Source organism: Planococcus citri, chromosome 4, assembly GCF_950023065.1.
Source record: "Planococcus citri chromosome 4, ihPlaCitr1.1, whole genome shotgun sequence".
Lineage (NCBI taxonomy): Eukaryota > Metazoa > Arthropoda > Insecta > Hemiptera > Pseudococcidae > Planococcus > Planococcus citri.
In genome coordinates this window covers 26560007-27708913 of record NC_088680.1, presented here as the reverse complement: position 1 = coordinate 27708913, position 1148907 = coordinate 26560007, and the positions used below count along the sequence as shown (strand labels likewise).

General features: G+C 33.9%; 38 protein-coding genes and 2 non-coding genes across 81 annotated transcripts; 14 read left to right on the top strand and 26 right to left on the bottom strand.

Moving 5' to 3' along the window:
* Window positions 1–335: 335 nt before the first annotated feature.
* Window positions 336–3641, top strand: LOC135845139 (cytochrome P450 4C1-like). Its single transcript, XM_065363603.1, has 11 exons — window positions 336–467; window positions 564–648; window positions 750–941; window positions 1027–1096; window positions 1199–1325; window positions 1561–1627; window positions 1885–1991; window positions 2790–2858; window positions 2943–3114; window positions 3194–3373; window positions 3447–3641. The coding sequence occupies exons 1-11, from the start codon at window positions 336–338 to the stop codon at window positions 3620–3622; spliced, it is 1377 nt and encodes a 458-aa protein (XP_065219675.1). The 3' UTR covers window positions 3623–3641.
* A 708-nt stretch (window positions 3642–4349) lies between these two features.
* On the bottom strand, window positions 4350–21348 carry LOC135843294 (fatty acid synthase-like). Its single transcript, XM_065361126.1, has 27 exons — window positions 21055–21348; window positions 20645–20949; window positions 16150–16402; window positions 15953–16061; window positions 15605–15859; window positions 15298–15477; window positions 15059–15210; window positions 14811–14978; window positions 13040–13180; window positions 12817–12972; window positions 12485–12687; window positions 12027–12263; window positions 11813–11936; window positions 10827–11000; window positions 8900–9079; window positions 8600–8798; window positions 8331–8511; window positions 8113–8258; window positions 7048–7295; window positions 6625–6952; window positions 6388–6540; window positions 5933–6127; window positions 5693–5842; window positions 5465–5586; window positions 5107–5373; window positions 4767–5006; window positions 4350–4595 (listed from the first exon to the last, which is right to left on the bottom strand). The coding sequence occupies exons 1-27, from the start codon at window positions 21259–21261 to the stop codon at window positions 4485–4487; spliced, it is 5184 nt and encodes a 1727-aa protein (XP_065217198.1). The 5' UTR covers window positions 21262–21348; the 3' UTR covers window positions 4350–4484.
* On the bottom strand, window positions 21267–30877 carry LOC135845138 (fatty acid synthase-like). Its single transcript, XM_065363602.1, has 11 exons — window positions 30641–30877; window positions 29490–29627; window positions 29244–29414; window positions 28962–29162; window positions 28625–28863; window positions 22963–23193; window positions 22395–22592; window positions 22182–22313; window positions 21664–21894; window positions 21385–21570; window positions 21267–21287 (listed from the first exon to the last, which is right to left on the bottom strand). The coding sequence occupies exons 1-11, from the start codon at window positions 30789–30791 to the stop codon at window positions 21267–21269; spliced, it is 1899 nt and encodes a 632-aa protein (XP_065219674.1). The 5' UTR covers window positions 30792–30877.
* Window positions 30878–34142: 3265 nt separating this feature from the next.
* Window positions 34143–72983, bottom strand: LOC135845632 (fatty acid synthase-like). The gene is made up of 37 exons (XM_065364330.1): window positions 72754–72983; window positions 52239–52376; window positions 51965–52138; window positions 51694–51888; window positions 51374–51612; window positions 50169–50399; window positions 49756–49953; window positions 49547–49678; window positions 49013–49243; window positions 48733–48922; window positions 47402–47634; window positions 46046–46350; window positions 45092–45344; window positions 44900–45008; window positions 44552–44809; window positions 44297–44476; window positions 44058–44209; window positions 43800–43967; window positions 42872–43012; window positions 42648–42803; window positions 42316–42518; window positions 40768–41004; window positions 40569–40677; window positions 39721–39894; window positions 39300–39479; window positions 38999–39197; window positions 38700–38880; window positions 38473–38618; window positions 38038–38285; window positions 37595–37922; window positions 37360–37512; window positions 35984–36178; window positions 35417–35566; window positions 35182–35303; window positions 34827–35093; window positions 34500–34739; window positions 34143–34321 (listed from the first exon to the last, which is right to left on the bottom strand). The coding sequence occupies exons 1-37, from the start codon at window positions 72902–72904 to the stop codon at window positions 34202–34204; spliced, it is 7086 nt and encodes a 2361-aa protein (XP_065220402.1). The 5' UTR covers window positions 72905–72983; the 3' UTR covers window positions 34143–34201.
* Window positions 72984–76480: 3497 nt separating this feature from the next.
* LOC135843705 (cytochrome P450 4g15-like) lies at window positions 76481–81711 on the bottom strand. The gene is made up of 12 exons (XM_065361665.1): window positions 81366–81711; window positions 81020–81126; window positions 80821–80905; window positions 80474–80665; window positions 80297–80366; window positions 80063–80189; window positions 79541–79607; window positions 77777–77883; window positions 77371–77439; window positions 77120–77291; window positions 76846–77025; window positions 76481–76767 (listed from the first exon to the last, which is right to left on the bottom strand). The coding sequence occupies exons 1-12, from the start codon at window positions 81598–81600 to the stop codon at window positions 76607–76609; spliced, it is 1572 nt and encodes a 523-aa protein (XP_065217737.1). The 5' UTR covers window positions 81601–81711; the 3' UTR covers window positions 76481–76606.
* Window positions 81712–83311: 1600 nt separating this feature from the next.
* Window positions 83312–101891, bottom strand: LOC135842232 (fatty acid synthase-like). The gene is made up of 37 exons (XM_065359584.1): window positions 101635–101891; window positions 100964–101101; window positions 100204–100377; window positions 99913–100107; window positions 99591–99829; window positions 99157–99387; window positions 98630–98827; window positions 97223–97354; window positions 95956–96186; window positions 95666–95855; window positions 95295–95533; window positions 94897–95201; window positions 94187–94439; window positions 94004–94112; window positions 93657–93917; window positions 92361–92540; window positions 92128–92279; window positions 91880–92047; window positions 91022–91162; window positions 90767–90922; window positions 89794–89996; window positions 89448–89684; window positions 89232–89355; window positions 88705–88878; window positions 88430–88609; window positions 88117–88315; window positions 87863–88043; window positions 87578–87723; window positions 86462–86709; window positions 86034–86361; window positions 85795–85950; window positions 85516–85710; window positions 85044–85193; window positions 84765–84886; window positions 84417–84683; window positions 84106–84345; window positions 83312–83952 (listed from the first exon to the last, which is right to left on the bottom strand). Exons 1-37 carry the CDS (start codon window positions 101780–101782, stop codon window positions 83839–83841), a joined length of 7104 nt encoding a protein of 2367 aa, XP_065215656.1. The 5' UTR covers window positions 101783–101891; the 3' UTR covers window positions 83312–83838.
* A 48761-nt stretch (window positions 101892–150652) lies between these two features.
* Window positions 150653–186961, bottom strand: LOC135842737 (peroxidase-like). 2 transcript variants are annotated; one of them, XM_065360340.1, is made up of 13 exons: window positions 186385–186961; window positions 181151–181199; window positions 173178–173375; window positions 172252–172422; window positions 167318–167499; window positions 166993–167191; window positions 166417–166614; window positions 153091–153244; window positions 152858–153014; window positions 152481–152651; window positions 151097–151295; window positions 150905–151010; window positions 150653–150811 (listed from the first exon to the last, which is right to left on the bottom strand). In XM_065360340.1, the coding sequence occupies exons 1-13, from the start codon at window positions 186463–186465 to the stop codon at window positions 150745–150747; spliced, it is 1932 nt and encodes a 643-aa protein (XP_065216412.1). In that variant the 5' UTR covers window positions 186466–186961; the 3' UTR covers window positions 150653–150744. The 2 variants fall into 2 exon arrangements, with proteins under 2 accessions (XP_065216412.1, XP_065216413.1); XM_065360341.1 differs by lacking the exon at window positions 186385–186961 and having other exon boundaries at window positions 173189–173375; window positions 181151–181202.
* An 8655-nt stretch (window positions 186962–195616) lies between these two features.
* LOC135842744 (uncharacterized) lies at window positions 195617–200767 on the bottom strand. 3 transcript variants are annotated; one of them, XM_065360354.1, is made up of 6 exons: window positions 199259–199388; window positions 198832–198949; window positions 198617–198662; window positions 198118–198180; window positions 197359–197586; window positions 195617–196921 (listed from the first exon to the last, which is right to left on the bottom strand). In XM_065360354.1, exons 3-6 carry the CDS (start codon window positions 198638–198640, stop codon window positions 196352–196354), a joined length of 885 nt encoding a protein of 294 aa, XP_065216426.1. In that variant the 5' UTR covers window positions 198641–198662; window positions 198832–198949; window positions 199259–199388; the 3' UTR covers window positions 195617–196351. The 3 variants fall into 3 exon arrangements, with proteins under 3 accessions (XP_065216426.1, XP_065216424.1, XP_065216425.1); XM_065360352.1 differs by lacking the exon at window positions 199259–199388 and adding exons at window positions 199625–199801; window positions 200338–200767 and having other exon boundaries at window positions 195618–196921; window positions 198617–198949; XM_065360353.1 differs by lacking the exon at window positions 199259–199388 and adding an exon at window positions 200338–200767 and having other exon boundaries at window positions 195618–196921; window positions 198617–198949.
* LOC135842743 (LDLR chaperone boca-like) lies at window positions 200767–203387 on the top strand. 2 transcript variants are annotated; one of them, XM_065360351.1, is made up of 5 exons: window positions 200767–201055; window positions 201164–201238; window positions 201313–201473; window positions 201545–201686; window positions 201759–201872. In XM_065360351.1, the coding sequence occupies exons 1-5, from the start codon at window positions 200894–200896 to the stop codon at window positions 201783–201785; spliced, it is 567 nt and encodes a 188-aa protein (XP_065216423.1). In that variant the 5' UTR covers window positions 200767–200893; the 3' UTR covers window positions 201786–201872. The 2 variants fall into 2 exon arrangements, with proteins under 2 accessions (XP_065216423.1, XP_065216421.1); XM_065360349.1 differs by lacking the exons at window positions 200767–201055; window positions 201164–201238; window positions 201313–201473 and having other exon boundaries at window positions 201546–201686; window positions 201759–203387.
* A 910-nt stretch (window positions 203388–204297) lies between these two features.
* Window positions 204298–209156, bottom strand: LOC135842742 (UDP-glycosyltransferase UGT5-like). 3 transcript variants are annotated; one of them, XM_065360347.1, is made up of 5 exons: window positions 208941–209156; window positions 207483–208321; window positions 205354–205576; window positions 205007–205226; window positions 204298–204833 (listed from the first exon to the last, which is right to left on the bottom strand). In XM_065360347.1, exons 2-5 carry the CDS (start codon window positions 208308–208310, stop codon window positions 204554–204556), a joined length of 1551 nt encoding a protein of 516 aa, XP_065216419.1. In that variant the 5' UTR covers window positions 208311–208321; window positions 208941–209156; the 3' UTR covers window positions 204298–204553. The 3 variants fall into 3 exon arrangements, with proteins under 3 accessions (XP_065216419.1, XP_065216420.1, XP_065216418.1); XM_065360348.1 differs by having other exon boundaries at window positions 208951–209156; XM_065360346.1 differs by lacking the exon at window positions 208941–209156 and adding an exon at window positions 208626–208874.
* A 4566-nt stretch (window positions 209157–213722) lies between these two features.
* Window positions 213723–227021, bottom strand: LOC135842739 (UDP-glycosyltransferase UGT5-like). 2 transcript variants are annotated; one of them, XM_065360344.1, is made up of 5 exons: window positions 226886–227021; window positions 221795–222652; window positions 221443–221665; window positions 214705–214924; window positions 213723–214630 (listed from the first exon to the last, which is right to left on the bottom strand). In XM_065360344.1, exons 2-5 carry the CDS (start codon window positions 222617–222619, stop codon window positions 214324–214326), a joined length of 1575 nt encoding a protein of 524 aa, XP_065216416.1. In that variant the 5' UTR covers window positions 222620–222652; window positions 226886–227021; the 3' UTR covers window positions 213723–214323. The 2 variants fall into 2 exon arrangements, with proteins under 2 accessions (XP_065216416.1, XP_065216415.1); XM_065360343.1 differs by lacking the exon at window positions 226886–227021 and adding an exon at window positions 222748–222901.
* LOC135842740 (UDP-glycosyltransferase UGT5-like) lies at window positions 226987–233717 on the bottom strand. The gene is made up of 4 exons (XM_065360345.1): window positions 232105–233717; window positions 229082–229304; window positions 228703–228919; window positions 226987–228624 (listed from the first exon to the last, which is right to left on the bottom strand). The coding sequence occupies exons 1-4, from the start codon at window positions 232924–232926 to the stop codon at window positions 228324–228326; spliced, it is 1563 nt and encodes a 520-aa protein (XP_065216417.1). The 5' UTR covers window positions 232927–233717; the 3' UTR covers window positions 226987–228323.
* LOC135842738 (UDP-glycosyltransferase UGT5-like) lies at window positions 233038–238551 on the bottom strand. Its single transcript, XM_065360342.1, has 4 exons — window positions 237498–238551; window positions 237166–237385; window positions 234126–234342; window positions 233038–234039 (listed from the first exon to the last, which is right to left on the bottom strand). The coding sequence occupies exons 1-4, from the start codon at window positions 238341–238343 to the stop codon at window positions 233739–233741; spliced, it is 1584 nt and encodes a 527-aa protein (XP_065216414.1). The 5' UTR covers window positions 238344–238551; the 3' UTR covers window positions 233038–233738.
* A 32-nt stretch (window positions 238552–238583) lies between these two features.
* On the top strand, window positions 238584–248126 carry LOC135842746 (uncharacterized). Of its 4 annotated transcripts, none has more exons than XM_065360357.1 (6): window positions 238584–238725; window positions 246020–246147; window positions 246308–246420; window positions 246960–247079; window positions 247202–247437; window positions 247565–248126. In XM_065360357.1, the coding sequence occupies exons 3-6, from the start codon at window positions 246343–246345 to the stop codon at window positions 247974–247976; spliced, it is 846 nt and encodes a 281-aa protein (XP_065216429.1). In that variant the 5' UTR covers window positions 238584–238725; window positions 246020–246147; window positions 246308–246342; the 3' UTR covers window positions 247977–248126. The 4 variants fall into 4 exon arrangements, with proteins under 4 accessions (XP_065216429.1, XP_065216428.1, XP_065216431.1 ...); XM_065360356.1 differs by having other exon boundaries at window positions 246020–246194; XM_065360359.1 differs by having other exon boundaries at window positions 246020–246194; window positions 246287–246420.
* LOC135842745 (uncharacterized) lies at window positions 240853–243701 on the bottom strand. Its single transcript, XM_065360355.1, has 5 exons — window positions 243466–243701; window positions 242278–242376; window positions 241920–242039; window positions 241579–241814; window positions 240853–241456 (listed from the first exon to the last, which is right to left on the bottom strand). The coding sequence occupies exons 2-5, from the start codon at window positions 242353–242355 to the stop codon at window positions 241024–241026; spliced, it is 867 nt and encodes a 288-aa protein (XP_065216427.1). The 5' UTR covers window positions 242356–242376; window positions 243466–243701; the 3' UTR covers window positions 240853–241023.
* uif (sushi, von Willebrand factor type A, EGF and pentraxin domain-containing protein uif) lies at window positions 248125–354737 on the bottom strand. 2 transcript variants are annotated; one of them, XM_065360338.1, is made up of 59 exons: window positions 354437–354737; window positions 290469–290561; window positions 280843–280876; window positions 274368–274449; window positions 270011–270198; window positions 269698–269838; window positions 269380–269609; window positions 269112–269305; window positions 268862–269021; window positions 268579–268783; window positions 268143–268481; window positions 267873–268052; window positions 265564–265746; window positions 265305–265487; window positions 265041–265220; window positions 264748–264950; window positions 264494–264661; window positions 264267–264410; window positions 264069–264187; window positions 263805–263997; window positions 263581–263704; window positions 263322–263503; window positions 262944–263246; window positions 262703–262860; window positions 262508–262619; window positions 262231–262432; window positions 262027–262143; window positions 261697–261948; window positions 261378–261616; window positions 261166–261287; window positions 261003–261094; window positions 260710–260927; window positions 259553–259805; window positions 259333–259467; window positions 259056–259253; window positions 258762–258977; window positions 258204–258496; window positions 257998–258124; window positions 257714–257914; window positions 257406–257633; window positions 257185–257318; window positions 256920–257113; window positions 256447–256826; window positions 256210–256378; window positions 255894–256136; window positions 255668–255800; window positions 255418–255588; window positions 254889–255339; window positions 254642–254797; window positions 254424–254538; window positions 254271–254327; window positions 251395–251585; window positions 251133–251306; window positions 250893–251044; window positions 250628–250814; window positions 250071–250545; window positions 249786–249985; window positions 249605–249709; window positions 248125–249532 (listed from the first exon to the last, which is right to left on the bottom strand). In XM_065360338.1, the coding sequence occupies exons 2-59, from the start codon at window positions 290538–290540 to the stop codon at window positions 249504–249506; spliced, it is 10686 nt and encodes a 3561-aa protein (XP_065216410.1). In that variant the 5' UTR covers window positions 290541–290561; window positions 354437–354737; the 3' UTR covers window positions 248125–249503. The 2 variants fall into 2 exon arrangements, with proteins under 2 accessions (XP_065216410.1, XP_065216411.1); XM_065360339.1 differs by lacking the exon at window positions 254271–254327.
* Window positions 354738–383858: 29121 nt separating this feature from the next.
* LOC135844308 (cAMP-dependent protein kinase catalytic subunit 1-like) lies at window positions 383859–385952 on the top strand. The gene has a single exon (XM_065362466.1). The coding sequence runs from the start codon at window positions 384721–384723 to the stop codon at window positions 385825–385827; it is 1107 nt and encodes a 368-aa protein (XP_065218538.1). The 5' UTR covers window positions 383859–384720; the 3' UTR covers window positions 385828–385952.
* Window positions 385953–390628: 4676 nt separating this feature from the next.
* Window positions 390629–396622, bottom strand: LOC135843542 (guanine nucleotide-binding protein subunit beta-5-like). The gene is made up of 9 exons (XM_065361478.1): window positions 396182–396622; window positions 395935–396071; window positions 395557–395675; window positions 393156–393279; window positions 392922–393065; window positions 392673–392813; window positions 392261–392357; window positions 391907–392073; window positions 390629–391150 (listed from the first exon to the last, which is right to left on the bottom strand). Exons 1-9 carry the CDS (start codon window positions 396288–396290, stop codon window positions 391139–391141), a joined length of 1050 nt encoding a protein of 349 aa, XP_065217550.1. The 5' UTR covers window positions 396291–396622; the 3' UTR covers window positions 390629–391138.
* An 11129-nt stretch (window positions 396623–407751) lies between these two features.
* On the bottom strand, window positions 407752–410049 carry LOC135842757 (uncharacterized). Of its 3 annotated transcripts, XM_065360372.1 has the most exons (4): window positions 409266–410049; window positions 409131–409181; window positions 408987–409040; window positions 407752–408904 (listed from the first exon to the last, which is right to left on the bottom strand). In XM_065360372.1, exons 1-4 carry the CDS (start codon window positions 409309–409311, stop codon window positions 407850–407852), a joined length of 1206 nt encoding a protein of 401 aa, XP_065216444.1. In that variant the 5' UTR covers window positions 409312–410049; the 3' UTR covers window positions 407752–407849. The 3 variants fall into 3 exon arrangements, with proteins under 3 accessions (XP_065216444.1, XP_065216443.1, XP_065216441.1); XM_065360371.1 differs by having other exon boundaries at window positions 407752–409040; XM_065360369.1 differs by having other exon boundaries at window positions 407752–409040; window positions 409131–410049.
* Window positions 410050–410119: 70 nt separating this feature from the next.
* Window positions 410120–416564, bottom strand: mib2 (mind bomb 2). Its single transcript, XM_065360367.1, has 15 exons — window positions 416063–416564; window positions 415802–415973; window positions 415603–415721; window positions 415352–415540; window positions 414903–415261; window positions 414668–414827; window positions 414456–414592; window positions 412815–412963; window positions 412541–412697; window positions 412314–412468; window positions 412047–412239; window positions 411783–411941; window positions 411465–411664; window positions 411113–411387; window positions 410120–411037 (listed from the first exon to the last, which is right to left on the bottom strand). Exons 1-15 carry the CDS (start codon window positions 416277–416279, stop codon window positions 410808–410810), a joined length of 2871 nt encoding a protein of 956 aa, XP_065216439.1. The 5' UTR covers window positions 416280–416564; the 3' UTR covers window positions 410120–410807.
* Window positions 416565–418474: 1910 nt separating this feature from the next.
* On the bottom strand, window positions 418475–422481 carry LOC135842758 (zinc finger TRAF-type-containing protein 1 homolog). Of its 2 annotated transcripts, XM_065360374.1 has the most exons (6): window positions 422125–422478; window positions 421807–422045; window positions 421504–421715; window positions 420313–420473; window positions 420015–420217; window positions 418475–419336 (listed from the first exon to the last, which is right to left on the bottom strand). In XM_065360374.1, the coding sequence occupies exons 1-6, from the start codon at window positions 422332–422334 to the stop codon at window positions 419309–419311; spliced, it is 1053 nt and encodes a 350-aa protein (XP_065216446.1). In that variant the 5' UTR covers window positions 422335–422478; the 3' UTR covers window positions 418475–419308. The 2 variants fall into 2 exon arrangements, with proteins under 2 accessions (XP_065216446.1, XP_065216445.1); XM_065360373.1 differs by having other exon boundaries at window positions 418475–420217; window positions 422125–422481.
* A 3426-nt stretch (window positions 422482–425907) lies between these two features.
* LOC135842762 (testicular acid phosphatase homolog) lies at window positions 425908–428338 on the bottom strand. The gene is made up of 7 exons (XM_065360385.1): window positions 427866–428338; window positions 427685–427789; window positions 427366–427611; window positions 427089–427268; window positions 426894–427017; window positions 426594–426802; window positions 425908–426191 (listed from the first exon to the last, which is right to left on the bottom strand). The coding sequence occupies exons 1-7, from the start codon at window positions 427983–427985 to the stop codon at window positions 426048–426050; spliced, it is 1128 nt and encodes a 375-aa protein (XP_065216457.1). The 5' UTR covers window positions 427986–428338; the 3' UTR covers window positions 425908–426047.
* A 534-nt stretch (window positions 428339–428872) lies between these two features.
* LOC135842759 (testicular acid phosphatase homolog) lies at window positions 428873–438022 on the bottom strand. 4 transcript variants are annotated; one of them, XM_065360376.1, is made up of 11 exons: window positions 437022–437159; window positions 435453–435650; window positions 435119–435242; window positions 434818–435026; window positions 432589–434708; window positions 432393–432497; window positions 432024–432275; window positions 431752–431931; window positions 431513–431636; window positions 431236–431444; window positions 428873–430952 (listed from the first exon to the last, which is right to left on the bottom strand). In XM_065360376.1, exons 5-11 carry the CDS (start codon window positions 432745–432747, stop codon window positions 430809–430811), a joined length of 1173 nt encoding a protein of 390 aa, XP_065216448.1. In that variant the 5' UTR covers window positions 432748–434708; window positions 434818–435026; window positions 435119–435242; window positions 435453–435650; window positions 437022–437159; the 3' UTR covers window positions 428873–430808. The 4 variants fall into 4 exon arrangements, with proteins under 4 accessions (XP_065216448.1, XP_065216447.1, XP_065216449.1 ...); XM_065360375.1 differs by lacking the exons at window positions 428873–430952; window positions 431236–431444; window positions 431513–431636; ... (1 more) ...; window positions 432024–432275; window positions 432393–432497 and adding exons at window positions 437394–437501; window positions 437595–437730; window positions 437982–438022 and having other exon boundaries at window positions 433212–434708; window positions 437022–437267; XM_065360377.1 differs by lacking the exons at window positions 428873–430952; window positions 431236–431444; window positions 431513–431636; ... (1 more) ...; window positions 432024–432275; window positions 432393–432497 and adding exons at window positions 437394–437501; window positions 437595–437718 and having other exon boundaries at window positions 433212–434708; window positions 437022–437267.
* A 545-nt stretch (window positions 438023–438567) lies between these two features.
* Window positions 438568–489784, bottom strand: LOC135842760 (prostatic acid phosphatase-like). Of its 5 annotated transcripts, none has more exons than XM_065360381.1 (10): window positions 441325–441423; window positions 440919–441227; window positions 440762–440819; window positions 440464–440662; window positions 440229–440327; window positions 439895–440134; window positions 439613–439792; window positions 439386–439509; window positions 438983–439197; window positions 438568–438890 (listed from the first exon to the last, which is right to left on the bottom strand). In XM_065360381.1, the coding sequence occupies exons 4-10, from the start codon at window positions 440659–440661 to the stop codon at window positions 438750–438752; spliced, it is 1197 nt and encodes a 398-aa protein (XP_065216453.1). In that variant the 5' UTR covers window position 440662; window positions 440762–440819; window positions 440919–441227; window positions 441325–441423; the 3' UTR covers window positions 438568–438749. The 5 variants fall into 5 exon arrangements, with proteins under 5 accessions (XP_065216453.1, XP_065216452.1, XP_065216454.1 ...); XM_065360380.1 differs by having other exon boundaries at window positions 440919–441275; window positions 441363–441379; XM_065360382.1 differs by having other exon boundaries at window positions 440758–440819; window positions 440919–441416.
* On the bottom strand, window positions 450237–457741 carry LOC135842499 (GTP-binding protein 2). Of its 3 annotated transcripts, XM_065359989.1 has the most exons (9): window positions 457561–457741; window positions 457206–457298; window positions 456140–456360; window positions 455821–456033; window positions 455463–455672; window positions 451417–451923; window positions 451216–451327; window positions 450939–451126; window positions 450237–450818 (listed from the first exon to the last, which is right to left on the bottom strand). In XM_065359989.1, exons 3-9 carry the CDS (start codon window positions 456341–456343, stop codon window positions 450549–450551), a joined length of 1704 nt encoding a protein of 567 aa, XP_065216061.1. In that variant the 5' UTR covers window positions 456344–456360; window positions 457206–457298; window positions 457561–457741; the 3' UTR covers window positions 450237–450548. The 3 variants fall into 3 exon arrangements, with proteins under 3 accessions (XP_065216061.1, XP_065216062.1, XP_065216063.1); XM_065359990.1 differs by lacking the exons at window positions 457206–457298; window positions 457561–457741 and adding an exon at window positions 456768–456912; XM_065359991.1 differs by lacking the exons at window positions 457206–457298; window positions 457561–457741 and adding an exon at window positions 456432–456759.
* PlexB (plexin B) lies at window positions 460853–888813 on the bottom strand. The gene is made up of 24 exons (XM_065360366.1): window positions 888237–888813; window positions 531671–531794; window positions 502975–504251; window positions 486083–486259; window positions 485852–485980; window positions 476257–476357; window positions 475992–476124; window positions 473262–473627; window positions 472906–473142; window positions 472567–472818; window positions 472237–472485; window positions 470276–470695; window positions 469880–470188; window positions 469614–469790; window positions 469273–469516; window positions 469048–469190; window positions 468822–468955; window positions 468110–468458; window positions 466644–466797; window positions 466370–466555; window positions 465918–466284; window positions 465614–465826; window positions 465372–465522; window positions 460853–462574 (listed from the first exon to the last, which is right to left on the bottom strand). The coding sequence occupies exons 3-24, from the start codon at window positions 504187–504189 to the stop codon at window positions 462467–462469; spliced, it is 5814 nt and encodes a 1937-aa protein (XP_065216438.1). The 5' UTR covers window positions 504190–504251; window positions 531671–531794; window positions 888237–888813; the 3' UTR covers window positions 460853–462466.
* LOC135842533 (alpha-1,3-mannosyl-glycoprotein 2-beta-N-acetylglucosaminyltransferase-like) lies at window positions 515709–523622 on the bottom strand. 3 transcript variants are annotated; one of them, XM_065360032.1, is made up of 2 exons: window positions 523292–523622; window positions 515709–520282 (listed from the first exon to the last, which is right to left on the bottom strand). In XM_065360032.1, the coding sequence occupies exon 2, from the start codon at window positions 520206–520208 to the stop codon at window positions 518901–518903; it is 1308 nt and encodes a 435-aa protein (XP_065216104.1). In that variant the 5' UTR covers window positions 520209–520282; window positions 523292–523622; the 3' UTR covers window positions 515709–518900. The 3 variants fall into 3 exon arrangements, with proteins under 3 accessions (XP_065216104.1, XP_065216105.1, XP_065216106.1); XM_065360033.1 differs by lacking the exon at window positions 523292–523622 and adding an exon at window positions 523172–523262; XM_065360034.1 differs by lacking the exon at window positions 523292–523622 and adding an exon at window positions 520881–521026.
* TRNAH-GUG (transfer RNA histidin (anticodon GUG)) lies at window positions 538330–538401 on the top strand. Its single transcript has one exon. It is a non-coding gene; the product is annotated as a tRNA-His (tRNA).
* TRNAY-GUA (transfer RNA tyrosine (anticodon GUA)) lies at window positions 569829–569918 on the top strand. Its single transcript is given in 2 exon segments — window positions 569829–569865; window positions 569883–569918. It is a non-coding gene; the product is annotated as a tRNA-Tyr (tRNA).
* LOC135844173 (uncharacterized) lies at window positions 756194–758484 on the bottom strand. Its single transcript, XM_065362310.1, has 4 exons — window positions 758329–758484; window positions 756824–756968; window positions 756466–756739; window positions 756194–756381 (listed from the first exon to the last, which is right to left on the bottom strand). The coding sequence occupies exons 2-4, from the start codon at window positions 756960–756962 to the stop codon at window positions 756312–756314; spliced, it is 483 nt and encodes a 160-aa protein (XP_065218382.1). The 5' UTR covers window positions 756963–756968; window positions 758329–758484; the 3' UTR covers window positions 756194–756311.
* On the top strand, window positions 841631–847040 carry LOC135843864 (facilitated trehalose transporter Tret1-2 homolog). Its single transcript, XM_065361901.1, has 6 exons — window positions 841631–842442; window positions 845117–845466; window positions 845549–845824; window positions 845940–846257; window positions 846351–846459; window positions 846585–847040. The coding sequence occupies exons 1-6, from the start codon at window positions 842337–842339 to the stop codon at window positions 846899–846901; spliced, it is 1476 nt and encodes a 491-aa protein (XP_065217973.1). The 5' UTR covers window positions 841631–842336; the 3' UTR covers window positions 846902–847040.
* On the top strand, window positions 876800–881354 carry LOC135842756 (uncharacterized). Its single transcript, XM_065360368.1, has 4 exons — window positions 876800–877138; window positions 877885–878018; window positions 878109–878270; window positions 878352–881354. Exons 1-4 carry the CDS (start codon window positions 876940–876942, stop codon window positions 880425–880427), a joined length of 2571 nt encoding a protein of 856 aa, XP_065216440.1. The 5' UTR covers window positions 876800–876939; the 3' UTR covers window positions 880428–881354.
* A 5001-nt stretch (window positions 888814–893814) lies between the features above and the next one.
* LOC135845653 (uncharacterized) lies at window positions 893815–901999 on the top strand. Of its 4 annotated transcripts, XR_010558789.1 has the most exons (5): window positions 893815–894450; window positions 894537–894646; window positions 894721–894960; window positions 895178–900525; window positions 900943–901999. XR_010558789.1 is itself a non-coding variant. In XM_065364379.1 (2 exons), exons 1-2 carry the CDS (start codon window positions 900383–900385, stop codon window positions 901877–901879), a joined length of 1080 nt encoding a protein of 359 aa, XP_065220451.1. In that variant the 5' UTR covers window positions 899927–900382; the 3' UTR covers window positions 901880–901954. The 4 variants fall into 4 exon arrangements, 1 of the variants encoding a protein (XP_065220451.1); XR_010558788.1 differs by lacking the exon at window positions 893815–894450 and having other exon boundaries at window positions 894457–894646; XR_010558787.1 differs by lacking the exons at window positions 893815–894450; window positions 894537–894646 and having other exon boundaries at window positions 894819–894960.
* A 1180-nt stretch (window positions 902000–903179) lies between these two features.
* On the top strand, window positions 903180–905252 carry LOC135845654 (uncharacterized). Of its 2 annotated transcripts, XR_010558790.1 has the most exons (4): window positions 903180–903337; window positions 903420–903529; window positions 903606–903855; window positions 904059–905252. XR_010558790.1 is itself a non-coding variant. In XM_065364380.1 (2 exons), exon 2 carries the CDS (start codon window positions 904069–904071, stop codon window positions 905059–905061), a length of 993 nt encoding a protein of 330 aa, XP_065220452.1. In that variant the 5' UTR covers window positions 903705–903855; window positions 904059–904068; the 3' UTR covers window positions 905062–905252. The 2 variants fall into 2 exon arrangements, 1 of the variants encoding a protein (XP_065220452.1); XM_065364380.1 differs by lacking the exons at window positions 903180–903337; window positions 903420–903529 and having other exon boundaries at window positions 903705–903855.
* A 746-nt stretch (window positions 905253–905998) lies between these two features.
* On the top strand, window positions 905999–906875 carry LOC135845655 (small ribosomal subunit protein uS12). Its single transcript, XM_065364382.1, has 4 exons — window positions 905999–906155; window positions 906236–906395; window positions 906476–906660; window positions 906746–906875. Exons 1-4 carry the CDS (start codon window positions 906152–906154, stop codon window positions 906826–906828), a joined length of 432 nt encoding a protein of 143 aa, XP_065220454.1. The 5' UTR covers window positions 905999–906151; the 3' UTR covers window positions 906829–906875.
* Window positions 906876–907154: 279 nt separating this feature from the next.
* On the bottom strand, window positions 907155–917129 carry LOC135845650 (ras GTPase-activating protein 1-like). 3 transcript variants are annotated; one of them, XM_065364366.1, is made up of 19 exons: window positions 916987–917129; window positions 912385–912581; window positions 912165–912314; window positions 911882–912088; window positions 911601–911803; window positions 911295–911515; window positions 911105–911216; window positions 910884–911038; window positions 910644–910805; window positions 910459–910571; window positions 910261–910380; window positions 910070–910190; window positions 909256–909476; window positions 908965–909169; window positions 908768–908883; window positions 908540–908694; window positions 908295–908461; window positions 908085–908210; window positions 907155–908012 (listed from the first exon to the last, which is right to left on the bottom strand). In XM_065364366.1, the coding sequence occupies exons 2-19, from the start codon at window positions 912567–912569 to the stop codon at window positions 907935–907937; spliced, it is 2817 nt and encodes a 938-aa protein (XP_065220438.1). In that variant the 5' UTR covers window positions 912570–912581; window positions 916987–917129; the 3' UTR covers window positions 907155–907934. The 3 variants fall into 3 exon arrangements, with proteins under 3 accessions (XP_065220438.1, XP_065220436.1, XP_065220437.1); XM_065364364.1 differs by lacking the exon at window positions 916987–917129 and adding an exon at window positions 912763–913167; XM_065364365.1 differs by lacking the exon at window positions 916987–917129 and adding an exon at window positions 912882–913167.
* LOC135845647 (uncharacterized) lies at window positions 915327–946375 on the top strand. Its single transcript, XM_065364360.1, has 4 exons — window positions 915327–915770; window positions 935880–935987; window positions 936460–936600; window positions 937240–946375. Exons 2-4 carry the CDS (start codon window positions 935950–935952, stop codon window positions 944246–944248), a joined length of 7188 nt encoding a protein of 2395 aa, XP_065220432.1. The 5' UTR covers window positions 915327–915770; window positions 935880–935949; the 3' UTR covers window positions 944249–946375.
* A 20-nt stretch (window positions 946376–946395) lies between these two features.
* Window positions 946396–960105, top strand: LOC135845648 (uncharacterized). Its single transcript, XM_065364361.1, has 5 exons — window positions 946396–949314; window positions 950223–950300; window positions 950390–950497; window positions 951187–951324; window positions 951944–960105. The coding sequence occupies exons 3-5, from the start codon at window positions 950481–950483 to the stop codon at window positions 958608–958610; spliced, it is 6822 nt and encodes a 2273-aa protein (XP_065220433.1). The 5' UTR covers window positions 946396–949314; window positions 950223–950300; window positions 950390–950480; the 3' UTR covers window positions 958611–960105.
* LOC135845649 (uncharacterized) lies at window positions 952035–973270 on the top strand. 2 transcript variants are annotated; one of them, XM_065364363.1, is made up of 4 exons: window positions 952035–952155; window positions 962556–962675; window positions 963147–963287; window positions 963752–973270. In XM_065364363.1, exon 4 carries the CDS (start codon window positions 965936–965938, stop codon window positions 970541–970543), a length of 4608 nt encoding a protein of 1535 aa, XP_065220435.1. In that variant the 5' UTR covers window positions 952035–952155; window positions 962556–962675; window positions 963147–963287; window positions 963752–965935; the 3' UTR covers window positions 970544–973270. The 2 variants fall into 2 exon arrangements, with proteins under 2 accessions (XP_065220435.1, XP_065220434.1); XM_065364362.1 differs by lacking the exon at window positions 952035–952155 and adding an exon at window positions 958606–961654.
* On the bottom strand, window positions 972884–1144249 carry NfI (Nuclear factor I). Of its 10 annotated transcripts, XM_065364373.1 has the most exons (14): window positions 1143932–1144249; window positions 1140552–1140618; window positions 1048956–1049111; window positions 1028764–1028955; window positions 1020094–1020277; window positions 1007872–1007910; window positions 990134–990229; window positions 985251–985388; window positions 984967–985158; window positions 981077–981237; window positions 979939–980047; window positions 979213–979451; window positions 974154–974412; window positions 972884–973869 (listed from the first exon to the last, which is right to left on the bottom strand). In XM_065364373.1, exons 2-14 carry the CDS (start codon window positions 1140558–1140560, stop codon window positions 973730–973732), a joined length of 1914 nt encoding a protein of 637 aa, XP_065220445.1. In that variant the 5' UTR covers window positions 1140561–1140618; window positions 1143932–1144249; the 3' UTR covers window positions 972884–973729. The 10 variants fall into 10 exon arrangements, with proteins under 10 accessions (XP_065220445.1, XP_065220447.1, XP_065220441.1 ...); XM_065364375.1 differs by lacking the exons at window positions 1140552–1140618; window positions 1143932–1144249 and adding an exon at window positions 1116331–1116973; XM_065364369.1 differs by lacking the exons at window positions 1140552–1140618; window positions 1143932–1144249 and adding an exon at window positions 1115544–1116003.
* Between the last annotated feature and the right edge of the window lie 4658 nt (window positions 1144250–1148907).

Here is a 1148907-nt window from a genome sequence, read left to right as displayed (position 1 = left end):
CGTAAAAGAATAAATCCCTTTAAAAATTGCAATTACGATTTTCGAAATGTTTTGAGCTAATACTTAAAATATTTTGGTCCAAAAATATTCAATATGATCCAGGGTTGAAGGCTTCTCGTTTGAATGTCACTTTCTTGAATAAAAAACTACTAAGTATATTATCTGCCTAGGAACTATTAGATCTGCACTTACTACATTTCAAACGGAAATGAATGCGCATCGAATTCAAAAATGTCATACCTATACCTACACTGGCCATTGTGATAAAAAAATTAAATTTTAAAAAGATTATCATACTGTAGCTCACCTATCACATAGGTAACTAATACTACAACATGAATATATTATTTTCTCATAGATGCTTTGAATGCGTTTTTAAAACTCATGACAAAACCTACAAAAGTTCATTTAAAATATGGATACTTCACAAACCAATCATTTGCATCACCAATCCAGAGGATTTTCAGGTAGGTATTTTAATTGAAAAACTCACATTTCCGTAAAGTGCCTATAGTTCTCATACATATTCCTAAATATTTAATTCAACTATGCAATCCCTTCAGAGAGTAGCATTCGAAATTTTAGAAAAAGATGAACGTTATAAATTCTTTGAAGAAGCATTTGGTTATTCAATATTCACAGCTGAAGGTAAATAGAATATATGAAAAATTGTTTAACTTCTTATTAATTTTCAAATCGAATTGAGAGGTACCTAACTCGAACAAATCATTAACGCTTTGACTTTACAGTGGAAAAATGGAAGAAAAATCGACGCATTCTGAGTCCAGCTTTTAATCCTAATATCTTATTTGAATATTTTTTGCAAATATTTAACCAACAAAACATCACACTGATTAATGAACTGAAAAAAGAAGTTGGTACTGGACAACACTTCGAGATACATTCGTATCTCAACCACACATCAGTGAGGACGATTTTAGGTAAGTAGGTATTTAAATGTATAAATGGCAAAAAATCGAAATTCTCGTCCCTCCCAATGCTTCGTCATTAATTTTTTATATTTAGAAGCCGCAGTGGGTTATAAAGTTGGCAACGATACCGCGGAGGTAGTAAAATTTGAAAACGCTGTTACAAAGTAAAGTACCTACTTACTATCTACATTTAAACACCAACATTCGTCTTATAAATTGCAAAATTTGAAATCACAAGAGTCTACTTTTTTCTATTCATTTTGTAGAACGTTGCAATTGTTGGTTCTACGAGGTGCTAAGCCCTGGTTGATGTCTTCGCTCATTTTCACAATTTATCGATATTTGATGGGTTATGGAAACGTATTTAAAAACTTGAGAGAGCTCCCATTAAAAGTAAATATCAACTACCAGGAATAACCTCTCGATCACTCAGTCGCTCAAATCTCAGTTGTATATTAATATTTGAATTTACGACGTTTTTTTGTATGGGTCCCTTTGCTCTGAAAAAAATAGTGAAAAAAATCAATGACTGCGTATTCGAGAGGTTCTCTTGCCAAAGTAACACCTATGTACTACACCAAGTGCGAATTTAACATTCGGTCAAGAACTAATTTTAGTCATAATTTAGGCACTGAAGAAGCAACGAGAGCTGTTTTATCAACTCAAAAGTGAAAATAACGTGAGTACCGAACAAGGTAAGTCGAGTTTGGAATTTGAAAAATTTGATTAGAATACATAATAGTCTGATAATTCACAAAATCAGAGTGGAGGAAAGGGGAGAAGGCAAAACATTAAAATGCAGAATATTAAAACATTCAAAATCAAAATAGGGTTAGGCATTTTTTGTTTTCACAGTAAAATATTAATATTCATGAGGAAAAAATTTTAATTGAACCTCGCATGAATTACAATTTTTTGAACTAATCATGTACTTACGTAATTCTTTTGGCAGAACAAACAATGAGAACTTTCATAGGAATCTTACTGAATGCTCACGAAGTAGGAAATCATTTTACAGACAAAGACCTAACAAGTGAAGTGCTTAACATCATTTTTGCAGTAAGTGTGTATCAAACAGAAAGAGGCATCTCTTTTGTAGGATTTTCATGTATGATAGGCTATAAAAATTTGGATGACTCGCGGAATTTTAATAGAATTTGTTGAATACTCTCAATAATTTGAGTTTAAAGTCACTCGAAAAAGGTTTTAGCCACAGAGATGTACTTGGATGAAAATTTGAAACCCTCAATGAGATAGAATTTTCTAAAAAATTGTGGTTATTCTACTCGTACTTTGGTCCTCACCTAACCTATTTTGGAAAAAATTACCAGTTTCCATAATACGAGTGACAATAGTAAGCCAAAAAGTCTGACATAAAATGTCGAGAATTCATCACAATTTTTCCCAAGTTCTTAAAAGTAAGACAATGCATTGTAAAATTTTCAATTTTTTAAAAATGTTTTCAAAAGTCTAACAAAATATTACGAATTTGAAGATGACTTTTTTCAATTTTTCAGAATTCTGACGTAAGTATATAATGCCGAGAGAATTCTTTGTGATTTTTTCTCACAAGTTTTTAAAAGTGTGACATGATATGAATAATTTTTTTCAAACGTCAGCGTGGCGCAGATCAACGTTGCACTTGGGACTTGGGTATTCCCGGGTAAAATAGGTGAAATGCCCCTGTCCTCGGATTTTTAACATTTTGACCACTAAAATCAAAATCTACTCACATATTTTTGTTTTCGCGATGATCCTCTCTAATGTACATATGTACATCTACATAGATAGGTACCTACTACATAGACACAGCTCCATTGAGGAGTTCGAGAATTCACTGTTTTGTCAATGTTCCAGGGCAGTGAGACGACTGCAATGACAAACTGTTTTTGTTTGCTGTTGCTTGCAATACGACAAGACATACAAGTGATTCTTTTCAACATTTACTAAAACAATACTTACCTACGTAAACTAACGGCTCGTATTTTACCGGATAATTATTCATTACAGGATAAAGTTTATCAAGAAATGTATCAAGTATTTGGAGACAGCGATCGTTTACCAGAAGCTGAAGATTTAACTAAACTATCATACTTGGAACAATGCATAAAAGAAACTCTTCGAAAATATCCGATAGTTCCAATTGTGGGTCGTTGTCCAAAACGTGATATAGCCATCAGCAGTAAGTTTGCACAGCGTCATTTTTCCCGTACCTATAGTTATGAAATTAGCCAAGAATTGAAATTTTCATTTACTCGCAGATGGAAAAATTATTCCGGCAGGGTGTACGGTGGTGTTGAGCATTTATGGAATTCATCATAATCCTGATTTATATTCTAATCCAGAAATTTGGGATCCTAATAATTTCAGTCCTGAAAAGATGGCCAGTCGTCCCAAGTCGAGCTTTGTGGCATTTAGCACTGGACCACGAGATTGCTTAGGTGATTAAAAAATGATCAACGTTGCCTTTATCAAACCATCAATATGATGATCTGAGTGTGTATCATCGAATAGGTTACAAATATGGAATGTTGTCCATGAAAGCACAACTTTGCCTATTGATACGAAACTTCAGAATTACCACCAATTTCAAAATGCGAGACATCGAACTGGACATTGGACCGTCAATGAAAAGCGCCAATGGTTATCCAATCAAGTTGCAATATAGGCAAAAGGAATCCATATTTTGATAAGTTATACCTATGTAGATGTACGTATATTGATATTTAATAAAAATTTAAAAGTTATTATTATAAACATTTTTTTAAAAAAAAATACCGACAGTTAATTTTGTAAACTTGAATCAGAACAGAACCTCGGCTTCGATTAGAGTTACGAGTTTCAACAGAAACGCCAATTTTTGGACATTTTTTAGAGCATTCATTTATTTATTTATTTATTTGCAGTAAATTTGATAGAAATATGATTTCTAACACACATTTCTTGCCTAATGTGAATTTCCTCATTTTCAACCCACCGACTGGTCATGACGTAAGAATTTTTCACTTGAAACTTTATCCTTATCGTTAATAGGCTACATAGATTAGGTACCTACTTTGGTTTAAAATGTATACCAAATTCTTCGAAGTACGTGCTTTATTTCCAGTTGGTTTGTAGCTTCTACGCGCGAGTTCATACGATTATGGAGGTACGATAGAACTTTAACTTGTGTGCATTTTTTTCTTGCAACAAATTGAAGGCAAATTTTTTCGGAATGAGTTTACTAAAAAAAAGTCTTGAAGTAAATCTGTCATCCTCCGATTTGAGCAAAACCAAGTTGTATCAAAATTGGGTACATATAATGTCCTAAAACCCATGTATTTAAAGTTTTAGGCTACCTATTAGGTAAGTCCATTTTGATTTTCCAATAGTATATTGTCTGATTACAAAAAAACCTTGAAAAATAGCTCAACAACATTGCCAATTGAAACAAAAAGAATTGTATTTTTTAGTTTACACAAGATCTCAAAGCTACTTCTTGGTTTTATGATAATAATACTTAAGTGAATGGTTTTTTGCAAGATTATTTTTTTTGAAAAATCCATCAGTTGCTTATTTTTTCCACAATGGTGATTCCATCAGAATTTCTGAAGTTTTCGCATGATGCAAAATTGTGTTATGTCCTGTATCAATTTTAAAAACTTGAATCGGATTCTTGAAGTACTGCAAAATGAACCAGAATGAACACTAATCAAAACTTAATGAATTAAATTAAACGCTATATACACCAAGACATCTAAAAATTTTATCTACTGATTCGAATGGACTAGGTAAGTATGTATAACTGAAACGTAATCCCCACTTCTGATAAAAAAAAAGTATGTACTCAAATACCTCTGATAATCCATAAGCATCATCATCATCCAGTGGATTTTCCACACATCTTATCAGAATGCCCGATGATTCGAGTGATACTTGAGGAATTCGGTGATCACGTACTGCTTTACCCACTGTGTAAATTCTATCAAGCAACAGATTCATCGCGTTTTCATTTGTCATCCCTGATGGTAGTAATGACAAACATAGTTTTTTCTTCGATTGCCAACCATCCAATTTTTTAATAGATTTAGTGAACTACGAAAAGGATTGAGTTACTCATATGATTTTGCTCAATATACCTACTAACTATAAGAGAACATTATTATTTTTCAGTCATCTTCCCAAATGCACTCACTTCTTCTGTTGGTGTTGTGGGTGAAAACGTTGACACCATACTTGAGCATATATTCATTTCCAATAGTTCGTTGTTGGAATACCTTTCTTTTACCTCTTTCCTCGTCTGGAGATTTACCAGATATAATGGAGAACATTCTATCAAGTAGAGATATCCTCTTTTTCCCTCCTTTTCTAAAATATCAGCCACTTCTAAAGCCAATAATCCACCCAGACTGTGACCAATTATGCAAAACTCCCTGTCCGAGTTGAAATTTTCCAGTATGTACTGCGAGTGATTATTGAAACAGGTTGATGAAATTATTAATGCATTGTGAATAAATTGCGAAATTGAACCTAGTATTAAGAAGCTAAATTACTTTGGCAAAATAATCGCGTAATTCTTTCAACGTGAAGTCTGCAACTTCGCCAAAGTGGTACTGGAAACACAGCACTTGTCCTGGTAATGTTTTAGCCAATGATTGCATTGTAACAGCTAATCCTGTTGATTTGTTTTTGTGACACATACATCATCAGATACGTTAGATTCCTCTGTGATATATTTTCCAAAGTTTACAAATAGGTAGTTATGTAAAATCCATTTTTACCTTCTACTCCAGGAAAAATAAAAGTCGTTGGATGTTCGTTGAAAACAATTGGCTTTTCAATATCGTTTTCATCGATGGGCAAGCGACGAATGGACTTATTTGCAAGTATTTCATCCATAAAGATTTGCAGTTGTGTTCTAATTTTTTTACCTGTGAAATTTTCGAGTAATGATGTAGTTTTTACCAAATGAATAAATGCGGGTACTTGGTGAGAAGTGTTAGCAGAGCATCCCGAATTACCTGTTTTCAGTGAATTTTCTTTTTCTTCTTTCATTTGATGTAATTTTACAAAGGTCATAGTTCGTAGTTCTTCTACACTGAAAATTACATTGAATTCTGATTCGAGAATTTGTTTTACCTCCACTCCCACAATAGAATCCATGCCAAGTTCTGGGAACGTCCATGATTGATTTATAGTCTTCAGGTCTTTGATACCTGTGAGGTTCTTTTAGTTAGTGGGGCATTTCAATAGTTTAGAGCAATACGAGTAGTCCGAGTACATATGAATTCCAAGCATCTCCTAGGCATATTGCATTTTCGGAGAAATAAGGTTAGGTATTACATCTCAGAAAAAGTGAAATTTTAAAGGACAGTGTTTGGTTGCAGGGTGTCATAAAAATCACAAAAATGTGAAAATCAATTTTTTTGAGATGTAACGTTTATAACTCCAAAAGTGTGATATGAGCAGATTTTACCTAATATATTTGCTACTGCACTTATAATATCAGCATCAGTTCTCTTTTTTTCAGCTACTACCACACTAGATACAATGGGATGACGAGACTCTTTCATGAACACATTGAGTGTCTCCAAACAGGATTTAATTTTTTGTAGCTTTGTTCCACAAACTGTAAATGAGGAAAATGTGTTTGATAATTTGATAATTATGGGTATTGGTTTCATGGAAACCATATCTTGTAAAATCATCTCACTTGTGATTTCGGTTCCTGCCATCTGTTCGGTTAAGTCTGCTACAATACCAACATCCCCAACGGCTCCCCATTGAATTACCAAAGCGGGTAGATTATCTGCATGTCTGATTTCACATATCCTTTCCATCACAGAATTGGCGTAAGCGTAGTTACTCTGGTTTTGGTTACCCAAACCACAAGCGGCACTGGAAAATGCGACGAAGTATTTCAAATGCGGGCACATTTTTCTGCTCAAGTTGTCCAAATGCTTTGTTATGATTGCCTTCGACTCGTTTGTCAAACGGAAGCTTTCCTCAGTTTGTTTAACAAATGGATCATCTTTAAGGATCTATGTAAATGTATTTTGTGAAGGATTAAGCTATAGTTAAATGAGCTGTTGAATCTCCAAACAATTCAAACTGATTTATATCTTAGCATGCTTACCACTGCGAGATTGAAAATCCCTTCTACTGGTCCTAATGTATTGGCTGTTTGTAGTAAATTCTTTACCCCTGTTTCTTTTGTCACATCTTCTGTGAATATTATTACTTTTACTCCGTATGAACGCCATAATTTAATTCGATATGACTGGTAACCATTTTTGATTCCTGTTCTTGAGCTTAATACAATATTGCGAGCACCTCTCACGATCAACCAATCAGCCAGCTCCATTCCCATTCCACCTAGACCTCCTGAAAGTATCTAATAATTAGTCGATGAGGCCGTTATTCGTGCACACTTTTTCAAGAAAGTCAATTTGTCAAAACGATGAAATTGGAAAATTTCTGTGTGGGTAATATGCAGGGCAATGAGAGGGGGCAAAGGGGGTGGTTTGCCCCCGGGCTTGCGCTTTCTGAGAGCCTGGCAAAAGAAGGACTTGTGATGAAAGAAACCCCTGTTTTTTTTTACTTCTCAAAACACAAAATTTTCGAAAATTTTTGCCCTTGCTTCACTTTGGCTTCTTTTTTTTCTAGGCACATTATTACATTTCTAAAAAAAATATCATTCAACTTCCAAAGTTTTAAAGCGAAAAAATAGACTTCTCGCATGAAAAGTATCATCATTGGTATGCCTCTCAAAATTCAAATTTTCAAGAGATTTTGCCCTCACTTGGGCCTGTTTTCTTTTCTTTTTCAAAATTGACCTCCTAAAAGAAATTCCAAAATTTTGAAAGCCAAAAAAACTCCATGCACAAAAAAACATCGTTTTCAGACCTCTCAAAATGAAATTTTCAATAATTTTCAGCCTTGTTTTGATTTTGTTTCTTGTTTTATAATGAAAGAATTCACATTTGAGCCTCCAAAAGTCGAAACAGAAAATGAAAATGTTTATAAGTCATAAATGAATATGATATCAATCGACAAATTTTCAGTCGAACTCCCCCCCTCTTTCCCCTTCAAAAAAGTCTATATGTATACATATGTTTCGTCCGGGCGTGCATTGGTTGATTGTGCACCCCCCCCCACACACACACACACACACACACACACACACACAAAGATGACTTACCTGCAATAACATAAGCGTTATGCTTTGGACAATAAACTTGAGGCTGGCATTTCTTGGGTATCAAAGTTGGTTTGCCTTCTATGTCGTTCTCCTCGTCATTCATTTGTATTAGAACTTTGCCTATGTGTTTTCCTGCTGCCATGAACCTGAATAAATTTGAAAGGCGTGTTGATTAATCGCTTGAGGAGCTGCTCTGTGCTAAAAGTTACCTATGGTACCTAAAGGCGGATTCCACTTCGTCGGCTTGGAAAATTGTTCTGTGTATTGGTTTTATTATTCCTTGGTCAAATAGCTCTAACATCTTATTCCGAATTGCGAGTGCCAGTTGCCTGTTACTTCGCACAACCAAGTCTAATTGTATACTATGAAATGTTATGTTGTTTATGAAATGCTCCAAATCTAATTGAAAAATTTGGTAGGTAATATTTTTAGTATATGAAATGAACGATTGGTTCTGTAATGAATAAGTATTTTTTTCTGTACCGACCTAAAGTATGTTTGTTGAGCATATCATATTTTCCTATCTCTATAAAATGCCCAAACGGAGCCAAGCAACGTACAGAAGCTTGCATTTTTTCCTCAATCAAACTATTCAGAACTACGTCCACTCCACGTCCATTTGTCTGCTGCATTATTAACTGCTCAAAAGATGTATCTCTGGAGTTACCAATGTGACTCTCTGGAATCTGTATGAATTTTTACACGTATGATTACAATTTTCTATAATATAGGTAGGGACCTGGGACCTATTGTTTTTTTTTAAATTGAAAATAAACGAATTTCATACTTGAGGAAATGTTTTTCGTATGAACTGTACTTTTTCAGGTGTGCCAACAGTAGTAAATATTTCACATTCGTGATGAAGACATATGTTAATGGCCGCTTGGCCAATTCCACCACTACCTGAGTGTATTAGTACTGAACATCCTTTGCGCAAATTCGCCTTAAAGTAGAAGGCCATGACTACCTGCAAAGTTAAATGAGTTGAATTGTGAGAAATTCTCTGCATCTAGGAATAAAGCCAATGAATGATTAAATAAAATTGCATAAAAAACAGTCTTTGGGTATTTTTGGGAGGAGTCTTTTCTTGTTATTATTTTCACCCTCGTCATCAAACTATGTGAATACACCCAGGGTTGGGCAAACTCTTTTTGAAAAAGAATCTAACCTCGAAGCTTTTTTTCTGGGGGGGACTCGGAAAAGTTTGAAATTATCAAAAAATTTCCACAAAAACTAAAAAAATGAACGAATTTGAAAAAAATGAAAAAATGAAAAAATGAATAAATTTTGGTAACTTTTTTTAAAAAAATGTTGAATTATTGGAATAGTAAAGTGCGAAAACGAGATTAGAATTACGATGAAAATTCGTAAATCTAAAATTTAGCATTCAAGTTTGTACCTCAGTAGTTATCTTGCACGTCAAGGAGCCCGCTCAAGAATTATTGCACCCCCCCCCCGTCGATCTTCTGGGACAACTTTTTTCTTAAAGGGGGAGTCCTGAGGAACATTTCTAGCCCTTGTACTAAAAAAAAGTGGCCCTACTTACGAAATGGCGGACATTTTGAGATCAGCCGAAATCGCAGATTTTGCGTTCCAACATAGGCCTTGCACGAAATTTTTTAAACCTTACAAAGGTAGATCGAAATATCAGGCAACAATTCAAGTGCTAAAGTGCATTTTTTGATTTTTGGTGAATTTTTGAAAATCAAATTCAGGACAAAAATGAAGGGAAAAATCAAAATTTTACCTAATTGACCAAGAAAGCTGAAATTCGGGATATACCCTATTTTCGACATGCCAAATCGATTGGAAACTATTTCAAACCGTTTTGAGCAGTTTTGGAGTCTCCAGAAAATTTTTGAAACTCGAAATTTCCACAAAATTTCATCAAAATGGAGTTGGAAAGCAGAAATTTATTCTGTAAACTAATTTCAATGCACTACGAAATTTTTACAAAATTTCATCAAATGGAGATGGAAAGCTGAAATTTACTCTACACTCCAATTTTAACACTCTCTGAAGACGACTTCAGGTGGGTTCAAGTCATTTTGGAACCTCCAGCGACTTTTTGAAAATTACTGGAGGCTCCAGCAGATTTTTCAAACTTTAAATTTTTACAAAATTTCATCAATGGAGATGGAAAGCTGAAATTTATTTCGCAGACTAATTTCAATGCGACATGAAGTCGACTACATGGTGGTTTGAAAAGGTTTTGAAGCTTCCAGCTACTTTTTGGAAATTTCAATTTTCCAAAAAACTCCATACGACCTTTCAAAAAGTCGCAGGAGGCTCCAAAACGACTTGAAATCCACCAGCAGTCGACTTCGTAGCGTATTGAAATTAGTTTGCGGAATTAATTTCAGCTTTCCATCTCCATTTGATGAAATTTTGTAAAAATTTAAAGTTTGAAACTTCGATTTTTTTCTCTCAAAAATTCAAATTATGTACAGTGGCCGGAGGGGGGGTGGTATGAAAATTAGGGGCTTGCAACTTCGATTCTGCGTCCCCCTCAGAAAAGAAATGCAAAAAAAGGCCTGCAGTGAGTTAAGTAATCAGTTATCACAATAATTTTAATATGTAGTATGGTTCGTATGTTTCGATTGCATCGATTTTTTAAATCGTCTAGTTGTGAATTTGTCGTTATGTGTCATCAATTTCAATTTCAATTTTTATGTGCAATACTGCAACATTTATTCACTCCGTGAAATAATTACCGTGGTGTATATGGCAGGAATGGTGGCTGCTTCTTCTAGCGTCATATAATCCGGTATTTTCCATATCCAGTCAACGAGAGGTTGAACAACGCTCGCTATCGCTTCTTTTCCTACAACACCCATCCAGCGTGTGCCATTGCCATCTTTTCCGGAAAATTCAAAACCGTGGTGACACTAAGGGGATAATCAAGATTTAACGAATGAATGTTTCCAGAATAATAATGCATATGGATAAATTGTTTTAATCAAGTTACTAATGTATTTTTTTTTTCAATTTAAAATCTTTAACATTTTTCCAAACCACGTGAATAAGTATTTTTTTTTTTAATAGAGAAAATTACACTTTAAGCCTTGAGGAAAAATTTATTTGAAACTGCAATAAAATAATAGGAAGTGTAAATCAAATTCATGTTAATATATAGACTTGAATTTTGGTCAGGTTGGTAATTTTGAATGGGAGACAAGGATTTCCAAAATGAAGCGATTCAATTTTGTTAAAATGAAAATTATAAAATAGAAAACGTTGACGAAGGTTCCAAAATTAGGTTGATGGTGTAGGGTGTCTCTTATGCTATATTGCGAGAGAAAAGGTTTTCGACCGTTTTGTAAAGAAAAAATTGTAAAAGAATCAGTTTTCCATTTTTGAAGGTCTCCCATCCATACACATAAATAACTTTGAAGAATTACATTTTTTTTTTTATATGAATGTAATTGTATAGGTCAGATACCTAATACTTTATTATTATTTTCAAGATTGCATCTCCGAAGGAACTCATCTACCAAAAATACGATTGAAAAACTAAAAATGCATGTTTTGCCAAAAGAATACGGTTGAAAAAAATTCCCAAAAATTTCCACGAATAATCCATCCTGCAAGTTTGACGGTTGCCAACTTTCAATGATGGCAATTTTCAATTAGGTATTGAAATTTGCAGTTTCACCGGTGTTGGTTATCACACACTGTCTGTACGTTTAGATATTCTTACCTCCTCTAATCGATTATAGAAAGGCAGATCTTCCGCTGAAATTCTTCCACTTGCCATCATAACATCTCGGAAATTTAAACTACTATAATATACACGAATGGAATTTTGGTGAGGATTTTCATCTCTGTAATTGATTTGTAAATTCAAAGAGGTCACAAATTAACCCGGTGAAAAAAGGCTAGGTGTGTAAAATTGTGAAAAAATGATTCCATACGTGTCGAGGTTTGATCTTTCGATCCATTTGAATGATGAGAAATTACCACGTTCTTCTTGTATACACAGTGCATTTGTTGTTTCCATAAGGTTTACTGGTTCAGCCTGCCAATGGCAATATGTACCCCACTGTCCATTCTTGAAAACATTTTGGCATAAACCTTTATCCAGTTGATCTTTATAGAATGAATGATCCAATGAGAAATCGATCGCTTTGTCGTCCATCGCATAAATACATCTTTGAGTTGAGGACAGAAAATCAATTACTCGTAGTATATACATACTTACCAACTTTTTAAACAATGTTAATCAATTTTGCGCTTGTGTTAAAAAAAATAAATAAATAAGTTCATTGCATCTTGTGCTCCTGGGAACTCATTGATATGCAACCATATTTCAACAAATGTAACATTGGTTACCTATTTACTAGTTTAACCAAACCACATTGGAACCACTCACCTTAGATTCATTCCTTTTTCTTCTTTTCTTAAGGTATTGAAGAATCCTAGTATTCCATTTTTCGGATCTTTTTCGGCATAAATGATCAATTTCTCGTTCCGTTCCAAGTCGATAGTTGCTAGTTCATTTTGAACATTTGATACCCAAGTGTACGAGTCACTCTCTACTTTAGCAGTTTTGTAAGATGATTCATTTTTCACCGACTGTAAATGAATCGACAATCAGGGATTCGAATCATTAGCTTAGTTCAAAAGATATAAATAGTTCAAGTATACCCAGTTGAGAATTCGAATTTTATTGCTTTTTTTTGTATACATATAATAGGTACCTACTTTATTCAAGAGGAGTATTCTCTCTGTAGTGTTGATCTTACGACTAAAGCAAACATTAAATCCCAATTTTTCGTATGAGTTGATATCTTTGGTGACAGGTTCTTTTGTGATGATAAATCCATTGTCTTTTAATGCTTGGCGTACATTCTCAAGAATCTGAGAAAAAGAGGCATCAGCTATTATTAAATTGAATTTTGAACTTCTTAATTTCCAGCATACGTACGTCAATTTTGCTGCATATATCTGACAAAGCGATCAGCGAGCAGCTTTTATCGTTAGGTAATTTTTCATTCGATACGGTAATTTCTTTTGGCACTTGAATGTCAGCCGTTTGATCAGAGCTCATTAAGATGGTTACATCGGGCTTGAAAATTGAAAAAATATCACATTGCAATTACGTACCACAGGTTTCCAAAAATACGACAGCGAAATGTCTGCACTTTTGCTCATTTTTTTCTCCGCAGGGCTTGTAGACTCATTGGGCAAATCTCAAACACACATTTCAGCAAGGTTCAATTTTTTCATATGATGCCTCAAAGTCCAAAAATGTATGATTGAGTCAGGTATTTTCTGTTTAAAGGTAAGGGTACCAATGATTGACCCCCTAGTTTATTTTTTGAAGTTCTCGGAGCCAAATTGAGCTGGAAATGTCGGTGCTGGCTTAAACGATAGCTTGACTAGTCTACTTCAACATCCCAAAGCCCCAAGACCCAACATTTTCATTTAGGTACTATCTTTTTTTACATTTTCTGAAAAAGTTCAAAAATTCAAACAAAAAAAAAGTGACCCAATGATTGACTCCCTAAAAAAACATGTTAAAAATAAGTAAAAAAAAACACCGAAATCAAAGTCTGAAGGCGTTGAAACAAATATTTATTACTTAATACCTGAATATAAAGTGTTTAGAACATTTTTACAAATATGAAAATTGGTCACTCACCAAAAAAAAAAGTGACCCCAATATCGACCCCCTCAAAAAACGTGTTAAAAAATTTTAAAATGAGTGAAAAACACCAAAATCAAAGTCTGAAGACATTAAAACAGATTTATTACTTGACGTATCAACATAAAAGTACCATAGAACATTTTACAGGAAACTTCGGCCCATTTCGGTTTATCTTTTGGCATGTCTGTAGCAAAAAACAAAGTCTTGAAATTGCCAAAACAATGGGGGGTCGAATTTAGGACACTTCATAAAAGCAACTTTGACCAGAAATTTGAAAACTCACCGTTGAAATTATCCAAAAAGTAAATAGCACTAATTATTCGTTCAAGTGTCCGCTTTAAATAAAAATTAACACGAAATTTATCCGCCAAAAACTATTTTCACAAGCTCACTTCGAACAAAATTTAAAATTTAATGTTGACTTTCTCATTTTCGTTTTTTGCTTGTAATTTTTCGATCACCATTTGTTTTTACAGCGGTGATTTTGGTCTCATTCGTTTTTTCTCTGAAAAAGGAATAAGAAAAATGTCTTTCCAAAAAGTTTGTGGCAATATCAGGCGAAATAGAGTGGGGTCGAATTTAGGGAGGGGGTCGATCATTGGTACTATTACCCTTAGGTCATATTTGGGAGCCTCTTTTGACACGAGTGAGACGAAAAGTATTTTTTATGCTTTTTTGTCAAAAAAATATTCAAAAATTTCAAAAGGTGTGAGAGGGCAGCTGCAACCTAAGAGATCTTCTAGATGTGATCCACAAAGAGGGAGAATTTTTGAAAAAAATCGTCGTTTTTTGCCATAGTCTTTATACCCAATCGGTTTTGAGGAAAATAGCTCAGATCCGAAAAAATCCAAGAAATTTTTTTAGGATTTTACTGAACGGTAAAAACGCAATTTTTAGCCAATTTTAGAAGATTCACGTTCTCACACAACCCTCAATATTTGACCCGTTGGCATTTTTTTTTGCAGTCTCTCTACATGCTTCCATGCTCCAGTAAAAAATTAGCAAAATTGATGACCAAGAAGTTTTTTTTTTGAACTTGTATTCGTACTTGGATCATCGGTAGACTATTCAGTGAATTCCAGATTATGGATGACATAGTTTCGATTTCAGAATCGTGGTCATGGCCAAGTAATTCGCAGGTTTTTACTTGAATTTCCGACATGTTTGTGAGTGCAATGTAGGTGCACGCGTGGACTGCCAGATTTAATTCCATTTCCTTGTGAAAATAATTTTCTATATAATTCATGATCTATTACCTAAGCAAATTATTCGGTTTAATTGAAGTTAATTTTCAACCTCGTCGTTGATATAGGGTACAAATTGATATTTTTGCAGAACTGGTTCAGCTAGATTTTTTTGACGAGTAATAGTCTTACAACTCCACCCAACCATCTGAATACCTCCGGAACTCACTAGACGATGTTCCGGCGAAAAATGAACAGGCAACTCTGCAGTACACATTTGACATTGGAGTAGGCAAAGATATTTTGTAGATGAAAATTTTATTAGAAAAGTAATAGTAGGATATCACTTACTAGGCTTGTCCTTGTCTAGTAACTCTATTTGTTGGAAATGTTTCTGGAAGTCGATAACGATTTTACGTACAAACGTTGGTATGAGAAGTTCACGAGTATCAAGACGCAATATTTGTATTTGAGCCATGTTATCCATAAAAACTGGAAAGTTATCATCCCAAAATATCTCGCCATAAGTACCTGAAATATAAATTGAATATAAACAAGAATAAGTAGGTACACCTATACTGTTATAGGTAGGACTGGTGTATTTTTAAAAATCTGTACATATAGGTGGGATGGAACACCACACTCTTGGTATACCTACCTTCATAATTCACTCCAGCAACTTGTTTGAATAACCCTTTATAATGATATCCTCTTAGCCTTAATTCTTTATAAAAATCATTAGTACTCAAGTTTACATCATTATTGGAATCAGTATTGTGAATGGGTACGTTTAATGTTTCTTTATAAACATTCTCGAGAATTCTGACTGTCCCTGAAGCTAGAATTTGGCCGTTCTCCGTTACATTAAAGTGTTTATTACCGGCGGTAATTGATACTAGTAATTTCAGTTGTCCTGAAATCAAGCATTTAATTTCATTGCATTAGATACACTGTGCTGGAAATTTCGTGCTATTTATTGCAGTTGATATGGAACGGTCTGCCGAACCTTTCTGAGGAACAATTGTTGCTCGTTCAAAACGAACGTTCTCCAATACTACCGACGTCTTCAAATTTTTCTTATCTCTTATTTTAGTTACTGTTTCTACGACTAACCACTGCAATGAATTTAGAGAAATAAATTATTTACTCATAACTTGTAATAACATTCGAAGAACTTGGAGAGTGTGTCAGACGAATACAAACCAGGTAACCTAAACCGGGATATAAATTCCTTCCATCTATAACGTGGTCTTTTACAAATTTGTATTCATCCTCTATTGTTCTGATATTGAATTCTCGCTCGATACATAATTCATTTTTGAGTTTTCCAACCGGCCATTGTTCATCATGCTGCCATTTAATTAGCGAAGAAATTGTCGGAGTTGCTCTGCTAACTGGAAATTCCACAGGTGGATATAACGCACTCAACTTTGGAACACATCCAGCCTCGTACATTCTATACGTAACATACGAGTAAACTGAATAATAGATTTTTCTTCATTTTATGTTTTTTCAAAGCTAAAAAAAAAAATGATTGGTGGTTCAAAAATTTTCCTCTCAAAGGAATAAATCACAACTCGCCAAGGCCAACTTCAATTTATCTGAAAATTGGGCAACTTCAAGGGCGTATTCAGGGGGGTGATTTGGGGTAGAATCACTCCCCAGGGCCAAAAAATCCTTAGGTCAATATAATTTCCTACGATTTCTTGCATTGAATCACAGGAAAAAAATCATGTTGTTTTATGTTTCTAGGGAGATAATTTGCTACAAACTTCAAAATTCATTGAAAATCACATTATCTCCCTAGGTACCATAGTTGCATAATCTATGTACTAATTGAAGGGTTCCTTTCCAAGTCGGCCTAAGTCCATTTTTTTCGTTTCGAGAAAAACACAAATAAGTGTTTTTCTCGCCCTTCCGCTTCAATAATAAATGATGTGATTATATGGTTGTAAAGCTTGATCTTTCTGCTTTAAAGTACCGTATTGGTATTTTTTTAATTTTGCGTATTTTCAGCTCCAGAGCGCGTCAAACAGACAGAAAAAGTGGACTTAGGCCCATTTGGAATTATCTGATGTTAAAAATTTCGAAAAAGAGCTGAAAAACGCGTTTTTTCAAAAAAAATTCACGAATCATTAATTTAATACATTTCTGAAACAATTTCATTCGAAGCACCTTCAAATTTCGTCTCTCGAAAATCGTTGAAAAACTTGAAAAAAAAAACGGCACAACCGCACTTGTATACAAATACTCGTAAAAAATGGATTTAGGCCACTTTGGAATAATCAGCTGTTTTTTCGAGCCGGCAAAACAGCGCTCCTGAGCGAAAAAAGTAACGCCAGGTGTTGGGACAAGGTGATAAAGGTGTTAACCGACCTGTACCAGCAGATGGCGCTGCTAACTCAAAAATGATAAAAATGGACTTAGGCCGACTTTGAAAGGAACCCTTCAATTATTTTTGTTTCTTGAATTATGAATTTCCAATGCTTTTGTTTGCTTTCCTTTTTTGAAATTGAAATTTATGGAAGCATATTTTTCGTTATTTTTTTTTTTTCATTTAATGAGCCATATACAGCAACTTATCGGCTAGAGGCTTGTATTTACGAGTGAAAAGCTTAAAATTAGGTTATACAGGAAATAAAGATAAGTATGTACATACAATTTTAAATTTTTTTATCTAATTTTGTTGAGATTAGAAATTTAATAACTTCGTCTGTGTGAGAAGGGTTGTCAGAGAGGAGGACCTGTAAGTTGGTTAGAACTTAGGTGTCTGGAGCGTTCATTCTGGTAGGAAGGGCAGTCTATTAGTAAATGAGCAATGTTTAGGGGGATGTTGTTGCATTCTGGGCATAACGGAGGAGGCTGTTTGAGGAATATGAATTGGTGAGTGAGAAGGGAGTGGCCAGTCCTGAGTTGGGTGAGAAGAACCTCAGATTTACGTTGATGTTGCTCAGAAGTTTTCCATAAAGATGTGGTGTTTTTGATGCTTTTGAGTTTAATTGAACTTGGGACCTGAGACCATGAAGATTGAAATACTTCATGCATTAGTGTTTTGGAATGGAGTTTCAAATCAGATAGAGGGATTGGTATGTTGGCAAGGGGGAGGTGGAGGTGTGCCTGTTTAGCTGTTTTGTCTACTAGCTCATTTCCTTGAATCTGGGAGTGTGAAGGTATCCAACATAGTATGGGTGTGTTATTTTGGAAGAGGTGATATAGGATATGAGTACTTTAGAGTCAAACCCAGAATTTTCAAAAATGAGGTTATGATCGTTTTGGGTACAGTTAGTAGGTACGCATCGATTGCCATTCTCCGTTTTTACCTATCTGACACAATGACGCAGTCAGGGGGGTCCAAAGTACCAGGTCAGAGTCAAATTCCGAAAAATGTCCAAAATTTTCAAAAATGAGATTATGGTCGTTTTGGGTACAGTTAGTAGGTACGCATCAATTGCCATTCAACATTTTACCCCATTCGATACCATGATGGTTAGGGGGTCCAAAGTACCGGGTTCGAGTCAAACTTTGAAAAAAATACTTCAAAAAAATTTTTTTTTTTATTCTAGTCGACTATAAACAACCTTGAGATACTTTCAACAGACTTGAATCTAGAATTATCCCTCATTTTATTATGCATTTTCGTGTATTTTCGATATTTTTTACAGACTTGGAGTCAAAACCAGAATTCTCCAAAATGGTATCGTGAATTACTGCTATGGAAAGACTTGAAAAAAATTTTTTTTTTGTTAATTCGATTGTTACCTGAAGCACTATATATAGGCGAGATCAGAAACCTGCTACTACTGATTCCCACCTTTCATCAGTTTTTTGCGTTTTTCTCAAAATGGTGAAAAGTGGAGAATTCTGGGTTTGACTCTAAGGTACTCATATGAATATTTTGACCTATAGTTTTTTATTGATAAAAGAGCAGATAAAGAGTCAGTAAAAATTATGACATTATTTATAGAAAAATCAAGGGAATATGAAATTGCAGATTTAATTGCATACTTATAGTTCAGCAGTAAGGATAGTGCAAAGGGAGGGGAGAGCAATGGGGATAGATACATCGCCATGAATGATTGCACATCTAGTGAATTGTTGAGTTTTTGAACCATCAGTATATATATGACTGAATTCTTCATACTTGTTAAGAAGGAGAAGAAAATGTCTTTTGAGTATGATTTTTGTTAAATTCTGTCAAGGATAGGTCAATAATAGGGTTAAAAGATTGCCAAGGTGGGATAGGGTTTACTAACAAGTGGTGTATTTTAATGATATTTTCTTCAATTTGTTGGAGAAAAGATTGGAATTTTACAGATAGCGAATGTATAGGAATTATATATTCCAACTTTAAGTTGAAGTCAGGGTTTGATTTTATGCTCAAGTATGTTGATGTGGAAATATATTGTCTACGTATGTCAAGTGGGCATTCAGAAGCATCATTAAGAAGGCTTACAGTGGGGGTAGTTCTAAAGGCTCCAGTGGAAATTCGGACAGCTGTATTTTGAATAGTGTTTAGCCTGCATAGGCGACTATCAGGGGCATAAGTATAGACAGAACATCCATAATCTAAAACTGGTCTGATGAGTGTGCGGTATAGTTTGAGTAAGGTATGACGATCAGAACCATAAGAAGTGTGTGAAAGTTTCTTGAGCAGATTCATTTTTTTGAAGCATTTGGATCTGATTTCTTCTATATGAGAGGACCAGGAGAGGTTATTGTCAAAGATGATACCCAAATATTTAACAGAGGGAAGGGTTGGAATTGGAGTATTATTGAAGTGTATGTTTATTTCATGGGCACATTTATTTCGTTTGCAAATATGAAGGGCAGCAGATTTAGATTGAGAAAATTTCAAACCATTTTGTTGTGACCATGATAGCAGCTTTATAAGGGAGAAAAAGTGCTCCTTTTGCTCCAGCCTTCCTGATCATTATTGGAATTGAGATAGGTACTGGGATTTTTCTCCCTCAGAACGAAAAATATGTTATCCAACTCAGGAGTAAAAATGATTTCCGACAATTTTGAATTATTTTCCTCGCGACGCTTAGGCAATAAACCTCGAAAATCGTCAAAAATCATTATCGCTTCCTAGTTGAGCAAACTACTAATTCAAGTCTGAGGACGTGAGGAGTGTCAAGTTAAATCCAGAAAAATCAATTTTACAATCAAAAATGTAGTAGATATTTTTTACTCTTTGGATTGACAAATTTCCAACATTTTACCCTCGCTTCGCTCGTGTTTATCTGAATTTCATTATAAATAGGTATATAAACAATTTACTGGATAAATTTCAAAAACCTCACTCTGATCGACACGTTTTTCAATCTGAAATTCAGCATGAAAATGTCTGAAATGTGCCTACTATTGAAATTGTTATACATATGAGCCCATTGGGAATTTTGTGATTTTTGTCCCCTACTTATGAGTCATTCATCACCCCCCAGGAGGAAGAGAGATGCTAGGAGATGATTCACACCTTTTCGGAGCCTCCAAGTGAATGTGAGGGGTTCTCGTTCCTGCAACCCCCTCCCCCACCACTTCCTAGTTCCTCAAACACCTTGAGAAGAAAAGCAGCACAAACGAATGCCATGTTTGGTCATCCGGATCAGGTGGAGGCGGGGAAGAGCACCTCAGTAGACAGGCAAAACACCTAGTGCTAGGAAGTTGGATTTCTTATGTATAAAAAATATGTACTCACCGGCCTATTGAATTCAATAAAAACTCAACTCCGTTTTCGTGGTTTTTGAGTGTCAGTGGTATATTTGTCACGGTTTTGGGTAACGAACGTTTCAGTACAGCTTGTAATAAACCGTGAGGAGCGATTTCTATGGTTATGGCGTTGCTAGGTATATGACGACAACCTTCTTCAAATAATACGGAGTTAAGTATATTATTCGTGTGGTAATCGGCTGAAGAATATTTTACTTGATCCATCCCCCATTCGGATTCTGGAGCTGATGTACATATCCACTTTTCTGAACGAAGTTTTGGTTCGGTTATTACCTGGTAAAAATTGGTTATTGGATTAGAAAAATTGTTAAGTGTTGAGGTGGCTACTTAGAAGATAAGAGTCGAAGGTCTTAAACGTTCCTAAATTTTTACTCTTACTTCGTTTTGTAACAATGTCAATGTTTTTTGGCCTAGCGGAGTAATATAGCGACTGTGGTATGCGATGTTTGATGTGTTCACTGATCGCACAAATATCTCTTTTTCTTCCAATGTTTTGATAAATTGTTCCACATTTGGTGTAGGGCCAGATATTGTGCAACTTGTCGGGCCATTGTGGCAAGCGATATCGATTTCATTGGTGATCATCTCCTTCAGTTTTTCGTAACCCACTCCTGTGCAACGCGTGTATTGAAATTTATGCTTTATTTTACTGTTTTTTTTTCTTCTAATACTTGGCCAATTATTCAACAATATCGAGTACTTGCCTACAGCAGCCATTGTGCCGTGAATCAATTCGGTCTCGACTGAAACTAAACCACGATAATAAGCTGCGAGAAGCGTTTGCTCAGCTGTGAAACATCCATCAGCATATGCGCAGCCCAATTCACCGAGTGAATGACCTATTATTCCATCAGGATGTATTCCAATCGCTTGCAAAATATCAACCAAAGCTATCTGTAGGCCAAAGTAGCTCATCATAATTTTATACCTATGATATTTTATGTCAGGATAAAAAACATTGAGTTCGATTGCGCTATATGTATTTACTTGAATTGCTGCTATTCCAACGAATGAGTTCAAAATATTGTCGAATATTTCTGGATCATCGTCTGTGATTATTTTAATCAAATCGATCTGTTTTGATTGCATTATCTGATGACTTTTTTTGATCGATTCGGCAAATATTGGTATGTTCATCAGTGATTTAGCCATTCCGGACCATTGGGAACCCATACCGGTAAATACAAACCATACAGGTCGCTTCTCGCCTGAAAAAGACTGAAGAGTACCCATTTATTTAATTCACTGTTGGCGTTTTTTTTTTATTTTTGAAAATTTGTTTTTTTTTCACTTATTTGGGGAGAGAACTTGCAGCTGATTGGTCAAAAATTTACTTTTAAACTCAGACTTCTGAAATGAGAGCTTAGGAAATTCATTTTTGGCTCTTTCAGAGCGATTCGAAATTTCCGTTCACTTTTCTCAAAAAAATTATATTTTATGAAAGTGCATAGGTACCTACTCATAAAGCTCTCACGATTTGCCCATGAATTAATTGAGTTGCTTACTGTTTGGGATTTTATGTGTTCTTTGTTCTCATCCAAAATTATGAATCCTCTTTGAAGATGACCGCTTATATCATCGCTAAAAATCTCATGTAACAGAGCTACATATTCTTCATCTTGGTAATTTTTCTCAAACTAACAAATAAGCAAATTAAAAAAATTATGATTATTTTTTCTCGAAAAACTGCTGTAGGTAGATATTTTTACGTTACCCACATCATTGAAAATGCAATCGATAGCCTCTTCGTTACGTCCAGACACGGTCAGCATTTTTGGTATATCTTCATTCATAGATTTAGTGGGCTGTTTAATTTTATCATGACGTGCCAGTAATAGATGAAAGTTTGCACCACCTACTCCGAAAGAATTTAAAGCGAAATACTTTCCTTCTACGGGCGTTGGCTCTGTAACAAGCTTGAGAATGGAAATACAAGTAAAGTTCGCAATACGGTTGAATGTGTGAATTCTTATAATACTTATTGCATATTCTTGGTAGGGTTGGGTAAAGGGTGCTTCAAAAGTACAAAGAGCCATGTTAGGTATTGGTGAATACTATACGTATTTAAAAATTGGGCAAGAGCAAAAAAGTTGAAAAAGAATCGAACTCTTTAAAACGGGACCTTGATTTAGATTTAGATTGTTTTCTTAAATTGGTTTCAAAACAGTTGGGTTGGAACTCTTCTACAAAATGAATCGAATCGACTGAAGAGTTGATTCATTTTCAAAAATAGCTTGCCCAACCTTGATTAAATGGCACATGTTTATGTAATGTAGGTATAGGTACCTGTAGCTGGCCATTGAGTAAACCCTTAACGTTTGGATTCGGGCTCGTGAAATGCTCATTTGGCGGAATAATTCCACTTTCGAAAGCCACTAGTAATTTTGCAATACCGCATAAGGCAGCAACTGACTCTGTATGGCCTATATTCGATTTAACCGATCCGAATTTCAGTGGAGTCTCGCGTCCTTGACAAAAAAACTCTGCAATCGAGGTGCCTTCTACAAAATCTCCTACCTGCAGAAAAAATAAAATATTCAGTTATTAAATTAGCATTGAACTTAGCGATACAGTCAATGGGATAGCGTACAAAAGCACTTTTTGAAAATATGTATTTTTAAATTAATTTAACTCGAGCGTTGTTCAATTTTTTTGAAAAACATTTCCAATTTATATTCATTTGTTTTGTTAAAAATGAAGGATTTGAGCTTTTTCAAAACTTTCATTTTCCAAGATGATTTTTCTTTGTTAGCTCAACTTTTTTGTGATTTGGTCAATTGGGCAATTTGTTTCCCCAATATGGGAACCTAGAGAACCTCCAAAGGGTTATGGTGTTCTGGAGCCTCCAACAGATTTTTAGATTACTATTCCAAATTTCATGTGCTGATCCTTGTCCAAAGTCCAAAACTTGAATTTAATTTCAATCCCATTTACAACATATTTTTTTTTTTTTTTTTTTGAAACTGAAAAATTCAAAAATGTTTAATGGTCGATTCAGAAGGTTGAAAGTAAGATCCACATCAAAAGGGGAGTCGCGATGAGGCCATTTTTTGGGCCCGGACAGTTATCGACTCGATCACTCTTAAAATGTTGTAATAAATGTTCCAAATCTGAATCCGCTGCTAGTTGGTTCAGAATGATCATTTTTTGGGCTCCAGGGGTTCTCAAAATTGCGAATACAAAATAATTTTAGGAACCACTGAGTATTATTTTCAATAACTTTTTAGCGTAAAATATCTGTTTGAATCCAACAAACGTTATGCGAGGTGATTTTTCTGTTTTCGACTCTCGGAGGCAAAAATGGAAGGAGGGTTGATTTTTGGAAAATTTTGGAACCACCATTTTGAACCTACCCCTTTGAACCCGGCTAAAATGCTTTTTACAGTTCATTAGCATCTGAAAGACCTCCATCCTACCAAATTTTGAGCTCAATAAAATTTTTCGCTGGTACTCAAAAATCCAATTTTCCAATTTTTTGTAATTTCGATATTTTGGGACCCCCTGGAAAACTAAAAACCTGTGATTTCCACCAAATGTAATGTTTTGAGGTACATATATTTTCAATGATCTGAATGAATAAGATTAATAAAGTTTCCTATATAGTCGTAATTTTGAATCCTTTGTTGAGAGCCCCCCCATTTTAGGCACTCCTAAAAAAGGCGTTCATGCAAATTTTTTTCAAAAAAATTCAAGAATTTACATTCAAAGTACACTAGCAAGTGCTCGATAATTTTTCATTTGATTTTTTGGAAAAAATTGCATAAACGCCTTTTTATAGGGGTGTCTAAAATGGGAGGCTCTAAAAAAGGGTTCGCAATTACGAATATATGGGAAACTTGATTACACTTATTCATCCAGATCTTTGAATATATGTGTCATTCCGTAGGTAAAGGGCCCATTTGGTCGCTTCTATTTATTGAGATAATCGTGTTTTTTTGTGAAAAAGTTGAAAGAATCGATAATCAAGGTTTTGATAGATTTCGATGTAGAACATATCCGACTATCGCGTGTTAAAGTATCAAGGCTGCAGGTGCGCCCCAAGCAGAGAAAAACAGAACTTAAATTTTTCTAAGAAGGGCCCATTTGGTCGATTTTGTATTTTTTGCCGTACCCTCCGAATTATACTGCACCTAGTCACCAGTGGTAACATGTATACCACTCAAAAACGCGATTTTGCTAGCTGCAGCGGTAGCCAAGTGGCATCAGCTATGGATTACTGAACCAGAGGTCTGAGTCCAAATCTCACGTCCAGTAGAAATTTTTGAAAAAAAAATTTTTACGATTTTTATTTTTACAAGTTGAATTTTGACAGAAAATGTAATTTAATCATTTTTTTCTGCTTTTGAACAGAGTAGGTAATGAATTTTTATGTGAAATTGTAATTCATTAAATCATTATTTTTCAGGCTTAAAATGTTCTAAACATGAAAAGATTGAGTAAAAAAAATTGTTATTGCAGGTGGGTAGTAATATTTGACATCAGAAACAATAATCTTCAATTTTAGGTATGAAGGTTTTGGGATTATATGAAATTTCAGCTTTTTTCAGAAAAAAAACTTTGAAGGCGATTTTCTCAAAAGTTGAGTTTTTCAAATTTTTAGTTCTGGATTTTTTTGGAGGTTTTTTTTGCACTTTTTGGGCTTCTATCCAGCTCATATGATTGCTCCGGAGGTCTACTTCACCCCCCCCCCCCACCTATAACTCAATATCGACCAAATGGGCCCATTACCTGCGGAATGACACATATATGTACGTGCATCTAATAAGGTCCCACATTGTCGGTATGGAGTTATGAGCAGGGTGGTATACTAGACAAAATTTCTAGTCGAATGAGACTTCGCGGAGCCTTCCAAGTCCAAATCTCGCTGATATATGTGACTTTGAAGTTGAAATTTCAAAAAAACACATTTTGAGAAAAACAAGCTTAAAGTTTTTGCAAAAATTTTCCTCATTTAGATCGCTTTTTTACCATTTTAACACAAAAAACGCAACAATATAGCATCGATCATGATAAACAGCTGTCTCTTACATCCAACCAGTCATGTTGCTAGGCAACGTAGTGCAAAGCGAAGCTAGAGTGGTAACACTGGCACCTGTGCGAGTATTAGACTGGCTGCGCGACGGCAGGAAGGGAGTGTACACCCAATTGACAACGAAAAACGCGATCCGCTAGCGAAAACGCTGGCGGATAGCTAGTTTGTCCTAAAAAGTCGCTAGCGTTTTCGCTTTTTGCCATTAAAAACGCTATCTGGAACTCTTTTCACATGGCGGAAATGACAGCAGATAGCAAAACCGCTACAAACAGTTTTTATCACAGAGCATTTTTGAGGGCAAAAAGCAAAACCGCTGGCGTTTTTGAGAGCGAAAAGCGAAAACGCTATTTCAGGTATTAATTTACTTCAGCATTTCGCGTTTTCGCTAGCATTTTTGTGATACATGTTAGAATTTGGAATAGTTTAGCTACGAAAACATCTTTTAACATTTTGCTGTTGAATTTTTCGCGAAAAGGAACTTGAATTAAATAATTAATTCTAAAATGGATTTCAATTTAGAAGGTTGAAAAACATTTATTTTGATGCTTCATTCGACAAAGTTGAAAAATTTCATTTTTTTTTCATCTCCCTCCCTGAAAAATTTCATTTTTTCTCCATCTCCCTCCCTGAAGATTGAGTCTTTAGTTTGGGATTAGTGTTGTATCCGATTATAATCAATTATGAAAATAATTGATCAATCAAGGTGAAATATAATGTAAATGCGATTATTTTTTTCCTGATAATTGAGGATGAATTATACATCAAATAATCGCATGTTCAGTTTTTTTGGCATAATTTTTCAATAATTTGAATACGTTTTCTGCAAAAAGTTGGATTTTTAAGTATGAAAAATCAAAATGAGAGGTACTTTTTGAAAAAGATTTCGTTATTTTATGAAAATGAAGGTAAAATTGAAAATTTTGTAGAAAAATGGGTCCAAAATACAAAAAAAACGTTGTATTTTTGCATGATTTATTCCAAATTCGATTGTAATCGATTATTTTTGAACGATTAATTCAGACAGCAATTATTTTTTTGTCGATTAATTTTTTTGCGATTATTTTAAATAATCGCATTTGATACAACACTATTTGGGATAAAAATAAAATACAGTTTTCTGACTTAAAAAATCCAAGGAATTAGCTGATAATGTGAATTTCCAAGCTCTATCCTTTTTTTAGTGAGGATTGTGTGTGCCTTTAATTTTCAAGTGAAACTGTTGTCCATTTATTACACTTTTTTGGGACTAAAATTTAAAGATTGTTTTTGACTCAAAAATCCCTGAAAATTTGACTGCTATGTACCCCAAATTGCTTGTCTTAAAGTACATATCTTTTTTTTAGTGTGAAGCACTTTCAGTTTCAGAAACCCATGAAACAGCATGTTTTTCTTTTTTCTGGAAATGTTTCACAAATGACCAATTTCTTTTTTAAAAAAATATTTCACTGTCATAAACATATCACATACTGTTCAAACACATCTCAAAAAATTAGAAAAATTATTGGCTACAGATACATATATTTGAGTGGATAAATTTCTCAAAATTGATCAAAAAAAATTACCTCCCTGAACGAGGATCGATTGCCATATATGCTTAATTTAATACCAATTTCTAAACCTGCAGTAGTGGTGTACTCCTGTAAATGAAGTTAACAAACATCCCTTTCATCAGTACCAGATACGCGGGGTAGGAGGAGATCAGCAAGAACCAAAGACATCCCAGAGAAAGTAGAGAAGAAAACCAGTTCCATCACTCATTCACTATGTTGGAGTGTAAGGGGGAGATAATGACTTTTCTGTGCAACTACAACATACTACCTACCTAGGCGCCTACCCTACACATTCATATTTCTGTTAATTGTGGTTGTAGTTTTGTCACAAAAGGAATCTTTTTCTTTTGTTTGGTTACTTGTTCCAGCTACGCATTACCCCCTACAGTGAATAGCATACCTTGTAGAGCGGATTCGCTATTCGCCAGCGAAAATGCTATAGCGAAGTGGTCCTAAAAAGTCGCTAGCGAAAACGCTCTCATATTTTGTCACTAGGGCAGTGTTCACATTTCATTTCGTGGAATACGGATGGAAGGTCGAAGCGACTTGCGGTTTGCAGCATTTGAAAGAGCAGGGTTGACTCTATCAGAAACGTACCGTTTGACTTTCCTATGTAAAAACTTCTATAACTCCGAAACTAAAACCGACAAAGTGGGACCTTCTTAGATGGACGTACACAATGTACCTACCTCAAAACGTTACGTTTGGCGCAAATCGCAGGTTTCTAGTTTTCCAGGGGTTCCCAAAATATCGAAATTACGAAAAATATGGAAAATTGGATTGGATTTTTGAGTACTAGCGAATTATTTTATTGAGCTCAAAATTTGATAGATACTAACAAACTGTAAAAAACATTTTAGCGGGGTTCAATGGGGTAGGTTCAAAAATGGTGGTTCCAAAATATTCCAAAAATCAACCCCCCCCCCCATTTTTGGGCCGAGAGTCGAAAACAGAAAAATCACCTCGCATAACGTTTATCGACTTCAAACAAATATTTTACGCTAAAAAAGGTTTTGAAAATAATACTCAGTGGTTCCTAAAATTATTTTTTATTCGCAACTTTCGGAACCCCTGAAGCCCAAAAATGACAATTTAGGATACCTAACCACGGATTCGTTTTTGGGACATTCATTACAACATTTTAAGATTGGTCTCGTCGATGTTCGATTCAGTTTTGATATTTTTTACATTTTTTAAGAATTTGCCAAAATTTGAGAAATAATGAATTATAGCAGGCACGTGAATATATTATCTCCATGAGAAACGCCAAAATTTGGTTTATAGGAACCTTATTTTTAGCATTTCGACTGGAACAACTAATAACTTTTTATAATCTGAGATTATGAGCAAAAGTGCGTATACCTACCTGTGTTCCTGTACCATGAGCTTCTATGTACGAGATGGAGCTGGGGTCGATGTTGATCATTTTGTAAAAGTCTTCGTAAAGCTGTTTTTGTTGACTGATTGAAGGATGCATCATACCTTCTTGCTTGAAACCGTCACAATTGGTTGTCGAATGAATGATATCGGCATAAATTCTTTTAGCATATTTTCTTTTTTGAATAAACATGGAGACTACAGCTTCGCTTCTAATGTATCCACCAGCTGCAATTGCACGATTGATCAAATGGTGTTATTAGGTAGATAGGTACGTATTTTTGAGTTAGCCGCCAAAGTACCTACATATACTAAAAACGACCTACCTCGCGCATCGAAAGGCGAAGAAATCTCTGTACGCTTAGAGTGAATAAATGATGACACCTGGCTTTGGCCGCTTTCGGTAAAGCAGAAATTTGCCGAACACACGATTGCTCCTTCACATTGTTCATTTTGAATGTACCTAATGGCCGTATCCAAAGCGTATCCAGATGACGAACACGCTGTATTCACATTACAACTAGGTCCTGTTACAGAATTATTGTAGGTACAAATTTAATGGTGTCGCTTGTGTGAAAAAGAAAGTATCTCCAATTACTTTATACTACCTTGTAGATCAAACGTATGTGATATTCTGTTGGCACACATGAACTGGCCCGCACCAAGGGCACTGTCGTACATTGCGTTCGGCTGAATAGCCGGATCACCATCGGTACTGCCTTCCCATAATGCACTAACTACAGCTATGCGTTTACCTTTTATTTGTTGCAAATTGTAACCTTTGGAAAGGAAATTTTAAAACTTATATTTGTTACTTTCATCGATTGAATAATAAATAAGGCTCATTGACTCACCTGCGTCCAATATAGCTTCGAATGTTTTTTCAAGCAGAATTCTCAGACCAACCATCATTCCAAGGGATAGGTTATAAGTTATGTGAAAAAAAGCATAATCAAACCGATCGATTGATTTCACAGTACCTCTGATTGTAGCTGTTCATCAAGATACAAATATTATGGTTTCAAATGAAAGGTTTTCTATCAATTTTCAAATATGTGTAATTGTGTATATTAGCTAAAGACTGGAATGCTTCAGAACGAACTAAAACCACCTCTATTAATCGACTCAGCGAATTAGAGCATAAATTAAATTTTAGCTTTCCTATTTTTCATTAAGTGAGTAAAGTTTTTGTGGATAATACAACTTCAAAGAATATGTTGGAGGTTCCAGAACTACTCAATACGGATCGAAATCGTTCTCAACCGATTCAAGGGCTCAAAAATAGGAGAGCCGATAGGTACTTATCAAATTTCAGCTTTTTAGTTCAATTTCATAAAATTTTGATTTTTTTCACATTTTTAGCCCCTTCACAGAATTTGCAACAATTCTCAAAAATTCGAAAAATGCACTTCAGCCCTTAAAATTTCAGCGTGTGATGTATTTTTGTACGTTTTTTCGATTTTGCTATTTTTTATTCAAAAATGTATCTGTCGTTTGGGATATATCTACCTTGTGAAGAATGCAATGCAATGGAATCATATGTATTACTCGAACGCAATGAATATATTTCATTTACAGTCAAAGACGATTACGAACTAACTTATAAGGGGGAGGGGGTGATGTGGATGGTAAAAATAGCGACTGGAAATTTTGAGAATGCCGACTGGTAACTTTTTTCGCGATAAAACTTTGCCAAATTGGGTGTCTGAGGGCTTTCTGAAAATATTTTGAATAAATAATTTACAGGTAGGTAATTTATGAAAAAAAAATCAAAAATTTTTCTAACTTAGTTGGTATTTTTATAATTCAGTGGGAATTTCATTTCAAGTTTTGAATTACCTACGCAGTTTGTTGAAAAAAAGGGTGAAATCTTGCAAATGCTGACTGAAAAACGATGGGAGGAAAAAACACCCTCCCCCACCACACAAACCGTCGTACTGGCTCATTTTAAAGTACATACAAGATATAGGTAGGTGTGCATGATTTTGTTCTACTCTTTACTTACTATCGCCGTTTATGTCGACTTTTGAATACATATCTCTCCTTTTCAATAAATTTTCCTTGAATTCTTCGAAGTTTTCGCTGTTTGGAAACAGTCCTGAAATTCCAGTAATCACAATGTCATCCTCGTGGTAATTGTCACTTTGCATCGTCATCGTATCTAAGCAGATGCTGTTATTCGTAGAGAAAAAATGAAACTGGATTACGAACACTTAAATAGGTACATTGACTGTAGCAGTGAAAAAAATGCGGTGAATTTAAATTCTGCCCGTATTTTTATAGATGCTTAAGTCGCAAACTTTTGTTATCGTATGAGTATAAATTACATTCAATTGATATGCCTATTATGTAAAGTATAGAGTTGTTATAGCTAATGATTTTAGGTTTTTGTGCATGCAATTGAATGAATAAATTATTGCAAATGTTGTTAGGTATCACGCTTGAATTCCTTTTAATTAATATAGGTACCTGCCTATTAAATAGAATAGAGAGTTATTATAGTAACTTATGATTTTTGGCTTTTGTGCAATTAGGTACGAAAGTTCAAGCAACCTATGAATGCATTCTTTATGCATATACTTATTAATACGTGAGTTATACCTTGCGATTTTTGAGAAAAAGGTATACTTAAATACAAATCTTCTGCTTACAATGGCGAGTTGACTTTCCTCTAAATTTAATTTTATGAACTGATAACCTTCACTTTGGCTCAACAAAACTGTCAATTGAAATAAAAATGATTGTATTTTTTAGTTTACAGGAGACAGGAGATCTCAAAGGTATGTACTTCTTGGTTTTATGATAATACTACAAGTGTGTAGGTAAATGCTTTTTTTGCAAGAAAAAAATCTACCAGTTGCTTATTTTTTCCACAATGCCCGTGAATTCTTCAAAGTTTTTGCTGTTTGGAAATACCTACTCTAGAAATTACAGCTGAGATCACAACGTCATCTTCGTGGTATATTTCGCTTTGCGTCGTCACCTTTGATAGGTTTCCACATTTTACGAGGAATAAATAATTGACTCTTTAAGTAATTGTAAGACGTAGCTGCACATCACTGTGATGAATTTATTTAGAATCAATGTTCTGATATATTTAAGCTGATGATGGAAATTTGCGAATTATAAGGTTATATATCATTTGTTTTGTTATTATGTGTGTGTAGGTATAGGTACTTATGTGCATTCACATTTCATTATGCATCATAATTAAAAGCAACAATTATTGTAATGAATTAGGCGTTTGTGCAATTAGGTATAGTGGAACACTAATTTTGTACTTGAACTATGCAGCCTGCGAATATGTTTTTTATGAATATTAATAACTCCCCAAGCCGTTGACAAAATTTCTTGAAAATGCAAATTAATTAGAACGATTTTTTAATTGAAATTTTATTACCAGCGTCTAGACTGTCTAATCGTCTTGATAATTGAAATCACCTGGTATAGGTGTCTGGTGTAGTACGAGTAGTTTTTAGCTTTTAGGAGTAGGTATAGGTATAGAACGATCTCTGTCCGTGTCTATCGTGTCTATGTGATGACTCACGCCCCCCCCCCATAGTGGCATACCCATCTATGCCCTCATAGAAAATCACTACTAGCGTCATTACCGGCGGAAAAACGTTTATCAATATTGAATTAGTTTTTTTATAAAGGTGTATCAAATGTGTAGATAAGTATACAATTGTATACAGTTTTATACATTCATAATTACAGATTTTGATAAAAAGAAAAGTACGTACTTAAATGCTCTGATAAAATTGTATAAAAAAATTTTCAGTTATTGATATTTTGCAAGAATTTTATAAATGTTTATAAAATTGTTTGAAACTGATCACATTTGTATCTGATTGTAAATAACTTTGAAAAAAAAACACATCAATTTCTGTTTCCATATTGAAAAAAAGGGAACTTCGAATTCATAAGTACCTAATAATATAGCCCAGTCAAATACCGGGAAAAAATGGGTGAACCCGGACATAATTGGGATCAAAGGTTTTTTTTTTGCGAATATTGTCTAGGATGGTGTAGTGAACAACATACTAAAAGCCCCCGCCCCTACCCCTAGAGCTAATCCCCCACAGTGAATCAAAGCCCCCCAAAATCCTTTTTTTGTCAAAAAATTACTTTTGAGTAAAATGAGGACTGATTATTTAATCTCTCCTCAAATACCTATCAAATGAGCTATCAACCAACTCCTTAGCCCCAAGGGGGGCGCTACGACCCCTCAAAGTGATGTGATTTCAATAAGTTCACATTTCATGACTTTGGGACTTGAAACCTGTGCTAATCGATCAAATAAAGCCAAACTTGGGGAATGAGATTATTTTGGGACCTAAAGTCGACCCCTAGGGTGGGGGAGGGTCAAATTCGAAAATTACAGTAAGGTCATTTTTTTGGAGGGCCATAACATGGTCCCAAATGAATGAAAATGGTCCAAAATCATATCATTGGTCAGTACTTCCATTGTGATTAACATATCCAAATTTCAGCTTCCTAGGTCATCCCCACTTCTTTAAAGGAGGAAAAAACCGAAAATAGGGATAAAATGAGGGGGTTTCCACCTTAATTCCGCCTTAAATGAGGTGGGAATGACCTAGGAAGCTGAAATTTGGATATGTTGATCACAATTGGTAGCCGCAGATTGTTGACTCACCTCAATTTTGCCTGCCTGCCGCGTTTGCTTGATTTGACTACTCCAGATTTTTTTTTAAAGGGAGGCATCTCAAAAGCCACATTCATGACACATGTCCACAAGATTTAGAAGGCCAAAACAGTCAGATTTCTGAAGAAATTTCAAAAATTTTGCGAAAAAAACTTGAAAAAGAGTTTGAAATTTTACAAAAAAACTGAAAAAATGCGTTGTTTAAAATTCCAGTCACCTGATCGATATTGTGTTCCGCAAATAAGCGTAAACATATTTGTCATGTCTCTACTTTTAAATGATAGTTCATTTAAACTTTTTTGTTGATTGCTCTTTGAGTATTTTAGGAAATAAAAGCATCAGTCTTCTCTGGGTCACCCTGTATATACGTAGGTACACCAAAAACAAAATATGTACCAGACAACTTTCAATCAATTTGCACCTTTTACAGCACAAACACTTATTGAATTAGTTTTTTATAAATGATTTTGATAAAAAGAACTAAAAAAGAGTAAGTATCTAATTTACTTTCATAAAATTGCGCATGCCTTAGAAGAAATATTATTTCTATACAAGTAACGAGTATGTGTAGTGATTCGAGTTGCATTTTTATTTACTCATTCATTTATTTATTTTATTCTATGAGCCATAATCAACGATTTGGGCTAGGTTAGAATTAAAGGTACAATGTAACATGTTTTTATTTCAAAGATTTTATTATTTTCTTGTTTAACTAAGTACATAGTTCAGTTTATACATACATACATTCAATTTACTACCTACTTCACTTGGCTCAACAACACTGCCAATGAAACAAAAAGAATTGTATTTTTCAGTTTACAGAAGATCACAAAGGTAATACTTCTTGGTTTTATAATAATACTACATAAGTGAAATTTTTTTTTTTTTTGAAAAAATCCGTCAGTTGCTTATTTTTTTCCACAATGGAGATTCCATTAGAATTTCCGAAGTCTTCGCATGATGCAAAATTGTGCTGTGCCCAGCATTAATTTTATAAACTTGCATCGGATTCTTGAAGTACTGCAAAATGAACCAGAATGAACATTTGTATCAAAACTTGATGAATAAAATCAAACACCATAAGACTAAGCGTTCTAAAAATTTTATCTACCAATTTATATGGAATAGTAGCTATAGGTATAACTAAAACATAGGTAATCCCCACTTCTGATTTTTAAAAATGTATGTACTCAAATACCTCTGATAAGCCATAAGCATCATCATCATCCAGCGTATTTTCCACGCATCTTATCAGAATGCCTGATGATTCGAGTGATACTTGAGGAATTTGGTGATTAAGTATTTCTTTGCTCACTGTAATAATTCTATCAAGCAACAGGTTCATTGAGTTTTCATTTGTCATCCCTGATGGTAGTAATGACAAACATAGTTTTTTCTTTGATTGCCAACCTTCCAGTTTTTTGATCGATTTAGTGAACTGTGAAAAAAATTGAATTACTGGTATGATCTTGCTTAATATTCAGAGAACATGATTATTTTTCAGCCATCGAATGAATGCACTCACTTCTTCTATGGGTGTAGTGGGTGAAAACATTGACACTATACTTGAGCATACATTCATTTCCAATTGTTCATTGTTGGAATACCTTTCTTTCATGTCTTCTCTGGTCTGGAGTTTTACCAGATACAATGGAGAACAATCTATCAAGTACAGATATCCTCTTTTTCCCTGCTTCTCTAATATATCAACCGCTTCTAAGGCAATATATCCACCCAAACTGTGACCAATTATACAAAACTCCTTGTCCAAGTTGAAATTTTCCAGTATGTACTGCGAGTGATATATTGAAACAGGTTGCGGAAATTATTCATGCATCGCAAGTTAATTGTAAGTTGAACTTGGTGAGAAGTTTACTTACTTTGACAAAATAATCGCGTAATTCTTTCAATGTGAAGTCTGCAACTTCGCCAAAGTGGTACTGGAAACACAGCACTTGTCCTGGTAATGTTTTGGCCAATGATTGCATCGTAACAGCTAATCCTGTTAATTTGTTTTTATGACACATGCATTATCAGATAGGATTTCTCATATTGTGAAATGTTCTCCAAAGTTTACAAATACTTAGGTATCTAGTAGTTCAAATCCATTTTTACCTTCGAATCCGGGAAAAATGAAAGTCGTTGGATATTCATTGAAAACAATTGACTTTTCAATATCGTTTTCATCGATTGGCAAGCGACGAATTGGCTTATTTGCAAGTATTTCATCCATAAAGATTTCAATTTGTGTTTTCATTTTTTTACCTATGAAGATCATGAATAATGATGATATAGTTTTTAATTTCATAATGAGTAGTTTCCTAGGCAGTTTTGTGGTTAGAAAATACGTCTTTAACGCATCTATCTAAACAAGCGCGGAAAATGACTGCCTGTTTTCCGCGCTTGTTTACAAATTCTAAATTGACAATTTTTTAAAATTTCAGCATTTATTTTCCTCTCATATGAAATTAAAATAGTATACACCACAGGATTGGATAGTAATGCGATTAACTCGTGCGATGAAAGTCGCTCAGCTTTGTCTCACTCCTCAAACTTCTCATTCGTTAATCGCATACCTTACTTTCCGCTCCTGTCACATAATATACTTAGGCTACCTACTATTACCAAATAATAGATGTATCTACTACGTGAGATGTGTTGGTAGTGCACTGAATTAAGTACCTGTTTTCAAGGAATTCTCTTTTTTTTCTTTCATTTGATGCAATTTGACAAAGGTCATTGTTTGTAGGTCTTCTGGGCTAAAAATAACATTGAATTCTGATTCAAGGATTTGTTTTAGCTCCATTCCCAAAATGGAATCCATGCCAAGTTCTGGGAAAGTCCATAATTGATTTACAGTCTTCAGGTCTTTGATACCTGTGATGTTTTTTTATAATTAGTGGGACATTTCAAAGTGTAAAGCAAGATATGTAGGTACAAAACATCTAATCTCCTATACATACATACTTTTCTTGATATCTCAGCATTGGAGTGATAAGCTCATGTATATGGTATGAGTAGGTACATACATTTTAAAGAAGTGAAATTTTACAGGAGAAGGATTTTCTTTTTTTTTTTATAGGTACTTATTGATTTATTATTCTCATGAATAGTACCTACCTCATTTTAAAGATTTCATATCATAGCCTATGTACTTACATTACACCTATCTCTGTTTAGCATAAGAATACCCTAATAATAAGTGTTTATAAAGAGGGAACATTGCAATGTTTGGAAAACATTTCAAGTTGTAACATTTCATTAAAATCAATCTGGAGGTTGTAGCTCCCTATGAAAAAATTACATCTGAGCAAAGTTGTAGAGAATTGAATTTCCAATCGCAATAGTGTCATTGTTTTTTTTTCTAGAATGCATAGTTTAAAAAAAAACTGAAATCTTACAATAAGTAGAAGTATGATACAGTAAATGTGGCCCGCACCACCGGAGTGGAGGAAGGGTAATTACTTATAGGAAGGGGACTATAGTTTACGTGAACTAACGCACCTCGGACTGGTCCAACGGTTAATCTGTCATCTGTCTAGTTTGCCAATGTACGTTCGTCATTGAGGTTGATTCGTAGGTAACTGGGAATGTTAATGGGTACCAAATTTATAGTTTATGTTAATTCGATCGGTTGTTACTTAAGGTAATATCCATTTCACGAATTTGTGGATTGTACTGTTTTATATGTTGTGGGTTGATGCATATATTAATTCGTTAATTACAAAAGGTTTCATCTGAAATAGGTATTGAAGCTAATCGTCGCGAGCTGAGTATTAGATAGGGTACCTATTTGAAGTCGTTTGGAGACAAAATTAAGTCAATCTCTTGGGATAACTCGCCTTAATTTCCCTTCTCAAGTAGGTACCTATACCTAATTGTGCGAATTCCATTTTTTTTAAAAAGAAACCCCATTTCGGATTTTAGTGTACCCAACTGAAAGTGCTACTTTTTGATCGCAGGGAATCATACAAACCCCAAAAATGCAAAAATGTCAAGATCAATTATCTTGAGTTGTGACCTTATTACTCCAAATGTGAGATGTGAGCAAAATTTACCTAATACATTGGCTACTGCGCTTATAATATCGGCGTCAGTTCGCTTTTTTTCAGCAACCACCATACTAGTTACAATGGGGTGACGAGAGCCTTTCATGAACATATTGAGTGTCTCCAAACAAGACTTAATTTTTTGTAGCCGTGTTCCACAAACTATAAATGAGGAGAATATGTTTGATAGTTTGAGAATTAAGTATTGGTTTACAGCAAACCACATCTTGTAAAATCATTTCACTTGTAATTTCAGTTCCTGCAGCCTGTTCAGTGAAGTCTGCTACTATACCAACGTCTCCGACGGCTCCCCATTGAATTACCAAAGCGGGTAGATTATCTGCATGTCTGATTTCACATATCCTTTCCATCACAGAATTGGTATAAGCGTAGTTACTCTGGTTTTGGTTACTCAAACCACAAGCGGCACTGGAAAATGCGACGAAGTATTTCAAATGCGGGCACATTTTTCTGCTTAAGTTGTCGAGATGCGTTGATATGATTGCCTTCGGCTCGTTTGTCAAACGGAAGTTTTCCTCGGTTTGTTGAACGAATGGATCATCTTTAAGGATCTACGAAGGTATTTATGGAGCATTAGTGAAATGAGCTGTTCAATCTCCGAACATCAGTACAAACTGATTTACCTACATTCCAGCGATTTGAGAGGGGTCAAAATAGTATGCTTACCACTGCGAGATTGAAAATCCCTTCTACTGGCCCTAATGTATTAGCTGTTTGAAGTAAATTCTTTACTCCTATTTCTTTTGTCACATCTCCAGTGAATATTATCACTTTTACTCCGTACGAACGCCATAATTTTATACGATACGACTGGTAACCATTTTTGATTCCTGTTCTTGAGCTTAATACAATATTGCGAGCACCTCTCAAGATCAACCAATCAGCCAGCTCCATTCCCATTCCACCTAAGCCTCCTGAAGATATCCAATAGTTAGTCGATGTGGGTTATTCTTGCACACTTTTATTAAAAAGGGAAACTTGTCAAGAGAACGAAATGGGGAATTTCCAGTGCGGGTAATATTAAATTAGCAGGGATGCATAAGATTTGTATTGATTCCAATCTTCAATCCCCCCCCCCCCTTCGCCACAAAGATGACTTACCTGCAATAACATAAGAGTTAAGTTTTGGACAAAAAACTTGAGGCTTGCATTTCTTAGGTATCAAAGTTGGTTTGCCTTCTATGTCGTTCTCCTCATCATTCATTTTTATTAGAACTTTTCCCATGTGTTTTCCAGATGCCATGAATCTAAATAAATTTAAAAGGTTTATTGATTAATTGCTTCAACTGCTCTATGCTAGAAGTAAGAGGAAATTAGCCTATAAGTACCTGAAAGCTGATTCCACTTTGTCGGCTTGGAAGATTATTCTGTGTATTGGTTTTATTACTCCTTGATCCAGAAGCTCTGTAAACTTATTTCGAATTGCGAGTGCCTGTTGCCTGTTATTCCGCATAACCAAATCTAATTGTATGCTTTGAAATGATACATTGTTGATGAAATGCTCCAAATCTAATTTAAAATTTTTGATTTGTTGTTATGTGTTTACAAGTAAGTGGGTAAATAATATTTTTAGTAAATGAAATAAACGATTGGTTCTGTAGTGGATAGGTATTTTTTTCGTACTGACCTAAAGTATGTTTGTTGAGCATGTCATATTTTCCTATTTCTATAAAATGCCCAGACGGAGCCAAGCAACGTACAGAAGCTTGCATTTTTTCCTCAACCAAACTATTCAGAACTACGTCCACTCCACGGCCATTTGTCTGCTGCATTATCAACTGCTCAAAAGATGTATCTCTCGAGTTACCAATGTGACTCTCTGGAATCTGCATGAATTTTACATGTACGATTACAATCGCTACCAGCTACAATGTAGGTACGAGTACCTACTTATCGTTTGTTTGTTTGAAAATAAACGAATTTCATACTTGAGGGAATGTTTTTCGTATAAACTGTACTTTTTCAGGTGTACCGACAGTAGTAAATATTTCACATTCGTGATGAAGACAAATGTTAATGGCCGCTTGACCAATTCCACCACTACCTGAGTGTATGAGTACTGAACATCCTTTTTGCAAATTCATCTTCAAGTAGAAAGCCATAACTACCTGCAAAGTTAAATGAGTTAAATTCTGAGAAATTCTTCGCATCCGGGAATAAAACTAACGAAAGATGAAATGAAATTGCATGAAAAAAAATTCAATGGCGTGGTCTATCTTCATATGTTTTGATTCCATCAATTTTTCAAATCGTTCAATTGTGGATTTTTCATTATGTATCATCAATTTTAATTTTAAAGCACAATCCTCCAACAATTATTCAGTCCGTGAAATACAAATATGTAATTACTGTAATGTATATGGCAGGAATGGTGGCTGCTTCTTCTAGCGTCATATGATCCGGTATTTTCCATGTCCAGTCAACGAGAGGTCGAACAACGCTTGCTAACGCTTCTTTTTCTACAATACCCATCCAGCGTGTTCCATTGCCATCTTTTCCGGAAAATTCAAAACCGTGCTGACACTATAGGGGGTTGATAAAAATTTAACAAATGAATTGAGGGCGTCTCTTATGCCAAGTATGTATAGGTAGGTATTGCTAGAGAAAAAATGTTCAACCAAATTTTTGACCGATTTGGAAAGGAAAAGTTGTAAGATAAACCCACCAAAAATAATGTTTAAAAACTAAAAGTGCTTGTTTTGCCAAGAGAATACGTTTGAAAAAATTTTCATATAAATAATCCACCTGGGATGTTTGAGGGTTGTAAGATTTCAAAGATGGCAATTCTCAATTGAAATTGCAATTTTGCTGGTTTTGAAAAGATGAGGGCCAAGGGAAGTGGAGGGATTATTGTTCCTATAGATGATGACGAAATAAAGATCACTTTTACTATAAAAACACTATATTTATTATGAGAACTGCGACGGCCGTTTCGGTACAACACGTACCATCTTCAAGGCATGAGAACAGACTGATAAATTATTACATAATATTTATCAGTCTGTTCTCATGCCTTGAAGATGGTACGTGTTGTACCGAAACGGCCGTCGCAGTTCTCATAATAAATATAGTGTTTTTATAGTAATAGTGATCTTTATTTCGTCATTATGCAAAGCACTAAAAGTGATAACCTCCTTAACACATCCTATAGATGAATTAATGTACCATACACTATCTGTGCATTTGGATATTCTTACCTCCTCTAATCGATTATAGAAAGGCAGATCTTCCGCTGAAATTCTCCCGCTTACTATCATAACGTCTCGGAAATTCAGGCTACTATAATATACATGAATGTGTTCATCTCTGTAATTGATTTGTTAAATCAAAGCGGTCACAAATTTACCCATTGAGAAAAAGCTAGGTGAGTAAAATTATAAAAAGATAATTCCATACGTGTCGAGGTTTGATTTTTCGATCCATTTGAATGAGGAGAAATTACCACGTTCTTCTTGTATACACAGTGAATTTGTTGTTTCTACTAGATTCACTGGTTCATTCTGCAAATGGCAATATGTACCCCACTGCCCATTCTTGAAAACATTTTGGCATAAATCTTTATCCAATTGATCTTTATAGAATGAGTGATCCAATGAAAAATCGATCGCTTTATCGTCCATCGTATAAATACATCTTTGGATTGAGAACAAAAATTTGTCAAGTAATATTTTGTGTGATGCAAAAATTATCAACTGTGTTACATACATTTTATACCTATGTGAAAAATATTTCCTCTTTCATTTTTCTCGAAAATTTTAAAAATTCACCTCACAATAGAATTTAAGTGAGATCGAATGGTGTATTTTTTAAATCGTACACTGAAAGAAATAAACAGTAATAGTTACATTAAAACGATGCACTCAGTGCATTAAAACGCGGTAATTTTGGTATAGAAATGAAACGCATTAATCAGTACACATTTAGAGAAGTAACTATTACACAGAAGTGCAGTAACCATTCCATCGTTTTTATTCAACAGTATTTAAAAAGTGGGGTTAGGTATTATCAATTTCAAGTTTCTCCGCACATTTAAGTGATTTTACTACAACGAATTTTTCAAGACCTAATTTCCCTACGAAAATTTTCCTACCTAACCGGGATTCGAACCTTCGACCTCTCGTTCTAACTGCCTAAACTTAACGACATGGCCATGAGTAGAATGTTTGATTCAGGCCCTCGAAGTATTTATAAGTTTTTCACTGTTTGGGAATGTTTACCACTGACGATGTACTCAGTACATCGTTTACTGTATTCAGTACATCACTACATGGTTCTGTCATATGTTTAAGGAATGTAATCATTGCTTACCATACGATGTAATTATTACCCACCAAATGATGTTTTGAGTACCATGTCTGCAGGACTGAGTCCCCAAAGAAATGTAATGAAAACATAGAAATGAATTTTGGAAGGTGATGCAATAAATCCATCCTGGCAATGTACTCATTCCATTATTTGATGCATTCTGTGATTTGAACTATGTAATCATTACATCAAAATGAGGTAATTTGAAAATTACTGTACTGTGCAGTAACCATTGCATCAATTTCGGGACTGAATACAGCGTTTTGAAAATCATTTCTTTCAGTGTAGTTATACCTACTTATAAAAACTTTGATTTTTTTGTGACAGAGTTGCAGTAAATTTTTATGTCTGATTATTTTTTTATTCTTCAAAAAAATGTCTGCAAAACGTTTGTTTTTCAATTCATTACCTACGCAGATCTGCAAAGGGTATCACAGTATTGATACGTAGGTTGAGAGGAATTCTTGTTAATGTTTCTTATACATATGTACCTACTAATCAACTTTTTAACTTTAAAAAACTAGCTCATTGCTTCTTGTCCTCCTGCGAACTCTTTAATATGCAACCACGCATCCAACAATGTAATATGGTTACTTATTTACCCGTTTAAGGAAACCAAACCCCAATGGTACCACTCACCTCAGATCCATTCCCTTTTCTTCTTTTCTTAATGTATTGAAGAATCCTAGTATTCCATTTTTAGGATCTTTTTCAGCATAAATGATCAATTTTTCGTTCCTTTCCGAGTCAATAGTTGCTAGTTTACTTTGAATATTTGATACCCAAGTGTACGAGTCACTCTGTACTTTAACAGTTTTGTAAGATGATTCATTTTTCACCGACTGTTAACAAATCAACAATCAGGGAATTGAATCATTAGCTTAGCTCAAGATATTCAGTTCAAATTTACCTACTTAAAATTACCAATTTATTGCTTCTTTTCGTACCTTACCTAAACCTAATATACGTACTTTATTTAAGAGGAGCATTCTCTCCGTAGCGTTGATCTTACGACTGAAGCAAACGTTAAATCCCAATTTTTCGTATGAGTTGATGTCCTTGGTGACAGGTTCTTTCGTGATAATAAATCCATTATCTTTTAATGCTTGACGTACATTTTCAAGTATCTGAGAGAAGAAGTAAGCAGCTGCCTATTATTAAATTAAATTAAGTTCCTAATTTCCAGCATACATACGTCAATTTTGTTGCTTATATTTGATGAAGCGATCAACAAGCAGCTTTTATCATTAGGCAATTTTTCATTCGTTACGGTAATTTCATTTGGCAATTGAATGTCGGCCATTTGATCAGAGCTCATTGAAATTGTTACGTTGGGCTTGAAAATTGACAAAAATATCATGTTGCATTTACCATATAGGTTGCCAAAAATATGACAGCGAACCGTCTGTACTTGAAAGGGAACCTTTCAGGTACTCAGTAGTCGATTTTGCTCATTTTTCTACCAGAGCTTGGTGACTCATTGAGTAGATGAGTACCTACTTAGAGATATTTCACGAAATGTCCCAAAATCCAAAAATTAATACCTACTTGAGCTAGGAATTTTCTTTTCAGGTCATATTTCAACTACGAACGCGTTTTGGGAGCCTCTTTTGACATGAGTGAGACAAAATGTATTTTTAATGCTTTTTTGTCAAAAAATTGGCTGAAAGAGCAGCTGCAACCCTAAAGATCTCTTAGGCATTTAAGAGATATTAGGATAACTCGCGGAAGAGAAATGTTGGAGTTTTTGGTGAAATTTAGTAGAGACCTACATTTTAGTTGAGTCACTCGGAAAAATTTCTACTCCGGAGGTGTCCCCGGAGGAGAGATATGATCCGCAAAGAGGAGGCATTTTTGAAGTCATAGTTTTTTCGCTGTAGCCTCTACCCAACCTGTTTTGGGGAAAATAACCTAGATCCGAAAAAATCCAGGACTTTTTTTTAGGGTTTTACTACGGTTACGACGCAATTTTTGGTCAATTTTAGATGATTCACAATCTCACACAACCCTCAATTTTATATTTGAGCCGTTGAAATTTTTTCAGCAGCCTCTTTATGCGCTTCCATGCTCTAGTAAAGAATGAGCAAGAGACTGAGGACTTTATTTTAAAAAGTTGTATCTACCTGAATCATCGGTAAACTATTCAGTGAATTCCAGATTATAGACGACATAGTTTCGATTTTAAAATCGTGGTCATGGCTAAGTAATTCGTAGGTTTTTACTTGAATTTCCAATGTGTTTGTGAGTGCAATGTAGGTGCACGTGTGGACTGCCAAATTTAATTCCATTTCCTTGTGAAAATAACTTTCTATATAATTCATGATCTACATATTATATGTACCTAAGCAAATTATCTAGTTTGATCACACTTAATTTCCAACCTCGTCGTTGATATAGGGTAAAAATTGATATTTTTGCAGAACTGGTTCAGCTAGATTTTTTTGACGAGTAATAGTTTTACAACTCCACCCAATCATTTGAATACCTCCGGAACACACTAGACGATGTTTCGGAAAAAAATGAACAGGCAACTCTGCGGTACACATTTGACATTGGAGTAGGCATAGATATTTTGTAGATGAAAATGTTATTAGAAAAGTAATGATAGTACAACACTTACTAGGCTTGTCTTTGTCTAGTAACTCTATTTGTTGGAAATGTTTCTCGAAGTCGATAACGATTTTACGTACAAACGTTGGTATGAGAAGTTCACGAGTATCAAGACGCAGTATTTGTATTTGAGCCATGTTATCCATATAAACCGGAAAGTTATCATTCCAAAATATCTCGCCATAAGTGCCTGAAATATGAATTGAATATGAACTAGACTCGTAAGTATATGGGTAGGATGAAACATTACACTCGGTATACCTACCTTCATAATTCACTCCAGCAACCTGTTTGAATAACCCTTTATAATGGTATCCTCGTAACCTTAATTCTTTGTAAAAATCATTAGTACTCAAGTTTAGCTCATCAGAATTTAAATCAGTATTGTGAACGGGTACGTTTAATGTTTCTTTATCAGCATTCTCGAGAATTCTTACTGTCCCTGAAGCTAGAATTTGGCCGTTCTCCGTTACATTAAAGTGTTTATTACCGGCGGTAATTGTTACCAGTAATTTCAGCACACCTGAAATTAAGCATTTCATTGCATTAGATGCTCTGTGCTGTACATTTCGCGCTATCTATTGCAGTTGATATGTGAAATGGTCTGCTGAACCTTTCTGAGGAACAATTGTCGCTTGTTCAAAACGAATGTTCTCAAAAACTACTGGTGCCCTCGTATTTTTCTTTTTTCTTATTTGAGTTACAGTTTCCACGACTAACCACTGCAATGCATTTAGAAAAATTATTTATGACATTCGAAACATTCGGAGAGCTTGTCAGACGAGTAGAGTACAAAGTTACAAACCAAGTAACCTAAACCGGGATATAAATTCCTTCCATCTATAACGTGGTCTTTTACAAATTTGTATTCATCATCCATTGTTCTAATGTTGAATTCTCGCTCGGTACACAAATCATTTTTGAGTTTTCCAATTGACCATTGTTCATCATGCTGCCATTTAATTAGCGAAGAAATTGTTGGAGTTGCTCTACTAACTGGAAATTCCACAGGTGGATATAACACACTCAAGTTTGGAACACATCCAGCCTCGTACATTCTATAAGTAGGTAACATACGAGTAAACTGAATAATAATTTTTTTATTTTTTTCATGTTTTTTCAAAGCTAAAAAAAATGTGAGCGGTTCAAAAATTTTCCTAACGAAGGAATTCCTACAAATCACGACGATTCACCATGAATTTTTGAACAGCTCTCCTGAGAGGAGAGATGGCTAGGGGATTATGGGTGTCAACACACAGCAGCACATATTATGAAGCCCCAAAAGGATCGCATTTATTTTCCTCTTTTCAATCTTTCCTCCGTAACTCCCATTGTCCCTTTTCAAAATTCATTTCTCCAGCCATCCCCTCCCAAATATGTAGTACCTCAATACTACAAGAACTGGATCACAACAAAGTGATTTACACCATTCTGAACCTTCAAAGCGAAAGTGGGGGTTTTTCGTTTCTACAGCTCTCAAAGTTCTCTCCAACACCTTGGGAAGGGCAGCAGCACAAACGAAATGATTTTCAGCGCCAACCTACACAAACTTAGCAAAAACGATTGACACCATTCCCAACAATTCAGGTGGAAGTGCCCCCGCCCTTTTAAAAATAGTTCTCTCAAATATACCGGGACGAGGATCAGCGGAAAATGCGAATGTCGTAAATATTTGGTCAATCGGATCGGGCGGGGGCGAAAAAAAACACTTCAGTAGGCAAGTTGGATTTCTTTCTTATTTATGTATAAATGTACTCACCGGCCTAACGAGTTAAAAAAAAACTCAACTCCGTTTTCGTGGTTTTTGAGTGTTAGTGGTATATTTGTCACCGTTTTGGGTAACGAACGTTTTAGTACAGCTTGTAATAAACCGTGGGGAGCTATTTCTATAGTTATGGCGTTGCCAGGTATATGACGACAACCCTCTTCAAAGAATACTGGGTTCAGTAAATTATTTGTGTGGTAATCAGCCGAAGAATATTTTACTTGATCCATCTCCCATTCGTATTCTGGAGCTGATGTACATATCCATTTTTCTGAACGAAGTTTCGGTTCGAGTATAACCTGATGATTAGATTTAGATAGGTATCAGTGGCAGGATTTAGAATATTTCTAGATACATCAGCATCACAATTTTGGAAATAAAATCTCCGAAGTTTCTTAATATTAATATCGGTTCACACCCAAAATCCCGAATCCGATATCCCGAATGGATATTTCCCGACGAATAAGATATTTCCCGAATACTATTTTCCCGAATCCGTTTTCCCGAGGCCCAAAATCCCGAACCCAAAATCCCGAATGACCACTTTCCCGAATGTCTTTATCCCGAATTTTAAAATCCCGAATATATTAATTTTCTATGGAAAATGTGTTTACCACGGTCATGCATGTAATACTCGAAATGAAGGTATCACAAATGGTAATAGACGGGTATGTCTACCACCGCTCAAAGCCAGATCAGAGTAACAATAGAATATATTGGGATTGCTGCTTACGTTAGTCCGATCAAAACAATGTAGAGCTCGATGTATCACCAACTTCTTTGACGAAGGCAGAAATATAGTTGAAGCATATGTTTCCAAACATGCACCAAAGTCCAAAAAAATATTGATACGAAATTCATGGTACTTAGTACAGTTTGGAAACGTAGAAATGATACAAATTGGCTGTTTTTTTGATATGTTATAGCCAAGACTCTTGGACACAATATATCAAAATATCAGCCATTTTGGGCTGCGACTTCATGCTAGATAGCGTTGCAACCTCCGAAACCTTGAAAATGGACTTAGTGCAGTTTGGAAACATGCTTCAGTTGTATTAAAAGGACCTGAGCAATCTGTCCACATGCACCTCAGAACTTTGGCTCATAACATTGTTCTTTGAAATTTTTTGTCATACTCATACCACAACATACAGTATTTTTGAATTTAAAAAATTCAATTTTTTAAAAGAAAATTTTTTCGGGATTCGGGAAACAAAGGATTCGGGATTACGGCATTTGGGAAAACGACTTCGGGATAATGGTATTCGGGAAATATCCCATTCGGGAAATGTCCATTCGGGATTTCGGATTCGGGAAAATGACCGTGAATCATTAATATCATAATCTTACTTCGTTTCGTAACAATGTTAATAGTTTCTGGCTCAGTGGAGTAATATAGCGGCTATGGTATGCGATGTTGGATGTATTCACTGGTCGTACAAATATGTCCTTTTCTTTTAAAGCTTCGATAAATCGTTCCATGTTTGGTGTAGGACCAGATATGGTGCAGCTTGTCGGACCATTGTGGCAAGCAATATCGATTTCAGTGGTGATTAGTTCCTTCAGGGTTTCGTAACCTACCCCTAAATGACACATAGGTATGTGGGTTTACTTTTTTGTTCTGTTTTGCTGGTCTTAACTTTAATTTCGGGAAACACTGAACTTGGTAGGTACCTCAGAGTTCTTCTGTCCCCTTTTAAAGAAAAAAGCTCCCTGGTTTTCTAAGCTAACTATTTTTGTTTCCTAGTAACCATGAAGCCCTCAGCAACGTTGGAAAAAAAATTTTAAAAATGGAATAAGTAATATAAATTCGGTTTCTTAAAATACTCAGTTGAATGGCATTTTTGTATCGCAAACAATTCAGTTGACTTTTTGTAGGTACATATAAGCACTACTTGGATCTAAAATGTAGGAAAATGCGCATTTTTGGATTTTAAGTTTCAAGTACAAGACGGTGAAGTAAAGCTTCGTAAAATTTTCAAAATGGTTTGGGCGTAAAAAATTATTCTAAAGGAACCTTTGCTGCCCATGATCTATAAACTGAGTTAAAATTTCGCGATACTTTCAAATTATCGACGAAAATGTTTTTTGAACAATTCTGAAGAAACTTGAGCAATTGAGTCGATATGTATCTATTAATTTTAGGGGTTTTTGAAAAAGTACATAAAAATGGTAGTCTTTCAAAATGAGTTAAAATTTTGTGTGGAATATAAATACATATTTTGACAATTTTTTTGAGAATTTCTAAATATTTTGGAGCTCAAAATTGGGTCATTTGAAAAAGTTTCATGCAACCTATGTATTAAAATGTGTTAATAAAGAATTAGGAGAATTCAAATTTTTCAACAAAAATGTTTTTACGCATTTTTGAAGAATTTTTGAGCTAAAATTGGGTTATTATTTTTTAGAATTTTTGAAAAAGTGTGGAAATTTACATTTTTTTTTTTTTTGAATATCCTAGAAGAATTTAATCCAATTTTCTTTGTGGGGGGGGGGGATAGCCACACCGGTACCCGGTTGGCAAATGGGTGTTCTTTGGACGGTTAGTATAAGTTTCAATGTGTGCGTCAATATGACTACCGACTACCTAAATGTGACTGCTAAAACGAAACTAATGTAACTTGATCAATTTTGATTATTTTTATCCCAAAAATCTCAGCTAATTTTTACGCTTAACTCACCAACAGCAGCCATCGTGCCATGAATCAATTCGGTTTGTACTGAGACCAAACCACGGTAATAAGCTGCAAGAATCATTTGCTCAGCTGTAAAACATCCATCAGCATATGCACAACCCAATTCACCCACTGAATGACCTATTATTCCATCAGGCCGTATTCCAATCGCTTGTAAAACATCAACCAAAGCTATCTGTTGATCAAATTATTTCGTTATTACCTCATTCAAAGTTTTGTGGGATGAAAAATGCTGATGTCGGACACATGAGTAGGGAGGACATACCTGAACAGCAGCTATCCCTACGAACGAATTTAAAATATTGTCGAATATTTTAGGATCGTCGTCTGTGATTATTTTGATCAAATCTATTTGTTTTGATTGCAATGTCTGATGACTTTTTCGAATCGATTCGGCAAATATAGGTATGCTCATCAATGATTTCGCCATTCCGGACCATTGGGAACCCATACCCGCGAAGACAAACCATATAGGCCGTTTATCCCCTGAAAACAGCTGAACAGTGCCAATTTATTTAAAACGCGACCATTACTCTTTGTATTTGTAAGCAAATATTTATTTTAATTGATTGAGAATCAATTCCGTATCCAAGTGTAACGCTTTCAGCAGTTCAATTAAGATTTTTCATTCGCTGAAAAATCATTATCTATTGTAGGTATCTTACAATCCTAGTACCTGATTTTTGTAACTTTGATTCTATGCTTAACCTTTTGAAGGAACGAGGCCACTCAGAATTCAGTCCACCAGCGAGTAATTACATATGTTACCTATACCAATACAACTGCATTATTTTCTTACCGTTTTAGATTTTACATGATCTTTGTTCTCATGCAAAATGATATATCCTCTTTGAAGATGACCGCTTATATCATCGCTAAAAATTCCATGTAACAGGGCCACATATTCTCTATCCTGGTAATTTTTTTCAATCTGTCGAAGGAGTAATTTAATAAACATTCATTTTGAGTAGGTATTTTTTTCTTTTTATCAAAAAATTTCTACGTTACATCGTTGAAAATACAATCGATAGCTTCTTCGGTGCGTCCAGAAACGGTCAGCATTTTTGGTATATCTTCACTTGTAGATTTAGTAGGCTGTTTAATTTTATCGTGAGGCGCCAATAGCAGATGAACGTTTGCGCCACCGATTCCGAAAGAATTTAAAGCAAAATATTTTCCTTCTAGGGGTGTTGGCTCTGTAACAAGCTTGAAAATGGAAATAAAGTTCACAAAACTGTTGAAAAAGAATCGAACTCCGTAAAAAGAAGTTATTGTAGATTCAGATTTTGATTGTTTTCTATAAAGAGTTTCAAAATAGTTGGATTGGAGCACTCTCTTCAAAATTAATCGACTCGGCTAAAGAGTTGATTCATTTTCAAGTGGCACATACATATTTATGTAATGTAGGTAGGTAGAGGTACCTGTAGCTGGCCATTGAGTAAACCCTTAACGTTTGGATTCGGGCTCGTGAAATGCTCATTTGGCGGAATAATTCCACTTTCGAAAGCCACAATTAATTTAGCAACACCGCATAATGCAGCAACGGACTCTGTATGGCCTATATTCGATTTAACCGATCCGAGTTTCAGTGGAGTCTCGCGTCCTTGACAAAAAAATTCGGCAATCGATGTGCCTTCTACAACATCTCCTACCTGAAGAAAAAATAAATTATGTACATTCAATTAATACATTAGTGTTGAACTGAAATTTTCTTCTCAATTTTTGTGGAATTTTTGAATTTTGCATATCTATGTAGGTATACCTAACAAAAATCAAAAATTTATCAAACTATAGCGTAAAATGCTGAAATTTAGTTTGAAGTTGAAGTTAATGTCTTCGTAACACTTTCAATCCCTTTTGGCACTTATTCTTTGAATCAGTTTGCGCAGATTTAAATCCAACATTTTCTCCAGCAATAATTATTTTTGAACAAAAAAAAAACAGAAAGAACAAAAAAGGAAAAATTCTTCAAACGAGTAGGTATAAAAAGGCTTGAATTCGTTTTGTACCGTGCTTTGAACTTTCGGAGCGAAATAAGTAATGGTTTTAAGGTGTTTTGGAGCCTCCTGCATATTTTTAGAGTATCACAGTTTTTGGAAATTTCAGCACCTACAAATTTTCTAAAATGCGCGTTGCTGATTCTTGTCCAAAGTCCAAAGTTTAAATTTCATTTCGATCCCATTTATTGCGACATTTTTCTTTTTTGTTGAAAACTGCAGAGTTCAAAAATCCGAAATCCGCTGAAAGTTTTGAGATGTTGACCAAATTTGAAATTTTAAAAATACGCCAAAAATCGAGAAATTAATTTTAGCAAGGTCGTTGTCGTCTATTTCCATGAAAAACGCTAAAATTTCATTTTCAGCGTTTCGACTAGAACAATTATGTGTTGGTTCTTTATTTACCTATGTTAGAAATATGCATAATCGCAAGGTCAGTAAATTTATGGGGTATGTTTATGACGTAGGACGAGTCCAATTAGAGATTATGCGCAATAATGCGCGAATATTATCAAATTTTCGGGAACATTCTCAATTTTCATGCGCGCATTTCAACATTTTTACTTATATATTTTATAAGTGTCACTTTTACCGAAATTTTTGTTGTTAGTACATATTAGTATATCTACCTGTGTTCCTGTACCATGCGCTTCTATGTACGAGATGGAGCTGGGGTCGATGTTGATCATTTTGTAAAAGTCTTCGTAAAGCTGTTTTTGTTGACTGATTGAAGGATGCAACATACCTTCTGCTTTGAAACCGTCACAATTAGTTGTCGAATGAATGATTTCGGCATAAATCCTTTTGGCATATTTTCTTTTTTGAATAAACATGGAGACTACAGCTTCGCTTTTAATGTATCCACCAGCTGCAATTGCACCATTGATCGAATGGTGTTACGAGTGCGTACGTATTTTTTGAGTTGACCGCGAAAGTTCTAAAAACCTACCTCGCGCATCGAAAGGTGAAGAAATCTCTGTAGAGTGAATAAGTGATGTCGTAGCGTTTTTGTCGTACTCGATAAAACAGAAATTTGCCGAACACACGATTGCTCCTTCACATTGTTCAGTTTGAATGTGCCTAATGGCCGTGTCTAAAGCATAACCAGATGACGAACACGACGTATTCACATTACAACTAGGTCCTGTTACAGAATATAGGTAAAAATTTAATGGTGCTGTTTGTGTGAAAAAAAAGTATCGCCAAGTACTTCATACTACCTCGTAGATCGAACGCATGTGATATTTTGTTGGCACACATGAAATGACCCGTGCCAAGGACACCGATGTATTTTTCGGAAGTCGTCTGAAAAGCCGGATCACCATTGGTACTACCTTCCCATATTGCACTAACAACTGCTATACGTTTACCTTTTATTTTTTGTAAATTGTAACCTTTGGCAATGAAATTTCAAAACTTTATTTATCATTTTCATCACTTGAATAAAATAATTATACCTATTTGCTATTAATAAAATAGGACTTATTGACTCACCTGCGTCCAATATAGCTTCAAATGTTTTTTCAAGCAGAATTCTCAGACTGATAATCGTTCCTTCTGCTTGTTCGCGATTTGCGTGAAAAAAAGCATGATCAAAACGATCGATTGATTTCACCACACCTCTGATTGTAGCTGTTTATCAAGATACATAAATTGTGATTTCAAATGAAAGGTTTATTCTACCAATTTTCAAATAGGTGTATAGGTAAACTATATTATAAAGGCTTGCATGCTTTAGAACGAACTAAAACCGCCTCCATCGACCCAGCGAATTAGAGCATGAAGTAAATTTTAGGTATAGCTTTGATATGAGGAAATATGCCTTCATCACGTAAGGGATGATTAATAAAAGCATCGCCGTAGTGATGAGTATAAGAAGCATCGCCGTAGCGAGGATTAAAATAACAACTCCCAAAGACTGCGCAAGTCTGGTAATGTGAGAACTTCTTCTAATACATTTTGATGACAATTCAATGTCATCAATAGCCGCGCATCGAACGATGCACCTACGACTATAAATTGAGCAACACAGCCACGAGCCGAACTAGTTGCAGTTGTTGTATTTTCGGGCAAGTTGCATGCCCAATTAAGCTGCATCTCCTACTCGGTGGTCGCAAGACTACCGAGTAGTCACATCTAACATGATTTGAATTTAATTAGATCTCGTATTCGGCGAACGCGCGAGCCGGTTCTTGGTCTCAAAGTGTATTTATGTAAGTTAGAAGCGGATGAGTTCCCTCTACAAGGACACTCATCTCCTATTTTTTCCGATCTCGCCCACTTCTATAGTGGTTAATATTATTTCGCTCCGTGATTAAAATTATCGATCGTAATTCTTCACGTTCTCTATTGGGTATGTTTCCCATCCTGCCGGCCATCGGAACATACTTCTCGTCTGGAAAAGCACCCTCAGTAAAAACAACCAACCCCTGCCGACCATGTCTAGTATTAGGGACATACCGAAGAGGCAGGAAATATGGACAGTTTGTGAACCTGGTGAGAAAGTCACCTGCATTAATAACACATTTTCTAGGAAATGTGTACAGTTTCAATGGGTAAGCAATTACCACCCTCATTATCTATTAACGAATATTAATTATTACATAATATGCCAACTCGAGTCTAAGGTAGTAAAATCATTTTATACTCGATTAACCGATAGAATATGTATCTTTAATCATGTTTCCGAGCAACAATAAATCATATTATCTTGTATGTATGCTTTTGATTGGTGATTGGAAATTATTTCTGTGAAAAGTGAGTAGTATGACTGAGACCTCTCCGATATATTGAGCTAACCTGGCGAGGCAAATATTCACTACCTTAGGGAATATTTCTAAACTTCAGTACGTAGGTAGAAATTCTGATAAAATCTATCTATCTCATTCACTCTTAATCTCACTATATCATATTGGCGCCTAACTTCCGCGTAATTCTCATGAAAATTGTAAAATTTTCAATCCGACTTACTAAAAAACCCACCCTTGAAAATTCAAAATTTTCAAAATCGTCAAACTTTTCAATTTTTTTTAAATTTTGTCAAACTCGAATTCCAAATGGTTCTCCTAAAGAACACAATTCGAGTGAAAAAACCATAATTCCAAAATATTCAATGTCAAAAATTCTAGACTCTTTGACAGAATTTTTTTTTCAAAACATGATTTCCCAAGATATGTTGCATGTCAAAATTGACTAATCACTTAGTCTGGCGCCTGACGTGGATGAACCTCTCTAGAAAAACTCATACATGCCACGTATCTTCGAAAATTCATAAACTAAAAAATTTAAATTTACCAAAAAATTAATTTTTGAACTTTCTTGAATCCAAAAAGCTCAAAAAACGAGCATAATTCAAGCTAAAAATTACGTTTTGAATTAATCTAAATTATAACCTTCCAAAATTTTTGATTTTTTTTTGATTTTTTTTCCATTTTGATTTTTTTTTTAAATTCTTATACCCCATCAAAATTGCGTTTTTTACCTCAAAGTCTCGTAGGTAGATATGCAGGCAAAATTATAGCTCATATTTCAGTAAGAAAAGTCTCAGTGAGTACAGCTTACTAACACTATACTAGAATAATGTAGTATATTTAGAATGTACATAAAATGAATTTTTTCAAACACTCTTTCGTGTATAAATTGCGAATAGGGGCAGGAAAAAATTCTAAAATACTATTCGATTCATAATTCTTAGAAATACAAGTCCGAGTCAAAATAATTTAATTTTGTTAAAAAATTAAACTTACGTAAAATTTTGGCTTCGTAAAAAATTAATCTCTGACTTACATGATGGGTAGGGGATCGCAGCTATATTGTGCCAATCGAGAAAAAACTCCTCATGAGCAAGGTGTAAAACCTGACTAGCCTCAAGGGAGATAATTATCTCGAAAATCACGGTAGAATTGTGGTACCCTGGTTACTGTGTATTTTCAGAGCAAAATAAAATTTTGATAATACAAAAATTGCTAGTCTCTCACTTACGTGGTGAGTAGGGGATCGCAGCTATACTGTGCCAATTGAGAAAAAACTCCTTAATGAGCAAGGCAAAAGCCTGACTAGCCTCAAAGGAGATAATTATCTCAAGAATCACAGTAGAATTGTGCTACCTTATTCATCATGTACTTTTGGAAAATTCCAAAATATAAAATTCTGAAATATTTGACTCATGATCTGTACTCTCATGACCTTTCGTGAAAATCATTTTACTCACAGAGAATCATGGGACTCCCCGTGAGCGATTGGTAAGCTTGTCTCCTAAAGTGAGTAATTTATCATCATGAAAGTCCATGCTTAATACAGATCAGAGTTGGATAATTTAATCAATTTTCTTGTGGTATAGTTTGCAATAATATGGACTCTCATGAAAATCATTTAACTCACAGAGAATCATGGGACTCCCCGTGAGCGATTGGTAAGCTTGTCTCCTAAAGTGAGTTCTTTATCATCATGAGAATCTTTCGTTTTTCCTTCATTGGAAAAACTAGAAAATTGCCCACAAATACCGAATACATGAAATGCTTAAATTTTCACTAAATAATGTAAAAATTTGAAAAACGTCTATAAATTAGAACAAAAATAGAACAAATTTTTTCAAACACTCTCAAATGCAAAAATTTAGAATAGGAACTAGGAAAAAATTCTAATAATACCATTTTTGACTCGCGATTCTTAACAGTACAAGTCCGAATCGAAATAGTTTAAATACTTTTAAAATCAGTTCAATTGCTTCTTAACCTAGCTAACCTCTTTGTGGTGTATTTTCGGACATTTCTGTGAAAATTACGAAGATGAAAATCTGAAAATACAACACAAACAAGGCAGAAATTCTTCCGAGGTTAATTTTGTTCCAAATGGAACAGATTACCCATCTGATGAATTCGGACCTAAAATCAGGGCAAAATTGCCGTTTTTTGTCAAGTTCGAAGATGAAAATCGGACAATTTGACAGGAAAATGCAAAACTACCCTCAAAATGCAAAGCATAAAACTTTGATCTTTTTATGCTCATAATTAAAATGTTCAAAATTCCGAAAACGAGTGTAGTTAGGTTGAGAAAAAATTCACTCAAACTCATTCCTCCCCTATGGAGCACAATGACAACTTGAGTGAGGCCACCCAGTTTCAAAATCATGAAAATGTCTCATTTTGATGAAAATTTTTTGGCCATTCTAACCTAGTTATTTTCTATGTACCTAGTAATATTTTAACAATTTGGTGCATGGGTAAAATAAGCAGTTCAGCTCATTTTATTCAAGTAGGTACCTAGGAACGAATTTATTTCTTGTTTTTACAGACGAAAATCTGTAGAAAGATGGAATAAATTCAGCCTGTAAATAGTTCATTGAATTTTCTCTTTGTAAAAATCTTTCTCAAGTTACCAGTGAGAAAATGATCAAATACCTATCAGGAATTGGGCCATTTGATCAAATTCCACACTGGTTACATTTCTCTATAAAAATGCATCTCTCTAACCACCCCATTTTGCATCTGTGTAAGTTCAAAATCTCAAAAATCTAGTCCAAAAAAGATCGTTGCAAGACTTGAAATCTCCGATGAAAATTTCTTAAAACCATAAGATAAAAAATACCAAGTTTTCAGTTAAGAAAAGAGCGCGATCTGTTTCCATATAAAAATCACCCCCATAGAGAATCTTCTTTGTATCCAGCTCATATAGCTGCACACACGTGCCATAGTCAAACAGGATGCCTATAAAAACATCCGAGCCGAAAGATTCCCACGAAATCATAGCGCCAGTAGATATGTAAATTAATTAACATACAAACAACTTGAGTATTTTGGTTAAATGCGTTGACATTTATTGCTTAGCAATAAAAACGTCACTTTCTGGTTACTTTATTACACCTATCTGCCGCATATACAAAATCGTCTCGGATACCTGAGAACGCCCAATTAGTAAAATAGAACTGCTTCCGTTTAATCACATTATTACACCTATTTGCTGCAGTGTAATAAAAATGTCACCATTTAATTTCTATCTCGTGACAAAGTAATTGGGTACAAGGCACATAGATGCTCAGCAACAAATACGTAAAAGACTACTGTATTAAGCATAGGTACATAAGGGCTTAGACTTTTATTTCGTCGCATGTAAAAACTAACAATAATAATAGCTCCCAATTAATTGATTAAACATGTTAATGTTTTTTGCTTTTCTGTGGTGGCCACATAGGAAACTGGAGAATATTAACACGCAATATTTCAATACTTAGCTTGACATTTTGACAGTTTTTTACAATTTATTACCAATCAATAGTTTCCTAACACTTTTATTGCTTAATCTTCTCATACTTTCGAGTATGGGAAAACAAAAATGTAAATAGTCACAATAGTTAAACGCTCCGATTAATTATATATAATTCCTTAATTCAAGTCATCAATATGTCAGCTTTTGACAATTTTTGACAATTTATTTACCATTCAATAGTTTTTTGACGTTTTTATTACTTAATTTCCTTATACTTTCGAGTGTGGGAAAATGAAAATGTAAACATTCACAGTAGCTAAAAACTCCGATTAATTTTCTACAATTATTTAATTCAAGTCATTAATCTGTCAGTTTTATTTGTTTTATGCCTACTAAAAATTAACAATACTAATAGCTATGCACCTCTTAAAGGTAGCATATTAATGTTTTCTGTTTTTCTGTACTGATCACATAGGAAATTAGGGAACATCAATACCAATTATTCAACTATTTTACTTGACATTTTGGCAGTTTTTGACAATTTATTGCCTTCCAATAATTTTCTGACATTTTTATTGTTTAATTTTCTTGTACTTTTAAGTATAAGAAAACGAAAACATACGTATCCACAATAGTTAAAAGCTCCGATTAATTATCTATAATTCTTTAATTCAAGTCATTAATATGTCAGCTTTTGACAGTTTTTGACAATTTATTACCATTCAATAGTTTTCTGACGTAATTTTCTCATACTCTCGAGTGTGGGAAAACAAAAATGTAAATAATCACAGTAGCTAAATACTCCGATTAATTTTCTCAAAACTCATAAATTCAAGTCATTAATCTGTCAGCCTTATTGTTCTATGCTTATGCACATGCTAACAACCCTTAAAATACTCCAAGTAATTTCCCAAAGTCATTAATTCTGTCAGTTTTATTTTGTTATTTACAAATAAGAACCAAATAAAAACGCTTATACTAACAATAGACAAATAGTTCAATTCATTGTTGTGCATTTAATTGACATTTTTCCCATACTTTTTGACAGATTTATCTATCCTGCAGTAAAGCAAACCCACATATTCACAATACTTTTATACCAATAAATTGCAGGTACCAGGCACTAATTGATAGGATTTCCGGCGAAAAATGTCACATTTTGGCAGTTTTATTGATTGAAAATAGAAAGGATCCAATGTAAAACAATGTGCCATATGAGCAAAAGCCATAAATTTGAACTTAAAATAGACTTTTATAACCCAGAAGCGGAGAAATCTAGCGTGAGAAAGCACCTAGAGCTCAATTCTCATCAAAATTCGTGGGAAAATTATTACAATGGAGTTCCCACCAAATCTCTACAATTTCCACCTCTCTTTTGCCGAATTGAGTAGCCAAGCTCACTATATAAGCTCTTACCATCTGAGCATTTTCATTAGTTTCGATAGTACTTTTGCGCGCATCAGACCTCCGCATCAGACCTCCGTCTTGCACTTCGAGATTCTATGAACACTCCTCCAGCTTTGAATACACGCAGTAGGGTGAGTAAAAAATCTTCTAAATTTTTCGAATTTCGTAAACGTAATCGGAAATCGGGTTTAAATAGTATCAGTGAAATGGAACAAGAAAATAGCCACGGTTCTGTTCACTCCTTCTTTAGTGATCATTCTCAGGCAAACAAAGAGCCTGTATATGAGGATATGGACCAGCAAACGCCAAGTGACGAAGGGATAGGTACTCAACAGTACTCTCGCCCCTTTGAACCAGAGCTTTTTAAGGATACCACTAACGAAAACGTATACGCAATTTTTCTAAAAACTTGGGACTGGAATGAAGAAATTCAGTCTGAAGTAAAAAAGAATTTTGAAAAACAAAAAGATAAAATTGAAAATGCAACAAAGGTAGCATGCGAGGCAAAGGGAATTGGAATTTATGTCAACTCTAAGCTTTCTGATCTTGCGACCCAAGCTCATAATAACTTGAAAGAAGCCGGAGCATGGGTCGATGAGTTGAAAGAAAAATTAAGATCTACTCGCATTGCTCTGATTGAGACAAATTCTATGACAAAAGAGAACACTTCGGAACTGCAGAAAATTTCTGAGACAATTAACAAAATTTGTCAAGAAACTAAAAAACGTGACGAGGGTTGTGCTCATTTTGTCGAAGAAATCAATAACATCAAAGAAAAACTCCGACGTACTTCATTGGGTGGTGGTTCAAAATTCAAATCTCTCGCGATTGATGCTGGATCCATAAAAAATGCAGGAATTATATTCACAGACGATCAACTGCATTTTCCGCATGAATTTTTGGATGAATTTGATGCGTATTTTTCAGAAACAAATGCAGCTGAAAGGCACAAGATTTTGGCATTTAAGGGAGTGATTGATACGAAAACTCGCAAATCATTTCTCGAGACTGTACGAAACGTACAAAATTACCGCGAATTAAAAAATAAATTTCTGGACTTTTACTGGGATCGCAGAGCTCAGAATGAAGCAATGAAAGCTTGCAGATATGACTTTGCGTATGCGGAGGACCTTAAAGATATGGCGAATAAAATGGCCAGATGGGCCAAATCACTCCGAAACCATCGTCATAGAAGTGAGGACGAAATCATTGATATCCTCATAGGCAAAACCCCAGAAAGTCACCAACCCAGCCTAAGAGAAGAAGGACAGACAATGGACCAATTCTTAGAAAAATTGGCCAATTTATCAAAAATGCAACATGATCCAGAGAATGAAGTACCAATCATGTTTCGACGAAATTATAAACGTAAATTCAATGACCCTCCTGTACCCGCGCCTGCTAACAATCCGCGATACACGAACAAGGGCACACCATCAAATGAGCAATTACTGGCAATTTATAATCTAATCTCGCAGAAGGTGATTCCGAAAAATTTCAATGAAAACACCACGAACAATTACCAGCCTGCTCAAAATGAAAAATCACCTACGCGTTATCCCCCAAGTTCGTCGAATCTTCCTGCAACAACTTATCCCCCAAGGGATAAGCCAGAACAGAAAACTATACTTCAAAACCCGAATCAAGTGAAAAACCCGAATATGACTATGTCAAATCCAACATCCAAGCCATTTGGTATCGATAAAAATGGCAATTTGACAATAAACAGATTTAAACCGAAAATGCAATCTAACGCACCTGCAGCTGCCGTACAAGCAGTAGAATTTGATCAAGATTTGGATGAATATGTTGTAGACCAACCACCCCCAGACGATTTAACTGATCAGGTGGCAACATGCAACATGTTAAATACAATCTTTGCAGATGCGCCAGAAGAGTTAGATTTGCAAACAATTACGGCTGCCTTGCAATTAATGACGACCACGCCCTCTGACGAAGAGGAAAATTCTGCATCGGGAAACGAAAGCCACTAGGTAGCCAAGGGGCAACTCCTAGTGCCTTTAGAGCCCCCCCAGAATCAACTATAGAAAAATATACTTTCGTCGGCGATGGTTTAAGCCATTACATAAGGCGCGGCGAGACAACGTTATCAGACGATTTACCTGAATATTTACGTGACCAATTAGCACTTGAAGAATTACACCTTAGGCTGAAGAGAGCTAAGTTCCCTAAAAATTCACACTTTATAGTTTCTGCAGGACAATTGGAATTTAATTTTTCGCGTAAACCTTACCATGTCATTGAAACACAACTACACAGTATCATCGACTCACTACTCGACAAGGGTGCACAAAGCATAATTCTATTATTTCCTCTGATGAAACCACGTGTACCAGGAGAATTCGAAATAAAACTAGCACGTTATATTGACTTTAAGAACATATACGTACGTGTAGCCAACAATCCTAAAGTAAAATTCTTACGTACACCAGCTATGAGCTTTTTGGAAACAGAAATCATTCATAGCCAGGGCAAACAATACACCAGACCCAAAGTTGGTGCACGCAAAGAATTGTTGCCAATAGATCAGAAATTCCACTATGTCCCTTCACTAAAACGATATTTTCCTTCAATCACAGAGTACCATGATATCCGCAAAATACTTATTTCCGAAATAGCACGAATCGAATCATTCAAAGAAAGAATGGCGGCACTTCCTACTTATGCAGAAGTAGAATACCTGGGAAGTGACACCACCGAAACTACAACCACAATAGAAGCCCCAATCGGTCAAGTTTCAACGCTTAAAAATCCAAATTTACGCAATAGACTCAAACCAGAAAGAAAAATTAAAAACGCAATCCATAATCTCTTCAACGATCCTGCAATCCTATCAGATTCTCCTACAATTATGAGTTTGGGCGAGTTATTAGTCACAAAAATCAATGAACAACGATTTCATAAAATAGTCAACCAAAACTCAAAGAAAAAACAGAATATCAAGTTCATCGATGCGATAGATAACACTTCACTCAATAACGACGAGCCTGACCCAGCCACTTCTTCGCAACTGGTGACTCAAAAAACTAATGACCCAGCGTGTGTCGTACCAGTCATCATTGGTGCGAGAAAAGTTGCGTTACAGCTCGATACAGGGGCACTTCCTAATGTACTTTCTCGTTTAATGATCAAAACATTCCTGGAAGAGGCTCCAAATTGGATGAAGTTTATCAAACTCAAAAAACAAGTCCAACTTAGATTGGCTAATAATTCACTCATTCCATCCGCCAATTATATTGTGGAACTAAAAATGATACTTGGAAATGAAATAATAAAGGTACCATTCTACATCATTGATGCACCAGGTCAGACATTTATTATGGGTAGAATAACAATGGACTATTTGAAAATGAAGTTGAATGTCCCTAAACGACTCATAAAATGTAGACCAGAATTTTGTGAAAAATTCACAATACCGTTCATGCACACTGATGAATTCCAAAGTGCATTGACGGTATTCTCGTTGGTGGCTAATGAACAAGAATATGAAACATTTTCCGAGGATATGTCAGATACCTACTATACCATCACTGAACAAGAAATTTTTGAAGAGCGTAGATTGGCTCAACGTACTTTTAAAGAGAATTTACGAGCTGATCTAAACATGGCTGTTGAAAATGGATCAATCACATTACAACAAGCGATCCGCGGGTTCGACAGACTACAGCATTTTGCCGATATTTTTGACCTCAACCCTGGTAGATACACTGGTGAACAGGTGAAATTCACGTTTCAAGAAGGAAATGAACACCTGAAACCATGGAGAGGAGAAAAATTTCGACCCAGTAAAAAATTATTGCCTGCCTTACGCAAAGCAATAAATAAAATGCTCGCTCTTGGCATAATTCAATATTCACACTCATGCTATATAAACACCTTAGCACCTGTAGTTAAGAAAAATGGAGATATTCGTTTATGTCTCGACGCTGATGAACTCAATAAATTCTTAGTCAATGTCCTAACTGAGCCAAATACGATTGCAAGCATGCTCTATGACAATGCTGGCGACAAGTTCTTTTGCACCCTCGACTTCACGGCAGGCTTTTGGCAGCTAATACTTGACCCAAAATCACGACAATTTACCGCCTTCCAAGTTGAAGGGCAAGTGTTCGAATTCATCAGCCTACCATATGGCTTGAAGATTTCATCAGGCGAATTCGTACTCATGATTAACCAAGTCATCCCCAACGAAGACGGAATTACAAAATACGTCGACGACATAAAAATATCAGGAACAACTTTTGAGGAAACTATCAAAAGACTCGAAAAAGTTTTTCGATTAATTAGAGAGCACGGTTTGAAGCTAAATCCAACAAAGACTCAATTTTTCAGAAATTGCGCTGATCATCTTGGTTTTGTAATTTCCGATAAAGGAATTGGAAAACAAAGTGAAAAAATTAGAAAATTAGAGGAATTTGAAAAGAAACACACTAAACGAGGAAAATTCTCTTTATCCAAAAAGAACGATATCTTGGCTTTAGTTGGCAACACGGGCCTCTATAGGGACTTCATTCCTGAATATTCACAAATTGTAAATCCCATCTACCATCTTACGAAAGGTGACGTACCTGTTGAGTGGACAGAAAAACAACAAAGAGCCTTTGAGACCCTGAAAGCTGAATTCAAGAAGGATTTTAAACTACAACAAGCTCCAAAGGAAGGTGATCTGTTCTTAGACACTCAACTCTCTGATGACTCGATGAACGGAGTTCTATTTTATATGGTTGAGAATGACAAACGAATCATCATGTTCATCTCGATAGCATTTAAAGAGCAGCAGAAAAACTTCACCTTGTTTGACCGAGAAATTATGTGTTTGGTAAAATGTGTTCAGAAACTCCAAATGTGGTTACATGGACGACGAGTCCATGTGAGATCGAACCTTTTACCAATTATCAATCGATTTAGAGAAATTGCTCAAACCCACCGAAAGGCGGCTCACTGGGTAACCGTGTTAAATTGCTACGACATTATCTATGATATGAACTTTTCTAACAAGACCCTTTACAAAATAAAGGCACCTGAGCTAGAAGTCCACAATGTTGAAATTCCAGATGACTCAGATCCAACAGAGCTGGAACCATTCGAACCTCAAACTGAGCCATCGGAACCTTATTCACAAGAATTTGAGACAGGAATTGCACCCTTGGAAGTCAAATTTCTTGCTGAAAACATTCCTGAACTTCATAAACGTCTCAGAAACATTTCATCATACCAACAGACATGCGACAAGCAAAGCATTAAGAATCAGAAAGTGTAGATATTTTCAAACCCCATAACCCCTTCTGTCACTCTACAGTGGTATGTATACTCGTATAGCTACAAAACTACGATCTAAATCGCTTGGAAGTACACTGAAAATACCTCATCATATGTCCTTGTGCATTTCCAAGCAATAATGCTCCGAGTAGTATAAACTCAAAAATACGCAACCCAAACTGTTTGGGAGTATACAGAAATTACCCCATCATATGTCCTTGCGTACTCCCAAGTAATCAGTATACAAAATTATCTTATCACATGTCCTCTTATATTCCCCAACAAATACATATCCCTTTTAATGTAACGCTTAGAATCACATTTGATTAATAATTCATTTTTTTTGTCTTCAGTGCATTTTATACACGTAAGCATTCTAAAATACAGACGAAGAACGATATGTCCAACTCGTAATTCGCACCCTTGGTAAAAATAGACACATAACAGGTAGACGAAACCGGAACCCCACTGTGCCATGTACGAATACAAACATCAACAACAAGTCTTCACATCCTAAGTTCGTTACTCCAGCGACACAGTAAGCAAGTGTGTCATTGACCCTGCTACATCTCGTCAACACAGAGCGTAGACACCCGCATATACCAGCTGGAGAAGAATGTGTAAACAAACCCGAATAAATACGTACACACATTGGTCCGATATTCGCCACCAGATGATTTGGGAAAGGAATACGCTTAACAAGTAACTTGCACACGATTCACGAGTATTCCCCATAGTCATTTTTTTTCCCCTACTCATGCAGTTATTTCCGTTTCATAAAAAGACAAATTCGAATACTCGTAAGTATACCTACCGAGATCTAGGTCTTGGCATAATACCTATAATTTTTCCCAAATTTATACACACATAGTACCATCAATCTGTATACTACGCCATCGTTCAGTACACTGAAAGATGCATTTTCACACACCATTCAAAAATCATCCTTTATCCAATTAAAAATCCTATACTCGTAATCGTAGGCATAATATATGTTTAATTAACACATTACTATGCGCATTTACAGTTCAACAACAGCAACAGCCCATACGTAAGAATACATATAACGTGTTTAATTTTTCTGTTATAGACAATAGTCAAACGACGAGATTTAAATATTATGCTACTGTAGGATGCAAAGCCACAAACCCCCCTAAGAAACCCGAAATAATCATCGATACATTGTGGATAATTAAATGGTTCCCAGCGCAACACAGAGGACTCAGTAAATGATGCGAGTTATGTGACAGTTATGGGCAACTAGAAACACTGCTGCTTACTACCTCATTAAGATACTACGTAAGGTACAAAATTCGAGCAAGGCCAGCAGCAATAGAAACAAAATAATTGCCGGCAATGCAAGTAATAAGCCTGCATTACTCCGACGATTCATAGCAATCTCTATGAATTCGCTACTCTGAAAAACTGAACTGTATGCAAATTTTCTCGACTCGTCTGGCGATTCATTTTAGTATAGTCAGCATTTTTTGAAAATTTCATTCATAAGTCCAGACGAAGTGCTACCACTTCTAGAGAGACCATTCGGTAACCAGTCTAAGGCCATAAACACGTCAACGTACGAGGACATAACTGTCATTCAAATCACTTATTTTTTTTTCTCTATCGCCTATTTGAGCATTTTATTTTTGATAATTACCTCGCCTTCTTATCGATTCTCACGCACAAGTGCTCATTACGGTCACATACACCTAAAATTTATGGACCCAGAGGTGGGAATAATTTTTTCAATCTAATCTGTATCAACTAAACAGTTGGTAAAATCAAAATAAAAGCGCTACCTTTTTTCGAATCGAACCTTATTATATGTAGTGCTGGGCTCCACGCAACATCTCTTAACTTAGCTGTGGTAAGTTTTCGACTTTGCTTTACCTATTCGTTTCCGAGTTTTGCTTTTCCAATACAACTTGATCTGGTTGACTTATATTTGAGTAAGTCAATTGGATCTTTTTTGCATCGATTTCGCGATTGATCATTTGTGTCTTTGTACCAAACTGCTGTGTTTGATTATTTTTCCAAATCCGTCTCAAAAATCTCGTTATTCAATTACAGACGTCGACAAAAGCCCCATTAGATCACTCTTCGATCGATTTTTCCCGATTTTTTGTTGGTCATCTTTCATTTCAATAGAATTTCCCTATTAATCGCAATTTTTTAGTGAAAAATGTCGATAACCATCTTCCAGATTTTCGAATGATTTCAATTTAATTCGTCTAGAATATTCCCCAAAATTTAGTCAATTTTTTGGAGATAACTTCCCTAACTTTTTTCGATTTTATCATCATTTCAATTTCCCCTCACGATTATGTCGTACTGCGAGATAATCTGTGACCAATGCAAGCTATCCTTGGCCTTGCCAGGACCATTTGCAAGAGCCATTCATGACGATATCTACATAACGGCGTGTCGTCACCTTTTTCATTTTGGGTGCCTATACCGATTGTATATACACTCCACCATGAGAACAGAACAAGGTGCACCATGTGTCCCATGTCCCCATCTGTCATGTAACCAATTGATCCTAGGATCCGATTCTTTCTTTGTTGACCAATCTCTACGAATATTCGAAGTGCTCAATACCGACTCTAGAGTCCAGTCTCTAGTGAATCAACTAGCATTACAACGAGATTACGTTACACGTATTGAGATGGTATTGGTCAATGACAATATTACCCTAACAAGTCAGGTGGAAGATTATCGAAAGGAATACGCCAAATTGACGACGCAGTATAATAGGCTCCTAGATCATCAGATAGGAAACCTATTCGCAAATCTACGTCCGAGAATGAATTCATCTACCGAGTCCCAACCTTCCTCCTCTCAAATGGAACCCGTCTTGCCACAACCTTCGATTTCCAACTCAGGATCTCCTTCACCCTCGTGGCGACGAGTCCAACAATCATCACGATCCGCCTTTGCGAAACCACAAAATCTTTCTTGTGGCTCTGCACCAGTTCAAAGACCGGAGCCTGTAGAGACCCCGATCCCAACGATTATCAATCCTCAAAATCAAAATATCCAAAATAACCCAGTGACCCAGCCCATAATATCGCAACTCGATTGCATAAATATGAACGAGCCGATTCCATCAACCTCGTCTGACAGCTCTAGGGCTCCAGACTCCGAAGTTGGCAATATTTCAGACCACGTAGCTGCTACGAGGTTAAGATCAAAAATTCCCCCGCCAAAACCGAAAAAGGGCACATCTGCGGACAAAAACCTTTTTCGTAAAAATTATAAAGCACGGTTCGGCTCCGATTCAGCCGAGTTAAAACCCTTTTATCCCATTAATTCCTACCCGCACGGCTTTACTGCCGCGGGATATGAAATTTTGGAAGATACATACAACGTCGCATTTTTCGCATACAATATCTTAATCATGGGGGATGGACACGCCAACGGTATTGCAAAATACCTAGGTGTGTCTAAACCCTATGAAAACCTGATTGATAATAAAATGTACCGTAGAGACATGCTGGCGTCCGGACTGCTCTCATACCTCGGGACGTTTAAAGAACTTCCAAAGAGAATAATGATTTCAATTGGAAATTTTGATGTGGAACGAAACACGTCATATGAACACTTCTTTTATGCATTCCAAGCAATCTGTCTGTTGTTGAAAAAATTACAAGTTCAACAACTCATAATCCTCCCCCTCATACCACATGAGGATATCAACCAAACGACTTTCTCAGAAATCAACCGAGCCCTAAATTTTGATTGGGAACGGACCCTCGGAGGAAGGGTTTTCCACACCTCAGATATATTCGAAGAACTCCACAGAAACAGGGCTGGAATGGACCGAAAAGGTCCCTTCTACCCATCTAACTTATATGCCAATATAATCCCGACAATGCGAGACAAATTCATCCCTGAGGTATTACGAAAGCAAACAATAATCCTAAATCCTAGGCCCCCTACACCTGACGTAGATATTTCGTCAGAATACACTCCTCAATTACTACCACTTGATTTAAAAATCCCTAGGATTTGCTTGACCCCTGTAAGGATAGCTCCCCGTTCAACCACTAATCCTTCCACACCCTCAACCTCTTCTCACCCAAATACGACAAAGGCAGTAGCAGTACAAAGCACACAAACTTCCTCCGACGAAAACAGTAATCTCGGAAAGATGGGTAAACTGCGTCGCCTAGAACGTCGAAAAAATGACGATAACGACAGCTCAGTTCGACATGTACGCCGACGCACCGATCGAATCGTGCGTATGGTAGAAGCAGCCATAGAACAGGCAGAACGAGTCAGCTTGCCGTCGATTAATTTGTCACGCGAGCGCGCGACACTGCTTTATTCTGATTCTAGATACTCCAATAACGATCAACGGGTACCATCGCAAGATGAAGAGATAAGTGACACGGAAGCCGATGAATAAAAACGACTACCTTAGCCGAAACCAGTAGAGCTCTGGATCACTGGAAGTGCCTAATAAAAGTGAAATTGAATCTTCCCTGTACATAATTAATCATTTATTTTTTTTAATCTAACCCTAGAGTTAAGTATAAAAATAAAGCATGACTAACTTTTCAGACCCCCATCTATACACAAGATACAATAAGTAAGTATTTTTCGAAAAACACACTAATAGTTTGTTTCCCCACAGAATTATTATGACTCAACAAAAACGCAGTCCTGAGTAATGATCCATATTAAATGACGATGTCGAGAGATTTCATAACTTGAAAAGCTGAGATTCGTTGATAATAATACTGTTGGCGACTAAACGACCACATCTTCCCATCACAAAATATCCGTAATTCTTCAACAATTAATTTTTTACAAATCCACATTATTCAATAGTTCAGATTTTGTATTCTACACTCATATATGTTATATGCATCTCTATTCAATTTTTGCATCAATAGTTCTACTCTTATGCACGTATTGTTTTTTCATGCTATGTATAGATATTACTCACTTAAAATTAAGCAAAATTCTAGAATTAAGCAAAATTTTTTTTTTGATACTATTACGCAATCTTTTCAGACCATTTTTTTACATTCAGTCTCCCTTTTCAATAATACTAGAACCATATTTTTCTGCACTTATTTTTATGCAATACATTATGCTCTTAAAATTAGATAAAAATTTTAGAATTACGCAAAATTTTAGAATTAAGCTAAATTCTTTGAAACTGTATGCATTCTCTAGAGAATAGGAAGGTAAGACTACAACACATTCGCAAACTTTTGAACTTTTTCAATTTTTCTTCCATTTTGATGGGGGTATGAATTCAAAAATGGGGAAACAAAAACTTAAAAGCTGCGATATGACCACTATAAAAAATAAAAGAAGCTGGCTTTTCGTAATTATCATATTCGCAAGAACGTTTATTAAATTTATAGGCCAAATTAACATAATGCTACTTGATGACCAAGAACCACTCTTGTTGGCAGAGTACATACTTCGCGTATCTATTCCATCTAAATTGATAAGGAAAATCTTCGCATCGAACCCATTAGGAAACATTTGGCTACAAAAAACAGAAGGGCCGTTTTAAAACTCAAAAATTTTAGAATTTTCTTACTATTCTCACAAAAAACATTACCATTTTCGATCCTGTTGATTGACACTGCGGTCTCTGATCATCAAGCAATTGGTGTCTTTGATTGCGGGGAAAAAACTCAATGGCATTTTTATTCAAAATTCCCACCCTCCGACCCATCTTGTGAAAACCTGTCACCTCAAAATAGTCTGCAGATCAACGCAGCAAAGTACGGAGGGGCAGGGGTGGCGCATCCTCCCTTGTTTGGAAGGGAGGGGAGAGCGGGGTACGGCATATTTTTCCTCTTATTTTTTGTGATCCGTGCTTCCCCCCGTGACCTGCTGTAAAGGGGTCAACCCCCGGAAGGGCATATGATATGAGGAAATATGCCTTCATCACGTAAGGGATGATTAATAAAAGCATCGCCGTAGTGATGAGTATAAGAAGCATCGCCGTAGCGAGGATTAAAATAACAACTCCCAAAGACTGCGCAAGTCTGGTAATGTGAGAACTTCTTCTAATACATTTTGATGACAATTCAATGTCATCAATAGCCGCGCATCGAACGATGCACCTACGACTATAAATTGAGCAACACAGCCACGAGCCGAACTAGTTGCAGTTGTTGTATTTTCGGGCAAGTTGCATGCCCAATTAAGCTGCATCTCCTACTCGGTGGTCGCAAGACTACCGAGTAGTCACATCTAACATGATTTGAATTTAATTAGATCTCGTATTCGGCGAACGCGCGAGCCGGTTCTTGGTCTCAAAGTGTATTTATGTAAGTTAGAAGCGGATGAGTTCCCTCTACAAGGACACTCATCTCCTATTTTTTCCGATCTCGCCCACTTCTATAGTGGTTAATATTATTTCGCTCCGTGATTAAAATTATCGATCGTAATTCTTCACGTTCTCTATTGGGTATGTTTCCCATCCTGCCGGCCATCGGAACATACTTCTCGTCTGGAAAAGCACCCTCAGTAAAAACAACCAACCCCTGCCGACCATGTCTAGTATTAGGGACATACCGAAGAGGCAGGAAATATGGACAGTTTGTGAACCTGGTGAGAAAGTCACCTGCATTAATAACACATTTTCTAGGAAATGTGTACAGTTTCAATGGGTAAGCAATTACCACCCTCATTATCTATTAACGAATATTAATTATTACATAATATGCCAACTCGAGTCTAAGGTAGTAAAATCATTTTATACTCGATTAACCGATAGAATATGTATCTTTAATCATGTTTCCGAGCAACAATAAATCATATTATCTTGTATGTATGCTTTTGATTGGTGATTGGAAATTATTTCTGTGAAAAGTGAGTAGTATGACTGAGACCTCTCCGATATATTGAGCTAACCTGGCGAGGCAAATATTCACTACCTTAGGGAATATTTCTAAACTTCAGTACGTAGGTAGAAATTCTGATAAAATCTATCTATCTCATTCACTCTTAATCTCACTATATCAGCTTTTCTATTTTTCATTAAGTAAAATTTTTGTGGAAAGTTCATTTTTGAAGAATATGCTGGAGGCTCCAAAACTACTCAAAACGATTCGAAATCGTTCTCAATCGATTTAAGGGCTCAAAAATAGGATGGATAAGTACTTGAGTACCTACCAATTTTCAGTTTTTCGGTTCCATTTAATACACGGGAAAAAAAAAGTATGGATAATTTTTACTATTTCATACAGTAACCGGATCCCATTCAAAAATATTGTGATTTTTACTATGAGAATAGTAAATTTTACTATGAGATTAGTAAATTTTACTATGAGAGTAATAAATTTTTACCTAATTCTAGATAAAATGTATTTTTTGGCTGAGTAAAAATCACTATTATTTTTGAATGGGATCCGGTTACTGTACTGAAATAGTAATTTTTATTAATTTTTTTTCCGTGTAAAGTTTTGATTTTTTTCACATTTTTGGCCGACTCTTAATTGATTTTCAACAGTTCACCAAAATTCGAAAAATGCACTTTACGGCCATTCCATATTGTCAATTTGACCAAAAAAAAAATGCGATTTTGAAAGTCATGTCTTTCGATTTCGCTCAAATTTTTTTTACAATGTCTACCCACCCAACAAGTAAGAAACCTGCAATCAGTTTGGTCCCAGCCCCTACAGGGGCGGCTGGGGGGCTTCAATTATTTTTGCATTGTCTCGAGGTAGATACTCAACTTCAGCAGCGCATGCTTTCAAAGCTATGATACTTTGATTAAAACTGATTTCACAGTTCAAAAAGGCATTGCATTTTGAACTTTGTAAGTACCTATTTAGAAATTTTCAAAAGTTGAAAGTTGAACTTTCAAATTGGAAAGTCGAAATTTCAAAATGGCGCTGTAAATGGGAGTTACCATTTAAAATTCTGAACAAATTTCCATAGATGTACCTTATGATGTTTTTTCGAAATATTCAATTCTCAAGATGGGATGTTTTAACGGTAAGGGAGCGCCCCTACCTTAAATTTGGGCAAAACTTTCAAAAAAACATCTGGGGCATGTGATATCTCAAATTGTATGTTTTTGTTTACGCTGAACACGAATATGATGTCAGATTTTTTATTGGGCCCCATACACGGCCTCCCGCACCTCACCAAATGGGGTAAAATTTTGAAAAAATGTTTTTTTTTGTGCGACACTCGAAATAATATGTTTTTGGTGACTCTGAACACGAATATGACGTCAGATTTTTTATTGGACTCCATCCACAGCCCACAACACAAATGAAAAAATTGTTTAGGACTTTTACCTATGGGGGAGGTTCTGGGGGCCGGCCATGGGTTAGGTCAATTTGAAAAACTAAGGCTATATTCGTGTTCAGCGATATCAAAACCATACTATTTCATGTGTCACACAAATGAAAACATTTTTTGACTTTTACCTCCTTTGGGGAGATGCTGGGGGTCGTGGATGGGGAGTGTTCACCGTCACCAAAAACATACTTTTTTATGTGTTACACTAACAAATTTTTTTTTGATAGTTTTGCTCAAATTGGGGCGAGAGGGTGCTCCCTCTCCATTGAAAGACCCCCTCTCAAAAATTGAAATAAGATAGATGTATGGAAATTTTTTCAGAACTTCAAATGGTAGCTGCCACTTGCAGCGCCATTTTGAAATTTAAATTTTTGAAAATTTCAAAATAGGTACTTAAAAAGTTTAAAACGCAATGCCCTTTCGAAATGTGAAATCAGTTTTGATCAAAATATTATAGCTTTGGAGGTATATGCGCTGCCGAAGTTGAGTAGGTACCTACCTCGAGACAATGGGAATATAATTGAAGCCCTTTTAGAGAAATCATTTGAGAAGGAAAACAAATATGCACGTGTCTGGCCCTGCCCAAGCGAAGCGAGAAGAACAATTTTTGGAATTTTCCAGTTGGTATTTTAAAATTTAGTCGGAATTTCATTTAATGTCTAAATTACGCATTTTGTTAGAAAAAAGCGGAAAAATTCAACAACTTCCTCTCCAAAATTTGGGCAACTTGAGAAACGACGGGAGGTGACAACCTCCGCCCCACACCACCCTTCGGACTGGCTGATTTTATAGTAAGAGATAAGGTATGCATGATTTTGTTCTACTCTTTACTTACTATCGCCGTTTATGTCGACTTTTGAATACATATCTCTCCTTTTCAATAAATTTTCCTTGAATTCTTCGAAGTTTTCGCTGTTTGGAAACAGTCCTGAAATTCCAGTAATCACAATGTCATCCTCGTGGTAATTGTCACTTTGCATCGTCATCGTAAGCAGATATTGTTATTCGAAGAGAAAAAATGAACTCGATTACGAACACTTAGGTAATATGTACCTACATTGACTGTAGCAGTGAAAAAAATTTGGGGAATTTGAATTCTGCACCTATTTTTATAATGCTTAGGTCGCAAACTTTGTTATCATATAAATTGCATTTAATTAATATCCCTATTAAGTAAAACAAAGAGTTATTATGCCTAATGATTTTCGGCTTTTGTGCATACATTGTATCATGCATAACTTACATTTAATTAATATATAGGTAGGTACATATTGAATAAAATAGAATTATGAATGTATTCTTTATGCATACGTAAGTGAGTAATTCTACTACTTTCTGATGCGCAAAACGTAGGTATTTTTAAAAATGTAGATTTGCGAAAACGATTTCTTGAATTCAAATTTTGTATTTAAGGTTGGTGCGCTGAGCACGGTCACCTCAATTTTAGGACAATTTTTAATCTATTCTATATTCATGAAAATGTTCAACAAACATGCTGAAAGTAATTACAAACCTACATAAGTACCTACTTTGTAGTAGAGTTGATTTCCTCTAAATTTAATTTTATGTTTCCCAAAATTGAAAAATGTTATTCAAAAGGCCATAGGTATTATAACAACATCACCTAGTTCCTAATGAGAGCACTTCTAATTTTCGAAGAGAATAAAAATGTATTTAAGTATTCAAAAAACTGATCATTCTTGAAGAAAAGTGTGCAACAATTGAATTTATTTGCAATTATGTTTTCTCTACTATAGGTACACAAACACATCTAACTATCGGCATTAGTTAAATAATTGTCTTCCAGCCCCTGACAAACTGAACTGGTCTACTGGCCTTGCGTTGATGTTTAATGATGATAATGAGAAAAAAATATACTTATGTTAGTTATGTATTTGCAGCTCATGAAAGCATGATAATATCTCGAAGAAAAAAATAAATATGTCTCCTCAAAAACATCTTGATATGTACTTTGTTGAATTTCCAACCTTTAAGAAGAGGAGGAAAATATATGCATTGATTTTTTACCACCCCCCTCCCCAGAACATTTCTTGAACTTTCTTTTAATCTAATAAAGCTAGAGAAAAATTGAAAAGCTTGTTGAAATCAGCTACACATTCCTCAGCATTTACAAAAGCTCCAATTTAATTAGTTTGGTCGAAAAAAATTATCAATCTAAAAAAAAAAGAGCTCGCTGTTTTTTTACCCCATCTTCTAATTTTTAAAGCCATACATTCAAATATTTCCCCGAAAATTAATAAAATTGATGCAACACCTTTAAACGGTCGTCAGCGAGCTGAAATTCTGAAAATAGAGGGATGAAAAAATTAGAGAACGAAAATTAAAATGGGTGTTCTATTTTTTTCCCCGGGTAAAAAAAAAGAAAACTGGGCTTTTGAATAATTCCCTGTCTTTTACTCTTTTTAAAATTTTTAGCGAATAATTTTAATGAAAAATAATTAGCTTTTCAAATTGACCATAGTGTGTGGAATTTTGCGATATGTGCTCAGAAACTCATTTCGATGTAAACTAGTGCGTCCAATACTTAAAATCACAAAACATTTTTTTAAAATTTTGTTTTGAAAATCGACTATAATTCATCTCAAATTATTTAAAGTCTCCTGAACCATGAACACTGAATGACAAATGTAGTTTTTCAATGGCATTTTGTGCCGAGAGATGCACAAAAACATGTTAATATGGTTTTCAAATCGATTGAAGACTTTTGTGGCTTATTTTTCACAAAATTTTTGGAGGGTAAAAAAACTGGGCTGTTCGGCAGATAGGGATACATACAGAGGAATCGTCTGGAAGGCAACTTCATAGGATGGAGGAAGGGAGGGAACGCCGATAGATTATGCCGAAGATCGAGTGCCTACTTTGTATTTCTACTTATTTCAAAAATCACTAAATTCATAGATTAAAGAGTAAAAATCAATGGTTATTGGTAATTTTTATTATTTAAATTAAGCCAACAACACAGTCAATTAAAACAAAAATAATTGTTCTTCATCTTATTTAGCTTACAGGAAATATCAAATGTAATAGATTTTTAGTCTCAAGATGAATCTACATAGGGGAATACCTATAAATATATTTCTTTTTGGTATGATTTTTTTTTTGGAAAAAATCCATCAGTTGCTTATTTTTTCAACAATGGTGATTCCATTAAAATTTCTGAGGTTTTCGGATGATGCAAGATGGCGGTGTGTCCAGCATCAATTTTATAAATTTGCATCCGATTCTTGAAGTACTGCAGAGTTAACCAGAAATTAACATATCGCAATCTAATGAGTATGTAAACTCAAGTACAAGTATTCTAAAAATGTTTACTATGAATGGGTTAGGTATAGGTACAACTGAAACGTAAGTAAATCCCATTGCTTGGTAATAAATAAATAAATTGGTACATAAATAAATAAATTAAAATATCATTATCCAGTAGATTTTCCACACATTCTTATCAGGATGCCTGATAATTCGAGTAATACCTACTTGAGGAATTCGGTGGTTGCGTAATTCTTTGCCAATTGTGAAAACTCTATCAAGCAACAGATTCATTGTGTTTTCATTTATCATCCTTGATGGTAGTAATGACAAACATAGTTTTTTCTTCGATTGCCGACCTTCCACTTTTTTGATTGATTCAGTTACCTAACTGCAAAAAGATAAGAGTTGCTCAAAGAAGGGAATTATATTTTTCAGTCATTGGCTAAATGCACTCACTCGTTCTATCGGTGTTTTAGGTGAACATAATTATTGACATCGCCATTGAGCAGATTTTTATTTGTAAATTTTCATCATTGGAATACGTTTCTTTTATGTCTTCCCTAGTCTGCATTTTCACCATATACGACGGAGAAAATTCTATCAAGTAGAAATATCCTCTATTCCCCTGCTTTTCTAAAGTATCAATCATTTTGATACTTGATAGTGTATGAAATTGACGATAAAGCAAAACTTCTGAAAGCTCCACTTCCCTTTAAAATCACCCGATTGGATTAGAATTTTCGAAACATAATAAATTAAATATGCATTTCAACTCGCAAATTCATTTATTGAGACCAGCTTTTATTTTTTTTAAATTTTTGGGCCCAAAATATGTAGTTGAGAAGTGAAGGGGCAAATTTCATAATTTTTAAAATCGTATTCTAAAAATTGGGAACACTCGACGGATGGAATCCAGATGTGAAATTTCATCGAAATCGGTTCAGTAGTTTTTTTAGTTCTTAGCCCTTTCAGAGATCGACAAAAATTTTATGAAAATTACTAAATTCCGCTGAATTTTTATTGCAGGAAACTAATACGCATTTAAATTTTGATCAATCGTTTAATGATTTCAGATTTTCTTCGAATTAGGTAGGTACCTACTTGTATATCATAAATATCAGAGATTTGGCTGGAATTTCATGTCGCGGTGAGTCAATGTTTCATCTTTTACTATTAGAATAGTTCATCATCCAATTGTCAGCCTCTTGTGCCTCTTATTCGTATAGATAACTAACGTATGAAGTACTACGAACTATCAATGGTCGATCGTGTTTTATGAAATTCAAACTTCATCGAATTTTGAAATCTATATTTTTTTAATGAAAAAAAGCTTAAGTATAATATGTACTAGGTACCTAGGTAGGTACATTTAATTTCTATTATCGAGGTAAGTATGGTAACGTATCCGAATACTGCTCCTACTGCCTATACTCCAACTTGATGGGATAACCATTGGCGCTTCTCAACATAGGTCCAACGTCCAGCTCGATGTCTTGCATTTTGAAATCGGTAGTAATTCTAAAGTTTCGTATCAATAGGCAAATTTGTGCTTTCATAGACAACATCCCATATTTGTAACCTATTTAAAGATACTCAAGTTAATGGTTAGATAGTTATGATAAAAATGAGGCAGTTTTTATTTTTTATAATCACCTACCTATACAATCTCGGGGACCTGAGCTAAATGCCACAAAGCTCGACTTATGCCGACTGGCGATTTTTTCCGGACTGAAATTAGTAGGATCCCAGATTTCTGGATTGGAATATATTTCAGGATTATGATGAACTCCATAAATACTCAACACCACCGAACAACCTGCCGGAATAATTTTCCCATCTGCGAGTAGGTAATTAAAGTTATATTTATCCGGTTAGAATTTCAATTTTTGGCTAATAATAGTTCCGAGACAATGAAACTCTTGCTAACTTACTGCTAATTGGTATATCGTGTTTTGAACATCGAGCAATCAGTATAATTGGCGGATATTTTCGAAGGGTTTCTCTAATGCATTGCTCCAAATATGATAATTTGTTCAAGTCTTCAGCTTCTGGTAAACGGTCGCTGTCTCCAAATACTTGGCGTATTTCTTCGTAAACTTTATCCTGAAATGAAAAATTATTCGGTAAAATACGAGTCGTTGATTTACTTCGTATAAATTTCAAGTGTAAAAAAATGAATCACTTGTATGTCTTGACGTATAGCGAGCATTAGCAAACAAAAGCAGATTGTGAAAGATTTCGCATCATAGCCCTGAAACATTATAGAAAAAAACAGTTACTTCTTTAATTTTCCCTGTGTGCTTATTTACTTGCATTAGGGAGGATTCAAAAAAGGACACATCTTGGATTTTGACTAAAACTGGGGAGGAAGTTTACGTTTGAGTGGAAAACCACCAAACTAGGGAGCTAAAAATTTTTCTTGTTTGCCCCTCACTCAGGATGTCTGTTTTTTTTTCATTCCCTCGCAAAAAAAATCTGGAGGATTTTTGTCAAATTTGGTGAAGAGTGAAGACCTTTTGGAATTAGCAATAAAATCGGAAGTTCTTCTAGAGTAAGCGTCTACTCAAGTACAAGTACTTAATACTTACCGCAAAAATAATGTTTATCACTTCGTTCACCATGTCTTCGTCTGTGAAATGATTTCCTTCTTCGTGAGCATTCAGTAAATTACTAATGAAATTTCGCATTGTTTTTTCTGGTAAAAAAAAAAAAAACCATACGACCCATTAAGAATTGCCTGTGCTATTTTTCATATACCTACCTAATTAGGTAGTCAAAAAATGGGAGGAAAGGGGAAGGAAAAGAAAGGAAGCGAAAAGAAGTTTTGGAACTGAAAACGTAAACTTAGGGATCCTCCAAAAGGTTGAAAATTTTCTAAAAGTTGTAATATTCATTATTTTTCTTACGGAGTGGGGGAGGGAAAAATGAAATTTGACGTTGTTTTTAAATAACATGATAATTTCGAGATCTGAGAGTGAGTAGGTACAACATTATTTTAAAAATTTGAACTAAAATAGTAGGTTGCTATATAAATGCATATTATCATTTGAGGATATTTGAGAAGTGAATTACCTACCTAAGTAAGTTGGGTATGATGTTTTCAGATACTAATTTATTCCTTGATTTCAATTGAAGTTATATTAAATTACAAGGTTCAAAAATTTTAATATTTCCCCATGAATATTAATTAGGTTTTACAACTGCTGAAAAAGAATAAAAAATAATAATGTCTTTCAATTCCTCCTCTTCCCTAAAAAAAAAACAAAAAATTTTTTAAACCTTTATGTATGCTGACTGATTTTCTCAATTACATATCGGAGGCTCACATAAGGATCTATCCTCCCCCCCTTCAGTTGATCCTCCGTGGAAATTTTTTTCTTAAAGGGGTCCTAAGGAACGTTTATAGCCCTTGTACTCAAAAAAGTGTCCCTACTGACAAAAATATGGCTATTTTGGTTACTTCTTGTAAGTATAAAAATCAACATTATTGTCTCATTTTTACGCTTGAACGATGCAACCTGCTCGTATGCGATCCAAATTAATTTTCACTGCAGAATTGAAATTTTGGATCAATTCTGATATCCAGGCCTCAGAGAGGAAGTTAGTACCAGACTGAAATTCGGTGGAAACGGGATGAAAGTCGAGTGTGGTGTCGAAATCACGATATTTTGTGGTGAAAATTACGATTTTGACGTTGATTTAGTTGTTCAATCCTCAAAGACTTCAAAGAGGTGGGTGGTAATAAATTCAAATCTTGGGAAAATGTTGGAAAGATCGAGTGTGCTGTTGAAATCTAGGTTTCTACGAGTGAAAAACACGATTTTGAGGTTCATTAGTTGTTCAATCCTTGAAAACTCTAAATGGTAAATCGGATGCAGTCGGAGTGCTCACGTAGAGGTTGCTATTGCATCCCTTCCCCTCCGCCGATCTTTCCGACTTTTTTTCAAGGGGGAGACCTTGGGAACGAAAATGGCAGTCATGTTGATTGATCTTCGGTTTTAAAATCAACTATGACTTTCAGATATCAAATCTAACTGTCAAGAACTTGAAAAAAAATTAATAAAGCTAAAATTATAAAATCTCAGAAAATTAAGGGATAAACACGTATACATGATTTAAAATTTTTCTCGAAGAGGAGACTTTGCATCCATTTTTATTTTCAGAAATTTGCATCTTCCCCTTCGAGAAAAAAGTTGCCACGGAGGATCGACAGGAGGGGTGCAATAGATCCTTATGTGGGCCCCCGACTAGGTATACTAGACGAAGTATTTTTGAAGTTCAACTCTTCATAATTATTTATAGCAGTGTTGTAGATACGAGTACTCGAAGAAGAAATCCCAAACCCCACTTACCTTGTTCGGTACTCACGTTGGTTTCACTTTTTAATCGATGAAGCAGCTCTCGTTGTCTTTTCAGCGCCTAAATTATGACGGATATTAAGTCTGGATTCAAGTGGTATGAAATCCCTATAATTATTACGAGTACATTAAGTTAAGGAAGGAACCTCTCGGATACCCTGCAGTCATCGATTTTGTTCGTCTTTTTTTTATCTGAGAAAAGAAACCCATAGAAGAGCTCTTGAAACATTTTAGCTGTTCAAAAAAAAAAATGAAAAGCCCCAGAAACTTCTGAATTTTCTGACGTACATTTATGTACCTACTTACTTGGTTCGGAAATTGCACAAATTGAAGAATGGAGAGACAATTTCAGTACGAATGAGGTTATCAACAGGTTTTTTTTCAATAAAATCTTCAAGCTGTCACGTAATGTACTATTGAAATGATTTTTTAACAGTTTGTCCTCTTCCTCCCCCCCCCAAATCTCACGTCTCTCGCTGAGTAATCGAGAGGTTATTCGTTGAAATATTTACTTACTTTTAAGGGGAGCTCTCTCAAGGTTTTGAATACGTTTTCATAGCCCATCAAGTAACAATAAGTTTTGAACATGAACGAAGGCATCAACCAGGGCTTATGGCATCTTAGAAGCAACAATTGCAATGTTCTATAAAAGTGATGAAAGTACATATGGGTAGAATCCGTGATTTCAAATTTCCAACTGATAAAAGGAAAGTACTTATGCAGCTTTTTAAGTAAATAGGTAAGCATTACTTCGAAAGAGCGTCTTCAAATTTTATCATCTCCGTGGTATCGTCGCCTACTTTATAACCCATTGCGCTTTCTAAAAGTGAAAAATTATCTATTACCTATCAATTAACTGACCATTGTCACAGGAATTTTTGATTTTTATTACCTTCTTTTAGTAGGTAGAGGTAAGTACTTCCTTACCTAAAATTGTCTTTAATGTCGTCTGTCTGATATAAGGGAGCATTTCGAAATGTTCTCCAGTACCAACTTCTTTTTTCAGTTCGTTAATTAGAGTGACATTTTGTTGGTTGAATATTTGCAAAAAATATTCAAGTAGAATATTTGGATTAAGAGCTGGACTAAAAATGCGTCGAGTTTTCTTCCATCTTTCCCCTGTAAAGTTAATGTATTTGTAGGTAAATTAATTTAGTTGTTTGAGTATGACTTCTCTTGAAACCAATTTGTTATAGAAATAATAGGTAAGTATATTATGTAGGATTGCAGGTATAAAAAAGTTGAAGAATTTTTAAAAATCGATATTTAATTACCTTTAGCGGTGAATATTGTATCACCTATTATTTCTTCGAAGAATTTATGATGACTGTCTTTTTCCAAAATTTCAATTGCTGCTATCTGAAATAATCGAATAGTTGAACTACATATAAGTGGATGATCTGCAGCTATACTACAAATAGGTACGTTAGGGAAATGTAATTGTAAATGTGTTTTGTAGATGAAATAACTTACCCGAAAATCCTCTGGATCGGTGAGGAATATGACTGGTTTGTGAAATACCCACATTTTAAATGAGCTGTTATAGGTGGTCATGACCTTTAACAGAGCTTGCAAAGCATCTATGAGAATAATTATTCAGTTTATAGCATTTGTGTGTTTTTTCATTGGAACCTTTGTAATATTTTATGCTGTATTGTAATGGTGAGTGAAGAGATATTTTAGGTGCACATTTTATTCTTTATAAGTACCTACCTACGTTTGATAATAGTAGGATCGTCGTTGACTTGTTTTGGAAAATGGGGGGGGGGGAGATTTGATGAAATATTTTATATTCGTGCAAATTATTGTTATTTCTCACCTTTAGTAGATCCAGTAAACTGCAGCACACTCCCAAAGAAAGGCAATCCTTTAGGTCCATCGAACTGACTAGTGATTTTTTCCAACTGTCGACGTTTAGTTCTGTAACGGATATAACTATGAAGAATGATGAGAATAGTTGTAGTGTATAAATAAATAAACGTCTGTTCGCTGCGAAACAGCATCGAGAACTTTTGAAAGAGACAATTAGCGTTGAAGGATTGATCCATGATCATTGATCAATAAAGCACCGACTCTTAGGTAGGTACGTGTTTTTTCTCCTAAGAATTCGTGTAGGTAGCGTAAAAATCAACTCGAACAACCAAGTGAAAAATAATGTTGCTCGCAGTTAGTAAGTAAAGTACATAAAGTAAAAAATAGGTATATCCTGCTGGCGTGACATCATATATTTTGCATAATTAAAATATTCTGCAATTATTATATTTTTTCGTACAAAGTACCTATGAATAATATAAACGTTATGCATATTTTCAAGTAAAGATACAGTTGTACAGGTGTTTAGAATTAGATAAGTAATTGAATTGGGATGTGCACTTTTTTTTATGTCAGGTTGGTACTAATGGTAAATAAATATGTAACGAATTTTTCAAGAAAAATTTCATCCTTAATGTGAATCGATCAATTTGGTTTCAAAATTTTGGTCGAATTCCCGGAAGTAGGAAAGTCATTGTATGTACAAGTCAACTCGTATCATAAACTTTCAGCAGAGGTCGCATGGTTTAAAAATTTCGGTACGAGGACAAACGATCTGCAGTCAATTTATTGTTGTGGGTAGAATGTGATTCACTGGTCGAGATATACATGTGTAAATACGTACACCAAAAACAAATGTATGTACAAGACAACTTTGACTGACAAGTTCTCAGTATTTTATTCACCTATGGAAAAAAATTTCTATGCAGTTCAAGTTTCTTTGTAATATCACAACCTTCTTAAAATTCAAATTGGTTCAATTTCCCTTTATAATTTAGCCCAAAAATCTCGCTACCTAGGTACTTTTTATGACACACAAATTTATTATACATACCTATGTATGTGTTATCTATGATTTCATCTCCACCACTAGTGCAGAAATGCCAATTTTTGCATCTCCTTTGAAGCACATTTTGAGTTTTGTGTCTGATGGTCAATAACCTTTTAGAGGTTCTCTGGGATGTGTACTAAATAAAAATGATTTTCTCTTTTTTATTTATGTAGGTACCTATATTTTTTTTACCAGTACTTACTGCTTACCCCATGTTACCTGCAGTCTGCAACTTATTGTTCAATTTTCAACTTTTTTTTCCTTCTTCAAAGAATCTTTAAAAATACTTATTTTTTGAATTTTTTGCAGGTAAAATTTTTTTTACCCGACATAAGTATGAAACTTTTGTCTGAAAAATTGGGTGTGGAAACGGCCAAGAATGAAATTTTTGAACAAAAATTGCAATTTTATTTATTTTGGTGAGGTTGGTCACAGGATAGCGATTTGAAAATCTTATCCCAGTAGTTTTGAACCAGAAAGTAACAACTTCCACTACTTCCAGTTCCACCAGTTATTAATTTCAAAATCCTGAGAAAGGACCATTTTACTTATTTAATCATTAAATTTTTGAGTAATGTGATTTTGAAAGTTTATTTGACCAATTTTGAATCGGTACATATATATATTTGAATATGAATGTAATCATTTTCTCAATGATTTCAGATTCTTTAGAAGATTTCAAAAACCAGTCAAGTATTTTGAGCAGTCGTGAATTACCTACCTTATGCTTGTAGCATATTTCATCACGGTGAGTCAGTATTCATTACCTATCAAAAGTATTTGGATTATTTCAACCTAATTATGCATGATGTTAATTTACAAGTAATTTGAGATTAGTCTGTTTTTCTTGAATGGCTCATTAGGTAGGTATGTATACAATATTTTTGAGAGTAAAAAAGCTATTTTTCAAACATTTTATCATTCAAAATGTATTTGACCATACATACAATAGAATAAATACTTTTGTGAATAAAATTACCCTTACTCATATTACACAACTTATAGTTACATTACTTATCCACTGAATATGTATACCCAACGGAAAAGCTATGGAGACTTGGATTCTGGATCCATTCAATATGAAATTCAATTTAAGTTATTGAAAATTTTGAAACAGCATGGCATCAACTCCTTTATCTTGATTTGAATTCATCTGTGTAGAATTTATCCCAGATTTATCTTCTAAAAATTACCTATTTATCTACTTAATTGAGACGCTTTGATCAGTTATCAAAATTTCATGATTTTCTGCTGGGTCAATTTCGTTTTTAAAAACTAAAGAATCCTCCAAAGTACCAAAGTCTTGCAAGAATCAAAGAAATACACTGTCTAGTGCGAGGAGGTGGAAGAAACTCCAACATGTAGGTGGAATTGGAAGGACGGTTGCTTTTTAAAGATTCTGGATTTCTTGGAAAAATTCATCAACTGGTCACTTCTTCCATAATGGTGACTCCATCAAAATTTCTGAAGTTTTTGCATGATTCAAAATTGTATTGTGGCCAGCATCATCAATTTTATGTATTTGAATAGGATTTTTGAAATACTAAAAAATAACAAAGAAAAAAAAATTATCAGATTCAGATAAATACCTACCCGAGTATAAAGATTTCAGAGCATTTTAATATCATATCTGCGAACGAAAGCTAAAACCAAAATCGCATTTATTTTATTTTGAAAATGTAAGCTTTTGAAATACCTGTGATAATCCGTAAGCGTCGTCAGCATCAAGCGGGTCCTTCACGCATCTTATCAGAATACCAGATGATTCGAGTGATACTTGAGGAATTTTGCAATCTCTGAGTGCTATGCTCGCAAAGTAAATTTTGTCTAGCAGCAGATCCATTGCGTTTTCATTTTCCAATTCTGTTGATAGTAATTTTAAACATAGCTTTTTCTTTGAAGCCCAACTATCCGTATTTTTCAGTGATTGAGTATACTGTAAACAGGTCGATTTATTCATCATTTTGAACAAAAGAATTATTTTTTGCCATCATCTTTGGTACTCACATGTTCTATTGGCATCGTTGGAAAAAATGTTGACACCATAGTTGAGCAGACTTTGATTTGTATTTGTTCATCGCTGGAATAATCTTCTTTTACCACATCTCTATCCTGGAGTTTTTGAAAATATTCCGGAGAACATTCTATCAAGTATAGATATCCTCTTTTTCCCTGTTTTTCTAAAATATGAGCCACTTCTAAAGCCAAGCACCCACCCACACTGTGACCAATTAAGCAAAACTCTCCGTTCAAGTTGAAATTTTCCAATATGTACTGCATTTGTAATCAATAAAACAGGTGGTGAAATTTATCTCTAGTGAATTCTCAAGAAAAATTACTGGGAAATGGACTTACTTTAGCGAAATGATCTCTCAATTCCGCAACGGAAAAATCTGCAACTTCTGCAAAATAGTACTGGAAACACAGTACTTGCCCTGGCAAATTTTTGGCTAATGATTGCATAGTAACCGCTAATCCTATTATTGGACCATGTTGTAATTTGTATAATCATCATCGTCATCATTATAATTATTATGTACATAATTTATAAGTAAGTAACATGCTAATGAATGACGTACAATAAATTATAAATGAGGAAATAAAAAATAGGAAAGTGACAAATTAAATTCGTACCATCAACTCCTGGAAATATGAAAGTAGTTGGGTTTTCATCAAAAACTATTGGTCTTTCAATATGGTTTTCATCTATTGGTATCCGACGAATTGCTTTATTTAGAAGTACTTCTTCCATAAAAATTTGAATTTGTGTTTTCATTTTTTTACCTGTGATGATTAGATGCATTTTTTACAAGTTAAATTAGTTGAAAATGTATAATCCTGTTCTACAATTTTTTTTAAATTTTTCACATGCAATATTTTTTTATTTAAAACAACTTAGTATTTCAAGATCAAGCCATATCAGTAGAATTTATGCCCCTTTATGTTTTAAATCCTATAAACAAAAGTACAGCTACCTATTGCTATGCCCCTTTATGTCTCTTTTTGAAAAAAAAATATGGGAAACATTCCTCACAACACAGGTACCTACGTAGTTCAAATCAAAAAAATTCCTAAGTTGAATTTTTAGAGAAAATGTTTCAAATACCAGTTTTTGATGCAGTTTCTTTTTCTTCTTTCATTTGGTGCAGTTTAACAAAAGTCATAGTTCGTAGGTCTTCTGGAGTGAATATGACATTGAATTCTGATTCCAAGATTTGTTTCAGCTCCATTCCTAGAATAGAATCCATACCCAGCTCTGGAAATGTCCATGATTGATTTATGGTTTTAAGGTCCTTAATTCCTGCAGTGGGTTCATAATTAGACCAGTTTTTCAGTGTTAAGGATTAGAAGTATTAAAACAGAATATCAGTGGTTTATGTTTTACCCAATACATTTGCTACTGCACTTATTATGTCAATACCATCGAAACGATTCTTTTCAGCTACTACCATACTGCTTAAAATGGGATGAGAGGATTGTTTCATGAACATATTCAACGTTTGCAAGCATGATTTTATTGTTTGTAGCAGAGCTCCGCAAACTGTGAATAATACAAGGATATTTGATAAGTTGAAATTTAATAGGTACTGATTTCACAAAATCTAAAATTTGCGCAATAGGTACATGTGATTTCTGTTCCTGAGATTTGTTCTTGAAATTCGGTTAATGTACCAACATCTCCAACAGCTCCCCATTGAATTACCAGAGAGGGTAGATTATCGCGGTGTCTAATTTCACATATCCTTTCCATTGCAGAATTGGCATAAGAGTAACTGCTTTGATATGGATTGCCCAGACCACAAGCTACACTGGAAAATACTACAAAATGTTTTAAGTCTGGACACATTTTTCTGCTTAGATTGTCCAAGTGCATCGTTATGACTGCCTTTGGAGCATACGCCAAATTGAAGTTTTCTTCAGTTTGTTCAACAAAAGGACCATCTTTGAGAACCTAAGTATACATTTTAGGAGTCAAATGAAAAAGGCACCCATAATTTCTGAACAAATTGAGGCGCTCAATTCTTTGAAGTGGACTGCTGTGGTGTTCTTACCATTCCGAGGTTGAATATCCCTTCTACTGGCCCTAATTCGTTAGCTGCTCGAAGTAAATTTTCTGCACCTGCTTCTTTTATCACATCTTCAGTGAATATTATAATTTTTGCTCCGTATGATCGCCATAATTGTATGCGATAAGACTGGTAACCATCTTTAATTCCTGTTCGTGAACTTAATACAATATTGCGAGCACCTTTCAGGATTAACCAATCAACCAGCTCCATGCCCATTCCTCCTAGACCTCCTGAAAAGACACAGTGAGTGAGGGTGAGAATAATAGTGTATAGTATGTCACCATGTCACTTTGCCCCTAAGAAAATTGATAAGTACCTATTATTTTTAGTGAGTGATTTTTACTGTTTCGGTTGTAAAAATTTAATAAATTTAAAAACCTATGAAATTTCAAAATTTTGTGACTTTCATGATCACAAAAATGAAAAAAACTTTAAATAGGTAGGTCTATGGAATGTAATATGCAGAATGGTCTATTCTAGTGACATTACATAGGTATTGCAAGTGTACCCAGCACGCTATTGGTTCAAAGATCATTCTTAAAATCTTTTAGAGCAGAAAGTTGCTTGACCTTTTATAAATGCAATTTTATATTATTGAATTAATGAAACACCCGGCATTCAGTCAACATAAGCAAAACACATATCCGTGACTTGAAACCATCCTTGATGAGAAGACTTCATGGTGAAATTCCCAAATGGCAAATTTTGTCACCTTGAGGGATTTTTTCTGGATTAATTCACCTTGGCGGCCAGCCATACTTGGATGAAACTCATTGGCTTCAAAATTTCATCACTTGAAAGTAGAGAAAATTTTGCACTTATGGCACACCTTTATTCATTTTTAAAAATTTTATCAAATTATTGTGCGCAAAATTTTGTCTTCCAAATTGCAATTTTTGCCCGAATGTGGCCACTTTGAATTTGTAAAAAATTAAACGTGACCACTTAAGTAAATGTGCGCTAAACATAAAGAATAAAATTTTAACAAATCTCTTTGAACAGATCTGGAGCCTTCAAGGAGTGCTTCAAAGACATGAAAATAACTGAGTTTCATGCAGTAGTAGTAAGTATGTATCTGAGCTATTTTAATCAACTGACCTACAATGACATAGGCGCTGTATTCTTGGCAGAGAACCTGTGGCTCACATTTCCTGAATATTGATGTTGGTTTTCCTTCAAGTTCGTTCTCTTCATTATTCATTTTTATCAGAACTTTCCCTATATGCTTTCCAGCTGCCATGAATCTGAACGAGTACATTTGAAAAGCAATGAAAAACATGTGGAACACTTGACTACTTTTATGTAACTACCTATAGCTATTAAGTAATGGGTAGGTAAATATGTAGGTAGGTATGGGTGGAGCGCGTGAGAAGTAAATCATACCTATAAGCTGATTCCACTTCATCGGCTTGAAAAACTGTTCTATGTAATGGTTTTACTACTCCTTGATCAAGAAGTTCTGATAGCTTATTCCGTAATGCAATTTTGAGGTGTGAGTCGCCTCTATCACCCAAGTCCATCTGAATGCTATGAAACGAGATGTCGTTTAAGAAATGTTCCAAATCTACATTGAAATTTCCGTTTTTAGAAGAAATTTTGAGTGCAAATGCTTTTATTGATATATTTTTTGAACTTGCTCAAAGTTTGTTTTTCAAGCATGTCGTATTTTCCTATCTCTATGAAATGTCCAGCATAAGCTAAACAACGAACAGAAGCTTGCATTTTTTCACCAATCAAACTATTAAGAACTACGTCCACTCCGCGTCCATTTGTCTGCTGTATTATTAATTGTTCAAATGATGTATCTCTCGAATTACCAATATGGCTCTCTGGAATCTACATAGGTACATTAGATACATGTTGAGGAGAAGAATAATCTGATCATTGATCAGGTACAATTACAATCTAATTGATGCATATATGTTTTACTCTTGGAACACAATTTCATACCTGAGGGAATGTTTCTCTTATAAACTGTACTTTTTCAGGAGTCCCGACTGTTGTAAATATTTCACATTCGTAATGAAGACATATGTTGATGGCTGCTTGACCAATTCCGCCGCTACCTGCGTGTATGAGCACGGAGCATCCCCTTCTTAAATTCATTTTGAAAAAGAAGGCTATAATTACCTACCCAAAAGCATGGTTTCAAATGAGAGATTAGTCATACTTCAGAATGAAACTACATCCTCTCACATCTTGAAATTTGATATAATAATAATTACTGTAAGGTATACGGTAGGAATGGTAGCTCCTTCTTCTAAAGTCAAATAGTCTGGTATTTTCCAAGTCATGTAATGATGTGGTTGAACAGTGGTTGCGATTGCTTCTTTTTCTATGATACCCATCCAGCGTGTTCCATGGTTATCTTTGCCGGAAAATTCGAAGCCATGATGGCACTACATGGGATAAGTAATATTAAACCAATGGAATTGTTTAACAAATTATTACTCAAATTTCGGACGATTCCATTTAGCAGTCTGATTCCATTTTTGACCATATTTTTCTCAATTTGTTGGTAATTTTGAGCCCAAAAATTTTATAATTTTAGTTCGACAGACAAGAAACCACGATTTTTTCGAAAATGCCTCGTCTTTGAGGGCCCATATCTCTCCTCTAGAGGCATCTCTGGAGCTAAACATTTTTCTGTGTAACCTATAGCTCAAAATTAAGGTCTCTGCTCAATTTTTTTGGGTGACCCACGGGAATGTGCATTATTCTTATAGGTAGATAAGGATGATTATTTACGTACATCAGATAATCGACTATACAGAGGAAGGTCTTCTGCAGAAATTCTGCCACTTGTTATCATAATATCTCGGAAATTCAAACTACTATAATATACATAAATGGAGTTTGGCTCAAAATTTTCGTGTCTGCAAATTCAAAAAGAAAAATTAGTTACTATGATTTTATCCAATTGAGTGGGGAAACATGGAAAGTTGGCACTCATAAAAAAATTCATTACGGATGTGGAGGGGATCTTTCGATCCATTTAAATGATGATAGATTGCCGCGTTCTTTTTGTACACAAAGTACATTAGATGCTTCTGTATCGTCAACTTGGTCTATTTGCAAATAGCAATAAGCACCCCACTGTCCATTTTTGAGAACATTTTCACATAAGTTCTTATCCAGTTGAACTGTATAGAATGGGTGATCCAAAGAAAAATCCGTCGTGTTTTCATCCATCACATAAATACATCTTCGAGTGGAAACACGTGAAAATCAATTAATAAATTTTTCATAAGATCTGAGAGGGTAGGTAGATGAAGAAAGAAATTGACCACTATGTATCCAAAAAACATACCTACCTTACGTTAATTCCCTTTTGTTCTCTTCTCAAAGTATTGAATAATCCTAAGATTCCATTTTTCTGATCTTTTTCGGCGTACATGACTAATTTATCGTTTTGTTCAAGGTTAATGGCTGCCAATTCGTTTTGAACATTCGGTACCCAAGTGAACGAATCGCTCTCTACTTTAACAGTTTTGTAGGATGATTCACTTTTCACCAACTGTAAATTACAAAAAAAAAATCTGATGCTACGCATCACAAACTTTCCGAACATAAAGTAGGTATTGAAAAATCGTAAAAATGAGAAACACCCACCCCGCCATGGCGATGCGGCGTATTCATAAAATAATCACTTTAAAATACATAAAGCGTAACTAATTCGGACCGCGCCTTATGAGTTTCTACTGCAGGTGAACTAAAAGGAGACAAAACATGTGTGATGTTTACCACGTAAAGACTAATAGTAAGCCTTGACAAATGTTGGGGTTGCCTATACGTTCATTTTTCGCATTTAAAGGCTCATAAAATTTTTTCTATGGCACTTACAAACTCCAAATTCTTACTGTGCCGTCTTTACCATACTTCCGACCATCTGTGCAAATTTCAATGAGATATCATCATTAGGTCGCTTTTTATCGCGTGTACAGACATTTTTTGACACATACATACATACATACATACATACATACATACATACACACATACATACATACATACATGCATACATACATACATCATCTCAAAATTGCTCAAAACAATCTTGTGTGAAGTCGAAATTCAAAAAGGAGTGTAAATTCCAAAGTTCATTTTCCGGCCGAAAACAATACTTTCCTATACATCGCTTCGCGCTGTTCGGAAAGTAAAAATATATCTATACCTGCAGTTATTGAATAGGTAATGAATGATATCAGTATGTTTGCTTTAAATATTGAATTTTTAAATTATATTCAACGCAACATTAACTACCACATATTGCACGATAATACATACTTTATTCAGGAGTATAATTCTCTCCGAAGCATTTATCTTACGGCTAAAGCAAACATTGAAGTTCAACTTTTCGTATGTATTGATGTCATTAATTATAGGTTCTCTTGTGATGATGAATCCATTGTCTTTTAATGCCTCGCGTATATCTTCAAGCATCTAGGTTGGGAAAAAGCTATCTGTTAGTAAGTACATATACTTACTATACGTACCTATTGAAGAATAATTTGTAATGCTTATGATTTTCAGTTTACTGACGTCAATTTTATCGCATATATTTGATAATGCAATTAACGTGCTGCTTTTATCTTTGGGTAATTTTTCTTCCGATATGGTTATTTCATTTGGCATTTCAATTTCCGTCATTTGATCAGAGCTCTTCAAGATGGCGACATTGGGCTTGAAAAGAAATACATTATGGTTTCAGTAGTACGTACTTAGTTATTGCGCGTTATATTACTGTGCTTCAAAATTTGATGCAACTGAATAGGAAAATTGGTTTGATTGTGTGGTAGGGCTGCAATAGTTTACCTTGAAACGTTCTAGCTCTCATGAATTATTTGTAAGTTTTCTGTGCCTTTGAGAAATTGGTTCAGAAATTGTGTGTTTATTAATTAATTTTTTTTTAAATTTTTAGTGTTAAATTCTAATGTTTTTTTTTTTTTTTTTTTTTTTTTTTTGAATGATGACAAATGAATTTTTTCATGATCTCAATTCTCAAGTGCATTTTTCGAGGCGATAGAATGAAATTATTCACTTATTCAGTGATGATTTAGTTTGGATTTTTTTGTGATTTACCTATTATCAAATGCATTTTTGTAGTACCTACCTGCATTCAATAATCTTTTTTTGATGATTTTTTGAACTTGCTACGCACACTTTGCGAAGTTGTGTGGTTTTTTTTAAAATCATCATTAAGTGTGGTTTTGTTTTTTTTTTTTTTAAATTATTATTAAGAGCTCTAACTCTCAGTACCCTCAGTGGAGTGCTGCATACGAGTATCTACTTCTCCACCCGATAGGTATTTTTGTGTTCTAATGCTTAATGCCAAAAGCATACTAAGGACTTCTTCATTCTATCGTTCAAATTCTTTTGATACTAAAAAACTGTACCTACCTGACCCAACAACGAATTCATCAGTGATTTCAAAATTATAGGTGACATCATTTCAACATCAGGATCATGGTCAGTATCGAGTAACTCGTATGTGTTTACTTGCATTTCTAATGTATTGGCTAACGCAATGTTGATACATGTTTCTACTGCCAGATTTAGTTTCATTTCCTTTTTAAAGTAATTTTCGGCGTTACATTTTTGTGACATTACAATACAAATGTATTAAGGTAGCTAACTGATTTGTAAACCTCATCGTTGATGTAGGGCACAAATTGGTATTTCTGCAGAAGTGGTTCGGCTAGATTTTTCTTACGAATGGCACCTTTAACACTCCAACCAATCATTTGGATACCTCCAGAGCACACTAGACGATGTCTTGGATAAACATGTACGGGGAATTCTGCGATATTGTGTATTAAATACGTAATTAAACTGGTACCTACGAATTTAACTGAAAAGGTGATGATTGAAGAAAACTTACGCGGTTTCTCTTTGTCTAATAGCTCCGTTTGTTGCATATGTTTCTCAAAGTCGATGACGATTTTACGCATGAATGTTGGAATCAGAAGTTCGCGAGTATCGAGAGCCAGTATTTGTATTTGGGCCATATTGTCCATAAAAGTTAAGAAATTATCATTCCACCATACCTCGCCATAAGTACCTGAGACATGAATTTAACATGGAAGTGAATTATGAGGCAAGTTCCGATTTTTTCTACGTGACTTGAAACTAACAAGGGAACTACATACCTGAACCGGCAGAAACAAAAATGAACGAATCAAAGCTAGATCGAAAGGGGACCACCTCAGGACCCAAAATCCAAAATTTCAAGTGCTGAAGTTAATTTCTCGATTTTTGGTGAATTTTTGAAAATTGAAAAATCCAAAAAATTATCAACTACATACTACCAAAAATAGAAAATATTGGTGAAAATTGAAATTTTTTCGGGAAGTAGTTCAGATGGCATCCTGAACTCATTTACAACTATCGAAATTCGTAAAACCTCAATTCCAGTCATTCTGGAGCCTCCGGCGATTTTTTATCATTTCTCCAGAATTTTGAAATTGCTGTGGAACGGCTAAAAATCAACTTCAGCACAAATCACTTTTTTTGGGGCCTATGTGGGCTGTCTTTAATCATTTTTTCCGGTTGTCGCGAAAATCGGCGTCTGCCGGTTCAGATGTGTATTTTTGCCCATTGACTTGTGCAATGAATAAACTGCAAAATTTGAAAATGTCAATATTCCATCTTTTGTAATGCTACCTATCCTGATTCGAACTCCAACACGTGGTTTTTTCCAAAGAAAGTGCATATGTGCCTACTTGGTACTGCACATGTACAAGTCAGTGGGCAAAATACACATCTGAACCGGCAGACGCCGATTTTCGCGACAACCGCAAAAAATGATTAAAGACAGCCCACATAGGCCCCAAAAGAAGTGATTTGTGCTGAAGTTGATTTTTAGCCGTTCCACAGCAATTTCTGGAGAAATGATAAAAAATCGCTGGAGGCTCCAGAATGACTCGAATTGAGGTTTTACGAATTTCGATAGTTGTAAATGAGTTCAGGATTCCATCTGAACTACTTCCCGAAAAAATTTCAATTTTCATCAATATTTTCTATTTTTGGTAGTATGTAGTTGATAATTTTTTGGATTTTTCAATTTTCAAAAATTCACCAAAAATCGAGAAATCAACTTCAGCACTTGAAATTTTGGATTTTGGGTCCTGAGGTGGTCCCCTTTCGATCTAGCTTTGATTCGTATACAAATAGGTACCTGTATAATGCACCCGAGCCACTTGTTTGAATGACCCTTTGTATTGGTAGCCTCTTAATCTAAGTTCCTTATAGAAATCATTAGTATTCAAGTATATGTCATCACAATCTGAAACAGTGACATCATCCTGTTTCACATCTATCATCTCTTTATCGACATTTTCGGGTAGTCGTACTGTCCCCGAGGCTAGAATTTGACCATTCTCTGAGACTTCAAAATGTTTTCTAACTGGAGTAATTGTAACCAGAAATTTCACAACACCTGAAATCATGCATTAGATAAATTTGGTCGTACTTATTTCATGCACACTCTATTATGATTTTATGGATATAAACAATCTGCTGAACCTTTTTGAGGAATTATTGTTGCCCTTTCAAAACGAACATTTTCAAAAACTACTGGCATTCTGGAATTTTCTCCGTGTTTCTTACGGCTGACCATTTCTACGACTAACCACTGAAAAATTCGAATAATCATGCTATAATGTGAAAAAAATATTTTTCCATGTTGAGGTTATCAATGAAACTGACCAGGTAACCTAAGCCCGGATATAAATTCCTTCCATCGATAATGTGGTCTTTTAAAAATTTATATTCAACATCAGTTGATCTGATAATAAATTCTCGCTGAGTACGGAAATCTTTTTCGAGCTTTCCAACTGACCATTGTTCATCATGTTGCCATTTAATTAGCGACGCAATTGTTGGAGTTGACTTACTGACAGGGAATTCTACTGGTGGATACAAAACATTCAATTTCGGAACGCATCCGGCCTCGTACATTCTGTTGGAAATACGTATCTATAAGCAGGGATGAAAGTAAGAGTGGTGAGCCGGTGAAGCCCCCCCCCCCCAGGATAAGTGATCAAATTTTGAAAAAGTGGAAAAATTTCGGCATATTGGGCAAATTTTGATGAAGCTGGTGGCAAGTTTCTGAAAAGTCGACGAATCTTGATAAAGCTGGCAAATTTCGACAAAGTCGACGAATTTTGAACATTTTTAGACTTGATGGATACGCTTTTTTGCCGACTTTTTTGAAACTTGAATTATATTTATGGAAGCTTTTGTCCGTTTTCCTGGTTCTGATCGACTTTCTGCATATGGAGAATGTCAGTTCTCAGTAGGTATAGCTACCTACATACCGGCTTATTTAACTTTCAAAAATGCAAAACGTGCAGAAATTGAATTCATGTTTTTGAACAGTTGGATGTAATAAATTAATGCTTTGCGGAAGTACTTACCGACCCAACGAGTTTAAAAGAAACTCAACTCCGTTTTCGTGGTTCTTTAACGTTAGTGGAATATTTGTTACAGTTGTGGGTAACGAACGTTTCAACACTGCTTGTAATAATCCGTGAGGAGCTATTTCTATGGTTATAGCATTGCTGGGTATATGGCGACAGCCTTCTTCAAATAATACAGGCTTGAGTAAATTATTTGTGAAGTACTCTGCTGAAGAATACTTCGCTTGATCCATATCCCATTCGTGTTCAGGAGCAGATGTACATATCCATTTTTCTGAACGAAGTTTTCGTTCGGTTATGACCTGGTATTATAAATCATTGGATTTTAATGTTGCAATCTGAGCTAAAATTAGAATTGAAGTTCTTCCAAGTGCCTAAATGATGGTCTTACTTACCTCGTTTTGTAGTAATGATAATAATTTTTGGCCCAGAGGTTCAATGAAACGACTGTGATATGCGATATTTGATGTGTTCACTGGTTTAACAAATATGTCTTTTTCTTTTAAAATTTGGATGAACTGTTCAACATTTGGTGTAGGACCAGATATTGTGTAGCTTGTATGACCATTGTGACAAGCAATATCGATATCGATATCGTTGGTGATCAGCTCTTTTAGTGTTTCATAACTTGCCCCTGTAAGTATGACGCATTTGCAATAAGGTTTGTGATTTACAAAATTATTTTCTTAATTTCTTTGGTTTTGTTGAAACTTCTAATTAGGTGTCAGTTAAGTAAGAGTAATGAGCAATATTCAGTACATCTTACCAACAGCAGCCATTGTGCCATGAATCAGTTCGGTTTCTATTGAAACCAAACCACGATAATAAGCGGCAAGAATGGTTTGTTCTGCTGTCAAACATCCATCAGCGTATGCACAGCCTACTTCTCCTGCCGAATGGCCTATTATTCCATCAGGCTGTATTCCAATCGCTTGCAAAATATCAACCAAAGCTACCTGATGGCCAAAGTACGTAGGTACCACACATTATACACTTTTTCGTATGTATATATTTTTTCAATTTTTTAAATTCATATTACAAATACATAGAACCTACTTGAATAGCTGCTATTCCAACTAGTGAATTTAAAATATTGTCGAATATTTTAGGATCATCATCTGTGATTATTCTGATTAAATCGATTTGTTTTAATTGCAATATCTGATGACTTTTTCGAATAGATTCGGAAAAAATGGGTATCGTCATCAACGATTTCGCCATTGCGGGCCATTGACAACCCATACCACTAAAGACAAACCATACAGGCCGTTTATCACCTGGAAAAAACTAATGAAATTGATTTCATCAGATTTGCAGTCATATTCTCTTTGTTTTTTATTTTATTTTTTAATTTGGCACAAAACAAACAAGGTAGGTACTAGGTAGGTATGAATTTAAAATGCTTTCAAAACGAATGAAAAATATTATTTTTTCCCTCGAGTAGGTAGGTACATACGTATCAATGGTGATGTGAAAAATTTTTTAGAGAGATGAGGCCTGGATTTTATCATCATGGAGGTGGTTTATAAATCAATTTGTAAGTGTTCCATAAAAAATTTGAGCACCTCAGGTGAAAGGGGATTGAACTAGGGGCTCTCAGAGTTATGTCATTTTCATAAAATAATTTTCACAATTAATCCCATAAAACGTTGCGTAGGAAAATGAACATCCTTTGAAAGTATGTAATTTGAGTTTATGCATATAGGTAAAAATCAAAGGCTACTTTTAACATGGAAATGGAGGGTAGAGAAGTTGCAGATCGATTGAAAAATTTGGAAATTTCGTCATTTTCATAATTCAATTTTTTTTTCATCTTCCAGAACATAGCAGAAGTGTTTGATACAAAGATTTTCCATGACAGCTAAGGGTCTTCAAAGTATACTAATTTTTCTAAAACGCATTTCCTTTGTTTTCCCTTACCCAATGTCAAGTACAAAATATCACCAAGTTTCGATTGTTTTGTGGGATACCCCAAGGCTGGCAAATTTCATATTCTTGGACCAAAGACGACAAAGTCAGGTGTCTTCAAAGTATGACAACTTCTGTTTTGAAATAAGAACACCCACACTCATTTCCTTGCAATTTCCTCAATATAATTTCAAGTTGGTAAAAATTTTCACCAAGGTTACTTTACTATGAAGGTGTTCCTAGCAGATCAAAGATTTCAAAGTCAATGGCGGTACAGTTAGAAATGATCTATCTAAATCTAGTAAGTATATGAAATTACCATCCAATCCACCTATTGACAAAAGACATTATGGGTTTGTGCATACATGCGATTGTTAAAAATTAGGTACTTATGGTTACTGAATGATTTGCTTACTGTTTTGGATTTTACATGATCTTTCTTCTCATGCAAAATAATGAATCCTCTTTGAAGGTGACCGCTTATGTCATCGCTAAAAACTTGGTGTAATAAAGCCACATATTCTTCATCATGATAATTCTTTTCAATCTAAGGAGTTGGTAGGTATAAGGTTAGTCGAAAAAAAATGATGAAATATATACCTATACTTAATGATGTAATAAGTGCCTAATGAGTACTCGATGACTAACAATTTTACTGTAATTTTATAATTACTTCTAACTTGGACTGAAACCTTGAATTGTGGTGTGTGTTGGAATTAGCTAAATTTTATTGCAATGAACATTGTACAGTTTTTTGCATTATTTCGAGTTTACCCCTTGAATAACCTACGGGCTCCAGCTTAGTTAGCTTTTGACAAACCAAGGTACCTACAGTCGTACATATAAGTGATCCTATATATTTCGATTGGGCAACACTTACGACATTTAATTCAATGAGCCCTTTCAAGGTTAAAATCGAGAGTGGGAAAATGGAAGTTTTATGATGCTAGGTTGTGTATATTTCGAGTAAGTATGTAATACGGACGTACGTTCGATTGATTTTTCTACCTTTTTATTTTTTCCATGTCATTTCATGTAATGTAATTTTTCGAATAATTTGAACTCTAATTAAAATGATTTGAATTCGATTCGCGAGTGTTATTAATTTGCATCAATGAATTCCATTTAATACGTTCGAGTATGGTAATGAATATGGAGTAAGACTTTTTAACTAGTGCACCAGCTTGGGGTAAGGCAAATGCCTCAATAACCCATAGCAATGGTCTGTGTTTAGAGTCTTGCTTTAGGAAGTTAGTTCAAATATAGTCTAGGTAAAAGACTGCGAATAAAATTTACAAAAACTAGCCAAGGTAATGGTTTAGGTTGAAGTTTTAAATCAAATAGTTCATGTAAGAACTTTCAAACTACCTAACTTATAATTTATTTGATCAATGTAATTATCTAACCGCCTTTATTTTCCAACTTATTTAATATTGAATCTTCAAATAGGATCGTAATAATTTACATTTCGATGATCGTGAATGGGATACATTCCCAACTATACGCTTTTAGCGTGGATAGGCTCTGCCTATCACACTTGTAAATAAATATCTCCCTTCATCTTCGATAATATTTCGAAACCTATTTTCAGATCATTATGAGCATTATTTTTATGTAGGTAGATAGGTTACTATTTATTTCCTATTGAACCTCTCCTAACATTCCTTTACGTAGTTTACGTGTCATTTTTCCTTACCTATACTTTCCATGTCATTCTCTAGTGAAAAATTCCCCTCAATTCCTAATACCTATACTACACTACTTATTCTAATGTAAACGAATTTTTATCGAGTTAAAATAGTAACAGGTGGGTTAACATTACATCGTTGAAAATGCAATCGATAGCGTCTTCTGTGCGTCCAGAAACGGTCAGCATCCATGGTATACCTTCTTTATGCGATTTAGTGGGCTGTTTAATTTTATTGTGTGGTGTCAATAAAAGATGTCCATTAGCGCCACCTATTCCAAAAGAATTCAATGCGAAATATTTTCCTTCTACGGGTGTTGGTTCTGTAACAACCTTGAAAATGGAAAAAAAATTTGCGATACAGTCTATAGATTGAGAGAATTAGTACTCTCTAAATTTGAAACAGTTAATTTCACTGCTTAGCAGTCACGACATTTTGCCTTTTTAAAGCAGTAGTTTTTTTTACTGCAAAACAGTGAAAAATTACTGAATTGGTCAGTAAAAAATCATTTTGACTGACCAATTCAGTAATTTTTCACTGTTTTGCAATAAAAAAAACTACTGCTTTAAAAAGGCAAAATGCCGTGACTGCTAAGCAGTGAAATTTGACTGCTTTAAATTTAGAGAGTAGGTATCGCATTTTGATGATATTATGTGCCTACCTGTAGCTGGCCGTTAATTAAACCTTTGATATTTGGATTTGGACTTGTGAAATGGGAATTTGCAGGAATAATTCCACTTTCAAAGGCTACGATTAATTTAGCAATGCTGCACAAAGCAGCAGCAGCCTCAGTATGACCTATATTCGATTTAACGGATCCGACTTTCAACGGAGTTTCACGTCCTTGGCAGAAAAAGTCTGCAATTGATGTTCCTTCTACAACATCACCTACCTGACAAATAATAACAGACACGGAATCTTTTTGCAAAAATTATTTTTTCGAAAGTACCTACAATTTTTTCTTGAACCCTTTTTTTCACCGTTCTTCTTTCCAACTCTCAGAAAAAATTTGGTGAATTTATTGGATTATTAACAATAATTAGGTAGGTACACCAGAATATGTGAATACAGAATTGCTATGTTATGTGTATCTACCTGTGTTCCTGTGCAATGAGCTTCTATGTATGAAATGGATCTCGGATCAATGTTGACCGTTTTGTAAAATTGTTCGTATAGTTCTTTTTGTTGGGTGATTGAAGGGTGCATGATACCTTCTGCTTTGAATCCGTCGCAATTTGTTGCCAAATGAACGATGTTGGCGTAGACTCTTCTGGCGTACTTTCTTTTTTGTATGAAAATCACAACCACAGCGTCGCTTCTGATGTATCCACCAGCTAAAAGGCGGTGATTAACGAAATGACACGACCAAGTTATATTTTCAGAGGTCAACTAGGGTTACGAGTCCACAAACACCTACCTTGCGCATCGAAAGGTGATGAGATTGTCTTTGTGCTATGAAGCACCGGAGTAGTAAAACTTTCTCCGCCACAGAAGATGAAATTAGCTGAATTAACGATTGCCCCTTCGCATTGCCCATTCTGAATGTATTTAATGGCCATGTCCAAAGCGTACATGGACGATGAACATGCTGTATTCACAACGAAACTTGGTCCTGTTTCAGAAGTACGAATTTCACCGGATTGTTTTCATGAGAGGAAAAAAAAATTTTCCATTATGCGCAGCGATGTAGTACAATGTATTTTATTACCGTGCAGATCCAACCAATTTGAGATTCTGTTCGCACACATAAAATGAGCTGTACCAATGATGCCATCATATTTTTCGACGGATGCGTCAAACGCTGGGTCATTTTCGGAACTAGATTCCCATATTCCGCCAACTACAGCTATATTTTTACCTTTTATTTGTTGCAAATTGTAACCTTTGGATAGATAAGAAAATTTGAAATTTGCATTTCTCTGCATTTTACTATGTACCTATACTAAAGTTGACTATGAAAATTTTGTAGTTACTAGGTACAGCTGACTATGAAAATTTTCATATTTACTATACCAAGTTGACTACAACTTACTATGTTAACCACAAAAATCCATCGTAGTAACTATAGTTGACTATGAAAATTTTCGTAGTTACTACAGTTGACTACGACTCACTATAGTTGACTACAAAAATTTGCATAGTAACTATTGTTGACTTCAGTCAACCATAGTATTTTACCGTACGGGTAGGTACTCTCTAAATTTGAAGCAGTCATAATTTCACTGCTTAGCAGTCACGACATTTTGCCTTTTTAAAAGCAGTGGTTTTTAACTGCAAAACAGTGAAAATGTACTGAATTGATCAGTAAAAAATCATTTTGACTGGCCAATTCAGTAGATTTTCTACTGTTTTGCAGTAAAAAACCACTGCTTTCAGAAAGGCAAAATGTCGTGACTGCTAAGCAGTGAAATTTGACTGTTTCAAATTTAGAGAGTATCGATAATATTTATAATCCCTTGAATATGTACCTGCATCTAAGACCGCTTCGAATGTTTTCTCCAGTAGAATTCTTGAACCAATAAGCATTCCTTCGGCATTATGATGATTTAGGTGAAAGAATGAATGATCGAAACGATCAATTGTTTTCACCTCACCTTTTACTATACCTGTTAATAAAGTTCATAAGCATACAAAAAAAAAGGTATCTCATGAACTGGAAATTTTCAATTTTATAGCATTTCTTCAACGTTTTTTCGGGTCGCTCTTGAGGGGCCAAAAATGAACTTTAGAACGTATAGCATTGGGCCAGTGCTTATTTGGACACCATTTCGACCGTTTTAGGTCACCGCGAAATTCCAAGAACGTGAGTTTAAATCAAAAGAAAATTTTTAGTCAATTTGTGAATTCCAGTTGAAGTGAAAAAAATCAAATTCCTTTAGTCAATTTAAGTCTTGTGTCAAATGACTTTTCAGTAAATAATATAATTGCAAAGCTGTGCCATTGTTCTTCAGTTTTAATTGCTCATTTAATAAAATTCTACTCTACATAGATAAGTATTTTTTTTAAGAGGAAGTTATAGGTAGGTAGTAGGTACCTACCTATACATGTACTCTCATGCTGCCTTTAGTAATGCAGTGAAATCGAAACTGGAATTAAGATTCTTATTCTCAATAAGTATTAAAGTTTGGTTCTAACTTACTGCCATCGTATGTGTCGACTGTTGAAAACATATCTTTCCCTTTTAATAAGTTTTCCTTGAATTCTTCAAAGTTCTCGCTGTCTGGAAAGGTTCCTGAAATTCCAGATATCACGATGTCATCATCGTAGTAATTCTCGATTTGCGACATCGTCTAAAGTATGTACTTATTCTCAGTCGGCGAAGATTAAATAAAAATCGGATAACCGAATACGCGTACTGAATCGTGCTACACTGCTGTGAATTCAAAATTTTCTGTTTTCATACGAGATTAAAAAAAAAAAAAAAAAAAAATAGACCAGAATTTATATTACCTACCCATATCATTTACATTGTTTTCATGCGTATTTGCATAGGTACACAATTATTTGAGTGTTGCTTTATCACCAAAAAACAGGTAAGTAGTGAATATTTAATTATTTAAGATTTTGAGTGGACAGGTAGGTATTAAAAATAATTACATGAATAGGTATTTACATTGTTGAGAGTGGTAGTCTGAAAAAAAAAATGTCTCTTTATGAACATTAATTAATTACTGTCTACTTATTGACAAAGCTGAAGTCCTAAAAAATGTAAATTTATTTGAAATTTCGCTTTTAATAATTATACGTAGGTATGTACTTGGGCAGCTGGTCTAATCCTTCTAAGAATAAGTATATGTATAAAAAATGGCATCCGCAATCTAACGAGACGTGTATTAACATAGTACTATGTTTGTAGTGGTGAGCCTTACATTCAAGCATGTTAGCCTGTTAGAGCTGACGTCACAATGTAAAGCACTGATTTTTTTTGTTTTCATAAAGGAAGAAAAAAAAATGTAAGGAAAGTAAAATTCTCTAATGGAAGGTAGGTACCATTGAGCAGGGCTGGTGAACGAAACGATTGTTTCGTTCTGTTCTGTTCAGGAACGCTAACTTTTCAAGAATGAATGATTCGTTCTGGTATTTTGTTTATGGTCAAGAGACATTTATTGTTCTGTTCTGGTTTTGTTCAGGTTTATTTTTTCGATTTTGTTCTGTTCTGGTTTTTGTTCAAGTTCATTTTGTTCAAGTTCGTTTTGTTCTGTTCTGTTCTCGTGTTCTGTACTGTTCTGTTCTGTTCAAGTTGGATTTTTTTCACTTTTTTCATTCATTTTGTTATTCTGCTTTGTCGGTTTGTTCTTTATTTTTCAAAAAAATAATCACAGATACATATTTGAATAAATTTTCAATATTTTTGATTTTTTGATTTCTTTTCTTGCTTTCACAGAATCACAAAATAGACCCTTTATTTAAGTATAAAATGAAAAACAAATGAACCAATCAAAATATAGGTAGGTGGGTAAAAATGAAAATTTAACAAAAAGATAGAGTTAGAGAAACGAAGTAATAAAATTGCATGCAAAATGATTCAAATGTAGGCAAATTGAATTCAAAAATTGAAAAAAAAAAAGTGGCAGACTAAATCACAAAAACACAACAATAATAAGTAATGTGTGACTGTGAAAAATTAACAAACAATACGTACCTACCTAAATAAAAATTGAAAAAATGGAATTCAATCAAAAATCAACATACCTAGTTGAAATTTGAAAAACACAATAATGTTCTGTTCTGTTCTGTTCTGTTCACGAACATCAAATCATATTGTTCTGTTCTGGTTTTGTTTAAGTGTAATTTCCTTCCGATTTTTTCTGTTCTGGTTTTGTTTATTTGTTTAGACCATTGAATCGTTCTGTTCAGTTAGCGTTCATTTGTTCAGAGCACGATATCGTTCTGTTCGGGTAACGTTCAGAAAATTTGAAAATTTTATTGTTTATCGTTCTGTTCATAGTGTTCTGTTCTGTTCTGTTCACCAGCCCTGCCATTGAGAAACTTCCGCGTGGAAAGTTTCAGATCCACACCCCTTCCCCTTTTTTGGGGAACACCACTTTTCTGAAACTTCAATAACACGTTTCTCAGACCCATTTCAACAGATTTTGAAAATTTTTCAGTACGTTATGTATATCTTTATAAGGTTTCCCCACAAAAATTTTCAACCCTCTCCCCTCATTATTTAACCCTCAAGATGGCGTTTTTTTCATTTTTTTATGCATATTAAGAATCAAGATTGCGAGGTACAGTTTTAGAAACGCGTTTTTTGGATGTAATTTTGACCCCCAAACGTCATGTACTTTTTTCGACATTTTTTCAATGGTGCGGCGTGCTGAAAAGTTGGAAAAATGTGTCTTAGTGGGGGGGGGGGGTGAAATGGGAATTTTGGCAAATATAAATATCAATGAGTAGGGTGTCGTTTCCGTATGATTCGGTACCGCTGGGCACGAATATGACGTCAGATTTTGTTTTACACTCACACAGCCCCTCCGGAGCCCTAAGCCCCCCTCAATTTTTAATATTTGAAAAATGAACTTAGGTACTTTGATTTCATCATCACTTGACAGAAAATTTTTAGAAATTCATATTTTTAAAAAAAATGATAAGAAGAAAAAAAAGAATAAATGGGAAGTACAAAAATTGTTATTTAAAATATGAAAAAACAAATCATTTCCTCTTAAAAATAGGTACTTCAATATTTTTCAGAAGGGAGTGTCTCAAATTTTGTTTCATGATTAAAAAAATAGAAGAAGTTAGTAGACTACAAAGTGTCAAACAAACAGGACGTCATGTAAAAAAGAGGAAAACAGCAGAACTTTCTGGAGTGAAGGACAACTTTTTCAAATATTTTAAACGTTGGGAATCAAATGAAACCAAAATTCATCACTTTTCAGTCTTTACCGAGAAATTGTTATGGACTAAAATTAAAAACGGCTCAAATCATTTCATTTTCTGACTTCGAGGAGGTGAGTTGAGTTGATGTAGCTTTTTTATCAGTTTATTCATTAATAGCGACCTCTGGCGTGTATTTTGATATGTCACATGCTTTTTTCTTCACGCATATTTCGCGAATTTGCTCGGTGAGCATAATATGCTCATAACATCACTAAGGCTGATGGCTTCCCAGAGGCTATGTGAGTGTAGCAGAAAATCTGACGTCATTTTCGTGCTCAGCGGTATCGAATCATAAGAAAACGAGACTAAAATCATCAAAGTAAGTTTATTTTTCAAATATTAAAAATTGAGGGGGGCTTAGGGCTCCGGAGGGGCTGTGTGAGTGTAAAACAAAATCTGACGTCATATTCGTGCCCAGCGGTACCGAATCATACGGAAACGACACCCTACTCATTGATATTTATATTTGCCAAAATTCCCATTTCACCCCCCCCCCCCCCCACTAAGACACATTTTTCCAACTTTTCAGCACGCCGCACCATTGAAAAAATGTCGAAAAAAGTACATGACGTTTGGGGGTCAAAATTACATCCAAAAAACGCGTTTCTAAAACTGTACCTCGCAATCTTGATTCTTGATATGCATAAAAAAATGAAAAAAACACCATCTTGAGGGTTAAATAATGAGGGGAGGGGGTTGAAAATTTTTGTGGGGATACCTAATAAAGATATACATAACGTACTGAAAATTTTTCAAAATCTGTTGAAAGGGGGCTGAGAAACGTGTTATTTAAAAAAAATACAATTTAAACGAAATTTTGAGTGAGAACATAGGTGTTTGAGGAAAGGAAAATAATCTACGTAAAATTCTCTACGAAATGGAGCAGCTTAAAATGTTATCCATGAGATAGAAAAAAAGTTATAGAAACTAAAATTTGTAAGACTCTTGGAAAAAATTGTTTTTCGTATTTAAAATAAGTACATATCTACCTACAAAATTACTCGAAATGTTGAATAAGGACATACGTGTTTGGGGTATGGAAGACGATCAAGGTTAAGTTCTGTACAAGATAGAGTAAGTTAGAAAGTTATCAGTGCAATAGAAAACAAGATTTTAAAGCTCAAGTACCAAAAAATATGAAATATCAATTTTTTCCAGAAGTTTTCTTCTATCACGCAGATAGGAATGGCTGACGGGTCATGAGGGGGGTTTGGGGGGCGGAGCCCCCCCCCAAGCGAAGTTCCGAGGGCGCAGCCCGAGGAACGAGTCGGGGGTTGGGCCGCGAAGCGGCCAGGGGGCGGAGCCCCCTAGTTTATTGAAAATTTTGAAATAGTATCTCATCAGCTCCTTTATGTCGATCTGATTGAACTGTGCAGACTTCATATCAGATTGAAGTTTTAAAGTTATATTCTGGATTTCTTGGAAAAGTTCTTAAACTGGTCACTTCTTCCATAATGGTGATTCCATCAAAATTTCTGAAGTTTTTACATGATGCAAAATTGTATTGTGGCCAGTATCATCAATTTTATGGATTTGAATAGGATTTCTGAAATACTAAAAAATAACAAAGAAAGAAGAATTAATTAAATTCGTCGGATTCAGATAAATACATACTTACCTAAGCATATTTTAAAGTCATATCTGTGAGTGAAAACTAAAACCAAATCTTAGTTTTTTTTATATATTTAAAATATTGTAAGATTTTGAAATAGGTACCTACCTGTGATAATCCATAACCTTCATCACCATCAAGCGGGTCCTTTACACATCTTATCAGAATACCCGATGATTCGAGTAATAATTGAGGAATTTTGTGATCACGGGCTGTTTTACTCGCAAAGTAAATTTTGTCGAGCAGCAGATCCATCGCATTTTCATTTGTCAATCCTGTTGATAGTAATTTTAAACATAGCTTTTTCTTTGATTGCCAACTATCTGCATTTTTCATCAATTGAGTATACTGTTAACAGTTTAATTTATGCATTATTTCGTACAAAAGGATAATTTTTTTGTCATTAACTGAGGTACTCACTTCTTCCATAGGCATTGTTGGAAAAAATATTGACTCCATAGTTGAGCAGACTTTGATTTGTATTTGTTCATCGCTAGAATAATCTTCTTTTATCACATCTCTAACCTGAAGTTTTTGTAAATACGCCGGAGAACATTCTATCAAGTACAAATATCCTCTTTTCGCCTGTTTTTCTAAAATATGAGCCACTTCTAAAGCCAAGAATCCACCCAAACTGTGACCAATTTGAATTGTCAAGTTGAACTTTCTGGGAAATGGACTTACTTACTTTAGCAAAATAATCACTCAATTATGTGAAGGAATAATCTGCAACTTCTCCAAAATAGTACTAGAAGCAAAATACTTGCCCTGGTAAATTTTTGGCTAATGATTCCATAGTAACTGATCCTGGTAAGAGAACATTCGTAAATTTGTATCACCATCATAAGTAGGTATTTTGTACTTAAGCAAGTGTTTCTAATTATTTTATCCGATTACTTATAGGTACAAACACATGCCTTCTTATGAATTACATACATTGAATGACCAAATAAAAATACGTAGGTATCGGATTTAATTCATACAAGTACCTACCATCAACTCCTGGAAATATGAATGTAGTTGGGTTTTCGTCAAAAACCATTGGTCTTTCAGTATGGTTCTCATCCATTGGTATCCGACAAATTGTTTTATTCAGACGTATTTCTTCCATAAAAGTTTGAAATTGTGTTTTTATTTTTTTACCTGCAACAATTAGATATATTTTTTTATTGGAGTTGAATTTATCGAAAAATGAATATTTGGCTAATTTAGTACTTAGTTAATTTGAGTTTAATAAACGTAATGACTGAAAATATACCGCACACAACATCCCACAAACACAACTCGAGTCACAATAGAAAAAAAATGATGAGATACAAATACCTACGCAACTTACGAGTTGAAAAGTCACCCTTTTGAAAAAAATTAAGCAAAAAAATGAAAAATTAGTGTTTTGCAACAACTTGAATTCAATGAAAATCGATTATCATGATGATACATGTACCTAATGAAAAATTGTCTCATTCTAAATACTTATTATAATTGGTTGAAAGTTTTTTTATTTTTGCCTTGGATTTGGTCTCGTCTCATTTCTCTCCCCTCCACTATTTTTAAAGACCATTTTTACTACAAAAAATCAATTTTTTTCAAAATCCAAATGGACTAAGTACATTTTTTCACTCCTGAATAAGAATTTAGTTCGTCTTTAAATTCTTTGAAAATTTTTGACTTGTCTGGTTCTTTCCATGATGGTCTTCGCAATTATTTTTTTATTTAGGTATAACAGTTGGATTTTCAAGACCAAACTACAACAGTAAAATGTATGACACTTTTTGTTTCAAATTCTTGAGACAAAATGAATGCAATGCCCCTTCTATGTTTCTTTCTCAAAAAATGACAAAAATTTGCTCAAAACCCAGGTACCTAGCTAAATGTTTTAAAAATACCGGTTTTCGATGCGGTTTCTTTTTCAGCTTTCATTTGATGCAATTTAACAATGGTCATAGTTCGTAGATCTTCTGGAGTGAATATGACATTGAATTCTGATTCGAGGATTTGCTTCAGCTCCATTCCCAGAATAGAATCCATGCCCAGTTCTGGAAATGTCCACGATTGATTTATAGTTTTGAGGTCCTTGATTCCTGCATAGTGGATTTGTAATTAGTCCAGTTTTTCTGTGTTTAGCATTGGGATTGAATATTAGTGGTTTATATTTTACCCAATATATTTTCTACTGCACTTGTTATATCATTACCATAATAACGATTCTTTTCAGCTATTACTATACTACATAAAATGGGATGAGAGGACTGTTTCATGAACATATTTAACGTTTGCAAGCATGATTTTATTTTTGTTAGCAGTGCTCCGCAAACTGTGAATAAGACAAGCCATAGGCGATAAATTGAGATTCAGTATTGATTTTACAAAACCTGAAATATGTGCAATACTTGTAATTTCTGTGCCTGGGATTTGTTCTTGAAATTCGGCTACCGTACCAACATCTCCAACAGCAACAGCTCCCCATTGAATAGCTAAAGATGGTAGATTATCAGCATGTCTAATTTCACATATTCTTTCCATTGCAGAGTTAATAGACCTCTCAAAATCAAATTTTTCAATAATTTTCACCCTTGCTTCGCTCGGGCAAATTTGGTCTTCATTTTAAAATAAAAAAATTCACATTTGGCCGGAAAATCCGAAATAGAAAATGAAAATTTTCACTAGTCATATACGTATATATGATCAGTCGATAAAACTGGTATTTTCCCCCATATCAGTATGCAAATTTTCATTCGAACCCCCTCCCCCTCTCAAAAAATCTATGTAAATTTTTCTCCTGGAAATGAGCCAAATTACTCAAAAATTGTTGCAATCGATTTGAGAGTTCGATTTTAGTATACTTACTTACAAACTAACTTTTAGATTTTTTTCGTGGTTTGCCATCTTTTCAAATTTCAACCAAATCGGAGGTGAAGAGTTTATAAGGTTCCCCTATAAGGTAAGTCTCAAGTTTGTAATTTAATTGTTTTTAATGAGTCAATTTTTTTGAAGGGGTTGGGAAAAAATGACGTTTAGTTGTTTCGGGCTCACTTTGCCTCTCGACGACTCAGTGCAATATAGACGTATTTTTCCTGAAAGAAAATTCACCTGGGAAGAAAAATATTCAGTCGAGGCAAAAGCTTGTACTTATTCAAAAATTGTCAATATTACGAGAGTGCTGGTTTATGGATGAGGAAGTTTTATGACAATAGAACACGGTTGTTTATTTCGAAAGAGGCTCGTATAGTTTAAAAAGCACAACGCATTTAAATTAATTTACCCGTTTGATAAGCGATATAAAAGGAAAAGTTTACGTTCGAATTATCCCAACGGGATATTTAAAATTCGGCCGACAAGCTCATTGTTGCGCGATTCTTTTTAACGCGTTTTCAACACAACATGGTATGTTCTTGTCTGATATACGTAAGCGCCGCAACTTTAATTATAAACAAACTTTAGGTCTAAGTTCACTCTCTCGAAGTATTAGACTTGGCTGGCTATAGTAAGAAGTTTTCGCATCTCAACAACGTCTCGTAGGTAGGTAGGTAGGTAAGTAAAACACCTCTGTTTTAAAATTGAATCCAGATATACCCAACTACTCGTATTTAAGGTTAACACTACCGAGAAGTGCGAATTTTTTGTGCTGGCTGAGCATGAGATGAAAATATACATCAAAAACGCGAACAACTCGAGAAACCCAGCTAAGCAATTGTTTATCAACACTGTTCGAACTCGAATTGAGAAACAGCCAGAGCGTGAAATCGGTTTTCTATAATATTCAGCATTTTTTTTCTCGCCTCGCCCTTTCTAGTCGATTAAGAATTTATAAGACGAGAGACGAGGTTGTTTGCGCAGTAAAGAAAAAGATTAAAGATGAGTTGTACACCTATGTAAGCCGAGTATGTGTTTCGTTTAGTAAATTGCGTTTCATAACGATTTTAAATTACCTTTTGGGTATATGCAACTTGCTCTCTTTTTTTCTTTTTCTCTGTCTCGGTTTTTTTTCTCTCTTGATGGTTTCATTTTCACGCGTTATAGGTCCCCTACTATATCGTACTCGTATACTTATACCGTAGAATATCGCGTGTTAGGAAACGTAATGTCAACAATGGGATGCTCTCAAATCCTCCAAGACCCAATTGCTGTTTCATATTCAGTTCAGATAAAAGGTGTGATTGCGCTTCTGGAAAGTTAATCAACTGGAAAGACCATTCGACGTGCATCTGTTAACAATTTTATAAACATTACCGGCGTATGTTGGAATTCAAATATTTCCAATTCAGGGTTCTGGTTTATTATACGGTTATGGGTTGTAATTTGCAAAGCGATGTGAAATACCCACGATGAAATGCACATAGGTATGTAACTATACTAATGACTGTATTTTAATAATGATATTTATATGATAATTATATGAGGAATCTCAAAAATTGGCGAATATTTCTTTGAAAAATTGGCGGAGGGCGGGAGGGGAAATTAATAAAACCCCCAAAAAAACAACACGTGCATTTTATTTGATTTTATGTACAAATTAGTGATCCTAACCTAAAATACTGCAAAATTGCAGAGAATGAATTAGTTACGATTAAATTTTTTTATGGTAGGTAATGGAAAATTACAGAATTTAATTAACATAATAATAGACAATATGATGGAAAATTTCCAGACTAAATTAATGCTAAAATTTTGTAAAACATTGTAAATACGTATCGTGCCAAATAATATAAATAAAATTGTCTAAAATTACACAAATTTGTGTTTGGGTTGAAAATGGGCTTAATCAATGGCTTAGACCCTAAAATAAAAAAAAAGAGATGGGTTTTTTCAATTTGAGTTTTTTAAATGACCAATGTTGCTAAAATGGTCGTTTTTGCCCGGCTTAAAAAAAATTCACAGCGACATCTGTATGTATATTGTTTTGCGAAAAAAACAAGGGCATTTTCAGATTCTACAAAAATTTTTAAGTAAACTAATTTCCCCGATTTAAGATTTTCAAAGTTCCAAGCACATATACTTATGGAAGATTTTGGTTTTTAGTACATATTTTGAATGCGGGAAAAAATAGGTTCATGTTGGCATATTTTTTGACTTGTATTAATAAAATATGATTTTACAGCACATATAAGTACTGTAAGTGATTTCATCTCACCCCAGGGGGCTGGAGCCTCAAGCTATATGATTTGATGGGTAAACAGGTAGTTTTGTGAGCTTTGTACCTAGGTACTAATTTCCATCTTTGTATACAGGTGAAGGTTCTGAACATGAATGTTATGGAATTTTTTTCCCATTTCAAAGCACTGAATTATTCGTAAACATTGTGAAATTAATGCAGCCACGCGAATAAAATTTAAGTTCAAATTGCCAAAAATGACCTTGTTTTTTTTTTGCAAAACAATACCTACGGATGTCGTTATGAATTTTTTAGGTAGGGCAAAAACGGTAATTTTCGTAGCTTTGACTACGCCTAAAATTTGCGAGAAAAACTGCAAAATTTCCTTGAAAATAGTAAAAAATGAAGTGATAGTTTCCTGAAAAGAAAAATCTTGAAAATTAAAAAATAATGACATTTACTCGAAAAAAAAACTCTTTAGCCTAGTTCACAAACAAAAACGTAAAACATAAGACATAAGAAAACGTTCTCTGATTGGCTAGTTCTTATGTTTTGACATAAGATTCCCATCCTTATGGGTAATTTTTACGTTAAACATAAGAACTAGCCAATCAGAGAACATTTCCTTATGTGTTATTTCTTGTGAGGAGCAGGAATGCCTTAACCGCGTATCGTGGGTATTCCTATACCCACTATACTCGCGGGTATTAATGTATCTTTTCGTTATACTGGTTTTTCTATGAAAAACCAGTACATGATATTTTCATGTATTGTTCTACTGTGGTGTGTGTGTGTGTGTGTAAGTCTTGACGTCAGTCAAGGACTTTTCCGATTTCGCATAGGGCTCGTCTCTAGGCGAACCGCACTCGATTCTCACTTGATCTTTTACGTCTGGCCAGGGTAGAACTTCTCGTCACCAAAACGATTGTTCATATCGTTCAATGGGTTACACAGTATCCTTCTTGCACTTTATTCTAAGTATTACCCGCTTGTTCGGTGTGAATTTGTATGTCTTTTAAACGTAATGTAAATCGTGAGATACATCGTCTCGTTATATCGTTTTTATGGTATTTTGGATCACGTCCCATAATCCGGATCTTGGGGCTGTGATCTAGTTTCAAAATGTATTCCTCAGACTTAACAGAATTATCGATCGGACCTAGTATTGGTGAGTCCATTGGAGAGATAATTTAAAGTGAATAGTTCTGGGTAAGTAATGAAAAAAGCTTACTCGTAGAGTCTGGCACTCTGCTGTGGTTAACTCCTTTTGTTAATTAATCATAATTAATATTACGACTAACTAATAGTGAGTAGACATAATTATACCGTGTCTATGTTCATAACTATATTATTTCCTTAATTGACAACTAAGTATCTACGTGTTGTCAGATGTTGCTTATTTTACCGCATACTCGAATATTTGTTCATTCGAGATGTATTTCTATGTAAATCCTCTTTTGGCTACTGTGATTTACATATTTTACATGTATAGTTGTATAATTACAATATAGGCGAGTTATACATGTTCTTTCGAGTTTTATTTAATGGTACGTAAAGCTCAACTTTTATAAATGATAGTGAATCGCTAATAGAAAGAGCCTGCCTCCAGAGCTAGTTAGGTATCAGGCAATTATTCCCTTCCCAGGGAATAATTATTTGATTCCCTTTTTATGAGCCGCTAGACAAAACTTCTTACCGTCAAAAGTAATTAGTTACTTTCTACCACTGCTATCTATTACTAACTTCCCTATATCATTTATTGGCGTCCAACTTTGGGGGCTTATTCTTTGATGTACGTAGTTATGGTGCACGAAAATTATCGGATATTTTCTGACTGATATAGAGGACCTCGAGTGACGGCGTCTATGGGTCAGAAAACCTCTACGTTTCGCATCATCATATTTACCCGTACAACAATGACCATGCTAATTTCGATGTGAATGTCGACCCATCCACATCCGTCACTTTTGGATGCCACATGTCGATGTGAATTTCGACCCTGTGTCGAGCTAATTGTTGATGTAATTGTCGACTGATGTTGATCTGCATTCGTGTCGACAATTGGCTCGACACAGGGTCGAAATTCACATCGACATGAGGCATCCAAAAGTGACGGATGTGGATGGATCGACATTCACATCGAAATTTATGTCGACCTCCGACTTTGTAAAATTATAAAATTTGAGTTTATAAAAATTTATTATTTTTTTTCCAAAAATGATTTCCTCTGATGTGGCTATTGCTCGTGCTGAAAACAGCATCGATGCAAAGACCACTTCCGAAGAAGTACAGACGAAAAGTCTGTATAATCGAACAGTCGAAAAGAAATTTCTTATATCATAGACGGTGCAATACTTTATCTGCGAGTACTAAACTAATCCATTTTTCATGTCGACATGTCGATGTTAATGTTGATGTGAAATTCGACATCAACAAATACATCCACAATATCAACATCATATCATCTACAACTCAAAACTGTGGAAAAGTGAATAATTTCGTCAATGCCCTAAAAAATTTGTTTTCCTCATTGAACAAGACCATATTTTTGAATGTTTACTAAACTTTTAAACACCAAAACAGAAATTTCAATTCTGAAAAATTGGTCGACATAGTTGTAGATGTAAATTTCGAGCATCGAATTTTACATCTACATGTCGATCTGGCATGTAGAGGTATCAGAAATAATGAGAAAATTTCGAAAATTTTCATTTATTTGGCTTTTGTACGGACAGAAGATTCCTACTAAATAATTAATTGATCACTTTTCCATCATCAAGTTGGAAAAAACGTAGTCGATGTAAATGTCGACGTCGACAATTGTTGTGCGGGTACGGAGATTGGAGATAAGTCTCGAAAAAGAATTCACTAATAATTCCTTTTCTTCAAATTTTTTTGTAAAATTTGAAATTGCCTAAATTCGGGGATTTATTCTTAAACGCACGTAATATGATGCACGAAAATTATCGGATATTTTCTGGCTGATATAGAAGACCTCTATTGACGGCATCTATGGGTCAGAAAACCTCTATGTTTCGAATCATCGTATTTACGTGAGTCCAAAGATAAATCAAAAATACGAATTTGCCTAACTTTCAATGAATTTTTTCATACTTTTGAAAATTGAAGTCGTTCATAAATACCAAAAAGCTGCCTATAAGCACTATTTGTGACGAACTTTTGAATTTTCTGCCGAATTTGAGATTTATTCCTCAAATCTTGGCACCCATAAATTTCAATCTTTATAATTCCATCTAAATATTGAACGGAAAAAGCTAAGAACAAAGCATAGTTCAAATCTAAATTTACGCTTTTCTTATAATTTAAGCTAAATTGTCGAGTGTAAAATGGTTCGGTGAAATGTACTCTTTTTCTTAATATTATGCTCTTCTCACCTCTCGGATTTCTTTTGAAAGACGAAAGTGAGAAATTCTCGTGAAAAACTATTGCTATCGAATTAACGATGTGTGAAATAATCACGATTCGAGTTGTGTCCAATTGAGATTAGACCCTATCTGTGAGCAAGGCCTTGAGTCTGACAAGTATCACAGTGGGGTGGTCATCTCTAAACACAGGAGAATTGTGAGGATACATACCACTTCAAATTTGAGAAACAATGGAAATTCACTGGATTACGAAAACTGGAATAAATTGAGTAATTTTATCGACCCATTTATACTCGAAAACGAGTCATGGTAAGTTCTTTTTCTCTCTTCAAACAGAGAAAATTAACTGTCAAAATCGACTCATGTTTGTTCTTCCTAGTCATGTTAGATGTAGAATATCTAAAATTAAGTTTTTTCAAAAATAGATACCAAATATTTCGAGACGAGATTTGATTTATTTTCAAAGTCACGAAATATTTCAAATCTATACCTTGAAATTATCATGGCCAACAATTTTTTGATTAGAGAAAAATTCTTGCTGGGTAATTTCACAAAATTTTAACCCGTTAAGTTAAGAAAATTCACCAAATATGGAATGGGTTGAGATTTCGTAACTGAGGAACGGAAGTTCAGCTCGTTTCATAATTAGAGAATAATTATTTTGAAGATCATTTTGGTTTCGTAAAAAATGATACTCTCAAACTAATTTATCGTAGAATTAGATATAATGACCATACCCACAGAGTAAAAGAATCTCGTAATTCAAAAAGTGAGATTTCTGAACACTCGGTGATAACTTTGAATTCGCCTTGAGGATCATTTTGGTTTCGTAAAAAATGATACTATCAGAAGAATTCAAAGTAGAAGTGTATCTAAAAACGCTTTATATTCTAAGTCTCAAAATTAAGGTTTCTCATTTTTGGATTTTTTTTTTTTACAAATAATCAGAAAATTAGAAAATGATGAAACACTAAAATGTGGCATTGTTCAAAAATCTGTTTCGAATACTTTGAGACGAATTTGAACAATACCAAGTCACGTTCCTTATATTATAAATTAGAGATAAGTCTCTCTTCTGAAACGCATTTAGTCAAAATTTCAAAATTCAGAATTCTGAAAATGAAAATTTTTTCGTATCTCTGTAATACTTGGCAGAGAATTATGAAAAACGAGGTGGTTTAGGCTAGAAAAGACCACGTTTTCGATCATTTTTTTCGTCCTCACAGACGACACAAGCGATCTTAGAGGTGACTTTAAGCCTAAAATTTCAAGGATAGACACGACGCCATCTTTCCACACGAGTTTGGAAATGTCATCCTGACCATCTAGAATCATCTCTAGGCTCTTTTGTCAAAGAGAGCCGACAATATGATGCAATTTTTTACGATTTTTCTTCACTTGAAGTAAGAAGAGAGACACACTATTTTTAGACTAGATATGGCTTGACAATTTTTCGTCCCATATGCTTGGGTATAATAAAAATTAGTAATTAAGCCAAAAAATATGTACTTGACACTGATACTAGTTTTTCAAGGTCCGGTCAGTAATTAGTGCTCCCAGTAAAAATCAAAGCAAGCATAGAAATCTCCGCTTTTCTGGAAATTACAAGCGGCGAAACTGACCAATCTCAAAGAAAAACCATTACCTATGTCAACCGCATATACGTTGGGTGTAATAAAATTATTCTTCTTCTCTCTCGTTTTGTTCAGACAAAACCATGATTCCTAATCTCGTAACAATACACTCAGCGCCATACCACCGCTTACCCCTACCTTCCACCCATTATATTCTTTTGTTCCATGCCGAAAAAATTATACTAATCACTTTTGTCAAAGCATAGGTAAAGATGTCAAACAGCATGCCGCCAGGAGATGCTACAGTTCTCTAGGTAAAAATTACGTAAAACTGCTAATATTTTTACGAGCAGGTACACGAAGACGAGAACAACCGCCGACCTAGCAAGGCCATGCAATTCGCGAACTTTTCATGGTCAAGTTCATCGTTAAAATCTGGCCCACTGACACAGTCACGATGCCGACATCGTCCTGCATTGAACTGGTGACATAAAATCGCACTAGTTAGTCAAGGACACCTGCACCATCGTTTCGATTCCTTGGTCAAGTTCAGCTTCCAGTTCGATACGAAAATCATTCTGTACTTTGATCTAGAGCTCTTCGGATCTCTTCAGTCTTTTTTCTCTCGACTCGAGTATATGAATACTCCTCCGGCATTCAACACTAGAAGTAGGGTAAGTCAGTCGCAAATTTTACCGGCTTTGAACTTTGATAAATTACTTCAAAGTCTCCCTTGCAATAATTCTCTCGCGAATATGGATAAATCTACTAAGATTATTGATTCGGACACTTCATCATTTAGTGATCATTCTCGTATCATAGATAAAGAAAATTCATCCGATGATGAAAATGCTTTTATTTTTGTAACCGATGAAGGTATCGGTACTCAAACCATTATTCCGCCTTTTGATTATGATAAATTGCGCGATACTACTGACGACGAAGTCTATAAAATTTTTCGAAAAACTTGGAAGTGGAATGAAAATATCCACAAAGAAGTTCGTAAAAATCACGCCGAGCTTAAAGAAGAAATTTCGAAAAACGCGACTATGACTTCGGAAAATAAAAACGATGTTGATAATTTGAAAAAGAAAATTTCGGATATTAAAACTTCGAATGATGCGAATAATCAAACCTCTACGATGCGTTATACCGAATTAATCTCAAAGTTTAATGATACGCAAATTACCATCGACGACGCGCATGAAAAAATCTTCGAAAATAAAATGGATATAAAATCGATTTCGGATTCGTTAAATAAAATCGAAAATGATAATTCGATTCGTGACGAAGGTAGCAATAATTTAGTAAACGAAGTTAACGTGCTAAAACGAGCTATTCGTCATCCAATTACGGCACCTGCGAAAGCTAAATCTTTGGCAATCGATGCAGGATCTGTAAAAAATGCAGGAATTGCATTTGCTGATGAGCAATTGCATTTTCCTCACGAATTCCTCCAAGAATTCGATGACTACTTTGCTGAAACGAATGCTCTCGAAAAACATAAAATTTTCGCGTTTAAAGGTGTCATCACCACAAAAGATCGTAAAGCTTTTTTAGAAACGGTTCGCAATGTTAATAATTATCGTGAATTGAAGCAGAAGTTCCTTGATTTCTATTGGGATCGTCGTGCTCAAAACGAAGCCATGAAATTCTGCCGATATGACTTTGTCATTTCTGAAAATGTCAAAGACATGGCAAATCAAATGACTCCTTGGGCTAGATCACTAAAACATCATCGTCATGGTAATGACGAAGAAATCATAGAAATTCTACTCGGAAAAGCTCCTGAGCAATATCAATGGATGTTGTCCGATGACAATCAAACTTTGGATCAATTTATTTCGAAACTTAATAAATTATCTCGTATGCAACGCGATCCGGATAACGAAGTTCCGATTGTTTTTCGTAGAAATCAAAAACGCTTCGACGATTATACCGCTAAAGCTCCTTCGAAACCGAGATATACTTCCACGCAAGCACTGGACAATAATCAGTTGCAGTCGTTACTCGAAACTATTGCTAAAAAACTTAAACCCACCGCGACAAATTCGAATTCTAATCGTGGTACCTATCAGGGTAATAATAACGCTACGCCAAATTCGAGTTATAATCGTAATAATTATCAAACTACCAATAATAATAATTCGCAATCCGTGAATAAGAATTCGAATATGTATCCACAAAAAGACAAGTCTGAATCGAAATCTACATCTCAAAATCCTACTCAAACATCCAAAAATACGTCAAATTCTACTCCAACTACGTATGCGAAACCTTTTGATGTTGATAAAGGTGGTAATCTCGTAATGAAAAGATTTATTCCGAAAACACCATTCGCCAGCATTCCCCTTCCTGTCAAAACCATTCAAGTTGACGAAGAGGATGATGACGACGTGATTATTCAAACCTCTCGAGAAGATTCCACCAACTTAACTGCTGTTTGCAATATGCTCAACACTCTTTTCGAAAATTCCGACGAAATTGATTCTCAACAAATCACAGCCGCGGTTCAAATGCTTACGACGAAAGTCACAGACTCTACCACCGAAGATGAATCGTCTTCGGGAAACGAGAGTCACTAGGCAGCCGAGGGGCACCTCCTAGTGTTACGAACGCCCCTATTGAACCCCCATTAGATAGATATATATGGATAGGCGATGGAATTTCCCATTTTATGGCTCGCGGTGAAGTGGCCTTTGCAACGCAACTTCCTCGTTATCTACGCGATCAAATAGCTCTCGAAGACCTGCAATATCAAATTTCCATCTCGAAATTTCCAAAAAACGCAGATTTCATACTTTCCGCTGCCCAGCTAGAGCTTAATTATTCGAAGAAACCCTATCGTATAATAGAACGACAACTTCGCGCAGTTATAGTAACTTTACTTGAAAAAGAGCCAAACAGCATAATTTTACTCTTTCCTTTGATTAAACCGAGAACTCCAGGTGACCCTGAGGTGCGCCTACATCGATACATTGATTTTAAGAACATCTTCTTAAGAATCGCCACTCACGACAAGATAATGCTATGGCGCAACCCATCAATGAAATTTTTAGAAACAGAACAAGCACAGAATCATAATAAACCGTTTATAAGACCAAAAATTGGTCCAAAAACCGAATTAATTCCTCTCGTGCACAAATTTCATTTCATCCCTGGACTCAAACGCTATTTTCCTTCCATCACAGAATATCGAGATGTTCGTAACGCATTAATTTCATCCATTCGTACACTTGATAGGCTAAATGAAGAAAACTTAAAACTACAGAATGTTGACATAAATCCGGAATTGAGAATTGGATCTTCCGAAAATGAAAAATTAGAAGACGATCCTCAAGTAACAAAAATAATAATTCCATCTGTTTTTGCTGCAAAAGAAATCCAAACTGACGATATTTTATCCGAAAATACAACTCTAGATTGCGACTTTGGCAATCTATTACTCGCTAAAATAAACGATCATCAATATCAATCAAAATCTGCTACTTCGAAAGCTCACAAGTTTGGAAAAAGAAACGAAATCGGTTATATTGACGTGATTGATAATATACCTATCGATTTAGAAGAACCAGATCTGTCAACAGCCTCCCAATTAATTTCAGAAAAAACCAATGACCCTGCCTGCGTCATTCCTGTTATCATAGGTGCTCGCAAAGTTGCATTGCAACTGGATTCAGGGGCACTTCCAAACGTTTTAACTCGACAAATAATTAAGACCTTTTTAGAAGAAGCGCCTAGTTGGATAAAATTTATAAAAATCACGAAAAATATTCAACTGAAATTAGCTGACAACTCGCTAATTCGTGCGGCGACACATATTGTCGAAATTCAAATGATCCTAGGTACAGAGGAAATTAAAGTTCCTTTTTACATACTCGACGCACCAGGTCAAACGTTTATCATGGGTCGCGTATCCATGGATTACTTAAAAATATCACTGAACGTGCATAAGCGAATGGCGAAATGTCAACCTCCATTTTGCGATAAATTTTACATTCCCTTTATGCATCCTGAAGAATTCCAGAATACTCTGACTGTTTTCTCTCTTGTTTTAAATATTGAAGAAGATGAACAACTTTACAATGACATCTCCGATGACATGTCAGAAACAACCTACAGTGCTGAAGAACAAGAAATTTTCGAAGAACGACGATTCGCACGCAGCACTTTTATCCAAAATTTACATAACGATCTAAGAGAAACAGCAGAGAATGGATTAATTACACCTGAGCAAGCGAATGCAGGATTCGATCGTCTGAGCATATTCGAAGACATTTTTGACTTAAACCCAGGTAGATATACAGGCGAACGTGTAAACTTCAATTTTGAAGGAGAAGAACACCTTCAACCTTGGAGAGGTGAAAAATTTCGTCCAAGTAAGAAACTTCTACCAGCCTTACGAAAAGCTATAAATAAAATGCTCGCGCTCGGTATTATTCGTTACTCGCATTCGTGCTATATAAATACATTAGCTCCTGTAGTCAAAAAGAATGGTGATATTCGCCTTTGCCTTGATGCAGATGAGCTCAATAAATACCTAATTAATGTCCTAACCGAACCGAATACTATTGCAAGCATGTTGTATGACAATGCTGGTGACAAGTTCTTTTGTACACTTGACTTTACTGCTGGATTTTGGCAACTCGTTCTCTCATTGGAATCGAGAAAATTTACTGCCTTCCAAGTTGAAGGTCAAGTGTATGAATTTACTAGATTGCCATATGGTCTCAAAATCTCATCAGGAGAGTTTGTCCATATGATCAATCAAGTCATTCCGAATGAAGACGGTATTACCAAATACGTAGATGACGTAAAAATTTCTGGTATCACTTTTGAAGAAACTCTTGCCCGTTTAGAGAAAGTATTCACTCTCATCAGAAATCATTGGTTTAAAATTAAATCCTACAAAAACGCAATTTTTTAAGAATCGTGCTGACCACCTTGGTTTCATTATTTCGAGCTAAGGAATAGGCAAACAAAGTGAAAAAATTAAAAAATTAGATGAGTTTGAGAAAAAACACACAAAACGAGGTAAATTTTCGATTAACAATAAAAATGACATTTTAGCTCTAATTGGTAATACTGGACTTTATCGTGATTTTATTCCTGAATATTCGCAAATCGTTAATCCTATTTACCATCTTACTAAAGGTGATGTTCCTGTAGAGTGGACTGAAGTCCAACAGAATGCTTTCGAAAAATTGAAATCTGAATTTCGAAAAGACTTCAAACTTCAACAAGCTCCCAAAACTGGAGACTTATATCTCGATACGAAAATATCCGATCACGCAATGAATGGAGTTCTATTCTACATGGAAGGTGATGAAAAACGGATAATTTTGTTCGTATCCATAGCCTTCAAAGAACACCAAACAAACTTTACTCTTTTCGATCGAGAGACAATGTGTCTCGTAAAATGCGTACAAAAGCTTCAAATGTGGCTCCATGGACGCCGCATTCACGTTAGATCCAATCTTCTACCTATAATTAATCGCTTTCGAGAAATCGCGCAAACACATCGAAAAGCTGCACATTGGATCACTATCTTAAATTGCTACGACCTGATTTACGACATGACCCATTCTAATAATGCTTTATACCGTATAAAAGCTCCTGAACTTGAGATCAGCTATCTTGGTCATCTTAGAACAGAAGCTACTGAGCAAATTGAACAAGATTCCTTGTCCGACTCAGATAATATTTCGTCTGAGAAAGAGGAAATCGAATTCGAAACCGCTATTGAACCTTACGAGTTGAAATTTTTGACTGAAAATATACCTACACTTCATCAACGTCTCAGAGATATTTCGTCATTTCAAAAAGACGACGAGATGTGCAAACGCCTCGTAGAAATCCTTGAGGAACGTGTTCCACCGAACAATAAGAAGCAACGTGACATTCAAAAAATTAAGCTCACGAAATTCCAAATTATAAAGAATGCTATAGGTGAAAAAATCCTATATAGAAAACTCGAAAATGGTTCAAAAGTACCTTGCCTACCTAATGTTTTATTTTTCGATACGGTTGATTATCTCCACTGTGCATATGGACACATAGGAGCAGCAAAGCTTGACGTAATTTTTCGACGCATTTATTACCACAACAACTCGCTCGCGTACATCCGCGATATTTGTAATATGTGTATCATTTGTAAAGTAAATAAAAATTACGCGACGCACAAAACACTCGAATATGCACAAATCGAAGCATATTCTCTTGCCGATGTCTTATCTGTTGACCTGTTTGGGCCTTTACCAGCGCTCAAAAATGACCCTAAATATCTTTTAGTAGTAAAGTATGTATTTTCTAACCGTACATGGCTTCGAACCCTCTTTAATATTAAGAAGAGGTCAGTTTGTCAACAGATGCAAACTGTAATTCTCGATATCGAAAGCCACAAGGTCAAAATCAAAAAGGTCATCACAGATAATGGCACTCAATTTATTTCAAACGCTTGGCATGATTTACTTGATTCATTTCAAATTCAAACTGCTCATACGAATGCCTACAATCCACAATCCTCATCCGTTGAACGAACGATGAGATGTATAGGTGATAAACTTCGAGTAAAAATAAATAAAACTTACAATCCGTCTCGTTCGCATCGCGATTGGCAAGATCTCATAATCGAAATAGAGAACGAGCTTAATAATTCTCCAACATCATTTGGTTTTAAGCCTAATGAGGCCTGGGGCATCGCAGATACTATTAGTTTGCAGCTCCCTCATGAAAGCTCAAAGTTCAATTTCGAGAAGGAACTTACAAAAATTCAAGAAAAAATGTTAAAACGCGATTTACCATCGGTTACTTCTGCAAGATGCCTGGAAGAGAAATTTAATCCAGACATTGACCTCGTAATTGACACTGACGGTTACGCTCGAGTCACCGCCGATGGTGCTTGTTCCAAAAATGGAGACGCGAACGCAATTGCGGGTATAGGTATTTGCTTTGCACCGGATTCAGTTTTGAATATTTCAGAACGTATCACTCATGATAAATATCCAAGTTCTAATAATCTCGCCGAATTGGTTGCGATTCGAGTTGCTCTTGAGATACTTCGAGCAAACGAGATTAAAAAAGTTAAGCTGCTTAGCGACTCGAATTACGCGATTAAAGCTTTGACTAATACATGTTCATTTTGGCAAACCAACAATTGGAAAAACTCGCGTAATAAACCTGTACATCACGAAGATCTATTCAAAGAAATTTTAAAGCTCTGTAAAAAATTCGACAAAGTTGAATTTATTCATGTATTCGCAAGAAAACATGAATTTACGAATATCATTGCGGACTCTTTAGCCAAAAAAGCGGTCTATACTATTGAACATACTGAAACAAGAATTAATGAAATGACACCTCGCCAAGTAATTGAAACTTTCATCCGCGAAAAACGTAGACTCAAAAGAATTGAAGACGAATATGCCTTCAATAAATGTCATCCTGATCCTACCTTTTTCAAACAAGGCGACTGGGTACTTATGGCAAATCACCGCCAATCATCCTATGCAAAACGTACTTCTGGAAAACTTTACCAGAAAAAGACAGGACCTTTTATTGTAGTTCAACGAAATGGCCACAATTGCTATCTTTTGAAATCTACCGATGACTCAGACATCGATCGTGTCGCCAACATTCGCCAACTTACCCTCTTCATCACGAAAGAAAACCTTGAGAAATTAAAAACAGAATCGTGTCTAAAATCCAGCCTCGATCTCAGGTCACTTGAGCAACGAATTAAAAAATTCCTCACCGACTATCAAAATGAAGAATATGAAGAAGAGAGTGAGGAAGAAGTACAAGACTCAGACTCTGATTACGATAATCCTCCAGAAATCGTCATAAGTAGAAAAGATTTCAAACGTGCATCGCAAGTTGTGCTGAAAGAAGTCGTCGAAACAGCTCGTAATCGACGCAGTAATGTTCGAAACGAGCGTGAAAAGCAAACAACCTTGGACAAACGACTTCCAGGAGGATCCACTTTATTCCAACCCTCAGCCTCGACTTCGAGTGGGGCATCCGAATCACATCAAACCCTTCCAAAGAGAAGAGGTAGACCTCGAAAAAATCAGACAGAATCAGAATCTCAAAATTCTCAAAATAATCTCGACCTTAATCCAGATAATCCTACTGAGACTAACGATTCAGTCATCTCTCAAGATATACCCGAACCTGACTCTCAAAATTCTACAACATCTCAGAATTCAATGTTTGATTCTGGATACATTGACTCTCAACCAGATTCTCAACAGCTTATTGTCATAAAACGTACAACTCGATCGCAAGCAAAACGCTCTACTTCCTTACCTTCGGAAACACGTGCAGATCGAATTACGACGAGGCAAATGCGTTCAAGCTTCGACACAGGGAAAAAACAGCTCGAGTTAAAATTTATAAACTACGTTTCCGACGACGACCAAGAACCTTATGCGAGATTTTATGACATGACTCCCGATGAAAAATCAGACGATGAGGACTATACCCCTCAATAAATAGACAAGAGTACTTGGATAATAATTTTCAGATACATATGCCTTGTGTCCAAGTATTCTTTATTTATTAACCATCAAAAACCAGATAGCTAAATTATTCAGATGCTTAATTAAAATACATATCCCCTACATCTGGGCGATTTAACTCCTTCTTCAATATCACTACATCTGAATGCTTACTCTAAAACATCTATATCTATGAATCAGCTTACAAAATTCATCTATTTTGTTCACTATACGAATGACCTATGCGGAAATAGGCCATATGATAATTGTCTACTTTAAATATAATTCACTTCCCAATGCTGAACAAATTGCCATGGTATTTTTTCACATTTTTTCTATATCGGAAAAAATCACCTAGCTTGTAATACTTGCGAGCTACGATTATTCAAATGAAAATACCATCTCATTTGTGTAATATTTAGCACGATAAAGCGAGGTTACACCCTCGCCATATGTTACGAAAAAGACTTGTTGCGTCTATATAAATTAACCACATAGGTAAACAACCCCTATGTAAACAGTAGCCGTGATTACTCGACGCGATGACTTTTACGACCTTAAACCCGTTGCTACGATCACGAAGACAGATATGCTGCGCGGTCCTTTTCAAACACCTTTTACCGCCTGTACCTGTCCATTCACCAACGAAAAATACTACGCGACGGTAAGTACCGTGTATGTACACTGTATGTCGCGTAATGCCTTGGTAATATTTCGCCGAGATGATATGTAAATAGTCAACCATTATATTTTACAAGCTATGTACTCTATCCCTCAATCCCTCAAATAATGACATTTTCGTTCGATTCATTCTCTGCCAAATATTATCCAGCAGTAACTTAATCCAATTTTCATTCCTTTTCGTATTTCAAACCCCCATATTTTGTACTACTTACTGTACACAGAGATGATTGTCGCGAAAGCTACCTTCTTCAGTACACATACTCATTTATACTTTGTGCTTTGCCAAAACAACTTTATACTTCCAAAACTAGATTTTGTTGCCTACATGAGATCGTATTCATCGTATGTATTGGTATTTCATTGTTTTCACGCGATGTTTATTAACCAATACAACGACAAATCTCGTCAATCCTCTGGTAATCATTAGCCAAAAGAACCTTGAGCGACGAAACTACGACTTACGCATACATACGCATCGCGGTCTCCTATTACAAAGTTGTTAATCACTACTTCGCGCTTCAACTAACCTTTTTGCCCAAAATTTACGAATGTAAACACATTCGACACGCTCGTAAAAAGCGCTGATACAGGCATAGGCCTACCTCGCGATACCTTCCACGAGCGATTTATATGACATTTGTCAACTACGCGAATGAAAATAATACGATGAATTAACAATTCGCCCACGTATTATGCAGTTTTCAGTACCATTAATGAATGCAATTTTCTCCACGATACCTCTGCTATGTTTCACTTGAAATTTTTCTGCAAATTAATCATTTTTTCGATTAATTTACCTCGTCGAGATGATAACATCCAGACGAACGTTGCCAGTTCTCTAAAATTCCTTATTTTAGAAGGAGGCGGCGTAGCTATTAAAAACTCGAAAACATATTTCTTTCTCTCTCGCACATTTATTTCTCTCTTTCTTCTCATAAAAATCACGACGATTTTTTCGAAATACCCTTTCGCTCTTCTTCCTTAAAGCACACCAGCGTCCGTTTTCGACATTGGTCGCTTGAAATTTTATGTGCTAAAGGTGGGGACATTTTTTCGATCCTCTGTATTTCTTCGTCTATAAAATTAAGACGGAGCAATTCCAATCGTCAACCACAGCTTATTATGTGCGACGACGAGTTCCAGTAAAGAGGTATCCTGGTAAGCATTCAACGACTTTTTTACCCGAATCTCGCGATCATCATATTTTCTGCTTTATATATGTACTTTTGAAACCTTGAGTGTGACTTTTATTACGTACATAATTTAACACACTACCAAATTGCGAATTTTTTCTCGTAACCGCGTAAATGATGTCGATTTCCTATCGTGAAATTCTTTGTGAAGCCTGTGATAGGTCCCTGGCTTTACCAGGCATCGATCCTCCTCCGATAGGTGACTTTTTAGTTATCACCATCTGTCATCATCTTTTTCATCATTCCTGCCTGGTCACGTATTATCGTAATTCTCGTCAGATTGACGAAAATGGTAATCGAATTTTCCAATGTCCAGCAGAAGACTGCCATCGTCCCTTAAATTCGAATGGATACTACCGTATCAATCATCGTACTCGATTATTCCGAGTACAAACCGTTATCGACGCTCATATTTCACAATTATCGAGCCAGATAACAGCCCAACACGATTATTTGACTAGACTGGAAAATACCTTTATTCGTGAAAATGCGATTCTTCGGAATCAAGCTGAGCATTTTCAGAGAGAGTATGCGACGCTCTTCGCTCGATATAACAGTGTAATGGAACCCCATCATGGGAACCATTTGTCCACCTTCCGACCTCCGCTTCAAAGCTCGATATGCTCGAGTTCGCAACCAAGGATGCCTGCACCTTTTCCGCAGCCAACCTTTAGTCCTTCAATTCCTTCTACTTCGGGCATAACCTCAAATACGTCTTATTTGAGCATGCGCCCACCTGCTTACGAGCATCCACCTCCTTATTCAAGGATACCCCCTAATGCCGAATATTATCCGAATCAACCCCGAATGAACCGCGTACCTACTTCAATGGTACCTCCGATTATTCGACCCGAGCCGCCTAGAACTCCGGTTCCAGCTCCGGCTTCGATTCGCAATGTACCTCCAACTCCTTCTTCCCATTCGGCTTCTGTTATTGTTTCAAACCCTCCAGTTTCGGTACCTGCTCCAGCTCCTACTCAGACTGGAAGTACACCGAAAAGACCACATAGTGCAATTTCTACTGACAATTCTTCGGTGAAGATTTCCCCTCCACCACCTCCGCCATCAGTAGCTCAAAATCAGCCGAGTACTTCTACTTATCCGAATCCTACTCAACCGGCAAAACGCCCGCGAGGACGTCCGCCTAAGAGAAGGACTTTTGCGAATAAAAGCGCCCATCATCGTCGATATCTCCGACGATTTGGCACTAACGCACATGAATTACACCCTTATTACCCGATTGACTCGTATCCTCACTACTTTACGGCGGTAGGATATGAGCTTGACATCGATACCTATATCATAGCCTACTTTGCGTATAACATCCTCTTGATGGGGGATGGACACGCTGAAGGATTGGCTAGATACTTGAGTAATAGTCGAGTGTATGAGAGTCGTTTAGATACGGACTTATACAGACGAGACTTATACTTGGCTGAACTTCTCCAATACATAATGACCTTTGAGCATCTACCTAGACGAATTATGTTGTCAATAGGCAATTTTGACGTCTATAAAGGTACAACTTATGAAATTTTTTATCGAGATTTCAAACTTCTGATGGAACTTTTTAAGAATCTAGGCGTTCGAGAAGTCATCCTTTTACCTCTCATTCCCCAACCCTCGAACCATCGCACCCCTTATACAGTAATTTCCGAAATTCTGTCCCTTAACTGGGCTGGTGTTTTAGAAGGCACCATTACCCGAATTCCTGAAGATTTTATGACCATACACGAACAACGTAGTGGATGTAATGAATTAGGTCCTTTTTTCCCCACTCATTACTACCATGAAACGGCTCGTCTCATCCGACGACGTTTTATTCCCCCTATTGTTCGTAGGGCCCAGGCTAACATTGATTCCGACTCCGAAGATGACAATCCTCCTCCTCCTGCTGTTGCTCCTATTACACCTCCTCAATCGACTCGCTCAAATGAATCGAATAATAATAATACTAATGAGAACTCTTCTGAGCTACAGAGACTCCTAGAAGCACAGCCATCAACGTCACGAGCAGCCCTAATGGCTGATAAACGTCCAGAAAAAACCGCCGATGACTATCGTCATGTGGGTAAGATCGGAAAGATCAGACGTAACTCACAAGAACCCATGATGATCGACGTAGAGGATCCTGAGGCGAGAGCAGAGCTATTTCGTACCATCATGCACAAAGCTCTGCATAAGGAACAAACTACTCCCGGCACTGTGCCTACGCTCAACGAAATATCACAACGTCAGGTTCGAAGTTTAAACCTTTTTACAATTAATATTTCTCAACCCTCCACATCTAGAAACGCAGCTACAACACGTTCTGCGACATGGCGAGAGGAAATTTCCGACGAAGAGGCAGCACAGGATGCGATCACTGAGGCAATTGAAGTCCTCACGAATACGACCATTCATGATCCTGCACCTCCGGAAAATGAGGAGTAAAGTATAGAAGTATCGCTGAAAGGCAAAATTGTTCAAATTTCGCTTAGCTTGTAACTTGTATATGGTTGTACATTTGCGTGTATTTTGTTTAATTATTTTCATTTCAGGAATCATTAATTTTTTTTTTTCTTCGCTATTTTTGCATGATTCCCCTTATTCTTAGGTTATTTTTTACTTTTTTCTAATGCTCTTTTTGTTTGCTGTACGAGAAATAGCTACACCATACTCGACGATATGAAATGTCCAGCGCTTAACGATTCGAACGATACTCTCCATAGAGTGATAATATTAACGACGATTCGAAATAACACCATCGTTCTGCTGCTACGTCTCATTATTTCTTTGCATTTCTGATTTTATTTCATGTACTGTATATGCGTGTATGTATGTTCTTTTTCTGTTTTCCACAGCATTCTATATTTGAGGAGCTTGGTGACAAAGTTAGACAAACGCCACGGAGGGCGCATACAGAAAGGGACCTAACGACCAAAAAAAAAAAAAAAAAAAAGTTCTCCGAAATTGTTGTAGGAGCTCTGTAAAGGGTTCCTACAACAATTTCGGAGAACTTTTTTTTTGGTCGTTAGGTCCCTTTCCGTATGCGCCCTCCGTGGCGTTTGTCTAACTTTGTCACCAAGCTCCTCATTTTATAAGTTAATCTAGAATTATGCTTACGGTTAAACATATGCCTATTACAAGTTGTGAACCCCAAAGCCACTAGAATATAAGCTAAATTTCAAATATTGTTAAAACTTTGGCTCAAAAACTTAGATTTAGTCCAAATTTCTTGCCACCAGGGTGACGTAAAGCTTCTTGATCATGTACACATATTTTTAAATGCTTTTTAAAATTCTTTCTTTTTCTATTAGTCCCCTTCAAATCGTCACACCTGATACAGGTTATTATTTTTTTTTTTTTTTTACAAAATAGTCCCATTAAAGCAAGATGACGTTAAAACAAATTTATAAGTTCACAAAAAGACTCCGGATTCTTGGAAAATCGTCATACTTGTGTTTGAGAAATTCTCACAAAAAACAAAAAATCAAAAATTAGACATATTCTTAGACATCGAACAAGCGAGAAATTTTATTAATCAAGAATCTACCAAAGGCCAAAGATTACTTACTTGCATAACTACAATTCGACTTTAATTCGTCGAATTCTTCTCAGCTACAGAGATTAGATTCCTTTTTGACTGCTTCGTTACTGATATCTTTACGATATTGGTTGGATTTTTTCGCGGTACTTTTAACTTGTTTTTTGACTTCAGATGATTCGGTACCTTTTATTGTTGCTATAAATTTCTGCTGAGGCGACTGTAAAATCTTTCGCCTACTTCATCAATGGTCAGCGAATCTAGCAAGTCGTCCAAAACGCACAAACTGGATTTTGCTTCCATTTTTATCGTATTTTGCGTTGTTCATTGCTGAACGTTTTCTCCGCGAAAAATTTCATAATCTTTTCTTATACTTCTTTTTCCTTTCTGCGACCAAAATTTCAATATACTTTATTATATGGACAGAAGACGTACTTCAAAAATTCTTCGTCTTTTTTCACGAATTCGCCATCCGGCACTGATTTTTCCAGTTCAGATAAAAGGCGCAGATAAGGTTAAGAAGCACTTTTTCAGTTCTTCGTCATTCATTTCTAAGAATCTAAATGACATTTTTTCATAATTACCCGTCGTTGCGATCAATCAAAATATTCTTCGATCACAGACGGAGACTTCGATGATGATTTCATTTCATCATCAATTACTACGATTTTCAAATTTCGTTGTCTTCATCATATTCATCACGATGAAGTGTTATGCAACTGATGCAAATCAGTCGTCAGTCATGCATTTGGCGCATTTATGACCCCTTATGAGAATCATTAATATTCTTTAATTTAACTGAGAAACCTTTTCTTCTTCTTCAATAATAAATGAATAAAAAAAAATATTGACAAAAGAATAAAATACGAGTTAGAATTTTCAAAAGATACAAAAAAACAAAAGAAAACATTGAATTTACGTTTTAAATACTTGACAACCGTTTAAAAATATTAGGAATTTGGAATGGATTTGCGTTTTAGATTCTCGCAATTCGCCTCTCATTTTCGAAAAATATCCTTCTTCGTCAATTAAATCCAATAGGTTCCACATTTTTTGGAAAAAATGAAAATATGACGAATGAATAACGTAAGGACATCCGAACCCTTTTAGAATTTTTACATATGCTGGTTCGTTTAATTTTCCGAACAGAAAAGATTAAAGTTAAAGTTGTCAAGAATTCGTAAACTCGAAAAGAATAAAATAAGAAAGAAAAAATTGAAAATTTTAACGTAAAAATAAAAGAAAAATTAACTCTCTCTCTGCATTTTCTGAGAAGAAAGCTCATGCTTAGATGGAAACAAATTTGGCTAATTCCAGATGGAGCTTTGTGAAAATGTAAACATTATTATTAAAAAATGAAAAGAAGAAGAAAATCCTTTTCTCTTAAATATGCTTTAAAAATCAAACACACACAAAAGATTGCTTACTTTGCTCGTATACATGATACAAAGGCGCTCATTCACATTTGAAATATTTACGTAAACTTCTATTTTCTTTTTCCATGTGCCTTCGTAAATTCGTTCCGTCCTTTTGACCGTTTTCTTGACTCGGTTCTAACTCAAATGTTAGATTAGTGTATTCTGCTACACGTGCTTAGGAATCCACATAAAATTTACTTGAATTCTGGATTCATTATCGCTTTCATTTTATTATTCAGATCGTTCTGATTGCGACGCAATTTTTTGTTGTAATTCGCTTACTGTGCAATTTGCATAATTTTTAAATCTTTAGTTTTTTGATTAACGTAATTGATTACTGCAGTCATGCATAAAATTTTGAAGAAGCTGGTGTAACGGATGCTTCGAGATGAACTCGCAAAAGTCAGGCATAAATCGCTTGTACCTTTTTGCTGTGCCAGATCACATCCCAAGTATTCCTTCATTGTGTTTACTTTATGTTTGGATGTTGATTTCGATGCTGGTTCACGTTTAATGTTGCTATCGTCTTCTTCTAGGCAACCTTTATCTTTATTTGACCTTTTAATTCACTGCAGTATTCAAAAATATTTACATTGTTATAATTTTATGGATTTTATGAATTTTTTCGTGTGCCTTTGAGCCACTTTTTTCTTTTTTCCGTCACTGACGAAGACAAAAATGACACTTTTATTTGCTTACTTAAAAGACGCCTTTGAGCGCACAGCCTTTCTTTTATTACCTTTAATTAGTAGCCTTCTCTCTTTTTCGACCCTGTTAGTGTTGCTGTCGTTGCTGTAGCATTTTATTATCATTCTCAGTGGTAAATTATTCACTGATTTGCTCACTCAACCCTTACTGTTGCAGTGATTATGCCAACAACTTTCAGCACACTTTGTAATTGCCTGCCTTTTTGTTCTCTTTTTTGGACTTTCTTTTTTGCGTCACCTCAAAAACGCCCGTAGCCATCGCTGCAGACTAGGGAGGGGCAGGTGGTATCCCTCAGTGGATACAGATAGGACAGGGGAGCAGAGGGGGGTTTTAGTTAGGCATTCCACTCTCATTCCTTTTTCCTCTTCCTTTTCCATACTCTCCCCCGATGGCTTGGCTCATTGAGCGAGACTATGGGGGGCATATGTGAGGAGCAGGAATGCCTTAACCGCGTATCGTGGGTATTCCTATACCCACTATACTCGCGGGTATTAATGTATCTTTTCGTTATACTGGTTTTTCTATGAAAAACCAGTACATGATATTTTCATGTATTGTTCTACTGTGGTGTGTGTGTGTGTGTAAGTCTTGACGTCAGTCAAGGACTTTTCCGATTTCGCATAGGGCTCGTCTCTAGGCGAACCGCACTCGATTCTCACTTGATCTTTTACGTCTGGCCAGGGTAGAACTTCTCGTCACCAAAACGATTGTTCATATCGTTCAATGGGTTACACAGTATCCTTCTTGCACTTTATTCTAAGTATTACCCGCTTGTTCGGTGTGAATTTGTATGTCTTTTAAACGTAATGTAAATCGTGAGATACATCGTCTCGTTATATCGTTTTTATGGTATTTTGGATCACGTCCCATAATCCGGATCTTGGGGCTGTGATCTAGTTTCAAAATGTATTCCTCAGACTTAACAGAATTATCGATCGGACCTAGTATTGGTGAGTCCATTGGAGAGATAATTTAAAGTGAATAGTTCTGGGTAAGTAATGAAAAAAGCTTACTCGTAGAGTCTGGCACTCTGCTGTGGTTAACTCCTTTTGTTAATTAATCATAATTAATATTACGACTAACTAATAGTGAGTAGACATAATTATACCGTGTCTATGTTCATAACTATATTATTTCCTTAATTGACAACTAAGTATCTACGTGTTGTCAGATGTTGCTTATTTTACCGCATACTCGAATATTTGTTCATTCGAGATGTATTTCTATGTAAATCCTCTTTTGGCTACTGTGATTTACATATTTTACATGTATAGTTGTATAATTACAATATAGGCGAGTTATACATGTTCTTTCGAGTTTTATTTAATGGTACGTAAAGCTCAACTTTTATAAATGATAGTGAATCGCTAATAGAAAGAGCCTGCCTCCAGAGCTAGTTAGGTATCAGGCAATTATTCCCTTCCCAGGGAATAATTATTTGATTCCCTTTTTATGAGCCGCTAGACAAAACTTCTTACCGTCAAAAGTAATTAGTTACTTTCTACCACTGCTATCTATTACTAACTTCCCTATATCATTCTTATGTTTTTGTTTGTGAACTAGGCTTTTTGGAGTATAAGTACACAGTTAGTGGGGAAGAACACTGTCGTTTAACTACTGTTCGGGACCTGGGTATAAACCTTGATGTGGGACTTACTTTCAAGTATCACACTAACATTGTGATAGCAAAGGCAAGGAGGATTGGAGGATGGCCTATTTTGTTGTCAGAAACTCAGTGCACTTTAAGAGAATAAGGCAATAAGCACACTCAAAGTCCTATACTTCTCCTTCATCAGGTCAATTCTGGAGTTTGGTGTACTAGTTTGGTTCCCTCATACTAAAAAATTTATAAAAGAGCTTGAAAAAATTCAAACTAGATTTTTGAAATACCTATATCTAAAGACTTTTGAGTATTGGAAGGGTTTGAAGTGGATCCATTGGAAAAAAGAAGAGAAATAATTGCATTAATGTTTCTATTGAAGAGTGATATTCCAAAACTCGCTTTGTCCATTTTCACAACTTTTCAGGAGAGAGGAAAAACAGTTTCCCTTTAAACGGGTAAATTGGCTTTTTAGGTGAGTTTAGCACTTTATTTGGGTGGATTTATGATGTAGAAGTGTAGGTATACATTTCATCCACTAAATACTGCTGAAAAAAATTTCAATAAATATGGAAAAAAGCGCGTTTTGAAACATTATTTTTTTTTAAATTTTTAGTGAATTGACTATTTAGGTGAGTTTAACACCTCATTTTGGTAGGTTGATGATGTAGGAATGTGAGTTAATACTTCATCTACCAGGTACCACTGAAAACCCAACTTTGATAAAAATGGACAAAGCGAGTTTTGGAATATCACTCTTCAATGATCTCATCCACTGCAACATAAATGATAGTAACCTTTTGGGAAAAATCAATTTCTGGGCCCCAAAAATCCACTCCAGGCAGAAAAAAAATATTCTCCTTAAACAGTTACAACACATTCAGGATGAAGGTATCTCTGACGCTTTCCTCTGTAGGTGTGCAGATGCTGATATTTTTAGTATGGGTAGATCTGCTTTCAGGCGTGCGGTGAGGATGGCATGGGAGTAGGAGTGGGGGTGCAATGGGAGCTGTTTGTGAACCATTTCATAATCTGTATCTTTTCCTTTGGTTTTATATGTTTTTTTTTGTTTTTTTATTTTTTTTATAAGTATTTCTTCTGTTTGGTGTTATACCTTTTTACTTATTTCTTACCTTCTCTTTTATATAGGAAGAACTAGGCCTACATTTGTAGATATTTCTTTTGTTTTTTTTTCTCCTTTTTGCTCGCTTTTGTATTTTTGTATTTCTCAAACTTGTTTCTCTGGAGCAAATCATAGTCTTATCTCTTTAATTATAAATGGTCTCTCCTGTAATTGGCTTTAGCTGTTGGAGAGACCTAAATTGTAAAAATAAAATAAAATAAAATAAAATAGAATAAAAATTACTTACATAGATGAGAATAATCAACACTAGAATAGTTGGAAAAGTCAGAAAAAAATATGAAAATCATGGCAGCTGAACGATGAAAAAATGCAAAAATTCTTTTTAAAAATGTACCTATCACTTGTGTATAATTTGAAAAAATTCGAGTGAAAATCATCGAAAACAAATTTTAGAAAAAAATCAGAAACCTTTTTCAAGAAATGCTGGAAAGTTATGAGAAATCGGCCAAAATGAACAAAAAGTTGGAAGAAATTGGCTGAAGATTCGTTGAATATATCTATAGGTAAATATTTATCAGGACGAATCGCGAAGAAAAAAGTTGGTGGAATTTGACCAAATTCAGCAGATATTGTCATTCTGAGTCGAAAGTTACCCACAAAAAATTTTAGCTCGGAATTGCCCCTGGAGGGGAAATTTGGGTCTTCGAAAAGAGGGAATTTACGAAAAAATCGTGGTTTTTTCGCTCCTGTCGCTACACAACCTGTTTTGGAAAAATGGTATAGTCCTAAATGAAAGTATTTAAGATTCCGCGTCGATCTATGCTATATTGTTCTCGAAATTCAAGACCACTTTTAGAGTTTTGCTGAGCAGTTGCTGGAAATTTGCAAATGCTGATTTTTAAATAAACTTGTGTTTTAAAAATTATTGTTTGGCAAATACATATTTTGTATTAATTTTGCCAAAATATTGAAAAATAATTATCTTTCCTGAAAGTGAGGAAATATTTTGGAACGCAATGGTGCCAATTTTTTGAAAATTTTTTCCAATTACAAAACTTGAAATTGATTCTTGGAATCTTCATGGTTTTGAAATTACAAAATTTTAATTTGCATTTTGGAGCTTTGAAAAATCAGACAGGCACATAGACGACCTTAAGAGTCTTGACAGATAAGTCGATGACTTTATGAGGTCAGACGACTAGACAGACCACCTTGAAAGGCCAAACAGATGGGTCAATGACCTTATGAAGCTAAATAGAAAAACAGATGATTTTGAGAAGCCAGGAAGACGGGTCGATGACCTTAAGAGGCCAGACAGGCGACAGACAGATGACCTTGGGAAACTAGATAGATGGGTCGATGACTTTAAGATGCAGGATAGGCAAGCAGATGACCTTGGGAGGCCAGACAGATGAGTCAATGACTTCAAGATTCCAGACAGGCAGACAGACAGATGACCTTGGGAAACCAGATGGATGGGTCGATGACCTTAGGGTGCCATATATGCACCTTGAGAGGCCAGATGGCCAGGTCAATGACCTTATGAGGCAAACATGCAGGCAGGTGATCTTGGGAGGCCAGACGGACAGGTCATGCACTGACTTAAAGATGCTATAGACAGTCAGGCAGACGGGTTAATGACTACATGATGCCAGACAGGAAGACAGACGACCTTGGGAGGTCAGACGGACGGGCAGTAACCTTTTGAGGCCAGATATGTGGGTCAATGACCTTGAAATGTAAAATAGGCAGACAGAGGATGCTCACCAGATTGAAATCATTCGATGCATTTTAGTGGCCTTATTTGACAGATTACTTACGCAGTATTTTCAGATTTTCATCTTACTTTGATAAAATTTCGTGTGATTTGCACTTTCCAGAAAATTTCTAGATGCTCCAGAACTGCCAAAAAGGGCTCTGAACGGTTTCAATCCGCTTTTGATGGAGGTATCGCCGGTAAAAGACATCAACAAATTCAATATTCATCATTTCTCATCGATGGATTTTTTTTCTCAATAAATTATGTATGTATGAATCATCAACAGATTATACCACTGGAGACCACGACAGTATAAAATTTCAAACTTTGATTGGAAAAACTAGCAAAAAAAATGTAACCTTTAACTTTAACCCAGCAGGTGTGATGGTGTCGTAAACATTAAAATCCGATTAACAAGCGTTAAAGTGTAAAATTGAAGCCTCTATCTGTAAACGTTATGAAAAAATTAAACGTTTACTCGAGGCCATAGGTAGGTATACTTGAAAATGGTAAAAACAAAATACATTAGTCAATTATTATCTACGGTATGTGTAAGTTGGCTAGTCACTTACGCCTACCCTAGTGATTTTTTTCGCTGCGACGCTCGTTATGGAAATCTCATTTGAATTTAATTTCATGGTTTAAGAGTCACCACCCTCCCTGTTTCATAAAACTACCAGTATCAACACGCTGGTATTTTACGAAATTTTAAATCCTATTACAGACCTAATCAAAATCCCTATAACGGGTAGGGTGAGATGAAAATTCTCTCTTGCTTGCTTCATCATTCGAAGCCTAAATGTATATAGGTAGGTAAAGTAAATGTTCATAGACATAGTGTACTACATATATCATAAACGATGACGACGATCGGTTCGGATTTCGCTTCATCGTCGTTACACACGCAGCCATTTTACGCGATATTTTTGGCTTTCTTTTATACATTTTATGATACCTTTAACGACCGTAATATATGTGAAGTATATGTATAAGAAGATGCTACCCGTTCTCTTCTTATTCGCCTATTATACCCTCGCTTTGCCTAAGTCTTGTTGACTTGAAAAGTAAATGGCGGAAATTTTGGCTTTAATTCAGAACTCATCGAGTTGGAAAATGAATTCTAAAAAGAAACTTAACAACATTTTTTATTATACGTTTATGGTCGTCGTCGAAGCTGATAGTTTTTCTAGGTGCGCGTTGCAAACATTCAAACTAGTTTTGGCAATAATCACTAAAAACAGGAAATATATAACGACCTCGGGCCGGATAATTTCTCCATATTAGTTTACTCCCGGTGACGTTTTTAAAGCATAAAGTTATGATAAACGTTTAATATAATTTCGATACAGATTTCAGTCTGCCAGGGTAAAGGTATCTAGACCAAATGAAAATATATTTTATGACGATTTTACTTCATTTTGGTCTCCTCTCCATCTCCCATTCACCCAATTTCTATTCAACGATTCGCTTATATTATCGTATCCATAGCCTATGATTTCAAATTAACATGCTTGAATTTTTCATTTGCCATTCTTTATTTTCAAATGACTAAATAATCAGCTGAGAAAATGTTCAATTAGATCACCACGTACCAATTTTTGTACCCAGTAATTGGAAAATGCGGATGAGAGCTGGATTTTTGTTCATCAACGTATTTACGGCGAATCGAGTATGCAACTTAATTAACATACATACATGATCAAGGGTATTTTTTTCCTGAGGAATGGAATAGTTTACTGGAAAAAGTACAAGATTTGGTTCGTTTACGAATTTTGATCTTTGAACCCAATGAAGTAAAAATTATTTCCCTCCTGTCTCATATTTTTAGGTAAGCACCTAACGAGAAAACACAAATTTCATCTTTTCGATTGAAGGTATTTATGAGACGTCACGTTCTTTTCGTAACTGCAAACACGCGCTGCTGGATGAAATTTAGAATTTTGACACAATCACACATAGCGAAAAGGAATTTACATAGTTTATGTGCCTATTCGTACTCTCGTACCTGTGCATATCTAGATATACTCGTAAGCTCCGCATGCGTTAGTAAACACAAGCACAGTAATGACAGCGAGAACAACTCGACTGGAAACATCGTCGTCGTATAGCAATGATTACTATACCTCGAAATTTTGCCAGAGTATCGAAAATCTTCGCCATTCATTCGTAGGTACCTACCGTTAGCCCGGTGTAAAATGTAGGTACAAAATTAGAGGAATGGTAATTTGGAAATGGTCTGAATTTGTAACTTTCGATATTAATTTCACCGGAGAAAGATATCTATCGGACGATTTATGGAATTTTTATTTAATTCGATTCTCTTCGGTGTCTGTTTGTGTGTCTCCTTCTAATTTTCTCTTTGTATTTTATGGAGTTGATCGAATGTTTAATAGGTATGGGCTTTTCATTATAATTAAACTTCAACGGCGAGTTTCGAATATCAAATTCGGAATAAGGTATAACAAATTGAATCTGAAATAATTATAAGCTCTTTTTGTACGAGTTAAGGTAGGTAATGAAAACTGACGTGAGATGAAATCGTAACTTGGCGATGTGAAATTGTTGTTATTTTATCGTAAAAATTTGTGTTGGTAGGTATAACTTTTCTGGCTTGGTTTTCCTCGCCAGAATCATAGTTTTTATCAGGGGAAAAAAATTAAGATTGCAAAAATGCTGAGAAGCTCCTTTGAAAAAACAATTTCGAAAATGATTTTTTTTGTTTTAATAATTTTTAATATGAATAAACTCTCTCCTTATTTTTAATGCTTTTATTTCACCCACAAGAATTTTGTATTTCAATTTCATTTTGTTTCTTTTGGTTTCTTCTGAGAGGAATAAAGGGGGGAAAGGTTTTAGAAAATAAGAAAAAGTCGTAGCAGAGAGTCTTCAAAAATATTTATAACAGTGCAATGATCACTTTGGAGGACCTACAGGCTGTTCTAAAGGTGATGTAACACATAAAATTGGTAAAAATAGCTTGAAAATGCACTTTTTTTGACCGCAGAGAGGGTTAAATTGGGTTGGAAGGTGTAAACCTACACAAGGCATTTCGGTCACATCCTCTCATTGTACTGTAAGAATTTGAACCCTCTAGCTTAATTTGGAGGGTCTGCAGGCTTTCCTAAACGTTAAAAATCACGTATAAAATAGCACAAAAATGTACTTTTTTAACCTTGGAAGAGGGTCAAATTGGATTAGAAGGTTAAAACCTGCACAAGACACTTCAGACACATCTTCTGACTGTACTCTGAAAATGTGGACCCATCAGGTCAATTTGGAGGGGCTTCCGGCTCTCCTAACTGTCGAAATTATGGGAAAACATGCAATATAGGAGGAAATCCACTTTTTTGACCCTGGAGAAGGGGTCAAATGGGGTTGGAAGGTAGAAACATGCAAAAGGCACTTCAGGTACATCCTCCCATTGTACTGTGAAAATTTGGACCCTCCAGATCAATTTGGAGGGGCTGTATAGGCAATAGGCATTCCTAAACTTCGAAAAACAATGTAAAATAATATGAAAAACCACCTTTTTGACCCTGGAGAGAGGTCAAATAAGGTTGGAAGGTTGAAACCTGCAATCAGTTCTCATGGGACACCCTCCCATTGTATGCTGAAAATTTGGACTCCCCTAGATCAATTTTGTAGGTGAGGGGTCAAAAATTGGGGTAAAATGTGGTTTTTCCCATCTTAAATGAGGTAAGAATGACCTAGAAAACTGAAATTTTGATATGTTGATAACAATGAAGGTACTGACCAATGGTATGATTTTTGACCCCTTTTGTTTATTTGGGACCACGGACCATATTATGCCCCTCCAAAAAAATGACCTTTCTGTAATTTTCAACTTTGACCCTCCCCACTGCAGGGATCAATTCCAGCTTCCAAAAGAACACCATGTCTCAAGTTTGACCTTATTTGATCAATCGGAACAGGTTCCAGGTCATAAATTGTAAAAATCACCAACATGTAACGTAGCCCAGAAATCTACTTTTTTTGATCCTAGCAAGGGGTCAAATTGGATTGGAAGGTTGAAACCTTGAAACCTGCAAAAGGCACTTCAGGCACATTCTCTGACTGTACTCTAAAAATTTGAACCCTGTAGGTCAATTTGGAGGGTCTGCAGGCTTTCCTAAACATCGAAAAACATGTAACATAGCCCAGAAATCCACTTTTTTGTTCCAGGAAAGGGATCAAATGGGGCTGAAAGGTTTTAACCAGCAAAACGCACTCAAGTGGCACCCTCCAGTTGTATTATGAAAATTTGGGTCCTCTAGGCCAATTTTAGGGGTGGAGGGATCAATAATTATTATGGGTAAAATACGATTTTTTCCATCTTAATTCCACCTTAAATGGGATGGGGTGACCTAGGAAGCTGAAATTGGATATATTGATCGCACGCCCCTTTTTATCCATTAATAGCCAAAATATGCCCCTTTTTATCCATTGATAGCCAAAATATGTCCCTCCAAAAAATGACCTTTCTGTAATTTTCAACTTTGACCCTCCCTAAGTACTCCAGGGGTCAAATATGATTTTTGAGAAAATCCTATTCCCTAATGTTTGACTCTATTCGATCAATTAGAACAGGTTCCAAGTCATAAAATGTTGGGCTGGAATTTATAAATTGATAATACCTGTCGAGCCTACTGCAATATATAGCCATCATTTTTTACAAAAATTTGGCTAAAAATCATATTTTTCACGAATATTTGTTCTCCATGCCGAAAAAAATGAGTTGAAAGTGAGTAAAAGTGAAAATTAATTGTGGTTTTTATGGAGGAGGGAGTGAAAAAGCCTCAAGGTGACTGACCTACCCATCTAGCCTCTCGTGGTCGTGTGTCAGCCTGTCTGGGGACTCTCGAGGTTGTCTGGCTTCTTAAGGTTATTGACCTAAGAACAATGACCCGTCCGTAAGGTATTCCAAGGCCGTCTGTCTGTCTGTCTGGCCTCTTAAAAGTCATTGATCCTCCAGTATGTTTCCCACAATAGTCGTCTATCCGCCTGCCTGGCGTATAAAGTTCATTGACCTACCTGTCTAGCTGCTCATGATGGTCCATCTGCCACTGCCTGTCTGGCTTCTCAAAATTATTGACAAGGTCACTGACTTGACTGTCTAGCCTCTTAAGGCCATCTCTCTGAATGTGTGGTATCTCAAGGTCATTGACTGATCAGCATGATTTCCCAATGTTGTCTGCCCGCTTGTCTGGGCTCTCAAAGTAATTAGGTAACTGACTCGTCGTCTGACTGTCCTCTTAAGGTCACTGACCTACTTGCACAGGATTGGAGTTTTTAAAAATAGGAAAAGTGAAAATCCACTGAAGGCTCAAAAATGATTCGAAACCATTAGCAATTGTCTTGAAAGGTCCAAAATAAAGTAAACTCCAAATTAATTTAGCTTTCTTCTTCAATTTGACCAAATTTTAAATTTTTTCAATAAGAAAAAAGCTTAAAAATTTTTTTTTTTAATTTTGAAAAATCAGAAAATGAAATTTAGCATTTCAAATTTTACTTGTACTGCATTTTTGAATGGTCCTTTGATTTTTCTGTGTACAGTCTATAAATTTTTCTGGTGATTTCTCGATGGGAATACCTCCCTTGTGAGACATTAGCACATGAAATTTTTGTATCCCATATCTGGCTAAGTTCTTTAAGAAGTCTGACAGTCGTTTGATGAAACAGACAGGGACACCCTATACACGCATCTCTTACACGATATTCATTCTCTCAGAATGACTGAACATGTGGTGCAAAAATCGCCTCTTCTTATATATACGCGTTAAATCACCTATCTGCTTCATTTAGTACTTTACACGTAAGTATACTTCTTTTCTCGACAGATCTGTTAACGCGAATGTCTGGCTGGGCTATACATATAGGATATCTTCTCCACTCTTTCCCACCCTCCTCACCTCGCTCAATCCGTCTTTCTCTCTATGTACCTTTGCAACGCTGCGAGCACTTTTTTCCAAATAAATTCCATCAGATAAATTGCAAAACTGGAATAAAATCAACAGACTGAAAACACTTTATTATATTACGTTAGCGCTACGCCGATACAGCTTATGAATCTTATCCTCGCCCTAAACTAGAACCATACACAACGTGAGGTGGAGTGGGGTGTAGTGTGATGAAAAAATATGGCGACCTCATTTGATGAAATGAAAGCTTGATAGTTTGATTTCGATACGCGCCCAGACGACGTTTTCGCATTATTTTTTCCATCAGAAAGCACGTTTAATACCGCCGAAAGTTCAACTTACACACCATTGAAAGGTATACGTCGACTATTTATATGCGTTGAAGGCTGCGATTTTTATTAATGCGCCCAGTCGAGTGATTTTTTACACGGCGTGATTCTCGCACATCATCGACTATAGGCATTTTCCACGTATACTCGCATTTATAAGCATTATAAGCATACGAGCAATGAAAACCAATAAGTTAAAGTACATTTGGCCGAATTAATTTCGTACATTTTATATCTACAATCCACAAGGTAGGTATACGGTTGCTTAAATCATCGCTATTTTTCATTTTAGTGCGTCTTGTTTCTCAAGACGTGGGTGAGGATTGGTAAAATCAATTTAGAAATAATATGGATGATTGAAAAATTATATTTTAGGAAGGATTAACTGAGCATTTGAGACATATTGTAGATGTTGCCTAAATTTCTCGATCAAGAAATACTTCACATTTGTATGACATGAGCTTCTTCGACACCCTGTACCATTCATCAATTACCAGGTTAATCCGTTTTCGTAGCTTTTCACTCGTACAAAAGGTGCAGTGTAATTCTTTCACCATTCCCGAACGTTTTCTCATATGATTTGAACATTAGACGCGAGCAAAAGCAAAAACTATACCAAACTATCTTGATACTTTTTCCAAACTCGTAGACAAATTTAATTGTAAACTTCGAATATACGATGCGATAGCGAATTTTTACATTACGCTAAATATTCTGCGCAAAGTTTTCTCCTTCATAACTTTTGTCTTGCACAAATTTATGTGTAGCGAAGACATTACGACGACGGTTACTTTCAAAACATGAACTCAACTGCCAAAGTACTAATCTTTTTTCAGCTCGTATGTCTTTCATATAGGTACATTGTCAGCTGATGTGAACTGAAACGACTACATTTTAACGTATTATACGTACACAAGGTTTACGGGTAATTTTCAACCGAGTTTACCCAAGTATTTTTTTTTTTTCAGCTTTTTAAAAAGGCGAAAATATCTCTACCTACACGAGCGACGAATTTGCAGCAGAATTTATCAAAATTTAGCCATGAAATGTCAACCAAGTTTTTCAAAAGATCGTATCTAACGTGTTCAGGCGCGAAGAAAAAAGGACCGTGAAAAATTCAAAATTAAGAAAACTTTTGAGATATGTTTTAAACGATGAAGAAGGGTACTGAAGGGTGAGACGTAAGGTAGGCAAATCTTCCCTCGTCGACAGGCTCGAATTCAAAACTAACCGCTGAAAGTTGATCTCAGTGGTCTAGAAACTCGAAGGTAAATTTTTTAAATGTTCGTTCCCATTTGGCCCAGTTAGTGGTGCCAAAAATATGTTTTCAGTACATATAAAATTTTTCATGTTGCCAATTTTCTGTAAATTTTTTTTGTATTATTGCGAGAATGATGGATCTTGCAAATAAGGAAACTTTGAAATTTGTACTCTCCAATTTGAACAAAATCGAGTTTTTCTTTCTTTTCTAAAAAAAAAAAAAAAATCAAATTATTTCCCAAAAATCGAAAAATTAACTTGAGCATCTGAAAATAGGTGAATGTGGACTTTTGAGATCCCTTTCCAACTTTCCAAGTTCCATTATCGAAATTATCATGTCAGGGGGATCCCTTGTATTTTTTATACGTTTATCAACAAACTGATTTTCAAAATTGAATTCAGATATCCTAAAGAGAGGCACAAAGGCCAGAAATTTTGGTCAAAATTCCAAATATTTCTGAATAAAATTAAGCGGCATATCGATTGTCTCTTGTTCGAAGGTCAAAAATAGCAACCAAAAAAAAAATGAAAAATAACTTTTAGTAGTGTCGTTCATATGTAGGTAAGGTTTCAAGGGTGCTAAGTTTAAATATCATTTCTGATTTCTGAACATAAATTTAGTTGAGTTTTCAAATTTCAATTACCTACTGATTTCAAATTTCAAAATTTATCGTTTTTGAGTCCCTTCCTCCCCACTTTAGGATTTGATCTCTGTTCAACAAATTTCGAAATATGAGTCTTCAAAGTGTGTCAATTTCTCATAAAATCACGAATTCGTGAACATTACGAACGACCCCCTCCTCCCCCCTTCAACCATAAGAGAGGATTGGAATGAATTGAATTGTTATTTTACTGGACTATCAGAAGGAACTCCGTATGATCGGAATGTCTCACATCAATTTTCGTTCGAGTTGGTAAGAATGAGGTTCTTAACCACTTGAGTATCAAGTGTAGGTATGTTTATGTAAGGATCATGGCATGGCATGACAGTCGTTAAATTCTTAATCTCCCACGAATAATGTCACGCCAAACCTTCGAGGCTTCAGTTTGTGGTAAACCGTTATAGTAATAGTAATAGGGTAACAATTCACACCTATACCGAAACATACAAATTATATCGAGGCAAAAAGAAAAGAAAAGAATTCCTCGACTTAAACAGGCTTATTGTACAGGTGCTGAATCATTTTAAAAAACACGAACAGGTTAAAAAATAATAATAATAAACTCGAAGCTTTCTTTGTTCGAGATTGGAAGACTCGAACGTATCGTCAAAGAAAAAAATAAAGGGTGAAAAAAGCACGGATATAAGAGGAAATTGAGGAAAATGTAGGTTATAAGTACAATACGAACATGTCATTTAAACAAACAACACACAGTCAGCAGCTCTCTCTACAATGTAGTATATATAAAGGTACCTAATAACGGAATTCATTATCAATATATAGTAGCAGCCGGTAACGTTCTCTCGACACGAGGGTTGCGCCAGGCAAAGCTTTCAATGTGATTGATTCCATTTTCCACGACAGGCCAATGATTACGGTCGCGTATAACGTTTATAAAGAAAGTGCTGGTTGAGCTACGTTACATATACGCAACCATTCGGTAAGTATACGAGTATACGAGAAGGTGGGCAGGAAAAGCCACTTATTTCTGACTTTTCTGCATCTCTCTTTCACTTTTGTATTCGACGTTGCTCGTTTTACGTATAGTTCAAAAAACGTCACCGGAGTAGTCGTCTTGGTGTGTTTTAAGGTTGGAATTTTTCCACCTTGTGTTACGAGTAGATGATGACGTTGTCATTCGAGTAGGTACGTAATGTTGTAGTCGACCCTGCGTTTACCAACACGTGTCATTTCACGTAAATTAACACGCGGTTCTCGTACATCGTACGAATTGTGTTTTTACGCTTGAGATTTGCAGAAATTATACAGGGTGTCCTGTCCTATTAGAAGGTTGTCATATGTTTTGGATTTGGGTGTAGTGTAACTAAGTTTATGCCAGAAAAAAAAGTCGTTGAATGAAGAGGATGCTTATCTTGAGGTTTGTAAGGATACCTAATGGTTTGAAAAAATTCAAAAGAATGTAATAATTTAGTACCTGAAAGACAACTTTAAAATGAACAAAAAAAACTTGCACGATTGAAATATCGCATATTTTCAGTTTATTACGATCATAAAACAATTTCAATGGGTAACATTTTGTGGAGAGACTCAAACTTTCAAAACTTGACTAGAGGCTCCAGAACTGCTCAAAACGGTTCGAAACCGTTTCCAATCGATTCAAGGAGTAGAAAATAGGATATACACAAAATTTCAGCTTTCTTGGCCAATTTGTTAAAATTTTAATTTCTTTCATTTTTGGTCGTACGAGTAATTATGTATTTTCAAAAATCCAGCAAAATATCGAAAAATTCCTGAAATTTTGTCCAACTATATATTTTGTTGCAGGTTCAAAGTTTTCAGCCCCCTAAAAAACTAAAAAAAATGGAGGGGAAAAAATTTCAAAAAATTACTGAACCTGTGAAAACTTCAAAATTTTTCATCAGTCCTCCCCCTCCCCTCCAAAAAGCAAAACTTCGAATTTTTGATGTTTAGGGATCGAGCAATTTTTCTGTAAGAGGAGGAGATGAGAGGTCAAAAATTTAGTATATGGAGAGTGTTTACATCAAGGGTGACGTTTTGGACCACTTTCGACTCATTAGGTATGTGGATCAAAGGCCATTTCACCCATCTCATAGGGGAAGGCATTTTTAGCCACATTGGTTCAAAATATTCATCTATCGTTTGGGATACTTTACCCCCTTTGCAAGCATAATTAGCCTATACTCTTTTCCTCGATCTCCCACCACATTTAATGTCTCAGTCAAGATTCAAAACTTTGTATTTTTTTCAACTTTTGGCCAAAAATATTCCATTTTTTCGTTCAAGTTTCAGAAGTGGATTTGGAAAGAAATTACACTCTCGTGTGTTTCCTCTTGTATCGCTTTTCTCTGGAAAAAAGAAGTAAAAATAGAAAGAAATTATAATTGAAATATGCCACATTTTTAAGTAGAAATGTCTCAAAAAAAATCCATTTTTTGGTCGAGTGTTTTCTTGACTTGCGTTCTTCTTAGGGTGGATTGTCCCCCCCCCCCCCCCATTGACAGATTTTAGCCAAATTCAGCAGAGACCTTCATTTAGAGTTGAAAGTTATGTACTCAGGAAAATGTTTTAGCTTCGGAGGTGTCTCTGGAGGAGAGATATGAGCCCTCAAAGACGAGACATTTTCAAAAAAATCGTGGTTTTTTTTTCTGCAAAAAATAACCTAGTTTCAAATGAATGTATTTGAGATTCAGCTTGGATTTCTACAATCAATCGACAAATCGTGCATCGAATTACGTCCTGACACAGGTTTGTTGTATATTTAGTAGGCACCTACCTATGTGCTTTTCGAGGTTTAGAGTTCACATTCAGGAGAATAAATCATCATCTTATAGGCACCGAAGAAAGTTCAAATTCAATGCCTTTCGATCTATGCTATTCATCGTCAAAATCCAAGGCCTTTTTCAGAGTTCTACTGAGCGATTGAAAATTTGCAAATGGATTATTTTTGGATAAATTCGTGATTTGAAAATTTTTTTCTCGCTAATATTCTCATTAATTAAGCCAAAATCTTGAAAGATATCATTCCTGACACTGGGGAAGTATTTTAGAACGCAGTAATGTCAATTTTGGATCATTATTGTCAATTTTAAAAATCGAAAACAGTAAGTAGGTACCTCAAAAAACTCGTGAAATTTTTTAGATTTCTTGAAGTTGGCAATCATGACCAAAAAATTGGCAGCACTGAGCTGTGTTCCAAGTAGTTGAATAATTTTCGTAGTGGGCACACTTACGAGAAAAAAATAAACTTGAACAAAAATTTTTGGCAAATTTTGAAAATCAAAATTGACAATTTTCGAAGATTGGTGCTTTTAAAAGAATAATAAATCCATCCAGTAAAAATGATGAAAATTAATTCTGAAACAAATACATATCAACTCTCTCGAACCGAATTCAACCATTTTTGGTCATTCTGGAGCCTCCAGCGCGATTTCGATTCCTTCAATATTTTGAAAATTCCTCAGAATTCGTTAAAATCAATTTGGCCTGCTAAAAATCGACTTGTGTCTAATTTTCGATCTGTTTGAAGGATTTATCCACATTCGATTCAACTTTCAAGTAGGCACCTCGAATGCATTTTTATGATCAGAATAGGTAGGTACCTATTTATGGATAAATACTAAAAATCAAAAAATTTCTGTTGATAGGGTTTCTGAAATTTTCACAAATGGCTGTATCTTGCCTGGAACCAATCTTTCGGATCCAAACTCCACCATTTCGAATCATTCTGGAACTTCCACTGTAATTTTTGATTCCTCGAAGTTTTAAAATCTCCCCTGAAGGCTTGGAAATTAATTTTGGGCTGCTCCAAATTCTGTTGGAAACAGGCAAATATGAAAATTTTTCAACAAAGATGGCAATTTCACCCCATTAAATGATAATGAAGTTAAAGCCAGGGGTGAGGAAGGGGTATACAAAATGTTACCACAGGGCTTTCAGAAATTAAGCAACGACTTTTACAGGTTAGTTTCAAAATCTGTGAAAATGGCCAAATTACCTTAGCAATTTTGATCAAAAATTGTAAATGAATTTTAAAAATTGCCGAGGGGTTCACTTTTCAAAGTAAATTTAAAGCAAGTTGAACAGCATGAAAAAAAGAATGATGGGCAGATTTAAAATTTCTGAAACTAGAAGACATCCTATTTGGGATTTATTGCCTTCAGTTTTTGAGAACAATTTTAAGGCCAATCTTGGTTGACAGATCTTGACCAGATGATCTAGCCTGAATTTTCATGAGATTTCACTTTTTTCGAAGAAAAATATCACTCTGGCTGGCTTATTTGAGGCTTAGACCCCTTCCCTTCCCCCTTCCAAGGAGTTTTGTTGCATTGAATATGAGCGTCACAAATACATGAGCAGTAACCCAATTACCAGACCTATTTCTGAACCCCTTTCATATCGTAGCTTCGAATCTCTTTTCAAGATCTCATCTTCGATTAAAGAACGACCTTTTGAAAAAAAAAAAAAAAGATGAAACAATATTCAGGCTTGTTCATTTATTGTTACTCTCTTTTTAACACACTCATTGCCACTTCGTCGTATAAAATGATGAATATAAGAGAATTCTATAGGCTTACCATACGCTTACTCCTTTATTATCCTAGATGTTCATTTTATACTGTGTAGTATACGTTACATACGAATAAGTATGTTTAGACTATCACGATAAGACGAAGTCGGAGCATGAAATTTATAATTTTAACAAGAGTTAACTCAAGTAAATGCACTCGTTGAAGAATTCGCGAAAAAGGCCAACTTTTCCGATGCGATATATGCTACTCGTATGTACGTTGGTGGAAGTGGAAAATTCATCGTGTGAGAAAGTTCATGTGTGTCTATAACATAACGTACCATATAGTCTACCTACATTACATTTATACATACTTTATATGTACTCCGTACAATATAATTATACTTTTTAATTACATCGAGAGAGAGAAAGAGAATACTTTACGAATAAAAGTTTATGGTTTATTCGTCGTGTAGTAAAAAGTATATCTCTACAATACACGATGCGTAAAACATTACATTACGTATTAAGTAAATGCCACGCTATGCACGCCAAGACGCTGAGACATTTCCGAAAGAAGAAATTTCATATTATGTATTGTGTTAAAATTCAGAAAATATACGAGAATATACCATTGAATTCGATAGAAAAAAGCAAAACTTCAAATATTATTTTTTTACCGGTTACTCGTTAACATAAAACGCCCGTTTTTGAGAGAAAGACGACTATGTCGAGGTTGAAATATTAATTATTAATATTTCGCGTAAAAGCGACCGTTGTATTAAGTATAAAAAATAATGTTCTTTTAAGTACGACAAAAAAAAAGAAAATACCCTTCTGAACACAGTAAAGGTATAAAATAAATCACCGGTGTACCCGCAGGAACGTTGAAAATAGAAAAATCTCGATGTTAAAGGAGAGAGGTACGAGTAAAAAAAGAAAGCGAAGTTTAAATAAGATCGAAAGCGTGGAAAAAATCTTAAGAATTGTTTTCGATGGAAAGTATAAAGAAAAGCGAGATGTCTTTTAAATGCAATCATAAAAAGGAGACAGCATTTTAGTCCGCTCAAAGGACCAAAAATTACGAAAAAAGGGCTTTGGTGTTGGTACATATAAAATATTGTGATGTCTCGTGCTGTGTGATGATCTACTTTTTCGCCTGCACACTTGAGGGGGGGGGTTCGTTTCATTCTATTGGTGTTATATGCAGATGGGTGAACGATATGTGCGTGAATATAGCTGATTTTAACCGTAAGCTCTTACGTTTTGAATTATAATAAACGAGAAAAATATTGTAATTTTACATCGCATGTTTGACAATTGAAATAAAAAAGGAAGGATTCCATTTATTATGACGAGATATTGCAAGTTCCCTCAAATCGTGTCAATCGATAAAGACAGTTTTTCAAATGATTTCGCTTGTATCAAGGATTTGTTGCGAAATGCAAAATTTAAACATAATAATAACAAAACATGGAGAAAAAATATTCACATTATTGTAAAGTAAACAAAAATATTGTAAAAACTGCAAAAAATTAATATATTAGGTAATACAATTCACATGTAATATTTTACTAAGCAGCCCAAGCTCTCAAATTAAATACCGAAGTGATATCTGAACATGGTATTAGTGGATTTGACCTAGAAAAAAAAATAATAAGTTGAACTTCCACTGTCAAAATCTATGAAGTTTGGTCGAAAAAAAAGAATTATTTTATATGAACTACAACTTACTGAGAATCAAACCTATGAAAACCGCTAGGTTGAGCGAATTGTAAATTATCACTGGCTAAGCAAAGTAGCATCGAGTATGTAAATTTTCTTATACTGTTTAATTGCTCTGCATTAAAAAAAAAAAAAAAAAAAAAGTTGAAAATATTATTGCTCTAATTAGGTGTACTCGTAGGTATGCCAAGTGAAACATACCTAAAGTAAATGCACCAGGATGTCCACCGAATTCGTAATAAAATCGGTCAGCGAATTTGTATCTGAAAAATGCTTCTGCTATGACGCAATGAAACGAAGGACTTGTCAGCGTACCTGGTGCTCTTTTTTCTAGTAATCCGCCTACTAAATAATCTATGTCGTGGACACTGGAATAAATGGTGGATAATCTTTGGATTTTCTGGAAAAATTAAAATTTATTTGAATAAAGTTAAGTGGTAAAAATTTATTGGAGACCTTTATTTTGATTTGAAAAAATCACCCTGAAAAAAATTTCTGCCTAGGAGATGTCTTCTGAGGGGTGACAGGGAGGTGAAATTTTTGATGAAAATCTCGGTTTTTGGGATTTAGATCCTACCCAATCTATTTTGGAAAAAATGGCTCAAGTCCCCAACGATAGAATTTGAGAAAAAATTCATTAATTTTTTGAATATTTGAAGTTGGCAAAAGGGGTTAAAAAATTGATTTCACTGAAATTCAAAATATTATCCCAGTTTCGAAAATGATATCTTTCGATGTTTTGGCATAATTAATGTGAAGGCAATAGAATTTCAAAACACAAATTTACCCTGAAATTAGAAATTTGAAAATTTTCAATTGGTCTTTGGTTTTGATTGCAATAGCCTAGGTCGACACAGAATCTCAAAAGTATGTTTTGGAACGCAAAAACAATTCAAGTTGGAATTAGAGCGAGAAAATTGTGATTTTTTCGGAATTTCCCCTCTCCTCCCCCCCTCTGAGGGTTCATATGTTCCCTCCAAAAACACCTCCGGGGCTAAAATAATTCTTGGTGACTTTTAACTGAAAACGAGAGTCTCCACTAAATTTGGTCAAAATCCTTCGATATTTTCTTTTTCACGATCTATCGTGGTGTTAATGCTCCTTCAATTTGTTATTAGGCAACTTATTACATATACGAGTACTTTATGTTAACATTATCATTATGTAATATTCCTGACTGAAAAAATTCAAAGAGCATCCAAAAATACACTATACCGAGGCAGATTTCAGAGTTGAATAATTTTATTTTTCGATTTTTGAAGAAATTGTTGAATATTAATTTCAAATGGTTTATTTTTCATGAAAAAAACCAAATTCGGTTGAAATTGATGTGGAAAGCTAAAACTTGCTTTTTGGCTTATTTTTGATCTTCAAAATTGATTAGTGGTGGTTTTGAACTTTTTCAGGGCTACTTGCAGATTTTTAGATCCGAAATGATTTGTTTGGTAATTGAATCATTTGAATACAAAATATGAAAAAAAAAGTTGTATAAGTATGCGGATGCAGTTTAATTAAAAAATATAGGTATGTATTGAAAGAAATGGCGAACAAAATACAAATTTGGTTAAAAATTCAAACTACTTACTTCGTCTTCCATCACATCTCTTAAATCTTCAAAACTATTTACAGGTGATAACCCACATAGAAGCCTCATAGTGCTGTATGGAGGTATTCCGAAATCTCTTCCTCTGTTTATATCCATACTGAGTAAATCAACTCCAAATGGACCATTAAATCTGAATAAAAAATTTGTAATCTGAAACAAAACACGAAAATTTCCTTTACATGTAGTTATACATAAATTATAATTTAGTAATTTTCTTATCATTTCGGGATTGATTTTAAATTTGGTTTGTAGGTACTTCAAAACAAGTCAATTTTCTTAAAAATTATTACTCATTGAGGTAATAAGTGAAAAAAACAATCAATTAGGGCATGATTATATAAAACCGTAAAATGTACCTCGCTACTGAAAAAAATATCTTGCTGGTGCTGTGGCTGTGAAATCAAACCACGTAAAAAATTATCAAAATTTCCCGGAGCCTGAATAATACCCGGTCTGTTGGCCCATTCGCTGAGGCTTATTTGATTCACTAGGGTTCGATTTTCGCTCACCAAGCTGAAAAAAAATGCATTCAATGATTAAGCTGAAACTATTGTAAGTTTTTAAAACCAGTTGTTCGATGTGTCAGTACCTGATTGATCCTTGAATGGTGCTATGATATGAACGAAATGCAGCTGCCACAAATTCACTGAGCGATGATGGATTCATATTGGGGTTATATCCGTTTGCGTATCCAGAGCCAGTTCTTAAAGGTACCAAGTTATTGTTCCTTACGTATGAAGGACCTATTTGCGAGAACAGAAAGACGAAAATTCAGTAGGTAGGTAAATAGCGAAAAACTTCATAAATTTCGTACATGTCAAGTTGGACTCATATTAGTTAAAGTCGAATATTTTTAAAATATAATGATTAAATGATTAAGAAAGTGATCACTGATCAGGTTATTGAAAAGTGAAAAAATTCTATCAAATGTGATGACAAAAAACCGAGTTGACCTTTGCCATTTTTAAAAGGACTTTTTTTTCAAAACGTTTCGTTATACCTATTTTTACAAGGGAACTTCTTTGGTCACTCATGAATCACGTATCAGAGCATTGAGACTCTCAATGTCTTTCTCAAAAAAAAAACTCAGATTTCCAAACAATAAATTGAGGGTTTAGCAAAAATTTTTTCAACTTTTCATAATAATATGTAGTTCAAAAATTACGCATATCGCATATCCATGCCTAATATCGATTAAAAAAATCTAAAATCTCGTTTTTTTCGGGAAGTCTCAAAATTGAGTTACAATCGCGTTTAAAATCCCGAATTTTGACCCTACGTGTGGGGATAATACAACATAATATTTCTGAGTGCTCAATTTATTCGAAATAAATCCCGAAAAATTGCGAAATGTGGTTCGGATTTTTTTTTGTAGGTCTTTTGCTAACTTATCAACACGTTGCAAAGACCACTTTCAACATGAGGGGGAAAAACTTTCTCAAGAATAATTTTTTGTTCAAGAATTCCTCAAAATTTCAAAATGTGTGATTGGATATAATTGTGGGCATCTTTTTCTAAAACATATTCTAACCATCAATTGGTTGTAGGATCTTTTTTTGATATAGATAAACTTGAACAAAATTTTTTTCAAGAGATTCAAATTTTGGAAAAAATTTTGAAATTTTCTCAAACAATTTTTCGAATAACTTCATTAATGTTTCAATAAAAACTCACAGATTTCTCTTGAAAATGAATTTTACAGATTGAATAAGTCTATCAGAATTACTCTTAGTTTAGTTTACCTTCTCTGGTGAAAAAAGAGAAATCAGGGACAGACTCCATAACGGACTGGTAGTCAAGACATACATGACGCAGTTGCTGATGGAGCACAAGGACATAGGCAAGTACCTATTAGAAAAGCCCAAGAAGAGGGACTCCCCTACCTGCTTGAGATGCGATACTGGAGAAGCCGAAGATACTCCTCACATTGTGTGGAGATGTCCGAGACACAACGAAGCTTGAGACTGGCTCAAGCAGGCCCTGATGTTACACAAATGGCCCTGTGAACTGCCCGACTTGCTCAGCCAGGGAGTTAAACCATTTTCAGTCTTTACTAGCGAAGCGTTCACTATGAAGACACACCAGTAAAGCAAAAGCGATGTTGCATGATCAAGTATTCGAATGCAGCAGGAGCTAGCTAGTAGTGAGATCTGGTCTATCAAGGACACATAGTGTCTATAAGTGCATGGGCCAGGCACACTACCCCTGACTTGCAAAATCAGGGCTGCATACCGATAAACATAAACATAAACGGTATTGGTATTTAGCATACAGTTCCCAAAATGGTATTGGTATTTCAGTATTCTCCAATACAGATATCAAATTTTGGTATTTTGGTATTCGTTACCTTAATGCCAAATCCGAGTATGTCCATACAAAAAAAGTACGATTTTACTCATCACTGATAAGGTTCGGATATGCTCGGAAGGGGAAGGGTTCGTTGAGTTCTGATTGAACATCGGTCAGCTTCGTGCATCTTCGGTGGTGCATTTTAACTGTACTCAGATGCAAATTTTTCAATTCAGGGCTTCCCAGAGTCTTATCAGTGAAGCAAAATGACGATGTTTTTTTGGATGGACATACTCGGATTTGGCATAAAGGTAACGAATTGGTATTTTATTATGTTGTGGATTTTTTTTTGGTATCTGGTATTGGTATTGGTAATTGTACCAATATAATACCAAATAAAAAGTGTATTTTTAGGCCAGAATTAACAAAGTTTTTCGAATTTTTTTTAGAAATTACACTTTTTTAGTTTTTTCTATTTAAACACCTCAATTTGCGAGTTCAAGGTTCATCATTATCACTTACAAGCTTTTCAATATGAGTAATTTATTAGTTATTTTATTTATAATTTTGTAATCAATCAAAAAATTCAAAATACCACAAAATACCAATACCAAAATGTACCATTGAAAATTATTTTGGTATTAATACCGTTTCAAAAACTTTATCGGTATTTTGTAAATTGGTACTTCATCTGTCTGTTAATTGGTATTGGTAAAACAGCTTTCGTAAATTTTTTCAAAATTTGCCGGTATTACCGATATTGGTATTTTGGTACTTATATTGGTATGCAGCCCTGTGCAAAATCATTGTACTATTGAAGAAGAACCCAGCAGCAAAGCGGATGAAGAGGAAGCCGAGCTTGTAGAAACACCTAACCAGCCAGAAACCACCAAACCAGTCAACTACCAAACCAATCAATTACTGATCCAGTCAACCCAAACTAGTCAACCACCAAACCAGTCAAAAACACCAAACCAGTCAAACCATCACCATCAAAGCAGATCCAAGCAGCAAAGTGGATGGAGAGGAAACCGAGCTGCTAACCACTGGACAGAAGTTACCTTTTAGTTTTAAGTTATGAGAAGATTGTTAATTTTGTTCAAATGTTAGATATAATTTAAGTTGTAAATAGACAACTGGCGATGATCTATAGTTAACGATTGAAAATAAAACAAGGTGCGTTACCATAGTGAGCCATCAAAAAAAAAAAAAAAAAGGTAATTTCTTGGCTTTTAAAATTTTAGAATTTGAAAGATTTTTTTTAGGATGATAATTTTGAAAAATTAGAGAGAACTGGCCCAATTTACTGTAAAAGCTCCTGGTGCATATCTCGAGAGGCATAAAATCGATACTTTTCATGCAAGAAGTTTATTTTTTCACTTTAAAACTTTATAAGCTGAATGATATTTTTTTTTCAAGTTTCAATTTTGAGAAAAGCTTTCGAAAATTTGTGTTTTGAGAAGTAGGAAAAAACAGGTTTTTCTTTCATATCAAGCCCTTCTGTTGCCAGGTCCAAAAAAAAGTGCGGGCCCGGAGCGAACTGCCCTCTTCACCACCCCCACCCCCCCCCCCCTTCTCAACGGTCCTGAATATCACATGGTCGATCTTTTTGTTGAAATTTCCGACTTTAAACCATTATTAAGAAGACTGCAATATTGATACCTAATTATTTTCTTAGATTTTGAAACCTCCACATGCCCTCTTTAATGATATATTCGTTTTTGCAGATGCTTTTACAAATTTTAATTCTGTTAGTAACACGATATAGGAAGCATATTTCAGGAAATCACCACGACGCGACATAATACGAGATAAAAATAAAAAAATTAAACACCCTCGAATCATCTCTGCAAGAGGGAAAAAATCCAAAATTACAAACCATTTCAGACGACTTTCGAATACGTTGAGATTATTTTACTAGAAATATACGTTAACGACATCTACGTGACTCGACTCGAAAAAAAAGCACGGTTCTGAAGCCGGGTAAATTTTTGCAAACCCCTTTACCTCTACCTACACGTAGGTAGGTATTTCGTTGGCGAATATTATTCGGGCGGACAATTGCAAATCCCTAATGCCTTTTATACTAAGAATATATTTAGCTAGAGTTACGCAGTTTTCCTTTTGTATAAAATGGAACCTTGCTAAGATTCTCACCATTACAGCCGCAAATAAACAAACGACGAGCCAGAGAGAGAAAAAAAGAGGTAATAAATTAACCGTATATAAATCAAAAGAGTGAAAAAAAAATGGATAACAAACGGATCAAAATATACAAAAACAAAGCATTAAAAAAAATTCAACATATAATTAAATTCGCCGCAGCAGTGAATTGCGACTCGAGCTCGCGGTTCCGCCAAACGGGAGGAAAAAAGCCAACGAATTTTTGTTTCTCGGGTTAAATTACCTTAACCGCGGTATAGCGTCTCTCTGGTTGTAGATTTTCTTCTTTTCACGGTTGGAATTTTTTGTTTCTTTTCACGTGTTTGGAATGTGAGAGAATTTAGGGATGAGGAAAAACAACGTGTGCTGGATTTAGGAGGGTGCGTAAACGACCCATGTTTCAAATGTATAGGTGAAGTGAAATCGTGAGTCGAGCAAATACTTATTCAAATTTGACCCTCGCTGTAAACGTATGGATAAAATACTATGATCTTGAGGTGACATGAATCTGTGTGTTTGCTCGTATTCGTAGGTCTAGGTATAAGTACGAGTATATGAGATTTACGTAGCGTACTCGTCGTAGTATGTTGAACTTGATGATATAATTGTTATCTTTCAAGATGATACGTTCACCTTGAAATAATTATTTTATCAGACGTATGAATTAATTCCATGTACGCGAAGGGAACTTCTCTCTTATTCAACTCGTATAGCTTTGGTACTTTTCATTTCCACGTTCGTGGTATTCATCTCCATATATTCCTATCCTACGTATAGAGTCTCGTACTTGTATTTTCACTTAACACAGGTGTACGGTTTAATCTTAATGGCATTATCTTGTATCTGTGAAATGTTACACGATGTAACCTTTTTTCACTCCTCTGTCTCCTGTTTTGATGTTGCGGTGTCGCCTTCACTCGTCATTCTTTTGAATACAGTACCGAAAAGTCTACTAAATATGAAGACAAAACGACATTTTACGTTTCAATTAACCAACTAACTCGATGAGTAGGTATTTGCGCACGTTCATTGTATTCGATGAATTTCATCTTAAAATTTATGTAGATATAGGTGGGTACCTTTTAGATACGCGTTTTTAAAGTATAATCGTTCAAGGATACAGGTATTCTTGAAAATTCTTATACATGGAGACGTATCGTATAGACTTTTATTTAAGGTCGAGGTCGCATTAGGCAAATTGGTATTCTTTATTGTCAGAATTCGGACGCGAAGATGAGCGAAAATAAACAGTTTGTAGAGACACAATGGGTTTAGTCCGAAACATGTCGAAATATCGATGCAAATTTCTGGTAATTTTTGTATATTAATTAATGTATGTACCTATGAGATGAACGTGATGTGTCGATTGTTGAAGTTTGAGGAAGATTTGTGCGCGTAGGTAGGTTTTCATCGCCTTCTCGAAGGTTTTGTCACCTTAGATATCCTTGATCTTTTGGTAGATTTTTTTTTTAATCGAGCGAAAGTAGAACTTAATTGTAGGAATTAAATTATATAGCTTTGATCGACGAAGTAAAATATGGGGTTTTTGGAAGGTTCGATGGTTGATTTTACAAGTATCTGTGTGTGGCTTATATGTACTTAAACGGGTCAAGTTCGGGATGTACATAGGAATACGAGTAGGTTGAGAGGAAATGTCTTCGGTGGTGTTGAGTTTCTCGAGTTTGGTGTGATGAATTTATGGGATGTGTTGTTGACGGAATGACATAAAAGTCTTTGAGGTGTTGGACGACAATGTTGTAGTGAAAGAAAAGGAAATAGAAGAAAGGCTGAGGACAGAGGAAGATTGAAATAAAGTACATACTTTTACAACAAATTATAACCTTTGTAATGTACTTGGTATGATTTTTAGGTGATTTGTAATAAGTAGTAAGAGGAAACATATTTCATTTGCTGAACAATGTACCTACATTTCAATGATTTTTCTCTTTTCCATCTTTTTTTTCAATGTTTAAAGTAGGCAAATGTTTGTTTAAAAATGGTAGGCATCTAACTGGCGATATTTTGCACAATTCAAATATCAACTAAAGGTAGGTAGATATAATGTTTAACGACAGTTGGAAAAAAAATCAAAAGTGATTCAAATGACAATAATTATAATTATGATGATGACGAATAAAACAATCTAGGTATAAGACTGTGATTTTATCAAAATTAAAATTTCTGAACAAATTGTGTTTGATTGAAAACTCTCGAAACCAAAATTTAGATTTTTTTGAAAGATAATCTTATTGATATTTTCAGTTTTTTTTTGGGAGATAAGTATTTATGCAGAGAAAAAATGAAAATTAATGTCCAATATGGTTTTTAAAAATCCACTTGAAAGGTTTATCTGGAATTTACTGCAATCATGAATTTTCATGAAGTTCTTCCAAGTACGTATGTATATAGGTTAGAGCCTAGATATGCAAAAGATTAAAGTAGGAAAACTTGACCATTTTCTGGAAAAATGATTCAATTTTTGGGAAATTGTTCGTTCAATTTTCGGAAAGATTGTTCATTCATTTCTTTAAAAAATTGTTCAAATTTTGAAAAAAAAAAATGATTGATTTTTAAAAACATTGTTCAATTTTATTTTTGGAAAAATTAGTAAATTTTTGAAGAAATTATTTGCAATCTTAGGGAGAATAAATTGTGAAATTTTAGAAAAAAATGTCCACATTTTTTTGAAAAATTGCTACCTGAATTTAGAAGTTGAAAAACTTGAAATTTGAAAAAAAAACAGGAAGTATGATTTTTAAAGACGTTTGAAGCTATGAATTTTTCGTGATTAAGATTTGCAAAACCATGGGAAGGGGGCAAAGCCCCAAAATTTTGGTCAAAATGTGAAAAAATGTCAAATATTGTGTGACATATTGTTTCAAACGTTTTTTTTAGAGCGTTGAGCAAGAATGCACTTCATTTTTTTTATTCAACCCCCTCCCCCCTCTCATTGGCCACCTCTCCACTCCTTAAAATTGAAAAAAATCTTGCAAAGTAAGTTCATATAGGTTGAGGTATTAGGTTTGTTAGAGGGCTAAATACGAATATGAACTCATTTTTTGGATTCATAGCCTCTCCAACACGCCTTAATTGATCCCCAAAATTTCCTTGAAATCTAAAAAACCGTGTGACATTTGATTTATTCGGTTTTTGAAAACGCTGAATTCGAATTTATCAGATTGTTTTCCTTATTTGGTGCCCTCGAAAAAAAAAGTGCAGAACAATTCTCTCTGCGAAAAACATTTTGACCAAAAACAACAATTTAAATCACATTTTAAATGCGATAGTGAATTTTTTGTGAATTTTAAAAAACGATTTTGGACTCTGAAAGTTTTTTGCAGGAGGGGGGAAGAGTATCCCATTTCTAAAAACAAAATAAAACAACCTTCCTTAGAAGTAAGGCAGCTCAAGAGTTTTCCTTGCGGAAAAATTCCCAAAAAAAAGAGGCAATAAAAATTGTGGAATCGATTTTTGGGTATTATTGGTTTCCATGAACTTGAGCACTATTTTTGTCCTTTTTTTTTCATTATTTTCACGAAAGAAGTGGAAAATTGGCAAAGAGAAAGCGAACCAGGATTCTGGTACAATTCCGATTCCTCGAATCCATTATCCCGAATCCGATTTTTCAAAACCCATTTCCTCGAATCCATTTTATGAAGGTATAGCTTTTCCTTTCAAAATAAGAAACTTGTCTGATTTTTAAAAATTTCAGGTACTCGATCCAAATGTATCAAAATTGTGTGTTTTTAGAAGTTTTCCAGGTGTTGAGAATATCAGAAATTTTCCAAAAAAGGACATGTAACCGTAGCTTGATTTTTGCCTCATAATTTTATTAAACCTTTTAAAATAAAAAATATTTTTTCAGAACCAAAAAAAGGTGCAATTTTCTATGATTTCTTTACCTTTTGAATTAAAGGCCAAAGAAAAGAAGGCTCGGTTGCGATTTTTGAACTTTTTGGACTTTTTTACATCCAGACATCACATTCCTCTCATTTCAAAAAAAAAAAAAAAAAAGTCAGTCGAATCAAAAAATTGACTTTATCCGGAGAATTTTGATCAGATCTAATTAAATTTGAACAAATTCTATGAAATCTGGTTAGATTGCAGTTTTGATCGGACTCAGATTATTTTTCCCTGCAATATTATTGAAAAAAAGTTTTGAAATTTTTCATCTTTTGTGAATTTGAGGAGATGGTATTCGAGGAAACGAGATTGGGGGAATTGAGTATTGGGGAATTTGGTATTAGGGAAAATATCCGTTCGTGATATTAAATTCGGGCGAATCCGTGAACCGCAAACCTTCAAAAATGATGAAATTACATTTTGAAATGAAAAATTTAGAAACGAGTTGAAGAAACCTCAAATTGGAGTCAATTACTCTTCTCTTCTTCTCTCTTTTCTACTTATTTGGATATTACTTACCTAAAATCAAATTCACTAACAATAAGTTAAATGAGAAAATCCCTCCTTCCTCCCTTTCTTCCTTCCCCTCACCCACAGTAATGGATAAAATTTTGGAGCTCATTGAATTTGTACCTTCAGCAAGAGCAAGCTGAGTATTGATGTTATAATTTTTTCGTATCTACGTAGATTTAGTGTATTTGCTCATGGTGACCTAGAATAGCTTCTGCCATGTCAATTTTAAAATGCATTTTTAGCCAAATTTTTGTAAAAAATGGGCTATTTGCGGTAGGGCAGTCATTTTATTTATAAGTTTCAGTCCAATGGTGATTTTCACGTTTTATGACCTGGAGCCTGTTCTAATTGATCAAATAAAGTCAAACTTGGGAAATGGGCTTCTCTTGGGAGCTAAAATTGACCCCTGCAGTTTGGAGAGTCAAAGTTGAAAATTACAGAAAGGTCATTTTTTTGGAGAAGCATAACTTGACCCCAAATCAATGAAAATGGCCCAAATTCATACCATTGATGAGTATCGCCATTGTAAACAACATATCCAAATTTCAACTTCCTAGGTTATCCTCTCACCCCATGTAAGGTGGAAAAAACCACATTTGACCTCTATTTTTGACCCCCTCGCCCCTTAAATTGACCTAGGGGGTCCAAATTTTCAGCATACAGTGAAAAGATGCCGCTTAAGTGCTTTGTGCAGGATTCAACCTTCCAACCCTATTTGACCCTTCTCCAGGGTCAAAAAAGTGGATTTCTGCGTGTTTTTTGACGTTTAGCCAAACCTACAGCCCCTCCAAATTGACTCAGAGCCAGTTGCACCATATTGGTTCAAGTTAAGGTTTAGCTAATCCAAGTTTAACTCTGAACCAAGGTTTAACATTTGTAGTGTTGCACATCAATGGTTCAGGTTTAGCTTTACTAAACCAAAGTTAAAACGTCATTCATTCGAAAACTGAAATAAATTCTTATGTTTTTGTCTGTGTGGTGTTCATAGGCGTGACTGCAGGGCATGCCAGGCATGTTCTGGCACTGCCTACTTTTTCCAGTTTCTTTTTCAATTATCATTTCTCAATAAAAAAAAATACTATTCATTTTTCACTTTAACAAAAAGTAAAATTCAAAATTTTCAATTTATCAAAGAAAAATTTTAAAAGTAATTTCATTATGCTTAGAAACAGTATCGCCAGTGTTGAATTCAATTTTGCTGACTAGTGTAGTCAATCTCTCCAAGATCCTGATTCAAATCTCAGCACAGCATATAATAATGTAAAACTCCTCTGAAGTGCACTACTTAAACTGAGAAACGAAGATGACCCAAATGATGTCGATAGTTTTCTAAATAAATTTCGATTGGTTGTCCAAACATGTGAAAGCCTTGGTATTGAAATCCCAGAAATGCATACAAATACGAGGCGTGTATCCAAAAAAATCGATGAAAATCCAGAAAATCAATTCTTATATGAAAGTAAAGAACAGGAAATGAGAATTTGCACATATTACCCTTATTTCTTAGATTCTCTAATATCCAGAATAGATAACCGCTTTTCTCAAGAAACAAATAATATTATATTTTCTAAGGAGAACTTATTTCGCTGGACTATAACTTCCTGGAGCTGAATTAGCCTCACCTACACTAAAGAGTTGAAAATTCACCTGCCAAACTTGTGAGCCAGAAAAAGAGTTCAAGATACCTTGTGGACAACTGGATCAAATAGATCAAATGGATGAGTGAATTTAACAGAAGTGCTACTTTTTCAACCTTTAATACGTTATTACAAGGATTTACAGTTATTCAGGTGACTAGTTGCTCATGTGAGCGTGAGCGATGTTTTTGTAAGCTCACTCGTGTAAAATCAAAATTACGTGTTAGGATGTCACAAGAAAGGCTTGATAATTTGATGCTGCCATATGTAGAACAAGATTTAGCCAAAAATGTGAATGTGAAGTCCGTCATCGCTGATTTTAAAAATAAAAAAGATCGCAAAATAAAACTTTAAATAATAAATTTTGATTAAATTTCAAGTACCTATTTTTTTTCTTAATTGTTTTAATGTTTTGAATGTGTTATTTTTCAAATAAGTAATTATATTTTTGATTGTACTTTCATGAATATTGACGTTTTAGAACTTGTGAGAACATTGAATATCCCTCCCCCGTCTCCCACACATCATCTTGGCACTACCTCCAGAAAAGCTCCAGTCACGTCTATGGTGGTGTTGATAATGTTGTGATTTTACTGATAAAAATGAACGCGAATGATTAAAATTTCAATTTCAATTACCTAGTTTCCCTGATTTTTTTTCTTATAAAATAGCATTTAAAGAATTTAAATTCCAATAATGTGGATTTACTACAATTTATATCACAATAATGATACCAACAAAGAGTTTAATAATAATAAATTTTGATTAATGCCAAGTTCTGGATAGTGGATTGAAGGTACAATAATCCGAAGAATTAAATTCATAAGTTCACAACAGTAACGTATCATAGTGTTCATCTCAATAATGTAAACGGAGCTGAATATTCAAACATTACGAAAAGAAAATCATTCTTTTATGTCAATCTCATTATTGAAATGTAATCGTAATTTGATGGTTTAGTTTATGTTTATTTTGATAAAAAGTAAAACCAAAATTGTTTGAAACGTAAACTACACATAAAAATTGAAATAAACGCCACTATGTGGAGATAATATCACGCAAAAACAAGCATTCGACGTGGTTTAACTTTCAGATGCTGGGTTAACCATAGAAATTTGGGAGGTTAAAGTTAAATTTGGTTTAAGGCTTAACTTAGCATTGTGCAACATTACTTTTTTCATGAGGGTTCAAATTTTCACAGTACGTTGGGAGGATGTACCCGGAGTGCCTTTTGCAAGTTTCAACCTTCCAACCCTATTTGACCCTCGTCCAGAGTCAAAAACGTGGATTTTTTTGCTATTTTACGTGTTTTTCAATTTTTCAGACAGCCTGTAGCCCCTCCAAATTGACCTAGAGCGTCCAAATTTTCACAGTACATTGGGAAGATGTACCACAAGTGCCTTTTGCTGGTTTAAGCCTTCCAAACCCATTTGACCCCTCTCCAGGGCGAGAAAAGTGGATTTTTCAGCTATTTTCAAGTTTTTTTTTTTCAACTTTTAGAACACCCTGTAGCTCCTACAAATGTCTACAGAGGGTCCAAATTTTTTGAGGTGTGTTTTAAGATACATTTTTTGGTGATTAATTTCAATTTTTTTTTTTCAATTTAGGTACCTTATAATTTTTTTGTGATAATTGATTTGTTTGGATCATAAATTTTTTCATGGTCATTTCGACTATATTTTTTTTTTTTGTGTAATTTTGACTAGAGTTTTTAATTTAGGTAATTTCGAATGTTATTTTCTTGTGATTTCAAATTTTTTTGGGAAAAAAATAATGTTTTTGTGTTTGATTTCAAATGAGAGTTTTTTGTAATGCATTTATAATTTGGAATTCTTTTCAGATTTCAAATACTTTTTTTGTGGTAATTTTTGATGGATTTTTTCTATTTTTAAAAATCTTTTTGTTTTTGATCTTAAATTTTATTCTTTTAATTCAATTTAAAAATTTTTCGAAATTTCAAAAAAAAATTTCCTGGCGATTTTTTTTTACTAATTTTGGATTTGAATGAGTTTTTAATGTTGAATTCTATTTGTAGGCAGCTAATTCATTTTTTGAGTTTATTAGAGGAGAAGGTACAATTATGGACCCAGGTACAAATATGGACCCCCCATGGTTTAGAGTACAACCACTAGCGCTACGGTCATGCTGGGTACCAAAAATTATACTAGTAATGTAGTATCGATGATCCATGTACTTATTTCGGATCCATGCAAACTTGGGTGTCTCTCATCAGCAATTGTTTTTCTTTGCGCATTATTTTCTTGCCAATGGAAAATTTTACAAGTTTTTCATTCGGTAATTCATCAACTTCAAATAAAGTTTGGAAAAAAAATTATTAGCGAAGTAAGTAGCTTACAGTGTGTACTTTCAAAATATACTTTCATATTTGTCTGTACTTCAACTGATTTTCATAATTTTTTTCATTTTTCATAAACTGCGTCGATTTTTTTCATGGGTATAAATATGGACCCCCAAATTTTTTTACCTAATTTTGATTCAATATTTTTTAGAATGTCGAGAAAAGTGTTATTAACAAAGAAGACAAGTCCAAAGTGTCGAAAATGGACCATGATTTTTTCATTTTTCAAAAACTTAGCCATTTTTTTGCATGGGTATAAATATGGACCCCTAATCTTTTTTTCATTCAATTTTGATTCAATGGTTTTTAGAATACCGAGAAACGTAATATTAATAAAGAAGACAAGTCCAAAGCATCAAAAAACATCTTCAAATAAATTTTTGTTCAATTTTCTGAAATTTTTATTCATTTTTTTGAGGGGTCCATATTTGTACCCAAGACCATATTTGTACCATTTTATGTCACTTTTCTAAATTTCAAATTTCTCCGTGAGTTTTCAACCAAAAAATTTTTTTCTAACACAATATACTAGAGTCTTTGGCCTTTCGAATGGTATATTCGAAAAAAAAATTGATAATTTTTTCTACCCTTTAAAGCCAAAAAGCTAGAGGGGGTCCATATTTGTACCTTCTCCTCTACATACAATTTGACATTTCGAATTAAAAGTCGAGCTAATGATGGGGGGGGGGGATCTCAGAGGATTTGGAAAACTAAAAAAATGTGAACCATTTTGTAAAAAAAAAAATAATAGAAAAAGAAAAGGTGATAATATGGAGACCCATTTAATGCATCTTTCTCTATATGGAGGAACGAAGATGACTTTCGCTGTTCTCTTTCTGCGCTAAATACCTCTGAAGTTTTAGCACTTTGTAGAAAATGGCACTCGTTCAGTCCAACCCATAAATCTCTAAATTGGCCAACTCATTACAACCTCTCATTAACTTACGTTCTTGTTCTTGCTACTTAAGTGTACCTTATTTACACCGACTTATAAGTTACACGTACGTAAATACAAAATAATAAGTAAATAACAAAAAGTAAACAAACCTACCTAACAATACAGGTAAATATTCATTATAGGTTACATGCTGCAGTACGGCGATAACAATACGTCTAGCTTCTTGAAAAAGAATCTCATCGGACCAGTTGGGATTCAGACGACTTAATTCGGTAGCCAGTAAATTATGCAACCTCATGAACATTACTTGGGAAACCGCAATTTCCGTGTTCTGATTTACTCTGCCATCTCCTGCGAGGGGTAAAAAAAAAAGAAGAATATTTGAATTATTAATAACACCACCGCCCCTCTACGCGGACGAGCCGCGATACAAACGGTCGTTAATTTCTACTATACAAACGCCTATCGATTATCGCACGTCGCGCGTAAACGAAAAACGAGGCAGGATGAAGAGGGGGGAGGCGGGAGGTGCAAAAAATTATATAGTCTTTGGGAAAACGTCTCTTTAATCGCAATTAAATCTAAAGTAATAAATTATACTCGGTCCGGGTCTCGTAGGAAACGTACTTTATGCCATTTTTACCCTTGCACCCCCCGCCCTTAAACTCCCACGTCTGCTTACGCAGCTAAGACTAATTTTATGGCTTTTTCTCTGTGTATTTTACTTACCGGCTACGTAGCAAACTTCGGAGTCGTTGGGTACATTGCAGACTTGCGTCGGTCTTTGCGTATTCATTAAGAAAGCTCTGCCGTCTTGGGTTATCTGCGATTTTAATAAGCCACCTCGGAATAGTCGTAGCGAATTCGACGTGTCTTTGGTCGAGCTATAGATAACTGATCCGTCGAGAAAATGCGAAACGCCTGAAACCTTTGAGAAAGAATTACTATACTCTTGTGTTTGGTTTTTCGCCATTTTCTTATGTCTGTGTCTTGTTTTTTGATGTGTGTGTTTAATAGTGTCAAATTCGTTATCAATTCGTGTCCTCCAGCTTACTTGTTGAACTGGAATTAATCTGCATCCGAAATCCTCCGAGGTACTGGCACGTCTCTGGTCTAAACACGTTTTCCTAAATCTAGAATAGAAAGGATCACTTGACGGAACCGCTATAGGCAAACATACCGGAGGAAGATTTCGCGGAGGAATTAAACTTCCGTCTGCAGCACAGCACGCTGGTCCTGAATGTGAGATAAAACGTATTTAATTCAGCCAACACAAGAACGTGTAAAGTGTAAACGTGATAAAGCGAGCTGTTGTTGTTAAATATTATACTATCCCAAATACTAAGTAGATAGTATAATATTTCGATGAAGAGGAAAAAATATTATTCATTTTTTAGAAAATTTAAAACGTGAATCATCTGCTATGCTTTCTGTCTACCGCACCACCACCACGATGCCTCTGAGGAGAGAGAGAAAAAAAATAAGAAGAAGAATCGCGTTTTTATGAATAGGCTTATTTAAGCAATTTCGCCAAATTAAATTCGTTGCTAACTTCTTAAAAAACACGATAAACGCCAAATGATCGACTTGAATGGTGTATTGATTATGTGCGTAGATGGTAGCCTTCGTCGCGCCTTACAGTTCCTTCTCTCTACAACTTATAGTGTTTCGTCGAAGGGTAAAATTTATTCAAAAATATTTATAATTTTCAATATAAAATGATGAAATATTTTTCAAACGGCACCATAGATAGGGAGATACTAATTTTCTTCGTTTTTTCCCTTTTTGCTGTTGTATGGCTCGTGCTGTGACTATACGAATACCGAACGTGGAGAGAGTTCTATTTTTAGGCATGAAATTAGTCGTATATTTTATCAAATATAACGACTTATTGTGAAAACATCGAAGATGATGGAATGAAGGGAGAATCCGGCGTTTTCGGTTTTAATTGATGGGGTATTCTTTGCAATTGCCTAACTTGGGCCAGTGCGAGCTGAATTTTTTTTTTTTTGAGTGGTGGAATTAATTTGGAGTACCTAGTTTCCATTGATAGTATATTGGCATGTACTCGTTAAATAAGCCCTTTGTTATTTTTACTCGTTCAAAATGAATCATTTTCAATTATTTTGATCAAGTCCCGAAATCATAATTTTCAAAAATTTAATATGATGTAGGTAATTAAGTGAAAATAAAATCAGGTTGGAATTTTTATTTTCGTTTTTTTTCTTTTAAAATAATTTTTAACCGAGTTAATAATAACTTTTAACTTTCTGGAAAAAGGTTTTGCAAAATTCAGATTGATCATGCTCCTTGAAAAATCAAAATAGGCAACTTATTATGGACAATACAAGCTCAAAAATCCATCAACCAAAATGTGAGGAAGTCGTCAAATTCTTTAACCTGTACAAATATGTATAGGTAACATTGTAACGTTTTCCAATGAAACTCTTCAATCAATGTTGCCTCTTTTGTGTTTCCATTCGGAGGGTCACATCTCGTATTAGATATTGTATATTTTTTCTTCAATCATTCTGTACGTGACAAAGTATTAAAACACGTCTCAGGGTAAATGACTGCATGTCAAGAATTTTGAGTTTACTTCTGTATTTTTACACGAGCTTGAAACCTAAAATTTCCACTAGTTTTTTGAAATGGGTGTATTATATGCTTATAAGACGCTAAAATATTTGCAACTAGTTTCTTCGTGCTTAAAAGCATTACATACCTACGTAAGCTTACCTTTAGAATACATTTGAAGAGTGATATTCCAAAACATCGCTTTGTCCATTATCACAACTTTTCAGGAGAGAGGAAAAACAGTTTCCCTTTAAACGGGTAAATTGGCTTTTTAGGCGAGTTTAGCACTTTATTTGGGTGGATTTATGATGTAGGAGTGTAGGTAATAGGTATACACTTCATCCACTAAATACTGCTGAAAAAAAATTCAATAAAAATGGACAAAGCGCGTTTTGGAACATTATTTTTTTTTAATTTTTAGTGAATTGGCTATTTAGGTGAGTTTAACACCTCATTTTGGTAGGTTGATGATGTAGGAATGTGAGTTAATACTTCATCTACCAGGTACCACTGAAAACCCAACTTTGATAAAAATGGACAAAGCGAGTTTTGGAATATCACTCTTCATTTAAAAGACCTACCTACCCCATTTCCATGCTCATTCAGTATGGTACTTTCGATTTCAGTCAAATATCATTCTCCTTGACGAAATAATTGATGGAAATATAGTAGAGAGGGGAGGAGAGAAGGAAGCTTTCCCTCTCAAAATTGGTGAAATGAAACTTCGTTGCAAAAATTTTCTGAGAACATTTTTTTGTATAAAATTTGGTTTTTTGAGAAAAGAATTGAATTTCTAAATTACCTATTAATTAAAAATTAGATAGGTACTTTTAAAAATGATGGAAGATCTTGCTAAGATGTTAAATCAATACTTGTGCTATTTTAGATAAATAATTGATACTTTGTCTAATGAACAAATGAGCTCATTGTAAGTATCTTTTAAGGCTTTTGAACCATTAATTTTTGAATATGACCTCCCAGCAATCAAAAAGTTGTGACCCAGACTCCATCCTCTTGAAAAATTGCGATGGAGTTATATTATTTGATCAAGTGTATCTTTTTTGTACTTTTTTTGGTGAAATTTTCCCTTCCCTCTCCAATGCTAAAAATGTATTTTTATTCATACACATAAAATGATATGTTTGTTTTTTTCCTTTTCTGAAACAATTTTTCTGTTTTCTAATTTTTTTCATTTATTTTTTTACAGTATATTTACAGTGTTTTTTGAGCCCTTTTCTAACGAAAAAATTGTTAGTTTTTCCAACTTCCACAAAATGTAGATGTTGTATAGAATGCAATCATCCTTTCAGCAATTTTTTTACAGTATTTTTTATTTGGTTCTTACATTTTCTTGGATTTTCTAAGATATATTTTTTCATTTTTGTGAGCGATTCTTTGAATAAACCTCACTATTGTGTTTAAAGAAAGCATCATGATGCCAGGAGGCCTATTTTCAAGTTTTTTGATCATTTTTTACAAATTTTTTTTCAAAATGGCTGCCAAGCAATGGACCCAGAAACATGATTGCAAAAAATCTAATACAAGTGCCCAAATTTCCTTTCGGAAAAATGAAGCCCCCCCCCCCAAAAAAAATACGGAAGTGAATAAATTTTACTTTGAAAAAATAATTTATCTAAAAAATGTTTTGATTTAGGTGATCAGAAACCTGGTTTAAATTTTGCTTCAAATTTTAAGAAAATTATGTTCATATTTTTAAAAAAAATTGTATGGAACCTGTTGATTTTATTTCTAACGAAAGAGGATCTCCAAATGCAACCTGCTGAGTTTTTTTTTTTTGGGTGGGGTGTTTTTAATTACGTCTGTCTATTTTTGGAATTTTTTTTTAAAAAACGTCAAATTTGACTCATTTCTCACGAAAAAAAATCTACATTTATACAAATTAACGTGAAAAGCTGAAAATTAATTTGCACCATATTTTTGACCTCATCAGTCGATTGGTGATAGTTTCGAGCCGTTCTAGAGCATCCAGCAAATTTCCAGGTTCTCCAGTTTTTTATAAATATATGACCCAAATTGAATTCAAAATCTATACTTGAACTTGGATTTACTTAACCGTCTACTTTTCTGACCGTTTGGATCTATTTTGGCAAATATTCTCAAAATTTGTCTGTGACGTGACGGTTCAAATCCAAAATTTTCTCCAGTGATTATTATTTTCGAAATGAAAAATGGTTTACCCATAATATTTGTACTTAGATAATAAAATGTTATTTTGACTATATTTTTAGAATTTTTTTTAAAACTCTGAAAATTCAAAAATCCACTGAAGGCTCTAGAATGGCTCAAAATCATCACCAATTTACTTGCAGCAAGTCAAAAATAGGACAAAAACCTTTCAGCTTTTTTCGTTGAATTAAACTTTTGAATTTTTTCTAAAAAATGGCAGATATTTTAAAAAGCAGTCAGGAATAAAATTAGTCAAAAATCGATAAATATGACCTCGAGATCAGAATTCCGAAATAAGCTTTTATTCAGATCAAAGAAATTCAAATCGATTACTGCTTTTGTTTTTGTTGTTGTTTTTTTTCACATTTTCCTACACTCATTTAATGACATTTTTTGATAACCTATACATTTTGTAAATTAAAATTTCTGGTCATTTTAATTTCTCAAAAGATTAATCCGGACAAGCATTCCTTCTCCCTTCTCCCCCTCTCCTTGAAAATTAATTCGTGAAAAAATGTATCAAATTTCCTGCCTTAAAGCAACAATAATTCATTGACCTATCGGCTATTTTATTTAGTCAAAAAAAATCATACCAGAATACAGCTACCTATTTCAATAGTTTTTGCAAGTTGAACTCCTGTAAGATTGAACTTCGTTCTCAGGGGACCTTACAAAAATTAATGAGTACTTATATGGGGCGAATTTCTTCCCCCCACCCTCCTCCTACTCCTCTCTATAGTTCCGGGAACAATATTTTGGCGAAACCAAACATTTTCATAGCTTTTGGTCAATTTATTGCAAGAAAAACATTTTTTAGATGGATTTTTTCAAAAGGTATTTTTGAACGAAATCCAATTGTTTTATGTACAATGTGACAATTCAGACATGGACTTTTTTGGCAGGAACTCATCCAAAAAAATATCCTTTGGTCTAAAGAATTAAATCCTGGATCCTAGTCTGTCATGATAAATGCGCTTTCAACTTGATAGTTCATCTCATGTTGTCCTCGATGAAGAAACTTGACAGTGAAAATAACACGAGACTTCCGACTCAAAGGCATAAAACCGCAAACTTTGCATAAATATAATATGCATATTTTGCACCTCTCATGCCACAACAATGGTTCAATGGTCGAAGACACAGACATAGCAGTGGTGGTGATGGTGATGGGAAGACTAGCGAAGCGTGCTCGTATGGTTAAAATACCGAATTAATAACTAACACCTTTTTTTACTGAAAGAAAGGTTACATCGTGCGCTATAATCTGTCCCCATTCCATGACGGCGAGCGTGTGCTTAAAATCAAAAACATCTGTTTCTGGAAATAGAACGGTGTGTATTAATCTAGGACTTGGTAACCAATTTCCATTTTGAGCCAGTCTTACTTGACTAAATCCTGTAAAACGGTATATTACGAATAGGTATTAGAGGTATAGTCTGCTATGTATGTACCTACCTATAAAGTAACGATAGCACCCAGAAAAGGGTAATTATCAGTTCTCCAAAGTATGAAACAAGTGTCACCATTTTATTAATGGGGTTTTCTTCTCTCTTTCGAGTATATACTATACGGATTTATACGTATACGACAACAATAGAAGGCGTAAAAAAAATTCCAGTATAAAAGACGTCGCGTCGTAGTAACGTTATAGCGTAGTATCTACGTAGTATTTTTTTTTTTTTTTCGAGAAAAAAAAGCTTTTTCCGAGATGACATATGAATGGGTGATAGATTAGCATTGTAGATGATAGTTAATGATTTCAGTTTTCGCAAGGTCTTTTTGTGGTAGTTTTTGATTTATTACGAAATCTCGATTGTGTGTTAATTTCGTCGCATAACTCGAATAAGTATCAGATACGTATGCAGTTGTTGTTTTCTGCACATATCGTATAGTATACATATAATGTATAATGATATACTCCATACCCATACATATGCTATATTTGTGCTGGAAGGTGAGATAATATGTCGTTAAGGTTGTACATATCCGTTCATATATGCTCACATACTGAAGTACATACATACCTACGGTATAGGTAAATAAATACTACGTACCTACCTATACGAGTAGATAGAGGTACACGACACGTTATTAGTATACTCGAAAGAGAGAAGATGGTCTCGTTTACGCGAATTATGAATTATACCAACTGTCTGCGTACGATGCCGGAAGCAATCGAACGTAAGCTGTGTTTGGGATACCCCAATTGGGCACTTGTAAGTTATTGCATAAACCTTCGATAGTTCTGTATTTATCGAAAGCATTGCACGGAAATTTTGGTAAACATATGTCGGCTGTGTTTTGCTCCGCTATTGATAGCATGACGTCTGGAAATAATGTATTTGGATCTGAAACAGATTAATAAATGATGTGTTGTTATAAGCGTGCTGGGATGAGTCATCTCAAAAGGGAATATATTCATGCACGATGCAATTGAACTTTGGAGGGGAGGGGTATTTTAAATTTTGATTGGGTTGTTATAGTAGTTTTTTGGTCATTTTTCGATTTTTCGCTTGACTCAATTTCAGTGGCGAGCTTTTTTTTGTGAATTTTTGACTTTCTGTAGATCTTCTGGATCTTCTGAAGGTAAAAATTGAGTTACACGTACTTTTTAAAAAAAATTGGAAATTCAGTTTTTAGGCCTTTTTGAAAAATTTATTACCCCTACACCTTAAAGTTCTTAATTTTTCGATCGGATGGTTGAAATTTTATTGTGAACTATCGCATGAGAGCTCTAATGCTCTAGTGAAAAAACAAAATTTCTCGAATCAGCCAAGTTAAGAACCTTCAGATCGCATTCCGGGGAGGATGTTTGCCTTTGCATTTCATTCTAGTAGTTGAATGAGATGCAATCTGTTGGATAAAATAGGAATTAAAAATCGTTGACAGCTCAGAAACGCTCTCTTTTTATACCTATGTAGATTTTTAAAGATGGGTGTATTCCTAAATTAAAATTTCAGACATAAAACATGCAAAGTAGAAATTAAAAACAACATTTTATTTTTTTCAATTTCTTGAATTTTAAAAAAAAGTCCAATTTATCCAAAATGATTTATTTTTTCGTTTACCTAGCAGGGCCGTATTTACGCACAGGCAACCTAGGCAGTTGCCTAGGGCGGCAGATTTTCAGGGGCGGCAAATTCTGAAGAGCTTTCATGGCAATTTTTGGGATTTTTCTAACTTGTAAATCGATTTTCAACAAAAATTACAAAAAAGTCGCGAAAATCGTCACGAATTTAAATTTTTTTAAATTCTTGTACTATTAGGTGTTCAATAGTAGTGCTACTGCTAAATTGGTATTTTGAATAATCATGAAAAATCAAAATTTCAAAAGCTTTCGCCCTCGCTTCGCTCGGGCATATAATTTTTCTTTTCTCTAAACAAAAGTTGAGTCTTGAGGGTAGAAAAATTGACCTCTCAGATCAAAAATGATGTTTTTTCACTTCTGAGGGATTGTGAATTTTGGTCTTTTGAGTGCTTTCGACCTCGCTTCGTTCAGACCATTTATGCGTGTTTCCAGAAATACCTACCTATTGGAATTTTATGGAAACAATTGTTAGATTTCTGGAGGAGCAGGGTTGTTGAGAGGGCGTCAAAAAGGACAGTTTGCCCCGGATGTGCTCATTCTAGAGGGCCCGATCAAAGAAGAGCCCTGTTTATTGTTCTTATAGGTATGTTGATAAAAGTATGGGGGGGGGGGTACTTGATTTTTTTTGAAAGGGCGGAAAATTTCAATTCTGCCTAGGAGCGTAAAGAGGCTTAATCCAGCCCTGTTACCTAGGTATTCTAAATGATTCCTTTTTCACGAAAAAAATTTCCTCTGCCCTCAAAGCTATTTTGGAGCTTTTGAATATCTAGAGAGGCCCCTAAAATTGGGAAAGATGAAAAAAAAATAGAATACTCACCTTATTCCTAAATCAAAAACGCGATAAACATTTTTTTGAAAATTTTCAATTTCCATGTCAGATAAGTTAGGTATCTAAAAATAGCCCATTTTTCATGAAAACCCCCTTCCACAAACAACTAATAAATGTTGGTCCTCTTGTATTAAGCTTGGGGTGGGATTTATCGGCACGACAGTTTAGGGTGTTTCAACGACGAAAATAGGTGGTTTTCACGACGAAGTAATATAATGCCCGGCCATATAAGAATTGAACGACAAAAAAAAAGTTGAACGACGAAATAATCTAATTCAGCGACCATATAAGAATTGAACGACAATATAAAAAAGTCAGCGACGGAAAATAAAAAGTAGCCCCACGGCAGTCAACGACAGGTTTAAAAAAAGTACACGACAGATTAAAAAAAATTCACGACATTTTTGTACATCAATTTCACGTCCGTCTCGAGTCTCTGGGATCCCAAGTACAATCCGAGTATTCATTCAAATTCAGTCAAAAATCCTCGAATTCGGAAAATTGTCATGATTTTTAAAATTTGGGTTACATGAAGCCCCCTCCTCTGAAAAAGGGTTCACACGCGCGGAGTCAAAATTATTCTTCGGGGCTAGCTTCGCTTACTCATAGGATCTAAGAAGTCAATGTGATGATCAAACGCATTAAAATACCATTTTCAAAATTTTGGAGCATTTAACCCTTCTCCTTCTCTCGCTCATTAGTCTGTCCCAAGTTCTTCGGATCCCAAAAATTAAATTTGTGTACTTTTCTGTCAAAAAAATTGTCGAATTCGGCAAACTTTAATAAATGAAAAAAGCTTAGAACACATGAACCCCCCTCCTCCCCCAAAGCTTCTTATTTTTTGGAGATTATGAATTAATCTAGCTACTGGGAGGTATCTTACCTCCCTTCTTTCCTTCCGTAAGTGCCTCTTAAGTGTTTTGTGTCTCATTTATCTCGTAAAATTCAAAGGTTATTCTACAAGTACTATTGTCGGGAATTCTTTTTTTTCGGCGTGCAAATTGAATATCTCTGTCGTTACACTAGCCGTCGTTCAAAAACCTATTAAATTCGTCGTTCAAATCACTTATGCCGTCGTGCATTTATGGCTGTCGTGCAAACACCCTATTTCGTCGTTGAACTTTGCTGTCGTTCAATATATTTTTCTGTCGTGCCATTATATATTTCCCTTAAGCTTGCCTCCCCCCTCCCTCAGAAAAAATAGAACAAATGAAAAATTGAATTTGAAAAAAATCACTCCGTGTTTCGTGAAGTTGAAATAATTAAGAAAAATGTATAGGTATGCTCCTTCAAACGTGGATTACAATTAATAAAATGTTACCAACTTATTTCTTTTGGGATTTTTTTTTAAACTGTGGAACTTCAAATAGGAGAACCAACATTCCTTTGTGCATCGAAGGAAATTTTTTTTGAAAAGGGGGCTGTTTTAAAAGAGTTTTGGCTATGATACGAAAAATTTTCAGAATCTTTCTATATATTATAGGTTTTTTTTAAAAATTTTTAGGGAGAGCTTTATGCAAGAAGGCCAGTTATTGGGGGGAGGGGGAGTCGAGAAAAGTTTATTTCTGAAAAGGAGGATTATTTGTGAGGGTTCTGGCCAGAAATTAAAATTCTTCCAATAACTTTTTCGTGCTTCAATCCTTCATTTTAATTTTTTTAACGTGTTTTCCAATTTACGAAAGCCCTTTACATGAGAACCAATACATAGATATGTCGCTTGGAAGACCGAGGAAGGTTTTTACTAGAAAAAAAGTGATAAGTATGTGGAAAAATTATGACTCAGAGTCTCAGAAGTCAGATATTTTTCCAATTTTTTTCATGTTTGAGGGTTTCATATTAGGTATGTTTACAAGTGAACCGAAATAAGTTCATGAAACGAGGAAGGTTTTTTCTAGTTAGATATTGTGACGCTACCGGAAGGGAGTTATTTAACAAAATTCTGATGCGAAAATTAGTGTTTCATCTGTCAGTTTTTTCAGCTTAAAAGTTTGCAATGAAAATTGGAACATGAAAATTTTAAGGAAGGTAAGTATCTCAATTGGAAAAAACATTTTTGGCTCAGTGGGAGGAAAACCAGAAAAACAATAAAAATAGTTATAGGTGCCATTAAGTACATAGAATCCCAAGTGCTGAATTGAATTTTTTGATTTTTGGGCGGATTTTTTATGTAAGTATGTAATTCCAAAATCCCCTTTCCATGAAAAAAATGGTAATAATTAAATTATCTAATGCAATTAAGTAATTTGTAAAGCGTGATACAAATTTACTCATCAAAAATTCAAAAAGTTTGTATAATTTGGCTGGGAGTAGATACCAAGAAAGGTTACTATAGAAACCAATGTGTATTTTGAATTGAATAAAAGTTGATTTTGAATTTGAACTTTTAAAGTAATCAGTTTCCAATTCTAAAACCTACTTTCGGTCTTACAAATCAATTTGTGTTGGTTTCAAGCCTTTCAGAGCATCCAGCGAACTTTGAAATTTTCCAATTTTTGATACGTACGTAAATTACGTTAAAACATTAAAAAGAAATTTGAAAATTTGCGCCTGAATCGATTGAAGGGGTCACTAGAATATCTCGTGTGAATTTTGTAAGTGCTGAATAATAAACCTTTACTAGCTCCCTTCTCTGTCTTTCCTTGCACAAAACGATAGATATAAATTTCTCAGAAATGAATGTCGCATTTCTTGAGCAGTGTGAAAACAACACCTTATATTCTCACCGTCTATAGTAGGTACATACCTACCCAGCACTGGATATAAAACAATCATAGTAATTATGTACGCCCCAGTACATATAATAAAACGAAAAAATTGCTGTAAGCGAATCCGGCATTCCGGCAAAACATTTGTCATGTTATAAAAAATGCAAATTTTAACACGTCATGATAATATTTTTCAACCCATCCCATGAGTGATTTCATTCTTTAATTTTGTAAGCTTACTCGTGCTACAATTTCTCCTTTTTCCTTTCCCTCCTTTTCTCTTTCTTTTCCCGATTAAAATCAATAAATCGTGTCCAATTGTCCATAGTATTGAAAGTTGCTCAAATTTTCTATTGGGTATAGGTACTTTTCTACCTAACTAGTACTTAGCTAATACCTATATATTGTATGTATTCGAATATTCGTGTTTAATTTCTACTGATTTTTTATGATGTAATTTTAGATTTTTTGCGAGTAAACTACGTAGGTACAGTTCTGAATAAGAATGTCTAATGAGCATAGGTGCCTCTTTTTTTTTATTTGCAGAAAAACAAAACAGAAGGCCGGAATTGGCGAAGAAAACGATTCTCGTGAGTAATATTTATGTTGTGCATATTTAAGTAGGTACATACCTAATTTAGAGTATACTTCACTACCTATCATAAATAATTCTATGGATAAGTAGGTAACTCCAACTTCATCGAATGATCCATTTCTCAGAATTATTTAGGAAGGGCGGGGGGAGGAGGAATCAAATACTTCATAATCATGAAATTTTTTTTTAAATACTTGAAATTAAATCCTGAAATATTTCATTTCCAATTTCGCAGCTTTTGAAATCCATTTCTTGAACTTTGAGAATTTAAAAAAAAAAATTGTGTAGAAAATAAAGGATTTTAATGCTGCAATTTTTAAATTTATCATGAACCTGTGGATTGTATTTTTTTGAATTTCCAACTACTCTGAAGAAGCTTCCAGTCGAAAATCAGTTTGCTTCAGAGCTTTCATTATTATTCAGAATTAGTGAACATTATATTCAGACACCCAAATATCAATTTGATTGTACTCGTATTTCTGAGTGGTTTCAATTGGAATATGTCCAATTTCAGCGGATTTCGGATGCAAATTTCCAGTTAGATAATACATGAATTTTCAATTCGAGATTCCAAAATCGTGAAAATTGTACCTACATTAATTTATTTTTATCCAATTTCTTATAATTTCCCATGGAGCTGATTTGAAGCAAAGCCTCGTGGAGAGGGTGCAAAAAGGGCAGTTTGCCTCGTTTCCACGCTTTCTGAAAGGCCTGGCAAAAAAAAGACCTGTGATGGAAGAAACTCCCGTTTTTTTACTTCTCAAAACACACATTGTCGAAAAAACATAAACTCTCGTATGAATAAAAGTATTGTTTTTATGCCTCTAGAAGTAGGTACACAAATTTTCACAAGCTTCTCCCCTCACTTGAGCCTGTTCTATTTTTCCCCCAAAATTTACATCCTTAAAAAAATTCTTGAAATTCTAAAATTTGAAAAGCCAAAAAGTAAACTCTGCATAAAAAAACATCGGTTTTAGTTCTCTCAAAATACCAAATATTTTTCAAAAGTTTTCGCCCTCACTTCGCTATAGGGCCAATTTGTTTCTGGTCATAAAATTGAAGAATTCCCATGTGGGCCCCCAGAAATCGAAAACAAAAAATGAAAATGTTTATAAGTCATTAGAATATGATATCATTCGGCAAAATTAGTATTTTTTCCATAATATATCAGTCACCAAATTTTCAGTCAAATTCCCTCCCCTCCCCCACCCTCTCTCAAAAAACCTATTGTAGTTTAATCCCAAAAATGGAGCCAAATTATATTTGCCTCGGGTCTGAATTGGTTCTCGCAGGCTCTAATTTGAAGTTGAGATCAAATCAAAATTTTTATTCCAGAAGTTAGAATTTGAAATTCTTTAGGTTACCAACCCATATGATTTCATTCTGATTTCATTCTGATGGTTTCAAAATATTCGGAGATCGATCATATCAAATAATGAAGAAAATTTCAATATTTACGTTTTTATTCTTTTTTTGTAATTTTTAAATTTATAAAAATTGGCCTGAAACCAAAAAATCTCCTGAGATTGGTTTGATCTTTCAAAATTGAGCAATTTGAAATTTCTGGGGAAAATTGAATAACGTGATTAGCCAGAGCTTTCTTTCGCTTGAAAAAAATAATGTAAATAAGTATTACATATTAAAAATAAGTTTGAAATTTATTTCATCAAAATAGTAAGTTCTTGAAATATTTTCAAACATAGGTAGTAGAAATAAACTTCAGCATGAAAAATGTTGGTAATGAGAGTTTTAGGAATTGTTTTTTTTAATCCAGCTTGATCTCATATTCAAATCCTTATCTGCCAATTCAAATGGTTCTTTCGGTAAATTTTTCAAACGTGTGTCTGAGGTTGAGGTCTTAAGTAAATTTTTTGAGATAACGAATTTTTTTCGCAAAAATATCTAAGTAGATATTTTTAACCTTAAGAATGCATTCCTCGGACCGAAAAAAATTTCTTCCTAAAACAACACACATAATTTCCATTAGCTCTGTTTTCCTTCCATCATTCCAAGAAATATTGACACTCTTGTCAACGAACCAACATCACATTCAGCCCCTCTACCCCACCTCCACTCCGTCCATCTCTCGCAGTCACATATTTATATTAAGTATTAATTAATATTCAATCTCAATCGCAATCGTCATTTGCTTTTCCATTAACGCACGTTGCACCTTGTTGATTATAAATTTTTTCAAAAACATTACCGCACGTACCTGCACTTGCCTTCCTATCGTACGGTAATCTACATTGACATACTTTTTTTCACTCTCTTTATAATTGTACCTACTACAAATGGTGGGCAGGTATGGGTAATGTCTTCTGTAAAGTCACATTACGACCGTAGTAATGAGGCTTACATAACCCCAAATCGAATATAGTAAATTTGTACGACGAAAAAATTTTTAATGCTTTGATCATCCTTGTCCTTGTATATGTTTATTTAGGCTTAACAATAGGTATTGCAATCCTTTTAGTCATATACTACGAGTATATAGAGGTTGACGATACTTTAAGATACTAAAATAGCAAATAGGCTTCAGGTACCTATATATGTACTTTTTGTTCAAAAAGAACCATAGCGAAATGGCAAAGTTTTCTCAAGTTTTGTTGTTCGTTGGTGTGTTTTTTTCTTTATTGTGTACGAGTTTGGATTAGGCTGGGTTCTTTTACTTACGTGTATTTTATTTATTTATATTTTTTTTTGCACGAGCTTCGTGACATTGTATGTATGTAGGTACGTACGAGTAGTACATTTTGAATAATTTTATGGGTTGCTCGTATGAAAGTTTTTCTTGCTTCGATAATGACCATATATTGTGTACGTAGCATTGTAAAATTTAATCTGTGCATCTCGCGTAATGAGCTATACAATATACACATGTCCATTATTATGAAATTACTCACTAGAATGCAGTGATCTCTTGCTTCTTCGAGTATTGACGGCGTTTAGACTCTGTAATGAAAAACAAAATCGATTTATTTAGTCGTTTCGATGATGGATCGTAAAAAAACCTAATCAATATGTCAGATATAACTACAGGTCTATACGTGTGAATGACTTGTTTATAGTGGTGAAAATAATAATGAAATGAAAAGTTAACGTTATTATTATGCGATTCGATAATGACAGAGTTCGTTTTTTATCTGGGCATATTAACTTTCAACTACGGGTATACTGGCACACTTCCTCGGAATAGGGGTTTTTCCCAACTAGGTCGATGGTCAGTGTTACGTATTTGCGATATGTCTCGCCAGTCAGCTCGCTGTTGGTGTTGCTATAGTAATTGAATACGAATTATGGATACTGCAAGTATGTACCTATGAGGTACTCAGAAGTAGAGATATTTTACGTGGACTCGCGTCTAGTATGTTTGTACCTAGACCTAGAGCGTCTATTAATGTATACGTCTGGCTCTAACTTATTATAGGTAGAGGTACAACTGCAGCTAAGTGAGAGTACTCGTATACGTCAGATGAGTGAAAGACCTACTTCGATGTGCATAATATAGGTACCTAATACAGTTTACTACAAATAAGAGAGCAAATAGGTATGTATATAAGGTATTATCACACAGGTACGAGTACATAGGGGTATTCCCCAATTACGTTTGTATTATTGCTGCAGCATATAAATAAAGATAATCGCTGTTCCGCCATCTTTTTCATCTTCTCGCCTACACATCGAGGGTCATTTTTAGCACGAATAAACGTGTTTATTTAATTTTTGTGTTTTGTATTTTTTTTTGCTTTTTTTGTTAAATTTAAATCTGACAAGCCGAGTGAAAAAATTAGCTACCGTGCTTTTTTCACTATTTTCGTTCCGGTTAAATCTCCGGAGTATGGTTAAAAAATAATCTGATTGTACGTTCTGTATGAAAATTTCGTGCTCTATGTACAAAGATGCTCGGAATGAGATTTTTTTTTTACTTTTGCTTTCTTTGAAAAATGATTCGAACGAGGATTGTACGTAGCAGCAGTTGTAGCTGGGTAGAATTAGGTACTATTTGAGACGATGTTGTTTTTTTTTTCATTTTTTTGGTTAGAAAAGAAATTTCTTGTAAATTAAAATATTAGACGGCGGTGTTTTGGATTTTACTGGAAATTAGACGTAAAATGTGTTGGTTTTTTTTAGAGAGAGAGTGTAGAAGGTTGAATTTTAATTTAAATATATATTTTTTTTGGTATCGTTCTCTTTCTTCGTAGAGCATTTAAAGAATTTAGAGGAAGGAAGAGCACATTCAAATTTTTTGTTCGTGGTCAATGTGTTACGACTACGTAAGTCGTTTTCAGGACCGTCGAAGAACCGAAAGGTAGCCCGAAGCAAATCTTGTTCCATCCCTTTATGTACTAAAAATCCAATCGTGGGAAAATTCTTAAAATTTGATCAATCATATTTTGTACATAATGTTTAAAAACAACATAAAAATTGATGCTTTTCAATACATGTTTTCAGTTCAATATTTCTAGATATTCATAATTCACGTTCGAGGTACCTGTCTGAGGTCCTTCATTTTTTGAACCCTTCAAGAAATCGAGGTCAAGAGTTAACTGTCCAGTTATTCACCCCCCCTCCCTGTGGTTTTGGTTAGTTTTGAGTAGGTATAGTAACTAATCAAGTGGACCCCCCCCCCATAAGACTTCGTGCATCCCTTGTGCTTATAGAGATTATTACTTCTACTCCGTATTGTGTTTCAAAAATTTGTCCAAGAAGTGAATTGAAGGAGCAACGGCTTAATACATATTATGTAACATGGTAGCGCATTTTCAAAATTGAAGGAGCTGGCTGAGGGAAATTTTCAAAGAGGTTAACCACAAATTTCAACAATTTTACTGCTGTTATCTTGTTCAATTTTGAGAATAGGCCATTTTGTTATAGTTAGAACTATACATAATAAAAAAAGTTGAAATTATCATTATTTAATTATCCTCGTGCATGTTTTTATTCTTTTTTTTGAAATATCAGCGAGAATTCTGATTCAATCTTCCATTAAATTTTAGTTTGATTTTCTGAAATATTTTCCCATAAATGTCAACAAAAAGTCATGATCATGCATTTAATTTTTATTCTTATCAAATACTTAGTTGTTGATGACATTTCAAGTAATTTTTATAATTGCTTAGCTACTTGATTTGCGAATTTGATTGATACGAGGAAAAAGTTGTGGGAAAAATGTGTTTCTTTTCAAGTTTAAATAGTTGTCGCAAATTTTCTAAATTTAAAGTTTATTTTATGCGGAAACCAACATTCTTCAAATTTGGTTTTAGGGTGTGAAAAAAGTTCTCGGTGTTGACCCAATTTTTTTACTTCACTGGATTTTACCTTGTTTTTTTCAAAGTTATGAATGTATTATGAAGATTTAACCGAGGGAAAAAATGTCACTCACTTACCTACTGATCATATTAATTCGTGTTTTGAAAAATTTATTTGATAAAGTGCAAAATCTTGATCAGGGGTGTCAAATGCTGATCAACCTCCTCGATTGACTTCTGAACAATTGGTAAACTGATCAAGATTTTGGCACTTCTCTTTACTTATAACATTTTCAAAAAAAATTGTGTGTGAAAAATAGTTTATTTCAAGGACAAAATGTTGAATCAAAACAAAAAGTTCAATGTCTCGAATTTTTGGAAATTCAAATTTGAAGTACCTATCTAGAGCATCAAAACTCAAACCAATGGAGATAGAAAGCTGAAATTTGTTCTCACGTAATTTTTGACCTCCTTCCCCATCCTGAATTGATTAATGTTCTCATCGAACCGGTCCCAAATTCTCAAAATGAGTGAGATTTTTCAGTTTTCAAAGAAATTGCGAAGGAGCTCAAATAAAACTGAACAACTACATACCCGAATTTTGAACTTTTGGACAAATTTTTTTCTGGAAATTTTGGTCAACATAAATTTTGGTCAGCATTTTTTCGAAATTTAAGCCAGAATTATTGGAAATTTTAGCCAAAATTGTTGGAAATTTCGGTCAAAATAATTTAAAATCTTGACCATGATATGATCAGAATTTTTTTAAAAAACTCAGCCAGCATTTTTTAAAATTTTGGTAGCATTTTTTTAAAACCTTGGCCAATTTTTTAAAAACTTGATTTGCCAAAGGTTCAATAACGTTTGAAACTACAACAAATCCTTTTGAGAGGAAATGGTAGATAGAACTTTTCCAAAACATTCGGAATTTCTTGAAATTTTAGACAAAGTTTTTCTTGAAATGTCAGCCAGAATTTCTAGAAATTTTGGTCGACATTTTTTGAAATCTTGGTTATGGTTTTTTTGATATCTGAGCTAGAATTTTTGGAAGATTTGAGCTAGAACATTTGGAAATTTGAGCCAGAACTTTTGGACATTTTTTGAAACTTTTTGGTCCGAATTTTCTGAAGCTTTGATTGGAGTTCTTATTATTTGTTTGTTTGTGGGGGGGGGGGGGTTGTAATTGCATGATTATTACACCAGTCGTGTGCGAGTTTATATCAAGTTGGTTAGATTGAGTTTGTTTATTAGATATATGCATTTTTTAATTTCAAAATGGTTGTCTGGTATGAATATCGGGGGCATTCGTCTATTTGTATGGGTAGTCTGTCCTGGTGTAGAAATTCTGAGTAGAAGAATTGACATATGGGTTTTAAGGCTCTTTCATAGAGGTTCTCAAAGTTTTAGCAACAACTTTTGCAGCATTTTTGAAAATTTTGGTAAACATTTTTTGAAATCTTTGCCAATTTTTCAAAAATTAAAAAATCTCAAAACTCTCTAAAGGTTTAATAAAGTTTTGAAACCACCGCAAATCGTTTTAAGAGAAAAAGTAGAACTTTTTAATGCATCCGGAATTTTTCAAAATTTTAGAAAAAGTTTTCCTGGAAATTTCGGTCAACATTTTTTTTGATATCTCAGCGAGAATTTTTAGAAATTTGAGCTAGAAATTTTGTGAATTTTTTGAATTTTTGGTCCACATTTTCTGAAGTTTTGATAATAATTTTTGAAAATTTTGGTCAAGATTTTTGCAAGTTTTAACCGCAACTTTTGAAAATTCTAGCTCAACTGCAACTTTTTAGGAATTTTGGTCAAAATACGTAGTCTAGGTATCTATTTTGAAATTTTGGTCATGAGTTTTCAAAATTTTGATCCAAATTTTTCTGAATATGCAGCTGAGATTTTTTTTGAGAATTTGGTCAAATATTTTATTTAAATTTTTTGAAAACCTTAGACAGCGTTTTTAATGTTTTTGTGGACATTTTTTGAAATTTTTATCAGTTTTTTTTGGAAATTTTAATCAAAATTTTTTGAATTATTTTTGCCAAAATTTTTGGAAGTTTAGAACATGAAAAAATAGTATGAGAGGAGAGCTGTGTAGGTAATACATATCGAGTTCTAAGCCTTTTTTTCTTTGTGTAAAGATTTAAAAACACGACGCTTGGGCACTCTGGACTGAATTCTTCTCTGAATTTTTACATCCCGGTGAAGTTTTCAAAAAGAAATTGTACGTTGATTCTACAAAATTTCACGCTCAAACCTTGAATTTTCAATATGTTTGATTGTAAGTTTGCTCATTTTGACGGAAGATTGCTTCTTCGTCTTCCAATTTTCAGCTATGTACATCTGACATCGAATTTTCTCTATATTTTTTGGGCGTGACACTTGTTTGTATGTACTTCCGCACCATTATACACCTGATTTGATTGATCGCCAGTTCTTTCAAATTTGTTTTAAAAAAATTGTGTAGCAGAATCAGACTCGAGTCAATCATTGTCCCAATTCTTATTTGAGATTTTTTTGTTGTAATTTTTAATAAATCCATTGAAAGTTTTCTTTAGAGGACGTATGCACTTTGTGAAAACTTTCCTCTTTATATGATTCTCAAAAAAAAAAATATATAGGTAACCGGTTCTTTTGAAAAACAAAAAAAAATCAGAAAAATTTTTAAAATTAGCAAGAAATTTAGTAAATAAAAAACACGCACAGAATCATTGAGCTTGTAAAATAAGGTACTATCAAAACTTTCCAAAAAAAAAAAAAAAACGTCAAAACTAGGCCACTCGATATTCAATCACCAAAAAAAATCAATCAACGATCATCCACAAATACCGATTCGATCAAATCAGATAACGAAAAATTTACGCAAAAAAAAATTATTGCAAACTCACCTGCGACGAGCAGCATAATACGGAATCGCGAACCAGCACAAAAACCGTTACAAAAACACCACATAAAATTATTTTAAACATGGTACGCGAACTACACACAAGTTTACATGGCGTTGGAAAATCAAAACAGTCCCTCGAGAGCAAACGGTAAACTAATAATATCGAATCGCTTATGTTTCATTATCATATAGTCCATTTAAGTATGATTCACGCGTTCACTATTTTAGTCGGTAGCGAAATGAGATAATTGTTTTGTGCGAAAGCAACAAGAAAGATGTACCGAGGCATATGAAGGAAAAAAGTCAGTTTAATTAAAGTCATTTTCAAAAGTTCTGACATTGACCACAAGTCACGTCTCGACGCAGAATCATTAGTCCACTTTTATTATTGAAATCGCATTTCTCGCATAATTAGCAGTTCATGAAACACTAGCCTCGTTTTTTTTTTTCACCTCTTCTTCTTTACTTCGCGTATATTTCTCTACATATATCGCATTTTAACTCGTGAAGGTTTTCAAAACTACAATGTAATATGAACATTTTAATATGTAAAATCACTTTATGACAACCGGTTTCGTTTGTATGTATATGAATTAACATGTTATGGATGCGGTATTGTATTTTTTTAAAACTATTATTCTCCCCCACTGCAGGCGACTGTTGCACCTACCACCAGTCCACACTTCACATAGGCCGTTTGCATCGAATGGAAATGGAAATACAGACGCGGAAATATGAAAAATTACCTACCTCTCTAATAACTTATATCGTACTTGATGGCGCGATGAAAGATGGAGTTTTTTTTTTTACCTGACCGTCTCGCTGTATTGTATTTTTTTTTTTTTCGAGTTATTATATTTTCGCGCCTGCATAAGTCTTATTATCGTTTATAAAAAGGGAATGAATTGGGAAATGATAATAACTTATACTCTTTCTAATGAGCGACGATAAAAAAAAGTGTAATTTTACTGTCGAAATTCCTGTATCCAATCATTACGAAGTTAATTGCTTTTTTTGCGGATGCTGTAACTTGGTATAACTTGGGAATTCCAGAAAGTGACAGTCTTCGATGTATCGATGCGATTAAAGGAAAAGTACGGTAAACTTACTGACCTGATGTTTCCTAAGTAAGAAGAGTACCTACCTGAGCTGATTTTATGATTTTCATCCGTGATATTGAAAGCTGTGGGTGGATGGGAGGGGGAGGGGGGAAGTGTTGTCTCAAAATTTTGATCGTGAATGAAAATAACTAATCCAACAAAGCCCATAGGTGTTTTATTGCGTGTTATCGCGTGATGAAATTTTACGAATTTTTGTCGAAATGTAAGTGCAATTAAAATTTTTCTGACTAATAAATAGTAATCACATAGGTAGTGAGAAATTACTCATAATTTTACATCGAAAAAATTCGACAGAATTCGAAATAATATTGGTATTAGATCAGAATTTGGCCATGACCTCCTTATATAGGAGATGATCAGTGATCACGAATCATATCCGTTCGTATTTATTTCTACATCCTTATTTATATGTATAGGGTGTCCGAAGAGTGAGTCACCAAATTGATATTGCTATTAAAAAAAAAAAAAAAAAAAAAAATGAAAAAGTTTGATTAGAAAATTACTGCTAAACAAAGTTTTAAAAAATATAAATTCTTAAAATTTAGAAATTTGGGCTCTGAGGTTTGGTTTTGAACTTTTGATTTCAAAATGTAACGGTTGTGTCATCAGAAATTTTTCTGCATTTTCAGTTTGGCCTCTTAACTTCTCGAACACCCTGTGTATAATCGTCAGAAAAAGAAATAGCATGGCTGAAACTTGGGTTAAAAATTTCAAAAAATTTTGTGTGCCCCGACGATGGTGCGAAAAAAATTAATCTGTACAAATACAAATTTTATTTATTTTTTCATCAAATTCACAATCACCAATTAGGAGTGAAGGGAGGGTGGGAAGAGGTACGTTCCTCAATTTTGAAAATATACATTTTAGATAAGAAAACATAAGAAGTCAAAATGACGCCATTGAACCAGTCATGCCCAAATTTTTCTTAATTTGCCAAATTCATTTTCTAATTACGAACTTTTGCTGAGTTTTGATTACTTAAAGCTCTTTATTTTAATTGATTTTAGTACGTACATAATTTTTTTGTATTTCTATGCCAATTTTAGTAATTTTCTGACAATTTCAAACAATTGTGTTGATAATTTTGTTCAATTTTTGCTTTCAACAAATTTTGGGGCATGGGGCTTAACTTTTCAACTTTCGTTTTCCTTAAAAATATCACACAATTTTTGTAAAAAAATTTCAATAGGTACCTAAATTTTTTTCAACCTTGATCATTATTTTTTATGCTTCTGTTGTTGATTTTTAAACAGTTTGTCGATATTTTGTGGCTTTTTCACAATATTTCATGAATTTTTACCTTGTTTTCTGATTTTTATGCCAACTGCCAACGTTTCTTTGATTATGAAAAATTTTGGTTTCTCTATAGATCATTTTACAATGATACGTATTTTTTCAAATCATCTTCATTTTTCAGTCATTTTTTTTGAGAAATTTCACAAATTTTTCAAGCAATTTCAAGTTTGTTTGCTATTTATTGCAAAGCCAAACGTTGGCGTTATTTTGCAATTTTTTTCTTAATTTTCGCCAGTTTTTGAATTAATTATTTATTTTGATTTAGATTTTTGGAAGTTTTTGGTGTTTAAAGCAATTTGAACATTTTTTGCAATATTTTATGGAATGTTGAATTTTGATCTTGGCAATTATCATACACTATTTTCTTCAATTTTTATTTCAGTTTTGCCAATTTACTTTTCCTGTCCATTTTCAACTACCTATTTTTATTTGTGCGTGTGTGGTTTTTTTTCTTTTTAAATTAGTAGTCGATTCTGTATACTTGTTTTTTCATTTTCTGCAACTTTTAGTTTTTACATACCTAACTTAAGCCAGTTTTTCATAAATTTTATGAGATTTTTGCATTTTTCACGCAAAGTGATCAATTTTTTTCAATTTTATTATTTTTTTGTATGTTGAGAAATTTTTATACCAATTTTATAAATTTAAAGTTCGACTAATTTCGAGTAATTTTTGCAAAATTTTTAGTATATTTTCTTGTTTTTTTTAACATTTAAAAAAATATTTTATGTATTTACCTGAATTATGTGATGTAATTTTTTTCTGTTTTAATCAGTTTCTCTAGTATTTTGAGGAATTTTTGCTAAATCCTACGCAATCTTGATCATTTATCAATTTTTACTCAATTTTTTCATTCGAATGTCACAGATTTTCTGCTAATGTCAAGCTATTGTTGCAAATTTATTTCAAAATTTTTAGCAATATTTTCTTGTTTTTCTACATTTAAAAATTTGTCAGCATAAATTTTGCTGCTTTTCATTTTTTTTTTATTTTAAGCAGTTTCCATGATTACTTAATTTTTGCTTAATTTCTCGTTGAAGTTAAGTTTCGTGACAACTTTGTCAATATCTTTTTATCGATTTGAATATATTTTTGCATCGCTTTGTGGAAACTTGATGATTTTTTTTTTTTGGATTTTTCTCAATTTTCAAGCACATCTTGGTAGGTATTGGTAATCTTTCTAACATTTCCCTAATTTACAATAATTTTTGTGTTTTGGTTGATTTTTCACAAATTTTACAGAAAAATTTAGTGAAGAATGCGATTTTTGGAAATTTTTTGTTCAGATTTAGGTGCTTATATCAAAAGTTAGCATCTCCAATCCTTCTGGTAAATACAAATATAGGGATTTGACAAGACAACTGTCGCGCTCTAGGAAATGGTAGTCAAAAACACCGGAACTAACGAAAGGTCCCGTTGTTATCAGCAATTTTCAACAATTTTCCTTCAATTTTCACAACATTACATTCCAATGTTTATACTGGGACCTTTCATCAGCCAATCATAAACAAGGCGACACTAGCGCGGCGCACCTCTATCAAGTTCCTATATTGAGTGTCCGCATTTTGGGAGTTGATTTGCACGAAAAAAGTTCAAAAAAGAAAGCTTGCTTAAGTATTTATTTTTCAAATTTTTGAGTTTATTTTATTGTAACATTTCAACGTTTTTTGTGCTTAAAAAATGGAACTTATACTCTGGAAGATTGAACTTTCAATGTTTAAATTTTTACATAATTAAGCTGAGTACTTACCTATTTAAGTTCGATTTTCTTTTGACCTGAGCTCACCTGAACTCGAGACATGAACCTTTAAAAGTTTGATAATTTTCTTGAAGCCTCAGTAAAGTAAAAAAATCCCCTCCCTCCTCCCACCTTCTGTATTCGGCCGAAAATTGTGGCCCATATTTCGTTATACCATTCAGGTAAACCTGTAAAAAAAAAGTTGAATGAAATTAGAAAACCCAATGTACTTCTTTTTTGGTTCGAATTGATGTAGAGTGGGCGCCTTAGCAAATAAGGATAATTTTCAAATGTCCTAGACCTGCCTGAAAGTACTGTAACGAATGAAACATAGCAGTATTGTAATTTCTATTTATGTACTTATCAATGGTAAACTATCAAAGAACCTTATAAATATAGTAGGTAGATAGTTGCAATGAATTTATTCATATCGTTTCTCTGTCTCTTGGAATATATTTTCTTTTAAAAGAAATTCATCACGTGCTGAAAATTACAAGATCACATCGAAATATTCCAACGAATACCTATCGAATTATAATACGTATTATACGATGAATGTATTTTGGCCATTTTTCCCTACTGCCCTCCCCTTCTCCCACTCTTGAAAAATTGTCATTTGTATGTTGACCAGAGAAATGAATAAGATGATATCATATCAGCTCGATTAATTCTCGACCTTGATCTTTTGGGATTTGGATCAATTTTTCAAAGCCAGAGTTGCTTTCTCAGGTTCTATGGTGGACTTTGAGCAGGGGGGGGGGGTGTTTCTATATACCTCGAATGTCTTTAATCATGATATAGGAAGGCTTTTCTGTGAATATAAGCCTTGGGGGAGGGGTAGTCTTGCTCGAGAATATTGATAAAAATCAGACTAAATATTAATAATCATTTTTTTCCCATCACAAATTTTCAGCAGAACTTTTTTAGTCGAGAATTTTGATTTATAAATTGTCGAAAAATTGGTCCATAATCTGAACAGATGACTATAGGCAACCAATTCACTTAGAACAACCAAGAAATGCTGTATTTATCGGTACCTAAACCTATTTCTATAGTGTCCTAGACTTGCCTTATATATCTCAGCTACCTCCGCTTACAGCTGTGAAATGTAAAACCAACCAACAAATCGCATCAATGAACTTCATTGATTAAAGAATGAAGAAGAGGAGTGAAAAAACCTTACACGGAATACGCGGCAGGTTATCTCGGGTACACGCGTTTATTAATATTAATAATGCGGTGCGCGAGAAGTTTTAAATAACCAACGTTGAAATTTAGCCGGCTCGCGATGATTTATAGATTGATGAATCGTGTCCGACCCTCGAGATTTATACCTGCAATAAATATTTCTCGATAACGCGTGTTCTTCGTGTCTAGCCCTATTTGCAGTAGTTTTGCATGAGTTATTAAGTACATACGTTTAAGTTTGATATGGCATTCGAATATTTGATATAAATCATGGTCAATGCTCAATGATTTGTTACCCAATTCATCGCGCGGAGGAGCTATAGAGAAGAGATAGAGATAGTATAACGGTCTTGTTTCGTGTAGTATGTGGATGATGTACCTGTGCTCGCCTATAGGTACATGCTAAGCATAAGAAAATATCGCATCTTTTCAAGTTCATCCGCACTTTGGTGAGATGATTCGCGGTGGACTTGGCGTCTAATTTACAGCATGTCTAGAAAGTTTTGCTGGAATTTTTTTTGACCAAGATGGTGGTTGCGAAATGGTTTGATTATTGTTAGATATTTTTTTATGGTTCTGTTTTTAATGGTCGTATTGAAAAAAAAATTATGGTCCGTGTACAGGGTGTCCCAAAAGTGACGAAACTTGATTTTTTTGTTGGAGATCATACACAACAAAAGAAAAGGCTTTCAATCGAAGGGATAGATAGCTAAATTATGAAAAAATTACCAGTAATTTTACCTACAAATTACCAACAATATACTAAAAAAATGACGAATAATTTACCAAAAATTACTAATAAGGCACTAGAATTCCTTCGGAACAAACCACACGTTACTATAAATTCACCTTATACATACGTGTTACAAACCAGTAAATTACCAAAAATTACAAATAAGTTACCAAAAAACCAAAAATTACCAGAAATTTGGAGGAAAACAAAAATTACCAGCAATTTACCAAAAATTACCAGTAATTTACCAAAAAGTTGGAAATTACCTGTAATTTATCAACAAAGTTAGAAATTACCTGTAATTTATCAACAAAGTTAGAAATTACCTGTAATTTACAAAAAAAATGAAAATTACCTGTAATTTACCAAAACGTTGGAAATTACCTGTAATTTACCAAAAAGTTGGAAATTACTTGTAATTTGCCAAAAAGTTGGAAATTACCTGTAATTGTAATTTACCAAAAAGTGGGAAATTACCTGTAATTTACCAAAAATTGAAAATTACCAGTAATTTACCAAAAAAAAATCAAAATCCATCAGTAATTTACCAAAAACAAAAAATAAAAAAATAAAAATTACTGGTAATTTACCAAAAATTGAAAATACCAGTAATTTACCAAAAATTCAAAAATTACTAGTAATTGACCAAAAATTACCAGTAGTTTACCGTAAATGAACAGTAATTTACCTAAAATGACTAGTAATTTATCGAAAATGACTCACAATTTACCGAAAATTACCAAAAAGGTATCAAAGATGACCGGTAATTTACCAAAAATTACTGGCTAGTAATCCTCTAAAAATTGCCAGTAATTTAGCAGAAATTTCCATTACGAAAGATTACCAATACCTATACCTACCTAATTCATGAAAGATTACCTTCCTCTCAAAAGAGACCACTTTTCGACTCTGGATACCATAGCTCTGACTAAAATTTATTCAAAAACCGATTTTTTCTAAATTTTATCATAATTTAGGTAAAATTTATTTTCCTTTGAAAAATTTTGAGATTAAAAAAAATCACATTTCATGACTTTTGGAACACCTTGTAGGGAATCTAGAAATTATTCACATTACCATTTCAAACGTTTCTTTAACGAAGTTCAACACTGGTCAAATTATTTCGCAACTATCAATAATAATGTTTAATGGGAAATAGTCGTCAAAACTTTTCGAAACAAGGTGTACCTATGCCCATTATCTTCGTATTTGAAAAACGAAATTCGTTCAACGTCGAACACTCACTCTGTATGTAGATATTTTCTTCTTATAAATTTTAATTTGCTAAATTAGCGTGATTTGCGACGACGTGCGACGACTGAAATTTTAAAAATTCAAATGAACTTTAAAAAACCCAACCAAGCTGAGCCGTTCAATTTGAATGGATTCAACTTTGCCCTTGTATTTACCCTTCTATTTTCTTTTTTTTCCTTCTTCTTCGAGAACTCAAAGTTGAATTTTAAAAATGTTCTTGAATGAATCAATCTTATCTCGGTTTTGAGTTAGCCTATTTGACGAAACGATATTTTAATGGCAGGTGACTGCGATTTTTTTCCCCCTGTTTTGTGGAGTTTTTCGCTGTGTGACTGATGAAATAATGCGTGTTTTGCGGTATATTGGAATATGATCTATTGTAAGATAGCGTGTTCGAATCGTATTAGGTAGATGTGACTAAGATGAAGCGAGGCGAGGACAAAATTTCAATTTTTAAATCCATTATAAATATGCTATAGATAGGTATCTGTTTAGCTCATCGTGTATAGTTATGTGTACTTTACTTGTTTGCTTGCTGTACGTAAGTAAAGGAGGTATATGGTTAGTTTGAATTATTATAAAAAAAAATTACTTACAAGAATTAGCAAAAGGTGAGCTAACAATAAAGTAAGTAATGGCTTTTAAAAATGAATATTACGAAGAATTGCATATTAATGTGTGTAAGTTTATTAAGTACGTCTTGTTTTTCTAAAAGTGATTGAGAGATTCTTCTCCGAAATTCGTGACTATATTTTCGGTGCATCAATTATGTCATCAATGATTCAAAGAATGTCTTGCTAGATAGCAGGAAACATAAGGTATTATTATATAAGAAGTGATGATGGTGTGAAAAAATGATGATTTTTCAATTTGTGGGCGTGCGAGCGTTAAAGTGGTTGTGAAAAATGATGTTTTTTTGTTTTTGTTTTTTATCGAAGGTCGTGTAAAAATAAAAATTTGAAAGTATCTACATACGATAGGTATGACTGAGTTCAAAACTATTTTTTGAAGTGCAAATGAATCTGTTGCGACGAAAATTACCTACGATGTAAATTGGTTTACTGAAAAATAAAGTAAAAATTTTCCTAACCTTGTACGGGTTTGCTTTGGTCATTTCTACACGTGTTCTCGATGACCTCAACAAGGTACATACTAAAAATTGTACGAATTAGGTACCTATCTACATATTTTCAGCCGTTGGTTCGGTTTTGTTTTTCGAATTCAAAAAAACAGGATAATTTAAATAAAATTGGAAAAATTCGTAAACTGATTAAAGCATTCATTTTAGTGGGAAAAAGGTTACTTTGAAATTTAAAAATTATTATGATTCGCAAGAACGAAGATTTAAAAAAATTATAGGTAGGTATATTTAATTGAAAAAAAAACACGCATTGAAGAATTTAAGACCATACCTAATATTTTAAAATTGAGTCTTGTGCATATATTTATGAAAAAATTAAATTGAAGTCTCCCTAATTTGGTTAAAAATTTGATGAAAAATGGTGAGATGCATTTGGGAAAAATCAGTGAAAAATCAATGATAAATCACTGGAAAATTGGTGAAAGAATAAATTGCTACAAACTACGAGGAAATCAATAGAAATTTAATTAAATCGCTAGAGAATTGATGGAAGGAATTACTGGACCGCAGGGTGATCAAAAATGCCTTAAAAATATCTCGAAAATTAATTTGAAAAATGACTAGAAAATTAGTAAAAAAAAAAAAAAAATCAGTAGAAAAAAACTACAAAACCATTACTACTGAGAAAACAAATCGATCGTCGGAAAATCAAAATTAGAAAATAATTAGATACTCAATGATGAGGGGGAAATCAATACAAAATTGTTTTGAAAAATGATTCAAAAATTATTTTTTTGAAATCACTGGGAAAAAATCAGCAAAAAAATGGCAGAAAATTATTTGGAAAAAGTCGCTATGAAATCAATGATGAATCACTGAAAAATGGTGAAAAAAATTGTTAGAAAATTACGAGGAAAAAAAGGTTTATGAGGCAACTTGAATAACGTGTATGTCTCATAATTTGCCTACCGTGTTAGTAACAGGGACAAGAATACCAATAATGCCATGAAAATTACGTGTAGTCCGGCATATGACATAAATATGAAGTAATTGCGCCCCATTTAAATGTTTTCAAGAAACGAAATTCACAGTGAATTCTAAGAATTCTTACAAACATTAGAGATTTTAATTACCTCGAAACAAGAGTTAATTTTTTTTTACAAAACATGGTACCTATTGAATCTTATGAAGCTAGAATTCTGAAATTTATGCCAACGGTTCCTCAAACATTTGGCTAATGAATGGCACCACAAATGAAAAATTTTTCTGATTTAGTTTTCGAGATATTGACCGAATACTAAAAAAAGTCAAATACTCAATTTTGGGCACATGCCTTTCCAAGATTACACATTCGACTTGCCCAAAAGATTCGTTTATTAGCCTTATTAGGTACCATTTCTTTCAGTTTCATCAAATTATTATAAATAAAAATTGCAAAAGTAATCATCAAACTTCGTTAACAGTTTCGAAAATAGAGAAGTGTATTGTAATATAAACTGGATGAATCCACTGCTGCGCAATCTTGAGATGAATTTCTTGACAAAGTCGTCTCAGTTCTCAAAACCTGTCGAAAAACTCATTCACATCATGTACATCGAAATTACATACTAGGTGGATTAAATATCGATTCTTTTTTTGACGATGTGTTGTTTTACCATCAGGTTGGCAGTCAAAGGATAAGGGTATTTTCTGCATTTTTCGTTTGTTTTGCTTCATCTTCTTGTTTAAGCGCTGTTTCCTGTTGTGTTGTGGAGAAGTCACATTTTCAGGCTTGAGGCATTTCGTTATAAAGTCGATAGAACCAGGCAAATATCTCTCTAATTTATCGCTTTGATTACAGTCGATAGCGTCATTCAAATATGTTTCTAAAGATTTCAATAACTCCTCAATGGCTCCTGCATTTTTTTGAAGCGCATGAGAACGCTGATGGCGAACTGCAATTAACGTATTAATTATTCCTTCTACTTCAGCTGGTACACGTTTTGCATTAAAATGTGCATCATAAGGCAACGTTGAAGGTAACACAGCTGCCCATCTCGATTTTGGTCGATTATTTTTCACGAAGAACTCGCAGCATTCGTCTAACATTCTGATGGATTGATCTAATTTCAGATGCCACAATGAACACTGAAACAGAACAATAAAACCTACTGTGAGGTTGTGTTTGAAAAATTAGGTAGGTACATTTAAATAATAATTATATTATAACTATTGTTACCCACTAACCACCCGCTTTATATTTATAATTACACTGGAAATACCAAAACACCACCTTCTTACTGGAATCTCCATTGTTTTTGAAAACACATTCCTCCCCCTGCCAATAACTGGAACGTAACTGAAATTCTGATCATGAATAACCGTAATGGAGTGGAAGAGTTTTACCTTGGTTTTACAGTACCTATCAAGTATTAGGTTTGGTAAAGTTATCGACGAAAAGCTAATGTTTATTGCAAATAATTTTCTAATTTCTCGATTTTTTCCACGGCAAACAAATCTCAAGGGTTCATATGTGAGGGAAAAACATTTAAAAAGATGGCCACAATGCCACATAGCCAATTTACCTTAATTTCCTGTTCCAGCTTGGCATGATCTTCTTTCAGCTTGGCTTGAAGATCTTTCAGCATGACATTTTGATCTTCTTTCAGCTTGGCTTGAAGATCTTTCAGCATGGCATTTAGATCTTCTTTCTGCTTGGCATATTCATCTTTCAGCTTGGTTTCTAAAATATCGTTTATCTTTTTCGTCAATGTTCTATTAAAACTGTTCGTCAAGTTCGTATCCTTTAATACCTATGGAGAGGTACATAATATTGTTTAACATTTCATTCCAGTTACAGCTTCACACAGTGGGATGGCGTAGCCACATACGCGTTTTGCGAGTTCGCGCCCCCCCCCCCACCTGAAATGTTCTGTTAGATGCTCAAAAATTGTAATTTTTCCTCGCTTCGCTCGAGCAATAATTCTATCTTTTTTATAAAATTGTTTTTGTATTTGGGCAAGTTCTGAAAAAACACGCCAATTTTCAGTTTTCCTCAAATTCTTAAACTTAAACGCCCCCCTCCCCTTCCGACTTGATCCTGGCTACGCATCTGGCTTCACATATACGTAATAATGCTATCTCTCTAAATTTGAAACAGTCAAATTTCACTGCTTAGCAGTCACTACATTTTTCCTTTTTGAAAGCAGTAGTTTTTTACTGCAAAACAGTAGAAAACTACTGCTTTTAAAAAGGCAAAATGTCGTGACTGCTAAGCAGTGAAATTTGACTGTTACAAATTTAGAGAGTATAAGTAGATATAGGTATCTACTATAAGTACTTACATCGTCATCGATCACAGTAGATGCCTGCATTTCATCAAACGTGACTAATATAACAATTGAGATCTGAAATTAAATAAACGAAATAATAAATTGAAAGCAAAATAACTTCACATTTACACCAGCCTCCCCCTCTCATCGACCAAACAATTTGGTAAAACAAAACATTCAAACGATTTCGTCATTTCCATATTAATAAGTTATTGTTTTTTAATTAGCGAAATAATATAACGGTAATTTTTTCAATTTTAAAATACCTACATATTAGGGTATCCATTATTGTCAATTTCTAAATTATGACTACTTCATTTCATCTTCTTTTACGATTATTATGATCAAAGAAACAAAATGTCATTACGAAAATTCAGATTAGATAGGCGCCGAGAAGATTACTTTCAAAAAAAAAAAAACATAACCGTATAATAGCTAAATAAAATAATTTTACAAACACCCAGTAGGTAGGTAGGACTAGGTACCTAGATACAATTTTATTGATACATACCTGGATGAAAATTATTCTCCTCATTTTTGAAGATACATTGAGAGAACTATTCAGTAAAAATTGATGTAAAATTTAGTAAAGTTGCCCCCTGATTACCTTTTTTGTAAAATTTACTGAATTTTATCATATAGGTACGTAAGTACATGTTACTGACAAATGTTGTAGAAAAAGTACTTTTTACTAGGTACATTTTTTAGTAGTAGGTATGTACCTACTATGAAATGTTGTAAATACTACAAAAAAATGCCCAGGGGTCTCCTTTACTAAATTTTCCAGTAATGTTTTCTAAAGTGATTTTTCTCAACGTGCACAGGACAGAAAACCTTTCATCAGCTGCAAAGAATACCAACAAAAAAGTTATCAATCAAATGATATACTTAGTTTTTAAAAAGTTTAATTTACAAGTATGACCACCAATAATTTCGAAATACAGGCCTAATTTCATCTTATCACAGAATAACCTCTAGAAAGATAAACTTAAAATGTTGATTACCTAGATTCTTTAGTTAGGTACTTGAATTTTGTATGGAAGAAGTTTTTTTTTTGTAAAACATTTGATACCTAATAGCTAACGATTGATTTTGAATTAAAAAAAATTAAGTTACAATTTTTTAAATATGATTTTACTTTTATACCTCTTACCTTTCGTATAGGTGTAGTTATTTATTTAAAAAGATTTCAACTCAAAAAACGTTGGGCTTGGGCACATATTGGAAATCCGTAAGCTTTACAGCGACTCGTTCTTTTTTATACTGTGACTTTGAAATTTCACCAACACTGTGTGACCTTCCTACTTATCCTGTATATTACGTCGACAGCTCTTTTCATTTTCAAATTTTAAATTGATAGAGATAGATCTACCTACGAACGCTGTATTAAATTGAAGTTTCTATTTGTTTCGCAACTTTCAAACTTTCACCAAGTGTCAAAAGAAACTACGATGATTTATACGTAGATTTTCTAACTTTATTACACACTAGGTTATTTATTTTAACAGATATTCAATACCTTCGCAGTCAATTGTTGAAACCAATTTGAGTGGCAATAAAATTCATCAGTCTTTTGTTTTAAAACCTTTGTAAATTTTCTTCGCTATATACTCCTTGCCTATTTATTTAGATTTTAGTCGCTGAAACGTGCTTTCTATACCTACCTACTTGAGCTTAATAGTTTTGGTTTTGGATGCTGAGAAAAACAAAAATTGTTGAATTAGGTGCAAAATAAATACAGTAACTCGTAGGTACATTTTTATATATGTAGATAGATGGATTTATTTTACGAGCAGTATTTTTTTGTTTTTTTGTTTTTTTATTTGAAGGAGGGGCTATACTGAATTTAACCGTAAACTTAAACTTAACCCTAGAAGTTAAACAAAGGCAAATTTTAGGTTAACGGACGGTAAATTCAGTATAAACCAAGCTAAAGTATAAGTTAAGGGAATAAGTATCCCCTTAAATTCAGTATAGCCCATCCTTCATGATTCCTTCAACTTGAATAATTGGTAACTCGACATTCGAACCATAAAGAATAGTAATTAATAATGTCACTCAAGTACCTACCTACTTATAATTTTTAATTTGCAATGACATTGTTGTAAAGTGAAAAAATTCAGCATAAAATGAAGTACTTTGCGTTTTGCGGTCATTACTATAGCAATGTTTATAATAATGGTGATTAAAAATAATATAAATTACTATTTAATTGAAATTAATTATAATTACCGAGCGTTTGTTGGGTGTTTGAATTATTTTATTAGAAAATTGAAAATTAGAGAAACATTATGCGCATGCGCACTCTACAATAACAAACGAACGACAACCACGTATTGTGTTATCAGCTGTTATCTAGTGTAACACTTGTGTGAGTTGTAATAAAATGATTCGTTCGATCGGTTAACATTTGTGATTGCGATTAATCAACTTTCACGTGTTTTTAATACTCCATCAACTTATCTAAATTTTTCTAGCTAGTTTATATCCTATGTTAAATCACTCAATTTAAGTCAAATTCAATTCGAAATTCGCGATCAACTAGTGTCAAATTTGGTGGCCAATGAACCCCTGATTCGTTCATTTCGAAGACCTTATTGATTCACTGAAGCTTGACCACAAGAGATAAGATGATAGTGCGTCGGAAGAATAATGGTATTTTTGATATAAATTAATTATTCGTTACAAATTTATTGTAGTCTGGTTTATTTCGCATCGTTACGTAACAGAACAAAATAATTACTAGTTATCTTCCTTTTTTATACAACCTTGAAAACGACCGTCTGCAATGAATAGTCCAAAATACTTGGTGTGTTTCGTGTTATTCTCAAGTTTAACTCTACTCGCCGCTAAGAAATTTCCAAAAGAAGAGGAGAAGCCGGCTTGGGCCAAGAAAGATATCAGAGATTATTCTGAAGCCGATCTCGAACGTTTATTAGATCAATGGGAGGTTCGTATGTACATATTTTCATTTGTTATCTCAAGTGCATTAGTACCTTATCTTATGGTGACTGATTAAAAGTAAATAGAACTGAACGTGTGATATTATGTGTTATAGGAAGACGAAGAACCTTTAGAACCTGACGAGTTACCGGAACATTTAAGACCTCAGCCGCAAATTGATCTCAATAATGTACGTAATGGGTTTAATACTACGAGTAATTTATTAGAGTTAGTTCGAACAGCACTGATTTGCTTATTTTATAGATTAAAAACACTGATCCCGAAGAGTTGATGAAATTATCTAAAAAAGGTAGAACGTTGATGACCTTCGTTAAAGTATCCGGTAAACCTACGAAAGACGAAACCGAAGAATTAACTAAATTGTGGCAAACTAGTCTGTGGAATAATCACATCCAAGCTGAAAGGTTCGGTAATTCGTTCGTATGTATTAGAATTACTCGAGTAAGATTTACTAACGTCGTATAATTCTGTACAGATATTTGATCGAAGACGATCGAGCCATATTTATGTACAAAGATGGATCTCAAGCTTGGACAGCCAAGGATTATTTAATCGAACAAGAACGCTGTGATACGGTAACAATCGATAGCAAAGTTTTCGAAGGAAAATACAGAAAAGTACGTTCATTATCATCGTCTGACATCTATTCTTATTACTTTAATTTAACCGATTCGTATCATTTTTCGCAGGGTTCTCCAACTCGATCTGAATTATAATCACGATGAACAACGTACGAAGCAAATTACTCTACGTCATCTCCTACGTGGACGTATTGGCGGTCAGCTTAATTATTCCATTATTTAATCAACATCTGCAATCGATGGGTATATCGAATGTTAAAATCGGACTCCTCGGATCCATCTATTCAGCCGTTCAATTCTTCGCTAGTCCAATCATCGGCCATACCAGCGATGTCTACGGTAGCAAAAGAGTATTAATCGTTACACTCCTTACGTGTTCCATATGTTACCCTATTATGGGTCAAGCTACCACTTTCATCGCCATGTTAACTATAAGACCAATCATCGGATTCGCTAAACATACTCAATTATTATGTAAAAACTATATTCAAGAAAGTACCGACGACGAAAAAGAGCATTTTCGTATATTCGGCAACTTGAACGGATTCACTTCACTAGGCTACATTATAGGACCGGTCATATCAGGCTACCTGATCAATACCGAAAACGGTTACTCGAATATGTGCTGCGTTACCGGAATATTATTCGCTGTCAATGCTCTAATTTCGTATTTCCTTCAGATTAAATCGAAAAAGAAACCGAGTCAACGTCGAAGCACTAATTTCATTACCAGTTTTAAGCATATACCTTGGGCTACGTGTTGGGATCTATTTCTACTCAAGTGTTTGGCTGTATTTGCTATGTTTTCCTTCTATCTTAATTACCATACTGCTATGACGACTCGATTTGGCACAACGTCAGTTCAAAACGGATATTCGTTATCTTTACAAGGACTAGTTCGAGCTTTGGCTGCGTTCTTTATCCATAAGATATTCGAGTTGTTTCCTAATCATCTGAATACATCGCATAGGATGCGAATCATTTACGGTATCTTGATCGTCACATTTTCGGCGTTGTATTTATCCAGCTCGTTTTACCTATTTTTAGTATTCTTGGTACCGTTGAACGTATGCTTGTGTTTTATCAGAATCGTCAATCATGACGCTTTGGTTGAACGAATCAAAGATCATCAGAAAGGAATTATTCTCGGAGCATTTAATAATGTCACAGCTGTGTGTAGATTTATCCTTCCGTTATGTTCGGGGTATATTGTCGACGTATTCGGTTACGATGGATCGTATCTGATTTCTATTCTGTCTCTGGTAGTCGGTCTTATAGTCATAAGCATGTACAGTGTTCGGCAGAAAGTCGATTAACTTAATTAATGTAATTTTAGTTCGTAATTTTTTTTATTTTATGAATTTCAGTTACCAATTTGTATATTTTAGCCACGTTATTCTCATTCCAATTGCTCAAAAGATAGGGATCGTTGAATCGGAAGTATGTTATCTTTCGAAAGTGATAATACAATGTAATACGAATTCATCGACGGTGACGTAATCGGTGAATTATTTGATATTTTTTAAAGCCTTTTGTACGATTGTATCCTTTTTCAGACTAGTGATCTATTGAAAAAATATTTGTACGGTAGAAGTGAGGAGAATCTCTTTCTCAAGTTGATGAGGTGTCCGTCAATTACGTATTATTTTTTGTAGCATTACTCGTGATATTTTTTATTTTGTTTATATGTTTATGAAATGTATGTACGATTTGTAAATATAATTTCGTTTGATATTATCTCGTAGTTTTAAAATTTTTAGCTCAAAACGTGTAATTTGTTTTGTCATTTTTTCCGCCAGATAATGAGAATTGTTGAATGTGACGTCGGAAAATTTTTAAATTACAATTTCGCGTCGACTTAATGTTATTTTTGATGATTTACAGTGTTGTGTTTTTGCACATAACCGTATGCTTGTACAGGAATTGCCAGCTGATGAACTTTGGCGATTTTTGAAAGTTCAAGAGCACAAAATTTCAATATTAATTGATATTAAAAAAAATTTTTTTTGAAAATTATGAGCATTAAACCGACACAGATCCCACAATCAGTTGGTAAATATTGACGAAATGGGTAATCCACTTTTGAATCTGATTCAAGTAAATTAAATGTTTTCTTTATTTGTCCAATTTAGATATGTTTCAAAAAATACTTTGAAAATGACAATATTGGATAATTACAAATATTTCACAATTATTCACCTCGTTTGACAAAAAAATGAAAAATCAGTTTAACTTCTACTTTTTTTTTATTGAAATGGGAAATTTAAGTCCATAAAATCAACAACAAATGATTATTTGCACAATGAAATGATAACATTGAAAAAAATTGAGATTGTGATATTTTTCTGATTCAAAAAAATATAATTGTGCTCACTGTTGTTTTTTTTTTTTTTGAGGTTTTAAAATAAAATTCTGATTTTTAGAAATTCAACGTGGAATTTTGGTGGATATCAAAGATACCTATCAGTTTGAAATGTTGAATTGTTGTGTGAGTGAGTAAATTTAAGAAAAAAAAATTATTGAAACTTGAAAGTGAGATAATAAATTAAATATGACTTTTTTTAACCTACTTATTCATCAATTTTTTTCTCTCTTTTTCCTTTCATTGAAAATGTTACAATTTTTTTTTTTTCTGCAAAATGAACTCTCGAAACTCGAATAATTTATTATTGTATATAAGACATTATGGATTTAAAAATTTTCCAATTAAATTTCTCTATAAATATTTAAAAATACATGAAATCAATTTGAATTAAATTTTCATTAAATGGTAACTATAAATACGTTAATTAAAGTACATGAAAATATCTCTACAAAAATACTAAGTAAAAAAAAAAATTATCACATTACACATTTACGTATCAACTACATACGAGTACTTCTTATACTTAGCCATCAGTCTTTCAATTAACCTTAGTTTTTTTGGATTTACCGAACACTGCTCTAGCTAAAGATTTAACTAGTTTTCTTATTAAATAAAAGCTAACAAATAACGCACCTAGTACAAATGCTATCACATCGAGTAATAAATATTGGTACCATTCGAGGTGTGTTGCAGCTGTTTTGAGATGATGGGCTCCCTTATGTCTTAATACGTATTCGGTCCAAAAAACAGCATTATCTGTGGGTGACATTGGTCGATCGCGAAACACTGACGATAATTTTTTAGCATTTTCATGGTACCTAGATAATGGAATCAAAATTAAATTAATATCTAATCATGGTTATGTGTATTATCAGTCAATGTTGGTAAGGTTATTTTGTGGTTTTAGAATAATTGATCATGCCATGAGTAACCTTGTGAAATTTAATTATTATAAAATATTATTAAGTACTTTTTTTTTAATTTTACCTACCTTTTATTATTCAATACAGTTTTAATTTTCTCTAAAACGTGTTCAGCTGTGATGTCGTTATACCATAAGAGTTCTCCGGCTCCAGCAGCCTGGATGGTTTTTATATTCATTTTTTGATCACCGTAAAATGGAATTCCGATGATTGGAACTCCTTCAAAAACTGCCTCGTTTAGACCTAAAGCTCCTCCGTGACTGATGAATAATTTGATATTAGGATGAGCTGTAAAATTATAAACAAAATACTTATACAATAATTCAATTTTAATAATTTTAATAACCATGAAGTGACGTGATGTTGAAATGAAAAGAAATAAGTAGATTTGTGTTGTGTTTTTTTTCAAACTTACCCAAAATATCTCTTTGGGGCATCCATTTTTTTATCATGACGTTATCTGGTTTATTAGGCAACGTTTCGTTTTCCCATTTCCATAAAACTCGCTGAGGTAATTGACGAAAAGCGTCCTCAAAAGCTTGTCTAATGTGAACTGGCATTGTTTTTGCTTTCAATAAGGATCCCAGGCAAAAGTATATTACTCCGTGGGTGGACTCGTTGATGAATTTTTCGATATCCTGCGAATCATGAGAGGGCTCATATTAGTTTGAAAAATATGCTTAAATGCCCAATTCTTTCTTTTCAATTGAAATTTTTTATTTTTATCTAGAAAGTTTTTTTGCATTAATTACGTCATTTTAATGATATTTCAGCGAATTTTTCTTGATTTTTTTTTCTTACTATGTGCTATTGTTTTATCGGATTTCGAGTAATTATTTTGAGTGGTTTTGTTCATTTTTTAAACAAATTTTTGCAAAAATTTCCGGATTTTCTGCATCAGTCTGATGACTTTTCGTAATTTTGATTAATACATGTATGAAAATTTTGCTGAAATTTTGTGCAAACTCTACCTATCTGTTTTAAAATTATTGAATGAAAATGTAAAAAATCTTTTAAACATCAAAAATTTGGAAACGCCTGATAGATTGGATCGACGCTGGAAAAATTGTTAAAATTACAGAAAATTGGCAAAAACTGATGAAATTTTCCAAAAATTGCACTCACTACACCAAAATTCCTCAAATTACCAAAACATAAAATATTTAAAAATTGAGAAAAATTTAATAAAGCATCATTATCTAGGTATTAATAGTGCAGTAGCCTATCTATTGCAAAAAAAATTCCGAAATTCGCGAAAAATCATTTCAAATCAATAAAAATGGGGTAAAAATTTGACAAATAAAACGAAAATTTGCAAAAAATTTGGTTAAAATTTTGTAATATCATCAACAGAAAACAAAAATTGTTAAAAGCAAAAAAGAAATTTTGAAAATTACGTGTCAATTGATTTTTGGGGATTCAAATTCATCGATTTTCGATCAGGATCGATTTTAAATAAAAATTCTGTTTTTGAGGTTGAAATTTATTTTCCATATTTTTATAAAAAATTTTGCTAAATTAATTTTAAAATCATAATGAAATAAAAAATTCAAAAATATTGTAGGTGCATACCTATGTGCCTAAAATTTGCAAAAAAATATCAATTATACCTACTCAAAAATTAACAGAGCAAGCTAAAACAGAAAATCTTTGCAATTGAAATGAAAATTGAAATTCATTTCACAAAAATAAGATAATTTTAGAATTATTGAAAAAAAAATGGAAAAGTAAATACTTAATAGTTTTTGGAACAAAAAATTGGATAGGTAAATAATCAGAAAACAACAAGTTAAAATTTTTGAATTAAAAAAATGGAAAAATTAAATTGGGCACTTATTTTATCACCTACCCACATTTGGCTGACTAAAATACGTATAAATTGAAGCAACTACTCAACTTTTGTTCAAAAAAATGAATAATTTTAGACACCAGCAGAAAAAAATAGAAAAAATGGTTTTTTTATACCAACCTCCGAAAATTTGAGATTCTCAGATTAATATTCAATTTCATCTTACAAAATAATGCATTAAAATGTTGACAGATGAACTCCTCATTTTTTTTTCTTTTTTCGTTTTTTCAATCACTAATTTTTCTTAATGTTACCTAGGTACTTTTGTCATTTTATTTTTTCCAAAATCATGTTGAATTTTATAAGGTATTTTCAAAGTGATTTACCTATGTATCCTCTCCATCTCCTAATTTGTTGTAATTTTTTTATTTAAAAAAAAATCACAAATTATTTTGTTTCAATAATATCTGTGTAATTTTTTTTCTAATTTATTTTTAATTTTAAAAAATGATTTGATTTTGAATGGGAGTAAAGTCTCCTCTTCAAGAAAAGTTTTCGATCACGGATATGTTTTTTCACTTTTTTGCTAAAAAAATGAAGCTATTTCTGTAATATAAGGCAGAAAAAAAAACATTTGATTCGAGATCTTTTTCTTCAAAGAAAATTTTTTATCCGACTTTTTAAAAAAAGTAAAAAATTAAATCGGAATTTTAACGCACTTCGATAATTTATTTTATACTTCGCACCAATCTTACCTTAGGCAAAGGGGCAGCATCTTCAATATGTATCCCTCCCACTTCGACCACGCTGGGCACCAAAGGTCTAGGCGAGTTCATACTAAAATGACTAAACGACAATATCATGCTGGTATTCTTGGCGATCTCTTGGACCGGAGGAATCCCAGATCCCAGATACTTCCTCACCAACTCGTTCGTCTTCGGTTCCCAAATAAACTTATGGCAAATTCTCGACATCACGTACGTCGCCACATTATAAAGTCTTTGGTAAAATGTCGAATGATATTCCAGTAAAACATCGCTGAATTGAAACTGTATGAAGGACGGATTATCGATATTTCCAACTCGATCCGAATACCAAGGTAGGATCGGTAACGAAGAAAATAACACCAGAGGTAAATCCAATATGTATGCGAATGGTATCAGGGCATCGCTGCAGAATGCTTCGGTGATCAAAAGGTCGTATTTTTCTTTAGTCTTGAGTAAATCCTGTATCGGATTACAGGCTAAAATAGGCTCGTGTAGTTCTGGAACCACTTGCAGAAAGTTTATCAAGTGGAAAGCTGTCTTGTATTCGGTAGATGCGAATCCTACGTCGAATAAGATATCTGGTATGTGCAGACAGTGGCTGGAATCGATCTCGTGGTAATTGGTGATATTTTTATTCTTCGGGAACGATGTCATTACCGTTACATCGTGACCACGTTTGGCTAGTTCTACAAATAGAGCGTCGAATGCTATGAAATGGCTTTTCAGGGGGTATGGAAATAAAGCCAAGATGCGGGATCCTTCGCAGAAGTTTAGATTTACGGGCAGTAGCAACAACAACGCTGATAACAGCAACATATTTTGTGACTCTGGAATACAAGAATGAAATATGTAGGTATAGGTACGTAAACGTAATAAAGTTTGAGTAAGATTGAAATTGTCGCGAGTTGTTTTGCTTTTTCACGGATTGATAAATTTTCCACGCTGATTATGCAATACGAATTGAATTTTTATTCGCTAAAATACGAATAATTACCTACGCAAGTACCACATGCGTTTATTTTATCGTCGAATGACTGAAAACTTGAACCAAAGCCAAACCAAGCATCCCAAAATAATCGTCAAATAAACGTACCTACTTAGGTACTTATCAAGTGGGTACTTAAGACTTACTTTATTTGTAGCTACTGTGATCCTTTACGTATGTTTTCATCGGACACCAAACAATTCAAAAAAAGCACCGACATTCGCGATACGTTTATTACGATTAGAATTAGTTCAAATAAGGAAGGAAGTATTTGTACGGTACAAAGTTTTATAACTACACTGGTTAGTAATCATGTCGCATGGTAGTACTTGTTTTTTTATATTTTCTCCTTCTTCACTAGTAGGCACACATCTATCAACGAGTTATGTTCTATCAGGTACGATTAGCGAGTACTACATTATATTAGTTTACTATTGAAATTGATATATTCGAATACGTACCTCTACCTACCTAACTATACGAAGATCTATAGCGCGAAAATTATCTATTTACTTGGTCAAGAAGTGTAACCGGTTTACAAATTCATTTTAAAACATTGGATGTTAATGATTCGTCGCGGTAGCGTAGTAAAATCAGTGTGATGATAATTTTTTTTGAAATCTATTCTCTCTCGTATGTTCGTTCGCGAGTTACGGCTGTTTAGGTAGGTATCGTAATCAACGAACGCGCAAACGAGACGATTATTATTTTCGAATTTGAACTTCGACCTTGGGTAATAAAGGACAATAATTCAACGATATATTTGTAGATACGGCGTCCCAGTTTTCTTTATGTTCAATTTTTGTTATCATTGTTTCAGTTTATTGCTTTTTCTCGCGAAGTTTTATCGTAATAGGTAATTATTAGATAATAGGTATTATATTTGTACGTTGATATGTACCTATTCTATGAAAAATTAAAATTTCAGAAATTTCTTTCTTGAAGTTAAAAATTGTAAAAATTGGTATTTTCAAAAAAAATCATTTCTGGGTCATTCCGCGTCAATTCGACCAAAAAGTGGTAAGGGGGGGTCGCAGATTTTTTGAAATTTTTCCTGTGGAAAGACCTTCCGAAGAGATGACCAATGGCGCAAATCGCAGCCCTATAGCTCTTTTTCAAAGGCTGTTAGGGGGTGCCAAAGTGTTCAGTGAACTTGAAATATCATCCATTTCAGCAGTGGATTACTCTATAACCGTGATACCTACCAAAATGGAACTTTTTCCAATATTTAGGGGCTGTGAAAGGCTTTTTGATGATATCATAAAAATCAGTGTTGCCACTTTTTTTCGTATGAAAAATTAGCTCAAAAAGTTTTAAAACGTAATTTTCATATTGTTCCGATTCTCAAAAATTCTGAAAAAAATATATTATGGACAACTTTTTATGCTGAACAACATATTAAAAAATTGGGATGGCATTATGACGTAAAGTCGATTTAAAAAAATTGAAAGTTTGCGGGAAAAAATGCGATTTCTTAAAACATGAAAAAAAGTTTTGACTGGTGAAGTTGACCCATTTGACATTTGACCCCAATTTTTACACATCCGTTGAAAAAGTTGATGAAACCCCTTTCACTCGATAAAATAAACTCATTACAAAAAAATTAAAATTCGAAAAAATAAAAAAAATAAACGAATTTTAATTTTTTTGCCATGAGTGTGATTTTCATCAACTTTTTCATGAAATAAGTAAGTCAGAAAGTGGTCAAAATAAGACAACTGAATGAATTTAAACTTTTTTTGATGTTTGGAATTAAAAATTGAATTGTTTCAAATTTTGATTTTTTTGTAATGAGTTTATTTCATTGAGTGAAGGGGCTTTTTCAACTTTTTCAACGAATACGTAAAAATAGGGATCAAATGGGTCAACTTCACCAGTCAAAACTTTTTTTCATGTTTTAAATTAAAAAATCGCATTTTTTCACAAACTTTCAATTTTTTAAAATTGACTTCACGACATAATGCCATCCCAATTTTTCAATATGTTGTTCAACATAAAAAGTTGTCCATAATATATTTTTTTCAGAATTTTTGAGACTCAAAACGATATAAAAACTACGTTTTGAAACTTTTCGAGCTAATTTTTCGTACGAAAAAAGTGGCAACACTGATTTTTATGATATCACCAAAAAGCCTTTCAGAACCCCCTAACTATTGGAAAAAGTTCCATTTTGGTAGGTATCGCGGTTATCGAATAATTCACTGGTGAAATGATGAATGCTATTTCAAGTTCACTGAAAACTTTGACACCCCCTAGCAGTCTTTGAAAAAGGGCTAGAGGGCTGCGATTTGCGCCATAGGCCATCCCTTCAAAAGATCTTTCCACAGAAAAAATTTCAAAAAAATCGCCGATCCCCCCCCTCCCACTATTTCTTGGATGCATTGACGTGGAATTACCCAAGTCGCTTTTTTGTTTTACCTCTTTAAAATTGAAGGAACTCAGTGATTGAAATTTTCAAAGTTATTTTGCTCCTAAAGTGAATCATGAACATGAATTTTCTTGTAGAACATTCAAAGTTGTGCTAGTCAAGTTGAATTTATTTTGCCTAAATTAAATACGTTCGAATTCTTAAAAATTGTAAAATTCACATTTTTCAAGTGAGCTCTCAAGTTTTAAAAATTCTGTAGCGCCTTTAATTTTGAGTTAAATTATGTATGTATTAGATGCTTAAATGGTTCAATTTGTTGACTTTCAACTTGCTATTTTTTCCTCCGATATTATTTTTGTTTTGAAAATGAAATTTAAAAAAAACAGCAACAACAACAACAATTATGCTGTGGAAATTAATTGGTCTTTTTGAATCATTGCCCAAGATTTTTTCTTATTTTTTCAACGAAATATTACATAAATTTTCTCAAAAAACCAAAATTTGTTTGGTCTGAGGCATAAAAAATGTCTAAAAAAAATCGATATTTTTTTTTTACTTCTCCTCAGAATTTTTATTGACTTCATTTTGACCAAATTCAACAGAGTCCTTCATTTTGAGTTCAAAGTTACCCATAAAAATTGTTTAGCCCCCAAAGTGTCCTTGAAGGGACGATATCCATATGAGTTCTCGAAGAGGGGGCATAATATTTGTTTAGCTCTAGCCCCTACCCAACCTGATTTGAGAAAAATTTCCCACCATCAAAATATTGAATTTGAGATTCTGCGTCCCTAGCTGTCATTTGTATCAAAATCCAAGATCACCTTTGAGCGGTTGAAAATTTGCAAATTGTTCATTTTTGGGAAAGGAATTCGTGTTTTGAACATTTTTTTCTTCGCCAGTATTTCGCATTAATTATGCCAAAATATTGAAAGATAATCATTCCTGAAACTAAGGAAATATTTTGGAACCCAGTGGTGCCAATTTTTTTGGATCATTATTTCCAGTTTCAAAAACCCGAAAATATTTCATAAGTTTTTGGCTATTTTTATCGAATTTTTTAAATAAGAAATAATGATCAAAAAATTGGCACCATACGTGGTTTCCAAAATATTTCACTAATTTGAGGAATATAGTATCTTTCAATATTTTAGCATAATCAACGAATTTATCCAAAAATAAGCGATTTGCAAATTTTCAACCTGATCGACGTATAGAATATCGAACTTTCAAATCAAGACGAATGTCTTTGCTGGATTAGCTACCTATAATGTCAAAATCCGTCAACTTTTTGTCTCGATCTACCCTACTAAGCATAAGTAGGCATTTAATGGATGGATTTTGAAAATTTTCATTGGGCTGGGAAAGGTGGGTCAAACCACAAAGTTGGACTGATTTTTTTCCTTTTCAACTGACAAAAGAGCTGCTCTTGAGGTACCCGCTTCTGACTTGAAGAAGACCAATATTTTTGTAGAGAGATGGTCTGAAACTATTGGTAACAAAATTTCAACTCCTCGAGTAAATAAATTCAAAATTTGCCATTCTCGGTGATTTGTGCTTCTTTTTTTAAAAAAATAATAGTTTATTTTTTTATTCAGTAAAAAAGCGCGATTTTTTATTCCTCCAGAAGGCGTGGAAATTTAATTTGGACAGCTGAAAATCGAGTTATGGGTTATCCTTAACCTACAAGTATTTAAGGAGTTTATAAATCCATATATATTTGATCCCATTTTCAGACAGACATCTCAAAGTGTATTTCTATGACCAGGCTGCCCCAACCCGGTGCTCATCTCTCTCGCCTGGATGAGCATAATACATTATTTTATTGTTGTACGAGTAATTTCAATTTTTTGACAATTTTGGGAGAGGGAGTTTAAAATTTCTGAAAATTTTGATTTTGGGACTATATTGGCTTCTATGAAGCCAAATTGGTTTAAATTGAGAATTTGGCTTATAATACATAAAAAAATCAAATTTTTCATGTTGATTTTTGGACCCCTTTTCTCAAATTTGGGACCCTTTTAAAAGAAAAATTGACCCTTTGCTATAATTTTCCTGTAAAGTAATCGATGAGAGCTTTTGATTTTTTAAAATAATTTTCTAGCTTTTATACTTACCTGCAAAAAAAAAGGTTTTTTAACATTTTTTTCAGACTTCGATTTGTAATTTTGTAATTTTTTTTGTGACATACAGGTACTTATTCAAGCGTCAAAGACTCAAAAAAGACATTTAAAAAAATTATCAAAATCGGTCCAGTGAGAGAAGCTGGCGAACTGTCCTCAGCTGACACCAAGTTTTTTTCATAATTCTTGCAATTTTTTTAATAACGATTGGAGATGATTTCCAGTGAAAAATCCAAAATTATGCTGTAGCTTATGGAATGACCAGAAACGGTGAAATTCGGTTCAGAGAGTTGGAATTAGTTTCAGGACTAATTTCCATTAGTTTTACTAAATAAATATGTATTTTTTTGAAAAAAAAAAGTTTAGATCGTCAAAAATACTTGGTTAATTTTTAATTTTCAAAAATTTGCTAAAAATCAACTTGAACTGCTGAGATTGGTTATGGGTATTACAGACCGTGCTCGTTATAAAAATCGTGGTCTCGTTCATGGGTAAGTAAGCACACCAAAATTTGGAAAAATCGAAAAATTCCAACGAGTATGAAATTAAATAGGTACCCACAAAAATAAAATTAAAGCTCTACTTACTCAACAGATCTGCATTAAAAAGAAAAAAAAACTCAACATTGAAATTCAAATCATGTTATGTTAGTAAGTATTTTTTTGATTTTTTCTTCAAATTGAAAAATTGAATTTTTTCATTGATAAAACTTCAAGATGATTACTTATTTATACAAATAGGTGCCCCAAAACTCAGTTGTTCTCAAACTTGAGAAGTCTGCATTTTAACCAACCTTGTAGGTATCGCTAAATTTTAGCAAAAAATGTAACACTAGATTAGAAATTCATGTTTATTTTTTCAGTTTTCAAACGTTTTTGATAAGGTGTCGCAAATGAATCAATGAAATCTGACCTACGCTTTCGACCAAGTCGAACCTAGACATTTTAAAATTGGACACGAATCGAAACAATTACCTACCTTTTTTTTCTCGCAGTACACAAAACATATTAAGAGTATTTGAGCAAAGAATAGAACTGTACCTATTACGGTGCGATAATCTCTTTACTCGTTTCTGTTTCAAATAATATAATGAATGATTTTAGAATCTAGCCGGAGACTAATTTTATTGGAGTATTCCTGTACGCGCGTAGTTTTCGCAACCTGGAGCGGCGAGTATTACGAACAACTCGGTGATCCACGCTGCGAAAAAGAAATACTCCTTGTGAGTAATCCATTAGTCCGGAGTGATTGTAAAAAAATTCACTACTTTTGATCAAAATGTGTTTGGTGTACCTAACTTATGTAAGTCAGATGATGGTAATTTATAAATAGGTAGTCTACTGTTGTGGGTAAATGTTAATGAACTTGGGTGGCGTGGCCGTTCATCATGTTTCTTCTCCTTTGTAATCTGCTCTGGTACATTGTTTTCTTCGCACGAGAACATTTGTAGTATAATCTTCTAACCATGAAGTAAGCTAATGCGTAAAATGCCAAGATATCCAGAAGTAGGTATTGGTACCAAGGCATTTGGACTGTGACTGGTTTCAGGTGAGCGGCTCCTTTATGTCTGATTACGTATTCGGTCCAGTAAACTGCGGTGTCCATTGCTGACAATGCTCGATCTCGGTAAATAGCTGACAGTTTCTTTGCGTTGTCTTTGTACCTGAGGGGAAGGTAAGGTTAGGAAATGGTCTAAAATATTGATCAGGTGTATTATGGGTAAGTCTAGGTACGTACTTGTTATCGTTGAGGACTTGATTAATTTTGAATAAAACTACTTCCGGGGTGATATCTGGATATTCCAACATTTCTCCAGCGCCAGATTCTTGAACTGAATGTATGTTTAGGGTTTGATCGACCCAAAAAGGGATGCCCAAGATTGGTACTCCTTCGTAGACAGCTTCGTTCAAACCTAGGGCTCCCCCGTGGGCGATAAATAATTTCACTTTTGGGTGAGCTGGAAACAGAAAATTAAAAAATATGCTAATAATTCTGTTCTGAATGTACACATTGTGTATGGAGGAGAGGGCTTTAAATTAATGCATAGTTCATGGCAGACGAAATTCTAGTTCTTGTTAATGATTGGAAATCCGCCTAATATTGGCAACGTTGCACTTCTGATTGGACTTAAAAATGAACGAATGTGTGGGTAATTTTTGGGCATATTGTAGATGGAGATCAAATTAATTTTTATCTGAAGGTGGCAGCTTTGAATACTGAATAGTCATTAGTACCTAGGTACCTATAATTTAAAATCTAATATTGGCAACATCGCACTCCTGATTGAGTTCAAAAATGAACGAATGTGTGGGTAATTTTTGGGCATAGGTACTGCAGATGGAGATCAAGTTTATCTTCAACTGAAGGCGGCAGCTTTAAATCGCTGTTAGTACTTCTACTTACCTAATTGAAAATCTAATATTGGCAACATCGCACTCCTGATTGAGTTCAAAAATGAACGAATGTGTGAGTAATTTTTGGGCATAGGCCTACTACAAATGTAGATCAAGTTTATCTTTATCTGAAGGCGGCAGCTTTAAATAGTCGTTAGTACCCAATTGAAAATCTAATATTGGCAACATTGCATCCCTGATTGAGTTCAAAAATGAACGATTCTATCGGTAATTTTTGGACACATTGTAAATTCAATTCAAATACTTATCTGAATCTGTGTCTGAAATAGGGAGCTTTATATAAATTAGTGTTTCGTTCGTCGCAAATGAGCTACTAGTTGTGAACACTTGTAACAAAAAATCTAATATTGGCAACGTTGCATCTTGCATTCTTAAATGGATTCAAAACTGAACAAAGGTATTGGTAATTTTTGAACATACTGTAGGTGGCGATTCGATTTACCTATGTCTGAAGGAGGGAGCATCAAATGTTTGTTAATAATTTAAAATGTAATACTGACAACGTCGCATTGCTGATTGCTGATTGAACTCAAAAATGAATAAGGGGGTAATTTTTGATCATACTGTTGGTGGAGATTAAAATATATTGGCAAATGATGAACCCTTAAAAAATTATTTTGGTGTCAGGAATGACATAGAAAAATATGCAAAATTCTAAAAAAATGAACTCCAACCAAGTAATTTGTAGAGAACCTAGTGTTGGCAACGTTGCATCATAAAAATGGACAGGAAATGGTGTAAAAACAAGAAAACTCGTGGTTTATTTGCATAAGCTATAAAAATGCATGAATGCTAATGAAGCAAACTACTTTTTTTTTGAAAAAATTCTTGTCTGCATCAAATAATGGCAACGCCGCATCGTAAAAAAATTATTGCAAGTAATCGCACCAAAAAATTTCCTTCGTTCGAATTTCCTGTTTAAATATCTTACGCATTTCCTACTCGAGAGTAACCGCGTTAATAATCTCTCATCATGAAAGATGTACTTGAAGTACATATTATTCATACTACTCGTAGATACAATTATTAGCGTCTTTCATATGATTATTTCGTCCTTAGACTTGACAGCGTGTTTTCATCTGCTGCATATACCTCTCTGTTTCTGCCTACCTACCTATCTATGTAGTTGAACTTGATTTAAATATACATTATGTAAATATCGAACTACTGCACTGATTTTATGTTCCGCTCAATTGCGAATGGATGGTCGGCGATAGTCGATTTTTATCATCCAGAGGTGGTTTTCCTATCACTATCATTTCGCTATATGGAGTATTATGGAGGAATTACCTATACCTAGGTAGGAAACACGTGACCTTAACGTGCATATACATTATAATACACATATGTGTTGAACGTTCAACTATACCTAATGTAAGATTACTGTTATCTATCACTTTCATGTCGTGACGTAAGTTCCTGTTAACGGCCGTCTGCGCTTCGTTTTACTATTTTGATAATTAACATTGAATTTTGCACGTTCAGCGAAACCGAAAGTGTACCAAGTAGGTAGGTAGTGGATACCTTGAAACGTGGACGATTTTCAGGGGTATGGAATTAGCGCAGGAGGGATTTTTTTTTGTAAATTGAGGTCAAGAGGTGTATGTGGGTTTAGTTATTGCCTTTGATTTTTTCCAATTCCAAAATTGGATCGAGTGGCCTTTGAAGTTAGAAGGGAAGTGGTCTGATGTGATGAAGTGATATAATTTCAATGGATTTTCATTCGATTGATAAAAAAGAGGTACCTAAAAATTGAGTCCTATGAGAAGGGAAGTGGAAAATTGGAAAATTAATAATCATAAAATAATTACGAGTTCAAATTTTTATGTTTTATAAGATTTTAAATTTTCCAAATGGAAAATTTACCAAAATTTGAAAAATATAGTGCTGCATTTGGAATTTTGCTTGGTGATGCACTTTTAGAATTTTCTTATATTGATCCAAAATTTTTTGAGCATCAGAGTGTCTCCATTTTATGGAATTTGATGAAATGAATCAACAATTAAATCAAAATTTGATTGATTCTGGAGATGTAATAAGTACATACCTATGATTGATTTTTTTTTCGAAAATTACTCCCCCTCCTGCTCAAAGGCAAATATATGTACCAGTAGGTACCTATATGACTAACTTTACCCAAAAAAATGATCATTTCTCAAAAATAAATCAATCATGAAAAATATTATTTAGAATTTCTGTTTTCATCGACGTTGACAATTTAAAAAAAAAAAAAAAGAAGAAGAAGAAGAAAGTATGAGGATAAATCAGAAAATTTGAAACTGGCAAACCTAAACTTCGTGCAATTTTTTCATCAGTTTAAGAAACACTACAATAAAATTATCTAGTACGCTTGAGTGCCATATGAAGAGTAATTGAACTTTACCAGGCTCAGATCGGGTCAGTGGCTCAAATGAGGGAAAAGTAAAGCAGAAAAAATCTACAGAGTTCTTTCTAATTATCTCCCAAAACGTTTTCCGATTCTCGATTTCATCGTCGTTTTGTTAGCTTATTTTTTTTTTCATTATGTTTTACTTTTTTTTACATTTTTTTCATTTTATAGAAATGTTTACCTACCAAAATTTCAGGGGCATAAGTGCATTATTTTTTTGATTTTTTTGTAAATTTTTGAAAATCAAAGTGCCAAAATGCGAAAAAAGTCAAAATTTCGTCATATTGACTTACAAAGTTGATTGGGTTTGTACTCTATTTTTGGCCTTCGAATTGATTGTAAAAATGATTTCGGATCGTTTTGAGCAGTCTTAGAGCCTTCAACGGATTTTTGAAAGGAAGTTGAAATTTCTTACAAAATTTTATCCAATGGAGTTGAAAAATTAACGTTTGCTTTCAACTACTAATTTCAACACTGTGGGTCGATTTTAGATGGTTTCAAACCGTTTCTAGAGCCTCCTGCAGCCATGTTTTGTAAATTGCGGATTTTCAAAGTACTTTGAGTCAAAATTTCAGCAAAAAAAAAATATTTGAGAATAAGCTAATAAAATTGGAGCAGGTGACGTATCAGAATTTCAGCTTTTTACCTCTATTTTAACCTAAATATCTTTTCCAATTTTATTGGATGAAATTCTATGGGAATTCAAGCTTTTAAAAATCTACAGGATACTCCAGAGACTAGAGCAGCTCAAAACGGTTCGAAACCATTTGCAATGATTTTGAAGGTTTGAAAATAGGACTGACATGTTTTTGGAGATGTTGAACACGAACAATGGCCTCAGTTTTCCGATTGATTCCCTCTAAGGTTTCTACCACTGCCTTCCCCGAGTACCTAGTACCTAAAGTCAAAATTCACGAAAGAGAAATATGACCAATTTTTTAAAAATTAGCCCCCCCTCCTCTTTGGGATTGAAGTTTAAACAAGTTATCCATTTAAGTATTAGGTATGGTTTATGACCTCGTAAAATGGTACCTTTTTATCATTTTCGACCGAATTTCAAAAGTATTTTTTAGCAACTTTTCTGTCTTTGGATGAGCCCATATCAAAGATGTTGTTTTTTGAAAAATAAATCATTGTAGGCAGGGATTTTTTGTGGGGGGGACGCGGAGGGACGCTGTCTTCCCAAAGGAAAGTTTGAAAATATCGAAAAATTACCATCAACTCTAAAGAAATGAAGACATTTTTTTTTTAAATTAGTAACTTTTCCAAAAAATTGAAATTTTTCTATTAGGTCAAAATTGAAGGTTGCCACATAACTGCTCTACTCCTATATCTGAAATTTAGCCTCTAAGTTTGTACCTTAGTAGGTAGGTACCTACTATACTTACCTTGTGCTTAAATTAAATAGAAAATTACTTTTTTATATTTCCAAAAATATTTTTTTAAACAATAAAAAATAATTTATGAATGTACTTTGACTTTTTTCTTAACACATAGTGGCAGGGAGAGGAGGGTATGAAAATTAGGGACTTGCAACTTCAATGCAGCGCCCCCCTCCCCAGGAAGAAAATACAAAAATGCCTGTTTGTATGATATACCTAATTTATGAACTATTTGTATTTTGGAAAATTCAAAACCCAATAGAAACCCTCAAATTTTCGAATGAATTACCAATTTCTTTTACTTGTGGACCACTCAATACAGACGTTGTTCTCCTCTATATTTGTGAGGATTTTTTTCAGTTTTTTTTTTTTTTTTTTTTGCTTCCACGTCTTAAAATTGTTGTTTTCCTTTAAATTCATGGAAAATTGTAGCTCTTAAAATCGTACATACTCACAACCCCCTCCAATTTTTTTTTTAATTTTAAATTTGTACCCAGAATTGAAACCGCTTTAAATATCTATGGTACCCATTTTTATGATGAAATAGAAGAAAGTTTTGAAGAATTCTAAACGTCTATGTTAGAATTCCTCTGAATAACCCTATTTTCAAGGAGAATATTCTTCTTCAACTAGTTGTTTGAGCAGTTTTGTCCCATTGTAATTCCCTTTTCAAAATCAAAACAAATTTTATGTGTAGGAAAACAAAGAATAATTAAGTATTCTCTTATAAAATGCATATGTTACGAAAAACATTGTTTGGATTTGGAAAACGGGAGGGGGGTTGAAAGTGGGATTAATAAAGAAATTGTAGCGCAGAGGTAGGCTACATACGAGGTTTGACAATTTGAAAACGAGACTTTTGCCATTGCGCGAGTTGTAGTTACATTAGAGCAACGGACGAGGTCTCATTTGAAAAAGGAGTGGATTTTCTATTACTGTACAAAATTTCAAGTTGATTGAATGATTTTTGCGTGTTTTACAGCTGCTTGAAGTGAACATCCTCCTTAGAGTCGGTCGTGAAACTTTGAGGAAGTCTTGAGGAGGGTCTTTGATTCAGGGAGAGGCGACTGTGAATTAGAGGAGTGGTGGAAGTCCAAAAAAGTCAAAAATGATGTTTAAAAGAGATAAGGAACTGTGGGAGGAAGCTCACTCAATCAAAACCTCACAAAAAGTAGGTCATGGGGAAATCGTTTCCTAATGGTTGTGAGGAAACGCCCTCTGAAGTGAGTGTAAAATAATTTTTGGAGGAGATTGACCTCAAATATCTTCAGCGTAGTCATCCTTCAACAGAATGACCCACAATTATTCTCCAAAACGCCCTTCAAAAATCTGCCTTATTCAGAGGCAGCTTCCTCAAAATTTGAGTGGAGGCTCTTCAGTCATGCTCAATAATGAAATGAATTTTGATTTTCAGGTAAAAACTTTCTGAGAACGAAGTAAAGGTTACTAGGAATTGAATCTGGGGATTAGAAATGCTGAGGAGGCACTGAGATGTCTTGAGGAGGCAAAAATTCCTTCAAGAAAAAATTTGCAACACTCATTTTCACGACGAGGGTAAAAAAGTTGCCAACTTTGATAGGCTGTAAAACAAGCAAAAATCATCCAATCAACTTGAAATTTTGTACAGTAATAGAAAATTCACTCCTTTTTCAAATGAGACCTCGTCCGTTGTTCTAATGTAACTACAACTCGCGCAATAGCAAAAGTCTCGTTTTCAAATTCTAACACCTCGTACTTACCTATAGAAACATTTTTGAAAAACTTGGATCTACTCGTTTAAACTTTGTAAGGCTTTGTACGAAGAGACCAAAGTTATACTATGAGGGAGTGAGGAAAGGTTTTTTCTGGAAAAGAGTTCATTTAGAAGGATTCTGAGGGGGGGATTAAAAGCTGAAAGAAAATCAGTCAACTGTTTTTATTCTTTGAATTTTTACATGTTCGGGGCGAAGAAAAGTTTAGGGGACCTAAATTACTTGGGGGACTACTTGAGAGGCCGATCGACAGCTTGAGGGAGAATTATTTCTGGGAAAAGAAATGTTTGAAATAAATCTGAAATTGAAATTTGAAAATTATTTACCTTCCTATCAACATTTTTTTCGTTTTTTTTTTTTTTTAATTTTATTGAGTTCCTGGAACCATTATTATTGGATTTGAGGAAAATTTAAGAATAAAATAGGTACCATTTTCTCGTATACAAAACATTTTTTGAGACAGTAAGTAGAATGAGAGCAGAAAAAAATCTAAATTTGCTTTTGGGCAATTCTGATATCAATTGGCACTTGGCACTTACCCAAGATATCCCTTTGAGGCATCCATTTGCGTATCATGACATTATCAGGTTTACCAGGCAAGTCATCCTCTTCGTATTTCCATAGCACCCTTTGGGGTATCTTCGAGAAAGCATAAATGAACGCGTTACGTTTCTCAACCGGCATTGTCTTTGCTTGCAGTAGAGAGCCAAGGCAGAAATAAATCACACCGTGCTCGGCCTCGTCCATGAACTTTTGAATGTCCTATCACATGCAATATATAGGTACACGTTGGTAATTAATGCATTTATGTATTAACTCGTTATTTCCATATTTACAAAATACCGTTTCGCTGATCCCAGCCACTAAGTATATAGCCAGTAATGGACTTACCGGAGGCAAAGGAGACGGTTCTTTGATCTGTATCCCACCCACTTCAACGACACCGGGAACCATCGGCCTGGGCGAGTTGATACTGTAATGGCTGAAGGTAAATATTAAACTAGTGTTTTTTGAGATCTCTTCCAAATCGGGCGTGTCTTCTCCGAAATGCTTGCGGACGATTTTATTGGTTTTGAATTCCGATAAAAGTTTATATTTTAGTCTGGATAGTACGTAAGCGTAAGTATTGTACAGTCTTTGAAAGAAGCTCGAACCCATCGTATCGAGTGGTTTGTCGTTATAGCTGAACGATATATAGGATGGGTTATCCGGTATACCGACTCGGTCCGAAGCCCAGGTCAGCAAAGGCGTCGAACAAAATGATATAAAGGGTATTTTGAACTGATGCACGTACGCCAGCATCGCATCTGAGGAGAAGATCTCGGTGATGATGAGATCGTAAGTGTCATTGGTGTTCATCAGGTTGGCCATCGGTTCGCATTTCAGTATGTCATCGTAGGCTTCGACGTACGAGAAGAGATCTCGCAGCAGGGATGAATGATAGGAGAAAGCTCGCTCTAGTTCGAATCGTATCGATGGCAGTTCGAAGCACGAGCTGACGTCAACGTCGCTGTAATTCTGTACTGGTACTTTCTTCGGAAACGTGTTGACTACGGTTACGTTATGGCCTCGTTTAGCTAATTCTACGAGTAAAGCGTCGAACATGATGAAATGACTTTTCAAAGGGTATGGAAACAATGCCAAGATGTTAGCGCTGGTGGTTTGTTCAACGTTTAAAGCAATTATTGCGAGCATAGTCAGCATCAAAATACGCATTTTTCATGTGCGATTCGCCTGCACCTAAACAAACTAAATGTACGAAAATGGTATTAGAATATTGGTTTATCGTGTGTTGTAAAATATTCATTAATTAAGTAATATTTCAAATAACGCACTATTTATACCTTCGTCATCATAAAAAAATACTCATTATTAAACGAAGTTTATTTAAAAACGTTTTGTAAAATAGGTTCACCTCATTTCATTATAGGTAGGTACGCGAGCGTTCGGGAAAAATACCTACTAAAAACTAAACCATAGGTACCTATATCCGAAAAGCCAAACACACCGAGCAAGCTCGCTTATCGCCTTGAAAATATTGTCATTGACCATTCGATTATTGGAAACATTTTCTTTCAAGTATGGACTATGGTGGGTGTGAAAATATCAGGGGAAAAGAAACGACTATTTCATGTTATCAACTCGGCTGAAATTATGACCATGTTTCAAGCTAACATTGTCCCGCTTTCTTGAAATCACTCATATTGAACCATTCCGCACCGGAAGTCTGACCTTCAAAGCTTTTTGGCGGGTTCGAAAAGATATGGAAATTTCAGAATGCTGATGCCGCACCAGGAGGAAAGGGGGAGGGTGAAAATGTCGGTCGAGTCAAATTGGCAACGTTGTGTGAAAGGTTATGGCTTGAATGGTGGACGATTCGACCCTGTTTTTTTTTTTCAAGCAAAATAGGTATGTGAAAGAAAAAGAAAATCCAAGGGTGAAGAGTGAGGCGTTACAAAGTTTTACCATCGATAAGAAAAATGGACAGGGGAGAATCAGAAAATAAATATATATCTATTTGTGCTCGATATGTGACCATTAGGAACAATGTCAAGATCAATTTTGTAAGTACATATTTGGTATTGAGAATTGAAATTGCATCATTTTCAAAAATTGAAGGTTTGAGTAGTTTTTAAAGGGCATGATCTTGAAAAATACCACAATTCTGCTTCTTAAAGAGGCTGGATTTTTAATTGAATTACCGACTGAAAATTAAAATTCTGTGAGGATTATTCAAAATTGAAATATTCAACGATTTTATTGATTTTGAGACGAATTTTGATGGCTCGATTGATTTATTGTGTTAATACAGCCAAAATTTGAAAACCTTCACAAATTGGAAAAAATTCAGTTCTAAATATGGTCTCTTTCCAGAGAAAGACCTAAAAATTCCATGTTTTCAATGATCATCTTGACTGTTCGGAATTTTAGCTAATTTGAAGACTTTTTCTCATCTAGGTAAGATATAGATACTTAATATTAGGAGGAGAGGGGAGGAGGGTGATCAAAATTTTCTACTAAATTTCCTATTTTTACGCTGTAGAACTGAACTTCACATTTCAAGTGTTTTTTTCTTAATACCCACCCTAAAAAAATTAGGTACCTACAAATTTGCACATTTTTCTTGAATTTTTTGTAACCTTAAATTCTTTAATGGGCATTTTCTACTAAAAGATACCAGCTAGGTACATACATAAATATTAAATAGGTTCAATTGAAAAATGTTAAAATTCTGAATGGTATTTTTTGAATGAAACTTTTCCCTATTCTAATAGAATGGAAGAGGGAAAAGATTCCTGACACTATTTTTTTTTTTTTTTTTTTTTTATCATCAAGAAGATAACACTAGAGTAGTCTGGGGTCTGGGAAAATTCATTTATTCGCTCTATGAAAATTAAAAGAATGTAGCTATGAACCTACTTTTCAGCTGCCCAAATAAGTTTTTACCTTTTCAGTGGAGATTTTAAAGTTATGTGTGAAATGTAAAAGCAGAATTTAAAAGCAACAGAACATTGAGAAAAAATGCTAAAAATTGTATCGGTTTGAGGGCTCATGATCTTCCATAAGTTTTCTTCTATTTTACGTAATTTTTTGGAAATAGAAAAACTCATACATAGGTACGTAGGTACTTATTAAAAAGAAGTTTGCCAACTTCAATTTTTTCCCCCAAGAATGTGTGGATTTTTTTTTATTGCATGCAGAAATTGGCAATGCTGTGGCTTCTCTTACTTACTTGAGGAGAAGTGTTTCGACTGACGTTTCACTGATCCAAATTTTAGGTGCTGAATTTCATTTTTTGATTATTGATCAATTTTTATAAATTCAAAAATATTTATCTATTGTTTATTTTCCATGAAAAATATCAAGATTTCATAAAATTAAAGTAGAAAGCTGAAATGCGATTCTAGTCCTATCCCCTTTGGAACCCTCCCGCAAATTTTTAGATTTTTGAATTTTTAGAACAATTGATGATAAAGGCCAAAATGAAATTCAACATTTTTACAGCTAAATAAAAACCTGCACAAATCTGCTGGAAGCTCTATAGAAGAGCTCGAAACCCTCATCACTCATGCAATTAATGGAGAGGTCAAAAATGAATATGATCTGCATCAAATATCAATATTCCACCTTGATTTGATCAAATTTTGAGTTTTCCATCAAAATTAGGTTAAATTTTGAAATATTTAAAAATTTACCTACTAAAAATTTTAAAATGAATCACCATATCTAAAATTTAGTTGTACGGGTGTACTTTTTACATTCTTTCGATTTTTTTGTCCGGTCCAAAAAAATTTTGGCTATCTAATTGCCGTATCCGTTTGTTTTGAGAGGGGGAGGGGGTGGCCAGAAAATGTTTGCCTGGAGTGGAAAATACTTGAATATGGCTCTGATTTCAACTTGTTCCCTCTTCCTCTAAAAAAGGCAACGATGTGAAATTTATTGCACAAAAAATTTAAAATCAGAAGTACATCAGTTTAGTTTTAATGCTACATATAATTAGAGTTTTGAACTAGAAAAAATTCTGTAAACATTTTTTTCTAGGTGGAATTTTGATAATTTTTAGCAAATCACTTTCCATGACGTCAATTTGAAATTACTGTTGAATTTAAGAGGAAATTCGAAATCAAAAATATCCTATCCTTCAAAGTGAAGCTTCCTCCGCCCCCCCCCCCCCCCCCGAATCTAATTCAACCGCTTTCACGCCGCTCCAAAGCCTTCCATATACTGATAATATAGATAAAAACGTCTTCTGGTATGATTCCTCCATGTTGGAGAAAAAACTTCTTCTGGAAATGAATCTGTCAAAGAATGTTGAAAAGAGCATCAAAAATTGAAAATATGGAAGTAAGTTCTAATTTTCATCATTATTATTTTCTTATCAGACATTTCTTCCGAAAAACATTCACCACTTCCTATCTCTATGAAAAACGAAGGAGATGTAGAAATTTCATGAAGTAGGTAAGTATAGGTACATTTATTTCATATCAGAAAATCTCAGATGTAAAAAAAAGTCTTCAGATTTGAAGTTAAAATTGGAAACCTCCCCAGTAATTTTCCGTTGACAGCAATGAAATTTCAAAATTGTGAACAAACTTTCCATTTGGAAAATTGAAAATTTTCAAGGTCACTCATCTCTTTCAAGAAACGAACTCAGGCATTGCAGCTGGTGAGACGAAATTTTTTCGAAGTTGATGCATAAGGAACATCTCAATGATGCTAAACATTTGGTGAAAATTGCTTGCGATGTCTTCTGAAATATTATTTATTTCCCCAGACAAGAAAGGGGGGATGATAGGTAAAAAATTGATGAGTAAGCATTGCTTCAAGGCTGATTTTTTTTTAATCATAAGAAGAGAATCAAAAGATGAACTAGATTATTGATAAAATGATTATTTGTATCCTTTTATTCCCACTCAAGTTAGGTTAGGGCCACATAGGCGATAACAATATTTTAAAATAGACCTTGTTATACACGAGGATTATCATTTGGTGGAAATTTTTGATTTTCTATGGGCCACATCGCCACAAGCATCTATAACGTACCTTCAAGGTATCCTACTCATATTAGTTGAGGTTGTTTGTTCAATGTCCTGATAGAAGAAAATAGAGATCAGCACAACTTAATTCCAAATAGTGATGAGCTGGTTTGCTTCTCGGACGAATGATTCGCAGAAAAACCTTCCACCGGTGCTCAGTGCTCAATTATTCCTGGTTTGATACTATATATGTACTTTTTCAGTCCTCGCTGCTCGATAAAAAATTCGAATACCTACTTAGATATGAATAAGTTTCATCATGGACTGATACTTCAGTCAAGATGAAGATTTTAAAGCAATCTTTATGGTCAAATCCCTAATAGGCTATTTCTTTTGGAGAATATGATATGTACTATTACCCAAACCAGAAACGAAGTACTTTTACCTACCCAACCAAACTATCTGTTACCTACTTGAACATGAGTTTTAAAAATTGATAACTAACCGTTCGTGTCCAATATCCAATAATGCCAAGTAAACGTCCTATCAAATCTGGAAATAATACTGTTCGTAATTCTTCTGATCGCCAATAAAACCATTTAACACTTTTTCAAATAAAATCGATATAATTTATATTTACAGTGCACTTAATTTGTATTAAACTTATCGAATCACAGAAATATCACTTTTTGCTTGTTGTATTTTCACCAATTAAAAATTTTAAAAATAAATTAAATTACGTTAAAATAACTACGAATAACGCAACGGTGCTGGCGAAAAATAAATGATTTTTTTTCTATACAAAAGAGCACTTGAAATGGAAAACTAATAAACCGTATTAATTATTGGACATTACCAACGTAATAGAAGTGACAGAAAAGGAAACCATATTCAGAACTTTTTCCTTTCAGCGTTAACTTTCTTCGTTTAAAGAAAAAAAAAAAAGTACCCAAACTGATAATAATTATTGGTCATCGTCGACGTGTGCGTGGTAAACGTCACTATTGGCTGGTTTCAAGGATTAGATAACCAGGCGTTATAGGTTGGAAATCGAAAAATGATACCGAAGTAAATAAAACAATGCGTGGTGTTTGCTGGATTCACCAGCAGAAATAAGAAATAATGATGAAATGTTACCCATTGTTTTGAAATTATGATTTTGAAAAAAATAATACGTTTTTGTCCAACGCAAAACTTCAATATGCAATCTGTATAAGAAATAATAGCCTAGAGATAGGTACGGTATATGAAAAGTACACGTATAAAGAGTGCCAGTAAAAATCGTAAAATAGCTAAATTATCGACGTGAACGTAGGTACATACTCGCGAGGTGTTTTGTGTTCGGTGATAAATGTATCAACAAAACTTCATTTTTATCGCATCGATCAATGTACTCAAATTGTACAAATGTTTGGAAACCACATTTTTTTCCTTTTTCGAATCGACGATAAGCCGAGGTCGAACCAGTGATAGACATTTTTACAACGTGAAGTAGACACCTAGGATTAGACTCGAAAAGGGAAATTCTCCTCCCCTCCCCTCCTCCAAAAAATACCTCACGGTAAAAAAAGAGGGCTTAAAAAAGAACACGTGAGGAAGGCTCGTCACTTTTCATGAAAATTCTCATTTCAAGATATGTATTTCTTTCCAAAAAATCTACAAGGTAGGTACCTAATTTAAAAAAATAAAAAAAAAAACAGAAAGTCAATTTTTAAATCCGGGTATTTAAAAAAAAATAAAAAAAAGAACTCCTGAAATTTTCTATACCTACCTTATCATAATTCTGGTGTTGAAAAAAAAATAAATGATACCAAAATTCATCAATTTTCGAAATAATACCTACTTCTAATCTCGTTTTCAAAACAGAGCTAAAATGACTAGGAAAAAAAATGAAAGAAACGAGATTTCAAAAAATAAATTCAATCGTACTACTCCTACCTTATCTATTGGTATTTTTTAACATTTTTCTTTCTAGAGTCAGAAGATGGTATCGGATTGAAAAATGATAAGAATTTCTTCATAACGTAGTACGCCAAAAATATTCCACCAAAGATGACAAGAAGAAGAAAAGCGATAACGTCTAGAAGTAAGTATTGATAATAATGTAAATCTGCAACAGCTGAGCGTAAATGAGGAGCTCCCTTATGCCGTATCACGTATTCGATCCAGTAAATCGCAGTATCCATTGCAGACATAGGTCTATCTTTAAATATTTCTGATACTTTTTTCATATTAATCGAGTATCTGTGAATAAATAAAAAAACTCATCAGTCAACTTAAAATTGTTTATAAGTCTGCTCTGAAGAAATTGTTCAAACTTACTCTGGCTGTAAGACTTGCTTAATTTTAGCAAGAACTGTGTCGTTATCAATATCTGTGTAGTGGAGGATTTCAGCTACTCCTTGGGATTGTAATGCGTGTAAATTGGTCGTTTGATCAGAATACATCGGTATGCCTAGAACAGGAACTTTCTCGTAGATGGCTTCGTTTAAACCCAGAGCTCCGCCATGGCCTATGAAAAGTTTCACTTTTGGATGGGCTGAAAAATGGGAATATTTTTTATCAAATTAGGTATGATTTTACTTTTATGACAACGATGAATTTTTTCATGTAAGATGGCCGAGTTCATATTTTCCAAAAATTTTGATTTGAATATGAATCAAGGTAGGTAAGGTCATAGGTACCTATTTTATTTGCTTACCCAATATATCTCTCTGTGGCAACCACGACTTGACGAGAATCTTATTAGATTCGTGTGGAAAGTGACTTTTTCCCCACTTCCATATGACTCTTTGAGGTACTTTGGCGAACGCGTTGAAGAATGCAATTCGTTTATGATCAGGGAAAGTGTCCATCCTAAGCAAAGATCCCATACTAAAGTAAATAACTCCGTGTTCGGATTCGTCGATGAATTTTTGAATATCCTGTAATCAAAATGAACACGAGTGACGTTAATTCAACCTCTCGTGACTTGAGATTATCACAAGATGGTGGTAGCTGGAGCTGCCTAGTCGCAGATTTTGGGTTTTTGGACTTTTTTTTTTTTTTTGAACATTTGAGTCCCTATTTTTTTTGCTCATTTCGTTGAGGAGTTTTTTTTTGAAAAAACTTTGATATGCTTATAAAGGAATTTTGTTGAACTCGTCACACTCTTCGGTTTGAACAAAATCAGGCTAATCCGAGAGAGCATGTCCTAAAACGTCCGTTACCTTAATTTCAGATTTTTTCAAGTTCATTTTGACGAAATTTTGAAAATTAAAAAAAATAACAAAAGGCTGTTTAAGGGTGATTTTGAAACTTTTACATATCAACAACTAGTAGTTTTGAGGTAAGTTTGAAGCTTCCGCCGATTTTTCAATTTTCTCCAGGAAGCTGGTTATTGTGAAATCTCAGGAGTCATGTAAGTTCAAAAGTGAATTTTTGACCAATTTGTGAACTTTAGAAAAAAGAAAACAATTAATTATGAGGTCGAGATTTTTGGAATTTCTGAAAAAGTCTCATGGGACTTGTCAAATTGGGCTAATGGGTTGAAATTTTTTCAAAAAATCAACAATTCACATCAATTTTTTTCAGCTTGTAGCGTTAAATTCGGTTGATTTTTGGAATCTTAAAATTTCAGAGAAATGCAAATGATAATTTTAGAGGTCATGATTTTTGGGATTCATGAAAAAATGTTGCATGAACTTTCAAAATGAGTTAAAATTCTGGAAGGAATTCAAAAACTTCTATCAACATTTTTTTTAGCAGTTTTGAAGAAATTTTAAGCCAAAATCATATCATGGTTTTTGATGAAATGGCGTTTGCTCATCAAAATGGATTAAAATCAAAAATTTCTATCAATTTTTTTGAGTAATTATGGAAGAATTTTGAAGCTAAAGCTAAAATTGGTGACGATTTTCGAGGTTTTTGAAAAAAATGCCATGCAACTTTTCAAAAAGGGTTATAATTTTAGAAGAATACTGAAATTTTCTATCAACAGTTTTTAGCAGTTTTAAAAAATTTCAAATTACATCATGATTTTTGACATTTTTGAAAAACTGCAATGAAATGAAACCTATCAAAATGGTTCACAAAATGACAGTAAAAAATCAAACTTTGATTTCAAAACTTTTTTTAAGCAGTTTTGAAGAATTTTGAGCCCTAAACTTGGTAGGTACTTGTATATTTTTAGGATTTTCGGAAAGGGTGTCACGTGACCATCCAAATGGTTTAAAATTTTGGAAAAACATCAAAAATTTCAATCAAACAATTTTTTGAGCAATTTTAAAACATGTTGAGCCTGAAATCAGTCATGATTTTCAAAGTTTTTAAAAGAGCTGGGGATCAAACGATTTTTTAAAATGGACTAAAATTTTGGAAGAAAATAAAAAACTCCTGTCAACACTTTTTTTTTGAGAGTTTCGAAGAATTTTGAGGCCAAAATGAGATCATGATTTTCAGTATTTCGGAAAAAATGTCATGTGACCTATCAAAACGGTTTGAAATCTCAGCTGAAAACTAGAACTTTCTATCAAAATCTTTTTGAGAAATTTTATAACATTCTGAGCCTAAAATTATTCAAGGTTTTTTGGGATTTTTGGGAAAGTGCCCTTCAACTTAACAAAATGGGTTGGAATTTCAGCAGAAAGTCAAGATTTTCTTTCAATACCTATACTCTTTTAAAGAAGTATTGAAAAATTTTAAGGCTTTTTAATGAGATTATGATTTTTGGGATTTTTGAAAAAAGGTCCTGTAACCTATCAAAATGTACTGAAATTTCAGCAGAAATTCAAAAGTGCCTATCAATACTTTTCTGAGCAGTTTTGAAAAAATTTGAGCTCGAAACTTGAGTTGTGATTTTTGAGATTTTCGGGGGAAAAGTACATAATAATATGACCCATCAAAGTCACAAAGTGGGTTAAAATTTCAGTAGAAAATCAGAAATTCCTATCAAAACTTTTTTTGAATGTCCTCATGGTCTTTGAAAATTTTTTCGAACGTCTGGTTATCCTTGGAGAAAACGCCACTGTAATGTCCTCATGGCCTTTGAAATTTTTTTTGAATGTCTGGTGAGTCCTTGATGAATTCTGGTGACTTTTTGGTGACAAATTCACCAGAAGTCACCAAGTGGGTTTGATGTCTTTTTTATGGTGAATTGTTGGTGTGAAAACCACCCTCACGTCCGTATGACCTTTGAAAATGATTTTGAACGTCTGTCTGGTGGCTCCTCGGTTAATTGGTGACTTCTTGGTGACAGATTCGCCAGAAGTCACCAAGTGGCAGTTTAACTTTTTTCAGATGAATTTATGATGAAAAAATCACCAGAATGTCCTCATGACCTTTGAAAAATATTTTGAATGTCTGGTGAGTTCTATTGGTGAATTCCAGCGACTTTTTGGTGACAGATTCGCCAGAAGTCACCAAAAAGGGTTTATTGTCTTTTTTATGGCGAATTGTTGGTGAAAATATCACGAGAATGTCCTTATGGCCTTTGAAAATTTTTTGAATGTCTGGTGACTTCTTGTTGAATTCTGGTGACTTTTTGGTAAATTCTGGTGACTTCTTGGTGGCAGATTCACCCGAAGTCACCAAGTGGGTTTTTTGTATTTTTTATGGTGAATTGATGAATTTCCTCTTGAAATTGGGGGGGGGGATGCACGACTATAAAATTCGACTGTTCTCTCTAATGAAATTTTCAAGAAGATTCTCCAAAACGCAAACATGCAAAAATCAAAAACTTCTTACCTCGGGTAACGGTTTTGCTGGTCTTATCTGCACGCCACCGATTTCGATAACATTTGGTAACAGTGGAACGGGTCCATTGAAGCTAAAATGCGAGAACGACAGAATCAAACTGGTATTCTTAGCGATTTCGCTGAGCGGTATCTTGTTATTGAAATATTTTCTGGCCATTTTCTCATTCTGCAGGTTAGTTTCGTAATGTTTGTATGCACCGTAAAAGCTATACACCGTGTTCCAAAATCGTTGACTAAATGTTGGATTTTTCTGATCCATCGGGTAATCAGTGAATGGAAGGCTTATGTAACTCGGATTCCAAGGATTGCCTATCCTTTCAGCGGCCCAAGGAAACAGCGGGTTCATCACAAAAGCCATATGAGGTGCTTTGAATTTATCCGTCAATGCGAGCATCACGTCCGTATGAAAGATCTCAGTTATGATTAAATCGAACGATTGATCGGATCGTAACAGCTGCTGTACACTTTCGCATGCGATCAGGGGTTCGAAAAATGCAGCCAATTCGAACAAAATTCCTAGTCCGTGAATAGTGTTGAATTCTTTGTACGCTTCGTCCATAGAGAAAACATCGTCTGGTAATTGATCACAAGCACTTACATCGATATCGGTAAAATTACCCATAGGGCGAGATTTTGGAAACGCGTTAACTACCGTTACATTATGTCCACGTTTGGCCAATTCCGTCATTACCGAATCTATCACGATGTAGTGACTTTTGAATTTGGCTGGAAAAAGTCCCAGAATATTGGCACATAACGATGATGACGAGAATAGCAACAACAATATTACGTATCGCGTGCACTTGTACATTTCGATCGCGTCGTTGCCTCAAGCAGTTTTTTATTAAACTGGGCTCAAATGAATTGAAAAATTTTAAATGATTGCGAATTGTTAAATTTAAAGTGTTAATAACATTCAAGGTTAAGGTTGTTTTCGTTAACTTATGGTCTATTTTCAATTTTTTTAGTAGTAATTAAACATCATAAACGTCCGCGTAAAAGATAAACCTTACGTGAGATAAGCACTGATAAGGTTTTTACAGATACTTTTTCAGCAGTATGCATTAAGATTTTCTAAAACCGCAATGAGTTGACCTTCTGCCACATATTTGTTTAACTTCTCATTTAAGTACCCATAAATTTTGCGAAGTATTCTTGTTTTCATTTTTTTTCTAAATTGCAACTTTTTCCTCTTGAAGGATTTTTTTCAGATTGATTGGGCTTTAGAAAGAATGGCCGGGAGGGGGGGAAGGGCTGAGCATCGTCATTCATATGATTTAATTTTTACCCTGTGAGTTTTTAACTAATTTTATGAAACCTTCCTCATTTTTTCTAATTGGAAGGTCTTGGCATTGATCAATTTTAGGAGGAGATTTGAAATTTGGTCTAGGTTCGTGTTTTAAACATTCTACTTCCGAATGGATTTTTAAAAAATCATAAATTTTTCTAAAGGCTCCAGAAAGGCCCACCTAAGTGGTCCTAATTAAACCAAAAAAGGTTTTAAAAAATAGGATATTGACTAAATTTCAGCTTCCTGTTTTGATTAGGTAACCTAATTGCCTGTATTCGAAATCTTTGAAATAAAAATGTGAAAAAATTAAATCACAATCGTACATTACTGACCTACTTATTTTTTTTCGATTTCTGTTTTTTAGAATCAGAAGACGGTTTTCGAGTGAAACAGGAAAAGAATTTCTTCAAAACGTAATACGTCAAGAATATCCCACCAAAAATAACAGTCAATAGGAACGCAATTACGTCTAAAAGTAAGTATTGATAAAGGGGTAAATGCACAGCAGCTGTACGTAAATGATGAGCTCCATTATGTCGTATGACGTATTCGATCCAGTACACTGCAGTATCCATCGCAGACATTGGTCTATCTTTATATATTTCGGATACTTTTTTCATATTTATCGAATACCTGTGAACAAGAGAGTCGTAATGAAATACTCACTCGTATTTTGGTGAACTTGAGGAGTCATTTTTGAAAGAGGTAGATTGACTTACTCAGGTTGTAAGACTTGTCTGATTTTAGCAAGTACTGTATCGTTATTGATATCTGTATACTGGAGGATTTCAGCTGCTCCGTAAGCTTGCAATACTCTCAGATTTGTGGTTTGATCGGCAAATATTGGAATGCCCAGAATTGGAACTCCCTCGTAGACGGCTTCGTTTAAACCCAGAGCTCCGCCGTGGCCTATGAATAGTTTCACTTTCGGATGAGCTGTAAAATGAAAATCATCCTGTATTAATTATATACATACGTAGTAGGTGGAGAATATACCTCCTTTTATTTCATAGCTTAGCCAACATTTTGAAAAGTTATGCTTGAATCGATCGAAAAGACAGACAATCCAAGTTATTAAAAATTGAAATTCTATTTTTAATTTTTTTTTCAAACACTAAAAAATTTTTAAATCTTCAGAAAGCTTCTGAGCAGCTGAAAATTATTACCTACCTACCAATTGATTTATGCGGTTGAAAATAAGAGTACAAACTGTATTTTAGATTTCTACCTCAATTTGATCAATTTTTTTTTACCTATTTTGTTTTGATTTCTAGAAAAGTGGGCAAGCTTGGATTTGCGAAAATTTACTGATATTATATCTTTCGTTGAGCAATTTGTTTCAAAATTTTCTTTCATAGTACCGTCATTTTATCAAAATTTTTAGTCAACCCTCGGAAAAATTAGGGGAAAGCTGAATTGCACATCATTTGTTCAGATTGGTCTCTAAAACAACCCATCAAAAGTTGCACCCCGCAACTTGCCGGCTACCCTCGCAAGAGGTCAACAGGTTTTTCGGCTGTATCGCCAACATGAAGGATCCGAGAGGGAGAGGAAAAATGTTCTAACAGAAATTGTTCAACGCTAAATTTACAACCAGCATGACCAGTTCAGCTTTTCCCAAAATGGCGATTTCACCCTTACTAAGGAGGGCGTAAAGTTGTCAATTTTATGAAAATTGTTTTTAAAAATGAAAATCGGCAATTTAAAACGTGAACTCGATTTACTGTAGACCCGAAAATATTTTGACCAAAGTTGCACACTGCAACTTGTCTGTCACCCTCGCAAGAGGTCATTAACCTCTGTCAACCCATGTTTTTCGGCTATATCGCCGAAATTAAGGGTCGGAGATACTTAAGTGATTGAACTAAAATTTGACCCAGAAGGATGAAATTTGGGATTTATGTTATTTTCAACCTGCTAAATCGATTAGAAACTGTTTCAAACCATTTTGAGCAGTTCTGGAGCCTCCAGCAGATTTTTGAAACTTGGAATTTCCACAAAATTTCATCAAAAGCAGTTGGAAAGCTAAAATTTATTCCGTAAACTAATTTCAACACGCTGCACGCTGGGGAGTCAACTGCAAGTAGATTTCAAGTTTTTTTGGAGCCTCCAGTGACTTTTTGCAAATTACTGGAGCCTCCAGCAGATATTTCAATGGTCGAAATTTTCATAAAAATTTACCAAACACGAGTTGGAAATCCAAAATTCACTCTGTACTCCAATTTTAATACGCTATCAAGTCGACTACAGGTTGGTTCAAGTCATTTTGGAGCCTCCAGCGACTTTTCGAAAATTCCTAGAGCCTCCGACAGATTTTAGAAACTTAAAATTCATAAAAAGCAGTTGGAAAGCTAAAATTCACTTTGTAAACTTAACTTGTAAGTACCAAAAATTCTGTATAAGTCGCCATAAAATTACCAGGTAGGTACGTATTTACTAGCTAATAAAATTTACTGGTAATTTACCGAAAATTCCTTGTAACTACAAATAGCCAGAAATTACCAGTAATTAAGGTATCAAAAATTATCAGGTATTTTATTTATCGTTGATTTACCAAAAAAATCTTTGTAAGTTACCTAAAATTACGTTACCTAATAGTAATTTACCAATAAAATTCATTAGTAATTTAACAAAAAAAAATTCCCAACGACTTATAAAAAATGTTTAGTATTTACCAGTAATTTACCAAAAATAACTGGTAGGTACCTAATTCACAACAAATTTTGACAAATTATCAAAAATCTCAACCTTGCTGTAAGTACCTAATTTATTAAAAATTACCAATCATTTTCCAAAAATTACCACCTGTAAATTACCAAAAATTACCCGTTATTTACCAATGAAGTTCATCAATTTTTTACAAAAAATTTCTGAAAAATGTGGTAAGTAAAGGGCCAATTTTGATTTTAAGGGCCCAAGTTTTGGAGGAAAAACATAAAATCAGCATACAATTTTTTTGAAAAAAAAAAAGTTTTTTATTCTTAACTTTTAACTTTAAATAGAAAATTAAAATTCTGAACTGCTTTGATAACATTGGAGCTGAGATATGCCCCACAACCAATTTTTTGGAATTTTTACACCCCCTCTCTCAAATTTTTTTCTTCAAGAATTGGAATACAACCATAAAATATTTTAGTATAGCAACCATTTGAACCGTTTGGCTCCCATTGAGGGGGAGGTATTTGATAATACCAAAAATATTATGTCATCTTGACATTCTTAAGTATATTCCAAGTGTAAGATTTCAATTTTGAAAAAACGTACGGTTTTTAGAACCTAATTGTAAGGTAGGTAGAGGTACCAAAAAATTTCCTTGAATTTACCAACAATTACAAATAAATGGCTAATTTATCAACCAAAAAAAAAAATACCGTTTTAGCCCTAGTTAACTAAAAAATGTACAACAATATTCATCAAAAAAAAATGTTCTTAAACAATCTCGTTGATATAATAACTTTTAGGAAAGTACAAAACTTTTCCATATTTTCAAAAGTCATTTGGTGAGAAACATATTCCAGTTTTCTACCTGTCTTATGAATTACCTACGATACCTCACCTAGTACGTTAAAATAATGAAAGCACCACTTCAGTAAGCTCATAGAATTAATTTCCCCTTTCTATTCTAAAGACCTCCAATAAGCATTCATGCATTATAGTTCTGTTTGGATTGCCTAATTTCCAGACCAAATATTCAGAACCTCAAACATGAACAGGTACCTATACCTATTCAACATGATTTATTCATTATCTCATACTCACCCAGTATATCTCGTTGAGGCATCCATTTAGCGGTGAAAATTCGATCGGTTTTTCCTGGCAGATGCCCGTCCCATTTCCATATAACTCTCTGAGGCAGTTTGCTAAAAGCTCTGATTAAAGCAGCTAGTTTTGATTCCGGCATATTTTCAAGTTTTAGTAGAGATCCCATACAAAAGTATATAATTCCGTGCTCGGACTCGTCGATAAACTTTTGAAAATCCTGATAAGCATACATATGTAACGTACAAATTAAATCAGGGCCATAAGGTGTAGGTATAGCCTAATAAGTACCTACATTACTGTACTTTCAATGCTTCGGCACTTATACCCACCTTAGGTAAAGGTTTCGCCTTCTGGATTTGTACTCCAGCTACTTCGATAACTCCTGGAACCAGAGCAATGGGAGCATTAAGACTGAAATGCGAAAACGATAATATTAAACTCGTATTCTTGGCTATTTCTTCGAGTGGTGGTAAATCAGAACCGAGAGCTTTTCTGGTCAATGCTTCGGCACTATAGGAATAATAAAAATACGTCGTTTCGGCCAACACGTAACAAATAGTATTGTACAGTCTTTGATAGAACGTCGGATGGAATCTATCAAAAGCTTCATCCGTATGAGGGTATGGAATATAAGAAGGATTACTTGGATTACCCATACGATCAGCTCCCCATGGGTAAATGGGGCCAGCACAGAACGCGATATGAGGTGCTTTGAACTTATCCACCAATCCCAAAGTCACATCGCCGTTAAATAATTCAGTGATGATCAAATCGAAGGAATTGTCCTCGTTTAGAAATCGTTTCATCGATTCGCATCCGAACATGGTACCGGCTTCGAACATCCGGACGCCTTCTGAAACCATTAGATTGATTTGGGAGAAAGGATTATGGAACTGGTACGAGACATCTATATCGAATAAATCTGCCACATCGGAGCACTCCTGTACATCTATGTCGGTGAAGTTGATCTGTGGTGAGTTTTTTGGGAACGCGTTGATCACTGTTACGTTATGTCCTCGTCTAGCCAATTCCGTCATAATGGATTGAAACATGATGTAATGACTTTTTATTCCGAATGGAAACACACCGAGAATATTTGAACATCGCGATTCGATCACTAGCACTGATAATAATGCCGCGAACACGACGAACGTCCGTTTCACTACCGAGTACATTATGATACTACCTAATTAACTATAGAAATGAATTGAATGAATGAATGAAAAACCAGCCGAAAGCGAACTGAGCATCGTGGAGATAGTTGTTCATTTAAAAATAAACATGTGGTTAGAGAATGTGTAAGTAGATTGTTACTGCGTAATTTACAAAGTGTGTGTGATGTGTAGTGGGACAAGGTAAAAAAGAATGCGATTTAGGTACTATTAGTTGTACCATGGATTCTCGTAGTCAGAATACGGATAGGTAAGTGATAACGATTAGTCGATGATGTAATCAATTTTCTTAATTGGTTCTGCGTTGTGTTCGCGATTTTATTTGCAGATTATTTTCACAATGTTTTAACGTGATAAATGATAATATATTTGTAAAATATAGTAGGTAAGTACCTACTTAACTACCTGGGTATAAATTTTACCTACAATATTTGAACAATTTGAATATTTTCTTGTGACACACGTTTTAAAAATTAAAACGCTGAGGCTCCCAGCAACCCTTTTTCAAAGTTCGAAAAATTATTTTCTTTCGAGTGGCTTCCACAGACCGAATTGAGTTAAAACTTGGTAGGTAGATAAGGCCAAGAAACCAAAAGCGATAGTGCCATTCAAAGTCTAAATTTCAAGTAGGTAGGTAATTCGACAAAATGGAACATTCTTCAAAATTTATGTTCCTCCTTGACCAATTAGGTATCTCCACAAAAATTTACTCAAGAGTGGATCGCGAAAATCGATACATCGTTGCGATTTGAAAAACCCAGCAGAAACTTTCATTTCAAGTTGAAAGTCGTCCAAAAAAATGTTTGCCTCACAGATGTCTCTGTAGGAAAGTCAGGGGGTCTCAAAAAAAGAAGAACCTACTGTTTTTTTTCTAGTAATTATCAGGGCCGTCGAGTCCCACGTGAACCTGAGGAAAATATAATTTGGCCCTATTTCTGGGGATGAAACCGTGGAGGGGTTTTCGAGAGGAGGAGGGGGAGAAGCGTTCAACTGGAAATTTGCTGACTGATATAGCGGGAAAATACCAATTTTGGCGATTGATATCATATTCATATGATTCATAAAAATTTCCTCTTCTGTTTTGGATTTTTGGGGGCACAAATGCGATTTTTTTAAATTTTAAAACAAGAAACAAATTGACCCTGAGCGAAGTAAGGGTGGCAGTTTTTGTAAATTTGATTTCGAGAGGCCTAAAAACGATGTTTTTTTTTCAGAAAGTTGATCTCGAAAAAAACGGGGATAAGCCCTAGCGATGCGAGGGCGAAAACTGTTGAAAATTTGTAATTTTTAGAGAACTAAAAACTATTTTTATTGTGCAAGGGGTTTATATTTTGACAATTAGAATTTTATAATTTGAAATTTGAAAGACTTTTTTTCGGGTACGAAACTAAGCATTTTGGGGGGAGGGGGGTGGTTGACTAAAAATTTGCCGACTGATAGATATTACAAAAAAATACCGATTTTGCCGATTAAAACAGCGAGATTTTTCCTCCTATATCACTTTTACAGTTCTACAAAACGGTTGAAAATTTACAAATTGCTCATTTTTAAGAAGATTCATGTTTTAAAAATATTTCCTTTTCGAATACTACGCCTAAATTATGTCAAAACATTGAAAGATATCATTTCTGGAACCGAAGAAATATTTTGGAGTACTTATCTGTGGAGCCAATTTTTTAATCGTTATTGCCATTCTCTTTTCTTCCTCATGTTCAAAATATTTTTCAGTGATTCACTGATGAAGTTTTCTTCTTGCTCTTTTTTTTCAATTAAAACGTTTTTGGAATTTTGATTTAACATTGTTGGGTAGGTACCTCTCATACCTCTGAAAAAAATTTTGGACACAAAAAAATTCCCTATTCCGCCCTTCTTGCTCACAATGACTAAAAAACTTGTTTTACATACTTACTTTAATGAGTTTGAATGAAAAATGTTGATGCCACCCAAAATAATATAGGTATAGAAGAGACGCGAGTCTCGCCACATGAATTTTTTCAAAATTTTTTGGCCTCCAGGAGGGAGATATTGACTAAAAAAAATTAGAAACCGCTACATCTTCAAACCTAATTCCGGTAAGTACACAATTTTTTTCTTCTAAAATGCGTTTAGATGAGTTGTAGGTAGGTACTACTTTTGGAAATTTTTTCAAATTTTTCCTTCAGGTGAGTCATCTTTAAAAAATTGTCTCTCAAAAATGTGTTTTTTGGGTCATGGCATCGCCAAAAAAAACGTTACTTCCGGAAATTTAAATCACGCCGAAGGCTCCAAAATGTTCTAAAAGCGATTGAGTAGGCCAGTTAATGTTTTACTACAATTTTTTTTTATTTTTTTGCAAAAAGCCAAAAATCTTGACTTAGCTCTCTTTCTTTTAGGTATAGGTACTTGTGGTTCCAATCAGAAAATCAATTCACACATTTTGTATAAAATTAATTTTCAGCCAGCGCCCATTCACGGGGTGTGAGGAGAGGGGAGAAGGAGTAATTGTGGCTTAATTTTAAAAAAATAGAATACCTACTTCACTAAATTTTACTATTGCTGGATGGTAAGGTAGGCACCGTCTGGGGACAAAATTAGGGGAAAATAAAAAAATAAAAAACAAGAACAATACTTAAATACTTATACAGGTAGGTAATTCAAATTTCGCATTATTTTAATCATTGTATGTATATAATAAGGTAGCTAGTTAATTAATCATTTTACAAGAATGTGTATCATTTTTGTGAGCGGTATAATTCTTCATTTTGCACATATCCTTGAATCCTAATGAACGGAATACATGTAATGAAGCAAAATTATCATCTTCGATAAAACCACAAGGTAATATATCCTTTTCAGCAAGTCTCTTCGCAATATATTTCAGTAATAGTTTGGCATATCCTTTATTTTGGGCACTTTTCACAGTTTGCAAAGCTCCCAGAAAGCCAGTATGCGATCTGATGCATCTACTTAACAGCTCGCCTGATGTTTTACAGAATACTCCGTAAGCCGCTTCGTTGTTATAACGTATGCTGTATTTTAAGGCGTCGACGCTATAGTCGTATTTCAGTCCCCATAAATTATGAATTTCATTGGCGTGTTGATCGTTTAATGGTGCAAATTCAACTCGATCAGGGCATCTGTTATACAAAGATTGAATGTAAAACAAAGTTTGCAAAATTATCTCTCTCTCCCCCCCCCCATCCCATGCAAATTACACATGGTAGTTTTTTTTTCATAAGTATGAAAGTAATACGCTTACGTTACTTCAAGCTTCAAAGCATCCTCTTTAGGTAACGAGACAATGGTGAGAAGAAAGGACTCCATTTCTATGCCATAGTCGGATATCAGCTTTTCAGCAATTTGAGTATGTTTGCCGACAATTCCTTCGAATCGTGTCACATTTGACCAATGTATTGGTACTTTTTGCAGGGATATTTCTAAATCATTGCTATAATTATCGAATGCGTAGAAAGTAGCTGATATTCCGTTACAACCCTGTGGAAGAAATGGACATAGAGTTTCAAATTATCGAGAGAAAAATGTTAATGTGAAGGTAGGTATATGGAGATGTTTCTGGATTGAAAAGGTTACTAAACTTACTGATTTTAGAATTCCAACGAACACGCCAGTTTTCATGCTGCTTTCGGTGTACAACAAGGATATTTCCAATTGGTCATTTTTTTGCTTCCATTTGTTACAAGTTTCGATGTAGTTTATTGCCTGAAAAATTCACAGTTGGTTACCTATTTTATATCTGAAATTATGTAGTTACCTTCCTATAACAATATAAGTAGGTACGTAGATTGATCTGGCTACTCTATAAAATGAATTAAAGCAGGATTCCCAGATGAAACATCGAGGGTTGAAAAATGAATTCTATGTAGGTATTTTTCAATATTTAAATAACTCTATGTATAAAAATAGATACTACCTTCGAGTAATAAAAATGTCAACTTACAAACAATGAATAAGGTAGTTCTTTTTTAAGGACTTGGAGGAAATTAGAGACTTCCTCAGCGGGTATATCAATCAGCATTTTGACTTTGGTAAATATTTCCTGAAACAAGAAAAAAAAATCTGAAACTCTGATCGAAATTTTTCTCGTACAGCTCTGAAAAAAAAATGATAAAAACGACTCGGGCGTATTTTTTTCTTCAATTTAGGTATATTTTTCGATAAAGTGTGATGCATCCTTTTTTGCTTCCGAAAAAATATTTTTCATTTTGAAAAGTTCAATAAAATTATGAGGCAGAAATCAAGCCATGACTCCACGCCCTTTTTTGGAAAATTTTTGATATTCTCAACGCCTGGAAACCATCTAAAAACACATCAATGGAAAAAATTTTCATGCATTCATTCACAAAGTAGGTTCTTAATCCACTCATAAGTTGAAAAATTTTTCGAGTTTTTGGATCAAGTACCTGGAATTTCTAAAAATCAGACAAGTTTCAGTGCTTGGCAGTAATCCTTGGATTTGATCCATATCTCCATACTCCATCAGAAAAGCAATACTTGATCATTTCGACTCCACCCCCTCCCCGCTCTCAATATGAAAATGGAACTAGCCCCTCTCCCCCTCCCAAAAAAATTGGATACTAGATATTAAATCAGTTGTCAGTATACGACTTGACGAGTTGGGCTAGCCAACAATTTTATTGGTGGATCAAAGGAAGTTTTTTTAAATTGAAAATGAGGTACCTATTTGAATTCTTCTACAGAAACTAAGTATAAAATTTTTAAAATATCTAGATGGGTATTTTATTTTATTTTTAAATTTCATTTCTCAACTTCGGGAGCCTCTGTATAAATTAACCAGCATTATGTGGGAAGGGTTGGAAGAGGAGGAAATCGATGTATTACATTTTGGATGAAGTTTCGTCTTGAAAAAAGAATTATTTGGGAAAATTCTGGCGTAGAAACAAAGATTTTCAATATGTACCGGGAACCCTATCAATTTTTTTTTGCATGTTTTGATTTTTTTTTCAACTTGGGAAGAAGGCTCCCTTTATGATTTCTTCAGTTAAAAAAATGAAAAATAGTTAATTGCTTTCCCATCCTGAAGTACCTAACAACTTTATTAAGACGTGGGTGGAAAGTGAAAATCCTGAAAGTGTGAAATAAGAAACACTTTGGTAAATATACTTACGATTTTTTCAATGTGAAGTTTATTATAATAATTTTCATCAACTTTTTTAGGTAATTTTGAATTTAAAATCACGGAACCAAATCAGCAAATTCGACTGGTACTTAAAATTTCATATAATAGTATAGATTGCACCGACACGACAGTATTACGTTAAGTGTTCATCAAAGAACCGAAAAAATTATTAGAATACACACCCCTTGATGTAGGTATAAGTATGTGTAGCAAAGTAATCTCAAAAATCTTCCAACAACTATTAATAAGGAATAACGAAGTACCTACCTATACGAAAACTAAGTATAAAACAAACAATTATTATAATTATCTATTCGTAATCTCTCTGTGAAGCATTTCGATCATGAACATATCAGTTAGCATTTCACAAGTGTCAAAAAAACAGTTGATTACGTAATACTTAATTCGGTAGGTAGGTAGTGTATAAATGGGTACTATTGTAATGGATACTCGTACAGCTTAACTTTGATAGACTTAACTCCATAGGCGGCGAAAATGCCCGTGCTCAAGTGCTCGAGCACCACTTGAAATTTTTCCAAACATCACTTGGGAAAATCACTAGAAAAACACTCATTTTGTACCTACCTACCAATTTTGAAAAGGTGAACCTTATTTCAAGGATTTCCAATTTTCCAGCCAATGGCCATTAGTTATGTAATAGCTATCGGTTTGAGCTAGATTTTTTCAATGGCTAGAATAATACTGGCTATTATAGCTAGAAATTTTTCATTAAGCTAGTTATTGGCTGGATATTGGCAAATTTCTAGCTAAGTGAGTGACCCCTGAAAACGCTCGTACTAACAAAATCCTGAAATTCTCCCAACTTTTTACTCCCCCCCCCCAGATTTGTTCAACTAATTGATTGGTCAGATGTGAAATATGACTCCTGTTACATTTCTACTGTGAAGTACCTATATGTACTCGTTGAGAACTTTCAATTTTAAACATATCACCTTTATTATAGGCTACCTACGAGTATTAAAATTACGTAATCGGTATTAGTTTATCTTTAAAATAATTGTTTATCATGTCTTGTACTTATCACAACCGCAGAGAGCTTGAAAATTGGTAGGTACTGTACTTATTGTACCTAGTAAATAAGCGCAAATTAATTTTTTTTATTCGTTATCTCCCATTAGTGTTACGAATTACCCGAGGATAATCTCGTTAAATCGCAAATTGAGCGATTTGAACTTGCAGTTTTGCGGTCAAAAACTGTGCTCCGCGATCCGTGAATTGGGTGATTTGAGATTTTTTTGTATTCTTTATGTTTTTGATGCTTTTTACGGTATTTTTTTTGCATTTTGAACATACTCATCATTAAAATTTTTGCCCTCGCTTCGCTCAAGCTGAATAGGTACCTTTCTTCTGTTCCTAAAATGGATCTTTATGATCATATTTATGAACAATCAGGTACTTGAAAAATTGCTTGACCAAGTATAGTGAATTTTTCTCGAGTAAATTAATGAAAATCTTATACATTTATTTTTGAAATAATGATAAATCAATACTCAAGGACTCAATTTCTCAGTTTAATTTTCAAAAATTCAATATAGATAGGTAGCCTTGAAAAATTTCTTCAAAATTCACTTGACCAAGCAAAATACCTACTAACTATAAACGTGTCGTCTCCAGTTGAGTCAGTTGAGTTGGTTCGACTGAAATTTTGACAATCTAACACTCTAATTTCTTTATTGGACAATTTGAAACCCCCAAATTCGTGACTTGGCAACTCAAAAAAATGATGTTGGGAAGATTTTGGGCGATTTCAGGTGGAAAATGACACGATTCCTGCGTTTACTTATTACTTAAGTGATAAGTAAACGCAGGTGATGGAAGCTTTGTATTGAAACAATACTCAAACGCACATTTTTTCGATTGTCATTCAATTTTTCAATTTTTCAATTTTGACTGAGAATTTTTTTTCCATTTCACTTAAGTATATAAAAATATCAAACCCTCTTATTCTTGGACACCCTATATTCAGAATACAGCTGGTGTTCGTATTCATAACCTCACATTTTCAGCAGAGATTTTTTGAAAAAAACTGTGAACTTTGAGAAGGGATTGTGCCTAAAATATCAAACCGATTTTTGTGGGGTTAGTTTTATTTTCTTGGGAAACGTTCAAAAGCGCGGGTATCAAGTCGAGATATTTTTGATTTAGGCCATTTATAGCGGCTGCTATTTAGGAATTGAATGGATATTAAGTAGGTACAACTGAGTAGTAAGTAGGTACTTTAGGTACTACGAGTATATTTCAAGTTACATTTTTATTATTTCTTTCTCCTCGTCAACTATGTAATAAGTATAGTTGGTTACAATAATTTTTTAGAAACTCAAGTACTCGTATAAGAGAGATAAGAATTGACCTATCTGTTAATTGAAGTACTTTTACTTCATATGTTTTCCGCACTACAATGAGTCATTCGAAGGTTCCCACACTACAGATTCTTAGTATGTAGATGTACATCTACCTACGTGTGAATAATCACGTTTTGCTGTATGTTTAATGCGAATACAGTCATATTTTATCTTTTCAGAGCAACGGAGATTTGACAATTGGTGCATATCAGTTTAGGGCAGTCTCTGATACAGTGTAGATGTACCTATAACTGAGAACTATCGCGAACCGGTTTCAAAACATCGTTATCTACTGCTGAAGATTAAGGTATACTAATTTGTTTCTGTGTGATTTACATTCTGTAATTGAGTTAGGTAAGTTGATTAAAATTACCATAAGATCTGTGTACTTAGGTACTTAATACTTATTTCGTTAATTCATAAATTTACCAACTACATATATGTAGGTACTCATTTTTTTTTTTCAGAAAATAACGCGCAAGTACTTATCAATCAATGCAAAATGCTGATTGATATACCTGTCGAAGAAATTTCAAATTTCCTTCATGTTTTAAAAAAGGAACTGCCGCAGTCATTGTTTGTAAGTACATACCTACATTCATACTTACATTACAATATATAGGTATTCGCATTTTTCAATCTCATTAAATATTTTAGAGACCATCAATAAATAAATAGAACTGAGTGGGGAATCGATAGAGAATCCCAAAATACACAAACAGTCAACATTTCAGTTGCTGAAATTCATTTTTAAATTTTTGTCGAATTTTTGAAAATTTAAATTTGCACAAAAAAAGAGGAAAAAAACAAAATTTTTTACGAAAATGGCCTAGAAATCAGAAATTTGGTTTATGGCCTATTTTCGACCTCTCGAGTCGATTGGTGATGGTTCGCTGAATTTAATTTTCACCCTGCTTAAAGCGTTTTTTTTTATTTTATTTTATTTTATTTTTTTTTGAAAACTGCAGAATATGAAAAAATCTTGATTTTTCCCTATTTTTATCCCAAATTTAAAGATTCAAAAATTCACCAAAAATCGACAAAATGAATTTCAGCGCCTAGGTATATTTTATTAGTTCAGATGTCCGATTTTTTTTATCCATTTTATAAATTTTTCAGGCAATCAACTTTATCGAAACTTGCAATAAATGGAAGCAAAAAAATGACCAATTACAAATCTCCTTGTTGTATACTGAACGCAGCATGGAATCCGGTGTGTTTATTGGAATCATGAGATCAGTTAGTAAGCTTTGTACACTTGCCCTTGTAATCTCAAATCTGTCTCTGTACTAGCAATAAGTAAGCATGTACTTATTTTGTCCCTCAGTTAATCGAACTTTTTCTTTTATATCTTTATGCAGGGTTGCAACGGAATATTAGTTACTTTCTATGCATTCGATAGTCACGAAAATGATCTGGAAACATCTCTAAAGCATGCACCAGTGGATTGGAAAAATGTGACCGCGTTTGAATGTATTATCGAAAAACACATACCCACAGTTGAAAAGCTGATATCTGATCAATGTGTAAAAATGCGTTTTTATCCACTCACTATGGTCTCAATGCCCAAAGAGGATGCTTTAAAACTTGAAATAATGTAAGTATTTGAAAAAATTGAGTGCACAGTACCTACTTCTTTTAGACTTTTTCTAAATACGAGATACCTACTTAATTTGATCTCATTATGTACATATGAACTTAATCTGCATTTAATCTTGTGACAGATGCCCAGATGAAGTTGAATTGGCACCATTAAGAGAACAACATATTGATGAAATTTATAAAGTATGGCTTATGAAGGATACATTCCACATCGACACCTTGAGAAATAGCCTACGTTATAACGACGAAGCAGCATATGGAGTATTCTGCAAAACCTCAGGCGAACTACTAACTAGATGTCTCAGATCCCATTCTGGTTTCTTGATAGCTTTACAAACAGTGGAAAAGGCCCATAATAAAGGATATGCTAGACTGTTACTGAAATATGTCGCTAAGAATATGGCTGAAAGGGATATATTACCTTGTAGTTATACGGCTGATTTTAATCAAACTGCGTTGCACGTGTTTCAATCAACAGGATATAAGGAGATGTGCAAAATGAGAAATTATTGTTTAGCAGAATATTATACATGAAAATATATACCTATTCTGAATGTAGTAGCATTGCGCAAATCATGTATTAATTGAATAAGTATACAATGTAATGCATTTAAAGGGTTTTTTTCATGTTTCTAGGTACGCAATTGAAGCAAACCAAGGAAATAAATAAATAACCACAACGTATTTTCGAATATTTAATTTTTTGGTACAACCGATTTTGTTAAAAAAGACAAAATACTGTAAACAAAGGAAACTACATAATTATTCGTTAATGATAATAAATTATGATCGGAGTGATGAAAAAACAATTCATAACGTTGCTTCAAACACAACAAAAATATTATTCAAAAAATTAATCATAATCACATCTTACAACAAAAACATTTTTTTTTCGGTTTCCAGTATTTTGTTTTTTCCAACAAATGGCGGTATCATTTTTCACTTGGTACAATATAACAAATAAAACTTTTTGTTTAAAAAAAATCGTAATAAAAATTTTAAAAAATGGAAACATAATTAAATTAAAAATAAAAATTACAATAACGCAAGTAAAAATTCGCGTCGTTGAAAAATAAATAAAAATATTGAAATAAAAAACGAAATTATCGCGATATTCATATGTACGTATAAATGAAATACACATCAATAATAAAATAAAATTTAAAAAATGAGTAAAAAAAATGCATGTAAAAAAGTCGCCATACAAATCTCACACAGATAATATAATAAACAAAAAAGGAAGCTAAAATAAAATTAGCTTCAACAGCAGTAATGAAACTGTAGTAAAATTTTGTTCTAATATTAAGTAGAACTTATATTATTATCAAATCAATAGTACAAAATTCACGTTTTTTTAAAAAACCAATCAATAATGCGAATGCATCATTAGAATCTACCTACATACCTAGTGATTGGTTTTTTTTTCTTCAAAAAGCAATTTGAAAGAACACTAAGTTGATTTTTTGGTCAAATCAATATTTATCACAAGCGTAGGAGTAAAAAAAAAAAGAATAATTCTATGTACAAATTATTAAAATTAAGTACACATAAAATATCGTGAGAAATTCACGATATTAAATTGAAAATAAATAAAATCTAAAAGTCTTTAGTACCAGCAATTTTGACTCAATAAAACTGATTGAACAATTTAGTATTTCAGAACGTTCAAACGAGCCAGAATTGCTGACTTAATGAAAAAATTATTACTAATAAAATAAACTAAAGCTGATTCGATTAATATTTTACGTCGTTGTACATTCGTAATTTAGTACCTACTCTAATTTTGGAACAATATTTCTCGAAAAGAAAACATCTCTAATCAATAAATTCATTTCTATAATCTAATAATACTTTTTAAAAGGTGGACACTACTTTAAAAAAGAAAAAAAAATTGAAAAAAAACGAAAAAAAAAGAAAAAACAAAACAAAAAACTTATCAAAAGCTTAAGTATATAAAAATGATTAAATATAAAATATGAGCACGAAGGTAATCATAAAAATATACAAATTAAAAAAAAAATCAATAAAATGACTTCAAATTGTATTTATACACTATCTTCATCAATGGTCACTTTCGCTGTCGCTTTTATCTAAAAATATTAATACAATTCAAATTAGAAAAAAATTGAAACCGAGTTTCTAGAAAATGACCAAATATTTACCTTTTTTTCCTGGGTAAGCGTGACGTTTCAATCGATCGTATAGATCATCTTTATTACCATAAATACTGGCGACACTGTTATTCATTTTTCCGCTATGCAGCGTTTCTGAAACGAAATTCAAACGAAATGAGATTCTCCACACGTACAAAATATTTCTTTCATTAAACCAGGCACTACCAACCTTTCATATAAGTTTCATTATAATAATTAGGCATTTCCCAGCCATCCTCTTCGTCATCGTAATAATGAGCATAAGTTGAATGGTGAGACGGAGCAATGGATTCGGCATAAGGAGCAGCTCCGTAATAGAAATTGACTTGAGAACCAGTTTGATCGTTCGTCTGAGCGATTAATTTCTTCGGTTCTTTTCTAGGCTCAGATCTGGAATTTCGAAGAAAAAAAATTAATACATCGTTAAAGTCCTTCGAGGACGCTTTCTCAATAACTCGAGTATATGAATAGGTACCTTGCACAAATCATCCATACAAACAGGGCGATAATAATTAAAAATATGACTATAGCGGCGATGCCTCCGGCTATATAAGCGAAATCTGATTTATCTTCGCAATGAGTACCGATGAAAGATCCAACGCATCGGCAGCTCGGATTTCCTCGAATGTCCTTAACGCAAGTACCCTTATTTTCGCAAAAACCTTCGCATAAATCGTTGCAGTAAGTGCCAGTACCGTTGAAACCGGGTTTACATTCGCACTTGAACTCGCTGGTATCAGGTATGAGCAAACAATGAGCGTTTTTATCACAGTGGATTTCTGATGATCTGGTTTCGCAAGGATTCCAGCAATCTGATTTATTAGTTGATGAGATTCCTTTGGTACTGGTATTTGGAGGACATGGTACACAACTGGTTTGTTGAGCGTTTGGTTGATACGTTCCTTTTTTACATGGTACGCAAGAGTTTAGAGTGCCGTTCAAGAAGGTACCTGAGAATATACAAAAAAAAAGAATGAATATTTTGCAAATACAAAAGCACAATACATTCTTTATGATTTTATCGATATTTACCAGGAGTACAGATAGGTAATGAACATTCTTCAACGGTGTTAGCTCCAGTTTTAGGTGTAGTCCTGCCAACAGGACAGCTTTGACAAGCTGATTCAACACCTTGGGTTCTATAAGTTCCTCTAGGACAAGGTTCGCAATCGCCTTGTAAGGCCAATTGCATACCACTGGCACATTCGTCTCTACATTCCTGCGTAAAAATATTTGCATTAATATTAGTGAATTTCAAATTCAGATACGAGATTATTTCTCAATTTGAGCTCATTACTTCTTGCGAAACAGCTTCGGTTGTTCTGGTTGTTTTACCCAATCCACAGAGTAGACATTTGAAACTGCCTTCGTTTGGTTGGAAGAATCCATGTCCACAGCTGCGGCATAATCCAGCCTCATCGTCGTAATATTTACCAGGAGGACAGCGTTCTAAAACAAGAATCATTTTTTTATTGTAACAAACAATGCATAGGTATGGTGCCAGGTAGGTTATGAATTTATAGAACGATTTCCTTACCTTTACATTGAGAAGCGCTGCGAGCTCCGATATCAATGGTAACTCCAGGTCGGCCAGCAATTGTTGGACAAACCGTACATTGCATTTGACCTGTTTCACTTTGGTATGTACCGGTGGGACAAGGTATACATTTCTCTTCATCTTTATCGTAATATGTTCCGACAGAACAGGGCACTGAAAAGAAATAAAATCATAGCTGAGTATACGGATTTTTACCAAAATTTTAAAAAAAATACTCGGTGGAAAGGGGAGGGAAACTTACCACAATCAGGAGCCATCACAATTTCACCGGCAGGACAAGCGTAATCTGAGTCTAAGGTTAACGATGCTGGATCTGGTACTGTGTTTGGTAATATGTCGTGTACGTCGAATTGATCTTCTTCTAGAATTAATTTTTCCAGTAAAGTTTGTACACTGGAACGCTGATTCGAATTCAAATTCAGAACAGGATCGCTGTAAAAAGCAGAACGAGTTTAGTGCTTTAATTCATAACGAAAATATTTACGAAACGAAAACGCAGAGCATATAGATACAGTTTTACATGGTAAATGCTAAAGCAAATTAATAAGTATGGTTATTTGATTATTCATTTGTAATTGGATGATATGTAAAAAGCTTCAGAAAAAGATTAGAAATTCAAAGCTAAGTTCACAATACTACAATAAGTTAACTACATTTTGTTATAGAGAGAAGTCCACTCGAGTTTTATTATTGTTTGGGTACAGCACAAGTACTTTCATGCCATATTTATTCACAAATTAAACAACTTCTACAAAAACAATTATTGAGCATTTCTGAAAAATTCCTAGTGTAAAATTGGATTATTATTTTAGAGATTTTTGAAAAAGCGCAGTGCAACTTATCAAAAATTAGGTATGCTTATTTCAACATACCAACGAAAACGTTTTTTGAACAATTTTAAAGAATTCTGAGGCCAAAATTGGGCATGATTTCTCAGACTTTTAAAAAATGATCAAAAGATGTCAAAATTTTTTAAAGCATTTTATGAACATTTTTGAAGAATTTTCATGCCAAAATTTGACCTTTTTTAAGGGTTTTTGAAAAAAAAAGTGTCGTGAGAATTTCTGGTTGAAAACTTGAGTATTTTTTTGTAATTATAACCTATCAAAAGTGAGTTGAATTTTTGCGAAAAATTTCAAAATTTCAACAAAAACGTTTTCAAAGCACTTTTTGAAGAACTTATTTCAACTCACAATTGGGCAATGAATTCACCGATTTCTGGGAAATGTGTCTTGTGAAGTTGTGACTGTCAAAGTAGTTCAAAATTTCGACAGAAAATCAAAATTTTCTATCAAAATTTTTTTCAGCATTTTTGAAGAATTTCAAGACTGAAATTCGTCCTGATTTTTAGGGTTTTCAAAAAAGTATAAATCGACCATTCAAAATGATTTGATTTGGCAATAAATTCCAAAATTTGTCATGATATTCCTGTATTTCTGAAAAGGGTGTCATGCGACCTATCAAAAGAGGTCACAATTGCGACCGAAATTCAAAATTTTCTAATAAAACTTTTTTGAGCATTATTGAAAACATTTGAGTCTATGTCATGATTTTTAGGATTTCTGAAAAATGTATCAAGCAGCCAATAAAAATGAGTCAAAATTTCTGCAGAAACTCGAAAATTTCTATCGAATCTTTTTTTGAACATTTTTGAAGAATTTCAAGTCGGAAATTTGTCATTATTTTCAGGATTTTTGAAAAACGATGTAATGAGACCTATCAAAATAGGTAGGTATGTTGAAATTTTGACTAAAAATCAAAAACTGGATTTTGATTTTTGGAATTTTTGAAAAAATGTCACGAGTATTTTGAATCATTTTTTTGTTTGGTTCCAAGTCTACAGAAATTCTTTATTGATTTTTCAAAAATATTCCAATGCATAACTGTTTAAATAGCTACTAACATAAGCTAAAATTTTTCAAAAATACTCAAAAAAGTATTTTCAAAAAAAATTGTGACAAATTTAAGGCTCAAAATTCTTCAAAACCACACAAAAAAAATGTTGATAGAAATATTTTATTTTTACCAAGGTTTTATAACCCATCTTGATGAGTTGCATATCGCTTTTTTTTAAAAATCCTGAAAAATATGTCCCAATTTTGGGCTTAAAATCATCCAAAAAATGATCAAAAAATATGTACTTACTTACTAGTTACTTGTGAAAATAATTCGAATTTTTTGCAAAATTTTAATCCTTTTAATAGATTGCATGATATTTTTTCAAAAATTCCCAAAGTCATAACCCAATTTTTGGCTCAAAAATTCTTCAAAACTGCTCAAAAATGATTTTTGTTGAAGTATTCGAGTTCCTCGCGAAATTCCAACACATTTTGATAGGTCGCAAGGACACTTTTGAATAATTTTACAACAGTTCATTTTCACTCAAAATTGGAGGGGGAGGGGGTGCGACTTTTGAATTTGACTGCATCTGACTGTAAGAGCCATTTTTGGCGAAATTTGATCCAATGGACGTGGAACGAACTCATTCATGTTGTGGATATGATTTTTTTATGACGATGACGTAACCATTTTTGTGCTAAATTTGCCTAAAAATCACACTTGAGTTGAGGGTACCAGAGCGAGCCCAATAATTATGTAACTGACCAACTGAAGTAAAAATACATGTATGGAGTGTGGGGAGTGTCCAGTACTGTCCTAAATTTATTGGGGGGGGGGGTCCGAATCATTTTAAAAATGGGGGTTTTGGAGCTCCACCCTATATAGTGCAACTGCAATAATCCAAAATAAACCCTTTTTTTACGTTTTAGACCCATATCTACAAACAGACAAGTGAATTTTTTAGACTACAAAAATGCAACCCAAAATTCGATCTCTAGAACATTTTTCGACACTTCGACAGTTCGTAACTTGAGTGTATTTCACATAATCCCCCCCCCCCCCCTTGAAAACTAATATGTAACGTGGATTGATATCATCTTAAGAATGAAAATATTACTCTTGCTTCTGCCATACGGATTATTAGCGTTATTGGATGTTAAAGTCATTACAATGTTAAAAGTACATAGAGATGGGCAAGCAAGATTTCAGAGATTTAGATAAATCTACGCTGTTTGTTAGTACAAGGGCATTCGATTCGATTTTTTCAACCTGACTTACTTCATTGCGGGGAAAGATATATGGATACCATAAGTATCACCAGTTTGACGTTTTTCCCTATAAAATAGATTTTTAAAAATTTCAAATTATATAACTATAGTGCAACATACTGGAAATGAGTGATTAATTGGTTTAAATATTCGCAATACATACCTTCGGACTGGTAACGAAGTTGAAACTTGGTAAGATTGTCCAGAGTCGATGGCAGATCGTGTTGAACGGTGTTCACATTTCACTTCGATGTTCAAATCTTTACATTCTCTGGTACCTGAACATTCGATTATACGATAATTAATCATTAATATTGGTGCAAAATAATTATATCGAATATGGTACCAAAAAAAAAAAAACTGAATAAATGATTAATTTACCTTTCAGCGAATAAGAACAGAAGTTCCATTCCCTATTTAGAGCATTGATCGCAGCTCGAACTTTCTGCCTTAGAACACCTTGTCCAGCATCATTACATAATACTGACGTAGGGAACTTCATACCAACCTTGAATACCCTTTGGGCAGGTTTCGATTCTAAATGACATTTTTTTAAAAATAATTAATTAAAAAAATTTCTAAAATAGATAAAAACATTCTAGGAGGTTGAAAAATCTCAAAAACTTACGAGAACAAGCAGGATACACCAGAGGCAAATTAGGATTGGTGGTAGGACGCCAGAATCCTTCGGCTCCGCACGTATAGAATTTAGGAACTTGTTCGGAGAAGCTTAATCCAACGTTACATTTAATATCGCAAACCTTGAATTGACCACCATATCCCCAGTCTTTGCAGTTTTGCGTACCCCCAATAGGATCAGCCAAAGGTGGACAGAATTCAGCCAATACGTAAATTTTGAAAGAGCACGTTGCTGTATTTCCTAATGCGTCGAATGCCACATAAACGACGTGATAATTTCCCCACATTAGTATCTGGCCCGGATGATGGCCACTTTTTTCTTCGATTCTGACTACACCGACGTTGTCGCTGAATTTTGGCTCGTCCCAAACCACAATAGCAGAGCCATTCTTGGTAATAACCCACAGATCGCCTGGGCAGTATTCAACTTTGGGTGGTATCTGCGAATTTTCAGGAAATGTTGGGTATGAATTCTTCAAGAATAATGATCAATTTGAATAAGTGTGAAGTTTAATTACCTTATCTTGAATCATTTGGTCGCACTGAGGTCCGGTATAACCAGCAGGACAGATATGTTGACTGCATTGTGATGGAACAATTCGTTCTACTCCTCCTTGAATGTCATCGTATCCTGCCCACGTTAATACTAATCCTGGATATAATACTGGTTCTGTTCTGCAATCTCTCACCTGAAAAAAAAATGACTATCAGAACACCAAATCTAGGCTACTACAAGATTATAATATTTTCATAGGAAATATTACATACTTGTTTTTGAATTTCATTGGTGAAATCAAGAGCTCTGCCCCAAATTTGAACTTTGCTCAAATGACCTTCGAAACCTAATTCTGTATACGATTTTACACTGTCTGGCTGCGGTTTTCCCAACACAACCCAACCACTGAATAGAAAATTGAACAAATTAATTAGTCAAGTATTCAAAAACATCCAGATTGTACCTCATGTAGAGATGAATAAATAGGTAGGTACGTACAATTCAGGTAATTTCTTTCCTGTTCCATATCCTTCTGTTTTACTAGCAATCAAACCTTCTGTAATCAATGTCAATACACCTTGATGCCAGACGATAGCTACATGATGCCATTGACCATCATTGATAGTTGCATATTCGTGGAATCCTAAGAAAACATCTTGGATTTCAGGGAATAGAGAGACTTGAACTCCACTGGAATGAGCTTGCACCAAAACGCGACGATTGTTGACAAGATGACCAGTTCTGAGAAAACAGATTCACTTCGAATGAGCAATTCCTTTTCAAAATTCTGAATTTGCAAATTCCTGGTACTTACCCAACATTATAGAGTGTGAAGAAAATGCCATCTTCATCGCGACGAGAGAACTGAACCCACATGGCAATGGTTAAACTCTGCCTATTTCCTTCAAATCTGAAGGGCACCGATAAAGCAACAGAACTATAGTCGGCTTCAGGGAAACTCAAATCATAATCGACTTGAATTGCTGTAAAATGCATAAATTTATAGAAACACAATAGGAATCAATTTGCAAACAAAATTTTTGACACCAACGTTTTCGGCAGTCTTCGCCAGTCAAATTGAAAGGACATTGGCAGTAGAATTTGTCAGTTAAATCGATACAAGTGGCAGTAGGAGGACACGAGTTTTCTTTACAGTCGATAATATCTTCTTCGCAGTTCTTGCCGGTGAATCCAGCTGGACATATGCAGTTGTAACCAGCACCGTTGTCAACACAAGTAGCTCCATTTTGACAAACGTTAGCTTGACAAGCATCGAATTCGTATTGACAACCGACTCCGGCGTAGTCAGAAGAGCAGGTACAGTTGAGGCCTGAACCAAAATCTTGGCATTTGCCTCCATGCATACAGGGATTTCCAATACACCGTTCGGGAGCTGTTTCACATTGTTTGCCATCAGTTCCAGAAGGACATCTGCAATGTGGAACAAACAATAATGTATCTATCGTGTTTTCTTCCATCTTCTTTTTCAATCCCCAGACTAAAGTATGTATTTTTAATACTTACACACAGAAGTAATCTTGGAATAGATTAATACAACGAGCATCATTGAGACATGGCTTGCTTTGACATGAACTAATGTCTATTTCACAGTTGCCTCCTGTCCATCCAGGTGGGCACTTGCAAGTGTATTTATTCACTTCGTCGACACATTTACCATTATTCATGCAAGGTTTGGAAGAACAATCGTCGATATTTTCCTGTAATCAGAATTATTCATTTCAACATCCTCTTTTGAATTCTGAGATCATGAAAGAATGGAATTACATACATCGCAGAGTTCTCCACTATATCCAGGATGGCACACACATTTGAATTTATTATCTAAATCTAAACATCTCTCTGTACCTTCTGGACTGCATGGATCGCTCAAACATTCATCGATTTCAGCCTCACATTGTATACCTGTGGGACAGAAGTTATTCCAATTTTAGTTTTCAAGATTTCAGACCCAAGTTGCAAGTGCTTTTGATTAAACAATACTATACATACCAACAAATCCTGGTCTGCAACTACATACAAAACCATCCAACATATCGAGACAAGATCCTCCATTTTGACAAGGATGTGAAGCACAGTCATTGATCAAATGTTGGCATCTCTTTCCAGTATAGTATACGTCACATGTGCATTTGAAATCATTCACCAAATCGGTACATTCGCCTCCATTCATGCAAGGATTATTTTCACATTCGTCAATATTTATTTCGCAGTTTGGTCCTAAAATTCAAAATGACAAATCCAGTATATCATCTGCAGCATAAGTATGGTAGTTGTTCAGCTTGACATATTGTACAAACCTGTCCAGCCAGGATGACAAACACATTGTCTGGCAAAGAGTTTATCAACACATACGCCATTTTCGCAAGGACTTTCAGCACATAAATCGATTTTCACTTCGCATCGTTTACCAGTAAACCCAGGAGGACATGTGCACTTGTAATCATTAACTAAATCTGTACACAGAGCTCCCAATAGACAAGGACGTTCGGCACAATCATCTGTTAAATTTCAATTGCCAAAATTACAAATCAATTTCAAAGAGGAAGAAATTGGTATGAAGGGAGAGGGGGAATATTCTAACCGATATTTTCGTCGCAATGTTGTCCTTCCCATCCTGCAGGACAGTCACACTTGTATCTTCCTTGCTTTAGAGCGATACATTTGGCTTCATTTTTACAAGGATTTCCATTAGCTGTACAAGGATTCACCTGCATTCAAACAAACCAATGTCAAGAAATTATTAACTGGACAAAGTTGACTGTTTTATATGTAGTTTGATGTAATTACCGTCAAATCACAATTCTCTCCTGTGTATCCATTTCTGCATAAACAGGTGAAATTTCCAACTCCTGGTTCATCTTTACACATGGCTCTCTGGGGGCATGTGTCATTTCGACAGTCAGATTTTTCTTCTTGACAGTTAATACCGCTGTATCCATTTTTACATTGACATCTGTATCCTTGAGGTAAATCAATACATAAACCACCGTTGTAACAAGGTTGAGAGGCACATTCATCGATATCAATTTCGCAACGTCTTCCTGAAAATCCAGCTGGGCAGAAACATTGTGGTGTATGACCTGAAATATTGTGAGTTAGTATTAGTAACGCTGTACTGTATATTTTTCAGCTTTATGGATCACATTAGACAGTCAAAAAAATTCTCAGTAGCAGATTATTGGATCTGACCAAATCCTGAAATTTCCTGGATCCAATTCAACCTGATCAGATGTAACCAAATCGGATCAGATTCAGATCTGGTCTAATAAAAGTTCTGATTGAATTAGATCTAATCAGATCCAATCATTTTCCCCTTTGATAAGCATAAAAGCATGAGATATTTACCCATTGGAACACAAAGTCCTCCATGTAAACACGAATTCTCAGTACAGACAACGTTTTGACACTCTTCTCGTCCAGCAGACGCGGGTCCTTTGGTTCTCATACTGGAAGGACATTCCAGGCAGATAGTTTGACCACTCAATGGCTGATAGAAATTACTCGGACAAGGAACACAAGGTGCCAATCCAGTTTCCGAATAATGACCAGGAGGACATTTAGCTAAAAAAAAATAAAAAAATAAAATTGTAAAATAATACCCTTCGAGATTCCACCATTAACTCATGAGAAAAATCTTACCTCTACAGAGTTCTTTACTAGGGGCAGCTGGTTGATAGGTAAATGCATTGGGAGGACATGGGTGACATTCTTTGAATCCACCTAACGGAGGTTCCGAAGTGTAACTGTTTCGTGGACATTCTAAGCAAGGAACAAGCCCAGTTGGAGAGTATGTACCATAACCGCAGACAGGAATACATTCGGAAAGACTCTTCGATCCTAAAATTGATATAGAAACAAAATATGAAAAAATTTCAAACGAATTATTCTTTGAGGTTTCGAAAAAAAGGGACAGTACCCTCTTCTCTGGTATAAGTTCCTTGTGGACAACGCAGACAACTTCCTTGACGATCTCTATCTTGATAAAATCCACGAGGACATAACGTACAAGATTTCTGATTCAAACCAGCAGAAGTACCAGCAGGGCAATGTACTATTTCAAAATTTCAAATCAGTTTTTAAAAAATCAGCTACGCGTACTCAAATAGTTTAAAATGTAACCTTGACGAATAACTTACAGCATCTTGGCACTTGATTGGGATCCATGTTTAATACTTCGCCGACATTACAAGAGAAGCCACGAGCGATAGTGGAACGTAAAGCTTTCAAAGGAGGACATTGATTTCCAATACCAGATACATTCAGTAAAGGTTCAATGGCAGCACTGGCATGAGGAACGCTCAAATCAAAGATGAGGTTCAAAGTTGATCCACATAAGTCGTACAGTTGAGGTTGCCTTACCGCTGGTAAGACTCCCAAAATGTAATCGATCTGAAAGAGAAACAATAATGTTAGGTCTTCCATGGTTTTTGAGCTTACAAAAAAAAATTCCAAAAATAACCTCCTGCGAATTCAAGGCAATGCGATTTTTCGAAAGAGCCTTTGGCTCGATTTTCAGGCGGTTACCTCGAGTGTTTTTTTGATCAAAATATTAATATGGGGAAAAAATTTTAAAAAAATTTCTGTTCACAGGGAAATTTTTGAAATTTGCACAAATTGCAGTGTTTTGTCTGAAACTCCTCCCCTAAATAAAATTTTTATTGTTTCAAGCTATTCTAAAGCCTCCAACGTGATTTTCGATTTTTCCAAAATTTTAAAATTTCTTCAGATGGAGTGAAAATTGATTTGGAGTGCCAAAAATCGATTTGTGCCTTATTCTCGACCTATTCAGCGAGTTTTTCTGCATTTCAGTCGATTTCAAGGCAGACATCTCTCGTGGTTTTTTGACCAGCATAAGGAAAAATTTCAAAAAATCAATTTTCTGTTTGCAGAGAAGTTTTTCAAATTTTCAAGAATTGCTGTGCTTTGTTTAAAACCACCAGCCCTTGAATCTGAATTTAATGATTTCGAGGTATTCTGGAGCCTCCTTCTAACGAGTTTCATCACATTTTGATTTGGTTGCAAGGCAGAAATCTCTAGTAAATTTTTCTGAAGAGCATAAAAAAAAAATTCAAAAAATCAAACATTTTCTGTTAGCAGAGAATTTTTTTGTATCAAAACAACCAACTAAATCTGAATTTCACAATTTTAATCCATTTTGAGGTTTCCGGATTGATTTTCGATTCCTCCAAAAATTTTAATTTTCCTTAAAAGGCTAAGAGATTAATTTGGGCAGCTAAAATTCGAGTTGTGAAAGATTTCCTCGTTGGAGTTTTTTCAATCATTTTTCACTCACTTGAACTACGTTATCATCAAGAAGAGATGGTTTGGAATCCAAAAATGACACGTTCATGTTGATATTGACAGCCGAACATCTCTGAGTCAACACATTATTCAACACTTCGTGATATTGGCTCATTAAATCGACATAATGTCTCAAACACGAGGAACCAACAGCACCATTTGCACGGTAAGTTATGCTGGGAACGAAATGGTATTCAGCTTGTTGAGTATCTGCGTGAGAAAAATTTAAAATTAAATCCTTTCCATGCACGGTTAACGCAGCTCTCATGAATAAGAATAACATACCTTCAGAAACACAATCCGGTACCACTGATGAAGGAGACCACAAATTCTTCTGCTCGCAAGTGAAAGTTTTGGATGACTCGCCATCAGTAAATCTAAAATTACATCCAATTATTATAACAAAATTACGACTCCAGAACACAGAAAATCCTAAAGCAACACTTACCTAAATCCTTTATTACAGGCTGCAATACATTGCAATTCTTTATCACCGGGGAAGCAGTTCAAAGCACCATTTGTAGGAGGTGTCAATTCCCAATCAACACAAGATGTGGCTTGAACCGAAACCTAAAAACAAAATTTGAACATTTTATATAAAAAATAACCACAAAAGGCTTAGGGGAGATTTTTAAAACAAATCAGACTCTTTGCACATACTTGGAAATAACACGTGGCTTTGTTTCCAAATTTATCCATAGCAGTAACAGTAACATTTTCAAAATCACCGATTCGAATAGTCGATCGTTCGGGACTATAGGTAATAAATACTTCGCCGGAAGCGTCGCTAACATTAATTCTACTTCTGGTTTCAGTGAAGTTCACATCGTAGCTGTCTTGTTTGTCGACTAATTCGATAACGTAACTTTGAGGACAGTTGAGTTGAGGAGGTGTTTCATCTACAAGAAATAGAATTGTATGATTTCAAGTAAAATTCTATCGGCATAGCCAAGTTTTTTGAGAGAATATCTTTACTCACCAACAACAGTTATATTAAATTCGCAAATGGCGACATTTCCATCGAAATCGAAAGCGGTGTATTTGACAACCATGTCGTGGAAAGTAACATGTGGTATTTTGAAGGATTGAGGTTTGATATCCAAACGAGCGATACCGCCACTATTATCAATTGCTGTCGGTTCGGTCATATTGACTGGTTCGATTCCTCGAGGACCTTTTCTAACAATGACTGGTTGTTGAGGACAATCTTGGAACACTGGAGCTTCGTTATCTGTGGTTGAAACGATAAAATAAATGTAAAATGTGATCCTGAAATTGTTCCCAAAATATTACCGATTATTATACTAACCAACACAAGGCGAATATCCGTAATCGTAACCCAATAATGGGACACGTTCGGGTTTAGGATCTTCACAACCCATAAGTTCGAATTTCAAACAAGCGTTATCCATATAGCTGACAATTCCTGCGTGAGAGAAAAATTACAAATTTGTTTATAATGGTCGAATACGAATTAATACCTGCGTATTAAAAAAAGAAAAAATATATTTACCAAGAATGACGAATCGAGCTTGGACGTATTTTGGTAACGTGATCATTGCGAGTTCTCCATAATTACCAGGATCTCTCATGGTCAAGTTGAAGTTGGGGAAGTAAACGACGAAGTTTTCGTTTTCAGCTTGTTTGTAGAAGAATCTAATTTCTGTTGGACGTCCTACTATATCATTGGTAACTACTCCTTTGACTAAAATAGCCTGTCAACATAATAATCAGAATATTAATATCTATGCGAAAATAAGAAAACGACCACACGAATGATTTGTACGTACTTTAATTCGATAAACATGGCCTAAATCTACACTAACGTATGTGAAAGCTTCTTGCTTTCCGCACCATCCAGTAACAGAATTCAGTCTTATATTTCTGGCTTCATAATTCGGTCTGAAATTTAAAAAATAAAATAAATAAACAAAATAATGAAAAAATTTTTACCAACATACTACACCGAATTATTTAGAAATTACCTTTCCGAGGTAGCATTGATAGCAGAATCCGGTATCCTGCCAGAAGTGATACCAAGAGGTTTGATAACTTTACATTCGGGTTCTCGAATACAAGTTATAGGTCTCGGATTAATCAAAATATAGCCCGGTTTGCTACAACCAAATTGAACTTCTGATCCCTGCAATCATCAAAATAATCATATCGATGAGTCACCTGCATTTGAACATCATTTTTGCACAAATAAACATCTCGATGTATTACCTGCTCGTAACTATCAGCCGACTGAAAACCATCGACAGGTCTGCCAGGATCTTCACAAACTGGTCCCTCGCATCTCAAATCTCCGAAATCCCAAATACCATTCGCATCGCAACGAACTACATTATCATTTCTTTCAGTCTGACCAGCCAATCTAAAAGTATCTTGACATCCGAAAAAGAACGAAGAAAAATATTTGGTGCTCTTCAAGTCTCCGTATACAGCACCAGGAGTCGGCAAAGGAGGGCCACAATCGATTTTTTGACATGCTGGTAATGCACCAGAAAGCCAGTATTCGGGTAAACCCTGCAAAAATACGCCAATATGTGAGTTTATCTGCAGGGAAGCTAAATCTCATGTATTTCGATAAGAATTACGTACTGGTTTCGGATCGTAGACACATTGTCTGCTTCCAGACATAGCTGTGCTTCGCAATTTCCTTCCAGTACCGTTACATTTCAAAGTGACGTTTTCTTTAAACGATACCAAGACTGTGTCTGGATTCGATCTTAAGACTACCAAGCCTTCTGATTTATCATCCGGTAAAGAAACGCATTTAGCATCTGTAATTTGAGAAAAATCACATCGTGGTTAGTTTTGAATTTAAAAATTGAAGAAAACGAAAAAAGATCACACTTACGTTGGCACTGAGGAACTGTTCCATTCCAAGCTCCAGTAGAGGTACACATTAAGGAAGAAGGACCATGCATTATATAGCCGAAGTTACATTGGAAATTGACTAGATCACCGAAATGGTATAAATCCTAGAAAAAAGAAATTATTTTTGAAACGGATCATTAAATTTTTTAACCAAATACGAATCAAATTTCATAATCTCCAGCTGATCTAGAGTCTCATCATTACCTTAGTTGAAAGAATTTTTCCATGTTCTGGGGTTTCTAATTTCGGACACATTACAGGAACACAAGTTTTATTTAATTGATAAACGTCACCGTCGCGATTTCCATCTTCAGAATCATCAACGAAGAAACCTGCGGTTCCATTTCTAGTGTATAACTCGTAGCCGACGTTGCAAGCGCACGAGAAGTTTCCAGGACTGGAAATTTCCGATGAATTAATTGATTGGAAAAGGAATTATTTATTTAACTAGTTGATTGCACAATTTACCTGTTACTACACTTTTGATCACATCCTCCGTTACGTGTGGCACATTCATTTATATCCATACATTCTAGTTTTGTGCATCCCATAATTTCGAGTCGAATGCAAGGAGCACCAGCGAAATCCTGCGATCAAAATCAAAAATTCATAATACGTTCGAATAATTTACTTTTCATAAATTCCAATAAATGTCAAGATTATTACTTGAATTCTGAATTTGATGTATTGAGTTTCGATAGGTATGGGTAAATTTAAAATCGATAAAGTTGGTTCAAGTATCCTGAATTCGACTGGAGTACCATCAGGATTCGTGTAATCTTTGAAAACGTCGGTTAAATTGTTCGAATACTGAAAAAAAATTGGAAAAATTGTCAGTACATAATACTTATAATTAGGAAAAAAGTATTTAAAATAGAAATAATGATACATACTTGAATTCTAATCGCTGTTGTGAAAGCAAATTTGCTCGCAGCTCTTAAAACACCTTGAGTTCTGAAACCTCGAACAATCGTAGGTGCTTTCAAATCAAACATAACCCAGTTTGATCCAGGTTCAGGATTTGCACCACACCAACCACGCATACTGCTGAGACGAACAGTCTGTAAAAAAATCATAAATCGTTATAATGCATAAATAAATATACATATTGGAAAAATTCAAAATGAAATGGCGTTTTCGAACTCACTTCCTTGGTAAATCCTTGTTCGGAACTAGAAACGGTGATGGAATCATCCGGAATACCACCAGATATCAAACCCAAGTCACCAATCGGTCTGCATTCCAAATTCGGAGCAAATCCACCTCGACATTTACAGTAAAATCCACCACTGGTATTGATACAATCGGTAGAGGCCGAGTCGCATTGGCTGGTGGCGCATTCGTTCACATCTGTAAGACAAATGATACAAATGAAATATTTCCACATCGATGTTATGAAAATTATTTACTTTAGAGTTCATAGAACAACTGTTACAATACCTTCGCATTTAGGTACATTCAAGAATTTCTGATTAGGTCCGCATTTTATGATGGATGATCCTCCGGTAAGCTTGAAGCCCCTCTGACACTGGACTCTGGCTTCGTCACCGAAAAGATACTGTCTCGTTGAATCAATAATGAAACCGTTGTTAATTTCTGGTAATTTGGGACATTCGGCTCCTGCATAAACAAAATCATTCAGTCATATCGAAATTCTATCAACGCACTAGAAATGATCAAGTTCGAAAATAATATCACACTTACGAGTACATGTTGGTACAGCACTGGACCATGTGCCATTGCTCATACATAACACAACAGGTGCGCCATTACGAACGTATCCTGGTTCGCATTCAAATCGTACAATAGTACCGTAGCTACGTCCACCTCCGTTCAAAATAGTGGTGTTCGAATGTGGTGTTTCCATTAAAGGAGGGCATTGCGAAGCTAAACAAACATGATATCGTATTATAAAATCGTTACCGATTACTGGAATAAGTTTGAGAATTTCAGAGACACGTACCTTGACAGGATGGCAATCTTTCCCATTTTCCATCAGCCAAACAAGTGATTTTCTCACTGCGTTGACCTGATGAAAAACCGAATCCAGCGTAACACTGATAATAAGCGACACCTTTGTAAGTAACATTAGTAGCTCCGATAGAAAATCCGTTGTCGATTTGTGGAACTGGACCGCAGTAAACCTCTGTAAAATTTTAAAACGACGATAGTTATATTATTATTAAAATGGGTAGGAAAGAAAGTAAAGTACATGGGCATTAAAAGCGAATCAATAAAATTTATAAGGCTTCGATTTCGCTTCTATTTAAGCAATAATATTTTCAGAGGTAGCATTCAATTTTTTCTAGAAAGGTTACTCACACAAAAAAAAATTGAAATGTAACCAAAACGCGAGCAAACATTTTAATGTAGGTAGGAAAAAATTACAAAAAAAAAAAAAAAAAAAAAAACAGAATGAAAAATATGTTTTTAATTTTGAAAAGTTGAACAATTTGACAAAAATTTCGTAATAAAGCATTAGGCTGAAAACCGAAAATTTTTGTCATTTTTTATCAAAAAGCAAGACTTTGACAATTTTAGTTAAAAGCACGTCTTTTCGGCAATTATTGGAAAATGTTGCAAAAAAACAACAAATTTTAGCAATTTGGCTAAAAAGTAAGATTTTATGTCAATTTTTGGACAAAAACCAAGACTTTGACAATTTTCCAGCAGGCAATTTATTGCTAAACAGAATATTTTTTATTTGACTAAAAAGCGAGAATTTCTATATCAATTTTTGAAAAAAAAGAATGTTTGACAAAAACAGCAAACAGCAGGCCTTTTTGCCAATTATTGATTTCCAAACAGAATATTCTTTTGCAATTTTTGTCGAAAAAGATAGACTTTTTTGCCACTTTTTGGTTTAAAAACAAAAATTCTGATAATTTTTGGCATTTTTTAGTAAAAAGCAAAAATTTTATTTCCCTAAAAAGGCGAGAATTTCAAAGCAAGTATTTTAGACAATTATTGGAAAAAATTTTTAAAAACGCGTTTTTGCAATTTTTGCCAATAAAGCGACACTTTTAGACAATTTTTGGGAAAAACTGACTACTCTTGGAATTTTTTGCAAAAACAACCAGAAATTTTTGACAAATTTTTGAAAAAGCGACAATTATTGCCAAAAATCAAGACACATAATTTTAGCAAAAAAAGGCACTGGACTTTTAAGGACCTATTACCAAAAAAATTGCATTTTTTCGCAATTTTTTCCGAGAAAACGAAATTTTTTTGTAGTATTTTTATGAAAAACAAAACTTTTCGGTAATTTTTGGCAAAAAAACAAAGCTTTTCAGTAATTTCTGGGAAAAAGTGGCATTTTTCAACAAGTTTGCTAAAATTCACTATTCTTAAAATTTTTTCCAAAAAAAAGGACTAGAAATATTTGCCAATTTTGAAAAAGCGAGAATTATTGTCGAAAAGCAATACAAAATTTTAGCAAAAAAGATAACTGGACTTCTTGGGAACTATTGCCAAAAAAATTGCATTTTTTGGCAATTTTTTCTCAATAGCGAAATTATTTTTTTGATAAATATTTTGGTGAAAAACAAATGGTAATTTTTGGCAAAAAAGCAGAGCTTTTGAATAATTTTTGGCAAAAAAGCTGAGCTTTTGAGTATTTTTTGTGGCAAAAAGTGGTATTTTTCAACAAGTTAGCCAAAAAGCGAGATCGTTTGCCAATTTTCGGCGAGAAGCAAAACTTCATCAATTTAGCAAAAAGCTGGACTTTTTTTTTAGCAATTATCTATTGCAAAAAAATGATACTTTTTCACAATTGATGTGGAAAAAATCACATTTGAGAAAAATTAAAATTTTTAGCAAGAAACGAGACTATTCAGCAAATGAGATTTTTTTGGTTCATTTATTCAACATTTTTTGGAATTTACAAATTGGCCAAAAATTCACTTTTGAACTGGAACCCCTGGAATTTTGCGATAACCTCTTACAATGATCAAGAAGGTGCCCAAAATTCACCAACCAAAGTTGTAGGTGCCAAAGTTCATTTTTGGCCTTTTCAGAGTGACATGAAGTTCTCGAAGAAAATTTTAAAATCGTCTTTTGGACAGTTTTTCAAAAATTGGCCAAAAATCTAAAAAATGAGCTTCAGCGTTTGAAATTCTGAACATCCTCTTTCGATCTAGCTTACTTTCGTTCAAATCAGAGAGATCTAGTCTAAAGTTCTCTCGTAAGAACTTTCAGCATCTCTAATTTCATCGAAACCAAAAAATTTCAATCCACTAAACGTGATTTTCGAAAACATGACATAATTTTTACCTTGACATCTCGGAATATAAGTCTCAGACCAGTTACCACCCATTTGACATTCGGTAACAATTTTCGATTTTCCAGTCGCAAATTCTTGGCCAACAGAACAGGTGTAGGTCACAACGGTGCCAAAAGCGGTATCTCTGTTCGAAGCCAAAGCTCCCTCTCCAGATCGTAAAACTGGGCAATCTATCAACACAAATAATCAATTCATTATCGTCTATTCTACGAGCAACAATAAATTTCAACTCGATTTAAAAACCTCGATGTAATTCCTACCTGCTGAAAAAGTAGCATGCCAGCCTTTTCCGCTATGTAACGCGTCTGTAATAAATCGTACGAGCATTTCACCGCTAGAAGCAGTAACAGTGATTTTCGGCGCGGCATTTCCGGTGAATCCTTCATTAGGATGCAGACGTAATCCACTGGTACTTCCTCCGTCGTAAATTTGCACCATGTCCGATCCGTGAACACTCATTGAATCGAATTTCAACGAAAGTGGTCCCGAAGTTGGGTTCTTGATTCGAATCAGGCAGTCTAAATTGCTCGGATAATTAGATAAACCGAAAGCTGGAGAAGACAGGGTTCCGTTGACTTCGGTTATCGTTGCTCTGCAACCTGTTGCATGCGTAAAATATCTTTCGTTAGTTAATCAAACAATTTATTTCACAAATTTTGGTGTATTCGATCATCGATGAAGTGAAATTGATGTTACCTTGAGAGTACTTGATTTTGAAACCTTTTTGAGATTCGCCCAAGCTAGTTTTAAAGTACATGTACAACTCGTTACCGGTCGACATTACAATTCTAGGATTAGTTTTCTTGCTTCCGGTTAAAGTTTGTAAGAGCGGACTTTTCGGATGACTTCCATCTCTGACAAGAATGTAGTCGCGTTCGTGAACTAAATTAATATCTTCGATCTGTTTGAAAATGTCAAAATTTGCAATTAAATTTCATCGCATGAAATATTTTTTTACAAAACAAAAATCGAAACTCACTTCCAACGTGATAATTCTTCCAGGTTGAGCTGATATCGTATACAAACATTCTAATCCACCAGGATAATTTTGTGGGTAACCAGGAGAAGTTAACGTTTGAGGTTGAGTAGTAGCTCTTAAATTTCCTCCACATGTTTGAGGTTCGGTTTTCCAAGAAGCTCTGTAAATAACACAAAGATATCGAGATAAGGATCTCGGATCTCACACCAAACTCTTCAGGTTTCCTGTGCACGAACTATTATAAACGTACCTAAAACCTTTCCGTTCTACTGATGCATCCGAGCTGAATTTAACAATCATGAAATTAGAAGCGGAAACGAAGCGTTTATTGCTAAGATCCAATTTTCCTGATAATGTTGCCAAGTTGACAGCTTTATCTTCGGTCCGGCCACCGACCAAAATCTGTACCGTATCGAAGGATTTTTCTGTTTCGAATTCTTGGAACTGGAACATAAATTCGTCGAGTTTATAACAACGTTTTAACGTTGAATAAATCTATTCGTGGGTTCGATAATCACCTGGAGGAAGATGTTATGCCCTTGAGGTCCTTCCAAAGTCCATTTACAATTTGAAAGAGATTCGTATTTATGAGGATAGTTGGACGATTCCAAAACATCGCCACTACTAGCCATGTAGTAATGGCATAAAGATGGACAGTCCAGTTCATCCGACCAATCTCCGCAGTCATTTTGTTTATCACATTTGAATTCCGAATTGATACATTTTCCATTCGAGCAATGAAACGAGCCTGCAAATTGATAAAGTAGGGGTAAAATTAAACGGATGAATGACTAGTTAGTACATACATAGTCATATACTAATAAAAATATTATTACCAGTCGGACAAGCTGAAGTTCTGCAAAGAAATGGTAATAACGTTTCACAAGTTTGCAACTGCCATGACTGAGCTTCATCGTGTAAATTCACATCTACACATTCTCCCGATGCAGAATCCGGTTGCGATAACGACCAAAAACCTGAATGAATGAGATATATCAACTAATTAGCATACTCTGGTTCGTTTAAAAAATTATTTTACGTGTGTATGAACTAAGTTCCTTCTTCTCTTGTGAGATGATGAGTGAACGTTATGGAATGTGAATATTATCTACATTGTATGTACGAAGGAGATGCATTTTTTTTTCTTACCTGAATACTGCGAAACTAATATACCGCCGGCGGATTCGAGTGTATTAGTTCTGAGATCATCTAGTGACATCAATCCCAACCAATAATTTTGACCTTTTCTCTCCGCAGGTCCCAGATTTCGGGTAACAAAATTCGCAGTGTAATTATTTTCTGCATATGACTCGATTAATACTAAATCACTACCATATCTGAAACATAAATGAGAAATAATTTAGAGTTAGACACAGGGATTTCCAGCCAGCCAATAGCTAAAAGCCAAAAGCCAATAGCTGATGCAAGCTAATGGTATTTAAGCCAATAGCCAAAAGCTGGCTTAATGAAAAATTGCCAGCCAATAGCTAATAGCCAAAAGCTAATAAACTTGGGAGTAATTTTCAAATTTTTCAATTTTTTAAAATTTTTTTCTCAGATTTTATTTTTTTTTCACTCGTGACTCGCGTCTTACACTCACTGACACCACAGAAATGAAAATTGTCCTTATAATAATCGTCTACACGTCATAACGAGTCGTGTATTACGAGGGGTCACATGTATTTTTGTTTTTGTAAGCCAAAAGCCAGCCAATCGCCAGCCAATGAAATTTTGCCAGCCAATAGCCAGCTTTATTTAAGCTAATGAAAATCAAGCTAAAAGCTGATAGCCAAAAGCTAATCGATGATTGGCTGGAAATCCCTGGTTAGACACGATTTACAGGGATTTACACCGAAAAGTAAAGTACTGATAAGAGGGTGTTTTTATTTACATACGAGAATTTCAAGGACAGTATGAGGAGAGAGGAGAAGCGCGCGCAAGATTTTCAAAGCACATGGCAATAATGCACGTGTCAGTTTTACAAGTCGGGTAGGTCAGGTTTTCAGATACCAAAATTTTGACTAGGTACTTCAAGATCGATTAAAGTTTTGAAGATTTGAAGCTCATGTGCTTTATTCGATTCAGAATTTTTTCGAGTTTTCAAAATTAATTTTTCTACGATGATTTTAAATGAATTTTTGAGGTAATTTCGAATGGATTTTTCTGGTGGTGCCTTGAAAGTTGAAATGAATTTTTTCGTGCTGATTTAGAATAATAAACGATTTCAGAAGAATTTTTTCAGGGCTAATTCGGATTAAATTTTTTAGGGTCAATTTAAAATCAACTTTTTAGAGGTGTTTCATTTATTTATGGCCAGAATTTATTTTTTTTGAATTCAGGTTAGGTAGAACTCATTCGAAATGCCATCGAAAAATAATTTTTTTTTGAGGTTACTCGGAATTTCATTTTTGATTCACTGTAGAAATTTTTGTGTGGTAGTATCGAATGTATATTTTTCACGTTGATGTCAATACCTATACCTAATCTACGTACCTACCGTAGTTTGGGGTAATATCGGCCTCCTGGGTTAATATCGGCCACTCTCATTTACGTTTGAATTTATTCCACTACCACTCCTAGTGATGATCAAAAGTACTAAAATATGGTATCATTGGAAAGAGAAAACTCAGGGCTATCGATTCGTGTAATTACAAAGCCTGTAGAAGTAACTGGGGAGGTTTCCGGTATCAGTGAACAAAAATGCGAAAAAAAGAGAAAATTTTTTGTCTGCAAAACTCTTTCTCGATCATAATGAAGATATAGAAATACAGTAAAACTGATTGCAGAAATGGATTCCTTGTGTTTTTTAGCATCTAGTTACGAAAAAAAAATGGCCAAAAGATTAATTTGCGAGAGAGTAGGGCACATTTTATTGAAAAAAGGCTGTGATTTTGCTGTCAAAAAAGTTGATATTTTCACTGTTATCAACGCTATTCTGCCAAAATTATGTCGAAATGAATTTAAAATTGTGAGTGGTGATGTTTTAGAAACACAATCTAGTATAAAAAGTAAGTCTGAAGATAAGAAATGCAAAATTGGGCCCACCATAAGTAATTTTTGAAATTTTGAGCAATGACAGCGCCGATACAGTAGAAATATCCAATATTATCTTTTGCACTCGACCAATTTTGGGGAGATGGACCAATAAACGCCTAAAATGGACTGCTTTTCAATTTCTAACAGTAAATGAAAAATTTGAGAAATTTTAAACTGATTTTTTATGGGAAATTTTTAAGGTGGCCGATATTAGCCAAACTGCTGGCTAATATCGGCCACCTTTTGAGAAGCCATAAATCAAAAACATATAATCCAAATCCAATTTTGCACACATTAATCGATAGCAGAAGGTTCAAGCCTTCAAGGTACCTTCATTTCAAATTTCAACCCCCCAAGTCTCCCCATTGTGGAGACGCATTGAAAAAACCTCCAAAACCCGGCCGATATTACCCCAAACTACGGTATCTACTGGTGTTGATCGTAGGGGGAAACGTGTCAAAAAAATGTTAACCAAATTCAGTGGAAACTTCATTTCGATTTGGAAGTTACTCGCAGAACATTCTTTAGCTCCTGAGGCTTCCCTGAAGAGAAGATATGGGTCCCCAAAGAGGCCACCTTTTCGAAAAAATTGTGTTTTTTTAATCAAGGTCCTACTCAACCAGCTTCGGAAAAATGACCCAGTTCCAAAAGATAGTATTTGGGGTTCTGTGTTGACCCAGGCCATTGCCATCAAAATCAAAGACCTGGTTTGGGGTTCGACTGAGTAGTTGAAAATTTATAAATTGTTTATTTTTGGGTGGAATTGTGTTTTGCAAATTTTTTCTTCTCGAAAGATATCATTTCTGGCACAGGGAAAATATTTTGCGACGCAGTGGTACCAATGGTTTGGTCATTATTGCTCATTTCAAGCCACCAAAAAATTTGATAGGTTGCTATTTTTCATAATTTTTTAAAATTTGCAATAATAACCCAAAAATTGGCACCACTGGGTTCCGAAATATTTCTCCAGTTTTAGAACTGATAGCTTTCGATCTTTTGGATTAGTAGTTAGTTAGGTAATGCGAAATTTTGATAAATTTTTTTTTTCAAAATATGAATTCACCCAAAAATACTTCAATTGCGAATTTTCATCCGCTCAGAAGAACCTCAATAGCAGAGCTCGTACTCGATTTCCGCTCCCTCTCCCCCCAAAAAAAGTAACTTTTGCAATCTAAAAAGTCCGAAACAGTAATTAAAAACTCTATAAAACGGGTACACAACATTTTAAAGCAGAAAAAATGGGTTTTCAATGAAATGTAATGAAAAAAAACCAAAACAAAACGTTCCAATTAAAATCTGATAATTAACTCGATCAGTATTTTGACAATTGTAGCAATAAGCAAAACTTTTTGACAATTAATATAAGCAAAAAAGTGATACATTTTTACAATTATTTTTGTCAAAAAAAAATGAGTCTACATACATATTTTGCAACATTGGGGGAAAGGCGAAATTTTTTGGACATTTTTTATGAAATAATCAAACCGTCCAAGATTTTTTTCAGAAAACCGAAGTTTTCTGACAAATTTTTATTTTAAAAAAAATAATAAAAAGAAAACGAAATTTTAAGGCAATTCTGAAAAATGACAAGACTTTTCAAACTGTTCAAGATTTTTCGCAAAAAACTAAAATTTATTAACAAATTTTTATTAAACAAAAAAAAACGAGATTTTAGGCAATTTTGAAAAATGACAAGACGCGAGACTGGCAATTTTAGCAAAGACAAATCATCTTTTTAACAAATTTTGGCAAAATAACAAAACTTTTCAGGATTTATGGATTTTTTTTTGCAATTTTAAGTAAGTACCTACATAAATAGCGAGACTTTTCAAAAAATTTGGTAAAAACGAGAATTTTCTCATTTTTTCTGAAAATGAAGCAGGACTTTCAGGCATTTTAGACTACTGAAAAGTAATGCTTTTTCGTAATTTTTGTACTTGAGTGAAGTGAGATTTTTTAATCAATTTTTTTAACAAATAAGATTTTCAAGTAGTTTTTTTTGCAAAAAAGTGAGAATTTTTTGGAATTTTCCACCAAAAAGACGACAATTTTTGGCAAGAAACAAGACTTTTTGGCAGATTTGACGAGAAACGAAATTTTTTGCAATTTTTGGCAGAAAGCGAGGAGGCGAAGACAATTAGTAAGTACGAGCCCTGCTAAAAATGGTCTTGGATTTTGATGGCAATGGCCTAGGTTGTCGCAGAATTTCCTATTTGTCCCAGAACAGGTTGAGTAGAGTCTAGAGCGAAAAAACTATGATTCTTTTCAAAAATGTCTCCTCTTTGTGGAACCATAATTACCTCTTTTCCAGGGGGCAGGGCACCACCGAAGCTAAAAGTTTTTTTGAGTGATTTTCAATTCAAAATGAAGGTCTCCATTGAATTTGATCAGAGTTCTCACACATCTTTATTTTTAATATACCTACCTAAGTATTAATGAAGTATACAAGTAGAATGAATTTTGAACTTACCTATTACAAAGTTGAGCTGCACTCTCCCACGAATGCCTTATACTAAAAAATTTGTAACAGTGTAAGCCTTTTAGTTCCCATCCTGAAAAACAACACAAAACAAAATTGAAATTAGTTTATTAATTTATATAGGTATTATAGGTAGTCATTGATATCGTATAATAATAGGTATAGGTATGGGAATAAATTAATTGTAACAAAAGCTCAACTAAGTATACACATCAAAATTATGTACTTTCGTCATCAAGGACATGGCAATTTAAGAAACCGAAAATATTGTGAAATCTTCAAAGTTCAAACGGTGCATTAAAGATTACTTCATTTTTAATTGAAAATTTCTATCAGTTTCCTTTCTACATGGAAATAAGGAATATTAGGTACCTAGATATCTACTTAGTGAAAATACAGCGATAATGAAACCGACTAAAAAAAAGAAATATGCACATTCGTAGATGCCTGGGTAAGACAGACGTATACAATTCAATTCAAATTTCACTACACGAGTGCTAGAAATAAAAATGAAGTAGATGCCTATATAATTTTTCCATTCAACGTGTCGTCCATAATGATAGTTAAATCATCACCTCTGGAGATGGCTTTCTTCTCGATGGAACAGTTATTTGCATATTTACCGCTTTTCGGCCAAGAAAAACGTGTAATTAAATTCCCATAAAGGACAAATTACCGAATACTCGAATTGTATGGTAAATTGGTTAATATGCGTATACCTACAATCTACATTTGGTATGCAAAATGATATCTTAAGTGCCGAAGGAACCGTATACCTAGGTACCTACGTGTTGGAAAGAACAATTGTTCTTCAACATCGAGAAAATCATTAACGCATGCAAAACACCTGGCACAAAAATTACGCGTATTTGCCTATTTCAAGTTCACATGATTTGTTTGAAATTTGCTTTCTGTTAGAAAGTTTCTTTTTGGAATCGTATTCGAAGACGTACAGAGTGTCCCATCAAATTGAAATGAACAGGATGCCAATCTACGAGTCTAGACATTTGTATAGACAGTGGTTTTGATCATTTATACCGATCTTCACTAACTTTTAGCCCTTCCAAGATGTTTTGAAAAATTACGGGGGGGTACCAGAATGGTACAAAAATAGTAGTGGTTGGCATTTGAGAGTTGAAATTGAAGGATTTATTCACATCGGTTCAACTTTGTTCAAAAAATTCATCATCCTTTAAAAAAATTTAAAAATTGCTCTTGAACAGTTTTTTTTAAATTTTTTAAATTTTGAAAAATTCCTCAAAAATTTAAAAATTAACTTAGGCACCTGAACTTTTGGATACAGAGATTTTGAGACATGCACTTTCGATCTAACTCGGTTTCGTTCAATTTGATAAATGCAAGTTCAAAAGGTACCCTTGTCAGCAATTTTTCTGAGAAAGATTATGGTTTTATACGTAACAAAAAATGCAAAGCCTCTCCAGTACTTTTTATTCTTAGCTCAACTCTGCCACATGCACAATCTTGTCAGCAGTTTCATCTTTCACAGAACCAGTTAAATCAAACAACAAACAACAAAAAATATCGAAATAATATTGATGGACAATTTTTTCCTCAACTTCTCCTACCCCTCCCTATTTTCAACAAGGAAATGCACCTCAAAATACATGTTTAGGTACTGCATCCCTTAAAGTTTTACTGACAGGAAAGGACACCTTGTATAATAAAATACGAAGAAAAAACCAGACACAAAATTATTATAGGCATCGTTATTATTTTTCAAAACTTGGCACCATCACTTACTTGGCGAATTTCACAAAGAATAGGTAATTTTTCTAAGTACATGCACCATATCTGAAACACTTTTGGCAAAATTTTGCACGCCATTTTTCGTATACCTACGCCAAAGATCTATACGATGTGATCGAGTTGAAAGCGCTTTCTACCGTAAATGGCATCAACTTGGCTGTATAACTACAGGTCATTGCGCTAGATGGATTCCACTTATTTTCGCATCTCCTCTATAAATTAGGCCAGTCACTTTTTCACGTGGAATTTATGTAATAGAATACATATATAAAAGCGTGAAACTACGAGTTGGTCGCAATTTTAACCTCGTAGACATGCGTGTAGTATGAGTTTAAAACTGCATAACATTTCAATACTTGATCTTTTATTTACTTATTTTGTTTTGTACCTACAAAATGTTCCTTTTTTTTACAATTGTTAGAAAGAAATTTCTAATTGGTTTGTCAAGTAAATAGGTACTATGAGTTTCTCTCGAGTTGTGTTTTTTTTTTTTTTTTTTTCGTTGTCGTCGTTGTTGTTTATGCTATTCTATTATACGAGTACCTATCTCCCATTAATTCTGTACTTACACTTTATTGAAAAAATTCAAGAGTAATTTCAAGGTACATTTGTGATCTGATACATTTACACGATATTGGACTAGGTAGATTTGACCCTATAGGTAAGTAGGTAGTCATCAGGTCAATAACGAGAAAATCATGCAATAAATTTTGTAGGTATAAAGGTACGTATGGAAGTCATCCAAAATTTAAATGTCCGGTTTCAGATTCGCACGTTTTTCCCCGAAATCTAAGTAGAACAATCTTAGGTACTTGAAAATGCGAAAACGTAGGTATTATTCTTAATGGCTACAGCAACGCGTGCCAATGCGGACTTCAGGTAGCTGTCGTTTCAAGAACCGAGATGCGATGAAGAGTCGTCTTCAAAATGGAAAAACCTGTTGAGATAGGTAGGATATAATTCTGAAGATCTGCGCACCTTCGAGATGCTGCTGCTGCACTCGTAAAAATCTGTGGTTATAAGATGTAATGGTATTTGATTGCAAAACTTCTCGGTAAAAGGTAGTTCAATCCTCGCATACCCAATGGCCAATGAGATATCGAATTCAAAAAATTATAGGTAGGGTACCAATTGAGATCAGGTGCGTGTGCAAATTAATTTTTAATACTTCGAATTAACGAGCCTTTTTCTCTTCCGTAATTTGGTAGCGTCTTTAAAAGATGAGTACCTAACTTAATTGATTTAATTTCATTTTTTATTGGCTATAAATCATGTTATTTTTTTAATAAAGTATTGACGTTAATTATGAGATCAATTTCAACACTATAGGTATTTACCAATCGATAGCCAAATACAGTCAATATAATATTTACTCGTACCTACTCGTAAGATGAATATCAATGTGCAAGTGTCTTCTGATCGTTACTCTCACAAGGGAATATTTTGAACTCCACTCTCCGATTTGAACTAAACCCAGCTAGATCGAAAGAGCATGTCCTAACCCTCCCCCCACCGAAATTTGAGAAGCTAAAGTTCATTTTTGTGTTTTTGGCGAGAGTAGTTTCGAGCCACTTCGAAGTCTCCAGCATTATTTTTAATCTTCTAGAACTTTAGCCCATTAGGCATCTCTCGACCATTTTGCATATGGTTATTGCAACAGCAGCGTGAGTTCAAACGTGAATTTTTGACCAGCAATTTGGAATTTTTGGAGAAATATGAAAACTTGATTGAGGCTTCAAAAAGGTCAAATTGAGATTTGGTAGGCACTCTAAAAAATATGTATGTAGTATGTACCTTGTCGAAAAAATTGCTCATTATATCCTGTTTTAAAAATTTGATCGTTTTATTTCATCTGGAATTTTTGAATTGGTCAAACATTTTTTTAAAGGTCACACCACTGGAATTTCACGACAACCACATAAGACGGTTGAGAGGGTGCCCAAGCTTAATAAGCTCAGATCAATGATATCGATGTCAAAGTTCAATCTAGACCCTTCCAAAGCGATTTTAAACTTCCGGAGACAATCAAAAAATCGCTGAGAAGGCTTCAGAATGACCCAAGACAGTAGTTATTGATACCTGTATGGGAGTTTATTGAAAAAAATTATTAACATTGGCTCACTTTGCTCAAAATATTTATGTTTCATGAATTTGTACCTAGTTGAGAAATTGCCTTTGAAAAAGTTTTTTTTCTTAATTTTTTACCTAAATTCTTAAAAATTTGTCAAAAATCAAAAAACTGAGCTCACGCGTCTGGAATTCTGATTACCGAAGGTTTTAGGACGTGCCCTTTCGATCTAGCTTGGTTTCGTTCAAGCAGAGCACACACTCATTTTTTTCAAAACACATCAACTTTGGTACCTAACCGAAAAAGTTTTTAAAAGGAACCAAAAAAATGGTAAAACATTAAATATTTTAATGCAAAAAAATTACTAAAAAAAACAGGACTTTTCGTTTATAATTAAATAAACTTGAAAATGGAATTCTATAGAAACTCGTACAATTTTAGCAGAAAAAAGAACTTTTTGGCAATTAATGCAAAAAAAAGATACTTTGTTGTCATTTTTGTCAAAAAATTAATTTTGCAACATTTTGATTAAAAAAGCAAGATTTGTTTGGTAATTTTGATCAACAATAGTGAGAATCTCTCAATTCCCTGTGAAGAGACGACGACAATTGTTGGGGGAAAAAAGCCTTTTTGGATTTTTTTGTAAAAAAACAACATTTTTTTGTAGCAATTTTTGGCAAAAAAACTAGCAGAAAACGTAACTTCAATAATAATTTTGGCAAAAGGCAGGGCTTTTTAGCAATTTTTGGCAATTTGGCAAAAAAAGCGAAAGTTTTTGGCAATTTTACTAAAATGCGAGAATTTTGTACAATTTTTGCAAAAAGCATGACGTTTATTGGGAAAATATAGGCAAAAAGTGGTACTTTTTGTAAAAAATCGAGACTTTTGAGTTATTTTTTTTGGAGGGGGATCAGACATACGTCACATCAATATTTGCTAAGTATAAAGAAAAACTTTGACAATTTGGAAATTTTTGGAAAAGAGTGAGATTTTTTTAGAAACTTTGCTACAAGCGTCATTTTGTCAATTTTTTGCAAAAAGCAATAATTGTACGATTTCAGCAATAAAAAGCAAGAATTTTTTAGATTGGCAAAAATGTAATAGGTACCTACTTTTTCGCAATTTTGACAATTTTTGATAATTTTGGTCAAAAAAGTGACAACTTTTGGGGATTTTTTGCGGAATATTGAGACCTTCTAGACTTTTTTGGAAAAGAAAAAAAAGCGTTTACTTTTAAATATTAGATAATCACTGTTGATATTTTGAACATTTTTTCTTGTTTTCTTCACAAACTACGTAGATCCGAGATTTAGGGGAAATTTTTTTTTTTTAAGTAACCAAAATTTACTGTACCTAACTTGTTTACATCGTAAATAGAGTGGTTGGCTCTACCTACCTAAATTAGAACAGATTCAAAATCCAAGACCACCTCAGGGTTCAACTGAGCAATGGAAAAGTATTTTTACTGTGATCAATCAAAATTTCAGTACCCCCATTCTAAGGCCAATTTCTTTATTATTGAAGATGAAAAAAACTTGATGATTTACCTGCCATTTTTTCCCCTCCCTCTTATCAGAATTACATTGACAGTTCAAATTTGGCCCATTATGTATTGATTAAGTTCACGAGCTTCAACCATCTAAACATATTTGACCCATCTCCAGGGGTCCAAAAAGTTAATTTTTAAGCTAATTTTTGGGCTTTCGACCTCTAAACCAGCCCGAAGCCCCGCTTAATTGACCTAGTAGGAGGTCACAATTTGTCCCATAGAATGGGGAGGCGCCACAGAAGTGTCCTCTACACATCTAACCTGATAATCGTATTTGATCCTTTTCCAGGTTCGATGAAGTCAATTTTTGAGCGATTATTTTTGTTTGCATTTTTTGACCTTTAAATCAAAACACAGTCCCTTCAAATTGACCTAGGAAATCCAAATTTTTCACGTGGAATGAAAATGTGTCTCAAAAGTCAAAAGTGCCCATGGATTTTTACCCACCAACCTTAGTTCCCCTAGTTCACATCTTTTCACAGGGTCGAAAAAATTCATTTTTTTAGTCACTTTTTGTCTTAAAATTGACATACGAGGTCAAAACTTGGCAGGTTTCAATGAGTAGATGTCATGGTAGTGCTTTTTGGGGGTAAATTCGTGTTTCGAAAATTTTTCATGCTCAAATATTTCGCCTTAATTATGCTTAAACAACAAAAGGCACAATTTCTGAAACTGACTAAATATTTTGCAACGCAGTGGTACCAATTTTTTTGGAGTGATTATTGCCAATTCCAAAAAATTGAGAAATATAGCCAAAACTTTCCTATCAATTTAAGTGCACCTTAATACAATCAAAATAATCAATAAGGAAAAAGATCCAGCATCATTCCATAAACCTCGACGAATGATAATAAAAGATTATTGGGTAAGTTAGGTTTCTCGTTAGATAACAAAAGGTATGGTGTATAAACAAGACAAAAAAATCACCTTTGGCCTTACATATCAGTTTTAATACCTTGAACACGCCTTCGCGTATTTACTTTTTCTTCGCATAAAACTACACTTAGGTATAGGCTAATAGGTATACGATACATTGCAAATGCATTTGTAATTTTGTATATATTTTCACAATAATTACTTACCCACTGGACAGGTAAATAAGTTATTTTGTGGAATCTGAAAACAAATAAAAAAAAAACATTAGATACGTAATCGATAAAAATCGTAAAACTTGGAGAAAAATCACGATAGATTTACGAGTATCACCTACCTAGGTACATATATATGTAAGGTATTTATTTACCTAATTAAATGCAATTAAATTAAACGATGATCGAATTTGTATAATATAAGAATGTGCTATTTAAATAAAAAAAATTATGTAAGCGTGATAAAAATCCAATTTTTTCTACAAATATGTTAGAATTTTACGGTTCAAATTGTACCAAAGGGAATACCTATAAGTACTTCTAAGTATAGGTGCATCTAGGAAAGAAGAAAGGGAACACCTTACCTAGAAATCTCATTTTCTAATTACGTTTCAATATTCATTATCACGGTTTGAAAAAAATACGAGAAAAACGTGTTAACAGAGAGTAGGTACTTTTGTTTCACACCTGAGTCCACCCACCATATTACAAGCCGGTTCTCTTTTCGTATTTCCGTCGCGGTCGCGCTGTGTCTCTGTCCCTTCTTTACTATAACCACAGTCCACAAACACATACGAGAATACACATACCTGAAATTCCTTTTATTATAGGATATCTATCGGGTTAACCTGAATAGAGGGGTATCCTTCGTCTATCGTATTATCATGTAAATTCGTCAGAGTATTCGTTTCATTACGCTTGCATTGTCGCAATAATAAACGCTTCCTTTTCCTATCTTTCTTCTTTCGGACCCACAGCAGGTCATAAGAATTCTGAATGCAATATATAGGCTACATCCACTCCAGTCCATAGAGTACGAATTAACTCGTCGCAAAGTGATACGCACCGGCACAGACAGACACATGCGCCCTCATTAGATACTGTTCTGTTATATGTATCTTATTCTACTGATCGCTCAATTATTTCATTTCAATTTACCTACCTAGTCGTAGGTATGTAGATGTATACTATTCTACGAAAAACGTGTTAATGTTATGCATATCTATAGTTCTCTATAGCTGTTTATATACCCGGTTTGCCGTTTGCGGTACCCTGCCTAACCAGTACCCACCTATGCGTTTTTTATCTCGCTGCACGAACGAATTTGCCCGTATCAAATACGAGTAAGTAGATGAGGACGCGTAACTCTTTATGCCGGCCTAGGCAATTTAATTTGTTCGAGCACGTAATTTTTAAGTAACGTACGACTAACCAAAAGTACAGTATACCACATTGCATTTTGCTTCAAGTTTATTAAAATATCACGCACAAACGTAATATAGTCCAGTGACTTATAAAATACGAGTACAGTAATGAACGTAACACAAGTAATCGTGGTGCAGTCTACAGAGTAATAGAATAGGTAGTAGGTAAGCAGTGAGCACCTAATAAGTACATATTCAGACCTACATCTGGTGTCCAGATCATAAAATCATTGAAAAAGTGTTTATACTCTTCTACTCGTACCAGCTCAAATTATAATCACAAATTTCTTTTGAGAAAAAAATCTTCAGATTTGGAATTTAGATTTTGAAAAATTGGCCGAAAAAATGCAACATTCCAGTGAAGCTTCTCATTGAAGCGCCAAAGATTGTATTATTTTTCGACCCCTCCCCCCGCCCACTTCAACTCACGTCTCACCAGAGAATTCATAGAAATTTGTCTTCACTACTGACCTCACATTGCTCCTTTAATATTTCAAAATTTGTAAGCGGTTTTATAAAGTGTCCGAAGGCAAAATTATGATTTTCCCAAATTTTTTTGAGTGGGGCTGAGGTTGCAAGTCCAAAAAATTCTCTCACGTGAGCAATGTGAAACATCAAATGAAAATGTATTTTTGGGGTCGTCGAATTCGATTATGATGGTATCTTTTGAACTGGGGTTAGGAACCTATCTACAAAAATTTCGAATTACCTAATTATAAAATCACTATTTTTGAACTTACATAGGAAATCGAAAGCGCAAAATGAACCAAATTTTAACATCTGAATATCATTTTTCGATTTTTGGAAAATTTTTAAAAATTCTAAGACTTGGGTTTCACAAAAAAAAAAAAAAAAAAAACCTCAACAATAATCAGAAAAAAACTGAAATTGGGATCCTTTTGCATTTTTGACTTTCCAAATCAATTAGTGGTGGAGCTGTTTCAAGGTCTTCGGCGGATTTTCAATTTTTCAGTTTTCAAAAAATCTCATAATAAGGGCTCAAATGAGGTTAAGCTTCCATAAAATTGAATTCAGCATTTTTATTATCTCCCTCAAAATGATTTAGGACCCTAGGAAAACCATTTCTGCTAATTCAAATTACATAATTTATATTTTAGTGATATTTTTCGAAAACTTGGACAGTCTAAAAATTTGCTAGAGGCTCCAGAGCGAGTCAAAACCATCACAATTCAATTCTGGAGATCGAAACACGAAGATACATAAATCAAGTTTCAGTCTTCTATTTCGAATTGATTAATTTTAAATAGGATATACTCGCATAGGGCTACATTTGTTTTAATGTTCCAAAAATTAAAAAATAGAATTCCATTTCAGGAAATAATTTTGTTTGATGATTGATTTTTGGATGGTCTTTTGATTTTTCATCGTCATGTTCAAAAAAATTTTCTGCTAGTGAGGATGCACTTCAATCACATTTAACCCTAGAAGTAAAAAAAAACTCAAAAATTACCAAAAATCCTCATCTTGATAATACTTAATTTGATAGGTAAAAATTTCCAATCCGTAACAAGACTATCTAGTGCGATTTTTCTCGTTTACAATCTGTCCAGGGGTACTCAAAAAACCACAATTTGGAAAAAAATTTCATATGCGTTTGAAAAGATGAAAAAAAATTCTCATCTCGAAAAATCCTTCAAACCAAATTTTGGGCTAATGTACGTACTAAGTAGGGTCATTCCATCTCAATTCGACCAACGTTTTTGAGTCATGTCCTTCGATTTCGCTCAAATTTTATTTTTACAATGTCTACCCACCCAGTAAGTAAGAAACGCGCAATCAGTTTGGTCCCAGCCTCTTCAGTGAGAGAGGGGGGGGGGCTACAATTATTTTCACATTGTCTCGAAGTACTCAACTTCAGCAGCACATACCTCCAAAGCTATAATACTTTGATCAAAACTGATTTCACAGTTTGAAAGGGCATTGCATTTTAAACTTCTAGGTAGGTATTTTGAAATTTTCAAAAGTTGAAAGTTGAACTTTCAAATTGAAAATTCAAATTTCAAAATGGTGCTGTAAGTGGAAGCTACCATTTAAAATTTTGAAAAAATTTCAACAGATGTACCTACTTTTTTATGCTATTTTGAAATATTTAATTTTCGAGATGAGATCTCTCAATGGAGAAGGAGCACCTCCTCCCCCAAATTTGGGCAAAACTTTCAAAAAAAATCTGGGGCATGTGATATATCGAATTGTATCTTGTAGGTACCATATAATACCTAATTGATTTTTTTTCGATAAATCAAGATTTTGAGCTCGAACTGGGGGGGGGGGGGGGTGTAACAGCTCCCAAATCACAATTTCTCCGGAATTTAAATTTTGACAAGATGAAAAAATTAAGTGCCAACAATTTTATCATTGGTCATGCTTACTAGATACCTAAGATTCTTCTCCCCCCCCCAGAATTTGTCTCTACATTTAATTTCTCACATTCTTATTTCATCTACCGCCGAAAAAAATCATTGCTCAAAATATCAAAATGTTTCCAAATTACACCCCTGTATAAGGTCATATACAAGTTTTAAAAACCTACATTAAAAAATTATACTCGTAGCACTCATTCGTCATCACTTTGAAAGTATACGTGCATTCTTTTTCCTCGAAAGGTAAATGTAGAATCCTTCCTTATTCGTATCACACTTCATTTCAATCCACCACTTACCTAATTCGGAAATTAGCGTACAAAATAATTCGATACACACAATGTCACGAGCAATGACACGAAAAATCAACCCACGATTCCATTGTAGGTAATTATACCTATAAGAACGTATAGTTCATATCTATACACTTACTAATTAAGTATAGAGAAAAAACAATGATCGAGGCGGTCACAAATCATAATTTCTCTTTTAATCTACAAAATATTAAAATAAGCGCATCGACATCGCTATTAATTCGCTCTTCATGACACACATGAATGGACAAGTTCACCATAAGCCATTGAACGGAGACAGACCTACGTATATTTCAGCTCATAGAGGAGGTTCAACGTGCGGTATTTAAAATATTTATTAGATATACCTACCAAGAGTATAGGTATCGTCTGAGCGATATGATGATTCATAATGATAATTTTGTATACATTTATAACGATTTATGTTTGACATACTTGTTCATTCATACGTCATCTGTAGCCATATAATGTTCGATGTAGGTATGTATGTATGTATGTGAAAGTGTTCCACTTCTTGTTCTTTTACGACATTTGTAGAAAATTTGGCGAAGAAGAAAAAAAAATGGAAAAAAGTAAAAATGGTAAATAAATTATTTTATACATTGAATTGTGCGAATATTTGATATGCTCGTTCAGTACTCTATTATCGAAGGCGAAAGTGTAAATAAATGGCGGATTTAGTTATAAAAAGAATAATATCGGTCGTTTTACTTTTTTCCGTAGTTTTTGAAATCAGTCTTTTATTCTTTTTTTTTTTATTATTTTACGTGAAAAGATTCTTTTTAAAAAAAGGATTTTGAATTAATATAAAATTACTGCTGCGAGCTAATTTTCAACACATTTATTATTTATGCTCGGTAAGAAGGAAATCTTCGAGAGATAGGTAGGTACCTAGAATGGGTCAAAGATACCTAGTGCTTGATTTTTTTCCGCAACTATCCTATATCCTCGTGAGTATATTTTCATAAAAATTATTACTATGCGTGTACTATGTAATAATCCGGGTGTAATTTTGAATGAATTTTTGAGAAAAATATGCACATATTTAAAATTAAAATACACGCAATGAGTATCTAAATAGTGATGCTGAGTATGTACGTATGTATTTTTGCAACTAGTCATTAAAATAACATTACTTTACTCATTTTAAACAGCCCGAACAGCCGTAGCCTTTATTTGAATACTAGATACAGTAGCTAAGTACATACATTATTATGCCTAATAGGTACCCAGTAGATGATAAACAAAAGTGTGAAGTAATGGTCTACAGCATTGTACGATTCATTTGCAAGTACCTAGGTAATTAGGTAGGTATAGCGGTAGATTGGATTGGTAACCAATGACTGAATAGATAATCGAAAAAATTGTGGTTAAAATGATTTAAATATGGAAAATTCGATTAATTAGATTCAACTTTTTCAATTCTTTTCGGCTCTTGTGTTTGATCATGATCAATGATTATTAATCGCACACACTGCAAGTAAAGGACTCTATAATTGTAACAGAGTCATTGAAAATTCGTCGATACATTTAAAATGAAGCATTATTCGACTTATCTTTGTGTGTCACTGGTCACTGATGCAGGTCTGTATCAGTTGTAAAATAGGTAATTTACTTCACACGTTGGAAAAGCCATTAATAATGTTTCGTAATAGCTGTATAGGTACAATACAAAGTTCATACCCTCTATTGTTCAACACTGAACTCCAGAAATTTCAATAGTAATAATTTTGCTGGTATTCAATCAATTTCAAAATTTTGAAATAGGTACCTAATACCTATTTATGGATTTTCTAGGTGTAGACAAATGTTCCCAGGCTTTTTAGAATCGCCTCAAAAAAAATTGTTTCATTTTTACCAAAACAAAATAAACAATTTGCAAGAAATTCTATTTTTTTTTATTTTTTTTTTTTATCAGAACTACCTACCTAGAAAAGTCTGATTCTTGGCAGGGTAATCAGAATGCTGGTTCCTTTCAAAATAGCCAAAAAGTTTTGTGTTTCGCCAAAATTGCAGAAAAGGCATTTTTTTGGACAAGATATCCACGAAATATTCCTTTTTTGTCACAGATAATGTTGTTTTTTTCATCAGAACTGTAAAAATTATTTTTCGTCGAAATTTAAAAAAGTTATCGTTAATATTAAATGAAAACACTTTTGTAAAAATTTCCAAAAAAATCAAAATTACCAAAAAATCTTGTTTGTTTGCCAAAATTTTGAAAAAAAAAACATTATTTAATCAAAATTTTCACATTAAAAAATCATACATTTTGCCAAAATCTCACAAAAATCTGTTTTATTATTTGCCTATGAAAGAGAAAGAATTATTGAATTTGTTTCTTTATCGCAAATGGCCTTTTTTCGTTTTTTTTTTTTTTTTTTTTTTGTTAGTGTTTTTACCTATGTAAGCTATTTTTTATCGAAACTATTCTGTAAAATCAACTTTTTCAAAATCAAAATTACCAAAAAGTCTTTACGAAAATTTTTTTTTCAGACAGAGAAAATAATACTTTTTTGCCAAAATCTCACAATTATTTTTTTAGCCCTTATTTGTCTAAAAGAGAAAGAATAAAAGTCATTAGGAAAAAACTTTTATATTCAGTCAAAATTTTCAGATAGAGAAAATCATACATTTTTGTCAAAATCTCACACATTTCTTTTTTGTAGTCTTTATTTGTCTAAAGGAGAATAAAGTAAGTAGGTATTCCTTTTTTCATTTGTTTTTTTTTGGGGGGAGGGGGGTTAGTCTGTTTACGTAAACAACAATTTCTGTTATCGAAATTGACAACATTTTTTTGCAAACATTAAAAATATTTTTATGAAATTTGCAAAATAAACATTTTTAAAATCAAAATCACCAAAAAGTCATGCCTGTTTGCCAAAATTCTAGAAAGAATTTTTTTTATGTATATTTAGTCAAAATTTTCAGGTTGAAAAAATGATACTTTTTTGCCATAATTTCAAAAAGATCTGTTTTTTTTCTCGTTGATCTAATTTACTTGAGGGGTTTCCTTTTGGTTTGTCAAAATTTCCTGAAAGTTTCATTTTGTGACTAAAATTACAATAAATTCTTTCATTTGGAAATTATATTTTTGGGGAAAATTCATATGGGTGGGGGAATGGTCATTCAGGGAATATTAATTCCGGAAATGGAATTTGAGAATTCTGTAGTTGGTAAAAAAAAGGTTTGAGAAAAATGTATGTGGGAAAATTGTCATTTGGGGTTTGGGGTAAAAAGGGATAGTCAAGGATTGTCCCAGAATCCCATAATCCTCATTTCACAATAAAAATTTTTTGATTCTTGACGATTTTAAAATTAAATAACTACCTGGCTTTTCGTTAACCTGACTTTTGGTAAAATTTAGGTGCTATTTTTGTCGATGCGATTTATTCTAGAATTTTTGAATTTCTCCAGAAGGCATGAGTAATTTGGACTGTTAGAAATCGACGTTTGGCTTATTTTCCAGTCATCATTAAAAATACCTGTTCTGGTCAAAGAACACACTTCAAGTGTCCGGCTGGAAGTTTGGCCAAAGTGACTAAACTCGTTGAATAGGTCGAGAATACGTAATCAATTCGATTATTAACAACCCACATTGATTTTTTCGCCTTCTATCGTTTGGAGGGCTCAGAATGATTCGAAATAATGAATTTCAGATTCAAAGCTTAATTTTAGACATTCGTGCAAATTTCAAAAACTCACAGAATAGAAAAATTTTCGTTTTTTTGAATTTTTTCCTCGTATAGTGGGTAAAAAACACACTCGAGTAGACTCTATCAAAACGATTTTTAGCTATATCCAATTGACTTCCACGTAGAGATGTGCAGTCTGAAAAGTGAAAAGTACTTTTTTTTCAATGAAAAGTTGAAAAGAAAAGTTCCTATTTTTCATTCCACTTTTCAGTTTTCACTAAAAAAAAAGCGAGTGACCAATCAATTTACTCATCACTCATCAGAGAACACTGACCTCATTGATGAAGTCAAATATCAAGTTTCACTCTCTCCACTCCTCCACCTTCGCAATTCAGCACCCATATATGGGCGCTGAATCGCATTTTGATATTTTTCACAACATTTTTTTCAAAACAGAAAAACCCAAAAATGTTAGAAGCTCTAGAAAGGCTCAAAATTACCACTTTTCGATCAAGCAGGTGAAAAAATATGATTTTGTTTTTTTTGTGTGTTTTAGATAGGCAGAAAATACATCAATTGGAAGCGTTAACAGAGAGCTTTAAAATGAGGCTCACACGATTTACTTTTCACACTTTTCAATGAACTTTTCTTTTTCATTTCACCAAAATTACTTTTCTGAAAAGTGCACATCTCTACTTCCACGTCTTCTAGAGAAATTCAATTCATGGAGAAATCAAAAATTGCCCTAAGGATGAGTTCCAGAATGACCGGTATAATGGTCCGTCAGAAAAATCTTTCGCTCATCTTTAAAAATTACCTACACCAGAAACTCCCTGTTTTCATCATACCTCAGCTCATGCATCGTCGTTTCCTTATTGTAAGATTCATATTATGCGTAATTTAATTATTTATTTTATAAAAACATTTCCTCGCAATAAGCCCGAGCAGACGGCAGACTAATTAAATACAAATTCACGAACGACGTACGTGTGAAATTAATTTTTAAAATATCAATATCTATACCTACAACAGTATGAGCCGTTTAATGATTTTTCTGCAGCAGATCTTCGCATGTAGGTAGCTGGTACATAATTACAAGAACACTTTTAAACATTTGAAGGTGATGTTTTCACTCGCAGGTAATTCGACGACACCCCCCCCCCTCTCCCAAATGTTACTTACTCGCATGTCTCTATACGGGAGATAAATTTATTTAATTGATATTTATTATTTACCTATTATGTTCCGTAGATTAAACTTATGATATGTAAGTAACCAAAATGATAAAAATTTATCAGAATTTTATTCATTCAAAGTATAAGTAATCTATACCTATCTAATAAAAAAAAAATCCTATGGGAATTGACTGGTTACAATTCCCATGTGCATGATCCCTGATTAGGTACCTGATTACATGAGTTCTCATCTTGATTGAGATTATACGATTACTTCATATTAATTACACATTGTACAATGCGGTGACCTGCCTTAAAATATTAACCCATGTGAACTCATCATTGTATTTATAATAAACCTATTCGGAGAGTGAAGGTATCGTAAAAATTGATCTATTCGGCTTTCTTTTCAACTAATCATATAAACGATCATATCACAATATCACTTCGTGTCATGCAAATACATACAACGTGTGGCGTGGGCCTATATATTTTATTTTTATACGCCGATTCGAGGTCATTACCAAAACAAAACATCTTCCGAATCGAGAAAAAGTGAAATGAAAATGTTCGAAATACAAAGAAACGCGAAATTGTTTCAGGAAAGAAAACAGTAATCTCTGTGAATTCTTAAAACGAACGTGTGCGATTCAATGTAAAGAGTTCACGAACTAATAACGAGGTCAAAAAACGGTCAAGGTGTCGTGACAACTTCCAGTCATTATGTATTTATTTTTTACCTAGGTAAGTTTTCTTGTGCAAAAAATATCACCATCGGTTTTTTTTTTTGCAAATACGTGAATTATCAATTTCTCGTCTAGAGAAGAGAATATTGTAGGTATTTTCTATTCTTTCCTTTTGTATTTAAATAGTAGGTAAGGTATATGAATAAAATGATGATTCTTAATCTTACCTGTGATAAACATTGTGAAATGTGTGCGACTAGCAGGACCAGCAAGGCCGGCGCGTGTCGTCGAAGGAGCATTCCACAGAGCTCCTATGGCACCTAGAAACAGAAAAAAGGAAAAAAATTGATTAATATCTGCACGATGCTGGGTTCAAAAATTAATTGAAAATTAATAATCTCAACTGCACGAGTAATGAATGTTTGTATTTTCCAGTAAATGCTCGGTTTAAGGATTTGGAATCATTAGACGAGTCTATCTTGCACCCTCCCCCTTTTCGAACCTTCGATCTCAGCAAAATTATAAGAATCTTCGATTTTACCCTGCTTACTCATAATTGGCTACATTTTTCCAAATTAGAAAATAATTACACGAGTAGGAGATAATCGAAGATTTCTAATTTCGCTGAAATTGAAATTTATGATACATTTCATGTTGAAATTGAGTCTGAATATGAATTTTAGCTCTGTAGGGTCATGTGGTGGGGTGTTCCAAAATTTGTTTGATTCAGTAGTGGTGATTTTGATGATCATTTATAGAATTCAATTTTCAATTTAGTAAAGAATTTTCTGTGGTGATTTCAAATGTTTTTTCTCACGATTTCAAATCAATTTCTTTGCAAAAAAAAAGTGAATGTTATAATCTCAATCTAGTAATTAAAAACACCCCCCCCCCCAAAAAAAAAGAGTTTATTAGAATTAAATTTAATAAAAATGTTGGTAGTGATATAAAATTATAACACTTATAACTAATGAATTTAACTCAGTACGATCAACAATTTGACTTATTTAGAATGAACAAATTTATATAGATCACGTTAACAACCGAATGCTTACAGAGAATGAACTCTTTTTACTATGACCACATTAACTGTTACTATTAACACATTCACAATTGAGGACTTAAGAAGTGTCGACCCAACCTAAGCACTGATGGTACATCTTCCAGCATCCCGGTATGAGATACCTGGAAGCTGGTAGATGTCCCAGTGTTACCAACGTTGACTCTCCGTATTACTCCGGATAAGTACATAGGCATGGTAGTATATCACAATTTGTAATATGGATTCTTTTTATCATTTTTTTTTTTTTTTTTTTTTTTTTAGTAAATTTCCCAGTGGTAATTTTAAATTTTACCCATTTAGAAATTTAGTTCAATTTTTTTACGAATTCAAATGAATTTTTTTGAGATTTAGTAATGTTCTTGTTTTTGCCAATTTTAGATTGTTTTTTTTTCGCTATCAATATTTTAAATTGAGCTGAACACACTGTTACAGCTGGCGCAGCTGTCTAGTTTTTGAATTTACCTTGCAATCGTCAAAATATCATGACAATGGTCTAGCTGAGGAAAAGGAAGACCTCAAGGTAACACTGTTGAAATTATATAACGATTTGATAACATGTTCTGTGTGTAAAATGCAATTCCATAAACCATATCGGTAAGTATGGTTTAAATCAGGGTCAAGCAAGGGCATGGTTGTTAAAATAGAAAGCTTATTCTCCCTCTCTATTAAAAAAAAAAAAAAAAAAAAAAACGATCATTTTGAACTACCTACATATAAATTTTAAAATTTACGAGAAAAGTTGTAACAGATGAAAAAAATTTCAAAATGAAAAAAAAACGAAGCGTGAAAAATCGTATAGCCTAAAATTAGATCATCAACTCGACAATCTGGTAATCATACATTTTCAAGCAATCGAGAACTTATTCAATTCAAGCCATCTTATTACGAAATAATTCGGTAAAGATTAATTTGCGAATCACGACTTTAAATTTAAGTATAAGTGCACTTGTTAAATTTAAACATGACGGCGATCATTCATCTCCATTCTCCAAACCGTCGTCGCTGTTTCGCAACACCGCTCATTCACCAGTTCCCAAACACCGAACAGTTATGTCAATATGAGAACGTAATTTGAAAAATCTCAGCCTAATTCGTTTGAAAAAAATTGCATTCGACTTGTCATCTTAATACGAACTCGTTACAATCTTGAGAATAACTCAAAATAAGCTCTAGAGGTCTATAGGTACATCAACAATAGTCAATAATGTACTTATATAGGTAGGCAGACGTTCATTTGTACACACGATATTAAGTCAAATTTTTGATAAATTCACATTTCACTGTATAAAAACCGATTATACAGTCGTCGTACTCAAGGAGTAATAAATCATTCGTTAAATTTGTTATGCTTGAAGAAATTACTACAATCGTATAAATTCGCCTCGAAAACGTTTCGAAGAGATATATACATAGGTAAGGTACTGGAGTATTAGCAAATACATAATATAGATAATAAGTTACATAATGAAATAATGGACAATATCCTTAATTATACTTTAAAGGACGGTCATAATATTGACTCAGATGAGCGCATCGCCTTCTAAATTAAGGTAAATATAAAGTACCTACTCGTACAATTTGTTAATAGGCTTCTAAATTTTTTCATTTTTACAAAAACAATGGTATTTATTCTCTTCAATTTATGGTTGGTAATTTGTTGAATCTATACAGGTGCTTGGTCTTGATGAGTGGGTACATTATTTAATACAGGCAACGTTACTTTACTGTTTACTTTATACAAGGTGTCTATTATCGGAAGTTTGTCGTATTTTTAATTCAACCAGATCCTACAACCCTACAATAATAGATAGAACAGAAAGTCGTCAGGACTTGAAGGGACAGCATTTTAAACAATTTTATGGCAATAATTTCAATTATTTTCAAATTTAAGACAATTTATATGAGACAAGCGTTTGATGAAACACCCTGTATAACGTAGTATAACACAAGATGAGCAGGTTAAATACTCGGAAGGTATGTTACTTTTTAACGCTTCATGATTTCACCTTAAAATAATGCTGGCCAAAGCCATCAACCAAGTACACATATTTCTCCTCTGTAATCATCTACACATTTTCTCTCTATTCTCACACAACTACGATCAACTCAACAGAATTAAAATTCTAATCACCAATCAACATCAACTACGGATGAATCAGATTCAGAAAACGGGGATGTTTCTTCTAAAGCTTTTGCCTTTTGTAGTGTTTTTCAACAGACTGTAAGTAATGCAAAATAGTCAAAGTCTATCTTTCTGCCAAAAATAGCTAAAAATCTCACCTTTTGTCAATTTCCCCTTCGTAAAAATTATACCAAAAAATCCCGCTTTTTTACCAAAAAAACTGATTTCTCCTATTTTCAACGAAGACTTCGAAAAAGTACCATTTTTTGACCAATGATTGCCAAAAAATAGTGCTTTTCCCCAAAAATCCGCAGTCTTGCTGTTTGCTAAAAATTGTCAAAATTCAAGGTTTTTTGCAAAAAAATCTGAAAAGTTTTATTTTTTTCCAAAAGTTGACAAAAAGTTTTCTCTATTGTTGAAAATATGTACTAGCTTTTTCGTAATCGAAAAGTCTCGATTTTTTACGTAAATTGCCATAAGTCGCAAAATGAAAAATCTTATTTTTCGAAAAAAATTGTGAAAAAATGTACCCAATTTCTTATTTATAAAAATTTCTGATTTTTACTAAAATTATCAAATTTTTATTTAAAAATTTTTCTTCTTCAAAATTATTTAAATGCCCGGCTTACAAGGGAACCTCTTGAGGTGTCACGCTCCGATTTGAACGGGACCGCGATTTTTGGAAAAAGCATAGTCTAAAACCCCCAAAACCAAATTTTCAGCTGCCCAAGTTCATTTTTCGATTTTTGGCGAATTTTTGAAAATTCAAAATTGACTGTTTTTGGCGATTTATCCTTTTTTCAAAAAAAGTACGTACTTGATCAATAAAAATGGTCAAAATAAGTCCCAAAACTAATATTAATAACCGAAATCCAAATTTCACAATTACCAGCCATTCTGGAGCCTCCAGCGCGATTTTTCAATTCCTCCAGAATTTTGAATTTGCTCGAGAGGGCGTGAATATGAAGTTGGGGGCAGCTAAAAATCGAGTTGTATATTACACTCAACCTCTTTAACGAGTTTATCCACATTTGAGCCGATTTTGAGAGTGACACCTCAAATGTGGCTTTTTGACTAGCTTTTTTCAAAATTAAAAAATCAAAAAAATCAAAAGTTTCCCGTTTGTGTGGAAATTTTTGATATTCATGCGAATCGCTGTATTTTGTCCAAAACTAACCTCCCAAATCCAAATTTCACAATTTCCAGCCATTCTGGAACCTCCAGCGCGATTTTTCAATTTCTCCAGAATTTTGAATTTGCTCCAGAAGGCGTGAATATGCAGTTGGTCAGCTAAAAATCGAGTTGTGTATTATACTCGACCCGTTTAACAAGTTTATCTACATTTGAGTCGATTTTGGGAGTGACACCTCAAGAGTGGTTTTTTGACAAGCTTTTTTCAAAATTAAAAAATCCAAAAAATCAAAAGATGACCGTTTGTGAGGAAATTTTTGAAATTTGCGCGAATCGCTGTATTTCTTCAAGAACTAACCTCCGGAGCGCAAATTCTACTATTTTCAGCCGTTTTGGAGTGAGAGTGACACCTCAAAAAACCACTTTTGAATGTGACACCTCAAGAGGTTCCCTTGTTAGGTATTTGTCAGAAATTGTCAATTTCTTCTTGCCAATAATTCTCAGAAAAGTTCTTCTTTTTGCTAAAATTGTCATAATTCTACTTTTTGCTAAAAATTAATTTTCAAAAGTCAAAACTAAAATATTCAAAAACTCATCATTGAAATTCTAAAATTTTGGATCAAAAGAAATTATGTAGGTAAACAATTTTTTTTCAAACATTGTTTATTTACCTCTCGAACCCCGAATTTTTGAAAGCTTTTGTCCTTGCTTCGGGCCAATTCTCATCTCTAAACTATAAAAAAATCCCAGTTTGAAGCTTCCATAAATTCAAAAATAAAAATAAAAATTTAGTAAGTAATATAATCTGGATTATTAATCGATCAGAACTCCGTAACGAATGAAACAGATCTTCAAAATCTCATCGATACTACAATTAAAACTTCACGTCGATTGAAAGCTCTTGGCAAACCTGAATAAGAGCATACCTCCCATTACCCATCGTGATGTTCTTACATGGCAAACAAATATTTCCAAAATTGGTTATTATTATACCAGATCTGAAGAATTATAAAACACTTAGTCATTTATGTAAGGTTGGGTGATAAACAGATGTCAGTTGACATTTACTTTCTATAGAAAGGTTGTCCAGATTGCCATATTCGACATGCTGTTTCATCCAGGTACCTACTCATTTCGGTACGATTCACGTTAAATTCAATTTTACAAGTCATCTCTTCTCAATAGCAAACTGTTTTTTGTAAAGAATATCAACGAGAATTCTCGTAAAAATCGTAAAAAAAATGTCGCAGTTTTTTCTCACTAGATAGGTATATTTTATCTAAGTTTATAACAGTCTCATTTTTTTGTGAGCCGGAATTTCTGAATAGAAGTTGAAGTTGACATACTTCCGCAATCATTACGTAAGTATAGGCATAAACGAAAAGAAAAAAAAATCGTTTAATAGAGGCCTTATTTTGAAAACTTCTGATTGAATTCATCGTAGTATAGGTTAGGTGCCTGTACTCAAAAAAAGAAACACCTTATGAGACACGACATTCAATGCGATAAGTCTTGAGTAAGCTTGTGTTAGAATTCGTTTAATTAAGCTCACCATACGAGAAATACAGGCTACTATAAGGTTGCCTACTTGGATTGAAATTAAATCACGAAAATTTTATACAGAAAAATAAAACAGATGCGCTTATTAAGATTAACATATAAGTAGCTACCTAACGTAAGTCGGTATAGAACAGATGAACTCATTTTAACAACGTGACTGCATAAAATGCATACAACACTATAGCTAGGTAACGAAAATGTATAAAAGATACAACATAATTGAAAAAGAATAAAAAAAAACATAAGAGTATTATGTAATTTAAAACGATTACGTTATTATAAGATGTGTCTGAATTTGGATCAGAAAAGGTGCCTTAAATTTATTTTTCTTTTCATAACAACCGCAATTTAAAAAATAAAAGGAAGGAATCAAAAACTAAAGGAAAAAATTAGATATGTACAATGATACACTCGTAAAATTATAGGCTCATTTGCCATCAGTTTTTAGTTATATTCATCATTCGTGGCGTATACCTACAATAAGCAATATGTCTTGTCAAAAACTAATATGTACCTATCTGCCGCTCTATATTAGAATTATTAGAATGTTATAATTTCATCATTTAGTATTAGGATGGAAGGAGGAGGTGGCCATCAGTTAAATTACTATGTACTTATTGTAAAAAGTTAGTATTTATATTGTAGTTTTTTGTAACGAGCTTCAATATAGGTAGTTGTACGTGAACGGATTTCACATGAATGAGTAGGTTACATTACATGCACAAAAAATATAAGTAGATATTAGTTAGAAATGAAGAAAAAGGAAGGGGACGAATTAAAGTAGTTATATCATGTTATAATATAAATATAACCTAAGCAGTATACCTAGATGTAAGTTTAAATATTGAATCAGTTTCATACGTTTTAAAAAATCCAGTTTTGTAATCCTTGAACTTGTAATTACAAAAGATGAGACACATAATTTCATTTTACGTGTGTAACTCTTAACTCTCGACTTGTTGGAAAGGTTTATCCACATTCGAGCCGATATCCAAGAATGTTTTTTTCAATTTGAATACATATTACCTACGTATTAAGAGAAAAATTCAAAAAACTCGACATTTTTCTATTCGCGTGGAGAAATTTTGAAATTCTGGAGAAATAGAGAATCGCGCTGGAGACACCAGAACGGATCAGAATAGCGAAATTTTCAAATTTCAAACATTTCTCTTCGAACAGAAACTTTTGATTTTTTTAAAATTTTCTTCTAATGAAAAATAGGTAACTGAGTACGAGACTAGAAACGTTCTCAAACTGAAAAAAGTTAGGAATTCATACTAAATTCTCAGAAGACTTTCATTTGAGTTTAAAAACACTCTTGGAAAATTTTTTAGTTACGGAGGTGCCCTTGGAGGGGAGATATGGGTTCTCAAAGAAGGGGTATTTTCGAAAAAATATAGATTTTTCACTCTAGACCCTACCTAACCTTTGTGTTTTAAAAAAATTTTCTTCTTATTAAATATTGCACATTAAATGAATATATCATTCTTAAAACCGGACGAATATTTTGGAACTCATGGGGCCAATTTTTTGGTCATTACTGTCAATTTAAATATTACTTCTCGAACTGGGAAATATTTCAAAATGCAGTGACTAGTGATGCTTATTTGATTCTTTTGATTTTTTTCCCATAGGAAGCCACAAAACACGATTCTTACCTGCTCAAATTAATTTCCACGTCTTGTGGAAAAATTTTTAAAGTTCTGGAAAAATGAAAAATCACACCAGAGGCTTCAGAATGGCTTGAAAGAATGAAATGCGGATTGGAAGAAGGTGGTGGTCCCAGACAAGATACATACAACCATTTGAACAAATTTTAAAAATTCACCTTCGAACAGAAAAATTATGATTTTTTCCATAATGGTGGTCATATAAAAGTACTGGATGTGTCCACCTGAAAATCGGCTTAAACGTGGATAAATCTATAAAACAACTCTAACACTTCCACGCTTTCTAGAGAAATTTTTAAATTCTAGAGCGGTTCCAAATTGTGAAGTTTGGATGGGGGGGGGGTTGGTTTTAAACAAGATACAGCCATTCGTACAAATTTGAAAAATTTTCCAAACGAACAGAAAATTTTGGTTCTTTCTATTTTAGTCAAAAAAACATACTTGCAGAGAATTGTTCGCCTGGAAAATGGCTCAAATGTGGATAAACCCTTTCAACAAGATAAGAATAAGTCACAACTCAATTTTTAGCTGCCCACATTAATTTTCATGTATTCTGGAGAAATCAAGAATTGCCTAAGAGGCTCCAGAATGACCAAAAATGGCGAAATTCGGTTCAGGGAAGTTGATAATAATATAGTTTCTGGACTAATTTTCATCATTTTTAACTGAATACTCGAGTATGCATTTAAAAGGGGAAAAACTTACCAAAGAAGTAAATTTCTGAAAATGCTTAATTTTGAATAATTCAAAACGAAAATCAACCCCTTTCACACACTCGATGAAATGAACTTGACACAAAAAACCAAAATTCGAAAATATTCAAAAAATTAACGAATTTTAATTTTTTTTGCCATCAGTGTCATTTTTATCAATTTTTTCATGAAATACGTTAGGAAAAGGTCAAAATAAGACAACTGAATAAATTTTAACTTTTTTTGATGTTTGGAATTAAAAATTGAAAATTTTCGAATTTTGATTTTTTTGTGATGAGTTCATTTCATTGCAAGAAAGGGGGGTTTCAACTTTTTTAATGGATATGTAAAAATAGGGGTCAAATGGGTCAACTTCACCAATCAAAATTTTTTTTCATGTTTTAAATCAAAAAATCGCATTTTTTCGCAAACATTCACTTCTTTTAAATCGACTTCACGACATAATGCCATCCTAATTTTTTAATATGTTGTTCAGCATTGAAAGTTGTCCATAATATATTTTTTTCAGAATTTTTGAGAGTCGGAACGATATGAAAACTACGTTTTGAAACTTTTCGAGCTAATTTTTCGTACGAAAAAAAGTGGCAACACTGATTTTTATGATATCACCAAAAATAAGCCTTTCAAAACCCCTAACTATTGGAAAAAGTTCCATTTTGGTAAGTATCGCGATTATCGAGTAATCCACTGCTGAAATGGATGATAATTCAAGTTCACTGAAAACTTTAATTGACACCCCCTAGCAGCCTTTAAAAAAGGCTAGAGGGCTGCGATTTGCGCCATTGGTCATCCCTTCGGAAGGTCTTTCCACAAGAAAATTTTCAAAAAAATCATCGACCCCCCCCCCCTTACCACTTCTTGGTCGAATTGTCGTGGAATGACCTTGTAGCTAAGATGTGGCTAGAAATAATGCACGTATCAATAGATTTTTCGGACTGTTTTTAAAAATTCAAACCTTTAAAAGTTTATAAATTACAGTTACCTTATAAATCGTTATAAGTGCGTATATCTACCAGTAAAATGAAAAGCGGAAACCTCAAATAAAAAAACAAATCCTAGCATAACTATGTATAGGTAATTATTCCATACAGAAAATGACGATAAAAAACTCACAGCGAAAAAAAAAATGAAACAATCATCATCAGACAGATTATTTTTTATTTTCACTTAACGTGCACTATGAAACCAGAGTCTATTAATAATTTTTTTTCAAAGAAGAACTAAAGAATTTGCTTATTTTTCCAGACAATACAACGACCAGAATAATGACTACCTACACGCGGTCGTAAAAACTTGGAAAAAAACTACCTCTCAAAAGAACCGCTAAAATAGTAAAAATGTAACAATAAGTTCGCCGATAGGATTAGCTTCTTTGAAGTGTACTCTAAGCGCCATACAAAGTTTCTTGACAATGAATTGAAAAGTACGTTCCGATAACCTATGATCACGTCTTTTCAAGGTCGCCGATTTTTTTCACTTTGCATTTTTCTTGTAAATTATCAGAAGTTAACATGGAGCACGTTTGTTGTATGTACTATTCTCTTATAACTAGTAGCCTACCATGCCAATCTCATAGTACCTATGTTTAAGTAGGTAGCTCATACATTTCTCTCTATCCTTTCGTGTTTCATTTCATTGCAATATAGTACGTGTGGTGTGGATGTTGTAGGTATAATTTTTTCTGGCGCTGAAGAAAAACACGAGTGAAAATACATCGTATCAAAATGTATTATCAAGGCTAAAAAAAAAAAACAGGCGAAATGGAAAAGTGACTAGAGTGCGTACCGCGTAGTTTGGTAAGTGATTTATACCTACTCGAGTAATATAGGTAATGTAGGCCAGAAAAAAAGTATACCCATGTACTTGGGAAGTTGTAAAGTGTATAATTTTTAATACACTCTCGTTAGAGATAGAGTTTGTCAATAAGCAAGGTATTAAATCAACACATTGAAATGAAACTGATCTAGAATTTGATTCCATGAACTTACGCAATTCGTTCATATACTTATTTACGTAGGAATAAATTTCAACCTGTAAAGTGGTCGCTACTTGACCAATTTCATAATAATAAGTATATCAGCTATACATACTCGTATGAAGAAGGAGAGTTTCCAGATTAGTTGGTCATACTCATACGAGTATGAAATAGAATATGCGGAAATTTACAATATTATATTGTAAATAAATGCACTCGAGTCGGATAATTTGGTGGGAACTGGAATCACCTACATCACAGACGTACTGAGTATGAGGTGATTATACACATAGGTACCTATATCGTATGGTGTACCTTTACTTATGTTCTCGATGAACTGTAGCAAACAAGACGAGTCATAATAATTGTTTGCACAAAAGCGAGCATAGGTATTATTTCAATGGAAGAAAACGACAGTCTGAGAAAAATACAATCCAATTATTTCAAAATTTTGAAATATAATGCAAGTAAAAATTCCCTGTTCTCATACCTTATTTCTATAAATACACCTGCGATGAAAATGAGATTTCGTTACGTTTCAACTTACGATATCGATATTGCATTTTAGAACGTTGAAAGAAAAATTACTTACTAAGTGTACTTAATGTACAAAAAATGAGCAAATTGAAAAGTGAAGCTAAAAATATGAAATCGTTAAAAAAAAATATGAGACGAGGAAATGAACACGGTTTGCACCAGAGATGGAAAAACTAATTGAATAAAGGTTTAGTTTTCAGTACTTTTGGAAAATTTCGTCTTGATTTATAGCTACTTCTGGTAATTTTTAGCGATTTCAATGAATTTTTTCAAAAGTATTTCATAATAAGTATCATTACCTACACGTTTTAAACGTAAAAATTAAATGTCCTCCTGGCCTTCTATCCAAACTTTTCGTTACACTGACTTTTGAAAAAAAAATCGTTAGATTTTTTGAAATTATGCCAAACTTTTAAAAACTTGAAAGAAACTCGATCAATTTTTAGAGACGAATTGATTTTTGAAAACGGAGAAAAATCGTTGGTTTTCTGACGTTATGCCAGCCTTTAAAAAACTTGGAAGAAAACTGATCAATCGGTGAGAGATTGACTTCAAAAAACTTTGAAAAAAAAATTGTTGACTTTCTGAAATTATGACAGATTTTTTGATGGGAAAAATCAAAAAATTATCAACATTTTACCTATCCATGGTATCTCAAGATTTTTTTTTTGGAAAAATCACTACCTTTTTACTACCCCTTTTCAACCAAATTTTCAGAGAGCTCGCCACTCGATCCCTCCCTCCCCACATACACAAAAAAATGAAAGGGTGTCCATTATTTTTGGCAAGTCATTTTCCCTAATTTTTTCAGGTTTTACAGGCAATTTTTCTTCTTACCACATACTTTAATTCAAAGAAAAAATTGCTGTATGGGATGGGGTAATTTTTTTTATAAGTTTCTCTTCAAACAGAGTTGTTTTGGCTTTTAAAATTTTAGAATTTGAATGATGTTTTTTAAACGATATTTTTTTGTGAGAAGTTTATTTTTTGGCTTTGAAACTTGATTTCTTAAAAGGAATTTCCATCTTGATTTTGAAAAAGAAAAGAAAACAAGTCCGAGCTAAGCGAGGGCAAAAGCTTTCAAAAATTTGTGTCTCGAGAAGTAAAAAATAACAGGCCCATATCCAAAATTTGCAATTGATCATTTTTTAAAAATTCCACGGATTTTTCATGAAAATTACGAAATTCTTCGACTTTTCCAGACCGACCAAATTCCCTGACTTTTTCAGGTTTTCTAAGAGAATGGACACCCTGATCAACAAAGTCAAATTTTTCACAAGAAAATTTTCAAAAAAATTGAAATTGGAAGAAAAATTGTACCGGTTAGGTACAAAGTATTTTTTCATTTCAATCAAAATTATTTAAAAAAAAACAGAATTCACTACTTTTTTATTACTTTCACTACCCATTTTTAAAATCACTACTTCTTTACTACTTTGACTACTGCTATCAAACTTTCAAAAATGTCTCTGATACTCGTATTTTATCAGACTTTTTCAAATTTGGAATTCTGAAAATGAGTTACCTAACTTGAAGCAAAAAGCATATCCATTGATTCAAAACTCTACTTAGAGAAGAGACTTTACATCCATTTTTTAATGAATTTTTGTCAAGTGTTAGTTTTACTACTTAATTTTCAGTGATTTTAATGTATTTTGATGTGTTTTTTAGATCTTTTAAACACGTTTTTTAATTTTTTTCACGAATTTTTGATAAATTGTACAAAATTTTTACCCTTTTACGATGATTTTCATCAATTTTATCGATTTAATTTTTTTTGAGAGTTTTTAGATCAATATTTGTCACAAAATTGAACAATATCTATTGATTACAAATTTTTGAGAGAAAATTTTTTTTAAAAACCCATATTTTTCTTTTATACTTATAGGTAGTTTTAGGATTTTGTTTATTTTCTTTATTTGAAATTATCCTCACTTCAACCTTTTAGGTTATTTCGTGAGTTCAAAAATACATAATTTAAACTATAAATTTATACAATTTTGTTTTTAAAAGATGTTAGAGGCATTTTAATAGAAGTTTCAGTGTAGATTTGACTTTTTGTTCAGAACAATCGATTCTTTGGGGTTTCTTGGTTTAGGTTATTGATTTTCAACACCTATGTTTGAGCCAGGGCTCACATTTTCCTCTTCAGAAACACCTACGAGGTACTCGTATGAGTTTTTTCGGGATAACTTTCAACTTATAATGAAGGTGCCTACCTATAATTTCGTTATAAAATCTTCCGACAATTTTTACAGGAAATAATTTTTGGGAAATTTGTCCATTTTATGGAGTTGGCTAAAAAATTGTCCAAATTTTTGCAAAATGTCAAAGAAGTTTCAAAAAAATAGGCTCTATATTCAGAGTCGTGAAAAAAATTAAAAAACTCACAATGGAAGTACGTACCTATTTCAACTGGCACAAAAATTTCTGAACCGTACAAAGGAGAATCAAAGGAGGGACTCCAAATAACACCACCTTTAAAAATTTGAAATTTCAGTGGCGAAAATTACTCGATTTCAATTTTTGACGAATTTTTAAAAATTCAAGTTCAGCCCATTTTCACGAAAAAAATCAAAATTTTATAAAATTGACGTCGGGGTCGATCATTGATTGAAAAAGTCGCAAATATGGCAAATCAGAGTTTATAGACACTGAATTTCATCTCCAATCCATTTTATAGCATTTTTTTTTTTTTCAGAACTGCAGATTATGAAAATCCACTGGAGGTTTCAGAACGGTTCAAAACCATCACAAATCGACTCGGAAAATTAAAAATAAGACATAAACCAAATTTCAGACTTATTATGATAATTTTGTCGAAATTTTGATTTTTTGTGAGAAATGAGAACTAAAATTCACCAAAAGTCCAAAAATAGATGTCAGCACTTGAAGTTTTTTTCTGGGGGTGTATTCTGAGATCTTATTTCAATTATGTACTTCTAGTTCCAGTCCCGTTCAGAAATTTTTGTGCCTGGTTGGTACACTTCTTTTTTCAGCGTTTCAGTGTCCGATTTTTCATCCCTATTTATCTTATTACTTATCAGATTTGGAAACATTAAACCTTTAAATTGCAAACAATTTCATCACATTCGTAATTTTTATACTTCATTTTCATTTACATTCAACTTTACAGCATTACACGATTTTTCCAAACGAATCGATTCAATTTTTCACTGTATTTTTGTACCTACAACATTCTTTTTTTAATCCCTCAATCTTGAAAAAAAATCAACATTCACACAGACATGTGTAATCTAATTTCGGAACGTTTGTAGAATAAGGTATTTGTAGGTGTAGGTAGCTTGATACATATCGTTATGCTACTCAAGTATACGTACTGCTACATACAGGTAAGAAACCGGATGACACCTACGGAAATTAATCCCTGGCGCCAGTTCTTCTTTGCGTCCGTTTCGTACAATAACCACACTCGGAATTACTCCAGCTACCTTCGTAGGTACCTCTAATGCAACCGAAAATTAAAAGGTGATATGATATAACTAGCACGAGCACCTTAATTACCTGCTACCAAAAATGATAGAGCCGCTACATTCTTCTTACAAAAATTTCAACTCGAATTACACTCGCAAGTGCTCGTATTATATCCTTGAATAAAATCTAGACATCGTGAGCTAGCCCCCTCTTTCAGTTCAGATAGGTAAGTGTATTACGAAGATAAAGTTGAATTTAAATTCAACATTACCCACGTTTAATACAGAAAAGTTGGAATACATTGCGGTTATTTGCATAGATCGTTTTTTCTGTTACACAACGAGAAGTACGTAAATTTAAACGAGAAGATAGAATTTGAATCAGAATCATCGTTCCAGCAAAGTTGGTTGTACCATTTTTATCATACCATACGTATGTGTAACAAGTTCAAAAACCGCAACAGTCAATTATACAAAATGTAGGAATAGCTAAGTTATTATAACCATGCACCAACAACTTTATAGTCAGGTAATTCACATCATAGTTTTCGTATACTTAATATACCTACAATCACATCGCGATAGTAGGTCTATAGGTAAGTATTGCTATCATGCGAATGAGAAATAATGGCCTAATAAATAAATAATGATAAAAAAATCAAAAGTAGGCATAAAAAAATAGGTAGGTAATGATAAAGGCTGAAAAACTTACATGCCTATATAAAAAATGCATCAATTTATATTACTCATTTTTTCAAATTAACAATGTAATCTGTTCATTATCGTGGGCAGTAGTCGTTCCGAGCTTGAAATAATGAAATAACAGAGGGAAAAAATTGACGGTCTACTGCATACGAATCATACTCGTACATAAGCAAACTCATACCATCCAACCATCTTCATGATAAACATTACCCGATAGTGAATATACGAAGACCGCATACCGTTCGATGTCCTATATTTCGGTGTCTTGCTTCGTCTTCATCGTCTTCCTCATCATCATGAATGTGCAACGAAACCGGCACCAAACCGAACGTTATATTCGCTAACAACAACAACACCAACAGTTTTTCATAATGTTCATTTCACACAAGTTCATTTGACGTATTTTTCATTCCAATCAATTCTCATATTCGTCCAACTACGTATGTATGTACCTAAGGTAGGTACCTAGTAAGAAAAACATCTCTTTCAATTTTATGTAGGTATACTCGCAATGACCCTCATCTTATATCCGAGACACACATTCTTTTAGCAAAACTTCATCACCTATCACTATTACCGGTATCTGGCCATCTCAAATACATCAATGTAGACAGTAGATCTGCCAATTACTCATTCAGTCATTCTGTATACTACTCGTACCTAACCCAATTGTGCGAAATTCTCTCAAAAATGGACACAAACCTTAATAAACTTTTTTCCGCACTTGAAAACAATCCAAGACAAATTGATCAATTAGGTACCTAGATAATCATAAATAAAGCAACAAAATGATAAAAACCCCGAGCACACTTCTCCAAGAGATGAGGTACGTTTCCATCAAGAAAAATATAGTAAACATTACCAACTATGTACGTAGTATTTATAAACGGATGGATCATTGCCCTACATTTACGTCTCGACTACTACGCTACGTTAAATGAAACTGACACTAAATACAAGTCATTAAATAGAATACCAGACAAAATACTTCTATTTCCCAGAAGGATGTTCGTGGTTTATTAACATTACAAAAAATCGAGTAAATTTTTTGTTTCATTCATTTCTCTATAGGTAGGTACAGGTAGACTACGTGGTAAATATTTGCGATTTATCGTCCATAAAACTATGTACTTATTGCGAAACAAAAAAATCAATATCGCTTCCTCATCGTACTTGTAGTGGGCACATGTTTTTTTGCCAAGAAGCGAATGTTCGTAATATACCTTTCTTTTAACCTTGGATCTCTTCTATGTTCTAGTTTATTGTAAATTATGAACCACATAGCGATCGTACGGATCAAGGTTATAATCAGACTTTATTTCAGACATACTCATTCCACAAATTACTTTTACCATGCTTTATACCGATCTATTGTTGGTATTGAATAACTCGCAGACTCCCTTATGTCGACGAAATTTAATTTTTCGATGGTGTTATGGGTTCTGGTATCTTGTATAAACCTACGTACCTAGGTATCAGGTTCTTTGTTGAAAACGAAATTAACGCAGGCGTTCAAATATCCCCTGGAATAGTATTGGACTTGGTGTCTGTGTGGTGGTTTTTTTTTGGAGGTACATTGGGCGAAATCATTTAAATAATTTAAATAATTAAACTCAACAGAGAGCCGAGAGGAATAAAACGAACACCACTCCGATTTTTTTCAAAGTAGTCTCCCACAGAAAATTACAAAAAATTCATTCAAAAATGAGGAGAGAATCGAGGGAATCAATTAGTGGGTACACTTGAAAAAATGAGGTGGGAATCAATTCGTACACTTTTTTCGTTTTGGGAATCAACCCACCAACTCCCTAACAGCCTTTATGGTAGAAACAAGGAATACAAAAGTTGTAACTCAATTGAAGGATGGGGGGGGGGTAAAGATAAGGAATAAAATTTCAACAAAAGTGATGTTCTAAAATCTCACAGCAGGTAGTAGGTAAAAATTCGTATTTAAATAAAATCTCCATGAAATTTATTTCGCAATAAATTTTATATAAATTCATGAAATAGTCAGGTTTTTGAACAGGGTGGGTCAGGTTGTAAAAATAGGTATCTTATGCATCAACATCAACGTTATTGTTATCTTACCATTGATCAATTCTAAAACAAATTAATCGTGAGCATGTTTTTTTGTAGAAAGAGACCAATATTCCATCACAAATGGGTCATAAAAATTTTGAAATGTTCAAATGCTAATTTCGTCTATAAGGGTACGGGTACCAATTATCGACCCCCTAGTTTATTATTTGAATTTCTCGGAACCAAATTGAGCTGGAAATGTCGATGATGGCTTAAACGATAGCTTGACATGTCTACTTCAACATCCCAAAGCACAAAGACCCAACATTTTCATTTACTATCTTTTTTTTACATTTTCCGAAAAAGTTCAAAAATTCAACAAAAAAAGTGGCCCAAATATTGACTCCCTAAAAAAACGTGTTACAAATGAGTAAAAAAACACCGAAATCAAAGTCTGAAGGTGTTAAAACAAATATTTATTACAGTAGTCCTCGCTTAATGGAGTCGGTTTGGGCCGAGGTACTTTTAATTCTATGTATTAACCAGGATATTCTAATAAGCGGTCCAATAAAAAAACAGAAAAAATTTTGAAATATATATCCTATATCTTTGCTTATAGCATTATAACCTCGTGTTACAAACATCCTACTCGTACTTGGGCTTTCCCCTGGTCATAAATAAGCTTGGATTTCCTTCAGCATAGTTTCCATCATTTTCACAAACAAATTTCCTATTTCTACTCGTACTTATTTATTAGAATCGAGTTGGGACCCGGTATGTTTCATTCTACATATAAACCAGAGAAAGCTGAAGGATAAAAACACACAAATATCCAAATTCTGTTGAAATTTCATCACTTTTTGATGTTTTTAGGAGTCTATTTTAGTACTTTTTTGGTTGTTTAGTTAGGTACATTTAGTCTTTTAATATGTTTTGAGCACTTTTTTGGACAATTTTTATGAAATTTTACAAAAATTTCAATACCTATATTTTTTGCCAATTTTTACTCATTACAAAATAATCTTCATTTTGTGTTTTTGTGTCATCTTAACATGTTTAAAACATGTCTTTTTCATCCACTTTTTGTTAAATTTTGTTGAATTTCCATGATTTTCTCCAACTTTTGAAGATTAATCAATTCTATTAACCGAACTCAATGCTCTTTTTCACTACAATAAGCGATGAAATTTACATGTAAGAAGATGCAAGCGTTCTACCCCAACCCATTTTGATTCCATTATCCAGATTATTCTATTAACTGCGACTACATTAAGCGGGGACTACTGTACTTAATACCTACCAGAATAAAGTACGAAGGATAGTCAATATGTAAGTTTCACATGGCTGAAAAATTATGAATGCGTGGACATTTTTTGACCAAAATTGGAGGAAATCTCGTAGTTCAAACATTCGACCAGATCTGACAAAATTTATTTTGCATTTGGGTGCGTTGTTCGTATTTTACAGCGTGATCATACTGATAAAAAAATGGGTGCCATTTATCGGCACGACAGATTAAATCATTCGAACGACAGAAAAAAAGTGTTTTGCACGACAGATGCTAACGTCCCAAAACCACTTTTTTAACGACGGAAACAGTTTTCAACAATCGCACGACAACAAAAATTGAAGTGCACGCCAAGAAAATCAAATGAACGCCAGTGTATGCCCGACAAATAGAATGAAATGCATCGACGACTTTAGGAAATGAACGACGACATAATGATAATAGCGACGAATTTATTCACAAAATCACAGGCTATAGGTGGATAAGTATGGTGAATTTGCCCTCAAGAGCTTCAGGGTTGATATTTGCATGGAAGGTGGGTACTCTTGAGCACCTTCCGTCAGGTAAGTTTCAGACCCCCAGACCCTCCCCCGTTTTTGAGAAACCCCCCGTTTCTGAAATTACAATAAAAAAAATTTCTCAGCCCCATGTGAACCGATTTTTTCAATTTTTTGGCATGTTGTAAACATCCATACTCTCTAAATTTGAAACAGTCAATTTCACTGCTTAGCAGTCACGACATTTTGCCTTTTTAAAGCAGTAGTTTTTTTTACTGCTTTAAAAAGGCAAAATGTCGTGACTGCTAAGCAGTGAAATTTGACTGCTTTAAATTTAGAGAGTAAGAGGTATCCCCACAAAAAATTTCAATTCCCTCCCCCCATATTTTCCCCTCAAAATGGCGTTTTTTAGTTTTGTTTGCCTGTTTTAGCAATGATCATGATTCAGCACAAAAATGCGAATAGCATTTTTAAGTGTGTTTTTAACCCCTAAAAAACATAAATTTTTTTCAAAAAAAAATTTTTGGTGGGCCGTGGTCAAAAATTGAAAAAACCAACAGAGGGGGGTTAAAAATGGATTCTGGTGTAAATTATTGTTTTTGGTAAACGAGGTATCGTTTCCATATGAATGGAACCCCCCGAACACGAATATGGCGTCCAATTTCATGTTACCCTCATCCACACCCCTCCAGTGCCCCTGCCCCACTTCAATTTTTACTATAAATTAAGAATTGAGCTATTTTCATTCATAATGTTGGTGTCGTTTCCATATGAAACGAACACCCCCGAAAACGAATATAAAGTGCAATTTTATGCTACCCGCATCCACACCCTTCCAGTGCCTCTGCCCCCAACTCAATTTTCACTATATTGAAAGTTCAGATATTTTCATAATGTTGGTGTCGTTTCCATATGACTCGAACACCCCGAACACGAATATGAAGTCCAATTTAGGTAATGTTATACGTAGTTCAATGTATGTGTACTGAGCAGGTACCTACATCACCAAAACTTCGGATATAACTATTCAACAAAGACATGAATGAAACGAAAATGATAAGATATCACTTATTGAAACAAGCGTACCATTCATTATTCACAAATACTGCTCCATTCATGTTCACTACCTAATTCAAACAAGAGGACAAAAATTTGGGGTATCGGGCAATTGAAATAATTTCGTCGGGCTTTCCCATGTTCGTCGTGCATTCCCTTTTTCATGGCGTGAATTTTCTATGCTAGTCGTTCAAGGTCTGTCGTTCAATGCTGTCGTTTTAATGACCAAAACTGTCGTTAAATCCCTGTCGTTCAAAAACACGATTTCGTCGTGGGATTTTTCTGTCGTGCAATTCACTTTTTCTGTCGTTCAATTAAAGTTTTCCCTAAAAAAATTATGTCCAAAAATTATGTATTAGAAAAAATTAATTTTCCAAGCTAACAAAAGAAAAATTCATCGGAAAATTGATTGAGAATTGCTCAAGACATGAACAATTTACAGCGCCAAATAACGTCCTAACTTGAAATAACATTAGTATGATATGTTTTGAGTAATTCTTGTTAAATTTTAGTCATACCTAATTACAACTGAAAGAAAATTTTTTTTTGACCAAATACCACATTTGGACGGAATTTTTTTATCAGTAATTTACTAATCACGCTGTAAAATACGAACAACACACCCAAAAGCAAAATAAATTTTGTCAGATCTGGTCAAATGTTTGAACTACAATATTTCCTCCAATTTTGGTCACAAAATGTCAACGTGTTCATAATTTTTCAGCCATGTGAAACTTACATGTTGACTATCCCTCGTATTAAGAACATTTTTACAAGTTATGAAAACTGGTCACTTTACCAAAAAAAAAGTGACCCTTATATCGACCCCTCAAAAAATGTGTTGAAATAAAAATGAGTAAAAACCCCCAAAATCAAAGTCTGAAGACGTTAGAACAGATATTTATTACTTGACAATATATCAACATAAAAGTGCCTTAGAACATTTTACTGGAAACTTCGACCCGTTTCGTACAATTTTGGTTTATCTTTTGGCATGTCTGTACTCTATAGCAAAAAACAAAAGTCTGGAAATTGCCAAAACATGGGCGGTCAAATTTAGGGCACTTCATAAAAGTAACTTTGACCAGAAATTTGAAAACTCACCGTTGAAATTATCCAAAAAGTAAGTAATTAGCACTAATTATTCATTCAAGCGTCAGCTTTAAATACAAATTAACACGAAATTTTTCCGCCAAAAACTATTTTTACAAGCTCACTTTAAACAAAATTTAAAATTTAATGCTGACTTCCTGATTCTCGTTTTTTGCTAGTCATTTCTCACCATTTGGCTTTAAAGCGGTGATTTTGGTCTCATTCGCTTTTTTCTGTGAAAAAGGAATAATAAGAAAAATGTCTTTCCAAAAATTTTGTGGCATTATCAGGCGAGTTAGAGGGGAGGTCGGATTTAGGGGGAGGGGTCGATATTTGGTACCCTTACCCTTACTTCTTAATGTTATTTCTCCTATTGTTAAATTTTGAAAATTCAACTTCGCACTTTGTAGGTCATAAATCGATAAATGTTACCTGTTTTTTTTCTTGATGCCCCCCCCCCCCATATTCCAACACAATGGGTCATAACTAGGGAAGAAGAACATATTCTTTAGCATATTTTTTTCTGTGCCATTAGGTATAGGGAATATCAAACAGATCTTTGCGAATCAAGAGATTTCAAGTCGATTGAGCCAATGTTATTTTGCATATTTTAGCATATTTCGACTAAAAATGGTCAATTTAGCATATTTTCACCTGTTTTAGCGCATATCTCAGCATATTTAGCCAATTTTCTCAGTTTTTCCCTATTTTTAGGGAATATTTTCAAAAATCTTCGAAATTTGCTTTTTTTGTAATTTTTTGAAAACAAAACTTTTTGAAAACAAAATTTTTTGAACACAAATTTTTATTTTTTTCTTATAAAACTTTGAATTTTTTATCCTTTCCTTGCAAATACCTCCTTGAATTTTCACTTAATCAAATTATCGAGGTTACCATTGAATTCGGTTTGTTTTTCCCTGTAAAATGATACCCATATTGTGCAGAAAATGATGGGAATATTTTGGCATATTTTGACTTTTTAGGGAATTTTTTTGCATATTTTCGACAAAATTAGCGCATAAAATATGCGCATATTTTCAGTTTTTTGGAGCATATATTCTTCTTCCCTAGTCATAACAATTTTAAAACTTCATCAATATCTAGGATTATCTTTCATATTGTTTAATTTTGAAAATTCAACTTTACCCTTATGAGCCATAAATCAATAAAAGTGACGTCGGCTTTCTTTTTTGATATGGCTTTTTTCTCCTTTTTTGGTCTTTTATTGGTAAAAATGTTTGCAATTAATTGTACGAGTAATTACTCAAGAAGCTACTTGAATAACCACAATTTTGAAGAAAATTGGTTCACTCTCCTAAAAGAACATTCAAACAAAAGAATTTTTCAACGTACATACAATGATTTCTTCAATTTTTTGGCTCAAATTTTTCTCTTCTGTATTTGTTAATAAAAAAAATGAAAATTGCTGGAATTTGATATGAATTTATTGAGAATGGAGATGGCAGAGACAGAAGGTATACGTAATCCTCAAATCAATCAAAACATGTCCACTTTTATCACTTTTTTGCCTTTTTGGCGGGAACGAAACGAAACGAAATAACTTTTATGAATACATAATGAAACAGCAGAACAAAATGGCTTACCTAGCTCAAAGAGCGAAATGAAACGGAACGAAACGTTTTCATTTTGTAGCTAACAGCCCTGATGCAGACCAAAAATATTGTGCCACTAACACTAAAAATACAAAGCTTACAATGTACCTACATAGTTATTTGAAGGCTCTAAAACAACTCAAATTCGGCATAAAAATCAAATGAATTGAAAAAAAAATCATTTCTCACAGAATAAATCTACTGTATGTACTTTTTAGAGGTAAAATTGGGTTTGCAGTCGATAATTTTCATCTCAAGTCTCTTACCACTTCTACATTTTCCTTTATTGTTACACTTGTTCATGCCCTTTCAGTATAGGTAGGTACACCTAACTCACAATGGATCTTATCCAAAACACGTGAATATTAAATCTTTAGAACTGAGATTGCGAACCGAGTGGCGATCTATAAAGCAAATCAATGAACCCCCCGAAGGCAACATGTTTCGACAGCCATATTTACATATCACAATGTGTGCTCTAATTGAAATTACATTGTCACGCAACGCCTGGGGAAAATTGGTAGCGATCTATGAAAATTACGCGTGCCTCATACATCAATTGATGAATACAAACAATATCATAATTTTTATTGACATAGCGATAGCGTAGGTCTATCTCTCTATAATAGGTATGGTAAGGTATCCACTATCCACAGGTACCACGTAGTCAATTTCATGCTTCCATAAAGTATTCCAATAGATCTCAAAGTTTCGACACTTGTTTTAAAATATAAAATTATCAAAATGTATTCAAATTTTTTCGTACTTTCGTAACGTGTAGTCGTAGTTTGCAAAATGAAAAAAAAAATACTTTCATTGCGGAAGTATAGGTATAGGTAAAACATTCGAATATGTAAATTAATTTACACCACAACGAGATAAAATTTAGCTACACAGAGGAAATGATAACCATGGATACGAACATTGTATGTACTCGTATTATCGTTGTTCAGGTAGGTTGGTATAATAATAGATAAATCAATACACGATCACGATTCTTTCCCTCCAACTAATCAGATTTCAGACAATTAATATAAACTTTACAAAGTACCGGTACCTAACCTAATACGAGCAAGGTTAATCCACAATAAAATTAAATGGCTATATTTTTCGACATTTTACACCCTGTAAAATTAACTCGACGAAGTGCTTTAGATAAGCGCACGCGGTCCATGATCGGTCGAAAATCTTATACGAGTACCTATCTAAGGTTATGGTAAAAATCACGCCTATAATCACCTTGACTATTAATGACGTAATAAATTCAACAACTGGTTAATGGTGGTTAACCGTTTTGATATGTAGGAATTTGAAAAGCCATCATCGAGATGCGTAACGATTTCGGTTTAAAATTCGCTTCCGGCTAGAGCGGCTAACACGATGCAAGCGCAAGCTGTCTAGAGGAATGACACATACACTGCGGAACACCCCGTGTACATCCGTGCGAGCTATCTTACATATTGAGGTCCGTGAACGCAAACGTTAAATAACTTTCTCGATGCTTCATCTTCGTGATAGATTTCTCTCGATGACCTGTACCCGGGTATACGTACGGTTCCTCTGCTCTTTGGTTTCCCCTTCGCGATCGCTAGCCGGCTGCTGCGCGGCGGCGTTAATCTCATCGTAGATTGTATTCCCTCACCTTCGCGAGAGCGGTTTCACGCGAGCACTTGCTGATCAGAATGGTAATTTCAATTGCGAGCTTTGACACATCAATCATCGCCGAGTCCGACGATCGATTGGGGGACATTGATCCGAACTACAGTGATGAGAACATTGAGACGTCTGAGATATATCTGTATTTTGGCATCGAACTAAATGAGATATCGAGATATTTCGATCAATTTTTCCACCTAATTATGTGGTGCTTTTTAATAGATGCTTGGTCCAGCAATCAACAACGAAAAAACGTTCAAAAGTTCTGGTTAGTTGTGGATCCGAACGAAACGTCGTCTAAGAGAGTGCACTCGAAGAGGTACCATGTGATCTGTATTATGTAGATATTTCTGAAACCACGCAGTGGGAAACGGAAGAGACCAACATGGCAAAACGATTGGAAACTGTTTCAAACCGTTTTGAGCAGTTCTGGAGCCTCCAGCAGATTTTTGGAACTCGAAATTCCCACAAATTTCATCAAATGGAGTTGGATAGCCGAAATTTACTCTGCAAACTAATTTCAATACGCTACGAAGTCAACTGCAGAGGGATTTCGAGTCGTTTTGGAGCCTCCAGCGATTTTTTGAAAATTACTGGAGCCTCCTGTAGATTTTTGAAACTTACGGACATAGAAAGTCAAAATTCATTCTGCAAACTAATTTCAATACGCTACGACGTCGACTGCTGGTTTTCAAGTCGTTTTGGAGCCTCCAGAAGATTTCTGAAACTTTAAATTTTCACAAAATTTCATCAAATGGCGATGGAAAGCTGATATTTACTCTACACTCCAATTTTAACACCCTCTGAATACGACTTCAGGTGGGTTCAAGTCATTTTGGAGCCTCCAGCGACTTTTTGAAAATTACTGGAGCCTCCAGTAGATTTTTGAAACTTGAAATTCCCGCAACATTTTACCAAATGGAGTTGGCAATGGCAAGCTGAAATTTACTTCGCAAACTAATTTCAATACGATATGAAGTCGACTACATGGTGGTTTCAAATGGTTTTGAAGCTTCCAGCTGCTTTGTGGAAATTTCAATTTACCAAAAAACGCCATACGACCTTTCCAAAAGTCGCTGGAGGCTCCAAAACGACTTGAAATACACCAGTAGTCGACTTCGTAGGGTATTGAAATTAGTTTGCAGAATGAATTTCGACTTTCTATCTCCGTTTGATGAAATTTTGAGGAAATTTCAAGTTTCAAAAATCTACTGGAGACTCCTGTAATTTTCAAAAAATCGCTAGAGGCTACAAAACGACTTGAAATCCTCCTGCAGTTGACTTCGTAGCGTATTGAAATTAGTTTGCAGAGTAAATTTCGGCTATCCAACTCCATTTTGATGAAATTTGGGATGGGAATTTCGAGTTCCAAGAATCTGCTCTCTAAATTTGAAACAGTGAAATTTCACTGCTTAGCAGTCACGACATTTTGGCGTCTTAAAAGCAGTAGTTTATTTACTGCAAAACAGGGAAAAATCTACTGAATTGGTCTGTAAAAATCATTTTTACTGATCAATTCAGTAAATTTTTTACTGTTTTGCAGTAAAAAAAACTACTGCTTTTAATAAGCCAAAATGTCGTGACTGCTAAGCAGTGAAATTTCACTGTTTCAAATTTAGAGAGTGCTGGAGGCTCCAGAACTGCTCAAAAAGGTTTGAAACAGTTTCCAATCGATTTGCCATGTCGAAAATAGAGAATATCCCAAATTTAAGCTTTCTTGGTAAATTTGGTAAACTTTTGATTTTTTCCCCTCATTTTTAGCCTAAATTTGATTTTCAAAAATTCACCAAAAATCGAAAAACGCACTTTAGCACTTGAAATTTTGACAGGTGATGAATTTTTGCCTGATCTTTCAATCTACTTTTGTACGGTTTAAAAAATTTCGTGCAAGTCCTATGTTGGAACGCAAAATCTGCGATTTGACCTGTCAATCAAAATGGCCGCCATTTTGTAAGTAGGGCCACTTTTTTTTTAGTACAAGGGCTAGAAATGTTCCTTAGGACTCCCCCTTTAAGAAAAAAGTTGTCCCGGAGGATCGACGGGGGAGGGGGTGGGTGCAATATGTAGATACTTATGCGGGCTCCCCGACTATAGATTTCAAATTAATTATTTTGTAGTAATTTTCAATAGATATTTATATTTTCCTATAGTAATTTTGAATTTATTTTATTTTTTTATTTTATTTAGAACCAGTTTAATATGACTTTTTTCTTGCTAATTCTTGATTTAAAAGAGTTTCCAGACTTCCAGGGTTAAATTCCATTTGTAGGCAGCTAATTGATTTTTTGGAGTTATTCATTACAACAAATGAATTTTTTTGTGTTTTAAAATATTTTTTTTTCATGACGATCTAGAATTAATCTTGCTTCTTGGGTGGGATTATTCATTTCATTTTCATTGTGATTTCAGGTAAATTATTTTGTACTTACTGATTTTTTATAATTTTTTTTTTCAAATTAAGCTACTCACTCTGTTACAACTGCACCTAACGCAGCTGTAGGTATAGCTTTTTTTTAGAAAAATCTATTAATCTGCGTTCTTTTGCAGAACTCCATCATTCCTTTCCTTTCTTTTCCTTTCCCCGCCCTTCCATTCCCTCACCTTGCAACTATTCAAGAGTAAATTGAAAATTAAACTCATAATAAGTATTTTCAAAAATTCAAAAAATCTAAAAAAACGACATGCAGTAAAATTTTTCCATCCCCAGTAGATATTTTAGTTTTTAGTGTGCAAATTAGAAGCTAAGTCTACAAGTAGGTGCAAAATACATACGAGTAATTTCGAAGAACGTCGTTTCTTATTCACTAGTGAAATTATTTTCCAGACACTTACCTGTAACAAAAGAAAAAAATACAAATTAGTAAGAAACTAAATAATGCATTAAATAATCAAATCTTAAAATTAGAATATTTTCTATAATTTTTAAAAAGCACTCTGTAGGAATCAGAGAAAATATTTCATTAAAAAAATAATATTATTAAAAAATGATTCAAAAACAATGAGTCAGTAAGTTGCTTGTTAATTAGATTTTTTCCCCAAAGGTGTACCTATCTATACTGAAATACCATGGTGCTTTTTGGAGGGGGAGGAGAGAGATTGGACTATTGGACTTGATCAGCTGATGGCTCAGTTTGCAGGTGAAAAGTAAAAATGTGCAGGGGTTTCATTGTTTTCTCTTCTTGAGGGTATCAATTTTTTCTTAAGTTCAGGCTCTCTACCTTTAATAAAAATTATTGGTAAGTATGTAATTGATGAATGAAGGCAACAAAATCACTCATGATCAGTCGATTTTTTCAAAATAAAAAATACCCATGTAAATAATTTATCCATGATGTACCTACCTATATTATGCTTCAACATTAAATCTCGGTCCAAGATGATTTATGATTTTATGAATTAGATACCTATGTCAGACTTTAATGAGCATGTAACTTATATGTATTTGACCACTAGGAAAAAGCTGATGATCTTGCCCCTGACCTTCGTGGCAACAAAATCATCTCCCACGGGACAAATAATTCGAAATTTATTGAAAATATCGATACTCAGACGATGTCGATGGTTCCTCGACACCACAAGTACTACACGACGATCACAACGACGTAACACTCCGGAGTCTGTTGAAAGTAGGTCCGACCTTTCTGATATTCCGTAATTACGTTATGCTTATTAAAACACACCATCGTCGTCGTCGTCGTACTCGTAAGTTTCCATATAAATATTTCCTCAGAAATAAGCGTACAAGCGTACGTCGTCGTACGTCTGCGGTAATGCGATATTTTCAACTAACGTTTACGATATTGGCGTTCAACTTAACGGCGATGATTTATCTTCTTGCCAAAAGAGAGTGTAGGTAAGGTAAGTTAAGTACTCGTAAGTATATAAGGTATGAGTATATAAGCATATAGAGTGAAATTTATAAAAGCGAACGCATTCGGGTTCGGCTAACTCATATCGTACGTCCGTACACAACTAGAATTGCAAGTGTAGGTACCTGTATCTATGCTGTGCACTTATGAATAGTCTATCTAGGTATGTATGTGCTATTTCATTTCATATTCTGATGGCAAAATTCATTTTCAACTATCAGCGTTGATTTCCGCCCACATAACGGTTAATTTTCTTTATATAGGAGTAGAACGATTCGTTTATAAAATATATTATAAATAGACTACAGTTACCTTAAATACCATCATATGTACGAGTATATAACTCCATGAAGTTATGCACCAGCACCTATCTTAACACTCGCTCGTATGCTCAAATTATTTAAAGGTCAATACTTGGAGCAGACAAAAATCAAGGTAAAAGATAACGTTTTTTTTTCAATGTCAAACGTTACACCTTTCGATCGCAGCCTAGTATAACTCTAATTGTATTTTTATTTCGAATTCCTCGTCTTAATTAATGTAAATACCCACTCGTATCATCGCAAAGAGTAAACCTATTCTTATCAAAAGCTATAAGAAAATGGTAATATTGTGTTAATGCATCGCTGGTATCAGGTTTTTTCTACGCACAACCCTTTAAAAATCATTTAATGGAACGATACTGTACTTCCATAAATCTACATTCGATTCGATTCGAGTTGCTATATGGAGGAAAAAACGCAATATTGATGATAAAAATTGGAAAAACACCATTAGTCAGATAAAAAGGGAAAAGTCTGGACTCTGGAACGTCTGTGTGTTTGAAATGAATTTCTAATTGGATAGGTAACACTTCCTACGACTTGGAAGATTTATAAAACGATAGAATAAATACCAGGAAAAGTTCTTCGGTTTTTTGTCCATACGTTGTTGTGTCAATTTTAAAGATCAAAATTAGATTAAGATGATTAAAAAGTCATGTACGAGTATCAATCGATGAAATAAAGAATACTATGGATAGAAGGATAGGAACAGTGACCTCAGACGTAATCATAAAATACCTTGCATGTAAAATAAAAGCTCCTATACTGGCTGCAGACAACCAAGAGGATTGGTAGTACAGTGTTACCCATTTGAATTCTCATGAATATCGCTGTCTGAATCTAAAGGTAGGTATCAATAATAATATTGTTACTTGAAATTTTTAAAAATATTTTTATGCTGTGATAATGTTCCAGACAGCAACTCTTCTAGTCTTCTATTAGGAGGGATCGTGAAAAAAGTGATGGAGGATTTTGATCAAGAATGAAGACCTCAATTTCCAATTGAAAATCACTTTGAAAAATTTTAGTTCCGGAAGTGCCCTGGAGGGGAAATATGAGGCTTCGAAATGTGGTTTTTTTCGCTCCAACCCCTGCTCAACCTGTGTTATTCGTGTTTTAAATTTTTTTTGCTCAAAAATATCTCGTAGGTATTAATTGAGCCAAAACATGGAAAGATATCATTTCTGAAGCCAGGGAAATTGTTTGGTCATTATTGCCAATTTCAATTTCAAAAAATCAAGAAAAATGGTCAAAAACTTGATAACTTTTTTTGTTGTTTTTTGAAATTGACAGTAATGACCCTTTTTATGTTCTGGCTAATTTAATGAAAAATAATTTGAGAACCAAACATTTTTCAAAACACGAATTTATCGATTTGTAAAAATTCAACTGCTCAGTAGAACCCTAAAAGTGGTCTTGGGTTTAGATGGAAACGGCTGAAGTTGACGCAAAATCTCCCCTCCAGGGACATCTCCATAGCCAAAATTTTTTCTGAATGATTTTCAACTAGAAACTAAGGTCGCTGCTGAATTTGGACCAAAAAAATGATCCATGGCAAAAATTGAAAATTGAGTACCTTTAGTTTGTAATCTTTGAGAATACTGGCTCGTTTTTTAATCCAATTTTCCTCCCCTCTGAACCTTTTCCTCCCCCACCAGCGCCCTAAAATACGGTCAGAAAACAAAAAAATTGCAAATTTCAAGTGACGCTTTTTCTTAGCTTGGGAGTTCCATTTTCCATTTTTTTGGCTCAATATTCCAATTTTGAAAATGTTCATTAAAAAATTCAATTTAATGAGAACAAATTCATTAGGTACCCATCGACCTAATTGACACGTGTGTTTTTAATTTTTTCCAACCACAAAAGAAAAAAATTAGCTAGGTATGTAATTTTACAGTTGAGACAACTTGGAATATCAACTTTTTGCAATATAGTTTATATGATCGTTGATCACGTTTATGCAAATGATAAAATATAATCTTCGGAGAAAAAAAAAACTAAACTAAACCGGGATGCAACGATTGCGGTTATGCTGATAAGTGATGACTCACGCAAAATAAATGGCAAAAGTAATAGAGGCAGAGATATTAGGATAGGTAGTAAGTATTTCCATTTGGTATCTGAACTAATCCGTTAACTGTAAAAAGAAAAGTAGTTTACCTTGAATTATTTCCATGTCCAGAAAATTAAAATTTTTTTTTTTGACTACGTATGCAAAGATGAAAAAGTCACAATGAATTTTTGCAAGTTGGTGGGTTTGATTTCAAGGTAGGTACCTATTTTGACATATACGAGTAAGAATTTATCTAGCATCACGATATGTTAATTTGTATCTCTGCCAATTACAATCAATACATCAATAATAATAATCGATGAAATATTTACATAAGTATCAACACCGAGTGAATTATTTTTCTAGCAAGACGTGTAACATTTTCGATTTATTGTGACTCGGATTCTCTCACCTACGATATAATAATCGTGGATGTTTAAAAAAAAGAAATTATTTATTGGCTACCTATTGGTTGGAAGATAGGTATATAAAGCATCATCCATACAACCATAATTATTTTTTAATTACAATACGACGGGATAAAACCAGATAGGAACAATCACTGCATTTTCTACTCTCACGAAACCGCATAATGAATTTTCATACTGTCATCCATATATACCTAAGATTTCCATTTCATAAAAAACCCCATGTAGGTATTAGATTCAGGCCATCGAAAAAATATGTCAAATCGATTTTTCAGTGGTCAGTAGGTAATACTAATAACATCAAATTATAATATAAAATCAAAGTGTTACACTGAGTGGGCTATAGAATGGTTATGAAAACCAATAAACACTCCTTTCTTTTCTCGCCATTATAGATACCTTGCATATGGCTATACGTACGATACCTACTCGAGTACTTGAACTTTGTAATGGAAATAATTTGCAATTGCAATGTATCAATAATTAATACTTTATTTTAACAAACTATGTGAATTTCACTTTCCATTAAATATTCCTATAAATACCTCGCCTTGTAATTAAAATTTTTAAAATTATGAAACAGAAACACATCGTGATTTATTGATTGCAAGATGGAAGAAAATATTCGGTCAATGTCTCATGTAGGTATAATCAATAGGTTGGTCTACAGATACATCTACAATAATATTCTACATTCCTCACAATGCAACGTTCTTATTTATAGGTTCAATGAAATATTCAATAGAATAAAATGTACCGTTGCTTGGGCTCGGGCAGTTGGGGGCTATAAGTAATTAAGTAAGCTGATAAATGATATACATTATTATTACCTACCAATAGATGACGAGATACAAGTAGATACGTAGAAGTCATTAAAAAACGATTCGCAACACATATTATCACGGTTTTAAGCTGAAAAGATATGGTCATTGATGTCTCGAGTCGAGATGTGATGACCAACGATTGCAATTTCGTTTGATTTTTTTTTTTTACCACGCTTTGATTGGATCATTTCATGTGTATGGACTTTAACAAAGCGTAGTTATACTTTTTACGTATACCATACATGAATAGAAACCTGTGCGTGAGAATAGCGGTCAAATATTTTCGCAGATTAGGAGCAACACGTAATTACTTGCTAACTGGCGAAGTGATGATATTTTTCGTATTTTTTTACCTATTCTTCTCGTACGATACGGAAATAATGTGTGAAATTCGGAGTAAAACATGGTCTTAAATGTGATGCGAATGATTAAATTTTTCAAAATTACGAAAAATGCTACCTAATACATCTCGCTTCTTCCCCTCCAGAGACGTGACGAAGTGATATGTCGGATTAAGGGGGGGGGGGAGACTGGAATTTTTCTAATTTTTTTCCACCAGATTTTCCCAACTTTTCAACCCCACATCCCCCTCCCTTTACATAGATTTTTTCAGCCAATTGGCTGGATGTGGTTCGAACAAATTTTAGAAAGGAAGTTGGAAACCAAAATGTTGAAATTGTGAAATTATACAAAAAATTTGAATTTTTCTATCGATTTGGTTGTATTTTTTCATTCTTGACAATTTTTAAGAATGCGAAAAATTGATCATTCGAAGCGCAAGATAACATCATTGTATGGATACAAAAAGTTTATTTTCATGGCTTCAACATTTTTAATTTTCAGAATATTATACGTACTAGGCCCGAGGGAACGGAGGGCAAAAGATATCAAAAATTCACAATTCTTCATTTTTTCAAGAAAAAATTTTATGTTTTCAAAAAGAACTAATTTTGGAAAAAATTAGATATTGTTCAAGAACTTTTGACAAAAAATAGGACTTTTTTGGTATTTTAGCAAAAATAGGGAATTTTTGGCAGTTTTAACTGGAATGAAGAGAACTTATTTTAGGAAATTTCAATTAATGTGAGAAGTATATTTTTCTACTCTCTAACTTGTGGTCAGGAAAGCTTCTGAAAATTTATAATTCAAGAGGTAATAAAATCCATGGTTATTGGGAATTCTTTGATTTTTCCAAATCGGACAAATTCTCACCAATTATTCTCAAGTTTCTCAATTTTTTCCAATTCATCCAGTTTATCCCAAAAATTACCTTCTTTTTGTCAAGGTTTTTCTGCCTGGGGTAAGATTACCCCCCCCCTCCCCGGACCCACAAAAAAGGGGAATAACATTATCACGACAGAAAAAGTGATTTGAACGACAGGACATTCAAATGACAAAATAAGGTGTTGCAACGACAATGGTTAACGACGGAATTCTAATTTATACGACGATGAAAGAAATGTAATCTAAGTCCAAATAGAATTTTGACCTCCTCCCCTCCCCCAAAAAAATGTTACTGCCTCAAAAAATAAAAAATGATTCCTCTCTAAAAAAAAATCCAGAAAAATAACTCATTTTGTTATAAAAAAAAAAACATAAATTTTACGAATGGGAAGTTCTTTATTTTTTGAAAAAACTAATTTTTAAAAGTTGAATCCAAAAAAGTTTTGTTTTCCAAAAAAATAGATTTATTGCAGAAATTGCTAAAAATTGTGAAAAAATTGTAGTTTTTTCAATTGCTAAAATTGTGAAAAAGTTTTTTTTTTGGGTCAAAATTTTTAAAAATTGTCAAAATGTCTTTCTTTTTTTCCAGAATACCAAAAGTTTAAACCACAGTTTCATGTTTAGGGCGTTGAGGAATCAGGGTGTACCTGAAATATACATAAAAATCATTGTGAACTTATACAAGGACCTTGTAGCAAGAATAATGACTGAAAAAGCAGGGGAATACTTCAAAGTTTGCAAAGGTGTGAAGCAAGGAGACCCCTTGTCCTCTTTATTTTTCATATCAGCTCTTGAGGAAGTATTTGGAAACGTAAACTGGGAAGGAAAAGGTTTTAAGATGAATGACAACTTTCTCAGCAATCTACGCTTTGCTGATTACATCATATCGTAGAGAAACTACACATTCAGGGCGTCTAGAAATAAATTTTGAAAAAACCAAATTACTCACAAATACCAGTGAGCAAAACAACATTATGGTTGCTAGTCAAAAAATTGAGATTTCGGAGGAGATTGTATGTCTGGGTCAGTTAATCAGCGCGAAAGGAATTGACACAGGAAGGAAAGTACAGAGAAGGGTGTCCTTAGCATGGACAAAATATTGGTCACTTAAGCACATTTTCGAAGGTCCATTTGATAATTTACAAAAAAGTAGGATCTTCAACGCTTGTATAGAACCAGTATTATCATATGGCTCACAGACCTGGACAGTTGGGACATTAACCAAAAAAACTTCAAATCGCAAAAAATCTACCCAAAATAGGATAGAAAGGTCAATCCTCAACATTAAACTAAAAGATAGAATACAAATAGCCATAATAAAAAGCAAACTAAAATTTAACAAAAACATGGCAAGAGAAATTATTAAACTTAAGAAATGGAGATGGGCTGGACGTACTCGTATATCTATCTAGATCAAACCCAAAACGATGGGCATATCAAACAAGTTTTTGGCAACCTTTTGGTGTGAGAAAAAAGGACGGACAAAAACTCAGATGGAGAGACAACTTTGACCATTTGCTATGGCGCAAACATTTCCACAGACTGGCTCAGGACAGGAGGGAATGGAGTCGGTTGGGGGAGGCCTATGCTCTACTCTAGGGCTGTGAGGGTATTGTACTATGTAAGTAATGGAATGTTTCTATTTTACATCTTTTCTTAATACTTATGTATGTACACATTACTCACAAATATAAAGGCTTATTTTTATAAATGAATTTTCCTTTTTGCAAAAAGCTGCCAAAAATCTTGTTTTTTTTTTAAATTGCCATAAGTTTCCTATTTTTTTAAAAAATTTCGCTTCGTGTTTTTTTGTGAAATTCCAAAAAAAAACTAGCCCAGATTGCTAAAAATTGATAGAAATTCTCTACTTTTTTTTTGCTGAAATTGTGAAAAAGTTTTGTTTTTTTGGGGTCAAAATTTTCAATAATTGTCAAAATGTCTTTCTTTTTTCCAGAATTACCAGATAAATTTTCCTTTTTACAAAACTGCCAACCAAGTCTTGATTTTTTCCAAAAATTCTTCAAGTTTTCTATTTTTTGAATTTTTTTTATGTTTGTGAAATTCCAAAAAAAAAACTAGCCCAGACCGCTAAAAATTGATAGAAAGTTCTCTACTTTTTTTTTTTTTGATAAAATTGTGAATAAGTTTTGTTTTTTTGGTCAAAGCCATCCAGAAAGATCTTGCTTTCAATTAAAACTACCCTAAAAAATCTCATTTTTTTTTTTTGCAAAAATAACTGTTGAAAAATCTTACTTTCAGTTAAAGCGTTAAAACTGCCCAAAAATGCGTTTAAAAACTTTCTGGTGAAATGTTTGATCCTCCAAATTACTCCAATCTCCTCCTGTTGCCCATAAAAGCAAAAAAGCACTTTTTTTTTTGACGTGCTATTTATCAATTTGAAGTCAGATTCAAGTTCAGATATGCTACACTCATGATACCTGCACTTTCTCACAGTACCTATCCACCCTAAAAAAAAAAAATGACGCAATTATACGACCTTTAGTCTCTGCAAACGCAACTGCATCAAAGGTTATTTTTACGCTGACAAAACGCTTTTCGTAATCAAAATCAACGAGTTGTATAAGCCTCGAGATGCGTATTATGTAAAAAGAGAAATAAGCACCTACATTTTAAAAATACCTACTATTCAAATAAGTGTTAACATGCTACGTACGATGTCAATAAAAATCAAATACCTAATCTTCACGTAATAAACGATACCTAGGATAGGCAGGCAAAAAAAAAAGAAGAGGAATTGACACCGGTGATCTCTCTGGGCACATATTTTGGCCCGACAAAACAGTTATAGGCGATATAATACGGTACACGTATTATAGAGGTACGAGTATAGATCGTATAGTACTGTACACTGTACACGTATAGCTGTGCATCGTGTATAAAAATAATAAAAAAATTCAGCATAAACGATGTGCTAAGCTAGGCGGATTTTTTTCTATGGAGAACCGGAATGAGATAATTAATTATTCCGATTGCGAAGGGCGACATTGGAGCCACAAGAGGTTTTTCTTCAGTCGGTATAGGTACAGAACTGTGTGTAGTGTAGAACCAGTAAACGTAAAGAGGAAGACTCGAAGACGCACCAAAGAGAAGATGGAATGAATCGAACAAGTATGGTAGCCGGCAGGAGGCACGTAGTCAAGTTCAACGATCCTCTTTCACCTGTACGACTAATCCGACGCCGGTTCCTCGCGCCTTTTGTAAATTCCAATCCATTTGGTAAATTGATACGTCTGCTTATATACTCCCCCCTACGCCTAGTTTTCGATAAATGCTCATAGGAAATTTTAATTTACCTACTCGAACGTGTTGGAAATTTTAAGTAAGTACGGTAAGTAGAGTACGAATAAAGGTACTTCTACTTACGTTAGAGACTTGACCGGCCATACACGTTTGGAAAACAATGAAATCAAAACAGCCTAATTACTTCTCTATACGGCGCGCGGCGTTGGTATTTTATTTTTCTTTTCTGAAATGCGTTATTTAGTATTAACCATTATAGATACTCTCGTACGTCTTCGTAGTATAAACCGGTTCGTTTAATTTAAAATTGCTATACGAAAGATGACCTCGTCGCGTGATCAAAAAAATCTTACAAGAGCTCATCGCACACAGTATCTATGTTTATGCCTTTTTTCCACCATTATATACGCGTATAAGGAAATTTAATTTATATCTTGTAATCTTTTGTTGGGCTGACCGGTTGCCAAATGGTTTGAAAACGGTGGAATTTTTCCGCGTGTAAGAGATATATTGTGGTGCAGTTCGGAGGCAAGTAAAAGCACTTTATATTTTTCATCGGACGAGATGGGTGGTAATGGAAGCTCAATGAAATAGGTAAAAGTATCCGTATAAAACAAAATGATACGAAAGAGCATTTTATAGCAGAATAAAATAGGTGAGATTGCCTGCTCGGATTTTGAAACTAGCCAGTGGAAGTTTTTCTTTACAGTCTGACACCCCCCCCCCCCCGAGGAAATTTTTAGATCACTGTCTCTGATACTTACAAATTCAACCAAAAATTTCTATCATTGGGAGTTTAAAATTTTTTGAACTTGCAGGGATGTTAAGACACTTTTAAGGGTTATTTATGGCAATTTTTGAAAAAAATTTCAAACGTATGTTCTTGGAAAAGCACGCATTTTTAGCATTTCAACGATATTTTTGGTAAGTTCTTTCAGGTTTCAGAGGTGCAATTATTGAAAAATGTATAATTTTTCAGACTTTTTTTAAAATAAAAGTTAAAGACCTTCGAAAATGCGAAAAAAAGAATTTTTCACGGTTTTTCCCGCTCAAAGTGGTCAATTCTAGTCGACATTTTTTCCCGCAATATTATACCTAATAAAAGAAACCAACCACTACCAACCCGAATTTAGACCAAAGTCAATTTTCTCATGTTTTAGGATTTTTACCACGGATCGTAAATCACGCCATTTTGGGAACCACTGACCCCTCCTACCGTTTAGGTGCTTCTCGAGACCAGAGAGTTCAAGTCTTATACATATCAGATCGAAAGACATCATACCTATATATTGCATATTTACAGAGAAATTAAAAATATGTATTCGTTATTTTTTACCCACGATGAGAAAATTTTTCCAAATTGAAGAAAAAACTTACTTTGACGAAAATTAAAAAAGAATGACTTGCACAATAAAACGCAGTTAAATTTCAAAGTCACGACCCCTTCAATTTTGAGAAAAAACGACTTTCAAAAATGACTTTGCAACCTCCCAAAATGGTTCAAGATTTTGAGAAAAGTTTCAATGTTTCCACGAAAACGATTATTAGAAAATTATCGAAGAATTTTCAGCATCAAAAATTGAGTCATGATTTTCGAGATTTTTCAAAAAGGTGCCATGTGCGACTCATCAAAATTGGTTCAGATTTCGTAAGAAATTCAATCCGAGAAAATTATTTTTGAACATGTATGAAGAATTTTAAGCTGGGACTGAGTCTAATCTAACAATATCAAATTGGATTCAGATTTGGTAAAAAATTCCAAAACTTCTACGAACATTTTTTAAAAACATTTTAGAAGGATTTTGAGCCCAAAATTTGGTCATGATTTTTTTTTTTAAAGGGTCAAGCAAACCACCAGTTAAAATTCTGCGAGCAATCCAAATATTTACACGAAAATGTTTCTGAAGAATTTTGAGCCCAAATAAATTGAGTTATGATTTTCAGGGATATTCAAAGAAGTATCATACAACTTGTCAAAACGGACCAAAATTGTGACATAAAATCAAAAATTTCCTTCAGAACTTCTTTTTGAGCAATTTTTTGAAGAGTTTTGAACTTGAAACTGGATATGATTTTCGATGTTTTTGAAAAAAAAAATGAAGTCATACAACTCATCAAAGTGAGTTAAAATATCGGGGAAAAAATCAAAAATTGAGATCAAAACTTTATTTATGGGCAGTTTGAATAATTTTTGAGTTCAAACGAGAGTCATGATATCACAGATTTTCGAAAAAAAAAACACAAATTTCTATCAGAACTGTTTTTTGGAGAATTTTTGAAAAACTGCGGATTTAAGTTCAGTTGATTTTGGAAACTATCGAAAAAAGGAAAACCAGCTGCTCGAGCCTCAAAGAATGTTGAAAATTAAATAATTATACAGTGTTGGAATCTTATGAAAATTAATAAACCATTTACACGCCCAGACAAACTTGAAAATGATTTGTAATAAACAATCAAACACAGCCCTTCCTCTTTATGTGACCCATTGAATTTCATTTTTTTCAAATATTCCAAAAATCACAACCTAACTCTGGGCTCAAAATTTTTTTAAATTAGTCAAACCAAGTTTTCATAGGAAATTTTGAATTTTTGTCGAAGATTTACCCATAGGGATGTAATTTCGATGCAGTTTTGGCAAATTTTACTCATACCTATTTCATCAAATTTTGGCGATTTTCAGTGATTTCAATTTTTTTTTTCAAGTTTGAGTATTTTCACATCATTTTGACAAACTTTTCAACACTCTTTCCACATTTTTAATTAATGTTACATTTCTGAGAAGAGCGTTCAAAATATCGTCGAATAAATTTCAACTTTTTAGCTCCTCAAATACTTAGCTTTTTCAATTTTTGGTGAATTTTCTGAAATTGAAAAGCTTTAGGCACCTCCCTACCTACCTACCTATCTGATGGTAAAAGTATGTACAAAATTCTTGAAATTATAAAATTTTGAAATCAAACGGGCGAAGAAATTTTGCTACTATGTTACTCAATGTTACAGAATGTCTTTACTAGGTCGCGAAAGTCGTGAAAAAGTCGCGATTTTTACCAAAAATCCCCAAAAAGTCGCTAAGAATCGCCCCGATTTTAAATTCAATTTTTTATTGAAGTGCTTCTTATTTAATACGTATCTACCTAATATTCATTTCATTGAATAATTATAAATAAAGTTTTCAATTTTTTTCATATTTCTTTAGTTTTTTTGTTAAAAAATGGGAGGGTAACTGAAAAAAAAGTCGCGATTTTTGAATATCAAATTTTTGAGACACCTTGTGTTAGCTTTTCAAATTATTTTGTCAATCTTCCTGAATCTTGCAGTAAAATATCAATTTTTTCTCAGAATTCCAGAAAATTCGTGATTTTTTACTTAAAATTTAGACACTTAGAGTTCTCGTATATACATTTCATGCATCGGAATCGAAATTACCTGCTTAATTTCAAATATTCTATTTAGCTTTATACCTAATAGCTACCTAGCTAATTTATATTCAAGTTTCTGAAGATTGGCCCAACTACCAAAACTTAAAAAGACAATTCGAGCAGCTGAAAATTATCTAAACATCATCTTATCTCACAATCTTCACAAACCTCGAATACATTTCCGCGTAAATTTGCAACAAAAAAGTGTCAGTGGTCCCCTCTCATACCCACATTTTCTCAAAACTATCACCATACAACAAGATGGCAAAATGGCAATAACCTCGGTAGATATAGTATAATATAGGCACAGGTACTAATTAGTTATTGCTCGTGTTAGCCCTGTTAACGTGCCTGAATGCAATACGAAAGAATGTTGGCGAATTCACGTACACTTTAATTATGTTGTTAATTGAAATGCAGATGAGGTTTGATTTTTCCAAACAGATACCACTCGAAGGTATGTTATGTAGAAAGAAAGGCAATGGAGAGATAGACCGAACGAGGCAAGGGGGAAAATAGCACATTCGACGGTGTTTTTCTTCTCCATCGTTCACGACTGTGTTGTGATTTTCGTGTTTTGTTTGTGGTGTGGTGCGGGCTATAAGTCGTAAGGTAAGGTTATTACACGACAACAACGACCAAGAGAGGAGAGGACGATGTTGCGGTGTAAACAATGTGATTTACTGATAAAATGCTCATCAGCGTAGGTAGACGTCGGCGTTGAAATTAACCGCGTAATTGAATTACATAATAAAACATCAAGATGGTCTTTTTGACATCATTGTCTCTGTGCTGTGTCTGTGTTTCACCTTCATCTTGATTTACATTTTATTACACGCGGCATGTGTATTTAAGATGTTGACGAATGGTTGAGACTGCGTTGAGAGTGTATCTAACACGATGTACTGTAACCTATGTTGAACATTGAAAAAAATTAGAAAGAAAAAAGAACGATGTAGTTTGCGTTGGCGTCAACTTATATAGCATACGCTTACCTGCCTCTTTATGTACTACGAGTACATTGGTCGTGGACGAATTGTGTATTATACGTGTACATAAATCTAGAATTTTAATGGTTTCTTCGAGAGCATTCGAGTGAAAATGAATTAAATGGGTGGAATTAAGGTATTCGCAGTTGCGTAATTTAAATCGAGAGAGGACCACGGTGTGGCACGAGGTGAATGAATTGGTCAACGAATCATTACCACTACTACGTGGGCACTGATCGTCAGAAATGATCGAATTTTTCCAACAGGCGCGAAATTTCCTATACAAGCCAGAACGGCGATTTTCTCGCATACCTATTGATTTCTGATTCTGATCCATTAACGTCGTCGCCGGTTCAACTCGACTAACCGCTAATAACAATTACCGAGAAGACTCGATAAACTCGAACTTCGACTTTTTAGACACACCTATGGCTGGCTGTTGGCACGATGGTCAATACCTATACCGTGTTCCTATCCTATATTCTATACCTCTATAGTCATCTACGCGATGGGCTCTCTGCTCTTCTCTTGGAACGTGAAAAACAACGATGCGAGTTCAACGCACAGCAAATTAATATAATTTCTTATTCCGCAACGCGTAACTTGGAATATTTGTCAGTTAGGTATCTTTTAAATTATGCTAAACACGTTGACAGCTGTACGTTGTGTGCAGCGTAAAATCAAAAATCACAGTATAGTGGTGTTGATATATCGATATCTTAAACGATATATCGATATGAGATCCAATATCGACATATCGATATGAAAAATCAATATCGACGATATATCGTATCGTCAAAAATTGAGGAAAAAATGCACGAAAACAGCCAAAAATATGAGTAAAAATTGAAATTAGAAAGAAATTTAAAAATCTATAAAAAAACTTTTTGTCGTACCAAATTTTTTGCAGTTGTTAATTCGCAATTAAACTTAAATGACTGAGTATACAAATGGGAAAAATAGGTACTTTGAAGGCAATATTGAAGATATCGATATATCGTCGATATATCGATATCTGTTGGAAAAATATCGTGATATATCGATATAAAATTTTTCTAAATATCAACATCACTATCACAGTATGGAATAATTATGATATAAATCCCCCTCCACGTTTCTCCCATCTATGCTCAGAAGATGAACCGTGAATAAAGTAACAATCGTTGGGCGTCGTGTACGAGTCTTTCTGACGTGAGTGTTCACTGTTCAGTATTGATGGAAATGGTTCGAATTTGAACAAAAAAAAAAAAAAATCATTTCGCATACCTTACCCAACATTTTTACAGTGTTTTGATAGGCAACATGGGTGACTCTGACTATGGGCAGTTTTACTATTACTCTAGTACGTTAAACCCCAACATTCAATGACTATTGAAAATTAACCGACACGACAATATAAGAAAGAAAAAGATGCGAGCATAATATAATGTAGGTATTTCAATGATAAGTACCGAGACATAAGGGAGTACCGTTACGTGTATTCGCTGCGAGGTACTTTTTCCTAATTTGGAATTTCGGTGGTGGTGAATTAACATACTTTCCGTAGGAAACCGGTTTTTTCACTTTTCTATACGCTACAATTTACCTTCAAAATTCCAAAAATTCAAAATACGTGCGCGTACTTCTATACATAAACGGTTTATCTTATGGTACATATTACCTACCAATAGATATATATGGGCGAGAAAACTTGAGATTCGAGTTGCATGCTCGATCCTCTATCGTAATTATTGGGTATTGGTGAATATAATGCGGTAGCAGAGTAGTTTATAATGAAAATAGAGAAGAATTCATCGGATTTGCTCTTATTATCGGTTGCACCTGTAGGTATATTTAGAGAGGTAAGTAGTGAGTAGATTGTAGATATACCTGATATAACTAACTGGTCACGTTTGCCAGCTTGCAGAATGATTAGTAACAATATGAGTGAGAAGTTTAATGCCAATTTTGGTTCGAATTGGTGTAAAGTATAGGTATCATTGGTTTTTTTTTTTGAAAGTTTCTTCATTTGTAGGCTGTAGAATTATTTTAATGAAAGAGGTCAAAAATGGACGAGTCGTTGTGAAGAAGTAGGCTTCTTAGGATAGATGACCGCTGAGCTAAGTACGTTTTTTTATATTTCAACAGGGTGTCCAACGGTCATGAAAGTCATGAATTTTGGTAGGTGCTCATAAAAGTCATAAAAAGTCATGAAAAAGTCATAAATTTTGAAAAAATTTTAAAATGCCCATAAAATAAAATAAAAATAGAAAATTTGTTCAAAAAATTAGAAAAATGAAAAATGTGAAATACAACCTACTTGCTTACAAATTTTTAAAAAATCTCACAGTTTCAAGTCATTCAATTGGGGGGTGGGGTGAGGGGGTATTTTCATGCGGTAAAAATGTGAAAAACAGGTCATGAAAAAGTCATGAATTTTTTGTGTGGGAGTTTTTTTTAGACATCCTGTTTAAAAGTCGCGCCCATTCCAGTTTCATAGTAAGTACATAAATAAAATGTTGTAGGATTATTCAGGAGTGTTCTTGCAACCTACCAAAATGCGTTGAAATTTTGAGAAAAATTGAAATATTTCAAGAATATATTTTTTGCCAAGTTTTGAAGAATTTTGTGCCCAAAATTGGGTCATGTTTTCCTGGAGTTCTGAAAAAAGGTATCATTTATACAAGAATAGAACCTACAAAAAGTGGTCAAAATTTCGGCATGAAATCAGAAACGTCTATTGAAACTTTTTTTTGAGAAGTTTTGAAGAATTTCAAGTCTCAATTTGTCGTGATTTTTGGGATTTTTGAAATATGTTTCATGTGATCTATCATAAACCACTACATGAGAAGTCGTGAGCTTCCAGAAAAAGATGAAAAATCTGTTGTAAAATTTGGTAAATTTCAACACAAAAATGCATATCTACCTAAAGTTTCATCGAAACCTTTTCTCATTTCTGACCACAGGTAAAATAATTAGAAATCAAAAACAAAATAAATTCACAAAAAATGATTAAAATTCAATCCTAAAGTCACTAAAAATGACCAAAAAATGACGAGTTTTCCAGCAAAATTGACCGACTCTTTGCGAAGAAGTGCTGAAAGCGTGTTAAAATGACGTAAATTATGGTAAAAAACATTTTAAATTTCTGAAAATTACCTACCATAAAAATGATGAAAATCCAGTAAAAAGTCCCTATTTGATACATACATACTTACCTATTTTAAACTTTGTTGAAGCTTATTCTGAACACCAGTAGAAACATTGAACTTATTATAAATCTCCAAAAAATTATGTTATAGTCAAGTTTGCCAAAAATCCATCGAGTAATCCTAAGAACGCGTGAAAATAATGTAAAAAGTAAAAACACTCGAAAAAGCATTAAAATCAATTAACAAAAAATTATTGATTATAAATTTTCTGTAAAATTTGCCAAAAATGCTTGAAAAAAGGTTGAAAATATATCAAGTAAGTATACGAAAAATCACTAAAACAAAAAAAAAGCAATAACATCTCTGAAAATCACCAAAAGGAAATCAGACTCACTAAAACGGTTGAAAATGACATAAAAATACTCGAAAATGATTAAATGTCGATAAAATCTGCACTGATATTTTGATCAATATTGGAGTTAATGAGTAGACTTTTATACTGTTCATCATAAGTCTGACTTTTAAAAACTTAAAAAAAATTCAACGAAACAATAAAATTACGTCAAACTTTAAAAATGGCATTCTGGCATTTTTGTAAAACGAATAAGACCACGCAGAGTGTCCATTTATGACATTTCATCATCAAGTTTAAAGCAAAACATATACCCAATCCATGATTTAAAACTTTCTTTGCGGAGAAAACTTCGCCCCATTCGCCCTACTTTTCTATTACGTACATTTTACTGCTAGAAAAAAAAGACAATACCAGGCTACATTAAAACTGGTTCAAAGGCACTTCAAACTGAGCCTATACAATAACTCCCCACCTGTTTCAGAAACATCAGGGTTGATCTCACCCCTCCCCTCCATAGCCAAAAAAATCAGCGAGTTCTGACCAAAGTCAGCAAAAAGATTCATTTTGATTTGAAAATTATTTGAAAATTTTTTTAGCTTCGAAGGTGCCCTTGGAGGAGAGATATGAGCCCTCAAAGAGAGCATATTTTCGAAAAAATGGCGTTTTTCGCTCTCGGCCCTGCCCAACCTGTTTTGAGAAAAATGGTCCAGTATCAAATGAAAGTATTTGAGGTTCTGCTTCGAACTACTAATATGTACGCCGAAATCCAAGACCACTTTTATAGGATTCTACTGAGCGGTTAAAAATTTTAAAATCGCGTATTTCTGAATTTAGTGTTTTGAAAATTTTTTCTTTGCAAATATTTCGCATCAATGATGCTGAAATTTTAAAAGATATCATTCCTGAAACTTAGGGAAAATTTTGATACCAATTTCTTGGTCATTACTTATTGCCATGCTCCCTTTTTGAGAGTCCATATCTCCCATCCAAGGGCATCTCCGGAGCTGAATTTTTTGGGGGTAATTTTCAACTCGAAATGAAGATGTTTGCAGAATTTGGTCGAAATCCGCTGACTTTTTTCTGCAACCCATCCTACATTAGAACATTACATATCTACTTCTATGAATTATCCATGCACTCACAATTAGATCAAGTATTACCTAGCTATTCAATTTCTATTTTTTAGTGAAAAAAAAAGAAAGGATCATAATACAGAATGTTCTTCCAAAACAAGCAAAAATATATAATTTTTGCTCTCGATCAAATTAATTCCAATTTTACAGCCGATTGCATGTAGAACCAACCTTGCACTTCGTGGTTACGAAGAGATAGATGTAGGTAGACGAAATGTGAACCGCAGTCATTGATTAAAGCATAAAATCTCACGTTCTACAACGCGGTTACTTATGCCATATTTACCATAAAAATCATCCAAGCTCATACTCCTACCTTCTCCACATTCACGCGTCACTGGTATAGCATGATTTTAAATCCATGTTGGCTATATGTATATTGCACATGTATGGAAATTTTTAAACAAACCACATTTTGTAATATACTAGAAAATGATTTCGAAGAAAGTCTTCTGTACCTAACATAAAATATAGGCTCGGGTATTACATATGCCTATATAGCTTATAATGTGTACTCTAACCAATATAGATAATTACTCTAATTCATATCTATGTACTACCTGCCTGTAGTAACTTTAAAAACAATACTGCAAGTCACTCATTCTTAATTGATCTATCAATTAAAATGAGTAAACGTTATTAATTATAAGCACGGAGCAGGTAGATATGATGGTGTTTTAAATTCTCATTTGAAAAATGTATTCGTCTCACATTTTACTTTTACCTTTTACCAACGTATAGGCTAGGTCTAGGAGTATACAGATTACTTAGGTGGATGATTTGTTACATAAAATGTTAAAGGTCAAAAAAATAATTTATCAAACTCATTTGGTGGTAACTTTTTGAAAGCACGTAAAGACGAATGGTCTTAGGTATCAGGATTATTATATGTATTTTTAGAAGGGATCAAATTGATTCAGGTAGTAAGTTAGAGACATGAGTAGTACATTGCTTATTGTAGGTGATAAAAAATAAATCGAATAAAGATTCTAGTGAAAATGAAAATACCCAAAAGAGAATAAAACTTTGGTATTTTCACCAAAAAATTTCAACTTTGAAAAAAAATGGAGAATTAGATTTTAGAAATAATTTGTTGAATTAAATTTGGAACAATTCAGTAGCAAAAATAGAGCAGAATTATGTAGCTAATTAGTAATTACAAAATTTACAAAAAAAAAAAAAAAAAAAAAAAATAGAGAATAAAACTGTAAGAAAATGTCTTCGAAACCAAGTCTACGAAAGCTTCTACATTTTTAACGAGTCAATTCCACATATTTTTCTTCCAAAATCAGATCAACGACCCTTTCCAACTCACACATCTCACCAACCCTGAACCTGAACCCAAACGTCCATGAACACTCGAGTGAAAATTGGTTTTCGACGATTGAAAGTTTAATAAGTAAGTACTTTATCAGATTTCAATGGATCCCTCGCCGTGAGATAATATCAGATTGGAAATGATTTTTTTCACGTCATCAATCAAAACCATATGTGTCGACATTGGATCAAAATCGTAATACGATTGTGCTTGCAAATCGCCATACGACGAGTAGGTAATCGAATACCTTAATAAATTTAATCTTTAAATGTACATTTATTGTTCACTTTCACTCATTAATATACAATTAATCGTCCACATTTCTCGTATGACATATTGTTTTCGAAGAGAAAAAAAATGTATATTTTCAGTTATTCTTTTAACGTAAAAGCGTACGGGGACCGTTGCATAGGTATGAGATATTCGAGCCAGGAAAAAGTATAAATTATTATTTAATCGATTTAATTTAAATGCCTGCATAAAATTCAAGCCGAGTGGTCGATTTCTTTAAAATTATTTTCGACTTTGACGAAGTACTTGGCATATGAGCGATAAAAAATAAATAAATTTTAAATTCGTTGATTGACGTTTTAAATAAATTATTTAAAAAATAATAATAAACGAAGAGAAAACCGTTCGGGTAATTTTCCCAAACATTTTCAGTAATTTCACAAAACCAAAGCTGACCAAAAATATTCAACAAACTCATCGACGAGTTATCAAATATATCTCTAACTGAATTAATTATTATATCAATGACCCGGCCATCGTGACCAAGAATTACTTAATGTTTTCATTATCCAAAATACATAATTGAAAACGTCACAAATAACGGACCGTTATCAGTGAAACATTCAAAACAGCAGTCGACTTGGTCCAGTTATTTTCGAGTAGTTGCACAATAATTTAGGTATAAGAAGGCGCAAAACGTGTCGATGAGTTCTTCAGCTCTACACATTGAACCGTTAAAGACGACTTACCTAATTCTTCTTTAACGGATGTCTATTCAAATGATACCTATCGGTTTCATTAGGTAGTTTGACTATTATTTCTAGACGATAAAATTCTCGATCGAATAAAAAGCTACGTAAAATTTGAAATGTTTCGAGTTACTTATTTTGCAGATTCTATACTTATATGTAATAGAATTGCTATGTTCTCTCGATCCAGCGATTCCACCATATTCAACGGTAACCTTTTTGACGTAATAGGTGCCAATCTATGATCGATAATAAAACCACACCGAAATTAAAACGCGACCTTGGTAATTGATATCTCTACATCGATTATGATTTAATGAATCGATCATCGATTACAGACGAATGAGCAGGTAGGTAGATTTTGAAAGAAATGAAATTTTTCCACATCCATATGAGGCAACTTCCATATACCTGGACTGCAGTACTACATAGCAAGTCCCATTGAGAAAACGTTAAAATATGCCGATTAACTTTCATCACCTTGTTGGGTATTTGCTGCGGAATATACAGTACCTATTTTTTGGCTTTCCAACAGATGGGTATACTATAGGCAGGTATATACGATACTACACTTACGTACGTACACTCGATTGTATAAAAATAGAGAAATTAAGTATCGATGAAATAAAATAACATTACAATGGTAATGCTATAATACAAGTCCATCCAGTAGGTATCTAACTATAAGAATATTGAGAAATCTTGCAAAAAATGAAACGCAAACGTAAAAAAAAAAATATTTTTGTTTGAAATTCTACATAGTCTGAAAATCGAAAATATCTAAAGAGAGAAAAAAAATGTCAAGAACATTTCACGTTTGAAGGTAAACGTTACTTTTTCTATAGACTGTCAGACATCCGGCAAACGATACCAATTTTCATACAAGATACGCAGACCAGACGAATAACTTCTTCGTAGCTGCATATGTGTAGCCGACCATCTTGGAATCTTGACCGATAAACATTCTTGAGATTTATTCGCGATACTGTCGCGGTAAATTCGCGACGGGATGTTTGTAATGGAAAAAATTTACAGCTGCAATGACGTATTCATATGTACAAGCACCTTCTGGTTTCATATTTCATTTTCAAATTACATAATGCTTAGCTAGGTATACCTAGATATGCCAAGTTGGTAAGTACTCTTGAAAGTTTCTGAGTAAACTTTCCTACATCTTAGACCCAAATTATTTTCAGAAGCCGAAGTTGATTTTAACGTTTTATGGAGCGATTTCAGTGAATAATTCAAGAAAAAATTTAAAAAATCACATATTCAAAGGAGGTAAGAAGGCGTATAACGTAAGTATAAAAATAATCAACTACATAGTTGACTTGGTCAAAAATTCAGTTCTGAAGTGGTACTCCTGAAATTTCATGGTAACCACTTCAAACGATCGCGGGAGAGTGTTGAATAAGCATCCGACCAAAGTTATAGGTGCTAAAGTTCATGTTTGGTCCTTCCAGAGCGATTTGAAATTTCAGGAAAAATTTGAAAACTCACTGGAAGTTCCAAAACGGCCAAATTGCATTGTTTCCCAGTCAGGTGATCCTGTAGACACACCAGGCAATATATGTATCTTGTCATAAAAAATGCTCTATAGGTATGTATCTTCATTGAAATTTGATTTTTTTGCATTTTCTGGAACTTACAAAATTGATCAAAACTTTCGAACGTACACTTCACGATAACCACCTAAAATGGTCGAGAGGGCACCCACTGCCCATTGAGCATCAACCAAAAAGTTGAAACCACATGCTGAAGCTCATTTCTGGTCTTTCCTGAGCGATTTTAAATTCCTGGAGAAAAGTGAAAACTCGCTGGAAGTTTCATAGTCCATTGTAATATTCTGGCTAGATTTCATCAGTAGGTATAATTCATCTGCTAACTTTAATCACGTCACTAATAGGTTTAATTCGGTCATCCCCTAATTCAATTAAAACTCTAAATCAAAATATTTACTCACGCTTTCAAAACTCATTAAGCGGTGTAAATTTAAAATCAAACACTTACCCACAATTCTCAAGTCAATTAATGAACAGTAAAAATTTATAGTTGTGGGCTCTTCGATTCCCACAGCCACCCCCGATTCACACAATAATTTAGAGCTTATAAAATTCAAATCTGAAACCTTTATGGCTCCGGGCTCACGTTTTTGCCTCGTGCTTGACTGCTCGCGACCATTTTCAATATGATAAAAACCCAAAATTTGAATAACATTAATATTTCTCATAATAAAATGATGACACTTGCAACAATTTGTACAAGAGCTAATGAGCTCTAATGTCTCCTAGTACTTTTTAAACCCCTTTAAAATAAACCACAAGTACATTCAAAACATTGACATGACTGAGGACATTTACAACTTTTTTATCACTTACTAATTATTCAGAATTGTAACCCTTTTTCATTTGTCGCACACTCACCCTCCAAATTGCAATTTTTAGATGTCATAAATGTCACTTGCTTTTCGAAATTGCGCATCCTTTTTGATCCTTTCCCAAAATGAATTTAAATCAAACTATCTTACCAATTTGACCAATTCAAAGCCCTCCCTCTCAAAAACGAACCAAATTTTATTATAAATACAATTAGGGTGAGTTTACAAATCCTCAGTTGTTTTTAGATCACAAAAATAGATACTTCGAGTTCTATTCAACGCCTTAATGGTTCGTTTTGCGACTACTGAATTTTCTAGTACTTACTTACTTATCAAATTTTCAAGTTCACGGTTTTTATTTATTTTGTTTACTAATTTCCAAGTATCATTTTTTTCGGAGATTCATTGAATTTATTCGCGAATCAATTTATTGGTCAATTATTTTTACTCTCTAGTCAACTGACGTTTTTTATTGTGCAATTTTATAATTTTTCACGAGACCATTTGAGAATTCCGATTTTTGGTTTGCAACCCCATTTATGGCACCAGAGATTTCCTGTCTAATTTTCAACATTGGTAAGTCTCCTTTTTGGAGTTTTATGTATTTATTTAAACTTTAGTTTAATAAGTTTTGCCTTACTTCACCTAAACTTTAATTTCAAATTTTTTCATTTGTGTAAATAAGGATTTAAACATTTTCCAAATTCAACAGTAAATTTAGATTTTTTTATTTAATTAGATCTTTTATTATTTTTACCCAAAATCTTGTAAATTTATATCTAAAATTTATCAAATTAAATTTTTAAACTTAAACTCTCGAATTTTATTGAGTTCAAACTTGAGGAATATAACACCATAAATCCTAAAACTGGCCATTTTCAAAGTGGAAAGGAAGCGTTTATTTGAAGTAATTATTCAATTGGTTGATTTTGTTTTTTAAAAAAAATCGAGAAAAAGTTGAAAAATTGTCATGAAAATAGTCTTCTTGAATTTTCTAACATTCCAAAAATTCACCAAAAATCCAAAAATGAGCTTTCAGTGCCTAAATTCTGGTTTGAGGGGTTAAAAGGCTGCAAGGGGTTTCAAATTTCAAAATTTACGTTAAAAATCAAAAAAAAATTGTTTTTGATTTTCAATGTGTAGAAAACTGGTGGTTAAAATCTGTGATTCTAAATTTTTCCTGCAATTTTCCAATAAAATATGTAGTCAATAACGACCCACCCTCACGAGGAACACTTTTTTTCGATCTCACTTGATGCAGGCTTCCCACCCCCTCCTTCCGGTCTAATCTTATACCTACCTACAAGTACTCGTACAATTTATGCTTCTCTCCACCTTGAAAAATTTCCTCGCTTCATCATTGACTATAATTGTTTTTTCTGTCAAATTACAACGAGTAGAAAAGATTAAACTATAAAACCGGTTTAATGTTCTGTTTTCATCTCAAGTAAAATTTACTCTACTACCTATTTACAATTTTGAAAAGGAATTGTTACACAATCTATGATTATCGATATCGAGTATAGGGTACATCATTTTAAAACTGTTATTTCTTGGAACAATGACGCAGGTAGGCAGAGGCACTAACCACCTTCTGCAGAATTTCGTTGACCTCTTAAATTCTACCAACGAGGTTTCCATCGTAGATTTTCGGACAACAGAACCGTTAATTTAATACCTAAGTAATCAAAACCAATCATTCTGAAAAAAATTATTATTCGTGAATATTTTCTTTCAGATTTTACTTTCTTTTCGTCGCATCGTGACAACAGTAGGTAGCAGGCTATAAAAAAAAGGGAAAATGAAAGAATTCGAGTAAAATAATTTATCATTAACGTGGTCATTTTTGCAAATCGTTTTAAAAGTGAAACATAAACGTCAAAATAAATAATGTACTCGTACCATACCTACGTGATGCATTTTGTAAGAAGAAAAAAAATTCACAAATTTTTTGAAATTGTGTCAAACATAAACGTTGAACCAATAAACATCCTCGTAAATGACTGAGATCAATAAACTAGGCACCTAGAGGAAATTTAAGTGAAAAAAATACCTAAATAAAAGAACTCATTAACTATCTACGAAACATTCCGTAGTTCGTTTTATAATAAAATTAAGAAAAAAAACGACAAATTAATTCTCGCGGCGACGATATTATCTCGATCAGAAAAGTGTAACGGTTAATTCAATATTTACACGTGCATCTTTTGTTCTACGAATCGAAATGTTTTTTTTTTAGCCAACCGAAAAGAGAAATGATTTAAATGCTCATCGATTGATTTATACTTTCCATTGCAGTTGGACAATGATTAATGAAATAGATATGAGTAACGAAGAAAACGTCGGCGAACGTACCAGTACAATTAACCGACTAATTAACATCGATAGGTTTTTTTTACACTTTCTCGATCATGCATATAATTGAGTATTGGCTACGTAGGAAAATTCTAACGGACGAAATTCTCAGCACCAAAGCGACTTCTTAGCTGTATAGACTTGGGCCTACTACTCATTTTGAAAGTGTCTTACGCTATATGACCGCGACACGAAAGTAAAAGAATAAAAAAAAAATCAAAAAGTAGCCGAGAATTACTTAACGGTAAACTGATAGGATTATATTTCTACATCATATCTGATACCTATACCTTGACTGCCTTATTCACCTGTTTAGAATGTAACCTATGGGTTAGTCGGTTATGGAATTTCATTAAATACCGGTAGCTTTACAAATGCATAATGAAAAACATATAGATAGGTACTGAAAAGTCTATACAATTCTGCTTCAGGTATAGCTGGAGCTGCATTATGTGTACCTTTGACTATCGTTATTTTTATTAATCTCTACGTGAATGAAAATTCCGGATACGACCTATGTATACGAGACGAGATGTAGCACTGGCCTAGTAAAACTTCATCATTTTACTTTTACAATATGTGTGTATCACTAATCAATAGTCATGTACTTGACACATTGATTCCAACATTCGAGATATGTACCTCAAAAATAGATATTTACGTTTTATTTTGCGACGATGAAAAAAAATGACAAAATTTTGTATCGGCTCGAATGTTATCAATATGTCGTGTTGATATGCCATTTGTGTGGAAACGTGATTCACTGACGTCTTCGTGTAGTATTTCTTGTATTATTCTCACGCTTCGTCAGTTCAGTTGAACAAGATTCAACCATTTTGTTCCAGTTTTTCACCTTTTGCTAGTAATGTGATTTGCAATTGAAGGCAGATAGATAGGTATATGGTTAAAGGCTGTGTTGTAAATAAACGAACGTTCTGTGCCAGAGAACGTAAATCGTATATTTCACTGTTTCTTTCTACGAAAATGTAACGACGGGGAAGATGTCGTTTTGGAATTCGAACTTGAGTACATTCTCACGGATTTCAAAGGAAATTGTTTGGAAAAAAGGATACGTCAAAATTTTTTCATTTCCCGAAGTTTATTAGTGAGCTGTTGAAACTCTGCGAGATAAGTTCAAAAACAAGCTATCAATCATATCTTTCGAATTATTGAGGAAAAAGTGTTCCAAGAGGTGGGCAGCCGGCAGGTATATGTCTTGGTCCCAAATAAAAGCTTCTGACCAAGCAATGAACCAATTTTGAAATATTGTGTTTTTATTAGGTTTTAAAAAATTGTGCATTGTATCCCAACAATGGTCTGTGAAAGGAGGGAGGGGTATTTCTTTAAAAAATGCACCAATTTTGGACGCACTACCTTCAGATGGACCAATACCTAAATGATTGTCGTTCAAAATAAATATCAAAGACAAAGTCTCTTACAATGGAAGTATCTCAACCAGAACCAAATTTTTTGAATCAAACCAAGGGCAATCAAAAGAGGACCCCGAAATACACCATCGATGAAAATTTAAGTGTCTCATGAGAAAAAAAACACAAAACTTCTTCAAATTAACGTATCAAGCTAAAAATGGGTTTACTGGGTCATTCCAAGTCAATTCTACCAAGAAGTGGTAATGGGGTGGACGATAATTGGAATGGCATTATTTCGTAAAGTCGATTTTAAAAAACTGAAAGTTTTCAAAAAAATGCAAGTTTTGATTGGTGAAGTTGACCCATTTAACCTCTATTTTTACGTATGTGTTGAAAAAGTTGAAAAAAATCCTGTCACTCGATGAAATGAACCTCACCACAAAAAAATCAAAATTCTGAGTGAATTGAAAAAGTAAACGATTTTTAATTTTTTTGCTATGAGTGTAATTCTTATCAACTTTTTCATGAAATACGTCAGAAAGAGGTCAAAATAAGACAACTGAATAAATTTAAACTTTTTTTGATGTTTGGAATTGAAAATTGACTTTTTTTTGAATTTTGATTTTTTTGAAATGAGTTCATTTCATCACATGAAAGGGGTTTTTCAACTTTTTTCAACGGACACGTAAAAATAGGGGTCAAAAGGGTCAACTTCACCAATCAAAACTTTTTTCATGTTTTAAATCAAAAAATCTCATTTTTTCACAAACTTTCAATTCTTTTAAATCGACTTTAGGAAATAATGCCATCCCAATTTTTCAATTTGTTGTTCACCATGAAACGTTGTCCATAATATATTTTTTTCAGAATTTTTGAGAGTCGAAACGATATGAAAACCACGTTTTGAAACTTTTCTAGCTAATTTTTCGTACGAAAAAAAATGGCAACACTGATTTTTATGATATCGCCAAAAAGCCTTTCAAACCCCCTAACTATTGGGAAAAGTTTCATTTTGGTGGGTATCGCGGTTATCGAGTAATCCATTGCTGAAATGGGTGATACTTCAAGTTCACTGAAAACTTTGATACCCCCTAGCAGCCTTTAAAAAGGGGCTAGATTGCTGCGATTTGCGCCATTGGTCATCCCTTCGGAAGTTCTTTCCTAAAGGTAAAATTCCAAAAAAAAATCGCCCACCCCCTTACCACTTCTTCGTCGATCGAATTGACGTGGAATGACCCTACTTTATTTTCGATTTTCTGAGTCGATTGGTGATGGTTTCAAATCATTCTGAACTCTCCAGTGGATTTTCGAACTGTCCATTTTCTGAAAAAAGTACCTACTCTGGGGAAATAGTCCAGTCAAATAGCAGAAAAAAATAGGTGAACCCAAATATTGCGATCAAAGGTTTTTTTGGTGAATATTGTCTAGGGTGGTATGCTGAACAACATACTCAAAGTCCCCGCCCCTATCCCACGAGTAAACCCTCCCACAGTGGATCAAAGCCACCCAAAATCAATTTTTCGTCAAGAGCTCCTGAAATATTGAATTTTGAGTAAAATGAGCTCAGTGATCATTTCATCTCTTCTCCAATACCTATCAAATGAGCTATCGACCAACTCCCTAGCCTCAAGGGGGGTGGCGCTACGACCCCCTAATTACATTTTATAACTTGGGACTTGTAACCTGGTCTAATTGATAAAATGAAGTCAAACTTGGGGAATGGGATTCTTTTGGGAGCTAGAGTTTGCCTCTGGAGTCGGGAGGGTCTAAGTTGAAAATTACAGAAAGGTCATTTTTTTGGAGGGGCATAACATGACCCCAAAAGGATGAAAAGGGTCTAAAATCATACCATCAGACAGTATTCCTATTGTGATCAACATATCCAAATTTCAGCTTCCTAGGTCATCCATACTCCTTTTAAGATGGAAAAACCCGAAAATAGGGGGAAAATAAGGGTATTTTCACCGTAATTCCGCATTAAATGAGATGGGGATGACCTAGGAAGCTGAAATTTGGATATGATGATCACAGCAGATAGGGTACTGTCCGATGGTATGATTTTGTACCCTTTTCATCCTTTTGGGGTCATGTTATGCCCCTCCAAAAAAATGACCTTTCTTTAATTTTTAACTTAGACCCTCCCCACTCCAGAGGTCAACTCTAGCTCCTAAAAGAATCCCATTCCCCAAGTTTGACTTCATTTTATCAATTAGAACAGGTTTGAGGCTAGGGAGTTGGTCGATAGCTCATTTGATAGGTATTGGAGAGGAGATGAAATGATCACTGAGCTCATTTTACTCAAAATTCAATATTTCAGGAGTTCTTGACGAAAAACTGATTTTGGGGGGCTTTGATCCACTGTGGGAGGGGGGGGGGGTTGCTCGTGGGGTAGGGGCGGGGACTTTTAGTATGTTGTTCAGCATACCACCCTAGACAATATTCACCAAAAAACCTTTGATCGCAATAATGTTTGGGTGAAATTGCATTTTGACTGGGCTAAAAATGAAACTCAACTTCTAGGTATAAACTTGGGTTTCTTATTTTTGTGACTCGAAGTGGTTCGAAATGATCACCGATCAACTCAGGAGGTAAAGAATGAGATGACAACCGAATTTCTGGTTACTTTTCTTTTTTTCTCTCAAAAATAATCCCTAGAGAATATTTTAGTTTTGGAGCGGCAAAAAAATATTTTGAAAATATTTGCCTAAGTCGATCGAAGGGATCATAAAGATATTCGCTTAGCCTTAGGTACGTCAAAATGAGCAGAAAATTCATATCTTCCACAGATGTAGGTAAATGGATACAACAATTAAAATTAATCATTTTCCAACAACTAGGTGAAGACGAAATGGAATCATCATTCACATCAGCTTCGCGCGATGTCGAGAACAAAAAATTAGATTTGTGTACCATGATAATTTCAATCAGCTATTTGATCGAGCACGTGCGAAGGAAACAAAATTGTAACACTTTCGTCCATTGAGAAGATAAAAAAAAAATAATACATAAAACCAGTTGCCCATTTTTTTTCTTTACTCCATAATGGATCTGTTATAAAGACTGAACGATGTCATTGCATTAAAGTTCATCAGTGCGTTATCAGTACAGTGTTTACCACCATCACGGTCAGTGAACTATCATGAGCGAGTATATACGACTTAATTTTTCTTTGTATCACATTTTAGCGCCTAGTCGCTGGTACAAGTTTACTTATCTGTAGGCAATTTCCACGCTTCACGGTTTTATATTTTTTTTCACCATTCGCGAATGGTAATGTTTTTCAATGTTCAGGTAACTTATACTCTTGGTCGTGAAATGATTGCGATGCATTAACATCAACCTTGACTAGTTGGCAATTAGGTTAGGTTTTTTAATAGCAAACATTGTCCAACTGACCGGTGACCGGTCAACTTGCGGATAGGTACGTTGTACTCTGGGTAAACGTAAATTTTCAAAAGTACATTATAACAAATTTTCACGTTGTGTATGTAAAGCAAACGGATTACAAAAGGTGGGTAGGTTAGGTATATACGAGTATAGGTATAATAAAAAACCGGGTGTGTCTACATTTTTCTCAAGTCCACATTTTAATTCATTAAAATGATTCCGGATGAAAGCATGTCTTTCGTTGCCAAGTGTAAAGTGTATCTCGACACGTTACACATATTTGCATGTTTACTCAGGCAGGTAGGTTTATATGTACACACAAACGACGAAATACCTTTTTAGTGAAAATATACAAATTTTACTCGAAACATTTTAAAAGTGTGGAAAATATTTCAAATTCGTATATTAAGCATAGCCTAATATATTCCTTTTATCTCATTCATAACTTCCGCAGTTCACTAAAAACAAATTCGTCGCAGGGATTCTGTTTGCATCAAGAACCGAAATATGGAGTAATTTTTTTCTCAAACCAATCTCATCATCGAGTAGGTAGATTTCAATCTATCTTTTTAATACAACAAAGAATGCGAATAGTATGCATATTTCATTACCTTACGTAAAATAACCACCATAAAAATTAGTTCTAACCTCAAGTATTAAGTATTTAGCTATACATACACAAATCGAATCGCCAAACCAAGAGAAGGTACGAATTTACTTCCACAAGATGTAATCATCGATCGATTTGGACGTATCACATAAAACATGAAACACGGTACGAGATCGACGATCGCTCGTGTTGGGAAAAATTAGACCGTATAATTGTTAATATAGCTCTGTAGCAGTTTTTTCACGCGAATTTCAAAAGCAACGTAAAATTATTGCTCAGATTACGACGTTTAATATACTTAGTTTTTACTCGTTGAACGTGAGTGTATAATATTCATACAGTACCTTACCTACGTTGGAGTATATACGAGTAATCGTTTCGATTTGCTGACATCAATCAACCAGGATAGTCTTTCAGAGGCGGTGAAAATTAAGAAAAAAAATACGCTTCAACGTTATCGTATCGATGTTTGATGCAAATTATCCTCGATCAACTGTAGATGATTAATTGCTCGTAAATAATTTAGTTAAATATCACTGGATTATACACAGAAACGGTGCCTAACCAAACAACAGGTATATTTATTCGAGCATGAAGAAATCCTCATCGACAGGAAAACTTCCTTCCAGTTCCAGTTTCCACATTAGTGTGTAATTCTCCGATGATGGAGAACTATGTAAAATTACATCAACTGTCGAATTTTTTTGTCTTACGTCCGATACCTATTTCCTATTTACTTCACTGATACCTACAGGTACATATTAGGTACTTATTAGATATTAATCGATACATATTTTTTTATGATATCAAATTCGTGACTGTGTAAATAAATATTTTTTAAATACTATCAAAATATAGGTACGCAGATAGGTACATATTGTAGTCTGTTTATTGAATTAGTTACGTTTTCATTTCTGGTTTCTTTTTTTTTTCGGAGCTCGATTTCATAGAACCTATTCTACAGTATCTGCCTCCTGAACCTATTCTCAGCCATGGCTCTCAGCGTGGAAAGATCAATTATCTTTTTTTATTAAAATTTTCACTTCATCATCGATAATTCGATAACGAGTTAAATGATGTAAATAGAAGTTCGTTTACTGACAATATTTATTATTATAGGCGTTCATACGGTAAGGTAATGTGATTGCACCGCCGCCGGAGAAAATTGCCGTTACATATAAGACCTGAATTCAAATGTAAAGATGCTGCGTCAGTTATTATTACTGATAACATATGGTCTTGTATAACGTTCATTTGTCAAATACTGAAATACTTATAAGCTTGAGCGATGTTTTTAAAGCAAGGCAATCTTATCAGTAATAACTGGAAAATAGGTAAGGTGCCTATACTCATTCCAATTTTACGAAAAATCTTTTAAATTTTCTTCATTTCAAATTCATTGTGGAATTGATGATACACCCAAACCTACCCATTTGTTTTCAATGTCAAATTGGTTCAGTTTAATTTAATCATTGTATCCAAAAAATGCTCAAAAGTACTCATTTTTCAATACCGAGACTTTTAAAGAAAGGGGTTGGGTTATCAGAAATCCACTGAGAAATTACTCGTACTTTCATAATATCTGAAAATCGAAGATTGGAGTTTTCCTTGAGGCCATCTTTGAAATCTGATCTCAAAAAACCATACCTAAGTATAAAACAAGAACATTTTCGAAGAGCATATCAGGAGTGAAAATTTTGTGAGGATGAAAGATTGGGATTATTTTAATAAAAAAGGTTAGAAATAACAAAAATATACAGGTAGATAAGGTACATATTTTCAATTTATCCAGCATCCAGAGCAGCATACTAGATACATAGAATAACATTCGAATAAAAAACTGAAACAACTTCCCAACAGCTTCTAGAATTTTGAAAACATTTTCATTAAAATCCAAAATTCTAAATGATAACTATTCGTCGAAAATTAAAATTTAATGAACCTTTTTCAAATTTCCGCAAAAATGTTTTATACGATCATAAAAAAGTAAGCAGAGATTAAATTTTTAAGAAATTTTTTCAACATTTTTAGTTGATATGGCGTTGGAATTTTTCTGTTTACAGATTTACAAGGGTAATAATTATGCCAAAATAATTTTCAAAAACTACATTTCTTGGTAAATTTGCTCTCTGTATAGGCAGATAAGAAATTTTATTGATCTTTTTTATCAACAAAATGATAAAATATTTCAACATTGGAGAAAAAATATTTTTTGAAGATTTTTTACAGTAGGTAATTTGGTATCTACTCACAATCTTTAGAAATTATTTTCTCAGAAATTTCAAATAAATCTGTGACCTGTTCTGACAAAAGGTACCATAAGTCGGAAAACGTTTTTGTTACAGTAGAGGCAAAAATGTAAAAATAAGTCAAAATTTTGAAAAATTGTTTTTTCGCGGATTTTGATTGTTTGACATGTGAACTGTCATGTGACACAGCCACAACAGGTAATTTGGCCGAAAAATGTGTTAAAAGCGTATTTTGAAGTTAGTGTCAGTCGAAAATTTGAGCGCTCAAAACTTTTAAAACTATCTGGAGGCGGAACAAAGCATTCTACGGAAAAATTACGTCGAGGAAAATTGTAGAGAATTAAATTTCCAATCGACGTAATGTCATTAGTTTTTCTCTAGGGGGCTTAGTTTTCGATATATTTGCAAAAGAAAGTAAAAATCGAAAAAAAATCAATTTTAAAAAAAATTATTTCTCATTTTATCTTATTTTTTTACGGTTTTATAATGCAAACGTGCTCTTATCGTAAATTTAACTTATTCCATGTTATTCTACGCACTTTCAAGTACCAGAATCCATTTTTTGAAACATTATGGACCTTTTCTCGGAAAACATCACATTATCAGTTTTCATAAATTTTTTTCTTTAAATGCGTTTTACTCAAAATTTTGTTTTTCAATCCTTCAACTTCAAGAAATGAAAAAAGGTGAGAAAAAATGAGCTAGGAGGCTGGGATTGGTCTCATTCGACTCGATATGATGTCTAGTTTTCAAAATGGCCAAAAAATTGAAAATGAAAAATCCGACTTATGGCCCCTATTGTCAGAACAGGTCACAACAGCACTGTTTTGATATCTTGTTCTACATAAAAAGGGCTATTTTCGAAAATTTTTCCAGAATTTTTTTTCCACCTTCATGCTTTCATTTCAATTGCAAGTTTTTAAACTCATTTTTTACATCATCAAAGTGGAAACACTGATGTTGGAATCATGTAAAAATAAAGAATATAGGTAAACCGCAAAGTTGATTAGAACCACCAATACAGGCATTTTAAATTTTCATTTGGATGTAATTTTGAAAACTTCCACATGAATCTCCTCTATGCAAAAAAAAACCTAAGGGACCTCTGCCAACATACAAAATCTGAAAATAATCGGTGACCCACCGTGCAAATTTTGGCTGTTTGGTATGGAATGATCCTGTAATATTTATCGAAAATACTCAAGGTGATCACCAATTAAAAACTGACCAAAGTTAAAGTTATTAGGTGCTCGAGTTTTTTTTGACCCTTTCTAAGTGATTTGAACTTCCAGGAGAAATTCAAAAACCCGCCAGAGGTTCCAAAAAGATCAAAATTGAAATCGTTTTCGAGTAGGGTGATTGTGTAGATACAACAGAAAATACCTTGCCGGAAAAATCATTCGTTATGTACCTTTTTAAAAGTTTTATTTCTTAACTTTGTCTGGAATTTGAGTACAAATTGCACTAAAATTCACTTTTGATCTCACACCCATAAAATTTCTCAGTAACCATCTAAAATAGTCGAGAGGGTGCTCAATAAGCACCGTACAAAGTTGTAAGCACCAAAATTAATTTTTGGATCTTCCAAAGCGATTTGAATTTTTTCTGAAGAAAATTAAAAAAGTCGCCGGAGGCTCCATAATGGCCCAAAACGAATGATCGTTGACGTATGGGAATTGAATATTCAAGGAATTATTCACATAGATTCACTTTGATCAAAAAAATTATATTTTATGAAAAAAAAATTGAAAATCGTCCTTGGAACAGCTTTTTTTTAAATTTTCAAATATACTCGTTAATTTCAATTACGAGCTTTTTAGAACATGCTCTTTCGATCTAGCGTGATTTCGTTGAAGAAATCAGAGACAGTGTGAGTCCTGAAAGTTCCATCAAGAGCAAAATGATTAAAAAAGAAGACATTTTAAGGTAGTTCGGCTTGCTCAATAAATAAAAATTTAGGACTGAAAATGAGCTTTTTAAACGCATATGAGAATACTTACTTACTCATCATCATATTCACATTTATATACCTACTTTGAACAACTTTTTTTTTGAGCTGTGAAAAAATTAATTTTTGGTCTAAAACGTTTTTACAGCTTGCATTAGTATTCTGCGAGTTGAACTTCTCTGAAAAGTATCCACTTTTTACACAATTGAATCGATGAGAACAGAAAGAGGCTAAGTTTTTTCTGTACTTTTCACTATCGCACAATCGAAATTTCGTGAAAACGTCAGAAAAGTGACTTTTTTGGGCCCTGTTTAAATCCTAAAAAAGAAGCCCAATCCAATCGAAACCCATTGAAATTAGAAAATTTTTTGAAAACTGAGTGAAGAAAGGGATCTGATTCATATTTCTTCGAAGGACATTCGGCACAAATGAAATTTTTTTGCTATACTTTAAAAAATTATGTCCTGGAGTCATCTTTTAATAACCAAAAACTGTTTCCCACAGTTCTGTGCACTTCCTGAAAATTGCAAAAATGAGAGTTTGCTCGTTTCTGTTCTCATTGATTCAATTATTGCAACTTTTGGGTGAAAGAAGCATGTGTGTGAATCTGCACATAGCGATGAAAAAAAAATCGATCGAAAGAGGTCGTACCTGGAGTGAAAAATTCTGCCATAACACACTTTTTCAATCGTTTAGGTATAGATTCTACGTTTTTTTTACTCGAAAAATGCCAAAAATGGGTACAAAGATGATAAAATCATAGAGTAATTATTTGCAAAAAAAAATAAAAGAAGATTCAGTCAGAAATGGCGTTTGAAAATTCCACTGCATAATAAAAACACAAAGAAATACCTGGACCTGTATTTTTCATATTACATACAAGAATCGTCAAATTCGTCAAGCCCACAATCCTGTTCAACTGCCCTGCAGATAGTGAGCAGAGTGATCACTGCAGTAACGTTTTATTAATGTATCCAGACCAACTCCGAATTCATCATCACGAAAATTTTGCATATCAACACGTAACACCAGCATTCGTTTTCTCATTAGAGATACATATTCATTTAATAATATAACTCGTTAAATTTCTATGCTCTAGATGTTGAAATGTGGAAGCTGCGTTATGGAACTATAATGATAAGGAAATCCACACGTTAATATACGTATCTTCATCCAACGATTACGAAACAGGTACTTTTTTGTTACCTATCTCACGAGACGAAAGGTCTGTACCCCCACAGGAGAGACAAACGATAGGTATCAAATAAAAGAAGACGATGGACCTGGATGATACTATACGATGAATCGATGGAAGGAAACTCGAATTCGGATTTGCTCTTGCTCTTGTTATTGCTGTAGGTTGAATTACCACCAACTGCGTTATAACGAAGCGTCTTGCAAAGACGTACATAGGATAGGATAGCAGGACACTTAAGAGTTGTGGAAGTAGAATAAAAGACACTATTCACCGGGCGAAAGTTACGAAATACCGGCATCAAAGGAGTATTGAAAAAATTACGAAATATCCCGTCGAGAAAATACAAAACTTGCAGCGGAATTCGTATTAATTTGGCGTAGAAAAACAGTACCTACTCGGATTAAAAGGTAAGTAAGTATACCTACCATCTCTATTAGTATAGATGTGTACCGAGTAAGTATAATTTGATTCTTAACGGGTTTCTTGGTTAAATAGCAAACCGGTATTTGTTTAACTGTTTAGGTGATAGAATAGATAGATTAGGCTTGAACCTTTATAGATACGAAAATGATGTCGTCAAAAATATGCCGTCCAGCTACATCAAGCAGGTATTTTGGTATAGGTAATAACTTCACTCTTCAGACACCGAAACCATCTGACCAGTTGATGATGACTTTTGGTACCTACCTTATACCTATCTGTTTTACTGAATTGGTCTGCAGTGTATCGTGTAGGTATTTTTGATTCATATAAACAATATGTTGTACGTTTGTGTGTGAATGCTTGTATACGTGTAGATGGTTTGATGCCTTCAACATCCTTTCACGAATACGTTAAACATATAAGAAAACAGCAGTCGTACTAACTGTAAGACACGAATGGAGTTTATAACATGATTTCAATACGTCTTTCATGATCAATATGAGAAAAGTAAACCATCAAACTGATTCATCGAACACTCCATGCTAAAAATAATCCAAAGAAGTACTTAAAATTTTACATCAAGGGTAGCTGATCATATCATCTTATGAAGTAAGAGTAAGAGTACCTACATCAGTCATTTTACCTCAACAAAAGAAACATTATCTACTTATTCCTGTAGTCATAAGACTAGGTAGGTACCTCATACTTTAGCACATTCCTCCCCTCTGAAAAGCAACAGGTGCCAAACCAAATAGGTAAATACTCTACAGCTACAGGTACACCCCAAACCCAAACACATAAAGCAATGTAATATAGTAGGTACCATAATCAAACACTTACAGTTTACAGGGGAAAAATCCAAATAACCAACAACACTATAATAAACGCATTGATACGCGAACACAGTCACTGTCACTTCATCCAAAATCTCATTCAATTAAGCAACAAATCGCGCAAAACAAATGAATCAAAAAGCACCAAAATAGTATCGATTAAAACAAAATATTATATATACGGATAAAACACAAAATAAACTTCACAAAACGCGGGCACACACACTCGCGAAAGATGGATTTCGTCTTTGAAAAAAACCGGCTGCAGGTTTTACTACAAGACCGCGTTATACACCTTTCTATTAAGTGGGACCGTAACCGCAACAAAACCTTTCCAACTTCTCGATCCCCCTCTTTTCATCGAACAACTTACATACTACAATGCTGGTACAGGAAGCGGAGCAGAAGGGAATCAAGAAGAAGATCGGGAACTAGCACAGGTAAGATGGAACATCGATTGCATTCATCAGAGGTCTTCCACTTTATATGGTATTCGTTTCACCCGTGATAATTCTCTTTTTTCCGTAAAATTTCTATATACCGCGAACGTTTTCATTCAATAATATAATCGTCTGGTTTGGAGCGACATTTTCTGTACAGTATTTCCTCGCAGATGATGGGTTTGAAAATATCATCATTCTGTATAAATAAATGAAAAATTTTGAGAATCGCAACTACTCAGGTACCTACATGGCGAAAATAATAATATTGAAATGATCATACGCAAAAATTCGTGTCTAGACTAGTTCGCCAAGTTCAACAGCCTCAACTGGTTATTCAAGCATCGGGCGCTGGTCATCGTCATCGTCAATAGCGGAACTAAGAAGTACGAGTATCTAAGAAGAGCCAAACAAAAACTACTGTCCATCCACTTTGAGTGGTCTGCCTAATACCCAAAGTAGGCAACACGAGTTACATTGTTAGTACATATGAAGGGTGCCCTCTTTTCAAGGTACCAATTTGGGTTTTCCCTGTTTACTTTTTAGAAGCCTCATACATGAAATTTTTCATTTTATAAAAGAGATACAAATTAATTCGAGCGTATAGTGATGGAAATAGCTTTCAAAAATTCGTATTCTGGTTCTGATGGGTGAAAACACAATGATTTTTTTATGTGAAGACCGAAGAGTTTGATTTTTCCGGTTTCAAAATTTAGAATTCGAATAGGGCTAATGATTTTTTCGAAAGTCCAAGTTTGAAAAAAAGTAAACTGGCTCGAACGAACTGAGGGCAAAAACGTTCAAAAAGTAAGTTGATAGTTAGGAGTTTTTTTTTTTTTTTTAATGTGAGGAGGAGTTTGATTTTTTTGGTTTTAAAATTTTAGAATTTTAATTATGGTTTTTTTAGAATTAAAATTTTAGAAATTGAATTATGGTTTTTCAGAGATTCAAAGTTTAAAAAATAAAAGCAAACAAGCTAGAACCAACTGAGGACAAAAGCTTTCGAAAATCCGTATTTTAAAACGTGAAAAAAGCAATGTTTTTTTACGTCAGGAGTTTGATTTTTTTGGTTTCAAAATTTCAGAATTTGAATGATGGATTTTTAGAAATTCCAACTTTGAAAAAGGAAAGTAAGCAAACCAGAACGGAGTAAGGGCAAAGGCTGTCGAAAATTTGAGTTTTGAAAAATAAAAAAACGTTTATTTTTCAAGTGAGAAGTTCATTTTCTGATTTAAACGATTTCTGAGTATGAATAATAAGTATATCAGGTATCTATATTTTTCAGAAAGTTTGATTCGGAAAAAAAACCAACAGGCCTGAGCAAAGCAAGGGCCAAAGTTTACAAAAATTTATAATTCAAGAAGTAAATTATCAGGTATTTTTTTTTACAAGAAATCAATTTCTCCACATTTGAAATTTTTGAAAGTGAAGTACCTAAGTATAAGTATGTACTTTAGGACAGACATTTTCCATGTGAAGAAATTCAGAAACCGAAAAAATATTGTAAGTAGGTACCTACGTATTTAGTCCAAGCAAAGTGAGGGCAAACGCTTTCAAAAATGTGTAATTCAAGTTACACAAAAGTTCGCAAAATAACGTCTTTCTCAAGTCTAAAATTTTTTTTAATTTTCTGACGTTGCTTACTTTTTTAATGTTTGACTTTCAGGTTTTATGAGACCGAGAAAATGTAAGAAAGTCATTTTTGAAAAATAAGGATTTTAAAAAAATCTGTCATTATTAAGTACTAGGGCAATTATTTTTATGATATCGCATATTTTTTCCTGCTACACCAGATACCGCATATCGCAATTTTCTTCACGTTTCATGCAATTTCAAGACGAATGGTGAAATTTTATAGCGCATATTTTCGCATATTTTGGGTATAAATGCATAAAAACGCTTATTTTAGTTTAAAAACGTCAAAATTTCGCTTATTTTGAGCTTTTTTCAGGTCGTTAAAGCTTTTTCGAGAAAAAAATGGCAAGAATCAGCCAACAAAATAGGGAAAACAAGAATTTCAAATTTTAAAATCCATAACTGTTCTTCAATCTACACTGCCGAACTCACAGCTATTTTCCACTGTCTCTGTGACATACTCACTTATGAATCAGAAAATAAGTCCTTCTTAATTCAAAGTGATTCCCTCAGCTCACTAACTGCTATCCAAAATCTTTTTTCCGATCACCTTCTAATTCAAAATATTCATAAAACTCTATTTGACTTACAAAATTCAAACTTCTTCATACAGTTTATGTATGTACCCAGCCACGTTGGAATCTTAGGAAATGAAATTGTAGACATTAATGCAAAATCTGCCACCATCCTTTCTCCCCTTATATTTATCACAGCTGACGACCTCAAATCTATCTTCACCCAAAGCACACTTAAGAAATGGCAAAACTTTTGGTCCCTCCAAACCACAAACAAGCTCTTTCAACATAAAAAATTAGTCCATCCTTGGAAAAACCTCTCCCACTTAAACAGACTTGAAGAAATCATTATAACCAGACTGAGAATTGGCCACACAAAAATCACACATAATCACCTCTATGAAAAGGCCCCAAAACCCACATGTCAGTTCTGCCTCTCAGAACTTATATCTGTCCAACACTTACTATTTCAATGTCCCTCCTTACATCAGCACAGACTATCCCTACAAATAGATGAAAGATCCCTATTCATACCAGACGACCCTTCCGAAATTAAAAAATTCTTAGACCTAATTAAAAAACTTGACCTTACCAACTCGATTTAAATCTCATACGACGGGTGTAATAATCAAGTAATTACAAACACCCAAAAAAAAAAAATTTGACATTTTTGATATTGAAAGAAAAACAAAAGAAAACTGAATAATTTAAAACAAAATATGGTTGTAGCGGCATATTTTAAAATATGATCGATTGATCTATGCATTTGTATTGAAAAAAAGTACTCTTATTTGACGTTTCGTTTGCAGCATATTTTGAAGCATGATCTATGATATGATGAATTTTTATTGAAAAAAATTAATATTTGACGTTTCCTTTCTATTTTCTTATGTTTTTTGATATCCCACTGAAAATATAAACATTTTGATACCCATGATGGTGCACTTTTATTGCACTTATTTCAGGTTTTTTCAGGTTTTTAGCGCATATAGATGCTTTTTTTCCAGATTTTTCCAGCATATTATAAGCGCTTTTTTTGGCGTTTTTCGCGCATAAAAATAATTGTCCTATAAGTACATCTATGTCAAAAATTTATGATGAGTAATTCTATCCAAATTCATTCTTAAAAGTCAAACTACGTAGGTATCTTTAGTTTTATAATATTACACACTGCATTTTTTATTACAAATGTCGCAAATGATCGTAAAGTCGAGCAACGTTAAATAAATTCATTAAAAAAAAAATTATTGTAACATTCGATGTTACTTGAAAATAAAATTGGTAACTAATTAAGATTTTTTTTAGTTTTTCAAACAAGTTTAAATATTAGTATTCAGCCTATTCAATAATTTTTTGAAGTTGAGGTTCAGTTGTATAAAGGGAAGAGAGCGTCAGAGGGATCGAATCAAAAAAATAAGTTGATATTTGTATTCAGGGTCTCCAAAAACCTATTAAACCATATGCCACACAATTTTTTTCAAATTTTTGGAAATTTCGGAAGCCAATGGGAAGCGTAGGAGATGTAGAATCGAAAAAACGAGTTGATATTCGTATTCTGCGATCTCTAAACGAATCGATATACCACACAATCTTTTACATTTATTTACATTTTGACCAAAATTTTAGGGCTTTGCACCCAGATGGTTTTGCGAATCCTATCACGAAAAGTACACTGCAGTTGTAATAAACATAAAGTGCATGCTTTCTGGATTTTTTTTCAAATTTAAAAAATAAATACCTAGCTTCAAAATTTGACAAGCTTTTGAAAATACAGCCTTCAAAAAAATCTCAACTTAATTTTTGAAAAAAATTTTCGGAAGTACCTACCTTTTCCGATTTTTAGACCCACAAAGCAAAAATTTAAACTCAACTTTCAAGTCACTCAATAACTTCAAAAGCTCGCAAGAAAAATTCACATCACAACAAAAAATTCTATTTAAAAAATGCAAAACTCAGAAAAAAATGTGGTAAAAAACTGAAGGTGAAAATGGGGTGTGAGTATCGATTAATTTCAGCGTAAAAATTTACACATCATCAGATTTTCAGGATCAAATTCCAAAAATGAAAATTATAAAAGCGATCCGAAATTTAAATTCATGCCTTATCTAAACAAGTCCTGTAGTCTTCTAGAATGAAATTTTTTTCTGCACGAAAATTTTGATGCAGTGTCATAATAGAAATAAAGTTTTTCGAAATTCCGTAAATCCCAAAATGAGAATTTTTCAAAATAGAAAATCCTCACGGCATTTGATGCAATTTAATTTCAAACACCACTGGGCATTACTTTGAATTTATTTTCGAATTCAATCACTCTTTTTTCGATGATTCTTTAAAAGTACCAGGTGCAATATGTAGCATTGATGAATAATTTTTAAAAATTTGCTTCCTCTTCCCCTTAAAAAAGTAAAAATTAATTAAAAAAAGACTACTCTTTAAAAACAGTTTCAAAAGAGTTGAGTTAGAACTCCCTTTGAAATGACTGAAGAGTCGATTCATTGTTAAAAAGAGTCTGCCTCTGCCTACACCTACTCAGCTTAAACCTCAAAATTTAAATTTTCGACACTTCTGCAAGTAAGTACAACTGGTGACAATTTGATCAGTTCATAGTACTCGACTATCGATGAACATTATAGCCTGAATTCATCAAGGTTGGCTGAATTTGCCACTTGGTTTTATTATACCTACATTTCATTTCTCTAAAAATTAATAAAAATATCATGTTTTTTTTTTTTTTTTCAAGAAGCATTTTTTACGCCCATTATTTGATCTTCTACAGTCATTGTGGTTTTGCAAATGGTTTTCAACGACTTTCATTTTCAGAATTTTGTCAAGTTCTACCTATCACCTGTACCTAGCAAGTAACAGCCCACATACTTACTGCTCAGGTAGGTGTATAAAATAAATAAATAAGCACACAATAAAAATAACAAGCAAAAGGCATACCTCCATTCCAATTTCCATTAGATTGGTTGCACTTGTACCTATAGGTACCGTTTTTACCTATGTTATTTATCTATATAGGCACAACCCGCAACCCCTTTTTGTATCATTCATGTAATTTTATACCTGTTGCTTTTTAAACAAGCGATAAAATGTGAGTCATCTTGTATGGCACGTCAACACTGGGGTACATTTATTAAAGGGTGAGAATTGATAAGTAACCCCAAACTCTCTGGAATTCTTTTGTACCTACCATGTAAGATGTTTTGATGCGTCTGGGTCTGGATGTACATATAAAGATACAGGTGAGAGCTATCTTTAATCTTGACCTTGAATTTCGACTACCTGAGTGTCTATGCAGACTCTTTTATTAATCAGATTCAGACCTTTACCACCCCTTACAAGTTACAAATCTAAGGAAAAAAATAATAAATAAAAAAAATGAAAAAAGTGAAACTAGGGGAAGATATAAGTACCTACCTACAGTTAGAAAATACAGCTATTCTATAAGATTATTATTTAAGGACGATGAAAAATATTTTTCAAGTTCTCGAAGCACAGTAATTAAGTACCAAAAGTTGCATGCTTTCTGGAATGTGCATCAATGCTTCCATTTTTTTTTTTTTTTTTTTTTTTGTAGATGGAGTTGGAATGGGTTAAAAAAAATTAAAATAGGTACAGTACCTACAGTACAATATTGTTAACTTCAAAAATATTCTAGGCTACAAACCCATTGAATTTTTTTCATAATAAAATCGCACAGGTTCAACTTTTTTGATGATTCCGTTATTTTTTTGAAAAATTTTCCATTTACCTGCCGATAACTTGTAGATAGATACAGGCAACCAGTTTTCTAATGAATGATGCAATCAAATAAGAATAGTAAGTTTTTATGAGCTAAGTATGTATGTATAGGTAATGGTTGTTGATAAACGATTACGTGAACTTATAAAAGTCGTTAAAAATAAAACGACACAGATGAAATGCTAATTTATATGCATGAAATTGGGATTTAAAATCAAAGCTGAGAGCAGCTTCCAGATACCTGTTTAAGAATTTATACCTCCGTTAATCCAAAACGAACGGAAATATTCACAAATATTATGAATGAGAATGAATGAAGCAATTAACTAAAACTTGCATTTATACTTAGGTAGATACTGAATTTTGTCAACTTTTGTAAATAGATAAGTACCTAGGTCATCTTTTTGTATTTTTTTTGTCAACGTTCATACACTTTATCGTTGAAAAAATAAAACATGAAAAGCAATTTTCTGCTGGTAGTTTCGACTCTTAGAATTATTGGTTCTTCAAAATGAATTTTCATTCAATATAAGAAATAATTACAAACACCTCGATTTGTATTTCCTCCCTATTTTGCAAGGCTTGGTAGGTACAAAGCACGGGCAAATTTAAATACCTACACACTGAATGGAGAAATTTGTTTTGTTATGCATCAAGTTATAAATTTTTCACGGAGATTACGTGCATAAAATATTATAAATGAGGAAGAAATGACTACGATAACAGCTATGACGACGCACGTATACTGGGCACATCCTCTATGAGATGACTCATAAAAGTGAAAATGCCAATGTATGAGCCGCAAACACAAAATGACTGGACGTTGGACGTACCTATAGGTAAGGTAGAGATATTCCCCTAAATATATCAAAGTATAGATTAAAATGCTAAATGAAAATGAAGCAATATTGTCATACATTCTATTCTACATACATTAAAAATTAGGTACTATAAGTTGGATCAAATTAATTTTTGTAATTTTTGAAGAAATATTATCACTTCAAAAATATTGGAAAACGAAATTGTTCATTTTCTTTCTGAAATTTGATGGATTGTTTACCTACAGTTTGTTTAAGAGCTTCCCTTGTGTGCTTCAGAAAAGTTATTTCAGAAATGATATTTAAAAAATTTCATTTCCATTAACGTTATTTATTCAGCTTCATATACAAGTTTCCGAAAAACTGACATAATTTACTATTTTCAAGCACTAAATAAAGATGAAATTTTCTTTCAACCTACGATGCTCTCTTTTTTATATAACGTACCCTCTCACCAGGTAAGTGCCTACTTCAGCATAGGCACAATAGAACTGGAGCTACGTACGTATAACCAAAGTAACAATACTGTAATGAAATATTTGAAATGAGATAACTAGCTGGCCTTGAAAGAGTTCACCACGGATACAGGTAGGTAACTCCCCTAACAGAATTTCACATTGTTCGGCGACACATTTCTAACAGCAATGATTTTTTTCTACGACATTTTGCTCTTCCTACGGTGGTGGCTCTAGACATGTAGGTAGTACACCGATGTACAAAAATTTACTCGGAATCTCTATTCCATTTTATTTTTATTGTATGTAAATTCTAGCTGTCTATGCTACGAAAAACAATACGTCGTTGTCGATTCAGTAGTTAACCCGATCATCTCATGAAGGCAACAGGAAACTGTGAAGACTGAAAGACAATGTTGAAGCAAGAGAGAATGCAGTATGACTCAATGTGGGTTGCATAAGAGAACGATTTTTTTTCAGAACCAACCAAAGTAAGTATAGGTACGAGTTGATGAAACATTTTAGACCAATGAGACTGTAATGCACGTGAATTTGCGTACATCAAAACTAAGATTTTTCTAAATCCGGAAATTTTTTAACGATTTATGAATGATTAAATAATAAACAATACTTGTAGGAAAAACTCATTTGAAAAAATATGGTAAATGGTTAGTAAGTATTTCTTAGTGATATTTCAACCAGATTTTATCAATAACGATTTTGAAATCAAAATTTTAAAATAAGTAAGTAGGTATCTGTTTTGCAGATGCGATTGCGGATAGTGAGATTCGCGATGCCGATCAATTTTTTGTGATTTCAATGAAAATGGATGAGCAATATGAAAATATAACAAATTGCACAAATTAATAATTATGTAATAATAATTATTTGAAGATGGAAAAGAATGACATTGGTAGATGAAAAACATACCTATCGTGGTCCGTAAATCGTAGCTTCAGTGGATGTACTCGTACGTATGTCTATGCACTGTATGTATTCCGGATAGGTGCTATCATATCTTTTGGAACTGGAAACATCTTTCCTAAAACAGATTGAGTAGGGTTAGAACGAAAAAACAAGATTTTTGCAAAAATACGTACCCTCTCTTTGAGGACTCGCATATCCCTTCCAGTAGTAAGTAGGTACCTCCAGAGCTAAAAAAAATTCAGAAAGTCTTTCAACTGAGGATGAAGGTCTCTAGTGAATTTATTAAAAATCTCCCATCATTTATGTCTCACGATCTACCCTCATGTTTGTGTAATTATGTGAATATTGTTGTACATTTGTAATCTCAAATCATTAGTGAAGTTTAAAATGATGCAGTGGTCCCTAACAATATAACGTAGACCACATCTTCTACATCACACTCTGATTCCTAGAATAGTTCACTTAGGCAACTTATATTGCAAGCTATCTACGCAGATTGAACTCAAAGAATACTTACTTTTCATACCTATTTGTTTATTAGGTGATTAAATCTTAATTTTTCAGTTTTATTGTTTTATAAAATTCATTCAAGTTTCCAAATAGAAGCAAATCTAGAACCACTACTCGATAACAAAATCAGAAAATTGCTTAAAATTTCGATTTTTAATGTCCAAAAAATAAAATTCTAGTTTCAACTTTTTTTTGCTTCCGTTCTACATCACAAATAGAAATATAACCCCCTCCGACATGATTTCAGTGTACGCCACTGGTGTTCAGAACGTTAAAATTTTTATTTTTGTCGGAAAAATCACAATTTTTTGTTGGAAAAATGACATGACCCCCCCCCCCCTTGGCTCCTCCCAAATAGCATGACTTCGATCCGCTTCTGGGTGAGAGGAAGTAAAAAATGTAAGCAGTTTTGAAAATTTTATGTTTGGCATCTAAAAAAGATTTTTTAGAAAATGGAAGCAAAATAACTAATTCATAATTGTGAAAACGTAATTTTTCGAGAAAAAAAATTATAGGTATTTTAAAAGCGAAAAATTACTGAAGCCATGAATTTTCAGGCGGAATAATTCTTTTTTTGATGTATGTACTATAAAACTTATCATCTTTGTAATTCCATGATATCTCTGGTAAACCTTGGATTTGGTAAGGAAAATAAAATTGGCCAGGTACAATAATGAGTCCGAGTTCATAAAGTTCCTATTCCTACATTTTAATAGTAAACATGAAGAACCGTGAACTATACAATATTATGGATGCAAAATGTATTTGTACTCGAATTTGTTTGAAATAATTTACCGAACAAATTTCTTTGGGAACGGATGGCAGAAGAGCAGACACTATTAAATCACTCTCAAATATCGATTTATCATCATCGGATGTGTTATTTTCCATCTTCTGCAGACTGAGTAAAAACACAGTGAACGTTTTATTCTAAATTTTTCAAGCATAAAAAATAGTTATACATACTTAATACTTAGGTACGCGAATGAACAAAATTAAGACCAGACTTTCACTTCAAATTTTTTCAAAAAAAATCTATTATGTACCTATAAATTTAATGTTTCAATATTTTACCTACCTCAGTAGCTGAGAAAGTATGCAAATGATCATTGATCAAGCAACACGGGTCACTAAAAAATACTGATTTTCCTCTCATTAATGTGACATGACAGTGAATTTTATCATTTCAAGAAATGTGTTAACACATTATTGCTAGGTACCTACGTACCTACGTACCTGCACCTACCTACATACTTACTGTATTGAAATACATATCTGCGAACGTTTATCAGAATAATTTTGATGATTAAGATAAATAGTCTACTCTACTTATGCGTACTAGCTCTGACCTCTATAATATTTTTGAAGTTTCCTTTCCGCTTTCACTGCAGAAAATCGACTTACTCTCAAGTGTTGAATGTACCTTATTCGTAGATAATTTTGAAATTTTAAGATGAAACAATAAAAATATTAAACCATTATCAAAGATTATGCTTCACGCATAAGTATAAAATCAGTGAGTACCTACCTATGAGTAAAAATTCAAAACACGAGAAACTGATCATCAGACATGTAAAGTTTAAATTTTTGAAAATGTAAAATGTATAGATCACCGCAATATTTTCTTAGTTTTCCTATCTTAAGAAATCAAGTTGCCAAAAATAAATCGGAGCTGTTTTTATTTTTTTGTTTTTTAATTTAAAAACAAATCAATTCTTGTTTTAATGCCTAGCTTGTTTTTTATTCAAAGAAAACTGATCTTATCTACCTGTACCAGTGTACCTACCTATTAAATATTTATACTGAAGTGAATTTGATTGATTTTCGTCTATCGTTATGAACGATGAAAACAAAAATTATGTAGAAGAAGCCAAAACTTGATGCATTTTTTCTTAAACAATTATCAATCTCACCATTACCTTGAAATGCTCAAAAAATCAAAGAAGGGTGATGTATGGTCTAGCTGTAAGACTTTGCCATCACACATTTGAGTATAACTTCGTTCAATTGCTGTGAAGAACTTGCAGCTTTCAAAATAAGCGCGAATAAGTACGACAGGGTGTTAATTATTTGATCACGGTGTACAAAAAAAATCAGAATTTGAGATCGATGATAATAAAATGAAAATACAATATTGTTTTTTTTTTCAATATATTGGTTGTCAACCTTTTTCTATGCAACGAGTACGTACCTACAACAAAATTGCTTTTGTGTATTTGTCTCATTTTCCTGTACAAATATAGGCAACGCAAGTCGAGTAGTAGGTATCTTTTTTTTACGAGGATTTTGCCTTATCAGGATCATGGATTGTGAAAATCCTTCAAATTTCTGATTTATTTTGGAATCCAAAATTAGTTTTTGAAAATCCGGTTGTTTGAACAAACAGATTTGACTTCACTGATGGAAGGATCCTTCCATCAGTGAAGTCAGAAAAAATATGTTTTTATCCTTCAAACAGTCAAACTCTCCCTCCCTGTGTTGAAATTATGCTGTTTTTTCTTCCACGAAGGGATACGAGGGATGAGAAGAATTTTGGCGAAGAACATAATCTAACATTTGACGATGATCATGAAGAAAATCATCGATCCTGATTGATGCATTCAATGTCAATTTCGTAAAGTTTCATTCATGAAAAAACCAAAAAATTATCCAAATTTCAATCTCAGATGCTTACTTAGGTACACCCTCGTTTAAGTTTTTATATCTTCGAGAACTGAGAAGAATCCGAAGTACCTATTAACAAGTATTTTTATTGCAATATTGGGGGTTTCATAATAGGAATGAGCAATGTTGGTGTTCACATTTTACTATTTAAATCGCTCCCAAATACGTATCCAAGCGGTATTTAACGGATTTAGATTACTAATACTTACATACCTAGCTTTGAAATGATCGTCAAAGCGTATTTATTTTTATTTGAGATGTGAGCTTTTCTAGTCAGTCGTCTTTGCTGAAAAAATAATCGCAATTGAATAACAAAGCGAGAAATTATCTACGATGAGACTGAGAGCTTGATTCTAGGAAAATAGAAGCTTTTGCGATCATTTTAATTTTTAGGATAATTATTTTCGATGATAATTTTGTTTTTGTTCAGTAGTAGATCAGCAACAGCAACTATACCGTACCTACTACATTCTTCATTCATACATTTACATATAAGTACATACCTATGTGAACAAAAATTTCAAATCGCTCCCAAATGAACAGTTTCCAACGAATTTTAATCATAAATAGCTTAAAATGATCGCGAAAGCCCCTAATTTTCAAAAATGAAGTGCTCGAAGCTTATTTTCGCTTCATTTTTGAAATATGAGCTTTTTAACCGAGTCAGTCAACTGAACTCTCGTAATGTTGTAAGTTGTATGAAAATGGCCTATAAAATGGGCAATTTCAATTGAATATTTCATCTATAAATATCCGATGAATGATTATAATATTTAGTTCATTTTAAAGCTTGAAGTTTGCAGTTTCAAAACAGTATAAACTTATTTCAAAATACTCCCTAAAAGCAGGAGTAAATCGAATTTCAAAATGTGAATTTTTGGAAAAAACCGTCTGTTATCAGATTAATTTTCCATCTCCCTGAACTGAAGTGAAACTAGTAAAAGCCAAACAACGGACAATCTGCTATCGCTATCTCTTGGATTTCGTTTTTTTTTTCGCCCCTGTAAAACATTTTCGTCAATTTTGTGTGAATTATTTCTTCTACGGCTAATGTAATGTAATTAATTGAAAAAACACAAGCGAAAAAACAGATCAATGAAAATAAAAATTGAAAAATAAATATCTTTACAATGTATCCATTTTAGGAGGGTGAGCGTTGTGAAAGTAGCCATAACCAGTTTGGTAATGGGGTAGTGGTAGCGTAACCGCCCGAACCGCCACTTTCTCACTTTCCTGACTTTCCTTTTGTCGTTTGGTTTGCTCGTTTGTCCGTTACGTAATTCGCGTCTGCTTTCGTATTTTAATTGAAAGTTTGCATAATTTTGCAATAATTTTTCTGTTTTTTTGGTTACAAAGTGTCATTTTATCGTTCGTCAGTAATTTCATTCGTGAGTATACTCAATTTTCATGTAATTCAACTAGTTAACGTACTCAGCCGGCGTACCTCTTTGTCTCGTTTACCGGCCGCCATTTCAGCTGTGCATTGTGTGTGTTCTTGAATGCCATTTTAATTCACTGTGAGTCAAAATAGCTTTTTGAGTACATTCCAATAACTCGCAAAATTGTACGTAATAGTGCGGATATTCAATCCATCTCATTTTAGAAGTACTTAGTAGGTATGTGTTACGTGTTAGATGTGGCGACGCCGCCATTAAGTTGCCCATGGTTCCTTTTTCCTTACACCGAAACGTGTAGAAATTTATAAATTTCATGTTTTCAATGATCCGGCGATGGTTTTTTTCTTACGGTAGAGTAAAATCAGATTCTGCGATGAATTATTGTCGACCGTTATTGTTCGATCGTGTTAATTGGCGGGAAATGGTGGAGAGGAAATTCGGCGTCAGTATGTATCCACTTTTGAAGAGAATTTGAAGTTCAAAATTACAAACAATGCACGTTAGCGTTGTAGGTACTTGTATTATGATATGGATTGTTGAATGGAAATGGAGACATGAAAATGTTGAGAGGTTGAGACAGAAACTACGACTACTAACGACTTGACTGTCGTTTGGACCCAGTATTATTCGTGAATTGTTCATGTTTTTTCGAGTCGTGTTTGCTGATAACTTCGGAATCATTTGTCGAAGTCTTCCTGATCCTGAAGGTAACGCAAATATTTTTCGATTTGATCGCATGTTCTCGTTGTTGCGGTTTTTTCGGTTTTCCGATTTCGTGTTGTTAAACCTTTGTCGCGATAATACAAGTACTCGTATGTACCGTTTTTCAAAAATCGTATCTTGCGAAGGTTTTTCGGTTTCGCGAGTGTTCCTGATTCCTGTTCCTGAAACCTGCACAGCTATGCGTCGTCAGTCTGCGATCCAGCTTACAGTATTGGTGAGTTGTCTATTTTATTTTTTACTTTCAGAGTGATCTCATTTTTTTTTCATTGATTAGTAAAGTATAATTTTGCCATCGTCGGTGTAAAACTCGATAAAATGTGTTTTTTCCTCAAAAAATTGAGGTAACGCGGCTGTAGTCGCCAATATACCTACTTATTCCATGATTTCTGTTTTTTCCATTAAAGCAGAATGTTTTCGTGTAGACGCCCCTACCACGTCCTTACTGTAGGTGGCGAATGAGCGGTGAAATTATCGTCTTCTTGTGTCCTGTCGTCTGGTAAACATTACATTTCGCAAAAAGAAAAAAAATAGCATTACTACGTTGGGTCTTGGTACATACAATTGGGTTGTTCGCTAAAAAAAATTGAAGCATTTCGTCATTTTGAGTTGGAACTCCAAGAAAAATTTAGCTGCGGTGGTGCATCTGGGGAGAGGGGAAGTGGAGATATTAAGATTTATAGAGGGAGAATACTCAAAACAATCGTAGGATTTTCGTTGTTGCTCCCATCCCACTTCCCTAATCCCACATGTTTTGGGAAAAATCGCACAGTCTACAGTCCAAAAAGAAACAATATTTGTGATTTTTTTTGTCCACCTAGCCCATTGTTATCAAAATCGAAGACTACTTTTAGGGTTCTACTGAGCGGTGAAAAATTTACGAGTCGCTTATTTTTGGGTTGGTGAATTCGTGTTGCGAATTTTTTTCCTCTTAGATGTTATGCATCGATTGAGCCAAAACAGCAAAAGATATATTTCTGAAATGAAGGAGATACGCAGAACGTAGTGATATGACAATTTCATAAAGCCAAACAAGTTCGATGAGTTTTTGGCTATTTTAATCGAGTTTTGAAATTGACAATGATCGAAAAATTGTCACCGCTGCGTTCCGAAATATTTTTAATGTTTCAGAAATGACATCTTTCGATGTTTTGGCTTGATAATTACGAAATGTTTGAGAAGAAAAATTTCCAATCGCTCAGAAGATCCTTAAAAGTGGTATTGGATTTTAATCGCAATGGTCTAGGGCAACACAATATCTCAAGTACTTCTTTTTGAAAATGGTCCATGTTTCTCAAAACAAGTTGGGTAGGAGATAGAACCAAAGATCACGATTTTTTTTTCAAATGCCTCCTTTTTGAAGACCCATACCTTTCCCTAGGGTTACCTCCGTCTCTAAAATTCTCTCAATGGTGACTTTTAAACTCGAAATGAAAATCTCCACCGAATTTGGTAAAAATCCTCTTAATTTAAAAACTGAAGTGTCTTCATTTTCAACTGTCATTGTACCTACAAAATAATCTCATTCGTCTTCTGGAAACTCATAGCCATAGCTTATAGCTATCATGTTCATACCTATTGTATCGATGTGTAATTGTGTACTACAATCTCTATCATGTATTATGCGAGCAGTTTTCGACCTCTCTTCGCAGTACGAATTTCTATACTGTTTTGATTCGACGACTTCGCACAAGTTACGCAAGTGGTTTGATCTTGCTTAAAGATCCGAAATAGGCGTTTATGTCTATTAAATTGTTGAACATCTCTAAATAACCTACTCGTAATTCTACTCCACTCGTTTCCAACAGTTTTACGAAATTTTCGACAGCCTAAGACGTATCTACTATTAAAGTGGGTTTTTAAAACAAACTCTGTTGGGAAATTTCTTTTTATGAAAATCATTCAATGGTGAAGTACCTAATACTTTGAGATGTGTTTGAACCGATTTTATTACGAGTACATTTCAAAAATGCTTGCAACGAAAGGTTTGTCAGCTAGTTTAAAATAAGGAGAGTTGTTAATTTCCAATATTTTGAAAATTTTTCGATTTATAGATTTCGATTCCTTCTCAAATTCTAACCCCAATGGGAATGGCTTCTTCTTGGTTACATTATCACTAGATTCTCAGATTTTGTTCTTTTCAATTCTTTTCTCGATTGAATCTCACCAGATCTCACCTTGCTGTCCTTCGAAGTTCGAACATTTTCGGAAGCGGAATTCCTGGAAAGAACAGTCGAGTTTTTCTATCAAATCAACGTCATTTAAACAGAAATTTAACACTTGATTCGATTGCTATTGACGGATGATCCATGCTGTATTGAAACAATCTGTATACCTAATCAGAATCGAAGGGATAGAATACTAATAGTTGATTTCCATTATAGGTAAGGTAAATGCATCGGAATAGTTCCGTGTTTATCGTGTGAGCTCTCCTCGTCTCGGTTAGCCAACCCCCCTCCCCCACAATCTTAGGACGAGTCGTTTTCCACTTTTTTTTTCAAGTTTGATGGAGTTTTGCTATAGCAATTATGGAAAAATAATTTTTCGACAAGACACTAGAGAATTTTCGAATCTTCATGTCAACCTTTAATCTAGAGCACAACAAAGCGACTCTTTTTTCAATTTTTTTACCATGAACTTTGAAATAAATAGCAAAAAAATACAAAGTCTGAAAAATGACCATAAAAGGAACAAATTGAGCAGTAGTTTCACTTTTGAGGGACTGTGAATTACTCGAGCCAAATTAACTTCCATTTCCAAAGATGAATTAGGTATTAACATTTCCTGACAACTATTCTTGAAATTTGAAAATATTATACCTAGCCATAAAAATCACATACGAAAGTCATACTTTTTTCTAAATTGGTTCTGGTAGACACATGTTTGACTTTTGAATCATCAACTTTTCAAAGCTATTGCCCGAGCGCCGGTAGATTGCCAAACCACACTTAAACTTATGTAGTCCTGAACAGAAAGGGCCCTGAACAGGACTATATGGGTGTAAGTGTGGTTCGGCAATGTACCCGAGGGGTAGCGTCAAAGAAAAAGCTTTTTTTGAGAACCTTGGAAAGATAATCCAGAAATGTTGAAAACTGTCACGTACAGTAACTCGTATTAATTTCTATTATTAATTCATTTTTCAATTTGTTCAGTTCTCTTGTCGTCGTTCTTTTCTCTATTCGATAAAATTTATGCACGAATGGTGTTTTACAAGTAGATTTATCAAATGAATTGTATTTACCATCTGAAATCCAAGGTATCTTTCAAAGTGTGTACCTGGTCATAAAAGTCATCCTACTGGCTAGAAATTGAAGATAGTTGCCAAGCCAGAAATAACCCGATTATTCTGAAAATTGATGATGTGTCATACCTAAATACAGGAAGTATCATGAAGATTATTGTTGAATCGACCTACCAGTCGATGGTCACTGAAAGTTACCCTAAATCGGTGTAAAAATGACCGAAATCAAACCAAATTTCGCGAAAATTGCTTGAAAATTTGTTGTAAAGGGTGGAAAATTGTTTATATTGACTGAAATTATTGAAACATGATGAGTATTGAGTATTGTGAAAAGTTACAAAAAATTGATCATAATATCGAAAAAAACGAAGTCTTGAGAAAATCTAATAAATGAAGCATAATGAAAGCTTGAAAGTTACAAAAAATTGATAAAATTGGTAATAGTCAGTGTTGTAAACTCGAAAATCGTGAGAAATCCTCACGTGATGGAATTGTTTCATTATTTTAATTTCATATGATCGGAAAATGAGTAGTTTCCTAGACAGTTTTGTGGTTGGAAAATACGTCTTTAACGCATCTATCAAAACAAGTGCGGAAAGTAGTTATTTTCCTCCCTAGGGAGGAAAGTAACTGTTTTCCGCACATGTTTACAAATTCGAAATTAGCCATTTTTTAAAATTTCAGCATTTATTTTCCTCTCATATGAAATTAAAATAGTATACGCGACAGGATTGGACAGTAACGCGATTAACTTGTGCGATTTAAGTCACTCGGCTTCGCCTCGCTCCTTAAACTTCGCACTCGTTAATCGCATACTTTCCGCTCCTGTCACGTAATATACTATTTCAAGAGAGTAATGCGAAAAATTATATTAAAATCACCCATCAAAGTTGAATTTGAGACCTATGTAATTTGTAATTTTTAAAAGAGTCGTGGAAAAGTAGAAGCTTTCTTTTTTTCATTTTCGTTGACGCCTTGTTAACAGCGAATTATTCTTTTCCAATAATTTCCTGATAAAATTTCTTTCCAAGTACAGAAATTAATTATAAACAAAACTTACAGATTTGCTTCTGTCTCACTGAATTCCCAATTTGTTGTGCACATTTTATCTTGTATTTTGGGCATCAGCATTCTATGGCTCACCTATTGGTTTAAATTTTAAGAAGTTGGTTTGTTGAAAGAATTCACGCTCTCTTCTTGGACAAACTGGAAGACAATGGATTGTCTCCTTTATTTTGCTAATCACAAGAAGCTGTTTTTTTTACGTATGATTTAGGTAGGTAGTTGAGCTTCCTCTAAGGAACTTTTATGGGTGTCCGAGTAGCTCACGATTTTTGATAATCAAAGCTCACGATGTCTAAAATCTGGAAGAGTTGGGGAAATATCACGGAATTTCGTAATTTTCCTCCCAAAATCAATTATGAGCATTATTGTGAAATTTCGCATGGATCGTTCTTTTGCTGTAATTCAAACAAATTTTCATCTTATTTGTTATGAAAAAAATTTCCTTCTTTTCATCCGAGCGTTTAATTTTTTATTCTTACTTTGGTAGATTGAATAATTTTTTTGAAAGAAAATGTTACAGTTTTTGTGATGAATTGTTTTTGTTTTTCAAGAAACTTTTCATTCAACTTTGTTTTGATTATTATTTCACGATGATATATAGTGTTGTTCGTCTTCAGCAGCGTTCAGAGTAAAAGTCAATTTCTTTCTCCAGTCTCAAATCATTGAAGACTGGCTTGAGGAAGATTTTCTGCTAAGGAAGACGAAGCTGCTTATGTGCAGTTGCATGGAGCTGGTCACAAGAAACCAGTTTCTGAATCAAGTAATCCAAGTTAGAGAGTCACCTCATGGTATATCCATTCAAGTCATCTCTCAACTCGGTGTATCGAATTGACCTTCACCGACACCCTCTCAGAACCCTCAACCCCACCCTTCCCACCAACGAAGATGACCTCTGAATCGGAGTGATACCCACTATTCTGCAGACTTCCTCAACTAAGACATGAAAGTTGATTCTCGAGCGAGCATCGACTAAAGAAAGAAGTCATCGTTACTGATGATCAAATCAGAGAAATTGGAATGATTAGGGCATACTTTGCTTTCGCTCTATTCGCTGTTGAAGGCTAATAAAACCACCTATCGATTTGAAATATCGTTTACGTTACAAATACAAAATTCTAACGGAAGCGTAAAAAATTTGGAATTCGGTGTCTGTCGAAAATTGACGTCGAACAAGGGAATTTTTGTGTAAAATCTATTCCCAAAGTGTAAGTAAAACAAGAAGAAATTAAAATTTTTAAACCCCATAGAAAAGTGATATGTGAATTGGAAAATGATGTTTAAATCATGTAAAGATGCCTATTTTGAAGAAAAATGAACTTAATTAGGAATGATTCGAAGGAAAATGAATGAAAGAGCAGAAAAAACAAACAAAATCGACAATAAACGTAAATTTTCCTATTTAGAATGGAATTTCCCAATATTTTTGTAACTTTCAGCTAACTGTGTAATTATTTTGAATTTTAATTTTAATTTTTAAAATTTTATCACGAAAAGGGAACTTTTGCTATCTTGTTTTCACGTTTTTTGGTCTTATTTTTTGTTTTGATTTTCCAAAAATCAAACCATGACGAAATTACGCAATGATATTCCTCCTCTGATCGTGAGCCGTGAAAGTTCCTACTAGTAGAGCCTTAATTAGCCTTCTCTGGGAAGCTTGAATTTCAAGGTATAGAGAGTATGGAGATTAAACTTTCAAACACGAAGCAAAAATATCTCCAAAATTTAGCTTCATAGGTACCTAACCTACCTACATACATATTTTTTGTTGGTAGGTAATTTGTGTGTTTGGACCTTGTAGTCAAGTCAAATGAATTTTTGGTAAATTTCAATTCTCGTTGAATTTTCGCATGTGAATTCTGAAAAATGGCCGTTTCTTCCCACCATATGAACTTGAGAAGCAGAAATTTTGGCGGAAGGGTCTTTATGCTTAATTAGAATACTTGATAGACCAATACTACCATCGGCCGGGGTGGGTGACTTTGAATGGCATCGCTGGGAGAGTGAGAATTGTATATCGAATCGACTGGCTGATGTAAAGGTCGATGTACGATTGGGAAATCGTATTGCTTAGAAATATGTATTTCCGATTCGACGGATTCAACTGGAGGGTGCGTAGTTTCGCTTTACATGTCTCAAGCCAAAGATCGAACTCTCTTCACGATCACTAAAGCTCACCATCCGAACTGGGAGCTTGACCAGATGAATAATTTATTCAGAGGTGGTCGTCGAGAGTTGGCGAATCAACGCGATCCTCGGATCGTACCGATACGCCGCAGATTGGCGCGTATCGCTCCGAGTCCGCCGCCGTCCTTCTTCGATACACGTTCGCCGATCGGCACTGCCACCAGTGGAAGGACGCTGACATTTGACACCAGCAGTGACGACGATGCGTCCGCGGATACGACTTCGGTAACATCAACGACAACAACTTCCACAGCTACAACTACGACAACGACGACATCCGCGACTGCATCGTCCAATGCCATCGTGCAGAGCTTAAGAACTCCGGCTGTTAGGACCGTCAGGTTTACTGATTATTTTCTGAATGGCACTGAAAGCGAGTCGTCAGACGAGGACGACGATTTGTTGAGACTAACCTAGGTTACAGCAGATATTTCCATCATTAGGCGTCAGTTATGTAAGGTGAACGAACTTTTTATTTTTTTTGTATATACCTAAATGCAATAAATCGTACTGCGAAAGACTTCGATGGTATTCGAGAAGCTGAAAGTGGGTAACTTTACATGTAAATTGATTAGTAGGTACCTACTTACTCGCGAATTATCGAAATTACCCAACTTCAAAATGCTGAAATAATTTAGCTGGTAGCAAGTATTTGCTCATGAGGCTTCACCAAGTCGAATTTCAAAGACCCATTTTCTTTTTTTGAAAAAACCCACCCACTAATCAACAATCGTGAGATCCTTCAGCTTGTTTCAGTTTCCACCTTATTCAATTATTCATGTTCATTTCAATAGCGAAACAGTCGACTCGAAGAAGGAATGAAAAATGTATAAATTAATGTGAGGATGTTCAATGAACATTTATTCCCTTCGTCTATAACATCTCTTCTTCGAAATACTGCTTCTGATGTATACTCGATACTGTATTCTGAAGATCTCGCATTGTCAAATCGATTATCTCCTTTGAAGAAACTTTTCACTGTTGGAACGTTTCAAAGCATCTGAGTTGAATGTACCCTACTTTCTCGATATAATACAAAACCGAACAGTAATTTGTCGTCAACTACAATAAATGGTGAAAAGTTGAACGATATAAAGCCATTTCTACAGATTTCAAAATTTTCCCACGAACAGAAAATTTTTGAATTTTTTCCTCACAAATCTGCTTGAAAAAACACGCTTGAGCTGTACATCTGAAAATCGACTCAAATGTGGTTAACCCTTTAAACAGTTCGAGACTAAACCACAACTGAGTTTTTGGATGTCAAATGAATTTTGACGCCTTCCGGATAAATTTTTGAAATTCCGGAGTAATCGAAATCGTGCTAGTCTGTGAAATGGCCGAAAATGGCGAAATTGAATTCAGGGAGTCGATATCAAATTTGGAATTAATTTTCGTCATTTTTACTGAATAAACTCTCATAACAGACTAGTGTGATCAGGTCAGATTAGGAAATTACATCTATACAGACTCGATTAGATCTAATAATTATTTGAGATAGGTATTAGTTCTTTTACAACAATCAACCTCACGTACCAAAAAGTGAACTTTGAAAATATGATGATTGATGACTTGTAGGAGGTATAAGCCGAATAAGCATACATCGTAGTTGAAAAATAATTTTATTCGCTCGAGATAAATTAACATAGACCACTCATTTCTTACGCTGTAGTGTCAGATTTCGTGCACTATTCAGTGACTACTCTCTATCCCTGTTGAGAGATTCGGAATTACCTTCGAAACTGGCGTTGGCTGTATTCAACCCAGGCGATGAACCAAAAGAAGCAGTCGGTGAATGTAAAAATTGCGCCAAGTCGATCGGAGACGAAGGCGAAAACATCAGCAACGGTGAATTGATGATATTAATTTCTCCCATGATGAAATGCGGATACAAAAGTTCCTCGTTGAATATCGGAGTCACCACTGTAGCTCTTGCTCGTCGTCGACGAGGCACATTGCACGCGAGATTCGCATTTCTAGTCGCTAACAGCGGATTTTCCGGGGTCAAATTGCTCAGCAATCTGCGCCGCGTCGCTTCATTATGGGCCGCAGTAATTGTGAAAATTGACCTGTCTTTAGCTTGAGACATAAACTGAAAGACGTGCGAAAATTTAGACGTCTTCGTGGTTCACGTGCAAACAGATGATTTAGTTGCTTAGCAATGTACGAGTATGTACCTAGGTAGTTGTAAGAAATGGTGTGTCGCATTTGCAGAGTGAAGTGAATTTTTGCCATCGTATTGCATTGTTTGATCATCTGGTTAGATTGAAGTTTAAATCAAATTATACACATTTGTTCAGACAGCTGATCAGATCCAATATGGGAGACATGAGTGAATCTAACCAGATCTGATTCGACATGATTATAAAAATCCTGTCTCAAAACCATCATCAATCGATTTGATAAATTGGAAATAGGGTATTAACCGAATTTTAGCCTTCTATCTAGAATCAAGTTCTGACTTTTTTCATGAAAATTTGAACAATCTCAAATTTTTTAAAATTTTCCAAAAATTGAATTCATTGAGTGAAATTTTTTTCATGAAAACTTAGGCGATTTTGAATTTTTAGCAATTCATCAAAAATGCTAAAATTGGCTCTGTGGTGCATTTCTGCTTACTTTTTAGACTTTTTGTTTGATTTTTCTGTCGTTTTAGACTATTTATAAGGTGGCGATAGGGAAAGGGTAGGAATTGAAAAAATCAGAAATGCAGTCTCCCTCTTCTTGTTCAAAAGTCGATCTATAAATTTTCGATTCGTAATTCGTATATGATCAACAAGCTGACCTGCTCTGAATTGCATTTTTTTTTTGGCAATTATTTAGCTCAATTTTTCGACCGATTTTGTTTTTGTTGAAAATATGCAGATTTTGATTCCAAACTCGCTATCGAAGGCAGTGAAATCCTCCCCGTGAAAAATTTGTTGGTTTTTGTAGATACTATAATATTTCCTTTTTCATACCAAAGTTCATACGATTCGACTAGCAGACATCTAAGAATGAGCTCAAAATGTAAAAATCTTCCACATTGTGTATTTTCGAGGCTTTTCTGGAGGTTACGACTTTTGCGATTGATTTTAAATTTCAATATCTAAAAGGAAAGGAAACCAGACATTACGTACAGGGTGCCCAGAAATATCGAGTACCCCTAAAAAAGTTTTCTACTAAAATCATGTGCTATCATTATTATCATTCACTGTGACTACTGTGACCAACCGAAGTATTTTAACCCTTTCGGCTACGAGACAAACTGACGGATAAAATTCGAAGTGCTTTTAACTGAGTAAGGCCGGTTGCTGCCTAGAACTCAAAATTTGCTGGAAATCGCACATTCAGAAAGTATTTATGTCACAAATGGCAATAAACCTTAAAATGACTATTTTTCGATTTATGACACCGAATAGCATTATAAATCAAAATCAAGCCTTCTGAGGCATCTGATATTTCAAGATGAAAATATTGATAACAAGCATTTTTGAAAATAGAAAAAAAGATGAGCTAAAATAAAATAAGTTTGTGTAAAAAAAGAAATTTTTGGAGAAAAACAAGGCATGCGACTTCAGATGGTTATTCAAACTGCAAATGTTTGAAGGTAATTGCTTGTGGGAGGATTAAAATTAATGGAAAAATGTTTGTGTTATAGAGAGCATTTTTCAAAATTTTGAAAACCCATGTCACAATTCAACGCTAATTTTCAATGAAATTCTGAAAAAGATGTACCATTTTCATCTTCTGACACATACATCTCTCTTGAGATAATTTGCTTGGGTGAGTAAGTTGCCTCAGGAGATGACTGGGTAAACTTTTGCAAGCATTTGAATTTTATGATGGATACTGTGTCATAAAGACTGCGCTCAATCAATTCATTATCTGTAAGATGACTTCTAAAAAGTAATTCCAGTAATTCCAAAACATGATATACGTATTTTATTTTTATTATCTCCTTATGACAAATAGACTGAGGACTGTATTATGACACAGTATCTATCATAAAATTCAAATGCTCGCAAAACTTCACCTAGTCATCTTCTGAGGTAACTTACTCACCCAAGCAAATCACCTCAAGAGAGATGTATGTGTCAGAAAATGAAAATGATGTCATACTTTTCAGGTTGAATTGTGACACGAGTTTTCAAAATTTCAAAAAATGCTCTCTATAACACAAAGATTTTTCCATCAATTTTAATCCTCCCACAAGCAATTATCTTCAAACATTTGCAGTTTGAATAACCATCTGAAGTCGCATGCCTTGTTTTTCTTCAAAAATTTCTTTTTTTACACAAACTTATTTTATTTTAGCTCATCTTTTTTTCTATTTTCAAAAATGCTTGTTATCAATATTTTCATCTTGAAATATCAGATGCCTCAGAAGGCTAGATTTTGATTTATAATGCTATTCGGTGTCATAAATCGAAAAATAGTCATTTTAAGGTTTATTGCCGTTTATGACATAAATACTTTCTGAATGTGCGATTTCCAGCAAATTTTGAGTTCTAGGCAGCAACCGGCCTAACTCAGTTAAAAGCACTTCGAATTTTATCCGTCAGTTTGTCTCGTAGCCGAAAGGGTTAATGTAAACTTTCTTAGGGGTACTCGATATTTCTGGGCACCCTGTATGTTGAATTACGAGTATTGTTTAACAACTCCTACTCCTATACGAGTATATTCTGCGAATCGTTGGTGCTTTCGAATTCGTATCGTCATCAGAGCGATAAGACGTCTCCGTCTATACTCGGTAATTGTGTATGTGTGCGTGTATGTTTCAGTTCAACTACATCATACAATGCGTCCGTCGTTGGGGTTGGTTGTAATCACGTCGAGAAGTGCACGATGTCTTTTTGATCGGTTTCTCAGGTATTTTTTCGTCCAATTTTTCAAATTTTTTTTTTTATTGTAATTGTCGTCGCGATTTTGTGGAGTTCGGTTCGCGAATCGTTCGCTAAAAATTTTTCGTGATTTCTCGAGCAGTTCGAGGTGAGATTCGTGTGATATTACTTGAACTAAGACGAATAAGAATGTAGTTCGGTGCCGAAGATGAGTGTCTGATGTCACAGTTTGATTCAATCATAATGGTGAGTCTTTTTTTTCAGTATTGAAGTTGATTAAATGTGAAATTGCTAGTGTAGGTATTTGATGAAGTCGTAATACGAACAAAATAATGTACAAGTTGTGTAGTGTAACTCTAAGTACTTACATTAGTTTTTGTGGCAAATTTTCGCGTTCATTGTGAATTGTCGGCGGCTTTGTTAGTTCTTGTTCGTTTACGTTCAAGTCTGATCTTGGCTCCGGTCTGAATTTTTTACATTCAACTTACCCACGTCTACCTACCTAGCTACCTAATGTGTGTGTATTGTTTTTTTGAATTCTGTCAGCTGTTTGTGTTTTTAAAAATTAGTTACGCCTTTGAATTTCGATTTTCGAATCTGTCATGCGTGTAAACAATTACTATACGGTGCTTTTGCTTCGCGTCTAAATAATTATCCAGGATCCAGGTATTTTTTTTTAGTTTGCGTGGGGTGATTTTTGATCAGTCGTCACTTTTATATGAATTCGTAATTTCGTACCCAATTTCTTCAGAATTTTGTGGGGGGGGGGGGAATGAGAAAGTTGATCCGAAGTTTGAAATATTTCCCATCAATTTCCGTATGAATTATCGATGATTTTCAAATTAGTGATGCAATTTTTCTTGAGTGGATAATTATGGGAGAAATTTTGTTGATCAAGTTTTTGAACATTTTCGAAATTTTGATTATTTGATAATTTCATTCAATGAGAATAATTTTTTGCTCTCGATAATTTTTTTCAAGAACTGTTTTCGAATTATTCGACCTGCTCTTACACCACACCTCAGCACCTTCGTCATTACGCATCCGTCGTCTCGTTAACGTGTACTTTATGTCAACATTTTCTCGACTTTCGTGCCCTTCGTTGATTTTTCGCGTTTGTTCGAAGTTAATGTTTACTGATCGTTCTTGCAAAATCGCGAGTATTTTTCAATCTGGTGTCGTTGTTCGCGAGTTTTTCGAGTAATTCGTTTTTATCAAGTTGTCTTGCTTTTGTCGCGATAAGTGTGTCGTATAGTTTTTTTCAATCGTCTCGCGTGTGCTTCTTCACTCAGGGGTTCCATATTTTCAGTCAACGATCCAGTCAACAGTGTAGGTGAGTTTTTATTTTTCAATTTTCATTATATATTATATTTGTATTTCTTCACTTTTTTGTTTCGTTTCCCCTCTGTAAGGCTTGCTGGTACGTACTACATACCTTTTAATCTCTGCCCTTTTCTGTAAATTTATGTGTTGTGTAACATGCGAATTTTTTTACATTTGAACATGATTTGCCCATTCTAACCTTGTACCCAGCTGAGTAATGTTTCACTGGGCTGCTTGAAAAGTAGCCAAATATGAGCCCAAATTTTTGAGGCAGAAGGCAGAAGAGAAGATGAATTGAAATACGTTATTGAATGGTGATTTTTTGATGAATGTAGACCAAATTCAACGATTAGAACGAAAAAATGTCGATATTTTCATTGTTTTTTTCATTTGGGGGGGGGGGGGGATGGAGCATGTGCCACTTTTTCATCGTGTTGAGCGGTGAGAGATGTCAAATAAGGTGCACGTAAACGATAAGGTTGAACAAAATGCAAAACGGAGCAGACGAGAAAAATCAAGAATACTTGTGAACTTGGACCGAGCATGTCGAAAAACCAGTGCCCATTGCACCCATTGCAAGTCTTTGCTTGGCATTTCTTTTCCCAGAAAAATAACGTACCCTACGAGCAAGTTACGAGTAGGTATAATTTGCTTGCTTTGTTAACGACTGTATTTTCCAGAATTGACAGATAATTCAGCCTTATCTGTGTACAATCGAGCGATTTTGCTATACATAAAGCAATGTAGACGAGTTATCGCATTCAAGACTTTCTCGCTCATCAGTCGTTTTTAGAACATGTTTCATCCCGTTAATACTTGTGTAGTTCGTCATAATTTTTTCATACCCTGCCGTTGGTTTGTACGTCGAGTGAAATTTTACGTTCGATCGATGTATTTTTTTGTCGATTCTTGGGTAATGTTAGAAGTACAGGGTTCCCAGAAATATCGAGCACCCCTAAAAAAGTTTTCTACTAAAATACTTTGGTTGGTAACAGTGAATGATAATAATGAGAGCACATGATTGGTTGTTGGACTGGAGAGATAACATTCCACCAATCATATGCATCTATTTCACGTTGCCAACCTATATTTTTAATGAAAAACTTTCTTTGGGGTGCTCGATATTTCTGGGCACCCTGTATAATTACATGCCTATTTTTTCGTGGATATTTTCGTATTTGATCGGAAATGTAAAAGGATTGCGAAATTGTTCGGTGTCGAATATTTTTTTTGGTTTGATTTCGGTTCCAATAGCGTAAGTAATGGTTTTATTTTTTTGATATTATAATGTGATCAAAAGGATGGCTTTTTCGACGTACTTATTTTATTCCAAGGAACGTTTACCGATTTTTGTGAAGTACAAAGTTAATGGAATGAGGTGAGTTTACCGATTTTTCACTAGTGTTTTTAAAATAATCGTCGCTATGATGTCGATTCGTGAGCATATTTTTATTTGGGTATTTTATTCTCAGAAATTGCCTTAGGTGGTTGTACTATGTCTATGTACTGTTGAATTAATTTGTGGAGAGTTTCGTATAATATTTAATCCTGCGATGGAGAGCGGTGTGTGGGGCCTCGAGCGTGCTCCTGGAAGAATTTTGACCGATAGTTCAAGTTTATAATCTATACATATTTTTGCGATGTTTTTGTGTTGGAGGGAGGTATCATTGGATACGTTGAATAACGTACTTGACTGTAATATTTTTTTTGAAATGTGCCAAGATATCATAAATTTCGAAACCAATTGGCAAATATCTACTGATTTTTTTTTTCAATGCTACGTGTATGTATTGGCCAATTTAATTTAAGCATGGGTTATCCACACGTAATTACCTACATTTTTTTGCTAATTATCATCAATGAGAGGACTTCTAGTTCTTATTTATGGGTAATTCCGCGTCAATTCAACCTAGAAGTGGTAAGGGGGTAGGCAATTTTTTTTTGAAATTTTTCCTGTAGAAAGACCTTCCGAAGGGATGACCAATGGTGCAAATCGCAGCCCTCTAGCTCTTTTTTAAAGGCTGCTAGGGGGGGGGGTGGTCAAAGTTTTCAGTGAACTTGAAATATCACCCATTTCAGCAGTGGATTACTGGATAACCGCGATACCTACCAAAATGGAACTTTTTTCAAGAGCTAGGGGTTTTGAAAGCCTTTTTGGTGATACCTTAAAAATCAGTGTTGCCACTTTTTTTCTTGCGAAAAATTAGCTCGAAACGTTTCAAAAAGTACTTTTCATATCGTTCCGACTCTCAAAAATTCTGAAGAAAATATATAATGTTGAAAAAACATCTTTCACTTGATAAAATGAACGAATTTTAATGTTTTTGCTATGAGTGTGATTTTTATCAACTTTTTCATGAAATACGTCAGAATGGGGCCAAAATAAGACAACCGAATAAATTTAAACTTCTTTTGATGTTTGGAATTGAAAATTGACTTTTTTCAAATTTTGATTTTTTTGTGATGAGGTTATGTATTTCGTCGAGTGAAGGGTTTCTTTCAACTCTTTCGACGGATACGTACAAATAGGGGTCAAATGAATCAACTTCACCAGTCAAAACTTTTTTTCATGGCTTGAATCAGAAAATCGAATTTTTTCGCAAACTTACAATTTTTTTAAATCGACTTTACGACATAATGCCATCTTAATTTTTTAATATGTTGTTCAGCATGGAAAGTTGTCCATAATATATTTTTTTCAAAATTTTTGAGAATCGGAACGATATGAAAGCTACGTTTTGAAACGTTTCGAGCGAATTTTTCGCACGAAAAAAAGTGGCAACACTGCAGATTTTTATGATATCACCAAGAAAGCTTTCGAACCCCCTTACTATTGAAAAAAGTTCCATTTTGGTAGGTATCGAGTAATCCGCTGCAGGAATGTGTGATATTTCAAGTTCACTGAATACTTTGACACCCCCTAGTAGCCTATAAAAAAGGGCTAGAGGGCTGCGATTTGCGCCATTGGTCATCCCTTCGGAAGGTCCCTAATACTTGCGAAATTTTTTGGCCCCAGAAAGCCTCTCGAGTTCTCAAGATGATGTGGAAAATGGCATTCATACGTTTTTCACCACGTTTCAAGTGGATTGTGTTTCTTTAAAACTTCTCCTTAATGGGAGGCTTGTTCATTTTGAAAAATATATGTCAGTTGGGCTGGTTTTTATTCGCACTTGAGTGTATTTTTTTCGTACTCTTAACCCCTCCCCCTCCCAAAGTTATTCAGGTTTTACGGTAGCGTGAATTATGAGATCTCTTGGCTCGATAAATCGATGAGAAGATATCAATTAAAGGAATGAAGATCGAGCCTTTTGATGTTATGGTATCATTTTGTTTCAGAACTGACCCAATGTGGTATTCTGCTTTTTCGGAATTTCGAAAAAAACAACAAATGATCCGACATATCACGTATCAAATGGTTTTCGAGGGTGGAGGGAGGCAATCCCTATGTTAGTCAATGAGAAATGCATATAATAACCTTAAAAGCCTATCTCAAAGTTGGAAGCACTTTAACGGTACTTTTCTAGATTTGCTGGGATGTGTGAATAATTTCATTCGGTTTTGTACGCGATAGTTTGACGGGTTAATTGATTTTCGCTCTCGCCTCTCGCAAATGGTTCAAAAATTTGAATAAGATGAATGTTCTACCATATCGATCGAGTTTCGCTCAAATTATGATGAAAACGCGCCGCGTCGTTACTGCGTATTCATATTGCTTGGCAATCATTTCATTGAAAAAACAGACCAAAAAGACGATTCGATTCGATCACTAGTATTTAAACGCTTCAACTTTCGGATAATGGTTAAAAAACGTAAAAGTCAGTCGATACATTATGGTTGTGAAAGGTGGTAAAGCAGCAAAAAAAGGTGCTCCGCCGGCCAAGAAGGCGCCGCAGGCGAAAGCCAAAGCGCCGCCCAGCATGAAAGATTTTCTGCTCAAAGCTAAAAAAGCGTTCGACTTCAAATGGAAAGAAAATCGTCGTAATACCGCCAAGTTATCGGATTTCGAAATAATACGTACTCTGGGTACCGGGCAATTCGGCAGAGTGTTATTCGTGCGTCATTTGCGAAGCAAAGTCAAACAGTTTTACGCGATGAAGATTCTCGAACGTCAGAAAGTCGTCTCTATGATGCAAACCGAGCATGTGATATACGAAAAAAAAGTCCTGCAATCGATCGATTTCCCGTTCTTGGTCAACTACCGGTATCATTTCAAAGACAACGCGGCTCTGTATTTCGTGCTGGAGTTCATTCCAGGCGGCGAGATGTTCACGAATTTGCAAAAAGTCGGCAAATACCCTGAACCGCAGTCTCGATTTTACGCCGCGCAAGTAGTGTTGTCGTTCGAATACCTACATTTTTTGGGAATCGTGTACCGAGATTTGAAACCGGAGAATTTACTGATCGATGGTGCAGGGTACTTGAAAATCACCGACTTCGGATTCGCCAAAAGAATAGACGACAAGCAAACCATGACGATGTGCGGTACGCCCGAATACCTAGCTCCGGAGGTAATCAAAAACGTCGGATACAGTTACTCGGTAGACTGGTGGGCCTTGGGTATTCTTATATACGAAATGTGCAACGGTAAACCACCATTCGCTTCGGAAGAACCGATGAAAATTTTCGAAAAGATAATGAACGCCAGAGTCAAGTACCCAAATACTTTTAATCCGATTTTGAAAGACGTTTGTAAAAATTTACTCATACCGGATTTTACGAAGAGATTAGGGACGACCAAAGATGGCACCAACGCCGTTAAAATGCACGAATGGTTCAAATCCGTCGATTGGATGAAGCTGTTTGATAGAAAGCTACCCGCGCCGTACATACCGGAGATTAAAAGCATAGAAGATACGAGTAATTTCGAAGAGTACGACGAACAGCCGATATTAGAGTTACCCGAAGAGGTATACTCGGAAGAATTTAAAGATTTTTAAGTAGGCTTATTGTAGATAAATCGTGTTATTTTTGTAGACACGTGCGATTCGTTTTCAATATTATCGTAATTTGGTCGTATCAAACGAAATAATACGCGATTAAACGTTCTCAATTTGTTGTCGAAGACATTTTGGTCTGATGGTAAAACCACAAATATTCGAGAGAGGGTGTGCAAAATTACTCTTGGGATGGGATATTTTCTTTAGAGTCGAATGCGGAATAGTTTCATTTTGCTACAATATTTAACCTAATCACTGCGTTTGTCGTGTCAGCTCTACTCGTCCCGGTTAGCAAACCCCAATCCTAGGACGAGTCGTTTTCCAATTTTTTTTTTTCAAGTTGGATGGAGTTTTGCAAGCAATTATATGGAATAGACAGCCCAACAACGCAACTTTTTAACAACTTCGTTAATTTTTTTCAATTTTTTTATCATAAAATTTGAAATAAAGTTGCAAACAAATACAAAATTTGAAAAATGATCCATACAAAAGTCATACTTTTTGCTAAATTGGTTCTGGTAGACACTTTTTTGAATCATCAACTTTTCAAAGCAAGTGTCCGGGCCTCGGTAGATTGCCAAACCACACTTACACTCATGTAGTCCTGAACAGAAAGGGCCCTGAACAGGACTACATGGGTGTAAAGTGTGGTTCGGCAATGTACCCGAGGGGTAGCGTCAAAGAAGAAAAAGCTCTTATTGAGAACAGTCGTCGGAGTCCAAATTGTTGCATTTCTCCATGATTTTACATTTATTGTCGTTATTTTCTCTATTGGATAGAATTTGATGCAATATGAATTGTACATACTTGCCATTTGAAATCCAAGCTATCTTTCAAAGTGTGTACCTGGTCATAAAAGTCATCATGTTGGCTAGAAATTGAATACTTATAGTTGCCAAGTCAAAAATTACCCGACTATTCTGAAAATTGAATGATGATATGTCATGTCTCAAATGCAGAAAGTATCATAAAGATTATTATTGAATTGACTTACTTACTAGTCGACGGTCACTGAAAGTTACACTAAACCAGTTTGAAAATTTATTGATAAGGCTTGAAAATTGATTATATTGACCAAAAATTATTGAAACATGATTGATGTAAATTGTGAAAAGTTAAGTACGAAAAATTGATCATAATATTGAAATGAAACGGAGTCTTGAAAGAATCTAATGAAACATGATAAAAACTGTGAAATTATATCATTGAGGAGATTGCTTGAAAGTTACAAAAAATTGATGAAATTGGTACCTGAATAGTCATTGTCATAAACTCGAAAATCGTGAAAAATCCTGACGTAATGGAATTGTTTCATTATTTTTCCAAGAGAAAAATGCGAAAAATTTTATTAAAATCACCCATCAAAAGTTGAATTTGAGACGTAATTTTTAAAAGAGTCGTACAAAAGTAGAAACTTTGCTTTTTTCATTTTCGTTGACGCCTTGTTAACAACGAATTAATTTTTTCCGATAATTTCCTGATAAAATTTCTTTCCAGGTACAGAAATTAGATTTTGCTTGTGTCTCATAATTTGTTATGCACATTAATCATGTATTTTGGGCATCAGCATAATTATATAATTCTAAAAAGTGGTTTTGTTAAAAATTTCACTCGCACTTCTTGGCAAAACTGGAAGACATTGTAATGGATTGTCTCTTTTATTTTGTTAATTGTTAATCACAAGAAGCTGTTTTTTTTTTGTTTGTTTTAAACGTACATATGATTCAGTTAAACTTTCTCAAGGAACTTTATGGGATTCCGAGTAGCTCACGATGCCTATAATCTAGAAGAGTTAGGGAAATATCGCGGAATTTCGTCATTCTTCCTCCCAAAATCAAATATGAGCATTGTGAAATAGCGCATGGATTTTCATTTTGTAGTAATTCAAACAAATTTTCATCTTATTTTTTATGAAAAAATTTTCCTTCGTTTCATCCGAGGTTTTACCTATGTGTAGGTATTGCATTGAGTATAATTTTTTTTCTTACTTTCGTAATAGATTGGATAATTTTTTTGGAAGAAAATGTTACCGTTTTTGTGATGAATTGTTTCTGTTTTTCAAGAAACATTTCATTTGACTTTTTGTTTTGATCATTATTTCACGACGAAAGATAGTATTGTTCGTCTTCAGCAGCGTTCAGAGTATAAGTCAATTTCTTTCTCCAGTCACGAAACATTGATGACTGGTTTGAGGAAGATTTTCTACTAAGAAAGATGAAACTGCTTATGTGCAGTTTGGAGTAAGTAGATGATAAATTGTTAAATTTGATTTTCGAGGTGAAAGCATTGCGTGGAGCTGGTCACGAGAAACTGGTTTCTTTTTAGGGAATGTCCTCTCCTGAGATGACAATCGATTAATTTAAGGCAGAAAGTCACCTCATGGTTTTTTTCGATTCAAGTCATCCCTCAACTCGGTGTATAGAATTGACCTTCAACGACACCCTCTCAGAACCCTCAACCCCACCCTTCACCCTCAACGATGATGACCTCTGAATCGAAGTGATACCTACTATTCTGCAGACTTCCTCAACTACGACATAAAAGTTGATCCTCGAGCGAGCATCGACTGAAGATCCTACTACTCTGCAGACTTTCTCAACTGAGAAATTGTTGAATGTGATTTTTGAGGTAAAAACATTGCATGGAGCTGGTCACAAGAAACCATTTAAAAAAAAAAAGGAAATGTCCTCCCCTGAGATAACAATCGAGTAATTTAAAGCAGAAAGTCACCTCATGGTATATCTCCATTCAAGTCATCTCTCTGTATCGCGAATTGACCTTCAACGACAACCTCTCAGAACCCTCAACCCCACCCTTCCCACCAACGAAGATGACCTCTGAATCGGAGTGATACCCACTATTCTGCAGACTTCCTCAACTAAGACATGAAAGTTGATTCTCGAGCGAGCATTGATTGAAGAAAGAAGTCATCGTTACTGATGATCGAATCTGAGAAATTGGAATGATTTGGGCATACTTTGCTTTCACTCTAATCGCTGCTGAAGGCTAATAAAACCACTTATCGATTTGAAATATCGCTTACGTTAGAAATACGAAATTCTAACAAAAGCGTCAAAAAAATTGGAATTTAGTGTCTATCGGAAATTGACGTCGAACAAGAGGGAATTTTTGTGTGAAAACTATTCCTATAGTATTGGTGAAAAAAAAATGAAATTTTCATAGAAAAGTGATAGGTAAATTTGAAAATTATGTTTAAATCATGCTAGATACCTATTTTGGAAAAAAGTGCACTCAATTAGGAATGAATCGAAGGAAAATACATAAATGAAAGTGCAGAAAAAACAAACAAGTCCTACATAGGTACGTACAATAAACGTGAATTTTCCGATTCAGAATGGAATTTTATCAAAAAATGGGAACTTTTGCTATCTTGTGTTTTCACGTTTTTTCGGTCGTATTTTTTGTTTTGATTTCCAAAAATCAAACCATGACGAAATTACGCAATGATATTCCTCCTCTAATCGTAACCCGTGAAAGGTCCTACTACCTAGCTTATTAGTATCGAAATCAAATTTAGAGCAATACTCGCAGATTTGGTTGTGTCTCAATCAAAAATTTTTTGAATTCCTACTTCGTTATGGATATTTTTCATGTAATATTTTGGGTGTCTACTTTTTTCAAATGAAAATTCATGGCTTATTCGTGAATATTTGAAGGTAGATGACGTGTTGATGAGAGCCTTGCGGAGTGCTTCCCTGGTAAACACTTGTTAACGCTCGGACGAATGTCTCGGTGATAGCTAGCTGTTAGGCCGGAATGGTACCCGTAACGCACCTGATTCTCGGAGACTAGTCATAACTTCAGAATATTTTCTCGAGGTATTCTGCAATAATTCATTTTGAAATCGCGCAATTTTTACTTGATTTTTCCGAAGTATTTTCGGAGCTCAAAAATATGTAAATGACCAGTTGAGAGGTGTTCTTGGAGCTGCTGCCCTGGATAATAGCTAGGCGTATTTGTGAAATGCAGGGTGTCTAACAAGTCTATGGTATAGTTGTGTAAATGTTGAAAATTTGATTCGCTCATTTTTAATTGTGTAAATTATTTTTATTTCTTTTAAATTTCTGAGCTTATGCATTCAAATTATTATTCTTTTTGTTTTGGGCGTTAGTTTAAGAGATTGCAGGGGTTTGTTCTGAATATTTTGTTATACACCTTGCATTCGATATAGATGCCTCAGATACCCTCGAAGCATGCTATAGACCAGAATGTAACCGGAACGCGATCGGCTCTCACCTGGTCATCGTTGAGCTGTTGAATAAAGTAATGTGATGCGAATACAGTGGGAAATATAGCACTGAAATTTGTATCTTTTGAAGGCTCGTATATCATACTGTATCCCGTATCGCATAACTCTTTTTGCAGTTCATCATCAGGATTATTAGTATGTATACCTCATTGTACGAGTATGCACAAATTTGTGTGAAATTTAACGTAAACTGAATTGCGCAATTTCAAAAGTGATCTTGTAGTACTCTTGAGTCTTGAGCTATTTTTGAAAAACGCTACGTGAAATTTTGTTTGTCAGTAAAATTAATTTTTTTTACAATTTTATGGATTTGCCATTTCTTAACTTACGGTTTTAATTTCGATAGTGCTGTACAGGGCTCATTTATTGAGGTAAAATGTGAAAAAAGAGATTTCTCAAGACACATGGCGTAGAAACAGATGTTACTTAGTGACTAAATGATGTTCGACATAAGGTTAGCTTTCTTTGAAATGATATTTTGAGAAAATATATTGTAAGGTATAAATAACAAAACAAAAACAAACAATCAGATAGTTACGCAAATTCGGTTGTATTTTAATCATCACTAAATTAGCGATTGACATGGTATTTTTCACCCCACAAACAATCGGTTTTACTACAATTTTTTGTATACCTATATACGTCGCTTTGACACGAAATGACAATAGCAACCAAACTAACATGACAGACGAAATGGAAAAAAAGAAATTGTATCTAAGTATATAATAAATTAAAACTTCTAATGTCAATATGTGATGTACCTAATCGGCAGTAATCGATATAGATTTCATTGAGGTACTTTAAACTTTACATAATTTACGAAAAAGGTAGTCCGTAATGATGAATTTACCATACTGTCACCATGAATCGTATAATAGCGGTTATGAAAAAGGTTTCGGAAACATGACGCTTGCTTAAATTCAGGGAGAAAGCTCCCTTGACCGCACGTACGCATCCTATGTACTAAATTCCCAGAACTCGAAAGGAATATTGGAAAGAGAAATTTGTAACTCGCAATCTCTCGTGCACAGCGCTCATTAACTAGGCCCAAATCTGAAATTCAATCATACGAGTAGGTATATTATGTGGGCAATTGATACGACATCCGTATGTTACTATTGTACTACATATATAGATTGTAATTGTAGGTACTAAAAAGTAGCCCAGTTATTCTGAAGGATTTAAGACGATACATTATTTTTTTCTCCCATCAGCATTAATGATGCCTGTCAATTTCATGTATGTTCAGGGGAGCGGGAGACGACTTTGAATTTTATCCCCTTTTCAAAGTCAATTGCAAGTTAGTTAAAACGCGTTAATATCTCGAAATCCAAAACCAGCTTTTTGCAAAAACGAGTATGGTAGGTGTAGGTACATATTTTAAAATTCAGAACTAGGAGAGTATCAGAGATTCATTACTTTCTTCATGTAGACGAAATTCTTTGATGAAAACCCCACATTACTTTTATGTGTTTTTAAAAATGAAAACTGTTATCATTTTTCAAACACTGTTGGAAGGAAGCTGAATGAAGCTTTGAAAACGTCTACCACTGAACAAGGATAATTGAAACTTTCTTGAATCGAACTGTGGTATCAGTTTTGCGATATTATTACTTTGAATGCCGCTGCTAAGGAGCAGCAAAGGCAGTTGAAATTTCGAAGTCGTCCCCAATGACGATATCGTCAATTTGCTATTTTATGGAGGTATTTATCAATATAAACGCATGTGATGGGCTCATTATTATCTCGTTGCCGTATTCGTATATGTACTTATAGAAAATTGAAAAACCCGCCTAGAGAGACACTTACTCGTATAGTTGCATCCCAACTGCCTGAAGCGAATGCTGTGCCATCTGGAGATACGCGAACTGAGGAAACTCTGTTCTCGTGTCCGAATAACAAACTTACTCGCAGACATTTCAAAGTATCCCATACGTTTATCGTGTAATCGTTGTAACCGGCGAATAACAAACGACCTGCGATCAAGAAATTACTTTTAACATACCTATTAACGTGAGACCCACATTTAGAGTGAATCGAATCGCAAGTACTTGAGGGTCCTTGTTATTTATTTAAAAGCTTCCTGAATTAGTGAAAAATCGCTGCCGAAAATTACCCAAAATGATTGAGTACATGCACATAATGAGAACTATTTTCACTTACCACTGACTGAAAAATCAACTGAATTCGCTCCAAATATGATGCTCTCTTTAGAATAAACAGCCACTTCTTTGTCAGCTCGCAAATCGAACAATCGGCACTGCAATATTAATCGAATTATGAAACCTATGGGTAAAACTTATACACAATGCATTGCAAAAGCTGTCGAAAATTTCGCAAACTTGAGACCAAAATTATTGAATACGTGACTTAGGCAATAGGCATATATGTAAGGCAACAATCGTTTCAAAACTGACAAAATAATTAAATGTGATTAGTAATTTTTGCAATATTCATCCCTGGCATAACCTACGGACGAATCGTGATTTTGATTTCGGTTCGAGTGATGAAAATAAATCTGCAGGTACAGTTTGTCTCTTTATATGTACCTAAGGATTACATAGCAGATACATACCGTAGCATCGTCTGATCCAGTAGCAACAGCATCTCCACTCGGGTGAAATCTTACGCTATTGATGTCCGATTGGTGGCCTTCGAAAGATTGCACATATTGTCCAGTTCGCATATCCCATATAAGAACTGTTTTGTCAGCACTCTGAGAAGAAAAGTAAAATAGTTTTCTCATACGTTGAAACGCATTCTTATTCATTTTATCAGGGGGTCAGATACCTACTTATTAGATGAATTTGATCGTAATACTTACGCCCGAAACAAAAGTATTTCCAGTTTCGGATGGTGCTAGATCAACTGCCATCACGTCGCTGGTATGTCCATGAAATGATTGAAGTAGCTGTCCCGTTTCAACGTCCCACAAGGCAAAAGTTGAATCGCCGCTACCAGTCAGTATCTGTCATCAACATTCAAATTGTATAGGTAATAAAGAAACGTGCGAAATGACGACTTTGCCTACAAATAGGCGCTCAAATTTTTTTCTCACTTGTTGATCGGAGTTTGGGAAAATGCAACACGATACAAAACTCGTATGAGTGCCAACAGTTTTCTTCTTAGCAGAGTCGTCTTCGTGATTTAGCGGATACACTGTCACTTTATTATCCATTCCCCTGCAATAGCAAGAAAAAAATGTGTCACAGTCAAGCCATGTTGGAGTTGAATTTTTGTTGTAAGAGCTTCGTGATGAACAGCGACAAGATTTTGCTCTCGTTTTGCTCAGGCTTGTTTGCCCTTCTTTTATTTCAAACTTGAAATTAATTTTGGAGCCAGAAATTTGACTCCTTACCCAAAAATAACCTCATTGTTTTTGTCCCCTTTGACTTCGAGTACGAATTATTGAAAGCTTTTGCCCTCGCTTCATTAGGGCTTCTGAGCTTTTTTGTTGTTTCAGTACTACATACTCAAATTTGATTAATTTTTAAACCAACAGAACACTCTTCTCGCGTAAAAATATGGTTCTTTTACTTCTCAAAATACGAATTTTTGTAAACTTTTGTTCTCGTTTCGCCCGGGGGGCCTGCGTGTTTTTTTTTCAAAGTTGAAAGTTTGAAAAACTCGTCATTCCAAAACCTAAAATTTTGGAGCTAAAAAATTAACACATCTCCAAAAAGACGTTCAGAGAGCCCAACTAACAAGGTTACTTTTTAGCAACTTGATTACTCTTTTCATTTTTCATTATTGGTTACCATAAAAGTCACTATTTTCGCTGTTTTCAATATTTAACCACAGAATTGGAGGAAAAATTTTGAACTAAGTACAAAATAAAATTGGGAAAATGGCCATAAAAGGTACAAATTGAGCAAAAACAGAAATTGAAATTTCCTTACGCAACCAGGTACATTAAGGTGATCCTTAGATACATGACCAAAAAGAAATCGCGATTTCTTCTGCTGCCAGCCCTCAAAGTGGTAACCTCTGGTGAGAAAATAATTCCATATTTTTTATTTTTCCCATTTTTTAAAAACTCGGGCTGCGGCAGACCTCTCAATTTTCAAAAATTTTTAAAAACGCAACTTCAAAGCAAAATTTTCAAAGTTGGAAAATTTTAAGTTTTTTAACAGTTGAAAAGTTTTTTTTTTGAGTAAAATGAACTCTTATAAGGATATTAACTCCATCCCTAGAAAATTGAGTCAGCCCCCTAGAATAGCTGGAATTCGTATTTTACATTACATTTCAGCTGTTTTAGGGAGTCAGCTTGGTTTTCAATGGAGGGGGCTGAAATCGTCATGAAAGTTCATGTTACTCAAAGGAGACCTTTTAGAGGGAATAGAATTTGAAATTTTACAGTGAATTTGTATTTTATAATATTTTTGAAAATTGAGGGGCCCACCGCAGCCTGAGTTTTTCGAAAATTAAAAAAATGAAAAATGAATAATTATTTTCTCACCAATGGTCACCATTTTAGGGGTTGGGAGGGAGGAAAATTCTAACTGTGAAAATAAGGACCACCTTAAACTACATTCTTATGAAACCATAAAAATCAACTTCTCGTATCATAAAATGATGTTTGACTTTTGGAATCATCAAATTTTTCAAGCTTTTCGGCTTTTCCCCGAGTGCCGACCACACTTCACCCGTGTAGTCCTGTACAGGTCAAGGGCCCCTGGCCAGGACTAGTCGGGTGTGGTAGGGGCGGAAACTCATGAAAAATTGACATTTTTTCTTACTCATAAAAAAAATTAGTCAGTTTGAGTACTTTTTCCTCTAGTTTTTGCTACTTTTTTTTGACTACTTTTCAAGCTAAAACCATTCCTTTAATTAATTTTTTTCGTCTTTTAAGTAATTGGGCTTTCTGAACTTTGTTTTCACCTCTCGAGATACGAATTTTCAAATGTTTCTGACCTCGTTCACTTTGGTCAATTTCTCTCGTATTCAAAGCTTTCAAAAATTCATAAGAAATGATTGAAATTATACTCAAATCTATCAGTCGGCAAAATTGTCAATTGAAGTATCTCTTACTTTACTTTGATGAATCGTTTTTAAATCCCCCCTCCCCCTCAACTTAGAAGACCTCCAGTTTTTTGTTTCAAAATTGAATTATGTACAAGCAGAAAATGTCATTCGTTTTATTCCTTGTGTTTATTTTTATTCTCTCATGAGTAATAATTTGACAAATTTTCCATCAATTTTTTTAAAAATTGGTTTCGATGAAAAAAGTTGTTCATTCGCCCAACTTTACCAGCAAGAACTTTCGTAGGTGATTATAAAACGAATGGGTAACTGAAATGATGAAAGTTATATTTTTGACATCTGACAATGTACTTCCTTGAAGAAGAAATCTTGACCTATTTGAACTTTGAGAACATTCGAAAAGCAGAACCCTCAATGTTCAATTTTGACGAATTCAGTCTACAAGTACCCATATTTGGTATACATAATTTACGAACCCGCACGCGATGAAAGTATTTGAAGGAGCGTAAGCGCAAGCCATAACCCATGTGAACGGCGTAGAGACGGCGAATTCTTTGGTACTCGTGAACGCGTCCCAAACAATTACCTTACCATCCTGTAATTAGTGAAAAATGAATAAGTAACATCGTTGACAACTTTCGACACCTCCATGAGCAAAATACGAATAAGAGGTCTTGGTAGCCAGGGGTTAATTCACGTCACTGAGACGGATTCGTGGAATTATTATGTCATTTTTTCTAAACTTGTCACATAGACGGTATCAAAGTCCCTAGCGATGATAAATAAATAAACATACACCGAACTTCCAAGCATATTCCACAAAGTAGATGAAAAGAAATATAGATAATTCTTACTTGAGACGAAGATAGAATACGTCGTTTATCAACGGACCAATCGCAGCATAATACTTTGGACTGATGGCCCTTCAAATGCCTTCTTGTTTTAACGTTTAGAAAATTCACAAAATCTAATCGTTCCGCAACTGTGGCGACTGAAATCGTACGATAAAAGGTAATTTAAATCGAAATTCACTACGATTTACACGTTTACTCGCCATACACGTAAATGTAGGTAACCTATCGATTATAAAATTCAACTAACGTGTAACGTCGTTCAGTTTCTGACGCTCTTCTTCCAATTTCTGCTTCAACGCGTCCGCTTCCTTGTTCAAAAGTTCGATAGATTCGTTTCCGTTCTCGCTAATTGACATTTCGAAAAAGCTCACGTAGGTAGGCTATTGTTTAAATTTCTAAAACAGCGAAATACTTGGCTCGCACAACACGATGAGAACAAATTATCGGGAAAAAATGTCGAAAGTTCAAGCAGTCGTCACTGTCAGCGTCAACATTTTACTCCTACTCTTGTGTTCTGGGGCTTACGAAAAATCTTAATATGAGCGAAATGATCGATTCATCAAGTGATCACTAACTAAGCATTACAATCTATTAAGTAAAATACACGTATCAGAGATTTTCATTATGTACGTAAACAGCACAGCTAAAGCCAAGCTGAACAATATTTTCAGCTCAGCTGACTCGCATTTGTTTCCACAGGCGCAGAATCTGTACGATTGAAATTTCTGCTTAGAACGTATAAACTTTACGTAGACCTCACGATGTGCTGGAAATGGTGTTTCAACGTCTCCGTTTGCGTTAATAAAATAGTAAGCTGGCTTGGCGTTGCCATGGCAACTTTTTACGCTCTTGTTATTCGACAGCTTTAAAAGCTCTAAAATAAGAACGATTTCATGCCGCTATTTCGAAAAGTTTCCTACGTTTTCACTCTGGAATGACGAAGAGTTGGCAAAATTAATAGATTAACGCTGATATCGTCAAATTTGTCACCTCTTCCTATCCCATCTTTTGAAAAAATTATTCGAGGGAAAAAATGTTCAACTTTTCAATGCAATCATGGTACCTATTAGTAGGTGCGTTCTTTTTACCGTCAACTGTTGGATAATTTTTCAACTAGTTTATGTTTAAAAAATTTAGTTGAAACAGCGACGACGTCACAATTAATAAATTTGACTTGGTTTTCAACAAAACTCCTTTCCAAAAAGAACAAAAAACACTAAACTGTTGACTTTTAGTAGAGTGCTGAACAAAATTCACGAGGTAATACATCAGATAAACATAAACAAACTCCTCAACTGATTCAACTCAACTTTGTAAACTGCTCTGGAGCAGTTTAGAAAGTTGAGTTAAACTGTTTAAATTTTACGTAAAAAGAACGCACTCAACAGAAATCTGTTGAAATCCGTGACGTCATCGTTGTCAACAACTTTTTCAACTGAGTAAAAAGAACGACCAAAACTCAACTTTTCTCAACTTTTCTCAACAGTTGAATAAGTTGAGGTAAAAAGAACGCACCTATTGTTTCAAAAGTAAACCAGTTGGGTGTTTTGCGTTGTCGGAAATCCTTCGCAACATGGTTAATTGGTTATCGTATTACAAGGTTTCTAAGAATGAGAGATTTTTCATCAGAAAAGAGAAAATTCCCTGTTTGAAAATGGGATCAATGAAACACGAGAAAAGCTTTAATTTTGCTTCGAAACAATAACTCAAACGTACTTTTTTTTTGATTGTTATTCAATGTTGTGATTTTAACTCGGAGAATTTTTTTCCCAATGTTGGCTTATCAAAACATTATTAAAATTCTTCATTCTTGGACACCCTTTGTAGGTACTCGTATTTTCGCACACACGTTGGATTAGTTTTCAACAATATCGTAATTGGTGGCATCGAACGAAATACAAATAATACGCGATTGAACGTTAACGTTACCAATGTGTTGTTGAAGACATGTAATTGAAAAATTACCCACCCTAGCTAGTCAGTACCCATTGGTCATTATACTTATGAAAAGTTCCGGTAACAGTTTGTTCCTGCTGGGCATTTGACAGACGACAGTTGATCAGTTGAGCAGGTTGAGCTCTCTGGTACCTGTTCATAAGATGTCGTCGACTCGTCCTATATGATCGGTTTTCGTTTTATGATTCGAGTATTTCGTCTTCATCGTTTTTGCCGGGATACAAATAATTTTCAACTGAAGGTTTTTAGTGTTTTTTAATTCCGTGTAAAATGATATTGATTCGTTTCGAATGATGATTATTTTCAACATATTTGCTGTTATACATCTACGTAGTTGGTCGTTCCGTGAATATGATCTATGTATTTCGAATTTTCGATGGTGCCGTTTGTAGGTTTTTCGTCTACAATGTTCGAGGAGTTCGTAATTAGTAATCGGAAGGTAATGGTGTAATGGTCGCTTTCACTAAATACGTACAAGTAGGTACCTACGTTGTCAACAACAAAAACCACAATCTAACGAAAATTTGTAAAAAAAAAAAATGAAGAGAAAAAAATAACGATACCTAACCAATTGAGTGAGAAAAAATCATTGTAATGTCCAAGCAAAATGAGGGGAGCTAGATGTAAATTTTAAAAAGCATCCGATTCCTTGAGTAATTGACCCAATCCTAAGAAATTTATGTAGCCAATTACATATCGCCATTTGCCGAACATTTTAAATTATTTTTTAAAAAGTATATGATTTTAATACTTTTAATCTTTCCTTCTTGTTAAGTACAAAATTTGACTACCTCGCTTCGCTGTTATGACACTTTGTTTAACAAGAAGTGTAAGAAAGTACCTTGAACAAAATAAGTTGATAGATACTTATAATAAAAACCAAATTTGGAAACTATGTTTGAATTGAAATATTTTTCGAAGTTTCAAGTTTTAAAATGATGGAATTTTTGAAGTTTATAAAGATTTCTTGAAATTAAAGCGGTGGCCAAATTAGGAAATCCAACATTTGCTATTTTTCCATCTATGGCCTCCTGTTAGATTTTACGAGTATGTACCTACATATTTTTCATACAAATTTAATTTTTCGAGTTGCTCAATCCTGCGATGTTCGAAGAGTTTGTAATCAGTAATCGAAGGTAATGGATGTAATGGTCTCTTTCACTAAATTCGAGTACATACATACGTATGTATTATCAACAATAATAATCATAACCTTGGAAAAATTCATGAAAACAAAACAAAAAAACTTACCTTACCAGTTGAATGGCGAAAAAACCACAGGTGACCTAAGAAAAATTGGTGAAAAAAAATGAAACAAAACTATACCTTACCAATTGAGTGGGGAAAAAAGCATTACCCAATACAATGCCATATAAATTGATCTTGTTTTACATCAAAGGGTACTCCGGGGTAAAATATGTAAAATGCCCTCGTCTTCGGATTATTTGCCCCAAAATAGCAATCATAACATTGGAAAAAATCGTGAGAAAAAAAACTTACCTACTTTACCAGTTGAATGGCGAAAAAACCACAGACAACCTAAGAAAAATTAATTGTAACAAAAAACATATCTTACCAATTGAGCGAGGAAAAAGAATTATCCAATAGATGTAATTCATTATTGTTCAATTAGCATCAAAGGGTACTCCGGGATTAAAGAGGTAAAATGTCCTTGTCTTCGGATTATTTGCCCAACATTTTAAATAATTTTGGAAAAAAAGTAGGTACATGTACAATTGTACTTATATGATTTTAATACTTCCAATCACCATAATATAACAAATACCTACTTCTTCACCAAAAATTTCATCTTTCTTTCTTTCTTACTTATTGGTAATTGAATAATGAAACGAAAAATAAAATTCAACTACCTCGCTTCGCTGTTGTGGCACTTTGCTTAACAAGAATTGTAAGAAAGTACCTTGAACAAAAGTTACGTAGATTTTACTGAATAAAAACCAAATTTGGAAACTATGTTTGAATTAAAATATTTTTCGAAGTTCCAAGTTTTAAAAGATGATGAAATTTTTGAAGTTTGATAAAGATTTCTTGAAATTGAAGCGGTGGCCGAATTAGGAAATCTAACATTAGCTATTTTTCCATCTATGGCCTCTTGTTAAATTTTACATATTTTTCATACAAATTCAATTTTGCGTGTTGCTCAATCCTGCGATGTTCGAGGAGTTTGTAATCCGTAATCGAAGGTTATAGTGTAATGGTCTCTTTCACTAAATTCGAGCACATACGATCTAGTACCTACAATTCTATCAGGTAACCTAAGAAAAATTTGTAAAAAAAAAGCAAAAAAAAAACAAAACTATACCTTACCAATTGTATGGGGAGTTCTGTTCCGGATGACTGTCTCAATATTTTTTTTATCTGCTGTCATTAAAATCCTCATTTCCGAATAAAATTTCAAAATTCGTTGAGTACTTATCGCGGAAATACATATTACTAACAATAATCAGCAACTGATAACTTTCACTTGAAAAATATATATATTGCAAATAGCACAAACTTTAAAAAATGATGGTGTAGTACACATCCTTGAAGACTTCAGAAGTATATAAATTATATTTTTATAAAAATAAATAATTTAAATATGTAATATAAATTGAATTAATAATTTTTATTGAATAAATATAAAAAATAAAATTTTAATAATGTAAATACATTTTCCCCCTCTCATTTCGTCTTTGATAGAAAATTCTATGGAGCGCTCCAGGCCAATATAGCGTTTAATCAAAGGTTTATCTATTTCGCCTATTTTCCCCTTATAGGCATATTTTCGAATTAGGTATGTACTTACTTATAAAATCAGTAATCATTCACAACTATGTAATTTTAAAGTAGCGTTTTATTGAGCTTACAATAAGAATTACAGCATTTAGGTACTGCTGCGGATTTATTAATGTACTTGATTGCTATAGGCTGGTTTGAATTACCGTAATACGTGAAATTACAAAATAACTAGTGATCTAACTTCAAAAGGATTTTTTTCCCAAACGAATAAACTTTCTTTTTTCATCGCCCTCTTCTTCTTTCACAAGGTGTCTTTCCTTATGCCTATTAATTTGATTTTGTTTTGTATTTATGTACTTGTTGAATATCTGTTGAGCGGAATAGGTACCTACCTACCTACCTACTCTTGAAAATTTGGAACTGTCATTTCACTGCTTTAACAGTAAGATTTGGTGACATTCTGGGTACTTGAAAACAGTAGTTTTTGACCAGGTTTTCAGGACCTAAATAATTTTCTGAACTGATCACTTAAAAGTGAATTATTTGCTGTATCGATTTGTCAAAAACTTTTTTCATTTTTTCAATATCTCGGGTTCTACTGTACTTGAGAATAAAATTTCAAGATTTTTGCAAAATCGGTCATACATTTTCATTTTCTACAGAAAAAGACTCTTGTGAAACGTTTGGAAATGTCATAGTTTTCGAGTTATAAAATATATGTACATGTTTGCAAGAAAATTGCGGACCAGCATCTACCCCCTGTTATAGTGCCCTAGTTTTTACCAAATATTTGAAACGAATGATTGTGTATTTCGAATCTAGAAAGTCCACTTAATCAGAAAAATACAAAACTGAAAATTATTTATTATTATCTCTGGGTAAATAATATGTAGTTACATTTTAAAGTTGCTAGTGATATCGTGTCCAGCGCAGTAACTAATACCTACGTATGGTAGGTGTACATACAAGCATTACCCAATTACCAATATACGAGTAAATAATGCCATAGCATTCATCAACGTTTATTTTGCATCAATCAAAGGGTACTTACTCCCTGGTAAAATAGTCAAGTCTTCGGATTTTTGAAATTTTGATGAGCTGGTGTACTGAATCTTACTGTATGTGGTTGTCAATTATGCACTAGATATGTTTTTTAAATAATTGATTATGATTAGGGGTGCACGTTCGTATTGCAGCTTATAGGGTCACAGGGCGACTTTGTTAAATTATGCACCCTGTTCGGCTCATTAAAATTTATTGAAGAAATTATAAAAATGTAGCTAATTTTTAGTCAACCCAGTGTCGCAAAGTTACTTACATATTAATTTTGATGTTAGCATTGTTACGCAAATTCAGCAATGAGTCCACAGTATTTCTCTCTTTCAAGTTGTTGTGTGTATTTCAATTTTTATTGATGACGATGAGCTGTATTGAAAATGACGCCAGTTCATACTTCATGCACCTTGCCCCAAGATATAGCCAATTTATCATACAATTGAAAAATCCAGTGTGTGTATCACAGGTTGTAATGACTTCACTTTTCATGCATTCCTGTCTCGAAACGCGATCTTCAATTTCAGCGATGGAGGCAAAATCGAATCGCATAAGACCTGTTTCAATTAACTGGCTAGTGTGATTTCGAAAATACGTATTCGTTTCATGTACTATGCTAAAATAATATTCTCTGGGTGATGCCTCGAACGGGGAGATACCTCTGAAAATGTGCTTGATGGAAAATGGAATTTTTGAAAAAAGAAAAAAAAAGGTTCAGGGAAATGAATATTAGGAATTCATATTGGATGTTGGAAATGTCAACGTGTTTTTTCTGTTTTCTCGAGGTGCTCAATAAACTAGGCTAATATCACAGAAATATTTTCACGATTTTTTGAATGTAAATGAAAATGACCAAGTAAATTGAAAAAAAGCAATACTTTTGAACTACACGATGATCTCGTCTAAAACCGAAAACGAGTCATTTTTTGCTCAAAATGTTTGATTTTTTGAAAGCTTTTCAATGCGTGTTTTTCATGTCCCCCTGCGCAACAGAGAAAATATTTTCTGGGAAATTAAGTATTTTCGATTTAAAAAAAAAAAAAAAAAGGAGATGGAATTTAATTATGAATATATAATATCGTACAAATACAAAACCACATGCTTTTGTGGTAACTAAATTTGCAGTATTGTCAAGTGTATGACCTTTCTTTTTGGCGTATGTATTTGAAATTGTGAGTTGATGTCATTACAAACCTATTTTTTTTGCTCCTCTTTTAAAGTTCAATTCCTTTGGGTTTGTTGGTCTTGCTGTTGATAACTATGACAAAGATGACTGCGTTTCAGATATAGTAGAGCTTTGATGTTGAGTATTTGCGATGGTGTTTGCTCAAAATCATCCCCTGTACCACCAAAAGACGCGTTGCGTCCATTATTTTTGCACTGTATGGTTGATTGCACAAATGCGCGTCCAAGTGGCTAAATAGCCCTCTGTTTAAATATTAAAGGCCGCATAAATGGTGCACTACTCGTTCTCACGTCACATTACACATAATGTAATTACGAGTATACCTACTGAGAACTACAAGTGACGTTGATGAAGTATATTGGTGGTCTGATGTTATTAATGCGATGTTTTCCATTTGTGGTACTCTGAGAACGTCGATCATCTTTTGAGAACTAGTTACCAACGGCAGACCAATGACCTACAAAAGGGAAATTTTCATTCAAAAGATTTCTAAAAAAAAAAATGAAAAAAAAATGATAAACCATAGAGTAAAGATGGCCAGAGCCACATCTTTTTTTAAAGCTTAGTCTGTAAATATTTTGATTGTATCATTGCAGCATGAAAAAATATGCATTGAATACAATAAGGCAGAGAAATGCTTTTTTTCGCGACTGTTGATAAATTTTTTATTTCAAATCAGTACATAATGAGTTCGCAGGAGGATGAATGAAAACACGCGAATGTAAAAAAAAAATATTACCTACTTATTTATTAGTGAAAAATTGAAAAAGAAAAAAAAAACAGCTCAAGATGGCAAAAGCCACACATTTTTGTTGCACTTCGTTGCTAAATCATTTTAAATACCTACCATCCGTAGGGTGCAAAAAAGAGAAAAAATAAAATATTGACAAAAGTAAAATTTGGACAGAGTCTCCTGTGAGTAATTCACGAGAAAACACGTTGACCATTAAATGATTAGTAGATTGTAAAATATTAACTGTTTTGTGCATTTAATATTTTTGGTCCTCGAGATTTAGTACTTCTACTTATCGTTTCACCAGTGAGATCAAAAATAAAAATGTTGGGCCAAAAAACTAAAAAAAAATACTTACACCTATTATAGGTACCTACAAAATTGAATTTGAACAAAATATAAATATATTCTACGTATTTTAATTTTGAAAATTGACTAAATTGTTTAGTTTATAATTATATGTAAAAAATTTAATTGAAAAAAGAAAGATTGGCCCGAGCCACATTATTTTTATCACGAATCAAATTGCGTTCTATTCATTTCTACACCTGACATACATATACATATGAATAAAATAAGGGAGATTGGAAAATCCAGGAAGTTGCACATTATGAACTTTTCATTTATGAGGATAGCCCAGAGAAAAGTTTCTGGCAAAATTTCGCCAAAGTACCTCGTATATTATTAAATAATTTATTCAAAGATTTCCATAATGAGTACTTACATGAACAAATTTATTGTTCCAGTGGTTGGAACTTATCTTTTTTTTCAGTTTGAATGTAATCTATAAGATTTTTTTTTAGACATTTCACGATTCTTGATATAAATTTTTATGACCAAGGACCATTTCAAGTGTCATTCAGTTTTATTTTATTGAATTTTTGGGCTTCTCGTCTGAAATTTGTGGTACCTATTGCTCGAGTCAAATTCTTCACTAATACATACCATTGACTCTAATCACCGATTATGGCGATTCTTCTGTTAGTTTGAAAGTCTGGCACATTCTTTATGACACTTGCCGGGTTCCTTTTTCATTTTATGTTTTCAATTTTTACCAAATGGCCCATTCGAACTTTAAATTTTTAAAACCGGATGCTTCCGAAGAGGAAGGATTTATCACTGCAGACAGTAGACATGTCCAAACGTTTGTTGTAATCAAGTGCATGCAGTTGATTGTATGAACTGAGAATTCTATATGCTCACACCTGCCCAGCTGAAATTAGAAATTCTTACGCTGAATCTGACTATGGTGCATTTCTCTGTCACCTCATAGAACGTTAGCGAAGATTTCGAACAGTTTCTACAATTTTCTGAGGAAAAAAAATGTTTGCATGTCTATGTATAGGTACCTATTGTAGATTGAGTAAACCGTTTTCATACCTGCTTCACCGTTATCAATATCAATGCTGAAATGCGTAACACTGCTCTCCTTGAAATGTTGATTCATTTTGTGATGAATTGAGAATGCCTACTGTACAGAACAATTAGGCACGAGGGGATAAAATTGTTCAAATTCGATTTGAAGATTAGGAGCCTTGCATCAATATCTAGTTTGGGGTACATTTTTGAAAAATGAATAAAAAACTATAATCGATCTAATTTTAATTTGAGTCTAAATTTTTGTGATTTTCATCAAATAAAGCATTATAAAAACCGTAAAATCGTCATTTAAATTGTTTGAAAGTTACCTACAAATTGATAAAATGGGTAATAGTCATTGTCATGAACTTTATATTGTGAAAAACCCTTGAGTGTTGGAATTCATCGCCGTGTGATTGAAATGATTCTCGATGTTTTTCAACGATTGATTTTTTTTTTCTCATTTATTTTCCCACCAAATTATTATTCCTATAGTTTATAATTATCTATTGAAATAAAATTTAGAGCAGTAGGTATATTCGCAGATTTGCTTGTGCATCTAATCAAAAGTTTTTCGAATTCCTACTTCGTTATGGGATATTTTTCATATAAAATACTGTATTTTGGTTGTCTACTTTTTTCAAATGAAAACTCATGCAGCTTATTCGTGAATTTTTGAAGGTAGATGACGTGTTGATGAGAGCCTTGCGGAGTGCTTCCCTGGTAAACACTTGTTAACGCTCGGACGAATGTCTCGGTGATAGCTAGCTGTTAGGCCGGAATGGTACCTGTAACGCACCTGATTCTCGGAGACTAGTCATAACTTCAGAATATTTTCTCGAGGCACTCTGCAATAGTTCATTTTGAAATCGCGCAATTTTGACTTGATTTTTCCGAAGTATTTTCGGAGCTCAAAAATATGTAAATGACTAGTTGAGAGGTGTTCTTGGAGCTGCTGCCCTGGATAATAGCTAGGCGTATTTGTGTATGCAGGGTGTCTAACAAGTCTATGCTAGTTGTGAAAGTGTTGAAAATTTGATTCGCCCATTTTTAATTGTATCAATTATTTTTATTTCTTTTAAATTTCTGAATTTTCATTTCTTTTTGTTTTGGGCGGTGAGTCGAAATATTGTTGAAAGTTTGATAGAATGTGGGATTTTGATCTGAATATTTTGTTATACACCTTGCATTCGATAGATGCCTCAGATACCCTCGAAGCATGCTATAGACCAGAATGTAACCGGAACGCGATCGGCTCTCAATTGGTCATCGTTGAGCTGTTAACAAAGTAATGTGATTCGAATACAGTGGGAAATACAGCACTGAAATTTGTATCTGTTGAAGGCTCGTATATCGTACTGTATCCCGTATCGCATAACTCTGTTTGCAGTTCATCATCATGGTTATTCGTGCATCAGATCATTGTACAAATTTGTGTGAAATTTAACGTAAGCTAAATTGCGCAATTTCAAAAGTGATCTTGTACTCTTGAGCTACTTTTGTAAACACCACGTGAAAGTTTGTTTGTAGACATAGAACCCTAACCCTATTCAAGAGAATAAAAGTTGTTCAGAATCATAAAAGAAGCATTCACCAAAAAGTTCACCCCCTCCCATCTCAATTTTGGAGAGTCCATCCACCTTGTCCGAAAAAACTATCTAGAGAAAATGTTTGACCAAAGTCGTCCCCTGATACCAAGGAATTAAGAAAAATAATTTCAGTCATTATCAAAATTTTGGTTAGAGATCTCTCCCTCTCGACCGTTTTTATAAGTAAATAGTCAATCTAATCTGTGATATTTCCAATCAAAATTCCAATGTGAACGTTTTTCAGTCCGACTAAATTTTACATTTCAGGAAACGTAAAACAGAAACATTTCTCAAATTTTCAATCGAAAAAAACACGAATTCCGTTTGGTTTTTAGCTGCACAGCCCTGCTTTGATTTCGTTTATCTCGTACCTAATTTGAGTCTACTTTTTTCGTTCTGCTTTCAATATTAATGACTTAATGAGTATAGATGTTTATTTCAATTTTTAGAAATAAGGAATGCTTTCGAAGAACAGATGGTAATTTTGAATTGAGTAACTTACTGGAAAATAAGTAGAAGCATAAAAGATGGTGTAAATTTTTGAAATGAGTCATTAAGAACGAAAATGAAAAAAATTCAAATTGAATGAACAAGTGTAATTTTTTCAATGTTCAGTAAGTAGGTATGGCAATATTTTAGTTTTTGGTGGTAGCACATTTATCGAGCAATTGCTTTATCGTTTTTACTACTTTTATGTGGCTTCTGAAAGTGTTTGAGTGGTTCATCTTGAACAGAAAAAATGAAAGATAAAATCGTTGGAAACTGTACGTAGCAAATTTTGAGAAGACTTCGATGATGTTACATTAATTTTTCAAAATTAAATAATTATGTAGCACCGAAATGGAATTACGAATAATGAAAAAACGTGAAAAATGTGTTAAAACGTTTACTTAAAGCCTATTTCTAATTTATTTTTCAAAATCCTAAGACTATATAAGAACAGTAATAAAGATCATAGAAAATGTGATTCACTTACCCACTTACATAGGTACCTACATGTAAAATCTTACTAAAATAGGTGCCAGGGTGCCTACTTGAATCAATAAAAAATTATTGGAAAAAATACTTTTAAAGAGTTTTCATTTTTTGTGTCAAGTCTTAATGAAGCAGTAAAGAAGCATGGCATACCCAAACCACACAAAAATTATTTAATAAATAGGTATTATGTACTTACAATGATAATGGAAAAAAAAAACAAGTTATCTTTCAGGTATTCCATTCTATTCCTCTATACATATTGGTTTAACTATAATTAGTGTGGAGGGCAGTCTCCTCTTCAAAAGTGATACGTATAAGATTAATAAATATTGCAAGAGTTTTCGCCAACGAAGAAATCATTAGCATTGCACCATAATTTGATTAAATGGCGATATTTCCAATAAGAAGCCTCGTCTCTGTTGCCAAATTCCCAAACTCTACGAGGTGGGGGTGATTTCACATCCTTGATGTATTCCAATTTAGTATCACCAAAGTCCCAAACTTGTAACAGATTTCCATCTTCATCCCGGAACAAACCCAAGTGTACTGTTCCAAAACCCCAATTCTGGTCGACAGCTCCATTGGGAAATGCATGTAGATAAATGTCATCTTGACCCTTTTTCCACCACAATTCAATGTCACCATCAGGAGCATTGCGTTTGAAACGTACCTGATAGTCGGCCCCTTGCCAAGTTTGGTCAACAGGGGCTTGAAGACCATCAATGAGAGTTTTATTAATAACACTTGGAAGTGTATAGTCGATTGTTTGAATTGGCGTGATTTGTTGATCGATATGGGGTGAAGTGATGATTTCTGCTTGTGGCTTGAATTCATTATTCTCAATTACATCGGTTAATTTGTTAGACTGAAAATCAATTTGTTGGGTAATTTCATCAAATACTGCGACTACTGTAGGGTATTTTCTGCTGTGAATTTCGTGTTTTGAGGGCTGCATAGTTGTTCTGTACTCTCTGTATATTGACCATTCGGTTAATCCTTCTTTTTGACCAATATTGTTGGAAAATTCTGTAGGTGACTGGTTTGATGTGAAAGCTGCCGATTGCGGTGAGGTATCTTTACTGTTTTCTAGAGAATCGCTATCCAGAAGAGGAATTTTTTCAGATGGTTGAATTTTGATACGAAATTTTTCATATTGGTCAGTGGTTGAAGCAGATTGCGATTCGCTTCTGATGCCTTCAGATATCTTGGAAGGACGCCTTGAGATTTCCAAAACTTGTTCAGTAATCTGCTGCTGTGCACGTCTGATATCCAATGATATGTACTCTGTCTCGAAATTTTCACTCCATAGATCATCCAATGAGACAGTTTCAGTGAAGTTGAATTCTACAGTATTTTCGATTTCTGAGTCAGCATCTAAAATTGAGGATTGGTCAAGTATGAAAGAGGAAATTTGAGTAGATGCTTGGGCTTTTGTAGTAAATAATTGTTCATTTACCAATGCTTTCGATTTTATTTTCGACGTTACTTTCTTCATTTTGTACGCCTCCTTCTAGAATTTTAATATTTTGAAAATATTTACTCATTATTTTCATTTTTTTATATTTTTTCAAATCTGAAAATCAAGTAATCAAAGGAATACCAGTAGTTCTGCTTTCTTCATCTGAACTTGAAACTGATGCTGTTTGAGCAACTGCGAAACAAGAAAATACCGTAAATTCATCTGTATTAATCGAAGATCATTTAACAGTTGGAATTTTTTCAGGAGCAGCTTTACCGAAAATCACGCTCATCAACAGAGTCAAAAATATAGCCACTTTCATCACTTAGCCGCTAATGGCCAATGGGTCATAAACTCAGAATAGCTATGTGGTTTGTGGATGCCTAGAGAAAATGCATAAATCGAGAGCTTAAATAGCTGATGTAAGCAGGAGTATTCGTTGAGTAGACAGATAGCTAAATTTTTGAGATTATTGCCATGAAAATGTGACGTACTTTTATCAATATGTAATATTCTTTATGAAGAAAACACCACTATAAAAAATCTATTGTTAAATGAATAGTGAGAACCGGACTTTTACCGCATATCTATCACAATTTTAACGAAACGGCTGACTAATGAACAGACGATCACAATGCAAGGTGTACTGACGTGTACATGAAATTTTGCAGCTATAATAGATTTGCGTAGTTGCGTTGATCAGGTATTTTTTTTTTCGTGAAACATGAACCGACATCAGGTCTCAATCCAAGTCACCTTGAACTGATCATCATTCGTTTTTCAAATTTTCTGGGGATGTTTTTCACAAAATCTTGATGCTCGAATTATTTCTGACATCGCGAAGAAAAAAATATAAGAACAAATTTTGTTGGAAAAATCAGAAAGAAAGGAGAGAAAAAGCACATGGTGGTGTGTTGATGAGGAAAGTGAAGGGAAGATTCGTTTTAAAAAATGAAAATATAACCCGCAAATTTGAAAATTGATATCAACGTGTCGTTGAATAAACTTGATTTGAAATTCTTCACACGTTTACGAAATGGCAGGAAAATGAAGTAAAACTATTAAAAGTATTAAGTAACTCATATGTACGTACTACGAAAACAATTTGAAGAGAAAAAAACTAAAACGTATTTTTTTTTCTATAATCGTACGTTATATTTTTTAAAACACGTAAAACATAAATTGCCACTAATAGAATCATAAAATGTCATAAACAAATGACTCTATATAGGTATACACGTAATTGGTAGAGTGCTCGAATAAGAGATACGTCATAAAAATAAAATCTACGCTAATTAAAAAGACTAGATCACAAGACATCGATAAAGTAAAGGTTTAAGTATGAAAAAGACCCGCTATTCTGAGATAGGAAAATCAAAATAAAATGACAGAAAGTCAACAAGAATAAATTTTTGATTGCCTTGTTAAATTTATAACTCGTATTCGACACGATTATTGCAAATAAATCACCGTATGATCGTATGATCAGATGGTACATAGTACCAACAAAAAAAGAAGAAAAAACAAAAAATAAAACGAAAAAACAATAAAAATGAGCACCCACACACAAAAAATATGTGAATTATAAAACAAAAGTAGGTAAGGTACGTAATTAAATTAAAAAAGTATCGTTGTTCTTCGTAATGAAATGTTCGGGCATAAAACGGGGTGTTCATCACTCAGAAAAAAATTTCGATTTAAAAAAAGCACTCGACAGGGAAATACGAATATTTTGGTGAAGTTTTCCATCGAGAGAAACATTTAAAATACAGGTACAAGAAAATGAGACGAGGAGCGTAGAAAATAAGGTATTTGTAGTTAATAAAGATTGATCTTTTTGGTTATCACAGTTCGGCACATGTGACACATGGTCAAGGTGAAAGAACATCTGTCGCAGGCACCGTGACCGCAGAGAAATACGACGTTTCGGCGTCTTTCCATGCAAATAGGGCAGCAATGAACTTCTTCGATTTCGGCAATTTTACTCTCCAGGTAACGTAATCTTTCGGCGCTTCTTTGACGCGATTTACCAGGTATGATGCGTCCATCTGCAAACAACATCATTGAAAGGGTATTCGGATGAAGATTGTTTTATTTATAATTGGATTGAGAAATGATCTTACCTCGAGTAACTCTTTTAGAAATGACGGCGCCACATTTGATGCATTTCTTCATCCGCGAGCTGCATTCCTCGCAGGCGATCTTATGCTTGCAAGGTTCCAGTATAACATTATCGTCAGCTAGCTCGGAACAGACGAGGCATTCTACCGGTACTGAGCGAGAATGATCAGGATCGTTTTCTGAATCTTGGTCTTCGGAGTCTGAACGTATCTGACGTAGTTCCAAATCACCGCTGTATTCGCCGGTTTGGTAATCGGAGGATCCTTCGCCTTCCGAACTGTGGCAGTACAATGAGAGTATTATATTAAGAGTTGAAAGTAAATTGATTGGACTATGAGGAAGTATGCGAATTACCTGGTTTCCAGACGAGGCAGTAATTCAGGAATACCTTTTAGAATATCGATTAATTGACTCTTTTTAATCAGGCTCAGGCAAGATTGACCGTTTTTATTAGTTATTGAAATATTGCAACCGTTTTGTAATAAATAGCATATCATGGCGACTAAAAGCAGGTTTTCCGGATTGGTATTGGCTGTTTGTAATTTGTTAGAGATCTGCAAATGAGACTAATTTAGTTGGTTTTTCATTACAGGTATGGTTCGAATAAAAGCATTACACAAAAGAAACATCTTCAAGTGCTATGTTAAGTTGGTGGTGGTTATTGATACTCACGCTGAAAATACTCGGAGCTTCTTCCGGATCAAAATCTACTGCCGGAGTTTGAGATTTTTTATTGGTCAAAGCTAAATGTAACGGGGTGTCTCCGTTTTCATCAATAGCGTTCACTTCTGCTCCCAATTTAACCAGCAGTTCGACAACACTGTAGCGTTTCTGTAATATTGATAATCAAAGTCACAGATTATATGTATGTATGTACTACGTAATTCATTAGCCAAAAGATTGGTTCAAAGTTTAAATCACTGTAGATAGAGGTACCTGAGATGCAGCTAAATGTAAAGGTGTTTGCAAACGATCGTTTCTCAAATTTATATCCGAATGACCTTTAATAATTACGATCTTAGTGACAGCTTTATAACCGTTCAGAGATGATAAGTGGATGGCTGCGAATCCATCATCTTTCTTGACATCTACTAGAGTTTTAGCTTTTTGCAGAAGTTTCTCCATTATGCTGCAATTATTCGGTCATTGTTTAATTGATCGATCTTCTAGAAAGGATTTAGAGTAGTAGGGAAATTCGCTCACCCAGCATGACCTTTCAGAGCACAAGTGTGGAGAACATTGAATCCTTGGTTATTGGTAAGAGTGTAATCGACGTTGCTTTCGTTGCATAATAAATTAACCAAGTCTGTGTCTCCTTTACCGACAGCATCGTGAAGAGCAGTGTCTCCAAATGAATCCTGATGGCATAGAAAATGTTAAAGTCGTGTATTCTAACAACTATTCATCCGAAAACATTCTGAGGAACTTACTTGAAGATTTGGATTGCACTGAAATCTCAAAAGAGTACGAGCACATTGGCGAAATTGTTTGTTAACGGCGATGTGCAATGCTGAGCAAAGATTTTTGTTCACTATATTCACGTTCATGCCATAACTCAGCAAAGTTTCGATTATACTGGGTTGATTGCTGAGAATAGTAAATAAATACAAAGGATTAGTCAAAAGAAGCAAATAGTAAATGAAGGAAGAAAAGGTGGAAATATGAGCCGAAGGGGGGGGGGTCTCAAAAAATGATTTCAATTACCCATAAGTTGCATAGTGCAGAGCGGTATCTCCCTCTGAATCTTGTGTTTCCAAGTTGGCTCCAATCGATAATAAAAATCTAACTAATCTTAGTTGTCCTTCGTGACAAGCAATGTGTAGGCAGGTTCGTTCGTCGCTGACCAAATTATCCTTCAAAACGAATGAAATTATGTCAATTGCTTATTTATGATTTATAAATAGGAAAAAACTCTAGTGTGAAATTTCCGAAGCTTGAGGGTCATTCCACGTCAATTCGACCGAGAAGTGGTAAGGGGGGGGGTCGGCGATTTTTTTGAAATTTTTACTGTGGAAAGACCTCTTGAAGGGATGACCAATGGCGCAGATCGCAGCCCTCTAGCCCTTTTTTGAAGGCTGCTAGGGGGTGTCAAAGTTTTTAGTGAACTTGAGGTTTTTACCAAAATGGAACTTTTTCCAATAGTTGGGCGATTTGAAAAGCTTTTTGGTGATATAAAAATCAGTGTTGCCACTTTTTTTCGTACGAATAATTAGCTCGAAAAGTTTTAAAACGTCATAAAACGTAGTTTTCATATCGTTCCGATTCTCAAAAATTCTGAAAAAAATATAATATGGACAACTTTTTATGCTGAACAACATATTAAAAAATTGGGGTGACATAATGTCGTAAAATCAATTTTAAATAATTGAAAGTTTGCGAAAAAAAATGCGATTTTTTAATTTAAAACACGAATAAAAGTTTTGACCGGTGAAGTTGACCCATTTGACTCCTATTCTTACGTATGTACTCGTTGAAAAAGTTAAAAAAACTTCTACCATTCCATGAAATACCCTCATCACAAAAAAAATCAAAATTTGAAAAAATTCAATTTTCAATTCCAAACATTACAAAAAGTTGAAATTTATTCAGTCGTCTTAAGTTGACCTCTTTCTGACGTATTTTATAAAAAAACTGATAAAAATCACACTCATCGCAGAAAAACTGAAATTCGTTCATTTTTTGAATTTTTTCGAATTTTGATTTTTTTTTGTGATGAGTTTATTTCATCGAGTGAAAGGGGTTTCTTCAACTTTTTCATCAGATGCGTAAAAATAGGGGTTAAATGGGTCAACTTCACCTGTCAAAATTTTTTTCCATGTTTCAAGTCAAAAAATCGCATTTTATCGCAAACTTTCAATTTTTTTTAAATTGACTTCACGACATAATGCCACTCCAATTTTTTAATATGTTGTTCAGCATGAAAAATTGTCCATATTATATTTTTTTCAGAATTTTTGAGGATCGAAACGATATAAAAACTACGTTTTGAAACTTATCGAGCTAATTTCTCGTTCGAAAAAAAGTAGCAACACTGATTTTTATGATATCACCAAAAAGCCTTTCAAAAACACTAACTATTAGGAAAAAACTCCATTTTGGTAGGTATCGTCATCGCGGTTATCGAATAATCCACTGCTGAAATGGATGATATTTCAAGTTCACTGAAAACTTTGACATCCCCTGACAGCCTTTCAAAAAAGGCTAGAGGGCTGCGATTTGCGCCATTGGTCATTCCTTTGGAAGGTCTTTCCACAAGAAAAAATTCAAAAAAAATCGTCGACCCTCCTTGCCACTTCTTGGTCGAATTGACGTGGAATGACCCTTGATTGAAATGTTACAACTTACGCCTGATCTCTTTTTTGAAAAGTACTTGTCGAGAAATTCTAAATTTCCTCGTTCAACTTCGCGAAGAATATGATCAATGGAGGCTTCTTCAGAGGTTTCTAGATCCTGAATCACGCGAGTTATACCGCTAATTGCTCCTTTAAAAATAGTGCAAAGGTTAGTTGTTTCAAGTCGGACTGATGCTTAAGACGTAAAGATTGACAAATAATTACTTTTCAATTCTTCGGAACATTCGTTAATATTGGATGTAGATTCAACATCTGGAATTGGTTCAATGCACAGAGGATTCAAAGTCCACGCTTGATCGTCGATATTTACCCTGAGGTCACCGTCGGAATATATTTTTGTCACGTGTCCTATTTTACCGATATCCTGAAACGCAAAGCAAATTATGTATCGATGATTCGAAGGATAAGTAAAGCTAATTCAAAGCATCAAATAACTAACCCCTTCCATGATATCGAGCCATTCACCGTGACCTCTTTGAAGCTCTTTGACTTTGGCTACGTCGCTAATGATGCGTACTTTATCACCTATTCTGAAACGATTAACTTTGACTAGAGCTTGCGGATGGAATGTCCAACGATTGCTGCAGTTCTCGAATTTAACTCGAACGTCTCCTTTATCGGTGACTCGATGCACGATTCCAACTTTTCCTATATATTGAGTCATTCGAGGATTCCAACCTCCGTGACCTTCTTGTAAGATTTTCAACGTTTCTTCGGGTACATTTACTTTCACTTTTTCACCAGGATTGAAGTTTGTTACATCTTCGGGTACGAGAGATGTCAGGTTGTGGTTTTGACCTGCAGGAAAAATTGAATACATATATCGAGGTTTGACTTGTACAGATGATCTGAATATTGAATAATTTGTAATTGTGAAAATCTATTAACCTAGGACTGGTAAATGATCTATGTAACATGTTCCCCAAGCGGCTGGTTTCACAGCTCGAATATCTACTTTGCCCTTATGGCCAATCCGGTATACGTTATTGATGCCAGTTTTGGTCCAAACTACGTTCGCAACAGATCTATCGGTTTCGTTGTCCCATCCTTTGATTCCAGTTACATTGCCTACGTGTCCTATCACAAAAAATGAGCAGTAGAATCTTTTGTACGAAAGTTGTCGAGCAAATATTTTGTACCTAATCCACCGTCTTGATCTCCCCAATCCCAATTCGGTCCTCGAATAACTTTGGCTCCGATAAAAACACCTTTGATTTCAATTTTACGTGCTGTATCTCGAGGTGGTAAATCAACGCATCTGGAATTAAAATTCGATGAAAAGATTTCTACTTTCGAAACCTTCTTTCAAAAAGCACCCCGAAGATAGGATTTACCTACCCATTGTTCGAACTAGTGTCGTATCTTTTGAACGAATGAGTCAAATCGTGGCAATCGTTCATGTAGCAATTGAAACATAAATCGTAATCGTAACATTGAGCGCATTTGAAACGCATTCCGGTAAAGTCTTGTTTCTTGCAGCCATTGCACATTACGTGAATTTGAGTAACACCTGAAACATATGCACACACATATCGTGGTTCAGTGATAACACATAATGGAAATTCTCAAGCTAAAGATGATCAGAATGTCCAGTTTTACCTATGCTCGCATTATCGAATATTCGTAAATCGTAAGCTCCATCGTATCCTATACGGTAGTTGGTTTTATATCCGACGTCCCAAAATACCACAACTGTCTTATCAGGAGATGTCCTGGTGCCAAATTCGGTAACAGTCCCAACATATCCTTCACCGCCGTCTTGGGCATCCCAATGCCAATCCGGACCTCGGATTACCCGTAATCCTACGTCGCACATCTAATACTTTGGTAATTAACAGCTGGAATTTAATATACAATGCGAGAACGAACAAAGGGTCGAGCTTATGAAAACGCGTAATGAGAAGTGATTTGTGAGGTGTTTCGACGCATTTCGATTGAAATGTAAATACGGAATTCTCGAAAGTACTTTTAGATAACGTGAATGATTAGATTTTTCAATTAATCGCGATTATACGAGTGAGGAGTACACAACCATATTCATTTTAAGTAGTAAGTATATTACGAATTACGATTACGAAAAGTTATCACATTAAAATTAATCAAAACATTAGGTTTGACTGAGGCGAATTTCGAACGGTTGTCGTAAAAACGATGCAGCAAAATGTTACGTTTTGAAAAATTCAAAATTAGGCAATTTTGTTGGATTTTATTTGCTGTGATGGAGATTTTATCCTTATATGATCACTAATTTGTTCTGATCATGGTCCAAATGTTCTTGTTCTTTAAATGAACCGGGAAAAAAGTATTTTCTCTGCTTTTCAATTTTCTGTAACGAATGACTTCGCGTTTAGTCAGATGTTTTGTAGAATGCCACGACAATGTACATACGATTGTATTCACGTAACACGTCGGGTCAAGTTTGAATGGTACAAAAAATTTTGCAATTGTGAAAATTCGTGTTCAATTCGAGATTCTGGCAAAACTTCGATAATTATTTTATTTCCTATTCGTTCACTATTACATGATTATCTTAGAGCTTTGCTTTATGTAATAATAATGAGAAGCACTGCAACAGGCCAATTTTGGTCACATTTTATGCAGGACAGAAGTCAGATTTCAATTTTTTTTTTGATGATTGTGGTCTTAAGTACATTTTTTGTTATGAAAAATGGTCAAATACGAGTAGCCAACTTGAAATTTTTCATTTTTAAAAATTGATTTTATGATAAATGAAGATCAGCAGAACGATGATTCAATTTTTTTTTAAAGAGGCTCGTTTACAAGATATTCTGAGCAAACCTGTAGTGTATATTTCAACTTGAATCAATTGTTAGTGATGAACAAATTGAAATTTTTCAACCAAAAAAAAATTCATTAGGAAGAAATCAAATCAATTGCTGCGAAAAACTAAGCCCCCTACGAAAGAAATGAAGAAAAATAAAATCATACAAAATAAAATTTCCAATCGTAGTGAAGGTTTCTTTTTCTTGAGGTAGGTACCTAGATATTTCGAGCAAAAATTACTACGATCAACTTTATTGAACGATTGAACAATTTTTTCTGGAACGAGCAGGATATTTTCAAGTTGAAAAAACGGTTTGCCCACTCCAAGGACCTTTCAACCAGAAGGGGGGATAGACTTTCAAAAATACTTTTTGCAAAAATGAATAAAATGAGTCGAAACGCTGGCAAAATTCAGCATTTATTTTGAAATAAACTCACAAAATGTCTTTCCCTTGCCACCCTCAATACATCTTTCCAAAACAATAATTTACATCGGCAAAAATTCTCTTGTGTTTTCCCTAAAAGAAAAATTGAATTAGTGTTGTCATCGGGAAAAAAATATAAAAACCTCATTTCAGTCATTTCGTGAGAATCTGGCTCTTTTTTGGAATGCTCTCCAATTTTTCTCTTTTCCTCGGGTTTCTGTTCAAAAATTTGACGTCAAAGGAGAAAAAATGGAATGCAGAAAAGCTGTATAATGAAGAATAAAATCTTCATCGAAAAAAAAAAAAAAAAATCAAGAGAAAATAAAACAAATTGATAATTTGATAAAATGTGTGTTTAGGAAACAGTACAATCGTTCATCAGATTTGAAAAAAAAATTGAATGGAAGATCGAAGAAATGAAATGCTTTAATTTAAAAAAAAATGAAAATAATAATAAAATAAAATCGATTTTTTTCAATTTTGGGATAATGAGTATTGAAAACCTGAATGAGAAGAATAATAAAAAAAAGGAAAATATTTAATTTGTAGCCTAAAAGTGTGTACTTTGCAAATAATTAGACAAATTATGCCACGAAAGTGCATTTCAAAAGCTTCAATCCGAGGAAAATATTTATCAAAGTCACGAATTGGTGAGTAATTATCTTTCATTGCAATGAAATATGTACCACACTATCATTATACCATAATGTCTTTGACCTTTACCTCAAAAGTATTCATGCTATCAGTGTTACGTTATCAATTAACAGAATTTTACACATTCGTGAAATAAATACAACAAAGATGCTATTTGAGTGAATTATATTTATAATAGGTATGAAATTTTATGAGTACAATGATTACATACATTCAAACAACGCTCATCTCTACAAGTGTGTCTATAATGAAGAGAGAAAAAAGAGTAAAAACGCAAATATTTTTAGGTTGATAAATTTAAAATCTGTAAAATGCAAAAAAAAGTGATGTGAAACATTTATAATTTTTTTCTGATATTTTAAAAATCATAACGTAGGGTAAAATTTTTAAAACAGGAAGATTTTGCATATGATTACATTTTCTGAGAGCTATGGAAAACATTTATGGATTTTTTTTTTAGTTAATGTGATAATCAAGTAATTACGTGCAAAGTTTGAACTGAAACTATTTTTCGACTAGAAAAAAAGCAAAATAATATAGATGTAGTTTCGACCACTTCACATAATCAGAAAAAAGTATACAAAATTATTACTTAAATGTAATACAGTTCGAGTCAAAAATGTGGAAATCTGATTCCTAATTCCCTATTGCCTAAAAAATTGTTTTCCAGTAAAAAGAAAAAAGTCTACATCAGAAAAAAAAATGCATGATCGAAACATGAAAGCATTTTATGACAACCATCATTATAATAAAGTACAGAGAGAGAGATACATTCATAAAAGTATAATTCTAAAAAATACAAAAAAGTAAACATGCTCGTTTATTACAATACAATATCTAACATAATTAGTACACGTAAATTTTACCTTAATTTTTCAGAAAAAAAATACTTACATTATGTTGAAACTAAATGTTATGTAATAATCTCGTGGATATTACTGAAACGCGAACAAAGTGAAAATATTAGGTATGTAAGACGTCTTTATCTGGGAAGAAGAAACATTATCAACCTAACAATAATGAAAATAATTCTATAAGTATAGACGATCTTTGGCTCAAAGCATAAAACAAAAACACACATAAACGAAAATATGCAAGTAGATACGAATAAAAATACATGAAGAATAATACCTGTAAAATAATTACCCACCAAATTATAAAAACCTATTTACGATGAAATCGAACACAAAACACAATTAGAACATATGGTGGAAAATATGGTATTACTTTAAACAAAGACTTAGATCACTGCTGAGTGAACAAGCCATATTCCTGAGAGCTTACGTAAGCTCGATACTTAACCAGATACTTACTCTCGAAGAGATGAATCTCAAGTACCAAGTAAAATTTCGATTTTGTAAATACCAAAATCGAAATTTTACTCGTCCGTTCAACTTACTCACACACACGAAAACGAGAAAAGTACTTGTAGGGGTTTACCTGCTACTCCGAGTATACAAGGGTTTTAAAATACCAAAATTTTCGTATGTAGCTGTAAATAAGCACTTTGAAAATTATATTTTAACGAGGTGTCGACGATGGATAAAGACTGATTTTTCAATTTGAAAAAGTATACGCGAGACACCTCGTTATGTAAACAGATGAAGACCAATACGTGTATAATTTCTACTACGTGCTTAAAATAGTAGTACGAAATTATTAGTGATGAAAATGAAAATAATACGTACCTAAAGTTGATAGCCTTTCCAGCCAATAAACGATTACATTCGGCACTGTCTACGAGAGGTAACTTAACGTAAGGTGCTTCGTTTTCCTGGTCTTTGAATTCAAATTGGTATATGCTCGGTTTTAATTTTATATCGCTCAAAGGACCTCGTAAAATCATATAGTGAATGCTCAATGGGACCAGTGTTTTGGTTTTTAATACCAACTGAAAGAATAAATGGATCAGGATTGCAGATCGATCGTTCAGAAGTAGATATGTATCAATTGAGGGTAGAAAAGTTGATCTGATTATCTGATTACCTGATAGAACATTTCACGTTCGCAACTCAAGGTTGGATCACGTTGGCTGTTGTTGATACGAGCTTTTACTACCCATTGATGATCGAAGGCAGAAAATCGAAGAGTTTCGTAGTATAATTTGTGTATGAATTCGTCCGTTCTGTATGGTTTGAATTGTAGATCTATAAATAGGAGTAAAAAATGCGAAATGTGTTTGAAAAATATCTAGTCGAAGGAATCAGTTCTCAATTCTAGTAATTCTTTTTAGGAACTTGAATGGATAGTCGAGCATTTCTTTGTGCTCTAAACCAGTGTTGTGAAAACGAAATGATTTTGTTTTTGTTTTTCGTTTTTGATTGTTAAAAAATGGATTTTCGTTATATCAAGTTTCGTTTGGATTATTTGAAAAAAAACTGTTTTTTTTTTTTCGTTATTTCATTTCTTTTTTTTAGTTGCACTAGTTCCAGTCATCTAAAGATCAATTTTGGCCAAAAAAAAGTATATATTCGTACCTAGGTATCTACTAACAGATTATTTCTTTCTTGAAAAAATCACAATTTTTTTCACCACCTTTTTATGTAGTTTCTTGAACCAAATTTTCGGAAAGCTCTCCACTCGACCCCTCCCTCTCCACACACAAAAAAATTGAGAAAATCACATTTTTGGCAGAAAAATTTTCAAAAAATTGAAATTTGAAGAAAATTTGTGAGAGTTATGTACTTACAAAGGATTTTTTAATTTCAATCAAAATTATAATTATATGTACTTATTTAAAAAAAAGATACAAATGAACAAAATAATGAATTTTCCATTTTTTCACTACCTGGTAAAATGTACCCTTAGAGCATATAGCTACATGCTCTAAGAATGTACCTCTCGTTCCAACCTATTTTTTGTTCTTTTTTTTGACATTTATCATTGCTGCGTAGCCAAGTAGGAAAAAAATAAAAACGAAAAATTTATTTCGTTCAACGTTAAATTTTGTCATAAAAAATGAATAGTTTTCATTAATCGTTATGTTTCATTCAACTACAAAAATGTTGTTGTTTTTCGCTTTTGATAAAATGACGTTTTCATAACTCTGCTCCAAACTTAGATACCTATTCTTAATGATGATGACTTTTCGACGACTAAATTAAGTGCCAAAGTACGAAAATATCTTGAAATTGAACGCAATAATTTATGAGAGATGTACTAGAGAGATAAACGTACCATTAAGAACGATACGTTCGAAAGATAACAAATCGAAGATCGAATCATACAGACGTTTTTCTTCTTGGGCTTTTTTATCGAGAGCATCGAGCACTTCCAACACTTGAACTCCGGTCGAACAAGGAAATTGGCAAGCTTTCTCGTGTTCGGCGAGCTCGTGAAAAGGTCCACGCCAAGGACATCCTATACGACTGTATTGACAGATGGTGATTCTACCCATACAGATGAATGATGAAAAATAGAACGATTATTTCGAGTTGAAAAGCTGAAAATTGATAAGCTCGAGCTTTATTATTGGCGTACCTTTCGCTGCACAATGATTGTTCATGTCGACCAAGAGTATTACGAGGATACTGTTTGCCACAGAACTGACATTCCGAAGGCAACTCGCTGACAGCTTTTTCCACAGCTAGATTACGAGAAGCTGAAGTCTTACTGATATCCACTCGACAGTTGGGACACGTTGCTGTTTCATCTCGTAAACGAGCATCAGCCAACAGATGAGACAGACATCCAGCGCACATCAAATGACCATTCGAACACTGCGAAGTACGATTTAGTTCGAGGTCAGGAATGTGACTCTGATAAAATAAGAAATACTTTAGGTAACAAAGGCTGAACCTGATAAATGGCAGCTAGAGGAAGATCCAAGCAAACTGCGCAGCAAAGAATTCCACCTAAACGATGCTCGAGCTTTTCCCTTTGACATTCTTGCTCTTCGGTCGGATCGCTTAGCTTGATTTTCTTACTACTCGATGGAGAATCGTCCTCTTCTTTGACGGCTGCTTCGTTGGATTCGGTGGCAGACGATGACGGTAATGTTTCAGACATCGTGGACTGCGGTTAAAACAAGATAAATGAGATGTTAGATGTGGAAATATTTGCACGAAAATGAAAATATTTTGATTTTTCACTGATAAGAGTACGTTGTTTCGTGTAGACAGCAACGTAGGTCGTGTTTTTAGGTTGTTATCACGACGCAATAACTTCCTCTTGAAGGTGGCGGTCTCTGGGCGGCGAATGGTGAAATCGTAACTGAACAGCTGATTTTGAATTTCACCTAGACGTCTATCTTCAAAATTGAAAAATTTGGCGCTATTTTATAATTTTTGGATTGGAATTCGGATACACTTTTGGGATACTTGCGAATTTATTGAAAATTAGTCAATTGTTCAACATGGATTTCATAAAAGAATTGAATTGGAAAAAAAAAAGATTGGCACGAGCCACATTATTTTTATCACGAAACAAATTGCGAGTTCTATTCATTTCAACACATGACAAAAATGAATAAAATATGGGAGATGGGAAAATCCAAGAAGTTGCACATTCTGAGCTTTTCATTTGAGGATATTCCAGAGAATAATTTATGGCAAAATTTTGCCAAAGCACCTCTCGTAGAAGTAAAGCCCTAACTAGGGCTCTATAGTACAGGGTGCGGCAGAGTAACCGAACTTTTTAATTTAAATCGCAATTGCCCCATAGAGAAACGAACAACCGGGCATTGAAATGAGAATAAAAGCACAATTTTTTTGGTAAAAAAATTTATTTTGATAGCTCAGTCATTTAAAAAATAAAATCAGTCAAATGATTATCCTTATTTCAGACACATTTACAATGTCTTGCAACAAAATTTTTGTACACTTTCTCCGACATGGTCATTGGAATGATGTCTAATCGAAGTTTTCAACTCCTCTAAATCACGTGGTGTAATTTCATGCACCGTTGTTATATGTTTTAATTGATACGAGTTGATGAAAATGCACAATTTTTGCTGAACCAAACTATTGATCTTTACGAGTACAACATTTTTATGGAATAATTACTTCCATGCGAGATATATCAACGCTCATGTACTACCTATGCTCTAAATGAAAGTATAAGAATGTCATTGTTTGGATACAGCCACTCGCAATATACCTAAGGTTTGAAGACACTTTTCAAGTCTGTCTTGTGTTAAGGTATAATTAACAGACTATTAGACAACTCCTCGATTCTAGCCCTGAGTGCAATCCTCCATAGGAAATAATAAAATCATCCGAGAAACTCAGATAATATTCAACAAGTATTTTCCGGCGATATCTAATAGTAACGACTCAGATGTGCAGCAGTCCTCTCTGATATCCGTAGTTTTTTTTTCAAATCTAAAATTGCATTTTTATAATTCCGCACTCGTTTCTTCAGTCTGTTAAGTCGTTTGCTTAGGATGATGGAATTTCTTTTATATTTCTCTGCTTCATGTTTCGCAATATTAAATGCCCTCTTTGCAGTGGTGGGCGATTGAAAGTGAGACGTTGAAACATCTCCGATGTACCGGAGGAGCCTCTTTCTACATCTCGGTGTGTCTGAAAATTATTATGAATTAGCACATTTTTAAAAACTAATTTGAATTCCATTAGCAGTCTTTAACATACTTGATGCTATCTCAACGTCAGACGAATTAAGAGGGGTAATTTTCCTTTTTTGGGAACTAGAAGCCACCGGTGACTGCATAGTTACTCTGTACAACATAAAATAACCACAATATGACATAAGTTAATGGTTTCCCAATTAGGTTAAATAAATTTATGAGACGCATACTTTTCTGCAGCACCTTCAACATTCGAGTCTGTAACTATCGTCTCCTCAGGACCCTCGTTCACATTTACAAATTCAATATTCATTTCTGCAGGATCTTCAACATTCGAGTCTGTAACTAAAATCTCCTCAGGACCCTCGTAAACATTTACAAATTCAATATCCATTTCTGCAGGACTTTCAACATTCGAGTCTGTAACTATTATCTCCTCAGGTCCCTCGTTAACATTTATATTTGAGTTTTGTTTCGTTGAACTGAAATTCAGTTATTTTAAAAATTGATAAGTTAGTATCTATTCATTCGTAGAAAAGTAATTTTACATACTTAATGAGGAGGCACATCACTAGTATAATGTATAATGCTTACTGATCAAAGATCACTGGCTCAGCTCCCTTCACCAGAATACATATCTGATCACGACGTCTTATTATATTCTCAGGACTGAAGTGGTGAGAACATAATGACGCCGAATTTGTAATTTCATTCTCTTCACATTCACAGAAGTCTATCCATTTTTGGCGTATCATGAGATTATTAGGAAATCTGTCATTAAATAAAATGAATTATTATTTGACTACGAAGATCATTATTAATTTGATTACGTACTTGAAGAAATTATTTGATGGCTGCAACCCCAATGCACTGCATATCTCGCATGTCCGATGTCGCTTATTCTTTTTTTTGTCTGACATTGTAATTATTTTGTATTTATTTCATAATTATCAAGTCAAAATTGAATTGATTTCAAATAATACGAATGAACAGCTGATGTGAGACTGAGAAGTCGAATTGGAGAGAATGTAAATAAACAATAAACAAGGGTTTACCAAATCAAGGTTTATCTTTATCCCGGGAGAGAATGAAGTGTACTTCAAGGAAAGACCATTTTTAGGGGTTTTGCTGGAATTTGAACTCCAACTATGATATTTTCCACAATTTTCCCCCGTTTACAGATACATGTGGCATTTTGGCATCTTGAGATGCAGGTCCAGTATCACCGACTTTGAATCATTACAACTTCATCGTTTCTAAAGTTGACTACTAACTATCACACAGGGTGTTCTGCCACAGAATACATTTTTTTCACTATAATAAGCCACCCACCTCAAGTTTAGGGAGTTCAGATATAAATATTATGTTGGTCCAGTCTTGGCATGGGGAAACAAGATAGGTACATACATACATGTGTATTTATGTTCACTAGAAAATTTTCTTAAATGTTTTGCTTCGCAATTTCAACCTTGTACTACGTAAAAAATGAGATCAATTGAAAACTGTGCTTTTCAGCCTTGAATATAGAATTTTATCGATAATTTTTCTATAGGTGCGATTGACCAGGAATTCAGGAAAGACTGCATGAGACAAAATATCTGAAAAAAAGTATTCAAAAGTTCGTCATTTTTACCATTTTCGTTGAGAATCTCAAAAAAAATATCCCCATCCTGCAACATTCATTCCTTCAATTTAATTGTTTGTGAAGTTATAATATTATTTAAATCCAAAAAAAGCTCCGCAAAAAATTTCTAGGTACCTCTCTGAGATTATAGACAAATTGTAAAAACTGTTGACTGTAATTTTTTTAGAGCTGGTTATCGCTGGCATCCGAGTTCGTGGAAACTGTAATTGGAAACCCGATTTCTATGGGTAGCTTTTTACATAAATTCAAAATTCAGAAAAATTTACTCAAAATTTACTTTAAAAAATGTACGACATTTTTAAATACATATTTTAAATAAATCTCGGAAAGAAAACTTCAAAAAAAAAAAAAAAAAAAAAAGGTTCAACTTCAAAAAATGAATAATAAAATGGAATAATTTCACAGCAAATACGTTACACGGTAAAAGTCTACGTGATATAAAACAAGTTAACAAAATGAAAAAATATCACCAATACATAAAATTTTTGAGTACAAAAGTACTATAATACTAGAGTAAACTTAAACAATAACATATAATAAAGACAGATATCACAAGTTACATTCTGTTTCCCAATTCTGTGTGATGAATTTTTCGAACAGCTGGACAAATTTACCCATAGGACAATACTCTTCGCAATTTGGTAAAATTTTTACATTGATGCGATTCAAAGTATAATCATCGCTGAATAAAATCTACAAAAAAAAAACTTCGAATGTAATAACTTCGATTTTGCGATAAAATAATTCTTAAATAACTTTGAGCTCAGTTTATCAAAAAATAAGATGCAACGCAGTTCAAATTTTCAAATATGTATCAACACACTCTTCAAAATCAAAATTTTTTCTCATTTCGAAGAAACTCACACCAGAGCTAATTTAAAAAAAAAGGGAAAACATCGCAAAACAAAAAATTATGCTACTATTTTCTCATCCGGTAAACACATGTAAGTGTAGCTTATTTAATAATTTCATCATGCAGTTTGAAGTTGGACCACTGTTTTCGATAATTTGATTTGATTTGAATTGCGTATCACTTCACCGATCTAATTTCAATAAATCAATTACCTACTCATTACTGTTTCATTTTAAACTTACCCTGATCAAATGATTATTAGGAGATGAACGATAGACTTCAAAAATGAGAGAAGCTCCGTACGTAGGTACAAAATCTACCGGCAAATTCAACGCAGAAAATAACGAAGTGAGTGAAGAATCGTGACCAGAATAAAAAAAGAATTTGCTGTTACTTGAACGTTCGTAAATTATATCTTGTATACGAGTACTTATATCTTTAATTAGAGGACCTGAAAGAATAATTTACATACGTTGTGAATTAGACTAGAGATATTTAAAAAATCTCGAAGACGTATCTTCATGTAACCGAAGGTTATTTACCAGCTAACAATTGACGCATTTTTGAAGTGTAGGTTAAATAATTAAAACTATCTACGTAGAATTTATCTAATCTGGATTGAAAATCTTCATCAATCCAATCAGGCAACTGCAAGTTCATCGACTTCTGAAAATAAAATAAAATCTTATCAACGTAGTGTTCAATGAAGTATCATAAAAATGCGAAAAATTCATTACTTTTGTACGGACGTAGTCACCGATGTGAAATACATCGTAAGCTGTCGTAACGTTTTCTGGGTGAGTAAAATTGGATAAAAAATTTATCAAGTAGTTAAGATTAGAGTCATTCTTCGTTATCTTGTAAACTTCCAATAATCCTTCGTGATAACTCGGACACTTCTCTTTTTTACCGATTATCTGTAACCGAAAGAATATAATAAATCAATTGTTCGGTAAAAAAAAAAGGTGTCATCAACAAGGCATAAGTAAGGTATAGATTATCGTTGATTCATACGTGAACTTTGTCCGCAGAAGGTGATCGTATTGGTACAGGTTGCCATAACAACTCTTCGTTCCAAATTTGTTGCTCATTCGGAGGATAAAATCCGGCTAAGACCAAAGCACCGCTATGGTAGCATCTATCCACAGCTGTGGCAACCATTTGAACATCTTCTGAAGCTGTATTTCCGTACGGTAGTAAGAAATGCTCGTATCGTTTGCGTAAATGTTTCCCGAGCTGATACATTTGATCTTTACCTGCCTGCAAGTTGAAAATATTATGACAAAAGTCGGAAAAGTTCACGTATACAGTAGAAATACGACAGTTTTCTCACATTGACCAATGCACCAAGTCCTTCGGGCCATAATTTCTGATCAGATTTAGCGTACGGATCGAATTTATAAGTTTTTAACGGAGCTCTCATACCATGTCGAAAGAGCTAGAAACATATGAATTAAGTAAATGAACAGAAGCATACGTATGAATATGGGAATCGTAAATTCAATAATGCTTACCACGATGGTCTTCACCAACTTCGAATTTTCAAGAGACGAATTCGAGATTTGATGAGTCGGTGTGGAAAAGTAACATATTAAAATATATACGCAAATAATTAAATACTGAGGTTTTGACATTATTTAAAAATTGTATTCTGTTCATAGCTTCCGCATAAAAAATATGAAATGGTAGTAGCTAATGCGGAAATATTCGTAAAACTATACAAACTTCATCCCCTATTCTTCCGAAACTCAGACCCAATGGATGAAGTTATTCTCAAAAATCAGCATCTAATTTTCTTCTGAATCTTCTGAACAATGACTAACGATTTTTTAAACGGTAGTTTATAAATGTAAAATGACTTCAAAGTTGGCGATTAAGGTGCAGTGTAAAATGTTAACATTTCATTAATTATGGTAATTCATATCAGCGACGAATGAATTTCAATGACCGACCTCCGACGAGGCGACGATTCACGTAAACATTGATAAGATTTAATGCGCACAATCATGCGCACAAGCAACCTTGATTGAATGAAATTCCCATTACGTCCCCCATTCTTCCTCCGATCCAAATCGGATTCTGAACGAACTGATAAGTCATAACTGAAATGCTTGGGTAAGTATTTATGCAATATGCACATTTTTTTTTTATCATTATGCAAATTTGAGATGGAACTCTGCATTGAGACTTGAAAAATACGTAGGAACTAGGAAGTGGGGAATCGCAGCAGCAGTTTTTGTAAAACTGTAAACCTTTCTGTTGTTTATTTAAATTAAACGTATAGGTACGTAAGTACCTAACTACCTACGTTTATTTTAATTTCTTAAATAATTCCGCTAAATCAAAATCAGAATCAAAACGAAAATGTTGAACAATTCTTTGATAAAATTTTTTTGAATAAGTACATTCATTCAACATGAAAATTTAATTACTTACTTATGCATTGGTATAAGTGCTGGTGCACCTAATAAGTATACGTGCATATCTATAAATCTCACGAAAAAAAATTCTGAAAAATAGATCTGATTCAACAGTAATATGTATTGTATTTCAATTTTCAAACAAAAAAATTGAAAAAAAATAAAACAAATAAGTACATACATATCTACAAAATATTACTTATTACTTTACAACATCACAGCAAGTACATATGTAGTAGATAGATACACATGGACTCATGATTTGTACAAAATTATAATATCAAGAATTCAAGACAAACAAAATCTCACCAACAGCCCAATACCCACAATTTTTGGATCGAATGGTGGTGATAAGGAGATACATAAGTATATGCTAGGTCGAGGTACAAACCTACTAGAGTGGACCGTATTTGACTTTTTTTTTTTGAAAATTGGAGAGTAGATTTGAAAAAGTTGTGGAAGAACCTTAGAAGACAGTGGGAAAAATTTTTAGGTCTTCAACTTTTATCATTACTTTTCTACTGAGAGTTTCAAAGAAGGAGGGTCATTATGGCCATTTTCGTGCCCCTCGCTACTTCGAGACTTGAATGGCCTTTTCTTATAGGGGATGGTCCCTATTATTAATATCGGGATGATATTTTCCCAGGGGAACCCATAGGGGGGCTGTGGGGTGGCCCCAAAGTCGAAAATTTCAAAAAATTTTAGAACCACTGCTCGAAAATGTAAAAAATTAAAAGTAGCGAATATATGTTGCTTTAAGGGTAAGCAATGCAGCACGTAACGCTTTTTTCATTTTTGACCTTTTTGGGGGTTGTGGTGGGGGTATTTCTATTTTTGAAAATTTTGGAGCCCCCTTTTTTGACCGTTCCCGTCGAGCCCCGCTAATGCCCTTTTCATGGTTTGCCAAAATGACTAAATTGAATGAAAGTATCGCATTCGCATATTATATTGGTTAAACACATGTACCTATTTAAGACCATTTCAGCTCGAAGTTTGAAAAAATTGACTTCAGAATTTTTTTCAGGGGTTCTCAAAGTTTGCCACCCCCGAAAGTGATCTGCAAAGATGAAGTCAAAAATTGACTTGAAATAAAAATTCAAGCATGCCAGTCGATTAAGAAGTACATAAAATGCAACATCTTTGCCGCAAACCGGACCTCGATAGCTTTTCATGGTTTCCCAAAATGTGGACCTCAAAAAAAGTCAAAAATTGAATTTTTCGATATGAGCCAAGTTGTCGAGGGGGTTGCAAATGATATCAATTGAACTTACTATTAGTAGCAATAAACCTTGAAAAGGGCATTAGCGGGGCTCGACGGGAACGGTCAAAAAGGGGGGCTCCAAAATTTTCAAAAATAGAAATACCCCCACCACAACCCTCAAAAAGGTCAAAAATGAAAAAAGCGTTACGTGCTGCATTGCTTACCCTTAAAGCAACATATATTCGCTACTTTTAATTTTTTACATTTTCGAGCAGTGGTTCTAAAATTTTTTGACATTTTCGACTTTGGGGCCACCCCACAGCCCCCCTATGGGTTTCCCTGGGAAAATATCACCCGATATTAATAATAGGGACCATCCCCTATAAGAAAAGGCCATTCAAGTCTCGAAGTAGCGAGGGGCACAAAAATGGCCATAATGACCCTCCTTCTTATAATTAATTAATTTACATCGAAAATCAAAAAAAAAATTGAAAAAAAATTATTTTTGTTATAATGATCATACTTATCGCCTTTTTTTTAAAAATCACATCTCCAAATTTGTAGGTACCTATGCCTATACCTATAGAAAATGACCTTCGTTTTGTTTTGTGAACTTTCATGGTCAGATATTTTTTGTCACTTCGTTAGGTAGGCCTATACAGATGATTTTTCATATAAAACTCCTGCCATAATTCAATTCAATTAGGCCTCAAATCAGCTATCTAAAATGCCAAATCTAAATCGACAATTTTGAAGCAACCATTGGATTCAACATCTGTCTAGTATTACAAGGAAAATTATGAATTGATTCAAAGATAGATATGTTCTTAGATATATCACAAGTTACACTCTACTTCCCAATCCTGCGTGATATATTTTTCAATTAACTGCACAAATTTACCCATAGGACAATATTCTTCGCAATCCGGTAAAATCTTCACGTTGATATGATTCAATGTATAATCATGACTGAATAAAATCTGTAAAAAATATTGACTTCTTAATTTCCAATTTCGTAGTTCAGTGCTAGTAGATATATCATATATGTACCTACATACGTACTCGTAAGTATTTATCCTAACTGTAATCTCAAGGTAAATAAGTAATTGAAAGTCAAAAATTCTCTTTTTACATGAAAAACCATACCTACCTAGACCTACCTAATTTGAGCTGAGTTTTATAAGTATATTAAATTACATTTTTAATCAAACAATCATTTTGAAATACCTATCTAGGTACTTCGTACATCGTTTTCCAACTTACTTTAATCAAATAATTATTGGGAGATGATCGATAGACTTCAAATATAAAAGAAGCTCCGTACGTAGGTACAAAATCAGTCTCCATATTCAAACCAGCGAATAACGAAGCGAGTGAAGCATCGTGTCCAGAATAGAAAAAAAATTTACTGTTGTTTGGTCTATTATAAATAGCATCTTGAATACGATTACTTATGTCATTAATTAGAGGTCCTGAAAAAATAATTCATATTGCAAATTAGAACCGAAATGCGAAATAACCTATTTCGAAGCTTACGTACCAGCTAACAAGTGCCGCATTTTCGCATTATAGGTCAAAGAATTAGAACTGTCAACGTAGAATTGATCCAGCCTGTGCAAAAAATCATCACTAATCCAATCTGGTAACTTCAAATTCATTAATTTCTGTAATACAAAGATTGAGAAGGTTAGGTAGGTAGGTACAAAATATGTGTACGTCATTGACAATACATATGTATTTAAAAAAATCTATTAGGTAGGTAGGTAAATGTACCTATACCTTTGTACGAATATAGTCACCGACATGAAATACGTCATAAGCAGACTTAATGTCATCCGAATGAGTGAAATTTGACAAAAAATTGATCAAGTAGTTAAAATTGGTGTCATTTTTCGTTATCTCGTAGACTTCCATTAATTCCTCGTGATATCTGGGGCACTTTTCTTTTTCACCGATTATCTGTAAGTACACGAATAAGCACAATACATCATTATTGTTTACCAAAAAAGCCATCAGCAGGTGTCAATATTAAGGCATTTGTTAATTCTCACGTGCACTTTATCCGCAGAATGGGATCGTATCGATATTGATATGGGTTGTCGTAGGAAATCTTCGTTTCGAATTTGTTCTTGATCTTGAGGATAAAATCCCGAGAGGACAAAAGCACCGCTATGATAACATCTATCTACAGCTGTGGTAACCATTTGTACATCTTTCGATACTGCATTTCTATCTGGTACCAGTAAGTGCTCGTATCGTTCGCATAAACGTTTTCCGAGCTGATACATTTGATCTTTACCTTCCTACAAGTTACAATCATAGTGAAATTGAACAAATTAATACATATACCTACCACAGGACAGGAGTAGGTACGTGGTAGATACGAATGACCTATAATAACTTTAATATAGCCTACCTACTTTGACTAATTCGCCGAATCCTTCAGGCCACAAATTACGATCAAATTCAGCATACGGATCAAATTTAAACTTTCGTAAAGGAGCTCTCATACCATGTCGAAAAAGCTGAGTTAAAAAATGTCCAATAAATATGTACATAATTAGAAGCATGCTGATTACATGTCACAAAAAAATATAAATTGAAAAAAATACTCACCACTATAGCTTTCACCAACTTTAAATTTCCAATAGACGATTCTGAGGCTTGATGATTCGGTTTTAGTTCACAACATACCAAAATGTAGAGGCAAATGATAAAATACCGAGATTTTGACATTTCTGATTGGAAAATTTTATTCCATGCATCGTTTCGCATCAATGAATGAGATACAACTCATCTTGACACTTCACGGATTTCATTCTAGCACTAGATAGGTAGGTATACTAGGTATAAGCTAGAACATTATCAACCCAAGGTGATCCACTTCGGCGTTTCAGGCAGTTTCATCGGTCCGCAATTTACTCTTTAAAATTGATTAGTTAATAGTTCAAATGAATGCAATGACTTTAATGTATACAACCTCCCGTTATGCAAATCACGTGCTGAAATAAACCAGTTGTAAAAGTTCAAAGTTGTACTTTTTGCAACTTTTGATCAATTGGCGGTAGAGCTTTGGAGTACAGGACGTGATGGTAGGAAGATGAAAGAACATTTCGTACATAAAATTGATGTCGTCAAAATTTGCCAACATTAATTTAATCAACCAAATCTATTACTTTATTCAATTTAGTACTTATTCCAGTTCGTTAAGTGTAGAAGAACATGACTCTATACATGAATAATATTACGTAACTTTTATTAGGAACAGAATTTTCAACCCACAATTTATATTCAAGCACCAAGGTATTTACTTATATACGAGTAGGTATGCATAATGCCTATATTCTATACTAAAATATATTATATGTAGGTATAGGTACATATCTAATCAATTAATCATACATATAGGTACCCAATAAGAGTAAAATGTAAAATTATGAATGGTTTGCTGTTTCCAACTTTGCAGCTACCTGCTACATATGATACTGGTTATCTGCAGGTTGTTGTACAGGAAAAGCAACTGAAATAACCTTGAATTATTATATGTAGGTATTCGGGAATCGTGATGCATAAAAAATTTATAGGTGATATGCAAATTACAAATAATTTTTTTATTACCTAACCTGATGAAATAAAATTTGAAAATATTTTTAAAAATGAAAAAAAAAATTACCAATGATAGACCATACTTAATATTAATTTTTAAAGGGTGCAATTTATCGTTACTTTAAAAAAGGGGGTTAGCACGTGACGATAACAGTAGTGGGTTATCACGGTAAACAAGTATTCACGATGAAAAAGAGGATTGCACGATAAAAATTAAGTGTATTTCACAATTAGGTGGTATCCACGATATACTAGGTACGATATATTATGATAGTAAGAACAATAAAAAATAAACAACTTCCACTAGAAGTTTTTGACCGAATGAACGATAAACAAGTGATGTCCACGATAAATAAGGATAAATGAATGACAAAAAGTACAATACCCTACTCGACCTTTTCAAAATATTTACCCCTTTGCACCCCCCTCCCTCCTGGGGCCCCCATTTGAGGTTCGAAACAAAATAACGATAAAAATGAATTCAGCGCCTCAAAATACCCGTGTATCAAAAAGATTGGCGTCAAAATTTGCATTCATTTCTGAAATATGATTTTTGACACCCTAAAAAATGAATCTGTCCCACTGTGTGCCAGCGTTTTCTTTTGTCAATGAAAAATATCGTGTTTATCAATGAAAATTATCGGGCCAACTCCTTTTTCAATGATTGAAAAATGCTGTGCTTACCACCTAAACTACCGTTACTAAATATTTCCCATTTTTAAAGAAATGAAAATTAATTCAAACTGAAACTTTATAATTCCCTGCAGCGCACTAGATATAGGCGTCGATACGAGCGAATAAATTGAATCAATCTAAGTACTTGGATTACCAGAATATGCCTCTTTGCACAAAATTAATTGAAATTTCCTGCAAAGGAACAAGTGTAAAAACTATTTCAAGTTATGCGAAACAAATTTCCCTGAGTATACCTAACAATAAGTAAAAGTAAATGTGCATAGATAATTGCCTACATACAAAAACCATTATCACAAATTACAGATTTTTTTCCAATCCAACGTGAGATATTTTTCGAATATTTGAAAGAATTTACTCGCCGAACAAAATATTTCGCAGTTCTGTAAAACTTTCACATTAATATGCTCCAATGAATAATCGTCACTGAATAAACTCTGCAGCAGACGAAAAATTATTCATACGAGTATTATTCAATTGAAATAAAATCTAAATCTACCTACTGATATGTACATAAATATTATTTTTTTTAAAACTCAAACTTACTCTAATCGAATAAGTACCGTTGAATGATCGATATACTTCAAAAATGAAAGACGATTCATACGTTGGCACAAAATCGTTCTTCATATTGAAATGCTCAAACAAAGCCATGAGGGATAGATCATGCCCAGCGTAAAAATAAAATTTACTGTTATTTGAGTAATCATCCATTACATCTTGTATTCGATCAAGTATATCTTTAATTAGTGGTCCTAGGAATGAATAATTTTAACAAAATATATCAACTCAGGAGTAAATTTTAAATAGGTATGTATTTGCATGCTAACGGTGTTAGGTCTTTTACCTACTATCATCTCCCGTAGTTCAGGGTTATAGATCACACTATTCAATCCATCAAGATGAAATCGATTCAATTTGTCAAGAAAATCGTCACTAGCCCAATTTGGTAGTTTCAGGTTGGAAGATTTCTGAAAAACCGAAGTACCTGCGCGTACAATCTATCGATCTATTCATACTCGTATATCTATCTACATTTATTTACTTAGTAGTCCTAAAAACTTAATTTTATGAGACAAAATACCCATTTGAAGAAAAAAACCTACTATAGGAAAATTCTAGTTCACTTCTTCAGATAGTGTTGTGATAGGTAGGTATTTTAACAAGTTTAATTTATTTACTTTAATCTTCATGTAATCTCCAACTAAAACTAAATCCGAAAAACTCGTGATGTTGTCTGAGTGACTGAAATTCGCTAAAAAATTCATCAGAAAATCGTGGTTAACTTTGGTATCACTTCCATTTCTCATAATTATGTGTAAAGCTTTCTCATATTCTTCATGATAACGAGGGCATTCTTTCTTGTCGCCAAATTTTATCTGCACAATCATGCGTTATGAATTTGAAACAATGTTTTTAAAGTAAATAATTAGGTACTTGAGTCGTTTTTTAAAATGATTTTTGATGTACATATCACGGTAGTTTTTTCATCTATTTTATTATTGTTCAGGGTCATTCCACATCAATCAGACCAAGATGTGGTAGAGGGGTTCGGCGATTTTTTTGAAATTTTTCCTGTGGAAAGACCTTCCGAAGGGATGACTAATGGCACAAATCGCAGCCCTCTAGCCCATTTTTAAAAGCCTCCAGGGGGTGTCAAAGTTTTCAGTGAACCTAAAATATCATCCATTTCAGCAGTGGATTACTCGATAACCGCGATACCTACCAAAATGGAACATTTTTCCGTAGTTAGGGATTTTGAAAGGCTTTTTGGTGATATCATAAAAATCAGTGTTGCCGCTTTTTTCCATAGAAAAAATTTGCTCAAAAAGTTTCGAAACGTAGTTTTTATATCGTTCCGACTCTCAAAAATGCTGAAAAAAATATATTATGAACAACTTTTCATGCTAAACAACATTTATTACAAAATTTGGATGGTAACATGTTGCAAAATGAATTTAAAAAAATTCAAAGTGTGCGAAAAAATGCGATTTTTTGATTTAAAACATGAAAAAAAGTTTTGATAGGTGAAGTTGACCCATTTGACCCCTATTTTTACGTATCTGTTGAAAAAGTTGAAAAAACTCTTTCACTCGATGAAATGAACTCCTCACAAAAAAATCAAAATTTGAAAAGATTCAAAAATTCGTGTGTAGTTTTCACCTTTTTCGCACATTTTTAATAAGATTCAAAAAATGAACGAATTTTTATTTTTTTGTTGTGAGTGTAATTTTTATCATTTTTTTCATGAAATACACCAGAAAGAGGTCAAAATAAGACAACTGAATAAATTTAAACTTTTTTTGATGTTTGAAATTGAAAATTGAATTTTTTCAAATTTTGATTTTTTGAGCAAATTTTTTCTATGGAAAAAAGTGGCAACACTGATTTTTATGATATCACCTAAAGCTCTTTAATATCACCAAAAAGCCTTTCAAAACCCCTAACTACGGAAAAATGTTCCATTTTGGTGAGTATCGCGGTTATCGAGTAATCCACTGCTGAAATGGATGATATTTTAGGTTCACTGAAAACTTTGACACCCCCTGGATGCTTTTAAAAATGGGCTAGAGGGCTACGATTTGCGCCATTGGTCATCCCTTCGGAAGGTCTTTCCAGAGGAAACATTTCAAAAAAATCGCCGAACCCCCTACCACTTCTTGGTCCAATTGACGTGGAATGACCCTTATGTATGTACTTATTACTATTTTTATTTTTTGAAAGAATGCGAATTACAAATAAAGTCTTACATGCACTTTATCCGGAGATGGTGAATGGATCGATATAGGTTGCCATAACAATTCATCATTCCAAATTTGATCTGAATTGGGAGGATAAAATCCAGCCAAGACCAAAGCACCGCTCTGATAGCATCTATCTGAAGCCGTTGTGACCATTTGTACATCTTCTGCGAGTGTGCTTCCATATGGCTTCAAAAGATGTTCGTATCGTTCACGTAAACGCTTTCCAAGCAAGAACATTTGATTTTTACCTTCCTGAAACAGTATTACAAGTTTTATATTTTAGAATTCAGTGTTATATACCTACGCACGAAGAAAGAATCAAAATAGGTATTATTTAGGTAGGTAAATACTACGTCGTAATTGAGAACACAATCATACGTTAACCAATGCATCTAATCCTTCAGGCCATACATTCTGCAGATCACTTTCAGCAAATGGATCGAATTTAAATGATTTTACGGGGGCTCTCATTCCATGTCTGAAAATCTGAAAATTAGTCAGTTGCAACGTCAACACATAAAAAAATACAAAAGTTCATAAAACCGCCGTTACACAGTCAACTAATTGAGAAATACTTACTACAATCGTTTTCATCAATTTCAAATCCCTTGGAAACGAAACTGATATTTCTGCTGAAGGACGAAGTATGCAGAGATTCGTAAAAATTAGGAAATAGAACTGTTCTTTAGACATCGAAAAAAAAAATACTGCGTACCTATTTTCCGTATGTGAAACACAAAAATAAAATAATGTACTTATGGAGGTAGAACTTATTAGCACTTGTGAACTCGGCTCATAAAAATATGATGAAAGTCGGTAAAATTAACTTAGGCGTTTTCACACAGAAGGTACTTACTTTTTTTTTCTTCAAATTATACCTAATATTTTCAAAAACTCAATATAACCTTAACTTTTTCGAATATCAGTTGTAAATAGGTATTTGATAAATGAAAATTGTTGACTTACCTACATAAAAAGTTTTGAACGTAAATCCTCAAAATCAACATTGATAATGAATTTGTGAGTATAGGTAGGTAAATCACTTACAAAAAATTATGATCCACTATCTTAGCACATTTGATTTTACGACTTAATTTTGGCCATAAATTACGATTGATAATTATTTATACGGAACCACCTTATGCTTCACGGTAGGTATCCACTTCATTCAAGGTGACCTTCCACTTTTACTCTTTTGAAGAATTTTTTTCTCGAAGTTTTCGATCTTCTAAGGATATAGGTACCCAGGTATTAGGAACCTCAAATTATTTAAAGAGATTTACTACTTAATTCTATTAACTTATGCAATTATCAAAAATCATTAATTTAAATTTAATACGACCAGCTTAAATTTTAAAAAAGTGCAATATGCAATCATAAAAAAAAATAATGTCGAAAAAATGTTTTACATTTCATTTCTCTGATCTCTGAATAAGGAAATTAGCCAAGTTCGATCTTGTACCACTCATCATTTCTTTATATCATGAACGAAACAAAACCCAAATTACAAATCAATCTTGCTGGCAAAAAATCAATAGGTACCCAAACACAATTTCACAAATAAAACATTTATTAAAAATGATATCAATAGCTAAATAAGAATTGAAAAAAAAATATTGCGAAATGAAAATAGGAAAAAAAACACACAATATACATAGAAAGAAAAAAATACAAACGAATAAATCGAAAAAAATAAAATAAAAACACACAAAAAACAAAAGTGTAGGTAAATAATTAAACATAACAAGCGCTTTCCCAATCTCGTGGTATAAGTGGTCTCACGTATTTCGAGAAATTATCCAACAAGCATGGATTTCCACACTCTGTAATATTAATCGCCGATGGCATTTTGCCATTTTTTGGTAAATAAAATGCCTGCAAAATAATCGCTTTGTCAACACTTTGAACGATATTGAATTCATACCAAAAAGTATACCTATTCGATAAAAAAAAAACAAAATTCTCACTTGTACGACGCTTTGTCCACTAATTAAATGCAATTCTATAATAACAGCTGAGGAAAATTCAGGTTTCATTTTATTGCTGGTAAATTTTTCTCTGTCTAAAATCCTCAATAAGTTTACAATTGGCTGTTCATGAGCAGCGTATAGGAACATTTTTTTGTGCGTCATATTGTTATGTCTGTTCTTCATGTCGGAGTTTATTTTATCGAGTAATACACCTAGGAAAAAACACGCAATAAAATTAGTAGGTATCCGGTTCATCGGATATTTTCGCTCATAGCGCGAAATTTCTCTGAAGGATACAATTGCTAGATCAATCATTCAATCAACACGGTTGAAATTGCAAATTGACACCGTGAGAAAATTAAACCGGAAACTGATTCACATCCGAGTTCTAACTGCTTACCACTGGATAACGTAGTTATCTCTTGATTTTCTGTTTGCACTAATAAACTTAGAATTGCGTATTTATACAGCATGTCAGGGTACACTGACTGAGTCCATTCGGGCAGTGGAAAAGCATTTCGTTCCTGAAATGATGACAAATGTTATACTTATATCGAATCGTATATAAGCGGAGGCACATACCTACCTACGTATGTTTACGATAACATAAAATATCGTATTGCTTACTTGGGCATTGAGTAAATTATACAAGGCTAAAACTGACGACAAATTGCTAAACTCTCGTCCAGTATTTTCGTTCAAATATTCGTACAATTTGGGTAATTTTGTATCTGTTTTTTTTATACCATTCTCAATCTCGTTTATTTTTCTCGTCAGTTGAGGGCAATTGGCAGTCAAGTCGAGCATCTGCGCAATTAATTATAAACAATAGATAAGAAATGATTACATCTATACCGAAATCGATACGTTTACGTACAGTACTTATTAAAATATCGATTCATGTATTACCTTATCAGTTTCACGAGATATTCCTTTGACGGGTATGGGTTGCCATAAAATAGTAGGATTCCATATTTGATACTTATGAGGCGGATATAATCCAGCTAGTAATACTGCAGCACTCATTAAGCACGTATCTGCATTAGGGCTTTGAACTTCTAGGTCAGAAGAAAAATATAATTCTGGTAAAAATCCGGTGTACCTTTCTCTGAAGTATTTTCCCAAACTGAACATATTCTGTTTGCCTTTCTGTTGAGAAAAAAAAAGTGCATTTGATAATATATAAACATACCTAGTCCATAAAAATTCGTCTGGATTCAGATTCATATAATGTATTGCTTACTTTGGTGAGTTCTCCCAAACCAATAATCCATCGACTATCGTTATTATACGGGTCACTGGGGTATGTGAATTTAGGTGACGTTTGACCATGATGAATAATCTAAAAAAAAATATGAGAATTTTTCGATTCAATTAAAACAATTTCACTCGCGAATAAATAGGTAGGTACCTAATAAGATAGTTTAATCCGAAGATAGATGAATATAAAGGTACATAGGTAGGTAGTAGGTACTTACAATACTGACAAGTTTTAGAGTACTGTTTACAGCTAAAGCATCGGTCATAGGTTCATTGCCAAAAGTGATATAGGCGAAGGCGAATATGCCAATGATAATACCGAGGATGACGACCGTAACACAAGTGCCCCTCTTTTGAGAATACACTTCCGTTAGCACAGATTTGGTTTTATTCGAACTTTCATAGCTGTTTATCATCCTGTTGGTACCGTAATTATAAATGAAACAAATATTCATTATACATGAAACGCATCGTACGATAATAGCTAATACACTGAACGTATAATAGCTTACCTACCTATTTGTTAAAAAATACCGCTGGCGAAGTTACACGAATTATACAACATACTCGAGAGCTGTAACGATAAACCATTGACATAAAGAAATTGTCAATTAGTTATACGTACACGATTTAACAAAATTAGTCGAATACGAAGAGTTAAAAGTATATTTACCTGAAGATTGTACGATGTTTAGAACGTCGTCATTACTCGAATTTACATCGCGCAAACGCAGCTATTAAAAGGCCAATACATTACTGGTGCTGTTAAATATTCATTAGGTTTTTCTTCAAGGACTCCGGCTTGGGACTTGGCTCATTTTTAAGTCGCTCAAAGAGGTGAAAACTTCAATGGTTCAGGACGATGAGAGAGCTGAGGCTGTAAAGCGAATTCGTATATTCGACACCGATGACCGCATACGATTAACGTGCGTGCTTGTTTATTTACTACGTTACACTACTCTCTACTGCTGACTGCAACAAGCTTCAAGGTTCGAGAATCGAGATGAACCGAGTATTCAATGTACGTATTCTATTCACGCAAAATACACGTTCATGGTTAACTGAAATATTTAGCTTACCTAACGTGTACATCGGTGTATAAATAATATATGGGTACCTTTTTTATACGAGGAAAGTGCACTATTATTTCGTGACTGTCGAAAAAATCGTTACTGAACAGCTGAACAGTTACTCCCCTTCGCTGTACTTTTCTCCGCACAACTTGGACGCTACTACGCAGTAGCGAAATAAGCTTTTGAGCTTCCAGAACCAGAGTGTCTAGTGGCAAGAAAAAGGCGAGAAATTCGCGTGGGTGGCAAGAAAGTTGGAAAATAGTAGAGAAATTCCTTCTAAAAGCAAGAAAATTTCCAAGAATTCACATCAAAAATCTCTGAAAAATTGAAGTTATCCCACCAAAATCTCAAGTTTTTATTTTGTTAAAATTGATGTTGTTCTACTTTTCGAATTGAAAATATTCCAAAAATTTTGCCCTCGCTTCGCTCGGGCCGTTCAATGTGGTATTTTCAGAAAATTTTAAGAATTCGAAAATTAAATACGAAATTTTTGATTTCCAGGTAATACCCAAACCATTTGAAAAGTGCAAATTTTTCATTTTCTGAACAGAACGACTAACTTTTCAAAAATTTTGATATTTTTGTGCTCCGATGAAAATGTAAAATAAAGCATACGAAATGGTCGTTTTTTCGTTTTTCAAACCTATTTTTTGAGCGAATTTTCGCTCGAGCTGTAATTTTACATTCATTTCAATAAAATGATCATTCATTGTGAAGGGTTTTCTGAAAACAATCTAAAATTTTGATTTTGCGATCTCCTCTCAATCACAAATAGAATACACTCGTACCTAAGCTCTTTCATGGTTTGATCCTGTAATTGTATATGTCACTTCAGCATGTTAAAATTTTGATTTTTGTCGGAAAAATAACAATTTTTTGTTGAAAAAATGACATCATACTCCATTACTCCCCCTTCCCCAAATAACATGACTTTGATCCGCATTCGAGTTCACTTTTTATTTTGTTACTGTTATCAATTTATCATCATAGAATTGAGTCCTGTCCTTCGATTTCGCTCAAAATTTTTTTGCAATATCTACCCACTCAGAAACCCGCAATCGGTTTGGTCCCAGCCCCCTCGGTGGGGGGGGGGCTTCCATTATTTATACATTGTCTCGAGGTACTAAACTTCAGCAGCACATTCCTCCAAAGCTATGATACTTTGATCAAAACTGATTTCACAGTTCAAAAGGGCATTGCATTCTAAACTTTTTGAGCTTTTTGAAATTTTCAAAAGTTGAAAGTATGTCTTTAGATGTACCTTTTGATGCTTTTTCGAAATACTCAATTTTCGAGATGGGATTTTTTGATGGAGGGAGAGCACCCCCCCCCCCAAATTTGGGCGAACCTTTCAAAAAAAATCTGGGGCATGTGATATATCGAATTGTATGTTTTTGGTAACGCTGAATACGAATATGACGTCAGATTTTTGATTGGACCTATCCACGGCTCTCAGCACCTCCCCCAAAGGGGCTAATTTTTAAAAAAAATTCAACGTTTGTTTTTATTACGTTTTTTTATTATCATTTTTTTCATTTGAGAAATGAATTCACTTCTCTGCTTTGAAGAATAAATTACTAAGAAATTTTGTTGGGGGGGGGGGGTTAGAGGGGTTTGCGACGATTATCTATGGGTAATATGAAGAGGGGTAAGAAATTTCATTTTTGGAAGCAAGAAAAAGGCGAGAAATTCGCTTTTTTGATTTTAGTAGACACTCTGACTGAACATGAAATAAAATGAACTACAGATTTTGAAGAGACTATGGTATGACCACAGGGAGTCAAGTTACTTCTCAGCAAAACATGAAATTTTGAAAACTTTTAGCCTTGCTTCGCTCGGGTTTGTTTGCTTTCCTTTTTCAAGTTTGAATTTTTTCTTTTCTTTTCTTTTTTTTTTGAATTGAGGTGTTGAATCATCATTTAAATTCCAAGATTTTGTATCAAAATATAGGTAACCTATTTACACAAAAAAACATCGTTTTCATACCTCTCAAAATACTGAATTTCTAAAGCTTTTGCCCTCGCTTCGCTCGGGCCCGTTAGCTTTTCTTTTTCCAGTTTTAAATTTTCAAAATCAAAGAAAGTCATAATTCAAATTTTATAATTTTGAAGCAAAACATAAATAAGTAATTCATCACACAAACAAACTTCGTTTTTGTACCTCTCGAAATGCTGATTTTCGAGAGCTTTTGCCTTCGCTTCGCTCGGGCCCATTAATGTTTCTTTTTAAATTTTGAATATCATTCGAATACTATCGTTTTTATGCCTTTCGGAGTATTAATTTCCGAAAACTTTTGCCATCACATTGCTCGTGGCCTCGTGCCCGTTTGCTTTTCTTTTTTCATTTTCAATTTTTCAACAAAAAAAATCATCATTACTTATTCGAATTTCAAAATTTTGAAGCAAATAATGTACTTAGTATGTAACTCATCATTATAAACACTCCCCCCCCCCCAAAAAAAAGCACACAAGATGACATAATTTCTCATATTACCCAAAATACCTTCTAATTTTTGAGAGCTTTTGCCCTCGCTTCGCCAGGGCCAGTTTGTTTCTCTTCTCCATAATTAATAATTAATAAATTCCGAACTTGAAGCAGAAATCTCGCCTACTCCCTCCCCCCTCCTTAAAAAATCCATAGTGTTCAAAAACTGTCCAGTTGAAAGTCCTGCTAAAATACCTTCGGCTAAAAACTTGAATGTAAATTTTGAACCTCCCACCTTGAAAAAAATGTTGACCCCCCCCCAACCTCAAAAAATTCCATAAGTGCTCGAAAAATGACCTGCTGAAAGTCCTACTAAAAGTCCTTTTTTTTCATTTTGAAATTTTGTTAGACACCCTGTTATGTCTTGAGTTATTGCAGTGTCAGCATCTTGTATGTATTTCCAAAGAACCATACGTACTGTTTTTTAACACGCTTGATGATTTTAGATTTCTTTTTAGGTGGGTAACCAGCATAAGCGAGTAATAATTCGGTAAAATCTGCTTCGGCGATTTTGCCATTTTCATCAGGATCTTTACGTTGAAACTGAACAAATTAAATTTAATATTCATTCAGTGAAAATACACGCATAGCAAAACAATATAGTGCCTATATACCTAATTTCGTTTATAATCTTACTTCAAGGCTCAAAATTTCACGTTGCAGTTGTCTTGGAAGTACAAAAATTTTTCTATTGTTAGCTTCTTATCTTTATTTTTATCAAAAAAGTACCCTACGTAGACTAGTCAAAGCTGAATTTACGCCCTGTTGTATCATTTCATAAATCCAAATTAAATCCCATGTTCAACGCAACCATAATATTTTTCTAAAAAATTGTTCACTTTAAATGTATTCCCAGTGTTGGCATGATCACGATGTCTGCTACCGATACTGGTTTGTTGTCTGATGAGAGTATTAGCTACCTTTTCAAATTCTTCACAATCCACATCGCCATCTCCGTTTAAATCAAACATACGAAAAGCGATTTCAAAATGCCTCTTAGAAGCTGTAATAAAAATAACAGAGTTGTTATTTGAAACGTTACAATTAACGCCTATACTTGGAACAAAGATACGTACTAGATAATACTGTAAGTAGAAATATGTAATCTGAGAACGATATCAATCCAGAACTTCCAAGCTTGAAAAATATGCTATCCTCATCCAAAGCAAGTTCCAATTTCATGTGCACGTTCTAAAAAAAAAAACCAACATCAAAGTTGAAAATTGCAATCATGGAGCCCCTCAAATTTGGGAAAAATACAAAAAATATTAAAAATTGATGTCTGTAGAAATTTTTTGAAAATTTTTTATTCATGTGCAGAATATTTCTGAAATAAACACCTTTTCAAGAAACCCCTTCCCCCAGTCTCCCAAATCATGTTGGTTACCTATATAAAGCCCCTCAAAGTTGAAAAAAATCAACAAAAAAAAAATGAAAAATTCATATCTATACAAATTGTTTGATAATGTTTCATTTCTGAGCCTTACTTTTAGATAAGCACTTTTTCAAGAAAAGCACCCTTTTGTCAGTTTTGTCCTCCAAATGATGGTGGTCCACTTTTATGAGACCCCCAAAATTGAAGGATATTGAGAAAGATGAAAATTGGTGTCTATAGGTACTCTTAATTAGGTGAAAATTTTTCATCTCTGTGCAGAATGCTTCTAGATAATTCTTTTTTCCAGAAAACCCTTTTTTCAGTCCCCTTTACAATACTCACCACCTACCTACTTAGATGATAGAGATCCACAAAGTTGATTATTTTTTTTTTGAATGGAGGTAAAGTCTCCTCTGCAAAGATAGTTTCAAGTCATGGATATGTTTTTTTGCTTAAACAGGGTGTCTAACAGGTCCTACTGGTCCTATTAGTCCTACTTTTTTTCAAAAGTCCTTTTGGTCCTACTAAAGTCCTAAGGTGCGTTCATGATTGTCTGTAACTAACCGTAATAAAAGTTACGGTCTGTTACGGAAAAGTAAAATACAAGAATTCTCAAGGCGTAGTTCACGTTGTCCGTAACCGTAACTTTTTGTTTTACAGAAAAGAACAAAGAAAATTTCAGAAAAGTAAAAAATATTTTACTTTTCTGTAACAGGCCGTAAGAGTTACGGACAATCATAAACGCACCGCTACTTTTCAACAATTTTATGCAGAAAGTCCTACTTTTTTCAATTAAATCTTTTAAAACTTTCAATTTTTTCCATTTTTTTCAGAATTTTGAGGGCTCATTTGTTGACTTTTTTAGATTTTGAATTGCACATTTTTGAGAGCTTTCGCCCTCGCTTCGCTCGGGCTATTTGCTCTTCTTTTCCCTCATAAAAAACTTATTGTTCTAATTCAAGAAATGTTCAAAGTTTGAATCAGAAAAATAAACTCCTCCCTCCATAAAGAAACTTTTTGTTTTCACTTCTCAAAACATGATTGAATTTTTGCATTCAAATACGCCTCTCGGAATACTGATTTCTGAGAGCTTTTGCCCTCGCTTCGCTCAAGCCCGTTCGTTTTACTTTGTCAGTCTTGGATTTTTCCAAAAAAAATCATAATTCGAATTTCAATAATTTTTCAAAAGCTTTTGCCCTCGCTTCGCTCGAGCCCATTTGACTTTCTTTTTACATTTTCCATTTTTCAAACGAAACCTTAGATCGCACCTATTCTGGTGGAGCCATATTCAAATTTTAAAATTTTGAAGCAAATAATACTTAATATGAAATATTTACAATCAAAATTGAAGAATTCTGGTTAAATTTGATTTTGAGCGAACATGATGTGATGTTCATCAATTTCTAAAACTGATAAGGAGAAAATTAAACGAAAAATTGAATTGAAACATTGTATTTTATGGCGTTTGCCTACGTGTTTAAATAAAATCACAAGGTGTTAGAAGACAAGAAAAGCGAACATTTTTTTACAAAAATTTGGCCAAAAACTTGAATGTAAATTTTTATCCCCCCCCCCTTAAAAAATCCCATAAGTGTCCGAAAAATGACCTGCTGAAAGTCCTGCTAAAAGTCCTACTTAAGTCCTACTTTTTTATTTTGAAATTTTGTTAGACACCCTGTTAAAACTTGAAAATGAAATTTCATTCAACTTATAGGGATTCTTGACGATTTTTTCCAAGTTTTCAAATCTTACATTACAAAATATCAGAACGTCAATAGTTACGTCTTCTGTGAAAATTTGACATACCTAGGTAATTTTATTATACAAAACGTCCGGTTCAATGTTTCTCTAAGTCAAAATTCGTAGGTAAGTAGTGCTTTTCTGATGAAGATCGACCAAATCCAAGGATTAAAATATGTAAGTAAGAAAAAAATGTAATAATATTCATCTTTTTTCATTTTCTGGAGAAGGAGACAAGTTCCAACTTTTCATCATGTAGACAGGTTATAAAATATTTAACAGTATTTGTGATGAAAATGGACCAAATCCAAGGATTATGATGTGAAAAAAAATGAAAAAAATTTCAATTTTTCTGATTTCTTTTATACTTATTTTGAGATGGGGGAGGGGGGAGAGACGTGCTCCCTAGCATCACTCATTTTTACTAACGTGATTGGAGAAATTTTTCTCATGAAACCCGACAACAATTTGGGACATCATTGAATATTTTTTAGTATGTGGGCAATTGGGCATAAATATGAGCTCTCCCCTCTAATCCACTTGTTAGTCTTGGGCGGAGATAGTGGGCTAAAATTGATGTATAGGTTGATTTTACGTAAGTAGGGACTTAACTGAGGTGTTAGAACTAGAAAGTTCACAATTTTAAAAATTTTGCCTGATACTTCGATTTTTTCATATACTTATGGGAAAATTGGGGGGCCCACCGGCACGACTTTTTTTCACCTAGGGGGCTGAAATTAATTTCGATTAATTTCAGTTCAAAGTTCAATAATTTATCTACTGCCCGCCCAGCTGGTTTTTGCAACTTAAAGCTTCGAAAACTTTTGATTGGTAAAAGTTGGAGCTTTCGGGAAAAACTCATTTTAAAGAGGATGAAGTTCTGAATATTTTAATCATTCAAAACACATATGTGCTCATTGAAAATTTTGAGTATTTTTAGTTTAAAGATAACGTACGTAGTATTCAAAAATCAGTAAAATAGAAGTATTCATAAAATCGTTATTTTTACGCGAAATAATGAAAATTTAACGTCAATCGATACAGAATTTTATTGTCTTTAATTTGAGACTACATAAAAGTTCACCCAAACTCGAGTACAATCGAAAAAATTGCATTTTTTACATGAAAAGTCGTATGCATCTATATAGTCCGGCATATGACAATAGGAGTAATTGCACCCCCCCCCCGGCCGATCCTCCGGGACAACTTTTTTCTTAAAGGGGACATCCTAAGGAACATTTTAAAGCAAAGTTGCCAAAAAAAAAGTTGGCCTTACTCACAAAACGGCGGCCATTTTGATTGACAGGTCAGCCGAAATCGCAGATTTTGCGTTTCAACATAAGACTTGCACGAACTTTTTCAAACTTTACAAAGGTAGATAGAAAGATCATGCAAAAATTAATCACCTGTCAAAATTTCAAGTGCTAAAGTGCGTTTTTCGATTTTTGGTGAATTTTTGAAAATCGAATTTAGGCCAAAAATGAGGGGAAAAATCAAAATTTTATCAAATTGACCAAGAAAGCTGAAATTTGGGATATACCCTATTTTCGACATGCCAAATCGATTGGAAACGGTTCCAACCCGTTTTGAGCAATTCTGGAGCCTCCAGCAAATTTTTGAAACTTGAAATTCCCACAAAATTCCATCAAATTGGAGTTGTAAAGCTAAACTTTATTCTAAAAACTAATTTCAATACGCTACGAAGTGCTGCAGGTGAATTTCAAGTCGTTTTGGAGCCTCCAGCGACTTTTTTGAAAATTCCTAAAACCTCCAGCAGATGTTTGAAACTTTAAATTTTCACAAAATTTCATCAAATAGAGATGGAAAGCTGAAAACTCTACACCCCAATTTTAACACACTCTGAAAACGACTTCGTCGACTTCTGGTGGATTTCAAGTCATTTTAGAGTCTCCAACAACTTTTTTGAAAATTACTGGAGCCTCCAGTAGATTTTTGAATCTTGAAATTTCCCCAAAATTTTATCAAACCAAGATGGAGAGTTGAAATTCATTCTGCAAACTAATTTCAATACGCTACGAAGTTGACTGCTGTTGAATTTCAAGTCGTTTTGGAGCCTGCAGCAACTTTTTGAAAGGTTGTATGACGTTTTTTTGGAAAATTGAAATTTCCTAAAAGTGGCTGGAAGCTTCAAAACCCTTTGAAACCACCATGTCGTCTGCGAAGTAAATTTCAGCTTGCCAACTCCATTTGATAAATTAATGTTGGGGAAATTTCAAGTTAAAAAAATCTGCTGGAGGCTCCAGTAATTTTCAAAAAAGTCGCTGGAGGCCCTAAAATTACTTGAACCTACCTGAAGTCGTCTTCAGAGGGTGTTAAAAATGGAGTGTAGGGTAAATTTCAGCTTTCCATCTTCATTTGATGACATTTTGTGAAAATTCAAAGTTTCAAAGATCTGCTGGAGGTTTCAGGAATTTTCAAAAAGTCGCTGGAGGCTCCAAAACGACTTGAAATTCATCTGCAGTACTTCGTAGCGTATTGAAATTAGTTTTTAGAATGAACTTTAGCTTTACAACTCCAATTTGATGGAATTTTGTGGGAATTCCGAGTTTCAAAAATTTGCTGGAGGCTCTAGAGTTGCTCAAAACGGGTTGGAACCGTTTCCAATCGATTTGGCATGTCGTGAATAGGGTATATCCCAAATTTCAGCTTTCTTGGTCAATTTGGTAAAATTTTGATTTTTCCCCCCATTTTTGGCCTAAATTCGATTTTCAAAAATTCACCAAAAATCGAAAAACGCACTTCAGCTTTTGAAATTTTGACAGGTGATAAATTTTTGCATGATCTTTCGATCTACCTTTGTAAAGTCTGTTTGAAAAAGTTCGTGCAAGTCCTATGTTAAAACGCAAAATCAGCGATTTCGGCTGACCTGTCAATCAAAATGGCCGCCATTTTGTAAGTAAGGCCAACTTTTTTTTTGGCAACTTTGCTTTAAAATGTTCCTTAGGATGTCCCCTTTAAGAAAAAAGTTGTCCCGGTGGATCGGCCGGGGGGGGGGGGTGTGCAATTACTCCTATTGTCATATGCCGGACTAATAGTAGCGTCGTCGGCGAAGTTGTCCTCTCTTAGTTGAGGGCGCTAGGGTATGCAGCAATTTTGTAAATGCTCTATCTCATCAAATGCATGTTAAAATTTTGTCCGGGTTTACTCTCGACTCTCGAGTAAACATGAATGGTAACATTTCTTGTAATTTTCGTTAAACCTGATCATAACAGTCTTCGTGCGCAGTAGTGAGTAGATATCGAGGGTGTAGTCGTACTCTTTGCGCTCTGCTCGAGAAAAACGAAAAATAATTGAAAAATAAAAAAAAATACTATGTATTCGAAAAACTTGAATCGCGCGTTTTTACAGCACGAATAAAGGGTAGAAAATAGGTACATACGTAACAGGAAATTGTCTTATTTATATTTTACATTTCAACGACGAACAAAACGAAGCAACCACGTACGAGTATGTACCCAAGTACAATCTGGTAGGTAGGTACTCGTAATAAGTAATCGTAATCGTAATTCTTCTTAAACGATATAGGAGACGCAGGTACGTTCAGCGGGTACGTTCAGTGCAGCGCAGCGCTGATTTTTGTGGCAGCTAAGCCATGTGCCGCATGCCACGTTCAACAAGACGCGTTCTGGATGGGAAATACTTGGGTAACTTTTCCTATGCCTTTGGCTTTACCTTCGCGAAATAATAAACGCATGCCTACGCACACGTATTCCGGCCTTCGAACAAATCGAAACAACACCGAAGCTTTGTCGTTGGTATGAATTCCGCCAGTCGTCATGATGCCGGCCATTACCGCGGTTTGTCTTATATTACCGATGTGAATGGTGGTTTGGAATCCCGGATAGATGGCCGTAGCGTGATACAACACGCTCACTGTAGCCTACGCAATATGCAATACACGATACACAATTATATTTATACGTTTATATACTTATGTACAATGCGCAGTAGTTGCACAAGAGAACTACTGGAGGAAAATTCAAAATTCCACGAAACGTACCTGGAAAAACCACGTTGCAATCAAGTCTTTTCCAAGACTCAGCAACACCATTCCTTTTCGTAGATAGTCGATGGTCTGGTTGAGTTGAAGCGAAGCGCTCTGCGAGGCTTTTACCGATTTGCAAGGAACTTTGTTTCGGTGTATCGAGGTTATTTTCACGTTTTGGTATCTTCCGTCGTCCAACGGACCTATGAACAACAGTCTTGGTTAAACCAAACCTATATCCGTTTCAATACCTACGTTTTGTACGTAGTACGAGTACAAGTAATTAACCTACCGATCATCAATTCCATTCCTTCGCGAATTACTCCTTTGATTAGCAGGCCGCCAACGATCGTTCCCGAATCAGGCACTCTGAACGTTTCGTCGATTTGAAATTCGCACAATTCCTGCAACACGCAAACGCGACGAGCGAACCGTAAAACAAGTAGTTACCAACCATTTGTATACTCGTGCTCGTACTCGAGTAGCGACTTACTTGTTCCAAAAATTCGCGTTCTTTCATGTTGACGCCGGGAGAAAGCAGGTACAGAAATTGCGTCAACAATTCTAGACGTTGGCCGGTTACGTTGGAAACGCAAAATATAGGAACCAACTGTTCGTTGCTTTGGTTAGAACAGGCCGTAATAAGGTCGTCTTCGTTGTCCACCACAAAGATAACCTTACGAGATCCGGCGGCAGTGATGGTGCTCTGCAACTCTTTCAATACGGCGCCCGGCGGCGCCACGTCGATTTTCGTTATCACCACGAAAAAAGGAACTTCCAGTGCCATAGTGAGCGCCAAATGTTCGCGGGTCATGCCTACGATACCCAACACGCTGCTCACAACAAGCATAGCGTGATGAGGAGAATACCCGCTCAGCCCGGCAACCGTCGTTCGCAAGTACTTGCGATGTCCTGCCAAATCCATAAACGTGACCAGTTTCGAAGAATTGGCGCATATCTCGACCGCCGAAACCGCTTCTTTGTAGTTGACCACATCTCCCTGAAAAAACAAATCAATGAATGAATGAATAAATAAATAAATACGAGTAACGAACGAATCGAAAATACCCATGGGCTGACAATCTTTTTCCATTCTCAATTTTCATCTTTCTAGCTCTTATTTTTTTTTAAATTATGAAAACGGAATGATAACTACTCGTAGGTGTAAATCGGGAGCCAGTAAAAACCAAACAAAAATCGAATACTTTTAGTAATTGCAGCTACGATAGTCATTGGGGAAAAAACAAGTATTTCTACTCGGCAGGGATTGTACTCGGTTACTAAAAGTTACTTTTTCCAAGTTGTTTCACAAATTTACTTTTTTTTTCAAAATTTTATCCAAAATTCTTTTTAAAAAGTTTTTATTTAAATGGCATCACTGCTTTTTCAGCGTTACATTTTTTTTTATTTTTTTCAATTTTGATGATTTTTCTTTTGAAATGTACTTAGGGGTTTTCTAATTTCGACAGGTATTATTATTATTTTGAATTTCTCGAGTGGATTTACTCCTGTTTTGATTAATTTTTACATCATTCTTGAATTTTGGTAGTGATTTTTTTCCAAAATGATTAGCCATGATTTTGCTCTGAGTTTTGATGATTTTTTTTCGCCTCAATTTTCATCACCTTGAATTCTCTTGAATTTTTTCATAAAAATTTTCCCTCGAGCTTGTGTGATTTTGTTGCTCAAATAGTCGGGATTTCTCCTTATTTCGGTTCGATGGCTTTTTTGGAATTTTGTGAATTTTTTTCTTCGTCGATTGGTGAGTTTTCTTTTGAATTTTCGCGAGTTCTCTTTTTTGAAGTTTTTCGATGATTTTCTCGGAATTTCCATTTTTTTCTCTTTTCAAATTTTGGCGAAGTTTCTACAGTTTTAACAGACTTTTCAACTTCGAATTTTCACGATTCTATATAAGTAGTTTTGATCTAGATTGTGGTCATGTTTTTGTCTTAATTTTTTTTTATTTTAACAGTTTTTTTTTTGAGTTTTGTACTTTAAAAAAACAAGTGATTTTTTTTGCTCATATTTTTGTGGAATTGTGATTTTTCTTCTTCCAGAAATCATGATTTCCTTTAAATTTTGATCTTTTTTTTTCGAGAAGGGAGGGAAGCTTCTTCAAGATTTGTTGACTTTGTTTTTTTTTTACTTTTTGTAGTATATTTTTCTGCATCTTGAGATCTTTAATTCGTTGATCCCTCTCTCTCTTTGAACAATTTTTTTTTCAAGTTCGAATTATTTTTCTCTGTTAAATCTTGCTAGAAAATTTTCGATGATTTTTCTCTACATTTTTTTGATTAATTTCCGAATTTATAGCTAATTTCAATTCTCGCGAGTTCTCTGTTCTGAATTCTTAATGATTTTTGTCGAACTGAATTTTCGAGAGTTTTCCATTTATTTTTCATCATTTCCATAATGTTGTTTTGAATTTTATTGATTCGTTTTTCTATCTAAATTTTCGTTCTTAATTTCGGCGAAAGGTTTGTTTTGAATTTTCGAGATTTAAAAAAAAAAAATTCTTCTAATTTTGCCCCAAATTTTAGTAATTTTTTCTGCTTACAATTTTGTGGATTTCTTCACGTGATGGTTGTATTTAGAATTTTTTTGAGGATTTCTTGATTTTTATTCAAATTTTATTCTTTTAAATTCTCATAGATTTTATTCACCAATTTTTCGACGATTTTCGCCGAATTTTCGCGTTTTCTTTTGTCTAATTTTTTGTGAAGTTTTCGCAATTTTATCGTTGAATCTCGTGAGTTTTTTTCCCATTCTTGCAATGTTTTTTCTCAAATTTTAGTGCTTTTTACCTCAATTTTTTCGGTGGAGTTTTTCTAGGTATGTACTTCTAATCGAATTTTTATTCTGGAATCCTTGTGATTTTTTTCAAATTTTGACATTTCACTCTTTGAGTTTTATTCTTAGGGACTTATGATTTTGATTTATTAAAATAAGATCACAAAGAGATTTTTCAACATTATTTTTTGATTAATTTTTTTTCTCTCCAGATCTTGATATTTTTGCTGTGCTTTCTGTTTCGGTCATTTTCTCTGAATTTCAATAATTTTGTCACATTTTTTTCATTTTTTATTCGAATCGTGTCAACTTTTGACAGTTTTCATGGAGGATTTTTTTTTCTTTTTGAAGCAAGGAACATTTTTTTTGTATTCGAATTTTTAATAGTATATTACATACCAAGTTCAATAATGTGGGTGATTATAAACGAGTGCGAATTGCAGGACGAGCCGAAGGCGAGGACTGCAATTCGCGTACGAGTTTATAATCACCCACATTTTTTGAACTTGTGTGTGTAATGTATTTTATTCAATACATGCATATAAATATACACAATTATACCATCAATGTTTAGACGTGAAGAAGCGTTTTTATGAGTCGACACGACAACCGAAGTATGCGTAGTGCGTACTCGCAGATAAAGTGTGTAGCCGAAATGATTAAAGGAAAACAAGCTTAGGGCGTGGAGGGAGGGGGAGGTGGTGGATCTCCTGTTTCTGATACAATTTTTTCCCCGTAATAATCGGACTTTGTCACCTTCCGCGTCATCCCAAACAATAGGATTCGAGCAGTGCGGCCACGTAATGAATGTTTATTATTTTCCTAGGACTATAATGTGAACATTATTTTCATTTCATTTAGTCGCTCATAAAAACGCACTTTTCGCGTCTAGTATTGGTGGTATAATTGTGCGTTTATATGCCTGTATTGAATAAAATGATTTTCACAAATCACTTTTTTTCCGAATTTGAATTACAATCTCCCCCCCTCCTCTTCCGACCATTCCAGTTGATTTCAATAAGTTTTCCGTTCTAAAATAATTCTTCTTATTTATGGAATTTTCTTACAAATTATTGTTTATTATTCCATCTCAACAGTCGAATAATTTTTTTTTCATCAAATCCTCGCTCGTGTCAACATTTCTGCTATTTTACTATTGGTATTTTTGTGTTTGATTTTTTGAAATGATTTTGAATAAAAGATTAAATTTCGTTCCTCTCTGTTTCGAAAGACTTCCCCATCTTCTTTCAATTTGGCAATTTTTTCAATAATTTAACACATTTATCGATTGTGTTTCCGGAATCCAATATTTTTTTCCTACTTTCTTTTTGCATTTTGATCTACGAGTAGTTTACTTTCGAAATGTTGATAATTATTATCTGTTTTGAGTTTTTGCTAGTTTTTTTTTTTTTTAAATGGTTTTTATTCGAATTTTGATGTTTTTTTGTGGTTTTTGAAAAAGCTGCTATCGAAATTTTCGTTACTTTTTTTTTTTGTAATCTGAAATAAAATGTAATGTTTTGTATGCATTACTTATAACTCAAGTTTTTTGGTTTCCACCTTTTTTTCAGAATTAAAATTTTTTTGGTTACTTTTATGGTTACTTTTTTTGGCTTTTTTGGTTGCTAAAGTTACTTGTTTTGAGAAAATCGCCCGTTTCCTTTCTTCTCTTCAGCGCGACAAAAAAGCGAAAAGCTTGCGAGCCTGTGAAATTGTCTTTCTTTCTTTCTTTTTTTTCTTTTTTTTTACCTTCGAATTGAATCCCAAAATTTCGTGCGAAATCGAAGATGTTCTTCCAGACTGAACTTCGTGAAGATGTCGAAACATATTCAGACGAGCGTTACCCTTGCCATTGTCCAAGTCGCCGTGAGTAATAACACCGAGAAGAGTAGACTTTCCGGCATCTGCGCCACCCAATACAGCCACTCTGACTTCGATATTCTGCTGGTCATCCGGTATCTGTAGGGCAGTAACGGTATAATTTTACGAGTTACTGTAGAAGAAGCGAATAAAATAGCCGCGAAATGTCATACACCAAGCACCAAGCGCGAGCAGGAGCTGCCCGACTCAATGCGACGAGTCGAGAGTCATTTTCTTCGCATCTTACCTTACGTATGAGAACTTCGATGACTTTTTTATCCTGTTCGACGTGGCGTTCTCTGAGAATTGTCATCGTCGCGTCCAACTGTAAGGCCATTTGCTGCAAAGTCTGCAAGCTGGAATCGATTTCGCTGCACGATAGTCCGGCTAAAATTCCGTTATCGCGTACACCGATCTCGTAGATAGCTTCGCCACGACCCTCTCGTAAGCGCCATTTCATCTGCGAGCAGAGAAAAATAACAAAAGTGAAGCAAAAATCAAACAAAATTACGTAGCTAGGTAGTAGGTAGTAGGTATATGTAGAGTACGAGTACGAGTATGCTCACCTGCGACACAAGACGCTCGAATCTCACATCTGTCGGATTGATCAATTTCAATTTATACTCGACGTTACCCAAAGAAGGTTCCGGAGGTAATCTGACATCTTCGTCATCGACGCTGCCATCGTCTCGATTCCATAATTCCGACGATAAACCCTCGTAATCTACCTTTTGGTATCCGTTGTCGAACAGCATAAGAAACGAGTCCATTAGGTACTTAATGTATTCTGCAATGCATTCCAACACGTTAGTAGATAAGTAGAGGTAGTGCATGAGGTACCTATCACCAAGTACATACTCGTACACTAGAGTCTGCACTCAGCACTCGCTCCTCTTGCATAAAGTGCCAAGTGCTAGCGCCAATACTAAATTATTACCCCTGTAGATACTAGGTAGAGCCTAGAGGTACTAATACTTCCTAATGTGGTACTTTTATTCTATTACTCTACGGCTAAGGGTGAATGGGCACTTTTGTGTAGGTTTGGGGACACGCAAGAAAGCTACAAACGAGAAGTCTCTATTTGAGTGAAAGATGGACTAACACAACATCCGAGAAAATAATCGTAATGATACATATAACACCATTCAGATAGATAGATACGTATTTAAGAGGGGAAAACACGAAAAAACGTACTTTTAAGGCGAGTTGTTTTAAAATTCACGACCCAAAATAATTACAACTTTTCAACCATCACGTACCGTACCATACTCGCGGTGACACTCTTGAAATAAGTTTTTCGAAATATGGAATTTATTTTAAGGCAAACGAATAATGAAAACTGAAAATCAACATCACTATACGAGTATTGCTGTCCAACAAAACCGAGCTATTGTGCCAATTACCTTACGTAGCTGGCAAATTGGCGTGTTTACTTTACTTTACTGCTTATTTACATTCTAGTAAATAAATGGGTACATTAACGTGTACGTAAGTTATTGTTATGGTAGTAAGGTAGACTACAAAATACATAAGTAAAGTAAAGATTGTTTGCCAATGTACTGTACCATAATGGCCAATGGGCAATGGGTAATGGGTATCTAATTCGTAATGTCACAACGACTTCCTACTTACAGATTCTGCTTCTGCTTCTGTATTTGAAGGTGAATATGAAAGCGAACACAAACATTCTACGATTCGAAATTAAGCGTCAAGCTCGAGATTTGCCTGTGAAACAAAAACCAAAATATACGATGCAATACCTACAACACAATACATCACAATCATACAACACAATATTTGGTCTTGGTCAACTGTTAATTTGATCGATAGCTCGATTCTGATGCAATAACGAGTCGTCTTTTTTAATAATTTTATGCAATATGTAACAGCGAATGGGTCACTATACGCGTTGGCGTTGCGCAACACCATCAACTTATGACTTACCATAATATATACCTAATATGATGAAAAAATAGTAAATACTTACTCGTTGCAATACTTGAGAATAACTAACGGTAAGTAGATGATTATTATTACATAATATGACGTAGATATGTGTGATACTGTGTAAAGTGTAACACTTTGGTAACGAAAAAAATTAAATGGAAATGATAATAATTATCGTATCAATCTATCAAATCAAACAGCTGAGACGCGAGACGCAACGCAAGCAAAACAAACGATACACAAACAATTGAGCACTCGCGCATCAGCGCATCGCCACCAGTGTTGCCATCTCGGAAATTTTTATTATGCCAGATGGAGGTAAAAAACTTAAAAAACTATGCTAGATGAGGTTCAATTGGTTCAAATTGAAAGAAAATTATGCCAGATTTTTGAAGCCATCTTTGCTAGGGTATGTTGTATGTTGGTTTTAAAATTTTTCGGCCATTTTCGGTGAAAAATGTGTACTTTTTTCGGCAATAAATAAAATATGCCGAATTATGCTCAGTATTGAAAAAAAAAACGTTTTTTTTAAAAATAAAACAAAAAACACCAAATTCAAGTGTAAAATTTGACCTATTTTAAAAGTAGGTATTTTAAACGTTTTTAAAACACGTTTAAAATAAAAAATCTTGTTTTTTTTAAATGATTGTGTAAATGTGGTTTCAGACTCGGTTTTTTTGATTTTTTCAAGTTCAGACTTTTTTTTTTGGTACTTACTTTTACTTTGTAACTTTGTTTGATTTTTATTGTTCTTGTTTAATCAAAAAATGTAAATAAAATTCAAAAAGTATATTGCCTTTAGGTTTAGGTACCTATGGATTTTGCATAATCTATTTAGTTTATGGATTGTTTACATTTTTTTTTTTTTTTACAAAAAATAATATAAAATAATTTTTTGAAAATCTGGCTGTTTTTTTTACTGGATTGTATGTACCTGAACTGTCTGAACAGATTAAAATTGAAAAACCATAATCTACTGGGGTAGTGGATTATAGGAATGGATTTTAGATTTTACTTTATCAGAAATGAACTGACAATCCAGCTGGAGTTCCTGAATTCGGATTATGGATTCTTGTAAAATCCATTAATTTTTTTTTGTTGATAATTCATAATTCTATGGTCTAGAATTTTGAAATAATTGAAAAAAAACAAAAAAAACGAGGTCTAAAAAAAAAACAAGTTTTAAACAATGAAAACGGTTTTAAATAGAAATCATGTTTTAAACGATTGAGTTTTAAACAACCAACATTGAATTTATGCTAAAAATTATTCCGATCAATTATGCCAGTTTTTTTTTCGTTTTTTTTCGTGTAACCATTCATGAAATAGGCAAAGGAGGCGAGTAATAGGGCAGATACATAGTCTAACAGGTTGTCTACCAGGTAGTGAAAGTAGTGAAAAAGTAGTGATTTTCAGCAATTTTTCTTAAAAGGTAGTGAAAAATGAAAAAAGCGAAAAATCCAATTTTCCACACAAGAAAATTTTTGTAAAAAATGGGTCATTTGTTGACTTTTTTAGAACTTGAATTACATATTTTTGAAAGCTTTTGCCCTCGCTTCGCTCGGGCTATTTGCTCTTCTTTTTCAATTTAAAAAAATTAATTGTTCAAATTCAAGGAATGTTCGAAGTTTCAATCAGAAAAATTCTCCTTTACCTCCACAAAAAAAAACTTTTTTTTTTTTTGCTTCTTGAAACATGAATTTTTGAAAGCTTTCTTGGCCTCGCTTCACTTGGGCTCGTTTGCTTTTTTTCAAGTTTGGATTTTTTTTTTTTTTGGATAATAGTTCAAGTTTTAAAATTTTGAAACAAAAATAATGAACTTCTTCATTCATTACCCAAGAAAACAAGGTTTTTATACCCCTCGAAATTCTAATTTTCGGTAGCCTTTTTAATAAAATTGGTATCTTTTTTCCAAATGTTGTTCAAATTTTCCATTATTTTTTTTAATTTTTCATTTTGAAAAGTTCTTTATTCGGCCCAATTTTATTACAGTAGGTAACAAAAACCTCAGAGGTGAAAATAAAATCAAAAATTGAAATGACAAAATTATATTCTCAACATCCGCTTGCTTGAAAAAAATCTTGAGATGTTTGAAGATATTGGAATAGCGAAAAATTTTAATGTCAAATTTTGCCTCGTCCACCCCCTCCCCCTCTTGAAAAACCCCAAGTGTTTAAAAAATATGTCCTGATAAAGTCCTGATTTTTTATTTTGAAATTTTGTTGCACTTGACACCATGAAAAATCAATGCTAAAAATTTTTTGAAAAAACTTCATCTTTCATATTTGAAAGAATTTTATTCTCGAAATATGTAGTTGATTTGTTAATTTCTCGAGTTCGCTCATTTTAATGGTTATAAAATCATTGAATTGATTTCAATTTGATGAAAACGTGTACTTACTGCTCTGTAAAAAATTACACAGTTCAAACCAAAAAAAAAAAATGAAAAATCGTTTGTGTGGGAGGGGGGGGGGGGTGTAAAATTATTTTGGAAGGTAGTGATTCTTTTTTTTGAAAGGTAGTGAAAAGGTAGTGATTTTCGGCCGAAAAATTCCGGTAGACACCCTGTCTAAAAAATATATGCATTTTCCTCTTTAAATGGTTGAAAAGGACACTTAAAAGACCAAAGTAAATGTAAAATATCAAAATTTCTGTTCTGAGCGCTCAATTCTGAGGTTGAAATTATGCCAGATTATACCGAGTTGAAAATGAATTATGCTGGAAAATTATGCCAGATTTTTTTAATGCCAAACTTAAAATCACTATGCCAGATGAACTTCAAATTGTGTCACCATCGCGGCATAATTATGCCAGATCTGGCATAATTTGAAGTTCTTCGCGTTGTGCGAATCCTTCGTCGACCGTAAATAGTCGAAGTGATTCGACTTAATTGGATGATTCGGTTTGATTTACACGATTTTTTTTTTTTTTTGAAAATCGTGTTGCATGCATTAAATTGACACCGTCATGTGCTGATAGGTTTTTTTTTTGTTGTAAATTCTGGAGCATCAACTGCTTTGTTTTTTTCTGTTCAGTATGAACAAGAATCATATCAAGTGTCATTTAGTTTTACTGAATTTTTGCATGGGATTTTCGCCAGAAATTTGTGGTATTGCTCGAGTCAAATTTTTCACGATTCGTACCTACCTACTTGTGTTCATTCATTCATTGAGACAATTTTCTGAGCTTTTTGTAAGCTTGAAAGATTCGGCATACTCAGGGATCGAAATTTCTCACTTACCCTATGTTGAGTAAAACAGATCATTACAACGTTTTGAATTTGAATCGAGTGTAAAACAATGCGTTAGTCGAAAAGAACGAACTCGAACGAATCAATTTAAATATCTTTATTTCAATAGATATGGAAGAGAAACTTACAAAAGTCAGTATTCCACCATCTGTTCATAATTTCTACACTATACACTATATTACGTATCATGTACAATCGTAATAATTGTTTCAAAATAAATGCAAATTAAAAAAGAAAACACAAATTTAAAAAAAAATCAAAATACATCACGTAGTACTTATTGAGATTCCAAAACCCATAAATATTTCTGTTGACTAAAAGTTTTAATTTAAAAATCGCCCCAAAAAAAAAACAAAATGCGAAAATTTTTATCGCCATTTAAACAATTAAAAAAACAAACGAAATAAAAAAATACAAAACAAAGGGAAACATATTTTAAAAAACGAATCTATGAAAAATATCATACCTACACGCGGGTATAACATTTTTACAAATCTTACGAAATTTATACAATTCAAATGACGTGTAAATAAGTATGTACATTTTCGATTAACATCTTACTTTTTTTTTTTTGATTTTGATGTACTTATAAATTGATGGTTTATTAAAAAAATTTCGGAATCTGAGGGCTCGGATGTTGGGCATTTTTCTCTTTTTATTGAGAAAGAAAGATATATTGCGTGATGTAGTAACAGTAAACGGTCTCCTTATCACATAAAAAATTTGTCTTTTAACGAATTAAATTAAATCATACGCGAGGAACATAATTAATTAAACGAGTTAAATACAACGTAAACGATCACAGATGTTATTTGCTTCGAGTACTTGATGCCAGAAATTTTCTCTGTAGATTTTCGAATGAAATATATGTCGAACCTAATTATACTATTGATGGCACTAGATATCTTACAGTTAAATGTGTAATAGCAAATGAATGTGTGGAGAAAGGGAGTGAATCTACATCCTTCCCTCATGTACATAAGTAAATTCGTTTAATTGACCACATGAAAAAATATCTATAAATTAACGACTTAACACGGAAGCTGAATTTATCATTTATGTTCTATAAAAATCACGACCACGTAAATTATCTAAAATATACACAAATAGGTACACAATTTTAAGCTACACGTTCTAAAATTACACAAAACATTTTTTCATCTTAACCTAATACGCAAATTTTTAGCGATAATGGTATCCAAAATGAAACAAAAAAACACGTAGCCAGAAAAACTCCTCCGAACAGACGAGATCATGCCTTATACATAAATTTGTAAAAAAATTTGTGAATGGGTAAAAAAAAATTAGGCTGGATTTATACCGAGAGTTGCAAAAAATTTTACACATCGTGGAGCATATCGAACAACTAGGAAAAAAATTCATGTATGGTTGAAAAATTTGTATTGGCTTGAAAATTATGTTTTATAACGATGAATAATAGGTAATACAAAAATGAAAAAATTTTGCATGCATTTACACGCACCTAAAAGGCAGACATTTGAATTTTATTACCACGTGAATGACCCTGACACGGAGGAACTTTTACTGTATAGCGTATTTTTTCATTAAAAAATTTTTTTTTTACACATTTGTTTTAAATATCACAGCATTTAAGAAAAAATATTAAATATATAAGAGGCCTTAACAATTAGCTGAAAATCATTAAGTATTAAAGGTATGTGAAAAAAATCTCCGGTCAGCAAGCCGATGTTTCTTCGCCTTCCAGCGTACAAGCAACGTTTTCCAACTTGTGGCTTAGCTGGGTCCCTTTGCAGTACGGATCCAAATCTAGCGACTCGAATATCTGAAAAATTATGTGTTTTGATTGATTAAAGTGTACGTATAGCGCAGATGGAATAATTTATTTTTGGATGAATTGTGCGATTTCAATGGTTGATTTTTCCCACCTTTCATTTTTCAAAAAAAAAATTACTTTCTGTAGTAGCTTATAAGTATCGAAATCAAACTAAGAGCAGTACTCGCAGAATTGCTTGTGCCTCAATCAAAAGTGTTTCGAATTCCTACTTCGTTATGAATAGGTATATATATTTTTTTTGTATTTTGTTGGTAATTTTGAATTATTATGAATGGTTATATTTCGATTTTCGAGCTGGAAAATATGTAAAAGCACAAAAGACGGTGTAAATTTTTGAAATGGGTCATGGAGAACAGAAATGAAAAAATTTCAAATTGGACGATCAAGTGTAATTCTTTTTAAATGTTCAGTAGATGAGGCAGTATTCTGTTTTGTTGGTAGCATTTATCGAGTAATCGCTTTTTCTCGGTTTTTCCAAACTCTTGTTTCCCTGTTTATAGCATAATTTTTATTAGTGGGTGAGTCAGTCGTTTTACCCCCCCCCCCCAAAAACCATTTGCTGCAATTTTGCAGCCCTCCTCCCTTTTTGAGGGGGATTTATATAATGTATCTCTATAGTCCGGCATATGACAATAGGAGTAATTGCACCCCCTCTCCCCCGCCAATCCACCGGGACAACTTTTTTCTTAAAGGGGACATCCTAAGGAACATTTTAAAGCAAACTTGCCAAGAAAAAGTTGGCCTTACTTACAAAATGGCGGCCATTTTGATTGCCAGGTCAGCCGAATTCGCAGATTTTGCGTTTTAACATAGGACTTGCACGAACTTTTTCAAATTTTACAAAGGTAGATCGAAAGATCATGCAAAAATTTATCACCTGTCAAAATTTCAAGTGCTAAAGTGCGTTTTTCGATTTTTGGTGAATTTTTGAAAATCGAATTTAGGTCAAAAATGAGGGAAAAAATCAAAATTTTACCAAATTGACCAAGAAATCTGAAATTTGGGATATACCCTATTTTCGACGTGCCAAATCGATTGGAAACGGTTTCAACCCGTTTTGAGCAGTTCTGGAGCCTCCAGCAGATTTTTGAAACTCGGAATTCTCACAAAATTCCATCAAATGGGACTTGTAAAGCTAAAATGTATTCTAAAAACTAATTTCAATACGCTACAAAGTACTGCAGGTGAATTTCAAGCTGTTTTGAAGCCTCCAGCGACTTTTTGGAAATCCCTGATGCCTCCAGCAGATTTTTGAAACTTTAAATTTTCACAAAATTTCATCAAATGGAGATGGAAAGTTGAAATTCACTCTACACTCCAATTTTAATACCCTCTGAAGACGACTTCAGGTGGGTTCAAGTCATTTTAGGGCCTCCAACGACTTTTTTGAAAATTACTGGCGCCTCCAGTAGATTTTCGAAACTTGAAATTTCCCCAACATTAATTTATCAAATGAAGTTGGCAAGCTGGAATTTACTTCGCAAACTACATGGTGGTTTCAAATGATTTTGAAGCTTCCAGCTACTTTTAGGAAATTTCAATTTTCCAAAAAAAACGTCATACAACCTTTCAAAAAGTTGCTAGAGGCTCCAAAACGACTTGAAATTCACCAGCAGTCAACTTCGTAGCGTATTGAAATTGGTTTGCAGAATTAATTTCAACTCTCCAGTCTCCATCTTGGTTTTATGAAATTTTGGGGAAATTTCAAGTTTCAAAAATGTACTGGAGGCTCCAGTAATTTTCAAAAAAGTCATTGGAGGCTCTAAAATGACTTGAAATCCACCAGAAGTCGTTTTCAGAGGGTGTTAAAATTGGAGTGTAGAGTAAATTTCAGCTTTCCATCTCCATTTTGATGAAATTTTGTGAAAATTTAAAGTTTCAAAAATCTGCTGGAGGCATCAGGAATTTTCGAAAAGTCGCTGGAGGCTTCAAAACGACTTGAAATTCACCTGCAGTACTTCGTAGCGTATTGAAATTAGTTTTTAGAATAAATTTTAGCTTTACAACTCCAACTTGATGGAATTTTACGAGAATTTCGAGTTTCAAAAATCTGCTGGAGGCTCCAGAACTGCTCAAAACGGGTTGAAACCGTTCCCAATCGATTTGGCATGTCGAAAATAGGGTATATCCCAAATTTCAGCTTTCTTGGTCAATTTGGTAAAATTTTGATTTTTTCCCTCATTTTTGGCCTAAATTTGATTTTCAAAAATTCACCGAAAATCGAAAAACGCACTTTAGCACTTGAAATTTTGGCAGGTGATGAATTTTTTCATGATCTTTCGATTTACCCTTGTAAAGTTTGAAAAAGTTCGTGCAAGTCCTATGTTGAAACGCAAAATCTGCGATTTCGGCTGACCAGTCAATCAAAATGGCCGCCATTTTGTAAGTAAGGCCAACTTTTTTTTGGCAAGGTTGCTTTAAAATGTTCCTTTGGATGTCCCCTTTAAGAAAAATGTTGTCCCGGAGGATCGGCGGGGGGGGGGGGGGTGCAATTACTCCTATTGTCATATGCCGGACTAAAATGTTCAGTAGACGTGGCAGTATTCTGTTTTGTTAGTAGCATTTATCGAGTAACTAATTGCTTTTTTTCGGTTTTCCAAACTCTTTTTTCCCTGTTTACAGCCTAATTTTTATTAGTGAGTCAGTCGTTTTACCCCCCCCCCCCCATCCCTCCCAAAAAACCATTTGCTGCAATTTTGCAGCCCTCCTCCCTTTTTGAGGGGAACTGATATGATGTATCTACTAAGAGTATTTTAATGCGTGATGCTTTTTTTTTTCAACTCACCTCGTCGTTATATTTGGAAACATAAATATAAAGCTCCTTTAAGGCGGATATCGTGTGGAAATGCCCAATCTGCGATACGGATAGTTGCTGCATTGCTGAACTCAGCTCTTGATCGGAAACTTGTGGCATAAGTTGAATATCACGATAGAACCTACAACACGAAATGTTATTTTGAGTATCACATTACCTACACCTTGAAAATATTCTTTAGCTAATATGTAATGGTTGACGTCGGTATTTACCTTGCCACCGTATCTCTATATTGTGGAATATCTTTGGCGAAGAGCAATTTATTTGAAGGCGAATCCTTGCCAAGACGATGATCGTTCATCGAACAAGAATCCATGAACGTCTGAGCGATAACAGAGAGGCACGAGTCGACCGTTGGTGTTTTATTAATATCAAATATGAAATCAGGGTTCTTGATGAAATTCACCCAAAATCTCAATGGTAAACTGCAACAAAATAGATTTTCTCGGATTAAGTCTCGGAACAAATTCTACGTACCTAATGGGTACCTACAATGAGATTAGAAATTCGACCAACCTGTTGGATTTCCACGCATGCAGAACCTCCGGATCCATGATATTATGCCTTCTGAAAGCTTCGTCGAATAAATCGAATAACCATTTAACAGCCGGAGGTAGGGCTTCGTTAGCGGTCAATATGGTGCTAAAGAAATCGTCGACGAATTTCTGTATGGTGCCTTTGGTAGAGAGCAACCTCGTAAGGTAGATTTCTGGTATCGCCTTATGCATCCTATCCGATATCTTGGTGCTAAAGTATTGCTGTTCGTCTAGTGGTTTGACCAGATGGTAATAGTGAACGTTGGCGTTCTCGATGCCGCCATTACTGGTTGTGATGATCGGCGATAAAGAATTACTAAAGTAGACGCTGGTACCTGCGTAGAAAACTGAAATACCAAGTGTGTTAGTTTGGTATACTGGTACATTTTTAAGAGCATTTTTGAGTTATTTGCGAACTGAGGATATACTCACAATTATCACAAGGCTGCTTACAATTAGACGTTATATTCTCTTGAGATCTGGCAATTAGTGACATCACAGCCGATTCACGTATACCGTAATGAGACAACGTGTTCAATTTCCTCCATCCGCATAGATTTTTACTGGTGACATCTTCGTCGCGTATAGTAAGATGGCCACCACGACCATGACGCCATTCTATTTCAAAATTATTAAATATTAGTTAATGGTTTGAACTTTGGAGTTGTCTGTGGGAATTTGAATATATAGACAGATAGATAAATACCTAGATCAACTTCGTGAATGGACGGTCTCATCGAAAACGGAGTATTCTTATAAACAGCATCGAGTATTTTAGATTTAACTTGGCTAATTGTATCACAGTCCAACACTTTACATTGGATTTTTTCGTCGACGTCGTCTTGTAAAACGTGCAAAGTCTGCAAAAAAAATAAGATGTCATACGAATGAGAAATCTTTCTGCGCCAGTATCTTGAGTAATGATGCTAGGTACTTCAATTGTTCGAAATTTCGTTCCATCGAGATTGGGCACAAAAATGTGGATTTTCAAGAAAGTTGTCAAAAAATATCAAGTTTTAAAAAAGTTGCCAAAAAATACCAATTTTTGAAAAAGTTGTCAAAAAATCTCAATTTTTAAAGAAGGTTGTCAAAAATTGTCAATATTGAAGAAGTTTGTCAAAAAAAGTGAATTTCTGAAATAGTTGTCAAAAAATCTCAATTTTTAGAAAAGTTGTCAAAAAAAGTCAATTTTGAAAAAGTTGTCAAAAAATATCAAGCTTTGAAAAATTTGTCAAAAAATGTCGATTTTTGAAAAAATTGTCTAAAAATGACAATTTTGAAAAAGTTGTCAAGAAGTTTCAATTTTTGATACGATTATCAAAAAATCACAATTTTTGAAAAAGGTTGTTAAAAAGTGTGAATTTTTGAAAAAGTTGTCAAAAAAGTTCAATTTTTGATACAATTGTCAAAAAATGTCAATTTTTGAAAAAATTGTCAAAAACCCTAAATTTTTGAAAAAAGTTGTCAAAAAAAGTCAATTTTGAAAAAGTTGTCAAAAAGTATCAATTCTTGATACGATTATCAAAAAATCTCAATTTTTGAAAAAGTTGTCTAAAAAGTTCAATTTTTGATATCTACAATTGTCAAAAAATGTCAACTTTTAAAAAGTTGTCAAAAAATCTCAATTTCTGAAAACGTTGTCAAAAAATGTTAATTTTTGAAAAAGTTGTCAAAAAGCACTATAAAAACTACTAAAGTCGAGAAAATTCAAAATTGAAATGAATAATTTCATGCGGAGATGTAGTGAAAATTTGAGATTTTTCAGCCACCTCCCCACCACTCTCAAATATGTATTATAAACCCTCAGAATTTTAAGATTGAAATTTTTTTTATTATGGCGAATGAAAAAAAAAATAGATGTCCTGAACCTGAAGCACTTGATGTTGAAATTAATATTAGAAAAAAATCACATTTTTCTAGTCATCGAAGGCTGTGAAAATCCTTCTGAGGAATGGAAATGGTGAAATGTGACTTGAGGAAAGAAAATAAGTACGAGTAGGTACCTACTCGTATATCAACCAGCATGAAATGTCAATTTTTTTTTTCATTTTTATTCTCGTTTTTTTCACTAGATCTATTTGCCAAACAAAGTCCAACTTTCGTGGAGCGGTGAAATCATTTGTTTTTTTTTTCATGTCAAAAGGAAGTTCTCGAACTAAAGTCAATACTCACCACAACGTTATGCTCGATTTGTTCTCGCAACAGTCTCTCCTCCGATAAAGAGTACCTTGCTTCATGGGTAACCGCATCGACAGGGCCTTTTTCCACTTGGTGTTTGATAGCTTTGTACAATAGAAACAACGATGAGCCAGCGTAATCCTTAAGATATTTGTACATACATAACGCCAGCCAATTGGTTAACATTTTTTCGACGACCGATTCGGTACGTCGTAACATGAGCTGTGGGTGCTTGGAAGCGACAGTTTTGTCGATCAGTCGTAGCAGCAGACAGCGAAGTACATCGGTCGCGTATTCCATTCGACCCATTAGGACGATCATGAGCAGAGAAGCCACGTTTACTCTGTAAAGAAAAATAGAGGAGAAATATTATTAGATTGGAGTATATCGATATTATCTTGATATGAGGTATGGAATTGATTTTTAACTGGAGCTTTATTTTAGCAATGATTTTATTATAATTGTTTGAATATGCATAGTGGTCATTTTTTTGACCTATTTATCACCCCTCCGCCAAAGCTTGAAAAAATTAGATTCAATTTTTTTTCGTAATTTGATGAGGAAAAAATCTGCTGTGAGCTCCAATTTTGGACCAGTTCAGGGGTGGTTTGAATTCGTATCAAGTTTCGTCCGATTTGGTTGATATAAATTACTCAAGAGGGGAGTGAAAAATTGTCTCTCTATGTAAACTCTCAAAAAAACATACCTGTCTCTGATATCGAAGGATTTCTGCGACTCTAGGGTCTCAATAAAGGTCACAATGAAATATTTATTATTAATCAGCTGCTCGAATTGCATCATAGCTGCATCGTAATTGGTCGGTGGACAATTCATCCGCATCTGCAACGTATTGAAAATTGAATAAGAAAACTTAATTTTCATGCACATATATTTTTTTAACTTTTCGTTATTATAATGTTGACATCACATACCTTTGGATCAGTTAAAATGGGATGATCTCGAACACCAGGAAAGAATACCTTCAAAATATATTCGTTATGGTCCAAGGTAGGTATTCCAGATGACTCCAGATCGGCGGTCAAATCAGTCATATCCGTTTGTAGTTCGGCGAATGCTGAAATCCAAATAGTCATCGTTAAGTTTTACCATTCGTGCTCGAAAAAATTAATTCTTCGATTTTTGTACTCGTAGCTTACCTTGTTTGCATTCCAGTCTTACGTTACTCTCCAACGTATCCATTTGTATTTGTATCCGTTTGTATTCTCGTTCAGCTTGAGTAGATTTGCGACGAAAAAATGTTAAAACTATCACGAACACGATAAGTACAGCAATGATTCCGGCCACTATACCGGCCAAAGCTTCTGAAGGGAATGTATAACTGGCTACCATATCGTACTGGATGTATCCCAGTTGGAATCGTAAGCTTCTACCTACTCGAACCTGTTGGTCAAAATATATAAATTAGTCATCTCCAAGTTCCAAAATTACACGAAAGGCTCATTTAATTGTTATCATCATCGAAATTCGTATAACTTACCACCACCATAGGTAATCCGAAAGGTGTCGATTTATCGTAATCGTCGGTTGGAGGAGGCTGCGTTTGAGGAGGTGTACACACCAGCTGAGTGCTCGCCAAAGAAGTAATATTACACGGTATCGTGCCTACGGTAACTAACACGTCGAATTCGTCAACTGCCACGTTCAAATTTTCACCCTGGAATTGTATTTAATCGAGTTAGAAAACCAATCGGTTATCGATCCCACTCCCCCTTCTCCCTTCGACGACCCTATTAATTTACTCACCTCGATTACAAGAGTATCTCCTTTGTACAATTTGATTTCATTAGGGAATCTAAAGAATTTTGGGTCTTCGACGTAAGTGATTTGAGATTGCAGCTCTTTATTATGCTTCTCCAAATCTCGGACGGATTCCACGTTGTCCATGTTGAATCCGATTTTCAAAACTAAATGTTGAAAATCTTCGGTACTGGTTTGAATCGATCTCTTGCGTTTTCTTCGCCTGGAATGTGCCTGCATCGCAGCTTTCACGAAGTCGTAATTGACCGACGGTGAAGGGCATTCCATTTGAGTGGAACTCAATACCAAGCAATCCTGCAATTCGACAATTACACTCAATAACTCATTTCTTGAAATCTCAGATGAGTCTAATAATATTATGGTATTTATGTAGGTACTTACAGTCTTATTAATCGGGAAATGAAAATCGGTGTTCATATAAACGACCATTTCCGGTTTCTGTATCGTATCGAAATTCGTTCCGTGTACAGTTAGCATTCGACCACCGGACACGAAACTGATAAGTGGTTTGATTTCGGCTATTGTTGGATCCATCTTGTACTTGAATGGGTTTCCCATTAAGGTACGATTTGCCCCGTCAATGCGTATCGTCAATGTACGAATGGTTCGAGGAGATATCACCTTTGAAGTTATGCATGTGATTCGAGTACTGGTAGCTTGGGTTGAATTTATGTAACATGGTAACTCGTCCAAGAAAGCAGTTGTATGGCTACCGATGTTCAGATGGTTGCCAGTGATGGCCAGTTGTGTGCCGCCGCTCAATGGTCCGACTGATGGAGTAACTGCGCTCAATATCACATTCTGTAGAGGAAAGAAAGAGAGAATTGTTAAAAAATGGTGTCAATATTCAACTCAATTGGCTAAAAAACAGGTTGTGTAAATTTAAAAATTTGAGTTGTGTGCTTCTTCTGTTTTTTGAAGTTCAATTGTGAATAATTAATTTTTTTTTCAATTCAAAATATTGATTACTTTTTTTGACATTTGGACTTTGGAGGACAAGATGAATGACTTCCAGTTTATGCAGCTCCCTCCCTCGTCATCATTTTAAGTCAGTGGTAATTTCATTCAAGGTGTCTAACAGGCCCCTATTAGTCCTACTACAGTCCTACTTTTCAACAATTTTATCCAAAAGTCCTATTTTAACTTTTTTTTCAATAAGACTTTTTCAAACTTTTAATTTTTTGCCTTTTTCCGGAATTTTGAACAAACTTTGTAAAAATGGCTTATTTGTCTACTTTTTTAGATTTTGAATTTCAGATTATTGAAAGCTCTTGCTCTCGCTTCACTCGGGCTTGTTGTCTTTTCTTTTGCAAGTTTGACTTTTTTTTTTTCTATAATTATCATTCGAATTTTAAAATTTTTAAAAAAAATTATAAACTTCTCCATGTATCACGCTCCAAGAAAACATCGTTTTCACACCCCTCAAAATATCAATTTTCGGGAGCTTTTGCCCTCGCTCTGCTCAGGTCCGTTTGCTTTCTTTTTTTAATTTTAAATTTTCCAAAAAAATCTTTGAATTTTAAAATTTTGAAGCAAAATAACAAACTTTTTATACTTAAGTAACTCATCACACAAAAAAATGTCGTTTTTATACCTCCCTAAATACTGATTTTTGAGAGTTTTGCCCTCGCTTCGCTCGAGTCTGTTTGCTTTTCTTTTCCAAAAATACATAATTTCATTGATTCTTATGCCTCCTAAAATACTAATTTTCAAGAGCTTTTGTCCTCGCTTTGCTCGGGCCCATTTGCTTTTTTTTTGTCATTTTCAATTTTTCAGCAAAAAATAAGCTAACTATTTTCAAAATGTTGAAGCAAATTATGATATGAAATATTTGCAATCGAAATTGAAGAATTCGAGTTGAATTTGATTTTAAGCGAACATGATGTGATATTCATCAATTTTTAAAATTTATAAGGAGAAAATAAAACGAAAAATTGAAGATCAAAAAAGCAAACATTTTTTACAAAAATTCGCCTAAAAACTTGAATGTAAATTTTGAACCCCCCTCTCCCCCTTGAAAAATTCTACAAGTGCTCGAAAAATGACCTGCTGAAAGTCCTACTTTTTCATTTTGAAATTTTGTTAGACACCCTGTTATTGAATGGACAGATGAACATCAAAAATAGAAAATTCATCTCATTTGTTTAGAATTTTAGTTTGCTTTCTTTTGCATCTTTTTTTTTTCAATGGAAATTTTAAAAACATAAGTTTTTGAATTAAAAACTCATTTTTGCATGAACTGTTTACTGTGAAAAATGGTTGATTTCAGATATCAGATATGTAGTTTTATAGCGATCACTTTGAAGTAGTTCTCGCTATAAAAGTATTGTTGTCATGCTTACTTCGTAACTAAAATACACCGAAGACTCCGTGAACCCTGCAGAATTTCCGATCACAATAGGAGCAGTGTGTTTGACAGGTGATGGACCTGTTCTGCAAACAATCCTGACCGAAACCTGGTATTCGACCAAGGCGCAAGGTGATTGGCCAATGACGATTTTGTTTCTGACGTCATCCTCCTTTAATCCCAAATTACTTCCTTCGATGGTAATCAATGTACCTCCTTCGACTGGACCACTCAATGGTTTAATCTGAATTTGAAGCGAAAAAATTGAATCAGTGGACGAAATTTGACCATAAGGCTAGAGAGAAAGATTGGAAAAAAGTCTTACCATATCAATACGTGGTTTTGGACATCCGGTAGTAGAAGTACATAATTCATTGTAAGTGCAAGCGTTATTACACCAGTTACATTGATACTTGGCGTTCCTCGTTATGCATAATGAGCAATCGGCGTGTTCTCTGTGCGATCCAAGAATCTCGCATTTGTACAAAGTGACGTTTATCGTATCCACGTGATGATTATGGTTCCAAATTATGGTGAGGGATGCTTCGAATTCGCCCTTATTGGCTCGATACGAATACTGCAAAGGAAGACGAATAAAATCAATGTAAAAATGTATTCAATTCACGTAATTCATCGAATCCGAAAAAAGGACAGTTCTACTTACCAAAGTCTTCTCACAAACGATCAATTTGCCATCTTCGACTTTTGCCGGAATCATCATTTTGGCGTCGTCCAAGTTGACGATACATTTGAAGCCGGTATGAGCTGGTAAAGGCTGAGGCATGTTTTCCACCTCGAGTACGATGGATTTCGAGACTCCATTTGGTAACAGGATCGGCTCGGATGGTCGTCTAAACCTCGGGCAAGCGTTTCTTCCATGCAGCAATAAACGATTCGGATTCTACAATGAAACAAACGAATAGAAGATATTACCACCATGGCTCGAATATGCCCAATTAGTGTAAATTGGTCGTTCTAAAGAACGGAGCACGTGCCCAGTGTAGTGGCAAATTCGCTTACTTTTTCACCGCTGATGACGTATTCTTGACACGAGGATATATTATGAGAGCATTTATTCTCGTAAACGCACCAATTACACGCCCAATTTGATTTCACGCAATCGAAACACGTCCGATGGGCTGAGCAATCGAAGTAGGCGAAGTTTCTGCTCACAAAATCCTTGTTAGTCTCGGACGATCGGACTGATAATGGCACCAAAACGTGATCGTGTCCTTCGGCGATTTTTGGTCGATTTGATACCGGAGGAGTATTGCACGTTAGTCCGTAAGATGTGACGATCGCGTCGATCGGATCAGCTCCGCCGAACACGCAGCGATATTTTGCTCCGGTGGGTAATTCGGGTAGAGTACGGATGGTTAATTGGACCTGCGAGAAGTAAAATCAAAATTAAATCGGTTCATGGGTAGAAATTTCTTTGAATGGTAGAAAAGATATAGATGAAAGAGGAATGAAATATTAAATTTTGAGCCCTCGACGGAAGGCACGATGCAATGTGTAATTGAAGTTTTGAGCATTCGCACTACCCCCCCCCCCCTTCAAATTAACCCTGAGTATTCTAGTTTCCTGGATTTTATCTGCAATTTTCTCAATTAGATTTCAAAAATATTGAGAGATTTGAAGTAGGTATTGATTGATCAACCAAAGTATGATTTCCAAAAAATAGGCATGAAATCCACTATTTCATTTTTTTAAATGGCTTGGCTGAAAAATAGCAAAAAAGTGACCAAAATTTTGAGAAATGAGAGCAAAGTATAAGTGTATAGGTATTATGTTAGTCGGGGAGCCCGCGTACGGATCTATTGCACCCCCCCCCCCCCGGTCGATCCAAATGCCAAAGTGCCTTTTTCGATTTTTGGTGAATTTTTGAAAATCAAATTTAGGTCAAAAATGAGGGGAAAAATGAAAATTTTACCAAATTGACCAAGAAATTTGGGATATAACCTATTTTCGACACGTCAAATCGATTGGAAACTGTTTCAACCCGTTTTGAGCAGTTCTGAAGCCTTCAGCAGGTTTTTGAAACCCGAAATTTCCCAAAATTTTATCAAATGGAGATGGAAAGCCGAAATTCATTCTGCAAACTAATTTCCATACGCCACGAAGTCGACTGCAGGTAGATTTAAAGTCGTTTTGGAGCATCCAGTGACTTTGTGAAAATTACTGGAGCCTCCAGTAGATTTTTGAAACATGAAATTTCCCAAAATTTCATCAAATGGAGATGGAAAGCCAAAATTCATTCTGCAAACTAATTTCAATAAGCTACGAAGTCGACTGCTGCTTCCAGCGACTTTTTGAAAGGTTACTGCATGGCGTTTTTTGGAAAATTGAAATTTCCAAAAAGTAGCTGGAAGCTTCAAAACCATTTGAAACCACCATGGAGTCGACTTCATATCGTGTTGAAATTAGTTTGCGAAGTAAATTTCAGCTTGCTAACTCCATTTAATAAAATATTGTGGGAATTTCAAGTTTCAAAAATCTGGTGACTCCAGTAATTTTCAAAAAGTCACTGAAGACCCCAAAACGACTTGAAATCCATCTGCAGTCGACTTCGTAGCGTATTGAAGTTAGTTCGCAGAATTAATTTTGGCTTTCCATCTCCATTTGATAAAGTTTTGGGAAATTTCGAGTTTCAAAAATCTGCTGAAGGCTCCAGAACTGCTCAAAACGGGTTGAAACAGTTCCCAATCGATTTGGCGTGTCGAAAATAGGTTATATCCCAAATTTCAGCTTTCTTGGTTAATTTGGTAAAATTTTCATTTTTTCCTTCATTTTTGGCCTAAATTTGATTTTCAAAAATTCACCAAAAATCGAAAAAGGCACTTTAGCACCTGAAATTTTGACAGGTGATGAATTTTTGCCTGATCTTTCGATCTACCACTGTACGGTTTAGAAAATATCGGCTCTACCCAATCACATTGTCTTACATTTTCAATGTTGAACGGTTGATTTTTAATTTTTTTTAAAATGATGATTCTGAAGGATTTTCATGAAAAATATTGATCATTTCCTAAAATTTGGCACTTTTTTTTACACGACAAAATCTTTTGAAAAAAATGACCAAAGTCACTTTTTTTTTGACCATTTTCGCCGAAATAGTGACAAAAGTGACTTGCAAGTGAAATTAGTGACTAAGTCACTTTTTAAGCGACCGAATTTCATGCCTGAAAAATCCAACCTTTCAATGATTGTCGAGTATTCGAGATATTCTGCTCCAAATTCTCATCTTTCATTCATATTTTTTTCCTCAGTAATTTTTTACAAAATCGAATAAATTCGAAAAAAAGGGGGCCATTGCACTACAGATTTTCCTCTTTAGAAACGTTTTAATTTCCCTAAAGTTGAAAAATCGAGATATCCGATTCGTTTCTCGTAAAACATACGAAAAAGTAAGCGAAAAAAAGAACTTTTCGAAGAAACGGCAGTATTGAAGTTGTTCTAACCCCTGCCTCTTGCACCCATAGTATCCGCCCAGACACTCTGACATCTTGGCTGCTATACATTAAATTAAAACTTTGCATTTTAATATCTTATCGTCGAATAAAAATAATATAAAAAAGTTTCCAGACATCGAGTGTACTGTACTCGAAAACTCATCCGTCGTCGTCGACGTATCGCATCGAGCGTATTTTTCGCCGAAATTAAAAAAAAAACTAGAAGGGAGACGACGACGAGATCCTATAGAGAATATCGCATGCATAAAAAATTACGATCCGGGTACTTATTACTTACCGCTGTCTTTTCATTAATCGGTATACGATCTGGTAACACTTGCTCGAAATCTATACATTGTTGACCGGCGCCAAAAGACAACCATCGTGGTAAACTTTGACTAGCTTGTTGACACGCTCCACGTACCGTGCACCTGGGGTAAAAGGAAATTTCAATCATATTTCAGACGTGAAGTAAAATATTAAGTGCATAAAAAATACACTTGGCGAACATACGAGTACATATAAGGCAATAGTGTTTTCTTTCTCTAGAAGTAATTACGTACCTTTTTTCCAACGAACACCATCCACAGTACGGATCTCTGGCTTCTAGGCACGATGAACAATTCGAATAGCTTATACAATGTTCCATGCTGACTTTTAAGACCTGCAATAAATTTAAAAATTTTACTACTTTTTCGATATATTGCCGTGTACTACGGCGTGTATTGTACGTATGTAGATATTATTGTTTAATATTCAGGTAGATAGGTACGTCTCTCGCTCTTTTTCTATTCTCATAATCTTTTTTACTCTCGTACTTCGCAATAATTTATACATTCGCAGTTATTCTTCAATATGGTTTGCGCCGGGTCAAATTTTTTTTAGGGGCAAATGAAACGGAGAAAATGAAAAAAATTATATTTCATGATAGGATGTTGAATGCAGAAGCGAGCCATCGTAAAAATTGAAAACCATCTCTGGGAAATTCTATATGCTTTTTATTGCAGATTTGTCGATAGGATTGAAAGGAGCGCAATCATATTTTTTAAAGAATACCTAACCTATTTTGAAGCTAATACTATTTTTCGTTTTGAGCCCACTTAGCACGTTTTCCAATTTGAGGCAACGAAGCAGCTCAATCTGTGTCTCAGAATATTATCATTATTTTGTACAATCGTGTCGAACTGAGTGGAATTTTTCAATTTTAGAGTTGTTGATTTCGAGTGTGCCAAAAAAATTCTATTGAAACGAATGAAACGATTTGGTCTTCGAGTTGGATGATTCCGAGATTGACCTAAAAAATTTTTGAGCTTACTAAGCAGTTCAAATTGTTTATCAAGAGTCCAGATGTCACAATTCTGAGAATCATGTCGAAATGAATGTATCGTTTCGATATTCGAGTTGATGATTTCCAGTGTGAACGTCATTCGTTTCGAACCCATGGAGGAGCTCAAACTGCGTCACAAGTGTCAGAATTTGTATATTCATGTTGAAATTAGTGTAGCATTTTGTACTTCGTGTTGATAATTTCCAGCTTGATCGTCGCGTCGTTAAAGCCCAACCAGAGTCCAAAAGTATTTAAATTGAGATATTTTTTTTTGGAATGAGTAACGTTTTTTGATCTTTATTTGAGTTGGGAATGGAAGATAGGCCTCGATGTTTGTTTTGAGCTCACTGAGTAATTCGAACTGTGTATCGAAGATCAAGATACATATAATAATTCTGAGATTAATTAAGTTGATGATTTTTGAACCCAGAGAGGAGCTTAAACATGTGTTCCATAAGTCAGGATTTGGATGATCGACATGATCGTGCTGAAATGAGAAGGCCATTCCACGTCAATTCAACCAAGAAGTGGTAAGAGGGGGGGGGTCGTCGATTTTTTTGAAATTTTTCCATTGGAAAGACCTTTTGAAGGGATGACCAATGGCGCAAATCGCAGCCCTCTAGCCCTTTTTCAAAGGCTGCTAGGGGGTGTCAAAGTTTTCAGTGAACTTGAAATATCATCCATTTCAGCAATGGATTACTCGATAACCGCGATCCTTGATTATATAATCAAGGACCGCGATACTTACCTAAATGGAACTATTTCCTATAGTTAGGGATTTTTGAAGGCTTTTGGTGATATCATAAAAATCAGCGTTGCCAATTTTTTTCGTACGAAAAATTAGCGAGAAAAGTTTTAAGACGTAGTTTTCATTTATCGTTTCCGACTCTCAAAAATTCTGAAAAAAATATATCTATTATGGACAACTTTTCATGTTGAACAATATATTTAAAAATTAGGATGGCGTTATTTCGTGAAGTCGATTTAAAAAAATTGAAAGTTTGTGAAAAAAATCCGATTTTTTGATTTAAAACATGAGAAATTTTTTTGATTGGTGAAGTTGACCCATTTGACCCCTATAGAAAAATTTTTTCACTCAATAAAATGAACTCATCACAAAAAAATCAAAATTAAAAAAAAATCAATGTTCAATTCCAAACATCAAAAAAAGTTTAAATCTGTACAGTTGTCTTATTTTGACGTTTTTCTGACGTATTTCATGAAAAAGTTGATAAAAATCACACTCATAGCAAAAAAATTAAAATTCGTTAATTTTTTCAATTTACTCAGAATTTTGATTTTTTGTATGATGAGTTCATTTTATCGAGTGAAAGGGTTTTTTCAATTTTTTCAACGGAAACGTAAGAATAGGGGTCAAATGGGTCAACTTCACCAATCAAAACTTTTTTTCATGTTTTAAATCAAAAAATTTCATTTTTTCGCAAACTTTCAATTTTTTAAAATCGACTTCACGAAATAATGCCATCCCAATTTTTTAATATGTTTGTTCAGCATGAGAAGTTATCCATTATATATTTTTTTCAGAATTTTTGAGAATCGGAACGATATTAAAACTACGTTTTGAAACTTTTCGAGCTAATTTTTCGTACAAAAAAAAGTGGCAACACTGATTTTTATGATATCACCAAAAAGCCTTTCAAAACCCCCAACTAATGGAAAAAGTTCCATTTTGATAATAATCGCGGTTATCGAGTAATCCGCTGCAGAAATGGATGATATTTCAAGTTCACTGAAAACTTTGACACCCCCTAGAAGCCTTTAAAAAAGGACTAGAGGGCTGCGATTTGCGCCTTTGGTCATTCCTTCAAAAGGTCTTTCTACAGGAAGAATTTCAAAAAAATCGTCCGACCCTCCTCACCACTTCTTGGTCGAATTGACGTGGAATGACCCTCATTCTACGCGAAAGTACTATCCTTCGAGATATTCGTACTCGACGTGTTATGTTAGAAACGGAAAGAAAAATTTTTTCGATATGCGTACTCGTAGGTTTTGGCATAACTACGTAGACGAGTTTATTCGATAAGATAATTTTCAGAATGCTTTGTCATGTCTGGTCTTTCCACTTTTAGTGAAAAATGGAGGTTTTGAAGATAACGTTATCGAGATGTTTCGACAGCTTGGTGATTTTATCTATTCCCCTTTGATTGAGTCGTATTTCATTCGTTAACCTGTAAAGATGTACTTATTTTTTCTGCGAATTTTTCGTGTTGTCAGGATAGGTTTTGTACCTTCGTATTGGGATGTCGTGATTTTAAATGTTATGTAATTATACGTAAAATGCCGAAGTTTCGGATTAAAATGATCGAGTTGAATAATTTCGCGAGTGAACGAGTTTAATTGGAGTTTTTTGATAGTCTAATACATATCGATCTGTTCGAGAATTCTCAAGACGATGGCATAAGTGTCTTGCTCCAGGATGCCGACTTGGTAAGAAGATCCTATCCGATGTCAGGAAATAGGTATTTGAGTTGTTATTTTTTGATATACTTAATGTACTCAAGCATGAGTTTAATTCCCTATTTGTAAGTGTTTTTTTGAATTTTTTCGAATTATGTTTTTTTGTGGTGAGTTTTTCTCATCAAGTGAAAGGGTTTTTTCAAGATCGCTTTTTTCGCAAACTTTCAATTTTTTTTCAAATTGACTAGATGAAATAACGTCGCCCAATTTTTCAATATGTTGTTCAGCATGAAAAGTTGTCCATAATATATTTTTTCAGAATTTTTGAGAGTCGGGACGATATGAAAACTACGTTTTGAAACTTTTCGAGCTAATTTTTCGTTCGAAAAAAGTGGCAACGCTGATTTTTATGATATCACCAAAAAGCCTTTCAAAACCCCTAACTATCTCTTCAAAAGATATTGCCACAGGAAAAATTTTGAAAAAAATCGTCAACCCCCCCCCCAACCTTACCACATCTTGGTCGACTTGACGTTGAATGAGCCGAGTGTCACATTTTGATCATTGATTTGATAATTTTTCAAATAACCTCGATTTTTTTTGGGCACACCAAGCTTCAAACGGTCTTCGGATGAAGATGTCAAAATTCAAAAAATCGTGTTGAAATAAAACCAATGTTTTGATGTTGTGATTGTTGATCTCGAAGTTGACCTTTGTTTTCCATTTAGAGTCACCTGTGCTGGTCATTTTGAAAAGAATGTTGTGTGATGATTTCTGAATTCACAATTATTGATGATTTAATGTCCAAAATTGAAAATAAAATTATTTTTGTCGTTTCCAAGATGAGCTAACAGATGGATATTCTCTTCACATTCTAGCCTGCAGCTCTTTTCACACTAGCTGAAGTGTTCTATGAATTTCGTCGGTAAATAATTCATTCATTTTTTTTCTCCTATACTTACCTACTCCTGTGAGATATATCATGCCAATACACTGCGAAAAGCAGCCGAACGAGGGCATGCAGGAGATTACGAAAGGAAAGGAAATCGTATAAATCAAAATTACTCGACTCCGATACCTTTATCGCTGGACCAGGCGGCAAGCGACGAATGCAATCGCCACCGCCACCATCCAGGGTTGTTTGCGGAGATAAACGGAAACGATCTGAGGGAAACTTTAGAGAATGAACGAGTTGAGACAGAAAGTAACAAAGTGTATGCCATCCGTATGCCTAGTATGTACGTAGATAAATGGTATGCGAGAGTAAAAGCAAAAAAAAAAGACACATAGACGCCGCGCGTCGATGAACGGAGACGAGACAGTACACAGGGAGAGAAACTAATGGCACACTAGAGCCTTATTACAGCTGCGAACTGCCAACGTGGACGGCCACTTTTCACGATTTCAGCGCCTGCCGTTGGAATCAATCCGAAGAGACATTGAAATATTCGCGCTATAAATCTCACGCTAGGCTGACTCGATATGGTAACGGGGGCATATAATACACGCCTCTGCCTCGCAGTCGTACAGTACATACATAAGTACTCGTAGAGTATATAGAATGGCAATAGCGCGAATACGAATCTAAATTTTAAATTAGCTTTTGTTTATTATCATCGGCGCGCCGCGAATACGTTTTTGAAATTGTGGACTCGGCGGCAGCCTAGCTATAGAAAGGTGTGAGATAGCGAAGAAGAGGAGGGAGGAGGGATACGAATGCGACCACGACTATCAAAAGTGATGGAAGAATTAGCCTTGGAAGTGGTTGAAATTTCGATGAAGATGATTCGAGGCTCGGAAAAAATGTCGTTTTCGAGATGAATGGCAAGTTTGCTGAGAAACATTGTTGAAATTTTCATGCGATGGGCTTTTGCATCGTAAAATTTTGGCATTTATGGTTATACGCTGCCATCAATCAAACGAGAGTGTGTTTTTTTGTTGTTCTCTTGTGTGGTGGTTTTTATTTGTGAGAAGCAGAATCTCGCTACACGTGGAAAGGATGCTGAAATGAGTTTGAGATGGTTGCAGAGATATTAACAAGTTTGAAGTTCGTTTCGGGACAATGTTTGCCCGACGAAATGTGCTCGTAATTTTGACGATGGGTATACGTCGATTGATTTTTTTGGAATTATCTTTGTCACGACTTCATTTTCCAAAGCAAATTTTTGGGGTCCTACCGGTTCAAAAAGTCGAGACGTTAGCTCTTTCAATTGAAATTATGCATGATTGATATTACGATAGGATTCCAACAGTTTTTGGAAAGTGTTACTTCCAATGAAATGACTCATGTGACGAGTATTCTAGTATTTTGAAAGATAATACGAGAAAAGTATCCATGAGTTGGAAGTTTTTTTTCTCCAAGGGAAAATTTGGTTCATTTCATCGTACATTTATGTGGAGAAATTTAGTATTGAAATTTTGATAGTTCTTATGAGAAGTATCAATTTTCTGTTTCTAAGGGTCAAAAATTATTCTTGATGGGGATTATGGTGATGGACTATGTATTTGTCGAATTTTCATTATGACCACTTAGACGAAAAAAATAGCTCTACAAGTCTAGACGTCTTCTTAAATATCGCCGAACAAAAGAAAACTGAAATAGAGAAAAATGCACATTTTCTCTCTTTTATTTCAGTGCAGTTCCTTCAGTTTTGAAATTACCTTGAGTGTGCAATGGACCTTTTCAGCTGGACATTGAATTTTTCATGAAATAGTAGGTACTTTAATTTTTAATCATCTCAAAATTTGAACCCGTAACAGTCAACTCGAAAAAATATCGATTTTTTTGGGATGGCTGCCAATACTTTATGTGGACACTGTTCCCATTAGGGTGTCGTTTTTTTTGTGAATTTTATTGCTCGTAATGGCTGAATCTATTTTGGCTGAAAAACGATATCCTGATATTTATGCTCAGACGATTTTATTCATACCTGTACCCCAATGATGGGGATTATGGTGAAGAACTACGTATTTGTCGAATTTTCATTACTTGAATGTCGCTGAACTAATTTGAAAAAGAAAAAAAAAACTTAAATTGAGAAAAATGCACATTTTTTTCTCTTTTCTATTTCAGCGGTGCAGCTTCTTCAATTTTGAAAATAACTTGAATGTGCAATGGACTTTTTCAGCTGGAAATTGAATTTTCAAAAAGTAGTAGGTATTTAAATCGTCGCAAAATTCGAACCCGTAACGGTGAACTTGAAAAAAAATGTCGATTTTTTTGTGAGGTCTGCCAATACTTCATGTGAGCACTGTTCCCATTAGGGTGTAATTTTTTTTGCGAATTTTATCGCTCGTAATGGCTGAATCAGTTATTTTGGCTGAAAAACGAGATCCTGATATTTCTGCTCAGAAGATTTATTCATACCTGTGCCCCAATGTCCCTTTTTTTCTCATGGATATGAACATATGATCGCGATAAAACCTTTTTTTTCTTTCCTTGGAAGCCTGAAGTGTATGCATAGGTACTCACTTCACCGAGATGCATTTTTAACCTGCTGGGATTTTTTTGGGAGCTGGGGACTTCGCAAAATTCGGAAAGTTGGCCCTCTTTCCCCATTTTGAAAGTTTCCCCTGCTCCTTACTAAAAATATTCGTGCTTGAAATGCATCGCGGTGGAACAATTTGCCGTTCTATAGGTTTTAAAAGATTTTTTTTTTGAATTTATCATGATGAACAAGAAGAAAAAGCTGTCTTATGTTAATTTCCATCTGAAAAAAGAGGAATTTGGAACTCTGGTTGAAATCAATCTGTTGAGCTAGAATTTTTAATATTTTATTTTTCAGTCTGTGAACCGGCTGAGCTGTTGAAAGTAACAGAATTCAAAGTTTTCAGAGTGAGAGTCACCCTCTATCTGTCTTCTTTTTAGATGGCGAAGTGTATATTCAAAAATTTGTCAGTATTTACCTCGCATCCAATCTTTTTACTTTGCATTTTTCGGAGAATAGGGAAATTCTCATCTGAACGAAGTTGTTCATTTCTAACATATCATAATACCTATTCCTACGTCATAAAGATCTGCGAAGAGTCAAAATAAACTTGCCATTTTTTCTCTCTTTTCTTTCCCTTAATTGTGTTTTTTTTTTTAACAACATGATGAATATTTCTGGATTATAAAAATCAAGTTTTGAAACCAAAAAATGAACTCCTCGAAAAAACATCGTTTTTATGTATCTCGAAATACAAATTTACGAGAGCTTTCGCCCTCGCTTGGGCCTGTTCTGTTTTCTTTGTCAAAATCAACTTCCTTCGAAAAAAATATCATTAAAATTCTGAAATTTTAAAAGCCAAAAAAAACTACTTGTCCTCACATGAAGAAATGCAAATTTTCATAAGTTCTAGCCCTCGCTTCGCTCGGGCCAATTTGTTTCTCGGCATTTTGAAATAAATGAATTTCACATTTTCAGGCCTCCAAAAATCCAAAAAACAGAAGAAAAATTTTCATAAGTCATATGAATATTGTATCAATTGGCCAAAATTGATGCATGTTTTATTTATTTTCAATTTAAAAAGTTAATAATCGAAGTTTAGCTGTTTTTTATATCCAAAGATGTATCCAGTTCGAAGAGAACCTTATGAAATAAAATTACATCCCCCTCCCATCCACTTTAATTAAAGTGTGGGGTAAGCATAGAAAATTTTAAAAAAATGAACGAGTGGACACTGGACACCCTGTATATTTTTTTTACCTTGTATTTTTGGAGAATAAGAGAATTCTCATATGGACAAAATAGTCCATTTCTATCATATAACACCTATTTCTAAGTCCTACAGAGCTGTGAAGAGTCAAAATAAACTTGCCATTTTGCTCCTTTTCTCGCATTTCCTTTCTTGCTTCGTCGCAGGCTTCTCTACATCAGCCATAATATACAACATGTTCCGAAAATCGTCTGCCAAAGTTAAACTGTAGATATTACTCGAGGAGACGAACAAAAAACGTTATTATATGACTGGCTGTCCATCTTGCGAATTGGAGCAGCCACGTGCTTCGCAAAATTAAAAATTTACCAATTTTGAAAAAAATCATCAAAAATAAGAAAATGTTTGAATCTTCAAAATGATGTCCATAACCTACAGTATTTACTCGAGAAGACTAACAAAAAAATTGTTCATGACAAATTGCCCATCTTCAAAATTGAAAGGGGAAACTTGATTCAAAGTTTACAAATTTATTGTGCACTAGACTTTAAAAATTTTAGAATTTTCAAATTATGTTTGTATGTACCTTGAATTTTAAAGACAGGCAATTTGTCATAATATTAACTTTTTTTTGTTAGCCCTTTCAAATAGTATGAGTTATAGTGAAGTCACTTGAATGATCCACCCATTTTCTCATTTTTGCCAAATTTTTCAAAATTGATAAATTTTTGCCCAAAAATGGTGTAACTTTTTCAATTTAGGTACAGATTGTAAAAAAATTGCTCAAATGGCCCAACAAAAAACGTGATCATGACAAATTGACTGTCATTAAAATTGAAGGCACAACACTATTTGAAAATTTTCAAAACTGAGGCGTAATAAAGTAATTGTAAATTTTGAATTAAGTTTGCCCTTCAAATTTGAAGATGGACAACTTCTCATAAAAACTTTTTTTGTTCATCCACTCGAGTTCTATGAGTTATGAGCATCATTTGAATGATTCATGCATTTTCTTCTTTTGATGATTTTTTCCAAAATCGATAAATTGGTTTTGCGAAGCTTGTGACTCCTTCAATTCACTATAATAAGCAACCAGTCATAACATCACTTTTTGTCCGTGTCCTCCAGTGATATCTATACCTAGTTGAATTTTTTTGGCAGACGATTTCCGGAACACCCTGTATGCAAAATTTTTAATTGAAATTCTTCTGTGAATTTTGAAAATATGTATTCTGATACGATCATTGATTCGTAATTTATCTGAAAGCCTTCCAAAAAATCGGTGCCTTGGGCTAAGTACCCCTATTGCCCGTCGTTCTCCACAGTATTATGAGGGGAGAAGCATTCTACTTATCAGAATTTTTCTCTTGTATTTGAAAGTCGATTTCTTAATTTTGAAGGTAGAACATCTCATCGAAAAATTCTTTTCGTTCATATTTTTTTCTGAAATTAAATGCCTCCTTCCATTCTCAACAAATTTTGATAAAACTGAAATTTTTGCTATTTATTACCTACTTCTGAAAGCAAAATGTTGTTTTGATCAGGGATGTACATACATGTACATTTCATAACGGATTCCTTTTTTGTAGCTGCAAACTCAGTAGCTTGAGTTTCTCCATCATACTTAGACTCTACAAACCACATCATCCTATATATTTTTTTTATTCATTATTCATTCGAATCTGAGTTCTGATTCAATTCATCTCATTCTTCTCACTATATACAACAATTCTTAGAAATAATAAGTCACTATGGATAATACAAAGCACACATACCTTGGACGTGGTAAGAACATAAACATATCCTCCAATGGGCGAGAATGTGGTATCCGGTAACACAGCGCTACCACTATCCAGTGTAACTTCTTCGTATTCGATACCTTCCAGAAACGATACCAGTAAAATCTACGCAAATTATCGTATAATATCTCATTAGAATCGAGTAGGTAACAGATCATTACACATACACACGGTGGTGCGACATACGATACCGATAATCTTACTCACCTTTTTCAATATCCCATCCGATGTGCCTAAAAAACTAACCGTGCTTTTCTCCGTAGTAGTAATGGTAACAGAAGTAACTAATTTATTAGTAAAATATATGGCAGCTTCGGTTGATATAGGAACAACGCCGGATATCCTCAGCCCAGCTTCACAAAAATTATAAATGTTGCCCGTTGTCTAGAAGAGAAGAGAGAGAGAAAAAAAAACAAAAAACCATCATGTTAACGGCTACCAAAATAATGGAGAAAAATTACATAATGATAATAATTACCGGAGTACCTGCGTTACAAAAATTACACGCTTCGATGATTCCCTCGTATCTCGCCTCCCCCTCACTCTCTCATTCTATATCTATACGTGCACTCCACCAAAATTAAAACCTGTTAGCGAGGTATTTTATAATTCGTTTACCTTATCTGTTCTCCAGTACTCGTCGCCCAGAGAGACAGAGACGCCTGCTGCGATCGCTGGCTTCTCTCTTAACCAGCTTCACCATCCATCGCGGGACATGGATGAAATGAAAAAAATTACAAATCGCGCCCAACCAACCTGTCTACTTAAGCGTGGAAAAATGATCGCATTAATACGCCTAAACTATCATTTTAAAGGCAATAAAAAAATTAACTAGTACATCAGCTTCGAGTATATATCTATGTACGACGAGTCCGGCTATAGAGAACGAGTAAAAAAAAACCACAAAACACCTTCTACGTACCGCTCTACTCTCTTCTCGTCGTGTTTTTATTTCAATAAAACAAACAAAACTACTCGCACACACACCAGGCACTTGAGTAATAACACGAGGTAAATAGGTAATAAAAATTCTGCTTTTTTCACGTCATTGTACATGTTCCGTAGTACACACACACTTCTCGCGAAGGAAAAAAAAATTCGCATTTGTTTTTTCCTAACACGATGAGCGATTCTAGTACAAGCCTATGAACATGTGTGTGGGATACTCCACATCTCGTAAATTTACTCGGTCGCCTCAGCCATCGCCATTACGAATAAATTTACATGATTTATGGATACACGGAGGCAACCAACAAAAATATTTAATCAAATCACAGCCACCACCAAAGTATCCGATAACAGTGTAAGAGAGAGGAAAAAAAAGAAATACAATCCTCTCGTATAATTCAGTCCATTCTCTCGACTCGATAACAACCTAACGGGCTTTCTTCTTTTGGGATAGCAGAAAAACTGGAAGGAAGAAGACAAGCACTTGTACAACTTACATGAAATTCATGTTGGAAGTTTGTCAAATCTCGCTTCAAAAATTTCCAAAGACTAATAAATTTTCTTATACGTGGTTCTCGTTTCAAGTTCCTTGTTACTTTCGTACGAGTATAGTGTATTCTTTTGGCTCGAATCGAAATTTTTTTTCTCCACAACTGTCTCTTGGCTGTGTACGCCTTCGTGCATTTCTTTCTTGTAATTGTGTAAATATTTATGACGAACGGGATAAGTAGAAAAAAATTATTCAGAAATTATGGACTTTTTAGACACGAATACTTGTTAAAGTAATATGTACCTACATGAATTCCGCACTCGAGTGGTCTTTTTTTTACCTCAGTTTGTGATGTTCTTCCCTTCGACAAATGTGTGAGTAACCTCCTCCAAGTACAAGTTTTCCGTTTTCGAAGAGATACCTACGTATTGTCGTGAACCCTCTGCCTTTTCCTCAGCTAATGTAAAAGTAAATTATACGAAAAGACATAGGCAAGTACGAGCGAAACGTTAAATTGAAAATTACCTTGAAAAAATGACAATTTTCTATTTCGTTTGTTCTTTAATTTAATGCGATAAAAACGTGGATTTTCCCCTCCTTTTACATCTGGGTAATTTTCCATTCTAGAAAATTGCTTTTCCTTTCATTTTTTCAACTGCAAGTCGCTGAGAGAAAAATGGAACGAAAGTGTACGGTTCGAATTTCAACTCGTTGGAATGAGCTTTTTAAGGAATTGAATCGTTCGTGAACGAATACACTATCTGACTGCGGTTAGTGATTTTCTCGGGTGCTTCATACTAAAATAGTTAAAATTGAGGTATTTTTAATTTTATTCAAAAAAGAAAAAAAAAAGTTCGAATCCTTTAGCAGTTTTGACGAAAGTGAGGGTGTTTTTGTAATTTTTTGGAGATTGAACATTTTGACTATTTTGAAACGGAAATTTCATCCTCTGGGATTAACCTCAAAAATGAAAGTTTGCTTACTCAATGTTTTATTTTTGCCTGGGCATTTTCTCCGTAGAGCTGTTTTTCTTTTGTTTTTTTTTTTTTTTTTTACCGAATTTCAATACAAAAATTCTTGACTCATCTGCGCACTTTTTACGGATTTTATCTACATATTAATCAGCGGTTTGTGAGGCTCACCTGAAAAGTTTCGATGTAAAAATCGATTGCAAAGCCTCCTATGAAAAATTGAATCGTTTCATTGGTCGGAATTTGTATGCTCTACAGTTCAGTATCCTTTGACATTTCTCTTTATTCTACGAGCAGATATGTTATGCTGCCTAAATTGCCAGAGGATTAGTTTTTACCCAATTTGTGAAAAATTCCTGCTTTTTCAAAATGGTCTCAGAATTCTTTTAGTATCTATATAGCTATCTACTTCAAAACACTCAATTCCATAAAAATCTCGAAATCAATTTTTCGGGCGAAAACAATGCTATGTTGTCCCAAATTACGGTAACATACCTAAATATGTATTATGTGAAATATCCTTGGTTTTTTTAAAAATCAATGTGGTCGTAGACTTGTTGTAAAAAGGTGAAATCTTCAATACTTAGTGAAAAACTAAGGAAACAGAATCTTTTTTTTTATTATGCTGAATTCAAATTTGAATAAAATAGAAAGCAACCATCCAATCATGCTAGAAGCATGAATTTTCTTGCAATCAGTGAATACGTAAGGTTTGTCAGGAATTTCAGTTTGATTTTTCGATAGATGTATCATTGTATCTAGTATCTACTAATGACGAGTTTTTCTTATTAACAGAAAAATTTCTACTTTAAATGAATTCTGAACTTCGCCCTCCACCAGCACTGAAACATTTGAGATTGCTTTTTTATCAAAATTCTCAAAAATCTTGCTTTTTTCAATCTGGTCAGTTGAGAATTTTCGATCCTTAGGTAATTTTTCAGCTTTTTTTTCTTTTAGTTCTCTTTGAGAATAAAAAAATTTCTGATTTGGATAGATTTTTTGCGGTTCTGCAAAAATTGAAAGATGAAAAATGAAAAATATTGCAATTTTTGATTTTTTATATAATTATAAAACTTTGAAATGAGGCTATTTCGAACTGTCTACTACGAAAGTTCATTTCAATTGAGAATAAATTGAAAAATTTCCAAGTTTTTTTTACGAAAAATCGAAAACTGCAACATTTTTTATTTTCTTTTATCAATTTTGGCAGAACTGCAAAAAAAAATTATCCAAATCAAAATTTTTTAAATTTCAAGAAGAACTGCCTATAACAAAACCCCAAGGTCTGAAAATTCTTAATTGACTAGATTGAAAAAAAACAAGTTTTTTTGAGAATTTTGACAGAAAATCAGTCTCAGATGTTTTAATGCTGGTGGAGGAGGAAGTTCAAAATTGATTTAAAGTCGAAATTTTGCAGTTGCAAGGAAACGTCAAGGATGAAAGTTTACTTACTCAAAGTTTTATTTTTGCCTGATCATTATATTCTGGTTCGCAGATTTGTTAAAACTGAATTTTGAATAGAAAAATTCTTAACTCATCTGTGCGCTTTTTACGGATTTTATTAATCAGTGGTTCAGTAGCGTACATCCTACTTGAACAATTGAACATATGAGTAGTGCATCACTACTATGTACCTCTCTCGACCTCATACTACAGGCTCACTTGAGGCGTTTCGATGTGAAAAGCGATTGCAAAGCCTCTTATGAGAAATTGAATCGTTTCGTTGATCGGAATTTGTATGCTCTATACAGTTCAGTATCTTTTGACAGTTCTCTTCATTCTACGAGCAGATATGTTATCCTGCCTAAATTGCCAAAGAATTAGTGTTTTTAGGTACTGTACCTTATTTGCAAAAAATTCCTGCTTTTTCAAAATAGTCTCAAAATTCTTATATTAGGTACTTATCTACCTCAAAATACCTACCCAAATAAAAAATCGTTGGATCTCAAAAAATTGATTTGATCGTAGATTTGTGGTAATAATGTAAAATCTTTCAAACTTGGAAATGAAAAACTGAGGAATCAGAACTTTTTTTTTTTTATTATGATAAATTCAGTTTGAATGAAGTCGAAAGCAGCCATCCAATCACGTTAGAAGCATAAATTCTCTCGCAATCAGTGAATATTTGCGGTTTATCAAAAATTATGTTCTTCGATTTTACTTTAAATTGTACCTATACTCCCCCCCCCCACCACCTTTGAAACATTTAAGATGATTTTTTGTCAAAATTCCCAGAAAAATTTGCTTATCAGTTTTCTTTTCAATCTAGTCATTTAAGAGTTTTCGATCCTAGATATTTTTTCAGCTTTTTCTTTTTTTAAGTAGTTCTCTATTAAGTCGAAAAATTTTTGACTTAGATACATTTTTTGCGGTTCTGCCAAAATTGAAAGAAAAAAAATGAAAAATGTTGCAATTTTTGATTTTTTATATAAAACTTTGAAATTTTTCCAATTTATTTTCTTCTTTCAAAATTTTGATTTTTGTTCTCCCATTTTTTTCTAGCCCATTTTTATAAACGAAGAACCCAGAAATGAGCTAAAGGCTGTAACTTAGTCGAAAATGATTTCCTTGAAAAAAATAATCGTTCTCAAATGCTTTGAAAACATTCATAATTGAGAATAGGTAGATATACGTACTTCGAACTGTCGACTACGAAAGTTCATTTCGATGGAGAATAAATTGGAAAATTTCCAAGTTTTTTTAAAGAAAAATCGTAAACTGCAACATTTTTTATTATCTTTTATCAATTTTGGCAGAACCGCAAAAAATTCATCCAAGTCAAAATTTTTTAAATTTCAACGAGAACTGCCTAAGCAAAAACTCAAGGTCTGAAAATTCTCAATTGACTAGATTGAAAAAATCAAGTTTTTTTTGAGAATTTTGACATAAAATCAATCTCAGATGTTTCAATGCTGGTGGAGGAGGAAGTTCAAAATTGATTCAAAGTCGAAATCTTGCAGTTGCAAGGAAACGTCAAAAATTAAAGATTACTTACTCAAAGTTTTATTTTTGCCTGAGCATTATATTCTGGTTATTATTAGCGAATTTGTTTACACTGAATTTTGAATAGAAAAATTCTTAACTCATCTGCGCGCTTCTTACAAATTTTATTAATCAGCGGTTCAGTAGCGAACATCTTTGTACTTGAACAATTAAACATATGAGCAGTGCATCATTACTGCCTCCCTCGACCTCATACTACAGGCTCACTTGAGACGTTTCGATGTGAAAAGCGATTGCAAAGCCTCTTATGAGAAATTGAATCGTTTCGTTGATCGGAATTTATATGCTCTATACAGTTCTGTATCTTTTGACAGTTCTCTTTATTCTACGAGCAGATATGTTATGCTGCCTAATTGCTAGAGGATTAGTTTTTAGGTACCTAATTTGCGAAAAATTCCTGCTTTTTCAAAATGGTCTCAAAATTCTTATATTATCTACCTCAAAATACCTACCCTAATAAAAAAAATGATTGGATTTTATAGATTTGTGGTAATAATGTAAAATCTTTCTAACTTGGAAATGAAACAAAAACTGAGGAATCAGAACTTTTTTTTTTATCATGATAAATTCAGTTTGAATGAAGTTGAAAGCAGTCATCCAATCACGTTAGAAGCATAAATTCTCTTGCAATCAGTGAATATGTGCGGTTTATCAAAAATTTCATTGTACTTTTCATTGTGTTTTTCCGACAGAAAAATTTCGACTTTGAAACATTTGAGAAGCTTTTTTGTCAAAATTCCTAGAAAATTTTTCTTATCAATTTTTTTTTTCAATCTAGGCACTTGAGAGTTTTCGATCCTGGATATTTTTTCAGCATTTTCTTTTTTTAGGTAATTCTCTATTAAGTCGAAAATGTTTTGACTTAAATACATTTTTTGCGGTTTTGCCATAATTGAAAGAAATAAAATGAAAAAATGTTGCAATTTTTGATTTTTTATATAAAACTTTGAAATTTTCCAATTTATTTTCTTCTTTCAAAATTTTGATTTTTGTTCTCCAATTTTTTTCTAGCCCATTTTTATAAATGAAGAACCCAGAAATGAGCTAAAGGCTGTAACTTATTCGAAAACGATTTCCCTAGAAAAAATAATCGTTCGAAAATGCTTTGAAAACATTCATATAATTGAGAAGTAGGTAGGTATACTTCGTTGACTACAAAAGTTCATTTTGATTGAGAATAAATTGGAAAATTTCAAAGTTTATACGAAAAATCAAAAATTACATTTTTCATTTTCTTCTAGGTTTCAATTTTGGCAGAACCGCAAAAAATTTATCCAAGTCAAAACTTTTTAAATTTCAAAGAGAACTGCCTAAACGAAACCCCAAGGTCTGAAAATTCTCAATTGACTAGATTGAAAAAAGCAAGTTTTTTTGAGAATTTTGACAGAAAATCAGTCTCAGATGTTCCAATGCTGTTGATGGAGGAGGAAGTTCAAAATTGATTCAAAGTCGAAATCTTGCAGTTGCAAGGAAACGTCAAAAATGAAAGTTTACTTACTCAATGTTTTATTGATATTCATGATATTTGATTTGAACATTCAGCATACGTACTTACATGTACTATCCCTTCAATAAACCTACACTTTCGCGTTCAAATTATTATTGGAATCTTGAAAAAGAAAATTTTGTTCAAGAATCCGTCATAAAATGTTCTTTAAATTGAATCATCACCTAACGAGTTCATTTCAAAGTAATTATTGAGTAAATTGTTTCGATTCTTCGTTCAATTCTCACCAAATTAAATCAATTCGATTTCTTCTCCATTCGAAGCTTTCCAATTAATTACATTAATTGATAGGCAAATCACATTCGCAAGCTACAAAAGCCTCGGATATTTTCCACCGTACACCTCAGGTTCAGGCTGATTTCTGACCCTTTTCAAAGATGCTCGCTCGAATCTCGATACCGCACTAACGTCGTCGCAAATTAGCCACCAACATGCCAACTGTCAGTTTTCATTAATCGCACCCTTTTCGCTAGATCTTTGAAAACTCAACTCTGACACAGTAACAAGCTCCACTACCGGTGGAAAAAAAATTACCACCACTCATCAATAATGTATTAAAAACACTCCATCGCGGCCGCCATTTTAGCTTATGATCGATTTACGTAGGTACTTGGTTCAGTGTGTGCCTCACACTCGCAGCTCAAATGCGTATTGTTCTTGCATACCACGAGGAGCTTTTCCAATAAGCGTACTCATTCTGGGGGAGTTTTTGGGAACGTGTACTTGATTTCGTCGAGAGAAATTCGTCGTCGTTTTTGTACCAGCAACGTTTATACAGAGCCTCTCGACACGACCGGGCTTTTTCATCGCGTATATATCTCTGTCTCACTCGGTCTCGTATATAATAAACCCATACTCCGCACCCTCTAAGACAATAAACACTCGAAAATTTCACCAAACACGACACCCCTAACTCTCGTGTAGGCCGATTATCCATCACACAGCCAATTATATACTCGCAGCTCGCGATACGAACGAAGCAAACTGAAATTCGTCAACTAAATACTTATATAAACCTCAGGACGTCGCCATTATGGTTTCGTAGACTAATCAAAAAAGGCTTAAGTATGTGAATTCGTCTCTTTCGTATGTGTTCGTACATGTACATTGTACAAAGGACCCTTATATACGTAACATACGCGTATGTACGTATTATATAGCTAATAAAAGAACCATAAAGGCCCAAAGAGAAAAGAAAAAATGAAGAAAGCCCCCCCAAACTGGGTCTTTATTGTACAAATGTCTCGTCTTCGTCGTATCCGCGTTGAACGACTAAGGTACATACAAGGTGTCCTATAAAATGAGTTGGGAATCGACTCGATCTCAGTACCTTGATGGTCTTCTCAAATGTTTAATAAATTGGAAGCCAAGTCAGCTTTCTGATCATTTTGTGGTCTTTTTCAGATTCGTATTTAGTAACTGATGGAGAGGGTCAGACCTCAAAATACCCCGAAAATGGCTATAATGGTATAATTTTTTTTAAATTCAAAACTTCTTTCAAAAAGGACACCCTGTATATGTGTTCAGTGATTGCGTGTGTAGGTAATCGTATGCATTTTGCGCTCACTCGCGACAGCTTATTAAGCATTCGTTGATGTAAAACCAACACCCTCCCCCCCTCCCCGTTCACTTATTATTATCATCCCTCATACATGAAAATTCTCCAGCACACAGGCAATCTTTCATTTCACCAAACACACGCAATTCTTCGACTTACACAAAACAAAACCTCATATGCGAACTTCAAAGGGGTAAAAGGCATTAAATACCAAACGTCCCAGTCAATGGTTCGTTGCAAGGCAAAGGGATAGGCAATTTTAGTATTTTCACGAGTACCACACGCGCGTAATGTAAAACATCGTATAGTAGGTAGGTATCTCATTGGATCGTCGTCGTTTGTTACTTAAGTGACTCTTCAACATTATATACCTACCTACTCTTCTTGAAAAAAAAAATACAGAAAAAAACTCTATCTAGTAACTCTTTTCCCTTCTTCATCATTCTCTTATTTCATCTTCACGTATACCTACTTACGAGTATAAGCCTCGCACAAACAATAAAGTCATATAAGATTCACGAAAAACCTCCGTCAACTCGTTCCCTATGTGCTTGTGGACCTGATAAAGTACGCTATTTCAAGAAGAGCAAAAAAGCTAACTAGCTGGGTACCTATTACAAATGAAGCTCGCATTCTTCCTTTGTTTTTTTTTTACGTACGTACAAATCCTCTTTCTAGTATATGGGTATACTCGAGTAACACGCAGGTACAATTTTTTTAATAGCTGCTACATACTTACGATGATGTCTTTTAATGACAAACGCATTAGAAAAGGAAGGAGAAAGAAAGAGAAAAAACTCGAAACTCGCGGAAGAAAATTAAAAATATAATTAGACTGGAGTCGCTGCCGGGAATGTAGAGGCTACTTCAAGTGTAATACGTTCAACGTAGAAAGGTATATCTTTAGCTGGATGTATTTTCACGCTGCTGATCGATTTAGGTATATCTCATCGTATGGCGATGGCGTAGGATACGCGAGGCAATAAATGAAAAACGAGCAGCCGCCATGTATCGTCGCGCTGACATGCGATTATAATTTATTCGGTATCCGAAATATTAATATGATAAAAAATCATATAGCTTATAGAATATGTACAAGGTGATCCGAAAAGTTTGTGGTGATTGGGAATTTGAAAGTTGAAACAAGTACCTATGTGGATGTTCCTTCGTAATGTGATTTTATTTCGTATGCTTACTGGACAATATGCTGTTAGACTGCTTCAAGTTTTTGTCTTGGTGAAATTTTTTGAAAAAATTTGCGATGTTTTTGTTTTGATTTGTTCACTTTTTTATAGCCTTGTAAATTCCGAAAAGAGTATTTTCTTCGTAGATGTGTTTTTACTGGGAGGAATTGCTCTGAAATGTCAGAACTGTCCCTTCAAAGCTCAAGATGGGTATCATTTTTTTGGCCACTGAGATCCAAAATATCACGGAGATTTGAAGAACACCCTGTATAATCATACTTAATTTTTGTGATCGTTTCTGGTTATACCTAAGTACATACATACTTAATATTAAATTCAGTATGACAGAAAATTGATGAAGCATCCGGTAGTCGTGGTATTTGCGCAACGCAAGAGAAAAGAAGAAACTGGAGTTCTTCACTTCGTTGCATCTGGTTTTTAGAAGTTTTTGGAGTCGAAAACCTTGATTTTGAAAATAACTTTAACGCAGAGGAAGTAAGATAAATGCCAGTTAGTTGTCGCTTTGGAAGAGAATTGCATCGAAATTTCTCTAATCGTAAAGCGTAGTGTTCTAAAGTGAACCTCGAATTTTCGAAATGAATGCACATTAGATTTGTTGAAGTCGAAATGATGTTTTAGTGATGAAGGAGTGAAGAAGAAAGGAGTAGAATGTCTTGAGAAACGTATTTTTTGAGAATTTTGGTTGAAGAAGCGTTATTATTTTTTTGGTATTTTGTTTGTTGAGTTTAAGCAACAAAAAAAGAAAATTTACCAGCGCGTCAAAAAAATTTGTAATTGCTAAAGATGGTCTATCAGCGAATGGTTTTTCAGTAGATAATTTGAGGGACTAGTATTCATTGAAATCAAATGCGATAATGAATTGGAATTTTGATTTATTACCTATTAATGAAGAAATAATTTTGAACTTTCGAATTCACGGAAGCTTGATTCGACTTCATTTATTTTAATTTTGAAATTAGAAAAAAAAAACTTCACAAAAATACAATATTCAATGTCAAGTTCCTTCTTTCAAAATAAACCAAAATTTGGTCTAATCAAATGAAATTTAATCATGCAAATTTTTAAGATAAATCAACAGAATATAAAACAAAATACTTGCATAAAAATACACAAATTCTTCAAAAGAATTCATGACTTGTAGTAAATTAAAAAAAATGTCCTTTGATTATTGAAGTATTAAAGATTCAAGACAAAGTACACGTTTTCTAATTGAATTTTAAATACCGAATGGCGAGATTTCGTCAGATTCGGATTAGAAGAAACTTTATCTAATTTCTAGGAGAATTTTTCCTGGAGAGGGTCACATTTTTATCGAATGTGCAGAAGTGCATCGAAGTGCACAGAAGTGCATTTGTGCAAAAGTGCATAGAAGTTCGAATATATACTTAACATTTATTAATTTTTAAAAATTTGGAAACGACGGGAAACATTGTCTTACGGTGAAAAATAGATTTTGAAACGATTAAAAAAATAATTGAATTTTTTAATTTTATGAAAATCACCATTTTTCTATCAAGAATTTAAAAATCAATTTTTGAGATTGTGCTGAATGTGTGAAGCTTCTAATCCTACTTCATGAGGTGTCTAAAGAAAAATTCAAATGCTTAAATCATAAAGTAACGCAACCAATAAGTGCATATAAATGTAAGTACAAAAAACAAAGCAAAGACTGTCCTGCAATCAGCGAATAGCTGATGACTTCTCATTTAATTTCCGGTATAACGATCGTATGTATTTTTTGAAAATATTGAATTTGAGTTCTGTAAAACACCACATTCGGGGAAAGTTGAATTTTTTTGTTTTCTTGAAATAATGAAATAATTTAATTTTGTGGTGTGGTTTGATATTACGAGTAAGAAGCAGTGAAATTGAAATAATTTTTTATATTCTACGCTATGAAGGGAGGTATCCTCATTCGTAAAATCAATTTTTGGACCGTATACGAAGCTAAGTGGAAAGAGAATACAAAAATGAATCACCAGAGATACTTTCATTAGCTGAAATAACATTTCTCGAATTTGGTTAATTTTAAAAAATGAAATTTGATTCAAAAATAGGAAAAAAATCAAAAGTTTACCGAATTCACCTCGAAACCTGAAATGTGACTCATACATTTTTTAACACCCTGTTCGCAATGTATTGAACACCGTTTCGAGTCGTTTTGAGCAGTTCTGAGGTCTCCAGCAGATTTTGGAGAGTTGGCATTTCTGCAAAATAATTTTAGCCAATGAATTTGAAAAACTAAAATTCATTCTATACCGTAATTTCAACATGGTGAGTCGATTAATATAGATGTTGTCATTTAGTCGGCCATCGTATTTTCAAAATTCCAGAATTTTGAAAAATTGACTTCCTCCATGAAAGATGAACTTATGACTCTTATGAGGCTAAAACTAGTTGGAAATTGCTATTTACAGCATGCACGATGGATTGATTGAGGGAGGTTTGTTTAGTCATCAAAAAGCAGAATCTTTCTTGCAGTTAGCAAATAGCTGTGATTTAATCATTTTGAAGATGAATGGTAACGGCGCGCGGCGCGCGTTCATGATTTTAGATTGTTATTTCTCGAAATAATTCACCGCAGCGACTAGCCTTTTGCCCCCCCCCCTCCTCATCTATTAATTATTTTAATATTTGAATCGAAAAATTGTCATTTCTGTGGAAGTGTTGTTTTCTCTTTTTTACATGACACTTCTGGGTATAATATGCATGTTTTTTCGTTTACTTCTTCGATCCAAGCCCTAATAGTATAAGGGTTCTTCGTCTATTGTCACATGAGAAAAGAAGAAACTGGAGTTCTTCAGTTCGCTGAATCTTGTTTTTAAACGTTTTTGGAGTCGAAAACCTTGTTTTTTTAAAATCGCTTGAATACAGAGGAAGTAAAATGAATGCCAGTTAGCTGTCGCTTTGGAAGAGAATTTGTATCGAAATTTCTCTGATCACGAAGCGTAGTGTTCTAGAGTGAAATTCAAATTTTCGAAATGAATGCGTATTAAATTTGAATGATTTTTTAATGGTGAAGGAGTTAAGATGAAAGGAATAGAAAGCCTTGAGATACAGTCCCGCATGAGCAAAACAAAATAGTGGAGCTCAAACTTGGAACTCAATAATTTCAAGAAGTACCGATCTCATGAAATTTATGTAGTCGTAAGACGATGGTTGCGATTTGCTACTGAGATTGAAAGAGATAGACTACTGATTGAACAATGAACAACTGATTTTACCAAACTGTCGGATTTTAATCCTTTCGAGGTTCTCATAGTTTGAGTGAACCCAAATTGAAGATCTGGCGATATCATCATGAAGCATCACTCCAAGATAACAAAACAGAAAAAAGTCATCTCTAGATAATAAAAATTTTCACGTCGTAAAAGAAGAAATTCGAAAAAAAGTTTTTGCTTATTTTTTTGCAACTAGAAAAACACGTAATGGAATGAAAAAAAGTGTGTAAATTATAAAGTAACTGCAACTAAAAATAGAAATCGCCAAATAATTAAAAAACGTGATATAGGTATGCTATGGAATTTCCAGGAGAAAAAATGAATAAAAATGCCATAAAAATTGACAAGCCGTATCTCCTAAAGTCACCAATGCCCAGAGAACGTGGATTGGGGATCTGGTGAAAAATGAATGAAATACCTGAAATGTGTCTGGTACTTTTCGAGGGCAAAACTTTGCTGTGAGGCCTTCAATTTTTTTTTCTCCAATTTTTCCACTTGTTCGTACTACATACATAGCAACTATCATCGATTCATAATCATCCTTTTTTCTTTCTAAATCGAGAAATTTTTGTACAAAATGGTGAAGTTCCTCACGAATATTGAAAACATTTTTATGCGGTTTTTATTTATTTTTTCCGCTGAAAATTTATTAGTAAGTATCGTGTTTTAAAAATATCTGATGATTTTTATTTTTAGTTGCCGTTACTTTATAATTTACATACCTACTCTTTTCATTTCACTACACGTTTTTCTATAGTCGCAATGAGCAAAACTTTTTTCAATTCACTCTTGCGACGTGAAGTTTTTTTTCTGTTTTGTAACCTTAGAGTAATACATAGCTTATGATGAAATTTCCAGATCTTCAATTTGGTTTCACTCAAACTATGACAACCTCGAGTGGTTTAAGCGTTGAAAATTCTGGCCATGGTTATACAATTTCAAATTCAAGTTTGAGTGGAAAACATTTACTTACCTGAACGATTGGTGAAAATTTAGATTTTCATCTGGCTCGCTCTCTGAGACTACTTGAAATGAGTATTTGATGCGGTTTGAAAACAGTTTTTTAATTTTTATGCTTGAATTTTTGTATGCTTTTTTGGAAATTTTTTCATTTTGAAGAGGACTTCTTGGTAATTTCGGTTGAAGAAGCGTGATTATATTTTCTTTTTTGTGCTGTGTTCGATGATTTGAACATTAAAATTCATGGAAGCTTGATTCGACTTCATTTTAACGAAACAAGTATATTTAAATTTTGAAAATAGCAAAGAAAACTTCGTATTAAATACATTAACTAATCTTTAAAAATTTGGAAACGAGGGGAAACTTTGTCGTACGTTTGTCCAGAACACATAAAAGATGGATTTTGTGTAATGATTAAAAAAATCACCGCGGCGTACTTATTTCTAACCAAACAAAAAGAAAGCATTAAATTTAATTTTATAAAAATCACTATTTTTCTATCGATAATTGAAAAATCAATTTTTGAGGTTGTGCTGAATATGTGAAGAATTTAATCCTACTTCATGAGTTGTCTACAGAAGAATTCAAATGCTTAAATCATTAACGAAAATAATAAGTGCATAGGTATGTAATCATAAGTACAAAAAACAAATGCAAAAACTGTCTTGCAATCAGCGAATAGCTAATGACTTCTCATTTCATCTGGACTCTGGATCAAAGGTTTGTGTTTTTTAAAAATATTGAACTTGGAGTTGTGTAAAACACCACATTCGAAAAAAATTGATTTTTTTTCTTGAAATAATGGAATAATTCAATTTTGTGGAGTGGTTTATTTCCTATTAAGCTACCTACCTATACGAGTAAGAAGCAGTGAAATTGAAATAATTTTTTATATTCTGCGCTAACGAGGGAAGTATCCTTATTTATTTGTAAAATTAATTTTTGAACTGTAGGTTTACTAATCTATTAAGTCGAAACAGAATACAAAAATGAATCACCAGAGAAAATTTCATGAGCTGAAATTGCATTTCTCGAATTTTTGTGAATTTTAAAAAACATAATTTGATTCAAAAATAGGAAAAAATCGAAATTTCACCCAGTTGAACTAAAAATCTGAAATTTGACGCATACATTTTCTTAACGCCACGTCCCCAATCTGTTGAAAACCGTTTCGAATCGTTTTGAGCAGTTCTGAGGTCTCCAGCAGATTTTGGAAAGTTGACATTTCTGTAAAATTTCAGCCAATACTTAATGAATTTGAAACACTGAAATGCATTTTAAGTATACCTTTATTTCAACAAGGTGAGTCGATTGTAGATATGTATCATTTAGTCGGTTTAGAGCCTCTCATCAAGTCATCATATTTTTGAAATTCCAGAATTTCAAAAAATTGATTTTAACAGTTGGTATGACATTTTTTGAAATTCTGGAACCTCCTAAATATTCCTATAGAGACTCCAGAATGACTTAAAAGCATCTCTAATTTGCTCAGTATGTTTAAATAAAGTTCTGAGGTAAATTATCGTTTTCCAATTTCTTTACTTGTTGAAAATTTGGCCCCTAGGTAGCTGCTCAAAACGGTTCGAAACTGTTTCTGATCGCTTTGGGATGCCGAAAAAAATGTACCGAAAAAACAAATTTCTGATGTTTAGGTCAGTTGTACCAAATTCTAACTTTTTTTGCATTTTTGGTCTGAAGATTTTCAAATATGTATTTGTAAGAATTTGGAAATGTAGTTGAGCAGCTGAAATGTTTGTTGGCAACGTGTTTACATTTTTGTATGCTCGTTCAATACAACTTTGCTCGGTATGAGAAATTTTCCTTTAGTTGAAATACCCCCCTTAAAAGATGATGGAAGTTTGTTGAATCATCAAAAATCAAAAACTCTCTTGCAATCAATGATAATTTCTTACATCAATTATACCTAATTAAGCTTGCTACTGGTTAGAGTCTTTCTTTTTGTAAGTGCATCCTCAATCCGAGCCCTGGTATAAGGGATCTTTGTCTGTGATTATTTTGTTTGTTTATGCATTCAACCTAATGTAGAAAATATGCAGCTACACCTAACCTAACCCCAAAGCTTTCAAGCTTCGAGAAAACCCCAAATTGTCGTCGATATTATAGATTATGACGTCGCATTTGTAAGGCACACGTTTCCATATGCACTCAAGACGAAAAAAATGAAATGAAATTTCCCTTTTGCGTGTTTCAAGTTGCCGAAATTCATTCTCTATCACCTTGTATCTACGATCGCGATCACAGTAGCACTCTTACATGTAATTTTCATCGTTTAAATCGCACCATCTACACCTCACTCCATCCCATAATGTCATCGGCATTTCCACTATAGACGTATGCTCGTACCTTACATTTTACATACGTACGCGTAGTAGGTGGCTTTAGGTGCCCACCGCATTATCGCTGGTGCTGAAAAGACCAAAAAGAACGGCCGAATGGCGTGAAATATTACACATAAATGGACTTCACACGAGCACATATACACGTCCGGGCCACAATACCCGACACTTATTACAATCTGGAAAATTCCCACCGAATGTAAAACACATATAACAATCAATTCTACAACCGTGACTGTATTTTTTCCATTTTATACATCGCTCGTTCGTCTTTTTTTCTCCCTTCTGCCTGTCTCCATCTCGCTCTCTCGGTCTTTATTTTTTCTCTCGAGCGTCGCGTCGCAGTAGCAGCTCCTCGCAAGTTAGCAGCGTAACAAATGTGAACAACAAGCGCCTTGCTAAAGTGTCTACACGTAATTGAAAACATTATAAATATCACGCCCTCCGACGATTTACACTTCCTCCGGCTGATTTTATCAATTACTTGGTACGTCGACGTTGGACGAATGAAAAGAAAGAGAAAAATTGGCATGGCTGAGATGGTGTTTTAGGCGAATTTTCTTGCGATTGTTTTTTTTCTCGCCATTTTGTGCATTTCTTTCGAGTCTGCTTTGAACCATTTTGGGTTCTGTCTGAAGTAATTTGTGATATTGACCAAAAATGAGAGTGTTTCATTACCTCTTTCTAGTTCCCTCTCACAAGTCAAAACGAAGCTTGATTGATGAAAAATGTGAAAATCTGACCATCCTAGAATCATCACTTATCACTCAGCAATTTCCCATATCCTCAACTCGCACACTTGCTTTCATTATTTTTAAACGCAAATTCGACTCCGAAAAAATGTAATAAATTAAAATAGAAACATAATTTGGTACTCACCCCTGCACTAGGACATTCTCCATTCAGTATTAATCCAGAAATGTACTGCATGTTTCTCGACTTGATGCTTCCGTTGAAGCACATGTGTATATTTTCGTTGAACTTTGCTTCGATTTCGCGCATACTATAAATACAGAGGGCCGATTGAGCTTGAGGCTCGTTCAGTATGCCTTTGCTAGGTGAGAAGCTCGCTGCCAATATCGTATCACCCGGTTTAATGCCCAAACTGTTGGCCAGTTCTTCGCCAGCTTGAGCGATTTTCACATCTTGCACTAGATTGTAATTGGTAACCTTTTCCTTTTCGCCGGATTCTTTGACCAGACATTGCAGAGTAACTTCGGTATAGCTGTCGTAATTGGCGTCATTGATGCATACCCTGGCTAACCTGGTCACATATCCTAGTTCTTCCTGACCTGGCAAATGAGATTGTTTCTGGACAATGACGAAGTACGCGAAATCGCTCGAATTGAACCCGTATACGTATTTGACTAAAAAATGATCTCTGTATTTGACGTCGATCTTGAGCAGAGACTGTTGAGAGAAGGAGATAAGAGCGAAATCCAACGTATCCAGATTACGACTAGAAATGGCCGGTACGTCTTCTCGGTAATCTCCGTTATTGGTGAAGGTGGTACCGACGTACAAGACGTTCGACTGCTTCCACTGGTTGTACTGTTCGGGTCCTATGAAAGCGTAGGTGGACGAGTGGTCATCATTGGCGGCGATGCTGATCGGCACGAATTTGGCCGGAGCCGAGATATTGCTGAGTTGGTATTTTTCGCAAGCGCCCTGGAACAGCGATCCGCAAGCAATCAAGTTATCCAGCTCGGTATACAGCAGCAGGATTTTATTGGTGTTATCCATCAACGAGGTCTCGATTTCGGGCGAATTGCAGCCGCTAGCGTGACACTGGGGACTGTCACGTTTGGGCCCGGTGATCACGCATGCTTCTAGGTTCAACGACGAGTCCAGCTGGATGATTCGATTAACGCCTCCGACGTAAATGCGACCTGTACGTCGATCCAGTTGCAGATGATTGAACTCCTTCAAGTTGTGCACCGAACAGTTACCTCCTTGGCTGGGAAATGTTGGAAAGACGGCGGCGACCGGACCGTCGTTGCTGCCGAGAAGTCCACCGACACCGCTGCCGCCGCGTACTACCCTCCGAAGCAACAATAGTACCACCAGTAATGTGGCCGCCAAACGTACGCCCATTCTATGGTGTGACCCGCAAATATTCCTCCGATCCAGGTTTCAGGAGGTCATCACCGTCGTTCCTGCGGACAGAAGAGGAAGAAGATTGGAATTAATTCGTGCGAAATGGTTTGATATAAGTAGAAATGAGAAGTAGATGCACTGAGAGAACTGTTTAGTAGAAATTACTGTAAAATTTAGTAAAGTGGCCCTCTGGTTAACCTCTTTTTTAAATTTACTACATTTTTCAGTAGTATGTACCATAAAATGTAGTACAAAAAGTAATTTTTACTATGTTTTTCAGTAAGATGTACTATAAAATGTAGTAAATACTACGAAAAGATGACCAGAGGTCTCCCTTACTACAGTTTTTAGTAATGTTTACTAAAGTGATTTTTCTCAGTGTGTGACGTTTTGGTGCAGATACCACACTATTAGCGTCACTAGATTGAGTTCCCTGATGCGTATTTCTTGATTGGAATGGTTCTTTGAGTAACGTAATTATTACAAACGATTTCTCACGTGATTTTAATTATGGTAAATTTATCGATTTTGGTAGAATTTTTGGATAATTCTTCATTTTGTAACAGATTTTCTCATAATTTTGAGATGTTGCAGTTTTTTGAATAGATTTATCTAACTGGCTTTAAGTGCTTCGTGCTACACTGAATTTTGAAAAAATTTCTTGAAGATTTCAGGCGATGGCTTGCTTTTTGAGTAGATGTATGTGAGAGACAATGGTCATACCCCCAAAGTACCTACTTCTAAATGATTTGCTATTTTGAATGTTTGAAATTGTTCTTTTGCAATTGAAAAATAATAGGTTACTTACTCTATTTAACCTAAAATTTGATGTGTATTTTGGAATGTCTTCAGTGTTTAAAATTGTTAAAAACCACTATTTTTCAAATGAAATTGCACAAAATTTTCGACCTCGCTCCGCTCGGGCAATATTTTGGACTTCTCTTCATGTTTCTGAATTTCAAAAAATTCATCAAAATCACGTTACGTTTCATCATTTTTCATCTAAATCTTTCAATTTTTCCAACTTCTTGATGAAAAATAAGTTGAATCAGGAACGAAACTATGGGGAAGGGGGGTGGACCTTTCTTGAAGATTTTAGGCGATGGCTTGGTTTTTGAGTAGATGGATATGGTTGTGGGAGACAGGGGGCATACTTCTAAAGTACTGCAAAATGATTTGCCATTTTGACTATTTGAATTGTTCTTTTGAAATTGAAAAATAATAGGTTACCTACTCTATTTAACTTGAAATTTAATGTGTACTTCTCGCTTTTCCAAGTGTATTGTTTGCCAAATTCGAAAACAAATTTCAAATAGCCAAAAATCCATTTAGATTTGATCCAAAAATGAACCTAAAAATTGTAAATGACTCGACTAGAAAAGAATTTACTCAAAGAGATGTAACTGTGGGCAAATGAACAAATTTTATTGACTGATGTATCTATGTACCTATTACCTTTAAAAGGGTCTGAAAAATATATACGAGTACTTATCGATTAGGTATCAAGCATATAGACTCTTTGGCCAAAATTTCAGCTGCTGAAGTTCATGTGGTGAGGAGAAACGGCCATTTTTCGAATTCACCGATAACTGCACGAGAAAAAACCGTAAAAAATTCTGTTTTATGAACGAATGGCCGGATTGGGCCAATGATGGTATGAGTCGACTTGGTATTCGGCACAGACTGTTTGACCAAAATTTTAGCCCCTGAAGTTCATAAGATGAGCTTAATTTACAATGGCGTTTATAAATCACCAGATGGACAAAAAATTTGATTTCTGATGATATTTCCAGATCCGGCCGACGGTAGTATTAGTCGATTAGATATGAAGCATAGACCCGTCGGCCAAAACTTCAGCTGCTGAGGTTCATGCGGCGGTGGAGTAAAGGTCATTTTTCGAATTTACAGAACAATTATACCATTTATACACAAAACTTCGTACGCTCGTCAAAAATCGAAAAATCAACTTCAACAGCTGAAAATTGAGGGATGGGAATTTTTTGAGATTCTCTTTCCACCAGTCCAAGTTTCATTCAAATCGGAGATTATCGTGTGGGAAGGTTCCCTTGTTAGGTAGATATATGTAGGAGACAATGAGCTTACTTCCAAAGTGCTTCTATAAATGATTTGCTATTTTGAATGTTTGAATTGTTCTTTTGCAATTGAAAAATAATAAGTTACTTACTCTATATTAAACCAAAAATGTAATGCGTATCATATTCGCTAAATTCTGTTGTGTCTATTGATTTAGAGTGAGCAGTAGACTTATAGGAGATTTGAATAGTTGAATGGCTACTTAGGAATACAGGGGTTGGCATAAGTTAGTATTCATATTCAAAAACTGATGCATTCTTTTTAACACCCTGTTGTGTGTAATGAGTAGATGGAAGGTCTTATACGTAGTGCGTTGTGTTCGTGGAAGTCCCACCAACATTTTGGTAATAATAGTTTCATTCCCCACTATGTCACTACAGAAAAAAAAATCATTTTTATTTGAAAAAATTTTCGTTTGTGCAAATCGGAATACTAACTTATGCCGACCCCTGTATTTGTAATCACGTTTTTGAAGTACTGTATAGGTATTCCAAATTCCAAATGTTTCTTTGTTGAATCTCATTCTTCGACTTTGAATGCCGTTCAGAAGTTTTTTGAGACAAAGTTCCTTACTTCCAAGGTGTATTTTACTCAATAATTTGGGACTATAGACTGATTTTGAAAATTTATTTCAATTTTGGAATCCAGTTTCGCGTTAAAAGCCTTACTCGAATAGGTATATCGATTAAATCGGCTTCCACTGGACAGTTTTGTTTTTTCAATAGCCCCACATGAGGTCTTTTGCTGAGAAGAAAATTCTCAGAAATTTTGGACTCTCCTTCTTTAATAGATATTTTTGAATAACTCATGGCTGTTTCATTGCAATTATGTTGGCGATGGAAAATTTCCCATTTTGGTAGAATGGTAATAACGAGAAGGAATTCTCATTTTTTAGCTATGAAGTTACTTATCTTGAGGCATATTTACGATATTTTCCTTTCATTTTTAGCTTATATTATCTTCATAGATTTTTCGCTATTCAAGTTTTCAAGCTTGCTAAACTCTGGTTAAGCGAAAAGCGATAACCCTCGCCTGTGTAGCTAGAATCTGTCAACGCATTCAATTTTTTTGATTTCATTGTCTTAGGTCTAGCAGTTGCAAGAAGCTATGATGAAAAATTTTTGTTCCATAATTCTAAATGTGAATTTTCAGTTTTGGTTGGCGCATGTAGTCAAGTGACTTGATGAGTTTCCTTACCACAGGTCAACCCTCAACCCCTCTTTCATTCACGAAATCCCCGAATTTATCAACAAAAACAGAATTTGCATTTTTATTGAAGAAGAAGAAAATTCAAGTAACAGAATTCATAATTAGTTTCTTGCAATCCTTGGCTCTTGGATCAGTGAAATAACAAAAATCTGAAAGTTTTCAGAATATAGTGCAATTTTTTTTGAAGGTCATCTCTTTTTGCTAAGTCTATCGTTTTCCAAATTTGAAAACAAACTTGAACTGGCGAAAAATTTCATCTAGATGTGATCCAAAAATGAACCTAAAAATTGTAAATGACTCAACTAGAAAAGAGTTTACTCCAAGAGATAAAACTGTGAGCAAATGAACAAATTTTATTGGCTGATGTATCTATTATACCCTTAAAAGGGTCTGAAAAATATTAAATTTCTGAAAACTCAAAAAGTATACTTATGGTAACAATTTTATTCTATTGAAAATTTACAATTTTTTGCTTCAGATGTGGATCATTATCAATTGAAAAAAATTACCTACTTACATAATATTCATTCCATATTCAATCGTTTTCTAAAAATCGTATGTCTTTGAATCGCGTTTCAAAGTGATTGATTCGATAAAAAAAAAACTCGAATGCGAATTATAAGAATTTATAAATCCAGACGATCAATTTCAATTTGAATTTCTCATATTTTGAGAAAGATCTTCACTTGGCTTATTTTTCGGAGTAAGTAAAAAACTTTTCGCGCAAGATTGAAAGTTCGTCGAATCATTCGTTCCCAAATTATTAGATAAATTTTGAATCATTTTTCACACGAATCGTTTGTGAACATTAAAATCGTAGATACTTCGCTTCAAGATCTTTTCTAGGTCCACAATAATTTTTGGGAAAAGAATTTCTCACATGAAGTGTGGTGTTTTCTTTTAATCAAATCGTTCGCGAATGATATCTAAAACTAATATTTGATTATTCTTGAGTCATTACTTGGCTAATTTTTTAGCAAAGAACTTGTTGCATGAATTCCTGAAAGACACCCTATGGATTAGAGCACGCTAAATCATTGAGCTGCGTGAACTACTTTTCCTGATTTTCCTTCTGAGCTTTGATAATGTATTTCTTATGCAATCTCAAAGTTTATCATGCCCATAAGAAACGTGCTAAATTACTCAGAAAAGAGAATTAGCTGAAAACGATTTTTTAATACTAATAAGTACCAGAGGGTTGAGGATGAACGTATTTTTTTTAATGAAATACTGAATTTGGGCTCTTCCCTCATACCTAGTATGGAAAAATTCAAAAAAAATTCCTTACCTAGTTCTCTAGAATTCTCAAACAAATATTCAAATTAGCAGCTTTCGGTATTCATTCAGTAGCCTACAACACGTTGGTTATAATCTTTCCCACGTGATTTTAATTATGGCAAATCTATAGATTTTAATAAATTCTTGGATGATTCTTCCTTTTGTTAAGAGATAATTTTGAGATATTGCAGTTTTTTGAATGGATTTATTTACTGGCTTGGAGTGCTTTGTGTTGCATTGCATTTTGAAAAAATTTTCTTGAAGATTTTAGGCGATCGCTTGCATTTTGAGTACGAGGGTGGTTCACAAAATAAGTTTAACGTGTCAATTATGCAGTGAAGGAGTGGTCAAAAATGAAAAACAAGGTCATTTTCGGAAAATTCAGAGTATTTTCTATGTTTCTAGATAGTCACCTTTGTGCTAAATACAATTTTGATACTGTTAAACTGGCTTAGCAATTTTTAAACCCAAATTTTTTGCGTCCAGTTTTTTTGAAGAAAATTGTGACCCCCTTTGGAAATCTGAGCTGTCCTCTGAAATCACTGGCCTCTGAACGCTTCCATCATCACTAGGGATAGGTGGGGGTGACTACAAGACTAAATAAAGCCTCATCCTTCCCTCGCAAACGATTTAATGAATGAATGAGCGGCATCCAAGCACTGCTGTTTGTGTTTGGTTCTGAGCAGTAGCGCGCTCTCTGTTTTCACATGTTACAGATGGATGTTTCTGACCAACTCCATCTTAACAGCGTAGTCTTCCGACTATTTCTTCGGGGTACATCGTGCATCCTCGTCCATCAGCTGTTTAACGAGTTCTAGCATTCACAGTGTTCGCAGGGTGTGTTGAATGTCTTTGGCGCGCCTCATCAAGCACACTTTAGCGTCGTTTAAGAACGCTTTACGCTATCTCACAACCATTTTGAAGGCTCCTGCAATTTTTACCATAAACTACACATATTGCTTCATAGATTTGAGCCGATGCTAATTTTTTTAGGGTCAAAAATTTTTCACTCCACGCATTGCAAAGTTGGACTGCGGCATTTCCATTGTAAATTGTCATTAAACACGAAGGAAACGACCTACCGCGATGTTCGACACACGAAATTGTTCAGTATACCTGAGAGAATATCCCCCTAAAATTTCGTACCCCTAGCTCTTCAGGGGGCACAGAACGAGCATCGTTAAACTTATTTTTTGAACCACCCTCGTAGATGGATGTGGTTGTGGGAGACAGTGGGCTTACTTCCAAAGTACTTCAAAATGATTTGCCATTTTGACTGTTTGAATATTGTTCTTTCGAAATTGAAAAATAATTGGTTACTTACTCTACCTATTTAACCTAAAATTTAATGTGTTATCTACTTCTCGTGTTAAAGCTTTTTCTATTGGTTTAGAGTGGGCTGTAGACGTCTAGGAGACTTGAATGGTTACTTGGGGTTTTGTAATCACTTTTTTGAACTAGGTATTTCAAATGTTTCTTTTTGGAATCTCATTCTTCGATTTTGAATGTTGTTCAGAAGTTTTTTTGAGACAAATTTCCCCACTTTGAAGCGATTTTCACACAATTATAGAAACTATAGTCTGATTTTGAAAATTTATTTCAATTTTGGAATCCAGTTATTAGTGGTAAAAGGCTACTCGAATAAATTGATGAAATCGGCGTCCACTGAAATTTTTGTTTTCGCAATAGCCTCGCATAAGGTCCTTTGCGGAGAAAAAAATTTCAGAAATTTTGGACTCCCCTTCTCGCTCCTTTAATACTTTTGAACGCATGGCTGTTTCATTGCATCATATTGGCGATGGGAAATTTCCCATTTCGGTAGAATTAATTGTAGGTAACGAGTATTATTTTCATTTTTTAGCTATGAAGTTGCTTATCTTGAGGCGTATTTACGATATTTTCCTTTCATTTTTAGCTTACATCTTCTTCACAGATTTTTCGCTATTCAAGTTTCAAGCTTGCTAAACTCTGGTTAAGCAAAGAGCGACAAACCCTCGCCTGTGTAGAACTAGAATCTGTCGAAGCATTCGATTTTTTCGATTTCAGTGTCTTAAGGCCTGGCAGTTGCAAGAAGCTATGATGAAAAATTTGTTGTTCATGAATTTTTGCTCCATAATTCTAATGTGAACTTTCAGTTTTGGTTGGTGCACGGAGTAAAGCGACTTGAGGAGTTTCTTTGCCACACACTTAACCCAACCTCTCTCTCATTCACAAAACCCTCGAATTTATCAACAAAAACAGAAAATTTGCATTTTCATTGAAGAAAAAAATTCAAATAACAGAATTCATATTACAGTTTCTTTGCAATCTTTGCTAAGTCTATTGTTTTCCAAATTCGAAAACAAATTTCAAATAGCCAAAAATCTATCTAGATTGGATCCAAAAATGAACCTAAAAATTGTAAATGACTCTACTAGAAAATAATTTACTTAATCTAAGAAATGTAACTGTGGACAAATGAACAAATTTTATTGACTAAATGTGTTTAAGAGTATCTGAAAAGTAAACATTTTTGAAAACTCAAAAAGAGTAGGTATACTTCTGGTAACAATTTACCTAATTCTATTGAAAATTGACAATTTTTTGCTTCATGCTTCAATAATGTGGAACATCATTAATTGAAAAAATTACCTACTACGCTTTGTAGCGCTATTTGTAATTTTTTCTCCTTTTGTTAACATCGTGCGAATCTTTGAATTGCGTTTTAAAGTGATTGATTCGAGGAAAAAAAACTCGAATGCGAATTAAGTATAAGAATTCAGAAATCCAGATGAATCAATTTCAATTTGAATTTCTCATATTTTGAGAAATTCTTCGAATCATTCCTTCTCAAAAATAATCAAATTTTAGATCATCTTTCACACGAATCTTTTGTGATCGTTAAAATTATTGGTACGTATTTCGCTTCAAGATCTTTTCTAGATCCACACCAATTTTTTGGGAAAAAAATTCTCGCATAAGAGAGGTGTTTTTTTAAAACCGAATCGTTCGCGAATGATACCTAAACTAATATTTGATTGTTCTTGAGTCATTACTTGGCTAATTTTTTAACAAAAAACTTGTTGCATGAATTCCTGAAAGCATTATGTTATGTTTTCGAGACACCCTATGGATTATAGTGTTGAGCTATGTGAGTTAACTTTTCCTGATTTTCCTGCTGAGCTCTGATAATGGATTTTTTATGCAATCTCAAAGTTTATCAGTGCCATGAAAAAAGTGCTAAATGGCTCTGAAATGAAAATCAGCCGAAAACGATTTTTTAGAATACCAGGGAGTTGAGAATAAACGTATTTTTAAGAATTGAAATACCTACTGAATTTGGGCTCTTTCCGCGTATGTAGTATAGAAAAATTCAAAAACAATTCCTTACCTATCTAGAAGAATCAATTCTTAAAAAAACATTTCTTCTGTATTGCAATACGTAACCTTATGCTGATATTTAAAACTTCGATCATTTTTTTTTTCGTACACGTTCCTCCGAATAATTTGGACAAATACCACCTGGGCAGCTCGATGACCAGTATTACCATACGTAGACTACTGGTATCGTAAAATTATACCTAAGACGTTTCGCTGACCCCATCTCTTCGTATTTTTTTTCAATTTTATTTCTTTTAAACAACAAAACAATTCCACGAGGCAAATCATCTTCTCTCCACCTCTTATTCTTCGCTAACTTTATCACATATATAGGTAGGTAGGACTAGGTGTAGGTACATTACATTACACGGACATACGAGTACAAGAGTACCTGCAATAATTCTTGCCTCGGCGATAAAACAAATGATGGACGGAGAGACACCAGAAAAAAAAACACCGAAAAAGAATATAAAAAGGTGTTATTTTTATTATCTCGGAACGAGTTGCGTCGCGCTGCTCGTTCGTATAAATTACCAATTTTACTATACGAGTCCATCTTGGGTTTTCTGTACTCGCAGCTCAGTATCCCGCTGATGTTGGATTTCCAACCGAATGAAAACAACGTGGGAATAATAGACTTGCTCTATTTCATTCGTCATTAAGGTACCTAAACGTAATAGGTATTTGAGGGAAAAAAATGCTCCCATAAAACATGAAAAAAACACAGGTACAGGTAGCCAAGTGCCTAATGTGTCGTATACAACGAGCTATCTCTTCTAATTATTTTTTAAACGAGCTGTTGCAGATGTGTGTTTACTTCTTTCAGCTTGCTGTACTCGTATGCTATCGAAAATTATAATTTCAATATGAGACTCAGATAGGCGCATATATTTCGATTTGGAATTTAATCGAATGACTGAATACATATTGCAGATAGATACGTATGTTTGTACATATGTACCGACTGGTTTTTCTGAATGTATTGTACCGGATCTGGACACCTATGTATGTACAATGGTCGGACAAAATGCGAGAATAATTACAATTTACAGAAGAGACAAGAGACAGAGTAGCGTAGGTGAAGCTAGGTCGCTATACTCGTTCGTATATTCTGGCGAGTTCGATTATGTTGAAAATTATTCAATTTCCGACACCTCGATATTGACACGGTATTGCAGAAGGGTTACATTACGTTCACTGTTCAGGTAGGCATGACTAATGAGTTATTGTTTGATACAAATATATTGAAAGGAGAACCTACGATGGTGGTTTGTCTTATAAATTGAATAACCCGTTGCGACGTAATTTGACCGTTAATAATTTAATAATCAGGGTACAAGGTGTACGTAGGTATACATCTTGCTGGAGAATATCTATGGTGTACTCACGTCATGCTATTGTCCCGTATCAGCGGTGGACTGAGTTTGAAACAGTGTCGCTTAACGATGAAATACGTACCTCTATTGAATTGCATTTGGAAATTGGTACTCGTGACATTCGAGGTGAAAAAATGCCATAAATTGGTGCAACATTTTTTTAGAGATCTTTTGAATCGTATGGTAAATTGTGTGGGAGTCGCTGTAGGTCGAAGTGAAAATTTGACTATTTTCGAAAGAGTGGCTTGACCTTAAATTCAGATTTTCCCAAACAAGTTTCTGAGATCAATTCATGAATTATAAATTTTTTTAGGGTTGACGAAGCTCACTTTCAGATGAATTGTTGTAGAATGGCATCAAGAAGTGCAATAGAAGTTTTAAATTTTTTGATCGAGTCAAGGATAAAACTGAACGTTTGGGGGGGGGGGGTAACCGAAACTTTGCCGACTGATATGAGAAAAAAATTGTGACTTTTTTTTTGGATAAGACGAAAGAGGAGAAAACAATTCTACCTGCTGACATTATCCATTTCCATATGTAGGTCTTCTTATAGCCTTTCATGGCTTATAAAAAATTTTCGTTTTCCCTGTTCAATTTGTAGAAGCCTTAAACATGGAATTTTTCATTTTGTGAACAAGAGATCAGCTCAAACGTATGTAGCAAGGGCAAAAGCTTTCAAAAATTCATATTTTCATTGGTGAAAACACAATGTTTTTTATGTGAAGAGTTTGATGTTTTCGGTTCAAAAATTTTGGAATTTGAATGATGATTTTTTAGAAGTTTCAAGTTTGAAAAAAGAAACAGGCCCAAACGAACTGAGGGCCAAAAGCTTTCGAAAGTTTAAATTTTTATGAATGAAAAAGCTTTGTTTTTATTTATGCGAGGAATTTGATTTTTTGGTTTACATATAAATTTTAGAATTTGAATGATGATTTTTTAGAAATAAAATTCCAAGTTTGAAAAAAAAATCAGGCAGATCCGAACGAACTGAGGGCAAAAGCTTTCAAAAATTCGAATTTTTATGGGTGAAAAAGTTACGTTGAGGAGTTTGATTTTTTTGGTTTAAAAATTTCAGAATTTGAATGATGGTTTTTTAGAATTTTCAACTTGGGGAAAAAAAAGCAAACAGGCCTGGACGAACTTTCTTGAAACAGTTTTGTCGCTGAATTGATCGTGTCTCTAATATATTTTTTTTGCAAGGCTGCTCAATTTTCAAAAAGAAAAAAATCACAACTCTGTACTAGAATAAGAACGCGTGCAGATTTTATAAAAATGTTCATAATTATTTGAACATTAAATTTTGTTGTATGGTTTTTAAAAAGACATTTCATTGAGAAATGTAAAAAATATGTTGCATTATAGTGCTTAGGTATTCTTTCTAAGAAAAAAAAAATTGATGGAACTATGTTTTCAAATATTTTAGCAATCATCTCTCATCTTCAACCGTGTCTCATCACTGCCTTCAGTTCCTGCAGTTGAAGAAAAATTGATAACTTCCTATTAAAGAGTACATAGTTACGTAACTTCTCGTATAACATACTGTCTTGTTTGATGGTCATTCGAGACGTGAAATTCTAATCCCCTCCCTTCAGAATTCAAAGTATTCATCTGAAATTGTTCAAAATTTACAGTGTCGGGAAGAATTTCGGTCTTGAATGTTAAGGCTCATTTATAATGGTAATAGAAATTCACAAAAAAAATTAATGAAAAAGTTGAATCTATGGTTTTCAATAGGAGAATTTCTATTACAATTATAAATGGTTCTATTGAAAACCACAGATTCAACTTTTTCATTTACTTTTTTTGTGAATTTCCATTACCATTATAAATGAGCCTTTAGTCATAAGTAAACATGAGGGTGGATCGCGTAAAAAATGTGAGAATTTCGACCGAATTCGGTGGAAACCTTTATTTTGAGTTGATGGTCACCCTGTTGTCCGGGAAACTTTTTATCTCAGGATGTGTCCCTGAAGAAGAGAATGAACCTTCATAGATGAGGCATTTATGGAAAAATCGTGTTTTTTTTTGTTCTTGCATCCGCAATTGAAAACCAGAAAATATTTGATGAGTTTTCGATTGTATTTTTTTTTTTTTTTGGTAATTGGTCATATTGATTTAATGGGTGGTACCCCCTTCCGTTATTAATAATTATTTTAGCCGTAGCGAGTTGCGATTTCGTTAATTAATCAATTATTCAAATATTTCTTCTCGACATTTATTATTACATACAATTCGCACTACATATACGAGTACATAAAATTATATTCGAATCACATTCAACTTACATATCTACGATTAAAAACTCATAATACAAATAAAAATAGCAAAATTTTATACTTGAAACGAAGTGCAAATTTCGCATACCTATTACTAGAGCGAGAAGGATGAAAGAATAATAACAATACAAAAATAATGATTAAAAAAAGGAAACAAAAATAAGAACACAGCCTACACTAACACATAGAAAATGTTATATTCTACCTACTGTAAAAAGTACATATTTACATTATTTTTGCACTTCGTTATATAGAGTTTAATTTTACACGACGATGATCATTTTTTAATTGGTAACTTTTACGAAATAATCGTGCATTTTTACAAAGACAGCGAAAAAAATAGGGGGGGGGAGTAAAAAAGAGTATTTTTAGAGTACTATTGAAAATTTTAAAACACTATTAGGTAGAGGTACAGCTGATGTAAATTACTTGATGAACTCTATTTGAATTTGAATTTTTAATTATCACCAATCAGAATGTATTTTTTAAATCTGTGATCATTAATACATCTATACATAAACCGGACCGGAACCTAATGGGTACATTAACAATTCCGTACGACTAGTAAAATAATATTATTAGAGCTAGGATTTTTTAGCGTTATAAAAAAGCAATAAAAATGCACTCTCAAATTGTAAAATGAAAACTGGAACTTTAATTTTTCACTTTTTCTATCCCTGTTTTTTGAAATGATTTTTCACCCAAAAAAGCACTGAAGATGAAGAAAAACACAAAATAAACAAAATTTTGGTCTAGCATTTTAAAGCATTCACTTCCAAAAGAAGCCCTATCAACTTTCACCATTCGCCTCAGAATGGAATGAATCGCAAATGGGTATAGCTATAGAAAAAGCATTATCACAAAAATCCTAGTCCTAATAATTACGATAGGTATAAAATGATTTAACAAACAAGATCTATTCATAAAATTAAAGTTATTGGTACATACTATAACAGGACAGAAGTATTTACAATCATGGGCTATTGTAAGTCTATGTACAAATGAAAACAACATGATAATAGTAGTTTTGGTTTATACTACTTAGGACAGATGGGGGAAAAAAGTGACTTAGAAATACTTCGCAATGGATGCTGCGAATGAAAAAGTAGACTAAAAGTATCACGTAAAATGCACATGTGATGTACTTACTTACATTTCATACATACGCATATCAACCATAAATGCATGAAGTTACCAATCAGAATATTTACAATCTTACGAGTGACTCAAAAATTCGTCTTTAATCAGCGAGATATAATGTATGTATGTACTTTTTCGAAAAAATTATTTTCATTTGTTTTGGAAAGTGAAACCATGTAGAATTTGTGTCTAAAATTGAGGAGACCGGAGGAGTCTCACAGTTTCAAAAATTTTAAAAATACCCAATTTTCAATTTTTTGAGTCTCACTTAATTTTTAAAATGAATTATTACATTTGTCAGTCACGCTTGTGCAGTAAATCAGTCTATCATAAAATTCATAAATGCAGTAGGTCTACAGAACTTGTATTTTAAAAAATTCATAATGATAGATTTGGGGCTAAAATTTTTCTTAAAATGAGATGATTTTTTTGTGCAAGCTAACACCCAATAACATTCTACTTTTTTGGTACCGTTTTGAATAATTTTGACACCTCATACTCTCGAATTTTGAGATATTAATTTCAAAAAATGGGAAAAATTCAAGAACAAAAAAACAGGCTAAAAATTGATAATTTTCAATCATGATGGAATTTTGAGAATACTTGAACAATACTGTATTTCTGAGCTAAGAACTCGCCAAACAAAGGTAGAAAATTTTCAAAAATGAGTTCAGAGTCGAATCAAATTTATACAGTGAGAAGTGGGAAAATGTAGTCCATTTAGATTTTTAAAAAATTCAATTTTGTTAGCAAAAGTGGACTTAATGAGCAGAAATGAAATCCGAGGCGAAATGAAGAAAACTTCAACATCAATAACTACGTGTTTCAAATGCTAAAATTTTTCATTATGCCATCTGTTGTAAAACACCAATTTTTCGAATTTTTGTCCAATTTTTTTCACGAAAAGAGTGACTTTTTGAGCTCCTAATTTACCTAACTCTTGATTTTTTTTTCCATTATAATTCTAGTTATGTTTGTGGAATGCTGTACGATATATTTCCACGAAAAGATAGCAATAAATTACAATTAAGTACACATCAACGAATACAAATTTGATGTCTACTGAATTGTTCAATAAAACTTCCAAAAATTGCGAAAAATTGAAAAAAAAATCCAACAGAAGACGAAAAAAAAGAAGTGATTGAATGATGCGCATGCTAAAAACCAGAAGGAATTTCAATTTTTTTCAAGTCACTGATTTCGTTGCATTATCTGAGAAGAATTTTGTCCCTCGACCCGAAAAAAAATTATTCCCATGATATAGGTATTGGTATTTTGAAAGGTATCTCCAATTTGAGCGGACTGAAACGAGAATGAAATTTTGGAAAATCTGCTATCGTGATCAAGAATAAGGTAAAAACCGAATAAAATTTCAAAGATGACTAGATTACCTACGCGTATCGAGCATTTTTATTCTTTTCAAAAAAATGTATAAAATTACCAAGTAGGTAATATAAAAATGCGACCTGGCAAATCGTTTGTGCTTTTAAAATATGCAACTTTGTGGTGTCAATTGCTAATCGAAAATCAGTTTTTGACCGATTTTTTGATTGATTGATTTTTTTCAATTTTATTTTCACAAGACGTAAGTTCAAAAAATCGGAAATTATTATTTTTTTTGAAAAAAAAATACATAATTGACATCATTAAATTGCAATTTTACGTGCACGAGTATGTACAATAGGTTCGACTGAAACATTCTTTTGACATGATATGTTCAAGTATTTTGTTATTTATGTAGGAAATTAGACACTTGAATGATACGAATAGAAAAAAAAAACTAAACACCCTCCAACGATACTTAAAACATCGTATACTTACTGACGATAGTATACAATTACTCTGATGCTGTTATCGCCATAATTTGATTTGAAATTTCTCGCACGAACTCAAATCCATTCGCTGAATTTGATTTGAAAACGAAATAAATGCAGACTGATACGTCGATTGCACTGCAATTGAATTTGAGAGATCATCACCACGTCGGATCGTAACCATTCCATGCTGCGCTAGGAGTGATAAATACTCTACGTTTTTGATAAAAGAAGCTTATCACTCCTATGTATCCCGTTCTGGGCACACCACTGCGAAAATCATCCATTAATCCGAAAGATTTAGCTATGATTTTTAACGAAGCCTTATCATGATAGACTAGACGAACCGGCCCATCTGTGTATATTTCGCCATTTTTCAAATTCTGAATCGTAGTAACCGGGCTTCTGTACACAACAGCCAAAAAATTGGGATCGTATACGTCCTTCGACAAATAGGTAAGATTCTTCTGAGTGAATTCGGCGTTCTTGTCGTTCAAATAGATGTATTTCAAGTGTTTATCGTAATACATCCCATTACTCACGCCGATCTTACCGAAAGTCCGAGTTCGCGATATTTCCGGCCTGATGCAGCTACGATTCTGACGTTGTTCCGGTCTCCTCATCCAATCGTCCCAATAACTGAGCGGCCATTTGTTGACCAACTCTTGCCATAGCGATTTGGTCAGCATCCAGCCCAATCCGGGGAAGAAATCAGTCCTGTAGAGTAAATTGATAGCGTTCTTGTCAACCAAGTTCAGTTTACCATTATCGTTCCAGGCTGATACGCACCATAACGATTTATCTTTCTGTAGAATGGGCAAAGTGGCGGCGAAATATTCGTAAAAATCGGGCGATATGTCGAGATCGTCTTCGATCACGATAACCGTATCGAACTGGTAGTGATTAAAGGTCAAATTCAAAGCCCACTTGTAATGTCTGGCTATTTTGAAGTATCCTTTGAACTTTCGCTCCTTCGGTGGTACAGGAATATCGCTTTGATCCGGTTGCTGTACGTGGTACACTTGACTTTTATACGATTCGATTACGTTGGATGTTTGCTCGTGTATGCAGTCCTGCGACACGATGATGGGAAACCGTTCTTTGAATTTTCGATATTTGATTAATTGGTCCAAACATCTGGCTACGGTTATACGATTACACGAGAATACTAACACAGCGACGGCGTCTTTATCGTGGGGTATTTTCAATTCCTGATCGGTTTTGTTTTCCGATGTCAATTGCTCGTGCCACGTTTTATTAATTTGCTCGCCGACCACTTGCTTTAATTCGTCGTGGAGTGTTTTATCGTTCAACTGTTCGTCTAAGCGAGCTTCTAGTTCGTTCAATTTGCTGAATATTTTTTTATTCTCTTCGTTCGCGTTGCCCAAACGGATTACGAAGTAGTTGAGGAAACCAACCCATATGATGGTGGAGACGATGAAAATACCGATACATTGATTCTGCCGCATGACCGTTTTCGCATTTGTTTACCATCACAGCATTACTACGGTGGTCCGATTTCTCTTCGGTTTTGAAGACAGTGCTATAAAAATTTTTTCTCAGGATTAGTCTTATATTTCGATTACTTATAGGTACTTAGATAGGTACAAGAGGGCAGGCAGGGTTGTCATTTTACACGACGAATAAGTTATTTTATGTGGAAAAAGGTTTGATTGGCTGCTTACCTGGTAAGAAGTGTGATAATGCACATAAAGTGGATATCGTGCTATCATTAAATTTTTTTAAAAGATTAAATTTTTCAAAATTTCAACTTTTTTGGCGTTTGGAACTTGAGTGAATGAAAAATAGATAAAGTGACCTTGCAACTTATCAAAATGTGTTGAAATTTCGCGAAAAATTCAAATTTTTTCTAGTATACATATATTTTTTATCATTTTTGAAGAATTTTGACTTGGTTGATAAAGTGTCGTGCGAGGATTGCGACCTTTCGAAATGGGTCGAAAGTTGGTGAAGAATTCAAATATTTTTTTGAACATTTTCGGAGAATTTTGAGCTCAAAATTGAGTACCTGATAATTTTTTGAAATTAATTTTCAAGCCAATCAGAACATTTTTTGCAATCATTTTACTTATTCTACCCTGACAACCCTGCAAGTAGGACTAGAGCTATGCTATACGTACAACTAATCGAGCTTGAACTTTATGCATTCGTCGTTATAGTTTTACTTTTTGAATTATACATACGTTAACTTCAACACTCGCACGCAAACACACGTAAACATCCAAGTATGCACTTTACACCGACTCATAATCTATGTACGATTGAATCGAAATAATAATTTCACCACGTCGATATTTAATCGCTTGTTCAGGCGAACGTCATCATCATAGCATACATACACAGACACACTCACTCACAGCTGTCCTTGAAAGTGTAACAGTTTACTCGACCAATATACGTGTCGATATTCTAATTAACGAAAATTCGAATCATATTTTAACCATCATAACATCATCGTGCACTTGGAGAATTCGTCGATCGAGTATTTTAAAAGAGTAGAGACGTGAAGAGGCATTTCTATATGGTTATGGTTGAAGCTGCTTCAATTTATTATTAAAACATGATGAATCAGACGTGCGAAAAGTATTAACCTGGCTGTAAAACCCCCGAATCAGAATCTACACTCACAGCTCAAAAAATCAGGACAAATTTTTTAAAAGCCCATTTGATCTAGGATTTTAAATCTTTGCTTAAAAATCAGATTAAAAACAGACAAAACCACTTTCCCTAATCATGATCTGCGAATAAACGTTTCAATTTGGGAAAAAAATCACAAAAAGCCTCTTTGAGAATTTTGGATATAAAAGTAAGAATTTTGGGCAATTTCTGGCAAAAAAAACAAGACTTTGATACAATTTTTAGGAAAAAATTGAAACTTTCGGAATTGACGAAAAAAACACTTTTTCAGTTAGTTGGCCTTATTTTGAGTAAAGAAGTGAGATTTTTTTTGGCAATTTTCAAGAATAAAGCAAGATTTTTTTCAACAAATACTTTTCCCCTATTTTTTTGTTGAAAAAGTGAGATTTTTTATGTAAAAAAAATTTTTTGTTTGGGAAGTGTTGATTAAAAGCGAGACTTTGACAATTCGAACATGAAAGCCAGGTTTTTTGGCAATTTAGGCATTAAAGTGAGATTTTTCAGCATTCTTTGACAAAAAGCGAGATTTTAATAATACAGTGAAAGGTGGAGCTTTTTTTTTGGAAATTTTTGGAGAAAAATTCAGATTTTTTGGATTTTTTGTTAACAAACGACAATTTTTTTCAGTAATTTTTGATGAAAAAGTGAGACTATTCCACAACTTAAAAAAAAAAGTTACTTCCGGTTTGGGGAATGTTGACAAAAAGCAAGGCTTTGGTCAAATTTTGCTCTTTTTTAAACCCTGAATCGAGACAATTCGAATCCGAAAATTTGTTGGAAGCGGTGACGGGGGGGGGGGTCTCTAATAAAAATGTCGAATAATTTTTGAATATTTCTATCGGTCGAGTCATGGTTTTGGAATTCTTTGAGTTAATTTTCCCATTCTTAGACAATTTTGAATATTTTCACATTCAAAAAGGGTGGAAAAATTTGATAATTTGAAAAAAAAAGTGAAACAGCATTTCATTATTTTTTGATGCGATAAGTTGATTTTCATGATTTCAACGTTCTCAAATTCTAACAATAGTTTCCTGAAAGAAAATTCCATTATTTTCGAAAAACAATGAGAAAGCATTTGAAATTTCTTAATTCTCCAGAAATAAAACAACATTATTTTCGATGTGAAAAATCCAAAATTTAAGCAAATATTTTACGAAGTAGGTACTGTGTTTTGACTGAAAAAAAATTATTCAGTGGCAAAAACTTTCAAAAATTTATAATTGAAAAAAAAATTTTTTTTTGGTTGAAAAATAGTATATTTTGATTTCCCAAATTTTCAACTGAAATTTGTCAGGGGGAATTCAGTTCCCGACTCCCTCTCCCACCCTCGCACCGATTCTGACCCTGAAGCCTGAAATCACTGTTGGGAAAAAAATTTAGTTTTGGCCTTCGTTTTTTAAAAATCTGTGTTTTTTGGTAAATTTTATTGTTTTTTTTTTTCTTCAACTTTTTTTAAAAATTTTAACCGATTTTAGTCATTTTGAAACCAAATTTTAGCAGAATTCATTGGAAAAATTTTGCAATTTGTTTAATTTTAAACGCCAGCCACCGACCATTAAATAGCCGGCTGGCTGAACCATCGGTGGCGTGAAGCTATAGTCCTATACCTATTACTCTATTAGGTACCTACATTTACATCTCAGTAGCATAGTTTCTTTAAAAAAATCTCAAAACGACGATTTCCCAGTACGTTACGATTCAAAAATATAACTCGAATTCTCGCCGAAGAAAATACACAGATTTAGAAAGTACAAACATAGCGGCGAATACATACTCTTATATAACACGAATGCAAGCCGATCGATACAAGTTACGGTAGCAAGCAACGAGTCATCTTCCGTAAAACTACCTATTTTATACTAAACGTATATTATTGAAATAGAAGAAAACCTACCCAGAATTGAGATTAAACCATATCACAATTTGTATCACGACATCTCGGAAAATTATGAAACGTAAACAGCTTTTCTTTGAAAGTACTTCCGAACTGATGGCATCGATAATCCGCATCAACATTTTTCACGCGTCATTCATCTTCCACGTGAATATGTGTAATTGAATGGTTAATTCGAACTGTTTTTAATATTAAATACACAAACGAACAACTTTCCAACATTTCTACGAATAATAAACGTAATGAAAATTATAAAATTTCACTGTAATAGTTTATGGTTATCGTTATCAAGTTATCACTAGATAGCTCGAGATGTGAAAACCTTCCGGATGTCACGCCCATCATGAACGGTCTCTTATGTACCCATTTTATAAACTCGCAAAGTGTCGACTTTTTCGCGAATTTTTTATAATTTTTGCTCAATTTTTTGCTGTTTTTCGTATTCTCAAATTTAATATTCGAATTTGAAGCGATGTTCTCGCAATATTCTGTAAATTTATTCTCGTTTAGAGAAGAAAGTAAATAGCGCTCCAGCAATGTTATTACGAACTAATCTAAAGAGTACCGACGCAGTGTTGCACATCTATGAAACTGTATGGTGTGCAATTGTTTTACCAGGTTTGCCATTATAGAATTTGTATACTTTTATGAAAAAAAAAAAAAAAAAAAAACTGAAAAGCAAAAAGCAAAAACCCTCTTGCAATCAGCGAATAGCTGATGACTTGTTAATAATTAATAAGTCGTAATTATTTGTTTTCTTCTCGTAATTTTACTGTGAAGTACAAAAAATAGGAAATATTGTGCTTGGGAAGCATTTTACTGATTGCTTAGTTTAAATTCAAAATTTAGTTACGTAGGTTCGTAGACGTACGGTAAAGATCTAAAAATACCTACAAAGTTGAGAAAATTTTAAAAAATCTAGTTTTCAAAAACGAAAAATTTAAAATGTCAAATGTAGGTGCGTATTTGGCACAAATAAATGCTATAGACCAACCCTTGAATGTGAATATCAAATGGTAGAAAAAAAATGAAAATAAGCATGATTGTACTCGTATCAAATAATTTTTATTCCCCGACGAAAGTGAGGGTTTAAAAAAGTAGAAAGTAGTCCAGTTTTTCCTTTTTTTTTCGATTTTAGTTTTGAGCCTTTTCACGAGGAAAGGAGAAAACCTTTTTAATAGAAAGAATTTTAAGCTTTCGTGTTTTCAATTTGAGCATAACGCGCGTGGTTTTTTCTATGGGATATAGTCATTTTGGTTTATTGTGAAACACAGCCCTCTTATTAGCCAAATTTTTGTAAAAAAATGGGCTACTTGCTGTAGGCCAGCGGTTTTTAATTTATAAGTTTCAGCACAATGGTGATTTTTACATTTTGTGACCTGGAACCGGTTCTAATCGATCAAATAAAGTCAAACTTGGGGAATGGGGTTCTTTTGGGAGCTAGAATTGACCCCTGCAGTTTGGAGGGTCAAAGTTGAAAATTACAGAAAGGTCATTTTTTTTTTGGAGAAGCATAATTTGGCCCCAAATCGATGAAAATGGTCCAAATTCATACCATCGGTGAGTAACATCATTGTGAACAACATATCCAAATTTCAGCTTCCTAGGTCGTTCCCACCCCATTTAAGGGAGGAAAAAGCTGATTTTTTTCGCGGGGGGGACGAAATATCCCCGCGAACATGCTCAAAGAACATTTTGCTAAATAGAAACCCACACAGTAGGAAAGCATTACCACGGAGCTGTAATTTTATATGTTTGAAAACAGTCATCATGTCACCATTTTATTTGAATGTTTTCAACTTACAAACATCGCCATTGTTTAAAAAGACAACAAAGTTCCTTGTACAAAAATTTGGCTCTTACGTAGCGGCAGACTGCTACGACTTTTTAATTTTTCCTATTGAATGACCACCCTGTCCACTGTCCACAAGCCAGGAAAACTTGAAAAACCCGGAAAAGTCAGGGAATTCGGTCGATCTGGAAAAGTCCGAGAATTTTAGCATTTTCAGCATTTTCTTCTCAAAAGTCAAAGCTCATGGAATTTTGTATAAGGTCACTTCAAACAAATTTTTCCATTTCTCATGATGGAAAAATTTACCACAATTTTTTCGCAGGTAGCTTTTGTCCAAAATTGCCTAATTCCCAAAAAGTCTTGCTTTTTGCAAAAATTGTCGAAGTCTTGCATTTTGTCAACTTTTGAGTTGTAAAAATTATGTTGTTTTTCGCATCCTAAATTCTCACTCTTTTCCAAGTATGGTTCTGATGTGTCGTTTTTTCGCCAGAAATTCCAAAAAAAATTTCTTTTGCTGAAATTGTCAAAAGTTTCGTATTTACTGCCAGAAATCGCAAAAAAAAACTCAATTTTTGGACCAAAGTTGCGAAAAAAAATCGTTTTTTTTTCAATCAAAATGTTGCAAAATACTTGCAATTCAACTTTTTTGGAAAAAAATTGGGAAAGGGCTGTTTTAGCATTAATTGCCAAAATGTCCTGCTTTTTGCTGAAATATTAAACAAGTTTCTATCGAGTTTCATTTTTAGGTTTTGATTGGAAACGAAAAGTTCTGTTTTTTTTTTGGGTGATTTTTTTCTGCATTGAAATGTATTGTCCATGTTTTGTCACTTTTTTAGTTACTTTTTTGAGCTTTTTAAGTTACTGAAGTCACTTTTTTCGGAAAAAATGAGTACGAGCCCGGGAATTTGAAAAAATTATTGATTATAAATTTGAAAAATGCAGGCATCGTAGCGGGTCACTTTTATAGTGACTTAGTCACTTTTTTCACGAAAAGTCACTTTTGGTTACTTTTTTCATCAAAAAGTCACCTTCCAAAAAGTTACGTTTTTGAATTTTTTTTGTTTTTTAAACAAGAAAAAATCGTTTTTCATCCAAATTATCTTTTATTGCTCATTTTCAAAAGATTTTATGGGAATTTCTTTTATTAAACAATTTCAGAATTTTAAAAACACTAATTTTCACTTTTCAAAACATCAATTTTCAAAAGCTTTTGCCCCCGCTTTGCTCGGGCTTGTTTTTTTTTTCTTTTTCAAAATAAAGATAGAATTTTTTTAAAATCAAGTTCTTAAATCAAAAAATGAACTTCTCACAAAAAAACATCGTTTTTAATGGCTTTCAAAATACAAATTTTCAAGAGCTTTCGCTCTCGATCAGGCCTGTCTTTTTTCATTTTCAAAATCAACTTCCTTCTAAAAAAAACATCATTCAAATTCTAAAATTTTAAAAATAAAAAAATTGACTCGTCGTTCTCACATTAAAAAAAAAGATTTTCCGGTGGGGCCAGGCGGGAGAATAAAGTAATAGTTTTTAGGTGAGATATTAAACGTTTTTTTGCTTTTGTTTTTCGATTTTTTGCTCTCCTGAGCGCTGGAATTTAAAAAAAATTGGTCCCTTTTTTGGTCACTTTTTTTAGAAAAATTTGGCTACGATGCCTGAAAATGTTGGTATTAAAAAAAATATTTCTTTATGAAGTACCGAAAGCTTAAAAAAATAATACTGGAAACCCTGGAAAAGTGATGGAAAATCATTTCCGAACAGGGGTGGACACCCTGCGATAAGCTTCTCATTGTTGATTTATAAATATGAGCTTAATACATATCTATTATAAATGCAAGATAATCAGTTACTTAATCATTCATAGCAGCATAAACCCTATTGCAATTGATTATTTTCAATTTGTAGCCAATCAGTGAACAGTATTTCGGAGAGACCAATTCTGTGATTTGGATGCAAGTGTGCATAGAGTTTACATGACGTCATCGCTGCGTATACGCGACATTTTGCCTAATATTTTCTATTTTTTCATCAATAATTTAATTTTGTATTCAACATGTTTTATGTTGAATAGCGAATAGTTTTTTAATTAATAAATAACTTGTCTGTAAATTTCTTGCTTTTGGCTTTAGCTGTAATCAAATTTACGAAAAAAAACTAAAAAGCTCCTATAAATAACAAAAAGCAAAAACCCTTTTGCAATCAGCGAATAGCTGATGGCTTTTTTTAAAATGCTTTTGTATCTGAAAATTTGAAAACCTTCTTCAAAAAACTTATGCCCTGCGTTAGGATTACTTTTCAGCAATTTTGGATTTTTTTTGTGTCTGTGAGCCTGTTGTGTTTTCATCCCTTTTCTAATATTTGAAACCAGTTTACGAGTAATTTTTTTGGATAAATTTGGCATGCATTCGAGAAGTAACCCAATGATTTTTGTAATTTATAGATTTTATAATGACATTTTGCCTCAGATGCTTTATTTTGAAAAAAATGGAACTCTACGATTTTGGAACACGATGGTACATTTTTTTGGAATGTCACAAAATCCATAACATCTTTGAAAAAAACCTACTCACTAAAATTCTCTTTCATTATTAATGCACGAGGTACCTAGTTGTGAAATACCTACGTGCATCGAGTGTACATTTATCGCATATTGGTATGTAATGTATGGTCCATTGGTCCTTTTATTTCCACCGCGTACCTTATCTCTGCTTTATTAGAACCTATTAACCTATGGGTTCATTTTCCCACAGTGGAATTTCGTACCCTAATATGCGCCTTATCGTGAACCTGCCACCATAACTTTTACTCATTCTTATGGGCAATGAGCATGAGCGTGTAGTTGTTTTAAATAAGCGCACGCGTGCCTCCCCTCGCCGCACCTCGAAGAGAGTCTTTGGATATACGTTTTTTTTTTTTATTTTATCTAATACGATTTCGGTTAAAAAATTTCAAACATGCCGCAACCGGTTCATGATTCATTAGGCCTTAAAGCGTTGATATTTTTCGATAATATTCTTCCACTTACATGTACCTACGTACGTATATTTTTAGATATACTTATTGGAATATATCAGTATTACATTCATATATACAGTAAATATGTATGAATGCAATACGTTTATACCCTTTGACTATTTTAATAAAATATTCTCCGCCCTATTTGTGGTGATACGAAATAAACCCCCTTTCATTTCGATGGCATTTGCTATGCTCTAGAAAAGAAAAAAGGAACACCACATTACCATACGGATCGCGATCCAATTTCCAGTCAAATATTTTCTAATATCTTATACCGCGCTTGCTGGATAGATATATATGTATTACGTTTTACTATTTCACATCACGTAAGAAAAAAAATTTCCTTTCCGTCGTCGCGCTATTATAATATATTAAATTTATTACACGCGCGGTGCTGTAGCCGAAGCTATGGCTTGTCCGGTTAAATATATGACCGGGTATAGTCGTCGAATGTACCGCAAAGTCCAGCTCCAGCAGCACATCTTTGATAACGAATAATTCATAACTAGTTGGCAAAAAGTTTTTCATGGGTGTATCGTTTCTTATCTACTGTAGTATTCGATTCGATGTTTTGTGAGCTCGTCAGTAATGAATCAAATTTCGATTTTCGAATTTTCTTTGTTTCTTTGCCTATTTTTTTTCCTGTATGATTTCCATCGAAAGTAAATGGAAAATGGAATTGTGATAAAGTACCTATTCAAATTTCAGTTTTTTTTTGGAAAAGATATTTATTTAATGGAACGATTTTGAAAGTTGATCGAGTGAAATGATATTTTGATATAAGGAAAAAATTCTTCAAATTCGTACTAGCAGCTAAATCTAATACAAACTGGATAAATTCCTCAACTCAATTCGTAATAAAATGAAGTGTCTCTTCTCTGAATAGAATGGGTAAGTTGAAGAATTTCATCAGATGGTCTGAAACACTTTTCAAAATTTTTAACGAAGTTTTCTTACGATTTTTGGACAATCGAAGCAGTTTTTTTTTACCTCGAATCGCATGATTTTAGGCAATTCGAAAATGAAACATTAATAATGTTCTTACCACTGAACACGGGAAGGCTATGTCGTTCAATAGAGGATTAAATTATGTGATATTGTTGGTGAAAGTATCTACTCATCCTATCTATATTCAAAAGAAGAGGAAGCCGGAGCTCCAAAATTGAAAAAAAAAAAATATGATGAATTTCTTCGAAAATTAATCATTTTCATGATGAAATTCTCCTTAATCCCTCCTCCAGCCGTTCAAGAAAAAAATTTTCTCGGTTTCTCAAAACTATGTTGCTCTCTGGTCCTTCTGTAGAATCCTTTGATGTAATAAAAAAAACAGTCAAGAAAACGAGTTCAAGAATATTTTTCAAAATTCTCAGTTTTTTTTTGTGTCAAAGCTCTTTATAACCTCTTTCTTAATAAAAAAAACTTCGCTCGATCTCCCACATACTTAATGTCGGTTCCTCTCTATTGAGGCTCTTGAATCAGAAAACGTGATAGGGTTTTAATTTTTTCAAAATTCTAAATTTCTGCGATATTCCTCTCAACAATCCCTTTTTGAAGTTTAAATTTCCTCGCTACCCCTGCAATATTTTCAGAAACATTTTTCTCGAAGGGAAGAGGTAACGTTTTTCTCAAATTGGGTGTTATTTAAATGCAATTTCAACGTCAAAATAAAATTTCAAGTTTTGGAAAATTTTTTACCCATTTTTTAAATTTTTTTTCAAATTTTTGATCAATTTTAGAGAACTTGTCCTGATGCATCAATATTATTTGTGTGGAACGGAGTGGATTTTCCTTTAAAAGAGAGTTATTGAGAAGAAGGTGCATAAGAATTTTATATTTTTCGTTTTTTTAAAACTTTTTTTTAAATTTATTTTAGGGGCTTCACTTCATTTTTATTGTTTGGGAGAGAGACCTGAAAAACCAAAAAACCCTTTCGGTGGCAGTTGAAAAAATTGCAAACGAACGCAAGAGTAATTTTTATAGCTTCAATAATGCACTTTTCATATTATTATGAGATCCTTTTTAGTGCACGAATGTGCGAGTGGATGGGAAAAAATTACCTACCATCTTTTTTAGCTATTTTTTTTTTTTTTGGTTTGTTTCTCAATTGCAAAAAGCCAAAATCTTTCAAAGTTTATCGATAGTGAGATATCCATTCTGAACTAATTTATAATACTTGACGATACCTTCGTTTTATCCTCAACTTTTTTTCCTTGAAGGATTTCATAGCATGAAGAAGAAAAAAACTTTTTTTGGGTAAAAATTGTTGGTTTATTATGTATGTAAATAGCTTGGCGCAATTCATTTTTTGAGTTTTGGGTAAACTCAATTTTAATCACTTGGTTATTCATTTATTTACTTATTTATTTTTTGTTGAAGAGCCAATCAGAAATCTGTATTTTTATTGAAACCAAATAGTATCCAGGTTTTTGGTATTTTCCATTAATTGTGATGGCAAAACTTTTCTTCTCCTTATAATTTTTCTTTTGAACTCAGATTTTTTTATTGCGGATTTTTTTGCAGCGAACGAGACGTTTCGGACCTTAAGATTAAGTGGTTCTTAAGTAGGATCACTTTTCCTCAAAAATTGTCATGAATTTTGACGAAACATGGATCATATTATTGCAGGGGCCTATGAGGGCTTTTCACAAAAAAATCAACACACACCCCCCCCTCCTCCTCCAACTTTGCAGAAATATTTTTTCCAAAATTGTCGACTTAGGTATATCTTCATGGGTAAGGAGCGATTTGAAAACTTGAATTTGATATTTGAGGGTGAAGGAGAGAGAGGATGTTGATTTTTTTGTGAAAGTGCCACATAAGCCCCTACATGATCCATGTTTCAGTCAGACTGGTTTTAAATGAGACATTCATACTTGACCATATTTGAGGAAAGGTGATCCTACTTGGGAACCACTTTGATCTTAAGGTCTGAAACTTTGACAATCAAAGTACATAACTCGATAGTAACTATACCTACTTACTGCCGGAGTTTCGTCTCGTTCGTTCCTATAAAAACAATCTCACCATACTTACCTTATCCTCCTATGCTCTTTATGCAGTTTAAATTTGAAAAAAAAGCTAAAGCAATGTTTTAATAAGAAGCAAAAACTCTCTTGCAATCAGCTGATTTATTCTTTCTATTTACGATTTATGTATATCTGAATTTTTTTTTCTTGAATAACTAGTTCAATTTGATTTTATAATATCGAGCTTTCTGTCGCATGGGTACAAAAATTTGATTGATTTACCCTTACTTCCCAGGGATTGATGGTTCAAGTGAGTGGTAATATTCTGCAATCTGCAGAGTAAGTCGACGATTTTTTCTGTGACAGTATTTTGTAAATCCTGTAGGTATATTTAATTTTGTGGCGTTACTCTAGAAAAAAGCAATTGATTACATTTTGGAAGATTTCTCCCAAGGGCCAAGATTGATCAGGTTTTCAGGGATTGCTTCCGGAGATTTCATCTAGCATTAGGGTGTTTGATACGCATCAGAAAAATTCCATTTCAATACACCCAAATTCTCGTAAATATATTAAAAGAAATGTATAATTAATCAAAATAAAACTCACCTTGAATTTCATTTTATCAATTCCGAAATAACAGCAAAATATTTTTTCTTTTTTCTCAGACACATTTGTGCATCTGTGTCTCATGAATACATGGTCCGGCAACGTGGCGACCTCGTGGCACGACCTGCACAGCAACAAACAGAAAAAAAACACTATCTTAGCATAATGCTCGTAAAATTTAACGAATTTCGGAAATACTTGTCCCGTCGTCGTCGTAAGCTCGACGTAGCTCGTAGGTACCAGAAAAACACACTGTATTAGTACCTCTATATTACCAATGCTACAAGTACCTAGTAATAGTACCTATATCGAACCGAACCCAAGCATTACCGATCCTCATTCCCAGTTCGGCCATTTACTCGAGATTCGAGGTATTAAATGGCAAGGTCGTAATGCTTATTCGTCGTACGGGTTTACGTTTAGGTGTATGTCACCTGCAGCCACACCTTTATTATCTGGCGTTCGGCTTTCTGGATGATTTTTGGCCGATGAATCGTTTTATTGATGGCGGATTATCGTTCGGTATACCGAGAAAAGACAGTAATAAAATCGCGTATTGAGCTGATTAAAGTCTCGCGCGCCTCGTAAAAAAAGAAAAAAAAATACACACAAACGAACCTTGTTCTTTGGTTAGTAAACTTGCTCATAGACGTACAATTTTCACACCCTCTGATTTCGATGAGTTCGCTTCCTCTTTACGTGGTAAATTTTTATAATTTCTTTCTAGGAAATCTCTTCTGTGTTGGCTTTCCGCGTGCTTCACCTTAAATTACCCACAGAGCCTGAGCGCATAACTAGGTATACGCGGCTATCTTCAGCCAATCTATTTAACGCCACCGCTCTGCTGCCGCAGAACTTTAGATTATGGAAGAACGATAGATGAAGAAAGAGAAAAAAAAACCTGTTGTTCTATACGAGAGTGATATGGTAGCTCGGTGTAAACCCCGCCCCCGCCTCCTTGCTCTCGGTCTGGATCTCGGATCTCGATCAAGAGCAGTGTGTTAAAAACCCATCACTTCGTGTACTCGGTACCCTTTAATTTTCGTCTATCAACGACATCGCCTCGTATAGGCGATGCTGGTGTTGGTGTGTCTGTGTATCTATGCATGCCCATTTAATGGATACCGCACAGCACAAATTACATATTACAGGTACCACAAATCGTTACATCGTTGTTGGGAGGATGGAACCGGGACCCTCTCTTAGCGAAAATCTATATTCTTATTCAATTATCGTCAAACGAGCTACGCAGCCACCTCGGCGAGAACCGTGTGTGGTGTGCCTGCCTTCTCTATAGTACAGCCTGCTAGAGTTGGTGTTGGAGTATTTCGACTTCGCGGGTCAATCACGTCGTCATCGGTGATCAGTTTTTATCGTTAGTTTACTTCAATATGATCTGTGCTGGGAAATTATGCCAAAGTGAAAATGATTTCTGGGGAGGGGGGAGTCAAAGAGGGTCATTTTGAGACCCCAACTAGCCTCCTAGCTTGATTTTTCATGAGGACTCAGTCGTTTAAATTTTTGAAAATGCAAAAATCAAAAAAGGTAAAAAGCTGAAAAAAACAAGTTCATAAGTTTTTCATCTCACTATTGGAAGTAAAATTATTTGAGAACATCGAAAATAGCTTTTTTACCTGAAAATTTTACAAGACCCGAATTTGACATCTGATGCTAAAAAAAAAAAAAAGATGAAATGTGATGAAATTACTGAACTCGTTATTCGATGAAAATTTTGATAAATTCACAGTCAATTTTCTAACAAGAGAGGTACATATATCAACTGACAGAAAAAATTTCGAACTTGACAATACTAGATCGAAAGAACGTGCAAAGAAACACTATTCAAAATTTCAGGCGTTGAAGTGCATTTTTCGATTTTTAATGAATTTTTGAAAATCAAATTTAGGCCCTGAATAGATATACAACAATTCATCAAAAATCGAAAAATGCATTTCAACAGTTGAAATTTTGGATGGTAGTATATTTTTGCACGCTCCTTTGATCTAGCTTGGTCCAGTTCAAAAATTCTCCTCCCACAGTTGGGGTACCTCGTTGGTAAGGAAATGTTAATAATGGACGTCTTGAAGTTTTTGTGACCGTATTGTCCCCCAATGTGAAAAATATTGCCGTATGTAATTGAATTCTACGACCCAAAAAACATATATTTTGATATATCACAAGGCCATATTTGCTGAATTCATAAATACTCCCCTCACGCCCCACCCCCCAAAAAATGAAAATTTTGAAAAATTTCGGTGCCTAAAAATCATTTTAGGCATAGAGCATTCCGTTAAACTGCTTGAAAATAATTTTTAACCCGATTTTGTAGCTTTTTATGAGAATTTAGCCCAAAAACATGAAATTTGTCAAATTTGCTCCCATTTTGACCCAGTCTGGCGGGACTTTGGCGGCACTTGTGGGTCGGCAGACCGATATATTCGGAGTCAGCGTGAAAAATGCTATAATTAGGCACCAATTTTAGCCATCAGTTTTCTCAGCTGAAAGTTCAGAAAAATGTTGAACTTTCGAGCTTTCACTGAGCTTTAAAGCAGCAGCTGCGGATCGGCAGACCAAGTGCTTTCAAAATAGGGGTATGTATACTAACTTTTGAGACCATCCCCAGCTTTCAGTTATTTCGGCCCAATCACAGTGGTATAGCTCTTGGACTAAAAATATTATGTCGATTTCTAAACCCACATTTTCTCAAAGATATTCAAAAAATTCGATTTGAACGATTTTTTTTTTTGGAATTTGAATTCTAAAATAGGTACTTGAATTTGGGTGTGATTTAATACCACGACAAAAAAGGGCGTCAGCACGACAAGCATAGGCACTTTCACGCCAGAAAATTCGTTACCACGACTAAATTGGAAATTCCCGACAATAAAGAGCTTACCCCGACATAAAAGGCACTCCAACGACAAAATAATGTATCAAACGACGAATTAAAAAATTCACGACATTTTATTACTTTCAACTGCTATATAAGGCAATGCACGACAATATTTTTCTGTCAAAAATAGGCATTTCACCGACAGAAATAAATGTTTGAAAAATATAAAAATTACATAAAAAAGTATACATACAAAGAAACGAAGTATCTATTAAAAAAAATTTCTGTTTAGAGTTTATAAAAGTAAAGCTTTTGTTGACTTCGTTGGGCGACCCCTCTTACTTTTTTGACCCAAGGGGATACATTTCGCAACTGCCATACATATCGATGCATACAAGGCCATGCATGACAAAGTTTTTCTGTCAAAAAGAGAAATTTTATCGACAGAAATAAACTTTTAAAAATATTAAAATGATACCAAAAAAACGAAGTAGGTATGTAAAAATTGCTGTTTATAGAAGTAATGTTTTGTGGACTTTGATGGGCGACCCCTCTTCCTCTTTTGACTCAGGGACGAATCGAAGTTTTCCCCTCTAGAAATTCAAGAAAGTTGAAAAAATACAATAATTTCAACTATATTTTAGTTTCAGTTTTCAAAAATTCAAATTTTTTACAATCATGTGTTTAGTTATCTTTCATTTGCCGACAAAATCGCCGATCTTTCCTCAAAATTCTTATTTTTTTCCCTGAGTTTTTGCCTTCGCTTCGCTTAGGCCAATTTAGGTCTCTTCTACCGAGTTTCAATTTCACTCAAATTTTTTAAAAAGAAACTCTCAGTTGATTATTTGTCAAAATTTGTAGAAAATATAATTGTAATTGAACCGATAATGATCTGTCGTGAATAAAATTATTTTGTCGTGAATACTGCTTATCTCTTAATTACATCGTAGTCGTTCATAAACACTTTATTGTCGGGCGTCATTTGGCGTGGAACTTCATCATTTTTCGTCGTTCATTCATCCTTTTTAAACGAAAAAATGCTTGTCGTGATGACGCCCTTTTTCGTCGTGCAAAAAATATTTCCCCCTTAAATTTGATCGAAGTTGATGACTAGAGCTAGGGTTTTTATGCAGAAATATGATGAAAATATGCAATATTTTATGCAGTTTTCTCACCTAAAATATGCAAAAAATGTGCAATAATTTCAGTTTGAGCGAAGTCCACGTGAAAAGGGTTTTTTAAGCTGAATAAAGGGGAAACCGTCAATTCAAAACGAGATGAACGCAGCGATGAAAAAAATCCATATATTTTTAAAACGTTGGCAAAATAAGTCATTTCATAATAGGTATTAAATTCGTCATCTTAAAATCAACCGAATCGAGAAACAAAAGAAAAAATAGAAAATTCAACTAAAAAATTAGCAACTAATCAACTAAGGAAATTGCATGCAATTATCAAATTCATTGTTGAAAATGTCAATTTTTGCAAAAAAATTTATATGTACCTACATAATTATGTAAAAAATTACCAGAAAATGCTGATTTGGTCTGAAATAATATGCAAATTATGCAACATTATATTGGGCTCATTCGTCAGAAAATTTTTTGATTCGTGGACATCTTATCAAATATGCACTTTTTCCGGTCCATAAAAAAATATGCTAAGCATAAAAATCCCAGCTCTTTTGATGATCTTTGCATTTATTTATCTACCTGATTTAATTGTTGTGATGTAGACATTTTTCCTTATGAGCTGTCGAAGTTGTTGAAAAGAAGAGGTTGAAATCTTGTGTTTCGGTTGGAGTAAATATAGATAATAAATTTTTACTCTATGGGCCTTATTGAAAAATTGAGAACATTGAACAACAGTTGGAAACATTTTCAGCTGAAAAAATTTTAAAGCATATTTCCATCAACTTGTACCCATCAGCATATGTAAATTCTGTACTCCAGAGCAAAAAAGATGAAAAGTCCATTTTTTTTCGATTTTTCGATTGTCACTTCACATCATTGGAAAGAGGTTTGCAAGAGCTTTCCAATGATGTAAAAATCTCAAAATCCCGAAAAAATGGACTTCCATCCTTTTTGCTCTGGAGTACTTACTTACAGAATTTGGCTTTGGTAATCAACGTAATGTTTTGGAGAAAATTGGGGAAAATCTTCTGTTTCCAAAATGAGCTATCACTCAAATTCAATTTGGTTTTCAAGCGTCACATTCTAATTTTTCAATCCTACTTATCTCATGAAAATTCTTGAAATTTATCAGTTGAACTGTCTCGGGCACCCTTTAAAAATTGATGCGAGCTTCTTTAACGCTACAAAGAATCAGTTTCATTCATTTTTGAAGCATAAAAATTCAGCATAGGGGTAACGGCCCAATTTTTTTTAACCCTCTAGTTTTTTTACCCCCCCCCCCCCAAGAATTTTCTGAAAAATAAGCAATCCACCAAAGTCATGAATCGATTCGAAAACCATATTAACATGTTTTATGCTTCTTTTGGAACACAATTCCCTTGAAAGGTGCATTTTCCATTCAATGTTCATGGTTCAGGAGACTTTGAAAAATGTGATGTGAGTTTTGGTCGATTTTCTTAACAAAATTTTAAAAAAGTACTGTGTTTTGATTTTAAGGATTGGACGCACTAATTTCCACCAAAATGAGTTCGTGAGTACATCGCTGAATTCTACAGACTCTGGTCTATTAGATGAGCTAGTTATTTTTCACAAAATCGGTTTCTAAAAATTTTTAGAGGGTGTAAAAAATAGGGAATGATTCAAGCCCAGTTTTCTATTTTTTTACCGGGTAAAAAATATAAAAAATCCATATCAATTTTTGTTCTTTAATTTTTTTACCCCCCCCCCTCAATTTTCAGAATTTTTGCTCGCTAACGACCGTTGAAGGGCGTGATATAAATTTTATTCATTTTTGGGGAAGTATTTGAATGTACAGCTCTGAACTTTTGTAATTATTTTGCCCAAAAAACACTTTCTACAGTTGATTACATCAATGTATTGTAAACAATCAACCAAAAAAATTGAATAAATCAATGGTACCCTTCTAATATAGGTTTTCTATGAAAGCAAACAAACCAAAAACGTGTATCAAGTTGAAGACCTTAAGTATAGCAGTAACATGAAAACAGAAAATTGGAGCAGGAATTTTCACAGCAATTTTTCACCACCTACCTATATCCGCAAAAAATTCCCAAAAAATAGTTTCTTGTGAAAAACAAGGCGTTCATCTGGTGGTCCAGGAATTTTAAAGTCCAAAAATACGTGTATTGAATTTTTTTTGTTGAAAATTTGCTCAAATAATCTTTATAAATTCTCATTTTATTTTCAATTATGTTTTCAAGCAATGGATACACTGATGATAACGGAAAGGGCACTTTTTGGCGTGGTTAATTGATAATTTGTTAGGAAACGTTGAATTATGTTGTTACAATTGAAAACACAGCAAAAATTGGGGGGGGGGGTAAAAAAATAGCGAATGGGGGTAAAAAAATTGCGAACTCGTTTTTTTGCAAAAAATATTTTTTTTTGGCGAACCTAATGAAATTAAACTTTTGGAAAACACTGAATCTTGTCAACGAATGTTCGCTGATTTCAATGCGCTTTTCAGTTTTTCTCTAGCTTCATTAGGTCATAAGAAATGTCAAGATTATGTCCTTAGGGGGGTAAAAATGTAGGGCCGTTACCCCTACGCTGATTTTTTAAACATCTTGTGAGTTATAGAAAACGTCAAATAAATGCATTTTTCCTAAGACAACTTGAACTCTTATTTTTACGTAACTTTAATGTGTCGTGTATTCCTAGCCTCGATGGAAGCCGTGATCGTCTAGTGGTTAGGACCTTGCGTTGTGGCCGCAATAACCCAGGTTCGAATCCTGGTCACGGCAACGAGGTGAAAAATTTTTTTTCTCGTTCTTTTACGATTCCTAACCAGAATGTAATTTAATATCTCTGTGTATATTTTATCGGTCTGAAAACCCTTAAAAATGTCGAGGAAAACTCATTTCTCAGAATGGCTAAACACCCTGTATCCCGTACCTACTTCGCTAATACTCGTAATATGGTATTTTCATGAAAAAATTTCGAGATCAAACGGTACAATATGAGAATATTTACATCCACCATACCCCCACGTATGATGCAGCTACTTGAAATCGTGTACTCGATGTTCTCGAATGTACCTATTTATATAATATTATCCGCATACATTTGTATTTTGTATACTGGTCGTATGTACTATGTATACACTTATGGAGTACTGTACCACGCGTATTTGATACCCATATAAAATGCTATTCATACATAACATAACTACCTTACGCCATAAAAACACGTGTTTTTTCTACTGCACTTTATATATTGAGTACTTAAACATACGTAGTAATGTACGTACTCGTACATTGCATATGTTACGGTAAATATTAAATAGTATTCTACCTATGAAGACAATTTATGTTTTTATCGAATACATCAGAGAGGTGGTCATGGACAAACGAAGGTATATTATACACTCGATGAAGACGAAGTGTACAGGAGAGAGAATAAGCGCCTCTCGTATACGTACACAAATACTCGTACAAGCTTCCATGTGCTTAAGAACACATGTAGGTTTGAAAAATTGGCGTTCGAAGAAAACCATATCGCGTAGCACCTACCTCGTTTGCGCTGACCTTTGCTATTTCTGCAGCTTAAACACCTCACCAGCACTATACGTATAGCGCTTTTTTTTTATTCCTACAACAGACGATGAGGTATACCCTTACTTACTCGTGCATCTTTATACCTCTATATTTATCGTATTGTCCGACAAAATGGACATACCAACGTTTACCCACACATACGAGTACGCTCTCTGTACACGTATCTATCTCTGTTGTCATCCTTTAAGCGAACTAATTTTAATAAATTTAAAGCGCGATGTGGCAAATTTGAAAAAAGCTCGCTTCTCGACCTCACGTCCGATAAACTGGTTCGCTTTGGTTTTATTATTATTATTGTTGCGTTGTTGTATGGCATCTTGATCTTTTCTTCTCTCGTCGAGATATATTTATGTGTAAGAGGTACCTACCTACAGTATATAAGGAAGGAAGTATGGTACGGTGTAAAGTATGCGTTATAAGTATACTACAATTGTTGCAGAAGATAGGGAATAATATTCGTGGTTCTTTTTTTCTCTCCCGAGTTGTCTGCTAGATTACCTACGATTCCTCGTCTTATTTTATGCCATGGAAGACATCGTCGTCGTGGTGGTGGAACTGTAGGTTGCATAGGTGGATGTGAGCTAGGTACTGGTACCGGTATTCGTGATTTATGCTTCGTGCTTACGCATAATTCTTTTATCTGCGATGGTACGGTTTTGGTTGCGGACAGCGTGAGTCACAGAGACAGTGAAGTAGCTGCCAGGGCAGCGGGTATGTGTTCACTGTTCGAGTATCTCTGAACAATGTTTTCGATTAAAAATTGTTTTTATATTAGGTTTATAGGTTGAGCCCACCTATTTCTCGTTTGCATACAACATGTATGAGTCCATTTATGCGTAATATTATTATCAAGGTTGGATGAGGGGTCAGGAAGCATGGTTTTTTTGATGAATTATCGATTCAATTTCTTAAGGTCTTAGAGGATACCGAGACTAGAAAGATGCAGCCCAATGATGACGAATAGGATCTGATACAAAAATTCATCAAATTAATCTTATCGAATCATTCTTTGTGAATCATGAAGAACGCAATGTTTGGAGCACTCTCATCTTGAGTAAAAGGCACTTTGTAATGACCAAAAAGCAAAAACCCTCTTGCAGTCAGAGATCACCAGGAAAAAGTGAAACTACGAGTTCAGTATATGAGTTTTATTATTTTTTTTTTTTTTGGTTTTCACTCAAGCTCATCGCGACCTCTTAATTGAGCCCCTGGCTGAATTTCGATTTTGAAAGTTGAAAAAATGGTGACATTGGCGTGGAAATCAGAGTTTCGAGGTCTCTAATGTCAATTTTTCTGTGTAGGTGTTCAATTTTTTCTTTGTCCCCCCAAAAAAAGGTTCCAAAGGAAGAGTTCGGTTTCAAAAATTTCAAAAATTGCGACATTAGTATGGAAATCTAGATTTTTGAGGTAGCTGATTTCAATTAATTCTACCTCAAAACCCAAATCTCCATATCCATATCGGAATTTTTGAAATTTTCAAAATTGAGCCACTGCTTTTCTGATATGGCTCAATTTGGGATCAGGGGTAAAATCAGGCGAAAGATGGAAATTAGCTTATTCTTAAGAAACCCAGATTTCCAAACTGGGATGAGTGGTTTTTCAATTTTTTAAAACTTTGATGAAGTGCAGCAAAACTGAGTAAATTTCAATCAAACTTGTAGGGTCATGTTTTAGTTTACTCTTCAAGTGCTGAAAATTTCAAGTTTCGATTTAAAAAAAAAAAATTACTTACTTCCTACATTAAGCCATACAAAATTGATTTAACTGGACTTCTATTATGTAATCTGGCTTAGACATGTTTTCAGATCAAATCGTAGTATATTAGCCGGAATTTTGACCATTGGAAAATGTTTTACTACTGTCTCCTTGACATAATATGAAGAGGACAATTCAACACCTGATTTACAAAATACCTAATCTTGGATATTAATGGATCATCTAAGCTAAGAAAAATTGTGAATCTGGCAGGGTTGCAGTGATGTCTCAGCGTGAAGATTTTTGTAACTGTTTTGTTTGGATTGAGTTCAAGTTTCCAGGATTTTAGCCAGGAGTTGGTGGTGTTGATACTTTGTTCGAGTTTGTCAATTGCACTGGAGAGATTATTACTTTGGGTGCATAAGCAGGTATCATCTGCAAATTGAAGAATTTTAGCAAGTTGTGATGTCGTTGCAGTAGATGTTGAAAATTGTAGGGCTTAGAACAGCTCCTTGAGGTACACCTCTGAAGATCAAATAAGTAACGAGGTACTTGAGTATTCTGCAATTTTTGTAAGAGACTGGAATGCCATATAGAGTCGTAAGCTTGTTTAATATCGAGAAACGCTGTGGAGGTGTATGGTTTATTTTCGAAACCTTGGTGGATAATTTCAGTAAGACAATGGAGTTGATGTGTTGTTGCTGTATGTTTACGAAAGCCAAACTGAAATGCAATATTTTGAAATATATATTTCTTTGGACCGAGGTAAAAATTTTTAAAATTTCTCAAATCCTGAGCACTTGTTCGGTAGATTGAACATGCACGTCAGCCCTTTGGAGGTTCTTTAGGTTTCCAATTCTACAGCTTGCGTTATTTTTCGTTTTTGTACTGTTGCTGATACACCCATTGTTAACCCTATAAATGTTCTCTAAGTCCGCATGTTGGGGCAACAAATCGCTTTGAAGAGTGTTATCAGGGTACTCTGTTGAATTGACCGAATCACGAATAAAGTTGAGCTTTCAGAGAAACATCATTTTGAAAAATGAAAGTCTCGAAAAAGCTCAAATCTTTCATTTCCAACAAAACAAATGGATATAAATTGGACATTTTTTTCAAAAATAATTCAACAACATTGATAAAAAATATTAGTCAAAAGCACTTTCTGAAAATATTTTTTTTTAATTTATAAGGAAAAAAGGTCGTAGGTACTCGATAGTAAAAAAAAGGTCACCTGGCATTTCCCAAGTTGAGCAAAAATAAAAATTTTTATAAAAGAAATACCTAAAGAGAGGATTTTTCATCAAATCATAAAATCTTGCAGGAAATCAAACCGAAATGACCCAAAATTTGGCGAAATTGCGAGCTTTGTGGTGTTGGTAACTAATGATGAAAACATTTTTGTATTGAATTAGGAGATGTAGGTATGTAGTATACGTTGAGCTTTCTTTTATTTTGGAAAAAAAGAAAAAATTATTTTACCAACTAATCAAATGTTGGAAATATGAAGTTGAACATGAAGATAAGTAGTAAAAATAGTAAACAATACAAATTCATCTGCGAGATCAGTCTATCATTTCGTTTACGCTAAAGATTTGTGTTTCTGTTTGCTATTTGTATTTCTCTCTATGTTCATCTTCATATTGTTCCAACTTCTGAATAAGTGGTAAAATACTTTTTTTCCTCTAATCTTCTGCTTCAAAACAAAAATACCCTATTCGTATTATACTTAAGTTACCCCCCCTCCCCGGCCATTCAAAGCTCTCAATTTCGCCCAAATTTTGTGTCTTATTTCGGCCAGATTTCCGACAAGATTCCATGACTTGATGAAAAATCCTTTATTTGCGGCATAGATTTTTGTTTTTGTTTTTTTTTCATTTTTTGTTCAAAGAAATTTTTTCCATCAAGTTTATACTTTTGCTCAACTTGGAAAATGTCATACAACCTTTTTAAACTATCGTTATTAATTATTATGATTTTTTTTTGTTATTAATTTTTAGAGTTTTTGCGCGAAGCGTGAAAAAACTCTATTGTAACCACTTTTTCATGGTCATCATCATCGTCGTCATCGTCGTCCTCGTGTAGATTTTTAAAATGCTAAGCAATATGCAAAAATAATTAGCTACGTTTATTCGTTTCTAAATTCCGATTTCAATTCAAAACTTCATTGTAGATAATAAATATTGATATGAAAATGAAGATGAAACGGTGAGGAAGTATGTAATAAGCCAAAACTAAAATTGTAGATATAATTTTGGCGGGTACTTTCATTTTTTTTTTCAACAACGAAAAACAAATCGAATCGGTGTAGATTGTAATTTTCCAAAAAAAATATAACGATATTTCATGTAGCAAAATTCCAAAGATTATTTTGAATTTAATTTTATAAAAATCGGGCATCTTTCTAAGTATCTATACAAGAATTGAAAGGGTAAATTCAGAAAAATTAATAATTTTTCAAAATAAAATAAATTACGATATTTCGTGTATGTCTGAGGTGAGATTATATTCATCAAAACCATCAAGATTTGTTGAAGAACTATTCAAAAGCATACAGCATTAGAATTTAGATCACCCAATAAGCAAAAGGTAAATGCAAAAACTCTCTTGCAATCAGCGAATAGCTGATGGCTTGTTTAATAATCTTTTCAAATATTGCTTTTGACTGATATTTTCAATTAATAATTAGTTGTTTTCTTGAAAATCAAGGATTTTGATCTTTTTCAAAATTATTTTTCTTTGAAAGCTCAATTTTTTTGTGATTTATGTTTCCCTAACAAGGAAACCTCGAGAACCTCCAAAGGTTTAATATAAAAAAAAATTGAAAAATGACCCACCCTGTTCCACATTTATGTCACAATTTTAAAAATTTTTAAAATTGAGCTCCTTCTTACCTGAGACTCAATTTGCGATCAGAGAGTAAGATGAAATCAGGTGAAAAAGAATTTGAAATTTTAATTTGTGAATCTCTCCCCCTCCCCCTACAGGTCTCAATAATTTTGTGCTATGGATTTTTCTGTAATGTCAATATTTGAAACATTACGAATAGGTATAGTTGGAAATTAATGAAAATTGTAAAATAGAATGCGTCTAAGAGTAGGAATCCATTTTTGGCGTGGAAAAATTTACTTGCCAAAAAGTCCATTTGAAATTGAATTGAAATAATTCGTCGAAGCTCGCTGTAAAAAATATGTTTACTAGATTTAAAAATATTGGGAGAATTTATGAAACTTGATCGTAATAACGTTCAAATTGATGGAATTTGAAAAAAGTTGAAATTTTATTGCAATCATACCATTGAAATAGGTATTCTAAGTGATACATATGATGGTGGAACTCGTCAAAAAACGTCACAAACGATCGACTTATTGATCAAATAATTTCAAAACATTATGAATGAAAGTTTATGAAACAGCTCCATAAACGTTATTCAAAATGAAAACCTACGTATTTGAAATTTGGTAGAAATTATTCTATAGATCGATCAAACTGTTCTTCTAATCAGTTGAAGCTGAATCATCTTCAGGAATTAGGTATGTGTCCATAATAACTGGAGAATTTCGGGTACAAAGATGTACCATTGAACTTGCGATACCCAAAGTACCTTATAAACAGCACCAGAACACTGACGAGACTATGAAGCAGGGACTTGGAATACAACAGATAGAAAGAGAGAGCTTTTAATAAAACTATAATAAAAGTTAACGTTGTATAAATACATCTCTCCATGGTGTAAAGCAGATGTTAAAGAGGGCTGCGAAATTATCGAATCTCGTACTTACGCCTGAATGCGGTGAAATGGTTTTGTATTCTCGTAATACGTACAGTTTCCAAAGCTACCTGCTACCTTTACTATTATTATTTCGTAATACGAGACCTATACACAGCATTTTTCTGAAAAAAGCTCCTGATAAGGCGCACTCCGTCCTACTCTGTACGTCTATGCACAATCTCTAGCGTTCTTCTTTTCACTCTTTTTCAGCAAGTCATACACACTATAACGTTTTTGTAAATCAATATTAGGCTAAGTTTCGCGCTATACAGCACGATGAAAATGTGAGATACAATGAGTACAGTATAAGAAGAGGTACTACACACACAGAGCATAGTTTTTGGCAACACAATGAGCTTATTGAGAAAAGGGAACAGCACCCTTGTTGTTTTTTTCTCTCTATTCCGCTTCTTTCCACCACTCGTCGTACACTCCATCTTTCGCTTATTTTCTGCTACTATGTGTTGTTTAAATACTTTGTAAACCCTTCGTATTAATCATTTTAATGAACGCGCTTATTCTTCTTCTCTCTGTTCAGAGCTCATTGCTGAACGAAATTGTAAGCAATTTATCGGACGAGCTTTTCTGGTTTTGTTATGCGATTTTTCTTCCACCAATGTGACGGAAAATCCGGCAACCTTCGACGACGACACACGAGCAGCTTATTTTCCGCAACACAAAGAGGAGGCGTAGTACACCAGCGATTGATAGGTCCGAATTGATATACCTACTATATATTAATCCATTAGGAAAACAGCGACAGAGACGACGACGACGAACTGAAGAGAAGTGGTTAAAAAGCTCCGCTTCTTTCACCTCACCCCCTCCCCCTCCCCTCATCTTGCGGTAGATCTCTCAGTGTGTTTTTATGTGTATATAAAGCACCCTAGCGTCGAGAAAAAAATGAACCGTGTATGATATATGAGTATAATTTAGCATCGTTTTCAAGACGGGTAGAGGGACCATTTGCGTATAAAAGCCACCTATTCTACATACAGTAGAAGAGCAAGATATGTATAGTTAATCTTAATAAATTAATCTTTACCGCAATTTAGAATATTCACCTCGATAAGTCAGTTATAGTATATTATACAATGTATATGAAACGTTAGCTTCTCCATTATAATGCCACACTCAGCTTTATATATGTTTATTGTTTGTCTTTTATATACGTATTTATATAACTACCTATATGCTGCTGTAAAGCTACCTATTTCCATACCTATATTACTCGCACATTCATACGACTAGTATAAGCGCCATTCATTCGAACAAAAAGAGATAGACAGCGAGAGTGGCATGGCACACATTTAGTATAGTATAAGGAGACAGAACGAGAGAAAGAGAAGGCTACAACGAGAGGTCTATATGCTTACAAAATTATCGTCTTAATTCAACGAAGAAATTTGTCGAGTAATGCTTCGCTTTTCTAGTAACCTTATACTTATACTGTGTATTTGTTTGTATACTTAATTTGGAAAGACTAAAATGCGGCGAAGCGTTTAATAAAAGATGAGCCGAGTGTTTTTGTATCTACTCTTGATAAAGACGACGAAAACGCCATAAGATACAGCAAAAATCCCCCCCCCTCCTCCTCCCACCACCGTATCAAAATCGTATCTTAATATCGTGAAATTTTTTTTCGTATTTTTCTCCCTGTAAAAGATTTCTGCTCCTTTAATATGTACATTAGGAGGATGGCAATTATGACGTTTGAAATCCGTCTAAATAAATTATTATTTTTTTCAAATACACTCTAAGTAGGTACCATTTCCGTTTCGCCTTCGCTGAGTTTTTTTTTCCTTCGCCGAAAAAAAAAAATAATTTATAATGTATTCGCCATTTATAGAAAACTATGAGGAAGAAAATAAACAGAAGTTTGGCCTATATCGTGTGCTTGTAAGTTGTATTACGACTACTGTTCGATGCCCCAGAAAAATGAGAGATATCACAGAAGGGGGAAAAATATTGTACATCGAAGAAAGAAAACACACAGCTTTGTACGAGTATACCTATACTATATTGATGGCGTATACACGCGCGTGTTTTTATAAAAATAGTATATAAACTCGACTACCTATACTGAAGTCAACTCGTATTTATATTGTACACATACATAGGTATTAGGTACATGCTTACTCGATACATATACCATACCTATAGGTACATTTGACAAGTACATGCGTGACCTATCTTCATTACGAATCACGCGGACACGTATGTTACTACTTAGACATTTCCACAAGCCCCCTCCTACCCCCTTGTACCTTCTTTCCTGGGTCGTATTCTCCAGCGTGTGGAGTTCATTTGTACGAATGTGGGTGCCTCGTACTCTTTTGTAGGTACTAGTTGTGCTTTGTTTAGAAGAGAAGTTGAAATTAAGCTCAGAAGTTCCTATATAGCTTGGGCTGTACCGGATTTCCTGAATGTTGGTATAATCTGAAGTGTTTATTTTAGGAGCATACAGTGCTATGATATTGAAATTTTGTCGTAATTTTGAAAATTAATCATGGGTAATTCTACGTCAATTCGACTAAGAAGTGGTAAGGAGGGTTGGCGATTTGTTTTTGAAATTTTTTCTGTAGAAAGACCTTTTGAAGGGATGACCAATGGTGCAAATCGTAGCCCTCTAGCCCTTTTTTAAAGGCTGCTAGGGGGTGTCAAAGTTTTCAGTGAACTTGAAATATCATCAATTTCAGCAGTGGATTACTCGATAACCGCGATACGTACCAAAATGGAACTTTTTCCAATGGATAGGAGTTTTGAAAGGCTTTTTGGGGGTATCATGAAAATCAGTGTTGCCACTTTTTTTCGTACGAAAAATTAGCTCGAAAAGTTTCAAAACGTAGTTTTAATATCGTTTCGACTCTCAAAAATTCTGAAAAAAATATATTATGAACAACGTTTAATGCTGAACAACATATTAAAAAATTGGGATGGCGTTATTTCGTAAAGTCGATTTAAAAAAATTGAAAGTTTTCGAAAAAATGCGATTTTTTGATTTAAAACATGAAAAAAAGATTTGATTGGTGCAGTTGACCCATTTGACCCCTATTTTTACGTATTAGTTGAAAAAATTGAAAAACCCTTTCCACTCAATAAAACGAACTTATCACAAAAAAAATGAAAATTCAAAAAAATTCAATTTTCAATTCCAAACATCAAAAAAAGTTTAAATCTGTTCAGTTGTCTTATTTTGACCTCTTTCTGACGTATTTCATGAAAAAGTTGATAAAAATTACACTCATTGCAAAAAAATTGAAATTTGTTTATTTTTTTCAATTTACTCAGAATTTTGATTTTTTTTTTGTGATGAGTTAACTCATTTTATCGAATGAAAGGGGTTTTTCAACTTTTTCAACGTTTACGTAAAAATAGGTGTCAAATGGGTCAACTTCACCAATCAAAACTTTTTTTCATGTTTTAAATCAAAAAATCGCATTTTTTCGCAAACTTTCAATTTTTTTAAATCGTCTTTACGAAATAATACCATCCCAATTTTTTAATATGTTGTTCAACATGGAAAATTGTCCATAATATATTTTTTTCAGAATTTTTGAGAGTTGAAACGATATTAAAACTACGTTTTGAAACTTTTCGAGCTAATTTTTCGTACGAAAAAAAGTGGCAACACTGATTTTCATGATACCCCCAAAAAGCCTTTCAAAACTCCTATCCATTGGAAAAAGTTCCATTTTGGTACGTATCGCGGTTATCGAGTAATCCACTGCTGAAATTGATGATATTTCAAGTTCACTGAAAACTTTGACACCCCCTAGAAGCCTTTAAAAAAGGGCTACAGGGCTGCGATTTGCATCATTGGCCATCCCTTCAAAAGGTCATTCCACAGGAGAAATTTCAAAAAAATCACCGACCCTTCTCACCACTTCTTGGTCTAATTGACGTACATAGAATGACCCTCAGTCTACGCAAAAGTACTATCCTTCAAGGTAGGTATTCGTACTCAACGTGTTAGAAACAGAAAGAAAAATTTTCGATTGCGTACTCGTAGGATTTGGCATAACTTGTAGATGAGTTTATTCGATAAGATGATTTTCAAATGCTTTGTCATGTCTGGTCTTTCCACTTTTAGTGAAAAAATGGAGGTTTTGATAACGTTATCGAGATGTTTCGACAGCTTGGTGATTTTATCTATTCCCCTTTGATTGAGTCGTATTTCATTCGTTAACTTGTAAAGATGTATTTTTTCTGCTCGTTTTTTGTTTTGTCAGGATATGTTTTGTACCTTCGTATTGGGATGTCATGATTTTAATGTTATGTAATTGTACGTAAAATGCCGCAGTTCCGAATTAAAATGATCGAGTTGAATAATTTCGCGAGTGGACGAGTTTAATTGGAGTTTTTTAATAGTCCAATATTGATCTGTTCGAGAATCCTCAAGACGATGGCATAAGTGTCTAGCTCCAGGATGCCGACTTGGTAGTGATCAGGAAATCCTATCCGATGTCAGGAAATAGGTATCGAGTTGTTATTTTTTGATATTATGTACTCAAGCATGAGTTTAATTCTCCATTTGTAAGTAACTTATGTAAGTTTTACCCTAAATATCGATCTATTCGATGAATTTATTTTAAATAGTTCATGCGAACTTCCTAATTTGATTTTGTTCTTCGAAATGATCTAGTTTGATCTTAATTGATTCGTTATATTTACTTGCTTTCGTGAATGCTCAATTTTCGTGATTTGGTTCTAAGAACGGTATTACAAAAATATGCATGTAATTATGACAACGTGACGTGTAATTGAGGGTTCCTATTACTCCCTCACTTCCTTCCTGACCTATCCACTTGATTCCTACTTTTCCTCACTCTGGTCGTTATCCAAAATTCCAGGATGAAATTTTGTACGTATTTCTATGCCTCGAATTATACCACAAGGTGCTCAATAAAGCTCTTTCGAGTAAAAATGAAGCGATTTTTCATTTTTTCCGGCTGTTTTTCGAATGTACCGGCCGAACCCTGCTTTATTCTGGCAGAAATCTACATAAGTTGATAACACCCGAGTGATAGGAAATTGAATTCTCTATACAACTTTAATTTCGTGCAATTTTGTCTCATAACGCTTCTTTTTCTATGCTGCATGACTTGAAAGTTGGAAAAACCTTTTTTCTAAAATTAGCGGTCTTATTTTTCGCCGAAATTGTCAAAAATTTTCGCGTTTTTTTTTGCAAAAAATTTCAAAAAAATTTACTTACTTGTCCAAAAGTTTGGCTTTTTCTTCAGTACGTAGTATTATTCTTCATGCATCGGTATAAAGCCTCGCTTTTTGAATAAAAATTACAAAAAATTTGATTTTTATGCCAAAATTACCGAAAAACGGTCAACTTTTGCAAACATTTTCAAGTTTTTTTGCTTTTTGAAAAAATACTTGCGTAGTTTTAAGCAAAATGATACAGGTTTTTGCTTTTTTTTCAAAGAAAGCCTTGCTTTTTTGCCAAAAATCGTAAAAAATTCTCGCTTCTTAACAAAGTTGTTACAAATTGTTAATTTTTTTTTTTTTTTTGAAAAAATGCCACAAATCTCACTAATTTCAAAAATTGTTTAATTGTCTCGCTTTTTTTTTTTTTTGTCAAAAATCGTTAAGAAGCCCTTCGATCCTTTGTTAAAATTTTCAAAGGTTTGCTTTGTTTTCCCAAAAATTGCAAACATTTTCACTTTCTTGCCGAAAATTATCAGAAAGTTCTCAAATACTGTTCGATTTCTTATGCATACTTGATCGGAAAACAAAACATTTGAATTTGTAATGTTCTATTTAGGCGCACGCACAGTTTGTCATTGAGGGATGCGGTTTTCTCTCGAAATTACCTGGTTTAGAAAATAATCAACGGTAATTATTGTAGATTTTTTGTTTTCAAAATGTCCCAATGAATATGCAAAGGAGGATGTATTCTTTTGGCAAAATCTTCAGGTTTTCTGAATGATCTTGTGGTTACTCAGGGCATTTCTAGGAAAACAAAGAAAGTTGTGATGATCTTCGGTAACTGTTATGATTATGAACATATTGAGCATTTAAATGTAATGATGAATGATGGTCGAATTTCCAAAATTCGTGAAATTTCAATGTACCAAAAATCTGGTGCTATTTTTTGACATCTTATTTCTAGGAATTCCGGCTCGAATATCTACGATGAAATTTTTGTAATCCATCGATTTCTATCAGACTGGAATTTGAATCATTATTACTCAAATGAAAAAATTTTAAAAAAAATTAGTTTACCTAATTTACATACCTATGACTGATTTTCTGCAAAAAATGATATTATTGATACAAAGTATCATGCAAAAATCATTATTGTGATTGTAATTTTGTCTTCATTTCTGTTTAGTTTTTCAAATAATAAACAGAATATTAGGTACGGATTTGTAATGGAAAATCCTGTTATCTATTTTCTAAATTGAGAAATGAAAAACTGAGGAATTGGAATAATTTTTGGCAGAATATTACGCTATAAGTTCTCAGTTCAAAGGTGAACACAACCATTCGAAAGCAAAAACTCTCTTGCAATCAGCGAATTGTTTCAAGATTTTGGGGAATTATACGCGTAGACAATTTTGTTGTACCATTACGAAAAGCCTGAATCCCGAAATGGAAATCTTGAAACACATTCCTGTACTGGAGCCATACTCTCGAGTGGACTGAGATGATTCTCGAGTCAATCTTGAACCGTCAGGTAAAGTGGATTTTTTTTAAAGTATTGGAATTATTGCTTCAAGTAAATTTTTAATTCGAGACGAGGTTATCCATAATTATCAACAAACATCTCGATTATTTCTTTTAACGAGTATTATTTTTACCTGGCGAAATTTGCTATAAAATTGAACGAATTGCCACGTCATTTCTCGTCTGCACCTCTTTTTCCCTTCACTCAAAATCAGAATTTTCCCATTCGCGATCATTCTGAAGCCTCCAGCGCAATTTCCAAATTTTTTCAGAATTTAAAATCAACTTGAGCTGCTAAAAATCGAGCTCTGGCTTTTTGCTTTTAGCCCATATTTGCTTTGTGAAAAATAAACACTCAAGGCATACGCACAGAATAGGGTGGGGGGTCGTCCTTGACTTTTTTTTTGGAAAATTAGAAGATGGATTCGATGAAAAGCTTTGGTGAGATCTCCAAAGACTACAGGACAAATTTTGGACCCCCTGATTTAAACCTTCACTTTTCTACCGGGATTTCAAATTTTGAAATCAACATTGGAAAATGAAAAAAAATATAATTTGGTGATAATTAATCATAATGTTATCTACTTAGAAGTACGAACAGGATTTTCGATGTTTTTTTCAATTTTCCGGTGGTTTTTCAGGATTTAAAAAAATAGTACAATTTTAGACCTGTTAAAAATGACCTGAAAAAGTGTTAAAATTTCAAAAACTGTGTTCTCACGTCTAAATGAATAAGGTATAATGTGATCAATTATCCCCAAAAACAATTTTTTTTAAATTTTTATTACAAATTTTAAAATTTTAATCCCCGGTGGTAAATGATGGTTCAAGTCTGAGGTCTGAAATTTGAGGTCCTTCCACATCTTTTTATCGAAGCCCCAAACTGTTCGTTGAACAGGTGGAGATTTGACCTTTTTTTTAAACTGACGGATTCTCGAACTAGAAATTTTATATCAATACGGTATTGAAGAACACTGAAAACTATCCAAAACAACAGCTATGTTTGAAGAATACTGATTGTGATTTCGTGAAGTTGGTAAAACAGCAGAATTGTTTGAATTTTATTTGGATTGTTTCATCATAATCCTTGGCATTTTTGAAAATATAGAAGATCACTTGCTTATTCTGATTCTGGATCTCCACCGTTCTGGTTCTTCACCGTTCTGGTTTTTATAATTTTTTCGGGTAAAATCGTACCTGTGAAAAAAAGCCTGCCATAAAATTCTCATCTCTATACAGTTCTGCAATCAGCGAATTGTTTTAAGATTTTAAGGAATTATGTTTGTTGACTAGGTTTGATGGAAATCTTGAAACCAATTTCTGTACCCTTGGAGCCATACTCTCCAGTGGACTGAGATGATTCTCAATTCAATCTTGAACCCGTCTGCTGAAGTGGATTTTTTTTAAAGTATTGGAATTGCTTCAGAAGAAGTTGTAATTGACTTTAGCAGCTGTAAGTTGAATCTGCTGTCATGGGTTAGATTTTTTAAATCACTTTGGGTGAGTGAATTTTGAATTCGAGGCGGCTCATTTTTGACCTATACGTATAATGATCCTAAACAAACTCCTCGATTTTGTTTTTTTTTTTAACGAGTATTATTTTTACCAGGCGAAAAATTTTGAACGAATCGCCACGTCATTTCTCACCCGAACCGGTTTTCCCTTTACCCAAAATCAGAATTTTACTATTGGCGATCATTATGAAGCCTCCGCTGCAATTTTCAAATTTTTCCAGAATTTTTAAATCAACTGGAGCTGCTAAAAATCGAGCTCTGGCTTTTTGTTTTTAGCCATATTTGCTTTGTGCAAAATACGAATGATCGAAAATTGCAATTCACAAAAAACAAGGCGTATGATTAGAACAGGGTGGGGAGCGTCTTTGACTTTTTTTTTGTGGAAAATTAGGGGATGGATTCGATGAAAAGTTTTGGTAATGGGATCTCAAAAGACTAGACAAATTTTGGGCCCCCTGATTTAAACCGTCACTTTTTTCTACCGCGGTTTCAAATTTTAAAATCAACGTTGAAACTGAAGAAAAATATATTTGGCGATAATTAATCGTAATACGTATTATCTACTTAGAAGTACGAACAGGATTTTCGATTTTTTTTTCAATATTTCTGGTAGTTTTTCAGGATTTGAAAAATAGAACAATTTTAGAAAATAATCTGAAAAATCATTAAAATTTCGAAAACTATGTTCTCACTTCTAAATAAAATAAGTACAAGAATGTGATTAGTCATCCCCAAAAACGATTTTTTTTCAATTTTTATTACAAATTTTAAAATTTTATCCCCAGTGGTAAATTATGGTTCAAGTCTGAGGACTGAAATTTGCAGTCCCTCCGCATCTTTTTTATCGAAGCCCCCCTCTCAATTTTCAAAAAAAAAATCAAAGCTGGCCCCACCTCCACGTGAAACTACCTAACGCTTGTAAAACAGTCGTGTGTGTAAGCCAGAATGAGATTACCAGCTGCTCAAGTGAGTTTTCGCACTTTCTCAAGAAATCCAAAAATCATGAAAAACTCAAAAACTGCACTAGAAGCTCTAGAATTACCGGCAGTGGCGAAATTCGAATCGAAGTTCGTTCACCTCCTAAATACATACTGATCAAAAAACTGCCTTCGAGGTGTTCTCTTGGAAATCGCCCAACTGTGAATGAACTGTTCATTGAACAGCTTGAAATTTTTTTAAAAATTTCTATTTTCAAGTGGCGAAACTATCCAAAACGACTATGTTTGAAGAATACTGATTGTAAAGTTGGTAAAACAGCAGAATTGTTTGAATTTTGTTTGGATTATTTCATCGTACCCTTGACATTTTTGAGAATATAAAAGATTACTTGCTTATGATGTGTAGAAGTGCAGATTACTTCATTTGCTGACGTATGCATGTATTCGGTTTAGAGCATGATCTGTTTTTGGTTTGTCAATTTTCTACCGTCTCAACATTCAATTTGCTCACTGATTGACAAATTTCTTTCATGAATTCTCTGAATGGGTTCAGATTATTTGTGAAGAATTGTAGCTGCCCTAAAACTATCCATGCACCCTAATTTGAGCTCCTTTAATTGAGGTAGATTTTCATCTTAAATTTGCTTCATGTTACATTGTATTTATGTACATACATACGAAAAAAGACCGATTGTTCGAGGGAGGGGGGGGGATTGAAAATTTGGAAAGGAAAAAATCCAAGGCAATTTCTGTTCGTAAAATTTGAAAGACACCCATGAGATGTACAGGCAGGTTAAATTTTGAACATTTTTTATTCTTAAAACGACAAATTTGTTCATGGAGAACATGCACTTTTTTTTTAGAAACATACCTGCCACAAAATTTCCATCTCCATGTACATAGTTTTCATTTTATTGGCTTTCGGGCTTCAGTATTTGTGATTCTGCCCGTCTCACTTGTCGTCGTCGTCGGTCTCGGATGTAATGATAGATGGGATGTCGTATACACCACGTATACTAATAAAAGCGCAAAACGCAATCAATTAATTGCCTTCTGGCCTCCAGAGAGATGGTAGGCCGCCATTAGGTAAACTTTAACTAATATAAAATTGGTCGTCGACTCGTCGTACACGCCGCGATGTATTCGCAAAACACTGACAGGGTGAAGCTTGCAGAAGAGACGAGGGATTTGTAATATAAGCCAATAACATCGATAGTCCGCAGTGTTTTCGCAAACGCTACCACGTCAAACTCCTTGGAATCGTGCCGGGCCTCATTGGCGAGGGGGTTCTCAGCATCTCGTCAAATACCCTTCAAATTAGGGGTTACTCTATCCAGACACGATGTACTACTACCACGCTGCATTGACGCGGAATTTAATTGTTCGTCGTGGCTGGCGAGGCGCGGGCGTCCTGCTTTTCTTGTATGTCGCGGAAGCCGAAAACAACGTAGTCGTCGTTACGGCGTTATCTGCCTCCTGGGACTAGGTTCTTCTTGTATATTCTGCAAACGTTCTGTCTGAATGTATACTCTCTTCACCCCCTTCCTCTCTTATACTCGTTCGTTTAATTCAACATCTCGTCGACGATCAAACGATCGTTTTTATGGTGTATGATTTCCCCCCTTTTATAATGCCTAGCTCGTAACGTAGTCATCAATTCGATGACATAATCGCTAATGTCTCATCCCCTTTCGTATACACTGCACTGTAACTCGATGTAAAATATTTATTATGACTTAGTGATTTTAACTTTATAATTCGCGTTTGCCACCAAAATGCGGGCTGATTCGAATTTCGCGATTAGAATCGAATCTAGGACTATAATGTCATTTACCTTGTTTGGAATTTGGCTATTGAGAGTCGATCTACGAGTAAGTTTGTAATGAAACAGCCCACACGTTGTTGGATGATGGGTTTTCCTTTTCCTAACTTACGCCTTCCTTATACATTTTGGTTGGTTTGGCTTATTTCGAAAGAGAAGAGCCTTTTCATCTTGCAAATGGTAACTTTTTTGCGATAAAAGAAAACCGAATTGGTAATATTATAATTTAAATTCAATACTGGAGGTTATTTGTTTAGGTACCTACGTAAAAACGTAACTTATTGCTTTCAACTCTAGAATGATAGAAAAATTTTCTTTTGAGAAGTTTCCTTACACTTTTTTTTTCGAAAGGAGGAAACGCAAGAAATGATGTTTGGCGTTATGTTTCTCATCATTATCATTTTAAATAAGTATGCTGGATACTTGACTAACTATCACTTTGGTGAAGATGGACTATTTTTTGTAAATTGAATACCTACGCATCAATGTTGTTAACCAAGAGAAACACACTTTCGTGTGATATTTTTGAACAGATAACTTTATTTCGATAAGAGAAATTTTCCTGTTTTGGTACGATTATTTTTGTATCGTGTTTCAAATGCGAGGGAGAGCAGGGGAGATGCGAGATGCGATGAAATTTGCCTATATACCTTCGTATTTTATCCTCTCATGCTGTATGATTTTTTTCATTTGACGAATTTTTATTTGTATGCTTCGTGCTTTTGATGGTTTTTTTTTTTTTGAGTGGACATGAAGTATAGAGGGTGCCCTATCAAATGCTAGCTGTAATTTTCGATTCTTGGTATAATTCGATATTATTCAACTACCTTGAGAAAAGATGAGAGTCGAAACTATTTCTGCCAAAAATGTTCAGTTTTTCAAATAAGTTGAAACCAATGAAAAAGTGAAGGTTGAGCAAAAATAATTTTTTCAATCTGATCGTTTCAAAGTCTTGAAACTTTGATGTCGTGTTGAGCTGATTGACGGTTGCACCAAGCATCTTTCCGTCGTTTTTTTTCACCATCAGTACAACTAGCTCTACCTATGATGTCCAATCCATAAAATCTGCTTTCAAAATGCCCTCTAATGAAGCAATCAAATCCTTATTGGCCTGAACACCTGTTATGAATGGGTTCAGATAAACAAAAGATCTTGTGATAAGGGATAGACCATTCTTTTCCAGAAAAAGCGAATAAAAGCGCGTGTAACGGATTATGAAAATCTCGTTCGCAAGTAAGCTCTAACTGTTGTAAATTTCCGAAAAATCTATTCGGTACTGCAGCTTAACTTTCAACGTCGAAGGAATTTATTGCTAGAATAATTTTTCTTGATGTTTCGTACGTCTCATTTTTATTAACTCCACTCATAACAAATTTCTCGAGAAAATAGCATTCATTCCAACTGGACAGGTACTACAGAAGACAAGCATGAATGTTAAAATTTCATCAGTAATTGTTGAAAAATTAGCTATGTAGAAAACTAAAATCAATAAAGCTTACATTAGAAATAGAAAACCAACCATGGTTTAATATCAAAATTGCATGAGATTAAACCTGTCGGATTTATCACAACTTGCAAAAATATTTTTGAACCAGGCCAAGCTAAATCGAAAAAGCATAAATGAAAATACATCTCCTATCAAAATTGCAGGTTCCAAGGTAGATTTTTCAATTTTTGGTGAATTTTTGAGAATTTGGGCTAAGAATGCGAAAAAAAATCAAAATTTCACCAGATTGAAACAGAAAATTGAAATTTGATATGTGCCATATTTTTCGACCCTCTGAATCAATTGGAAACTGTTTCGAATTGTTTTGAGGAGTTCTAAAGCCTTGAAGTAGTAGTTTTTGAAATTTGAAATTTCCACAAAATTTTATGTATTTTGTGAAATTGGAAACCTGAAACTTATTTCAACATACTGAGACGATTGGAGATGGTTTCAAGCCATTTTAGAGCCGTCAGCCACGTTTTAAAATGTTGGATTTTAAAAGAGTCCCATAAAAGTAATTTCGCTTCAGAAAAATAATCACTTATACATTAGGTACTCGTTATAGGACGGCAAAGTTTATTAAATCGATGAGTTCTTTTTTTTTTTGGTTAGAGCGATTCAACTGTTAACTCAAACTTCATATTTCCGATTCGAGATTCAAAAATACGAGAGTCGTGGGTAGGTAGGTATGTACATACTTTTCAAATTTCAGCTTCCTGAGTCAACATGATGAATTTGTTATTTTTTACATTTTTGCATCAAAATTTTTTTTTTTTTAAATTTACCAAAAACTGAAAGTAAACCTGAGCGCTTGAAATTTTGGCTGGTGATGTATTTTTGTATACTCATTTGTTTTATCTTTGCCCAGTTCAAAAAGATTTCTATGTACCACGAATTTCGGTTCCTTAGCCTTGGGCTTTGAACTTTAAACACCTTCAGTGACTTGAATTCCGTTTTCTTCTCATGCCAAAAAGTAGGGCCGCTGCAGAAGCTTTGCCAACTGAACAACGTTTACATATAGCTTTTCAGTGCAAGTTTTCTGATTAAATGACCGAATTTTCATCGGTGCGTTTTCCAAGCTCACATCAGAGAGGAAACAATCGTATTGCGGAAATCTAGACAAGTGCACTTCTTCTTGGCGCAAACCACAAACTCTACTCAACCTAGCTTTTGAACTAGAATTAAATAATCGTACAAATGTGTATAATAACAAAAAATGAAATTAAACAACAAAATCAGAATAAAAATAAATAATGATGAAATAAAAGAATGGACATGAATAAAAACAAAAATAAAATAAGAATTGAAACTGACAGAGAACAAAACAACAAAAAAGAATAGTGGAAAAGACAACCAAAATATGAGTAAAGAACAAAACGAAAACAAAAACAGGCAAAACCACCTTCATACAAAACTAGGAAATCAATTTTCTGACGTTAAACTTTACTCTACCACGAATATGGACTTTCATAGCAGACTTATTTAAATTATTCCTGTTTTCGGAATAACAGTCTTTTTTAAACCCATTGTTGATATAAGGTGCATTAAATGCTCTCATCCAGATGTTGTACCTGCCTCTCTTCTTATCAGGCCTTCATTTACTTCTAATGTATACCTACTGACATAAATTAGGTAAATTTTTCCAAAATGTGGAATTATCAGTATCATTTAAACACTTCAATAGGTAAACTAATGGATAGGAAATAGAGTAGATGAACAGGATATTAATCTCTGACGAGTTGAAGAGCCTGGATTGCACCCAAGTCTATCACCAGTTGACAAGTCCTTGATCATTTTTTTCTCATCATTACTCGGTTTCATTATAAATTTGTCCCAAGTTTTGGATGATATACTTGACAAAAATGAGAAACATTGACACTTTCTTCAACAGAGTTAATGTTATCTTCCATAGTCAATTTTTAACTAGCCATTTATCAGGAATGATACCTTACCTACGGTCTTGGCTATTTCCATGAACAAGTGAATTGAACACTTACGTTTTTCATTAGTTTGATGAGTGAAAACTTATCTAAATCTCCTAGATTCTCTTCCAAAAAAACCAAAAACATTTCTGAACAAGTACAATAAAAGCTCTCTTACAAAGTAGTCTTATTTCTAAAGTTGAAGGGATTCGCGGAAGTGAAGTTTGAAACTTGTTATATCTTCATTAAGTAATTTCAAAAATGTATAATTTTACAAAATCTTTTTTTTTCTCGTCTCAAAAAATCACTTCATAATTTAATTGACTTTCAATGTTGACAAAATTTCGATTTTGGAAAATTTTGAGAGATTTGTAACAAATTTCAGTATTTTTAAAAAATATAACTAAAATATTTTTAAAAAGCAAAATTTTTCACATGTCTCGTTGAATTTTTAAATACTGAAATTTTGCCAGCTGTGAAGGTGAATTAGCTTGCAGTGTAATTTTTTGAGACGAACAAAAAAATTAATTTGATAACGTAATGGCGTGATGGCGTAAGTATACCTTTGAAATTAAAGAAACGAGATACAATTTAGAACTCTTATTTTTTTCACCCTGCATCGCCTTCAAATTTAAAAATGGATTATTTTATGATAGAGCGTTCTTAGTTAGCCCTGAACAGTTTTTTTTTTTTGAAAAGTGATTCAGAAATTTTTTTTGCGAAATTAGATGTTTAAAGTTTTTGAAAGTAACTTGCAGTTGATTTGCATTCGTGATGGTTAGAGAATTTTGAAATAGCGATGAATTTTATCAGCTATTTTATCCAACTGTTTCTCTTCCCATAAGTTTTTTTCTATTCCAATCATCTTTGTGTACTGTCTCTTGAGGAAGCGCGTCGTGTAATAAAACTACACGTTTCCATGACATTCGAATCTGGAAATCTACAAGTAAAAATTGGCATTTTTTTATCACCAAGAAGTGAAACTGAAAAACCAGAAAAATCAATTTTTGAATTGGTGGTAAATTTTTGAGGGGAGATTATGATGATCATGTCATCGAGAGTCATTGAAGAAACATTTAAAAGCATAAGTAAATAATCGAAGCAGTCATTAGCAAAAGCAAATGCAAAAAATCTCTTGCAATCAGCAAATAAGTTTTCATTAAATTATGCAAATTAAATCTGGAATTACTAATTTATCAAAACGCTCAACATTTACCCAAATTGTGTGTTTGACGCTACTTTCTTAAGACATTCCACTATTGCCCCTGTGGCTTGAAGTTCATACATACATCCTCATATAAACTCAGTGTAAGCTACGTACCTTATAGTTACTGAGTGAAAATCCTTCTTTTTAATTTGAAACACCCTTTATAATAGGTGTTCTTTTTTCCACCAGTGAAATATTCCACCACCTAGATCTAGATCGTAACATAGAGTAAACTTTGAACACGAAGCACAGCATTTCGGTTTGAAAGTTTTTTCTCCGCCTGGGTCTATTATTCTCTTATCTTTACTTCGATAAATTTGTTCCAAGTGTAATTTACCAAGTAGTGCCTGTAGTTGTTGAGTTTTTTTCACCTACATTTTAGTCTGGAAATTACCTACACAGAATGGGTAAATTTTCGCCAATCTCACACTACCTATAAATAATGGTCTTATTATGGTATCATCTACAACTTGGATATTTTGCTAGAAAGCTGAACGCAAATATGTACGTTGACTAAATCGAAAAATGGGACAATGTGTGACCGTGTATACGAGATACTGTCCCTTTTTTTTTGAGGGTATGGAAAGGCAACGACCTGCGAAAAATGGAAAATATCTAGCAGCGTATGTCAGGATGATATACGAAGAAGTGCGGGGTAAACCGAGTGTACGATTTTGTGCATCGTTGAGTAAATATACACATTACACATTCACTCATCTTCCGTTTTTCATCGTTTTTGTGCCCCTCTTATCGTCCTGACTCTGTATGTCATTTGTGTGTGTATACATCGTATGTATATTTATGTTAGCAAATAATTCGCTGTACCGATCAGCCCGGCTCGTTTTTGTATTTTCCGCGTACATAATACATGTAGATGTACCTATTTGTATGTACTTGGAACACCTTGTTGTATACACGTACGTACGTAATGTATAAAGGAAATGAAAATGAGTGTTTTGAAGCTCGTCGACCGGTGCTGGACTTGATAGATACTACAATTTTTTCGCGAGTATGTACAATATATGTACAAAGTACAATGTGGGTCTACCTGCCTTATCTTTGTTTTCTTTCATTCTGCAGATGAATGATATTCAGTCTACTTACTAAAACTTTAAAAATATTCCAGGCTCTATCTCCTAACAGGTTTCATTTATTGCCTTGACATCCGCTTTGCCTTCATCCAATTGTTGAATTTCAAAAATAATTACTTGGTCTGTCAACTACCTACGACAATAGTTCTATTCGTAACTTTTAAAAAAATTCGACCTCCTAACTACTTAATTCGTCTTTGTACATACCTCAACTTTCCTTTTAAGATTTCTTACGTTTATGTGGAATACCATAATAAATGATTCCGAAATTCTAATTAAAATCTACGGCTGGGCACCAATGTTTCCCATTTACCAGCCTTCTTAAATTTTTTTAAAGTCATTCTGACTATTTTACTGTACAGTATTCCGATGAATATTCTTGCGACAGTGTGACGTCAATAAAAAGTGAAATGTTAGATGAGGATAATTAATATCTTGAAATAAAATTGGTGAAATTTACCTGAACAAAAATTATGATACCCAAATGTTTTTTATTCTCTATTTAAGATCTTCATTCTTTCAATGAATAATTTATGAATAGTAAAAACAATCTACATACGTGACCTTTTTGTTATTTCTTCTCTTCATATGTACTATGAAAAAAATTCCCAACTCACCTGAAACAAAAAAACAAAACAAATCGATTTATTAAGGACTCAATAATCGTTCTCTAGACAAATTAATACATTAACAATTCTGAACTCCTCCGTTGGATTTGTTCAAAATATTGATACACAAATGATAATCGACACCATCGATACCACATCGATACATAATGTGCCCCAGACGAAACAATTTTCTTCTTATTATCATTTCGTCGTCGTCTCCGATGTTGAAAATACGATCATCGAAATTGTCGTAAATTTGTCAACATCCGCATACAAAGGGATTTTGTAACTTGACATCCACAACGATGTAAAATGACGATCTTGGAAATGTGTTAGTCGATGACATTTGTTTCGCATATTTTCGCTTTACCCTCCTACGTTTCAAGAGTTGTGTATTTTTTTTTCGACGTCGATACGTTCGTTGCGTAATTTACACGCCAAAAAAATGAAGAAAAGGGGTTGTTTGCGAGTATCAAATGGTTACGTGATTTTTACAAGTGTGTTTTTAGTCTCGTAATAAGATGAAAAGGTGAGATTTGCCAAACAGGCTTGTCTGATGGTGAGTGATATTGATATCACATCAGGCATATGCAATTGAGTGATGAGATGAATTTAGTACAAAATAAATTTGAAAAAATATTTCCTGGGGTATTTTTTACTGACAAAACAAATAAAAGACTATCTCGAAGACCCTAAAGCCAAAATTCGCCGAGAAGTTGAAGTTTGTTGTTTTTCAAAAACCCATAAATGTAAATTTTGTGCCAATCTATAGTGTTCGCCTTTTTAATGTGTGGTTTGCTGTACCTATAATTTTTCTAAATGCCTATTTGTTCTAAAAGTAAATTTTATGCTGATTTCAATGTCGTAATTGGATTTGCGAATCAATTCGAGTAAGTAGGTACTGTTCGAACATTTCGAACATAACAGATTGATGAAAAAAAAAATGTGTGCAACAAAATTCTGTTGAAAAATCTTATTATTAAAAGGGAATCGCCACGTCAATGTAACAGTGAAAATTTCCAAAGAAAAAAAAAATATAAATACAACTTAAGAATAAGAAAGAATCGTAAAAAAATTAATTTCAATAAAATGTAATTCAAAGAATGAAAGAATTTGATATTGATATACTACATATGAAATGTGAATTTTCATCAAAACTTGTGAGTAAAAAAAATTAAATGATGAACAAAGTACACAATTTTTAATAAAAATGTAAAACTGTTCATTTAAAAACAGATGATAAATCAATGATTAAAATTATTCCAAAAAAAAAAATTCAAAGAGTGAACTTATGAAAAATTCAAAAATTTATTAAGATTCAGTTGAAAAAAAATAAAAGTTCATTGGAACTCGTGGTAGGTTTTTTCAAAATATTTTCTTGCAAAATTGCATCGAATTGTTTTAGTTTGTGGGAAAGGAAACGAAGTTCTTGAGTGTGCAAATTAGTGAGCCTGAGAGGTTCTAATGTAAAATTTTTCAAAGCGTTTGTAAATGTATCTGTAAAATTCAGATCGCCGAATGGAATATTTGGAATAATATTTTCAAATTCTGAAGTGGTTTTCGATTCTGCGTAAATTACAGTGTTTTTCTGTGTAGCCCTGACAGTTTGGGTTGAGTTGGATCATATTGTATCTGTCATGGGTTCTGTTTCTTTACAGACTATTGAAATCAAATTAGCAGAGGTGAAATTCCTCCATCTGGCAAAATGTTGAGAAAATTTTCTCGAACTGTCAGTTTCAATATCAAAAGGCATGATTTAAATTTGATTATAAAACAATGATCAAAAAATTTCGCCTGGAAGTGGATATGGTTCGGCAGAATATTACAGTACTTACCTACGAATAATTTATGATGTGAATGCTCTAATTCCGACCACCTGATATGTGACATTCTTAACCATAAATTTTGATCCAAAATTACTCGTACTTGATCAAATCGATTCGAAAAAACCAATTACAGCATTTAAATCAGCACAAAATTCACTTTTAGAACAAATATCTAGAAAAATTGTACAGCAACCACATTGAAAACACGAATACCATAGATTTGCACCAAGCAAAGGAACATTTTAGGTTTTTGAAAAACAACTGTGTTGAATTTCGCCTTTAGGAACTTCAGGATGATCTTATTCGTTTTATCTACGCCAAGAAATATTTTTTCCAAATTTTGCGAACTCATTTTTGGAAAAGAATTGGGGTGGTCGGATTTAAGCATCCAAAAATTGATCATCCTATTTTGAATATGTACTTGTGCCTACTAGAACGGTCAGCAAAATTTAAAAAAAAAATTGAAGGTTGAAATTTTAGGAGGCGAAACTAGGATAGTTGGTCGTCATTATTTGAGCTTTTGTCGACCTCTCTAGGTGAATTTGAGGCCGAGTTATTCAAAAAAACAAACGAGGTGGTTGATAATCGGACACCTTATGGGAAGCTATTCTTTTTTCTCACTGTTTTGAAGTAACATGCATTTAAAAATGATGAGAAAATGAAGACAATGATCAAATAAAATGGTGGAAATGTTGAAAAAACTGAAAAATGAAATTGACAGATTGAAATAGTACTTTACCAAAGTGGAGTATGAAGAACTAAAAAATACAAAGATTTTCTACGTAGGTTTTCGGTGAAAAAACTGGAAAATACTCATCTTACCCTTCAGTTTAAATTGTAAGTCACCCAGAACATTTTTCAACCACAGTATCAGAGGTGTTCCTAAAAAAGAAGTATACTTAAGCCCTTTACCGGAAGGCATTTTTGAAAAAAATCGTAGTTTTATCGCTCTAGCTACTCAATCTGTTTTGGAAAAAATAGTCCAATTCAAAAAGAAAACCAAGACCACACTTCAAGGTTCTTGCTGACAAAGGGAACCTTTACTGCTCGTCAACTACGATTCAGCTAAAAGTCGACTCACTGGATGAACATTTTCAGCCGGCTAAGTTAAATTTTCGTTTTTTCGTGAATTTTTGAAAATGTCGCGACTTTGTATCGCGTTTGTAGGTAATTCAAATTTTCTACAAATAGTAAACGCTGGAAATGAAAATCTGAAAATCACTTAATATGATAAAGTCGACATCAGTAAATCAATCGCCGTCATTTTCATTCTAATCTGGAACCTCCAGCAGAAGTCAGCTTCTCTCCGGCAATTTCAAATCGCTCTAGAAGAGGTCGAAATCAATTTTCTACAGTTGAAAAATGTATGTACAAACTTTATTTCGAATTGAAAATCTCAAATTTGAAAAAAAAATAAATTGTGAATTTTTGCAACAAATTATACTCGGAACTTCTACTTACTTTCTTGAGACGACCTAACCCCCTCCCCCTCCCTCCTTAATCAGATGGCCCACAAAACGTTGTACCGCAGCTGGAACCTTGACCCTTCGTAACGTCGATATTCTATACCTACTAATCGATCAAGATTATCTCGTTAATGAGAAGGATTAATTCGAGTGATCGGTTTTCAGGGGCTAGAAGAAGTTTTGAGTGACGTTGACGAAATTCACGAATTTGGATTATTTTGTATCTTAGTTTATTACGATGCTCTCTGAAGTGATTTCAGATAACTGGAGAAAAGTCAACTTTTGCTGGAGGCTCCAGATCGGCTAAAAAATGATGACAATCGCTTCGTGATGCCAACTTCGGCATACAATCCAATTTTCAGATTTTCATCTCCATATTATTTACTCTTTCTGTGGATAATTGATATGCGATTAGGATCCATTTTGAAAAATTCGCTCATAATCGAAAAATCAATTCGGGTAGCTAAAAATTTGGTTCTGAGGCCTGATTGGCATGATCTTTCAGTGAACTGAATTTCAGCTGGATCGAAATTGACGAGTTGTTGAAGTCCCCATTGCGATTGATTGAAAATTTACAATTGATTTTTTAGGTGAATTTGTTTTTTGAAAACATTTTGTGAAAATATTTGGGAATACAGTGGTGCCAGTTTTTCAGCCACGTTTGTAACAAAAAAAAAAAAGAATTTAATACCAGGAAATACCAAAATGTATAAAACATCAAAAATGTAAATTCACCTAATAAAAAATTCCAAAAGACGAAACAACCAAGATTACTTACTATATCGTGATTCATAATTCGAACGATTCCTTCACAAGTGAGCCACCATTCCACATCGTAAAAAGAATTAAATTTCATCGCGTTAATAAAATTACAGTACACGCACACATCCTCGACCCACCGTGTACGAGATAACCACGTATTAAAAAAACATAATTAGATATCATTCATAACGACATTGATCAATCGCTGCCCGCTCTTCCCGACTAAAATCCAGTTTTCATGCGCCGAAAAAAAAGAATACGATGTAGAAAAAAAAATAACGACGCGCGAATCCGAATCGTTAATTTTCAATTTTCTTATTCGACTGGTTTAGCGAGATAGATTCGAGCTCGGCTTATTACTCTTCTAGTCCGCCCGCCATCTCCTGCGGGGACAACGCCACCAGCACCACCGTAGCCATTCCATTCGCGAGAACGCTTCAAAAGATTTATACGCGTAATAGCGCGAATAAATCGTAAATCATCGAACCCTGCGCGCCCAGAGTGGCAGAGCAGAGGCATCTCTCAGGCACAACAAGACACGTTGGTGGTAACATTTTGTACGGCAAATGCGACGATCCATTAAAAAATATTTAAGAATAATTTGTTGCAACGACACATATACGACCGCGTATAATGTAAAATATGTAAATCCGTTATTCAAATTAACGCTATACGACGACAATGTTATATTGTTGAAATATTTGCGACGACTAACACTCTGCTCCCTGTGAGCCGATGGGTGGATTGGATGCTGCGGAGGGAAAAAATCCACTATATTACTCGTCGATGCTGTTCTACGACGATACTTTGCTCACCACCGTTCTTGCGCCTCTCTTGTCGTATGACTCAAAACTGTACACGGTGATGATGATATTTCTTTTTTCCCACTGTCTTTTCTTTATTACGTTTCCTCTTTTTTTCTGCGAGTTGACGACGACGTCGACTTTTGTTTTAATTTCAGAGAAAGAAAGCTTACCATTTTTTTTGATACGCATCTCGGAGGTTTCGATAGTCCTCTATTGTGTCGTGCTGGGTTGGGAAGAGGGTTGTCGAATCCAAAAAATATACAGATATTCGAATTCGGTGACTTCAAGCTATCATCACCACAATTCCATCCCCAAATGGGGCCCTTAGAAGGGTCTAACTGTAAATCCAACTTCATATTCGTGTTCAGGGTGCTCGATTCATATGAACACGACACCCATATTGTCAACCTTTTTCAGATCCAAAATTAGATGGGGAGGTGCCCATGGCCTCAAAATGAGCTTTTTTCAGGAATTGTTGCATTTTCTGCAGTTTTTCAAGGTTCACGTGCAAAATTTCAGAACTTCATCACGAGTATTTTTTTTTTTTTGGCAGTGCTATGACACAAAAAATATGTACATTTCGAAGAGTTTTTTGAGTTTTTGAAGATGACCTACCTGGAGAAAAAAATTAAAAAAATTCTCAAAAAAGGTATTCATCCGAACATATTTCTAGAAGAAGACAAATTTTGTGTGCTCGAATTAGGTTCGGAGGTGCGGCGGATTCAAATTTTCTTTCGTTTAAATCTCCTCCCCTCTCCCCCAGTGGATGGCCAATAATTTTCAGAAAATTCACGTGGCTTGTCTCATGTATCCTCTACACATTTTTGGTGAATTCAAAAATTTTTGCTCAAAACTCCTTGAAGTACGATATTTTTCCGAAAAAAAACAGAAGTTGGTAAAATCTCCATCCATTGAAAACGCTTTATTTAATGCCAATTTGACAATTTGTTGGAAAAAATTCTGCCAACTAATTGCCAACAGAGGCAATATTTTTGCCAATTACTCTCATTCTCAAAATAACTGTTACATTTTTGAATTTTGAATTTCAAAAATCGAAAATGAAGAGAAGGGTTGTATATTTTGGTTTTTTGACTGCAGAAATGGTACCTTCCCATGGTGTTTCATTTTTCCTGCCTATAACATATTACTAGTTTCCTGATCTACCGGGGGGGGGGGGATTGGGGGTTCGAACCTAAGGTCTCTTGCACCTAAAACCCTACATCTAATCCTACAGCTACCAGTACTACGAGAAGTATATTGGGCATAAAATGAATTCTTATAATTTGCTTGCAGGCTCGTGTTGTTAATTGCTTTGATTTAGGCTATGTAAAAAAAATTTACGAATGTTTTTTGTTGTAAAAAATTCCTTGAAGTGGATTTTTTTTAATTTTAGTAAAACCAAAAATTTTAAATCTATATTCAGAAATTTTGTTAATTCTACTTCAGAAATAAAATAAAAATAAAAAAATCAATTTCAAAAAATTAATATCAATTAAATTGAAATTATTTTTTTTAATTTATTGAATAAATTTGTGAATTGACTTTTTTATTTTCATTAATTTGGAAAAAATTATTTTGTGAAATGAACTTTTAAAAATATCTGAGTTTAGTTTTACTATTTTTGGTTTCACTGGATTTTTTTCCGATTCACATATAGGTACACATTCAAAATTTTTACAATTATTTTGTATTGATTTTTTTAAAAATTGAATTGAAAATATATTTTTAAAATACCTACTTGGTTAAAAAGATAAGTTACGGATACAATTTTAATTGTTTTCAAACAATTTTAAATCTATTACCTATCTTTTTATTTATTTCTTTAGAATAGAGACATATTTTCAGTCATACCTACATAAGTATATCAATTTTTATTATAATTTTTTTACGTTTCAAGGTCAACCAATTCTCAAAAGTTTTTAAATTATAACTTCTGTGGGAAAGGGGGGGGTTCGAAATTTAAGTGGATGCTTGCAGTAATTTTTTTAAAAATTAATGTTCTTAAACATTATTCTGCTTAGGTAGATTTTGTTGATAATTCGGTTCAAAATTCTAAAATAATAAAATCATTTTTGTATTTTTAATTTTTTTTAAAAAAAAGAATTTTTTTGCACAAAAAATTATAGACATAGTAAGAAAAACAATTAACCAAGGTTCACTTCAAAGACAGAAAATACGTTTAAAAAACAGGGCTAGGGCAAATTCTGAAACATCTTACGTAAAGTAGGTACAACTTTACGTAGCAAATTTTTTCCATTCAAACGACGAATATTAGGTAGGTCCATACTGTTATGGCTTATTCTGTATAGCCTATTTATGTTAATAAACACATCGCCTTCAATTTAAAAACCATCTTATGCTGAACTTTGATTCAAGTGTAAGTTCAATGCTTAATATTTCGAATTCATTTCCAAGGGTGAAGAACGTCTGCTATTTTACTTATAATCTCGACTCGATGCCATCTTTCCACGTTGACAAATGAGCAGAGTCAGAGTCAGCTGAGCTACCTTAGCAAAAAATCTTGTGAAAAAAGAACGTGCGTTTTTCACTGAATTTGGGATACGTTCAATTAAGAAATAATTTCTCTAAACGATAATTTTAATTCAAATTACGAATATAACCGTGTATATAATAGATAGGACGATAGGTAGGTACTTAGGTACAACATCATGGGTGAAATTCAAAGCAATTTATTTCACAAATCAATCATAGAAAATGTATAAATTTGAATCAGCTGTCAAACAAATACGTCTTCTGACGATCGTTGATGAGCAAAAATTACGGCGAAAAAATTAATTTACGTAAAAATACGTCGCTTCAAATTGCGTTATTTTGTAGGCAAAAAAAATCCGCATTTTTTGAACGCTTGAAAATCACACTTTTCAAGGTGTAACACGCGTACAAACGTAATACACATGTAGCCCTACATTCATTAAACGTGTCATACAATTTAGTGAAAGTAAATTGAACATTAGAGAAGGTAATATTAGAATACATGAATTTTAGCCCATATCACCACATCCTCCGATAGCTCAGTTGGTAGAGCGGTGGACTGTAGTTGTAAAAACATTGGATATCCATAGGTCGCTGGTTCAAATCCGGCTCGGAGGAATTTTTTGAAATTTTTTTTTTCACTTTTGGTACATGATATAAATTCAAAAATTATCCATTTCGAGAGTAACAAGACACGAACATAAAGCCCGTCGCCAATGCATCTTTTACGCACTATCAAAGCATATGGCAATTTTCTGCTCTTTAAGAATGCTATAAGTACGAAAGTTTATTTTTTATTGAAAGTTCAATTAAAAATAAGTCCAACGTGTATTGTAGGTATTATAAAATTATTTCAGAAGTTTCCAACAGTGGAAAGGTGAATACTAAACTAGTATTATAATAAATTAAATTGTTTCCTTTTTGAAATTGGCGATGACTGTGGAGAACTTTTTTTTGGGGAGGGGGACTTTTTTGGCTAAAAATATTTATTAATCGTACCAACCTATAACCTTTCTTTTTCGTTTTTTTGTTTCAATTTCAGTGATTGCTGTGAATTTAAATTTTTTTTTTTTTTTTTTTTTTTTTACAGAATTTGACTGAGTGTAGTGATTTTTTTTTGAAATTCGAAAAAATGAAATAGGTAACCTACTTTGAAAGAAAAACTATAGTAAAAACTAATAAAATCAATTTAAAAATGTTGAAAAATTCTAATTTTTAATTGGATTCTAAATAAAAATCCATATGATTTTAGTTTAACTTTAAACTTTAAAACCACCAAAATATACTAATTATTTCAATGAAAACCTCCAAATTTTGAGCACTGAAACATACACTAACTTGAATTTAAAAAAAAAAAACAATTAGCATCTGTAATGTCTTGCGCAAGCGCATGATGCTGATGTTTGCAAAAAATTGCCAAAATGTTGACAATATTCTTCTAAGGAACTAAGGAAGTTATTGCCAACATTTTGACAATTTGCCAACCACAGCAAAATGTGCATGCGCAAATAAAATACGTGGCAATGTTTTGACATTTGGGTGGCAATTTTCTTTTATACCTTCATTTTCTATTTCGTAGGTGCCAATTTTATAGGTACTCAAAAATGCCAATGTGGCAGTAAAAACGACAAAAATAATTGCCACTGCGCTAATCGGGATTATAGATAGATGGTTGTTTCAAAAAATTGATCAAATACACTTAAACTCGACTCCGCTAAAGGCTTTTTTTTGGTACATATTTCGACTTGAGTTACGATGTGTAGAAAGGAAAAAGATCAGAGTGACCGTATCGAAAAACGCCATTATTCGAACTCAGCGTCTTCAAGTCAGCTACTTACTCGATGTACAACTTAATTTTTGAAATTTTTTCCAATTTGATGAAAAATGAATGTTGTGGTTCCTTCTTCATGTACAGGGTGGCCAGAAATATCGGGTACCCCTAAAAGTTTTCTAACTAAATACTTCGGTTGGTCACAGTGAATGATAATAATGATAACACATATGATTGGTTGTTGGACTGGAGAGATAACATTCCACCAATCATATGCATCTATTTCACGTTCCAACCGATATTTTTAATGAAAAACTGTCTTAGGGGTACCCGATATTTCTGGCCACCCTGTATATATAAATGTACCTACTCATACATTGGCATGAATTTTGCTGGCTAAAGAAATCGAGACACGCAGAATGGATGCAGAATTACTCGAACAATTTTTCAAGAAAAGTTTCGTTGTCTTTCAGGGTCGTGAAATTGTGAGTAGATCTGTCTGACAAATACCAAATTTTACCCTTATTTAAAATATGAATCATTTCCGAAGTTACAATTTGTAATAAGTGTGTAGAAAAGATTGAACTTCCCACTTTATTTTTTAAATAAAAAAAAATCCGAGTTTCAATGTGGCCAAATAGGCTCGAATAAACAAGCTAAAAATTTCATACCTCCAACTTATAGAGATCTGAGATCCACTCCACTGCTTCCCGATACTTTCAATCAATTTTTTAAATCTTATTTAAGAGTCGGCAGGAATGTAGTTGTTGGTGTGGGTAGGCTTTCTATAGATATCATATTCCAATTTGTTGTCTTTTCTGGTGATTAGGATGTCCAAAAATGGCAGTTGTTGGTTGTTTTCATATTCATAGGTGAACTTGATGGTTGCATATTGTTGGTTTATGGTCTCAAGGAAACCATTTATGTTGAAGTCCTCTGGTACAATGCTGAAGATGTCATCAACATATCTGAACCAAATCTTAGGGAAGTCTTTTTCTATTTCCTTCAGTTTGGTTTACAAGTGGCCCATGAAAATGTCTGCCATGAATGGTGACAAAGGGTTCCCCATTGCTGTTCCTCCTGTTTGTTGATAGAACTTTCCACCATATTGGAAGATGGTTTATTTCATGCATAGTTCTGTGAGGTTCATGAGTTCAGCATTCCTTTCTTGGGAAACTTTCTCTTTTTGGAGCCAGTCTTTCATTATGGCCAAGGTTTCTGGTATGGGTACACTGGTGAATAAGTTGGTGACATCAAAGGAGATGAGTCTATCCGTTGGTGTTATCTGGGTGTTTTTCAGTTTCTCCACTAGTTCTTCATTGTTCCTTATTTGGTATGTGACAGGCTGATTAATGGCTTATTGTAATTTGGTGACAAGTTGTTTGGCAATCTGGTATGTGGGTGTATCTATGTATGTTGGATACTATTGGTCTCATTGGATTGTTGGGTTTGTGGATCTTTGGCAGACAGTATAACTTTGGTATTTTTGGGTTGGAGGGTATTTTGTAATTCTTGTTCTTGATTGCTGTCTTGGTGGTTTTTATCATATTGTTCAGTAGGTTTTTGGTTAGTTCTTTGTAGGGTCCATTCTTCAACAAATCATATGACTTTGTTGTTGTAGTCCTCTTTTTCCATTTAACCTTCAAAAGCTGTGACAATTTGAAAAATTCCATTTAGTGGTTCCAACAATGCCTAGATGTGAATGTTATGGGGGTACCTGAAATTATTTTCAAACAAAGTTTTCTTGTTTTTTAAAACTATTTTTGAAAAAAAGTGAAAATAATCCATCTGTTCGAAAATATTTACTTAAAATTATTGTAGTTTCAGTTTTTTTCATCAACCAATTCGTTTCCAGCAGTTCTGTCCATGAATGTGATGAATCCCGAATATTTGAGTTTAAGGAATTAGGTTCAGATTTTGAGGGATCGGGTTCTGTTTTGGATCAGGTTCATTGAAAAAAATTGGAGTCAGGGATCAGGAGATCTGGTTTGGACCACCATCTCTGTCGTTAACTCTATTCAAAATCGTGCAACCATTTGTGCTGTGAGTACATCCAATCTTGAGACAAGACATGACTAATGAGCTTTCAAATCGTAAACACATGAAAATTACAAGGAGTAAATATGATTTTTTCTATCTTTCTTGCTTTGGTTCAAATTGGAGGGGGCCCGTTCAAAAATGTTTTCTACGAGTGTAGTAAGCTCTGAAATTTTGACAGCTGAAGTACCTAGTGTGATGGCTTCGTATTTACTCACTTATTAATTAAAAAGTTTATATTATTTCAAGTTTACGAGTACTTTGAAAGTACAACGTGGAAGATACGTTTAGTGAGGTTTGTATCTCAACTGATTAATTGAGTAACAAATAAATTGGTCCAATATTTTGGCTGTATTTGTATGGATCTAAGCAGTAGGTCTAGGTACAGTACCTTTGGTGCTTTTGCTGTTGCATTTGCCACGTGAACCATTTAGTTGGTCATACTGACATTTTTTGTCAATGGCTACACAGTATCCTAGACGAGTAGTGTTTTCGATCAGACGAGAACACATTAAAGGCTTGGCCATTCTTGAGATTTACAACTGTGACCATATCTACTGTGCAAGCAAGCACCGTTTGTGTATGATTTATGACTGATTTATCAGCCAGTTGGGGGGGGGCTCATATTTGTAGACCATTTTTCGTCATCACACTAGGTATATCCTGTCATACTTTTTCAATTGAGCTTACAATGGAACCTCTTTATCTTAACGTGTCTGCCTGCCTCCGATTTGAACCCGACCTAAGTAAGATTTTTGGAAAGACTGAAAAAACATGATGTGAACCTCCGCAACCAAAACTTCAGATACCTTTACCTACCCAAATTAATTTTTCTATTTTTGGCGAATTTTTAAAAATTTTAAATCGACGATTTTCGACGAATTATGCCTCCTTTTTTTTGCTGAAAAGAAAAAAAAATTCAGCAAATGTGATGAAAATCGGACCTGAACTCCCTCAAACGATTTTTTTTTTACCATTTTTGGTCAGTCTAGAGCCTCCAATGCAATTTTTAATTTTTTTTCAAATTCGAATATTAGAATTTTTCCAGAAGGCATGGAAACGAACTTGGGCTGCTAAAAACTGAGTTGTAACTTATCCTCTATCTTTTTTAAAAAATTGATGCTGTAATTTATGGGTTTATTTGGCCATATAGGAAAGCAAAGGAAAATAACATCGTCAGTTTTCTTCGCTTAATTATGATTTCGGAGTTCTTAATTATCTTGCACAGACTTGGGAAGTGAAAATTTTCACTCGTGAAGAAAAAATTTGGACCCTTGAATAATTTATATTCGACCAACTTATTTATGTAGATGAGTCTAAGAGAAGCATAGACTATAATAATAACATCAAAAATTAAATGTACTCGTAATAATTTACACAAAATACACGTGAATTAACAAAACTAGGCGCATCTCGCAGAGCATTTATCTTCGCACCTTTGCGTCCTACATTCAGCTCCTCGACGATCGCACTTCTGCGTGCATTCGGAATCTTTAAAGTACTCGCCGCATTTACCACCTCCCTGACCCGTATCTCTGGGATTCGACCCGTTGTTGCATCGTTTGGTACACGTTCGTTTATGACCTTTGACCCGCTTGGTGACTTTTTTCAGATCTTGCAAAGCGCACACCACATCGTCGTCTTCGTGGAGCTTCTCAGTCGCCGATACGACAGCTTTATAGTTGGGATTTTGGCACTTGACGCATTGGTGTTTTTCGTACACGCAGGCGTCGTCGTCATCGATGCCCCAGCAATTATTATGGCTTTTTTCGGGGAAGCATTCGTCTTCGATTTCGTTCTCGCAGCATTCGTCGACCACCTTTAATCGTTCGTTTATGGTGGGACATGGTTTGGTGGGCTTACCTTTGGATCGTGATAGAAACAAGAAGAAGGCAGCTATGCCTGCTGTAGCTAAGATGATACCGATGGCGTACGTGAGGTATTTCTTCTCTTGAGGAGTCAGTTGTCTAGGGAAATACTTTTTCACCAGTTCTTCGGCTCGTTGACGAGGTGAAGTTGCAGGAGGGTAACGATACGTTGACGGATTGGCTTGCAAGACATCCCTTTCTTGGCAGGTATCCTCGTGGTAGTCTTCTTCTTCTTCGTCGTATTCTTGATCTTTTCTACGTTCGGGGATTCGTTTACAATACCAAATACCCGGATTGCTGGAATTACTGCGAGCTGTTCGAGTCGATTTACTTCTGGATAACCTGGAGTTTGTATTTTTAGGTTTTTTGAATCGAAATACGTTCGAAGCAGTTTCCTTAGGTTTGGCTAACGTGTTGAGTTTGGCTGGTTTGAAAAAGTACGTATTGTTCGGATTAGACAGGTCGGGTTCTTCTTTCCTCAGCTTGAAGGGTCGTAGGGCTGGTTCTTCTTCGGTTTGAGGAGTAGATAAAGGCGATCTGAAGTTGACCTCGTCGTCGTTTTGTACTTCGTTAATTTGCACTCCGTCAGATATCGAGTTGGTGGTCACGTAACCGGTATCGAAAAACGATAAAATGTCTCTTTCTTTGACAGCCTTTTTGAACTTGGATTTTTTTCTCGAGAGGGCATTTTGTACATTTTCAGCATCGTTTTTAAACATTTGAAGCGACGTTGTCTTCGTATCAGGTCTGATTAACTCTTTACCAGAGGGTCTCGTTGCTTTGGGCTTTTTACTCGCCGATTGTAGTAAATTATTGGTGTTGCTTAATTGGACGGATTTCAGGAAATCAATTTTATCGCCGGGCTGATGTTCGTGGTGTAATTGTTTTCGAGATGATGGTAGTTTGTTATGATGATATTCATCGCCGTGCACTTTTGATTTACGGTGTGAAGTTATCTCCGGTAATGGCGACGATGATGGTGGGTTTATTTCGTCTGATGACTTTTTTACAGTACTGGAATCGGATTGGATGGCGATTACGTTCGATTTACTTTTACCCCCTAAGAACGACGATAATATCTTGGAGAAGGATTTTTTATGCCCTCGCCGAATTTCGTCTCGATTGTAGCGAGATTCGTGTTCAGGTTCGATCGATGTGCGTTTCTTCTTGGAGTGTTTTTTTGAACGTCTTGATCTGGATGTCGATGTTGGCTGCTGAGTATCTTTTAACGACATTTTCTCTTTATTTTTTTTTTGTAGGCTATTCTTTTCGCTTTCAACTATTTATCCCTTTTCATTGAGCATTTAAGCTACGTAAAATTTCATTCGCCATTGTTGGGCTTGGTTTTCTGCTATTTTTTTCCATTTTAATACGTAATGCTTGGCAATAAAACATCAATGCCCAGTTTGAATGATGCGAATTTCTTTCCAGTTGTCGTCCAATATGAGTGAACCGTTGAGGCTAGATTTTCTATGGTAATGGTTATATTCGCATATTTGAGTATGGGGTTGATTGCAATAAACTGTGGTATTCGTGGAGGAACTTTTCGACCTTCGTTGTCTCTAATTTGAACAGGACTTGGACAAATTCTTGTAATTTCCAGAGTTCCAACTTCAAGTTTAAATTATGGAGTGTGATTTAAAATTTCTAGAGGGATTCGAAAACTCAATGAAGGCTCCAAAAGGTCAAATTGCAATTGTTTTTGAGTCAGGCGATTATTGTCTAACAATATCTTATCAAAGAAATAGAAAAGAAAAAAAAAAAAAAAACGGTCTTCAAGAAACGTAGAACCCTAAGAGGAGTCAAAAAATTCATATTTTTTCGAAATAGTGAAGGAGATGTATGGGAATTTTTTCAAAACATTGTGAAGAGAGGTTGAAATTCTGAAAAACCCAAAAGGAACCACTTGAGCTTCCACCCTCTGATTTCAATAAAAAATAAGCCAGACCGAAGGCATTGTCTTTTTGAACCTTTGTGACCAAAATTTCACAGATCCAAATTTATTTATGAATTTTTGAAAATTCAATAGATTTAAACCTTCTCTTGTAAAAATTTTTTTCTGATTAAAAACAGTGTACCTATTTTTATATGTAGTTGAGAAGAGGTGTTCAGTAAACGGAATCAGTTTGGCAAGTTTGAAGAAATGAATCAAAATAGAAAACCGATCTTGAAATGTAATGAACCTCACTTTTTTAAATTTAAATATAGGCGAACTGGGGTGAAGTTTGAAGTTGAGCTTATTCAAGTCAATTTTAAATTTGAACGGGCCATGAGGTGTGGAATGAAATTTTTCAGTGATGAACTCTTCGATGTTTTTCAGTGCTAAGAATTTTTCAATGTTCTCTAATTTCGATGCTTCGTTGAAATACTCGTTTTTATTCGCACAGTGAAAAAAATCTTCAATGTTTTAGCAATGAAAACTTTTTAGGAAAAAACTTCTTTCAAATTTTTAGTGAAAAATGTTCAATTTGTTATTTAAAATTTTTCAGTGGAAAAAATGTCTTCAATTTTTTAGTAAAAAAAAGCTTCAATTTATAAGTGAAGAAAATTTTTAATTTTTTAGTGAAAAAAGTCTTCAATTTGTAAGTAAAAAAAATCTTTAATTCTTGAGTTGAAAAAAAACTTCAATTTTGTAGTGAAGAAAATCGTCAATTTTTTAGTGAAAAAAATCTTCAATTTTCAAGTGAAAAAAATCTTTAATAAATTCTTCAGTTGAAAAAAAACTTCAATTTTGTAGTGAAGAAAATCTTCAATTTCTTAGTGAAAAAAATCTTCAATTTCTTAGTGAAAAAAATCTTTAATTTTTCATTGAAGAAAATCTTTTTTTAGTGAAAAAATCTTCAATTTTCAAGTGAAAAAAAATCTTTAATTTTCAAGTAAAAAAAAAATGATTTTTTAGCCCGAAGCAATCTATGATTTTTTGGCGAATGAAATCTTCAATTTTTTAGCAAAAAAAAGCTTAAATTTTTGGTGAAAAGAATCTTTCAATTTTCAAGCTTTGAAAATATTTTCAATTTCAGTGGTAAAATTCGTTAAATTTTTGTTGAGGTGTGTATTGTTTAATTTTCAGTGATGAAAGCACTTATTCTTCAAATTTAAATGGTGGCGTTTTTCAATTTTTTTAGTTGTGTAAATTTTTAATACTTCCTTGAAATTATGATGTACCTACGTATTTAATCATTGAAATAAAAAAAACGTCCTTTTCGTAGTGATGAAAATTTTTAAAGGAAGTTAATTCCTTTAAAAAGACTGTTTAATCATTTTGTAAAAAAATCTTCAATTTTTCAATGAAAAAACTAATCAAGTGAAGAAATTATTTTGCTTTTCAATGATCAATTTTTTTGTGATCCAAATTCATCATTTTTTTTTGTGATGAAATTCGCCATCAATGATTTTGCAAAAACCCTCTTGCAATCAGTGAATAAAATTACAGAATTTCACATTATATAACAAGTCTTATGGTGTCTTGTAATTAGACAGTGAACCAAGATCAGAGTGCTTGATATTTCAAAGATTTGGAAACGCAGTCCAAGTTTGAGAAATAAAAAACCCTCTTGCAATCAGTGAATAAAATTATAGAATTTCATATTAAGCAAAACGTTCTGCTGTGCTTTTATGGAGTCTTGGTAATTAGACAGTGAACCAAGATCAGAGTGCTTGATATTTCAAAGATTTGGAAACGCAGGCCAATTTTGAGAAAATCATTTCTTTGAAAAACTGCACACCAAAGTTATGTTGGAATGTTACCTAAAATTTGAGCAGGTTTCTAAAATCGTTCAACTTGAACCGTCTGTCTGCGACGAGTGATGCCTTTGAAATTGGAGTAATATAATTATTTGGTGAATTTTGAATTTAAAGGGGTCATGAGATGTGAAATTGATGAGTAAAATATAGGTTTTTTGTGCTGGAACGAGATCGAATGAAAATATATCGTAGATTAATATGTGATTCGTCATCTTCCCCTGCTGTGATTTTTTTTCAGAACAGTGACTAATGAGTTGGGTTTGCTTAGAAAATTGTCTGCAAAAGTGACGTTGAAGATGTGGCGTGTCAATTTGTAGCATTTTGGATGCCTTTCAATCATTAATATTGTTGTATGAGTAGATGATTCCATCATTTTGATGTTCAAAGATGATTCGAAATTCATTTTTGAACGATTTTATGATGGAATTTTTATTATTGCTCAACATGGTATTTTGTTTTTTTATTATTGATTATGAAAACCTTCACAATTTCTCATTTAATTTCAGCTCAAAAAAATGATGTAGGTAGTACTTTGATCTGTGAATTTCGAGAAATCCCTTGTTACGATTTTTCCCTAGCATTGAAATTTTTCTGTGTTTATGTTTGTATCATTCACGGTTGAGTTTTCAGAGGTGTTGATTTTTGATACGTTCTTTACTTAGAAAGCGAGTGGACTGGAAAATTTTGAATATTTTCTCAAACCAAAATTACTCGATTAAAATGTATTTCGGTAATTTCCTCCCATTTTCTATAAAACTTTCTCTCGCACAAAGTTGGAATTTCCTAAAGCTACCGAGAAGTAAATCGAATTAAAAAATAAATCAATAGCCAATCCTTGGATTGGTTTTCGTGTTTCAATCAAAGCGTCGACTTGTTTTACGAGTTCGATAAATCTCCTCGACAACTTCGCAGGCTGTGGAAATTGCGTATAAATACCGCATAAAAGATTCCACCGAGCGACGAGATGCTCTCTGATTCTTACAGTAAGCGTTATTCCAGGTACCTTCCCCTGACAGTAGAACGTCGACGACGACGCCGGAGGTGCATTGACATCACGAATTACCCTCTTTGATCCTCTGCTCCGATCGACCATCCCTTTAAAACACACTAATCCAGCACTATGCACAGGTCCGACAAATTGTTTTCTATTAACGTCATCGTCGTCGTAGCTGATGTGAGTCGATTCTGCGCGTGTTTAACATATACTACGATGTCGATTGAGAAACTCAAACTTATTCTTGTAGTTTAAATTCTTGTATAGATAAAGATGTAAAAAAGATTAGAAAAGGGGAAAACCAAGCTCGTAATTTAGTTAAATTATGAAAGCACAGTCGTGAAATTGGTTTAATAGAAATTTATGGCCTGGCTTCCTTTTCTTTAGGGCAGAATGGTGTTTATTATTTTCTCAAATATTTCACTTCTCATAGACTCGTCTCGTGTAAATTACCACGAGGCAGGAGGGCGACGAGAGATGGTGCTTTTTTTCAAGAATGTGTACTTACGATTTTTGGAGCATTGGAGGAGTAACTCGAGTAACATCTAATTAGATAATCTAGTTGAATGGATTGAAGGACACTTGAGAAAAATTTTAAGTCCACGTTAGTGGAATTTCTTGGACATACTGTTCGTATAGAAACCTACTTACGAAGTAAGAACTGTACTTAGATCATTTTTTGATACACAAAGTAGAGTCGAAACAGCAAAATCGTGACTGTCAGGCAAAATCTGATGTTCGGAATACCATACATCTCATCTCTTCAAAGACTGGGAAAAATACCACAGAATTGAATCCATTAAGTGATAATCTCATTAAACCAACGAGTAGTGATGCTTTCTTTCTACTCAATGCTTTGGTATTTATGTGATGTGTTCTCACTGTGTATTAGGTCTCATGTTGGCGTCCGCTTGTTGTTGTTGTTGATGTGCTTCTTCATCACCTTATATATTTACGTACAGTTCACTTATTCTTAAACACAAAACCATTTTTCAACAACGACTAAGCAGGCGGCGGCTTCTCTAAATCAATCAACGTATAAATGACGTTATATATTTCGAGAAAAGCTTCTCCTCTCTGGTTATTAGACGTGTGGTAGGTAACCAGAAGAGCAGAAAGTAGCAGCAGATTCGTCTTCATAATGCAAGAAAGTATACGCTCATCGGCGCTCGCAAACGTAGCAGTTTCAAAAGATATGTAGTTCACACTTGAAAATCTTCTCTTTATGTCTTTCGCCTAGCAACTAATAAACATTAAAGTAATGAGAGTACGTATATACAGTCGTCGTATCTCAGTCTCACACGTGTGCACGACGAAGATAGAAAGAGTACGAGACGAACGAGCTCCGCAGTCGAAGAAAAATTAAAGGTCTCGAGCTCCTTAAGCGCGTCAATTTGTGTAATTGAAAATCTAACGCTTTCGACGAGGTAATAATTTACAGAACCGCCAGTTGGGTGTTTTCGTCTTCTTTTTAACACTCGAGAGAGGCGTTCTATGTGGTCATGTGTGGCCTTCACTATCGCATATTCTCGACCAGAGCGAAAATTGTAACGATATTTTTAACGACGATTCGATATTTTTCACGGTGAAAGTTTCTCAAGTACAGGTATTTTTTTTCAGCGGTGGTTGTTGTGTGGATTTTTGTATTTTTTTTTTTTTTTTGGTTGGTGGTGTCTTGTTACTCGCGTCTAGGTATTGATTTAATGTGCTACTTGTTTTTAGCTGTTGTGGCTTCACTATAATTATGCTGCTTCGTGTTGGGAAATTCGATCTTCGTTTTAAATGGTGAAGGGTGAATGCAATTTTGGGGTTGGTGGAATTTTTAATTGCGAGCGAAGTTCGGCTCAAAAATAACGTTATTGAAAAAAATTGATGAATAATTTTTGGGTTGAGATGATTTTCTGACGTTTTATATTTTCAATGCATGGATTGAAATAGTTCTCGAATCTCTGAATTCGAATGATGAGACTCGGAATAAGCTAGTGAAGAGTAGCGAAAAATGTTCTTGAATTTTTTCAACATTTTTGAGGCATTGCCAAAACACTTTCAATAGCTGAAAAAGTTGACACATTTCCATTTTCAAGACATTCGACCCCAATTTTTGATATCCTGAATGTGTTTAGAAAATATTTTTCTATTCTATTTTTAGTGATGAAAAATATTAAATTGCTGGTTGAGGAAAGTTCTCGAATTTTTTATTGAAATTATTATTTCACTAGTCGAGGAAAATTTTCCTTTTTTAAATTTTTTTTTTTTAGCAGAAATGAACAATAATTTTGACCTTTTTCAGTCAAAACATTCTTTAGTGGAAAAAGTTCTTCAATTTTTCATGGAGGACGTAAACTAAGTATTCCATTTGTGGAAAAAATCTTTAATCTATCAGTGCAAAAGTTCTTCAATTTTTTAGTGCAGAAACTCTTCAATGTTTTTCAGTGCTAAGAATTTCTCAACGTTCCTTAATTTTGTGAATAAATGAAAGTTTTTCGATGCTTCGTTGAAATATCAATCTTTATTCACTCAATGAAAAGGTGAAGTTTGAAAATCCTGCAATTTTTTATCAATGAAAACTTGAAAAAAAATAAGTTTTTTTTAGGGAATTGTAGAATATTTTTAGCGAATCAATTTTTTATTTAAAATATTTTCAATTTTCCAGTAGAAAAGTAAAAGTGAAAAAAATCTTCAATTTTCGTGCTCTGAAAATATATTTTTCACTTTCTTACTGCTTAACTGTTAATTACTTGGTTGTAAAAATCGTTGAATTTTTTGCGAAGTGTGTATTGTTTAATTTTCAGTGGTGAAAAAAAATGCATGCCCAAAATTCCAATCTGAAAGAAATCGTCTGATCCCAAACTCCACTCTTGAATCTCTACTGTCTGACCGCAACACTCAAAACCACAGACTCCTTACCTTCCTGAAAGAAATCGATCTGTACAACAAAATCTAATTCCAAATTGTCTCCACGTCTCTAGCCAAAAGGCTGTACACGGCGGCGTGGCTAAATAAATTTAAAAAAAAAAAATACTTACTCCTCAAACTTTAATGATGGTTGTCTTCAGACGATTTCATACTTTTTCAAGGCTTACTTGAAATTATCAGGTAGGTATTTATTCATTTTTTAAAAAATCTTCCTTTTCGTAGTGATCAAAAAATGTTTCAATTTTTTTCTAGTGGAAGTTTATTCTTTTGAAATGACTGTTCAATCATTTTGTGAAAAAAATCTTATATTTGAAGGGCGGTTTTCCAAAAAGCGATAAGTCAAAAATTATGATTTTGAGATAAATGATGTTTTTAGTGCCCATTCCAAGGCGCGATGCACTTGGAGTATACCACCTATCCTGTATGTTGTATTGGATCTACCCCCACACATACGTGTTGGTTTTGTGGTGTAACTCAAGTTTGCAGCGCTTCTGCGGCAGAAAAAGTAAACTGACTTATCGCCTTTTGGAAAAACCATTTTTCACGTTTTCATTTATATGATAGAACCAGTGTTGCAAATCGATGTAAGTCAACTCTAATTCACAATACAAAAGTATATGACCAAAAAAATTGATTACAAAAAATTTTACCTGTATTTTAAACAAAAATTAAGTACCTATTATTACAACACTATAAATTGAAAAAAAAGATTTTTGATTAAAAAAAAATCTTACCACTATTTCGGCAATGAATTTACAAAAAAATAGTATATTACATACCAAGTTCAATAATGTGGGTGATTATAAACGAGTGCGAATTGCAGTCCTCGCCTTCGGCTCGTCCTGCAATTCGCACTCGTTTATAATCACCCACATTTTTTGAACTTGTGTGTGTAATGTATTTTATTCAATACATGCATATAAATATACACAATTATACCATCAATGTTTAGACGTGAAGAAGCGTTTTTATGAGTCGACACGACAACCGAAGTATGCGTAGTGCGTACTTGCAGATAAAGTGTGTAGCCGAAATGATTAAAGGAAAACAAGCTTAGGGCGTGGAGGGAGGGGGAGGTGGTGTATCTCCTGTTTCTGCTACAATTTTTTCCCCGTAATAATCGGACTTTGTCACCTTCCGCGTCATCCCAAACAATAGGATTCGAGCAGTGCGGCCACGTAATGAATGTTTATTATTTTCCTAGGACAATAATGTGAACATTATTTTCGTTTCATTTAGTCGCTCATAAAAACGCACTTTTCGCGTCTAGTATTGGTGGTATAATTGTGCGTTTATATGCCTGTATTGAATAAAAATTTTTATTGAAAAAAAAAATTTTTACCTCCATTTTGGCGATAAAATTGACAAAAATTAAGTATTTATCTACAGCACAATCATTCAAAAAAAAATGTATCTACATTTTGGCAATAAAATAGAAACGAAAATTGAGTACATATTACAGTACTATCTATTAAAAAAACCATATTCGCAGCTCTATTTTGGCTATAAAAGTAACGAAAACGAAGTAATCATGACTTATTGCATTTTGGAAAAACAATTGTAATCCGCAACTTACAGAAAAGCTGGATTGTGCGTAGATAAATAGGTATTTTGGGTAGGTTAGGCATTAAATAGGTGAGATACGACCTATAGAACACAATGGCGTGAAAAACTCAATTTTCAAAAAAATTGACTTATCCACTTTTGGAAAACCGCCCTTCATTTTCAATGAAAAAACTTTTATGAAGTGAAGAAATCATTTTGCTTTTTAATGACAGAAATCCTTTAATTTTTTCATGGTCCAAATTCATCATTGTTTGTGGTTATAGTTCTTTGGATAATTGAGTATCTACCTAAGTATTTAATTTGTGAGAGATATCTTTCAATTTCATATAATTTTTTGGTGTCGAAAATTTGAAACGTTTCATCTTCTGGTGGAAGCGAACTTGAAATTTTGAGAATGGGTTTCACTCTAACCATCTTCCCTCGATCTCAGCGTATTCATGGAGGCCTAGTAAATGCCTATTTAATTGATTACCTATTTGATGGAATTCGCCGTCAATGATTTAAATGCAAAAACACTCTTGCAATCAGTTGATACGAGTAAAATGACAGAATTTCACATTACATTTGGGCAGTTTTTTACATGAGACTCCTAACTCTCTTCCCTCGGTCTTAGCTTATTCATAAACGCCTAGCAAGTATGTAGGTATGTAATGATTGCCTATTTTTGATGAAATTTGCCATCAATGATTTAAATGCAAAAACCCTCTTGCAATCAGTAAATAGAATTACAGAATTTCACATTGTCATTTTATCGCATCAATTTTTGGGAAATGAAAGTTTTTTGATGCTGTGTTGAAATACTAATTTTTATTCATTCAATGAAAAAATCTTCAATTTTTCAATGATGAAAACTGTAGAGGAAAAAAATTATTTTTATTAAGAAAATCTTCAAGTAAGTCCCTTTTTTTTTAGTGATGAAATCGTATCTATACTTTTTTGGTCAAGTTGAAAAATTCTCCAATTATTTATTAAATGCAACCGTTTGATGAAAAAACTTGCAACTTTTTTGAAAGATTTTGAATTTTTAGTGAAAATATTTTCAATTTTGTATTTTAAAAATGTTCAATGTTCCAGTAAAAAAAATCTTCAATTTTTCAGTGGAAATAAATTAAATTTTTCAGTGAAAAAAGTCTTCAATTTCTCAGTGAAAAAAATCTTCAATTCATCAGTGAAAAAAATCTTCAAGTTTCTTTCAGTGAAAAAAATATCTTCAAGTTTCTTTCAGTGAAAAAAATATCTTCAATTTTTTCAGTGAAAAAATCTTCAATTTTTCAATGAAAAAAATCTTTAATTTTTCGGTAAAAAAAAGTCTTCAGTTTTTTAGTGAAAGAAAATCTTGATTTTTTTTGTTGGAAAAATATTTTTTTTTTTGATGAGAAAAATCATTTATTTTTGAGCTAGGTACGAAAACATTTTTGATTTCAGTGGTGAATTTTTTTTAGAAGTGTGTAACGGTGTATTGTTCAATTTTCAGCCATGAAAATACTTACTCTTCAAATTTTAGTGGTGGTTGTCTTTCAATTTTTTTAGTGGTGTAAATTTTCAATGCTCCCTCAAAATTGTCAGAAATCGTCAATTTTGTAGTGATGAACATTTTTCAATTTTTTTCTGGTGGGAGTTTTCAATTTTCTCATGATGGAAGTTTATCAATGTTCTTTTAAAATTACCTACTGTTTAATCATTCTGTGAAAAAACGTTTAATTAGGTAAAGAAATTATTTTGCTTTTCAATGATGATGAGTAATCATTAATTTTTTGTGATCCAAGTTCATCACTTTTTTTGTGGTGTTAGTTTTTTGAATAATTAGGTATCTATGTAGGTACCAAATATTTAATTTGTGAGAAAAATCTTTCAATTTCATATAATTTTTTGGTGTCAAAAACATGAAACGTTTCACGTTCAGGGGGAAGTAAACTTGAAATTTTCAGAATGAGAATCCAACTCTCTTCCCTCGGTCTTAGCTTATTCATGAACTCCCAGCAAATACCTATTTAATGATTGCTTATATGTGATGAAATTCGCCATCAATGATTTAAATACAAAAACCCTCTTGCAATCGGTGAATAAAATTAAGGAATTTCACATAATGCTTTTCTATACTTAGATATAATGTTTTTATGGAGTATTGTAATTAGATACAGTGCATCAAGATTAAAGTGCATGATATTTCAAAGATTTGGTTTAAGAAAATAATTTCTTTGAAAAACTGCACACCAGTCACCAGTGTTATGTTGGAATGTTACCTAAAATTTGAGCAGGTTTCTAAAATCGTTCATCTTTGGCCCTTCTGTGCTCTTCTTGAGAAAGTCCCTTATTCGTCTTCCTCTTCTTATTCATTCAACCTCAAAACCACTTCCGACTTCCCCAATCCTCTCGTTCGTGAAATAAAAAACAGCCCAGATAAAAGGTTAGGTTTACATACCTACAATTCGTTGTTTAAAAACCCACACGACGACACAACAACGATGGAAAAATTTCGCTCATTTTTTACTCCAACGACGACGCAGAATTAGTCGAGGTAAAAAGTAGGGGGAGAGTCAGTGCTTCAGCGAGATTGTATTTGTATCTTTTAATGAAATTAGATCATTTTTTTCACTCGACGTCGGTGTTTCCTTCGTCGAAGAGAAAAACCACTCGGATAATTTCCGCGTGGCGCGCGCCAGGGAAATTGTTTCGAATCTGTGCGCTCGTGCCCTTCTTTCTACGTCTGCGTTTTTATTCATTGGGTGAATTTTTTTATCTCTTTTCATCATAGCTACCGGCGGCGAACGCTTTTCATTTATAATTTCCACAGATTGAAATATAATTAAAACTAGTCGGTAAACAATGACGTTGTTGAGACCGCACACCGTACACTGTACAGCTATCTTGGTCTGTTCTGGGCGCAGAAAAAAAAAGAGAAAAAAAATACGAGGAGTAAACTCAGCTTCGGTGCAATTGAAAAATCCCATTTTGCGCAATCTTTCTTCGTAGTTTTATAATATTTTCCTTTCAAAACAAGCAGCGAAAAGAAACCTTAATGAGTTTGAAAACCCACATGATTAAATTTATACACAAAATACTTGGTACAATTTCCATTCGCCAGGCTGTTAGGTACCTACCTACCTACCTTTTGCGTTTATATTTATACGTTTATAAAAGATGCTGCTCCCCTCAGCCTCAGATATACCTCTATTTTCCATTCTGGGGTTTATGTACCGCTTCTCGACTTTTTTCTACTCGACTTACGTATAAGTATTACACGAACTACATACCTCTACCCGTTTACTCATGCTTTGCTGTGAAAACGAAGCTGTAGAATAAAGTGTGTAGCTTTCTCTCGTTATTTATAGTCGCCGGAGCGAATTATTTTCAAAATTAATTACACCCGCGGAAAGAGCTGCAGCACCGAACTACCGCAAACGAATCGTCGCTAGTCGCGCTTTAAATTGTGTAAGATACGAATAAGTATATATATTATATATTTTAATATTTCGTTCAACATCTACCTACCTACCAAAGTCCTCTTCCTGCCCATCCACCTTCTCATTGCTGGGCGACGTTTTTCGCAAACTTTAGCTAAATATTACATCCATTTTGGAGTTACGTTTGCTTCTCTTATTTCCTTTTCTTCGTTTACCATCGTTTACACCTTTTGCTTATGCGAGCTCCAAACCGATATAATTACACACTTAAGCAGTGTTTACAGAGTACACTCACACCAACTGATACCGCAGCACCGCTCATTTGGTTTATTTACTCGTTTCTATTATATCTTTTTGCTGGCTCGTAATTCATCTCATTTGGTACCCTTACGATGGTTAAACTTTTACAATATTTTAAAAACTGTACAGATCGAGATCTAGGTGAACAGGAAGCCTCTCCTCTTACCCCTTGCCCCTTTTCTGAAGCGTCGGATCATCATTCTGAAATACATATACTGATAGAAATACAGCATGTAGAATGTTTTTTGCGGGCATTTGGTTTTTTCGAATTATTGCTCACCGTAGCTTCATCTTTCGGGCAGATTTTCAATAAAAAGTAACAGCAAAATGCCTCAATTATCAGCAGGTCTCAAAGGAAACCAGAATTTTTTCCGTATTCAATTCAAATTTTAGTTTCAAGTGAACAAAATAGTGATGACTTGAGTTTTGTTTCATTTTTTTGGTCGCTTTAGTTCAACTCGATTTTTTTTCTTTCCAAATTCATTCATTTTTAGGGGGTTAAGCTTCTTCGTTGCAGCCAATCTTGTTTAGAATCTAAGATAATCATTAATCAACGATCAATATTTTTTTAATGGTTAGCTATGGCATTAATTCAGGGTATGTTGAATTCGAATAAGTGACCTGCCCTCTGATTTCATTACGATGAAACATCGAATGTATTTCATTCAAAAATTCGATCAAGCTATGAAAAAGGAAGTGAAAGTTGAAACCTCAACTGTTTGAAGCGTTATGTAAGTTTTAAAGCCACCAATTAAGAGAAAAGCATAAACTCTCTTGCAATCAGCGAATAAAATTACCTACCGAATAATTGGTATCCTGCCACATCGCGTTTGATATTGGCTGATACTCATATTGTTAACCTATTGGAGGTTCTCTTAGTTTCCATGTTGGCTTGTTGGGGAAATAAATTGTTTTGAAGAGTGCCATGGAGTAGTCTGGCCGATTGACCAAATCACAAAAAGTTGAGCTTTCAAAGAAGAACCATTTTGGAAAATGAAAGTTTTGAAAAAATCAAATCCTTCATCATTTCCAACAAAACAAATGAATATATGTACTTATCTACAAGTAAATTGGAAATTAATTATTTCAACTTGAGTAGGTATAAAACATCAGTCAAGAGCACTTTCTTGAAATATTTTTAAAAAATTAATAAGAGAAAAGAGTTGTAATAACAATAGTAAAAAAGGTCATCTGGCTGTTCACAAGTCGAGGAAGAATAAAAACTCGATAAAAGAAAATGCCTTTGACCGAAAAACTGAAAAAAAAAATCTAGCCCGCCAAGAAAGGATTTTTTATCAAGTCATAAATTCTTGTCCGAAATTGGATCGAAATATGAAATTGGAAAACTAAAAATTATTTCAATTTACTGAGTTGATTGAAGGTGGTTTAATGCCAATGGAGTCGTCAGCCATATTTTGGAAATGTTGGATTTTTAAGAGTCCCATGAAAACTGTTCAAATTTTCATACTCTGACAGACATGGTTGAAACTAAGGTTTCTTTTTGGTTTTTTCAATAATAAATGATTCCCGCTTTAAAAAAATAACCACTTACACTTTTACAACAGAAGGTTATCGTAACGTATACATACTACACTACCATATCTTTGATATTGAAGAAGCTAGAAAAAATTTGAACACTTCATTTTCTAATACCGCGTCGCCTTAAATTTTAATCCTTTGGAGGTTCTCTTTGTTCCCGTGTTGGGAAACAAAATTGCTTGGAAGAGTGTAGTAGGGCAACCTGTCCGGCTGTCCAATTGAACAAATCGCAAAAAAGTTGAGCTATTTGAAAAAAGAAATGTTAACTCAAATCCTTTTTCTTCAACGAAATGAATTTTTTCAAAAGTAATTCAACGGTAACTTATAAGTGAAAAACATCAGTGAAAAGCATTTTTTGAAAGAATTTTACAAGAATTAATAAGAAATATAAACGTAATAACAATAGTAAAAAAAAAAGGTCATCTCTGGGCAATTTCCCAAGTTGAGCAAATATGAAAACTTGGTGGAAGGAATGCATTTGAAAAATCCTCTCTTTGAGGCCAAAATTTTTGTTTTCTTCATTTCTTTGGACAAAGGCATTTCTTTCACCTAATTTTTTATTTTTGCTCAACTTGTGAACTGTCAGATGACCTTTTTTACGATCGTTATTACGACTTTTTTTCCCCTCATCAATTATGTAAAATTGTTTTCAAAAAGTGCTTTTGACTAATATTTTTTACTCATGTTGTTGTTGAAAAAAATTTACAATTTATATTTGTTTTGTTGAAAATGAAGAATGTAAGCTTTTTCAAAACTTTGATTTTCCAAAATGATTTTTCTTTGTAAGTTCAACTTTTCTATGATTTGGTCAATTAGGCATGGTACTTGTTTCCCCTACATGGAAACGTAGAGAACCTCCAAAGGGTCAAGTATGTATCGATTCCTTATACTGATGTGTATTATGACCTTATCAAACATATTGTTGACTCTACCTACAGCAAAATTGCTGCCAAAAGCTACCGTTTAAGGTATAGAGGAAGTTATCACGTTTAGTGTTTTGCATTAAATTTGTAGGGAACATGGTCGAAATTTGAATGATATACAGACTCGAATAACAGACGCTGGAGATCGATTTGATGGATTGAAATCTCAAAAAAAGTGTTCATTTAACATATTGTGTATTGTTTGCTGTTACAATTTTGAAATTACAAGAATTTATCAACGATGAATGAAGAACATTGCAGCTCGCAAAAGAAGAGATTCCATTGTCCAAACAGCAGAAAAATTTCAGATCCAAACAAGCCAAAATTTCAAGTCGTACTTGCAGATCTTTTTTGAGCATTTTGAATTCTCGAACAATCGTTTGGAAAATAAATCAACAAGCTGGTGGAAGCTGAAATTTGATGTATCCCATTTTTTGGACTTGATTTCAACATTTTCAAATTCTAGCAAACATTTTTTGAAAATTTTAATCGTTTCGACAATACGAGCGAATTAGAGAGGGCGAAAGCGTTAGCAAGAACTGAAACGGATTTATTTTCGGTGTTGAAAAAATTGCACGATACTTTAAGTGAAACTGAAATCTAATATGAAAATCGTAAAAAATTCAGAAATCATGTTTTACCCCAAATTTTATTTGGCATCCGCCAATTTCTTATGATATATACAGGATCTGAATATTTTGTAATACATATTTTCGAGGTTCAATGCAGTTTTTCTTGGTTGCTCATTAATGAGCCACTGTGTAGATTGAAAACAATTTGAGTTGTTCTGGAGCCTCTTTTTAGAAAATGTTTGGAAATTCGGATACCCTGAAATTGCGCTTGATCAAGTTAGAAAGCTGATGTTTTCTATTTAAAGAAATCATGAAAATCTGTCCAAGTGGACTCGAGCATTTATGAACACTTTCGGTGTTTCGGTGCATGTCAACAATCCAGTTCCGTGCAAATTGATTGACACATTTTTAAAACATGGATTTTAATATTTTCCTTTTCACTTTGAAAGTATGTACGATATCATCGACTGCACTGGGCAGCGGCAAATTTGTTTTCATGTTGAAAAAAGGCGTAATCGATACTTCAGACCCTAAAACAAAAAACTATGAGTTTTTAAAATTTGAGTTGTTTTTGTGGTCAAGAGAGACTGTCAAAGTTGCAAAAGTGACCGTGTTTGCCCTACTTCAAGAGTTTGTAGCGACATCAGTATTGTTTTGCAAAAAAAACAAGGTCATTTTCGGATTCTAGGAATATGACGTTGGTTTTTTTTGAAGCATAATACTGATGTCGCCACAAACTCTTGAAGTAGGGCAAACACGGTCACTTTTGCAACTTTGATAGTCTCTCTTGACCACAAAAACAACTAAAATCGAAAAATCTCACTCTGTTTTTTGTTTTAGGGTCTAAACTATCGATTAAGCCCATTTTCAACCTGAACACAAAAAAAGGGCAAAAAAAGTTGCCTTGTGTAATCAGTAATCAAGGATCAATATTTTTCTGATGGTTAGCTATGACATTAAATTAGGGTGTTGAATTCGAATAAGTGACCTGACTTCTGATTTCATTGCAATGAAAAATCGAATGTACCTATTTTATTCAAAAATTCAATCAAACAATAAAAAAGGAAGTGAAAGTTGAAACCTCCACTGTTTGAAGCGTTAGGTCAGTTTGAAAGCCACGAATTAAAAGAAAGCAAAAACTCTCTTGCAATCAGCGAATACAATTATCTAAAGAATAATAAACTTGTCATCCGACGCTTTTTTGTTTGTGTAGTCGCTGATGCACCTATTGCTAATAATGTTAACCTTTTGTAGGTTCTCTAAGTTCCCATGTTGGGAAAACAAATTGCTTTGAAGAGTGTCATAGGGTATTCTGCCCAATTGACCGATTCACAAAAAAGTTGAGCTTACAAAGAAAAATCATTTTGTAAAATGAAAATTTCAAAAAAGCTCAAATCCTTAATTTCCAACAAAAAAATGATATAAATTGGAATTTTTTTTCAAAAATAATTCAACAACGGAAACCTAGAAACCTAGAGAGGCTCTGAACGGTTGAGTTTGTATCGATTTGTTAACTCTGCTTCTACTAAAATTGCTGCCAAAAGCTACGGTTTAATTTGCGGAGATCATGGTCGAAATTTAAATAGGGATACAGACTCGAATAACTCTTGTATTTCATTCAAAAATTCAATTAAGCAATGAAAATTAAAAATGAAAGTTGAAACTTCAACTGTTTGGAGCGTTAGGTAAGTTTTAAAGACACCAATTGAAAGAAAGCAAAAACTCTCTTGCAATCAGCTAATAAAATTACCTAAAGAATAATTCATCTATTTCATCAAACCAGTTGCCTAGTCGCCGCACTAATACACCTATTGTTAAAAATGTTAACCTTTTAGAGGTTCTACAATCTACAAGTTCCCATGTTGGGAAAACAAATTGCTTTGAAGAGTGTCATAGGGAGAGAACCTACAAACGAAGGGATGAGCTTGTATAAATTCCTTATAGTGGTCAAAATTTGAATAGGGATACAAACTCGAATAACTCACAACACAGTGGGAATCAATTTGATGAATGAAATCTCAATAAAGTGTTAATTCAACATGTTTAACATTTACTATTATTTTGAAATTACTAGAATCCATCAACAATGAATGAAGAGTAGCTCGCTAAAGGAGATATTTACTATCCAAACAGCTGAAATATGTTCGGATCCAAAAAAGCCAAAATTTCAAGTCGTATATATGCAGATAATTTTTGAGCTTTTTGAGTTCTCGAAGAGTCATTTGGGAAATAAATCAACGAGCTGATGAAAGCTGAAATTTGATACGCAGCCCATTTTTGGACTTGGTTTCAACATTTTCAAATTCTAGAAAAAGTTTTTTGAAAATTTTAATCGTTTTGACAATATTCGCACTTGACAGCAAAGTAGTCGCCATCTAGCGATCGAAACAGAACTACAACGAAACTAGGATATAATTTTTCGTTACATGTATTCTTATGGGAGATTTGCAATTTTCAAAAATTAATTAAAAATCGTGTAATTATCGTAGGAGTGTAATTTTTACTTCAAATGAATGTTTAATTCTTCTACTTTTTGAGAAAATTTATTACAATCTCTTAAACATGGTTTTTCTTGCAAAAAAATTGCACCGCATTTACAACGTATTTGCATTGTTTATTGTATCCTGAAATGCTGAAAAACATAGAAAGTGCAAAGCAATTTTTTCACAAGAAAAACAATGTTTAAGAAATTGTAATAAATTTTCTCAAAAAGTAGAAGAATTAAACATTCATTTGATGTAAAAATTACACTCCTACAATAATTACACGATTTTTAATTAATTTTTGAAAATCGCAAATCTCCCATAAGAATACATGTAATGAAAAATGCTATCCTAGTTTCATTGCTCGTAGCAGCGCGTAGCAGCGCTATCTATTGGGACTGTCAACTGCGAATAAGCTAATTAGCGAAGGTATTAAGTATGAAAATCGTGAAAAATTCAGAAATCATGCTTTACCCTAAATGTTATTCGGCATCCGCCATTTTTTCTTTAATATATGTAGGATCGGAATATCTTGTAATATTTTCAATGAAAGCAAATTTGAATTTGAAAATCATATTCAAGTTTCAATGTGGTTTTTCCTAGTTGCTCAGTAATGAGACCCTGTATCAATTGAAAACGTCTTGAGCTGTTCTGAATCCACTTTTTAAAAAATGTTTGGAAATTCCGATACCCAGAAATTTCGCTTGATCTAGTTGGAAAGCTAATAGGTATCATCTGCTGTTAAAATTAAACTTCGCAAATCGATTGGAAGCTGTTTTAAGCTGTCCTGGAATCTCTAGAAACATTTTTTTGAAAATTGTAGGGTCCAGTTTCCTATAAAAAAAAAATTATGAAAATTTGTCCAAGTGGACTCGAGCATTTATGAACATAAGTGTTTTTTACTGTTTATTTAAGGTCTTCATTTTCTTAATGAATTTATGAATGGTAAAAACAATTATTTACATACGTGACTTTTTCGTTATTTCTTTTCTTCATTATTTTATAAGAAAAATTCCAAACTCACCTGAAACAAAAAAACAAAACAAATAGATTAATTGATGTTGCAGAAAAATTTAAAAGGTACACCTGCTTTAAATTACACAAACTCGTTCTCGATACAAATTAATAAATTAACAATTCAGAACGCCTCCGTTGGATTTGTTCCAATCATTGTATACACAAAATGATAATTGATACTGCATCAATGCATGATGCATTCCAGATGAAGCAATGTTCTCCTTATTATCGTCTCGTCGTCATTTCCGATGTTGAAAATATCATCGCCGCTTACAATGGGATTTTGTAACTTGACATCCACAACAACAACGGTGTAAAATGACAAACTTAGAGATGTGTAAGTCGATGACATTTGTTTCACATTTTCGTTTTACCCTTCTGCGTTTTATGAATTAGATTTATTCGCCTCTCTTCGTTATCTGTCTACAAAATCAAATAAAAAATTTTACTGATGAGGATCAAGTAAAAAATTGGCTTGGAATTTTTGCTCAAGAATGTCGTGATTGGTTCAGTGTTCTGCCTGGAAACGTAGGAATTATTTAGAGTAGACATTCGTCATGACTTCAGTGAATATCAAACCAGCTGCTTCAATGTGCGAAGTTGTGATTCTGCCACTTAGTGCTGTCATTTTCACGGTTGGTTGAATTTAATCGATTTAGGGATGTGCATTCAAAGCCTTAAAGGCATTGAAAAAGCGAAAGCTTGCCCTCTTGAAAAATCCCAAGTGTTTAAAAAATGTCCTGTTAAAGTCCAGCTTTTTTATTTTGAAATTTTGTTTGATACCCTGAAACCTACTGCGATCGGGCCGAAATAACTGAAAGCTGGGGCTGGTCTCAAAAGTTAGTTTACATACCCCTATTTTGAAAACGCTCGGTCTGCCGATCCGCAGTTGCTGCTTTAAAGCTCAGCGAAAGCTCGAAAGTTCACAATTTTTCTGAACTTTCGGTCGAGAAACCTGATAGCTCAAATTTGACTGGATCTTAATATAGAATTTTTCGCACTGAATCCAAATAAGATAGGTCTGCCGAACCTCAAGTGCTGCCAAAGCCCCTCCTGACTGGGTCAAAGGAGGAGTATCGACAATTTTCATGTTTTTGGGCTAAATTCTCGTAAAAAGCTGTAAAATGGAGTTGAAAATTTTATTCAAGCAGTTTAACGGAATGCTCTAGGGCTGAAACGATTTTTTAGGAGTCAAAATTTTTGTTTCTTGGAGGGACGAGAGGGGAGTATCAATACGAGTAAATTCACCAAATATGGCCTTGTGATACATCAAAATATATGTTTTTTGGGCCGTAGAATTCAAATATGGCAGTATTTTTCACATTGGAGGTTCCGGCCCAAAAAACATGATTATTTGGATGTATATTTGGTGAATTTTTTTGATAGGTTCTCCTTTTACGCTCCCCCTAAAAAAATGAAAATTTCGAAAAGTTTCGGCGTCTAAAAATCATCTCAGTCCTAGAGCATTCCGTTCAACTGTTTGAAAATAATTTTTAACTCGATTTTTTAGCCCCAAAAACATGAAATTTGCTCAATTTGTTCCCCCTTTGACCCAGTCAGGTGGGGCGTTAGCAGCACTTAAGGGTCATCAGACCTTACCATTCAGTAAACTGCTCAAAAAAACACCACAAAAAAACTAAATTCCGTCTCGGAAAATATTCAAGATGAGTAAACCAATTCTAAAGTAAAAAAAATCTATCGCCGAACGAGGCTCTTTTGATTTACCGCCTTTATTTACATCACATGCCAAGTTTTTTTCTTCATTATTTAACAAAGGCGGAGTTGAAGGATACGTAATAAATGACTTGTTTTATACCAATAAGTATGCCTCACAGTACACGTAGAATGGGCTTTTTGAAATACCTACATATTATACGCATGCATCTTTTCAAAAAGGCGCGCCTTTTCATACATCTCTCTACCTATACCGCTGCTGATGAACGACGTTTGTGTTTTTTATTTTAATTTTTTATTTCGCTCCGTCTAATTAATTAACGACTAGAAGTGACATTTTAAACTGCTGTATAATTATATCTGTTGCTGTTATCGTTGCCTCCGCACGTAGCGTCTCACCTCATCGAGGCTCGATGTGTCTTCTACACGAGCTAATTTTTACGACACAAGACGACAAATTTTTTAGTCGAGTCGTTAACATTACGACGTGTTTAAAAATTCTTCGCGTGATTAATCATTTCGCTACTACCATGCAGTGTGTGTGCGTTTGTGAGTGACTTACTATACAGTGTAGCGCGTTGAGTTTATTAAATTTACTCCGTGTCACGTATAATATACACACACGATAAATTTACAACGTAAATTGCTCCGTATTCGTGTACCTGTCGCCTGCCGTCTCTTAGCATGCTTCCTGTGCGACGTTTGGTGAACGATGAGAGAGAGGAAGAGGAGTAGGGGTGTCGTGAACTGAACGACACAGCGTTGTAGAAACAAGAATCGAATTTGTAATAGAAATAGAGCTTTTTTTTCTTCGTCTTTCGCGAGTGTTTAGTCGATCTTTTCATCTTTGTCGAAAAAAATGGTATCGAGAAAAAAGACAGACGCTATCGCGTATTTTTTCGTCGTCTTCGTCTTCTTCTTTCACCTAGCTCGAAACGTGAAAACACGCCTGTCATTTTGACAAGCACAATATGACACATGAGACCTTACGGTTCGGTGTTTTTTTTTCGTCGCCTTTGGTAAATTTTTTTCCCTGCTGTGTACGCCAAGTCGTAAGTCGTCGTGTAGTGTAAGGCATACGTTTTTAGACGACAATGATCACTGCACAGCCCTCATATGTAGAAAGGAGACGTTTGGGAGCATATGTTATGACTGAGTATAAACATTGAACATGATAGCGAGGTGTTTAAATTTGTCAACAAACACGATGGTAAAATTCATAAAATTATTGCAAGACAACGTCTTCTATCAAAATTGCAAGTTGCAAATTGGATTTTTCGATTTTTGGCGAATTCTTGAGAATTTTTTGGCTGAGAATGCGAAAAAATCAAAATTCCATCAGATTAATACAAAAAACTGAAATTTGATATGCGCCCTATTTTTGACCCCCTCGGAAACAATTGCAAATAGTTTCGAATTGATTTGAAAAGTTCTAAACCCTTTTGTGATATTTGAAATTTTAAATTTCCGTACAAAACTGAAAGTTATCTCAACTTACTGACTCGATTGGAGGTGGTTTAAAGCAATTTGAGAGTCGTCAGCCATATTTTGGAAATGTTGGATTTTAAAGAGTCTGCTGAAAACTGCTAAAATTTTAATACTCTGACATGATTGAAACTGGTTTTTTTTTTGGTTTTTTTCAATAACATGATTTCCGCTTTAGAAAAATAACAACTTACACATTTACGATGGAAAGTTATCGTCACGTAATTTTCGTGTTCATAGATAGTGTAGGTCTACATCATGAAAATTGCATGAGCAGACGTTTTTGTTTCCAATCATAATATTTCATGATGTTGAACTACTCTATCTATGATCGAGGAGGGATAGTGACGTCTTCATGAATGCTTCATCATTATAAAATGCCAGAGACAGCTGCAATTTGACAGTGCGAAGCTTTTCAAAGTGGTAGACAAGCCTATTTCGATACATCTGCAGGAAAACAATCGTACCACTAACCTTTGCAGGATGTAACTATTTGTTGACAAATATCGAGAAAGAATATCGACTTCAGCAGGAATTTCTCAAAACTTTCAAAAGTTCAGAGTTTTGGTTGAACAGCAGTTGAAAGCTTTTTACTGAATCTCAAATCCCCTGAATCCAGTAGTCGTAAGCTAGACACAATCTCATGATTGTAAACGACGACTTCTGCTCGTGCAATTTTCATGATGTAGAACTACATTGGATAATGACCTCTTCATGAATGCTTGAACATTATGAAATGCCAGGGGGGATGCAATTTGACTGTGTAAAGCTTTTCAAAGTGGTAGATAAACCTATTTTAATATTTCTGCAGAAAAACAATCGTACTGCTAACCTTTGTGAGATGTAACTATTTGGTGACAAATATCGAGAAAGAATATCCACGGTGTGATAAACAGATTTTCTGAACTTATGTCCCGTTAAGAGCATTTGTGTTCCTTTCAATTCTTGTTTCTGTCATTTCAAGCCTACTTGATAATATTTCCGTATTATGTACTCTGCGTACTCATGCTCTGTTTTTTCGGTTTTTTTTCGAAACAAGTTTATCAAAGTAAAAAAACGCTCTGGTCCACCATGCACACACCTTTCTTGATTTCATTTTGTGAAAGCTCAACCATCAATATGTTCATCCAAAAATGGAGCATGGGTCCCTGTATTTCATACCAACTTTTATCAATGTTTGCCCCCCAAGAAGGGGCGAGGTGTTCTTTGGAATTATGCTTTCACTCATTCATTACATCTAATGAAACTATATCATTCAGTTCCAAGATTGACACAATCAGGTTTTTTGCTTCCTCGATTTTTGACAATAATCAAATAAATAAGTCTATCATTATCGAGGTGGCTTCAAGGGGCGGGGGCGGGGGTGAACTGTGAGTAAAAGTGATGCTTGTGATGGTCTTATTCAGGAAATTGAAAGCATTTTTTCATAACATCTCAGGATTTGCTTGGGTGTTTAAGGGTTAAAAGAATTGATAAGAAATGAAATCGTAATAACGATAGTAAAAAGAAAGTCATCTGGCAATAGCATTTCCCAAGTTGAGCAAAAATTAAAAAATTTGGTGAAAAGAATGCCTCTAAAAATCCTCTCTTCGAAGCCTAAATTTTTGTTTTCTCATTTCTTGGACAAAGACATTTCTTATTTCTTTCTACGAGTTTTTTATGTCTGCTAAACTTGGGAAATGCCAGATAACCTTTTTTACTATTGTTATTTCGATTTTATTTCTCAATATATTTTTTTAATGTTATCAAAAAGTACTTACGAATAACGTTTTTTACTCATGTTATTGAATTATCTTTTAAAAAAATTTCTAATTTATATTAATTTGTTTTATTGGAAACGAAGGATTTGAGCTTTTTCAAAACTTTCATTTTCCGAACTGAGTTTTCTTTGAAAGCAAATAACTTTTTTGTGATTCGGCCAATTGGTCAGAGTACTCTATTACACTTTTCACAGCAAATTGTTTCCTCAATATGGAAACTTTGAGAATATCCAAAGGATCAAGTGATGCCACATTTTGAAAGTGATTCGACGTTATTTTTTCTTATTGATATTGATCCATCACTTCTGGTGCTGAGAATAATTCGCTCAATTCGGTTTTAGTTTATGAGGCTTCCCATGAAAGCCTCCCAGTTCCTTGCCTTGAAAATACATGAAGATGAAGACCTTCGTTTCATGTTGCAAGTCACTTGGAAATAATGTTTTCCCATGAAGAGGAGGAGTAGGTCTTATGAAAGGATTATCAATTCGTATTACCTACTCGTGGTTTTTTCGTTCTAATTAATAATAAGCTTGCTGTGGAGGGAAATGGTTCAAATGCCTATAGAAGTTATGTAGTTCCTACGTGTTTTGAGATTTTGTGTCAATCTGGGCACTGCTGTCGATATTCAAAATTCGCAAATCGCAATTATTCTGTGACAATTTTTTGTTTTGAAGATTGAAGTTCAGTGGTTCCAATTTTAATGTCATTGTCGTTTTGAAAAATGAAAAAAAAAAATGACCAGAGATCACTGAATTTTTTAGAATTTCCAAAATTAACAGTGATGGTTGAGAAATTTGCAGCATTGTACTTTGAATGATATCATTGATGTTGATGATGTTTTTGCAAAAAAAAAAAAAAAAAAAAAAAAATGCGTTACCCACATTAAGGTGCCAAAGGAAATATTTTCTAAATACTGGTTTCTTAACTTTCGTTTCGTTGAACGACTTTTTGAAATTTCAATTTCTTAGCGGTCGAATTTGTCATCTGTATTTGTAATTAAACGTCTCTCCTACTCCTCCTGAAATAAAGCTGAGAAGCCTCGTCTAAAATAATCCGTAATCATTTTGGTGATTCAAGTTCGTAATCTAATGATCTGATTTCGAAGCTCCATTTATTTGTCTCAGTTTAATTGCAAATGGGGTTTTCAGAATCGTATCTTGTTGAGAGCCGTGAGCCAGACTCTGCAATTTCATTTTTATTTGTGAAGGGATCTTTTACTGAAATATTAATTGCATGATGATCGGGTACTGATGATGCAGTTGGCATGATGAAACTTTTTTCCATTAACGAGTATAATGTTCATTACTGGTTGGAAAATTTTTGAACAAAAAGTAGATATGATATAATTAAAAGGAAAAAAAACGAGTGAGATGTTGAAAAAATTTACCTATAAATTATGATTCTGCAAACTGAGCTGTCATAAGATGATGCTGTATAAGTTAATGTGATTGCCTGATTGGAGTATCGGATAATGTTATTAATTTATTGTCTGGTTTTCCTACTTTGTAGCTAAATTGCCAAAAAGTTTCGCTGTTTTTGTCAAAGATTGCTATTAAGAAGCCCTGCTGTTTGCTGAAGTTATTGCCAAAGTCTTGTTTTGTGCCAAAATTAACAAAAAAATCTAGCCTTTTGTCTAAATTGTCACGAAGTCTCGTTTTTTTTTAGCAAATGATGCAGCGAAAAAGAACTGCATTTACGAGAACCAGAAATGTTCCTTGTGGAAAATTTTCTGACATAAATGTGGTAAAAAATGGGCAGAGTACCCAATTACACTTTTCACAGCAATTTATTTCCCCAATATGGAAACTTGGAGAATCTCAAAAGAGTCAAGTTGATGCCACATTTTTGGAAGTGATAGATCGATGCGTGAGTTTGGAAGCTTTTATCGTCATTTTTTTGTATTGATTCACCATTCCTGGTGCTGAGAATAATTCGTTCCATTCGATGTTATAGTTTATGAGGCTTCCAATGAAAGCCTCCCAGTTCCTTGACGTGAAAATCCTTCTGCAGTTACATCACTGGAAACAAAGGAGGTGGTCGAACCGGCTACAATACTTTCGCTTGATGAAATGATGACCAATACCGATTGGTCTGGAGGGACCGGTCCACATTCATCCCATATTTGGCATTGGCATCATCGACAAATCCCTGAAGAGATTCGATGATCCCATTCTTCGTTTCTTTGATAAGAATGATATTGTTCAGTCTCGACTCCGCAGAGTTCAGCACATGAGAAGAGCTAAACCAAGAACGAGTGAGATGTAGAAAAAATTTACCTATGGTTCTGCTTGCTACTTTTGTTTTGTATTTGAAGAGTTATGTCCGGCTTTTGATTTGGAAATTTTTGTTGAATACCATTAGGAAGCTGAATTATGAATTGAAGAGATTTTCTCGATCATTTCCTGAAAAAAGGATTTCGAAATGGCCCAAGATGAAGTATTTTTTTAAATGAATTTCTCTTGGGAAAAAGTCATTTATTTTACTAGAAAAAAAAGAGATTTTTCAGTTGGAAAAAATGATTTCTGATTCCGTTGCTTATTTGTTTTTAATGTTGGATCACCAAATTTATACTTGATTTTTCAAAGAATTGTTATACTTAAGGGCATCAGAAAACAGTACTCTTATCAAAAATGTTCCTTATTGCTTAATTTTTCTACCTGAAGAGTTACAAATTTTTTCCAATTACTCGATTCATATTCACTTATTTATAGGTGTACACGGATTTGTAACTTTTTTTTTTGGAAATTTCGCAAAATGTGAATTTCATTTACTCATGACTCTGTGAGGATGCAGCGAACAAGAAAATTCACGAGAGCCAGAAATGTTCCTCGTGGAATTTACTGACATACCAATGTGATGAAAAATCTATGTAAATTTACCATAAGAATCGGGCACTGGCGAGTTGTTTTACCAAGATTATTGAAATTTGATTATTTACAAGTTTACACTCACAGTTTCTCAATGAAATCATACAACGAGTCGAAGATCAATAGATGCAAAATTATCGAGTAAATAATATGTAGTTCAAAAGTGCAGGATATCGAAGGGGAGGGAAAATTTTTCTAAATTTTACGAAACCTCTCTTTTGATTGATTTTACCAAGTTCCTTGGCTTTGAGAGTAAAAAGCGTCAAGAATGAAATATCATGGGTATGAGTCAGGTGTAAAATAAGCGTTGAAGTGGTGGATGAAAAATGAAGAAAGAGGATTGAAATTGCTTACTTGATGAATTTTCCTATGGTTACACGATTATGAAAAATATAGTGGTATGTTCTGAATCGTAATTGTAATTGAACAATAATATGCTGAGTTTATCGTTATGGAAATGGAGTTTAAGTACCTATCTAAGCACTTTCGCACTCGTTTGCAATACTAGTTTTCAAATCATTCTCCAATAGACGGGATTTTTTCGATTTTGATTTGATATTGACGTGTTTATATTCGTTTACAATAAACCTGTCTTCACTTGAGATAACAGTGTCCGGTTTAATGCCTGCTCGCTCTTTGTCATGGTGCACCTCAAACTTTTCGTCTAATAAGTAAATGGCTTAAAATTCCTGCGAAATAAAGATGATATTGCATCTCAGTTATAGTTTTTTCTGCGCATTATTGTACACAAAGTCTGTAGAAACACTGTAAAATTAATTAATTGAGAGGTTTCGTACGAATTTAAAAACTTACTCCCTACGTCTGGTTTTCTGCGCTTATGAATTATTGTGAACTTGATAGTTTTTGATCTGTTGTTCTAGAAACCCCAATATTCGTATCAAGTTTTGAAAATTTTGAAAGAACAGGAACTCACATGTGACCTATTCTTAAGGCGGATTTGTATCAATGTGTTTCTCAATTTGATAGTAAACTTCGCGAGAAATATTTTTGTTTCTTGTGAATTTCTGGTTTGATGAGAAATTACCCGAGTTACATACATGTAAATGAAACTCATGATTTGTAGAATTAAAAAAAAAAACAACAAAAAAACAAACAAATAAATAATCCCTTTCCCGACACACTTGACGCGAATCAAAGATTTGAAATTCATTCTTGTGGAAAATTAAGTAAATGATGTTTTTGAAAAGTAGATACTAATTTTTTCATGGAATGATCCTTACGAAGATATGAGCGAAAAGTCCCTTTTTGAAGATTCGTGAAAAATAACTAACTAGCCTTTTTTTTGAATGGGTAGGTCGAAAATTGATTTTTTTCGACTGGACTAACTTCAAAACAATTTTGAATTCAATTAAATGTGAATTCATCGCAATTATCGCCGAAGTCTAGGTGAACTAAAATGCGACATTCATCGCATCTGTATCAACGTTTTTGCTTCTTTGCATCTTTCACTTTCCCGGCTGGCTTGGTATGCTTCATATTAAAATGTTGTTGGTTTATTATGCACATAATGCTCAAATTTTTAAATTAGAACAGAACCAATAAAAAACTGCCTGATGTATAATGAAGATTGAAAAAGGTAGATGTTACTTCAGTTGTCTTAATGGTCAATCGAGTTCAATAAATTGTCAAGAAAAAGGAAATCTCCCTTTTTATCTGTTCACGGTTCCGTTTGTTTGAAAATTTTTCATTTTGACCCATGTGATGGAAAGAATTCCGCACACTTGATGGAAATTTGAGCAATTTTGAAAAATCCATAAACGAGTATTCTTTCGCAAATGTCCCTCTGTGCACTCGTTTTGATGAATTGAAGTGCAGTATGGGAATCGATAATCGCAAAAAAGTGTCAATATTATCGATGTTTGACGACTTTTTGCACTTTTCAACCATTTAAAATTCGATTTCGAAAAAGCCAAAATCAAATTCGTGCTTGAATATCCCACCCGTCTCTATTACACTTTTCATGATCATTTTTATAAAATTTTCTGAATTTCATTTTTTTTTCAGAATGGAACTTATGTATTAAGATCATTGGAATTTTGAAAAATAGGTAACTATTGTCATTTGACAAATTAATTCCAACTTACTGTAAGACCGTGGTACTTTGTCACATGATCGGAATTGTTCGTAGATTCTGTGCAGCTCCAAAAAAAAAGTTGTGCAGTTCGCTTTTTCAAGTTTGAATTTTTTAAAAATCATCATTCAAATTTTAATTCGTCGCATAAGAAAACATCGTTTTCATATCTCTCGGAATACCCAATTTTCGAGAGCTTTCCCCTCGCTTCGCTCGGGCAGCTCTGGCCCGTTTCCCTTTTACTTTCAATTTATAATTTTTCAAAAATATCATAATTTCAATTTCAAATTTTGAAGCAAAACGATAAACTTTTTATAAGTAACTCGTCACACTAAAAAACATCGTTTTTTATTTGCTTTTCTTTTTTAGTTCTAATATTTAGAAAAAATCATTCAAATTCCATTTTTTTATGCTTCTCCGAATACTAATTTTCGAGAGCGTTTGCCCTCGCTTCGCTCGGACTCGTTTTCTTTTTATTTTCACTTTTGAATTTTTCAAAAAAAAATTATCATTCGAATTTCAAAATGTTGAAGCAAAATGATCATCTTCTTAGAAGTAACTCATCAAACAAAAAAATAAACGCTTTTTATAGTTTTGTTTGTCTGTAAGTATATTTCATTCTTCAAAAATTTTAAGTTGGAAATTTCAAGGTGAAAAATCATGAGTTGGAATTTTCATGTTTCCCTGCCCCCCTTTGAAAAATCGCCTCAGAACGGCTCTGTCCAACTAACACCCCCCCCCCCCCTTCCCTCCGAAAAACCCTCGATCGTAATCATGATCGAAAATTACTTCGATTCATTTAAGTTTGTGCAGCTCCAAAATTTATATGTATCGAGAAAGCCCTGTCATGTTGGATTGTTGACTGATTTTTCGACGTGTTTTTCGAGACCGAATTCCACGAATTCTGGGCATTCTGAAGGAAACACGCTCGAATTTTCGGATGAGGAAGCGGGAAAAGGAGGATTACTTCGTCGATTTTTTAATATTGTATTCCTAGCCACTCACTAATAATTGTTATTTTATTCATCCTTTCACCAAGCCTTGACGGGCCTAGTCAATAGTCACTAGGGTGGCCCTTAACTACATGGCAACAAAAAAGTGCGATTTTTACCGCTCCCACTCCCTAAAGTGGTAACCTCTAGTGAGAAAAATAATTCTCTAATTTTTATTTTTTCCATTTTTAAAAAATTCGGGCTGCAGTGGGCCCCTCAATTTTCAAAAATTAAAAAAAATCTAATTCAAAGAAAAATGTTTAATATTTTGAGTTTTATCATCTCTAAAAGATCCCTTTTGTGTGAAATAGACTCTCATGATGGTTGTAGCCCCCTCTCATGAAAACCAAACTGACCCCCTCAGAATAGCTAAAATTTATATCTATTAATATAAAGCTAAATTTTCAAAATTCCAAAATTTTGAGTTCCATCGTCTCTAAAAGGTCCCTTTTGAGTAAAATATACTCTCATGACGATTTTAGCCCCCTCCCACTAATTTTCATAAGATGAATTTCAGCTATTCTGGGGGGGGGGGTCAGCTTGGTTTTCATGGGAGGGGGCTAAAACCGTCATGAGAGTCTATTTTACTCAAATGGGACTTTTTAGAGATGATGGAACTCGAAATTTTGAAATTTTAAACATTTTTCTTCGAATTAGGTTTTTTTTCAAATTTTTAAAAATTGAGGGACCTAAATTTTTTCTAAAACTAATTAGTGATTATATTTTCAAAAATCTCGATCGGATATTTTGAACGTAACGTTATTCATGATCCATTAAAACCATTCAATTTTTTCACCTCTTTCGTCTCCCCCCCCCCCCCCCCACAAAAAATATAAATTCTCTTCTAAACTGGAATTCTCAATTCGATAACCCTAAGTCAAGCTTTACTAATTAATTTCAGTTTCACGTTCGCTCTATCAATTCAATATCATCTCCATTCTCCAGCGAACGAACGAATAAATCTGAAATGAAAAGCTTTTAAGCCAAAACCATCGCAATCGTATAGTTGGCTTTGAGTAAAGAGAATAAGAGAAAAAAACTCAACCAACAAACAAAACAAAAACACGTACACCTACTTTATTGTCGTCTATGAAGAACCCCAGGCTGTGTCGCGAAGACGGACGTAATTATTTTATTCGGCTGCCTCCTGGCGCAGTACTGCGCGACGCGTTCAACCGTCATAAAAACGACTGCCGGTTATAATTTACTTCTTTTTTTTTTTTTTACTTCTCGTATATGCGAACTGGCTCACGTTTTAACGCCAATACCATCTCACCCCTTTTCATACGTACTTATTACGTATTCCAGTCGCATTCTTTAATGTTTTTAAATTAGCAAATACTTTTTCACGCACTGGCCCAGGTTATAACCACCCCCACCCCTCCTTTGCCAGCTGTATCATCTGCGAGTGTGTTGGAAATCTTAGCCAGCTCGAACCTACGTACATTGGCGCGATAACGTGGAAAAAAATGGTAAGAAAAAAGAGAATATAAGGAAAAACTCGAACGACCACAGAAACCCCCTGAAGACTGCCCACCTCGTCGTCGTCGTCGTCTTTTCCCAGCATCAAATCGTTAATGATCCTTATACTACAGACATGACCGGTAGAGGGGTGCGGTGTACACAGTGGCCCAATATGTATGCCTTGTGTTGCTGGTTTTTTTCTTCTCCTTCTTCTTATTTTCCACCAAAAGTCTCTCACTCTACCTACAACCTACGCTACACAACCAATGAAAATTTACTTCTCTCCGGTTGACACTTTTTACTAACGACTTTACAAGCGACCTCATCCTCTATACTTGGCTGTTCTTTCGCAGCCCGCGTTTTCTTGTTTTTTTTTTTTTTTTTCAAGCCTATACTGTGTGCTATAGTGGCAAATCGATAAAAAAAAATACCAAGCCAGGACCGTGTGCTGTATGCGGCAGCCGCGACTTGCGAGCACTGAGCAGCGTAAATTTATATATAGTATAGCTTCTTTATTCGTATAAGAGCCTCGCTTTTACGAGTACCCCATATCCTCTCCCTCTCTGCTCTTTGGAATCTCTCGCAGGCCTAATCCGACACATTTTTACTCTATCGGGAAAACTTTTTTATTCTGTTAAGCGCGAAGTCGAAGGCGAATTCGACTCCTGTATACGGTGTGTTCCATATATTAATGTTGCAATGTCTGCGTGTGTGCAATCAGAGAGGCTATTGTTTGGTGTGAAAATATGGAATCGTGTGTTGGAGTGTTAGTTATGGTGTTATTAGTGGCTCTTGAGTCTTGAAGTTTTTTCCTGAGTTGTACGGGATCGACGAATCGTTCATTGGTTTGGAGTATTGGAGAATGAGGAAGTAAAAGAGTCGAATGTGTGATTCGAAAAATGATCCTGGATCGTGTAAAAATCAAATTATTTAAATTCAACTTTGAATTTATCGATGCTTTATTTTATTGGAGAGTCCCAGACGAATGATGATGGTCTGTAATTGAGCATTCGGATGAACCATTCTAGCTGCTTGAGTTTGATTATTGACAAAATTGCATGAGTATCACGCCAATATTATTTTGGAGGGCATTCGTGACGTCTACGCTGTTTCTTGTGGCGTTAATTTTAGTAAGCAACGTGATGAAGAGTGTGATGGACTAACTTGAGAGGGATGAAATTGTGAAAAGTACTTTTTCTCAATTTTGTAACTACACCCGGTGAAAATTGACCCTGATAGTCTGAAAATTCGATGCTAAAACATTCTGTTTCTGATCTCACTTCAAGTCTTGACTCCTTCTAAGAAAGTGAAATTGCAATTTTGTATAAACAATGGTGCTTTTTGTTATTGGCCAACACTTTTGCGAGATCTAAAATTTTGCAAAATTAAATTTATTATTATAAAATGAAATGAATGAATTTGCTTACTGCAAGGTGTCGTAGAACTGTAGGGTGATCTGTAAATCAGTAGTGATGATTTTTTTTGTTTTATATATCAAATAATAGGTATTTGTAAAAAAATAAACAAATGAAATGAAATAAAAAATTGGGGAAAAAATAAAAGTTTGAATGTTTATCAGTGGAAGACTGCAGGCCGTATCTACAGATGAATTGAATTTCAGAAAAATCAGTAATTCCCGGAAACATCCTTTTCTACTGAGGTTTCGAATTTTCAAACTTACTTACCTTAAAATCAAATTTTTTTGAGATTTTTTTTGGGTGATTGATTAGGTACCTATATGCATTATGTTGGAAGTGGTTGGGTATGTATGAAAATTATTTTTGAATTTTTTTCACCTTTTCGGAGTGTTTTGCATGGCTTGAAAAATTATACGATTTTGGCCCTAAAGAGGTGAAAAAATTCTGAAAACAGTGTTTTCACTTTCCAAGTAAATATAGTAGGTATGTGTAAATGATCAATCATCATCTATAAATTTTTTTCATAAAAACTTGTTCATTTTCAATGTACTGTAAATTTTAAAATTTGAAATTCCGATAAAAAAAAGTGTTATTTCAAGTCAGGGATCCAAAATTTTTCCTGCAGTCTTTCAAGGCTCTCCTGTAACTTTTAACGAACCCCTCTTCAATTTCTCTAAAAAAAAAGTCAAAGCTGGCTCATCGTATTGCTCATAATGCTCCGTCAGTCGTTGATGTTGTTTGGGACTTTGGGTCATTGTGTGAGTAGACACGAACTTGACGGAAAAATATCTTGTTTTCGTAGAGAATTTTTTTTTCTAAAATTATCGTTGAGCTTTCCGATTTGTGCACAAAATATTTCGAAAACAAAGCCTCGTAGAAATTAGAAAATAACAAATCGTACTCGATTGATTGGATTTCAATTCAAAACTTTAAAATTTTGCTTCTTTTCTTTCTTTCTTTTTTTTTTTTTTGGTAGGAACCTCGGGTACCTTTTTTCTGAAAATCGAGTTCTTGTTATGAAATGTTTTAGAAAATCTCTAGTTTTTCCATTTTGTAAAAATGAAATTTTTGAGCCAAAATAAGAATCTCGAAAAAAAAAATCTAGAGACATGAAAATTGTGAAGCATAAAATTCCCTACCAGTAGTGTTGTCGGTTTTTTCACCTTTGAGGCTTTGTATTAAAAGTATTTTGAGCAGAATAATAGCCTACAAAAACTTGTTACAAAAAATATCACGTTATTCTATTTTGAAAAAATAAATTTACCTGACCAAATGAACTGACCAGTCTATTAATAAATGAAATTTAGTGGATATTCAGTGTGTTAAACCGTAATTATTTCGCTCAATATCTCGAAATTCAATGCATTGAACAATTATGTTTTCATGAAAAAAAACGTGAATTTCAAGGTGATATCGAAAGAATGTTTGGAATTTCAATCAGTCATCGTGAAAAGATTGAAAATTGGGGCAGTTTGACTCGCTGAATCCAAATTTTGCGATAAGAAAGTTCCAACTGATAGGGACCCTCTTAGGGCGAAAGTACGTAGGTTCCATCATTTATAAAGTGTTGAAAATTGAGATGAAGGTGAATATTTTGTGTTGAAAATCAATTCAATTTTGGCAAGATCATTTTTTTTAATTCAAAAAAAGGATGGTAAAATTTTTAAAAAAATGATCAAGTAACCTTTCCCTGCCTTTAAACGTAATGAGAGATTATTTTGAAAAAGGGGCTTTGCAGCTCTTTACACATTAATAGAAAGAACCCTAGAGTGCGGTGTAAATTTTTTTTCGAATTTTGTGTTACAAAATTTTGACATACGATTTTGAATGTGCAGTATGTAATATATATGGCTCATTGGCTCAAACCTCAACCCTCGATTACACTAGGAAACGATTTTGAACTTTTTTGTGTGTGTGGGTTGAAAGTAGGCTTAATCGATAAACGTCTAGTACTACTTAATGATTACCTATTTGATGAAATTCGCCGTCAATGATTTAAATGCAAAAACTCTCTTGCAATCAGTAAATCGGTTACCCCATCTTCTATTTCTAACAGAAATTGTGTAATGGATTGGAACCCTGCTTTAAATATCTATCTTGAAAGGATATAGCCAGGGCTTTCTCCTGCAATGCTAATTTTTGGAAAATAATGCTAGGCAACTATTTTGAACTTTTATTTCATGTTTGGGTTGCGAAAATGGGCTTAATCGATAGTGTTGACCCTAAAACAAAAAAACAGGGTGAGTTTTTAAAATTTGAGTTGTTTTAAATGACCTTGGTTTTTTTCGCAAAACAATATACAGATGTCGCTACGAACTCCCGAAGTGGGGCAAAAACGGTCATTTTTGCCACTTTGATCATCTCTCTTGTCCACTAAAACAACTCAAATTGAAAAATCCCACTCTGTTTTTTGTTTTAGGGTCTAAACTATCGATTAAGCCCATTTTCAAACCCGAACATAAATTGGCCGTTGCCTAGTATTATCATACAAATTTTTTTTCAAAGAAACGTATTCATTTTCTATGTAAATTTTGAAATTTGAAACCGCAATAAAAAATTTTTGTTTCAAGGTAGGGATCCAAAATTCGGCCTGCAGTATTTCAAGGCTCTTCTATAACTTTTATCGAACTCCCCTTTAATTTTCCTACAAAAAAAGTCAAAAACAACCCACTCTTTTTGATTTGTCAGTCGGTTATAATGTGTTCTAATTAATCACTAAGCTACTTTCGAACTTGACTGATGAATATCTTGTTTTCATGAAGAAGTTTTTTTTCTAAAATTATTGTTGAGCTTCTTGATTTGTGCACAAAGGAAACTGAAAATTCTTACTTTGTCATCACAAATGGAATCAATTTGTATTCCTCTTTAACTTTTAATGTCAAAGTCAAGCGCCTCTGTAGCATTCTTGAATGTTTGGAGTGTTTTCATCCTTGAACCTCGTTTTATTTCGAAAACAAAGCCCCATAGAAAAAAAAATCATACTCGATTGATAGAACATTTTAATTTAACGTTCTACAATTTTTCTTCTTATCTTTTCTTTTCATTTTTTTTTTTTTTTTTTTTGGTAGAAACCTCTAGTACTTTTTTTGAAAAATCGATTTCTTATTATGAAATATTTTTGAAAATCTCTTTCGAGCCAAAATAAGGATCTCATGAAAAAAATGAAGAGAAACAAAATAGTAAAGCATGAAACTTCCTACCAGTAGTGTTGTCGTTTTTTTTTCGCTAGAGGCGTTTGTTTTTGAAGTATTTCGAGCAGAATTTAGAAACTTGTTACAAAAAATATCACGTTTTTTTTCATCAGAAAAAATAAATTCATGAGCTGACTGATCTAAGTATTTAAAAAGAATTATTCAGTGTGTTGAGCTGATCCGAAATACCTACGCTCTTTTCGTAATTATTTCGCTCAATATCTCAAAATTCAATGCTGAGAACGATTATTTGTTTCATGAAAAAAACGTGAATTTCAAGGTGTTAATAAAAGAATGTTTGGAATTTAAATCAAGTCATTGTGAAAAGATTGAAAATTGGGGCAATTTGACTCGCTTAATCCAAATTTTGCGATAAGAAAGTTCTAACTGAAAGGGACCCTCTTAGGGCGAAAAATATTGGCGAAACACTCGGTTTTCGATCTTTTTTATACATGGATTCTATCATTTAAAAAATGTTGAAAATTGGAATGAATAGACACTAGTATTATTTTGCTAATGCTCCTTTGTGCACTAGTTTTGATGAATTGAAGTGCAGTAAGAAGGATTATCGCTAAAAAAAATGCCAATATTATCGATGTTTTACGACTTTTTACACTTTTCAACCAGGATTTAAAATAATTATATTTCGAAAAAGCCAAAATTGAATTCGTGCTTGAATATCCCACCCATCCCTACTACACTTTCCATGATAATTTTGGTCAAATTTTTTTAATTTCATTTTTTTCAAACAGACATTAGAATGGGAGAAAAAATAGTATCAATTTTGAGAATTTGATCAAAATGATCGTAGAATAAGTATAAGATAATAGTGAGGTTTCGACCCCTCTCTAAGATTGGTTCCTTCAGAATGGGACTTATGATGATTGAATGTTGAAAAACTGGTGTCATTTGACAAATTAATTCCAACTTACTGTAAGACAGCGGTACTTTTTGTGATAAATAATGTTGTTACATGTATATGGTGGTGATCAGCTCATTCTTCTTGGAAGTTAATATTTTTGGCAAGATCAAATTCCAAGTCAGTTTCAAAGGTCAAGAAGGGTGGTAAAAATTCTCCAATTTTTTTTATGGTTAACCTTTCCTCAACTTTGATCCTAATGAGAGATTATTTTGAAAAAAAAGCTTTGCAGCTCTTCACACAATATTAATTTGGAAGATTCCTAGAGTGTGATGTCAATTTTTTTCAAATTTTTGTGTTACAGAATTTTGGCATAAGAATTTCGAATGTGCAGTTTGTATGGCTCATTGGCTCAAACCTTTACTCTTGATTATTGAATCTGTTTCTCGAATTTATATGCGAACAAATCATTAGTGAGGGGCTAACTGATTATATTATTGATTTTAGGGGAAATTAGTACCTATGAAATGATACAGAATACAATTTCACCTACTGATAAGTAATCGATTGAGTGATTGATTTCTTCTAGCACATCTTTTGAAAGATTTTGATTTCTTCAGTTCTCAGGTCATCAGTTTGTTGAATTTTAAAACTCGAACATTCGAGTTCGGGTATTTTTCGTCACTTCGGTGAGAATATTTTTCAATTTAAAAAAAAAAAAAATTACTTACTGAACAATTTTAAAAATGTTAGGATAAAAATTACGATAAGAATGCCATACGAAAGTTGAAATTCTCTGGTAATCATCGATGCATTGATTCATTCACTTTCTGTAAACCAGCAAGTCTTCACTTTATTCATTTTTATATTTCACACAATAACAATGGGGCATGCGAGGTGGCGATACGTAGCAGGATAGTGTAAAATTTATCCACCTTCTTTTATTCAATTTACCTATAGGTTAGGTAAGGTAGGTACTTACGAATGCACTACAGTTTTAGGCGGATATAGCTGTCGTGACGTTTAGTTCACCAGGCTGCCAGACGAGGATGGTAAATGGTTCTGGTGTGGATTTTTGGGACTTACTATCAGACTCACACATACGTATACTATACACATACACGCTATTATGCACGAACCTATAAAGAAACGGAGAAGGAAAAAAAACACCTCGAAACAGACAAGAATTCTTTTCATCTTCGGTATTCGGTCTGAATATTTTACGCGTCTATAAGTTCTCGTTTAAAGTCGTGTTTTCTATTATTTAATATCTTACGGCGGATTAATAATTTGATTTAATTGTTGGCTTCGGTCTGAACGAATCTGTTATATACGAGTATTATCTAGCTCTTTCTCCTCTCTCTCGCAGTACTATATCAGAATGTGTATAGTGCAAAGACACCAAAAAAAAAAAATCTAAACAGGTACTTGAAATTGAAGACTAGGTACCGATGCCCTACAAGTCCACATGCACATGAGAAAGAAAAGGACCATCTCTCTTCATCGTGAACTATTACCATTAGTCACAATCATATATGGGTCCACATACACACTATATGATCGGTGTACGAGTATAGTTAAAGCATTTAAATATTTGAATAGCTGCGTCGTCGTCGTGGTGGAAAATTTTCGGCGGTTTTGTCGCGTCATCGAATACCATGAAAATTTAATGCCGATTTGAATAATCAACGAGATGGTTCGCTGCACGATATTCCAATTTTAGTATTATCCTTAACCACACTATGGTGTGGAATTAGTACATACTTGTTTTATTTTTCATTTCAATTCGAGCCTGAAACGAGCCGAGATAGATTAAAGTTTTGGAAAAAGGGCACGGAGGGGAACTTTTTATATTTCTGTTGTGGAAATTATTATATATGGTAGTTTTTCGTTAGGCTTCAACATTATGTTGCGATGGTTTTTTCCATGTTTTATTTTTTTCTTCTACTCGAAAGGGGAATAGATGATGATAAAAAGGAAAATTTTCCAAGCTTTTTGTATCATAGGATAGTGAACGAAATGTGATCCTATTTCAAGGATGATTTTCAGCTGTGAATTTTTAATACAGCAGGTTTTTCATTTTTCATTATATTTTTAGAATAATTTTTCAAGATTGATTGGAAATTTTTTTCGTCAGTTTTGAGACTGAAACAATGCTCTAAAATTTTGTGTCTCGCCCTTCCTTAGCAATTATTTTTATTCAACGCAATTGAATTAAAAAAAAAAATTAGATTACTTACTTCAGCAATTTTAAAAACGTGAAAATATGAATTCAGTGTAGTTTTTCGCAAACTGTTGAGTGGCACTATCGACTTGATATCGGTAAAGCAATTTCCCTTAAACGTTTACCTCTTATAGTACCAAATAATTACTTAACGGTATATTAGCATGGCAAATTTATCTATAATATACACTCACACACGCCTCGATTACACCTTTCGAAAACCTTTACATGTACCTTTGCTTGCATAGGATACACGATAGGTACATATATTTGCCATCCAACTCATCCCTTCTGCCCCCCCAGACTACTACAAATGTCCATAACATATGCTTCTCCATACACACAACACAATACTATATTATAGGACCTATTTACTCTCCTTCTCATACCCCTATCCTCATGTTATGCTACCCTTGCACCTTACCCTATTGCAATGAGTTCAATAGTAGGTATAATATTACGCTCTACTGACCACGTAACCTTTTCCTGCAACGCACACGGATGCTGACCTGATGTTGGTGATACTTTCGCGCCCAATTTAAATCTTCCTTTCGCGAAATTAATGGCGCAATAAACGTCACCCAACACGTAATCTTGTTGTGGGTAGATGTATCTCTTCGATAGATTAATTAAATGTGAGAATTGATTTTTTTTAATACGATTGAAACTTCGCTTTGAAGTTCACGTTTCTTTTTTTTTGGGGTGGAAGGTGAGGGGGAATTATTCGGCAATTGAGTCATAATAAAGGAAATAGCAAAAACCTTCTTGCAATCACTTAGGTAAGGTGTGCATTTAAAATTTCCGGATGCGCAATAGGGTTTCGCTAATTTATATCTTTATCTGTCCAAAATTATCAAAAATCAAAAACACCATCTCCAACTTCAGAAGATATTTTTTAATCGATTCTGTAAGTTATAGAAAATAAATAAGTACGTTCGCGTTGGTCTGATTTATAAAAAATGAAAACTCTTCTGTGTCTTATTCTTACCACATCGGTGCTTCCATCTCATTTTCTATCTGGTTGACGTTCTTTAATGATCTAGATTCGTCATTTCAATGTAATAATTTATTTGATTGAAATCATTTTTTGTTTTTTTTTTCATTTTCCCCTGTTTTTTTTCTTGATTAAAAATTTTCTAATCATCAAGTTCTTTTGATTTCCATCTTAAATTTCCTGAAAATTGGCACGAAAACCAGAGGAAGAGGTTTCGTGATTTTCAATTTGACATCAGTGAACACGATTTCTTGAAAAATTGTTCAAGTATAGCATATCGATTTTTATTGATCTTGAGGCTCTGAAGTCGAAATATGGGCTCTTTTTTCATTCAAATCTCTCAACACTTCACACAATTGCCCTTCAACACGTCAAGTTGCCAAATTATGAGAATAACCGAGTTGAAAAATCCTCTATTTTTGAGATATAATTTTTCAATGTTCTGTTGCTCCTTCGCCTTTCCCTTGCGAAAGTCATGAAATGTGTGATGTAACCTTATCAATTCACACTAGTTTTTTTGTACGTACGTATATGAAAATTTTGAATATCGAGAGATCATATCCACCTTCGTGTATTATAGCGAAGCGATTCGCGGTGTGCCGAAAACATCACTCAGTTTTTTGCATAAAAATTGAGCATCCTTTTTTTCTTCTTCTTCCATCAACCTTATGAAAAATTTGAAATGAACGCACTCCTGTCTTGAAAATTGAAAGAGAAACTATCTCAATTAGGTAATTCAAACGAATTGGGAAGGAGAGGGGATTTATTGATTGAAAGGTGAGGAAATTGTGATCTGGCTAATTTTTACCCAACTGTGCTCGTAAGTTGAAAAATAGGACATTGGACCTATACTGAAATGTGACCAAATTTTATAGTGACAACTTTTTGCCCTAAACTGAATTGAAGATAGGTATATACCTATTATTTCCGCTCGAAGTTGATAGAAAAAAATTCAACAAATTATAAATTAATCAAGTTTGGATGATGGTAGCTTTTAAATTCCAATTCTGGACAAAAAGTTATTGAGATGAAACCTGTTCATTTTTCAAAACATATTGAAAGATCAAGAAATGAAAAATCAGCTTCATGTTGATATTTTAAAAGCAAACTTGACAGCCAAAGCAACCATTAATCAATATGGTAAAAGCAAATGCAAAAACTATCTTGCAATCAGCGAATAGCTGATGGCTTGTTGCATGTACTTTCTGCAAAAATTGTGAACTAATCTAAATTGTTGCATTGTTGACAGGTCAAAATGAACATCTCTTGTTAAAGAGTCATTGAAACTTATTTGGCCACAATTTTGGTGGATAGAATTTTATTTGTCTAATTTTGTGGTGGATTTCTATTAGGTTTATGTTTTTTCCCTATATCAATCAGTATTGGCGGAAAACGAATGCACGGTGATTTATTTTCGTAAGTGCGATGACCCGTTAACTTAATGAATATTGTATCAAGTATAGGTACTCATAAACGACGTCGTACTAATTGTTGCTAAAAAAGACAATTTACTTTTCGGGCTGGGTTTCACTTTAGTCATACTTTTTTGTGGAATGTTTTTACTTTAAAATTTTATTTGAAAAAAATGATGGCTAGAAAGCAACCAGTAAACAATAAACGAAATTAATTTAGGTGCAAAGAGCAAAAGCAAAAACTCTTGCAATCAGCGATTTCATCACAAATTAATGTCTGTTCTGGTTGGTGTTCTTTAATGATCTAAATTCATGATTTCTCTGTTATACTTACCTAATCATTACTGAATTAAAAATCATTTTTTGGATTTTTTTTCATTTTCCCTCGTTTTTTCTTGTTTCAACATTTTCCCATCATCATCATGTTCTTTTGATTTCCATCCTATACTTCCTGAAGATTGGCACGAAAATCAGAGGAAGAGGATTCGCGTTATTATCGAGCATTACGATTTCTTTTTTCTAGAGGGAAAATTTGGCATCGGTAAGTACAGTATGCTCTCGATAACTCGAAATCCAAGGCGAATGGTCATTCATTCGGCTTATAGAGGTTTTCGAGGTAATCAGTTTTGAGTTATGCAGGTTAGATTTACAAAATGAATGATTTGAGACATATTCAAGTGCATGAAAGATAGAAGTACATATAAGTTGAAATATTCGAGTTATAGAGGTAAACGCCCGACAACGTACGACTTATAGAGGCTTTCTAACTATTTTCGGAAACGTTTAGCTTCGAGTTACGACTGGTTTGTGAAGTCAATTTCGACTTATCCGAGTAAAGGATGGTAGCTTTTAAAATTCCAATTCTGGACAAAAGGTTATTGAGATGAAACCTGTTCATTTTTCAAAACATATAGAAAGATCAAGAATTGAAAAACAGCTTCAGGTTGATATTTTAAAAGCAAACTTAGCAACCGATGCAACCATCAATCAATATGGTAAAAGCAAATGCAAAAACTAATCTTGCAATCAGCGAATAGCTAATGGCTTGTCACTTTTCGAATCATGATACACTTTTGACAATTTCAATCCATAACTAATCCAAATTGTTGCGTTGTTGACAGGTAAAAATGAACAATCTCTTGTTGAAGAGTCATTGAAACTTATTTGGCCTGACTTCTTTTAATAAAAGTATTGAGTCTAGGTACAATGTACATTCTACTTTATAAATTAGGTACCTATACCTATAAAAAAGATCAAGAAATAAAAAATCAGCTCCCAGTTTATATTTAAAAGCAAACTTAGCAACTAATGAACCCATCAACCAATATGGTGAAAGCAAATGCAAAAACTATCTTGCAATCAGTGAATAGCTGATGGCTTGTTCTCATTTATCGCATTCATTTCAAGCATTTTCCCATCATCATGTTCTTTTGATTTCCATCCTATACCTACTTCCTGAAGATTGGCACGAAAACGAGGGGAAGAGGATTCGTGATTATCAAGCATTACAATTTCTTTTTTCTGGAGAGAAAATTCGGCACCAGTAAGTACAATTTCTTGAAAAACTGTTCAACTTTGAGAGGCTTTTTCTTATTATAAAATTGTTCAAAGATGGTTCGCGTGTAGTTTTCGCCTTTTTCGCACATTTTAATTATTAAAAAACACCTGTTTGATAGCAAAACGAGGCTTGATGTGGCGAATACATCAGTTTTTTTGCATATAAATTAAGCAACCTCTTTTTCTTCTTCTATCATCCTTCGAAAAATTTAAAATGGATGTACACTCATTTTGAAAATTGAAGGATAAACTATTTCAATTGGGAAGTTCAAACGAATTCTGAATCTGAACCGTTGTGGGGGGTGGGAGGGGATTTGTTGATCGAGAAGTAAAGAAATTGTGATTGTGACCTTGCTCATTATTTTTTGTCCAACTTGAAAATCGTGAGGGCTACGAACAGATCTTGTAAAAAAAAATCTACTCGTAAGTTGAAAAAAAGACATTAAAACTTCATTTAAATGTGACCGAATTTTATGGCGACAACTTTTTGCCCGAAACTGGAATTTAAGGTATGTATTATTTCCGCTCAAAGTTGATAGGAAAGGAATTCAAAATAAAATTGTAAATCCATCAAGTTTGAATGGTAGCTTTTAAATTCCAATCGTGGATAAAATTTTATTGAGATGAAACTTGCTCTTTTTTCAAAACATTACATTTTACATTTCCTCAGCTACTTGTTTTTTCAAAATTTTGGTAGTGTCTTCAAGTTGCAAAGTGGACAAAAGTACCCCACTAAAATGTATTCAGTTTCAGATGCATCTACCACCCGAGATTAAAAATTGAAAAATGTTTACTGCTTCCAGTTTTCAAAATAAGTGAAATGTTCTTTCAATGTTTTTCTTCTCAATGTTGGCCATTTTTCACGAGATGCTTTTTTGTGAGGGAAACTTTTGAGCCAATTCCTGTTTTGGCCTTGGTTTCTCTGTTTTCATTTTTTATTATAATTTTTTTTCGATTTAATCTTATGTGATGAAAAATTGAACATAATTTTAAAGGGGAAATTATTGAATTGATAAATCATCGCCACTTGCCACTTCTTATGTGCTTAATATTCATGTGGCTAAAGCAGAAAGCAGTAAAAGGTGCTATCGGCGTTGAAAATTGAGAAAATTTTCAAAGTAACCAGAGAGCTCGTGAGCTATAAGGTATGAACAAAGCACAGACTTTCTTGCGATCAGCGAATAGGTGATGGTTTGCTTCTATACCAATCCATAGTATCAATTCTTCGTGTCTCGATATTTATCCTCCATTTGCGTACAAATTTTCAATCAAACACCCTGTTCAGATTTTTTCAAGACCTATCTTATCATAATCAAAACCCAAAGTTTATAGTTATTTTCTTTCAAGCAGCGATGTAAACAATTTGGGATACTTTTGTATACCGTATATACACTTATTCTCATCTCTCAATACACGAAAACCCAAACCCTTCCCCGAAGACTTACGTTTCGTCAAATTTAACCACACTCACGATATACTCGTACACACGACGTTAATACCAAAAAATCCGCCCGTTGGTAAATTTTCTGCGGTATGACACGATGACGATGAAGCAGCGCGAGGGGGAGGGGGTGTTTTTCATCTCATCGCGAGTGTAGAAAAACAATACACCTCTCGCGTCTGCCCATCTTACCCCTTTTAAAGCTTGTAAAGGCTTTATATGTATATGGTAACATTCAACAACCACACACCAAAGCGATATTACCATATAAAACAACTCCGGCGTGTGCGGCGCTGCCTCTGCCTCATCTTTGGTATACGTGGCGCGAAAAAGCCACATCGTTGGTTCGAAATTAACATTTAAAGATACTAATTTAAATGCAAAACCTATGTTGTTTTTCATTTCGTTGTAAATAGCCCTCTTTTTTTCGGGTTGTGTTTTTTTTTTGTGTTTACCTTTTCACAACCTGCTCGCTGTTATAGAGAAGGCGGATGTTTCTCTTTTTCATGCGTTATAAAAGCACACACAGGTAAGATAGGTCGACGGTCAAATATACGACGAGTACACGTTGCGGTTTTTTCCTCTTCCTTCCTTTTTCCTCGGTGGAAAAAATTATTTCTTTTTTCCCCGTTAATATGATGGTGTTGGTTGGTATCTTGACGCCACGATACGACGACGACGAGGCGAAAAACGGAAGTTGAGAACGATGCTACCTATAACTATATTATCTCGGGGTGAAACCGTCCCCTCCCCTTTTCTTCTCCATGACGAGGAAATGATTCTCAATGATACAGCAAATGAACCCGTCCGTCAGCATACAGTCCCTGAGGGGAGAAATGACGTCGACGACGACGCGACGTTCAGCAAAACATACTCTTAACTTGGTTTCCTTTTTATCTTCTTTCACTATAAATATTTTCTACCTTGTTTACGAGAAAAATGCAGTGTGAAAATTGCCCGCATACTTTCATCTATCTATATCTTATCTGTGTGATTCAATTTCGTGGTCTTGTGGAAAGGGGTACCCTGAGGTGTGTTGGAACAGATATTTGTGAGACCAACTTTACAGGGAAAGTCGCGAAAAATGAAGTTGGAAGGGTTTATTTTTGACTTGCAAGCCATCCAGAAGAAATTTTGGTTTCGGAGGTGCCCTTGGAGTAGAGATATGAGTCGTTCAAGAGACTAGTGTTTTGGAAAAATTCGTGGTTTTTCGTTCTAGCTCTTACAGAACCTGTCTGACGAGAAATTGCCCAGTTTCAAAAGATGGAATTTGAGATTCTTCGTAATCCTGGGCAATTGCTCTCAAAATCGAACTATCGAAGACCACTTCCAAGGTTTTCTGAGTGATTGAAAATTAGCAAATCTCTCATTTTTCTAGGTAAATTCGTGTTTTGAATTTTTTTCTAAAATATTTCACACTGATTATGTCAATAAAACATCAAAAGATATTATCATTTAAAAAAACGAGAAAAATTGTTGGAAACTAATTAAAATTTTTCACGTCTTCAAAATTGGCAATAATAGCCAGAAAATTGGCACCACTACATTCCAAAATATTCTTTCAGTTTCAGAAATGATATCTTTCGATGTTTTCACATGATTACCTAATGCCAAATATTTCAGAGGTAAAATATTTTCAAAACACGAATATACTCTAAGAAAAGCCATTTGCAAATTTTTACCCGTACAGGAGAACCTTAAAAATGGTCCTGAATTCTGATGGAAATTTCCTAGGTCGACATGAAGCTCCCAATGCAATCTTTCAGAACTGAGCCATCCTTCCTCCCAAAAAAATGTTGTGTAGAAGTAGAGCAAAAAACTCACTTTTTGAGGACCCATATTTCCCCCACAGGCCACTGCAGAGCTTGGATTTTTTAAAAGTGACTTTCAACTCAGAATGAAGACCCTCTTTGAATTTGGTAAAAATTCATTTAATTTTATTGGCTATTCATCCTGCTTTTTCGTAAATTTTACAAATCTTGCTTTTTGCCAACAATTGGTGAATAGGTTCTAATATTTCTTGAACAAAAACAGCGATCAAGTCTTACTTTTCCGATTTTTCTAAATAGTCGCGCAAATTTTGTACTGGCGAAGATTTTGTCCGTTCCAAAGTGGTCTGAAATTACTCCGAGGTGTAAAATACCGTCAATACTGAAGGTTTTTTTCCAATTTGAAGCTAAAGCTGTCGCTAGAAATGCTCATCCGTCAAATTATGTCTTCCCCCCTCCCAAAAAAATATCACTTTGTACTTTCTTGAAAAAACGTTCAACAGGAGCGCTGCTTTTTAGAAGACCATCTCAGTGACTCCCTGACCCTTCTCCTTTGGAGTTTTGACAAACGTCGTATAAATCTGGAAATCGTATCAAGTAATTTTGATGGAGCCTAGTTCAATTTTTGTTCGGTTTTTAATTAGAACCTTTCTTGTTTCTCCACAATCCATGCAATTTTGAAAAAAAAAATAACAGAAAAGCATATTATAGCACGAATAAATTCAATTGACATTTCCTTGTTTTATTCGAATAATAGCGGAATAATTACGTAGCTAGATTTTGTGCAAATTATTCAACAGCTAGATAATTTGGTAAAAGATTCACCTACTTGAATTAGCAACTTGAATTTAGGTTGTACTATAACTCATGTCATGGCCATATGCAGAGAATGAGCTATCCATCGTATATTTATGGGTCGATTTGTCAAGATAGATTATAAATTCAACAGTACGTACCTGTAACAAAAAATAAAACGAAAAATTAATTAGTTACCAGAACAATAAATTGTTTAGTAATCATAGATCAAATATTTGAATCGAAATGAATGTGCTTTCTTCTGGGTTTGGAGCTCATGCAAGTGTGTTTGGCACTCTTTCTAATCTACATACATTTATGCAAATAAAATTCAAACTAAATTTTTATTTTCGAACCTTCTTAGCAACTTTCAGTCGAACAGATTTTTTTTTCACATTTAATGAGGTTAACAGTGGTTAAATATTTTCAAAAAGTAGCAGTTTCTTGAAAATATCTCAAAATTTGTTACACTTACTACGTTCTAAGACAGCAACAATTTATTCAAATTTTTTCAAAAATTGTTAAAAATTGAGTAAGTTTACTTATAGCGATATTTTTTACTCCTAGTAAGACGAATCAGTCAAATGCACATAGATTTGTACAATTCACAAATTTATGTTTACTTTTGTCCATCACCCGTCAGAACTATAACCCTTTACAGTCTACTTGTAAAACTAATACCAAATACAAATCTCCTTTCTTGATCACGAAACTACACCATATGTCCAGTTTCGAAATTCGCACGTGAACATCTAAACTAAACGATATCCATTCACTCTCACTCGAATCCCTAACTAAACAAAAACATATAAATTCAAACTTGGATGAAATCTCCAAGTACGTGACTAATGCCATTAAACACACCCGCAGCAACTCGCTGTCAGCAATTTGCGAAACAATTATCGGGTCGAGGAAATATTGGGGAGTGTTTTTTTTTTGCAGTTGTAACTTCAATATGTAAGTACCACGTCTATAATGTTCTCTACATGGGCACACATTACGATGCAGATTTAGAAGTAGTATGCATTTTGCAACATTGTATTTTGAACATCGTACGTGCTTCTGACCAACAAATCAGTTGATGTTTCGCGATATCTACCCTACAGACTTACTCGTACGTGTATTATTCCGATAAATATAAACAATCAACGCAACAATTAGTCTGGCTGATGTAAGCGGGCTTAGTAACTAAAATATGTTGGTATATGACTGAGCGAGGCGAGAGTCAGCTGACACAAGAAGATCTTTCTGCGAAACCCAAAAAATGAAAACCTTTAGTAGGTACTTGTACTCGTATGTCATTCTTTGCTGTTCAAATGACTTAATGTAGTTTCAAATTTTTAAATATTTGTACGAATTTTGGTTTCTTCTTCTTACAAAACCATGACCACTGTGGTATGTATGTAAATCATTAAAGCAGGAAGAAGGGTCATTGATCCAAAATGCCGATTTTAGACATTTTCTATCAGGTTTACGAATTATTACTTTTTCACATTCTGCCCTACATTTGGGGAAATCGATGACTTTATTAGCCCCTTGAATTTTGATCAAAATAATGGTCCTACAACTAATAAGTGATCATGGTAATCTTGCTTTCAAAAACGCTATCCAATTGAGCACTATTTCATAATGATCTGAAATAAACACCTACGCTTACTTACTTTACATACTTTTTCTTCTCAACCTGTTTTGAGTGACTCTCTTACCTTTTTAATGCGCAATATTGAATGATTTTCATCTCAGTTAGATTTAGAGCTTCAAAATGGCATCTCAATGCATTCACTCCCTGTCATCATCCCACAAATCATGGCTCAAATGTTTACAAATTTCTTTTCAAAATACTGCAGGCCTTAAAATATTACGCTAAAGTAGTTCATCCTCCTAACCCATGTATGTAAATCCTTACATCTTTTCTTCAGCCCAGAAAACTTGATTTTTGGACATTTTAATCAAATTGGTATCACGATCTTAAAAAACCTGACTTTAGATTCGGATGTTTTCGGTAAACATTAGTCGTGGTAAGGGGTTGATATTGAACTGACTTCTCTATTCTATCAAATGGAAAAACTGTATTAGGTAGGTATATGTAGATTTGGCAGACCACAGCAAACATTTCATTAAAATTTTTGTTTGCGAAAATATTTTCCCATCTAGAGTTGATTACTTAAGAATATTTTGCTCAACATTTAGGTTTGAGCGCTCTCTTTGTAGTCAAGTTTGCAGAATAATAAATAGCCAGTCCAAAGCAAGTATTTCGGCTGCATGGATCATCAAATTCAAAGCTCTGTAAATTTTTTCATGTTTCAAAAGTAGGGATTCTCAAAACAATTTTAAAAAAATTTAATTCAGCTGCCGAACACTTTCTTTGATTTCATAACTTCCTTTCTTGTGCTGTATTTTTCTGACTCAAATTTGGCATTCAGGTTGAGATAATAGTCTTTGCAACTGAGGGATCTTATTATGCATAGCTATCCCATTTTCAAAAACGCTGCCAGAATGAATATTGATTCGCGATGATCTGAAATAAATATTTATGCTTACTTACTTTATAGTTTGGGGATGGCAGTTACTCGTTATTGGTTAATCAAATCAGATTTGCGACATTACACATTAGATGCGTTGCAATAAAAAGCCTTGTGGTGGTCACACCAGGCACGTTTTTTCGCGATCACGTACATAGTATGAATTTTGTCATACTGTCGGCCAAGTGGAGTAATTGGACGATGTAAGGTAATGTATGGTATTGGATGATTTTCACTTTCACCAGGTTCAGTGCTTTGAAAAACCATCCAACTGTTTCATTTTCCTTTATCATCCCACACGGAAAAAAAATTATGGATAATTTTTACTATTTCATACAGTAACCGGATCCCATTCAAAAATATTGTGATTTTTACTATGAGATTAGTAAATTTTATCAAGAGAATAGTAAATTTTACTATGAAGGGTAATAAATTTTACGTAATTCTAGGTAAAATGAATTTTTTTGTCTGAGTAAAAATCACTATTATTTTTGAATTGGATCCGGTTACACTGAAATAGTAATTTTTATTAATTTTTTTTCCGTGCACTTGTTATGTATTTCTGGTTCTTTTAAATTTCATTTTCCTATCTAGGGGTGAAAAGTACTACTTTTCCAACCTCGCGAGAATCGCTCGGATGTAAAAATAAGTACTTTCCACCCTCGTTCAGGAAAAATTACTTCATTAAACTCGGAGAAAAAGTGATTTTGAACTCGTGTGAGTTGTTCTCCTCACTTCGTTCGGGTCACAAACCTCACCCTCGTCAAAAATCATTTTTTCGGCCCTCGTTGTGTAGTATACTATTTCATTTAGGGCTCTAGATATGTTTTTTTTAGATTTTGCAATAAATTCATTAGTCACAATAATCCATTGAATAGGTAGTCCTGGCACTGGCAGGTACAAATACTAGGATTACAGGAATGAAACATTTTTTTGAATTTACTTCCTCAATGTGCTGTATTTCCGACTCAAATTCGGAACTTTGTTAGAAATAAGTAGTCAATGTTCAGAACTGAATAATCTTGGTGTAATCCCACTTTCAAAAACATTAAGTGAATGAATACTTCTGATTCAGACAGCTACCTGATTGCCAAATAGATTCTCTAGACAATTTTTTGAGGAAGTGATTCCCCAGCAAATCATTTCCTTTACTTTATCAGCCCCTTGAATTTTGGTCACAATAATGGTCCTTCAATCAAGTGATCATGGTCAGGGATCGCGGAGCGGAGCGGAGGTGGAGGCCTGGAGGCCCCCGGAGGGTACCCTTTTTTTGCCTTGCTCCGGGAGCAGGAGCCGGAGTAAGAGGTACTTGAAATTTTTTACTGGAGCCGGAGGTGGAGGCGGAGGTACTTACAAAAAAAAACCGGAGCCGGAGCTGGAGCCGGAGGTATTTTTTTTCAAATAGCCGGAGGGGAAGGCTCAAAACCCCCCCTCCTTCACCTCCGGAGGCGGAGCTGGAGGGCAGGAGCCCCCCGGAGGGTACCCTTTTTTGGGCCTTGCTCCGGGAGCCGGAGCCGGAGCAAGAGGTACTTGAAATTTTCAAGTGGAGCCGGAGGTGGAGGTGGAGGTACTCATGAAAAATCTCCGGAGCTGGAGCCGGAGCCGGAGGTATTTTTTTAAAAATTTTGGGAGCCGGAGCAGGAGGTGGAGGCACTAGACCCCCCCCCCCTCCGCGATCCCTGATCATGGTAATCTTGCTTTCAAAAATGCTATCCAAATGAGCACCATTTCATAATGATCTGAAACGAACACCTGTGTTTACTTACTTTACTTTTTTAAACATAGGTACTCTAATATTTTCTAATGTTGGTTCATCCTCCTAGGTGTGGGAAATTTAAGTCATTTTAAGTAAGGGAAATTTGATTCACGAAACGAGCACAATATTCTAGAAATTACCAAGTAATTTACCTGTAGTTTTAAACGATATAGCTTCTGCCTGCTTTTAAATAATAAATCTTCTGGTACAAATAAATCTTCCGGTTCAAATAAATAATAAGGTAACTGTTCTAAATAATAATTATCTTCTATACAAATTGAGTAATTGTCAGGATCAATTACTTCGTCGTCCGGAACCTAAAGGGGAGGCAGGCAGAAAAAGAACACAGGGCCCAATTAGTTTCATTGAAACTAAGTGAGTGTAATTTAGACTAAAAAAGGCAGAGGAATTTAGTGGAAGCGTTTTTAGGGTCCTAAAGCAATTTCTAAATATCCAGAAGGGGGATCTTAACCCAGGGGACCGGAAAAGACCTCGAGTAAATTTGAGTGCACCATGTGCACTACTGGCAAAGTCTAACATTTTCCATTTTACTACACAAATATATTTGAAATAACTCACTGTTGGTTTAGTTGCGTCCAGCTCCATCTCCGGGTCCTTTGGAGTCTCTGGCATTGGAAATTTTGAATAATTGAATAAAAATTGAAAGGTCAAACAAATTTACTAAGAACACACTTGTTGTCAGTTAAGTTGCAAAGGGCAAAATGGCAGAGTTCTAGCTAAGAGGAATAGAAGTATATTGTGGGGGTCTGAGTCATTGCCAAAGAGTATTTTTGGTGGCCATTTTAATAGTTGACCAACTCAGAGGGTGAGTCACCCTTCCAAAGAGGTCACCATCTTTCTGAAATCGAGGGGGAGAAATTACGGGTAATTACCACGTAATTTACCACCTCTGAATTTGGTAAATTTCAAGTGGATCGTCAGTGCAGCCACTTGAAGTCGATTTTTCGACACTAGGAACCTATGTATGTAATTCCGTATGTAATGTATGCTTTCTTTAGCCCAGAAAACTTGATTTTTGGACATTTTCATCGAATTGGTATCATGATGATTTCTAGAGAACCTGGCTTTGAATAACAGGTATACATTAGGCAGACAACAGCATCATTTCGTTGAAATTCTCGATTGTGAAGATATTTTCCCATTTAGAGTGGATTCTACACATACACGAATTAATTTAGCATATTTTGCTCAATATTCATGTTTGAGCACTCTCTTTTTGGTTACCTATGTAGAATAACTGTGGCCAGTCCAAAGCAAAAATTCCATCTGCTGGATTATCAAATTTAAAGTTCTGCAAATTTGTTCATGTTTCCAAAGTAGGGATTCTTGAAGCAATTTTAAAAAAAATTTAATTCAGCTGCAAAACCGCTCCTTTGATTACTTTACTTCCTTTCTTGTGCTGTATTTTTCTGACTTAAATTCGGTATTTAGGTCGAGATCTTTGTAATTGTCTTTGCTATTGAGGGATCTTGCCTATCATATTTTCAAAAACGCTATCCGAATGAATAATATAGGCTATTGATTTGCGGTGACCTGAAATAAATATTTATGCTTACTTACTTTTTTTTTACCTACACAGGGCTTTCTTTAATGAATGTGATGGCGAAACTATTTTTAAAAAGATCTGCAAAATGTGATCCGTGATCCATGATCTTGATCACTTTTTTGGCTTGATTCGTGATCCGTGATCCGGATCAATTTTCGAAATACCGTGGCAACCCTGTATTTATATTGATGAGTTAGTGATTGGCTCTTTGCAACACTTGGCTATTGTTACGAGATTTTCTGCATCTAATACATACTGCAGTATTTAATTTTATACTGCATGAGCATGATACACTTATTCACCTGCAAGTAATTTTTTTATTGTGACTGAGAATCTGTTCTCGCTTTGAATTCGTGTATTTCTCCAAAAATAGGGATTCTCAAACTAATTTTTCAAAAAATGTACCTAATTTAACGGGTGAAACATTTTTTGAATTTACCTACTTCTTAAACGTGCTGTATTTCTGACTCAAATTCTGCATTTTGGTACAACTATTATTCATGCTCACAAATGAATGATCTTGGTGGTATTATACCACTTTCAAAAACACTAACTGAATGAATACTGATTCCTGGTGATCTGAAATGAATATCTACGCTTACTCAGCTACTTTTTTTAAATCAACACCACAGGGTTCATTGTAGGACATTTATAAAAATTCTGGTGTATAATTCCCCGAATCCATTATCCCGGCCGGACATGCCCCCGAACGATTATTTCCCCGAATCCGATTTTTTTAACTTTCCTGGGTTCAGAGCTATGAAATACAATCCAACTGTTTCATTTCCGACTATCATTCTGCTATTCACTCGATGACGACCTCTTTTTTTCCGAATTTCCTGGTCATTTCTTTATCTTCACTGGGTAGAATATGCCTTTACAAGTTCATCTAAACTCTCAAGTTCTTAAAGTCTTTTCCTATTTTTTGAACTTGCATTTGTGCATTATGAATGCACTCGTTCTTCGTTTGCTTCGTCTTCGTCTTCGTCTTGGACATTTACATTTTTTTGAAGAATTTACATTGATTTGAAATCAGAGCACTTTATTTTTAGCTGCCCAAAATAATTTCCACGGGTTTTGGAAAAATTTTAAAATTTTGAATAAACTGAGAGTCGTGCTGGAGGCCCCAGAATAGTCGAAAGGATAGCGTTCATATTAATTTCAGAACCAATTTCCACAATTTTTAAGAAGGGTCACAAAGCTGTTTTCAATTCTCAAATATCAACACCTCATCCACGACCCTACCTACGTGTACGTATACAAAAAAATAAGCAAAGAATGTGACGATTTCTACACAAATTGCCAACCAATGATCAGAAATGGCTCTTTCAGTGAACCAAATTTCAGCTCGGTGTTGACGAGTTTTATAAACGTTCCCTTCTCATTAAAAATTGTGACAATTGGTCCTGTAACTAATTGAACTCTCGTGAACCAATTTCATCCTTTCGACTTCGACCATTCTGGGGCCTCCAGCACAAATTCTCAAATTTCTCCAGAATTTTTATATTTCTCCGAAATGCTTGGAAATTATGTATTTCGGGCAGCTAAAATTCAAATTATGACTTATTCCTAATCTATTATACAAATTTTTCCACACCGAGAATAAAATTTTCTGTACTTTAAATTTTCTACAAAAAAAATGACTGAAAACGATTCGTAGAAAAAAATGGCAAATTTCGCGACACCGAGAATAAAATTTTCTGTACAGTACGTTTTCAACGAAAAATTACTAGTTTAGTCTTCTAAACTTTCCGGGACGGGCATTTTTCTTCTTTGACAGAATTTCCGGATCATGGCTTTTGCTTCCTCTGTCCCGGTAGGACGTTTTACATAATCGGCGTGATGTCCGGAATAGTGACCACGTAGAGTTTTTGCGTTGAGATTAAATAGATATGTGCAATCTTTGAAACAGCATTGCATTGCGGTTTTTTCATGCTTTTCCTCCAGATGGTCGCTTATCGCGAAAGCTGACTTCATTACTTCTCCACAATATACGCATTTTGGCCTAATTTATAATACGTAGCTGCACACTGCGAGTATGTTTTTAAGAATTTTACTAAGTACTTAAGATGCTGTATTTCCAAACCGTATTTGGTATTTTAGTCGAAATATTCATTTTTACAACTGATGGGCAGTATCGCACTTACAAAAACGTTTTCTGAGTAAATACCATTTCTCAATGATCTGAAATAACATCTATGCTTACTTACTGAAGTATACCTACATTCTTTCCTTTTACACATAACGCACTTTGCACGGACCAAAGCTACCTATTGGATTTAGCAAATGAACACTGAACCGTAACAGGAATGGAAACGTAACCAATGAGTGACTACTGGTTGTGTAACAGAAACCGTAACGTAACGTAATAACATGCCAGAAACGTAACTGTAACGTTATGGAAACCGAACTTTCGAGAAATGAACAGACGTTAGGAAAGTGCTAACAAACCGCAGTAACCGTGAAGAAACCAAAACGTAACACTACCGAAACAGAAACGTAACAGAACAGAAACCGTAACGTAATGGAAACCGAAAGAAATTCTTTTGAGAAATAAACAGTCGCTAAGAACGAGCTAAGAAACCGCAGTAATCGTGAACAAACCAAAACGTAACGCTACCGAAACGGAAACGTAACAGAATTGAAATTGTGTACAAAATATTACATGGAAGTAAATTCACGCTTGATTTAAATATCGAATTTGAAACTCGTCGTTGACTTGAATGAAATACACAAAACAAAACAAATTATGCAGAAAGAACAAATAATAGGTAAACGTAAAAGTTTTCAGAAAACTTTTAAACAGCATCGAGAGTTTTGTTTAAATTTTATTTACCCTGTTTACCCTTCTCGTTCTATATTTTACACACGAGGCTGCTAATGTCTGGGAGCAGCGTACTGAAGATCATGTTTACGATGAGGGTAAGTACCTATGATTTGATTTTCAGAATCGAATAGCATTTCGTCTACGATTTCCGTCTGTTCGAGACGAAGAAAGTATTTCAAAGGTTTCACATTTGGTGTTTGTATACTCGTACACGAGCGTCGAGTCGGAAACGAAACAACGCAGACGGTTCGTAGCACTCTGCGACGACGACACGATGGGTATCATTCAATCATTTTCACATTTCACGATCCGTAGTATGCAAATGCTCGAGCGGAAGGACAGTGGCAAAATCCAGAATCATACAGATAAGGTAAAAATAAAAAGCCAATACGACGATAGAGCTTGCCAAAAAACACCATATCCAATTTGATCTAATAGCGTTAGAGTTTTATTCGCACCGAAAATCGTATCGTACACTGGTAAGTACTCGTATATCTTTAGCGAAGCCAATTCGCGTAAAAGTCGCATATCATTTTCATCAGAGATGGATTTCTCGACGTCTCGCGGTCTGCTTCGTCTTCGTCTTTTTATCGCGTCCCAACTACAGCGTAATCTCGCTACCCAAACACACCCATTTTTCAACATCAATCAATCTCAAATTTCAATTCGACGTTAATAAATAACGTTAGAAGGCGACGTGGCGTCTACGTGACAACAACGTGCGAGATCTCTTGCCTCTTCCTCCCCCCTTTACCCCCTGCAATGCCAATAGGCACCTGCTTTTCGTCTTTATTTTGACTCGATGACGATGACGTGGGGAAGATTTTACTTGGCGAGCGCAATGAGCGCAGCAAAACTTCTTTAAAAACTATTAAATAAAGACGTATCGATTCGAAATCGCGTCTTTTATAAGCGAGACGTATAAATTTAAAACTCCCTTCACCCTACCTTCTGTCTGATACGTGTATTCCACCTTGTCATCGGTTTCCTGCTGCTGTAAGCTGTATTCTTTATACGCGAGATATATTTATAGTGTGTAGTATACTCTTAAGTATGGTATGGCAAGGCAAGACGAAGAAGCGAAGAAGAAATGCTGTATACTCATGTACGCTCTTTCGTATCGAAAAATAATACCAAATAAGTGAGAAAACTTTCACACATACAGACAATTACCTCTCCTACGAGCCATCTCATCTCACAATGCAACACATCCCTTGCCACCTTATACACTTTACGATTGGATTGAATTTTCTTCTTGTCGTCTTATATACGAGTAGTAATATTGTGGTGAATGACGCGATAATGCAGTTGCTTTTTCTTTGAACTTTATCTACCACCTCTTGGTTCCTCGTTTCCTCCTCGAGTCGGTTTCCTTATTCCTTTGTGAGGTGTAAGTGAGTTGCAAAGCTCGTCCATTAGAGGTTATCCAATTCATCACATTCGACCGTGACACTCTGCGCCGTCGAGACAAAACTTTATGGTGGTGTTTACTCGTAATATCGTGACGACAAATACGAGTAGAAAACTAGAGAGAGAGAGAGATGAACGAAACTATAAAGCTTAGTTGAACGATGAGGAAATATCTCTTGTGTATTTTTTACGTGCCCAGATGGCATTTTCTTGCTCGAGGAACAAATGGCCACATATTTAATATTATTTCATTAGGTTGAGCTAAATCAAAGAGATCAAGAATGATAAAAATTGCTTACTTGTCATAGACTGTTGAAGTGGGAATCAGTTGAGACTGAGGACGATGCGATGTTGAGCGCAAATTTTATCAATTTTGGTATTTCACGTCTCAAAATTTAGACAATTCGGCATGTTCAATGCATTTCTGTGATGTTTTTTATTTTCTCATTTGGAATTTCCGAAAGAAACAATCCAGCAATGAGCTACACAGGTGGATTTTGTGCCCCAAATTTTTGAAAACTACGAAAATCAACCCAACTCTAGATCTGTAATTGAAATAATTAATATACGTACTCTGATTGTGTTTGAGAGACGAATTCTTGAAAACTTGTGATTCTAATGAGTTGGTGAGAAAATTCTAAAGACGATAATGTCATGAAATAGCCTTGGCAGTGCTCTGATTTTAGGAGCTCTTCAAGTTCATCTGACGTGACATCGTCGGATTTATATTCAACTTCGGGGAACTGGAGTTTAATTGAATCGTATTATTCGATATTAGCAATTTTGAAAGAAAATTCAAACATCATTATCACATCCAAGGTGTCTACCAGGTTATCGAAGTCATCAAAAATTCATCCTTTTGGCCAAAAATTGAAACGCAAATGCAAAAACTCTCTTGCAATCAGCGAATGGTTGGTGATGACGCAGAAATTCTTCTATTCATGTAATTGTTCGGTCGGTTGTTCGTAACCACGATTAACCCCATGAAGAGACCTGAGGCGGATTTTTGCAGTTCAACTATTCCAAATCACAGAAAATTTTTTAATTGAGATCCCCTCAAGCTAAATTGAAAGAATGTGTCAACGTTTTTGGTATTGAAGTACATTTTTCAATATTGGTGAATTTTTGAAAATCCAATTTGGGTCAAAAATGTAAAAAAATCAAAACTTCACTAAATTGACTTGAAAATCTGAAATTCGAGTTTAACCTCCAGCAAATTTTTGAAAATTGAAATTTTCATAAAATTTTACCCGATGAAGTTGTAAAGCTATAATTAACTTCGTATCGTTATTTCAACATCCTGATGTAAGTCGATGAAGTGCAGTTTCATACAATTTTCGAGCCTTCGCAGTCATATTCTAAAAAATCTCAAATTCTCAAAATGTTCCCTAAAAAGTGTCCAAATCCACTTCAAGCGCATATTTTCGCGATTTACTTGAACGAGATCGCGAAATTTTTCCAAAATTGGTTTCTGCCAGTTCAAAAGGTACATACAAGGGTCCGTAAAATTATGATTGAAATTGAAAAAAAAAAAAAAATGAAAATTGAAGTCGCATATTGATTGTTACTACATGAAAAGTGCTGAATTCAAAAATATAGTCTTTTTTTTCGATCCGATTTACCTAAACCTTCTATAAAGCAAACTTAAAAGCACCAGAAAAAAATGGCGACGTATTTAATATCATTGTATGTATCAGGTTTGAGTTAATTCAAAAAGATCATTAAGAATATTGAAAATTGCTTACTTTAAGGCTGCTTACTGGAGTTCTTTATTTAACAAATTCCTCATAGATACCTACATATTAATAATGTTACTTTTCGGTGCCCTTTCTAGCTGCAAAGTTTCAAAAATGTACCTATTTGAAGGGTTGTACATACATAATTATCTAATGTTACACGTCGAATCCTGGAAGTGAAAGTCAGTTGAGAATGAGGGTGATGTGTATGTTGAAATTTCACGTCTCAAACTTCAGGCAAATTGGCATGCCTAACATATTTTTGTCATGTTTTCTCCTATTTGGAATTTTCGAAAGAAAAAACTCAGCTATGTAAAGGTGAATTTTGTGCCTCAAAATTTTGAAAAATACGAAAATTAATCCGACTCTAGGGTCGTTTTGATCTGCAAATTGAAATACATGTACGTACCTACTCTGATTGTACGTACATACCTATTTGAGATACAAAATCTTGAATAGTTACGCTATGATTCTATTGAGTAGCGAGGAAATCCTAAAGACAATAATGCCAAAAAATGGCCGGGGTAGTGCTCTGAATGTAGAAGCTCGTGTCTACCAGGTCACCAAAGTCTTATCAAAAATTCATCCTTTTGGTCAAAAATTGAAAATAGAATGCATAAACTTTCTTGAAATCAGCGTATTTTGGTAACGAGAAAATTCTTTTCGATGCTAAAAGAGTAAAAGATTGTTTTCAGTTCAGTTATTCTGAAAAAACCAACCAAAATAGGTATCCACAAATAACCCCATGAAGCGAGCTGAGACGAATTTTCACAGTTCAACTTCCTTCACCCAGTTCACCACAAGCCCCATCTTACATAGATATACTGGTTTCAAATTATTCATTTCATTTCAGTTTTTTAATTGAGAAATTCTTCAATTTAGACCTTTTTGTGAAATAATTACCCTTATACCTCCCATGCACATTCTGGTCTTCGGGTAATAGAAGTCACTGCGATGACAACATGTGCAACAATGACTGAAGAGGTGTGTACCCCCATACATAAAAAATTTTGAACTGAGATCGCCTCAAGCTAAATTGAAAAAGCATGTCAACGTTTTCGATATAAAAAATACATTCTTAGATTGTGGTGAATTTTTGATTGTAGGTATACAATTCGGGTCAAAAATGCAAAAGATTCAAAATTTCACCAAATTGACTTGAATATCTGAAATTAGAGGTCCACCCAATGTGGGCCATCCGAATCGATTGGAAACGGTTTCCAGTCGTTTTGAGCAGATCTGGAAACCGCCAGCAAACTTTTAAAAGTTGAAATTTTCATAAAATTTTACCCGATATAAAGTTGAAAAGCTATAATATTTACTTCCTATCGTCATTTCAACATGCTCATGCAGTCGATTAAACGCAGTTTCACGCAATTTTCGAGTCTCCAGTCATATTCTGGAAATTTCGAATTCTCAAAATGTTCCCTAAAAAGTGTCGAAAGCAACTTCAAGCGCGTATTTTCGCGATTACGTGGTCGATAACACGTAATTTCTCCGTAATTGGGTTCTGCTAGTTCAAAAGTGTGTTAATCATGATCGAAAATCTTTGAGTTGAACTTGTTTATGATGAATGCCAAAGGCTAAAGATCATTCAAAAATTCTAAAAAATTTCAGAATTAGAATCTAAACATCGCTGGATGATATATGTACAAAGGTCCGTAAAATTCTGATTTAAATTACAAAAAATTAATAAATAAAATTTAAAAAAAAAAACTCGAAAAGTGTGAAGTCGCATATTAGGTACTTGTTTTTACATGAAAAGTGCCGAGTTAAAAAATTTGGTCATTTTTTTGATCCAACCTTCCGAGATCTTCTAAAGAAAATCTATGAAAGTATCAAAAAAAAATTTCGTGTTTTTAATATGTATCACTATTAGGTTGAGCTATGTAGTTCAAAGACATCATCAAGAATAATAAAAATTGCTTACTTTTAAACCTAGGTACTGCAATTTCTGTTTTCTGCATCAAACGTATTGATCTCTCTGTCCCTCTGAATCTCATTGCCTCCCTCACTCTCCAATTTTGAATTCTTACTCATTCAAGTGTGCTGAATGCAAGGGAAAATTCTAAAGACAATAATATCAAAAAATGACCGCGGTAGTGCTCTGAATTTAGAAGCTCTTCAAGTTCATCTGGCGTGACATCGTCGGATTTATATTCAACTTCGGGGGATTGGAGTTTATTACAATCGTATTACATATTTGATATTAGCATTAATTTTGGAAAATTCAAACGTCATCGTTATAACCAAGATGTCTACAAGGTCATCAATATCATCAAAAATTGAAAATCAAATGCAAAAACTCTCTTGAAATCAGCGAATCTTTAAATGAAGGGTGAGCTATCAATGGATTCTTGGTCTGCCCGTGTCTTCTGATCCAACGACAAGCAAAAAAAAATCAAAATTTCACTAAATTGACTTGAAAATCTGAAATTTGTGGTTCATCACACAATGTGGGTCTTCCGAATCAATTGGAAACAGCTTCGAATCGTTTTGAGCAGTTCTGAAACCTCCAGTAGATTTTTGCAGGTTGAAATTTTCATACAATTTTACCCAATAAGGTTGAAAAGCTACTTGAATTTACTTCATATTCTCATGTCAACGTGCTCATAAAAAGTGTCCAAATCAACTTCGAGCACCGCGATCGTGATTAAAGGCTCAAAAGATACGACTTATCTGATAGTCTTTTTTATTTCAATTTGAAGAAAAAATACAAAACAAATAATTATATTTCAATACATATAATTATCTTACTCGTTTAAGGCACTTGTGTATCTTAGGTACCCTTGGTATCATGTCGATGTCGCTAAATTTTGATACGCGTGCGTCTTCAGATTTATCGCGACTTACGAATGAACGTTTGAATAAATTTACTTACTAAAACTCGATTTCTGCCTCGTGAATATAGGTATGCATTGCTTCGAATAAGTTTGGTGGTCCAATTTGAATTTCCCCTCATTCTCCATGCCCTCAAAACTCCTCTTATTACGAATATTCGCTCACTAAAAATTTTGTGCGATTTTAATTTGGAATAAAATTTTGAGAAATTAATTCTTCAAACTTCGAGCTTCAATAACTCGCAAACTCGAGTGAGCATAGAAATTTCACCAAGTTTTGAGTGAGCTTGAGCACATTGGTGTTTGAGACATGAATTAAGCCCTAACTTCCTTCCTTCACAAGCTCGTTTAACCAATCAAAGGTTTATTTCAATCGTTTCACATCTTTAATATTAACCTATAATTTTGGAAAATTCAAACATCATCGTCATAATCAAGGTGTTTACAAGGTCATCAAAGTCATCAAGAATTCATCCTTTTGGTCGAATATTAAAAATAAATGCAAAAACTCGCTTGAAATCAGCCAATCTTCAAATGAACTCGAGCTTATGGGCAAACGGTTTAGAATCGTTTTGCTGAGCAGTTCTGAAGCCTCCTGCAGATTTTTGAAAGTTGAAATTTTCATAAAATTTTACCCAATAAAGTTGAAAAGCTATAATTCAACTTCATATTCTCATTTCAATATACTCAGTCGATTGAGTGCTAGTTCAAATAATTTTCGAGCCTACAGTCATATTCTAGAAATTTAAAATTCTCAAAATGTTCCTAAAATAATGTCCAAATCAACTTCAAGCACATTGCGGATGCAAAGGTGCGTTAAATCTGACATTCTTTTTAACGGCAATTTTTGGAAACCTGGAATTCTCAAAATATTGCTGGAGACTGCAGATTCACATCTCGAATCGACTTGGCAAGTTGGAATTTGAGGCTGAAATGAATTTTAGCTTTCCAACTTGACTGGGTAAAATTTTGAAAAAACTTCAAATTCCAAAAATCTGCTTGGGGCTTCCGAACTTCTAAAACCCATCTGGAATCATTTCCAGTCGATTTCGGCTGAATGGGGGGGGGGGGTATTATCAAAAATATTTGTTGATCAATTTTTGGTAAAATTGTGATGTAAAATTGTGATTACTTATTCCCATTTTTTGCTCGAGTTGTATTTTCAAAAATTCACCGAAAATCAAAAAATCATCTTCCTTTGAAGTTTTGGCCAGTGATGCATTACGCCTGGCTCTTTAAATTCAGTGTAGCGTTAGGTAATTCAAAATTATTTCTGCATGTTGGAATATTCATCTCATGAATACTGCTTTGCAAAATTTTTGTCCAATTTTACCTCATCCTCCATGTCCTCAAAACCTTTCTTGTTACGAATATTCGTTCACTAAAAATTTTGTGCAATTTTAATGTGAATTGAAATTTTGGAAAATCAATTCTTCAAACTTTGAGCTTCAATAACTCGAAAACTTTAGTGAGTACATTTGAGTTTGAGGTATGAATAAAGCTCTAATTTTCTTCCTCCACAACCTCGTTTTTGCTTCAAAGCTCAATGCGAACCAATCGTCAAAAATTATGAAAAAAGGAAGATTTCCTAATTCTGAGAATACCCATAGGTACGGTGCATTCTTTGTAATTCCTCGAATCGACCAAACATCCTCAAGCATCGTGTTTAATATCCCTCGAGAGACATTTTTTTCATATCCACAGACGAAACCAGCACATTCATAAACCATGCCACATCCTCTTATACGACGACGACGTGTACTTATACTTAATACAAGGCAATGAGCAATATAGGCATACCCATTTATGTTCACCTCCTCTTTAAACCTTATCCACTTCACATTCCACACCTCGTTCGATAAAAATGCTCGCGGAATAGAGGTGTGGGAAACCGTACACGTACGTACCTATATAAGTAAGTATATATATAATCAATTAGTTAAAAATCTGTTTTAATTATAAAGGGTTGCGTTGCGTGGAATGAAGCTGAAAAAAAAACACGAATAGCGAAAGGATGGAGGAAAGAGGAATGTAAACGATACCATGGGCGTAGTGATTTCCACCCCTTATGGATGAAAAAAAAAGGAAAAAACCAGTCCCGAGTTATATAATCTTTTGATCTGACGTAAACTATACTAAACGTATACTAGAGTACGAGTACAACAAAGCGACGACGAGGAGATTTTTAGACTCACTTTACACAGTCTACGAGTATACGAGTGTAGTATGCTGCTGTACGTGCTATGTATATGGTATGGTATATGCCCTCTGTATACAAGGCGAACTGAGCATTCTAATTAGAACGGTACAAGCGGAATGTTTTGGACGAGTTTTCATTATTAAATAATGTGAAACCGTTCAACAACGCCATTGTTAATTAATATCGAAGATATAGCGTATACTGGCGTGTTAAAGGACGACGACGACGACGATGAGGACGGACGTACTATTACTATAACCAGCGTATTTACGATAGCTCTTTGTTGTACGTAGTACTTGCTGGCTGTGCAGGCCCGACTGGAATCCCTCTCACAGTATCTGTCTCTCTTTCTTCGGTGCATTGGTAAATACGTATCTACGTACATCGTTCACCAACACACTCCCACAACCATGGCCTGATCTTTTGGAATGGTATAACCGAGGAACTCGAGCTATTGAATGAAATAACAATGAGAGTGTACATTGTAAACGCGCGGAAATGTCTACGCGCTTTTGAATTCCGCCGAGAATTGGTTAATTTACAATTGGTCGAATGGACCAGGCTATTCGTATAGTAACATGCTGGTCTATAATCTTCCATCGTGGTGCTGCTGATTTTGTCTTCGTCGTTACTTATGATGATATCGTTGCATGTATCTTATGAAAGGAGCAGGATGCATAGTACAAGTGGATACTGACTACATCATTTTTTTGGTAGGTAGCATACATAGTTGATTCTATGTCGTTTTCAACCTCTTTATTTGTGAAGATGAAGGACTGAAGGTGGTTGTTCTGATTTTATGTATGATTTCTAAAATAGCTTGGAAATTTGGAATAGATCATGAACCAAAGATTCCGGACTTGGCTGATGGCTGTAAAGGTTGAAGCCAAGCAACATCAGTTGAGAATTTCATTTTGCATGAGAGGGAACCACTCGAGCTGACTATTTGATGATGAAAAAAAAAATTGGTAGGTAGATTGAAAGTGCTGGTATTGAGAGCCCCCTGTACCCAAAATTGTATGTAGATTCGCACGTCTATTTTTCTATTTTTGAAAACTGATTTTATTGAAAATTGACGAACCATCTCGCATTATAAGCAATCACCATTCAAGTAGTCTGTAGTCCAGCTATCGAAAAGTGCTCTAGAATTCGAATTTGGATGGAATTTTTGTGGTGCAAAAAATTCTGTTGGAAGTTTGTGGATATGGGTTTATAATGTTAAAATGAACAGATTTTGGATTATGGCAGTCGCCCAACAGGGGGTGCAGCCTCAAAACCTACCAATTTTCAAAATGACTCGGGCTCGTAATTTTTTTAACGAGTTTATTAACCTACTGGACCCTCCACTTTCTTGGAATACATGTTTAATTCAGCTGGCAAGTTAGAAAATGGGGCAGTAGGTGCAAACTAGACAAAAAAAATACTTGAATCTAATTTGAGGCGGGGAAGTTTAGAAAATATAAATAAGTAGCTTACTTGAGTAGTTTGCGATTAACAACTGCTTTAACACGTACCATTACAATATGCTTTTCGCGAGTAATTCAAAAATTTCCGTCCAAAATTGGTTTTGAGCCCAAAATTGGGTCATAATTTTTTTTGATTTTCTGAAAAGTGTCATGATTGTGACCTATCAAAATGGGTTAAAATTTTGCCAGGAATTTATATGTTTCGGCGAAAACGTTTTTCGAGCCTTTTGAAGAGTTAAAAGCCTAAGATTGGGTCGTGATTTTTTATATTTCTGAAAAAAAAAGTGTTATTCAACCTATCAAAATGAGTCGAAATTTCGAGAAAAATTCATGTTTCAAAAAAAACATTTTTAAAGAATTTTGATCCTAAAGTTGTGTCTTGACTTTTGAGGATTTCCGAAAAGGATCTCCTTTCAAAATGGGTTGAAATTTACGAGAAATTCACATATTTCAAGGAAAGAATTTTTTGAGAATTTTCGGAGAATTTTGAGCGTAAAGTTGGGTCTTTTTCTCCTTCAGATTAACAGATAGCCAATCAGCGAACAGTATTTCTGATAAGCCAATCAACGAATAGTGTTTATAAATGCCAAATCTGAGACTGCTTCAAAGTTCAATTTTAATTTGGCTGTATTCATTTGAATCGGTGGGTGCAGAAAGGGAGCAAGTCACATTTTTGGAAATTTTTTTTTTCACCGATATAGGGGTTTCAAAGTACGGCGGATCGACTGGTGATGTCAGATTTCCACAAAACTGCCGGGAAAGTGGTATTTGAGCGCAGAAAAAGGGCGGATCCGCATTTATGACTTTTTTGTAAAATTTTTTAAATTCCTTGAAAAATAACTAACATTTTTGAGAAGACCATTTTTTGAAATTTAAGTTAATCTCTGAACTGAAAAATGATGAAAAAATTAACAACTTCGGCAAAAAGTCTTAGAACTAAAGGGGTTTTGGGTCAATTTAAACGAGATAGCAGTCTAAATGATGTACTTAGATGTAGAATCAAGCCCCATTCGTGCCCGAGTAATTTCAAAAGAAATTTTGTCGATTGGGTGCAGAAAGGGTCTAAGTCCCATTTGTTTAGGCAGCAACAGCGCCGGCGCACGTAAATATTTTTTTTTCTAAACAGTGCTAAAAATTGTGTCTTGGGGTCCTCTTTCAATGACCTTAAACATGTTTACCAAAAATTTTTGATTTTCAAATAAATCAGTTTTTTGTTATTCCTGAAAAATGCGAAAATGTGACTTAGCCCCTTTCCGTACCCACCGATTCATTTATTATGTAGATATAAATTACTTTCATCAATTTGAATGATTAAATTTAATCGAAATTGTAAGAAATTGATTTGATATTTTAATTAAAATATTGTTTCCTAGGTATATGAGAAATTATGAAAAACAATTCGAAAAATGCATAACCTTAATAAAAAATTGAAATTAATTTGGAGTGTTTAAGAAACGCAAAAACTCTCTTGCTATCAGCGATTAGCTGAAATGGCTTGTTCAGTTGTTCTTGCACATAGGCGTGACTGCAGGGCATGCTAGGCATGTTCTGGCGCTGCCTACTTTTTTAAGTTTCTTTCTCGATTATCATTTCTCAATAAAAAAAATATACTATTCATTTTTCACTTGAAAAAAAAGTAAAATTCAAAATTTTCGATTTATCAAAAAAAAATTTAAAAAGTAATTTCATGATGCTTAGAAACAGTGTCGCCAGTGTTGCATTCAATTTTGCTGACTAGTCAATCTCTCCAAGATCCTGATTCAAACCTCAGCACAGCATAATAATAATGTAAAACTCCTCTGAAGTGCACTACTTAAACTGAGAAACGAAGATGACCCAAATGATGTCGATAGTTTTCCAAATAAATTTCAATTGGTCAGGGCTTCCTATAACGTGTACCTAGCTCCGCACATTTTGTGCAGCTCCAAAAAAAAGTTCTGCAGTTGGAAATTGGTTTGTGCAGTTCCATTTTTTTTTTTCAAGTTTGAATTTTTTTAAAATCATCATTCAAATTTTAAAATTTTGAAGCAAAATCAATAAACTCCTTCGTTTATCACACAAAACATATCGTTTTTAAATCGCTCGAAATGTCAATTTTCAAGAGCTTTTGCCCTCGCTTCGCTCGGGCTCATTTACTTTTTATTTTCAATTTTTAATTCTCCAAAAAATCTTGATTGTAATAATTATCGGAAATTACTTCAATTTATCTAAGTTTGTGCAGCTCCAAAATTTCCTTAGAGGAAGCCCTGCGATTGGTTGTCCAAACATGTGAAAACCTTGGTATTGAAATCCCAGAAATACTGGAAATACATGCAAATATGAGGCGTGTATCCAAAAAAATCGATGAAAATCCAGAAAATCAATTCTTATATGAAAGTAAAGAACAGGAAATGAGAATTTGCACATATTACCCTTTCTTAGATTCTCTAATATCCAGAATAGATAGCTATAACCGTTTTTCTCAAGAAATGAATAATACGTATTATATTTTCTATGGAGAACTTATTTTGCTTGACTATAACTTCCTCAGAAATTGAAAATCTTATCAGAAAATTTTGAATTTTCAACTGAGACACTTGAAGATGAATTAGCCTTACCTACTCAAAAGAGTTGAAAATTCACCTGTCAAACTTGTGAGCCAGAAGAAGAGTTCAAGATACCTTGTGAACAACTTGATCAAATGGATGAGTGAATTTAACAGAAGTGCAACTTTTTCGACTTTTAATACATTATTACAAGAATTCACAGTTATTAAGGTGATTAGTTGCTTAATTGTGAGCAATGTTTTTGTAAGATCACTCGTGTAAAATCAAAATTACGTGTTAGGATGTCACAAGAAAGGCTTGATAATTTGATGCTGCCATGCCATTTATGTGGAACAAGATTTAGCCAAAAATGTGAATGTGGAGGCCGTCATCGCTGGTTTTAAAAATAAAAAAGATCGCCAAAAGAAACTTTAAATAATAAATTTTGATTAAATTTCAAGTACCTATTTTCTTAATTGTTTTAATGTTTTGAATGTGTTATTTAAGTTATTTTTCAAATAAGTAATTATATTTTTGATATACTTTCATGAATATTGAAGTTTTAGAACTTGTGAGAACATTGAATGTCCCTCCCCCATCCCCCACACACCATCTTGGCACTACCTCCAGAAAAGCTCCAGTCACGCCTATGTTCTTGCAGTTCATTGACTAAACGCTTTAACTTGTACTTGTAGCCGTAGCCTATCAGCGAACAGTATTTCAATAAATAGCCAATCAGCGATTAGAATTTCAATAAAACCAATTAGAGATTAGGATTTTATTATAATGCTTAGCAATATTTTGGTGCCAAATTCAAAGAAGTACCCAGCAGTTGTTTGAGTACGTGATGATTGAAAAATTTCAGCACTGTATCTATATTTATCAACAATTTCTACGCAATTTTTAAATGACAATAAATTTAAGTATGAATTTTTCAGTGTATAGCCAATCAGCAAACAGTATTTCTGCATAAAGGCAATCAGCAATTACTGTTTATCAAAATCAAATTTGGGATTGATTCGGAATTTGATTTTCAATGTTTTTTTTTTTTTTTTAAATTCATGTACGAATAATTTTATTTAGTTGAATGTTCTAATTTATGAGAAATTTATTTGACTTCATTTTGATAAAAGTAATTAGGTCTAGGAACATTCTACCTACTTTATAAATTTATAAAAAAGATTGAGAAATGAAAAATCAGCTTCAAGTTGATATTTAAAAGCAAACTTAGCAAGTTAGCAACCCCATCAACCAACTGGTGAAAGCAAATGCAAAAACTATCTAGCAATCAGCGAATAGCTGATGGCTTGTTTGCATCGAGTGTCTTCTTTTTTTCTTATTCCGCCAGTCTTCTTTCTTGTTTTTAGATTTTCAGGTCAGTTTCTAGTTTATCGCTCAACTCCTTCATTTCTTCTACATTTTTTCCCAGTAATTTCACGTATGATTGAATTTCTCGTAAAATATTGATCTATTTCGAAACGTGCTTTTCGAAAATCCCCTAAAACCATGAATCAATTTAGGGCTCAAAATCTTCAAAAGTGCTCAAAACACATTTTCATTGAATTTTTTGGATTTTTTTTTTGAAATTTCAACCCATTTTGATGGGTTACATAGCACCTTTTTCAAGAATCTCTAAAATCATGACTCTAGTGTACTTCTACGTCAAAAGGGCCCATTCGGTCGGTGCCGAGAAGGGTGTAGATTTTATTTTTCAAAAATCGGTACAATCTTCCAAAGTTTTCCAATTGATTTAAATGGCGCGCGAACGTGAAGCTTTCATGGACAGCTTCACACTCAAACACTGTTGGAATCCACCGGAGAACATTGGAAGCTTATTTTGATTTTTGAAAAATAAAATCTATACCCTTCTCGGCACCGACCGAATGGGCCCTTTTGACGTAGAAGTAGGTACACGTGAGTTCAAAACCTTAAAAAATGCTCAAAAACATTTTTGTCGATTTTTTTTGCGAAATTTCAGGTAATTTATTTTGATAAGTTGCATGACGCCTTTTTCAAAAATCCCAAAAATCATGACTCAGTTTTTGGCGCGAACACTTCAAAAATCCTCGAAGAACATTTTCGTCGAAATTTTGGAATTTTTGAGACTTGAGTTATTTGGAAATTTTTAAAATCATGACCCAGTTTTGGGCTCAAAATGTTCGAAAATGTTTCTAAAGCATTTTTGTCAAAATTTTTGGATTTTTCGCGAAATGTTAACTTATTTTGATAGGTTGCAAGATCATCTTGAAAAAATTTTATTCAACACGACATTTTTACCCTCCCCCCTCCCTCTCAAAATTGGTGGGGATTGCGACTTTGAAATTTGACATGCCCCTTGTGCAAGCTGTTTTTCGTCAGCTTTGACTCGATAAGCGTGTAACGTAGCTTTCTGTGCTATGGATATGCAATTTTTTTGTCGAATTTTTTGCGAAATTTTGTGTAATTTATATTTAAGTATAGGTTGCATGTCACTTTTTTTAAAAATCCAAAAAATCATGACTCCATTTTTTTCTCAAACACTTCAAAAATACTCGAAGAACATTTTCGTCGAAATTTTGGAATTTTTTGGGAAATTCAGAAATCTCAAAAATCATGACCCAGTTTTGGGCTGAAAATTTTCAGAAATGTTCGTAAAACATTTTGTCAAAATTTTTGAATTTTTCACGAATTTTTAACCCATTTTGATGGGTTGCAAGATGGTCTTGAAAGATTCCTACGACAGTACATTTTTTTACCCTCCCCCCACCGAAATTGGAGGGGATTGCGACTTTGAAATTCTGTTTTTCGCGAGCTTTGACTCAATAAGCGTGAAACGTACCTTTTTGAGCTACGGATATGCAATTTTTTTAACCCCAACTTATTTACCTCCACACACCTATTGAATTTATTTTCGTGATAAATTTGCTCAAAAATCACTCTTGAGGGCCATATTGTGGAACTAGTCAGCTGAAATGAGCCTAAATTTGGAAAGGGGGAGGTGACCAGTACCTACGAACCTGTAGTAAACAATTTTTTTTGGATCCGAGACATTTAGATATTTTGGGGCTTTCTTCCCAATTGTACAGCTGTGAAAATCCAAAATACTTTTTTTTCAACATTCTAGACCCCTAGGGTCACAAAAATTCCTGTCAAATTCCATTCGCTCTGCACTTTTTACCGAATGAATTGTAGTTTGCTCTTGAAAAAAAACACTCAAGTATGAAAAATTCCTCTAAAATTTCCATCCTCACTCGCAGCTTGATAAATTCTTGAATTACGAGTCCTCTGTGCGGTTCGCAGCAGCAGTACCTACTCGATGCAGCGCGTAATATGAATTATGAAACGGCCACATGAGAACACACCGCGTACTCGTACTCGTATATCGGATTATTTATTACGTCGACTTTGCAATCATTACCGAGCTACAATTTGTGGCTAAATACCGCCAAGAATAGATAAATATAACTATAAAAGCTAAAAATTAACATATCGGTCTGTATGCGTCGCGTCGCCGCACTAATTGCGGCCAACAAGACAGAGGGAATTTTTTCACCATCTTATACTCGTAGTACATACTAGCCTAATCGAGAAAATTCTCGCGATAATCGAATTTATTGCACTAGACATAAGACCGAGCCGCTTGTCCGGTTCACTTGCGCGAAGAGGTGTCATAACGCAGCAGATCTGATTATGTAAACTGCTTTTGGTTGCAGACTAAAGCCATGAAATTTTATTGTAATTGGTCAAGTTGGTTGTGTTTTTTTTTTCTCTCGCGTTGTCGTCGTCTTGTATGTATGTAGTATTCTCGTGTATCGATGTACATGCCCAAGAGATGACAACGCGACAAAGTCGAAAAGCTCATTAGTCAAGGAGTAGGATGGACGCTTCGGAGCATTACAACGAAAAAAAAAATTTATTCGCGGAGTCGACTGTTACGATCTGTAGAGGTAGGAAGCTGGAAGACGTTTTATTTATGGCACCAACAGACACCAGAAGCTGCAGCAGCACATGGAGAATTTCTTCTTCCTTTTCTCACTTCTTTTCTGTGAAATGTGTACGCCTCACATGATACAAGTGCTGTTGCTCTTGCTGCCGGCTGCTAACTTATCTCTTAAGATACTTTAGTACGAACACTCGGTTAGAAATCATTCCATAAAAGGTTCATCTATAGTGTCTGGAACAAATTAAAGTTAAATTCGATTCCGTAATAAATTGTAAACGTTGAACTGGCTTCCACCTTTTTATTCGTTTTGGTATTCGAGCATTTTGCTGCTAAACGACCGATACGAGGGGAGGGTATGGATATGTAGGTCTAGGTACCAACATATTTCGACGAGAATTTATTTTTCTCAACGTAACTCTTTCGTTCGATATCGTTCTAGACGGTGATGAAAATTAATGGACGAATTTTTCGCACAAGTCGTAGAAAAATAACGAGAAGGGTATTTTGTGGAGTTCCCTATAACGATCTGGAGCCAATAATTGGGGAAAAGCATGGTCGATAATGTAATGCTGATTTTTTTTCCAATGCTGGAAAATGTATAGGTAATTATTTCATCGAATTGTTTTGGTACGTTAGGAGTAGAGTTGATTTCAGCCTCAACTGGATTTTTTCCAAGTTTGGCGGAGGCGGTGCCGTTCCACAAACTGAATAAAGACGTGCATTTTGATTCATAAACGATAAAGTATTATTCAACGATTCTGACGTTGACAATTTTGACAAAAATTACTTACAGGATTTGTGGAGGTGGTGCCACAATTTTAGGTTTTTTCGTTTTAGTGAGGTATATTTTTTTGAGATATCTAATGTGGAAATTAGGGAAGTGATACTTACAAGGAAAGCTTCCGAATGAACGTACATATCAATCGTGTTTATTGCCTTTTGTTTTTAATAAGTGAAAGTGGTATGTATTTTAAAGCATTCTTTTTCTAACCTGTAACTATACCTACTGTAACTCTAAGAAGTTCAACTGATGATTTTTGGACATTTTCATGCGAGAAGTTGGACTAAACTATAGGATTATGATAGATATACAAGATACATATATTTTAAAAAAATCGAATCCGAGTCACCACTTACTTTGGAAGTTGAAGACTCCTCAAAACGAGTACCTAAAAGTATTTTTAAAGCCAAGTTTAAAGATGGCGTTGGAAACTAAAAGCCATCGCCCATTTTTTCAATTCTTTTCTCTTCAATTTTATAGGACTTACAAAGGAATAATTGAAAGACCCAAATCGTAGAATTTTATTCCCAGTTTTTGGCAACTTGGACTGCTCAAGAAGATTAATTTCTATACCGTGACAAAATTGTAATGTAACAGGCTCAAATTGTTATAGCTGGGTTTTCAATTTTGAATAAATTTCATTTCTGAATCTTGAGAATTTCATTCGAGGTGTAACAACTTGAAAATAAATTATTTCTAAGCAGCCTCAAAATTTCCTAATTATTTGGTTTTTTGATTGCTTTTATAATGTAATTTGGTATTCTAAGTAATAAGGAGTTGTGTGATTTGTTGAATTTTACTTTGAAGTTGGACGCTTTCGTCTCATCTCCCCCCCCCCCCGGGGAATGATCTTCAGCTCCCTCCATAAATTTCAATTTCTCAACACATTTCTGCGAATCTCAGTACTTGTTCCAAATTGAAATTTATGCGAAATCGAAACTCTCCGAGACATTTGGCCTTGTTTCATTTCAATTTTGTATGGTAAGATGTTTTTCTTCGTGAAATGTCAAGTTGTCAAAAAAAATTGGAATGCCTGGCTCGTAATCAATTTGTTTTTTAAATATAAAAAAACGTGGGGAAAACATTTTGATACAGAGAGCAACAAAGAGGGGATTTTGCAATTTCTGGCAGAAAAGCAAAACTTTTACTGTAACAATTTTGTTAAAAAAACCGAAGTTTTTTGCAATAAATTTGCCAAATGCAAAACTGTAAATTTCTGATTTTTGGTAAAAAGCGAGTTTTTTGGGGTAAGTTGAAGAAAAAACAAAAAACAAGAATTTCAGTTAAAAAGAAAGACTTAGACAATTTCAGCAAAGAGCTAGTTTCATCACAATTTTTGTCAAAAAATCGTTATTTTTTTATTTTTGACAATTTCTGGCGAAAAGCAAGGATTTTTTTTTTGAATCAGACTTTTTTGAAATGTTTTGCGATGAAGAACGATTTTAAGCACTACAAACGAGGTTTTTCGGCAACTTTTGAAAAGGCAGGATTTGTCACCTACATACTATTTTTGAGCAAGAAGTAAGACTTGGTCAATTTCTTGAAAATTGAAAAAAAAAAAATTGTTACTTTATCGTCGTTAGTATTAAATTTAATGCAGAATAAAAAGTAATTTTGATTCAGTGATTTTTTTTTTTTTTTGTTTTTTGATCGATGATTATTCAGGTTAAATTGGAATAGTTGTTTTCTGATTAGTGTTGGATGTTACAATTTTTTGTTTAGATTTTACGTTTTCAAATTTCTGCTGATTCGAAGCCAACATTGGTTTTGGTTTTAAGATGTTTACATTTTTTGGACGTTATTGGCAAAAAACGATGTTTTTTAGAAATTTTTGTCAATTAGCGAGTTTTTTGGGGTAAATTGAAAAAAAAAACGAACCAAAAAACAAGAATTTCAGTTAAAAAGAACGACTTGGACAATTTCAGCAAAGAGCTGGTTTCATCACAATTTTTGTCAAAAAAAAAACAATATTTTCTCATTTTTGACAATTTTTCGGAAAAAATGCAATGATTTTTTTTTGAATCAGACTTTTTTGAAATTTTTTGCGATGAAGAACGTTCTTAAGCGCTACAAACGAGGTTTTTAGGCAACTTTTGAAATGGCAGGATTTGTTACCTACTATTTTTGGGCAAGAAGTAAAACCATCATTTCTATCAAATTTGAGTATTTGAGATAAACTGATGAATATTGATGAATATTTTACATTCCCTAGTAAAAAAAACCAATGGTTTCAAATGAAAATATCATGGGGTATTTCTTCGAAACCATTAATATTTTTTTTTATCAGGGGTTTCTCTCATGAATTCGTTGGTGTTTTATTTTTAAAAAAATTTGAATCAATTGCCTAAATAAAAAAAAATGCACGAAAAAAATTATGAATTTTTTATTTTTTGTAAGCTGATCCAGGGGTGCGAACTGCAAACAAGAAAAAATTCGTTCAATTTATTTGCTCACTATTTATTCTCAAAAACTCAAAAAGAACTTCAAAAATGAATTGACGATGATTTGAAAAACTTAATAATTCAAAAACGAAAAAATGCCTTCGTATGACGTCACACAAATATCAACCTAACCCAAGGTTTCATTGTTTATTGTTTCCAAGGTTTCAAAATGATGGAGGTACTGCGGATCTATTTCCAAAACCAAAAATTCCAAAATCCAAACATTTTTTAATTACAATTTTTATGAAAAATGTGAATTTTCAAAAAGATTCGAGGGCATTCGCTCAGGTACGAAGGTTTCTAAACGTCGAAATTAATTCGCAAAAACCAAAAACGGCCGTACAATCGGCGCAAAAGGTACCAAATGGCTCCAAGTTTTGTGTATTAATAGTTAGACTATTTTTGAGCAAGAAGTAAGACTTGGTCAATTTCTCGAAAATTCAAAAAAAAAAAATTACTTACTTTATCGCCGTAGGCCTTGATTATTTATATAACGTTTTCTGATTAGTGTTGGATGTTTCGAGTTTTTGTTCAGATTTTCCATTTCCGAATTTCTGTTGATCCAAAGCCAACATTAGTCTGAGTTTTAAGATGTTTATGAAGGGTTTTGAGATAGATACTCGTATTCGGAAATTTTTAGTACGCTACGGCCACGTCCTTTTCTGTCTGTGTTTGTTGCATTAGGTTGTCGAATTTGTTAAATGGTCTGAAGGTCGATGACTTTTTTCTCTTATTTACGAGATAAATAAACTAAGAGCAAATTCTCCCGCTTCACCTTTGACCAGAAAATGAAGAACACAAAAATCTACACTGCAAAGAGGAAATTTTTGATCCAAGTCATCAAATTTTATTGGAAATCAAACCGAAATGTGATGAAAAAATTATGCGAAATTAAAAGCTTTTTAGTGGGGGTAATTAATGATAGAAACATTTTCCCATTAGAGCGGGGGGGGGGCTGGAACTCTGTATAATTTTGGTGAAAAAGAAATATTTTACCAAGTACTGAATCATATGTCAGAATTAGTAAAGAGAAATACAAATTCATCTGAGAGTTCTACTATGGATTTTTGTTTTTGTTTGTCATTTCTCTCTATGTTTATCTTCATATTCCAACATCTGGGTATGCGGTAAAATACTTATATATTTTTTTTCAAAGAAAATTCTATGCCATTTCTCGTGCTTTGAAGCAAAAATGTTTTTATTATTAGTTACCCCCACTACAAAGCTCGCAATTTCGCCAAATTTTGTGTCATTTCGGTCCGATTTCCGACAAGATTTCATGACTTGATTAAAAATCCTCTCATTGCGGTCTAGATTTATTTATTTTTTAGACAAAGGCATTTCTTTCTCCTAACTTTAATTTTTGCTCAACTTATGAAATTCCAGGTGACCTTTTTTACAATTTATTATTGTGACTTTTTAAAAAAATGGTTTCAAAATGTGCTTTCGACTACTTAATGTTTTTTTTACTGATGATGTTGAATTATTTTTGAAAAAAATTTCCAATTAATATTCATTTGTTTTGTTGGCAAAACAGTAATTTGAGCTTTTTGAAAACGTTCATTTTCCAAAATGATTTTTCTTAGAAAGCTCAATATTCTTGTGATTTGGCTAATTGGACAATTGGACATGATACCCTATTGCACTTTTCAAAGCAATATGTTTTTCCAACTAGAAAAAAAAAACCAAGACAACCACCAATAGGGTCAAGATGCTTCGTTTTGTTGAAATCCCACAAATTCCCTTGAAAAATCACAATTTTTGACCTAAGTAGATGATTTCAATTTCTCTCTAGCAGAGATATTTGGTGCTCTACTAAGTCAAGAATCGTTCTTATCAATTTTTTTGTAGTTTGGTCAATGTTCGAATTTGAATGCATTATCATCGTTACTGCTGAAATTTTTTGGCATTTAATCATTTGAAATTTTTAAATTTTAATCAAACCATGATTAAACACTGCAATCGAATCGAGAGCATCGAATGAGTAATACGTCTGAATTTCATTTTCCTTTTGAATATTCACCATAATCATTTGAATCACATTTTTGAGTGAATTTTTCGGTTCGGGCCATTCAACTTCAATGAAAAGGGTGATAAAATTCCACAATCATCTTGTGAAAAGCGGAAGATGTATTGATAACTTACTTTGAATGTACAACAAATCACATACTTATCAACGCGATTTCCGTAATTAGTATCCTCGTCAATCTGCATTCCTCATCAAACCGACCCATCTTGTTTCGCTCCTCTTCGTCCAAATGTACCTATCGAAGAATTTCCCCGAATTTTAGAGAATAACGCGACCACGTGTTTAATGCCTGGTCAAATGGTCACTGGTCACTCGATCGAAAAATCGTTTTTCAATAAGCTAAATATATAATTGGCTCGAAATACCTCTTTAATTTCATCCCATGGCTGACTTCAGGCTGACGATACATCTGCCATGCCAAAATCCTATAATCTCTACCATTAACACTCCACACACTCCACAGTCCACATTGCATCTTTAATTCTTCTATTTCGATGGCAAAGCGACCCCGATCGAGGTGTAATTTTCGACACGAAAGCCGACATACGAGTAGATGTTTCGATCACGCGAACTCCAAGTCGGAAGGGGCCGTCGGCCACCGATGTATTTTTCATACTACAATGTAACATTATCTCGCCTACTCCATAGGCTGTATAGTTTTTCATCTCCCTGAGTGGTGCTATCTTGTTTAACACCTATCTCGTTTTCACTCATTCTTACGCATTTAAATGTACCTACTACCTATGTACATTAAAAAATACACACGTTTTCAGTACGAGTAGGCCTATCTGCTGTTTAAATGATAAGTACTAATAGGCACGCTTGTATAAAAAAAAAGGCAGAGAAAAAAACACGTCCATTGTTTAGTCGTATCATAGCTGCAGATACCGCATATAGCGATATAGGTGTGATTAGCTGTTTCGTGTTAGGAATTACGTATACTGATTTTTTTTTTTTACACGAAATACCTACTAAAACAACAAGGCTCTCGCATATGAGATAGATAAAGAGCAAGAACCGCAGCAGCCGAGCGGCCGCCTGTGCCTCACACACACAGCACACACAGTCCATTAAATTAGCCGGGCGCCTATCTCTCTCTTTCTATTAATGGTCTATGCATACAGAGTGTAAAGTTGTACATGAACTTGACTCCTCGCGTACACGGGGCGTTCGATTCGACAGATGTAATTAAACGTGTCATAACCCATGGCGCATATCGTTTAAAAGAGGTTTCGCCTTTCGCGCTTCTAAACATCTTACGATGATGGTAAATCGACGATGTCGAGTAAATACGAATTTATATGTGTAGAAGATGTACGTATAAATAATACGAGTAGTACGCGGAGGCGAACTAGACGTGATGGTTTAGTGTAATGTTTGACAGATTGTCTGTCTTGACTACATAATACTTGTACGAGTACAACGATTCTGAGAACGTATTGTTGTCTTTTGCCAGGTTTGAATTTTCTAAAGAGAAATTTTTACTGATTTTATGCTTAAAGTTGGAGCCAAGTTCGAGGTGGTAGATGGAGGTGTAAGATGTGGTCAGTAAATTTGTACAGAATGGCAAATCATTGCACAGAGAGACAATTTTTTGTCAACGTCACTGACTGATCATCAATTTTTTGGATGAAAAAATTTTCAAATTTGTTTAGACCCGATCGGATTTTATTTGTCTGCCTTTGGGTGATTCCTCTAGGCTATAAACAACCTTTCAGCCGAGAAAACTTATTCTTGATTCCCTTTATACCTACTTAGTTGTGTTGGTCTACCTTTGTACAGTCTCAAAAAACAGTTGATAAAAATTCGGAGAAATGAAACAGAACAAATTATTTCATTTCTGTGACGAAATTGCTCCGTGTAATACTCCTTTTTGAAGGAAAACATTTCCGCTGTCCTCCCCCCCCCCCCCCAATAAATAATACTGAGCTTCCTGTATATGAATCTTCTCAAACCTTTTAGAATGTAAGTAAAGATTTTTTCTAAAATGAAGAGTGGGTGGATTTTTCTAAAAAAAAAAAAAAAAAAAAAAATTATTTACTGCAATTTAGATACAAGAATACAAGATACAAGATTGAATTTGAATACCTCTTATCTTAGAATTTTTCAAGACGTTTTTCATTATTCGGAGATTCATTTCATACAAAGGGATCAACGAAACTTGGAGAGTCAAAAGGGAAATTTCACCTTGTAAATAGGGCTATTTTTTGAGGTACCATGACTCTTAAATTGATTATTTTTGAACAGATTTTTCCAAACTTGTGATCCTTGCGAATTTTTTCAATTGTTTCGACTCGTTCAGGGAAACTCCAGTCACTTTTTTCGGACTCACTCTCAGTTGGATCTGACATTTTATAATTTTAGAGAAGATCCGTTTTGCTCAGAAATTTGGTTTTTTGAAATGTTGATCTTTTTATTCGTTTTTTGATGATTGTTCGTTGAGAAGGTGTTTTTTGAGAAATAAAAACAGTAAAAAACAAAAAAAATTTTGACCAATGATTTTTTTTCTACAAATAAAGTACCTACCTAATAGTACCTGGTATTATTCATTTTAGCCAGTTGGTTAGCAGGTGTTTATTTGTAGATTTAAACATTACTGTCAAACCCCCTAATTTCGGACAGGGTACGTAATTTCGGACACTTGATGTTTTTGCTATTTTATTGATAAGAACTAAGGGTACAAGTAAAAGTGAACACTTCTTCTATTAGTTTAGATCACGGACAATCTCCCTGATGTAAGAATCTTCATTTTACGCTATTTTTTTAATCATTAAAATGGACTTCACAAAGTGCTTCATATGAAGAGTGAGGAAAAAGTTATTCACAGGATCTATCCAAATGCTTTCATAACCATGAAAATCGCTCTAAAATATCAAGAAGTCACTGGTAATTAAAAATAAAATTCATTCCTCAAATTTCACGTTTTGTTTCTAGTATTTAAATCCTAAAAACTGAAAAAGTCGCGAAACGGATCATTATTTCGGACACTTTGGATCACGCATTACTGAGTTTGGAAGGGTAACACTGATGCACTTGCAAATGTGTATTTTTCGAGTTCAACAGTATTTTTTTCAAGTGTTTTTAGTTTTGATGAAGAATTGCACTATTATTTCACTCATTTTCCTAAAAACCATACTGAAAAGTAAAAGATCTGAGCCGTAAAATCATCAACAAGGAGTTTGATAAGAAATTGTTCAATGTTACCAACTTATTTTTCTAACAAGAAAGTGTATAATGAGAGTGCTGAACATTTCCTTGAAAAATCTTTTTTTTCTACATTTCACATCATGATTCGAGCTGTTTTTGATTGGAGTCGTTTTTCAGGGGTAAATAATTTCTTTTTCAACTAAAATTTTCGAGTTCCCACATTAAAGAAAAAGTGTCCGAAATTAGGGTACCTTGGATCTAATTTCGGACACTTTTCGAATTCAAATTAAACAAACAAAATCACGTAAAATTAATAAATTGATGCTCAAAAACTGTTCACACGGTGACATTCTATGAGAATGTGAAGACAAACACCAAGTTGAATCGCTCGTTTTAAAGCCTTTTACGAAAAACGTGAAAAAGGTGTCCGAAATTAGGGGGTTTGACAGTATGTATTTCTCGTTTCACGTCCACATCTTTTTCAGATGGTAAATTTTTCTCAAAATCGTATAATTTCGTGATTATATTGAGTGAAGAATTTAAAACACTTCAATTTTTTTTATCCCAGAGCCCAAAATCCCGTAATTTTTTTTTGCTAAAAATTACTCACTTTTCCCTCTCATGAAATAACAATTTACCTGGAGGTAAAATAAGCGTACAATTTCTTGGTTTCAAAAATTTTAAGCTTTGAATGTAAATCTAAAAATTTTACAATCGTTTTTCAATTTGCCTGGTGTTTTTGAACTGACCAGAAAATTGGAAGTAGATAGTATGTACCTTATCTGACGTAAATTGATTGTACCTAGGTGTGTATCTCAATTTAAAAGAAAACTGATGGAATAACCAATAAAATGCATTACTTACTTATACAGGTATGAGGTAATTAGAAGTATCAATTAGGCTACATAATTGTATTATAGTTAATAGTGATTTTTGGGTATACCTATAGTTATCGGTAACTCGACAATAAAGACAATCCTGATTAACAAAGGATAAAAATTCAACTGTTAAGTCGATTACAGCTTCTCTTACATCAATTCCAGTAGATTGTTGATCTGGAATTGAATCAACTTTCGCTGGAAGCTGCCGATTGATTCGAAAATTGTCTCATAAGGGAACCTCTAGAGGTGTTCGCCTCTGATTTGAACGGGACTTAGATTTCTGGAAAGAGCATGGTATGCAACTTCCACCAACATAATTTCAGCAGTCCAAATTGATGTTTTGGTTTTTGGTAAATTTTCGAAAATCTATAAATTGCTATTTTCAGAGATTGATACTTTGGAAAAATCTATGTACTTTGTTATGTCTATTTATTGAGGAAAAATGATGAAAATTAGTCTTGAAAATAATGTAAACTTCCTCGAACTGAATTTCACCATTTTTGTTCATCTTGGAGCCTCCAATGTGAATTTCAACGTCCCAAAATTTGTTCAAGTTCTCCAGAAAGCGTGGAAATTAATTTGAGCAACTGAAAATCGAGTTATGGCATATACTCGACCTCACTGACGAACTTATCTACATTTTAGTCAATGTGCAGGCTGACTTTTGGGTCACAGATTATAAAATTGAGAATGGTTAATAGGTAGCTATCGAATTTCAGTGTTACTAACCACTGGGAATGATTTGAAAAAAAGTTATTAGCAAAGGTTCCTTTTGCCCGCTGGTTCTTCTTGCCCAAACTTCCTAATGCCAAAAAATGTAAAAAAAAAAGAAGAAAAGAAACGCTAGAATCCATATTATTGTGCGTTCTATGGAAATCCAGAGACTTTTCAAAGAAATGGGAAACTGTTCCCTGGTAACTGACCACCTGGTCTTATTTAATCCGAAAAGAAGTTTAATTGGCATTTTAACTTTCTATAAAAAATCACAATATCAACTGAAAATACAAACATGCAAAATGATTAATTGTGTGGTTCCATGTTGTTTTTTTTTGAGAGGGGGCTTCTTTTAATTGAAGACTTCGAAGAGTGGTAAATCACTTTTCAAACGTGCTGAATAGGCAGGGCTAAAGTTTCAGCGTGCATTACTTTCAGAAGTTCCAGAATTAAATTTGAAACTTGAATAAGAATTGGAAGGCAAGTAACGAACTATAATCAAAAACTCTCTTGCAATCAAAGAACAGCTGTACCTAATATAAGCTTGTTTCTCTGAGTGGTAGATTTGTGTACATGTATTATAAGAGGATTAACTAAACTTAGAACCACCTTTTTTTGGACTCATGCAGATGGATTTGACATTTTTTATGCCTCACTTGAAACAAATAGTATTATGATGGTTTTCAGAACGCTGTCCTTTGATGAAAAAATTGAAATGAGTAATCTGGTCAAGATTTGAAAATTTTGTACGTAACGTACAGAATAAAGAAAGGAGAGGAGGGGAGGAAAGATTTCACAGGGAGCAGGAATAAAATGTCCCTCTTTATTTAAGTTCAAAATTTACGAAAAAACCGATGAGAATCGTTTCAAGAATTTTATTTTGATGTTTACAATACGACCGCGCATTCCATGCAAAAAAGTGATGCGCTCTTTTCGTAATGATTAACAATGGTGTATCTGTATAGCGTCAGTATGAGTCATCTGACTCATTCCTTCGATAAGATAAAGGTTTTCTTCTATGCATAATGTAAAGTGTAAGACTACGCGAGTGCACAACTTTTCGCACTAAAGAGATAACATACAATTCGGTTATTTCTAATATTTTCGCCGATGACGCAACAAATATCGAAAATCACATTGAAATCTCGACTTTGATTGTTGCTTCGAAAATAAAATTCAACCCTCTTTTCTCTCTCCACGTCCTATTCACGTTGTCCTGCTATACCAACAGTATACTCAAAATGAAACAAAAAGCAAGGAATAGGTCAATAAGACTCAATAACTTGGTTTTCCGTAGAAAATCTGACTGTCTAGAGTTCGTTGAATGAGATTTTCAAGTATTTATGTCGACCAGATCACCAATGAATTGTAGAGCCGTGAAAGGGAAGTACAAAATAGAGGTTGATATCTAATATAGGAAGACCAGAAAAATGAAGGATCCGAAAATCAAGTACGAGTATACAAAAATTTTAGAGAAGAATTGCTTTACCAAAGAGCATTTTTATTCGCTTTGAGAATTCGCATCTCAAACATTTGCTCAGAAATTTGGTTTTTGGAAACGTTTATTCCTTTCTTCGTCTTTTGATAACTCTTCGTTGGGAAGGTGTTTTTTGAGAAATAAAAATGATAGAAAACAAAAAAAATCGTCAACTTGAAACGCTTTGTATTGAAATATATAATTCACTGTAATCAGTCGATAAGCTGGTGTTCAGATTGTAGATTTTGCTCGAGATCGTATAATTTTGTGATTATTTTGAGTGCAGAATTTGAACCACTTCAAGTTTTTTTTCTCCCAAAGTCCAAAGGGGCTTCATTTTTCTTGCAAAAAGTTACTCATTATTCTCTTTTATAAAGTAACAATGTACCGCGTAAAATTTCTTGGTTTGAAAAAAATTTCCAGTTTATATATGTTTGCAGACTTACCTAGTTTTTTCAATTTGCCTGATTTTTTTGAACTGAGGAGAAAATTAAAAGTAGTAAGTACATAGTAGGTAGTACTTGTATTGTTTCTCAATTTAAAAACAAAAAAAAACGATGGAAAAATCAATAAAATGCATTACTTACTTACAAAGATATGAGGTAACTTATAGAAGTGAATTGCTCGAACACGAATTATTTTATTGCAATGCGTTAATTGTACGTACCTGTAACAGAAAATAAAAACAACGCTGATTAAAAATTATTGAATTTTTTGGTAATAATTATGAGTATAGAGTAGATGAATGGGCGTATTAAAGGATGAAATACGAGTACATATTATTCGACTGTCAAGTCGATTACAGCGTTTTCTAATAGCGATTTCAGTACACTGGTTTGGAACTAACCATAAGACTACTTTCGCCGGAATCTGCAGATCTATTCGAAAACTGTCTCAGAAATAAGGGAACCTCTATAGAGGTGTTCACATATGATTTGAACTGGGTTTCGATTTCTGGAAAGAGCGTCGTATGAATTATCGATAAACAAAATTTCAACTGTCTCTAACTTGATGTTTCGGTTTTGGTGAATTTTCGAAAATCCATAAATGGCTATTTTGGGAGATTGATGCTTTAGAAAAATGTATCCTGGGTACTACTTATTTATATTGTCTATTTATTGAGAAAAAATAATGAAAGTTAGTCCATGAAAATGATATCAACTTCCTCGAACTGAATTTCTCCACTCAAGTCCATCCTGGAGCCTCCATGTGTGATTTTCAACTTCGCAACTTTTTTAAAAATTTCTTCAGAAAGTATGGAAATTAATTTGGACGACTGAAGATCGAGTTGTGACTTATATACTCGACCTCATTGACGAACTTATACACATTTTAGTCAATCTGCAGGCTGACTTTTGGAAAGTGTTGTTTTTTTTTTTCATTTCTCATCAAATAATGATGAATGGTCAAAAAAACACATTCGAGGCATCCGTCTGTAAGTTGGCTCAAATGTGAATGAATTTGTTAGAAAGGTCAAGAATAAGCCACAACATCGATTCTTATAGCTTTACAAATTAATTTTCATGCCTTTTGCAGGAATTGAAAATCATCCTGTAGACTCCAGAATAGCTCGAAATGGTGAAATTCCGATCCGAAAGTTTGATCTTAGACAAAATACATCCATTCGCGTACCCAAATTGATTTCTACTCAGATTTTGAAATAATTTAAAATCGCACTGGAAGCTCCAGAATATGTAGTTCGATACAGTGAAATTCATTGGTTCGGAAATATGGTATCATTTTCTGGATTAATTTTCATCATTTTTATCGGATGGGCTAAATATTTACCATACTTTTTTTAGATGAAAAAAAGCATAGACCGTTGAAAATAGGTAATTTGGGTATTGAAAAAGTTGTTGAAAAAGCGAAAAATCAATTTTTGCAGCCAAAATTTGGGTTATGTGGGTTCCAGACTATGATTTTTCTTTAAAATCGAAGTCCCATGAAGTGAAAAATCAATTTCAAGTTATTGAGCTTTGAAGCAACCAATGTTTAGAAACCGAGAGCAAAAAATCTCTTACAATCAGAAAATTGTATTATGATTTGAATAACATTTTTAATGATCGATGACGATGTTAGTAGGTTTCGCAGTCATTTCTAATAATATGTAATACAAGTGACAGCTGAGATTCATAAAAAAATGCCTCAAGAAAAAAAGAAACGCTGTCATGTCTTGGCTGATTTCAGCGCTCTCGTCGATCATTTCATTTGTGAGATAATTAGATGCTTTTCTGGTTGCATGAAGAATCATGTTGTTATCAATGGTAGACAATGTTTTGATTTTTTAAGGATCACTAAAAGTCAAAATCATCAATTTTTATAAGCGCAATTCCGTTTATGCAATTGCAATACTTGAAATGGATTCTCAGAAAAGCATAGTTTTTTTTAAACCAGTCCCTCACAAACTTGTGTTCTTCGAAATCTAGAGGCTTTTCCAAAGGAATGGGAAACGGAAACCGTTCCCTGATAACTGACCACTTGAATTTGCATTAAGCTTTCTATAAAAAAAAATCACAATATCAACCGAAAATGCAAACATGCAAAATGATTAATTGTGTGGTTCCATGTGTATATTTTTTTATTGGGGGGGGGGGCATCTTTCAATTGAAGAGTGGAAAATCGCTTTTCAAATGTGCTGAATACGCGGATCTGAAGTTTCAGCGCGTTTTACTGTCAGAAGTTCAGATTTAAATTTGAAACTTGAATTAGGATTTGAAAGCAAGCAGCGAACTACAATCAGAAACCCTCTTGCAATCAAAGAATAGCTGTAAGCTTGTTCTCTTTCCCGGAATTACTGGATTCGGTTCATTAGGTATAAACAAAGCATTAGGGCAATGAAATTTTTTCGTTCTTTGAAAGATTAATTGCATCGATTGAACAAAACCAAAATGTTAATTTTATCGCAGGAAACAAAAATACTGTTGGTTGTCTCCTATTGACAAATTATCGATTTTGATTTTTTTGGTTAAAGAACGACATTGACTTTTCATCAAAATTACAGGGTTTCGAATTTGACTGGAATCAACATCCATGCATTTTTAGAAAATTTTCAACTGCTATTTTCTAGATTTCTTGAAAGCTACTCGTAAAGTACCCCCCTTAAGAGAATTTAAAAATTAACCTCGATTCTTATTTAGCGAAGAAAAATCAAAACTATAAAAATAACTTGTTCACGCGATACTTTCTCCATCCGCGGTAGGTGCCCAATCACCCACCTCACTTCAAATTTCAACCATTTACCAGTACATTTATTTTATTTATACGATACTTCACCATCATCGAACGCCAATGCTATACACTTCTTTAGTAAAAAATATCTCCCATTCGAAACGAAATTCGTAAATTTCCACAATTAAAACCGTCATCATCGTGACAACGATCATAATCAAATCAAACCTGCTACCTCATTCGTATAATCAGATTAAGCCCCCGCAATCGTAATCATCGCTGCTCGTCTTAGCATCGAAATTGCTACTTGAATTTGAATCTTCATTCAAGAATTAACTCGAGTATATGTCCTGCAATCTCCAATTAACGAAAAAAAAGTCTCCCATCATGTCATCCCAATCACCAAAATGTCACATTGGACGCCCACCTCATAACATCATGTTGAAAAACACGACCCCACATATAGAGTATGTAGTACCTCGTCATGTCTTCAAATTACCTTACCTATACATAGGTAGGTATTGAAATCTACTGTGTATTATTCAGTGCGTTTTGGTCAACCTTCTGTTCATCATCGAGAGGAAAATAATCGTAAATTAAATTTTCGTTCAATATTTAAGATGACATGGAAAAAATAAAACATCAGAGATGGTCGTTCTTATGTACGTATGTTAGTCCACACATGGCAAATCGCATTGACATATCTACGAGGTCCAGTATTCGTATATTTCGTATACGTAATAGACATAAGCACATATACGTATTTTATCGAAAACGCGTACTACAGAGCTCGTTCGACCTCATGCGGCGCTTGAAAAATTCCAAAGATTTTCCTACCACGATAACATAGACTCGTATCTTGTTCGTATACTCGTACGTAGATTCAGATTCGGTATCTTCGCCAGAAAGACTGACTGATACGAGTAAAATGAAAAAAACTAGCCCTTATGTGCTTGCCTCGTCTTCTCTTATGTTGTATTCGAGTTATTTTGCTGTGCACTTGATTCGATACGATTCCTTTCATATATCGGATTGTAATTTAATTCACATTCGGAAACTTTGTCCTATGTTTCTTTACAATATTCGTCTGTATCGTCTCGTGTATTTGTAGCTTTGTCGTCGATCCATTTATATGCTAGTTTTTTGTCCTAAGTACGTATGTTTTCCAATTTCTGGATATACGAGTAACTTACGTCGTTGAATTTTTTTTCTCGGATTTTTTTGTTCTTTTTGCTCTTTTTTTTTGGTAATTGGGAATCAATTTTGAGAATATTCTGGGTTAATTTTCGGCGTAGACCTACTTGTGTTTTGGTTGTTGGTTGTGTGTTTAGATTTTTTTTTTCACTCGAGGTGATTTTGCAAATGAGGTTTTTCTTACCATTTTAGCAATATTAATCAGTGAAGAATGCTTCGGTCGCGTCGCATGTAGCGAATGTGTTATCGTTAGTTAGCAGAAGTACAGTAAATGGGAGCACCCTGTTAGACTAAGTTGAGATTTTTTTACCAATTCTGCGAGCTATAAAATATTGTAGATGGGTACATATTCTGTCTTTGGTTTGAAAAAGTCAGGAAAATTCGCTTTTACTCGTATAGAAAACCCAGGAAAATGCAAAAGAATCTTTCAATTGTTATCCCAAAATCATGAATTCTTCGTAAATAAAATTACTTACTATTCAAACAGGTTATACTTTGGAACTTACCTAAGGAGTTCTGTGAGTTCTGTTTTGGATTTTTTTTAAAACAAATTTTTAAAAAGTTGGGAATTTTTACGTAAAAAGCTGTTTTTATGGTAATTTTTCATAATAACGATTTCTCGAATTCAGATAAAAACAAATCGCTCTGGAAAAGGCAAAAACAACTTGAGCACCTACTTCCTACCACTTCCGTTAATGCCTATTTGGAATCCCCTTTCTCCTACATATTTTAGGTGGTCATCCTGAAATTCCAGGAATGCGAGGTCAGAAGTGAATTTTTGATCAATAAGGGGTAAAATTTGTATATTCCAGAAAAAATGAAAAAAATCAGGCATAATTATCACGAATGGTTTTCCCCTGAAGATATCGTTCGGTGTGTCTGCCTGGCTACTGGGATTGTAATTGAAAATAATCTCGATGAGGCCATTTTGGACCCTCCTGAGTGATTTCGATTTTCTTTGGAAATTTCAAACTGCTCTGAAAGCTTCAAAAATAATGTTTGAAAAATGAGTATTTTTCAACTTGAGGGAAGTTATGTATCAATGAAGTATTCATAAATTGATGAAAAATTCAGTTTTGGACTCACAGTACCGAATTTTTTGGTAATCACTCAAAACAGCCGATGAGGTGGGCCTTCTTTGACTTTTTCGTACGAAAAATTGGAGAGGAAATTCCAAAAATGATTGCGGGAGAATCTCAAAAGACTGCGGAAATTTTTTGGATCCCTGGCTTGAATCGTCACTTTCTACCAAGGTTTCAAATTTGAAAATTTAACTATGCTGAAAATGAAAAAAAAAAAAAAAAATGGTGTTGATTGATCAATGATCACATTACATCCACTTAGGAGTCAGAACACAATTTCAAAATTTTTTTCATTTTTTCAAAAGAGTTATTTTACAAATTTTTGAATAGGTCCAAAATTGTGTTATTTTTGTAACTTGTACAAAACCCCTAGAAAAGTGAAAAAAATTTGAAAACTTTTTTTTCACTTCCAAGTAGATAAAATATGACCAAACGATCAAAAAAATTTCATTTTTATTTTTTTTCGATCTTCAATGTAAATTTTTAAATTTGAAACCTCTTAAAAAATAATGATTCAAGTCAGAGATCTAAAATTTTAAGCCCTCCCAACTTTTTTAAACTAATCCTCCTTCAATTTTTCAAAAAAGTTAGTGACGATCCACTCTAATGTCCAATAAGCGTCAACCAAACTTGTTACGAGTGAAAAAATTCATATTTGTTCCCTGCAGAGTAATTTGATATTCCTGGAGGGAATCGGAAACGTACTGAAGGCTCCAGAATGGTCTGAAAATAAAAGTGTCGTTGGTCAGCAGAAGTCGCTATTTAGCTATAAGTTGAGATTGTTTTTTACTAATTCTGCGAGCTATAAAATTGAAATTTTGCAAATACGTACGTCTTATGTACCATGTCTTCGGTTTGAAAAAGTCGGGAAATCACATTTTTCTAGAAAAGCCAGGAAAATGCAAATTAATCTTTTAATTTGGTATCCCGAAATCATGATTTTTTCATAAATAAAATTACTTACTATTCAATCAGGTTACTTTGGAACTTACCCACCACATACAATAGTATTGAATAAAACGGGTAGTTTTCGAGGTGGAAAGAGGAGAAGAGTATAAGAGAATCATTCAGCTGGTTATTGAAAAAAAAGGATAATAAGAGCAAAATGTTGCCAAAAATTCTAAAATGAACTACCACACTTAAAATTATGATTAACGAAGGGTTTTTAGGATAGATATGCTTTTTCGATTCAGCCTAGGTAACTAGTCTCGTTCAAATAATGAGGCGCAAGTTTAAAAATTTCCCTATGACCTTTCATCAAAATATTGTAAAATGCACACAATTTTTATGTACTTATTTAATTTTGAGACTACAATTTTTATTTTCATTTCACAAATTTTCTTTTATTGAAAAAAAAGAAAATTGTATACGAAGTGTGGAAAATAACAAATTGTAGGTATCAAAATACTCGTATTTAAGTCCACGCTTCGTTTATTTTCTTTTTTTTTTTTTAGCAAGATTTTTTCAAGAATTGTAAAAAAATTTGAGTTTACTTACTTACCTTAGAACTGGCTGCAATTTATTGTATGGATATTACTGTTTCCGGCCTTCTCGGTTTTCAATGCCCCTACATGAATTATTAGGTTGGAATTTTGTCCTGGTGGAGACCCATTCTGAGAGGAGATTATGTGTCGCAGAATTGTTGGAAGCAGCGAGCACATACTCGTATCTTTGAATGTGTTAGTGAAAATTGTAGATCGTACTTCAATTATTTTTGGGATTTGAAGGTTGTGAAATGGAATTTGAAAAACTTATCTGCAGTGTTGTTTTTGTATTCAAGTCCACGCTTCGTTTACCTATTTTCTTTTTTTTTTGCAAGATTTTTTCAAGAATTGTAAAAAAACTCGAGTTTACTTACTTATCCTAGAATTGGCTGTAATTTATTATTGTGTACTGTGTAGAATAGTACCGTTTCTGGCCTTCTCGGTTCTCAATGCCCCTACATGAATTATTAGGTTGGAATTTTGTCCTCGTGGAGACCCATTCTGAGAGGAGATTATGTGTCCCAGAATTGTTGGAAGCAGCGAGCACATATTCGTATCTTCGAATGGGTAAATGAAAATTGAAGATCGTACTTGGATTATTTTTGGGATTTGAAGTTCGTGAAATAGAATTTGAAAAACTTATCTGCAGTTGATGTTTTCGTCAATGATGATTTAAAAAAATTGCCTAAATGATGCAGTAATTTTTTTTTTTGAATTCAATTTTATAAAAATCCGACATACTTATTTCTTTCAACAAGATGTGGAACTGAAAAATCAGAAAAATAAAATTTTTTAAAAATAGATATAATACTAAATATGGTGAGATTATACTGATTATGCCATTAAAAGTTGTTCAGTCGAATGTTCTAATTTATGAGACATTTATTCGACTTAATTTTATAAAAGTAGAAGGTACATTCTACTTTACAAATTATTGAAAAAATCAAGAAATGAGGTATCAGCTTCAAGTTGACATTTGAAATCGAATTTAGCAACCAATGCAACCATCAACCAATATGGTGGAAGTGAATGCAAAAACTATCTTGCAATTAGCAAATACATAGCTGAATTAGCTGAATCGTATCGTCTCATTCTGTATTAAATGGTGTTATCGACATGTTGATTTTTTCAGCTCTAAAACTGGATGGGAGATAGATAGCGTGCCCCAAAATTGTTGAAAACTACACAAACATTTACCTCATTCGAATGCTTCTGATTAATGAATCGAAATCGGTGATGTGATTTGAGGCATCATGGGCTGGGAATGAACTGAAAAAGGGGATTCAAGTGCTCACTTATTTTTTCAGCCCCATCACCCAACCTTTCCGGAGCCAATAAAATCATGAAGAATTGCCTATATGGTGCAATAAATTATTTTTTGAATTCAATTTTATAAAAATCAGACGTATTTCTATCAACAAGAAGTGGAACTGAAAAATCAGAAAAATTATATTTTTTAAATTGATGCTCAATGTCTAAGGTGAGATCATGTTGATTATGCCATTAAAAGTTGTTTAGTTTAATGTTCTAATTTACGAGAAATTTATTCGACTGCATTTTAATAAAAGTAGTATATGTACATTGTATGTACTTTACAAATTAGCTAAATTGAAAAGATCAATAAATGAGATATCAGCTTCAAGTTGACATTTGAAAGCGAACTTGGCAACCAATGCAACCATTAACCAATATGGTGGGAGCAAATGCAAAAACTATCTTGCAATCAGCGAATAGCTGATGGCTTGCTTCATTTGATCACAACGTCTTCTCTAAAAGTGGATGAAAAAAAGTCCCCAAAATTGTTGAAAACTGCACAAACGTTTGCCTCATTTGAATGCTTCTAATTAATGAATCGAAATCATTGCAGTGATTTGAGACGTGAGAGGCTGAGAATAAGCTGGAAAAGGGGGTTGAAGTACTCTCTTATTTTTTCAAAATTTTTGGAGTCCCGTCAGACAATTTTTTCGGAGCCGTAAAAATCAATACGTCTGCAGAAATGTTTGAAAATTGATAGAACGTTTATTTTACAATTTTTGAGATGTACCAAAGCTACAAACATTAACGGGTATAAGAATTAGGTAAAAAGGTAGCAGAGGCGAATTTTTTTGGTATTTGACCATGAATTCTTCCAATTCTGCTCTGATCGACGATAGAAATTCTAATGGGGTAAGCAACAACAAATCATTCAATTTTTTGGCAAATAGTGTAGAAAGTGTGTTTAATTTTTGGCCAAAAGGATGACTCTAATGACCTAGTAAACACCTTACAAAAGTTTCCATTTCGAGGCATTTCTAATTGGAATAATTGTTATGGCTAGCAAAACGCGAGCGTATTTCTAATAATTTTTGTCAATTGGGATGTAAAACCAGTTTCGCGAGCCGAGAATGAAATTTTGAATTTTGAAAAATTCTATAAATAGATACTATTTTTAAAAATTAAGGTTTCGTGGATTTTTTAAGCTTGAGATAGGAGATCGAAATTCAAAAATTTCTCTTGTGAGCCCGAAATTCTACTCTCGCAAAACTTGGCACATGCTGCGAGAGCCCCCCCCCCTCCCATCTTATTTTTATTCTCTCCTTTGATCAGTCAAAGGTTCAAGATACCTATCAACTCCTCATCTTAACATCCACCTGTCTTCTTCCTCTCCAGCATCAAGTTCGCGATGTAAAATCACTCTATTTACCAGACCGATATCAACTTGCTGAAGAAAGATACACTTGACATTACGTGGGAAATCAAACTGCCCCAATATGAGCCATTAAATTCGCAGAACATTCAGTACATATAGGTACAGGTATTACATCTGCATACAACGCTGGCATACCTATATCTCAATGTACGTACACGAAGTCCTATTATACATTTAAATAATTAATACCTCGGGTACGAATTCTTTACGGTAATAAATTCTCGTTATAGTAATTTTTTCTTCTTCTTTTTAAACGTCAAAAGACTCTCGTATCTACTTGTACGTTGTAAATAAGACCGAATCGCAAACTATACGAGCGCAAATCTTAACCTATCATCTCGTCGTGTACGTTCTCTCAGACTCTGTAGCACACAGATGAGCGGATTTCAAAAGAGGAAATTAATTCATTCAATCGATTATCGATTCGTTTGGTCTTCTCGTTTACTCTGAATAGTATACAGTAGAATACTCGATACGTTAGTATAGCATATACAGAAACAATAGACCATCGGTATATTATGTATAGAAAAAGATATTGTGTACGAGAAATGCGAACTACGATGAGCCAAACAAGAAGAGGATGAAGAAAGATATAGGGGAAGAGTAAAAAGAAAAACAAAACCTGTATTATGCTATATTCATTGAGATCTCGCACAAAACAGCCCACGTTTTTCGAACGCGCCGCACCGGCAAGAACGGCGGCGCGCGGCGCTCCAACTCTGGCGCAATCCACAATAATTAAATTTTTACCATTATCATCGGCAGGCTGAGGCAGAGAGAAAGATGGAAATACGCAGAGGCATAGATAGAGAGAACTAGCAGCGTTTAAATAAATGGCAATACAGAGTCGATCGTTACTAATAGTTTCGATGATATCGAAAACGTTCGTAATGCTAATCGTGATTATAAAACAAGAGGTTGTTGCGACTCTCTTCCTCTCACACTAATTCTATTTTATCCCTTTCTCGTTATATTATATACCTCTACACTCCTGCTCGTATAGTAGTACTGTGTAGTATAATAATACGAAATACGCGCAAGTACGTACATACACAGGAAGAAGTACCTTATACCTACCTAACGTACCATCCGCAGAGGCATAGTCCGGCGGCGCTCTGGCAACCCAATGAAGCGAACATTATGAAACGAGCACGTACCTTATAATATACCTACGATTGGAAGTGTAGTTGTAAACCATAAAATGATGAAACAATGTTCCATAGGTATACAGAGGTAGCCTGGGTACTTGCTTGAATTCAAAGAGAAGAGAGAGAGAGACCAGAAAACGACCATTTATAAAATTTAATTTATTACACGACTCGATATGCATAAAGTCCATAACGTAAAGTTGGAGAGTTGGTAATTCGTGGAAAAGATTCGAACGTGTATTGTTTGATGGTCGAGGAAAAATTTTAATTTATTCGGGGTATATGTTTTCTCCATATTGTTCGAACGTGAATCCAATATCTTACATCGAATGTTTGTCAAAATTGACGATCGAGTCGACGAAGCATGATGCCAAGTAGGAATTATTAAAGGCTTGAGTAGATATGTACAGGGTATTTAATCTTTGAAAGAAATCACTCGAATAGATATTCCAGACCAATTTTTTTAAGTTTCGAGGTATTTTTGAATGCCAACTACTCTCTGCTGAAGGTTCCAGAATGATTTGAAACGATCAAGTATCATTTCCGAAAAAAAAAAAAAATTCATAGGCTGCAGGCATTTTTTTCAACAAAAGAGTTTTTTTTTCAAATAGGAATTAGATGTTCAAAAATTGAAAAATTGAAGGCTTCTGGATCAGATTTTAGCGAAGGGATTTGAAAAATGTACACCTCCAAACGCCAAGTTTGAAGCAACTTTTGAATCTCAAGGTTATTCGAGCTGAAAAAAAATACCAGAAAACAGATTTCGCTTATCCAAATTGCTCTAAGGCGTTAATTACTGGATATGTTGCACAATTTTTGGTTTTCTTTTGTTTGATACCCTTGTTGATGTTTTTGTCCATTTTCAGCTTCCTCATTTCCTTCTAAAAATTCTGACAGAGTAAATTTCAGGTCAACGTTTTTTTTTTACTCATACCCCTCAAATTCAACGCCAGCGCCAATACGATTTTAAATACAAATTTTTAACGAATTTTATTGAAGTGGCTCTAATTGAAATTTATGTTCAAAGTTCGGTGAAAAAAAAAAATCAAAAATGCATCAGGCACGTGTATAACCCATAAAAATTGATTTTTATGACTACAGAACGAATTTGTGTGTGATTCCTTGGTCCTCCTATCAATTACGAAATTCATTATTTTTTTTTCTGACCAATGAATATTGTAAACTATCGAATGCATCTACACTCGAGTCGTTCAGTCGTTCGCGAACGGCTGAATCAGTCATCTTCCGAGTTGATCGTTCTCCTTTGAGAAATGTAAAAGACTACTTACTTGCATACTTGAGTTATTTATGGGAATTTTGAAATCTACTAATATGACGTTGACATTGTTGACCTGTCCAAAAATGTTTATTTCAATATTTAGAATTTGAATTACATTATTCTTCTTGAATTTTGAAGAAAAGGAAAAGTTTAAGTATATTTCGAATCGTTTGCGAACGAGTTGCGAAATTTGTGGAATTTTTTTTTTTGACCAATGAATATTATAAATCATCGAATGCATTCATACTCGAGTCGTTCAGTCTCAGTCGTTCACGAAAGGCTGAACAGTCATGTTCCGAATTGATCGTTCTCCTTTGAGAAATGTAAAAGGCTACTTACTTGTATACTATAGTTAGCTTTGGATTTTTGTTTCCTCTATGTCGGTGTCGAATTTATGGTGTCAGTAGTTCTGCACTTATGTAATCATGTAGAACAAATTCTTATTCATTGAGATCATCAAAATCATTATGTATACTAGTTGGTTCATAAGTTTTGTCGATCATTAGTATGCATTTACTTGTAAGTCGTTCGCGAATGATTTTTTAAAAAAGGGTTTCAAATCATTCGTGAACGATTTTAGAAATTTTTTGTGAAAGTGGTCGCTCAACGAATTCTGTCGATCTTCGAGTTCATGTGCGAATTAGCCATCCAGGACCAGGACCGATTTCAGTTGTTGTATCGAATCGTTTGCGAACGACTGATGAATTCCATTGAATGTAGGTACTATTGTGTACTTATTCATGTATGAATTTTCGTCAGTTGCTATTTATACACTTGTCCTAAAAAGTCGTTTAAGAATAATTTTGTTGAAAAATCATCAAATCGTTCGCGAACGACCAAAATTTAATTAGAAATCTATGCCACTCGGTTTATAAATTGTAGTAATTGTAATTATTGAATTCATGTACAATTGTGCAAGTATAGTCGTTCCAGAACGATTCACATGAAGCACATTTGAATCGGTCGCGAACTACTAAATAAGATGTGTTCCGAGGTGACTAGTGAAACGTTTATTCGATATGAGTTTTTTTTTCTTTCGTGAACGACTGAATCAGACATGTTCTGAGTTGATCATTCTATTTAGGGAAATATGAAAGGCTGCTTACTCATGTTGGAGTTATTTCTTGAAAATTATAGGCGTCTTCTCATTGTTGAAATGTGCTATTTGGGTTCATACTACTGAATTAATTTGCGAGTAAGTCGTTCGCGAACGACTCACTTGAGAAACGTTCAAATCGTTCGCGAATGACCCACAAAATTCATGGAAAATAGGCGGTATAGTTGGTTTATAGATTGGTGTTGATTAAGGAATCCATATACGAGCAAGTGGCACTTGGAAGTCTTTCAAATCGTTCGCGAACGAGCTACGAAATTCATTGAAAATGATTTTATCTAGATGGTTTGCTAATTCGGAAGCATTCGAGTATACAGAATGGGATGAATTTATTTCTCACCAAAACATCTCTGCTCTTGGAGTTGGAAACTTTTGGTGATGGCTACTTATCACCAGAGTGAATATACTTCGTTTCGTGAGGAGTGTGAGAATTTAAAAAAAAAAAAAAACTAAAAAGCTGTATCTTTGAAAACTTATCTTAATTTTTGAAAAAAAAAAAAGGAAATTGCTGAGAACTTTACAGGCACAGATCATCAAGGCGAACGAGAAATGTTCTTTTACGAAATCTATAATATAGGTAAACGTTTGAAGGCTGTACCTATATGGACAAATAAAGTTTTGAATCTGCTTTGGGTACATACTCATAGCTTCTTCAATTTCAAAGATAGGCAATTTCACAAAATAATTTTTGTCTTTTTTTGCTCGTCTCGAAAATTACATTAGGTATAAATTCTCCTTCTTTCAATTGCAACGTCAATTAGCGTTTAATTTTTGAGAATTCTGTAAGATTTTTAAAAAAAATTTAAGCATTTAAAAAAAGTGAAGTAGATTAATCTTACGACGCAAAGTTTGACAGTTTGGTGCATGGTCTATCAAGTGTAAGTAATTTTTCGAGACCAGCAAAAAAAGTGATGCTGCAGACCTGCCCATTTTTGAAATTGAAGGAATTGAAATAGGTAAATTTAAAACTTTGTTTCTTGTTTGTCCTTACAGCGTTCAATTCTAGTGATACCTAGACTATTTTGTGAAAGCAATTTTTTTTCATCTTGAAAAGTTGTAGGTACTTACCTGAAAAATTGTTCGGACATTTTTTTTCTCGATAATTTTGGTAAATTTTCAAAGATAGAACTTGGAAAAAAACTTCAGATATCTTACGAAATAAATTAAATTGGTGATAAATAGTATAGCGAGAGCGACTGCCACAAGCTCTCCAGACCGAGAACTGAGCAAGTTGATTCATAAAGTTCTGTTGGTTGTTAATTTCATGCTCATGTGGGTTGCTCGCGAATGATTCTTTTCAAAAAAAAATTTGAATCATTCGCAAACGGTTTCAGATACTCGTATAGTTTATAAAATATCTTAAATATCGTTGAATATTGAATTCATTATGGAAGAGGTTGAGGAACGAATCATTTGAAAAACGTTCGAATCGTTTGCGAAAGGAGTTACGAAATTTATTGAAAATAGGCGATAATAGGTTTATAAATTCAGTCATTTTCGTTCATTACCGAATTCATAAGCAAGCAAAATGTTCAGGAACGATTCACCTGAAAAATTGTTCGAATCAGTCGCGAACGAATCACAAAATTCATTGAAAATTTTTGTTGAATACCAAATTTTTTCTGATCAAATCCATCTAGGTACATTCTACATTCAAGTTGTTAAGGAACGATTCACTTGAAGTATATTTGAATCGTTCGCAAACGGCTTGATCAAATGTGTTTCGAGCTGAAAAGTGATGAATTCTTTCTTTTGAGAAAAATATGAAAGTTTACTTACTTATGTTGTATATGCCGAGAAGTATTGATACATATTGAATTTTTTGTTTATTTTTTTTACATTTCAATATTTTCTGTATCATTTGTATAGCAGAAAAGTTTTTCTATACGAATATGAAAGGACAAATGGACCCTTGGAAACTTGATTTTACAATAATTTTAGGTACCGAAAGCTCTTTTGCATATTTTTCCAAAAAAAAGATCCGATTATCGTTGAAAAAAGAGACCTCGAATAATTGAAGAGCTTCTTTTTCTTACCGTTCGTTCGAACTTTCTTCAGATTGGATCACTGATTGGACGAATTACTCGCGAATGCCCAATTACGAATGAAGAATCTTTAAACGAGATTTTCAACTGATTCGCAAAATTCTTCATCGATTCGAGCTAGTGTGAAATTGTGAATACATAAAACAGAATTAGATCCGGGTCTTCGGTCATTGGTTTTAATTCGGGTTCAAAAGATTTGATGAATTATCTATGTATAGTAGCTGAGAAGTAAATTAATCGCGACATTGACATAACACCAATTAATTGACCCCTCTTTACACCTCATCTCCGAAATACCCCTACCCTGCACCGCTACCGTTTAGATCAACGAACGATAATGGTAATAAATACTGCGCAGAGAAGGGAGAAAAATCCTCATCAATAAATGTCTCGTTATTGACAACCCTGCTCACTTCTCCTATCCGTCTTTTGGCTCTTTTCTGTTGCCTAATACAGTAATACGGCGCTATTAAATTAACCGACCGACGATCCGCTTGCAAGTATAATTTTTCTTTCATCTCGCACACAATCGAATATCTACAATCTTACACAGCGGAGTTTTTAATTACGAGTAATTTTTCTCGCCTTTATTAATGTACCTGCTACTCTTATAATATAGAGTCTAGCTGGCCTGGTCTGGCCCGGATTGCGCCAACGATTTCCCCTCACATACTCGTTATAAATTCGAGCTGCTAGTAAAAAAAAATTTGGCAATTTTTTTATTTTTTTGGTTCGTTGCGACGCGAGATAAAACAGCATCAAGGCAATTTTCGATACTGCTATCTAACAAATGGCTATCAAAAAACGATTACAAGTCCGATGGAGACCGGAGCGGCGGCATTTTTTTCTCTGCTATCGCGTGGAGACGACTTCTGTATCGTTGAATTTATTACCAATGCCGAGGCATCGGCAGTTGCGAATAATACCGCATTTACGATGCCATCAAGACACAGCACGTTCGTTTTATTGTACAAATGCTGGCAATTATCCGAAATTCGAATACGACCGGAGAAACATATAATATATAATACTTATCCCCCCCCCCCCGGTATCCCTTCGTCCTCCTTATATAGGTGTGTTTATCTCGATCCGAAAAGCTAAAGAAGTGGTAGGAAGAGTTAGTACAGAATACTTTGTGCCATCTTTTTTAAGTGTAAAGAATTGGGTGATTTTATTTGGAAATTGTCCCGGAGTAGCGTAATCTGCGGGGGTATTTATTGATGGGAAGTGTGCGAAAAAATTTGAGGTACGCTTGAGATATGTATTTGAAAGATGGGTGATTAAATTTTTAAAAACTTGCTTACTTTTTTTCTTCTTTTATTTATGTAGGTATAAGTATTATAAAATGATGGAGAATTTTATTGTTGTACTCCGAAATGGTTCGTCTGCCTAAACTGTGGATTAGGCTACCATTTTTGTATGTACATAATGTACTGTCCATGTCCAATGTAGAGCCTCAAGTTGCTGAACAAATTGATTCAACTTCGATGATTTTTTAAACGATGAATTGATCGAGCAATTATTTATCTCTTATTTTTTGGCCAATTTTTAAAAACAAATCGATGATTGGATTTTTTTTTTTCTATACATAACTCTGTCAAACGATAGAAATTTCCCAACAAATCACAAACATTTTTGAACGAGATAAAATGCACTCGAATGAGGATCCAAAAATACTCCACCAGCAAACTTTTTAGATACTGACATTCATTTTTCGATTTTTGAAGAATTTATGAAAATTAAAATTTGGTCTATTTCTCATGAAAAAACCAACAAAATCTGGTCAAAGGCTGAGATTTGGTTTGTGCTCTGTTTTTGACCTCCAGAGTCGATTAGAGATAGTTTCGAAAGGTGCTGGAGGCTCCAAGCCCGTATCCAGGATTTACTTCAGGGAGGTGATGAATGACTAATAAGTAGGGGGAAAAACCACAAAATTCCCAACTAGCTCGTATGTATAAAAATTTCAATAGTAGGCACATTTCAGACATTTTCATGCTGAATTTCAGCTTGAAAAACCTGTTGATTTGAGTGAGGTTTTTGAAATTTATCCAGTAAATTGTTTATATTTACTGTATAATGAAATTCAGATGAGCACGAACGAAGCGAGGGCAAAATTTTGGAAATTTGTCAATCCAAAGACTAGAAAATACTACATTTCTGATTGTAAAATTGATTTTTCTGGATTTAACTTGACACTCCTCACGTCCTCAGACTTGAATTAGTAGTTTATTCAACTACATACCTAGAGAGCAAAAATGATTTTTGACGATTTTCTAGGTTTATTGCCTAAGCGATGCGAGGAAAATAATTCAAAATTGTCGAAAATCATTTTTACTCCTGAGTTGGATAACATATTTTTTGTTATGACTTATGAGGGAGAAAAATCTCAGTACTTATTCAATTCCAATAATGATCTGCAGTAAGCTGGAGCAAAATGAGCACTTTTTCTCCCTTATAAGGTAATAACGAAAAATAAGCTTCCAGAAACGATTTCAAAAAAAGAAAGCAAACAAAAGCATTGGAAATTCATAATTCAAGAAACAAAAATAATTAGTACATAGATTATGCAACTAGGGAGATAATGTGATTTCCAATGAATTTTGAAGTTTGTAGCGAATTATCTCCCTAGAAAATATGTAAAACAACATTATTTTTTTCGTGTGATTCAATGCAAGAAATCGTAGAAACTAAGGATTTTTTGGCCCTGGGGGGCGATTATACCCTAAGTCACCCCCCCCCCCCTTAATACGCCTATGGGAGGCTCCATCGGATTTTCGGATTCTCGAGTTTTTGAGAAAAAATGTAGTAAATAGGGTGAAAATGAAATTCAGCGTCTGTGAACTCCAGATTTACCATCTTTTGTGACCCTTTCGATAGATTTAGGCAAATATTTTCAAAAATATTGCTGCCAGTTCAAATCTAGAAATCTCTCCAGCGATTATTTTCGAAGAAAGTAGAAAATTTATTATTCGCGAACATTCGAACGAAAAAAGCTATTTAGTTCTGTATCTTATTTCTGTATTTTCGATTTCAAGCTGTTCTGCAGCTTTCAAGGGGTTTTGGGATTCTTTAGTTTCAGAATAAGCTAGTGCTCAAGATTGAGTCAAAAATAAAATTCGAATTTGCAATTCGAAAAAATGAAAATAGTTTGAAAAGCGTTTAGGGGGTTGTTTTTCATTTAAGCGTTCGCAAACTGTGAATTCTTCATTTTTTTTTTGTTCAAAAATAATCTCTGGAAAAAATTTTGGATTTCAATTGTCATCGAAAAATTTTAAAAATATGTGCTCAAATCGATCGAAAAATTCACATAGATGGTGAATTCGAGTTTTTTAGGAACTGAATTTCATTTTCTCTCAACTTATAGCGATTTTTTTTTTTTTTTTTTTTGAAAACTGGAGAATCTAAAAATCCACTGGAGTCTCCAGAACGATTCGAAGTCGTCACCAATCGACTCGAGTGGTCGAAAATAGGTTACAATCTTACAACTCGAATTGAAATGGGCCAAATTTTATTTTAAAAAAATTCACTAGAAATCCAAAAATGAATTTCATTCCCTGAAGTTTTTGCTGGTGGCGTATTTCTGCGTCCTTATTCACTTCCCTTTTGTTCAAAAGCAAAATTTTTGTGCTGGTTGGGATATTTCCCTTGTAAGATGGTTGGCACAACTGGCAGAAAAAGGTCAAGAATGAAATTTTCTCATCGTATCTGCAACACCAATTCTCCTTTGCGACCTTGATGAAAACACCTTCGTGGCAATTAAGACGATCTTTTCGAGCCGAGAAAATTTTCTCATCCACGTCTCGATTTTCATCCTGTTTTCTCCCTCTTTACCCCTCACGTTCGTCAAATTTCATTTCAGTAATCTGTTGTTCCATTCCGCCAGGATTTTCTCTCGCGTTCTTTTTCTTTCTTTTTTTAATCATCTCGATTTCATTCGGCGTGTAAATTTGCTGAAAATCGTGTAGGACGGCCATCTTCTCTACGTCGTCGTGTTTTGATGAGAAAAAGGCGCCAGAACATGGTCGTATCGTAAAACAACGCGTTTAAAGGCGAAAAAATACGTTAAAATGAGTACTACAAACGATCGCGCGCAATAGCTGCTAGCAACATCCAATAAAAACGCTAAATGGAAAAAGAAAAATGATGTCGGTTCGCTTCAATAATGTTGACAGTTATTATGATAAAATGTTCCACTAATATGGCGCGAAAATGTTGAAACAATTGCGAATTACGTCGTTATAGAGAAAAGGCACCCGCGACCACCGACTATCTTCTCATCGTCGTGTGTGTGCGCCACTTTAGCCGCGATGGTCGAGGTATAGCTCGTGCTGTATTCGCTTTACTATACTATGTGATGATGTACGTGTCGCACATGCAGCATCCTATCCTACTACCCTGTGGTACTGTACAATAGTGAACCTATATTATTATACGTATGGTTGGTCGTAAACCACCATTGTACTCGTAGGTACATATAATAATAATTCGTCGTCGTATAAATTTTTTTGTCGTCGTTTCTTTTTTCGCAGCAAATTCGTAACGATATTTGTTCCGGGTATGTAATGTTCATGGTATGAGACCGAATTAGTACTTCATGTAGCGTAAATATTTGTAAAATAGCGAAGTATTTGAATTTCAGTCGTTTGGAAAGACTCGATTATTCATTCTTTTATGTTACGAGTATTTCCATGAATTCAATGCACCTAATCTGAATAATAGCAAATTGTTCAAAATTTCTACATACATTATTTGAGCTTTTGAAACGAAAAATTGTGAAGTGTCTGTTTTCAAAATTGGTTGGAGGGAGGGGGGGGGGGTTGGAGGAGCATTGAGGAGTAGAATAGTTATTTTTATGACCGGACCGGTTCAGTTTGAATTATATTTGAGTCGTTCGCAAACGATTTGTAAATCACTAAAGAATCTGATGAAATTGTTGTAATCAGACTGAGTGATGCTTTCGGCGAATGGTTTATACGAAAATCATTCTCATGAGAGAAATATAAAAGGCTACTTATTGACCCATTGGCATGGAAAAATTTATTTCCGTGCGGCTCAACGTCTTCAACTGTGCAATCTGCAAAAGTGTTGTTTGAAGCAAATTTCACCATTGAATTGACAATCTTTGAGATCGGGAAAGTGAAAAAATGAAAAAAGCTTTTTGCTCATTTGTGAACTAAAAAAAAAGTGTGAAAATTGTGAAATAATGGCAGCTAAAAATAGAAATCACCAGATACTTCAAAAACATAATACATAGGATAGGTATACTTACTAATAAATTTTCAGGCGAGAAAAATGAATGAAAACGCAAAAAAAAGGGCAATTCGCATTTTTTATAGTTACCGCAGTATCCAGAGAACTTAGAATGGGCGTGTGGTAAAAAATGAATAAATGAAATGTGCGTTCATGTCGCCCAAAGGGCCAGAGAGCTTTTTTCCATAAATCGCAAAATCACGTCGGAAATTCAACAACTTTTTTTCTATCTAATCCTATATTTTCAAACCAAAAAAAAATCAAAACATAGTAATTAATCTGGTGATTTCTGAGGCAAATACCTACACAGCTGGTGTGTGAATGAGATTTTCAGATAACACGTGGAATGGATTACCTACTGAGTCCAAAATCAGGCATAAAATCCAATTTAACTATGAAAAATAGACAATGGGTAATTTCCATTTTAACCTGATGAAAATTTTTTCATGGCTGAGATTTAGATTGAATTTCATGTCTGATTTCTGACTGAATAATCGACTCTATATGTATGTGTCGTATAAAAATTCATTCAAACAACAGCAAAGTAATTAGCCTCAAATATCACTAAAAAAATTACTATTTTTTGAAAATTTTCATTTCTGAAAAATTGAATTAGGTATCAAAAATGTTGTTTTAGGATTTTCGACGTGATTTTTCAATTTATGGGAAAACGCTCTCTTAGCGACATAAATTCATATTCCATCATATTTAAGGAAGTGGTTCAGGACAGACTGGCTTGAAAAATATTCGAATCGTTCGCGAACGAGTTACGAAATTCATTGACAATTTTTTTTGGTTGATGAAATGATGAATATTGTCGTCTATCGAATCCATCTGCACTCGAGTCGTTCGGGAACGATTCATTTGAAGTGAACTGGAATCGTTGCCGAACAACTGAATCAGCCATTCTGAGTTGACCAGTGAAGAGCACGTTCTCTTGAGGAAATAAATGTAAAAGGTTGCTTACTCTTGCTTACTCACTTAAGCTATTTTTGTGAGTCGTTGGATTCAGTAACGAAATGTTCAATTAAACCGTTCTAGAACGATTTACTTGAAGTATAGGTAAGATATATGAATCATTCCTAAGTCCCTAAAAAAAATCACTGAAGATATGAATATGTGGATCTCATGTTCTGTTGATTATTATATTGACCTGCAACTAAGTCGTTCGCCAATGATTCTTTTGGAAAATATTCGAATCATTTGCAAAACAACTCATGAGTCATTAGTCACGAAATTCTCTAAAATCACTGATTGGGTGGTGAATGTAATTTTTGAATTTATTCGCGAATACATAAATGTCGTTCAGAAACGATTCATTAAATCATTGGAATCGGTCTTCGGCTGGTAACTTATCCAAATGAAGCCTATTTTCTTTCGCGAACGACTAAATCAGTTATGTTATGAGTTGATTATTCACCTGCGAGAAATGTAGAAAACTACTTACTTTTCAATTCTATAGAATACAAGTAAGTATTACAAACAATAAAAAATTACCTTAGATTTTTGAAAAAAAAATCAGCAAAATTGAGCAAAATTTTGCGAAAATTGCTTTTTTGTTGGAGTTATGAAATTTATTGACAATTTTTTTTGGTTGATGAATATTGTCAGCTGTCAAATCCATCTACACTCGAGTCGTTCAGGAAAGATTCATTTAAAGTGAACTGGAATGGTTACGGAATGACCGAATCAGTTGTTCCGAGCCGAGTTGACCAATGAAGAACACGTTCTCTCAAGGAAATTAATGTAAAAGGTTGCTTATTCATTTGTGCTATGATGCAATCATCTTATCACATGTTGACACGTATATATAACTGTGCCACTAATGAGTTTCTTGAATTTAGTAACGATATATGTTCTATCAAACTGTTCCAGAACTATTCACTTGAAGAATAGATGGATATTCAAATCACTCCTAAGCCCCTAAAAAAATCACCGAAGATGTATAAATAGGTGAATTTTATGTTCTGTTGATTATTATGTATAGATTATTCACGTGCAACTAAGTCGTTCACTAATAATTCTTTTGGAAAATATTCGAATCATTCTCTAAAAGACGTATGAGTCATGAAATTCTCTAAAATCGCATTGGCCTGTGAATGTAATTTTTGAATTTATTCGCAAATACATACTTATATACATGTCGTTCAGAAACGATTCACATATGAGTTGGAAATGTAAAAAACTACTTACTTTTCGATTCTATTAAATACTTAAATAGTTGTTAGAAATTAATATTGAGTAAAATTTTGATAAAATCATTGTTTTTTTTTTTGTTGAAATGTGATAAAAATCACTATTGATACAGGACTTATTTTAAAATATAGATAATAAATTTGTAAAAGACGTGAAAGTACCCGTGTACTGTAGTAATGAATTGAACTTGAATTGAAAATTTGTGAAACATAGTTAAAAGTTGAGCAAAATACCATAAAAATGCTCAGTTATGAAATTCCATTGTACAAAATTACAAAAATGGATCAAATAATGAAATGAAATAAAATTGTGGAAAAACCACATGAAGAATGATGAACATCATAAAATCATCATACTTATAAATCACTTGAAAGATGTCAAAACATTTACAGATCGTTTGAGAACGATTCACTTTTAGAGAATGTTTGAACTGTTTGCGAACGATCAATGGAATTAATTGATAATATGTGGTAGTTGGTTAATAAGCTCTGTTGATGATTCAATTTGTGCGCAAGGAAGTTGCCCCAGAAACAATTCACCCGAAGAGCATTAGAATCATTGGTGAACGAATTTTGAAATTGATTAAAAATGTTTACTGGCTAATTCATTGTAAGTAATCGAATCCATTTACACTTGATTAGTTCGAGAACAATCCGCTCAAAGTGTACCTACTTTAGTCGTTAGCAAACAACTGAATCAGATACATATGTTCTGATTGATCAATGAAAATGTTTTTTCTCGGAAAAAATATGATGAAAGATTACTTCCTTCAAATCATTTCGTTTTAGCTAGGCTTATGTGGCTCTGACATTCTTCGAGACCTACCTACTGTAGGTTTGTAGCTGTGTAACATTATCAGCAACTAATAGGATATTGTAAATCAAATGTATTTTTCTCAGTTGGATCAGCTGGTAAAACAAATACTTATGATCCAGAATCAATCAGAAAGTTTGGCCAGAAATATGGTCATAAACGAATAAACGCAATGACTTTGGCTGAGGTGACCCAACTGGCGTTGCTTGCAGCGGATCTGCGCTTAGTTTTCCAAAGTATTATTGTACTTGGATGCATCATAAAGGGTATAGGAGGATTAGGTACGGTTTTGGGCCCAGAAATGGATTTCGACGAAATTCACACCAAAGGTTACCCATGATGAGAAGATACGCTCAAAAAATTTTCAGACCCCCAGACCTTTTTTTCAGGGGGGGAGGGGCCAAAATGTGTTTTTTAAACTTTATTTTCCAGTGTTTCGCCAAAAGTAGATAAAAATTTCGCGTTTTTTTGTATCGATTCTTAAGGGTGAGGGGAAGCCCCTGAAATTTTTTCAAAATTTTTCGGACCATTTTTCACCAAATTGTGGCGTTTTGAAAATTTTGAGCGGCCATTTTGTAAAGAAGTTGCGGAGGTACAGTCACCATTTTTTTTCCTAAAATACGTTATTTAGTCAAGATTATACCATAAAAGTTTCAACGAGTTTGAGTTGGTGCAACATTGTCAAAAAAAATAAAAACTGACCACGCGTCATATTTGCCGGGGGTTGGGCATGATAGTCCACGGCGCTATCGTGGGAAGTTACGTAGCGTTCGCGCGCGTTACTGTCGTTCGTGGTTGTCTCATAGTCCAGTCAAATAGGGGGGAAAAATGGGTGAATCACCTACTCGTTATGCCGATCAAATATTTTTTTGTGAATATTGTCAAGAGTAGTGTGGTGAACAACATATTAAAATCCCCCCGACCCCTCCCACAGTGGATCACACCCCTTCAAAATCAGATTTTCGTTAAAAACTTCTAAAATATCAACTTTCGAGTAGAATGAGCTTTGTGATCATTTTATGCCCTCTCAAATACCTATCGAATGATCTATCAACCAACTCCCTAGCCCCAAGGGGGTGGCGCTACAATCCCTCGAAGTGACGTAATTTTTAGAAATGGGCTCCGTGAGCTGTTGGATTGATATTTGCATGTTAGGTAGGTAGGTACTAGGTAGGTAAAGGTACTTAACGAGGAACTTCCGCATTGAAAGTTTCAGATCTCCAGACCCCCTCATCCCATTTTTGAAAAACACCCTTTTTCTGGAATGGAATAAAAATTATTTTCTCAGCCCCATGTGAACCGATTTTTCTCATTTTTAAGTACGTTGTAAACATTTGTAAGGGGTGTACCCATAAGAAATTTCAACCCCCTCCCTTCATATTTACCCCCTCATAATGACGTTATGATACTGGTGTCGTTCGAACCTCCCAAGCGCAAATGTTGCGTCAGATTTTGTTTTACACTTACCCGGCCCCTGTAGAAGCTCCGGAGGGGCTGGGTGCGAGTAAAACGAAATCTGACGTTTGTATTTCCATTCGGGTAGTTCGGTTCACTTGAAAACTACACCAATATTATAAAAGTAGTTCCGTTTAAAAAACAGTAGAAATTGAGGAGGGGACTGAGGCCCTGGAGAGGCCAGGTAGGTGCAAAACAAAATCTGACATTAAATTTGTGCTCCGTAGGTTTGAAACATATGAAAACACCAATATCATCAAAATAACTATATTTCAAAAATATTAAAAATTGAGGAGGAGGCTGAAGGAGTGAAGACACTTGAGGGGGGGGCTTGATGAGTGCAGCAGAAAATCTGACGTCATATTCGTGCTTAGTGGTATCGAATCATGCGGAAACGACACCTCACTCATTAATAGTTAATTCTTCCAAAATACTCATTTTACCCCCTCTATGACTCGTTTTTTCAAATTTTCACCATGACGGACCTGCCAAAACAAAAATTTCGAAAAAATATATGATATTGAGGGGTCGTAAATACATCCAAAAAACATGTTTAGAAAATTGTTCCTCGCAATTTTCATTGTTAAAAAACATGAAATAAGACGAAAAAACGCCATTTCGAGGGGTATATATGAAGGGAGGGGGTTGACATTTCTGACAATATTCACCAAAAAATATTTGATTGGAATAACGAGTATGTGGTTCACCCATTTTTCCCCCCTATTTGACTGGACTATGAGACAACCACGAACGACAGTAACGCGCGCGAACGCTACGTAACTTCCCACGATAGCGCCGTGGACTATCATGCCCAACCCCCGGCAAATATGACGCGTGGTCAGTTTTTATTTTTTTTGACAATGTTGCACCAACTCAAACTCGTTGAAACTTTTATGGTATAATCTTGACTAAATAACGTATTTTAGGAAAAAAAATGGTGACTGTACCTCCGCAACTTCTTTACAAAATGGCCGCTCAAAATTTTCAAAACGCCACAATTTGGTGAAAAATGGTCCGAAAAATTTTGAAAAAATTTCAGGGGCTTCCCCTCACCCTTAAGAATCGATACAAAAAAACGCGAAATTTTTATCTACTTTTGGCGAAACACTGGAAAATAAAGTTTAAAAAACACATTTTGGCCCCTCCCCCCCTGAAAAAAAGGTCTGGGGGTCTGAAAATTTTTTGAGCGTATCTTCTCATCATGGGTAACCTTTGGTGTGAATTTCGTCGAAATCCATTTCTGGGCCCAAAACCGTACCTAATCCTCCTATACCCTTTAGTGACATTAAGTTCATTCACACTTGAGGTGTTCAGGAACGATTCGTTTGGAGTGTTTTTGAATCACGTTTGCGAACAGCTAGATCATGCATTGTTCAAGTTGGTGGTGAATTCTTTCTCTTGAGAAAAATTTAAAAGGTTACTTACTAAACTTACTGTTCTTCAGTGGGAATTTTTTCTGGCTGGTTATAAGTATTGGATTATCAAATTCACACAGGCACAATCGGTACAGAAATGATTCAATTTAAACATTTAGAATGGTTCACGAACAACATTCGAAATCCAACTCATTGAAAATTTTGGCCTATCGTTGATTTTGTCAAATTATCAAATGCATGTTCACCCAAGTCGTTCAGGAACGATTCACTTGAAATGTATTTGAATAATTTGCAAATGATTTCTAAAATTTATTAAAAATAGATAAGTACTGGATGTTCCAATAATTTTTTCGTAGAGCTGTGACTTACAAAAAGTGAAAAAGTGGGTAGAAAATCACGCTCGCCTGAATTCAAATTCAATGGAACGTTTGTGAACGTATTTTGAGTTGCTCTTTGAGTACCCTGCTTGCTGTGAACGCTCAATTTTTGAAAAATTATTTTGGAATATCTCTGTGAGGCATCTTAAAATCATTCTCTTGAGAGAAACATAAAAGGCTACTTACTTTCTTAAAGATCAGATGTGAATAGTTTCGTACATACATATATTAACATGTGGTAATTATTGAAATATTCATGTTTGTTTGAGTAAGTGGTCCAGGACCAGCTCGCATCATCACATGAAAAATATTCGAGTCGTTCGCAAACGAGTTTCCACATTCACTGAAAATTTTTGTTAGATGATGAATGAAGAGCTCTATTCCAAAGTGGGTTACGTCATTAAAAAAAAAAAAAAAAAAAAAACATGTTTTGCGGAGATTTTTACTTCAAAAGTGGGTTAAAAAGTCATCGATTTTTCAAAATAAATTTTTCTACAAGCAATTGTTCTATGTCCAAAGAAAGGAAAGGTGTACCGACCTTTGGAAATGGAACAAATTTCAGCGTCAAAAATTTTAAACGCTTTTTGTGGGGGGGGGGGGGATGACTTAACCCACTTTGGAATAGAATGTGAATCATTATTGAACAACTGAATCAGTCGTTCTGAGTTGACGAATGAAAATCATGTTATCTTGAAGGAATGAATGTAAAAGGTTGCTTGCTCAATTACGCTTCGATGCAATTGGCTATTTGAACATAAATGGTCTAGTATTGATATAAGTACATATCAATAATTTTAATAACTTATAAAATGACAAAAACAGCAGAAATTCAATGTAAACAGCAGATTTATAATTTTTTTCAACAGGAATTTAAAATATTTACTCAAAAGTGGAACTTTTTCACCTATTGAGGGCTCTGAAGGAGAGAGAAACCAAACTATTTGATTATTCACAGGATTTGAAGTACCTAATTCATTGTTCAAGTTATGGGGCATTAGGGTGGCTCTTATTTTCAAGTTTGAGATTTTTTCGCTCCCACCCCCCAAAGTTGTTCCATATAATTCTCGAATTTTGTTTTTTCCCCAGTAAAAAAAATGTGGTGCCGGATTGTCCCGCCTCGATTTTCCATAAAATTAAAAAATAAAAAATTATGCTAAATTTTAAAATTTTTGATTTTTGATATTCTACTACATCCCAATGCCCCCCGACCTTTTGAACCAAAACAGTCCTCAAAATTTTTCATTTTCTTCCCTCTAAGAAAACAATGAAAGCTGGGGGGTGGTTCAAATTTTCTATTGAACATTATGGCATAGATAGTAATAATTATACTGAACGTAATTTTATTGTTCAAAATAGCAAAGAACCCCTTCAATCGTTCACTTATTTCTCACTAGGGAGGTGAAAAAAATTGTGGGGGCTGCTTTAGTTCAAATGGGGAATATTGGGAGGGAGAAGAATGAAAAATGAAAAATTGATATATTTTGCTGTATTTTCCATTTTTTTTTTTTTTTTTTTTTTTTTTTTTTGGAAATTAGAGGGGAATCTTGTAAGTATTACTTTTTTTTCATTTAGGGGGTTGAAACTTTTAAGAATTCGTTTTTCATCAAATAGAACCACATTGGGGGGAGCAGAAAAAATCGAAAAAAATTTCCACTTAGAGATGAGCTTAAAAACCACCCTGATGTGGTATCCATCAGAATTTTCTCAATTTTTCCAATTTTTTGTGAAAATCTTTTCCAGATGATTGAAGTAGATTTTCAATATCAATACAACATCACTGAGTGCTTTTGAGAGCTGCTAAAAATTCTCTCACTGTTTTATCAATCTCTCGATCAAATTCGATCCACTATTAACCTACTTCTTTCCTCTTCCATCATCAATTACCAACAAATACGATCAAATCTTCTCATTAAAAAAATGAAAAATGAACCCAAAACCTTACACCAAACACCATCAAACCAAAACATATTCACTCGAAAAAATTCTCTCCTCATTAATACCGCAACTCGCACCAAAAAAAGGCTCTTTGTATACTAAAATACCAATAAACTAATCGATTTAATGGCCACCTCGTCGCCATATATCATACCGATTACTCGCGTTCTAATTTCATTATATTTATAACGAAATTACATTAATACGCTAATAAATTCTCTAAAACCACCTCGTTAATATTGCGTACCCGATGTATCCCACTTGGGAGCCGGCTACAGCTGGGGGGAAGGGGGAACCAGGGCACACAGACGAATAAGCGTGGTACACTGCCGTCAAGACTTCACAAAATGAAGTTTCGCCTTAGCGTAAAAAGCTATTATCTGGCCAGGGAAGCTACTTAACAATGTCAAGTCGCACAGCCATGCGGTTAACGTTGAGGATACCGCGTGTGGGTTTTCCTCGCGCTGCCAGCAGCCAGCAAGCAGCACGAGCGTACAATTTTTTGCTTTTTTTTTACTCTCTCATTATACTACTCGCTGGTTTTTTTCAATAATGATGGTAATTTTTAATTAGCCTCACTGTTTTATACCGGGCTTGAGTTTGGTCTTTCTTTCTTTTTGCCCTACTGCGTTAAAAAAATAAGTTTATCTATATTGTACGTATAGCCAAGACTTGAGATGATAGGAGCACCTTTGCGTATTTCCGGATTATAGGAGGCGGCGTATGCAACTAAATTGCGTTCGCGATCACGTATACCATATGCCTATGTAGCTCTTGGCTTTTCTTTTTTAATGCAAGTACTTGATGGAGATGGTGCGTGTGTGGGATGATGCTGCGTTGAGCCATATACATAATAAATATATTAGAAAGCGCGTGTTATACATTCTTTTTATTGTATTAATAAATAAACGTCGCACCTCGAACAACGTTCCAAGTGCAGTGTAAAACTTGCTAAAATGTATTCCTCTTTCTCGCTGACTTCCTCAGAAGAGTGAAGGTGTAGGGAGTTTCCTTTTACTTATCAAATATGTCTTTTACACCTTTACAGGGTGTTTCAAAAATTATATTTTGTGTTTGTACTTGGGTTCAATGCACTGAATTGGCAATTTGTTGCGAATTTGGAAATATGCTTATCGGTTTTTCTAATTCCAGTGACCAGAGATGAGTCAACCCATTTGAAAATTTTAATTATTTTTATTCCATAACATAGAAATTTGAACCTATACGTATAATTTCGGTTTGCGGAACTTTGGCTTTACCGCTGTTCCTAGATAACTCTATTCAATTTTGTCTTATCAATAGCTATTTCTTAGGTTGTTTCTTCTATCTTGAATACTTTTGAGGGAAAAATTGAATATGTAGTTCATATAGGTATGATATTTGATTTTTCTTATGTTCATGCGTGATCATTGAGTTGAAGTGAAGTGAAAACATGTCTCTGGATTTTGATGAAAATTCGGGAGAAAGTTCAAAGCCACGCAGGGGGTTGAGCAGGAGGTTCTCAATGTAGGGTAACCTTTTGAAAAAAGTTTTTGCCACTTTTGGATGGTGTAAGCTGTGCAGTATACCTCGGGTCATTTCTCTGAAATGTTGCAATTTGAGTATACAAACCTCCCTAACACATTGACTTGGAAATTCCGTGGGTACCTCTCTTTGATAGTCCTCTACCAACCACTTGAAGATTGACGGATTGTAAAAATTATGATTCTGAAAAATTTTACTATGAAATTCTAATGCTCCATCCGTGTTCAGTGGGTCAAAATATTTCGATCACCACACTTTTCACGATCATTCCAACTAAATTTACAAAATTCATGTTTTTTAATTCAAATTTCACAATTGAAAAAAAATGTGCGCAAATAGAGTGAATTTGGATAGTTTGATCGAAATGATGGTGAAAAGTGTGTTAATCGGGGTATACATATTGACCTGTTGAACGTGAATCTAGCGTTATGCTTATTTTCGTTGAAGGAATTTTTAAATACATAGAAAAGTGGTGTACAGTTGACGAAAAATCATAATATTTGCGATTCGCCTTTTTTTCAATGCTTGATTGGTCTTGAATTTTGAAATGATATGGGTCAGGGAAGTTGAACACTCAAACCGCAACTTATTAGGGGGAGGGGATGATCATGGTACTGCACGGGTTATGAGGTTATACTACTTGCTCAGGAAAAAACAAAAAACATGTTTTTCCTAAAAATGACCCCACTTTGAGGAATGTTGAAGAATTGTGCTTAATTTTCTAGCAAAAATTGCAACCATTCAATTTGATGAAAGAATTATTCAAAACAAAATAAAACTCAAAGATACCTTACCTATTTCATATAATTTTAGCTTCAAATTAGTTTGGTATATCTAGGGGTGAGATATTTATTTTCTAAAAAATGCTGAAATATTCCGTATAAATATTTCCAAAAAAACGTGAAATATGTAAAAATATTTCCTAAAAACCCGAAATATGCAAAAAAATTCCCTTACAATATGGGTATCATTTGAAAGAGAATTTCATTCCCTCTTTCATTTTGTTGATATTATGTGATATTTTAGATAAATGAATAAGAAATTCTATCATTTCCATCAAATTTAACATAATTTTTTGATTGAGTAAAATTTCGCGTGGTTTCGTTTCGTTTGATTAATGAATAATTTACTCGGAATATTTTAATGAGTTGATTTGGTCAATTCAAATAATGAAAAAAAAAATCAAGAAAATAAATATTGATTCGGTGTTTTTTTTTTTGAAATTTTTTATCGCGTTGTTGGGATTATTTGATGAATGTGCTCGTGTTTCGTTTCGCAGTCGTCTCATATAGTCAGTTATGCAGTGATCAATGTAAGACAAACTTTGTACAAGACTGATGAACAATTTTTCTCCTGCTCCATTTCGGTATTCAAGTATAGGTAATTAAAATAGAATAGAATCATTAATTTGATCATTATAAGTATCAATATGAAGAGTGATATTCCAAAACTCGCTTTGTCCATTTTTATCAAAGTTGGGTTTTCAGCGGTACCTGGTAGATGAAGTATTAACTCACATTCCTACATCATCAACCTACCAAAATGAGGTGTTAAACGCACCTAAATAGCCAATTCACTGAAAATTTAAAAAAAAATAATGTTCCAAAACGCGCTTTGTCCATTTTTATTGAAATTTTTTTCAGCAGTATTTAGTGGATGAAGTGTATACCTACACTCCTACATCATAAATCCACCCAAATAAAGTGCTAAACTCGCCTAAAAAGCCAATTTACCCATTTAAAGGGAAACTGTTTTTCCTCTTTCCTGAAAAGTTGTGAAAATGGACAAAGCGAGTTTTGGAATATCACTCTTCATATGTACTTATTACTTAATTAATAAGTTCCAAAAAAAATACCAAAGTATTGGACCGTGAGAGTACTTACTGCTGCCTCTTTAAAATCACCATTCTTCAGTTAATTTTTTTGCTACGGAGTATTACGAGTAAGTATTTTGGTCTCGATGCATAAAAAAAATGTCCAGTTTATTCAATGAAACATCTACTGATTTTACTTGCTTGATGCAACCTCAATTTAGGATACATTATCCTACCAATTTCCGGCGAATTTTTTGGTTAATCAACCATTGAGAATTATTTTGGTGTTAAGTTTTAAAAATGCCCCCTCCATTCTCCTTAATGTGGATGCGTTTATGCTGTAGAAATGAATCATGAGATATGAGATGTGTAACAATGTACTTACTAATTATTGTGTTGGGATTGTAATTTTCTCAATAGTGGAGTGCTGATTGAAAAGTAAAACTTGATTATAGAACTTTGATTTCCATTTGTGATCCGAGTGAGTCAATTTGAAGTTGGCCAAGAGCTATAGGTAGGTACAGGTTTGATAATTTTTAATATTTTTGTTCTTGATAAATCATTTTTGCCACAAATTAATACAAGTAGGTAACGTTTCATTTCCTTAAACTAACCGTTTGAATGAATGGTGAGAACTATTTTTGAATCATTTGAAGTATTGCTTCTCAATTTCAAGAGGAAAACTGGAGGAATAATCAGTGAAATGAATTACTTACTATAATGGTGAGAATCCTAAAAGTGCAATTCACTAAGGGGCTTTACACGTACGTTTTCTGGTTGAAACACTATCAAGTTTACATACCTGTAACATAAAAATAACAAATGCTAGTTAAAAACCAACGCAGAAACAAAAGTTTTCAAATTTCTCATAATATTCTGTGTGTGTAGAGTGAATGGGAAAGGGAGGAGCAAGCTCCAAAACTTAGCCAGTAAAGTTGAAAAATGATATTTCTCCGTGACGTTCATGCTCAAAAATTCTCAATTACAATCTTCTCAAGTGATTATGCAGATTAAGGTATCAAAAAATTGGTCCAACTTTTTTTTTCTCATTTTCGATTTTTAATGTTCCAAAGATTACAAAAGGACACAATTTTTTATTAGGTACAGAAAGTTAGAAAATATACACGCAAATTTATTGATACGAGTATTTTACCTCAAAGGGCATACACTTTTCGCTTAGGTAATACTTATAAAATGGTCATGAAATATGAACAGTACGATTGACTAGGACTGTGAAAACAGAAATGTCGAAGAATTTCGATTAAATTCAGCGTAGACCTTTATTTTAACTTGAAAGTGGATTTGAAAATTTTTTTAGCCCCGCAAGTGCCTCCTGAGGGGAGATATGGATTCTTAAAGAGGAGACATTTTCAAAAAAATCGAAGTTTTTTCGTTCTAGCTCCAATCAAACGTAGTTTTGGAAGAATTACCCCATCCCAAAACATACCTAGAGACCATTGCCATCAAAATTCAAGACCACTTTTTTAAACGTCTTCTACTGAGCGACTGAAAATTTGCAAATCGCTTATTTTCGGGTAAATTCGTGTTTTTAAAATTTCTCCTTTTCAAATATTTCGCATTACCTTGATTAATCGAAAATATTGAAAGATTTTTAAATCATTATTGACCATTTTGAAAAATCGAAAAAAATCCAAATATTTCTTCAGCTCTGGAATTTTTGTATACTTAATTTGCGAAATAATTGAAGATAAAAAAAATCCTCAAAACACAAATTTACCTAAAATAAGGCGTTTTGCAAATTTGAAATCGCTCAGTAAAACCCTCAAAATGGGTTTAGATTTAAATGGCATAGATTAGGTCGATACCTAATCTCAAATACTATCTATCGAGACTGGCTCATTTTTCTCATAACAGGTTCAGTTGGGGCTAGAGCGAAAAATCAGTTTTTTTTTTTTTTGAATTTCCTCTCTTTCAGGACATATATTTCTCTTCCAGGAGCACTTCCGAAGCTGAAAATTTTTCTGCGTGACTTTCGATTTAAAATGAAGGTCTCCACTGAATTTGGTCAATATCCTTCGACATTTTTCTCGCGATGCATCCCAATGGATCGTTAAAGTTCTCATAAAAAGCCCACTTTTAATGAAGTATCGAGAGTGTCGAGCGTAGTTGAAATCATGTTATCAAATTTTTTATTGAATACTGCATAAAATAGATGAAAAATTTTCAATTTATTGTAACTTTGACCTTTCATGATGAAAATTTAATTTTCTTGTTATCTTTATCAAATTTTAAAAATCGAAAATACGATAAAAATTTACCATCAATTCTTGATACGCCAATCAGTGTGAAAAATTGTGCTTGGAGTTATTTTCCTGGACATTTTGATGTTGGACATGATAATAAGATTCATTTTTTCAAGTTTTTAACAAATTTTTGGAGTTTGAAATGATGGCATCATTTACTGATTTTCAACTCATCTCCAAGAAACATTTCGATGGGACTACGAATTTGTACCATTTTCAGGTTTCTTTTTAGCTGTATTTTTAAAGGAAACTCATTTTTAAAAAATAAGTTTCATCCCTTCTTCTGGTCGCTGTTCACCACTTATGGGTGGAAATTTCTAGTATGTCATTCAGGATGGTATTCCCTTACATTGAAAAAAGAAGAGTCCCATGACTGAGGTTCTGATTTCGTTCGACTTCTACCATCGAGTTCTGTCTTCACAGAATACATTTTAGAATTAGCCGAACCCAATCTGAAGCTTCGAAAATTTATCGTGAAATTACCACAATATAATTCTAGACGTTCTGGATCACTTCGACTAATTAAAAATACCCGAAAATCACAATGCTCAGACGACGAACACGGTATATTGGACATTATCACGTCAGATTTCTAGACTGAGGTTAATCCAAAGTAGCCTCGTGTTCGCGGGCACTTGGTAAAATAAACTTAGTCCGAGGAAGGATCGAGTAAGAGCTGTGGTACAATGGCATTGTATAATATAAAAAGCATGCTTAAATAAACAAGCTGATACTCGGCTTATACACTGCACTTTTACCCTTACTCGGTATAGAACACCATTTGTCGTAAAATGTCTCAATAATGGGTGTATTTTCTATGTGTTTTTCTACTCCGACGTGCTACCGCTCCTACGGTAGTACACGACTATGTACATTACATATACATCTATGTAAAAGTTTAACGTGCGATAGTAAAACGAGCGCGCGTGAAAACAACTCCGACTTCCACGCTATGAGGCCAGGGTGTCTACTGGCAAGAAAAAGGCAAGAAAGTTAGAAAAAGGCGAGAAATTCACATGGGTGGCAAGAAAGTTAGAAAATAGTGTAGAAATTCCTTCGAAAAGCAAGAAAATTTCCAAGAATTCACATCAAAAATCTCTGAAAAATTGAAGTTATCCCACCAAAATTTTAAGTTTTTATTTTGTTAAAATTGATGATGTTCTACTTTTCGAATTAAAAATTTTCCAAAAATTTTGCCCTCGCTTCGCTCGGGCCATTCAAGATGCTATTTTCAAAATTTTCAAGAATTCAAAAATTAAATAGGAAATTTTTCATTTCCAGGTAATACCCAAACCATTTGAAAAGTGCAAATTTTTCATTTTCTGAACAGAACGACTAACTTTTCAAAATTGTTGATATTATTGAGCTTCGCTGAAAATGTAAAATAAAGCATACAAAATGGTCGTTTTTTCGTTTTTTACACCAATTTTTTCAACAAATTTTCGCTCTCGCTTCGCTCGAGCTGTAATTTCACCCTCATTTCAATACAATGATCATTCATTGTGAAGAGTTTTCTGAAAACTACCTAAAATGTCCATTTTTCGTGTCTAAATTTCTGATTTTGCTCTCCCCTCAATCACAAATAAGAATATAAGCTCTTTTATGGTTTGATCCTGTAATTGTTGTATATGTCACTGGTATTTAGCACGTTAAAATTTTGATTTTTTTCGGAAAAATAACAATTTTTTGTTGGAAAAATGACATCATACAGCATACACCCCCTCCCCCAAATAACCTGACTTCGATTCGCATTCGAGTTAACTTTTTATTTTGTTACTGTTTTCATCATAGAATTGAATTCACTTCAGTAGACATGCCTCAACGTCTGTTTTTATCACGTTTTTTTATTACTATTTTTTCATTTGAGAAATTAATTCACTTCTCTGCTTTGAAGAATAAATTTTTGAGAAATTTTGTTTGGGAGGGGGGGGGTTAGAGGGGTTAGCGAAGATTATCTAGATGCGTAAATTTGAAGAGGGGGTAAGAAAATTCATTTTTGGAAGCAAGAAAAAAGCAAGAAAAAGGCGAGAAATTCGCTTTTTTGATTTTAGTAGACACTGTGGATATATATATATATATATATATATATATATATTTGGAGCTTTTAATCAATTAAAGGGGTGTTTCGTTTGTGTAACCAGCCATCAAAGTCTCGCTAACTCGACGATAAACTCGGTGCGAAGTCGTCATTATTACTTACGTATAAAAATAAAAAGCACAGCCAAATTACTCGACCCATTCTCGTCCTTCGTCCTTCGTTTTCACTCTCACAGCTGTAAGCAAAAGGAGGATATGCTATACTTTTATACGTATAGACACGAGCACGAGAGACTCGTAAGAAGACGACGACGACTACTACACGGTATAATAAAACGCTAAAGCTCGCTTCGTCGTCGTCGTCGTCGATATACTACGGTTGAAATTTTAATCAAATACCCGAAAGCTCCCAGAGCCGGGTCCGTGACCCTTCTTCGGCCCAACTTCATCTCACATCTCCAGCACTGTAAATCCTGCTGCCATCGCTGTATAGTACTATAACTATACTCGTACATTCGCAAATGGGTAAATTAACGCACCCCTTACGTCTCTCACCAGCAGCCAATTTCGACGACCAGGCGACGCAGACTATACACATAGTATACTGTAAAGAGTGTGAGAATTAAAACAGCCAGTAAAATAAATAAATATATTTGCAAAAACAACGCGCTAACGCAGCTCTCTCGCGAAAAGCTCGCTTCATTAAACTTTCAAAAGATATATGTATATATTTTACGATGAAGTTGGTGCTTTCGCGGAAGCCTCTTCCTCCCTGCCCCCTCTCTCCTGCACTGCACCATCCTCTCCACGCCACTCGTGTCTCACATCTTCTCTCGACGAAAGTTTATTTACTACGTAAAAAACTTATAAATACCGATGTAGTTTTTTGCACACACCGTGCTAAACGAATACGCACGAGAAACGTGGCATGTGTACAGGGTGTTTCGTAAGGTGAAGGACTGAAATTTAGCCCTGCTCGCGTAGATTTCTGCCTCGCCTGTACTTCGTTATCTTTCTTTAAAAACTCGCAAATTCCGTCTCTGAAAAATTGGAAAATATGGAATTTGTCTTCATACAAGTTCACTCCTAAACCAGGAGATTTTCAAAATTGGGGGAAAAAAATTAAAGACATGAGCCAATCAACCTCTCCCCCATCTAAAAATAAGGCTCAAGTTATATGAAAGGAATGTAAAATGCCGGAAAAATTCCGGATTTGAATGAAGCTAGCGAAGAGGTTACGAAATCAGTTAACATTTCAAATGCTGAAGGCTGCTTTTCGAATTTTGGGGTACCTATTTTTAATCATTCGATCAAGATGAAAAAATCTAAATTTTACCCAATCAAGCGAAAAAGTTGAAATTTGATTTCAGTGGTGCGGTGATCTTACACCCATCCCTTGAAAAAAAAAACTTCCACTGCCCTCCGTAGATTTGATGAAAATATGGTTTTGATTTTTCCAATAAGCAATTTTTTTAAATAAAGAAATTAAAGAAAAACAATGTCTTACCCAAAGTACAAATAAGTACGCAATATGTGCATTTTTGATTTATTCCTTCACTCTGCAATTTTGATTATTATTCCTTCTTCTTGAAATCAACTCTTCGATTGCGCGAATAAAATCAATGGTATTCGATTCATGTTGAACTCTTCAACTTATGCTCAAAATATCTCAAAAATAGAGCTTTTGAAGAATCGATTTGATGATCTTTCAATGTTCCGAAAATGATCGCCCACTTCCATTCGATTTAAATTTTTCTCATCGCCATAGATATGTGTGTTCAGGCACTCAAATTACCCCAATTTTCACAATTTTTGAGATTATTTAGTCAAATTTTTATCCCTCAAGATGAATTATCGCGATAAGAGAGAAAATCGATGTACTTTGACTTTCTGAATTCGAAAAAAGACGAAGAAAATTTTCGACTGAATGGCACCGTTCCTATGGCAAAAAACGCTTTTTTAAAACTTTTTTCATTTGAGAATGCGAGGAATACCTCTCAGAAATGGGATTTTCACACATGTAGCAACATCTTAGATATCTTCTGGTAAAAAAGTCACGCACGAAATTTGGCTTACGTCACAAGTAGCTGCAGTTTCTAATACAAAAGCCCCCCCCCCCATTTTTTGCAATTTTTCCTTCAGTTTTTTTGACCTCGAAAATTCATTTTGAAATTTTGAAGGAAAAACCCTCCACCTCTCCCCCCTTGATACGCCTCCATATCAATTTTCAACATTTTTCGAGCGGTGGACCTACCTAAAGGATCGATTAAAAGCGGCTATTCCTAATCCTAGGTGGTTAAATGCTTTCAAAAAATGATTCTACAATCATTCAAGTACATACGTTCCACTGATCGATGAAGAAAACTGCTGGGAATTGATATGGTGGCATAACGATGAGGGGGTGGGGCGAGACATTCGTTCTGTATGTTTCAAAACAGATTTTGGAGGTGAAAAAGACTGAAAAAAAATTGAACGAATTTAGAGGCATTTGTCTTGGGAATTTTCACTCGCACCACACATGCCAAATTTCATGAGTACCATACCATTTGGCCCAAAAATGTCCAAGATGTAGTTTTAAATGTGAAAATCCAATTTTTGGGGTCTTACCACGATTGTGACAGGCTTTAAAATTTTCATTTACTCTTACAAGTAAGTAGTATCTACTTGGACTCAAAAAAAAAAAAAAAAAAAAAATTCACTTGGTAAAATATGTAGTTTACTCCTAAAGTATGGGATTTTATGATTTTTAAATTGGAAGCAAAATTAACGACATCAGTCAATCACGCCCTCTAAAAAATACGACTCAAGTTACAGAAAAAGAATGTGAACTGCCGGGAGAATTCCGGATTTGAATGGAGCTAGCAAACAGGGAACTAAAATACCTACTCTCCATCAGTCAAAATTTAAAATGCTGAAGCCCATTTCTCGAGGTATTTCTTCTAAATTTAACCTAATTGAGCGAGAAAGTTGAAATTTGATTTTAGTGGTGGGGCGATATTTCTCCCCACTCCTTGAAAAACAAACTTACACTGCTCCTCGTAGAATTGATAAAACTTTGTTTTTGTTATTTCAATAGCCAATTTTTTGAAATGAAAAAATTGAAGAAAGGAATCGAATTTAGTGTCTTACCCAAATTAAGTACACTATATTTAACAAATATCATCTCTTGCTATTTTTTGCGTTTCGATTTTTCGACTAGATTTTCCACGAAATATTTTAGTGACTTCGTGTTCGAATAAGGATAATGAAAAATTTCGATTGAATGGCGCCGTCTGTAGGGCGAAAAACGCTGTCAAAAAACACTTTTTTGAAACTTTTATCATTTGAGGATGGGAGGAAGACCCCTCAAAAATGGAATTTTCACGCTTATAGCAACATCTTAGATATCTACTGACAAAAAAAGTACACACGAAATTTGACATATACGATAAAAGTAACATTTTCTAGTACAAATGGCCCCTAATTTTCCTATTTTTTCCTTCAGCTTTTTTGACCTCAAAAATCTACGCTGAAATTTTGAAAAAAAAAAATTCTCCACCTATCCCCTCCTCCGTTGTTACGCCTTAATATCAATTTTCAACATTTTTCGAACGGTGATGGGATCTACCTAAACGATCGATTGAAAGCGGCTATTCCTTATCCCCTAGGTGGTTAAATGCTCTAGAAAAATGCCTTTTTAATCATTCAAGTACGTTCCATCGTTTGAAAAAAAATGCCGGTAATTGATATAAAGGCATGATTGTGGGGGGGGGGTCGTTTTCTAAGTTTTAAAATAGATTTCGGAGGTGAAAAAAAATGGAAAAATTTAGGGGCATTTGTCTTGGGAATTTTCACTCGCACCACACATGCCAAATTTCTTTGGCCACAAAATGTCGAAGATGTAGTTTTAAATATGAAAATCCAACTTTTGGGGTCTTACCACGATTGTGACAGGCTTTAAAATTCTCATTTACTTTTACAAGTACATAGTATCTACTTTGACTCAGAAAAAAAAAACTCACTCGGTAATTAACCTACCTTTGCCTTCTAATCTCAAGAGATGTCTTCTAAATGCAGTAACCTTCAATTCTAAGTTGAAAGTCATTCAGAAAAAATTTTTTCTTAAAGAGGTGCTCCTGGAGGACAGATATGAGTTTCTCTAAGTGGGAGAATTTTCGAAAAAAAACGTGTTTTTTTTGCTCCAGCTCCTACCGAACCAGTTTTTGGGGGAAATGACCCAGTCCCAAAAAGTAGTACCTATTTCAAATTCTGCGTTGACTTAGGTCGTTGTCGTCGAAATCCAAACTTTCATCAGTTCTCTCGAACCTTCTTCTTCGGTCTCTCGGAGTCATCCTTATCATAAATCATATTATCTGAATTGGCCACCAAGTTTCTAGCCTGGCGACTTCTTTGAACGAATGAATTCATGGTTGGCTTCTTTCATTTTTTATGAATCTCAAACGTCCCGTATACTGTCTCCTGACTATCCATTTCAGTCCGAAAAAATTATGAAATCAGGGGCAATTTCAAAAACTAAAATAAGAATGGCACCAGAAAAATTCTTTCCTCTATGTAATGCACATTGCACATCCCAGATTAGAAATCAATCGTGAAATTGCTCTTAACCCTCTGATCGCACGGAAGCCATTCGCCACCAATATTGTTCCGATCGTTAGCACCACGTAAGGTACCTCTAGGAGTACAAATAATAAGTTGAATCGTACATACGAGTACAATAAAAATGGCGTGTGTAACGGCCATTTTTCACTCATAGCCAGACGTAATTTATTAGCAAGAATTTATCAATTACTCGGCGTCTCCAGCTGTTTCTTTATTGTACTGTTTTAACGTGTTGTTAACAACGTTCGATGTTCCTCGATCCTCGAGCTCTGCTCTAAAGCTGCTGCTGACGATTTTTCTCTCTACACATATTCGTATTACGATAACTGTAGTAAACTAAGTACGAAGTGTACCTACTCCTATATGTAGGTACTAGAGCTGAAAACGGTACTCGCTGACAGCGGGTAACTATCGTATCCGTATCGTAAATTCTCGCTACTCGGTAGTAGCGGGTAGCGAATTGAAAAAATGTCGCACCGGTTCAGGATATAACTAGTAGCGCATTGAATGCGTAGCTGGTGTACCGGCATGACATCATCATTGTCATCAATCATGTCAAACGTCAATCACACATACGAACGACAGGTGTCGAAGCGTAACTCCTCCCACTTACGCATTATCAAATTTTGGGGTGCGTGCGCAGACCAAGTGCGAAAACTTTCGGGTTGTACTCGCTATACGCTACTATCTATATCCGAATCAACCGGATACAACCACTAGCGGGTTTAGCCGGTATTTTAACCAGATACCGGTAAGCGGGTAGCGTAACCGTTTTCACCTCTAGTAGGTACCTATAATATGTAATGTGTGCTGTGTGTATAGTACTGTAGTTCGCCATGTACGACAAATTGGTATTGAGTATATTGAATTGCGTGAATGACATCGAGTGTTGACGGAGTCTTTTAGAATAGAAATATACACGCATACTCTTAATTGGAGAGAGACTCACGTTCACCTCACACGGAAGAGTGAACGATTTTCCTCGATGACGGTAGCGTGCGATATTATAAAAACCTCAATCTGAAGTGCCACCAAGAATACCAGGATGCTTATTGTGTGAGTGAATGTAGGATGTCGAAGAAGTGCCATTTTTTTTAGTCTCTATTAGTCAAAAGTTCTATTTGAAAATATTTTTAAAAAATTGATAAGTAAGTATATACCTAAGAAGAAAAATTCGAATTAACCAATTTGAGCAATCATAAAAACTGGGTGGATGAAATGACAGCCCTGTTCATCGGACGAATCTTGGACGATTTCTTATCACCAATTTTTTACAAGTATTAAGTACCTAGGTATGTTATTACAAGTTGAACGTTTTGCTACGTAAGTCGTTAAATGAAAACTTGGTAGTACAGCATCGTACTCTTACATTTTTAACTACATACTCGTACATATAAAAACAAAACGACAGTTATTGTACCTTACTTATACTAGTATGTATACAATACGAATACATAATTCTTGTGGTGTTGTGTGACTGCGCATCTCTGAAAAAAGTCTTCATTAGTAAAGATAACCTCGCTTTACTCAACCCATTGGATGCAGAAAAAGCAAGGCGAGTAAATTTTTCATGTGCGATTTCATTGAAAATTATAATTTTCGATAAATCTTTTTGGTATACTCATACCAAGCACGTAGATAAGCTGATATCAAACACACGTCGATTAAAATTTTTGGACCAGAAAGGTGAACCACCGTCAATGGACCTAATTGAAATTTTGATCGTACCACTGAGTAGCCGTGTCAAGTCGACTTGCATTTTATGTAGCGACCCAAAAAATTCAGTTTGCTTCTGGTATATGAGTCTAAAATGTCAAAAAAAAGAAGTATTTTAGACTTTCACAGTTGCACAATAAGAGGGGACGACGGAGACTAGAAACCTCAATTTTTAGTTGGTGGCACTTTCCTCATTCCGAACCTACTTTAGCTTGCTATAGTCGCACAATGGGCCTTGAGTGTGAGTTTTTGGGCCAATTTAATCTAGAAAATAAAATTCTAAAATTTATAACCATTCATATCGAAGAAATTTACGAGAAATGTCGTGAACAATGTGGAACAGTCACGTTCCCCCTCCAAAACAAACTGTTGTAGAATTATTATTCTTGAAGTGATATTGCGACCTATCAAAATCAGTTACAATTTAGCATAAAATTCAAATATTTCCTGCAAAATATTTTTGAGCATTTTTGAAGAATTTCAAGCCCAAAATTGGGTCATGATTTTTAGGATTTTTGAAAAAGTGTAATTCGACCGATCAGAATGGGTGAAAATTTCGCGAGAAAATCAAATTTTTTCACAAAAATTTTTTTAAACATTTTTGAAGAATTCGACATTTTTGTGAAAATAATTTGATTTTCTCACGAAATTTTAACCTATTTTGATAAGTCACCTTGAACGTTTTCGAAAATCCTCACGATCCAATTTTGAGCTCAAAATTCTTTAAAAATGCTCAAAAACTACATTAGTGGAAAAATTAGATTTTCTCGAAAAACTTTAACCTTTTTGATTGTAATTATAATATTGAAATTTTCGACCAAAATTGATATGTTCGTAAAAATGCTTCTGAAATATGTGTTGCTGAAAGTACCTACATAAGTACTTCAGTAAGTAAAAGCTCATCATTTGTGTAGTTCGCATGTTTCTTTTTGTAAACATTTTCATCAATTCGCGTAAAATGTGGTACTCAGAAAATAACGCTTAAGTCTGGAATTTTCCAACTTTACCATTAGATACAACATCGAGGGATAATTATTTTCATTATTATGCTTTTCAAAGTCTCTGTATGTGCTATGTAGTAAAAAATTCAGATTTTTGGTACACGATTTCCTTTGTGACTTCCCAATAAATATCATAATATTGTGATCAATTAATCAAAATTATCGAACAAGTCGCCAAAAAATCTAGCAAAACGATCAATATCAAATTTCTGCAGCATTTTTTCCGCCAAATTTTGTCGAGATCTGTGAGTGGGATGTCTCTGACAATTTCCACCTTTAGGTACTTTACCTTCTCTCTTCGTAACCCGATGTTTGGAGATGAAAAAATTGAGAAGAAAATAAAAATTGCTTCCTTTTTTGTGTAAAAATCGATAGATTTGTGTCTATAATTGATGAGCATAATATTATTGGAAAATTACAACACTTCTGACTCAAATTGACTTTGTCAAAACAACGATTTTCGGGAATTTTTAGTGCTGTGAGACTTCATGGGACGTACCAAATCTTGATTACCTAATTTGTTGTGGAAGTTAACAGCAGATGATTGTCGGAATATTCTGAATTTCTTTTGGAACGACTTTGACATTGTTCAAGAGGTTTACATAATATCTTTTGAAATGCGATTGGGTAAATTGAAAAAAACGAATAAAATAGAAAAAAATAGACGAAGAGGATTCTAAAGTTGAAAAATTGGATAAAATGGTGTCCTTGGATGGTTCTTATGAAATATTGAAATATATCGGAGTAAAATGGCCGAAATCCAAAAAAAAATTACTTACCTACTGAGAAACCTTTCAATTTTTCTTTTTCTGGTATATTTTTAATATGTACTTAGTTTTCTGAATCCTTAGATGCGTTTTTCAATCCTTCGTTTATACTTAAAAATTCTTGTTTACAATTTTGCTTTTCTACTGGAGTTTCAAATTTTAAAATTTACATTAAAAATCAAAGAAAAAAAAATTGATAAAATCGTGATAATTGATCAGTGATCACCTACATATATGTAGTTATAGACATTACAAATTACATCTATTTAGTAATAATGAAACCGGTTTTTGAAATTTGTTCACCTTTCCAAGTGTTTTACATCCCTTACAACGATTATACAATTTTGGACTCACTCAAGTTGTGTAACATCTACGTATATAAAACCTAAAAAAAAGTTTAAAAATGTCAATACCTAACGTTTTTCTTATACTGCGCAAATAGCCGAATAACAAAAATAACCTTACCAGCCACTTGCTGGTAGTGCCTAAGTATCGGACGTTGAAAGCGCAGTTCTCGTCACTTTAATTGTTAGACGTATGAATTGGTTCTATTTAATAAAATGTTTGGTGAAAAAATGCCCACAACCACCAAATAGAGCTAAAATGTATTAAAAATTCTCATATTTCACTAATTTTTGCCATCAGTTTTGGCGAGGCAGGATGATTTCAAATAGCGAGGGTTCCATAAAAATGCCTCTGAAATATGTGTTGCTGAAAGTACATGGGTACTTACCTTAGTAATACAAGATTCTTTTTCCAAACATTTTCATCAATTGCCTGAAATGTGGTACTCAGAAAATAACGCACAAGTCTGTAATTTTTAAGTTTAACCAGGGATGATTTTCATTATTATGATTTTTAAAGTCGTCGTGTAGGCAGTGAAAAAATTCAAATTTTCAAGTTCACGATATCCTTTTTGGCTTTTTAATTTATCATTATTATGGTTAAAAAATCAAAATTATTGAGCAAGAGTCACCAAAAAATCTAGCAAAACGATCAATATCAAACTTTTGCAGGATTCCTCCCCCCCCCCCCAATTTTGTCGAGATCTGTGAATGGGATGTCTCTCACAATTTCCACCTTTACCTTCCTCTCTCTCCAAGTGTTTTATTATACAATTTTGGACTCACTCAAAAGTTGTGTAATATCTATACAACCTAAAAAAGAGAAAATATTTCAATACCTAACGATTTTCTTACTTCTAAGTGGATTTATAATGTGTTACCACTGAAAAATTCGGTTTAAAAAGTTTTTTTCATGTTTGATGCCAATTTCGAAATTTGAAACCCAGGTAGAAAAGTAATGGTTCAACTCAGGGGTCCAAAATTTTTCTTGCAGTCTTTTGAAGTCCTCCTACAACTCTTAATCGAATCCCCGATCCAATTCCCCCCCCCCAAAAAAGTCGTGACCCAATGCTCACTAATTTGCCGAATAACAAAAAGCCACCTTACCAGCCGCTTGCAGATGGTGCCTATTTACGGTGTATATAAATTCCATTAATTCCTGTGATTTGGTAAACATTTAAATTGGTTCTACATATTTAATAACATGTGTGGATAAAAAATTCCCACAAACACCAAATAGAGCAAAAATGTAATAAAAATTCTCATATTTCGCTAATTTTTGCCATAATTTTTGACGAGGCAGGATTTCAAATACGACCCACCCTACCATACACATCTCATCCTTCATCAGCAAATTTCTTCAAATTTATTTCAGAACACCTTGTGTGCTCACTATCTAAACACGAGCACACAAGCACACAAAAGAACATCCAAACTTGGGTGATTTGTTATACATCGAGTATTTAATAAATTGTTTCCTGTCCATAATACATCGATATCAGCCAACCGTGGCATAATGTGTGCATACAAAATGTGTACTAGATGCACCTTTATAAATGAACCAGCACCACAATCATAGCTGAAAAAAACACACTCATACAAGTTGGTACGAATCACCGCCTGCTACGAGATCTCTCGCTTGTAGATAACGAAAAGTAAAGTTCTAGAGTATACATCACAGGAGCAGAATAATGAGAGGGATACCTTACCAAAAAGTTGAAAACTAACCTGTATAAACCTGCCAACAACGCATTGTCATCAATAGGTATCTACGTATAGAAAAACAATTGACCAGAAAATAAACCACTCGCTGTTATTTTAGTAGTCATTTTACATTTTTTCCAACCATTCCATGATGATGAGAGAAATGATCGCCAATGGAAAAGAAGTAGGTACTTAGCGGTGGATCTGGATACCCTGCAGCAGATTATGAAACCTCGAGAAGCTCCTTTAATTCTAAAATAAATGCTTGTTGTATAAGCATACCATGAATTATGCAACAAATTCGACCTCGTTTAACATTTCGCGCCATCGTAGACTATGCCTCCGTTAAAAAAAATAAATTTATTTAAAGCCGGATTTAATTCCAAAAAAAAAAAGAATAATAATAATAAGAAGAAAAACTTCCCCGAAAGAATTTTTTTCACTGTTTTGCTTGACTCGAGGAAGAAAAAATTATACAGACACAGAAAAACTTAACATCGTTTAAAATTATACTATTTTATATAATTTTTTTTATTTTTAGTTTTCTTTAAATTTGTGGGTTTTTTTACTCCCTCCATATCCCACTTCCTCGGTTACCTCTTTCGATCGAGTAAGAAAACTTTTCTTTGCTAGGAAAAAGTAGTCGAGTATTTTTAATGAATTTTTTCCGCGTATATACTTTATTCTTCTCTTCTCCTTTCTTCGCCCTCTCCTCTCGACAGTTCGGCTTTTCTCAGCGTACAGCATAAGTATTTAATGGAAAATGAAAGTTTTACCAGAACCGAGCGCAGAAATTATATTTTTTGAGACGATTTATTTAAATAGGAAGCATAATTGAAGATTCGCGGAGCCGAGTATTCGATTCGTGTCATCGTCGTCGTGTTTACCTATAGGAATGGAGGGGGGGGGGGGTTCTTGGCTGGATTGTTTTTCTTTTGGTTTTTTTCGGAGTGATGGATCGAGGTGGGGTGAAGGGGGAAGGAAGGAGACGAATGAAAAAGGCGCTGAGATTTTTTCCTAAGATTGGTAAGGAAGAGTTTTGCAAGACACGACGTTGAGTTATAACTGTTTCAAAGTATGTATTTTTTCCATATTTAAGAGTCATTTTTTTAGACGCTCGTGTTTTTAAATGGAAGTTTGAGGTGTTTTCAATTTTTTTATTCGGAGATGAGATTACCTTGAACTTTTTTTGCCGATTTCTTGGATTAGTCCAAAAAAGTACCTACTTACTTGTTTTAGTGCACATTAAAAGGCCCAGATTCTAAGGCGTCCTTAAATAAAGATTTATTCATTCATTTCATTACTTCTCTAATTTAGTTACTCCGATATTAGGTTGTTTTTTTAAATTTATGTGAAAACTGAAGTATGGGAAACTTTTTGTACCTGAAATTTGTAGAATTTTTCCTGTGATGAGATAATTTTGTCATTTTGTAAAAAAATTTGAGGGTTGATTTCTTTCAAAATATTAACCCCTTATATTTTGTAGCCCGTGACCAATGTGCTCGTCAAGATTTGATGAGAGTTTTGAGAAAACTCAATTCTACTGAAGTGTTCCTCTAATGAACATTTTTTTAAAATCTTTATTCTGTCATTTCTTCGAATTCCTAATATTTTTGAAAATTACTGGAAAAACAACAAACATTATTGATTTGAAAAAAAAATTCCGCTTCGACTTCGGAAAACAAGTCTCTTTTGATTTGCTTGAACTCCTGATATTTTGGAAACCACTGAAATACCAACTTGGATTTTGAAACAAATCAAATAGAAAATGTTGCCTTCGCTCCGACTTTGAAAAATGAGATTTTTGTGATTTCGTGATTTCAGGTCAACTTTAAAAAATGAGCTTTTTTAGTTTCATTGATCCTTCGATATTTTGAAAACCACTGAAAAAAATGGTAAACTTTGATTTTGAATCAAATCAAGTGGAAAACGTTGTTTCACCTTCCACTTTTAAAAATGAGCTTCTTTGATTTTCTTGGGTTTTCTGATACTTTGGAAACCATTTACGATTAGAGGTTTATAAATGTTGATGATTTTAAAGTAAATCAAATGAAAAATATTATTGTTGCCTTACACTCTGATAAAGAAGCATTTTAAAATAAACGCGATTGGTCTTCATTGTGAGCTTTGATTTCGTAAAACAAGTTTTTTTGGGGTTTTTTGAATTCTAAATATTTTTGGAACAACTAAAAAAGACAAATCTTTGATTTTGTACGAGCAGAAAATCGACTAAAAGGGAAATGTTATTTCATCTTCGACTTTGAAAAGTCACTTTTTTTTGGTTTCTTTGAATTTCTGATAGGTACTTTGGAAACCACTGAAAAAATGGAAACTTTGATTTTGCATCTAATTGAAATGTACAAAACATTATTTTGCCTTCTATATCAAAAAATGAGCTTCTTTGATTATTTCGGGTTTCTTACATTTTGGAAACCACTTACATTAAAGAGCGAAAACCTTCAATTTTAAAGCAAATCAAAACGGAAAACATAATATTGCCTTACCTACACTTTAAAAAATGAGCTTCTACATTAATTATAGTTCAATACATTATGCATCATCTTTTTGTACTGGTTGATTTCTCAAATGTGATTCCTTGAACTTCTTTTGCCAATTTCTTTGCAAAAAGTACTTATTTTAGACATTTTTAAACCAGAAAAGTGCCCATTTTTTCACTTATTTACTCTGATAGGTTACTTTTTCAATTTATATGTGGAAACTGAGGTGAACTTTTGACATTTTTTTGAATCATGGGATGAAATTTTTTCAACTCGAAATTTGTAGCATTTTTCCTATGATGAGTTGATTATTTTCCAAAAGTCATTTTGTGAAAAAATTTGAAGGTTGATTTTTAAAAAAATTGTAACTCCTTATATTTTGTAGCCCATGACCAATGTGCTAGTCAAGATTTGATGAAAGTTTTGAGAAAACTCAATTCTACTGAAGTGTTCCTCTGATGAACTTTTTTTTAGATGTACATTTTATTATTTCTTCGAATTCCTAATATTTTGAGAATTACTGGAAAAACAACAAACATTGTTTTCGAAAAAAAAATATTTTGGTTTCGACTTCGGAGGACGAGTCTTTTTTGGTTTCCTTGAACTCCTGATATTTCGAAAACCACTAAATTAAGTAACTATGTACTTACTTCAATTTTGAAACGTATTACCTACATTTGAAAACCACTTAAAAAATGGCAAACTTTGATTTTGAATCAAATCGAGTGGAAAATGTTGTTTTACGTTCCACTTCAAAAAATGAGCTTCTTTGATTTTTTTTGGATGGTTTTCTGACATTTTGGAAACCATTTACGATTAGAGGTTTATAAACCTTGATGATTTTAAAGTAAATCAAATGAAAAACACTATGTTGCCTTACTTAAAAAAATACGTGACCAAAATTTTTATTGGCCTAATCAATATTTTCTGCCAAAAATTTGTACAATTTTTCCTCGGATGAGATAATTTTTTTTCCAGTAGTAATTTTGTGAAAAAATTTTAGGGTTGATTTTTTCAAAATTGTAACCCTCTACATGTTTTGTAGCCCGTGACCAATGTGCTCGTCAAGATTTGATAAGAGTTTTGGGAAAACTCTTCGAAAAGCGAGTCTTTTTTAGTTTCCTTAAACTCCTGATGTATTTTGGAAACCGCTGAAATAACAAACAAACTTGAATTTTGAAACAAATCAAATATGTAAAAAAATTCGCATCCGCTTCGACTTCAAAATATGAAGTTTTGTGATTTTGTAATTTCAGGTTCAACTTCGAAAAATGAGCTTTTTTAGTCTCATCGATTCCCTAATATTTTGAAAACTACTGAAAAAAAAATGGAAAACTTTGATTTTGAATCAAATTAAATAGATGTAGAAAACGTTGTTTTTTTTACCTTCCACTACAAAAAAATGAGTTCACACTTTAAAAAATAAGCATTTTTCGATGAATTTTTCAGTTCTTCATTTTAATCTTTGATTTTGTAAATCGAGCTTTTTTGGGTTCTTTGGATTCCTGATATTTTGAGAACCACTAAAAAAGCCAAAAACTCTGATTTTGTAGAAAATCGACTGAGTGGAAAATGTTATTTCGGCTTTAACTTGAAAAAATTGACTTTTTTAGTTTCTTTGAATTTCTGATATTTTGGAAACCACTGAAAAATTCAAAACTTCGATTTTGAATCAAATCGAATACAAAATACTGTTTTACCTTTCATACTTATCAAAAAAAGGATTTTTCTTGTTTTTGTTTTTGATATAAAACCACTTACGATTGTAGGGCGACCGACGCGACGGCCTTCTTCGATTTCAAAGCAAATCAAAACAGAAAATAATAAATTATGTTTTCAAACACTTTGAAGAATGATCTTATATTTGATTTCCTAGGTAACTAATATTTTGCAATACCACTTTGATTTTAAGCAAATCAGATAGAAAACATTATTTTGCTACTTTTTGAAAAATGAGCTTTTTGATGAGTTTAAAGGTGTGATCTATAGATCTATACTGCTAAAGAAGCTGTGAACTTGAATTTTGAAGCCAATCATATCAAAAATACATATTATTTCGACTTAGTCTTCGAAAAATAAAATGTTTTGATTTATTTCAATTCAATTCCTGATGTTTTGAAAACCAATGAATGAATGACAAACTGATTTTTTATCAAATCAAATTGAAGAAATCATCTCAAATGTTATTCTATGGATAAAATGTATTTTTGAAACGAAAACTAGATCAAACTGAATTTTAATGATTACTTACATATATGTAATTGTTATTATGCATAGTTTGTGTACGAAAGAGTATTTTTAAAATCCTGGATAAAGTGATCTAAGAGTAAGGAAGGTCTCTTTAGACTCCACGTCCCACTTGCAGAAAACTTTCCACACAACTTGCCCACAGTATATCACCATTTATCTGCAATTAATTCTGCCAACATTCTCGCAACTTTCCCCCATATCATGTACAAATATTTTTTCTTTTACTCAATCCATGACCATCATCAATCCAACTACTCCACGACTGGAAACCATGTCTATAAGAACAGGAGAGATGAAGAAGAAAAAAAAAACCAACCACAACTTACTCGTATTCGCGCTCATCTCTTCTCATATCAAGCGTATACTCGTATTTTCTCTTCTCGTTCTCGCATTTCATTGGTCGTCTGTTGGCAATCGCGCAGTCTTCACACGAACAATTTGTTGTATATTTCTCATTAGTGCGGCGATAGGACAGCATTTTTCGTGACATTAGCGCACGAAACTGGCAATCACCTCGCACCCGGCGGTCATTAAAGGCTAAATATGAACAAACCTCCATTTGTCTTGACCTTTTCTCTCTCGTACGAGTACGTTCTGCGTGCGCTCTGTGCTCGCCGGTGAAACCTGAGAACCCAGCAGCGTCTGCATGTCCATGTGTGCTATGTGCTCACTCGCTCGCGCTTTTCACATTAATTAAAAATCAAACTCGCGCACGCGGCAGTCCGTCCGTCCCGTCCGACCAGTTTATCGCATTCCGACGTAAATGGTTTTCTGGCTCGCTTACTACCATGCTATGGATCTGTCTGCGTCTTCGGGGCGATCGCTTCGATGTGTTTAATTGCCGCGAACGTGAGCTTTTTATGGCCATTTTTTTCCCATTTAGTTTACACTTGCAGATAGTGTTATAATACCCATGAGTGTACAAAATGCAGATGTGTAAGAGGGGGGGGGGAATTTGACGATTGAAACTGTCTTTTGTTTGATGAATTGGTATAAAATTTCATACCCTGTGACAACTTGGTGCTTTATATTGACGTTTTATTTGGGGACGAGAATGTTGAAGTTTGAAGAAAGAAAAAAATTGCTTACTGCTTTTGGATTTAAAATTGAGAAGAAATTCAAATGAAGTAGCGTACATACTTGAAAATTTTATTATTTTGAAGTGATACTTATAGAACGTCACTTTCTCGAGTGAAATGTTCAAATTGGAATTACTCGTCTTCATTTGGTTTTTTATTTTATATTTATTGATGATATACTACTTTGGTGAACAAGTTTGGCATAAAATTTCCCTCTTTGCTCAAACCACAGGCCACTTAGAGAGTAAAGAAATGAAATCTCACCAAATTGACTGGGAAAGCTGAATTTTGGTATACACTGTATTTTTGACCGTTCCTACCAAATCGATTGAAAACTGTTCCGAACCGTTTTGAGCAGTTCTGGAGCCTTCGACAGATTTTTCAAATTTTAAATTTTCGCAAAATTTCACCTAATGAACCTGGAAAGCTAAAATTTACATTATGCACTTTCATGGCACCTTATAATAATCTAGAATTTCCAAAATGTTACTGGCGGCTCCAGAACGGCTTGAAACCACCTTCAGTTGCGGACTCAGCATGTTGAAATTGAGGTTTAAAGTGAATTATAGCATTTCAGCTTCATTTGGATAAAATTTTGTGGATATTGCGATAATTTTGAATAATCTATTGGAAGCTGCAGAACTGCTCCAAACGGTTTCAAACCGTTTCCAATCGATTTGACGGCTCAAAAATAGGGCACATGCTGAAATTCAGCTTTCTTTAAGTCAATTTCATGAAATTTTATTTCTCGTTTTTCCAGTGACCATGCACTCTTAGGGTACTTGAATATAACGTAAGAGGATTTACCTAATTGGACGGGTTTGTGTCCTCTTTGCTTACCTAATTGATTTTCTTTCACATCTTGGATCAACTAAAATCCCCCAAAAGATCTAAGGACATGAATTTAGAAAACCGAATTTCAGTATTGGAAATTACCTACTTCAAGGCTAAGTTGCAGTTGTGAATTTTTAAATTGTGATCATTTTCTTGGAACTGGAATTACACGAAAAAATGACAATTTAATTTCGATACCTTAAATTTCGGGTTTTGAGGGTTTCAAATCTTGGAAGACTTTACCATTTTGAATGTCGTGGTTCTAGTTTTTCTCTTGATGATTATACCGTGTACAGATACGGACTCTGAACAGGAAAATATTTTGTTGGTGGAGAATTCTGGGTTTATTTTGCAAAGATGACCGATGATCGATGGGTAAATGCACATCAATCGAGCTCAGATTTTTCGAAAATATGTCTCCATGAATTGAAATCAATTTGTGAAATGATAAGAAATTGAAAAGTACCCGAAAATGATTTCGATTTTTTCTCATCCTCTCCATTCGCAGGTCATATGCATAGAATGAATACATCTCCATTATAAAATCTAACAGTGTGTTTACTGTTATTTCATTGAGGCCTTCAAAAAATGTCACGTCATGCCAAGCCATCTCTTTTGTCAAAACGATCGCAAATTTAAATTCATCTTACTATAGGATGTTTGCATCGACGATAGGTACATACTAAAATTGGCTTTCCTGCTGTGGAATTTGGTCATCAGTGGTTCAAATACTGGATTTCATTTTGAAAATGTTGTCAAATTATGAAAATTTAAATTTTGTTCATGATAAACAATAGTCTGATTCGATCGAGGCAGAAAACTTATCCTATTTTTGGCTTTCCAATCCCAGTCGTTTTGGAGTCTCCATTTCAGCGGATATCTAAATTCATCATAATTATTTGGAAAAATTTCTTTAAAATTACCCAAAAGAAATTTTAGCCTGTCTTCAAACTCAGGTTGATTGTACTCCCGATCCTTTCCATCAATTTGGGACCAATTTTCCGAAAAACACATCTGCTTTCAACAATTGCCTAATTTTTGAAATGAAAAAAATCAAAAATGTAGGTGAGTGAGACCTCTCTCAAAATCGATCTTTTGCATTTTTACTCCGAAAATAGGGCACGTATAAAAAAAAAGTTTTGAATAAAGTTGTTTTAAATTAAATTTTTAACGAAATATGTAGGTCCTCAATATCAGACTATTTTCCATGACAAATTTTGTTACGCAGGTTAATGTCTTCCGAATGTGGAGGACTATTGAATTAAATCGATGAATTTTCCCAGTATCATAGAGGCCTTCAAAAAATGCATGTCATTTCAGTTCATCTCTTTCGCCGAAATGATCGCAAATTTAAATTTATCTTACTATACTTAGAAGGTTCACATCGGATTTTGTTCTTATTGAGATGATCCGCGCAATGTCACTATGCCTAAATTATTCACTGATGTTTTAGCAAAATTTGGTTATCAGAGGTTCAGGAACCGAATTTCATTTTGAAAATTTTGGCAAATTATGAAAATTATAATCTTGTTCACGAGTAACAATAAAATAAGATCCAATCCTTTCCAACCCGATTGCAAGCGAGTTTGAACCACTTCGAAGTCTCTACTTCACCGGGTATCTCAATTCATGATTTTGGTAAAATTTTCTTTGATATTATACCCAAACAAAATTTTAGCCAGCCTTCAAACTGAGGTTGATTGTACTCGCGATCATTTCCATCAATTTGGAAACAATTTTCAAAAATTAATTTTTAGAAAAAAAAAATCAAAAAAGAGTGAGACCTCTCTCAGAATCGATGTTTTGCATTTTACTCCGGAAATAGAGCACGTATAAAAAATGTTACACTCTGTGTATTTCACCACCTTAAGCACAAATCTAGCATTGATTTTTTCAAAAAAGAACTCTTAATATAGTCAAAAAATGCAAAAAAGCTATAAAAATTGTTTATGTTTCGGCTCTTTTTGTGAAAAAAAAATTAAAAATGGATCAGCCACTTCTTAGAAATACCTATCTTTCAAACGTATTTTTTTGCAAGGATTCACCACAAATATTCAATCTTTATTGTTTGTTTGCAATTCTTGCGTATTGAAACCTCCATTTTTTTATCAACCAGTGTTAAATTCAAATTCAGGGTATTGAAAGAAAAAAAAAACGATTACCGTGCCTTACCAAATTCGTCTATAATTCATTTGAATCAGATGACTTCATCCAAGTTGAAGGACGTGGTATCTGCTTAACAAATTATTCATCTTACATGAAAGGTGAGGAGAATAATTTTTGATGCAAATTTCACGTAGAACAATTTTGATCGCGACAATTTTATATTGCGGTGGAGGGGGGGGGGGCTTTGAAATGTTACCCGATACGGTATTTTCTACATTTTTGAAAAAGTTGCCGCCGCTGTTGAGATTTTTTCGGGTAGTGCGTGAAAAAATTATCTGAAATGACTAGGCTAATATATCTGCCAAAGCCTCTTTAAAAAATCGGAAAGTTGAAGAGAAATCAGACTATAAAACGGCTGAAGGGGGAAATTTGACGATTAAAATAGTCTTTTGTTGGATTAACTAGTAGGTATAAAATTTTTGCACCATTTGACAACTTGGCTATACTTTGTGCTTTATTGACGTTTTATTTTGTAAATGAATGTTTAACCTTGAGGGAAAAAAACAATTACTTACTTACTGCTTTTGGATTGCATTTGCATAAAATTCGTGGGTCATTTTGGTAAAAAAGAAATTTAATTTCCTGTTATGCCATCAACCTGGATTTTGACAAAATTCGTCAATTTTTTTCATGTTTGATCTTTTTTATTTTGGAAAATTAAATCACGCCATTTTGAGGGTCCTTGACCGTTCTCTCAGACGACCATCTGGCTTAAATGGATATCTAGACTACCTAATATTAAATTAACGCTAAGTAAATCATAGTATTATTATTGCATTCAAAAAAAATTAAATCTTCAATTTTTCTTTGGTATTATTTCCATCAGATGTAATTACTTAAGAGACACTTTGCTGGTTACACTGCCAGCAGCCAACAGGTGCGGGTTAGATGTCCTATATAATATCCTTTGGGTTGAAGCAACCAATGAACAAGAAGTAAAATGCAAAAACCCTCTTGCAATGTGGGAATAAGCTTTCTTAAGTCAATTTTATGAAATTTCATTTCTTAGTTCTCAAGTGGTCCATTTTAGGGCACTTATCGGTGGCCACTTTTGAACTTAGTTTAGTCCACGAATTCGATTCATTTTTCGAAAGTACGGCGTTCAGTGGATGCAATATTCTCTCTATTTTCGATTGGTATGGTTTTGAAGACCGCAAGACGTGTGGTCTATGATTTGCTAAGTTGCATTTATCTGTTTAAAAAAATCTTAAAGGTGGCCACATTTTACCTCAATAACGCGAAATAGACCATTCTACTACACAAAACAAAATTGAATTTCAGTATCTGAAATTTTGGGTTTTGAGAGTTCAATATTCTTGAAAAATTTCCCATTTTGAACTTCGTTCTCTTTCTCCAAAGTGATCGCGAATTTAACATTTATCTTACTATATCGGATGTGGTTGGTCTTGACTGCACTGGTGTTCTCTACCGTTAGTCCGTTACTATGCCTAAATTATTCACTGAAGTTTTGGCAAAATTTGGTTATCAATGGTTCAGGAACTTAATTTTATTCTGAAAATGTTGGCAAATTATGAAAATTATAATTTTGTTTATGAATAACAATCAAATCTGATTCAATCGAACCAGAAAACTTACTCTATTTTCGACTTTCCGATCCGATTGATAGTGAGTTTGAGCCGCTTAGAAGTCTCCACTCCAGCAGATATCTGAATTCATAATTTTGGAAACGTTTCCCAAATAAAATTTTTGACAGCCTTCAAGCTCTGGTTGATTGTACTCGCAATCCTTCCCAACAATTTAGGATCAATTTACAGAAAACATATTTTTTCAACAATTAACTATCTAATTTTTGAAATGAAAAAATAAAAAATGTAGGTGAGTGAGACCTCTCTCAAAATCGATATTTCGCATTCTTACTCTAAAAATAGGGCACGTACGAAAAAAAAAGTTCCGAATAAAATTGTTTTAATTGAAATTTGCGACGAAATAGGTTCTCAGTATCAGACTATTTTCCATGACGAATTTTGTTACGCAGGTTAATGTCTTCCGAATGTGGAGGACTATTGAATTCAAATAAAATCGATGAATTTTCCTAATATCATCGAGGTCTTCAAAAAATGTCACGTCATTTCAAGTCATCTCTTTCGCCGCAATGATCGCTAATTTAAATTTATCTTACTATATAGACCGTTCCCATCGGAAAGGATGTATTTGTATTGTTTATCTAGACGAAAACTGGCCCGCTTCAATGTCACTATGTGCCTAAATTATTCACTGATGTTTTATCAAAATGTGGTTATCAAAGGTTCAGGAACTAAATTTCATTTTGAAAATTTTGGCAAATTATGAAAATTATAATTTGTTTATGAGTAATAATAAAGTCTGATTCGATCGAGCCAGAAAACTTATCTCATTTTCGACTTTCCAATCCAATGCGGGTATCTGTATTCATGATTTTGGAAAATTTTCTTTGAAATCGCCCAAATAAAATTTTAGCCAGCCTTCAAACTCAGGTTGATTATACTCGCGATCCTTTCCATCAATTTTGGAAGAACTTCTGGAAAATACATCTTTTTTATAAAATTAATTTCTATCTAGGGAAAAAATCAGAAATTTAGGTGAGTGAGACCTCTCTCAAAATCGATGTTTTGCACTTTACTCCGAAAATAGAGCACGTACGAAAAAAAAAGTTTATCAAATAAAATCGATAAATTTTCAATTTTAACCAATATTACCTATCGCGAATTCACCACCTTGAGCACGAATCTGGCATCGATTTTTCAAAATTGAAGTGTTGATAGTCAAAAAATGCAAAGAAACAATAAAAATTGTTCATGTTTTGGCTCTTTCGGGGGGGGGGGGGGGGAGAAAATTGAAAATGAAGATCAGACACTTCTTAAAATATCTTTTAAACGTATTTTTTTGCAAGGATTCGCCACAAGTATTCAATTTTTATCGTTTGTTGCATTGAAAACTCATTTTTTCATCGACCAGTGTTGGATTCAAAATTCAGGGTATTGAAAGAAAAAAAAACGATTACCATACCTTACCAAATTCGTCTTAATTCATTTGAATTTGATCACGACGTCTTTTTTCGTGCTCGTGGTACATATCTGCTAAACAATTATTCACCCTACGTGAAAAGTGATGAGAATCTTTTTCGATGTAGATTTCGGGGCCGGAGGTGGAGGTACTCTGAAATGTTACCCAGTACTGTATTTTCTACATTGTTGAAAAAAAAACCGCTGTTGAGATTTTTTCGGTTAATGCGTGAAAAAATTATCTGAAATGTCTGTACAAATACATGTCTGCCAAAGCCTCTCCCTTCAAAAAATCGAAAAATTCAAGAGAAATCTGACTATAAAACGGCTGCTGCTTCGCCGAACTTTCTTTTCCTTTTCCCTCCTCTTTTTCGCCACCATAAACCCTTTATTTTATCATCTAATTTGATGAATTTTTCTCATCGCAGTGAGCTTAGCTGTCGCTCTAAAATCGTCCAATACCGTCTCTAACCCTCGTACCCCTTCCAATCCAACCCAGTTTTCCTTCGGGGACTCGAAAATCATTTCATTAAAAATAATTACGATACTGTTCGACGTAGTAAGCTCCGTCGTGTGTAAATATAAAAGCAGCCAACGTAAACAAACCAGCCATCTTTTCTACCGCGAGAAAAATTTCCAAATAACTTGCCATCTGGCTCTCTGTCTCTCTCAATCGCATTATCTTTCGCCGAAAGGTATTCTTCTCCCAAACCATCTTCCCAGTTCCCAAGTACGAGGTATTCAAAACGTAAAAGAAGGGATACCCGCGTCGCTAATTTCAATTAATAAGCCTACACACGCAACGTATACGAAGATTCTACGATGAAATAGGGAGGGAAAAATTGAAAAAATAATATTTTTTGCGATACCTACTATACACACTATAGCTCCGCACCCACACACACACTCGCACGTATTCTTCCTGCCTTTTCACTTTAGCTTGGCATTGCATGGCACACCTTTTGAGACATTCTAAGGGTAAACAAGACAAGTTCTCTACTACCCTTTACGTCTCTCTAGTCTTCCTGCATCTTCGCATGTACAAGGGTAACTTCTTCGCTGTGTACCGTTCGACTATACACAGGTACCTTATTATACCTCTGCAATCTATAACTACCCTTGCTACATAGCATAGCAACATCAAAATACGCGTATCGTCTCGCCTTCTCGCCTATTTAAAAACCCATTGTGTGTTGGAAAAAATGCACCTACCCAGCTACCCTTATACAACAACCTCTTTTAGGAAATTGTTACAAATCCGCGTGTCGACCTTCTACATTCGATATGCACCAGAATCGCCGCTCCTTGTTCTTCCACAAGACAGAAAAATACTACCGTATCGTAAAATATACGACTTACGAGTAAGTAGATATTAATTCGCCTCTTTTTGCCTCACGCTACCACCGCAGCAGCGTGAAAATCGCTGCAAAGGCACCGGCTATGTAATAATGTCTGTTACGTTACGAGCGTCGTCAGTGTCGTCGTCTTGGTCGTCGGCGTCATCTAAATCGTTTTTACGTATATTTTTTCTCATCCTATGTTTCTTTGCTTTTTCATTATTAAAAACAAAACAAGTCTTTATTTTCTTGCTTGTGAGAATTTTACGGGTTTTTCCCCCCTCGCCGTGGTTGGAATCTTTGTGGAGGTCTACCTCTGTTCATTCTCATATATTTTGTGTACATACAAGGTGTCATGTATTATGGAGTGGAGCAGTCGAGTATGGGTTCAATGTGATTAAATAAACCAGAAATTTAATGTGCAAGAAAAAAAACAATTTGTCAATATTGAGAAAGATGCAGAGGAAATAATTATTAGGTAGAGGAGCTAGAAGGTACAAATATGGACCCCCTCTAGCTTTTTGGCTTTAAAGGGTAGAAAAAATTATCAAATTTGTTTTTTGAATATACCATTCGAAAGGCCAAAGACTCTAGTATATTGTGTAAAAAAATTTTTTTTTTTGGTTGAAAACTCACGGAGAAATTTGAATTTTACAAAAGTGACATAAATTGGTACAAATATGGACTCGGGTACAAATATGGACCCCCTAAAAAAATGTCTAAAAATTGCAGAAAATGATGCGAAAATATATTTAAAGACGTTTTTTAACTTGAGTATATGAAAAAAACATCGAATGCATGACAATAAACATCAAATACATGAAAAAAATCGAAATAAAAAAAAATCGATTTTCATAAGAAAAAACCGAACTTTCTGGATTTTACTATTTTTACTTCTAAAATGGCCCGTACTATACTTTCTTCGTCCCATTTCCGTCTTTTAGGACTTCTCTTATTTGTTGATTGCTTTTTTCTCAGCATTCTAGGAAAAATTATATGAAAAAATTTAGGGGTCCATATTTATACCAACGTAAAAAAACTTGTCAGTTTATGAAAAATGGAAAAAAATACGAAAATCGAGTAAAGTAATGACAAGTATGAAAGCATATTCTGAAAGTATACATACACTGAGAGCTACTTATTTCGCTAATAATTTTTTTTTTGAACGTTATTGGAAATACATCAATTATTAAAAGAAAACAGAGTAAAATTTTCCAATGGCAACAAAAAATCACGAAAAAAAAATCAAATGCTGATTGCAGACACAGAATTTTGCATCGATCCAAAATATGTAACTAGATCGTCAGTACTACACTACTAGAACAATTTTTAGTACAGACCGTGACCGCAGCGCTAGTAGTATTCTCTAAACAGAGGGGGGTCCATATTTGTACCTGGGTCCATAATTGTACCTTCTCCTCTACTATTTCATGTGTAAACCAATATTGTGCTGTTTGAAAATGAATACCTTAGCTTACTTACTTGTCGTATTCAATCGAAATATGCATTATAGAGTGACGGTTGACATTACGTTTACATTGGACCAATGAAGCAAAGTCCAAAATAATTTGTTGTGGGAGACAGATTTGGTGAAAAACACAAGAATAATGTTGAATGCATGGAGTTGAATGATTTTACCGAAATTTTCTTCGAATAGTGGTGCAAAATTGATGAAAATGAATCAATTCAGAAATTGTTTTTTCGATTTACGAAAAATGTATTTTTTCCCGGGTATTTTTGGATTTTTAAGTATCAAGAATTTTAAGAATTCGGAAATGAGTCGCCGCAATTTTTCGGTGCATCAATCAACATGAAAAATTGTGTTTTTTTGGGAAATTTTTGAAGAGACATTTTATTTAGCTAGTTTTTGACACTATGAAAAGGTGGCAGCACTAATTTTCACAAGTCCAGATTAAGTCATCAAAAAACAACCGCAATTTTGAATAGAATCGCGTCACTTTTTGCCTTGTGTAGTTGGGGATGGAGGGATTGAGACATGCTAAAAAAAAGTTTGGTAAACAGATTCCTCAAAGTGTAAGAGAATGACAAAAATATAAGTATTTTTTTTGTCGTTCTAATGTGGCCAAATTACTGCAGATGAAAAAATAAACAATCAGATGGGCTTGAAAAATTGAATGGAAAATTCTCAATTTTGGAAATCTAATTGAGATGATGAGATATGGGGAGTTCGAAAATTTTCTTTTGTGTTTTGTTTTTTTGACAGCACGTTGAAATTTTTTCAACGTCTGTGGGATTATTAAAAGACGAAAAAAACAGCTCACTATTTTCGTCGAAATATGGAACGAAAATGAATTGTGTCGTCTTGCATTCTTGATTTCTTGCTATGTCTAGTAAACTCTTGGTTTTTAATCGCTAGAGATCACGTTAACTACATACGAGAGTATTTTTTGGACATGTTCTCATAACACTTGGATGACTTGGATCATTATACGAGTGTATGAATTCTGTAATAAGATTTTGTTTTTCAATTTTTCAAAGTTCCTGCCAACTAAAAATTTTAAGACTGCTTACATATGGTAAGATTGATGTAAAATTATGAACATGTCTCACTATAGTTCTTTGTTTCAATTTTGATAAGGAATTTCTGAACTTTTTGTGAAAAAGACGGTAGTCATTGAAATATTGATGATTTATTTCAGCAAAGAAAAATCCTTTGTCCTTTTTCTAAAAATATCCTCTCATGGCCTGAACAATCATCACTATTTTCGTGCAGATCATTTTCAGGGTTCTATCTACTGAGCGGTTAATAATTTGCAAATCGTTTATTTTTTGATGAATTATTATGTATGAATTCAGTAATAAGATTTTGGTTTTCAATTTTTCAAAGTTCCTAGCAACTAAAAATTTGAAGACTGCTTACTTAAGATTGATGGGAAATCACAGAAATATGTCATACGTCTCGCTACAGGTACGTTCTTTGTTTCAATTTTGATAAGGAATTTCTGAACTTTTTGTGAAAAAGACGGTAATATGAAATAGTTATTGGTGTTTTTTTTTTCAGCAAAGAAAAATCCTTTGTCCTTTTCCTAAAAATATCCTCTCATGGCCTGAACAATTATCACTATTTTTGCGCAGATCATTTTCAGGGTTCTATCTACTGAGAGCGGTTAAAAATTTGCAAATCGTTCATTTTTTGATGAATTTGTGTTCTGAAATTTTTTTCTCCTCAGATATTTCGCATTAATTAAGCCAAAACGTCAAAAGATCGTTTCTGAAACTGGGCGAATATTTTGGAACGCAGTGGTGCCAATTTTTTGTTCATTATTGCCATAAGTTATTGGATTTTCTACGATGTTGATGAAAAGTGGGGTAGACAGATATGAATTTCAGGTGTAAAGCAATATTCTGCTGTTCGAAAATGAATACCTTAGCTTGCTTACTTGCCAGATATGATTCGTGAAGTTGTATAGAATCCATTTTTAGAATAGTTTATGTGTCACTATCATCACATTTCCATTCGACCGATGAAAACGCAGTTCAAAAAAATTTATTTTTGGAAACCGCTTTGGTCATGGAAAACGAATGAATATTGTTGAATGCATGGGGCTGAATGGTACGTACATATTACCGAAATTACCTTCGAATAATGGTGCAAAATTGATGAAAATGAATCGAATTTGGGAACTTTTTCCTCGTGGCTCGTACATATGAAAAATGTATTTTTTTTGTAAGGCATCTTTGTAAGTATTTTCAAGGGTCAAGAATACGAAAATAAATTTCCGCGGTTTTTCGATGCATCAATCAACGTGAAAAATTGTGTGGTATTTTTTTTTTGGTAATTTTTGCAAAATTTTCGAGCATGGACTTGGTATAGAACTTTCATTTTTCAGCATTGACAGCTAGTTGTTGACACTAGAAACATTTTAGAGGTGATTACGAACATTGATCATCAAAAATCGAGCTCTCGTCGTGGCAAGGGTTAAACGAAGAAAAGTTGAAAAAGAGACTCATTGCATTCACCATTTTCCCTACCAAGTAAAAAGGCGAAATTTTTCTGAAATTCAGTTTGTTGTGTGGTTGAAAACCAATAGTCAGGTAAAGGACCTATTTGAAGGTTTGTGAAAATATCATAGAAAATGGAAACTCTGCTCGCGTCGTCATCGAAATAGACCCCTTCCCCTCTCTTACAAATTTCAGGAGCTGCGAACAGATTTTAAAAAATGTTGAGATTTGAATAAATGATAGAAAAATGAGTGGAGAACACGTCAAAAAGTGGATTTTGAAAGTTATCAGGACTTGAACTTAGCAAGTTCAAAGTTCTTCTTGCCATCATTGCTTTCCTTTTTTTGACGTATACCTAAGTATAAAGTACATACTTACTATTTATTTTTTCAGTCATTTTTCAAATAGCGATACTTTCTATCAAAATCTAAGCGCATTTCTTTTGATTTTTCAAGTTGGGCAAAACTGATTTTTCGATGCATGAAAATCAACCAAAATTTGTGAAAAGCGTAAATACATAGAACGACGAAAATATGTATTTTTTGGGTTCTAATAATGTGCCCAAATTACTGATAAAAAAACAACGATCAGATGGGCTTGATTCATTGAATGGAAAATTCATAATTTTAGAAATCTAATTGGGATGGTGTGATGTGGAGAGCTCGAAAATTTTCTTCATGTTTTTTTGACAGCACGTTGAAATTTTTTAAACGTCTGTGTGATTATTAAAAGAAAGAAGAAACAGCTCACTTCTGTCGACGAATAGAACGAAAGTTAGTTCGTGTGCTTGTTCCGTCGCGCAGATTCTTGGTTTTTCATCTTTTAAAGACCAAGTGAACTATACAGAACGTGTTTGTTGGACATGTTCTCAAACACTTGTATGAATTCTGTGATAAGATTTGTTTTTTAATTTTTCAAAGTTCCCAGCAACTGAAACTTTTAAGATTGCTTACATAAGGTTGAAATGGTCTCACTATACCATTATATGGTAGACTTGGGTTGAATTTACGTGGAATTTCTGTGCTTTTTGTGAAAAAGACTGTCATATGAAATATTGGTGATTTTTTTCAGCAAAGAGAAGTCCTTTGTCTAAAAATATCCTCTCATGGCCGAAACAATCATCACTATATTTTTGTATTTTTGGGCAGATCATTTTGAGGGTTCTACTGAGCGATTAACAATTTTTAAATCGTTTATTTTTAATAAATTCGTGTTTTGAAAACTTTTTCTCCTCAAATATTCCGCATTTATCAAGTCAAAACATTAAAAGATTATTTCTGAAATTAGAGGAATATTTTGGAACACAGTGGTGCCAATTTTTTGCTCATTATTGCTTATTTCAAAAAATCATGTTCTGGTAAAATCGCCCAAAACTTATCAACATTTTTTCGTCTGTTTGAAAATGGAAATAGTGGCTTGCAAATTGGCACCCCCAGTTGACCACATGCTAGCAAAAAGCTAGCGTTTTATTCGCGTTTTGATAAGTTGCTAGCAATTTACTCGCTTTTTGTGGCCAGCAATAATTGTCTCGCTAAAAGTAAGCGATTTTCTTGCAGTTTTTCGCTAGCAAATTCAATTCTAGCAATTTTCGAGCTGTTTTCCAGCGACTCTCAGCTAGCTTTTACTTCACTTTAACTTGCTCGCCTTATGCTAGCGTATTACTGGCGGATACTTGCTCGCAATTCTATGCTAGGACAGTTCAAACAATATTCTCGCATATCTCAGCTAGCTTTTACTTCACTTCATACATGCTCGCCTGATGCTAGCGTATCACTGATGGATATTTGCTTGCAATTCTATGCCAAGAAAGTTCAAGCAATATTCTCGCATATCTCAGCTAGCTTTTGCCTCACTCTATACCTGCTCGCTTAATGCCAGCGTATCACTGACTAATATGTACCTGCTCACAGTTTTATGATAGGAAACTTCAGGTAATATTCTTGCATCTCTGAGCTAGCATTTACTTAGCCATCTGGCTCTAGAAAAATGTAAGCATATCTCTAGTTTCTGCATCTGGTGACTTGGCGTTTTTTTTGTAGTCAAATGATAGGAACGTGCTACCAGATCTTACGCATTTCTCACCAATAAACCTTTTTCTGCGTTATTTATTGTAGCAAAATGCGAGCAAGTATCTTTTACATCGCTCAGCGCGCATACAAAAATCATTAAAAATATTCCTGCATATGACAATAGGAGTAATTGCACCCCCCCCCCGCCGATCTTCCGGGGCAACTTTTTTCTTAAAGGGGACAACAAAATTTCATCAAATGGACATGGAAAGCTGTAATTTACTCTACACTCCAATTTTAACACCCTCTGAAGACGACTTCAGGTGGGTTCAAGTCATTTTAGAGCCTCCAGTAGGCTTTTGAAACTTGAAATTCCCACAACATTAATTTATCAATTGGAGTTGGCAAGCTGAAATTTACTTCGCAGGTTTCAAATGGTTTTGAAGCTTCCAGCTACTTTTAGGAAATTCCAATTTTCCAAAAAACGCCATACAACCTTCGAAAAGTCGCTGGAGGCTCCAAAACGACTTGAAATCCACAAGCAGTCGACTTCGTAGCGTATTAAAATTAGTTTGCAGAATAAGTTTCAAAAATCTGCTGGAGGCTTCAGGAATTTTCAAAGAGTCGCTGGAGGCTCCAAAACGACTTGAAATTCACCTCCAGTACTTCGTAGCGTATTGAAATTAGTTTTCAGAATAAATTTGAGCTTTACAACTTCAATTTGAGTTTCAAAAATCTGCTGGAGGCTCCAGAACTGCTCAAAACAAGTTGAAATCGTTTCCCATCGATTTCGCATGTCGAAAATAGGGTATATCCCAAATTTCAGGTTTCTTGGTCAATTTGGTAAAATTTTGATTTTTTCTCACATTTTGGCCAAAATTTGATTTTTGAAAATTCACCAAAAATCGAAAAAGGTACTTTATTACCACTTGAAATTTTGACAGGTGATGAATTTTTGCATGATCTTTCGATCTACGTTTGTAAGGTTTGAAAATTTTCGTGCATGTCCTATGTTGAAACGCAAAATCTGCGATTTCGGCTGACCTTTCAATCAAAATGGCCGCCATTTTGTAAGTAAGGCCAATTTTTTTTCAGCAAGTTTGCTTTAAAATGTTCCTTAGGATGTCCTCTTAAGGAAAAAGTTGTCCCGGAGGATCGGCAGGGGGTGCAATTACTCCCATTGCCGTAGACTAAAATGTTGTTCAAATGTTTTTGAAATTTTTCATTTTCATGGTTTGTTTGATACTTCATTTTCAAATTTTAAATTTTGACAATTTTTCTGTTTAAAAAAAAAACGTCATTTTTTATTTAATAAAGAGATTTTTCAACCTAAGCGCTAGCATAATGCTAGCGAATTGCTAGCGTCGATCTCTCTCATGGTATAGTTTGCTACTCTTAGATAAAGTGTGTCATCAAGTTGAATATAAGCTCAAGGTGGTATCTTGTTGAAAAGTAAGAAGAGTGACATCACTCTTCTTATACTATCCCAAGATGCTAGCGTTATGCTAGCTCTGAGCTGGGACAGTCGCCTAATTTTTGGAATTTCCTGGAAAACTACCACCTGTTAAAGGTAAACCCCCAGAATTTTTAAAAATTAACTAATAGTAATTAGTAATTACTTTACTGATCAAAGTGTTTTTACGCTAGCAAAATGCTAGCTTCTTGCTAGCATAATTTGCGCTAGCGTAAATGGTGCCGGAATATGAGACACTTTTTGCAAAAATTGCTAGCAAATCAGTCGCGATTTAGTCGCATGTATGTAGCAGAATGCAGAGCAAAGTGCCAACAAAATGCTAGCTTTTTGCTAGCTTTGTGCCAGCTACGTGCTAGCTATTTGTGCGCAATTCTGCTACTCTAATGCGACCTAATCGCAACTGATTTGCTAGCATTTTTTTAAAAAAGTGTCTCAAATTCCGGCACCATTTACGCTAGCACAAAATTTGCTAGCATTTGGTCAACTGGGCCACTGCGTTTCGAAATATTTTCCAGTTTCTGAAACTATACCTTTCGATATTTTGGCTTATTGATACCTAATTGCGAATTACTTGAGAAGAAAAAATTCTCAAAACAGGAATTTCAACCGCTCAGTAGAACCTTAAAAGTGGTCTTTGATTTTTGATGGAAGTGTCCTATAGGTCGACACCAATTCTCAAATAGACCTATCATTTTTTGGAACAAGGTTATTTCCCCAAAAACCAATTAGGTAGGGGCTGGAACAAAAAAATGTAAATTCTTTACTTTTTTCGAGTCCTCTCTTTAAGGACCCCTTTCAACATTTGAGGAGCATCCGCATGGTTGACATTTTTTCTGAGAGGCTTTCAACGCAAGATAAAAGTCAGGAATTCTCCTCCGAATTTTGTCAAAATGCTCTTATTTTTTTTTTCAATCTTGAATTTTCTCAGGTATAGGTATAATAGTTACAAAGTACGTATCACACGTGCTTCAGATTTTGAAAACTTGAAAACTAGAAGATTTACAACGATAATAATTATTCTATGATTTGGTTGAATAGCTTCTCAAATACTTGAAATTTTCATATGAATTGAGTAGGTAAGATTCTGTTTTTCGATTTTTCAAAATTTCCACCAACTGAAAATTTGGAGACTGCTTACTCGAGGTTAATATTGAATGCGATTTTAATGCATTTTGGCCATTTTTGATGATAAACGGCTCTAATAATATCCAGGATATTTGTTTGTTTTTTTCTCGTTTTTATTTTTTTTCTTATTTCATCTGATTTCTTTTCATTTATATTTTTTTTTCATCTTTCATTTTTGTTCCAATTTTCTTATTTGTTTTTCTGTTTTTTCTCATTTCATCTCAGTTTTTTTTTGTTTGTATATTATGTATCTTTCATTGTTGTTCCATATTTTTTGTTTGTATTTTTTCTCGTTTTTCTTATTTTTCTGTTTTTTTTTTACATTTAATGTTCAATAGGCAAAAAAAATGCAATCAAACGACGAGTATTTAAGCTGTTTGAATAAAAATAGACTCAAAAATGAAGATGGCTACTTTTTGAAATTTTTTTTTCTGACAGAGATTGATTATAGTGAATCCGAATACACGAGGGCCAATATTTTCGAAAATCTAACCAATAAGTAGATACCTATAAGTAGGTAATTAAATTATTTTTTAATCGTTTATTTTTAATTTTAAAAAATTTAAAATAATATTTTGAAACGACCGATGCTGTGTTCGTGCTCAGGGTGTCGAAATGCTTCGAATTTTTCAAATTCAACATCTTATACATATTTGAATTCAATAGTCCGCATTCTTCAACCACAACTTCGAAGACCTTTAACCGCGTTTAACGATTCGTCCCACGTGGAAAAATTATTTGAAACTTTTTTCATTTTCTTTTGTAAATTTGCAAATTTTAGGGTAGCTGGAGCAATTTTTGTATGACCATTTTCTTCGTAAAAACCATATTTTTGAGGAAAAATTCTAAATTTTTTTCTGCATGTTAATCTACTGTTTTGTTAAGCTTTGATGATCTTGATTTCTAATCTTTTAGGGATCACGTGATCTAATGTGAGAGTGATCATTGGACAGTTTCATGAAAAATTTCAATTTTTACATGAATTGGTGGATAAGTTTTTATTTAGATATCAATTTTTCAAAATATTGTCCAGCTGAAAATTTGAAAACTACTTACATACATTTATGTCTCACGATATCGTCAGAATGCTGTTTCGAAGTCATTTTTGTGGTAGTCTTTGATGTTTCAAAAATTGATTATTATTCAATGAATACCCAAACAAAAAACGAATTTAAACTATTCTTTGCTTTGTTAATAAAATTGGAAAATATATTGTATATAACCTCAAAGAGTACTCGAGCATCTTTTGCAGTATTTTCAATATTTGAAAATGGCAATTATGTGATTTATGTCATCGTTGATCAGTATCGAGAAATTGTTCTAAAATCCATCATCGTTCACAATCACACAACACCTGATTATTGAAATCTCCCCCCCCCCCCCCGGTCATTTACAGAACACCAGTATCCCCCTACGACATTCGCATTTCTGTAGGTATTTCTTGCGACCTCACAATGCTCAGGACACCCTGTATACGCTACAATCGCAATCCCGACGACGACGACGACGTAAGCAATAAAATAACACTCATCTGAAGTAAGTCTGAGGCACTAATCTGGAAAAATAGAAAAATTATATTTTTCAATTTCTCCTTCGCCAGTGTTCTCTCTTCAAGACACAATTTTCTTTCCAGCCTTATAGTATTAGTACACATCTCATCTCGTCTGTCGTAGTTTTCAACAAACGACCATACCGGCGGCGTAAATTTATCGAGATTTCATCCCCTCATCCCTCATCATTCCACAACCAGCACTCTCGGTATTCGTTTTTTTTTTCTTATATGTGTGTAGCAATTTTTACGATAACTCTGTGGTCATTTTCTCTTTCTCACAGCGATCAGAATTATACCCAAGTATAAGTATATTTTATCGTTTCTATGTTCTCGGTGTTGGTTGTCGTGTAGTCACGCTTCGACTATATATAATTAGCTCCCCTGGTTTCGATATCGATTTTAACCATTTCATAAATACCTTTATACTGCACTACTACCACCACTACGTGTACCTACTAGAGATATGTTCGCAATGTACAGTGAGAGAGAAAAGCTCGTCTCGTACCATGGGGTAGTAAAAAGCTTACGCCATCCAAATGGCGGTAATAAACTTGGCAGGGTAGAGAGTACCTAGTGGTGAAATTATCTATCGTATACAAAGGCTTCTGTGTAGTAATGTGTAGTATAAGAAGCGACGAATCAGCGAACCGGGCTAAATTCGTCAAATTACTGCATTGTGAGTTATAATATACTAGAAAGCAATGTTGAAAGCCATAAAACTACCTTAACGCAATCCAATAATCAAAAAGATTGTAAAAATTTCATCAAAAGGAATCTACATTCTCGGATTGAAAAAAAAATATTGGTTATGAAATAGGTAATTCACATAAGAAGGGTAAAATCGACCGGTATACGAAATATTTATTTTTAATTACGTATATGAAAAAAAAAAAATATTGGAAATGTTGAGGGGAGTTTAAAATTAAACCAACACGTGAAAAAAAACATAAGTATTGAAGTTACACGAAAAAATAATAATAATGGAATAAAAAAAAAAAGGCAAAGGATATATTATCAATCTTGAGCTTTGAAGAAAAGAGTGCTAGCAGTAATAAGAGGTGATATATGTCGGTGATCGTAATTGACAGCCGGTGTGTATTATGTGTAAAGAGAAGGGGGAGAGGAAAGGAGAAGTAGACTGAAATCTTATACTCGATATGAGAACGGTCGGAGGTATAAACATAGAATATTTTTAAGGAGTCGATGATAGATTTTTATAAAACGAGAACAGAGATAAATCGAACTCGAAGAGGTACGAGTAGAAGAGAATAATTGAATGTTATAGGATCGGTGCCAATTTTATATAGAAAGGGAACTCGTCGGGTCGAAGATGGATAGGATATCGAATATGATGACAGAACGATGAACGAAGGGTACAGAGGGAGAGTTTTAAGGTGCTCCGACCAAATAATTATAATAGGTCTTTGATCTCGATAAAAACGTGAATTTAACGACGATATTTTTCTCGACTTGGTTTTATTTATATTTTCAAAGAGACGAAAAGAAATAAGAAAAACATCCAGAGTCGTTAATTCCAAGTACCGTGTGTTTTTTTTAATTCGTCAATTTTTTTTCTTTCGACTTTGTGTAAAATGATGAGAAAAAAATTAGTGCAAAATAATTTGGAGAAATTTTTATCAGAGGGCCGACAGAGAGGTAACTGCTAGAAAAGCTTTTGAATCAGACAAAGCTGAATTGAAACATTCCAAAGGACTTCCCAGCCAGAATTTCAGATGCTTAAGTGCATTTTTTCCGATTTTTAGTACCTAGATTTTTTTTAAATCAATTTTGGCTCAAAAATGGGAAAAAAGAAAATTTTTCGAAATTGACCTAGAAATCTGAAACTTGGTATTCGCTCTATTTCCGATCTCTCGAATCGATTGGAAGCGATTTCAAACAGTTTTGAGCATTTCTGGGGCCATTGGCAGGTTTTTAGGAATTTTAACTTCCACAAAATTTACTCAATGTCCAAATTTTTACTTGCACGAGCTTGTTTTAAAATTGCGTAGGTTTTAAATTCAACTTAGATGGGTAATTTCAATGAATTTTTCCGCGTTGATCACTGAAAAAATAATTTAAAAAAATTTAATTCAGAACAAAATGATCCCAGTGATAAAATAATACGTTTTTTTTTTTATTAAAAAAAATAGGCAATGAAAGTCATTTAGCTATAAATTATTCATAATTCATAGAAATCAAGAAGTAAAAGAAAAAAAAATAGGAATTAGAATTGAGAAACCTTGGCAATAAAGGAAAAAATATCCGAAAAATTGGGCCAGTATAAAAATAAATTACTTACTTACTTCAATAGGGTTAAAAAGTACTTTTACACAACTTTAAATTCATTTAATCGTGCAATTTGAAAATGCGAATTTCGTGATAAGAAAGTCCTGTTTAGAAAATAGTGTTACCACTTTTAGGATGTAGTGTTACCATTTTAGACCATATAGCCAAGAAAAAAAAGTACTTTTTAACCCTATAACTATTTGGAGACAAATTTTTCTTCATTTCCTGTATTTAAGACTGTGTGTCGATTTTTTTAAATGAAAAAAATAGTCTTAAAAATCTCAATTTTTCAAATTTTTTGCGAATATGCAAAGAAATAAAGTACCTACCAAAAAATGCTTAAATTTACAGAAATATACAAAATATGCAAAACGATATTGGGCTCATTCGTCAGGAAATGTCATAAATGGTGGAGATCTTATCGAACATGCACTTTGTTCTGGTCGATGTAGAAAAATATGCAAATCATAAAAATTCTCGCTCTGTTGATGAGACTGTTAAGTATAACTAAAATTCTATCAATTGCTGGTACCTAACTTTCGAGTTGTTTCTACGATAATTTTATGGTTTTTGTTGTGTTTTATGTACATAATTTTTTTCAACGAATTCATTTCATTTTGATACTGTGATCTATTTTTTTGTAATTTTCCATAATTTTTTTTTCAAAACTGCATAATTTGCGATGGGTATTTGCTCAATTTTTTACAAAGTCTTATCGTCAGTTTTCAGCCAACTTAAACAATTTTTATGGAATTTCCACAAATTTTTCGAGCAATTTTCGCAAAATATTGCTTAATTATTCTTGATAGAAAAAAATCGGAAAATTCACCGCATCCACACTTTTGACGAAATAATCTGCAATTCAGTCTATGCCTTATTTTCAACCAGGTCAGTTGACTGGAGATGGTTATAAGCTGTTTTGATGCCTCCAGCAACTTTTTAGAAATTCCAGTTTTCCAAAAAATGTCATAAGAACTATCGAAATGAAATTTGGAACTTATAAAAACGTGCAGTACCATGTTAGTGACCCTGACTGATCAGATGCTAATTTTTCAAAGTCAGCCCCCCCCCCCCAGTTCAAAGCCGTATTATTTTTTTCAAATTTTCAACCTGCAGCATGAAATTGCTGGAGATGGAGAAGTATACGTTTTTGAACTTCATGAAACCGATTTTTAAAAAATAGTCTATAATTAGTCAAGCTGATCACTAACGAGCATCAATCGTATTTATGCGTGCTAAAATTGATTTGCACTGTCTTTAGGATACATTTTGAAAATCTGGAATTTTCAAAATATGACTACGGGGACTCCAAAACTGTTTGAAACCACCTTCAATCGACTCAGCATGTTGAAATTAAGGTTGGAAGTCAATTTAAGCTTTCTAATTTCATTTTGGGTAAAATTTGGTGGAAATTTTCGATTTCCAAAAATCTGCTGTAGGCTCCAGAACTGCTTAAAATAATTCGAAACTGTTTCCAATCGATTCAAAGGGGTCAAAAATAGGAGACGTATCAAATTTCAGCTTTCTATAGGTCTGCAATTTTATGAAATTTTAATTTGTTTCGTATTTTCTTGAAATTCGCCAAAAATCAAAAAATGCACTTCAACTCTTGAAATTTTGGCTAGTGATGTATTTTTGCATGCTTTGCATGCTCTTTCCATTCTGCTTTATTCGGTTCAAAAAAATTTTCTGCCAGCTCAGAACGTCTTTCTGGTTAGTACTCGACGAAAAAAAAAAAAAAAACAATTCTCACCATCAAATCAAAATTTCAATATTTCTACGACGTTTTCTATTTCCAAAAATCTGCTGGAGGCTCCAGACCTGCTTAAAACGATTCGAAACCATTTTCAAACGATTCGAAAGGTCAAAAATAGGAGACGTATCAAATTTCGGATTTCTAGGTCAATTTTATGACATTTTGATTTTTTTCGTATTTTCTTAAAATTTGCCAAAAATCAAAAAATGCACTTCAGCTTTTGAAATTTTAGCATGATGATGTATTTTTAGGAAAAATTCGCTGGAGGCTCTAGACCTGCTTGAAACGGTTCGAAACCATTTCCAATCGATTCGAAAGGTCAAAAATAGGAGACGTATCAAATTTCAGCTTTCTGGGTCAGTTTTATAAAATTTTGATTTTTTTCATATTTTCTTAAAATTTACCAAAAATTAAAAAATGCACTTAAGCTTTTGAAATGTTAGCTGATGATGTATTTTTGCATGCTCTTTCCATCCAGCTTTATTCGGTTCAAAAGTGTTTTCAGCCAGCTCAGATAGGTACGTCTCTCTTATTAGCACTCGACGAAAGAAAAAAAAAAGCAATTCTCACCATCAAATCAAAATCCCATCCAATTTACATCGGATTGTAAAAGTAAACTACTCGCCCATCTTGTAAATTATCGTCAGTCAATCGACGTCAAATAAAAATCCACACACATACCAAATGCAGCAACCACAAACGAGAGGAGAAGATACCATCGACGAAATATTTCTTTCGAACCAGAAGCTCCGTAACTGTTAAGATCTCGCATCATGCACACGACGTTCTGGTATACGTAGTCGTATTCCCATTAAAAATCTCCAACTTCACCAGGATTTTAAAAAGACTCACCTGAAAGCAAAAGATGAAAAAAAAAACAAAATCATTAATCAATATCGCGTCATAATGAGCACCTGTTTTATAGCATATAAATTCCACTATACACGAATCCAGCGTACCCTTTAATGTTGTTACACTATACATAATACTCGTACCAGACCGGAGAGCGGAGACCACTTCCCCCTTCTTCGTGTTTTTTTTTTCATCTACAGCACTTTAATTCCATTACGAATGGTGGAGAAAAAAAATACTCGAATGGAGTATCATCACCATCATCATAGTCATTTAATCGGCGATAACGCGACACATTTTTCGTCCAAATCACGACGTTGACAACGACTAGTTTTACCATTTAACTCACACCTTATGTGTACTGCTACAGTGCTACGACTGCCTTATTATACGTACATCTTCCTGATTTACTTATACATTTATATGAGACCTCACAGTAGTATAGAATTGGTCATCGGATATCCACATGTTTGGAAAACATTCGCGTATTATTGTTACATAAAATCACCAGGAGGCAGGCTAGAAAACTATCGGTTTTTCGTTTTAACCGCATAATACGAACGAGTCGGTCTTTTTGCCAGTGTGATCGAGCATAGGCTATCTTTTTGGGTGGCGTGGTTTTTGGAAAAGGCTACTTTAAATGTCGACATGTGGCCTGCTAATAAGGTCTGTGCGTTGTAAACATTTGTATTGTCGTGTAGGAATACTTTGAGCCTCATTTGGCGGACTTCGGTGTATGGAAGACGATCACAAAGTCATCAAAGTATACCTATTCTGCCAACTGATTTGAATTGATCTATTTTACAAATATACTTGTCGTTTGTAACAAAACATCGAACGAGTTCGTGTTACTGGAGTATTTTTATTGTGATTTTATAGTTTTGTGTTACACAAAATGCATTTTAAAAGAGGGAGGAAGAAAAGGTGAATTTTGAACACCTGAAGGAAATTGAGAAATTAATTCCGGCGAGATATTCAAATACCGTAAAATAGTTCAATATTCGAGTAGATTTTCTTCAATGTCCGAGACCAGCAGGGAAAATTCTGGTCATTTTTTATACCTCTACTGATGTCTCGGCAAATCTGTTTCAAATGGTTTAAACAATTTTTAATGCACAGAAAAAATTAATTACAATATCAAAATCATATAATTTTGAACATTTTTTTGCTTGGGTTTGGACTGCGTGGTCCATCAGCCCTTGCTATTTAAATTAGGTACTTACACCTAAGGTTAAATTCATATTCCTAAATAACCGTGTGATCGAAAAATAAAAAATCATCTACCAGATTTTTGAGATGTTTTACATAACGTAGTTTCTCCTGTGTGGAACAAAATTCGTCATTACAATATGTGCATATTTTTTCGTATTTTCAATAACCTACAGAAATGAAAAATTGTACATTTTCAAATGGATAGTATATACTTAATTGGTAGGTACATACAATTCTTACCTTGTACTTCCAGGAGTAAGGCCATCAAAAATCTCAATTTTTTTAATTTATCAAAAAATCAAAGCGGGAGATAAGAATTGTTCACTTTCACTTCTCTCCCTCTGAATTTCTTCAAAAAAGTGGAGATGGAGAAAGTGGCTGAAAATTTCTCATGCAAGAAATTGGTTGAATGGTTGTTTTTCAAAGTAGGTATGTTTTAATGAAAACACAAAAGTAAAACATTCCACTGACTATGAGTGATCTTATTGTTTGAGAGTATCATAGTGGAGAATTTTCGTCAATTTTTTTTTTCATGTTTTAAAGATGCAATACTTTTGAATACATTTTGAAATTCTGAAATGAAGAAATTTGACATTACTATAATGGCAACCAAACACAACTCTCTCCATCCTAAATTCTTTTTTAAAATTCATAAAAATTCATAGATTCGCTTTGTTTGTTACTTACCCTTCTCTTTTCTCCCATCTGCAGTAAATAGTCTACAGCCATAAATACTGGCATTAACTTTTAACGCGTTTAGGTAATACAAAAACCAAATTTTAAAAGTGTTATGATTAAATAAGTAGGTACATATTATTCATAAATTACATGAAAAAAGCTGCAATCATAAAACAGGACCAATGTTCATCAAAGATCAAAAAAATTGAACATGAAAATTTTTTTGAAATTTTTAAGTGCATCAATTTTTTTAACCAAAATTCTAATTCTGTGCTCTTAGATCACTAAATTACTGGTTTAGTAAAAAAAATTTATGCACATGAAAAAATTTCAAAAAAATTTACAGTCAATTTTTTTCGGTCTTTACGTTTGTTAAATCCATTGACTAGCATGTTGCAGCAAAGTACAGTCAAATTGCAGCTTTTTTCATCTACTTTCCGAAATATATGATCATTTTTACGTTTCTAAAATTTTGTTTTTGTATTACAAGCGTTTAAAGTACTGACAGTTTTTATGGCTAGACTGTGTACATCGATGGACTATGATATGAGTATCTTTGGTTTTCTAGCAACAACCATGCTAAAAAGCCATCTCAAGCTTCAAAATCGCTCCTCCAAAACAATCATTACCGTTAATTTTGAAATTCATTATCACTTGTAGTCTTCTACTATATCAACTTGAAAATTGGCGAATCGCAAATGTTTTGATTTCTTATCAATTTCATGGTATTTTTCAACCTTTAAAGCTTCATTTTGAGAAAAACTAATGCTAAATTCTTATTCAGCGAGAGTTGAAATATATGGTTATTTTGATCAAATCATCGAAATTCAATTTTTTTTTGCTTTTATTCATTCCATGCAACACTCTCTAAAATAAATGAAAAGTAAATAAGTTTAAAGAGCTCGAAAGTTTTCAGAAGAGGCTCCCACTCTAAATAATTTTTAGCACCGATATTTTTGTTGATTTTTCATCGACGATTGAATTGAAGCTTTTACGAATGCTGCTCCTTGTTAACGAATGTATGCTGATTTCAGTAAGCTTGTTAGTTTTTCTCCTACTTCACTGGATCAAAAATTTTTTCTAGAAATGTTCTTAGGGGGGTAAAAAAATAAGGTCCGTTACCTCTACCTACTTCGTCCTGAAGGCTGAAATCTAAAAAAAAAAAAAAAAAACAACTCACTGCATTGAAAAAAATTGAAGAAGTACCTAATAAGGAGAGTCTTGTCTTCGTTGATACACTGCAAAGGTTTTCTTTGCGATGCCCCCTAAAGTGAAAAAATGAATCAAATATTTTCCATGGAAACATTAAAGCAAACAAAATAAAATTTTCAAAATTCTCATTTTTTTCAACCATGGGAAATTGGCACTAGAGATCAGTATTGTTTGAGAGACCAGAGTAGGTGTCTTCTTTTTTAAAAAAGTTTTTGATTTTTTTAACTCAATTTTGAGACGTCATGAATCCCAGAAACTTTGAGCAATGGGAGCGTAAAAATGGGAAATTACAAATTGATGACAACCCTACCTGAATACTTATGATGAATTTACATCAGAAAACACGCTTTTAGGGAATTTTTTCGAAGTGATCTCTTTCGGCATGGCTTTTTCACTGTTGAAAAAATTGGTATAAAAAATTACTTACTACTTTTTCAAATATCTATTTCATTTTCATGGACGATGTTCTTACAATTTAGGTATGTATGTACATTCTACAGAGCAGTATCGGTAAAAATGCTTATTGTTGTGAATATGTACCTACATTTACGACCGTGATTCTTTACATTTTGTAGGTATATCATTCAGTTACCTGAGTTCAACTTTTTCAAAAGTTCCTGTTATGCCTTTTTTGTGAAGGAGTAAGCTGGACTTCAAAAATCTTCATTTTTTTAGTTTATCAAAAAATCAAAGCTGTGGATAAAAATTGTTCACCTACACTTCCCTCCATCTGAATCTCTTCACATTTTTTCTCAGGAATTACCCTGTTTTGAGGATCCTTAGCTCTGCTTCCTGCAGGATTAAAGAGCTCAAAAGTTTTCGGATGAGGCTCCCACTCGAAATAATTTTTAGCGATATTTTTGTTGATTTTTCATCGACAATTAAATTGAAGCTTTTGCGAATGCTGAACCTTGTTAACGAATGTATGTTGATTTCAACAAGTTTTTTAGTTTTACTCCAGCTTTCTCGGATTAAAAGTTTTTCCAAGAAATCTTTGTAGGGGGGGGGGGGGGAGGAGGGAGATAAGGTCCTTTACTCCTACCTACCATGTCCTCAAAACCTAAAAAAAAAAAACAACAACTCACTACATTGAAAAAATCTTTGTAGGTGTTCAGTAAATTCGACATTCAGTACAACAATGTTTTTCTATTCGGTTGATGTTGTCCCCTAAAATGGCAACATTACAGAGAAACAAAATAAAATGTTCAAAATTCTCATTTTCTCAACCATATGAGATTGGCACTAGAGATCAATATTGTTTGAGAGACCGGAGTAGGTGTATTTTTTTTTCAAGGTGTTTTTGATTTTTTTTTCTTAATCTTGAGATTTCTTGACATTGCATGAGGTACTTCAAAATGGGGTAAAATCTAGTTCATAGAATAATTTTCTCATAAATCCCAGCAACTTCGAGCAATGGGAGTGTGAAAATGGGAAATTTCGAATTAAATGACCACCCTATCTGAATACGTAAGATCTCAAAGGCTTCTTCACTGTCACTGTTGAAAAAATTGGCATAAGAAATGAAAAATTACTTACTACTTTCTTAAATTTCCATTTTACTTTTTTAAAATGGTCTAGATATAAAAATAATCGTTAGAACAGTATCAGTAAAAATGCTTTTTGTTTTAAATAGGTGCCTAATTTTACCATCGTGATTTTTTACATTTTGTATGTTCTAAGGGTTCAACTTTTTCAGAAGTTCCTGTTAGGTACACCTTTATTGTTAAGGTGTAAGGCCATTGGATGCAATGGCTTTCAAAAATCTTCATTTTTTTAGTTTATCAAAAAATCGAAACAGTGAATGAAAATTATTTACTTCCACGTCCCTCCATCTGAATTTCTTCACAATTAGGCCCAGGGAGACGGAAAACACTTTTTAATAAAATCGCAAATGTAAAAAATTGCACTGGCAATGAGTGATCTTATTGTTTAAGAGTATCATGTTGGAGAATTTTCATCAATTTTTGTTTTTTCAAGTTTTGAAGATTTGTAATCCTTTTAAATAGGTAGGTACGTTTTGAAATTATGAAATGAATGAATTTTACACTATCATCTAAAATCAACCAAACACAACTCTCTCAATCCTAAATCCTTTTTGAAAATTCATAAAAATTCTTCAATTCGCTTTGTTCGTCACCTTTCTCTTTTCTCCCATCTGCAGTGAATAGTCTAGCCATAATTACTGACATTCACTTTGAACGCGTGTAATAAAAAAACAAATTTTTAAAATTTGAAAGTGATTACTTATTATAATTGAAAATTACATGAAAAAATCTGCAATTTGACTGTAGTTTGCTGAAACGTGGCTGGAACATTATGGCAGGGGAAGGCGTTTAACAAAACGGAAAAGGCACATGAAACAGGACCAATGTTCGTGAGAGATCGAAAAAATTGACCATGAGAATTTTTTTGAAATTTTTTATAGGTGCATACAATTTTTTTTTTTACTAAAATAATAATTCTGTGCTCTGGGAACACTAGATTACTAGTTGGGCAAAAAAAATTATGCACGTGAAAAAATTTCAAAAAAAAAGACCTTTTGCGTCTCTGGGCCTTCTGTTTCACGTTTTGTTAGTCCTCTTGACCAGTTGCAGCAAAGTGCAGTCAAATAACAGCTTTTTTCATCTACTTTCCAAGTACATATATAATCACTTTGACGTTTAAAAAATTTTGTTTTTGTATTACGAGCGTTTAAAGCACTGACAGTATTTATGGCTAAAACTATGTTGAAAAGTCATCTCAATCTTCTCAGAATCGCTCCTCCAAAACAATCATTACAACCAAGTACTGAAAATTTCACCGTCTCCAGACCGTGTATCCTTGCAAAATATTCAACGACCTTGTCGGGGGGAAAGGGAACAGAACCGAATACCTCGCAAACTATCTGACATCTTTTCTATACTCGGTTAAATTCGCAATCTCGGCCTTTTATCGTACACCCAACTCCGAAGCCAGGCCAATACCACCTGCGTCGTTGATCTTCGATAATCTTGTTTTTCTTAGTACGACGACGCGTTCGAGTTACTGGCTAAAAAATACTCTCGGATTTGTTTCCTCCTCGACCGAGGCTATGGCTTTCTTTACTCTTTCTACATTCTACTACGAGTACCTATATGTAACAGTGTGATTTATTACAGTCACAGTCTCACCATCTCGCAGTGGTAGTACCCGATCTCGCTGCACAGACATACCGAATTAAGATAAACCGTGTTTAGCAAAGAAGCTCAGATGCTGCGGATAAGCTACAGGACAGGCTAGGGTACCTAAGTATAATATAAAAAACAAAACCAGCAAAATCTCACAATCAGTATCACCGACCAGAGCGACCCACGGTTGCAATGCAATCCGTTAACAAATGAAGTTTCTTATCGCCGTTCGTTCGCGTGTGCATCGGTCCATCAGGCTGCTTGTATCCGCCTATGCTATAGTATAAACTCAATCACCACATCACTAAGACACACACGTACAAGTTCACTATTTACTTACCTATGGTCCATAACACAGGTGAATGTTGGTAGCCAAACCGGCCTCTTCTCGTGTTTGTACATAGACGAGATTTGTGTGTATAGTAGCTCTTTTATAATATCGTGTGCCGAAAATATAAGGACCACCAATACATACGAGGTAGGTGTTCTCGCTATCTCGCTACGGTATACGTAGGTATGTGGTATCAGTGTTCTTTACCGCGGCGACGAGCTACGTTTGCATAAACGATTCATCAAAAAATTATACCATTTATAGAGTAAAATGGTTAATTATCCTTCTACCCTACTCGGTTCCTTCCCTTTTCCCCCCTCAGCTGTTCATAATCCACTACCTACCACGTGTACACGTTGTTGCATACACATAGATAAATCGACGTCTCAGCATCTTTTAACCTACTACCCCCTTAGCATGGTTTGGGTTAGCTACCCTTACTCATATGATATGCTCGTCGCCAAGGTACATTAACTCTGCCAAGGGATATCTTACGTGTCATCTTGGCAGAAATATGATCTTTTCTCCAACCGGACATGAATTGATGTTGGAAACCGGAAGCACGTATACATCCACGTGTAGTATCTTGGATTTCTACCTCTGGCTCGGCATCTACCATCTACCCTCCGTATGAGCATATTATATGTATATCTATACGTATTAGGTGTAAAGGTAGATATTCGTTTAGGTACCAAGACTACAGGTAGGTATGTCTAGAAAGCTATGTGCAAGTTGAGCTTATATACCTACACGTATTACGTGGGTACGTTAAACCTTCTCGTTATCTGTTTCATCCCCCCCCCTGGTTCCACGCATCTTTCGTTTCATTTAGCGGACATTTTGAGAAGATGCTGGTGTAATATTTTCAGTGAGCCAGCTACCTATTTACTTTTTTGATACGGTATTCTAAGGTGGTGTTTAAATTTAAATTCAACTTCGAGCTCGCTCCTGAAAATGATGTACTGTACCTAATGACGATAATACCTTACCTTCATACATAATGATGATGAATTTTTTTGACTTCTTGTTCGGTTGTATACTTACTTCGATTATGGTACATTTAATTATTAAGTAATCGTTAAAAATCAAATCGTATGTTCAGAAACTTTGATTTTATGCATTCTTATCTCGTACTTGATCTTGTTGGATTTTATGAGGAAATTATTTTTTTATTTTCCCATAAATCGAAAAGGAGTTGTCTCGCCGCCCTCTTTCCCCTCAAATTAAAAAAAAGAGAAAACGTAAATTTATCCAAAAATTTCCCATTTTTAAGTCACAATTCTCTTTTTTGACCCCACCCCCACCCCTCCACCACTGGTCCTACAAGGTCTAAATTTTGGTCCCATTGGATGGTGTTCCTCAATTTGGAAAATACCAATAAAAATGAATTCGAAATCAATTAAAAATTTCAATTGAGAATTGTTTTAAATACCCCCTCTTTTCGAGAAAACCCCCCCTCACCTCCAAACATGCAGTATTGGTGCCCGAGTATGGAGCTTCCGAAGTTGGAAAAAATGAAATAAAATAGAAAATTTCTACAGACTTTCATTTTATACCTTCAGTTTTGGTATAGGTATCATAGAAAGGGACTAACGACGTTGGGGGGGGGTCGAAGAAGATGTTTTTTTCTTGAAAGGAAGGTTATTAAAAATAATACCGAATTTAAAATACTTGAAAATTTTTCAAAAAATTTAATGGCTTTGATTTATTCCACTTTTCTCGACTTCGAACTAATTTTTCGAGTGAATTTTTCCAGATCCGATTTTTTTTCAAATGGTCTGGTTTATCAGAACTTTTTTTGTTTGTTCGTTTTGATAATTGATAAACAATTATTTCACATGACTCGAATGTGTTATTAAACATTTTAACCAGAGAACGTCTCGTCGAGATATTCGCCTCCAATTTGAACTGGACCCCGATTTTCGGAAAGAGCATTTTCTGAAAGCCCCTTGACTAAAATTTCAACTGCCTTGGTTGTTTTTTTCAATTTTTGAGGAATTTTTGAGAAATAAAATTCAACTAATTCAGGAGATTATCTTTTTTTTTTAATTTATATTTTTTCAGTAAAACTGATAAAAATGAGTCCTTAATAATTAATAAACTAATATCAACGCCCGAATTTCACACTTTCGAGCTGTTTTGGATCCTGCACTACCCGGAGCATGATTTCCGATCTCTCAAAAATTCTGAATTTACTCCAGAGTGGAAACGAATTGTTAATTTTCGGATTCAGAGAGTTGGTCTTAACTCTTAGTTTAGATACAGCAGTTCGTTCAAATTTCAAAAATTATCTTAAAAAATGAAATTTTTGATTTTTGTATGTTTTTTCCTTGTAGGTACCTACATGAAAATTGTGGTTAAAAAAAACATACTTGATGTGCCCACCTGGAAATCAGTCCAGATGTGGGTAAAATCATTAGGCAGGCCGAGCATGAGCCGTAATTCGATTTTTAGCTGTCCAAGTGTTAATTTCCATGTCTTCTAGAGAAATTTCAAAATACTATATACCTACTGGAAAAATCGAAAATCTTGCTGGAGGTTCCAGAATAACTCGAAAGTGTGAAATTCAGATTCATAGAGGTTGATATTTTAGTTTCAGGAATATATTTTTATCATTCTGTCTGTATAAATATTTTATTCTACTTTTTTTTTTTTTTTTTGAAAAAGCATAATTTTCTGAATTAGTCAAAATTGGATTTTCAAAAATTCGCCAAAAATTGGAAAATCAACTTGGGCAGTTGAAATTTTTGTTATAAAAGATTACAGACTATGCTCTTTCCAAAAATGAGTGTAAATTCTCTTCTCGGAGGAAAGTTTTAAATCATGACCAAAAATGTTTCAAAAATGCTATTTTCAATTCTCCTGAAATATTAGAAATTTTTTCCAGAATGAGTAAAAGTTGCCACTATCTCGACAAAGAGCCGATGAGTTTTTTTCCAGCCCTGAACAAGAGCCAGAAAATTGATCCACAATTTTTTTCAAAAATCACCAGTCAAAATTTCATGCAAAAAAGTGCATTTTTTCGATTTTTGGTGAATTTTTGAAAATCAAACTTGGGTCGAAAATAGAGAAAAAATAGTGCCATAATTTTAACAAATTGATCTGGAAAGTTGAAATTTGGTCTATATTACTCTATTTTCGACAACCTCCCCTTTTCAACCCTGAACTAGAGCCGGAAAATTGATCCAAAAATGTTTTCAATGATCACCAGCCTTTCATGCAAAAAAGTGCATTTTTTGATTTTTGGTGATTTTTTAAAAAAATTAAAGGGTCGAAAATGGAGAAAAACGATGCCATAATTTTAAAAAACTGATCTGGAAAGCTTAAATTTGGTGTAAGATATATGTTTCGACCTCCCCCCCCCCCCGCCATCTAATTTGAAACTGTTTAGAACCGTTTTGAGAAGTCCCGGAGCCTCCAGCAGGTTTTTGAAAGTTGAAATTTCCTCCAAATTTCATTAAAGGAAGTTATGGAAAGCCAAAATAACCTTTTATACCATGATTTCAACACGCTGAGTCAATTGGAGGTGATTTCAAGCCGTTCTGGAGCCTCCAGCGACATTTTGGAAATTCCAGTTCTTCAAAAAAAAAAACTCCCAAAATCTGTTCAAGGTAACTTGAGCTCGCGTATACTTGCAATATTGAGGCTTGTTAATGACTGGGGATTGATTGTGCATTATTTTTTCTCAATTCAAAATTTCTTGGTCAATTTGAGAAATTTTGATTTTTTGCCCATTTTTGATCGAAATTTGATTTTTTAAAATTCACCAAAAATCGAAAATATGCACTCGAGCTCCTGAGATTTTGACTGGCGGTATAGCATGCTCCTTGGATCCAGATTTTTCCCGGTTGAAAATGTTTTGTGTCATTTGGAATACTTTTTTGTTAGTGCTTAATTTCTAAGTGAAAAAAAAAGAAAAGAACAACTCACAATTTATCGAATTTTTGTTTTTTCGATTTTATCACTCGTACCTAAGCTTTTTTTTTTGCTGTTGGATGTGAAACGGATTTTAAATATCGATAGTCCAGTCGAAGGGGGGGGGGGAGTGGGTTCAAGTTTGAATGCATTCATGTTATGAAAAATGAGCATTTTTTTTCTTTCCTAGCCAATGTTTAAAAAACTTGATACCCTTTGTAGTTTGTCTTTGTACATTCGTTCTCGAGTATTTTATACAAGAAGGCTAAAATCTACAACTTGGGTAAAAATCTCATTACCTGAATGTTACAACACTTATACACTCTGTATCTCTATGAGTATCAGCGAGAAAAATTCACCATTTTCGCACACCTACATTTGCAAATTACCATGCTACGAGTAATGCGAAGCATCGTGTCTGGTCGTCGTAAAAAAAATCCCTTACACGCTCATCGTTCGTCGCTGGCGTCGCGAACACTCGAATAAAAATACATAAGGAAGCGAAGGATCATATCCGCGTACCCGCGAACAACACCCTGCTCACTGCTCAGCTCAGATGGAAATGAGCAGATCTAAAATTCCATTTTTAATACGTAATATAAATAATATAGAAATTAAATCGAGCATCATCTCGACTGCCACAATACAATAACAAACGAGAACGACGACGACGACGCGACAGCGACTTGTAAGAAGATGAATGTCGAGGGAGGGAATTTAGAAGAAATACTACAGAACGAAAAACCGAACACTCTCGGCAGTTAAAGAAAAGGAAAACGAAGAAGGGTAAAAGAGAAAAAAATACCAAATAAATATCTCGAGATGAAAAATTCGTCTTATTATAAGTTGAAAAGTTATAACAGTATAAGGAAAAAATTACCATGGCGGACGTGTTATACGGTTGTTCGCACCGAACTCTAGTATTTATACGAGACGGTGTGGTATAAATGCTTATAACAACATCTTTCTTCAATATACGAGTATACGAGTATAGTATCCTCCTCGTTCTCGTATACGTATTTTCTGCTTGTCTTTTTACGTATACCTCCTCCGAACTCCCGTAGGAGATTGCGGGCCCATCTCCACCTCCATCGCTGATGCCTTCAAGAGTCATTTATCATTTTAGCGTATACGACGACTTGCGAGCTAATTTCGCCCTCATTCCTCGCTCTTAGAATTATTATTCCTCGATAGAGCGGTTAAAAAAACCATATTCTTCGAGACTCGACTTTTTTCTAACAGCAGCGTGTTTACTTTATACTAGTTTGCTGATTCTGGTATCTGCTCTCATGTGCGATTAATCGATATCGCATACTTTTATTAGCAGCATCCGAGGTCCTGCTGTTTGGAGTGAATATTATAGGTACATATTTGTCCGGGTTTCTCTGCAGCCTCCCTCCCACTCTGCTCTTCCTTAATTCAGTTCGTGCAATCAAGCTGGTTACGAATGCCACAAGTTGGGATCTGGGGTTGGGAGAAAAGTCTTGGTGAAATAACCTCGTTTAACAATTTTGATGAATTTTTCATTATAGGGAAGTATTTGAACTCGCAATATCCGATTTGAACGATACCAAGCTAGATTGAAAGAGCATATCCTAAAACCCTCCCAAATATCAGGTCCTCCAATTAAAAATTGGAAAAATCTGTTTTAAGGGTGATTCTCAAACTTTTTCATGAAATAGTTTTGAGACACTCTGGAGTCTCGACGATTTTTTTATAATTTTCATTGGAAATCTCAAATCGCATTGGAAGGGTCAAAAATGAACTTTGATCGGTACTTATTCAATATTAGTTTTTCTCTCGGCCATTTTAAGAGGTCACTGTAAAATTACAGGAGTGCCAGCTCAGAAGTAAATTTGACCAAATTCCAGAAAATGTGAAAAAAATTTTAGGATGGGATACTTATTTAACGAGCGGGATTTTCAAATCTGGTGTATCTGCACGATTATCTGACTGGAAAACAATCACAATTTGACCTTTTTTGGAGTCCATTCGTTCTGGTTTGAAATTCGTGGAGAAATTTTAAAACTTGCTGGAGGCTTCATAAAAGTTGAATTGAAAATGTTTTTCGAGTCAGTTGATCGTTTTGACACCTTGGACGTGATCTTACCAAACAACCTGCCTATTATACGAGTAATATGCACACCTTCGTTGAAAATTCAATGTTTTTCACTTTTTCTGGAAATTCAAAAATTCAAACTTGAACTCATGTTGAACTGGTAGGTAAGTTAGGTAATTGAAAAAGTTCAAAAAAGTAATTTAAACCATTTTGAAACTTTTGATGAAAATGCGAGACTTTTTGATGATTTTTGGCAACAAAGTGAGATTAATTTTTGCAATTTATGGGGAAAAAATCTCAATTTTTGACAAAATACGAGATATAGCCAATTTTAACATAAGAAAGTGACAATTTTTAACATGGTAGAGTTGCTTGGAAATTCCTGGCAAAAAGCGTAACTCCTGTACGTTTTTTGAAAAAAATGGGACTTTTCAACATTTTTTGAAAAGACGACAAGCTTGAACAATTTGTTTAAAAAAGTGAGAATTTTTTACAATTTTTGGCAAAGAGCGAAAGTTTAATACTTACTTTAACAAATCAGCAAAAAATTACTTACTTACATTTTTTGCAAACTTCTTTGCAATTTTGAAGTGCACTGAGAGAACTGTTTAGTAGAAGTTACTGTAAAATTTAGTAAAGAGGCCCTCTGGTAACTCTTTTTGTAGAATTTACTACATTTTGTAGTACATAATACTAAGAAATGTAGTAGAAAAAGTACATTTTACTACGTTTCTTAGTAGTTTGTACTAAGAAATGTAGTAAATACTACAAAAAAGTGACCAGAGGTCCTCTTTACTAAACTTTTCAGTGATTTTTACTAAAGTGATTTTTCTCAGTGTGCTGGTAGTTCAATGGAAGTTTTGAGAATTATTGGCAAAGAAATCACTTTTTTTTTGAAAAGAGAGACTTGTTTTGAACTTTTTATGTTAAAGAACTACTTTTCTGTGTAATTTTCAGCAACAAGCAAAACCTTTGCACAATTCTTGGAAAAAAGTTAGCGTTTTCAAAAATTTATGCAAAAACCCAAAGTTATCACAATCTGAGGCAAAAAGTAAAACTAAGATATTTTAATAAAAAGCAGCACTTTTTTGTAATCATTGGCAAAAAATGATATGTACTTTTTCGCTATCTTTATTAAAAATGAGGACTTTTCTGAGCTTTTTTTTTATTAAAAAGCGAGAATTTTTGACATTTATTTAATAAAAAAGCAGCTCATTTTTGGTATTTTCAGAGTGATTTGAAATTTCTGGAGAAAACCGAAAAATCGATTGAGGTTCCAGCTATTCCAGCATGATCCAAATCTAGTAGTTATTAACGTTGGATAGTTGATTTGAGGGAATAAAATCATGTTTTCTAATTAAGCTAAAAAAATCTCCTTGATAAATATTTTTTTAAGATTTTAAAAGTTTTAAAAATTTGTCAAAAATCCAAAAATGAATTTTACTAGCTGAAATTTTTGTTATGGGGTTTTCAGGACATGGTCTTTACGAGATTTAGCCAATTTTAACAAAAGGAAGTGGCAATTTCCAACAAAATGAGGAGTTTTTTGGAAATTTCTGGCAAAAAGTGTAACTTTTGTACATTTTTTTGAAAAAAGTGAGACTTTGAAATTTTTAAAAGGAACGACAGTTTGAACAATTTTGTTAAGAAGAGACCATTTTTCACGGTTTTTGGCAAAAAGCGAAATTTTGACAATTTTCACAAATCAGCAAAGAAATTACTTACTTACATTTTTTGCAAACTTCTTTGCTAATATCGCGTCATATACTGAATGAAAAAGAGAATTTCTTGGATAGTTTTTGAAAGGAAAGTAAAAATGATTTGCAACTGCAAGCTTATTTCAAAAGATGAAAATATAGCAATTTTAGTAAGCATAACTAGACAATTTTTGAAAATTATCGGCAGAGAAATTACATTTTTTTTTTTTTTTAAAGAGAGACATGAATTTTTTAGGTTGATAAAAAAGAACGACTTTACTTTGCAGTTTTCAGCAAAAAGCAAAACTTTTGCATAATTTTTGGAAAAAATTTAGGCTTTTCGGAATTTTATGCAAAAATCCAGAATTATGACATTTTGAGGCGAAAAGTAAGACTTGAATATTTTAGCAAAAAACAACACTTTTTGGTAATCATTGCCAAAAAAATGATACTTTTTCGCGCAATCTTTGTTTAAAATGATTTTTTTTTTTGAATATTTCTGTTGAAAAGTGAGACTTTTTGACATTTATTTGGCATAAAAGCAGGACTTTTGAGCAATTTTTTGTAAAACATGAAAACTATTTGAAATTTTTTTCGAAAAAGCGAAAATTGTCAACAAGAAATAAGACTTTTTGACAACTTTTACATTTTTTGGTATTTTTGGCTGAAAGCGAGGCTCAGACAATGTTAGCAAATAGGCACGGATTTGTAAACGTATAGCGCTGAAAAATCTCTGTGGCTGGTTGGAAAATCATAAGACTGCTTACTAATCGCAAATTATTCATTTATTGATATTGTTTTGAGACTGTAAGTTAATTTTTAGTCTTTCCACAGTGATTTGAAGTTTCTAGAGAAAATTGGAAAATCGATGGGGGCTCCAGCAATTCCAGCATGGTCCAAATCTAGTAGTTACGTTAAAAAAATCTGATAAACCACCCTTCGAAACAGCATTTTTGAATTTTTAAAATTGTTAAAAATTGGCCAAAAGTTCAAAAATGAATTTTACCAGCTGAAATTTTGGTTATGAGGTTTTGAGGACATACCCTTTCCATCTAGCTCGGCTTTGTTCAAATCAGAGAATACGAGTTCAAAAATTTCCCTCGTGAACAGCCTTCTGAGTCTGAAATTATTGGAGATTATATCTATTTGAGATAAATCTTATCTAAAAATGTAGGTATTACCTATATTTTTTTCAATTTTTAAAAACGAATCCTCTCACACTCTCACAGTCTTCCTTCTCATCAATGTCAATTACAACCCAGCCCATCGTGGCCGTCGTCATTGTCAAATGCCCACAGTGGTTTCTTCTCTTCTCTCTGCTGGCCTCTCAAACAACCCTTCATAATTTCGAAACCATCTAACTAGCTCAACGAATAAAAAAGAAGAAGAAAAAACACCATATAACGTGCAATTTGCACCCTTTCCCCCCTTCCATCACATCTTTCTAATCCTCGCTTCTAATATGTAGACGCGGTAAATCTCTCACTCGCGCGCGAATTTATATCGCGCATAAATTAAAAATCCACTCTCGGTTACATTTGTATGTACTTGTATAATATACAACAGCACGATCGCTGTATGGTAATTGTAAAGCTTCCTCTTATTAAACGACGACTCTATATACGAAAACAACAACGACGTCGAAAAAAAAAGAGAGAATAAAGGTAAAGCAGGGAAAAAGTACGATTATAATACACCAGCAGTCGAGTCGAGATAAAGTCACGCGTAAAAATACCACCCTAACTATATGTAGTATGTGAATGTATGTGAAAAAAAATGCTTTTTCGTTGAATTTTTAAAATAAGCCAACGGACTAATTTAGAAAAGGGTAAAAAAAAATCGCAGTTGCATATGCAAGTGTTTTATGTAGGTACTATACGTATACGTAACGTATCTCGTGTGCAATAAGCACCGCATAATGTAGCCTATCCGGCTCGTCTTATACCCTTTTATTTTGCAAGTTGCCCCTTTTGTGTGATGGGAAGTTGGTGAAAAATATACTGTGTGTACTCGTTGTCATTGTGTCCCCCAGCGAGCTTTAGCTTTTGAGCTAATAAACACATACGAGTTGTATATCAAGTGGTACATGAATTCAGACAGGCTGGCGGAGCTAGCGAACGATCTACGAGATTGTCATAATAACAGGTGCTGTGGTAGAGGGGAAATGATGTAAGTGTATTTTTTCTGCATTCATTATTTGTGGGGGTACCTTGAGAGGAGGGGGAGAGTAGGTAAACGAAAGTTACTTTTTTGAATTTCGAAATTACATATAAAACGAGGGATATTGCTGTGTGTTGTACTCTTACACTGCTTACCTTCACTTAGGTATATTGATAAGCGAGAGCACAAAACCTACGTGAGCTTTTTGTCTATACCGGTTCATGTGGATGAGGTGATCTCCAGAATTTCATAGAATTTGAAAAAATGTTTATTTGTTTGTTGCTTAAGAGCTTTCGAAACTGACAACTTGGAAAATTTGGACCAACATTCTACAGAATAATTCGCCAAGATGAGCAATTAGGTTTTAAGTTCTTTTTTGGTGCTTTTCTTGTCTTGTTCTTTTAAAGAAAAATGCTCCACTTTCGTAAAGAAGAAAGATGATGGGAATGATTTGAGTTTCAAGATTATGAGATGGTATTAAACTTGCATCACTGAAGGTGGCTATTTTTGCAAAATTTAATTTCTTGAGTTCACATTCGACTTCCCTCCTCTTAGTATGTAATCACTTTTTTCGTCGTCAACACATATTTATCCATTTAGTGATTAGTATTTCGGCTATAATCCAATCAGTGACTAGATATTCAAAATGCTAAGCAATATGCAAAAAAAATCAATTTGAGAAGCCATTAGCGGATCGGTGATTGGAAGACAGTTTTAAATTTCAGTGTGAACAAGGGTCGGGAAGATTCGTTTTTTTTTTTATTGTGCAATTCCCCACGAATACATTTCTCCAAGTGCCGATGGGTTGGTAATGATGTTTTTTTTGTTTCATGATTTCAAAAAGTTGTTTTTTTCAGAAATTTAAAAAATTTTCAATTTTTTTATGGCTATTGTTTTTATTCTTGTAAAAACCGCAAAAACTCTCTTGTAATCAGCGATTAGATGGCTTGTTCAGTATTTTAGCCTTAGATTCTTCTCTTCCCCAAAAAAAAACCACTTGAATTGCTTTCTGGGTGAAAAATATCAATTGTGTGATCCTGGCAAGTGAAGAAACATTCCCTTGAAAATTTGCCAAAATGAATGTCTCATGTCTAGTGTGAGATTTGTTTGTTCATCTTGAGCCTGGAATGGTATTTTTTTCATTTCTAGGAATCAATTTCTCAAGGCAAAAAATCCAAATGAATTAAGTAACTCGTCATTGAACAAAAATTAAAATTCTGATAAATGATTAAGTCGATATTAAGCTCCTTGACAAACAATTTGAAAATATTCGCTCAAAAATAATCCGGTCATATAATCGCGAATGAGTTGAATCTCTGATGTAATATTTTAAGAACCAATTACGATGTCTAAATTTGAAATTTATTCCAAATCGTTCCAGAAGCATAATAAAACAGGACTTACTGATTCTGACAGTGTGGCTTGTGGTCTCATTATATTCTACCTTTTTGATTGCAAGAATTTGTACTCACCTGAAACAAAATTAAAAATAAAATCGTAAATTAGTGGATTGATAAAAATTACTTCATCATTTAACTATGCTATGCAATAGGTAATTAACTAAATCAACGTTTTTAAATTCAGGGCTGGGAATTCAGTTGGAAAAAAAAATGGGAATCAAGTCTCTTTTCCGAGGAAAATTTTTAATCCATGGATATGTTTTTTAAGTACTGACTACTGCCCTAATTTCGGACACTTTTTTGATGGTTTTTCAAAAATTGCTCTCAAGTGAGCAATTCAAAGGAATGTTTGTCATTACGTTCTCGTTGAATATCATCAGGAGAACCGTTTTTTGAGTATCAAGTTGTAAATTTGAAACGGGTTTGTCCATTTTATGCGAATCAGAAAATGTCCGAAATAAGCTCTATTAGGTGCCCTAATTTCAGACACTTTCTTTTTTTTTTACAAGAAAAAGGGGCAATGATAAGATGTAGCAAAATTATTTTCACCAAAAAATACTCTCCAGCAGATTGGAGCTCCAGTACGAATGGTTGAAACGAGAAAAAAAACACAATTTTTTAATGAATTGTCCGAATAAGTAAAATTACTTACTTACTACTTAGGTCTTTCAATATTGATAAATACAACCGTGGCCATTCCTACTGAATTATTTTTTAGTGGCATTTTATTCAACAGCAAACCGAGTGTCCAAAATAAGAACGGAAATTTTGATTTTGAATTTTTTCCGATGGCATTTAGAAAAATTGCCTGAATAGTCAAACGAATGACATAAGGTGATAGGTGAAAACGTTTGCATCAGAGAGACGGTAAATGATGCAAGCTTTCAGATAAAGTGTTAATTTTTATTTTCGTGTATGTTATTTTATATCAAAAAAATTGAAAAAAACTGTTAGTGTCCAAAATTAGAACGTTTAACAGTAGGTAAATGCTTAGAATTTCAAAAAAATAATCAGAAAATCATTTTTGAAATTTTGGTCTTCCCGGAAGGCGACGTGTGCAAAATTTTGATAATCTAACCAAATTTTTCTATGAGGTTAGAGGTAAATAATAAAATGGCGATCGACGTTTTATTTATCTGATCAATATATAGTTGGATTTTCACCCAAATTCAGAAAAAGAAAAAATAATTTTTCCCATGCAAAGGGAAAGCAAAAGCTTTGTGAAATTTACTATGTTTTGTGAATTGAAAAATAATCACGTTTAATACGAGAAGTTTCAATTCTAGCTTTTTGATGTTTTTTGAATGAAACGTACATCGAAATTTCGTGCTTTTTGAATCGAGTTTTTGCGTGGAACGCCAAAAAATTTAATGTAAAGTGAGGCTTTTCATGGTAGAAAATGTACAATGTCAAACTTTTAAAGAAACTTGAAGAAAAAAATCAAAAACGACAAAGCTACTTATAAGACAAAAAGCAAAAACTCTCTTGCAATCAGCTAAAACTTGGCTCTTGGCTTGTAATTTGCCTGCCCATGTGTTATTATATGGTTTATGGTACTCATAATCTAAGTAGTTGGATTTACAAATCTTGAGGAATTCGAAAATCGCGTTGCAGGCTGGTTGGAGGGTCGACTTTACTCCCTAAATACGAGGTAGGTAATAAACATGATAAATAGTAAGTAGGGGTAACACACCAGTTTTTTACCCCTAAGGAGATTTTTCAAAATCACTCATCATCGTATTATATGGAGAGGAAAACTGAGGGCTTTAGGACATTTGCGCACACCTATTGTTTGAAGGAGAAACTTGTAGGACATTTGCGCACAGTCTTATAACAATTGGACGATAAATGATTAATGGATCTTTTCGGAAAACAGGACATTTGCGCACAATGTTCATTTTAAGTCAGGGGTTTCCAAAATGTTGACGAAAATAACTACCCAACTTAGAATCAAACCACCATCGATTGATCATCATTTTTCAAACCTCCCCCACGATTGGCGGCGGGGGGGGGGTGTTCTTGATTTTTCAAGTAACACACAACTGAATCATATTTTTGATAAACGAATTTTAGGCGTGCGATATATATCGAAAAGTATGTTTTCGAGGTCATTGAATAAGAATATGAACTCATTTTCTGGTTCCAACGCCTCAAAACCACTCTGTGTCCCAAAAAGGGGACCAAAATTTTGAAAAATTGTGAAAAATTGTGTGATACTATGAAATGGTATGTTTTCAAGGTTGCTGAGAAAGTGAGAACGAATGCCTATGAATGAACTTATGTTTTGGGTCCAACCTTTCAATGTTCCTCTGTGTCCCAAAAAGGGAGCCAACATTTTGAAAAGTCGAGTGGTATATCGAATGGTATGTTTTCGAGGTCGCTGAGTACGAATATGAACTAATTTTTTTATTTTAATGCTCGCTTAAATAAAGTATTTCTTCATTTGGGAACCACTGACGAAAATTCATTAAATATGCGCAAATGTCCCACGTTTGACAGGTGTGCGCAAGTGTCCTATACCTTTTCAAACGAAAGGGAAAGTGTGCGCAAATGTCCTTTTACCAAACTGAGTAACTCGTTCAAATCAGCGTTCATTTTTCATCATAATTCGATGCTTATTTGTCGAGTAGAGACTAGAGAGCTTGATTAGGGTTAGGGTGACCTCAGGAAAAAATTTTTAGCTTGAAACTCGAGTGACCTATTTTTTTTACTCACCATATCAGCATTTTTTCATCCCCTTCCATTTTTTGAAAGACATCTGCAATTTTTCAGAATTTCAAAAAAAAAAACAGAAAATCATTTTTGAGATTTTGATTACCCCGGAAGGCGACGACGTGCAAAATTTTGATCATCTTACGAACTGTTTTCTATGTGATTAAAAGTAAATAATAAAATGACGATCGGCGTTTTATTTTGTCAGATCAATAGTTAGCTTCACCCAAATTCAGAAAAAGAAAAAATATGTATAATTTTTCCCATGCAAAGGGAAAACATAGCTTTGCAAAATTTACTGTTCGTGAATCGAAAAATAATCAGGTTTAGTGCGAGAAGTTTCAATTCTTGCTTTTTGATGCTTTTGAATGAAATTTTGTGCATCAAAATCTTCATGCTTTTTGATGTTTTTGCGTGGAATACCAAAAAAATTCATGTAAAGTGAGACCTTTTATGACATGTAGAAATGTACAAATACCTACATTTTTTAAAGAAACTTGAAGAAAAAATAATAAACGACGAAGCTACTTGTAAGACAGAAAGTAAAAACTCTCTTGCAGTCAGTTAACACCTAGCTCTTGGCTTTGTTTTAAGGTTGATTATTTTTTTTTTTGTACAAAATCTTGAACACTTTCACTTTTTAAAACACCTAAGTGCTCAGTACACGTTACTCAAAATTTCCAGTGAGCACATAGGGCTTTTTAAACGATGGAAATGTTCAGAATTTCATCCTCTACACGATGGTTTTTCCCCCGAGGTTCTACTTTGAATTAAAATTGCTCGAAATTTTCTATGATTAAAGTTCACACAGGTATTAAAAAACCCAAATATTCAGAATTTAGTTACCTTCATTATGATTTTTTGTTCAAAGCTCTGGCTTTTATAATTCAAAAATTATCAAAGTTCAAAGTTGAATTTTTACCGGGCTCGACTTGTTTTTATAACTTCGAACTCAAATAACTTTCGAATCCTCAAAGCTAGATCTTCGAATAAAAAACTAAATGAAGAGGATTAAATTCTAAACATTTTGATTTTTTATTATACTTGAGTGATCGTTGAGAATTTCGAGCAATTTTAATTCAAAGTTGAATTTTTACTGCCTGAAACTTCAGGTTATGGACCACTGGACCAGTTATGGGAGTAACAGTACGGACCATGCTCTTTCCAAAAACTGCAGTCCCATTGAAATTGCAGACATGAGACATGACACCTCGAGATGACTCCCTTGTCAGGGTAAAATGTAGTAATATTTCTCAATGAAAAAAAATTGAAACTCCGTATCTTTAAGCGATGCTTTAATTCTGTTATTTTTAAATGATGCAGATAAACTTTCAAAGATCAAAATTTGGACTTCAAAATGTCATCAAATAAAATGTTGCATTTGTGGCATGAATATGAGTAATTTCCCTGGATAACATAACCACTTACAAAGTGATCATAGGTACTTACTGAAAATTCAATGTCGGCTCCAACATACCCCGCTGCACGTTAAAATATTACCTGAGAGGTAGATAAGTAGCGACTCATTTTAAAATACAAACTGTACAATACTTTCTCGTATCATTTAAAAAAAAAAATAATTCGATTGCTTAGAAAATCAATTCTTTCGCTTATCTTCGTGCTAAAAAAAACTTCAGTACATGTCGATTAATTGCGACATCGCCGATGTAAAATCGTACAAAACTCCATCACCATCACCTGTACCATCTTACGACAAAGATTCGCTTTCGAAATCTGAGAAAAGATCATCGAAAGCGAAGCTACCAATAAAACCTAAACCAACACCTCCTACAGTACGATCAAGAACTTCCGCAACACCTTCCGTTACCGATACAGATTCTCCTCGAAATATACCTGCAGATGAACCGACCATATTACGTACTCCTTCTGTCGAAAGCGAAGTCTCGTACGATCTAGTTGAAAACTGCATCCGTCGAAAAAAATCCACCAGTAGTGTTGAAATAACCAAAGTCTTGGAATACGATTACAGCGAAATGATCCCCGATTTACGCGTATTGGCAGCTAAAAAGAAACGAGATTGGGATTTTCACGATCCGGATGTGATTCGAGCTCTTTTCATCGAAACCGAAACAAACGCGTTCTCGAAATGGAGAATTGCGCATTTAAAGGTAGAAATGAGTAATTATCCCAAACCAGCTGTACCGACTAATCGATCGTATAATTTGAGGATGTATTCGTTGAGAAAAAAACGAGCTAAGGTGGAGAAAGAGAATCGATTTTTGGATAAAATAAGCGACTTTAATCGAGTAATTCCTCGTTTCGATGGTCAAAATATACGGTCTAATATGACGGAGGAATTGAGACGTGATTTTATTCGTAATAAGCCTTCGATTCCGTCTCATTATATGGATCATTACGCTAGATACGGTAAACCTCCTTTTAAAAGTCACAAAATTTATAAATGTCGCGAGACTTGATTTCACGTTGTAATAAATTCATTTTTTAATCCTAGGAATTTATTTTTATATTGTGGAAATTTACAGAAATTATCACCTTATTTTACATGTATCTAATTATCGACTACCTAAGTGATTAAATTAAATTAACGTCTTTTTGATTGCTCGTAAGTCTTAGCCAACGTTTCCAAGATAGGTTTGATGTATTCGACCGACCTGGAAATATACACAAGTGTCTCAATAAATCACAAATTGAATGTACATAGATCGTGGTCGTAGAAAAAAGAAAAAATAGGTTACCTTTTTCCATACGTGGTGTAAGGAGCTTGAAGGAAGTACGGTGCTGCGGTTCCCCAATCGTTATTATATGTATTTGATTGGGCTGGATTTTGTAAAGTACCTTCGGCCGAATACGTTATCGCTTCTTTATTGCAATTGCCCAATATTGCGCAGACTTTGTATCCGAAAAGCGGAGCAAGAAGCAAAGTCAGTCCTCCTATTAACACGAAACTAAACGCAGCAGCTCCTACGAAAATCAAAGCTTGACCAAAACCAGTATTCCAAGATAAATCAGCTGAAAAAAATTAAAATCATGAGTCGATTTTTTAAATTTCTGGTTCAGTTGGGAGATTTTAATTATTTATTAATTTTTACTTACAAGGGAAAATTGAAGATGACACAACATACGTCTGTTTTTCAGGAGGTACTGTTGAAGTTGCATTGGATCCGGCGTCAACTTTGGCATAGCACAGGGTGATGCAAAAGGCGAGAAAAATGACTAATTTGTAGCTTTCCATTTTTATCTGCAAAAAAAATTACTTTTATCTTGGAACATTTTTACGTATTTATTCATTTAGCTGAACTGTGTTTTCTTGAGCAGGGATGGAATTAAAAAATGAACTCGAGAAAAAATTAAATACTTCCAAAAATGGTGCATTTTTTACGATTCAAAATTTCTAAATAAAAAATCCGAGCTTTATGATTTTCTAAGGGAGGGGAGAGCGGTCATATCTCGAGAACAATCAAACTTCGAGTAAATCTGTTTGCGAGGTTTCAAAGGGTATAAGTTGAAGATTCAAAATCAAAAAAGCTCAAGGTAGAATTTATTTCCTTGTAATAGCTTAATTTTTCACAATGAATATAAAAATCGAAGGCTCCGTTTACAAATTTGAAAAAATTTCGTAAGAACATTTTTATTCTAATTGTAAGTATTTTCAACGAACTCATTTTCAAAACTGGATCTGGATACCCGTGAGGGGTTTGCTAGGGCTTCATATTTTAATCGAAATTTTAGAAAAATTCGGAAATGCTGTACCTAACATAATATTGATTATTGCTAATTTTAAGGTGACGATTTAGAATATTTTTGGTACGTGTTTTTCAATCAGACTTTCATGGTTGAAATTTTGAAAAATCAAAAAATAATGACGTGATAAATGTCACATAATATTGAATTTTTGAGGATGCTGAATTGAAGAATATCCATTCAATTTTTAGATACAACTTTAAGTAACCCGCCCCCCCCCCCCCCATCATTCCTCCTCTAATCTTGAAACTAAAAAAAATTACTTACGAAAATGTGATTTGACATTTTGGCTTATGTGGACTATCATTTCTTTTTTTTGACATGAGCGAGAAAAAGTGTTTTGGGTGCCCAAATTACTTTGAAAAGCGTCCTAAAATGGTAAAATGAACGTGAACAATTTTTTAGTTTTTTTTTCACCGATTTATGCTGTTTTTTGACGACTTTGAAAAATTTAAAACATCGATGTGACGTATTGATTTTCACCTGAGAAAGTAAATGGAACATCATTTGAGACTTGGCGAGATGTGCAATAAAAATTCAACAGATTTGGGAACTTGATGCCTCGAAATTGGTAGGATTACATTTTGTTAATGCAATATGAACCATTACACTTTTAATATCGAGCAAAAAAACAATGAATTTTTTTCGGAATCTTAATTAAGGGGTGAAATAATTTTAAAATTTGAAGGTTGATTGCAAAAAAAAAATTAAAAAAAACACAAGCACGACAATGACACGAAAGCTAAAAGCAGAATCTGCAGGATAAGCAGAAATGTTGAAAACATTGCAAAATTATTCGAAAAAAATACATTTTTTCAAGCAAAGCAATAAGATAGTGTAAAAAAAATGTTACTTACCTATTTGATATGTACGATGAACAAATTAACAAATAACGAAGCAAACGATCTCGCCACTACCCAGTTAGAAACAGAACTGATGAAATGCAAAGGAATCCTTTTCTTAAATTGGAAATAAAACCTTTATAAAATACACCACCACAAATTCGAACCAGTTGTAAATATTTCACTCAGGTAAAAAAAAAGAAGATTTGCTGTTGATTAAAGATACAATCATTTGATAGATGATACATAACGGTATTGTATACATATAACCTTGAAGACAGGGTTAATTCGTATTCTTTTGTTTTCAAACCCTATCACACACCCCCTTTTTTTTGTTGTGTAGAAGTTGTCTAGGTATTTCTGGCAATAAAAAGATGAAGGGGTGAAATTAGGAACGTGTAATGTATCAAGATAGATTACGCCTTTCGTAAGATCATCAACGAGAACATTGATTTTCCATCAGAAGATCCAAATAAAAAAAGAGGATATACCTACCTACGGCGGTGTAGTAATTTACAAAACGACCTTTTCCGCTGTTTTTCAGACTACCTGGTTAAATTTTCCATCTATGTAGATACATTAAAGTTTACAAGATTTTATTCTTATTTCTGATTGTTTCCGTCAACACTGCTAGTGTAAAAAGCTTCGTACATACGTTGTGAGTGACGTGAATGCATAAGTATATTTATTTTTAATAATAATGGTTCGACAAGTCTAATTATTTTTTTTTTTCATTTTTGATCATCGAAATTATTCGGTTTTTGCTCGAATACATATTTCAAAGTGTTTTTTTTCGTAGTTTTTAATTTGAACGATGTTTTGATTTTTTCAAAGTTTTGTAATTCTACCAATTTGTAGTCTTTTTTCGTCATACCTATTTAATTTTTTCAGTCGAGTGATTTTTTTTGGTCATTTCAAATAATTATTGATATTTTTTTGCAGTTCTTTCTGTGTGATAAAGATTCAAAATTTTTTTGAAATACAAGTTTTGGAATTTTACCAGTTTCTTGGATTTTTTGCCAGAAGCTATGTTCATCATTTTTCTTTTTTTTTGTTGCGCTGTTTTTTTTTGTTTTTTTTTTTTCATTTCGATATACATAATCTTTTTTGAATTTGAAATGTTCAGACAGCGTATTGATGAAGCTAATCAGCGGCATTTATTGAAGTTAAATTTTTTGAATTTATTAACATAGGAGGGCTGGAAATAAAATCCGGCATTCTTACTTATTGAATGATGAAGTTAGATAAGTAGTAGGAAATACATATAGAAGGAGAAGCATTATGTTGAGGGACGAAAACTGAAATTGGAAGAAAACCAATTTTAAAACCAAACAATAAGCAATTAGCAAAATTCATCTTGCAATCAGTGCATAGCCGAATGGCTTGTTTATAGTAAGTCTGATTTCACAATGTTTGGTAGCCTATGTATCAAATTCCCACCTTCAGAATGATCTCGAAAGTGTGGAGCGCCTTTCTATCTTTTTATCTCACGTCTCTCCTGTCCACTCATTGAAAGGTTGTGAGACAAATTTTACTCATTTCTCCCGCTCCCCCCCGGTGAAACAATCTTTGATGAATTCTCTTATTTTTATGTTGAGGTTGAAAGGATATGGGATCTAGATATCCGAATTTAAAAGGGGCTTAGCACGATAACGATAGTGGGTTGGCACGATAAAATATTGTTTTCTCGGTAGATAAAGGGATTGCACGGTAGAAAAATGTATTTCACTATAAAAAAATGTATGTATTACACGATTCAATTTAAAAACGAACGATAAATGTAATAGAAAGAACGAAAAAAATTAGACGTTTTTCACGAGAAGTTTTCACCAGTTTCTTGGATTTTACGTATGTCAAAGGTTAATAGTTATTTTCATAATTTTTCTTTTTTTTTTCTTGTGCTGATTTCTTTGCTTTTTTCATGGATTCGAAAAGTTCAGACAGCGTTGTGATGAAGCTAATCAGCGACACTTTGAGTTAGTTGAGGGACGAAAACTGAAACAGTGAAACTTGAAGAAATAAACCAGTTTTAAAACCAAACAATACCCAATTTAGCAAAAAGCAAAATCCGCCTTGCAATCAGTGCGTAGCTGAAGGCTTTGTAATTCGTAATTATTAATTACTTACTCGTACGAAATTTAGGCTTTTTCGACCTTCACTCTCTGGAGCGTAGTTTTGTTGAATTGATTTTCAAGTGCAATTCTCCCGGTCTTAAAAATAGATGTTAATTTTTTACACCAATTGTAGAACTGCTCAAAGTGGTATCGTCCGATTTAGGTAAACTATAACAAGCTACGTTTATAAGAAGCATGTCTTGGAACCCCTTGATTGAAATTCAAAGTGCTGAGTTTCGTTTCAAGATTTTTGATGAATTATTTAAAATTTCAGAAAAGTAAGAAGCTGTTGATGCAGAATTCTCAACTTTTCTCTTATTAAAATCAAGTATTTTGCCTTGATAAAATGAACCAGTCTGAACAATTACTTACTTCATTTAAGCATCACACTCGAATAGGTTATCTTCTAGGACAACCTTGTTGGAATTATTCAATATTCACTCGCTCAGATATTTTCTGTGTGCAATATAGGTACTACAACATAACTCGCAAATACCTACTGATTTTTGAGGAATTCCAGAGCCTCCACATAGGGTTCTTAATTTTCTTAAATAATCTCAAATTTGAGCCGGGCAGCGCTAGTGTAGATTCACCGAGTACGAATAAAATAAGTACTCAAAATTTATATTGATTTTGTTTTTTTTAATATTTTTTGGATCATGAAGTGACCATAAGAAGGACTCCATGAGAAAAAAAATCAATAAATTTCCAATTTTAAAATTTCTTTTAAATAAACATTTTTTGAGTTTTTTCTTATGAAAGTGTTTCTTATGACCACTTCATGCCCCAAAAAATATTTAAAAATCAAAACTAGCATATTAAAATTATTTTTTCGCACCAAAAAATCAAAAAGTTTCCATTTACCAATGCTAAAATTGTCCAGCATCACGTTTTCGTTGTGGTGGCGATAGTATAGCGCTCCAAGCGGATGCCCGACCCGAATAAGTTTACATTAGGTAGAAGGGTCAAAGTCAAAAGTGAACTAATCGCTCCTGTAACTTCAGTCATCGCTTATTGGATGGTCATTTTGGTATTTTTCCCCCTTTTTTGAGTAAATAGGGATCTGAATGGTAGGTAAGCGGATTTGAATCAACATTCTGGAAAATTTATGACTTCCAATTTTATGTAGGAACCAGCTTTAAAAAATTGATCATTAGAGTTTTTTTATACGAAGCGCGAAAAAACTCTATTGTAATTGCTTTTTTATCATTGTCAACACATAACCAATCAGCGAATAGTATTTTCAAAGATAGCCAATTAACGAGTAGTGTTTTTATAATGCTGAGCAATAATATTTTTACACCAAATTCGAAAAATTTACCTGCAGTTGTTTTCGTCGATGATAATTTGAAATGGGATTCATAAAAAATTATCGAACAATTTTTAATATTGTACAATAAATTATTTTTTGAATTCAATTTTATAAAAATTAGACATCTTTTTTCTATCAACGAGAAGTGAAGCTGAAAAATCAGAAAAATGAAATTTATAAATTGATGTTGAATGTCTGAGGTGAGATCATGTTGACTATGCCATTAAAAGTTGTTGAACGAAAAATTTAAAAGCATGAACCATTAAAGCAGTCAATAAGCAAAAAGTTGATGCAAAAACTCTCTTGTAATCAGCGAACACATAGTATGATGGCTTGGTTTTTATATGTACTTCTACAAAACGTTTTAATTTTGTCATGTCTTATGCTCTAAATCATACCCACTTCTAGGCTGAAAATATGTTGGTAGGTAAATGAAAATCTCCCTTCAATTCTTGGTAAAGTAATAATGGTCGAAAAACTTCAAGAAAGTGCTTTCAGTTGTTTCAAAATTACATATGAGTCGTAAGCTTACCAAAGCCAAAAGCTTATTTATTCAGCTTTCTTTCACCTTTTTCGCAAATTCATTACCTACTCTGTAAATTTCTTGCTTTTGGCTGTAATCCAATTTACGAAAAAAAACAACTAAAAAGCACCCAACAAAAATCAAAAACCCTTTTGCAATCAGTAAATATAGCTGAAGCTGATGGTTTGTTATATGTATATTCCATCGCCAATTAGCAAACAGTGTTTACCAGATTTTTGGCTTTTTTGTAAATGTGCGACGCGAGTCTCTTTATGATTGGTTCGTTTTCAACTTTGGTAGGTACACAATACACATGTGAAATTTAGGTGCAAATGCGGATATTAAATATTGATTTTCAATTTTTTTTAACCGCCCATTTTTCTTGGAACTGAGGGGGTTTGGGAAAATTTTTGTCTGGACATAAATTGAAGAGGATAAAGTTTCCTATCGATTGGTCCATTTTTTTTTCAATTTCGTACAGAAATGACGATTTTCATATTCTTTTTATGGACATATTTTTTTGTATGTCAATTTTAAATTGAAATCACGAAAAATTTTGAAGGAACACATAGGTACTGTAATTTAATAAACCATAATGTTCAAAATTTAACTCTCTCTCAAATGGTTTTTTACCGAAAGAGTACCTAACTACTTTTTACAACTTTGAGCTTTGGAAAGTTGGAAAATTTTGAACGTTAAACGGTAGCACAATCGGTAAAAACCCATAATTTTGAAATAGGATAAAATTCTGAACATTTTGGTTTATTGAACTACATACAGTACCTACCTGTGTGTTCTCTTAAAATTTTGCGTAATTTCAATTTAAAATCAACGTATGAAAAATCTGACCATGAAAAGAATGTGAAACTCGTCATTTCTTGTATGTACGAAATTGAAAAAAAAAATGGGCCAATCTATAGGAAATTTTATCCTTTTTAATTTATGTCTAGGCAAAAATTTTCCCAACCCCTTTCAATTCCATAAAAAATTTGATATTTCAAATTTGCATTCGTTTTTTTTTTTTTTAAACAAATAGCAATATTTTGATTTAATTGAATATGAAACAGAAACAGTCTATATTATTTTGACAATATCGATAATATCGCATCACTGTACTGTGTACATTATAACAAAAACAAAAAGCAAAAACTATCTTGCAATCAGCGGTTCGCTAATCGCTCGTGTTTTTTCAATGACACGACAAACCGCTTCAGAATTTACAGAAAACGTAAAAAATTAGGGGTTTTGAGCGCTCATGAAAAACTCAAAATGGACAATAGACTGCTGCAATGCAATTTTACAAAAAACTGTAAAAAAATTTCAACGTTTTCTGTAATTGCTGCAGGTTTCTGTAACTTGCTGGAGAGCGCTCGAACACCCCTATTCACTCAATATCCGTTCAGAGCCCAGTTAATTACAGTTTCAATACGTCATTTTAAACGATAATTTCATATGAGGATAACAAAAATTCTAATAAAATTCTCTTGAAAATGAGCACTTTCGAAGATTTTATTTGAAAAACGTACTTATCCAAAACGAGCTCCTTCAGGCATGAAACTCACTATTTTATTTTTTTTAGTGACTTAAGTGACTGAAACATAGCAAAAAAGTGACCAAAAATTTGAAAAAAGTGACCAAAATTTTAAGAAATGCGAACAAAATATATATTATTATGTAGCGATCATCGGAGAATTTTTTAGTAACCATCCCCGCCCCCTGCATGGGCGTAGAAAAGTGTTGATGTATACCCAGGGGCGGATGGGGCACTTCGAAGTACCGGGATTTGGCGCCAGTTGCTGATGCGACGCCAGTTTTTTTGGGGCGATGATTGGGGGGGAGGGAGTGTGTAACAAACGAATAAAATCATGTGTACTTTTTTTTGAATTTTTTTACTTTGAATATTTTAGCCAATGTTGTAATTTTGAGGGAGGTTTAAAAATTTCAAATTCGTCAACTTTTGAGGGAAAAAAACGCAAAAAGTTGCTGATTTTTTAAAAAAATTGAACAATTTGACGAAATTGAAATGAGTGTATTAGATCTACGTATTTACTGAACTAAATTAGAATTTGTATGCTGAATTAGGTCAACCTATAAGTATGAATTTGTAAAAAGATAGAACAAATTTTTGAAAAATTTACAGGTTTATGACTAAAAAAAAATCCACTTGCACCTACACTAAATTGAGTCAAATAAGTTGAATAAAATAGGTATGAAACGGTGAACATTCTGCCAGAGCGGAGTGAGGGCGAAAATTTTGGAAAATCCAAATTTGAAAGGTGTAAAAAATGTTATTTTTGTTACTGAACATGCAAACTTTGGAGCAGATATCATCTTGGGTCCTATGTTGGAAAGAAAAACAAATTGGCCCGAGCGAAGCGAGGGCGAAAGCTTTTGAAAATTTTCATTTCGAAATGCCTGAAAACAAGGTTTTTTAAATGCAAGGAGTTTATTTTTATTTTTTTTTAATTTTAGAATTAGAATGATGTTTTTTTAGGAAGATAATTTTGAAAAAGAAAAGAGAACAAGCGAGGGCGAGAGCTCTTGCAAATTTGTATTTTGAGAAGAGGCATAAAAACGATGTTTTTTAAATGTGAGGATAAAGAGTTTATTTTTCGGCTTTAAAACTTAATTTTTTTTAGAAATTTTCATCTTGATTGTAAAAAATAAAATAAAACAAGCCCGAGCGAAGCGAGGGCAAAAGCTTTCGAAAATTTGTGTTTCAAGAAGTAAAAAATAATATTTTTCTTTTATCAGAGCTACACTTTCAGCACTGCTGCGGTGCCGAATCTTTTTCTTTTTTACACGACAAATTGTTAAAAAAGTGACCAAAGTCTTAAAAAAGTGACCAAAGTCACTTTTTAAGTGACCTTGTTTCATGCCTGGAGCTCCTTCCATAAGAATCAACGATAAAAATTCAAAGCATGTACCGTTTCATTTAATTATTCTCAGGCCTTTTTTATGTTTCCTTCGGGGGGGGGGGATCACGCTGAATTGAAGTTACAAGTCCCTAATTTTCTTACACTTTCTCCCCCCCCCCAACACCATTTGAGAAAAAATGAAAATACCTAAATTATTTTTTTATTGTTTAAAAAATGTTGAACGTTTTTGAAATAAAAAATTTCAATGTGACAACCTTGACAGATTTTGTATTTGGATAATTTCGAAGTTTTTTCAAAAAGTTATCGAAATTTAATTTTATGGCAGTTTTTCAATATTGTCGAACTTTCCTTTGGGGGCTCCCCCACAAAAAAAAACCTGAATTATTCTTATTTCCGATAGAGGACGACTCTTTCTCTGCACAGTCTGAATTACGTGATAACTCTAAAGGTTGTGAGACAAATTTTACCCATTCCCCTGTCCCCCAGGATTGTCTAAAAATCAAACGCGAGAGAAACAGTGAACCGATCTGATTTTCATTATTGATAATGATAAATTCTCAAATTCTCCAATTCTCATGTTGAGGTTAAATTTCATTTAGATTGAAGGGTATGAGATTTCGATATTCGACTTTAATAATTGATCGAATTTTAATACATATTCTGAAGATCCGGATTTGATTTTTTATACCATTAATTAATTCCTGGTTTAGAAATTTGAAACTAAACATAGGTTTAGGAGATAGTCCACTTGATCCAAATCACTCATCGACAAAATCGATATCGCACTCGCAAATTTAATGTATCGAAATACTCCCACGTCTCATATTTTGCCATTTTTAATCCCCGCAATCTTCAAATTTCCTACATTCCTATACCTAACTAACCACTTATGAAATAAAGCTGAAATCCTCCACTCTTAAACGACGAAGAATTTTTCCCACCATCTCATCTTCGCGGCTCACTTATCCGTGCTATTCATTCGGTCGTCGCATACTTCCACATCCGATACTTAGCTGCGTGCACAATAATTGGCGTTATTTTGGCGACTCTGTCATTTTCAATAAACAGGAACCTTGTGTGTCGACCCGAAACAAAAGGCATGCCAATATACACTACACAGCCCCCCAAAAAAAGGGGTGAATCTAGACGCGTATTCCACTCGACAACATCGCGTTATCGCGTTTTTGAATAGAAGACGAGCGACGATACATCGTCGTTGAGTGAGCGGGAAAAAATGAAAAAAAAAAGAAAAGAAAAAGAGAAAAATGAATCCTGCTGGTTAAAAACTCTCTATATATACGCGCTGTCGTATATACTCGTCGTAATGAGTAATTCAACGATGTATAATAACGAGCAGTCGAGGATTGCGGGGTAAATATGGTATGCGAATATAATAAGCCAAAAATACACGCTCGTGTAAAATGCTTCTCGCCATAATCGAGCGGCGACATCGACATCGACTTGGTGAACGGGGGTGCGGAAGACTTGTTTAGCGAACGTACGACGACGACAACGAAAGGTATAAGAGAATTACCCTTCTTTAAGTAATCGGCTATTTAAAAATTTGCTCCCCTTATTGCGAACAACAACTTGTCTCTCGTTTGCTTTTTTGTCCTATCTGATGCTTTTTTTTTCATCAAACGAGGGAAAAAACTGCACCATTATGAGAGAACGTAGGGTAGGTATAAGTAGTAGTATTTTTCGTGACAGAAGAAATCCTCGTCTAGGTATATATGAGGTGATTGCCAATAGGGACGAGTTGAAGATCATTTACATATCGATTACGACGAAGACTTGTAACATACACGTATTATCGACGACGACTTATATTCGACTGTCTCGGTGACAAAACACATACGTATCCTCTCCACCCTCGTATGTGAATGCAATTCTAGAACCCCTAACTATTTAAAAAAAAGAAACGGTAAAATGAAAACAAAAGCTCGATGTTCGTAAATAACCCGGATACAGTTACTTTTCCAGTTGGTGATCTTCTATTTCCCCCTTCTGTAAGGTCAGTCGCATTTCGTTGTATGTTTGCTTATATTATTCGTGATTTTGCCAGAGACTCGTATGGGATGGAGTTAATTTGAAAGGATTTAAAGGTCGTGTTAGCTAATTTAAATATATACGATTTCCATTATATGGATGTGGGTATGTTTTTGTGTTGGGGGTAGACGTATGTCTGAAATTCGAGTGACGTTGACTTTTGAAAACTTGGAAAAATTCTTCAGAGTTTCTGATCTCGTATCAAGAATTCAAGAACAATGATCACATTGATCACTGATCAGAGGAGCAGTGTTCAGAATCTACAATCGGTACACAAAGTATTAACATACCCTACAAAAATCACTATTTTTTTCAAATTGAAATTACTAACTTCAATTTTGAGATAATTGGTACGAGTAAGATAAAACGAAACTACCTTGTAGAAAATTGAATTTCCAGAAAAAAAGATCATTATCACTTTTTGCCCATTTTCTATTGAGTGAGACGAAATTCAAGAAAATTTAAAAAATTCCAAGATGAAAAGTAGGGTACATTTCTGTTGTCTTCCTCTTCTTTTCAAGTTTGCCTATCTCTTTCAGTTTTGAAGATACTAGAGCAGTTCATTTTTTATCCTGCATAGAAGGTGCTCGGTACCATTTAAGATATTTTGAAAACTTCCAGTGTTATAAACTAATTTGAAAAATGAAAGGAAAAACTAAAAAACACCTTCTTTCAATTTTAAAAATACTTGTCGAAGAGCTTTTTTTTTGTTGAGAATCGAATTTCCTAATTTTCTGCTAAAAAGATTCTTCGCATATTGAGACATTTTCAAAACTAAAAAAGACACAGACAAACATGAAAAGAAAAAAGAATATACTTATGTATTTTGACGTTTTCTAAATTTTTCTGAGTATCACCCACATTTTGGAAGATAAGGTAACCTAGAGTATTGATGGTATATTTCGCATGAGACAGTAGTTTCATTTTTCCAACTACCTCAAAATTTGAGCACGTAACTTGAATTTGAGAGAAGTAAAATAGTGATTAGTTGTTGTTTGAAAAAAAAAACAATTGAATGCTTGCACTCAACGAGCGAAAAGCAAATGCAGAAACTCTTTTGCAATCAGAGAATAAGCATATTCCAATAGTACATGACACAATATTCGTATATGTCGGCTAGGTTGTCTATTTACTAGATCTGAAAAACGAAATTTCGTACTTTTTTCGTACGATATATTTTTAAATACCTATTTTGCTGATTAATATTTTATTCATACGTATGACTTGAGTATAAAAATTTTCATTTTCTGTTTTGGATTTCCAAGGGCCCAAATGGGATTTTTTAAAAATTTTATAATAAGAAAAAAAAATTTGGCCCGAGTGAAGCAAGGGCGAACGTTCTTGAAAATTTGATTTCAAAAGACCTATACTTAAGACTTGAAAAACTATGTTTTTTTTTCAAGAAGTTGACTTTGGAATTTTTTTTTTTTTTGTTAGAATGTTAATTTTGATGAAAACAGGAGAACAGACTGGAGTGAAGTTGAAAACTCTTGAAAATTCGTTTTTCGAGAGGTATAAAACGAAAAATTCGGTTTTTCTGATCTCAATTTTTTCAAAACCTCATCAATGGTTTCTTGAAATATTGTAAGTGGGGAAAAAATAACCAAATTGGGTCTAGCAAAGCGAGGACCAAAGCTTTTTATAGGTTTTGTGCGATGCGCGAAAAAACTATATTGTTTTCACTTTTTCATTAACATCTTTCAACTTCTAGCCAATTAGCGAGCAGTATTTCAATAAATAGCCAATCAGCTAATAGCATTTCAATAAAGTCAATTAGAGATTAGGATTTGATTATAATGCTTAGCGATATTTTGGCGCCAAATTCGAAGAAATAACTAGCAGTTGTTTGCGTCCGTGCTGATTAGAATTTTAGCACTGTACCCATCAGGAAATGGAAATTTTATAAATTTTCAGTTTATACGTAGTCAATCAAAAAACAGTATTTTGACATAGTGATAATCAGCAATTATTACTGTTTATCAAAACCAAATTTGGGACTGATTTGGAATTTAATTTTCAATTTTTTTTTTATTCGTGTACGAATGGTTTTATTTAGTTGAATCATGAATGTTCTAATTTACAAGTTTATTTGACTTCATTATAATAAAAGTACAGTAGGTCTAAGTACATTCTACTTTATAAATTATTTTTAAAAAAGTCAAGACATGAAAAATCAGCTTCATGCTTCAAGTTGATGTGTATTTTAGAAGCAAACTTAGCAACTAATGCAACCATCAATGAACCAATATGGTGAAAGGAAATGCAAAAACTATCTTGCAATCAGCGAATAGCTGATAGCTTGTTTCAAATTACTATTACTGTATATACAGACCTGAATTTTGACTTGATTGGTAAAATGTATCTAAACCACCTTGTAGAAAATTGAATTTTGCTTATTTTCTATATAGAGTGGACGGAATTCAAGAAAAATGAGAAAAATTCTAAGATGCAAAGTAAACATTTTTTTTTTGTCTTCCTTTTCTTTTCTGAAGTTTGCCTATTTCCTTCAGTTTTGAAGACCTATTAGAGCAGTTCATTTATCCTACATTAAAGGTGCTCTTGATAACTGCAAGTGTTGAACTGATTTAAAACATGAAGTAAAAAATGCACCGAATGGGCCCCTTAAAATGTTATGCCCTCCCCTTTAAGAATCTTTCTCATCGTGTTTTTTCTCAGGTTTGGATACTTGAACCTTGAACTCGAGTTGTGCAATTAATTTTTGTTTTTGTCTTTTAATCGAATTTCGCAAAAGTTGGTCAGCTTGACATGTGCAAAACTGGAGGTTTTTTCGGAAGGAGGAGAGGGGGGCGGAAAATTTGCCATGAGAAAAAAATACTTACTGATTTTGCCAAAGAAAATAATGAAACATGAAGTTTCAACTTTTCCCAATTCATTATGGTTTATAAAAAATTTCTATTTTTATTTTTAAAATGGAGGTTTCAAAAATGAATTTTTTTGGTTTAGAAAAGATATAAGAGGGCCTCAGCAAAGCGAGGATATAAAAGCTTTCAAAAATTCGTATTTCAAGAGGTAAAAAAGCAATTTTTTTTACAAATTTTTCACATTTTTAGCTCGAAATTTTAGAATTTGAATGACAGACTTTTGAAAGTTTCAATTTTGAAAATGAAAAGCAAACAGGCCCGAGGCTCCGAGCAGAATGAGATATGTTTTTTTCAGGTGAAAAGTGTGTTTTTTTAGTTTGAACAATATACTTACATTTGACGCTGAAATTTATTATCAAGTACATCCAATAGATACGCGTTGCACAATTTGCTTCGGTATTGGCTGTAGCTTGGAAATTTTGAAACGTGTGGTTGTGCGGATTAAGTTGGTTGTTAAACCCGAAATTGCGATATTTCTGAGATGGGTACTGGTTCGATGAATCGTTCCGCTTATGAATGGTTAACCTAATAGATTTTTGTAGTACACAAACACATACATATATGCCAGTCCGCCACTGGCCATGAAGTTCAAGTATAACAATTTTCAAACAAATATTTTCAACGCTTATTTTTTAGCAGATATACGTAGTTCATTTTTCAAATACATAATATGTAGGTAGGTATTTCTGACATTATCAAGCACTCAATGAGCAAAAAGCAAAAATGTGGAAACTCTTTTGCAATCAGCGAATATGTTCCAATAGCTAAAAAATTATGAAGGGTAGTTCTTTTATTCTTGAGGTGTGAAAAAAAGGAAATTTTTTCAGCCAAATCTGTGAAGATTAACTTGTTCCTTAGACGTAAAAATTCAGTTTTGATTGAATTTCTTTGAAATTGATCGTTTGGATCTTGAAAAGCAAACGTGTGAACAACCCTGAGGGGTTCATTGTTGGGGATTCACGAACCCGAAAATATTATGGAATTTACGGTTTTTGGATCCGTCAAATTGAAAATGCAATATAATTAGTTTATGTTGTTTGTATGTTTGCTTCACGTGGTCTAAACTCTCAATTTTGGAGGTATGTATTCAGGTAGTACTGCATTTTCACTATTTTCATGTAAAATCCTATGATAAATCCCAGAAGAACATGGAAGGACCAAGAGGCACGGGTTAATATGGACCGATTTAGCCGAATTTTTTTCGTCAATTACGAGTACCTACCCCTAAAGGGAAAAAATGAGGGTATGAGACCGGATCATTTCGAAAATTTTGTTATGTTGGACAACCCTAGTTTGCGCATTTTGCTTGGATTATTTTTATATGTAAGTATTTGGATTTTTATTCCATCATTTTGTACTACCTGCATCGGACTGCAGTTCGAAAAATCGTACTTGGTACCTATATTCATGTGGAAAAACTTCGTTTCTATTCTATCGATAATTTTTTTAATAAGATTGAGTAGGTTCTTCGCCTAGTTGTGATAACTTTTTATTAAAAATAATGTAGGTGTAGGGTAGGATGCTAACTTTGAATACCAGAATATCAGAATATTATTTGATAAAACGAAAGTCACTGTTCGAGTAAGTATTCAGCCATTTTGAGGTTCTCATGGTTTGAGTGAACCCAAATTGAAGATGTGGTGAACTGTTGAGTTTATCACAAGGCATCATTATTCCAAGGTTACAAAACAGAAAAAAAAATCATCCCTAAAAACAAATTTTCACGTCGGCAAAGAAAAAAATGGAAAAATGTTTTTCATTCCATTGCACATTTTTCTAATCACAAATGATACCTAAGCGAAAACTTTTTTCAAATTTTTTCTTTTTCGACATGAAAAAATTTTTTAGAGATGATTTTTTTCTGCCTCGTAGCTGTGGAATGATGTCTTATGATAAACTGATCATATCTTCAATTTGGGCCCACTCGAACCATGAGAACCTCGAAAGGGTTGACACCAAATAATTATAAACACGAGATGAATTTTATTTATTTTTCTCTTGGAAACGAGTTTGGAATGAAAAAAATCCGCGAAAAAGAATTACTTACATGTTAAAGAAAACACATTCGTGAAAATTGCTGGATCTTGTCTTCTACTCTTAATTTGTCTTCGTCTTGAATTTTAGGGAATTTACAAAAATCAAATTTGATTCACAAAGAGGCGAAAAAATTAGCCAAATAGGTCTATAGATATGTATTAGTTTTTTACTTTTTCATTCTGAGACACTGCACCGACGACATTGGCTATATTAACTATGCAAGTATTTAAATAATCTCGAACCCTTGTCTTAAGGGCCTCACGAGATGTCTCCATCGAGTCGTCTAGTCCAGGAGACGATTTTAAATACAGAAAATTTTTATACGTATTAAAATCATATAACTTGCACGTTATCGCCTTCAAAAGCTCAACGAGGGAGAATGAGCTTTAAACGAAACTAGATTCTTTTAGGTCTTAACGGCCAACAATACGAGTATTTTATTGTTACGTCGAGTTAACGCTCGGCTCAGCCATAACGAGCGTGTTTTTCGACCAATTACTACATTCGCTAAATTTATTCCTGTGAAGACGTAACTTCCAGATATAAGATTATAGATTTTTTTTACAAAAAAAAAAAAAAGAAGCAAACGCGTCTTCTCTTTTTATACGTATACTTTGAACATCAAGATAAGTATGAAATTCCAGAAACGAATTTCTCAGTCTTGCAGCCTTGGAGCCTCTGCCTGCACCCTCTAAACCCAAAAATTGACAAGGCAGCGAAGTATGATGACAACCAGGAACCAGACATTTTTACGCAGATAAATTTTCAACTGTTCGATTACACTTTCCCCCCTCTCTGTACCTACGCTTCTGCTGAAACCAGCCAGTGTTAATTTTTCTTTCCTTATTCCGTTCGTAAATGACGTAGAAAGTTCGGAGGTAATTTTTTTCCACCCTCGTTTAGATCCGTTCTTCTCCACCTCCTCTCATCCTGTGTGACGAAAATCGTCTGCGCGCCTTGCGAAAAACGAATTAATTTTAATGGTCATTTATTTTATCCCATTTCAACTTTTCTAATGGTACGTACTACGTATAGCGTATCCGAGTATCTCTGCTATAGGAGTTTCATTCAACCAAACGGAGCTGAGTAGCATTTTTTTCCTTCTTTTTCAACGTCTTCCTATGTAATATAGCAAATGGCGGTGGCTTTAAATCGAGAGCTATGAGCTATGCTGTAATATCTCTTTGGTATACGTATTTGAGGTGATGAAAGCTTTATGGCGGCGTTTTTATCGCACATGTGTAAGTTAATTCCAAATGGTGCAGTATAAGAGTCGTCGATGACGAAGGGATGAGTAATTTTACGACGATAGAAAAATCTGCCTGAGTGCTCGTTTTAAAATTAAAGCCTATATGTGAGTGAAGTATACCGATGAGTAGCTTATGATATATCTAAGGGTAGGTAGCGGATGCTCTTGCTCTCGTTTATTTATGTACTCGCGAAGTGATAAGTTTGCATGGGCTTTGATTTAGGTTTCAGGTATACGCAGATGTAGGTATTTGTAAATGTATGTTTAGAATTTCTAAAATGTTACCAAGTGTTAGCGGAATGTGAACGTTTGAGTGGTTAACGAGCTGGTTGATTTTTTTAAAACGGGTAGAAATTCACATCAGATGAATGAAATGACTTTTAGGTTTTAAGGGAAGAAAAAAAATAGGGATTCGAATCGAATGATCAGTTGATTTTTTTAGTGCGATTTTCGCATCTTTCGTTTCGTTTTATCTCATCGTTAAAAATATAAATATAGAAACAAATCTGAACGCGTGAGGAATAAAAGCCTTCTATAAAAATTCAACGTCGAATGAAATATTTTGTCAAAATCTCAACAGATTGATTGTTTTTTATCTCCAGTGATCAAGCTGGTAAAAAGTATTTCTCCCTGTAATTTTAAGGAATGTATCCGAACTGCACAAAAGTACCCACTTCTTCTGCCAAAATTTCATATAATGGAGTGCATTTCCCAAATTTTGGAGGAATTTTATAAATCCAAAGTTGAGGTTGAAAAAAATTAAAAGTTTACCTACTTGTTGAACTTGAAAGTGCCTTGGGTACCAAATACGTCATTGATCTCTTCCGGTTCTTCTATCAAATGACCTACCCTCGAGATACCGAATCAAGAAAAAAACCTATCACTTTCAGCTACTTTTTGCTTCGTAGCACGTGTTCAAAAAAGTAGTGCTGGAAATTGGTCCTCTTGAACATTGCTTCACTTCAACTAACTCACAATCTTGAATAAAATTTCAGGAAAATTCTTGCATTTTGAGCAATTTGATTGCATTTAACCGAAAATTTCTCTACAAAAATTGACATAATTTTGAAAAATCAAGAAAGTTGCTCAAAATATTGAACTTGATCGTTTCCCTCAGATAAAAAGTGCAGTTGATCACCAACTGAGGAAGGTTCAGAAGTGTCAAGCGCGGATCCGAACTATATCTATACTTATCTACGTAGTGCGAACTAGAGGTGAAAACCTGCATACCTAATTCTTGATTTTCCTGAAACGTGCCTAAATATAGAAATAGAGGGAGCGAGAATTATTGTCAACTTCCAAGAAATGCATAAGTTTTTGATCATGGTTTCTGGCTTTACTGTTCAAGGCAAATTAAAAAAGAAGTTTTCACTAAATGACCTATCTATAAAATTGAAGGGGCAATGAGCTGATCTGCCTCTTTCTGTAGCTCTTTCAAATTCGAGGAAAGGCAATTTCACAAAGTGAGACTTTCCTTGTTTCAAGAAGTTATCCACAAATTTACCTAAATTTTAAAGTCGATAAATTCCAACTTTTCAAAAAAATTCACTTCATTTTCAATAATGTGCTTAATTCCTTATTTTTTTAAAAAAAGTCCTTTTTTGTTCGTTACAAAAATTTGGACGAGAAACTATGTATTAAAAATTTCAAATTTTGAGAACTTGGCTACTTTTTCCCTCAATTTTTAGAATGGTCACGTTTTACAGAAGTCGATTTTCAAGTGAAGTTTACGTCTTTAAGTACACTACGTGAGCAAAAAATATCGTTTGAATTGGGTTGTGACACTTCTGAGCTTTCCCTTGTGAGAAATACCAGTTTTATTCACAATTTTTTAACCTCTTGTTGAAATAATTCTTTTACAATTTTTTGCTAGGCAATAACGTACTGAAAGTGAACTATTTTTTTTAGAGTTTTTGCACGAAAGCGAGAAAAAGCTCTATTGTACCTACTTGAGGGGTTTCATGGAAAAGGGGCCTTAGTCAATTTTTTTTTACTGATTTTTACAAGTTCAAATAGACTTGAAATTTTTTTCTATGAAAGCAAACATTTTCCAATTCGTTTTTTTTCTTTTTTTTTCATGAAAAGAACACTTCAATATTACTGAATAGTGAATATTGTAGAATTGATGAAAAAAATAATTTTAAATATATTCAGAATTTTAAAAATCAAAAAAACAAAAAAAATTGACCAAGGTCCTTTTTATATGGAACACCTTAATTGCTTTTTCATCGTCATTGTCAACACTTTGCCAATCAACGAGTAGTATTTTAGCTAACGTAAGCCAATTAGGGATTAGTGTTTCTCAATGCCAAATTCGAGACTGATTTAGAATTCAATTTTTAATTTTATTGACCTCATGTCGATGTTGAAATTTGAAAAAGAAAACAATAATCGAATGGATAGATGTTGCCCATACACTGAACCACTAATTCGTAAAAATACACTTTTGATTGTTCATCCGAAGCAGTTGAAAAATTTTAGCATCAAATATCGGCGCTTTTATGCGGTAACCTGCCTTTAAAGTTCATTGAACTTACTTCGACTTTATTATCGTGAGAAATTATTGAATTTTTCATTTCTTCAAGTTTTCTTATTCAAGAAAAAATGATAAATCAGCTTCAAGTTGATATTTAAAATCCAGTTTAGCAACCAATGAAACAATCAACCAATAAGGTTAAAGCAAATGCTAAAACTATCTTGCAATCAGTATTTTTAGCGGAAGCGTATGGGCATAATCCAGCCATAGAGGTTGATCAAATATCAGGTAGTCAATTCAAATGAGCTTGTAATCATGAATAAATTTATGTGCTTACTTGCAAAGTTTGGGGACAAGCTGAAATTTGGCATGCACATCCCCATAATAGTGTCCTGAAGAACATACAGTAGAAGTGCTCACGAATTTGGTCCTTCTGATTTAGCTAAGATTTGGTCCTTTGAAAGTTCATGTCACTCACACCTCAGAGCCAGATTTTCAAAAGCCAAAGTTCATTTTTCGATTTTCGGCGAATTTTTGAAAATTTTTGAAATAGTCTTTATTTGGTAGGGTTTTCATAAAAATAGTAAACCACGAGATAAAAATCTTAAATTTGGTCTTTATTCTGAAACCAACCTCTTCTCGATCGATTGCGAACAATTTCGAGTCGATCTGGAGGCTCCAGTAAAAGTTAAGATTTCTCCAGTCCACTGGAATCGCTCTAGAAAGCGCTGCATTCAACTTCGACAGCTAAGAATTTAATCCCACCATAAGTTTGGTGTTCTCAATCATTCTTCACGAATCTGGTATGTGACCTCACAACCAAATTTGCGGTGGTTTCTGAAGTAATTCTAGTACGCAGGAAAAAATCTTACTTTTGCTGGAGGCTCTTGAGTCTAGATCGACTACAAAATATTCACAATCTATTGGAGGGTCGATTTTGGTATTCAAATCAAATTTCAGATTTTCATTACATACATGGTTTACAGCTTTTTGAAAGAGTATTTCTCCAAAATAAGGCCCCCAGAGAGTTTCTTTTTCAATTCTAAATGATAGCTTTAAAAAAAATTGGTTCTAGAAAAATTTCAAATAATTTATGCAACAGCATGATCTCAGTGAAAAAATTACTTACTAATATTTTTAATAATTGTGGACAATGCGTAGGTACGTTTGTTTTTACTATGACTATCAAATCATTTTGCATTATTTTCTTCAAAGTCCAAACACTTGAAATGAATCACCAAAACTAAATTCGTTCCTTTTTATACTTAATGGAAAAAAATCATAACTCGCATAATTATTATAAACTGATATCTGTAATTCAATTTATAAGCTCTGTGAACGTAGAGGTACATGTGTACTTCGACTTTCAAGACGTCATTTTTACACGTCATAATAAATGGCCACATGACGAGATCTCACTCCAGGAAATTTCACGCCTTCGGTGGTTTGGTTTCTCTATTTCAATATCTCGTAATCTCATTATACCTTCATCTCGTCGCGTCGTCATCTCGTGGTCGTTTTAACAGACCACATTATACTGCAATCTGTTCTGTACACTCATACACTGTACCCTGTACATTGTGTGTGTTCCTATACCTATTAAATACGTATTAAAACGCTGCAGAGTACTGACTAATCCGTATACTACACTTATACAGTATACACAATTACCAATTACGATACAATTACACAATAACACACTGTGGTTCGCGCGTGCACCTTTATAATACATACGTAGACCTATCTGTATCTACTATACGAGTACCATAGGTACTTCTACTCGCCTCTGTATCCATCCCGTCGTCATTGCTCTTATCCATTGCAAATGACCTATGCCCTGCAATAGGTAGAATACAAGTTCTCAACTGGTAATTTTTACTACGATTTTTTCACCTTTTCAACCTGGCAAATTTCAACTTCCATGCCATGCCATGCTTTAGGTATACGTATATAGTCGTTCCTCCTCTTTTCTCTATCGTGTTTCCAGACTGTCTCGTAGCTAGACACGAATTCGCGTATCGTGTACCTATAAACTATATGGTCGGTCGTTTATTTCAATTACCTCGAGGTTAATAATTATGAAACCTAATATACAGACAGTCAAACACCCCGACAGGTTAAACGGTTCGCTGAGGGCAAATGGCATATGCACGTATTACACTGTGAGTAAATATTGTGATGCTGATGCTTAATCAGTGAGTATTTGATTTCAGATGTGTCAAAGGTGCTTATAATTTGCATTGGGTGGGAGTACATATAAACAGAGATTGTACCTTCCCAAATTTTTCTCAAAAAAGGTACCTAACTTTAGTATAATCACAGTGGGTATTCGGCAACAGTTCTCATTTTTATTAGTGGATGATCAATCCTCCCATAATATGCTGAATCTCCAAGAATAAAGCCAGAATATGAAAATCTTGTGGAACGACAAATAACTCACATTGGGGTACATCACAAAAAAGCTGTAATACATTATTTTGATTAAATTTCATGGAGATCTTCATTATGAGTTGTGAGTCACTTCAAAACGATTTCTTACCCAGAGGATATTTTTTGGAAAGGTAATATAGGTCCTGAAAGAATATGAATATCCTGGGGAAAAATAGTGATTTTTTTGCTCCGATCCAGAATTTCAAATGCTACTTTCAAAACATTTATTTTGGGGTGGAAAAAGGTGATTTTTTTCGAAGATATGTTTTCTTTGAGGGTTTACATTACATCTCCCTATACAAAAACACTCTTAAGGCTGGAATTTTTTTGTAAACAACTTACAACTTGAAATGGAAGTTTTCATGAAATTCAATCTATACAGTAGGTATACAGATTCATCTCAGGTTTCAGGGTGTCTAACAAAATTACTCCGAAGAAATGCAGTACTTTTACTGTACCTTTTGCATTACCTTATTTTTTTTTATCTAGCTTACACTGACCCCCCCCCCTACCAGAAAAATTTTTTTTGAACCGGTTGGAAAATTTTTACAAGTATTAATTTAACAAGTGTTGCCATCTTTTGAGGTACAAAATGAACATTTTTTTTTCATTTTCACCAATTAATTAATTTTGAGGGTTTTAAAAATTTTTAAATCAATGATTCTGAGAAAAAATACAATACTTTTCAGGCAAAATGCAGTACTTGCAGTACCGAGGATTTCAATGCAGTACTTTTACAGTACTTGCAGTACCTGTAGTACCTGTTAGACACCCTGCAGGTTTATTCGGACTAAACCGTTAGCCACGTTACAATGAATATTTACAGCTGATGAGCTGATAATATATCTTATTCTGCAAAAAGTTGCGAGAAAATTTTCCAATGGAAAATAATGCATTTATATTTCAACACCTCACGGTGAATTTTTTCGTATAGAAACTCTTGAATAGCAACTTAAGTGAAAAATCACCATCGTGGAGAGAGTGAGAGTTTTGAAATGAACAACTTTTAATAGGTACCTAGTTCCCATCTGGGATAAAAAAAATGTACTTATGAATAGTAGGTGACCACTTACTCCAAAAAAAAATGACATAGATCTGTGTTATTTGATTTAATTTTTATGTACGTATGGATGTGAAAGATCACATAAAGTTGTATTCAATCACCTCAAATTCACATTACATCGTAAGGAAATCAGCATACCAAATGAGCATGGGTTCCAAGAAATTAAATAAAACCACAATTTAAACTAAAGAATGACTCACTTACTCTCGTACGTCGTACGTGGGCAGCTGATTAACATTAGGTAACATACTACATGCATTATTTTTGCATCGAAAATCCGTACTCACCTGAAACAAAAAAATATTACAATTAAGGATTAATTATTTTAATGGAATGATCATAATCTTCTAATTGAATTTACAACTATACTGAAATTGGCTGTTCTGTTCGAGTCATTTTAAGGAATTTTCCTTTCAAAAAATTCATGGAATGAGTATCGCTGAGAAGTAGGCACTCAACTTTTGGCGAATTTTTCCGAAATTTTTGGTCATCATCTCGTCTTACCCATTTTTCCTTGCTCGATTTGAATTTTTGAGATAATTGAAATGTTGCTGACGGTAAAATTAACTGTTCATTTTGGAATAGGAACATATAAAAATAAATGTAACGGATGAGATCATTATCGAATAAGGAATGATTTTTTATGAGACTGAGGTCTAGGATTAAAATAAATATTTTACTTCGTAGGCCTAAATTGAAAACAGGCCTGCTTTTTTGACAAATTTTTAAAAAAAGGTGCCACCAAAATAGCCAATAATGGGGTACGTATAAAGTCTCCCCTCGAGTCGAGGAAAGATTTAAATCATAGATACGTCTTTATGCTCGAGTCAACTTGATGCCCAGAATTTTTGGAACTTCTTCATGTATCTAATTATAGCAATTCATGTTATTTTTTCCCAACATCTCATAAGTCAGCCTCAAGATCTAAAAGTGTAGGTACTGAAAGTTGTAATTTTTTCCAAGTTTTTAAAAGTCTGACATATGACATAATAATAACAGGTACAAAGAACAGTTTTTTGAATAGGTTTTAAAGAGTTACCGAAATGTTGAAAATTGGTCAATTTTTTCTCAAGTACAAACTTAGCAACCAATGCAACTGTCAACCAATTATGGCGAAATGAGCAAATGGAAAAACAATCTTGCAATCAGCGAATAGCACTGATGGCTTGTTTCATCATTAAAAAATACGCGTTTTAACCTCTGTTGGGAGTTTTTTCTTTGAGACATTTCATGGAAAGGCTTTTTTTAGGGAATTTTTTCTCTTGGAAATTTCACACTGTGAACATTTTTCTGAAGATCTTTTTGTCTGTACACTTTTCCGCCAAAATTTTCTCTTTGAAGAACTTTCATAGGAGAACTTATTTCTCCGATGAATTAAATTTTACAGCAGGGGGAAATGCTTCTTTTTTGGAAGTTTTTTTCCCAGAGAACTTTTCGTTGGAAACCTCTGTGTGGAGGCTTCATCTGAGATTTTTTGGTCTGGGGAATCATATTGAAAGTTTTTTCTGTAGCAATTATTTCTCAGATTTTTTTCATTCGGATTTTGTTCTGGAAATTTTTACACGAGGTAACATTCTTTGTCAAATTGTTTATCCAGAGAGTTTTTCTTAGGACGATGTTTTGTTTTGTCACTTTTTTCCTGTAACCTTTTCTCTGAAAAATTTCCCTCTGGAAACTTTTTTCTTGATATTTTATTCATTAAAGAATTTTTGCCAAATTATTGCTCGAAAGAAGTTTGTTTTCTTTCTCTGGTTAATTTTCCTGCAAGAATTCTTTTAAAAATTGTCGAATTTTTTCCTCAAGTACACACCTACGAAGTTTTTTTGTGAATTTTTTTTCTTCGGAGACTTCTTTTTGAAGATTTTTGTGGAAGAAGACTCCCCCACCCACCACTTTATTGTGAAAATGCTCTGAAAATTGTCAAATTCTGCTCGGGGAACATTGTTTTGGAATGTTATTTTCAGCAGAGAACGTTTTTTTAACAAATTTTTTCCTCGAATTTTTCTCAGAAGAATTTCCCTCTAGTTGAATTTAAAATGTTTTTTTGGGAGATTTCCGGTGGAGAATATAATGCAGTTATGTTTCAACACTTCACAGTGAATTTTTTCGAATAGAAACTCTTGAATAACAACTTGAGTGAGAAATCACCATCGTGGAAAGAGAGAGAGAGAGAGTTTTGAAATAGGCAACTTTTGATAGCTCCCATGTGGCATAAAAAAAATGTACCTATGAATAGTAGGTAACTACTTACTACAAAAAAAATGGCACAAAATTTTTTTCTCATTGACGACTTCCAAGTATCATCTAAATTTAAAACAGTCAAATTTCTCTGCTGACAACATTTTGCCTTCCTAAAAGCAGTGGTTTTTGACTGGATTTTCAGTAAATAAGTTACCTACTGTTTATCAGTCAAATGTGAATTATTTACTGAATTAATCAGTCAAAAATGAAGAATTTAGGTACTTATCAATCAGTCAAAAACTACTGTGGTCAGCAGTAAAAAAAATTTAAATAACCGATTTTAGCAGTATTTTTTTCACTGTTTATCCCAGTCACGACATTTTGCCTTGAAGTTGTTGGGAATAAAATCTCCTATCTTTGATGTAATTTTGATATGATCGAAAGATAGTTGTCATGTTTTTCAATTTTCATACACTCAAAGAGTGAAAAGATATCAACTCTATAAACGTATTTTTCGAATCCAAAACTCAAAAAGTAAAATTACCCTTGGCAGCCTGAATCTCTCGAAACAGCCCCTCTTAAGACGCCCGAAAACTCGATTTGCAATACGATTGCATTATTTTACTACGTTATATAAATTTTCACTCTCGTCGGGTAATTTCTTCGGTATCTGCGAAACGATTAAATTCAGCTAGCGAAACCTAAAAACCTAATATACCTCTAGTAAAATCTGCTGCAGCAAACTTCACAAACATACTTAAACAACCACCGCGAGAGTACTTTCGCGCGTCATAATCCCACCCAACAAATATTACATTCGGTATATAGTAAGAGATGTGCGATGCCGCTTTGCAGCAGCATTTACTATAGTTATACACATTACAACATTAGAACACACTCGAGCGTATCTAGGCGTATGTATTACTTATACACTACATACACAGACTCACGAAAAAGGCAAAACGGCTCAACAGAATTAACGATAATTAGACCTTCACCATGCAAAGGTCGTTCAAATAGCCCAGCTCAGCATCAAGGCGTTAATACCACACTCTTCGTACTACGAGTTTACCACCACCGATATACGTAGTATGCTGCGTATATAGAGATACGAGGTATATTATGTACATTTGTATACGATCACAAGTTGGTACGTATAAGTATATTTAGTGTATATTACTTATTTTGAAACAAATTCCAGTTTAATTCGCTCGTTACGGAGTCAACTTTTGCGCCAACAATTAAACGCTCGACTCGACTCCGCGGGCTCAACTTCTTCAAACTATAATATTGGTTATATTTGATTAATAAACACATTTCGTTCGTATTGCTTCTAACGCCTCTCCTTCTTCCTCAATAATAATGCAAATAAACGTATAATGTTCAGCTTATACGTATAGCTGTGCTGTATTCTTATTACTATGCGATCAACTTCCCTATACTTAGCTGGGAAATGTAAGTACACTGGTAGTATCTTAATGTCATTATTTCAAATTATACAGCGTGCTGAAACTTTTCGTCGATTTTTTCATTAATTTATTTACTCGTATAATGAGAAGATTTTGAAAAAGTTCTGCGAACTCGCAGTTCAATGTTGATCAACTCTTAATCGAGTGAAAATGAACGATCCCGCGTAGCACTGACGAGATCGTCAGTGGCCTCGACAAAAGTATCGACATGATTTTTCATGACTGTTGATTGAAAAAAGTCAGAATATTATCCACAAAGGGGTTAATCTAATAACGTTTAAGATAATTGATTAAAAATTGACACTAAATTTTAAAAACTATGACGAAAATGCTGATGGTCGTCATTGCTGTCTACATTTGTATCTACAGTCATGTGCAATATTTCGATATATTGTAGATACCATTGTAGACCCATCATCGATATCGAAATTCAGGTCGTCTTGTCGATCCGAAGTTGATGTCGACTATAAGATCGACAAAATCATCTACAAAATTTTGATCTTGTATAGTTACTTTTGTCGATCTAATAATTGTCATCAACTTTGGCATCGGCAAGACGACCTGAATTTCGATATCGATTAGAGGGTCTACAAAAGTATCTACAAAATGTCGTCATCGAGTAGATACTTCCGTAGATCTTGTAATCGACATCAATCAACAGGTTAATATTTATGAAGAAGTTGATGTCGATTACAAGATCTATAAAATATTTTTAGAAATTTCGAAGTGTTGCCGACTCATTTGTCGATGTCTAAGTCGATAATATAATAAGACAAATTTTCTAAGTCCAGAATAAGATGGACTGAATATCTTTTTAAGGCCTCTTCATTCAACAGCGGCAATGGTCTAGTGGTTAGAGATCGCGAATAGTACAGTGGCGACCTGGGTTCGATCCCTACCCAGGGCAAGTTTTTTTCTTCGAAAAATTTTTTTTAGGGTGAAATATTTTTGAGAATAATTTTACTCGAATCAAAAAAAGAGTTTTGGGCACATTTCGCACATTTTCAACCAAAATTTGCCTTTTTACACTCGAAAAAATGACACCAATGTCGAGACCTTGTCGAGACAAAAAATGAAGGGAGACGATAGTCGATTTTGATATCGACTTCTCACTCGTCATGTATCGACACTGGCGTCTACAAATGTCGTGTCGACAAGTGACGGATTAGAGACCTCGTCTATTCCATCGACTTTGGCATCGCTTGTGCTACGCGGGATATAGCTCAGCTGAAACTTTTCCTGGGCGAAGTTCATCTTCAGCTTGGAATGGGGACTTGCCCCCGACTGATAGTATGGCGCGTCTTGGCGAGTAAGGGGCACTATACCTAAAAACCTATTCATCTGTTCATGGGATGCAACAGTGTGTTCCCAAAGTTATACTTATCAAGTTAGTAAAAAGTGATACTTTTTTGCAATCAGACAATGACTGCTCACGTGGTGGATTAAACCATACACAGTTAATTTTTTTCGTTGGCATCAACGTGTAGTGCGCGCCTCGCTCGGCGAGTAAGGGGAACTACCTAAAAACCTTTCTATATCTATTTATGGGACGCAACAAGGTATTTCCAAAGTTCGACTCATCAAATTGACGTTATGAGTGAAATTTTGAGATAATTGAAAAAATGAAACTAGCATCTTGTAGAAAATTTAATTTCCAATAAGACAGGTCCTCATCACCTTTAAAAATACTACGAGAAAACTGCCTTTTTTTTAAATTTCAAGCTACTCGTACATTGCATATGTCCTCTCAATTTCAAAGCAAAAATAAAAACGAGGTGACCATTGTGTAGTAAATTGAATTTTCTACGAAAAAGGTCCTCTTCGTATTTTCGGCGCCTTTACTCAAAACCTGAAGCAGACAGATTGATTTGATTTTTCAAAACAGGAATTAAAGAAAGAAAAAATCTCATTTGTATTTTTGGTTTGTTTTTCAGATCGATCTGTCTGATTTAGTTTTGAAGATGACGAAAATGTGAAAAGGTCCTTTTTTGAAGAAAATGTGAGTTTCCTACACAATGATCAGCTCATTTTCACTTTTTTTTTTTGGTTTTGCTTCACAGTTGGCAGTTCTAGAAAATCTCTAAATAATGACTCGTGTAATTTTCCAAACTAATGCCCAATTGAATTTCACCATTATTTCAAGTTTGATATTTCGAGAATTTTTGAATTTTTTCAGTAGGTGTGGAAATTTATTTGGGCAGCTAAAATCGAGTTTTGGCTTATTTTCGACCTATTCAACGAATTGACTGGTGATTGGGGCGATTTGCGGAGGACGCCTAGAGTGTGTTTTTTGACCAGTATCAAAAATTGTACTTACTCGCTGCAGAAAGGTAGGAAAGAGTAGTTACTTGGAAATTCTCATGAGAATAAGAGTCGATATTAGCTTCAGAAATGATTTTTATAATTTTTGCCAAGAAAAATACGCATTTCTAGAAGGAACCGAAAAAAAAGAAAAATCATAATTTTCCTGCAAAACATTTTAAAATTTTCAAAAATTCCGCAAAAAATTGAAAAATAATCATAAGACTTTTTTCCGTTAAAAGTTATAAATTTTTTGGGCATCGAGTTTCATTCTGTTTTACCGCCTCCGCATTTGTTTGCACCCAATGAACTATGAGCAACAAGCGATACTTTTGTGCAATTTGAAAGTTGCTGATAACTTGCATCGCTTTTCGCGTATTTGGACATCGCACGCAGGATGTGACACTCGACCAATCAGATGCGTCGTTCAGAGGACCGATTCGCCTTATCTACTTTCTGTAGTTTCTGTTGCTTTGCTGGACTTGGAAAAAATTTATTAGCACACGGAATATTAAGTACGGCGATGCCGAATTAAATAATGTACTTATTATTCACGTCTATTTATTCTCATTTACCTCAAATTTCTTTCATGTTGTCTTTGACATTGACATTTATTTATCAAGTTCGTCTGTTCGAGACTAAACAGTAACTATGCTATGATGTGATATCAACCAACCCATTCAAATTTCAAATCAAAATCACGTTTGTAGTTTGTTCTATTCTATAATCAGTTGATCACACATCGCTAACAATGTAATAATTCATTAAACATTTATTATTTTATATTTTGCTCGTAAAATGGCTGTATTATTTTCGCATTTGCATATGAATAGAATATCTGAATTAGTGAATTCTGATATTGGCGATTCCCTCAATACCACATGGCAGATATTCATTTATGCCAACGCAAAAATGACAATTACAACCATTTTACGAGCAAAATGTAATTAATATTGTGTAAATCAATGATTGCTGGTTAACAATTGAAAAATCAGATGAGAATACATAATTAGGTATTATGATTTGCATGTAGCACTGGAACAGAGTTCATCGGCGATATTTAATAAACAAAGCAATAAAACATCATGGAATTTACTTCCTCAATATCTGATATACAATAAACCACTTCTGCATAGTTCAGAATTGAAAATGATTAATTATTTCATGTACATTTTTATTTTTTAATGATCGACTGGTGTCGTAATCGCAATCATAGATTTTTCAAGTCCAGAAAACTGATAATACATTACTGAATAGATACGAGCGAAAAAGAATCGGAATTTCCATTCCAAATGAACGGAGTGTCACATCCTGCGTGCGATGTCCAAATACGCTGGATTTTCGTTCCGTTAAAAGTATAAGTTTTTTGGGCATCATGTCTCATTCTCTTTTACCGCCTCTGCATTTGTTTCTTTGCACCCAATGAACTATGAGCAAAAAGCGATACTTTTGTTCAATCTGAAAATCGCTGATAGCGTGCATGGAATTTCGTAAATTTTTTCAGAAATTTCTGATTTTAAGTGAAAATTCAAAAAAAAGTTCTCCACCGGAAATCGATTTCCCAAAACTATTATCAGCTTTCCTAGTTGATTTGGAGCCCACAGCGAAATTTTAGTTCATGATTTTTTAAATGCATTATTATATGTACATATGTAGTATCTCTGCTAGCAGTGCTCGCTGTAGTGATTCCAGTGAAAGTTTAAATTTTTTTATACCTAATTTTTGAAGAATTTTTAAAATTTCAGAAATCATTTTCGAGTTTCCAGTGGAATTTCATACATTTTTCTATAACTTTTGAGGAAGTTTTGAAAATTTTAAAAAAAAAACGTTATTTTTCCACATCTGATTTTGGTTTCCTTTCAACATATCTCGTTGATCGACTTAAAGACTGCGATAAATTTATAATTTTTGAAAAATTGTTCAAATTTGGAAGTCACCATTTTTCTTGTATAAATTTGTGAAATAGTTCTCCTCCGATTTCTTAGAACCATTTTTCAGCATCTCTCGTTGATTTCGAATCTCTATTAGTAGGTACAATTTTATTTCATTTCAATTTTGAATAATTTTTGAGGAATTATTGAAATTTTAAAAATCTCCAGCCATTTCTCCTGTGAAAATTCATGAAAATATTTTTCCTCGTCTGAACTTTAATTTTTTGAACCAATTTTCAGCATATCACGTCAATTGATTTGAAGTCTCCGGTGACATTTCAAGCAAGTTTCTATAATTTTTATAAAATGTGTTCGGAAATCGAAAAATTGTCATCTTTCTTGTAAAATTTTACAGAAAATGTTTACTCTCCTATCAAAGCCTCCGGAAAGAGTAGAATTCTAAAAATTCTGTTCAGAAGAACCGATATTAGCTTCGAAAATGATTTTCATCATTTTTACTTTAGAAAATTACTCAAGTATTTCTGGAAAGAAACGAGAAAAAAAAAATCAATAATTTCCTGAAAAACAACATTTTTGTATTTTCAAAAATTTCGCACAAACTTGAAAAATTATAAAATCTTTTTTCGTTGAAAGTTCTAAATGTTTCGGGCATCGAGTTTCGTCCTCTTTTGCCGCCTCCGTGTTTGCTTATTACCATCCAATAAACTATAAGCAAAAAGCGATACTTTTTTGCAATCTAATGGTCTTATTGCAGTTTCACTTCTACATGTTGGTTATATCTCAGGAATTTTATTTTTGAATACTATTTTGAAGAATTATTGAAATTTTGAATATCTCAATGCGTTTCTCGCACGTCAATTGTCTTGGAGCCTTCAGTGAAATTTCAAGCAAGTTTCTATAATTTTTACGGAATGTTCGGAAATCAAAAAAAATCATTATTTTTCTCATAAAAGTTTACATAAAATGTTTACTGTGCTGTTGGGCCTATTGATTTCCCATGAACTTATTCTGCACACAGAGTTTTAAAACCAAATTTCAACACTTTCAGTAAATCTGGAACTCCCTCGATTGTCGTTATTATTTTTGAACGTCTTCTTGAAGACATAGAGATTTGATAAGAATAGCTGAAAATTTGATTTAGACACACCTCCTTTCGAGATGCTCGACCTAAAAATCCGTTGATTCCTATTTAATTCTGTTCGAGCTTTGAAACTGATTTTTAGCTGATTTCAAATTTCACAATTGGTGAAATTGAAATTTAACTAATATTGTTAGGTGAAAAAATTGTTTTTTCCGCGAGCGAATGTTCCCTCAATTTCACAACAATATTCAACGTCTGGGTTGTTTCAAACGTTTTCAACAAGGTGTTCTCAATCGACTGAAATTATGAGCCTTTTGAGTCAAGTACCTCGAAAGAGGTAGAAATTGGCCTTGAAAAAATTTTCAAAATTTAAAAAAAAATCAAAATCTTGTTGAAAAGTTTAGATTAGTCGGAAACGGTGAAATTATGATTTTGGGAGATTGATTACTCAGTTCCAAGAATTTGACTTGAAAAAAAATGTGTTCTGCTGTTTGTCAATACTTCCCAAAAGTTTGGAAGTACTTATGAAATTTTCGTTACAGGCCCACAATGGCAATATCTAACTGTTTATTAGAATCCATTGTGCAGTGAGAAAAATTACTTACTTACCTCAGGTATACAGGTAACAAATTTATGAAAAACGTGAAAAAAATGTAATGGAAAATCTGATCCACAATTGAAAAAAAATATATCTACCAAGTTTTCGATATAAAACGTCGAGTTTTTAACGAAAATAAGTACCTACTTGAGAGATGAAATAACAATTTTGTAATTTGATAGGTAGGCTATAATTTTGCCAAATACTTACTCGTATAACGCATAATTTTCATTTCTTCTTCAAATTTTAAATTTTAAAATTAAGTAAGGAAAAGAAAAACAAACCGGCCCTAGCAATTCATGTTTTTAGAAGTATAAAAAAGGTCCTTTATGCAGGGAAGAGTTTATATTTTTTATTCAAACTTTGAACATTTATTGAATTTGAATAATACGTTTTTATTGGGGAAAAAGAAAGAAGCAGAGCGAAGCGAGAGCCAAAGCTCTCAAAAATGTGTAATTCAAGTTAGTCGGCGAATGAGCCCCTTCTAAGATTTTTTTTTTTCAAAATCCCCCCCAAAAAAAAGAAGAAATGAATTGAAAATATGAAGTCTGATTGAAAAAAAGTAGACTTTGCAAGACCTTTATAGACACCCTACAGAAGAAAATTGTCGTTGAATTTGTCATTCAAATGATGTGTTATGGATTTTTTGCAGGAAGTCGGAGAGGGGAGGGGCCTGTCCACAATCTACCGGCAATATTGTTGACTCCATTAATATACATCGTGCAGAGGTAAAAATTACTTACCTCAGAAGAAAATTGTCACGTGTTTTAGTATGTTCATGTTCTGTTGTTCTACATAGCTGATTTCGACTGAAATACCTCACTCAAAACCAACAATTATAAAAAATTCTCTTCAAAATTCGCGATAATCATCTTCCCATTTCAAGACCAGTTCGCCAAACATCCTCCAGATGTCAGTCATTTCATCGCAGCTTTCCATCGCTCATATACCGCGTCTACGCTTCCCCTCATTTTCTCGTTTTGTTTCATCAAAAGGTTCCGTCAGCCAACGGCGGCGTCCTCTTGGCCAATCCAATGTTGGCGTAGGTTGCCATAATTCGGCGGGTACATTTTGCCATACAGATCGGTCTCCATCTCTTTGTTTGTCTGTTGTGCGTCTGCATTCTACATATCTCTCCTTCACTCACACGCAGTCTACTGTATGGTACTCTTATGTAAGTGAAGATGCTGTGCTTCGAGCCAGGAGCCAATCAGAATAAAACAGAGGGAAAATTAAGAGAGTCTGCTGCTTGCGACAGCGCCGCCGCCATTGAAATAGGCTCATGCTACGATGGCTTAAATAAGGCTTAAGACTCGTGTACCTACTAATACGTACGACTACGTGTGCTTCTGTGTGAGTGAATATGTCTACGAGTAGACGACGTGCATATGCAAGTATGTATAGTACCTACGACGAGTATTATGTATGCAAAGGGGCAGAAAAAAAATTACGCTGCGAATAAAAGAATGAAAGACGTGCTCGGTGCAGGTACTTATCAAGCAGCTCAGAGCTGCGTGTTTGCCATTATGTTATGGATTGCGACTTGCGATGAGGCGAGCGAGGTGCTGTTTTGTCTACTCTCTCCAAGCTGAGTACCTTACCTACCACCACCGTGTGCAGAAGTACTACATATACAATATACATATTGGTACATATTACATAGGTATAGAGTACTATTTTATACGTATTCGAAGAGACGAAGACGACCAGGACCCGAGTAGTACACCTATTTATGAAGACGCGACGAGAGCCACAGCCACAGCGAGCTAGCGGAGGAATAATAAATCGCCCATGTGTAGCCCAAGGCGTTATTTACGCTGCCGTTTGTTATGCTTATATACTTATGTGTGTGTGTGTGTGTGTGTGTGTATCTTCGCTGTATTGTGAAGAATAGACGAGCCAGAAATGTGGAGAATGAAAATATTTCGCGGATCAGCGCTCTTCTTCTGGATGAACCTTGGTACATCTACATAAGGTGAAGGAAAGAGGGGAAAAAAGGTCGGAAGAAAGATGAGAGATTGGTATCTGGTGCGAATGTGTATGTGTATGTGATGCGATGTTCCAAAAGAAAGGCTCGAGTCGGTTTTGGTTTATATTCGTCCAAGATGGGTTTAAATTTCCTGGTATTTTTGAGTGCCTAATGCTCTAAATGTATAGAAAGAAGATGTGGCACGCGAAGGTATGAGTTACAGAAGTTAGAAGGCTTTTTTGAAACAAAAGTTGGTATATTCCAAGAAGGTCAGTGAAAGCTCAAAAGTTCACAATTTTTCTGAACTTTTGGCCAACGAGAAAACTGATGGCTCAAATTGGTGGCTAATTGTGGTATTTTTCGTGCTGAATCCGAATATATAGGTCTGCCAACCCTCGAGTGCTGCCAAAGTCCCGCCAGATTGGGTCAAAGGGGGAGGAAATTCGGCAAATTTCATCGGGTTAAAAATGGGAAATATATAATCGCACGACAGAAAAGGGTGTTTGAACGACACCAGCAAACGACAATAAATGCTGTGGTAGCGACAAGTTAGGTCTTTACAACGACAGGTTTTCAACGACAAAATAATGAGTCAGAGCGACTATTTTTAATTATTAATCACGACAAGTCCTCCCGACAAAAAAGGATGTCTGAGCGACAGAATAAAATTTTAAACCACAGAACAATTTATCCAATTGCAAATCTGAAAATACACGAAAAAGCAATAAATAAAATGTTGGATTGGGAAGCTAGCAAAAATATACTTACTTAAAAATTGCCCTGAAATTGGTGCAAAAACTGTGTGACAATTTTCAAATGTAAAATGTGAGGTTCCTATGGACTTATTGAGATTGCAATTTGCAGAATAATACAGTACCTTTGCGTTCTATGATAATGAGAATTCGTCAATTTTTTCAACGAAAAAAATGAAGATCATTACACTTTATATAAATCATTCATTTTCAAAAACATGGCGCGTGACACACAAGTCGAAGGACATTTGAGGTACTTATAAAACCGAATGTACACGAATGAAAGGAGGGCTAAAAATCTCAATACCAAATGTAAAATGTGATGCTTGCATAGATAAAAAAAAAATAAAATAAAAATTATGCCAAAACCGTTGAGAAATTTGCTATGTACACTAAATTTACCACTTTTTGAGAATTACCCTCCTATCATTTTATGAAAATTTCTAATTTTTTTTTCATTTTATTCGATTTGTAACTTTTTTGGTAAAAATAGGCGTGTTGATGGATTAAAAAAAAATTAAAAATAGACGTGTTAATGGATATTTCTGTCGTTATTTTTTTTTTACCATTGTCGTTCAATTTTTTTAAACCATCGTTCAATTTTTTATTTGTCGTGGACATTTTTTATCTGTCGTGCAAACATATGATTGTCGTTCAACTTTTTTTTCTGTCGTTCAATTTCTTTTTTGGTCGGGCATATCTTTTATTTGTCGGGCCTGTGGTTTAGACCACCTTTTCTGTCGTGCGATTCACCTATTCTGTCGTAACGATAAATCATACCGGTTAAAAATTATTTTCAATCTGCTCAACGGAAATGCTCTAGGGCTGAGATGATTTTTATACACAAATTTTTCAAAATTTTCAGGGGGGGTAAGGCGTAGAAGGAGTATCGATAAATTCACCAAATATGGCCTTGTGATACATCAAAATATGGAATTTTTGGGCCGTATAATTCAATATCACCCTCCAATGTGAGAAATATTGCAACGGAAATTAAATTTCAAAAAAAAAAAAAAAAAAAAAAACTCTGCGAACTTTTTTTTAGTTTGCTCGTTTCAGATTTCGAGGTTGTGCGCGTTGCGCTTTGGCTCACTTTATCTTTCAGGTTCGTCGAGCCGATTGGGTCTGAACTGTCTGAAGACGTGATCACATTCACATACGTACCTATCTTTAGAACGGAAAACAAACAAGATTCTCTCCCATTTTTATTTTTTGACACTAGAGGATCATATTAAGTGAGAAGCGATTTTTCTCAAAATTATAGGAAAACCATTTTTGGGTTTTTGGCGAATTTTTGAGAATTTTAAAAATTCAAAAAAGCTGCTTCAAGGGTGATTTTTCAACGTTTTTGTGATTTTTTTTAGCGAAGTGAACCAATCTGAATATTTCCTTTAATTCATTTCCCCCAAATCAATAATCAATAGTTTTAGACCATTCTAGACCCTCCAGAGATTTTTTTAATTTTCTCCAGAAATTATAAATCGTTATGGAAGAGCTTGAAATGAACTCGAGCACTTGTAACTTTGATCAGTGCTGATTAAGGACCCTCTCGTCCGTTTTTGATAGTTTTTTCGTAAAATTCTAGGACTGCCAGTTCAAAAGTAAATTTTTGACCATGTCACGAATTCCATAAGAAGTCAATAAAATCGAATTTTAAGAAGTAAAATTAAGACCATTTTCGAGTCGAAAGATCGTGTTGAGACACCAGACGATGTCTGATCGAAAAACCTCCTTGTTATACACATCTTCAAAAATTTGGATTTTCTCACATTTTCTGGAATTTGGAAATTGACTAGAATTTACTTTTGAATTGGCACTCCTGGAATATCGCGGTTAGCATCTAAAATGGTCAGGAGGATACATACCCTCTCAATAAATGCCGACCATTCATGTTTAGCCCTTCGAGAGCAATTTGAAATTTCTGGAGAGAACTGAAAAATCGCTGGAGACTCCAAAGTTGCCCCAAAACTAGTGATCATTGATGTGTGATAATTGAGTAGAAATTTTTCGCGCTGGTTTACTTTGCTCAATAAAATGTGTATTTTTTGACGAAATTTTGGAAACGGGAAAAAGAAACTTAAATGGTTACGGAAGTTTTAGAACACGTCCTTATGATCCATCAGTTTCGTTCAGTTCAGAGGTTGGGATTTACTTATAAAGGTTTTCTTGTCTGTTCCAATTCAAATTTCTAACGTGCTTAAGCCATCATCAAAATTGATTTTTCGATTTTCAGGCATCGTAACAGAATTAGTCTTGATAAAAAAAGAAAACATTGGTAACTTCTTTTCACCAAAAAGTAATCAAAATTGCCGCTGATTTTCGAGCCTTCTCAACAGTTTAGTAGATAAGTATTAAAAAAATTGAAAGGAGCAGGAGTGAAAATGAAAAAATTTTTCAGTGTTATTTTGACACAGTAATGATTGTACCTACATTTTTCAAATTTTCAATTCAAAATACTTATTTATCCATCAAAAATTTGATAGAAATGAAAATTACCTACTACTAAAAATAAAACTCTGAGACATTTGAAATTGTAGATCGCGTATTATTTTGTTGATTACTTGATTTTACTACGATTAAAGGAAAAAATAGATGAAAGAAATGAATTATATAAAAAGTAAAAAAACAAATATAGAAACGTACTTTCGTAAAATAAAATGCAGTAACACCACCCAGGGTGTCCACTCTTTTAAAGAAACTATTTTCACTTAACTTCCTCAGGTTTTCCAGACCAACTTTTTCAATTTTACGTCAACCCATCTTCGTCAACTCTCTTCACCCCTTCCAAAAAAACCTACGAATTTTCTTGATGTCAACAAATTCTAAAAATTTCAAATACTTCATTGCATTTTTTTGAGATATTTTTGTTCATGCACGTAAATGCTCAAGGGCTAAGATGATTTAAGTATAAACGCAGAAATTTTTGAAAATTTTCATTTTTGAGGGATGGGGCGTGAGGGGAGTATCGATATACATCAAAATGTAGGTTTTTTGGCCCGTAGAATTCATTATTACCCTCCTGTGTGAAAAATATTGCAACGGAAATTAAATTCAAAAAAAAAAAAAAAAAAAACTCATCGAATTCTTTCACATGGTGTATTCAGTTTTTGGCTTTTTGGTTGCTTCAAAAAATAAATTTTTTATGCGAATGGGAAACTTACTTGTTGACTGACCTTTGTATTACATGTACCCCTTCCTCTCCTCTCAGTAAGGTGGTGCCGAGGCAACGAAATTCAAAGTGGGCAATGAAACACTAAAAACGGGATACGTACTAATGTACAATGTATTATGTATATCGAGAAATTGTTGTTTTTGAATTTTTACTCGAAAACTGGAGGGGGAATTTAATTTCTTATTTTTCAGTATACAAAAATTGGATTTCGTTCAGTTTTGAGATTATAAAATCTCATTTCTTTTCTTCCGTTTTTATAAACCGTTTTCAGTGTTTCGCAACATTGGATTGAAATTGCTTTGAAAACTGAATTACAAACGCTAATTTTTTGCGAATCTGAAACTTTCGGAATTGTTTCCTCTTTCCAACGATATTAAAACCATAAATTCTTGATATATTTTTCGTTGAATTATTCACTTGGGTATAAAGAATCAAAGCTGATGCAAATAAATGCGAAAAAGTCGTCAAGAAAATAAGGTATGGTTTTTGTACCGTTGAAAAGAGGGGAAAATTCTGAAAATTTGATTCACAAAAAATCAGAGTTTCTTATGATGAGTTTTCTAAGTAATTTTGATCCAATGTCGCAAAATACTGAAAATTAATGAAATATAATATGAGTTTTATAACCTCAAAAATGGCCGAAAACTTGATTTTTTTAACAGCAAAAAATAGGAAATTTGATTCCCCATCAATCATGAAGAATATTAACTTCTCCAAAACTCTCCCATTATCGAGTATAAAGATTCAAAAACCACAAGTTTCCGATAATAGCTGTCACAGATGAATTTTTTTTTTTACTTCGACATTTTTAAATTACTTAGCTGGGTAGAAAACGACTATCAATCAAAACTCCAAAACTGCGAATTGAAATACAGATCTGCTGTAATTATTGATATTTTCGGATTAAAATTTTAACAAAATTTATGAATTCAATTTCATAAAAATCTGATATTTTTCTGTGCATTATACTGGAGTTGAAAACTGAACTTTAATAAAATGTTAGAAAAGATGTGTGAGGTTATTTTATTGATCATGCTACAAAAAGCTGTTTGAAAAAATGTTTGAAAGCATTGAACAATTGAGCATTAAAGTACCTACCCAAATATCCAATATACACGAAAAGCAATGCAAAAACTCTGTTGCAATCAGCGAATGGCTGATAAAGTTGCTACTTGAAACAATGGTGCTGTAAACTGTGTCTTTTTTTTCAGTCCGCTTAGTAAAAATTAATGTGATGCTAAGAGCCCGTCAAAGCCGTTGAAAATCAAAAAATAAAGTGGCACCGGAAGCCTCCTAAAGTTGTAGAAAATACAATAAAAATGATGCCGATGAAAAATTTCTGAAATAACGTCTCTGTCATTTCTGAATAACTCCACATTCAAGATGAAAGTACCCTCGGTCTTTCCAGAAAATTTGGAGAAATGAAAAAAAAAAATCGAAAGAAAATTCGATCAAAATTTATAAAACATCAGAAAAGATACAATAAAAAATTCATCATTAAAAATACTCTTTCAAAAAAAGCGTTGTCAAAATTAATAAATTTTTCATCAGAATTTCTGACTTTTTTCATTTTATTGATCATGCTACGAACAGCTGTCCGAAAAAATGTTTGAAAGCATTGAGCGATTGAGCATTAAAGTACCTACCCAAATATCCAATAAATGAAAAAGCAATGCAAAAACTCTGTTGCAATCAGCGAATAGCTGATAAGTTGCTACTTAACTGATATGTAATATCGTATAAACTTGTCTCTTTTTTTTCAGCCCGCTTAACAAAAATTAATGTGATGCTAAGAGCCCGTCAAAGCTGCAGTTAAAATCGAAAAATAAAATGGCGACGAAAGCCTCCTAAAGTTGTAGAAAATTCCATAAAAATATTTTCGATGAAACATTTCTGAAATAATGTCTCTACTATTTCTCCGAATAACTCCTTAGAAAGTACCCTTGTTCTTTTCAGAAAATTTGGAGAAGTAAAAAAAGAATCGAAAAAAAAATTTGATGAAAATTTATAAAACATCGGAAAAAATATAAAAAATAATTCACCATTATAATTATGTTAAACGTGCGCGTTAAAATTGTATCAAAAGAGAAGAGTTGTCGAAATTGATAAATTTTTCATCAGAATTTCTGATTTTTTTTTCATTTTTGGAAGGTTTCCGACACCTTATTTTGGACTTGGACGAAATTAAAAAGAATGAAGAATTATTTTCTTATAAGATCCAATTTAAATTTAGTGAGTTGGAAAATAAACATTAAAGATGTGGAATTTCAAAATAAAGATCACTCTGAATGAATAATTGAACATATGTCATGTGACTTTTTCAAATTTTTCAAATGTTTCATCGTAATTCGAGGGCCTTTGTATTTTCCAGTCGTGTTGAATGTTGAGATCCCATTTTGAAAATTAGTTCGATGAAAAAAGAATAAAAATTGTCTTCACTGACATTTTTAAAAATTCTCTAAGTACTGCTTTTAGCTCATGCATTCTTTATAAAACTTTGAGCTTTCGGTTTCAAAAATTCAATTTGAAGCTTGTAAAATTTTAATTTGGAATCCCTGCTTTTTTCAACATGCTTGCAACTGAAGAACAAAACTCCTATGTACACATTTTGGTCACTTATTGCAGTACATTTCACGAATTCCTATCGATTAAAAAGGGTGTTGAAATTTCACTCAAACCATTATCGCGTATACCACTTATCGACGTACGTAATATTACAGTGAAAAGAACACTATACGTGTGTATTTTCTCGTTCGCTTAGGTATCTGCTTATTCATCTGGTATAGTGTAAAACTCGATTCGCCTAAAAAGCTGAGAATATAAACTACACGCTTGCTGCTGTGGAGCTGAAAATAGGCTGGAAAACGTAAGCCATATTTTAATACACCTTCGTAAGTACCTTCCATGTATATTGTATATAGTCTACAATCCACTCGAACCTTTACTCGCTCAGTATATTACGCGTATAGAGTTCTCGGATGGAAAAAAATTCACCACTTTAAACCGTAAATTAATTTCGAGCCTCTGCTTAAAATTCTCTCGTTGATTCTTCGACTAAAGATGAAATTTTTCAAGCTTTAAAAAATCTCTCGGGGTATCTCTTTTTCAGCCCAGCATACGTTCATGAACAAGATACCCTACGTGTGAAATTCTATTCTCTCCAGCTTGACTTACTCATATCTTCTATTACGTATACTCATTTTGCGATATAGAATGAAGTATCTAGGTATAAAATAAGTGGGAAAAAAACTATCACCTTCACGCGACTATTAATCAACATCCATGTACGCCCAGGTATCGTAAAAAGCTCACACAAGGCGAATTATAGATTAGAGATTCCTTAAGTAGTAAAATTAATTAAGAGCTGGTAAAATCTGCCACCGACCACGATACGAGGAGTATTTCGATTGGTCTCTGTAATGTCGCGGCGTATAGATCTATAGGTACCCGGTAATTAAACCCTTTTTACCCAGCCACAAAGCTGCTTGCGACTGATATAAAAATTAAATTCACTACGCATACCACGATACTACGACAACACGACCTAAAACACATCAAAGAAATCGACACGACGCCGAATCAAAACAACAATTAGTCTCGGTTTTGATGAGGCGATTAAAATTCATCTCCTCGTCGTCGGTATCTGCAGATGGGAGATACTCTAGTGCGGTATTTTATTAGGATGTGGTAATTAACCATATATGCCAAAATATATACAGGTATCCAATAAACACATCCTCTTTAAGGTTTTACATGTGATCGATAACCCACTCACACTCCTTATAAATGAACAGAGTTCAGCGTACCAGGCGTCACGTGTACATTTTAGTACTAATCCGCCTAATCAACGCCTCATCAAAGTCCAATTAATTAATCAATCGACTCGGCGGGCCACACCGTGTTACAGACGACCTCGAAATTCGCCTAGCTCGAAGTGAAAAGTTTCTATAGTTTTGATAGAGAATTTTAATCGTGGGGGTGTTTAGGAAATTGAACACTTGTGTAACTTTAAGGCTGTCTGGAAGGTGAACTAAGAGGTTTAGGACAAAAATGTTGAGAATCTATTTTTTTTTTCTTTGAAATATTTGGGGGAAAAATGCATATTTTGGCATTTCTCATTATTTTTTTACCCAGTGGCAAACTGCGAAAGAAATTCTGTATGCTCGAGAACCTTGAAACAAATTTTTTAAGCCCGAGAAACATTCGCCAAACCTCACAGGAAGGGCACAGGAGTGTTCAAATGGGTTCGGTCACCGATTCTTGAAAACAAATACGGTCATCTGGACGTTCTTGGGGTCGTTTCCATAAATAATTCCATCTCGCTGAGTTCAAAAATGCTATCACTTTCAAGACCTGTGGGGAAAAGTGCCTCGAATTTGAGATTTTCTAACGTAGAATTTTCTCTTTTTCTCTGAAATACCCCAAAAAGACAATGCAAAAATTCTGTTGCAATCAGCGAATAGCTGATAAAGTTTCTAGGTACTTACTGAAGTGCTTGGGTAACTCTTCTTGGATTTGAACATTCAAATTCATTGTTATTTCCTTGTTTTCGGTGCCATTTTGCGTGCTTCAAATTTGAGATTAAAATGACAGCCCTCCCTCATTGTGTGTACTCGTTTTGTGTGATTGACTTTTTTTTAAATCATTGTTTCATTCTGATGAAACACTAGGTACGAAGAAAAAAAACTGGCAAGATTAACAAATTCTATGGGCTATGTTTGATACGATATGTATAATCCGAAAATAACCACGAAAATTTCATCCAAAGATAGAAGTCATAGTCCTAAGAACTGTATTTTTGATAAAAACGTAGAATTTCTCAGTTAAAATCTCAAGTTTGAGGCACTACTTCCTCGCAGATCTGGAAAATAATGAAATTTTTCAACTCAACTGAGTTTAATTACATCAGAATTACTCCAAGAAAGATCAGATAACCAAAATGAATCTCAAAAAATCGTCATTCATTTGCGATTTTCATCCCCATGTAATCCATCATGTTCGAAATGAAAAAAAAACAGCATTTATAGTCTATAACTTATAAGATATACGTAGATTTCCGGATCAAACATTCCGGAAATTGGTCGAATGCCCAAAATCCATTTGTTTCTGTATTAACAAGAAGTAACAACCCTCTCGTGATCAGTGGATAGAAAATGGCGTTGTTAAGGTAAGCTTGACCGTGGAAGTATGCTAAGTTTGGTGAAAAATTGAAAAATACGTTGTTTAAAAAGTACTTGTAAAATGGAGGTGGAAGGAAAAAAAATTTAAAAATCACCCCAATTTTAAGAGTGCATTTTTTGAGGCAGAGGAGAAGAGGGATGAGATCTCGGAGTGTTGACTGGCACAAAAAAGGCACAAAAGCATGAAAATACACAAAAAAAATTTCAAAATGCACGAAAATTTCTAAAAAAAAATTGACGTCATAATCAAAACTGTCGTTGTTTTCATTATAAATTTTCAAAAGCTTTTGCCCTCACATTGTTCATACTACTTCTCTCTTTTCTTTCAAATTAAATTTTATAGAAAACTACTGACTACGTTTTTCAAATCTGAAAAATTCAAGTCCAAAAACTGGATTCTCATGTCAAAAATAATGTTTTTTAGAACCCATATTATTTTTTGAGCAGTGTACCATAAATATATGTGCTTAAGCTAAAACTTGAAGCGCCAAAAACTTGGAGAATGAATCTTAAAGCTATTTGCTTTTGTGTTTAGGAGAAATTATGCAATTAGGTATAACAAACGTACACACGTATTTTATAACTTCAAAACTTATAAATTCGTTGGGAATGGAATCAAAATCAGTTTGTTCGATGCCTTTTTAAAAAATTAATTTTCTTTTACCCACTATTAAGTATGATACAAAATATGAGGAAATTATGGGAAAATTCACAATTTTGAATGAATGGTGCGTCTTTTTCACTATTTTAGAAGTCAACTATTGAGATTCAAAAAAAATTTGTGAATTCAGCAGTTGGTCTCTGAAGTTGTAATAAAGATACATTCAATTCATCCAAAATTGCGAATTTTCTCTCTAGTTTTCTCAAATTTTTTGCCATAATGGTTCAAGAAAATACAGAAAAAACGTTTTCAAATCGTAAATTTTTTTTGCCCTCGCTTCGTTTGGGCCTTTTGTTTTTTGTTTTTTTTTTGTTCAAATCATCTGAAAAAAAGATTATTTCAGAACCATCAACCAATTTGGTGAAAGCAAAATAATGCAAAAACTATATTGCAATCAGCGAGTACTTCTTATTCGAAAATACATACCAAAAATGACAAAAACTCTTGACCCTGGATTTTAATAAAACTGTACAAACCTTGTTAGAGGTTGCTTAAATTTTCTTTGATTATAATTCTCTCGTTCTTTTAAAGAGAGTGAAAAAATAATCAGAGAAGGACGGAGAGAAAGCAGCATTTTAGCCTAACCTATAAGAAATAGAAAAAACTGGATTTCTCGATCAAAACGTTTCGGAAATTGGTCGTGATCGACTATCTATTCCTTTGTTCCATTATTAACAGAAAGCAGAAATCCTCTTGTAATCAGTGTCAGTGAATAGTAAATGGCCTGTTAAGATTCATTTATTTTTTCCACCAATAACCATCGATGGTGAAAACTGGAAGGATAAGTGAGACTTTTTATTAATACCATAGATAAAAAATATGAATAAGTAGTTCAAATTCAGATTTTTTTTCTCAAATTGATAATTTTTTAACAAAATTTCAGAACCATCAACCAATATGGTGAAAGCAAATGCAAAAGGTATCTTGCAATCAGCGAATACCTGAAAAATGTCTTGACTTTGATATTCGAGGCGGCAGGCATTTTGTCTAACTTTGGGTTACGCGAATTTTTTTGTTGACAATACTCTCGTTTTTTTAAAAATAAAGTGATGAAATTGGCAGATAGGGATGGGGAGAGAAGGGTGACTTTTGAAATCAATGTACATACCTCCAAGGAGAAAAATGTCAAAAAATCTTATATTAGAAAATTATAAAAATCTGAGGACACTTTGAAGATTTGATATTTTTTGGTGAGGAGGAGGATTAACTACGAAAACCAATTACATTTTTGTAAAATACAGTCAAAATTGTTCAAAACATAATTTAAATTGACTTAAAAACATTACCCTATAAAGCATTAAAATCGCTGAAAAGAAAAAGAATGAAAAAATGATAGAATGATTTCAGAAAAATTCAATAAAAATATGGGTAAAATATGCATTGGTCAAGTTAAAAAAATTCATGAATCATCTACGAGATTATTATGCAAAAGTATGGGTAGATTTGATGACATTGACGCGGTACGAAATTTCATTTTGAAAGTACATACGAAAAAGGCACGAATTTAGCTTTCTGAATTCTATTAGTCATCTTAAATCTGAATTCCAATGCTCAAAAGTCCTCTTCCATATCAATCCTGTTCCTATAAATAGGTATTTTAATTTGAAAATTTTTAGACCAATTTTTAATCCTATTTATTGAACTATTTTGAGCAGTTCTGGATCCTGCAACAGATTTTTGTAACTTTAAATCTACACAAAATTTCGCCAAATGAAATTGGAAAGCCAAAATTCACTCTACACCTTGATTTCAACATACTGAATTGACTGGAGATGATTCCAAGAAGTGTTTGAGACTCCAGCAACTTTTATAAAATTCTAGTTTTCCAAAAACCGCCATAAAAATCTGTCCTAATCAACTTGGGTAAATTTTAAAAATCTGGTCCCGATTTGGAGCATACCGATTTTTGAAAAATAGCGTGTAATCGGTCAAGTGAGTCACCAACAAGCACCAATCGTGATCATACGTGCTAAATATGATTTTTGGACATATTTTATTACGTTTTTTGATATACTGAAATTTCCAAAAAAAAAAAAAAAAACGCTGAAAGCTCCAAAACGACTTGAAACCACTTCCAGTTGACTCAACATGTTGAAATCAGAGTGCAAAGTAAATTTCGACTTCCCAACTTCATTGGATAAAATTTTGTGAAAAGGAGGCTTTTTCACTATTTTAGCAGCCAACTTTTGAAAATCTAACAATTTTTGTGAATTCAACAGTGTTGGTTGCTAAAGTTCTGAAAAAGATGTGCAATCCATCCAAAATTGTGAATTTTCCCACTAGTTTTTTCAAATTTCTTCCCATAATGGTTCAAGAAAATACAGAATTTTTTTTTCAATCCATAATTTTTTTGCCCTTGCTTCTCTTGGGCCACTTGGCTTTCTTCAAATCATCTGAAATAAGATTATTTCAGAATTATCAACCAGTTATGGTGAAAGCAAATGCAAAAACCATCTTGCAATCAGCCAATAGCTAATGGCTTGTTTTTCAATAGGTATGACCGGAATTCATAAAAAAAAACTAACCCAAAAATCACAAAATTGTCTTGACTCTAGATTTCAATGAACTGTAGCCTTACGAGTCTTGTTAGAGATTGCGTGAATTTTCTTTGACAATTCTCTCGTTCTTTTAAAGGAAGTGAAAAAGTGAGAAGAGAGTGGTGGAGAGAAAGTAGCATTAGAAATAGAAAAAAAATAGATTTCCAGTTCAAACGTTGCAGAAATTGGTCGTGATCAACTATCGATTCCATTTGTTCCATTACATATTAACAAAAAGCAAAAACCATCTTGTGATCAGGGTCAGTGAATTGCAAATGGTCTGTCACAGTCATGTTCATTGTTTTTTTTTTCAAAAGACCGACCAAATGTCAGATAAAGTTTTGGTAACTGGTATTGTGAAAAGAATAGGTGAAAACTGGAAAGATAAAGGAGACTGTTTATTAATATGTTATGTATGTAGATGAAAAAAGTAAATGACTAGTTTATATTCAGATTTTTTTCAAATTGATGATTTGTTAACAAAATTTCAGAACCATCAACTAATATAATGAAGGCAAATGCAAAAACTATCTTGCAATCAGGGAATAGCTGATGGCTTGTTTTTTAATAAAAGTTGTATCCAATTTTGACCCCTTTTTTTAGAGTTCCCACTTTAGGCACCCCTAAAAAAGGCGTTCGTACATATTTTTTCAAATAAATTGAAGAATTTACTTTTGAAATACGTTACCTTGTGCTCAATAATTTTTCATTCGATTTTTTCTGTAACTTTCATAATTGAGCTTTTTTTGGGTCATGTTTTGAGACTTTATTCTTCGAATTTCAACGAAGTAAAATCTCAGAGTTTGACCCAAAAAAGCTCAATTATGAATCGTGAAAACGTAATTTTAACGTTTCTTTCGAAAAATAAAATCTTAGAATTTGGCGCAAAACAGCTCAATTCCCAGCCTTCATTTTCTGTTGATTTGTTTAGATTTGATTCTTTCAATTTATAACTCGATGGAAAACTATCGACATAGGTATTCTTCAAAATTCGCTCTTACCGCTGTAATTCGAGTCCAAAACTCTATTCTACATCGAAAAATAATCTCTCACGTTGAAAAACTGCAACTATGCACTTCACCATAACAACACAAAGAAGAATCAGTTTGCATTATTCCCACATTCGGAGAGTTTCGCTTCGCTCATCATTTCTCGTTCCACTATACTAGCTCTGCTTTCGTGAAAATGCCTCGTTATACGTTATCGCTCGCTCCTCTACCCCTATGTATAATCGTCTCGCAGCTCGATTTTAGAACTTCTCCGCACGCAGGGATCATTCTCTGATTATAATTGATTCGCCAAACATGTAACACGAAGATTGAAGAAGTTACGAATACTCATCACAAGTCCATTTACGTTCAGTCGATAAATCACACAACGAGCTAGCAAAACGTCGGAATCCGAATCGTATAGATATCGAAGACCGTGTGTTGCGGAAAGAAACCCCCCTCCCTCCCTCATCCAAAGCTCAGCTTTACTCATCCCCGGTACATCTGTAGTATAAAGCAAATCTCATCATTACAAATCCTCGCGAATACTCTTTTCGTTTTTTTTTTCTTCAAATGACGACGCTGGCGTACACGTTGAATTCGAAAACACATCAATTGGCTCATCGCGCTGGTTGAAATTCGTTTTAAATCTATTTCTTTCGTTCTGCTCGCTTTACACCCCCCCCCCTTGCGTCTGTTTAAAGCCATCTCTCGGATGTCGATTTTAAAGCACACAGACGACGAGTCGGAACTACCAAATTTCCTCCCCTGTCTTTCTTGGGTTTTGTATCGATAGTGTACAGTAGTTTCTGACCCCTTGTGTTCGCTTTTAAGCTCTTTTTCTTCGTGTACCGTGATAAATTGTCTCTACGAGCAAAAATTACGAATTAAAAAAGCACGCGCTCGCTGGGATCCCCGAGAATAAAGAGAAAAACATCGAGAATGAGAAAGAAAGAGACGAACTAGACACGTCAATTTTCCGTTTTTCGTTCGATTTCAATATTCTCTGTGTATCGACATGATTTTATTCCTCCTTTTTTGATACGTTTGCTCGCTGATGTACGTATAATTTCAATACCCTTGTAAGCTTGTAAAGAAATTTACATGAATACGATATAAAGATGTTTAGCTTAGCTTTTCATCGTCGTAGTCGTAGTGTAGGTTGCACCTTGTATTTTATCTTACGAAATTTTTTGCTCGATGTGGAAAAAAACACACGAGCTTGCACGCGCGACAATTTTTATCATCGTTAGAAAAAAAATTACACCAGTGGAATTGCCTATGTAACTTTTCGTCGCTGAATTTTTTTTTTTTGTCTACTACACATATAATCGTTCCATATTGAAAAAAAAATTTCAAGGAGAACCAAAAAAATGCAGACTAAACGACCGATAACTGTAACGTCCTCTATAAGTAGTAAAGCTTGTTAAGCTAATTTTTCAACTTTTTTTGCCCCATTTGAATCGTCGATCGAAATTTCTCGCGAATTTTCCAACACTCGTCCCTCTGTGTGTGTTTTTTTCTCGCGTGTTTAAATTGGCGAAAAATAAATTCGTTATTTGAAACCTTGGTCGAGATACACAATTCGCCAAATGTGATAGGCAAAAGAATACGCATTACACACGCGTATTTTTTGCAGCTTTCGAGCATATTCAGGGGTGAGCAGGGACCATAAAATAAATCCTTACAAAAACTCGACGAGAATAAATGATTATGGAGAAAAGAAATACTCGCACACGAGTCTGGATTTCGCAGCGTTTTGTTCGCTTTGCTTGCTGCTGCGACGACGACGACGACCAAAGTTTATTTCAATATTAAATTTTATACGATATTTTTGATGGGCTCGATATGTCTCCTGCTCTTCGTTTTCCAAGGTTTTTCGTATACATATCGACAGTAAAAAAAATATGAAGAAGAAATGTACATAGGCGTATATGTTTGCTGCAAAAAGGCCGAATAAATCGATACGAATAATTCACGACGAAATGTCCGATGCATTACAGTGTACGATTTTTGAAATGTGTACGAATTTCGTGCCTAAATCGACCCACCTCTGTGCATTTTTTTTTTTTTTTTGGGTAGTCATTTGCACGTTTAACGTTGTACTGTAGGTAGTGTAGGTAGGTAGGCTGTATAGGTGCATATTTTCGATACATCATTTTCCACCCTAAAAACAACATCAAAATGTCATATACCTTTACGAGAATAAAATCGACGTAGATTTTTTTTTTCGAAACGTGAATGTCGAAAGGTGATGATTTATGCGAATTTTACGTTATTCGTTCGACGATCGTATTTTGAGTATAGCGACAAAAATTAATCTTTTGTCAATTTTCAACGACGTGTTTATCGTATCACCTCTTCATTCTCACCTCTCTTGGGATAGGGTGGATTCGATGTAGGCATTGGTTTGTTTTCGGAGAGATTTGAGACGAGTTATGGGGGACTTCCTTGTGTTGGTTTTGTTTGAATTTTGAGAACTTTTACCTTGAGAGGATCAATGTCGATGAAGGGGTATTTTGGGGTCAGATAGTTTCGAGAAAAAATTAAGAAAAATTGATTGGATTCAACTTCAATCCTTACAAAGGTGATGGTCGCACAAATACTCGTATGTACTATAGCAGGAATCCTCTCGCAATCAGTAAAACTAACTTGATTTTTTGTTATACAGTACATATGTGTAAATTTATAAATGTGTAGTGGTTGTTTTCAGAGAGAGTTGAAACGAGCAGTGGGAGACTTCCTTGTGTTGGTCTTGTTTGAATTTTGGGAACCTTTACAAAGAGGATCAATGACGATGAAGGGGTAATTCGGGGTTAGATTGTTTCAAGAAAAAATGAAGAAAAATTGATTGGATTTAGCTTCAATCCTCACAAAGGTAATGCTCGCACAAATACGAGTACTATATAGCAGGAATTCTCTCACAATCAGTAAAACTAACTTGATTTTTTGTTATACAATTTGGTTTTCAATGAATGTGTAGTGGTTTATTTCAGAGAGATTTGAAAAGAGTAGTGGGGGACTTCCTTGTGTTGGTCTTGTTTGAATTTTGAGAACCTTTGCGTAGAGGATCAATGTCGATGAAGGGTACTTTGGGGTTGGATTGTTTCGAGAAAAAATGAAGAAAAAGTGATTGGATTTAGCTTCAATCCTAACTAAGGTAATGGTCGCACAAATACTTTAGCAGGAATCCTCTCGTAATCGGTAAAACACGTTAATGATTTTTTTGTCTTCTAGATTCGTTTTTTTCTGTCTTGAAAATTTTGAAATCTTCTGATGTTTTTTCATAACCAAAAAAATGGTTTCGGGGAAAAATTGAGGATTATGAAAGAAACCAAAATTCTGGGGCATAAAATTTTCTACCAGTGTCACTAATTTTTACCATCAGTCGAGGTATGTATTTCATAATAATATAATTTTGTGGTGAGAGTGTTTTTTCAACTCCAAAAATTATGCCAGAATTGATGTTTCAGTGTTCACTTGCTCCAATTTCAGTTGTTTGAAAAAGGATTTTGTGATCGCAAATGGATATTTACTATTTTTTGTATCTTTTAATCTTCACTTTTTAAAATCAAGAGTCACTTTTAGCCACTGATTTTTGGCAATCGAGAAAGCATCGTGATATTTTGGACCAAAACTTGAGAATAATTTTTTTATAACTGTAATGAAATTTGAATCTCGATTAAGGAAGAGGTAGCACAAGCCTCAAACAAGCAGAAGTATCCCCCCCCCCCATCAAATAAATATATGTTTCTATGTTTTCTTCATTTTCTTGTACCTCTGAAAAATTAGGATGTCTGTGGTCTCGGGAATGTGAAGTTAGGTGGATATGCTTACAAATTACGATGGAGACTAAAAAAAATTACGTAAATGCAGTGCCGGTTTTAAGGGGGGGATTTGGGTGATAATCCCCCCCCCCAAGAGGCCAGTTTTTTTTGAAAAAATTTTGGTGCTATCAAGTGGGAATTTTCCAAGCATTTTTGCGCTCTTGTTTCACTGAGATGGATGCCGATTACAAACCGATGTTCATTTTTTTTCATCTTTTTTGAGAAGAAGAAGCCTTTTTTTTCTTCTCAAGCCCATATTATAAGTATATTCGTACACGATTTACTTTGAATAATATTTTGCAGGCAAATTTCAGTCACTGAGGTCCCTCCTTTTTAAAAATTAAATAAATAAATGACATATTTATTCAGTGGTGTGGCCAGGGAGTGAAGAGGGCCATTGTCCTCCCTTGCGAACGAAAATTTGAAATGACACATGCAAAAATGAACGTTTTTTTTTGTTGTTCGGACCCATTTTTTCTAAAAATTTTCGCTCTCGCTTCGCTCGACCAGTACTTTTACCTTCATTAGAGTTTTTGCGCGAAGCGCGAAAAAACTCTATTGTAATCACTTTTTCATAGTCGTCAACGTCGTCGTCGTCGTCGTCGTCAACGTCGTCGTAGCATTTTAATTATTAAAATGCTAAGCAATATGCAAAAAATTCTGATGCCGGGTTCTTCGAATTTTTGGAAACCACTTTCCAAAATGACGTCGAAGAGACCCAAAAGTCGCCAATAATGACTCAATTATTGTCAGTGGTTCATAAAGAACCACTTTCAGGTGACGACGATCCACTGTTTGAATTGTTGAAGTCTCATTACAACCAGATAACCGATGTTACTTTAAAAACGAAGCTGCGCAACACTTTCTTAGACATAATAAAACAAATGGATATAGAAAATGGAAATACTGGAGCTATGTTTAAATTCTTACGAGAACAGTGCAATGCTAGCAACAAAAAGAAAACGTATACATATAAGCGAAAAATTTACGATGTTATAATGGCTGGAACGGTAGATGAGGACGAGTTACTTGACGACAAAGAAGAAAATGTTGATGAATCAACAAAAATTGGAAGTGTAAAAATTTTAAAGTTTGAACCGTATTGATGTCTATAGTTAGTATTTTGTTTTGTGAATTTCCGATTAAATCCATTTAAATAAATTTGAAAACAGCAAAAACTCTCTTGTAATCAGCGAATAGCTGATGGCTTGTTTTTATAATATAATCACCACACATCACGATAGGTTTCCAGAAAATGACTCCTAATTTCGATTTCTCACGCCTAAAAATCTGGTTTTGCCTCCTCCTTGAGGAAATTCTGACTATGCCACTCTATTTGATTTCTGCTCTGCGAGAAGCTTAATTTTACCCCCCCCCCCCACCCAAAAAATGAGACGGCAAAATTGTTTGGTTCTGGCCCAATTATCCCCCTCCAAAGAAAAATCCTGGCACCGGTACTGCGTAAATGCCTTAACTGATTGGTATTTTCGAGAAAATTTTATCATAGATACTTGATGGATATAATGTACCATTTATTTGACCCTACGATTCTTTGATGATATTTTTTGCTACCCTTTCTTTTGAAGTGTTCTCAAATTGAACGATTTCTGACATGATTCGAAATTCTTCAAGGAAATTAAATCTCTGTGAATAATTTTTTGAATTCACATGGATTGGAACTTCTCTAGCAAAGGTCAAAGGTCTCCTTGTGAAGTAATTTTTCTGTGAGTGGTGGAGAGAAGGTAAAAATTTGCCATCAACGACCCTAATGGACAACCTAGATATCCTTACGGCCTGATTACTATGACAAGAAAAATTTTCCACTTACTTATTTGTTTCAGAGAAATATCACCGTAAATGGCATTTCAATCCTTTTTTAATTCAAAAAAGAGTGGCGTGGGGTGTCTGTGGTTTCGGGAATGTGAAGTTCGGTGGATATGCTTACAAAGTACGATTGAGGCTGAACAAAAAATTAACTGCATTATTTTTTATTGGTATTAGTATTTTCAAAAAATCTTTTTTCAGAAAATGTTATCATAGATACGTGATGGATATAATGTATTATTTATTTGACCCCTACGAAGATTGTTTGATAGTATGTTTTGCTACCCTTTCTTTTGAAGTGTTCTCAAATTGAACGATTTGGCAACGAGTTTCAAAATTCTTTCAGGAAATTAGATCTCTGTGCATAATTTTTTGAATTCACACGGATTGCAACTTCTTTGGCAAAGGTCAAAGGTCTCCTTGTGAAGTAATTTTTCTGTGGGCAGCGGAGAGAAGGTAAAAATTGTTGCCATCTACGACCCTAATGGACAACCTAGATATCCTTACAGTCTGATTACTATGACAAGAAAAATTTTCCACTTTACAAATTTGTTTCAAAGAAATATCACAATAAATGGAATTTCAATCCTTTTTTTGTTGAAAAAAAAAACGGGAGAAGGTGAAGGGTCTAGAATTCAATAATTTTTTATTGATACGTCTCTTCATTTTCTTAGTCAATTTTTCAACATTTTTTGTCTGAGAGCAATTATGTGTAAGCGAGGATTTTGCTGATAAAGTGGATTGTGGAAGGGCAGATTAAATAATTTTTGCTTTGTCGCTTGAAGGTCTTAGATATACTCGTATCTCTAGTAGATACTCAAGTATTCACTCTTGATTCAGATTTTAAAAAAAGAAAAAAAAGAAGAAGAAGGGGCCCAATACCTAATCTCCTTATGTGAACGATTGCGAGATTCCTATTTTCTTTTTATGACGGTGGGATGAAAAGGTGATGGGAAAACTGAAGCAACGCTCACTAAAGAGTGAGAAAGTAACCAATTTTTTTGCTGAAAAATCTCCCCACATAAACATTTTTAAACCGTAACTAGGTATACAAGAACAATCGATAGAGAATCCAAAAATATACCGCGAAGACGAATTATGTTTGCCGATTTTTAAAACATAAATCGTCCTATAGGAACATGTTATTGTGAAAATCTCAAAATTTGACTTCTGCTCTACCTATTTTCAACCTGTTTAATCGGGTAACGATGATTTTCAGTTGTTTTGGAGCCAACGCCAGATTCTCGGATTCATTTTTTAAACAAATAATCACCTGAGAAAGTATTGGAATTGACGAATAGGCAAAAAAAACTTACTTAAGTAGTTATTCGTCCTATCAACTATAATAGGATAGGAACTATAGGATAGGAAACTTCTAACTATAACGATGCGAGCCAGTTTGGGCACACAGTCTCATCAAGAAAAAATCTACATGGATAATCCTGAAACCCGCCTGAGCTCCTAGAACCGTTCTGAATCAACACCTAACAAATTCAAGAGATTGAAAATAAAAGTGCGTATTAAACTTCTCAGCTTTCTATCCTGATTTCCTCGAATTTACCTTACATTTTTTTTCAGTAAAAATGGGCCGAAGAATTTTCGTAAATTATTTTCAAATCGAAAAACGAAATTTGGCTTGGTGGTGTATTTTGAACGCTTTTTTGAGTAAGCTTTTGTCGGTAGATGAAAATTTTTCCATCAGGTAGAAGGATACTTGCTTTATTAAATCAATCATTCAAGACAATTAGAACCAAAAAAAATAAAGAATCGAATTTTTTTAAATGGGAAATTTCTTCATTTTTAAGGATCTTATTACTCAAACACACTAAATTTGTTCAATTGCAACAAAAAAAATGCTCAAGTACAAATTGATTGAATCTTTATTTATTTTATTCAGCGTCTATGTCTAATAAGTAATAAACCAGATCGTTTTGCTCTTTTCTGCTCCACCATAACGCTCTTTTCCCCCTTCAGAAAATCGTTAGAGGTGTTGAAAATAGTGAAATAGCACATACTTCAAGAAAAAGTGGCGAAAAAACAAAAAAAACGGAAAAAATTACTTACTAAAATGGTTCATTTTTGAAAAAATGATAAGTTACCGTAGTTATTGTTTTGTATCTTAATTTTTTAAATTTCCAGCACTGTTTAAAATAATAAGTAAGTATGTGACGTGATTTTATTTTTAAAAATGTCTCATAATTTGGTGATTGTGTTTTTGGAGGGGAGGGGGAGATCTTAATGTATGAAAATTTTGTAGAAATGCGATCAAAAGAGATGCAAAAAAATTGGTGTTTTTTTTTTCTTCCAAAAATATCCTCTCACGACCCGTAAAATCATTAACCACAGGGTTATTTCATTTTAAATCGGCGAACTTTTAGTCCTTCGGGTGGAGGACGATCTTTTAAATATTTTTCATGTGTAAGTAAGAATGTAGACCTCGATGAGAGATGATGAATAGCGCAAATTGCAGCTCTCAAAGTGCAGTTGGAGACGTTGGAGTGGAGGTAGGGCTGTTCAAAGTTTCGAGGAGAGTACGGATGTTGTGAAGTTCGAGCGAGGTGAACTTGCTAAAAAATTCTGAAAAAGCTACCTCAACTTTTTATAGAGATTAACGTATTTAAAAAATCGGGATGGCGTTTTCTCGTATTCAAGATTTTTAAAAATTCAAAGTTTATGAGAAAATACGCTTTCTGTTGATGAAAGGTCAAAATTGTGCAGATTGACTTATCTTCATCGATTTTACGTTCATTCGAAGAAAAAAATTGTTACCTATAGAAACATTTTTAGGCATTTTTTTAAAAGTACTTTCGCTTTTATTAATTTTTTTTTTTTAATAACTAAACATCTTATATTTTTTCATCCGAATGTGTCAATTTAACAGCCTCGCATTTTAATAAAATATGTGAGACCCAATGGTGAGTTCGATGGCACGTAAACGATTCTAAATTTAATTTTCTTCAACTTTGGTTATCATCAACTTTTTCTCAGAAAGTTTAGTTTTTGCGTAATATTCAAAAAATGATTTAAAACGTGAAAAGTCCAAAGTAGATATTATGAAAGTCTATTTCTGGCCACGTATCAAGAGTGTGAAGTGAATTCTAATTAATTTCACCGATTTTTCCTCCGAATGTGGAGTAAAATTGATGAAAATTAGTCAACTTATGCAATTTCAACCACCTTTTCTGATGAAAAAAATTGAAAATATTTTTGTATTTAATCTTTGAAAATTTTCAAATCTACATAAAACACAAAAAAACCTCACCCTAATTTTGAGGTCTGTTAATCAGTGAAAAAATTTATCTTTGGGATATTTTTTTCAAAAATTTTTAGCATGAAGTAATGGAGAAATACTCCTCAACTTTTCCAGCTGATTTCTTGAAAAGCTGGCAAAACTGATTTTCGTCACCATCTCCAAAAAGAGCCTCTATGGATCCGAATACTGGCGAAATTTTCAAATTTGTTCAATTTTTAATTTTCAAGTTGGCCTTGCTCGAGGTTTACAACATCCCTATTTTTATCAAAACTTTGAGATCCCCTAACTTCCTTGCAAATGCACTTTGAGAACTGCGGTTTGCACCATTCGTCGTGTCTCATCGAGACCTACTCTCATAAAAAATATTTTTAACCTCTCCCCCCCTCCTCATTTTCCTCTCAGTACAAATTTTTTTTTTTTTTGTTGGTTGGTTTATTCGTAATACATATTATTACATCAGAATAGAAACACCCATCCTTGCTCACAATGTAGTATCAGAGAGCCTACCACCTACTTCCATACCATCTATTGTATACAATCTGCAATTTTATTCTGCGTTTATAAGCTTTTTCGTACATATAGGCGAGATGCAGGCTTCATACGAGACGAACAAATAACGCGAATATGCTTTCGCGTATGTATACTGTACACATACCTACGTATACTATACATACGTAGCATCCTCGTATATATACTTTTACGCTAAAACGAGCATAGTTAATCTGATTAACGTAACGTCAAAGTTGTTAATAACCATCTCGTATATACTCTCGTACACATAGTGTAGGTATCCTACTCTAGAACCCAAGCAAGCTATATAGGGGGATGCTGCGAAAGCATCTTCAACAACGTACAAAACACAACGACGCCTAGCCTTTGAAATCATACTCGCTTTTTGCTACGAAGCGATAACAGAGAGACTGCCAAAAAATATATTACAGAAAGCCGCTCTTCACGCGTGGCATTTGCCCCTCCACCGACCTCCTCGCCATCTCTATGTACCGCAATGTGTACAATATACTATGTCGCGTATATATATGCATAGTTAATTACCCTACCGAGGAGTTTTTATCGTGATTTTCGCGTTTGTTCGTTTCATTTTACCTCACACAGCTAATTTTTTTTCCCCTACCGTTAAAGTTAGGTACTGTACGTTTACGCCCTTATTAAACGAGCGTCGCGTCTTTTTTTTTTCGGTGTTAAACGCCGTAGCCGCCCACTCTCTGCGGATAGCGTGCTAAATGTAAATTAATTTCCAAAACAAATGATTATTTTGTCACTTTTAATATTTCACTTTTATATACCCGGTTGCGTTATACACTACATGTAGGTCCTACTTATGCTGCTAAACTCTATACGCGTACTCTGTATTCGTTTTTTTGCTTCCTTTTTTTTCCATTTTTTATTTTAATTAATCGATAAACATATATCAAACGTCGACCTAAAATGCATTTTATAATAGTTTTTTTTCCTCTTGAAAAAAAAAGTAAAAAGAAAAAAAATACATTAATATTTTGAAAGCGACGTGTTGATAAAATGAAATATATCGCGGCGAATGCAAACGCACTAAATAAATTACCAGCTAAGATTTTTCTGCAGGTAGGTAAACCGTGAGGTGTTATTTCGACCATGGAAACGAAAAATTAGCCAAGACAGGAGTATTCGTCGTATATACCTATTTAAATAAACCGGTACGCACCTGTAACATATAACAAATCAAAAATTGTATGAGTTAGTGCCGAATGCATAATAAGGTGAGAGTAAATTATAATACACGAACTGTTGAAAAAATGAATAGCCAGAGAGATTATAAAAATGATAATAAATAATACTAAGTAATAAAAAAAAAGAAGAAAGAAAATAAAGGTGAAAAAGTAATATTTAGATGTTGGCGAGAAATTCGGTATAATTTATGGTCGTATTGGAAGTTGTGAAAAAAGATGCGTGGAAATTTATGGAAATTGGTACGGTTATTGGATTACAAGTAGAAGAAAAAAGATTGGTGCATCCAAGTGCTTAATTTTACGTTGAAGATATTGGCAAAAAAATTTGTTGATTTTGAGCAACCTTGGCTGTACTCGAATTTTATTATAAGGGATAGAAAGATCCATAAAAAATACTTTTAAAAAGCAAAATTACCGCCAACCAAAAAAAAAAAAACAACTCACAAAAAAATCATAAGAGATAGAAAAGAGTTCATAACGAACCGATTTTTTTTGTAAATGTGCAATAGAAGGAAGAGAAGAAGGGTTAACCGTGTCATGGATTTTGATGAAAATTGACGAGGAAGTTCATTTTGAGTGGGAAAGTCCTCAGAAAAGTTCTGAGCTTTGTAGCTATTCAGTTAGCTGAGCTAGGGGTACCCAAAGTTATTTTTTTTTTGAAAAAAAAAGTTTTTGTCACTTTTAGGTTGGGTTATACTTTTACACTCTGCGGTGCCTGGATTTCCATCACCCCTCATAAAAGGTTTCTGTTTGAGTTTCTTGATGACCTCTTTGATTTATTGATTTTTGAAACTCGGTTATCATGAAAATTTTTGTTTCTCGTCCATTTTATTCCACTTGTTTACCTTTAAAAAAAATCCACTTTTGAAAAAAATGGCGCTGGATTCGTTTTCAACGGGTTGAAACACCTGATGAACATTTTTGTTGTTACGATTACTATCAGCTTATAGCCAATCAGCAAATATCATTTCAATAAAGCCAGTTAGAGATTAGGACTTTATTATTATGATGCTTAGCAATATTTTGGCGCAAAATTCGAAAAAGTAACAGCAGTCATTTGCCCGTGATGATTTTCAAATGGAAATAAATTTATGAATTTTCAGTTTATAGCCAATCAACAACCAGTATTTCGACGTAAAGGCAATCAGCAATTACTGTTTATCAAAACCAAATTTAGGACTGATTTAAAATTTGATTTTTAACATTTTTTAATCATGTACGAGTACGAATGATTTTATTCATTCGAATGTTTCAATTCACGAGAAATTTATTTATTTTATTCAACTTCATTTTTTTAAAAGTTGTACATTCAACTGAATAAATTATAAAAAAAAGATCAAGAAATGAAAAATCATCTTCAAGTTGATATTTAAAAGCAAACTTGGCAACCAATGCAAACATCAACCAATATGGTGAAAGCAAATGCAACAACTATCTTGCAATCAGCGAATAGCTGATGACTTGTTTTGTTATTAGTGGGAGTTTGAAAAAATCCAATAAAATAAGTGAATTTATAAAACTCGATCGAAATGATCGTGAAAAGTGTGATAATCAGATAGGGCATTTTAACCTGCTGAGCTACAATCCTGCGTTAGTTTTTCTTGGAAATAATTTTTAATGCCTGAAAAGTTCCATGAAACTGATGAAAAATCACGATTTTTGTGGTTTACCTTTCATAAAATCATTCGTAGATGGCTAAAAGTGATATCAAATTACATAGTCAATGGTTCAGAGAGGTTTAGAAACTCGAATCGTACCTTTTGGGGGGGGGAGGGGAGGGGCGACCGAAAAGTTGAATGGGCGAGACAACCCCCAAAACGATAAGAACACGTTTTTATTTTTTATAAAATGATCTTGGTTTAAGGTCCCCTGGATTTGCTAGATGTTCGGTTCTGGAGCTCAACATTTTTCTGGGTAATCTCCAACTCAAAAAAATCTCTAGGATAAATTCTTTTCAAGTTCAGGTAAAATTTCAAGTGATGTGCGTACTCTCGCAACATTGTATCCAATTTGTGTGTTTTCTAAATTCAAGATTGAGAAAATGAGGTATTTTTTGTTGAAGAGGTACTTAGTCATATTTTCAAGTTGAACATCAATTTACATTTATGAACTTTGAGGTATTCACTTACGATTAATTTCCATGTATCTGCTGGTTGTTTTTTTTTTTTTAGAAAGATGCTTTTTCAAAACCCCTTACCCTACATTTCAGCTTCTCGAATGGATTTTTTTTTTTTTTTTTGATGCAAAGTAGGTAGCACTTGGTGAAATTATGGATTTACTTAATCCTTTTTTCAGCAAGGATGTTATCCCCACCAACAAAATTTGTTTGTAGGACAGAAATTTCGGTTGCTGGATTTGATTTTTTTTGTTGGTTCTGAAATTGCAATTTTATATTTTGTTCCAAATTTGTCGTTATGTCGCCGGCAGGCAAATCAACTTGAAGCTATGCAATCCGCATAAAGCCGAAAAGCCCAATACATATTTTGAGTTTTTGAAGTATCCGCAGTCATTTTGAAAAAAAAAGGGAAAAAATGGTTTTAGAGAGCTCCCTATTTCAATCTCCATCTGAGAAAGTGAGGTCTTAAGGCATCGGTTTGGATCAATTTTTTGTGCTGAATTTTTCAGGATCTCATTATTTAAACCAAAATCAACCCATTTAATCATTGATGAGATCGAGAAAATATACCAACTTCCAACTTTTAAGATGAGGACTTCTTATGTATTTTAGGTGATATGTTTTCCCCTTTAATTTAGTTTGATCAATTATCAATTTATTGATTTTCTTACAAGGGAACCTCTCGAGGTGTCATCCTCCGATTTGAACGATACTGCGATTTTAGGGAAAGAGTACGATCTTAAACTCCAAAATCAAATTTTCAGCTGTCCAACTTCATATCTCGATATTTTGCGAATGTTTAAAAATTCAAATAGACTATTTTTGGTGATAAATTCTTTTTCTAAAAAAGTACGTACATGATCAGTAAAAATGATCAAAATAAGTTCTAAAACTGATAATAATTCCCCAAATCTAAACTTCACCATTTCCAGCCATTCTGGAGCCTCCAGCGCGATTTTTCAATTTCTCCAGAATTTTGAATATGCCCCAGAAGGCGTGAATATGAAGTTGGGTAGCTTAAACTCGATTTGTGCCGATTTTGGGAGTGACACCTCATGAATGGGTTTTTGACCAGTTTTTTGCATAATAGAAATATCCAAAATCAAAACTTTTCCATTTGCGAGGAAATTTTAGAATGACTGGAAATGATGAAATTTGGATTTGGTCAGTTTTAGGACTTTATTTTGATCATTTTCACTGATCATGTACTTACTGACTTTTTTTTTTAAAAAAAAGTCTAAATCACCAAAAATAGTCAATTTTGAATTTTAAAACGTTCTCCAAAAATCTAAAATTGAAGTTGGGCAGCTGAAAATTTGGTTTTGGGGGTTTTAGACCGTGCTCTTTCCAAAAATCGCAGTCCCGTTCAAATCGGATGATGACAACCCAAGAGGTTCCCTTGTTAACAATAATTTGGCGCCAAATTCGAAAAAGTGACTAGTTTATTGATTACCCGTGATAATTTGAAATTTTAGCACTGTATTCATCAGAAATTTCTACGCAATTTTCAAATGGCAATTTTATGAATTTTCAGTATGTTATAGCCAATTAACGAACAGTATTTCGATGTAAAGGCAATCAGCAATTACTGTTTATCGAAATCAAATTTAGGACTGATTTAAAATTTAATTTTTAGGTACCATTTTAATCAATGTACCTACGAATGATTTTATTCAGTTGAATGTTCCAATTTACGAGAAATTTTCAACTTTATTTTTAAAAGTTGTACATTCTACTGAATAAATTATAAAAAAAGATCAAGAAATGAAAAATCATCTTCAAGTTGATATTCAAAAGCAAACTTAGCGACCAATGCAACCATCAACCAATATGGTGGAAGCAAATGCAACAACTACCTTGCAATCAGCGAATAGCTGATGACTTGGTTTTTTTATGTATAATTAATATTTATATAGATTATTTTGTTTTATTAGTGGGTGCTTGAAAACCCCCAATTAAATGAGTGAATTTATGAAATTCGATCGAAATGATCGTGAAAAGTGTGATAATCAGATAGGGCATTTTAACCTGCCGAGCTTCAATCCTGCGATAGTTTTTCTTGAAAATGATTTTTAGTGACTGGAAAATGCCATGAAATTGATGAAAAATCACCATTTTTGTGATTTACCTGTAATGAAATCACTCGTAGAAGGCTAAAAGTGATATCAATTACATAGTCAATGGATCAGAGAGGTTTAGAAACTCGAATCGTACCTTTTTTGTAGGGGGAGAGGGGCGACCGAAGAGTTGCAGGGGCGAGACAACCTCAAAAACGATGAGAAATCACGTTTTTAATTTTCTTAAAATGATGTTGGTTTATGGTCCCCTGGATTTGCTCGATGTTCGGTTTCGGAGCTCAACATTTTTCTGGGTAATCTCCCTCTCGAAAAAAACTCTCCAATCAATATTCGTATTCAATTTATTTTCTAAAAAATTATTATTCGAGATTGAGAAAATGGGATATTTTTTGTTAAAGACTTAGTCATATTTTCAAGTTAAACATCAATTTGCATGAACTTTGAGGTATTCACTTTACGAATTTATTTATGTTTGATGGCATCTTTTTAGCCAAATTTTTGTAAAAAATGATGGCTATTGCGGTAGGCCCAACTTTGGATAAAAAGGTCGGGGGTCAAAAATTTTGATAGTTCTCGACGTTTTGAGCTCAGACTAGACGATTCCCGGTGTGTCAGTTTTTATATATATATTTATATATAGCCGCATACAGGTAAACTCATAACGTTTTGTATAAACAGCAATCTCAAGACCCCTCTGTAACTTCGTTGCTGTGCATACGCTCGACGCGTCACCCCATAGGCCTGATAGTACTCGATGTTAGGCCGCGTTATATTCGTTAACTTGATTTTTAGGTCACCTGTGGAAAGGTATTTCATTGCCAAAACATCAATTTTTCAGAAAAGCTTTTTTTTAAAAGTCTCATACGTCTCTGTTTTTCGCAAATGCTTTTTTAACAAAGCATCCTACAGAAAAATAACCAGCTCTGAGCAGAAAGGAAATTTAATTCTCTACAATTTCCTTCAGTGCATTTTTTTCCTAGGATGCATACTTTTCCCATAAAATCAATGTTTAGATTGAAAAACACGAAAATTTGGACCTGTATAATCAACTTAAAATTAAAATTCAGCAGTCAAAAATTTATTTTAGACGATTTTTGACCACGCCATGTGAAAGAGGACATCTTCAACCACCAAAATCACCAAAAAGAACGTAAAAAACGTAAAAAATGATTCTTGGCAATAAAAACCTTTTCCTCATATCATCATACCTGTTAATTAGGCTATGTACTCATTTGAAAATTGAGTCAAAAGTGAAATTGTATAAACAGCAATCTCACGTCCCTGCTCAAACTTTGCCAGTAGACTCCCCACACCTTGTAGACTCATATGGCACCTCATCGAAAAGTCACGTCCTAAAAAGGTTACGAGTTTGTCAAAACGTTATGAGTTTGCTGGTTAATCTATAAAAAAGTTACGAGTTTACCCCCTAGAATATTTATATGTTTATATGTATGTTTATATAGAAGTTTCACCGAAACTTGAATTTTTTACTTTTTCAATCAAGAGGCGTTCTAATGAATGAAATGAGATAAAACTTGGAGAATAGGGTTCTTTTGGGAGCTAGAGTTGACCCCTGCAGTGGGGAGGGTCAAAGTTGAAAATTACAGAAAGGTCATTTTTTTGGAGACGCATAATATGGCCCCAAATGAACGAAAAAGGTCCAAAATCATACCATAGGTCAGTACCTCTACTATGATCAACATATCCAAATTTCAGCTTCCTAGGTCATCCCCACTCCATTTTAGTTGGGAAAAACCACATTTTCCCCCTATTTTTGACCCCCTCACCCCTAAAATTGAGCTAGGGGGTCCAAATTCTCAGCATACAATAAGAGGGTGCCCCTTGAATGCTTTTTGCAGGATTCAACCTTCCAACCCCATTTGACCCCTCTCTAGGGCCAAAAAAGTGGATTTTTGCGTGTTTTTTGACATTTAGCCAGACCTACAGCCCCTCCAAATTACCCTACTCGTAGATGGCTCAAATTTTCACAGTACAGTTGGAGGATGTACCCGAAGTGCCTTTTGCCAGTTTCAACCTTCCACCCCCATTTGACCTGTTTCAGGGTCAAGACAGGTTTGTTACCACATTTTTTGAAGGAGGAAGAAGAGAGTTGGGCGAAGCCCGAGGGGGCTGCAGGGGGGACGGAGTCCCCCGCGAATATAGAAAGGAAACAGCGGAAGGAGAGAGTTGGGCGAAGCTCAAGGGGGGTGCAGGGGGGTCAGAGTCCCCCCGCTAACATAAGAAAGAAATCGTGGAAGGAGTGATTTGGGCGAAGCCCATGGGGGTTGTAGGGGGGACAACGTCCCCCTAAACGAAGGCGAAGCACAGGAGCGAAGCGAGGGTGCGAGTAGCTCAAGAGAAGCGCAGAACACGAAAAAAAGATATCAGCAGGAGGTAATTGGGCGAAGCCCAAGGGGGGTGCAGGGGTGACAAAGTTCCCCCGCTAACAGAAGAAAGAAATCGCGGAAGGAGTGATTTGGGCGAAGCCCGGGGGGTGTAGGGGGTCAACGTCCCCCCAAATGTAGGTGAAGCACAGGAGCGAAGCGAGGGTGCGAGTAGCTCAAGAGAAGCGCAGAACACAAAAAAAAGACATTAGCAGGAGGTAATTGGGCGAAGCCCAAGGGGGGTGTACCCCAACACAGGCGAAGCACAGGAGCGAAGCGAGGGTGCGAGTAGTTCAAGCGAAGCGCAGAACACAAAAAAAAGACATCAGCAGGAGGTAATTGGGCGAAGCCCAAGGGGGGTGCAGGGGGGACAAAGTCCCCCCAAACACAGCCATAGCACAGGAGCGAAGCGAGGGTGCGAGTAGTTCAAGAGCCCTCAATGTTTCTTGCACAAAAATTTGGCTCTTACGTAGCGGCAGACTGCTACGACTTTTTTTTTTCATTTTAACAGTTTTTTTTGAGTTTCGTGTTTAAAAAAAAACAAGTTACTTTTTTGCTCACATTTTTGTGGAATTGTGATTTTTCTTCTTTTAAAAATCATGATTTCCTTTAAATTTTGATTTTTTTTCGAGCATGTTGTTAGATTTTTTGGGAAAGATGCTCTTTTAAAACCCCCTCACCCTTTATTTCAGCTCCCCGATTGATTTTATATTTTTTTTGAAGAAAAGTATAGTTAGCACTTTGGTGAAATCATGGTATACTTAGTTCTTTTTTCAGCAAGGATGTTATCCCCACCAACAAAATTTGTTTGCAGGATAGAAATTTCGATCGCTTGAATTTGATTTTTTGATTTTTGATGTTGGTTCTGAAATTGCGAAATTCATGCAATCCGCATAAAGCCGAAAAGCCCAATATTTTGGGCCTTTGAAGTACAAGTATATATCCAAAGTCATTTTGAATAAAAAAAAAAAAAGAAAAAAAACTGGTTTTAAGGAGCTCGCTATGTCTCCATCTGAGAAAGTGAGGTCTTAAGGCATTGGCTTGGATCAATTTTTTATGCATGAATTTTTCAGCATCTCATTATTTGAACCAAAATCAACCAATTTAATCATTGAGAGCGAGGAAATCCCAACTTCCAACTTTTAAGATGAGGACTTCTTAAATGATGCTTTCATCTATTAACTTTGATCAGTTATCAATTTATTGATTTTCTAACAAAGGAACCTCTTGAGGTGTCATCCTCCGATTTGAACGGTACCGCGATTTTGGGGAAAGAACATGGTGTAAAACCCCCAAAACCAAATTTTCAGCCGACCAATTTCATTTTTAGATTTTTGGCAAACGTTTGAAAATTCAAAATTGACTGTTTTTGGTGATTTATGTTTTTTTTAAAAAGTACGTTCCTAATTGATCAGTAAAAATAATCAAAATAAGTTGAAACTGATATTATAATTCCCATAATCCAAATTTCACCATTTCTAGCCATTCTGGAGCCTCCAGCGTGATTTTTAAATTTCTCCAGAATTTTGAATATGCTCCAGAAGGCGTGAATATGAAGTTGGGCAGCTAAAAATCGAGTTGTGTGTTATACTCGACCTGTTGAACGAGTTTATCTACATTTGAGCCGATTTTGGGAGGGACGCTTCTAGAGTGTTTTTTGACCAGATTTTTCCAGAACTAACCACCGGAGAGTGAATTTTGCCATTTCCAGCCATTCTGGAGCCTCCAGCGCGATTTTCAATTCCTCCAGAGGGCTGGAAATGGTGAAATTTGGATTTGGAGAATTAATATCAGTTTTAGAAAATATTTTGATCATTGTTGCTGATCAAGTACGTAGTGTTTTTAAAAAAAAACATAAATCACCAAAAACAGTCAATTTTGAATTTTTAAACGTTCGCCAAACATCGAAAAATGAAGTGGGCAGCTTAAATTTGGTTTTGGGGTTTTAGACCATGCTCTTTTCAAAAATTGCGGTTCTGTTCAAATCGTAGAGCGACACCTCTTGGTTCATCCCTTGTTAGTCTCGGATTGGCTCCAAATTTTGAAAAAGTACCTTAATAAATCTTGTTGAAACCGCCGGTTGCTTGAAGTCAGTTGGATTGATTGTTTCTTTGATCAAACTAATCAAAAGTGAGCGAAAATCATATTTTTAGGTGCTCAAGAAACGATTTAATACGACGGAGGACGTTCGTCAGTCGTCAGTCTTAAAGCAAAATCCAGGTTTGGGAAATTCAGTTTTGTGAAACCAGAAGATTTATAGACGGATAACCTACTTTTTATAGAGTAAACCGAGCATGACTATATGACGGCATCCACAGCATCAATCGTTATCATAATTTTAAAAAAAAATGACCAAGTAGGTACATTATTTAGATAAATAATGCCACCCGCAAACCCGCACATATCCATCAACCAGTAAGTATACAATCATCTACATGGTACAGGCCAAGAAGCCCTCATTCACTGAACTATCTCGCTCTATATTTCATTCTAGCCATAAAAATATCAAGGTTGTTGAAAAAAATGTAGGAATACATAAAGACGAAAATCATTAAAAAATCTGATACTTTACTATCTTTCATCCAGGTACTCATTGTCAGTATCTATCATGAAAAAAATGATAATTTCCATCGATCAGCTGTCGTGTGCCTTCTTCATACATTATTTACATATTATGGTACCTATCTACCTATGTACAATCTACACCCTACTTTACTTATGTGTTTGTACATCGAAAGTTCTTACTTCTAACGTACCAAATACGTAATAATAATTACGTATACCTAAGCCCATACAACACACGCATATAATCACCAGCTCACTTCTGCATAGACATACTAGATGTATAAAAGCTCTCTATACACTGCACATAGAACTATACGAGTTCAAGACGTCATCACATCAATGCATATATCCATCTTCGTAATATTAAAAAAAATGAAAAAATAAAACCTTCGTCAGCTCCAGTAGGTAGGTATAAGAAAAAACCATGCTGCATAAGAGATGAGAACAGTTCATAGGCCTACTTATAAAAATGACAAGCAGCGTTCAAACCTTTTTACGTTTTTTTCCCTACTTTTTCTATTTTTCGCGAATAATTACCGCGTCGAAGACATCGTTGAACGTTTAAAATAGAAGTCATCTGCTCATCGGTTTACAAAGCGACTTCTCTTATATAAAAATACCGCTTATAAATAAGTCATTCGTCGCTAAATGCCCCATGACAAAAAGACCAAGAGTATAAAAATTAAAACCTCATCCTTATATAGCGATGCTTGAAACCATTACAGCTTCATCATAGGTAGGTAAACCTTTCGACTTTCGTCTTCTTCGAGTGAATCGAGCGTAAGTCTTTAGCTGTGTAGTACGCCTGCCTTCTCTCTGCCTTCCATGGCGCGGATTAGCGTATTAAATCGAGCGTATATTTCTTCGCTACGACTAATAGACGTTTATCCTGATCCGAGATCAAATACTAATTACCGCCTTTCTACATTTTGTGTGTTTTTTTTATTATTATTATTTACTCGTGTGCAGGAAATCACACCTTGGTAAATTCAATTATACAGGGTGTCCTAGCTATTGTGCATTGTGTTAAACTTACGATCTCCGATTTGAATGAAACTAATCTATAGGATCGATAGAACGTGTCCTGAAATCCCCATGAGCTGAATTTCAAGTGCTGAAGTTCATTTTTGGATTCCTAGAGATTTTTTTTTTGAAATTTTAAAAATTCATGGAAGCTGTTTCAAGGGCGATTTTTAATTTTTTTTTTTAGCAAAGTGAAGCAACGTGAATAACTCCTTCAATCCAACTCCTACAACAGGTAGTTTTGGACCATTGTGGAGCCTTCAGCGATTTTTTAAACTTAATTCAGAAATGTCAATTCACCTGGAAAGGCTAAAAATGAACTTAAACACCTATAACTTTGATCAGTGATTACTGGTTATTGGTCCATTTATTGACTGTATTCGTTACGTATCATCTTTGAAAATTTGATTTTTTCAACTTTTTCCGTTTACACGATTGGAAATAAAAATCAAGTTTATTAGCAAAATGCAAACACCCTCTTGCAATCAACTAATAGCTGAAATCTGCAAAGATAATTAGAATAGGCGATCTTTCAATTTCATGTCTGCAAGGGAATGTCAATTTGTTTTAGTGTCGTTACGGGGGTGCTGCTGTGATGGGGTTTTCTTGACGAGTAACTCAATAAATGAATTTTTTTTGGGGGGGGGGGAGTAGAAAATTTTTCATATTGTCTCCCCCCCCCAAAAAAAAAATTAATCTCATTCCCCCCCAGTGAGAAAAAATGTATAATTCACCATGCAAAAATTGGTAATTGTGCGTAATTTTTAAAAAATTTCTCCCTCGCTTCGCTCGGGCAACCCATTGATTTTTGCTCCTTGAAATATAAATATTCAAAATCTTTCGCCCTCGCTTCGCTCGGGCTAGATCACTTTCCTTTCCTCTGACTCTGACCAAAGTAAGAGGAGAGAAAAATTGACTTCTCCCATCAAAAATAATGATGTTTTACTCTTGAAGAATTGCACATTTTCAAAAGCTCCAGCCCTCGCTTTACTCGGACTTTTATGGTATTCGATATACACCTACTCTCCCAAAGACAAAAAATTTTGAAGCCATGAAAACAAAGTTTATACCGACATCATCAGGAATGGTATTATTTTGCACCTCATATTATTACTTTTTCACTGCTTTCGCCCTCGCTTCGCTCGGGCTAGATCATTTTCCCTTTCTTTTCTATGACCGAAGTTGGAGGGTAGAAAAATTGACTCTTCACATCAAAAATAATGCTAGTTCACTTCTCAGGAATTGTGAATTTTTAAAAGCTTTTTCTCTCGCTTCCCTGAGGCTTTTACTCCTATTTTTAAAAATAACAGATACCTATTGTAATGTGCGTAATTTTTGAAGATTTTGAAGCTATGAAAATCAACTTTTTGAATAAAAAATGACTTTGTTTTACATTTTGAATTATCAATTTTTCTCAGCTTTCGCCCTCGCTTCGCTCGGGCAGATTTGTATTCTGCTGCACGAATTTTCAAACATTTCCTCTCTCTAAATTTGAAACAGTCAATTTCACTGCTTAGCAGTCACGACATTTTGCCTTTTTAAAGCAGTAGTTTTTTTTTACTGCAAAACAGTGAAAAATTACTGAGTTGGTCAGTAAAAAATCATTTTGACTGATCAATTCAGTAATTTTTCACTGTTTTGCAGTAAAAAAAAAACTACTGCTTTAAAAAGGCAAAATGTCGTGACTGCTAAGCAGTGAAATTGACTGTTTCAAATTTAGAGAGCTGGAATGGAAAAATGAACCCTAGAAATTTTAAAAACATATCTACTGCATTAATGAAAAATTTCAATTACACTTAAATAATTATTCAACATTTTTGTGTCCAACTTCCGTTTTTAAAAAATGGTTCGAACAATCTCTGGCCAATTTAGTTGAAAAAATGTTTGTTGAAGTATTGTACGTATATGGGGGGGGGGCAAAGTTATACTGAGAATAGGGGAGAACTCATCAAATGCTCAGGGGGATCACAGCACCCCTGTGTCGTTAGATTGGTAACTCTGGTTGAGTTTGGTGTAGTGTAAATCTTAACCATATTCGTTACGTATCAACTTTAAAAAGCAAAATGCAAAATCCCTTTTGCAATCAGCTCTCGTAGATAATCTTTTTTTGCAGATTTTCAATGTCTTCCATGTTCACAATCACAAGGGAATGACAATTTGTTTTAGTGTCGTGGATTGGTAGCTCTGGTTGAGTTTGGTGTAGTGTAAAATTTTCGGAATTTCAAAATTTTTCATGAAAAGATGCTTTCACGTTGAAAGTTTGATTATGAGTTGGGTATTTCTTCAAATTTTAATGACTGATTTTTGAATCTGCCAGTCTATATTATGAAGAAAATATGAGCTTATTATGTACATAAAGCCTGTTCATTCTATTTTGAGTAAATTTACAGTGCCATGTCACGCTAGAATGGATTTGGATTTCATTCAAAATTGGAGACCCCTGCATCCTTCAGGAGATTATTCCATTTTTATAATTTATTTGTGTAAATTAGAGTAGCTTCTAAAGAAGAGGTACTTATATTACAGTAGAGGAGAAGGTACAATTATGGACCTGGGTACTAGCTCTGTGGTCATGGTCGGAACTAAAAATTGTTCTTGTGGTGTAGTACCGACGATCAAGTTACCTATTTTGGATCCATGCAAACTTCCGTGTCTCTAATCAGCATTTGTTTTTTTTGTGATTTTTTGTTGGCATTGGAAAATTTTACTCCGTTTTCATTCAAAAATTGATGTACTTCCAATAACGTTCAGAAAAAAAATTATTAGCGAAGTAAGTAGCTTTCAATATATACTTTCAGAATATACCTACTTTCATACTTGTCATTACTTTACTCGATTTTCGTATTTTTTTCCATTTTTCATAAAATGACTCGTTTTTTTACGTTGGTTTAAATATGGACCCATAAATTTTTTCGTATAATTTTTTCTAGAATGCTGAGCAATCAATGAAGAAGAGAAGTCTTAAAAGGCGAAAATGGGACAAAAAAAGTATAATCCAGAAAGTCTGGTTTTTTCTTATGAAAATCGATTGTTTAAAATTTCGATGTATTTTTCATGTACACACCTCGATGTTTTTTCATATATTCAAGTTGAAAAACGTCTTTAAATATATTTTCGTATCATTTTCTGCAATTTTTAGAATTTTTTAGGGGTTCCATATTTGTACCTTTTCTAAGACTCATGAAAATTAAAGCTTTTGCTTTGTAATATGAATTTTGAAATTTGAATGATCGATTTTAAATTTCTTGCTTACTTACTTACAAATTCATCGAATTTTCAGTAGATTCCTTCTGACAATATTGATTTACAGAACTCATTGGATTAAAATAATAAATACCGTCCTATTCGACCTCATGAAACCTCAAATTGGCAAGAATCAACGTATTACACTCTTGTCATAATTTTTAATTTTTTTTTCAAATTTAGAGCCCTTGTAGTGGGTTGGGAAAAGGCGGGAAGTGAATATGCAAAAATGAAGTTGGCATTTGAATTCGGTGCCCTTTGGAAACAGTTTTGAAAATGTGGCAGGATCCATTGAATAAGTCAGTATTTGAACTTGGCGCATCTGAACCATCAACAATCAAAGCCTCATCACTTTGGTTTTAAAATGTGAATTTTATTACAAATTGAGAATCCCTTATTCCCATCTAGAGTGTCATGATCCCATTTTAAAGATGAAGTTTTCTTAGAACAGGATTACATAGAGGGGGTTTTACTTTACTGTGGAATTTTTAGATGGTAAAGAGACTAACCGGGTTACTTTTTGGTAGCTTGATTACTCGTAGGTAGTTTTTTCATCTTAGGTTTGCAAAAGTTATTATTTTCGATGAAAACGTTACTAAAAGTAATTTCCGGTTACTTATTTAAAAATCATGCAAAAAATTTCACGAGAAAAATCAGTATAAAAGTTGCCGTAATACTTTTCATTCAGGGTTTTCTACAGGCAAATACCCTATTGCAATCATTTTGTCTTGCTCTATACCGCAGATTGCGAAGAAATGAAATTTGTTTTAATCGATACCAATCTGAGATCAGTACTTCGATGATTCGCACTCGCAGCAATGATATTAGAGTGTCAATTTGAAAAAATCGCGTATACTGTACTTCTTACAGACAACCTATTTATCAGAATACATAAATTCTTGTCTAACTACTCTTGAAAGTAGAAATACATATGAAAGTTGAAACTGTGAACGTTTGGAGTGAAAATTTTATAGTAAGTAATCGATAAACGAGTAGTAATTGGCCAAAAGCAAAATCCCTCTTGCAGTCAGCGATGATACCTCTAGCCTGCCTATTGTGGAAAAAAATGACCGATCTCCAGAAGATGTTCTCATTTGAGATTCTGCGTTGGCCTGGGCCATTTGCCATCCAAATCCAAGACTGCACTGAGGGTTCTACTAATAAACGGTTCAAGTTTGCAAATTGCATATTTTTGGGTAAATTCGCGTTTTGAAAATATTTTATTTTCCCATAGGCCTGTAGTTCATTAATTATACCAAAACATCGAAAGATGATTTCTGAAATTGGAGAAATATTTCAGAATACAGAGATGCCAAATCGACAATTTCAAAAACTTGAAAAAATTAGAGTTTTGAAACTAATACGGCCACTCATTGTTTGTTTAAAAAACTTTATTAACGGGTATTAGGCCGGATTACAACTATTTTTGTAATCCGGCCTAATACCCGTTAATAAAGTTTTTTGAAAAAATTAGATACCTAAGTAGGTTTTTTTGAGCTGGTTTTATGTAGATATTTTGAAACTGGCAATCAAGAATGATTAATGATGAAAAAAAATTAGCATCTCTGAATTCCAAATCAAATTCCTTGTTTCAAAAATGATACCCTTCCATGTTCTGGTATAATTAATGCGTAACATTTAATGAGAAAATATTTTCAAATCCAGAATTTACCAAAAGTAAGCGATTCGCGAATTTTTATTCGCACAGTGGAATTCTAGAATCTAGAAGCTCTCTTGGATTTTGATGGCAATGGCCTAGGTCGACACAGAATGTCAAGTACTATCTTTTGGTCGGTGAAGAACATTATCCCCTCTCTAAGAGCGCCTTCGAACCAAAATTTTTTCCACCTCTTCTGAATTTGTTCAAAATCCACCGATATTTTTTCCACTGCTATTCGCTCCATTGCGATAAAGAACCGAATCGATTTTGAGGGATTATTTACATACTATAGAAAAAAAGTATAAATTAAGGGCCCTTGTAGTTGGCCACCCAGCGATATGAGATCCCGTTTTGAAAATTGACACGTTGAGTAAAGACTTGAACTACATATGTCATTAAAACTAAGTTAAGCTTATTATACCTATCTTGAAAGTTCAATTTTGAATTTTTTTACATTCTGATGACCGGTTCTGAATGCATTGCATGTATTCTATGTCGAGCATTTCGAGCAAAGCAAGGGCTATAAGCTTTCGAAAATTTGTTTCAAAATAACTTCACTTTTGATTTAAAAAAATGCTTGTTTTAGCCTTGAAATTTTTTAGATTTAAAGAATATTTTTCTAGAAAATGCAATTTTTGGAAAGAAAAGAAGAGAAATGGTCAAAGCAAAGCAAGGTGCTCGCTTGTTTTAGCCTTACTAGAAATTTTTAGACTTGTAGAATTTTTTTGGAGAAAACAAAGAAAGGTCTGAGCGAAACGAGGAGCAAAGGCTTTTTGAAAATTAATTCCTAAAAATACAGAACTGAGAAAATAAAATGAAAAGTGAAAATACCTTACGTCAGTTTCGTTTTGTCGTTCTACTTTCTTGCTTTTTTCATGCGTTCGTACCATTTTTGCACCGGTAAACACCCTGTAGTCAATGATCAGTTTATTCGAATATTTCAAAAAGTATACAGTTATCGGGGACTCGTGCATCCTTCAAGTAGCTTGAGATCTCTTTTTTGAAAATTGATTGGTTGGAAGTTGTGTAAAAAAGAAAGGTGTGTTGTACATATTCCATATTATTTCACATTAAACGTTGGAATTTTCTATTTTTGATCAAGTTTTAAAATTTCTCATTATCCCCCTCCCCCTCCTTCTCCCCTACAAATTTTTCATGAACTCCGCCAGTCTCGAGATATGAGTAGATAATTAATGGGGTAGTTTTTGCAAGGTATTGCGATCAGACGCATAGAAATCGTGGTGCTATCTCCTTCTCCTCTCTCTACTGGGTCAAAGCCTCTGAATAAATTTATACATAGATACAAAATGTAAATACTTACTCAAACATAAAAGAGAAACGACCGGTACTGTCAAACCCCCTAATTTCGGACACCTTTTTCACGTTTTTCGTAAAAGGCTTTAAAACGAGCGATTCAACTTGGTGTTTGTCTTCACATTCTCATAGAATGTCACCGTGTGAACAGTTTTTGAGCATCAATTTATTAATTTTACATGATTTTGTTTGTTTAATTTGAATTCGAAAAGTGTCCGAAATTAGATCCAAGGTACCCTAATTTCGGACACTTTTTCTTTAACGTGGGAACTCGAAAATTTTAGTTGAAAAAGAAATTATTTACCCCTGAAAAACGACTCCAATCAAAAACAGCTCGAATCATGATGTGAAATGTAGAAAAAAAAGATTTTTCAAGGAAATGTTCAGCACTCTCATTATACACTTTCTTGTTAGAAAAATAAGTTGGTAACATTGAACAATTTCTTATCAAACTCCTTGTTGATGATTTTACGGCTTAGATCTTTTACTTTTCAGTATGGTTTTTAGGAAAATGAGTGAAATAATAGTGCAATTCTTCATCAAAACTAAAAACACTTGAAAAAAATACCGTTGAACTCGAAAAATACACATTTGCAAGTGCATCAGTGTTACCCTTCCAAACTCAGTAATGCGTGATCCAAAGTGTCCGAAATAATGATCCGTTTCGCGACTTTTTCAGTTTTTAGGATTTAAATAATAGAAACAAAACGTGAAATTTGAGGAATGAATTTTATTTTTAATTACCAGTGACTTCTTGATATTTTAGAGCGATTTTCATGGTTATGAAAGCATTTGGATAGACGCCGTGAATAACTTTTTCCTCACTCTTTATATGAAGCACTTTGTGAAGTCCATTTTAATGACCAAAGAAATAGCGTAAAATGAAAATTCTTACATCAGGGAGATTGTCCGTGATCTAAACTAATAGAAGAAGTGTTCACTTTTACTTGTACCCTTAGTTCTTATCAATAAAATAGCGAAAACATCAAGTGTCCGAAATTATGTACCCTGTCCGAAATTAGGGGTTTTGACAGTATCACCGTATTTTTATGATTTTTAGAACTCATTTCAAAAACAGCGCCTTGAAAGGCAATTAGGAAAGGGCTATAGGGAGAAAAATTTCCTAAAATAAAATGGGTATTTGAACTCGTTGCCCTTGAAATGAAATCCCAAGCAAAATGATAGGTACCACGTTACACGTACTTTTTAATTTCTTTGAAAATTTGGCCATGTTTGGGACATAAATAACCCGGTGAGATAGGTAGAGAATAAAAGTGGGACAGGATTGAAAAATTGATCAATTTTTGAACATGGCGTTTCTGAGTCATCAACAGTCGATGTGCTTCTTTATTATCAAAACTTGTATGAATTTTATCCTGTCAAGGATGTGGCATGTCAAGATCCAATTCCAAGAATCAAGACTGTGGACAAAATAGTTGAAAAAATTGATCTGAGCTGAAATTTTTTGAATTCTTTAAACATTTCAGACTGACTAGTAAGATTGTTTTCAGGTAAATTGGGTACTTACTTTTTTCATCTTTGGTTAGCAAAAGTTGCTATTTTCACCAGAAAGGTTGCTGAAAGTAATTTTCTGGAATGACTTCGCTATCAGCGATTAACTGATGGAAGTGATGTATTGTAACTTATTTTCAATATCTTTTTTTCTGAAACTTCCAGAGAAAATTAGTGGAAATTTCAAAAAAAATTCATGCTATATCAATTACATCTCAAATTTAAAAAGGTATGGATATATGTACTTATTCGCTAAAGATTACGTCTTACTTATGAAAATTTATAAATTCGTAGCAATTCTTGAATTTTAATAGGCATAAGTGAACCTTCGAAGAGAAAATGAAAAAATTTTGAAGTAACTGAGCAATTAGCAAAATCCCCCTTGCAATCAGCGAATTACTAATGTTTTTTTTTTGTGCTGTTCTTCGATTTTTTAATCGGTACTCGTCATGAAAAGTTGAGCTTCCACTGTGAGAATTAAGTTTTGAGATCCTAAAATCCTGAGTTTTGATTTTGAACCTAATTAGTTCTTTTTTCAGTCATTCAGTCTTGCGAACGACTTCGCTCCATGTTCGACCAGTTTCAAGATTGAAGTGCCCAAAATTTGGTAATTTCGCAAGAAATCGCTATAATGTGTTGAAATTCGGACCCTTTATTCTTCAAAACAAGATGAAAATGATGGTGACATTTTACCGAATCATCAAGGAGGACTCGTTTTGAAAATTCGAGTAAAACCAATGATATGAAATTTGTATCTCGAGGAATCCCAGATGGGACACCCTGTATAATAAATCTCATCATCAACAGAAAACCAGAAAAGAATCATGTTTGAAAGAAAAAAAAAAACGTGTTCGTAAACCATCAAAATCTCAAACCCTGAAATCGAGATGATACCATTGCAGAGTAAACGCGAGCGCGACAGAAGACGTTTCGGTCTCTTGGAGCGTGCTGCAAATCCATAAGACTCGAGATTCTGACTCTGAGTCAGAAGTAGTGAAAAAAAATCATCTACTTACGACCAACATCACTAAAACGTGATTCGGATTATCGCGCGTACCAATTCCTTTAACCTCTTCGCCTGCAGTTGCGAGCCGAATAAATTAAACTATAAGACGAGTCTCTCGGTCGTCTTCTTATGCAGTCTTCGCATCCGTCGGTCGTCGTGACACCATAAACTCATCGCTCGCGCCGAGTCTACCTGGCGTATCATCCAATAAACCAGCCAGATGCTGCTGCAGAGACTACTAACTCATAGTCATAGAGGGCTACCCCATCCCACCATCCGCTTAAACTGCTCCGACAAAGGTACGTATAAGAATGAAAGATAAAATAACAAATGACCTATTAGGTACACGAACCGGCTCACACAGTGTGAACAATAAAAAGGAGGCTGAATTTTTTTTTTCAGCTAAAAGTGAATATTAACCAGGCTCAGTGAGTTCTTCCTTTTTTATATTTCGGTATTTTTGATTTATAATTACCTAGCCGACCGAAGCCACCTATTTAACAGTCGAGTCAACGATGAAGATTATTCGTATATGTAAAAATGCTCGTCGAGCTGCAGTGATAAAAACAAAAATCCTAAGCTCTTCTTGTTCTTTTTTTTCCTCTCTTCGTCACTCGAATATAGCAGCAGCTATACAGCAAAAACAACAACAACATCACCACCATCACTGACTCTTCTGAGCGATGTGAAGCCAAAGCAATAGTAAAGACAGACACTTCCACTTGGTCGCGGGGGAAACAACAACAAACCGGTCACAGGTACCTATAGTTAATTAGCCCGAGGCTGATTTTTAATGGTGTGCTTCGCATGGCCACAAATTAACATAAACGGTTATACATTTATCTATAAAGTATTAAAAATGTGTATTGTAGATGTACTATGGTGTCTGCTTCTAAGTATATTATATACCTATATAGAGAGGTATATAAAAATGCGTATTGTAAGGATATACCTACATTTTATTCTGTGTATCTCGCAGACTATTCTGTCTGTACACGGTTGCAAGAGTGGTTGTGTTAGCTCACGCTCCAGAATGATCAGCACACCTTTTAGTATTAAGCATATACGTGTAGATGTGGTATATATTACGTATAATATCGAGAATGTTAATCTTATTTGGATTAATTAGTTATCACGCGGGCGCGAGCCGATCCTCAGCCGCCCAGCTCGAACAATTTTATAATGTACGAGTTGTATAATAAGAGTACGTATAGTACAAGTCCCGCATCTTCGAGTACGAGTAAGATACAGATTCTCATTTCCCATGCATTTGTAACGAGTGTAGTTTGTAGTTGTATGTAGGATACGTGCGAGCGTCATATTTATTGCTGAACAACGAATAAATCATCATCAAAAGTACGTACCTAGGACCTACATATCTTTTGTCCTTTTCCTATACTCATACGAATTAATATTGTGGGACAACTTTCTTGGAATGGAAGTTGGTCAGAGTTGTGATGAATATAGTAGCTTGAAATTTTTACTCCATGAGAATCAATATTGAGCTTGATTTGAACATATGAGAAGGGTATTGAGGTAGTAAGGAGACCTTAAGTGGTCTCTAAATTTCTCTTGAGGGTGTCACAACCAGCTGACATTTTTTCGAAGATATGACAGAAAAAAATTGAAAAGCTTCCAAAGATGCCAAGTACAAATTTCAGAACCTGAATCTGGGTTTTTGACTTTTGGCAATTTTTTTTTTAATTCAAAAAGGGTCAATTTTTTATTCATTTAAAAAAAAATAGAATTTCATGAAATTGAGATTGCATATTAAGTAATTCGTTTTTTTTTTCGATCTTGCTAATCCATTGATGGAAGTTTACAGCTGTTCTGGACCCTCCAGCAGGTTTTTATATTTTCGTTTAGATTTTAAAAGTTTGTGCCTTAATCGATCAAAAGCATGAGGATTGATCAGTGTTGGATTCAATTTTTCCCTGGAGATTTTTCAAAACAGGAAAAATCAAACATGTGCTCAAGGCTCCAGAACATCTCGAATCAACCATCAATCGATTTGTAACGCGGTTTGATTTTCAGTTTTCTACCTCAATTTTAATTTTTTTTCATGATGCGAAATTTGGATTTTTTTGAATTTACCAAAAATCGAAAAGTTAAATTCAGATTCTGGTATGCGGTCTGGAGTGTTGGTGTATTTTATGGATACCTAGATATTTTTTTCTGACGTTCTAGTCCAAAAAATTGTTCCCTTCGGTTGCGGTATTTTCCTTAAGTATCGAAGTCCTAAGAAAATATTCGAAGGGAAATCATCAAAACAGGCAATGAAAACGAGAATAAAACATTTTCCAGCTTTCTTTTCTTTGAAAAAATATTCTCACATTGTCAAAAATAGGTCAAAAAGTTGGAAAAAAATTACTTACTCGAACTATTTCAAACCCTTGAAAATTTATGTTTGTTGATAGTTACGGTAGATACTTATTTTTTGTTGAAAATTGTTTCTCAGGGTGGCGATATTTCCCTTATCTACATAGGTACGAGTACTGTGAAAATATTCGAACTAATGCTAATCCAACAAGGAATTGAAGACAAGAGGACATCTTTTGGGTTTCTTCTCTTGGAAAAAATATTTTTCCATGATCAAAAATGGTTCAAAAAATATTTAAAAGAAATTACTTAGCCTACTCGATCATCTCAAGCACTAAAAAATTGAATTTCTTGTAGGATTAGGTATCCATCAAGTTTATCTACTTGGCACGGCTCTGGTGTAACCCCTTCTACTCATCGAAACTCAAAAGTGGGATTTCTATGGAAAAAAGGTACCTAATTTCAATTTCATTTCGAAATCAAAGAAATAAATATTTCACAAGGTCGGAAATGGATTGAATGATTTGAAGAGAAATTAAATATTTGATTATGAAAAGTCAAATTTTAAGTAAATAAGGATAGTTTTATTAGAATTACTTGAAATGTGTGGTAAATGGTCATACATGGAGAAGGGGGAGGGGGGGGGTATGTTTTCAAGCTCTGGAAAATACTCGTACGTGGACTGATGTGTATTTAAAATCTTCCAATGCTTTTACACCTATTACAGTGGTAACATTTCTTCTCCAAATTGAAAATCTGATGAAAATTGGTAGAAAAAAAATGGGAAAACTTTAATTGAACGACAGAATAAATGAATTGCACGACAGGACAACCCCACGACAACATAATGGTTTTTGAACGACAGGCGACTTAACGACTGTTTTGGTTATTAGAACGACAACATTGAACGACAGACCTTGGTCAACAAACATGAAAAATTCACGTCATGAAAAAGGGAATGCCCGACGAATGTTCGTTTAAATTTATCTCATCTCATGTCTTATCATTTCCATTTCATTCATGTCTTTATTTGAATGATTTGCAAAGTACCTAGGTACTAGGTAGTGAGTCCTGCACGGTATAGTTGAATTAACTAGTTAGTCGTGGGAGCGGTACCATTATTTCGTTTGAAAAAAAAATTAATAAATAGATTTTGCCAGACTGTAAGAATTGTTATCTATTTTCTTTTATTTTTGAAATCGATGAAACCCAACAAAAAATTGCAACCAAATGATTTCAACAAGGTGTAGAAAAATGTCAAATTTTTGATCAATGACCAACCCTTTACATCCATCTCAACTTTTGTCACACCCAAAATTGGATGGAGAGATGCCCATGTGCCCAAAATAAGCTTTTTAACGAATTGTTGCATTTTCTACAGTTTTTTAAGGTTCACGTGCAAAATTCAAGTTTTTGAAGATGACCCCTCCTAGAGATAAAATTGAGAAAATTTCCAAAAATAGTACATACTACATACCTACATGCTCATCTAAACATATTTTCAGAAGGAAAACAATTTTGTGTGCTCAATTAGGTTTGGGATACGGCGGCTTTAATTTTTCTTTTGTCAATAAGTATATCTCCCCCTGGGGGGTGTAAAAATTTTCGAAAATATTCATGTAGATAGACTCACACTTCCTGTACATATTTTCGGTGAAATCAAAATTTTAATTTCATAATTTGTCGTTTTGATCTCAATTTTGTCGTTTCTTTAGCAAATCAGTCTGTGTATTTTATTTAATTCGTCGGGCATACGCCGGCGTACACTTTTAATTTTTCTGTCGTGCAATGGATGACAACACTTTCTGTCGTTCAATACCAGGTTTTCAGGCGTTCACATCTGTCGTGCAAAATCCCTTTTTCTCGTCGTGCCGATAAATGGCACCCAAAAAAAATCAAAGATTTCTAATTACACTGAAACCCAAGTTTAGATATGAATAAGCCCGGCAAACCAGAAAAAATGTCAGGGCTTCTCAAAGTGGCCCAATTCAATATTTTAAATAGGTACCTAAGTACCTACAAATTATAAAATTTGGAAAAAATCAATCAAACATCAGAATTTAGGGTGATGGTGAAATAGGACTTATTTCACGGTATAGGTACTACTGTGAAAAAAAATTTGGTCTCTTTTCGTTTTTTTTTCAACGTTCTGGTCCAAAAAATTGCTCCTCCGGTTGCGGTATTTTCCTTATTAAGGTTCTAAGAAAATATTCGAACGAAAATCAATAGAAACAGAGAATTGAAGACGAGAGGAAAACATTTTTCAGTTTTCTTCTCTTTGACAAAATATTCTTCCATTGTCAAAAATTAAAAAAAAATTACCTACTCGAAAATATTCGAAGGGAGATCAAGATCATCAAAACAGCGAATTGAATATGAGAGGAAAACATGTTTCAGCTTTCTTATCTTTGAAAAAATATTCTCCCATTTTCAAAAATAAGTCAAAAAGCTTGAAAAAAATTACTTACTCAAACATTTCAAACCCTTAAAAATGTGTCTTCGGTATCTCTTGACAAAAAATGTTTCTCAAGGTTGCAATATTTTCCTTATCTAGGTCCTGGGAAAATATTCGAACCAAAGCTATAATCAAACAAGGAATTGAAGACAACACTGAAAAAAAAAAACAATAAAAATTACTATTTCAGTACAGTAACCGGATCCAATCCAAAAATAATAGTGATTTTTACTCAGCCAAAAAATACATTTTACTATAGAATTAGGTAAAATTTATTACTCTCATAGTAAAATTTACTAATCTCATAGTAAAATTTACTAATCTCATAGTAAAAATCGCAATATTTTTGAATGGGATCCGGTTACTGTATGAAATAGTAAAAATTATCCATAATTTTTTTTTCCGTGAAGAGGACAACATCTTCCAGTTTTCTTCTCTTTGAAAAAATATTTTTACGTGGTCAAAACTGGTTCGAAAAATTTTGAACAGAAATTACTTACTTGAACATCTTAAGCCGTAAGAAGTTAATTCAGGATATGGGTTTATGAAATGTTTCATGGAATAACTGTGAAAAACAAATTTTGACCGCAATTGACAACTTTGGGCGGTAGATATCGTGAAAAAAGGAATCATCTTTTTTAATAATTTAAATTTGGTCTAGGTATTTTTTATGTTAGAAAAAATTGAAATTTTATATAACTGAGATATCAAGTTTAAGTGATTGTGAGATTCGATTTATATCCCCTGTTCTCGATCTTCGAATCAATTGGTGATAGTTCACAGCTGTACTGAAGCCTTCAACAGGTTTATGGATTTTATAGTCTTGGAAACATTGAAATTTAGATTGTGAAAATTTGTGCTTCAATCGACCAAAAGGATCTAAAAAATGATTAATCCAAGTTCATTGGTGCTGTCTTTTATTTTGACTTTTTATAATAGCAATTCTCCAAAACTACTAAGATCAAAAATCTGCTGAAGACTCCAAAACAGCTCGCGAAACTGCCACCAATCGATTCGGAAGGTCGAAAACTGGTATAAATCATATCTCTGGGCTTTCTACCGACCTCAATCTTATAAAAGTTTCAGTTTTTGATAAAAAGTGACCAAAATTTGAATTTTTGAAGATACATATCTAAAAATCTGAAAACAAAAATTACATCTTGAAACTTGGCCTGGTGACGTATTTTACGGTTATTCTCTCAGATTTTTCCTGACTTTTCAAACAGTTTTCTCCTAGAAATTCAGCTATAGGTAGTTAGGTACGTGGTACTTATAAAACATGAATTGAAAATATGTAGGTAAAACAAATATATGTATAATTTATGTGAGTATTCTCAATTTTTTCAACCATTTGGAAAACGGTACAAAATATCAAAAAATAAAAAAATAAAAACTTACTCGATCGTATTACGTTTTATTTAAGCGAACACGAAGAGGAAATATGACTGACAAAAAAGATTGTAAAGAAACTTAACATTTTCACAAATCGAGTTGGATTTCTTAATTTTGACGATCGAATTTTTAAAAATCCAAACCGGGTCTATTTTTTATGTAAAAGAATCCAAATTTTTGTCGGCAGCTGAGTTTAATGCCTCATGTTACTTTTTTTTCAAAAAAATGTTTTCTGTGACACTTGATTCGTCTTACTGTAAAAATTTCATTTTCGAAAAAAAAGTCACATGTGAGGTTTCAATTGAGACGTTAAACTGAGATTTGATTAAAATATACCCTTATTTTCGAATCTTCTGAAATAAATCGATGTAATGGTAGTGTAGAGCTTATTCTTTAGAACCTGCAGCAGACTTTTGAGTTTTTCTAGTCTTCGGAAAATCGTTATTCAATTTAAATTTTTAAAATTTGTGCCTCGAATCGACCGAAAGGATTTCATAAATGGTTCATTTGGGTGTAGCCTATTGGTGCTGGATTTCATGTTTTTACTTTTTTTAACGATCATTTTCCAAAACTGAGAAAATCGAAAATCTGATGGAGCCTTCAGAATAGCTCTAAACTACAAACACTCGATTTGAGAAGTTTTCGGAAACACGGAGTAGATTGAATTTCGAACCCCCCCCCCCCACATTTCATCAATTTCATTTTTTCATAAAAAATGGCCAAAATTGGAATTTTTTGAAATTCGTCAAAAATTTGAAAAATGAAGTTCGGATTCTGAAATTTAACCAGGGAGCATATTTTATGCGTGTGTTTTTCTTCCAGAAACTCTGGAAAATTTAAAATGGCTAGAAAATGGTTCAAAAAAATTGAAAAGATTACTTACTCACTTATTTTATTAAGATCTAAAAAAATGATTCAGTATCCTCGCTTCATCTGTGTTTCTTCCCTCTGTTAGGTACAGCTCGTTTTCAAAAAACTGTTACTTTGAACTTACATTTTGAATTTCTATTCAATATATGGGTCAATATGACTCAAGTTATCACAACGAGCAAACAACCAGACAAACAAACGTATACTTAATCAAGCAAACAAGAAAAGAAACTCTTATCAAGGTAATAAAAGGCAAACGCGTTTCGCAATATTTAAGCATCGAATCAACTAAAGTACTGGTCGGGACCTTCCCTAAATTTTATGTAGTTTGATTGGATTGTATAGGAAAATTTTCCGTTGTTGAGAAAAGTATTTGCCCAAGATCAAGTTACCTGTGGATTTGATGACGCTGATTGTGTATCACTTACGAGTGAGCTGTAATTAGCTAATTTTATGCAAGTATCTTGTACGTAAGTACTTGGAATTTTCAAAATAGAACGAACTTTAGACTTGAGTGACTTCTTTAGATGAAAACAAAACTGTAACAATTTTTTTCGAATTCCTTCTTCTCGTCGATAACAGCACTTGATAAATTTTGAACTTCTATAAATATTCACTATTCAGGACTAGACGATAAATGCCATTTAAAAAATCAAATTCTAAAAGTCAAAATAAATGAATCACATTTTCTCAAATTGTTCCTCAAGAAATATTTTTTAGAAGGGAAAATTTGAGGAAGTCAAGTTGAAGGACCTGTCTGTTCATTTTACGTGGAAATCATCATAAGAGCGGAAATTCCACTCGTATTAAAGGATCAATTTTATCAATATAGAGTGATTTATAATACCCGATTATCTTGTACATTGTGCATGAGAATTTTCCTTTCAAAATATTTATGTAATACGCAATTAACCTGGGATTATATATTTTATCTCATTTTAAAACGCATCATTCTGTTCCTAACCATTGCAAGGAACTCGATGTGATGCTGAAATTTAATTTTTAATTTTTTTTTTTTCATGTTCGCGGATTTTCAGTAATATAGTTTTTGCAAAGTTCTTATACTGTGAATGAGTGAAATCTTATCTATTCGTAGTATCGCCAAAGTTATCAACCGTCGTAAAAAATTTCGAGAAATTCCGAGAAAATTGATACAAAAAGCTTCACCACAATTAAATACCTATTTTCTACATAAAAACGTGCAAGTATCAGGAGTTGAAATATCAAATGAGCCATTCGCCATTCTTTTCGAATACGTCATCGTCACACAACAAATTTTTGGAAAATTTCCCATTACCAGCAAAATATTGTTAAACACAACAACTGCGTGGAAAGCTTCAGTAAAAATTTCTTTGATGAAACGTTTCCTGTTCGCGGGCATTACGTACCTTTCAAGTGGATTTTGTCTATGATGCAATGTGTAAACAGTACAGTGTACACCTTTGATACGAGAAGTACTATACAAATCAAAGCTGTACACTAAATTGGTGTCGCTTGACTGTGCATACTCGACGTTAATAATTTTCCAATTTTTCGCTAATTAATGACTCAAGGCCGCGCTAAAATTTCAAGGAAAAGCTTTTGTTGTGGCAGAGTGGAATATTTAGAGTTGTTTTTTTTCTTTTTGTTTACCTATAATTTCGAAAATTCTCTCGATCAGTAATGAGCCGAAGTTTGAGCCGACAAGGTGCGTTTCACAAAATGGACGTCAACAAACCGGGACAACAACGGGATTCGTATTTTAATCTTTACTTGGTTACTTGCGCAGGTAATTTGTTGTGTTTGTAAGATTTTTTTTTCGAGTTGAAAATGTTGAATTTTTTTGGTTTTAGTTTTAACGAGTGAAAGTTGACGGGTTTTTGAAGTATTTGATGTGAAATGACCCATATTTTTTTCTATAGTGGATGAATTATGAGCTTGAATTTTATTTCGCATTTTTTCTGGTGGTTTATCATTTTTTGAGTGCTGATTAATAGCAAAGTATTTATGTGAATGACGGATTATTTGGAAAATTTTCTATGTATTTTTCTTCGTGAATTAAAATTTTCTCAATTTTTTGACACAAATTATGTCCTAACCGTGTTCTCAAATTTTTTCAGAACGATCATTTAATTTTTGATGTTGTTCTGCTGTTACAAAATTCCAAAAAACCAGAACATTTTCCCTCGATTGGGCAATCTGGAAATTTTTGAAAATAATTGTGCTTGATAGAGATATGAAAATTCGGAGAAAATCTCATGAATGCGTCGAAAGATATTTTTGAAAGAAAATGGGTCAAAAGTTGAGGTATTCAATTTGAAAATTCCCAATTTTTGCGAATATTTCGGAAATGGAACTCATAGGGAAAAAAAACTTGTGATGACATTACTTTCTATAACCCTGCCTGTGTTAAAGGAATTTTTATAAACGATTGAAAATTCAATTTTCTACGATTTTTGCTCTAATCATTTTTGTACTCAAATCTTTCGTTCAGTCTCCAGAGCGCCTCAAAATTTCGAGCGTCCAATATTTTAAATTTCAGAATTTGCACTTGTTTGAGAATATCTCGAAAATAAAGCCTCCTAGAGAAATACTCGTGAATTGTGAACAATTGGAAATTTTATTTTCTGTCATTTTGGTTCTTATATCATTTTTGTCGTAGAGCCCTTTGTTCGATCTTCAGAGCGTCTCAACGATTCAAGCATCCCATTTCAATCGTCAGAATTTGAATTTTTTTCATAAATATTTCGAAAATGAAGTTGCCTAGAAAAAAAACTAATGACATGAAAATGATTGCAAGAAGTTTTATTCCATTTCCATTCTTATCATTTCTGTTACAGTTTTTCCAAAATTACAAAGAAAATATAAATGTTCCGAAATTTTTAAAGAAAATCTTGCTTTTTCATTTTTTGTTGTAAAAGCAAAAACTTTCTTGCAATTAGCTACTAAGTAGCTGATGGCTTGTTTTCTTTGTTTATGCGATTGACTTGAATTCGTATTTTTGGTGGTCAAGATTGCGGGGATTTTTCATTTGGGGAACATCGATTCGAGAAACCGCGGGTTCGGAAGATTAAGTATGCCAGAATCCCCAGGGTTACTCAAAGTTTCGAGCATCTCATTTCAAACTTCCAAAATTCGCTAACTGAAACTCAAACGATTGAACGGTGGTTATCATTTTTGACGAAAAGACTTTCGTTCAGCCTCTAGAGGACTTCAAACTCAATGTTCTGAATTTGAAATGATCTTTTCGAATAAATTGAACATATTACTTAGATACGAGTAAATTTAATTCTAAAATAGCCAGTTGCTTAAATCACTTCAGAAAAACAAATAGATTCTCAAAAATGATGACGGATGACAATTTACGAGAAAATTAAAGAGTGACTCACTTATTCTCGTACGTGGGTGAATCGTCGGCATTATTATTCTATTACTCTTGCATTGAAATTCGTACTCACCTGAAACAAAGAGAAATTACAATTATGAATAAAATTACCTAAGTAGTTGTTTTTAAGAATTAATTTAAAAATTTAATCTACGATCTTCACACTGGAATCGTCTTTTCGACTTCGAGCCAGAATTAAGGATTCTCTCAAGTCTCAAAAAAAAAAGTACCTACTTTTCTAAAATTAAAAGCTTGCTACTTCTAGCATATTCGAGTGAAATTCTTGGCTTTATATTGGACCATTTTGAATTTCAGTAATTCGTAAGGAGTAAATGTTACAAAATAATGTATCTGAATTTCATTGAAAATATGTACGTAGATATACATGAAAGAAAGAAGCAAATTTGAATTTTTGAGAAAAAATGTACCTAAACCTCAAAATGGGCTTTCAAAATTTTCATATCTCGAAAATAAAGCCTCACAGAAAAAAATTTATGAAGCTCGAAATTTTTTGAGCTTGTCATTTCTATTTTCATCCGCCTCCCTCAACGACCCAGATAACTAAAAAAAGGCCAAACACCCATGGGGGGGGGGAGATGAAATAAAAAATTGCTTTAAATTTGGATGTATTTTATTTGACTGGTGGTCTGGGATTGGTCTGGTCTGGAAATCATTCTAACAAAACAGGCATCATGTTCTAAAAAAATAAACAATGATATCTGTCTTATTCATAATCTGTATTTTTATCAATATCGAAAAACTAATTAAATTTGATAAGATACCCTAAAAGTTGAGTGTGTTATGTATTAAACGATATATCAGCACATGGGATAAGAATTGAATGTGTGAATGATAATTAACTATGCTATCGACAATTGTGTATTGTTCATCTTTTTTCGAACTTTTTACGCAGTTTATCGTATCCATTATTTAATAGATTTCAGATTTCGATAATTTTTTTGTGCACAGTTCAGACGAATTTTTCAAACATTTAGCTCATTACAAATTAGTTGTAATTTTTACTGTGCTAAAATAGGCTACATATTCAATGATCTCACAATATTATTCATTTTCGCAGTAAACCTAGTATCGGTAGCTGTCGGTTCCGTAGTAACATGGACATCTCCAACACTACCAAAATTACTTCAGCCAAATGACAGACTCACAATAACCGACGACGAAGGAGCTTGGATCGGATCCTTGCTGGCTTTAGGGGCGATCCCCGGACCTCTGTTGATAACCCTGATCGTCGATAAAATTGGCAAAAAGTTATCCTTACTTTTATGCACGATGACCATTTTCGTGCATTGGATAATTATAGCTTCGATTAATTCATTGCAGGCCATTTACGTGGCTAGATTTATCGCTGGGATGGCTTCGGGAGTAGTTTATAATTTGGTGCCAGTTTACGTTGCTGAAATCTCACCGGTAAATATTTATCTGTTGGAGATTTTATTTTTCAAAAAAAAAATTAAAAAAAATATGAAGCATTTAGAGTACATTTTTTTAGGATGAGATACGAGGATTAACTGGATCGTTTATGTTATTCTTCATCTATTTTGGTAGCTGCATAAGTTATACTGTAGGACCATATACGTCCATTTCGGTACTGATTATGCTGCTGGCTGCAATACCATTGGTTACAATGCCACTTTTCATTTGGATACCAGAGTCGCCTTATTACTTGATGAATAAAGGACAAAAGCAACAGACGTTTTCCACTCTGCAGTGTCTTAGAGGATATCCCTCTCCTGAGGTTATTCAACGAGAAATGGATGCTTTAGAGGTAAGCGTAATGAGAGATAGGAGGAAGGGGGAGGGGTAATGATCAATTTTTAATTATCTTAGAGGTCAAAGAATGGAAATATTTTAGTGAAATTATTCAAAATGCACAATTTCAGGAAATGATGGAAAAATCTCATTTTGAAAAACTACACAGTGGATCGCTGATCACCCAAATGACCCAAGCCAAAATTTGGAAACCCATTTATTACGCCTGTGTGCTAATTTTCTTCCAACAAATGACTGGTTTTTGTGCTGCTCTGTTTTATACCGAAACTATATTTCAAAAGGCATCGCCGTCCATTTCATCCAGCAATTCAGCTATAATCTGTGGTCTTGTGATGTGGGCTTCCGGTGTAATAATTCCTTTCATGGGGAAATTATTTAGAATCAAGAATGTTTTATGTTTTTCGATCATTGGATGTTTCTTTTGTTTGGTAAATATTACCTATTGTAATTTGGACATCTCCAATTTGAAGGAGAAAAATCACTTGCAAAATGCAAAATAAACTGAGTGTGTTCTTTTTCAGATCATACTTGGTTTCTATTTTCAAGCTGTTGAAGAAGGTAAATCTGTGGAGCATTTTAGCTGGATTCCTCTTCTCTGTCTAGTGACATATTTGGCTAGTTATTCTCTAGGTAAAAATGATTTTCATTTGTTGACTTTTTATAGATATCTACATTTGAAATAGTTCAACATTGTTGATTGATTTAATCGTATTAGTGTAGCAGCCTCATTTTTACGTTCGAGCATTTCATTTCAGGCCTGGGATCATACACTTGGGTTATTTTGGCTGAAATTCTGCACCCTTCAGTGAAGACATTCGCGTCAGCATTGGCCACCTCCTTATGCTGGTTTCTGGGCTTCCTCGTCACTAGATTTTTTGCCCCAATGGTCGATGCTTTGGGATCGTCGGGAACGTTTTGGTTTTTTAGCATATTTTGCGTATTTGGTGTGATTTTCATAATTGTGCAACTGCCAGATACTCAAGGTAAATCGTTTCAAGAAATACAAGATTTATTTTCGAGTAAGCGAGGTTCTATGAGTGATGAAGAAATGAATGGTGTTGGTCAAAGTTGAAGTTCCTCGATTAATTTTACGCGTGTAAATATCAATTATTTTAAGCTCACGTGTATTTTTTTATTCCTATAGAGAGCATGTCTGAGTAATTTGTAAGCTTTCTCATATACTTAATTAATAAAATTGTTTAGAAGAGATACCTAAATGACAATGATGCATTTCCTAAGCACCAAGTAAGTACCTATTCATTGTTTAAAATATGCTAGGTTGGTTGCTCCATCATCACGCACATTAGTTAAAATAATTATTTTGTGGTCTGATTTCGAATTTTGCTGACAAAATTTACAAAAAAATGTTGCCACCTACTTTGCAAGGCAGCTGACTTCTGTAAGATCACGGATCATTGGGCCATCCTGGTGAAGTGGTGATTACAGGTAATTTTCGCAATTAAAAGTAATTTCTTGGTAATAACGAGTAATTATCTACAATCACATGTTACTTCTTGGAAATTACTGGTCAATTTTGACTGAAAATTCAGGAATCAAATTTCTAAAAATTACTTACTATCTGAGAATAAAAACGTGTGTAATTATTTCGAGCACAGATATTTGGTACTTAACACTTCCTCTTTCATTTGAAGCGTTGTTGTTAGTCTTTCTACCTTTACTGATCACTTTGTATCACTAGTTCAAAATAAGTGCTCTACTTCTACTTGAGATCTTTGTCCAGAAAATTGTTTGTGGAATTATTCACTTTTTTAAATTTATTATGTACCTACTAAAGATCATCAGAAAACTTTACTATGAAAAAAAATTCATGATGAAATTGTCCTAAAGTCATCATGGTTCAAATGCTATGGATAACAGAAATGTGCATCATTATGGGTAAACAATGTGACCATTTTCAATGAAGGCCGAATAAGCATCTTTGATGGTGGTTGCACAGGACAACATTGTGGAAAGTGACGTTATTTGCGATATCATCATCAAAAATGATTGATTGGCCTTTGTGGAGCATAAGGCACTATAGCTTCACTTGGGTGAAATTGGTCTGCCATCTTTGGTGCAAAATAAATTTAAACAAACAATATTAAGCAATGTTAATAAAACGTCACAGTGAGGTCACTTGACTTACAGCTGTGCTGTGATTGGCCGAAACCTTGTTTGTTTACATTAATTTTGCACCAAAGCTGGCCAACCAATTTCACCCAAGTAAAGCTATAGTGCCCTAGTGGAGCATACTATATTCACCCAATGACACGTGTCTGATTCAGTCCATGCCTTGAGAACAATTTCATCATAAATTTCTTTATTTCTTTCACAGTTGGGTATGTGTTCTTTTTGGTGATTTTTTTTGTATTAAAAAAAAGTGAATAATCCACAAACCATTTCCTAGATGGAGATCTCTAGTAGAGCACTCACTTAGAACTAATGATACAAAGCGACCAGTAAAGCTAAAAAGATGAACAATGATTGGGTTGATTGGTTCAATCGTCATCGTTGACGTTGTGTAGACTTGATTAAACATGTATTACCAGAGTATGAAAATGAGCTGTTGAAGATAATAAATGAAATATACAACGAAGGTACACTGTCTAAGGACTTCAAAGCGGTAAATTTCATACTAATACCAAAAAAGAATAACTCGCAAAAATGCTCTGAATATAGAACCATTGCATAGTCACAAACCAGATAGACTATATACTTGTAAAAGAAGGATTCAAGAGCACATCAAAGAACTGTCATATGTACGACTTTTTAGATATGGACTGCTAGCAGCCCATAAGTTTAACATACAGCCATTGTCTTGAACATAGTAAGTCGAGGGTTGCAATCTGCGCATGTGCCAGATCTGTTATGACGTTATACTACCCTGGGCTGCGATTATGAACTTTCGTTACAGTTAACGAATTCGTTAACTATTCGTTAACTTAACGAGAGATATTTTCTCACGTAAACTTAACATGGCTTAACGAAAAGTTAACGAAAGGTCACAGAAAAAATATGCGAGTTAACGAATTCGTTAACTGTAACGAAAGTTCATAATCGCAGCCCTGGTATGGTTACACGGAGGTGTGGGAGGTATAACGTCGTCATCACCTAGTAAGTAGATGTCAATTTTTCAGATTCCGGCATGTGCAGAAGCCAAACCTCGACTAACAGATGAACTATGTTCAAGACCATTGGCGTATGTACCACTAGCAGTCCATATCTAAAAAGTCAATGCATATGTATCCTGGTGGTGACTGTAACTCTGACCACAAGCTATTGGTTGTAAAATGCCAGATAGTTTTGAAGAGCCAGAAGTAGAGCAAAGAACGATACCAACAACTCGACATCACAAAAATCAAATCAAAATATGTGCAAAAGAAATTCCGAGAAGAGCGGTTCAATAGCCGGAGTAAAAAAAACAGTAGGTACACATTAAAGCACCTTAGTAAAAATCAAGATGAAACGAAAAAATGCAAAACAAATAATTTCAAGCATGATCAATTATACAAAGTTAAAAATTGGAATTAAATCGATGTTTGGAGTTCAAGTAATCGATTTTTGATCAAGGAGTCGGTGTCTATTGGGCTACATTTGGGTTTTTCTTTTATATACATGATCAAACATATCGAATCAAATGTCACAAATGAATTGGTTTTTGACGTTTGTTTTATCGAATTTCGATCATAATTATTCATTTTTGAGTCATTTCAAGCATGATCGATCATGGAATCAAAAATCGCAAATGACCCGTTTTTTTAGGGTTCGATTAATCAATATTCGATCGCGATCAATTTTTGGTTCGGGGAGTTTTATTTTCAAAGTCGAATCGACTTAATGACTTTTCATTTCAAAAATGATCGATCATAAGTAATAATTAATATGGAATTGGAAATTACAAAAATAGCGATTTTTAGGTCCGATTAATCGAATTTCGTTCTTGATATATCGGCATATGGTATGGTTATAACTGCCATTTTCAAAAATTCACAAAAAAATTGAAAAATCAATTTTAGCAGCTCAAAATTTTATGTCGAGGTGTGAGTGACACGATATTTCAGTGAGCCAAATTTCAGCTCAATCAATTAGAGTTCACGGATCTCGAAAGTTCCCTTATGAGCATTTATACTCCCCTCTTCTTTGCCCACGAATCCCTCCGCAGTCTCCAAACCAACACCATCATCATTACCGATGTAAATTCTCATCATGTCACCGATCATTCAATAAAAAATAATCAAATCACAAACGAGTAAATCACTTTAATTCACACATTCCAACGCATTTTTTTTCAAATGCATTCAGCTGGTATGTTTGGTTATCTTGATCTCCGCGTACATATTTCTTTCACGAGCCAGTTGTATATTTCCTTTATCCCTCAGCCATCATCATTACTGATAGTAATCGGAACGAGTAAGTCTCGAGTTCACGGATTTGTACGAGAGTGCGAGTGCATATTATAGTCCTCGCTCCTCGGTACCGGGCAAACATCACATAGCTGTAGGCGAGGGGGCGAGAGAAGCGGGGTCATGTATCGTTAAAATCGATTATTATCACGTGTAGATGTGGACAGACGAATCATGTGTATTACAAATAAACGACAATATAATCGACCGATGACCGCGGCAATAACCAATAAAAAATCAATTACGAGTATTTATCGCTGGCCATATTATACGATTCGATTCTTTGCTTATAATTCTTTTGGTTTCTCCATTTCCATTAATAACTCCGGGTCCGTGTTGTATAGTATTTTTCAATTATCCGGCAATTGCCATTTGCCAATACATTTATTATCATCCGGACCAATATTCTTTTAGGTATGTAAGTAATAAGTGTAGGTACTTTAAGAGTTACCTTTTTAAATTCCTAATATCAATAAACATACTATACGTGAAGAGAGAGAGTGAATCCCCTGCTCTATGTATATTATGCTTCTTCTTTAAAACTATCAACTATTCACCCATAGACACTAATCCTTTTGATAATTACCGATTCATTATCGATAATTGGTTCTAAGCTGTAAATATCGCTATAGCTCGTATTATATACGGTAATGTGATGTAAATCGCGCGCCTCGTCTATATTTTCGCCTAGATATACAGGTATCCAGGTATAATATACGACCATAGCATACACATTACACACATACTCGCATAGGGCTGGGTATATACAACTGGTTTATCATCACGACACATTCACACAAACGTTATTAATACGATAATTATGATCGAGCAGCAGGAGAAGAGTAAAATCTGCCTATATAAATATCTGATGCAAAAAAAAAAAAGAAGAAGAAAAAGCATAGCAACGCGCAAAAGAAGTACTAAAAACCGGTAATCGCGCTCTTTAAGCGTAATTAATGACCCTTGTCGAATACCACGCCGCCATCGCCATAGACGCGTCGCGTATTCTATACTCGTGCATCTATTTTGCTCGACACACAACACGTAAAAATTATTAAATGGAGGCCATGCGTAAAAATCGACCATCTTAATTTTCGCGCCCATTTACGTCGAAGACGCGTTTTTTTTTTTTTGGTACCTCTTTTCTTAGATCTGTGAGCGCATTTTGTTTTGTGTGTACGTAAATCGTACTATACGTTAAACCAGCCGAAAGAGTTGAAAGGTTCCAATGTTCACGATTCCGTGACTGAAAAACTCGCTTTAGACATGTCCTAATTTATTTTTAGAGAAAAATCATCGAGTTATATGGGCTATAAGATGCATGCTTTTTGGGCGGAAAAAAACTCACTTAAGGAACGAATTCCGCTTTTAATGATTCATATAAACGGTAACACTGTCGTCGTTATTGAAGTTGAGTTATATTTAATGCCAAGTACCAAGTACCGTTCATGATCAAAAGGTTGAAAAGTGCATTCGATTTCTGAGTGTAATGAAACTATAACGTTTTTTGGAGGTATTTTATTGCCCATCATTCGTCGTCTAGAATGACTAAGTTTGAAATAAATTGAGTGCGTTATAAATTACGAGCGAATTAGGTATCTAAAAATATCGCTATTTAGGGCATTTAACCCCCCTCCCCATTTCCTAAATTACCAGATGGTTTGAATTACCAAAAATTACTTCAATTATCTTACCTACCCCAAGTACCCAAATGATCAAAAAACTATTCAAATTACTTACTCAAAATTATCTTTATTAAAATTACTCATCTCGATAGCTATCCCACCAACCATTTGCATCTTTTTCACGCTGCCAACCTATATTTTTAATGAAAAACTTTCTCTGGAGTTCACGATGTTTTTGCCCACCCTGTATGCCCAATGCCCATACATGGCAAGGATCACCTAAATTTGGTAGGTACCTCAATATTACCAAAATTATTCATTAATTACTCAAATTATCAGAAATTGTTTAAATTACCCCATAGAAGGTCAGAATTACTCAAAGTGCCCTAAAATTACTACAAATTACTTGTATTACCTAACTATAAGTTAGTTACTAAAATTATTTATCAACAACTCAGAATTATTCGAGATGACTTCAATTGTCCTTGGTTGTGCTGAATTACCCAAGTTATTAGGTATCAAAAAAACCGCCAAATATTACTTTAATTGTACAAAATTACCCAATAGTACCAAAAAAAAATTCCTTAATTATCCAAGCTGCCCTAGAAGTAGATACATATCCGTGTTACTTAAAATTATCCGAAATGATCCTGATTAAAGATTACTTACTTAATTGACTCAAAAATTGTGCAAAGTACATGTAGTAGGGTCACGGGTGGTTAGTTGTCAAAAAAAAATGTTTTTTGAAGTTTCTGAAGCCATTTATGAATATTTCTTTGCGGTTTTGGGCTCATTTGAAAGCTTGATTCTTTGCACGTGTTTTCTTTTTTTAAAATTGAATTTTGGTTCATGTGATGAATAGTTAATCGCGGATTTAGTGAGGTACTTTTTTGTGACAACTAACAACCACCCCTGTTGTAAGTTGTCAAACACGCATTCACTATTGATAAAAAAAAACTTATAATTCAATTTTCGAAAATTTTCAAAAAAGAAAACACGTGAGAAGGACTAAATTTTCAGAGAAGACTAAAAACTTGAAAAAATATCCATAAACGACTTCAAAATCTTCAAAAAACTTTTTTGTTCAACTGGTCATTCTTTGAATTTTTTCTTGCATAGGTAAATCGATCAATTCAACTTTTTTATTCGTTTTATAGAATGAAAAGCAAAAAAAAAATTATTCAATAATGCAATAGATAATTTTCTGAAAATATTTTTCTACTTTGATGCATATATTGGTAAACTGTCTCATTGACAACTAACAATTCTCCCATTTTTGACAACTAGCAACTTCTCGTTTTTTCACTTTGTACCAAAAAATTTTATTCATTTCAAAATTTTTTGTAATTGAACATGTGATTACTGAATCCGTGATAAAATTTCCTTTAAATTGATGTATAATTTATTTACCTTTGACAAATTTTTGATGTTTAAAAACGAAAAGTTCCAATTTAACATGTGTAACTTCGCACCTGTAAAATCACTTTTTTCAAAACTGTATCCCCAAATACATAAAAAGCTATATTGCCAATTTTGTATGTTGGAACATTAGTAGGTATAGCATGAAGTTATTATGAAGATTTCGTTTAGATAGCATTCATGTATCTTTTTAAAAACGCAATTTGACAACTAACAATTATGGACAACTAACCACCCGTGACCCTACATATTACACTGACATTCATAAAATAGATGAGTTACCTTATCAAAAATTGTCCAATGCCCTTTGAATTCCCATGAATTATGAAAAATTACCTCGTTTACTTAAACCACTCATTAAATGTGTACCTACTTGAATTATCGGAAATTCATTTAATTGCCCGAATGTCCCTCACCCCCTTTCAAAGATGGCATGAACTATCCAAAATTACCCACTTTGGCAAAAATTACTTCAATTGGCCAACTCACCATAAAATTATACGTGTATTATGCCTAATTTATAAAACATTCAGTTCAGACCTGGGGGGTGGGGGTCCAAAACGATTTCGGGATTGGATTTCAGTTTCGGGATCGAAATTTATTCATTTCGGGATTGGATTTGTTTTGGGATTCGTTCTTCTAAATTTTCATTTCAATTTCGGGATTCGTGTTCAACCAAATTTTGAGCCCAAATTGACCAATGGACCCGGCAAGGGGTCTAAAAAATGAGACGTTTTGACATGGGGAATCTGATTGTGTAATTAGTTTAACGTTTTAAATGCATATTTTGCTTAATTCGTCGAGTAATTCCTATTATGATCTGAATGAATGATGATAATTATTTGATAAATGATGTAAAATGACAATTTATCAAAATAAAATTGTAGGGAAAAGGCAAAAATTGAAATCCTGAAACCGAAACGATTTTGTTTCAGTTCCAGGATTTTTTCGGTTTCGGGATCAAGAAAAATAACGATTTCTGTTTTGGGATTGGATTTGAATTATTTTGTAATCTGTGTCAAACAGCTGACGCAAAAAAACCTAAGCGGCTGGATTCATTCATTCATTCAATTCAAGTTTAGAGATCGTTTCGGCCCCACAGCTCTGATTCAGTTCATTGTCCCCTCCCCCCATCCCAAAATGGCATGAACTATCCAAAATTATCTAAATTACCAACAATTACTTGAACTACCCCAAAAGCACCAGAAATTACGTTATTAACCCAAATAACCATAAAATTACCTGAATCATTCAAATTACTCTAAACTTTCCTGAATTACCAAAATTCCTTAATTTCATCCCACAAATTCTCCTACAGGCAATTACTCAAATTTTTGAGAATACGCGAAATCATATCAGTCAATCGCAAGTTGATAAACAGTTACCGACAATTGTGAGTAATTACCAAAAAATTGGATATCATAACCTAGAAAATATCAGTTAATTATCAAGAAATGAAACGTAATTACCAAAAAGTTATCCCCAATCCTCTAAAAATTGCTAGTAATTACCCAGAAAATGATCCTTGAAATTACTCAAACAAGGGACACGTTATTAACCAGAAACAGAAAATGACATCCAGTAATCAGCAAAAGTATGGCCTGTAATTAACTAAAAATTACCCGTAATTACCAAAAAATTACCAAATATTTCCCGTAATTACCAAAAATTACCCGTAATTACCAAAAATTACCCGTAATTACCAAAAGTTACCCGTAATTACCAAAAATTACCTATAATTACACGTAATCCAAAAATTACCCGTAATTACCCAAAATTACCCGTAATTACCCAAAATTACCCGTAATTACCAAAAATTACCCGTAATTACCAAAAATTACCTGTAATTACCCAAAATTACCCGTAATCACCCAAACTAGTAAATGGCCAGTAATTATTAGTAAACTACTCGTATTTACTAGTAAATTATCCATAATTACCTGTAAATTACCCTAAATTACCTATAAATTACTCGTAATTACCAGTAAATCACCCTTCATTTTCAGTTTAATTACCAGTAATCACTAAAGATTTCGTAATTACCAAAAAATTACCTCGATTACCCAACTACCCAAGTTACTCTCCTGTATCACCAAAAATACTTGAATCACTAAAAAAATGTTTAAACTTGCCCGTAGATGGCCTGAATGGTTCAAAAATCACCCAAAAATCATTCATCAGGTACCCATTCGAATTACCTCCAATTATGGTACTTCATATAATTACTCAGAAATTACCTAAAAATTTTAGACAATGAGTTTAAATCGCCGTAGGTGTTCCAGAAAGGAAAGATTCGAAAAGAGTACCGAATGGGAACAAACATAGGTAAAGGTATAATTTTCAGAAAAAATGATTGAGTTACTTACTTACCACAATTTTTTGTTCAGCCCTTTACAATTCGCGTCCAACGTAACGTTTCCTCTTTTCCCTCTTTTACTCAAATTTCAATCAAATGTGTAAATCGAATAATTTTTCGAATCAGACGAAAATGTTTTTTGGTGAAAAGAAGAAGCATTCTTGAGCACAGCTAGATTTTTAAGGCTCATTGAAAAATAGTAAAAATCGTTCACCTTGTCGTTTTGACCTTCATGCTACTGTTACCTACCACCAGAACCCTCCTCTCCAAATTCGCACAAAACACGTAATGAATTTGTCTCATCTGCGAGTTACCCGGTCAAAAAACTCAACTCTGTGGGGTCAATGAAATCGATGACCTATACGAGGCAATTCGAGGACATATATGCCAAATAATAGATTCTCTATTTTCTTAAAACGAGTAACAATTTGGAAAAAATGTCATCATTTCTCCGCTCTGTCCCTCTTCTGTCTCCCTCGATCGCATTAACACAACAAAAGGAACTCCACAGTTGATTTTTTTAACTCTCAAATACGAAAATTTTGGCTGGTATTTCGTATGTGATGTTTCCACTTACTGTACCATGTTAGAGGGAGAGAGTTGAAATTGACGTAGAGAAAAAGTACGTAAAAAAGCTCTGGGAAACTGGAATTGCTCGGCACGATGAAAGGGGAAAAGTATATAAGGGATAGGGAAAGACAAGAGGAATAAAAATGTCGAAGTAGTACGCAACGTTTAAGAAATTACCATTCCGGCGCCGTTGTACTAAGCATAGTTTGTGGTCTTATGTGTTAGTTTTGTATGTACTACACACACACAGGTCTTAACGTTCGAGTTGAATTTATAAGGCACATAAAAACGCCTATAGTCGTTGGTAGTTTGCTTTTGCGGCGTGCTGGCGGCTTTTTATGAAATTTCAAATATTAGGTTAGCGAGATAGAGAGAGAGCGTGTGAGTGGAGAGGGAGAGGGGGCCTTACTCGTATACTTACAAGGCGAACGAGTAAAGGCGCGCGAGAAATTCGAAAATAAAAGAAACGCGATTATAAAAGAAGGAAAAAAGACGACCTGTCGTTAACCTTTACGCGAATATGGGTAAAATTGGCTGCTACGTTCGGATGTTTGATAAATGGAAAGTTACCCCGATTGTGTTTTCGAGTTTTTGAAGAGTTTTTTAGTTGTTTTTTCCGGTACGATGCGGAGCGGTGGCGGCGCTGCGATAATTTGTGGCGTGGTGTGCGAGCACGAGGAAAATAACCGAGCAGCAGTGTGAGGACGAAGAGGAAGAAAACAGAGTATTGGTACGGAGGAAAAGTCGTATAGTGGCTGGTTAAGGGGGCAAAGAACCAGCCTGTCGTGTACAGATTATTATGTGGTTAGTATATCGGATACCGAACCAACTTTCCTTATATACCGAAGGGAACTGAAGACTGGGACAGAGGGGTACAGAGTTTTAAACCCGTATTATAAGAAAGGATTTTATGGTGTTTGGAGTCTCGGGTGGTAAAATAAGGCGTCGAGGTCATATATTGTCGAGTCGTGTACTGTACATGTACATTGTATACGCTTTTTTCAATTAATAAAGTAAATTAAGAAATTTTTACAACGATGAGGGGAAAAAACGCTCTGTGGAGTTCTCGTTTCCCACCCCTCGTTATTTTAATTCGTCTGCTCTGCGATGCTGATTAAAGTTTATGTATATTCGGGAATATCTCTCTGTTTCTCTCTCTGTTCCTCTCACAGTGATTTAAATTACCATTATTGCGGATGTGCACTTAACGAATAATCATTTTAATTACCAAAAGTTCAATTGGCGGCGTTATTTATTAGGTTTTTGTTGCTCGTATGTGTGCCTATGCCGCGCCTGTGTGCCTGTGCGCTCGTCGAATTACACCACCCTTCGCCTTCCGCCTGCGAAATCCATTCGATAGTGATAGTCTTCGGATAAAACCAGCCGACATCGCCACAACCATCTCCATCGTCGTGGTCGACATCCAGGCGATATTAGCCGGGTTATAATTTCTATCGATATAAATCAATTTATTATTTCCGGCGTTGTGTTGCGCGCCTCGTGGCTTGTAAATGATACTCTACGTGAAGCATGCTGCGTTCAGAGTTCGAGGTGCTAGAGAGCAGCGAAAGAGGGAGGAATCCGGAATAATTTCTTTTTTTTCGAATGTGTTTTTCCCTATAGGTACCTATGCATTTATACTGGATGGAGCTGCGTGCCAGATTATAAATATTACGCGGAGGGGTGCGAGCAGAGCGCGAAATGGGAAATCAATTAGAATTCTGGTGACTGGAAGCGATACCTGTGGTAGTATTACTGTATAAGTGTATAAGTATATAGGTAAAGGTAAGGTAAGGTGTACGCTTGGGTAGAGAAAGATGCCGCCGAGGGCTTATTAAAGGAAGCTATAAATATAGCTAAGATATCGCGACTGGGATTATTTATCGATGGTAAATATTGGCGAAATTGTACGAGAACGAGCGAACTAAGAGGAAGGTTCGGTGCGATAAAATTATTATTACTGTATCGAGGGGTGTTCTCGATGTTGCAGGGGAACACCTTTGTAAGGTGAATTAGTGTTGAATTGTGCTCAAAGATGTGGTAGAGAGGTTATTTTCTGTGTGAATTTTGATCGTTTAATTGGTTTTTTCGAGGAATTAGTGAGTATTCGTCAATTTACACCTTATGGTAATTACCAATTACCAAATTAATCTGGTAATTGGCATCGAATACGTTTTTTTGATGAAATTGCATTTCCAAGGATTCGTGTATTAGGTACTTTGAGAATACTAGATGAATTTTAGCAAATGATTCTGAATAAGGTTTTCTCAAAAAAACTAATTTTTCATCGATTTTTGTAAATATTTTTTCTCCGATTTTGATTTTGACAGTCAAAATCGATTTTCTGGGCCACAAAGAATCTTATGAAGAGGTGAATGAAAATGAAATCGTCGGACTATGAATTTTCTACAAGTAAAGTTGGGTTGCATTTTTATTTTTCAGGGGGGGTTCGTGTTCCTGATATTTCAGCTATACAAGTTTGAAAGTTCTTAATTTCATTTTACCTATGTTGCAAATACCTTGAGAACTAAGCCATCTCGGGAAAAAATAACTGAGACTGACTTGCAGGTGGAAGATTTCACGGTCTACAATTTGGTTTCTATTCATTTTCTTCAGGAAACCCTTTATTTACTTGAAAAAATCGGTTTTTACACAGAAAAAATATTTTGTTCTCAAAAAAGTCAATTTTCTGGACAACAGAATGATCTTATTTAAAAAGGACGATGTTTCGTTGAACAATGTCAATGCTTTGCACGCTACGATATAAATTGACATCAGGGTCTCTACTACCTTACCTACTTACTTTATATTTACAGAACCCGAAGTTATTCTTGGGGAAAAACAACTGACCTTTGTAGGTGGAAGATCTCACAAGTCACAGTCTACAATATTGTTTCTATTCATTTTCTTCAGAAAACCCTTTGTTCACTTGAAAAAAGTTGTTTTTTACGACAACTTTAATGTTTTTCTCCTGAAAAGCTACTTTTTTCTCAGAAAAGTCAATTTTCTGGAAAACTGAATGATCTTATTAAAAAAATTAATTTACCTACTTTGTGTTTAGAACCCACAGTTATAGTTATATCCTAGGTGTGGCATGATTACCGTGAAAAAATTTTAACAGAAAGTTTTTTTGGCTCAATGTATCTAAAAAGGTGTCCTAAAGGCTAAAAACATATCCAAAATCCACGAAAATCCTCTCATGCCTTCACCCCGTTTTTTTCTCAGAAAACTCAATTTTCTGGGAAACTGAATGATCTAAATAAAAAAAAAATGAATCTACCTACTTTGTATTTACAGAAGCCAAAGTTATTACTAATTGTGAGAAGAAACAACTGACCTTTTCAGGGAAGATCTCATGGTATACAATATTATTGTTTCTATTCATTTTCTTCAGAAAACCCTTTGTTCACTTGAAAAAAGTTGTTTTTTACCTATGACAATTTTACGGATTTTCTCATAGAAAGCCACCTTTTTCTCAGAAAAATTAATATTCTGGACGACTGAATGATCTTTGGTATTAAAAGAATTAATCTACTTACTTTATATTTACAGAACTCAATATTATTTCTGCTATACAAGTCCAAAGTTCCTAATTTCATTTTACCTAGCTTTCTTTGAAAAAAAAAAACAATTGACATTTGTAGGTGGAAGATTTCATGGTCTTCAATATTGTTTCTATTCATTTTCTTCAGAAAACCCTTTGTTCACTTGAAAAAATTCGTTTTTACGACAACTTCAATGTTTTTCTCATAAAAAGCTTTTTTTCCCTCAGAAAAATCAATTGTCTCTACGACTGAATAATCTTATTGAAAAAATTAATCTACTTACTTTGTGTTTTACAGAACCCAAAAAGTATCTATGCGTTCACAATTTTGAGATCTCGAGGAACTGACACTCTCCGATTTGAACGAAACCAAGTTAGATCAAAAGGCATGTCCTAAAACCCCTCGACCAAAATCCCAGGTCTTAAGTTCATTTTAGATGATTTTTGAAAATAGAAAAAAATTCAAGAAAACTGTTTTTAAGGTCAAACTTTTTCATGAATAATAAATTTTTTTGACCAAAATTACCCAACGTAAATGATTTCTTCATTTCAACTGCCATTACAAATATCAACTAGTTTTGGGCCATTCTGGAGCCTCCAGCGATTTTTCAATTTTCTCCAAAAATTTTTAAGCACTCTGGAAAGGCCAAAAATGAACATAGCTCAATAATGTTGATTGATGCTTATTGAGCAGTCACACTCTCGGCAGTTTCAGGTGATAACTGCGAAATTCCAGGAGTGCAAGTTCAAAAGTGAATTTTTGACCTATTTGTGAATTCCAAAAAAAGTGAAAAACATCAAATTTTCAAATAAGATATATATCGATCAGTCTTTTGTAAGATGTTGTTTGGTGTCTCTACATGGCTGTCCGACTTGAAAACGATCTCAATTTGACTTTTTTTGGCTTCTTCACGAGTCCAGAACAATTTGAAATTTCTGAAGAAGTTTGAAAAAATTACTAGAGATTCCAAAATGGCCAAGACTATAAGTTGTTACTTTATGGGAGTTGAATTGAAGGAATTATTTACATTGATTCAGTCTGCTTGAAAAAATTAATATTTCATGAAATAGTTTGAAAATTGCCCTTAAACACTTTCTTTGAATTACCTAAATTTTTTATAATTTGTCAAAGATCTGAAAATGAACTTCAGTACTTGAAATTTTGGTTATGGCGGTTTGAGGACACGCTCTTTCGTTTTTACTTGGTTCCATTCAAGGTTCCTTCGTGAGTAAAAAGGTGGTAATCGGTCGAAATTTCAAAACCGTCAACTTTTTTAATACAAAATGCGAAACTGTTGCAATTTGCATCCCTTCGTCTTGAAATTTCTAAAAATGTGGACATTAATCATATAAAAATGGCCATATTTTCTTTGAAAAGTGATGATTAATGTTTTAATCGGTTTCCTGAAGAACAATTCAGAAAGCACGGAAAGTATTAAAGCAACCTATCAGCAAAAAGGAGATGCAAAAACACTCTTGTAATCAGTAAATAGCATGCAGATGCTTGTTTCTCGGTACGTATCTTATAATGTTTCATTGATATTACTTTTATGAACTGTAATGATAGGAAGGAGGGGGCCAGAAATCTTTGCTTGAAAGTATTTTCATTCATGTCCATTAAAAAATGGAAACTTTCCCCCAGCATATACTAGAGAATTTTTGAAATTTTGCCATTGGGTTGGCAATTGTGGAAAACATCTGCCGCAAGAATCTATTATTTCTGTGTATTTCTGTAGCAATTTTCAAGATGTTTGAAATTGATCTCTCTCAGATGAAGAAGGGAGATCGGGGTCGATGAAAGAGCCGAGGTGAAATAATTATATTTTTTAGGGTAGATGATTCTGATTTCATCCTTGGTTGTTTATTGCCGCCCCCCCTCCCTTCATCCTCACCGGACAGATCAGTTTCAGGCATCTGGAACATTTTTACATGAGTATCGATAGAGTTGGGTATCAGTTTTTGGTATCCTTAATTTTTATTTTTTATTAGAGCGACTCTTTCTCTGAGCCCCCTCCCACCCTTCGAAGACTAACGAGGGAGGTGGCAGGGAAAATCATTCGATGGAAAATCGTTATAAGCGATGTCAAAAACCTGTATTTTTATTCCCTAGTTGCAATCATATTTTTTTGAAATTCAACTCCTGTCTTCTCCCCTCCTCTCCACCCTTCCATGGTCTTGCTTCAGAACTGAGAAAATATGGGAGAAAAGCTATTTCAGAATTTTTGAAATTCCTTCCCCCTCCAAGGGCATAATTTGAAGTTTGAGAAAATAGAGAGAAAAAAGGTGACATTAATGACATCAAAAAACTTTGAAATTGTGTCGTTAATTTGAACCTCTCCTCCCTCCTCCGGTCAAAGGGATCAATTCAGGATTAAGTGTAAAATGGACGTGAAAATCGAAGTTGGCAGTTGGAAAAAAAATTGAAAATTTTCTGATTGGTGGTTCTAATATGTACGTCATGTGAGATCGAAAAAAAACTTGATTTTTTTTCTAAAGTACGAATTCGATTTCTTTGTCGTTCCTTTAGGCACTTTTTAGTGGCGGAAAAATTATTCTGATTCGCAATTATTTTCCAAAGATCAGCAAACTGATTATTTCATTTACAAAACCACCCTGTGCATTTTACATAATACAACCTACATTATGTGGTAAAAAGTTCGGCGGGCTTTCTGCCGTACACGATGGTGGAGATTTTTTCCCTCTATAATTCTCATCATAAGCGTCTGACTCGCGAGCTTTCCGTCAAATGAATAAATTATCCCTTTTTTCACACAACACACGCATTCGTAAATACGTGACGAGCTGAAGGAGGAGGGCTAGAGAGGCGCAGAAGATTTCACAAACACATATTACATACGTACCACGTTCCCAACATGATGTTGGGATGAGGTGCTGCTCCCTGATCCTCCTGTCACATCCCTCTGCCTCGCAATTCATCTCGTATTATATTATGTACCTAATATGTTGTATCTGTATAAATTTTCTGGGCACAAACGTAGCACTTTTGCTGCTCTGTGTGGAGCCCTCCTTTTTCTACTCCTCTTCTCTATGTCTCTCTTTCTATCCTCATAGATGTGTGAGCTCACGTATAGTCCTACTAAATGCTCTAGTTATAATCTAGCGGACACGCTGAAGGGGTCGACCTCCAGCTCATAAATATTCTCGGCGATTAGTCAATTAAATTTCAATTTGACATTTTCGCCAGATAGTATATTTTTTTCGCGTATTTCTCTTCTCTTCGGCCATCAACCTTGTCCATGTTAAAATGGGTGAAAAAGTACCCCACCGTGAACCGTGCTAGTTGGTTGCCTATAGCTCATCCCTACCCCATAATTCCCTTCTCTAGAGAATATTTGTAGGTCTAGTTGCGACAATTGTAATAATAATAATAATAATGTTAGGATGTACTTGTGTAATACATATAATTAGTTAATTTCGCATTCCCTCCAAACTACACCCTCCTTCCTTCCACGATACAACTACCTGTGCGTAATTTTCGCTACTATAAGCAACATGACTCAGGGCAGGAGGCAGAGTCGGCATCTTTCAAAGCATGAAGCGCTAGTCAAAGCGCGAACACAAGCGGAAAGTCACGGAGGGGGTACAACCGCTAGAAAGGGGGTTGCTTTGCCACCAGGCCACGCGTCGCATCGCATCGCATCGAGTTTAAACGTAAACGTCAATAAAATTAATTTCCGTATTCCGTTCGCGTGTAAAATTTTCACCTTATTGTAGTAGAATAATTTTAATTAAATTTACCAAGCTTTCGAGTGTAATTTGTAATTTGTTTCCATTCGGGTTAATTGTACAATAATGAAAGATGGCGCGGTGTGTAGCAGAGCTTATATATAAAGTGGTGAGAGAACTATTAGTATAAGAAGAAGCGATGAGGCGTCGTCGGCGTAGCTCGTTCGTTGTAACGATGTGAATTTTTTTCCAAGTGGAAGAATTTCCGCAATAGAGTAAGAACCTATTGCGGGGGTAATTTGAATTTTTTGCGAGAACGTGGTGTGTGTGAAAAATGTCTCGTGTCGTTTTCTTTTATATCGAATTACTTAAAGATGCGGGGAATTGAGAAAATTATCTAGGAAATTGTCCCAGTTTTGCTACATGGGTAAGTAAAATGGTGGCTTTGGTGCAGGGTATTGTCTTTTTATTTGGCTGCGAAAGTGGTCGATAGTGAAAAGATGAGGTAAAAAACTGAATCTGATTGACACAGGAGGCTAAAAAATTGATTTGAATATTTCTACGAGTACTTGTAATGTTTCCAAATTGTAATGATAGAGTTTTGATAAGCTTTAGAGCTGTAAAATTAATAGCTACAGGTACCTGGAAAATTTCTTTACAATTTTTCAAAAATTTGGCTACCTACTCGTACATATACCTAAACCTGCTGAGAACTTTAGAACAATTCTATGGTCTTTGTTTAAAAACAGCAAGTTGAAAATGAGATAGAATTCTAATTTTGGTTCTCTGGTTTGTACAGATCAAATTTTGATATTTTTTATAACCTGAATTATTATAACGTTCAAGAATTCGTCAAAATATGAAAAAAGTAGCTTTTCATTTAATCAAAGAGAAAATAATGACTAAAGTAAAGGCAAAATGTCGATGATTTTTGTTCATTATTTTTCAAAAGAGGATGGATAAATAAAATAACTTACCTTACTTACTTAACCCAAAGCTGTGGAAACGAAACGTTTTTAGTAAATTTTGGCTGAATTTTGACAAATTTCATATGAAAACTCTGGAATTTGATTTTATTTTATTCAGAATGGAGAAGACAGAGAGAAGGTATAATCCTCAAATCAATCAAAACATGTCCACTTTTTTCATTTTTTTTTTGCCTTTTTGGCTGGAACGAAACGAAACAACTTTTACAGAACGGAACGAAACAGTGTAACGAAACAGCTTGGTTGAAAGAAGGAAACGAAACGAAACGTTTTCGTTTCGAAGCGAACAGCCCTGACTTAACCCCGTTTCATTTTTCTATTATACTATGGAGATGAACATTTTTTTAGGGGAATTTTTTTCTGGGAATCGTTAATATGTGCCACCAATACCATTTATGCTATTTTGCTCAAGTCATGCCCCCCTGGGGAGAGAGGGAAGTGGTTCAAATTCTTAGGTCATGGCTCGTTTTTTTTTCTTCTGTGAACCACGATCTAAGAATCTTTTTAAGCCTCGGGTTGTCTTATGAGCCATCATGCGATGAAAAAAATGAACCTCAGTCTAGTGTGGTGTTTAGTTTTGGAAATAGATGAGAAATTGAGAAGCTGCACAAACTTGATGAAGAAGCCGGTACCTATGTAAATATACCCATATTATGTTCACTATAGAAATTATTTTTAAAATATTTTTGCCTTGTTTAAGCTAAAATTAATTTTTCAAATAAGTACCTCTTTTATTGATGGGTCTGTCACAATTATATTCCAAGGCAACTCAATAAAACGTCCAGTTTTGCATGTTTTATTTAAAATTTTCACTCACAAGGGGGGGGGGGTTCAGGCGTTGAAACGGATTTTTTGATTTTTGGTGAATTTTTGGAAATTAAAGTGGTCAAAAATGGAGAAAAATCTGAATTTCATTTCCACCGAATTGATCTAGAAAGTAGATAGGTAGTTAGGTACGTAGTACGTACCCTATTTTCACTTTCTCCCTCTTCAAACCGATTGAAAACTTTTCCATTCCAGCGGATTTTTGAATATTGAAATTTCTACAACATTGTGCACCATGAAATTGGAAAACTAAAATTCACTTCAACATGCTGAGTCGACTGGAGGTGGTTTTTAGCTGTTTTGGAGTCTCCAGCCATATTTTGGAAATTCCAGATTTTCAAAAAGTGCCATAGAAACTGTTCAAATTAAATCTAGCTCGTATATAAACTCAATTAGTCCTTTTTAGGGACCAACTTGATCCAACCAGTTTCCAAAATCAATTTTTACTGGTTCAGAACTATTTATTCAAATTTTCAACTATGAAATCGCTGAAAAAAGACACGGTTTCAATCTGGTAGAAATCGATTTTGAAGAAATGTTGCATGCATACTACTCAATTCGTTAAATAAGTCATTAACAAGCCCCAATCGCGTTTACCCGTACTGAAGTTGAATTGGTCAAATTTTTGGGTCATTTTTTCAAAGCATGAATTTTCTAAAAATTGCTGGAGGCTCAAAAACGGCATAAAACCACCTCCAGTCAAGTCAGTGTGTTAAATTGGAACATAAGGTAAAGTAAATTGTAGCTTTCCAAATTCATTGGATAAAATCTTGTGGACATACTCCCGAAAATCTGCTGGAGGCTTCAGAACTGCTCAAAATAGTTCAAAGCTGTTTCCAATTGATTCGTGGGGTCGAAATTAAGGCACATATCAAATTTCAGCTTTCTAGATCAATTTAGTGAAATTTTGGATTTTTTCTCCCCATTATTTATGACCTGGAATTTATTTTCAAAATTTCATCAAAAATCAAAAAATGCTCAGAGCTACTGAAATGCTGACCGATGATGTGCTTTTGCATGCGTTGTTGATTAAACTTGGTTCGGTTCGAAAATTATTCTGTCACTTGAGATGATGCTGGTAGAAATTATGCATTAACAGACGATCCATTATCCATTAACAATGCAAAGCAAATAAAGATAGGTGTATGATTAGATATTACAATGTATATTTTGTCAAACTTTATTATTATATCTACGTAGGTATAAAAGCATAAAAATTCATTTAAATAGGTACTGAAGCTAAACAGCAAAAAGCATAAGTTTAGTATAAAAAGCAGAAATTAAAAATACGTGCAAAATGAAGTAAGTATAAAAGTAAGGTACGTGAAATCTTCGTAATAATGAGAAGAGCTTTATCATCTACTCGTTAAATGGAGGAAGTTTTCATGCAAATTGAGTAATAATAAGTTGCATCCGTGCTTTACAATAAGTGACTAGTGAATCATATTCCATGCATTTTATTCGCGATTACAAGCCAGTAGTCAAACACGATCTGCTTCACACCTGAAACTCAAAAACCAAAATTTCGATATAGGTAAACCATGCTTGAAGCTCAGCAATTGAAGTACAGTACGAAAATAAATAAATAGGATGGTTTAAAAATGTGTCATAGGTATGTTATCGAGATTTCAAAACAGTGTGGTAAAAATTCGAACCCTCACGAACCCTTATTTCAGGGGTGATTGGGAGAGGGGTGTGCAAATTTCCATTGTGGTGTTGTTTGGGAAATGGGATGCTTGAAGTTAAATTTTGAGGCGTTGAAATCCCCTTCCCCTCTTCATACCAATAGTTCAGCTGCCCAGATTCATTTTTTAATTTTTGGTAAATTTTTGAGAACTCAAGATTGACTATTTTCAACGATTTAAGGCTTTTTTTCAAAAAAAATAATAAGGAGCCAACATTTTGTTCGGTGCATGAAAATGATGAATAATTATTCCTGAAACTAATACGAACTCTCCTGAATCGAATTCCACCACTTCTGGGCATTCTGGATCCTCCAGAGCAATATTCGATTGGAATTGATTTGGTCACTAAGAATCAAGTCGTGGCTCATTTTAGACGAATTTTTAAAACTTCATCTACATTTGAGGCAATTTCCAATTTCCAGGAGGACGCTTTGAGTGTATTTTTTTACTTGGACAATCATAAGGAAAAAATTTTAAATTTTCTGTTCGCAAGGAAATTTGGATTAGGAGGGTTAGTTTTGGGTAAGATGCAATCATTCGTGCAAATTGCCAAAATTTCCCTACGAATAAAACATTTTCAATTTTTTTAAATTTTTGCTCAAATTAATTTCCACGTCTTCCAAAAAAATTTCAAAGTTCTGGAGAAATCAAAAATCGTGCTGGAGGCTCTAGAATGTCTGAAAATGATGAAATACGGTTCTAGGAAGTTGATCGTTATTTTAGGATTGATTTTCCTCATTTCTATTGAATAAATATTGTAAGGCGGTATTTTTTTTTTGAGAAATGTAACTCCCTGTAAAGAGTCAAATTTTGGATTTTTCAAAAATTCGCCAAAAATCAAAAAATTAATTTAGGAGCTGAAATTTTCGTGATTGGGGTTTCAGACCATGTTAATCTTTCGAAAAATTGCGATTTCATTCAATTTGGAACAGAGTCTGTAAAAAACTAAAAAAAAAAATAGTCAAATTTTCGACTCCAGTGCTCTTACAGAACACCCATGGATGTTCTTTCATAAAAATATCAAGACAACTGCATGGAAGTAGACTATATGCACACAAAGTAGTCGGCTCCACTGATGTGTAACTCCAAAGTATAAGCCAAGCTTGGCCTCTCTTCAGTGATCCAAAAGCAAAAAGGATACCGGTATTTAAAATTCAAATTTCATCTTCGCGTATAATGCAGAGCGCATATCTATAATAATACGAGAGTATACACTCGTTATCATGTCTCTTGCTCTTATTCTGTGGTATAATATTCTCAATAACGCGAATGATAATCGCGGTCTATATAGTACACAAATACCTACAACAAAAAAAAAAAAGGGAGGCACACAGGTCGAATAAGTTAAGGACGCGCGATAAAGAGAGAACGAAATCGAAGTCGAAGATCATCGAGAGCCTGCGTAAAATACCTACCCACGTTGCGTTTATTTTCATAATTTCACAAGTCCTAGAAAAAACAACAAGGAAGAGCTGTATCGTTATACTCGTAAAACCGTACGCGTATTTTTTCTCTTCTTTTTTTTTTACGAAGAGATGATAATAAAAATTTATAAACGTTGGAAAAATATTCTTTTGTCATGTTGAAAAGTGTAGTAGTACTCGTTAAAATGTTGGAATTTCATTAATTCGACTCGGAGATGGATTGGGGTAAAGAGGTGGGTTTTTTACTGCCGTGTGAGCGAGTTCGAAGCTAAACTTACATGTATGAGATTGTTGGTTCTCTTTCGCACTCTTTTTGACTGTTTGGTGCTTTATGGCGATGAATCTTTGTGTAGTAGGTACATATTATGTGCAAGAGAAAAGGAAAAAGAGATTTTTATATTGTTTTCTATGTGCCTAGGTAAGTACCTCACTCACACTCTTCCTCTCTTTTCTACCTGGGGATATCGATTCGTGGATCATCTTTTCTTATTTTACACTCGTACTTTTAGTACATAGGTACGTTGATGCGAAAAAAGATGCTGTGTGCTTGGGAAAGATGACGATGAAGATGATGATGATGACGATAGAGTTACGAGGCAGCGTGACTGAAATCAAATCACGATGTGGTGTCGACTGTCGACTGACGAGATGATCGTCGTTATGGTGACGTGAGATAACAGAAAAGGCTTTTGAAATGGTTGATGAAGGTGATGAAAGTAGAAGTGAGGAGAGAATAGGTAGCCGGAGAGTGGATCAACATGGTGGATATAGATTTTTCTCACTTATCAAGTAGCCAGATGTTTAGTGTGAGGAATAGGAAGGAAACTGATTCTTGGAATACAAGGTGGTGAATTTTTGAACATTTTTTTGATAATGACGTGCGAGCCTTTGGTTGTGCCATTTTGATTTACATTACTCATCACTCTGGTCTTTTGAAGTTATTTAATGAAAACTCAAGAGACTAATGATGCAAATATTTACTTGATAGTAACTTTGCTCCATGTCCAAAGAATACAGCGCGTGAACATTTTAGTGTATTGTTATAGAGTAAGGAAATACGGTTGAAGACTTTTTACTTAAGTTTCCCCACATTTTGAGATTGTAATAAAAATTAGGCTACACGTTTTATGAGAACATGTTACATGATCTCTATTTAACAAAATTTTAGATACCTGTCCGAATCAGTTTTTCAAATTTTTATAATACTTTTAAAATTTGAAAATCACAGTTTCACGTTGAGAAGAAATCATTTTCCGACATATGTAGGTACTAGGTACATACGTAAATAGTACGTATTTTTAAAACGAAAGACATCCTCAGCAAAATATGGTGAAAATGTCATCACTTGCTGGATACCGATCTCCCAAAACCACATTGCATGGTTTTTAAGGTGATCACTTGATTCTTCCCAACATTGAATTTTCCTTCATAAAAGTTTTAAATTTTACTGAAGACGAAAATATTGATGTGGTATTTTCAAAATTCTAGAAAACCAACAAGAAATGAAAACATCGTTTCAATGAATGTCTGCTGAACGTCTTGCGTGAGATTTTTCGATAGGTAAGATTTAAAATTTAAAAATCAAAATTAAAAACAAAATTAACTAGAATCAGTAATAAGTACCAGTTCTATTACCGACTTTGCCGTGAAACGGAAAAGTATTACCGACTTTGCCGTGAAACGGAAAAGTAAGGTATTGTATTTGTCATGATGGTTGAGGATTTGGGTGGGGGTGGGTTTTCTTTACGTTTTGGAGTGTGCTGATCACGATAAGACATACAGTTAGTGCCGAAAATATTCGGTTTGAATTTAGCGTCATTGTTTTTCGTTGCCTGCTCGCGTAATTATAACGATCGGTCAAAAGTAATTAGTGATTCTGAAAGCTCAAATCTTCCTCTTTCAGAATCACTATTCACTTTTGCCCGTTTGTGCTTTTAACTGGGAGAAAAATGAATATTCGTAAAACAAGTCAAAAATAGGCGTTCCAAAAATATTCGGTTTCAATAAAAAAACAAAACAAATAATGATACGCTCCGGGAAAAAGTACAATACGTCGGTAAAGGTCAAGTCGGAGATATTCACACTACAAATACGGCACACATTACGCACATTTCAAGACAAACCGTGCTCAGAAATGTTGAAAATTACCGAATTTATTCAACTTTGATGTTGAAGTGTTGAAATAGTTCATTTCGACATGAAATGACACGTTTCCCGGGGTAATTTTTCGCGTAGAATTCGATGCTGCAGTCTAAGTTTTTGTAAAACCAACTTGAGTACGTTTATTCTCGAAAAATTGTATAAAAGCTCACCGAAATGAACATGATAAAATTTTCAGTCTTTTAGTTTTTCGCATATGCCGGACGAACTGTACGTACCAGCAAAAATCTGTTACGGTGATCTGAAAGAGAATTGAATTTTCTACAATTTCGTTCATGAAATTTTTTGCTAGGATGCTTTGTTTCAAAACTGTAGATCTTTGAAGTTGGAGTAACGAAAAGTTGGTCTCATACAAAGATCAACTTTAAGATCAATTTTTCGTTACTCCAACTTCAAAGATCTACAGTTATGAAAGGAAGCGTCCTAGCAAAAAATTTCATGAACGAAATTGTAGAAAATTCAATTCTCTTTCAGATCACCGTAACAGCTTTTTGCTGGTACGCACAGTTCGTCCGGCATATGCGAAAAACTAAAAGACTGAAAATTTTCTCATGTCAATTTCGGTGAGCTTTTAAAGTTGCTCCAACTTCAAAGATCTACAGTTTTGAAACAAAGCATCCTAGCAAAAAATTTCATGAACGAAATTGTAGAAAATTTAATTCTCTTTCAGATCACTGTAACAGATTTTTGGTAGGACGTGCAGTTCGTCCTGTATATGCGAAAAACTAAAAGACTGAAAATTTTCTCATGTTTATTTCGGTGAGATTTTAGACAATTTTTCAAAAATAAGCGTACTCAAGTTGGTTTTACAAAAATTTGGACTGCAGCATCGAATTCTACGCGAAAAATTACCCCGGGAAACGTGTCATTTCATGTCGAAATGAACTATTTCAACACTTCAACATCAAAGTTGAATAAATTCGGTAATTTTCAACATTTCTGAGCACGGTTTGTCTTGAAATGTGCGTAATGTGTGCCGTATTTGTAGTGTGAATATCTCCGACTTGACCTTTACCGACGTATTGTACTTTTTCCCGGAGCGTATCATTATTTGTTTTGTTTTTTTATTGAAACCGAATATTTTTGGAACGCCTATTTTTGACTTGTTTTACGAATATTCATTTTTCTCCCGGTTAAAAGCACAAACGGGCAAAAGTGAATAGTGATTCTGAAAGAGGAAGATTTGAGCTTTCAGAATCACTAATTACTTTTGACCGATCGTTATAATTACGCGAGCAGGCAACGAAAAACAATGACGCTAAATTCAAACCGAATATTTTCGGCACTAACTGTATGCCGCAAAACGAGATAAGTTTACATATATATTTATATATTTATTTATATATCAATTTATGTATAAATTTGTGTCACGCTGAACTCAAAAGCTCCGAACTTTAAGTCGAAACTGATGATGGCAAAATATTGCTTTGATACTGAACGAGAGAAATTTTTAATTTGGTCGAAATCGATTCAGCCGTTTACGAGATATGAACGTTTAAGTGTGTTTCAACGTTATGGATAAGCAGAAATTTGTGTAAACCCTTATATCTCGCAAACGGCTCACCCCCAACAAACAGATGGGGTGGTTAGGGTGCGTAGGTTGCAGATTGGTGCGCCGGAGGTCGGGTGTTCGAATCCCGCGCGAGTCAAGAAGAGAAAATTTTTTGTTGATTTTTTTAAAAAATTTTTTGTTAATTTTATGCGTCCAAAATTTTTTTGCCATAAAAAATCAAAATTTTTCAAAAATTTCTAGTGTAAGTAATTTTTGTTTCAACAAAAAACATTAAGTTTTTGGTAAATAGCCAGCAAATGCCAAATTTTGATTTTTTTTTTTTGGTGAATTAATAGTAATTTTTAGTAAATAAAATGATTATAGTTATTTTTGGTGAATTACTCGTAATTAAAGTTGATGGAAAATTTTGGTGAATTGTTTGGGTAATTTTTGGTAAATTGGTAAAAACCTTTGGCAGTAAATTACTGGGGTAATTAAAATTCGGTAAAAAAATTGGTAAAATTAGTGAGGAAATGTCTGGTAAATTACTGAGGTGAATGTAGGTAAATTGCTGGGGTAATTCTTGGTAAAATGTAAAATTGGTAAATTAGTGGGTAATGTCTGCTAATAATTACTGAGGTAAATGTTAGTAAATTGCTGGGGTAATTTTTGGTAAATTCGTAATTTTAGGTAAATTGGTAAATTTTGGTAAATCGGTAAATTTGGGTAAATCGGTAAATTTGGGTAAATCGGTAAATTTGGGTAAATTGGTAAATTTGGGTAAATTGGTAAATTTGGGTAAATTGGTAAATTTGGGTAAATTGGTAAATTTCGGTAAATTGATAAATTTCAGTAAATTGGTAAATTTTGGTAAATTGGTAAATTTTGGTAAATTGGTAAATTTTGGTAAATTGGTAAATTTTGGTAAATTGGTAAATTTTGGTAAATCCGTAAATTTTGGTAAATTTGTTTATTTTCCTGTATAACAGAGCAAAGTCGGTTAATCTTGCCTACTGCGCAAGATGTTTTTTGTTTTTGTTTTTTTTTTCTTCAAAATTTTCATCTGATCCAAAAATCATACTTGAGGTGGTGTCTTGCGGTTATTTTTAGGAAGGATGAATTTTTAGGTAGATAAGTACTTAAATAGATTTACGTAGTCTACCTCGTAAGAAAGCTGAACTTCAAAATTTTTTTGAAAAAAATCAAAATTTCACTGGAAAAGTTTTAGATTGGTTGCAGATGCTTGATGTGATTTTGATATGACTAATTAATGCTAGTTAAATTGCGAGAAAATGATCTCAATCAGCAACAAAAAATCTTGATTGAGAAAAATTGAAATAGCACTTTGAAATACACCATCAAACACTTCACCAAGCCAAACTTTCTAGTTCAAAATTCCATTTTTCGGTTTTTGGAGAATTTTTGAAAATTTATATTCACCTAATTTTTCCAAAAATTATCATAATTTGATAAAATGGGGCAAGATGAAGGACGAAATTTGATTTCATTTTCTATTTTGAATCTCTTGAATGGATTAATGATGATGGTTTCAAGTTGTTCCAAAGCTTCTGACGGATTTTTGGATTCCTCCATCTCCAATTTTGGAAAAAATCACCATAAAAGGGCCAATTGAAACGCTTTAATTATGAGCTCAGATTCACTATTTTCATGACCTTTTCGATCGATTTAGACTGTTTTCAAAAAAATTTTCTGGCTGTTCACATCCAAAATTTTTCCAAAACTGGAAATTCTGTATACTTAATTGTTCCATAATACCTTAGAACCGGTTCCAACCAATTCACTCACCTGATGAAATTCGGTTTTGAGTTCTTTACGTCATATTGATGTGTTCGTGAACGATTTTTTTTAAATCACTAGGAAAAATCTCAGATTTGAAGCAGCTGAATGAATTTTCAAAACTCGTTCTTAAAGTGATCGAAATGGCCATGAAGACGGTTAACTCTACTTTCTCAGGACTAAAATTCATTTTGGACCCTTCGATGAACAATTTTTCAAAATTAAATTGGAAAATTCAAAAATCCACTAGAGGTTCCAGAACCACTCGAAACCATCATAAATTGATTTGGTGGATAATAAAATCCAGTATGAAAATTAAATTTCAGCTTTTGACTTGTACCTTAATTCTATCAAATTTTGATTTTTTTTCAAAAATCGAAAAATAAGATTCAAAAACTGAAAGTTGCCCAAACTGTAACTTTTCAATTGATTTTATTGAAGGAATCCTCTATTTGAAAAATTTCAAGTTCTGAAATGTCGGGTGTGGGGATTTAGAAATTTTGAAACATCATGTTCCCCTCCCCCCTTCTAAAAATATCAATCGAAAGTAAGTAAGTAAACTGGATGCCTCAACTTGTTTCCTAATCAACAGTTAATAAATTTCAATCGATCTTCAATAGCTGAAAATATCTTTTACTTATTCTCATATTTCAACAAAAAGTATCCCATTGCTTCTTCACATAGAAAAATATCAACTAAAAAAAAATAAATAAATAAAACTGAATAATAAAGTTGTACACTGAGATGATCAGAAAAAACTTGAACATTCTGGATTTTGATGAAAATAGTCAGTAAAGTTTTATTTTAGCATAAAATCATCAAGAAAAATTTCAAGCTCCCTAATCGTACTAGGGGCGTTAGCCAAGAGGTGCTCAATGTAAGGTATTTTTTTTTTTTTTTTTACTTATGACACTATAATATTCGCATTTCTGTGTTTTGAAATTTTTGAAAATGTTTTTCGAATTCAATAAATTTTATAAAAATCAGACAACTTTCTATCAAGAAGTGAAAAATTAATTTTTGAATTGATGCTAAACGTGTGACTATCACTGTCTAAGCAAAAAACAAATGCAAAACCTCTCTTGCAATCAGATTAGCCAATGATGGTTTAATGACTTATTTCGACGGCTTCCTTAGATTCACCTTTTTTTGTAGGCATAGATTTTTTCCCAAATACGAGTACTCAGTTTTGAAATTACGTATAAATTTTGGAAATTTGATCAAAATTATCGCTAAAAAGGTGTTTCAGGGTATTCAAAACCTTTTGAGAATGAATTTAGAGTTCGATTTTTCAAATTGTCATAAAATTAATGAGAAATGGTTATTTTTGCGAACAACTCCTCATGAAGTCAATCAGCAAAAGTGGTGAGTGAATTTTAAAGTCGACGAGTCTGAGAAGTTTAGAAACACAAATCGCATGTCAGAGGCGAAGGACTGGGGACGTAAATTAAAAATTTTTTATTGTTTTTCAAAAGTTAGCCTACGTACTTTGAGAATCCCTGGCTAAGTCCCCTGTATAAGTATGTGTATGAAATCAATTTTGGTCTGGATTTTTTTCTACTCGAAGTAAACTTCTTCAGCAATTTTCCTTAAATTATGTATTTTTTCCCCCAAAGCACTCAAATGAACCTACATACCTAAATAAGAATGATTTTAATTACCTATTCTCAATTCCGATCAAACTTTCATATCAAGTTAATGAACCGAACTAATCATTTACGTAAAAAAAAAATTACGATGAAGTTAAAAATAGACAGATATGTACAACTGCCGGTACTTTTATTTGATAGATTCAAACATCTGAATTTGAAATATTTGATTGATCCGATTAGGTAGGTATATCAAATAATGTACCTATTTAATTTTCCCATGAATTTTTACAAGTTCTGACTTGAACTGGTACGAGGTTTTTTTGGGGAGGGGGAGGGGGGTGTTTATAATTACTAGATTATTACACCCTACGTGAGGTTTATATTGAGCTTGCTAAATTGTGTTTTTTAATTGCGTAATAAATTTTTCCATTTCAGAGGGGTTGTCAGGAATGAAGGGAGAGTTTTCATCTATTTGAAGAGATGATCGATCTTGGTGTAAATGGGTATCAATATTACACAAAATTTCATCAAGAAATTACCTACGAAGTATAAAATTGAAATATAACACGAGTGGTGTACGTAAAATTATAGATGTTTTTTAAAATCAAATTTCTTGTCAGAAATGAATCACCCGATTAATTTATTAGACACGAAAATCATCGCAAAATGCTCAAAGCAAATCACCAAGAAAACGAAAACAAAATGTTGAAATTTTGCAATCGACTAAGCACAAGTTCTTCACGACACCCTTCTCCCTCTTCCTGAGAAAATAAACCAACAAAGTACGTACAAATTATACGATTATCTCTGTTCATATTCACAGATATTCTTATCACCCATGTTGTGGACGTATAATTAGTATTTCTTCGTTCATTTAACTTTAATTACTGACATTAATTCGATAAATATAAGTTCAATCGACGTCCTAACGGCTCATTGAACTTATAATCCATACGATATAGAGTAAGATTCACGGTTAAAGTTTGATAAATTTTATCAATTTCACAATAGAAAGGACAAAGATTAGATATACATATTTAAAATTTTTAATCTTCGAGAGATTCGAGAATTCAATAAACCTTTTTATTTCGTAAAAACCCCGAAATTTTTACTCCTGTGGCTCTGCTTACCTTTAAATTTGACTACCTATGAATAATTTTTTAAGCATTCAAGTTCGTAAATTATTAGAAATATCACTCAAATTCACCAACACTATCAACGACGAAAAAAAAAACATTCACAAATCCAAACTTCGTTATAAATTCGTCGCGACGCCGACACAGGCAGACCAAAAAAGAAACACACGTAAAATGCACGCCACCGATACCGAACAAGTCGAACTATACTAAAGTCTCTAAACCCTAAAGGTGTACATTCTGAGACGATCTATACTCACCACGTTCATGGAACACAAGTGAACGACTGACTGAATCATATGTTCGACTTCGGATTTGTAATCATTATCATTTCTACACTTAGCCGACTTCGGAAATTTTTTTATCAAAATTTTACCAATAAAATAATGTGAAATTTTAAAGGTGAAAAATGAAGGATGTGGACGAGTGTTTTTTAAGTAAATTGAAAACGTTTGATGGCGTTGTCCTATCCGATGACGCTTCTTCTTCTGGACTATGTAGTAACGTAAATTTTTACATAGATAATAAGGAAAACTTTGCGGATTTTTTAAAACACCTAAAAAGAGATGGCTACGAGTTCAGCAAGAGAAATTCTCGCTGTTTGGAAGGCAAGTATCCAATTTTTTTATTTTTTCAGTGCTTGTATACTTTTATGTACAATTCGTTGCTTTATTAGGAAAAGGTCGTAACTACAATTTTTTAAAAAAATGAGATAGTGGTATCATTGGAAAGAGAATTTTGTCCTCTACATGATGCAACACTTGAAATTGAATTTCGATGTTTTTTGTTCTCGCAATAGCCGAAAACAAATGGATTTAAATACACGTTTTCAAAACCGTTACAATGAAAAGGTTCTAAATGATATTGTTTCTCAGATTGAACCTATTTCTTTTGATTTTTGTAATTTATTGGTAAGAAAAGTCATTATAAACACATAATTTCACGTAATTTCACTGATAAATTGCAAAAAATCAACCTCATCACCTTAAGGATATCGTTCCTGTGTATTTCTTATGGGCTTTTGATGAAAAAAGCTTGACTTAAGGTGAAAGTTTCTTTGTTGAATTTTACTTTTTTCAGTTCAGAGTTCCTCAAATAAAAAAATGAAAAATCAGTGCTACCAGGATGTTTATTTTGAAAATTAGCAGGAAAATGATTGCGATAACCAAATGTTCTCTTATCTCATCTAAAACTATCAAGTATACTTGATAGAATGCTCTTTAAAAATTAAAATGCGTTTTCTGAGAAATCAACTTTCATGTAGTTACGACCTTTTCCTAATAAAGCAACGAATTACTGTTCTCATTATGTCATTAACAAAACCATAAATTTCAATTTTCATTTCATTTTGTAGGTTCTGTGCAAACTGAAATAAATGCATTAGATGTAAAAATCCCATACTTTGATCATCCTTTCGTAAAAGTTCAAACCTCCTACTATGAATGCAGTCACGGTGCGAAGTATTTTAAATCAAAAAATGATAATGTGGTAAGCTAATTGTGATATTATAATGACATATCTACACACTTTTCATGTTTCATTACTTTCACTGATTGATGTTATTGTTATGTTTGATAGCAACATCAAGATCATCCGGTTTGTAAAAAAAAGAAAAGATTCCGAATTCAAGACACGAAAAAAATGAACTGCCCTGTTGTTATGAAAGTGACTCGAATTGTATATTTCCCCAAAGTTGAATTGAAAAAAGATGTTAGCTCTTTTAAAAGGAAAAAAACCAAGGTATGGTGTCTATTTTGTATTGTAGTATTGAAAGTTCATATAAAATGAGATTCCTAATTTTTCTTCTTCTACTTTTAATAGATGATGAACGAAGTACGTAGAGTATTGCAACTGTCCGGTGATAAAAATGGTGAACTGGAGGGTAAAGAACGGTATTACTGCACGTTTTCGTTGCCAAGCAATCACAATCATCCGATAATGACCGCTTATTTGAATCAAAAATTGGACCCTTCCATCCAAGAAGAGATTAAAAAACTTGTCGAAAATGGTATAACAAATACGTACTTCGTGAAAGCTGCCCTGAAGAAGTTTGTATCTGAAATGCCAAATGGAAATAGCATACCTCGGATGTCTAAAGCGTTCTACCCATCCATTAAAATCATTTCCAATTACATCGCTAAATTTACGTTGGAAAATCGAGTAAGCAACATCGATCAAGTTGCATTGCAATCAAAAGTGAATAAATGGGAAAAGAACAAGTCCTGCAGTATTTTCTACCGTCCGCATGATACTGAGAATGATTTTTTACTTTGCTATCAAACTACATGGCAGAAACAACTATTGAAAACGTTCGGTGGAATCACTCTTCTAGATGCAACTTACAAAACTGTGAAATATGCCCTGCCAATGTTTTGTATTGCTGTCAAAACGAATGTAAATTATTGTATCGTCGGAATGTTTATCACGCTCTCGGAATCTTCTGAGAAAATAAAGGAGGCTCTCGAAATATTTAAATCATGGAACCCAGATTGGAATCCAGAATATTTTGTAGTCGATTATTCGGAAGCGGAAATTAATGCTATAAAATCGGCATTTGGATGCTACATTTACCTATGTGACTTCCACCGAGAACAGTCCTGGGGAAGATGGACAAAAAAACGTGATAATTTAGATTATGCTTCCGATGAAGATGAAATTATGGCGATTTTTAGAGCATTTGCGAACTGCAAAAGTAAGTCAGAATTTGAGGAGAAAATTGAAGATCTCAAATCTAATGACGTGTTTATTCGAAACCCAAAAGCACTTCGTTACTTCGAAAATACCTGGTTGCCTGTCAAAGAAATGTGGATAAGGTGCTTTTTTCCTGATGAATTTGTATTTAAAATTTCCACGAATAATGGGATCGAATCGCAATTTAAAATGCTAAAATACGGATACCTAAAAGTTCGTAATGTAAACACCTTAAGCGAGTTAATGACGTTAATGATTGAAGAAGTTTTCTACGATTTGCTGAATAAATACACCCAAAAGAACTCGTCGCTTTATCATGGTTATAAACTGTATAACAAAGAGATTCCTCATTTTCTTCAAAACCGTCCGAAGCCATTTATCAAACACGTCTGTAAACGATATGACACTGCTGAAGAGTACTCTTATGATTCAATTCTCTTTGAAGGTGGAAAATTGAAAGTTCGTAGCAAAACGAATCCTCTTACTCTTTATGAAGTAGATTTTACCAAACCATCTTGTAATTGTGAAGATTTTTGGCGATACCGGCTTCCATGTGTACATTTCTGTGCAGCTTTTCTATACTTACCGCATCTGCTCTCTTTTGAAGATTTGCCTGAAACGTATCGAAACTCTCCATACATCACGATCAATAAGGATTTCAACCTATTTGAAAATCAACCACAATGCGATTGGAATGCTGAAGCTCATTCGAATTACCAGTCTATTGAATGTTGTACTAATACTGCAGAACTTGGCTCGGATAACATGACGAAGAATACAAATGTGTTCGTTGAAGAAGTTTCCTCAGTTAATGTGAATGAGAAAAACCAAGCTCAAGACGATGTTGAAAATAAAAAGAAAGAAAAAAAAATTCGTAATATCCGAGAAATCTGTAAAATGTTGATCGATAAGACATATAACATGAGTTATGAACATGATAAAGTTCAAGTAATTGAAACGTTGCTTCAAGAAGTTGATGTAAAAATGAACGAGTTACAATCCTTTGAATTTTTACCTCTACGAAGTATTGAAAACAAGAAAAGAGGACCAGGATCACAGCTGCGAGACCTACCTAAACGAAAACGATTGAAGAAAACCAAAGCTGCCGGTGAAAATGATGCTAGTGCTATTGCAATGAATCTAGTTATGGAGGAAGCTACACCAGTGCTGATTGAAAGCACTTTAATCGATAATATATTAGTCTAATCCGCAATATGTTAGTCTTGTCTCTTATAAGTTGAAACGTTATATTTTTTAGTTACTCAACTCTAGTAATAGACATCAAACAAACTATTTTATTATACTCACTTATTATAGGTACCTTAAGATTTAAGAATGATTAATTCTAATCGTTACCTCGAATTTTTGTACCTTTTATTATTTTTAGGTATACTTCTGTTTCGTTTTTCATTTATGATAATTTAAGTCTACCTATTTTGTTACTTTCGTTTATGATTATTGAAAATTCAAGTCTTGTAATTTTCATTATTGGTGCCGAAGAATGATTATTTCTAATCGTTACCTCGAATTTTTGTACCTTTTATTATTTTTAGGTATACTTCTGTTTCGTTTTTCATTTATGATAATTTAAGTCTACCTATTTCGTTACTTTCGTTTATGATTATTGAAAATTCAAGTCTTGTAATTTTCATTATTGGTGCCGAAGAATGATTATTTCTAATCGTTACCTCGAATTTTTGTACCTTTTATTATTTTTAGGTATACTTCTGTTTCGTTTTTCATTTATGGTTATTTTAGTCTACCTATTTCGTTACTTTCGTTTATAATTATTGAAAATTCAAGTCTTGTAATTTTCATTATTGGTGCCGAAAAATGATTAATTCTAATCATTACCTCGAATTTTTGTACCTTTTATTATTTTTAGGTATACTTCTGTTTCATTTTTCGTTTATGATAATTTTAGTCTATTTCGTTACTTTTGTTTATGATTATTGAAAATTTAAGTCTTGTAATTTTCATTATTGGTGCCGTAGTGTTACCTAAAGACCTAAGACCTAAACTTTCAAGTGTTTGATTTTCCAAGTCATTATTATTATTATTATATTGGCAGTTATGTACTTTTATTTTTATTAAAGAACTGTCAGAAGTAAATAAACGCAATTGTTCATGATATTTCAAATTTTTATCAATTTGGGTACTTTCATAAAGAAAAAAATACGTGAACTCTTCTCTATTCATTGAAATAAAAAACAACAACTCATATGTTCGAAGTGCGAAGAAAAAAGAACGAATCTGCACTGATTCTTCATAGGCATGTTCCATGAACGTGGTGAGTATAGACCATCTCGTAGATTCTCTCCAGTCACCAGTCCGTTGATAGGCGAAGGGGATCAGGGGTGGTCGCGTTTATGACACAGCCATCGTGTCACGTCGTCATGGAACATATCGCGCAAACGTTAAAAATTCTTCTCTCGCCGTGGCCTCTCATCTTATCCATCACAATCAGCGAGTCTAGTTTTCGCGGTTCTTTCTCCACTTCTCCAGACTCTCAAAAAAACCTCCTTGGTTTCGATCATGGATACAAAACGACTCTTATGTCTATAAGGGAGTCCAAAACGATTGAACTTGCTATGGAAAATTTTTTCAACCGAAATGGTTCGAGGAATTCCTGCTTTTTGAACGCAGACTACGAGATTTCCGTTGCTGACTTTTTAATTAAACTTCTCAACGTTTCGTCTTCTTTTTTTCCTCCGTCTAAGAGTCGATCGAGGAAAACCTTTTTTTTTCACCGTGCTTTTCCACAACGGGAAATATTACCAATAAATCAACCGAAGCTTTGATTTGATTTTTTTTCTTTATTCTTCGACGAAAGGACAGGTCTCGATTCGCAGGCATTTTTTACATTTCGTAAATTCGAAGCAGCTTGAAATTGTCTCGACCAAATTACCACCACCGCGAACACTTTTCTGTTCACTTTGACGCATCATTTTCCTCTTTTGCCTTTTTTTTTTTTTTTATTTCTTCTCTCGACTCGAGAAATAACGTGGAGAAAAGACCGAAATGACGACGTCGTCTTCTTCTTCGCCGTCGAATAAACTCGAGATATTTGTTAAGCGAGCGAAAGAAAAAGCGCACCGGGGTCCCCTTTACCCCCTCCCCGGCCCCCTTTACGTATACTTGATTAACTTGCAAGAAGTTTTTCATCGTTTTAGCGGCATCGAAACGTGGTTGCTTCTTTTTAAAATGGGTCATTCCGCGTCAATTCTTCGAAATAGAGCGATTTTTCGACCTTAGGTCGTCTCCTCCTTTTTGCAATTTGGCTTTCTCAAATGGAAAATTTTTTTACTCGATTCTTTGTCGTCGACAGACGACCAAACGATTCGAAAAAGAAAAACTCCAAAATTGCCGTGCATTTTGAACCAAAAGGGTACTTAGAGATTTGAAATTAAATAAGCTCGTAAATTCTCTCGTATATTATCGTATCTCGTTGCGAGTATACGAGAAGATGTTTTATTCGTTTTCTCGTTATATATTTTTCACAGAGGAGAAAAAAAAAATATCAAAAGTTACAGCGACGACGATGGCTCGTGGTGCATCGCCCAGCCTAGCCTGGCCAAATTAGCGAAAAAAATCTCTTCTTTTCATTTTGCAAAACCAAGCTTAATGTAATTTCCTCTCTGTGAGACTTCATCTAGCGAAAAAAAAAGAAGAAAAAAAACGGATACGAAGATGGAATCGAGCATTTAGAGTAAAAAGAAAAGAAAAAATACGAATATTAAATTCCTCGCGTTAAAAAGCGCGATATTCGAAATGGTATTTTGCTAGTAATGTCGACTCGTCCCTTGCTGGTCCAACAAGCTGAATTTCCTGGTTTGTACTCGTATACTATTTTTACAGAGTAGAAAAATGCTGGTGAAAAAATTCGGACAAGGTAGAAATATAAATTCACCTTTTAGTAATGGAAAAAAAACTAAGCTTATACGTCGTGTTGTGTTTTTTTTTCTTCTTGCCACATTTTCCGCCTTTTCCACGCTAAATTGTCCAAATATGTTTAAAATGATGAGATTTTTTTTCGCTACGAGAGAGAAGAGAATTTCGTTACGTGTATTTTTTTTCCTCTATCTCCTTTTGGCAATTTTTACGTGGGTTGAACACTTTTCGAAACGACATTTCGTTACACGAGAAGGAGAAATCCAAACAACACGAAGATTTGCAAATTGAAAAGCGAAAGATACCTATTTGCCCGATGGAGGGAATTTTAATTTTTTTCTCTAGAACACGTTTTATGGTTACTGAAATGAAATTTTTCGTTGCGAAATTAATCGAAGACGAAGAAGCGATAAGTATTACGTATTTTTCATTGCTATCAAAACGCCTACTTTAATTATCGTGGAAAAATATTTAACCAATAAACACCCACTTGTTATCGAATAAAAAATAAAATCGAGCTATTAAATGATTTTTTTTTCGTTCTTTGGTCAAATATTCACAAAGTAGACAATTTTATCTAGGCATCTTTGCTGCAAAATTCATTTTGCTAAAGGCTATTTCAATTTTACTACGTGAAAAATTGATGAAATTCGATGGTAAAAGATTAATAAAAATTGAGATACAGATTTGATTGTGTTGGTTTTATTCGGAAGATGAGTGTCGAAATTTATTGGAATGAATTTGCAATTTTCAGTTGGGTACCTATGGATTTTTGAACGTTTTAATCATGTTCATTGACTTGTTTTTTTTTTAGGAGTAAGCTGGAAATTTTATTATTATATTTATCAGGAATAAAGGTTCATTTGCACTACAAATTTTTGGTGTTTTCGAAATTGAAGGAAATGTCCATTTGAATTTCAAAACAAATTATATTTAAAGCACTTGATTCTTTTTCAACTCTTTTGTCCAATTGAAAAAAAAAAAAAAAAAAAAAAAACTGTTCACCAAGACTATCGGATCTTGCACATTTTGAAACAACATCAAAAAAAGTTTGAATTCGAAAATGAATTCAATAATGTCCATTTGTGTAGATGCTACTCAGTATTCAATATTTCAAAGTCGTAAACAAGTTCAAAGGACCTGTAAAAGAACATTTAATGCCAGGGCTCAATTTAACAATATCACGCCTTCGGGCAGACTGAAAATTATTTCCTCTCCCTCCCTTCAAAAAATTATGCATTCGAATCTTCTCCAATCTAGAATGAACCTCAAGAACCTTCAAAAAAATATTGATAGGTACCATTTTTTTAAAACACAAAAAAAAATTTCTAAAGAAATTTCAATGAATTGAGGAGGGATTTACTTGATGCTGCGATTCAACTTGAAAAGATCACCACTACAACAATTTTTCACTATTGCTTTCTCAATTTTGAATTTTGATGGATATGAAATCTTGAAAAAATGGTTTGGAGAAAATCGTTGCGATCATTTGAAAGCAATTTTCTAGAATTTTTTATGCAAATGTTGTCTCAAAAATGTTGGGTTGTGATGAAAAACCATCATAATGTCAAATTTTGGTGGCTAAATTTCAGTTTTTTTGAAATTTGGAAAATGTAGAAAATTTTAGTTTGATCCAATGGAGGTCGAAAACTGAAGGTATTTGAATTAGCTTCTCATTTTAATTGGACGCAGTTTTGAGTCACTGTGAATTAAAAACCCTACGATATCTGACCCTGCTCCTCTGATTTCAATTTTGTTGTGACGTAAAAATGTTTCTTTATGAGTTGTCGAAGTTGCCAAAACCAGAGGATGAAATGACTGTATTTGAATGTTTTTTTTTTTGTGAGTCCCATACAAATTTAGTAACAGGATAGCAGGAAATTGGAAAAATTTTCTTGTGATGAAATTTTGCATCGAATTTCCATTGACTTCTATGTACTTGAGAGATGAAAATTAAATTCTGAAATTTGAAATAACATGCTCGCAACTTTGAGACGCCCTGGAAGCTGCATATTTAATGCAGGTTTTTATGAAAAATATGATGAGAACCGAATTTTTTGGGAACTTTATTTTGAAAATTGAAATGTATTAATGTGTCCATAACTGCAAATTCTGAAATTGGAAATGAAACGTGAGAAACTTTAAGACCCTCTGTAGTCTTATCAAGTTGTAGAAAATCATGTTCCATTAATTTTTTGTCAATGGAGGGCATTTCTCTTTATTTAAATTATTATAATTATGTTGAAAATATTTTTATTTAATAATTGAATTTTAATTTTAAAATTTTTTAAATTATTGAATAATATTTTAATTTATAAAAAATATTTTTTTTTAATTTATGAAAATTTAAATAAATTAATTTTTTTTCAAAAAATTCAAGTTTTTGAAAAAAAATCGATTTTTAGACAATTTTTAGCAAATTTATTATTTTATTTTTAAGATATTTTGCAAAATTTGTTAGAATTCTGTAATCCTAAATTGAATGCTCAAAATTTCCACATTATCTGGAGGCTGAACGAAGGGTTCTTTGTCAAAAAAAAAAGTCTCTAATCGTCATTCGTTTTCTTCTACAGGACTTCATTTTCATTTACTAATTGAGTAATACCTGCAAATCCTAAAATTTGAAATGAAACATTGGAAACTTTGAAGTCCATTGCACTCTGATCAATTAGAGAGGTTCACGACACAAATAATAAGGATCAAAGTTGTAGAAAGTTGAATTTCCAATCGTGTATGTCCCATTAGCTTTCATTCTAGGAGGGTTCATTTTTGAGATATTACAAAAAATCGTTAATTCTCAGATTTGACTTTTGAAGGTCAGAACATTACAGCATTATGGAACCTGAACGAAGCACTTTACAGCAAAAATTATGAGAACTTGAGTTGTAAAGAATTTAATTTCAAGAAGTATTCGTTTCATTTTCTTTTTCCTAGATGGCTCCATTTTGGAAATATTTTCAAAACACTGAAAAAAAATTTTAAAAATATCATAACAGGGCAGAAAATTGAACAATCGAACTGAAAAATAAAAATAAAAATGTGGCTCAGATAAATGGTCATCTGTGCTAAAATTTTGAAAAATTTTGGTTCAATCAGGAGTTAGTATTATGAAAGATCATTTGAATTGTTCCTTGAAACGAAACTCAATTCGTCAATTTCTCAATTAATTGATTGAAAAATGCCAGCTTTAAATTGATGCAGATGGCAGAATAAACGTGAGTTATGATTTTTTTGATTCGATATAATTTTTTTTTGATTCTGATCAATAATTAAGTATTTTGGTAACTGCTGAAATTTCTCAAAAAAAATTTTTTGAATGAAAAAACATTTTATTTTAGATTCTTGTCCAAAGTATTTTTTTCATGTCAATGCCCAATTTGAAAAATTGCGAATTGTTTTTTAAAAGTCACTTCAGCTTTATGACAAGTTTCCAATGAAATACCTAAACTTCTCGTTTTCAAGTTTTTTTTTTTGTTTTTTTTTTTTTTTTTAAATTGAAAACTCAAAGATTTATTTTCATATTCTGGAATAAAATTCTAATTCCAAAGCAATTTCCACAGCTTAGTTATCTCACAGAGCAGAAAATTGATCAATAATCGAGCTGAAAAAATTTTAAATGTGGTTCAGAAAAATAAAGGGACATCTACGAGTATGCTAAAAATTTGAAAAATTATGGTTCAATCAGGAATGAGTATTATGATAGATCTTTAGAATTGCTCCTTGAAACTCAATTTGTCAATTTCCCAGTTAATAGGATAGAAAATGACAGCTTTAAATTTATGCAGAATGAACGTGAGTTATGATGTTTTTGATTCGATATCATTTTTTTGAACATTTTGATCATAATTTGACCTAATCTTATCAGTAATTAAGTGTTTTGGTAACAGTTGACATTTCTCAAAAAAAAAAAAAAAAAAAAAAAAAATGAATGGAAAGGCATTTATTTTAGATATTCCAAGTATTTTTTTTGTTCATGTCAATGCCCAATTTTAAAAATTCCGAATTATTTTCCAAGTCACTCTGGCTCTATGACAAAATTCAAATAAAATTAATTCCTCGTTTTCAAGTGTTTTTTTTTCAAATTAAAACCTCAAAGATTCATACCCATATCCTGGAATAAAATTCTAATTCCAAAGCAATTTCCACAGCTTGGTTATCTCATCTTGTCATTCTTATAAAGAATTCAGACTCGAGTATAAGCACTTTGGTAATACCCAACTTCAACATTGTAATTCTGTAGGTATCTTACATGTACCTCCTTATGAAGTACACAGGACGAATTACCGGTGCAAGTGGCACTTAATATGAATAATAGAAACACTCATATTCGAGCTTCTCTAAGATGGCATTATGGCAACGACTCGAAAATGAAATAAAATTACGAAGCCGGTATTGCTTTGAAATTTCAAAACAAATTCGCGTCATGAGTCATGTTTTATGTAGACAGATATGCGATAAGATAAGGTTAGGTACTCGATTTCATAGTATGATAATTTGTATATACGATGAAAATTGATTCATGTGACTGATAAGCTTGGTCATTGACATTAGGACGATTTTATAAACAATACCAGATGTACGTATTGACAAACACATGTCACATACACATGCTAAGGTAAAATATAAAATCATCGAATTAATACACCGGATAAGAGACATATGACTGGAAAATCAGATAAAACAAAGATGACTGGATACTGGATATGAAACCATCATGGAAGCCTGGCTATGGAATTCCATCAACGTTGTTTATCACTGGAGTCTGGAATGCGAATCAATTTGTTGCGGATCGTTAAACATGTAATGATTTGCATTTGATTGGTTTAATTAACGAGCTATATGCATGAAATGAGATTTATTGCGAGATTTTTTTTACCTACAGTATATCTAATTTAGGTAATCGGAGAGAAAAAAGATACGAGTTTCTTTTCTACGATATTTTGATATGCGTGTGTTTGTGTTTATGTAGAGTTTGATGTAAAAGTGAAGAAATTCTTAGAGGTAGCGAATGATAAAGTGAACTAATTAGAAATGAGTTATTTAGTTCAAAATGAAATTGCAATTGCACAATTGGTTGAAAAAATCCAAAAGTCGAATATTATGCTGAAAAACACCGCAACTCACCTTTGAATGCAGTTATCCATTCCAGCAGCATTTTCGTTTCACTGGAAATCGACGTTAGAATTATTTCAGGAACAACACTATGCACTTTGTACACCGTTAACACATTCACACAAATTATAAATAAATTATAAAACTCGGAATAAATATTACAAAATTGGATAAAAAATAAAAGAAAAAAATTATTAAGTATAATAATAAAAAAAAAACACCGAATAAAACACACACTAACAAAACCGCCGGAACTATGAAGTATAAAAGTTTACGCGAAACACATTTACCGAAATAAAGAACTACCTAATGAAATCGCTTTCGAATATTTTAATAAGAAAATTTCGCGATAAATAAAATCGAAATTAAATTAATTGAAAATTACAAGCATAAACAATCGCACCATCGTTCAAATTTCGGCTGTTCTTGTTCGTGGTCTACAAGAATACGAGTATCATTCTCTCCGACTCTGTTTCTCGTATTCTTTTCTTTTATCTTTTATTAGTCTTCGTCTTCTTTCTTTGTTTTCTTTCTTATTGGGACTTTTTTGCTCGCTACCACTTGAGGATTGTGGTAATACATATGAAGCCTACGCCCTGGCCCGCACCGCTATGCAAAAGCAAACCCTGATCAATAGGCGCAAAACAGAATGGATAAACGAGATGAAAGAGAAGATGGAGAGTGAGGCCTAGAATGGTCGCTGGGAGCGGTAGATGATTTTTTTTCTATGAATGGTGGCAGTTTCATGAAAGAATGATGCGTCGAAATGGTAATTTCCAGGTAGGTTCGCGGTGAATGAGAAGGTGGTTTGGAGAACTTTTTTGTTTTTTATTCAAATTTGGACAATTTGGTGTATGCAGATGGAAAAAAGCTCAAAAAAGGAGACTGTGTTGTGATGAGAGCAGGCCTATGTCAAAGTGTTGAGATTTTTTGATACTTCAACGTAGGCTTGTCCAAATATTGGAGAAGGAAACATTAAAGCAGGCTGCAAGCAAAAGTATTGGATTTTGTTCCATCTTACCGTACCCCATACTCTCACTGTCTCACTCTTTGACTTTCTTTTCAAATTTAGACCAAAAAACTGTGAATTTGTCCTTTTTTTAAATTTGGAATTACACATTGAAAGCGATTGTTAGAAGAAACCAAAAAATGAATGAAACTTTTGAAATGACTTCATAAACACCTAATTTTAGAGAAAACATTAAAACTGTCTTAACTGTCACCTTAGTTAAAATATTGAAAAATGGAATATATGACTGGTTTGGTTTCTAATTTCAAAAAAGTAAGGAGAAAAGTGTAAGGAGCATTAAAAAATAAAAATTTTACTACGTACTCTTACTCTTTCAAAAATGGATTTTCAAAGAGTACTCTTTCAGAGCTCTTCAAATGTATGAACCTATGAACGGATCAAAAATTGTACTCTTTCCAGGCTCTTTCCTACGCTTTACTCTTCTTCTTACTCGACTCTTGCAGCCCTCAGCCCCGCATTAAAGTATCTACCTATCAATATTAATAATTCATTGTCTTTTTTTTAGGTACAATATTCTAGTGTGGTATTTTCTTGGCATGTCATGGATTTATATTTTGACAATTCATTAAAAATATATTTAAAACCGCTGCAAATTACCTGAATTTTTGATAGGAATATCGAAAAGTAACATGAATCGACAGAGAATTTTCAATCCATTTTTAAACTTGACGTACTTACCTAAAAATAAATAACTGTGGCATTCGCATTTTAAAATGTTGGAAAAATCATACAGATTTTTACCAAAACAATGTCATAGGATTTTTTCCAAGTTTCCAAAAGTTTGATTTCAAGTTCGTAGAAGTCGAAACTCGAGATCTGAAGATCTCCTACAATGTTGCTTAAAAAGTCAGAAATTCATATTTTTTCAGTGACGTAGGTATCTAATGATCATTAATACCTCATCGCAATTTTCTCCAAGTTTTTGAAAGTCAGATAACATTTTTTTTCATGTTCAAAGTTTTTAAAAGTCTCACGTAATGCCAAGAATTCGTCACACTTTTTTCAAAAACAAGTACCTACTCCGAGTATTGGAAATGGGTACCTAAATGGATTTTCGAACGTCGAACTTGATATTTACCTATCTAAAATCATAGTTCAAAAATGTCTAAAAAAAAGATACAACTTTTTCAAGTTTTTAAAACTTTAAAGTTAGGCATGGTAAAGAATTCAGCAAGTTTTCCCAACAGTTTTCAAAACTCATCTAGATGCGAATCAATGTCGAAAAAATTTTGGACAGATCTCCGGCTCAAGAAACATAGCCATGTCAAAATGAAGGAAAATGAAAAAGTATTACAAAGCTCTACCTTTGGCTAAACCTCGCTTTCAGTAAAAAATAACGAAATTTCTTGAATTTTGACAACTTTGTCGAAATTGTCATGAAGTGTTTGTTTCTTGCAAAAAATTCATTGGAACTATGTTTATAATTTTCGTCATGTTTTCATCACAAGTCGCGCCAAACTGTAAAATCGCCACTTGTTCTCTTTGAAATTGAATTTGAAATGACGATTCAAAGTACTTGATTGAAACTTCATTATTCAAATTCATATTTAAAAGTATCTAAAAATTCAACCATTTGAGTAATAAGTATTTGTCAAAATCATAGCCCTCAGATACCTACTTGCTTCGTTTAATATGTACTTGATCCAGACTTTAGGTATCATTTTGTACAAGTATGTTATGTGCTTTATGTTAGCTGATTAATTATTCTCAATTGCTGCATAGGACTTCGGTTTGGTGAAGTGATAAGTTGATGTATTTTTAGTTGAATTTTATACTCAGGCTTCAAATTTTAAATTCCCATCTTTTAAATGTTAACGTAAATACAGTTGTCCGAGTGGATTTCTTTTTTTTTTTTTAAGAAAAAAATCCTATGTACTTATTAAGTAAATAGGTACCTATAATCAATATCATCATTCTTGCTTTGCTTCGCACAATCAGGATAGGGAATAAATAAATGAAATCTTGTGAATTGAATTGACGAAATGTTATTTTACTAGAGATTATTCGCGACTCTTATCCGTGGAAATTTTGTGATATGTGATGTGCTAAAATTTGATGGTTTTTAGTAAAAATGCATTTCATTAATTGAAGTGTAGGTAATTAGGTATTCATAACCGACTTTAAACAAATTTCGTTTTCATTTTTCAATTTTTGAAAGCCTCAAACATGGAAATGTTTTCATTTTCTAAAAGTGAAACAAATTAGCCCGAGCGTAACGAGAGCAAAAGCTTTTGAAAATTTGTATTTTGATGTGGTATACGAGTAGTACGTAAAAGAACAATGTTTTTTTGTGTGCGGAGATTGATTTTTTTTGCTTCAAAATTTCTGAATTTGAATGTTTTTTTTTTATTTAAAAATTTGAGTTTTGAAAGAGAAAATCAAAAAGACTCGTACGAAGTGAGAACAAGAACTCTCAAAATTTTGTGTTTCGAGTAAGTAGTAGAAATTTTTGGAGTCGAATATTCTTTGAGTTTTTGAATGATGGATCTTTTTAGAAAGTTTGATTTTGAAAAAGGAAAATTAACAGGTGGGCAGAAGTTTTTAAAAATTGATAAATTCAAGTACCTACCTTAAAAGTTACGTAGGTACCTAGTACCTACCTAGAATATGTAGATATTTTCCAGGTGCGAAAATTACGAAACAAAAAAACTGTATTTCACCCGAGCGAAGCAAACACAAATGATTTTAAAAATGTTTAATTCAAGTTCTAAGAAATTCAGCGAATGAGTCTCTTCATTAAGACTGAAAATTTTCAAAAATCGACTTCGTTGAGTTTTGACAAAATTGGCCAATTTCAGCAAAGTCAATAATTTCCTGACTTTTCCACAATTTTACAGCGGAAGGGAGGGGGGGGGGGTTTCAGTGTCCACCCTTCAGTACCTACATCTTCATTTTATTTTCGCCTCATTTTGAAAAAACTTGGATATTTATTTTTTAATTACAGTCGTCTATTTTTCAGATTTCTCAAACATTGCTGCTGCGAGTACCTATTTGTAGATAATTTTGTGATGAAAAAAATGGTATCCTTGGTCAAGAAGGTGGCCACTGTGACAATCGAGGATAATGGAAAGAAGAATGTGATCGTTTTCAACCCAACTCCGGAATCATTGATGGCAATGGCTGCTGCAAAATCGGCTATAATGTTATGTCGTCGGTATCGCTTGCATACAAATGCCATTATCGCAAGCAGACCAGAAATATTATATCACCAGGAATTCAGCTGCACTCGTATGTTACATGTTCCGAAACCTATTGCGAGGATAATTGATTACTATATAGAACTAATTAGGTGCCAGCTACGATTATTGGCTAGTCATCGCACTTGGATTGACAATTCTGTGATGGGTTGTTTCGATGGTTCTATTAGCGTAACTAATGGCGTACCTTTGAGATATTTACATGACTAGTGGTGTAGGACTGTAGGTATACCTACTGTGTTATTGTTTAGTTTTTTTAAATTAGATAAAATTATAAAAAAATAAGTGTAGGTAATGTGGATGATGACTAATTTTTTTTTAATTTTTTAGTTTTTTTTTAAGACCAGACTATCTGATATTTTTATTAGGTACCTATGCCTATTTTTGATTTAGGTTTTAAGTAATTAGGAACTGGCTAAATGCCATTTATTTATCATTATTCATCATTCATATGTGTGTTACTGTGATCTTTGTTTTGAGATGTAAATTTAAATAATATTCAATTTGAATAAAGCGTTAAAAATAGGGTAATTTGTTTTGCGTATTTATCTTCCATATTATACTTATATTTCGCTCATAAATTCGTCAATTTTTCTCGCATGTAATTGTGATTGATCACCGCAACTCCGCAACCTCGTAGCAGAGAATCAAGAACCGCTTCATTTGGTAACAATCAAATTCACAGTATTAAATTGTTTTCCAGAAACAACTTCGTTTTTTCACTCTCACTCTAGGTGTGTTTCACTCATTATTGCATCTCGGAGAATCGTTTAATTCAATTACCAAAATGGACCCAAAAGCAGCTGAATTTGAAATGTGGCTGAAAAAACTGAATAGGGTATCCTTAAGTATTAAACCAGGAATGCGTACCGTTGAACAAATTTCTTTTTTTTTTAATGGCCATTGACATTTGTTTCTATGAAATTTGAAATGAATATTGTCACTCTCGCTCATGAATTCGTTCGTTTTTTACTTTAAAAATTTTTTGAATCAATTAAGTAGTTAGGTACCTACTAAATAAATATATGCACAAAAAAATGATGAATTTTTTATTTTCTGTAGTCTGAACTTTCTTTGGATTTCGGATTTGAAGAGTCCTGGAGGGCAACAACTGCTTACCTATTTACTTTATTTTTGAAAAACTAGAGAGTATTTTTTGACATTTTCTTTTATTTTAAACAGTTTTTAGCAATATTTTGCAGAAATTAAAATCGTTATTTTTAAATTATTATAATTTTATGATTTTTCTGGCTATTCAATTTACCTTAGACCATTTTCTTAGAGGAAGAGAAGAGAAGTAAAATGGTCTAAGCTATTTACAACAATTTTTCTTCATTTAATGGATTTGAAAGTTGCTATGTTCGTAGTTTTATCCTCTTTACATTGATTTTTTCCCGAAAGCTCTACCTTTCACCGTTCAAAAGTTCTTGAAGTTAGAAGTTGCGAAAACAAGGCAAAAACCAGCTGAGGGCGGCTAGTAATGAACTCTTTTGGCAACTTTGACTGGCAAGAACTTTTGAACGGTTAAGGGTAGAGCTTTCAGGAAAGAATCAAATAAAAGAGAATAAAACTACGAACATTTTACCGTATTAAAATACCTATGTGTTCGATGAAAATTTTGAGTAATTTTAGTTCAAAGTTCAATACTTGCCGCCCGTAGCTGGTTTTTGCCTTGTTTTTGCAACTTCTAACTTCAAGAACTTTTGAACGGTGAAAGGTAGAGCTTTCGGGAAAAAATCAATGTAAAGAGGATAAAACTACGAACATTTTGCTGTATTAAAATATCAATGTGTTCGTTGAAAATTTTGAGTAATTTTAGTTTAAACAGCGAGCACAATACCTAGTACATTTTGCATCGTTTGCACACCATTTCGATTATCAGACGGGTGTGACGTCACTTTTTAATGCCCTATTAAATCTAGAAAATTAATTAATTTTAATTGTTTCAAAAGTTTAAAATGATCAGTACGTACGTTCTGTATGTTGCTTGGTCAGTATGGTAAGATTTAACTTACACTTGATACTTATCAATTGAGCGATCTGTTTTTTGTTTCTCTGTTAAAATGTATTCTTCCCATGTTTCAGTCAGCATTGTTCAATTTTCAAAGTTTGCTCAGCGTTTTATTACTCTTAATTTGCACTTGCGCTTATGTTAGATCAATCGTTCCCAGTGTACTCGATCGGAATAAAGTCGGGTAATTAAAACCAGCTCTGAACATTCCACAATATTATTTTATGCTAACAACTAATTCAGTTCATCGAATTACAGATTATTTGGTTCATTTTGGAAATTAGCACGGATCGGCGAACGTAAAAGTCCATATGTTGCAGCCTGTTGTGTGACAATGGCATTTTCTATATTATTTTCTTGAAGCTGGAGTTATTTTACTATGATTTATATGTTGAATAATAACATCTTTATTGTGGCAGTCCTTGAGTTGATATAAAAAAGTACGGAGCCGCGTCGGAATTTTTCATTATTTCATTCGCATCGCATCTACTTATTTGCGTAAGTATCTATTTATATCAATATAGCCCTCTATACTGTTCTCTAACATCATTGATCATATCCCCACTCTTTCATTATAATCTTTTTTTTTCTGTAAATATCGCTGTATATTCCAAAAGAATCATTATTTCATTCGCATCTGATCGATTTGAATCTAGTTTGAGCATTATTTATATCAACAGTAGGTATTTAATAACTTGTTGTTTGTTTGTCACAGTGTTGAAAAAATGTCAGTTGAGAATAAGGACAACGTTATAATAAAAAGTGACGAATCTTGTGTCGCAGTGAACCCGAATGCAGCCAACATTGGGAACCTGAGATGTGGTTTGGCCCAAGAACTGCGCGATTCATTTGAATACGATTTAATTGATGACTACATATATCTAGGAAAACCGACATCCTATAACCATTCACAACAACGAGCAAGTTCGGTATATCTATGTGGCATTGACCTGCTATTGGGTTATCGAAGTACAGTTCCGTGGGATTGGGAAGAACACGCTTTGGTTGCCAAATACCTGATCATGAACGCAGGATTTAGTCATCTTCTTGTCGTTGAATTCGTCAACGAAGAGAATCCCGATGTAAAAAAAACTATGACACTGTATTCGTCCGAAAATTGTGAAATTTTTGAAAAGATACCAACAGACTTTGTAGATTTTTGTAGTAAGCTTATGGAAATTCGCAACAGAATTACTTCGAGTCAGCCCCAGCCAGGTAAACCAACGCCGATGGTTGCACTTTTCAACTATTCTCAATCTAACCATCAAATCTTGAATTTGATTGAAGAAGGATTTGACGTCAAACCGGCGCTAACAAGTCTCTTACGTGAACTTGGAGTCATAAAAAATAAAAAATCATGTAAAGTACAAGCATTTGATCCTTATAGGAAGTTTCCGGATGTCGAATTTAAACAGCGTCACATCAAATATCGTCAATCAGTGACTGATCATGAAGATAAGTCACCAGCTGAGAAAGGCTGGATAGTTACACCTATTGAACGAGAAAAATTTGTTGATCAAATTGAAAAAACTAAAGCATTAAACGAAGACTTTCGTAAAATTGTGATGGAATTTGCTTCCAATTATTTACCGAAACGAAAGGCTAAAACTGAAACACAACTACCACAAAGGTACCCTTTCATGACAACGCAAATTGCCCATGCGTTTAAATTAAAACTAAATTGTATTCAATAATTAGATTAGGTATTATTCCAGCAAATATCATACCGTTTTGTTTTTGAAATTTAGAAATTTTTTACGTGGATAAATTTAGGGGAGAGGGAGGATGTTTTGGACACTTTTCTTTGATTTGAAATTGCGAGCGATAGGAAACACCTAGAAAGGTGGGGTTGGTCTTATTTGAAAGAGGATCTCAACGCGCACATTTTGACCTACTAAAAAAATTTTTAAGTTTCAAATTGAGCCAACCACGGGACTTTGAAGAAAACCCATTTTGGGTGGATGTGTTGGACAATGGTGTGATGTTTTGGACACCACGGGTGGATGTTTTGGACATGCTGAGAAAAGGCGTTTTTTTGAATGTTTATTTTTGGAAATCCCAAATTTCAATCCATTAGAAATCAATCGTCAGTATCTGTCCACAATTTCACTTGATTTCAGTTGACTCGGATTGTTTTTAATATTAGTGAGGCAATGTTGAAGAGTTCACTTTTTTATGCCATATTTTTCAGCCAGTGCTGGCCTGCTCGAATCGACATATTTTCAGGAGGCAACTTCAAATCGTTCTTGATTAGCATTTATCATTCCAGACTCATTAAAAGTCTTTCCTGTATTTGTCCGATAAAACTGATGCATTCTTACACCCAAACATAGCGAATTAACATAAATTAATCGAAGTGTCCAAAACATCCACCCGTGACATTTTTACTTCAACTGGCTCTAGGAAAAAAGTATCAGCTTTTTACGAAAAGGTGATAAGTGATTATTGTAGAGGAGGAATCAGAGATTTCATTTCACTTTGGCGCTTGATGAAATTCTTCCTGGTTATTTTTCTGGAGCAGAAAAAGTGAGAGGACAATTTTCTCAAAAAGCCGTGTTGTCATAACGAAATTTTTTTTCCGTTATGTTATATCGTTTCGTTTCAGAATTGTGAAATTTTTCGTTACGTTATTTTTCCGTTATTTCGTTACACAGATAATTCCGTTACGTTATGTTTTCCGTTTATCGTTATTATATCATTTCATTTTTCCGTTATTTCGTTTCGTTTTTCGTTATAGTACAAAAATGCCCAAATTGGGGGTTACTCTGAAAAAACTGAAAAAAGTACAAAATGTTTCAAAAATTTCTCAGTATTGGGGTTGAAAATTTTTGTGGGGATACGTACTAAGGATATACATAATACATAACTTCCAGAAAAATTTTCAAAATCGGTCAACATGGGGCTGAGAAAAGCGTTATTGAAATTTCAGAAAAGGGGGGTCCAAAAAGGGGTGGGGGTGTGGATCTGAAATTTTTCACGCGCAAGTTTCTCCATCGTACCCACCTTCCATGCTGATATGAACTCGAATGCTTTCGGGGACCATTTCACCCCCCTTAGGCGCCTATATCCTTTATGTATTTTTCAGGAAACCCCCCTTTTTTGAATAGTTGTACCCCCTTGAACATACAAGGAAAGTTGATACATCATTAGATCGGAAATTTGACATAGATTCTTTTATGTTTTATCTAACCACATATTTTTCGCTAAAATGCAATGCGGGGGAGAAAATGGCGAAAAACTGTGCTAGGGAGTACAAATGTGGGTCTGCGGGGAGAAGCTCCAGGCGGATTTAGGGTGGGTTTTAGTATGTCATTTAGGACACCATCCTGAGCATTTTGGTGCAAAAATATTAAAATAATTTCTAATTCGACTGGACTACTTTTATTAATTAATAATTTTTTAATCATTTTGCAAACTTTTTTAAAAATTTTGTACATTTTTTATTTTTTAGGGTTTTTGCTGCTAGCAGCATAAACCCTATTGCAATCGTCGACCGTATATAATGGACGAATAATTCAACGGTGAAAAAATGACAAAATGTGAAGCCTAGATTTTGGATGCAGAATCCTGGAAATCTTCTGCTCATGCGCCAAACATGACGCTTACGGTGCTGGTGGAGAGAGAGACGGTTTACTGGTTGAACGTGGGTTGAACCAGGGAACCGTCTCTCTCTCCGCCAGCACCGTAAGCATCATGTTTGGCGCATGTGCAGAACGTTTCCAGGATTCTGCATCCAAAATGTGGGCGTCATTTCCTGCCATTTGAATTATTCGTCCATTATATACGGTCGACGATTGCAATTGATTATTTTCAATTTAACTTGTAGCCAATCAGTGAGCAGTATTTCGGAGAGACCCATTCTGTGATTTGGATTGGAGAGTGCATGGAGTCTGTGTGACGTCAGCGCCGCGTATAGGCGACGTTTTAACGAAATGTGAAAATGTGTGATGTTCTTTAATCTTTAATCTTTATCGTTTTGCTTTTTGCTTTTGCTAATTAATTACGCTAATTATCACTGAATGACTGAATGTACATATGATAAATGATAATAGGGATGGAAAGCAGGAAAGCAGAAAGCTAGCTGAAAGCTGAGGAAGTAGGGGGGGGGGTTGAAAGCTATTGTTAGCTAAGCAAGTAGCAACTTAAAAGCTAGCGAAAGCCAGAAGCTTTTTAGTTTTTATTCAGTTTTCTTTATTTTTTTTTGCAAATTCGTTACTCCGTAAATTTCTTCTTGTTTTTGGCTGTAATCAAATTTACATTTACGAAAAATAAATAAAAAATAAAAAAAAGCACCTAACAAAAAGCAAAAACCCTTTGCAATCAGCGAATAGCTGATAGCTTGTTTTAATCAATGCTTAGTAAAAAAAAACGGAAAAAAACGAAAAAAATAACGGAATTTTTTCCGTTTTTCCGTTTTTTGTTTCGTTATGGCACAAAGATTTTTTCATAACGTTATAATTTCGTTATCGTTTCTTCTGTAGAAAATTTCGTTTTCGTTTATCGTTACGTTATTATAACGGAAAAAATTCCGGTTTTTTCCATTTTTTCGTTACGTTATGAATAACGTTATGACAACACTGGAAGAAATTATGATGAATAGTTTAATACAAAACGCCATCCTACTTGTCAAAAAATATTCAACAATAAAATTTACATATCGTGTATGTACTGTACCTGTATTTTTCTTATCAATGAGTTTTAAGTATATTTTTTTAAAAAGTTTTTTATGGAAGTTTACCTATAAAATGTGTACTCATATACATTATTTTATACTTATACACAATGAAAAATTGAAAAAAAATAATAATAAATATCTATTGTGGTCTTTTAGGCTCAAGGCTCGACCATAGACCCCAACCCTACCCAAACAATCAGCCATCCTTATCACAATTCTGGACTTGTAAAAATTTACGTTTTACGTTGCTGATCCAATCGTGAGCAATAAATAAGATGAGTTCTGAGTAATTTTACATATTAAAAAACCAAGTACATACATAGATAGATAACATTTAAAAATTGTATGACCCGACCTTAGTCATTGTTCCAATTTTCAAAAAAAAAAAAATTGTAAAACAGTTTGACGATTAGGTACACATTAAATTTTTGACTGTACCCCTTCAGAATATGCAGCTGATCGAAAAAATCTTAATTTTTGAAACTGTTGTTATGTCTTATTTACTGATTTATTTTTTTCTTTGTACATATTTTTTATATTTCATACTCATTATTTTTTCCATTCGTTGATTTTTTATTACCATTCAGCATTGTTCTTATCACAGGTTCTGTAGGATATTCCATCACTGGTTTAATTTTTGTTCAGGAATGCACTATTCAGACCCTACTACCTTATTTCTTTACCCAACAGGGGCTTGCAAAAACGAAAACTCGGCGGATATGATTTTTTCATGCCTTTATTAGTTGGTTTACAATTTTCATCCAAAAACGTTCATTTCTCGTATTTTAATGAATTTTTATTGGAAAATCGAAATTTTGAAAGGGGTGAGCCTAAATTAAGCGCCTGGGGGGCTGGGGACATTGCATAATATATCCGTTTACTTTTAGGTAGTCCTGTGGGGCTGTGGGTTGTTTTCTCCGTTTTGCTTCTCCGTGATCCTGATCACCCCCTCCTCTGGTCACGCGATGGTCAAAACATAGCATCCACACCAACAAGCAAGGTTGAACGCTAGTACGCTACACTAAATAAATAAAGAACTGCGAATGTGAAACCGGTTGGCTTTTCATTGCTGCTTAGTGTAGTTTACCTCTGCATCCGTATGCACAAGTACACAACTTATCTACCTACCTCCATACCATTACCATACCATAGTAAGCGTATCTCCTTCTCCACTTCTCCAGCACCAGTAACCAGTCTATTATTGTTGTGTATATTGTAGCAGTCATTGAGTTCATATAAAAAAATATGTCAGGTTTGCATGATAGGTACTGCACTGTACTTTTTCCAATTCGACCAACGCGTTGTACTTTGTTTATTCAAACGAGTTCTAAGTTGATGTTCAAAATTTTAACGTCGGAATTTTTCAATATTTCATTCGCATCTACTGCGTAAGTATCTTTTATACCTATCAATATAGCCCTCTATACTGTTCTGTATCTACCTAATTCTCTAAGCTAATATCATAAAATCTTTTTTTCCTATAAATATCGCCCTGTACTTATATTTCAAAAGAATCAATAGATTTGTTTTTTTACCAGGATTTTGGCAGATTTAAAATCCTCTAGATTCTGGTAGGGTAGTAGGTAGCTTTTGAAAATGGATTTTGGATTTTTTTTTACTGAGTTAAATTGAAGAGAGAAGACTTTCAAGTTTAGAAAGTTTATTTGGCGTACCTATCCGAGGGCAATCCGGGTATCCGGATACATTTTGTATCCGGATGAGTAATTCGTATCTATCCGGATGCATCCGGGGAGATTCGACAACGCTAAGTAGGTATTTAATAAGTTATCATTTGTTTGTCGCAGTGTCGAGAAAATGCCGGGTAAGGACTACGTTATAATGAAAAGTGACGAATCTTGTGTCGCAGTGAACGTGAATGCAGCAAACGTTGGGCACCAGAGACGTATTTCGTCGCAAGAACTACGCGATTCACTTGAATACGATATAATTGAGGAATACATATGGCTAGGTAAACCGACTTCCTATATCAATTCACAAGTACGAGCAAGTTCGGTTTATCTACGTGCCATTAGACTGATATTGGGTTCTCTATGGGGTCCTCGGAGTACAGTTCCGTGGGATTGGGAAGAACACGCATTGGTTGCCGCATCCTTTATCAAGGACGCAGGATTTGACTCGAATCATCTTCTCGTCGTTGAATTTGTCAACGAAGAGAATCCCGATGTAAAGAAAACGATGACACTTTATTCGTCCGAAAATTGTGATGTTTTTGAAAAGATACCAACAGAATTTGTAGATTTTTGTAGTAAGCTTATGGAAATTTGCAACAAAACTACTTCGAGTCAGCCCCAGCCAGGTAAACCAACGCCGATGGTTGCACTTTTCAACTATTCTCAATCTAACCATCAAATCTTAAATTTAATTGAAGAAGGTTTTGACGTCAAATCGGCGCTAACAAGTCTTTTACGCGAACTTGGGGTTATAAAAAGTGAAAAACTATGTAAAGTGCAAGCATTTGATCCTTATAGGAAGTTTCCGGATGCCGAATTTGAACAGCGTCACATCGAATATCGTAAATCAGTGACTGATCATACAAATAAGTCACCAGCTGAGAAAGGCTGGATAGTTACACCCACTGAACGCGAAAAATTTCTTGATCAAATTGAAAAAACTAAAGCATTAAACAAAGACTTTTGTAAAATTGTGATTGAATTTGCTTCCAATTATTTACCAGACACTAAAGCACAGATTGAACGAAGATGTAATATTTTATATATGTAATTAGCCCATAACATAACCTATATGTACCTAACTATATTATACTTCAGGAAATATTATACAGTTTTGTTTTTGAAATGTGGAAATTTTTTACGTGGATAAATAAATTTACTTATTAATGAAGCTAAGCGAATACTTACCTTATTCATCAATTTTGCTTGCATGTAATTTGTGATTGATCACCGCGACCTCGTAGCAGAGAATCAAGAACCGCTTCATTTGGTACCTAACAATCAAATTCACAATATTAAATTGTTTTCCAAAAACAACTTCGTTTTTTCACTCTCACTCTAGGTGTGTTTCACTCATTATTGCATCTCGGAGAATCGTTTAATTCAATTACCAAAATGGATCCAAAAGCAGCTGAATTTGAAATGTGGCTGAAAAAACTGAATGGGGTATCCTTATTAAACCAGGAATGCGTACTGTTGAACAAATTTCCTATTTTTTATGGCCATTGACATTGTTTCTATGAAATTTGAAATGAATAATATTGTCATTCTCTCACATGAATTCGTTCGTTTTTTACTTTTAAAATTTTTTGAATCAATTAAGTAGGTACAAAATAAATATGCCCAAAAAATGATGAATTTTTCATTTTCTGTAGTCTGAACTTTCTTTGGATTTCGAATTTGAAGAGTCCTGGAGAGTGGAGGGCAACAACCTGCTTACCTATTTACTTAATTTTTGAAAAAAATAGACAGTATCTTTTAACATTTTTCTTTTATTTTAAACGGTTTTATTTATCAATATTTTGCAGAAAATTAAAATCGTTATTTATAATTATAATTTTCTGATTTTTCTCGCTATATAGCTTGAGCAATTTTCTTTTCTTAGAGAAAAAGAAGAGAAGTAAAAGTAGCTAAATGGTCCAAGTCTAAGCTATACTTACGGAAAACCGGGAAAACCGTAATTGATCCAGGCGATGAGGCAAAATAATATCCAGTGAGGTATTGATCCAATGCATTAAAAAAATATCAAAAATACGAAAACCATCTATCCATTTCGAATTTTATGGATTTGAAAGTTTCTTTTCTTTCTATTCTAGGTATTCTAAGTATTTCCACTTTCCAGAAATTTTCCCCATGAATTTCCACTTTTCACAAACTTTCCGTGGAAATGGTTTTTCTTTTTTTACCTCGTTCCTCCGTCCTCTTCCTCTTCTAGTCTTCTCTTCTCGCAGAAAAAAAATGAAAATGAATAATAAATTTCGAATTTTATAAAATATGGTATGGTAACACTGTCAAAATTTACACTTTGTTTAACACTTTGGCAACACTTGTTTAAGTAAACAAAAAATAAAAATGTTTTGCTGATATCAGCTGATACTGATATAAATATAAAAATTGATGAATATTCTTTTATTTTTATGGAATAAAACTAGAAAATTAGTTAATTTTAATTGTTTCAACAGTTTAAAATGATCAGTAGGTACATTCCGTATATTGCCTAGTCAATATGGTAAGATTTACTTTACACTAGATATCAATTAAGCGATTTGTTTTTTGTTTCTCTGTTAAAATGTGTTCTTCCCATGTTTCAGTCAGCATTGTTCAATTTTCAAAGCTTGCTCAGCGTTTTATTACTCTTAATTTGCACTTGCGCTTATGTTAGATCAATCGTTCCCAGTGTACTCGATCGGAATAAAGTCGGGTAATTAAAACCAACTCTGAATATTGTACAGTATTATTATAAATGCAAACAACTAATTCATTTCACCGAATTACAGATTATTTGGTTCATTTTGGAAATTAGCACGGATCGGCGAACGTAAAAGTCCTTATGTTGCAGCATGTTGTGTGATAATGGCATTTTCTATATTATTTTCTTGAAGCTGGAGTTATTTTAGTGTGATTTACATGTTAAATAATAACATTTACATTGTGGCAGTCCTTGAGTTATTTATACAATATAAAAAATACGTCAGGTTAATGCGATACTGTACTTTTTCAAAATTCATTCGCATCTACGTATTATGCGTAAGTATCTCTATTAATATAGCCCTCTGTACTGTTCTCTAAGCTAATATTATATCCCTCACTCTTTCATTACCATCTTTTTTCCCTATATCGCTGTATATGTCAAAAGAATCATTATTTCATTCGCATCTGATCGATTTGCATCTAGTTTGAGCATTATTTATATCAACAGTATTTAATAACTTGTTGTTTGTTTGTCACAGTGTTGAAAAAATGTCGGTCAAGGATAAGGACAACGTTATAATGAAAAGTGACGAATCTTGTGTCGCAGTGAACGTGAATGCAGCAAACGTTGGGCACCAGAGACGTATTTCGTCGCAAGAACTACGCGATTCACTTGAATACGATATAATTGAGGAATACATATGGCTAGGTAAACCGACTTCCTATATCAATTCACAAGTACGAGCAAGTTCGGTTTATCTACGTGCCATTAGACTGATATTGGGTTCTCTATGGGGTCCTCGGAGTACAGTTCCGTGGGATTGGGAAGAACACGCATTGGTTGCCGCATCCTTTATCAAGGACGCAGGATTTGACTCGAATCATCTTCTCGTCGTTGAATTTGTCAACGAAGAGAATCCCGATGTAAAGAAAACGATGACACTTTATTCGTCCGAAAATTGTGATGTTTTTGAAAAGATACCAACAGAATTTGTAGATTTTTGTAGTAAGCTTATGGAAATTTGCAACAAAACTACTTCGAGTCAGCCCCAGCCAGGTAAACCAACGCCGATGGTTGCACTTTTCAACTATTCTCAATCTAACCATCAAATCTTAAATTTAATTGAAGAAGGTTTTGACGTCAAATCGGCGCTAACAAGTCTTTTACGCGAACTTGGGGTTATAAAAAGTGAAAAACTATGTAAAGTGCAAGCATTTGATCCTTATAGGAAGTTTCCGGATGTCGAGTTTGAACAGCGTCACATCAAATATCGCGAATCGGTGACTGATCATAAATATAAGTCACCAGCTGAGAAAGGCTGGATAGTTACACCCATTGAATGCGAAAATTTTCTTGATCAAATTGAAAAAACTAAAGCATTAAACGAAGACTTTCGTAAAATTGTGATGGAATTTGCTTCCAATTATTTACCGAAGACGAAAACTGAAACACAAGCGCAACCATTTGTACCAACAAGCTACCCTTTCATAACAGAGCAAATTGCCCATGTGTTTAAATTAAAAGATACGCTATTGAAGTAATATTCAATAATTAATTAGCTATTACTCCAGCAAATATTATACCATTTTGTTTTTGAAATGTATTGTTGACATTTTTTACGTGGATAAATTTACTTATTATTATTAAAGAAGCTAATACCTTTCAATCGTATATACCTGTATTTTTCTTATCAATGAGTTTATATTTTTTAATAAAGTTTTTTTTTATGGAAGTTTACCTATAAGATGTGTGCTCGTGCATTGTTTTACACTTATACAAAAATTACAATAAAATAAAAAATAAAATAATTATCTTATATAATAGTGGTGTTCGAGCGCTTCCAGAGACTTACAACTTCCAGAATTTACAGCAAAGCAGTTTTACAGCATACTGCAAAACTGCAAGTTGAGCGCTAGAACACTTTTTGACAATTCTGTAAAAGCATATTGCTGGTAAAAAGCTATAATGCTGTAAATAAATTTATACGACTTTCTACTGATAATTTATCACAAAATTTTGAAAAAAATTTCATAAAATACGGCATTTTATCATTAATAAAAATTAGAAAAAAACGAAAATGAAAACTTTATAAAGTGGGAGAATGAAATTACCTAATTACACCTTTAAAATTATCATTCAAAAAAGAAAAGAAATCAACACTTTGAAAAATAAGGACAAGAAAACAATTAAAGAACCATCTAACTGCTATTACAGCATTTACAGTACCTCTCGAGCTGCTGTAAAAAAGTAAGCAGAAACTTACAGTTTCTGTAAAACTGCAATTTACAGAAAACCGCTCGAACAGCATGCTGCAATTACAGCAAAACCGCTCGAACACTTTTTTACGTTTTCTGTAATTTTCTGGAGGATTCTGTAACTTGCTGGAGAGCGCTCGAACACCCCTAATGCTTATATGTGGTCTTTAGCAGAGGTGCGTTATATGTAGGCACTGGTATTCATTTTGACATCTCAAAGACTGGCCACACTGTTAGAAATCGCCACCTCTGCCACCTCCAAAAGCCAAAAAAAAACAACCACTTATCAATTTTTTTTGATGCGTGTTTTCTTCAGTTTTTCAATCCAAGTCGTCGATTTTCTTCGTTATTTTGGCACAAATTACTACGTTTCATCATGGGTAAGTATCAATTGAACTAAAACCATAACTAGTAACACTCCGCAGTGATATTTCACGTTCAATAATTTGTAATTTGACAGGAAAACCGAAGGGAATCCGTACCGCTCGTAAACACGTAAACCACCGCAGAGAACAACGTTGGGCTGACAAAGATTACAAAAAAGCTCACTTGGGAACTCGTTGGAAAGCTAATCCTTTCGGTGGAGCTTCTCATGCTAAAGGAATCGTTTTAGAAAAAGTGTAAGTCACGTTTCAAACTAACTAATCAATACTCAAACGTAGGCATTATCATCATAATGAGCTCGTTCCTTTTATTTCAGCGGTGTCGAAGCTAAACAGCCCAATTCTGCTATTCGTAAGTGTGTCAGAGTCCAGTTAATCAAAAATGGTAAAAAGATCACCGCTTTCGTACCTCGTGACGGTTGTTTAAATTATATCGAAGAAAACGACGAAGTATTAGTTGCTGGTTTTGGACGTAAAGGTCACGCCGTCGGTGATATTCCAGGTCAGTAGAAGAATCTCTCTCTCTGATTAACTTGTTGGAATAAGGCTGTTTTCTAATTCTATGCATTTTATTATTTGTTGCGCAGGTGTACGTTTCAAAGTTGTTAAGGTAGCCAACGTATCTTTACTAGCTTTGTATAAAGAAAAGAAGGAAAGACCTAGATCGTAACGTATTGTAAGTTTTTATATAATAAATAAAATGTTTTTATAAACGTATCGTTGTCTTGAAGTTCAATTATTAGAATATTAACGTAGTAAACTGATACAAACAGCTGATATTTGAGTGCCAAGTAAACATGAAAAATGTTTTGGCTGGTACCTGGTACGAACCATATGGTAATTTTTCTCCAAGTTTTTTGTTTCTCCGTTAAAAAGTGTTTACCGGTGTTTCAGTCGGCTCTGTTCAATTTTCACTGTGTGATTCACTTGCTAAATAATAACATAATGGTGAATGTTTTTTTTTGTAAAAAAACGTAATGTAAATAAAATCCGAACTATCAGTTTCCAAATTTATTTGATTATTTGTTAGTCATATTTATATCAGTTATACATGTAATTAAAAACTACGGTAAGAAAAATTAAGGCAGTTAACTAGGCCATTAAAGCGAATTTGATCATAAGGTTAATGAAAGTTGTTGTATTTCACCATTAATAATTAAGATAATTCGTTAGTCGATAAAACACGGGTACCAAAAACAATTCACTTTTGCAAACGATAATTATATCAAATTTACATGTTCATGAAAGACTAGAAAAATATAAACGTAAAAATAAAACAGTATAAAAATAGCCAAGCTACAGGTTTGATCATTTTAAATGCAATAATTCTAAAAGCAACTTCGTTATTTAGAACTTGGAATATAATCGACTTCAAACAAACAAAAAAAAAACAATCCCAATAAAAGCCACTCGAATAAATTGAGCACAATAATTAGCTACAGTTCCACCAAATTAAACTTAACATTACGCATATTACCAACGCAACATGAGTTTATAAAAAAAATCTTCGTTCGTTACATCGAAGATCGAACAATTTTGGCATTTCAAATAAATCATCTAATTTGTATCAAAAAAATTGGGTATAAAAAATAATACAATTACTTCTTTAAAATAGTAATCTATGCAAAAGACCATCCTAAGAAAGTAAATTTTTGTTGGTTAGAAAAAATTGTGATGCAACGTCATCTAAAAAACATTAAGTATAAAATTTGTCTCGCAACAGTCCTTTAAATCGAACACATACATATCTTTAGACTAATAATTGAGAAAACCCTTTTATCTGATCATTTCTAAATATTTTTGCTTATGTTTACTGAGCATGTCTGTTACAGTTACCAGCTTCTTTAATGACACCTAAAATTCAAACAAAACAATTGATTAATGTATTGAAAAAAATACGTCTTCAAAACATTTTTTTTTACATACCTGAGTTTTACTGAGAGTTTGCAGCTCTTTCAAATGAGACGTACAAATATGATGTAATGTAGCTAGTTCTCGAGCTGAATCGCCCTTGATTTTATCATCAATTGAGTCCGGTTTTTCTGAAACACTCTGTTGAGAGATAGTATATTAAACCAACGTGACGAAGAAAAACTGAATAAAAATTGAAAATGAAGTAAAAAAAACCAGACTTACTGATAATTGATCGAGGAATATAATCATGCGTTCTTTGTTCTTCAATATGAAAGGATTCACGACTTCCATATAGGGCTCTTTGCCACCGAATTCGATTAAGTTTGCCAAGTTTTGTAAACATTTTGCTACCATTACTAACGAACGTGCGGCCGGTGACGATGGTGAATCTACGAATCAAGTAATAGTTATATTAGGTATACTATTCTACCAAAGATGCAGCTTTAAGAGAAATTTGTCTCAAATACCTGATATAAGGTTGAACTTTCTCGGATTCAAGATCGCCGGACACAGTAATCTCAAGAATACAAAGCCGGAGACAACGCGAGTACGAACGAGTCGTTCATGAGGCCATTTATTTATCACCGATCGTTGTAAGCAGCCAAAAATGTATCGCAAAGTTCTAAAACATAAACGTCGAATTTGTGAAACGATCAAAAAATGTACTTAACATGAGCAATTATGATTATATTCACCTTGGACACGCATCAACGGACATAAATATCGATAAAGTGACTTCATCGAGTACTTGCAAAAGAAATTCTGCATTGCCACAAGCATCATCGGGGGAGTCCATTTTACTCGGATTTAGCTGGGGAAAAAAAAAATACAAATCAGAAGGTCATAAACTGATACAATATAACTATAAAACAATAATTTCTCGGTTACGAACCTCGCAGGATATTTTACTATCCAATAATTTGGAAATTGTATCCTTCAATGCAGCCTGCAGGAATGAAGTACAGACTGATTTCATGTACAGGTCCATAATAGTGGTGGTGAGAGAGGCTCCTCGAAATAGCGTCGATGTTTCGTCTTCTTTATCGATTTCTGCTTCGTTTAAAGATCTCAATAAATCTGCTTCTTTTTGCTCGTATCTATGAAAATAACATTAGGTAATATTATTTGTAAGGTCTTGATAAGTAGGTACACTGAAAGGTGAAAAACGGAAAATAATAAGCACCTGAATATTCTAAATAATGCGTTGGCTAAAGGCATTCGATCCAAATGGCAGACATCGGAAAGAGCTTTCACAGCTTCGAGATCGGGATCAAGAAGTAATTGTAACATAGGTGAATATTCTTCGATAGGCATGATTAAATCATGCAAATATCGGATTCTCAAACGAACAGAGCCCCATTCTCCAATCGGTGTTATACCAGATAGTGGGAACCAATCTTCGCTCTAAAACAATCCAGAGATTAAAATAGATGATACAAAAAAATAAAAATAATTTATATTTCAGGGTTGAAAACCGTTTGAATTCGAATTGGTGGTGGTTTTTTTAGGACCTTCAAAAATGAACGATTCCAAGTTCTGGTTCCCAAACAGTTTTGAATTTTTTTTCTGGTTCCAAAAAGTAACTTTCAGGTTATGGTTCCAAAATGGTTTTCATTTTTCAACTTTTTTCAAATTATAACAAATTCTAATTTCAATTTGGTAAAAAAAAAAATAATAATAATAAAAAAAAATAAACAAATAATTTCAATGATAAGTAAGGCAACTAAAAAAAAAAAAAAAAACGATTCCTGAAAAAGGATTTTGAATTTTTGATGGCTCTTCTTGTTGAAATCTTGTTCTGGTTCTTGTGATGATTGATTCTTTTCCTCAAAAAACTCAATCGGTTCTAAATTTTTCGTAAAATCCATTCTATTTGGTTACTCTTTTGAGATAGATTTTTTAAAATTTTCAAATAATGGTTTTGATTACGGTTTCAAAGAGGTGATGGTGGTTCCAAACGGTTTTCAACCACGATACGAGTATATTTGCGAAACTACCTCGTCTCCATTAGTCAAGGTATTCAAATCTACTGTCAATTCTGCTACTTCGGTGTCTTTGGAGCGTTTTCCTTTATTATACAAGGTTATGGTGAAAGTCAAGACATCAGGTGGCACATCACTGCAGAAAAGCATCATTAATAAAATATTTATCATACCAAATTCTACAGAGAATAGATAGTTTTTCTTACTCTATGGTAAATTGTTCATCGTTGAACGGTTCTCCGCTGTTTTTAACTTTGGTTTTGGCAACTTTGACTTGATTTAAAGATATTACAAAATACGGATTAGGAGCTAATTTATATGGTAATCTGAAAAAAAAAATGAAAAAAGAAAAATTAATGCTTTCAATACAAACGATCACATTTTGCTTCAAATCAGAATATTACCTGTGAGCATCCAAAATGTGCAACTGTAAGCATCGTAGTTCTCTTAAATTCTGGGCCTTTGGAGATCTTGAAATTTGAGTAATACACCGGGTTCTTAATGCACTGATCCACTCCTATAATTAGAACAGAAATATTACACGAGCCTAAATAAAAATAATTATATATTTATCGAAAGAAATCAGTACTTGAAATTGTTCCAATGAGCCCGCAGATAAATACGTAATCGTAGCCAGACATGGAAGAGCTCGTTCAACTAATTGGAAGCAATGCGGCCGATCGAATACACTGTCGTCGACTTGATACAAGTATGCACAACTTAAATCAACCAAACCTTTGGGTTTCGTTCGCTAAAATACACGAAATATTCGAGATTTTTCAAAGATGTCCTCACAAATTGCAGATAATAACTCTTTGAAAATACTAACTTTTGGATTATCGTAAAAATAAAGATGAGTATCGGTAGAACCACTGGTGCCACCTCCGGTACTGTTTCCATCAAAACATATCAAAACGAAGTATAAAGATTTCCATTTTTTATTCTTTTCACTTTTTTTGAACAGATATCCCTGCATTTTCATTCCTGAAAAGTGATCCTTCGTAGTACAAATTTCAAAAATTATCATAAAATCTACGATTCTCAAATTACCTTTCATTCTTTTCAAACCGACTTCTTCTCGACATTCTCTCAAAGTGGTATAAATTTTTTCAGCTTGTTGGATTTCTTTTGGTTTTACAGGTGCATCGGTTTCAGAAGTTGTCTGCAAAATAGTATAAGTACGTAAGTTGAACTCGAATGGAATGCCACATTTACGAAGAAACTAAAGCTCTGTGCTTACTCTGCAAACAGGTAACGCTAAAGTATGTCCTTCGACAATTTGTTCTTTACGGTAACGATTAATTACAGCATCCAAGCATTCGAATGTACGTCCTCCCATTAAATATCGAACACCTCGTTTTTCGATTCGAAATCTCTGAATTTGATTATTAATGTGGAAGAATAGGGAATAATCACCGGGCGAATTATCACTGGGTCTGACGAGGAAACTTCCAGGACCAGCTTTACAAAAACATACAGAAATTTTTTAACATTAAATTATGTTTACATATTTCTGGTTAAATAGCGAACGAAGATTGAAATTTACCTTTAACTAGTAAATCAACGGCATCGGATTTTGTAAGATTTGGATGAAACCAATTAAATACGGTATTGGGATCGATGTTTTCATCGAGGTCTTGAACTAGCTCGCGAAATATCATTCCTTGTTCGCCAGTTCGATGAGCTGTGACCCATAACCAACCATCGCCCATATCATTGTGAACGAAAAATATATCTCCTTTTTGAAACCTGATTCAGAATTCAAGCGTTGAACATCGTAGTATAATGAAATACGTATTACGTACAGCGAAAAAATTTTAAACCTACGTTAATTCATCGGTATCTGGCATTTTGGTGTAAGGTAAAATTGCAACTATTCGTTTTTTATCATTAACTGGTTCTGGAGGTGCGACAGGGTATATTAAACGTTCTCTTTTCAAGAGATCGGATCGATGAGTGTAGTAGGCTATTAAATCGGATAAAGAGTCGAATTGTCTGCCTCCTATGTAGAAATCTCCGCAAACTGCTGTAATTCTGTAAAAATATAAATCAATAGTGTTACCGTTTCTACTAGTTACTTATTCTATCGCTACCGGAGGAAATTATTCACCTGAAGTGATTAATTCCAGTCTTTCCCAAATAAGATAATACATAGGATCCAGGTTTTCTATCACTTTCTCGAGTCAAATAACTGCCAACTTTATTAGCCTGGTATAATCTCTCCTCAGCCAAGTAACGATCCAAGCGACCATGATACCATCTGAAAAATTGATACGTGATTAGTCGAACGTATTGTAGAGTTACTCGTTTAAATGTTTTAATCAACATACAAGTTATCTGGAGGTGCTGAAATGGAACCATTATCAACGGTTTCATCTTCGGTTTCGTTGACAAACGGATCGAATTCTTCTAGAGGCAATATCGAGTCTAATCCATCATCACAACCATTATTCATTAAATTATTAATCTTATCTCTATGTGGAAGACTAGCACCACCTCGAATGAATTCAGCCATTCGGTTTCAGTACTGTATAAAGAAATAAAATATCAACAATATTAGGTAAATAATGAAGCAAAGATTTGAAAAAAAAAACGTAGTTAACTGTACGATTCAAGACTGAAACACTCGATAATTATTTTTTATTCGCTCATTCATAAAACACCGAAAATTACGTGATTAGGGAAGTTACACTTTGTAATGCACTTACAGGAAATACGTTTTTAAAAAATGAAAATTTAATGATAGTGCAAACAGTGAGAGTGAGTCATAACGCAGTTGAACAATAACAACAGTGGAGTATCTAATGATTCTTCAAAATTAACTAACCTCTTTCAAGAAATAAGAAAATTTAGCATAAAAACTGTAAAAAAAAAACACAATAAACACAATAATATCAAAATTCAAAACAAAAACAAAATTTTTGTGAGAGTATCCAATTCTATCAAGCAACCTGGTGACAGGTGACAGTCACCATATGATCTTTGCCACGCTTGTGACGTCATTTTTAGCACTCCGAAATTCGATTCTGTTCAGAATTTCAGAATTTTCATTTATGGTCACCTCTGGGGGCTCTGGGCATAGGCATAAATAATTTCTTCTTTCCCCAATCTTGCCAAAGTCTCGCTTTTTGCCGACATTTTCCAAAAAGAGTAGGTATAGGCCTACAAATTTTTCACCAAAAAGTTACTATTACGATGGCGAAGGTTTTACTTTTTCTAAAAGTCTTGCTTTTTGTCAAATTGCTAAAAAAACAAAATTGTTTTTTTTTACCTATGGGCTATAAATTTGAATATCCATCAAAAAATTCCCTAAAAACTCGATTTTTGGTCTTAACTCTTAACTTAAAAAATTACCAAGCAAAAAGTTTTACCTACCTACTTACATTTTTTTGCCAAAAGTTATCGCTTTGCAAAAAATTCTAAAAATTGAAAATTCACACGCTTATTCCAAAAATTACTCAAGAGTCTTGCATTTTCACTAAAAATCCCCTAATAGCTTTTTCTTTATATTTTGCTAACTGTCAAAATCTTGCCTTTTCACCATAAATTTCCAAAAATTATCATTTTTATCAATATCAATGGTGCCAAAAATTCTTGCTTTTTTGCTAAAAAGTCGTGAAATGATACATAGAATCTCACTTTGCTGAGAAAAATTTAGACACTCTATCATTTTTTTTTTGCCAGTTAGGTATCTACCTATTCCTATTGCTAAAAAGTCCTGCTTCTTATTATGTAGTTGAAGTCTCGATCGAGTTTCATTTGTTAGATTTTAATTGCATGGAATGTCTATTGTTTCGTACCTAATTTGTTTTTATATTTTTCAAGTGAAATGTACTGTTTTTTTTGTGATTTTTTTTTGCATTAAATTAATGGTTTGCTCGTGTCTTGTAACTATATCACTTTACTTGTAACTTTTCGGTTAGTGTTTAAACTTTTTTGGCTACTTGTTACTTTTTTTTGGAAAAAATTGAGTACGAACCCAGAAAACTGATTCAAATTTCGAAAAGTCAGTATAAGTAGTCTCTGCCTTTAACAAAATCAAAAATCCGAAAATGAATCCGCTTCAATTTTTGATTACATTTCATTTCCTTCTTCTCCGAGTTAGGTATAAGAATTTTTTGTTGAAACTTCATAAAATGTTACAAACCTCATTAAAGGTTACGATTGTCCTAACAGCTAAAGTGGTTTTTCCATAAACAATCCCAAATAAATATCTAACCAAGTTAACAAAACCTCTATATCAACTGGGAATGAAAAATAATCAAATATACTTGAAACTGTACTTCAGAAATGCATAAAATTTCAGTAAAATTGAGCAAAACCTTCCATTGTAAAATGTTGATCATCATCAAACTTGTTAAAGTGACATAAAAAAGCAATTAAAGACACCCTATAGTTTTTGAAATATCTCAGAACTGCAGCAGAATCTTTCAAAAATTTTAGAGTCGTAGTTGAACGTTAGGTACCAAAAGTGATAAAATATTATCAAAATTAAATGAACTGAAATTTTACAAAAATTTACCAATAAGGGAACTACGAGGTAACTAATTGAACTGGTAATAGGATGATAGTGTCATTGTATTAAAAAAATCTATATCCTTGACTTTCGAACTCCCATTTTGGATCTGGTGGGCCGAGGTTTGTTTTTTATTGAACAGTTGACATTTTCCCTCATAATTTCAACCCTACCCCCTACCATTACAAATTCCGAAAAATGACTTCAGCACTTTTCAACAAGTTTTCATCATACTGGTAGGAAAATGGAAAAAATTCTACTCGCCACCTATAACTGAGAATTTATTCAAAATTTCAATTTGTTCTTCTCATACTTTTTTCAATAACTTGATTCCTAAAAGTAATGTAACATTGATTTTATCATGTGTGAACATTGAAGTTGATCGCAGGGGGAGGGGGATGTCTGGATAATTTTGATCGAATGCAGTGGAAATCCTCATTTTTAGTTGAAAATTCCTCAAAAAAATTTTTAGTGTGGGGTGTCTCTGAAGAGGAGATGTAGAATTTGAGATTATGCGTTGACCTAGGTCATTGCCATCAAATTCCAAAGCTACCTTTAGGGTTCTACTGAGCGGTTGAAAATTTTCAAACGCTTGTATTTGGATAAATTCGTATTTTTAAATTTTTTCTCCCAAATATCTCGCATTAATTTTTCCAAGACATCGAAATTTACCTATGTCATTTTTAAAACTGGATAAATATTTTGGGACGAAGTGGTGTCAATTTTTATTTTATTTTTCAGTCATTATTAGGTATATTTACTTAGCCTATTGCCAATTTCAAGGAATCTAGAAAAATAACCGAAAGTTTAGAATTACCAATGAGCACGAATAACGCTGATGATTCATCTAGGTATATGAAACTGAAATAAATAATTATGCAATTAGGGTGATTTTCATTTTCATTAATTAGGTATGAATACTAAATAAGCATTAGATTACAAGTTTGATTGATTCACAACGCATGCGCAGCAATTATGATAATGAAAGCGAGGTATTTAAGAAAAACGCTGTATTTGCATTTGTGTGCGACTTTGATTATTTCAATGATGAATTCGCCTCCGAACGACTCATTTTATCTATGCACATTAAAATACCCAATTGTGTGAAGATCTTGTTTTTATGATATTTATTCATATTAAGTTAAAAACTGTTCGTGCTTCTCGAAATATTTGTATTACTTAATGGCTTTCCAGTAAACAGTAAGTACAAAAAACCTTGATTTTATAAAAATTTACTGAGAATTCTGAGATTTGTAATTTCGACGCGAGTAGGTAGGTAATCAAAAAATATTTCTATGTAAGATCCGATTATCCGATTTTTCGTTATGAAAAGGTCACGAATGAAGTTGAATAAGTGTGATGGGCTGGCTCGAAAAAGGACATTATTATGTACGTGAATATGGTACCTATAATCAAACCAATATTTTTTGTCATTCTATTGAATCTACTTATTTAAAACCCTAATTCAAACATTGAATTCTTGCCCACACTCGGCAGGATCCATTTTCCACATTTTCCTGTCGCTTTGAGCATTCCTCCGTGAAGTTCATTTTCTGCACATAGGATTTTTAAGTGTTTATTGAAAGAGGGTAAGTGAGTTTAGATGGAGCTCATCTTACATTATTGTAGGTATTCACTTTGAAAAATTTGCCATCCCGGTGAAGTTTTAAAAACAATTAACCGACATGTTTCCATCCTTCTTCGAATTCTGGAATCAGTTTAAATGACACCTATAGCGGTATCACGTCATGACGTCATTTTCACATCACATTTTAAATGACGATAATGTGGCCCTACTAACGTCGAATTTTCGATTTGCGAGAAAAAAAATGGACGTCGATTTGAAAGAAGATGATGCAGTTCTTATCAATTTGTGATAATGTGATATAGTTAAAACATGCATAACTGGTTATAGAGATATTATTTTCTTTTGCACGTAGGAGAATGAGCCAAATATCACTACATAGGTAGTGAATATTTACCTATTGCCAAGATAGAGTAATTTAGTCGGAGAGCAGGAAATCATACCAAGTTAACTATTTATGCATTTAATGTTCCTACCAAATAATAACAACCAAAACGCCATTTGCGTGTCAATATGATTTATTACAATTTGGTCTAACATGATAGATGAATAAAAATATAAATTAAACTAAATCAATTCATATTATTATAAAAGGCCGCAGCCTATTATAGACGACTCGCGTTAATTAGATAAAGTAAAATGTTCAATCAATGAATTTGAATAACATAATTTTAGTCGATGATGATGAATTAAAGGTTATCACACAGATGTTAAAATATTCCCTATCTGAATAATACTCGTGAACGTAGGGCTTGTTGTCCAGGTTCACGAGCATTTACATCAATTTAGATGGTACCAAGATCACAATTAAATGGTATAAACACCACTTACCAAGGAATGATAACATTTTCTGCCTCTTTCAGGTGTACTCACTAATACTAGGTACTGGCGGCAGAAATGGATTACTATAGGTACCTATTCAACGAGAAACATTACCGATACCCGGGAAATCGGTAAATGTCCAAAGGGATCATTTACGTATCACGACGAATATTTACGTTAATAAATAACATCGCGTTAAAAACACATTTTATCCACTTGACCGAGTGGGCGAAATCAGGAAAATAGGGGGGCTAGGTCGCCCTAGCCCACCTATACATCTGCGAACGTACGCTTTCTTTGACTTAGCTCCAGAGAGCTCGAGATACCGAAACCAAGTGAAGATGCGGTTCAGTACCAAGTTGCACGGAGGTACATACTTGGTACATGAACGCATCTATAAATAGCTATCACGTTACCTAGCTTCCAGCTCTGTATATAGGTCATTACTATCATACCTACTAAGCTATTCAGGGCATATCTCACCATATCATATGCCCCCCGTGGGGTTGACTCAATTGAAACAATCGAGGTAAGTCACGGATCAAAAGAAGACAGAGTGGGAGATATGCCTGAACCCCCCTCTTCCCCTCCTGTCCTGATGAGACTACGGCTCACCCCCTGCCCTCCGTTACTTGCTGCGATTGCAGACTATTTTGAGTTGACAAGAGTGTCCAAAGATGGGTGGGAGGCAGGATTGTAAGAGACAGGGCTCACTAGAGCAAATCTTAAGTCTGTGTCGCTGACATGTTATTATTTAGCAAATTCGATAGCTTGAATATGGTCAAGCAATAAACACAGAACACATTTGAAAGGTCAGTGACCGTATGGAGAGAAAAGGTGAAGCTGAAAGGTAACGGTTTATAAGGGAGAATAATAAATTTAGTGTTCTAAAGAAGTGATCAGTAGAAAAGTTGTTCAGTTGAACAAATATGTGAAGTTCTTAACTATTTAACGTTTTTGAAAATTCACAAAAGAGGTCGAGCGGAGAAAGTCTTCACTTAGCACGGTACTTCATTGTTTAAGTACTTAAGTACAGCAGGTAGGTGCTAAGTAAGTAAGTGTATTGCAAGATGTATAGGTAGTTTATTGAACTAATTTATATTATAAGTAGGTAGTTTTTTGTTATAGGATGAAATGTTCCAGAAATCCGGGATCTTTTCATGGTTTGTCTAAGCGTTCCAATTTTTGGTATAAGTTCAAGGTAAGTATCCTACAACTATGCTGACTAATATGTATTTTTTGTTTTTGTTTCAGGATCAGCAGTCAGAAGAGAAAAAGTCAAGAAATTGAAGCCAAAAAGTATTCCAGAAAGAAATATGCGTATGCCAAGTCGAACAAGATTAGTGAGTACCATTTTTGCATATTAAGTAAATCGATAATCTAAAATATAGTCCTGAAGATACGAAAAGTACAAGCTTGTTGCTCATAATAATCGTGTACAATAAAATTTTTGGAATAAAATTTGGTATATAAGCGGTTGCAATGAGGCTTTTGAACAGTGTGATAAAGAATAAAAATATGAACTCGAAACTGACTGTATTGTATGAAAAAAGGAAAAGAAAAAAGGTGTGTAAAAAAAAAATTAAAAATAATAAAAAAAATAAAAATAATGCCAAAGGAATGTGATTAGAAGAAATTTTGCATATCTAAAATATATCGTAAACATTAGAATATTGAGTACTTGAGGTACATATGACACGTATTTTGCATAGAGTAATTTTTGCAGCTAAATTTATGTTTGTTAGTTATTATTTAATATATCCATATGTGATTAAAATATAAGTAGTCTTCTTTATGTCGATGATTTGTAATATGTTGTTGTATTTTATCGCAGGTCGTATGGTAGATGATGTAGTAGACTTGAACGTACCATGGGACTCGGCCGATTGTATACGTGTGTACTCGAAGCATTCGTTAAAGAAATCATTGCAGCTATTGAAGAGAAAACATAAGGTAAATTTTTTGCAGCAATATTTGTTATTGTTAGAATTTATTTCTTGCCAAATAGATTTTTGAGAATTCGAAAATTGTAGCGATGATGTTAATTTAAGCTAAAATTTTGGAAGGTAATCAAAAAGGAAATTTAGAAAGATAGAGAAACATCAAGATTGTTATTTATGAAAGAAAATATATCTATTTTTGTTACCAAAGTAAATTGAAATTGTATTACTTTTATCTCGCAGATTGGCTTACTCTCTATGAAGTAAGACTCGAGTTTGGTTCGGAAGCTAGAAAAAGATTATCTTGATTCTCTGAAATAAAATTCTGATTAACGTGCAACAACAAAATTATATAATTATGGTCATGGTAACAAATACAAAATTATTCAAAAAAAAAAAAAAAAATGAGAATAAATGACTGGTTCATACAAAATGTCAAGTTGGTATCGACAAAAGAAGGACTAATAATCTAAACTAGGTAAATAAATAAATAGTAATTAGTTAATACTCTAGCTAATAAATAATAATTAGTATGATATAGAACGAGACACGAACGATACAATAGAGTAGAAAAAGGAAATAAATGGTACAAAAAACCGAGCGAAGTACAAATAATAGAAGATTTGTAGAAAAATATTTAAATAATCAAAATTTTGCACGAATAAGTCAATAAAGATGACATACAAGGAAATTGGGTCAAAATAAACCAAAAAAATTAATTCAAAAGGAAGGAATTTCGAAAATGAAAGAGAATAAATTTTGGTCAATATCTTATGACTCTTTTTGTCGTTGTTGATCGGTATTTCGTTCTTCTTTATTGTCATTGTCGTCGCTAGATTCAAATTCCACAGCTGACGTTTGTGAAAAAATGTCTTCGTCGAAATCCTCGTCGTTTTCTTTTTCATTTTCACTATTGATGGTGATTGTTTCGACTGGCGCTATAAGTCCATTGTTGATTTCTTCGAACAATTTTCTCGCGTATTGATCATCGCTTATCGCCGGTGTAGATTCGGGATGGAGTATCTGGTAAATTTCAGCAGCATGTAGGGGTGATTCGACGGATAACTTCGCAAGTTTAGCTTCGGCTACTTCGATCTCTGCAATTTTGCGCTTTTCAGCCTTTTTCTTTAGTGCCAAATATTCTTTTGCTACGTTTAACGATTGTACTAGAGCGTTTATACGAATCGGTTTCTTCTTTTTCATCTCTATGGCCGAAGGCTGACTCGTAATGGACGAGTTCGTTGGTAGAGGAGTCTCGTTGATGGTTTGCTCTTTGGTTGTAACCGGTTCCGTAGTATCCATTTTGTTGTCTTCTTCGGTAGTTGATGATATTACCGTAGCTGCATCCATCGTAGATTCGAGCGATTGAGATGTAGATGGCTGACTGGTGGAATTTTTAAACGTTTCGACCATATTTTGGATCGCTTCGGATTGTTCGTCGTTATCGTTGACGATGGGTTCGGTATCTGGTTCGATCGCTGCTTTCTTTTTTAAAGGCGGGATAAATCTGTCGCGAAGTGCTGAAATTACTTCAGTGTAATCATCAACGTCATAATAGGGGCCCATATGGTCAAAGTGAGCGCGGCGAGCGTGAATTCCCGAGAACATGCGTTCTAGACGCATGGTAATTCCTCCATAACCGGCGGTCCAATTGTGCTCAAGGGCATCATTGATTATTCGAAAGATTTGCAGGTTAAAGGAAGGGTGAGGAATAAGTGGAACGATTAATATTTCGCGAACGTTCGCATTTTTAAGGATTAAACTTAATTGACAAAGACTCTCCGTAAATTCATCGTAAGGAGTACGAGTAAGAATATCCGAATGACCGATGGAAATCATAATTCGAGACGGTAATACTTCATAAGAGCCAAGATATGCGACTAGTTCTGCTAAAAGCAGGTCTCGTCGATACATATCTCGGTCTAAAATCCCTTCGAATGGACGGTCGAGTTCGAGAATTCTTGCAATCGCTTCCATATGACCGTCGCCTACGAGTAAAATGTCGAACGCGAAATAAACACTTCGAAAAACATCCGGTTCGTGTTCATATCCGGCGGCCGTAAAATAACGAGGATAAGAATTCAGCGGATAGAAAGGAGCAAGTTGCGTCGAGCTTGTATTCCATCGTAGGTGATATCTTCGGTGGTAGCCACCTTTGTGAGCGCTTGTGCCCTTGATCTGTTTCGGTGGAGATATTCGCTCTAGTGTTCGGTGTACCGGAAGAGTAGAGGGACCTTTTTGCTTAAATTTCGATTCTGGGCAGGCTTTTGCGTGGTTTTCTTCGACTTTCTTACGTTCTTCGGGTATTTTTGAACTGAGACGGGTCTTTTTCGGTAATCGGTCCTGGATATTAGAGCTGGGAGCGATCGGCGGAGCAGTACTTAGCAGTTCCGTTGGACTTCGGAAGGTACTTGTTTTCACGATGATCGGGTTTCCGTTTGGTAACTGCTCGCGATGGAAAATAGCTCGAGTACGTAGATGTAAGATCTGATCATTCGGAATACGAGGAGATGGAAAACGGTTAGATCGACACCGAACAAAATCATTCGTAAGATTTGATCTTGGTTTGTACAAAGTGGCCGGATTGCGTTGATTCACGGCGTTCTCCGTATTGTAATGATGAAAAGTCATAAGGTATCGATTCCTCATGTCGCGATTTTCAACCGTCATAAGAGCTAATCGATGCGCGAATATCGCTAGTTGATCCTCGCGATACTGAAGATTTACTCGTAAATCCCTCGATGGAATTGGAGGATCAAGCTGGTTAGATCGTCGAATTTGGGCTACGTCACTCATCGATATTTTTCGAGTACACATCCGGTCAGCGCAAGGCGTGAGAATTTGATTTCTCGCATTCTTCTCCGTTTTGCCAATCATCATGTCGAAAAGACATCGATGATGATAAAAATGGTGGCAATTCGACAAATATGTTGCATTTTCCTCAGATAATGGTATGACGGCTCCACCACAGCGTGCGCAAACGGGATTATCCATGCTGTAACATAGAGGGTGGTAAACACAACGATCAAGATGAAAAATATAAATTTTATTAAGTTTACAGTGGTTGTGTTTTGTTGGTTATTTGTTACATATTTTCATACCTGTATGAATAATTGAATCGTTCCACAGAGTACGAAGGTCGAAATTATGATTCAAAAAGTATTATACACAATTTAGTTATAGAGATTTCACAAAAGTTAGCAAGTTTATTCGTAATCGTAATAAACACCTAAAAGTTCACCGGTTTCTGTTTATTTTTGGCTTCATTCGAGCGTGAAAAAAAAAATCAAAAAAGTTTGTTTGGGTTTAACATGTGACGTAGGTCAGTCTGCAGCAACCAATCATAATAGTTATCGGTGTTCGTCACCGTAACTGAAACGTAACATATAAGTGTGATCAACAAGTTATCCTTGATAACAGCTGATCACACTTCGAGGGAATAATGCAGAGTTTGAATTTTTTCTTCTGCGTTTCTTATTCCAGGAAGAAGTATGGCCGAAAGTGATGAAATGCTATCGAGATGTCGTTTCAATGTTATTTTTGCCTTTGTCTTACCATACTTACATGTGTTGTGATGTTTTACGCGTCTTTTTATTAATTTATTTTGTATGTTTTTTGTTCATTTAGTGTGCCAAAAGATTAAATTTTGTACCTATCGAGCCGAAAGATAAATTTATTTTGAAGAAGGATCCATAATTACAGAAAGAAATTATAGGCGACACAGGTAAAGAATTTGAAATAATCTATATTATACTGGTATGTATAAAGGGTACAAAAGATACAAAATCAAGTAACACAAATAGCATAAGCGTAAGAAATAACACCGGATTTTCACTACCATTAACGAAAGGATATTATTATTATAAAATTACTCCGGGTTGGGTTGAATAATTGGGAGTATGGGCAATCGATCCGCCAACTCCTGGGGTAGGCCTAGCTGAGCGATCAAATTAACTAAAGCCTCTCTAGTCCAATTTGCCAAGTGTAGTAGGCCGCCGTGGATAGTCGCCACCACAAAATAGTATTGTTCTCCGATTTCCCAGTATATCGGTAACACATGGACTGCAACATATATCGAAAAATACACTTATTAGTTTTGTTATTTATTTTTGTTTCCTATAGATTTTCCGATGGTGAGCCGAATGGGTTAATGTTACATGAATTTTGCGTTCGAAAGTTGCGACAAAATAGAAGTAGAAGAAATGAAAAAGATTTATAATGAAGGAGACCTGTACTATAGTACAAATCACCATTCATCATGAAATGCGCTTACTTGACCCGATGGAGATGATGGATTCAACGATGATCGGCGGCGGAGGCTCCGGAGCCTGCACCTGCGGAACTTCATCAAATGGTAGTAGATCGTCTTTCCTCGGAACACCCATTTCGAATTTGTAATACGCGACGAGAACTATGAGGGTAAGGTACGCACTTCTTTATTTTTGTTCTTTAATTTGCCTCTTAACACGCGGTGGTATATTTGTTGAAGAAGTCGAATAAACGTACGCACACGAAATTATCTACTTGGCTAGTATGAGACGCGAAAACAGTAGACGATGAAGAAAGGGGATGTGAAAGAAAGAAAAAAAAATCACGAGTATCAGAAGAAAGAAATGCGAGCTCCTTATTGGATTTCCGAGAAGAACATCCGTTTGACTACTGGACAACACGAGGTGACGTAATATTTTTTGCCTAAAATTTTTATTGCTAAATTTTATTATAATAACAAAATGCTTTGTGAGATGTTTTTGTTTCTGTGCAGGTGTTCCAGAAGTCGAAGAAGATGGTGGTTTATTGAATATTTTTTGGAGAAATGTCACCTACGATCGAACTACGTATTCCAAATCGAAATGATGAAAATTATGGGATTTGAATTCTATTGCGAGTCGAAGAAAGGTGAGAATGAAAAAATGTTCCTGGATTGTAATGTTTCGAAATGTACATATTTTTCTTATTGCTTTAGGTATTGAATGTTTTGGTGAAATGACGTAAAATTGGAGTTGGATTGGAAAAATTTGGTTGCTGTATTTTTCTGAAAGTATCGGATAGAATGTCAGGTAGGATACCACAAACGCTTAATTATAGTTAAAATTCGTCTGTTAAGCATTTGTGGTTTTCTATCAGGTGTATTGGTGAAATTACGAAAAAGATTTCGGAGAATTGGGGCGTATGAAGAAAATTTTGCAGTACGCATAACATTTGAATTGAAAATTGCATCATGATAATGGATTGGAACAATGGTAAGATACAGAAAATGTTTGCCTATTTCTAGTGCTAACAATTTCTGTATTTTTGAAGGAGTAATGGTATGACGCGGTGTTGCCAATAATCCGTTTTGCTCGCTGAGTGTTGGGTCGTATTATGGATAATTTCGAAGTTGATTCGAATATTTCTGAAAATGGATATGTTTTTTAAGGTATAAAGCGGAAAGTGGTCAGTTTTTTGATTCAAACCAACTGTTTCTGTTTTTTATAGGTGAATAATCGGGTTTTTTACGTGGTTAGCGGGGCAGTCTAATTGGATGCGAAATATCATGAAGCTTTTGAAATGGATCTATGGCGTAAAATGCAAATCGTACGTGAATTAACTGATGCAATGTGGATCATTTTTGGACTTTCGAAACAAGAGGTAAAATCCAAAGGCGGTAACTTCAATTAGCATCGATTTACCGTCTCTGCATTTTATAGGTTCGAGAAGAAAGAAAAAATGTAACGTTGGAGACAAGGTTCGATCAATCGTGACGTATAATATTCGGATGAAGATTTGGATTTTCTAGTCTGTACCAACACTACAGAAAGTGTTTTTACTCGTCTTCTGTAATGGTGGTACAGATGGGATTTTTCAAAGAAATGGAGTAATATTATAGTATGAATTCGACATCTGGAACACGTCGCTATTTTAGGTAAAGAGAAATAATCATAGCGTTTATTAGTTTCAAAAGTGTATTGAATTTTGTCAATATTTTTACGTATTCCTTGTCATTAGAATTACGATTATTATTTTATTTTTAGCATAGGGCATATATGTAACCAAACTGTAATTTATTTCTTAAGAATGTTGTAAATCGAAAATGTCTAATTTAGTAATGAATTTAGATAGGTAGATTATTTTTATTCTAGAAGCTGATAGGGAACTCGTGTACTTAGAATGTCACGATACCCGTTACGGTTACTTGTTTAATGGTGACCGTTTCAGTTATCGTGGCTTTTTGTAATCGTACACCTCATCTTGTCCAGTAATATTTAGATATTTTTAGACTGTACCTAATTTACAACTTTCACTCATTTAGAATTTCAGACATATCACTGTACATGCTGTGATATCGTCTTCGGTGGCTTGTTATTCATAAGTCGCCGTGACAGACATCACAACCTTTACAGCCGGTAACATCGCACACCACATACATCACTATATTCGGAGAATTTCCTCATTGAAGCGAATTCTGCGAGACTTTGCCTATTTCTGAAGAAATGACAATGCTATGAGTATCGTTGATATCATCTCCGGAGGCTTGTGTGTTTTTAAGTCGCCGGAGGTGACATCGTGATTTTTATAGTCATCATTCATGAATTTTGCGAAGAAAAGGAGGCCGCTATGAGTGTCGTTATTTCATCTTTGGAGGCTTGTATGTTTTTAAAAGTCACCGGAGGTAAAATAACGACTCTTGTAGCCATAATTTTCATCTGTATGCATCGAATATTAATTGAATTTATTTAGAACGCTTTCCTAAGAATTTTTCACGTATGCGTAAGAAGATTGCATTTATTCCTAACGATTATCTACATAGTACATATAATTACGTATTCACCTGAAAGTTGTTGTGCTATGAATATTCGGACATTGGTTGACAGTGTCTTGTTAATTCGTAAGACTCTGCTACCGATGTCTCTACGTTCATAGCTAGTATTCCTATTGGCTACTATTTTACGTTAGCTATTTTGAATGAATGTTAAGCAATCTCTCAAAATGAAATAAGAATCTTGAAAATGAGCTTAGAAATATTTTTTGGGAAGTTAAATTCGAATTTTGGAGTAACTATGGGACATGTGATAGGTGTAAAGCTAGTTTTTTACTATGAGGGCATCTTGATACGGTTTTTATTTGAACTATTAGTTATAAATTGGAAAAGTATGATATACTTTAGGATTTTTATAATTGGGACAAATGATATGAACTGCTATACTATGAACTTTGGAACAAACGACATGGAAGTTTGATTTTCGGGTTTTTCGAATTATTTACATTATGTTTTGCTCTTCGTGACACGAAATTTTTTAATACAGGGACTTATCGAAGATAATTTGTATATGAAGAACATTATGAAAGTGATTATCAAAAAATGGGGTATGTAGTATGAATTTATTAATTTTTGTGTGAAAAAAAAAATCAAGAATGTGGGACAGATGATTTCTTAGATCAAAAAGTAGTCACCGAAGTAGCTATCGAATGATTGTGTCGTAATAAGAAGGTGAAACAAACGAAAAGTGGGGGATATGATCTGGATTTATGAGAAATATTGTTGTCTTTTTGAAGGTTAACGAATATGATTTTAGGGCAAACGATACACGACGAAGAGAGTAAAAAGTTTCTAATTTCAGAAGATTGCATTGCTGCACTATGTGTATCCTAATAATAGCTGTATACTTAAGCATAGATTATCGTACCACGAGTATTGCGATATCGGTAACAGTGGCTCGTTTTTCTAAGTCACTGACACCGACATTGCGACTCTTATGGTCATGAATCTCATGAAAGTAAATTTTTGCATCGAATCATCCCAAAGTATCGTAAGTATCGTTAGATCGGCGGTAGTGGTTTGGGATTATAAGTCACTACCCTCGATCCAGCCCTTCTTATGGTAGAAAGTCATCTCAAGAATCGTAAAATCGTCGCAAGAAGAGAAGAATTTCGCTTAACGAAAACGATTTTTCCGAAGAGGATGTTTTAATTTTATTCCAAAGGAGCTACGAATAGTATATCTACGTTGTCAGTTTTCGAGTGCGAGATGCTGCTGCCTACTGTCGATGTGAATACCGTGTTGATACATCGTAGCGTTGGAAAGGTGAACGAACGACCGCGACAAACTTGATCGGTTGCCTACACACTGGGTCAAGGTGAGTTTTATTTTCGTATTTACTCGCTATGGAGCATGTACCGTACGTGTTATGTTTCGTTCTATGTTATTATTACGAGTGTTACTTTCTGTTAATTGTTAGAGATACTATTATAAGGTGCATATTAACCTACGTTACCGTGTTTTGGGGTATTATACTTATTGTCTCGGCTCCTTCTCCGCTTCCATTTTTAACACCTGGAGTGCGTCCGCGAGTTGATGAAGTGTTTCTATCGTACTCAAAGGGTTGTTGTCGTTGGAAGGGGAGCAGGGAGGGGTGTCGAACACGGAAGAACGTGCCCCTGTACCGCAATATGTGTCATTTCTATTGTATGGGGAATTTTGACGTTGTGTAGCACGTTGCTGGCGAGCTATACGAGCAGCGATGATTTTATTCTGCATGAACGAATTTACTAGGTGGGTGGGTGTCCTAGTTGACAAACTATAACGAAATGGTTGCGTTTTGAATTCGTATATTTTACCATCAATAATAGGGTTTAATTTTTGTTTTGACTTTGCGATGTCAATGTTGACAAATGATGTTTGTTTGTCCAATTCAACTTGTGGAGCCCAAAATCCAGCCGCGAAATCAATTGTGTTAAATACGTATTCTTCTGCTTCCTGAATCGTAGCTACTGTATCATCGAATTTTTTATCGGAAAGAGAAGTTTGCATTGAATTTACTGATGGTTTTGTTGGTTCGATGGGTGGCAAAAAATCAAAGATTAGAATTTTGTTAGGATCGTATTTACAAATTAGGAGCCGTTCATTTACGTTTATTATGATTTTCCAGTACTCCATCGATAAACGTCCCAATATGAAGATACTCTCATCGGTTTCGACGATGTAAAAGGGAATTCGTAATGCAGTTGTACCTAAGACTAGGTGTACTTCTACACAATGCGTTGAAGTTGCTAATGGGGTGTTATCCGTGAGTGTGATGTTGATATGTTGTTTTAGCTTGATATATCGAAGATCTTTATGTGCAAACGATTCCAGAAGGTCTACTACTGAACGAGATACTATGTTAGGAAGTGCCCCAGTGTCCAGTTGAAGGGTGATGTATTTTGATCCAACTAATACCCCAACTGTACAGGCAGGGTCTTTCGTTTTATCGCTGATAAGTTGATTTCTCGTAGATTCAGGGATTTCTTCGGGGATTTCATATCGTGCTGAGGTTCCTGGAATTGGGTCGAGTGAATCAGACATTTTTGCGCGTTTTGCACGTTTTCGCTGTCGTTTTTTCGCATTTTTTGACATAGCTGGTTGCTGTAACTGGTCATCTACTTGAACTGCCAACAGTGAGCCTAAATTGTCTTCAACAGGACTTTCTGCCATCAATAATGGATCACTTTGAATTTCTTCGTGTATTTCGGGAAAAGCTGTTTTTGCAATAGTTACATCTATTTGAAGATCGTCCGAAAGCATCATTGGTGGTGGAGGGGTTTTTGAAATTGTAATTTCCGGTTGAATTTCAGCACTATTTGAGGGTTGTATCATTGAAGGCTGGGTTTGGACTTGGAATAATTCCACCTCAGGCTCAGGACCCCCAGGGTCAATGTAAGGTGCTGTTCGTGGTTCAAAAATTTGTTTTAATTTTCCAGAAGTTGTTCTATTTTGATTATTCGTTTTTGTTGAAGCAAGTTGTTCTATTCTCTTGAGTTCTGCCTTTATTAAATTTTCAGTATCTTTAAATTCCGTGAGTCTTGGAAAATATCTACGTAACGTGGGTGAATAATGAAATTTTTGTTTGATTGGTAGAATTTCACTGTAGGGTCCAATTTTAGGTCTTAGAAATTGTCTTTCACCTCGGTGAATCATTTGGGTTTCCATAAAGAGCATCGACGGAGTTTGTAGAAAAGTAACTCTAGAATCGACAGTTGCACGAGTGAACATTTGTTTAAATTCGATATATCTTGAGATTTTAACTTCTGTTTCAGTGGGTAATCGAGGTTTCAAAAGTGGGAATAAAAGTACGATGCTTTCTGCATCTTTTTGTAACAATACATTGATAATGCTTGTAATTTGGTCTTCAAGTACCCTGTACGGTTTCCGAGAATAATTAAATTCAACTTGCGCTACCGAAAGTATAAATTTTGATTTTCGAGGAAAATTAGTAATAAGTAATTTGCTTTTTAAATCTTCCATAGGCATCTGATCTCTGAGATAATCGGGTAGGTGCTTACCTAGCCCTACTTCCCCTCTCGCCATATAATGTGAAATTCCATCCCCTACCCAGATATATTTTGATAAAATTGAGTCCCGTGGGGCTGTTTTTGCACTAGTAGCTGCCCCATAAGCACCTAGTGTATATCGTTTCCCGAAAACGGAACAACTTCATCTTCGGATTCTGACAGTACTTCCGTCGTCATCAGATTTAGAGCCGCTGACGTAGCTTGTGTTTCCAATTCTTGAGGTTTTTCCGGAATTTGAGAGATGGTTTTCTCAATAGTTTCATCATCAATCAATTGGTCACTTTTTGAATCTTCCACTATCATTTTTTCATCAGATTTGTCTTCTGATAGTGTACTTTCGTATGTATCAGTACTCTCACTGGCAGAAGCGTACCCTGATTTTTCAAGATCCAAAGTGTGTTCAAAAGAAATCGAGGTTTGAGTGTTTTTGTCACTTTTAGATGGGAGAATTTCATTGAATGGAGGAAGTTTCGTAGAATTTTGATCAGAATCGAGGCATTGGTCTAGTTTTTCACTGAACGATGTTTCTTCATTTTTCGCTTTTGACTCGAGGTACCTATCAATTCTTTCGTCGAGAGTTTCGGTGGGAAAATCAGGATGAATAATTTGTTGAGAATTTGGATCTGACTCTTTTTCTTCGACGTACTTATCCAATTTTTCATCGAATACCTCGGCTTTCTCATCAGAAGCATCAAATTTTTCAAGTATTGGCGGTTGTTCTAGTTGAAATTTTATAACAGGATGGTCTATTTTCTTCTCGACAGTCTGATCAATTTTCTTATCCAAATCGTGGATTACAAACGGTTCAGAATCATCGAACATCTTTCCTATTTCCTCAGCAGATTCTTTTTCTAAAATTTTAGAGTCGAAAGGATAGGGAGTATTGCGACCAGATTGAGATGACGTAGATGATGGTTCCTCATCAGGCATAGATTTCGGTAAATCTGCCTGGGTTTCTTCTTCGATTTTCTGAGTTGGAAGCATTTTTCACAAAATTAATTTGGAATTTTTGGGTAGCGAATTGTTTTCAAAATCCAAAGAACTCCAATAATGAATGCAGTATTACCTGGGTATAGTAGATAGTTAGCTGTAGAAGTCCAATTGGCTGAATACTCGAAGCAAGAGCTGCGTACTACGCGACAATTTTTCCACAAATGATTTCTATCAGGAATGTGTCGTAGCTTATATTTGTAAAAGTTTCCATTTGAGTGCATTGTCCCTTATCTTCGAAGATGTTTCTCACGCTTGAGAATATTAAAGGCCGGATGCACTTATAGGTTTATTTTTACAATGTGAAAGTAGTAGAGTATTGAAGATATTAGTTTTCTTAAATTTAATTACTCTATGTATTTTTTAAAATTAAACTATGTACAAAATGCATATAGTACACGGTCTCATTCCAGCATCTCCGAGTGTTTGATCATTAAAGAAGGGAAATATTAAAAGAAATTGAATTTTTTCTATGGATTTTTTATTATTTGGGATATTAAAAAGCGGAGTTTTAAATAGGTGGCTATGTAATTAATTTAATTGCTTTGAATATTCAGATCTAGATCCGAATATTCTAATGGTTATTAGGTAGCATTCGCGGAGAATTTTTATTATTTGTGGAATATAAAAATACAAAATATTCGGTAGCATCTTTTTATTGATTCAGCAATTAAGTCCTGAAGATTTTATTATTTTTATATTATTCGTAGCGAGTGCTTTTTAATTGTTTTACATTAAAAACCATGTTCAGCAATTACTTTTATAGGTGTTAATTGAATTACATACTCGCGTATGTATTATTTTAAATGGGTTCAGTCATTAAGAGAGACATTAAGAAACTATTTTTATTGGTTAAAAAATATAAAAAAGCGTGTATGACAATTATTTTAATGGTTGAAAAAGCGAGAAATGCATTGATTTTAAATGGCTTGAATATTAAGAAAAATATTAAAAAATGCTTTTATTATTTTAACTATTAAACCAAATTGGGCTATTATATTAATTGATCATAGATTTTTATTGGTTTTTAAATGGTTAAAAAGTGCGTATGGCTATTATTTTAATGGCTTAAAAGGCGAGAATTCTTTTAATTTTAAATGGTTTAGCTATTAAAATAATGTCTTTATCTATGTAATTGTAGAAAAACGAAGGAATTTTTATTTTCTTCTATCTCTTAATTACACCACCTAGTACATACTATGTACTTATCTAATGGGTGGAGGTGGGGTTTGGGAGGTAATTTCTGCATATTTGTGTATATTTTTACACGAAAATGAATCTTTATGGATTTGGTTCCCAGGCTCCACAGGAAATTGAGAGTATTGAACTCGAAGTGTAACGAACTCGGAGGTATTGTACAGTGAAACTGATTCGACACGAAAAGAAGAGATTCTGTATTGAAAAAGAAGATTTTTGAAAAATATAGAATATTTTGAAAAACTGAATCCAAAATGCATAAGGGCATATGCTGTGTAGTTATACATAGATATATGATGGGTATGAGTGAATTTTGAAAGTTTGAAAATGAATTTTTGAGAAAATCTATGGTTAATTTTTGTGGATAATTTTGTGCTGAAAAGGCACTGGGGATATGATTAGTATGAGTATATTTTGAGATTCCTTCCCTTTTTACCAAGCTTATTTTTTCACCTATACCATACAATGTTCCGAGGTCTAGTCTCGTACTTACGAAACATTGAAATCTCAAAACACTGCATGACATTTCTCAGTAAAACAAGGAACGAATAGTTGGGGTACAGATACGTGAATGAATTAAAAAATTTATAAGAGTATAGGAAATAAGAGCTCCCAAATTTGACCAGATATTTAGGGCATTGGATAAGATTATGGAGCATACGATTGTATGAGATAAAGGGAAGAATTTCAAATTTGGGAACGAAAGATATGTATTTTATCAAATACCTATCTATGTTGCTGTTTATAAGCATGGGAATCTTGAAATTTAGGGTATAAGTATAGAAAGAGGGAGATTTTTCAAAAGTGAAATAACATGTGTGTAGTTTGGGATATACAGTATAGTTTTTAACCTGCATTATGTACGTGACATAAAAGTATATTTTTGTTAAAAGGGGAATTGGAGCCTTGGGATTTGAATACCTAAGAAGTGTACAGATGTAGGATGTGATGTAAAGGTATAAGCTATGGTTTGAAATTCGTGTATAAAAAGGGGTTCTATTATAAGACAAGTAGTGTGAGTTTATTAAATGGTTTATTTTCTGTCTATTAGCTATTTAAAAGACAGAGAAACCTTGATTTTTGGAAGGTATATTTTTAATTTTGCTGACCTATTTTTCACTCAGTGAGTATTATGACGTTTTTACTATGATCTAGACCCCTCTGTATTTCAGATTGGCACTTTTTCTCATTCTAAAATAATCAAACTCATTACATAGTTCAATAAATGCAGAAAAATGTGTCGTCTGTATAAATACTTATGAGGGTCAGATTCTCATATTTTCAAATGTTTGAGGTTTGAAAATATGTGATAGTTGAGTTGTTTAAATTCGTTGGTGATGAATAAAACTGTCTCTCAACGTCATTTTCTTTCACTGGGCAAATTGTCAGTCTGCAAAGTGGAATCATTTGCCCCCTGTCCCCCTGAATTTCTGCAGAAAGACAGGACAAACGAATTCATTTATACCTTCTCAAAATGAGACTTACTAGTTCTGAGACTTTATTTGAACAACTTTTTATTATTTGTCACGAACCGAGACCATTTTTTAAAGGGGTTTTTTAGTTGAAAAATTTAAATATCAATAGGAACTTTTGAATATTTTTATATTGGGAATTTTATTGAAAAATTATTATTTATCATGAATTTTGAAGAATTAATTTAATACAGGTGATGCATTTTTTAACCTCTATTCTGTACCCTTGCAGGATTTAGATTCCTCTGACTATCATTTTTTCATTCTAATTGAAAGACGTCTCCCTCAACTACAGTTACATGAAGTCATATAGCATCAAAAATGACTGGTATATCCTAGTAGGTAAAAAATGTCACGAGTTTTAATATTAAAAACGTAGTTTTTATGGGTATTTTTAGCTCATCTAAATGGGGTTTAATTGTAGTTTATGGATGAATTTTTATATCCGAAGTATTGTGAGAAATTATGCTTTTTGCCAAAAAATTACTTTTTATCTGGATCCAAGAATTTTAAATTGAGAAGACATTTTTAATAGGTGATTTTTATTTTATCTCGAAGACACATTGGGACATATCAGAAATTTTTTAGATATCTTCGAGTTTATGATTTTTTATGTGGGTTCTTTGAAAAAATGTTATTTTCAAATGGTTGATTTTTGGATCCAAATTGGGTCATTTTTTCAACGAATTTTTAGTAAAGGAAGTTTTAATGGTTTTTGATATTTTTGAATATAAAATTGTGTGATTCTGCCCCCTGGAGACTGCGCAATCCCCATGAATGCACTCATGCACAATCTATATGTTAGATTTCAAAGTCTAGATTTTATTATTAAAAAAAATCTCCAACCAGTAAGCTTCAACTCGTCACTATAGTATTGGTTATTGAATATATAATGGTTAGTTTTTGGGTGAAATAAAGTACATATTTTTTAGTTTTTGGCATACGAATAGAACTGTTTGTTATGTATGTGAGGCATACGATATTGCAAAGGAATTTGAAATAAATTACTTTATGCTATTATTCACCATTGCTTGAACATGATTCATAGTATTTCGAATTTGCTACCATTTTACTCAAAAAGAAAAAATCTTAGAATTTTTAATTAATATAAATACAGTTTAGCAACGAGTATTTTTACGAGTTTGTTTAAGGTGATGAGCTAATTTTTTGTCTTGAATTGTGTTCTTGAAGAGAACCTTTTGGAATTCAGGTTTCGGAAAAAATTGAAAAAGTCGAAAATTTGAAAATTTTGAAAAAATTTAAAATTTTGGGTGAGGGTTTTTTAAGTAAGTTAGACTGAAAAATTTTGAATTTTGCAGAATATTACCGCGAATTCCGGGCGCCAAAATGATATAGTTAAAGTATGCATAACTGGTTATAGAGATATTATTTTCTTTTGCACGTAGGAGAATGAGCCAAATATCACTACATAGGTAGTGAATATTTACCTATTGCCAAGATAGAGTAATTTAGTCGGAGAGCAGGAAATCATACCAAGTTAACTATATGCATTTAATGTTCCTACCAAATAATAACAACCAAAACGCCATTTGCGTGTCAATATGATTTATTACAATTTGGTCTAACATGATAGATGAATAAAAATATAAATTAAACTAAATCAATTCATATTATTATAAAAGGCCGCAGCCTATTATAGACGACTCGCGTTAATTAGATAAAGTAAAATGTTCAATCAATGAATTTGAATAACATAATTTTAGTCGATGATGATGAATTAAAGGTTATCACACAGATGTTAAAATATTCCCTATCTGAATAATACTCGTGAACGTAGGGCTTGTTGTCCAGGTTCACGAGCATTTACATCAATTTAGATGGTACCAAGATCACAATTAAATGGTATAAACACCACTTACCAAGGAATGATAACATTTTCTGCCTCTTTCAGGTGTACTCACTAATACTAGGTACTGGCGGCAGAAATGGATTACTATAGGTACCTATTCAACGAGAAACATTACCGATACCCGGGAAATCGGTAAATGTCCAAAGGGATCATTTACGTATCACGACGAATATTTACGTTAATAAATAACATCGCGTTAAAAACACATTTTATCCACTTGACCGAGTGGGCGAAATCAGGAAAATAGGGGGGCTAGGTCGCCCTAGCCCACCTATACATCTGCGAACGTACGCTTTCTTTGACTTAGCTCCAGAGAGCTCGAGATACCGAAACCAAGTGAAGATGCGGTTCAGTACCAAGTTGCACGGAGGTACATACTTGGTACATGAACGCATCTATAAATAGCTATCACGTTACCTAGCTTCCAGCTCTGTATATAGGTCATTACTATCATACCTACTAAGCTATTCAGGGCATATCTCACCATATCAAATGAATAATTATTCGTGGAAATTAGTTGAACGGATACGTGTTTCTGCTACTGCTAAAGAGTGCTTATGCAAATTGTTCGAGTTTAATGTTAGGCTTGCTTATCATTATTGTGTTGGTGATTCGGCGATGTCGTGTAATAATTCTCAGAAGTTTTCCCAATAAAGATATATCTTATAATTATGTAGTCCTACATACGTACCTACTTGACTACTCGTACTTATTAATGTACCTTTTTACTTTCGATTTGTAATCATTTGAAACTGTTCTGGTGTTTTTGCTTTGAGACGATGCTAAATTTCCAACTGATTAGACTGAAAATTCCCAATTTATTCGACCGAAAATTCCTAAAGATTATTCAGATGAATAAACTTTGACGTAGTAAAAAATTTAAATTTTTGTCAACTCCGAAACCAAAATATGTATTGTCAGAATTTTTGTATTTTCTCGAATTTTACACAATTTTCAACTTTTTCCAACTTTTGCGGAAACCTTGAATGGCAGGATGCCCCTTAGCCTTTCTACGCTTCCTTCCTTGTGGCCACTTGACACACGGAAATTTTTAATCCTCGCAAATTCCTAATATGTACCTATTTATTTACATTGATAAATTACCTAATGAAATCGTAATTTTAGAGAATGAAATCTGGTGCCAGTAAGTCAGATTCCAGTAGGCACATCTTGAAAGCTTCCATGCTCTGAAACGATGTCATCAACGGAAAAACAAATGAAGGCCAGAGTCAGGTAGGTTGTAATTATATTTTTAATTTTCAATGTTCTAAAATTTTGAAATTTGAAACCCCAGTAGACAATATAAGTCATGGATCAAGTCAGGAATTCCAAAATTTTTATTTTATTCATTTAAGATCCACCACAATCAAATACCCCCCAACAAATTTTCCAAAAAAAAAAAGCGATCATCCACTTACTCTTACTTAAGTATAAATATGTACTTGAGGTATTGATTTTCGAATAAAAATTCAGATTTCTTTGAAATGCATTTTTTTCTATCGGGGGAAAAAAATTGTCGTGATTCAATGTAATATTTTCGTTGGTTTTTTCACATGCCTACTGATTTTATGTGCAAGGTCAAATTACTTAATTTACGTGATGAAAAAAAACAATTTTCGGTTGGTCGTATGAACTACATATACCTACCTATTTGTGTGCCATTTTTTGAGTTCGGTACATATACCTAATTCAATTTTTTTTACAGGAAAAATTCTGATGAGCAACTTTCAGCGTCAGGCTATCAAAAAAGACCAAAAAATGATGAAAATGTACCAGATTCGTCTACGAAGTACTTAGCTGAAGATGCATCAGAGCCGCGTGCAATGTACTCAGGAGAAAGCCGAGGGTAAGTGAACTGATTCATTTCTGATTTCACTTGAAAATTGTCAACTTGAGGTTGAACCCTAGGCACATGCTGGAAAAAGTATGACCTGCTAAAAAGAATTGATATGAGTTCAGAGGCTCAGAGCCCAAACTTGTCTCTTAAACCATCAACTTTCATTCTACTCAAATAATTTAAAGTGACCGAAATATTCAAAAAAGTTGCAACAATTTCGCGAAAAATTCATTTGAATCAAATTTCATGCAACATTTTTAAAAATCAAGTCCCCTGTTTTCAATCATTTATTTTGTTAGGTAAATCTATTTTTATGTACGAGCTCATGTCAGGGGCTAATTTTTTCATTAATCATTTCGGTGTTCTTTTTACGGAATGTAGACCTATCTCCCAATTGGTTGTCATAAGAGATCCTTATAAATAAGGAAAATTATTAAATGGAATCCTGTCCTGAAAATGTTGCTTACGCATTCAATGAATATTCGTAGTTTTTGATAATTAGGTAAATATTATTTTTCAAATCCGTATCGACTGTGGTTGCGAGTAGGTAAATTCACGTATGCCTACATCATTGATAGGTACCTACTTGTATTGTAAATATTTCACCCGTGTATTTGAATAGGTATTGATGTAAAAATCTTGACACAGGAAAACTGGAGCTGATCAATCATCTATGCTATTGAAACGAAATAATATTGATTCCGAAGAAAATGCGTCACAAGGTGGAAGGCGTGAACCCAAGATATCCAAAAATTGCACCTCACCAATGAAACTAGCGCAGAATGAACATGAAGTGACTGAAGAGTTGAAACATGGAACGACTTCAAAAGAGTACTATGATGCTGCAGGATTAAAAAATTTTCTTCACGGCATTTCTTATCAATCAAAATTATTAATTCATGTATTAAAACGTGGCTTATATCACCGGGAATCGATAAATAGTAGGTATTGTTTCGCTATTGGAACTGAAATGAATGCCGCTGAAAAGTTTGACGATATAGTCTTCCGATACAAAAATAACTTCCGGGATCAAAAATTTATCTATCGATTTGTGCAGGCAAAGCATAAAATTGATAATACTAAAGTGCTCGGTGAAGACAATTTACTTAGCCAAGAAGAAAAAGAGGAATTCAGGTTATCAAAATATTTCGTTTCTTTTCTCAGAATTAGAAAAAACTCGTTTTTTCGAGGTGCTGAACTGAGAGATTTTACAATTTGTACAAATATTTCTCTAAACAAAAGTTTAGAAGACAGTTGTTTTGAATCAGTGAATAGGGACGATGAAATTTTTGATTTTAAAACAGGGAAGCGTTTAAAACTCAATTTGAACAAATTCCCTAAAAGTGATGAATTGAAATCAGCGCTGGAAAACGAGTCAGATTGTAAAGAGTTGGCAAAGCGACTTGCTGAATGTATAATGAAAGGTAATGTCATTAATTTAAAGGATGGCCTATTTAAACTCTACCACCGTGCGCTACGCATGCATGTAATTGAGGTAACAGATGAAAAGCAAGTAATTAAGAAGAAAGATGATGGAGAAAAATACGTTGTTGCTAAATTATATGAAAATTTTGTCGATGAAAAAAATTTGTCGCCTCCTGTACAAAATTTTAGGAATGCCTTTTTCCACGAATATCGCGGACGAAAAGATGTGGAAATAAAGATAGGACCTTCTTATGTAAAATTTTATGAGTTTAAGAATAATCCCAACCTTGAAAATGATGCAAAAGCGTTAGCTAGTGAAATTGCTACTTGCATTACTCATGCTAAGAACGGCATTGTTAAACTCGATAGGAGAAAATATATACAAAAATATATCGATGAATTAGCAGGATTTGTATTTATAAAGAAAGCCCCCACAGAGAAAGATACTTATCATTTCAGTCAAATATTTTTCGATGAAGACTACATACTGCCTGGTGATTTGAAGTTTTTCAAGGAGGAATTGAGAAAACTCAAAAATAAAAATGAGCTGTTAAATCTAAAATTTCGTATTGCAAATTTTGTGACATGTGAAGAGGATGAGTTACTTTCACAACCTGACTTACCTGATGAAGTTTCAGAACAAAATATGACTGATTTTTTCAACATGTTGATATTTGCTGTTGGTATGCCGGATGAAAAACAGCTTGGACATATTATTGCAAAAGATATGAGTGACCAACTCAACTTAGCTGACAGTGAGTTTCCCACGAGTAGTCTTGAGATGTTTATTCAGAATTGGATGAAAGATAAAAAGGGATACTTTCTTACTGATGAAGATGGTGAAATTTTTTTTGAAAAAGTTACTCAAAAAGTTTCTGCATTAAATGTATATGGCATTACTTTGAAATATTGTGCAAAAATTGAAGATTTTGGTATGGAATTTAGCCATATCCCACCAAGATTGAAGAGTTTCCTAACTTCAACTAATGAACAAATTTTCATTTTGATTAGCTCATTTACCACACTGAGTGCAATCAAAGTAATTCAAGCATTGAAAGATACAAAAGCATATGAAACAGAGGGCAGCTTCATCGCAATTCATCTGAGCTCCATTTTGCATGCAGGTATAAAAGATCGCATAATACAGGCTTTCAACTCTGAAGTATCAAATAATCTCTTGGTAATTGAATGTGGAGCAGCAGAATTAGGTGACAGACAACAATTATTACTTGAACCATTGTTTTCTATAACAACAAGGTGCAACAAAAAGAAAATTATTCTTATTACTTGTGAGAATGACACTTTAGCTGAAAAACTTCAAATGGATTTTCCTGAAATTAAGTGGGATGGAGTAATAGATGACAAAAATAGCCTAATTGATCTGAAACATCATTCACAGGAAGCACTTTGGAACAGAAAGATTGAATTTCAAGGTAGAGAACCAGCCCTGAGCTTAGGTACATTGTTAACAAATAAAGAATCAAAATATATTTTGGGAAAAGCGCTCGTTGGAGAATTGTTATTCAAATTAATTGAAAGTAAAGAGATGAAAATTGGTAAAGCGCCAAAAGATCAGAAGTATGACAATGCAAAGTATTATTTCATCCAGCGATCCTTTTTCCGCTACATAAATATTGATGTAAAATTTAAAGAAAACAAGTCTGAATTTGCTCTCATTGACAAAACTCAAGAAATTGCTGAATCATGTGTCCAGGCAACACAGGATATAATACTAATAGCCGATACGAATGAAGACTTCATAAAATGCTGTAATAGCTGCAATAACAACATTCACTGGTTAAAAAAAAGTGGAGATGATTGCATATGGCAACAGTCTCGAGGTAGTGTATCAAAATTACGAGAATTCATGAAAACTAGTGAGCAAAGCAGAACAGAATATAAACTGGATAACATTGTAGATATACCCGACAAAGTTGTCCTAATTGCTGCTGAGGCAGGTATGGGAAAATCAGTTATTCTATCTCATTTAGCAGTAAATACACCCACTGTTCCGTTTCCTGTGTGGATTGTGAGGTGTAATTTAATGGAATATTCATTCAAGTTTGGAGAATGGGTTAAATCTTCTAAAAAGGTCAATGTGAAAGAAGCAGTGAAGTTTCTCTATAAAATCACACAATTTAAATTATTTGAAGAATGTGAAGATGTCGAGGAAGAACAAATATTGGATAATTTTCTAGACATTCAAAATAATGGCAAAGTTTATTTTAAAAGCAATCAATTGAAACAAAATAAAAATGTGTCATCATTAGCACTATTTGAGATAGAGTTGTTTACTGTGTTGTATAATCAAGGTAGGATAGTCCTATTATTAGATGGATTTGATGAAATTATCCCAAATTATAAGTATCAAGTTATTAAAGTGATTGAGAATTTGATAAGTCGCTTGGCAAAAATATGGATGACAACTCGTCCTATTGGTATTCGAGGTGAAGCAGAAAATAAGTTTAGTGTGTTTTCATACCAGCTAACATCATTCACTCAAGATGACCAAAAGAAATTTTTAATGGAATTTTGGAGAGAAAAATTGAAACCTGTCAAATTGAATGAACAGTGCTCCAGTGTTTATATTGACAACCTGATAAGGAAGTTCTCTTCTTGTACAAGTGATTTACAAAAAAAGTTTTTAAGTGTGCCTTTGCAAGCATACATGATTGCTGAGGTTTCTACTGTTGCATTTAAACAATTTCATGAATCTGGGAATTCAGAACTTTCTGAAAAACACCAAGAAACACTTGATCAGATGTTGGATTTAAATTCCTTGTATCAGAAATTTATTCTTGAGAAGTACCGTATACAGCGAAGGAAGATGGATCCTAAATATGATCATAATAGATATAATGTGGGAAATTCTGAAATAGATGACATGCTGTATGAAGAATTTTTGGAATGGCATAGAAAATTGGCTATTTATGTTACATTTAAAGGAGAGATCAACAAGTTCCCTTCCAAAATGATTGATATAATTAAAAATATTAAAGAAGGAAAGGTGAAAACTGGTATTGTTCAGTGTATCCCAAATGAAATGCCTACCTTTATACACCAAACATTTGCTGAATATTTCACTGCTGATTTTATATGGAAACAATTTAAGTTAATGGAATTTAACAACTTTGAAAAATTTATTGATGACATTATATTTGGAAACTTAATTAAGGTTGACAGAAAAGAAATATGTAAATTTCTTAAATCAATAGCTGAAAAGGATTTAAAAGGTAATGAGATGTTTCCCCAATCTGAAGAAAAATTTGAGACGCTGATGATGAAGCTTTTCAATGTGATTCGAAAAGAAAATTTCTTCAGTCATTATAAGCTAGTAGGTCCACGTTATTGGAGCATGAGCGCATGTCCATCTTACAATTACTCCTTTTCTGTAGTGTTATGGATAATTGAGGTAGCATTGAGCTCAGGTCGAGTAGGTGTTCTAGAAATTATTAGAAATTGGTGTGATAGAGACCAATATAACTTACTTTATGTATGTACACGATTGGGATACACAGAATTTGCAAAAGCTCTGATATTAATGAGAAAAAACAGCAAACATTTTTTACAATATAATTTAATGAATTCTGGTTGGAACAGTTCTATTTTAATGATAGCAATTTATAGTGGTCTCCAAAATATCACAGAATTTTTCCTTGGTTTCTACAATGTTTTTTGGAAAGATTGTCATGATCACACTTTCATCTCCTGTATTCTTAGTGAGAACAACGTTAAAGTTTTGGATTTTCTTTTTAAGAACAATATGTTTGATATTGGTAAACCTTATATTGACAATCATCAACAGAAGCTGCTGTTTCTTGAAGCTATGCGCATGAGTTCATCAGATGTAGTTGGATTTTTGATGGACAAAACAGATATTCACATAGTAGACGAATTTATTAGTTCTCATGGATGGAGCGAGATCTCCTTTAGTCTGAGTGCTTCAGTGTTCACATATGATGAAAAAAAAATGGAGCTTGGTATGAAAAAGGGAATTGATTTTGCCAATACTTCGAGTATGAATATCTTCCTCAGTCATGTTCTTCAGAACTTTCATAGACGGGAGATTTTACATGATTTAATGCGGGTGTTCGAGATAAGTGAACTAATCTTGAAAAGTGGCGCAGGTTACAATTGTAAGAATATTAAACTTAGTGACCAAAGATTGGGATTTGGCTTTGATTTCAAAACATTTTCATTTGAAAGAGAATGTAATACAATAACATTACATTATAGTGAGTGTTTATACCTCATCTGTATGCTATTATTTAAGGCAGAAGCAATGATTCATAATAAGTTTGATATCAAGAGCTTATCATACTTTCACACAGCGACACCCACAGGTTTTAGGACTCCTATTGCAAGCCTTCATGAAAGCCCCTTTTTTCCTCCGGGTTTTTTTCGAAATAATTCATTTTTAGAGCGAAATAGAGTAAATACCACATTTTTGGACAGGGCCCCAGCATCAGGATTAGTTGGAACACTGCGCCTACGTGGGCACTACTGCTCTTGGCAGAATAGAATGAACTGTATTCGATGCTATGGTATAAAGTATAAAGGTGAGCAGCAATGTGTGTCACTGGATGAACATGACACAGCTACAGTACAAAGTGCTCTAAATGAAGTATATTCCTTCATGAATAGGGCACCAGCCGTAATAGACCATCTTCTTCAGTCTTATTCAACCGAAATTGATCGCCTTCTCCGTACAATTCATCTTCATGATAGTCCTATGGCTATAAATCGCATCATGGATGAGTATTTGTTAGCTCGTATTGAAATACTTGTACCCAGACTTAGTAGATTGGAAACATTTTTACTGATTAGAGTAATCACTATTTCAAAGGATTGTAATTATAGCGTGTATGCCGCATATAAAAATATATCAAAACGTATACAAGTATCGTCAAAATTGAAAAACATGCCACAAGAAATTAGAAAAATTTCAAGCAATGAAAAGTTTTTATTCAAGACTAGAGATTTATTACAAATTTTAGAAACAGAGAGTAGTCCCAATGATTTTCGTAATGAAGTACTGAGTTTGGTGTCAACAATAAAGGAATGTGGAAATTATGATTCTATAGGCGAAGTCTTGACAAACATAACGCAAAATTTACAAATTAAAGACCTAGAAGAGATTTATGAAAAGTCGAAGTACTTTCATGAATTATTGAAAAAGTTGGACAAACTGTATAAGAATCTTACCACTGCCATAGCTTCTGACGAAAATAAAGAAATAGATGTTATTTTAGAACGAGCACCAAATTATAAAAAATCAATTATTCATGGTCAAGATGACGAATTTGGCTCACCTTTACATTATGTCGCAAGTAAAGGTAATGCAGAAATTACCCAAATACTTTTATCTCACGGAGCTAATCCCAATCTTAGATTAATTGAACATGGCGGTCCTCAACTTCTATCAACTTTTGAAAATTCTAAACAAATGGAGGATAATGAAACCTGGGCATCGGATTACTACAGTTGGACCCCACTGCATTTGGCAGCCTTGAATGGTCACAATGAAGTAGTTCTGCTGTTATTAGATAATGGTGCTAAAGTTGATTTGATCACTGATGTTAAAGCTACTAATAAAGGGAATACATCACTGCACCTGGCCACTTTACGCAATCATTTCGATACTGTGCTATTACTTTTGAAAAATGGAGCATGTTATGACGCGAAAAATGCGCAAAATAAGACACCTCTTGAATTGGCTGAGGCTGGATCTGATGTAGCACACGTGTTGCAATGCACTCATAATTCATTTCGGGCTGTTAAGGAGCATAAAAAAGATTTAGTGAGTTCTTTATTAACAGCGTATGATTCAGATTTATTAGAAGCAATCTTACGTGCGAAAAATTCAGATAAAAAGACCCTTCTATGCATTGCTAGAGCTAATGAGCAAGATGACATGGTAGACTTGCTTGAAGAAATGTTTAGATCGAATGTACCTATTAATTTCACACAAAGATGGGACGATTCAAATCATGGAAATGAATTGGATTTAGAATCCCATTCTAAATTCGATTCAGAATCCTATTCTGAATCTCATTCTGAATCGTATTCAAAACAGGAAGTGCTAATATCAGATTCAGATTTACTTTCAGGATTGGATTATTTTAATTATTTGGATTGTATGACTGACAATGAGAAGTTGATTTCGCGAGAATGTAAAACCACTGGCTTACCAAAACAAGGTTTACCAAACAATCTTTCTTATCCCGGGTGAGAATGAAGTGTACTTCAAGGAAAGTCCATTTTTAGGTTTACCTTTGGCAAATCTTCGCACTAATTTCATCAATTTTCAACGGGCCATGGTCCATGAATGGTAACATTCCTTGAAATTTTCGTTTGGGTTTCCCCCCTCCCAGTGAACCTGTTGTAACATTCCCTAAGGTACACTTTCTTCTCACCTGTGGGTGGTTTACCTCCGAGTAAACCAGTAACATTTACGCGTAGGATTGGATTATTTTGGATTCTGAACCCTCAAGTGTAAGGGCACCAAATGTCGACCCCCTCCCTAAATCCGACCCCCCCTCTAACTCGCCTATCATAGGCCAGGCCAGACTGCCTCTGTATTTCTATGTTATAAGCGAAACGGCGCAAAATGTACATTTTAATACTACCCTTCTTTTTCTTATTCAACGTAAAATTCGCTAGAAATGTGAGAGAGAAAAAATAGGTAGCTGCGTTACTGGATTTTTCAGAAAGATGAGGACCCATTTTCCTACCACTTACTTACCTACTCTAAGTATTTCGGGAACTATAAAAACTTATTTTTTGCCGTCAAAAATGTTGCTAGTTCTAAATTTTTTACAATTCTTTTGAGTTTCTATCAATTCTATGGTTAATTCTTACTGATCTTGATCAATAATTTTATTACATGACTTTTCTGCTTTTGCAGATGTGTATCTATCAAACTTATGTATGTACTTTGTTATATTCCGCTAACAAGAGGATTTTTTTTATTTTTTTAAAATACCTAACGTTGCTCCACTCCGCACCAGGCGGCGGAGTTTATTTTTATTGATTCAAGTACTTACCTAATAAACAACTTACATCTAAGCAGTGTTGAAAGAACAGCACAAGAACGGAACAAAATTTAAAAGAACGGAACATTTTTTGAAGAACAAGAACAAGAACGAAAACAGAATTCAAATTTTTTCAAGAACAAGAACAAGAACAAAACCGCAAAACCAATTTTTGAAAGAACAAGAGCAAGAGCAAGAACAGAATCAAAATCTCCTCAAGAACAAGAACGGGAACAAGAACGGGAAAACTTCCCATGTTCTTTGTTCTTGATCTGTTCTTTGTTCTTCGTTCTTGTTCTTAAATGTTCTTTCATTTTTTTCTTACGCCATTGTCATAGCTAGAATTTCTATGGAAATTTATGCAAAAAATTTTGTAATTTGTGAGAAAATCGTAAAAAAAGGGTGTAATTTTTTGCAAAATATTGATAAAATTGTCAGCAGATTTGAAACCAGCAAGAACGCTAGTAAAAAACGCTATTGAAAGAACGCAAGAACGCCAGGAAAGAACTCAACAAGAACAAAAATAAAAACAACCAAGAACGGGCGTTCTTGGTAGTAAAGAACAAGAACAAAACTGTGGTGCAAAAATTTGAAAGAACAAGAACAAAAACAAGAACATAATTTGATAACAAAGAACAAAAACAAGATCAAGAACGCTCCTGATACATCAAGAACAAGATCAAAGAACAAGAACGCGGAAATTTTTTTCGCGTTCTTTCAACACTGCATGATAAAAAGTAGTAATCTACCTATGTATTTTATATTATTTTACACGTTTATTAATCTTAATTCTAGTCTCTTGGGTAGGTATAGTTTATTTTTTATTGTAAGCATGTTTAGTATTTTTATAGAAAAACTTGTTGAATTATTTTCTTGTAATATTTTATAAAATACATTAATGAATAGTGTTGTAGAGAAAAGTATTATTTGGAAAAATAACAATTGTTGAATTAATAGGTAGGTACGTGAAATTTTTAAATGAAATACTTACTTAGTTTTGGCGTAAAGGAGGCAATAATCTTTCATGAGAGTTCTAAATTTTGAAATTTTGAAAATTGTCTACTTGGAGCTTGTGAAAAAAATCACGCTGACAAGAGAATCACTCCAGCCTTCCGCCACGGATTTGGAGAATACTTGAATACGCCGGCGGTTCTAGCAGTAGTATAGTAACAGTTCATAGAGTAAGTAGCACAATATTACCTACTATTTTAGAACTCTTGCAGTGTTTATTCTTTGTAAATGTTTACGAAACACTACCACTAAGCCCTTTTTTTTTTCAAATTCCTTATTTTTCTTACCTATCGTTTTTAACCTTGGGGTCATTCAACATCCAGATCAAATTTTTTATGACGTGTACAAAGCAAAATTGGAACAACATCCAAAAAAATACCATCTCCTAAACTTATGTTGCTGAGTTTACAATTTTTCTATCAATAGTTATTTCCAGAAAAATGTCCCTAGAAGACGCAGCAACGATGCCGACTCCTTTGTCTTGATTGATTGAAAATTTAATTTTTGTAGGATTCTGAAATAACGATATCAAAAAAATTTTCATTTCAAAAACGTTTAATCTGTTCTTCATAATAAGTAATAATATTATCTGCTTGATGACTTACAATAATATTTAAATTCATGAATTGAAGTACAGATACCAAATTAATAAAAATTGATAATAATTAAATATTTTTCATTATTGTTTCAGAGACAATTGTAATTATTGTGATACACAGATAAACTGTGTAAAACTGTAAGGAGGAGTTATAGCCTAACCACCTTAGATGTGTATGCAACCATTAACACCTGGGGTGGTTACTATTGTAATCCTTCACTGTAGGGGAAGGCAAGACCAGTTCTAAGGGAATGAGGGGAAACGTGGTCACTTCTGACAGTTCTGACGATCTGCGGAACGTCTGTGGATCATCGGCAATGTAGAATTACTTGGATGCGAGATCTTGAGCCCTCCGCATCTCTTGTCAATTGTTCGTATTTCACTTATGGCTGGCGAGTCACTATCTCTTTTAAAATATATTACTATTAGTGTACCATTAAACGTTGGTTAATATAATTTTACATCAACTCGCGATCCCGTTGTGTCGTTGTGATCGTGACGTACAATGGACCACAACCCTGCTTCCGGTTCCGGATATGGGTAAGTGTCGCCAATTTAATAAGTAGTATACAACCTAGTCCCACCAACAAGGCCTTAGCTTTAGAGAGCCGTTCAGTAGGGGTGGAAATGCGTACAGTGTTAGAGGATATTGGTTCCTCCTTTGCTCTTCCTTCACCGAGTTCCATTAATCGTCATAATTGTTGATGGGATTCTAGAGAAGATGTGTGTAATTACCTTTATCTCAAAGTTCCCATAGAAGTATTGTCTGGCTATGCCATGGCACTTAGTTACCTGCTGTTCATCAGCATAAGGACTTGGAGTGAATCCCAAGTACTATGACCTATCAAACTACCCGTCACTTATAGTAGCATAGGCTTTCGATGCAGAAATCTGAAATATTCAAATAAAATAAATAATTTATGAGAATATTTTCAATCTGTCTTTATTCATTTAATAGTCAGATTTTATGTGATAATGAATGAGGCTTGATAACGATTATTTATAGTATCATCTTGAGCTACCCGAGTACAGAGAAAATGTTCACTCTCTTAGTGATATTTTCCATCCTCCCCCTTTTGGACTTTATTCCAATAATTCCTATACTATTTATAATTATTACCAATTGCCATATTACAAAACGTAGCATTGAATGTAAATGCGTACCTATCGCTGACATAAATATGTAAAATAAAAAATTCGATTCCTGTTTTGATGATTCATATTTCATTCGGACTCCGACTATACGAATCTATCCCTATTTGAGACTGCGTCAAATCAAAGTGACACTAATTTTCAATTTTTTTCGCCTGAAGAGTATTTAATCCCGTGTGAGAAAAAATGGTCCAGTTTCGAAAGCAATAGTAGAATTTGAGATCATACGTTGACGTAGGTCATTGCCATCCAATTTCAAAGCTATCTTTTAGGCTTCTACTGAACATGTGAAAATTTCAAAATCGCTTATTTTTGGGTAAATTCGTATTTTGAAATTTGTTCTCCCCAAATATCTCTCTTATTAATTTTTTCAATACATTGAAAAATGTTGTGACGGTAGGGGATGCGCCCTCAGCTTCCACCTAAAGGGAAGATGTGTTCCTGCGGAGTGGCTGCACTGCTTAAGTAGTGCACTCTGTCGGTTTAGTTCGAGTATAGCCACTCCGCCATTAGAGACGTTACAAACGTTAAGTATTTTTTCACTGGTGTTCCGGTACGGATGCATTTCAGAGCTTCCACTTGCAATCGTCATTGCAAGTGTCTTTTTATAATGATTAGTGTGTCTTTTTGTAATTTATCGATTCGGTTTTATATCAGAGATTTATACAATAAAGCTGAACACTTTCATTTGCGGTCTACGATCATTTATGCGGTGTTTCGTCACCTTTGCTGTTCGATGTACTTTCGTAAGGTCATCAGTAGAGTTTGGGTTCCCTGGGCTTAACTATATGCTGAATAGCACTGGGCTCTCCCTCTGTAAACCAAGGAGTGTCCCAGCTATCACAATGTCATCTTTGAAACTTGATAAATATTTTGGGACGCAGTGATGTCAATTTTTATTTTATTTGTTGGTCATTATTGCGAATTTCAAGAAATCTAGAAAAATAACCGAAAACTTGCAATCGTCAATGAGCATAGAGATATAGGTAACCAACGTTGATAATAATTCATCGATATGAAACTGAAATAAGATACGTATACCTATGCATATTCAGAGTGATATAGGTAGCCGGTATAATACGAGAACGTATAGGTACTGTACATAAATGTGAATAGGTAAGCATTTGATTGCAAGTCTGATTGATTCATAACGCATGTGCAGCATTAATGATGATCAAAAGCGAGGAAGTTAAGAAAAATACTGCATTTGCATTTCTGTGCAACCTTGATTTCATATTTCGATGATAAACCTACGTATTGCTTTTCATTATTTGCCTCCGGCCTCCGAACGATACATTTTATCTATGCACATGTGAGATGTTGCAATATGTCACCAATAACTATCTACATCTTATGATTCAAACGCTTTTGCGAGAAAATAGAATTGTGAAAAGATCTTGTTTTTATTATATTTATTCATTAATTATTAATGTTTGTACTTAAACTGTTCGTCTGTTCGTGCTTCTCGAAATAGTTATTTGCATTAATTGCTTTCCAGTAACGGTAAGTACAAATTGGTAATCTTGATTTTAATTTATTGAGCATTCTGAAAATTGTAATTTCGGTACGAGTAGGTATGTTATCAAAAAATATTTCCAAGGTCCGATTTTCTGTTTTGAAAAAGTCGCGAGTAAAGTTGATTAGTGTGATGGTTGGCCGAAAGAAGACTTGGGTGAATGTTAGTAATCAAACCGGTATTTTTCATCTTTCAAGTTTCGGGTGAATTTTTGTGGATTTAAAATCCTAATACAAAATGATTGAAATAAATTCTTGCCCGCACTCGGCAGGGTATATTTTTTACATCTTTCGAAAGATGTGACGCTATAGGTATGAGCATTCCTCAGCGAAATTCGTTTTCTGCATGTAGAATTTTTAAGCGTTTATTGATAGAGCGAAAGGAAATTTAGATGGAGTTTATTATTTTTATATTCTTGTACTCGATTTGAAAAATTCGTCATCCCGGCGACGCTTTTCAAATTTCAAGTTTTGAAAACAACATTTCGATCTTTCTTCGAATTCTGGAATCAGTTAGGTAAATTACTTGTATACGTCTCACGCCACAAATTTTAAATGACGATGACGTGGCCCTGCGTCGAATTTTCGATATGCGAGAAAAAAATGGATGCAGATGTAAAAGAGGTTATGCAAGTCTTATCGTTTCGCGATAATGAATAAATTATCCGTCGAAATTAGCTGAACAGATACGTGTTTGTTTCTGCCACTGTCATGAGTGCTTGTGCAAATTGTTCGAATTTAATGGTATTAGGTATAAACTAATGATTACCTATCATTATTTTGTTGGTGATTCGGCGATATCATGAATAAATATATACTCATCTGATATGTAGTCCTACATACGTAAGTATGTACAGTCTACACATACCTATACTAAATTTTTGTACTTATTCTAGATTTGATATAATTTGAAGCTGTTCTGTATCTATTCTTGCTTTGAGACGATAACAGGAAATTGAATCAATGAATTTCGGGTAAGTTGAGTGGGTACTTGACACTCGGCAATTTTTAATCCTTGTAAATTCCTAATTACATTGATAAATTCATGAAATCGTAATTTTAGAGAATGAAAGCTGCTTCTAGTATATCAGATTCCGGCAGGCACACCTTGAAAATTTCGATGTTTTGAAACGATACCATCAGCGGAAAAACAAATGAAGGCCAGAGTCAGGTAGGCTGTAATTATTCAAATTTTGCATTAGGTAGACCTATTTTTGATTTTCAATGTAAATTTTGAAATTTGAAAACCCAGTAGAAAAGTGATGGGTCAATTAGTCAGAGATTCAAATGTTTATTCTAGTCCTTTGAGCCCCCCCCCTCACAATCGAATCCCCCCCACCAATTTTCCAATATAAAGTCAAAGGTGGACCACCCAATTATTTATCCTAGAATTTTTCAAGGTTGCTATTTGTTGTTAAGATGAAAAAGACATAACGAATCGAAAAAATAAAATGAGACATCTTGCAGAAAAAACTTGAGAAAAAAATGTGAAAATATATAAATACCTATGTAGTAGGTAAGTAGAAAATTGGAAATAACCGAAACACACCCTAATTAAATGGCGATTTGTATTATAATCATTATTTGATTTCAAAACATTTTCGTCTGCCTGCTCTCACTTATAAATAAGTCATTGACCTTATGACATAAATTTTTATTTCGAGGAAAAAATTTGTCGTGGTTAAATATAAAATTCTCGTTGGATACGATTGCATAAATCATGATTTCATCGTTTGAAAAAATTATTTCTTTCACATACCTACTGATTTTATTAGGTACAAGATCGAATTAATTTACGTAATGAGAAATATGTACAATTTGCAGTTGGTTGAAGCATTTTGTGTGCTAATTTTCTTACAGGAAAAGTTCTGATGAACTTTCAACGTCAGACTATCAAAAAAGACAAAAAAATGATGAAAATGTATCAGACTCGTCTACGAAGTGCTCAGCTGAAGATGCATCGGAGCCGCGTACAATGCCCTCAGCAGAAAGCCTGGGGTAAGTGAACTGATTCGCTTCACTTGAAATTTGTTAACTTGAAGTTGCACTCAAAGCACATGGTTTAAAAATTATGACTTACTAAAAAGAATTGATATGAGTTCAGAGCCCAAACTTGATTCTTAAATCATCCACTTTTATTCTACTCAAAATTCAAATGATTTGAAGTGACTAAAATGTTCAAAAAAATCGTAACAATTTCGTTGGAAATTCATCATTTGAATCAAACACACAAAATTTTTCAAAATCAAGTTCACTGTTTTCAGCCATTTTATTTTGTTAAGCCTATTTTTACGAGATCATGTCAGGGGCTATTTTTTTTCATTGATAATTTCGGTGATTTTTTTACGGAATGGAGGCCCATCTCCCAAAAATTGAATCCTGTCTTGAAAATGCTGCTTACACATAATATATGTACCTATTATTCGCAGTTTTTGATGATTAGACACTATTTTTCAAATCCGTACCTATACTGTGGTTGCGAGTAGGTATATTCACTTACTTATGCCTACATAAACATGATATATGTACTTGCAATTTCATTTAGATTAGAACCATCGATAATGTAAATAATATTTCACCCGTGTATATGAATATTGATGTAAAAATCTTGTCGCAGGAAAACTGTAGCTGATCGATCATCTATGCCACTGAAACGCAGTGATATTGATTCCGAAGAAAATGCGTCACAAGCTGGCAGGCGTGAGCCCAAGATTTCCAAAAATTGCACCTCACCAACGAATCTAGCGCAGAATGATCATGAAGAGTTGACACCTAGAACGACATCAAAAGAGTACTACGATGCTGGAGGATTGAAACATTTTCTTCACGGTATTTCTTATCAATCAAAATTATTAATTCATATATTAAAATGTGGCTTGCGTCACCAGAAATCCGCAAACAAAAGGTATTTATTCGATATAGGAACTGAAGTGAATGCCGCTGAAAAGTTTGACGATATAGTCTTCCGGTACAAAAATAACCCTCGCGATCAAAAATATATCTATCGATTTGTGCAGGCAAAGCATAAAATTGATAATACTAAAGTGCTCGGTGAAGACGATTTACTTAGCCAAGAAGAAAAAGGGGAATTCAGGTTATCAAAATACTTCGTTTCTTTTCTCAGAATTAGAAAAAACTCGTTTTTTCGAGGTGCTGAACTGAGAGATTTTACAATTTGTACAAATATTTCTCTAAACAAAAGTTTAGAAGACAGTTGTTTTGAACCAGTAAATAGGGATGATGGAATTTTTGATTTTGAAATAGGGAAGCATTTAAAACTCAATTGGGAAAAATTCCCTAAAAAAGATGAATTGAAATCAGCGCTGGAAAACGAGTCAGATTGTAAAAAGTTGGCAAAGCGGTTTGCTGAATGTATAATGAAAGGCAGTGTCATAAATTTTAAAGATTACCTATTTAAACTCTACCACCGTGCGTTACGCATGCATGTAATTGAGGTAAAAAACAAAAAGCAGGCTGCGAAGAAACATGATAAAGAAAACTACGTTGTTGCTACATTATACGAAAATTTTGTCGATGAAAAAAATTTGTCGCCTTCTGTACAAAATTTTAGGAATGTTTTTTTCCGCGAATATCGCGGACGAAAAGATGTGGAAATAAAGATAGGACCTTCTTATGTAAAATTTTATGAGTTTAAGAATAATCCCAACCTTGAAAATGATGCAATAGCGTTAGCTAGTGAAATTGCTACTTGCATTACTCATGCTGAGAACGGTATTGTTAAACTCGAAAGGAAAAAAAATATACAAAAATATATCGATGAATTAGCAGAATTTGTATTTATAAAGAAAACCCCAGCCGAGAAAGATATATATTATTTTAGTCAACGATTTTTAAATGAAGACTACGTATTGCCTGGCGATTTGAAGTTGTTTGAGGAGGAATTGAGAAAACTCAAAAATAAAAGTGAGCTGTTAAATCTAAAATTTCGTATTACAAATTTTGTGACATGTGAAGAGGATGAGTTACTTGTACAACCTGATTTCCCTGAGGAAGTCTCAGAACAAGATATAACCGATTTTTTTAACATGTTAGTATTTGCTGTTGGTATGCCCGATGAAATCCAGCTTGGCCATATTATTGCAAAAGATATGAGTGACCAACTCAACTTAGCTGACAGTGAATTTCCAACGAGTAGTCTTGAGACGTTTATACAAAATTGGATGAAAGATAACAAGGGGTACTTTCTTAGAGATGATGTTGGTGAAAATTTTTTTGAAAAAGTTACTCAAAAAGTTTCTGTATTAAACGTATATGGCATTACTTTGGAATATTGTGCAGAAATAAAATCATTTGGTATGGAATTCTGCAACATTCCATCAAAATTGAAGAATTTTCTAACTTCGAATAATGAACAAATTTTCAACTTGATTAGCTCATGTGGTGTTACCAGATTGAGCGCAATCAAAGTCATTCAAGCGTTGAAAGATACAAAAGCATATGAGGCCGAAGGCAGTTTCATTTCAATTCATCTGAATTCTATTAAGGATGCAGATATAAATGATCGTTTAATAAAGGCTTTCAACTCTGAATTACCGAATAATCTCTTGGTAATTGAATGTGGAGTAGCAGAGTTAGCTGAAAGACAACTATTACTCGAACCTCTATTTTCTATTATAAAAAGATGCAACCAAAAAAAAATTATTTTCATAACTTGTGAGCATGATATTTTAGCTGAAAAACTTACAAAGGATTTTCCTGATATTAAGTGGGATGGCGCGATAGATGAAAAAAATAGCCTAAATGATCTGAAAGATCATTCCCAAGAGGCACTTTGCAACAGAGAGATTATATTTCAAGAAAGAGAAACAACAGTGAACTTGGGTGCTTTGTTAACAAATAAAGAATCAAAATATACAAATAAATTGGGAGAAGCGCTCGTAGGAGAACTATTATTCGAATTAATTTTAAGTAAAGAAATGAAAATAGAAATTAAAATAGGTAAAGCGCCAAAAGATATGAAGTATGATAATACAAAGTATCATTTCATCCAGCGATCCTTCTTCCGCTACATTAATATCGACGAAAAGTTCAAAGAAAATCAGTCTGAATTTGTTGTCATTGACAAAACACGAGAAATTGTTAAATCGGGTATCCAGGCAACCCAGGATATAATACTAATAGCTGATACTAACAAAGACTTCATAAAATGCTGCAATAGCTACAATAACAACATTCACTGGCTAAAAACTAATGGAGATGTTTATAAATGGCAACAGTCTCGAGGTAGTAAATCAAAATTACGAAAATTCATAAAAACCAATGCACAAAGCAGAGAAAATTATGAACTAAAAAGTGTTTTGGATACACCTGACAAAGTTGTCCTAATTGCTGCTGAGGCAGGTATGGGAAAATCTGTTATATTATCTCATTTAGCTGTAAATACACCCACTGCTCCATTTCCCGTGTGGATTGTGAGGTGTAATTTAGTGGAGTACTCATTCAAGTTTGGAAAATGGTCAGAATCAGAATCTTGTAAAGAGATCGGTGTGAAAGAAGCTGTAAAGTTTCTTTATAAGATCGCAAAATTTCAATTATTTAAAGAATGCTGCAAGAACACCGAGGAAGAAGATGAAATATTGGACAATTTCTTAGACACCCTAGATAAGGGTGAAGTACATTTTAAAAGAAATCAATTGAAACAAGAAAGAAAGGTGTCATCATTAGCGCTATTTGAAATAGAATTGTTTACTGCGTTTTATAATCAAGGATTCGTAGTACTATTATTGGATGGTTTTGATGAAATTATTCCTGATTATGAGCATCAGGTAAATGGAGTGATCGAGAATTTGACACGTCAACTGGCCAAAATATGGATTACAACTCGTTCTATTCATATTCTAGGTGAAGCAGAAGATAAGTTTAATACATATTCATACCAACTAACGTCATTTACTCCGGAGGATCAGAAGACATTTTTAATGAAATTTTGGAGAGAAAAATTGAAAGCTGACAAATTGAATGAAGAATGCTCCATAGTTTATATTGATCAGCTGTTAGAAAAGTTCTCATATAAAAATGAATTACCGATGAATTTTCTAAGTGTGCCTTTGCAATTATACATGGTTGCTGAAATTTTTGCAGTTTCATTTAAAGAATTTCTCAACTCTGGGAATTCAGAACTTTCTGAAAAAGACCTAGAAATACTGCAAGAAAGATTGGATTTAAATTCCTTGTATCAGAAATTTACTCTAGAGCAATACTACGTAGAACAAAGGAAGGAAGATGCTAATTATGATCATAATAGATATAATGTAGGATATCGTAAAAGGGATGAAAAACACTATGCGGTATTTTTGGAATGGCATAGAAAATTGGCTATTATTGTAACATTTAAAGGAGATATCAACAAGTTCCCTCCTGAAGTAATTGATTTCATTGAAAACGTTGAAGAAGGAGATATAAAAAGTGGTATTGTTCAGTATATTCCAAATGAAATGCCTACCTTTATACATCGAACATTTGCTGAGTATTTCTCTGCTGATTTCTTATGGAAACAATTTAAATTGATGGAATGGAATTACTTTGAAACATTTATGGATGGCATTATATTTGGAAACTTGTTTAGGGTTGACAGATATGAAATTTGTGCATTTCTTAAATCAATCTCTGAAAAGGATTTAAAAGGTAATGAGAAATTTTCCTACTCTAAAGAAAAATTTGAAACTCTGATGATGGAGCTTTTGAATGGGATTGCAAGAGAAAAGTTTTTTGGTAATGGTATGTGTACATCACTACATGTTTATCCTGGGACACTACATCAGCATTCATCTGAGCAAAGGATGAACACATTTCTGCGTCACAGCCATTCCTTTCTTATATTGTTACGGATAATAGAGGTAGCATTGAGCTCAGGTCAAGTAAGTGTTTCAAAAACTATTGAAAATTGGTGTAATGGAGACCAATATGGTTTACTTTGTGTATGTGCAGAATTGGGATTTGTAGAATTAGCAAAAGCACTGATAGCAACGATAAAAGACAGCGAAAATTTTTTACAACAGGGTATTTTGCATTCTGGTTGGATGCGTTCAATTTTAATGATTGCAATTGATAACAATCGCCAAAATGTCGCCAAATTCGTTTTTGATTTCTATGATATCTTTTGGAAGGATTCTGATCACCGCACGTTCATCACTCATATTCTTCGTGAGAACAGCGTTCCAGCTTTAGATTTCCTCTTAAAGAATAAAGTGTTAGAAATTGGTAAACCTTATATGGACAGTGGTCAAAAGAAGCTGCTGTTTCTTGAAGCTATGCGGATGAGTTCATCAGATGTAGTTGAATTTTTGATGGACAAAACAGATATTCACGTAGTAGATGAATTTATTAATTCTCATGGATGGAGTAATTTCTCCTTTGGACTGAGTGTTTCTCTGTTCCAATGTAATGAAAAAAAAATTGAGCTTGGTATGAAAAAGGGGATTGATTTTACCAATACTATGAATATCTTTCTCAGTCGTTTTTTTCAGAACTTCGAAGAATGGGGACCGCCTTCCATTCATTTAATGCAGGTGTTTGAGAAGAGCGAACTAATCTTGAAAAGTGGCGAGAGTTACAATTGTAAGAATATTAAAATTAGCGATGAAGCATTGCCTAAACCCATTAATTTGGCCTTTCTTGGAAATATTGGACCTGGCTTTAATTTCAAAACATTTTCATCCGAAGGAACGTGTAGGACAATAACATTACATTATAGCGAGTGTTTATACCTTATTTGTATGCTATTATTGAAGGCAAAAGCAATGCAAATTATTCATAATAATTTTGATATCAAGAGCTTAGGCTTTGACAATACCATAAACTGCGCTGAAGGCTATAAAATACTGTGTAAAGATCGGCAACAATGTCTGTCACATGAAGATGAATCATTTCAAGCACCACAAGGGGGCGGGACACCTGTTTCCTTTTTTCCATTAAAATTGGATGCTCATGGCACTACTTTAGTACAAAATGCCTTAAATGAAGTATATGATTTCATGATTGAGTTACCATCCGATAAAATTGATCATATTCTTAAGCTTTATCCTCATGATGGTTATCCTAAAGATCTCCTTCAGGATGATTTTTTGTCAGCTCTAATTAAAGGTTCTGAACGAGTGAGCTATTCCAGACTTAGTGAATCGGGAAAACTTTTGTTGAAAAGAATAATAACTATATCAAAGGATTGTAATTGTAGCATTTATGATTCATATGAAAACATACGAATGTCATTAAAATTGAAAAATATGGAACAAGAAGTGAGAAAAATTTCAAGCAATGAACAGTTTTTATTCAAGACTAAAGATTTATTACAAATTTTAGAAACACAGAGTAGCCCCAATGATTTTCGTAAGGAACTGCTGAGTGTGACATCAACAATAATGAAATGTGGAAATTATTGTTCAATAGGTAAAACCATACAATACACGCTACTAGTATCAGAAATTGAAAACCTGGAAAAAATTTATGAAAAGTCTAAGTACTTTCATGAACTATTGAAAAAGTTGGACAAATTGTACAAAAATCTTACCACTGATATAGCTTTTGGCAGAAATAAAGAAATAGATTTCATATTAACACAAGAACCAGATTATAAAAAATCAATTATCCATGGTCAAGATGATAAATTTGGCTCACCTTTACATTATGTCGCAAGTAAAGGTAATGCAGAAATTACCCAAATTCTTTTATCTCACGGGGCTTATCCCAATCTTAGATTGATTGAAGAAGGCATTCCTGAATATTTATCAACTTCTAAAAATCCTGACCAAATAAAAGATAATGAAAGCTGGGCATCGGATTACTACAGTTGGACCCCGTTGCATTTGGCAGCCTTGAATGGCCACAATGAAGTAGTTCAGCTTCTAATAGATAATGGTGCTAAAGTTGATATGATTACTGATGTTGAGGCTACTAATAAAGGGAATACAGCGCTGCATCTATCCACTTTACGGAATAATTTAAATACTGTGCTGTTACTTTTGAAAAATGGAGCATGTTATGACGCGAAAAATGCGCAAAATAAGACACCTCTAGAATTGGCTGAGGCTGGATCTGATGTAGCACACGTGTTGCAATGCATTCATTATTCATTTCGGGCTGTTAAGGAGCGTAGAAAAGATTTAGTGAGCTCTTTATTAATGACAGATAATTCGGTTTTATTAAAAGCAATTTTCCATGCAAAAAATTCAGATAAAAAGACACTTAATCTATGCATTGCTAGAGCTAATGAGCAAGATGACGTGATAGACTTGCTTGAAGAAAAGTTGAGATCTTTACAGTTTTGAATCCATGTACTCTATCAATTTTACCTTAGGCAACCAGATACCTACTTACAGTAGCGTGCAAATTAGTTTGGGACAGCAGCAAAATCACAACATTACACCATTTTTCAACAGCTCGCTACAACAATACCGCTAACAATTTTGAAAAAAAAATTACAGGGGGTGAAAGCCCTATCCTTTACGAAAATTTTGATGTGTTAGAACCAAGAAAAATAAGTTTCTATAAGCTCATAAAAGCTCACTGAAATAAAAATCAGAAAATTTTCAGTCTTTTAGTTTTCCGCATTTACCGGACGAACCGTACGTCCTAGCAAAAATCTGATGACATTAAGCTGAAAGAGAATTAAATTCTCTACAATTTCGTTAATGTAAAATTTTCGTAGGACGCTCGGTTTCAAAACTGTACACCTTTAAAGTTTGAGTAAAAAACGTTGCTGCAACTTTTTTTTAGTAAAAAAACCAACTTTTTTAAACTAAAACTTCAAAGACGTGCAGTTTTGAAACAGAGCGTCCTACAAGAATTTCATGTTAACGAAATTGTACAGAATTTAATTCTCTTTCAGCTTAATCCCATCAGATTTTTGCTAGGACGTACGGTTCGTTCGGTAAATGCGAAAAACTACAGTAGCGTGCAAACGTTGGTTTTTCTAGTAACTCAAACTTTGAAGGCGTGCAGTTTGGAAACCGAGCGTCCTACGAAAATTTTATCTCAACGAAATTGTAGAAAATTTAATTCTCTTTCAGCATAATGTCATCAGATTTTTGCTAGGACGTACGGTTCGTCCGGTAAATGCGGAAAACTAAAAGACTGAAAATTTTCTGATTTTTATTTCAGTGAGCTTTTATGAGCTTATAGAAACTTATTTTTTTTGGTTCTAACACATCAAAATTTTCGTAAAGGATAGGGCTTTCACCCCGTGTAATTTTTTTTTCAAAATTGTTAGCGGTATTGTTGTAGCGAGCTGTTGAAAAATGGTGTAATGTTGTGATTTTGCTGCTGTCCCAAACTAATTTGCACGCTACTGTACATGAAGGTATTGAAGGTAACGTAACGGTTGCTAGTTCTAAATTTTTTACAATTCTTTTGGATTTTTGTCAATTTCGCGGTTTATTCTTAATGGTCTTGATTGATAATTTTATCAGATAAATTACCTACTTATATGCAAAAGTGTATCAAACTTACGTAGGTACTTCTGCTACCTGGATTTTTTTTTTCATTTTCTATTTGTTTACTTTCAAAAAAAAAGTTGCTCCATTTTGCATTTCTTGCACCAGGCGGTGGAGTTTATTTATAGATATAATAGGTACATACATATAAGTACATAATACAACTTACTTACATCTATAGAAACTAATAATCTACCTACCTACGTATTTTATATTCACACGTTCATAATCTTGTATCTTGATCATTTATTGTTTATTGTATTGTACCTTAGTGTTAGGTTTAGTAGGTACATATTTTTATAAAAGAACTTGTTGAATTTTTTTCTTGTAATTTTGTGAAATTAATCAACATTAATAACATTTCTTTAGAGTTCTAAATTTTGAAATTTTGAAAATTACTCGGAGCTGTTGAGAAAAATCACGCTGACAAGAGAATCACTCCACTCCTTCGCCACAGATTTGAAAAATTCTTGAATGAGCCACGAACCTATTTGTGAAGAGTACATACTTCAAAACAAATCCAAAATTTCTGCAGCCTTTTATTATTAAATTTTTTAGATTCCTCTTACAATCCAAATTTTTTAAAAATTGACGAAAAAAAATAAAAATTTCAAAATTACGGCATATACTTAGAGCAGGTGGTTCATCTGAACACATTCCCGAAGAAATAATTTATGTGCCAATTTTTTCCTTTTTGACATCGCTTTTTTACGTTATTTTCCTGCTCTAATAGATAGGTAATTGAATTTAAAATCTGAAATTTTGGTTATTAACGTGAATAAAAGAGCGTGCATTTATGCACCTGCAATTCAAATTTTAAGGAGGCATCAAATTCTAAAATGTACCTATTAATCTTTTCTCATTCCCGGCTATTGGTTATTCGAAATAATTTTCAATGATCTCTTACTTTTAATTCAACTGAGTCTTCGTTAAATTACTTACAAACTGTATTTACGGCGCAGCTTATGCAATTTTATTAACACGCTGCACAAAACAATGTACCTATTACGAGTTTTGCTGTTTATTGATGGGTGAATTTCCTGATCTTGAGGGAGGTGTGTGCGATCCGTTTGAATTGGGAGGTCCCTGGTCCCATGCCATCTGTACCTTCCATACCTTCGCTTATGTGAACTACTGTATTAAATACCTTTCCGAAACATTAAAATAATGATTTTTTGGTAATTTTCAGTGATTTTAGAGCTGTTTTTCAAGTCTTTACGTCATCATTTTCGACAAGTTTTCAAGCGTTTTCCATGCATTTTTGGGCCAATTTTACTGAAATTTCATGATTTTTTGTAGCTTTCAAAGTTGCCCAAGTTTGAATATTTTTTTTTTTACTCCTCAGGGAAGCTTTGGCTCATGAACAAATGCGCTAATTTGTAGTCGGGAAGTGTACCAACACATCTATAATGTCACTTGATCCATTATTTGAAAATTCGAAAATCCAGAAACCAACCTTTTCAGGTTACCTACCTACTTACCTAATTAAAATGAATAAAAAATCGATTTTTTTTTCATATGCTATTTTAACAGCAATGAAAAATATCTCCGTCATTGCTATGAATGTTCTAATAATGTTTTCATTATTTTCTGAATGGAAAGAAAAAAAATCGTATAAGACCTCTATTTCAAAATATTAAACCTACTTTTCATTAGTTCGCATCCGAAGTCTGAACGACTCGTTTTATCTTTGCGCATGTGCCGCAAACATCAAACATGTGACGTGTTGTAACGTTATCAATATAGATATACCATACCACTACCTACCGTTAAAATTGTGTATAGATCTTAGTTTTATATTATTTATTATTCATTACTTAGTTGGGTATTAAACTGTTCGTGCTTTTCAAAATATTTACATTAATTGCTTTTCAGTAACGGTAAGTGCAAATATAAGCTTAATTTTATTAAAATTTACTGAGCATTCTGAGATTTATCATTTCGACACAAGTAGGTAATCAAAAATATCTCGAAGGTCCGATTTTTCGTTTTGAGAAAGTCTTGAGTGAAGTTGACGAGTGTGATAGACTAACCGAAAAAAACACCTGTGAATGTAAATAATAATCCAACCGGCATTTTATGGTTTTTCAATTGAATTTTTGTGGAAACACGTAGGTACCGTAATTTGAAATGATTAAAATATGCTAAATTTGAATTCTTGCCCATTTTCACTCAGCGAAATTCATTTTCTGCATGCAGGATTTTTAAGCGTTTATCTAATGAGCGAAAGTGAGTTTAGATGGACCTCATCTAAGATTCTTGTACTTATTAGCTTTGAAAAATTCGTCAAATTGCAAGTTTTAAATACAACGGCGTCTTAAATTTTAAGTGGCCTGCGAATTCTGGAATCAGTTGGTTGATATGGCTACTACGTTTTATATTTTAATTTAAATGATAATGACGTGGCTTTAGGTATGTTGAATTTCCGATTTTCGAGAAAAAATATGAACAAATGTGATGTAGGCCTTATCATTCTGCGATAATGAATATTTATCTATTCCTCTAAATTAGTTCAATGGATACGTGTTCCTATGACTGTTTGAGTGCTTGCGCAAATTGTTTAAAATATTGTTATTGGGTATGGTGATCATATTTTGTTGATGATTAGGCGATGTTGTGTAATAATCTTAGAAGTTTTACTTATATGTACTTATCCAAGATGTAAGTCTAAAATGCTACATGCATACTTATACTTATTCATGTATCTACTTGCTTTAGATTTGAAATAATTTCTAAATCCTCAATATGCAAATTGATAAATTCGTGAAATCATTATTTTAGAGAATGAAAGCTGGTGTCAGTAGGTACCTACATAGATCAGATTCCAGCAGGAACATCTTGAAAACTTCCATGCTCTGAAACGAGGTTATTAACAGAAAAACAAATGAAGACTACAGTCCGGTAGGTTTTGCATTAGGTATAGACCTATTTTTGATTTTACAATGTAAGGTAAATTTTGAAATTTTAAACTCCAGTAAAAGAGATGGATCAAGTCTGGAATTCAAAATTTTCCTTTTTGTAATTTGAGGCCACAATAATTTTTCAAAAAGAAATCAGTCAGTCCACCCTATATTATTCATCCTCGAATTTTTCCAAGGGCACCATTTTTCGTTAACATAGAAAAAGAGGAAACTGCCCTTGACATTCGAAAAATTGTCGTGATTCAATATATAGGTATCTACATAAAATTCTCGTTGGATATTATAATTGCATTGTTTGAAAAAAAAAGATTTCTTTCGCATAGGTACCTATACCTACTGATTTTTTATATACGGCCAAATTAATTTACGTAATGAAAAAATAATAATTTTCAGTTGGTCGTATAAACCATTTTGTGTGCCATTTTTAGATTTATAATTTAATTTTTTACAGGAAAAATTCTGATGAACAACCATCAACATCAGGCTATAAAAAAAGACAAAAAATTGATGAAAATGCATCAGACTCGTCTACAGAGTGCTCAGATGAAGATGCAGCTCATCCACGTACAATGTACTCAGCACAAAGCCTGGGGTAAGTGAATTGATTCGCTTCACTTGAAAATTGTCACTTTGAAGTTGAACATTAGGCACATGGCAAAAAATTAGGTTCTACTAAAAAGAATTGATGAGTTCAATAGCCTAAATACATCTACTCAAATCATTCGAAGTGACCAAAATGTTCAAAAAAGTCACAATTTCGTTGGAAATTCATTTGAATCAAATTTCATGCAAAATTTTTCAAGTCGCCTGTTTTCAACCATTTTATTTTGTTAAACCTATTTTTACGAGCTCATGTCATCAGGCAACTTGGGAAGGAGCTAATTTTTTCAATATTTATTTCGGCAATTTTTCTCGAATTGTACCTCATCTCCCATTGGTGGTCATAAGAAGTCCTTATAAATAATTAATTGAATTCTGTGCTGAAAATGCTACTTTTAAACCATTCATATTGCAAATATTTCTCCCGTGTATTTGAATAGCGATGTATTGATGCAGGAAAACTGGAGTTAAACGATCATCGACGCTTCCGAAACAAAATATTGATTCCGAAGAAAATACGTCACAAAGTGGAAGGCGAGAGTGCTATGATGCTGCAGGACTGAAACGATTTTTTCACGGTATTATTTATCAATCAAAATTATTGATTCACTTTTTAGAACGTGGCTTAGATCAGCGGAAACTGAATGTCAGGTATTGTTTTGGTATAGCAACTGAAATGATTGCCGCTGAAAAGTTTGATGATGTAGTCTTCCGATACAAGGATAACTATTCTGATACAGAATTTACATATCGTTTTGTGCAGGCGAAGCACAAAATTGATAAAACAATTGTGATCCGTGAAGATGATTTACTTGACCAAAAAGACGGTGATTTCAGCTTACCAAAATACTTTGTTTCTTTTCTCAGAATTGGAAAAAACTCATTATTTCGAGATGGTGAACTGAGAGATTTTACAATTTTTACAAATATTTCATTGGATAAAAGTTTAGAAGTTAGCTGTTTTGAGTCGGTGAATAGGGATGATGAAATTTTTGATTTTAAAACAGGGAAGCGTTTAAAACTCAATTTGAACAAATTCCCTAACTATAATGAATTGGAATCAGCGCTGGTAAATGTGTCAGACTGTAAAATATTGGCAAAGCAGCTTGCTGAATGTATATCGAAAGGCAATATCATAAATTTTAAAGAACCCCTATTTAAGCTGTACCACCGTGCGTTACGCAAACATGTAATTGAGGTAAAGGATAAACAGCGTGCACCTAAGAGGGGAGATAGTGAAGGAAAATACGTCGTTGCTAATTTTTTTGAAAATTTTGCTCGTGGACACAATTTGTCATCTTCTGCACAAAGTTTTAGGAATGTTTTCTTCTCAGAATATTTTAATGGGCCACCAAATCAGGCAATAAAAATAGCGCATTCTTTTGTAAAATATTTTGACCCTGAGAAAAATGCCATCCTTAGTGATGCAAAAGAGTTAGCTAAAGAAATTTTTAATTGCATTGATGAGTCTAAGAATGGCACTGTTATACTCAGTAGGAAAAAAAAGTACATTCAAAATGATATTGACAAATTAGCAGGATTTGTATTTACAAAGAGACCTGGCACAGACCCAGGTATCTATCATTTTAGTAAACTATTTTTAGATAAAAGCTACGCATTCTCGTCTGGCGATTTGAAATCTTTCAAGACGGAATCGTTAAAATTACTCAAAAATAAAGATGAGCTGTTAAATTTAGAATTTCGCATTGCAGATTTTGCGACATGTGAAGACAATGAGGTACTTTCACAAATTGATTTACCTGATGAAGTTTCAGAACAAAATATAACAGATTTTTTTAATCATTTAGTATTTGCCGTTGGTATGCCCGGTGAAAGCGAGCTTAACGATATTATTGCAGAACGTATGGCTGAAAAATTTGGGTTGGTTGATAGTGAATTTCCCACGAGTAAACTTGCGATGGATATACAAGAGTGGATGAATGCCACAAAGGGGTACTTTCTTACTGATGAATATGCTGAAGATTTGGTAAAAAATATTAGGAAAAAAATTTTAGTGTTAAATGTAAGTGGCATTACTTTGAAATATCGCACAGAAATTGAAGCCTATGGTATGGAATTTAGCGATATGGTTATCCCATCAAATTTGACAAATTTCTTGACTTCAACTACTAATAAACAAATTTTCAACTTGATTAGCTCATGTGAGGTTACCACACTGAGTGCAATCAAAGTATTTCAAGCGTTGAAAGATACAAACGCATATAAGGCAGGTGACAGTTTCATTGCAATTCATCTGGATTCCATTTCGGATGATCGTATAAGAAATTGCATAGCGCAAGCTTTCAGCTCTGAAGTATCAAATAATCTCTTGGTGATTGAATGCGGAGCAGCAGAAGTAGTTGATAGACAGCAATTACTTTTGTCATTATTTTCTACAATAAAAAAATACAACAAAAAAAAACTGTTCTCATAACTCGGCAGCATGATCCTTTACTTGAAGATTTTAGAAGGCATTTCCCTGGAATTAAGTGGCATGAAGAAATAGATGAAAAAAATAGCCTAATTGATCTGAAATCACATTCACAGACTGTACTTTGGGGCAAAAAGATACAATTTCAAGAAAGAAAACCAGCCCCGAGCTTGGGTTCATTGTTGAATGACGATTACGAATCAAAATGTATGTTGGGAAAAGCGCTTGAAGGAGAACTATTATTAGAATTAATTACGAGTAAAAGTGAAGAAATGAAAATTGGTAAAGCGCCGAAAGATGAGAATTACGATAATACAAAATATTATTTCATCAACCGATTGTTCTTCCGCTGCATACAAGTAAATATTGATGAAATGTTTAAAAAAAATAAATCTGATTTTGTTCTCATTAAAAAAACACAAGAAATTACTAAGCACAATGTCCAGGCAACACATGATATTGTAGTAATAGCTGATACAGATGAAGACTTCATGAAATGCTGTGAAAGCTACAATAACAACGTTCACTGCCTAAAAAATAGTGGAGATGATTGCGTATGGCAACAGTCTCGAGGTAGTGAATCAAAATTACGAAAATTCATAAAAACCACTGAACAAAGCAGAGAAAATCATGAACTAAAAAGCGTTTTGGATATACCTGACAAACCGAAACGAGTAAATATTGATGAAATGTTCAAAGAAACGAAAACTGGCTTTGTTCTCATTGATAAAACGCAAGAAATTAATGAATACAATGTCCAGGCAACACACGATATTGTACTAATAGCAGATACAAATGAAGACTTCATAGAATGCTGTGATAGCTACAATAACAACATTCACTGGCTAAAAAAAAGCGGAGATGATCGCGTATGGCAACAGTCACGAGGTAGTAAATCAAAATTACGAAAATTCATAAAAACCACTGAACAAAGCAGAGAAAATCATGAACTAAAAAGCGTTTTGGATATACCTGACAAAGTTGTCCTAATTGCTGCTGAGGCAGGCATGGGGAAATCTGTTATTTTATCTCATTTAGCGATAAATACACCCACTGTTCCATATCCTGTATGGATTGTGAGGTGTAATTTAATGGACTATTCATCCGATTTTTCAGCTTGGATGAAATCTGAAAAGATCATCAGTGCGAAAGAAGCTGTAAAGTTTCTTTATAAAATCACAAAATTAAAATTATTCAAAGAATGCTCTAAGAATAATGTTAAGGAAGAACAAATACCAGATAATATTTTACACTTCCGAGATGATGGCAAAGTTGATTTAAAAAGCAATGAATTGAAACGAAATAAAAATGTGTCAATATTAGCGCTATTCGAGGTAGAATTGTTTACTGTGCTTTATAATCAAGGTAGGATAGTCCTATTGTTGGATGGATTTGATGAAATTACTCCTGAATATAAGCATCAAGTAATTAAAGTAATTGAGAATTTGAAACATCAGTTGGAAAAAATATGGATGACAACTCGTCCCATTCATATTTATGGTGAAGTAGAAGATGAGTTTAGTACATTTTCATACCAACTAACATCATTTACTCTGGATGACCAAAAGAAATTTTTAATGGAATTTTGGAGAGAAAAATTGAAACATGTCGAATTGAATGAACAATGCTCCACAGTTTATATTGATAAGCTGCTAGATAAGTTCTCTTCTTGTACAAATGATTTACAGATAAAATTTGTAAGTGTGCCTTTGCAAGTATACATGCTTGCTGAGATTTTCTCAGTTGCATTTCAAGAATTTCATGAATCTGGGAATTCAGAACTTTCTGAAAAAGACCAAGAAATACTTAACGAAAGGTTGAATTTAAATTCTTTGTATCAGAAATTCACTCTTATGAAATACCATGTAGAGCAAAAGAAGATAAATCCTAAATATGATTATCACATATGTAAGGTTGGGTGGGATAAAGTAGATGACATGCTGTATAAGGGATATTTGGAATGGCATAGAAAATTAGCTATTCGTGTTACATTTAGCGAAGATGAGATCAACAAGTTCCCTCCTAAAGTAAAAAATGTTATTGAAAATGTTGAAGAAGGACTGTTGAAAAGCGGTATTGTTTATCGTAACTCAAATGGAATACCTATCTTTATACACCAAACATTTGCCGAATATTTCACAGCTGATTTCTTATGGCTACAATTTAAATTAATTGGATTTGATGACTGTGAAAAATTTATTGATGACATTATTTTTGGAAAGTTAATTAAGGATAACAAGAAAGAGATTTGTGAATTTCTTAAATCAATAGCTGAAAAGGATTTAAAAGATAATAAGATGATTTTCGAATCTAAAAAACTTGAAACTCTGATGCTGAAGCTTTTTAATGTAATTATAAAAGGTTTTTTATACGGGGGGAGTACCAATGAAAAAATGGACCTAGATTCGTATGACCATTATTACCGTCTTTATGAATTGTTATGGATAATAGAGGTTGCATTGAGCTCATGTCAAGTAAGTGTTCCAGAAAGTATTGGAAATTGGTATTGTGATGATTGTAAAATTGATGAGCAGCAATATGATTTACTTAGAGCATGTATACAATGGGGATATGCTGAATTAGTAAAAGCACTAATATTAATTAAAAAAAACAGCAAACAATTTTTAGAATTTCGTTTGATGCAGGAGTATGATGAAATTCATAATTGGCGTGATTCTCTTTTAGTGATTGCAATTGATCATGATCACCAACATATTGCAGAATTTTTCCTTAATGTCTACAATATCTATTGGAAGGATGATAATGGTAATACTTTGATTTCCTGGGCTCTTTTTGAGAAAGACTTTAAAGTCTTGGATTTCCTTTCAAACATGAAAGTTATTGATTATGGTAAACCTTATATGGGCAATCATCAACAAAAGCTGTTGTTTCTTGAAGGCATGTACGTGGGTTCATCAAATATAATTGAATTTTTGATGGACAAAACAGATATTCATATAGTAGATGAATTTTTTAGTTCTCATGAATGGAACAGGTTCTCTTTTCATCTTGGTGTTTCTTTGTTCACATCTGATGAAAAAGTAATTGAGCTTGGTATGAAACATGGGATTGATTTTTCCAATACTATGAATATCGTTCTCAGTCATATTTTGCAGAACTTCCTCAGAGAAACGTTGTGCAATTCTTTATCTGAAGTGCTCGAGATGAGCGAACTAATCTTGAAATCTGGCGGGACTTACAATTGTAAGAATATCAAAATTAGTGACCAAGCATCATCTGAACCCGTTCATGGTATCTTAAATGATTTTAGCCAAAACTTTGATTTCAAAACTTTTTCATCCGAAAGAGAACATAAAACAACAACATTATATTACAGCGAGTGTTTATATCTCATTTGTATGCTATTATTTAAGGCAGAAGTAATAATACGTGGTAAATTTTATATCAAGATCTTTGACTTGAGCGGTACCAGGATATGGATTAAAAGCGATGACATTATTAATAAAGATGGGCAGCAAAATCCGTTACTTGATGAACAGGGCTTTGTTTTAACACAAAATGCCCTAGAAAAAGTACTTTCTTTCATGAATACGGAACCAAAAACTTGTGACGGTTATCCTAAAGATCTCATCCTGGATAATCATTTGTCAGCTCTCAATAGTTCTCAACAAGTAAATTATCTCATACTTAGTGAATTGGAAAAATTTTGGCTGAAAAGATTAATTACTGTGTCGACGAAGTATAATTGTCGCAGTTATGTCTTATGTGAAGAGTTGTTAAGAGAAATACAACGAGTATCATCAAAATTGAAAAATGTGGCTCAAGAAATGAAAAAAATTTCTAGCAATAAAGAGTTTTTATTCAAAAATAAAGATTTATTACAAATTTTAGTAACAGAGAGTAGCTCTAATGATTTTTGTAATAAACTACTAAGTGCGGCGTCAACAATAGAAAATCTAGGAAATTATCATTGTATAAGTGAAGCCTTAACAAAAGCAGTGAAATATGGCCAAATTAGACTAGACCCAGAAGGGATTTATGATAAGTCAAAGAACTTTTATGAATTATTGAAAAAGTTGGACGAATCGTATAAAAAGCTTACAGCTGCTGTAGATTCCAACAGCGATCAAGTTATACGTGACATGTTAGAACAAAACCCAGATCATAAAAAATTAATCATTCATGGTCAAGATGAAAGATTTGGCTCACCTTTACATTATGTCGCAAGTAAAGGTGATGCAAAAATTATCGAAATTCTTCTATCTCACGGAGCTAATCCAAATCTTAGATTGGTTGAAGATGGCATACCTGAACTACTATCAACTTCTAAAAATTCTGAACAAATAGAGGATAATGAAAGCTGGGCATCGGATTACTACAGTTGGACCCCATTGCATTTGGCCGCCTTGAATGGCCACGTTGAAGTAGTCCAGCTTTTATTACAGAAGGGTGCTAAAGTTGATTTGATCACTGATGTTAAAGCTACTAATAAAGGAAATACATCACTGCATCTGGCCACTTTACGGGATCATTTCGATACTGTGGTATTACTTTTGAAAAATGGAGCATGCTTTGACGCAAAAAATGACGAAAATAAGACACCTCTTGAATTGGCTGAGCCTGGATCTGATGTAGAACTTGTGTTGCAGGTCATTGATGAATTATTTCGGGCTATTAAGGAGCGTAGAAAAGATTTAGTGTGTTCTTTATTAACAGCATATGGTTCGGATTTATTAGAAGCAATCTTACATGCGAAAAATTCAGATAAAAAGACACTTATATGCATTGCTAGAGATAGTAAGCAAGATGATGTGGTAGACTTGCTTGAGGAAAAGTCGAGATCTTTACAGTCTTGAATCCTTGTCAATTTTACTTACCTAATGTGATTAGATACATAAAGGTAGAGTAAGTGGTAGTAAAATGGACCACCTTAGCTTTTTTTCAGGTAATTTTTTTCCAAGTCAAGTATTTTTGGTCACATTGAATTATATGATTCAAATGATAATTGATAGGTACCTAAGTAGAAGTGTCTCAAGTAAGATAGACCTAGAATACTTTGAAAATGTTACACGAGAGAAACAATTTTCATTTTGTTGAAGGTATCAAAAAATGGGTCCTGACTTTGTGAGGTGGTAAAATGAAGCACTTTAAAAAATATGTCTCATTTTCAATAACATTTGCAAATTTCAGAAAATAAATTCTGTCATCTCGAAAAATAACTAATTAGTGGCATCCCATCATCTAAAATGATGTCCCGCTATGGAAATTAAATAGTCTTCCATATTTTCCCACAAGGTAGCGCAACTGGATTTTCCAATGCGAAAGGTGAGTGGTCCATTTTCCCACCACTTTATTCTACTTAGGTACCTACAGGCTACAACTATAAAAACTCAAGTGTTCTTAATTCTAAATTTTTTACATTATTTTTTTTAGGTTTTCGTCAATCCCATGGTTTATTCTTACTGATTTTGATCGATACTTTTTTTTTAGATAAATAATTACCTAGTATACTTGTGCAAATATGTACCTATCCACTATCCAGTATCCATCTTATGTAGGTTGTAGGTACTTTGATATATTATTCGGCTACCTTTTTTTTTGCGGGTTCCCCAGTCCCAACGTCTCGTAAAGGTAGTTTTATTTTAGTTGCTCCACTCCGCACCAAGCGGTAGAGTTCATTTATTGATTTAATTTTTATAAAAATACCTACAATTTACATCTAAGATTAAAACTATAATAATAATCTATTATGTAGGTATTTTATATTTACACGTTTACAATCTCGATTCTAGTCTGGTCATTTATTGTTTATTGTAAGTATGTTTGGTATTTTTATAAAAAAAACTTGCTGATTTCTTTTCTTGTAATTCTATAGAATAAATGAACAGTGTTGCAGAAAAAAGTACCTACACCTAGGTAAGTATCTATTATTTTGTAAAAATTACAAAAGTTGAATCAATACTTGAAATTTTCAAATCAAATGGTTTTGGCGTGAAAGAGACCATACACAATCGTGCATTAGAGTTATAAATTTTGAAATTTTGAAAATTACTCGGAGCTTTTTAAAAAAATCACGCTGGCAAGTGGCAAGAGAATCACTCCAGCCCTCCTTCAAGTATTTAAATTTGAAAATTTTTTGAATATAGGCTTATTTGTACAGAGTATGTCCAAAAAAATTCCAAAATTTCTGCTACCTAAATTTATTTTTCGATTTTTTGGCATATTTCTCATACGAGTACAATCCAAATATGTTTTAAAAAATGATGAAAAAATGAAAGTTTCAAAATTACGGTATTATTGAGTTGAAAATTTGAAATTACGTGAATGAAAGATCGGTGAAACTAATTTTTAATTTTTTCCGCCTAAAAAGTATTTTTTTTACGAATGTTTTTTAAATGTACTTAAGGGTTCTAATTTTTCAACTTTTCTCCCAATAAAAACTTTTAAGGTTACCTATGTAGGTATACTTGAAGCTCAAAAATTTTAAATACTTGATTGAAAAAGAAACTCTCAAGTAGGTAAGTCACAGATTCATAGGAGCATTTACTGCGGTTTTAAATTTTTTTGGGAAAAAAGTTGCAGTAAGGTTTTAAAGCCAATTTTTCTCTTATTCGAAAACAAATGTTTCAAAATATCATTGAAAAACTGATCCTGAAAACTTCTTTTGGAAAATTATTTTTTTTATTTCAAAAATATGTACGACATTTTTTCGAGAAGATTAAAAATATGTAGATTGAGCTTATAAAATGGTAACTAATTTTCAACTTCCAATAAAACCACATCCAATGCAACCTGCCTCCAGATAGCCTTTCAAAATTTTCAAATTTTGCGAGAAATCGCATACTTATCAAGTTATCAGTGATAATTACAAAATCAACTAGAGCCAGGGTGGAAATTATGGTGAATACAATACTCGACCATGAAAAGGAACTTGTAAAAGATCGAACGAAATTGAGAAACCGCTTCAAGGTAAGTACACTAAGTAGGTACTTATGCGTTTTAAATTTTTTACTTGTTGTGTGATTAATTCACGGCAAACTGGTTATGCAATTTTATTAACGTGTTGGCGATGCACATTTCTTATAAGTACCTATTCATCACCATTGTTCATCATTCTATTTGTGATGAATAATTTTTTTCTGAGTTAGTCAGTCAAGTACACCAGATAATTCACATCATCAAAAAAATATATTGCATTAGTTTATCCAGATTTTTAATTTAAACATTACACAAAAAACAGTTTTACAATCCGAAAGCTTAGTTATTTTAATTTACAAAACAATAACAAGAAAAGAAGGAATCTAACAAATTTTTAAAAACATTTCACGTACACCACAAAAATAAACATGTAAACAATAAATTATAATTATCACCACTTGAAAAGTGGAATTTTATAAGAACGAGTTTGTAAAAAAATTCGCTAACAAAACAATATTCTAAATCTACTAGAAAAAAATGGTATTATACTTCATAACACTAATGTGCAAATTCACTATAGGTAAATAGGTTTACTTTACAATTTTTCAAAAAAGTATTTTCTAATGCCATATTCCAGTCCATTGATCAATTCAATATAACCTTCGTGTTCGTGGCAAAAAATAATACTGAATTTAATTCCTATTTACAAAATATTCATTATAGGTATATTTTTTCTCTCGTTATTTGCTACTTACAATTTGTTTGCATTTAGTAAATTAAATAAATTATTTTACATCGGTTAAAATGATTCACTCAGTTAATCGTTCCATTCATGATCTTACATTTAAAAGAAGAAAAAAACATCTTTCCCACAATTGAATTTGTTAATGTAAAAAAAAAGTCGAATTAAAACGAGTTAATATTTCTGCAAAAATATTTCTCTAATAAAGAAAATTATCAATTAATGAGATCGCGACCAATTGAATTGGTTATTCGAAATAATTTTCAGTGATCTCTTATTTTTTTTTAATTCAACCGAGTCTTCGTTAATTTACCTTACTTACAAACGTTGTATTTACGGCGCAGCTTATGCAATTTTATTAACACGCTGCCCAAAACATGTATTACGAGTTTTGCTGTTTATTGATGGGTGAATTTCCAGATCTTGAGGGAGGTGTGTGCGATCCGTTGGAATTAGGAGGTCCCATTCCATCTGTACTTTCCATACCTTCGCTTGTGTGAACTACTGTACTGAAATACCTTTCTGAAAAATTGAAAATATTACATTAAAATTAGCAATTTTTTCTCAGGAATAAAGTACTCTTCGGTTCTTACATTATAAACAAGTAACCCATTCAATTTTTTCATCCAAAAATATCAATTTATAGAGAGATCGAAGGATTCTAGAAGAAAGTTGAGAAAATTGGAATTGTGGAAAGTGGAAACAGAAATTTCTTTTTTTTAATGGGGACTAGCAGAACTTTTGAGGTGTTTTAAAAATATTGACATAGACTAAGATTTCGATCCCAGTAAATATTATAAACTCACCGTCATCCATTAAGGTACCACTGGCTTCAGCAGTTGCACCAGGCATCAACGGAGTCATCATGTAATCTTCATCCAAGCCGATGAATTGCGGAGCCGACGATGAATTTTGAGTAGTCCACCGAGGAGGCTGCACTACTTGAGGATGTCTGGACGCTCGAGGCGAATTCACCGTAACCGGAGTGGAAAATAAACTAAGATTGGTCGGACTTATAACACCAGACATGCCACCCACCGACGTGATGCTAGGATAGCTAAATAACTAAAGTAAAAAAACACAAACATACTCGAGTTAAACTTCTGGCAATTCTATCTTTCTTCTTTAATAATTTTCTGTTTCGAACGAACAAGTAAACTAAAGAAATTGTCGTGTTAGAAACGGATCAAACACATGCTGGTCTTTTTTTCACTAATGTATGTATTTTCAAATCGACAAATACTCTCGATTATGAGCTTACACGTTTCTCCAGCATCTACGCGTTGCTCTAAAAACTTTCAAACGCAAGCTTCGCTATCATTAGTAAAAAGTTATTCTCAACAAAAAAAAAACAATCAAGCGCAGTTATTCAACTCGAACTACAAAATTGTACGTAGGTACCATGTTAGTTCATCAGATCACTATAGATCTAAGTAGGTATGTGGATTTTCAATTAATCGGAACACAAACACATTTTTTTAAGTAGGTACATCGAATAACATAAAAAATCAAACTTTATTGCAAACTACATTAAAAAACAGCTGATTCTTAATATATAAATACATTAATGTAATATCACATGGAATTTATGTAAATTACATTTTATAAATTAAAATTCCAAAAATTTACAAAGCATAATTTATAATAATACTGATTTATGGGGGACAAGAAGACAAAACTAACATCGAGTAACAAGTAGGTAAGTAAAGTATAGAATAGTTTTTTTAATTTAATATTGCAACGGTTTTTTTTTCGGCGAAGTTCTCAAATTTAATGGTAGATAATACCAAAAAGTTGAATCGAAAAATTATTCATAGGTACATTGCTTCGAGAAAAATATTGAGCTAAGATATTAGTAAGTAAGTATTTGAACTCTGCCGGAAATCGAGCAAGACTATTAAATTATAATTTTTTTGAGATCATATACATTAGAATAATATACATGGAGAAAAATAATAATAAAAATTCGTTCTACCTCAATCGTTCACATTAAATTAAATCAATTTGATTAAAAATATTTGAAAAATAATCATCATACGCTCCACTCCTAAGTAATAGGTATAATTTCCTACTTCTTATAATTATAAGAAACTAGCTAATCTATATGGCACCAATGAAATCATTCGCAATCGTCTTAATATTTTTAGAATTAACGCAATAAAAAAAAAATTGAGATGAAACCTATTTGTAAATATCAATAAAGCATAAGACAAAGTTGGTGATTGATTTTGATGTTGAGATTCGGCTCATTTTACGATATACCATTATTTTCTATTATAGCCCCACTTCCTCACCTCCGTAGCCCAACCCACGATTTTTCAGTTTAAAATTCAGGATCAACGACTTTGAAATTATATGAATCAATAATATCTGAATGCAGAATGAGTAAAATTGGTAAAATACATATACGTGGGGTTTTATCCAGATCAGTGTCATGAAATGGGATATAAAATTGAAAATTTTGAATACGCAAATTTATGTCTGGTTTCTCGAGTGCAACCTTTTAGAACACAATATGCAGTACGAATTACCTGCTCTGGTCAAATCTAAAATAGTCATTAATTCTCATATTCCCCAAGTATAATTCACTTGATGAGATAGGTTAGGGTTTTTGTTTCTTTTTATGAGCAATAAAAATTGAGGATTACAAATTCACAAATTTAAAACTCTCATGGATTTTTAATTCATCTGAAAGAAACACTTTGGAACTGAAAAATAAGAAATATACCACAAGGGGTTGTAAAAATTCTTCAAGTTAAATTTAATAGGTGAGTAATTAGGTATTTCAATCTAAACTTTAAAGCGTTATCATCTACATTGCCTATTCAATTTCCGATTAGCCTCAATTCTTTCAAAGGACAAAATCGACTTGTTTCACTTCTTCATTTTTTTTATTTTTTTATTTTTTTTGAATATCATCTTCTGTATTCTTGAATAAAAATAGTAAGAGAGGGGGAAAATCAAATTCTTCATTTTTTTTATTTTTTTGAATATTCTGTATTCTTGAATAAAAATGGTAAGAAAGGAAAAAAATCAAAATCTTATTTTAGTCAATATTTTCAGTTTTCTTTGAGTTTTTATCATTTTTTTAAAAGCAAAATTACGTGTTTCAAACAGAAAAATCATCACTGTCTTTAATAAAGCTTTGGACAATCGAAGCCAATTTTTCAATTTTAATCTTTGCAACTTTCAACAATTTCTTTAAAAATTATCTCAGATAATTTTTTTGTGCTCACAACTCATTTTTTTGAAATTTTAGATCTCTTGAAATATATATTTTTTTAAAAGCTGGTACCAAAGTGTTCTCAATAGAAAAAAAAAACCATTTCTATAAATTAAAAACATCGTAAATTCATTTTTTTAAAAATTAATTTCCAAAATATTAAAAAATTGAATTTTCTTTTTTTTAAAACGATCGAAACTGGCAATCAACTTAAGGAATCCAAATTTCCCAACTCAAATGAAATTGTCAATTTTCTCGACCAATTTGTCCATTGATTTTTTGCAAATTTCCAAATTTTTTCAAATTTAAACACTTTCTATTTTGCACATTTTGTTTTTCAAAACTTAGCTATGCTTTTCAAATCCATTTTTAAAAAAACCTAAGTCAATATTGTTCACTTAAGCCCGATTTTTTTTTCAATTTCTCGATAAATTTATGTCGGTTTTTTTTCTTTCAACTATCGAAATTGAGTCTTTTCAATTTACAAAAACTTCTTCAACTTGGGATGAAATGAAAAAAAAAATCAACTCAGTTGTGTCTATTTTTATGATTAAAGTCCTCTTTTTCGCAATTTTTCATTTTTTTTTCAATTTTAATATTTCATATTCACCTAGGTACCTACCTACTTTATTTGTTTCGAGTTTCTTTACTTGACCAAACTTTTTTTTTTAAATCTAATATTTTTATATTAAGTAATACGTATTATCAGCTTCGAATGTTTTTTTAAAATAATTTTTTCAGTTCGCTTTGTCCATTTTTTATGATTATAAACCATTATTTTTTTTCAATTTTTCAATTTCTATATTTTGCATTCATTTTTTAAAAATATTCTCAACTAAATTTGTTTTTTAAATCCAATTTTTTGAAATTTCGAATAAAATGTTTACTTTTTTCTAATTTTTTCAACTTTGAATGTTTTTTTTTTTAAATTTCTGAATTTAATTAGTCGTGGTCTTTTTGCGATAATTCAGTTTTTCAAATTTCAAGTTTTTCATCTCTCATTATCTGATATTCCACTTCCAATTTTTCCCTCACTTTTCTTTCCCAATTTTTTTTTCAAAGTGATATTTTCAGCTTTGAATGATTTTTAGAAAATTTTTCACATAATAAAAATCCATTTTGAAAACAAATTTCAACTTTTTTGATCTTAATGATTTTTTTTCTACATTTAATTTTCGTCTCAATTTTCAAACAAAGTGTTTTTTAAAGCCAGTTTTTTAAGAATTTTAAGCAACATACTTCCATCTTTATACTTAAATGATTTTTCTTCCATAATTCCAATGGAAGTACATAGTTTCTTAGGATGGAGATCCGATTTTTCTCTGATCGAGTTTTCTTTAGGTTCAAATGTAATGTCTTTCAATTTTTCAACCTAATTAGAAGTCCTTTTTTTTAAATTGAAATTTCAATTTTTTGAAGTTTTAAATTTAGCTTCAATGAAATTTTTTAAATTTATGTATGTATAAATTTGTCTTTTTTTCGAATAATCCATTTGAAATGAATTTTCCTCAATTTCTTCAATTTATATTACCTGGAAGGGGGAGGAAAGAGGGGTGTGTAATAAAAAACTGGAATTTTTTGGTAAGTCAACTTTTTCTTGAAAACATCGTGTTCTGTGAGATGTTTCCGACTACTCTGTCCTCCCACCTATAAAATGACTAAATTACAAATGTTTTTTTGAGCCGCGAACACCAACTAATGCTTTTGTACTTAACGAATACATCTATCAGTATATTTTTTAATTTAACCCAAAAGAGAAAATAAAATAAAATATGTAAAAAAAAAAAATACTAGAAAAGTTGGGCAAAATCACAATAAAAATAGCAAAAAGCTTCGTTAAGTTTGTAAAAATGGACGAAGACTATTGAAAACTTCTTGAGAACGACGTGCTGTGCATAAATGATAATTACTTTGATGAACTAATTTTTGAGAAAAATTTTCATTAAAAGAGGGAAAATGGCAAAAAAATTTAGAAACTCCCTGCTTTTGTACTTATTAAAAATTAATGAGATGTAGATAACAGATACGTATTTTACACTGCACTGGCTGTCGTTGAAGTTCACTAAATAGGTACACATATTTAATTATAGGTATACGTACGTATAGGTATAGTAACACGCAAAATAATTAATAATGAAAAAAAAATTATAAATAAAAATAAAGAAAAAAAAACGTACGTAAAAAATAAAAAACAAAAACAAAAAGAGAGAAAAAAATGAATAAAACAAAAACAAACACGAATTTGTTAAACGAATGAAGCAAAGAGAAAAAAAACTATCTAGCTAAGCTACGGTTAACACGTATTAAAAATATACATAGCCATCGGCATCGTTTTACATCAACAACAAAAACAACAACAACAACAATAACGGGGGATAGAGAGAGATAGAAACACACAAAGACAGAGACAGAGACATACACAATATGGAGATGAATGGAAAGAAACAGGACAACAGGACAAAACGAAGTAAAAGTTAATAAGAGAGATAGCAGAGTAGATTAAAGTAGGCAAAAAAAAAAAACGTTTTACAGGTTTTGTAATCAAATCAAAATCACACATCAACGATAGGTAGGTATAGTATAATTTTCGATTAGTAATTGGATGGATTGAAATCATGTGCAGGACTGAAACTATAGTGTACCTGTCCTGGCTGCGGGTGAATATGGGAAAAATGATATTCACGACTAGTAACGGCGAACGGACTGGACACTATGCTGCGACCAGAACCAGATGTAGGAGTTACAAGCTGCACATCAGATTGTCCAACTTGATTAGACGGCGGAGAACCCCCTCGGTCGACCATGCCCGGTGACGGTTCACCTGCAATCGGAGGTGAAATAGATGTAGGTGGTGAATTTGCGGTCGTAATTGTCAGTTCACCTACGTCAAAGAATTTTTTTTTCATCGTTTTATTCGTTCAATCAAGCTAATTAATAGTTTGAGAGAAGATGATACTGTACGAGTAATTTAGTAGGAGGATAAAAAAAAGAAAGAAAAAAAGTGAGAAAAAAAGAGGTAATCGCAAGAATGCGCTTAATTGCCTTCAGAGGTGGTTAATTTTATGCGCGTGTATGCAAAGAGAAAATACACCTCACACCTCACACAACAAGTGAATAATACACTAATACAGGTACATGAAAGGTGCAGATTCTCTCTCTCTCTCTCTCTTCCTCTCTCTGGAATCGATTGGTATGCTCATCACGAGCTACCGTTGGTTGATCGTAGGTAGGTATAAACTCACACAGCAGCGCATCAAGTGTCAGTACAACCACCTCTGAAGATATAATAATAGATACTCGTAGGCAATCAATTTGCTAATAATTTAGTTATATGATTGAAATAATAACAAAAAAAAATGTTCATATACCGGTTGATCGAATTATCGTTACTGGGCGAGCCATGGGCGGCGGAGGTGGCGGCGGTAGCATCGAACTCGAGTAATACGTTAACTTCGTCGGACTTCGCGATGGACCAGCCTATATGTACAAAATTACAATTTCCATAATTAATTAATTGCCGGTGAACCTGTTATTCGGGTATGCAATTTTTCAAATTGGGTGGGAAAAAAGTGAATTTTGTTCCTCTGATGATAATAAATTGTTTTTGGTCGATCCTTAGATACAATTTTGCAAGCTCAAATTGATATTTTTTTTCTGCACCAAGTAATTAAAAAAAAAAATTGAAAAATTCCTTAAAGGCTACAGAACAGCTGAAAGTTATTTCTAAAGGAAAGGGGGGTGTTGAAAATTGGAGCTAGACCGAGACCGAATTTCCTTGAATAGAAATAAGAGTTGCTGATTTTCAGTAGGATTAGATTCAAAAGAGAGATGGTCTTATTTTTATATCAGCTGATTTTAGGGTTTCTTTCTCGATTTAGTTCATCTTGTTCACCCCTTCGTTTAGATAATTCTGCTTTCAACTTCACAGATGCCGCTAGGGGCGTTAACTTCGACACTGATTTAAATTTCCAGTACCTAAGTATAGTATAGACTTACTAATAGAGAAATTTGAACTATTGAAAAAGAATACTTCTATTTTTAGCAGGAATTTTTTAAATATTCCTACCTTAATTTGTAATATTCCTTATTAATTTTCTCAAAAATTCAGTACCTACTCATAAGAAAGAGACTTTGATGCCATATGAAGAGAAAGTAAAGCTCTACAGAATATTGGTTGTAACCCTTTCCATAATTTTCGAGAAATTACACAATATATTGTGGAAGACGGTCAACTTCACTATCCCTGTGCAGAACAAAGAAATATGTAGGTATGGAGCTGATACACGTAAGACTGCTAAAATAAGAATAGGTAGGTACTATGTAAGTATCTACAAGAATAGCATCTCAATTAATCGAAAACGAAGGCAAAGGGAGGGAATGAAAATAATAACCATCCAATCCAAAAAAAAAAAAAAGAAAGAAAAAAACTCGTATTGAGATTAGTATTGGAGCATGTTATGGAGCAAATTCTCATGGTAATATTTGCAAAACGCTGTCTACACTTACTTGAGTTCCTTGCGTGCTCTCGGCTTCTTGGCAAACAAAGGTGACGAAATCTGAAAGCGTATCGTGGCCATTTTCTGGATACTTGACCGGACTGTGTTGTTCAGATCCGTAATATGCTGATGCGGCAGCTAATGAGGCAACGCTGTGTTGAGCTGATAATCCTAGAAAATGAAGAAAATAAAATCTAGGTTAGGTAACAAGTTTCGAGAATCATTTTGGTTCTAAATAGAAATATTTAAAAATTTTTTCAAAAGATTCGGAAAGTTCCAGTAGAGGCAGCTTGATGCATTAATATGGGCAATCATTTTCTGATTTCGGGTTGCACATTTTTTTTTTTCGCTTTAAGTTTGATCAATGTTCAAGTTTTAGACGATGAAGAAGTTTAATCAAAAGATCAAGCAATGTTGAAGTTTGAGCAGTACCATAGGAAATGAAGTGCAGACAGAGTTAACGATTAGTAGGTACCTAACCAAATCTCAGTCCATGTTGAAGATCAGATCAGCAGATCATGTAGAAGTTTCAGCAATGTTGAAGTTTAGACAGCTCTGAAAGTTGGGTATTCATTGTAGATGATCAGGATACCAAGATATACAGTCAAAGTTGAAGGTTAGCAGTTCATGTTGAAGTTTGGGCTACGTCATAAGCTTAGGATAGCTTTGGATCAAGTGATGCCGAATTTAAAGCAGCTTTGGAAATTTGTCAATGCAGACGTTAAGTGAATGTTGAAATTCCATATTGAAAATCAGCAGATCAAGTTGAAAATGGAGCAACGTTAAAATTTAGGCAGCTTTTTAAAATTATTTAGTTTGGATGATTAGAAAACGTTCGCAGTTTGAATTATTTTTTAGTTTTTTTTTCATTGTTTTTACATGTAGTACACATTTTATTAGCTTTTCTAAATGAGTTTTGGATTGTTTCGAGTTTGTTCATAATTTTTCTAGTCAGAGTTCATGTTTGGGAGCCATAAGCTACAGCTGGAAGTACGCACACATTGAAAATCTGACTTTTGAAGTACTTCTGAAAAAGACCTTTGAAAGTATTTTTGATTTTTTGGTACTGTCCTCAAAAAATATGACTTAGCCAGATATACCTATATAGGTACACATAGTTTCTATTACAATTTCTATGTTTTGACCTTCAATTTTCATTTCGTTTTTGGTATTTTTTTAGAGATTTTTTTTCATAAATAATTTTTAGCCCCGCATTTTTCACTATTTTTCTCAATTCTTTAATCATTTGTTCCAATTCTTCCATGTCATTTGCAAAAAACACCACATCATTTGAAAAACGTAATTGGCTTAGAAGTTCTCCATCGATTAAAATTCCTTCCCGTAGAACAATGACCATGCTACTTTTGATGTAACTGCCAATCAATGTTATGGATTGACATGGGCATTGAAATTTATGTCAACCGCCTGCTACATAATGTTACAAAATTTTAGTTTCAAAATTGGAAATTTTCAAAAATAATTTTTTCAAAGTTATTCATTGCTCATACTGATAGCAGTGTCCACGCAAAGGCCACTTTTGAGAGGTACACACTGGAAGTCTGTACAATTCAGAGCTTTGGGTCCGAAACGACCCCGAAACCAGAACCGATTGAATTCCGATCCAAATCCAATCCCAAAACCAATCACGAAACCAAAATTGTTATTTTTCTTGATCCCAAAACTGAAAACATGCCGGAACTGATATAATTTTGAACCCAAAAGAATCCCAGAAGTGAAACAAAATCATCGTTTCAGTTTTGGGATTTCAAATTTTTGATTTTTTCCCTGATTTGATTTCTATGAAATGATGAATTATCATTTTACATCATTTATGATCATTCTTTCAGATTACAATAGAAATTACTCGACAAATTAAGCAAAATATTAGTAGAATATAATTGTAGAATATGTAGAATGTAGAATATGTAGATAACGTTTCTGATTGTTTTTTTTTCATCCATTCTCAATTTTTCGTATGAAAATGAGAAAAGCAATGAAATTCAATCTTCCTCGCCAATTTTTTTTCCAGATCTAAAGAGATGGGAACTTAGACCAAACTTGAAAATTGTTTACAACATTTTCAGGTTGGCTTCATAGTAGGTCTAGGTACCTATTTTAAAAAAAATTAAATTTCAAAGTAGGTAATAAAAAATTTAATCAAGTTTTCAATTTTTGATTCCGAACCCAATCCTCTTATCATTTTATTTTATCACACACACAACATACTAATTATGACCATTTTTGCAGACAAAATATCTCAAAAATTCACCATATTTGAAAACTAGCCAATCAAATGCGTTATCTACATAGTTTACACAATATTCTACATATTCTACATATTCTACATATTTTACACGAAAATGTAGAATATTATATTCTACGTGTAAAATCCCAACTCTGCCCACAGCTCATAGAAAAAAGTGCAATACTTTATCTAAGAGTACTGAACTAATACATTTTCATGTCAACAACATGTCGATATTAATGCTGATGTGAAATTCGACATCAATAAAATATCCACAATATCAAAGTCATTCCCTAAATTTGGGAAATCTTTGAAAATTCAGTTGAGGTTGCCGGTTGGTGTTGGTATTACTTAATGTAATTTGTGGACAATCAACTTTCACATTGACGTATCATCAACAACTTCAAAACAAGAAAAACACGAATAATTTCATCAATTCCATAAAAAATTTGCTCTCCTCTTTAAACAAAATCATGTTTTTAAATGTCTACTGAAATTTTAAACACTGAAACATAAATTTTGATACTAAAAAATTGGTCAACGTAGTTGTAGATGTAAATTTCTAGCATCAAATTTTACATCAACTTGTTTAGGTGGTATGTCGAGGTATGTATCAGATAATGAGAAAATTTTGAAAATTTTTATTAATCTGGGTTCTTTACAGACAGAAGATTCTTACTAAATAACTAGGTAATTGATCATTTTCCTATCATTAAGATGGAAAAAAACACACTCAATGTAAATGTCAACGTCGACCATTGTTGTACAGGTTTATCCTCTTATCCTCCCAGTTTGTTGACCCTAAAATCTTTTCTAGCCCACAGTTGAAAGAACTGAAAAGAGGGGGTCCCCTTGCTTCACACCTCTCTCTATGCTGAAATACTTTCCTGTTATTACCATAATAATTATTCTTGCCTTTAGATTCGTATACATTTCCTTGATTTCCTTGATCAATTTTACAATAGGTACCTATGATTTTGGAACACCCTGTTTGAGGAGAGCCTTTAGCAGAAAGTCATACCGTAGCGAGTCAAAAGCTTTGGTAACATCTACTCGTATGAAGGCTGAGTGGACGTTGACCTGTTTGTTGCTTTTTTGCAGAGCTGTTGGTCCGAAACGATTTCGGGATTGGGTTTCAGTTTTGGGATCAAAATTTATTCATTTCGAGATTGGATTTTTTTGTTTTAGTTTTTTTCTTCTAAATTTTTATTTTGGTTTTGGGATTGGTTTTGGGATTGAAAACATGATTTTGGTTCCAGTTTTGGGATTTTCATTTCAACAAATTTTAAGCCCAAATTGACTAATGGACCCTGCAAGGAGTCTGAAAAATGGGAGGTTTGGACATTGGGAATCCGATGGTGTACTAGTATTTTGCTCAATTCGTAGAGTAATTTCTATTATAATCTGAATGAATGATGATAAATGATGTAAAATGACAAGGAAAAAAATCAAAAATTTGAAATCTCAAAACTGAAACGATTTTGTTTCAGTTCCGGGATTGTTTTGGGTTAAAAATTACATATATCGGTTCTGGTATTTTTTTGGTTTTAGGATCATCATACTGATGTATCTTGAAGGGCTGAATTCTGCTCAAGTGTGAGACATGAGCTACCAAAAAAGTATTGAGTAGGTATATGTATTCCAATTTCACTTACCATGTTCAACATCGGAAGAATGCCAGCTAGTTTGGCTGGACAACGAAGCCGGACTTTGTCCATAAAATGCTACTTCGGTGTTGGTTTTATCTCTGGCATTGAGTTCCATTTCTTCCTCGGCCGAGCTCAGCCTTCTCATACGTTTATTTCGTATTTCATTAGGACTCTGGGTTCTTTGCAGCGACATAGGACCTACGATACAATCAAAATTCGCCACGTTATAGATACCTACACTATTGCCACTTGATCTAATCATCATTCACTACATAAACCAAAAAACTTACTATAACCAGTTGAAGGAGGCATCATGGCCGTATGATCGGACACCGGAGGCGTATAACTATTACAATAATATCCCGGATTTTCGATTTTAATTACATTTAAAGGCGCCTGCATACCGTTAGGATTTTGAACAATGGATGCTGCGAACAAAAATAAAACAAAAACCATACACATTAGTACGTTATGCTTTTACTATAAAAACTACCAACACTAGCCTAGCTTTTGTCTAAAAACTAATTCGAACTTTTTCCCAAACTATTTACCCTCACCCTTGGTCCCTGGTCCCAGGTCCCGAGCTATACCACGCGATAATTTATAGTTATGCTTTGAAAATATAACACTTACTTATTTCGTACTATGTTCGAGTTGCGAAAAAAAAAACTATGTACGTGAAAATAAAAAGGCCAAGAATGAGAGCTTCGAAATAGTACTCCTCGTATATAATATTGGCCTTTAGGATTATACGTCCATTTCGGACACGTTTGCTAAATGTGCTGTGCGTAATTGATGATATAGGGTATCAGTACGTTATCGCGCAATATATTCTTTATTAAAGGCCCAACTAAGACGGTTTTACGTTCTCGCCACCACACTAGAAGTGTTTTTATCTCCATTCCTTTTTTCTTCTTCGCTTCTGCGAGTTCAATTCTCGCGCAATTGTACGACAATTTTTTGGATTTCGTAGTAAGCGCAAATCTTCCAATGTACTTGCACATATAAAAAGGTTCCGATGCTCTATTTTATGTGCATGTATGTAGAATTTATGTACGTACGAGTATTATTATTTGGAATAATTCTAGTGTTTTTGGTAAAAAAAAAATATATTAGGTGGGGTAGGAGACGGATGCATATAAACGAAAACTCGACGACGACGTTTTTCAATTGGAAATGATTTGCGGTTGTAGTAGAACGAACACTAAAACTGGCGAGGGATTTACTACGTACACATGCGAAGCAAATATAAAGTGTAAATTGAGCTTTATAATGCGATCTGGAATACCTAAGTACTTGAAAATTTGAAAAAATTGAATGGGTTGAAAACAATTTATGCAAGATTTATTCCACATAACTGCAGCTAAAAATTAAATTTGGATCTTCAAATCCACTGTCGATTACAAGTTCTCTTCGATAGTGTTGGATCTACATAATAAAGTAAACTTCATAAGAATTTTAGGTATTTCAAATATTCAGCGATAAACATTGTCAAAATAGCAAAACAATTGAAATCACCAGTGACCTGCCGTTTGTGAGGTTATTGACAGCAATAAATTAGAAGATTGGCTCATTTTTTCATAACGACTTTCCAATACCTCTTCGACCCTCTCCCGCCTCTTCCTCTCCAATTTCGAAAAAATCCTAGAATTAACCAAACTAATTCGAGAGCGCTGAGTTCAGAATTCGATTGTGTAGTGTTCGACTGTTCGCCCAGTCCTCAATTCGCAAAGAAATAAAAAAAATATGAAAAATTGATAATACTGTGTAGTCATCCCATTTTCATTTTGAGTGGAAAATTACTCAGAAAACATTTTAGCTCCGGAAATGCCCCTAGAGGAGAAAAAATGAGCCTTCAAACAGGGGGAATTTTTGAAAAAATCACTCCTGTCGCTACTAAACCAGTTTTAGGACTTTTAGGGTACCACTGGGCGCTTAAAAACTTGAAAATCGTTTATTTTTGGATAAATTTAAATTTTGAAAATTTTGTTCTTCTCCAATATTTTGCATTGATCAAGTCAAAACATTGAAATATACAATTCCTGAAACTGGGGAAACATTTTGGAACTCAAAGGAGCCAATGTTTTAATCATTATTGAAAATTTCAAAAAATTGAAAAAATTTCATAAGTTTTTGGCTATTTTTCTTGAATTTTTGAAATTGTCTATAATGATCCAAAAATTGGAACCACTCCATTCTAAATTATTTTCCCAGTTTCAAAAATTTTTCCTTTCGATGTTTTGGCTTGATTAATGCAAAATATCCTAGAAGAAAAATTTTTAAAACACAAATAAACAGGTTGAGTGGCAACAGGAGTGAAAAAAGACTTTTTTTTCGAAAATGCTCCTTCTTCGAGAGCCTATTTCCCCTCCCCTCTAAGGGCACCTCCAAAGCTAAATTGTTTTCTGAATAACTTTCCACTTGAAGTGAAGTTTCTCCTGAATTTGGTCAAAATTTACTGATTTTTCGGGGCAATCCACCCAAATCTACATTGCTCTTTCCTTGAGACTCAAATTAAATTACCAGATACTTTTACCTAGTACAAAAATGTAAAAAATTGCACCAGACGATAGGAAAAAAATATAACACGTTTCAAATACATTCTCAATAAATTATAATCGGATTTCGATTTTTTAAAAATTTTCTCATGTTGTTAAACGTTTTGAAAAATACGAAAATTGTGCAAAAAAGGCATAAAGGCAATCTTACAAAAAAGTGAACTTAAATTTTGCAATCACCTCAAGCAAGGGTAAATGTAAAATAAAAAATTGAAAAAATTGAGTCAATTCATACCTATTTCAAAAAATTGTAAAAAAAATGAAAAATAATTTGAAAAATTGTAGAGTCTCCTTTTGACATGTTGCACAAAATATTCCAAAATAAGTATCTACCCTGAAAATTTCATACATGGTTACATTTTGAATAATACACTGTCAAAGTGAACTCATAATGAATAAAATAATCAGGCGTTTGACATTTTAATGCTACTCGTATTTTGGGAACCCCTGCTAAACTGACAAAATTTCAGGGGAAAATGCAAACGATTATTCGCCAACGGATCAATTTCGTAAAATTTTGTCTGCTGCAAAAAATGTACCACACTAAAGAGTATTTTTTTCGTCACCCTTCTAGATTTTTTTTCAATTGAAAAAAAAATGGGGTAAAGCTAGGTTATGACTAATTTTAAGTCGCCGTTTGAATCCGGTTTCAATTTTTAGTGCCAATCTGTTCTTCATGAGAAAACCTCCAATAAAAAGCAAAATTTTCCCCGAATAAATTTTCGGCTAAGAAGAAAATTTCCCCAGTTTGATATTTTTTCAATAGAAAGCTCCCAAAAAGTAGGGCAAAGAAAAATTCTGATTTTTGGAGGTCCAATTTTGAAGGAGAGGGGGATGTGGCTTCAAAAGGTAGGGGAATTTTTTGGACTATTGAATATTCAATAGTTGAGTCTTTTTGGTCAACTATATTTCTGAAAATTTTCAGCCTTTCCAAACTTTTGAAGTGATTTATTTATTCACTCGAGCTGCTCGTTGGGGTGTTTTCTTAAAAGCAGGTTCATTTACAAATTGCCATTTCAACTTCTAACAAAATTGATCAATTTTCGTTTAAAATTTTCAAATCTGCAGAAAAAAATTTTTTCGAACCTGATTCGTAACTTTTATAGAGATCAGCATATTCAGAGAAAAATCAGATCACATTTTGAAGGGGTTGTTTTATAAATTAAAAATTCAAAAATTCATCAAAAAATTTCTGAATTTTCTTACGAAAAAATTGGGCTGTTTTTTCGACATTTAATAGAATTTTCAGGACACTTTTCATGTTTACAACAGTTTTTAAGACATTTCAACATCCTAAATTGTTCTACAACAAGATTTTGAAATTATTTTACACAACTTTTATAATAACTCCAACAATTTACTTTTTTTGTTCGAAAGTAATCTTCACAAAAAATAATTTTTAAACACCTAATGAACTGAAAAACAAAATTCCCCAAACTGATTCCTTTTTTTAAAGATCACTATTTCTTTATTTTTATGACTCTTTAAAGCACACAGCATAAATTCGTATATCCTCTTCCCCCTCCCCCTCCCCCACATTATCCATAACTCACTTCACATCCTGCAGACCACAAAAAAAACAAACAAACAAATCTCTCAACTACATTCTCCAACTGCAGCAGAGCAAAAAAGATACACTACGAGCTACTCCATATAATATACACTAAATCACATCCAAAGCCCCCACTCCCTCACCTCATCTCTGACTCGAGCCAGCACAACAACGACGACGACGACGACGACGTAAGAAAACCTCTAAATGAGACATTCACCTTGGTTATGTAATTTTAAAAACGGCCTCGATATGTGCTCTTAAATGGGCAATACTATCTGGGCAATACTATCTGGGCAATCATCAACATCATCAAAACAATATTCGCGATTTTAGCAACGCAGAGAGGAAAGATTTAAATATAAAATAGCTGTATAGATATGTGAGTACAAGTATGTTGGGTTCACTCTACCCTCGTCCCTCGCTCGTGTCTACGTCCGTATATAGTATATTTTTTGCCCTGGCAAATACGATAAAAATAAGGAAAAACATCGAAATTTTATGGAAATAGTGTAAAATTATGTGCTCTATGGAATGACTTCTTCGTACAATGGAGTAATAGTAAACTACCCTATGTCTTTTGTTATCGTCTCTCTCTATCCTGTACACACGGACAAGGCGAGACGAGACGAGAGGCAAGAAATGAGAAAGACTTCATTTTCAAAACAAGAATAACTATTTATGCCGTCTAACCCTTGTTTATAGACGTAGACGTAATCCACTCGAAAGCCTTAGAAAAAGCCAGACGACAATGTTATATTTTTATCTAAGTGTCTCGTCTCGTCGTTCAAATCTAACCTAAGCAACTACTTACGAGTACGTACAATTTTTTTTCCTGATAAGTTTAGCTTATTTTTTCGTTAAAAATCGCGCCATCGTTAGAGTAAGTAAAGGGGAGCAGGGGAAGGTTTGCAGTCGAGATGAAAATTCCTTACATAACGCAATATGTACAAAATACTTATTAGAAAAATAAATTATCTAACTACATAGTAGCCTAATACAAATATGTGCATCTAAATGTATAATATTGAAATTTACTGCATGGTAAAAGGGAATAGCGTACCTTTAGAAAGCCTCCACAGCTCTTTGGAAGAAAATACTCCGGTTGCTAGAATGGTGTCATTGCATACAACTCCGTTGTACGGATTATGCGAGTAGCCTGCAACACAGACCATAAGAAATTTTGATTTTATTAATTTCATAGACACATATGTATTTTTAAAAAAAGAAAAAAAGAGTAAAAGGAAAAAGAAAAAGAATGTCAGAAATGCATTCGAACCGAAATATTTTTCGCAATCGCGGCTGTGTGTACTTTCGCGGATATCCATCCCCCAGGCACACAGTAATTCTCAATATTACATAATAAATGGTATTTTACATGAAAATTGACTTACAAAATATAGGTACTTAGTACATACGTACAAGTACAACATGATAATGTAAATATACTATAAATTCGACGTGATTTTCATCGTCGTATCAATCGTTCATTCATTCATTCGGTCGTTCGTTCGTTTAAAATGTGTACAAATACCAAATGATACAGAAAGAATACACATTCGTGGAAAACTTTTCCCGAAACGGGCGTATTATTATTTGGTTAAAAGTTTATATAGGGGTAGTTTTTACAACGATAAGCGGACGCGCGGTGGCTATGTTATGCACCATTTGGCAGCATCATTCTTACAGCGTTTATAGCTGTATTAGCAGCCTATTTAAGTAAAATAACCAGATAAAACCGATGAAATAAACTATCGAATATCGCTTAAAATATCATCTTTTATCTTTTTATATACCCCGAGGCACGAAGAGATGAATTTTATTCGTGCTGTTTCGGCGAGAAGCGGTCGTATCTCGTAAGGTGAAGGTTTTTCGGGTAAGTTGCGAAAAACAACGAGGACAGATGCGAATGAAATTGAAGATGTGTGTAGAATGTTAAATTAGATCAATGAAACAGTGTTAGAAAAAAAATAATGCGTGTTTAAAAAAAATATATTTTGAAAATTGCCTCGTTTTGCATATTTTTTGAAAGGACCGGGAGAGAGAGGGGATTTGAACTTTTGAAAGATTTGTCGTTCATGAACCATCTGCAGAATCTGTCGTACCTACTGACAATTTTGCAGCCATTGAACGAGCTCAGTAATCTTGACAAAGAATTATCTGCAAGAGGGGAAAAAATTGGAATGATTTTTATGTAAAAAAATAATCTCAGTCGAACAAGTCATTCGCGAACGATTTGTCACCGATGACTGATGAGGGATAGAAATATCCTAAAGAAACATTCCAAATGATGAAAATAACCATCTCATGAAAAAACAACGACTGATGGAACCAAATAATCAATTGTGACCATGAATCGTTCGCGAACGAATCGAATCAGTCATTGAAATAATCGGAATAAGTAACGACTCCAAATAATTAGAACAATCATATCAATCATCAAGTACTTAAAAACACCATCTAATTAGGCAGAATAATTGAAGTGCATATTCGAATCGTTCGCGAACGATTCGAATCAGTCATAGATAAAATATTGAAATAGTTCAGGAAACTATTCCAAAAAATATGAATATGAATCACTAGGTACTTCACGGAAAAATATCAACTAATTGAGCAAAATAATGAGTCATAATTAAGAATCGTTCGCGAACGATTTCAGTTAGTTTCTAGAAAAACACAGCAATTTATCAGTAAATCATTCCAAATAATGCATAAAAATAATCGTCTTACGGAAAAACGATAACTGATTGAACAAAAAAATGAATCATAATCGTGAACCGTTCGCGAACGATTCAAAACAGTCAGTAGCAAAATGTTGCAAAATTGCGACTGTTCAAAAAACAATTCATTTCAAAATTATGAAAATGACTATTTCATGAAAAAACAACAACTCTGATGAGTTGAATATTGAATCTTAATTCTGAATCATTCGCGAACGATTCAAAAGAGTCACTGACAGAAGATTGCAATGGCCCACAAAACCATACCGAATAACAAAGATGAAATCACTCGCTGGGAAAAAACAATCGATTGATTATAGCTGAATATTGAATCGTGATCATGAATCGTTCGCGAACGATTCGAATAAGTCATTGACAGAAAATTGCAATAATGGCTCAAGAACTATTCCGAATACTGAATAACAAAGATAAAATCACTTTATGAAGGAAATTAATCGACTAATCATATAGTTGGATATTGAATCGTGATCGTGAATCGTTCGCGAACGATTCGATTGAGTCATTGATAGAAGATTGCAATAATCCAAGAGCTATGCTGAACAATAAAAGTAAAATCATGCACTTAGCGGGTATTGACCACTGATTCGGCTAAATTCTCATTCATAATAATGGATCGTTCGCGAATGATTCGAATTAAATATTTTTACGAGATTCAAATCAAACATTAAAATGAAGCTTCACAAACTTTTATATGCGCCATTTCGAATTCGAAATAAAAATCTATTGAATATTGTCCAGACTCCAGAGTAACTATGATCTATTTACTGAGAATCGTTCGCGAACGATTCAGATTCAAAATTACTGAAAGTTTCGAATCCTCAGACAAAGAACTCTAAAAAATGAAGATTTATTGAATCTACCAAGCACCAACCTACTCATTATGGAGAAAGACTCTGATGAAGCTCCAATTATGCATCATCGTTCGCGAATGAATCGTAATTCGCATCAGTTATTTTTGAAAGGTATCCTAAATATCAAATGAAGCTTTCCAGAACCAGAACTACAGAGCGTGTAATTTTAGAGAAAAATCTGTCAAATCTATTTGTGCTGGTAAATGAGGCATATTGACTGAGAATCGTTCGCGAACGATTCAGACAATTCAGACTAGATACCAATGAGAAATTCGAATCACTGAACGAATAACTCACACAGAAGGAGATTTACTGATTTTCGGATAAAATATTTGTTAATGAAAGTTCATTGATGCTCCATCGTTCGCAAATGATTCGAATCAATTGTTCGTAGGTATTCGGATTAATGAGAAAATTAAACCGTCAAAAAAGTGAGACGAAAAAACAGAAGCATAAGTTTCAAAACAGAACTCGACTGCAGGTGAAGGTGATTATGAGAAAGCCACACATGTTGAAACATCGTTCGCGAACGATTCATTTCTATTGTCAGCTGAAGAAGAAGAGAAGAGAACTGCTCACATGCTATAAGGTGACAGATGACTCATTGTTTGATATAAATAACAAGTTTAGAAATTATTACTCGTTACTCGTTCATGAACGAATTGAATCATTTTCCAATCGTTTTGCCCTTACATAACGAACGATTGAATAAAGAGCTCTAAAAATGCTAATCAGCTTGATCTAAATAAATTTCTCAATTGTTCGAGCTCTTTTGAAAATTTCGAACGAATTTTTAAAATCAGTGCTACCATTTTAGGAAAAAAAAACGTTTGGGAAAAATCATTTTAAACGATTCAATCGTTCACCACACGTTTTCGAATTTCAAAATTCCTAAAAATTGTTCCAAAATAAACAAAACGAAGTAAGTAATATTCTTAGCGTCAAAAATTTACGAAATCAAAAATGCAATCAGTGTAGCCACTAGCCAGTCTGGCAAAAAAGAAAATATTTTTCACCTTCCATTAAATCAATCAATGCTCAAATTCCCTATAAACTGAATAGGTAGAGGTACACATACGAGTACATACAGAACAGACAGACTACCTACGTTTAATGCAAAAGATTCTCCTCTTCCCCTCCCCCTCCTCCATTATATATATCGACACAACACACACGAAAACTCAGGCTTGAAAATCAATACTCGATTAATAAATAGGTTAATTAAAACACGCGTTAATTAAATACTTATCCGAATTTGATCGAAATAAATCCTCATCTATGAGAGAGGACCCTTTCGAAAAACATTAGGTATTGAGCTGCGTAGCCTTTTGGCTATTCGTTAAATTAATAAACAAACACGCCGGTTAAAGCATTCACCACACACATTGTATCTATTACTTATCTTGTCCAGTTAATTTGAAGCTCATATACGTAGGGTTGTAATGAACTATATAGGGTGATCAGAAAGGGGGGAGGAAAGTGAAAACAATGGATAAAATTGAAAATCCTGCTGTACAATTTTTTTTTTTCATACTTTATCGTTTCATAAAAATACAAACATTTTCAGTTTAAAGTGATCCGAGGTTCTAGAAAATTTTTTCCAATCCAAAATCACAAAACAAAATTAATGGGTGGGGGGGGGAGAATTTGACCATTTTTCACCGTATCTGTTTTTTCATCGAGAGCATTATCATGTATTTTTTCCTTCAATTTTTCGAAAATTTTCTTCAAAAAATTCGAAGTGGATCATTTCAAGTTGACCATATTCCTTGTGTGAGGTTTTAATTTTAATTGATGAAAATATCGGGAAATATATAATTGAACGATAAAAAAGGTGGTTAGCACGATAACCATTTGAACGATAAAATATGGCTTAGTAACGGTAGTTTAGGTGGTAAGCACAGCGTTTTTCAACCATTGAAAAAGGTTGTTAGCCCGATAATTTTCATTGATAAACACGATATTTTTCATTTATTAGCACAATATTTTTCATTGACAAAAAAAAACGCTGGCACACAGTGGGACAGATTCATTTTTTAGAGTGTCGAAAATCATATTTCAGAAATGAATGCAAATTTGGACGTCAATCTTTTTGATACACAGGTATTTTGAGGCGCTGGATTCATTTTTGTCATTATTTTGGTTCATACCTCAAATGGGGGCCCCAGGAGAAGGGTGCAAAGGGGTAAATATTTTGGAAGAGTCGAGTGGCGGGGTATCAATATGTACGTTTTTTGGGCTTCAGAATTCATTTTTGACATTATTTTGGTTCGAAACGAAAATGGGGCCCCAGAAGGAGGGGTGCAAAGGCCATCGAATAGGTAAAAAAATAGGATTTTTCGTAATTTCATTAAGAATCGTTGATTTTTCTAAGTCCAATTAGAGGAAAATAGCGACATTTCGAGAAAAAGTATTAGGCTCAGGTGAAAATTTACCGAATTTCAACTCTCCCTTCGCAGCAAAATCCATCCCATTGGGTAAAAATCATAAACGAAGTCGTCCGGCGTTATCTCGTAAAGCTTTATTGAAATAGGTACCTACTAGAACACTTCATTTTTTACTCACTCGAAAAAATCTTATACTTTTTGTCGTTCATTTATCCTTATTTATCGTGGACATCACTTATTTATCGTTTATTTATCCATATTTATCGTGGACATCACTTATTTATCGTTCATTTTGTCAAAAACTTCTCGTGGAAATTGTTTATTTTTTATTGTTCTTACTATCATATATATCGTGGATACCACCTAATTTATCGTTCATTTTTTAAGAAATCGTGCAATACATTTTTTTATTGTGAAATACACTTTTTTATCGTGCAATCCTCTTTTTCATCGTGAATACTTATTTATCGTGATAACCCACTATTGTTATCGTGCTAACCCCCTTTTTTAATGTAACGATAAATTGCACCCGAAAATATCCTCGAAAAATAATTTAAATTTATTATCCTTATCATTTCTCCAAAAATTCAATAAAATATCATTAAGTTCTGGCTTCTTTTATTTCTCAAAAAAAGAAACAATATATTTTTTTTAAATTCCAGAAATTATTTTTAAAAAATCAGATAAAACCAATGTTGAAATAAACTTAAATTTGACAACTCACACCACACAACAACACTCTTCTATCACCCAAACACCAGTTTCGCACCCTCTTCCCACCACCACATTTTACCCTATACATAGTTAAATACCCGATACACAAACCGTAAAAAAAGAGACCCAAAAGGATACGACGAAGGTAGTTCGGATAATGCAAAGGGTAAAGGCCAAGGAAGGCCAGAAGAGGAGAGGGGTATCATAACCGGAAGAAAAACCTCCTATATAACGAAACAATAACTTTCATTCTCTGTTATTTCTTTTCAGCATGTTTAATTGTTTAATCCTGCAAAACGGCGTTTAATTGACCGTGAAGTTTGCCTCGTTAAAGGAAATCGAGGGGATAACGCTGAATTTTGGCCAGATGTCAAACGTAATTAAGTAAAAGGTATTATATTCAATGAAACCGAGCGAAAACAAAATCTTAAGTAAAATTCTTCGACGAAAAACGATAAGTTATTCCAAATATAATAGTATACTATATAAGGTGAAACATAATTCGCCTCCGGTGTGGCTTTTCCCCCCTCTCCTCTACTTCTCTCTCGCTCGCGGGCGTTTTTTCTCATTTTTTTCCTCTTCTTATTGTTTTATTTTTAAGAAGAATATTACGACGAATGGAGGTGGCTGAGGCATTAAAAAGAGAAAAAGGAAAAAAAGGCTATAATTTTTATTCTTCGCCTAAATATAATGATACGATAAAATGCATCGGTGGTGGGTTATTTATTACGTGATCGTGGATTTTAACGCGTTTTGCGGTGCTATCTTAATGGATTGGCTTTCAGCATATGCGCGTTTTTATGTATAAAAACAAAAACTCATATGCGGCGCGTTTCAATTTACAATTTTTCGCATTTCGCATTTCACATTTCGCAGCAGCCGAAAAACTTCTGATTAAAAACTTATCGTAAGAAGAAGCGGAGTCTCCTCCCCTTCCTCCTACGCATATATACGGATGCCATCGAGTAGAAAAATTAAATAAAAAGGGTGATCGCGTTATATGTATACTGCAGAGCAGTGCGAAAGAGAGACATTCTTTCGCCGCGTCGAATATCTCGTATATAGTATATTTTACGCCGCGTCGCGCCGCCAGCAGGGGTTAAGAGAGCTTCGGTCAAAGAGCACGGAGTTCTTCTATTGTCGCCTATTTATTCTGTCCCATTAATCTGACACCCGATAGATAAATCGGCGAAAGAAATTGCAATACAAGCGCTACCACGAGCAGCTCGCACGCCGTATTAACGTATACAACACATACTACACACAGACACCAGACGAATGTATCAACGAATAACTACAATAGCTGAAATGTTTATACGAGGGAAGATAAGATTAAAAGCTGCCTTTTTATACAGATTATAAACAACGATGAGGCGATATCGCATTTGCCTCTTCGCGCGATTCTCTTCTTCATTTCTTGGTGCGCATGGATCTCTCTCTCTTTCGTTGAATCTTGTAATGTCTATATATGTACTCGCATCTCTCCTATATATACTTATTCTTCGCAGGCTTGATTTCTTCCTCTAGCATACAGGGTTTGATGGACGACCTAGCTACAGAACAGGCGTGTGCCTATAACCCGTTCCAATTCAAATTAGATTTTCTCACAAATATTTGTTCGATTTGATAGCTACGCAACCAGGAGATGGAAGAAGATGAATATGAATAAGTATGTGAAATCAAATGAGGAATATTGAAACAGAATGAACGAGGTATGTACATATTTGTGGTAATACAGGTCTGCACAGTGTTCTGATCGAGGAGTTGAAGCCTTCCACTAGCAATATAGGCAACCCCTGCTGAGTGTCTGTGAGTACGATTGCATAATCCATGGATTTCAGAATAATGTGCACCTTTGGATAATTCAAAACTACTTGGTCAAAAATTGCAAAATTTCAAAGCAGCGGACTGGGTTGATTGGGGGCTCCTGGCGGATGCACCGAATGAGGCCCTCAAAATTTTATTCCCTCCCACTCAAGAGTCTTTCTCGTCCTGATTTTTTTTTTAGGTTCGAATACTTGAATGCAAGTTGTAGATACAATTGATTTTTGTTTTTGTCTTTTTATTCAATTTCGCAAAAATTAGGTAATCTGACAGGAACAAAACTGTAGGTTGTTTTGGAGAAGGGGGGTGGGGAGAAAAAAATACCCACCAAGTTTGCCGAATAAAATGACGAATTTTTAAAGTGAAATGAAAGATGAAATGAAAATTTCGCCAATTGATATGATTTCCATTAAGGCTTATAAAAAATTGTTATTTATTTTCCATTTTGAATTTTTTATGGAAATCTCAAAAATGGATTTTTTTGGTTTAGAAAAGAGATAGAAATTGAACCGAGCAAAGCGAGGCAAAAAGCTTTTGAAACTACGTACTTCAAGAGGTGAAAAACGATGTTTTAAAAAAAATTGTCAACTTTTTTAGCTCAAAATTTTACAGTTTGAATGGTGGGTTTTTAAAAATTTTAATTTTGAAAATGAAAAGCGAACGGGTCCGAGCGAAGTGAGGGCAAAAGCTAATTCCGAGAAGTACACTAGAAAAAAAGTTTTTTCGGGTGAAAAATGCATCAATTTTTTTGGTTTAAAAAATTATCAAAATTTCAAGTTTAATCTCGATTTTGAAAAAAAAAAATACAGAAGCTCAAGCGAAGCGAGGGCAACAATATTCAAAAATTCGTATTTTGAGAGGTAAAAAACAATATTTTTTTGTGACTGATGAGTTCATTTTTTTGACAATACAATTCTTGAATGTGTAAGTATGTACTGTACTTGTACTTAATTAAATTTCGATTTTGAAATAAAAGAAAAGCAAACTGGCCCGAGAGAAACGAGGAAGAAACCTTGCGAAAGTGAAAATATCTGTGTAGTAAATTTTTTTGGTTGAAACATAACCCCAGGGGCTCCTTGATGTCTTGGGACCTCTCCAGTCGGCCTCTGTAAACGAGAGTGAAGAAAGAGTGCTGAAAAAAAATATAATTCAAAAGCTGGATTTTTGTGAGGATATCTTTTGAAACCTTCACGATATTTTTTTTGGGGGGGGGGGAGGCTTTACATTTCAATTTTTCGTTTTTTAGTGTCTATAGAGATTTCAAGAATTTTTTTTGAAGGATGATTTATGAAAATTGAAAAAAATTAGAAGAAAGATACGAATATCTATTACGCATTTGAAAGTGTACCACTAAGCAACATCTCAGTGGAGCTAAAGTTTTATTTGTATTTTTGAACTTTTGGAGAATTTTTGCAAGTTCAAATGAATCTTATTTCCCTTCAAGAAAAAAATCCAAAAGATCAGATTGAATTTCATAAAGCTAAAATTTATTTCACACCTTAACCTTGTAATTATTCCCAATCTTCAAGATCGATTCATGTTGGTTTGGAGACCTCTGAAGTCTACTAGGATTTTGACTTTTGGATTTCCTAACTCAAAAAATCCATGAAAAAAATCCCAAAAACATTTTAGCGCCTAGAGAACATGGTTCAATCATTTTTGTGACTTTTTCGATTGATTATAGGCATAAATTTTCAAAATCCATCTGTGTTGATTCAAAATTCAAATTTTTAAGACCACTTTTAAAAAACAGAAAATTTCAACCTAATCTGTCGAACGATCCAAAATCACTATGCACTGAATAATTTAATAAGACTATAAAAAAAAGTTTTTTCGTGGGAAAGCAACAGAATTCGAATTTTGAAAACTTCGTCAGAAATTGAAAAATGAAAGGCCGCTGAAATTTCGCATCACGTGATGTCATTTTAGATGCCCTTTGAGTAATTTGTCAGGGGTAAAAATTATTCGTGATGAAATGTTTCAATTTTTCAGAATAAATACCAATATTTCACGAAATTTGGAGCTGTGTGTATGTACAGGGTGTTCCAGAATAACCTTTCACATTTTGGTAACCACTGATCTGTGTTCAAGTGGAGCTAGGGGAATGGTAAAGGCGGTTCTAGGTAGCCAAAGCATGCCGAATTATGTTTCAATAGTTATTTTTTGCCCTGGAGAAGTAGATGGCTGTACAGTGTGCTTTTACTGTGAAGGCCTTTTTTAAAAATAAAGGTTCCTGTAACTCTTTACTCCTTATTCATCAGTAACGAAGCTCATTTTTATCTAAATGGTGAAGTGAATAATTGGAATGTGCGCTTCTAGTGTACAAAGAATCAGTTGATAATACTTGAGAAACATCTAAACCTCCGCCAAGTTGACTGTTTGGTTGGGCGTGGCTAAATTCGGTATAGTGGGACCATGTGTGTTTAATGAAACAGTAACAGTGAGGGGTAAGGCAAAATGTTAAACGAGTTTCTTGTTCCGAACTAAAAGACAGACGCGACGTAATAGAGTTACTTACTTCCTTCCAACATGTTGGAACTACCAGGGATGTACACATATGTTTAGCGCGTGAGCACTTCAGTCATCAAATAATTTTGTTATGGTCGACGTGTTGAACCAGAAATTTAATGGCCACCTTGATCCCCTGACTTTTCAGCCTGCGATTTTTTTTATGGAGTTATTCCAAGTCAAAAGTGTATCGAGATAAATCTAGGACTCTGAAACAGCTTCTAGGTTCATGAGTCGCAACTGATTGGAAGAGAAGTGTTCAATAATTTGAAAAAATGTTCGGTTGAATGTGTCAAAAATGAAGGAAAATATCTCGATGGAAAAATTTTTAAAACTTCATTTTTAATGAAAACTCAAATATACGGTCTAAAAACGGCATATTTCTACTTCATTTTGGTTGTAAAAGAATTTTTGTAAACATTTTTCTCTCAGAGTAATAAAAAAAACAAATGTGAAAGGTTATTCTGGAACACCCTGTAGTACTTTTTGTCTTTATTTTTTCAGAAAATTTTCAAAATTAGTCACTCTTTTTTTTTAATTTCCAAAGCTTCACTTGTGGAAGAATTTTCTTTTGAGCTTTACATTTTTCAGGCTCCTTCAAATCTGGATCCCGAAGGAGCAAAATATTGTATCGAAATTTAACACCCTCTCATCTCCTCTTCCTCTTACTTTCTTTTTCAAAACACAAAAACTCACTTCAAACTGGTTTTTTTTTTCAGCATGGTAGGCACGGTTTTGTATTGACAGTTACTTTGGCAAAAATTCGAACAAAGATTTCTTCAAAATTTAAAAATCAATAGCCTACCCAAAAATTGAAAGGATGCCTGATATTTCAAACGTGATAAAATCATGGCCAAAAAATGTTGAAAAAGTTACAATTGCTTTTGTAAATTGAAATTAAATTCAATCCAATACTCATCATAAAATTACCAGAAATTCGTTAAATTTTTTTTGTAGACTTTTTTTTGTAATTTTTGAAAAATATTGCTTACATTTTTTTTATTTTTAATGTTTTTTGTTTGGTAAATAATTTTTTCACGTTTTTTTTTCATTCTTCAAGTTTGTTTTTCATGATTTTACAAAAATCTTGAATATTCTTCGAAGTTGTCTTCTGAATTTTCAGTTTTGAAAAAAAAGTAGGCAACTGCAGGAAAGAGTAAAACTAAAGGGTGAAATCCAAACAATAGAACGATATTCGAAATTCGAATCCAGCGACAGCGAATCAGTGAGAATCGAAATGTCATATCGTGTTTTAATAAATTTTCGTTTTTGAGGGGGTGGGGGACATGGGCACTGAAGCATCGTACTAAAAAAATTAGCACACATTTCAAATCAGCATCCTCAAAAATCAGATCAAAAAAATGAACCAAAATTTGATCTCAAATTGATATGGCTTTGGCTTTTGATTTTTTATCTCTCAGGGGTGTTAAGGTCGTACTTATTTTGAAAATTGGGTTTTTGAAAAAATGATTATGAACACTATTAGTGTTTTCTGAAACCCTTCAAATTTTTCAATAGTGATCTCCAAAAAGTCGAACTTTCCTCGTGAAACTTTGATGTTGAACTTGCATGATTTTGAATCTTCCGCTAATTCTCTTTAAAAACTTGTAAACAGATTTTCTCAAAATTTAAACAAGCCAATCACAAAATAAAAGCCCCATAATTTCTGCATTTTTGAGATGAAAAATTATAAATGCATGCAATTTACGAGTCCTCCCTCCCAACTCATAATTTCTTGCAAGGTTGAAGGAACTTGGCAAGAATAATTTGAGCAAAATCAGAAGTTTCTTGGTTTGAAAACATGAGAAACTTTATTAGAAATTACTCGAATCAATACATATTTTAAAGTTGCAAAATTGTTATTGAGGCATTACTAGGTATCGATCGGTCTAATTTTCGAAAAATTCACTTTTTATTACTCGGTTTTCAATCAAAATCTCAGTAGGTCAAATTCTACATGATAGGTACGTATATTCGAACCTCCTCCTTCCTTCTTCCCCATCTAAATTGTATTTCCATTCATACCCAAACAAATCACAACAAAATTACTACTCCATAAGTATATCAAACCAGTACCCACATGTGTAATAAAAAAATCGACATCTTCGGACCATTTTTCACCCTTTTATTCCTCCACCATCACATCGCATCCCTTTAACCGCAGTCCTATGTAGGTAATTACCACACCAACATATACTCCACAAAGCAGCAAGAACAGATTTCGTCGCGAGAATTATACCGACAACGACGTTCTACTATACTAGGTATATCTGTTGGTTTTATTATTATTTTTTTCTTCCTCTCCGCTTTTTGTAAGGCTTAGCGAACACACTGCTGATTCCCCAAATTGCCCATTTTGTTTTCAAAATAGGAAATCCATTTTCTTATCTTGATTAGCTATAATTTGCACTCCTTTTTTTCTGTTTTTCTTTTCTTTAGAAGAAGAAGAACAGCAGCACCACAGACAGACAGAGACAGAGACTTACAATAAAAGAACAGCTCTTCCTCGTACTAAATGATTGCATTTTAAGCCAGGGCTTGCCAAGTTTTTCTGTTTCTTGCTCTTTTTTTTCTCCTTCTGTTCTTATTTTTCTGCGGAACGTTTCGCGATAGTGAAGGGCATGAATGATGCATTTCGAAATGAAAATTACCGCGGCGGGTATTGTACAATGGTGCGATTAATTAAATGGAAAAACAATGAAATTATTTAGCTCTCGGAATTTTCAACTCGAGACTTGAATGAAAATTCGACTATTGAGAGCAAAATAAAAAGAAATTTTCTACGTGGACAATGCGAATAGATTATTATTTTTTTTTTTTTAGAAAAAAAGTACACGAATTGAGATCGTCATCTGTCTCGAAGGCTCGAGCAGTCGATTCCAACCCTCGTAAAAATATTTTGGGATCACTTGAAAAAATAGAAGAAAAAACCAAACCAGGGGTGTAGTACTTAACGCTATTAAAAATGCGGAAAAAACTCGTCCGAGCTTGAAATATATACGCGAATGGCATAGAGAAAAAAGCAACCCTGTACCGTACGTTTTGTTTTTATATTTAACTGAACACATTAAAGTAAATATTATTATGCGTAAAATTTGCCATAAATTGCAAAAACGCATTGATTCTTTTTCAACATAGTTTCGCAAATTACCTCCCATTTATTGCGACGAGCCTTATCTTCGACGCTTTTTTCCCCTTTTCAAGGCTGAGATTTTCGTTTGAGTCTCTGTGTACCTCTACCTAACATATAGATGAGCCATTCGAATGGAAATGTGTCGTTTTTACGCGTACCATACCATACGTTGATATAGTAAAGGCAAAAAAGCGTCGTAGAATAATAAAAAATTACCAACACGTGATCTCGTTTATAATTCATTAGCGTTTACTGCACCGTCAACAGGTAAGTGACATAAACACGTATTTTCTTTCCTGCGCTCCATGTTACGAATTAGTTTTACAACACGATTTATTGCCCACTGTATAACACAAGTCTTTATGCGATACAAGACCGAAGATTATTATAAAGCCATCTTTATACAGCAGACATGAAAGCAACGCATTGAAATTCAAATTCAAATCAACCTGGGTGGAATAAAATGTTGTGTGTGCTGAGTTGCAATGACAAAAGAATCTCATGGCAGTACATGTGTGGATGGTTTTTAATCTAAAGATTTCATTTTTGAATTAAAGAAAATGTTCGACTACATATTGGTGAAATATTTCAAAAATGCAAAAATATTCATTTTTTAGGTTCCTGCTTTTATTTAAAACGGCAGAGAAATTTTTTCAGTATGTTTCACTCTTAAAATTATAGCACGAAAAATGGTATTTCTCGACAATTCGTTGATAAATTGGGGGGGGAGGGTTTTTTTTTCAAATGTTCGTCTACACATTGGTAAAATATCTCAAAAATGCAAAAATTTTCATTTTTTGGGTTTCTGGTGATATTTTTTTGCAAAAGTGCCAAACTTGTAATTTTTTTTCTCAAAAATGAAAAAGAAATGCAAATCCAATTTTTTGGTTTGTTATTCTACATAAAAAGGACTAAAACTGAGAATTTTTTCAGAATTTTTACTCGCAGATATCGTGGTTATATTTAAATTATAAGTTTTTGAATCGATTTTTTCAGGTTTTTGAAAGTGGCAACACTGATTTTGACATCATTCGTCAATTACCCTCTCAATGTACTACAATTTGAAAAAAAGTTCAAAATTCTATATCGCGTACTACCGGAGAAATTTGCAACTGAAATTTCCCATTTTCGGCTATTTTGGAAAATTTTGAAGCTCCAGCTCCGCCAAAAAAAAATCGAAAAAATGTCCGGTTTGTGTCATTCGTCGTTGTTCGATGATCTCAGCACATGATCTGATGTTGAGAAAAATCGAAGACCCCTCGTGCAAAAATCCGCCGATTTGGCATGGAATGACCCTTCTTGGAAAACTTTCAAAAATTTAATTTTTCTAAATACATATTGGTTCTACTTTTTCAAAAAAAATCGAGAAAGTGTTAATAATATTCCGTTGGCTGTTTCATTCCAGAAATTGCTCGAAATTGTCGCCTTTTTGTCAGAAATTTCATAAAGTTTCGATTTCTTTGATAAAATTCTTCAAAAGTCTCGGTTATTGGCCAAAAATTGCCAAAAATCCTCTCAATAAAATTGTCTCACATTTAAAATTGCGAAAAAGTTTCACTTTTTTTGCGAATAATTGCCAACTATTTATACTTTTTAATTAGGTACCTAACCAAGTTTTCAATAAGCTTTACTTTTTTCCTGAAAATTGCTGAAAGCCCTTTCAACTATCGATCAAGAACAGCAAAAAACTTCATTTTTAGCGAAAATTCTCATGAGTTAGTTTTTTTCAACAATTGTGTAAAGCCTCATTTTTTTCTGAAAAGTTGCTAAAAAGCCTTGTCTATTTCTAAAATTGTCAATGTGTTGCAATTTTTACCAAAAAATGTCAAAAAAGATCCACTTTTATCAACAAATTGCGAAAAGTGGTCATTCTTCGACGAAAATTTCGTAAAAGTTTCACTTTCCTATTTTTTACTAAAAATTTTTAAAGTCAAATGTACTTCAATGTAAGTAGAAATTTCAAAAATTGGCTATGTTTTCAGTTTTTATGAAATTCTGGCATTTCGAGACGAAAATAGGGGGAGGGGGTTGTACCAACTGCCCCCCCGGGTTGTCAAATCTTGAAAGATTCAGAAAATTTGTCGAGTTTGTTGAGACTCGACAAAATCTTTAGTCTTAATTAAGAGACTCATTTTCCGACTTTTTTGGAACTTGAAAAACACACTTTTGAAATCTTTTGCCCTCGTTTCGCTCGTTTTTTTAGCCAAATTTTTGTAAAAAATTATGGCTATTGCAGTAGACCCAACTTAAGAAAAAAAGGTGGGAGGTCAACAATTTTGTTTTTTTTTGTTTCTGAATTTCTGCACCTGGAAAATATGTGTTCCAGGTAGAGGTACCTAACTTTTAAAAATGTCGAATGCAATTAATAAATTGACTTCTTGTAAGAAAATAACAATTTGACAGGTACTTGTAGGTACTTGAATTATTGATTTTTGGAAACTTCGATTCTTGCTTCGCTCAGGCCTGTTGGTTTTCTTTTTCAAGATCAAACTTTCTAAAACTCTATCATTCAAACTCAAAAAATGTTTTAAATTCAAAACTAAACTTCTCACATGAAATAAAATGTTTGTTTACTTTACAAAATAAGAACTTTTGAAAGCTTTTGCCCTCACTTCTTTCGGGCCTTTTTGTTTTTATTTTTCAAAACTGAAATTTCTAAAAAAAAATCATTCAAATTCTGAAATTTTGAAGCCATAAAAATCACTCTCCTCCCATAAAAAAATCTGTATTCTTTCATTTATCAAAATAAAAACTTTCGAAAGTGTTTACCCTTCGTACGCTGTTACAAAATGAAAAATTTTATGTCTAAAGCTTTTAAAAATTGAAAAATGAATACGAAAATTTTTTGTAAGTCTCAACTGATGGCTATGAATATAACCCAATTACCTACATATCATATCAATTGGCAAACTTATCTCCTCATCTTTTATTTCACATTAAAAAACTCACCTTTGTATTGGACAAAATTGACTTTTTTTCCTCATATCAGTAGGTAAATTTTTGGTTGACCCCCGCCCCCCGGTCATCTCCAAAGAAAATGCTTATTTTCGTCTGTGCAGACATGGATACTTAATGTCAAAAATTCATAGACATTTTTTCCAAGTTGTTAAAAGTCAAAGAAAACATTGTAAAATCAGATAAAAATTAATCAAATTTTTACCCAATCTTTCGGAATTCTGATAACATCAAAATGTACAAAATTGTTCCGTTCTTGCAAAGTTTTCAAAAGTCTGACTTACCTAATGTCAAGAATTTATCAAATGTCTCTCAAGTTTCTGAAAGTTGGAAAACTATTCTAAAAATGAGATATACGTATCTTAAATATTGTAAATTGGTTACATTTTTCCTAGTTTTTAAAAATCTGACATGATTTATTTTAAAAATATCAGTCATACTATCTAATTAAATTTGAGCATATGAAATCATATCTACCAAGTAGAAAGTGATTACATACACCAAAAATTATATACAAGTACTAAAATCAAATATACGCGTAGAAATTGTTAAAACAAACACCGCACACATATATTTCTCTCCATGTGGGAGTTTTCTTTAAAAAACCATCTTCTGTTATTATTTATTGCCACAAAACGTGTGCTACTGTTTACATATACGTTCTTATATGGGAACCACGTGTCGATAATGATGCTGAAATTATCGCCTAGTATAGAGCAAGCAGCAAGCATCAAGTTCCTCTGGTACATTTCCTCACCCCTTCTCCCTTCTTTCACTTCCGAATCAAAGACGTATCGCGGTTAGCATAATCGGCTCCTAGATGTAATTTTTTCCACTCATTTCTCCGGCTCTAACCGATAAATTGCGGTTAAAATGACTCCCATAAATCACCCCTATTGCCAATTTTCTCTCAAGCATCCCACCACAGAGCAAAAAAGAAAAAAACCTCGAATGTTAAGGACACAAAATTCAACTTTATTCAAGGTGAAATAGCCCATCTAATTCGCATTGACATACAAAATTCCACTTCCGACAACACATTCGAGTAAGTAAAGTATGCTCATCTGCGAATAATGATTTCCATTGCCAACAAAATGATAAATTCGAATCGTTGGTCGAGGATCAATTTATACTTAGAAATAAATACGAAATTCTTCCGAGTCATATTCGCTACAAACACCTCTTCGTTTTCTATACCGTGTCTCTTTGCTTAAATCAACTTCCAACTCGATAAAATATTAGAGACTTATGAATATGGTAGCGTCGACGTGAAGAAGAAATATGGCGACTCGAGAGCGATACAATTTGTTAAAAAAATTATGGCATTGTTTGGAGGTTATAGCCTGATTGATTTACGGTTTATGTAATTTTAAAGTAGGCAGGATCGGATAAAATGGCGACGTAATTTTTACAAGTAGTTTTTCGTAGGTAGGTTATACGTATTATGTAGATTCTACGTTGATGGTCGATGCACATTTTACATAAACGCATTGTGTGTGGTCTTACTATCTATTTACGAGGCGTTAAAATTCGACTCTTTTGGTTAGAATAAACATCAAACACGCCAGTGCGACAAACATTTTGAATGAATACAGTTTGAAAAATGAAAAAAAAATGTGAGTATGAAAAATTTTCTAAATTGTTAAGAAGAAAGAGAGTATACGAAAGTATGAGCAAACCGAGCTTACCTTTTTCATTATTGTTGTCATAAATGCCACTTAAAGTTTCTGCAAACGAGAGAAACAAAAAGAAAACTAAAGTAAATACTAAGCTCTAGAATGAAAAAAAGCTGCGTGTAGGTATATTTTGCGACATTGGATACAGTAAGTATATGAGAAGATGATTTGAGAATGATAAGAACGAGTATTTCCTTCACTAAGTAAGGGATATAAATGAGTAAAATAAGATTCACAAAAGAAGCTGTTGAAACCCTCTCTTAATCTTAAATAATGTAAAAATGTTCAAAATGTTGAACAAAACATGCATATAATAACTAATGATTAATTTTGAAAGTGAGTCGTTCACGAACGATTTCTACAAAGGATAGATACTTACCTATAAGAAGTTCGAGTGTAAATTAAAACCACTTCAGAGTAATTTCCTGAGAAAACCCCAATGACATAAGATTCACTGATTCAGTGACGAGAAAGTTGATTCACGAATTTAAAAATTAGAATCGTTCGCGAACGACCAAGCATCATTTCATGATGGAAAAATTCCTGATTCAGGTTTTTCATTTTTTAATTTGGTAATTTTTGATTGGTTCGCAAAAGAATAAGTTCGTATTACAAATAAGTATTTGATTTATCCGATATGAATCGTTCGCGAACGACAAGATCTGACAGGCGCGGTCACGGACAATGGTGTGTTTTTGAAACCAAGATGTTTTATCAACTTCAGTTTTAGAAAAAATAATTATTTTAAAAATATTCTAGGCTATTTTTAAAGGTGTTCGTTCATTCGAATCATAAATTGATCAATCATGAATCAATTCTCAAACGACTTGACACGAATGAACAAACCACATGAAAGTTTTCTCAATATAGGAAAACACGGAAATTCGAATCTTACACGCTGAACTTCCTGTGAAGTTGTTGAGAACAATTTGTATATTAAAATGGTTCGTTAAATGAATCGTTCACGAACGATGTCACAAAAATTCAAAGTTGAAACTGATTCGAGTCTAATTTTATCACAATACCTTTTCATCGAAAATTTTTTCAGATCGAATCTGAATCAATTTGTCAGCAATGAATCATTCGCGAACGACTGATTCCTCAAATGAATCGTTCGCGAACGAATTTATTAAAATGCAATGTAAATGCTTTCTTGTCGTGAATTTTTTCAGAAAATGAAAAAATTTGAAAATCGTTCGTGAACGAATTGATTGAATCCGAATCAATTTTCCAATTAATCATTCGCGAACGATATCATAAAAATGAAAAGTGAAAATTACTACAACTACAATTAATCTTATTCAATTTTTTTGGACTACTTTTTTTTCAAAATACCAATTTTTTGAGTTGAACGAAATTTTAAAATCATTCGATATCGATTCAAATCAATTTTTCAATAAATCATTCGCGAACGACATACTTAGCAATTTTCAGCGCCCAAAGAATAACTCAACGTACGAAAAAATTCACAGCATGCTCAAAGTTAAAGTTTTCACCTATCAATTTTCAAAGTTATCAACGAATCCAGCTCTGTTGTTCTCTTCAATGAATCATTCGCGAACGATGCAGCAATATCGTAAGGTTAAATTTCAAGTTTCAAATTGATTACATTTTTCAAAACGGAATCAGTTACAATATTTTAAAACCGTACACAAAATTTCAGTTCTTGTGATTTGAATCAACTATCAAGTCAAGAATTTCAACGACGTTCGTGAACGATTCGATCGAATGGAATTTATTTTTTTTATAAAAAAAGGATTAAATACATATGAAGGTACAATGAAGAAACAAATGATTCGACAATTTCTCAAACATTCAGATTCGATATTTCAAATCGTTCTCGAATGATTCGGGGTTTCTTTACGTAATTCATTCATTCTGAGCTGTAATTTGTAGGTAAAGACGAATTTAATTTAAAATCTAAAAATGATGAATCGATGCTCCGAAAAATTCGGTTATGAACGATTCTTTTTTAGGAGTGGTTCATTTTGAATTTTTCTATAAAACATCGACTATCCAAAATTGAAGTAAAATCCTCCGGTTTCGTTCATTGTATCTACAGATTCTCTTTTATGGTTCATGGATAATTATTCATCATTATTTCTGTTCCAAATCAAGTAGGGTGAGACAAAGGTTAATAATTTATATGAGTAGGTATATGTAATTTCATGGAAAATGTCAAATATTGAAGCCATCCATCTCAAGACTTGTTCAACTTGCAGCATGTATGTTTTCTGGGTTTGAAAAAAAATTTTAAAATGGAAAATTTAAAATCAGCAGATGATTGGAATTTGAAGAGCCCGAATTTGAACTCTCAAGATGACTGAAAAAGTAGAAATCTATCATTTAAAAATTTGAACAAATTACACCGAAACAATTTCTCATATTTACAGTAATGAATTAATTTTCAAAATAGGACCTCCACGCCCCCCCCCCAAGGACCGAGAAAAAAAATTCAAATATGGATTAACATAGGTATGTTATTAATTTGAATATGCTCGGTTTGAAAATTGGTTTATTTTTTTCATTAAATCTCATTAAACTAACCTCCACCCCTTATGGTATAAAGGTGGCCGGAATGACTCATTGTTTGGATAAAATCCCTGGATGTTCTTCTATCTCCCAATTTTGAAATTAATTTCGAAAAATTTATGAAAATCTCGAGTGATAAGTCGATTTTCACCAATCCTAGGTCGCTGAGTTCGAATTTCTATTTATTTTTTGGATTTGATCTCTCGATCTCTTCTGACTCACCCTTTCTATCCTATTTTGAATAACATCAAGTGCATACATAAGTTTTAAAAATCGTTCAAAATTTTAAGAGCCAGAATGTTGATGAAAATAGAAACTAGAATCATCGACTTTTTCCAAAAAAAAATTATGTCACGATTTTTTGAAAAGTGATTGGAATTTGATCAAACGAGAAAAATGAACCCCTACACCACCTGCCACAAAAATATGTACCATTTTTTGAATTTCTGGTTCATCAACCCTCCCCCTCCTCTCCCAATTCTCCACCACCAATAAACATGTACGAACAATTCTTTCAAAATAGAGCTCAATTTTTCCATCATCATTCCTAAAAAATTTCTGAAAGCAGAAAAAATTGCAAAAAATGTCCAAATAAAAATACTAGATACTCGTATGTATGTATTTGAAAATCCCCTATTCAATCCGGCTAAAAAACCAAACAAACACCTTAACAATGAAAATTATCGTTCCTACGTCATCTCAAATCACCACAAAACCACACCATTTAGCCTACGATAACTATACTTAATCGCTCAACTTAACTATTACACAAACAAATGATAACAAAAAATGAGAGAAGCATTAGGCGTATAATCTAAAGTATATAAGGGGTAGTTTTCAAAGGATTGATTGTCATTTGTCACCAACACCGACAACGGCTGCATTGGGTGCTCTTGCTCGTATAGCCTGGTTCACTTGTTGCATTCGCGCGTCTGACGAGTGTCACACGTCGTTATTCATTTTACCTTCGCGCTTGGAAACAGGCTGGGGCATGGACAAGGGCGCAATAGACGTATCAAGGGGTACGAATGACGACCTCGACAAGGTAATTTACAACAATCGGATTTCTTTATCCGTTCCACGTACCTACCTGTGTAAATGGGTACCTCTTTCGCCAGCAAAAAATACCTCGCATCTTTTATTTTATTTTTTTTTCGCACATGATGAGACGGAAACATGACAGGGCAATTGGCATTCATGATGCGACTAAATAATATACAACAAAGCAACAAGCTCGTCCACATAAGCAGGGTCTGTCACGTGGCCAGTTCTCACGATATAAATATAGGTACCACAATCGTACCCACAGATCATTGTTTCATTTATAAAGGATCTAAATTAAGTATATAGGTAGGAGAATGATAAAGTCAACGTCTCTCCCTGTTAACCTGTCACGATCCTAAAACAATAATTTCTCGCCGAAATCGAAAAGTGCACCAACGAACGCGAAAAAAACAACAAAACACGGATCTGTTCGTACTTAATAGGTCATTTTTGTACCATCGAATCGATATTCTGGCCAAATATCCAATCACGTATGTAAAATCGATTCGTTGCGATATTTCATCCATTTCAAAAGTCACGCTCACAGTCGAGTTGTATCCGCGTCGTCGTCGTAGCATTATGACATGGCACAGCACCCAGAGCTTTCTCAGAGCGAGTGATCGGTGACTCGGTGTGATTTACATAAGTCGTCCACTATATCTATATGTTTTGTCCAGCGGATTACCACACGAGGGGGCTGGTAGGGAGGGTACCGTACGGTATACGAGAGTTAATAAAATACATGGAGATATTTGTATTCCTTAATGTTATCCGCGTAGATGATATTTCGCTGGCTAGTGGCTTGTATATGTGGATAACGATGAGACCGCCATCTAGTGATTGTTTCCCATCCGTACGTGGACGACATTTAAACGATGAATTATTTTGCACGGTAAACACTTTGAAAATTGATGTAACACGTACAACAAACGAATACAAATATATCCGCCGTACACACTACACAGTACACACATCATTCGAATAATTTGTATGGAATATAGAAAAGGTTTGTTCCACCCTTACACCCCTCGCATTCCTCCTTCAGCTGATGAGTTCGTAACTCTGTTCTATTCCCACCTTCTTTTAGAGTGTAGAATATATCCGCGGTATGATGTTAGAGTCCTGAAGACTTGTGATAATCATTTAAACAGTGTTGATGAAAGCGAAAAATTCTTGGTTTTCGTATTCAGAGTGTCCTGAACATTACGAAGCCAGTTTCCTTTCATGAAATTCAAATTGAAGATGATTTTTTAAATCAGAAGGATCAAAAGGTTGATTTATTGGAGATTTAAAACGATGTTTGTCAGGTTTTTTTCAGAACCAATTTATGAACAATCAGCAGAATCAGACCCTGAAAATGAAAAAAGGCATACATAGACTATAGGTTACACCTTATTTTGCAAAGTTGAAATTTTCCACTCCCCCCTTGTTACATCTGGTGAGAAAATAACTCCATATTTTTTACTTTTCCCCTATTTGCTAAAAAGGTGGTGCCGGTGGCCCCAAAGTTTTAAAAAATCCATTCACAAAAATTTTTTGTTTTTGCATCAGAATTTTCCTAAACAATCCTTTTTTCAAAAAAAAAAAATCCCTAGCCCTTCAAACCATGATATTGGCTCCCCAGAAAGGAGCCCTTATCCCCCCAAGTTAAAAAATGAGAATGAATCAAAATCAAGAAAATTTTTTGGAAACATCGGAATTGTCCTGTATAAGCCCTTTTTCAAGAATAAACCTTCGTTGGAGCCCCAAATGATGTTGGTTTTTTTGGTATGGAGCCCCCAAATTTGGGAAACGTAAAAAAAGATAAAAAAATTGATATCAATGGAATTTTTTTGAGAATTTTTCATTTATAGGCAGAATCTTCCTACGATTAAATAAGCATTTTTTCAAGAAAAACCTTTTCCCGGTCTCCCGATTGATGTTGATTCCCTATAAAGCCCCTCAAAGTTGAAAAAAAAATCAACGAAAAAATAAGAAATTGATATCTGTACAAATGTTTTGAAAATGTTTCATTTCTGGGTAGAGATAACCACATTTTCAAGAACCACCCCCCTGGTTTTCCAATTGATGTAACTCTTTTTATATTTGATGCAATTTTCAACAACAAAAAAATCCAGCCGTTTTTTCAAAGAAATAAAATGTCTAAAATTTCGTCAAAAAATAAATGATTTTAGTTCAGGAGAAATCATTTCAGCCGTTTCGATTTGAACTCAGAATATGGATCGATGTAGGTAAAATTTTTTCCAAATGAATTTTTGATCCAAAGATTATTTTTCAGTTACAGTCTCTAGATCTCTCAGAAATTTCTATTTCGTTCTTTTATGAAGATCTTCGACTTCGAGGCTTTAATTCCTCCAAAAATGATGCATTCAGATTCCAAATTTATTTGAGCTTTGAAGAGATCAATCAATTTGAGTCAAACTAAATTGATAAAGTTGAACATTTGGGTGTAAGGGAAACTTGAAATTTTATATGTAATTCTCAAGTTATTTTTTGTTCAAGAGTCGGTCAAAAAAACACATTGATTTCTTTTTAATATCGCAGATTTCCTCGCCCCCTCCTTCCTAACAATGTTAGTAACCTACGTAAAGACCTCTAAAAATTGAAAAAAAATGAAACAAATTAGTATTTTTTAGATATTATTTTGTACGGTTTTTTTTTCTTATTTTAGCAGAGCTTTTTTGGGAAAATTGTTTTTGATTTGCAACGATTTTTGAGTCAAAATCGCTTATCGTCTTAATCTTAATTCTCGAGCATTTTCTGTCACATGATAGTCTGATAACCTCGAACAATGTTTCAAAAATTTTGTACAAATTTTTTTGATAAGTATTTCATAAAGCTTTACCTAGCTTTTTCTATGTAAATTTGTATTCAATTTTCAACGACTTTTGCACTGACGTTAGATTTTTAAGAATTTCTTCAGTATTGTGAGGAACTTTTGCAATATTCAAGAATTTTTTTAGCTTCATTTTCAGGGATTTTCATGCAAAAAAATTTTAATATTTAACGCAATTTTTAAAATACAAGTTTTACATCAATTTTTTCCTTATTGAAAACCAGTGCATGAAAACTTTAGGTTTATTACAATTTTTTGAATCTGAAAAAACGAGTAAAGGGGTGCAATTTGGCAAAAAAGTTGTTGGCCTACTGTGTAAGAAACACTTAGGAAAATCATACCTCTCTTTATGAAAACATTTTCAAAAAAATATCTTCATTTTCCCCATTAAGTGCTTGTAGATTTTGATATAAATTATAAGCTGAATAAATCAAAACAAATCACGAAAAAAATTTACAAATATAATGAGAGTATCTCCAATGAAACCATTTTTGGATTTTTTTTAAAAATTTTAATTTAGTCCACTTTGGAGCTTAATTTAACAAAAAGTTGACAAATATTAACCTCTTCATTTCAGGTCATTTCGTTGTTTTTTTTTTTTACTAGAATCCTTCAAAAGTGAACAATAGGTACATAACGCGAACACTTCATAATCTCTTGATTTTTTTAAACCTCATACAAAAATATGATAGGCCTATTCATTCTATGTAGGCAACCTTTCTGACGATTTTCATAGTATGGTACTGAAGTATTTGTTAAATGCAGGCCAAACTTTACATTCTATAGCAATTGATGAATCATTTTTTTGACAAAATTTCTAGCACCAGTTAAATTTTTCACCTTCATGCCCCTTTTTAAACGTAAGTCTAGGTATACATTGTAAAAACTCTGAATTTTCCAACACATCAACGAAGGCGAAATTGTATTCACCCCTTTTCTCCTCTTCCCTCGAGAAAAAAAAATCTAAAAAAACCGTTCCACTGGTATCTTCTCTACGGCGTGAAATTGTGCAGGTGCTTCGAGCTAAAGATAAACAATTCTAAGGGACTTCTGTACTTCGCTAATGTTACGCTGACGTCACGCCGCCACAAAATTATTTATAGATTGCTCAACTCTCTCTCGTATAAACACTCGGGATGCTATATGGAAGCCCAGCTTACATCTTACGGGTCTCCATAATTGAGTGAGAGAAAAACTATACGATGAACATAGCGAACTGGAGCGTCTTAAAAGGCATAAAAATCATTTTTAAAAAAATACTAAGTAGGTAACTCTAACCTTCCAAATTTCAGTACGCTAACTTTCGAAAACTAGAAATTATTATTCCTTCGATCCTTCACAAAGTGTACAGTGCGCTGCCGTTTAGTGTTTGGTGAGTAATGACGCATATCAAAAAACTTCCTTGAAGCATTTCAGCATGGAAAATTTATTTGCGCCGCGGGTGTAGTAACAATGAAGCTGAAGGAGACCGAGCTCGAGGTTCGACTTTAGCACGAGTAATTTTCTATACCGACTGCGAGGTCGATTGAGACGAGAAAATCGCAACGACGAGTCGTATTAACGGGTCAGTATATTGCAGAGGAGATATAGACGTCGTGCTGCGGCGAAGGGTACCATATACCATTAGTAATATGAGCGCCCAAAGACCCTTAAAGAAACTGGAAGGTGATTTACCGAAATCTTGGTATGGTTTTATGGTTTATGTGTTCGTATTAGAATACAAATGACGGAGAGCAAATTTAAATTTACTGCAACTTGAAATTTAAAAAAAAAAAAAAAAGGTGAAAAAAAATATTAAAGTCAAAAATAAGCATTAAATATTACATTTCTATCCCAATTTAATGAAATTTTGATTTTCTCATTAAAAATTAACCAAATTTGAAATCTTAAAAACTCTTCAAAGATCGAAAAACAATATTGAAAGTAAATGTATCTTTGAATAATTTTTCAATTTTCCTCATTCCAGTTCAAAATTGATACGAAAATGTTCAAAAAATCTTTTCAAAGGATCACACAAAAAAAAACGACGAAGATTTGAATTCGAAGGGAAAAAATTAACAAACAAAAAATCTACGAGAATTTATTTTTTTGATCGGTGCCTTTTTTCATCATGTAAGCCTGTCTGCATTTCTTCTATTTTTCCTACTTCCTTTCAAACAGACCTATTGAATTTTGAACTACTCGTACCTCTCCTCTCCTTATCTTGCCCTCACACTTCACGATCGCATTATTGTGTACCTTCTGGATAAAAGAGCATTGATACCAACCTACCTACTCGGACGCGATGGTAAATTATGAAGCGATGGCTATTATCACGAAAGCGTAATTAAAACGTTATCGTGGGCGTCAGTGGCAATTGCCAAAACAATATTAAAAGATATTGTATTGTAATACCAGTTGAACACGACAGCGATAATGGTAACCGTTTTCCTATTTTCAGCGCCTCTACCGCTCTGCATCCTCACTCTCTCTCTCTCTCCTTCCTCACTTCGACTAGGTATACTATATACAGCGTGCTTGTATTTGTATATTCGCCGATGACGATGACGTTGACGGACCGTGGTTTTTATTGTTTTTGAAAAAAAGTAATATGCTGGTGTCCGCCACCCATCCAGCAGCACACAGTGAACAGTGATGTGGGTTAAATTTAGAATTTGCAGACTGCTTGCGTACGAGTAAGTAGATGTGTTGGAAATTGTGTGCTATAGTACGAGCTGCAGTATGCAGAGTGGAATGGAATATGGCTGTGCTGAAGAGTGGTTGAGGAAGAGGTGGTAAAAAGCGAAAAGTGAGGTAGGAAAAGTAAAGGGATCATAGGGTCATTGTAGAATCTTGTTGAATAAGATTGAGTCGATTTTTAGAGTGAGGAGAAAACAAAGAATTAATTTTCATAACACAAACATAGGTGTAAATATCCCTCCCTTTGTATTACACTTTCTATCTAGAGATATTCCAAACATCATGAACAATTTTTGATTGTACCTAAAGTTCATTTTTTTGATTTTTGGAAAAGTGTTAAGAACCCAAATCAATCTCACTTTTTGAAGAAAAAAAATCAAAATTCAACTAAGTAAATGAAATGGAAAGTTGAAATTTGACTAAGGTAAGTAGGTACACATTTTTAAATTTTTTTTTGTTGTAATTTTGAAGTGTTCAAAGACCTTTACCTGATTTGTGAATTTTTCGATTCTCAAAAAATACCTCTGAAAAACGTATAAACCAAAACAGGAAAAAATGCCAAATTTCATTGGGGGGAGGGGGTTGGCAAAACAATTGGATTAAATCAGCCTTATGTATTATCCAGGGGAAAAAATTTAAATTTGATTAAAATGAAGTGGAAAATTGGAATTTAATTCACTCATTTTTAAAAAAATCAACTGATGATGATTTTTCTTTGAAACGTTTTAGGGCCTTTAACTGATTGATTTTTCAGTTTTCGAAAAATACGACTAAAAATACAAATGAATTTGAACACACAAAAACAGATTTCGTAAAATTGAGCATAAATCTTTCAATGGGGTAGTGAACGTCTGAACGATCGACTTCAAGTGTTCAGAAGTTTAGATACCAAATTAATTAATTTGGGGCTCTTTAAAGGAGGTTTTTGAAAAATAAAAAAAAAACATAAAAAACCGCTCGAAACTTCGAAACAGTTTGAAACTATCACCAGAAATCTAAAATTAATTACTACCTAAATTTTGACTTTTTACCCCAATTTGATGACATTTTAATTTTTTCATTTGAAACAGGAACCACTTTCAATTTTTTAAAATTTGCCAAAAATCAAGCAGTGAAATCCATCATCTTCAATTTTTCCAGAGGTTGTATTGTTGAGTACTCTTTCGATCAGTCTCTCTTTGATCTAAGAATGCATCTGTTTTTGAGATATTTCCTTTATCAGTCGAAGAAATCAGATATTTAAATATTTTGAACGTATGTTATGGAAGATAGGTCCCTTTTTTACACACCCTGTAACACGAAACATGACCAAAAATTCAAGATTTGAAGACTTATGAGCTCAATTATCCATTACTCATGGATTTTAGCCAAGTTTAAGACCTATATTGAGTTCCTATACTGGTTAGTATTTTAAATGTAGAAATTGAACTCAAATAGGTATTCGAAGTTAAATTTTGGATCAACTTGCTTGGTCAAAAGTGTGAGAGGGAGGGGGATGCATAAATTTAGAAAAAAATGTCTCGTTCGATAGGAAGTAAAGGGATGAGACCAGAAAAAACTTAAATATTACAATTTTTTCAAGTGACACCTCCCAGTTTTATGATTTTGAGATTGTGTAGATCACGAACTTGAATTTTTTATCGCAATAGAAGTGAGCCGAGCATTGGAGAAATTGAAATTTTGCATTTTTTTTTTCAAATGGCACTTATTTTCTTGCAGATGTAAATTATAATTTGGCAATTATTTTGTCTTACTCTTAGGACTGGAGGCGGGAGCGAGACAACAGGCGAGGCCCGAAAAAAAGTGAAATTTTACATTCTTCGTAGTAATAATTTTTTTATCTACGAGTGTCGAGTAAGTATGTTTCCGAGGTCGTGGATTTAAAATTTGAACTCACAAAGGTAGGCAGAACAGGGACATTTCACTCGTCTCTCTCTTCCTTTCACCCAATAAAAAGATATCCCAACCAGCATGACATTTTTTTTGATGAACTAGAAAAAAAAACCTAAAGAAAGTAGGTACAAAAACACACTATCAAGCAAAATTACTTACAGAAGCAGAATTGCATTTTTTAATTTTTGGCGAATTTTTAAAAATTCAAAAGTAGGTAGGTACAATTTTTATGGAATAAAAACAAAAAATAAAAGTTGATAACACTAAAATAGAATTTTTTTGTGTTGAAAATTTAGTCTTTTTTTAATGAAAATTTTCTCGAAAAAACGTTCAAAGTTTAAATATCAGCAGGAGGCTCCAAAAAAGCGCAAAACTATCATTAATTATTTTGAAAATTAAAAAATACACAATTTAACCAAATTTCAGCTTTCTACCTCAATTTTATCAAATTTAATTTTTTTCATAAAAAAAATCTATTTTTTAAATTTGTCAAAATTTGTCAAAATTTGTCAAAAATCCAAAAATGAATTACAACACCTGAAATTTGACTTGGTGGTGTATTTTTGAATACTGTTTCAATTTTTTTCCATTTGATCTAAAAAATATTCTGTCAGTGGGGATACTTCGTTTGCAGATGAAAAAAGCTGCAACGTCATTTTTCAAAATTCTGCTTCCTTCAATTTTGCCTAGGAAACATGGCCAAAGCATGGCCAAAGTGTAGACCACCAAAAATAAAACCCAGAACTTCTTCGAGAGATACCTCTTTATCCATATTTTGGGTCATAGGTAGAACTTGAATTTGATGTAATTATGATGTGGTCGAGGAACTTCGGTGGCGCCTGAGTAGTTAACGTCACACAACCTTAACAACATATGTGACACAGAAAAAAGTTCGTAGAGATCTTATCTGGGAAGAATTTGAAAAGAGGACAAACAGAACTTCAGGAGCAGTAGGTACTTAATAGATTTTCAATAAACTGAAATTTGTTTAACTGATAATTTTTTATCAATTAAGATTGCCTTCAACTCGATAATTTCACTAAAATTGAAGGAACATTTTTTTCCTGAAATTTCCCTAACTCACATTCCCCTTGAATGCCAAATCAAGATAGGGGTACCCGGTTGACTCGTACAAATTTTCTGGGAAAAAGTTCGACGAACAAACGACAACAAATATTTAAAATACAAAAAATGTAAGTAAATAACACTTAATCTGTATCAAATTCGAATTAAAAAAATATTCAACTCACCATGGCTATTAATGTAATTAGCTAAATAGAGATCAAGTTCCCGGACGGATACATTTATGTGGTAAGGATTAACACATAGACTAGGATGAGTACATTCAGGAGATTTTTCTAAGCGTTCGCCATCTGTACTTTCTAAAGGTATTGCTTTAAATAATATCACCATAACTAGATCTAATCGCCAGACCTGAAACACAAAAAAAAACCAGATACACGTAAATTTTTTTATCATAACACATTACACATCTGCCGCGTTCGTATTTACATAATTAATCTCGTACTCGAATATTATAGTATCAGCAATTTACCTATACATATTATACCGAGTCCTCTCCTCGGAATCATATATAAAAATTCGATTCGCGAAATGACGAAAAAAAAAGTCGTTTTGTGAATGTCATTCAACAAGGGTGAAACGAGTTCCCGCATCAACCTAATTAACGTATAAGGTCACCTCTGTTGTACACACAAAGCGAACACCGCCTCAGAAAGAAAAAAAAGGTTAAACCGAAATACCACAAAAATGACAAAGATTCACCGCACGCGTTACTCCCCTATTTTTTTCTAAAAAGCACTCTCTCCCCGTTCAACGTTAGCTTTTTTATATTTCCAACATACATAGAGTGTAATTTCATCCTTACGAGAAAAATATCACCGGGGTGGTTCAACTTTACTAAAAGAGTTTACTTTACACCATCTAGCTAGGTATACGCTATCTCGTATATCGAATTATTCCGCTAAATTAATCGCAGCCAGGTAAATGAAATTTATTTTACTCAATGAATTATTCGCTCGTTCCGGAAGAAATATTAAAAACGATGGCATCGGCAGAAGAAGAACAAGACAGAAGAGGCAGACAGGAGCAGGGTATAGCTTCAAACCTTCCCTAAAAATCCATTCGCGTGGTTTGCGATTTGTTTGGAAATTTCGTGCAGCCAACATCGAACGAAGAAGAGATGTCGTTTGAGAAAAAGAGCTAGCAAAACTGAGCTGCGTGGTGTATTTAAGTGGAAAAAGATTTCCTATCTTTGAACATTATCGCAATGCCAATGTATCTTTAAAACATTATAGTTGAATACGTAAAGTGCCTATAACACCGATACACACGTATAGTATAGGTACATAAACATTTCCTTTTCTTTCTGTAGTTTACTCTCTTTATACTTATACTTCCCATTTTCGTCGCCTGCATCGTCACCTTATTTATATATCTCTTATTTTTTTTTGTTCTGCTTCGTTTTTTTCCACGTTCTTTAATTCTGATGTCGACGGGAAAAAAATCCTACTGTGTTGTGTACAGCCTATGGAGAAATTATACGCGAATGAAACGAGCAAAAAGAGATTATCTTTCGCTGTTTTAGCCTATACTTCGCAATTGACTTAGATTTGTGTTCATATAAGTTATAATAGGTGATGTAGTAGGCTTTCTTCCGATATCGAGAATACAAAAGAATAAATTATTCTTACTTTATGTAATTCCCGAAAGAATTTTCTCAACTTGGTACTTTGCTTAGAAGATGTTCAAGAATGTGATTCACTATTTCGATGGTGGTAATTTTATGGAATTGATTGAAATTCAATTCAGATCGGAGAGGGATGTTTTTTAAATGACTTGTTTTTACCCTCGTACGATAGGCGGGGTAATATGGCATGAAAAAGACGCGGGGGAAAGGTAACAGGCAATGAAAAAAATGAGTGAAAATTTCAACAAAAAAAAGGAATTTCATTTTAATTTGTGTTTTTTTAAATTGTGGTTTTTGAGGAAATTTTTTTCGGAGTCGTTTCACTTCTTTCATTCAAGAATCAGGCAATGACTTCTAATAGCAATATTCATTAAATTTTTAATTTTTGAAAATTTAAATACGAGTATATAGGTTTCCCATTCCTAATTTTCTGCCAATTTTCTAATTGTTTTTTTATTTATTCTTCTATTTTCGAGCCTTGAACCTTCTTATAATTTGACAAATTTTCATTGAAAAGAAAAAAAAAATAGAAACAATTTTACTTTGTTGTAGTTTTTTTATTATTTGGATACATTATTATAAGTACCTATCTCAGTTTTTTCCGAAAATACTTCTCTTCTGCATATTAGTTGATTGACAATTCAATATACATACATACATAATTTCATTAAGTACGTGATTGTACTCTTTTTTAGCCCCACCTTTTCGATTTTCTTTTTACTGAATTCCTCTCTCGTTCTGGCAAGCAGAAACACTTGGCAGAAAAATTCTGTACTCCAGAGCAAAAAGGATTGAATTAAGTACATTTTTTTTGGATTTTGAGATTTTTGCATCATGGAAAGCTCTTGCAAACCTCTTTCCAATGATGTGAACAATGATGTAAAAATCGCAAAATCGAAAAAAATGAACTTGTATCGTTTTTGCTCAGGAGTACAGAATTTCCCATCAATAAAATGTCAAAAAATCAAATTTTTTATACGAAGTACCTTGGAAAAAAGTCTTAAAGTATTGAAAAAATAAATTTTTTCATGAAAAACTTTGAGAAGAATTTTTTTGATAAATTATGAATGGAAATGAAAAACTTTGTAACGGTAGGGATTGCGCCCTTCACTTCCACCTAAAGGGAAGATCGGACCTGAGGGAAGTGGCTGCACTGCTGTGTACTACAGACAGCGCGATCTATAGGAACTGGTTTCCGAGCCACTTCCGAGCTAGGTAGAAGACTTCTCTTTAGTATTATAATTAACTGTTGATCCGTTCGCATGTGATTGTAATCTCGCGGTTAGGGAAATTGTTTTAGGCCTTGTGCCATGTACTGTTTTGTCTCTCATATGTTTTAGTCAATTGATTGTATATTACATGGTAAATACATCAATTGGCAAGTGCGCACCTCCGGTGATTTATTTATGAAGTGTTTTCTACACCCCAGAATCACCTATGAGCTCTTGAGCCTAGGTTGCGAGTTGAGTTCTGCTCAACTCACCTATGTAAAGGTAGACGTCATCTCTCTTCAAGCAGAAGAGGATAGTCCGAACCTCAACATTTGGCGCCCAAGCGTGGTCCGTCCACTGGGAATTTGAAGCTGCAAAGCTGAAATTCATCTTGAGGAAGATGTGGTGCGGAGAGATTTCGCGGAGTTTCATCTCTAGTCGTCGTGGGATCATCTCTAATCGTCGTGTGTTCATCTCTAGTCGTCGTGGGATAATTCTGGAACTCCCTGTCAACTTGGCGACAGAAGTATTCAAGTGAGAAGAAGTCAACCAGCTTGGATAAGGTCAACCTGGCGACCTGACGATCTTTTTAGTGGTCTGAATACCCTAAAGAGTGAGAATATCGCGACATCTCGGAAAGCTCACTAATTTGCAGCTGAAAATTCCGATCAAGAAGAGTCAACTTTGAGCAGTGGAGCACAGTTGTGCAGGTCCGAAGTGTGAAAAATCCAGGCACACTTCGACATGCTCAAGGTAGAAGTTTGAGGTCAAAGTGTCAAATCTGAATGGGGCACTTACTGGTGAACAAAAAAAGAAGTATTATTTGTTCAAATAAGGTAGATGACTGCTTGTAATAATCTGGATTTTTCGAAACAACTTTCTTTCAACTGTCAGAAGTCATCTCAGTATGGATAAAGATCAACTTGGTGACCTCGGAGGTCTTCGAAAAAGGTAGCTCAGGAACTTTTAGGAGCTCAAAATCACGAAATCCAAGTGCCTACCAAGTGCAGCTGAAAAATTCCAACAAAAAAGCACAATTTCAGCTTTTGTGCACACCTGTGCAAGTTTGACTTTGGAAAAAATGAGCATAGTTTGACAAGAAGAAAGTAACTGTGCAAGGTCAAACATTCTGAGTACCAATTTCAGCAAAAAAGGTAGATTGACTTCGGAGCCAATGAAGAGAAAAATTGTAACATATTTTGAAGTCAAGCGGATGAAGCCAAATATCCAAAAAACTGTTTCCAAAGTGCTGTGTGGAGAAATTTTTCAAAAAAAGATGACGCAAAATTTCTCAATAATGACTCTGGGGCATCCAAAAATGAAGAAAAAATGGTAGATGTCATCAGAAAAGCCAGCTACTGAAGCAGATTACCAAACCACCCTTTTTAGACCAACTATGCAACCATTGGAACATTGTAATAAAAGGTATGAAATTTAATTATCGAAAGAATCGCGGAAAAGTGGCCGAAAATCGCGTAATTAGAACCTCTGTTCAAACTTGTGCCTGTCACAGTTTGGAAAATTTGAGCACAGTTATACTTGCTCGGCAGAGTAGTTCAAGGTCAAGCGAGAAGTTTCAAGTTCAGCACGCACCTGTGAATAAAAACGAGAAGCAAATGCATTGTGAGCTGGGTAGATGTTTTCAAGGTTATCCATCCTGGTTTTTCGGAGATTTTTGTGATAAATTCTGGGGCAGTAGAGTCAACTGAAATTTTTGAAATGAAGCTGCATCCAAAAGCCCACAGGGGCAGTAGAGTCTACTTGAAAATTTTCAAATCAAGATGCAGGGGCAATACAACAGCCCAATAAGAAGAGTGCTCTACCTGAAAGCTGAAAATTTGTTTCAATGCAGTTGAGATGCCATCAATACCTTGGAGATGTAGATTGACACCGTGTAGTTTTTTAATGTGCAAAAATATAAGAAGAAATACTGGGACAAATCAACTTTATACAAGCTTCACGGACCCCCCACTATCATGAAAATAGTGAATTGGTTACTGAGTTTCAACATGCAGATACATAGGTAGAATTTGACACTATTTTATTTGCATGGTAGAGAGCCAACATATCTAATCTTATCTCCCTGCCATCACGTCCGAGGTACCTAGCAGCTGATAAGAGATTTTTATACATTGTTATCGGAAGTATTTGTTGGAAATTTTTACAAATATCACACAGTTATTTATCAGCTGACTTACAAAATGGAAACGTGTGAAATATTGGTATTGTGATGTGTACTGAAAAAACCTGCCGAATTAACCAGTGATAGGTAGAGTACAACTTGAACGGAGCAGAACAACACAGGTAGAATAAAAAGAAGATGACTACGTGTATATTACGGAAAGATTGAACCTACCAAATACTGTGTTGATTAACATTCTTTAGCCTACTCATTCTCGTAACTGCTATGGTGTGGCGGATTGTCAGTTTTTAATTTTTAATACTTAATTTTTGTACATTTTTACTTTTGTGAATTATTTTTGATAATGTTGACTGTTTGTGAAATTTTTTTTAAATTGTTTTTTGTGACTATTGTAAATTGACATGACTTAATTTGTATGTATGTAGGTAGTAGCCATAATTTTAGTTTATTTAGAGGAGACCTACACTACTACATGAAGATCAGGTAGATGTTGACAAATCAAGCTGAATATCATGTAGATGTCATCAGAGAAGCTGCGGAATCCACGAAGCGGGGCAGGTGGTCCTCCAGTTCATCCCTACCATTACTGACCTGAGGTCTTTTGAGCTTCGTGCCTCAGCACCTCCTCTGTCAAGCTGAGTCAAGAAACTGGGGCAATGTAACGGTAGGGATTGCGCCCTTCACTTCCACCTAAAGGGAAGATCGGACCTGAGGGAAGTGGCTGCACTGCTGTGTACTACAGACAGCGCGATCTATAGGAACTGGTTTCCGAGCCACTTCCGAGCTAGGTAGAAGACTTCTCTTTAGTATTATAATTAACTGTTGATCCGTTCGCATGTGATTGTAATCTCGCGGTTAGGGAAATTGTTTTAGGCCTTGTGCCATGTACTGTTTTGTCTCTCATATGTTTTAGTCAATTGATTGTATATTACATGGTAAATACATCAATTGGCAAGTGCGCACCTCCGGTGATTTATTTATGAAGTGTTTTCTACACCCCAGAATCACCTATGAGCTCTTGAGCCTAGGTTGCGAGTTGAGTTCTGCTCAACTCACCTATGTAAAGGTAGACGTCATCTCTCTTCAAGCAGAAGAGGATAGTCCGAACCTCAACAACTTCGTGAATAAAATTTCAAAAAAGGTGAAAAATATCAAAGAAAAGAAAAATAATTTGCCTGTTTTCCAACAAAATCATAGATACTTATCTGAAAATTTGTTCCATGTTAAAAAAAAAAAAAAAGTCATTCAATTCGTCATTTTACATTCATCTACAACCCATCCCCCTCCTCCTTTATCACAGAAATATAAAACTACCACAAATTTTAAACAATGGAATTTTCTCGGAATTTTGAGATGAAATTCGACCATGATAATTTTGTTGGGGGCTTAATATGGACATTGGACACTCTTAAAATCAGTTTGAGCTGTCAATATAAAAATTCCTGATGTCTCAATCCAAAGTAGGTAAATTGATCAACAGACAAACTCCAGAAAAAATGCAGGAAAATGTGATTCATTAGAATGAAGCCTCATACGATTCATTCCTTTAAATGACATCATTCAAGTCTATAAAATCGCTTTAGTCGAAAACAGTTTATTCAATAAGGCTATTCCAGTCCCTCTAGCAACTTTTGCATGCTCAAGAAGGGCTAAAAATGAACTTGAGCCCTTAAAACTCTGGATGAGGCATTGGGGTTTATTGGAAGCTTTCTCGTTCGTTTCAAGGAGTTGGCATAAAATTTCAGTGGTGTCAGTAAAGTTCAAAACTGAATCTTTTGTCTAGTTCCAAAACATAGGAGTAACTTACTAATTCATTGAAGAATTCGTTATTTTTTGAACTAATTACACTTGGAATTTCGTGAAAGAGTTCGAAAAAAATTGAGAGGGTTCCTAATCAATTTTTTTTTTAAATTCAAACTTCGTTACAGTCTCTCAAACAACCTAAAACTGATTGCTTTTGAGTCAGACGAATGTCTTTGAAGGGAAATGCGATGAGAAGATGAAGAAGACTTTCATGAAAATAACACTGCTCATTTTGAAGTGATGATTTTTGAAAAAGAAAGGGAATGAGAAGATGGAAAATCCAATCATTTTTTTTCTTCAAAAAACGCATTAAAAAGAACAAACAAATATTTCAATTTTGGACAAAGTATTTGAAATTTAAAATTTCGTTGAAAAATGATTCTATAATATCCTTTATTTTTTTTCAACAGAACGTTTTAAAATAGAGAAATAAATCTGCCTGCAATTCATTCCAAGTCTCGTCCTCGAGGACCTTTTGTAAGATAATTCTTTGAGGTTTTGAAAAATAATATTTTTTGGCCTTTTAGAATGAAAAATCATTGACTCAGTCGTATGTATTATTCTTTTTTTTTTGCCATTTCTCCCCTTTTTTTGGTTAGGTCTGTACCTCTTTTTGGAATCTCAAATCATTCGGTATCGGTTTTGAGCTTTTTTGAGCCTCCAGGAGATTTTTGAATTTTCCTATGTTGAAAAGATGCTGAATTTTTTGTCGATCGCTTTTGAAGTTTTGAGACTATTTCTAATTTCTCAGAATTAAATTCATAATTTTTGGCCAATCTGTACCTAATCTTTGACCTCGATTTCCCCAGCATTTTTTATACTTTGCAGGACTTTTTTCAAAATGTTCACTTTATTTGTGAAAAATATTGGAATCAATTTTAAAAGTTCGCGAAAGAAAGGGATTAAGTATAATTTAATTTCACATAAGTTGTGATCTAAATTTTGGGCGATTCCGGATTCGTAATTCGAATATATTTTTTCAACTTTCATCTGTATTTTCATTACTGGAAAGAGTTGGAAAAAGGTGTTTATTCATCAGTTGGCCAGTGATTCAGATTTAGGTTCTGTTCAGACGGTTCTTATAAAATTAAATTAAAAATGAAATGCAACCAGACTCGAAAACTGTGATTTGAAATTATTCCATGGTATCTCACGGATTTTTTTTTTTTACTTTTTCACAACCTGTTTTCAACCAAATTTTCAGAAAGATTTCCACTCGACCCTCCCCCTCCCCATACGAAAGAATTAACAAAGTCAAATTTTTCACAGGAACATTTTCAAAAAAAATTTAAATTTGAAGAAAATTTGTATGCAAAGTATTTTTTAATTTCATCTAAAATAAACTTTTTTTTTCTCAATAATTTGAAGATCTTTGTTGCGCGTTTCAATTTTTTCATTTTTTCACTACCTTTTTTTGACTAAATTCACTACCTTTTCACTACTTTTACTACCTGTTAGATACCCTGAATTCCAATCGTGAATTGCCCAAATTATTTGCAAATCATGATTTGAATCATAAAGTTCGTGATTTGAATATAGATTTTCAAGCAATTTTTTCCAATAGTGGAAATTTTGAATCTGATTAAAAATCCCACTTGAGCTGTTCAGCTGGAATGTGTTGAAATGTTGAGTTTTCAAATTTAGAATTTCAAACGTAGGTGGTCACAAGAAACCTAGAATGGAACAACAGTGAAATTATTGCAAAATATTCATTTTTCAATCATGAGTATCACCTTATTCATTTTAGTGAAATTTGAGTACTACTTTCGCAATTTTGTATTGTTCTATGCAAAATTTGTGGTCATTGTAACTGAGGATATAAAAAGCCTTGAAAAAAGTAACATCGAATGACTGAAAACTCGGCTGAACTAATGTGGATTTATTCCTAAAGTCTGTCTTCTCCTCCCTCCCTCCCCCTCTCTTCCTAATTAACATCATGATTATACCCCCTCTCCCCAACACACAAATCATATTTTATTAACAACTTGGAAAAGAGCATCAAAATGTACAGTAAGTATAATCAAGCAAGATAGGTAGATTAAAAAAAACTCACTTTGTCAGCTTGTCGTAGACAGTCTATCCTTCTCATCTTTCCTTTTTGATCTGGATTCGAAAGTACACACATTGCTGGTTTCTTTCCGGTAATACTAAGTACAAAATCTTCTCTACACTCTTGCGTGATATCTTTACGCAATTTGCCTAAAAGACGAGAAGCCCACTTCTGTTTGACTTCTGGTTTTTCATTCTGCAACAAAACAAACGAAAAAAAATCCAAAATTACTTACAACACCATAATAAATAATTCAATTCGCGAGCATAATACACGAGTGGATGTAGCTCGGTCATAGCTTACAATAGCATATATTTTGATAAACAAGCCACAAGACTCTATACATATTTTGGTGGACAAAGAATCTTATTGAGAGTATTGTCCAGTGTTCGGATGGGTATTGTGATTGTGCAAACATCGGTGCATTCGCGTCGCACACCAGTTTACAACGTTAGGAAAATTTGGGCGTATTACTAAACCCCTGGTTAACTCGAAAGCAAAACATTCCCAAGAGTCGAATAATTCCCGCGTATCCTGCAAATAAAAGTGAGAAATTACTGGGCGTGTGTAGTAAATTACCGCAAACACGAAATAGCTGCGTTTAGTTTCTTTAAAACTGACCGCTGCCGGGATATAAATTCACCATTCGCTCTATCGATGATTTACACTGTAAAAAATTCTCGTGTTTTGTTTTATCAAAAAAAAAAAAAAAACACCATCGAAACTTTCATCCCTAAACATTAAAAAAAAATAGAAGAAAAACAACAAGCACCGCAGCAGAGTTCACACGTTATTTGAAATATTCATAGAAATTTCAGTAGGGTGAAGAAAAATCTGCGAAGGGGTGAATGAAACTAGGCAGGTAGAAAATTTCACCATAGAAAAGAACTGACTGCATTATACACATATAAGGGATCCAAACAACAAACAGCAAGAATCCCAGCTCAGTCCGGTCATCGTCGATGTGTTCTGTAGACTTCGCAGAATTTTATGTGTGTAATGGTCACCGGTCTGCTTAACGTTTTTCACGAATTTCTCCCCATCTCCCTGCTCGCTGCTCCCTTCTGGCTACTTGTGTTCACCTTGATGGTCGCGCTGCGCTGTACTTTTCAGCCATAAATATAGCATGTTGGCAATGGACTTAATGCCATGTAAAATCAGCATTTTTTACGCTCCGTTTGGTTGTTCACACTTTACCGGATTGACCTGCTCTGCCCGTCGTCGTCGTCGTCGTCATCGCCTTATCCGCACTAGCATCCGCAGAGTCGTTTACATCATTCGAACCATGTATGCGATGCTCACACGAATGGACCCGAACGACGCTGGTTTAGTCTCCTTTTTTTCTCGTTCGTACCCTCGCTGCATCCTTTTTTGTCGCAGCTACGACGACGACAACGACAACAACCCTTATCCTTATTTTTATTGTTTACTTCATTCGCAGCTAACTAAAAGCCGTTTCTTATTTCCTTATCAGGTCTATTTACGCAGTCTAGTCATATCATCGCATTCAAATGTACCTACCCTGGTGCCCTTTTGCCGCTGCTGCTTTTTTTCCTCCTGCGCTGATATGTATGTACATTCGTCCACTGCTCTAAATGTTTTAAATTTATTAGCGTAAGAGTCGTGTGTTAACAACTTGCCGTATATAAAAAGATGTGCTGGTAGGAACGAGCAAGCGAACCCTTCGCTTCGTCCAGGGTTTTCTTTTCGTATGAATGGGTTTTACCCTCCTCAGCATCTTTCGATTGTGGTCAGAGAGTTGTACGAGTGGATGTAACGTGTTAGGTTGAATTTGAGACTTTTTCTCCTTGAACGAGGAGGAGAGAAAGAGAGATATTGTAGGGCTATATTAACGATATTTTCATTATTTTTGAACGATTCAAATTCCATTTCCATGAAGCATTCGTAACAGCCAATGCAGGATTTCGGGGATCTTGGCTTCATATTTGGAAAAAAAGAACAAAAATTTGAGAAGTTGAAAAATGATGAACAGACTGTACAACAACTAAAATAAAATTAAGCCGCAAGATTTCGCTAAATCTCAACAAGGTTTGGAATCTTTGGTTAAATAGGAGGGGGGGGGGGGGGTCGAAGGCTCATATCTCGAGACTTATCGAACTTTCAGCAAATCTATGTCTGAAGTTTTCTAAAGAATAGGTGAATACATAATTATGATGATCAAGATTGATAATTACCTAAAATTTAAAAAATTTAACTTCTCATGATTAGCAGAAAACTGAAATTTATTTATTTGAAAATTTGAAAAAATTGACACCTTTTTCCAGTCTCTTTTTCAAACTAATTTTCAAAATGGACTCTTCATATCCTCCCCCTCCCTCTCTACGGGCACAAGGGTCACAAATTTTGATCATAAATCTTCCAGTATCGCCAAAAATTCAAATCAAATTATGTATATATCAATCAATAACTCAAGGTGTCTGCCTCCGCTTTGAATACGAGTAAGATCGCGATTTTTAGAAAAAGCATGGTCTGAAACCCTCATAACCAAAATTTTGACTTTTCAAATTGATTTGACGGTTTTTGGCGATTTTTTGAAAATCCAAAATTGACCACTTTCGGTGATTTATGCCGATTAAAAAAAATAGGCGTACATATTTCAGGTATCTATATTGGCCTGGGTAAAAATTATGAAAATTAGTCCCAAAACTAACATCAACTCTCACGAATCAAATTTCCCCATTTTCGGCCATTCTGGAGCCTTCAATTTTCTGTAGAAGACACGAAAATTAATTTGGACAGCTGAAAATTAAGTTGTGGCCTATTCTCAATTTCTAGACAGACCATCTCGAGGGTGTTTTATAAAAAAAAATGTAACAAATTACCAAAAAAATTTTGTAAAAAAAATCACTTGAGATGTTCGCTTAGAATTTGCTCAAATTTGGATAAACCACAACTCGATTTTTGGCTACCTCAATTTGTTTTCACGCCTTTTGGAGAAATTTTAAAATTCTGGAGAGGTCAAAAATGGCACTGGAGGCTCCAGAATTGTTGGAAATCGTTAAAATTCGGTTAGGAAGAGTTGAGATTGATACTTAAATTTTCAACAAAAAGAAAATAAAAAACATGCATCGCCGAAAATAATTAATTTTGAATTTTCAACAATTTTCTAAAAATCGAAAAATCAATTCGGTTATTTAAAATTTTAATTATGGGGGTTTTAGAAAGTGCTCTTTCCAAAAATCGCGATTCTTTTCTCATCGGATGTAGAAATCTCGATAGTTTCCCTTATTATGAGTAAAAAAATAGGAAGGGGGTTCTGCGCCAGGAGCTGTTGTGAAAATTTCAACTCATTTAATTGAAGTTCAGTTCAACTTCATAGATGATGAGATGGGGGGGGGGGAGAGGTTCTGCGTCAGGTGTCATGCTGAATGTTTTTCGTCCACAAAATAAAAGTAGGTACCTACATAAAATTTTGGTTTTTCCCATTTTTTTGGCCGAAATTGAATTTTTAAAACTTTACCAAAAGTCAAGAAATGTACGTTAGTATTTGAAGTTTTGGTAGAATTTGGCGCAAATCAATCCAACCTCAGAACCACATTTTGAACTACTGTAGTCAATTTTTCAATTTTCGTCTTTTTGGAAATAATTTCTACACTGGAAAAAATGGGATTTTAAAAAGACGATCTCAAAATACACCACGAGTGTTTTAAGCTTCTGAATTTCACTTCTTTGATTTTGATGCATTCAAAACAGAAATAACATTTTTCGGTTTGTGTCGTTTTTGGCCACGTTGTTTTCTAAACGAGAAATAAGTAACCCCCTTGATAAAAAAAAATAAGAAATTTTCTCGAAAAAATGAATGAAAAAGACAAAATTTTTGAAAATTTTTAACCAGTATACAAAACTTTACTCTTTGGAAGTTCCCCCCCCCCCCACTTTGAAACTCACTTTCCCAAATGACCTCCATACCAATAATTTTTGGGAAAAGTTTTGAAATTCTATCATTTTTCTTCATTATTTTTCCAATTGGGGAAAACGAGAAGGATGAAATGACAAAGAAAGTTGAGGATTTGATTTTTTTTAAATTCTAGAAACGACCTACTCATATGTAGTTAGGTATGTACCTACATTTTTATGCGTCAGAGAATTCCAGAATGTATGGTTTTTGATGAAAAAAAATATCCCAAGTCGCATTTTGTTTCTTCCCAAAAACAGAAAACTTTTTTTTCGATGAAATGTAGGTATTTTTTTTTCAAAGATCGTGGTATTTTGTTTAGGGCTTCAAATGTTTTGTTAGAAGAAGAAATTTTTCTTACAAGGGATCAAGTTTTTTTTTAATTTTTAATTTTTTTCCTGGAAATTTTAGTAAAGATACATAAAACTGCGTGAACAAAGCTCAAATAAGTAGTTTGAACATGCTGAAAAAATCCGCCAAAAATCAAGATCAGACCTTTAGTCGAAACTTTCCATTTTCAAATTAGACGAGTGCATGAAACGAATCGAACTTTGGAAAGATTACCGAAGAGTCATTTCGGAATGGAAAAATCTGCAAATTAAATTACACCATTATGAATAAATTACGATGAAAGAATTTCGTTCACGAAAGGGTGTTTTTAACCCTGTTTGATTTTCCAACTTTACTGCGAAGTCGAGAAAAAAAAATGAATTTACGATATGAGATGCTGAATAAATTGATTGGTACGTTTCTATCTCTATTCTATAAATTGATACTGCAGTTTTCTTTTTCATTTTAATATAGGTGTCTCATTTTGTTAACGCTTCGTTGCTTTCAAAAATATAATTGAATTACGCGAAATAATTTGGGTATCGATGTTCCTGATTCCTATTGGTTTATTGTATACAAAGTGAGAGCTGACATCGAACGTCGATAAGCCAATTTTTTACGAGATTTGTGCTTAATTCAGTATGGTACTTTTTGAATTATGTGGATTCAAAGCAAAGAGGACGTGATATGAGTGTGTCTTTTACTTAATTATGAATTGATCTTCAAAACTCTCAAAAAATATATAATAACATGTGCACTTTAGATCTCAAAAATTCAATCACTTCATCCCTTCCATTCCTAACCACACCACTCTAAATATTCCTACATAGGTGCCTACAAAATCCCTTCCATGCCTATTGCCTATCCTTCTCAGTCTCTTTCTCTCTTCCCCTCCCCACCTCCAAGATTCCCTTTTAACAAAAAGCCACAGCAACGATCCGAAACGAAATCTCAACGACGCGTAAAATTTATTTGCAATGTTTTACAATAATCATTTAAAACAATTAAAAAAAAGAAGAATACTAAAACCCGAATCGGGCTAGCATTGTGTCGGAATGCAGCGTTAAAAAATTCAGTAATACCCTTTCCATGTATCATGCCTTTTAAAACTAGCGCACACAAACGATAGAATTATATTTAGGCGGGAATTAACCCGGGTATTGCCGATCTCTCGCCGTAAAGCTAAACGTTTTCTGCTCGTGCTTTGCGAGCAGGATAACGGTTTTTCGAAACTTGGACTGTCTTGATTAATGTCTCTAATTAAACAAAGTGTTAATGGAAACAAACTTTCAAGCGAATTAGTATTTTCTGGTTAACTCCACTAGCCCCATCCTTCTTTAGTTTTGTTCCAGTTTATCCGATTTCCATCTTCGTGTAGGTACCTATTTTTTTCCTTCTTTTTTTTTGACCTGTTATTTTCTCGTTGTCGTTGTTCCTGTTGTTGTCTTCGGAGGCGGAGATGGAGGTAGTGCTAAGCATTAAGATGAGGGGGAAAAACCAGCCAGATAACAATTTGTCTCAAAGCTATAAATTTACTTAGAGCGAAGAAATGGGGAAAAAATCTGGGAAATATTTTAATTAAAATTACACTCGTACAAGTACAACGTTGAAGTGATAATTATTCTGTTTTTATTTTTTGCTGCTTTTTTTTTCAGGGAAATTATTTTATCTTTAATTCTATTAAAATAATATTGTGATTCTATACTCGAGTATTTTCTTTCATTATCGTAAATTTTGAACAATTAGGGAAGTTTAAATTTTTAAACGCTATTTTTTTTATTGAATTAAAATTTTTATTTCACGAAAGCAATACTTGAAACTCGTATTCACTGTTTTTGAGTCCTTTTGGATCGATTTTGGCACAAGTATAATATTTTTATAAAATATATTTGTGTCGGTTCAAATTCAAAATTTTTTCCGGCGATCATCTTTGGAAAAAAAATTGAAAATTCAAGATTCGTGAACAAGTAAACGAAATCTATTTTCAGTCTGTCGAGTGATAAATCAAAGTTTTCAGGTTATGAATTTCGTTTTGATCGTATTTATGATATTTTTTTGAAATCTGGTAAATCTCTGTGAAAAATTCTAAAATCAAATTTTCACCCCCCCCCCCCTCCCTCCTCTCTGATGGTACACTGGATATCAATTTCAAAACAGGCTGAGGCCGGAAGAAAGAATCAAAAAATTGAAATTATTGAGGTAATTTCACGTCAAAAGGGATATTTTAGATCACCCTTGACCCAATTTGGATCAAAGGCAGGTCACCATTCCATCCAAAAATACCTCCAGCAGATGGAAGAATAAATTAAACCTATCAACCAATCACATGCAACAAACTAAAAACAAAAAGAAAGGAAATCCCAACATTCAACAAACCAAGTAGGTAGCCAAGAATCTCCTCAGCAACCAATATCTAATACACACTCGATGGTGAATGGACCGTGGCAGGGGAGTCGAACGGTATCGTCTACACAAGAAGTGATGATGAGTAAGAAGGCAAGGTCGTTGGCGCAGGAGAGGAAGAAGAAGAACATATAGAAAGAACAAGTGGAGGCATGCTATGCTATCCACATACGTACTCGTATACTAGTGTAGTACTACATACATAACATCAACCCAATTGTTGCATACTGGCTAGCCGGTTGGCAAGGTTGCAATCTGGCACCGGTTATAAAACAGAGGGAGTAGGTCCCCACAGTATTTGCCAAGGGTTGCCGATACCGGCTGCTACGTTATCGAGACGACCTTGTCTTTTTCTTTTCCCTACGTTAACCGTCGACAACGACGACGTCTCCGAACAACGCTGGTAGAAAAATTTTAATAGCGGGGTGATTCAATTTTTGGTTATTTTCCAAATGTTTGCGTAGAAAAAGAATGACATCCCAGTAGCCAACAACCACGTGTTTTCCATACACTTATGCCAAATGGCATCAGAATATACGAGCAGCAGTCAATGACCAATACATTGATAGCTGGCGAGCTAGACATTAATTTTCCAGATTTAAAAAAAAATCCATTCTACAGCCAAAAAATACTAGTATACTCGTCTATCGTCTATGTTTTTGTTTACCTGTACCTTGCTTGGCTCTCTCTTCTCCTGTATAACCTCTTCAACTTCATCTTTCTTTATAGGTACGTAAGAAAATACCGTGGAATAAAAAAGGGATGCGGAGATATTCAACACTGGGAAAGTCTTCCCTTCGCTGCAGTGTGTTGTGCTGGTGGTGCAATCAACGCATTTGCTCATACTTTATCCGGTATTTAACACTGTGTCAACCACGTGCACCCGAAGAAGAACGATAACTACCCGGGAATAATTTTCGAATCTCAGTCACCTTCGCAGCATTCTCCCAGACACTAAATGCTAGATGACGTTTTTATTGTCCTCTTAAAAAATAAAATCAAAGGAAAAAACCCAGCTAACCCGCAAATGGGGAGTGTAAACATCCGCCAGCGACGAAAACGAAACTTACGATGAGAGTTAAGACGGTGGAGATAGCAAGGTGAGGGTGTATCACATGCATCCACAGCTTTTTCGTCTTCTTTGCTGAGAATTGAGATTGTTGCTGTTTAAATGTACTTGTATTCTTAGGTAGGTCGTTTTACGTGTTGAGAAGTCGTATGTTGTATGAAAGAAAGAGGTGTTCAACCTTTTTCATCCACGTGAGCAGTATAGGTACTTAATTTGGAGAGGGCTGTTATGGCACATGCTAAATTTTTTAATGGGTACTTGACAACCTAAAAAACATTTAGGATATTTTGAAGAGATCTTTAGAACCTAGGAGAGCCTGGTGAGTGAAATTTTAATCAATTGGTGTCCCGAAGAAAATTTGAAGGGTTCAAAAAATGCATTACAAGAGCTCCTACGAAGAAACCAAAGCAATCGTCAACTTCGATCGATCTGAAATTTCTCACACTGGAAAAGCACACCAATTACCCCTCAGAACCAAATTTTATGCTCCCGAAGTGGATTTTTCGATTTAGCAGGATTTTTGAAAAATGAGAAAATAGCTCGTTGGCATCTTGGTTTTTAACAGAAAGAATTTTGTGATAAAGATATGAAAATCAAAAACCAAGTCGACAGAAACTGTTCTTACGAAACAACTGTATAATAATACTGAACTCTTGAACAGCTGTGGGTATAAAATTGAGGCAGTTGGCCCCTTCAACTTCTGAACGTAGGCAAGTTTATTAACATCAAAAAAATCCAGCTTGATTTAACGAAGAGTTTGGAGCTAGTTACGAGTAAAAGAAGGAAATTCGTCTGTCGTCTCAACAGTACAGTAAAATAGAATTTGTGAACGTTGCTTCGTTTTTTTTTAATTTATAGCTTCGGAGTAAAATTGTATATGGGAGGGAGGGAAGGATTTAAAAAAATGTTTTCTCTCCAATTCACAGGTTTCAAAATTTCAATTTTACACACAAGGCTTTCTCTCTGTCCAGTGAATCCGTTTACGAGAGAAAATGGAATTTCAGTTAGTTTTTTCTTTAGCAGACATGACTTTTCGAAGTAATTTTTCAAGATTTATATTTTTTCTTCAAAGTCCTCGATTACGTATTTCTGGGCAATTGTATTTGAACGTCACGTCTTTGGTTTTTCTAAAACAATTTGAATTATTTCTGAAGAAAATTGAAAAACTAGCTCGAGCCTCCAGAACAGCTTTACCTTGCCAGTTTTTGAATAGGGCCGAAAGGAATAAATGTTCAAATGAAATTTCGTTCAGAAAAAAATCGTGGAAATCTTGAAAAACCGCCGTAAATAAAAAAGCAGCTTTTTTGATTTCTTTAAACTTATAAAAATTCGTCAAAAATCCAAAAACTGACTTTGTACCTATTTTGAATTTTGTTGGCCATTATTTTGAAACATGCTTTTTTGATCTAGCTCGGTCTCGTTCAAATGGACGGTGTCAATTAAAAAACACACTTTTTTAGAAGAAGAAATTTTCTCGGTAAATAGTTTTATTAAAAAAAGGAATGTTAACGTTTTCTTTGAGAATAATTTTGTGACTTAGCCAGGACAATTTTTTGACTTGGGTATTAAATAAAAATTGATAATACGTCTCTCTGCTCCTTTGCCTCCTCTTCTAAAAATTGTTTGAGACTCTTTGTTTGGAATTTGTTGATCACACCCAAACTTTTGAATTTTTTATGCGGGCCACCTCCACTAACAATAAGCCCAGGATTAGGTCAACTCTTTTTAAAAATTAACCAATTTTATAGTCAAATTCAATTTCATCAATCAATGAATCTTTTTAAAGATTTCGATTCTTTTTCAAGTATTTTTCAGCCTCTTTTCCTACATTGAAAAAATTATTTACTAATGCTATTGCACCCTAATGTGCTTCTAAAGCTATAGCTCGGTTGAATTAGAAAACAAATCCAAGTTGACCAGTGGGTTGGATTGAAAAAAAAAAAAACACATCTTGAATTTTGACGAAAATTACGTATTTAGGAAGTTTACTTTGAGAAGGGAGACTACACAGAAAAATTTTGAGCCTCATTAGCCTGCAGAAGCCGAGCAAGGGATACTCAAAGTGGGGTCATTTTGAAAAAAAATGTGGTTTTTTGACAATTGACATGCCATTCAACATTTTCATCATAGTTTATTGAATTTTTTTCAGAATAGCGAAGGTGCTGGACAAAATGTAGAAGTTTTCTTTCTAAGATTTTGTGAACTTGTTTCCAATTTCTGTTTTTTTTGGTCGTCATTCTTGTTTGCAGAAAACCCATACCCATTATCACATGCCCATCACTCATGAATCTATGAAGTGATTTCAGCGAAAGACACTCCAGATTTCTAACTTATTCGAGGGGATTAGAGTACGTAATATGCTACAGACTCACATTAATACAACCATTAGTGGTTACCATTAAAAAAAGGTTCACTTTTAATCAAAAGTTCCTATACTGCGAAAGTACGAGGTAATATTTCTTCAACGTTGAGGTCTTCCCTGGACGAAAAAGTTAATAAGTACTCTCGATGCAGACCTAAAACTATATGTACCTCGTACATTGTACGAGTAAGTACCTACATACATAAGAAACTAAAAAGGCGAAAAAAGGTACCAAGCACCAACACAGCAATCAAAACTACCTGCCTACAGTTTTAGTGTAATGTCTTAATTGATACTTTGTCAAACTAGATTAGTTTGCGAAGTACTAAACCATACAGAGAAGTATGCTGCTGCGAAATCAGATTTCACTATTGTGTATTGAAAGAGTGTGTGTGTGTGTATGTCTGTGTAGTCTACTACAGCCAACGTCACCAGAAAAACTAATGAAATGGCGAACTTAAAGAGGCGTTTGGTAGTTAAGGGTCTTCTAAATTACTACCGTTCGGCAGTATCAGTTTATTTATAACCCTCTATATCGTCGTATATGCTGAGGGGTTGGGTAAGTTGGACGCGGACGTGGTGGTGCGGAATAAGGATGCCGATGCGGATGCCGGTTAACACCTTCGTTGTTCCTCTATTTTATAGGTGCTTTTTATCAGTGTTTTTCAAATTGCGTTTTTAGTGTGCTCATTATCGATAGGTAGGTAGCTTTTAATATCGTATTTGTCAAGTGGCGACATAGTGGGATGAGATGAGGGTGCATTTTCAGATATACCTTGGAGGCGGGGTTCAGGTGAGGTGAGAGTAAGTATATGGTGGCACATTGAATGGGAACTGCAAATGTACGTATATGGTACCTTAAGGTACGAATACGTATGCCATGTACAAGAATATTCGTACACAATGTTCTAATGGATGAAGGTGATGACTTTTTGAGCCTTTTTTTTGCAAGTTTGTGATCAATTATTTGTTTGAAGACGATTAATTGAATGACATGTTCAGGAATTACAATCAGTGGGCCTTTAATGTGAGCTTTTATAATTTTCTATTGTTAGGTTAATACTGTATCTTACAAGTTTCATAACTTTTTGGATTTTTGTGGGGGATGGGGGGAGAGGGGATCAAAATTCAAAGGACAAAATAAGTTGAAGGTACTTGAGCTAAATTTAATAATTTTTTATGGGAATATCAATCGGATTTAATCTGAAAGTTCATGATACGAATTCAACAAAAAAAACGAATGAAAAAGGTCTCCGCAAGGTTCTAATCGATTCGAAATTTCATCAGATATGAAAATCTGACCTCAACTATGTTGTTTTTTTCAGGCCCACCTCAAAAGGGCGTCCTTTTTAAATGCACCTACACAATTGACGCTGAATTTAATTTTTCGATTTTCCGCAAATTTTTTACATTTTAAAAGGTTCATTCTTTAGGGGGAAAAAGTCATATTTCATTGAAATTATGGTAGAAAATGGCAATTTGGTGAGTTCAACAAAAAATCTGAAAAGGGCTCCGAAAGGTTCCAATCGATTCAAAATTTCATCAAAAATATGAAAATCAGACCTCAACTATTTTTTTAAAGACCTACCTCAAAAGGGCGACCTTTTTAAATACACCTGCACAATCAGTTTTAAATTCAGTTTTTTCGATTTTTTTGCAAATTTTTTAAAAATTCAAAGGCTTATTCTTCTGGAGAAAAGTCAAATCCCGTTGAAATTACGATAGAAAATGTAAATTTGGTTCATAGCCAATTTTTGACCTCTCGAGTTACTGGAAAAACAAATCTTGAAAATCTATGCCTAAATCGATCGACATTTCAATTTGAAGAAATCTCCTGTCGTACTTGTATCATTTGAAATCATTCGAAATCATACAGTGGTATTTTTTGATGAATTTTTGAAAATAATTTCATCATCCTTCTATACACTTGTAATCTCCTTTAGACGTCGTAAAACTGCCCAGAAAGTCGCCTTTTCCATATCACCACATTTGTAACGTTTTCTGTGGGCTCGTCGCAACCTATAGGTATTTAAATATCGAGCCGTTTCTAATAAAAATTCCATAACTCGTTCTTCTCACCTTGCTCGTGTGTTCGTATAATTCACAATGTAGCTATATTTGTATATACGTAGTCGTAGTCGTATTCGTATGTGCATGTGGAATCGTTGTCATCGTCTCTCAACTCTCAGCGAGTTCAAATGAACTGAATTCATTGATATCTCTGGTCGTTTTCGCTTCACTCTTCGTCTTCTCACCAACAAACAACAACACAGCAACCACAACTGTACATTTTATGTATTTCGCTATTCTTATTTCCAGCATCTTTTATCGCCTTATCATCTCTACGCATATAAACAGGCGATACAATGTACACAAAACAGAATATATTATCCGAACCAGTGGTCTCCAACCCAACCCACCAACAACTTCATCATTATATCGCTGTCCAGTCTAAGTTAATTTGTCACTATGTACGCGATAAATCAAACAAATTACGTAACACGATCGCCTAGTCCTAGTCGACGAAACCCTCTTATAAAATTATTATAGATACCTAACCTATGTAATTACATAACCTCCCAAACACCTCGTGTTTGATTAACGAGTCCACATCTCCGTGTGTGTGTGTGTATTAAATTAAGTATATATTATTTTACATCGTAAAAATATTATAACACGAATGTTCTCCTCAGCACTCGATCGTTCGTCGGACCATGGACCGTGGACGAAGCCTTGCCTCGCTTTGTCGCGTATATTATACACTGAAAAAGAAATATCGTATTTCTAAAATGTAATATATTCTTTTACCAAAAAAAAAAAAAAAGGTCGAAGAATTATTAATAGTACTACCATACACGTGGCTCGATGCCAATACTCTAGCTTGTAAGCCTTTTCGAAGTATTGCAAACGACGTGTCGATTTTGTGCTTTATACCCGAGAGCTTGGGAGGTTATGCGCTGCTTTTTTTCTGGTTAGTAGGTTATACGACGAGTGGAGACTGGAGCGTCGAACATTCCGAGTACACTTTTTTAAAAAAATGAAGTATTTTTGGTTTTGGGCTATTTTTTCGCCGGTATTGCCGGCTGTGTGTATAACAGTATAAATCATAATAGATATACGCGGGAGCTGCGAGATGAACAAACTTCGTTACTGGACTGCCATGTTATTTTGTTGTAATAGATGAGGTTTTTCAGTTTTTTTTTCACCTTATATGTTTCGGTCGAAAAAATACTAATACAGATAGAATTTCCGACCGATGTTTAAACGGCTCATTTGAACAGCAACCTTCGACTTTGTGAGAAGGTTGTCTAAATTTTGTAACTTTGAGATATGCGATGCACAATTCTTATCTTTTGCCATCGAAGATGCTTTTACGATTATGCCATCGAATCAGCTAAACTGTCCTATGTGGTTGGAAATTTAAATGTCGTGGTCGTAAAAACGATAAAATTATTCGAATTTTCTGGATACCTGGTATTTGAAGTAAGTAGATGCCGAGTACCGACAGACGTTTCAATCTGTAAATGGAAATGTACGTTTGATAGAGACCAAAAAAATTATTATTTTTGAACTGGAATTTTTCACCGTGGAGGATCAACAATGGGGCAAGAATTATTAAATTTAGCTCAAATACCTTCAATCTATTTCATCCTTTAAATTCTGACCTCCGCCCCTTACATTTTGTACTGTAGTTCCTACATTTGAAATTAGAAATGTGAAGAGCTCATGAGTTGTTGAGTCATAACGTATATTTGATAACAAAGAATAACAATAGAAAATCATAACAAACATTTCTGGTAACTAGATTTGAGAGGTCATGTATTTTTTATAGAGAGCCGCTACATAACCCCCCTCCCCTTTAGCAGAGGAACCGTGATTTCAAAAAAAAAAAACAACCGAACAGAATGAGTCGATTTTGAATTGATTAGTCGATGACTGATGAATTTGAAATTTGTCGATTCTGAAGAAAAATTCTGATTCAGGGCGATTGAGGTTGTGTTTATGAGACAGTCTGACCAGATTTCGAATTGTGATACAGCTGTATCCCCCTCACCCTAGTTTTGGAAATGCAATTACGTACAAAAAAACAATACTTAGTTCATAAAAATTTACGAAAACTGAATTTTTTTGAAATTGTTCAATTATGGATCTGTTTGGAAGTACATATTCTGGAAATTATAACCTTCAAAACAAGCTCAACTTTGTGATTTCAAAATCATTGGCGAATATTTCTGAAACTGTGGCTTACATTTTGGTATTTTCTGTTCCAGAAAAACATTTTTTATTGCCTCAACCCCCCTCTCTCCACTCCACCCAACAAGCGGAAAATTTTTTGATCAAACAAAAAAAATTGGAAAAACACAAAAAAATATATCACTTGGAAGCACTTAGCCAAATTTCAGCTGCTAAATTCCATTTTCAAGTTTTGGAAAATTTTTAAAAAAATCAAATGTTCAATTTTTAAGGAAAAAAATCAGAACTTTTGATGCAACTGCGATAGAAAGTTAATGTTTGATTGACACAGATCTAATTTTTGAATTCTCAAGTCGATTGGTATAGTGATTTCACGCCATTTAAAAACACCGAGTAGATTTTTTGATTTTCTTGAAGATTAAAAAGATGCTGAACTTACTTTTGGTGCTTTTTATGAGCATTTTTCTAAAAATGGAAAATCAGGAAATCAGCAAGATAGCCCAAAAAGGTTCATAAGCTGCCACTAATTGATTTGAGGTATCGAAAATAAGGCTTAAAGGAAATAGCTTTATACCTCAATTTTACCAAATTTTGATTTTTTTTTGTAAAATATGGAGACGTCTAAATTTTTGGAAAAAAATTCGAAAATCAAAACAACCAAATTGAATATTAGAAATATGCCTTTGGTGCTGTATTTTTGGATACTGTTTCAATTTTTTAGTATTCGGTCCAGACATTTTTTTGTCTGTTTCACTTTCAAGTAAAAAAAAACACAACATTGAAAATGATGATTTTACGACACTGTTGAAATTTATTTTAAAATTTAAAACGATGCAAACAGTTTTTTTTTTGAAGTTTCAGCACCTCACAAGCCCTTGAGGAGGTTGAGGACTAATGAAGGTGATTTTTCTTTTTCAACTACAGTATTTTGATGTAAGGAGCTCGCAAAAAAAAATTGAACGAAATAGGATTTTAATTTTTTCATGAGGAATGCGCCTTTCTGAATTTCCAAAATATCTAAAAATCGAATTCAGCTATTCAAATTTTGCCAGATGGTGCATTTTTAAATGCTCTTTCAACTTTTTCGCTAGGAAATATATTCTTTGAGAGAGATTACGCTAAAGAAGTCTCCTTTCTTGAGCCAATTCCGTTCAAAAAATGTATATCGAAATGCCAAAAAATCCAATCCCATCTTCTTCATAATTATTACAATGATTACATTTATTCCAAAAAACACAACTCTTCCTGCCTTAAAGAACCCATTCCATATCTGTTTTTCTCCCACATTAAAATAATTTCACCCCGGAACTGTTCGCAACCTCCACTGGCACACTTTTCATCCGGGGTGTGCGGAATAGACGCGGAATACGATCCGATACTCGTACATCGACATGGAGCTTAATTAAGCCTAACACGAGATTAAAAACAATTCGAGTTGGTCTTGGTATCGAATTTATAGAGGGTTAGATGTCGAAACGAACTGCCGTTAAACGATAAATACGATCTGATTCGGAAATAAAAATTTTCCAAAGAACAAACGCGATTAGGGGGCTGAACTAATTGTCTCGGTATCCGCATCGCATCCGCAATTCAATTGAAACAAAAGTATAAAGTTATAAATATACGAAGCGTAGTTTCCGGTGTTATGTGGATGAAGATCACTATACTGTATACGAAGAAGTGTACAAGAAGAAACGTATGAAAAAAAGAAGAGAAAAAGGGCTGGAGAAGAGATGAGGCGACATCTTATAGCATATAGCACCGGTTAAAGCGCAAAAGAGGCGCCTTTTGCTAAGAGTGTTGTCTGTCGACAAGATCGCAAATCTCTAGATATGTTTTCTTTGACAAAGCTACAAGTTATAGGAGACACGTAGAATATGCTACCAACGATTCATTTTCTCGTCTGCAATTTTGCTCGTCGCATTCGTTATGTTCTATTTGCTCTCATATAGGCGTGCGTTTGTCGAGTACACGTACAGGGTGTTCAAAAATTTGACCTTTATCGCCACTTATGGTTATGGAGCGATAAAATAAACGCGAGAGGGTCTCGGATGACCCTTCGAGTATCCTCGAAGGTTATAAAAATCTTATATAATGTTGCATTCGAGACGAGCGATAATCGAGTTAAAATATCCATTATAATTTGTGATGTGCAGAGATCGCCGGCTGAACCTTTTGAAACGTCTTATGTGTAGGCCTATGTTGTACAGCCATACTCGTATCATGCTGAAACTGCAGAGAGGAAATAAATAAAGAACGAAAATTGCCGTAATGTAGACCTTAAACAGAATGAAAATCTTTCTAAATGCTCTTTACTTTGCCACCCTCGTGAAAAACAACTTAACCCCTACGGGCACCAGCAAAGTACTACACATCGTAGTACTATACTCGTATACGTCGTATCACGACCATGTTCGATCATTTTCCGTATGTATAAGCGCCAGATTAAACGATAAATAACGTCAGTCTCATTCGAATACGTTTCTAATTTCGCCCCACATACCGAGCATATCTTTACCCCAAATACGTGGAAATTTTTCAACTTGCAATAGCGAAAAAAGAAAAAAAACAATTTAAAAAAGTTTTCTTATTCGAATCGAGAGATTTTTACGAGATACGTACAGAGCCAAGTACAATAACGTGGTTTTATTTGCACGCGAGATGAAATTACAACCGGGTTAATTACGATTATTGCCCTCGTTAAGTTACCTCGACTGCTCGAGAGTGGGTTTGAAACGGCGAGAAATCTCTTGCTAGGGGTGGTACAAGAGTAAAAATGTCCAAACAGATTGAATCGAGTTTTTTTACTGGCGTAATTTTACGTCATTGATTATTAAGCTCGTGGTACGTGTTTGATTTGCCAAATTTCTCAGCGTTATTGAAAATTAGTGTCGAGTATTTAGGATCGTATATTTTTTTTACATCGGTGTTTTGAAACATTTTCTTTGTTTTTTTTTCTGTAGTAGGCTTAAGAAAAACTTACCAGGGAAAGGGATTCAAAATTTTACAGAAATGTTCAAAAATGGTACCATAGGTATGGACTGAAGAAAAAATCGAATAAGCAATTATTACCCTAAAAATCTCATTTCTATGATCACCTTTGAACAATTATCACTTTTGGAGGTAAAATTTTGACCTAGGTACTCGTAAATGAAGAAGGACCCACACTTTTCAAAAAACTCTGTAAAATGTCAAAAAATACACTTTTTAATGCTGATGTCAAAATTGGCTCTAAAACATCATACTTAGTAGTGAGAATGTTCCCCAGATAAAAGATTCCCACAGTTGAAACAGCTCAATCGCACATTTCGAAGTTAAAGGAGATTTTATACAAATAAAATTGGGCCCAAAAAAATACACTCTCTCTCACTCGTGTCGAAAGTGGCCCTTAAAACCATCGGTAGTTAGAATATGATCACGAAGTAAGATTCCTAAAACATAACTGTGCAATAGCTCATTTTAAGATTTTATGTAGTACATTTTTTTTTTAAGTCTAGGCTGACAAAACTCACTTTAAAAAATACTCCTCAAATCGTGTTGGTGCTTCTTGGAATACGATCTAGAAATAAGATTCCTAGAGTTGTAACTCTATCCAATTGCAAATTTTAGGATTTTGAAGCTCTCTTTGAAAAAATTGGGGCCCCAAAACCATTATTGACACGAATCCCTACGAAAGTAGTGGTAGTGGTAATTGGTGTTTTTATAACCATAAAAAAATCTTGTCAATTTTTTGCCCCATTTCCTTTCCAATATTTTTACCCCCCCCCCCCCCCTTCCACTAAAAATTCAGTTGTGCTGAGAGCCCTAGAAGTTGGAAAAATCAAAAAAATGTAAATAATAGAAATGTTTTATTGGAAATTCTAAATTTCTGTGTTGAAATGTTTCTAAATGACCCTTTTTTTAAGCACATCTCCTTCTGGTACCAAACCAAAGAATATTGTTGACCCTGTATAAAGCCCTCTGAGGCTTTCAAGTTGAAAAAAAAAAATCAAAAAAAATTAAGTAAAACAAAATTTGGTGTAAAATTTTTAAAAGTTCTAATTTAAATATGTGTTACAATTTCTCTACGTGTACAATCATCTTTTCTTCAAAAAATCTCTCATAGTTTCTCAATACTCTGTTACTTCCTCAGAATGAAGTCGCCCATAACACAGTTGAAAACCATGTTAGAAAAACATAAAATGGAAAGAAGTTTTTCAAAACAAAAGATCAAGGAAAGTTTTTTTTTTAATGAGAATTTTTGAAGAGTAACTTTAACACTTGAAAAAAATCTATTAGGTACATATTTTGTTTTTTTGGTTTTCTCAACTTTCCTAGGCTTCATCTATAAGTATACCTACACAACAGAATGAAAATAACTTGGAATCCCCCCATCCAAAAAAAATCATGAAAGGGATAATTTAGAGAAATTATGAAACCAAATGGAAAAATTTGGAAACTTTTATTTACATTTTTATCAATTCTTCTTCCACTTGCGTTGGTATTGAAAAAAAAAATCAAGATTGAGGATCTCTATATTTAGGGAGATAAAAATGTCTTTGGTGAAAGAAGAAGCATTTCCTTGAAAACAGAGCTACCTATTTGGGGATTAAAAATTTTCAATATAACAAGTCCATGATATTTTTTTCGGTTTTAGGTGGTTCTCAGCACCACTGATTTAGGCCTAGGAAAGAATTTAAAAATATGGGCATTTTTAAAAATCAAATCAAAGAGGTAACTTCAAAAGGTGGGAGCATAAAAAAAGAAAATTTCAAAATAAGGATCAATTGAAATTGAGCCTCAAATGTGACTGTGATTAAATGTGTTTTTTCGATAGTACGAAAAAAAATTTTCAAAGCTTGCCACGATTTTTTAGGTGCATTGTACCTACCAAATTATTCAAAATTTGATTGTTTTCGGAAATATATTCTAAAAAATTATGACAATTTCTCAATAAATTACAAAAGTATGTAAAAAAAAAAAACACTTGAATTAAATTTAACTAAAATAAAACTATACCAAACATTGGAATTCAATATCATTTCACTAATCAGAATCCCGCCATTGGAAGTATAATCCTACTTTTAGAACGATAAATCAGGTAAAATTGAATTTAAAAATACCTTCGAACTATTCTCAACTAAAAGTTCGAAGTTTTTCCCGGGTATGATTTCAAACTTCGAACTACGTGGTTTATAACGAAGTCGAGTTGAAGTTCACAATTTTATCCTAACCCTTTCATTCGCAGTGTTATCAATAAATCAAACATAAATTAATAAAATTAAAACGAATTCGCAGTATTACGTGCGAATAGAAAAAAAACAGCTGAAAAGAGTGAAGGAAAACTTGACCGAAGTTCCAAGGCCTATCTATGGAACTTTTATCTTCTTTCCATCTTCGTAACCTTTTTTTTTCTTCAAAAAACATCGATTCTTAGGTCATTCTCTTATTTTATTTTGAAAACATCCGGTCTCGTTCTATGAACTCTTAAACGTTCATTGAACTGTTTTTTTCTTCTCCAAAAATTAAAACCATCGAACTCATCGAGATTTAAAAATCTCCAATTCTGAAATTTCTTCCAGATAGTTTTTCTAAATTCCTAGGAACATTTCCTAACATTATTTCATTATTTTGTACTGATTAATGAATTTTTTGATAATTTTTTTTTTTTCATAAGTTCAATGCATTTTTTTTTCACAACGAAAAGTATTCTAAATCTGAATAGGTATATTGTTTCAAATTCTAAGTAGATCAAAATCACAGAGAAAACTCCTCTCAAAAAATAGGATTGAAAAATCATTGAGGTAGAGAAAGCATCTCACTGGAGCATCAAAATAACTTTAAAAAATGAGAAAATTCTCATTTTTTCAATTTTTTTTTCGGTCTATCTCCTGTTCAAAAGTTTATGCAGAATCTCAACAAACAGAAATAATAAAACTCACCATTAATTCTTCTTTACAGCGCCGCTCCTCCTCTAACGACATGCGTTTTTCGTGCTTCTTGAAATATTTTCGTTTGGCTGCTTGCAAATTGAACCAGGTGTAGGAAAACGATTTCACGTTTGGCAGGAGTGCCTCGATGAATGGGTGAAATTCATCCTTTAATAAATAAAAAATCACAATTACATTGGTGAAAAAATAATAATAGGCTACTTTAGGTAAATAAATATACAAATACAATCATGCTATAAAACTGAAGACGATTTTGTAGCGTAATAATATGAGGGGCCTACTAAAGTATCAGAGTGTATAAAAATAACCACGTGATCGTTTCGACGATATCCGCACTACGCAGCCCATCTTTATGCTAATACAGATATTTTTGAGCACATTTTCTACACTTTTAATATCCCATTGTTGGGCAAAAATCACGAAAAATCATCACCCAAAGTACGAGTACGTACAGACCTCTCTTACCCCAGCTCATACTAAATCATTTATTATAGAATAGAAACATCATCATCGTGAAATTTAATATAACGAATAAAAGAAACAATAATAGACACGCATACCATATAAACGATTCCCAAGTATACGACAAATAGAACGCAATATTCGACGATGTCGCATTGTAAGTTACAATTCTTTGTTTTCGTAAAACACTTCACGATATACTAGAAAACTTCTCACATTATGTCGCGCAATCATCGAACCGCACACGCGTCTAAATCAGCGAATAGGTGAAAAATTTTTAACACAAAACAACGAATAAAAAATTACATATAAAACACTATCACAACCGATAGATATAGGTAAACTTTTAACAACAAATTTCTTTCAAAATTTTATCCTTTTTTTTTTTTACAAAATCTTAAGCATTCGATAGTACAGAACTCGGATCTAAATATAAAATCTTTTTCGCGTCCGCAACACGTGATCTATTTTAAAAACATAAAACTACCGCAGCGGGTTGCTGCTGCGTCGAGTACGGTAATGACGATTATGTTTAGCTATATGGAAATGCGACGAAAGAGGAACTATAACATTGGGCCCCCACTGGCCTGCCCACATTTATTTCTGGATTCGGAAACGACCCCGCATAGTATTGCGAGCCGCCGTATAGCTCGAGCTCGAGCTCATACATATACGACGCTGCATATCTATCTACATACGAGTCTATAGTCGATATAAGATGCTGCTAGTTCTCGCATCTACATCTATACTTTCTGTGGCACATCTACATAGATACATAGATACAGTCGTCAAAAGATCATATGCAGCAACCGTATGAAGTCGATTATGCTCAGCACAGGAGCTGAAAATGCGTAAAGAGTTATGTCATTGATGGTGATGGTGACGATGATGATGACGATGATGAGGAGATGAGGTAGAAGCTCGTGTACGTACTATGTGAGATGAGAGAGTGCTTGCTCTCTTCCTTTCCCTTTTACGTTGCCCTCCTGTAGCGAGATATTTTTTTTTTTGTAAATATATTTAGAACACGCAACCAAACGGTAAGATCGTCGAAATGATGCGATCTTATTCTGAAAGAAGTAGAAAGAGCCTTTTTTTTTTTTTTGAATAAGGGAAAGTGTAGACGAGTTAGGTGACACGTTTGGGTCTGGAATTCCAGTGCCCTGTGAGTGATACTGATGATGTGATCAAAATATATAGACCTACCTACTTCTTCACTTCCCAGCCATTTTATCAATGAATAATCGTATGTTTAAATCGATAAAATACGTATCGAGTTTATTTCAAGAAATCTATTGGATTCGATGCTTTATCGATAGTTTGAGTTCTATACCTAAGTCTGAAGATGACATCGAGAAAATATTATCTACCTGGATGCAATCTTTGAAAAAAATGATCAGTGATCTTATACTTTTTGCACATCAAGCGATTCTTAGGGTGGATCCCCCCTCCACCCCAAAAAAGGGCGAAGTATTTTGACCAAATTCAGCAGAGATCTTCATTTTGAGTTGAAAGTTACTCAGAATTTTTTTAAGCTCCAGAGGTGCCCCAGGAGGGGAAGAAATGGGTCCTCAAAGAGGTGGAATTTTCGAAAGAATCACAGTTTTTTTGCTAACCTGTTTTGGGGAAAATGACTCAGTCCCAAATGAAAGTATTTGAGATTCAGCGTCGATCTATGCTACTGCTGTCAAAATCCAAGACCACTTTTTTAGGGTTTTACTATATGATCAGTTGAAAATTTGCAAATCACTGATGTTTGGATGAATTCGTGTTTTGAAAATTTCTTCTTCGCAAATATTTCGCATTAATTAAGCCAAAGTATCAAAATACATAATTCTTGAAACTGAGGAAATATTTTGAAACGCAATGGTGCCAAATTTTTGTTCATTTCTGTCAATTTCAAAAAATCGGAAAAAAATGGTAAAAACAGAAAACCTTTTCGATTTTTTGGAATTGACAGTAATGATTGAAAAATTGGCAGCACTGCTTCGAGGTGCTAAATTTAATTTTTGGCCCTTCCACGAACTTTCCTGAAAACAATTAAAAACTTTAAAGAGTCTCCAGAATGACTCAAAAATTGCTGTTTTCGCGTCACGAAAATTTAAATAAAGACATCACCTGTTTGGGACAGTTTGTTTTCTTGAAATCATTTAATAGTCAAGAAGAAATTCGACGCCATCATAGCAAACTTTATTTCCACAAATTCGTCAACTGTTCAAAACTAAAGTTCTGAACTTGAAATTTTGGTTTCGAGTTCCCATTTCAAGGCATGTTCTTTCAATCCAGCTCAATTTTGATGAAATCACAGAAGTTGGTTCAAAAAGGGTTGCGCAAATTCTTTCTGAAAATAAATTAAATCTACAGATCGTACATTCAATTCATTTTAAGTGAGCTAAAATAGGGCAATGTACATAACTCTTTCCAAACTTTTTAAAAAAGAATTAAACTATTTATTAATTTTTTGTTTGAGTTCTTCAGAGCTATATTATTATTAATTCATTTAGCTAAGTTTTCAATTCTTTCATTTTTCATCCTTCAGGCAAGTGTTTCAACTAGAAAAAAAATCACACAATTTCTCTTCACTAAAAATATGATTTTTCTCATTTTTGAGTTTTTTTGGTTTTTAAACATTTTTTTTCCTACACCTCATCAATAAAAAGAATTTCATCATCGTTCATTTAAACACAACTTAAAATTCTTCACTTTTTTTGTGATTTTTCAATTTTTTCAAAAACTCCATTTGTCAAAAAGTTAGATTTTTTCATTTTGTTTCAATTTCAACTTGAGTGTGAAAAAATTGTTTTTCAATCATAAACTTTTCCAGTTTTTTTTTTTTGTTTTTTCACCAAAATATCTAAAAAAAAAAATGCTTTAATTTCATAATGTTCTAACAAGAAAAAGATTTAATTTTTGGAACAGCAACCAATTCTCAATTTTCAAAAAAAAAATAAATCATGGAATTTTTTCACTTCTTTTCATTTTTTTGTCTGAGATGAATATTGAAAAAATGCATCAATTTTTTGGTAGGTATCCCAACAAAAAATTCATATTCCTTTTCCAGTTCTTGAAGAATCTGATTTGTCAAATGCTTATTTTTTGCAACAATCATTAGTGAAAAATACGAGTATAATCACCCTACGGACTTTTTCTAGTTGAAGGAAGGCGGAGGGGGAGGTACTCGCCAAAGATGTACCATTTTTGGGGCAAAAATTCCAGTTTTTGTATCGAAATGAGAATTTTTTTTGAAATTCAGCGTAAAAATGTAGTATATCTTGATAGATTGCAAAAATACGTGTACAATTTTTGGCTAGATCGCGTAAATTTACAAAGAAATTTCCACTTTTAAAGTTGAAAATGTCATTTTTGAGAGCAGAGCAAGAATCATCAAAATTTTCCAGATCGTCGAAAAATTCTAATCCATTTACGTAGATGAATACTTTCAAGGATATAATTCATCAAAATTGCCAAAGTTCACCAAAAACTTTCATTTTTGGGATTAAAAATTCCACTTTTTAGCCCCAGTAAAAATCATGACCATTACGATTCATGTTGGTGCTTTTTTGCCCCGCTCCCTTCTAGATTTTATTGCGAATTCAATGCATGATTAGGCAATCAATGGCCCAAATTGACTCCCAACCCCCTCCCCCTCCTCAGAAAAAAAGAACAAAAACAATAAAATGCAGCGAACCATAATTTTAATGCATATTCGAGGTTGGGGACCACTCTCTTTGTAACTTCGTTTAGTTTTTTCTACGCCACCCAGTTGAGAAAATTGGAGTTGAGTTTTTAGGTACTCTCTCTCCTCCCCAATATGCAGCCTATGCATCACATAAAATCAGAACATTATGAAGGACATTTTTTCGCAGCAGTGTCAACTTCCCTTTTTCAAAAATTCTTGGGACTTTTCGCATTCTTCATCATTGGGGCTGTTGTTTTCAAATGAACTCTATCGTAGAAAAGTGACATTTTTGAAACTATTTCAAGTATAAAATGATGGCATTTTTTGAACATTTTGAAAATTTATCGCTTTTTTGACATTTTTTGGAGCTTAATAAAATTTCTTGTAATTCTTAGAGTTTTTTTTTTTTTTTTTTTTTTTTTTTTTGGAAAATCATGAAAAATTTTACAAGTCCAAAATCGTAAATCTTGAGATTTGGCAATATTGCTTCTTCGACTTGATATAATTGACTTTTACAATCGTCCTAAAAACATGCCCAAATCCTTGAAGATTATTTCCAGAATTAAATATATTTTCACCAATTTACCCTGTAATTAACTTTTCGATCACTGAACTTTCATGTTCAAGAGCTCCTTCACCTACATCAAGTATTAAATTATTCGCTATAAAATCAAATCAATCATGAAACAGAGATTTTTCTGAGATTCTCTTAGAACCACTCGTACACTAGTTGCTATATAATAATTCATTCAATCGAATGTGTTGATAAAATCATTACTGGACATGCCCTCATTGGTGAAATTTGTCACTCGTGCATTCGGTTCATGCATTTATGCTCATTTTAAAACCATACGATGCAACTGCAATTAAACCAAAATGATCGAACAGCACGCTTCATTTTAATTATCGAATTATTCTCTAATAAAAAAGACCGACCAAATACTACAACGACTCATCTATATCCATGTGTGCTTAAATACCTAGCTGTACATTGGTTACACTCGCACTCGTCCTATCCTCTGTACTACTACACTAATTCTCTTTCAAATCAGAAACACGATACATAACCCTACCTAAACCTATAATACTCGTAGTCGTATTTCGCATTGACGAATACGACTAGGATTTTTTCACGACTGATATTTTTCATATTAACAGGGTCAGTTACATAGGTCAGCTGCTCAAGTGGTTCCCGTTCCCGCTATCGCGTCCTTTATACGTACACCTCGACAGTCTCGCGCCGTACTTTTCGACAATAATTCAACCGCGAACAATAATAAACAGTACAGAGAGGAGAAAAATTTATCTAATAGGTATATTAATTTAAATACTTCGCAAAATGGTAATTCTTCATAAATCGCGTTAATTTCATCAAAGAAACCGGTTTCTCATACTAATGAGTATGGTTTCAGTCAAGGTTAAGCTGTGAAAAATTTTCCTAGCAGGATTTCGATGGTGTTACGAGTACCTAAATCTTCGTCGAAATTCAAAAAGTAAAAAACACGACCAAATATTTAAATATTTTACCTCTTATGTACGAATAATTCTCGTTTTAGGGAAAAATTTACATTTTAAATTCACATTCGGTGGTATCTACCGGTGGAGCTGCGAAAATTGCTCTCAAAGATGAGAAAATTCTTCATCGAGGAGCCAGCGATTGCTTCTGGTAAGAGGGAGAGGACCTTTTTATTTTAATCTGTTCTGAAGTTGACATTATTGGAAAATATTTCATAAAGTTTTTCAACGGTACCGCGAAAATAGCCCCTTCCAGGATAATGATCTCTTTAGAATAAAAATATACCCGCTCCTTATGCTCTCATTATGGATTACCGCGCGGGTTTGTAGAGATAGTCGACTCCCTATTTTTTCGTTTTTTCCCAAACAACACAGCCCAAGTCGCCGCACTTATGTGATGACGTGGAAAAAACTTAAGTATCTCCACTTATATTATACGTACAATAAAGACCATTTAGAAAAGCGCTTAGTTCGTATATCGAGTTCGAGGTGCAGCTCACACCGACGAGAGAGTGAAAAAAAGGCGCGAAATAATTTAAATATAAATATCGTTAAATAGTGGAAAATTTATCGTCGTACTTGGCTAAGGCGAGAAGACACTATAGGCGAGTAATTGTTGATTTCCGCACGAGCGAGAGATGGTTGGAAACAGTTTGGGAAAAAAGGTGGAAACATCTCTGGGCGAAGATATATTTCAAATTTAATTGTCTATTCACGAGCCATTTTCGTAGAAAATACCTTTTTTTGGGCCCCACCCCGAGCTCGAGTTAAGAATACTCTCGTTTTAATTTCTTCTGGTGCTTTTTTTTCGAAAGCTCTCCAGTATGGAAATCGAGAGGAAGGATTTTTTCGACCTTGGGTGCATTGAACTGCGAAGACTGAACGGTGCGAATGGTCGAATAGGTATATAAAATCGAAATAAAATCTCGATGTCAACAGATAGTTTAACAAACTGCAATTTTTTTGATATTATTCCAAAAGAATGCGAATGTTGGGGGCCAGTCAATCAGGGTCAGGGTGTTTGGCAGTGGCTGCTGGAGCCTGGGGCTCGGCCAAACGCTAACTAACCTACTGGGAACTAAACTGGCTGCCATTCAACCTTGCCAACTTCGCTGGGTAGCGTGTCGTCGTCTTCATCGTCGTCTCACTCTCATCTGTTATGGCAACAACGAAAAATCCACCTCTCTGTGTACTGTTGTACGGTATCTCTCGTATACACGGTACACATGTAGTATTAGGGACCATCGACCGACCACCTCTTTGGCAGACTCCGGCTAGATTTGGCTTTAATATTTGGACGAACGTGTGTATAACGGCGCCGCAGCACCGTGGCATTCTTCGATCACCTGTTTTCTTGGAATTCATCCGAAAAATTTCATTCCGTTCGTTTATTTATTTATTAATGCACTTTTTTGTCTTCTTCCCACTTCCCTTCCCCTTTTCATCATCGTGCAGTTATATTATCCTTACGAGTATCGCGATATTTTACACGAAAGACTGTGTTACTGAGAGAGATTTGGCATCAGTTTTTCTCTGGCCTCTGGCTCGTCATCGTATATTTTACTGCAACATCCGCCATTCCACCATTCCGCCACCGCCTGCCACAGGATCCGGTGTGCTGGCCAATTGGACGCATTTTATGGTCGAAGATCGCCAGTCTGCGATCGATTTTAACACGCGGATTTTCTCAACCAACCGCCGGGTACAGCTACTCCGAGTGGGTGAACGTTGTTTTGGCTAACGAAGGAGTATTTTCCCTCGTAGACGTGTGGTCTGGTCTTCACTTCGTGTACGAATACTACGAGTACGTTTACGATATACAGTACAACCATGTGTGATTATGAATGAAAATTATTTGAGCCAAAAGTCAAGGCGAGACGTACCACTTTCTCTCATTTTATTATAAATGAGAAAATTAAACGTTTGATTGATGAGAACGATTGGCGATTTTTTTCTTGGCAAATTCCTTGTTTTCATTTTCTGCAACGAAGAGGAAGTTTTGCATTTTTGAGAACTGTTGGCTGATAGTTGTCCTTTCTCATACTCTTCATTCTAACTTCTTCCTGCATTGAACTTGAAATGGAAAATTACGTTCGTCTAGTGACAGCTTAATTTATTCAATGTGGAGGTGAGGACGAAGTGAAAAGGAGAAAATAAAGGACTACAAATTGTGGAAGAGAGACAAGAAAAAACAAAAAATTGATCTCATGGAGTGAATCGTTTAAAAATGAAATAATCTATTACAAATACACGAGGCTTTGATAGCAGAAACGAAGACTTTGGAAAAGTTGATTTCGAATGGATCAAAAGGAGTTATGAAGACGATTAATCCGAATTTATCGGTGTTGAATTTCTTTGAAGCTATTTTCATGAATTTCATTGGAGATTGAAAAATTTAGAAATCTGGTTTAATTCCAGAACTTCTCTCGAAACTATCGTCTATTAGTTCAAGAAGTTGAAAATCGAACGAAAATCCAATTTCAGATTTCTACCTTAATATGTATAAGATCAAATTTTGATTTTTTTTATATGTAGGTATAAATGGGTCTGATTATAATTTTTTTAAAAATATTTTTGAAGATGTACTTAAGCGAAAGTATATAGATAAAAGCATTTGGTTTAAATTGAGCCGGAGGCACTTTAACCAAAAACGGAGCGGTTGGAGTCACTGACACTAAAAGCTAATTTGGACAGTTTTTAGGGCAGTTTTTGAAAACCTGAAATTTTCAAAAATGACTGAAGGCTCCAGAACGTCTAAAAATCGACTCCAATCGACTCAGTATACTTGAAATTAGGGTATAAATATAGATTTAAATTTTCCAACTTCATTGGATAATTCTACTTGATGATGACCCAGAGACCATAGCCAACCTATTCAAGTTTCTTCACTACAGTGGACTTTTAACTCAACTGTAAACTTTTTACCTGTTGTGCCTCTGACCTTTTTTGCAGTAAAGGCACGTTAATGGAAAAAAAAATTCGTGAAAATTCCAACTTCAACAAAATTTGCAAGAGATTCTATAGAACTGCTCAAAACGGTTCAAAATCGTGTTCAATCGATTTGTAGGATCGGAAACAGGATAGTCTACATAGGTACTGAATTTCAGCTTCTGAGGTCAATTTGTTAAAATTTTGATTTTTTCAAATTTTTTGGCCCAATTTTTTTTTTTTTACAAATTTGCTGAAAGTTGAAAAATGTGCTTAAGCATCTGAGATTTTGACTGATGAAGTATTTTTGCATGCTCTTTTGATTCATCTCTGTCCTGTTAACAATTCCTGCAAGTAGATGAAAGTTGCTACTTTTCACCTTTACTTCCCTACTCTGGATTCAAAACTGATTTTTTTCAATTTTTTTTCACACGTTTTTCAATTTTTTACCGACATACATTGATATCTGCTTTTTGTGAGACCAGGGCTCGTAATCAATTTTTCTCAAAAAAAATAATCATTTTAGCAACCGAAAAATACCTACACATATAAAATAACCAAAAAATACCAAAAATGTTACAAAACATGACAGAATTTCAAATCAAAAATAAGAAAAAAATTAACAAAACACTTCAACTAAAATTTAATAATAAAACTTGATCGAGACTCGGTCATTTTCAGCAAAAAGTAGGACTTCTTAATCTATGCACATATTTCGTAAGTTTTTAGCAAAAAAGTGAAACTTTCGAGCAAAAATCAAAACGTTGACAATTTTTAGAAAGTTAGCAATTTTTGGCAATAAACGAGACCTTTGTAAAAAAAAAAAAATGTTGTCAATTTTTGGCTTAAAAGTGTTTCTTTTTTGCACTTTTTGTCAAAAAAATGAGACTCTTTGTCAATTTTTTGGTAAAAAAAAAGAAACTTTTTGGCAATGTCTGGCAAAAAAGTGACCATTCTCAGCATTTTTTTTTTTTAAGAGACGAGACATTTTTGGTCAAAAAAAATAATCAAAAGTTACTTGATAACTTGGTTACTTGAAAAGGAACCAAAAAAGAGTCCTGAAAGTCTTACCTACAATTTCAAAAATTAGCCAAAATATTCAAAAATCAAAAAATTTGCCAGGTTGAACATAGTTTAAAAATTTTATTTTTACCCACCTCTCCCGTTCCTGCCATCACTATCCTAAAATTGAGACCAACCTATACCCTCCACATTTTTTTATGTGATAGAGGAGAAAGGGGTGACAGGAATTCCTATCAAAAACAAATTAATTTTTTGGCTTTGAAAACCATCACTTCCAAAATTTTTCAAGTTAGGTATAGGTACTTATTTTTAAATAAATCAACGTCTATAAAACTGAAAAATTGAGACATGTTTCCAAGGTTTCCAAAAGAAAGTAGGTGCGGGGGGGGTGCGAACGTATCAATTTTTTTCGCCTGGTAAGTCGGGTCTACGTACGTTACGTAGGTAATCATTTCTAATGGAAAGAGAAGAGGGTACCTACAATTATCTCTCAAAAAGTCATAAAAAATGCACATTTTCAACTCACATCATTCTAAATTTGCACCTCATATTCTTCTTCCGGATTTTTTGTGTGTTTTGACTAATTATTTCCATCTTCTTCTTTTCTCACGTCATCAAATAACATGATTAAGTATAATTTGATATAGGTACTGAATATATAGATGATTTGATAAATATCCAGGATATGCCAAGTAAAACACGCTAAATTGGTCAAAAAAATCCCTCAAATACCCACTCGAAATATTCCACTAATCATTAAAAAAATCAAATACATGGAAATAAATTTTCTCAAAAATTAAATCCCACTAAAAAAGATTTCTCAAAAGTCAAGTAATAATTTCAAATCATCACTCATACACGTGCAGTCGTGCACCCGGTGTTTAAAAAATCAATGTTTACAAGAAACATTTGAAAAATTTTCCAGAATTTTAAATCTCATTTCTTAAAAAAAAACCTATGTAGGTACTCACGTTTATTTATTTAAAAAGTGTGATACATATCACTTGAATTTTGAATAATTTAAATTGCATAACTGTATTACCTGGTACCTAAAAAAAAATTAATCACGAAGAACCAAGAAAAACGCGGATAGAAAGAGAAGACACGAACGATTTCCTATAACCTTAAACCAGCTAAAAAAAATTACCTACGAGCTGAATACCATTAAATGAAATTTTTCATCACAGATTTATTCATTTTTGCGGGAAAAATTGTACTTTCGGATATTTTACTTTTATTTTATTCAAAAATAATTGATAAAATTTAATAAGTTGATAGGTATTAAAACCAAACGGGTTCGATCAGAAATAAATTTTACAATCGCATGTATTACGCATTTTCCTCTTTAAATTTGATTTTAAATTCGTAATTAAACGAAAAAAAAATCCTTGAATTTAAATGCATTTTTTCGTATTTATTTTCGGTACAAAAATTGCATCGTAATCAACTGCGTTATTCAATTTTATAGGTTTCCGATTTCATCTCCGTTTAAGGACGGGTAGGTAGGTAGGGGAGATGGTGAGGTTTTTGTGTCAGTAAGACGTCGAAAAGAACGAGTATATAGAGGCGAACATCTATCCAAATATACCGAAAGGATGAAGCATATGGTACACGTGTGTGCAACAAGACTCCGCTCATATAGTCGGACTGGCGCATTTGCACGTAAGAAATAAAAATAAAGCCCCATACTGTTCGATTAAACATTACAGCTCATAATATCTCACTTCACGTGAAAAAGAACAGAACTCGAATCACGAGATTCTGCAACAAAATAAGTAGGTACCTTCGATCGTTCAATTTTCAGCTCGATTTCCTGCTCCATCACAGAGCTCAGAGCATGGAAATTCGCGGGCAAAAAAAATTGAAATTGGAGCCTCTAACGAAGCCTATGGTCCTAAAGTGATCAGAGAGAAGTTTCACAAAACACGCACACAATCGCACGTTGAATACGTGTTTTAAAAATAACCATACCAAAATAGACGTTAATAACCGTGCTGTGTGCTGAACAGTGAACAGCTCGTACGAGTAAGTATATGGTACACGTCGAACGTAGCCTATACGTAGAGCTAGAGACGTACCAGTATAACCTAAAACCGACGGTAATACACTCCTAGGGTGACTTTTAAACGTACTGTGGCTCGTGCTGATTAAACATTTTCGTTTTCATTACTTTTCAGCGAAGCGACCAACGTCACAAAAATCACCTCATCGAGACAGCTAATCTCTATGCTAAGCTCTCGAAAGTACATTCATAGGAGTAGGACCCACCACAGAAGACACGAACGGTCACCCAGTCAACAATTCCAAGTATCCATTTGTCGTCTACTAGCTAGCGAAATATTCAAAGTCGAAAAAAAGTACGTACGGTTAGAAAGGCAAATTATTCGTGATGCAATCGTGAAATTTGGCACGCGGCTTTCTTCTCTTATGATAAACAACTTCACTGTCATCACTTCCTCTTTACCTTTAGCGCGAGCGAATACGAGTAAATCAAGGTTATTCGTGCTCACCTGAATTTCGTCAATACGCGTTTAAGATTAAAATTTATCGTCTATACGTATATTCTACCTATTGCTCGCGCACATAATCATCGAGTAAATACCTTCCTCTAAAGAATAGACTTATGAGTGTATTACAGCTTGAAGGGTAATGGGAGTAATATATTTTGCCTACTAATCGCCGGAGACTGCCGATGCCGCCAATGCGCCTCGCATTTGAATAATCAACTTGTCAATGATCGTAGTACTTCGTAGACGATAAATGAGATATTGATATTATTAGCGAATGCGAATATAATAATAGAAAATAATATACGAACGAGCTTTTCAGATTCGGGTTTTGCCTGCCTTCTTCGTGTTCGTGCGTTATACGCTAAAAAGTAATTCTACGTTTGATATTGATATCGCTTATGAATTGAAATTATAATAACCACGAGGACAGCTGGTCCTAAGTGAGTGATACTAATAAATGGCTAATTTATGTATGTATTATTTGCCAGCGACGATTAATTGTCCAGAAAATGCGTAGCCCATACCAGTGTTAATCGCGTGTAATGCGGATAATATATGAATATGCCTAAAGGTGACCCTACTTTTGTCTCATAGAGCACCTTCGTTGATATTAATTTTACAATTATCTAAAATAGAATAATCTCTGAATGGTTTGCGAATGATTAAATCAATAAGCAAATGAATCGTTCGCGAACGAGTTCTTGAAAGTCGAGAATTATAATTTTTTACTCTGTCAATCAATTTGAAAAAACTGCAGAAATTATTTTTTAATGAACGTAATTGGTTTTGTGCAGATGGAGAGGGGAGGAGAGAGAATGGAATGAGGATGAGGTATTCTACAGAACATTTCATCAATGTTGAAGTGAGTACCAAGGAATTATTTATGACAAAATAGCAAAAAGAAATTTGAGAAATTATTTTCTTAAAAAATTCAATGACCTACCTATTTGGCAAAATATTGCTTTTTTATTAAAATTTAATGAAATTGTTTTAGATACTATATTTTTCTGGTGTTGAAAAAAATATATATTTTCTAAAAATGGAAAAAACTAAAAAATTGAAAAAAATTAATAAATAATGCTTGAAAGTACGTACTTCCATCTGACAAAATTAAATAGGTACCTACTTGATTGAATTTTTTTTTCTCATTCTCAAAAAAAGTCAAAAAATGCAAGAAATTTTAATGAACAGAAGATGAAGGTTATGTCTGATTACCCTAAAAAAATTATTTCATCATCAAATCCACTCGTTCCTCTCCTTCCTCCCATAAACGCAAAAAACGAAAGGGGCTCGAAAATAATTTTTAAAAAATGACCCGAAAAAGTAATATTTTGTTAAAATGTCATCCAACAGACATTTACGATTAGTGATGTGTTTATCTCATCATAATTGCGAGCACTTTAAAAGAGCATATCTGACAAAATATTAATAAATGTCACATGAGCGTAGGAGTTGGTTTTTTGACGTGATATTTCTTCTGAGTGTTTTTTACGTAGATAGAAAGAAAGGGAAACCTCAAGATGTACCTATAATTATTCGTGATATTAAGTTATGCTTTTCCCTGACAGTAATAATTTCTTTTGAATTATTCTTTTTTCATTTTTTCAACATTTTGACAAAATATCGCCAGATCAAATAGGTAGAGTATTTTGGTCTTAAATGAAGAAAGATATCTATACTTTTCTCGCGATTTTCATCAATTTTTATTTTTTACATGATAATTCATATTGAACAATGTTTTCTGTACATGATATTTTTTAGGAAGCAAGTTATTTTTAAGTTCAGCTGTAGGTAGATGCAAGTTTCATTATTCAGTTTTTCGTGTGACCAGCTCGACACCCTTGGGTCTACTTCCTTCTTGTGACCAATGTGACCATCTATACACATCCTCGTTCTCTCCTCGATGTTGCGAAAAATTAATTTTATTGGTCGTTTCCTTCCTTTTTTGTTTTTTGAAGTGATTTCTCGGATTCCAATTTTCGTAGGATATTGGCTTATTCCAACTCCCCCCCCCCATAAAAAGCCCTGTACATAATCAGGAATCAAAATATGTCAAAGAGGAGATTGAAAATGATTCAAAAAAATTTAGCAGTTTCATAAAAAAAGCATCGACATTTTGATGATTACGAGAGAAAGGTATAGGTACGCTTATAGTCGGGGAGCCCGCATAAGGATCTATTGCACCCCCCCCCCCCCCATCGATCATCCGGGACAACTTTTTTCTTCAAGGTGGAGTCCTAAGGAACACTTCTAGGCCTTGTCCTCAAAAAAAAGTGGCACTACTTACAAAATGGCGGCCATTTTCATTGACAGGTCAACCGAAATCGCAGATTTTGAGTTCCAACATTGGACTTGCACGAAATTTTCTAAACCGTACATAGGTAGATCGAAAGATCAGGTTATCACCTGTCAAAATTTCAAGTGCTAATGTGCTTTTTTCGATTTTTGGTGAATTTTTGAAAATCGAATTTAGGCCAAAAATGAAGGGGAAAAAATCAAAATTTTACCAAATTGACCAAGGAAGCTGAAATTTGGGATATATCCTATTTTCGACACGCCAAATCGATTGGAAACTGTTTCAAACCGTTTTGAGCAGTGCTGGAGCCTCCAGTAGATTTTTGAAACTCGAAATTCCCACAAAATTTCATCAAATGGAGATGGAAACCCGAAATTCATTCTGCAAACTAATTTCAATATGCTACGAAGTCAGCTACAGGTAGACTTTAAGTCGTTTTGGAGCCTCCAGCGACTTTTTGAAAATTACTGGAGCCTCCAGTAGATTTTTGAAAATTGAAATTTCCCTAAAATTTCATCAAACGGAGATGGAAAGTCGAAATTTACTCTGTACTCCAATTTTAACACCCTCTGAAGACGACTTCAGTTGTGTTCAAGTCATTTTGGAGCCTCCAGCGACTTTTTGAAAATTACTGGAGTCTCTGCCAGATTTTTGAAACTTGAAATTCCCACAACATTTTATCAAAATGGAGTTAGCAAGCTGAAATTTTCTTCGCAAACTAATTTCAATACGATATGAAATCGACTGCATGGTGGTTTCAAATGGTTTTGAAGCTTTCAGCTACTTTTTAGAAATTTCAATTTTATAAAAAACGCCATACAATCTTTCAAAAAGTCTATGGAGGCATTGGAGGCTCCAAAACGACTTGAAATTCACCTGCAGTCGACTTCGTAAGGTATTGGAATTAGTTTGGAGAATGAATTTCGGCTTTTCATCTCTATTTGATGAAATTTTGGGAAATTTCAAGTTTCAAAAATCTACTGGAGGCTCCAGTAATTTTCAAAAAATCTCTGGAGGCTCCAAAACGATTTTAAATCTACCAACAGTCGACTTCGTAGCGTATTGAAATTAGTTTGTAGAATAAATTTCAGGTTTCCAACTCCATTCGATGAAATTTTGTGAGGAATTCGAGTTTCAAAAATCTGCTGGGGGCTCCAGAACTGCTCAAAACGATTTCAAACAGTTTCCAATCGATTTGACATGTCAAAAATAAGGTATACCCCAAATTTCAGCTTCCTTGGTCAATTTGGTGATATTTTGATTTTTTCCCCTTCATTTTTGGCATAAATTTGATTTTCAAAAATTCACCAAAAATCGAAAAATGCACATCAGTACTTGAAATTTTGACAGATGATAAATCTTTGCCTGATCTTTTGATCTACCTTTGAAAAGTTTAAAAAATTTCGTGCAAATCCTATCTTGGAACGCAAAATCTACGATTTCGGTTGACCTGTCAATCAAAATAGCCGCCATTTCGTAAGTAGGGCCACCGTTTTTTGGGGGACAAGGGCTAGAAATGTTCCTTAAAACGCTCCCTTTAAGAAAACAGTTGTCCTGGAGGATCGAGGGGGATGCAATAGATCCTTATGTGGGCTCCCCGACTATTACTTAGTCTTTGACAAATCGAACGTGGGTCTTATAAAATTGAAAATTTCATCTTCAAAATGCCAAACTCTAGGATATGGAAAACACGAGACATTTACGACTATTAGGAATTTTCCAAAGCGAATATATCACTTCGATGTACTTATACACCGAACGAAACGAAAACACGATGGGAAGAAGATGACAAGAAACGGATCTTGGTAGGCATCGAAGCGAACTCTAATGCTCGACTATTTTCACAAATTAAACATATTTTATTCGCCGGAGATGCGTACTCGTATGTAGTATATGCTACATATATGAAGGAATTAAAGAACGAACGAATTGCCGAAGACAGAATGGGATTTGTAAAATAGGATTTATGCGTTCATAGGCTCTCGCTAAAGGGTTCGCTAAGCATCAATTCTTCATCGTGAATTGCCGTCTGGTCTGGTACCGCCTTAAGCGTCGGTGACGCTTTCGACGACGAGCACGAGACCGTTTGTTTGGCATAGCAATTGCATCGAAAGGCCTCTTTTTCCGTCTGACGATGAGATTAGATGAGTGTCGAGATTAGCGTTTATAACGAGCGTGTACTTCCTCGAGAATCGAGCTGGATGCTGCGTTTAGCCGAGTATAAGCGCCGTTTACACGAGACACGTTGGAAATTGGCGACTGGGACGGTAATTGATGGCGTTCGGTTCGAGCTTTTTGTGAAAAGAGAAGGAAACTTAGCGTAAAAATTGAACGATTCATGGCTTGTTCGATGACGAAGGGATCGTCGCTCGTCGTTCGGTTGTGTGGTACATATTCGCGCGACCAGACCGAAAGACCCTGGCTGGATCGGGTGTATATTTCCCAGAGTATACACTATGAATGTATCAGAGTATATATACGAGTACTACGACATAAATAGTCTGAAAACAACTATTTATTATACGCGAAACAGCGGGATGTATACTGGGGTACTAGGCATCTTAATCCAACCCCCTAACGCCCAAACCGACTTCATCTCGCAATAAAATTATGTAAATAAGAGTTATGTACGAGCTTCTCGTTCTCGGTCTCTTGGTCTTCATCGTGTCTAAGTCGTAAGTTTATATTCGCATGTGACGTTATTTTCCCTCTTCGCGTCCCTTCTCCAGGGTCTTTATCGCAGATCGAGCCACCGAGTGCAACATTCATCCCATTTTTAACCATTTAGTACTACGACATGAAGACGATTAGCGAATTCCCTAAAACCGAGAGGAGGTAACCTGTCGTTTGAAATATAAAGTACATTATATCGAACGACGACGTGGACTCGAGCTCGAGATTAATTTTTAAAATGGGGATGTTTTTTGAATGAGCTGGGTATTGGAATCTGTCTGTGAATTTTTAGACTAAAATTGGACGGAAATGAAAACATTAATTTGATTTTTTGACTTCAAAAATCAAAATACTTCACCTAACTTAATTATTGCAAAATCAAAAATTATCGAAAATTTTCCAATTTTTTTAAACACGTCTTTGCACTCGAGTCATAAAATTTATGGATTTTCAGTCGCATTCCGTTTGAGGAAAAACGTGTTAAATTTTCTCTTTAATCGTCGTTCGTTTATGTAGATATTTTTTTCTTATAATTTTATCCAAGCGACGGAGACAGAGAATAATGTGAAGTACTAGCGAACACGTTCTAGCTAAGATCTTTAAATAACCAGCTAGTAAGAATAGATCATGACAGCGGCTATGCTCGGTAACTACACATAAAGGATTTAGAAATACGCGTACGCCACCACGCTGCCGTAGTATGTAGTAGTCTTGGTGTACGAGCTGTACGATTTTCACGTAGACGTCGTTTTGTTACTAATAAACTAATGCACCGGCAAGCAAGGTATATCTATTTATTTAAAAGGGGGAATATTCTCTGTGGAATTTTGATCCCTGCTTGCTTAACTGTGTTCGTCGTTGCTGGTTTAGTTTTACCGATGAGAGTTTAAAATCAAATAACCGAGAGTATAATTTGCTCTTTAATATAAAGTCAACCAATCTATTATACTCGAAGTGTAATGAACCGAATAGGTCGAGATTTAAATTGATAAACGGTGAATTATGGGAAGGGAGGGGAGGGTGGTTAGAAATGGTGAAGTTGTTTTTACCAACACTATACGTAAATTATTGGTTTAAAAAATTGATGCGCGATTGTGTCTGATGATGTGATGAAAGAACGAAATTTTCCATTATTCTATTGTAATTAATTATTAATTGCAAGTTCTTGTATTCAAATTCAAAAATTTGGCTGTTTTTACTCAATCGAGAAAGTGAGTTGACTGAACCGTTTGTCTACGATTGATTCGCTTACAAGTTAATGATATCTTCAAGTAATGATTCTGGCCCTATTTAAGTTACTCGTTCGATCTCATCTTTAAAAAGTTGAGTGGAAGTAGAATTGAAATACAAGTAGTTTTCAAGTTCAAGAACGATTTATTTCAAAAAATTCATGAAATCGTTCGTAAACAATCTAACACATAGAGAATCAACAATATCAACATGGATCGTATTTTTATTTTTTCATGAATGAACGACGTGCAGTCCACCTTGAGAATTTCCATTGCAAAAATTGTTCTCAATAATATCAGATTGCTTTATTTTGTTTTTTTTTTTTACCAAATGAACGATTGAACGATTAATTTTTTCAATGAAATACCTATCTTGATGAAAATGTGTGTTTTTTTTTTTTACAAAAGGGATGATTTAAATCTAGGCGTATTGTAGATTAAAAACATACAGAAAAGGGGTAGAATTCCTGAACATCATCGCTAGAAAAAAAATAGTGTGAGAAAAAAGGGTAACTAATGGGTAAGAAATATTATACACGTTTTTTTATCCTTTCAATATAAAGTATGCATTTGTGAAACTTTTCCTTAAAGGTCAATTAGCAAAAAGCATTGCTGTAGTTTTTCACTGGCACCTTTTTTGAAAATAGTGATATACGAGCGATCTGTCCACACAGAAGGAGGAGTGGGTGAGGAAAAAGATGAAATGCAGACAGAATAAAGCGCAATCTTTGAGAAAATTAATGAAACACGAGAAAGTGGCATAAAAAAAAGGTACTCAAAATCTCGTAAAATATGAGTAAGTAAGTAGGTAAGTAAGTAAGTAAGTAAGTAAGTAAGGGAGTAGAGGTAAAAAAATGTGAAAAAAATTAATAAATCCGCGAAAAATTGTTTACAAAATTTAGATTTAAATTTGGACTCAAAGTCCAAAAATTTTCTGATTTTCTTCTAATTTTTTATTTTTTTGGGCAAAATTTGACAAAACACAAATTTTTGAAAGAAGAGAAAATCGAAGCCCTCCCCTCCCCTACCCCTTACCCCTCCCAAAAAAATTGAAAATTTCGATGTTTGATTCCCTTATCCTTATATAGATGTAAGAAACGAATATTTTTCCAAAAGGGAAAAGATGCCAGCTTTTCTTTGAATTCTAAATCTAAAAACAAAACAACGAATGGAAAATTTCAACGACTCAAAATAGAAAAAAAAATTGAAAGGTGTCTAACAAGCAGGACAACGTGAAAAAGCATGACTAAAGCAATATTTTTAGAAAAAGAATTTTTCAAATATTCAAGAGGGAGGGGTGTGGGCAATTTTTCAATTTTTTTTACATTGCACAAGAAAATATGTACATATATATATAGTAGGTACCTTAGGGTGGTCCTTAACTACATGGCAAAAAAAGTGCGATTTTTTCCGCTCCCACCCCCTATGGTGGTAACCTCTGGCGAGAAAATAATTCCCTATTTTTTATTTTTTCCATTATTCGGGCTGCGGTGGGCCTCTCAATTTTCAAAAAATTAAAAAAAAACCTAATTCGAAGAAAAATTTTTAAAATCTCAAAATTTTGAGTTCCATCATCTCTAAAAGGTCTCTTTTGAGTTAAGTAGACTCTCATGACGATTTTATCCCCCTTCCATGAAAACCAAGCTGACCCCCCCCCCCCCTAGGTCCTAAAATTTGTTGTTTTTGGTCTTTCCTCCTCCCAACCCACAAAGTGGTGTCCTTTGGTGAGAAAATAAATCCCTATTTTTTATTTTTTACATTTTTGAAAAATTCGGGCTGCGGTGGGCCCCTCAATTTTCAAAAATTTGAAAAAAAACCTAATTCGAAGATGAATTTCCAAAATTTTAAAATTTCGAGTTCCACCATCTCTAAAAGGTTCCTTTTGAGTAAAATAGACTCTCATGACGATTTTAGCCACCTCCCATTAAGACCAAGCTGACCCCCCCCCCCCCATGAATAGCTGAAATTTGTATTTTAAGAACCTATGTGGGAAATCCTGGAATATGTTGTTTTTTGGTCATTCTCATAACTGATATGTCGATGCGAATTGTTCACTTGAATACTAGCACAATGAGTTGAAACAACACACGAGTCCCCTCTTCCCCTTAATGATTCAATATCAATGGTCCTTTTGATAACGATGTATATTTTTTTTTAATCAAAATTCTAAAATATTCAGCACATTTTTCCAATCCATTATTACTCGAGAAAAATTTGAATAATCAGAATTTCGAAAAGAGGATGAGAAATTTTAAAGTTTGTCCTGGGAAAAAAATAAAAAAAGTATAGGGCATTTTCCCCAAAAAATGCAGTTTTGTAGGAGAAGCAGGGTGTAAAATTTTTTCAGCAGGACATTTCTTCAAAAAGTTTAATTTTTGAGAAGTCAGGAGAAGGTAGGGGGATGTTGTCAAAATTTCTCAAGGTCAAACAATTTTTAGGCAATTTTTTTTTTCATTTTTTAGTATGAATAGTTAGAAGAGAAAAATGAATAGAAAATTTCGAAATTGGATCAAATAATGTTAAAAAGCAAGATTTTTTGAAACTTTTGTAGTTATACTTACTTTAATCAGTGATATTTCTGGACCAATTTTCTACCAGTTTATGGCATAGATTAGGCTCTTTTTTTTTAAAAAAAGGGGGGAAATGGCGAATCCTGGACAATTTTTGTCCATTTTTCTCATCCAAAATCAAACCTGTATTTCAAATTCAAAAATTTTCCCAATTAAAGAAAACGTTTGCTCCATTTTTTCCGATCTACGTATTGACAAAAGTACGAACCACCTTACCAACATATTTCGCTCTCAAGATTTCGCATTATTTCCACTTTGTATTAGTCAATAATTCAAATTCTGACAAAAAAATTATTGCCAACAATAAAGGGTATTCCCGGTTAAGATAGGTGAAATGGCCCTGTTCCCAGATTCGGAAAATCATGATGGATTATTGTTGGGTACCTCCAATAAAAATTTTCGAGCGGAATTTCCGCCCCCCAACCCACCCCCCTTGGTCAGTATAGCCAAAAAACGCGTTTTTTGTGCGAAAAATTCGGTATCCATGAGTGGTGGGGATAAAATTCTGGTACCACGCGGAATGTGTAGGGAAAGCCTGGGCCTTTCAACACGATTTTTTTCAAAACTTTTTATCGTAGTGGTGGGGGTAAAATTGACAAAAGAAAACTTTGAAGCGCCACAGCTCCGAACTGAAGGGTACTACACAAAAACTGTTTTCGCCAAAATGTGTCTTTTTACAAGTACTTTCTTCCTACTAATCCATGAAATTGAAATTTTGTCTGCAAAAGGCTCATATTTGCAAAAAACCCTGAAAAATACGCGTTTTTTGCGTTTTTTTGCAAAATTATGCGAAATACGCGAAAAATGTATAGAACCAAAAATGTTGAGCGTCGAATTTCATCCTAGAAAACGTGTTCAAAAGGTTGTCAAAACGCTCATCTACTGAGCTAAGTGCGCGCACACATCACATCTTTGCAGCAAAGTCATGAGATTAGCTATTATGGCACCTGCACTGTGCACTATCTGATAATTGTCACGTTGGTCATGTCGCTACATAGTATGGGGCGAAAAATCGCTCCTGTGCAAACGTTTCAAAAATTCCTGCTATTGCCAAAATTATCAAAAAAGTCACATTTTTGTGAAAATTATAAAAAATCTTAACTTCTGTCGAAATTATCAAAAAAGCACTGTTTTTGGTCATAATTGTCGAAAAATACATTCTCTTCTGAATGTCATTATCAAAAAATCCTAATATTTTTTGTAAAAATGAACCAAAAAAACCTGTTGTCCAAAATTTCAAAAATTCCAATTTTTTACCATAATTATCAACAAATTTTGACTTTTTGTAAAACTTGCCAAAAAAGCACATGTTTTATGCCAAAAATGTTCAAAAAACCTTATCGCCAGAATAATTGTAAAAAAAGTCTCATTTTCGCCAAAATTGTAAAAAAAAAATTATTAAAAAATCCCGTCAAAATTTCCAAAAAAGTCCTGTTTTTTGCCAAAATTGTTGAAAAAAATACCTTTTTTTGACGCTATCAATAAAGTCCTAATATTTTTTGCAGAAATGACCAAAAAACTTTGTTAGTAGCAAAAATTTCAAATTTTCCTTCTTTTGCCCAAATGATCTTCTCTAAGAAGTCCGTTTTATGTTTTTTGCCAGAATTGTCTGCAAAGTTCAGTTCTTGCCTATATTGTCAAAAAAATGTCGTTTGCGTCAGAATCGTAAATTAAGTTCTTTTTTTGTCAAAATTATACAACACTCCTAACTTTTGTAAAAATTGCCAAAAGAAAACTCCAGCTTTTTGCTGAAATGTTCAAAAAATGTTGCCTGAATTGGCAAGAATTCTTGATTTTCCCAAAATTATCCTAAAAAAATCTTGATTTTTGCCAAATAATTGTCAAAATTCAATTTTTTCTTAGGTCTTTCAAAATAAATAGGTAAATTACATGCCTTGGTAAGTATTGTAAAAAAAACTTCTGCTTTTATAGCCAACATTTTCAAAACTACATACACTGTTTTTTGTCAAAATTGTCTACAAGTTCCACTTTTTTGACAAAATATTGTGGGCAAATGCCTTTTTCTGATGAATTATCCAAAATTTTTAAAATCAATATTTGTAATTTTATATTATTTTTTCTCTCGATTTCCTTTTCTATTCATTTTTTCTAGTTCTTGTTAAAAATAGAAAAATTCTGACCCGAAAAAAATGTTCAATTACACTTGTAAATAAAATGATAGATACCTATTACCTATACCTATGTTTATCACATCAATCTATGGATAAGATACATAACGTATACTTTTTTTCAGAATATGTAGTATGGGTAAAGGATCTTCAAAAATGCTAAAAAATAGATTTTTTAAACGATTTGTCCCTCATGATGGGTCAAGATTTTAAATTTTGGTAAGATTTGTTGAACATGTATGTATGGTACCTATTGGATTTGAAAAAGATTTCGTTAAAATTTTTGAAAATTGAAATTGAAATTGAAATTTGTATTTTCTGCAAATACTGATTTTGAGTTAGATTTCTGAACAATTTTTGGGTAATTTGCCCATTCTTGGTAACTTTTTGTAAGTTTGACTTGCGATATTTTCATTTTGAAGGATTGTTTTGACCAAGCATTGTGGAAACGTGTTTAAAATGAGAAGACTTTGAAAATTATACCTAACTGAATCGCTCTGACCTCAATTCGAATTTTTTTGGGGTATTTTTTTATTCACAGAGTTCATGATTACAATCTAAGCTAACTTCAGTAGATGAGCGTTTTGACAACCTTTTGAACACGTTTTCTAGGATGAAATTCGACGCTCAACATTTTTGGTTCTATACATTTTTCGCGTATTTCGCATAATTTTGCAAAAAAACGCAAAAAACGCGTATTTTTCAGGGTTTTTTGCAAATATGAGCCTTTTGCAGACAAAATTTCAATTTCATGGATTAGTAGGAAGAAAGTACTTGTAAAAAGACACATTTTGGCGAAAACAGTTTTTGTGTAGTACCCTTCAGTTCGGAGCTGTGGCGCTTCAAAGTTTTCTTTTGTCAATTTTACCCCCACCACTACGATAAAAAGTTTTGAAAAAAATCGTGTTGAAAGGCCCAGGCTTTCCCTACACATTCCGCGTGGTACCAGAATTTTATCCCCACCACTCATGGATACCGAATTTTTCGCACAAAAAACGCGTTTTTTGGCTATACTGACCAAGGGGGGTGGGTTGGGGGGCGGAAATTCCGCTCGAAAATTTTTATTGGAGGTACCCAACAATAATCCATCATGATTTTCCGAATCTGGGAACAGGGCCATTTCACCTATCTTAACCGGGAATACCCTTTCGTAAAATAACATTTTTATGCATGAAAATTATTCCTCGAAAATGATAAATTTTCGACAAAAAAATTTTAAAGAAATTTTTCTGGTTTTATGTAAGAGAAATTGAAATGAAAAACCGATGAGACATTTTTGGACAAAATTTTCAAGTGGAAATATTTATTCATCATCACTTCATCACTTATCAGTTTTCTAAGAAAAAAAAGCATACCTACGGTTACGAGACAACTTAAATTCCAAAAAAAAACTACACATCACTGAGCAAAAAAAAACACCATCTGTCAAGACCTCGTTATCTCATTTTTTTATCCCGTTGTTAATAAAAAGACACCCCATTGAACTACACTCGACAAAAATTCTCAGAAAAAATGAATTCTTCGTCGTAAAAAACTGATTAAAAAATAAAAATTATCGTACTGCTGCGCGTTAATGATCTTGTAAAACTCATTACAATATATAATTTAAGTTTAAACGTGTAGCTTTTAAACATATATGACACAACGAATCATTATTACGAGTACCTAACATCAATGCTTACAAATTTCCAAACACCGCTTGGGGGTTTCACGAATAATAACCAATAAGTATGCGGATTGATTGATTGAAATTGAGAAAAATATGTTGAAAAAATGTCCAAACCTGCACACGAGAAGGTGCTGAAGTTTTTATTTAGTTGACGAGGGAAAAAACCATCAAACATCACACCTAGATCAGCATAGAAAAAAATTGATGCTACTGCGAAGAAGAAAATACCGAGTACTTAGGTAAAGTGGTAGTAGTAAAATAAAATTTAACGTTAAAATTTTATAGATAAAGTGACCTTGATATAAAGAAGCTCGAATGTATTCGGAGAAATGTTTTAATGATGGCAAAAGATACACACAGACATTCGCATTCGCCGATTCTCTCGCTATGTTTTCACTTTCAACAACGGTAGTTTTTAAAATTTAAAACAAAATCGTCGCAATGAGATAGAAAATGGGGAAAATTTATCATTTTTACTGCTGTATGGTGATTATGATGATGGTGATGACCGACGACGACACATGAAACAATTCCCAGACAGGGGTACCCCCAGCTCTTTCAATTTTTTTTTCTATTCCAAGAACGATATTACTCCAAGTTAAGATAATAATATCGAATGTGGCCAGTTCGGGTACGAAAAATACTCGTAATTTCAATCCATAAACCGGTACATATAATGTCATTATGCAGTCAGCGAAATGTTACAGTATTTCAGGTTATTTTTAAATCGCTCGATGTGTACTATAATAGTTAAGTATAAATGTATTTGTGTGCATTAGATGATAATCATGATTAATTGTACAAGATCACGGTAGAAAGCGGTAGGCTGTGGGCGTGATTAGTATAAACGGAGGATGACACGATGATTACTTCTATTGCAAATATAATATTTTACACATTTCATGAAACATGCCAAGGTTGCGACTACTCCTGCGCTTCTTTACTCGTATTTTTTCGCTACTTCTATCATCTTATGTGCTGTGCGCTGTGCCTGGCTGGCTGACTATAGTGACTGGCCTGACAGCGCTGTGCGTATTATACCAGTAGACCTTGTCGAGGTTTTTTCTGATAAAAAATGACATCGTCTTACAGCAGCCACAGAGACACCATACGCCTCGCTCGATCAGTTAATAATCAACGTTTCAGTATCTCGAGTAGGTACTTCGAGAAGATCTGGTCAGACACCAGTTCCCAGGTTCACCGGTTAACCGGCTAATTTGTCATTTTTTTTCAAGCTCGTGTTCGATAAGTTGCATACTCTCAGCCTGAACAGTTTTTGTTTCGGAAACACGTAATAAATATTCCATCTCCCTCGAATAGAACGGAGAAAAAAATCCACCCTCACCCTTATAGTACACACTATTGCTCCATTGACCGACTGTACGAAAATATAAGACTATGTTTTGTATTAGAGAAGGCAGCCGGATGCGATGAAGAGGGGTGCCCAATCTGCACATTCGCCTATGTACGAGTACGGTTAACTTGGAGCCTAACTCTTCGAGCCATTATTCATCCTAGTGGCACGGTATTTACCCTCTTTTATAATTAAATAATTACCAACACGCGACAGAATACACACACAGAAAAGGGTATACAGTGTATGAATGTACATAGTCCTATGTATACGGAGGAATGTGCGACGATAATGCTACGGCTGCTGATGCAGTTTTATACTGTACTAGACACAAGTACACGTAACCACAACCACCAAAAAGGACGAATTTGGTCGTGTTCTTGATTTGGACATTAGAAGGGAGGCGCCAGCGCCATCACGTCCCTTGTTCTACGTTAAAGACCCATTGCTGTTCAAGTCGTATACTGAGTTTCGACTTGTTTTTAGAAGCTCACTGTATGGTTTTTACTCCTTGTCTACAAGTATTTTTCTTTTTTTTCTTTTTTTTTTCAAGTTAAACGTTTCATTTTGTTAAGTACATTTCGTACAATGAAGACAATTCTTATTACTATTGCTACGGTAGAATATGGATTTGATTTTAAAACAAGATTGCTTTTTGACCTTTTTTTTTTTTTTTTTTTTTTTTTTTGAGAAACAGATGGAATAAGGGGGCAGTATTTGAGTATTTGAGCTTGCAGTATACTGAGCGAGATGACGAAAAAATTCAAAAGATTGAATTGACTACAAATTATAATCTCAAAAAATTTCAAATTTAAGCACATCTCAACCAGACAGTAAAATTCTAATACAAAGTTGGAGTATTTTCCAATTCCAATAGAATTTCATACGATTAATTTACAATCCGGCGATTCCCCCTCCAAGAAAAAGAAACTCAGAGGGTTGGTCTCAAAATCAAAAAAGGAAGTTTTCTCTTTGAGGAAAGTCTATCTTAATGAAATGTCATCGAAAGGAATTTTTTAAAGTTTTTTCCAAGTTTTCAAGTCTGACAAGATTTTTCCATATTTTAAAAATCTGGATGATTTCAGGAACTCGAGATGATTTTTCCTAGTTTTCAAAAATCTATTCTTGAGCCAAAAACACTCCATGCCAAAATTACCAGTAATTTGTCAATAATACGAGTAGCTCGGAAAGTTCAACTTTTTGCTGAAACTTTTCACCAAAATTTTCACAAGTATTTGTTTTTCTTAAATTGTCCAAAAATCTGGCAAAAATTAAGTAGGTACCAAAAAGCGTCCGTTTCCGACCTAAAAAAATCACTTTTTTCAAAAAAAAAATTGCGAAAAAATGATGTCATTTTTCATGCAGATAGTTCCCAAAAATTACAGCTTTTCGTTTAAATTGCCAAATTTTTGTTTTTTAACAAAATTGCTAAAGATTCCCACTTTTTTTCAAAGTATTCAAAACCGGCTCCTGTTTGTCAGAAATTGTTGAAAAGTGTTACTTTTTTGCCAATAATTCCCAAAACGTCATGCTTTTTGCTAAAATTGTCAAAGTTTTACTTTTTGTCAAAAATTTTTCAAAATTTTCATTTTTTTAAAAAATTTCTAAAAGCTGCCTTTTTTGCAAAAATTTCCAAAAAGTCTCACCAATTTTCAAAAACCTTCCAAGTTTTACTTTTTGCCAGAAATTTCCAAAAAGTCCTTTTATTTTTTTTAATTTGTCAAAGTTTTGCTTTATTTTTCCAAAAATTGCAAAAGTTCTCGTTTTGCTGCCAAAAATTGACAGAAAAGTCTCACTTTATCATCAAAGTTTCAAAGTAGGTAATTCAACTTTTTGAAATAAAAAACCAGAACATTTTAATTTGTGACGTTCTGTGTTCTTGCAAGTTTTTTTCTACATTAGATTGTTTTGCTCATGTTTTATGGTTACTTTTTTGAGCTTTTATGGTTACTGAATTTACTTTTTTTTTGGGAAAGAATTGAGTACAAGCCCTGGATTCGAGAGTTTGCGATTGAAAAAATTAAATGAGAATACGAGGCATATCTTCAAAATGTTGAGTTTTTTCTAATTTTAGGAATGTGGGATTTTATAGGAATTCCCAAAGTGAAAAAATTGCCATCAAACACTTTTTTTGATAGTTGAGTTATAAAATTTGACCACCAAATCAAATTGACTGGAAAATTTTCGAAAAAAGCTCAAAATTTTGAAAAGCTAATATTTTAACGATGTTTTGAAACTTTATACAGGGTGTCATAATAATCATGAAACAACATTTTTTTGAGAAATTTTTTCGAAAAATTTCATATCGAAAGGGTGTATTTTCATTTCATTTTTTGAACCGGTTTCTCAGGTTGAATTGGCTGTCCATGAATAAATCCTAAAAAAACACGGTCGTAGAAAAAAATTTCAGATGATTGTTCATAAAAAAAAAAAAAATGAAAACTAAGCACTTTTTGTTTCTTTCAGTTTTATTCCATCCTGAAATGCAGAGAAGCTACAAACAGGGTGGTTTATCGACTAGCAAAAAATCGATTTGGCATCTCATCAATTTCATAGTTCATCGTCTGAATATGTAAAATGTCGATTTATCAAGCCATAATTTTTTTGAGGGTGAGGGGGTACTTTCAACTTTTCTTTTTCTTTTTGAATGAGCTGAGCGAATTGGAAAAAGAAACCGACAATTTTCAATTTTGAAGTAAAAGATTCTGCCAAAAATTCAATTCCCTCCTCTTCTTCCCGCATTCAACATAAGGAAAATTCTTTTCAAAAAAAATTTGAAAATTTCAACAATTTCAATGAGCTTTAACTTAATTACAAGCTTGTTTAAAATTTACAAAAAATTTGGTTAAACAAAGAAAACAGTTCAACTCCCCTCTCCTTATACTGCTCAAGTTGAGAGAACTTGATATAGCTCATCAAATTTTTGAAATGAAAATTCCAATTTTTTATGAAAAGCAATTTACTCTCACCGAATCCTTCCTGCTTTTTCTCCTACTCCTTTGGAAAAAATAGTTAGGGGAAAGGGGCCAACTTGAGAGTAGAAAATCGAAAAATTGAAAAATACGTCGCTTCAAAGATCTAGAGTAGGGCGAATTTTTTCCATAACTCATGAAAAATAACTTACCTACGCCTGAATTACCAAACTATTTATAATTCTATCACTTTTCCTTTGGAAAATTCACACTCACCTGAAACAAAACAAAAAATCATGGATTAGTCGATTTTACTAGTAACTGATAATATCACAATTCAATTAATTTATCATACACTGAATTGACACAAAATTTGAATAAAAACTGAAAATCTCATAAACATGCTCCAATTTTCAAAGAAATTTAGTAACAATAGTACAATGATTGTGAACCAATTTTTGTCAGTTTCGATAGAGCATGGCTCATAAAAAAGTCACATTTAAAAAAACCAAAAACCGCAATTCAAACATTCGATTTCATCATAATGTAGCTACCATTCGGAAAATCTTCACCCTAGGAGAAATCTAAACCCATTTCATCTTCATTTCGTGCCTTTTCCTTTACACATCCTTTTTAAACCCACATCAATTAACGACAGATTTAGTAATCCTGCGTGATATGAAAATCTGCTCAACAAATCACCACACAGCAACAGCAATAAACTACGAAGATGGACGGATTTCGTGTTTTCGTATACCGATCGCTCGTGTACTCGTATCCTATGACCCAGCCACACGAATACCAAAATTCGGCCCAAACCGGAGGAAAAACTGCCTCGTAATCTTCGGGCTGGAAATTTCGCTGTAGCATCGTTGGTCGTTGTCGTATTTAACGAGCCATTCAAATGCACACGAGCATACCGACAGTACAGGGTAAATGGACAGATGAATGGGACTAAAGGCAAAGGGGTGGGGAGGTGGGTATACTATAGCGAAAATGTGAAAATCCAGCATACGAAAAAAAGTTTAATATATCATTTGGTAAAAACGCAATCCCCTTGTTCGGCGCCCGCTTCGCCGGAAAAGCATTTGGTCGGTGGTCAGAAACGCCGGAATATAATAGAAAACAAATAGTTTTAAAAAAGCATTCACACGCAAAACAATTGCCTTTTAAACTTAACCAACGAAATAATGTTTTTCCATGCAACGTACGTACAAGACACGCCGAAAAAATTTATCGCTTTTGATTAAAACTTTTGCGAGCTCGTATGTGTACGAATGTGGCTGATGCTGCGAGACGTGGGTGTTGAAAACTGTAAAGCTCTATACAGAATGCTTTTTGTCTTACATTATTGTCTGATATTGTTCCCCTCGTCCCCCCACCTTCACATACCCTTTCTTTTCTCATTATAGACTGTATTTCTTTTGTACGAATATTAAGTCGAGTTTGAAAAATTTTTTTGCCTCGACTCCTTTCTAATTTTCATATTATTAGGTACTATTTTTTTTTTTTTTTTTTTTTTTTTTCAATGAAAAAATAAAGATGACTGCAAAATTTCTTGAAAAGTTTAAAATTAACGTACAATTTTTTATTTAATTTTTTGGTGGATTGGAGCCCAAAAATCTAGCTTGCCTTCGTTCAAATCACAAAGTTCTAGTTCAATAAGTTCTCTCGTTAGATCATTCGTTTGAGCTTGAAACTCCTCAAATGACCATGAGACGAAGAATTTTTCGATTCGATAAAATTTATACGTTCGCGATTAAATTAGAATTTGTTTGTTGTTCGCGCTACAGAAGAAACAACGAGAGAGAAATAAATTTCAAGTAATTTAGTTGGTATGCTACGGTATGGTATACTCTATATACAACCTAAGGTAACTCTGCTGACTACACACTTAGCAGGGAGCCTACGTAGACTTAATTTTTAAGAAAGGAGTGTCGTATGAGTAATTTCATGTACATTACGAACGAAGGTTAATCGTCGTACTTGTACGAGTAGACTGTACTGGTACATGAGCTTAATAAATGCGCGCGGTATTACGCAGAGTGAGATAGAGAGAAAAGCCATAGAGTGAGCGAGATAACAAGCCTTTCGTCTATAACCGGTCCGCTGATATTAGAATAGACGCATTTAAATCTTTTTCGAAACAATTTATGTCAATTTACGCGGATTTTATTACCGACGCACAGGCGTAAATATGATTTTTATGCACACAATCGTCCAGTTATTATCTGTATTGTATAAGTAATTAAACTAAATCATCTGCTGGATGGACCATTCATCAAAGCACACTGTGCGAGTGGAAATCGATCTATATAAATTTCACATCGCATTTATTCATTGTAGCCAACTGTATTACGTATCTGGGTATGTAGTGGGTAATACTTTATTTTACCTATCTACAATATTCGGCGTCCAGACGATTTAATCGGATTAGATCACCGTGTATAAGATACGGTGGTATACGTAGGAGAGAAGCGAGACGCTGTTGAAGCTGCTGGTAGCAACTTACAAGTAATAGTGTATAGCTAGCTACAGCTAGGCGAGTTGAGATTTCTCAACAGATGTTTTAAATAACGTATGGGTGTCGTTCGAAGAAAAGCGTAAAATTACCGCATGGACCAGAGACGAATATCACCTGCGAAATTATTTTTGATGTTTGCGTATGCTATGCTTTACTTTGTCTCTCATCTCACTCTTCCTATCCTATAGGTACTGTTGGTTCTCGGTGCTCTATGTCTATGTGTTTGTGCAGAATGAGCTTTGACGTCAAAGAGTGAGCCGCGTCGCGACAGATTTGTTCATTAATTTTAAACGCTCAGTTTATTTGGATTATTTATATGATTTTTTTTTTTTGCTGTCTGCTGCCTGTATCTATAGTTTGCACCTTCCTCGAGGGATCGAGCCTCTAGAGGTGACCTAAATATAAGTACGTACTGATAAAAATGGGGTTTGCGTGTTTCAAAATAATACTACAGATATTCAATGAATGAAGAAAAAAAATACAATATTCAAAAATTTTCGGACAACTTTAACCCCCCCCCCCCCCAACCTCTCATAACCAGCACTGCTTTTCCAGCACTTTTGTGCCATTTAGAGAACGTCACCTCTGAAAATTGGTATTGAAACGTTTTTCAACGAACACTGAACAAAGCGAGGGAAAAGCTCCCTAAAATTTATACAAATTCAAGATAAATATAAAAAATAACACAATAGGTACCTAATATTATTTTTGATCCCAAAAGTTGATTTGGTTGTCCTTGGCAGGTTTAAAATTTGAGCAGTGATTTTCTGTAAATTTCAATTTTAAACAAGTAAAAAAATAAGCTTTTGAAAATTCGTCCGTCGAAAACTTGAATATCTAGCGTTATTTTCTAAGCGAGAAGTACTTACATAGATTTTGCTAGTCCTTGACATTTTCTAAATCCTAACAGTAATTTTCCAATAACTCAAGACAGGCTTTTTTTATCACTTGTTTTTGGAGGCACGCTGATTCTCGAAAGGTGTAAGTCCATAATTTTTTTACCGCCCCCCCCCCCTCCACAAAAATACAAAAAGAATTTATTTTCGCCTTATCTGTCTGAAAAGTTCTCTTAGACCTATTTTTGCCAAACTTGCTAATCAGGTTCTGTTTTTTTCGCCGAATTTGCTCAAATCAAAAAGTGTCAATTTTTAGGGGAAAAAATGTCGAAGAGCGTCAAATTTTGGAAAATTAGTCAGGAAATGACATTTTTAGTACACTTGTCAAAAAGTGTCCATTTTTTGGTAAAATTGTCAAAAGGGGTAAATTTTTGCAAAAATTGTCAAACAGTCCTATTCTTGCCAAAATACTCCAAAAAAATCCAGTTTTGTCAAAACTGTAAAAAAATTTCGTTTTTTGTCAAATTTGTCAGAGTGTTAATTTTTGGCGGGTTGACAAAAAGTTTTAATGTTTTTTCGTCAAAATTATCTGGAAGAAGTTTTGTTATAAAGTAGTCAAATGGTTGTAATTTCTCCCAAAATTGCTCACTTGCTCAGAAATTCGTGCTTGATTTTTGTCTTGCCTGCCTAAAAAGTCTTCTTTTTGTTTCAAAGTTTACCAAACAAAAACCCTGTTTGTTTACAAAATTGCTTAAAAGATCATTTTTTTCGTCAAATTTTATTTTATTCCACGTATTTTTTTCATTTTCCTGTTTTTATGGCAATTCTTCGATATTATTGAAACTTTGGGAGCTCGCAGTGCCCCCATGTGCCCCTACAAACAAAGCCCTGATTTTAGAACATGAAACCATTCGTCCCTGCTAAATGAGGGCAAAAGCTCTCGAATCCAAAAAGCTATATCCCAGATCATTTTTGATGTGAAAAGTTTATTTTATAGCTCTAAAATATTTCAAATTGAACAATAATTTTCTAAAAATGTAAGTTCTGAAACAGAAAAAAAATTAACCGAAGCAAAACGAGGCAGAAGCTTTGGAAAATTTGGAATTCGAGAAGAAAAACGATGATATTTTCATTTTTGAAAATGCAAATCTGCCTAGTTTTCAATGAAAAATTTTGATCAAATTGACTCAGTTGAAGTTCGGGGAGCTGAAATTTAGTTAAAGTCTGCTCTGATAATTATGAGAATTGAAAAAAATCAAAATGTGTAAAGTGAATATCTGTCTTATTCAGTTACAGACTAATATTCATATTATATTGAGCCCTAACTTGAAGTGATTTTCAAACTATAATTAGGGTAGGTCCTTTTTTACGACACAAGTGCTTGAAAAAGGGTCTAACGAAGGTCTCAGACACAGTTTATGGAAGGTGATTTGTGAAGAATCGAACTGAGGTCTCGAACAAATTACACTTGTTGGAATTTTTCCGCAGTAAAGGGGAGATCATTGAGGACTCTTTTTATTCAGGTTTTATGCATTTTTTTTAATTTTACTGACCAAAGCTTATAAATTTTTGATGATTTTCAGTATTTTTCTGCCAAAAAATGTCAATTTTATAGGTTTTATGATACTTATGACTATGTACTTTATGTAATTTTTGCAAAAATTTTTTCTTTGTAGATTAGTGCTCACATTTGATCAATTTTTGGTAATTTTAAATTGATTTTACAACTGACATCACTTTAACAAATTTTTGAGCATTTTTGGCAATATACTTTGCTCAATTTCACCGATTTATTTTTTTTTTTAATTTCAAGTTTTTGAAAGAATTTTTCCGAAATTTTGCATTATTTCATCCACTTTTGGTTATTTTAAATTGATTTAATGACGTTTTAACGATTTTCATAAGTAGGTACGTATATTTCTGCAGATTTTTGCCCTTATTTGATCGATTTTTCATAATTTTTAAAGTATTTTTTTTACTTTAGATGAAGTAAGTTAAATTTTATGAGAATTTGATTTTTTTTAATCTACTGGAGGTTTCAGAACCGCCCAAAATGATTTTCAATTTCCAATCTTTTCAGAGGTTCGAAAATGAGACACGTACCTACCTATCAAATTTTATAGCTTTTAATGTAAACGTTTGCAAAATTTTGATTTTTTTTGCATTTTTTGGGTCAAAGTTTTCAAAAACTCGTCAAAAAATGCACTTCAGTAGGTGAAATTTTACATGGTGGTGTACTTCAAAATGCTTTTTCGATTTAGCTGCGTATACAGTTCAAAAATTTTCCATATCTAATCTTCCTTTTAAGGAAAACTCGAGTATATCAAATAAATGTAAGCCACAGTAACATAAATCGTCCAATCACGAGTATCGATACACAAAACAAAACCAATATACCAGTGTACTACCTTGTTTAGCATATGCAATTGCACATGCACATGTATCGTAAATATCAATGTAAGCATAAAGATAAAGGTGCGAGTAAAAATGTACCGGTAGGTACTTACATATTATGCAAAGCTATCCGATATATCCAGATCCACCCACACCTTTTGTTTGAAATGCTCGCTATTAAACGCGTTTAGCTCGTAACTAATGTTTATTTTATTCGATAATTTCGATAGGTGAGGTTAATCTGAACGTGGAATGATTTATCGTACGCGTATATCGTCGATCGTTGGGTTAGATATATTCGGCAAAGTGAAAAAGACGCAGCCACCAGCCCATGAGCTAGACATAAGCGCCTGCATTCTGAGCACGACGATGTCTTATATACCTATTACGTACGTATCGAAATTATCTCAAACAATAACGCTATTAAAAGCCTCGAGATGGTATACACGGTGCATAAGCAAGCGTGCTAAAACACGATCACTTTGCAAATTAGGGTAAAGCTTGTCCTTTTACCACGTCCGTCTCGCCATCATACCCAAGGGAGAAATACGATAGCTTCTAGGAAGCTTTGATCAATCCGGGGTGAACCGCGCCCGCCACCTGAATGCAAATTATATCCATTAGGTGAGCTCTTGTCGAGTCAATTTTCAATATCGCTGAACCCTTTTCACGTGTAAATTCTTCCTTTCTAGATGAAAAAAAATTCCAGAGGGTGAGGTATTAAAAAAATGATGTAAGTCGTTCAGTTGACGCTTTTTTTCACCCCCTTTGTCTCACGCTGTGTGTATTCTTTTGTACGTACAAAAAGCTTTGCCACGATGCGCGTTCGTTTTGTTACCGCTAAATCACCAAATCCGCGAGAACCTATGTACCTTTTGCAGGATATAGATTTCTTGCCTTTGGCATGATGCCATTCTGCTCTCTCACGCCGAATGAATGTACGCTGCTGACATTTTACTCGCTCTATATCCGAATCCCAAACTCATACGAGCGACTAAACCGACCGAACTGATCGTATTTTTTTCCCCCGAATACAACTTTTAGCTTTAATTTTCACTTTTCTTATTCGTTTTCCGACACGATTCTGGTCGTTTTTAGGCACACGTTCAGCGTTTGGTGGATTGGTTTGTTTTCTAGGGATCGCCAGGGGCTCCAAGACACCAAGGGGCTCCCGAAGCCTATGTTTAAGTGTTTTTTTTAGCATGTTCGCGGGAAGACTGCCCCACTGACCCAGAGGTCCTTCCGCGCAAAAATTTTCCACCTTACATTGGGAGGGGATGACATAGGAATCTGAAATTTGGATATGTTGTTTACAATGGTGATACTCACCAATGGTATGAATTTGGACCATTTTCATCAATTTGGGGCCAAATCATGCTTCTCCAAAAAAATGACCTTTCTGTAATTTTCAACTTTGACCCTCCAAACTGGAGGGGTCAATTCTAGCTCCCAAGAGAACCCCATTCCCCACATTTGACTTTATTTGATCAATTAGAACAGGATGCAGGTCATAAAACGTATAAATTAAAAATTGCTGGCCTACCGCAAATAGCCCATTTTTTTTTTACAAAAATTCGGCTAAAAACTCACTAAAATTAGTTGAAATACACGATTTGGTCAATAATACCCTCTCTTTCAGAACACATATCTCATCTCCAGCAGCACCTCCTCAGCTAAAATTTTTTCCGAGAGATTTCCAACTCAAAATGAAGATCTCCACTTTTGGTGAAAATACTCCAACATTTTTTTGCGATCTACCCAAATAAATATGTGTATTTTGGTTGAAGGTTTGTCCAAAACATGATACAAGTTCTTCTTCAAGTCTTGCTCAGCTCCGTACAAAAAGTAAAATCTTGTAAATCACATTACCAAAACACCTTCACTTGCTTCCTTTTGCATTTAAACCCGCAGAAAAAAATTTCTCCTTCGATACGCAGCGTCAAGCAACCCTTTGCACTTGTATATTCAAATACTACCTTTATCAAGACTATAAGACGCGAATTCGGAATACACCAAGGAATTATACCTACTCGTAATGTAGCTACAGATACTCTGTAGATATATCCCTTCAATAGTTGTTAGGGAATCAGATTTAAACTAAACCCCATATCTACAGTGATGCGTTTCAAATTAGCCTCCGTTAATTACCGCGTCCTTAGTACAAGGAACTTGAAATGTACGTAAGCAAAAAGCAAACAGCATAAAGATAGACGGATTTCCGAGTATCAACTATCAACCTCGACAACGTCTGTTCTTCGGTTTGTTGGTATCAAAAGTAAGCATCATTAATTGAGGCATCATTCATCAATAGGGTTTTCACCAGCAAAAAGTACTCTTATGTATAAAGCCACGGGCAGTAAGTAGCAGCGCAGAGACAGACGCGATGACACAGCTATTATTTGAATGATAGTTTCGGTTCGTGTTTGATGATACATGTCCGATGTCTTATTCGTATGTCCGAGCGAAATTATTCGATCGTTGATCCTCGCTTTGCCTTTATAATATTTCGTTTTGCGTTCAAGAATGAGAAATTTTACTGCAATAATGCGTCATTTGAATAATTTAGGTGGTAGATATCTAATGAGAAATGCTAGTGAGACTTTGGCTAGTTATGAAAGAAAATACATTTTTTTCGTAATTCTATAAGTTGAAAAAGCAATACTTTTTAGCAATAATGGAGAAAGCGAGAATTTTTCCAATTTTTGGAAAAAGCATGACTTTTTGGCAATTGAGTGATGTTATTTAGTAAATTTTTTTCGAATAAGCGAAACTTCGCCCTCAAAACTGCCTGAAAATAAATGAGATTTTTAGGCCAATTTTGGCAAAAAAGTGAGAACTTTTGGAATTTTTCGTTCAAAAAAAAAAACAATTTTAGTCATTTTTGAAAAGAAACGACATCTTTTGGCAAATTTGACAATTTGCAGCTTTTGACAAAAAAGAGAGACTGGATAATTTAAATTTTTGAAAAAGTAACCAACTTTTTTTCTCGAAATGAAAAATATTGATTTCTATTTTTTTTTTTCAATTACATGAACTAAATGTGTCTCAAAATTTAAGCCCGTAATGTCAATTTTAAAAAATGGCGATTTTTGTTTGAAGCACCATAGTAATTTTTTTGTGATTTTGTGACCAATTTATTCATTTTATAATAAGGCTATAATTTTTTGTCTTATTAAATTTTTGATGAAAGATCTTCGTGTGAATTTTTTACTACCTAATCAAATATTTCACTCGTAATAAATTTGATGATTTCATTTCAAGTAATTTTTTTCACGATGCCATAAAAGCACGACCTAACAACCCTGAAAAGTACAATTTTTTTAGCTTTTATTGAGCATTTTTTTCAAGACCACTCGATGGAAAAATTAAATGCATAATGTATGCGGAACTTTTAGTGGTTTGTCCTTCCTTTTACGCTCAGTCTGCTACTTTTTTTATCGCTATTATACGAGCTCTGCGCATTTATACCACGAAGGATTACTGCTAGCAATTTGCAAATTAATTGTACGTATTTCTATACATTGCATTAATGTGTCTTAAAATTTTTTAAACTTCTTTTAAATGCATAATGAAAAAATTAGCATTCGATGAAACAATGTAGCTAGTCGATTAGAAACACTCTTTTTTAAATGATTACATCAACTCTTAATCTTATTACGCGACTAATAGTTACATACCTATTCTCAATTCAATGTGCAATTCGTACTCGAACTCGTCGTGTTCATAATTCGCGATACGAAATTTCTCGCCGAATATAAATTGGTCAAATAATCGAATAGGAATAGTTATAGTTGAAGGTACATATTTGTACACCTTTATCTACTCTTATGTACTTGTAAGTCGTTGGCGTTAATTCGGCACCTTGTTATAGAAAAACAAATTGGATGTATTCGTGGTATACTTAATTGAATTGCAGTGTGAGTTTAAAAATATTATAGCGTAGTCGGTTATCGTAGTAACATCTACCATACGATGTAAGATCAACTTTTACTTTGACACATACTTAGGTCTTATTTTATTCATTTGGAAGGATGTTGCAGAAAAGTGACACCTATGTTGATAACAATGTAGTAGGTTTGAATGAATTAAAATTAGCATGTTATAATTGATGTGGCTAGAAGTGAAGAAAAAAGTCTATTAACAGAGTAGCCGGTATCAGATATAGTTCGACAATGAAGTTGTAGATTTGCCCACATGCAGGGTGTCCCATTGCATATCTGTCATGCACACTTTTGAATCAGATTGATCCAGCCCCAACCCAGAAAAAATGGCCCAGTTCCGAAAGATGGTATATTTGAGATTCTGCATCAACTTAGGTCAATGCCATAAAAATCTAAGACTACTTTTTGGGTTTCACCGAGCGGTTAACAATTATTCGCAAATGGCTCAATTGTTTGAATGAATTCGTGTTTTGAAAATTTTTCGTCCGAAATATTTCACATTATTTGAGCCAAAACATTGAAAGATATTATTTTAGAAATTGAAGAAATATTTTGGAATGCAGTGGTGCCAATTTTTTAGTGAAAATTTATTGCGAATTTCAAAAAAATCGAAAAAAATAGCCTAAAACAATGGAATCAAGTTTTTGAAAAAATTGAAAAATGGCAGAAAACGAGTTCTCAACATTTGGTGTACTTATATGTATTAAGGTTGGGGTGCCATTTATCGGCACGACAGATTAAATGATTTGAACGACAAAAAAACAGTGTTTTGCACGACAGATGCTAACGTCCCAAAACCACTTTTCTAACGACGGAAACAGTTTTCAACCACTGCGCGACAACAAAAATTCAAGTGCACGCCAAAAAAATCAAATGAACGCCAGCGTATGCACGACAAATTGAATGAAATGCATCGACGACTTTAGGCAATGAACGACGACTTAATGATACAAGCGACGAATTTATTCACAAAATTAAAATGTCCAAAAACGATTAATTATTAAAGATATCAACGTAAAATAAGAACAGTATGAATAATTATATGAGAAATGCCTTGTTTGGCCTACCCCTCTTCTTCTTCTGCCCTATAGAGGCACATTTTTTACTTCTATTGCAAGGTGTCCACTCATTTCTGAAAACGATTTTCCCCAAGTTTTCTAGACCAATTTTTCCATTTTCCAGACCATTTTTTCAGATTTTCTATGCTTACCCCATACTTAAAATATAGAAGAAGTTTTTTTTTGGGGAGGGGGAGATGTAATTTTTTTCAAAGGCGTCTCTTTGGACGGGATAGGCACTTCCTCGGATATAAAGAATAGCTAAACTTTGATTATCAACTTTTTAAATTAAAAATAAAATAAATAAATAAAACATGCATCAAGTTTGGCCAATTGATACAATATTCATACGACTCATGAAAAGTTTTGTTTTCTTTTTCGGATTTTTGGAGGCCTCAAAATGTGAAATTTATTCATTTTAAAATGAGAAACAAACTGAGCAGAGCGAAACAAGGGCGAGAACTTCTGAAAATTTTCATTTTGAGATGCCTAAAAACGAGTTATTTTTTAATGCGAAGAGTTTATTTTTTGGTTTTTTAAATTTTAGAATTGGAACGATGTTTTTTTGAAGGAAGTTACTTTTGAAAAAAAAGAAAGTTTCCAAAAATTTGCATTTCGAGAAGCATAAAAAACGAGTTTTTTATGTGAGGACAAGAAGAGAACAGGAATCTTCTACAATGGGGACATCGCTAACAGCCCATTGATATGACTTTGTCCAAATTGGTAGTGAGATGGCCACCTCACTCGAAAAAGGGACACAATTCAATCGGGCAATTGAAATAATTTCGTCGGGCTTTCCCATGTTCGTCGTGCATTCCCTTTCTCGTGGCGTGAATTTTCTATGCTTGTCGTTGGAGGTCTGTCGTTCAATTCTGTCGTTTTAATGACCAAAACTGTCGTTAAATCGCTGTCGTTCAAAAACACGATTTCGTCGTGGGATTTTTCTGTCGTGCAATTCACTTAATCTGTCGTTCAATTAAAGTTTTCCCTTAAGGTTGTGCTGAAATGACGCGATGCTGAAAAAATTCATAAGATTTTTTTATGAATATGGTGAAGGAAATTTAAAAAAAAAAAAAAAAAAAACAGAAAAACTCAAAAATGAGAAAACTTGTATTTTTAGTTGAAGAGAAATTGAATGATTTTTTTTCTAATTGAAAGAAACACTTGGCTTAAGAATAAGTAATATAGAAGAATTGAAAATTCAGCTAAATGAATTGACAATAAGTATAACTCTGAAGAACTCAAAAAAAAAACAAAAATAAAGAAATATAGTTCTAATATTTTGAAAAGAGTTGAATTGCCCTATTTTAGCTCTCTCAAAATGAATTGAATGTTTGTACTGAAGATTTAATTTATTTTCAGAAATAGTTTACGCAACCCCCCTTGAACTAACTTTTGTCATTTCATCACAACTGAGTTAGATTGAAAGAACGTCCCTTGAAATGGGATCTCGAAACCGAAATTTGAAGTTCTTATTTTGAGCTTTGGACTGTTGACGAACTTTTGAAAATAAAATTTGCTACTATGGCAAATTCCTAATAATTTCCAAAAAAAAAAAAAAAACTGTCCCAAATAGGGCGTGATGTCTTCATTTAAATTTTCGTTCGTGAAAACAACAATTTTTGAGCCATTCTGGAGGCTCTTGCAAGTCTTCAATTGTCTTCAGGAAAGTTGCTGGAAGGGCCAAAAATTGAACTCAGCACCTAGAAGCAGTGCTGCCAATTTTTTGCTCATAACTGCCGATTTCAAAAAATCTAAAAAAAATGTGCGGTATTTTGCCCTTTTTTCTCGATTTTTGAAACTGGCAATTCCAAGAATAATATCTTTTAATATTTTGGCTAAATTAATGCGAAATATTTGGGAAGAAAAAATTTTTAAAACACGAATTTATACCCAATAATAAGAGATTTGCAAATTTTTAACTGCTCAGTGAAACCTTGAAAGTGGTCTTGAATTTTAATAGTGATGGCTTAGGTTGACACCGAATTTTAAATGCCATCTTTTAGAACTTGGACATTTTTCCTAAAACAGGCTGGCAGGAGTTGGAGCAAAAAAATGCATTTTTTTTCCTTCAAAAATTACCCCTGTTTGAGGATTTATATCTCTCTTCCAGGAATACCTTCGGAGCTAACAAAATTCTGAGAGACTTTCAACTCTAAAATGAAGGTCTTCGTTGAATTTAGTCGAAATCCTCCATCATTTTTTGCGGACTACCTTACTCAATATCTAAAAATAAAACGAACTCGCTACATTTTAAAAATAAAAAATAAAAAAAAACTGAACTGTCTCGAAAACATTTGGAAAAAACTGTGAATGAAAACGGTCATTCCACATCAAGATGAACCAATTCTTGCCTCAGCAGTCCGCTCTTTCAATTTTGTTCAACTTTCTTAATAGATCCCTCTTACATGGTTTGGTTTGGGAACTTCATTCCAGATTGTACAACCCTCAAAGGAATTCACAGCAGATTGTCAGGGCTAAAATAAACTCAAATTCATTTTCCATTTTTATATTTTCCAAAGTAAGAAGAAAATGGTCGTTTTTGATCCATCTTGAACGACATTATTAATCACCATAATTATTCAAATGTGATTTGCTCTTCCCCCCTCCTCTTTTCATCTCGCATATTTCGCAATAAAGTATAATTCGTGCGTAGGAGTTTGACAAAAATTCGCCTTTTTCGAATAAAAAATTTATCGTATCTGCCTTTTGTACCTAACCTACCTAATTCATATCTACAAAAAAAATTTCCCTCTGCCTCTCTCCCTTTCTCGAAAATATAGCATCCAGGTAATACGTTATACTTTTAGTACTTACACAATGAAAAATTCGTCAATGAATTTAGTACGCTCAGCGTATTAATTAAATAAATCAGGATTTAATTCAATATACATACTAAATATTCTTATAAAAATGTATACGTAGGTAAGTTCACAATATATTGTATACTCGAAATATACACAAATCCGAACGTGAAATTTATTAAAGTCGTAAAACTAGAAATTATAACATCGTACTCGGTTCGTGGTTCGTTTCGCGCGCCCGGTCCGTTTAAATGTTAAAATGTTGCACTCGATCCCACATGGTATAGTTTTTCTCTTTCGATGGTTTTTTTAACGGAGATTCTTTATTTTTTTTTTGTACCGTGGCTAAATTACGACAGCGAAAGAAGCGATTCTAAATATAATTTTTCACAGTCTCTCTGCAGAGCAGTGGCGATGTCGGCCTAAGTGATGGCTAAAATTTATCCACCAAATCGATAAATATAAGCTAAGAACCAGTCTCTGAACTGAAGACGGGGGGAGAAAATTTTAAGGCGAATTTTATCGACATACGGTGAATAATCGCAACATTGTCGTCTAAATAGGTAAATATCATCGCTGTAGTGGATAAACTAGTTTTAAGGCGGCATGATAGATGGTATTCTTCGATGTAGGGCGAACAGGTTGCCGGCTACTGGGCAGGACTGAAAGATTTTTGAAATTTTTATCCCGTTGATTATAAGTACATCGAATAATACTGTACAGTAGATCATTTTATAGGTACGTGCATCGAACTTGGATTTAGAAAAAATTTCGCATTTGTTGAGTTTTATTGGTAAATTGTTCGTTCAAGGTTACTTTTGATTTTTTTTTAATGGCTGATCGACCTTCGAGAGCTCAATATTATCGATATATGACATCGAAGACATAAATTCAAACCAATATGTCCATATCTTTCTACATGAGTACATAAAAAACGATAAAATTCTATGTACTCGTCGTTTTTTTCCCTCTCTAATTAAGTCGTCTTCGTCTGTCGAGTTCGTTCAAAGAATACGACGATCCGATGGTTGCATAGTCGCGAAATTTAAACGGCCACGGCGACAGAATAATGGTCGTGTGGTGAGCAATGAGTATTCGATTACTCGTTCGATCGCGAATCGATAACAGAGCTCTATTTGGGCTATTTTTATCACGCAGAAATGCCAAACATTTAAGAAAAGAATTCGACGTGTGTACGTATAAAAACGTAATAGGAAACTGTTCTCTAAGTACGATGACGTCGAGGTACCTATAGACTTATGGCAGAGAAAGACGTCGAAATATGCGTATAGCGTACTATAATCTTTAGTGGTGCTGTAGTATGTTGTATTTGTACCTTATCTACTCGTACGTATCTTGTTGTGTTCAACATATAAACGGACGCCCGAAATATATACAACACACGTTGAGAAATCAAACAAGGCTGTAGAAAATTTCACAGCTTACCTTATCGTACTAATTCGATTATATGTAGTATAAGGAGCATCAGCAGCGAGAAGGAAATTAACCCAGTTATGTTCATAGTATAGCGAGTAAGTAGGTATTGTATATGGTCAAACTTTTGTGGTGTTGCTTTTCACTATAAATATATACGTGGCGTTCCTTCTTATCGATAAATTAAATCTGGTTGGTTTTTTTTTTTTTTAATTAAATTGTAGTGAAGTGTGTTATTTCGTAATCGTATATTTGTTTCCGTTTAATGTTCGAAATTTTGGACCGCAGCCAAATGTAATTTGGTGTACCGTCCATAACCGTACAGGCAATTATTATTGTGCTACTGTTCGCACACTCCATAGCTAGTCCAGGTCCAGGTGCACTATAGAGTTTGTTGCACGAGAGTCGAGACGAAATTCGGGTGCAGAATGATGCACTCTGTGATGATTTTGGAAAGTTGAGATTTTCAGGTTGATGGAGAAATGTGGACTGGTTTGGAAATCACGAGGTGTAAGGAGACTAAAGAATTCAAAGTGCAGAAAATTCGTGGCAAATTTTTTTGAAAGAATTAAGCAGGCAATATTCGAATCGGTAGTTCTGCCTTGTTTTGGAAGTTCTAAAAATGATTTGGACAGACCTAAACAGAAAATTGGGCAACTCAAAATTTTTCTACAAACAAATGGCGAGTTAGTTAGGCAATCAAATTAACGCTATAAATTCACATTTATAAGTATATGAAACATCAAAAATGTTTGTTTAGTAGAGAAGCCATGACCTCGTGTTTCGAGTCGAAACATTTTCGAAAAACCAAGAGTCACACTATTGTACATAAGAATTTTGATATTTTTCGTTTCTCTCTTTCCCTTCATTCGTAATGATCACGATTTTTTGTAGTCCTTGACTCAAAATCATGACTTTCCAGGAATTTTCAAACTATAAAGCTTAATTCGTTGATCTTTCTTGATCAAATTTTTTGTCTTTGAAATCAAATGATTCCAAGACTTCTGAATCAAAATTACGAATGTTCACATAAAATTGATAACGGTGGCCAACAAGAAAATGATGATTTTTTAAAGATAATTTTACGAAGAATAAGAGGGAGGAGGGGGATTTTTTCACATGTTCGTCTACACATTGATAAAATATCTCAGAAATCCAAAATTTTTCATTTTTTAGGTTTCTGATGGAATTTTTGCAATAAACAACTTGTATTTTTTTTCTCTCGAAAATGAAAAAAAAGGCCAGTTCAATTTTTTGATGTTATTCTACATAAAAAGGACTAAAACTGAGAATTTTTTCAGAATTTTTACTCGATGGAGATCATGGTTACATTTAAATTATAAGTTTTTAAATCGATTTTTTTTAGGTTTTTGAAAGTGGCAACACTGATTTTGACATCATTCGCTGATTACTCTCTCAAAGTACTACAATTTGAAAAAAAAAGTTCAAAATTCTATACCACGTACAATCGGAGCAATTCGCAACTGAAAGTTTCCATTTTCTGTCATTTTGGAAAACTTTAAAGCCCCACAGCTCCGCCAAAGAAAAACGAACAAATGTCCAGTTTGCGTCATTCGTCATCGTTCGATGACCTCTACACATTGTGATCTGATTTTGAAAAAAAACTAAGACCCCTCGAGCAAAAATCCGCCGATTTGGCATGGAATGACCCACAGCGGTTTATCTCATATTAGTATATACAATTTTCTGGATATTTAATTCGAGTTCATTAGAATTTGGTCTTGTGTACAAATTGTTTCAATGATTTTAACAATGCATGCTTTTTTTCAAATTTTAGCCTTTTTATTGATTTTTACATTTTCAAGTTTTAAATGACAATTTTTTCAATTATAATGCTATTTTTCTCAAACTTTGCCTCATTTTTAATTTTTTGTTCAATATCTTAGCCAGTTTTTCTCCCAGTTTTGGCCCTAATAATTTTTGTAATGCTTTACTCAATTGTTAAAATGTTTAAAGAATTTTTGTACCATTTTCTGAGAGGAAGAGAAATACTTGAGATAAACATGGATGCTTCGGCGATTTCATGGATATTTTTTTTTCAATTTCATGAGAGGGTCAATCGAATTGGATTGAAATTTTTGTAAAAAAAATCTGATGGTGACTCAGCGCTCAATTGCTCATCTTGGAAATTGGGAAGTTCCTTGAAATAGGGTTTTTTAATTTCCAACAAGAAAACAAAATCCATTCATTGCGAGTAGACCTATACTGACGTATCTGAGTTGGTAAGTATTGAAAAGTAACAGCTCAGAAGCCTTCAAATTTTTTTTTATAACCATTTATTTTTGTTTTTAACCTAAATGAAAAAAAATTGATTCTAAAATCTTGATGAAATTATATAAATTTCATACTTATTTTGAATTTAAAAAAAAAATATCCAGTAATTTCCAAACACATAAGTTTTAAAAGAAGAAATAATGAAAAGCAACGATGGAATTTTCACAAAAATTGAAACCTGCTGCTTCGTAAAACTCGCTTTTCCCAAAATACAAAGGAGGCATTTTCAAATGAGTGTTTTTTTTTCAGGAAGGGTGATTCTAAGCATTCTAGCATTTTTTAAATTTTGCAATCTGACTTACAGAGCCATCAAGAGCACAAACAGGTCCAATAAAAAAATGTAATTTTGGCTCCTTCCAAAAGCACTCGACTCGTAAAACAATTACCTACTTATTAAAATTAGGTAGCTACGACTTTTAAAAAATCAAATTTGTGTTTAAAAAAATTGAAAAATTTTAATCCGTTCAACATTTGTACGATTGACCTTTCTGGTGCTACTTAATGAGCCCCTCTCCTGGCTGAAAAAAATGATTTTATAGTAAAAAAAAAAATTTGGGGCAAAAACGTGTGAAAAAACTCGTTTGAAAATTCAATATTTTTTAAATTGATGTTTCAAAAATCAGATTTTGATTTTTTGGATGTTTATTAAAAAAAAAAAAAAAAATGGAAGTATCGATAGTACCAGTGCACTTGATGTAAATTCATTTCACGAGAAGATAATTTGGAACAGTTTTTCCCCATGAATTGACGAGGGATTTCTTCATGACGTAATCTCTTTGATTCTCTATAATAAAGTCTAAGCACTTGCCTGCGCTACTGCTTATTGTCCAGAGTCCAGAATGATCGAAATGACTGTATGAAATACCTCGTCGTCGTGAATTATGATCCTGTTAGGTACATGTTATTTTTTTTATACCTTTTATTATCTCATAAGGAAGTGAATTTATTATTGAACGATGTCCTTGAGGTAATATTGATTCATTGATTCATTGATCACCTATCCTTCTATTGTTATTGTTTTTTTCTTTTCAAAATCACACCTATTTAAATTACTTACATTGAGGCTTTGTATTTATCTATTTTGATCCTGCGTAAATACTTCGTTCTCCTCCTCTTCCTCCTCCTTCCTCGTAGCAATATCAAAGCGTATAGTCAGAAATCACAAAAAATTGCCCACATTTTTACTTTTCTACAACTTTTGCCAAGGAAAATTCCCACTACGTCATTTTAACATACAAATTACACATTTTGTATTACAATGTACCGTAAGATCGTTGTGTCAGTAGATTTCTTTGTAAGTAATGTTATTTTTAGTACTAAATACGTTCACAAAATGATAATTTAATCTTCGTCGTTTCATGATGAATTTACGATAAGAAGTTCTCGGTATAGTTCAATTCATCGAATACTTACGAATCTGAGGAATTTCAAGTCGACTTTCATAAGAGGCAAACGCGTTTTTCATTTTTTTTTTCTGATTTTAACATTCCTACTTATTTAGCTATCCACATTTCACAAATTTTTGGCGATTTTTAAGAGGTTCGAGAACAAAAAAATCAAAAAATGACTCAAATTATATCAAATTACATATCTCCTCAGAGAAGAAGGAACAGTCACATAATAACTTCTAATTTTATTTCAAATGTCCAAAGGAAGTATTAATTGAACATTTTTCTAATTAAAAATAAAAAATACTGAAATATTGAAATAGTTCACATTATAGTTATATGACTTTTTTCCAATTCGAGTGCATTCCCCAGTTGGGAAAGTTCCAGATGTGCTATTGCCATCAATTTGTACATGGTTATTCTGTTTCTGTTGTACAAAGCTTAAACATGAAATTAATTGTTATTTAATTTTGATCTACACTCTACAAACTACACCAAAATCCAAAATCAGAATTTACACATACTTCATTCATGAGTAATAATAGTCAATGACATCGGAATACGAGTACATGATGAATCATTCGGTTTAAAAATGATGAAAATGTACATAATCAGTTGTCGAGCGTCGACGAAAACATTATGTCTTAATACTAATATATTCCCGATTCTTCAATTTTTATGTCTCTCGTATACACGAATATCGTATTTTATATTTCAACACAAGCATTCGTCTATTTCGTAAAAATTGTCATCAATTACGTCTTCGGTCAATTAACCAAACACACTTGTGTATTTTTTTTCGCCCACGTTGCATTCGAATATACAAGTCGACCTATCAAAACATTGTATTTCATTTAATTCGATTGTGACGTTTTTACAACTACTGAGGGAACTGAGAAGCTTGTTTGAAATTTTATTTTATTATATTTTTTTTCTGAGAATCTTGTAATTTTTCTTTTTATTATACATACGTATTTTAGTGCGATTTGTTTGTGTATAGTAAAAGTAATCGAGTTGATGAATTTTTTTCTAGAAGTAGGTTGAGATCGTTGCAGACCTATTTTCAGCATCAATGCAGTTTAAGAATTTTTAGAAATAACAGATGGACAGTGTTGGACCCAAATTCAAAAAAAAGAAAAAAAATGGAATTATGTGTAATTCTTAACTGGAGAAGAGGAATTTCCTATCACAAGTTCCCAATTCGTAAATTAAAAAAAGTCTACTCGTATTAAAAAAAATTAACCAACAAATTAATCAACCAATCATAATATCATGAAAAAAAACATGAATGAATAAGTAATCGATATCACACAGTTATACATGTAGGTCTAGGTAGGTATACGCTGCTGCATTCATTTTTCGAATTCCTCAACCAATTTAATCCAACACCTCGGCCTCGGCCACAAAAACCACAATCGTTATAGCTATCGAAAACCTACTCTTTCAATGCACAGCATAACCTACACGCTTCTGTAATCGACTCAAATTTCTTCGCATTCGCACACGTATTGAGAGAACATTCTCATTACAAAATTAAAAGTACTACAACGTGTAGTAAGTACGTAGTTATGCCTTTCTGCATCTCTATTTTAAGAAACACTGTCGCAGTTTCGGTTATTTGATCGGCGTTTTAAACATTGTTTAAATCAGTGGTTGGTAAAATACTAAATACTCTTCTGTAGGTCGTCCTAATGCGGCAAACAGAAACAGTCAAACACGGGTCTGCTAGGTCGTATCAGGGTGTTCGAAGATTGCGGCATTTTCCTCATCGTGCTGATGTTTTGCGATGTTAGAGCAGAACTTTGTTGTTTTTTTTCTCTTCTTTTTATTAATTAATTTGTAGTATTCTTACGCGGCGCGTGGAAGTTTGCCAAGGCTTTAGATTTAAAAGGTTGAGATTTTGGTGTGAAATATCGTTTGCTGCAGCTACTGCTGGATGTAAAAAAGATGCTGTAGCGTGTTGGTGAGATTTTTTTCGGCGTGTTTTTTTTCGAGTGTTTTTTCTCCTCGTAGTAAGGGTAAGGCAGGTTTTGCAGGTTGCGCCGGAAGAGGAATTGGGAACGAGGGTATTTGGAAAATTGATTGAATCGAGAAGGGGGATTGAATTTTAGAGGAAATGGCGAGAATCGTGCTCGAAATTATTTTCAATTGGAGATTGTTTCTCATATGTACATAGGTATGTGTACATGAAATTTTCCCAGAGTTCGCCGTTTAAAAATTATTCGTGTGCAAAAAAAAAAGAATTATAATCGAATTGAAATAACAAAATAATTTTTTTCGGAGAGCAGACTAAGGTAAGTTTTGAACTTTGGTAAGAGGGAAAAGAGGCAGAGGAGATAATGTTTTTACTCCATCGGCTGATTCTTTACATGTTGAAGTCTGAAGAACTTGAAAGCTTCATGGAATACTTATTTTTGCTATTTTTCAATTTTTAATTCAAATAATGTTAAACTTTACGTATTTCGTTGAATTAGAGCTAAGTATGCATGTTTTCTTTAAAATTTTATCAATCCATCAAGTATATTTTCTTGAATTTCCCCACAAAGGATCAAAAACAGAACCAGTTAGCTGAATAAAAGTGAGAAAATAAAATAAATGGTACCTACTTTCCGTTTTTTTTTTTTGAAATTTCAAAAATTTTTGAAAGTTTTTGCCTCCTTTGTCCCAATTGAATTACTCCCCCCACCCCTAGTTAGGTATTTTAATTGACAAATAGACTTTTAAGCGATCTTTTACAAATATCAACGATAAAAAAATTGACAAGCATCAAAATTAATCAAGCCAATTTGTTTTTCTCCTCAAAATAAAAATTTTTGGAAGAATATTGTCCAAAACTGGAAAAACCTAAAGCCAGAAAAATCAATTTCAAGCATCAAAAGTACCTATGCTTCGTTTTTTACTTTCGAATGTATTTTTGATGCTTGTGATCCTCCCTCCCTTCCTCACCAACCGGTGGTTCTTCGCAACAAACTCAAATTTATTTTTTCACTGAAAAAATGATGAAATTTTTGATTTTCAAGTTGAAAAATATTACTTTCAATGAGATTAAGAACATGATTGAGAAGTAAGTTGATAAAAATCCCAATGCACAGTTTATAGGGAAAAAATATTAAATTTGAAACCTACTTACATTAAATTCGAAAATTTTCATTTTTGACAGAAAAAATGAAACAATCCAAGCTTACAAAATTGAAGTCTTGAGTACAGTTTTTTAAACTTTTATACTTTTGCATTGGTGTCCCGAATAATTCACTTACGTCTTTTCTCTGATTTTATTATTTCTTCGTTAAACTTCTTTACTTTCCTCCCTTCCTTGCTTCCTTTCTATAATTACCAATAATTTTTATCGCTATAAGTAGGTGGACTAAAATTTTTTTAAATACAATATTTCTATCGGAAGATTGAAAATAAACTAAAAACTATTTCAATTCCTCACAAAAAACATAATAAGCACAAATACAACCATAAAATATAAGAGCTCGAAATTATGAACGAAATATGAGAATGATTTGTAAGTAGATAGGTAGTTAAGCTATAAGAATTCAAAAAATGATTGTTCAATAAAAATTAGTTCACTAATTTTAGTTCTAAGCATCTCCAAAACTATATCCTTTTTAATATTTTTTGTAAGACTCATATTTTACCTATCCAATACCTCGATTTTTTGAGGTGAAAAAATTTCAAAAATTTCAAAAATTCCCTAGGTAACGTACTCGATTGTTATCAGAGTTTCTAACAAAATCTGAAAACTAAAAAGAAGGACCTTATAAGGACATTTTCCGAATTGAAAATGTACTAATACCCACTCCCTCAATTTATTTTCACAAAATCTCCAAAAAAAAAACTTTAAAAGTTTACCTATGAATAAAAAATAATGAAGAAAAATGAAAATAAATTAAAGAATAGAAATAATCAATTGGTTTTCATTGGCAAAATATTTAATTTTTTGCAATTGAAGAGCTCTATTCCAAAGTGGGTTAAGTCATCGATTTTTCAAAGTAAATTTTTCTACAAGTAATTATTCTATGTCCAAAGAAATGGAAAGGTGCACCGACCTTTGGAAACAGAACAAATTTCAGCATCAAAAATTTTTAACGCATTTTAAACTTTGTCTATTTGAATCGCTGTTTTTTGTTAAAATATGTACCAAATAAAAAATAGATTTCGTCGCAATTTAAATGAGACCAAAATTGTAAAGAATTAAATTTCCAATTAGCTTCGCTCAAAAATTTCCGTTTCTGTTGAAAGTAATTTAATTTTGGTTCTTTGACAACGAACAAAATTCTTTCACATTTCTTCAAGTTTTCGCAAATATAATTTCTATCTATAAAAGATGCAGTACTTGGCAATTTTTACAATTTTACCAAATCGTCTGAATTTCGCAGAAAAATTGTTTAAATTTCTTTAAAATTTCACCTAAAGTCGAAGTAAAAAGCTATCGAAAAAAGAAAAATAAGAGAGTGATGTATAGCTAAAATATTAGAGTGCGGGTATAACTATGGACAAATTCTGAGGTATCGGTTCGTTTAGAAATGAGCACAGAAAAATGCCTAAGTACACAAAAAATTTCTCCAATTCATATCGAGCAATCTTTTTTTTGGTAAATTTTCTCAGAATGCAATTTTTTGTGTGTACAAATATGACGAACTGTCTCAATTCCTCGAAATTTCGACTAGATATCATCGTCGTCACAAAGATGATTTTGTTTTCATCCTTCATTTTTTCTCAACAGAATGACCACGTTTTGTTCTTTAAAATGTTTTTTTAACGAGTCAAAGGTCTACACCTAACATACTTTTTGGGATTTTCATACCCTTTTCATTTTTCAGATCATTTTTTTTCTATTTCTCTCAAATTTTCTCATACTCTCATTTCTGAAACTCGTATACTAATTCAAAACTCAAGTCTTTTCACCTCAAGTTATCCATAAATTCTACACTTTTTCACAACGTATCTTCAGTCCAAATTCATCACCAAATTCATCTCGAACATCATCCAATTTCCATTCCTCTCCCAAAATAAATAAATCATAACAAAAAATTCACAAACCTTGTACGAATAACACGACGAATTCGAGTACCATGCAGACTGTTGAGAATGATTGAGCAACGGAGGTTGATATGTACCGCATTCGTACATTGTACCATTAAAACATCAGCAATAAATACATATACGGTCACAGCACTCGCGACGTAAAAATTCCAATAAAAATAACCATTACACCACAATCATCTAATCACCAAACTATACATCAGAGTCCATGCACTGCATAGATATTGTTCAAGTATTCAAAAACTAAAAAGTAACAAAAAAAGATAATGGGCAAGCAAAAAAAGAAAAGAAACAAATCACACCGAAAAATTAACACACCACAATTTAAAAGAAAAAATTATTAAAATTTTAATTTTTAATTTTAACCAAGCTTTCAAAAAAAAATTTAATAAATTGAAAAAATTACACTCGATAAAAATATTACGACGAATATTTTAACCAAAAAAAAAAAATATTTATAAATTGAAAATCGACCACTTAATTGGTATAAATGGAATATAATCGAAATGCATGTGCATGTACGATTAATACGCGACTGGTGTGGCACGACTGTTACATATTCGTCAGCAGGATGACGGGGTCGGTCTCGGTCACATTAAAAGTTCGCCGATCACTGGACATGCGAGTGCAGAAGAGGCCACACAGGAGGCGAAGAGGGGGTAGGAGACGGATAAATATCCGCATTTACCAATAAAAAGCCACGATTAGAGTGAGGGAATGCCGCCGAAAGTCTACGTACACGAGTCCCAGGGCATGGGCACACTATCCGAACGTCATTGCGGAGAGTTCGTCTCTCTCATAGTACATACCAAAAAAAAAAAACCAAATAAATAAAATTATACTAAGCGCAATCTTCCGCGTATATGGAAGTACCATGTAGCACGAAATTAAGTCTACATGTGAGATGAAACAATCGCGTTTATGGTGGAATAAAATTGCTCATCGTGGTAGTCTATCGTAATATCTCGACGACGCGGTGTTCAATTACTCTATCGAGAGGATCCCCCCTGGTACCAACAACAACGTGTAAAAGAATAGAAAAATAAAAAGCAACGCCGAATACTATAAAAGTAAAATAAAAAAAATCGATGTAAAGCGTGACCAGTAACCACGCCTACGTTTACAATGTATGCGCCAATCCTGGACGACGATATCGTATCGCCTCCTAGCCTCCTCTTGTTCGCGGTCCTTTTTCCGCGTACAGTCTCTTCTTCATGGTATACACGGTGTACTGGTGGATGTGGCGGTGATGAGGCCGAGAGAGGCGAATAAATAAACTACATAAAACGCCAGCCAGAGCGAGAGCCACCGTGTACCCGCGCAATTCTCGTACACCGACACAGCGAAATGGATGAAGATAACATGGAAATACACCATGTTCCTATCAGCTGCGCAATCGCTTACCCTGCAGCAGGAGCAAATCCTGCGAAAGCGAAAAACACCGGGGGGTGTAAACTAAACCGCTATCGGGGGTGTCAAGACGACGACGATAAGGGTGCCCGTTTCTCAAACCGACTTCTCCGCTATAGCGTATAGTTTTATTGAAATACCCTTCTACGTGTCCCCCATCTATCCTAAGACGACCGCCTATACCTCGCGTATACGCCGTTTTTCCATGCACACTGTAACACAACACGAACACACTGTCGTATCTTATGGGAAATTTTCAACGGCCAGGTGTTTTTCCTCTTTTTCTATATTATTCTTTCTTTTTTCTGCGAGTTTTCCCTTTTGGTGTAGCCTTTCTTTCCTTCTTTTTTCTCTCGTTTCTTTGCTCCCTGCTGCTGCTGTGATGAATGTGTGTGTGTGTGTGTGTGTGTGTGTGCGGGCATAGTTCACACATATCAGCCAATGGCGTTAACACGTCAACTTTATTATAAGCTTTAAAAGAGATTTTCCTACTTTATACTCTTTCGTGTACTTTTCCCGCATAGGTGGTATTTTTATAGCGACGCGATAACTTACGCGTCTTTTTCCCCGACTGTTTTCTTTCTTCGTTATTCGTTTTAACAAATTTTCGCCATATAGGTGTTTGCTTACGTCGATAGTTGTATATTGAGAGTTTTCTATATATGTAGGATGTAGGTAATTTATTTAAATATTTACTCGGAGGAATAGGTTGGTATCCCTCAAGTTGAGAGGTATGGATTTTTTTGTGTGCTGTTTTTACTGTGAATCGATTCTGAGCTAAGAAATTATAGTGACCGAGTTTTCGATTCATTTTGACTTTTAAACCTTCGAAAACACTCTGCTATCCCTGCTCTTTATGCAATTAGTGCAGCACGATGGGGCTGTTTAGGACCTGAGCGAATTTTTGGGAATATCAAATACTTTTTTGAAGCAATTAATCAATACCTAAGTAGCTTTAAAGATATCCCGAAAAATATTTTTCATTATTTAGGAAATGTTTCAAATAGGTACCTCCAACGTAAGCCTTCTAAAATTTTAAGGTAAGCCCTCTAAAATTTTCCAAATCATCACTTGGTAACCTATTTCAATTCTTCTGTTACTTTCGATGCACAAAAAAATGTTATAAAATTGATACTTTTCATCAATTTGAAATTTTTGTCAAGATAAAAAACGCAAGAATTTCCGTAATCAGTATAGGTACCTACTAGAGTGATTGTGAAAATATTCGCGACCCATTGTAACTTTGAAAGGCTCTAAGATTGAATCAAAAAAATAAAATCTTGAATTTCTCGCAGGGAAATAATTCGAAGAAGAATGAAGAAACCGGTAATTGATTCTATAATGGTTGAAGTACATAAAAAAATATGTAATACCTATTCAGGCGATTGTTCTTCAATTTACAAATATTTAAGTAAATAATATAGATTCTAGCTGGCACGAATCATAAGTACGAAACTAAAGGGTTTGTTGGGGAGGGAGGTGAAAATTTACCCACTGATAAGAGAAAAAAATAGGTACCAATTTTAGAAAACAATTCTGCCAGTTCAGTCAGTTAACATTATAAATAGGTCTTCTCATGATTTATTTAAAAAATTTCGTTTTCCTTGTTCAATTTTTAGAAGCCTCAAACATGGAATTTTTCATCTTGTAAAAAAGAAACAAATTAGCCTGAGCGTGGCGAGTGCATAGCTTGTTTTGTATGTATAAAGAGACTGATTTTTTCGGTTTCAAAATTTTATAATTTGAATGTGAATTTTTAAATTTCAAGTTTTTAAAAAAAAGCAAATTGGTTCGAACAATCTGATTCGTAAATTCGTATTATGATAGGTGAATGAGCTTCGTTTTTTTATGTAGAAAGTTTGATTTTTTTTTGTACTCGTATCAATTTTAGAATTTGAATGATTTTTTTTTTTTTAGAAATTTCTACTTTGAAAAAGAAAAGCAAACATGGTCCGAAGAAACTGAAGGCAAAAGCTTTCGAAAATTCGTATTTTGATGGGTGAAAAAGTACAACCGTAAACTGGGGTAACATTGAAATCGCGGGGTAACATTGAAGGGTGCGGTTTTTCATCATATTATGCTCCATGGCGGTGGAACTATGAAGTATGGAACAATTCTGACACCGGGAATGGATAGAGTACACTTTGGCGATTATTTTTCCTATGTTATCATTTTCAACTAGTGGTTCCAACACCAGTGAAAAAGCAAGCGAAAAAAGTGCTGTTTTTATCAATTTTAATTAACATGAAAAGCTGGGTGTCTGGAATTTTGAATTTTCAAAGAACGAGTCAAGTGACATTATAGATGTGTTGATACATCTCCCGACTATAAATTAGCGCATTTGTTCATGTGCCAAAGTTGTTCCCTGAGGAGTAAAAAAATAATATTCAAACTGGGGTAACTTTGAAGTCTATAAAAAAATCATTAAATTTTGGTAAAATTGGACAAAAATGCATGAAAATGCTTGTAAACTTGTTAAAAACGATGTGAAAACTTGAAAAACAGCTCTAAAATCATTAAAAAATCATAAAATTTGGTCAAATTGGCCAAAATGCATGAAAAACGCCTGAAAACTAGAAAAATTCCAAATTATCATTTTGGAGCACTCTTTCATAAATTCAATTGTGAATATGGATCATTTTGTAAGTGCTTGACGCGTATAAAGTGACCAAAAAGTGAATGCTCATGTTTTTGATAATTTTTGACCTTGATTGAAGCACATTTCAAGGGGTCTTCAAAGTTACCCCAAACGCTGGGTAACTTTGAAGGGCACTTCTTTTGGCTCTTGCGCTTGACAGGAAAAAGGTAGGCAACTTCTGTAACCGCCAAAACGTAGTGCTGACATAGCTTTATCAAAAGCACCACACACATTTCCCCTACCTCCGCCATTTATACCTCTAAACATAAAAAATACTGAAAAATCCTTCAATGTTACCCCAGTTTACGGAATGTTTTTTCATGTTGATTTTAAAATCTTAGAGTTTTGAATTGTAGTTTTTCGAAATTGGAATTTCGAAAAAGAAAAACAGAGTTTCGAGAAGTAAAAAAAAACGTTTATTTTTTATGAGAGGAGTTTATTTTTTGATTTAAACATTTTTTGAGAGTAAATGATATAGATTTTTTGAAAGTTTGATTTAGCACGAGCGAAGGGAAGGCATAACGCTTTCAAAGAAGTGTAAATCAAGTTCCAAAACAGTAGGAAAAATTAGGTTCTTTATTAAGTACGCAAAAAGAATTTTAAAATTTGCCGATTTTTTCAAAATTTGACAAATTTGGGGCGCATTTTCCTTAGGTTAGTTTCGTCCTTGATGAATCATAAACATTCAACTTACTCATTACGATGGTCTCTTACGCTTACGATGAAAATGTGTACTCACCTGGAACAAAAACAAAAAATAACAGTCGATTAGTGGATTGGCGATAAACTCATATGGGTAGAGATACGTACATTCAATTGATTTTAAGCAAATAAGATCTAATTTGTTAAGGCAGAGCCCTGTCCTTATTCAAACTTCACACAATTTAAAATAATGCAAAAAATTTGTTGAAAAAAATCAGGTTCTGAAAATTTTCTAAACGAAATTCATACTTCCTCTCACTTTTTTAAAAACATTGGAAAAGGAAATTGTTATTATTGATTATCAAATACATGTATGTACGTAGCATTTTATGGATCTTCATTGTAGAGGAAAAAAAACAATATTCTTAGGCTCTGAAAAAATTCAAATTTTGAATTGCAGCTCGATTTAAAATATAAATAAATAAATAAATAAATAAATAAATAAATAAATAAATAAATGAACGAATAAATAATTTTGATATATATTTTTTTTTTGAAAAAAGTGGCATTACTGAGCTGAAATGGTAATTTTGAAATCTTTCAAAGGGTCCCAAAATTTAAGCCTAGCAGTTGCTCGACATGTCACCTCTTATTATTAGTCCATTTTGCATCATGAGTTGAAAAAAATATTAAATCTTGAAATGGAAAAATATTTGTGTTTGTTTTTTTTCTCTTTTTCGATGCGAATTTTTGAGCTTGTGACAGCAAACTAGCAAAAAAAAAAAGTCGTTAAGACATTATTTTAGCATTCTAGCAAGTAAAAATTTTAAATTTACTTCATTTCAAAAAATGAACAAAAAATAAACAGAAATTTTTTAAAAAAGTTTAAAAATTGCTGTTCATTAAATATTATTATTATTATTATTATCTATAACGTATGATAAGATTACTCGAAAACTGACCATGCTCTGCTATAGTTAAGTATAGGTATGGTTTGTATTCTTTAGCCACTGAATGAAAATTCACTAAAATAAAAATCGTCAACATTTCACTTCCTACGAATAGGTAATTAATACTTTAAGACGTTTAAACAACTGAACAAGAAATTTCGTCACCACTTTACTCTCACAATGAATACAAAAAATAAGGTTAGATTATAAAAGTCATGAAAATTTATACGACATGTTGAATGACATCTTGGTTATTAACCTCAAAACTACAACCCAGTTGGCATTTTTACATTTCAAATCAACTCAATTCACTTACTTTTTCCTCCCTCATCATCACCATCATCATATTTTTCCATGCTGTCGGTGCAAATGAATAAAAACCTTTTGCCATGCTAACCCCCACCCCCCTCACCGGTCACAAAAATTTTGGTGAAAAGGGAATTTTTGTAATAAATTGAATGAGTTGAAAAAAAAATTGGGAAACTTGGGAATATGTACTTGGTTGGAAAGAATTTGTGTGTAAGGTATACTTAAGTTGGAAAAATTACAGAATTAAGTAAGTAAGTAAGTAAGTACCAAAAAAACCATAGATTTTTACTTATCAAATTACAAATTTTCAAAATCTCTGACAAAAGTTTGAAGAGAGGAAAAATTTAGATCTCACATTTAAAATAATACTTGAAATTTCTCAAAATAAGGTTTCTTCATTCCAGTGGAAAACAAGCGAGGTCCACAGGACCTGGCAACAGGGTTCCCCATTCTTGGATAAAGAATTTTTCTTTTTTAATTTTCATATATGTACTTGCGAGTACTCAATCAAACCAAAGTAAATATGTATTTGGGAATTACATTCCTGTTATCCTGTAAGCTTGTAAATTGGATTATGTTTGTTCTAATTCATTTATATTAATGACGATTTGGTTATTCTTTTTTATACTTATTACACTTGGACATTGTAATTAGGTTCATTTGAGCGCTCTTTTCAGTTTTGCTGAATATGAGAAGTAATGGTGTCTCCACAATAGAGAAATCACAAATTTTTGGTAACAACATCGGACCTTACTAATTTTGAAACGCTGTCAGTTTGAAAATTTCATTCATCAACAACTACAACTCATAAATTTCCATTTATTTACTAATTTTTGAAATTTTCCTCCATTTTAAACACTTTCATCTTTCAGTTTAATTTGAAATAAAAAAATTTAAAAAAGTAGAATTGGAATGTGCGGCTAATAGAAAAATTGATTGCATAAACAGTAAAAATTGTTGGCTGATAAAAACGAAGTTGAATTTCGTCAAAAATTCGTAAACAATTTCTAATTTTTGCCAAAATTGGTTATTTTTGAAAACATTAAATTTTGCTCTGAAAAAATAAAGAATTGTGAATTTTTGAGAGTTTTTGACTTCGCTTTGCTCGAGCCTTATTCCTATTTTTGAAAATGTGTTTATTTCCTGAAAACTACAAAAAATGTCGAAGTCATGAAAATGAACCTTTTGCACCAAGAATAATATTTTGCGTTTCAAATTACTGTATCCGTTTTTCAGAGGTTTCGTCCTCACTTTGCTCGATCTAGATCACTTTTCTTTTCCTTCCTCTGACCAAAGATTGACTTCTCGCATCAAAAATAATGTTGTTTTACTCCTGAAGAATCATTAATTATTGCAAAAGCTTTTAACCGCGCTCCACTCGAGCCGTTATTTCTATTTTTGAAATTATTATAATTTCCTGAAACTATGAAAATCAACTTTTTGCATCCAAAATGATATTATTTTGTCTTTCCAACTTGATAATTTTTTCACCCTTTCTGCCCTGCGTAATTTTTCAAAAATTTTCAATAATATAGAAATTGAATTGTGAAATTTTGGAAACATAACCAAATCAATGGAAAAATTCAAATATTTTGTATGAAATAATCGTTGTTGAAAATTTAAAATTTTTCAACATTTCTTCATTTTTGTTTATAACTTTACTTCTTAAATTTGTTCGAACCACATCTGGCCAATGGCTGGAAAAATTTGATTTTTTTAAAGGAGGGGGGAATCAGAGGTAAACAAAGTTGGGAAAGTTCTAATCTCAATTTTAAACGTAATGAGGTGAAGGGAGGGAAGGGGGATGATAAGCTGGAGAAAGTTCTCCTATGTAATTTCCCAAAGTCAACGAACGCTGAAAAATCGAAGCCTCTTCTTCACTTCTTGTACCTCCCCACTCATACCCTTTCAAGAACCATTTTTTCGATCCAATCCATTCTATCTTTTTCAAAAACAAGACCTCTAAATGACCTAATCTGAACTCACTGTTTCAAAGTTTCGTTGATAAAAAAATGGCTTTGAGTGGAGAATTTTTTTTACTCGCAGGAATGTCAGAAAATTGCAGAAATAGGCCCCTTAGATCGCTACTTCCTCTCTCAATCGTATTCAAATGTTGGTATATTGATAATGCAATAATGCAAAACGATTAATAAAATTAGTTTTACATGAATAGGTATTAGGTACCCTGAATTGGTAGCATGACGCGTTTAAAATTGATGAAACAAGAGAACAGAAGAGGAAAAAAATCGTAACCAAACGAACACTATACATAAGTAAATATATGCGCGATAAATTGCCTTTAAACCCGTAAGTATATTACTACGTACAACTTTGGATGGTGCATTATAATAGCGCCATGGTCGATGGTTATAGTTATAATATACTGGCAAATTCCTAGGACAAGTTTAAGTTTACGTTCATGCTTGCGTACGTCTATACGTATATAATATATGAACGACTCGTCTAATTTATCCGGTTTCGACGAAGGTATGAAAATCAATTGAAATGCATAATGATGGCGAGAATGAGCTGCCACCGACGACCACGATCGATGCTCGTTTATGCATCATCAACAACACCAGCAGCATTAGCAATTGATCGATAATACGAGTACCTGTACTCATATATTATACTCGTAGTAGGTACATCTTCGTTCAACGTCGAGAACAATAATAAATGATCGATCAATTCGCCCATCGCATCGCAGAAGTTGGAATACGAATCGATAGGTAGGTAAAATTTAGTCATTCTTGATTTCAAGTATAAGGGCACTCGGAGCATAATTTTCGCGAAATTTTCGACCAGAAACCGATGCTCTGCAGAGATACGTTATCGAAAGGTACGAAAGCTAGTGTATAGTATTAACCGTGGCCTATTTGCGGCGGATCAAGGTCGTCCACTAATCTGTTATGAGATGCTGCGGCGCGAACCTATTAGACGACTGAAAAGATGAGAGAAGTTCCCCCTTCGTCGACCTGCCGTTCGTTAGAAAGAAGCGGCGAAAAAAATGCGATTATCCGCGCGCAATTTTCTGGTTATCGGAGTGTACCCCCTCTTGGCCCTTAACGCGAGCATCTATCGCCTCTTCTTCTCACATAATATGGATATTGATATCGCAGCAGTCGCGCACTATAGGTAATATAGTTTCACTCAGAATAAACAAGAATATTAAAACAACTTTTAGTAAAAGAAGCTTTTTATGTACATATACTACGACACACTATATGCAAATTATTCAGCGAAAACAAGCGTTTTCAATTTTATCGCATCAAGTCCGACCTGCTACGATCGCAGCGCCGTTAAATTACCCATATAAATTTCGCGCCCGCGTAATCATCTATCATCTTATAATCTATACTGTAATATACGAGTATTAAAAATACGGTAATAGATAATTTTGGTCTCGGAGATGCATCGAAGTGGTCAATTGCAACGAAAAAAGCCTTATAAATAGCAGATATGTAACACGTATCATGTCGGAAAGGAGGAGGAAGGGGAAGACTGGGAGATAATTGCATTGAAAATAGGAAATTTTAAGACTGAGTCATACTCTAGGTACGCTTGGAGATCTGCTCTCCAAACTGAAGTATTCCATGAATCCCCCCCCCCCTATGTTCGCACCTAAGGCTCCTTCTGAAAAAAAATATTCAAACGAATATTGTACATTAAAAACTAGGGAATATTTTTGGTTATTACAAAATTTTCAATTTACCCCCTCTTTTCCACCCATTTTCATTTTCATTTTTTCCAAACTATAATTTTTTATATTTTACACCAAAATAATGCAATAAATAGAGCGAGATTGGAAAATACATAAATTCTGGATATTGACAAGTCGAACAGACCATTTTGGCAGAGGATCCTTCTTTTCTGTCTTCAAAAATTATGCCAAAATTCAAGCTTGGAATTTTAATTTTTGAGTGAATTTTTTAAAATAGTACATCCTTCAATTATTTTGACTTATACATATCTATTCATTTCAAAAAAAAAAAAAAAAAAAAAAATGAACACCCTATGGATAAAACCAGCACGCCATGGATAAAATTTCCTTCTGACCAATGCCAATAAATATTTCCTCAATTGACCTAGGGCAACACACGAATCAATTCAATTTTCGACTCACTCAGGTAAAAATGCATTTTATTTACTGCACCTCGACGTCCAAATTATGGGACCATTTCGTCGTTATCTTTTGTTGCAACACTGTCACATGTAAATTAATGCAAATCGTCTCAAAATCTCCGCCCGGCATGGTATGGATTGATGCGGATTTTTTTTACTCGTATTTCGCGAACAGGATTATGAACATTATACAGGTATCATATTTTCAAAGACAAATCTTCTTCTTATAATAAAAAGATGTTTTCTATAAACTACACCCTTGACCTCGTCGTTAAAATATTCCAAAAAACCTGATATATTATTACTAATACGAGCTCGACAGTGTGACTCGTTTCCATGGTAATTTTTTTTACATTATAATATGGGTAGCGTTAGGGACGTAAATTTACCTAACAGTAGCTTCTTCCATGTAGATGAATTTTTTTTTCGTTTAAGGTAAAAAAAATTCTAACCGGCTACGTCTTTTTTTTGCAGAGGAGATGAATTCTGCCATGGTGATTTTTTTTGCGAGAGTTTTACAAGCGAATTTTCAAGAATTTTCGAATTACGTAAATAGAACCAAAAGGGTAAGTTGAGGAATCTCAATTCAAAGAAAGTGAACTTTTCAAGGAAAAAACAAGATTTGAAGAGGACTTATGATTGGATTGAATTACCTATCATATTTATATAATACAGATTGTTTTTCAAAATTTTCACACAAAATTCACAATTTGGACCAAATTTGGGAAAATTGCAAGTGAAAAGTCGAATATCTTCTAAAATGCATCATTTCTATTCATACGTGTTAAAGTTCAATAATTTGGAAGAATTTTGGAGCGTTTTTGGATGAACTGGAATTTTAAAAAAAGGGCTGAATGGCTGGAAGCTCCAGGTCAAGGATACCTCGAAACCGTCTTCAATCATTTGTGCAGAAGTGCAGTACAAAACAAAATTTTGTTTCAATCAGAAGGGCGGGGCATACATAATTATGTAGAATGTATATCTACTAAATTTTGTATTTCTAGCTCAATGGGGTACAAGTTTGATTTTTTTTTTCACCCACACCAAAATTTCAGTTCAAAAAATTTACCAAGATTTGAGAAAAGAAAAGTCTCAACACATGAAAATGTTGGCAGGTAGGATATTTCCACTGCACTCATTCAACCTAGTTTTTTTTGGACCTGGAACTGTTGATTCAGATGTTTCCTCTGTGAGAAAAGATGTTGGCAGTTGATTTCAGAACCTTTCAAAATATCCAAAATATCTAACTAATGATATGATGTTGTATTCTGCTTAAAATGAAAATCGAAGGGACAAGGCAACATTACAAGCAGGTAATCTAAATCACGGAGGTAGTTTCGAAATCTTTGCACTTATATTTAATGATTCCTAATTATTTTTATAAAAAAATTTTCAAGTGAAACGGCGAAGAAAAAAATGCTTACCACGGTAGTAAGTACTAAGTACCCAAGTATCACGTTGAATGCGATTTAGAGAATAGGTCACTTTGAAAAAATTTTCAAACACTTTAATTTTAGAGGGAAGAGAGGAGAGGGGGTGATGTCAAAACTCCTTCAAATTTCTTTTTTATCATACAAGAAGTGCCTAGGTAGTAGGTACCTACTTTATGAAGGAATAATAGACCTAATTTTAAAATTCCAAAGAAAAATTTCATTAAAAATGTCAAAAGAGCAGGACAGAAGCAGGGAAGTAAGGCACACACACTAAAGCAAGACGAGCAGGACTGATGCATACCCAGTAAGTATAGGTGCAGAAATTTTACCAGTGACTTCCAAATTCGGATTCACAGAATCAAGTACCTAATGCTCACTCCTTTTCCCCATCGTTTAGCTCGAATTTTCGAAAATTAGTTTCTGAATGAATTTTTTACGAAAAATTGAACGGGATTTTTCAAAAATCCACACGAAATATCGTTTAAAAAAAAGTAGAAATTGAGACAATTCGACCAATCGAATAAAAATCAGTCATTCTTGAGAGGAAATGTCCTCATTTTTTTGTGAATAAATTATCACCTATTTGAAATCTTTCACATTGAGTCTTAAACAGCGAATCTGGAAGCGTTCATCATCAGCAGAATTCCATTTGGCATTTTCAAAATCTAAATTTTCCCCTGACGTCACAATTACTTACGAGTATTTACTTTACACCCTATAAAAAATTAGGTCAAATCGTCCCAAGTTTGAGAAGCTTTGTTGAGATTGGGACTGAATGTTGATCGTTGAGCAAAGTGTGACTCAAAAAGTTGATTACATCTTTATTTCTTAATTAAAATATGAAAATCAGATTTTACCTAATAAAATTATAGGTATATTAGAATTAGAAATTTACTTTGGACAATTCTGAAATTTCAGTCGTCAATTTTTGAAATTCTGGTATTTTATTTTGGTTGTTGCAGGTCTCTAAGAAAGATGAAATCAACATAACTTTGAAAACTCAAAATAGGTACATATAAGTAGGTATTCAAAAATAGTCTCTAATACGCTTCATTTCAAGTACTCACCTGAAAAGTTGAAGGAATATATTCAATTAAAGGCATCCACAGGAGAAAAATCTGATCATGAAAAACTACAATTGGCAACATAACCAACCTATGAAAAAAAAAAACTGGATTCTAGGGAGGCCAAAACTTTCACTTATGAACTTCTAAACCTCAAAGATCAACTTGGACCAGACAGTCAGAAAATCCCAGACCTTCAAAGGGAGGGGGTGTCCAAAGCTTTGACCAAAATTTTCTCATAGATGAGGCAAAATCAGATTTTTAAGCACGAAAAATCAAAATTTAAAGCTAATTTTCTGAAAACCTTTTGCAAAGTGCGATGATTAATGAAAATGCAAGAGCAAACATTTTTTGAAAACATGGGCCCAAAAAACGAAAAAAGTCCATTTTTGCATTATTTTTATTTTAAATTTTCACTCGCAAGGGGAGTGCAATGCCCCCCTTCGCCTCCTTGGCTACACGTCACTGGGGGTGTCACCATTCTTATCCTGCTAAAAGCCTTTCGATGTTGAGTAAACAAAAATTTAGCACAATCTCAAAACTGAAAGGTAGAATCATTTCATTCAAGATGAGAAATATAAGGTATTCATCTCCTCCTCTCCCAACCACTTCCATTAAGTTGCAAAACATTGATGGGAAAATACAAAAAAGTAGCTGAAGCAATGAAACAATCTGAAGATTGCCACCACTTAAAACGTTTTTTTTTTAAACATTCGTTCTATCTGCAAAACTCAGAAAAAAAATTCGATCAAAATTCAACAATTTTTGCTGGTATTCTGCTTTTAATTTTGAAAAAAATCAGTTAAGAAATAGAAGTTTTTTAGGATGAGCCAATTCAGCAACATTGTGAGGCACTAACTGAGTCATTGTCAATATTATTATTTGAAATAGGTATCATTTATTTCTATGATTAGAACCACCATTTGAAATTAGTTATTCCATTTAATGACTGCTTTCCCTTTGAATTTCTCAGATAGGCAACATGTTCGTCCAATTTTTTTCTTTTCAATGGCGTATCATTAGGCACATTTAAAACAGGTATGGCATTAACCAATTACACTTTTAGGATTAAAATATCAATTCAAAAAGTCATCCTCGTATTTGCATTAAAATCCAAAAATTTCGGTAAAGATCAAGATCAGCTATATACATATGCATGAGAAAAACAATCAAGACATAGCAACAAGCTGTCACTTCTCCACCAAATCCATCACTCAAAGGATAGGTACAAAATGAGTAAGCGTAAAATAAAAACTCGTATACCACAAACACGAACATCGGAGAAAAAACATTTTAAAAAAAATTACAAACTGAAAATGAAAAAATTTCCACACACCTGTCCGGAAGATGGAGCTTGCAAATAGGTGGATACATCCGGCTCGACCATACAACTTCGCAACGAATCTGGTATAAACATGGCCCTATCTCCGATATAGCCAAATTCGTCGATATCGTGAATCCGAAGGTCGATGCTGGACACCAGTGTGTAAGTATATCAAATCCACACAGACGACAAAATAAGCAATAGCTAGTTAGTGAACGAGGTCGAAATCGAAATCGAAGTGTGGTTTAGTCGGTGTCGGTGGTGGTAGGTATCGAAATACACGCGGTCTGGGTGCTCAGGTGCGATACTCTCAGTCTCAGGTCGCGCGATATCGATATCGATGATAACAACGTATTAGAGGGAAACACGATAGAGAGTTAGTGATAAGCGACGTAGTATACAAACATATGAGAATCACTTGGGTGTACACCCGCGATTACCGATACTGAAGGACGATACGTAGAAAATTTTTCGCACAAGTACCGAGCAAGTTGCAATTAAACGAGAGCGAGAAGGCGCACGCGCGCCAGGCAGCTTGCGAGGGCGAGGAGAGCGAGAAAGATGCTGGCGCGAGCGTGTTTCTAGGCCGGGTATGCTTCGAGGCGGAGACTGCGGACTTTGGTGGGAACAATTAGTAACCTCCCAAGAAGCCACGTGCTTTTTGCTCTAAATTACACGACCAAGACGACGACGACAAGTTAGCATCGAGTTTAACCCTTTGATTCCAGGTCGAGAGTACAGGCTAGATAGGGGCAGAATTCTCGACTGGAGGAAGATACGTATGGTATTGCGAACTTACCATGACTGGTCCTGAGAATCCTCCGAGTTGTATGTTGATGGCTTAGGAGGATGACACTATAGGTGCAGCTCAATGCACCGCGATCACACTATTCGAAAAAAATTGAGCCAAAAGCTCGAGCTTTATTGAAACTAACTCGACGATGAAACTCGATTTTCGCGCATTTTACGTAATCATAGAAAACACCTCGATTTGGAGCACTTTTGAGCGATTAAAAAAGATAAAGAAACGAAACACAACCGAATACAACACTTTTGCTCAACGTAACGTATACTTAACCTAACGTAACGTACCGTAACATCACACAACACACCGGTATCGGCAATCACTGCTTAGACTAGGACATACGCGAGCACATAGTACAAAGATGGATTTCACGTACTTATGCATATGACTAGTGGTCTTGGCCGCCACCGTCGTCGAGAGGAATGCTACGACGACGAACCTCTCTCATCTTCTGCTCTTCTGATCCAACTCGTCGCCGTAGTCGTAGTCGTATAGTCGTCGTCGTTTAATCTAATACGCTACCGAATGATGATGATCTCCGCGATCCGCGATGATGGTGGCAGCAGCACACACCAGCTAACGTAAATCCAACACCAAACAACCACTCTATGCTAAAAAAACTTCTTCTCGACCGACGTAGTAGTACGTATTAAACGGCGTTATGTAAAAGCGTTCTCTCTCTAAATACCCGTGGCTCGTCTGCCAGGCTCGTGGCTCGTGCCCCCCAAGTCACTATGAGTCTCTCTATGTGCGTTTATAACCTCGCTTCGCCTCTCTTCTCTCGTTGCTGTACCACACTCTCTGACTTCATCATACTCTATCCGCTTACTTATATGCCCGTTCGCCTCTCTTCTCGCCCAGATGCTATCCCGGTGTGCGGTGTATGTATTAACGCCAACGCCAAAATAAACTAGCTGAGTTTAAATATCGCGCCTATACACATGAAAACCAACCGTCAGCGCAGCGTTCGCCGCTCGCGAGCCGACGACCAATGACGTCATCGGATTCGAAATTCAAATTTTTGACCGTTACGTCTCTACGGAGCCCGAAATTTAATATTAATACGATCGACGATGAAATACGTGAAAAGGAATTTACCGAACTGCTCAAAGGAAAAGAAGGATGATAAGTAATGTCAAATTTTCGACTTGATGTTGGAAAAAATTAATTCGGTAAAATCAAATTTTTTGAAGGATTTTTCAGGTTCAACCGAGTATCAAACTGATCAGTGATCGGTGACTAATGTGAACACATATACAAAATTTCATTTAAAAATTCCAAAATTTTGTCCACCAGTAAAAAAAATTGTGAAAAATTTAGGTCAATGTGAATGCCAAGGACGACAATACAAGTAATCTTCTGAAAAGTCTCAAGGTAAAAATGTAGGTACATGAAACATATTACTAAAAAATTCAGATTAACGATGATTTCTACTTTAAAACCAAGGAACCCAACATAATTTTGATCGCAGGGGAGGAAAGAGAATATTGGATCGTAAAACATTCAAATTGGAGAAGCTACGATTAGATTTTCAAAAAAAAAAAAAAATAATAAACAGACCGAGAAATCAGATTCTTATTGCATCGCAAAATGAACAAATTTCAATATGACAATTTTTGTGTGCAAAACTGAAATTTGAGAGACTCATATTTTTTAATTCATTTTTTTTATCAACTTCAAGACATTCTAAAAGCTCTAGCTCAGTAAACATGGTAAATCTGTCTTCGAATGTTTTTTTAAATTTTTTATTTATTACTACTAAATGATGATTTTTGAGCACATAAACACTTCTCCGTCCTCATTCAAGGAGCGATAGGCTCCCAAGCTAAAGAACGCGATTTTCAGAAGCATTGCTCCACTTTTTACTGTTTTGAAACGATTAACTTGAAATTTGATTCGAAAATTGTAACTAAAGGTAACCTAAAGGTAATGGTCGTGAATTTTTTCAAATTTTTATGACCTCAACAACTACCTGAAATTTACTTTGAAAACTTTTCATTAGGTACTTAATGAAAAAGAAGATCTAGGGTGCGAAAAAAAATCATTTACCTTCGAATGTCAACAAAACCAACGTCACAATTTTAAAATTCCAATGTTAAATTTTGGATTTTTGAGAAATTTTTGAAAATTGTTTTACGCAATTCGTATAACACCTACATTTTTTGAGTTATGCAAAAACTCATCCAATCAAATTTTATTCACTTTTCAATGCATGTACCACCCACCTTTAATGCGAAAAATACACGAGTTGTTTTCCACCCTTCAAATTGTGTGTTTGCCCCTTCAGTTTTCAAGACAGGCAACATGTTCATCTTCAGCATTTTTTTTTTTCATATCCCTCTAATTTGCAAATTAGACTACAAATTTTCAAATTGAAGTTTACTGACATTTCGATACATCCACATTACTATCCACTTTTGAGCTGCAAAGTGCATTTCAGCTTTTCCTCCAATGTTCCATCAATTCATCTGAAGTTTTTTTTTCAGTTAAGCTCGAATATGTTTAAATTTTTATTTTGGTCACTAATTTTTTGGACACCCTGTACAGGCATTTTAATGTACGAATATCTACTACAAATCAAGAAATTTTTCATCGTTAATCCTCTGCTCAAAAACCTTGAAATTGTACGAAATTCTTTTGAAATGAACCTAAATGCAAACCAAAAGTTGTGAAAACAGTAAAATGAAAAATGGTGACACTTGAGTAAAATTTAAAAAGTCAAAAACTCACTTGGTGACTTCTGGTGAATCTGTCACCAAGAAGTCACCAGGATTCATTAAGGAGTCATCAAACATTCGAAAAAAACTTCTAGGGTCATGAGGACATTCTGGTGATTTTTTTCAAGATAAACTCACCTATAAAAAGTCAAAAACTCACTCGGCGACTTCCGGCGAATCTTTCACCAGAAGTCACCAAAATTCACCAAGGAGTCATCAGACATTCGAAAAAAATTTCTAGGGTCATGAGGACATTCTGGTGATTTCTTCACCAACAATTCACTATAAAAAAGACAAAACATCCATTTTGTGACTTCTGGTGAATCTGTCATCAAGAAGTCACCAGAATTCACCAAGGGGTCGCCAGACATTCAAAAACAATTTGTAGGGTCTTGAGGACATTCTGTTGATTAACTCACTTTAAAAAAAGACAAAAACTCACTTGGTGACTTCTGGCGAATCTGTCACGAAGAAGTCACCAGGATTCACCAAGGAGTCGCCAAACATTATAAAAAAATTTCTACGGTCATGACAACATCTGGTGATTTTTTCACCAAGAATTACTCTTAACAAAGACAATAAACCCACCTGGTGACTTCTGGTGAATCTGTCACCAAGATTCACCAAGGAGTCACCAGACATTCAAAAATATTTTCAAAGACCCTGAGGACAATCTGGGTGATTTTGTCACCAACAATTTGCCATAAAAAAGACAGAAAACCCACTTGGTGACTTCTGGCGAATCTGTCACCAAGAAGTCGCCAGGATTTACCAGACATTCAAAATAATTTTCAAGGGCCATGAGGATATTCTGGTCATTTCTTCACCGACAATTCACCATAAAAAAGACAAAAAACCCACTTGGTCACCAGAATTCACCAAAGAGTCACCAGAAATTCAAAAACGATTTCTAGGGTCATGAAGACATTCTGGTGATTTTTTTCAGTTTTCAAGGGCTCTGAGGACATTTTGGTGGGTTTCTTCGCCAACAATTCACCATAAAAAAGACAACAGCTGGGTTTGGTGACTTCTGGTGAATTTGTCACCAAGAAGTCACCAGGATTCACCAGACATTCAAAATAATTTTCAAGGGCCATGAGGATATTCTGGTCATTTCTTCACCAAAAATTCACCATAAAAAAGGCAAAAAACCCACATGGTCACCAGAATTCACCAGTCACCAAAAATTAAAAAACAATTTCTAGGGTCATGAAGACATTCTGGTGATTTTCTTAGTTTTCAAGGGCTCTGAGGACATTCTGGTGGGTTTCTTCGCCAACAATTCACCATAAAAAAGACAAAAGCTGGGTTTGGTGGCTTCATGGTGAATCTGTCACCAAGCAGTCACCAAGATTTACCAAGGTGTCACCGGACATTCAAAACAAATTTCAAAGGCTCTGAGGAGAATCTCAAACACTTTCATTAGGGGTAGCCAGTTTTCTCAAAACAGGTTGTGAAGGGGATAGAGCATTGAGCAAAAAAACACAATTTTTTCGAAAATGCCCCTTCTTTGAGAGCTCACATTTCCCCTCCAGGCACACTTCTGGAACCAAAATTTTTTCTGGGTAACTTTCAACTCAAAATGAAGCTCTCTATTAAATTTGATCAAAATCTGCCGACTTTTTTTCGCTATCTATCCTAATCTAGATATCATTCTATTCATCATTGATTGAAATTCAAAGTTGGCCTAATAAGACAGAAAAACAACACATTTTTAAAAAACACTTGCTCCCTTTTCGAATTGTCAAAAAGAAAAAAACGAACGCAATAATTTACTCATCCTGGTTCACAACAAAAATCGTACATCTAATGCAAACTGGATTTGACCCACTGGGCAACCATACATATTGGCTGATCTACATATTTCACACAAACGTATGCAAGGGGAAAATAGGTGCTCAATAGTCCTGCACTTATAGGTAGGTACAAATAATTTGTGATAAATTAACTCAATGTGTCAAACCAATATCCTATTCCTATTCCAGAGAAACTATAGGAATAAACAACAAAAGTTGATAATTTTATTTTTTGGCTCAAGCAGCGTCGTTTGTTTCGGTTATTTATTTTTCGAGTCATTCGAGTGCATTCTAATTTAATACCTATACACCGGATCACGTTTTTCACTTGTTATGCTTCGAATGTAGTTATAGTCGTTGTTCAAACAAATGAAAAATAGTAAAAAGCACATGACAAGACGTAGGTAAAATATAATTGCAATTGTTTTGAATTTAAATTCGAGTTTCGAGAAAATGAATTTAACATTAGGATTAGGAAGAAGGACAATGTTCATAACTTACGTATGAAGTTATGAGTCGTGTGAGGCGAGCTAATGAATTATTTTTGTGGGGTCGTCCTAAGATTCGACTTCTACTCTTTAAACCATATGCATTGGTGAAAGTAATAATGATGACGTAAAAAATTATTTTTAGCAAAAAAAAAGTGAAAAAATTGACAATTTGAAAAAATGTTGAACCAAGTTGAAAAATCTTTTAGAAAATTCAATAAATTCTACTCGTATACACATAGTTTCATTCTGATGACACTGCACCGCCAACACCAATAGGTACTAATTTATTTTAAATGATAATTTTTCGTAAAGTATAAGTACATATTACTCATGACTTTACAGACAACAGTTCAACTTCAAAGTCCCAACAGCCAGAATCCGGGAGCCACCAGTCCGGCACCTATTTCCATTTCTATACGTCACCTTCAATACTCGATTAAATTCGTAACATAGAGAATACAGCTCATACAGTGCAACTTTACATACACACGCCTTACAGCTCATACGGTACAATTAGCTATTTCGGGAAGAAACGAAGAAAGCCACAGTCACTTTTTCTCTTCTGTCTTCTTTTTCATCATCGAGGTACAACGAGTAAGTATACCGAGTATTTTAGAACATTTACACTTCACATAAACTTGACGTGATGTTCTTTCCGAACCCCCTTTTGAAAACGCTCGCGCGTATCCATCTACGAGTACAACAACTACATCTTCCAATGCATAGGCTACCACCATATACGCGAGTTCAACGACCCACCTAACTCTCAGAGACGTTTTCGTATGTGCGGGGTGTACGAACAGTGTACGTTTTTATGAGTTATTTTTGAAAAATCATATTTCCTTTGGACGTAACGACGACGACGACGACGACGGTGTCTTTTTACGTGCGTTTATTTTTCTTTATAACATTATAAAATGTGGAATTGTGAAGTTGTACTAATTAGACAATTTAGACAATTCACCATCATCGCGGAGTCGAGAAAGAAAAACAATATATGTTTTTATATCCGTGAATGAATTTCTTTTACGAGGTGTTGAAAAAATAAAAAATTTCGACAGCTGAATAAATTGTATGAGAAAATTTTTAAATGAAAAATGTAAGTAGTGCTTCCGTTCAGAAGTCAACGGGAATATTCTGAAATCGGGTCTAATTTCATTGACTCCCTTCTCCTCCTTTACACCACCCAAAGACTTTGAATCGATCAGTAAATCATCTCAGAGCAACCACCATAATACAGAAGTCAGCAAAAAAAGGAACAATAATTGGCACACGATCAAGTTTTGCCAAATTTAATTTCTATGAATTTCAATTCTGATGTCAGATCCAACTGAACTTTTACCTGATGAATTCTCAGTGAATTTTAATTTCAACTGAAATCATATTATTTTCAATTTTCTCGTGAATTCTAGTTTCAATTTTAGGAAGCCTAATAGAATTTTACCAAGTGAATATCCAACATTTTCACCGTTATCCAAAGTTGAGCACAATTTTTCAATGTGAATGTTTGGATAAGAGTGTAAATTTAAAATCAGCAATTATGTTTTCACCCAAACCAAACTAACTTTTCGTAAACTCCAATTTTAATTTTTCACCAAATACCTAAGTAGAATTTTTACCCATTCAATAAATTTACAATCAGTTTTAATATTAAGACTTCAAACAAAATCGAATCATCAAATGAAATTTTTTTAAAATTTTAATTCTATATCAGTTAAAATTTGCAACAGATCCCATAAATTTCAAAAAAATTGAATTGGTACATTTGGGACATATTCTTCATGCCAAATTTCAACTTCCCGAATCAATTTGGAAAGATTTAAAGAATGGAAAAAAATTAGGAAAAGAAAAAGGGAGAATTGGAAAGTCAAAAACTATCGGTGCAAAAATCCATAAAAGGATGAAGATGAAGGATTTGAAGGTCAAAACTCTCAAAAGTACATCTAGAATACCCCCTCCCCTCCTTTATGAATATTTATCCGAAAATTTCCTTTTTTTTAATTAGAAATTTAAATCACTCCGAATTCAACTCTCAATTTTAAGCGAAATTTTCGATAAATTTCAATTTCAAATTAGATTAAATTTTCACTAGATAAATTTTTGGTAAATTATACTTTTAAAATTGTTACCCGAACAATTTTCTGCAAATTGTAATATAATATTGAATCTAAATCATTTTTTTATCAAGCATTTTTTCAGTCAATTTTCAATCCAAGATGATTCAAATTTCAATTTTCGAATCAGTGAATTTGAATCGAATGAATTTTTGGCGAATTTAAATTTTGAAATGAAATCCATTTTTTAGTTTGAAAATTCTAATGTTTAATTTCAGGTTTCCTTTCAATTTTTTTGAAATTTGAATCTACATTTTTAATGTATAAAATTTTGGAAAATTTCTGTTTTGGTTTCGAAGTCGAACTTGCATTAAACTCGATAAATCGAAATTCAATTCAGATCAAATTTTTAGGTACTTTAAAAGTTGTTGATGAATTTTGTTTTCAAATCAGTTCAAATCTTCAACTACAAAATTTTCTGAAAATTTTAACATCAAACCCAAATAATTTTTCAGTACATTTTCAATGCAAGTTGAATTGAATAAACACCCCCCCCCCCCAAAAAAAAGAATTTCAATTCTAGATAATTTAATTTGAATTTCAACTTTGAATAAAGCTGAATTTTCACATTAGATTTTCAGTAAATCGAATTCATTTATTATCTTTACAATTTTGTGCTTCATTTTCATGCAGAAATAAAAATATAGAATTTTTTACTCCATTTTTTAACAATTTCAATTTCAATTTCAATTTTAGGTGGAATAGAATAAATTTTTAATAGATGAAATCTTGGCAAATTTCATTTTTGGTTAAAAAATCGAACTTGTACCAAACAAGTTTTTGACAAATTTCGATTTTTATACCTATTGTATCAGATCAAATTTTTACCGGATAAATTTTCGGCGAATTTCCATTTTAAATGTTGAATAAAACCCAATTTTCACGTGATAAATTTTATTTTAATTTTAATTTCTCCGACCTGATTTTCTTACTTAACTACTTAATTTTCATTTTTTCAACTCGAATGAAATTTTTCATTTTTTAATTTCAAATACAATCGAATTTTCACCTAGTTTAACTTCTGAATCTGAACCATCCCAAAATTCTACGTAAATTCATTCATAAACGAAAAATTATTCCAAAGTTGAGAGAGAAAAATTCTCAGTTTCAAAATTGTACCAAAAATTTACTAGATAGATTATCAAAAAATCTATTTTAAACCAAAACCCCCATGCCAATTTTGCAGAAACGAACCCACATCCATTCAGCACATAGGTATTTCAACAGTCCCCAATTAAAACAAAACAGACTTACACTACAGATAAAAGAAAACCCACCTATTATCCCTGACGAACCCCCTGAAATACAAAAATTCATCTCCTTAATAAAAAATATCAACCTCATAATCCAAATCTAACCCCCCTCCCTTTACGGGTGTAATAATCTTGTAATTAAAAACACCCAAATTAAAAAAAAAAAAAAATTCTCAAATTTTTAGAAAAAAATTCCCAAAAATTAATTCAATTGATTTAATTTTTGAAAACCCATTCTAACAACGTTCAAAAATTGATTCAAAATTGAAAATTGTTTACGTGACCAACAAAATCTATTCAGAACCTTGGAAAGAGTAAATTTTGCCATTTAATCTGCAAACCTTATGAGTGAATCTCCCCCCCCCCCCTTCTCATCCAAAAGCTCACCCTCCAGAGAACTTTTCCACTTCAAATTCATTAAGCCTACGATCAATAATCATTCTAACTCATTTTATGGCCAAATTCACTGTAGCTAAATAACCAATGACAGATACCCTGACCTATTCCACTTTTCTGGATTCTTTAAAACAACGATTCTAAAACATCTATACGTAGATTATAACTGAGTACCTCGCACTACCTCGTCTTACCTCACAAGCTCATCTTCATCTCACTTTTCAAATCCCCACACCCTTTTGATTTCCGGTTCTCGTTTTGCACATCGTTATATGAATCGAAATCGAAACGTCTTCTCGAAGACAAAACACTTCATTACTGTTTAACTTCGTCTTGTCGCTGCAAACAAATTTTTATCTAAAAAAAAACCTTTATAGCGACAAAACTTGTTAAACTGGTTTTCACACATAAAATTATGTAAAAGATGTTAACGGAGATTTCGTGTTTTATGAAAAAAAAAAAAAAAAAAGACGAAGAAGAAGAAGAATAAAAAAAAAACTAAAACTAAACTCGTGAATCAAAGTGTACAGATTAATTATCGATAATAAATATTCGATTTTACGTAGATTTCTCAATTTCGTATAGGCATGTGTAGGTCTCCTACGAGGTAGGTACAAACGCGAGTAATTTTTACGACCAACTTATGATCGATTTGCGCGCGAGTTGCGGTTAAAAAGGGACGAGGACGTGTCGGAACTCTAAAGTGGACAAAAAAATTCGAATAAATCAATAAACTTATACGTAGGTAGGTAGAGGTATACGTAGATATAGTTGTACGTGCTGAAAATCGTGAGAATAAGTCCGCCGAAAAATTTCATCGTATGGTTCCGAGAATTCGATATTGTAGAATGAAAAACATCATCGTCGTCGTCGTCGTCGCATCGTCAACGTGTCCGATGTCACAGGAAATGTAAGTGGCTCTTTCGAAACGAAGACGTATCTACACGAGTTTTAATAATGAATAAAGTAACAATATCTACACTCTTTTTTTTTTTTTAGATATCTGTACACGCATTTATTATTTCCAAACACGTAATTCAATTTTAACTGCAATTGCCATCAACGCATACATAATCGTAAACGGAATTTTCGATTCGTGTTACGAGTAACAAAATCGTATAGGTGTACTCTGCCTTTACCCCTAGAGTGCTTGATCGCGACCCGGCTGCTAGGCTGCGGCTCTCCTATACGTACCTAGAGTTTATGAGCTGTGTCGTGCTAGGTTTAAGCTCTACGATTTAATTTCTTATCTATGTGTATTTTATATTTTAATATGTACGATGCATTAGAGCTTGGCAGGGCAGACCCCTACCTGGTCGCTTTGAACGTAGGTACACGTATCTGTATTACGAGCACGGTACATGCTGGTTGTTATGAATAAAGATATTTTCGTAATTTATCGACAAGGTCGTTCGATCGTTTAAATCGTATCAGCACTTTGGGAACGACCTCTTTCCATTTAGCATCCATGTACAAAACCAAAGAAGATACACCTAGGTATACCCCTACAATAGCGAATTAGTCTGTGTTATGGTGTTGGAAAAAGAACCAAACGATCGAACGGCACCGACGAAGATTTTCACTCATTAATATAAAAATTGGTAAAAAACAACAAAAATCATGGAATATGGAAAACTTGAAAAAAAAAATCGAAAATTAAAAGGTGGCACCTTATCCGCTAAATTTTCAAAGCTGCTTCTACTTCTTACGTTAGATACGCCCCCCCTCCCCTCAGTGTCGCCACTGTCACGCAGTCATCTACTTTTTTTCAAAATGAGAAAGGAGAGCCACTGAGGAGTCGAATTCAAAAAATTACTTAAGTATTCGAACTTGGCGACCTCATATTAACAGGAATCGATACGTCACACCATGTTTTTATAAATTTTGGGGGGGGGGCAGAGTTGGAGAAGTACAAAGCGTCGTTGAAAAAAATACATTGACATTCGCAATACCCCTGAAAAACGATCAGAAATGTCTCTGTTGTACCAAATAAAAATCTCGTTATCTGTAAAACGTGCCTAATTTAGAAACTGAAGAGCAAGTGTGTCTAAAAATTCAAAAACTAAATTACATAGCTTATCCAACTTAGAAAGTGCAGTGAGCAAATGAATTTTCAAAGAAGCCTAATCAATATTCTAATAAGAATATACCTCTACAGAAAATTATCCAACATACGTGTATTTTTTGCTTGACATGAGAAGTTACACGAGAATTTAGGTACCTTTGGATGTCTTTATGAAATGTCAACTACCAAAATTTTGCACAAATGATTTACTGTGGTAACATCGAAACTGGCAAAAAAAATTTCAAACCCATGAGAATGACAAATTAATACCCCACCAACCAAAATTTCAACCGTTGAAGTTCATTTTTAGAGCTTTTGAAATTTAAGGGGAAAAAACAAATTCTGGCCAAAAGCAAAATCTTAAATTGAATTGCAAAACTCGTTAAGGAAAACGTATTTTATTTTTTATATTCGACTATTCGTACACGATTATTTTTATTTGATCTTTAACACCACGACTTTTGAAAAACTGTTGGCGGTTTTCAGTCTCAAAAATAGGCTCTTATTTCAAGTTCATCAAAGATCGATGAATTCGCGTGAACATTTGTTCATTCTGTTTACAACTAAGGTAATTTTTACATATTTAAAAATACAATTCGTTAAAATTCAATAAAATTGCTTTAAAAACGAAATATACCAGAAATTTTATATTTAGGTCATTTTTGACCACTTCCCTCCCCCTCCTCCCACCGGCATTACTGGGATGCGATTTCGATTTGGATTTGTTTTCAGTGATTATAGAATGTTCAACAAATTTAAAATAACAATTTCTACGAAATCTCACCCAGTTATGTACCACACTTTCAAGTAGTTGGAGATGGTTTTTAATTATTCAGAAGTCTCCAGAAAAATGTTGCGAATTATAGCTCACCAGATACAGGCCGTTGGGTGAAATTTTGTATAGAAATAGCCATTTCCAAAAACCGCCGGAGGCTTCAAATTGTTCAAAACTCTTGAAAGTACTTCCAATCGATTCCTATAAAGAAGGATGCAGTAAAAAATTGTAATATTTTTGAACTTGGCTCTATGTTTATTTTTTTAAATCGCCCAATGTTCAAAAAATTTTAGTTGTTGAGATAGGTACCTAGATATTTTTGCATGCTCGTTGCTCTTTTGATCCACTTCTGTTTGGATATGAGATTTTTCTAGTATTCTGGTAGTTTGGATGACTACTTAACCTAGTTTCATTGTAAGAAAAAATTCAGGATTTTCCAGGTCAATAACTGATCCAGCACCCTCTATTTAAAATAGTTGAAATTCCAAAATTTTTCGGATTTTTTTCAATTTATCATCAATCAAGAAAAAAGTTGAAAAAATCTAAATATTAATTTGAAACAAATAAAAAGACATTTCAATTTTTTAAATTTGAAAGGGGTTCAAAATTTTCTCTGATTTTTTCCTTTCAATGCTATTTTATTTTTTATTGTACCTAGTGAAAAAATTTCAAAAAATCAAAATTTTGAAAAGAGAGTGCGAATAAATGGAAAATTTATGTCCATTGGCCCCAACAAGACACATAAGAAAAGTTGGCAATTTTTAGACAGCTCAATGTTCAAACAAAATAAAAAAATTGCATATTTCCAAAAAAATTCAATTTTTTCTGGTTGAGCTCAAAATTATCATTGATTTACTTACTTAGGTACTTTGAAGGAAAATACAACGACTTTGTGAACTAGGTACTGAATTTGGCAAAAATGAACTTTGAGCTTTTGTAATGGTTTAAACGCAATGACATGGAAATACTGAAAACGCCAAGAAAACATTTGAACAAAAAAAGTAAAAAAAATTTTGAACTAGTATTTGAAAATTTTTCAATTTTTTTAAAACTTTGAGCTCTTATTATTGCTAGGGTTAAAAATTGATCTAAGAATTTTGAAAAAATGTTCCTATTTCTTATTCTGGTCATTTGTCGATAATTTTTTGCTATGCACTATCAAATTTCAAAAAAATGGAAAATGACTCCCCCTCCTCTCCTCTCTAGAATTGGGTCCATATTTATTACTTCTCCAATAAAAGAGTCATTTCAAGTAATGTTTTTAAAGATTTGAGTAGGTATGTAAAATTGATTTTTTAAAGAAAAATATGAAATTAGAAAATAAGGTGTTTTCAATTACGTGGGGAGGGGGGAAGGGGTAATGAATAAGTAACCGTTTTGTGACAAATTCAACGACGGTATAGGTACTACGCAGGTAATCTCGGCTCGAAGTTTTTTTCATCTCCCAAAATCGAAGTGAAAATCCCAGAAACTTTTTTTCCCTCGAATTTTCAAGTTTTACGCGATATCCTATGACTTTCTATATAGTTTGTGGATACCAACATTATAAATTATGCGATTGACTTACTTATGAACTGTTCGCTTATTCTTTTGATAAAAATGATTACTCACCTGAAACAAAAAATAAAATCAACTGCGGATTATTGGATTGACAAACACTTCAAACTTCAAAGAGCACACATAATAATTCAAAATGCAAATCTAATCTGTATTTCACAAGGCTCCTCTTGATTCTTTCACATTCTGAAAAAACGTCCACTCGCTCGTACAGATTTTTCAATTTGGAAGAAAAGTCAAATAAAAAAAGATTTTATTTAGAAAAATTTGCAGAATTTTTTCCATGAATTTCTTGATTATGTTTTTGGATTTTTTTGATATTTTTATAACATTCTGGTCTGCTCTTCAAGTCATTAGTTTTTGGCAAAAAAATTTCTCGAATCATTTATACTTTCTAATGATTTAAAAAGTGTCTATACATATTTTTCTCAAATTTTTGAATAGTCTATTGATGAGGGGAGCAGGAATTGAAAAAGTAGATTTGTTTTTGAAATTTCTCTGGAGCTGAAAAGAAAGAAAATTACACGTCATAAAATTTCTTAATTTTATTAAGTACATAAAGTATAATATTTAAAGAGTAAAAAAACGAGAAAAATTGGTAGATTTTAACTTGATAAGAAATTTTTATTTTCACGAATTTACACACACAACGTTTCGGCACACAGTGCCTTCATCAGGTGATGAGAAAAGACTAACGCTAGTGGAATAATACGAGTACGATGAATCGAGTTGTCAATTAGTATTTTTCTACGGAGTTTTCTTTTTGAGATATTTCAAGCAGAACCTACTGAAAGCTCAACTTTGGATATTGGATGGTATTCTGGCTCGGTCTTTCTACCTTTCTATCCTCTACCCAGTTTAATAAAACCTCATGTAGCAATTCTCTTCCAAGCATTGATCATCAATTACACGATTCGGTTTGCTCTAATAAACCTCTCTCGGTAGCTGCATTTTGCAAACAGGAGGAAAGGTACATAGAAGCATACCTATATAGTAGTGGGTATCACTGACAGTAATAATTTTTACGCATACGTTCATCTTAAGACAGTGAAGTTCCACTGGTTCGATTACAGTCGTAGATATTATACGAGGATATGGTAGCAATAATCTTCATCGTGGTGCGAGAAAGGTATATAAGGCATACTGCAGACCTACGAGTGCTATATGCGAGTATACGCTATGGTACATCTACAATATAGTACATAATAGAAGATTTAAAACAAACGTTGTGTGGAGGAGTCGAAGTATAAGAGGAATAAAAAACATCTCGGATGCTGCAGCAGAGTAAATACGTAAGAGCGAGTGAGAAAGAGGCAAAGACATAAGATCGGTGCATGGAAAGAGAATACGACATAACTTGGGTACACCTCGCGAAGACGTAGGTTAATTTATTAGACGCCGAGTAATTAGAGGCGAGTTAACTGCCGAGTCCGGACATTATAATGCGCCAGCGAACATTAAACTCCTCAGGTATCGTATGTTACATGAGCATTTGTCTGTGTGCAATTGATCGTTGAGTATTTACTGATACAGTAAATTACCTCCTCGCGTACTTCGCCCATCCATCCATATATATAGGCTACCTATACGTACCTACGAGTATATCGATACAATATGTAATAAGCATTATGCCGATTAAGGTATTCCAAAATAGCTGTTAAATTCGCGGCATCCTATTTGTAATTCCGCCTTCGAAACGTTATTCTTCAACTTCCCAATTTTTTTTTCGGTCGTTTAGGTATATCTACGTGCGCGCGCGCGATCTTTTTCGTGAACCCATTAGTCAAATTTCGGATGTAATAAATTTTCGGATAGGAGGTTTTTACTTATTTTGGATAAAGCTCGCGAAGAGGCGCACGGCCGAGACGTGGAGAAGGCGCGTAGACACGTAAATCTGTTAGAATGAAAAGAATATAACGTTATTTATTACATTATACAATCGAGTAATATGATTGTGAACGTTGCTGCTACATCATAAGAATAATAAACCAGTAGCCGTAGCCCTGGTACCGGTCACATCGGCATTTATTTTCAATAAGGTACTTGGGAACAGCTGTCACAATTACATTAGGTATGCAAACACGAGAGTATCGTTAAAGTACAACGTTATAGACGTACGTATAAATATCCTAAGATACGTATACGAGAGTTGGACTTGTTCACCAACACGGCAACCGGATCGTTTTAAACTAATTTAAAGTTCATTCTCAGTCCACCAGGTCAAGGTGAATGTCCTTGCTCAAATTTTAACCCTCGAGTAAGCGAAGATTTCGCGCCAAGGGTTTGTTTTAGAGAGTGGTAGAGGTTGAAAGGAGGAGACGAGGGACATGTGTACCATTATGGGTCTCAGATGTGAGTACAGAAAAATACAATTGAGCTGATTAATGGTCATAATTCGTTTAAGTTTTCAAAATATTCGGAAAAGTTCTCAAAAAAGTTGCATGATTTTTATCACATCAGTTTCATGATAATTTAAAAGCTTTTACGAACAAATTGAGTCACTTGGATTTTTAATGATTCATTCGCGAAGGAATTGATTCATATAAGTGACTCGTTCACGAACCGAACGAATCGATTCATTTACTAAATTTTTGGTGAATCATTCGTGAACGAATTGATTCGTATAAGTGACTCGTTCACGAACGAATCGATTCATTTTCTTAATTTTTGGCGAATCATTTGCAAACGAATTTGAATAATTTTTGGTGAATCGTCCGCGAACGAATTGAATAATTTTTAGTGAATCATTCGCGAACGAATTGAATAATTTTTAGTGAATCATTCGCGAACGAATTGAATAATTTTTAGTGTATCATTCGCGAACGAATTGAATAATTTTTAGTGAATCATTCGCGAACAAATTGGATTGTAAGTGAATCATTCGCGAACGAATAGACTAATTTTTGGTAAATCATTCACGAACGAATCGATTCATTTACTCAGTTTTTGGTGAATCATTCACGAACGAATTGAATAATTTGCGGTGAATCATTTGCGAACAAATTGGATTGTTAGTGAATCATTCGCAAACGAATTGAATAATTTTTGGTAAATTATTCGCGAACTAATTGATTCATTTACTCAGTTTTAGGTGAATCATTCACGAACGAATTGAATAATTTGCGGTGAATCATTCGCGAACAAATTGATTCGTATAAGTGACTCGTTCACGAACGAATCAATTCATTTACTTAATTTTTGGTGAATCATTCACGAACAAATCAATTCATTTACTTAATTTTTGGTGAATCATTCACGAACGAATTGGATTTTTATTGAATCATTCGCGAACGAATAGATTCGTTTAAGTGACTCGTTTACGAACGAATCGATTCATTTACTAAATTCTTGTTGAATCATTCACGAACAAATTGAATAATTTTTGGTGAATCATTCGCTAACGAATTTGAATAATTGTTGGTGAATTATTCGCGAACGAATTGATTCGTATAAGTGACTCGTTCACGAACGAATCGATTCATTTACTAAATTTTTGGTGAATCATTAACGAACAAATTGAATAATTTTTTGTGAATCATTCGCGAACGAATTTGAATAATTTTTGGTAAATCATCACTTCATCAGCGAACGAATTGAATAATTTTTGGTGAATCATTCGCGAACAAATTGAATTGTTGGTGAATCATTCGCGAACGAATTGATTCATATAAGTTACTCGTTCACGAACGAATCGATTCATTTACTAAATTTTTGGTGAATCATTCGCGAACGAATTGATTCGTATAAATGACTCGTTCACGAACGAATCGATTCATTTACTTAATTATTGGTGAATCATTCGCGAACGGATTTGAATAATTTTTGGTGAATTATCCGGGAACGAATTAAATAATTTTTGGTGAATCATTCGCGAACGAATTGATTCATAAATTGAAGAATTGATTAATTGGTTCGCGAATGGTTCTTTCAAAACGTTAATCAATTCGTTCATGAATGATTCCCCTAAATGAATTAATACTCTCATAGTTTGCACCTATAAATCGATTAAAGATATCGTGAGAACATTCAACTCAAGTTGTTAGGAGAAGGATTTCATTTCAGCTGCTTTTGAAATAGTGAAAAATTCGCTGGAGGCTCCACAACAACAACAAAAAAACTAAATTTGAACGCTCAAAAATCGCTCTTGAAATTTTAAGTATGAACGTACAAATATTTTCAAATGCATTTTCGAATAATCTTTAAGTCCATAAGATTTTCTAGTTTTCTTCCTCAATCACGACAAAATTGAACGTCAGCCTCATGTCTTTTTACCCTTCAGCCTCAAACAGTATCATCCCTTATTCATTCGAGTAGGCAGTAGGCACCATAAGTCAAATATCACCTTCTCTCCTCACAGCTCTCTCACTCACACAACTATATGCAAATCCACCCTACAACCATTAGTTTCTTTTCTCCAAGAACCAGGTCAATCAACTCTACAGAAGAATTTCAAAAATCAACAGCAATTTTCAGCCCAGCATCTGCTTCTTACAAAGATCCCATTTCATATTCAAGCCCCCAGCCTAGTCCTAGCTCATTTCATAAAAATATTTCCAATATCGCGAACTCCTTCACGACTCGATTTCCGTCACGGAAATACCCAAACACATTTGTGCAGTCTATTTAAGAAGGACGTCAACATAGGCAAAAAACGTGACAATAATGCATTAACACTTCGTCATTGGCGGATTAAGCTTTCTCGTCTGTTATCAGTTGTTGTTGTTGCTGTTGCTGTCGTCGTCGCCGCCGCCATCGTATATGTATAGAAAACACTTACGATGGTAATCATTTATATGGTAAATGAATTCGCACCGGCGTAAGTATAAAAGTAATATCTTAATTTATTATGTTTTTATATATTCCTCTCGTATACTTAGTTTTCTATCGGGGATTATTTTATACTCGAATATACGAGTACGTTTATACCGAGCCTTGTACGAGTACTATACCGTATGTTTCGTAATGTTTAGAGAGAGTAAGTATGTATTTCGCCGATGTACCGTGCAAGTTCTAAAAATAACAACTACCTCAAAGTTTTTCTTATTATCGACAAATTCACACATATCTCCAGCAAACACATGGCTTTTATCTTTGACGTGCGGCGTGACCGACTTGGAACAGTGCGTAGGATGTTGACGGCTCCAATCACCACCATCGGAGCTCTTTTGTAGACCATTTTTCGCATTTTTCCGTTTCTCTGTCTCTCTATTTCTTTCTTTCGCACATTTCCCTCTTGCAATTACCAAAGTTCATTTCATAATATTATGGACCCAAAAAATTTCGAAGTTTAGGAGATACCTATACTAGGGTGACCCTTAAAATGCAAAAGTAAATATTTTTTCGGTCTGACCCCCTAAATTTTTTAATTACATCATAAAATTCTCGAATACAAAATTTTAGCCCATTTGGAGGTCATTAACCCGTGCCGAATTGACTAGAATGTTTAAATGGGATTTAACATGGGTTTTTAAGTGAAAATTGCATTTAAATTCCTCTTAGGCGCCTAAAAAATAATTCCGAGGGTTTCTTACAAGAAAATGCTACAAAAGCATGTCAAAGACCATATAAAACAATAACAGGTTCATGGGGACCCCCCTACCCTTCCTTCCCACCCTGGAAATATTGAATTTTCCCCTATATTTTGAGGGCAGGAAGGAAGGGCAGGGGGGTCCCCATGAACCTGTTATTGTTTTATATGGTTTTTGACATGCTTTTGTAGCATTTTCTTGTAAAAAACCCTCGGAATTATTTTTTAGGCGCCTAAGAGGAATTTAAATGCAATTTTCACTTAAAAACCCATGTTAAATCCCATTTAAACATTCTAGTCAATTCGGCACGGGTTAATGACCTCCAAATGGGCTAAAATTTTGTATTCGAGAATTTTATGATATAATTAAAAAATTTAGGGGGTCAGACCGAAAAAATATTTACTTTTGCATTTTAAGGGTCACCCTAACCTATACCTACCTAATTTGAATAAAAATTTTAGTAAATTACAATTGAACGTCGCAATTACACGAAAATCGGCTCCTAATAAAACACATAACTTGGTACCTCCCTCCTTCAAGTTGAGGGCCTCAAACTTCTTATACTTATAGGACCTTTTTAACAGAGAATTACTCCCACAAATTTGCTCACAGTTCTAGATCGTTATATTTCGATCATTAATATCTGTCACAGAGCAAAGTACATACATTCATACTAGACTGAAATATGTCTTCCCCTCCCCCCCCCCAATCCTTTCATCATCTAGATTTTCAAAAAAGATTGTAGGCTAAACATTAATTTAATCTAATTTTGCAAAAAATGAAATAGAAATAATCTCAGTGTCTTACTGCAACGATATTGCAAAGAAAAGAAAAAAACAATGTAGACTATCCAATTTAAAATACGGAACGTGAAACATTATCCAACGTAAGAAGCAAGGAAACAAAATACTTACTTACAAATCTAAATTTAGGACTCGAATAGACTCTTGGTATAAACTGCAAACGGTCATTTTACTTGAGATAATTCACACTGTGCTACACTCTACATAAATATCGAGTAACTACGGGAAAATTTTAAAAACAAAACGTACGATTCAACGATATCTCGTCGATTGTTCGATGTGGCTGTAACATTGTGTTTGTAAGTTCTAAGAGATGGCAGTACAACCCACTTTTGAAAATTGGATTACGAGAGGGAAATGTATCTGTTCGAATTACGAGTACATAAATGAATGGTTCATCGAAATAAATAATTGAACCGATTCTGCTTCGTCGCTTTTAGACTTTAAAAAAATATTATTATGTAGATTGTAGGTACGATTAAAAAATAATTAGGGGCATCTATTGAATTAAATGTCATGAAAAATAATCAGAAAGAGTAAAATGTGTCTAAAGAAATAGAACAACTTGCAAAAGCAAGATTTTTAGTAGGTTTTTTCAAAATAGTAGTTATTTCATTTAGGGAAGGAGATCGGGCCAAAATTTATTTTAAACAGATTCTATTTATTTTCAAAAAAGTTTAAAATTCTGAAAAAGTTGACAATATATAAAAACTTCCCAGTTTAATTGAAAAAAAGGAAGAAATCAGACTTTCTGCAATTTTGGAAAGAACAGGATTTTTAGCAAAGTTCCAATTTGAGGAGAAAAGAGAGGTGAAAAAATTGATTCAAGTTGGAAAAAATTTATAGAAAAATATGAAAACAAAAATCGGAAATCTGAAATAAGAAAAGAAGAAATTGAAAATATAAAAGTTCAATGGAAAACAAGGAAAAGAAGCAGGATTCTTGGCAGATTTTTTCTTCAAATGTTCTAATTTGAAAGAGAAGAGACAGAATCAAAATTTATTCGAGAACGAATTCTTTCTTCAGAAAAAATGGAACCGAAAATTCTAATTTCTCAACGAATAAAATAAATTGAAATAAAATCAAGAGATCGATTGGAAAACGGAGTTTTGTTAGCAATTCCAGCAAAAAGGGGGATTTGTATTATTAATTTAAAAAAAATAATAATAATAAAAATAACCAAAAATTGCTGAAGCATAACTTGAGCAATATTTTGCAAAATTTGCACGGTTTGAGATACTGAAAATGTCTGTAAATTTGTGAGAAATATTTGAAAACACGAAGTAAAATTTTATAAAAATTTCATGAAGTAAGCACTTGACTTGAAAATTGGCAAAACAAAGATCAATAATTATATATGTATTACAATAAATTGACAAGATGTCAGCACAATTAAACAAGTTTCGTGAAAATTATTCGAAAATAATAAAACTGTAACAAAGTTTCAGATGCAGCAAAAAAATTATTCCACAGCCTCCCAGTGAGTTTTAATTTTTTCCGTGAATTTCAAATTGATCGTGAATAGCCAAAAAAATCAGTTTGAGTACCAGTAAGTAACTTTGCTTGGTAGTTATTGAACACCCTGTATACCTTTTGATTACTGAATATTATAAAAATACGTGTACTATGAAAGTTTGTAAAAAAAAATTGTGGAGAGCCGTAAAATAGACAGAAAGGCACTGAAAACCGCCAAAAATTAATGAATTTTTAGTTTAAGACATACAGGTCGGTGACCTAAAAAAGCCAGGCAGAAAGTTAGACGACCTTGAGAGACCAGACAGACAGGTAAATGACCTCAGGAGGCATCATAGGAAATCAGACGACCTTGAGAAGCAGACGGGTCACTGACCTTAATGGGTCAGAAAAGTAGTCAGACGACCTTAAGAAACCAGACAAGTACGCAGACAACCTCGAGAGGCCAGACAGACGGGTTGATGACCTTAAGAGACCATACAGGCAGACAGACAACTTCAAAAAGCCAAATATACGTAGTCAGTGACCTTTAGAAGCCAGACTCTTCAGATCATCGACCTGCCCGCCAAATTCCTCAAAATCATTGGCCTATTTCAGTTTGTATTTTGGAGCTCTCGTGACCTCTTCATCACAAAATTTCAAATCATTTTTCGAAATTCACATTGCCTCCAAACAATAAAAAAGCTAATCAATTTTCTGAGTTTGCATGGCCTCTAAATCGCAAAATTTCAATTTAATTCTCAAAGCCTGCATGGCCTTCAAATTATGAAATTTCAAACCAATTTTTGGAGCTTGCATGACCTTCACACCAAGAAAAATTGGATAAATTTTCGGTAACTGAATTTTAATTTTTTTAATTTGTATGTATTATGGAACTCTCGTGGCCTCCAAACTATGAAAAATCGAATAATTTTTTAGAACCCTCATGGCTTTCAAATTACAAAAGAGAAAAACTCAGAAAAAATGACCTGAAAACTGCCTGATTGTCTGATTAAAAATTATTGTAAATAAGTTGTCTTTGAAAACCATCTCAAATACATTGTACAAACAAGCCTATCCAAATATCACCAGTCCACAGTCATTTTTTGAAACTTTTTCAAAATTTTAAACAGAGAATAGATGCGACTATAGGCAAGTACGCAATAATCTAAAACGTCGTTTAGCAAAGATAAAAAGAGACGAGAAAATGAAAATGATTAATCTATCAGAATCCATAAAACAAATTCTATTCTCAATAAAAAATTAAATTAAATTAAAAGTGTGACACTGTATGTACTTTTCCAATCACCAAATTCATCAACTCGAGACACAACCACGTGCAATAAAATCGCATCGCAGCAGAAAACCTACAAAGATACAAAAATCCACCTTCATCGCTTCACAATACGTACGAATAAAAACCTCCAAGAAAATTAAAATCCGAAACAAACCGCATTAAAATTTATCCCGCACCCGTAGACTAATTCATCCGGCTAGCAAGATCCACTTATTTGATTTAAAAGACTCGATTTTGCAAGTCGTAGTCGTCGGTGGACTGCGGCTGCAGAATACCGTAGAATTGTTGTCATTATAAAGATAATAACGCGGACGTATTACTTTACGGGAGTGCGACGCGGTTAATGCAGAGCGAGAGAACAAAGTGGATGCTAGAAAAACAGCACGACGAAATGAATGGGGAAGATTATTAAGGGTTGATAGCGACATTGTGACGACTTTTACCACACAAAGCAAACTTTCTTTTGCTAACACACCAGTACTTAGCTTATGTGTAGAGCGCTGCGTCATACATTTAACAAAAATTTTCGACTTTTGATCGATTTTTGTAATATTATTTTTGTCGAAATACATATTCGACTATGTAATATAGGACGACGACGAGAAAAACGGCTCGATTAAAAACAATTTCTATATAATGCGATTTGATGAATGGATCGAGGGGTGGTAGGTGTTTCTTTCTTTATTTTTTTGAATACCTTATTTTTAAAAGCTCCGGTACACGTGTGGTCTTTTTTTCTATGTTATACCAACATTAAAAGCTTTTAAGTCGAATGTGTGTTGGTTTTTTTTTATTGTTCATCGAGTCGCCGATATACCTATTTTTTCAATGAGAAATATTTCAACGAATCTTTCGTCAAAATTGAGAGTACTGTGGATATTTTCATGAATATTACCCTAGGTCCTTAATTTATTCTGTAAGGATGCAAAAAAATGTGCATAAAAATAGGTCAGGATTTAATCGAATTTGATATTTCAACATCAAGTATCTACCAAAGTCAAATCGATTCAAAACGAAAAAAAAATTTCGAATAAATTTACCCCTTCAATGCTAGATTCTGCAAACCAATTCACACTCGAGTATTTATGACCAACCAGACGAATTATTCGACACCTTGAATAGAATAAAATGAAAACCATGATGCAAAATAGATATGTTTTTTTATTATTATATCACACAAACTACAGCAAAAAAATGCAATAAATCTAAAGCCATTTTCAAATAAATCTTCACTTCGATATTTTACACCATTCAGCAACAATATTTCTGAAACAAGAAAATAAACCAATTTATTAGAAAAATAAACAGAGAAAGAGAAAAAAATGCAAGAAAAATTGCCTTTCCATCTTGACCCAGATTTTATAAAAAAAAATCGTCTAAAAATTTTGCAACCCCTTTAATGCGACAAATTTCCTCGATAATGTAAATTTTCCTGTTTCAGAAACATACCTACTGAAGTACTAAGTACACGTTACAAAAAGTATAAGTATAAAATATCCGAAATGAAGAAAAACCACTAAAAGCCAACCGCCAAAATAAACTCGAGTAATTTAGCTTAAAATACTCGAGAAAAGGCGAATTAAATTGCGTATACTACGAAAATGCATAAGAAACGACGACCTTGAACTTTACATTTCCGCAGCTTTTACAACTCGATGCGCTTCGTTCATTTGTCTCGTCGTCGATATCTTTTTTTCTTTCTTTTTTTTTTATTTTACGACGTGCTTTTTCTCCTTCTTTTACAACACATCGAACCGTATACTATTCTCTATATGTATTAAATCGAACCTCGGCTCTTGCATAGACACATTTTCAAGTACTTAATGCGCATTCTTTTCTTTACTCGTAACGGAAGATGAATTTCAAGAGTAGGCCGAATAAGTAAAAATACACTGTTTTTTTTTTTCGTCTTCTTCTAAGTAAATCTAATTTCTAATCTAATAAATTTTTGTTACGAGAATATTTACTCACCAAACCCATGTAAGAATATTCACGGGTAAAATAATAGCATTTCTACGCTTCGAGGCCACAATGAAGTCTGAAAAAATGCAACAAAAAAAAATGCGTGATAATTAATGGAAGGTTTTCGAGAGTCGAGATCTACTAACTTAAAGAAATAACTTATCCTTTCACCCCCCCCTCCTCTCTTCTATTTAATTCATTGTGAAACATTTTTTTACGAGAATTTGCATGGTCCAGAATACGACCGACGTCAGCAAAAAAAAAGGAAAGAAAAACCTAGAAAAGTTTCTAGACTACAAATTTCAAGGCGTCTCGTAAAACATTTTGAGATGATTTTTTTTTCGAATTCTCGAACTTTTAAATTTTAAATACGTATTTCGTCTTCCTTCTTATAATGATACCAATTTTTTACTCGAAAAAAAGGCAGATAGATGAGAAGGAGGAAGGGAATGAGAAGAAACTCGTGTTGAAAGAATCAACGACGAATTATAATCTACTTTTTCGCATCGTTCAAAGGACAACGACACTCGAAGGCTCAGGAATTATTTTTTTAATTTCAAAACTTAGAATGAGATAATTTTTTAACGAAGAAAAAAAATGTAAAGTTTTCAACGTTTCTTCCCCCTCCTCAAATTTTTTCCATCATTGGATCATCAAATTAAAATTTTTAAATTCAACACAAGTGGTTATTAAAATTGGGTCTTCTGAGTTGCTATTTCAAGAAGAACTTTAAAACCATGCCTGTTATTTCTTTTATAAGTTCGTACCTATTCATTGATATTATTGTACAGATATTTATCTAGACAGATATATTAAACAGTGGGACAAGGAGAAGAAGAGGAGAAGGAGGAGAAGGGATGGGGTATTTTCAGAAAGTAGAGTCTACAAATCTATCGAATTTCACTTCAAACCCAAACTGCTTAATACTTTTGAATTTTCAGTCAATTTTTTTTTTTTTTTTTTTTTTGAAAAACTAGAAAAAGTAAAGTGGTAGTTCTGAAAAAGTTGACTCAAAATTCGTTTTTAAAATTGAAATGAGCGATATTTAATGCATTCAAAACCGATTAAATGTGCACTTGGCAAATGATGAAACCCCAAAAATCAGTTGAAAATGCCGCCTAAGAATTAAAAAAAAGGTGACAGAATCGAACTTGGAAAAATAAATTTTTTTAAATACGTCAGCTCAGGAAAAATAAACGATGAAAAGTTTTGTTAGTTGTGGGTATGAAGATCAAGGGAGTGAGGAGAGGGACGTGTTTTTAATGCGGAAATCAAATGACCGAAAGCTTTTTAATTTCGATTGTGCTTACTTTAAATAAATCTTACAAGAGAGGGAGACAGACGCCTGAATTTTCAAAAATCTTGTTTTTTTTTGAAAATGAGCCAACTTTGGAGAACTGTGACATGTGACTCATTTCACAGGATCTCTGGAAATGAGAAAGATTTTGGAAAATTTCTTCATGACAGTAATGAAAAATATTTTTGTGATTTATGCAGAAAAATTGCATTTGGCTCTCTTTTCAAGTTAAGAAGAACGCAAGTGGTGATTTTCAACTCTTGATTAAGGAATTAATTTGAAACTTTTTTTAATGAGGTTGATATTCCAAGTGACAGAATTTTTTTTGACTTATCATTATTTCAAATTTAAAGACCTTAAGTGCATTTTTCGATTTTTGGCGAATTTTTGAAACTCAAATAAGTTAAAAAGTAAAAAAATCAAAATTTTACCAAATTGACCTAAAAAATTAAAATTTGATACGTGCTCTATTTTCGACCCTTGAAATCGATTTGAAACTTTTTCGGACCGTTTTGAGCAGTTCTGGAGCTTCTAGCAGATTTTTAAATATTGAAAAATATCCACAAAATTCTACCCAATGACGCTGTACAGCCAAAATGTACTCTAGATTCCATAATTTCAACATGCCAAGTCACTTAAATATGAATTCAAGCAGTTCTGGAGCGATTAGGGCTTGATAGTGATCAACTTGACCGATTTCGCGCCATTTTTCCAAAACTGGGGTTTGTCGTCGCTTTAAAATCATATGTTTCTCTGGCGATTTCAAGACTGAAAATTTGAAAAATATGTAATTCTGAAACAACAGAAATCAATTTAGAAAAATTGGTGTGTAATTGATCAAGTGGGTCATAAACATGCACTGAACGCAATTATACAGAGCTAAAATTCATTTCGACAGATTTTAGCTCATTTTTTTGGGAACTGGAATTTTCAAACATGTCTGGAGGCTTCAAATGGAATGTTGAAATTAGGATATGTATAAAGTAAATTTTAGCTTTTCAACTTCATTCGATAAAATTTTTCTAGGAATTTCAAGTACTTATAAAATTTTTGCTGGAGACTCCAGAACTGCTCAAAACGATTCGAAACCACTTCCAATCAATTAGACCGATCGAAAATGAAGCGCATACCAACTTTCAGTTTACTAGATCAATCTTCGTAAAATTCCAATTTTTTCAAATTTTTGATCCAAGATTTCAATTTTTAAAAGTTCACCAAAAATCGAAATATGCACTCGACACCTGAAATTTTAGCTGATGATATAAATATTTGCGTGCTCTTTCGATTTTCAAGACCCATTGCGATGAAAGGTCGTTGAGTATTAACTCATTTTTCAAATTTAACCCCTTCAAGTCCCTCCCATTCACTCAATCTATCAGAATGGTGAGCTGAACAAACATTGAGAGGTTGAAACCAAAAAATTAGTAGACATTCGAAACCTTTTTAATCGAAATTGGACGACCTTACTTAGTGCCACACTGAAATCAAATTATTTGAAAAAAAAAAAAAAATATCAAGCTCATTTCACAAATGAGAAAAACTCGTTGAATTTTTAAAGTAAAATATTTTCGTGGAGAAACAAATCAATACAACACTGTAGAGAAAAAAAAAACTCAAAATGAGCTATTATTAATAAATTTTGTCATTAGACTGTGTGAAAAAATGCTGTAATTGTCCACCAGCACCTTAAAAAATGAACAAAATCCTTGTTCACATTTTTTTTTAAAACTTGAAAAAATTCAATTTTCGCATGTTTTAAAAAAATCCAAAAATTAATTGTAATATTTTCTAGAAATTTCTCAGACGCATTTGTCTTGGGGAAAAAAATCTGCTACTTATTTACCGGACGATAAAACATAATGGGTCTAGTCTCGAGTCTAGACGTCGTATCGAAAAATTGAGCTAGGCAACCCATCGTACACTTGAAAAAAATTTTCAGTCAGAAGCGGAAAAAAAGAAAACACCCCGACTAACCACAAACATTAAAAACACCACCCCATATTAATTTAAAGTAAAGGAAAAATTCATTCATAAATAATTTACAATTTAAAAAAAAATTGAAAAAGAGGCAAAAGTACAAAAAAATACTTACTTTTGGCAAAACTGCTCCAGTTGCTCGTGTGTACCATACCTTGGAAGTTTCGAAATTTCTAACCGATACACGAGTAAATTGGCGACATACGAAAAACATCCGTCCGACGACAAATTCGGTTAAGAATTAAAATTCCTGTCAACGATTCGCCGCTGCTGTTAAGAAATGAACTACGTAAAACGGTCTCAATCGCGATACCAACACAATACGCTTTATACACAAAAACTCAAACAACACATATACGAGTAAGACGTAGGCGGCGAGCAAGGGTAGAGGGAAATTTAAACGCTGGTACTTAAAGGCTAGACGCGACTCGATTTTATGAAATTTTACCCCCAAAATTGCAGACAAATATTAAGAAAGAAATCCTTTAACGTAAGTGATTTTACAAATGTGCAGTTTGATTTTACTTTATAAAATTTGTATAAATTTTCGATACAGATATCGTTATGTTTGGTGGTACGTTTTAGGGTAAGTAGATAGGTATAGTTATCGAGAAATCGTCGAGAATACTCGTATTATGAGAATGCTGAAGACGGTAATTTTTCGGCTAAATTTCCCTTTATTATGACGCTTTTATCGAATTAACTTATACAACACGTACAGATCCGGACCCGACTATGGTTTTATAGGTCATGTGAACGAAAATGGTGCAGTCATTTTTTTCACTGTTCGACGTGGCTTTTTGCACATATACCGGAAATACAGCTTGAGTCTCGTTTTTCTGTTGTTTTTATTCGAGATGATTTTTTTTTTCGTGTGAAAAGAAAAAAAAGAGGGAAAAGACGAATTGTAAAAGTACTTTTTTTCACGAGTACAAAAGCACTATAACGATGTGTGTTATTACGCTACAAAATGACGGTGACTTTGGCTAGGAAAAGATTTGGTTTCATTGTGATTAATTTCTGAGGCCAGGTCAGCAGCAGGGTAAGAATTCGTATAAGTTGAATTTACAAATCTCGCTAGGGATGAAGGGAATCGCTCGAGGTGTTTGCCGCAAATTTCAAAGGGGAATGCGATTTTTGGAAACAGCATAGTCTGAAATACCCATAACCAAAATTTTTGCAGCGCAAATGTATTTTTGGAGAATTTTTGAAAATCCAAAAACAACAATTTAATGAAATTTGAGTAAGTATTTATTTTGCTAAAAATGATAAAAATCTATTTTAAAAATGTAAAAAAAAAGTTTGAAAGTAGTATCAACTCTTCTAAACTGAATTGTGCCATCTTTGGTCATTCTGAAGGCCTTTTGAAACGATTTTCAATTTTTCCAAGATTTTTGAATTTTTCCACGAGACACTGAAACCGACGACGTGATCAGCTACAAAATGAGTTCTGGTTTCAAAGACACAACAACGCTATTTTTTGGTGGTATTGATTTGTTTACTACTGTCTTTTTGGATTATGAATGGTTTGACTGCTTAACTTTTTGCTCAAAAACAGTGATTTGACTCATTTTCACGAATCACTGGCTCAGAAAAATGGTTTGAATTATAACTTTCGAATTATTTTTTAATAACACGTCTTTTATTAATAGAAAAATGCTGTGAATTGACTTTACTACAAGTACGTCATCCTTATGTTTGTGACTTTCAAGATGTGCCCATTTCTTCCCTATTTTCTAATATTTCCGGGAAATTGTACTGGTAAATTTGAAAAAAAAGAAATTATAAAATGACCAAATGTCTCAAAATTGGAGGGAAATTTTGCGTAAATACCCCGTGTTATGAAAAATTTTCAAAAGTAGTCAAATATTTCGAAACTAATTTGTCAATAATTCAAAAAATAAAAATAAAAATTGTTAAACTGACCTCAAACACTTAAAAATAACCATAAATCGGTAAAAAGTCAGCTTAATTAAGCAAACTTTCAAAAATTGCTTAAAAATTTGTTTAAAAGTTTTAAAATTGGTTAGAAGTTACCAGAATTTGTAACATTTCGATTTCGAATAAAATTTTGCAAATAAAAGAAATCGTTACGATTTGACTAAACTTGATTGATCAGACCAGATCTGACCTACATAAATAACTGTCCCAACCCATCACCTTCGATTTATCTGCGATATTTAAGAAGTTATAAATAGCCCTAAAAATTTAGTTTGAATATTTCCCATAACTTTGCACTTTCACTTTCCTGATTCGGAAACCCCATTTAAACTTTTGTACATACGAGTACACAGTTTAGGCAGCTATTGCTATTACTATTAGCAAGAAAATTATTCTACTTGTGTTTCAATAGGTATGGTAGACTATGTTATGAAATTATTAGGTATGTAGGTGTAGTATCGTTGCTAAATGCTAATGCTATCTTCAGGTGTACCTATCCAGTAAACATCAACATTTTGCAGTTTTCTTCCGAAGGAGAATTGAGATTTCAAATTCCATGCTGATGAAGTGATGGATACTTCGTTCACCACCTATAAAATGATCTTTGGATGAAGATTCAGAAGTACAACCATTTCTCATCGAAGGATAGATATGTACTACGTAATAGGTATGTACCTGACTTTGAGAAATTTTTTATTAGGAATCGAAATATGTACTAATATGTCGAGCTTCATTGGTCCTTTCATCATGTTTCTAAATGATACACGCTTTTGAGTGGAATGGGGAATATTATAAATTGAGCAGATTTTCTTCTTGCACACTTGATTCAGAAGATATTGAAAGAAGTCTGCACATCCAAATGATATCGCTGCCTCGTACAACATCTTCACCAATCAGCCATAAGCAGTTTTTTTGAAAATGAACTCGATCTGTGTTCAAAAAAGTAGATAGCAATAAAAAAAAAGTATAGGAATTACAAATACAGCAACAATTCTATACTCACTTCATAGGTACATACGAGTACATATAGTAAGTAAGTGAAAATATTGACTTTTTAAGAAGAAGGTTCATGGGAGAATATGTTTTTGTAAATCTCCCAGATAAACGATGTCTTTTAACTTAAGAAACTGTAGCATTTTATTCTTTAGTTGTACCCGAGTTTCCGAGTCGGTTTGCACTTACTGTACATCCAAAATTCACTGAGAATTTGCAAAATACTTAGACGAGATAACGAACGATGGTAGAACTTGTGTCTCTCTTCGGTTTGAATTTACCATCGATGAAAATTTAATGCACCAATGCGAACTGTGTCAAAATTGATTATGGAAACACCAAACGTGCACGTGTGCCCAAATTCAAAGATATACACTGACGAAATGAAGTAAGTCCTCAAAACCTATAACCAATGAGGAAAGGAAATTAATGTTTTTTAGTAGTTAAAGTTACTCATTAGTACAATACATCTGCAATCAGCTCAGAGCACTACAGAGACAGGCCCATCCATTAAGTAATCGAAAGTAAATTTTAAATATAGGAACTCAAAAACAAGAGTCAAGTTACTTATTTATGACACTGATGAATATTTCCGAGCACCGGAATCCCATTAGGTATAATGTCTATGGAAAAATTTGGCGCAAACATCGCCATTTATTTAAACAAAAAAAAACATCAAATTTTAAGATTGGTGTCAGAATTAAATAAATTATTGTTTTTACTGATTCGATTTACATTGTTTCGTGACGTTGCCGCACATATCTCACAAATTTTATGACGTACGTGACGCCTCATTTATGATTTTTTTTTCCAAAAATGACTTTTTACATCATTGAATTCGTCTTAGATACTCTTATGATGTGAAAATTTCATTTTTGAAAAAAAAATCACATACAAGGTATCAAAGGCGTCACCAGCGATGAATTAAAAAATTATATTACTGAAAAAATTGAAAATGTATGTATTTTTTTAAAATTCGCCTTATTTTTCGCTTTATAGCTGAAATGAATTAATGATTCGTTTTGATTGATTGGCTGTCATACGCTCAGTAACTTTGATCATGTGACGTGACTCTCACTTTTTCGAGCTATTTTCGTGACAATTGAGTTTGATCACGTCCCATTGTTTTTTTAACAATGAATACCGGTAAAAAGTATCGACATCGCCATTTTAAAATTAACTAAAAGTTCATTGTGTATTCAATTCAGTACAAACTTTCGTAAATTATTACATAAATAACGTGAATTTGAATGGCTGTGAAATTCAATCAAAGACTATACGTATGTACAAATTCCATTCGAAATTTCTTCATTGTTTTTCCAGTTAAGTTCATTTAAAAATTTTCGTGAAACTTACTACCTAAGTAAAATCGTATTGAATCGTCAATCAAGTAAAAATATAATGGAAGTCTCAAAGTATGCAGTTGCAGGTTGTTATATCTGCCGAGACAACGTGGTCAATGAATCGACTTACGATCAGACCGGTGAACAGCAAGGAGTCGTATTTGTGAGGAAATGTGGTCACGCTGGACATAGGGCGTGTTTCACTCAGTGGGTTTCTGGAAGAAACACTTGCCCTGCATGCAGGACGGAAGCGATGGTGACGGATTTGAGACCCTTATTTCTGTGTACTGTAGAAGATCCCAACACATTTGAAGGCATGAAGAAACGAGAGAAAAAACTCAAACGGAAATCGCGCAAACACCAAACGAAGCATCTTCGAGAAAAAATTCGTCGCAGAGCTGAGATCTCCAGCTATCGTCGCTTAATTAAAGATATCCTCAGAATTCTCGGACGCGGCTCTAGTTCCTAAAGTTCGACAAAAACAACACATTCTACTCGACACGCACGAAATAGCCGAGAAAAAATCTCCACACGAAAATCGGCGAAAAAATGAATAATTCTTATTAGGGTATAGCTCGACTGTAAGTACGTACCTCGTATTTTAAATCGAACTAGAGAAAATCTTATCTTCATTCGGTATTCTTCACAGTATTCAAAATTATCAAAAACGATAATTTCCGCTTTCTGATAAGTGAGATTACTTTCTAGTTTCCATTTAATCGGGGTATGTGCTTACATATAATTATTTGGTAGCTTATATTTACATATTTACATAATTTGTTGAAAGTTAATCATACTTCAATTTCATGTACCT

What these genes read in the sequence shown, in the direction of transcription:
- LOC135845139 (XM_065363603.1), top strand. Translation starts at nt 336, where the DNA reads ATGAATATATTATTTTCTCATAGATGCTTTGAATGCGTTTTTAAAACT. An exon ending in TTTGAAAACGCTGTTACAAA is followed by an intron (nt 1,097 to 1,198) that starts GTAAAGTACCTA and finishes TTCATTTTGTAG; the next exon opens with AACGTTGCAATTGTTGGTTC. An exon ending in TAACGTGAGTACCGAACAAG is followed by an intron (nt 1,628 to 1,884) that starts GTAAGTCGAGTT and finishes TTCTTTTGGCAG; the next exon opens with AACAAACAATGAGAACTTTC.
- LOC135843294 (XM_065361126.1), bottom strand. Translation starts at nt 21,261, where the DNA reads ATGATCACCAATGAAATCGATATCGCTTGCCACAATGGCCCGACAAGT. An exon ending in GGCAGGAACCGAAATCACAA is followed by an intron (nt 6,541 to 6,624) that starts GTGAGATGATTT and finishes CCTCATTTACAG; the next exon opens with TTTGTGGAACAAAGCTACAA. An exon ending in ATGCTTATGGATTATCAGAG is followed by an intron (nt 4,596 to 4,766) that starts GTATTTGAGTAC and finishes TTCATTTTGCAG; the next exon opens with TACTTCAAGAATCCGATTCA.
- LOC135845138 (XM_065363602.1), bottom strand. Translation starts at nt 30,791, where the DNA reads ATGACGATGCAAAGTGACAATTACCACGAGGATGACATTGTGATTACT. An exon ending in AGTCGACATAAACGGCGATA is followed by an intron (nt 29,628 to 30,640) that starts GTAAGTAAAGAG and finishes CTTGATGAACAG; the next exon opens with CTACAATCAGAGGTACTGTG. An exon ending in TTGGAATAGCAGCAATTCAA is followed by an intron (nt 21,571 to 21,663) that starts GTAAATACATAT and finishes TTTGGCCTACAG; the next exon opens with ATAGCTTTGGTTGATATTTT.
- LOC135845632 (XM_065364330.1), bottom strand. Translation starts at nt 72,904, where the DNA reads ATGACGATGCAAAGTGACAATTACCACGAGGATGACATTGTGATTACT. An exon ending in TGAAGCTATATTGGACGCAG is followed by an intron (nt 52,139 to 52,238) that starts GTGAGTCAATAA and finishes TCATTGCCAAAG; the next exon opens with GTTACAATTTACAAAAAATA. An exon ending in CGCAGTAGCCAATGTATTAG is followed by an intron (nt 36,179 to 37,359) that starts GTAAATTTTGCT and finishes AAAACATCACAG; the next exon opens with GTATCAAAGACCTGAAGACT.
- LOC135843705 (XM_065361665.1), bottom strand. Translation starts at nt 81,600, where the DNA reads ATGATCATGGATCAATCCTTCAACGCTAATTGTCTCTTTCAAAAGTTC. An exon ending in CAACGTGAGTACCGAACAAG is followed by an intron (nt 77,884 to 79,540) that starts GTAAGTGGGGTT and finishes TTTTTTTACCAG; the next exon opens with AAAAAACAATGCGAAATTTC. An exon ending in CTATACGTCAAGACATACAA is followed by an intron (nt 77,292 to 77,370) that starts GTGATTCATTTT and finishes TTTTCATTTCAG; the next exon opens with GATAAAGTTTACGAAGAAAT.
- LOC135842232 (XM_065359584.1), bottom strand. Translation starts at nt 101,782, where the DNA reads ATGTCGCAAATCGAGAATTACTACGATGATGACATCGTGATATCTGGA. An exon ending in AAATTGGTTGGATCTGCACG is followed by an intron (nt 100,108 to 100,203) that starts GTAATAAAATAC and finishes CTTCTGAAACAG; the next exon opens with GACCAAGTTTCGTTGTGAAT. An exon ending in AGAAACTGCATCAAAAACTG is followed by an intron (nt 85,194 to 85,515) that starts GTATTTGAAACA and finishes TAATCATCACAG; the next exon opens with GTAAAAAAATGAAAACACAA.
- LOC135842737 (XM_065360340.1), bottom strand. Translation starts at nt 186,465, where the DNA reads ATGTTTAAAATAATTTTATGTGGTGTTTTTGTAACGGTTTTTGTGCTG. An exon ending in CTTTCTTTCAGTAAAAAAAG is followed by an intron (nt 167,500 to 172,251) that starts GTGTTAGTTATT and finishes TCTCACATTCAG; the next exon opens with GACCAGCGTGCTGTGCTGCA. An exon ending in ATATTTTTTTCAGTAGCGAG is followed by an intron (nt 152,652 to 152,857) that starts GTACATTTTACG and finishes GTTTTGTTTCAG; the next exon opens with ATTACAAATTTTTTATTCAG.
- LOC135842744 (XM_065360352.1), bottom strand. Translation starts at nt 198,640, where the DNA reads ATGAGGAGAATAATTTTCATCCAG. An exon ending in CTACTGTGATCGATGACGAT is followed by an intron (nt 197,587 to 198,117) that starts GTAAGTACTTAT and finishes ACCTCTCCATAG; the next exon opens with GTATTAAAGGATACGAACTT. An exon ending in AGCTGGAACAGGAAATTAAG is followed by an intron (nt 196,922 to 197,358) that starts GTAAATTGGCTA and finishes GTTCTGTTTCAG; the next exon opens with TGTTCATTGTGGCATCTGAA.
- LOC135842743 (XM_065360349.1), top strand. Translation starts at nt 201,791, where the DNA reads ATGAACAACGTACGAAGCAAATTACTCTACGTCATCTCCTACGTGGAC.
- LOC135842742 (XM_065360347.1), bottom strand. Translation starts at nt 208,310, where the DNA reads ATGTTGCTGTTATCAGCGTTGTTGTTGCTACTGCCCGTAAATCTAAAC. An exon ending in GCCCCAAAGAGATATTTTGG is followed by an intron (nt 205,227 to 205,353) that starts GTAAGTTTGAAA and finishes ATAATTTTACAG; the next exon opens with CTCATCCTAATATCAAATTA. An exon ending in ACTGTATTGAATAATAAAAG is followed by an intron (nt 204,834 to 205,006) that starts GTAGGTAAAATT and finishes TCCATTATCTAG; the next exon opens with GTACCATGAAAATGCTAAAA.
- LOC135842739 (XM_065360344.1), bottom strand. Translation starts at nt 222,619, where the DNA reads ATGCGTATTTTGATGCTGACTATGCTCGCAATAATTGCTTTAAACGTT. An exon ending in AACCGTCTCCTTTGCCTCCG is followed by an intron (nt 221,666 to 221,794) that starts GTAAGTCCATTA and finishes TGCATGTGATAG; the next exon opens with GACATTCAAAAGTTCATGGA. An exon ending in CAAGTCCTCAACGATAACAA is followed by an intron (nt 214,631 to 214,704) that starts GTACGTACCTAG and finishes CCTTCCCCTCAG; the next exon opens with GTACAAAGACAACGCAAAGA.
- LOC135842740 (XM_065360345.1), bottom strand. Translation starts at nt 232,926, where the DNA reads ATGTACAAGTGCACGCGATACGTAATATTGTTGTTGCTATTCTCGTCA. An exon ending in CAGCAAAACCGTTACCCGAG is followed by an intron (nt 229,305 to 232,104) that starts GTAAGAAGTTTT and finishes TTTTGATTACAG; the next exon opens with GATATTCAAAAATTCATCGA. An exon ending in AAGCAAGTCTTACAGCCAGA is followed by an intron (nt 228,625 to 228,702) that starts GTAAGTTTGAAC and finishes ATTTATTCACAG; the next exon opens with ATACTCGATTAATATGAAAA.
- LOC135842738 (XM_065360342.1), bottom strand. Translation starts at nt 238,343, where the DNA reads ATGTACTCGGTAGTGAAACGGACGTTCGTCGTGTTCGCGGCATTATTA. An exon ending in AGGCGAAACCTTTACCTAAG is followed by an intron (nt 237,386 to 237,497) that starts GTGGGTATAAGT and finishes TATGCTTATCAG; the next exon opens with GATTTTCAAAAGTTTATCGA. An exon ending in AGACAAGTCTTACAACCTGA is followed by an intron (nt 234,040 to 234,125) that starts GTAAGTCAATCT and finishes TCTTGTTCACAG; the next exon opens with GTATTCGATAAATATGAAAA.
- LOC135842745 (XM_065360355.1), bottom strand. Translation starts at nt 242,355, where the DNA reads ATGCTGATTGATATACCCGCTGAGGAAGTCTCTAATTTCCTCCAAGTC. An exon ending in AACTACCTTATTCATTGTTT is followed by an intron (nt 242,040 to 242,277) that starts GTAAGTTGACAT and finishes TGAATTTTTCAG; the next exon opens with GCAATAAACTACATCGAAAC. An exon ending in GCTTTGAAGCTTGAAGTAAC is followed by an intron (nt 241,457 to 241,578) that starts GTAAGCGTATTA and finishes TTTGTATAACAG; the next exon opens with ATGCCCTGATCGAGTTGAAT.
- LOC135842746 (XM_065360357.1), top strand. Translation starts at nt 246,343, where the DNA reads ATGCTGATTGATATACCTGTCGAAGAAATTTCAAATTTCCTTCATGTT. An exon ending in AACTGCCGCAGTCATTGTTT is followed by an intron (nt 246,421 to 246,959) that starts GTAAGTACATAC and finishes TAAATTTTTCAG; the next exon opens with GCAATCAACTTTATCGAAAC. An exon ending in GCTTTAAAACTTGAAATAAT is followed by an intron (nt 247,438 to 247,564) that starts GTAAGTATTTGA and finishes ATCTTGTGACAG; the next exon opens with ATGCCCAGATGAAGTTGAAT.
- uif (XM_065360338.1), bottom strand. Translation starts at nt 290,540, where the DNA reads ATGCTCCTTCGACGACACGCGCCGGCCTTGCTGGTCCTGCTAGTCGCA. An exon ending in AACTTCAGCTTGTCCGACTG is followed by an intron (nt 269,610 to 269,697) that starts GTAATAATATTT and finishes ATCAATTTGCAG; the next exon opens with GCTCGTTTCATTGCTCGAAT. An exon ending in TTGATGATAACGTAGTTCAA is followed by an intron (nt 259,806 to 260,709) that starts GTGAGTGAAAAA and finishes TTTCTCTTTCAG; the next exon opens with ATCGATTACATTTTGGGAGT.
- LOC135844308 (XM_065362466.1), top strand. Translation starts at nt 384,721, where the DNA reads ATGGTTGTGAAAGGTGGTAAAGCAGCAAAAAAAGGTGCTCCGCCGGCC.
- LOC135843542 (XM_065361478.1), bottom strand. Translation starts at nt 396,290, where the DNA reads ATGTCAATTAGCGAGAACGGAAACGAATCTATCGAACTTTTGAACAAG. An exon ending in GAAACTGAACGACGTTACAC is followed by an intron (nt 396,072 to 396,181) that starts GTTAGTTGAATT and finishes GTACGATTTCAG; the next exon opens with TCGCCACAGTTGCGGAACGA. An exon ending in AGTTGATTTTTCAGTCAGTG is followed by an intron (nt 392,074 to 392,260) that starts GTAAGTGAAAAT and finishes TCTTGATCGCAG; the next exon opens with GTCGTTTGTTATTCGCCGGT.
- LOC135842757 (XM_065360369.1), bottom strand. Translation starts at nt 409,211, where the DNA reads ATGAATTTACGGTATTTTCTTGTTTCGCAGTTGCTCAAACAGCATCAG. An exon ending in TGAAGAAAGCAGAACTACTG is followed by an intron (nt 409,041 to 409,130) that starts GTATTCCTTTGA and finishes TTAAAATTCTAG; the next exon opens with AAGGAGGCGTACAAAATGAA.
- mib2 (XM_065360367.1), bottom strand. Translation starts at nt 416,279, where the DNA reads ATGTGCGACGTAGGATTACGGGTAATCCGAGGTCCGGATTGGCATTGG. An exon ending in GCTCTGAAAGGTCATGCTGG is followed by an intron (nt 412,240 to 412,313) that starts GTGAGCGAATTT and finishes GAATAATTGCAG; the next exon opens with CATAATGGAGAAACTTCTGC. An exon ending in TTCTAAAAGAGTTACTCGAG is followed by an intron (nt 411,038 to 411,112) that starts GTAAGATCATTT and finishes TGTTGTTTGCAG; the next exon opens with ATGGACGCATCATACCTGGT.
- LOC135842758 (XM_065360373.1), bottom strand. Translation starts at nt 422,334, where the DNA reads ATGTCTGAAACATTACCGTCATCGTCTGCCACCGAATCCAACGAAGCA. An exon ending in CAATCATTGTGCAGCGAAAG is followed by an intron (nt 421,716 to 421,806) that starts GTACGCCAATAA and finishes CTGTATGGGTAG; the next exon opens with AATCACCATCTGTCAATACA. An exon ending in AACGTGAAATGTTCTATCAG is followed by an intron (nt 420,218 to 420,312) that starts GTAATCAGATAA and finishes TTATTCTTTCAG; the next exon opens with TTGGTATTAAAAACCAAAAC.
- LOC135842762 (XM_065360385.1), bottom strand. Translation starts at nt 427,985, where the DNA reads ATGTCAAAACCTCAGTATTTAATTATTTGCGTATATATTTTAATATGT. An exon ending in AGTTGGTGAAGACCATCGTG is followed by an intron (nt 427,790 to 427,865) that starts GTAAGCATTATT and finishes ATATGTTTCTAG; the next exon opens with CTCTTTCGACATGGTATGAG. An exon ending in GTGACTACGTCCGTACAAAA is followed by an intron (nt 427,018 to 427,088) that starts GTAATGAATTTT and finishes TTTTATTTTCAG; the next exon opens with AAGTCGATGAACTTGCAGTT.
- LOC135842759 (XM_065360375.1), bottom strand. Translation starts at nt 438,022, where the DNA reads ATGTTGATTTTGAGGATTTACGTTCAAAACTTTTTATGTAG. An exon ending in CATCTCCGGATAAAGTGCAT is followed by an intron (nt 435,651 to 437,021) that starts GTAAGACTTTAT and finishes ATGATTGTGCAG; the next exon opens with ATAAAATTTGGCGACAAGAA. An exon ending in GAGATTACATGAAGATTAAA is followed by an intron (nt 435,243 to 435,452) that starts GTAAATAAATTA and finishes TCGGTTTTTCAG; the next exon opens with AAATCTTCCAACCTGAAACT.
- LOC135842760 (XM_065360383.1), bottom strand. Translation starts at nt 440,661, where the DNA reads ATGATAAACAGCTATGAAAGTTCGAATAAAACCAAATCTGTGCTAACG. An exon ending in GTTTGGGAGAACTCACCAAA is followed by an intron (nt 440,135 to 440,228) that starts GTAAGCAATACA and finishes TTTTCTCAACAG; the next exon opens with AAAGGCAAACAGAATATGTT. An exon ending in GTGGACAAAGCGTCGTACAA is followed by an intron (nt 438,891 to 438,982) that starts GTGAGAATTTTG and finishes ATTATTTTGCAG; the next exon opens with GCATTTTATTTACCAAAAAA.
- LOC135842499 (XM_065359989.1), bottom strand. Translation starts at nt 456,343, where the DNA reads ATGGACTCGTTTCTTATGCTGTTCGACAACGGATACCAAAAGGTAGAT. An exon ending in TTTTGGGATTCAATTCGAAG is followed by an intron (nt 451,924 to 455,462) that starts GTAAAAAAAAAG and finishes TTGTTTTTTCAG; the next exon opens with GGAGATGTGGTCAACTACAA. An exon ending in AGGAATGGAATTGATGATCG is followed by an intron (nt 451,127 to 451,215) that starts GTAGGTTAATTA and finishes TGTTGTTCATAG; the next exon opens with GTCCGTTGGACGACGGAAGA.
- PlexB (XM_065360366.1), bottom strand. Translation starts at nt 504,189, where the DNA reads ATGGGCGTACGTTTGGCGGCCACATTACTGGTGGTACTATTGTTGCTT. An exon ending in TCGTTTGTGAGAAGACTTTG is followed by an intron (nt 472,819 to 472,905) that starts GTAAGTAGAACT and finishes CTTCCTTTGCAG; the next exon opens with TATTCGTATCGAGCCAATAA. An exon ending in CGGTGTATTTTAGTTACGAA is followed by an intron (nt 470,696 to 472,236) that starts GTAAGCATGACA and finishes TTTCCTCTACAG; the next exon opens with AATGTGATATTGAGCGCAGT.
- LOC135842533 (XM_065360032.1), bottom strand. Translation starts at nt 520,208, where the DNA reads ATGCGGCAGAATCAATGTATCGGTATTTTCATCGTCTCCACCATCATA.
- LOC135844173 (XM_065362310.1), bottom strand. Translation starts at nt 756,962, where the DNA reads ATGGAAAGCTACAAATTAGTCATTTTTCTCGCCTTTTGCATCACCCTG. An exon ending in GTCATCTTCAATTTTCCCTT is followed by an intron (nt 756,740 to 756,823) that starts GTAAGTAAAAAT and finishes AATTTTTTTCAG; the next exon opens with CTGATTTATCTTGGAATACT. An exon ending in TACACCACGTATGGAAAAAG is followed by an intron (nt 756,382 to 756,465) that starts GTAACCTATTTT and finishes GTATATTTCCAG; the next exon opens with GTCGGTCGAATACATCAAAC.
- LOC135843864 (XM_065361901.1), top strand. Translation starts at nt 842,337, where the DNA reads ATGAGCCGAAGTTTGAGCCGACAAGGTGCGTTTCACAAAATGGACGTC. An exon ending in TTACTTGGTTACTTGCGCAG is followed by an intron (nt 842,443 to 845,116) that starts GTAATTTGTTGT and finishes TCATTTTCGCAG; the next exon opens with TAAACCTAGTATCGGTAGCT. An exon ending in ACGTTGCTGAAATCTCACCG is followed by an intron (nt 845,467 to 845,548) that starts GTAAATATTTAT and finishes ACATTTTTTTAG; the next exon opens with GATGAGATACGAGGATTAAC.
- LOC135842756 (XM_065360368.1), top strand. Translation starts at nt 876,940, where the DNA reads ATGAAGGATGTGGACGAGTGTTTTTTAAGTAAATTGAAAACGTTTGAT. An exon ending in AAATTCTCGCTGTTTGGAAG is followed by an intron (nt 877,139 to 877,884) that starts GCAAGTATCCAA and finishes TTCATTTTGTAG; the next exon opens with GTTCTGTGCAAACTGAAATA. An exon ending in TTAAAAGGAAAAAAACCAAG is followed by an intron (nt 878,271 to 878,351) that starts GTATGGTGTCTA and finishes TACTTTTAATAG; the next exon opens with ATGATGAACGAAGTACGTAG.
- LOC135845653 (XM_065364379.1), top strand. Translation starts at nt 900,383, where the DNA reads ATGTCAGGTTTGCATGATAGGTACTGCACTGTACTTTTTCCAATTCGA. An exon ending in ATTTCATTCGCATCTACTGC is followed by an intron (nt 900,526 to 900,942) that starts GTAAGTATCTTT and finishes TGTTTGTCGCAG; the next exon opens with TGTCGAGAAAATGCCGGGTA.
- LOC135845654 (XM_065364380.1), top strand. Translation starts at nt 904,069, where the DNA reads ATGTCGGTCAAGGATAAGGACAACGTTATAATGAAAAGTGACGAATCT.
- LOC135845655 (XM_065364382.1), top strand. An exon ending in GGAATCGTTTTAGAAAAAGT is followed by an intron (nt 906,396 to 906,475) that starts GTAAGTCACGTT and finishes CTTTTATTTCAG; the next exon opens with CGGTGTCGAAGCTAAACAGC. An exon ending in CGCCGTCGGTGATATTCCAG is followed by an intron (nt 906,661 to 906,745) that starts GTCAGTAGAAGA and finishes TTTGTTGCGCAG; the next exon opens with GTGTACGTTTCAAAGTTGTT.
- LOC135845650 (XM_065364366.1), bottom strand. Translation starts at nt 912,569, where the DNA reads ATGGCTGAATTCATTCGAGGTGGTGCTAGTCTTCCACATAGAGATAAG. An exon ending in ATTTTTACGATAATCCAAAA is followed by an intron (nt 910,806 to 910,883) that starts GTTAGTATTTTC and finishes CGTGTATTTTAG; the next exon opens with CGAACGAAACCCAAAGGTTT. An exon ending in AAACTCTCAGTAAAACTCAG is followed by an intron (nt 908,013 to 908,084) that starts GTATGTAAAAAA and finishes TTTGAATTTTAG; the next exon opens with GTGTCATTAAAGAAGCTGGT.
- LOC135845647 (XM_065364360.1), top strand. Translation starts at nt 935,950, where the DNA reads ATGTCATCAACGGAAAAACAAATGAAGGCCAGAGTCAG. An exon ending in CAAATGAAGGCCAGAGTCAG is followed by an intron (nt 935,988 to 936,459) that starts GTAGGTTGTAAT and finishes TTTTTTTTACAG; the next exon opens with GAAAAATTCTGATGAGCAAC. An exon ending in TACTCAGGAGAAAGCCGAGG is followed by an intron (nt 936,601 to 937,239) that starts GTAAGTGAACTG and finishes ATCTTGACACAG; the next exon opens with GAAAACTGGAGCTGATCAAT.
- LOC135845648 (XM_065364361.1), top strand. An exon ending in CCCTCAGCAGAAAGCCTGGG is followed by an intron (nt 951,325 to 951,943) that starts GTAAGTGAACTG and finishes ATCTTGTCGCAG; the next exon opens with GAAAACTGTAGCTGATCGAT.
- LOC135845649 (XM_065364363.1), top strand. Translation starts at nt 965,936, where the DNA reads ATGTTGGGAAAAGCGCTTGAAGGAGAACTATTATTAGAATTAATTACG.
- NfI (XM_065364368.1), bottom strand. Translation starts at nt 1,101,726, where the DNA reads ATGTACGAATGCGGTACATATCAACCTCCGTTGCTCAATCATTCTCAA. An exon ending in GCTGTAAAGAAGAATTAATG is followed by an intron (nt 1,028,956 to 1,048,955) that starts GTGAGTTTTATT and finishes GTTTTGTTGCAG; the next exon opens with AATGAAAAACCAGAAGTCAA. An exon ending in AGAGCACGCAAGGAACTCAA is followed by an intron (nt 980,048 to 981,076) that starts GTAAGTGTAGAC and finishes TTGTACATATAG; the next exon opens with GCTGGTCCATCGCGAAGTCC.